This window comes from Phyllostomus hastatus, unplaced genomic scaffold, assembly GCF_019186645.2.
Source record: "Phyllostomus hastatus isolate PE091 unplaced genomic scaffold, TTU_PhHast_1.1 phas_scaffold_46, whole genome shotgun sequence".
Taxonomy (NCBI): domain Eukaryota; kingdom Metazoa; phylum Chordata; class Mammalia; order Chiroptera; family Phyllostomidae; genus Phyllostomus; species Phyllostomus hastatus.
In genome coordinates, this window is record NW_025334032.1 from 25,457,831 (window position 1) to 26,475,000 (window position 1,017,170).

The 1,017,170-nt window shown below is 40.6% G+C and overlaps 1 protein-coding gene and 1 non-coding gene across 5 annotated transcripts; both read right to left on the minus strand.

Moving 5' to 3' along the window:
- Nucleotides 1-343,828: 343,828 nt before the first annotated feature.
- Nucleotides 343,829-343,935, minus strand: LOC123807835. The gene has a single exon (XR_006783712.1). It is a non-coding gene; the product is annotated as a U6 spliceosomal RNA (small nuclear RNA).
- Nucleotides 343,936-486,244: 142,309 nt separating this feature from the next.
- UNC5D (unc-5 netrin receptor D) lies at nucleotides 486,245-970,735 on the minus strand. 4 transcript variants are annotated; one of them, XM_045821387.1, is made up of 17 exons: nucleotides 970,366-970,735; nucleotides 705,472-705,690; nucleotides 691,068-691,211; nucleotides 666,496-666,599; nucleotides 598,819-598,999; nucleotides 597,782-597,949; nucleotides 595,873-596,037; nucleotides 573,653-573,685; nucleotides 558,524-558,709; nucleotides 552,499-552,876; nucleotides 547,892-547,976; nucleotides 528,703-528,871; nucleotides 526,860-527,087; nucleotides 519,360-519,509; nucleotides 512,248-512,412; nucleotides 504,381-504,559; nucleotides 486,245-492,336 (listed from the first exon to the last, which is right to left on the minus strand). In XM_045821387.1, exons 1-17 carry the CDS (start codon nucleotides 970,472-970,474, stop codon nucleotides 492,132-492,134), a joined length of 2,868 nt encoding a protein of 955 aa, XP_045677343.1. In that variant the 5' UTR covers nucleotides 970,475-970,735; the 3' UTR covers nucleotides 486,245-492,131. The 4 variants fall into 4 exon arrangements, with proteins under 4 accessions (XP_045677343.1, XP_045677345.1, XP_045677344.1 ...); XM_045821389.1 differs by lacking the exon at nucleotides 597,782-597,949; XM_045821388.1 differs by lacking the exon at nucleotides 573,653-573,685.
- Nucleotides 970,736-1,017,170: the final 46,435 nt, after the last annotated feature.

A 1,017,170-nucleotide genomic window follows, 5' to 3' on the forward strand; every position in this document is an offset into this window, starting at 1 on the left:
CTTGCCAAGAGGCCTAACCTCTGAAAACTTTCCATCAAATCAAGTTGATGTTTTTATGATTGCTACTTAATGTTTTCATGTAAGAAAGTTTCCTGTTTATAATTGAAAGCAAGGAGAAACAGCTTTATTGTGTTTTGGGAAAGGCTCCCTGGAAGGGGAGCCCTCTGCCAGGTGCTAATTACATTCCGATTGTATTTTGGCTACATGCTTCCCACACTGGGGAGAGGATGAGTTGGGGGCGGGGTTGGGGGGGTGGAAGATAATTGAACAAGGTGAAAATGAATGCTCATTAAATTCCAGAATACGAGAGGACTCATTTCATATGATAGGGCTGTAAATACGACTTTTAACGAAGTTATGACATGGTTGCCAATAAAAGTCATTTACTCTGCAGCATTACAGTTAATTATACACAGCTGGAGCCATTTAGGGCCCGTCCCTTGTTAACTTGGCCTTCACTCCATGTTAACCCTTTCAGCACAGATCAACCAGGTGCCGGGCAGTTTTCAACGTGAAGAAAACATTCAACTAATGCCCCTATGACTCAGGATAACCATCGTTGCCTCCTTGCCTTGTTGCCGCAGAAGAACACACCCACCCGCCCTCCCCACAGCACACCCTTTCCTCCAAGAGCATGTTGGAGGGAGGGAGGGAGAAGGAGAAAGAAAAGTGTGCCTTTTTTCCATGCCTTTTTTCTTTTTCCCTTTTTGGAAAAAAACCAGATACTTGCCTTGATTTGTGGGAAAATTTATAGACAATTTATTCCTAGCAGTAGGAGGATTTTAAATATGTTTCATATGTGTGGCTACCAGTGTAACAAAAATACTGCAATAAAACAGTCAAGAAAAGGTGAAACTGACATTTTTTTTTAGTAGCCTAATACTGTTGACAAAGAGCCTGTCCCATAGCAAGGCTGGGGGAGATTTCTGTTTCTGAAAACCTTGCATTCTGAGAAGGGTCGATAATCACAAGAACCTGCAGAATAATAGCAGTTACAAATAACCGAGCCATCGCACTTGGTTATATCAGAGCCAGAGCAGCAGCATGTCCTAAACACCCTGTTTCCAGGATATGCCATGAAGAATAGAAAATCCTATTTTTTATTTATTAAAATGATTCAAAACCAGATGCAGCTATCTCTCTTTATTGCCTTGTTGTTATAAAAGCGAGGACACTGCCTGGTGTTATTCTGTATTGTGGGGTTGGAGTGGGGGGAACTTATTCAGTGACCAAAACTGGCATGAGTTTTGCTGGTGTTGACAGTTTCCTAGCTCCGAGGACTCAGCAGCTACTGGAGTCACCAAAACGTGGTGCTGGGCCATAGGTGTCTGCACCAGCCTCGCTCTTCTGTCTCCCAGGACGAGCTACCAGGGACGGTGAGGGCTTGCTGAGTCTGTTTTGGATCAGTGCTGCTTCACCACTGTGGTTGTCTGGCTTACGTCCGATTCCTGGCTGATCTGAAGTATTCCTTTCTGTCACTCATTAGTGGACATCTGGTTTCTCTCCACCAGTGTTCAGCGCCAAGAGATTGATTCTGCGTTGCATGTCTGCAGGGTTTCACAAAATTTCCATTGTCTCAAGTCTTCCCCCTTTTCTCCCAACGGGTTCCAGGGAGTGACTTCTTTACCAGATCCAGACCAGTCTCAACTGGGCATTGAGACAATTACCCCATGCTAAATTTTATCCCATCGATCTTTTCTCTGGGGAAGACAGGGAATGGGGCAGCATAGAAAGAATCCTCCAGTTGCTTGTCTGTGTCTGTCTTCCCTGAAGGGGTTGCTTGCATACAATCTCCATTATATTTGCTTTTTCATAATGGCAAGATGGATTTTTTTGTTTATGTGTTTGCCTTGGTGACAAAAGCCTCTTTACAGAGGGAAGAGAATGACAACAAATAATCTTTTTATTATGATAGCCCTTTCTATCTAGTCAGCTTATTGGAGGGGGTATGCTTGGACATTTGTTGATAATAAGAATCTACACAGTTTCTATACTATGTGAATACTGAAGACAAACACACACATCTATCATGAAAGGGGAGAAAGTGTATGCAAATACTGAAGGGAACTGAGACAGTTTGGCATGATGTGGAAAACAGGGGGTTGGTTGCTTATAAATCAATTGTGTGGGCAAATACCCGGGGGTTCAGACGGAATTATCTGGGTTTTCTGAAGCCTTCAGAATGCTCATGAATGAGCACGTAAGTTCCTGAGAAATTAAAGGGCTTCTGTATAATCTACCTGTCACAGGTGGGCACAGGTAACCAGGTTCTTAGTGATTGGGACAAAGAATTGAACTAAACACCCAGAGTTTATAGCAGAGAACATGGGAGCAGGCCAACTCCAAGCACAGATTGACCTCATGGGCTGGAGGGACTTTATTCTTATAGGGCGGAATCCTTCCTGGCTAGTTTTGGTGGGCTTTTACTGAGTATGTACAAGTAGTTGCATTACTTTAAAGCTATTACTCCTTCTCCTGGGGTCTGCCTATACTAGGTTCACCTTTCCCTTCGCCAGAGAATTATAGCTCTCCATGTTAGAGATTGGTGAAAAGGAAAGGAGTTATTTATTCAAGTTATACAGACTTAAGAGTAATGACTTAATGTCTTTGTCAAAACCCCAAAGTCCCTTAAAACACCCACAAACACACACAGTCCTTCCTTCCCCCCTTTGCCCAGTCTGGGGTACCATATCTCAGGGAAAGAAATAGAAGTCCATGGCTCAAGCAGCTCCCGGTTCTTCCCAGTAATCCGTGCTCTGCTGGTAGACCTTCCTCGATTCCCAGTACCATCAGCTGTGTCGCCGGATCTCCAGCTAAATCCGAGTGGTGGTTCTCTGCTAAAGCCGCATGGTGATTCTTTGCTAAAGCTGTGTGGTGATTCTTCTCATGGCTGCGGGAGAGGGGGTTCCCTCTGTGCCAAAAGTGCATGGTTCTCCTTACATGGCTGCAGGCACGTGGTCCTCCCTCCACTGCCGCAGCTGCGTGGCTCCCCCTCCTTACCTGGCTGCAGGAGTCGCCACTTAGCCAAAATTGCATGGTTCTCCCCCAATGGCTGCTGAGTCTGGGTTTAAATATCCTTCCAGCTTTACTGGGCTGCCATCATGAGTCTGCGCAGGGGTGGCCCCATGTTGTGGAGCCAATTATCTCCAAGCTCCCACAAAGGCGCTATAACTAGGGGGAGTTGCTTCCCAGTTACATCTTGGGGGGAAGTTCCTTCCAACCCCCTGGCTCAGAGCACGGCCACAGCTATTTAACATATCTATGCAACCAGTTAAAGGTTATAGATATGTTAAATAACTACACCAGAGGTTAGCTGCAAAGCTGTTGCTATGCAAAACAGCTCTCAATGGCCCTGCTCCATGTGTCCCTTCCCCCAACTCACACTTGTGGTGGAGGGTGAGGACATCCTGTATATCTTTCTAATATTTCCTGGACCCCTTGAGTTCTGGACCCCATTACAAATCCTTCTTTTGAGGGGCCCCTGGCTGCATGCTCCTACATAGCCTTTTCTTGCTTTTCTTTCTGAAAATAGCATGAATAATACCTTCCCAGGGTAAACTCCAAAACCCCCACCTTAGAAACCTGGTCCTCAGACAAATATTCCCACCCAGGGCCGAAACCCAGGCAAAAGGGTGTGTCCCCTACAGAGAAAGGACACACCCACTTCTTGGCTTCTCCAAAACTTTGATTAAGATTCTTTGGATGTATGATTTGAAATATTTTCTAAACTTGGCTTTGCTATTTCTTTGTCTAACTCCAGAGGAGACTAACAAATTAAAATATCTTAAATTTTAAAAAGAGAGGGAAAAAACTGAACTTTTGATGCTTTCAGTGTGCTGGCCTTTTAAGAAAATCTCTACCAGCTCCGAAAAGTCAAGCTGTGCTGGCAGTGGCAGATGACTAGATAAGAAACAAAGAAATGCAAATGAGATCAGCCAGCAACAAATAGTCATAAAAATGAACTAATAAAAGATTCTGATACATTTTTAATGCACGGTAAATAAATGCAGATTTATTACAAGATAGTAGTTTGTGTAATATGCATATTAATCAAGATCAATCCCTTGATAAATTAGATGGGTTTGATGATTTTGGTTTAAAGTTTAGCAGCATCTCAAGTTTTATCTCAAGTTATACCAACGAGGTATAAAATATAAATTTAATACTCATATAAGATGGGATCTCAAATAATAAATAAATTTGTATTTTATGAAAAGTCATTTTGTTTTGCCTATTTGATATTCCAAGGGTGTTTGGGGGTCAGATACATTGCCACTATTTCCACACATTATTAAGGTTATGAGAATGTGTGCAGATATATTTAACTAAGTGAATTATAATAATTAATGTGTTTTTAAAGATTGACTTTTGTGAACTTTAGACAATGCTGCAAATCATCTGGGATAGTTTCCTCTACTTGTACTGAGTAAAAATTTAAATGTCATTTCTCTGATGAAATACCCTTGTCTATACACAACACATTAGGTCTTTGTAAAGCTTTAATGAAGATGGTGAGTTCAATGTGGTAGAGCCATTCTCTGATTAGGTTAATTTATATTGAAAGTAGAGTTAAAGGCTTTAAATGTGTTATCTAAATATATATTTGTGCCCTGGCTGGTGTAGCTCGGTGGATTGAGCACGGGCTGCGAGCCAAAGCATCACAGGTTCGATTCCCAGTCAGGGCACATGCCTGGGTTGCAGGCCATGGCCCCCAGCAACCCCACATTGATGTTTCTCTCTCTCTCTTTCTCCCTCCCTACCCTCTCTAAAAATAAATAAAATCTTTAAAAAAATATATATATATTTGTGTAAAGGCATATTTATATTATTCAAGAAAAAGCTTATAAACAATGCACCAGTTGAGTGAGCATTGGCCTTGGAATACTTGGTCAAACGTCAACACTCCACAGTGAAGTTCTTACTGACTTTCTGCGTGCTTACCCAGAGGAGCCTCCTCCCGGCGTCCTCTCATTCAAGAGCCCTACTATGTGTGTTTGGGTGTCTTTTTGATGACTTTTGTCAGGCTCAGGATTTTTTAAATCAATTTGATTGAAGTACAGCTTACATATGTTAAAAAGCAGACTGATTTTAAGTGCGTATAGTGTGATGCGTTTTGACCCATGTATGTGTGCACACCTGTAACCCCCACCGTAATCAAGGTGTGGAATATGTCTGTCATCCCCAAAGATTCCTTGTGCCCCTTTGCAGTGTGTCCCCCTACTCCTTGGTTCAGGTAACTGCTGACTGGTGCTGTCACCATAGAACTTCTTTAGAATTTCATACACTATCCTTGAATGTATGTAGTATATGGTTTTTTGTGTCTGACTTCTGTGGCACAGCGAAATGGTTTTAAGATTCATCCGCACTCTTGGGTATAACAGTTTCTTTTTATGGGTCTCTGAATAGTATTCTATTTTATGGAAACATAACAGTGTATCCATTTACTTGTTGGTGGGCTTTTAGATTATTTACATGTGGGGTTATTTTGAATAAAGTTGCTATGCATATTTATATGCAAGTCTTTTGTTGAACATATATATTTATCTAGCAGTGGGATTCTGCATCCTAAGGTAAGGGCTTGTTTAAATTGTTAAGAAACTGCTAAACTCATCGCCAAATTGGATTGTGAATCATTTTCAAAATAAAATTTCCTCATTTCCAAATAAACTAAAGTTCCTTATAACTGATAGGAAAAAAATATTGTCTCTTTGATTAATAAATTAACCCAGTAATCATTTCTTATCTTTAGGTATGTATACATATTACTATGTCTTGAGGTAATGATAATTGTCCTCTGATAACATTTTTATATTGCTTTTCCCAAATTTAGGTTCAAAATGAATAACAGAACCTTTAAGGGATGTCTTGCATGGTAATTGTCACTTGTTCAAAGGCCTCTGGTGCCACTGAGTTTTGCTTCTTCACCTCAGAAGGGAATGGAGGCTGGAAATAATTGGGCTTGTTTGTATTCACTATATTTTAATTAACTCAACACTATACCGAGTGCTGTCCTATTTTATTAAGATCAAAATGGGAAAGAGCCACCTAATCAAAAGAGAATCTGAATCTTACCTAGGAGATTCATGTACAGGTTAAATGTTATTAATATAAATAGATCTCAACCACTGCTCACCTTACGAGATGAATAGAGGCCAACTCGCATTCACGTGCAAAGACAGGCACGGAGCTTCAACAGTGCCACAGCTGCCTGTGATGCGTTCTTTCCGTCAGGGTAGTCATTGTGTGAGATATCAGGAAACAGTTATGTATTATTCTCCAACAGGGGAGTCTGCTCTCTCCCTTGTTTTAATATTGCTGGTTACTGAAATCAATGAACCAAAGCTGTTTCATCTTAGCATTAATAGCCGGTTCCTGTCTTTTCTGTGATAGTGTCAAAAGTTGAATCTTACAGAAGAAACATCAAAAGCACCACAGATTTTGCACATCTGTGTGCTTGTTACTTTCCTGCTAGAGTATGTCCTTTGACAACTGATGGGTGGGGCATAGGAATCAAGACATTTAACTTGTGAACCTGGGTGCTGGAGTCCCCTCTCAACAGCTGTCACTCTCCTGTTACAGAAAACATTGTTGACTTTACCTAGTAACCCACAGTCACGTTCCCAATTAGGATGCTTCAGGTCCTTCAGTGATCTTCTCCGCCTCCACCTGGATTTTCAGAAGAAATAAAAATAGACCTAGTTAACTGGCTTAGAAGCTGGATCATTTTCACCGAGCTGCACAGTGCAGAAGGCACAAACCTTAACAATTTACACAATAGTCAAAAAGAGAAAGAGACCCCGTTGCCTTAGACAGTGGCAGAAGGGAATCCCGTGTGGCCATCTGCAACAGAAGCGGTCAGTGCTGTGGCCATAACCCCTCAGAGCCCTTTACAGTTTCTGTACACACAGATTTTCAGTGTGCTTTCACTCCACCCATGTATGGAGAACATGCTTCTTTTTGTTGTGCTGTCCCAGGCTGTCGAAACCCACTTATACACCACGGAAGCCAAAGAGCATGGGGGTGCATGTTCCCCAGAGGCCATCCATCATCAATGACCCTATAACTCCTCCGGCACCCCTAGAGCTGATCAGAATAGTTCTGAGGTGAGACTTCTCTGTCCCCAGAGCTCCCCTGCAGGATTGAGCCATGCTTTTTTTTTAATTATTTTATTGTTGTTCAATTACAGTTGTCTGCATTTTTCCTCACCACACTGCCCACCCAGCCAAAACCACCTTCTTCCCTTGTTTTCACCCTGCCCCTTGGTTTTGTCCATATGTCCTTTATAGTAGTTCCTGAAAACCCTTTCCCCCATCATCCCCTCCCACCTCCCCTGTGGTAACTGTCAGATTGTTCTTACTTTAAGTGTCTCTGGTTATATTTTGCTTCCTTTTTTCTTTTGTTGATTATGTTCCAGTTAAGGGTGAGATCATACAAGTCCTAAAAGAAAACATCAGCAGGAAAATCTCAGACATTCCACGCAGCAACGTCTTCCCTGATATGTCCCCTAAAGCAAGGGACATAAAGGAAAGAATAAACAAATAGGACCTCATCAAATTAAAAAGCTTCTGCATGGCTAAAGAAAACAGCATTAAAATGGAAAGAGAATTGACTGTATGGGAAAATGTATTTGCCAATGATACCTCAGCCAAGGGTTTGATCTCCAAAATATATAAAGAACTCACATGACTCCACTCCAAGAAGACAAAAAACCCAATTAAAACACGGGCAAAGGACTTGAACAGACACTTCTCCAAGGAGGACATACAGAGGGCCCAGAGACATATGAAAAGATGCTGGGCCATGCTTAATGTGGTACATCAGTTGGTATTTCTCCCTTGCTTTGCCTCCTTCTTTTCCATGTGCCCCTTCTTCATTCCCCTGTTTAGTTTTTCCTAGGAACACTTCTTAATAGATCACTTGCACACCAGTCCTTGCCCCAGGACTACTTTTGGATGACCCATCCTCAGACGATGTCCCTCTCTCCCAGCTTTACCTCCACCTCTCCAGTGTCCACAACAAGTTTCAAAGCCTCATCTGCAAGTCCTGTGATCCCTGTTTATTTCTCCCCGCATGAGAAAGAGCTTCAGCTTTCTGTTCTGAGGCACTGAAGGCTTCAACTGGATGCTTGTGAAGGGTTTTCTCGGCCCGGGTGTCGCCAGTTTCAGACATTGAGGGAAGGGCGCCCAGCCAAAGTGAGGGAGGTGGTCTCCCAAGTCCAGTTCAGTCTCTCCACCAACTGGAGCTGTAGTAGCAACTGAATCAGGGCAGCAGTTTCCTAGGAAGTGAGCACACCTCCGCAAAGCAAGCCTTTCTTCCTCTTCTTCTCCTTCTTATTCTTACTCTTGTGTTTTATGAACAGAAGACGATAGTCCAATTTTTATACAAAGAAAAGATTCCTTTTCTTAAAACGTGTGTTTCATCTTGCTCCTGGGAAAAAATAAAACATGGCATTACTGACTTAAGAATCCTGTAAATTATGCCGAAGCTTGGCTTTATCACATGAGTCCCCACTTTGTGAGTAGCTGTACCTTTCCAGTGGTGTCAGCACCTGCTATGTTCTTTCCAGTGCCCACATCTTCCTTGAGTAGAAGACTGGGGCAGGTATGGGTTCAACTCCACTTTCCCTAAATGTAAGAAAGGAATACAGACCCCACAATCTATTACGAGCATGACTTGTAGGTGTGTGAGTTTGTTCATGGCCTAAAACACATGTCCTCTTCGTGGCACCATATCAAAAATATTTTTCTAAAAAACCTTGCTGTATACATTGCTTAATGATTTATTGAAAGTATTATGAAAAGTTACGTTACACAGTATAACATTCTAAGAATAGTTTACATTCTTTTTTAATTCTGAAAATTGTCAGTAGTTTAAGCAAGAGGGTAAGATGATCATGAGGACTGATAGCTCTAATATTTATATCCCCTTAATCTTTAACAGCACACTCACAATTTGTCGGGGGGGGGGGCATTAGTTAGCTCAATTTTTAAAAATTAATTTCTTGGCCTCCATAGAAGCTAAACCTGGCCAAGGGACACACTTCTGCCTCAAGAGATTTAAGTGGAAATCACTAGATGTGACTCCCGACAAAGCTTGCAAAGCATCCCTTTGATCTTCACTCTTCCCTTCTTCATGCCTGGAACGTCGACACAGGTTGAAGCAGCCATTTTGCAGCCATGAGGTGACCACAGGGGAAAGGCCAGTAGATTTTCAGGGGCCTCAGCCCTAACCATTTGATTTGTTTGATCTGTACTTACTTGCAACACCTGCCTGATTTTGTAAAAAAATAAAACCCCCAGTTTGTGTATGCTACTTTTTGGCATTGCTTAGTGTTTGTCCTTTGTTATTTACAACTGAATGCAAACCTGTTGTTCAGACAGCCAGGAGATATTTGTCCACACTTTGATCTGGGAACCCAGAGTCCAAAACTCATCTAGCCTCTCTCTATCTCTGTCCAGTTTTTAGCTACACCGTTTGTTTCTCAGTCTTACTTGGTTTATGAAAATGAGTGGACATTGACACCATCTCTTGTAAAATGAAAAACTCTGGTGCTACCTCTGTAGTGTGACAGTAGGTCCTTTATACTCTTTGGGCAAACGCCCCCCACTCCCACAGCAAATTTTCCACGTTTCACCAAAATTTTCTGTAACAATGGCATCACATAAAGGGGGAGTGATAGGACTTTATTTATAGCATAAATATGTTATTTATTTATAATTTACATGATTCCTTTGTGTGAAAACACTTTTATTTGAGTTGGGCTCTGATGGGAAGAACGGAAAGAGCACAACCAGGAACACAAAGGCAACGCTGTAGTCAGCAGAGACAAGAGCACATCAAAATAAGTTTCATCCTGTGGCGCCTTGTTCTTCCACCTGACATTTTCCTTCCTTTCTAACTTTGCCCCCATTTGTCTGGCCCGTGCATTGTTTCTCTGCTCTTTATTTCTGCTCTTGTCTGTGGACTTTGCTCTTGCGACGACATCTGGTGTCTGGAAGTTGGGTGATCCTGGGGCCCCCCAGGACCAGGCAAGGACAGATCTTTCCAGCAGCAGCTGCTAACAGGGCCAATGGAAAGCCGAATTGTTGAAAGTTCTGTGAGTGTTCATTCCGAGGCAGAGCTAGAGCGAATTATTCCGGGGCTGCAGCACTCTGCAGGAGAGCCCCCTTCCTCACGTGGGGAGTTTGATACGCCGTCTGCTCTGAGGAGCTTGGACTAGTCCATCTGTTGCTGGTTTGCAGAAACCTGAGGTGAAGAAATAAATAACAGGAAAAACAAAAAATGAAAAATGCCCCTGTTTTTCCTGAACTGCAGTAAGTCTGCACGTGCTCCGTCCAGATGCCGGATTTCCTGGGCAGAGAGAGGCAGGAAGCCGAATTTTGCTTTTGAGGATGTTTTAATCTTTAGAAATAGGGCCCGTTTGTTATATTAAAAGTGACGTTTCCAATTATTCTGGAATAATTTGTCAAAGACATGAAGATAGCCCTCAATTTATAAAACCATGTTCTCCCTATCATTTGCTTTTTAAAGACTACCCACGAATGTTCAACGGAGGCTTATTCGAGTCTCCTTATTCGTAAGTGGGAAGATGCAGCCTGTGGAACCGGAGACAGTTGCCTGGAGAAGAGGTGTGTAGTTGCCTGCGGAAGAACGTTTGTGCTCAGTGGCCTTAGCTCCAGAAGGCAGAATTAAGACCAAGAGGTAGCAATCATACGGAAGGAGATTTAAGAGCTCAGAGAACATTCTAATCAACGAGCTGTTAAGTTTTCAGCGAACGGCCTTGGATGACTGTGGGGACCCACATGTGCTGTGGGTCAGACCGGAAACAGAGGACCACGAATAGATGTGCTGCAGAGAGGATGCCCGAGTGTGAAAAGATTAGACTCAGTGGTTTCCACTCTGCACCTCACTGCAGTTTGTTTTCCATCCTCATACCCCTGGTTTTCTTTTCTCTGTCTCTGGTCATGGATTATCTGTGGAGATTCTACTGCTTTTTACAGATATGTTCCACCAACAGTCAAGGCTAAGGTGGATCTTTTCGCCTTTTCTTTCCTTTTTTTTCTTTTTTTTTTTTGCTCAATCCCTTCACCTTTTCTGAAGCTCACCTCTCACTGAAGCCCACCTCTCATCTTTTCTGAAGCCCACCTCTTAATCACATCTGTAAAGTCCCTTCTTCCATATGGTAACACATTCAAATATTTCTCAGATTAGGATGTGGACTTTTGAGGGGTAAGTGGAAACAATATTCTGCTTATCACAAATTCCTGCTAATACTGCCACGGTTGGATATGTTTTTCTTAAAAAAAAATAGAGGTTCTAATACTTTTTGCAGCTCTATAAACGAATCAAGCATAAAATATCTATAATTCTTAGAATATTATTACAGAAAAAAGATTTTAGGGTATGGCAAGTTAATTTTGACTTTTCAGTTTCTGCATCAATTTTCACTTTATTGAAGCTACTACCTGGGCCTGTCTAAGTCATGCTAATAAATACCTTTCTTATAATTGTCTTGTCTGGGCAAATTCATTCATGTGTCTAGATTTTTTCCCTTGTTATATAATTTACATGTCCTCTGGTTCTTAACTTGAAAAGAACCTGTTTATTTTCTCTGGTATTTTAAAATTCTGATCTGCTCCAGGAAAAAGCAATATTTTAGTCCGAATCTATTTTCTGGTGGATTACCAACTTGAGAAGAAATGTGATGCCGTTGAAAGGACAACAACAGGCTGGATATTAAAAAGGTAGGAATTGGATTCCCCTCCTGCCGCAGGTTAGGGGACCTGGAAGGTGCCCTTTCATCATATTGGACTGCAGCTCTCTGATGGATGAGAGGAAGGGATTGGATGGGACCGCCTTGAAGTTCCTTCTCCTCTGCAAAGGAGACGCAGAGAATTCTGGAGTCACCACTTTTTGCTTTGGAGAAACAATCCTTCATTTTAAAGCTCTTAAGTATAAGGTGATCTAGCCTCAATTAATCTGTCCTGAGATCCTCCCCCATCTCTCTGCTCTCGTGCATGCTTCTGTTGTGGCAAATATGTCATTACCATCATTTCAGAACATTCTTGACGAAAGTTAAGGTCTTAAGTCTTTCACGATCAGTCTCTACCTATTTCCCCAACTCATCTCCTTCTGCATCCCCAAACATACCTCTTCTCCAGTCTTGTTAACATACTCAAGGAGTCACCAGGTACAGGGTCTCTGGTGTTGCAGAAGACAATGGCAATGTCAACATCACATGGCTTCTTGAGCAACAAAGTCAACTGAGAAGGCAGAGCAGACACATGGGGTTCTCAGAAATTCTGGGTGTGAAAGATCATATAGGAGTCCGAGGTTGAGCATTATATGGGTGATGGGAAGCAGATCAAATGAAATTTGAGCTGTATCATGATGGCATTCCTTACAAATCCTGGGGGAAAGTCTGGTTAATTTAATCACAACTGTTTACAAAATCCAAGACATAGCTCAAACTTGCTTGTATAAATTATATGGTATGAGACCATCAGTTATTGTGAACTTAACTTTGCCTTCTTCTACTACCCCTTCCCCCACACCAGCCCTCTACCATGACAAACATCTGGGATTCTTAGGCAAAACAAGGGTTTAGAAGTCAAAATTGGATAAGGCTTACTCCTAGGTTAAAATCACAAAGTAAACTTAATTCTCTGGCCCTTCAATGTCCATTTAGATTTTTGTCAGGAGGGCAGCCCCCATGAAAATATGGGTAGTCTGTGGCTTTTCTGTTGTTACACAGAAAATACAGAGTCGGACATTCTTTCTCTGACGTCCACATTCTCAAGTCACCAAGTCAGTCTGTCTAAAGAGCTAAGCTTCTGGTTGTTTTGGGAATCAGGTGCTCACTCCCATTGAATATTCCACCATTCAACCCATCCAGATGTAGACCTTGTATCCTCCTCTCTCACCCATGGCCAGTTTCAAGCAAAAGTCTGTAGCCAGGAAGGGGAAGCAAGGATAGAATCTTCTCTCTTGCTCACTCACCGCTCACACCCACCAGCTGCTGTTCTACCGGAGCTGAGACGGAGGAACAGCCTTTTCGATTTTCTTTGCCACCTCCCATATTCCAGTTCTATGGTATGGTATGTCCCACAACTCACTTTGATACCTGATATGTTCACTTAGAAATCTCAAATGACACATCCATTTTAATAGTCTGTGGTGGAAAATCAGAGAAAGTTTAAAGGGAAAAAACCGCAGTGGCACATGGAGATTTTGGTCGGAAGAAACACCAGGCCGCACAGACACAGAAGTCCCTGCATTCTTTGAAGGCTACTTCTTGAGCAAAAAGACTGGTTACCTTGGCTCTCATCCAGACTTCTCCCTTTGTTCACTGGCATCTGCGTGTGCATCTAAATTGAATTTTAACTTAAGTGCTTTTACTATTCCAACAAACCATATCTGTTGAATCTAAGAAAAAGTTTGCTTTGAGAACCAGTGGACAAAAAGTCCCAGAGCACCCATTACTGGGCAGGAGGACAGAGGGCCCCGGAGTGTCAGCAGCGCCGGGCTTTCCTGCTCCAAACAACCTCGGGGACGGCTCTGCTTCCTTGGAGCTTGCGAACACAGAGACTTTTATAGTGGCGATAAAGCGCCTGGAACTACCTTATAAGCTTCTCTGTCAGACAGCAAGTCCCCCAGCACTTCTCCTAATTAACTTCTAACCTGCTGGCCTTGGGGATGTTTTTTTCTTTTTTAACTGCTAATGAAGTCCAGAATGCCAAAGTCTCCCTTGATTTTGCTAGAGCCTTCCAGTCCTTAATTATGAGCCCCGTGTTTTTCCTGCTCATTTAGACTTTATAAGGTACACCACAGGGGGAACATACCACTATATTTTTTTTCTATTTAGAATCCACTGTTAACTTTCTTCCAGATTTATTTTGCTTGCCTCTGCAGGATCAATAGAAACCCAGAAGAAAAAAAAACCACCAACAAGAGGAGAATATGGGGAAATAGACTTTGGGATGTGGGGCAAACTAAGAGAGAAGTTTACCTCACACGCTGACCAGGCTCGAGTGTCCTTTCTTGCAAATGACTATTGACTATTGCATCTTCTCTAATATTCTGAGATGTTAAAACGGATCTACTCTCAGAAAAGAGACTCTAAGAAGCTTGTTATCTTTCTGTTCTCTTTGTCATGTTCCTGATCGGCATATTTTACTTCTAATGTCCTTTGAAGTCTCCAGAAGGGACTTGCATAAGGCACACACACACACAAGCATCTCCAATGAGAATGATTGACCAATTTACTTTTGATTGTAATGGCTATTTTTTATTTTTAGGATTTGCCTTTGTTCTGGGATTCAGAGAGCTTTACATTCTTGGCTTGCTTATCCAAGATCAATTCCTCGATCACTTCCTCTTATGAGGCCAGATTTTCTTGACTTCAGTTCTGTCGGTGAGATAGGTGAGTGGCCAGGAACATGGCATTCTCTTTGTGAATAGGACAGAAAAATGATTCATGAAAGTGAAATTTTTTAAGGGAGCAAAGAAATCTATTCAACAAGGTACTTTAGCCACAATACTTGTAAATTCAAGGAATCACCTGGTTTGTCCTCACCTTTCTATGAATGGCATGGTATATCAATGGCTTTTGAAGTTTAAAGCATAGTTTTCAATAACTTGAAAGTATGACTCTCATGTAATTATAATACGGACCTCTTACAAGGAGTTTATTCAACGCACTAAGTGATGAAGAAACCAGTAATAAGGTCAAGGGCGATTCAAAGAGCATTTTGAGGATTTGGATTTTTGTAGGCATTTTGAGATCATGATAGAACAGAATAACAGGTTAAATGCAAACCTGGCTCATGTTCCGTAGGCAACCATGCATAGGGGTTACCTTTTTTACCTGACAAAACTGTGTGCATTTGAATTAGACCAAAATCTGTAAGTTAACAAATACTTTGTCTTTATTCAGTAACAAATAGTGAGTCAAACCAAACACATCCTCTAGAATAAATGATGGTTGAGTCTGTCTGTTAAACAATGCCTTGAAAGAACATGCTGAATACCTTTTTAGATTATTCCCATACTTGCGGTCATTTTTCTTCTTCTAATTCAGTGGTAGTAATTATTTCAAAGCACCGTGCCCTGAGATGGTGCTGAGGACAACTTTCAGGGGGCGGTAACGAGTCCGTGCTTCCTCCTTGTCCACAGCATCCCTCTGTTTGTGCATACAGGTGTACACGTGTGTGCAGGAAACATGGCGCGTCTGGCATTGCATACGCCATGTAAAAAACTTTTCAATCTCTTTTTAAAAACGGAATTTGCAGGCAACTTAAACTACCCTGCTCCTTAGAACTAGTCTTACCAATTGTCTTTTTATACTGTCCTCTTTGCCTCAGCCCTCTGTGTAATTTCATCAAGAAGTAGCGACATTCTAATCAGATCAGGATTGCTCCCTGGGAGAATTCATGGAATGCATTTCCTTGTCCTTCACAAGGAACTTCTACACTGGTGCTAGAAATCTGGACAATAAAGAGTGGTCTTTCCCAGATGTATAACACCAGGTGGAGCTCTCTTCAACACTGGTGCAGTTTATTTTCAAATATGAATTTAGATTTAAGTTCTTTTTATTGGGGCTAGTTGTGTTCCCTGAGGGGGTTTCAGGGCCATAAAAGAGTAAGCCCAGCTTTCGTATTTTCCAGCATCTCGAAACTGAATATCAAAATGAACTCTTACATTTGCATTTTGTTTTCTTGCTTCCATCCTGAAAGTTCCCTGACTTTGAGATAGGTCCTTATGGTTCTCTCCTTATGCTGAGAGCGTACAGTGATACCAGGATTGATAGGGGTTTAAGACTTGGGAAAATTTAGCTTAAGGTAAACAGTCATAAATCTAGCAAGTAATGTATATGTTAAGTTTTTGTTTCAGTAACTACAGATAAGACCCATCCTGGCTCCTGGGATTCAGCAGTTGACCTCCTGGGTCATTGACTGGGGATTACCTCATCTGGACACTTCTGTACCAGGAAGAAGCAAGAAACTACCCTTCCCCCTTGGAGGCAACTGTTGAATTTCAAAGGCTTTCGCTGACACCTTGTTTGCCCTCCCCCACCCCCCTTATAAAAGATCTGGCTGGGAAAGAAAGAGCTAGATGGTTTGTTAGGGTATGAACCCGCCATCTTCTTGGATCGCCGGCCATCTGAATAAAGTGCCTATAAAATATTCAATCACTGTCATTGCTTATTGGATTTGGTAGTGACAGGCAGCCCGAATGCCAGTGTCTTTTCCGGTTGTAGGATCACCTTGACTACATGAAATTATTCATACGTTTTGGAAATATTTTGAAGAGAGATCACAGGCTTGGAATCTATTTTCTACTATGGAATAGTGAGAATAAAGAGTTGAACCTTTTGGAACTGGATCAGACATGATCCTTAATATTGCCTGTCTGTGAGCATGTTATAACAGTTTATGGAGGCATTATCATTCTTTCCAGTTTGCTAACGAAGACTAATTATCCCAATAATTCAGCCTGGCTATCTGCTCTTGACCACTGCAAATCTCCCTGCTGTTCCTCAAAGCTCTGTTTGTTCCCCATTTCTTTTCTTGTTTTAAACCCCTCATTGTCCTGAGTGCCTTTTAGTTAAAGAGAAATTGGATACCTACTGTGTAAATTTCTGCAGGGAGTCCTTTAATGTAGACTGTTGCAATTTTCTCCAGGAATATGCTAATAATTACAACGGCTAGGGACTTGGACTTCGTTATCTACAGAGGAGGAACTGTGTGAGAAAAAGAGAAAAAAATCTAACTTTCTACACCAGTGAAAAGAGAACAAAAAAAAGAGCAAAATAATACAGGACAAAGGAAAACAAAGTTATTTGGTAAAGCCCAGGCTGGAAATAGATGCTCAGAAGTAGCAACTGTGGCCACTGGTCTTTGTTCAGGCTCTTAAGAAAAGCCTTGCATGAAGGAAGAACGGTGAACTTTGGCCTCAAGGGGCAGCAGGTTGAGTTCGGGCCTCCGTAGTCATGGCAACACAACATCCTTCCTCATGCTCCTTGAGACCTGCCAGAGTCCTCGGCAGCCTCTGCCAGAGGTATGGGTGTCTGAATGGCCAGAATTACTGGTTAGAAGTGGATTAAGGGAGCTCTGGTGTTTTGATTCCTGTTTCTGTTTAAAAGACAACTTTTTGAAATAAATTGTATAGTTGTGCTTCAAAGGAAGGTTTCTGGGAAATAAGTATGGGTATCTTAGAGTGCGATGTGCACTGAGGTGATGTTGCAGTCACAGTGTTTGATCAGCCACGCAGCTCCAACCGAAGATTATCCGCGAAGTGGGTAATTTCAGGGGACCCGGGATCTTATGCTGTTATCAGCAGGCACCTTCCAGTGGTCGCAGACGGACTCTGTCTCACCCTGTATTGCAAACTCCTGAACATGCCACCACTTTAGAAACTTGTTCAACCAAGATGAAATTTTGGAAAAAGGAGACTTGTTTTCAGAATTCCTATGTGCACGCTGCGGTAAGATGATTATTTCTGCATCCAGATGTGAAAACTGAAGCGTTGGAAATGAGAAGAAATTTGCCAATGATGGAACCCAAATCAAGTCCTGGCCGAGCCCAAGATCCTTGAATTTTTTGCTTATTTTTATTGGTTAGGCTTTTAGAACTCTGGTTTTGGTGATTTCTTTAAGGATTTCTTCTTGGGTTAAGGTGTTAAAAACTGAAAAGGATTATGAATTCACTTTAATTAAAACAATAATAAGACCAATCGATCCTCAGCAGTACTTTCTGGAGTTTCACCAAAGGGGAAGTTCTCCACAGCAACCCCAAATTCATAACAATGGTAATATTATTAATAACATAACTGACATGTATTGAACTATGCATATAAGTTCTAAGCACTTGATAAGAATTGCTTCATTTATTTAATTCTACTTAACTGATGAGGAAATAGGTGTTAGGGATCTTCCCCAAAGTCACGTAGCTAGTAACTGGCGGAGTTAGAATTTAAACCTTGGCCATGTGACTCCAGTGTCTGAGCTTCTAATCACTCTACCACATTTTACTATGCTCCTATACTATAATTTAACAGTATATGTACAATATTTACATATTTATATAATAAAATATTTAACGGTTATTAAAAAATCTACTGACTGTATCACTGAACAGGAAGAAGAACTACGACCACTGTCCTTGCTTAGCTCTTGCTCTGTGTCAGGGGCTCCTCTGGGCACTGTGCATACATCCTCTCCACAGATTTGCAATCAGAGACAATGTTACTGCTGTTCTACGTATGAAGAAATGAGTCTCAGAGATTTTTCTTAAAACAACTTGCCCAGGTTGTATTTAAACTGCAGCCTGAGCAAGGGTGTGTGATTGCAAAATGTTTGTTTTCGCAGTGCTACTACGCTGTTTATTCCAGTTGTTTTCGAGGTGTGGCTTTCGTCTGCTTAAAAATGATTTGGGACCAAATCTATCTTCTTGGTCCCTGAGCTCAATTTTCTACTAAATTTGTTAATAAGATTGAAGTATTGTTTCCAGAAAACCTGAATAAAATATGTAGACTATCTTTAATTTAGGTTACTATCAGTTGATTAATTTGACTTTCATTCTTTAATACTCAAATGAATGAAAAATGAATGAATGAGTGAATGAAAAATGAATGAATGAATGAATGAATGAATGAGTAAGCAGCTGACACAACCTACCATCTATTGAATGCCTAGTATACTTGGCAGCAGGCACTATGCCAAGATGATTTCGTATTCTGATTTTTTGTCCTGTCCACAAAAGTTCTGCAGTTAAGTGGCTGTTTTTATTACTGTTATATTTAAGGATAGGGTATCTGAGTCTTAGATAGGTTAAGAGAATTGCTCAGAGTTTCAGGTAGTAAATGAGACAGTTGGAAGTACAGCCCAAGGGCCTTTGGCTCCAAAGTTCATGTTTCACCCATGTTTAAATTTCTCTTTAAAAAATTTTAGAAGTATTTAGACACACGCACACAAAACAGGTTAGACATGTTTGTAAGAAATACAGAACCATATAAGTAGCACCTAAATATCTGTGCCCTAAATTTATAAACAAAACGTTACCTTAGACTTTAAATTTCTTTGAGTAACCTTCACATTCCATCCCTTATATCTTAGAGTTCTTTATCATTCCATACTTATTTATAATGCTAAATAATGCTTTTTAGATATGTGTGCCTTTGAACTTTGAATCAGTTGAATCAAACTCTATGTGTTTTTCATCATTCTTGCTCTTTTTGCTTCACATTGTTTCTGAGATTCATCCATGGCACTGAATAAAGTTGTGGTTTTCACTGCTATATAATATTCCACTACAACAACATTGCCGTGATTGGCTTATTCATTCTACTTTTGATGAATATTTGAGTTTGTTTTATTCTTTTGTTTAATTTAATTTTTTGCTATTACAAACATTGCTCATGAGAACATGTGATACATATCTTTCAGAGGCTATCTTAAAGTGCAATAGAGTTATAAGTTTTACACATTTTCAGTCTGTTAGATAATGCCATATTGCTTTCCCAAGATGATGGAACAATTTATACTCTATCTAGCTCATTCTGAATAACATTGTATAATTAATTATTCAGCTTCTTTTACATCCTCACCCATATTACATATTGTTGTACTTTAGTTTTTACCAGTATGATTGGTTTGAAATAGTATCTTATTGTAGTTTTTATTGTTGATACGATATGGCACCTTTTTATGTGTGTTTTTGGGAATTTCCTCATTTGTGACGTATTAATTTGGTTTTACTTTTTCTCACTTTTTCTATTGGGTAATTTGTCTTTTTCTTACCAATTTGTAGACCTTTGATACATTCCAGATATTAAATATTGTCATTTAATCTATTGCAAATATCTTCTTCCAGCTTATGTAGAACTTTCAGTTACTTATAGGGACTTTTCATGTATGAAAGTTCTTAATTTTAATATATTCATTTTCATCAATCTTTCTTTTTATGTTTGGTACGCAAAGGCTATCTTCTATCATCCAAAGTAATGAAAGATTTTGCTCAAAGCTTTATAGTTATGCCTTTTGCATTTACATATTTAACACAGCTAGAGTTGATTTTGTCTTACACTATTGTACAGGGGTCCAATTAATTCATATTTTTCTGTGAGATAACCAGTTGTTCCAGATTTATTTATTTTCAATCACTGTGTTTTCTCAAAGTCCTGCGATGCACGTGCTGTATAAATCCAGTTTCCATATGACTATAGATGTGTTTCTGGGCTCTGTTTTTCTCAGTTTGTCCATTGCTGTGAGAGTATTATACTGTCTTAATTTTTACAGTTTATAATAATACTTGATGTCTGGCAAACCAAATCCAATTACTTTGCTCTTCTTAAGCAATGTTTTCTTCTTCCTGTGACTTTGATCTTCCCCATAAATTTTAAAATCAGCTTGTCAAATTCCCTCAGTTTGGTATTTTGACTAGAGTTGAATCACATCACTGGAGCAATTTGGTAAGAATTTACATCCTTAGGCTATTGCCTTTTTCTTTTTAATTTGCAGACCATGCCTGTGGTGTGGTTGTCTACTTAAGTTTTTGAAAACATTTTCTTCAACATAATTTTCTCCATACAAATTTTGTACATGTATTACTTGATTAAGTCTTGGTACTTTACTTTCATTTTATTTGAAGCCAGTATAAAAGCTATCTTTTAATAATTATCTTCATACATGTTTTTTAGCATATAATAAATTGCAACTGATCTTTATACTTTTTAAATAAGTTTTATGTTTGACAACAGCTTTATTTATAGAAAAATTGGGAACAGAGAGTTTCCATAGATTTTGTACCCTGTTGCTACTATTATTAATTTCTTATGTTAGTATATTTGTTATAATTAATAAGCCAATATTAATACATTATTATTAACTAAAGTATGTATTTCTTCCAAATTTCCTTGGTTTTTACCTAATGTCCTTTGTCTATTTCAGGATGTCACCAGGACACCATGTGACATTTAGTCACCATCTCTCCTTAGGTTCCATTGGCTCTGACAGTTTCTTGAACATTTTTAATTTGATGACCTTGACAATTTTGAAGACTACTAGTTACATATGTTGTAGAACCCTCTATAGGGATTGGTCTGATGTTTTGTTCTCATGATTATAGGTTTTTAGGAGGAAGACCACAGAAGCAAAGTGCCATTTCTATTCTAAAAAGAGTACATAGTGTGGAAGTTGACCCTGACTGCCTGGCTGAGGTAGTGTTCATCAGATTCCACCTTTAACATTACTCTGCCCTGTGCCCTTCAGAAGTCAGTCACTATGTGCCCTTACCATACTGTACCCTTCAGAAGTCAGTCACTATGTCCAGCCCAAGCCTGATGAGTGGAGAGTCATGCTCCACCTTCTTGAGGGTTGGATGTCTTCGCAAATTATTTGGAATTCTTTTGCACAGGAGACTGTCTCTTCTTCCTCACCAATTTATTTATTGCATAATTTATTTATATCTACATGGACTCACAGATATTTATTTTATACTTTGGATTATAATTTGATACTACTTTACATTGTGCTAAACTGTTCCATCTTTGGCCTTTGGGAGCTCTTTCAGTTGGCTGCCGTGTTCCACTGACATGTGCCATTATGGTGAACATTTTTCCCCAAGCACTGCATTCACAATTGATTTGATAATATATTGATTTTACATCTAGCTACCTAGCTAAAATCTTTTAACAATTCAAATCATTTGCTTTCCTGAACAATCATGTTTTCTTCAAATAATGACAGGTTTTCTTTCTTTCAAACTATTATAATTCTTATAGATTTTACTCATTTCTTTTGCCTTGTACTTAACTAGGACCTTTAGTATGATGATACTAAATTGAAGTTATAATAGAGAGAACACTTGACTTTTTTGGATGGTACAGAAAATAAGTTTTTTTTTAAGTTTAACATTTTATCATTGAAAGTAGAGTATTTGCTGGGTTTTTTTTAATTCTTTATCAAGGCAAAGACATTTCCTTCCATCCCTAGCTTGTTTGATCCAGAAACAAACTCTGAAGCAATGATTTAAAAGCAATAGTTTATTTGGGAGGTAATCTCAGAAAACATCATGAAGGAAGTACTTGATGAAATAGAGAAGAAAACCAATAAAACATGCCTTATAAAGCCAGTCACTACTCGGAATCAGTGTAAAACCTTAGAGATGAGAGATCTAGGAATCCTCGGTTGAGGGCTGGCAATAAGGGGTGGGGGTAATTCTCTGGCACTTCTGGCTTGCTTTATTGGTTATGAAGCAAAAGAAAGGTCTTAGGCAGATGCTGGCAAGTAGAAGTCTGAAAATGCCCCAGGTACACTTGCGAGGATGCTTGTATTTTGTTGCCTGTTACAAACAGATGTTGGATTTATCCAATATATTGTATGTATTAAGGTCATTTGAAATTTTTGCTCTAATCTGATTTATAAGTAATAATAATTAAATATATATTATATTATATTATACTTATTATATTATAATTAATTGGCTTTTAAGGTTTGACCTTGAATTCTTGAGATACATCTAACTTACCAATGTTATCTTTAGAATTTTTGCATCTCTGTTGATGGAATGAGACTGATGAGATAGTGACATGCAGAATTACAAGTCACCATGGTGTGGGGATATTAGTACTGGAAAACTCTGGATAGAATTGGGGTCTGCATAAGCATGTCAGTCCCGACAGCATCGATAATAAGAAATAAAAGAGAACATGAATAGGTGTTAATTTTTTAAAAAATCTGTGTTAGAATCTAAGTTTTTCCTATTTAACAATTTGTTCTGCTTTAGAGTCCTTTCCCCCCAAAATACCTGAATTACATTAAGCATCATCTTTTAAAACTTGGGAGAGAGCTTTACTCTTTATTTCCTGCAATCTTAAACCAGTAACTATCACTCACCATCTCTAATTATAGATTTGTAAAGTTGTCTGGTGCAGAGTTGCAGAAGAGCCACATGGAGCTACACCAGAAGCCTTCAGAAGGCAGTGTGTCATCCTGAGGTTTTGCATCATGTCACCTGTTCAGTGTCTCTACATTAAGCAATATCATTTATAAACTATATATATGTATATTTGTGTGTGTGTATATATCTATATCTATATCTATATCTATATCTATATATCTACCTATACCCACTGCTTGTAGGTTTATAGTTGTGAGCATGCAAAACACAGAGTTAACAAAGCTATGGTAATAATCATAACCTGCATGTATATATTCAATTCTAAAAAAACTACACATTTTACAAGGACAGTATTGCAGGTCAGGGTGTGGGGGAACATACCACGTAGATATTCCATCGTATGATTTTGTAGTCAGAATTATCTTACTTAAGCTTTATTTTTTCAAAATAAAAATTCTAAATGGGCTTTGTTTTAGATCCCATTCTTTCCTAAACCAAACTAAAAGATGACTTTGACAATAATGAATACTTTTTGAAATGAAATCTAGAGACTTATTTTTCTACCACCTACTTTTCTCCTTAAACGTGTCATTAACCTGAATCTCTGAAACAGATCCCAGCCCCGAGCTCCCATCCCATCTCAGGGAGGGGTTCTACAGGGCCCGGGTGGCCACATGATTGTTTTCTTTAGTGGTGCCTGTTTTAATTTCCTCTCTTAGCTCCATTTACTCTCATCTGATTTTACCAAATCACCTTGATCTATGCCCCATATATAGGATAGCCCTGGACACATTTATGAAAGTGCCAGAGCTTGAATTACTCCCCTCATTATTGTTCTGTTCCCTCAGCCTCGTACTTCTTATCTCTTCCTTTTCCTGATTATTGTTTTCCTGTGCCTTCCGATTGAGATACCTTCCTTTCTCACCATTTCGCAGTCTTCAGGTATATTCATAAATGACTAGTTACTTCACTTTCACATCACCATCTTTCTGCACTTAAAATTTACCAAAAAAATTTAACTCTTCGCTGAAGCTATGCAGATATGCGTGTATTGTATCATGGAATTTAGGATTCTTGAAGTACCATATATTTTGTAATCCCTTGAGGTTGCATGCTAAGCTATTACCCGTTTGGCTCATCTGCCTAAGTCTGCATGTACAGTAGTTCTTACAACCACAAGTGCCCTGAGAGACTTAAGCAAGCCCCTAAATTCACTACCCATAGGCTGTTGTTTGTTGGCAAGCTACCTTGTAATCAGATAAACATTTTGTCATTTTGGATACTTGAAAATAAATTTCATTCCTGCTAATAGTGATTTCCCATTTAAAAACCAAGATCCAGACCAAAAAGAAGTAAAAAGATGTCGCAGGGTTTGGACTCAGCATCTCATAGAAACAAGGGGACTGTTTTTGCCTGGCAGCTGTATGGAGACTCTCGAGCACACAGAGATTTTTCAAATTTTAGTGTATATAAGAATCACCTCGAAAGCTTGTTTAAAATGTTAATTCCTGCTCATCTCTCTGTCCTCTATTAAGATTCAGCGATTCTTGCTTGGGCCTCTGGAGTCTGTGTTTCTAGCAAGTGCCCCAGGTGATTGTGATGCGGTGGGTCCGCTCAGCAGAAACCCCTGTGGTTGGTGAGAAAATGAACTGGAAAGAGGCTCTCCAAGAATTGTTTGATGATTTATGGGCAGTGTGATTTATTGCAAGCAGGAATTTATCCTGATTTCATTTGGCTTCTAGCTGGTGTTCTGGGCTGTGCAGCGCAGAACAAATGGGCATGACCCCCTGAGCACTGTTTCCCTAAAATGTCCTGGCAACAGCCCTGCTCCTGGCTGCAGAGATGAGAGGGAACTTGAGGAAAAGTTAGCCAAACTTCATTGTGTCATTTTTCTGTTTCAGTCCCCACTGGAGTCTGCACTCCAGTCTGCTACTAATGCCAACCACTCAGGGCCAGGGCGGACCCCACAAGATCAGGGGTTCAGTCCTCCACAATGTGCCATCACTGCAGACACCAGACACAAGTGGAGCCCCAACCCATTAGCACTTCCGGCCAACTGGATATAAACTCAAGGGTTCTTACAATTACCTCAGGTTTGAATTTCCCTAGGATGACTCACAGAACTCACTGAAAATGCCATACTTAATATCACAGTTTTATTATCACAGATGCACATAGGGTGAGGTTTGGGGGTGTCCAGGACACAGACCTTTTGTGATGTTGTGGTTTATAGTAAGAAATATGTATTTGGTCTTCATCCGTTTTCTGGCATAGAAAACAATCGGAATTTCCTGTGATGAGAGCAATAAAGATGTCTCTTGTTGTGATAATGAGTGACTTTTGGGAGATACCTAAGGATAGGGGCTCGTTGCTAGGAAACCCAACCATGTGATTGGATGGTTGGAACCTCCAGTTAGATCTGGTCGTCTGGGGAGAGGGGAGGGGATCAAAGTCGTATCAATCACCAGTGAGTCATGATTTAATCAATTGAGGCTATGTGAAGAAGAATCCAGAAGAAAAACCCCAAAAGGGGATTCAGAGCTCTTCTGGATTAGTGAACACGTGAAGATTTGGGAGAGCAGCCTGTTTGGAGAAGGTATAGACAAGCCCTGTGCCCCTTCCCACACACCTTGCCCCATGCACCTCTTCCACCTGCCTGTTCCTGTGTTGCCTTTTTATCATAGACCAGTAATCTAGTAAAAGGTTTTCTTGCGTCCTGTGAACCACTTGAGCATATTAGTCAAACACAAGGAGGGAGTCCTGGGAACCTCTGCTTTACAGCCAGTGGATCAGGAGCACAGACAGCAGCCTGGACTGGCTGGCGGTTGGCACCTGAAGGGGGAGCAGTCTTGTTGGACTGAGCTGTTAAGCTGTGGAATCTGATGCTATCTCTGGAGGGATAGTGCCAGAATTGAGTTGAATTGTAGGACCCCAAGCAGGTGTCAGAGAACTGCTTGGTGTAGAAAAAAGCACACACGCATTGGAATTGGAATCAGAATTGTTACCTTCTATGCTTCCTCTCTGCAGAATCAAGGCATGTCACCCTGCCAAAATACATCAGTATGTTCACCAGTCAGAAAGCTCCACTGAATTTCAGTGTCCACAGCTTTCCCTGGGGTTTCATTATGTAGGCATGACTGATGATATCAGTGACCATATGACTCAACTGGATTTTAGCCCTCCCTGTCCTTCCTGGTGGTGAGGCTGGCCTCTACCAACCTTCTAATCAAGTGGTTGGTCTTTCTGGTGACCCGCCCTCATCTGGAAGCTATCTATGAAACTTTCATCAGCATGAAACTTTCATCAGCATGACAAAGACATGCCTGTTCTTCTGGAAATTCCAAAGGGTATGAAACTCTGTGTCCAGAGCTGGGCACAGAGGCCACATATATTCCTTATTAAACCACAGTCATCGAAGGCCATGATACGTACCTGCAGGGGGGAGTACCTCAGTGGGCACTCTACATCCTGCTGGAATCCTAAACCCAGAAACAAGATTGACAGAAAGGGGGCGGGAGCATCCTCTTGGGTGCAATGCACCTAGGGCGTAAAGCCTGAGAGCTCCCTGACAGACATTCGAACAAATGGACCCTTTCACCTTGAGAATGTTTTGCAGAATTCCTGCAAGAAACCTTCTGCTTCCCATTTTCCTCTTGGTTTCCTCTTTTACTTTTTCTTTTTTGGCTCTTTCTTCAGTGCCATAATTGGTTGAAACAGACTGAAAAACTGTATGAGTCCATTAGGACCTTAATCACCTGTTAAAGATGAGAGCATCCAGTGAGGAACAACCGTATTGAATCCTTTGAGGGGAACTAATTGAAATTTCTCTGTTGAATCCATGCCCGAATAGGTTCTGTGAGGCCATCACACAGAAACCCGGCCTCGGACATCAGCCATACTAATGGGCCTCGGGGTAAAGTAGGACACAGAGCACTTCTCAGTGACGGGAATGGGGAGCTCAAGTCCGGTTCAGCGTGTTTCTTTCCTCCCGAGCAGGAAGGCCTGTGTACTATGAATTTTTAGAATGGAAAGAACGATACAAAATGCAGAGAAACATTATCGTAATTACTTTTGGCCTAGAAATAGTTTTAGCTAGCATTATTTTAATAAGAGCCTCTGTCTAAGGGGAAAAGGCAAATCGTTTAAAGCAAAAGTTTGTTCTGATGTTCTCCAACTTAATGTTCCCCTGTCTGTTCTGCTGCATATTTCATAGCCTCTGGAGCAGCCTATGAAGATAGCAAACCTATTATTTCATCCCGGGGAGAAGATTAGGCAACACTCTCCCCCAGACATTGTGCTGAATGTTGTAACAAATATGGGGAGATAGGACAGTCTCTGTCCTCAAGGAGCTTACAGTCTTTAGGGGTGTGGAAATCCAGACACCTGGACAACTAACAAAACACTAGCAGAGCCCTGGCTGGCATAGCTCAGTGGATTGAGCTCGGGCTGCAAACCAAAGTGCTGCAGGTTCGATTCCCAGTTAGGGTACATGCCTGGGTTGCAGGCCATGACCCCCAGCAACCACACATTGATACATTGATGTTTCTCTCTCTCTCTCTCTCCCCCCTCCCCCTTCCCTCTCTAAAAATAAATAAATAAAATCTTAAAAAAAACACTAGCAGAATAAGAATTGGGGGCAAGTAAATGATGTAGGTACAAAAAGCAGAGCTTAGATAATTCCAAAGAGAGATACAGAAACTGCTTCCTGGAAGGGTACACTTGAGCAGGTGCTAAGAGGGTTTGTGTAGGTTTACCACAGGGTTCCAGAGCAATGGCATTGGAGGCCCCGGGAAGAGCCTGAACAAAGGCAGGGCATCCTGAAAGTGCATAAAACAGCACATATAAACATCACAAAGTTGTGCCATATTAGTCAATCTAGTAAAATGACATAATTTGAAGAACTCTGAAGAAAAATTTTCTGTTAGAAACACTTTTTTACACCCCTCCCTTTTTTTTAATAACAGCAATTCTCAAAATGTAACCATAGAACAGCAGCACCAGTATCAACTGGGAACATTTTAGGTATGTAAGTTCTCAGATCCAGTTTCAGTCCTACTAGGCTAGCCTCTCTGGGAGTGGGTCTAGCGAATTGTTTTGACAAGCTCTCCGTGTGATCCTTTTTAAAAAACTATTTTATTGTTGTTCAGTTACAGTTGCCTGCTGATGCTAAGGTTTGAGAACCACTTGACATAGCCCAGGAACTGTTTTCCTCCTCTCTGGCCAATTCCCCATTTCCCTGATTGCATGGCTATTAAAATTCCTCCTCTTTATTTTCCTATTTTTACTGTCTTTTAGACCATAACTGTGCAGAGGGAAACATATGGTATGAGGAAGGAATCTTGTAGCCTTCCCCACCTTCCATAGTTAAATCATTGTTAGGGGCCCTTCTTCACCTTCTTTACCTCCTCTCCCGTGTTTTTTGCAGGGGGAATTCTCCTCGGATTCTACAAGTCTAATGGTTTCTTTCGTCATACCTTGGAGTTTATTTCCTCCGCGCCTCGTAGAATGGGCTGCACCAGGCATCCCCTCGCTCATGCATCTTCCAATACTCATCTCTCCTTGCTTATCGCCCCGTTCTCTCAGTTTATATATGTGATCCATCTTAAACAAACAAACAAACAAATAAATAATTTACCAACTACAGAAACCTTCCTCTGACTCTATCTTCCTTAAAAACTGTCATTGTCTTTTTTTCCAGCTTTTGATTGTCAGAGTTTTGAACTCAGGGAAATAACATTGATACCTCAATTCAATAACATGTAAATGTGTGGTCCTAATTCTACTCAAGTTAGCCACAGTTTTTTGTTTTGAATGCTTTCTGCATTTAAGTTTGGTCTTCCATGATTTCTGGACTCTTTCTGTCCCTGGCACCTCATAGATTTCTGGCTCTTCTGTTTATTATCTGAATCTTTTTGGCTCTTGCTTCTCTGCCCTTAAATCTTTGCTTCTCTTGTTTTAAATGGTGGTGACTTAGGTGGGCTCCGCCACCGACTACGTCTGTTTGCTGTCACATCTGCAATTAAACCTCTAACCTCCATCCTGAAGTGAAATCCTACTTAACAGTCGTCAGTGGGACATTTGTACATCAAAACTGGATTCCTTAGTCGCATAAACTTATTTTTAAATCTTAATTCATGGAAATTTCTTAACATATCAAACCCAAAACTTGGGAGTCATTTCAGTACTTTCATTTTACCAAACCCCACATTTATTTTGTTCCCAAACTTATAAATTATACCTCATCAGTTATTATAAGTTGTGTTATTCATTTTTATATTTAGGAGTATGAAACTATGTTTAATAACCCTCATGCTGTTAAAAAATGTGTGTACTTATAAAACCACTAGAATACACACACAAAGCACCAGGATCAAAAGTCAGAAAAAAACAGGGATTTCAGATATTGAACTTACTGAATACAAAATATGTTTTAAAACTATGTATTATGTAATATGTATTTAACGTATTTAAAGACATTAAAAAGTGGATTCAAAAATGTAATGCAATATACTGATGATGTATGATAGAAATGCACGCCTAAAACCTATATAATCTTATTAGCCAATGTCACTGCAATAAACTTAACTGAAGAAAAGAAAGAAAATGCTGTCCTTTTTCTTTCAGTAAGGTCTCCCCTCCACATCCCGTAAGGCTACAAACACTACCTTCTTTGCTTATGAACCTCTGTATTCATTTGGCCTGCTGTATGAGGAAACAATACCACAGACTGCTCAGACCATAGACATTTATTTTCTTACAGCTCTGGAGCCTGGAAGTCCAAGACCAAGGTCCTAGCAGCGCTGATTCCGAAGGTGTCACTCCTTGCTCTGCAGATTACCACCTTCATGCTGCGTCCTTATATTTTTCCCTCTGTACATGTACACTTCTTTGGTCTCTTTCTCTCCTTTAAAGACATCAGTCCTACTAAATTACAGTCCCGCTTTTATGACTTCAATTAACTTTAATTACCTCCTTCAAGGCTCTATCTTAGGGGTGAGGGTTGGGAGGAGGCACAGTTCAGTCCATAACAACCTCTCCTTATCTTTTAGAATCCAATTTCTCTGAAATATTCGTTGAATTCTTTTGTGAATATCCTTAGCACTGCCTGTCCTTCCCTGCAGGCTCACAGAAAATTTTCCACAGCAGGTGGCCGTACCCTCTACACCGAGTGGCAGTGCACCTGGGTGCACCTCAGGAACTGTGAGCCTTTTAGCGACAGGGATCGTGTTCCCTTCCAGTTTGAATCTACAAAATCTGGAATGCCTGTCTTAAGAAATTGCTCAATAAAAGTAAAACTAATAGATAAAAAATACATTCAAGACATTAAAGTATTAATTGTATCTATTGTGGTGTGGCTTATAATCTAAAGTAGCACTCTCCTTTAGGCAAGGCAACTATCAATATACGCTCCTTATTGTGAAAGTGATTAAAGTGTACCATCCATGTATGCACACCTACCAAATCCTTGGTTCCCATGATAACTGGACAACCTTTATATTAGGTGTGTAGACACTGTTATGAAGAGGGGTGGTGGTGAGTGCGAGTAACTTCTGGAGGCAGCATACCCTTTGTTCCTCATGCCTAATGCATAGATTATGGAGAACTTTCTCCCTTAGGGTGAGGTGACTATAGGTAGTGACAGTGGTTGCCTTCTAGGATGTGCTTGTCTCTAACGTATTCCAAACAGCCTTCCAAAGTAGCTCTTTTCCTGGCATATGTCCATCTTCCATCCCACAATCCTTCCTTTTCTTTCGTTTGTAGAATTTCAAATCAAGGTGAAGAAAATTGGGGGGTCACTGGTATTTTACTTCTTTGGGAGATTCTGCAAAGGTGAAATGTATCTTTTGGAGCAGGCAGAGTTTTTGAAAGTGAGTTTGATTTGAAAGGATTATTTTATATGTAGAGACGTGGGACGACTAGGGTTGTCCTTATTTCCACTGTCATTTATGACCAACATGAAATTAAAGGAAACCTACAATAATCTGTTTTAAAATACAGGTTTTATATTAGACTTATCGGGGTGATCACATGGCAAGTTCTAGGAATGTCTAATCACTATGTTGTACACCTGGAAGTAATATAAATATCGTGTGTCAAATATAATTGAAATTTTTTAAATGTAGGGTTTTTTTATTATTCAGGTATGGTGAGGCTGACAGATCAGCAGATGATTGCCTCTGGAAAGATAATTTGTTATTCACGGTTCCCAAGAGGAAGGGGCATGCCACATAGGGAGGCGCCACATTCCACCAGGGGGCAGTGAGAATGAGGCAGAAATCTGGGCAAGAGGCTTTATTGTCATTTTTGTGGAAGAAATGGAGGTAGTGGGGTATACGGGCTTAGGCTGGGCTAGTTTGAATAATTTCAGCAGGCTCAGGGTACATGGACTGTCCCTGGTTGTTTAGCATATGCCTCTAATGTCATTAAGGCAAATGGGTCATGGTCTTGAGTGTCAGAATCAGAGAGAGGAGGTTGCTGGGGCGTGTGGACTCTGGATTGGTTGGTTTACATACAAAAGGTGGGCTTACAGGCAAGTCATTGACTATCTTTAGGAATTGATGAGCCCCAGGAAGTCCATCCAGAGTCAGCAAGGCTCCAAATATCAAAGCTTTAGAGTAAAAAGACCTGCTTATTATACAACCCACGAAACTGAAACACGAATTCACTTAGGAAGCTTTCAATCTTGTCAGGGAGAAAATGAAAGATAAAGGAAATGGGCAGAACGAGGCATAGTGGGGTTGACAATAAGCATTCCATACAGAAAAGCTGTTCCACCTTCAGAAAAGGGTTGATGAAACAGGTCTGGGTGGGGAGGAGCTCAGTGGACATATCGGCTGTAGACAGCGACGGCACCCCAGCCCTGTGATCCAGCCGATGCTGTCAGCCATGGCCTCGCCTTCTGTGAGTGATCTCCTTTACCTTTGTAAGAAAATAGTTGCTATAATACCTTGCAGCCTTTGCTTCCTCTGAACATGAAGATTAAAGAAAACCCTGGTTTTTATTAAATATTAAACTGGAACACCAAAAGTTAATGTCCTGGTGGGAGTTTAGTACAACAATGAGTGAGTCGATAAAGCTCACCTTGGACCATCACTGGACTAGGTGAGGGTAATTTTCCCACTTCCATTCCATGCAGACCCTGTCTGGGCTGGCGCGGTTCTTCTCTGCTGTACGGCCCTTTGGCTCCCTGTGAAGCAGCTGCATACCTGATTCTTCCTGCACACTGATTGCTGCCGAGAAAATACATGGCACATCTCGCCTTGCATGTGCTGCCCTGAATTATCTTGTCGTTTTACCACTTGCTGGAAAAACTGCATCTCAGCAGTGCCCCAGCTCCCTTGGGAGAGACATCCATCAACACAGACCTGTTTTCCCCTTAGGTGCCTGTCCATTTTGGTGCCTCTTATTAAGCCTCATAGGTTCCTATTCATCAAAATTATGCCAAGGAATCCTTGAATTCTTTCTGAGGTGCGTATTCAGCAGAATGCCAAGGAAGAGCAGAGACACATAGATAAAACATTAAAAGAGTGTGCAATGTAGGCCACCTATTTTTATTCAGAAAACCTAAAAAGGCAAAGGCATTGAGTGGAGTCTTAAATAAAACCTATTCCTGGCTTATTACAAGCTCCTCTGTCATTAACTGTCCAAGGAAGCAGAGAAGTTAGTGACCAAGATAATAAGACTAGGAATATCCTAAGAATAATTCAGCAGGGAAGGATGCATGGACTTACAATTATCTGCATACCTGCCTGTCTCCAGAGAAGGCCTAACATGTTTGGACTAAATGTGAGTTGGAAAATGTTACTTGTGGTGCTAAAGGATGTCTGAAGAAAAGGGAATTGTGACCTGAATCCACTTTAGAAATTGCTTTGACTTTAAGTATATGTCCAGTGTAACAGATTACCTAGAAATTGAACTGTAATTAGGTTTGGGAAGATGTTAATGGTTATACTATTTTTAGAAGAAATAATTACCTGGTGATGAGGACATGGAACTGAAACTTCATAGTGGCTGGAGGGGGAGGTGGTCATTGATGGGAAGTCGGGAGACAGGATGCTTCTCCCGGGGTGAAAAGCAATAAATATACTTGGCCTGTAGGAGAACGAGGGCATGGAGGTCCCTGCTAGGAGCTGTGGGTGTGCATGTGTGTGTTTAATCTCTTTGCAGAACACGCTGACCTTGATTACTGAGACTTGCTGAGACTCAAGTGGGGAAGCAGAGAACAGTGTGCCAGGACAGGTAAGCCTAATTCAGATGGTCATCATATGAAAAGTTCAATAGTAATTGGGCATAGTAGTTGACCTAAAGAATGTTTTTTTTTACCCAAAATGGAGGGGTGGCATCCAACTGTAGGCCAGAAGGACTGTGGTTACCCAGGGAATAAAGACACAGAGGAAGAGAGCTTCAAGTGGGGAAATAAAGGTGTCTACAACCTTGGCTCTCTCTTTGGCAAAGTTTAAACATTGCTTTCAATACCTAATCCTTTTTTTTTGTCCATAGCATGCTACCTTGATAAGTGAGGTGACAGTGATTGGGAGTGGTACCCTGGCTTCCCTTTGAATGACAAATTAAAAAAGCAGAGAGAATGCACCTAGGACCCATGTTGCTGGTCACTAGTTTTCTGGGGAGATTTCCTGGCACAGAAGAGAAGCAAATCTATCACAGATTTTTTTTCCATCTTGACAAAGCCTTGTTTTTCTAGAATTTGTTTTCTGGATGTGTGGCTTTAAGATGATGCTTTTTCCATTACGTTCTTATAAACGGCATTGGATATTGCCAGTCCATGATGTAGTTCTGGCCCCAGAGACTCATGGAAGGTGGCCTCTGCCTGGATCCACCCATTTTCCCCATTTCAGCTATGGACAATGCTTTGCAAAGATTTAGGTTGCTCAGAGGCAAATACAGCATTCACAAATAAAGGGGCTGTACGATGAAATTTGAAATTCTAAAATGGAGTCAAGCAGAAAAGGATTGAAAGAGATTGGTTGATTATATTCACGTAGGTTTAAAGGATTAATGTTAGAACATGTACCTATATTCTCCCTACCCAGAACATAGTCTGTACTAAGAGATTATTTTGCTCAGTTGTAAAGATATTTGTGCATTTAAAATTCATAAACTTGCGTCATAATGCACCATATAAAACGGGTAATAAAAAAGGAGAAAACATTGATTGACAGGAGAAACTTCAAAGCTAAGGAAATGGTCTCTAGAAATAAACTTCCATTTTATTTTCTTCTGTTCATGCTAGAGGGAAGTTAATCTTTAAAAAAAAAAAAAAGAACCTAAGGAAGCCTGTGTAGAAGCGGAGGATGTCAGAGGATCTCTCATTCAATTCAGGTATACATTCCAATGCCTCCTCACCTGTCTCCTTACTGCCATCACTGAATACTCAACAAATATCTTGTAATTAGTGCTTTGTAAACTCAGGCAAACATGGGCATAATCTTGGCTCTCTCTTTGGGCAAAGGTTGCAGATTTGTCCCTCTCTCTTTCTCCCTCTGCCTGTCTCTTTTCTTTAGAATTTTCCTTGATAAACAAGGCAGCTTTCTTCTGTACACCAAGTGAAAACAAAATTTGCTGGCTGAGAATGGAAGATCATTTTGCTTTCTGGCATTTCCTTACTCCCATCAAATGTATACATGTCCTGAACAGTTTGTTCCAGTATCAGCCACGTGCATGGATTAGAAGTCAGGAAGCTGGTCTCTTCCTACACCGTAACCAACCAGCTTCATGAAGCTGCCTTCCCATCTCTTCAATGTGGTTTATCTCGTAGGTTTTTCATGTTGGATGTTCTCTCAGAGAAGTGTCAGAAATTTAAGAACAGTAATAGAAGGCTTACTTTTTAGATGAAGTCACTTTCATGAAGGGGCTTATAATTTTCCTTTTCAGCCCACAGACTTTTTAAGAATGGCTCAGACAGTAGTTCTTGTTCCGTCTTTTGAACTGTCTTTTTGGAGGGAAACAAAGTCTTTTGCAAAAAAAAAATAATGATTGCTCAAAGCATGTCTGTGGAATTTTATTTTAAGACAACTTTTGAGGCTGTTGGTCACTGGAAGAAGACATGAAGTATTCTTATTTGATATAAATGTTCTGATAAATCTGTGTATATGGGTGTGTGTGTGTGTGTGTGTGATGTATGTGTTTAATTCATTTGCAGGTGGACTCATTTAAGATACTGTTGCTTATCTAAATGATCATCTCTTTTTATGGGATTTGCAAGGCACGGGAACCAAGGACCAGCTTTTCAAATAGGTTTTTATGAAAATATTGATAGAGATATGGACACACACAAATTTAATACAAACCATGTCCGTTGCCTTCCAGCCAGCTATGTACATGTTCACATACACAGGCAGACTCCAAAGGGAACCCTGCTTCCAGTGGTCAAAATTAATGTTGAGAAAGCTGATTTTTAATTTGTCATTCAGTATGCAGCCCAGCTCTCAGATGACTATCTGGGCAGGAGGGACGCACCACTTCCCAGCCCCTGCTGGTTGGCAACACAATAGAAGCAATGAGAAAAATGAGTCCAGAAGAAAGAGCCCGAGTAGCAGAGATGTTGGATTTTCAAATTCACTCAGGTTTCAAGATCCCATGTTCTGATAAAGAGCCTCAGGAGACTAACAGCTACTGTATTTCAGTCTGCTTTGTCAGGTTTTTCTGTGTGCTTGCTTTTGCTTTTTGTTTTGTGTTTTGATTTTTCAGGTAGACATTTTTTCTTATTTCTGAAAAGACCAAGGCTTAAAACTTTGGAACTTAACATGGAGGCTTGAGATCAAGTAAAAGGCTAGAGACTTAGCAGGCAGTCCACAGGTCTAAAAATGTAGTTTTGAGTAGAAAAGTACAGCTTAGGGAAATATTTTGAAAGAGAAAATATTTTGTTTTCTCTTGAACTAACTCATATATAGGGTCCAGCAGAACTAAGGTCTGCTTGAGTGTGGTTGGGAGGGTAATAATATGGGTGTAATAATGTAGTTTTAATTGGAACATTTCACCTAAAATGTCACATGGTGTGCTTGAGTGTGATATTGTTATGTAACAGAGTTACATGCTTATGATTTTGTAATAAAAGATTTTGAAATAAAAAGGGGTGTTATTTGAGCTGGACCTTGTGTAATACTCTCGTGTGAAAATGGTTTGATTTTTATTTAAATCATTGTTTGTTTATATTAAGTTATGCATGCATGTAGTTCAAGGATTCAATTCAATACTTTCTGTAGGGCTTGTCATATAAAACAACATTCTGGCTTTCTTCTCTTCTTTTATTTCCCCAAAGCACAAACTTTCAAGTATTCGACTCATGTTTTTTGAATCTACGTACATATCTCTAAAGGACATGCATATATTTCTGCTTCTTGGTTTTTCAGATGTATGTATATTGTCAATGAACTCCCCACTATAAAAGATTAGGTATCTTTTACCACCTCCTCACACATACATTATACTCTTCCTGCTCGCAACTTCTTCCAATATATTTGTATTATATCTTTGGTTGGCCCAGCATTCAGCATTTATGTTATAATATTAAGGGCAAACGCTTTCCAGCTGAGACCTGATCATTTTTAATTTGTTCCACATCATATTTGCCTTCCCTGGAGTTAATAATTATTTGTCCTTTTCTTAGTTTCCTGTTTTGTTTTTGATTAAAAATTAAATTTGAATCTCTCATCCAATGATAAACCTCTATACAATACATTCAGCACATTAGTTATTTTATTAATTTCATACTTTTGAAGAAATTTCTCCTGGAGTTTTCTTATTTGCTCTTATTTGATTGGAATACAGTCATCACCTTGATATTTCTCTTCATTATTTTTCTCCTTTATTTCTCTTTGTATTGGATTTCCCATTTTCCTGGGTCCCATGTGTTACCCCCCTTTTATTATTTGCTTAATATGCTTAATGGAATATATATTCTGGTAGCTTCTTGAGAAACAGTGCATTGGAGGTAAATTTTGGGGACAAATTTTGTGTATGCCTAAAAGTACCTTCACATTTAGTTGCTAACTTAGCTGAATATAAAAGTTTAGATTGAAAATCATTTCATAAGCTTGGAAATTAATTTTTTTAAAGGCAGAACAATAACCAGATGTAACAGTCACCTTGTGCTAAGCTATGCTGCAGTAACAAGCAGCCCCTAAATCTCATTCATTTACAATAGTTATAGTTTATTTCTCACTTTATTTTCCTGTTGCCAGGTATGAGTCATCTGTAATTTGGCTTGATGTGTCTTCTGACTTTAAGATTTAAGAGGCAAATGTAGTTCCTATCTGATCTATGCAGTTCTTGAGGCAAGGAAAAAAGGAAAAGAATTGACAGTGTCATGTGACCTTTAAAGCTTTTGCTCAAATATTACTGGCTAAAGAATATCCATGTCAAACCTGGCAATGGAGTAGGGAATTACTTTTATAATGCAGAAAGATATTAGAAGTTATATGGCAACTAGAGGGTATGCATTATGCTTTTACAGGAAGGGGAGTAAATGATTAGAAAAAAAATATTACAACCAAAGTAACATTTATGCTTATTCTGATACAGGACTTTTTATAGCCTGTTTTTCTAAGAGTTTTAAAAGAGCACTAAAATGGGTGAGTACTGCTTCATATTTACCACCCTCCATTTATTCTCCTGTAGTTAGCTCATTCTTTCACTGCTGTAGGTGTGGTTAAAGCCATAGAAATATGTTAGAATGGACTATCAGAGTTATTTGGTATACACCATTTATTAGATACAAATAACTACACTGTAAACACTGGTTCTGTCACTTAGAATCTCTAAACTACATGTTGCAGTTTAGACTACTCATATGTAAAACAGATATATGAATAGCTGATACATCAGGTTGTTTTGAGATTAAAGGAAAGACCATAATATATTCAAAGAAACATAGCCAAGTGTCCAACTTATATTAGGTACCCTCTTCATTTAGTTAAATGTGAAATTTATCTGGATTATGACTCAATAGAAACTCAACATTATAAATAAAGTATGAACTAAGTACATTTTAGCTGCAAACCTCAAAGACAATGCTGATTATCATTAGTAGACTAATATAACGCATTTTAAGTTATACTCATGTTCACTGTTAACCCACAAAAGCACACATTTCCAGAAATGCCAAATCAAATGTGAGTTTAAAAGAAACTGAAAAATGCTACATTATTTTGAACCTGCTTCCTATTTCTATTTTTACGCATGTGGTTCCATACAAATTATCTGTAAACGTTTGGCTCACAAGCCCGTGCATATATTCATGCCTGGCTTATTATCGAGAGTAGATTATGAAAATTACCACCGTCTCATGACAGTGCATTCTGGCTTCCAGCCTGTTATAAATTTGGTCCTAACGGACAGTTTAGGGAAACTCCTGGGGCTAGGGAGGCAAAGTTTACTTAAACTAATCTGAGATGCAAGGTAGTAATTTTCAAACTACTACCATCATAGAATGTTAAATTAGATTTTATTCTTGAGTTCTGTGGAAGTCAGAGGAACTTTATTACTTTTGTGGGAATTTTTCCTCCAACAACTTTGATTTTGACCTCTGAACGTACTCTGGGCTTATTGGAAAAAAGCTCCTAGCTTAGTGTGTATTGCCATCTTGGTAATACCAAAGGTAAATCATGTCCGATAGTACACTAATGGCTATTGCTGCCCCTCAGTACTTTCCCCAAGAGAACTGTATTTCCTGAGTGGGAATGATGAAGCTGTTATTTACAGTTCATAATCTCCATAAAGCACTGTCAACAGATCTAAACTCTATTTCTTGATACATAGGTACCATTCTCTTCCTCTCTCTTTCACTTTTTTTTCATTCAGAAATTCATATTGGTCTCTATCTTCTCTTCTGACATTTGTCTCTGCCTTTGAAATGACAGTAAATAACACAGAACTTAACAGCTGCATAAACACCATACTCAAGTCGGGATCAAAAATCCCTTACCCTCAACATTTTTCTTTCTAATAGAAACCTAGACTTATAGTTCTTAGGGGGAAAAATTATGTCGGTGAAACTTAAAAATATATTAACTCTTGATAAATTAATCTCCAAAGCCTAGGGTGTTTATTATTACTTAATCTGAAATGCTGAAGATGAATATTTGTTCCTCGGTATGTGAATGGAAGGGTGTTAAATCAGCCCTAAAGGACTGTAGGTTTTAGGTTTTGTTTTAGTTTCCTAGGGCTGCTATAACAAATGACCACAAAGTGGGCAGCTTAAAACTACAGAAATTTATTTTCTCACAGTTCTGGAAGCCAGAAGTCTGCAATCAAGGTGTCAGCAGAGCCGAGCTCCCTTCCTCCGCTCCGGGGAAGAATCTGCCACTGTCTCTTCCAGCTTCTGGTAGCTACTGGTGCTCCTTGGCTAGTGGTTGCTTCTCTCTCTGCCTTATCTTCACATTGCCTTGTCTTCTCTCTCTCTCTCTCTCTCTCTCTCTCTCTCTCTCTCTCTCTCTCTCTCCCCTCTGCCTCTCTCTCATAAAGATATGTGTGATTTCATTTAGGGCTCACCCAGGTAATCTAGATAGTTCCTCCTCTCCAGATCTGAAACTCAGTCACCTCTGTTGCTATAGAAGGTATCATTACATGCCTTCTGGAGGTCCCCTGCCCAGCCAGTTCTTATTCTACCTACTCATGTCTATAAAATCAAGTAAAATTTTCTTTTGGAGGGCTGAACCTCTGGAGGACTCTCCCTGATGGTCTTATAAGTTTCCCCGCTAAGAGATTTCTTTCATTCAAATTCAGCCAGAGCTCATTGGTCTTCACTCTCTTGGCTTCCCCTGGTTCCTACTCACGTGCTTTCTACTGTGAACTCTCAAGAGATTTTCCCAATGCTGCACTGTCTCCTTTTCCACATTCAATGGTCTATCAGTGTATCAATGGCCTTTGACCTAAGTACGCACAGATTGCTGAGACCATCTCCGCTTTAAGGCTGGAGGTAGCACACGATTTGGTGGGTATGGTGGACTGCAGTCCTTCCAGCAATCTTCCACAAATAAATGTATCTTGGCACAGAAGGGAAGACTCTTCCCTTCTGTATTTGGTTGTTGAAGAATTTGCTGACTTACTTTGGGGCTCAGAGGCTCTTAAGTAAATGGTCTTGGTATTCAGAGACACACACTGCAATCTGATTCCAGTTTTTGCTTTCCGTTCTCCACTTTTCAGGGGTGAGCAAGGATGGGGAATGCCCATTAGTAGGTATGAAAGGAACTATAAAAGAGAAGGGTACTATTTACACTTCTCTTTCACCACACAGTTGAAACAAACAATTAGAACAATTGGGATATGTATCTACACGCTCTGTCTCGGTGCCGAAGGTGACGGTGCCTGGAGCAGTAGGTGCATAGCAGCAGGAGTCTTCTGAGTCCCTCCCTGCGCTGCACTTGGTTTAGGGTGGTCAGTTCTTTCCCGGAGACTAACCACAACTGTGGTTGACTCAATTCATAATGGTTTCCTGCTCATTTGCCCTCTGCTCCCTCTTGCCAGAGTTAGTCCCTGTTTATACCGCAGAATGAATTGTTTGTTTCCTGACCTAGTGCTAGGAATAAGCCTGACACAGATCTGAAGCGAAAGGACAAAAACAAAGGTACGCGTTCTGGCGCACTGGCTTTGAAACGGAGCAGGGTGAGAGCGAAGTGCAGAGCGGAGTTTAATGCCCAGGCAGGTGGCTATGTATGGACTTCTGTGTCCTTATCTTTCCTCTGTTTTTCATGCTGTGGTCACAAGGGGACTTACTGAGTATTTGGATGAATGGTCATATATTTTGAAAAGATTGTTCAAAGTTCATGTCTTATGTATAGTCCATCACGAACATCTTTTACCAGCAGCAAGCCTTCTACATCACAAGGCAAAGAAAGCCTTAGGTTGTTTGTAGCTGATGTATTCAATGTCCTCCTATAAAATCTTATTGCCAGGAAGACAATCCAAAAAAAAAAAAGAAAAGAAAAGAAAAGAAAGGGAGGAAAACATAGTACCCCAAAATGAGGGCATTCATTTCCTAGGGCTGCCATAATAAGTTGCCATACACTGGGTGCGTTAAGACAACAGAAATTTATTCTCTCACTTTTCTGGAGGCTAAAGTCTGAAATCAAGATGTCAGCTGGGCTGTGCTTCCTCTGGTGCTTCTGGGACAGAATCTTCCAGCTTCTAACGGCCGCTGGTGTCTCCTTGGCTGTGGCAGAGGAACTCCAATCTCCCTCTGTCTTCCCTTGGCCTTCTCCTCTGTTTGGTTCTTTCCTCCTCTTGTTCTCCTTTAAGGTCACTGGATTTGGACCCACTCTAACCCAAGATGAACTCATCTCAAGATTCTTGACCTTTTTTATCTGCAAAGATTCATTTTTAAAATAAGATCACAGTCACAGGCTCCAGATAACCCATCATTTGGCAGGGTCAGGCAGGGGATTGCTAGTCAGCACACTGCAGTGAGTATGTGGTTGGCTCTGATTCCTCACTGGCTACATTGCTTTTTCTATACTATTATTTTCTGTTATTAAACCGCAGGCACTAGACTGTTAAAGGAACGACTTGGACATTTATCATCTAATGGGGAAGTGCCTCTCTGTCTCACAACTCGTTGCTGTGAGTTAGATTCAGTCACGATGGATGACAGTAAAAGACAATATAAGAACAAATGATAATGTGAAAACTGGGTGCCCTTTATTCCCTTTGGATGCAATGCCGAAGTTTCAGCATTTTCTATTTCTTCGGCCATATAACCCATTCTTGTTGTCCCATGTGGTATTTTCCTCTGATGTCAAAGAGAGGGATAATATTTTCTTGTCAAAGGTAGTAGTGGTTTTGTGGACACAGTTTGGTGAAAACAGCGTTTCCACAAATAATGCATTATTAGACTTACAGGTGATATACTTCACCACATACCTTCTTATAACCTCCAAATTATATGAAAATATTATTTCTAGCACTATAAATAAAACTTTTTGGCTGTTTTTCACTTTAAAAAATACTTAAATTCCCTTAAGTACCCATTAACCAACACATTGAGTTGCCATAGGTTTACTTTACAGTGATTTGTTTTTTCCATTTGGTTTAAAAAAAAATCCTAGTCTGATAAAATTTCTGTAAAAGGCTATAGGTGTTTGATTTATAATCTTCTTGGTTGTGTAAATAAATTCCCCATTGGAAAATGCCAGCTGCTCTTCTACAAAATGAATAATTTTATTTGACCACCAGCTTGGGGACTAATTAAAAACTATGACAGTATCTTATCCCCAAGAAAACATATCATTTCCCTCCTAAACCTTCTCAGACCTAAGGGATCCCTTCCCATCACATATTTTAGGGGTTCAGTTTGTTTCAACACAGAACATTTGGACAGTGCTTCTCAAATTTCAGCGTGCATAAAAATCAACAAGGGGTCTTGTTAAAAGGCAAATTCTGATTGAGTCTGAGGTGAGGTCTGAGATTTGTAACTAGCTCTCAGGTGTAACTAGCCCTGCGGCTGGTCTGTGGACCACATTTTGACTAGCAAAATTTTAGGACATACCACATGCTAGCAAAAAAACAATGGCGTTTAGAAAAAAAATGCCTGGTTTGGGAAATAGTTGATGAATTTCAGCTCTAGAATCTTGGAAAACTGAGCACGGAGCTTATGGTTGGCTGGCTTGTGGAACCTGAACCTTGTAATTATAGAAATTACTTTTGCTCTCTAATCTCTTGTTTTTGTCTGCTCTGCATCCATATTTTTTAAAGAAACTTCTCTTGTTCCATTGCATGTATTCCTGTAAGAATGATAATTATGGGGTTGACTTCCTATCCAATCACTATTATTATTATTATTATTATTATTATTTTACCTCAGGGGTAGTACACAGCACAAGGATGAATGCACATTTCTCTCTGGATGAATATATGGAGTTTTGAGGGAGAAATCCCTTTTCTGATGAGAATATTAAACTGGAGGGCTATGAGTCTGGGCCCACTGTTAAAAAGGAAGCCAACAGAAGTAAATGAACCAGCAATATTTTTATACTTGCATCAGCCATGATTAGAGCCAATTGTCCTTACTGTATAAGCTTATGAATTTTATAAGATATTTTCATTTGTGCTTTTTGTATCCACTTGTAACTGAAAGCATTTTGATTAAAACATTTGCAGAGATTTAGGTCAGTTGGTTCAAGGAATAGCTGTGTCTTCACCTGGGTTTCCTGGAAAAGCAAGGCCTGAGGCAAAACCTTTTGTGTCACTACTTTATTAGGAAGCTCAGTCCCAGGAAGGAGGGGTGAGGGAACAGGGAAGTGAGGCAGGGAAGGAGAGTCAACGTGCAGGTGAGCTGCTGAACTGACCACTGCTTGGTACCAAGCTCATCTGGCTGCTCAGCCCTGTAGGATCCCCGCCGAGAGGGTGTTTCAACTCTGTCTCCGAGGAAAGAAAGTCTGCCTGGTGGGAAGGAAGGCAGAAGAATTTACCTGCTGTCCTTTCTCCCTTTGGACAAAAGTTTGCCTCATGGTGTTTTAATTCACGTACTTTTTCAGGCCGTGTCTGTGTGGACACCTGGGCCCCCAGCAGTTAGAACTCGGCAGAGACAGAGCCTCAGGGCAGAAAGCCTTTCTGATTGTCCCTACTGGAAGCTCGCTGGTGACTGCAGTGGCATCTGTGGTGGAACAGGTGTCGAAGCCCCTGGTGAGAGGTGAGATGGAAAAGACCTGAGCTGGTACACTCTGATGCTGCCTCTAAGCTGCACGCTCTGTCCAGCATCCTGGTCCTCAAAGTCCACATGTCCCAACAGTCTTCCCTAGACAGTGTTTTGAGTGTGCAGTTTTCTGTCGAAGACCTGTGGTTGAGAGTCCCCTGGTGATACTACATGTATTAGTTTCTTAGGGCTGCTGTAACAAAGCACCCAAAACTAGGTGGCTTAAAACAGCAGAAATTTATTTTCACATTTCTAGAAGCTCTGAGTCCAAAATCCAGCTGTCAGCAGGGTTGCACTCCTTTCAAAAACTTTGTAGAAGAATCCTTAATCACCACCTAATGGCTTCTGGTGGTTTCTGACTTGCCTCAGCCTGTGGCAGCATAAATCTAGTCTCTGCCTCAATTCTTGTGCAGTCGTCTTCTATCTCTCTGTGTCCTCTCTCTTTTATAAAGGACACTCGTCATTGGATTTAGGGCCCACTCTACATCTACAGTGACAGCATGTTGAGATTCTTAACTGATTCCAGCTGCAAAGTCCCCGTTTCCAAATAAGGTAATGTTCTGAGGATCTGGGTGGACATGAATTTAGGTGGAATACTGCTCAACCTGCTACATTAGGGTGTGCAGTGAGAAAAGACAGCCACTTGACCTACAGCATTGTATGTGATCTTAGTGACCTCCAGTGCATGCAAGAATGATAGATTTGTGCAATATGACTTTAGCTCAGAAGAATACATTTTTGTGTCTAGCCCTTCCTCAGGATTTTATATAGCTTCAAGTCCCCTTAGCACACTTCAATATAATTGTGATTCCTTCTAAGTTCACAGCTCCCCTATTAAAATAGCAACCCATATTTCCAAATAAGCAGCGTGGGGCACTAATATAGAATGCAAATCTATTTGAGTGTGTCCTCAGGTTGCTCATTCAGTAATTTTTTTTTACTCTTTTTCGTGGCCTTGTTTTGCTATGAGCTATACAAGCCAATCATCAGGCTCCCTGTCCACAGAATCCAAGAGCTGGAGGTACCTCTGAGAATCATACCAATTTTCACTATAGTTTGCTTCACCAGTTCACTAAAAAATATAATGGACATCAAGATTACATTGGTTATGTAAAGCAGGTATGGACAACACAAAATCCCAATTCTAACAATGCCCTAATAAAAATATAGAGTATATATTGTCCTGGAATACAAAAATACAGACAGGATAGTTCTTGATATGCAGATCAAACTGGTAAGGCAAGGTTTCAGACATTCAGTGTAGATCTCTTCCAGGGACCAGTTTGCAATAATATGATTTGCTCTCTATTATCATTTGGGTATCAATTTTTAAATTCCTACCTAGTGAGTAAATAAATAAATGTGTATCTTATTTAGGCTTCTTTATTACATACTTCAACTCTGCCTAGTTATGTCTGCAATTCACATAACTGGAGTTGTATCCACTCTTTCTTTTAGGAATCAGAATGAAAACTCTTGAAAAAGATGCCAAAGTAACTTAAATCTACCCTAAAACGCAAATGACACAACAACATCTTTGCTGAAAGTATGTTGCTCATTTGAGGTAGGTGTGGAGGCTCAGGAGAGATCTCGAGAGAATACAGAAAGCAGAGATTACTGCAGAGCATGCATATTTACACCATAACATTTACATCTCAAGTCTAACTTCAAACACTCTCACCCTTCAAGATTGGAGCTGTAGCTTAACTTTACCACTGTATAACCTTGTAATGTAACAACCCTGAAGTAAGTGGAGGAAGTTGAATTCTTAGGACTATGAACCAAAGCTCCGTGATAGAATAAGAAAAAAAGTGTAATTTAACAGTGGTCATTTGTCTTGCAGCTCCTACAATATACAAATCATGATATTACAGCAGAGTTTAAACTCTTTTCGAGGAAATCCTATTGCCACCCCTGCCCACGTGGTAGGCTGGTTTGATAATTTGTCCTTTAACAAAGTGACAGGAGTAGTTAGCCTGAATGTAGAACTTAGGTGAGGGTTGTTCTGATACAATGTTTTCACTCAGTGACTTCTGTCTAAGAAACAAAATGTACTGAAACATGATTGGTGAGAAGAGGTACTTATTTTACTGAGGTCAGTGATGAACCAGGTGAGGAGGAGGGGCTAGGAAAATCAGGATCAGGGAAATCTCACTTACCAAGAAAGACTTTGATCTTAAATCTTCGTTAAATGGTATTATTATAGAGATAGTATATTTACAGAGAGTATAACACTGAGCCCTAGTAACTTATATCTTTTAGAGAAGGTCACTCTAACAGTTTTTCTTAAACCAAGTGTGTTAATATGTCTGGTCTGCCTAATATCAGATCCCAGCTCTTCCCCACGTGAGAGTCTCCGAGAGTTCCCAATCGCAGTGTTGTCATGGCACTAATGCCTGTCCCACTTGTACCGCACTGGGCTCCTCCACTGACCCACCCACCCTGGCCTCATTGGTGCCTGCGGTGGCAGTTCTCTCAGCCTGCTGTGTGGACCACTCCAAGAGCTCGCCTGCATCCAAAGCACCAGGGCTGGCCTTTCTCTCTCTCTCTCTCTCTCTCTCTCTCTCTCTCTCTCTCTCTCTCTGCCCCTGTCTTTTGGGAGATGATAGAATATATATACGCATTCAAAGCAAAATTGATCGCATACTTTGGAGTATATATGCATCATGGGATAGCTTTGTTTAACCGGTAGTGTCCTTGTCCCTGACTCCAAATATTCTGGTTCATTTGATCTGGGTCCAGGGCCAGAGTTTTCATAGATCATCCTGATGTCGAAATGTGCTATTTTTTCTAATGCTTTAGTATGCTTCTCTTCTTCCTTGTTTCCCTACCCCACTCTTTTCTTTACCACCATCAGTCAATACCTCTTTCTTTTCCAGTCTCCTCAAGGAAGTATATGGTACGGCAGGAGGTAGAAAAAGAGTTGCTTTTCTCACTGATGTTTGTTTCCAAAAGGCTTACTTCCTAGACTAGAGGGATTTGAGATTATTGTCCTTGCTTCTAGTCACACACTGAGTATCCTGTGAGGTGCAAGAAAGAAATCACTGCAGGAAGCATCCAGGTGGGTAAATACACAGGAAGCTTTGTCAAGAATTCCCAAGCCCATTGGTGCCGAGAGAAATCAGTGGACTCATGGGACCTGGGTGGCCCATGTGTGCTGGGTGACTGATGTGTCCACACAACTTGAGTGAACAGTGGCCAAACACCAGCTGCCCCTTGGCCCCCATGCCTTAGTACTTCACGAGACCCCAGTGTATTGTGACATGGCTTGGGGGTCTTTCACTATCATTCCCCAGGATGATACTAATGTATTCCTTGAAACAACCCTATGAAGAATATATTATTAGCTCTACTTTACAGGTAAAGAAACCAATGCACAGAGTAGTCAAATAAGTTGTCTGAAGACACACAGCAAGGGGCCAAGATTCAAACACTAGAGGTGAGGGGCTTTGGGCTGCTATAACCAAACATGAAAAACTATGTGGATTAAACAATAGATAATTATTTCTCACAGTTCTGGAAGCAGGAAAGTCCAAGATCAAGGTGCTGGCTGATTTGGTTCCTGTTGAGAACTCTCATTGCAGAGTACAGATGGTCATCTTGGTGTGTCTTTACCTGGCAGTAAGAGAAAACTCTGGTGCTGCTTCCTCTTCTTACAAGGACACTATCTCATCAAGGGGGCTCCAGTAGCATGCACCCATCTAAGCCTAAGTACCACCCAAAAGCTTTATCTCCTGGTACCATCACCTTGGGTGTTAGGGCTGTAACATATAAATTAAATCTATAATAAACATTAAATCTATAATAAAACCAGAGCACACAATCCGAATAAAAAGACTGAAGTTTAAAACAAATATCTATAATTCTGGGCCACCTAAGTGCATGAACTGAGACTCATGCATCTTCCACTGGAAAGTACAGAGACAGGCACAGTGCCATACAGAGCCACTGTACAACACAGTGCCACAGATGAACTGCACGCACTGTACATATCGAATGCTCAGGGGCTGATGTCCAGGGGCTAAGGAGCAATTGTTCCAGGGACGTTTGGAAATTCCTTGTGGAAATCTGGACCAGGAATCCATTCCATCTACCACTAGTTTTGGTTTAATCTCCCAGGGTAGAATGCATGAGGGATGACAGCTGACCTACAGGCTACTTTACTACGTTAAAAACTTGGAGTGTGGAGGCTGGGGATGGGGACCAGGATGGGGAATGAAGAAGCTGGAAAGGGAGACGTCTCTGCACTGTGGAACCATACGGAATGAGCTTGTGGGAGGGGAAGGGGGCACCAATACCATCAAATGCTTCTGAGCCTGGCAGTTTTAAGCCAAATGAATGAGCCTATTTAATCTCAGGTGTTGCTTATTAAGAAGTATTCTCTTTACCTTTGCATCACAGAAAGGGCTCCTTCCTGCATCTGCTCTCCCACCGGAGCCCAGAGCTGTCTGGCGGGGGAAGCAGAGATCAAAGCCGGCACTCAGAGGAGAGGAAGCGAAGCCTTTCAGCAGAGAGTGAGCTGGGGACACGGCCGGCCGGGGCCCTGGCAGCTTCCCCTCACTCTGGGGCGGCTACTTAGGAAGTGTTACATGTTGCAAATTGTTTACCTTAAGCATATAAGCAAAATAGAGTAGATTCAAGATCCATAACAAGGTGTCTGTCACTTCTTTGTGCTCCTTGGAAATAGGGGCAAAAGTGATTAATTGGTGGTGATTCAATCTCGCTCCCCCGACCCCACCCCACACCTTAACACCACCCCTGGACAGCACCCAACCCGAGAGAAGCCTGCTGTCGGTGGGTGATTTGGCCTCCTCTTAGGCTCCAGAAGGATTCTTCCTGACTGCACTGATGATTTCTTTGCTTCAAAATGAAAGTAAAGCATATAATTTGGAGAAAAACCAGTAACAGAAAAGTGGAGTGACTCCTTGTATATTTCTTTGAAAAGACTAAAAACTGCAGCTGATAAAATTTTTGTTGAAGTGAAGGAAAGAACTGGGAATAAGGGAAGAAGAATGGTAATAGAATCTGTACGTTCAGGGATGCATAAACCGTCCGGGTGTTTGCTGCGTAGAACAGGGTGTTGCCTGCAGCTTACTTGCGGTGAGATATCTGCTGAATGGTGAAGGAATGCTTTAAGTAGCCGTGATTTATGAATGAGGCCTTCTTCTAGAGATTTCAGAAGTATTTCCTTATAGATTTAATTTGCTTTTGAAAGTTAATCCTTTCAACTCCAAGCTGTTGTGATCCGACCCTATGCAGAGCTCCTTGAACGCAACAGGGGGCTAGCCCAAGTTTCTGGGGTTTGCAGCTCAATGAGAAAGGCAAAGTAGGGATCTGCAATTATCTATAAACTCTGGGTTCTTATTCATGCAGCATCCCCAACTGATCCCACAGGCAAACATCACAATAACAATCACCTTCAGCCAGTATGTCAAGGCTGTTAAAAAAAGTCAAGAGTAGCTCTCCAAGGGCATGCTGCCTCATGATTGAAGGACGAGGGGAGGAGAGGAAGTCCAGCTGCTTCTCATTGCCATTACTCCCTGGCTCCCATCTTTCCATGGAGGTGGGAAGGCTGAGTTCTTCCGGTGGAACCTGTATCCCCTCAACTTCCTGAGGAATGAATCCGCTTGTTGCTGGGTTATGTGGAGAGACCTGTTGTTTACAGCAGCATCCCAGATAGCTTGGTTTCATTTTAATGGCATCTTTGTCACCCTCAGTCCAGAAATCTGTCATAACAAGCTCCTACAAATTACTGCCAGCACTTCGTTTTACCACCTCTAGCCTTTCCGCTATGATGTAGTGCCCATAAATATTTCCAGGCCCGTCTCACCACGCTGGCTACTGGGGCTGCCTCACCATGATCTTCCGCCTTCTGCATCCCCTTCACTTTTCCTGAGTCTGAGCGGCTCAGCCAAAATGCAAGTGGGGTTGCAATGGAGTTTAGTCAGACCCCGTGAGGGCGATGAAGATGAAGGGGGTTTGGGGCTGTGGGCTAAGGGAGGAAAGGGAAGGAGAAACATGTCAGCAGCAGTTATGTCTCAGAGGAGGTAAATATTTCAGAACTTGGAATTAGCTAGAGATAGTTGCAAGAGAGAGGGAGAGAGGGAGAGAGAGAGAGAGAGAACACAGGAACTTTGTGCTGATGGATACACAGACCTCAGCAGGTTCCAGCAGCTCAAAAGATAAGACTTGCTCATTATTGATTTTCCTCCATGTTTGATTAGAACTAGAAATGGAGAAAGGAGAGAGGGAGTAACTCTAAGCCCTAGGCATACTTTGATGTTTTCAATAAATCAGGATCTTAATAGTGTTTTTTTAAGGGAGTATATATGCTTTTTCTCCTATATCAATCTAGGGTGCATTCTTCATCTTTTTTTTCACTAAGGAAAATGAGTATCAGACCCGAGAACACACACAATCCCACCTGATCCAAAGCAAAATAAATAAGTACATCAGTAAATAATGTGTAACGAAAAATAAATAAATAAAAACAGCTACTTCCCACAGAGGCATTTACCGTTCAAAGCTGCCCTCCCATCTCTGTCTGGCCTGGCTTCTCTTCCCTGGGCAGTTGAGACCAAAAGACGAAAGACCTTACTACACATTTCCTCCCACCTTGCTCTAGTTTTCCAGCCAAAATATGATCTTATCTCCACCATGACTTTACTGAGCCTTTGCAACAAAGGAGAGCCAGAGAGAATAAGAAAACGAAGGGATCAACTTCCTCTGAACTGTGTGGGGCCTTTGCAAGTTTCTATTAACCAGCAGCCAAAGCTGAAGTGGGAAGAAAGGAGACAGGAAAAATGTGGGAGGTGGGATTAGAGGAGTTTTGGAAAGCACCCTCTGCCCAGTGTCTCATGTGAGTGCCATGCACCCATTGCCTTCCTTTGGCCTGGGCACAGTCAGTCAGCTTTAACTGAATTTGCTCCCTCTCGGACTCTCTAGCAAACTGAATTCTAAAACTTCCCCCAACTGAAGGCCACGGTCATTTCCTCAAGGTTCCTATTTTTCCACACTTCACTCTTACTTCCATTCCAGATGCTCTTACTATTCCTAATTTCATTCTCCCGGCTTCTCTGCCTCTTTTTATGCACTCCCTGGGTTCTTAGAAAAGCTCAGTCTGCAATTCTCTAATACTTCCTTAACACATCTTTAAATTCTACAGTTGTCACATCTGAGAACCCCTTCCCTTGTGACTCGATTATCGCAAATATTCAGATGATTTATGCATCCCCCTCTCTGCCCGACCCATCAATCACCGTAGCTCTGGTGCTGCCTTTCTGCTTCTTCCCCGGGTACTGCCACTTAGACATCCTGTGATCAATAAAACTCAGCCACTTCTAATGGCAGCAACACCATTTTCCTCAGCTCAGTCTCAGACATATCTTTGATTCTTCTTTCACTTACATCTTCACTATGTCAACCAAAAAAAAAGGGTTTATGCTGTAATAAAGCATGAAAAGAATTTATTTGAGCAAAAAAGGGATTGAAATCTGAGAGGAGCAGATGGAAATGGCAACCTAAATTGTGCTCTGAAGATGGACAGAAACCAGGGGTGTGTAAAGGCAAAAACTACAAGAGCTGCTTCCACGGAGGCCGTCCATGCAAGTGGAGGGTGTTGGCTAGATCAGCAGGGAGGCCCATTATGTAAACAGAGGGTGCCGGATATTGAAATAGTTTGGTTTCTTTCAAGATGCAGAATGTAGATGATGTGGTCACCATGATGAGGTGGGAGTCAAGTCCAAATAGGTCCACATAGCCCTCCTTGGTCTAGGAGGTTTGCAGCTCGGTCTTGAGCTGAGTTTAGCAACAAGTCAGCAACTGAGCAGCTGTTCTGAGAACTGAGTCGTAAAACATGCAAAGCCCCACTTCCTCAAAGGCCTTCTGACTTTATTTTAAGTGACTCTCAGATGGCTGAGTCCATTTTATTTCCTACATTATCAACTTTTCCACAATCACCATGCTCAGTGAATATTCTCTGTAGAAATGCCCAGATTCTTTCTTCCTTTCCCTTCCATCACCACTGCCCTAGACATTCTTAACACCTCTGCCTCTTACTTGGCCAAATACATCAACCACCTGATTTCCCAGCTATTTATCTAAACTCTAGTCCCTTCATATTTCAAGCCACCCTGGACGGCTCTCATACACATTTGGCTTTCTTCCGCTGTCCCATCCCAACTCCCAGAATGAGGAAACCTTCTTTTTTAAAGGAAATTCCAAAATAATGGGAGGTGGAGCCTGACCTTTCATCATAGGTGCTGAAAAGGAAACAAGTTTCTCTATCTCCTGCATGGGGTCTTGGAAACTAGGCATAGCCGTGGGACCTGAGCCTGGCCAAATTTATGGCCCTATCAGACCATTTGGATCTTGAAGCAAGAGCAGAAAGGCGCAGGCAAATTAAAGGTAATTCGTATGGCAGAAGAAGAGGTCAGCAGTGTGTCCAGGAAAGAGCGGTAGGGGCAGGGCCAGGGTAAGGACTACCCGAGAGGGCCCCATAGTGCTGCCTGACCAGGACGACGTAGGATGAGATCTGGGCTGTTTTCAGTTGCCTACCCTCTCTAGAATTCTGCCTGTTTTCCAGTCCAATTTTATGTGCTTCCTGTAAGCTCTCTGAGCTTTCCAATCTCCTTTCAGCAGGTTCCTTTTCTGTTTAAGTTATCCAGATGTAGTAACCCCGTTTTCTAGTTTCTTTATTTGATGCTCAGACATCACAGGGGCCTCACTGACCCTGGAGGGACTGTGCCTTCCAGGCCTAGCCAGTTCCTGGAGATAGTAAATAATTCATTCGTGAGCACACCTTACTTATGCAAACCAAGCAATCAGAGCTCAAAGCTAATACTGCCTTCTTTATTGGCTCTTAACACACTGGGCCACTCTACACCTGACCTAATCATGACAAGGCAACGAAAGGCAATCTCACAGATAGCGAACATTAGAAAATAAAAAATAGCCATAAGATTTGGACCAGGAAATTTGGGATCCAAGGCTCTCCCTACCCTCTTTTAGTTTTGATGAACCCTCCCTCCTCTCTGTTCCTCTTCACCGGTCTGCCCTTCTATCATTTTTTGTCTGATTACAGGCTTTCATTGATTAATGAGATCTGCAAGTGGCCTCCAATGGCTGCCCAGCCTGGCCCAGTGTGATCTCGCAGTTCAAACACTCACCGTGATGGAAGTGGGTGCTCAGTAAACTACAGTCCATGGGCTAAATAATCCCTGGCACCCGTCTATGCAAATAAAACTTTACCATTCATTTATGTATCATCTATGGCTGCATGCATGCTACAATGACAGAGTTGAGTAGATATGAGAGACACCGAATGGCTGGCAAGAGCAGAAGATTTACTATTTGGCCCCTTACAGAAATAGTTTGCTGATCACTCAACTGATCTAACTGATTCAATCTCTCTGCTTCCCAACTTCAAAATGCAGGTAAGATAGTATATAGACTTTACTCTGGTCAGATGTCTGTCCCTGGTCCAATCACCTAAGTGAAAATGGGTGTGATATTGTGGTATTCATAAGAATATCTTGCTGAGTTTGTGATAAAGAGACAGGCTTCTAAGAAAAAGGAAGTGAAAGAAAAAAGAATAAGTTGATTATCCCTGCTAGGTTAAAGGTAAACCCATTGCTTTTATCTTTACTACATTATTAAGACCATTTAATATCTCCTCATTTCTCACTAAAATAAAAACTAAACATGGCTGCATAGCTTTGGAAGTGATTCTCATCCTATCAATTGCACCTTATGTGAAAGTGTAAGTTTATTTGCCTCTTGTCCGTGGTATGTTCAAGAACAGACATCAGACACTTACTTTGGGCTCAGCAGGAGAAGGTGGGCTCATCAGGTGGCAAGCGGTGGGGATGGACCCCACATGAACGCAGCTAAACCACCTGAGACTCTGTGTTCAAAGGTATACGGTGAGACCAGCGTCTAACTTGGGATAGAGTTAATATCTAAGAAATTCTAAGAAACATTGGAGCAGGCTATTGAAGAGAAAAACCAACTTTTACCTATTTGTCTCCAGAAATGATCCAAATTACTGAACGCCCAGGGACCAGAGCTTATATGCGAAGTGCGATCCTACCCCTCAGCAGCCAGGGCCAGCAATGGCTAAGCAGCCAGGCAGGCTCATGTTCAGGGAGAATACAGTGAAAAACTAGAGTTCTAGAGAGACACTAAGGTGAAAAAGCCCTAAATCTGTAGAACTGAGAAGCGAGGAGAATTTTTTAAAGACTGGTATTTGGTAGGTGAGCCTGTGCTTAGCTGTTATTCCAGGTTATCTGGATTCCTGGTTTGAACGAGGCCAGGCTAATTCTCAGTTCTGGCAGGCAGTGGAGCTGAGGCTCCGCATCTGGCCCCGGTCAGGCGGGGCTGTGAAATGGAGCGTTGCTGAACCTGTGGATCACAGGAATCAAAGCTCCAGCGGGGATGGGTTGGGAAAGGCAAAGTATTATATCACGTACTTACTGTCTACCATTGCACAGTATGAAGCTTCCCCATGCACACAGACTAGTCTCATATCATGTTTATTTCAATCTAAAAAGCTACACTTCTGCTATTTCACTTAGGTCTAGTGCTTACTTTTTTATTTTTACCACACAACAAAGTGGACATCAAGGGGCTAGGGAACACAGAAAGGAGAGTTATAAGGTATGAATTAAGAAGCGTCCTAAAGTGAAAATGTTTTTTTCATAATATGGAATCTTTCTAATAAAGGTCATCTATGTGAAGGATTTTAGAAATGCAAATTATCCAGTAGTTTGCATTAGAGTTGTTTCTTTTGTAAGTAATAAAAGTTCCAATCAAACTGACTTAAGCAAAATAAAATTTAAAAATATGAATGTGATGTAGATAATACAAAAATAAAAATTAGTGCTTGATTTAATTAACAGTCCATGGACAAAGCCTAAGCATGCTTCTCAAGGGCTCAAATATTGTTCTGTTCTCTTTCTTTCTCTCTTTCTGTTTCCAACTCTTGGCTCTACTTTTCATGTTGGCTTCCCTCTTACACAGGTTGCTCTGAACTTGTGGCAAATAGGCAGTTCCAGGCTTATAGCCTTCGTGTGACTTAGTTATAGCTTGTTGGCTGTGCAATCTCAATGAGAGGTGTTCCAGAAGTCCCAGCAAGGTGCTCAGAGAGACTTGCTTTGGCCCAGCGAGGGTCATGTTCCCAACTGTGAGTCAGTTGTAAAACAACATGGACCCTTGCCAAGGAAGAGAATCTTCATGCAGGTCAGCTGAGCCTGTAACTTTGATTTCAAGGATGAAGGTTAGGTATCTCATGATATTATCTCTTCAAATATAGGAAAACAATAGATACCTGGTAGACCCAATTTATATTCTTACCAAGGGACCCAGAACTGGGGATCAGTGATCATGACTCCAAGGGTTTTGCAAAGTACAATGGAAAATCTTCATAATACACCATGTTTGATCGTATGTTCCTCCGTGGCACCCAGTGCCATTAAGGCCCTTCAAACAGAATGAGTCGTGTTCCAGTCTTATGGGGAAGCACAGACACAGGAGCGGGTGTGGGGAAAATGGGAGTAACAAGCAGAAATGTGGGCCTGTAGGACAGAGGATTCAGAACAGACAGGGCACATTGGTCTTAACAATAATGGGGTCATTGATCTCAGGTCCAAAGGGTCCAACTATTAGCAGGGAATGCCATTTTGGGGTGATTCCCCCATTGCTCATTATGAAGGGACTACCCTCTGAGCCGTGAGTACCCTCTACAGGTGTTCATCCAGAGTTGTGCCCTCTGGGACTAAGTGCATAAGTAGGCAGTGAAGAAAATCCTTGTGTGCCATGTGACGTCACACCTCAGAGACAACAGTGCGTGGTGTCTGTGTAGATCTTTTTATTATCTCTCCCCGTTCCATTGTTCAAATCATCACTGACCTTAGCATGGTACTTTGGGGCAGACACTACCCTGAGTAGATGGCATTTATAGGGTCTTTTCTTTCTTAGGTGAGGACAGTTATAAATAGGAACAATGTCCTATCTGAGAAACGGAGTGAGATGAGTCACAGACAGTAAGTCAGGGTATATAGGCTGAGAGTAAGACGAGGGTGGCAGGGAGTGGCGGGGATTTGCGTCAGGCGCTGACGGATGGCACAGAGGCAGGCCCACAGGATCGCAGATTTGACTTTCTCCCACACTAGCTTTCTCCGATTCCTGCTCTCATGTCTTCTGCACCAACCAAAACAATCCCCTTGCTTTTCTCTTCACATGTCAGATAATTTTATCCTTGTTCTTGTTAATTCTTCTAACCAGATTTTTTTTCCAATTTGGTCATAATTTCTTTTTGTTTGTTTGTTTTTATTTTAATTGTTATTCAAGTACAGTTTTCTGCCTTTTACTCCCATCCCAGCCCACCCACCCACCTCTTCCCACCTCCCTCCCATTTCCACTCCCCTCCTTGTTTTTGTCCATGTGTCCTTTATATTTATGCCTGCAAACCCTTCCTCTTTTCCCCTAAAATTCCCCTGAAATTCCCTCCCCTTTCCCCTCTGTTAACTGTCAGTCTGTTCTCTATTTCAGTGTCTTTGGTTATATTTTGCTTGTTTGTTTGCTTTATTGATTAGGTTCCTGTTAAATGTGAGATCATATGGTATTTGTCTTTCACTGCCTGGCTTATTTCGCTTAGCATAATGCTTTCCAGTTGCATCCATGCTGTTGCGAAGGGTAGGAGCTCCTTCTTTCTTTCTGCTGCATAGAATTCCATTGTGTAAATGTACCATAGTTTTTTGATCCCAAAAGAATGAACGGTCATAATTTCATAAAGCCAAACCCTACATATCCTTCCCAGGAATCGCATAGTGAGAGAGAGCAGCACCACGAAGTCAGCAAAAGGGGGAGTGTGAGGGTTGTCATGGAGTCAGGGTAACTGACTGTGGGGCTGGCCCGGGCACACTCTGCAGGTCAAGGCACAGAATGTACACAGTGTTGCAAACCTACGTGAGGTTCAGCTTCCTGTCATCCAGTCTTACAGATAGGACATGGAATTGAATGGAGGTCTGCACATTAGAAAAGAGGAATAACGAGTAACTCTATGACTTGTGGTAGTAGTGAATGCGGGGGAGGAGGAGAATGAATTCTTCATTAGTGATTGTACAGTATTTCAGTTTTTAAAAATGCTTCTCATTCTCTAATTTTTTAACATATGCATGCCTTGCATCCAACATGCTCTTGTGACCTGTCAGAGGACAGGCCCATGTGTTCGGACTCCCATGCCCCTACGCACACAGGCCTGCCTATTCTCAGACCCAGTGCATGTTGAACTGGGTACCTAGCCATTGATTGAATGACTAATTGAAATGTTTTTCTCTGGCTTGTTTCCATTCAGGTATCCGGCGCAGTGTTGGCAACTGGTGTGCTGGAGGGTTCGTTTTGGTTATGTTTTTGGTCTAATCGTGTAATCCTAAGCAAATTCTTAATAATCAGTGTTGCTGTTTTCTCACCTGTAAATGCCATTCAAGGTTTTTGTGAGGATTAAATAGTGAAATAATGTGTTTTAGCTGGCACTGTAATATGCTGCGCTGAAGAACAGTGGCACAGTTCCTGGCTCAGAGACAATGTTTAATAAATGACCAGCTATTGTTATTTGTTCTGCAGCTTGAGTCTTGAAACTGTTTAACTTTAGCAATGGCCAGTGACTTTTCAATGTCTGAGTTATACATCAGAAAGATCAATTTAGCATTTATAAAGAAAACAGTGGATCTATATAAGCAAAAACAGAAATCCCTAAAGATAGACTTTACTTATATTTTACAGCTTCTCACTTATGTACTTTATAGAGATCTGGGAAAGAGCAAAGCAATTTCAATTGGGGTGTTGGCTCTTCCCTATCAAAAGTAATTCTGAAATGTCAATTCTTTTTGGGTTTTTTTAGATGTTTGTGTTGTTTGCTATGTGCCTCCTAAAGAATCGTTTCTTCACATTTTTAGTAGGACTTATAATTACTTCTTTTTTGATCAACTAACATTCCTGGTGGGAGAAGAAAAGCTTTTTATTTGTGTTCTTTCACAAACATTTTCCTATCACACGTCTCAAAGGCCATTTACATCAATTAAGACACACGCACGTAAAGATGGCGTATTGCTAACAGTCCTCGTCACTCTCCACGGAGCCCTGCAGCGTTATGTACAAAGTGGTCTGTGTTCCTCCCTCCTGTGATGTCACCCTAGCCCAGCAATCCATCTGAAGTGTTGTGCTTTATGAAGCCATTCACCCAGTATGCATAGTATTATGAATCAAGGTTATTTCTTAGAGACTTCTGCCTTTTGGTGGTAGTCACAGCTGTGGTTAAAAAAAAAAGAAGGCTGATTTATTCTTAGTTTTTGTTCTACATTCCCTTTGGAGTAAATTCAATAGGAGAGGCTGGGGGGGGAGCACAAAATCCACAAATCCCTGCAGTGTGAAATTCATCAGAGCATGATGCTGTCTCCAGGGAGTATCAGTTTCTCTAAAGGGAATGTTCTGCTTGATGTAATCTGTTTTAGCAACCAGGCAGGCTGTAGGCGGGAACCACCCAGGCGGCATCCATCTGACGGGCTTCGTGTGACTGGGGCGTAGAGACCTCCAAGAGCAAAACATCTACCAACTTGTCTCAGGGTTGTAAATTCCAATTCTTGGGCAATCCTTTCTGTTAAGGCATTTTTATACCTCTGCTGAAATATAAAAATCATTGTGACATCAAACCTCCCACAGGAGGCTTTCCCGCCTCTCCTTAGAATTGCCAGGTGTGCCTCCTGCGGGCCCTCCCTGAGCCCACATGCGTCCCTCCCGGAACACAATTACTGCTGCGCTTTGTTTAGGGTCTTTGTTCCCCATCAGAGAGCCTCCTTGGTATTGGCAGAGAATTTGTTTTATTAACCATTTCCTCTGGTCTACTACACAGTAGTTACCCCCAGAACAGTTTAATCACAAGCCACACGTCCAGGTAACATTTTCGTGAATGTATAAATTAAAGCAACTCCAAGAACTCACTTACCAGCCCTTTCCTTTGACTTTCCACTCCAGATAGTATTAAGGACCTCCAGGAAATGTAGAGGCCACATTGGAAGCGCCTTTCTGTTTGCTCAGCTGTACCTGTACCCTCCATGTCAGCACTTCTCCGCCCTTAAGCCTGTGCTTCTGTCTAACAACAATCGTATTTGTCCTTCATACTGTTCGAGCTGAAGTTCTTGAAAGAATGATCTGACTTACTACCTTTACCAACTTATTATTGCCTCGACCCTTTACAGTCTGGTTTTGCCAGTGCTGTGAGGCTAATAGTGGGCTGCTGATCTTATGTGGAACACTTTCATGGTCTAGTGAAAGCTTTCCCTTCTCCTCCTCCTCCTTATTTGCAACACCATTTCTCTGATTTATTTCTGTCTCTCTAGGCACTCTACTCATTCTCATTCAGTGAATCTTCTTATTCTCCTGAACATGCAATGTTGATCTTGTCTACAAGTCTATCCTCAAAACTCTCTCCTCCCTGTACATGGCCTCCCTGGCTGATTTCGCCAAATCTCCAACTTCAATGATTCTACTCCTAACTTCACTCTAGAGTGGCAGACCCCCACGGAACGCTTCTTTTACTCCATGGAATCAGGATGGCATATAAAACAATCTATTACCAAAAGCATTTGCTCCTTCTGGAAACTGATCACAACAATTCTGAGAGTCAAGAGCAAGGTATGAGAGCTCTGCTCTCCTCCCACTAGGTAGCCTTCCATGTCACAGAGACGCCTCCTCGGCTGGGCACCTGGGAAACCATCCTCTCTGCTTTCCTTCATTTTCTATCCCTCTGCCTTTTCCCAGATCCCGGCTCTATCCAGCCAGCACTCTTTATGTTTAGACAAAGAGACCCATTCATGCTTCCATACTGGAGGCAGAGATTGGAACTTAATTCTTCAGAATGAAGCATTCATAAAATAAAGGTATTCCCTATGTGATAACGTTTGTCACGTTTCACAGTATGACTTCAATGTATTTTTATGTTATAATGCCCCTTGTTCAACATGGGGACGATTAAAAAATGAAATAATGTATAGTTCTTGGCACTGTTATGCATAACTTCCTAGTACAGTTTCTGATGCCGACAAAATGTTTTAAAATGATTCACTATTTTAATTAACTCTGCATTTTGACACTTTTGGAGCTATTTAAGTGTCTTTGCATGGAATGAGCTTTGAATCTGAAAGACTAATTCAGCAGTTATTGGTATTTATTGGAAAAAAAGAAAGGATAGTCAGTCCTACCGCACATATTTCCAGTGGCTCACAGAGTGCTTACACCTGTATATGCTATAAGACCTCAGTCTCGGCCCATCAAATACAGTGATGTCACTCCTTTTCAAAAACCTGGCCCTCCTTCCTGAATTGGTCATTGCCATTACCCAGAATAGAGGTCATCTCTAACCTGTTCCCAGTCTCCATCATTCTCATATCTCATCAGTCACCAGCTCATTTGCATATCCAAAATACAGTTCAAATCTTTTTTTTATAAATTTTATTTTAATTGTTGTTCAAGTACAGTTTTCTGACTTTTACTCCCACCCCAGCCCACCCACCCAGCCCTCCCTACCTCCCTCCCATTTCCACCCCCCCTAGTTTTCATCCATGTGTCCTTTATACTTGTTCCTGTAAACCCTCCCCCTTTTCCCCTGAAATTCCCTCCCCTCTCCCCTCTGGTCACTGTCAGTCTGTTCTCTACTTCAGTGTCTTTGGTTATATTTTGCTTGTTTGTTTGCTTTGTTGTTTAAGTTCCTGTTAAAGATGAGATCGTATGTTATTTGTCTTTCACTGCCTGGCTTATTTCACTTAGCATAATGCTTTCCAGTTCCATCCATGCTGTCGCAAAGGGTAGGAGCTCCTTCTTTCTTTCTGCTGCATAGAATTCCATCCTGTAAATGTACCATAGTTTTTTGATCCACTCATTTACTGATGGGCACCTAGGTTGCTTCCAGCGCTTGACTATTGTAAATTGTGCTGCTAGGAGCATTGGGGTGCATAGGTTCTTTTGGATTGGTGTTTTAGGGTTCTTAGGATATAATCCAAGCAGTGGAATTGCTGGGTCAAAAGGCAGATCCATTTTTAGTTTTCTGAGAAAATTCCATACTGTTTTCCACAATGGTTGTACCAGTCTGCAATCCCACCAACAGTGTACTAGGGTTCCCTTTTCTCCACAGCCTTTCCAACACTTGTTTGTTGCTTTGTTTATGATGGCCATTCTGACTTTGTGAAGTAGTATCTCATTGTGGTTTTAATTTGCATCTCTCTGATAGCTAGCGATATTGAGCATCTTTTCATGTGTCTCTGGATCCTCTAAAATACAGTTCAAATCTTATCTCTCCTGCTATCATTGCCTTAATTCTGCCCTCTAAAAGTAGCTGATAATGATAAGCACAGATGAATATTCAGCAAATCCTAGTTGTGTGCTAGCGCTAAGTGTTTATGTTCAGTATTTAATCTTATCTTCACAAACAAGCTATGAAGAGTGTATTGTCACCTCCATTTCACAAAGGAGCAAACTGAGGCTAAGAGAGCTTGTTAAACTCAGCACCTCCCAGGTAGAGTTTGAATTGAAGCCTGTCCTGTTCTGTCTGATTTCAAAGCTCGTCTTCTTAATTTCTCTATTATGCATTTTTGATGAATGCCTATGTATTCTTTAAAAGTAAAAGAAAATAGTACACCTGAAACTAATACAAAATAATCTTGAATATAAACTAAATTTTTTTAAAAAGAAGAGACTTATTAGTAGTTAGGCCTAAATAAGAAACTTGGCAGTTTAAAAAAATAAAAGATTACTTCTAGAGTAAAACAAAATAATCACTACATGTCACTATATACACAACTGTTTTCTTGCACCTTCCTTTAGCCACTGCCATGGGAGTGTTCTGTGTTTGCTCACAGCATTCATACCTACACACGCTAAAATGTTTATTATATATCATTCTAATTTTGGTGGAATGATATTTTAGAATACTCTCCATGTTGTTTTTTCCCTCGTTTTCTATTATGTTTCTTGTTCTTCCTTCTTTCCATTAGCAAGCCTTCATTCAATGCCACCAAGATGGGATGACGAACAGAAATGATTCAATTTCTGGCTTTTGACTTTCAAAAACCCTGCCTGCTGGAGAAAAAGGGAGAGACATGGGGTTTGAACAAAAGTGTTGAAAATCCATCTGAAGAGCCATATTTAAGCCCCCCCCCCCCACTCACCTAGGGTAAATAGTTCTGGATAGTGATCAGGAAGGTCTTTGGAGAGGATGGCTTACAAATTCTTTCCGCACCAAAATGGAACTCTGAGAGTGGATGGGTAGACTCTTGACCATGTTTTCTTTTTCTTTTTAAATTTATTTTTAGACAGAGGGGAAGGGAGGGAGAAAGAGAGGGAAAGAGAAATATCAATGTGTAGCTGCCCCTCATGCACACCCGTACTGGGGACTTGGCCCACAACCCAGGCATGTGCCCTGACTAGAAATTGAACCAGCAACCTTTTGGTTCACAGACCAGTGCTCAATCCACTGAGCCACAATAGGCAGGGGAACTCCCTACCATGGTTAGAAAATTAGAGAGCAAGTGAATTTTATTCAGTCTATGTTACCCATTGAGTGCCGGCCTAGTACTAGGCCCTATTCTATGTTCTGGGTATATAGCAATAAACCAAAGAGGAAAAACCCTGCTCTTAGTTTAGGGGGCTTTAAATAGCTTCACTGAGCATTCCTCTGCTCCAGTTTGGTACAGAAACAGCAGAATGACCTTAGTGAGTGTTGTTGATAATGTGCTGGACCTTAACAACCATTGTGTCTGGAATAGCAATAACTCTACAAACAAATAGTTGAGAACCAGATCAGAAAAAAAGACATCTCAGGAAATGGCAGTGTGCCTAGATAAATAGCCTGAGAGCATGGATAGCCAGGCGGTATGCCTTAGCCTATAAGAACCACTCTTACTCCCATCCACACCCAAAACCCCTGCAAATAACTAAGGTTGCAAGAGAGGCCTAGAGTTAACAACATTAAGTTTTCTTCTGTATTGGTGAAAAGGGGGCTCAAATATAAGCTTAACTGAGTTACAGAAAAGTAACGAAAGTTGTATTTCCTGACCTCTGAATTAGATGCCTGAGATTTTTATTCAATGTTCATGTTTTTTTTTTCTTTACCACAAGACTGCAAGTTTTTGGAGAGCACCTGATTGATTGATCCGGAGCAGTATGATTGGTAGACATGTGTATTATTGTGCACACATTCATTCGTTCACGCAGTCATTTTTCACATTTATTGCGTTTCATTTCTGAGTACTGGGCCAGGTGCTGGGTACACAGTAGAGAAAAAGACAAGATTCCACAACTCAGAGGAACAAATCCTTAGCCATGGGTTATGTTTGAAGCAGAAAGTCTCATCAGGCGGGATAAATAGAAGAGGAAGTTGATGTTCATCCTCTTTTTCTCAGAGGGTAATAATTCTCTAGACTGCCTTTTGCCTTTTGTGTTGGTTCACATATTTCTAAGCTACAAATTTTCTAAAAGTTGTAAGGTTTTCTATCAACAGTCACCCTCACCCTCACATCACCCAGCAATCTTCTGGGCATCACATTTTCTGGCCATTGTTAACACCAACACTACTTAACCTTTTACACAGATCCTTCATTAGAAAGTCTTAAACCACAAAGACCTGGAAAAGAGGAGCATCATTAGTGGATACATCTCAACACTAAGTTGGTGTGGATCACTCAAGGGGTACCTTACCATTTCTAAAGGGTTGCTAATCTTTACAGTTAATTGTGAAAGAGAAGCATCACTGGCTTAGGAATCAGGTCCTATCAACTCAGAGATATGCGGCTGATTCCTTAAAATACATTTTCACTTGAAATACATAGTTTGCTTTTCAATGTTGCCTTCCGTGTGAGAAGCTCAAACACTCTGCCAGTAAAATAAACATGCACACACACAGCCAACTAGTGAGAAAGATCCTTAGAGTATTTAGGTAAAGCAAAACAAATACAAATTCTCCCTGAACCTTTATTAAAAAAAAAAAGTTGAAAGATCCATGTTTGGCCTTTTGCTGCTCCTCACTCCTGCCCCACTGGGGAAGGCACTCACCACCTGATACCAGATTGCTGGAAAAGCATCCTAACTGCTTTTTAAGTCTCTGATACAACACCTTCAAGTGTGTCATACATGCTGCATGTTGCTAGATTGATCTTCCTAAATTACTTTTTAAATTTTACATCTCTACTTTTGTTCTGTTGCTCCCACTTTTAAAGGACCTGAAGATTAGGTGAACATCTTCAGGGGGGTCATTATTCTGTCTACCACAGTCTGCTTTTCAACCTCCCAAAATTCACATTTGTCCTGCAAGCAAATTACGTTTATCCAATCCCAATATCCCTGAAAGTCTCAAGGTTTTAAGAATCAATTTAAAGTCCAAGGTCTTATCATTTTAAAGGCCCTAAATATCATTATCTACATCAGATATGGGTGAAGGTCTAGCTATGATACAGCCTGGGGCAAAATTCCTTTGCATTTGTAGATTTGTGAAATTCAAAACACAAGTTATCTTCTCTCGAAATTAAATGGCATGGTGGATCAGGTATAGGGTAATAGTTACAGACTTTCCCATTTAAAAAGAGATACAATGGGTAGAAAAAAGTCTAGAGTCCCAAACAATTTCAAAATCCATTCTGGCAAACCCTGCTTGGTTTTAGGGCCTGGGATTAATCCTCGGGGGCTCATGGCTCAGTCTGTAACCAAACCCAGGTCTGGTTGCTTGCCCAAACAAAAGTCAAACTCAGGAGACAGGTGCTGGTGAATAGGAAAACAGTTTCTTCAAGTGCTAGCATCTCAAGAAGATGGGGAAACTCCTGTCCTCAAAAATCCATCTCAGCATCTCAGTGCAGGCAGATGAGTTTTTTTTAATAAAAAAAAAGAGAGAGGGAAAGCAGAACAAAGAGATCAAGGGGATGGGTCTGAAAGGTTCTCTACATGCAGTCCAGCACAGTCCATCCCGATGAGGACCTAGAAACTTGTCAAGCAAGGGTCTGGTGTGCATCATCCTGTTTTACAACATCTTGGTTTGACAGCTGAAAGTCAGCAAATCTCCCAGAGCTGGGATGACTGAAGGTCAGAGTCTGTATCTTCTGACTTTAGTTCCCTGGATTCTTATACAAACATGCTGTTTATCTACAAGCTACATATTAGTCAGAGTCAGCATTAAAAGAAACAATGGTGGGGTGGGTTACAATTCCCCACTGCTACAAAGAGGCTTCTCTCATCTGTTCCTAGTTGTCTGAGCAGACCCTTAAGTCACATACCTAATGTCTTCAGTTAGCCCTCTGTGACTGTATATTCTGATCTTTCAATCTTTCAAGGTGCTAGTCAAAGTTTGTCCAGACACACCCTTGGCTTTCTGTCCAGAAAATGTATTCCTGACAGTGAATGTCCTAATTTTAACATTTTTTAAATAGTGTGGACAGAGTAAGAATTTTCCAAATTATCAACTCTTGGTTTCTTTTTATGTAACAGGTCTTCTGGTAAACTATGTCTTTTCTCTCACATTTTGTTATAAACATCAAAAAGAAGACTGACTGAATTTTCTCCATTTTCCTTGGCAAGCTCCTTAGCTAAATGTGTACTCACAGTTTACAGTTTCTGCCTTCTACATGACGTCTGCACAACGGAGCTTTCTGCTACTGTAATACAAGGACCCTCTTTCCTCCCATTTCCAATAACGAATTCTTCATTTTGTTCTGACCGCTCACTGGCAGAGTCTTTAATATCTGGATTTCTACTAATAGTCTATTCAAGGCAAACTAGGCTTTCTCTATATGCTCCTTAAAATTCTCCTGTCCTCTGCCCGTTACCCAATTCCAGATTTCTACATTTATAGATATTTGTTAAAGAAGCACTCCACTTCTGATTCCAAAGTTTCTACCACTTTCCTATTGCTGCTATGACAAATTGTTACAACTTTAGTGGCTTAAAACATCACATATTTATTATCTTATAGTTCTGGAGTTCAGAAGTATGAGGCTAAAATCAAGGTATCCTTTGGGCTGTATCCCTTTGGGAGGCTCTGCAGGGGAATCTGTTCTCTTAGCTTCTCTAATTCTTTGATGCTGCACACATTCGTTTGGCTCATGGCCCCCTCCTATCATCAAAGCCAGAAACGGCAGGCCAGGCTTTCTTCCATCACATCACTCTGACTCTCCCCTCACTGCCTCTTTCTTCCATGCCTAAGGATTCTTATGAATATATTAGACCCACTTGGATCATCTAGTATAATATGTTTATTTTAAGACAAGCTGATTTATAGTCTTACTTCTTCCTGCCACAGTAAATTTTATCCCTCAATCTGATTTTTGAAAATGGTTTACATATTAAATTTTCTTTTAATGTCTCTTCATTTTCTTTTAATCTACAACAGTTTCTTAGCTTCCCAAGCCCTTCAACAAATACAGTTTTTTTTTAAAAAAACAGTGTGTTTTATGAAGAGACCAGAGTAGTTGTCTTGCAGAGTATCTCATATCCCGCCTGTGTGTAATTGTTTTCCAATTATTAGATTTAGGTTAAGCATTTTTGACAAGGATACGTGATTCAATGTATCACATATATTGTGATACCGCCACTATTAGTGATGCTGAGTTTGACTCCATGGTTCCAGCGGACTCCCACACTCCACCACAGCAGTATGGCTTCCCTTGAATTAATAAATCATTTGGAGAGCGATAACTTTAGATTGTGTCAATGTGTATTTTCTCCACAATGTCGTGCACAATGGTTGAACATTCTACTGATGATCTTTTCACAAATTTATTTATTATTTCGGGAGGTAAAAATGGTGACTTCCTATTTCTATCATTTCTTCTGCCATTATTATGTGGCATTCTTATATAAAGGAGAACATTTACTACTCTTTATTTTCTTTCAAACATTATTATGGCCTTGAGAATTTGATGATGATGGCAGTGGTGGGGGTGACGATGATGAAATGTGTTATAATCCATTGCTGTCAATTTGTTTAAATTCTCAAGTTACCCTTTATAACTACTGAGAGCCTGTTAGGTCAGCTCTGGTGTTCTCTTTACATGAGTCAACAGGCTTTGGATACCTCCTTGCTTTCTGGCACAAGACATTGAGAGTTTCTCTTGAGATTTTACCTGGAATAATTATTTCTCCAAAAGGCCCTGAATCAATTTAGATAAAATTAGTGTTTGGAAACAGATCCTTAATCACTAAAGATAGTCATTTCTGCTATGGAAGTCACTCAAACATTTTAAATTGTCCTACTGCTGCTAGCTCAGTTCTAGTCTGCAGCCTGACTGACAAATGAATGAATGAATAAATGAACAATTGACAATATTATTAGCCTTAATACTAAATAAGCTAGGGCAAGCCAATGTGCCTTGAAGATATAAACCACTATTCAAACAGTAGGAGTTTTTTTACAAAGATTTTTAAGTTTAAGATCTTGTGGAAAAATTTGATAAAAGTGAGGGAGAGAAAGAAGAAAGAAAAACCAGTAAAAATTACTAAGGAGACAGAGAAGGAGAGAGAGCAAACGTTTTGATAGTTTTACAAGGTCAGAGAGACTTGATTTTGGTTATAGATTCCGAGTCTGGCTGTGGAAGAATTAGAATTATCCCTTTACATGTGTTAACCTTTTGACAAACCACCTGAGCCCTTTGTTAGCTGAGCTATCAGAGAGAATGCTGGTAAAAAACAAATACATAAAAAATAAAGGGAAGCAGAGCAGAATCCCGGAGCTGTGAAGGGGTGAGCCCTCAGGCCTGGGCGAGGAAAAGGCTGTTGTAATGAGCCTGAGGGAACATGCAAATATCAGCTCTCCATCACTGCAAGCTTTCCTTACATTTCACCTTTTCAGCTGCTGTTTCCCTATCTTGTTCATTTCTGAGTAATCACTCCTTGCTGGAAATGCCGTCTTGAAACAAAGTGAGATGTTGCTTAACCCCGTATCTTTGTTTCTCAGTGCATAGAGGTGCTACTGGAAAATACTATCATTAGGGGAAGTTCCAAGAGTCAATTTACAGAAAATGGAAGATATTGTCCAATCAACTGAAATTATTGTGTGTATAGCCCTGTACTATGAAATATCAGTTTTCTTTTTCTCTTCTCAAATATAATTATAAAGGAATAGTATTATATTTTAAAGAAAACTGTTTCTACTAATTTGACAAAAATAAAATAGAACTACCAAACACAAAAACAAACAGAAGTATTTAAAATGACTCTGGTTTAAATAAATCAAGTTATGTCCACTATAGCCCCCTAAGTACCAGCTAAAACATTTCCATTAAGTAAAATACATTTTATAAAGAAAATTTAGGACTGCGACCCGGGCAAAATAGAGAATGTACTGGTACAACATGCTTTCCAGGAAAACATCAGGCTTTCGGAAAAGGGCAGTGCAGGCTGTCCCTTTAACACCCTGAGGACTGCCCGGGGCCTGGGGATTCATGCATCTATTAAGTAAACAGCTTCCAAATGACAGAACCTATGTTTTATTTATTTTTGTATTTCCATTTTCCTTCGCAAGTGTTGGCACCCAGAAGATGCTCAATTAATATTTTTGAATGAATAAATAAATGTGTAAATGTAGTAAATGAAGGCATTGATGATATAAAAGTAACTTTCCAAACTCAACAAATTATGTTAGAAGCCGTATTGCACATTAGCTGTAATAGAAAAACATTTTTAATTATTCAGGCTTTTATCTTCCTTTTAAAGCAGAACAAAACACATCTTCACTTCAATAATTAATTTCACCAATATAATAACTCAGTTGCTTCAGTGAGTTTGATGACACCCAAACAATGCAGCATTGACTTTGTGGAGTGAAAAAGTATCCAACTTTCCATTGGAAAGAAACTTCTAATGCACTGAAATGGCCCTGAGAGGAAAGAAAGCCTTTCTGATAGAAAACACCAAAAACACTGTGTTTAAATATTGAGTAACTGGGTACTTTGTTTTGATGGTTAAATCTATACCTGAGCTGTGTGAACATATGGCAGCCTACTAACACAAAGTTCCTCAGGATAGTTAAAGAACTAGGATGAACCTGATTAAGCAGCAAGATAAAGAAACGGAACCCCACATAATTAAAGAATTCAGTAAGCTAAGAGTACCATGGGTGCTCCCATTGCGACCTTCTGTTGCTCAACACGCTCAGGGACTCAGTCATTGGTGGTCATCTGCAATTAAGAGCAATCTTGCCTTCTGAAGCTATACTTACATGCTGCAAAAACAGATAATAATGCAATTAACTTGACTTTTGGACAGGGCACTTTGGACCACACCTGTTATACTAAGGACCTGGGCACACGTTTCATGTGCACATTGTTAATGCGTGGGTTCTGTTTGGTTTGAAAGGTCCGAGTTTGGTTTGAAAGGTCACATATCTCATAGGAGTGTGTGTGAAGAAGAGGAAGTGATTGAGTATACAATAGCAAGAGGCACTGAGAGAATTTGGGGAGGGTTCCGCTGCTCTAACCTGGCTGAGACATGTCAGTGATAGTGGAGAGCTGTGGATACAGGTATTCCTTTTCCTCCCTCCAACAAGCACAGCATGTTGTTAATTTGGCTACAACTCCAAAGGTTTTCAATTTCCATTAATCATTGCATGTCCATTGTACGGTTAATTCCAGAGTTATTTATTCATCAGGATGAAGAGTGCTCCTGCCTACCGGCAGAGTGAGCCGTGCTCAGATGATTGAAGCCAGCCCTTCAGATCTGTCATGAGAGCTGGGCAGGAGGTGGGCACGGAACATCTTCTAACTAAGAAACCCAAAGATCACGACGGCAGCCACATTAGTATTTCTAAACATGACTGGCCTTTTCAATCTCCATTCCCTACAAATGGGAAACAATATGCCAGTGACAGATTGACTGATGTTTCTCCGAGCACTCCAGAAAGCGTTTGCTTCTTTGGGGAGAGCAGTCGGCAGATCCGGCAAACACCGGTGTCAGGTTTAACCCGGCTAAGGGAGAATGTTTTTGTTATGAGGCCTGAAACAGAGCCAGCAGGAGTCGTGATTAAATTACAACATTTTTAAGCAAAGAGAAGTAGCATTTGCCTTGTGGAGGAACACATTACAGATTCATCCCTGGTTGAGATGGAGAAGGTGTGCAGGAAATGATAAAGTTTAATCTGTCCATACCTTTACTTGTGAATGTGCTAGACTCATGACAAGCCTTTGCAATCGTCTTCTCTGGATTTTTCCTTCTGTGAGCTCATTCCATGACCCCAGCCCTGAACCTAAGAGACACAGAGGCATAATTATAAAAATCATGGGAATCTCTAACCCAATGTCCTTGTACTTGTGGTTCAGTTGGTTTCAAATGCTTGCTCTTTCTCCCAGGCTTGACAGTTGCATGCCTTTAAAATCCTGGAATTTACCCAGTAACCATATGCCATTTTTAGAAGAAACATGCCTACACATTTTATTCCCTTTCTACCTCACATTATTCTCATGAAGGTTAATGTGAAATATAAAAGTGGGGTCTGGATACATGGTATGAGGGGTTCCTGCTCATCCTTCAGGTCTTAGCTTGTCACCACTGCCTGCTTTGTAACTGGAATGTATATGTTTGTTTTTCTGTGGTCCATACCCACATATACAACATCAGTGATATACAATAAGGTGCTAAAGAGCCTGCAAGATAGCTCCCCATAATCCCTGCCTCCTGGTACTCACACCCTGCGCAGTCTCTTTCCACGTTGCATCAGTGCTGGTCGCTGTGGCCAACAGAATACAGAAGTGATGGCACGTCACATCATTCCCAACATCAGGGTGTGAAAGACTGGCTCCTGACTTGGGTGTGCCCTCTGTTTTCCTCCTGACCCCCTTCCCCTCTCTTTCTCTCACTGGTTGCACTGGGAGGAGCCTGCTGCCCCGTACTGAGCAGCCCTGTGGGAGAGGCCTGGTGGTGGCAAAGGACTGAAGCCACCTTCCATCAGCCATGTGTGCATGCTGGAAGCCGATTCTCCAACCCTCCAGGTGGCTGAAGCCCTGGCCAACAACTTGGATTATAGCCTCATGAGAGGTCTTGAATCAGAATGACTCAGAGAAGCTGCTTTTGGATTCTTTACCCTCAGAATCTGTATGGGATAATAAACGTTTGCTTTGAATGGCTGAGTTTGGGGACGATGTGTTCCACCCACATCCACAGATAACTAATCCAGGGAAGATCGGTGTTTGCTTGTATGCTCCAATTCCCAGCACAGCCTGGCGTGTATGTCTCAACAAATTGGCTGAATAAATACTTGTTGAATAGACCAATGAACCCAGACAGCTAAAAACTTTCCCCAGGCACATTCTGTAAGAAATGCTTTGTGTTTGCTCAGGTATAAGCAGGAGTTTTTGACTGAAGTTGTTGGATAGGAAAATCCGTTAGTCAATAACTTGAGAAGAGCCCTTTATTCAAAACCTACGTAGTAGTACGAAGTTTAGTTAACATTACGGAAACTTTCCTACAGTATGAAGGGCATACATTTTATTAAGCATTTGACATAAACATGAATATTTATAAAATAAAGTATACAAAGTCATAAGATATGATGTTGTGTTGCCTTTCAATTTCTCCTCCTTGGGGGCTGGTTAGGCAAGTATGATGGACTGTTTTTCCTGACTTGGTCCGTCTTGGTGGTCTGTAGTCTGTTTTTGTTCTGGTTTTACATCTACTGAGCTTCTTACCTCCTGTGTTTCCATCCCATGCAGGCTGTATGAGAATGGGGACCTTCCCATTCATAACAATCCCCCCCAAATTCTCAGACCGTCTGAATTCTATTGTTGAAATTTTTTAAAAGAAAACTGTTAAAAGTGTGTAAATTTACTTTTATGTATAACTTACTCTCTGAACAATGCTTCTTTAGTTGTGCCCTAGGAGTGGCTTCTCTCCTCCCCTGACTTTTCAATCCGACTTTGCCTGTGCTCCTCTAGACTGGTGGGAGTACTTGGGTGCCCCTTGCTTTTTGGCAATTAGGGAGCAATTTCCAGCCTGAATAGCATCTGGAATAGACTCCTTAGTGTGTGAAAATTTGTTTACTGAGTATGCCATATTCTCTACATAAAGCCCTCAGGTGTAGAAGTTTTCGTGAACACTTGGTAGGAGCTCCTACTTCCCAGCCCAGTGAAGCAGCCCTATGTAGGAAGGCAGGCAGATCCATGCACTCAGATTACAATGCTGACCCAGTCTTTGGGCCATCACAACGTAAAGTGGATGAAAACCAAAAAGTTTAATGCTAGATAAAAATCACCAGCACAATTGTCCATGTAGCTCAATTTCACAGTCTTTACATTTTTCAGTTTGGAAAATTCTAGACATTTCTCTGTGTGCTGTAGAACATCTGGAATTTGTGATATTTCTGTTCACCAATTAAAAATTGCCACTGTTATATCTAGTTTTGATTATTGAACCATACTTTGAAATATTTTCTACCTAAAATAATACCCTTCTGTCTTAACACCCAATGACATAGCTTGTAATCAGGTATTTAGTAAATACTTAAAAACTTTGATTGAATCATTACTGTACCTAGGTTGTGGCTGTTCATTTTATAAATATTATCCTTCTCCACCAACCCCTCCCCCACACATACATGAATATAAACCATACCCACTTTCACTATATTGTTACTGTTTCCAAAACCAACAAGTAGTCCCAACATCTACCAACTAATCTGGTACTTCATTTGAAATGCACTTGAAGACTTTATTAAACTTTCATCAACTACAAAGACTGTCTTTGTCATTATTTATTGGTTTGTTAGTGAACTCAAATAGCTGTTCATGCCATCTCTTTATTATTTGGTTCCTAAGCACAAGTCTTCTCTCTACATCTAATTTGTATGTTTTTTTTTGAGAAGGCATCATACTTTGTGCCTCTTTGACAGTCCTTATAGCATCTGACCTAGGCATGGCATTTAATGTATATTGTCATCAATTGAATATACTTAATACAATCTTCAGTTAGGAAAAGAGAGCCAGAAGAAAAAAAATCATGTTTTTAAAAGTACCACAACTAGTGGAAGCTGTACTAACAGCATGTTTGGCTAACAGGGGCAGGGAAAACAATAAGGGTATTTGGCTTATTAGTGCCCCAATATTATACCTCAATTTCTCAGGCTTGACTTTACACATTTTTCACAAGACATGGGTGCTGAGCTTGTCTTCTCTCCTTTTAAAGAAAAAGAAGCCTTATTCTGCTTCTCTGATTCTTCCTAAAAGCTAACTTTGGGAAAAAAATTTCTTTGCTGATTTCTTAGTATGCCATGCTTTTTTATTGAAAAATTTTCTCTTATCTTTAAAAGCACATACAGTAAAGAAGACAGTAATAAATATACTACCTATACTGATTTTTTTCCTCATACATGCCTTAGGTCCTTTGTTCATGATCTATTGTTCCTGATTTCCCATATTAGATGGCATCTGGAAACCAGATTTCTGTACTTCTAAGGAAGGAGTTCGTCAAACCTTTATCTCCCTAGCTTCTGTCTCAGACACCTTCAGAAGCCTTTAATCCTCCAGGTTTTCAAACACTTCCCTACACAAAGGCCTCTTTTCCTGGTGGGTAAGTCTAAAAGTATGGATATTATGTCCCTTCAAAAACTCTGCTTCCCTTCAGTCTGTAGTTTGCACATTTGATAATGTCTGGATGAGTCTGACTTCAGTTAACGTCCTTGCCTTCACAGCAACGCTTGCTTTGTTGTGCGTGGCTCCTGTGTGCTCAAAACCCTCAGCCCCTGACCCACCACCTCCCAACCAAGGACTAATTTCTTCTCCAGATAATGTGGCACATTACTCCAATCACTCTTTTTGTCAGAATGCTCAAAATCATGTTTCTTTATCCTTTTATTGCATTTGCCCTGCCAACCCCACTTTTGGACCAACCTATCCATCTACCTTCTCTGCTCCTGCATGCGTGGGCTATGCAACAGGAAGAAAGAAATAACACTGCTGCCCACAATAGAGACCCCATCTTTTATGATCTAACCTACGGCTCCACCCTCAGCTAGCTTCTCAGTTATACTTGAAAATCCTATTACGTAGCCTTGAATAGATCTTTCTCCCATTTTTTAATATTGGTTACTCAAAACCTGCTTTTATTTTGCTTAGTTTTTTCTCTTTTTTTCTTTAACCCCACCACTTTAATAGTTTAAATATTTTTATAAGGAAAAAAATAAGAAATTGTGTATAAAGAACTAGCATGTTGCCTAACATAGAGCAAATACATAATAAAGGTTAACCGTTAGTATTATTAAATAATTAGAAAATACAGAAAATAGAAAGTAAAATTCCACAGAATCCCACCACCTAGAGAGATATTTACTGTTCAGCAGTTTTTATTTTAACAGACACAATAATTTAGATGAATGATTATTTTCTCAAAAACATTAATTTATCAATTATTTCTTTAAAGTTAAACAGAAAACTTCCTAAAATAATTAAGTAGCAGTAATATATTTTAAATTAATGCTTCTTAATAGGGTTAAGTTTTATAACTCTTAGGAAAAGAATAAAGTATCCTAGAAATAAAAGCCTAAAAAGATGCTATTTTCCCACATTTTTAGTATAAAAGGATCTAAACATGGACAAAAGTTGAAAGAATAGTCCAATGAACACCCACATACTCACCGAGTAGATTCCACAGATATTAATATTTTATAGTTCTTTAGTTCTCTCGTTGTGTTTGTGTGTTTTCTAAAGGTTTAAATGGTTTATAGGCATGATACTTCCAAATATTTCAGTAGGCAACTCCTAAAAGTAAGTCATTTTCACACATAATCTTATTTTTATTCTCAAACTAAAAAAAATTTTTAAAAGTCCCTGATATCAATTAATATAAGAACTAACTTTGAGAAAAAATTTTCTTTGCCAATTCCTTAGTATTTCATAGCTTTTTTATTGAAAAATTTTATCTCTAATCTTTCAAAGCAAATATAGTAAAGAAGACAGTAATAAACATACTACCTATATTGAGTTTTTTTTTCTCATACATGCCTTAGGGCCTGAGATTCTTACTCAATTTTCCCAACATGTCTTCCACACCCATTTTTTTGAGCGAGATCCAGGCAAGATCTCTGTATTGCATGTATTACTGTATCTCTTTAGTCATTTTTATCCTATAATAATTTTCCCTTTTTTTCCCTATTGACATTGACTTTTTGAAGAGAACAGGTCAGTTGACTTACAAAATGTATCCCATTCTTCTGTTTTTTTTTGTTTTTTAGCGGGATCTAATTGTTTGCTTATGGTGCTACTTAACCTGCTTGTATCCTGTACATTGAAAGTTAGGTCTAAAAGGATAGATACAGTTTAACATTTTTTTTGGCAAGAATCTTTCACACATGCTGTAGTGTACTTCAAATTACACTGCATTAGCAGATGCATAGTATCAAGTTGTCCCACTATTTATAATACTTGGTTACGGTGATGAAATCCAGATCTCTTCATCATGAGGTCAATTATTAGTTATTTTTATTTAGCAAATAATCTGTGGGGTAATGCCCTTGTGTATAAGTAACATCCAGGGTGTTTATTTCCAATAATTTTTTAATCAAAAGTTTTAGGATTCTTGCTTGAATCAATTATTTCATTGGAGGTTGCAAAACAGTGGATTTTTTTCTATTTCCTTTATCCCTTTTACATTTGTGATCTAGCATTTTTTTACAGAAAACAGTTTTTCTCCACCAACTTAATATTTTTTAAATGAAAGAGCATGATGCTTGATTCTTTCTCTTTTATTGCCAAGTTTAAAGGTAAGTCTATGGTGTGATAATTATATATGCCAGTGGTACATAAATTTGTTTTACTTTTTCTCTCTCACTATCCCTTTTATTTATATTACTGCTAATTCATTACTTTTTTATTTAATGTTTTATAATTAGTTACAATCCCAGATTTGTTCACACTTTCCCATAATTCGTCAATAGGAGTTCATTCAAGCTGGATCCTGGACTCTTTGAACATGTTTCCCTTAGTCTTTGGGAACTTCTTTGCTTTCTAGCCGCAAAAGATGTTTCTTGTACTTTCTTTGCCCAGACCTGAAATCAACAAGCAAGGAAGTGAAAACAGCCCTGGCTGGTGTGGCTCAGTGGACTGAGTCCCGGCCTACGTACCAAAGGGTCACTGGTTTGAATCCCAGTCAGGGCACATGCCTGGGTTGCAGGCCAGGTTCCCAGTAGGGGGCATGCGAAAGGCAACCACACATTTGTGTTTCTCTCCCTCTCTTTTTCTCCCTCTTCCCCTTCTCTAAAAATAAATAAAATAAGATCTAAAAGAAAATAATGAAAAGAAAGTGAAAACATACTGATAAAATGAAAGAAAATATTTGAAAATTACACATCTTATAAGAGACTGGTATCCAGAATGTAAAAATAACATTTACAACTCAATAATAAAAGAAAAAAACTCACTTAAAACTTGAAAAAGAATTTAAAAAGATATACCTACAGAGAAGATAAACTAATTGAGAATAAGCATTCAACTTTTAAGTATGAAATTAACTAAAGATTTGGCATATGTCTTTAGATTTTGAGGGGGTAGTAGATACTCATTATTAGAGAAACTTCCCTTCTATATGTATTTAATTTTGTTGTTATTTTTAGGTGAAAATAAATATAAATAGACATTTTACTAACTTCAGCATCTCAAATAAATGTCTTATGCACTCAGTAATCTCACACCCTACTCTGGAGGCCCTTATACAGCCTTATTTAACAGGGCAACAGGTCAATCTGATTTCTCAATTTTTGACCCCTCTGATAAAAGCAGGCAAGAAGAATGAGTTTTAGTGAGGCAATGAGGCAATGTTTGAAGAACGGGAAGCTTCAGCAATTTTTTAGCGGGATAACAGGATAAACCATTTTTCAAATGCCCACAGTGTAACCACCTCTTCCCTCAACATCTGCTGTACTTAAAAGGTAACAACTAAGCCATTTAATGCCTTTTATGTTTTCTCCCTTATAAAAAAAAAAGAAACAAACTTTGAATGAGGCTAGTCAGTAAAGAAAGGTCAAGCAAAACTGCTATGGCACGTTTTGTTCTGGGGAGTCTTTTTCCCCCCGCCGTACTGAGAGGAATAAAGGACCCAGTTGTGACTGCCACACAGTGGTTTCTTAATTGAGTCTCCCATCTTCACAGAACCAGATGAGAGAGCCACTTAAAAGAGAATAAATTCAAACCCATGTGCAGTTTCAGAACAAACTGTCCAAGCCACCTGAAAGGGAAGTTCTGTGAAGTCCTGTCGCGGCTTCTACTACACCAGGTTATTCCTAACTCTAGCCAAAGAACTCCTGTGTTTAAAGCGGAGATTCTTGTAATGAAGTGACATTTGACTGTTCACAGTGAGTTTTATAGTCTTTCACATGAGAGTAGTATTCACACCTGCATTCTCTCAATTCTGTTCAAGTGAGAAGACATCACATGGGGGGTCTGGAAGCTGTTCGTGAATTTCTGGAAATCACGAGACGAGACAAAGCTGAGCCTGGTCCAACACAGGATGCCGGTGGAGGCCTAATCATTGAAGAGTATTAAAGGCTACTGTTACAGAAGCACGAGGGAATAAAGGAAATGTATGGGGAGCTGGACCTGTTGTTCAGTTTTAAGTCAAACGAACAAGAGGGCTTTACCAATTTAGCCAAAGATCAGGGAGACCTGGAGTTGCCAGGGTTCCTTCAGTAAGGAGAGATCAGAATGAAATATTTAGGGGCAGAAGCTGAAAATTGAAAACAGAATGACCTATTACAATGTAAGGCTATTTATTGTAAGATACAGTCATATTAAATTTACACATGCAAATATGAAATAATCAAGCTGAGGAACAATGAAATCTAAACATAATAGCTTTTTACTAAGTCCTTGGTATAACATACACTGAGAGATGATCATGTGATTCAAATAACTGTAGCAGAAACTCAACTTAGTAGTGAGATGGAAAGTAAATCTATATATCCAAATACTGACAGAGAATAGCTATTTGGAGAGCATAAGTGATCACGGGTATAGCCACTGTGAAACTTATGTTGCAGTTCTGGTTTTACCAGGAAATAATTGAGTGACCTCTGGCAATTCTGGGACTTGGTTTACTCACCAGTAAAATGAGAGAGTACATATAGTTATATCTTTCTTGATTATTATAAAAGTAATACAGAAGTTTGGAAAAATATGAAAACTGTATAAAAAAAGATTTAAAAAGGCACTCTTACCCTTAACTCTCCTCTGTCCCCATGAACCCTCAATCCCATACTTTCTTTGAAGTCTTACACAAAATTCATGCAAATATATATGTAAATGCTTTAAAAGTGTGTGAAATATTATTACACATAATATTCATTCTTTGCCCTCTTTACAATATAATATATGTTAGCGGCTGAATTGTGTCTCCTCAAAGTTCATATGTTGCAATTCTAAATCTCAGTATCTTAGTATTTGGAGATGGGTGCTCTTTAAAGGATTAATTAAGGTAAAATGAGGCTGTTAGGGCAGGTTCTCACCCAACATGACTGGTGTCTTTAAAAAGGAAAAGAAATTTAGACACAGTCAAGCACAGAGGAAAGACCACGAGAAAGAGAAGGCTATATATACAAGCCAAGGAGCAGGCCCTCAGAAGAAACCAATCCAATTGACACCTTGATCTTGAAAGTCCAGCCTCCTGAACTTTGAGAAAATAAATCTCTGTAGTTTAAGGCACTCATTGTGTGGTACTTTGTATGGAAGTCCTAACCAACTGACAGAATGTATTATAGATATCTTCACATATCAACACCTGCAGATCTACCTTATATGATAACAGTTCTACTTCATAGACATGTAACATAGATTTTACAACTAGTGAAAATATTGGCTGTAATTTGCCTTTACTTTAGTGACCAGAAGACAAGTAAATCTTATCTGGAGGAAGAAGGCACCACACAGAGCCTCCATCCTTTTTTATATACAATGACTAGTAGTGAACAAACGTTCACAGGCATGGCAGGACATAGGACCAAATGCCCGTAAACCAAGATAGAAATGCAGACAACAGCTTTGTATCTCTGCTCATGAAGGGGTCACTGCTACAATATAGTTCTTCCTATTAAACAACTTGAGAATTGGACAGCTGAACTTTTTAGATACTGAATAACATCCGTGAGGACCTAAGATTTGAAAAAGAATGGAAATAAATTAAATAAACCTCTCAACTGCCATGTCTTTTTTCTTGAATTCAGTCTCTGATTTGTGGTGGAGAGGGGAACTCAAACAAAGCTCAAAAGAGTCAGACATTGAATTCAGGGAGGCTGAAGGGGCTGGGATTTGAAGTGCAGGATGCCAGAGAGAGGAGGCAGGTAATGGGAGAAAGAGCTCTAAAAATTTGTGCAAGAGACCCCTTCAGAAAGTTGTTGGGAGCCGGCATTTAAAAATCAGCTGCTGCCAGGCGGGAAGGATGAGGATATTGGTGACCACTAGAGTTCAGCATGAGAGCTTTTAGTTAGTTTCTCATTGACCCTGGCATGTAGGTGGGAATGAGTTTTCATGCTTCTCTTACAAACTGGGAAACCAGAACTCAGAGAAGTTAAGAATGAGGTAGCAGAGTCTAATTCTGTGTGAATTGAAATGCATGTATGTATGTTCACATGGAAAATACCAACAATGCAATAATAAATAACAATAACAAGGATTTTAAAAAAGAGAGCCCTTCAGCCTTTTGTTGAATGACAATCTCTACTTTTCTAGGGGAATACTCCATGAAGCCAGGCATCAGGGAAAACAAATTACTGGGGAACTATAAGCCAAACATATTCCAGAACTCATGCAGACCTGAGAATCTTCTAAACTACTACCATGCAGAGTACAGAAGCCTCACTGGGAACATGGGCATTCAGTAAAGACTTAGAAGTGTAACACATAACTGATAAGAAAATAGTTTACAAGACACTATTTTAAAACTGGCATATAATAACCAAATTAAAAATGCTTACCAGAAAAAAAGAACAGCGAAATAAAACATAGGTCAATATAAAATACCAGATGGAAGCATGAAAAGAAAGTGTATATAAAATATAGAATGAGTATATAAGACACATGGGGCAGGTGAAGTCACAGAAGGGAAGAGAAAGAGAATGGTACAGATGCAGTATAAAAAGGTATCGTGATCTAGAACTTCTCAAATCTGACAAGGACATTATACCATAAAAACGAGACACATTATGCATATTAAGAAGAGAAGTTTGTAAATATACTAGACATTTTCTAAAAAATGAAAACTTACCAAATATAATGAAAAAACAAAGTGAAATAAGAAATTTGTTTAAAAATTCTGCAATTTCCCACAGAAAACTCCAGACCTAGACTGCTTCACTAGTGAATCACACAAGTGTCTGTAATAGTATATAGGACTTAGAAATAAATATAATTGAAAATATGCCAGACTCTTTAACATCAAACTAAAAATAAGACTACAAGTTTTTAAACAAATAAATGAAGGGGCATATTATGTTTATCAATAAGAAGACTAAATGTGGTAAAGATATGAATTCTACACAACTTGACTTACAGATTCAATTCAATTGCATCCGCATGCTAACATGATTTTTAGTGGAAAGTAACAAACTAATTTTAAATGTATATGGAGATGCAATGTTCCAAAGCATCTAAAACAATTTTAAAGAAGTTTGAAGATTCCCTAACCTGATAAAAAATATCAATTAAAAAGACATGTTTTATATGATTATGGTCAGAGAAAATGCTTGATATGATTTCAATCTTTTTTAATTTATTGAGACTTGTTTTGTGTCCTAACATATGATCTATCCTAGAAAATATTCCATGTGCACTTGAAAAAATGTATATTCTGTTGTTTTGGGATGAAATGCTCTGAAAATATCAATTAAATCCATCTGATCTAGTGTGTCATTTAAGGCCATTACTTCCTTGTTGATTTTCTGTCTGGAAGATCTACCCATTGATGTCATTAGGGTGTCACAATCCCTTACTGTGACTGTATTACTGCCTATTTCTTCCTTTTTGTCCATTAAGATTTGATTTATATATTTAGGTGCTCTTATTTTGGATGCATAAATGTTTACAAGCTTACTTTACAAGGCTAGCATTATTCTAATTCCAAACCAGTTAAAGACACTACAAAGAAAAATATTAATAGGCCAATATCCCTAATGAGCATAGATAATGCTAAAATACTCAACAAAATATTAGCAAATGAGATCCAGTAATACATTAAAAAGATCATATACCATGACCAAGTGGGATTTATTCCAGGGATGCAAGGTTAAAATATCTGCAAATCAATTAATAAATGTGATATACCACATAAACAAAATGAAGGATAAAAATCACATGATCATATCAATAGATTCAGAAAAAGCATTTGATAAAATTGAGCACCCATTTATGATAAAAACTCTCAGCAAAGTGGGAATAGGGAGAACATAACTTCATGTAATAAAGGCCATACATGACAACATATGTGACAAACTCTCAGCCAATGTTATACTAAATGGGCAAAAACTAAAAGTATTTCCCTTGAGATCACAAACAAGACAGAGATGTCCCCTCTCACCACTCTTAATCAACATAGTGCTGGAAGTCCTCACCACAGCAATCAGACAAAAAGAACAAATAACAGGTATTCAAATTGGAAAGAAAGAAGTAAAACTCTCCCTATTTGCAGACAACATGATCCTGTATATAGAGAACACTAAAGATTCTACCAAAAAACTACTAGAATGGATAAATTCAGTTGAGTAACAGGATACAAAATAAATATTCAAAAATCAGTTGAGCTTTTATACACCAGTAATGAACTACTAAAAAGGTAAACTAAGAAAATAATTCAATTTACAGATGCATCCAAAAATGTAAAATACCTAGTAATAAATTTAACCAAGGGAGTAAAATACCTGCACTTGGAAAATTATAAGACACTGAAGAAAGAAATTGAAGAAGATACAAATAAGTGGAAGCATATACTGTGCTCATGGATAGGAAGAATTAACATCATTAAAATGTCTGCACTACCCAAAACAATCTATAGATTCAACACAACTCCTATCAAGATATCAATGACATATTTCACAGAACTAGAACAAATATTCCAAAAAATTATATGGAACCACAAAAGAGCCACAGTAATCTTGAGAAAGAAGAGCCAAGTTGGAGGAATTATGCTACTTAATATCAAACTATACTACAAGGCTATAGTAATCAAAAGAGCATGGTACTGGCATATAGATCAATGGAACAGAATAGAGAGCCCAGAAATAAACATATGCCTTTATGTTCAATCAATATGTGACAAAGGAGGTGAAAAAACAATGGGGTAAAGATATTCTATTCAATAAATGATGAAAAAATTAGATAAATGCAAAACAATGAAACTAGACCACTTTGTTACACCATACACAAGAATAAACTCAAAATGGATTAAAGAGGTAAATGTTAGACCTAAAAGCTAAAAATCTAGGAAGAAAGCATAGGCAGTAAAATCTCAGACATTTCTTGTGGCAATATTTTTTTCCTATATATTTCCTTTAATAAAGAAAAAAATTAAAATAAACAAATGGTACTATAGCAAACTAAAAAGCTTTTGCATAACAAAGGAAAACATCAACAAAATGACAAGAAAGCACACTAAATGGGGGAACATATTTGCCAATGATACATCTGAGAAGGGGTTAATATCCAAAATTTATAAAGAACTCGTAAAACTCAAGACCAAAATATCAAGTAATCCAATTAAAAAGTTGGCAAAGAACCTGGATAGAAAGTTCTTCAAAGACGACATACAGATGGCCAATAGGCATATGAAAAGGTGCTCAACATCATGAATCATCAGAGAAATGCAAATTAAAACCACAATGGATATGACCTCACACTTGTTTGAATGGCTCTCATCAATAAATCAGCAAACAACAGGTGTTTGTAAGGATGTGGAGAAAGGGGAACCCTTGTGCACTGTTGGTGGAAATGCAGATTGGTATAGCCACTGTGGAAAGAAAAATGGCATTATCTAAAAAAATTAAAAATGGAACTACCTTATGACCCAGCAATTCTGCTTCTGGGAATATATCTGAGAAACCCAAAACATTAATTCAAAATAATATATGCACCCCTGTGTTCACTGCAGCATTGTTTACAATAGCCAAGATTTTGAAGCAGCCTAAGTGACCATCAGTAGATGAGTGGATAAAAAGTCTGTGTGCATTTACACAATTGAATACTACTCAGCCATAAAAAAATAAGGAAATATGACCTTTTGCAACAGCATGGATGGACCTAGAAAATATTACGCTAAGTGAAATAAGCCAGTTAGAGAAAAACAAATACCATATTGTTTTACTTATATGCGGAATCTGATGAACACAATAAACTAACAAACAAAATAGAAACAGACTCATAGATACAAAGAACAGACTGACAGCTGTCAGAAGAGTGGAGCTGAGGGGCTGGTGAAAAGCATAAAGGGGTTAAGCATTAAACTCATAGACACAGCCCTGGCTGGTGTGGCTCAGCTGCTTGGGCATCATCCTGCAAACCAAAAGGTCATGGATTTGATTCTCGGTGAGGGCACACGCCTAGGTTGTGGTTCTGTCCCCGGTTGGGGTGTGCATGAAAGGGAACCAATAGATATTTTTCTCTCTCATAATTATGTTTCTCTCCCTCTCTTTCTTCCTCCTTTCCCCTCTCTCTAAACCCTTTCTCCCTTCCTCTCTCTCTAAAAGCAATGAAAAAATGTCCTCACGCAAGGATAAACAGACACAGACAACAGTACAGTGATTGCCAGAGGGAAAAGGGGATGTGGGGAGGTGGAGGAGGGCAAAGGGAGGATAAATGACTTGGGCTATGTACATACAATGTCATATGCAGATGATGGATTATAGAATTGTACATTGGAAACCTATATAATTGTATTAACTAGTGTGACCCCAATAAACTCAATGAAAAAGACTTATATCATGAAATATCAAAACCTCTCTATTGACATAAGGAATGAAACAAGAGGACATACTCTCAGAATTTCTATCCAGTATTATATTGAAATTCCTAACTAGAACAATAAAATAAGATCATTTCAATGTGGTATTGGTGCAATTTTAGTTAAAAAGATTAAAAGACTAAACTGAAAAGCCTAGAAAAAAACCCATACATACATTGTTATTTAATTTGTGACAATGTGGCATTAAAGTGTGATGGATAAAGAATGATTTTATCAATAAAAGATATTAGATCAACTGGATAATCATGGAAGTAATTAATCTTGACACTTAAGTCCCATTCATGATACGGATCTAAATGTAAGAGGTAAAATTATAAAGCTTCTGCAAAAAGAACATTTTTATTATGGCCTTGAGGTAGGCAAAATCTTTTAAATAGCATATATCAGATTTGGACATAAAGCACTAATTTGAAAATTTATATTTATTAAAATTAGGAACTCTTGTACATGAAACAAAAACAAAGGGAGAAAAAAAGAGACAAGCCTCAAAGCACGAGAATGTAATATAGACACACATACATCCAAACCAGGATTTTTATGCCATCGAATGTATTAATTTTACTTTTTATGGCACTTAGGGTATATGTTCTTATGAAGAAGACCTTGAACGTTATTAAACAAATGACCCATGGAGCTACATTTTCTCTAAAGAACGATTTACATATCTAATTTTACTTTCCCTTACTGCTAAATTGTGGTCCTAACACTAATTTTTTAACAACGCCATCTATTTTTCTACTTTGAAATATCATTATCACATACTCTCTTTCTATATACATTAGAGACTATTTATGGACTTATAAAAACTATATAATTACATGTCTTTTCACATACTGCTGTACAATTTTACAAGCCCAATTAACACTGAAGTAATCCAGTTACATTTCAGGTCTTAGTCTAATGTTCTCAAATAGGATATGACTCTATATCTGCTTTCAAGTTGGAGATTTTTGAGATTTATGTATTTGTAGAAAAACCTTCTTAAATAGAAAAATATTTTGAGATTTTGCTCAAAATCGAGCTGCCCTATACTTGAGTTTTAAACTTTTCCAAACATATACCCTAACCTCTCTATTAATAATCTGATCTCAAGGACCCCTCAGCTTGTTTGGAATTATTTTGAGTTCAGGTACATATACGTAGATGTGTGAATAGCTTTTAAGTCATAATGGTATGTATGCAGTATCCATTCAATATACGCTTAACTCATAACACTGGAAATGGGGAGGATATAGGATGCTTTTCATTGAACTCAGGAAAATGTATAACAAAACATTTCAGTAAAGCTCACCTGACCTTCCTATTGAATCACAGAATGAACAAACATAAATCAAGGCTGACAAGGTTGAATCTCACTCCTCAGAGCTTTGCAAATAATAATATATCATCCTATAACAATATAACATTCATCCTCTCCCACTTTCTCATCTTGTTGGCAAAAGGTCCCTATGTTCAAAAAACAAACCTTTATTATACCAGATGATTGTAATTCTCATGCCAGAAAAAGAGTATCAGATTCATATTAAGGGGAAGATTGTTTTATGCAAGAACTTGCCAGAAAAAGACTTAGAGATGAATTATGTTAAAGCTCCCTGTGCTCCTTTAATGAAAATTCTATTATAGTATGTAGCCAGATGTTTTATTGGGGAAGGGAATCAAGAGAAACAGAGATTGTCCTGCCACTCAACTGAACTCTGAAGCTGAAATTAGAGTGATTCACAAACGCACATAATTGCCTGGGATATTTATCTTTTTTTTTTTAAGAGAAAATCTCCCTCTCCCTCTATATTTTTCTTTTCTCTCTGTAAAATAAAAACGAGATATTTGCTGTGAGAATTTGGGAGACTTTGTTCCTGTGGCAGAAGAAACCAATGTTAATAGTTCTCCCAGTAACTGTTCTTTATTTTACTAACTGAATTTTCATCTTATTCAGGATGACAATGTGTAAGCTTAAAAACAAAGGAAAATGCCAACATACATACAACCAAAAAACTACTCTCCTTTGAAGCAAGAAGTGCTCACGTGATACAATCAGGGTTAGTGAAATATGAGTTTTAGAAGTCAGGAGATACTTATAGAAAAGCTCTTTATAGGGAGCATAAACCTCTTTCTTCCTTTCCTTTCCTTTCCCTCCCTCCCTTCCCTCTTTCCTTTCTTCCTTCCTCCCTTCCTTCCCTTCCTATTTCCTTCCATCTTTTTCTCTCTTTCTTTCTCTTCTTTGTTTCCAGGAAGGGTGAACACAATGCTGGAAATAGAGTAGCTATAATATGAGCATATAGCAATGAGTAAAAAAGCTAAGAATAGCTGAGAAAACAATGAAGTTTCTGGTAATATTGAGTTGATGCTACACAGGGCTGGCCTAGTTACCTTCAGACTAGTACACTGAGGAAAATTTTAAAGAATAGTTTTAAAAGAGAATAAATCACTTACTTTTAATCAAATGCAATTGCAAACACTTCCATATGATTCATATATTTCTATTTTATTTTCACATTGATAACTATTATCATCTTGTAGTACTATAATCTTGTATTATTATACCTAATTTATAAAAGACTGATCTGAGTATTGAGGTTTATACATTTTCCTAAGATTTTAAGCTTAAATAAATTGCTAATTGGCATTCCAGCAAATTGACCTGATTATACTAACCATGAAGGTGTCCATTCTGTTATATTGTCTCTGACATGGTGTCCAATAAGATGAGAGGTGGAGTTTGGGACTGACCAAGAGGTGTGATCTAAGGGTAGTTGTGATGATTGACTTTATACGTCAGTTTGACTGGTCATGGAGTGCCCAAGTTAGACAGTAGTTCTGGCCATGTCTATAAGGATGTTTCCATGTAGGATTAGCATTTTAATTGGAGGACTCAGTAAAACAGATTGCCCTTTCCAATGTGGGTGAGCACCATCCAATCTGCTGAGGGCCTGAATGGGGAAAAAGACAGAGGGAAAGAAATTTGCTTGAGCTGGGTCAGTTCACCTCATCTTTCCTGGTCCTTAGACTGGGTTTTATGCAATTGGCTCTTCTGATTCTACTTTAATCAGGCCTTCACACAGTTTCTCTTGGGGCCAGACCCTTTTGGACTATAAATCACAACACCGATCCATTGGGCGATAGTCTACTTAGTTCAGCAAATACTTAAGTATTTGCTATGCATCTGGTCCACTTCTCAATGAGCCCCTTGTAGTTGAAACTATAGATGTGTAAAATGAATTTCAATACAGAGTCGTAAGCCCTGCAGGGGAAGCACTGGTGCAATGGGAGCGTGTCATGGACTTCTAGTCCAGCAGGCTCCGTTAGGAAATACCCTTTTCAGTAAGATGGCTCCTGGTTTTTGTCACATACTTTACTGTGGGATTCATGTTTTCTAAATTTCGTACCCTCATTTCTTTTCTTAATTATTTTTGTTTTGATCTGGCCTGGTTAGGGACATCCCTCTAATACAATAAATCTGATTTTTCTAGAAATGAAAGTACTTGTTTTATGATATAAAAATGTTTTTATAATGTTTCACTGATCCCAAATCTGAAAATATCTACCTGGTGTGATTTCTTCATACATTTACTTCAACTCTCAAGGGATAAATAAATGTCTTCACCATCTTGGACTTTTAAAAAAAGAACAGCTTTCCATCTGATACAGGAAGAGATGGGGAGGAATTCGAGCCACTGTTTCCCTGCTGGCGCCAGTGAGGAGGGTTCAATGCCCAGGGGAAGACATGGACTCACACGTCTCGGGCGTGGTGGCGCAGCAGTGAGGAACTACCACAGCTGAGATGTGCAGCCAGGTGAAGTCAGCTCCAACCTTAGCTAATGAAGGACAAGGCAGGGAAAGCAACATGGTTATTGTGAAGTCCACGGACCTCTAAAATAGTTTCCCTCATGATCTCTGCAACAAGCCTATGAAATAGGAACCAATCAATGAGGAATAGTGATTAGAACAGAAGGATGTGAGAGATAAAAAGCTTAGTGATCTTATCGGTCACAAATTAATTATATAAAATGTATTTGTTATTCATAAAGGAAAATGTGTCATCATGTGGCTATATCTGCTTAGAACTGTTCTGTATGTTTAGTTGATAAAAATAGAACATACTAGATTAATTTTAAATCACTAAGTTAAATTAAGACCAGGGTAAGTTAGGGATGAGAGGGCTATATAATATTTTATTTATTAGAACTACAAAGATGAAATAGAAAAAAGATAGATTCATTCCTGTCCAAACCCATAGGATAGTAACAATAGTAAATATGATGATATACAGAGTCTATATAAATAACACCCCTTTTTATTACAAAATCCTTTATTACAAAATCACAAGCATGTAATTCTGTAACATAATAGTATCACACTCAAGCACACCATATGGCATTTTAGGTGAAATGTTCAAATTAAAAGTATAAATTTTTATACCCATATTGTTACCCTACCAACCACACTTAAGCAGGCCTTACTTCTACTGGACCCTATATAGAGAGCAAATATGGTGAGTTTTGTGAAAGGCTTGTGCAAAGCACTGTGGGTTATTGGGAAAGACATAGTGAGTATGATTAGCTATTGGGGAAGGATGAGAGAAAGAGAATTTAAATGAAGACTTACAGGATGCAGAAACATTTCTTGAACATAAGGCAATAAGAATATTCCAGACACAGAAAAATATATTTAAAAAGCTAATACATAGATCAATTGGGTAGAGAGTCTAGAAACAAACCCATTCATAGAAAATCAACTAATATTTGACAAGGGACTAAATAATAATAAGTAGAGAAAGAATAGTCTTTAGTAAATGATATTGGGAACACTGCATATCCACATAGACTAAAATGGGGTTTTTATCTTGTACCATACACAAAAATTAACTCAAAATGGATTAAAGACTTACATGTTAGACCCAACATGGTAAAACTCTCCCCCCTCAGAAAAACATAGGAAAAAATCTTAATTTTGGCAACAATTTTTTGGATATGACACCAAAGGCACAAATGAAAACAGTAAAAATAAACAAGGAAACTACATCAACTAAAAAGTCTTCTGCACAGCAAAGCAAATAATCAACAAAACAAAAAACTACTTAAGGAATGGGAGAAAATATATGCAAACTATATATCTGATAAGGAGTTAGTAGCCAAAACATAAAAAGAACTCATAACACAATAGCAAAAACCCCAAATAATTCAATTTAAAGTGGGAAAAGATATGAATAGACATTTCTCCAAAGAAGACAGAAAAATGACCAACAGGTTCATGAAAAGGTTCACAACATCACTAATCATCAGAGAAATGTAAATCAAACCCACAGTGGGACGTCACCTGACACCAGTTAGAATGGCTGTCCTCAAAGTCATGAGTGATAACCCAGAATGTCGGTGAGGATGAGCAGAAAAGAGAACACTTCTTTGTGCTTGGTGGGAATATAAATTGGTGCAGCCACTATGGAAAACAGTATGGAGGAGGTTCCTCAAAAAATTACAAATAGAACTACTGTCTGATCCAGTAATCCCAGTTCTGAGTATAAATTCAAAGGAAATCAAACCACCATCTTGAAGAGATGCCTGCACCCCCATGTTTAATGCAGCATTATTCACAAGAGCTGAGACATTGACACAACCTAAGTATCCATTGACAGGTGTATGGATAAAGATATGCACCATGGAATGTCATTCAGCTATAAAATGAAAGGAAATGCTGCTATTTTTGACAACATGGATGGACATTGAGATAATTATGCAAAGTAAAATAAATTAGACATAGAAAAATACTGTATGATCTCACTGATAGGTAGAATCTAAAAAAGTCAGATTCATAGAAACAGAAAGTAGACTGGTGGTTGCCAGGGGCTGGTGGTCAGGGGTATTGGGAAGATGTTGGTCAAAGAGTACACACTTCCAGTTATAAGATGAATTAGTTCTGGTGATCTAATGTACAGCATGCTGACTATAAATAGTTAACAATATCGCACTATATGCTTGAGAGTTGCTAAGAGAGTAAATCTTAAATGTTCTCACCACACTCACATATGCAAATTGTAATTATGTGAGGTGAGCGATGTTTTAACTTTATCGTGGTAATCACTTCACAATACATATGTGCATCAAATTATTACCTTGCACACTTGAAACTTATACAATGTGTTATAGCAATTATATTTCAGTAAAGCTGGGGGAAGCTGAGAAGTGGGAATTTTATTTATTTATCTTTTATTGATTTTATTGAGGTGACATTTGTTAATAAAAGTATATAGGTTTTATCTGTACATTGTATTGTGTATTCAGTGCTCCAAGTCAGTTGCAAATTTTTTACAGGCAGAAAGAGGGAGCATTTGTGTTATTTTTTACTTGTGCTTCTACATTTTTAAAACTAGGAATCATATTAATCAATGTATAGTTTAGAAAGGGAAATTCATTTTGGAGGGTTATCAGTTGGGAGTAGGAAAGGGGAGAATGGGGGAAAGGTGTAGGGATTAAGAAGTGCAGATTGGTAGGTACAGAATAGACAGGGGATGTTAAGAACAGTACAGGAAATGAAGAAGCCAAAGAACTTATATGCATGACCCATGAACATGAACTAAGGGCAGAGGAATGCTGGAGGGAATGGGGGGTACCTGGTAGAAAGGGGAAAGGGGGAAAAATTGTGACAACTGTAATAGCATAATCAATAAAATATATTTTAAAAAGAAAGGAAACTTCAGAGATATTATGGAGGATAGTCTCAGCTGAGAATAGATGATATAAGAAAAGGAGTTTAATTAATTAATTTATTTATTTATTCATTTATAATTTCATTATTTGGCCCCCTTTCTTCCTCCTTTTCAACTGTCATTTGTATAATAGAATAATACATCTTATTAAAATATTTCTCTACTTTTTGGTAGTATTTTTAAGTAGACTATTTTTGAAAGCAATTTAGGTTCACAGAAAAATTGTGCAGAGGTTTAGAGATTTCCCATACACTCCTTGCCCTCACATAGGTACACAGCCTACCCAATATCAACATCCTCACCAAAGTGGTACATGTGCTACAGTCAGTGAGCCTACACTGACACATCATTGTCAAAGTCCATGGTTTACACTAGGCTTTTCTCTTGAAGTATACATTCTGTAAGTTTAGACAAATACATGATATGTACACTCCATTATAGTATCCTACAGAGTAGTTTCACTGTCCTAAAAATCCTCTGTGTTAGAAATTACCCATCCTACCCTTACCCATAACTCCTGGCAACCCGTGATGCTTTTACGGTTTCCATAGTTTTGACTTCCCCAGAATATCACATAATAGAAATCACATAGTATGTAGCCTTTTCAGACTGACTTCTTTTACTTAGTAATATGCATTTAAGGTTCCACCCTGCCTTTTTCATGGCTTGATAGCTCATTTCCTTTTAGCACTGAATAGTAATTCCATTGTCTAGATGTACCAGTTTATTTATCCATATACCTACTGAAGGACATCTTGTTTTTTTCTAACTTTTGGCAATTACGAACAAACCATTATGCTATAAACACCTGTGTGCAGGTTTTGTGTGGGCATGTTTTTAACTCATTTGAATAAATACTAAGGAGTACAATTGCAGGGTCATATAGTAAGGGCATATTTAGTTTTGTTAGAAACTGACAAACTGTCTTCCTAATGGCTGTATCACTTGAAGCAATGTATGAGAATTCACATTACTCCATGTCATTGTTAGTGTCTGGTGTTGTCAGTGTTCTGGATTTTGGCCATTCTAATAGATGTGCAGTGGTTACCTCGCAGTTATCTTAATTTCTAGTTCCATAATAACATACAATGTTCAGCATCTTTTCATGTGCTTATTTTCCAGCTGTACATTTTCTTTGGTGATGTGCATGCTCACTCTTTAATCAGCTTGTTTTCAGATTGCTGAATTTTAAGATATCTTTATATTTGGATGAGTCCCTAATCCAATGTGTCTTTTGCAAATATTTTCTCTCAGTCTGTGGTTTGTCTTCTCATTCTCTTGACAGAAACTTGTCTTCTCATTGTTCTTGACACAAGAGCAGAAGTTTTTAAATTTAATAAAGTCCAGCCTATCAATTCTTTCTTTCGTAAATGTGCATTTGGTGTTGTGTCTAAAAATTTATTGCCATACACGAGCTCATCTAGATTTTCTCCTATATTGTCTTCTAGAGCTTGACATTTTGGTGTGTGACCCAATTTGATCTGATTTTTGTGCTGAATATAAGGTCTGTGCCAATCCATACTCCTCTTACATGTGGATGGCTAGTTGTGACAGCACCGTTTGTTGAAAATACTATCTTTGCTCATTGTATTGCTATTGCCCCTTTGTAAAAGCTCAATTGATTATATTCATGTGGGTTCATCGCTGGACTTTCTATTTTGTTCTGTTAACTCATTTCTTTCAGCAATACCACATTGTTGTGATTGCTACAGTAAGTCTTGAAGTTGGGTATTGTCCATCTTCTGACTTTGTTCTCCTCAAATATTGTGTTGATTATTCTGGATCTTTTTCTTCTCTGTATATACTTTATAATCAGTTTGTCGATATCTATCAATGATTCACTGAAATTTTGGCTGGGATTGTGTTGAGTCTATTGATCTAGTTCAGAAGAACTGACACCTTGACAATGTTGAATCTTCCTCTCCATAAATATGAAATATCTCTCCATTTGTTTAGCTCCTTCATTTCTTTCACCAGACTTTTGTGATTTTCCTCATATAAATGATATATTTATTTTGTCAGATTTACTCCTAAGTTTTTTTTTCTGGTGCTAATGTAAATGGTACTATGCTTTTAATTTCAAATTTCATTTGTTTATTCCTGGCATATAGAAATACAATTGACTTTTGTATATTAACCTTGTATCCTGTAACATTGCTATAATCACATACCAGCTTCAGGAGGGTTTTTTCTTAATTTTTTCAGATTTTCTGCACTAACAATCATTCAGCTGTGAACAAAAAACAGTTTTACTTCTCTCCTGCATCCTTGTAGTTCCTATACTGTGATCAACGAGGAAAAAAATAGTTATCAAGGGCTTTGTTTTGCAGCCAAACTGTCTCTTAATTTAGATAAGTCATTTTCACTCCGAGGCCTCTGTTGTTCACCTGTGAAATGAAGGGACTGAACTGCACAGACTCTAAGGCCCTTTTAGCTTTAGCATACTGTCTGCAACCCTAGTCTCCTGATTTTCAAAAATCTTTCTTGAATGTAAGTTATTCTGATAGAGTTCAGGAAACTTCTCTTCTATTCCTGGAGTGAGGGCCTCCTGCCTTTGCATTCTTTGGGCAGTCCTGACAAGCAGTTGTTCTCAGAGAAGGCTCACATACACTGTCTTCATCTGCTATCACAGTGATAACAGCTTGTGATTTTCAGGGGTTTTACATTATTAAGTTATAAGCATGTAACAAGTAGAATATGAAGGATTCATATGGAAACATCTCTAAATATATTCCAGTTGCTGCAATTTCTATAGTTTAGAATTGTAAGTGAAAAGTCTACAAGAAGAGGGTAATGGGGTATGGTTACCAAGATGCAGTTTAACTTACTGTTTGAAGCTGGGAAAGCCAATTAGCCTTTATTTCCCCATCTCTAAACTGGGAACTTGTAGCAGCAGGTACACTTCATCATTTTCCAAGTAGTGGAAGCAGATACTAGATAAGACTTGTCTACACTATGAGCAGTGTTACCAATATTAATGCAAAGCAATGATAATGTCCATAAAGACACATAAAACAAAACAAAGCAAGATAAAGAATGAGATTCTATGTTGACAGCATGGTCATGGAAACCTTTTTGATAAAATGACACTAGAGCAGAGACCTGAATGATGTGCGGAAATGGGCCATGTCCGTACGCACAGCTGGGGACATAATGTTCTGGGGGGAAAGGCACAGAAAGTGAAAAAGCAGGCACATTAAAAAATTTACAACAAACATTGTCTGACAGGTTAGAGAGAATGAGGGGGAGTAGCAAGAAATGAAGACAAAGAAAAACAAGGGCCCAGATCTTAAATAGCCATGTTGACTATGGTAAGAGCTTCCAATGTTATCCTGAGTGAAATGAAAGCCATCACAGAACATAAGCCATTCATTTGTTTGGGCAATGAAATAATAAATTTTCTGAAAAAAAAAACCAGCAATGAAAAAACATGTAAGCATTCATTATATGCAATCATTCTTCTAATACTTAGTCTACAGCATCTCTGCTATGGGTCATAAAATGTCAAGGAAATCACCCACTACAAGATATTCCATTCAATCTTTATTTTGGGTTATTTTTTGACAAAATATTTTTCCCTTCTGGAAACAGAATTTGTTTCCCTGAACTCTTCACCATTATGTGTTAACTGTATTCACAGCACACGTTTTCTTCCTAACAAAAACCATTCCTGTCTTTCCACTGTGACTCATCTCTCAAATATTCACTTTGTCATGAACTGACAAGATAATGAAGCTTCCCATTATTCTCCTTAGGTCCATTTTTATCCTTGTCTATGTTTGGTGACCAGAACTACATATAATATTCATTTCTATCCATCTTTATTCATTGCTATTATTCACAATAGTTCCAGGACGTTTATTTTCCAACTTTTAAAATAAGTTCATGCTTTCCACTTGAGTAACTTATTTTTTCTTGCATCATTTGGCTTCAACCTGATGGCTCATGAGGATCTTGGAATGTTGGCACTTGGTACCTCCACTCTAAGTCAGCAGTGCACAACCCTTGACCTGGGGCCAAACAGCACCTGTGGCAATTCCTGAGCAGGTCCTACGATTTCCCAACATAGGCAACTCTTTTTATTCTTTCCTTCTTTCTCCATCCTCATTCTTTTCCTTCTGTTTTCCTTTCCTGTTTTTGTTATTCTGTTCTTCACTTTTATTTTATTCCCATTTTCCCTTCTATTTACTTCTTATCATTAAACTCTGAATAATACGTAATAACATCCACAAACATTTCTTAGCTTTGTTAAAGATCGAATATGCAGAAAAGATGAGTCAATTGGATTACACACCCTCCATGATTCTAAGCAAGAATATTAATACACAAAATTCCTTCTTAGAGATTCCTCCTTGGTCTAAATATCCAAGATAAGACAATTGTCAGGTTGTCACATTGAAAAGAATCATAGATTTTGTCCAGTAGCAAATTTTCCTAATAATTCCAAGGACACATATACTGTAATCAAGAGACATAAGTAGAGCAAAGATAGGTTCGTGATCCTCAATACAGTTCTCCAGTCCTTCCACACTTAAAAGTCCCTGATTTTTGCCAAGATCCAAAAGGTCTCTGGCATAAAGGTAACACCTAGTGTCTTTAAGAGGGGTGTGTGTGGTCCATTGTTACACAAAGGTAGCTGTCTCAAGCACACCATCTTTTCACTTTTTTCTCAGTTAACTACAAAGTTGATGATATTTTCTAGATTGTCATACTCCATAAATCCATAGATTTACTATAACAGTCCTAGCGGACCAGGTATATCCTGCTAAAAGTATTCTTTCTATAAAGTAAATACTATCAACAGGTTCAATTAGCATGTTTGTAAGGAGACTTCACCAGCTTATTTACTTCTCTTTGTGTCTTGTTTTCTTTCTGTCCAAGAGTTACCAGGTTCGAAAAGATAGACTTCAGGCCAAATAATAACATTTTTCTTTTCAGAGGAACTCAACCCACTATCTCTGGCTTTGGTGATGAAAGGAGAAAGCCAGGAGTCAACGAATGTGGGGAGCCTCTAAAAGCTGGCAAGGGCAAGAAAATGGATTTCCCATGCTGCATCTGGACAGAAATGTAGCCCTGCTGACACCTCAATTGGCTCAGTGAGACCCAGAGACTCACTTCAGACTTTGAAACTACAGAATTTTAAGATAGTACATTGTGTTGTTTTAAGCTACTAAGTGGTCATTTGTAAGGACAGCAACAGAAAACTAATACAGGTGTGCACAGCTGGAATTCATTCAGACCATGCATGAGGAAGGAAAACCAAGTCATACAAAAAAAAAAAAAGAACAGGAAAAACTGAATGAACACCTACTTCCTGGGATATGTATAGGAACAATATTTCACAAGTCTTCATATGAAGTAGAGATTGGCTGTGATATTTTTTCCTTTTGATTTCAAGAGGTAAAATTAGGACCAATGAATAAATAAAAGCAAAGTGAGATAAATTTTACATCAAAAGAAAGCAAAAAATGTAATAGATGTCTTCCAAAATGTCTTGGTTGCCTCAGAAAATAAAAAAAAAATTCAAACACAGTCCTGTCATCCATGTGCTGAAAATTGAAGGGTTACATGGGTGGTTATATAACTTACTATGTTCTCATGAAATCCAGGTAGGGAGAGGATCCCTTGAATATGAGCTTAAATAGCTAGAGTGGACATTTTAAATCTAAAAGCCCTTATCAGAACCACCGTATTTCAGTTACAACAATAGGCAAGTAATATTCAATTTTAGAAGTTTATTCTATAATTAAGAACTTTACAACCAAATTATAAAATTGAATACATTGATAATTCATCCTCTGAGGGTTTTTTCAAAGGATTATACTTTAGGGATAGTTTGTTAAAATGAGAACATTTACTAGATTTTTTTTCTATTTTGAAAGCATTAATAAATTTGTTTCTTAAGTTAGTTTTTAAATAAGTCATAAACCATGAAAAATATATTCACAAAGAAATTGATTATATAGCTTAATCAAAAGCTGTGTCACAGTTATATCTGAAAAAAGAGTACACATAAAACTGCTTACCATAATTTTATTAATCTATTTAATATGTTTCTTCCTATTTGTGGCATTACAGTTAAACCTCTTTAGGTATTCTCTTTTATTTACTGGAAGTAATTTTTTTTCTGAAAGGTCAGTGTAGTAAAGCACATAGAAATATCTAATATTACATTTGGCTTTGATTTTTAACTGAAGTTATATTTTTACTACAATGAATTAGACACCTAATATTAATAAAAATAACAAGTGAATTTCTGTTACCTTAACCTGGTAATATGTATTTGTAAAGCAACTGGGATAAGGATTGTTTAGTTTTGGGCTAGTAGGTGAAGAAGGTAGAAAAGAATTATATGATATAAATCCTGACCCTAAGAAGCTTAACTTACTCAGAGGCATAAGAAGCCCACAAAGCATTGTAAATAAACAAGACACCATTGGTCACACAGATGGTTAGTGCTATAAGAATCAGGCAGCTAGGGTAGGTGACTAAAGTGAGCTACTGAGTCTGGAAGGGTAGATAAGTTTAAAATTTGATGTGCAAATAATAGGCATAAACGTGTTCATTTCAGAGGGGTGTTTGAAGCAAAGAAAAAATCTAGCAGATTTTAACCATCTAGACAGGTGGGCTGTGGACAGCACAAGGAGTCAGGTCACTAAGAAGCCCCTGATCCTTGGGCAGAAGCTACACTCTCATCTTTGCAATTTATTCTCCTCTTTGTATGGAGGACTAGAAAAATCTCTATTTGCAGGCAGAGGGAAAACCTGTATTTGAGAATTACATATACTCTTGAATAATGCAAAGGCCAATTTCCTGGCTTCTTGTGGGTTTCTTGAACTAAAGAAGGAACACAGGAGAAGCTAAGGTAGAGCCAACCAAAAACCAATTAGAGTATTTTGATAGCCACAGAGCATATGTTCTTTTATTGTTTATTCCTTCATTCAGCATATATTTATTGATTTTGCCCATTATATGCCAGGCATTGCTGTAAGTGCTGGGAATACAGTGGTAAACAAAACACAAAAATTTCCTCTCTTACTGGAACTTATATTCTGAAAGTTGGAGGAGACACAAAATGAACATAGTTAATGAAACATTTAATATTTTAGGTAGTAGTACACAATACAGAAACAAGTGAAGCAGGTAAGGAAAATGCCTGGGGGAAAGAATTTCGACTTTATATAACGTGGACAGGAAAGGTCTTGCTAATAAGATGGTATTACAGTAGAGATTTGAAGGATGTGAAAGATGAGTTTGGATGATTTTAAAAATACGCCAACAAATAGTTTCAAATACTGGTGGATCTTACAATAAAAGTGGTAATCAACCAAACTTAGTTGTATGTGAAAAGGGAAAAAGGGAAGTAAAATCAGTTGAAACAGGGACAGCATGACAAGACAGGAACTGATTGATGAAGGAGGGAAAACAGGAAGGTGTGATATATCTCTGCCAACTTTATCAGTGTTTCTTTGTTAAAATGTTCATTTAATCTTGAATGTTTCATTAGGAAAAGAGTTGGCAGAGTAGGCAAATGGATAAATTTATTTGACAGCAGAGCAAAAACAAACTTTTAATTTATATTTGATATTGTGAAACTAAGGCTAAACCACCATGAATATAAAAACTGTAAGTGGATTCTGATACACATGTGTTGAATTGGTATTCAGATACCAGGAGCAGCCCTGACCGGGTGGCCTCAGCTAATTAGAGTGTTGTCCCAGTCCTCCAAGGTTGCAGGTTTGATCTCTAGTCAAGGTGCATACAAGAAGAAACCAATGAATACATAAATATGTAGAACAACCAATCAGTGTTTCTCTCTCTCCCCCCACCACCCACCACAACCCTCTCTCAAAAAATCAATGTAAAAAACAAAGATACCAGGAGCAGCATTTCATTGGCTGTTGAATTTTCTGAAATGTTGACCAATTCTTAATGATGTTCTGAACAAAACAAAAAGCAATCTTTCCTCAATTTACAAGGTAGTTGCATTCAGTATAGAAAAGTCAGCATATATTAAAACCACGCAAGTGGAGCTGAATTTCTCTCCTTTTTGAACAATAGGCTGGACTCGGTGATTCACAGAACACAGCCTGTCGTGAACAACCCTATCAAGTAGCCTAGATGGGGAGATACAGAGGCCTCTTGCCAAGGAGACCTGGAAGCAGATCCTTCAGCCTTTGTCAAGTCTTCAGAGGCCACAACCCTGGCCAAAAGCTTGACTGCAACTTCATGAGAGATCCTGAGACAGAATCACCCTCTCCCAGTTTCCATGCCACTCCCATACCCTTGATCCTCAGAAAATGTGTGGCATAATAAATGTTGATTATTCTAAACTGCTGAATTGTGGGTAATAGATAACTATTTCATCTTTCATGGGTATATCTGGAGTAAAAGCAACCTAGGCAGCAGGGCGGCAAGTTAGAAAGACCTCATGCAGGAAGCCTGGAGGGTTTGAGTAAAGCAAAGAATGTGTTAGAGTTGACACAGAGTAAATTGAGGAGGAGAACAGAGGAGGATGGGACCCAAAAGATGGCAGTGGAACTAAGAGTCTCATAAGCCATTGTGAGTTCAGTTATAAAAGGAAATGATCTGAAAAGATTGGAGGTAGTGGTCAGAGAATGGATGATTGGACTGAAATTATGGAAGGGTATGGTTATTGGTCAAGGATATTATGAAAGAAGATTGGAGACAAAATTATTGGTGAAGAGATAAAAATCAAATAAAAACATCGAGTTTTAGGTTTTTCCTAGGGAGACTTTAATGTGTTTCCCCCTTAATGTCGGCTTACATATATGCAACATTAACCCCAAGGAGAGCCAGACAAAATGTTGAATGGGTCATCACAATTTGAACACCATCACGATTAGCAAGACAACACAAATTTGTTATTGTTATTGCAAAACTGACATAACCTGGGTTTCTAAGATGATTGCAACTTAATAAACTTTCTAATTTCCTAGAGAAGTAAATTGCACATTCACTCCCAGATTGATATATCCGGCTCTCCATCCTTCTCATCTATTTTATTCAGTGTAAGTGGCTTTTATTACCATTTCTCTGTTCCAAACAGAATTACCAAATTCGGTAATTTCTCAGTCAAGTGTTTTTATATATTTTTCTCATTTTAAGTGTGACTAATTTGTTAGGTGTAAATTGGAATGTATTCCTTCAAGTGATATTTGAGAAAAACATTGAATCCCTCTGTCTACAGGAGAGGTCCTCTTCTGCATCCTCTTCACTCTGGACTGAATTTAGTACAAACAATTAGTGGAGTTATAATTGCAAGACACTCAAATTTGAGTAAAGACAACAGTAAACTATGGTAACAGCCTGAGAAAATTGACTCCAGAAAAAAAATGTATATTTAAGGTGATAATGAAACATATTTTATTTTTCACCTCAGGCTTCTTATTTTTTTAAGATTTTATTCATTTATTTTTAGAGAGGGAAGGGAGGGAGAAAGAAAGAGAGAGAAACATCAATGTGCGGTTGCTGGGGGCCATGGCCTGCAACCCAGGCATGTACCCTGACTGGGAATCGAACCTGCGATGCTTTGTTTCTCAGCCTGTGCTCAATCCACTGAGCTATGCCAGCCAGGGCCCACCTCAGGCTTCTTGATGAAACATGTTTTCTTTTCTCTAAGATTACTTTTATCTGTTGATTAATTAACTAGGACCATGCAGCTCAATACTAAATACAAATATCAACTTGACTATTCCACAGCATCAACATTATTTTGTAGAGAGATTGTGAGCACAGTACTCTCAGACTCTGAGAAATCTTTAATACTATTTAATTTTATAAAGCTGTATAGCTGGTCACACATTTGGAAGTTATTTTGTAATCATTTTATTTTCAATCTTTTGAAGTTCTGAAAATTTTGATTTTGAACTGTTTTTTCCACAGGCAGTTATTGCCTCCTCTTTCTCCTCCCCTAGCATTCAGTGAAGCATAGAATGTAGAGTCATTTAAATCTTTGAGTTTTAGAGACTCTCTAATTCAAAATTGTGGGTTTAGATTTTTTTCTTAAAAGTAGGACCAATTAAGAGAATACCAATAATTTTTTCCATAAATAAATATTTTAGCAGATGGCTCAACACAATTGCAAACTAAAATCTCACAACATTTAATTACTTGTGAACAGAAGATTGGGTAAAAAACACACATTATCTAAATTGTGAGTGTGTGAGTATATACTATTTGTTTGACAGAAATAAAATGTTGGGAAAAATAGCTGTATTTTCTTAAGAATATAACTTTCCACAGAAGAAATATTAATAAGGTAAGTGAAAAAAGTTCAAAGTTCATATTCTACGTAACACCATCCTATGATCTAAATAAGTCGATGAGTACTGTGTGGCAAATTAAGCAAATAGCAGGGTGATTTTCTCTGAAATAGAGGATGATTAACAAACAGAATATGCCATCAGCATTAACGTTCTAGAAACACTATTTAAAGTAATTTACAGGTTGGCCAATGATTACACTTCTTCTTTCTCATTTGTACTCAAGAGGATTATTTTTTAATTAAAATAATACACAGAGGCCAATTCAGCTTGACACATAGTAAATGAAAAAATAAGAGTTTGCTAGGTTGTTTATATTTGTTTAATTTAGTTGGGTTGTTTGTCCCTTCTTTCTCACATTTTCACGAAATCTCAGCTACAGAAGATTTATTGTGTTAACAGTGTGAAGTGTGAAGGAGAATAATGGGAAGGTGTTTTTGTTTTTTGTTTTGATTTGTTTACCTGGGTTTTTATACCCCTGAGAAATTTTATTGTATTCACGTAAGTTGACATAAGAATCACAAATCCTACTGCTTATGCTTAAAACCAGCTTGGGTGCTTTATTTACCTGGAAAACAAAGCCAAATGTTCCTTTGTCTCACAAAATATGAAGTTATGCTCCTAGCAAGTGATTTATTTATTCATCAAATGTTTATTGAGATCCTGCCAAATATCAGCCAATCTTCTAGGTGTTGGGGGTAAATTAAAGGGCAAAATAGACAAAAATTCTTGCCCTGGTATAGCTAACTTTCTAGTTGGGGAAAATATAAGTAAGAAAATTGCATTTGAATTGTATAGAATCTTAGAAAGTGATAAGCAGTGTGAAAAATAAACTAAAAAAGGGGGGAAGTAAAAGGAGAAATGCAATTTTTGATAACAGGTTATAACCTGTTAAAAGATATAATTGTATTGTTTCCTGGCTCCTAGTGCTTTTATCTAATTGTCATAATTGATCTACATTATTTTACAACTGCTGTATGGGGTGTGAATTATACTCCTTAAACATACAGGGCCTTAAAAGGTTAGGAGAATTTTCAAAAACAAATTTTCTACATGGCCAAAAATTTACTATTCAGTTTCCATGACTGGGGCTTTCTGGACTTCCAGGGACTATGAAATAACTCAGGATGTTATTTTGGGGTCCCCTGGCCTTTGCTCTACATTATCCACCACAAATATACTCAGTTTCTAACCCAACAGCAGCCTAAGGACACTCAGCACAACCTGTGGTCCGCTCTGACTCCTACATAGCCTATGCAGCCATTCCAGGTGGAAGAACTTCTTTGTGCTGTGAGAATGGGCAGTGAAAAGCTTTCTATTTTGGGGATCTGCCTCAAACCCTGTCCATTTCCTTATGGATGGATTTTCTTAGCCTTTGATTTTCTGCCATTTGTTTGTAACTCCTCCAATGTACACTTAAGGAAAGTCAAGGATGAGTTGTACATCCTAGAAGAAACGTCCTGCAAGGAGATATTGATACCTGTCAGCTGTATTCCTTCTCAACCTCCAGCTCACTCTTTTAAACCCCCATGTAGAAGGACACAGGTATTTCCTGGTGAACTAGCCTTGTGTGATTTAGTTCAAGTTGAGTACCCCAGACAGCCCTGGGCTGGGGCAACATAATTGTTGATATTACATGCCTCCTTTGGTTGTCACAGAAATCACGAGGCAGCCAAAGCAGTGAAGTATTAGCTCACTTTTTGGACATGAAGATGTGGCAGGTACACAAAGTGAGAAATGGAGCCAAAAACTGAGCCCAGGTCTTCAAGGTTCATAGTTCAAGCTCTCAATCATTGCAGAAGGAGATAAAGAAATACTTGATCATATAAAACCAAGTTCATCAGTCTAAACGTTTTAGACACTTTCTTTTGTACGTTTGTCATTTTTCCCCATAGAGTTGTTAGTTCTCAACTTTTCATTGTCATCTGCTAAGTCACCAGAGCAGCACCCACAGATACACAATACTAAATTTTCAAAATAGTTCACCATAGTTATCCCTCCCTTGTGCCAAAGAATTTGTGCACATTCCCTAGCACTGATTCTTCCATGACCTTTATTTTCTCATACATGATACACCTCTTTGAGTAAAGAAACTACATTTTGCTTTTTTCTTTTATTTATTTATTTTTTAATTTTTGACTTTAGACAGAGGGAAAATAGGGAAGAAAGGGAGGGAGAGAAATGTTAATGTGTGAGAGAAACACTGATTGGTTGCTCTCCTTAGATGCCTCAGCTGGGCACTGAACCTGCAACCCAGGCCTGTGCCCTGACCAGGAATTGAACCAGGGACCTTTCGGTTTCCTGGGCAATGCTCAACCAACTGACCCACACTGACTGGGGCAATATATTTGTTTTTTTTTTTAAAAGAGAAGGTGGATTAATGATTATATTCCCTTGCACCAGTGTTTCCCAAACTATGTTCTATGAACACCAAAGCTCTTCAATTTGGTTCTTTAAGGATCGAATGAAATCTTTTTAAGAACCAAATGAGAAAACTTAAGTTTTAAAGAGGTTGTGTTGGGTTTCTGAATCTTGCAGTATGACAGATTAGGTGTTCTGAATAAATTGTCTACCTTAAAAGAACTATAATTATAGTTCTTTTAATTAGGTTCTTAAAGAACCTAATTATAGATAAGTTGAGCTTAAAATATATGTTTAAATTGGCACAGAATAAGAAATCCAGGCTTACCCTGGGAGGTAAGCCCGTTTTAACATGGGCTTTTGATATGAATGTTTCTAGCAATGCTCTAGAGACCTTAAACCTTTTTTCAATGACTTCATTAATTCCAAAAAGAAAGGGAATTCATGAAGAAAGCTGGAAAAGCACAGAGCTCTACCTTTAATTTAAGCATAAACAAACAAACACTGCTCATAGAGAAGGAGACAACAAGGTAAGTTGACTATATTTGGATTCTGGCGCTGAAAAGAAAGATAAATTGTATGCCCTGACAGTTCATATTTATATGCTAGCCTCATTCAGGAGTGCAGTCCCATTTATGCTACCACTGTGGTTTGAAAAACTTCAAATACAAATCTTAGGTCAAGGTGGTTCCAGGTCTGTTGTCTGGTAGAAGCAAATACCAATTTTTTTGATGGACTGAAAGTTAACTCAGGCTTTAAAGAATGCCACAGATAAAGCTCCAAGTAAAAGGCTTTTACAGTCAAAAATCATAAAACTAGCAAAACCAAGAGATAGCAGACACATTATGACAAATTCTTCAGCTGTTGGATTTAGACACAAAATTCAAATTAATTGTATTTAATGTTTTTAAAAATAACAAAGGAGTTTGGAATTGTGATTAGAGACCAAGCAATGTGAAAAAAAAAAAGAACTACTATCATGGAAAAAATAATTGAAATTCAAACCTTAGTGCATAGTTTAAATACCAGAGTTTAAGGGACAGCTGTTCTATTCTTACCAACAATAATGATAAATGGACTAAATTTACAAGGTAAAAAACAAAGATTGTTAAGCCAGCTTAATAATTTGATTTATGTTATTATACAGGGATTAAAACAAATGGATATAAACAACTAAAAGTGAAATGATGGAACATATATATATACCAAGCCAATACTAGACAATGAAAATATCATAAAATTAAATTTATACTTGACAAAATGGACATCAAGCCCCAAACCATTATTCTATTACTAGAAAAAAGTAGCTCAAAATATAATAATAAAAGTTTCAATTCTCATAAGAAAACCACAATTCTAATTATTGATTGATTGATTGATATGTAAAACAAACTTTAACAGATAAAGGAGCCAGAAAAATCCACAATCATGGTGAGAAATTTTAAGATAATAGTGTTTCGCTATGGAAACTTTTTAATGTTTACACAACTGATCAGAAGAATATGTGCCCATCACTCAGCTCTCTGTTGAAGTTTAATGCTTATTTGTATCTGTTTGGAGGGAATTATTTATTTAGAGACTTTGTCAATTATCCAAATTGCTTTAATGGTCTCCACAATACTCATTTCCCTCTTCCCCTACTGTGTAACAGTAAAGCAGTTTGGATAGAATTAACTCCAGCCAAGGGGAGTACACAATGCTAATCAGGATAATTCTATCCCTTGTGCTCTAACAATGGACTCAGGTAACACAGATATAAACCAATCAGCACCTGGCAGTCTCCTACGCAGTTTCTGATTCTCGGTGTCCCAGTCAGTACAAAGTGAGTGAGGAGTCAGGTAACTCCAGACCCTCCTGGTAATCATTTGAATCCAAGGTTTGGAAATCATCAGAAATTAGAAGAAAAGTAGCCAGAACCTAATAAAATTGTATTGGAGGCCAATTTATGTTAAACTTACTGTTTAAGCCAGTTTCATTCAGTCCTTTTGCTTGTGATGACAAAAAAATTTTAACAGATTTTTTTTCTTCTTGATTTGAAGGTTTTTTAAAAGTTTGCCTTGTTTCTATAAATTAGCCTGGATACTTTGATGCTAATCTTGTTATACAGGTAAAAATGTGTTTTTAAAGTTTGTCATTTATCTTCTAACTTGGTTTATGAAAACTTTGTTTCCAACATTAAGGCTCAGATCAAGAATTTGATGGGGCATAAAAGTTATGCAACCTCCAAGGCCCTCTTTTGAAAAATTACAATTATAAAAACAATTTTAAACATGAAAGTAAATATTTTGAATGAGATAAATTACAACAAACTGAAAATATAAGAGATGATAAATGTAAGTATCACAAATCTTTGATATTTATGTCATTTTTCAAAAATTCTATAACATTTTCTATAGAGAATAGAAAGTTAATTTAGTCTTTTCTATAGTTTGATTGATTAAAAATCTATACTTTACAATTGGAAAGTGAGATTTATAACACCTGAGACTTCACTCACAAAGAAACTCACATTTTGAATTACTGTTAAAAACTTGGACTCTACCAGCATAGGAATTCTGATAAATTTTACTTCACTGGATTCCCAAAGAAATTTAATTAATTAATTAATTAATCAATCTATCTATTTTTTAAAAGAGGGAAAGGGAGGGAGAAAGAGAGGGAGAGAAACATTAATATGAAAGACAAACATCGATCAGCTGCCTCTTGCATGCACCCCTAACTGGTGACTGCACCCAAAACCCAGGCATGTGTCCTGGCTGGGAATCAAACCAGCAACGCTTCGCTCTGCTGGATGACACCCAACAGCTGAGCCACACTGGTTAAGGCCCAAGGAAAAAAATTTAAATGTGTGGTGTTTATAATTACAATGCTGAATTATTAAGTTTATTTCTGGCGGAGCCAACTTCCATTTTGACTAGACATTAATGAAAACCAAATTCTCTATAAATTTTATGTGTCTGCTTTGTGAAAGAATTTTCCACAGGCTAGCTTCTGGCTCTTTAATTTCAATCATGTTTTGTTTCCAGTCACCTAAATATATATGACTAAATCTAAATTAAATATATCTCCCATTATATAGCAAAACTTTTTTAGCCAAACCCAAAAATGTCGCTGGCCTATATCCAATGCCTCCACACATGAAGCAAATGTACCAGAGGGAAAGGCTGAGCAGAAAGAGACAGTTATATACACAAGCACTTGGCAAACTTCTTCTGTAGAATGTCAGCTTGTAAATGTTTCTGAGTTTAGAAACCAGAAAACCTCTGTCCCAGCTTTTAATCTCTGCCATTGTAGCACCAAAGCATCCATAGGCAATAGGAAAGGGGATCTGTATGGTTGTGTTCTAAGGAGACTGTATTTATAAAAACAGTGGACTGATCTAACACTCAGCCCCGCCGATGGAAACCAATGGGAATGAAGATACCATGCCAATGAACATTTCACGTAAATATCTGTCCAGATGAGCACATTTAAGACTCCGTGTGGCTCTTGAAGGAGTCCACATCAGCATACTGTTAAAGCTTAATAATCATTGGCATCACATATTTACATTTTTATCCTTTATAATTTTTGCTTTCTATGACTTACTGAAGGTTTTCCTACACAGAGGCACATTGTTCCCTCTCTTTCCTTCCAAAATCTCTTTATTGTTTTCTTTTGGTGCTTGTCATTAATCTTCATGAAACTTATTGTTTTGAAAGGGTAGTATAGGGATCTATTTTTAAATAACATTTAAAAATTTTGCAGAAACATTTATTGAATAATTTATCTCCCCACTGATTTGAAGTGCCACTTCTATCATAATATTGAATATTGAACTATGATTCTTTTTCTCCCTTCTATTAAGATCTCTTAATTCCTGTAGTAAATTTAATATTTTCTCGCTAAGGATTGAAGGCCTAATAATTTTTGTTAAGTTAATTTCAAGATACTGTGTCATATTTGTAGCTTCAGTGAATAAAATCTTTTTTTCACTGCAATATTAAATTGCTTTTGCAGGAGTATATAAAGAACTTCTGGCTTTTGCATGCTGATCAGTTACCAGCCATGTCTTAATGCTCACATTTGTCAGTTGATTCTTTTCAAGTTTCAGGGTAGATGATTATGTTGTCTGTAGTAAATTTTCAGCTACTAAGGTCTATATCTTAATTTTCCAAATATGTTTTAGTATCAGGGTTATGCTAGTTTATAAAATGAGTTGGGTAGTAATCCTTCTTTTTGTATATTCTGGAACACTTGTAAAACTTAGAATTATCTGTTTATCTGTTCTTTGAAGTTATACAGAGTTCATCTATAAATTATGAATATCTGGTGCCTTTTGAGGGCTAGATCTTCCACTTCCACTTAAATCGATCTTGAAGACACAATCTAAGAAGAATAAAAAGATTGACTATACCAATTATTATTAGTAGTAGAGTCTCATATTCTTACATATGGGTTGTCAATTCCCACATCAACATTTCCATTATTGCTCTTGTTTATTTTGTTCTTCCTTTCTGAGTGTGTGAATATTTCTCAAGAATTCATTATTTTTTCAAAATAACTATTTATATTGATATATTCTCATGGTTATCTGCTGAAATTTTTATTTGTAATTTTCTTCATTTGGGTTTATTTCACTATGTTTTTTCAAATTAGAGATTATCATTTATTTTTCCCTTTCATTGAAAAAATTGTTATACATTTTCTTCTGAGTATTGTTTTGTTTTCATTCTACACATCTTATATCTCTAACCTACTTCTAAGTATTTGTATTTGTTAATTTCCATTTTCCATGTACTGTTCAACTCTGGAATATATAGTGTTTTAAAATATTTTAAAATATGAAATTTTGAAGCTGTCACTTCTGAGGTGATTTTAAAATTATATTTTATTAGACATTTCTGATGTTTATATGATACCAGTATTTTAGAACTTGTTGACACTTCCGTATTGCTAAAATGTGCTCACGTGTTTCAAGTATTTCAGGTGTGTTTGTTTGAACATATGTGTTCTGTGCTTGTTGAGTTTGATAGTCAGAACATTGTTGGTGGTAGTCTTGCCAATATTTCCAAGACTCCATTCCTTCTTGACACGTTGGAAGACTGTATTTCCCTGCCCTTCTAAACTCGGCCATGGCCACATTACTTACTTGAGAGAATAAAACGTGAGTGCAGTGACATGTGTTGCTCCCAGTGGAAGCAAGAGTGGGCTTGTGCCCAGCGCCCCGTACAATCATCCCTAGCCGAGGGAACTTCATCTTGAGATGGCGGTGTCAGTGCGGTGGAGCCTCTTGGCCTGATTCCCTGCGTACTGACTATGTGGAGCAGAGCTCCCCTGTTAAGCCACTGGCATAAGTAAAAAACAACTTCTTTTCTAAGCACTGAGATTGGGGAATTCTTTGTTAGTATAATGTAGCATCAATCAGCTTGGGCCAATTTATGCTGTCATAACAAATAACCTCAACATTGTGGTGGCTTATAGCAACAACGGCTTACTTCACATTGTGCTTCTGTGCCATAGCCTGTGGATCTGATCTAGGACTCAGGATGCAGGAGCAGTCCCTCTGAGACACTGTTGATGCCATGGCAGGGGGAAACAGAGATGGTGATGCACACAGTGCCCCTTAAACCTTGTGCCCAGAAGCAGTGCATGTCCCTTGTACTCACATTGCTTTGGCCAAAGAGTACCTCATCTATAGCCAAGCTTGGTTATCAGTGAGATAGAAATGATTAAACTTTCTTTAGGATGGACCTGTTAGGGAAGAGCTAGTAGGGAGGCAGCATGCATTTTGACAATAATAAACTCTAACATATGCAGCATAACTTAGTCTGTCCTGTTCAATATACCTCATTGTCTATTTTTGTTTGATATGTCAGTATTTGAGAAAAGTATATTAAAGCTTGATTGTGGGATATTTCTTCTCCTCATGGTATTAGTTTGTCTTTATATATTGCAAAGCAATGTTGCAAAATGCATACTTGTTTTATGACTAATACATCTTCTTGGTGAATTTTATGTTTATAATTAGGAAATATCCTACTTTTTCCCTTTTTAAGTTTCTACCTTAAACTTTATTTTCTCTTATAATATTACTGTACAAGCTTTACTTTTTATTATTTTCAACAGTATGTATTGCAAAGAAATTGAAGGCACGTTTCTGAAGCCAGAATTTGTCTTCATCTTGGTTCAAAATCTGGTTCTGCTACTTACTACCTGTGTGAGCTTGAGGAAGGTAACAAACCTCTCTGTGCCTCCATCCCTTTGTCTGTAAAATGAAAGTTATCATTGGTCTACCTCCTGGCATTGTTGTGGATTGGAATTATGTCTAGCACATGGTAAGAACTCTATGAGTAGTTACACTGTTTATCATTATTTTAAAAATTATGTACCTATTGTCTTTTGTGAATTAGTAAACTATGGCAAGATTTGGTTCGCTTTGTTTTTATTATAGTCTGAGAATTTTGTTGACAGATTAGTTAAGCCCAGTTACAACTATTATGATTATTAATAATTTTGGACTAATTTTTATTTTATTTTATTTCTTAGTCTTTAGTTACCATGTTTTCTCTTCCTTTCCCCCCCTTTTCCCTTCTATCTTTTGTTGCATAGATTAGATTTCTTTTATTCCATTATTTTTCTATACTGATTTAGAAGTTATATTATTTCTTTCTTTAAGATTTTATTTATTTTTAAAGAAAAGGGAAGGGAGGGAGATAGAGAGGGAGAGAAACACCAATGTGTGGTTGCTTCTTGTGTGTCCCTTACTGGGGACTGGCCTGCAACCTAGGCATGTGTCCTGACTGGGAATTGAACCTGTGACCCTTTGCTTTGCAGGCCCATGCTTAATCCACTGAGCTGCACCAGCCAGGGCTAAAAGTTATTTTATTTCTATTCTCCAAAAAACTTTTAAAATATAACACAACTACTTGCATTGATCTTTTTATAGTAAAATTTGTTTTAATCAATATCTTTTATACTTCCACCTCTACTCTTTACCTCACCTCCAATGTTGATGCAACTTACAATCTTTGTTATACATGGTAAAAATAAATCATTTCTTTAAATAAATAATTTTGAGACTATAAAATTTATGTATCTGTTTTCTTACTATCACTTTTAGCATGTCATCCTACCCACTTGGAATCATTTGTCTTTTCACTGGAGTATGCTACTCTCAACTTTTTAAATAAAAACTCTGCTAAAGACACCCACATGGTTATTAGCTGCCAATTCTTCAATCCAATTCCATCTCTACTCAATATCAGGGTCTCTTCACAATTTATTTTGCTCTGCAATTCCCCCTTTCATTTTTGAACATAAATATGAATTCACTTAAAATTTTACCATCATTTAAAGTCTGGTAAGAGGGGACAACTGCCTTATGTTTTCCCTACTTTATTTTGAAATCACAATTATATCTAAGACTATTTTAAGAGTATATAGTGACAAATGATGAATGTATTTGCAGATTACTGATCAGTGGCTTTGAAACATCAATTTTAAACATATTTACTTCATGAGCCATGAAATCTATTTCAAAATTTTCACTATTGTGTTTTCTGAATGCCCATAGTACCATCACATTAGGTGCATAAAATGCCCAGATTTTCTGAATCTTTAATAATTAATCAAGCCATGGAAATGACCATAATTTATTTTAATTCTTCTTAGCAAATATTTGAACATTCCTTGGTTTTCCTTATCATGAGCAATCTAAGAAGATGTGAAGCCACTTAGAAACAAAGGGAACATTAGCTATGATAGATTTAAGCGCCAATGGAATGGTATGTGAACAAAACACTTCTCATCTAATATCCTTGTCTTTCCCTAATCTAAAAGAAATTTATCCAGGACAGAATCATTTCTTTCAGGTGCTGATTCTATTGTACTGAAGTGCTCACTGGTTCCCCCAGGCATTCTGGATTTATCTCACATTACTCACCATGACAATCAATATCATGGTCCCAACTTATCTTTCAAGTTGATGTTCAAACAAATTGATATGAATGCTCCCCTTGATACTGGTGCCTGGCCAGGCCAGATGGTGAGGGAGGGGTCTCAGGAAAGGCCCCAGGCAGCACAGGGGAAGGTAGAGTGTGCTGCTGAGGTGGAGTGTGAGGACAGAGTACCCTATCCCCAGGCAGAGACACAGCAGGAGGAAGTTATTGTAAGGAGTCTAGAGAGTGCTAGAAAAGTCCTCCTACTCTGTTCTGGTTCTTGATCCAAGCGGAAGCCAAGGGACAAAGAGGCACGTGTACAGAAATGATCAACGTGGTGGCAGGGGGAGGGACTGACCTGTCAGTCTAACCTGGGAAAAGGACGGGATTGGCTGGGGTGCTGAACCCTTCCCGAGTGCGTGGAAGTTTGTTCTAGGAGGTTTAAACAGAGGGAAGGGAGAAATGCACTCTCTCTTCCTCTGGGATCCGTCCCAGATGTATGGGCCAGAGTGCTTGTAGACCAGTGGGCTCAGAAGCCGCATGGCCAGGCAGCCGGCCCAGAGGAGCCTCCCCATGGCCAGCTGCAGAAGCTGGCAGCAGACCCAGACCCGTGGCATGGGAAGTGGTGGCACATGGAGTGCTGCTGCGGCGTAGACTCCAGAAAGGAGCTTGAGGCCCCACGATAATGGGTAAAGAAGCTGAGCTGCTTGGATGATCATGCAGTGGCTGTCTGTGATTTCCCAGACAACTGAATGTTTAAATGGGATAGGGAACTCCAAGCACACTGCCTTGGACCCATCTGGTAAAGGGTGGAGGAGTTTTTGTCTGGGTATTCTAGAGGGGATGGGTTCTGAGACAAAAGCCTGTCATTCTTCCAAGTTGTGCAGGTTTTGAAAACAGGCCCTTTTCCTTTTTCAACAAACCTCTTCTTCTAGAGTTTGCCTATGGTCAGCAGGCATCAGAACCCCAGTTTCCGTTCAGCAACACCCTGACCTTGTCCACAGGCCCTGTGTTTATATCTTAACTAATGTTGTTAAGAATTCCAGGCATGGGTTCTTCTAATATTCCTGATAGTTCAAATCCTGCAAGTGATTTAAAACCCTACTAGAAGACTGACCCAATGAAAGCTTCTGGATTTTCTCAAATGTTTATAAATTCTCTGGTTTTACAATTCTAAGAGGACCTTGTTTCTCTGATGACATGTATTCATCTCCACCTAATGATATAAATTGTTATGATTATATTTTCTACACTTCACACACCCACACAGCATCTTCGCATTATACACATCTAAGCCTAGAGAATGTCTAACTCAGCTCCCGTGGTCTCTGCTGGAATTAGCACAATACCTTGTTTTTTTGTAAAGCCCTCAGTACATTTACAAAGTAAATTGAAGTATACCATATTTCTTACTTATATACTATTGTATATGTCTACAAATTTAACTACTAGATTAAATAAGACTGGCAGGTCATTGTTTCTTTTGATTTTAAATTTAAAAACTGGATTTAAAAATTTTAGCCTGTGCTGTCTACCTTTACCCAAATTTCTTACAGATGCCTCTATTAGAATGTGTCACCATTTTACAAAGGGTACCCTCAACACCACTAACTTGAAACCAACCCCTACATTAAAGTGCGTAATAAATGTAAAGCATCAGACGAATCTCATTGTAAAAACTTACCTTCAGCAAAGGGAGAAGAGGCTCTGGAAGGAAGGTACCACAGAAAGGCTCTAATTTTTTGATGAGTGCTACATACAATTTATAATGTCTAGATATTTGGCAAAACCCACTTATTTTGCTGATTAGCTATTTCAATGAGTGTTTAGGGAAAAGAGAGTTTCCACTCAATTCTCAAATAGTATTCAATTGCGGGCTTGATTTGTCGAGATGAATCTAAACTAAACTGTCAAGCCTTGGCCTCTTGCTATTTGTGATGTCTCAGTCCCCCTGTGGGTGGCCCAGCTGAGACGATGACTAATTTTACCTGGGAAGCACTACATAGAAAGATACTGTTAGATCAGAAGAAATTTAGAAACAAACTAATTCTATTCCCTCTTTTTTTCCTGTGATTTCTTAAATGAGGAATTTGAAGTATAAAAATCAAGAAAAACATACGTTAAGAAACTTGGGGAGTCAAAGCAAAATTTCCAACAAGTAACTTATCTTACCTTTGGTTCACTGCAAAACAAATAAATATTCATCAAAAATAAATGTACAACCTGGATTTCCTTAGGTCTTATGAGATACTTATTTCAACGGCTCAAGCCTTGGCTTTCTAATTTTGGACATCCGAGCCTCTTCTTTTTCAAAAAATTTAAAATTGATGTTAGAGAAAGAGAAACATTGACTCATTGTTCCACATATTTATGCGTTTATTGGTTGGTTCTTGCATGGGCTCTGACTGGGGGATGGAACCCGCAGCCTCGGTGTATCAGGACTATGCTCTAACAAACTGAGCTGCCAGGCCAGGGCCCCAGCCCTCTTCTTAATTTCATTCAGTTATTTCTGGAAGTCCTTCAGAATATACACAGGATTTCTTAAACTGTTCTTTCTGCAGTGTCAACACTGTTTGGCTCTGGGATCCCCTGTCGATCATTGAAGCCACTGAAGGCTACCTCCGGCTCCCACTGCATCATTGTCCACCAGGCTGGAGGCAGACCAGCCCTGAAGGTGGTATCTCACAAGCTCATAGACCCAAAACTGTTGAAGTGCCACCTGGAGTCCTCAGAGCACTGTAGTGACACTCTGTTTCAAAGTGTGAAACATCTCCTTCTCTCCACTTTCTGTCAAAACATTCTATTGAGAATAAAGCACAACTGCTTCTCAGCTGAAGTAGAAGAATAATCAACAAATGATGAATAAAATAATGCAGACATTTAGTGCATTCCTCAGAAGGAAGTTGGGCTCATCCCATTCTTTAGTTCTTTGTTAGTCAATAGGCATGTCTCCTCTTTTGCTCACTAAGTGGCTGCAAGGGCACAAAACTTCCCATTTGCACAGGATGTCTATCAGGAATATTCCCAAACATCTTTAAAATGAGCAAAAAATAATGCTGCATTTCTTCCCTGGTGCACCCTTTTAAATTATACACTAATGCATCTCAAGAAGAAAAACAAAGAGTACAGGGTTAGTCATTCCACAGATACATTACTCTTTTCATGAAAGAAATGTTGGCTAGAACTGGACCCCAACTTTAAGAAAGAGTTCAGAAATATCTAAAATTTTCTAATTCTACAGTAGGAGATTAGCAAACAAGATGTGGATGAGTAGGGCTTGTGCTTGCCTAGCTCCCTGAATTCTTGAGAACAGGCCCTTGAGCTTCTGCCTGGGACAATTCTCTTCAGAAGTAGCAGACAATGTCTTTGAAGCCTAATGTCTTAGGAAAAATGTCTTAGAACTTTGTCTATTCTCGAAATACTCTTCCCTTTTGAGGAATGTTTGGATATGTGTGTATTCCCCTGACCTTATTCTTGAATCCCACCTTACAAGCAGGATCCCAGTGAGTTTGCCCCTGGGTTTACCATGAATGTCTGCTCTTGCCTGCAAAGTGGTAGTGACTAGAGCTTAAGCTCAAGGTTGGAGTTCTGACACTCCAGTAAGAAGAAGAGCAACATCTCTGCCTGGAGATGGCTCAACCATAGGTCAAGAGTAGGAGCTATGAGTGAACGCAGAACTTGGAATCTGCTTTCACCCTTAACAGAGCAGTAATAACTAGTGTGAAAAGAAAAATCCTGAAAGAACAACTAGAACACCTGGTCTCCAGTGCCAAATTTATCCAATTAGAATTAACTTCTGTGGGTTTCATATTTTTTATCTTTAAAAAAATGTTGAATTACATAAAGAAGTAGTTCAACACAACATGACTCTATAAAATTTAGTTCACCCCTGGACCATCCCTCCTTTAAAAAAGAGTAGAATAAAGCTGACCATTAAGCTAAATAAGAGTTGTGAAGAAGCTGCAAGATGTAAGGTTATTTCTTGGCAACTGGTTCACCATCTACCCACACTAAAATTATGATGTATTAAGGGATAATAGAGAGAATAGTGGACAAGGCCTTTGCCACTAACTAGCTATATGACATTGGTTCAGTAACTTCCCTTGTCTGAGCCTCTAGTCTAGAGGCTTAGACTTAATGCCAAAGGTCTCTTCTAGTTCTAAAATATTAACATTTAGGGTGTGCATTTTTATTACCCTCATGTATCTGCTCAACTCTCAACAGGAACTTAAGGTTTGAAATAACTCTTGTCTCTACTATGTTTAAACAGGTAAACAAAGCTTGTGATGATAAAACAAAAGGAAGGAAGATCAAAAAACACAAAATTCAGTGTGATATTGATGCATGTGCCTTTATCAAGGAAGTGCATCCTGGGAGATCTAGATAATTGATTACAAATCTCTAACATCTCAAGCAATTGCAAAATCATTTTTTAAATAAATTAATTTTAAACAATAATATTGGAACTTAATTTACATATAATACTTTCATGTGTAAAACATATTTTAAAAAAGCAATGGATACCTTATAACTGTAATGTTGACAGAATATAGTGATCTCCAAAGAAGTCATATATGAGTTCATTTATTTAATGTTCAGAAACAGACAAAAGTAATTTCTGACATTAGAAGTCAGAATATGGGGCAGAGGGCAGTGACCGAAGGGAAATGAGAGTGAAGGTGTCTGTGATTCTGGGGATGTTCTACTTCTTGATCAGGATGCTGATTATTTTTATACAATTATGCTCATTTCATGAAAATACATAAAACTGTATACCTATGATTAGTGCTGTTTTCTGGGAGTTTACTGTATTTCAATAAAAATATTTTATATGTGTAAGTACTTATAATAATCTATTTAAGATTCATTATTAATAAGAATGCTCATTTTTATCATTCTAACTATTATTTAATCTTAAACAATTTAATCCTAAATAATTTAATTATCATTCATTATTAATCCAGAGGGCACAGATGATTAACATTTGGCAATAAATTTATGTCTTAAAAAATACTGAGATAAATTACATAAATGTTTAAAATAGTTGTTTAAGTGATGTGATTATGGGTAGTTTTTATTTTCTTCTTTACAATTACCTATACTTTCCAAATTTTCTACTTCAAATATGTATTAATTCTATACCTAAAATTAATTTTATGTAAAAGAATATAAATGAACAAAGAATAATTGTGAGACACGAAGTTTTCTTTTGTTAGAAAGTCTCCATGTATGGTGGACAGATGGTAGGGAGATACTCAGACTAATTAATTTTTCAAGGTAAAAATTACATATTTTTGATGCCATCTTTTCTTTTCATAGCAATGGAATAATAATGGGAGATTTTGCACCAAAATATAAGTACAGTTGACCCTTGAACAACACAAGTTTGAACTTCATAAGTTCACTAGTGTGAGGATTTTTTCAATAAATATATTGAAAACATTTTTGGAGATTTCCTTACTATTGTGAAGTAATTATATTGATTATAGTAGGCTACCATAAAGCAATCTTTTTGCTACTTTTTATTTTTAATGCATGAATCATTATACCTACAAAAAATAAGAATTTCTTTTTCACATAATTTTTTTATTTTTCATGTCTGGTATTAGTAATATGGATAACATCTTCAGTGTTTTATATCACATAAGACAATATTAATGCATGAACTGACAAACAATTCATCTGGTAAACAGACATAAATTTACAGTGTTGAGAAATACAGTACAGTACTTAAATGAATTTTCTCTTCCTTATGATTTTCTTAATATTTTCTTTTCTCTAGCTTACTTCATTGTAAGAATACAGTACACAACAACACACAAAATGTGTGTTAACTGACCATTTATGATATTGGTAAGGCTTCCAGTTCAATAGTAGGCTATTGGCAGTTAAGTTTTGGGGGAGTCAATGCCATATGCAGATTTTTGACTGCCTGACCCCTGCATTGCTCAAGTGTCAGCTGTTGGACCATGTCTTTCTTTCTTTTGATGCTCACTATTTTTGTCCAACTGTAGAGGGTCACACAAAAAGCTTCTGCAGATTCACGGAAAATGTTTACTCTGATGCACTGGTGAAGAACTCACTCGTTGGTCTAGTTGGTACCTACTAATCCTTTCCTTCTATGTGCAGCACTCACTTGCTACAGAATTAGAGATGCCTAATTCTCGTATCAGTTTAAAGGAGTCCTGGATGCTAACAACTCTTATAGAGAGACCACCTATGGTTGATGTTAAACATTTTACCATGTGACTGTTTAAATACTTAAATGTAGATGGAGCATGCAAGTTGTTTATGAAAAATTCCTATGGATTACCAATTTGTCAGTATTAGCCTTTTGGCATTCCTTCTCCCTTTCCTCTGATTTTTCTCCTCTTCTATTTTTTTTTGAGTTCTGCATATTACTTATAAATTATAAGTCTGTGATCCATCAGAGTCAAGGGTAGTAACATACGTTATCCTAGGGAAAGTTTGTGCTGGAAACAAACTAACTCACAAATAAAGCTCCTAATTAAAATAATTATGGCCATTACTATTATAATGTCACAGTGTGCTAAGTATCCGGAGCTTGTCACATTTGCAAACAGCATCATTATACATATTAAGATTTAGAATTCTTTTACTATGGGAAGAATTAGTAAAAGAATTCGAAATCTATGGAATTCTTGCTCACTTATTATGGAAAATAAGCCACTTCTTTAAACCCCGTAAATCAGCACATCCATACACAGAATATTATTATGTCCAAGAAACCTGACTAATATATGATGTGAAAGAAAGTGGGCAAGACAAGAAGAGTGAACTTTTTATTAAAAAAAAAGGTAAAACTCTGAGGAAGTACCCATGTTCAGACTGAGTTACTTCTTTAATGTCTAGAAAAATTATAGTAGTGATAATATTAATTATAGTAATAATGAAATCAGCTATTCTGATTATTTTTGAATGCCAAGTCCTTTAATCCCCTTAGAAATCTTATGTATTAATGTCTAGTATTATCACCCTTTAGCATGTGAAAATACTAAAGTAGACAGCAATTCACTAATTTGCCCAAGGTTACATGTAGTGAGTGAAAGAGCCATGGTTCAAACTGAGGCACAGGGGCGCCTCACTCTGTGCCACTAGCAAGTAGACAAAGTGGCATAAATTAAAAAGCTTCTATTTTCAATATGAACTTATTCGAGCTATGTAGGAAGTAAGTCTGTCCGTCACATTCAGAGAAAAGTCATCATCACTATTCCTCTATTGCTTCAGTTGTGGAGGGCTTCCCTGTTTATGTTTGGGCCACCCAAATAGCTCATACAGAGAATATTGGCCTTATGAACTGTAGGGCAGATGTCAATTTGCTGATAAACACATTGCTGTCATCGTCTGTCTGGCTGTCTGTCTCTCAAACACACACACACAGTCCAAGAATTTTGCCGTTTTCTTGAAATCATACTATCCATTGATCTCTGTGAGGTGTACAAATCTAAATTCAGTATTAATAAATCCTTGGTCCTTTTAACTTCCTCTCTATAATTGTATCGAATAGAAACCAAACAATTATACAGATGTGTTAGGTCTGGGAGCCTGTAACTCTGACCTGACATTTAGAGAATATTCTCATGAAAACTAAGGTACTGAAATTATGGCTGTAGGAGAAGTGGAAGGTGAGTTTAGGAAGAGGATCTCTCTGTGCCCAAGGTTTCTCATTTACACGAGGGGATTCAAATGACTCCAACCTCACAGGCGTGTGTGAGACTTCGCGTCGTGCACACGAGCGGTCCTGACTCGTCCCGCACACACAATAAATGCCCGCTGCTGTCACTGCACCGAGCCTTCTCTCATCCACGTTCTCTTAAGCCGGGTCCTGGAGGTATACACTGAATTCTGCCTAAGCCTTGAGCAATTGCATTCTTAATGGGATTAATGGCCATTTATTTGGCCTTCCAAAACCCCTAATTACCGTGTGAATCCTGTCTGGAGTTGCCAGCCCTCAGCGGGAAAGCACTCAGGCCTGTGAAGGCTGCTGGACCCTGCCTTCGCTCTTCAGTGGGTTTTCGGCTGAGGACTCTGTAACCCCAGCCCCCTTGCCTTTAGTTCTCATTAAAACAGATGCATCAAAATGCTAGCAGAAATTTCAGCTAAATTTCCCTGTTTAATTGGCTCTGTTGATTGGTGACTTGCGAATATTACTGCATTTGAGAAAAGTAAGGAAGCTCCAATAGTACTTTTTTGTGGAGAAATATTACCTTGGTCAGGAAAAGAACCCAGTATGACATTCATTAGTGAGCATGTGTGTCTGGGGAGTAGAAATGAGGAAAAGTGGTCAGGGAGAAGGACGCACTAGTTCCCATGGAAACAAACGTAACCAGCTGCCCAGCTTATTTGCGTCTATAATTTAAAGGAATTTCACTCTTAACTGGGCTCCAAAATTCCCTGGGAGAGAAGTCTAGAACTAATTTATGTATATTATGAGCTTTTCTATTTCTCCAAAGATCAAAGCTAGCTGAGCAGAGCACAGGTAAAGATTAAGTATTTGGTGAAGCATTGGAGGTAAAGTATGAGTCTATCATTCCATTGGGAGCAATAATTTTTTATTGTATAAAAGCCAGAGTGAAGAGTGGAGTGAGATACTGAACTTTAAAATTCCGCTATCTGCCTCTTATTTTCACTTCCCCAATCTTACAGCGTTGACTAGTAACATAGCCCCTGATAGCATCTGATGGAGCTGAAAACTTTTGCTGGCTATTGTCTCAAATTACTTTCCTCCACTTGAGAAAATCTCTTGTCATTCTTCCTTCGTTTTCCAAAATTTTACCTCCTCATCATCATCTGTATATTTAATGCATGAACATTGTAAAAATATTCAAATACTACAGGAGTGTAAGTAAATGGAGCATTTCTCCTTTCTTTTTTCATATTCCTTCTCCTTAGCGTTAGCCATTTTCAGCAGCCTAACGTGAATCTTCCCACCACCCTCTCTCCATTTAATCACACACAGATGCATGTACAGATATTTACATGCATGCACAATGTTCCCATGCTTCCTATGTAGATGTAACAACAATTATTAACTCTAAATTTAGTATTTTTGTTAATACCCATGATTTAAAAATCCACAGCTAAGCTGTACAGTATTATATGATGGTATAGCCTTTATTATATAACTTCCTCCACTCCTCCCCATTCAATACTTCCCTCAACATTTGGCTTGCTAAAATCTGTCCAGAAAGTATTCGGGCATGTAATATGAAAAATAGAGACATTTATTAAAGAAGATACAAGATAGAGGTAACATTGTATATAGAACAATGATGCCTCAGTCCTGTTCAAAATAGGCACCTTGGGACCTCACACAGTTCTCCCAATTGCCATCAGCTGCCCCATCGTATTTTTCTGAATCTCATCAATGGCCTGAAATTTATTTTCTTTCAAAGGTGATTTTAGTTGTGGGAAAAGCCAGAAGTCCCAGGGCACCAAATCTGGGCTGTGGTGGGGCTGAGTCACCTGAGTGATTTGATGTTTCGCCAAAAAACTCTGCATGAGACATGATGCATGAGCAGGGACATTGTTGTGATGAAGCTGTCAATCACCAGTTACCCATGGCTCTGGCCTTCTGAGTTATCCAAATATTCTCAGAGGAATGTTCAAGCTTAATGCAAAACTTGATGCAGATTCTTTGCTCTACTTGCTCAGTCATTTTGAATGTGACAGCCACACAGTACGAATGCTCACGCAGCAGCATCTCTCAGCCCCACTGACTAGTGCAGTGAAGTTGTCATTGTTTGTGCATGCACATTCCAGTCTGCTCTCCTTGGCTGCCAGGTTACACCGATCTCACACAAACTGTTCTCATTATATTAATAATGGCTGGACCTTTTCTGGACAGAACTTGTACGTTTCTCAGTGGTCCTGTAGCTGTCATCCTAGAATCTCCTCTTCCCAGAGTCCTAGGAAATCCTTTCTGTCCTATTGTGGCATTTCTCTTCCCAAGATCCTGTTTCACCTTTCTAGGTTTATTTTCCATCCTAATGTAGGTCAGTCTCCAGTATTTCCTATAAAAGGGTAGATACAAGTAGATTTTTTGACAAGTGAAATATTTAAAAAGTCTGTATTTTTTTTACCACATTTAAATTACTTTATTCTTGAGTACCATTCCCCTCAGAATTTCAGACACTTCATTGTCTTCAGTTTGTAATATTGGTCAGTTTGTAATATTGGTGGTGAGTCTAATACCATTCAGAGTCTGACTTTCTTTTTTAAAAAAATAGGAACTGGGGTATGTGTGTGTGTGTAAGTTTTTATTTTGTGGGCCTTTCAATTATGAAATATATTGGATTTATGTCTTTGATAACTGACAACTCACCTTTATTTTCTCTCTTCTCTGTATCCAAAACTCTTATTATTTTGTTATGTAATTCTTGGGTTGAAACTCTAACTTTCTTTGCGTGTTCTATTTTATATGTCTGGAAGGTCTGAAGACCTTCACTTCTCAATGCTTCTATTGTACTTTTCATTTATGCTAGTGTAGTTTTAATTTCAAGAGTTCTTAAAATTTCCTTTTAAGCATATGCTGTTTATTATTTTGTGCATCTACTGTCTTCAAATTTTTTCACAGGACATTGTGTTTGTATTGATAACAGTTGATGTCCTTTCTTTTGTTCCCTGCAGTACCCCCAGTGCAAGATGAAGTTTCAGCATTATCCTATAGGCCTTATGTGCCAGTTACCACTCACTCTGCTTCAAATGCTTTTTCTTTGGCCTCTTCTCCCTATTCTTTTCAACTCTTTCCTGCCATTTTAGTGGGTTTTATAGGAAGTAGAGATAAGAACATGCTTTCAATTCACCATTTGTAACTTAAAGACAGAAATTATAGGACCTTGTACTATTTTACTACTAAAGTGTATGGGACCTGCAACATTTTGTATGTGCCTTGACCAGGAATTGAACCCCAGCATTCTGGTGCACAGGACGATGCTCCAACCAACAAAGCTATACCATTCAGGGCTGGAAAATATTTTAAAGATTAAATAAACTAAAATAAATATAATTTTTAATTCACATTTAGAGTTAACATTTTGATAAAAAATTTATTAATGCAGGCACTCATGCATTATATTTTTACAGAATAGAATTATGCAAACTAATCTTTCTAACCTTATTTTTCACTTAGCAATGTAACATTGTCATTTTTTCTCATAGATAAACACGTTGTTATTTACATTACAGTTTTAATAGCTATATATCATGTCTTTGCTTAGATGCCCCACAATTTATTTTTTATTTCCTATTAATAGGTATTAAGATTGTTTTCAATTTTGCTTTATCACTAACATGTGATGATAAACATACTCATAAATAAGTTGTCAGGGCTTTCCAAATGCTTCCAAATCTTTTTTTCTAAAATATTTTGATATATATTAGCAGATTGCCCTCCAAAAGGTTAGACCAACTTACATTCTTATATACAGTGCCTTTCTCTATATACCCTTCTTGACTTCCTCAATCAGCTGGAGTCAGGGGAAGGAGAGAGGAGGGCAATTCATTCTTGTTTGAATTTGAATTTTTAGAGCTGAATATTAATATTCTTTGCAAAATTTATTTTATTTCATATTGCTCCTATTGTGACTTATCTCTTTTCATGTTACTTCTCTTTTTTATCAAATTTTCTTTATTAAATTCTCTAGTTATTAAACCTAGAGTTTTTTGCAACTATTGAAACAAATATATGAATACTTATACATTACTGTTTTTTCTTTCTCTTGTCATCTACACACTCCTCTCCCAACCCAGGGCGTAAATGATGGGATGTGTACCCTCCCACGGCCTCTTCTGTGCTACCTGAACATCAAACTTGTGGAAGGACATTTATTCACCAAAGCGGGCTTCTACATATACTTCAACTTGTTTCATTTTTAATTATGAAAACTTTCAAGCATACAGAGCAGTACTAAGTAGTAAAATAAATACCATCTAAAAACCACTTCCCATAATTTAAAATATTAAAATTTTAGTTCATTTTTTATGTTTTAAAGAAACAGTGTTAAAGATGTGGTTGGTATCTGAGCTAGCCCTATAAAAACAAGCATATGCTAATTTAAATATTATTATAGGATTTATTTAACAAAATTTAGACTGGTTAAAACATCTGTTCTCAAAGATGTTGCCCCTGCATCCTTGTCAGAACTGGGTATTCGATCTCTTCTTAGTTGTCAATCTGATGATTGAAAGGGAGTGAAATTTCATTTATTTTTAGTGTGTGTTTCTTTAGTGTCATATTAGTGAAGCTAAACATATTCTTATATGTTCGTTGGCCATTTCAGCAGTACCTATTGTGAACTGCCTAATCATGTTCTTTTCATGCTTTCCTATGGGCTGTTTGCCTCTCTCTGATAGAATTATAGGAGCTCATTTTATTATTAATTCTTAGCCACTTATATTAAAAATTGCTCATTTTATTTTGTTTACTCTGGGTATGTGTTTTCCCTACCCCCAAAATATGATTGATATTAAATATGTCTATATTTTTATTTATGATGGCTGAGTCTCCTATGTTGAATAGAAATATGTTTTCCACCAAAATATTCATACCATTTATTAAATAGATCATCATTTTCTCACTGAATGGCAATGACAAACATGTACATTCCCATATATATAAATACACACACACCAGCATCCATACACACATGATGTATTTCTCATAAATTATTCACTCTGATGCCAATATTCTACTAGAGTATTTTGTTGACAATACCTTTACAGGTATTATTATTTTTAATTCAGTATGAAAATTTCTCATTGCTCTTTACATCATATTTTTGGGCAATTCTCAAATATCAATGTCTCTATTTGAACATTTAAATTATTTTACTTAGTTTAGCAGCCACCAAAATAATTTAGTGCTCAAATATACATTTCATTTTTGAGAACTCTTTTTGCATTTCTTTATTACTCTCTTTTATATATAAAATGTTATGTCCTATTATACCTTTCTGAGAAAATCAAATAGGATTTTTATGTTTTCTTTTGTTCTCTGAATCAGTTTTGTTTTCTCTGGAATAAGTCTTGGAGCTTCTCTTTCAAATATCTGGTGAGTTTTTATTGTACATTTCTCTTTATGAATGAATGTTTGATTTTCAGATCCATATCCTTTCTTGGGTATTCCTTTAAATATGAAAGCTGAACTGCAATAGGCAGGCTTGGATGGGTCACACAAATTGCTAAAATAAGACAGTCCTTACCCCAGAGGTAGTAGGCTCACCACACTGCAAGCCTGGGCCTAGCTGTGTCTTTTTTCTCTGCACGTTGCCAATAGAAGATTTGGAATTAGTGCCACTTCTCTTACAGGCCCCATACTCTGACCAGGAGCCCTTCACAAGGATATCTGACTTTTTTAAAAGATTTTATTTATTTATTTTAGAGAGAGGGTGAGGGAGGGAGAAAGAGTAAGAGAGAAACATTGATGTGCAAGAGAAACATTAATCTGTCTGCTCCTCTTTTGTGCCCCAACTGGGGATCAGGCCTGTAACTCAGGCCATACCTTGACCAGGAATTGAACTGGTGACCTCTCACATTGCAGGATGATGCCCAACCTGTGAGCCATACTGGCCACAGCCACTTTTTTTTTTTTAGAAAGGAAGAGAAATGCAGTAGCTAAGATGACTGGGAGAACAGAGGTGGAGCCTCACTCTTCCAGCAGACTGAACATAGTACTTTAATGCAATCACCTTGTTTTTTCCTATACTTAGTAAGTATAAGTCAAGATTTTGAAGATGCAACAGTTTTCCCTGTCCTTTTCCTCATCATTGAACTGATGATTTAAAATAAGATTTTCAATTCTTAGCCAAACCAGTCTGAGTTGCTAGTTTTCTTTTTTTACTTTTAATTTTTCCAAGTTCTGAGCCCACTTCTTTTACCTAGGTGAGAAACTATTGACTATTTCTCAATACATATTTTATATTATATAATATATATTTATATATAATTGAGCTTTGTTAGAACTTGACCTTACATTAATTATGGGAGCCAATTCAGCAGCTTCTGTAAGGCTGTTGTTTTCGTGTCTGATGGGGCTGGAAGTCTGGGGGACAGCTAGTCAGAAACTGAAGATGGATGGAAAGTGCTGAAGGTCAGGAGAAAACCCACCAGCAGAGACTGGACCTTGTGAGAAGGAACTGAAAACTAATTAGTTTCTGCTACCTTTGTGATGTGAATATTCCGCAGAAGCTGGAGTGCCTTGGCGTGGAGCTAAACACACACTCTTGATCCAGAAGTCAGAAGCTAAGGCAGAATCTCGGGGAACATATCGATAGAGCACTTGCTGGCCCAGAGGCTGCCTTCCACTGCAGAGGTGAGTTAGCTGATCAGTGACATCATATAAGAGCTGGAAAAAAAAATGTCATCTTCTGCCCTCCAAATCTCTCAAGGATTTTATAGTTATTTTCTAATCAAAAACCTACAGGGAAAAGAATTTTGGGAAATGTAGTTTAGCACAGCCAGGCTGACACACCACAAAGCCACCAAAAGTAGAGACAAATGCATGAACTCAGACTGCCATTTGAATCAGAAGTCCTTTTCAATATCTTTCCACAGGTGATTTAGTTTGCATTTCATAAAAGAATTTTATCAAAATCATATATGTCTGTTTCTTAAGTGAGTTTCTCTCAAAAGCAGACCCTGCGTGAAGGCTTCCTTTGCAAGTTATTTATCAAAGAAGCGCTGCCAGGAAAAATCACTACGGGGACGAGGAAGTGGGACTGGGAACAGGAAGAAGGCACACCAGATGCAGTCCGATTGGCACTCTGAAGCCTGTTGCTGCACTCCAGAACTATTTGCTCTGCTGAGAGGCAAAGGATCTGGGCTTTTGTACACACACTCCAAGGCAGGGGAAAGAAGGGATACTGCTTCACAGGCTCCTTTCTATCTCCATTCATGCACAGGACCTATGTGTGAATCCAGTACAAACAGGACCTGGGAGATGGGGTTCTTGGAGCCAGCCAAGTAATCCAACAGAGATGTCTGAGCAGGGCACCACTACAGAGACTTTATTCCATGTAAGTGATCCCATGTAAATCAACAATTGCCTATTTGACTCCAAATCCAGAATCCTGTGTTTTTCTCTCTAAAGTTCTCCTATAGAAGTTTGTGTTAATATACACAAGAAAATTTAATACCTTTTTTTTCTTATCAGGACTAAAACTTGATAAAAGAAATATGACAAATACCAACATAGTCACAGCCACATGTAGAACAAACTTCTTTAAGTGCTTTAACACTTAACAAATACTCAACCTATAATACTTTACTATTTTTTCTAAAAAGGTCAATTTCTTGAAGGCATAAAAATACTTTGAGAAAGTTTTTATTAATATTGTGTCATGTACTATACCTTACAGAGTGTTAGTTCATTTAGTTGTCCATGGAAAATTAATTTATGATAAAGTAGTGAAAAAATGCTGAAGTTAATATATTTTAGATCATGTAACCAGGACTAAGTTATAAAAAAATATTTACTGTAATACTGCAATATACTAAGCATACCTAAGCATTGACCAGGTAAAAAAAATTGGAACTATTAAGGTGAGATATGAGAGAAACCTAGAAAATACCTGATCATTTTAAGAGAAGCAATGAAGGACCTACCTGTAGTAGGTTTTCCAGGAAACCAAAAAGGATATAAGATCCTAGAAATTAGGTCCTAGAAAATTTACCCAGCTTAACTTTCAGAATATATCATCCAAAATATTGGTTTGCAAATGAGGAAAGAAGTGGGTGTTTATCATATTGACTTCCATGAAATAAGTTTTATCATACCAACACTATCTTTTCTATAAGAATGATTGCCTAGCAGAGTTTATTTCAACTGCAAATGTTTTACATTAAAAGCATAAAACCCTTGCTGGTGCTGGGTGTTAGGAAGCAGACATAGTTTCTGCAGGCAAAGCCGTTCTATGTCTAGGAAGAGGAGAAATCTGTGCAGTGGATAAGTTTTAAAACTATGAGCTTGTACAGTGCCTAAAACTCCTGCTCCTGAAGCTACCCACTGAGGTTCACATTAAGCCCTAGAAGATAAATAAAGTCTCTTATTAAAACACAAATGTGTTATTTTGGAATTTCAACACATAGACATATAAAGTCCCCAAAGAAGAAAACAGCCCCCAGCAGAAAACACATAGATGGAAGAAGGAAAGAGAGAAAATCCAGAGGCTAAAAAACCAGCAGAAAAGACTGGACCCAGATAGGGCTTTGAAGTTTGTATTTCTGGACAGAAAGGGACGTCATGAAGGTGCTAAGTGGATTGGCACCTATTGTGGAGCAGGAATTTGGGAGTAAAGAACAAAGCTCAGTGTAGCTTAGACATGAGGACTACAGGCTTTGCAGGCAGACATCCTACCGATTCCCTCTTTTAGCCTCCACATTCAGATCTCAACAGGGGTGTGTTAATATTTTCCTTTTGAGATCATTATAAAAATGTAGCAATATGCAAAATGCTCAAGGTAGGGTCATGTTGCAAGCACTCACTGTGCCATTCAAGAGTTCCACCTACCCCTTCATGACTATCCCCTGGGTTCTGCTGTCGATGGTAACAGCTTTTTCATCCACTGCATTCTAGGCTTCAGGTGAGCTCTCCAGGTGGGGCTGCCTGAGCTCTTCTCCAGAGAAGGAAATGCCTCAGAAGTAAATGGCATAATGTCTATCTGGACAGAACTAGGGTTTAGGAAAGGAAAACTGTAAAAGATCATTTTAAATATTAATTCCATTGTAGGGAGAGTGGAGAAGATGAAGAGACAGAATTAATTTTACAGCATCTCATCTGTGCTGCACACTGCAGTAAGCACTTTGCATACATTATTTCATTAGCTAGTTATCGCAACCTTGTAATTTTGGTACCACTTCCTTCATCTTACAGGTCAAAAAATTTCTGAGATAATAAACCTTGCAGGTGGCAGATCCAGAAAAGTAACTATGAAAATGTAAGCCAGTGAAACAAATGCAAATATAAAGCCGAATTCATAAAAGAATGCATTAAGAGATGCTCACCAGATGTTCCCTTGACTTTCTCTGTGTAAGCAATTCTGTGTCCTTTGGAATTTACGGAAGAAGTAACATGGGGTTGTTGCCAGATTTGCAAGTTGCTAGTTTGACACAGCAAGGTGTTAAGCTCTGCCCTGCAGTCAGCGGGGCTCTGCACTTGCCTAGAAAGTTGCACATACCACCCTTCCCCTGTGGACTCTGTTATGAGCACATTTGTGAGGGGAGTTCTTGCCATTGATACTCTACTGAGCATTGAGGCTGGAGCAAGGAATTGACAATGGTACAGCAAATTACATTTCTCATGATGTATAGGAGAAGAGAGAGGAGAGTAACTATCGGGAAGGAACTAGAGTTCGATATATTGAGGCTTGTTTCTTTCATGCTATCCTTACAGTTGTTGGATAAATTTCCTAAGAAAGCTTCATAGCACTGGAAAGTTTTAGAGCTCAGCCGTGAATAGTCCTATGGAAGTGATGCTGAGAGAATACACTTGGGCCTCCCAGCTGCTGAGGGACCTGATGATTTTCTCTTAGATGTAAGGAGACTGATACCTGAGAAATGAGATGACCCTGTGAAAAGAGCCTATAGGAGTGTGGTGATGTTGGATGTCATTTCTTTTGGTGGTGGGGGGGGGGGGAGTGTCATTGCTGCTGACAGAGCAAGCTGATGCTTCTGCTGCCACTGGGATTTCTGCCCATCAAAAAACCCTCTGAACAACTCCACGCATGAACACAAACACATTTCTGATTCATTTATTTATTCAATTACAACTGATGAAGCATTCTTTAACTGAAGGCACTGTGCTACCTAGGAGTTGGGTCTGCCATGAAGAGAACATAGGTAATTCTTCTACCTTCTACCCTCAAACAGCTTATAGCTAAAAGAGCCTGAGATGACAAGGGTGAACTGTTACATGGACTGCTATAAATATAATAATAAGGTAAGTAGGTGCTAGGAGTGCAAACAGCAATATACTAGTAAGAAAAACTACTTAAAACTTGGAAATAAGACAAAAAAAGTGGGTGGCGTGTCTTTTCAATGTCCACTGGGACATTGTTTGATGAGGATTATACAGTAGTCAGTCCCCTTGTGTCTTCAGGGCACACGTTCTAGACCCCCAGTGGATACTTGAAACCTTAGCTGGTACCCAACTCTAAATATGCTGCTTTTTTTCCTATGTATCTTTTCACTCAAAGGAAGTGCTTCACAGCTTCTCTTTGTCAGATCCAAATTGCCAGTGTCATTACTTTCATGCTGTGGGGCCATTATTAAGTAAAACAAGGGTTACTTGAACCCAAGCACAACAGCCGATCTGATAAGCAGCAAGGCTGCTGAGTGGCTGGTGGGTGGGGAGCGTAGACAGTGTGGACGGACGCGAAGGAGGAAGTCAGGGTTCGTGACCAGGGTGGGACAGAGTGGGACTGTGGGAATTTTCACCATGATGCTCAGAACGATTTGCAATTTGAAACTTATGAGTTGTTTATTTTGGAATTTTTTCGTTCAATATTTTCAGGCTGATGTTGACCACCATAACTGAAACTGTGGAAAACAAATCCTGGATAAGGGGGAATTACTGAATATAATTTTCTATGGGAATGTGCCTGTGTTTGACTACGCTGCTTTCTAGTGGGGCTCAAACTCCACGAAGTTACATACTAGCCTGTGGGTTTCCGTGTAGAAGGGATGTTAACTCTGAAGTGTCCAGTGTTATTGCTCCGTATGACCTTAACCAATTTTGTCTTTAGCTCAGCAAACTTATTTCAAAATGCCTTACCTAGTAGACTATAACATACCATATTAGCTCAAAATGCTTTTTGAGCTAGCTTTACAGATTTATCCGATTCCTCATCAGTAAAGGAATTCATTAAAATCTTTGATGTATGTTCAATCTATATTGGTATGAGAGTCATGCGAACTTTCTGAAAACTGTTGTTTTAAAGCAGTAGAAAACGTTATGGGAACATGGGTATGTGAGCTCAGGCTGCTACGACAAACCCACAGATGCGGGCTTCAACAATAGACACTTGTTTGTCTTGTTTAGCTCAGTTCTGTGGACTAGGAAGCCCAATAGCAAGGTGCCGGCATTTGATGGCCCTCTTCCTGACTTACAAATGGCCCTCTTCTCACCGTGTCCTCACACAGTACCGAGAGAGAGAGAGAGAGAGAGAGAGAGAGAGAGAGAGAGAGAGAGAGAGAGAGAGAGAGAGGGAAGGAGAGGGAGAGAGGGAGAGATCCTATCTCTCATCCTCTTCTTATAAGGGCACTAATCCCATCATAGAGCCCCACCATCGTGACTTATTATAAACCTAGTTACCTTACAAAGGCCGTATTTCCCAATTTCACCACACTGTGGGAGGGATAGAGCTTCAACATGTAAATTTTGAGGTGATACAAGCATTCAGTCTATAACAGTGGGGTTTGTTTCTATCGGACAACATTTGCAATATAGGGTTGTGGAGGACGCATCAGCTGATGGAAACTGACATGGTACAGAGGTGGCACAATGCAGTTGAAAGAGTTTTGCAGTCAGGCAGGTTTGAGTTCAAATCCTGTGTTCAGGATTTACTAGCTACTAATAAAACTGCTCAGTGCCTTAATTTTCTCATTAGTTAAATGGAGCTGATACTAGTGACAATATCAGAGAGATGTTGAAATAATTATAAAATGACTTGAAACAACTTGCATGGTACCTAGTACACCAGGCTTAGTGTTTAGTTGTCTTCCGAGCCATTGACTGCTACTACTTTGGGAATTTCCAAAGAAATCGAAGCTGAAAGTGCAGTGCCACGCCATCAGTTCCTAGGTTTCTCATCCTTGACATCCTAGATGATAATTCATAACCTCTTTTATAAAAATCTCCACCCAAACATGCAAATATGACAGTCCAGAGATGTGGATCTCAAGAAAGCTAAGAGACTTTGAATTTTTTCTCAGGTTTAAAATGTTTAGGACGTGGTGATGCCCCAGGAAAGGACTGCACAAAGGATTTCCGTCTTGTTAAATCAAGCTTGATCCTGCATTTGTCACAATGCTCATCAGGATCAGGCTGGAATTTACCTTTGCTCAGCAAAGACTACTTCAAGAATTAAGAATGTGATGGAGATTTTAGGGAGAATTTTAATGTCTTTAAGAAATCAAACACTGTTTATGCATCTACCTTAAGTGCATTTAAAATATACACCAAATTATATGTAAAAAATAAAACATTCTTATTTAGTCTTTAAAGCTAGCCCCCAAGGGCTATTTACTAAGCTATACTTCATCACTTTCAAGTATGTGATGTTAAATAACGCAATGTAAATGAATGTTGTTAAAACTATTCCAGATTCCTTACTAATTTAAATCAACCTCCCCTATTAGTCCAAATTGGCTTTCAGAGTCAATAACATTTTATGACATCTTACAGCACACATAAACACCCACTCCGTGGCACAGTCTAAGAATAAATTATTTATTTACAATTACAATATGCAGAAATTATGTTTTGAGACTCTTTAAAAGAATGTGGTAGGGACACAAGATTATCACAGATGATTTCAATAAATTTTATGCTAAAAATTTGGTTCTCTTGGGCTCCTTTTACTACTTTCTTCCTCTTCTGCACAACTTTACATCTCTTCATGGAGACAAATAAGTATGCCACTGTCACTCCTTATTGCTTAGCCCAATTACCTACTGAAATATGATTCTAGATGCACCATTAGGGTTTCTGATGAGGGTTAAAAATTTTGTATTCCCTAGTTTTTAGCATAAATAATCAAACTAACAAAGAGTTGTCAAGCATTTTAAAACATGTATAGCACTATTTCAAGACCTTGATATGAATTAACTAACTAAATCCTTGAAAACCCAAACAGTTATCTTTATTATTAGGTCAGTTTCATTGCTAAAGCAATAGGGCATTTAAATAAGTCACTCAAAGTCACACAGATTAAGACGGAGCCAGGCTTTGAACCCAGGAATTGTCGCTTAGGAGGCTGCCCACTTACATGCTGCCTTCATTTTTCTGTCTCACGTTAAACATCTACGCTTCACAAAGACTTCTGTTATAAAAAATTATAATTACACTTTTCTTTAGGAAAAAAGACTGAGATGATTAAATTTTATTTGTCTTCTTGACTGAGCCACTAGATATATAGATATTTGGTTAAATATTATTCTGGGGGTGTTTCTGGATGATAATGAAATACGAACTGATAGACTGATTAAGGTAGATAGCACTCCACAATGTCACTGACGGGTACGATGGGCCTCATCTTACCCATGGAAGGCCTGAATAGAAAAAAAGACTGAGCAAGAGAAAAAAAATGGCTCTCTGCCTGGTGGTCTTTGAGTTGAGGCATTAGTCTTTTCCTTCCTTCAGACTTGGACTTGAACTTACGTCATTGGCTCTCCAGCCTGGTTCTCCGGCCTTTGAGCTGCAGATCTTGACATATTTTAGCCTCCATAATGAGATGAGTCAATTCCTTATTATCTATCTTCTATCTCCTGTCTTTTTATCTATACATTTATATGTCTACATCTGTATCTATCTGTGCTTTGATTCCATTTCTTGGAGAACACCGGCTCTCATAAGGATACAGGACTCATGAAATTTCCCCAACCAGTTTTACGTTTTCCCCAATATTTTGTATTAAGCTATGAAAAATCTTACCAGTATATTAAATAAAATGAGCACAAAATATGTGAAATACTTCTATTCCTTTTCATTGCAAACTGAATGCAAGATGTGGTGTATCTCTCTACATGTGTTTATATATACTGTACCAATTTTATATTTTTAAACATTTTATTAAAGATATAATAGTGAGGAGAAGGGAACTCGGATCTCAGAACTAGACAACTGTTTCTGTGACAGGCCTATCAGTTGGCTGACCAGACCAGCATAGTTAGGGTTCATAAATATAGTAGGGTACCTGTCACATGTGGCCCTACCATTAGTGGAATAACACAGGCCACATTCCAGTTCCCCCAACTACTGTGATATAGTCCCAACATTTCATGGTGCCATGAAATAATAACCTGCAAGACCATTCTGGAGAATCTCTTAGTCTGTTCTTCAACTTTCAGCTGTGTGTGTGTGTGTGTGTGTGTGTGTATTTGTGTGTGAATACGTGTAAGAGTTTCAAGTGTTAGAGGCATTCATGAGAACAAATATCCAACATGGTAAAATGTCCCACTAATAAAACTTATTTATACTTTTGTTTTTCTGTAATTTATGAAATATCAGTGAGGCTCAATGATCATGAAGGATATTTTCCTAGTAAAAACAGAATTCTATATGAGCTCTCTTGTGCTCATATAGGGGTAACTATTTTATGTAAGGTCACTGACAAATAAAAAGCAATATAAATACTCAATTTCTACTATTTTAATTGACTATATATTATAAAATATTAACTTGTGTTTTTAAAAATGCAAAATAAAGGTTTATTAAATAAATGTTTTAAAATATATTTCTGTACTGTGGCTGGTGAAGTCTGAGAGACACAAACAAAGAACAGAGAATGTAATTGGGAAAAATGAAGAGAGCAAGAGAAGAAAATAGTTTGCACAGGAAGATACTGAGTGTTGAAGCAGTGGAGTGAAAACAAAGGAAGAGAGAGAATGTGTATACAGGACACATTCACAAACATAAAATGGACAATCATCAAATAATTTATCCATTTCATGGTCTCTTCAGATCTACTTTAAACATTCTAAAAAGTTGCTATAGTGCAAACAAAGAAAGTACTTGGAAATATCAAAACCATACCAGACGATACTTCTGGCCCCTCCACCCCCATTACGACTTTGCATCTGATCTTCAGATTCTGAAGCATTCCATGCTCCAATCCTGCTTACTCCTTCTACTCAGTTCCTTTCAAAAGTGATGGAAGTGACCTTGGTTCACATTGTTAAAAGTATGTATTTATGCCTGTGAAACAGTCTTGAAAGTTTGTCTTTTTTACCCTACATTAAATAAAAAGCTGCTCCCCTCCCCCTGTGATCTGTAGGATTTTATGAATATTAATTTAAGATTTTATTGTTGTATTAAGCCTCTTATGGACTTGAAAAGAGAAACAGGAATATAACTGATCTCTTTGTGAATGTCAAAACTTGAAACTAGGCGAGTAAAGACACCACAAACTGTCGTTCAGAAGAAAGCTTGCGGGTGAAGGCTGCCTCCACTCTTCAGAACCCTTAGCAGGTGACAAATGTGATAGTTGTCTTTGAGCACATCGGAACATACATCTGCAAATGAGTAAAACTGCAGACATCAAAAAGATAGTCTATTTTTCAGTAAAGTTTGTAGCAGGTTCATTAACAGTGTCAGCCCCTCATTATTCCAAAGGCATGGGAAAAAGTGAAAGTCTGGCACACAACTGTAGCATACCATCAGGATTTATCAAGCCCATCATTGATTCTTTGGTTCGTTTGATTGTTTGGAGAAATCTCAGTACCACACTCTGTTTACTAGTAAACTAGGTTGTATTATTGAACTCTTATAAACCCTAGGGTCCAATCCAATGGCTTTAATAAGGTTTCTTGTTGCTCTTTAACATAAAAACTCAGTCACTAGAATTTCGTTTTGCAGTTTGTGGCTTTCTAGACCTTTAAATTAAACACATTTTTTAAAACTGCATGCATCTAGCAAAGAATGTAAGGTCATTCATCAGCCTTAGGTACCGTCCACTCCCCTCACCTAAAAGGGGGCAGCAGGTGGGTCTGGAGCAGTAGAGGGATTGTTCCAAGGTTAGTTCAGGGCAGAGCTAAAAAGCAGACCCAGGTAAACTGGTTTCTGGTCCTGAAGTCCAATCCTAGCCCCACGGCATTGCACCATGTGACACTTTAGGAAGTGTTTCCTCCCGTTTGTCAAGTGCCCTTCCTTCAAATTCAATAGCTGAAAAAGGTACAATAGACTCACACTGTGGCTGAGAGAAGAAAGCTGTGGCTTCTGGCTCCATTAGAATAGATTCTGGACAGCACCTCCAGCATTCCCTACAGAAAAAGAACATTCAGCTGGAGCCCCCAGGGGGCATCTTCACTAATTAGCATGCTGCTTCCTCCTCAAAGTAAAGGTTAAATGTTTGAACTTCATATATCACTTCTAAGCCAAACCTGCTCTTGCTGCACTTCAGGGAAAATGAGGTATACCCGCTGATACAATAGGTGGAAAGCGAACAAATTATTTGACTTTTGGACACGAGTTAACAATATGCAAGGTGCTTTTCAGGGAGACGATCACCTGCCCTGGGGATCTGTTGAACTGAATTTCACACAGAGGTAAATATATATTGAGCACATGTTTTATGTCAAATTCTGTGTTACCTGACAGGGACATATGGGCAAGAAAAGATACCACCTCTGCTTTGAAGGAACTCACAGTCTAATGGGAATAAAAGACTCCTAAAATTGTATCACTACACAATAAGGAAAGCAAAATGGTACAGATGGGAGGAGAGCATAAAGGAGATGCACTTGCTGGCTGAGGGTTTAGAAGAGGCCTCTGGAAGGAGGTGTCTCAGCTGAGTCCTGAAAGAGAGCAGCCAGGTAAAGAACGGTAGGAAGGACTTTCCACGCGGAGGGGGAGAACACACACAAAGACATGAAAGAGTGAAATAGGATGGAGAATAAGAATTCTGAGGAATTTTGCAAGACCTAAGTATTTAGAGGCCATCAAATGAGGCTAAGAAACCTCCCTGAGGTCACTCAATGCAGAGTCTTGAAGGCCAAGCCAGCAGGTCCCAATTTTATTTCGAAGGATACTCAGGGGCATTTTGGGGGTCTAAACAGAAACAAAACCAGCTTAATTTATAATGCGTGTAGATTATTCTGCCACATGGTTTACAAATCTTATAAAAGAAAGGACAAAGGTAGGGAGGAGCATTTGAAGACTACTGAAATAGCTCATATCAAAGCTGACTTACACCTGAGCAAAGGCAGTAGTGGTCAGGATGGAAAGGAAGGAAAAGGGAACAAAAGGTGAGATTTGGGGATGCACTGGAACTGAGGGTTAAAATATTAGGAGGAAATTAAGATGATTTAACTAATTCAGGGACTGAGTTTTGTGTTTCCCATTTTTTGGAGGAGGATAAACAAGTCTTCGTTTTATGAAGGACATCTGCATCCAATTCAGCAAAAGCATTGATGCATGGTTGCTATCCCATGAAAGTTTAACCCGTGTGCAGGAGAGTATACACACACTGACCAGCCAGGCAAGTGGACTGTATTGGTTTAAGCTACTGTCTCTCAGCTCTCATCCTCTGAGCTCTGCTTCATGGACCTGGGGCTGCAACTCTGATAACTATTGATCTCCTTTGCCAGCGGGATCCCTCCAGCACCCTGCCCCACCCGCGCCCACGCATAGGGTAATCCAAGGAGGATGGATATGTTCCAGGACCTCCGGTGGATGTCTGAAACCTCAGATAGGACCAAACCCTATATACATATGTTTTTTCCTTCACATACAGACCTACGATAATGGTATACATTAGGAACAGTAAGAGATGGATAACTAATAAAATAGAAAAATTATAACAATATACTGTTATAAAAGTCATGTGAATGTGGTCTCTCTCTCAAACTATTTTATCATAACTGTACTCAGCCTTCTTGTGATGATGTGAGATGCTAAAATGTCTCCGTGATGAGATGGCAAGACACGAATGAGACATTGTCAGGTAAAATAAGGGTTGCCTGGGCACAAGCACCGTCTTGCCACAACCATCAACCCCTTACCAAAACCGCTGCTGTGACAAACACGGGAGGGGTGTCTGCTGCACCGAGGCGCTGGACTGCAGAGCGATTCACGTCCTGGGCCTCGGGGAGCAGGACTCGCGAGATTTCATCACGCTACTCCAACAGCACTCAATTATAAACTTACGTATTCTGTACTTGGGGGTGTTACCATCTAACATTTTCGGTCTGTGGTTAACATTGAGGTGCCAAAACTGAGAAAAGCAAAGCTGGTTCAGAGGGAAGTGCTGGGCCAAAGCAGCCTCCCTGTGCATCATGGAAGGAGCCAGCCGCACAGCGGTGTGACCTCGGAAGTCTGAGCCCCGGGTCTGGGCCCCTCTTGCTGAGCCCCGAAGCATTCTGATAAGCCAGGAGTGTCCCCTCGTGGATGACCTGGGTTCCAGGCCTGCAAGAGTTCTTGTCTCAGCATGTAAATCCTGAGAGCCCACGGATCTCCTTCGTTTCCCGGCGCCAGGTCGGATACCGCTTCCCGCAGGTACTGCTTCCACGTTTCCTCAGTGTCCTATTTTGGCTTTTTCAGTTCAGGGTAGCCAGTGCCTTATGTTAAAATCTGTTTCCTGTGATGTGCAGTGTCCTTTCCTGACCGGGCCGTGACTCATTCAGGCTTGAGGTTGAAGAATTTTTATTGTCAGTTGTGGTTGAGATGCCTATTCAGATTAAATGGGTAAATCCGGCCGTCGTTCAGTTTTATGAATCTGAATCAAAGGAAAAGACATAGAAAAGCCTGAGATATTTATTTGAAACTCCTAGTATATTACTGGTAAAGCTTTAGAGAATATGTAAGGTTACTCAAAAATCTAGGAGAGGAGATACTGTTCCTTCTGAATTCTATGGCACTAAGAATTCCCCCAAATCATACGCCTCTGAGAATTATGTATTTCCATTAATGCCTTGTGCTATGTTTGGCATAAAGAACTTATTTTTATTTTAGTTTTTTAGTGAATGGAGCAAAAGTAAAGAGAAAAGAAAAAAGAAAGCTGAACAGGAGAAATTTCAGGTTGAAGGGCATGGTAGAGGCTAAGAGTTGCTTACTCAATACATATTCTCCCTGTGTTATTCAGTGAAAGAATCATGATTTTCTTGAGGCCATGAGTGAGTCTATTTCCCAGATTCCAGTTCGGTCATGTGACTAATGACAGAATTATGACAACTGACAGAACATTGAGTATGACTTTCAGGGAGGATCCATAAGGGAACTGATTCTACTAGGGATACATACTTTTGTATTTTTTCCTTCCTGCTTTCTGTTGTGTGGATGCAAGGGCAGGAGCTGTAGCAATCATCTTGGATCATGAGGTGACTTTGAAGGCAGTGGATTAGAAAGAGAGGAGCCTGGGATTCTGAAGGCTGAAACGGCCGTGCATGCTCCAAGGTGGCGGGGCGGGCCTGTCTGTAGATGTGTTTAAATGACAGAAATAAGTTTCTATTTGTTTAGCCAATTTTTTTATCGTATATAGTTCACTGTAATAAAAAGTTTTATAAATGGGTCTTAAAGGTTATCTATCAGAGGTATTTGAATGTGGTATTTGACCTTTTCATCTTTTTATCACCCCATACATGCTGGTAAGAATACCTCCTGAGGAAATTACTCTAGTTTTTGGGTAGTTTGAACTATTACAATTTTATTAAATACAAGAAAGAATTTCTATTTGTCGTTCCTGGATCTAATCTACAGAGAGTCATAAAAATATCAATTTTTCTTCATTAGGAAAGTATTCAGATTTCTAAGAACTGTCACTATGCCCTCATATCTCTAGGCTAAACTTACCAGCTTCTTCCTGTTTTGCAATTAGACATGGTTTAAAATTCCCACCTTAACATAATTCCCAGATGATAGCCAAATGGAGGAACACCTACGTATTTTTTCCCAATAGTTTTCTTATGAGACTCCCACTGCTATTGATCCTGAGTCTATAGGGGTGTTAGTAAACTCTTACAAGTAGCGTTGTTGCCTGCAGGTGCCCTCTGCTCCACTGGGGAGCCAAGGGGACAGTACTGAGGGAGAAGGCAGCATTTCTCTAGTGAACATGCTCCTTAAGAATGTCTACATGTATCAATTAAAGGTTTACACTTTTTAAAGCCATATTATCTATTGAGAGGCGATGTCCATAGTGACTAGGAGTAGACCTTGGGGCCAGACTGCTTAAGTTCAAATCCCAGCTCTGCTTCTGACTTGGCAATTTTTTAAGTCAACATCTTCATCTGTGAGAAGAAACCCTGATAGTATCACTTTCATACAGTAACTGGGAGGATGAAATATAAATTCCATGTACATTTCTATGTAAATGTTTAGAAGTGCTGGGACCTCTGTCACGTCAAAGTTTCAGAAACACAGAATAGTAGTTACCCCCTAAATGTGTTCTATTTTCACTAGGGAAATCTGATTCCTTGCTGTGTTCATGCTCTATAATGTTCTGAGAATCTTGATCAATTCTCATGTTCACTTCCTAAATTTGGTAATAAAAATAGGTTTTTCTTTTCCTGGGATAGGTCTTACTAATACTGTAAGACTCAGTTTAAGCATCCCACATTCCTTGTTGACTGCTTTGTCCATTAACATAGCAAGTTCCCCAAAAGCAAGGACAACATTCTGTTCATTTTTAATTACCCCAGTGTCTATTGTAATATCTTGCATTCCATAGGTGATTACTAGAATTTTGTTGAATGATAATAAATTACTGAGTCATGAAAATAATAGTTGTTAATAAGACAATTATTTTACATTACTTTTTTTTCAAAAAGAATACTTTATTTTTTTGAACCAGCATATTTAATTTCAGGCAGGTTAACTCTCTTTTAAAAGTAACACTTTTCTGTCACTTACTATGTACCAGACTAATACTTTAGTGTGCTAATTGCTTTACATATATTATTGCATTTGATTTTTTCAAAATTTCATAGAATAGATATTATTTGTCTCATTTGACAAGTGGGGAAACTGAGGCTTTATAGAATTTCAGTAACTTCTCTAAGTTTACATGATTACTAAGTGGTAGACTGAGTATTCAAACTCAGTTTTCTTTATTCCCAAGTGTGTACTTTCAATCAGGATGCTCTACAAGTGCTTTCTGAAACTTAACACGAACTAGACAAGTCACCTGGGGCTGGTTCAATGCAGATTCTTATTCACTGGGTCTGAGACGGACCAGAGACTCTACATGTCTAACACCTCCCAGGCAGTGCCGGTGCTGTGCACAGACCACATGTTGGCTTCTGTGGTTCTGCCCTCCCTCCAGACGTGTCTCAGCTGCTGCACTTCCCACTGCCCAGTTTCTCACTCACCATCCTGCCCTGACATCTGGGGCTTATCTTGCCTGTGATTCACAGCTTCTTTTCGAAAGTTAGTTGAGAGACCTTCTTTAACTATTGGCTTTTTAAATTTACAGTTGCTAAGAAATATCTTCAGCAACATGAAAGATTTAAAGTAACATGAACCCCTTGTAGTTCTAAACACAAAGTAATCCTGGATTAAAAAGAGAAAATCAGACACATATAGTTAGGTTTGAAAAATGGTTAAATTGCTTTCTCAGATATAGTAGAGAATTTGTAACTAAGGCATTTACTGTATAGACTAACTCAGTGGCAGTCCAAAAGGTAACAGACCCAGATAGAGGCTTGGGTACTTTGGGGAGATTGTTATTTTATTTAACACCCACCCAGAAGCAAGAGCTGTATCCTTGGAGACTATATGAGATAGAAAACTAGAACTAGAAACAAAGTGCCAAGTGAAGTCTCTGGAAGACTTGTCTCCTCCAAGAAAAAGGGTAGAAAATCTCTGCTCATTGCCATGGACAGCTACATGAAAACATATCTGATTCCAGGATCTTTCAGGGGAAGAAATATCTGTTCTGAAAATCAAGAGGCCAAGACTTCATTATGGACCAACATGAAATTTTAATTTATACCACACATGCTACAAGTATCCCAGCATAATGAATTGCCATAAAAACTGAATTCAGAATAGCAAATTTCATGAGACCTCCAGTAGAAGTGCTTGCCATACTGCTCTATTTGTGAAATTTCCAAGGACGTTGTGGATAGATATCCTCCAACTCCCACTACACACACATACACAGAAACCCACAAACTCCCACGGAAGGTGAGCTCATACAAAAACATTGGAACTCTTAAGACTTTACCATGGACAGATGTGACACTTTAATTTGTACCACATGGGCTGCAAGTATCCAGGGTCATAAACTGATGTATAAAAAGTTGTGAGTAGTCGTTTCTCCCCAAGGACTGAAGTAGAAGCTCATGTCATAGTGCTCTATTCAGAAACCACAAAAACCTAAGTTGCACAGACATCCTGTGTGTGCACATAAACTCACTCATACACACACACACACACACACACACAAACAGAAAAACAAATAAGCAATAAGATTTTTATCGAAGATGAACTCATAACAAGACATTATAGATTTCAAGACTCATGGGACTTAGAGTGAATTAACATATAAACTGAATTCAGGGTAGCAATATCCCCAATGTTCTGCAGTAAAAACCATGCAATAGCATTTTCTCTGGAAATTTCCAAAACTCATGGTGCATAGATCTCTTCCAGAAAAATCAGCTCTGATTGAATATGAGCTCATAGTAAGACATTATAAATCTTTATGGAATTGCTTTACCTTGTGAGTGAATTGACACTGAAACCACAACCTCAAAAAGACTATAAATTTATTTAAAAGCATTAAAGAGCACAAAGGAAAATCACATGAAAGAAAGAACACTATGAAAACTAAGTAGGAAGACTTTTAAAAGAAGCAAATCAGACAAGTTATTTAAAGTACAATTATCAAAAGTAAGGACTAGGTGGATGAATTAAAAAGAAGATTTGACAAAGATTTAGTTAACCAAAAGAAAAATATAAAAAAGATGAGGAAATTATTGATAAATCAAAATAAATAAACAATATAAAAGTGAGATTAAGGGCCACAAAAGATAATATGAGTAGTTTTAACATATGCATCTTTGAGCTTTCAGAAATTAACAAAAGATAAAATAAGGGAAATGCAATATTTAAACAGATAAAAACTGAGATTTTCTAGAACAGAAAATATACATGGATTCTCTGATTGAAGAAGCTAACCAAATTCTGAATTCCTATAAAAAATCCTGTAGAACAACAAAAGGAATGAAAAAAATAGTCAGAAAAGCAACCAAAAGAAAAAGGTTGGTCACCTACAAAAGAAAAACAAATTCAGCCAGGTGGCAGCGTACATTTTTGCAACCCAGTAGGGAAGACAAGGTAATGAAATGGTATATTCACTTGTGTTGAAAAAATAACCATCTACACAATATTTTATATTCAGTATTTGTTAATAATTTAATAAAGGTAAAATTCAAACTCTTATCTAAAACAAAAGTTTAAGAAAAATTTTTTAGGATAGATTTCTAGAAGCAGATTACCATGTGTAAGCATGGAATCATTTTTTAAGACTCTATATACCTATTGCCAAATTGCTGTCCAAATAAATTGTATTTATTTACTCTTTTGTAGTACATGAGAATTTCCATGTCATGGAATTCTTCTCAAACGTTGACATTAAAATAGTAGAAGAAAATTATATTGAGAAAAGGATTTCCTTCTGTAGACTTTGTTGAATGATTTATAAAAGGATGCACTCAGTAAGATTAGCTAGAACCAACAATAAGCCAATAAATTGGTAAATATGAGGGTATAGGCAAATAATAATTAATTTTTTAAAATTTAATAATTGTATAGTTCTAAAAAAGAATTTGGAGAATTAACTGTAAGGAAAATTAAAACACTGGATAATAGCATGAATTTTGAAATGGCACAACTAATGTGTTCTTATGTCCCTTTATGGTTTCGGTAAAATATAGAGATGTTGGTTAAATTTATACCCTGCTAAGTCCAATACAAATTTTTGTCTAAGGGCTAAGAGAACAGAAAGATTTTCAATCCAGAGAAAGGAGATATAGGTATATTACTTTTTTATGGATGCCATAATAAATACCACAAGTTGGATGGCTTAAAACAATGGGAATTTATTCTCTCACGGTTCTGGAGGTCAGATGCTTAACACGTTTCACTGGGCTCGATCAGTTTCACGGGGCCACACTTGCTCTGGAGCTTCCAGAGGAGAATCTGTCCCTTGCCTCTTCTGGTTTCTGGTGACTGTTGGCTTTCCTTGGCTTAGAGTCACATTACTCCAATCGCTGCCTTCAACACTTTCTCCTGTGTGTGTCTGTCTAATCCCCTCCACTTCTAAGGCTAAGGTGATGGAATTTAAGATCTATGAAGGTCATCCATTATGATCTCATCTCAAGATTCTTTACTTAATCACATCTGCAAAGACACTTTTTGCAAACAAAATAATATTTGTAGGTTTCAGGGATTAACATGGGACACGTCTTTGGGGCTAGTATTCATCCTTCTACAATGGGAATAATGAAAACACAGTTTATTTAATAAACAACAAAGAAAGAGAGGTAATAAGAGCAATACAGCCAATAACCATTTTTGTCCACTTTGAATATTTATTGCCTGTCTCATTTCAATTTATCCTTTTACTCCGAACCTAGACTGGAGTAATGAAAAGCACTAAAAAAAAGAATCATGTGGGCAACTGTGGGCAAAGGACCAAATCCAACTCCCCACCCATTTGGGGGAATAAAGTTTTAATTGAATGTAGCCACATCCATTCTTTACATATTTTCCATGGCTGCTTTTGTGCTACAACAGCAGTTGAGTAGGTTGCAACAGAGACCATACTGTCTGCAAAGCCTAAAATATTTACTATCTGGTCCTTTCTAGAAACGCTTGCCATACCTTGAATTAAATAGTCTACTGTAAGTGAAAATAGGGAAAAAGAATTAAATAGATCAACTGACTGACTGTATGTATGGTATGCATTTTTGAATTCAGGTCCCTGTCAATAGTCTGATACTTTCAATGGAGCTGAAAACCTCTCAGAGAATTGACAAGGAAAAAATTTTCCTTGGATTTGGAGGTTTGGATTTGGAGGTTTTGATTCAGGATTTTCTTCAACTCTGCAGAATGTTCTTAGAGGAAAGATTTGCAATTAGATCCTAAGCATATTGAACTGGAGGGATAAGGAGCAGTAAATACTGCCACAACTTTTATGAGAAGTGCATGCAACCCATATTTTACTCCTAATGGGATGCACATTTTGGCCTCATTTTCGTTTTACTTCTATTGGAAGCTGGCTCAAAACATTTTGGTGGGAGTAGATGTGGTATAAATAAATAACCATATATGGACAGCACAAAAGAAAGAGAAAATGTGGAGCAGAAGAAAATAAACCTCATAAGTAGTTGTATTTTAAGCGGAAGGTCAGGCTTTGCATTAGGTAGTATTTATAAGACATTTGTGGAGTGCCTTAAAATGCCATGGAAATGTCAACGATGGTCACAGCTCCTAAAAACAATAGTGTCAGAATCAGCTAACATAGTTTTCCCACTGCTGCTTGGCTTTCTCTTCTGTGAAAGAGGAATGGAATGCCTGTTCCTCAGGATTTCATGTCAGGCTCAGAGATCACAATCCTCTCCGGCCCGGGTGCCACGACAGCTTTTACTGACGTGCTAGCTCACCAGCACAGATACAACTGGGCTCTCTGAATTCACAATAAGCGTGGCTCAATATTTAGGAGTCTGACATTTTGAGTTTCTTTTCTTTTTTTGCTGCTAGTTATAGGGGGAAAAAGGATGGAAATTTTTATTTTATAAGAAATCCTCTACATTATTTACGTCAATACCTATCTGAACTGCCTTGAAAATAAGTTGGGGGAATTATCCCTCTCTGGTTTGAGACAGGCTTCTTCAGAAAGAAAGCTGACAGGCATAACAGGCTATGCCACCCCTCACTCAACCCGCACGTCATTCTGCTTGGCCTTTCATCTGTCTTGCCTACTTTGGAGAGTTTCGGCAAAGGAAGGATTCTCTCAGGAGGGTGTCTGTAAGCAGCACGTGGCAGAACAGGGAGGGCGTCAACCCGGGACTCCCCAAAGGAGACCAGGAAATGTATTGATGAAGCAAGCCTGTTTATCTGGCCACTTCAGTACAGGAGGATGCCGCCCTAGTAGAACCTTAACAGTGTCTCAGAAGAGGGAGGGGAGCAGAAGCTATTTGAAGGGTTTTGTCAGTTAAGGAAATCTTTTAAGGCAAGAAAATGGTTGGATTTGCATTGAGGTGTTTCTACACGGTATTTTAAGATCGGTGGGCATGGTGAAGTGATGGTTTTAAAGCCAATCTTGATAAGGAAATACTTTTTGGATAAGTGAGCTGTTTGCCCACGGGAACAATTTATTTATCCTGGTAGGAGAGCTATTTACTCAGATGAACAGACTATTTGTTCCCATAAATTGATTTGCAGAAATTCCCTGAAGCAAACAGTGACTTTTTTTTATTGCTTTACAGCCTCACCTTTCTGGGCAAGAGTTAAGTCAGGTTGACACAGGTGACCTCTTTTTAGTTCTCTAGTAGGTAGTTAGGAATGAGCATAGTAAGGACAGTGGGCCAGGTACCAAAGGTCACCAGGGGGAAAGCCCTGGGTGCCTAGCGAGGGATAATTGTAAGGTGAGACCTTGACCGGGGGTGACCTTCTGTTCCTGAACAGTAACCGGGGGTCTTGCTGCCCTCCAACACCCTCTAGGCAAAATTCAGAGGCAAAGATTTGGGGATAAAGGAAAGAAGTCTTTATTCAAAAGTTTCACATTTTTGGAATAACAGCTTTAGGCAGGAATTAGTCACTTAGGCCTATCAGTTAAGGCTGAACTCTTTAACTCTTTAGTTGCAGCTTCATCACTTAAGCCTACCAGTAAGGTTAAACTTTTAACACCTGAGTTCTCCTATCATTCTCCTGGTTAGTTTTAATTATCTTATTTTCATAGGGCTAGTTTACAAATTAAAATAGCATTAGCTACAAAAGCCACACAATTTTGGAAGAATGGCAGGTGTCTACCTCGGAGGTCGTCCCCTCTAGAACACCCAAAGAAGAATAACCCTGCCACCCTCTGCCAGGCCAGCCCAGTCCTAGGCTGTGCCCTCAGTTCCCGCAGCACAATCAGCCAGGCATTCTCAAGGAGGAAAAGCCTGAGCAGGGAGCCAGCCCCTCCGAGATCCCTTCTTTATTCCAAATCTTCTCACCCATAATTCATGCACTCTGGAGGCGGGCAGTTTCTCAGCCAATCCCTAGGCTGTTTACCATCGCCTTGGGCAACGTCCTCCTACGGCCCCTCCCTACTTCTCCCCAGTGATCTGATCGGATTTGTCTGTTTCACTTCCCTCCCCTAGTGTATCACGGGTCACGCCGTTTAGACCCCGAAGCTTTCATATTGCTGGCCATGTAGTTCGGACACTCCCTTGACCTTTCCTCCCCTAGCGGGTCACTGGTCGTGTGCTAGATCTCCTTCGAGGAGAAACAAGGTGACTGGAGAATAGCCACCTAAGACTCCCTTACAAGCCCTGGCATGGCCACTCCCTTGAGCTCTAAGCCCTCAGGACAGTGGGGTTCTGACCTGCATCAAAAGATCTTGGAAGCAGAGTCTCTCTCGGGTCTGCTGACCACAGACACAGAGTTTTGGTCAAACTAGAGAGGACATCTAGGCTTAAGCTGTGTTTTAGCTACAGGTCTAGAAAAGCAGCAAGTCCAGGCAGGGCTGACGTCAGCAGCAGCTGCAGTGACTAACGACTCCCTGCTCTGGCACGGACCAATCAGTAGAGACCAGGACCATGACCCTGAGAGGATGTACCTGGAAAGCTGATGAATGTTCTATTGAGACCCTCCCCTGGAACTGCCCCTAAAATCCCTACCCTTAAAAGTCCTTAGGATGGAGGACACAGGGCAGCTCTCTCTGGAGCACACCTTGCCTTTCCCCATTCCCTTCTTTCCCCAGCTCAAGCACTCTTTCTGAAGCATGTCCGAGCCTCTCCCCCTGTCCTCCCCACCCGCATGCACATGTATCCCTGCCTTCTTTCTCCCAAGTTCCAAGGGCCCTTCTTTTGCTTCTGTAACTTGTCTCCTGAGCCCACACAGCCAGCTGGCTCACTTCTACCTCAGTGACCTTCTAAATAAATTTTTGCTTGTATCTGAGTTTTGGTTCTGAATTCTTTCTTAGCTGTAACTCGGGTACCGAGGTTGCTGAACTGTGGTCGAGTCATCTGTAACATTCTGGTGTGATTTCACTGCTAAGAGGTCTGTAGTTATATCAATTCGGGAGACTCTCCATTCTTAAAGGTTTTCCCCTAAAATATGACACAGGTTTACAGGTCAGAGTCATTCCTATTTCAACACTCTTGGGAATTCAAACTTATTCATTACATCTCCAAACATATTCTCTTCTGAACGTATGTATCTGAAGCTTATCATTGTTTTGGGAACTTTGTTAACACCTGTTCTGGTCTGGTCATATTCAGGTCTCTGCCTAGGTTCCTTTTACTGTCAACACTTGCCCAACCTTCAGTGGTATTCCGGTTCTCTTAAAGAATTGATAATTGAAGAGAAAGTATTTAGTCTTTTTGGAATTGGAAATAGGGACTCAGCATTTCCCTCAACTGTGCATTCTGCTCTCTTACATGAAAGGTTTTCAGTTAGAGACTAAGCATGTTGGACTAGAGGGAGAAAGGTTAATAAATGTTGACAAAGTCATGCCTACTAAGCTTCATTCTTTACTTAACCTACTCACTAGATACTAAGTTGCAAGGAGAAAACAAATATGGAACTTGGACAGATGACCAATTTTTTAGAATTCGATTCTGCTTACAGCAGCCTGATGATTTGTGTGGCTTTGTTTTTGCCCCTCTGAAAGGACTGGATCATCTCTGTAATGCAAGAGTTGGTCCTAATATATTATATTGCCAGAAGTAAAACCCGTTACCAATCAGATTTTTCATGCAGCCACTGCCTAGAGACTTCTGGCAATAGGATTAAATTTCTTGATAGGCCCCAAATGGCCATGATTATTTGTTCTGTGATTAGAAATGATGGCACCCTCTCTTACTTCACCAATTCTCCCAGAGACCATTAATTTCTTTGTTCTTTACCTGTCACTATAGATCCTGAATTATTTTCTTTACTCCATCAGCCCACAAGGAAGATGTTAACATGGCTCTTGGGCCTGGGTTCATATAATAACTTTTGGCAGCCAGACCATGGGGAAGGCTGCCATGTCCTGAATGCACATTCCTCTGAGACTATCTTTTTTGCTTGTTTGGGTTTTGTGTGTGCATGTGTGTGTATTTAGGGAATTCTTATGGGTTTATTTGAGCCAAACTGATGACATATGCCTGGGAGCAAGATCTTAAATGCTCCAGAGAGTAACAGTTTTGTAGTTACTCTTCTGCATTTGAAATTAGGAGGGGATATAAGGAAGTTTATATGGAGGCAGGGGTAAGCAAAGAGAATTGCATTACAGGAGAATTGACAAGATTAGGTGCTCTCTTGAGGGTGGTTAGGACTTGTTTCTAAGGTACGTTAACCTAGATGCATAGAAATAATGGACAGAACTTGCTTAAGGCAAAGATAAACCTTTTACTAAAAAGTTATATGCCTGGGGCATGACTACCCATGGTGACCTGCCCAGTTAGGAGTTTATGATTAAATCACTCTGTGAGGTTACTTTCCATAGGACCCCTTTTTTTCAACCACAGTTCCTCCTTTTGGTATAAATCAGTCTGAAGGGTGCATTGATGACCTTTTGGTTAGATAGGGTAGTCTTTCAGTCCTAGAAAGCCTCGTTCCTAGGACGTCTCAGTATCTACGTGCTCTTGTAGACCATGGAGAGTGAGGCAATACCATTACCATGAGATAGGAGTTGAGGCCGAATTTTTCCCAAAAAGAAAGGACAGGTAAATGGATGGCAGTGAAGTGTCATGGCCTTCATAGAGAAAAAAATCATTCTGGATTATAATCCAAGTTTTGCCTTCTATCCGCTGAGACTGTCTCAATATCCAAGGCCAAATCATTTCATCTAAAACGATGAAAAGTTGACAAGGGAGCTGTTGCTCTGTCCCCATTGCCCCAGTTCACTTTGAACCTTATTTTCTCTCTGATCAAGCTTCTTGATTCCCATCTTTTCTGAGTCTGTTTAAGGTTTCGGGGGGCAAATTGTTTTTTAGTTTCAGAAAGCCAGCCCAGGCTCTGACATGGCATATATACAAAGGCCACTTCTAGCAATTGTTACGAAGATCTTTATCCAAAAAATCATGAAAAGAAGACCACCTGTGTCTGCACTAGGCTCACATATCCCAGTCACCATCTCTAAAGTCTTGAAACACCAAGATCCTGCCTCTACATGGGGAGGAATCAGATACCACCATGGGGCCTAGACCTAGTTAACATGGAAATCCGAAGGAAAGAAATTACAATGTGATTTTATCAACTTGACTCTCCTCCTTGAATGGTTGTTTATTTGACCACTCAGCACCTCCCAAGAACTTCCGAGGTGTTAAATCCTGCTGCCTCACACTACAGAGGCAAAGGCAGCTCTTAAAGGCCTCTTGTCTAAACACTCTGTCTCAGTGCCCCTCCACCCACGATGCAGGTGATCAGACATTGTCTTGGGACTCTCATTTCTCAAGGGGAGAATGGAAGTCTCTGAAGTTGCTTAGGCTCCTGGGGAAATTGTGGAACTAGCTTTCCTCTTATTAACACTGCCCAAAGCCACCTTGTTTCATCTTTTTCAAACTTGGTTCTGGCACCCCCTTGCAACTTCATGCATTCCCTCTGCCTTTTCTAAGGACTCCCCCTTTTTAAAAAAGTTAACCAGAGCTTGTTTCTCTTGCTTTCAACTGGAGTGCCTACCCAGCTTTTGTTGCCTTCAAGAGGTTGTGCATTACAAAGTTGTTTCTGGTGCAATCCAGTCGAGGGCTGACCTCTTTATTATGGACAGGGTGGCCCTGCTGCGGTTAATTGCAATAGAACGCACATATCCTCAGTCAGTCATGGTCAGCGCTCCACACAAAGCTCTATAGAAAAGGGCATACTTACAGGAAAAAACATTTTCTCTAAACTTGTATACTCCATCTGGTTTACTTCTGAGCTCAGGGACAAATGATCTCCTCCACTCATATGATAAGCCGGTCTGCAATGAGACCATTTCAAAAAGCAATGACTCACTATCAATTTTGGCTTAAAGCTAGCTCGTCAGACACCAGCTCCTTTCTGAAATTCACTTTATATTCCTGCCTGTCTGCCTGCACACAGTGTGTGTGGGGGGGGGGGGGATGTGAAGGAGGGGGCAGAGCGAGCCACCCTGAAACAAAAGGAAGCACAGGGCTCCGGTGAACACACCAGCAGTGTTTGTTCAGTTCATCACAGCTTTATCCCAAGGGAGTGCTCCTTTGTTTTACTTTCATTTGCTTCTAAACCAGTTTTAAAATCTCCTGTCTTTCTTATCTAGTCTTTCTTTTGCAGTAGTGATCAAATGGCAATTCGAATGGCACTAAGGTTAAGCTTTCCCATGAGCCTCGTGTCTTAAGATTTCCCTGTGAGGGGCAATGGCCTTTGTGACTGGAGAAAGTCTGTTTGTGTCCACCGGCCCTCATCTACCATTCATCTTCCTCCTGGGTTTTTTCCCCAGTAAAATCCTGTGACTGTAAATAGCAGAGGTTCTGATGGAGAGAAAAAGAAATCATGAAAGGTTAACAGTATGGGGAGTGTTCCCACTTACCCCTTTTCATAATCATGATAATGATAAAGAATAGACATGAAGCAGTGATGAATAATATTTACATAAAGCATTAAAATATATGCTTTATACATGCATATTCATATGTAAATTAAACATACAGTTCTCAACTTTATTTTTTACAACATTGTTATGAGATAGGTATTCAGTTCATTAATATTATTAACCCCAATTTATAAATAAATAAACTTGATGTTCCCAGAATTTTGGTGACTTGCTTCAGTCACAAATTAGTAAATCACAGAAGTATGTCTCTAGACCAGTGATATTCAACCTTTTTCATCTCATGGCACACATAAACTAACTACTTAAATTCTGCAGCACACCAAAAAGTGTATTTTTGCCAATTTGACAAAAAATAGATATAATTTTGATTCATTTATACCAAACAATTATTGTTGTGTGGCTGTTTTCATTTTTTATTTGACTCTGTAAAGGATAAGAGGTCAGTGATGGAGCTTAAAGTGCTGCAGTGGTTTTAGAGTTTGACAGTGTACTCACTCGCCCCCAAACCATGCAACATCTACCTACTAAGTCTTTTTAATTTCCTCCTTTTCCAGACATTTTCCAGTAGCTTTTCCTTGCCTGGTACATATTTTTCACTTTAAATCAAAAGATGACTTTTATTGTTGTTTCCTTTGTTTATATTTTACTCCAAAAAGTTAAAAGGCACAGTGCTCAAATAGGGTATGCAGGAGTTGAATGGCTGGAAGCCAGACCATCAGCCTATGTCACTTCAGTAGAGGTCTCAAAACTTTCTTCCCAAATGGAAATAAGATCTAGTTAACAAATACAGAAACGTTCAAAATTCTTCTGGTATGTTTTTCTATAAATGTGTGTTCACCCTATTGAACATATGAAAATGTTGTTGGTAAGGACACATATGATTCTGAGAATTATCTCTAGTGAAAACACTGATGCAACAATAATAGACAGAGGCCAGAAGAGAAAGACTAAATGGGTTAGTTAAGTCAAACAACCTTCAAATTTGGAGAACAGTGCCTTTGCACAGTTGCTTTCCCATCTCTATTTGTAGAATGTCACATTATTTATCATGGGGCACTCTGTCATCCAACCGTATTTATAGAGTACCTCTCATATGCCAGCCTCCTCTGGCCACGAGGTGAAGAGAAAGCAGTGAAGTGGGCAAGTGTCCTATTGTCTTGGCTCTTGTACTCTAGTGCTGTTGATTATCATGATGGCAGAGGAGGGAAGTGACCTGGGAGAACAATAAAAATGATGTTTTCATATGAAAAGGGATATGAGTTATACCAATCTTTGTGAATATATTCATGGGAGCTGGTTAAGTAGTCAGTGTCCTCGATCTCAAGATGTCAGCCTGTATCATGAGGTCAAAAGCTTTAAGAGATGCTGTATGCCAGAGAGTGTCTGTGCTTTTCCCTTAGTGATCAGATAGAAGGATGCCACAACTACTGATGGAGGTCTAGTCCCTGAAACAGATTTCATCTAATTATTGTTATTAAATTACCTAGGTTATTAAAAATAAAACATAAGGGACCACTGAATGACCAGCATCTAGAGCTTATGTTTTACCCACCAAATTGATTCACCCCAGGTATTCCACTATAAGTGAAATGAATTCTTACATTTATTCCACTTCCCATGGAATAGTATGTACTAGCAGGCGACCACAACGGCTGTCATCTATCAGCAGTTATTACCGACCATTAAAGTTAAAGGGAGTGTTAATGAAAAATATTACAGCATGCTTTGCAAAATTCACAAGCCATTTTAATACTACCCCCTGCCAAGCTGAATATAGAGGTCTTCCTAATCATAAAATGTTACCTCTCTCATCTACTCCCCTACCCAACTTTTCAGATACACAGCATCCATCCAACCTGCAGTAAGAAAGGCTACATTCCATTGCTTAAAACAGAATTCAGTCATATTTTATTTTACCAGAGGTTATTCTGCAAGATTCTTTTGTGTTTTGTCTTTCCATGTTCTGAAAAGAGTGTGTATTGAAGGTTGCAGACCATTCTTTCTGAGTCGATAGCTTTACGTGGACTCGGAAGCCTTGATGCGCTGGCTGCTGCAGCTGTAGGGAAGCCGAAACAATGCTCTTCAGTAAATAGGCTTTGTCTGCCTATGCTGGCTAACTGCTCGAGAAACAGTACATAGGCGGTGTGCTACTGTGTGTTCCCTACAGGCATTTAGCACTCCTGCACATAGCTTCCAAATCTGTCATCTTTCTATTCTGCTCTTGCCAAATTCCTATTCTTCCTGGCCAGGGCCTTAAGATATCAGCTTCTTTTCTAGTCTCAGGGGCCCATGGTCATTCCAGCCTTGTGAATGCTCACATTCCAGAGGGGGTAGTATTGTGGGACTAATTCCCCATAGTTTAAGAAGTAAATTGCATTTCAGTGCCCAGAAAGTCATATGCTAATTAATGGTTCTAAATGCAAAAAAATGAAGAACAGTAAATAATCATTTTAAACCTATAATCAGTAAGTTGTAGACAGAGTTATTTCTGAGCTCTTTGTCATCTTCATGTCTTCCCACTGTGACTGTCCTCAGAATGATCTGAACAAGCACGACACCGAGGAGAGACAGAGACCCCGTAAGTCTAGGTGGCCCACCTGGGTGCGTGCCGTCAGTGTTCAAGCTGGTGTCAGAATACATGCTTCCTGCTCCCCTTTGATCGACTGTGAGTTAAGAAACTACTTCAGAGAAGAGGAGAACTTTGAGGTGGGTCTTGAAAGTAAATATGTGTTAGGAAAAGAAAAATCTCTGAAAAAGTAAAACAACATACACAAAGGCAAACTTGTGCTAAAAGATGGCTTTCCAAGAACCTGGCAGGGAGCCCAGCGAGGTAAAACACGGAGCGCATGAGAGTTAGTAGCCATGAAAGACTACAGAAGTCTTTGGGGATAGATACAGAGGGACATTCAGGTGCTGCTAAGGAGCTGCCGTTTATTTCATGGGCAATAGGGACACGATTAGATTTCAGTGTAGATAGATCATTACGTAGTCTTGCTCACACAAAAACAATTGTCCTTGATATTGGAAACTAAAAATATCAAATGTAGGGAACAGGTCTTACTATACACCAAAGTGTCAAAAGAAAATTTCACTGAAGAAATTTAGAAATTCCAGGTTTAATATGCTAGCTGGAAAAATGAAGACATATAAGATCAGTTCCTTAGAAATGTGGATTCTGATTGGATTAGGCATTTATAACAAATATTGAGACAACATCTAGGAGAGGACAAGTTTAAAGAGTGGCTAAACAGATTTTTCTTTTTTAAAATTTTATTTTAATTGTTGTTGCAGTATAATTTTCTATCTTTTACTCCCATCCCAACCCACCCACTCAGTCTTCCCCTCCTCCCTCCCATTTCCACTCCCCTCCTTGTTTTTGTCCATGTGTCTTTTATACTTATTCCTGTAAACCCTTCCCCTTTTCCCCAGAAATTCCCTCTCCTTTCCCCTCTGAACTCTGTCAGCTTGTTCTCTATTTCAGTGTCTTTGGTTATATTTTGCTTGTTTCTTTGTTTTGTTGTTTAGGTTCCTATTAAAGGTGAGATCATATGGTATTTGTCTTTCACTGCCTGGCTTATTTCGCTTAGCATAATGCTTTCCAACTGCATCCATGCTGTTGCAAAGAGTAGGAGCTCCTTCTTTCTTTCTGCTGTATAGAATTCCATTGTGCAAATGTACCATAGTTTTTTGACCCATTCATTTACTAAATTCAAGGTGGATAAAAGATTTAAATATAAGCTGTGACACCATTGAAGTCCTAGAGGAAAACATAGGCAGGAAAATCTCAGATATTTCACACAGCAACATTTTTACTGATACGTCCCCCATAGCAAGGGACATAAAGGAAAGAAAAAACAAATGGGATCTCATCAAAAAATAAAAAGCTTCTGCACAGCTAAAGAAAACAGTATTAAAATAAAAAGAGAACCAACTGTATGGGAAAACATATTTGCCAATGATACCTCAGGCAAGGGTTTAAACTCCAAAATATATAAAGAACTTACACGACTCCACTCTAAGAAGATAAGCAACCCAATTGAAAAATGGGCAAAGGACTTGAACAGACACTTCTCCAAGGAGGACATACAGAGGATCCAGAAACACATGAAAAGATGCTCAATATCGCTGGCTATCAGAGACATTCAAATTAAAACCACAATGAGATACTACTTTACACCAGTCAGAATGACCATCATAAACAAAGCAACAAACAACAAGTGTTGGAGAGGTTGTGGAGAAAAGGGAACCCTAGTGCACTGTTGGTGGGAATGCAGACTGGTACAACTACTGTGGAAAACAGTATGGAATTTTCTCAGAAAACTAAAAATGGATCTGCCTTTTGACCCAGCAATTCCACTGCTAGGATTATATCCTAAGCACCCTGAAACACCAATCCAAAAGAACCTATGCACCCCAATGTTCATAGCAGCACAATTTACAATAGCTAAGTGTTAGAAGCAACCTAGATGCCCATCAATAAACAGATTTTTCTGACGAAGAGGCATTTTGTTTGGGTTTTGATGGATGTGAGAGGTATGAAATAAGAAGGAAATAAATACTAGACAAAAGCAAAGTATTTATGGATACATGGAGTCAAATTATTTGTTTGAATTATTTGGTTTAAAAAACAAGCTATACAGATGTCTAAGGTGGAAATTCTGGAGGTGAAAGCATTTGATTGGGACACTGGATGCCAGACTAACAGCCTCACAGCTTTAGGATGTTACCTCCACACTAGGTTCAAGGAGTCCATCTAATGTTATTCAATGGCTTAAGCAAAGGTTTTTTGTCACAGCCAGAGTTATTTGTCAAAAACAACGGAAACTGATGTTGGCTGATTTAAGCAGCAAAGGGGTATTTTGAAAGGATATCAGGTATCCCACAGGTTTGCTGGCAGTTGTGAAAAATGAGCAGGAATAAAGTGAGACTATTTGGTAGACTGGAACCAACATAACACTACAGACACAGTTCCCTGGGGTCATGTCACCTCAGTCGCTGAACACCTGGCCTTGACCCACAGCCTATATTTGCGGTCATCAGAGCTTGATGGCATCAGTGCCCCTGCTGCCGGGAAGGGTATCTTGTGCCCTTAATCCTGGTTCAAACCCAGAGCAGGTATGACTGGTGCACTGAGACGAGGTCACAGGCTCAAACATGGATGGGATTCAGATAGGAGGTAATACCCAAGGAGATCATGTTTACCACAATTTTTCATCATTTTCATTACTTTTGGAGTATACATTCTTGCATTATTGTTATTAATTTATGGGAATTAATGACATAGTCTCTAATTTTCTTAAGTCATCTTCTAAATAACTGTAGTCTTTACAACAATATCAGAAACATCACTTGACCCTCCAGGATTCTTATTCTGCTTTACCAAAACACTTACAGGACACCAGATTTCTTGTCTCTACTTTTTTCATTGAGATAACATTCGCCATTGTAACCATGTTAAAGTATACAACTCAGTGGTTTTTAGTACATTTACAGTATTGTGAAACCATCACCAGTATCTAATCCCAGAATATTTTCATCATTCAAACTTAAAAAAAGAGAGAAAGAGAGAGAGCCTCTGTACCCATTAGCCAGTGATGCATTGATCTCCCTCCCTCCCAGCCCTGGCAACCATTAATCTACTTTCTGTTTCAATGAATTTCCTACTCTGAAGATTTCATATGAATGGTATTATATAATATGTGATTTCTTCTTGAGTGTAGCTTCTTATTATTAACATAATGTTTTCAAGATTTATCCATGTTGTAGACTATGTTAGCGTTTCATTCCTCTTATGGTGGGATAATATTCTATTGTGCAGAATACATTGTTTATTCATCTGTTGATGAACACTTGGGTTGTTTCTCCTTTTTGGCTATTGTGAATAAGGGTGCTATGACCATTAATATAAAAATACCTGTGTCTCTGTTTTTAAGTCGTTTGGATATGTACCTGAGAGTGGGATAGTTGGGTCATGTGGTATGTTTACCATTCTGAGGAATCACCACCTCTTTCCACAGCTGTGCCATTTTATATTCCCACTGGCGATATGTGAGTTCCAGTCTTCCACATCCCTGCCAACGCTTGCTTTTTCTCTTATTATTACTATAATTACTATAACTAGGATAGTGAATTTGAGGTGATATTTAATTATGGTTTGCATTTTCTTAATGGTTAGTGTTGGTGAGCTTATTTTTATATGCTTACTGGCCATTTGTACATCTCTGAAGAAATATATATTCAAGTCCTCTTTGTAAAATTGGGTTGTCTTTTTGTTGTAAGAGATTTATGAATTCTTTCTATCCTGTGGATATTAGACTCTTGTTAGATATATGATTTGCAAATATTTTTTCCCATTCTGTGGACTGTCTTTCTACTTTCTTGATAATGTCCTTTGATACAAAAATGTTTTTAATTTTTATGAAGTCCAATTTATTTTTTCTTATTACCATGCTTTGATTGTCATATTGCCAATGCAAGTTTGTAAAGATTTACTCCTGTATTTCCTTCTAAGAATTTTATAATTTTAAGTCTTACATGTAGACCTTTGATCCATTTTTAGTCTGTTTTTGTATATGGTGTGAGATATATGTCTAACTTCATTTTTTTCGCATATGAATATCCATTTGTTTCAGCACCATTTGTTGAAGAGACCATTTTTATCCCATTGACTGCCCATGACAGCCACGGGAAGAAAATCAATTGACCATAGACATATTGCTCTATTTCTGGATTTTCAATTCTAGTTTGTTAATCTAAATGTCTCTCCTTGTGCCAATACCATACTGTTTTGATAGCTTTTAGTAATTTGGAAATCAAAAAGTATGAGCCTTTCAAGCGTATTGTTTCTAGGTGGTTCTGGCTAGTTGGGGTTTCTTGCAAAGTCAAAACAACTTTAGGATCAGCTTGTCCATTTCTGCAAAAAAAGGCTGTTGGAATTTTAATAGGGATTATATTTAATCTGTATATTGATTTGGGGAGTATTGCCATTTTAACAGTATTAAGTCTTCCCATGTGTAAACGCATAATGTGTTTTTATTTACTTGCGTCTCCTTTAATTTACTTCAACAATGTTTTTTAGTTTTTTGAAAAGATTTGTAGTATACAGGCCTTACACTTCCTTAGGTGAATTTATTCCTAAGTATTTTATTTGTTTTAATGCTGTCATAAATGGTATTATTTTCTTAGTTTCCTTTCAGATTGGCCATTGATATTGCATAGAATTACAGAGATTTTTGTGTATCCATTTAGTAGCCTGAAACTTTGCTAAATTAATTTATCTCTACTAGTTTTATGGAAGGTGAGTAGGAAGGTTCTTTGGGATTTTCTATACATAAGATCATGTCACCTGCAATTAAAATTAGTTGCGTATCTTTCTCTTCAGTCTGTATGCATGCGTTTCCTTTTCTTGTCTGATTGCCCTGGCTAAAACTTCCAGTATTGATAGCGGTGGAAAGAGTGCACATCCTTGCCTTGTTCCTGATCTTAGGGGGAGGGCTTTCAGCCCTTTCATCATTAATTATGATGTTAGCTTTGGGGTTTTCACAGGTGCCCACTAGTAGAATGAGGAGTTTTCTGTCTGTGTCAGAGATTGCCAAGACTACCCTCAAGCTTGATGATTCACTAGGAGGACTCACAAGATTCAGAAGCAGTTGTACTACTCAGAGTTCCAGTTTACTAATCAAAATGACATAGACTAAAGCCAAGCTAGGAAGCAAATACATGGGAAATATCCAGAAAAAACAGTGAGCTTCCAGTTGTCCTCGCGCAGTAGTATAGCATGGACACGCTTAATTCTCCCAGTAATGATGTCTGACAACATATGCAGAGTGTTGCCAAGCAGGGAAGCTCAGCCAAGCCTGGGTGTGTGAGACTTTTACTGGGGAGGCATTCCCAAAGGCGTGCAGTGCCTGCGTGACTGACTACAGCCACTAGGGCTCGAGCCAGGGGTGTCCAACCCGCAGCCCAGGGGCCACACGAGGCCCAGAATGGCTACGAATGTGGCCCAACACAAAATCATAAATTTACTTAAAACCCTTTTTTTTGCCTATCAGTTTTTGTTAGAGTTTGTATATTTAATGTATGGGCCAAGACAACTCTTCTTCCAGTGTGGCTCAGAGATGCCAAAAGTTTGGACACCCATGTGACCCCCTCAGAGAAGAACAAGAATTTGCCATAAATCTTGTTTATTAGTATATATTATCTCATCAAACTGGTACCATGTATTCCAAGGCCTCGGGCAAACAAAAGCACGTGTTCACTATAAGTCACATTTGTTAGCCAACAACCAGTCTGGAGACAGTTCTTTCTTGGGGATATACAGGTTTTGAGCAATCCATGCCAGCTAATGAACTCATTTCCACACATTCTATATCCTGGCCTTTGGCATAGACTCTTGTAAAGCACAATGATCATGTCCTTCTGGGAACGTGCATGTGACATTGTATTGATACATCTGGTACAGCAATAGTGTCTGCCTAGCAGTTGGAAGGGTCAGTGTAGAGACAGGATTAAGAAAACAAGTAATCCATCCTCCAAAGCCATTACAAATTATTTCATGTTTTTGTACTAATTGGATACTTATCTCTCCCTTGTTTTACTATTATTTATACCCTGTGATAAACTTGTATGGAGCTGTTTAAAATAGAAACGAGTTGGTGATTAACTAATTCCCATTCTTTAGGTGATTTATTTTCCATTAGCACCACATCGGAGGACACTTTAATATCAATTTCTCAATAAATTTTATCACTAGTACTATCTTATAACTTATGTACACAAGTGAATCTTACCAAAATACCAATGTTATACTATATCATAATATGGTTATGGTACAATTCAGTTTTAATAAATAATTAATTAGTAGGAACTACAGAGGTAATTTCCCAACTGAATCAGCCTTTGCTCCTATATCAGATATTACTGTGCATAATCATTGTTACAGCTGGCCCACTATTCAGTTATTTCTAAGTTGCAAGTCAGTTGGAGACAAAGCCAGTCACCCTGTCTCAGTTCACAGGCTGTACTAAGATAGGTATCAACTGTGTGTTATTGTACAGCAAGGTTCACTTCCTTCCTCGAAGTAGGTGGTAAGTGTTACTCAGAGTTGTTTCTGTCTCTGCTGGCTGTGCTATAGGATAGGTCTTGTTCTGATGTATTCATGGAGTGAGTGCAGTCATGGGGCATCAGTGTGAATGCAAGTACCCACAGAGATTTTTGAAAAGCTTGAAGGTTAGTAAAATTCTCACAGGTGTGCCCTTCAGGGCTTAGCAGCCAAAAAGGGGAAGCATTGCCTCACAGCTGATTTGCCCTCCGCCTTTATTAATATAGTCACGAGGCCCTGTTGGGTCAGCATACAGTCCGTTTTCCACCCCTGCTCCTCAACACTGTACAGCATTAGTTCTTGAATCTGCCGGACTCAAGTCACTAAAATCATCATCCTTCCAGGCTTATTCCCATCCTTTGCCTTCTCTTAAAAGAGAATTCCCTCTAATTGGCTTATTCTAGTTAATAATTATTTTCCTTTGAATACCTCTCCTTATTAGAAGTGAATTCAGCTTGTCCCATGGTGCCTAAACTGGCACCTTTTTCTCCTAAAGCTCCTCTCTGTCTTGTGGGTCAATGTTATTTAATCCATTGTGAATGTTGTTGCCAATATATGCTAATGGGCCGAGTACAATTAGGATACATATTCTGTGCCTGTAGATGTTGAGTTTCTGTACTAGGGTCAGGTGAGTGGTGGCCATGCCCAGATATAATTCAGTCTGAGTATTCCATCAGGCCTCCCAGAGCCGATCTGGTCTCGGAGTGGAGCGGTTCCCCTCAGGAGCTCAAACCCACCAGGTTAAGCCTACCACTTTTTTCCAGTCAGAAACCCATCATTCCTTTCTCTTCAGTTCCATAGCTTTTCATTTACAAAACCTGAAGTGTTCTGTTTTTGTTAACAGCATAGTCATACATGCAGCTGCGACATACTTTTTTTTGTTATGGTCAGGGACCTTCTAAGCATTTGATCATCAAGGTTTATTCCTACAGTCTGCTGGGAGCTGTACGCTACCCAGTCTGATGGCCAGGGGGATTAGTTCCTGGAAAATCATTCCCAAATGATATGTTTTGCGTAGCTATAATCTGAAAAATGAAGTTGAAAGATACTGACACATTACTAGAGTTCTACTCAGTTATAAACAATTGATCCATTTCATTATGGTATCATATGACCAAAGTGTTTCCCAAAGCAGTGCCACCCAGGTCTGGAAGCTTCCATCTGACCATGTCAGGTCCCCCTTTCAGGCATCTTGGCTCATTGTGGTAAGAGACAACAGTGCTCTCCTACTCTGATCCTCTCTCTGGGTACCAATGTAATGTTGGATTCCCCTCCTTCTGTAGCCCATTTATTTGTTCATTTATCCTCAGCTGCTATTTCTCCTGCTCTCTCTCCATTTGTCATTGATTTAAATCCACACTTTCCCACCTATGGAAAGAACATGTGTTCAGTCATTGTGCTGGTCTACATCGCTGGCTGCAGTTCCACACTAGCAAGTGCCTCCTCCTCATCCACTCCTGTTCATATAAGGTCAGGTTACATAGGTGCAGAACTAGAGGGCTATCCTAATCACTGGGCAGTACAGTTTTATTCACTGTAAAGCCCAATTTTCCCGATGGCATAGTTTGTACTATTAAGCCCTTAGGAATTTTGGTATAAAGGTTTAAAAATATAGTTAAATTTTCTTCCTTAAGAATCACCCTGATTTCTGGTATTTGCAGGTGTAGCCCTGATCCTTTGAAGTAATGAGGGGAAAAAATCTGTAGTTGCACCAGCATCTTCTCGCATTCCCCTTCCCCAGGTCAACCAGGAAAGTGGAGGGATTTGTCAAGCAGGGATCTTTCCTTGGCAGCGCTCTCGTTGACTGTGAATACACACTTAGGAGACATGTAAGCCAGACCTTCATACCTTTATTTCCTCACAGTTTGGACAACCAATATTTTACTTGCCCATTCCAATTTTCTATCAAACCACTACTCTGAGGATGAGATGCAACATATGTGAATTTGATATATCTGTTTGCCCACTGCTGGACACTGCAGAATGTAAAAGTGTGTGTCTTGGTTTAAAGATATGTAACTTGGCAGTCCAAATTGGCATAGTACCTTCAGTTCCAAACTGTTTGTAACATTTTGAGCACTTGCGTTCTGAATTATACCCCATCTTAAATGTATATGTTGAATACCTAACCCCCCAAGTGACTGTATTTGGAGAAAGGTCATATAAAGAGATAATTAAGGTTAAGTGAGGTCATAAGGGTTGGGTCTTAATTCAGTAAGACTGGTGTCCTTTTAGGAAGAGGAAGCGATGCCGGATCTCTTTCTCTGCCTCTAATATGCACAAAGTGGAAGGTCCATGTGAGGACACAGCAAGGAGGCAGCCATTTGCAAGCCAGAAAGAGAATTCTTATGAGAAACTATCCCTGTTGGTACTTTGGCCTTGTACTGCTGGCCTCCAGAATGGTGAGAAAAATAATTGTGTGCTATTAAATCCACCCAGTCTGTGATGTTTTGTTATAGCAACTCAAGCTAATAAAATTTGAATCTGTTACCAAGTATGCAAATTCCAGTCCAGAGTAAGTGTCTATTTACTGTCGGGACCCATTCATAGTTTCCCAGGTTTACTGGTAGTGGTCCAATGACATCTATGTGTCAGCCATGTGTCAGGCCTTCCCCCACTGGGAAGTCTGCCCCATAGCCATGTGCAGTTTCACTGTTGCTGGTATTTTGGCCTTAGAAGGTGCAGGATGGCAAGTGGTATTGATGATCAGCTCCTTTTGACATTGCTGAAGTTCCCCCATTTCCACTCACTCCAGGTAGCCTGAAGTGTGTGCAGGAGGATATCCATTTGCTGGGTTCAACCCCATTTTGATCCTGGAAGAGGAATCATCGGACAGGCATCCATATGTTCTACTTTAATATGTCTCTTAAACTCCCATATTGGTTTAAATTAGGACTGCGGCACACACAGGCATGCCTTTAATCAGTTTTCCATTGCTCATCTGCCTGGCCATATGCCAGACCAGTGGTCACTATCTAAAAGTCTGTATATACCCAACATTAGGGCTGTTATTGTTCAACTTTTCCATCACTGCAAGAAAAACAGCATGCAACTTAGCCCAGTAAGATGGTTTGTTCTCACCTGCATCTATCAGAATTTTTCCAACAGTCAAATATAGCATGGTAGCCTTCTTCCGAACAGGATGCTTTCTGTCCATCTTGGAACTTCCATACATAAATCAATCAATCTTATTGGTCAATCAAGAGTTAGTCTCACTTATATGTGGAAACTAATGAACAAAATAAACTGGTAAACAATATAAAAACAGAGGCATGGACAGCAGGATCAGACTGACAGCTGCCAGAGGGGAGGAGAAAACTGAATGAAAGAAGGTGAAGGGATTAGCCAAAGAACAAATATTCATAACCCGTAGACACAGACAACAGTGTGGTGGTGGCCAGAGGGAAGCAGGAGTAGGGGCTGGGTGGAGGCAGGCAAAGGGGAAATGGGGATGTCTGTAATAATGACAGCAATAAAAATAAAGAAAAAAGTTGTTAATATTACATGGGAACTGTCCGTGTAATAATACAATGTGAAAGCTGCTCAGATGGTTCCAAAATCTGCCCTACAGGAAAAGAAGCTACCTACTCATGGGTACTGTGAGTACTACCCGCATTCTTCCGGTGCCGTGTTCCAGAATAAAAGCATTTACATTTTACTATGGAACTCTTCCTGTCACTGCCTTAGTTATTAGAGTGTTTCTGTAACATCACCCATGATGTTATCGGCATTTTAGGTTTTAAGGTAGTTTTTGGCCTTTAATCACCTGGGCAGTTTCAATTAAAGCCCAGTAACAAGCCATTATCTCTCAAATGGTGTGTGCCATACTAACACATGTGAAAATGTGGTAGTCAAAACTCACAGTGGTCACTGCTGGTCAGCTTTCACAGATTTTTGCCACAAGCTCTAGTTGACATAAATAATTGCAAGTTGCAGATTCTTCCAAAATAATTTGAGTGTGAATCATAAGGATCTAATGGAATTGACTGAACCACACTGTTTGCAATTCCAACATAGCCTCCTGTTATTTAGGTCCCCATTCAAATACTTCTCGCAGGTAGTTTTATGGGTAAGAGGTAGCAATATTCCCAGATGTGAAACATGCATCCTTGCAAATCCAAACAATCTGACCAAGTGCTATGCTTTTTGCTTAGTTCCAGGGGCAGACAATGAAAATAGCTTATTTTTAGTTGCGTGTGGATTTTGTGCCCTGGATGGCTCCTGGCCAGGTTATTCTGAGAATGTCTCCATTTGGGTGGGCCCCTGTGTCTTTACTGAATTTACTAACCAGCTTCTGTTAGTCATGTGAGTCATCGCTTCATTAAAGTCAGTTCTTGCTTGTTCTTCAGTTTCTAATATTATTACGATATCATCAAAAAATCACACAGAGGACCTGCATCAATTTCCAATCCCTTGTATTAAAATGATGATTGAAGTTGGTGAATTCAAATACTCCTGTGTGATATAGTAAATGTAAATCGGGATCTTTCCTGCATGAAGACCAACTGCGGTTGGCTCTTTTCCAAGATCAGAATTGAGAAAATAGCATTTGTAAGACCAGTCACTGAGTTCTCGTCTCTTTCAGATTTTTGTATTTTTTTTGCACTGTTGAATTCATATCCTAGTTTTCTGATGCTCTAGGCAGTACTACTTTATTCAGGCTTTGAATATCTACTGTTAGTCTCCATGAGCCCCATGCCTTTTTCATGGGCCACACAGGGTGATTTGTTGGGACCGATACTCCAGCTTCTAACATGTCATGAATTAAAGTGGTAAGCTCTTTTTGCCCACAAGTTATCCAATACTCTTTCAAATTAACAAGCTGTGTGGATGTAGGCAATTCTAAGACTTCTCATTTAGCATGTCCAATTAATATTGGCCAACATATTATAATAATATGTAGGGGAAATGTTCACCAGTCAGACATAATTTCCATCTCAGTAATATAGTTAAATAAATGAGACACAACCACTTTACATAAATTCTGTTCAAAAATTCCAATTTCTTACCTAAATCTCATCAACCACCACACCCCTATGTTCTCCCAATCTAATAGTAGCCCATTTGAAGACGTCGCCGACAGTTCTGGAATCACAGTGCCTTATGTGTCTGTGTTAAGGAGCACCAGAAATGCTTCTTCTCCACTCTTGGCCACTTTGTCCACACACGTGCTTGTGAGTTTGGGTCCTAGCCAGGAGCTGTGCTCATAGACCTTGGTCACTTCTACAGCTTTCATTTTCATTATAAGTTGCCAGACCATTGACACCTGCATTTCGAGGTTGGATTTATTATTGTTATTTTGTTGTCCAGCTTTGTACATTCCTCCACACTAAGTTAGAGTGGATTTGTTTAGGGCTCTTCCACATTGTGGAACAATCAGGGGCTCCCACCAGTCCACCCAACCTCTAACAGTGTTACAGGAAGACCTTTGTATTGACTCCATCAACAGCCACAGTATCGATACCATTCCTTGGTGACAAAGTACAGTCTTTCACTGCACCATGGCAAGTCTCTTGATGTTCACTTTGTCTTTCCCCATTCTCTTATCAGTTACTTTGATTTTCTTGGCATCTGTAATACCCAGATGGGGGAGTTGAGACAATAAAGCTGATGTGGCTTCTTGTATCATTGATTTTTCAGCAGGAAGGTGACACGAGATATCCATGCAACGGGATGCTTTAACCAAAGCATTTACTATGACCTTAGTAAGAGGCATATTAGGTGGGTGAACATTTGATTATCATAAACCCAATCCAGCTTAATTGGCGTATACAACATATTGGCCACTTGATCTGGAAAGTTCCACTTGGCATTAGAGGAGCAATGACAGTTACCCTTCTCAGGGTGAAAAAAAAAAACACGTTAGCTTCTATCTAGTCCACCAAGCTAACTGTCCCTGAAAGAAAAGCAGCTGTGGGTTTGGGTCATGAACATCTGTAACTGTCAGTAGTGAGTTGTGTTATCTGCATCAATCAACCCAAATATGCTTCTCCATTCTGCTGCATTTAAAATCAGGAAGACTGTTTCTGAGTTAGTCACTGTCACGATCCATTTTGGATAAAGATTATTCAGGAGCTTACGATATCAATCCACAAAATTAGACAACTGCATCACACTGTAACTCCTGGTTTCAGTAGTTCTTTAGTTTTGTAGATTTAGACTACATTTTTGGAGATTAGACATTATAAAGGCTCTGTCTGTTGTTCCAGCAAAACGTTCCCCTTTGTTAGTGGCCCTGAGATTAGTGGTCATAGTTTAGACTGCCCAAAATCTGAGCTTCCCACAGTGCCAGGATGTAGCCCAATACTCTTCTTCACTTTAATTTTGACTATTACAGATGAACATAATCAAGATATTGTATATTTAAGCACAATTTTCACTATTTTGCATCCCCTGATGTATCTAGTGAACAATTTCTTAGGAGTTGAGGCTATCATTGCTAAGTTCCATTGGTAACTTTACTCCAGTCACTGACTTCAGGGCAGCTGCTGTCTCATACCATGAGGGACTCAGTAGTCATAGGATATGAGGGTGGGCAGTCCTCTACCCATCATCTTTAATTTTCCCAAATAATACTTCCCTCAAAAATGTGTGAGTGAGTCAGAGTCAGGCTGGTGAATCCCACTTCTGATGCCAATTATGCCAATGTCCCCAAGACCACTCTTGCGCAAGATGATTTTCTAGAAGGGCTCCTAAGACTCAGAGCTGGAATAATCCCAGTTACAGCTTATTACAATATTCAGTACAGACTCATATCATGTAAGGAAAATGTTACTTGGGGGAAAATCTAGGAGAAACTGGCAAAAAGTTTCTAGGTGTTCTTTTGTAGTGGACACAAAAACTTGATTAATTTTTCCAGCAACAATGTGAACTGTTGGGACATGTGAGAAGTATGGCCAGCTAGTAAAGCTCATCTGAGACTTGATTTCTAGAATTTTGAGGGGTTAGTTTTGTTTGCATACATCTACCTCCATGACTGACCGCAGCTACTCAAATTCCCGACCCCAGAGCAAAAGTAGGCATCCACCACAAATCACATTTGTTAGTATACGCTAGCCCATTAAACTGGCAACACATGGCCCAAAGCCCCAGAAATACAAATATACTCTTATCAGGCAGCATATTCCAAGGGCTAAAGCTCATGTCCTAGGAGTCGACTAGGAAATCATACTGAAGACACTTTTCTTGGGAATGTGCAGGATTTGATCAAACTAGGCCTACTACACACCTTCAATTCCTAGTTTTTTTTGACAATTGTTTATAACAAAAGGGTGTTGGATTCTGTCAAATGCTTTTTCTGTGCCAGCTGGGATGATAATGTGCTTTCCCCCCTCTATTATATTAACACTGAGGATTGTATTGATTTACATTTATATGTTAAGAGACCCTTGCATTCCTCAGATGAATTCCACTTGGTCATGGTGTATAATTCTTTTTATATGATAATGGATTTGGTTTTTATTAGTTTCTTGAAATTTTATGTGTACAATACATTCATCAGATACATGAGTCTGTAGTTTTCTCATAATGTTTTATGGCTCTAGTATCGGGTTAATACTGGCCTTATAGACAGAGTTAGAAAGTATTTTTACCTCTTCTATTTTTTGGAGAATTTTGAGGAGTACTGGTGTTAATTCCTTTTAAACATTTGGTAAAACTTACCAGTAAGCTATCTGGTCCTGGGGTTTTCTTTTCTTTTCTTTTTTAATTGATTCAGTTTTTAATTAAAAATATGTTTATATTTTCTAATTTTTCTTGAGTTAATTTTCATAGTTTACTGTTTTCTAAGAATGCACTCATTTTTTAAAATTTGGATAAAGTTGTTTAAGTATTTCCTTGAATTATTTTAAAAATTATGTAACATCATTAGTAATGTCCCTAGTTTTACTCCTAATTTTAGTAATTTAGATTGCTAGTCTTCTCTCATTTTTCCTTGGTCATTCTAGCTAAAGGTTTGTCAATTTTCTTGATCTCAAAAAACTAAATTTTGATTTGTTGATTAAAAAAATTTTTTTCTAGTCTCTATTTTTGTTATTTTTCACTCTGTTATTATCTTTTTTCTCTTTGTTTTGGGTATTATCTTTTTTTTCTTTGTTTTTTTAGTTTCAGAAGGTGAAAGATTAGGTTATTGATTTGTGGTCTTTCTTCTTTTCTAATGTATGTGTTTAGAGCTTTAAATTTTCCTCATAAACTACTTTTTTTGCATCCCATAGTTTTGTTATGTTTTATTTTTTGTTTATATTTATCTCAAAATATATTTTTAACTTATCTTTGAGCTATTGGTTATTTAATATTGAATTGCTTAATTTTCACATTTTTGTGACATTTTTATATTTTTTGTTTTTTTAATCAGCTTTTTATTGTTAGACACTTAACAAACTCTTCCAATCTTTTAGTATTTTAAGTATGTGTTTATTATAGTCCATGTGAACTTTTTATATTTTCTTCTGCTAGTGATATCCCATTTTATTTCATTGAGGTCAGAGAAGATACTTTGTATGATTTCAATCTTTTTGAACTTATTAGGGCTTGTTTTGTGGTATAAAAATAGTCTATGCTGGGGAATGCTCCAAATGCACTTGAGAAGAATGTGTATTCTTCTGTTATTGAGTGGAGTGTTTTATATATGTCTGTTAGGTCTTACTGGTTTGTAGTATTATTCTAATCTTCTGTTTCCTTGCTTATTTCTATCTAGTTGTTCTGTTCACTATTGAAAGTTGAGAATTCAAGTCTCCACCTATTGTTGAGCTGCCTATTTCTGTTTTGATTCTGTCATTATTTCATTCATGGATTTTTGAGCTCTGTTTTCAGGTACATATGTGTTTGTAATTGTTCTGTCTTCTAAGTTGACTGACCACTTGTTATCATATAATGTCCTACTTTCTCTTTTAACAGTTTTTGTCTTTAAGTCTAGTTTGCCAGATATTAGTGCAACCACTCCAGCTTTATTTCGCTGGAAATACTCTTTTCCAGCTTTCACTTTTAACCTATTTGTGTTTTTCATGTTAGTGAGTGTCCTATAAACAGTGTAGAGTTGGACTGTATTTTTAAATTTACTCTGCCAATCTCTGCTATTTAATTTGAGTTTATTTACATATAATGTACTTATTAACAAGGAAGTACTTACTTCTGCCATTTTGCTATTTGTTTTTTATGTCTTATATAGTTCTTTTGTTCTTCAGTATCTCTATTACTATCTTCTTTGTGTTATATATTTTCTAGTGAACCATTTAAATGTTTTCTTTTACTAAATATTTAAGTTACTTTATTACTTTACAATAATCTATCAGTAGTTCAGATTAATATAAATGTAATTTTAATAGTATACAAAAAATTCGCTCATGTATAGTACTACCCCCCATTTATGTTGTTATTGTTACACATTACATTTTATACATTATACAACTATCAATGTCGATTTATACTTATACTTGTTGTTTTACATACTTGGTTTTTAAATTATATAAAACAAAAAGTTAAAGCCCCAAACATATTAATTTTGATTTTGATTTTTACCTAGGTTGTTGACTTCCTGTTGTTCTTTATTTCTTCATGTGGATTAAAATTACTGTCTGAAGGATTCTCTTTAGCCTTGCTTGTAGAGCAGGTCCATTACAAACAAACTGTCAATTTTTGTTTATCTGGGAATTTCACTCTCACTTTTTCTGTATTTCAAAGGATAATTTAGGGCTCTGGAATCAGGATAAATTAAAAAGCCATAAAGCTCTCTTACTTAGATTCAGCTATTTATTTTCTTAATTAAAAATTTCTCAGGCTGTTTCAAATTTTTGGCTAATTTCCAGAGATCAAAAAAGTTGATTCTGACAGTTTTGCCAATTTGTTTGCTACTTTTATGAAGGGACAGGCATTTGGAGTTTCCTACTCCACCATTATTGCTGATGTCACCTTGTTTTTCTCTGCTGTGAGACACATTTCTCCAAAGGTTGAGTGATTCTTTGAACTTCCTTTGAAAACTCATCCTCCACCCGTGTCACCACAGAAGATGATCAGGATTGAGTAAAGTGGAGGCTGGAAAACACAGGGCTTGTGGGGCATAGCATGCGGCTGGACAATCTGATCTGTTGATCATTACCAAGCCGGGTAAAGGTAGTTGATTCAGCAGCCCACACAGAGCAGCGTCAGAGATCACGCTGAACTTGGATATGGTTCATTCAAACGTGGGTTCCAGTAATTGCAATATGGAGGGCATGCCAAGGCAGTGAAAATTCCAGATGGTTGATAATTAGATTTATCTTGGTTACTTGAAAGTCATATACAGGCAACAAAATAATGATGTCAGAAGCTGGGATATAGAGGAAAATAAGATTTAAAGTGAAAAAAAGGTCAACTTAAGAAGTTTAGGACTAGGCCATGAAATAAATAAGAATAATAATGGTTTATTTTATTCATTTACTTTTCCATCATTCATTCATTGTTTATCAATTAATTGAATAAGAATCATTTACCAAGCCTATGCTAGATCCTGCCCTAGAACAATAGATATTAAAATAAACACAGTACTCATAACCATATTTTAGTGAATCCTTTAGTCTAATAGGAAAAGTATATTGTTAAGAAGTAAACATAAAAACATCAAATTACATATTGTAATAAGTATGAAAGAATAAGATGCTATGAGAAAGAACTGTATGTAGATGGGCCAAATTTGTACTAAGAGGAACAGAATGCTTAGGAAAGAGGAAGCTAACACTTAAAAGATCTGAACAGGTTGCCTAGGTAGAAAGTGGAAGAAGAAAATTCCAACCAGAAGAAGTAGTATGGGCTATTCTTATGTGGTTCCAGTTACTTGATATGAAAGTATGTGTAATGGCTTATATGAATGGGAAGAAATCAAAGATGAAATCAAGAAAGGGTTCATGTCTTAGACAGACTTAGCCAAGTAAATCATGTCAGAAAATAAAATAATCTGAGAAACTAATTGATACTGGGTATTAGGAAAGATATGCCATGACCCAAAGGTGTTGGAAATACTTAGGAATCACTCTTGAAACCTGCAATATGAAATCTCGTCATTGGCAAAGCCAGCGCCAGCCTTGGGCTTGTTAACACCATGTAACAACCCTCATGTCACCTTGTCATTCCCTGTCCCACTCTTCTTAGGGACCATTCTAAGTCATCACTCTTCTCATTGTCCCTATCAGCTCTCACTCCCTCATGAGTCTTAACAAATTTCCCTTTATTTTCAGGTAGAAAACTAAATCCATTGGCATGGGCCATCTCAAACACATAGAGACTTCTTTCACCAACTGTTAATCACATTTCCCAACACTGCCCTCTTTCTTCAGGACTCAAAGTGGAAATCAGGTCTCTTTCTACTCAGGACTAGCGCTCCATGTTTGTGACCTCCCCTCCCTTCATCCTGGGGACTCTGATGAGTCAGTTACCCCTCATCTTGCTTACGTCATACTCGTCTTCTCCGAATCTCCCTCTGAGCCTGAGAAGTTATCACCAAACCCTTTTCATTTAAGGGAAGTCCACGTCGAGTGCTGTTTCCTACCGATTGTCCTGTCTCTCTCCTTCCATTTCTAGCCAAATTTCATTGACTTATTCTGATTATAAAAACTATATATAAGTGTATGTTTATTGTATACTGTATAGAAGACAAAACTATTATAAAGAGGAAAAAATTAAATTACCTGTAAATGTTTCTTTTTTGCTTTTGTTTTTTTTTATAGATTATATTTTTAAAATTATTTTTTAATCCTCACCCAAAGATGTGCTTATTGATTTTAGAGAAAGGAAGAGGGTGGGGAGAGAATCAATGTGAGAGGGAAACATTGATCAGTTGCCTCCCGTATGTGCCCTGACTGGGAATCAGACCACGACTGGGAATCAAACCCACAACCTTTTGGTGTACAGGGCAATGTTCCAACCAGCCAAGCCACCAGGCCAGAGCCCTTTAAACCCTTTATCCATTTACATTTTCATTTAATGTTTTCTTCAGTAGTAGACACATGCTGTCACTTCTGTGTTTCCAAAACAATATCTTGGTTATCATTTGGTGACTGTCTGCTAGGTGCTCAGTCTCTGGAGAATCTCGATGAACTATTTTTCTGGTTTCCTAATCTTCTTTCTAGTCTTTCTGGGTCTTGAAATTGACTTCTGTGGCTGAAATCAATCTCATATCCATTCTCAAAGAGCCCAGCTGGTTCAAGAGAACAAGAATAATTTTGAGGAGATCTAGTTTTTCCTACAGGCATCAATGAAATCTAAGCCACAATTCATAAAAGATTTTGACCTAAATTATGAGTTTTACAGAGATTGCCCATTGATTACCTTTCTTTACTTTTTGATGTATCTGCCCAGTGCATCTCCAGACCCTCCCAGAATCGGGACGTCCATGCAGCGTGGACTCCATCTGCTCCAGCTGAGAGCATCGCACTGCTAACTGTGGTATAGACCTTCCCCTACCTCCTCATCTGGGCTGATATGTGTGTGTCCCATGATCCATTTTCTCAGCACTCTGCAAGTGAAACGTACATTTACCAAAAATAAACAGCAAATACAATGAATGTTCCTTACTGTTTAATTTGATCCTTTCATCAGATACCGTAATGATCTAATTTAATAATTTGTTGATGTCTTTCAACGCTCCTTATACACACACACACACACACACACACACACACACACACACAAATTCTAGTGAGGGAACATTTTATCTGGCAATTTTTTATCAATGACTTTCTTACAGGGTGAATTTCTGTCCTATGCTTTGAGGCAACTAATTAATAATGAAAAAGAAATGGAGTGTTTTAAAATTTACCTTAAATATAACTCTGTTGCCAAGAGCTGCATTTTGTGGGCTGAGAACATTTGGACTGGGTCAGACAAGAGTTTCTGAGTGGGCGGAGCCAAGCCCACATCTACTTCATAAACTGAATGTAACTTCAGTTGCCACACCTACTAAATTCCTGCTATCTCCTCACTTAGGGAAGCAGTGGGCATGTATAAGTAGGTATTCAGGAAAGCCCATACTTATAAAAATGTTTATTCTACCACCATTTCAGGAGCCAGTGGATAAGCCATCTGTGTCTGGGCTAGGTTAAGCAATTCCCCATGAATTTCAGCACATTGAGGGGTGAGTGGGTGAGGCTAGTTCTTGATCTAGACCCTGGCACTGGACAAAAGACAGAAACAGGTCAATGCCCCCAGTGGGTAAACCTGATTTGCAGAAACATGCATTTAAGTCAACTCCAGACAGTCAGTCTAAGGAAAAGAGTGTCTTTCAGCTGAAGGATGAATCCAGAGATTTAAAAAAAAAAATCCAGAGCAGGTTACTATTAGAATTAGAATCATGGTCAGCAAATTCTGAGTTGGCAGCCAGAACTCAGCCAGTGCACCAGGCTCTGGGCGTATATGGGTAATGGCAAAAACATGACAGGCCCTCAGTCTGAAGGCAGTTAAGGCAATGTGAAAATCAGAAGCGTGTACTGTGGAGAGAAAAGACTGCTAAACAGGTACATCTAAACTGCCCCGTACAATTGAGCACAATTAAGTCAGCAAATACTTACTAAGCCTGCAGAACAGGAGAAATAGACCGAAGATAAAAGAAGGATCATAAAAAGTCTTTATTCTTTAATTGGTATTAGTCAGTTTGGGAAGGCAAGATATAAATAACAAAAAGTGTTAAATAACAATGCAAAAATCTCACTAAGGTAAAGTATTAAGATATGTCACAAGCTAGGACATAATTCAAAGATTTGGTTTTGAATCAAACAGCATTCGTTTGTTACAAGTATTACTAATATTAACTAGAAGAAATGATAAATGCATTATGAAAGCGATTTCAGTTTATGTTACTGAGTAATATGTTACTGGTCCTGTATTTTATAGCATCTTTTAAAAATGAGATATCCTGGGATGCCCTTCCTAATTCCTCCTTCCTCTTGCAATTGCTTTTGTCCAGGTTTTTCTGAAACAGGTCACAGTGAGAACTTCTTATCTGTTGGACCGTCCCCAGGGCTGGCTGCAGACGGATGGCACCTGGGCCTTGGCAGCCTGGCTCAGTGAGGGTGGTTCCTGCCATGTTTACAGCAAGGCTCACTTTGTGGTGTCACCATGATGGTGCCCAGTCTGGGGGGCATCCCTTCCATGCCCCAGGTGCTGCATTTTTGTCATGCCAAGTGACTATGCAAATGACACCCCACTTGTTTGATCACCATGACCTCTTTTAAGCTTGGGCACAGTCCTTATTTCTGAGTCAAATAGGTTTGTATCATATCATCACAATGAACTACTTTTGTTCCCCAGTGAATTAGCTGCCTTTCCATGAACATACCACTTTCGTGGAAATGAAACGGCTATTGTTCTAGGCGACAGGGTAGCAAGTAGAGTTTTTCTTCCTCTCTACTTTCATCCTTCTCTCCTTTTCTGAAGTTTCTAGAGAGTAATTGTGCTATTAGTCATGTTAATGGGTCAAGTTCTCCATCATACAACTGAACTGCAGTAACACACACATGGGTGTGAAGGAAGCACCCAATTTCCTTCCAGTTTCCTTCCACATATAGTTATAATAAGATATCCTCTTTCATGAACATTGCATTTTAATAAATTTTAATGTGTAGAACCCTTTTTGAAAGTTTTAAAAATAATTCTTTTCATTTTTGAGATCACTTAAAGAAAGGGTTTGAAAAGCTTTGCCAAGGAGGAAAAAAATAGTATTCTAGAAAAATCCAAAGTAAAGCATTTTGACTTTTTTTTCCTTCTGTTAAACTAATGGCAGTATTATGCTAGCAATTACCATCTTTCAAGTCAAAACTTTAAGAATCACTAAATATCAGCTAATCAACGACATTGTGCAAATCACCAAGAAAGATTTAAAGCCCAAATGAAGGGGAATGATTTTCAAGTGGTTTTGATAAGCTCCCAAAGATCAGTCTTTATCTGAAAAAATCTGATGGATTCAGAGTGGAATGGAATGCCGTAATAAACCAGGACCATGTCTCCATCTAAATCATTTTTCCAGTATTGAACTTAAAACTAATTCAGTTTGAAGAGGGCACTTTCTGATTTGTCCAATGAGATATTTTACAGGTCTGCAGGAAACTATGTTTCTTGGAATCAAAATTAAGAAGGTGGAATACCTCCCAAATATGAAATTCTGGGTCAGAAAACACCTTTTTAAACAAAATTTGTTTTCTAGTTAAAATGGGACTCCCATTTCATTATGGTGAAGCCTTCATTGACATTCATTCCTTTATGCAGGAACTTGACATTGGAGCTGGTTAACTCACTGGGAAAAGTTGTCCATCCCTCCTAAAAGAGATGATTTTCCCAAAGATGTACTATTTACTCTCTCCTTAAAACAAGAAAACAAATGAAAGTCCAGAGATGTATAATTGATTGTTTTATTAAGTTTAAGGGAAAAAATACTTTTGAGTCACACTTTTGTAAGGTTTATGTAATTTTCTGACTTCATGACAGTTTTCTTAAAAGGCAAATGCTCAGCAAAACAAATCATCAACCCTCTCTTGTTTTGTATCATTGTGACTAACATCTACCCTTTGTCCTCCATTGCCTTAAGTTGCGAATTTAGAAGTTATTTAAGTATTTCTCGAATCAAAGAAATCAGTATGTGCTGGGTTTTAAGTGCTTTCATTAATTTAATCATTGTTTCCATTTTTTATATTAACAGTTAACATTAAGAGACTTAGCAAACTCTGCCACTTAGTGGTCGTATCACCTTAGAAAAGTCGCTTACCCTCCTTGAGCGTTGCCGTTGCTTACCCTCCCTGAGCGTTGCCGTCCTCATCCACAGAATTAGGTGGGTGACCACAACAATAATGTAGGAGAAATGGTCCTCAAAGAAACAACTCCCATGAGGAGCTGCTAGTGGTGGTAACTGTAGCACAAAGTTTTGGGAAATTTGGGGATTGGGGGAAAATAATAAATGCACGGGTAAGTGAAAATCAAGCGGCTGTTGAAATGGACAGGAGAGTGAGGACTTTGACTGCCAATGCCTGTGGATGTAATTTAAAACCTTGTGCGTTTCAGGAATGGAGAGCCAAGTGCATAGCATAGGGATTTTGTTCACAGAGGTAGGGCCCAAGCAGTTGTGAAAGACCCAGGAAAAGCCCAGCACTTAGAAGTGGTTCAGACAGTCAGAACTTTGCTGCTTTTGGTTTTACCCTCTAGCCTTTTCCTATAGGATTGAAAAGAAGAGCAGTTTAGAAGGAGAACGGGAAATCATTGTAGCATGTACCTGTGGACCAGCCTGGGGTATAGAACCTAGTTCTATAACTCACAGCACACAAAACACTGGGGAGGGGGCTGGTGGTTGAAGGCAGCCGCGAGCTGTGCAGGACAAAGAGGCACACAGGCTTCCAGTCCTTGGGAGCCATGGGTGACGGGCTAAACAGAAAACGGGATTTGGGGTGTTGTTCCTGCCCATCCTCCTTGTTTGCAATAAGCATCCAGTTACAGTTACCAGCCTACCACCTCTCCGTAACCAGTGGACACCATCCTCCCCGGATACCCCAGGGCCCTCACTTGTCAAATCACTGGTGGAAAACAGTAGTTCATTTTTTGTTTCTTTGTGTTTCATACTGTTTTCTGGAAAACTGAAATTTAAGGTAAATGTCAGAAAGCTTGATATTTTGGGGGGTCACATTCTATCACACTTTCTTTCACCTTTTGACCCAAAGCACCAACTCAAAGTACAAAGACAGAGCTGCCCATCCGCCCTCCTCTGTAGTTTCCTGTGGTTTATCTACCATAACATATGGTTTCTGGTCCCTGAGGAGTCCAGTGCACGGACCTGCTTTCTCAGAAGAACATGTAAGCTCTGTCTCTCAACTAACCCCTTGCACCTCACCAACCTTGCCTTTACTGAGTTAACTCACCATTTTAATAACCACATCTATCGCACTGAGTAGTGCTTTAATACTTCCTGGAACCCACCACTAACACAGGGGATGGAATTTAGAACTTTGATAGGAGAAATGCCCAGAACTACACCATACATACTTTTCTATTGTTTTTCTTGGTAAGTGATTCTAGCCAACTCTCCCCACACACATTTTTTTCTTTTTCTTAAACCAGTTTAAGATGGTGCTTTCCCTTGTTTATAACCAAAGACAATCTCAATGATGAAATACCTGTTCAAACTTGAGCTCCAGGCTCCTTGGTGTCATTAACATGGTGTGGCACCTGAGATTTCTCTGTGGGACATAATTCCCTTATATCTGAAACATGGAGATCGAACTAGGATATGCTTACAGTCATTTCCATACCTAAAAATCAATGATGTCCATGAACATGATCCCAAACTCATTTCAACGTCTAACTATCTCTAGACCCTATCCTGAAAGTCAGATGTGGTAGAAGAAAGAATGATACCTGAAAGCCAAGTGCAAATGAAATGAAACAAAAGCTATCCAGGAAACACTTCGCTAGCTTTATTTAGAGTTTCAGCCTATTGGTGGGCCCTGGGTATATATTACTAATCTGCTTAGGAAATACATCAATAAAAAATGGAAAATATGTCCACTGTGATACAGAATTGTTGATGATTTAAAGGTGTGGGTACAACAATTACTGAGACAATCTGATTGACATAAAGCAAAGAGGACATCACTCATAGAAGAATTAAAGCAAATTTGGAAATTAAGGAGCATCAAAATAAAGTCAGTCCTCTTCAAAATGGAAATGGTTTCTTCCACTTATCCATGGTGTCTTAAGGAGCTAGCACAGCATTTGTGTTGTCGATATTAATTCCATGGGAATTATTTTCAGAGAATATTGCTGTTGCTTTCTTGTTTATTTTCCCTAACTACCCTGTTCAGCAGCATTCCTGGAACTATCTAAAACCCTAATATCTAGGGGTGATCATCTAAGTGCATTGTTATCTCAATGAAAATTTGTAACAACAAAATAATTTGTAATTAGAATAATGTTTGCATTTTACATACTATGAAAATGTGTCTGAAATCACATCTTTGGATGGTACTTCAACCACATGAATAAAGTTTTCATATTTTTCTGGGATCATCATCCCCCATAATCTGAGTGAACACTACTAGAACCACAGGCAAGAACCCTCTATGCCTCCATCCAGTTGTAATTTTGATGTGGTCATGCAAGGAAGCAAGCTGTGTTTACTTGTGCCACCTACCATCTTGACCGGAAGTCCCTCATTAGGCGTCTTTTGCCCAGTGGTCTTCTAATCCCCCTTAGACTGAGAACATTTCCCTGTATGTAACCACACTCTTATGTTTTTATATAAATTCAGTGTTTTAAGAAGACAGTTGTTTGTTATATAACCAGGAGAATTTTCTGGCAATAACTGACAACCTCAGTGTGTCTATTGTAGAGGCTAAATTGGTTTAATGTATTAATATGCTACATTGGTGAGTAAAATCATAGTCATAAGTTTCTTTATATTTAATTTTTATAAACCAGATAAATTAGATTTAAACTCATCATGGTCTCTGTCCCTTAATCTATTTTTGAAATACAAAGAAATTGATAATATGGCAAGTACCTAGAAAATAAACAGCTTTATCAGCTATAATGTAAGCTTAGTAGATGGCCAATTCCATTGCAATAAAAATTAAACTTTAAATGTAAAATAATAATCATCACTCAGTGCAACGGGGTGCACGTTTATTGAGCACCGGCTCTGTGCTGAGCACTGGCTGAGTGCTGTGAGAGGAACTGTGATGAGCAACTGCCTCCAGAAGGTTACAGAAGGGACCTGACAGTCTTCCAGAAGCTCACAAATGTGAAAAAAACTAACATGATTCTGACTGACCATGGCAAATTTAAGCAGTATGCTTTGGATAAATGGAGAAGGGTGTGATTAATTATTCGAGAGGAAATTTAGTAAGGAACAAAGGACAGAGCAGGCCAAGGAGCCAAATGAACAAAAGCTCTCCACTAGAAATTCTTACTTATGGGAACATATCCAAATAAACCCAAAACACTGATTTGAAATAATATGAGATGGGGTGCATCTAGGTTCATTGCAGCATTATTTGCAATAGCCAAGATTTTGAAGCAGCCCAAGTGTCCATCAGTAGATGAATGGGTAAAAAAGCTATGGTATATTTACACAATGGAATACTACCCTGCAGTAAAAAGAAGGAAATCTAACCTTTGGCAACATCATGGATGGATCTAGAGAACATTATGTTAAGTGAAGTAAGCCAGTCACAGAAAGACAAATACCATATGACTTCACTTATGTGTAGAATCTAATAAAAAAAATGTAACCTAACAAAATAGATACAGACTTATAGATACAGGAAACAGACTGAGGGCTCTCGGAAGAAAGGGGGTTTGGGGGGCTGGGTGAAAAACTGAAGTTAAGAAAAAAATCCTCATGGACACAGACAACAGTGTGGTGATTACCAGAGGGAAAGGGGGTGGGGGGAGGTAGCAGAGGAATAGAAGGGAATAAATGGAGATGCAAGGAGACTTGACTTGGGGTGGTGAACACCAAGTACAATATACATGTGATGTACTATAGAATTGTACACCTGAAACCTATATAATATTATTAACCAATGTCATCGCAATAAATTCAATAAAATTGTTTAAAGAAATCCTTACTTCCCATTGTTTTTGCCTATGCTGATGAGAACAATCTATCAGAACAATAAACTAACTATATGTACACATAATTTTATGTCATCTCAGGACCTACCTGATCACTGAGATTGCACAAATCATGGCAGGAGAATGAAACTGCGCATAAACATTGATGGCCTCTCATCAGTCTTTAAGTTTCAACATGTCAAGGAAATTGTTTTTAATGCATGTAAGTGGGACTTTCTTGGAGCTCTGAACTGTATTGCATCCCACCACCCTCTTCAAATCAAGCCATAAGGTACCTAAATAGAGCTTACTGTGGTACACAGCCTGCCTGTCTCAGCAGTCTCATCGTCAGCCGCTTCCCCAAACAAATGTTTTCAAAATTTATAAACCTTTCTGCTCTCCACCTTCATGTTGTAGTTTTTCTTGACTCTGTCTTTGTATTGTTCTCTCTTTCAGGAATACATGCTTCTTTTCCATCTGCCTCCTGGCTAACTGCTTTGTATGAGAGCTCAAGATCATTTCATTTAGAAATTTTCAGTGACACCCTCTTCAGGAATCAGCACATTAAGAGACATCTTCTCAGATTATTGGGGTACTAGCGACTAGAACCACTTTTGTAACACTTAGTTTACTGATACTTATCTCCCACTAGGTCACGTGATTTTTGAAGATTGGACTTGCATGTTAGTTTTATCTATTTTTGTCTGTTGGTGCTTAATCAGAAATAATAAATGCATGATGTATTTGCCCTCATTGTTTCTTTCCTCACTTACTACAGACAGCAATAATCCATCACCACATAATTACTTCCTGAGTCCTTTCTCAAAATTGTTCTCGTTCTAATTCTTCAGCCAGATACTGCCAATCCTTCAGAGCTGGCACGCACATCTGTGTGACTCTTTTGCCTTGACTAGGCTCTAAGTTCTCACATAAATAAATAACGCATCAACGATTGCCCCATGTTTTCCTAATAGCACACCTGGAACTGGTCTAATCGGTACCTACCATGTTCAAGCCGTCTTGCTGTGTTATTTATACACACTACCTCATGTGATTCTCATAAGAATATGTTCGTGCTATCAATTAACTTCTTCATTCCCCTCATATGAGAATATAGACACAGAGAAGTTCAGACACTAGTCTTCAGCTCTGCTAGTATGTCTGGATTATAAACACAGCTACAAAGTTTCAGTTATACAAAAGGAATTAATTCTAAAGTACAGAATAATGGCTATAGTTAATAATGCTACATTGGATATTTGAAACTTGCTAACAAGGTAAATCTTATGTTGAGTGTTCTTAGCACACACACACACACACACACACACTAAGAATAAGAAGGGGCAGCAGGAGGAAACTTTTGAAGGTGATGGATATGTTTATGACATAGATGGTGATGATGGTTTCACGGATATACACTTACCTCCAAACACGTCAAGTTGTATAATCCAATGCATACAGCTCTCTGTCTATCAAGTATACCTCAATAAAGTGGTTTAAAAATAAACAAATGAGCCACAGCTGTTTGACTTTCAAGCCTAGGCTTTTTCATTGTCTGAGGCTGCTAGGGTTTATTGTGCTGTTCCTTATAAACCACAGCGTCTAGCCCCTTGTACTCGAAGGACTCCACGTCAGGCACCGACAGTCACTGCTTCCTCTCTCTGAACTGGCCGAATCTGCCCTCGTGCTACAGTGAAGAGACAGGCAGGTCTGCCCAGGGTCAGTGAGGTGAGGACAGCCGAGCTGGCCACGCAGAGAAAGTGGGTTCATGTTGGCTGCACACACACACACACACACACACACATTCAGGGGTCGTCATGACTGTGCAGAACTGGCGTTTTCCTCACCTTATTCCCATCATGTTTCCACACTGTTCCTTATAATCGCCCCTTGGAAGTCTGAAACAGTAGCTGCTTTTCTTGCCACACACACTCCCCTCTTCTGTCACGCACAGACTGATCTGTTACTTCTGGGATGTTCTTGAGGGCCGGGCTGTTGTTGATCATTGATTTTTTCCTATCTCGGAAAAACGAGCTGCAAGGCATTGCCTTTCAAAGAAAAAAAAAAGAGCTAGGGAGAGTGAAAAACCACACACATCTGAAGGATTCCATGGACTTTGTAAATAGATTTGTTCCCAAAAGTTTTTATTTTAATCCAATCAAAACATTTGAGCAACCTGCATGATGACTCTGCCTTTAAAGGAGCTGAGCTGCAATTTTGCAACAGAAACACACCCCTCTGAAGTTTAACTTAACATGAATATGCCTTTAGATTTAGTCACTAGGAGTGAAAAATTATCATAGAAAGTGGCAAAAATGTGTCTCTTTCTAGTTGCCGTTGCTTCTTTTATTCTCAGTGCACGATCTTCCCCACATGCCTGTGCTTTGAACAGACTTCAGTTCTAAATCGGCTTGGTCACGCCTCTCCTCTTTCAAATCTCAGATTATATTGCTATCCACAGCTCCCTAGCTTAAATCTTTGCCCACCCCCCAAAACCTCTGCAGAATTAACTGTGAGGGTAGGAACCGGGGCTCATGGCACAGATATATGAAACGCTGTTTCCTCCACCACTGTTGCCATTGGATTAGCTGATTGCCATCTGGAACAGTCCAGTGAGGTGGAAGGTGGCTGTGGAAAGGATTTTCCCTTGTATTTTTGCTAAAGTGAGAATATAAGCAGGTGCAAAATAATGATCCGTTATTTGGCATTATGCTTTACTGCTAGGTAAAACTTATACGTACATCAGTTATTATGCCTGTCTTTATAACTCTTAAGGTGAAGGGATAGGCATTATTGCTCTGTTCTAGAGATGAGGACAATATGGCTGGGGATTTAAGAGTATTGCCTGTGATAGTTTGCATTATTGGCTCAATTCCTCACCCCTCCCTGTATCAATCTCCTTTGCCCCATGTCTTGAACTTCCTCCCAAGAAAGGAGTGGAGAATAATTGCCATGCTTAGACTGTGATTTTGCCTTTTTACTTGCATTGGCCAATGCAAGAGAGAAGCAATGTTATACCAATTCTGTCTCAGCCCCAAGAATCTTGTTTGTTTACATTTATGCTCTGATCCTCCACGGCGAGTATGACAAGAAAGCGCTCCCTGGGACCCTCTGGGTCAGGCGAGAGTAACCTGGAGCAGAGCCACTCTGGCCAAGCCCAGGCTAGATCAGCTGACCAGCAGACTCATGAGAAATAATCCACATATATGAGTAGAGTTTTAAGCCACAAACTTTTGGCTTGGTTTAGTAGTAATAACCAACTGACACCTCGCCCCAAACCACACAATTCTTTAGGAATAGTCAGAGGTCAGCCATTACTTTTGACTCCAAAATCATCGATAGTCCATTACGTCAAATTGCCTACTGAACATAGAAGCTAGACAGATTTTCAGTTATAAGGGTAAAAAACTTTCTTTCAGGAAGCAGTTCCTTACCTGGTCAACTTATGTGTTATTATTCCCTAACACAGTTCTCTGCTGTAAACAGACTGGTGTCCCATCCAGATGCCATTCATACACATTATCTTTCTTCCTTTACACACTCAGTGCCATTGGCCACTTCTCCCTCTGTGCTCAATCAGATCTTTCACCTACTTAACACCCCACTTCTACTCCATTCATTGTTTGTGAGTTCTTCCCGTTCATCTATTTTCTGCTTACCCAGCACTTAGCATTGATTTGTGGTCTCAGCCCCATACAATTGCACCCTTAATCCCTGCTCTTGGTGATTGCATGTCCTGCCTCCTTAGCTCAGTATAAGAGCTTCTCACAGGTGCCACGACCTCTGCTTCCTTGGTGTACCTATGAATAAATTGATGAGTGAATACATAAATAATAATTGAACTCTTAATGTATAAGCTATAGTATAAGGAGGCTAAATTAGCCCAGCGTCTTTTTAACTGCTTACATAATTGCTTCTTATTTCTAGAATGCTGAAGAGCAAATGCAACAATTCTCTGAACATTATCTTGATTTCTTATCACCTGAAATAATATTGGAAACGAAGAAAAATAAGTACACTTTACCCAGAGAGAAAAATGCTTTCACTCTCCACCAGAGGTCTCCTCAGGTTCAGCCATTGTTAACAGCATCCCCCGTACAAGATGAGGCTGTGGCTAGGCGTAGCAGGTAAGCAAAGTGCAGAGGAAGCCCACCTACTGTAGAGGACAGCAGGGTTTGTTACACACCAGAGCAAAGGAGGCAGAGACACGACTTCAAAAGATTGCTTCCCGGTGTGTGTGCATGATGTGAGCACAACAATTACAGTATTTCAAAGCACACCCTTTTGAAAACAGCTCATGGATCATTACTTATAAAAGATTACCCGTTCTTCTTTTAAAATGTCATTTCCACCTCAGGGGAAAACTTAATTTCTATGCATCTCACACTCATTACCTTTGATACCTAGGCGGCTTATTAGCAGACTTTGGTATGCTTAAAGATTGCTCTATCGGAACGTTTCCGTTTGCAAGAAGACCAGATCAGCAATTGCAAGCCCGCATTTGCTCTGCCCTTCTTTCTAACTGCTGCACACCCAATCATAGGCTGGTATGAGCCTTGCCCAAAACTGTCAACTTAAAGAACTGTTCTTGCCCTAAGTAGTTACCTTGTGAGTCTCCCAAACTGAAGAGTTTCCCAAGATCCTTTCAGGGCCAGATCACTGGAGCTGCAGAGTCGGTGAAGGAGAAGGAGGTGAATCTGCCAGCTTGTGTATGAAAAGACACAGCTTTTCAAGTGTCCTTACACAGCCAGGCCTTCCTGGCAAGGAGCTTTTTTTTTTTTTTTTTGCATTTATTGTGTGTGGTGTATCATTGTTTCTTGCTATATCTTTTCAGGGTTTTCCTTGGATATTTATTTTCACACACATTTCTCAGACATGTGTGTGTATGTGTGTGTGTGTGTGTGTGTGTGTGAGGGGGTTGTACATGCCCACTGTGCAAGCATGATCTATAAAAGACATTAAGTACTGCTTTGTCCTGAGCACTGTTCTTCTAGGGGTTGTCTTACCTGGTGAGAAGAAAAAATGTTCATCCACTGATTAGCTAATCCCTATTGCCACGGAAACCCATGCAGTTGAATGATTTCATGTTAATATCCTGTCTATGACCTAACATCAGATCAGATCAGAATGAGGACAGAGACTAGGTATGGTCAATGCATGGTATTATGGGTTGAAATTTGTACCCACCCACCCCACCCCCAACCAAAAAATATGTTGAAGTCCTAAAACCACCATCTCAGGGATGTGGTCTTACTTAGGAATAGATTTTTACAGAGGTAATGAAGTTAAAATAAGATTATTCGGGTTGTCCTAACCCAATATAACTGGTATCCTTACAGAAACGGAAATGTGAACACAGAGACAGACATAGGGAGGAGGCCATGTGAATGTAAGGCAGAGATCAGGGGAATACGTCTAGAAGCCAAGGAACTCTGAAGACTGCCAGCAGACCAGCAGGAGCTGGAGGAAAGGCATGGGGCAGGTCCTCCCCTCCAGCCCACGGAAAGAGCCAAGCCTGCTAACACCTTCACCTCTGGCCTCCAGAGCTGGGAGGAAGTAAGTGCAGCTCCTCAGTCTATGGCCTTTTACAGCTGCCCTCAGAAACGACTACAAACTGGGAGGGAACAGGGATTCGGTGCTTCTGGCCTGATGGATAAAAGTAGTTTGAACCTTGTTAGGAACTTTTATTTAACTTGTGGTGGGTGGAATGAGGATCAAAGGAGCTGAGGCAGGAAAGGCATTGCTGGTTGAGAGCTGTACTTCTGTATTCAAGTTTAAGCTCGGTACTCTGACCCCGCTAAATTGGGGCAACCTTTATCCAGTGGTAGGGTCTGTGTAGCAGAGTTTTCAGTAACTTGCCGGTTATGTGTTTAATGGGCTTCCTGGGCAACATAGAGTTCCGAATATAAATGCTTGATATTTCCTCATTTTATTGGATAATACTTAATACATTACAATCCTGATGTATAATGGGTTTTAGGGATTGGTCCTAGCTGGTCTACCCCTTCACAATTAGCCCCGTCTATTCATTAAATCGCAAGGAGATTTTGTGGTCAGGGTTATCATTGTTAAGCAAAAATTCTTCAAAATCCCAAGGTGAAGTATTAACTTCTAGTGTCAGTGTTGCCCTGCCTTCTGCCTTGTGCAGTGTTTAGATATGAATGCATTGTTAAGCTTCATGACAGTAAGGGTAAAACAGATGCTATTGCTAAGTTCTATTTCACTTCACTCATTTCCCTCAGTTCTGAAGCAGGGCTGGTGTGTGATTGTGGGGTTAGATATCTCCTGGATATCAGCATTCCTATCTGTTATTACTGCCAAGATCTATCTCGAATGCATCTCGAATGCAAGTATTGTTATGGACATACAGTAATGGTACTGACTGCTACTCATGGTCTGGTCTTACAAGTATATAATCTGGTCAAAGCAGTTTAAAAGTCAAAGGGGGTATGAGTAAACTTCTCAATATATTCAACAATGTGTAAAAGAAATGCTTATTTATCAATTAACCAGCTCTACTTATGAGGTGGGAGTACTTCACAGTGCACACAGCATTACTTGGGTTTCCACTCAGCCCGATTTAACTCAGTATCTATTACACACCTACCATGCACAGAACATTGCATTGGGTTTTATACAATGTTTCTATTTTATTTTCTTGCTTTCAAGAAAAATAGTTCTTCCAGATTGCTTCCCCAGTCAGATTTCTTTCTTGTTAAAAAAATGACTGTCAAAGTAATAGAGGAAACCAAATTTCCCTTTGATGAATGAATGCATTGGTAAGTGTCTTTTCCCTGAGACCTGAGACCCAGAATTTAAAGGTGGTAACTACGGGAGTTTAGGTTCCAGGTGAGACAGTATAATGAGAAGCTAGGCAAATTCCTTGGCCAGTGGAATAGGGAAACTGAGACAGAGAGGTGCACACGATGGCCCAGCCATCTGCAGCCAGGTACAAGAGGTCACCTCCCTGGAGAGAATGTCAGGTCTCAGTTGTGTCTCAGCTCCAGGCCCAGAAAACCAGCAACACCAGATGGGCAAGGCCAGAATGAACTGCAGTAACTAAAGACTACCTGTCCTGTCACTGACCAATCGGTGGGGACTATGACCCTGAAAGGGCACACCTGGAGAACTGACAATAGTTTACAGAAACCCTCCCCCTGAGACTTCCCCTAAGGTTCCCTTCAGCAAGCCAGAGATAAAAGCCTCAAGACAAAGGACCCAGCCCAGCTCCCAGCTTTCCCTTCCCCTTCTTCTTCCCCCACTTCCTCCTTCACAGGCACAGGTCTCCTAAACTCTGAGGCAAGAGGCAGCTGGCAGCTCGTCCCAGGCTATTCTGAACCCGTCCCCTTTCCTCTGACTTCCCAGTGAGCTCAGGCAGCTCAGCCCCTCCTGCTGCTTCCTCTATGCTGAGCCCTTCCTCGTTTCACTGTCCCCAGCTTTAATAAATGGATCCTTGTGGTCACCTGGACTCTTGCTGTGAAATCCTCCCTACAGGAAGTTAAGAACCCACACACTACAGCTGGCCCTGGGCAGACCCCCTCAGGGCCAGGCCTCTGTCGGGTAACACAGGAAGTTTCACCACGAGCCAAGTGATAGATGCCTTTGATTATAATACTCTCCAAAAAGAGCAGTTTTGAATGACTACATAAGAAAGCACACAGCTGGAAAGCGAGTTGTGATCAAAATGGAGTGTGGACCTTCTGATGGAGACTCCCCGGGGGCAGGGAGAGCATCTCGGTTGCTTTTAATTCCAAGTAGCTGACATAAGGCCTGGCCCAAAATGAAAGCTCATCGAGGCAACTCAGTGAATAACAGCGGGGTGCTCATGGCTGGACTTTTAAGCCGTGGGCCGCATCCACATGTCTGGACCTTGAGATCCTCCACCCTCAGAATCTGTGCTACTCTTCCTTACTCAGAATCAGAGCAAAATTGTTAAATCAACAAGTCTCAGATACTGTGTTGCTTAAGACTGGCCTCTCTTGGCTTGTCGTGGGCTGGCATGGAGGAGTCTAAGTGGTATTATATTTGAGAGCACCATGCAGCTGGGGAGCCTTTCTCAAAGAATCCTGCAGAGACCAGCAGTTTCCCATTTCCTCACCCCTGCCTGCTCCCCCAACACTGAAATCAATGGGCTTCTCACAATATTCCTGTTCAGCTCAGTGCAAGAAGGGGTGGGGTGAGTGACAGACCAGCCCTGGGAACCACAGTGCACTACAGGCGGAAAAGTCACTCTCGGCACAGCAGACTGTGCAACAGAGAAAAATAAACCTCCGCTCTCAGCACTGCCTGGATTTGTGTAACAATCATTAGAAATAGCAGTAGCTGTAGATCCAGAAGCAGTTGATGTATTAATTATTAGCAAACGCAGAGAGAGAATTCTCTGAAAAAGGTCTACAGCTTCGATGCAAGGAAATAATTAATTCAGGGCAGGCAAGTTTAAGATACAAAAAGGATTAGCAAAGAGGCCATGACCAGGATTCTTAAAACAAACGAGGTTCCAAATAGGCCCAGGGCACAAATACTATTTCTCTCTCACGAGGAGACCGGGTCTGATACCAGCCCTGGAATCACAAGCATACTGTTTGCAGTTGTAAATATGTGCTTATTCTTCAGCTTGCTACATAGTTGATAGTTTACTCCACAGTATGGACCTGGCCAAACCTATGGAAGCCCTGAATGCTTATTTCATGATATCCCAAATAAAAGACCCTCTCAGTTATTATACATTTTTCTCTCTTTCTCTTGGTGGCTTCCGGTTGATAATTGCAGTCAAGACTCTGGCTCCTTTCTAAGTAAGAAAAACAGGTGAACAACACCTCTCGGAGAATGCTGGTTTACTGAAGGTGTGCTTCCCACGAGATTGCCTCACAAATTCTGAAGCCGGCTGCCCCTTAATTGCTGTTTGGATGGCTGGCAAAGCAAAATGCTGAGGAAAACAGCATCTGCTTATGAAAACAAATTCTGGCTTTGAAGCTCTAGGTAACAGAAGTAGCCGCGTAGTCAGTGGTGAAAGCAAATTATTTTCTTTTAAGTTTTGAAAAACTCTAAGCGTATACTTTTTAGTCATTCTTCCCGTGGGAAAAGGACCGCTGCAGGCTCCCTGCTGACTAATTCATTTTCCTCCTTTAACAATAAAAGTCATTTTTTTCCATAAACAGAAGTGAATTTGCTACATTATAACTCAATCACCAACAAGGAGAATTTTCCTTCTGCATCAGTTGAAAAGCATTTAAATCTTTCTCCATTCTTTGCTATGTAAGAATTCCTGTGCTTTTATATTTGCATTTTTAACCCTGAAAAAGTGGTTCTTTTCATCCTTGAAACCCAATAAGTTGTAGGCACTTAATTAATCAAATCTCCCCTTATCTTCATAAAGTTGGCATAAGTTACCTGCCTCTCGGAAGGCACTAACTCTCAAATCATTAAATTTGTCCAAGTGAATGAATCAGAGATAGAATTGGGAACCAAATGTAAATCAAATTGATGCCCAGGTTTTCTGGGAATTCTTCCCTTAATTCATTTATTTTTTTTTGGTTTGTGAGTATTCACAATCTAGATTGGATGCAGTTGGGCTGAAGATACATTAGAAAATAATATCCTTTTCTGTAAATAGCTGGGACCCAAAAGGGGCAAACATTGGAAAAATACGTTGCTTTCATAATGATCCTTTAATTTAGAAGATAAATATCAGTAATGTAATTAAATATCAGTGGACTGTTGAAAGATTATTTTGGAGGTTATATATATCTAAAGCTAGCTGTCATGCTACTTTCTCCAAGTTACACAAGGATCGACGTACAGTTGGGATGCTGTGGTGATTTAAAATGGTGATGTGGTGACTCCAGTAGCAAAGAGCGTCCCATACAAAAGAATGAAGGCAAGACCCGCCACGCAACAAAGTATCTTGGGATGCTTTGACACAAGAGCCGTGTCCATGTAGTCTAGTTTGACTCAGGTGTCACAGAGCATTCCCCAAGACGTCCAGGCTCAGCTCCATTGACATTTACACCCTCAGAATAAAAGTAGTTTCCAAACTTGGCTGCACACGGGAATCACCTGAGCAGCTTTCAGTGCCGACACCCAGGTCAGACCCCATCTTCACTGAGTCAGACCAACAGTTTTAAAAGTCCCCCCGGGTGATTCCATTGTGCAGTAGAGTTTGAGCATCACTGACTTATTAAAAAAATATATGTTTAACAGATTATAATCAAAATGAAGTTAAGTGTTCAGGCAAAGAGTCACATTTTGACAGAATGGACATAAGTATGGGCTCTCAGTTCCCCATCTGAAACCTTCAGGAATGAATGGGTTTTGCTATTCAGAATTTTTCAGATTTTAGAAGCTATATAGTAGATATGTTTATAATGGGTGACTCCCTGATCAGGATATGGGGATGGAGCACTGGAACCACAAAACTGGTATTTCTGCAGGAAACTGTTCACACTAAGTGAGAAAATTTTAACCAGATAAAATCACATCTACTAAAGTTAAGTTTTGCCACTGAATGTATTTGCCAATACTTAGAAAACCACTTTTGGTTTTCAGACCTTTTGTGAATTCATAATTATTGATAAGGGTGGGTGAACCTTTACCAAGTCAAACTTGCAGCAAACCAAATCAAGACCTAATGCAACAGAGTCCACTTTGTCTTATGTATTTACATACAACATACATACATCATACACACATATGTGTGTGTGTAATTACAATGCCAATCCATTGGATCATATATCTTAAACAGTCAACCAGCCACATTCCATAACAGTACACAGTAATCATAGATTCCCTGGTGTGTATCTTTCAAGGCTGTCAAACACAAACTATGCAATCACTGACACTGCCCTGTCATTTAGTATCTGCACACCACAGCTGTGGTTGAACAGCTCATGGAGTCAGGCAGCCAATCTCATTACAACCAAAACAGAGCATGCTGAGTCAGTTATTGGAAATAGTGTATTGGCTTTCTGTCTCGGGGTATAGTTGCTCACTGGTATTAATCAGATGATGAGGAGACTCAGAATTTTACTGGGACAAGATGTGTATGGTAAATAAAAAAGGAACCAACCCAAAGACCGAAGGTTTTAGTCTAGAAGCACCTAGAAAAAATATAGCTTTGTGAGCTCCAAGCTGGTTATTCAGCTTTGATAGTATTTAGCCAGTGGAGGACACCCCATAATGAGGTTCTATAGGGATCTGATAGGATAATCAAATGACAAGAAGCTAGAATGATCATCATGGTGGACTGAGTTCCCAAGGCTTTCTTCAGGGACTTATTGAGGAATAATCAGCCTTACCAGACCCCCTGGGCATTTCCCCAACTCCCAGGGATACCAAACTCAAGAATCAGGGGACAGAGCAGGCCTCTCTTTCCAGCATTGTTCCAAACAGCCAAGTACAGATTTTATCATACTAAGAGAACTACCGAGGACAGAGCTACCATCTCCATTTGAAAACCACAGCTTGGTTTTCATAAACAGTCAAATACTCTTTTACTTGTTGCTATTCACCTGCCTCTAACTGATTGTAACATTCAGTACAAATATAATTATTCTTCCAAAGTCCTCTATCCTCTGTGTCTCAGGAAATGAACCTACTTGACTGAACGCAAAGAGTCTGATATTTAAATTCCCTCAGCTTCCTCTCCAACACCTACAAATGCTCAGTGTCCACACCCACAGCCTAGTCTCCTTCTTTCTCTTCCAGAATTTTCTCACTGTTTCTCCAGCAGCTCAGGGATCTCTCTTCTGCATCTTCTATATCCTCTACCCCAAAGTTCTCTTCTTTATCTATAAACATACTCAAATCTTTCCCACCTCCAAAACAGCAAAAAGAAGTTACAAACTTAAATTTGCCAAAGCTTCACTTTTTTTTTTTGCTTTTATAGCTTTGTTTCTCGAAAGGGGTGAGTGGAAGGTGAAGAAGTAAAAACACTTAACCTGCCTTCCCCTCCCACTAGAGCACTGAATTTGTCAATAAGGGTCAGTTATCCTCGCAGCTAAATTCCATGAACACCTCATCTCATATCTCATCTTTCTGCAACATTTTCCACTCTTTCTGAACTGGAATTGGCCTTTTGTGACTCCGCTCTTTCTGAGTTTTTTTCGGGCCTCTAGGTAGAAGCTTCATTTCACTTTTCTTCATGAGTTCTTCCATTTGCTAATGAAATGATTTTGATTCCATGGTTCTGTCATTGATTTCAACTACACCCTTAATATTACCTAAACACATCCTCTTCTCTTCAGCACCATTGACATTAATTGATTTAGAATATCATCATTTCTGTTTTAGATTTCAGCAACAGCCTTCTATCTGCTTCTTCCATTGTTGTCCTGGTCTTGTGTCACTTGCCCACTCTTTGGTGGCAAATATACATCACACTATTGACACTTCTCCACTACTGTGCCCTCGACAGCCACAGTTATTTTTTTACAATGGACAAACATTTTATTTCTCTTGGGAGCTGACTCTTTCCCTGACATACTTTTATCAATATTACATCTTCAACATGCCCCACATTTCCTAGCTGTTGAGTGGTCAAGTCAGGTGTATTTTTTGGAAGCGATGCAGTTACAGGAGCTGTCTTTTGGAAGTTTTTCTGGAATAACAGCCATATCTGAATACATAATGATGGCCTTGGTTCTGGTTTTACCTAAATATAGCACCTAAGTAATGAACAAGGTGCCAATTAGTGAGAGTTTGATGCTAGTTGAAATCTACTTGTCTATTTTGAATAATCACCATTGTGCTGCAGTATGGTCCTTCTAAAACAAACAAACACAAAATATGATGCTGCCACAACCCTGTTGAAATGTTTAAATTGTTCTTCTTTGCTAATAGGATACAGTCTATGATTTTATTCTGCAACAGAAGTTCCTCTGGGACCTGGTTTTGCTTATTTTATCAGTCTTCCTTTTAGTACTCTCAACCTTTCCTAGTCTAAACTGCATCTGTCACAAACTACTTAATATTATTGAGAGTTCCATGTGCTCTTTTATTTCTGTAAGATATTTAAGAGTTGCATCTGGTGACTACAGTTAATAATACTGTCTTGTGTCTTTAGAAGCTGTTAAGAGAGTGGACCTTAAATATTCTCACTACCACAAAAACAACCAAAATGTGTGAGGTAATAGATATGTTAACCAACATTACTGTGATGGTCATCTTATTCTATATGTGTATCAAATTATCACATTGTACAACTTAAAAAGTGTATGTTACATGTGAATTATATCTAAAGAAATAAAGGAGGAAAAGAGACTTCATCTCTAAGGGTAGAATAAGTCAACAAAGAAATGAGCATTTAAATAGGAGACAAAAGAACTCAGAAAAAACATGGAAGAAACATATATGAAAGGGATTAAAGAAAGGAGAAAGGCTAAAGAAAGAATGAGAAAGAAAAAGAGAATTGTCAGAAAAACTAGAGCAAAGTGTCACAGAAATCAATGGAAGAGCAAAAGAAAAAATATGTGTTTGTTTTGCATTTGCTTGCATTAAAAATGTTAAGGGAGGGTGGTAAGGGAGGCCAGAAAGGTGATTAGTAATTACAAATATCACAGTAAATGAGTACAAGCTATTCAGTGTGGTGACTATATTGACATAACTTGAAATAGGTGTTTCAGCTGAATAGTGAGGATAAATTCAGATTTCAAAGGACTATGAAATGAGTAGGGAGTGAGGAAGTAAAATAAAGTGAAAAAGAAAAAGAGGTCTTCCCCATTGGTCAATTGACATGGACACCAGCCCACATTAATTTATTAATTCATTAATTCACACAGACTACTGAATCCTGTGAAAGAAAAGGGATGGTGCTACTTCTATCTCAAGGGGAGAGCAAGCCCTCAAGTGCCTTGGCCACCCTCTCAAGAGGCGAACTCACAGATCATTGCCTGGAGAGGCTTTTAATGGATTCAATTTGCATAGGAATACAGGATGTATACGTAAAGCTCATTAATCATTATCAAGCAGTAAGGATCAAACAATAGATAACATACAAAGAACTCTAAAGACCTATTTTGAGTCAGGATCAGATAGTTAAGTGGCCATAAAACGTTGGGGAACAAACTTACTTCCTGAAGAAACTTACTTCCTGCTCAGACCCTTATCATTTAATTGAGAGCATTCTAAACAAAGTAAGTTTCACAGGATTTTACATATTCTTTCTTAGGTCTGATTGCCCTAGGGAACCCGCCCTTTCCAGCACAAGGCATCACTCACCATGGGCATTGTTTCAGGCTTAAGTCATTGTTTCAGGCTTAAGTCAGGCAGGGGAAGTAAGGCAGCCAAAAGATTAGGAGACTTCTTGTAGACAGAATGAGAACTCAGGCTATGTCAAACCCAAGGGTCGAGGGTCCATCACCCATTTTCTGTAGCCCCCAAGTCCTTCCCTGGGGGGCCCCATGATTGTGCCTGTCTTCGGTTGCCCCTCCCTTGAGGAATCTTATCCGTCATTGGCTAACCGATCAAGCACTGGGGGCCAGCAAGGGTGAAGTAAAAAAGGCAGAGGTGATGCCCCTGCCAGGGAGATAAGCTCTGTCTCCTTAGGGGTTTATGGTCCAAAGGTCACTCACTCAGCCTTAGCTATGGGGGGGTTACAGCTCCTGAAACCAAGCAGGGCATTTCCCAACAGTCAATGAGCTTCTTGAAGGCAGAAACTAGGATCTAGTACAAGACTTGTGCATAGACTAATGGAATAAATATAACTTATAAAATATCCAGCTCTGTAAAATTTGCAAGCCAAGACCTAATTATCGTCATGAAGCTGAAAACACAAGAATGATTTTAATTGACCTTTATCAAAGCTTGCTTTGGGGAACAGGTAAGACATCCTTTGCTCCAGTGGATCAGAGGTTGGTTGGTTTTCATGCTAAAGCAATCAGATTTCAGAGTCAATTGCCTTTCATTCAAAAGTGCTTTAATACATTTGAATGATCCAAGAAAAAAACCAGATAACCTCTACCAGAGAATTATTTGAGTGACAGAGTACATAAATAAATTTTCTTCCTCATTTTTCTGTGTGTGTGTGTTTTTTTTTTGTTCATTTGTTTTACTTTGTGCTATTCTATAAACAATATGGAGCTTGTCTCATTTTTGCCTTCATCCCTCTAAAAGGTGGACCTCACAATTTTAATTATACCATGTCTTAACTTGTTCTTTCCTTTTGTTCCCACTGTGCTACTTTATTCAGAACCTCTTTACTTTTCACCTAAATTTAATAACCTTTTTGAAGCTAATGGTGTCATGTTTTTTTAAATGTTCTTATAGATTATTTTCTTGTTAAAAAGGAAACAAAAGAAATAATTTAAGATTCTTTTAAGTTGTTCTCTAGTACCATCTAAAAAAAAACTTAACCTGATTGTCAAGGCTCATGAATCTAGTGCTCATTTTTAATTTAATCTCCAATTATTTCTCTATAAACTGTACTCCAACCAAACCAGTAAGTTCCATTGCTGCCAGGGTCTTCTGCTCTCTGATTTTCCACATAGTTTCCTCCTCCTTTCCTTACTGTTGGGTATGTCCAGATTTGCTTTCTTTATATTATGGGCAAGGTAATCCACTCCGTGGTGTCACTCTTAGTCTTCCCCAACTAGAATTTACTTTTTCTCATTTTATGAATGCTCACAGTTCTCTATGCCTTTCTGGTAAGACCTATCATGTTCTGCCTGTATTATTGTTGTATTGTTGTATTGTATTAATACACAATTGTATTATTCACTAGGTTTTCACACAGTTCTTTGCTTAGTGCCATCCACTTTGCAAGTACTCAATACATATGGAATGCATGAAAGAAAGAAAGAAAGAAAGAAAGAAAGAAAGAAAGAAAGAAAGAAAGAAAGAAAGAAAAGAGAATACAGATGCAAGGGTAACTGTAATTTAAAGCCAATCTTTGGAGATTTGCTAAGTGGTCTATTCCCTTAAAATATGTCAACTTTTAAATTGGCCAAATTCATCAAACAAAATAACATGGTATGTCTTACATTTTGTATTTAATATTAGATCCAGGTAGATAGCTAAAGTCTCCTCTTCACTTTTGACTGCATTGATATTGTAAGCAACTATACCAACTAAAAAGGACCAAACATTGGAAAGTCTCTTTGATGTTAAGCTAATCTTTACTATACAGTTCTGTGTTTTAAATATTTCTATTAGAGCCACCTATTTTTTTTAAAGATTTTATTTATTTATTTTTAAAGAGGGAAGGGAGGGAGAAAGAGAGAGAGAAACATCAATGTGCAGTTGCTAGGGGCCGTGGCCTGCAACCCAGGCATGTGCCCTGACTGGGAATCGAACCTGTGACACTTTGGTTTGCAGCCTGCGCCCAATCCACTGAGCTACGCCAGCCAGGGCTTGTGTTTTAAATATTAATTCTACATGCTGACCAAAGAATTACCAATCTTAGGTTAGCAGTGTCCCAAAAAGTTTTTAATGTAACCTTTTAAAAGCAATTTCAACGAATAGCTGCATTTCTCCTTAAAATATTTTTTTCCATAAAAAACCTAAATATATTCAGACCAAGCCTTTTCAAATATATCAGAATTAGGACTGGGATTAGAATGCATAATGGAGCCAGCCTAGATTAGAATCAGGTCAATCAATTACTTGGAACATGATGTTAATGAGGTTGGGGTTACATATTCAATCCCCACATTGACCAGTTAGCTGGACTCCATTCAAGACTGTATCCAAGTCTACACTTCAGTCCCCAGTCCAATGAAAGAATAAAGCTGAATCAGCACAAATGCATCCTCATCTTTAGAAATTAAAAAAAAACTTCCCTTATGTAAAGAAAGTCAGAATAGCCATTAAGTTATAAAATACAGCTCATTAAATATGGGGCAGGTTTGAAGATAGAAAAGTGGAGAAATCTTGGAAAGAAATGAAAAGAAGTGTTCTACAGTTGAACAGGGAACACAGTAGCTGTGGTCCCAGGAATTTTGGAAGTTGAATAATTGGGGTGGGATATTTCAAAGTACCTTAGTTTAACATAAAAATGTTTTAAAGGAAATCTATGGAAGACTGAGTGCCATGAAAAGCTACAGGAGAATTTTGTAAATTCTGCTGTAGCTCCCTTCTCAATTTGGGTATTATTGTATGCTTGTCATACTAGCTTACTGCATCTTTTGAGGGAGTAATAGGAATAAGAAGGTTATCAAACAGTTTACTCTCAAGATAGTTATGCTGTTGAAAAACAATTGAGTGCAAAACACCATTACTTGTAGGATGCAATGAAGCAAACATTTTTTTTTCTTTTTTAAATTTACCAGGGACTTTTCTCCCCAAGGCAAATACAGTGGGTTGCAGTTAAACAATTAGAAGTTGGGAGCTGGACAAATAGCCAGAAAATGTTACTGGAACTTGAACTTTTCCTAAGCAGGTAACCATGCTTGTCTATAAAACTGCTTCAAGTGAGAAGAAGAAAGAACATTGATTGAGGCAGAGAAATCCACTATGAAATCCTCATGTCTCTTTGGTGTGCAGCACATTTCAAAGTAACTAATGCTTTCAAATTACTTTATCCTGGGTGTGTATCCACTTCCTGTCTCTCCCTGTACCATATGTGTTTATAATGACATATTGATTTCAAGTCCAGCTTGAAATGGAATGGAAGCTGCGCCTCCACCAGAGAGGGGGATATTTCTCCTGAGTCAGCTCACCCTATGCACATTCTCAATGTAACATCTGTCTACTGGGTGATTGGTCCTTGGACCATGTGGAGAAATGAGGTTGAAGGAAAGGGGATAGGAGAGGGACAAGAAAAGAAATGTGACCTTTTTCATTTCAGTGGTGAATTGAGTTCCGGGCTTGGGTTAGTAGTTGTCTATCAAATTCTGTTCAAATCTTTTCCGAAGTCAAACACTTTAAATCTAACAACCTTGACAACTCAGGATATACATTTTAAGCCACAGAGCTCACTCAGCATTCTACCTCTGCATTGACAGCTGCTGCCAGAATTATATAGAATTATTAGATGATAGAATTATTATCCTACCATGATTTGTGTAGAGACTCATGAGTAAGACACAGACCAAGCAAACAGAAGACCTCAGAGAGTTTCCATTCTAATCTCAGTGAAATGAACATCCTTAATTCTGAATAATTGATAGTGAATAAAGTACACAGTAAAATACTGCAGCAACAAATCACCTGAAATTACACACAAAATATTAGACATATAGAGGCTAAAATAAAATGCATACAAAAAGTAAGCCAAAATTACAGATGTTTAAAAGGAAAATATAATTTTATTGCTTTCAGCTTCATACAGTAAATATTATAAGTGCTTACAGTTATTGAGATGACTGTTTCAATAACCTTCAGTTTCATAGAAATATAATAGCATGTTTTTAAAAAAGCACTTTGAAGTAAGGTAAGGAGCAACTACTCATGGAGTTATTACTAAATGTTGAGACTTGTGCTAGATAATTTACATATGTCACTTCCTTTCAATTAATTTAATTCTAAAGAGTATTTAATATCTCCTTTTCAATAGATGAGAAAACTGAGGTTTGGGAAGGTTAAATAACATGCCCAAGTTTATACAACTAGCAAGTGATAGAGCTCAAATTTTAATTCAGTTTGGGGTATTAAAGCCCATGGGCCAGATTAAATGTACCAAAGAATGCATTTATCTATTATTAAAATGCACCATAGGGAATGTGTCCAAAAAATAAAGATTGGCTTATCAGATAAGTGAACTTATCTATATAAATGTTTTACAGAAGTAAATTAGAAGTTTTTAAACTTAGACCACTAATACCAACAATCATAAAAATCTTATATATTTAGAACTCCTCTATGGAATTTCCTTCAGAGCCAGTATGAGACTGTATTTATGACATTTATTGAGCACCTTCTAAATCATAATCACTAATATTGGGAGAAATAAAAAACATTTAAAAATCCAATAAGGCAATTCCTGCTCTCTAGTAATTTGAAATCCAGTTGAAATATAGGGTGATGAAATTTTTATACATCTACCTCAACATAAGGCAGTATAGCAGTGCACACCCCCTGTGACCGGCAAATTATTACATACTGTATGAGACAGAATAAACAGCTACTCTGTAATTAAGTTTGGCCCACTGGAGAATTTTGACTTTAATTTATTTTAAATGTTTCTCCTTGAAAACTATTTCAATAGTGTACAGAATGAATCTTACACATGTATCTGGAAGAAAAGACACCAATATACAAATGGAGGGAGTCAGGAAAGACTCATTTTTAATTCTAGCCCAATAATTATTAGACATTTTGGGTGTGTGCTGAAAAAGTTAAAAAAAATTCTGCATTAACTGATATGACTTTATTTATTTTACAGGATTAATTGATCATTCTGTTTTACCTACTGCGTCCTGGCTAAAATAATGGATCTCATTGCCTAATATGGCCAATGATAAATATGGCCAAGAATGGATTCAACTCCTACCTAACTGATCAAATTTAAATTTCAACTAGAATTTCACCCTATATTTCAACTGGATTTCAAATTACTAGAGAGCAGGAATTGCCTTATTGGATTTTTAAATGTTTTTTATTTCTCCCAATATTAGTGATTATGATTTAGAAGGTGCTCAATAAATGTCATAAATACAGTCTTTCATCTTTTTAGGATTTCATCTTTTCATCTTTTAAGGATTTCTTTTAGAAACGAGCAAAATTATTCAGAGATATAATAATTGAAAAATGTAAAAATATCTTGCCATAACACTGGTGACAATTTTAAGAAAGAGTCAAGATGTGCGCATGACTCCTGGGAAAGGGACCACTTGCCTTTGTCAGGGTATCGGACTCCATATGCTGTACAGCACTTCCTCTGAACTGTCGAAATCTTCCAGTCACTGGAGACTAAACTAACAAGATTTTATTGTTGCCGTGAAGTTAAATGATTTGGGGTGGGGGTGGCCTGGCCTTCTCCATTTTTCTAATGAGCATAGGCAGGAAAATTTTCTTTAGCTCAGAGACCTTTCAAATCAGCCTTTGTATTAAACACAATGCCTTTTAAGCAGTTGTTAGTAAATATTTTCTCTCATTTTAGTTAATCTAAGTCAATAAATGTACATATATTTATGGACAAAAAAAATGAGGACATTTGGTAATTATCTGGTTGCTGGTTGATGCAGAAATCCATTGCAAAAAAATTCAACAGTTCAGTCATGTAAATGGATTTTTGGGGGGCCTGAACCTTACAACTGGGCTATAATGAGCCATGTATAACCACAAGATTTTCTCTTTGTTAGTGCTGTAAATCAGTGGCAAAATGAAAAGACTTCCTAAGTATAGTGTAGATAAAAAGACAGACACAAAAAGCAATTTTGCTTCTGCTTTTTCCTTCTTGAGGCTTTAAAATTCTTTATTATTCATCTGCTGTGGGATGTTTCTGTTTGTGCTTCTTTCTAGTTACCTTGCAAGCAATTATTCTAGGAGACTTGCTCTTTCAAAATCTAACCTTTCAATAGGTAAATAAATATTCTAAAGGCTGGGACATCAACAAAATTATGTTTTTTCCCAACTAGTCACTAAAAACAAATATCAATACATATTATAGGACAGAAATGGTCAGGCACCACTCTTTGTGTGGTTGAAACACCCACACTCACTATGCCCTGAGCAAGTAGAAAGAGTAACATGTTATTGCTGATTTCCATGGTGCATTGTTGTAAAGATTTGCACAAGATATACTTAGGGAGAGACTTCATGTCAAGATGGCATTATAGGTAAAAACAGCTCACCTCCTCACACAACCACATCACAATTACAACTAAAATACAGAACAATGATCACTCAGAACTATCAGAAATCAAGTTGAATGGAAGTCTGACAAGTACAGAATTAGAAATGACAACCATCCACACTAATAGGAGGGGCAGAGATGCTGAGAGGCTGGCCCAATATCCATGTGTGGTTGGTTAAAACTTGTGAGGGATATCTCAGTAGTAAGGAGTCTCAGATCCATATCAGGCCCCCCAGCCCAGGGTTCCAGTGCCAGGAAGATAAGTCCCCATAACTTCTGGCTGCAAAAACCATCAGGGATTGAGTCAGTGGAATAAACTTCTGGAGTCCCAAGCAGGTCCTCTTAAAGAACCCACACATGGACTTACCTATTCAGGCTTTCTCCCTCTGAGCTACAGCACCTGTATAGCAGCTTGAAAAGCACCAGTAGCATAGGAGGAACTGAAGTGCCTGGCATCAAGGTGAGAGCGAGGGGACAGCTTTCTCCCAGGTGGGCAGTGGCCATTATCTCTTTTCTGAACCCTGCACCCCACAGAGCCACAGAGCCAATGGGCAAGTGCCATATCTGAGACTCCATCAACCTGGCTAACATCAACCTTTGCCCTGCCCTGAAAATCCCCTACAGCTCCATCCTACCCAACTTACAACTGTTAAGAGTGACTTCTCCATATAAATGGCTGGTCTTGGCTCAAGCTTCACAACTTCCTAAATCCTTTCAAACAAGTTCAGCAGTCCTCAGTGAGCCCCCGATCCCGAACTTCTTTATAAGCGGCCCCAGGCCCAGCACTAGCAATAGCCAGCCTAGGTTCACAGCTTAGCTTTGCCTGGGAATCTCCAGTCCCAGCACAAGTAGCAGCCATCTCAGATTGCTTTATAACGTAGGCAGGCTGTGCCACTGGACCTTACAGGTCACCTACTACATTAGGCCACACTACTAAAGCAGGAATCAAAGGATCCCTGCCTAACACATAGAAAAAAAAAAAAACACAGGGAGGCTGCCAAAACTAGGAGACAAAAAAACATGGCCCAAATGAAAGAACAGATCAAACCTCCAGAATAAAAGCTAAACACAATGTAGATAAGCTATCTATCAGACACAGAGTTCAAAACACTTGTTATAAGGATGCTTACAGAACCTATTGAGGATCTCAACAGCATAAAAAGATCTAGCCCTAAATGAAGGATACTTTAATTGAAATAAAGAAAAATGAACAGGGAAACAACAGTAGAATGAATGAGGCTGAGAATCAAATCAATGATTTTGTAACATAAAGAATTAAAAAACAACCAATCAGAAGAAAAAAGAATCCAAAAAAATGAGGACAGTGTAAGCTGCCTCTGGAACAATTTCAAGAGGTCCAGTATTTGCATCACAGAGGTGCCAGAGAGAGAAGTGAAAGAGCAAAAAATTGCAAATCTATTTGAAAAAATAATGAAAGAAAACCTTCCTAATTTGGTGAAGAAATAGACATGAAAGTCCAGGAAGCACAGAGAGTCCCAAACAAGATGGATGCAAAGAGGCCTACTCCAAGACACATCATAATTAAAATACCAAAGGTTAAAAATGAAGAGAGAATCTTAAAAGCAGCAAGAGAAAAGCAGTTAGTTACCTACAGGGTAGTTCCCATAAGACTATCAACTGATTCCTCAAAAGAATCTTTGCAGGCTAGAAGGGATTGGCAAGAAATAGTCAAAATCATGAAAAGCAAGAGACCTACAGCCAAGATTGCTTTACTTGGCAATGCTATCATGTAGCACTGAAGAGCAGGTAAAGAGCTTCCCAGGTAAGAAAAAACTGAAGGAGTGCATCATCACCAAACCATTATTATATGAAATGTTAAAGGGACTTAAGAAAAAGAAGATCAAAATTATGAACAATAAAGTGTCATAAAATACATACATATCAACAATTGAATCTAAAAAACAAGCAGCAAAAAAAAGAAGAACAGAAACAGAATTATGGATACAGAGAGTGTTTTGATGGTTGCCAGATGGGAGGTGGTATGGGGGAATGGGTGAAGAGGTAAGGGGATTAAGAGGTATAAATAGTTGCAAAATAGCCATGGGGATATAAAGTACAGAATAAGAAATGGGGTAGCCAAAGAACTTATACATATGACCCATGGCATGAATAATGGTGTGGGGATTGCCTGAGGGAGTAGGGGGTGCTGGTTGGAGGGTATAAAAGGGAGAAATATTGGGACAGCTGTAATAGCATAATAAATAAAATATAATTTAAAAATATACTTAAGAAAGCCAGGTTTTTTTCTGAGTTTTTCCCAGAGTTGAAAAGGTAACCTGGAAGGTAGAATAGTTGGAAAAATAATATAGTAAATATTTCTACCTCTCTGGCCACTTTTTTAATAAGAACTAAATGAAATATGAATTAAATTTCTATTCTGTGTCTCTCCTTACCTTCTGTACCCAACCCTTCTTTTTCATCATGCTTCCAGTAGCATGTTCTATCCCTCTTTCTTCTCTCCTTTACCCATAATCCTTCACCCTCATAGCCTCCTTGTATATTTTAAAACCACAGATATGAACTCTAAGCCAACTGCAAAGGCTCTCACCTTTGCTGTCTCTGGGCAGCCTGTTGGCACAAGGCGGTGATGCTGTTCTCATATTCTCATAGGTGAGGATGAGGGGCATTCCAGTGGCAGAGGAGAGACAATGAGGGACATGTGCTGTACAATGCTTCAAACTAAGATGGATCCTTATTTTTGTAGTCATGGATTTGTAGTAATTTTACCATTTTTACAATGTCACTATAATTATTTTAATAAAAAATTTAAAAAATTAATTATGATTCCAAACTTATTAATTATCCCTAATGAACTGAATTCATTCACACACACACACACACACACACACACTCATGCCAGAATACAGCAAATGACTGGGCTCTTGATTCTTGTCAGTGAATTTGAATATTGTTCAACTGGCATCTGTGTCCAGGTGAATCAGAAAAGTATGCCATTTTCCCGAGGGTAAGATCTTCTCGAAATTTTGACTTGTTGGATTGTGTGATGTTGTCATTATTTTCTAGCGTCCACAGAGTCATGTAATCAAAGAATCATCTTGAAAAACCACCTAGCCAATGCATGGATTTTCCTTCACAATATCTTCCCGTTTCTGGTTGAAGCATCCAAAGGGATTTGAAACTTACTGCCTTGAATTTCATCTTGAATAGCTCCAAACATTAGAATCTCTATTGACATGAAATCCCTCTCCTGTCAGCCCCACACTTTGGTCCTCTATTACTCTTTGTCACCATGTAGTCTAATTCCTCCACAGGGGAAAATTGTGATAAATGTTACAAATGGAAAAAGTCACCACTTATTTATGTAATTCAGAAGTTATAGATACCAAAAAAAAAACAAAAACCTCTACCCATTTCTGTTTCTGTGTATTTTTTGTGCTGTTATGTTGTGAAATAATTTTCTGTTAAAAACATGATAGCAGGATCACACACGTGGGTAGAGGATTGGGTTTCCCCACAAGGGAGTGTATATTCAGACTGTTGACTTTCCTGAAATGAGTCTGAGCCTGGAGAAAAAGATTTATGACACAGAAGATAAGGAGAAAACTCTATTTTCTCTCATTCTGACTCTATGGAGACCAGGCTGCTAGAAGTACAGGAAAGCTGAAGTATACTCCTAGGTGGTGGGGAAATCTGCAACAAAGCGTCTCTGTGGTTGGACCTGGCAGTTGCTCCGTAGTTTCTTAGGCAGAGACTCAAGGGCCTCTGGGTCCTGAAAACAGCCAGATCTAGTAGTCAGTGGCAATAATTTTTCTGGTTTAAGATATTCTTTAATCTCCAAATGTCCTATACTCTCATAATAATTATACAATCTGGGCTTAGCTAGGATAAGAGTTTGGACTCCCAGAGCCAGTGTGTTAAAGTTAGCAATCTCTAGAGCAGGGGTTCTCTCACAGGGCAAGCCATTCTTGCTCCTCCAGGGAATATTTGACAACATGTGAAAATGTTCTTATTGTCATAATTGGAGTGCTACTGGAAACTAGTGCGTAAAGGCTAGTGACTAAGATAAATATCCTATAATGCACTGGACACCTTCAAAACGAAGAATCATTTGGTCTAAAATGTCAGCAATGGCAAGGCTGAGAAACCCTGCTCTTAGGATAGCCTGTTGCCTCAGAGCAGTAGGAGGTGCAGAGGGAGGCCCACGTGTGAAGGCACGACTCGCCGCCACCTGGAGTCAATTAAAGTGAGTGGCAGAAGCAGGCGTTGGGACCCTATCAGAAGCACACGTGTGACACCCACCGTGGATACAATGGAGTTTCCTGGAGTAAAAAAGAAAATTTGAAAGGGAAATTGAGTAGCTCTTATCATTCTGGTGACTATGAGAAACATTAGATTCTACCAGCTTGCCTCTCCAGTTAGCAGAACTCATAAGATTCTGTGAGTCCTAGACGACTTTGAAGCAGGCAACCTTGACTTGGACTTGGGCATTATTGCCTGAGGCCCGCATCTACTGCAGCTTTCAAGGCAAAAAGTCAGTAGCTCGTGGTCCAGAGTCTAGCTGTCGTCATCGCCCTCTGCATGTAAAATGCATGACCTTTTACAAGGATTTTGTGTAGGGCTCCACAGTCCTACCAGGAAAAGGCTTCATTCTTCCCTTCCTCAGCCTTATCTAGCTATTAGTTTAGTGTTTGTCAGGATTTTTAATCCCTTTTATCTGAAATATCTGATTCTTAGGCTGATTTTTAACTTGCATTTTGCTGAGTCTTTGATTCCAGTTCAGTATGTGTCTATATATTTTCTGTTATCTTGGCACACTAGATATTTGCCTGGAAGGAATCACAATGACAATAGCTTTCTTGTTCTAGGGTTCATTCTAAACTGTTATTGTGCCATTTAGCATGTTGCATCATTTCTGCATCCTGCATTATAGTTACTTATCCATTTGTGAATGGGGCTATACCCATTGTAAGTTAAAATGCAGTAAATGTTATTACAGTGTTGATAATGGTGAGGACATATTTTTGCAATAACATTGAAATGCCATAAATCATCTGCTTTGTTTCTAAAATAGATGTGTTTTCTATAACCATGTAATTATTTAATGTCTATGTATCCTGTTCTTGATAAATTTTCAGTTATCTTGAATAACTATCTCACTTGATTTAGACATTTTTGCCTATTTTTTATATCAGTGACTCTGTGTATATAGTCATTGACATGTATTTTTGGAAATCTCCTAGGGTTTTACAAGTTCATTTATCTCTAACCAGAATTGATTGACTGTCCACTCTGCGCCTGGTACTTAGAGGATGGAGGTTATTGTTACAAATGGTGTGTAGGATCCACCAGTGTTTAAATTCAGGGGAATTATAATCTACCTTGAAACCCAACTCAGATTCCTCATTCTCTGATATCAATTATTTCTGTGTAATGATTTTGCCTGTAACTTTTTGAGACTCACCCTGGATTCAGGTTTACATATTATGACCTCCAAGAGGTCTTTCTGATACAAAGGGAGAATGAAGATGCTGAGTCTATCCATCCTTGTAAGCTTTATGAAGTTATCTTGAGGGCTCTTTAAGGGTTAAAAACACATGAATCCATCTCCCTCCTTCCAGCTGATTTGGTAAACTCACTGTTCTATGATGCAATTTAAAACAGAAAGAACAAAGAGAATACGGAACAGTGGTTTATTAGGAATGTATTATATTCCATGCTAATGTCAATATAAATGCAAAATGAAAAGCCTTGGAAAGATTTTTTTGTTATTCTTCAGAATTTCATTAATCCAGTCACAAATAACAGAGGGCTGGTCTATCTTCCCACCCCACCTCTGTTCCCCCACCTCCAAGTCATTGTTCATTTTAAACAGTTTTAATGGCTCTGGGAGTATTCATGAATTCCAGTTGCTTCACTCTCCTAATCATGTTGTCGGCTTAAAATTCACATTTAATTAACCTCTTCACCCAAGGCATAAATCAATAATAAAACTCCAAATGCTTACCATGCCAATAGTGATTTTCATTCGGAAGAAAACCGTTGAAAAGTAGACATCAGAACGCCTGGAGAAAAGCAGAGAGCCAGTGGCACGGAGCAAAGAGGAGCTAACACATGAACGGTGGTAATGAAAGCACTGGATTTGAGAGAAAATATTCATTTATTCAGATTTCAGAGACAAGTATATGTTTAAGATGGGTTCAGAAAATAATGCTTTTTCTAGAAAAATGGGAGGCAGTCTAACATGTTTTTAGAGGAGTAAAGTAGCACTCAGATTCTTAGTCGAGAGAATGATCAAAGAAGAGGTGTTATTTAGGGGGAGGAATGAGGCTTGACAAACCTGGCTCAAGTTCAGACACCAAGACTTTAAGTATATGACCTTTCTGATATATCTTAACATCTCTGCACTTTAATGTCCCTGTATGTGATATGGACATATTGGCATCTACCTCATAGAATTATCTAAAGAATTAATTAGGATTAAGTAGATTAAGGAGATGGAGGAGAGGTTTTGTGTGTGTGTGTGTGTGTGTGTGTAATTAAGACCATACACACAAAACACACACACATATACCATATAGCAGAGAGCCTGACCTTCTAACTGCTATTGATTATTGATTGACACAAAGGAGGATTTGATCCCAAACAAAGACAATTAGTGTTCTTTCCTGGAATTTTTAACCAAGAAGTGAGTGGTTTCAGTCCCTCTCCACTAAAAATACTATTAAATGTAAGCCAAGAAGCCATGTTTTCCTGACAATAAAAAGTGGTGTGCAGAAAGTGCAGGTCAACAACACACACACACAGGCACACAGGGAGCACAAGCATGCACACACACAAACACAGGAGTTGAGATGAAAGCCAGAGAGGCTGACTCATGATGTTGACGTTAAGGGTCACTGTGGTTCCCAAAGAGCAAGCTATACTCACATCCCACTTGTTTAGATTGAATGACCTCTCTCTTCTATTTTCACTGTTAGTAGTTAAATTCTCATTATAACAGCTTTGTTATTTAACAGAGACATAAGTTACATATCATAAAATATGCCCATTTTAGGTATGTAATTTAATGATTTTTAATAAATTTTTAGAGCTATGAATCTATTAACACACTTCAATTTAGAATATTTCCACTACTCCAAAAAGTTTTCTTGTGTTGTTTTACTGTCAGTTCCTGTTCTTACCTTCAGTTCCAGGCAACCACTGATCTGCTGTCCGTCTCTTATAGGTGTTATTTTTTATAAAATTTTGTACAAACAATCACACAGTATCTAATCTTCTGCGTCTGTCTTCTTTCATTCAGTATAATGTTTTCAGGTTCATTTATGTTGGGCCATGTATCAATACTTTGTTCCCTTTGATTGCTGAATAATCTCCCATTATGCAAAGGTACCATATTTGGTTTATCCTTTCACCAGCTGATAGACGTTTTAATTATTTTCAGTTGTTGGCTCTTATGAATAATGCTGCTAAAAAGCTTGCATATACATTTTCATGTGGTCAGGTTTTCACTTCTTTCTCTTGGGTAGGACTTAGGGCATAATTGTTAGGTTGTGTGGTAAATTTACATTCAAGTTTTTAAGAAAATTGAATTGAGTACAGAATTACAGAGTGATAATCCTTTAATCTGAGTCATAACTCCTTTAATCTGATCACATACTTCTATGAAGGCTTTTTTAAAATACTGCATTTAAAAAATAATCTTTTTGATAAATCACCTTACACAGAATATTTTGAAATTATCAAAAGCCCTGAGATCCTTTCACATAAACTGCTATTAAACCAGAGCTCTCATACTTTACTCCCCCTTCCATTTTTACCTGAACAATTGATTTAATTGAGACTAAATGATAAAATTAATATTAACCAGTATAATTTTGATATCCTTAAATACTGATTCTATTGTTCAACTTCTTAGCTATTCCTCTTAAATTTTGTAATTTGCACATTAAATGACTGTGATTTTTATGTCTTCACTACATTCAAAAAATTATCAAGAGTAAGAATGATTTCAGATATGAGAAAATAATAGGGTCCAGATTTACTCCCCTACTTTAAATAACTGGAAAATTGGAAGAAATGTATAAAACAATGCTTGTCAGACTTTGGATAATAAGCAATCTGAGACTGATTCCTGAAAAAAGAGAAACAAATAAGGTCTAAATTTACCCCAATTTATTGTCTAGACTAAATATTCAGGCTGCAGCATAGGGAGGAGATATGTAGTTGTAAACTAAGGGCCCTCGTGAGTTGAACAGATTAAGATTCAAGTTTTAAAAAAATAACAACAAAAAACCCTTAGGATTTGTGAAGCAGATTACCAGAGAGGAGAAACTTTACAGAGAGAGCTCCAGAGATTGGCATAGGTAGGGAGTCCCCTTCGATCTTTGGCATATATAGGAAGTAACTATTTAAGGCCATGGAAGAACCATGAAAAGCAGTAAGACAGATAATCTTCAAATTCACATAAGAATGGGAATGTTTTACAATCCAGCCAGGCAGTGAAATGATCTGAGTGCACATGGCTTGAGACAGTACCTTGAGAGGATACCTTAGGAATTGAACTAAATTAGCCTAAGACTAAAGATTAAACTGGATCCGCTCTAATAAACTCTGGAACCAAGACTTGAAATGATCAAACTGACACCAATACTTTAACTGCATGCCTGGAAAAAGTGCAATACCATTTAAAGGAATAAAACAAAACCCACAACTGAAGGGTTGTACAATGTACACCCACAATCTACAATCTCTGACTATTTAGATCCTGCCCCCAGTTACACTGTGTGTGTGTAGGAGGAGGAAGAAGGAGGGAGAAAACCAACAAGCAAGTCTCCAGACACTAGAATTTAACACAATCTACCTAGAGCTAGCATCAGATTCTACAAGTTTAAGGGCTCAGTCCCAAAGACTTCCCTCCATTCCAGATGCCAATTGTAAGCCTAGCTTGTTACCTGTGCTTATGACCAGTTGGCTGTAAATCAGAGGTCCCCATGCTTGGGTTCAATTAATTTGCTAGAGTGGCTCACAGAACTCAGCAAATCCATTTACTCACTTAACTACTGGATTATTATTATTATAAAGGATATTAAAAGATACAAACCAATAGCCAGATGAAGAGACGCATAGGGTGACGTCTCTAAAAAAGGAGCTTCTGTCCTTGTGGAGCTTGGGCCTGACATGGTGGTACATGGAAGCACTCTATTTCACCAAACCCCATTGTTCTGGGTTTTTATTAAGACTTCACCACATAGGCATAATTGGTGAAATCATTAGACATTGCTGATTGATTCAACTTCTAGTCCATCTCTCCTCCCCAGAAATCAGGAGGTAGGATTGAAAATTCTACCCCTTTATGGTTGGTTCCCCTCACAATCACTCCCTATCCTTAGATGCTTTCCAAAAATCACCTCATTGACATCAACCCAATTGTGGTGCACAAGGCTTTGTCATGAGTAACACCCATTTTATCATTAGGGCTCTGACACACTGTCAGGAACTGAGGACAAGAGACCAACTATTAAAATAAAAGATGTTCTTACTGCCCTTATCACTCAGGAAATTACAAGGGTTTTGGGAACTGTGAGGCAGGAACCATGGATGAAGACCAAAATACATGTGGGAAATGACCAAATATATACGGAGTGGGGGAAAAGCAAGTTTACAGTTGTTTGCATGGAAAATAGTGCAAGAATTAAATAGCAATATTGTATAGGAATAAACTCTCTATTTCATGTATTCACAACTGTGAATCTTCTTCTGCCACACCTGTATTTCTTACAAATCACACTATCACACTACCATCCAATAGAACATTACCAGGTATTCCAACAAGTAGGAAAATATAGTGTGGTGGAGAAATCAATATTAACTGACTCAGAAAGGAAAGGGATGACAAATTTAGTAGATAATGATATTAAAACAGCTGTCATAAATTTGCTACATATACTCAAGAGTAGAACATGTGAATTGTTGAGGAAAGGAATAAATGACACCAAAAAGACCCAAATTAAACTTCTGCATACTAGAGATACAGTATTTGAAATAAAAAATGCAGTGGATGGAATTAGTAGCAGATCATACACTTGATGAGTTTAACAATGGGTTAGATTATACAGAAGAAAAGACTGGTAAATCTGAAGACACAGCAATGGAAATTGTGCAAAAGGGAACACAGAGGAAAAACAAAAGAATGCTAAATGATGAAAAGGCATCAGTGAGTTGTAGGACAGTACAAAAAAAGCCTAACACATGTAATACAACTTCCAGAAAAGGAATAGAAAAAATATATGTAAATATGGATACTGGAAATATTCCAAATTTGATTTTTTAAAAAACTATAAACTCATAAATCTAATACACTCTGCAAATTACATGAGCAATAAGCATAAAGAAAACAACATCAAGGCATATCACAGTGAAATGATCAAAAAGTAGTGATAAAGAGATAAATATGAAAAACCATAAGAGGAGAAACATATATAATGTACAAAGTTTAAAAAGTAAGAAAGATGACAAACTGCTCATAAGAAACTGCACAAGGTCAATAATGGCAAAGAATTTTTTAAAAATATTTAAAGGATAGAAAACCTGTTAAGTTAGAATTCTATATTCAGTAAAAAATACTTTCAGATAAATGAAATCTGACTAAAGCCTTGCTGGCAGACTTGCTCTACGTGAACAGTTAAAGTTTTCAGACAGAATCATACACACAGCACAATTAAGAATGCTGGTGAAAAATCAAAACCACCCAAATATCCATGGACTATTGAATGAATAAACTAATTGTGGTATATCCATACAATAAAAGACTGATCAGTAATAAGAAATAATCAACTAGTGATACATTAAACAATATGGATAAATTGCAAAAGCATTATTCTAAATAAAGAGAGGGAGATTCCATGCTTTGTAATTCCATTTGTATAAAATGCTAAAATTATTTTTAGTATTAAAATACTAAAATAGAAAAATTAAAATCTAGCGACAGAAAGCAGATCAGTGATTTCAGGGTTATGAGCTGGTGGGGGAAGCAACTGACTGCAAAGGGCATGAAGGGGCATTAGAGTGATGGGGCTGTTCGATATTTTGCTAATGGTGATGGCTACATGTCTGGAACTGTGTACATGCATGTATACTCTTGGAATTGATCATTGTTATGGTGTGACAATTTCATGTCCATAAAGTTAATTTTTAAAAAAATTATTAAGCATCTCTTATAATCTGCGCCTCATGCTGGATACTCAAATAAACAAGACATTCTTCCTTCTTTTATAGTCTAGTTGTAGAGATAGACAACATATTTAGTAAATGCAAGATAATGTAATATGTGATATAATAGGTGCATACACAGAATTCTATGAGAATAGAATATTAGACATTCAGAAAAAGTTACCAGATGGGGGGCTAAGGAATGGAAACCACACATCCCTCTCTCAGCAACCTGTTAAATTCACATCTCCCACTAAATGCACATCATATAAAGGTAGAGAAAGTTGTATGCAGAATTTTGAAAGACTTGGTAAAGAAGATAACAAGTATAAATTTAAATTCTGAAGAGAATGCTCTATTTTTGCATCCCTTATATTCTTATACAATTATTTTGCCCTCATTTTTATGAATGATAATATATATATAGTAAGCTATAGAAATCTTAATGGTACCACAGAATGAATTTTTATGGATATATATTTTCTTACAACTGTGATCAAGATTTAGAACATTCGTAGACTCTTCTCTCTATTGGAAGCCTTTGACTGCTGGTTGGTTATTCATTGGCATTTTTGAATCTGATATAGAAGGCAATGCTGTTATTCTATGGTAAAAGTGTAGGGGAAGATCGAAATTGTCATTTGTACTCACAGGAAGTGTTCAGGATGATCAATTTTGACCCTGTTGGCCTCACTGTGAAGATGGCTAATTTAGGTAATGTTTGTAAGCACTCCCTGGGTGAAGCCTGTCTTTCTAAGGAGCTGAATATCAATATTCTGCCCTTGGGAGAGCTATTGGAATTTTAAAATCATTTCTCTGCAGGTAGAAAATCATAATCTTCTGCGGGAGCACATAGAACCCCGAATAGAACGGTGCCTTACAGTGAGTCTCCTCTGTGCTTTTGCATTAAAAAACTACCTCTGTGAATTGACCTTAAAATACACTTTTATCTATGGCTATCCACTTGAAATAATAATTAATGCTAATGAAATCGATAATTAGGAGCCATTCTCAAATTCAATTAGACATACAAGTATTCTAATTAACCAGTTTGGGAGTTGGTCTTAAAGCTGAAGGTCCTTCTATTCCTTGACAGAGGATGCAAACAGCTCTGGAAAAATGGCAATTTGTACCACAAACTGCTCTTACCACTTCCAAGCATTCCACCTTCAGACTTTTATCAGAACGTTCCTGCTTCTAGATCTCACCTAGAATGGTTTCTGTCCCCAATCCCAGACTCACAGTAAACGAGAACTGGGTATGTGCTAAGTTTGGGGCAATGTCATAAATGTCCTTAGCTTCAGGGTTTTCATTTTGTCAGTGTGAGAAACATTGAAATCTGTAGGGGATTTTCGTGAGTTTTTTTAAGACAAACTGAAGACAACTGTTGGGAGGCAAAATCTGAATGGATTGAGAAATGCTCCAGAGAATGGCAGTTAGCACCTCATTGTATACACTCCAATCAAAGGAGGAGGCCTAGGGGGTTATGGGAGATCCACTGGCGATTGATTACAGAGGCGGGAGAAAGCAAAGCAGGGAAACTTCTGCGATTGGATGAAAAGTAAAGTGATAGACACTTTTCCACAGTGGGTGCAGAATAGTTAGTAGTCGACAATTAACAACATAACAATGACAATGAGGGGATTTGTGGTCTCCCCCTGGGGCAGTGCCTGTGCTTTGAGGGTCTGGAAAAGGAAACTTGACTCTCCAAAGGTGTGTTACCCTAGATGCAAAAAGACAACAGACAGTCTCAGTTACGGTGAAGATTGATGTTAGTTAGGGAAAAATACTGACCTAAAACATGACTACCCATCATGAACCGCTTTTAGTTAGAAAGTTTTCATTTCAGACCATCCCGTGTGGTTACTTTAGGTCTCTGAGTTTGTAAGGCTGCCTTGCAGGTGTCTCCAGAGCTTGTCAAGTTTTTGTGTGTGGCCCCTTTTCTTCCACACTTTTCCTTACCCCCATGAATCAAAAGTGATTTGAGATCCTCAGTCTTCCTTAATCTTGCTCTAGTCACGGGATATTGTTGGCTGACACGTTGTTTCACTGAAGCAACATTTTAAAATATGCCTTCTGGGATCTATCACTCGTCAACGTGAGTGAGTGAGGAGAATGGCGAGCCCTTTTCGGCTTTAACCAGGCGGCGCTTCTGGCCCATTGGGCCGTTTGCCTCCCTTTAGATCACCGTGTACGGGCAATCGCACGTTCTGTCTCTGTAGGACGCAGGGCTGACTCTGAAGGCCTGGATGCCCGAGCCTCTGGATGGAAAGTAGATGACGCTGAGAACGTCACATCTACCGCAGGGAGAACTATCTTTGACAGCTTGTTTAACCAATCTCATTCTGAAAATACCTTTGGACAACAAACCCTGCTTTCTTTAGTAGCTGGGGAGACTGACACAGATTCTTACTGGCTTTCTGTGAGTTCACTTAAAACTCTCATGACACGAAGGCGCCTCACTGCTTGGGATTCAAGTAGGTTAATTTTCATAGTGTCGTGCATCATTCCAGTATCCCCGCCTCCTTGACTGGAAGATTATGGTCTCAGTATCCAATTCCAAAGACACGAGCCTCTACTCACAAGCATCCCAGACCCTGAGCATCTCCACTGCAGTCGTCAGTACTACAAAGTGCATCATTAGAATGAGAGGAGTTTGTTTCACTTTCAAACAGAATAAACAAACGTGGTGGCTTGCTGGCCAGTCCAGGTCTTTCGGCATCGTCTTTGCAAGACAGGATTTTAAAATGTCCTAGAACATCAGTCCTGAAGGACACTGTGCAACAGCTTCCAGACACTTTTTTTTAAATGCAGTATTTCTTTGGAATAATTTGGGAAAAACATGTCATCTGTGATCATTTTAGATTTCTAGACAAGTGGCAAAGATAGTAGAGACAGCCCCTGTACACCCTCCCCTGGTTTCAGTGTCCCCTGGTGTTCCGCTGTCGTCGTACTGTGGTGCCTTTGTCAAAACTAAGGAACTAGTGCTGATGTATTATTAACTGAACCCCAGACTGTATTTTAATTTGACCAGTTTTCCCATTAGTGTCACCTTTCTGTTTCAGGATCCAATTCTCAGTCCCCTTCTCATCTAATGTGTGGTTCTTTTTATCTTCAGATATCAGTATTTTCTGTTCAAGAATTCTTTCTGCATGCCTCGGATCTTGTGGGGACAGTAATTAAGCCCTCCGTTCCATGTTGCTTATTACTTTGTTCCTCTCAACAGCTAACACACCTTCGAATGCTTACGGCTCTGGACTAAACCACAAGTGTTAGAAGGGTGATAGATTTTCAAAACGTCCTTCATTTGGTTTTTACCAAGGACACCATGGCACAAGCCAGTCTTCTTTCATTCTTTCTTCTGTCTTTCTTTCTTCTGAGTGAAAACATTTAGGTCAAATTTAACTGAACTGAAAAGCAGCTGAAATTTTCCCTAGAATCGGTGGAATGCTTCCCCAGCATCCACACTGAAACAGAGAAGCAACCCTCGAAGTGCCTGGGATTCTGTGCCCTCTGCACCTGCAGGGTCGCTCTTAGGCTGCAGCCTTTCATCCCAGAGTCATTCTGCACTAGAAGGATAACCATGGGGAGAATGTTTCCTTGGCCTGGGAATTATGGCCCAATAATGAATCATAACAGATTCATTTTGCAAAACTGTTCTTGCTAAGATTAGCTCACTCAGTATCCAGCTCTGGGGTTGTCTCTTTGAAACTTATATAAGCAGCGGCATTGAGTTGCTCTACTTTTTTTTACATCTCTGAACCTGAAGTTTTCCCTCCCTCTAACCAATGTCAGTTCACAGTAACTCGACTTATTGATGCATGTAAATAGAAGGAAGGCAATTATTTCCGAGAGTAGCCAAACCTGTGTTCACGGGGCGGGGAGGAAATTGTGATGAGGATTTTAGTACATTTAATTCACTTACTCATCAAGTGAAGGAAAGGGCAAGAGGCAGGAGGAAATTAAATTACAGGGTTTTTTTCTTCTTTTTTATGTCCACTGCCTAGAGAATTATTGCAGGCCAATGCTATTACACAGTTGCATGGACAACACAGCCAGTTGATACTATCACTTAGAATTGATACCTAACTCTTCTGGTTAAACTTTTAAGTATGTGTTGGGTTAAAGCTTAATTACTTTAAGACTCTAAAAGCATGTTGTTTTCTCAGTAAATTAACACTGTAAACAAAGAGTCTTGTACAAAGGTTTAACCTGTCAATAAGACCAGCTGCTATCAAATAGAGAGGGGTTCAACTCATTGCTCTAGAACATGAAGGTTTTTTGTTTTTCCACTAGCTGCTTGGCTGAACTCCTGCCTATCTTCATTAAAGTATAGGTTTTATTATTTAAAATAAAGTCTAAGTTTGTAGTCTTCAAGTACATTTAATTATTAAAACAGTAGTTCTGTTCATTTAAAAACCACTATTATTATTACTGATTCAGAAATGTACCTCTCCCCACCCTATAGCAGGAAGATGAACTGGTGGCACCAGTGGCGCTCTGGAAAACTGCGCTCTCCTGCTCTCTCTCTCACCCGTGCATGCACCGCACATACCCACCACAACCCCCATCTCATGCTCCTCTTCCCCTTCGCTTCCTGCCCATCCCGCAGTGGGTGCGAGTACACAGCTAGCCGGTGGAGACAGATGTCAGAGCAGTAACACAACGTCAGACTCCCCTTTTAGCAGAGCCAATGGCTAGATAGAGGTTCCCTTGTGGATCTCCCTTTGGCTATTATTCATGATAAGTGTATTAATTTAAAAGTACTTATATGTATAGCTAGCATTCAACTCACATGTTAGTTAGAACTTCAGAAAATGACAAATACTTCACAAATGCTTGAATAAAATAAAGAGAAAAACCCAAAGATGATGTCATCGATTTCAAAATTTCAGTTGTTTTTTTTTTGTTTTTGCTCTATCTTATTAATTATAAAGTACATAAATAGTTTTTGAGGGGAAAAGTAGATACAAATTTTAAAATTGTTCATAACACAAACCAAAGAAGTCAGGGTTAATAACCAAATGAACTATTAACCTAAATTTTTTTGGCTGTTTTTTTCTTTATCTTGTCTATTGCAATAAGGTAGCAAGGTTGAAATGAATGCCTTTCATTCAAATGAAATTAAGGTGATGATGATGATAAAACCTTTTTATTTTAATGATTGATTTATTTTTTTATTTTATAAAATTGATTTAATTCTACTCTTAGTCTCACATACCCCAAGGAGAGGGAAGCAAAATCACCCACTGGGACTTTCTTAGGACAATCTAGATGTTTATATTCCCTTCATTCCAAAGAGATTTTGATTTCAAGGGGAAAGCAGAGAACTCCTATCTGGCTTCCTGCTCCTTGCACTGTCTACCCCCATCACCTCCCATGACTAGGCGCTTCCTCCTGGCTCTTCCTGTGCAGCCGCCCCTCCACCTCTATAGTTCTCTATGTGTAAACTCCTTGATGTATTAGTGTTCCTTCCCCTGGGGCCTTGATCCTTATGACCCAGCTTTAATGGTAGAAATGCTACTGAAGAAAGAACACAAATTGCCAATCAATAAAATATTTCCAAATATTATTCTCACTGCAGAAATATTTTAGACTAAGTTTATGATCAGAGGAAGTTACCAACTTAATTCTCTCTTTAATCTTGAGCTATTCCCAGTGACTCAGCTTTCATGAAACTGGAGCATGTGGACGGTGTTTGCACTCTAGGTTTTTTCTAATGTGGCCGAGAAACTCTTTACAGATAAATGATTATTGTGCTTTGCTACTTATTTATCTGGGAGCCACCCTGCTATGTAAATCAATGTTTTCTAATCTTTCTTTCACTTAAAATGTAATAAAGACGCCCACTCAGCACACACATAGGACCACAGGGAGCACTAAGAACCACTGTAAAACACACTATTGCCAAGCAATTGGGAAGGGGGTTGGTAGCCTGGACACGAACTTGAATAATGTTTGAGTAGAATTCATTTGACTGTATTGCAGTAACCCTATGCAACCCTGCCTATGGGGGGAAAATGTTGGTGAGTAGGTTAAAGCAATTAGAGAATGTATCCTTCTTAAAGTTTTTAAGTTTACTACACCTAACTGAGACCTGAATATATGAATATAGACCTTAAAAGTTCTCAGCTCTAATTTATTTCCTGTGAATTTTAATAAATGGCATTTAGCTGGTGATATGGAGGCTTTAGAAATTAACTGAAACTACATTTACATTCCTAAATACATATAGTTCTCTTCCATTAGAAAAATGCCCATCATCTTTGACCCAGCTCCCAGCTTTGGGAGGGTCACATAAAAAACACAGTGGAAGAAGACAGTGGCTCTTTGGGTGAACTGAGTGAGCAGTGCCGCATCTGGGGACACAGCCCGACTCAAACACCCCTGACCCCATAGGTTCTTTATTTTTTAAAGTTTGTATTGTAATGATCAATTTATTCTATTAGGGCAGTTTGAAGGTGTCTCTTAAAAATAGTCTTCTCTAGGCACCAATGTATCTTTTCATTTAACCTTGGAGATTTAAAGTTCATCTTCTCAAATCCAGTTAAAGAGGTACTTTCTAGACAACAGCAAAGATGTATAAAAGCAACCTAAACTCTCTGGAAGTTTCCTCAGAGGTAAAACGAAGGAGAGAGAGAAGTGAGGTCTTAATCGTTAGCTGGTCTCAGAAAGGAACAAAGACAGACAGATATTGAGCTCATATTTTCTGACTGATTTCCTTCAACAGCAAAATGAGGACAGGGCTCAAAGGCAATCAGGGGCCTGAAATGCACATGCCTTGATGATTTCTCTCCTGCGTCTGCTCCTGCATTAAGGGTGAAAGGGTTTTGCCAAAGGTTGGAGGAGCCCCCAAGAGCAGTTTGCATGTGGTTAGTCTGGGTGAGAGGTAAACAAATTTAAGTTAATTTGAGCTTTCTAGTATTAAACAACAGAACATCTCACTCTATTAAAAGACCCCAGAGAGAGGTATTCTGGAGATCAACTTACCCTAGACAGGAACTTTTTTAAAAAATAGTGACACCATGCAATGGGCCTGAATGGCTACAGTTTGGGGAATGGCACCAACAGAGTTCATGAGAACTACCAATATACTATGGGGCATGTCTGGGGGGAACCTGGGTGCAGATGCACCTGATTGGTTCTGGTAGGCTTGGGTAAGTCGTCTGTGGGTTCTCTTGAGCCTCAGTTTTATCATCAGTAAAGTGAAGAGGCAGGCGACTACCGAGGACCTTCCCTTTCAACTTATTATTACAGGTTAACAGAGTCCCAGTGTTTAACCTTTTCCTTGACTAACACAAACAATTCTGTGGAGAGTCCAGTGATGACACCATGCAGACCAGGTTCTCAAGCAGGAAAAAGAATGAGAATTCCATTCATAAAATTTATTTCTGTTGAAGTAAAACTTTTTTGCTGCAAACACCCCGACCTAGGATGGGGTGTTAGTAGAAAAATCCTAGGAATTCAAAAGGGACAAAACACAACCATGTGAGTTCAGTACCCTAGCATTTAAAACACAACACACAAGCAGATGCAAACACTTTAGGACAAGGTGAATCTGAAGTACTGAAAGGGCTGACTCTGAGTATATTTTCAAATTAATACAGTTTTATTATGCATTAGGACTTGTAACAATTTGGATTATAGGCAAAAGTGGAATCTTTCAAGTTTCAACAATTCAAAATAAACTGAAATTAAGGTTAGTAATAGGAGTTTCGAAAGGATTTGACACTACTGGATTTTGATATTAAAGGATTTTCTTACAAAAATTCATTTCTTACAACTATTTATTCTTTCAAATAGTTTAAGCCTTTTGGTACCATTTAATAAAAATACATAAAAAGTTTAAAAAAGCAAATAATAAACAGAGTTAATATGAAGGTAGATTTAGTCTTACCCCATTTATGATCAATTCGGAGTCAGTGTAATATGACTAAATAAAATTGACCAAAGAAAGTATTAACTCAACATGAAACACAATTTTGATAGCAGGAGATCTCATGAAGGAAAGAGCAAACTAATCATCAAATATCTGCCCTAAATATCTTTTTTATCTTTCCAGTGTAATATAGTATTGCTTCCAGAATCAGTTGGGAAACGCTTTCCTTTTTTCATGCTTTTTGTTTCTTGCTCTCTTCTTTGACTTACAACATCCTTCAGAGGGCATCATATTTCCCTGTCTCGGACATGATTGGCAAATATGGCTGCTGCTCTGAGATTTTTGCTTTTTATCAACCAGATGGGGATGATTTCAGTAGTAACTTCACATTTAAATAGATCACATCTCACGAGGCCCCTCGCAGTTCCTCACTTAATCATCCTCCCAGCACTTCGGAGCAGAAGACCTGGTTTGGCTCGTCATGCCCTGGACTGGAGAAGTTAGAGATCCCTGCGGACAAAGAGATGACAGGGAAAGGCAGCATACTGGAGTGTCACAAACCAAAGCCACCCCCAAAAATCAGAAATGCTGAAATAAGATTTCCTTCTTTTTTTTTTACAGCTGAGTAGTATTCCCTTATATAAATGTACCACTGCTCTTTTATACACTCATCTACTGATGGCACTCGAGTTGCTTCCAAATTTTGGCCATTGTAAATAAAGCTGCAATAAACAAAGATGGGATAAGTGGTGGCAGGAAAAGACTTGACTTTGGGCGGTGAGCGCACAATGCAGTGTGCAGGTGATGTGTCCTAGAGCTGTGCACTGGAAACCTGTGTGGTTTTATGAACCAACGTCACCCAAATAAATTCAACTAAAAAAGATATGCTGAAGTGTTTCCAAGGCCACAACTATACTTCTAAATATATTCCCTCTAAAATCCTCATTTTATTCATCTTCATTTAGGAATGGAAAGGGAAACTCACATTACACCATTCTCTTCTGGTAGATCAGTATGCTTGAAGATATCCGACATACCTTTTGCCCTTGAGTTTCTGCCTCTAAGAAGGAAGGCAGATCTCTTTCAAGACCGAGCCTGGTTTAACCCTGAAAGTAACCCTGGCACCAAGACTTAACAGAAGTTTACACCTTTCAAACTACTGCTTCCTGGGCTGAGCTACAGACATGTCAAATATGGGCAAGAACTATATGTGAATTTACTTAGTTTTTGAGACTGCAAATTACTTTTAATTATTATGTAGAGAGTATTGATAAGCAACACTTACAATAAAAGATTTTAATAGACTTATACTGTGGGTTTATGCACTATTCATTCAAAATTTTAGGATTGTTTTGGGGTTTAGTAAGGATTAAAAGACTGTACTTATGGGGGAAAAAACAAAACAAAACTGGTTTTTATACCTGAGTGATGATTTGTTTTTACTTATATATCAGGGGAAAAGAGAATCATAATTATTTCCATGTAATTAATTTTTATTGAGAATTCTGTGTTTGGTGCTAGGAAGACTGGTGAAGGCTGCAAGGGGCATGAGATTGCTCAGTATCTTCTATAACGAACTATAAGAAACAGATTCTTTTCTGGCCCCAACTCACAGAGGAATAATACTTACTAAAGTCATAGAACAATAAAAAGCTAATGTGTAGAATGTAGTTCAACCATGTCGTTTTTAAATACTTAAATGTGTTTTATTTTAGTGTTAAATGTACAGAAAAGATGCAATGATAACACAGAGAGTTCCCATATACCCCACACCTAATTTCCCCTGTTGTTAGCATTTTATATTATTATGGTCCATTTGTCACAAATAATGAACTAATACTGATACATTATTATTCACTGAATTTCACTCTTTATTTGGATCTCATTAATGTCTCCCTCACCTCCTTTCTCTGTTCCAGGATCCCATCCAACAGAGCACATTACATCTAGGTGTTATGCCTCCTTAGGCTCCTCTTGGCTGTGATGGTTTCTCACTTTCTGTGTTTTTTACAACCCTAGAAGTTTTGAGAAATACTGGTTGGGTATGTTGTAGTATGTCTCTCAATTTGGGTTTGTCTGATTTTTTTTCATGATCAAGCTGGAGTTATGAGTTTTGGGGAGGAAGAGGATACTGGTAAAGTGTCCTTTTATTACATTATATCAAGGGTACATACCCTTGATATATACTGGGTACATACTGTTGATAAACAGGGCTCATCACTAATGATCTTCACCTTGATCTTAACTATATTGTTTGCCAGGTTTCTCCACTTCAAAGTTACTTTCTGGTTTCACTGCTCACACTATACTCTTTGGGAGCAAGTTGCAAAGGATAGCCCTCACTTAAGGACTAAGAAATTATGCTATACTCTTGAGGGGGGGCAATCTATGGAAATTATTTAGAATTCTCTGTATGGGAGATTTGTCTCTCGGTCCCCATTATTTATTTGTTTGTTTGTTTGTTGTTTATTCAATTACTTATTTATATCCATATATATTCATGGTTAGCTATTTTATATTTTGGCTTGCACTTTGAGTTTTAATCCAACATTGTATTATCTATTGTGTTGCTCAAACTGCTCTAGCATTAGCCATTGGGACCTTGTTCGGTTGGCTCCTGTGCCCGATCATATTGTTTTCTGAGATCATTCTTACTTTCTGTCACTACAAGATGTTCCCAGCTCATCTGATCTATTCCCTGCTTCAGTACTATTATCAGACATTTTTTAAGTAGCCCGGTTTCTTTTATTGGAGAATGGTATTAGGAACCAAGATCTGAGTGCTGGCAACGTTGTCCTTTTACAGATTACATAACTGAAGTTCAGAGGAGTTAAGGTATTTGTGCCAGGCCCAAAAGTGACGAAATGCAAAGCCAACACTGGAACACAAATATCCTGATGTCACTAACTTTCCATGACACCACTCTGCCTTCCTTCCACATTCCAGGATATGCAGCCTTCACAGCCATGCAAATGGAAACATATGTTCTTTGTTCCTGTAGTCTAGGCATTCTGAGTGTCCTGCAGTTACATGCATTTTTATTTATGCAGGACTTTTGAATGCTTGCCATGAAAGAGAAGATGAAAGCAAAATAACAGTTATGTTTATAAGGACAAAGGAAACAATGAAGAGTCATTTCCCCAAGCAGGCTAAGGTTTGGGTGACACAGAGAATATCAGCCTGTCTTTTCATGCTCAGAAAATCTGCTGTGTCACACAGGGGTGTACATGGCTTATCCGTTTTAAGATCTTCATCAGTTTGTCACATTTCTTTTAGATGTGTCTTTAAAGCCATGCATACCTAGAGCATGTTTACTTGCATGTACATCTCAAAAAGGCAAAAATGATTCATATAGCTGGACATTTGGAATCTGTTGTAATATAATAAAGAATAATGCTTATTTTTCCTTTTTCAGGAAAAATGTAGCAGATTTCCCTATGGTCTTTGAGATGTGCAGGATTTAGAGATTAATTATATAAAACATTATCAGAAACTTTAACAATATTCTTCGGTGACAGAGGACAAGCATAGTAAACATTTCATATCACCTTATTACATATATTATATCGACCAATTTTATATTTTAAAGGTCAGTAGATCATTTTAATATTAATGCTTAGGCTTATTTCTTTTTATCTATACATGATGTGTTCCTAGTAGGTTCCATGCACTTAATAAATAGTAATGCTTATTACTACTGCTGGGTATTACTAAGACTGTTCCAGCCATTATGGGCGATATAAAGATGAGTTAAGTCCCAGATCCTGTTGATGAAATGGAACCCTAACTTACATTTTACTGTTAACATCTATAGCTCCCAATGCAATATGGCAGCATACACAATAAGCATTAAGGAAGCAATCATTGTTTAATGAATTGATAGTCAATCTGTATGATGTTGGGCTTTTGCTGTGTTCACTGATGATTGTTTCAATCATAGTATTTACACTGCAATTGGTCAACACTGCAAAAATCCATGTTAGAAAAGTTCTTAATAATTACTTTTGTATGTCTGTCAATATCTTTGTACATTTGATAACAAACCCTATAAGTTAACAACAAGGTTGTTAACCTCATGACTCCATGAAGACTTCCTTTCTCATTTATCTCATCAGTGAAGACAACATAGTGCGATTATTCTGATGTACCATTTTCTTGAATGCTTATACCTGATGGTCACTCCAATTGTCCCCAGTAGTGAAGAACCTAACCATTTAAGTTTCTCTTTTTTCCCTAAAATGGAGACTATATTTTGAATACACATCCTTAAAAGCAATTCCTGTCAATTATTCTAATTGTAGTAGATGAAAACATTTTATATAATTTTGAAACTTATGCACATTGTTCAATTTCAAAGTGTGAGAGCTTTTTTAACCTTTTTATTATTTTAAATTTATCTTAAGTTGCTATTTTTATATGTGACTACAATTAATGCAAATTTATGACATTTACCAATTGCTGGTCCTGTAACAACAACCAATTGCTTCTACCAAATGTTTAGTGCAAGCAAAACCTCTCACTCAGTAGTAAGAATAATCACATTTTTACTTACATTTTTATTGGTTTGTCAGTATTATTGGTTTGGGCTCTATTATGTAATTTAATGAAACATTCTCTGAAGAAATAGTCAAAGGTGTAGCTAAGACTTTTTAATGAATCATTGTATATGGATTTGTACTAAATGAAGCTAGTTAAAGGCAATATCTTCAAAAATCTTATTGAGGAATTTTAGACCCCAAAATATACATATTTCTTCTTTTTTCCTGATTTATATAAGTGGAGTACATCTATCTCCCCTTTGGAGATTAGGTAAAGTTCTTCCCGTCTAACAAAGGAGCGGGATATTAACAGACCCCGCAGCTACTTGTATATATTTTGGTAAATGATATTATTTGAAAACAAAGACAATCCATGGTTAATGTTGAGACTGCAGTTGTATTATGAATATCTGCATGCTCAGCTCTAGAGAATTTTGAACATCACCCATGTTTTCATGGCGCTAAGGGACAGATATGAACAGAATTGTATCTCCTCAAACAAAATTGGATTTGTAGAACATAATCCTAATAGAAGTTTGGTTGGCCTCAGTAAATATAAGCTTTAGGAAAAGGAGAGAGGTGACTGTCACTCAAAGAGAATTTGGGGCATAGTAACAGGCCCCAGAAAACCATGCAGTTTGATATAGGACTCCTTTTTCTTTTCTCTTCTGACCCTACAATCCCATCTTAAACCTCTATTTTATGGCCTATTTGTCCAGGGACAAACTTTTAGTAGAATGTAAATGAAAGGAGGAGTTGGCAAACTATAGCCTATTAGCCAAAATATGGCCTACTTCCTGTTTTTGTAAATAAAGTTTTATTGGAACACAGCTACGATCATTTACTGCTCATTACCCATGGCTGCTTTGGTGCTACAACAGTAGAGTTTAATACTTCCAGCAGAGATTGTAGGGCCTGCAAATCTAAATTATTTCTTACCTGACCCTTTACTGAAAAAGTTTGCTAACTGTGAACTGAAGGATCAAGTTTGGCTTTGAAAACATTATAACATTTGCTGGCTCAGAAAGCCAGCACTAATCATATATATCACATATTTTTTCATTAAATGATACAGCACTTCAAATCTTAGACCATTTTCTCATTTTCACTCTGCAAAGAGAACTATGTATGCATGTTAGTGAAGAAAATAAATAGCTCCAGAGGAAGGAAACTCAGAATAGTTCATCTGACTCCATTACTTTTCTCCACCTTAGTGACTTGAAAACCATGTGAATATTAAGGACAATAGCATTTCATATTTCTTTACAACCCACCCCTACTTGTACTGCAAGAATGCACAGACTTCTTATGACTTCATGGCCAAGTACAGTTCTTTTGCATGCATGCACACACACACACATAACACACACACACAGACATATAGAGCTAGTCTGCATGACACCCAGCAACTTTCCTTTTTACATCTGTTCAGGTACTGACCACCAGCTGGCATAAATGACAGATGATCCTAACTTTCAACAGATGTCTTTCTGACCTCAAAGATAATGGAAATGACAAACAATAACTTTGCAATTACCTTAACTTCAACCAAAGCATAAGCTGAAAAATAACCAGATGAGAACTACAGGGAACATGTGGGACTGACTTCCCATTTAAGCCTGTTTCAGTGTTCTTTGTGCTGTGCAGCTCAGGAACTGTGCCAGGAGAGTGGAGAAGGCAGCTAAACATGCACCCAACCATAAATCTTCTTGGCCCCATGATAAACAAATAAGATTGTAGCATCTGCACGCACAGCTGACAAGAAATGGAAAAATGAAGATTAAATGGGAACTAGGGCAGGCAGAGCATGGAGTTTCACAGTGCTTTGGATCAGATTAAAGCCCTCTAATTAAAAATGCATTTTAAATGCTCACATTCTCTGTTCTGTTTGCTGGGTCTGGTCCTTGAGAAGAAACAATGAAAGACTAAAAAGGCAATTGAACTGGTGAGAAGACAGTTTGCCTTTTGCTGATATTCTTGATTTGGGAAGTGGATTAGATAGCAGTTGTAAAATGCAGTGCATCATTTCCACCCTTGACCAATGCCATGGCTGGCTGGGCTTCATGCTTCAAGGGGAACAGAAAGATCTCTGAATATGGTGGCACTTTTTCCTTATTTTTAAGAATCGGTATCTTTTTTCAGCAAAGTCTAAATATCCAGACTTTGACTAAATATCCAGAAGTAAATTTGTTTAGTTGGACTAAAAATCCTGACTGTGGTTTCTGGAGATCAACCAATCCATGGGTAGAAACCATTCTTACTTGTGATAGCTATTTTTGTGTCAACTTGACTGGGCCATTGGGTGTCCAGATATTTGGTCTAACATTATTCTGAGTATTTTTGTTAGGGTTTTTGGATAAGATAAACATGTATATTGGTAGACTGAGTAAAGCAGATTGTACCCCTTAATGTAGGTTGGTTCCACGATCACCTTTAGCAGGCTAAATATCTCAATTTGATCTAACCATTGCTTATGAAACACAGTTTAACTTCTCCCACCCTCACAATCACTTTTCACTAAGTGTTCTGCACTTTGAAATAGAGTCTTCTTTCGGTACAGAGTAGCATTATTTCCCCGGAATTCTTTTTTTTTCTGTTCTGTTTATTTATGTTGCTTTTTAGATGCATTTGTTGATAGATATTTATTGCCATTTTATCATTCATATTTCTCCTTCTTCTTCTTCTTCTTCTTCTTCTTCTTCTTCTTCTTCTTCTTCTTCTTCTTCTTCCTTCTCTTCCTCCTCCTCCTCCTTCTCTTTCTTTTCCTTTTTCTTCTTTCTCTTTTTTTTCTTCTTCTCTCTGTCCTCCCCTCCCTTCTTCCTCTTCCTTTTCCTCCTTCTTCCTATTTTTCTTCAAGAAGGCCTTTCATCATTTCTTATAAAACTGGTTTGGTGATGATGAACCCCTTGAGTTTTTTCTGGTCTGCGAAGCTCTTTATCTGTCCTTCAATTTTAAATTATAGCTTTCTTATGTAACAAGTTCTTGGTTGTAGGTCCTTGCTTTTCATCATGTTGAATTTTTTGTTGCCAATCCCTTCTGGTCTGCATAGTTTCTTTTGAGAAATCAACTGATATTCTAATGGGAATACTCTTATAGGTAACTAACTGCTTTTTTCTAACTGCTCGTAAGATTCTCTCATTGTCTTTAATCTGTTGCATTTTAATTACTATGTTTTTTAGTGTAGGCCTCTTTGGGTCCATCTTCTTTGGAACTCTCTGAACTTCCTGGACTTATATGTCTATTTCCTTTACCAGGTTAGGGCAGTTTTCTCTCATTAAATTTTCAAATAGGTTTGCAATTTCTTGCTTGTTCTTTTCCTCCCCTGTGATGCTGATGTTGGTACACTTAAAGTTGTTCTGGAGGCTCCTTAGACTATTCTCATTTTTTGGATTCTATTTTCCTTTTGTTGTTCTGATTGGATGCTTTTTGCTTCTTTACATTCCAAATTGCTGGTTTGATTCTCAGCTTCATCCACTCCACTGTTGATTCCTTATAAATTATTCTTTATTTCAATTAATGTATCCTTTATTTATGACTGGTTCTTATTTGTGCTGTTGAGGTTATCACTAAGTTCATTGAACATTCTTGTAACCAGTGTTTTGAACTCTGCATCTAGTAGATTGCTTGTCTCCATTTTGTTTAGTTGTTGTTGTTGTTGTTGTTGTTGTTCTTCTTCTTCTTCTTCTTCTTCCGAAGTTTTGTTCTGTTCTTTCATTTTAGCCATGTTTCTTTGTCTCTTTATTTTTGGTGCCTACCTGTGTTTGATTGTATGTATTAGATAGAGCTGCTACATCTCCCAGGCTTGGTAGGGAAGCCTAATGTATTAAGTATCCTGTGGGGTCCAGTAAAAAAGCCTCCCCATTCATCCAAGCTGGGCACTCCTGGTGTACCTGCATCCCCATGTGGGTTGATACACCCTCCTGTTATAGTTGAGCCTTGATTGCTGTTGGAGGGGATTTACCCATGCTGATCAGCTACAAGGACTGGTTGCAACCAGTGACCACTAACCTCTGACCACCATGGAGAATCAGCTGTGCAGGGGCCCACTCCGCAGAGCAAGACTTACTTCAGTAGGGCTCTGGTGCCTGCTGAGCCTGACCCTTGAGTGTGTTGCTTCTGGAGGTAGTTAGATGGTGATGCTTTGATGTGGTCTGAAGCTATCCACTGAGTGTGCTGGCTCTGGGGCCTCCTCGGAGGAGCAGGCTGAGATCAGCCCTTCCCTGTGTTTTGCCCAGGGATGCCCAGCATGAGCCACAAAGCAATCTTCAGATGGCTGCTACTTGTGTTTGGTTTAGAGGTGCCCAGGCAGGGCCGAGCTGTGAACCAAGGTCAGCTCCTATCAGTGCTGGGCCTGGGGCAACTTAGCAAGAAGTATGGGCTTGCTGAGGCCAGATGGTGCTTCTTTGAGAGAATTTAGGAAAATCTGAAGCATGAGCAAGGCAGCCACTCCTATGGAAAAGCCACTGGAAACAGCTTGGGTGGGCCGAAAAGTTGTGTGGGGCAGGTCTCAGGGAATTACCAGAGTGGGGCGAACAGTGTGATCCAGGTTGATGGAGTCTCACATATGGTGCCTGCAGAGCTCATCAAAGGAATGGTGGCCTCTGCCAGCACTTTTCCCTGGGAGAAAGCTGTACCTCTCACCTTTTGCCCTGATGCTCAGCAATTCAGTTCTCCCCTATATGTTTCTGTTGCCTTTCAAGCTTCTGCCCCAGCACTGGAGCTCTGAGGGAGTGAGTCTGAGTGAGTCTGCATGGGCCCTGTAGGAAGAACTGCCTGGGACTCCAGAAACTTCCATTTCCCTCAGGTTCAATCCCCACTGGGTTTTACAGCCAGAAATTATAGGGACTTTACTTCCTGGCAATGGAGCCCTGGACTTGGTAACCTGGTGTGGGCGATTCCTCACCCTTATGGAGGGGACCTCCAATCTGAGTTATCCCTCCCAATTTTTATCTACCCCACGTATGTGTGCAGTCAGACCATTTCACATTTCTGCCCCTCCTACCAGTCTCAATGTGGTTTTTTCTTTAACTCCATAGTTGGCTTCCATTCACCTCGAATTCAGGTGGTTCTGAATGATGGTTGTTCTATAGTTTGGTTGTAATTTTGATGTGCTTCTGGGAGGAGGTGAGCGCAGCATTTGCCTACATTTCCATCTCAACTACAAGTCTCATCACCCGAATTCTAATGCTATCTGTTGGCTAATGAAGCAAGCATTGGCACAGGTTTTCTATGATTGTATTAGTTTTGACCCACATCAGCCTAAAACTCCTGCTACATTAAATGTTTCTGCAAAACTACATCCTTCTGTGTAGTAAAAAAAATAAGTACAGAAATGTAGTGAGTCATAATTTCAACTGTTAGCTATAAGCTGTTCTCCCTTGGATCATTTCCAGGCCAAATCTCTCATCTAAGCTCCAGCACCAATTCAGTCACCTATTGGAATGTTCATACCTACACTGCTGAATGTAAGCTATGCAAAGGCTAGAACTGCTGTTTGTCTTATTTACTGCTGTATGTCTAGTGCCTAGAATATTATCTGGCATCAAGTACATAGGGTCACAGAAAATATTTTTAAACAAATATATAGATGAATCTTAAAGTAAACATGTTCTAATACAGTCTTATCAACTTATAGCACTTTCTATATACCCTCTCAGGAGAGTGGTAACACCATGTGTATTTGTACCAAGGCCAAGTATTTGAGAGTCATCCTGTACTTGATTCTCAATTCCAACTCACATATCTCATTAGATGTCAAGGAGTACTGATTTTCCTCCTGAATGTCTCTCACACTGATCTCTTTTCTCTTTTTGACCATCATCACCTTTGTTTAGGTCTTCATCTTCTCCCTGTTGATGTATTTCAATAGCTCCCTAAATAAATTAACTTAATTCTTGCCTCTACTCTTTTAATCCATTCATTCTTTAAACTTCTGTCAAAGTTGTCTTTTTAAGACACAAATCTGGTCAAATTATTGTACTGCTTAAAATCTCTTAGTGGCTTCTCCTGGTGGTCACAGGAAAATACAAATCCCTTAGTAAGGTGTTCATCATTCACAGCTCTTTAGTGATCTGACTCATTCCTACATTTTCAGATTTATTTTTATTTGCTTCCCTACCACAGGTCCCATTCTTCAGATATAATGAGAATGTGAAACTCTGACCTGTGACCTATGCATGTGTTATTGCATTCGTTTGTTCTCGTTATGTATAGAGTTAGCTATAACTCACCAAACTATTCAGGATGTCAGGAGGCTTGGTAAGCTACTTTGTCTATGCTCACAGAACACCTTTGCCTAACCTCAATTGTAGACAATCATAATAAAGAGTGATAAGGGCACTCTCTCACACTTGACTCTAAAATTGTGTGAATTTGTATTCTCCGTGCTCATCCCAGTGTTCAAGACATATCAAGTACTCAGTTGAATGATTTACACTCTATTTAGCACATTTCAAAATATAGTTGGTAGAAGAAAAGTCTCACATGCCTGGGAGACATTTCAGAACAAGTAATCCACATGAGTAAAAGCACAGGGGCAAGACAATTTTGCTTGTATCTGGGAGAGCCAGGCACATAGAATACAGGAAGGGAAGTGGGGAGCAGAGGACTAGAAAAAAATGTGCTTTGCAAACAGTATTTCTGAGGTCAGTGAGTTGCCATCTGGCCATCCTGCTGACCTAGTGTTCCATTCCAGTCTTCCTGCAAGCAATAAATTATATGCATCCTACAGACTTTCCTCTGAGTGTCCCACATCTCACATTTGCACTGTCTCCCCTTCATCAGCAATAACAGAAAAAGCTGCTGAGTTCAGCACATAGTATCTTGTTAGCAAGGTTTTCCCTCCAGTGCTGCCTCTTTGGAACCCAGTCTCTCTAATGCTGCCTCTTAAAATGGCCTGATGTCCAGATGTAGATTCAACATCAGAGTCAGGAGCACTAAAATCTGTGCCAGCATCGTACAAATGTGCTGGCGGATGTGATAATGGTTTATCTCTTGCACATATATTGCAACACTCCAAAGCTCTCAGTTGAAATAACTCACATTTATGAGATATTTGCTTTGTACTATTGTTCTAAGTATTCTACATGCATTGCCTCATAGCATTTACATAAAATGTTTACTATTGTAACCCCCATTTTACAGATGGCATCATTGAGGAACAGAAAAGTTAGAAATACTCTACAAAGTCACGCAGTTGACAAGGTTTGGAGTTAGAATTTTTTAAGTGTAGCTTCAAATTCCATGAACTTAATCCTGTGGTGCCTCTTTAAAATGGGCAAGAAATACAGGACAAAGAAAGAGAGCATGACTTCTAATATTGACTTTGCTATAACCATGTGATTTGGGATCAGTCAGAAGCCTATGATACTAAACTTATTTCTCCGCACAATGGCAGAATTTGTATACAAGAGCAGACTTCTAACATTTTTACTTCCCCAGTCACTAACAGAATTTTTAAAACAAATTCTATCCCTTTGTACATTTTAAAATAACATCTAGTTTTCAATAATATGCTTAAATATTTGTAAAAAAGTACATCTTATAGAGTTTTAAACAAAAATCGTATTATCCATTTTCTTTTAAAGAGTTTACTTATTTTAGATAGAGGAGAAGGGGAGGAGAGAGAGAGGGAGAGAAACATCAATGTGTGGTTGCTTCTTGCACGCCCTCTATTGGGGACCTGGCCTGCAACCCAGCATGTATCCTGGGTGGGAATCGAACCACCGACCCTTGGGTTCTCAAGCCAGCACTCAATCCACTGAGCCACACCAGCCAGGGCTGTATTATCCTTTTTTTTAAAAAAAAGATTTTATTTATTTATTTTTAGAGAAGGAAGGAAGAGAGAAAGAGAGAGAGAGAGAAACATCAATGTGCGGTTGCTGGGGGCCATGGCCTGCAACCCAGGCATGTGCCCTGACTGGGAATCAAACCTGCCATGCTTTGGTTCACAGCCTGTGCTCAATCCACTGAGCTATGCCAGCCAGGGCATCTTTCTTTTTTCTCCTTTTTTAATATAGGCACTTTGGATCTCTTCTTGTTACTGTGTGCATTGTATATATTTTCTATCCTTTAACTTTCAACCTGTCTATGTCTTTAAATCTGAACTATGTCTGTTGTACAGATCATATAATTAAATCTTGCATTTTCTATATAGATCGATGATTCATGCCTTTTGATGGAGTCTTTAATGCATTCATACTTAATGTAATTTTAACATGGTTAGATATTTGTCTGTCATTTTGCTATTTGTTTTCTATATGTCTCATGTACTTGTGTTGTTGTCATTGTTCAAGTGTTTCTCCTTTACTGCCTTTTTTTGTAGTAAACCAATATTTTTCTAGTAAACCATTTTAATTACTCTGTTGAGATTTTAGCTTTGATTTTTTTAGTTAACTTTCAAACTGGCTTACACTATGGATTAAAATATAAATTTAAAAAATAAAACTATATGTGTAAGGTGTACAGCATAATATTTTGATATATATGCAAAATGCAATGATTACAATAGTCAAGCTAATTAACATACCCATCTCCTCACACAATTGCCATTTTTTATGTATGGTGAGAGCACCTGAGATCTACTCCCTTAACAAATTTCCAGGATTCAGTATAGTATTATACAGTTGAACATTATTATACATTAGATCTCCAGACTTATTCATCCTACATAATTGCAACTTTGCATTCTTTAACCAACATCTATTTTCCCCAACTCACAATCTGCTTCAGATTAATGCTGGTCTAATTCTAATAAATATATGGTTTCATTTCCTCCTTTGTGGTATTATTGTCATATACATTACATCTATATATACTATAAACACAGTAATAATGTTATAATGATTACTTTAAGCAATCCTTTAGATGTCTTTTTAAAATTAAGAGAAAACAAAAATATATAGTATTTTATGTTTACCCATATAGTTATCATTTTCTGCTCTTCTTTCTTGTGTGTATTTTACTTCATATCTGGTGTCGTGTCCTTTCAACTTAAAGAACTTCTTTTGTAGGGCAGATGTGCTAGTGAAAAAAATCTCTCAGTTTTTGTTTATCTAGGAATGCCATTATTTTGCCTCATTTTTGAAGGATAGTCTTGCTAGATAAAGAATCCTGGATTGGAATTTCATGAATGGCTACAATCCACTAAGTTAGGACAATTAGGACTTGGAGCAACATCCCCCAAAGAAGTATAACCTTTGAAAGTTCAGTTGATATGGTATATCTGAGGTCTGTTATAGTTCAACAATGCTGGTTTCTTTACAGTGGGCATTCTCAGTCTTTCAAATGCTAATATGTGTCTTGACTCTCAAAGAAGGTAGAGCTTGAAATGCTTCTAAAACTTTTTTCTTCTCTTTTTCATTTATATTACGTTTATTTTTATTTATTTGTTGTTCCAGTACAGTTGTTTACATTTTCCCCCACCACTCCCCACAACCCCAGCCATCCCCTACCTCCCTCCCCTGATCCCACCCCCCTTGCTTTTATCCATGTGTCCTTTATAGTTGTTCCTGAAAACCCTTCCCCCATTATCCCCTTCCACCTCCCCTCTGGTTACTGTCAGTTGGTTCTTAATTTCAGTGACTCTGGTTATATTTTACTTCCTGGTTTGTTTTGTTCTAGAGAACTTTTCCTACTGAGCATCTCATTGTACTAGTGTTGTACAAACTATATGTTGAACAATGTTAATGTAGTTTGGGTAAGTAAACTGAGGCAAAGAAAAGAATTGAATGTGGCACAATAGATTGAGTAATGGTACAGAGAAAAGAAAAGCAGGATGATTGTATTTCCATCCTATTCATTCCCAGCAGCATCACAGTCAGGATCATGTTATTGGAGAAGCATGGGTTATGACATTTGTTGACAGTCAAAAAATATGTTGTAATTTATTATTGGGTTGTTTTGTTTTTGTAAACTATTGCCATGTACTTGACCATACTAGCTCGATAAGTAATCTGGGACTTAATTTTATCTTCACCTTTATGTAATCACATGTTTAACTGTTATAGTTCACACTGAATGGGAAAAAAAGTATATATAGCAGTTGAAACACCCCTGCTTAATAATTATCTTTTGATTGCTGAGGACTTATCAGGGTGTCCTGTAAAGCTCAACTAATGCAAATATAATTCTCCTTTAATACAAATCCCAGGAAGAGTTTAACGTGAAAACAATAAGATTTATTTTTGAGTCTGTACATTATTTTAAATACTTAGTTGCTAGATTTTGTGCACTGTGCATGAGGGAGAAAACAGATAATCAGAGAGTGCTACTGTTTCTACTCTTCTGAAGGGGCAGGGAAAGATAAAATGCTCACAGCAGTCAGCTGTGTGGTCTAGGAGATGATTGCAGGAAATCTGGAAGATAACTTCAGAACAAACAGGTGTACTATCACCCACAGCATCAAACTCTTCAGGTACAATATAGGAGAATAAACTATATATTTTATAGAACTATAATTAATAGTATGGTTAACACTTATTGAATTCTTGCTATATATACTTCATCCACACGACTATCTAATGAAGGAGCTACTAGTAATTTTGTTTAATAAAAATCAGGAAACACAGCAAAAAAGATTAAGCAATGTGTTGAAGAATCAACCCAGTATCTTGCCTGTGACTTAGTACCTATGTTTTTAACCACTGTTCTACAATGTAGCTAACCATATAGCAGTGGTTCTCAAAGCATCATCTCTAAAACACATCCACATGACTTGGGAAATTGATAGAAATGCAAATGCTTGGGTCCCACCCCAGACTTGACTAAGTCAGAAACCCTGGGGATGCAGCTGAGCAATCTGTCTTTAAACCAGCCTTCTAGGTGAGTCTGAGGACCTCTAAAATTTGAGAACTACTGCTATTTAGCGTGACACTCAATAAATGTATTTTTAGTTGAGGTTTATTTTAAAAGACAATGTAAGGAATTATTTTTGTGACTCATTAAAAACTCAGCTCTCAAATTTTCATTGTCAAATTAAAGAGCACATTATAGCATTTATTTTAAGTCTTATTTATAAAAATACAGGATAAGATTTTGTTTTGTTTCTCTTTGTCTTGTTTCCTGTGTCAGCAAGTGATCCCAGTGCCCCTGCATTGTATGGACATCTGATTCTGCTGCCTTTGGAGAAGCCAGTCTTGCTTACGTTCAAGTCTCCTGAGCTTTAATTTCCTCATGGACTCACCTCATTTATTCAGCAGAATTCATCCGTATCCAGCACAGTCTCTGGCACATAGCAGATAATTAATAGCCATTGATTACATAGTTTATTAAATTACTGTAAGCTCTAATGTAAATTTTAAATGATTATTATAGATGCTCTTTTGAAAGTGGATTTTTAATTCTTTTAGACTCTCTGATTGATTTGGGCATAACAAGAGTCTCCCAAAGCCAGGTTCATCACATATCAATAAGACATACACGACAAAGGTGGTCATTGGTCTTAAAAGATGGATTCCCCAATGGACCATGCTTCTCAGGAATCATGTCCTGTATAGTGACATTGTATTAATGTCAAGAATGGGTCATTAAAAACCATGCAGTTTCTGCATTGCTCTCTTGGATTATGCGTTCAAGGGAAAATTAGGCACCATGTAAGAATTCTGAACTGAGGCTTCCATGCTATAAGGAAGCTGAAACTATCTAGCCAAATGAAGAGACTCCATGGATCGACAGAAATGCCCAATCATTCTCAACTTTCCTGGGCTTCCCAGGTTGAAGCCCAAGACTTGTGCCTTAGGAAGCTCTCCTGGGGAGCATTTGAGACCCTGTTTCCTGGAATATGTTATCAGTTTGGCTCAACTAAACTTCTGTAAAAATTAAAAAAAAAAAGAAGAAGCTATCATGGACATCTAGCTCATCTGAGCCTTTCATTTGGTCCCCATCTGTCATTTGACTGCAATTCTGTGAATGACCTCAGGCAAGAATAGCCAATGTGAGCTCAATCACTCACAAATCCATATGATAAATCTTGTTTTAAGTCACTATATTTTGGCATGGTTTGCTATATGGAGATACATAACTATAACAATAGGTCAAGGTTTAAAATTCTTCCATATATTGGAATAATTGGAACACATGTCATATTGTCTAAATATATCACAATAAGCTAAGGGAGAAGGGTCAGGTCTATGCATTCTTTACTTCCTCTTGCTAGCTTTAAGAACACCTTTCTGTTGCTAAACTGTGGACTGTAAGTGCTCTTATTGTAAGTATGAAAACTGAATTTGCATGGCAGGCAGTGTTGCATATTGCATATTTCAGTTGAGTTAGAAATTTCATTAACAGCACAGGGAATATTTTTATGAGTGTCCATGAAAGAAAGAAGGATAAAATTTGTATCTTGTTTAAATTTTTATAACTTGAGTTACACTGTACATTAAGTAGATCAGTTTCTTATACAGCCTAAGAAAAGTGACTAAATGTTGACTGGTAGTGCTTCCATAAACCTGTGGACTTTTATCTCATAAAACAGCATCCAGTTTTCATATGGCCACTTGCTCATGGAGCCAGTTAGACACTCACTACACCTCCCACACTGAAGCTTTCTCTCTGACAACTGGTAAACCCATTTGGTTAGCATACTACAGCTTAATATTTGTCAAATTCCTGACCCTGCAAAAACTATCTTTTATATTAAAATTCTTGTTTCCCTACCTCCCTCCTTCTCTGATATATAGTGGACTAAATATACACCTTTATATGCCACTTACCATTTATCACATGGTATATATGCTAACTTTATCCTATATACAACTAAACTATAATGTATCTATAGACAGATTATTTTTGCAAGTTTTGTTGAGATAAAATTGACATATAACATTGTGTAAGTTTAAGGTGTACAATGTACTGATTTGATATACTCATGTATTGTAAATGATTACCATGATAGAATTAGCTAACACCTCTAAATGTTAACACCTTTATTATGTAGCATAATTACCATTTCTTTTTTATGGTGAATACATTTAAGATCTACTCTCTTAACAACTTTAAAGTATATAATGAAATATTATTGACTGTACTCACCATGCTGCACATTAGGTCCCCAGAACTTATTAATTTATAACTGAAAGATTATACCTTTTAACCAACATTTCTTTATTTCCCCTAACCCCCAGCCCTTGGTAACCAACATTCTACTCTCAGTTTCTATGGCTTAGGGTTTTTTTCACCTTACACATACCCATAAGAATACACTGTGTATATCTTTCTCTGTCCCACATACTTAACTTAGCATAATGCCCTCAAGGTTTACCCATGTTGTTGTAAACGGCAAGATTTCCTTCTTTCTTGTGTATAAATACCTACTTTTGCCAGCCTCTGTATATCTTCTTTGGAAAAATATCTGTTCAGTTCATCTGTCCTGGTGAGAACCGTCTCTGTGGTTTGCAGGCAGCCACCTCCGTATTGTATCCTCACACAGTAGAGAGAGAAAATCTCTCTCGTGCCTCTTTCAGTGAGGGTACCATTCCCATTTATGAGTGTGAGGGCTCCATTCCCATGGCCCAATTGCTTCCCAAATACCTTTACATTTCAAGTTAGGGTTTTAGTGTATTAATATGGGGCGGGGGGACACAAACATTCTGTCCATAGTAGTGGTTTTAGAGGGGTGGACACCAAGGAAATCTGTGAAGTAGGATAGCAGAGTAAAGGGATTTTTCTGTGAGATCTGGAATCCAAGTAACAAAATTTACAAAAATATGGAATTCTAATTCATTCTACTGAACCTGTCTTCATTCCACCTTCCTCCTCAGAGTCCTCGGAACTGATTTTTGAACTTATATATGCAGAATTCTCACAGTACATATTGACAGCTCTGCCTAAGACTATAAAAGTTACGTTATAATGGTAATAATGCTACTGAAAAAAATTAAGTCAGCACTTTCTCATTTCCATACAAGTCCCAGGAAAGCAGCACATCTGTGCAGCTGCTTAAAACATCTTTCTGTGCTTTTCAAACCATGAAGCCTTAATTCTTTCCCAGAAAATCACTAGTGAGGCTATTGGAAATGTGAAGTAGCAAGGAAATACTAACCTTCAGCATCCTTACATTTCAAATTTGTTAGCCACGGAAGTTGCTTCCATTTTCTTTTATTGAATACTTGCAGTTCAGACATTCAGACACAACAGACTAGTGATGTAGTCTGTTCTAGTGATGATAAGCAGGTGATACAGTGACCTGGGTCCTTCCCCACAGGTCAATCACCTCTCTTGCTTCATCTCATTCTGCCAAAAAGCCTACCCCTGCCATCTCAGATGCCACTGACTCACGAGCATCTTCCTTTCTCCTCAAATCAGATATGCCTTCTTCCTTGCTGCACTTCCATTACCTATGGTCTGTATTGCATGCTGCCTTGGATTCTACTTATGCCTCAGCATCCTAGCTCTCATCGTAAACTACCTACTCTCTGATAGTTTTACAGCTTGTTAACCTTTGTATTACTCTTAAGTTTTACATATAATGGATTATTGTGATAGGCACTATATTATGCCCTTTAGCTCATTATCTCAATCTTTAAGACAACAGCTGTAGCTGTTCATGTCCTTGAGCCTGGAAATTGTGATGCTCCTAGGACTTCCTGATGCCAGGACCAACATCTTTTTGCCAAGAAATTACTCTGAAATCTTCTGTGCCCAAAGGCACCACAGGTGAAAGTGCTGGAGAATTAATGTTTATTTCCAACACTCTTTCCAAGAGTCTTCAGTAATGACTGACAAGAGTCAGTCTATAAATACCCCAGCTACTTTTCCCCCCTTGATGGAATAATTCTTGGAAAGGTGTTCTGCACATGCTCCCAAAGTTTCCTAGCTCTTCAGTTCTCAAAGTTGAGTGAGCAAAAAAATTATCTGCAGGGTCTTTAGACCGGATTGATGGGCCCACATGCAGATTTTCTGATTCAGTAGGTCTGGAGTGCGACCAGACCTAGAGAGAATCTTCATTTCTAACTAATCATTGCCCAGATGATGCTGATGCTTGCCAACCATGAACCATACTTTGAGTGAGTCCTTGCTCCAGGTATAACAGTGACATCTTGCTTCTTAGTCTATCCTTCATCAGTTGCCTTCTCTTCCCTCCCTCCCTTGCTCTCTCATTTCTGAGATAACCTTGCTGTTAAACTATTTGTATCCAATCCTGATTTTGGGGGTGTGCTTCCAGGGAAACAGAAAACCACTATCTATAAAACAACTACTATCTAGATAGTTATTCTTGCCGTGATGCACATGAGAACCTCTTTGCTTAGAGAGGTTAGGCCACTTGCCCCAAGAGGAAAACACAAGAGGAAAAATCCAACTGTTAACTGCCAAATGAAACTTGGCATAATGCTTTCCCTATATAAAGTGCTCTACAAATGTTAGTAGAATTAAATTCAATACTGTTCATCAACTGTCTCACAAGTATTAGAATCAGAACCTGCTTACTGTTTGGAACTCTCAAAAGCATCACTATGAGTATTTGATGTTTTAGAACAGAGCCATGTATCTGGAATGGTCACTAGACTTGTTTAGGCAAGTCTCCTAGCACCTAAAGAGTACCATTGGCTTGGCTCTGCATCGACACTCTGGTCTTTTGGTGAAACTGAGTTCTGCTGTTGCACTCTAAAAATGCAAATGCTAGATGGGAGAAGTTTACAGCTGCTTGACAGCTGGAGTCCAGACATTATAATGCCTCCCTCTGGAGATAATTAGACCCATTGTCTGCTGTCACAGCTGCACTTTGATTCATTGTTTTATATTAGCCAAGAGCCCAGCCAGATCCATTTCTCTCCAAAATGCATCATCTTTGCCTTAGCTCAACACTCTTAAAAATTTTTGTTGCGTTTTTTCCTTTTTTCTTTTTGTAGATGATGAGAGTTGTTTTTCCCACATGGAACAAACCATATGTTGTCATTTTTGAGAGGTCTTATAATTCAATCACACTACTCTTTAAACAACCTTGTCAAAAATTTAGAGGTGGTTGAATACTCAAAGCTCAGAATCAGACAGGACTCTGGCTTCACAGATCACTCACCAAGCATTAGGCACCCACAGAGAATTGTACAAAACAGGAAAATAATATGTAATTGTGTGAACAATTCACTTTATTCGTTTCCTTGGGATTAAGCTTGTACCATCTATAGCAGCTTTGATGGTAAAGGAAGAAAAAAAGGAAAAACTATGTGCGATTCTCATAACTTATTCTGTAATGGAATAGAATTTGAATTGAATTGTGTGATAAGCTAAAAAAAGAGAAATACTTAAAGTGAATGTAAGTTCAATTTGATTTATTTTTAATTAACTGCAGTGATGGTGAAACAAGCCAGATTTCCAGCTTGGGAGTTAAGACAATACCTAGAACAACAGAAAAAGTGAGAAAAGAAGGTATTTTGCATATGCCTTGTAAAATGTCAATAGCACTTCCACGATGAGAATAAACACTTCAAGTCAATGGTTTGGAGTTCTTATAGACAGCCCCTTGGAACAGCCTCACTGAGTATAAGATGCTTTGTATCAGGCCCCATTTCTTAAGTATATTTGTGCAAAATAAGAATAAGACTGGTATTTTGAAATAAATAAGCATTGTCTACTAAGTGACTGATGTCCGCAATCTAGTGCTACTATCACTATAAAAAAATAATAGCAAACACTCACATAATGCTTCTTTCCAAGGATGGTTTTATGGGTGTGTGATGAGCACAATCTTACAGCCTCTCGCACTCAGAAGGGAGACTCTCCCTGGGTATTAATATTCTGTAGTCACCATCTTACAATTCTTTATAATCTTTGATCTTTGCGTCTTTGAATCTGTGTTTTCTAATAGAAATCCAGTGGCACAACAGAGCACGCACTGGAGATTCGGACTCCCAGCCCATGTATACTGCCCCCTCCGAGTGCCGCCCGTGTCTCTAGGAGATGGGCTCAGCCACCTGCTGTCCCACTGCTTCAGGCCTCCCTTGCCACCCTCTGCCCCCCAGCAGGGGTCTTAGGTCCATCCCTAATCCCTGAAACTATGAATATGGTGAGATATTGTGCCTGTGATTATGTTATGCTACAGAAAGAATTTTAAGAGGTTATGAACGTTACTAACCAGTTCACTTTGAATTTATCTAAGTGGGCCCAATCTACTCACACAGGACTTAAAAGCCATGAGTTTTCTCCAGCTGAGAGCTTAAGGGGAGGTCCGAGATACTCAGTGTGTGAGGAGGACTTGGTGTATCATTGCTGCACTGGGTGGTGGGGCTACGCAAGAAGGAATGTGGGGACCTTGGGGAGCAAGAAGTAGCCTTTGCCTAACTCAGCACCAGAAACTAAGACCCCAGACCCACAACCAGAGGAAACCCAATTGTAAAAACAACCTGGATGATCTTAGGAAAAGATTCTTCCCCAGTTCCAAGATAAAAACCCAGCCTGATCTTGATTTTGACCTTTTAAGAGTCCAGCCAAGTCAGTCTGGGCATGTGACCTATACAACTGTGAACTAGTAAAGGAGTATTGTTTTAAGGTGCTAAGTGTGTGGTGATTTGTTACACAGAAATGGAAAACTAATACACCTCCATTCTTCATAAGTGGTCCTTTGGCATTTTTAAAAAGAGGAAGTCAGTTATTATATGAAATTAATGGTTGATTAAAGTAGACTCTCCAAAGACAGCTTTTTTACAAACAGTATGCTTCTATGAAATAATTTATGACAATGCTGACTAGTTTTATGAGTGATAACATTATAGTTATGTTAAATAAATATAATCAAGTATGCATTAAAACATAAGAACCCTGTAATGTTCTAAAACAAATTTCTAGCCACACTCATATTTTGTGCAGGATACTATAAAACTTAAGAGTAATATTATTCTTACTTCTCTGAAGGTCATAATTATTCTAAAAATGTGTCAGAGAAAAAGAGAGCAAGAGAGAGAGTGAGATGGTGGAGAGGAGTTTATCATATTCATGTTATTTTTGGCTTAATTTCATCATTATGTCTTTTTGATAAAATTATTTTCCTGTGAAAAGGGGGCTCAACTTTCAGCACCTAGGAGAAACACGTTGGTGAATAAATGGGGCAAGAAAAGGGGAAAGGGGATTTGTGCTGAACTGAAGGGAACCCAATTCACGTGCAGCCAGGATTCAGGCTTGGACCAATCAGAGTTGTCCCCAGTCAGCAGCTTATATTGAAGTTCACCGTCATCCAGTTTCCCTGCTCTCTTTGCACATCAGCCTTTCCTCCCTGGTCCTCCTCAATGTGGGACTCTCCAAAGGCTGACTTTTGAAATGTTTAGGGAAAACCTTTCATCTATTCTTCTGAATACTGTGAGCCAGTCATCATCCCAACAGCTGCGGTTCTCTTTGTAGTAGAGTGTAACCATCACAATTTCAAACTTTTCTCCTGAAGCATCTGAGTAATCCAGAGCCAAAAATAATGAAGTCAATGATCCACTCTGAATAAATGAACTTTAAGTCAAGAGCCGTATTGTCATTTTAGATTTAATCCAGTGGAGGAAGATTGACTTCATTTGTGTGTGTGCGTGTCACTCGGCCAGGAGACTTTTAAGCACAGCTTGCTACCAACCATTATTTATGCTCCTTCTCTGAGCAGCACCTAATAACTGCTAATTAAGTCTTTTGTAGCCTGACTCTGAACTAATTAGGGTAAATTGAGCCTGCTTGTGTATTAGCTATTCCAGCTCTTGTTCTGATAATCAGGATTTTGGAGCACACTGAGTATTTAGTCAGTTAGCCTAGACTTCTCTCCACTAGGCATTCAGCTGCAGGCTTTGTCATCTGTTAATGGTCAACAGTGGGCCACTCTCTGCTTGATTTGCATCTTGCTTTACCATGTGTGTGTGTCCGAGAGCCAAGGAATGTGATAGGTGAATGAGTCCAAAAGGAATGGACAAGCAAGAGAGATGGTGTCATGTTATTTCAGCTTTGACTTTTAATCTCTAAGAGTTATCTCCTACAGGAGAGTGAGAATGGAGTTTCTGAGGTTCTGTGTTTGTGGTGCATAAATGAAATTCATTTTAGTCTTCCTTCCTAGTCCTACTTATTGGTTAGATGGTTGTATCTTTGAACTGATTCTGGGTTGTGGTGTGCCTGTTATTGAGACACCTATGAAAGTTAGCTCCATTTCACAGCATTTAAGACTATTGACAATCTAGCCTATTTTTGAAACTTAAATAAAAGATGTGCTCATTTAACTTGGAATCTCATTTGATTATTCAGCCACATTTATCATAAAAAACAGTTCTGCATAAAAACAGATTTTAAAACATGTTTACTCTTTAGTTTCTCATGGTTGTATTTCACAAGACAATTAAGTTGAACAAGAACTAAAGATAATTTTAATGTTATATAACAACTTTCCTAACCTCACCAATATCACTAGTTATTTAACAATTTATGTATGTATTATCTTCTGAGCTAGAATTCAAATCAAATAATCTGGCCACAACTAAGATTAAAATGGTATTCTTTGATGAACCTCTGACAGGAAGGTAGAGAGAAATCATCCTTGAAGCAAGGAGCTCATGCTATTTTTTTTGTATATCTAATATACACCTAATAAGTATTTGCTGAATAATGAGTGCCTGAATGAATATGCGTAAATAACATAGTGAATGATAAACTTATCTTCTCTATCTCCATTTGTATGTGTAATCCATATATTCATGTTATACAGTTCTTTATTCTATATTTTTGTTAGGTTAGGAGTTGAAAAGACCTTACAGATCATTAATTTTAACCTCTCTCTTTACAGATTATGAAATTAAGGATCACATAGGTCAAGTGATGGACCTAAATTCACTCACAATCAAATAATAGCAAACCTGAAATCCAGGAACAAAGTTGGTCTATTGCAGGTAGGTTTCTCTGTGATTGGGAATTCTGAGCACTGATACTGTCTGTGTCTTGTTATCAGCTGGAAACTCCTTGCTTTCAGAAATATGACCAAACTAATTACAAAACCCTGAATTACAAACCTCCATCTTTGTGCTAATGCCCACACAGCATCCTGTAGCAACAGCCCATTTGACAGCATGCTATTGATGAATATTCATTTCACTTCATGAAATGTATGTAAATGGGATCCAAGAAAAGTCTTTATTACAAAGTTTTTAATTTAGAATACAAAGCTACCTTTAAAAACATATCCAAATAATGTAACTAACTATTTATCTATATAAAGTTGAGCCCATACATGTAAGGACTCAAAGGTTATATATAAAGTATATAACTTTGTAAGTAAAGACTGTGAATAATTTGGTTTCTTTTTAATTGAATCCAAAATTAATCAATAAAGTTAATATTAATATATTGTCATTGAGTTCTCAAAACCCTTGTTTCAATGGTTTTAAACCAATGATTATTTTGTATGCATTAAAAAGCACTGCCAGTAATTGGCAGTGCCTTGAAATAATATCTAATTACTTCAGTAGGTAAAGGAAATAATAGAATCCATAATTGTGGTCTAAAAATGCAGTTTAGAGCATGCATGCTGCTCTTAAGATTTATGATCATACTAATCAAGTTGATGTCAGGATTTATTTCATAATGGGAATTTTATGATTCAGAAAAACAACCATGATGGCTGAGAACATGTTAAATGGATTTTGTCCAGAGAATGATATGAACATATACTGCAGTATTTCCCAGGACATTCCTCCATTTCTTTTCCTCATAGCTCCTTGCATTCTAGTGTGAGAAATATTACAGGCAATTTTTAACTTTTCTGGTATGCCTGCTGTTACAGGCACTTGGGGGAAAGGGGCATGTAGCATACTGATAATTAGCATTAATGAAATTATTCAAAGATTCGTTACTAGTTCTTGCTTTATATACATTGAATCATTATCTTGATATACCTGGAATTTCATTTATAAAGACTGATTTTAATTTATAGAGGTGATGGCACAAAGATGTCAATACAATTTAAAGAAGCTTTATTACTCACAGTTCACAAGAGCAGGAGACAGGCTATGCCTTGCAAGTCCACACGGGGAAGTGCACAGGGGGGTCAGGAGGCAAAAGGAATGAAGGAGAAAAAGTGTGGCGCAGAAATTTACTGTTGTTGCCTTGACAAGGAAAGAGTGAGGCAAGTTTAGGATTAGACAGATTAAAAACTTCAGCAGGCTCTGGGCTATAGGGCTGGTCTTTAGTTATCTGGTACACGACCCTGGGGCGATCTGGGGGAATACTGATGATGTAGTGAGAGTTACCCTGTGAGAGTTACATCAGGTAGTGGTTGGGTTGGGGTTTTAGATTGGTTGGGTTGCGTATGAAAGGTATGCTCATTGGAGAGCCATTTTGGTTTTCAGAATTAGCTAGCCCTGGGAGGGGCAGTCTTTCCCAGTCAGCAAGATACCAAGATGTCAAAGCATCATAAAATACAAAAACTTTTTTTAAAAAATGATGAATACAACTATCCCTTAAGCTTTTGCTCTACTCTTCTTAGTTTTTACAATTTCAAAAGTAAAGATTGATCAAAGAAGGAGCCAAATTTAAATGAGGGAAAATCAGGGGTTCTACTGGGCATCGTACATAAACAGATTATTTTCATATTTGACTATCTTGTGTGTTTCCCATCATTTACGTAAAACTTTGGGGAGTTGGTTGTATGTGTATAAAAGTCACACAGATGTGTGTCACTGTTGTTTAGTATTTAAACCTGCTATGGGGTTATTTGCAAACCATGATTTAATATGTCTTTTGTATAATCTTTCGCTTTCCTTTCAGAAACACACACACTCACCAAAAAAAAAAAAAAAGAATTTTGAAATTCTAAATGCAAATAAGGCCTAGATTTAATAACTGAGAATAGGCATTAATTAACTATAGATTATTTTGGTGAGCCTTTTGACTCCTAACATTTGGGGGACTAACTTCAACTCTTCATGTTTCATTAACTAAATACGTATTTTGGTTTTCTTTTCTAACTTTTCCCTTTTCTTCCTTTTCTTACCTACCTCTTCCCTTTTTTGTTTGTCTTTTGTTTTCTGTTATCTTCTTTTAACAAAGCATTTATTGAGCTCAAATTACACAGCAAACTGGGTAAGTACTGGTGATGCAAAGATGAAAAGGCATATGGAAATCCTCAAAGGGCTCAAATACAGGTACAAAAACAATGCTGAAACATAAATGTTCACTGGACATTCTAGGAGCTATGCTAGCTCTAAGAGTTATGTGAGGAGGAAGCATGGAGCAGGGACACCAAAGTGTGCTGGAGTCAGGGAGATAGTTGCAGAGGAAGAAACACAAGCTGAGAAGGTGCCAGCACTTGAAAGGCAGACAAGGGATGCAGACATCCCAGGAACTGTGAGGACATGTGCTCAGCTGCAAAGGGAAATCTGATGTTTTTACGTCTTTAGGGAACTGCAAGTAGTAGAAACTGACTGCAGCTTGGGGCTTATGGGAAGTAGAAAATATAAGTTTAAAAAAACAAGGGAAGTCCCAGATAATGACGGACCTCTTATATCATGCTATAGAGTTTGTATTTTATGCCCTCCTTTCACAAATATTTATTGAAAACATATTCTTTGACACATTTTGAAACGTTGGGAATATGACAGGAAATTAGGCATCCAAAGTCCTCTTATATTCTATTGGGAACACATAAACACACAAATTGTATCAGATAGTGATACTTGTAAAGAGAAGACCTGAGATTTAGGTGCTATTTTTAATAGGGTGATCAAGAACATTCCTCAAAGCACAAGTCAATTATTTATTTTTTTTTGTTCTTTAGAGAGAGAGAAAGAGAAACATCCATGTGAGAGAGCAACATTGACTGGGTGCCTTCTATGTGCCCCCACCAGAGATTGAACCCACAACATTTTAGTCCATGGAATGATGCTCCAACCAGCTAAGACACACTGGTCAGGGCCAAAGTACAAGCCATTTAAACAAGAGTTGATTGAGCTTTAAAGAAGTGGCATTTGAACAGATGGAAAGGAGGTGAGGGGAGAAAACCTCACCTCCTAAGACTGCTCTAAGGGAGGCAGGGATGAGCTTGTAATATTTGAGACAACTAGGAAAGACAACGAGGCATGAGCTATGCATGTGAGGGGCTGGCTGCTATGAGGGAAGGTTAGAGAGACAGGCAGGGCCCCACCTATGTAATTACACAGGTAAGAAAGAACATGGAATTTCATGCTGTGATGAGATGTTTTTGAGATTAGTGACAAATAATGTAATATGATTTTTTAAAAGATGGCTTTGATGTTTTACATCTTAATTGGATGGTGGTGTCACAAGTGTGTATATACATTTATACATATATATTTTTCAAAGCTCATCAAAGCATATATAGCATCTGTGTTTTATCATATTTAAATTATGCCTCAAAACATTTTAAAAGAGGCCTTTTCCTGTTATACAGAAATTTGTATAAAACCAAATAGAGAAACTAAAAGCTGTATGGTCAGATTTTTTTTTCTTAGCATCAGTTGAGGGTAATTGAAAATTGATAAGAGTCAGAATTATATGTATACTTTTGAAAAATAACTTGGACAATGGAGTACAGATAGACTGGGGAACCTGAGAGCAGGAAACCTGATTAGGAATACACAATTGCAGTAGCCAGGTAGAAAATGATAAGGGCTAGTGCAGACAAAGAAAAGAGAAATAATTAAAGTAGTCAGGAGATAGACTTGACATGATTCACCCAATTGGGTAAAAAAGGAGAGTCTAAAAAGAATGAGTCTCAGGTTTCAGGCAATGGAGGCTAGGGAGAATGTAATATTGAGATAGGAGTTATAAAAAAAGAACCTGATTTTGGGGGGGTTCAGTTCCATACATGACATGTTTAATTTGGGGTGTGTAGGTAACACACAATTGGAAGTGACGAGAATGCAGATGTAGACAGAGGCCCCAGAGCTGACAGTGGCCTGGTGTGTAAATAAAAGTGTGTCGGTTGAAGCCCTGGTTGGTGTAGCTCAGTTGGTTGGAGCATCATCCACACACCAGAAATGTGTAAGTTGTTACTAAATGACTATTGGTTAAAACTATTAGTGTGAATGTAAATGCCTGAGAGAGTCCTGAATGGCGGTCTACAAAATATCAAGATAATTGTTCAGTATGAATGGATGACTTACCCCCCCTGCATAGCCTGTATCATTTAAGCACCTTTACTAAGCACATATTATGTACTCAGTGGTGAGCTAGACAGTGTGGTTGATAAAAAAAAAGAACTGTAACTTACATAGAATTTTTCTCTTAATGAGAAACATACCTATAATAGTTAACAGAGTCATCATACCTTTTAAAAAATCTATTAAGTTCTAACCCCCTTTTATAAAAAAAAAAGTTACCATTTATTATACACCAAGTATTTGCCAAGAACTAGGTGATTTCCCCATAAATTGTATCGCTTTATTTGAAGGTGTCCCCAAGATATCCTTCCAGTAACATGTATGCTTTGCAAAATCCTGGATCTGTGAATATGATAGATTTTACTCCTGAGATGAGGCTACATTCAATAGTTGGCTTTAAAATAGGGAAATTATCCAGGTGGGCATGACCTAAACACAAGAACCAGGGAAGAGCAGAGATTTTCCCTGGCTAGTGGCGAAAGAGGAAGTCAGAGGTGTGCTTCATCGGGCTTAGAAAACTGCGAACATCCATCCTGTGAACCACACGGGGAACCCACGGCAAGGAACTGCCCTCAGCTTTCAGTTGCTGCGAGCAGTTGCAGGCCAAACGCTAGCAGCAAAATGAGGACCTCGGTGTGACAACTATAAGGAAATGAATTTTGCCCACAGTCTGTGAGCTTGGAAGAAGATCCTAAGTGACAGGTAGAAGCCGCACTCGTGGTCAACACCTTGGTTTCAGGCCTGTAAATACCCGAGCAGATGCCAACTACTCTGTGCCTGGACTTCAGCTGTACAGAAACAGTGAGCTAATAAACAGATGTTAAATTGGTGACAATTTGTTATACAGCACTAAAAAACTAGCACACACTAGCTACCTAGTAATTCTCCAAGCTGAGGCTCAGAGACGTGAAGGTAACATGCCTCAGGCTCGGTGCCTAAGCGGAGGTGCAAGGGCTGCTACCCAGGTTTGCCTGACTTCGAGTGCCCTGCTTTCCTCCTTCGGCTCGTGCAGACAGACAATGAGGCAGCAGTATGGTAAGGTGGATTTGTGGGAAGAACTTAAGCTTAGCATCCTCATTGTCAGACTTTTTGCCTCTGAGCTGCATTACCTCTGATCCTGTCTACCAGAAGGGAGCGACACCCTCTTCAGCATCAATCTGTCTGACTCCATGGAGAGCCGTAAACGCTCTTCTCATGTACCAATTAATCTTTGACCACCAGGAGTGCCTAAAATAGGCAGAAGGGTGAAATGGACTCTTGTTTTTAGGAACTGAGCTGAGACCCCTGATTTATTTCACCTTGTTTGTGAAACAGCAGCTAATGATTTTGTTTCATGGTCCACTTGGATGAAACTCAGGCAAGGTCGTTTGGATGGCATCACAGAAGAGCACACTTCAGTCACAAGCCGGCTCTCTTGTGTCTTGGCTGTGGTTCATCCTCTCTCAGGTTCAAAGGCTTGGGTAATCAGGGAAACATTTACTGTGGTCTTACAGACTTAGAGATTATTCACCATCTTAAAGACTATTCGTGCACAAACCAGTGTATATTTCAGTTCTTCCTAGACTCCAGATAACCCAATAAATACTCCCTTAGTGCCAATAATGATAAAATACTAAAAATCTCTGGCCCTTAGATTCCTTATCTTTAACCTGAATATAGCAACAATTTATAAAAATATTGTAAATGTTACAATGCACACAAAAGTCATTAAAAACTCTTAAGTAAGTGCTGTTATCCACAATTAAGATGTTATTAAATTAGGCCCAAGGTAGATGTCAGTGAAAAGCAAATTTGTTAAAATACTTGAAACTTTATGCCAGGAGAGTCTGCTAATAGGATTATTCATTTTAACATCTTCAATCCATCCTTAAATCACCCTGAAAAACACTCAGGGTTAGCCCTGGCTGGCGTAGCTCAGTGGATTGAGCACAGGCTGCGAACCAAAGTGTTATAGGCTCGATTCCCAGTCAGGGTACATGCCTGGGTTGCAGGCCATGACCCCCAGCAACCGCACATTGATGTTTCTCTCTCTCTTTCTCCCTCCTTTCCCTCTCTAAAAATAAATAAATAAAATCTTAAAAAAAAACGCTCAGGTTTTATATCAAGTGTACCCCGTTACTCTCAGTCTCATGCTCCCAACTTAAGCTTAGCATCCTCATTGTCAGACTTTTTGCCTCTGAGCTGCATTACAGCTCAGAGGCAGGGGTGGCATTACTTATAGCTAAGTCTTTACTTTTCTTAAAGTTGAGTCATTCTGCCTGGGGTAAATGGGTTGTGTTGGTTCCAGATATATTGGAACCATATACTAGGATAGAGAAAACTGCCAAATAAGATGCTGAAATTGGTAGAGAACAGAAATAGAATTTTTCAGCTCCTAAAACGGAATTACCCTCAATGGTGAGCGAGAAAAAAAAGAAAAATTACTGAGGAGTATAAGAGAGTTACTGAGAACACATTTTTATGCATTGGACAACAGCAAGAAATTTGTCAACGTTGGGCACCATTATGGTTTGCCAGCGCCATAAAAAGGTTATGCAAACAGTAACCCAAAAGGAATAGAAACACATTAGAATTTATAGGCCTAAATTGCTCACTATGTAAATGAAGCTTTCAAATATATATGGTTTATGGAAATTAATGTCATATTTATTACTCAGCTCCAAGATTAAAATTGGAAACACTGATTAGGTAACATTATAAATCAATTCCCATAGAGAGAAATAATAATAATACATCACAGTACAAATGCTCTGATTAAACAAGTTGATATATTAGGAGGAAAAAGACGTGTGCTTTTTCTGACTGCTGCTTCTGAATGCTAGTCAGTTTTCTCCTTATTCTTCCCGAAACAATGGGCTGAAAGTAAACAGACAAGCTGCTTGTGACACTTCCTATTTCTGTGAGCACACAGGGAGAAAAAAAGGGAGAGAAGGATCTGGGCTCCCTTCCTGCAAGTTAAATACCAAATCATGGGAAGCTTGTGTTGCTGAATTTGGCACCACTTCGAGTATCACAATCAATGTAGCATTTAGCCAAAGAGAAAACGGGGAGGCAAACAACATGTTACTGAACCATCCTTTAATCCCAGGCTCTCCGAGAAGGAGGGTTATAAGAGAGAAAGGACAATATGAAAAGAATAAAGCATTCATTAATTCCGCATCAGGTGTCCTAATGACCTATGGAAACTGTGAGGATCCATCATATCCAAAAAACATAAAAACATTTTATTCCAAAGAGGGGAAAAGATTTTACTAATAGATACCAGAATGAAAGTAAATTTAAATCTCGGTGCCTTTTAGGGTGCCACGCAAAGAAGGAGAAATTTCTCGACATGTGTCTCAGAGCCTTCTTTAGGAGGATCAGCAGAGGCAATGCTGACGGAAGTACTGTCTACCTGAATGACTTAGCGCCAGGCCTCTTTTCATGAATGGGTAGAGTTATTGTTAGGGAAACTACCAACAGATAAACAAAACAAATTACTTTAAAATAGACATTTTTTAATTAACAAAAGTGATTTCCCTCATCATGTTGCTTCTCTCCAGACTCACCCCAAGTGTCTCATTTATAAAGTAAGTCATAATTGCTCACAGGTTAGCTGACGGAGAAGGGTTTTCCACTTTGTTAAAGAAGAACGTGGTACACTTATAAAGCAGCTTCAGTATTTTACAGCGATTCTGTTTTCCCCAATCATGTCATTTATTTACTAAGTAAATATAATGGCTGCATTCATCCCTAGAGTTGGGATGATCAAGGTCGCATGGAGAACCTGGCCCCTGGCCTATCACCCCTGCGAGTGTTGGTTAATACGCCGAGAGTTGGACCCTCGGGCTTCAGTTACCTGCAGTGTCAAGGTACTGTCAGAACTTGCTCTCCAGTTAGCGTGTGCTGTGTTGATCAATTATATCTGGTGACTTCAGAACAGCACCATTTTGTCTACAGACTGCCAAGTAGGCGGCAGGCTTAGGGCGCTGGACTCGCCAGTCTTTGAATTGACTGCTGTGTCAGTGCTGTAATGGCTTTGACACCATCCTGGTTGTCGATGCCTTGATGTTGCTGCTTTTAAAACAGGGGGTCTGGGAGTTCTGTGTAGGATACTGTCCCAGTGAGATAGGGGACACCAAAGTGAAGGAGCCGACAGTCCTTCCTTTGAGGTGTCTATAATCCAGTAGCCGAGATAGAGAGATAATGACTTCCTTATAGTATTATTAAATTTAGTGTCATAAAAGAGAGACAGTGAAAATACAATGGGAGTTCAGGTAAATCACCAAGAGACACCGCCACTAGGAGGAATAACACTCAGTCTCCGCCAACACTTCACTCAGGTCCCACCCCCCCCATCCCAATATCCGTTACGGGATTCTGACTTTACCTCACCTGTTTCCTTTTATTTCCAAACTAACTTTCTATTCTGTTCTTTTGGTACCAGCCATAAACTCATTTCAGTTTTTGGTTTCATTATTCTTCTTCCTAAAGCTCGTGTTCTCTGGGAATAGGAGAAGGCTTCACGAAGGACCCAGTATGGCTTCTGGCATTTGGAAGACAGAATTTGCTTGTGTAGAAATCGGTATGAAGGGGAGGGGAGCCTTTCTTGCAATAGGAATATCATGAATCAAGACAGAAAAGGGGAATGCATATATGTTGGGTTTTCTTTTTTTTTTTCAGTTTGGCTGTAGCACGGGGACAAAAAAGAGACAAGTGGAAGAGAAAATTTTAACAATCATTCTAGGACTAACGTGGAAGATTTCAAACATCGGAGGTATGAGAAGACTTAATTTCATTAGTATTGGAAAACAAGGAAAGACTTTGAAGAGATCACAAGATTGGAGCTACTCTTGGGGAAAATAACTTGTGTACAGAATGTTTTAGAGTGCAAGGAGAGAAAGAATTAAAATTAGAGAGAAAGTAATTATAACAGCTCTTAAAACACTGTGCTGTTCTAAATTGGAAACACTGGTATGGGGAGGAGAAGACTCATTATTATTGCCTGCAGGGAGGAGTGGCTGGGCGCATAAGCAGAGACCGCCTGCAATCTTGGCTTTTGTTTCCAAGAACTCAACTCTGTAGTAGACCTTATGAAGGCTGTAGGGAGGAGGTAGACCTTATGAAGTTTGTAGGAAGTACCTGGGGAAGCAGGTGTGCAAAGAGAAACAAGAGAAGAATGGAGGTTCCTGAGAATCTAAAAGGTATTCCCCTGGGCTGAAAGGGGGAGAGAGGTCTGCAGTGGGCAGTGACACAACTGGGGCCCCAGTGGGGCCTGGCAGCAGCGAGAACCAAGCCGAGCATTGAGGCACCCGAGTCCCCACCTCGGGATTTTTTTTCCTCCTATGCAGTGGGAGAAGGACCTAAAGGCACCATGCAAACAGGGGACAGATATATGTCATCGCCACAGCTATCTAATAAATGGGGACTCTCTCCAGATAGATGCCTAATCATAGATGTCTTGGAATTGCTTGTGGCATTGTGGAAGCACGATAGGGGAAACCCCAGATATACTGAGTCTGAATTCCTTGCCAACACAGCAGGAGTGAGACTCAAGAGAGATATTAAATGGATTCAGACAAAATAAAAAATTCACCATTCTCATCCTCCTGAGTTTGTGTACTGAAATGCACATACTCTAAACATCTTACATATTTTTATATTCTGAGCATACAGTGCAGCACCTGCTAAGCAGCCTACACTCAATACATAGGCGCACATAAATGTAAGTGCATGAGAGTCAAAATGAATCCAGTTTATTTAAAAAATTGGCCTGTAGCACATAATAATAGAAATGTTTGTATGTATTTTTACTACTGATAATTGCCTACATTTTTTCTCCAAATATCTGATTTCCTTGTTTTGAAAATCAGATGACCAGCCTGCACACAGATGAAATACTATTTGCTCATCTGAAAGTTCCTGAATTTGGCAGTTTTTGTTTTGTTTTATTTTCCTTTTCTTTTTTTTAACTCAAAGAAAGCCTAATGTTGTTCCTAGATTTTAAATTATAAGACATAAATTGTTCCATTTACTTATGAACATTAACAGTGAGTAAAATGGAACTATTCTGCAAAAGAAAAGCATTAATTATGGATTTAACAGCAACAAATGACTAGTTTTAATAAAATCAGATAAGCACTTGCTTTTTTTGCCCCATTTTTCATTTTATTAATTAATGGTTTGCATTAGCTGACATCAGACTTGAGTGCATTTGCTGACAGAACCTGCCCCGGACTTGTGTTTGTCATACAAAGGCCATATTTAATTCCTTTGCACTGAAAACATCTGGGAAGTTTCAGGAGAGAGTTCAGCTGGGAACATCCTCTCTATGGGGCCATTTACATGTGGGGCCAGGCATTTTTCAATGGAAAGGACACCTCTACACAGTGACTGAGACCTCATTATGCTAAATGCTGAACAAGAAAACTAGGACCTTATCATTCCCCCCCTCAAATTCCAATTTGGTTATGTATTCGATTAAGGTTTTATTTGCCTTATAGTAGAAAGGTCAGTCTAAAGAATTCAGCAAGTTTTTATGCCAATGACTTTTACCCATATTTCTGTGGTACTAAGTTTTCAAAGTGTTTGGAGGTCTTTTGCCTCATATTGATCTCATGAGGTAAACAGACATACAAATCAGGCTGAGACATATTGGGTTGGCCTAAAAGTTCATTTGGGTTTTTTTCCCATAAGATGGCTCTAATAGTGCTTTGTTGCCTTTAACTTCATTCAAAACAATTTTGTTCCATTGTATTGTGACAGCTGTCATATCAGTGTGCATTTTAAAAAAATATCAGAGTTGGTGAATTTTTGTGTAGCCATTTTAATATTGAAGATGGAAGAAAATAGTAATATTTTTAGCATATTATGCTTTATTACTTCAAGAAAGGTAAAACCACAACTGAACCACACAAAAAAAATTGTGCAGTGGATGGAGAAGGTGCTGTGATTGATGGAACATGTCAAAAGTGATTTGCAAAGTTTTGTGCCAAAGATTTCTCTATGGACAATGCTCCATGCTCAGGTAGACCAGTTGAAGTTGTTGGTGATCAAACTGAGATGTAGAGAACAACACTATACCATGTGGGAGAGAGCCGACATACTCAAAATATCCAAATCAAGCACTGAAAGTCATTTGCACCAGTTTGGTTATGTTAATTGCTTCGATGTTTTGATTCCACCTAAGTTAAGCAAAAGAAAAATAAAAAAAACTTCTTGACCGTATTTCTGCATGCAATTCTCTACTTAAACACAATGAAAATAGTCCATTTTTAAGGCAAATTGTTATGGGTAATGGATACTTTATAATAATGTGGAATGGAAGAGATCGTGGAGAAATTGAAATGAACTACTGCTAAACACACCAAAGGACGGTCTTCACCCAAAGAAGCTGACATTGTGTCTATGGTGGGATGGGAAGGCAGTTCTCTATTATGAGCTCCTTCCGGAAGAAAAACAATTCCAGCAAGTGCTGCTCCCAGTTAGAACAACTGAAAGCATCACTCCACAAAAAGTGTCTGAAATTACTCAACAGAAAATGCATAACCTTCCATCAGGATAACGCAAGACCACAATTTTCTTTTTTTTTAAAGGTTTATTAAAAAATAAAGGCCACATAATAAAATAAATAAAGACCACCTAATAAATGACAGAATAAATTACAGAGCTTTTAAAAATACCAGCACTTAAGCTTCTCCCTGGAGATTCTAACCCAGAGGCTCCCAGACAGGGCCACGTACACTTCTTTCAGAGGTCCACAGATGATTCCGATGTATGTGCACCAGGGTGAGACTCACTGAGACAGACATTCATCGTTATCCTTTCAAATGATCTAATAAATACTCTGACCAGAAATAGCAGTGCAAGGACAACTTAAAAATGGAAACATCTTCCCCCAATAACAGTGTTCTACTGGTGATCTGTTTTCATTTCTGTGTATTTAGTTGTACTCTGTTAAATTGGTAGCCTGTGTACCTAATCCAGAACATGAACAGATATTTGATAAACATAAACAAGGCCGTGTGTTTCTTTGATGAAAGGCAAAAACTCTTACAGTGTGGCTGGGAAGTTCTGATTTATCCACCATATTCACCAGGCAGAAGGTAGTGGAACAAAATAGTCCATATGTTGTTCAATAAATTATTGGTGAAAATGAAAATGTATCATTTATTTTTATTTAAAAACAGAACGAACTTTTTGGCCAACCCACTGTAAAGTGACATATTCAAGTTCAGGTAGGTGGCTTACAGCTTTTTATCTCTCTGGTTTCATCAGATCACTTGTAGAATCACTTTTCTCTATGCATTTGTTCTGTTTTCCTGTTCAAGAGATAAAATGCACTGAATAATGAAGGTGATTTTACTTAGGATACTGCCACAGGAAGAACAGTTATTTATGAGGGTCATCTAAAGAAGAGGGAAAAACTTGGGGTTTCTATGCAACAACAAAGCAAAGGGGGAAGACTGAAGATGGGTCTTGTGTCAGAATATGTAAGGGCAGGTTGATTCTTTATGGTTCGCCATTTATCCTTACACAAAGGATGCCAGGAGGGTGGGGGCAGAGAAGCGTGTCCTGCTTGCTCTCCAGCACACATGACCCAAAAACGGCCACTGAAAGTCTACCTCACCTCCTGTCTCCAAAGACAAGTACGAACCAATTCCTGATTGAAATTCTCAAGAGGAAGAGGGTTAGAAGGTGTGGTATGGGTCAGCTATTTACCCCTAGAACAGTTACCTAGCAAAGGCTGGGGTTGGTAAATAATGTGTTGGTGGGAAGGCAGGAGGTCAGAATTCTCTAAGAAGAAATTGTGAGCAGAGAAAACACACCAATCAATGTCAGCTACTTATATGATAACCCTGGTGCAACTCCTTGGAATGCCAAAACTCCTGCACTAAATATTTTAAGGAGAAAATGTTATTTACATATTAAAGTAGATGGAATACTGATCAAAATGGTAGGTTCTGTAAATATACCTAACTTCGTTTCTACTGAAGATCTCTAGAAATGACAAAAATATATGAAAATAAAAATAAATTTCTACCAGCATTGAAAATCAAGAAACTAAGCCAGTGGCAATTTTGAGGAGTTCGTGGAAGAAAAAAAAAAGATGCACTGAATTAACCTATTGAGAAAGTTGATTGGCATTTAGAAAAAGTCTTTACCTTGGGAACATAAAGATGATTTAATATTATACAATTTATTGACTCATCTCACTAAAGAAACTTATAAAAGAAAAACAAGAGCAGCTGAGTAATAATTTTTTAAAATTTCAACTCCCATTTTCTATAAACACAAACCAAGCTAGGAATAGAAGGATGTAGCCATGATTTATTTAAAAGTATCTCCTAGGAGCCAATAGTAAGCATCATTCTTAATATTGAAAACTGAAAATAATTCCCATTGTAACAGAATAGCAAGTTTCCTCATGTTTTCTTCATTTTCCAAAACTCTTTCACCTTCTTTCAGCCACCAACTAGTAAGTAGCAGAAGCTGAAGCACTCAGTTTAGTCCCATGTGATTACAAATATAATATGGCCCAACAGTGTAAACAGTTTTTCTAGGCACAGCTATATATTATATGAGATGTTTGCTCAGCGTTTGAGTTTTCTCCCCTTCTCCACAGCTCTCCAGTTGCAGCTGGTTCATGACAAGGGCCTTAACAACTTTGTGATGGTGGACAGAAGGGGAACTTCCGACTTGCAACCAGCACTGTCTGCCATTGGAGGTGTGTACACTCTGCTAGTGTCTGCGTTTACCTTTTGTGACTCTTAGAACTTCCTCCTTGGCTGTCAGAGACTGATGACCTCTCCTCAGTATGCTTGCAGGTCTCTTTGATATAGCATCTCTCCATGAGCCCTTGTCCCATTTTCCTGCAGACCCTGGATACGGCCACCCATCACTCGGAGAGTCAGTCCACCGAACATGCCCTGTGGAAAGCCTTCTGGCTCTTCTTAACTCAGCATCCAGGACACGTTGGAACTAAAATATAACCAGAAGAATCCCTTGTTCACTCTATCTCTGCCCGACTTACGCTGCACTTGACTATTATACTCATTGTGGGTGCAAACCCACCTTGCAGAGCAGTAGAAAAAAAAAAAGAATTATTCAGCTAGCTGGATGCCAGTAAGACAGTGGAATAGGAGTTTCCAGTGCTCCTCCTGTAGTAGATATATCAATTTGAACAACTATCCACACACAAAAATACCTTCACAAGAGCTAATGATTCCAGATGAGAGATTAAAACACCGGGGTAGGTCACAGAAATAAGGAAAGATGCATTTAAGAGGGTAGAAAGGAGAGTTTCACATTACCCCCATCACATCACTGCTCCCCCAAGCCTGGGAAGCCCAGCATGCAGAGTGACCCCTGCCCATTAGGGGAAGAGGAGCGATGTGAGCGCCCAACTTCAGTGCAGACCCCAGCACCAGGCACAGCCCTGTGAACCAGGGCCAGGCCTGCTCCCACGGCCCCGGGCACCTGAACCCAGTCTCCAGATTTGCCCCAGTGCCAGGGGGCCCTCAAAGCCCCAGCTCCAGGCCAGCCGCAGTGGACCCAGTTCCTAGGCCAGCTCCCATGCCAAGGTTCCCAGTCCGCTGTGGTGCCACCCCAGACTCACGGACCAAGTCTCCAGACTGGAACCTGTGGCTCAGACAACAGAGTTGTCCTGGTGGTCTCAAGCTCCCAGCTTAAGACCCCAACTGACCCCAGTACCAGCCTCCTCAGGCTTCATTTCAGCACCCGTATACCCAGGCTTCAGACCCATTCCTGCAATCTGGGCTCCAGGTCTGCCTCAACACCAGGTGAGCACTCACAGATCCAGATGCCAGGCTGGCCCCCACAATCCCAGGATACCAGTCTGCCCCAGCACCAGGCTGGCCCCCACAGCCCCAGGCCCCAGGCCAGCACCCATGGAGCCAGGTTCCAGGTTCCAGACTAGTTCTTGTGGCCCTAGGCTCCAATGCAACCAGAGTCTAGGCCTGCCTCAAAGACAAGGCCAGACGCCGTGGACCCAACAATGGCAACAAATGGAATGAAGGGAGGGAGGAAAGGGGGAAAAGTAAAACAACAAGCAAACAGAAACCAAAACAAACATACATAAATATACATATACACCTAACTAAATAAATAAATAACCCAAAATAGGCAGTTCACAAAATGGAACTCATAAAGGATTAATAAACATTTGAAATGAGCTTCACATTGTTAGTAATCATGGAAATGAGAAGTTAAACAACAGTGAGATGTAATTTCCCCCCATCAAATAGACAGGGATAGTGTAATGGTCAAATGTATAGACTCTGGAATGATTCTGCCTGACTTTGAATCTCAGCTTCATAATGAATTAGCTCTCAAATCCTGAACAAATCGACCTCTCCTGGTCTCTTTTATTATCTGTATAATGGCGATAGTAATGGTGCCTGCCTCATAGGGCTGTCATGACCACAAAATTGGTTAATATGTGTAAAATGCTTCAAACAGTAGTCAATAGTAAGTGCTCTATAAATGAATAAGACTAGTGTTAGCATTTAGCTGTATCATCTAAATCATCATGGTGGAAATTAAGAGAAAACATATGGAATGAGTGTCCAGGATCTATCACAAGAAGATTAATTACAAATCTCACTGCTCACACTAGTCCCCTTCCACAGTGAATTGCCAGACACGGCCCATTTGGGAGGCTAGGCCAGGGTCTGAGGTCAGTTTTGGGTTCCATAAGTACAAAACTGGGATGAGATACTCGTGAGAGGTAACCAGGGCCACCAAGGCTAGGGAATAGCCGAATCCCTCTCAGTGGGGAAAACCAAGATTCAATTACTAAAATGCCCAGTTTAAATTCTGAAATGAGTTTAGAGGCCCACATAGAGGACAGAGTGATAAAGCCAGCAGATTAGAGTTGCAATGCCCAGCTAATTCATGAAGGTGGCCAAAGCCACTTTGAAAGGCCACGAACTGAGCAGATCCCATCAGACTGCAAACCTGAGCCTGAGATTGCCCCAGACACAAGTGGAGAGAGGGGTTGAGCCTACAGCTGAGGTTTTCCTGCAGGAAAGAGGCCAAAGAAGAAAAGGACTCCAAGTATGATAGAATTCACTTTCCTTGTTCTGTGCTCAGCCCGGTGTGTGACTAGACTCACTATAGCCCCTCCCAGGCCAAGTCACTGCCACGAGGTGCTCCAGAAAAACCTCTTTCTCCCTGCCAACCACCTTACTCCGTTTTCTCCTGATAGCATAAAATTCAAACCTCTCATAGTATATGGTGTCCTGGAAGAAGTGGGATACCCTTGCTAAAACTCCAAGTGCAGCTTTCTGCTACAACCCAATCAAGAATTCATAAATCAGGATCTGACCTGCAGGAAGGGAATCTTTTAATGAGTATGGAAATGTGTCTGGGTCTCCCATGGGTAAAGGTTAGGACAGAGCTTCAACAGCAACTTTATTAAGCAGGTACATTCCAGAGAAAGAACTCTGGGAGGCTATAAGGGGGAAAAAGCAGATCAATCAAGCCCCTGACAGGCTGATGGAGAGAAGTCAAGGCCTTGCCAGCTGACTTTCATACTGACTTTGTTGACAGAAGACCAACGTGCTCCTGGAGGCCTCAGCCAAGAATAGCCCTTCAGTACCTCTCATTAGGGCAATATGCGTGCTTTGTACTGTGTAGGGAACCAAGAGGGAGAAATCGGCAACCCCTTGACAAAAGTCGTGCAGAGCTTCCTGCTAGCGTCTTGTCACAGTGAGGTTTATTGACTATTTCAGCCTTTGTTTTGTGTGACTTATCTTGTGCAGGATCTTAGAAGCCCACACACTCCTCTCCCAATGGGGCGGGTTTAGTAAGAGTCATATACCAGCTCTCAGAAGTGTCTTCCGGCCAATCAATATGCCGAGAGGCTCTATAAAATAGGTGATAGCCATCACAGCATGTCCAATTTCTCTGTGCTTTCGCTTTTACATCTGTTAAAGGTCAGAGACTATATTTATCACACCCAAACATACATGGATATTGAAAAGATAGCTTTGCTGCATATTGTTTTGAAACGGGGTGGGGTATGGAAAAGCTGCCTTCTGGTTTTTGAAAAGTTCACATCGAATTAAAAGCACGGTACACTTTTATATAGTCCTTTTCATCACAAGATTCCAAAGCACTTAAACAACTTTAATTAAGTTGCTCTAGCATCTCTCAAGAGCAAATCAATATTTTTCATACTCCTTGTTATAGGCTAGGGAAATAAAGTCTAGCCCCTTCCCCTAACCTCAATTCATATTTAACATTCTTTTCTTGAAATATAAAAAAAATCCTTTTGAATATATTTAATTACAAGGGAGTAAAAATTTTCTCTTAATGTGCCTTCCCTTTTTACCTGTTACAGATGAGAAGAAAAGAGAAACAAAAAAACAAACACGAAATAAGAATCTGAGAAAATATGATTTTTTTAGGAGGCCTAGATATGAAAAGCAAAAACAAAATATATCTTTCATCTCTGAGGCAATAGGAGAGACTATCTGATTCTTTCAGGCTGTAAACAAAAGAAGTACGGCCATATTTTTAGAGCCCTAAAAGATTACCAAAAAAAAAATCTGGATTTGTGAAAGCAGCAGAAGTAACTTTTCACTTCAAAAGTGCCACCAGAACGAATCAGAAACTGTCCTTCTGTAAACCCGAGGAAGAAGAGGGGAGAGTGCTGACTTCTGGTCTCTTTGTGGGATAATCGGGTGTAGCTGCACCGTTTGATGGAGGATTGACATTCTCTGCTCTCAAACATCTAATTGTCCACTGGGGAGAGAGTAGGCTTCTACAGCAAGCAGTAGATGTTGGGCGGTACTTAGTATGGCAGGAGGACAGGAAAAGGCCACTCTATCCTCTCTGAGGTGGCACCATGGGGACCCTGGAAAAAAAATAATCCAGGAGGGAAAAAAAGCAAGTTAACTGCCCACATTTCTCCACAGGGGGGCTGCTGCTTGTAGGAAACAAATTGCTGTAATAATAGTTACACTTCTGCCACCTTCCTAGGTTCACCTTGGAGACGGATTTAAGCTCCTGAGATGGAGGCTTTTTGCTGTTAAAGTGAAAGTGTGAGTGCTTGCAACTCTCTGTTAATGGCTTGTGGAAATAGAGGCTTTCTGCATTTCCTGCTTGGGGAAGCTCTCAGCCTGAGAGCAACGAGCTGAGCTGTGTCTAGACTTAAGTTTAAGCAGCAGTTTCACTGCACAATGAAACAACCTCTATTTCTCCATTCACAGCATACAGCAAAGGAAAATGGCAGCCGTTGGGCATGAAACATTGATATTTTAGGTTTATACCTATTTGTTCATTGGTGATCTCTTCTGTGACACTTTATCTCAATATTCCCTGCGGTAGTTTTGGTAGGTCTTGGTGATCGATAGGGTGTTGACATTCTCCTCTCTGTTCACACCTGCACTGCTAGGGAGAGTAACCTTCCCAGAGAGAGAATTGGTTTTTGATCTAAGGTACACAAAAGTAATAGGGTGGGCTTGAGTTTATGAGAAAGGCTAACTAATGGCAGCATCTTCTTTCCCTATTGTCGCTTCTAAGAAAAAGAAATCCACATTGCATTTCTAAAGAATCCCATAGGAAGTGCTACACACAGGATAATTACATACCTCGGTTATGCCTGGTTTCCTGGCATAGTTATTACTAATGTTCCCTTCTACCCTTACAAGTGTCCTGATGTGGATGATATATTATATGGTCGTCTTCCTCCCAAAGTATGAATAGGGAGAAATACTTGGAGATTTAAAGGCCTTAGATAAGGAAAGCATTTATAAAGAGTGGAAAGAAAACTGTTTTGGCCAGTTCCCTCTTAGCACCCTGGACCTGCCAGGTATGTGTACTGAGGTTAGATGCCAGGAGCTAAAGACCTAACTACATCGAGGCCCTTACTCACCAGCTGGGACGGCATATTGCCCGTGGATCACGTGGACCTGAACAACGAGCGTACCAGACACTGCCACACTGGACTGCAGGCTAGAGAATTTTTCTTCCATTTCTGGACACCAGCAAAAGCCACCTGTCTCCCAAACTATTACTGAATTTGAATTTCTCCCAGCCATGACTAGTGTGGGCACAAACTCAGAACTAATTTGATTTAGAAAAATTAAACAAAATGGTGTTTCTTACAGCCAGGTGCGTAGGCAGAAAAACATACATACAGGGTCCGGCAGAAATAATGCCTGTTTGAATGTGGTTGCTAGGGTAATAATATGGGTATCATAATTTACCATTTTAATGTGAACATTTCACCTGCAATGTCATATGGTGTGCTTGAGTGTGATATTGTTCTTACAGAATTACATGCTTACGGTTTTGTAATTAAAAAGGGGCATTATTTGTGCTGGACCCCGTACTATAGAAGCAGTTAAGAACTTCTGTTTGCGTCACTAAAATAATTGGCGGACAGGTGGCGGTTGAGTCCAAGACCAGGTGGTCAAATCAGGAGCCTTTATCTCCTTCAGTAAGCATGTAAAGTTAGAGTTCTCCATGGCCCGAGATTGTCTCAGAGCCCGATGAGCCAAATGGATAGGAGTGGAGGGAACCGCTCACAGAGGCACTATAGGGTAATTAATTTATTCAGTTGATTCCACAAGTATTCATTAAGCACCATTAACTCTTCCATGGCTGAGATGGAATATTTTGTCTCTTGCCCTTGGCCTCTTTGGCCGTGCCCTGGGCCCTCCTACAAGTACACGTTGGCTCAGACTGAACAGTCAGCTGTGGGAGAGACACTGCGCAGGAGAGGTGCTGGGGTACAGGTAAAACACAGCACCGCACTACACAGAGGGGTTCACGGATTATTATCCGAGACAGGTTGAAACACAGGAGAAACCAAAGTGATAATAATTAAAGGACTACACAGAGATATGATAGAAAATTATCCAGGGAAATTACAGATTTAAGTACTGTTCATGAGCTAATTAATTAATTAATTAATGTTCTACCTGTTTTTTTTTAATAACATAAGAATTCTAAAGTGTAAGCTGGGTAAGGTAATTAAGAAGATAGCTTGAGAGAGTGTATACCCACCTTTTATATAAGTACTTTATATATGCTAGGACTAAGGATGCAGGTGGTTTGTGGCTACTCTACGTAACTTCTAGATTTGATATATTAAGGAGGGCCTCGGGGAAGGAATCCTTGAAGAAATCCATGGTTGTTCAAATTAGGACATCAAGATTTATGAGCTGATGGACTTACACAGATTTTAATGCCCTAGCTATTTCCCACTTGAGCATCCAAAATGAGAGTACAAAACAATTTGACAATGAATGATAATGAGTCATAGACTGCAGAGGAAATTTGAATTCATGGAGTATCATGGGATTACTGGTCCCGAACAGCTTTCTGGTGGGCTGGGACCCAAAATGAACTTTGAAGTGTAGTTGGGACATGAGTGGAATAGAAGTAATGGACTTCACACTTGTTCCTGACCATCCTGACCAGCAACAAATGAAGCTAATGGGCTTGTTTTTTTTTTCCACGTTGGTATTCAGCTAGCTGCCCCTTAGTGAAGAATACATGATAATGATAATAATAATAACAACAACAACAACCAGCCACGGCCTAGACCTTAAGGGGACACAATGATGAGTATCTACCCCAGGGCTGGTGCTCCTGTTTGCCATGAGAGCCTTAAGAATTAGCCCTGGGTGGTTGCTCAGGAGGAAATTGGACAAGTCCATTATCATTTACTGAGGCCACAAAGGAGCTGGCAAGTGAAAGTGACCTTCAGCCACAATCAACTTTGACTAGATTCAAACCAATGACCGTGGAGTGAGAGGCTCTGGTTATAGACTACCCTCTGTCTGACAGGCTCAGGGACTCTGGGCGCGTGGCTAATGTAAGCCTGGCAGCTACTGCACTGAACATTGTTTTGATGCCACTAAAATCCTCTTCTTCCTGCCCCCTCCCCCAAATAATCATCAGTTACAGCACAGATATTAAATGGTGCTTTAAAAAATTAAAATACAGCGCTAAAAAAAAAGACCATATAAATGTAGAATTAATTGCGGTACATGCTTTATTTTATTTCTGTCACAGCAGAAAGTGCTTCATCAGGAAGAATTCATGTGAAGATCCAACCACGTCCTAGATATTTTGTATTTAATATGCTTGAAATGTTTAATTATTTTTGATTAATTCACTTACCATTAAACTGCCCAAATACTTTGACATGTTCTGCACTGTGTGGCTTGCCAGCGTGTTAGCTCCATAGTCCCAGCCTTAAAGGAGTCAATGGAACAACCCAGTATTAGGGGGTCAAAACAAATTTGGATTTACATCTGGCTTCATTACTTACCAGTTGTATGAATTTTGACAGTAAACATCTATGAGCTACAGTTTTGTCATTTGTACAATGTGTAATGCACTGAATCTGATTTCATAAGTTGTGAGAACTAAATGAGAAAAGCAATATAAAGCATATTAAATTATGACTAGTGTAGGCATACCCTCAATAACTGCTAATTATTACTATTATTATTATTCTGTAGGAATGCTAACCATCTAGTATAACAGAAGTAAAATACACCCAGTCTTTGCTTGCTTTGTCCTATGGCCATAGGCAGATTTCTTGAGATGAGCCCCAGTTCCAACTCAGATAAATCTGAAAGATATCAAGTTAGGGAGACGTTTTGAGCTGGGCCAGTGTCACCTTTGTGTCTTGTCTACCTCTCACTAATACCCCTGAAGAACACTTCACACTAGTCAAACTAGTGCCATGAATGTCCAGTAAGCACTCCCACACCCCGCTTACTTCTCATGTAGCCTGAGAGGCCTTCTGTAGCCACTACACCCTTCATTGAAATTCCCTCTGTCACTTTTTTGAGGAACCGCTCACAGAATCAGAGAATTCAGAACGTAGAAGAACTCACAGAATGTCAGGGAAAGACAGGACCTTGGACATCATTTACCCCTCTTTTAAAAATGAGAAAACTGAGTCCTGGGAGATTGAATAACTTGCTCAAGGTCGCACAACTGGACAAAGGCAGAAGCAGAAAGAAGACCCAAGACTCCCCACTCTATTGTTCTTACCACCCTTGCTTAGCGACTTGGCTTGATTTGTTTCAATTTGGCAACCTAGACAAGAGTAACCTAAAATTCCCTGAAGGGAGGCTTTGGGGGTACTTAAGTAGCAGAACAGGAACTAGAGGAAAGTGTTTTTCCTCTGTCTTTACTACCCATGTCTAAGCATCCCTCTCTGGGAAGAAGGTAAAAGAACAAGGAACTGTTACTGAGTCCTGACTGTGCAGCTGACCCAGACTGCCTTGTCCTTCCACGGCCGCACATCCTCTAGGCTTCGCCCACCTGGAACCAAAGTGGGAACATTAAGTGCCTTCACCCACCTAGTAAAGCCAGGAGTCCCAAAAATTCCTTTTCTGAAATCAATTCTGGATACCCTATAAAGGGTCTCACTTCTACACCGAACATCCTTGCAATTTCTAAGTAATGCCCACCTGCCCACTGTTTTCCACTTTTTGAAAAAAGAATTTCCTACAGGCATTGAACACTGTCTTTTAACACCACTAACTCAGCAGATAAGATGCAGATGTGAAGCCACTGCGGTGTGACATCTTTGTTGTGTTTCCTCATGTTGATGTGCCACACAAGTCAAGCTGCTATGTTTTTCTTCACTACATCATGTTCTGGTAGAACTTCGAAAGGAGGAAATTACTGTGCACCGGTACAAGCACAGCACAGAGTTACAGCAAAGCAAGTCTTTTACTCTCTGTGTGCATCTGGTGAAAGTAGGCTTCTGTTGCTGTTGTTGTTCATTGCAGTCCATCTCTTAAGATTCAGAAATAGGTCCATGTGGATTCTGTTACTCAGTGTATCGTCCTGAAATCACATCTTCACTCCAATACTTCTGTCACGTCCTTAAACAAAAGTTGTCATCTCAGCTTCTCCCTTGCCTTAGAATGAGTTACCTCCCCGCCCCTCGTGAGCCTCTATCTTCCCACCAAACGTCCTGCAGCAGCCGTCCCACCAGTCGTATCTGAACACTAATCTACATTGCTGGGCTTGTGTTCACACAAACTTTAACTCACTTGATTCTTGTAAAACTGTTAGAAGTAGGAAATATTGCTTCTGGTTTTCTTGCCAGCGGAAGGTCATAGTACTAGTACCCCCAGCCAGGAATTAAAGCCAGAGGTGAGCTTTTGCTCTTAGCACTTTACAACCGTGCCTCCCACAGGACTTGAGAGACTCCCTTCTCCACCTCCCAACCACGGGCCTCCACTGCCCACCAGCCAATCCCACACGCCTGATAGCTCTCTTTGTTTAAGAGAGCCTGTCATTTTTATTATTCCTTCTGTGAATAAATTTACTGCAGTGTTTTTATTCCACCTCCATTGGCCTACTTGGGACCACTCTAGAGTCTCTAATGTTCTCTTACAACCCAGTAACACATGTCCACTGTCTGACTTATTATAACGAGCATTTTCCATGGAAAAGCACAACTGCACCGTATTGCTGATTCAAACTTATGGCGGACTAGGTACTCTCAAGAAAAACTGCGAGATATCCTGACAATGACTAATAGTGGCTTGTGTGTCTATGTATCTTTTAGTGAATTATATATGCTGCACTGTAGATACAGATGGAAAACCATGCTATTTATCTCCTATTTTCTTTAATGATCTGGCCCATGAAAATAGGTCAGTCATGAAGAGGACTTTTTTGGAATTATAACCTGGAAATAAAACTTCCATACAGACACTCAAGTATAATTAAAAATCCAAAGAAAGAAATGGATCCCTTAGCTCTGATTTAGCCTGAAGTTACTGCAGGCATGTACGACTCACCAAGGAAATTCCTATAGGAATATTCCCAAATTCAGAGGCCATCGATTATAATGAGGATTGCTCACAGGAAGGGTTTCTGACATGCTGGTCTCTCAATATATGAGCTTCAGTAATAGGGCTTCTAGGAATTAAAGTCATTATGGATGATCGCTCTGGACCGGCAGATGACTATGAAAAGCAAGTTCAGTAAGAACCCTTGTCTTCTATGCCCCATGTTGGAAAAGTGCCAGCTCTCCTAACATCTGGGAAGAGATGCTGTCATTGAACTTTTATTTCCCTATATAACTTGATGTAACTTTGGGGACAGCAAAGGCATCATAAACTGTTCTGTCTCTTCGGAACTAGAAATCTCTATCAGTGCTAAGAGGAGGCTGACATTGATAGAGATGTTCCGACTCATTTGTGGGTCTGTTATTTAATTGCATACTTTAATCTTAGATCAGTAGAGAAATAATATTAGCAGCAATGACTAGCACATGGGTTTCTCATTATTATTCCCAAAATATTTTTATAAACATTAGTTGATTTACCCTCACCATGTTGTGTCATGTCTTCTGTAATTGTCTTGTCTCCTTCTAAAGCACAAGCTTTAACCACAAATTAGCCAAGTTTTCTCCAACTAAAAAGAAAAATACACATCCCTTGACCTCAATCTAGCCTTGTTTTCTTTTACTGAAATTCTTTCTGTTCCTGCCTCGCTAACATTTTCCTAAAGGCTCTAGATCTGAATTGTCCAATACAGAAGCCGCTAAACACATGTTATTATTTAAATTTATTAAAATTAAATATAATTAAAATTTTAGTTCCTCTGATACACTAGCTAACTATTTCAAGTGCTCAATATGTCTTGAAATAGCCATGCCTTCTAATGGTTATTGTTGAGCAGCGGTTTTTCACTGGTGTGCCATGGCAGACACACTGGTGTACCTCAGCAACTTTTAAAACATGCAATACCTGACTGTTTAGCCAGGGTACTGATGTTTTTCCCTTAGATTATCAGATGAAAGAGTGACACCAGCCAACACAACAATAACTGTCTGTGGCAAATGAATTCAAATTCACCTTTTTTGTCAGGTAAACAAAAAAATGTATTTTTAGTGTGCTGCCAAATTTTATTAATTAGCTTATGTGTGCCACGAGTTTTTTTAAAAAAGTTAAGAGTCACCATTGTAGAGGATAGTACAGGTATGGAACATTGCCATCAACTCAGAAGTTCTATTAAACAGTGTTGCTCTATGATGAAGAACCAGTTGTTGGTGATGTGGTTTTTTTTCAATCGATCACAAATTATTTTTGATCTATCTTCTATTCAAGAATTTCTCTTCAGCCTACAGTGGGGTAAGAGGACCATAGTTATCTTTTGGTTTTAAACAACTAGTAAATGGAAGAAGTACATGAAATATATTTTTAGTTTTCAGGCACTAGAAAAGAAGCAGCACAGAACTTGACCTCTGAAATAAGCAAAAAAAAAAAAAAGGTATATTCAATGATTCACCCAACATGTGCTCAGTGACAGTCTAGATGTCTCCATGAATCTCTGTAGAGGAAACAGATATTAGAATAAAGTGTGGTCAGCACTACTGGAATGTATGCAGTGGAGTGCCAAGAGAAGTGACTACATATCAAGAAGGAAATCCAGATATTTACTGAGAAGTCCCTTTGTGCCTTTGACTGATCACTGATCTATACATGCATAATAAGAAACTACCCAGGGCTGGAAAAATAAGCCAAAAAATTCCCAAAGAGGGCTGTATGCCTGAACTGGAAAAATCTACACAGTATGCATCAGGTCAAGTCCTGGAAGGGTTCACCTTAGTAGTGGGTATAAGATAGCCTAAAAATATAGAATGCTCCCAAGTCCCTTTAACAAAGCTTAAAAACAACATTTTAAACGATCTAAGGATATACCTGCTCCTAAGTGACTAAACTGAGTACCAGAACAACATATACTTTTTAAAGAAATTTTAAAAACTCTAGCTCCCCAACACACAAAATTCACAATATTTGTAATTCAATAAAAAAGCAACAAGTATGCCAAGAAGCATAAAAATAGGACCCCAAAACCAGTAGAAAATTAATCAATTAAAACATATAATTCAGTGGCACAGATAATGGTATTAGTAGATAAGGACATGAAAACATCTATCATAAATATGCACCGTCAGACCAGCAAGGTAGAAGAAAACATGAATATCATGTGGAAAGAAATAAAACATGTAAAAGTAACCTAAATGAAACTTCTACAGATTACAAACAAAATATCTACAATAAAACACACACATTGGATGAAATTAATAGCTGGTTGTACACTATAGAAGAATGATCACAGAGCTTTAAGACACAGCAGTAGAAATTATTCAAAATGAAACACAGAAAAATGACTAAAATAACAAAAGGAATAGAAGAACAAAGACATGTGGAACAATATCAAGTTATCTAAGAAACATGTATTTCAGTTTCAAAAGGAGAAAAGGGAAGTAAAAAATAATTGATTAAAAAAATGACCAGTTTTTTCACATTTAATGAATGCTTAAAACCCACAGAACCAAAAATCTCAATAAATGGAAACAGAATAATGAAATAAGACCATACAAATATGTATCATAATCAAATTTCTAAAAGCCAATAATAAATAGAAAATCTTAAAATCTTTCAGAGGAAAAAAGCTATGAAATACGAAGGTAGGAAGAGAAGAATGTTAACAGATTTCTCTTGAAAAAAACTAGGCAAGCTAGAAGACAATGCAGCAGCACCCTTAGTTGCTAAAAGAAAAAGCAGTCTACACAGAATTCTTTACTCAGAAAAAAAAATATTTTTCAAAAATAAAGGTGAAGTAAAGACTTTTCAGGCAAATAAAACCTGAGACAATATATCTCCAGCAGACCTACAATTTGAGAATTGATATAGAAATGTATTCATGCAAAGCAAAATAATACCAGATATAAATTTGGATCTACTCAAAGAAATAGAGTACCACAAATATGGGTAAATATAAGAAAAATAAGTTTCTCAAAAACTTTAATCTCTTGGAAAGTAACTGCTAGTTTGAACACAAATAGCAGTAATATATTATGGGCTTTATAATATATGTATATTAAAATATATAAAACATAGTCACAGCCTACAGAAGCTTACTTTTTTAAGGTTCTTGGTTATACATAAAGTGTCTAATTTTATTTGAAAGTAGACTGTGATAAGTTAAAGATGTATATTGTAAACACTAGAGGAACCACTAAAGAATTATAGCAAGTAAGACTCTAGGAGAGAAAGGAAGTAATAAAAATAATAGCAGAAGTCAATGAAATACAGAACACAAAAACAATGAAAACAATGACTATCAATTAAACTATATGCTGGTTCTTTAAAAAGTTAGCAAATTTAGAACACTATCCAGACTACTGAAGAAAATAGAAACAACACAAATAATCAAGATGAGTAATATAAAGGATCAATAATACAGATTTTTTAAAATATTAAAAGTATTATAAGGGGCCATTAGGAATAACTTTATGAAAAAGTAGATACCATTGATGCTGTGCAAAGTATCTGTAAAACACATAAACTACCAAAGCTCACAAAAGAAAAAAAAAGATTAATAGTTCTGTGTTTAATTTAAATATTGAAATCATAAACTAAAAATTCCAAAAACAAAATGGCAGACCCAGATAACTTTATTGGTAGATTTTATTCAACATTAAGAAAGACATAACACAAACCACACAAAAAATTATCCCAGAACATAAAAGAAGATGAACCTTCTCCAATTGATCTTTTAAGGCTAGTATTAGCCTGACTCCAAAGACAAAGATATTGATATAAGAAAAATTACAAATCAATATCCTTCATGAGCATGTATGCAAAAATACCTGACATACTTTTAGCAAATCAAATCCAGCAAAATATGCATCATGACAAACTGAAGTACACTCCAGGAATGCAAAGTTGGGTTAACATTTGAAAATCAACCTATATGATTTACTGTGTTGACAATCATACAAGAACAACCATATGATGACCTCTAGGAAAAGTATTTGACAAAATTCAGCACCCATTCACAATAATATTTCTCGGTAAACTTGGAATAGAAGGGAACTTCCTCAATCCGACAGAGGATATCTATAGTATAAAGATAACATCATAGTATGGTGAAAGACTGAATATTTTCTCTTGAGATTGAGAATGAAGCAAGAAAAACCCACCTTATCACTTCTATTTAACATTATTCTGGAGGTCTTTGGTAGTGAAAAAAGAAAGAAACAAATAAAAAACACATGGATTGGAAAGGAAGAAAAAACTTTTCTCTATTTGCTAATAACATAACTGAGTATGTAGGATCACAATCCATCTACCAAGAAGCGATTAGAAATTATAAGCAATTTTAGCAACTTGGTAAAATACAAGGTCAATATACAAAATATATTGCATATCATATTCAGTGAGATAAGTGTATTGATCACATATAATAATGCCACACCAATGTCAAATTTCTATTACAATTACTATCACTTATTCTCAATAGCTATACTTCTTCCATTATGGGTTGGTAACAAAAAATTCATGGACTGGCCCCAGGCTATAGACCACTACCCAAATGATACCCATCCTTTTATTCATAAAGGGAATCTCCCACTTATTCAGTAAGTACTTAATGTGTATGAGGCACTGTCCTAAACACAAGATTCCCCAAAACGAGCCAGGCTCAACTTCAAGGATAGGCCCCCAGTGTAATATGTAAGACAAGATAAGTATGCACATAATAAATATTTTTAAAATATGTTTAAAACCATAAGTGATGAGAAATTATTTGTATTTGAAGAATGGGGGAATAGAAATGTGAGAAGTATGCTGTTCAGGAAAATCTTAATGGTTGAAAGTATATTTGAATTCACAACAGAAGTAACACAGCAACCCAAACCAACCTACCTAAGAATGAGCTTAATGGAAAGAACTTGATGTCTCATGTTGGTTATTTATTTTATTTTTTATTTTTGTAGGAAATGAATTTCTACAAAAGTCTTTGGGGAGAGGTTTAAAAAAACTGACCTTAAATCTCCCAATCCTAATATCCCCCCAGTACTCCCAACACACTTACATTTTTGTTTCCTAAATAGGTATGATATTCATGGCTGAAATCCCAAGAATAATGTTTTTGTACGTGTTGTGACCTCTGTATGATAGGTTCATAAAGTATTAGAAATAGAAGCTCCTTAGAGATAAAATGATTCCAAAAATTTTAAATATGGCAGTGAAAGGTAAAAGTGTTTCTCTAGACTGTGCTGGAATCAGATTTTAGATCCAGCTTCAACACTAAATCCAGTGCTCTTTCCATCATGTCCACGATGCCTTCCAGGCGTAAAACAGCGGAAAGTGTCCACTGCAGCTGCTGTCACAGCACGTCATTACCAAGGCCAACTGAGTGGTCTGTGTAACAGAATGCCAACTTTAATGTAAACATACAAGCATCTGTGGACACGAAGGAAGGGCTGGAGATTTACGGGACCCCAGAAGAAGCCTTCTGGCAAAATGTGGCCCAAAAAAGAAGAGAAAATGGAGGGACGGGGCAATCCATTGTTATGTATTAAGCCATCACCGAAAGGATGAAGCTGAAAATATGAGGCTGTCACTAAGATAAGCCAGTTCTTCATAACTAACACTCACAATCCGGGAACAGTAAAAGTTACAAGATAAATTTCAATAAAGTATCAGTGTGGCACTGAGAGCAGTATTGGCCTTGGCCATGGCGTTTGCAAAGGCAACAAGGGCACTGGGACTGGCAAAACTAATAGTGATAGGGACAATGGTCACAGCTGATTTGTTGCTTCTGCTAGCATCAGCGTTGCCTATAGTGTGACCTAAATACCGAAATATGAGGGTCTTCTTGTTTCCATAGCCAACCAGCAAATGGATTCCAAAGCACATAAAATAAACTGAAAAAAAAATCATAGAAATCTTCAATGAAACAGGTAGTAGCATATCCTTGTTTTCAGAAAATTAAGTCTAAATATAGAACAGATGGGTTTTAACAAATGGACTGCTAGAAATTTCATTATCTCAGAGCATTTCCTCCCCATCATCTCTCTTCTTCTCACAGAATATCACACAGCTTTCTGATTCACATACAGAAACAGACATTTTTCTAAAAAAAATTAAAGCTTTTTTAAACAGCAATGGCTCTCACACTCTAGTGTACATTGGAAACACCTGAAAAGCTTTTAAATCCTGACTGCTGGGTTGAACCACAGTTTCTGATTCAGTATGTCTGGGGTGGAGCCTGACAACTGGCATTTCTGACAAATTCCCACTTGTTGCTGATGCTGCTGGTCAGGATACTAAACTTGAAGAAGCGCTGCTTCTCTCTATCCCCATCCTCCAATCACTGTGTAGCAGCTATTACATCTGCCTCTGTCCCTGTAGTTTAGACAGGGCACTGAGTAGGGGTTCAACCGATATTTGTTGTGTAAGTAAATTAACAGATAAATGAACAAATAGTTAAATTGTGAATGAATGAATGACAGCATTTACTTTTTGTTTGCTTCAAAAACACTTAGAGCTACCCTAAACCCAACAAAATAAATTCTGCATAAACAAGAATCCAACCAAAATGATTATATCTCAGAACAGCAGAAGAGTCCGTCCTGGAGATAAATTTCCTGTTATGCCTTTCAAACCAAAGAAAGCAAATTTCTGGCACTTTTCAAATGATCAAATTTTCCGATATACAGGCTTTAAAAGTTTACACACTGAACACTAGCATCGATGTATCTTTCTCTATATTCAATGCATTATTCTATGATTTTAAATAAAAATATTTATGTCTTTAAAACAATACCTTTCACTTAAATAAGGTAAACTGCACATACACTTATGTCTTCTCCCTCCTAGAATCCACTAAGTCATCAATCCACAAAGACAGAGAGTTTTGGAGAGAAATGACACGAGAAGAGAGAGGTCAGTGATTTTCTGGAAGATAGAAAATACGGGCTGAGGGGTAACTGCCTTTGCACTGCAGAGAGGGCTGGATCCCAGGCAGCTGCAGAGAAAGGAAGCAACAAGGGGCAAGTGGACCCGTGTAGAGAACATGGGGACAGCTCAGGAACTGGAGCATCCAGACACCTCAGATCGTCATGGTGGGAAGAAGTTGAAAAGGAGCGTTAATTCAAAGCTGAACAATGTGCAGTTTGACTTACAGACATCCTTTCCAACCACATGCTGTGAACTCATATTTAAGATCTCAAAGCATTTGAGGGGCAGCGTTATCATCAAAGGTAGAGGCCAAGTCAAACAAGAAAAGGACAATTAAAGAAAGTGGAACAAAGAGGAGAGCAGAAAAAAATTTAAGATGTATATGATCTTTAGAGAGATGAGCGAAAATTTTACATGCCTGAAAGCAAATAACAACTGTAATAAAATAATGTTTAAAAATTCTTTCAGAACTGCCATATGCTTGGATATAATTATACAAGGAACTATTCCATTGCAGAAAAAATGCTTTTGATGACTCAAGTCATCAAGTCAGGGAGCTGCTGTTGCTTCTCCGGCCAGGAGCCTGAGTGCATGCCCACTCCACGCAGTGATGCCCTGTCCAGATCTCCACTTGCTCAGTTCTGGGACAACCCATGTGACCACACACATTGATCTCAAGCACACTAAGCTCCTAGACATATAAAACCATTTAACCAATTTTGACTTCAGGCAATATTGTCATCATATCTATGAGGTCTGTCCAGAAGGTAACCAGCTATATAATATGAGAAATAGAAGCATTTATTTAAGAAGATGCAAGACAGAAGAAACATTGTACGTAGGACAATGATGCCTCAGTCCCCTTCAAAGCAGGCACCTTGGGACCTCACACAGTTCTCCCAATCGCCATCAGCTGTCCTGTTGTATTTTTCTGAATCTCACTGATGGTCTGAAATCTCTTCCCTTTCAAAGGTGATTTTAGTTTTAGAAAAAGCCAGAAGTCCCAGGGTACCAAATCTGAGCTGTAGGAGACTAAATTACCTGGGTGATTTAATGTTTCTCAAAAACACTTTATGAGATGTGATGCATGAGTGAGGTCATTGTTGTGATGAGGCTGCCATTCACCAGTTGCCCATAGCTGTGGCCTTCTGAGTCACCCAAATAGTTTCCATGGAGGAATGTTCAAGCTTAATGCAAAATTTGGTGCAGATTTGTTGCTCTTCTCACTCAGTCATTTTGAATGCGACAGCCACGTGGTACACATGCTCATTTAATGACATCTACTGCCCCCACTGGCTAGTACAGTGAAGTTGTCATTGTTCACACATGCACATTCCTTGACTGCCAGGTTACATCACTATTCTCATATTAACGATGGTTGGATTTTTTTCCAGAAGACCTCATATATCCAGTGCTAGGCCGAGTTGTCCAAATGACAAGCTCATCGTAACATATAGAAGCATGGAAGATTCTGCAGGCATATATAGACCATTATTATATGGTCATAATGAGCATATGGGTCTTCCCTATTTCTAAAAAAATAAGAGAAAAAGAAAGAAAAAAGAAAGAGTGAGAATAGAAAGCATCTAAAGATAGGTCATATGATTGTAAATAATTTAAAGAGGAAAATGTATTTGATTGACCCCAGCCACACTCTTAGCAGCCCTAACCATGAATCCCTCTGGAATTGTCATTTAAGACAATTACAATAGCTCCAAGAGAAATTAGAGCCAAAGCTCCTGCCAGCCAGTCGGGTCCTATAAGTGCTGAGCTCACTTCTACCTCTGAGCATTCTGTACTTACTCCCCTCCTACTACCCCAGGCCTTTGTGTCTCTGCCAGTCTGAATCCTACCTATCAATCAAGGCTTAGTTCAAGTCTTGTTTCCTTCAAAAAATGTTCCTGTAACTACTGTCTAATGATTTTTCATTATCTTCAGGATAAACACCCAGACTTCTTAAGGAGACAGACTAGGTCCTTCATGATTAGGTCCCAGCTTTCCTGTCCAACTTAATCCTTGGCCACTACTTTTGCCCACCTCTAGTGCTGTATCTTCCAGCTTTAGGGTAATATCTGACTTCCTCAGACCTCTGGGCCTTTGAACACACTGCTCCTCTCTCCTTAACTCCTCCCATCCGTGAAGGCCAGCTTCATCTGGCTTGAATATCCCAACTACAAATTACTCTCGCTTGCCTTTTCAAAAATCCCCAGTTATATCTATGAATAACTATTATTTATTGAGCATCTGTGACAGCAGATACTGCAACCAGTGTTGTACTTATGTTACTTCGTTTAATCACTACAGCACCTGTGTGGTACGTACCATTACACCTATTTTCCAGAAGAGGAAAGCAAAGCTTAGAGAGGTTTAGCAACTTGTCTGGTCTTATAAGTAGCACACTGAAAAACTAAAATTCCAACACAGGTTGATTTTACTCCAAAGCTCATCACAGTTTTGTACTCAGCACTCTGAATTCTTCACGTGAATGAGTGTATGATTATAAACCACTAAGGGCAAGGATCACAATGAGCATCTTAGCATTTTATCTGTCCACCACGCAGCATAGTGCCCGGCTTATAGGAAGTGCACAGTAAATATCTGTTGAGAGAATGAATGATCTGTTTGTCCAACATTTTCTTCATCATCGGTGTGTTCCTTGAGGATGAGAACAGTATATTAGTCACCTTTGTGTCCTGAGATACAGCACGGTATTTGTTGAAAGAATAAATGAATATGTCACATATTCTCTTTCTTTCTTTCCCCCATTCCCCCACTGCCTCCCTCCCCACCCCTCTCTTCAATACAGACACACAGACACACACCACACATGTCTCTGTCTCTCTCTCTCACACACACACACACACACACACACATGCTTTACTAGTTATTGATTACTCGTGTAAGGGCACTGGAGTCATACTCTGCTGGTTTGGGGCATGTGTTATTACCCAAACACATCTCAGACCTTTAAAAGTTGAGAGCTGTGTCTTCCCATTTGGGATATCTCTGCGCTGGTTAGCACAACACCAGGCACGTACTTGATGTTTAAAAATGCTGCTTTTGTTGCCTCTTCTTGCTGCCTTACCATGAAAAAGATGAATCTGTTCAGTGGTTTCTACAAAAAGCTTAGGTATCATTTGCTTGAGCAACTCTGGTTTATCCCTTCAAGTGAAACACATGTTTGGCTGTGGAGATCTGAAAGCCATCCGACACGGACTGGCCAAAACGATACGCTGGTGCTAAGGGGAATTCTGTCAGGTTGTAAGTTGTGTGGATTCCTGTGACGAGAGTGTTCCAGGGAAAAGGCCATACCTGTTTCTCAGAGCCAGTGGGGATGAGGATATGGGTGAATGAAGAGCATTAACATTTCACGTCTAGAAATTAGAGGTTTTGGCATCCCAGGGAAAAAAACAATGTGGCTTTTTAAAGCCTGCAGGAGCTGCTGCCAAATGTCTTTCCCCTTGAAACAAAATCTGTGTTCAAGTCTAGATAATTACCACCGAGCTGTGCCAAGCCCAGAAATCCCTCTCAGCCAAGCAGCCCCACAGGGAGTGGGAATTTACATTTATAATCATTTACCTTCAAAACAACAGAACTTAGTGTTCAGGACCAAGCTTCACATACATGACCTTGGGGTTATATGTGATTTAGACCTGAGGCTGGACCTACCCACATCAGCCAAAGAAACCCATGCAAGCAATAGCTTTTTTCTTTCTCTTTAATTTAATAGAGTATGTTTGGAGGGGAAATATGGAAGAAATAAAACAGCTGAAATATCAAAAGCAAGATTACCTTTGTGCTACCATGTAGCCTGTTTTTCTGGAACTTTGCAATCTCAGAAATGAGCAGTTTCTCATTTGATCTCCAGAAGACTCTCCTAGACTCAAGACTCAGTTCTTAAACCCATCTGATCCCTGTTGCCAATCCAAGCAGAAATGAAACACAGAAGCACAGATAGTTGGCCAAACAACAGAAGTAGCCAGGCAACAGATACTTACTCTAAAAAAACTCAAAAAAGACAGATTATCATCTGCTTTTTCTTCTGGTAAAGGCCCAGTCTTTGTTGTCGCTGGAAACACTCATCGACATTATTCATGTCTGATTAATTCATAAGTCCCAGTTTGCTGTTTTTGATCCCTTTGGTTTATGAATGCAGCATCAATAACAAACTGTGTTTCAATGCCTTCCACTTGTATTTTATTTTTTTCCCTAGGGAAATTAGTGTCAGTTCCTGTTGATTTCTCCATCTCCCCCTAAAAAAAGTTACCCAAAAAAGCTAGAAGATTCACAACAGACATGTTTGATTGAAGTGTGAATGGTGGAGGGGTAGACATGGGTATTTATACAAAGTGGGGCCAGGGGCAGTATTCAGCTTTCAGCATTGTCTTCCCTTGGGATTCTCCAACAGTGGGAAAGATTTAATTGCCCCTCCTTCCTTCTTGAAGTGTGACAAGGGCAATATGTTACGCCAAACCTTGTGAAAACGTTAGGAAACACCACTGCAGCTGTTAGAGTCAATGAGCAAAACCATGAGTCTTGTCAAGTCCTTCTGCTACTTCACAGCATAAAACCAGCACTTCATTAATTAGATGAGTGTGTTGCCACGCAACACCCATACACTCACTCCTCATCACTGATCTTTGTCAATTTTGGTAATAAAACAGCAATTTAATAATCCCCTCTCACACATTAGGAACTGCTTTATGATGGAATTCCAGCTTCCTGGTGCACTTGATTAATCAGTCTGGGGAGGTCTTAAAGAGATGTATTAGGAGCTTAATTAAAAGGCTGGCTGCAAAGAAACCAACTGAAAGACACATCTCAAAGAAAACAAGTTCAAGTGATGACTATGTGACCAAATTAAATGTTCTAGATAATCAGTTTATTATATGACTCAGGCTAAAGGCAGATAAATAGACTCATAGAGGGGTCTCAGAACATAGAAATCCCATGATCTGTCTACCCCATTCCACAGAAGCGTTTTCTTTATTGTCTACCATCCTCACCCCACCTTTCACCTGCCATCACCCCCTCCTCCCACAGCTGGAAGTGATTCAGATGGCCCAGCAAGCCCTTTTGGTCTGTGTACCGGACCTGGTGATAACCCTTCTTGTGTCTCCTGGAAACAAGAGTTGAGATATCGCTTTCTTTCACCCTAGGAAGAGACTCCATAGAAGATTTCAGAGTAACCTGATTCCTCTCTCGTGGAATGGAATCTCAGCTATCATTAAGAGGGTATGCATTAGAAACTTCAATATATAAATGGGACAGGAAACATTGGCTCCCTCTCTTGCACACACATGGCTGCCGAGGAGCAGCCTGGTGAACTAAGTGCATCAGTCCAGAACCAAGAGAAATGGATTCTTGTCTGGCCCTGCCACTGGCCACAATGAATTAACTGGTTAATTGAGTGATTTGGGGCAACTATTTTCATCTTTCTCTATGCTTCAGTTTTTGCATTTATAAGACCTCTAATGCCTTTTCCACTTCCAACACCCTTCCCTGACTCTCTGCTAAGTCTTGCCCATCTTCCCCGCCCCCTGCCCCTGCCCTACCGGTGTGGCTCTGACCAGTGCTCCAGGGCCCTGAGACAGAAAGGAGCTGGGGATCCAGTTTAACTAGGAAAATATGTGGGTACAATCTTACTAACAAAATTCACAGGGAACCCATGAGACAGTGCCATCACATTTCTAATTTAAATTATATACCACAAAAGGCCTAGACTCTGAGGAAAATAAATGAGAAGATGAATCTGAGAAAAGAGTATTATGATATCTCGGTTAAAAGAAAAGGTCACATAATTCAAGCAGCTATAAAGAAATATCGGAGAATCTTTTTAATCATTAGAGAAGATGAAACCTAAGGTCCATATAAACAGTCAAATTCTGTTTGCTGTGAGCTCTTGAATCAGAAATAGACAATTTTGGCAAACCTTGCTCCCAACAATGATCAAGAAAGATGTATCCCACAGTTTGCTTGAGATGAAATGTTTCTATCCAGGTATCAGTGCATTTTACGGTACTTGCCACTCAACTCCTTGCCTTTTCTTCATCCTTACACTCCATTCCCTGAGAAGTCCTGCAGGTTAATGAATTCCAGCTCATAGGAGTTCTTGCTACAGTATACAGAATTGGGTTAATTATAATCCTCAGTTCTTGATATCCTGTCATCAGTATCCAAATGTGACAATAATTTATTTAGTTTATTAATTTTAATAATATAATAAACAGCCCTGGCTGGCGTAGCTCAGGAGATTGAGCGCAGGCTTCGAACCAAAACATCGCAGGTTCAATTCCCAGTCAGGTTACATGCCTGGGTTGCAGGCCACGGCCCCCAGCAACCACACATTGATGTTTCTCTCTCTCTCTCTCTCTTTCTCCCTCCATTCCCTCTCTAAAAATAAATAAATAACATCTTTAAAAAAAGAGATTACTATGCTAAATATATATATAATAAACATTCACAAATGTACTATAAAACTTAATTAGAACTCTAACAATAACTTTTATCAACTTACATGCTCCTCCCAATCTTGTTTTCAAGCTGTTTCCACCTAAAAATAAATTCAATTTCAAGTTTTGTATTATTTCCTTTAATATTTAATAGTTTTATAAATATAGGTGTATGCTTAGACTACATTTTTTTAGTTTTACTTGTTTTTGAATTTTTGTAAAATATATTTTTTATAGCTTTTAAATTCCATTAAACTAGCAAGATTCATCCACATTGTAGTGAATATACGGGGTTGATTTCAGTTCACTGCTCTGTAATATTCCATCATTTGAATATATTATATTTTAATTATCCATCCCCTTAAGGTTGTTTTCAGGTTTTTTCTGTTATGAACTATGGTGATGTAAAAGTTTTGTTTACATTTCTGGTGCTCCTGTGCAATTATTTTTTAGGGGATATGTACCAAAAAATTAAATTTTGAGGTTGTAAGATATGTAACTATTCAACTTTCCAAGATAACACTTTTTCTTTCCCAAAGCTATTACATCATTTTACACTTCAGACAGCAATTGGTAAGAGATTTTGCTGATCTGCATACTCTTTAATACTTGGTATCTTCAGACACCTAAAATTTTCTATCAATGGAATGAGTAAAACATTTATGTCATAGTGGTCTTTTTATTTATTTATTTTTTTGCATTTCCCTCATCAGTAATGGAGCTGAAAATCTCTAAATATGGTTATTGGCCATAAATATCTTTTCTGCTGTGAAATGCCAATTTTCCCATTTTAATATTGTATTGTAGAAGTTTTTTACTAAAGAGATAGTGACTATCCTCTGTCACTTGTGTATGTGGCACATATACCCTTTTCTCTTTGCAGTTTTTTTTCACTTTTTGAAAGTTATTTTTTTATTATCAGAGATTTTCAATTTATTTATTTTTTATAAAAGTCTTTTTAATTATATTTTTTACATTACCATTATGAGATGTTCAATTTAATGTACACAAATTTATCTGTCTTTTCCTTTATGGTTAGTAGTTTTGATATTTTGTTGAAGAAAAAGTTTCCTACCTTTTTGTCACCTCTGTTATCTACAAAACTTTTACCCTTGATATTTAAATTTTCAGTGCATCTGAAGTAGTTTGTTTGTATAGTGTGAATGAGATACAATTTTCTAGTCAGTAGAGTAAGCTGGGGGGAAAAAGTAAGGTATAAGCCTTAGAAAGGAAGAAGAAAACTGTCAGTATTTGAATATGATATGATTATGGATGATATGTTTAAATAGAAAACCTGAAAAAATTAAAGAGAATTATTATAAAATCTATTATATAAAATCACAAGTATTAAAAAATAAGAAAATTGAACAATTTGTAAAAGGGAAAATATAAAATCCTACTGTATTTATCTATATCAAAAGCAAATGAGGAAATATAAATTTTAAAATAAAGATATTAACATATCAAGTAGCACTGTAAAATATTTAGGAATAAATCTCACAAAAGATGTATAAGGCCTGAGAACAAAAATTATAAGAGTTCCACCAGTCAACATGGTAGCATGGGTAAATTTGGTACTTGCCTCCTTCCAAAACCATATCAAAATTACTAAACTACAGAACAACCATTTGTTAGAACCACCTGACATCTGCTTGAATGGAAGTCCTAAAACTAGGGAGTTAAAGAAGAAGCCTCATGGAGACTGGGAGAAGGGGCAGAGATGCAGAACATGCTGGTCCCACACCTAGGTGTGGTGGATGAAAATTGGGAGAGATAGCTAGGCTGCAAAGGTCCACCTGAGGAGGAGGGGTCCCAGCCCCACCCCTGGGTCCCAGCCCCACCCCTGGTTCCCCAACCCAGGGTTCTAGTGCCAGGAAGAAAAATCCTCATAACTTCTAGCCATAAACACCAGAAGGGATTGAAGCTGAGGTAGACAGAGGGCTTCTGAAGGCCCAGGCAGCTCCTCTTGGGCCCATGTATGGACTTACTTGTGCTCACTCTCTCTGAGCTCCAGCACTGGGGCAGCAACTTGAAAGGCACCAGAGGAATATAGGGAGGAAATGAATTGTCTGCCACCAGAGTGAAAGCTGGGAGGCAGCTTTTTTTCAGACAGAAGTACTTGGCAGAGGCCATTGTTTCCTTGATGAGCCACCTTCACACAGAACCAGCAGGCAGACAACATATCTGAGTCTCCATCATCCTGACTTATGCTGTTTTCCCTGCCCTGGTGATTCCCTGCCATAAAACCCCACCAAACTTTCAGGTCCACCCAAGCTGTCTCCAGTGGCTTTTCCATATGAAAGTCCTCTCACTGCTGATACTTCAAATTTCCTAAAATCTCTCAGACAAGCAGCATCTGGCCTCAGTGTACCCTATACCTGTTACTAAGTAGCCTCAGGCCCAGCATTAGCAACAGCCAGCCTTGATTCACAATGTGGCCTCACCAGGGCATCTCCAAGCCCAGCACAAGTAGCAGCCATCTGCACATTGCTTTGTAGCTCATTCTGGGTGGCCTAAGAAAGAATACTGGTGGTGGCTGACCTTGGCCTGCACCTCCCAAGAAACCCTAAAACCAGCATACTCAGTAGACAGCTTCAGACTACATCAAAGCATCACACCCAATCACCTCCACAAGTGAAACACTCAAGGGGTGGGCTCAGCAGGAACCTGAGCCCCACTGAAGTAAGTCCTGCTCTGTAGGATAAGACCCTGCACAGTTGGTTGGTGGTTGGTGGTTGAAGCCAGCTCTTGTAGCTGATCAACCTGGGGGTAAATCCCTCCCATTGATGTGTCAACAGCAATCACAGCTCAGCTACAACAAGAGTGTGTACACAACCCACACAATGTTGCACCTCGAGTGCCCAGGTGTGGGATCAGGGATGCATTGACACTGGATCCTACAGAACACCTACTACATTAGGCCATTCTACCAAGCCTGGGAGATGTGGCAGTTCTATCTAATACATAGAATCAAACACAGGGAGGCTATCAAAATGAGGAGAAAAAAACATGTTCCAAATGAAAACAGAACAGAGAAAGAGCTAAACAAAATGGAGACAAGCAAGTTACTACATGCAGAGTTCAAACACTGGTTATAAGGGTGCTCAATGAACTTAGAACTTCAACAGCATGAAAAGGACCAGTCAAAAATGAAGCAGATACTAACTGAATTGAGGAATAATTTAAAGGGAATCAATAGTAGAGTAGATAAAGCTGAGAACTGAGTCAGCAATTTGGAATATAAAGAAGCAAAAGACACCCAATTAGAGCCACACACACACAAAAAGAATCCAAACAAATGAGAGTAGTGTAAGGAGTCTCTGGGACAACTTCAAGCATACCAATATTTGTGTTGTGTGGTTTCTGGAAAGAGAAGAGAGAGAGCAAGAAATTAAAAATCTATTTGAAAAAATAATGACAAAAAACTTCACTAACCTATTGAAGGAAATAGACATACAATCCAAGAAGCACAGAGTCCCAAACAAGATAAACACAAAGAGGCCCACACTCAGGCACATTTTAATTAAGATGCAAAATGTTAAAGACAAAGAGAGAATCTTAAAAGCAGAAAAAGAAAAGCAGATAGTTACTTATAAGTGAGCTCCTATGAGATTGTCAGCTGATTTCTCAACAGAAGCTTTGCAGTCCAAAAGTGATTGGCAAGAAACATTCAAAGTAATAAAAAGCCAGGATCTACAACCAAGATTACTCTACACAGAAAAGCTATCATTTAGACTCAAGGTCAGATAAAGAGCTTCCCAGACAAGAAAAAGCTAAGGGAGTCAAGACTACCAAATCAGTATTATATGAAATGTTACAAGGTCTTGTTTAAAAAGAAGAAAAGAAGAAATAAAAAAAAAAATTGGAACAGAATGTCAATAAATACATATCTATCAACAATTAAATAAGAAAATAGAACAAAAAAACAAGCAAATAAACAAAAAACAGACTCATGGATACAGAGAACATTTTGACAGGTGCCAGATGGGAGGATAGTCAGGGGGACAAGTGAAAATGGTGAAAGGATTCAGAAGTACAAATCAGCAGTTACAAAAGAGTCATGGGGATGTAAAGTACAGTATAGGGAATATAGTTAATAGTATTCTAATAACTATGTATGATGTCACATGGGTGCAAGATTTATTGGGATGATCACTTAATAAGTTATGTAATGTCTAATATCTGGTGTGTGCACCTGAAACTAATATAATAATATATGCCAATTGTAAGTGAAAAATAAAAATGAATTAAAAATAAAATTTACAAAAGCCCCGGCTGGGTATCTCAGGTTGATTAGAGCATCATCCCTATACACCAAGGTTCAGGTTCAATCTCCAGTCAGAACACATAGAAGAATCAACCAATGAATGCATAAATAAGTGGAACAACAAATAGATGTTACTTTCTCTGTCTCTCTCTTTTCTTTATATGTATATAAAGAAAGAAATTATAAGCTTCCACCGAGAGGCACTGAAGAAACCTAAATAATTGGAAAGCTCATGTTGGCGATAGAAACACATCACAGAGATGTCAGTTCACCCCAAAGTGATTTATAGACTCAAAGCAACTCCAATCAAAGTCATAGCCAGACTTTGAATGAGGCTGATTCTTAAATTTTTATGGAAATGTGAAGGGCTAACAATAATCAGGATATGTCTAAAGATGGCTAAAAGAGGAGACATGTCCTGTCATATATCAGAATTTATGATGAAATTACAGCAATTAAGACTGCATTAATGCAGTAAGAGACAAATTGACAAATGATGTAGAGTAGAATAGAGAGCCCATAAAAAGATCAGCACACATATGGAATTTTAAATATGATACAAGTGGAATAGCAGATCAATGTGAAACAGAGATTATTATAAAAATGAAACTGGAAAAATTGTTATTCATAATGTCAGTAGGTAGAAAGTGGCTTAATGCCATTTATATCATCAATTGGTGTTCTTTAAATTAGCATTTCAAAGCTCACAGACTTGTCTTCATTAATAACAAGCTCCTAGAGGTCTTTTTATTTTAAAGGAGAGTCTGAATGTCCTAAGGTACTGAATTAAGATCTCTAAGGGACATGCTTGAATAACAACAGGTAGTCTTTATTTCCCTTTCAAGAAGGATGAAGCTGGTAACTGAAAACTTTAAGCTGCAGATTGAGGGATGTAATTTGAGAGCAAAGTTGAACTGCATGGGGCAAAAAGGAGACGCTGAGCACTAAATATAGCAGTCATCTTTCTCAGTCCTTCCTGTCCCCACCCCCACCCCGCATCACATTCATCCTCTTATTCAAAGAAATGAAGGGCGAGCTTTAAAGGATTTTAAATATTTAGCTCACCTGAACACTACTATATGTGGGTCTGCTTTTGCCTCAACGGTGATTAATAAAGTCACAACTTATTTTCTTGGGTCCACATCACAGTGCACTTCCAAGATGACTATTCATCACTGAACTGTGTGTCTCTCTCTTCACCCCAAACTTTAACTCATTATAGTCTCAATATCTGAAGCCTATGCGTACTCATTTATTTCAGCCCGTAAGTATTCTCTTGTAGAACTTTACACGTGGTCAATGGAGGCATTCACTTCATCATTCTTTCACCTACTCCACTGGTATTTATTAAAATGTCACTTCAGGGTCCCTGGGCAGTACTCAGTAATATTACAGTTCCCCCCCCCCCATTCAAGGGGAACACATCCCAAGACACCCAGTGTATTACTGACACTAAGGATAGTACCAAATAGTACCAAACCCTGCATATACTATGTTTTTCTCCTGTGAATGCCCACAGAATTTATAAATTAGGCATGATAAGGGAGTAACAACAACTATTAATACAACAGGACAATTAGAGCAATATACTGTAATAAAACTTGTGTGAATATGGTCACTATTTCAGGGTATCCCTGCTGAAGTCTTCACATAGGCCCAGTGCTTTCTGAGCCTATGATGTTACCGTAATCAGCACACATGCTCTGTTCGTGTCTTTCACCCACAAATTCAGTGCCTTTCCCATCTTAACTAATCACTTACCATACACTGTGTCCATACACTTACCATACACTGTGCAAACTACATTTTGCAGTTTGAGGTGAGACAACACATTTAGCACACACTTCCTTTTTTCCTCCTAACAACTTCACAGATAAAAGATTCATTGTTACTGTACATCTTAGCAAGCTCAACATATAATTGTTTTTCTATATTAAATTGGGAGCTTTCATATTTCATTTGAAGAGAGCACTTTAAGGCTTCTCTTTGGCATAGCTAAATTGTCAGCGTCAGCTGCTCTTGCCTTTGGGCCATTATTAAGTAAAATAAGGGTGACTTGAACACAAGCACAGTGATACTGTGATAGTCAATCTGATAAACAAGAGGCCTGCTAAGTGACTAATGAGCAAGTAGCATATGGCATGAGTACAATGAACAAAGGATAGTTCACATCCCAGGTAGCCCAGAGCAGGATGCCATGAGATTTCATTGTGTTACTCAGAACGGCATAGAATTGAAGCCTTAGGAATCCTTTATTTCTTAATTTTTGTATTCTGCATTTTTGGACTGCTGTTGATCACAGGTAACAAAATGCAGAAAATGAGACCACAGATAAGAAGGGACTACTGTAAGTACTCAGAAGCCTTCCTTTCTCACCACATAGGACCTGGATTTTGATTCATTACACCCTGTTCTCTACTTCCCAATATATTGCTGATCTTCTCTTGGCTTAATGCTTTTGTTACACAACCCTGCCAATGCTGTTCTGGAAAGATGTGAGGTTCACTTGCCCAACACCAAGAAGTGTGATTCCCAGTGGAAGAGTTTGGTGAAAAAGAAAATGGGTTGTTTATTGAAAGGTTATACAGATTTAGAATAAATGGCAGATTTCTGCCGTTAAGTCCCGTTCCCTTTAAAACATGCCAAAACATGTAGTCCTGCCTCCCTGTGCCAAACCAGGCCAGTTTCAGAATATGCCACTCAGAGGCACCATCTTTCAGAACAGCAGAAGTCTGCAGATTAGCATTCCTGGTCACAACTCAGCTTCAAGCATCCTTCGTGAATTTGGGTGGCTAGGCAGGTCCCCTGCGTGTCCATCAGCTCTGTCTTCATCTTCTCCAGGTAGACTCAAATCTGGGTGGCTGGGAAGGTCCCTCACCGCACCACCAGTTCTGGTGACTCACTGAACTTCTGACTTTCAGTCTTCTCTCACTCCAGACCTCATGGCTCTCTCTCTGACTTTTAGCCCCTGCTAATTTAAATGCTCAGCCCAAAACGTCCTGTGTGACTTCATATCTAGTCCTTTCTTTGGTGTGTTAGTGTCTGCCATTTTTGACAGTTCCTCAGTATCTTTCACCTTCTTTTGCTGCCATCTTTAGTCAGTGCAGAAAATTTCCCAGCAATACACAGGCCTCAGGGTGGGCATCCAGCCCCTGCCTCTCGCGCAGGTGCAGTGTGAGCTCCCTCCCCACCTCCAGGCTATGTCAAGAGCCACTGAACATTTTCACAGTCAGTATACAATTCACCTTGGGCAGAATCCCTCTTCCCTTCAGGAAGGCACAGCCATTAACTTCCCATTAGTGTGCAATATATCTTAAATGCTGTATCATCTACTCTTCCCTTCCCCCAATCAAAGATTGCAGGCTTATGCTCCCCACCCTGTCACACCTTGTCTCTATCTATTGACTCAAATCTTTGACTCTTTGTGTCAGCATGTAACTATAATTTCTCTTTGTTTCTATCTAATGTTCCTGTATAATTTCAATCCCATTCCCAAGAAGCAGGACCAAAGCATCCTATTCTAGTACTAATGCTGGTCTCTGGCTTTCCCATCAGGCTTGTTCCCAGCAGACACATACATTAAATAATTATTGTAATACTCCCAGGTTAGCATATGACTTCTGCAATATCTCTTCCCATTTAAATAGATTCCATGTTTCAACTACCTGGAAGAATTCCACCTGTTATGGGAAGTCTTCTTATTACCTAGTTCACAATTTGAATTACAGCTCTCTCTGCACAGGAAACAAACAAAAGTATTCCCAAATCAGACAAGATCTTAGAATGAACTTGTTATTTGGAATTTGTTTTCCCATGCTGAAATCCCGATAGCCGTTAATGACTGTTTCGCTCATTTGACAGACACATTAAAGACAATTAACTATAGATTATAGAATATATGGCTTGTTTTCCCTATTAGCTCCTTGAGAACAGCTCTTCTACCCTTCAAATTTCTCTGTGTATCAGTCAGAATCCCAGAGGAAGCGGATGGCTTATTCAGACTGGCATAGTTTTAGGAAGTTTAGTCAGAGACTATTTACTACCTTTAAGAGACAGTGCAGTGTGCAGAGACTAGTAATTATAGAATTGATTCCTTGACTGGTCTTAAAAGGCAAAAAAAGAGAACAGTCATCCTGGCAGAGGAAGCTTTGTGGAGCATGCTGACTGATCTTTGTTCGAGGGAAGCATCTAGGAGTAGTGCTCCTGTAAGGAGAGTATGAAGGGAATTAGCATCCTGGTCACAGTTGCCTTACCCGCTTCCCTGCAGTCTCCTGGCAGTACTCCCCATTGAAAAATCAAAATCGAGGCAAAGGCAAAAGCAAAGGCATTTGTGGGGAGCTGGGGATGTACCCACAGGGATGAAAGGCATTTTATAGCACAACCTCTGAGCTTCAAGTTACATACATACAAAATGGACCAGACCAAAGTGGAATTAAGTTAGAAATAAATAGCAGAAAGATATCTGTAAAATCCCCAAATACTTGGAAAATGGTTTTGTAATTTCTTTTAAATTAGAGAGCACAGCATATCACAATCTCTGAGATGCATATAAGACAGTACTTAGGAAGAAGTTTAGAGCTTTACAATTATCTTAGAGTTAAAAAAAGTTTCAACCTAATGACTTGAGTTTCCACTGCTAAAAAAAGAGAAACCTTTGAAAAGGATCAAATTATGTTTTAAAATTATTTTATTGAAGTTAAATTACAGTTGTCTGTATTTTCTCCCACCCCCACCCCCTCCAAACCCACCCCCCTCCCTTTCTTCCACCCTCCCCCTTGGTTTTGTCTCTGTGTCCTTTAGAGTAGTTCCTGAAAACCCTTCTCCCCACTCTCCCCTCTCCCCTCTCCTCTGGCTATTGTTAGATTGTTCTTATTTTCAGTGACGCTGGTTATATTTCTTTTGCTTTTTTCTTTTGTTCCGGTTAAAGGTGAGATCATACAGTATTTGTTTTTCACCACCTGGCTTATTTCACTTAGCACAGTGCTCTCCATTTCCATCCATGCTGTCGCAAAGGCTGGGGGCTCCTTCTTTCTCTCTGCTGCCTAGAATTCTATTGTGTAAATGTTCCATAGTTTTTTGAGCTATTAATTTGTTGATGGGCACTTAGGTCGCTTCCAGCACTAGGCTATTGTAAATTGTGCTGCTATGAACATTGGGGTACATAGGTTCTTTTTGATTGGTGTTTCAAGGCTCTTAGGGTACAATCCCAGCAGCGGAATTGCTGGATTAGAAGACAGTTCCATTTTTAGTTTTCTGAGGAAATTCCATACTGTTTTCCATAGTGGCTGCACCAGTCTGCATTCCCACCAACAGTGCACTAGGGTTCCCTTTTCTCCGCATCCTCTCCAACACTTGTTTGTTGATCTGTTTATGTTTAAAAAGATCAAATTAAACTTTAAGAAGCAGAAGAAAGGAAATAAGTTCTGAGCAAAAAAGCAGTGGAATAGAAAATAGAGAAAAACAAATGAAACTGAAAAATGGTTATTTGAGAACATCAATGAAAATGATAAACTTCTAGCCAGACTGATCAGGAAAAAGAGAGAAGATACAAACAGTATCATAAATGAGAAAGGTGACATTACTACAGATTCTTCAGATAATAAGAGGATACTAAGGGAATATTATGAAAAAACAATAGGGCAATAAATTTGACAACTTACATGAAATAGCAAATGCTTGGACATAGATTGAATGTATAGTTAAAAATCTCACAAAGAAAACTCCAGACCCAGATAGCTTCACTGAGGAATTCTATCAAACATTTAAAAAATGAATAACACCAATTCCACACAAAAGCTTACAGAAGAAAATTGAAAGGAAAAAATAATTTCTAATTTGTTCCAGGAAGCCACCCCTCTCTGAACCCTTCCTTCACATACACATAGTCCTATTGGTTCCACCTTCGCAATATATTCTTAATCTCACCGTGTCACCCTGCCTCCACTGTGGCAACTCTAAGTGCGGCCTGCGTGACATCTCTCCTAGACTGTGTTCTCTTCTTTCACTTCTGTCCCCTTAAAATCAATTCTCCTTACTTAGCAGCTAAAGTGATCTTATTCCAGCTCAAATCACATGATGTTCAGAACAAAATTCACACATTTGACCATTTTCAAGTCTGTGATCCATATGGTACCACATGACACAGGCCTTCCTAATTCTTCTATTTCATCTTCTACTTTTTCTTTTCTCTCACTTGGTTCTAGTAACAGTGGTACTTTTTCTGATCCTTGAATGTATCAAGCTTAATCTCATCTTTAATACTTTGCATTCTTCACTGCCGCTGCTTAGAATAGTTTCCCCCAGATACCTGCATCATGTATTCCTGCAGTTCAGTCACAGCTCTGCTCAAATTTCCCTTGCTCTGGGAGACTTTCTCTGCCCATACTATTTAAAATAGCTCCTCTTCCTCCTGCTGTCACTTTTCCTTTCTGCATCCTGTTTTCATTTACCTTACAACATGTAAACCACATTAAATTTTGTATTCATGTGTTTAAGTCTTTATGATCTATCTTCCTAATAAAAAATTGAAGTTCCTCGACAGCAGTTTCTTTTCCTGTCATGTCCATCCATCTATACCCAGTGCCTAGAACAATGCTGGGTCCCTAGTAAGTACTCAGTGTATATCTGTTCTAAGAATGAAATGTTGAGGAAAACATTATACCGGATCTATACATTCCATTAAAACTTGACTCTGCATTGTGATTTACTTATTCCCTTTTTATATGGTCTTTCGTTAATTCCATTCTGTAAAATTAAAAAAAAAAGAAAAAGAAGTGACTTCAATAAAATAAAAAAAATCAAGGCAAGTTTAGATTTAACTATTAAAAGCATGAATCATAATAATGCCCTATGTTTCAATAACATTTATTGGTTTTCTTGGTACTCTCTTACATACTATCCCATTTAATCCTCATAACAATCCTTTATTAGCATCTCCATTTTGCATATGAGAAAATGAAAACTCAGTAGAGCTGAGGGACTTGAATAAGCTTATGCTGTGAGGAAATGACAGAGACAAGATTAGAAGCTGTGTTTATCAGACTCTTCACCAGGGATTTGTTCATTACATCACACACCCAAAGCTAACCTGAATATTTTGTACTCTGTGCCAAGACAAAGGTGTAACAACAAAAAAAGAAAAACAAATTAAAAAGTTTGAAAATGACATTCCATGGCTCACATAATGAAAATGTATACCCTATACCCTTTTTAAGAGCCAATCTGTAATATGAAAAACTATTTTTTCTGATTCTGGAACTCTGAGAACGAGCCAGAAGAGGAGCTCAGCTCTGCAAATACAATGCACAGTAAAGGGACGGGGCTCTATTGTGGGTGTGAAGCGGAGAAGGCCAGCAGGAGTGGGGCATGCCTGGGCCCTATCAGGTAAAAAGGGCAGGTGGGTCAAGACTCAAGTGATTTTAGTTGGGGTTTTATTTTATTTTATTTTTATTTGGTCCTTACTAATGTGGTGAAAATTATTAGTCCTTTATTTTAAATCAGTTTCATATATTTCATATTCAAAGGACTTCACATAAAAGTCTGAGTTTCTCAGGTTTGGTTTAAAAATGGGAAAGTAGAAAGAGAGCTCATTTACCAGGTAAAATCCTGACAAACCGTCACATGGAGACACAGCTACCTCTTTCCATGGGGCACGTACTTTCTATTCCACACACTCCCCACTTCTTTACCCAAAATCCCACCTCTCTGCTTTGCTTATTTACATTGTTTGCTTGGCCTCTGCAGATATTTGAGTTTGTGCCTTCTGATTTGGGGATTCCTAGCTATGAAATATGCCGAGAGAAGCAGAAAATCGTCAGTGAGGAGAGGTGGTATAAATGGGCCGCAGGAACTTGAATCCCTGAACTGAATATCTTTTGTTCAGGGAAAGTGCATGCTCATAATAAATGTATTATAGCTAGGCTAGATAAGGAGCCGAAAAAGCAACTCGCCTAGCAGGGCCGATTCCCCAATGTAACCCACTGCCTTGATGTATGAGCTGAGGGTATTTATTATGAATTGCTTCCCCTTAAACATCTCCAGCGGTCTCTCATAAAGACTTGGAGGGAGACCTCCAGAGGTACAATACAATACCTTATTTATAAAAGGTGGAATGCACTACCCAAAATACAAATCAACCATTTCTGTTGGTGGCATATAGAGCAGAGCCAAAAGAAAATGGGAAACAAGAGAGGCAAAAGGTGAGAATGTTAGGTGTTTCTAGCAAGATAGTACTGGATAGGGTGAGTTTTTGAAAGTCCCTGTGCTACTTCGGATACTGCCTGGGCATGGATGTTGTGAAGAGAGAATGGTACCTGCAGTAGGAGAATTTCTACTCTACTCCCTGCAAGAGAAAAGTATGAGAAGAACTCTCTCACTCCTCCAACCCCAAAGAGGAGCGATCATTTATGTTGCAAGTCTTACATTACTAGCACATGCTCAACTCAGATTCTTCATGCTCAATTTCAGTTGGTCTGCAGAGAAAATGGCAGGCTCCCTGGGAAGGGACTCTTGAACCAACCCTGGCAGATGAACAGGAACCAGCCATTGGAGAAGATCTGTAGGAACTGCACCCCTGGCTCAAGAAAGAGAGAGTGTAAGACAGAGTATTTGTGAAAGATTGCCTGGACTTACCTATTTTGCAATTTCTGGTTGTCAGACTTTTGATCTCCCTAGGTAGGGAGTACCACCAAGGACAAGTATATTTTTTAAAACTACTATAAGACTTAAAATTTGGGAATACGAAGACAATAAAATAATTAGTTGAACATAAATAAACCTATGTTCTAAAATGAGATCACATAAAAAAGATTTTTTAAACATAATTACATATAAAATATAGTTAAGGTTTTAACTTCAAGTTGTAGTTCTTCTTCACTAGAATACTGGTTATAACAATATCCAATAGTGGAGCTACAAGAAAAATTTGGGTCTAGTGTGGGCCTACTTCTGTGTGATGCACAAGTGTTTCTGTCCCACATAATCTGGCCTGCTCAGAAGTATTTTCTTTTTTTATACAATGGAGTAAAGACAGTCTATTAAATAAATGGTGCTGGGAAAATTAGACTTATACATGCAAAAAAAAAATGAAACTAGACCAACTCCTTATATCATATAAATAGTAAACTCAAAGTGGATTAAAGACTTAAATGTAAGACTACAAACCATGAAACTTGTAGAAGAAAACAGGCAGTAAACTCTTTGGCATTGCTCTTAGTAATAATTTTTGGATATGTCTCCTTGGACAAGGGAAACATGGGACTACATTAAACTAAAAAGTTTTTGCTCAGGAACGGAAACCCTAACAAAACAAAAAGACAACCTACTAAACCAAAGAAGATATTTGCCAATAATACAACCAATAAGGAGTTAATACCCAAAATTTATAAAGAAATTTACAACTTGATACCAAAAAAAACCAAGCAAATCAATTAAAAAATGGTCAGAGAAGCTGAATAGATACTTCTCCAAAGAGGACATAGAGATAGGCAATAAATATATGAAAAGATGCTCAACATCACTAAGCACCAGAGAAATGCACATTAAAACCACAATGAGATATCACCTCACACTTGTCAGAATGGCTAGCATTGATGAATCAACAAACAAGTGTTAGTGAGAACATGGAGAAAAGGGAACCCGCATGCACTGTTGGTGGGAATGCAGATTGCTGGAATCACTATGGAAAACAATATGGCAGTTTCTTGAATTATTAAAAATGTAACTGCCTTATGACCCAGCAATTCTACTTCTGGGTATATATATGAAGACAACCAAAACATTAATTTGAAAGAATATATGCACTTCTATGTTCATTGCAGTGTTATTTACAATAGCCCAAACATGAAAACAACCCAAGTGCCCACAGTAGACAAGTGGATAAAGAAGTGGTGGTACATATATATAATAGAATGTTGCTCAGCCATGAAAAAGAATGGAATCTTACCATTTGTTACAGAATGGGTAGACCTAAAGGATATTATGCTAAGTGAAATAAGCCAGCCAGAGAAAGACAAGTACCATGTAATTTCACTTATATTTGGAATCTTAAGAACACAATAAACAAACAAACTAGAAAGAGACTCATAGATACAGAGAACAGTCTGATGGTTGCCAAGGGAGAGGACGGTTGGGGAGTTGGGTGAACAGGTGAGAAGATTAAGAACTACAAACTGGTACTCACAAAATAGTCACAGGAGTGTAAGGTACAGCATAGGCAATACAGTCTGTAATACTGTAATAACTATATAGAGTGCCAGATAGGTACTGGAAATATCGGGTGACTTGTAAAATATATGACTATCTAACTACTATGCTGAATACTCAAAACTAATACAAAATAATTTTGAATGTAAACTGTAATTAACAATAAAATTAAAATAAAAGAAAGCTAAGAAATTCATAATATCAATAAGGTGGTCCCAAATTTTTAGATTACAAAAAAAAAAAGGAGAAGGAGGAGAAATATTTGCTTCTCATTTTAGGGTCCTTATTGGACCTAGAGCTCTTGATTAGCCAGAGCTCTTGATCTTTTCTAAATAAGCCTAGAGGTGAATTTCAGCCTCTAGGAAAACTTACCACAGCCTCGGGTGAGAGTCAGTGCTCCACCTGTAGGATCAGAATTCTTTAGTTCTGGCCTTTACATTCTTTGCATCATCTGTACTTTTGTTTTATGTACTGTGATGTTGGGGAGTGGTTTTAAACCTCTTTCAGAGGTCTGTATTTCCATACTGTGTGGGACTAGGGACTGAAAATTTATCTCCAACATATTTACAGTCCATGAAATTTCCTACATTCCATCATGAAAATAGTGACTTGGAACATTATTTTTTAATCACTTCATTCCCAGTTCAGTGATTTTCAAATATCTTTGTGTGGATGAGCTGCATCACAATTTCCTGGGAAGTATAATAAAATTACAGATTTCTAGGCTCCAACCCAATCATTTGGAAGGAATTCTGGGACTGTGAGCTTTTAACCTGTGGTTTAAACTAGGACTTAGTAAATTCCTATTTCAACCCATTTTGGGAATGAGTAAGGGCACAAGGAATATCATATACTTGACATCAGCAGATACTATTTTTGAATTAAAAAATAATCGATGAATAGGTGATATTCAGAAACATTAAAAAGGCAAAAAAAAGAACTCTTTTGAGCCTTCTAGAGCCTTGATTCCAGACAAGGGAAAGTCAACCATCTGTTTTAAAAACAAGGCAGTCTATACTTCTGCACATGGTTAGAATGCAGTGCACAGTGGTAGGACAGTGTGTGCCCCAACAACCATGGAGAGTCAGATATATTACTGAAACCCACATGTTTTAAGGCATCAAAGAGCTGTGAAATCCATTAGGATTATATTATCTAAAATTCAAGAAGGGCAGAACATTTCCAAGATGACCTGATCATATTCAGCACATACCTTCATCTAAGAGCACTTCCCACTTCGGAGCATGAACCAATGAAAGCACTAGCTGAGCATCTCTTTTGTGGGAACAAAAATTAGTAAAATTGGCAGGAGCTTGTGCAGTGGTGGACTAAATTTAGAAATTTGAGAATACAAAAATGCCTGGCTAGCTTTTCCTATGAGACTCTTGCTAAATTTTGGTGTTGTAGGGATAGTTTCTCTGATGAATTCTTCTCAGCATTTAAGAAATAAGGTATACAAATTTTGTACAAAATCTTCTAAAAATTAAAAAGGAGTAAATATTTTAAATACTCTATTTATAAGGCTAACATTATCATAATTCTAAAATTTTTCAGAGAACATTACAAAACTGGAAAATTGCAAATCGATATCTCATATAGCTATAGGTGCAAAAATTCTTTGACAATATTAGCAAATAAATTCAATAATATATAAGTATATATTTTAAAAGATAATATATCACAATCAACTTGAATATTCAGAAGTTGAAGATTGTTTTAAAATTCAATAATTAGCCTTTTGAATTGACTGCATTAATAAACCAAATGAGACAATCATGTGATCATTTAGGTAAATGTAGAAAAAACTAACAAAGTAATCCACTATGACTTAAAAAACTTTTAACAAACTATAATTAAAGAACATATTTAAAAATAAACCTATAGCAAATTCCATGTTCAATAGTGAAATAGGGGAGAGTCTGCTGCTGAGATCGAAACAGAACAAGGACGCTCACTGTGGGCCACTCTGCTCAGCACGTGTACTTGAGAGCCTAGGCACTGCAATACGGCAAGAAAAGAAACAAAAGGCAAGATGATTAGAAAGAAAGGAATGAAGCTATCACTACTGGCAGACTCTGAGATTATGTATAAAATTCTGCCAACTAACAGAAAACCTAGAAACATATAGTGTAACTAATAGGTGAATTTAGCGAGTTGATACTAGATCAATAATTTAAAAATAAATTTTATTCCTATATACTAGCAAAAAACTTAAATGCTGTTTATAATAATATCAAAAAGCTTTAAATGCCTAGGAAAATATCTTCTAAAAAATATGCAGGGATTAGCCAAGAGGAATTAGCCACGGAACATGTGTATATAAACCATAGACACAGAAAACAGTGCAGTGATGGCTAGAGGGAAGTAGATGTGGTGGCTGGGTAGAGGTGGGCAGAGGGGTGGAAATGGGACATTTTTAATATTGTCAACAATAAAAATAAAGTAAAAAGAGATATGCAGGACTTAAAAACTAAAAAACAACATATTTTTAGAGAATTTTTAGTAAACATAAAGAAATGGAATATATCATGTTAATGAACTGATGACTCAGTATTGTAAAGATATCAATTTTCACTGAATTAATGTCAGAAATCAACATAATTTTGTTTTTTAAAAAAGCAAGTTTCTGGTAGAACTTGAAAAACATTCTAAAACTAATGTAGACATGCAAAGGCCCAGCAATATCAAGGGAATCTTAAAGAATCAAAAAGCTGACTTACTTTTTGGCTTCATGTTTTCCTGGCATCAAAATTCACTACAAAAACTCTGATGTAAGGATAGACAAACTGACCCATGGAACAGAACAGAGTCTAGTGACATCTGCATACCACATACAAAACAATTCTACTTAATAATTAATAAGTATACATATACATGTATACATGTACTGGAATGTTCACAGCCATGATAACCATAATATCCCCAAACCAAAAATTATCAAAATTCCCATTAGCAGTTTAATGAACAAAAATATTATGATAATTACATGATAAATGCTATGTAGTATTGTAACTGAATAACTTATAGCACTACTAGCTACATTAAAAATATTAAGAAGTTAATGTCGAGCAAAGGAAGCCAGTCAAAATCATACAAGCAGAACATAAACAAACTCATAGATGCAGAGAACATTGTGATGGTTGCCAGATGGGAGGAGTGTTTGCGGGATGGGTGAAAAAGGTGAAGGGATTACAAAATACAAAGTGGTAGCTACAGAATAGTCATGGGGAGGTGAAGTCCAGCATGGGGCATGTATGTATGGTGTCCAGTGGGTTGAGATTTATTGGGATGATCACTTAGTAAGTCATACAATGTCTAACCCCTGGGGTGTACACCTGAAACTAAGAGAGTATTGTATGTCGACTATAATTGAAAAATAAATATGATTTTAAAAAGCCTAATAGAAGTCAGGATGGTAGTTGTCCTGGGAGAAGCAAGTAGCAACTGGGAGAGAGAGTAAAATGGTTTCTGTGGTGTTGGTAAAACTGTGTTTTTATATCTGAGTGTTGGTCGTGTAGCTATGTTCAGTTTGTGAAAAATCCAACTAAAAGCTGAATCCTTATAATACAGTCTATCTCTGTATGTATGTATATACTGGTTTATATTTTTTACTAAATTCAAGTCAGCATAAATTACTACAGCATTCTAAGCTAAAAGTCATTCCAAAGCTTCATGTGTAAGATTTAGATACCTATGGAATGAACGAATGATGAACATATGATCTTATAGCCAATTAGACAATCAAACAAAAATTTATAGAGAACTTACTATACAAATGCTGTGTTGAATGTGAAAATGACCAAAATCCCTCTTCTCAAGAAGTTTATGATATATAAAAGACTACAAACTCATAATAATAATATTATTTAAAGGTCTGATATAATAAATGCCAGATGATAAATACAAATAAATCACTATAGGATAATAACTAACTGAAAGTGAGAAGAAAAAAAGCCCGTGGTAGAAAGGTATTGAAACGGATCCTGAACACTATGTAAAATTTCATCAATTGAATATGAAGCCAAGTTATAGGAGTATTCCAGGGCTATTTGTTTCAATTCTCATTTTTACTTAATATTCAAAGAGATAATAGTTCATAAAATAACACATTGTTTTTTATTTCAACTTATTTCTAGGTGAGGCAAATGCCACTCCCCTTCCCTATCATAATATTTTGTTGTTGTTGTTAGAATACCTCCCATTCTGGCCTCATTTTTGGTGCACATTTCAGCATTGTAGTTTTTGCCATTGCACTTTCTTCTGATATGTTCAAGGTCATTTTGAAAAATTTTTCTTATCTTTCAGATGGTTAGCACTCATCACAGTTTACACCAAGTCTATATGATGGTATGAATTGACTGTAGCATGATCAATTTCACATTTTTAACCCTCTTAGTGATTGGCCATATAGCAATTGATTGAGATGAAAGTATAAGGATTCAGCAATTTTGATCTGTAAAAGTCAGAATGGATCATATATCAAGGTTTATATATTTTGACTGTCTAGCATTGGTGTCAAACTTAATCGCAATAAAATGATAAATTAGGAAAACACACTTTACTCTATTTGAGACAAAATCCAATCTCTATGACTTTCTTACATGCTGGGATGCTTCTTTATCACATAATGGATGAGAGACATGTATGCCTGTCCCGAGCCTGTTTGCCCTCAGATCCATTGTCTGTGCCTCCTCTGCTTTACTCTGCATCGTAAGCAAAGCAGAAAGCTTGTTCCCAGCTGTCCATTGAAAGTAAAAGGGGAAAGTGTGGAAGGAAGAGAATACCAAGGCTTTCCCTCCTCTTTCAGGAACACCTTTAGAAGAGGCTGCAAGTGACAGCAGGGTGATGGAAATCAGACGTCCCCTTGTTGTACTCCCGTCTCAACAGCCACAGCTGGCATCCATTCACAGACAAAAGTGCTTTTGTGGAATGTGTATGATCCAGCACCATGTGCCAAAGGACCCAGCAGTCTTACCTGCCCAAGTATTAGGTACTAGGCAGACAGGCCTAAGTCCCAGCTATGGACCCTGACATGGCCCATGACCTGGCTTCAGCCCCTCCTGGCCATAGTCTGAGAGTCCCCAGACAACACTGACTCTGACAATAGTCCATGGATAAAGCCTTTATAAAAGTTTAGGAGTCCAATGGAGAAATTCCAGCATACACTGAGACAAACAAGCAAACAATAATGTAAGCTCGGACTCATCGGAGAGGATAAGAGGAACAGTTTGACTTGAACCTCATAACTCTTCCCTCAAGGCAGCACAGCTCAGTGCCAAGAGAGCCCTTTGAGGCCAGTGATTTTGCTGTGGGGGAAAGTGAGAGCATGTGAGTGAGTGCCCAGCTTCCCCAGCTGTGTGGGAGTCTGCCAAAGAGGCCATTTCTCTCCCACCCCATCAGGAGTAGTGAGTCAAGAGCTGTACAACTAAGAGATGGATAACCAGAGGAGAGACTAGCATCCAGGGCCCAGATAATACCAAAGGGATGTGGATCCCACTAATGTCATCACAGCCTCCACTGGGAGGTCTGCCAACAGCTGTTGAGGTATCTCACCTGTAGATATGCCCAGCAAACTTATCAACATCCCCAGCACTCTGTGAGCCTCACCCACACACCCCTCCACCCAGTGGCTGGCTCCCTGTACATGCTTCCAATAGTGGCAACCATAAGCATTGGCAGAAGCCTAGTGAGCACACACAGAAAGCCAGCCCAAATCTGCAAGCCAGAGAAAGACCTTGAAGTCGAACACTTAGCATTGTTTAGGGAAGGCATAAGGGAGGCTGTCAGTACCTAGTCAGATGCATTGCAGGATCCAAAGAAGGCTTGCAAAGTTAAGAAATCTGCCACAGAGGGAGCAGAAGTAGAGAACAGGCATCCCCATAGAAGATCTGAGTTATTTTCAGCATCCAAAGCACATACATGGTCATGTAATATTTGGCAAGGGAGCCTAGAATGCCAAATGGGGAAAATATGCTCTCCTTAATAAATTGTGTTGGGAAAACTGGGTAACCACGTGCAGAAGAATGAAATTGGACTCATGTTACACCACTCATGAAAAATAGATTGAAAATCTAAACATAAGGCCTGAAACCATAAAACTCCTAGAAAAAAAAAACAGGAAAAATCTTTTTGACATTAGTCCTGACAACAATTTTTTAGATATGGCACCAGAAAAATAAGCAACAAAAGCAAAAATAAATGAGAATGAATCACACTAAAAAATTCTTCCCAGCAAGGAAAACATTAACAAAATTACAATGTAACCTACAAAACTGGGAGAAAATATTTGCAAACCATATATCCAATAAGAGGTTAATGTTTAAAGTATATGAAGAATCATGCAACTCAATAACAAAAAGACAACAGTATTATTTTAAAATGAGCAAGAGATATGAATAGGTATCTTCTCAAAGAGGACATAAAAATGGCCAGCAGGTACATGAAAAGATGCACAACAACACTGATCATCAGGGGAATGCCCATCAAAACCACGAGATATCCCCTTAGCTGTTAAAATGGCTATCACCACAAGACAAGAGGTAATGAGTGTTGGCAAGGATGTGAGAAAAAGACAATGTGGTGCACCAACAGTGAGAGTGTAAACTGGTGCAATCATGGAAAACAGTACAAAAATTCTTTGAAAAACTAAAAATAGAACTACCATGTAATCTAGCAACCCCACTTCTGGGCATTTATCCAAAGGAAATGAAATCAGAATCTCAGAAAGATATCTGCACTCCCATGTTTATTGCAGAATTATTCTCAATAGCCAAGATACGGAAACTACCCAAGTGTTCATGAATGGAAGAATGAATAAAGATGTGATGTGTGTATGTATATTAAAGATGTTAGATATATACATGTACATGTATATGTGTGTATGTGTGTGCACACATGCAACAGAATATTAGTCAGCTATGAGAAAGAAGAAAGTCCTGCCATTTGTGAGATGGATGGAACTTGAGGGCATTATGCTAAGTAGGAGAAGTCAGACACGGAAAGACAAATACTGCATGATCTCACTTATATGTGGAACCCAAAAAAGCTGAACCAATAGAAACAGACAGAAGAATGGTGGTTTCCAGGGCCTGGTGGTTGGGAGAAGTGGGGAGATGTTGATCAAAGGGTACAGACTTCTAGTTATAAGGTGAGTAAATTCTGGTATCTAATGTACAGCATGGTAACCACAGTCTACAATACCATATTATGCAGTTGAGAGCAGCTGCGTCAGTAGATCTTAGACGTTCTTGAAACACACACACAGTAATTGTGTGAGGTGATAGAGATACTAACTGATCCTAATGTGGCATTTATTTTGTAACATATAAGTGTATCAAATCATCTCTTGTACACCTTAACCTCACATCATGTTATATGTCAATTGTATCTTGATAAACTTGGAGGAAAAAGTGAAGGAGCTGCTTTGCTTTTATTGTTTTAACTTTCCCTAATGTAATCATTATGGTTTGCAGCTTCTGCTGGGAGCTCTTGACTTCCAGCTTCAACAAAACTTCCTCCTTCCTCTTTTCCCCTGACTTCTTTCTGAATGACCTTTCTGAGAGTTTTTGACTTCTCTGTTCTTTTCCTCCATCATCTATATAGCTAATTCCCTACATTTAGTACTTTCTCTTCTAAGTACTCTAAATATTGTTTGATAAATAGATCCTGACTAATATAACTCTCCATATTCCAAATTACAAATTGACAACCATATTTCACTCACACAAGCATGAGCAGATTATTTCATTAATGTCACAAGGAGTGGGAGACCAATACTCTTATTTGACACAATCGACTGATTGTGAATCTGGAAATTCTTGTGTTAGTTTAATTAGCCAGAGAAGTTCCAGATTGATTAGCATGCACTTGCTTGTCATCACATATAACTACCAAAGTCATAACAAGACAGAGAACAAGACATGCATTACTTCCCTTTTAACAGATGTAAAAACTGAGGCACAATAAAGGGTCATATTCACAGACTTACGGTCTAAGGGATCAGAAAGATCATCCTGAATGAGATTCTCAAATCAGGGTAGTGTGTAAATGCTGTACTGGCACTGAATCTAATAAACACTCTGAGAATTCTCATGGAAATGTCTTAATTTGTAGATGCATAAACTGAGACCCCAAAAGGATCTCAGAGAAGGCTTGGCTCTGTCCAAAGGGAAGGCTCAAAACTCTTCCGACTTTTGACTTAAAACCATACCCCAGCCAAAGCAAGGCTCCAAAACTACTCTTCTGCTTACCTCCAATATTTCCATTCCTTTCCTGAAAACCAAAGAGAATTAAGCTGTTGCCATGATCATTCACAGTAGGCATTAGTTTTATAATGGCAAGATCTGTGTTTTATATGATGCATAATCCTTGCAGGTTCTGCAACAAGGCTTTCAATTTCACTCAATGCATAGTTATTAATTTTCTACCACATTCAAGATACCATACTACACATGTTTACAGCCATTCAAGATTTAAATCAGATTCCCTGCTACATACAGCATTCTGCTATGTGAATAGTTAATTTGAACTAATAAAGAAAATATATATGCATGTATTTATTCATTTACCAAATATATTTTGAGCACTTACAATGAATGAAATAAACTCTGTTTTAGCTACTAATGATTAGCAATGAATAACACAGACATGGTCCCTGCCTTCCTAAAGCTTTTAAACTGTGGAGGAATAAGACATAAACAACGATTTCAGCAGGTAATAAATACTGTGAATGAAACCAGCTGGATGCTGTCATGAAGACGAAGGGTCTTAGGAATGCTGCGTACAATCATGCATGTTTTACACCATACAACTTTAGGGGGCACCATTCATGTCCTGGACATTAAAGATTTGTATGTTTATTGTAAAATGTTCCCAGCAGACGTCAGTAAAGTGTCTCGTTCAAAGAAGTCAGTATATTAAAGTCATTTTCTGACCACGTAAGTGAAGAGCTGAGGAAGGACTGCTTTTCTCCAGTTTGCCCAAAGACATCAGGTGCACTATCGGAGGCCCTTGAAAGGGGAGGTAAATTTGTAAAGAAAGTCAGATAAGACAGATTTGATAAAGTGGCATTTAAGTTGAGGATACGTAAGAGCCAGTCATTGGAGAGTCAGAATAAGAACACTCCAAGAAGGAGAAAATACAGATTATCCACTCTCATTTTTGGTTTGTCTTGACATTATATTCCCACAATTAAAAATTATGAAGTTCTTTGTAAATGAACATAATTTTCATTAGCAGAGTCTCTATTTTGCATGGTTTATTTTTCCACAGGTGATGACCTCGTCTCCTTGTTCCCTCCCTACGCTTTTTGCTGAGGTTGGGAATATAACCTTTGGTGGTCACTTAACCTAGCTGGTTGACCTCACATCAACCAAAGACAGAGAAAAATAATAGTAGCAAGGATTTAAGAATTTTCATGACAGTTACTGTCATTTGTTGAGAATTCACTAAAAACAAGGCAATATATTAAACTGAAAAATTAATCTGAAAAATTGTACTGAACAATTAATCTGATCTAATTAGTCACCACTGAGAAAACTCCTCTTGTTATGCATTTATCCTTTCCATCTCCCTTCCTCCTGTGTACCAGGTAAGGTACTTTGCCTTTCATTTAGAAGACAGAGTTTAAATATCTACAACTTAATGTTATTATGGTAACTGCTAACACTTGTAGAGTGCTTATTAAATATCAAGTACTATGCAAAAAGCTTTACTAACTTTAGCTCATTTAAACCTCAGAAAGCTAGGCCAGATATTATTTTACCTAATTTACAGGAGAAGCTGAGGCTTAGCATGCATCAGATTCATTGCGCTGGAATTTTCCCCAAGTCGCCTGACTTCAGAACTCATGCTGTTAATTCTAAATATGGTACATGGTCTATAAAAAAGACTTCAATAAATGTTTGCTATTACTAGAGGCAGAATAGTGGAGTGATAAAATGTATAAACCCAGTAAGTGCAGATCTCTGCCTCCCATGTGGTTCTAATAATAACCCTGAGAGAAGATGTTTTCACTCCCCATGATTTTCTTAGAAAAACAGGCCACCCTAACTCAATTAACATAGTTTTATTTTTCCATGTGCTTTCATGGGTTTTCTGACCTCCTTTGCTTCAGAAAGAAGTCTTTACCCTCCCCAGTGCAGTCCTCAGAATGAAGCACGTTTACTTCTCTCCTAAAAAAAAAACACCTGATTTCCAGGAGAAGGAGATATAAGAACATGTCTCACATGGTCTTCATTCACTCAGGTCCACCCTCCCAAGAGGTTCCTGCAGGCATCCCTAGCTGATGGGAATAAATGGCAAAGAACAGCAATGAACAAAAACAAGTATTTTCTTTTCTCCTATGTAGTGTAGGAATAATGGAAGAATATTTACAGTGTTGTGTGGTAGACTTTGTAGAAATTTGCAATTCCAAAGTACAAGGAAGACCCACACCACAATATTCATTTGATAAAAAGACAGTGCAAAGCCAAGAGACTATTTAGACATGTCATTTTATTAAACATCATAAACTCTGCTGTGTTATGGGCACAGTGGAACCAATAAACCATTAATATGGCATCAAGCAATAGCCAAGAGCAGAATACCAACCAGCTTTGATCAAGAGCAGGTGTGAGCACAAAGCAGAAAGTAAATTGTTCAATCAATTAATGGGAACAGAGTTAAACACTGTTGTCTATCAGGAGGTTATAAATCATTGCGTCTCAGTGGGAAAGGCTATAATAATTCCATAACAAAGCTCAGTGATTCAAAACACTCTGTAGTAAATCTTTTATCAGCCTCTGCCTGGCATCACTGTCTCAGGAGCCAATTTGTACTTTGTGTATTCAGCCCAAATCAGTGCCCAGAAAAGATTTCAGTGAAAGGGACTTGTGAGCAAACCTCCAAATATTCACATTCCAGATCTGGATAAATACCCACAAGTTCAGTGGCTTATGTTAACTGTTGAAACATGAAAAGCCAAGCTGGAATATGTGAGAATAGGCATTTGGGGTAGAACTAAATAAGCCCTTCAGAGAAGCCAGGAAAATTAAGCCACTCCAGGAAATAGGCATCCAGGCATTTTACATTTTTTTAAAATTAGCATATTGAAAGGTATTTTTGCTTTTGTTCCTAGACTGTTGCGCTCCCAAGTCTCTAAAAATGGCTCCCTGAAGCTGAAAACTCCCTCCTGCATCGCAGCTAAAATGCGAAACAAGCACTCTGAAAAGGCAAGGCTTGCATTTGGAAATCTGAAAATTTAAAAATCACAAGCCAAACCTCAGCCTGCTTAGATGATCTGAGAATGGGTTCTTTTTTTCTTCCCCTGCCTTTGTAATTTCCATCCAGCTCCCCAGTTCAACAATAATTACCTCAACACACTTGCTGAAATTCTGCCAAGCAAGCCAGCTTCTACCCAAACTCTGGGACTAATCTCTCACCTAAATGAGGAACATACATGAATCACTCAACTATGGCAGTAACACACCAGCTCAACCTCAAGGTCAGTCTTTCTATCCAGTCTTTCCGGCCTTGGTAATAAGCTTCCCAATAACTGGATTCTTGCCGTGTTCCACAGTGATAATGAAGTTGGTGCCTTGAACCCTTAAACACCAGTGGCCAGATTGTGTCCCTGCACCTTAACTTCCTCAATATTTGTTCCAAGTCTCTACATATGTTACCAGCCTATTTGCTTCTACTGTTCATTGTTACTGCATTAGCTTGACTTGCATAGATTGTTCTCTGTCACAGTAACAAATCTCTCAGCTTTCAATTAAATTCTTATTCCTTCTTCTCTTCCTTCCAGACATTTATGGTATGTCTATTTGGAACTGGGATTAGAGAGAGAAAATAACAAAATCCTTGACCTTAAGAGTAACCATTAGTATCAAGATCAAAATTCTGATTTTGAATTAAATCAAGACACTGCCTAAGCTTTAGGTCCTATTGTAACCCGTACAGGAAACTGAAGCTGAGACCCTAAAAACGCACTAAATATGTTACCTAAAGCTGATAAGCCTGAAGTCTTGATTGATAGCCTCACCTAATGATGTTCCTATTGCTCACTGATTTGACTTGGTTTCCTTTTTTTGTTCTTGGTCTATTGTGCCTAATTAGATTAGGCAATATCAGAGTTCGAGTTCATTACAAATTAATCTCTGCATTAAGGAAAAAGAATTTGGTGATTTCAACCATAGACATATAAACTTGATACCTAACTAGGACAGTTTTTTATTTCATTTAGATTATTTGCTTCAGGTAGTGTTCTGTCATGCCCTTTGCCAAATGAAAGCTTGAGGCTTTCCACACAGGTATGTGAATGGTGGAGACTCACCAGTAATCCACCCAATAGCTTCTAGCTCTGATTTGGTTAACGACACATAAATTTATGGTTAAACACAGAATGAAAGGACAAATATAATCTATTTTCTTACTTGTCTTTCTTGCTGTGACATTTGTCCATGTTTCTCAAGCCAAGTGGAGTCTAAAGCCTATTTTGTTACAAGGAGGCTCTCAAGGCAAAACTGATCCAATGTATTCACCCTTCCTTTCTTCCTCTCTCGCTCTCTACACACACACTTTTCAAATTTTATTCACTCTTTTAAACAGAAGATAAAAGTTGAAAGGCACCAAAAACGCAAGAGTAGTCCTCTATGTTTTTGTACTTTTGGCAGTGATGGAAAAGACATCCAGAATTTCAGATCTCAACCAAGAGAACAAACACTCTCAAGATCATACAAAAAATAACAACACGGTTTAATGAGAAACAAGTACCGCACATCAGAATGTTAATAGTTACCTTCAAAAATTACAGATTTTACCAGTTAGCAAGTTCCTGAGAAATATATTACTTATTCATGGAAATGGACTTCCTTTTCCTCACCAAACCATCAGTTGCCTTATTCGGTTACCTTACAAATAAAAAACCTGGGATTATTCTGTGTTCTTGGGTGACTTTAGAAAACATTTTGTATTTCTAGAAAAGAAACTAGGTTTTCAGTCAAAAGCTATGAGGTTGAAGCTTAGTCCCTGTATGCACTGTTACATATTATAAGAGATAGTTAACTACTCTGTCACTTGGCATTTCCCTATATTTACAGTTTATGAACATTATAATAACTGCTATATAAATTTGATTAGACTTTTGTGATTTTTAGTACACTTTTGTTATGGTAAAATATACATAACAGAATTTACCATTTTAACCATTTTTAATGGTATAGATCTGCAGTATTAAATACACTCACATTGTTGTGCAAACACCAGTACCATCTAGTTTCAGAACTTTTCATCTTCCCCAGTTGAAACTCTGTAACTGTTAAATAATTACTCTCCATTGCCCACCATCCCAGACCCTGGAAACCACCATTACACTCTCTGTTCCCATAAGTTTGACTACTCCAGGAACCTCGCCAGAAGGCAGGTGTGAGGGACACCGTGAGGTACGGTGGGGTGGTACAATATTTGCCGTGTTGTTACTGGCTTGTTTCACTTAGTTTAATGTCTTCAAGCTTCATCCATGTTGTAGTATGTGTCAAAGTTTTCTTTCTGTTTAAGATTTAATAATACTATACTGTATACTTACATACCACAATTTGTTTATCCATTCATCTGCTCATGAACACTTGGGTTGCTTTCCCCTTTGGACTATTGTGAATAATGCTGAGGGGAACATGGATGTTCAAGTATCTATTCGAATTCCTGTTTGCACTTTTTGGGGATGCATGTATATCCAGAAATGGGATTTCTGGATCATATATATGGTCATTCTATGTTTAAATTCTATGTTTAACTTTTTGAGGAATTACCATACTATTTTTCTTTTTTTAAATAAAATAATCTTGGAAAGAGCTTTGAAACTCTTAATCTCTATAAAAAATAAGTTAGATGATAGCATAGTATGTATTTTTAGATAATATCTGGAGAGTTCCTTCTTTAGAATTTTCCTCTTATCTCTAACTCAACTTCCCTGAGCCTCAGAATTGTTGCTATACAGCGAGGATCTTAATAGAGACCTTGCAAGTTTGTTATAAAGGTTAAATGTAATAACAGTAGATTACAATTCTAAAAGTTGTTACAGGTTAAACTTGGTCAATGTTGGCAGTTTTATATACCTCAACCTAATATTTCTGTGTTAATATTTATCTGTACTTCCAGGCCCATTCTGCATATTCTGACACACTCTGCTCTGGGTCCTCAGAGACAGAGCAGCATGAACAGCGCTCCTGCTATTCGGCTTTCAGTTCATCTAGAAGGGACACACAGTGGACTGCAGGGCAGAAGGGTGTGTTCGGGATGTTTATTCCCCAGCTTCCTCACTGCCAGATGGCAGTTTGGCCAGCAGCTTCCTTCCTCCTGTAGAGTTCATAGCTCTTCCCAGGTGGACTCCTTCTACAATTACAGCAGTAGCTTTGGCTTTGTCCATGTTCTGTGCTCCTCCAGACCTGGGGTACTAACCGCTCTCCAACGCTGATGGTCTCAGGGTACTCCACCACCTTTTCTTGGTGTCTCATAAACATGTCCTCCCTTAAATCATTCCTTCATTAAACTCACCTGTTTGAGGGTGCCATGTCTCTTCCTGCAGGGCCTTAAACTGATATCACACATAACATCTTTACTGTATGGCCTCATTTTTTAATAGATGCTCATAAATAGTAGTATCTGTAATTGTCATGAAAAGTACTTCTAATTTTTGCTAGTATTATTTCTCTCCGTCTTTGGTTAACTACATTTCTTAACACAAGTCAAAATTACTCATATGCTGGTGGCATGACCAGGAAATCATCTTTGTCAAAACTGTATCTAAAGATAAGATCTTCCTTCGAGTTCTCTATATTGGGTTCTCCAAGTAGCCAACAAGCTGGAAAACAGAAGCAAGGTAGCTGAATCTAGCTTCCGAAGTCCTCACTCCTACCTTTGTTTCATTATTGAAAAATAACTCATTTGAGAAGGTAAACAACCCAAAGGTTACTTTTGGTTTCCATGTAAAGAAAGCGATTGACCTCTTGTTAACAATGAACTGCCCCTTAGCCAACAGGTGTCAATAGGTAGAAGGGCCTAATTGCGCTGCTAGGTCAGACGGAACAATGGCAAAGATGGATTTACTGTGAACTCATGAATCTTATTAAGCTGCAGGGCCCCTCACTTGGATAATGTCCTTTCAAGACTCTGGCGAGAGCCCAATAACTGTGTGTTCAAGGTCATATGTGTTTGTAAATTTGCAAAAGTAAGACAAATTACTCTTTCCACGGTGACTTCCCTGCTATTACATTTTCCCTTATGGTGGGTAGGATTGAAGTGGCTGCGGATGTTTAGTGGGATATGACTGAGAGCAAGTCGAAGTGGGCATTTATTCACCGGGTTTAGTGGGAGATGTTTATGCCGTTTAATAGCATTTCTCAGTAAAGTTAATTTAGTGCTAGCTGTTCCATAAAAAATGGCTCTGAGAATTCTAATATTTCTGGCCACTTTGCCGACTCAACCACTGTGACATTAAGATGCAAAAATAGAGGCTGTTTCACAAAATAAATGTGTCCTACAACACTTGGCACAGAAATGTGTGAGTCGTGCAGGGAAAATAAGATTTGCAAATATGAAGCTAGATGCTCATCTATATAGAAATTCTTTCAATCATTAGACAGGAAAATTATATGCAGAGGGCTTAGTTTCTATCAATGTCTAATCGAAACAGGAATATACTCAATAATGCAACATATAAAATTATGAAAGCACCATACAGTTGATAATTGTATGGTGATCATGCAAAAATTGTTTGAACCTGAATTCCTATTGTTGTAGAACGCAAACCGTAGGAATACAACAGCAATGATAATTCAGAATAAGTTACATGATAGACAGTAATAGTTCATAAATGAAAGAAACTTGACAGAGGTTTTTAAAAATTTGACTACACTGCTAAAAAATTATAGGACAGTATTATAGTTAATTGTGAAGCAAAAGGAGAAACTTTTCTAAACCCTAATTCATAAAAAAGAGTGATTAATCATTTATTACTATGATTAAATTTGTTGTGATATCTTTCCTAAATCTAAATAAATATCAACTCTAATTAAAAAGCATTATTACCTATTCTATATAATGTCTTTTGGAAAATACAAAAGAAGGAAACATCAGAACTAATATATTCTCAAAGACAATACAACAGCATCTTCAAACTGCTGAGAAAATAAAGTTGCTTTCAATGTGAAACTCGGTACTCAGCAAGGTTACTATGCAAGAGTGGAGGGCAAAGTAAAAGTATTTTCTTTTTTTTAAGTTTCTAACTGTTTTTAAAGATTTTATTTTATTTATTTTTAGAGAGGGAATGAAGGGAGAAAGAGAGAGAGAAACATCAATGTGGGGTTGCTGGGGGCCATGGCCTGCAACCCAGGCATGTACCCTGACTGGGAATTGAACCTGCGACACTTTGGTTCACAGCCTGCACTCAGTCCACTGAGCTATGCCAGCCAGGGCAAAGTATTTTCTAACAAACAAAAAAACTGAGATAATCTATACATTACTTACTTCAAGTGAAAAAACTTCTAAATAGTCCTGTTTCATTTAATAGGAAAGAAAATGGAACCAGGAGAAATAGGGAGACATGAAAAGTTAATATGAATAAAGAATTTTTAAAAAATATGTTGGTAGAACTTAAAATGAGGATAATGGAGATATAAAAAGTTAGTATGAATAAGGAATCAAAAATATGTTAGTAGAATTTAATGGAATTCTATGCAGCAGAAAGAAAGAAGGAACTGCTACCCTTTGCAACAGCTTGGATGGAGCTGGAAAGCATTATGCTAAGCGAAACAAGACAGGCAGTGAAAGACAAATACCATATGATCTCACCTTTAACAGGAACCTAAACAACAAAACAAAGAAACAAGCAAAGTATAACCGAAGACACTGAAATAGAGGACAGACTGACAGTGACCAGCGGGGAGAGAAGAGGGAATTTCAGGGGGGAATGGGAAGGGTTTACAGGAACAAATTTAAAGGATACATGGACAAAAACTAGGGGGAGGGTGGTAATGGGAGGGAAGTGGGGAGGGTTGGGTGGGTGGGCTGGAATGGGAGTAAAAGGGAGAAAACTGTACTTGAACAGTGATTAAAATAAAATAAAATTAAAATTAAAAAAAGAATTTAAATGAGGATAACTTCACAATATTACTAATGATGTAAACTGTTGTTCTTAAACATGGTATAAAACTAAAATGGAAGCAATAACATGCGAATAAAAGTAAATCTGAGTTAAAATATCCCAAAGTTTGTGTATCATTCCACAAAAAGATATAGATGTTAGCCAACAAGATAGTTAGGTAAAGAATGCTAAAACTTTTAAGGGTAACCACTAAGAGAACAGAAACAAGTTATATAACTCAAGAAGTCAGAAAAAAGAAAAAGAAGAAATAAAATTAGTAGTTTAAAGTTTAGAATTAAGTTTCAATACGATTGTGAGAAAGAGAAAAAGTAGTCCTCAGACCCAGGAACCAGCCTGACAATTACAGGCGGACTGAGAATCGTTAGAAGCAGGCCTGTCACTCAAAGCCAGGCTGTGGTGTTCTCTGCTGGCCAAGAACTGTCTCACAGAACCCCAACTTCAGACAAAATCGCTGTGAGGCCGCGATAAAGTGACACCCAGCAAGACCACTTTACAGTGTTGTCTAAGTACAGTCCCATCACCATCTAACCCAGAAAGCACCAAACATCCCCCTCTTCTGGCTAATATGAGTGAATGCTGCTTTTTCTTTAACAATCACAGCTTTTGTCTCACTCTGATTGGCTCTCTCCATAGCTTAGGTTTGCTAAAATACTCAGTTGTACAGTTGTCCCCATTTTATGACAGTATTCAATCCAGATTAAACCTCCCTTTTTTCTGAGATCCTCCCACAAATCACACAACCAAAGCCCAAATCTGGTAATAGGTCCTTAATGACAATTTCTTAGTGAGGCCACCCCATCAGGGATTCCCAAAGGTGTATAATCTCCCAGGATTCCGTGAGTTATAAACCCAACATTCTGTTAAAAGGTACATTGCTGGGGTCTTTGGCTGGTGAGCAGCAATACCTATAATCACAATAAAATAAGATGGTATTTTAGTTCACTCTTCTGATCAATTTGTTCCTAGGTGAATTTTGAAATAATTCTGCCAATAGTCCTGAACTATATGTTCCCCACGCCCCAAAATCCTGTAAAAGTTTAGAATAATGTGGTAAGAATTGATATTTTTCCAGTATTAAGTATTCCCTTTCAGAAATATGATGTATCTCTCTCCATTTATATACATCATGGTTTTTGGTTCTAGTTTTATTCACATATATATTGCATATGACTTGTCAAATTTACTTCTAAGTAATGTACAAAAACTTATTCTTTGATATTCGTGTAGCTGTATTTTTACATATATATACATTTTCTTATATAGTTTATAGACTTACCTTGAGTTTATTGCTATGCATTTGTATATCTTGTGCTATTATATATCAGTAGTATATTTTTTGTTTTCTGATGAACTAATATCTTTTTTTAACTCTAAATTCTCTGGTATATTTTCTTGATTTCTTTCTACTATTTAGAATAAAATAATTGGCTAGTTTATTTTTAATAAACATTTTAGAATATGTATTTTCTCTGAACATAGGTTTGAACGTATTCTATAAATTATCATACAAATATAGAGCTCTTCATGTCCTTAATTCCTAAATAATATGATGTTGTTACTATCATATTTTATTTAAGTTATTTAGAAAAGTTATTTTTCAGGTCAAAAAGCTTTGTCTGTGATTTTTTGTAACCAATTTCTGATTTTAGAACATGATGTTAATAGAATCTTACCTGTATAATAACTAAAATTTTTTATTTTCCTCATTTATCTTCATTTTAAATGATTTTTCATGAGTATCAAAAAGGTAATATAGTCTCCAGAGGGTATCAATATATACCTATATATTCTGAATACAAATTCTTAATACATATGCATCTTTATGGATAAGCTTTTCCATATACACTAAGCTCCAGAAACTATATTTGTCCTTTTCACTATTATGTTATTAGAGCACAATGCCAGGCATACTCAAAAAATATTTGTAATTCAATGAATTAATAATCATTTGTGTTTATGCTTTTTTCCTAAATTATCTTTCAAAAACTAAGAGATATGTTAAAAATCCCCTGCTACTATTGTTATGTCAAATGCTCCTTACATGTTTAAAAGCATCTTTGAATATATTTATATTCTACATTATCCGATGTGTCAAGGCTCATAAGCATTATATTTCATTGTCAAATTCTCCATCAAAATAAGATCATCTTGTCCCACTTACACTTTTGGAATTGATTTTGGTTTTGATGCAGGCGGCAGCTCCTTCATTCTTTTCTTTGGTGTTGCCTGATACTGATTTTTTCCCGATTTTTAACTTACTGAAATTCACCTATAGTTGTTTCTTGTAAAAAAAAAACTATATAAAGTTCTTGTTGTTTTAACTAATGTAAGCCTTTGGCTTCTAACAGGTTACAAATTTATTATTTCGCCTGCTGTTACTTTTTATACTTCCTTTTTTCCCTTTACTATATGGTGTTTTATAAATGTCTTTCATTTGCTTTTTTCTATTTTCTAATACGTCAGGAAATATGCATTGTATTTTAATAGTATACGCTCTCAAATACCTAGAATCGGAAACTTTCTCAATACATCAGTGTAACAAAGGAAATAACGCACTGCTCTCATCCATGTTCTACGTCCTCAAACTCACGGTGACTGAGACCTTGCATCACCTTTGGATTCCTGGTTTGTAAGGTGAATCCACTCCCCGGTGCAGTCGCTCACTGCCTTCTGGGACAGGCGTTTCCATGGGGTCCTGGAGGGTTCCATACGAGGATGGGCAGGCTGGGTGCTCCGAGCATGACATCAAGTGAAGGCCCAGCTAGCTCCACACCCATCTGCTTGGTTTGCGAACCGAGACTCTAGGTGAGTGAGAGGGGCTTTAAAATTCCAGGAAAGTTGTCCTAGTTAGGTCTTCCCCTTCCTTCTCTTTCTCCTTCTAAGCCTTCTTGTCTCCCTCTCCCTCTTGCTTCTCCTCACTTCCCCTCCGTGTTTCTTGGCAAATAGAAGGCAAATGCAAAGAAGGTGAAAGAGAGAATATAGTGTAGCAAATGTATTTGACAGGAAAAATTGGTGGTGGGGGGTGGGGGGTTGCTTTTGTAAGTTCACTACTTTTACAAGATGCTTACCCATGTATCTCATTTTGTTAATATTGCTTGGCAGTTGTTTTGATTTTCAGTTTTAAGTCTCTCTTGAACTTGAGAAAATTTACTTTATGCCTTTATTTCTTCTCTTGCATATGTTCTGGTATCTTCTTAACTGATGTAGCTTATCTACACTTTTTTCTAGATCATGGCTAATTTTTTTTAATTTTATTGTTGTTCAAGTACAGTTTTCTGCCTTTTCCCCCACCTCTCCCCACCACCCCAGCCATCCCCACCTCCCTCCCCTGATTCCACCTCCACTTGGTTTTGTCCTTGTGTCCTTTACAGTTGTTCCTAAAAACCCTTCACCCTTTCCCCCCATTATCCCCTCCATCTTCCCTCTGGTTACTGTCCATTTATTCTTAATTTCAATGTCTCTGGTTATCTTTTGCTTAGGTGTTTGTTTTGTGAGATCATATGGTATTGGTCTTTCAACACCTGGCTTATTTCATTTGGCATAATGCTCTCCAGTTCCATCCATGTTGTCGAAAAGGGTAGGAGTTCCTTCTTTCTTTCTACTGCATTGTACTCCACTCTACTGCATTGTGTAAATGTATCATAGTTTTTTGATCCATTCATTTACTGATGGGCACCTAGGCTGCTTCCAGCACTTGGCTGTTGTAAATTGTGCTGCTGTGAACATTGGGGTGCATAGGTTATTTTGGATTGGTGTTTCAGTGTTCTTAGAATATAATCCTAACAGTGGAATCACTGGGTCAAAAGGCAGTTCTGTTTTTGGTTTTCTGAGGAAATTCCATACTGTTTTTCATAGTGGCTGCACCAGTCTGCATTCCCACCAACAGTGCACTAGGGTTCCTTCTTCTCCACACTCTCTCCAACACTTGTTGTTTGTTGCTTTGTTTATGATGGCCATTCTCACCAGTGTGAAATGGTGTCTCATTGTGGTTTTAATTTGCATCTCTCTGATGGCTCGCAGTGCTGAATATCTTTTCATATGTCTCTGGATTCTTTTTATGTCCTCCTTAGAGAAGTGTCTGTTCAAGTCCTTTGCCAATTTTTTAACTGGATTGTTTGTCTCCCTAAAGTGGAGTTGTGTGAGTTCTCTACATACTTTGGAGCTCAAACCCTTGTCTGAGGTATCATTGGCAAATATGTTTTCCCATATGGTTGGTTATCTTTTCATTTTAATGCTGTTTTCTTTAGCCATGCAGAAGCTTTTTATTTTTCATGAGGTCCCATTTGTTTATTCTTTCCTTTATGTCTCTTGCTCTAGTGGACATTTCAATGAAAATACTGCTGTGTGGAATATCTGAGATTTTCCTTCCTGCATTCTCCTGAAGGACTTTTATGGTGTCACAACTTATGTTTAAGTCTTTTATCCATCTTGAGTTTATTTTTGTATATGGTGTAAGTTGGTGATTGAGTTTCATTTTTTTGCACGTAGCTGTCCAGTTCTCCCAACACCATTTATTGAAGAGGCTATTTTTTGCTCCATTTTATGCTTCTTTCCCCTTTGTCAAATATTAATTGACCATAGAGACTTGGGTTTATTTGTGGGCTCTCTATTCTGTTCCATTGGTCCATGTGTCTGTTCTTACACCAGTACCGGGCTGTTTTGATTGCAGTGGCCATGTAATACAGTTTGATATCAAGTATTAGTTCTCCTACTTAGTTCTTCTTTCTCAAAGTTGCTGCAGCTGTTCAGGGTTGTTTGTGGTGGCTCCATATAAATTTTTGAAGTGTTTGTTCTCTATCTGTGAAATATGCCATTGGTACTTTAATAAGCATTGCATTGAATCTATAAATTGCTTTGAGTAGTATGGATGGACATTTTGATGATGTTAATTCTTCCAATCCATGAACATGGTATATGCTTCCATTTGTTTGTGTCTTCCTTAATTTCTTTCTTCAATGTTGTGTAGTTTTCTGCTTATCTAAACTTTTGACCTCAAATCTCTGTCTTCCAAGTGGATATACTCTCTTACTATTTCTGTTCTCTCCACATTTGAAAGAATAGTGTCAGTATGTAATCCACAATTCAATATTACCCAGTGTTGATTCTGTTCTCTACTGAAATTAATTTTGATTTAATTATTCTATTGCATTTTTACTTATAGTGCTTTGCTTTATCTCTTTCAGCTCTTTATTTCTGCCTGTATTTCAACCACCACCTCTTAAATTTCCTTTTCCTGTTATTATTTTTGTCAACCCCCATCTCTTATTTCAGGATCTCTTAATTTTCTTAAATGTATAAACCACATACTTTGTAAAATTTACTTTTGTATACAATTATGAATACCTTCCTCTTTTGTAGTTTTAATTCTCACTTATGTTGCAAATTATTCTATAGACCTTGTCTTGTTTGTTTTTCATTTCATCTTTCATTGCTTCCTTCTTTAGGAAAGGCAGATCCATTCACCAAAAAAAGGGGGTATATTTTGATTGGTTCTCATTATTGATTGATTATTTCTTTCTGACTCCTTCACTTAGATCACAAGCAGAAACGCTAAGATGCACAGACCCGTGCCAGATAGCTGGTAGCTGTTCTGAAGTCTTTTTTTATTCTACTTGCTTACCTTCCAATTAGGAGCAGAGCATAATCTGTACAATGTGATACAAACTGTGCTTCTTCACTGATCAGAAATGCTAAGTGAAAAAATACAGCTACATGTAATTCTCCTGCACCGGTCAGCCCTTTGCCTTTAAAAACAGGAGGTCTGATTCGTAAAGACCCCTCCTTTCTGTCTAACCATCAGTTCTATTTCATGTTGAAAAATGTTTGATAGAATCATGTCAAAAAGTGGGAAACAGGACTGCTGAACCAGCGCTCCTCAGGGGAAGTTGGCTTTCTTCCCTTTGAAAATGGTGGGTCTCTTTTCTCTGAGGTAAGTATATATAAAGTTGTAGATTGAACATTTTATCAACTTTTTCTCCAGGTGGCTTGTCATTCTGCCTCAGGACTTCATCTGAGCTATGGTGTGTGAAAATTCTTCATTAGATCTGCTGTGTCATAGAGGATAGGACCTAGACAGTTATTCTGTACTGTTGAAAATATGCATACTCTGCTGCATTTTTTTCAATGATAAAATGAGATTGGTCAGGCAAATACATATATCTGTGCAGGTTTTCTTTGCCTTAGTAGTATGTCTCTCCCTTCAAAAGAAATGGGCCCAACTCTAGCCAGGCAGCTCAGTTGGTTGGAGGGTCATCCCATAAACCGAGACGTAGTGGGTTTGATTCCTGTTCAGGGCAAATAAATACATGGGTTGGGGGTCTGATTCACAGTCAGGATGCATGTGAGAGGCAAGCTATCAATGCCTCTCTCTCACATCAGTGTTTCTCACTGTGTCTCTCCTCCTTTCCCCTGTCTCTAGAATCAATAAGCATGTTCTCAGATAAGGGTCAAAAAATAATAGTAATAAAAATAAAGAAATATATTTAAAACTTACATTCCTCACTATGGAGTAAACTGTGAGCTGTGGTAAAGAATGCAGAAACTCCTTCTCCGTTTGAATTGAGAAGAATGAGAAGGAACCCATTTTGTAAAGTAGTGTGAGGGTGACAACTTGTGTCCTACTCAGAACTGGAGGTGGGAGGCGCCCTGAGGCAGAAATTAGGAGAGTGACTGGAAGATAATGGGAATGGAGCCATAACATGAGATTTGGAGAGGTGGGTGTAAACCAAAACACACAGATTTTGAAGGTAAAGAATAAGAGATAAGTTCTAAATATTGTGGGAAGCCATTGAAGGATTTTAAATAGTGAGTAATGTGGCACTTTAAATAGAGAGATATATTTGAAAAACATGATTCTGGGATGGAGCATGGAGAGGATATAGAGCAAGAGTGGAAACATGAAACCCATTTAGATGATTTCAATATCTACACCAGAAGCAGACATATTTAAAATGTATAACAGGTAGAATCAGTAGGGCTTCCACTATTTAGACACGGGGTATAAAGTACAGAAGCAAAAAGGGGTGCCCTTCAGGGTCTTGCTTGATCAACTGAGCTAATGACAATATGGACTACTAAGATGTGGAAGACTGACAGAGGAATACGTTTATAGAGGAAAGTGGAATCAAGGGGTCATATTTGGATATGATACTTTTGGAAAATCTTTGAGTCATAAGTATAAACATAGTAATCAAAGACATATAAATGAAACATATTACCTGAGAAGAGAGAGTAGATGAGTAGAATTTCTTGGATACAGAGAACAGACTGATGTTTGGCAGCGGGGAGTGGAGGTCAGGGGGCTGGATGAAATAGGTAAAGGGAGTGAGAAGTCTGGATTGGCAGTTACAAAATAGTCACCGGGATGTAAAGTACAGCATAGGGAATGCAGTTGATAATATTGTAATAGCTATGTATGGTACCAGCTGAGTACCGCAAATACTGGGGAGAACACGTTGCCTAACCACTGTGCTGTATACCTTAAACTAATACAAAAGAGTGTTGAATATAAACTTAAATTGAAAAATAAAATTTAAAAAAAGCACTGACCATACAAAGAAAAGAAATTTCCTGGCAATTCCAACAGTTAGAAGTTGAGTGGAAGAGGAGGAGCCAGCAAAGGAGACTTAAGGTGGAAGAGAAGAAGGAGGTAAGAGGAAAACGGGTGCAGTGTCGTTACATGAAAGCCAAGAGAAGAAAGTGTTCGGGAAGAGGTTGCAGTCCCTTGTGTTGGAGGTTGGGGAAGATGCTGTCTTCGGAACTTGTAATCACAAAGGCAATTAGCTCTCTTGACAAATGCAATTTCATTTGAATAAATGGAGGTGGAGGAGCAGGAAAGGAAGTTGGAAAAAATATCAAATTTAAATGAATGGAAACAAAACAGTGAATTGCACTTGGACAAGTAAGATAGCATGTGGAGACAATTGTTTCAAGATCATTGTCTGTAAAAGGGGTAAAGGAATGGAACAATGTCTCAAGGGGGACGGGATGTCAAAGAAGGTTTTTAAAAGATGGGAGATTCTAGAGCATGTTTATCTGTGAGTCATAACGATCCAAAAGGGGTGAAAGAGGCCGATGATGCAATTCAAAGAGAGATTATCTGCAAGGGTAATATCCGTGGGAAGTTGAAAAAGAATGAGATCCAGAACACAAACACGGGATTGAATTTTGCGAACAGGAGGGAGACTTTAGCTATTATAATAGGAAGAGTGAGGAAGAAGAATGGGTGCAGGTAACTTTATGGGCTTATAGAACACATCCAGACTTTACCAACCCCTCCTTCGTCAGAAGAACAACCAAGTTTTAATTTCATACTGCAAAGAGATAAAGATTAAACCAAATCAGATTTCTCCTTGCTGTCAGATCAGCAGAGCCCTACATTCTAACCTCTCAGCGGTTCTCTGGAAGTCGGATGCCAGATTTGGGTTAACAATGCAACCGTGATAGTAAAAGGTAAATTCTGTTTATCATCTAGAATAGCTTTCCCTGAATTCACTCACATACCGTATACCTGCTGCTATGAATTCTTTCTTACCAGTGTTATAAAAAATCATTCTGTTTTAGCAATAAGCATTTTTAAGTTGTCACTTTTGTTTTAAAAGTCTAAAAATAAGAAAGTATATACACAGACTGGGAACGGAATGCAGTGCATCTTCAGACTGCACAACCGCTGCACCAGAATGCTGAAGAATAAGACAACAGCATGGCCTGTGAGCCATTTTTCAGTTTACTTTTTAAAAAATGTTTTTTACATTATCTTCAATGCAGTGCCTTGGGATTTTGAGCCATGACTTGTACAGCTGGCTGACACTGACATATTTTTTTGTAGATACATCTGACAACTCATAGCCCCACTAGTCGGCCAGCTTACAGTAATATTTATGGACACCCTTGAACCCAATCACACAACAAGTAAGACATATAGATGAAGAAAAAGCAACGACAACTTTTAAATAACACTTGTCTTACTTTTTCTATTTTTCATTATGTCAAGGGTTAAATGCATACATTGGTGGGCAAAATGCCTGCTATTATGGAAGAATGAACTGTATAGTATATTTAAAGGAAATTTTCAAGAAACATCACATAGCAGAGGATTTTTCTCTCCCTAAAAAGGAAGCATCATTTTAGGTTTCCACCTATATATAACAATTAAACTATAAAACAGATTTTATAAGTCAGAAGCAACAATGGGGTGCTGGGTGAGTGTGTGTATGTGTGCATGCGTGTGCAATTTTTAAATATTTAATGTGCAGATTTTTCACTCCAGAGGATTAATCAAACTGTCAGGTCCAAGACCAAAAACTGAAAAGCGCACACAGTATGTCATGGTAACTTAGCAACCAGAGCTGAAGAGGTTAAGACAGAAATTGCTGTCATTTTCTTATATTTAAGAATTTCTATGTTATAATCTCCTGGCCCCCTCACTAAACACACTTTCTAATTCCTCCAGGTGGTAGTTCACTGAATCAAATCTTTCATATATTTTAATGATCTTGTATTTGACAATTTCTATTTGTGGAAGATAAGAGGACTCACCCACTGAGTGTGGGATTTCAAAACATCTGTGGAGACTCCATTGATCAAGACTCTAAGTCTCTGTGCATAGCACAGGTGGTACCAACTGGACTCATAATTTTTCATCAAATCATGAAACATACCTATATAATGAGACATTCTAGATATAGAAGTATAGCAACAGAGGGACGTGATCAGTTCCATGACAGATCTGTTCTGGTACTAATGGCAATCGCCTCTGCCAGGATGACTACTGTGTAGCAGCCCCTGAATGGACACCAGTATCGGGCCTTCATATGGTAGGTCCTCTAGTCTGGCTGAAAAATCATAAAGGACCTCTTCAAGTTGAGGCCTGAGCAAAAAGTAAATTAAATATTTACAAACAAAAGAGGAAAAACAGCATGATTCAGGTGTTTAAAATGCTGATATATTTCACAGTTTACTTAGTGCTCCAAATGGCCTTGGATTAGTTAAAAGACAAAGGTAATGCTTATCTCATTTCTCTTAATCCCATCACAGCAGCCTGGCATACGGGGCACCCTTTATACCAGGTTCTTACATCAAGGAGAAAGGCTTACATGAAGGTAGCAGTGGGCAAAGGTGAAGTGGTACCAAATGCATAATCCTTTTTCTCCTGTACTGACCTGAGACAGATGACTTATAGGATTATGTTTTCTTTAAGATAGATGTGGCTGGTGGTAATTTGACAATTAATAACCCCTTTTTACTGTAGCCTAATTATGCTGGATTTTTGGTGAAACTTCTAAAAGAAAGAGTCCAAATTTTAAGTCACTGTGTGAAAAAGAAGAATGTGATTATGCCAGTCATCGTAACGCCTTTTCATGACTCAAGATTCAGCTCCGTTAGTGTTCCTGGCCGTGCCCCTGCCCATCCCAAATAACTGCGCCTGCCTCCTGGCTTGGCATTCCCAAGATTGTTAAATTCAGAGAGTTGAATGTTTATTGGTTTACTTACTCTTAAGATGAGCCAGAAGTCAATTATTGGTTCATCACTTCATCTTAATTAAGATGCACAGTTAAATAATATTCTAGAAATAAAAACATTCCAGGGTCAGACTTTACTGGAAATAACTGTTACAATTTCTTTGTTTGCTCTTGTCTTTGAAATCACAGTTCTTGTAGTTTATAAAGATGTTAATACTTTTTAAATTTTTTTCCTCATTTCCCCTGTGAGATATTCTATTAGGCTTATAGAAGCCATTTAGATAAACAGAAATAGGTAGACATACATGCAAACAAGCAGAAGAGAAGCAATAGGACTTCTTTTTGTTTATTCCTACACGGATTTGTATTATTTGGGGGTTTGTATACCCTCTAAGACTCAAAAGTTGCTGACTACATATACTTTTGCTTGTGTCTAAAGCTTGATGATCATCACACTAGGCTTTATCCTCACAGGAGATAATTTTTTCTTTTTTTATCATTGATAAGGCTATTTCACTATGCCTTTCTCTTTGTGGTATCATTTATTTATTCATTCACTTAAGGAGTAGTAACTGAGCTCCTTTTGGGCAAGGTATCACAGTGCCAGAAAGAAACAGGTGATTTTCTGTGCCCTCAAAGGTCTGAAAATAGATATACTTCATGTTATGAGGCATTCCACATCAACCCCAGCACTGAGCTCTCTCTAAGCTCTGCTCCCTCTTGGTCAACCAGCACACTGGTCATCTCCTTGTCCTCTAAGTCAATGAAGCCCAAAGAGAGGTGTGCACGCTTCCTGGATTGTGGGAGATGATCTTGTAGAAGATAGGAAGAAAATATTACAACCTTTTAGTTTTATCTTTTAATATATTTTATTTATTATGCTATTAGAGTTGTCCCAATGTTCCCCCTGTGCCCTGCCCCTGCTCCATACCCTCCATTCCCTCCAGCAATCCACCCCCTTAGTTCATGTCCATGGATTATGCATATAAGTTATTTGGCTTCTCCATTTCCTATACTGTTCTTAACGTCATCTGGTGTAAATTTATACTTCCTAATCCCTGCATCTTGTCCTCCATTTTCCCCTTTTCCCCTCCCAACTCATAACTCTCCAAATGATCTCCATATCTGTGGTTGTATTTCTGTTCTGCTTATTTGCTTAGTTTGACTTTTAAATTCAAATGTTGATAATTGTGAATTTATTGCCATTTTAATGTTCATAGTTCTTATTTTCTTATTTTTCTTAAATAAATCCCTTTAACATTTCATATAATGATGGCTTTCATATAATAAAGCTAAAGGAGTTCATCATATAATAATGAGCTCCTTTAGCTTTACCTTGTGTGGGAAGCACTTTATCTGCCCTCCAATTCTACATTATAGCTTTGCTGGATAAAGTAATCTAGGTTGTAGGTCCTTGCTTTTCAGCACTTTGAATACTTCTTGCCAGTCCCTTTAGCTTGCAAAGTTTCTTTTGAGAAATCAGATGACAGTCTTATGGAAACTCCCTTGTAGGTAACTCTCAGCTTTTCTCTTACTGCTGTTAAGATTCTCTCTTTACCTTTAACCTTTGACATTTTAATTATGATGTGTCTTGGAGTGGTCCTCTTTATGTCCATCTTGTTTGGGACTCACTGTGCTTCTTGGACTTGTATGTCTATTTCCTTCACCAAATAAGGAAGTTGTCTTGCATTGTTTTTTCAAATAAGTTTTAAATTTCTTGCTCTTTTTCTTCTCTTTCTAGCACCCCTATGATTTGAATGTTGGTACTTTTGAAGTTCTCCCAGAGGCTCCTAAGCCTATTCTTGCTTTTTTGGATTCTTTTTTCTTATTGCTGTTCTGATTCAATGTTTTTTTTTTCTTCCTTATGTTCCAAATCACTGATTTGATTCTTGGCTTTATCTCCTCCACTGTTTGTTCTCTGTAAATTTTTCTTTATTTCATTCAGTATAAGCTCCATTTATGCCTGTCTTTTTTTATGCTGTTGAAGTGCCCAGGGAGTTTCTTGAGCATTCTAATAACCAGTTAACCTGTGTTTTGACTTCTGCATCTGGTAGATTGTTTATCTCTGTTTAGTTCTTTTTCTGGAATTTTGTTCTGTTCTTTCTTTTGGATCTTATTTCTTTGTCTCCTCATTTTGGCAGCCTCCCTGTGTTTGTTTCTGTGTATTATGTAGAGCTGCTTTGACTCCCTGTCTTAGTAGCCTGGCCTATTGTAAAAAAGCACACCTGTAAGTTGGATAAGGTCTAGCCTTACACAGTCACCAAGTGGGGCAGCCCTAGTCACCACTCTGTGACCCTGTGTCAGGGAGGGCTCAGAGAGGGGGCCATGCTGCTGCCTGGCCTCTGGGGTTTTGTCTAGGAGGAAGCTGTCTCTAGGCACTCGCCCTGATGCCAGTCACTTTAATTTCTCCCCATATGCCACTGGTGTCCTTCCAGCTATTGCCCTGGTACCGAAGCCCAGAGGGAGTGAGTCTGCTTCAGTTCAAAGTCTGTTGTTGGTCCTTTAGGAGGAGAAATTGTGATCCCACAATTTCTTCCACTACCCAACCTCCAACTGGCTTTTATAGCCGTAAGTTATGGAGGATTTTCTTCCTGGTGCTGGAACCCTGGGCTAGGTGGTCTGGTATGGGGCTGGAATCCCTCATTACTGGGGTATCCTTCCCAATTTTTATCCACCATACGTGAGTATGGGACCACCCATTCCAAGTTTCCATGCCTCTCCACATCTCTGCCCCTTCTACCAGTCTGGGTGAATGTGGCTTCTTTCATTTCTTGGTTGCGGACTTCCATAGAGTTCGGTTTTCTGATGATTCTGGGTATTATTTGTTTTGTAGTCCAGTTGTAATTTTTGCTGCAGTTGTGAGAGGAGGTGGGCCATGTTTACCTATGCCTTCATCTTGACTGGAAGTCCAGGACTTTTGAAACATAGTTTTGTTCAGGGAAAGGAAAGAAATTATATGGAGAGTCACATTAGCTCATTCTCATGCTTTTTCCTACTTTCATGGGATTGCATGTTATACCGAGTGTATCAAGTGCCCAGAAGAAATAGGCGGAGTCTGCCACACATGGTCGAACAGCAGCATCCTCATTTACTTTTAGAGTGTTGTGATATTGTGCAATTTAGATTTGCCCACTTAGGTGGCTTTATAAATTGTACTGTCCAATTTTAGCTAAACTAACCCTCAAAATGTACAAGTGGCTTACTATATTATTCATGAGTAAAAACACCACCGATTAAAGATGATGAGGCAAGTACAAGGAAACAACGAAAATCGGTGGAGTTGGCAATCTACATTTCCTGCATGTTTCCTTGGTGAGTTTTACTAGGGAAAACAATGGCAATGTAATGAGCGCTCATGAGAAGTTGCTAGAATTTTTAGAAATTATTAAGAAAGTAATTTAATATATGTTTTTATATTCACTGTTTATGGATGTCACTTAGCTATGCTTCAAAATAAACTCCAACCCAAGTGAATTATGTTCCTTTTGATGTAAGCTAGTGCTAGTGTTGTACATACATCATTTATGAATAAGTATGTATGCATTTATTAGGGTGCATATACCAAAAAAATTTAATAATGTGAGCCCATTGTCAAAAAGTTGGATACCACAGCTTTAAGTAACTGTGCTGTAGTTCCTTTTCTGGTTTTAGCTGCCAGTCCAAGTACAGTGGCTCTACAGGCTGAGATACCTTGGCTGCTCTGTCCCTTGAACCGGCATTCATCTGCTTAGCATCTCGTTCACATTTCTTCTCCTGACCAGACTATATTTTGTATCGAATCCTGAGGAAAACCTCTTGATTTTAATAAGAATCATTTCATTAATGTCTGACAGAATCCTGCCTCCTGCTAAATTTGGAATATGTCTTTTCTCTTTGGCCTTTTCCTATTTTTGTCTCAAAAGGCTGCCAGCCCTAGCTTTATCCTTAAATATGGCTGAATCATACTTTCCTTCAACAAATATTCTTTGTGCAATATGCTCTACGCAGCTCCTCAAACAAGCATGTTGGAGAAGCCAGCGATTTGGGGGTATACGTTTCCATAATCACAAAGCAGGTCACAAGCATCCAACACAGAAGCCACCCCTTTCCACACAGAGGCTGACAGCCAACCCGAGACTCCTTCCACGGATGCCTCTTCCCCAAGTCCCATTTCTTCAGTCTCCTAGCTGGCTTGTGAATTCTTGGCTCACAAACCTTGGGAGCTCCCGAGGTGAGATCTGAAATTGGCCCTATACATGGAGGTCAAGGAGAGACCAAAGGAAGAGGTGGACCATCTAGATTGGTAGGTGGCAGGTTTAATAACAAAGGAAACTTACCTTCGAGATCTGTCTTGGGCAGCTGCAAGAAAAGTAGATCTCTGTACCCACCCACCAAAATCTCAAAGGTTTATATGGAGGCCTTAGCAGGGATCAGTCGCATATACCCTCCAGATGCACTTTGCTCTTTCAGGGCCGAGTCCCTGAAAATGACTCCCACTGCGGGAACAGTAGGCAAAACATATGCTCTAAGGACAATGAAGGGGATGAGGAGCCTTTAATTGCCCAAGTCCTGCTTATGGTCAGCCAGTGGGCACGACCTCTTGATGACCCTCCAACAGGGTTTCTCATCCTCGGCACTACTGATATCTTGGGCCAGGTGATGTTCTGTTGTGGGAGCTGTCCTGTGCGTTGTAAGATATTTAGCAGCATCCCTGGCCTCTGCCCACTACATGCCAGTAGCAAGTCCTCCCCTTCCCCCCAGAATGTCTCCAGATTTTACCAATTGTGTTCTGGAGGACAAAATCACTCTTGACTGAGGTTCAGCTATTTAAAGGGCTAACAAGTAAACTAAAAGATTGCTATGGTAGAAAATACTAGGCAGAGAATATTTAGATGGGGCTACCTGCGGAAACCACTCTGATGGGGGAGATATACAAGCTGACGTCTGAAGAATGAGAGGAAGCCGGTCTTCTAATGTGGGTGGGGAAGAGCTTTCTAGTTTGTGGGAGTAGTGAGTGTGAAGGCCCTGCATCTTGAGCTTGATGGACTTGGGAAACTGAAACAGGCTAGAGTGGCTATAGTTCAATGGCGACGAATCGGGCGGGAGATGTCGGCAAAGGCCAGATCATAAAGGGCCTTGTGGGCCTCAGTGAGGATCAGTTCTGGGAAAACCCCAATCTGCAGTCAGTCTGTGCTCATTCTGTGCGTTTAGATGAAAACTACCATGAATACCCTTGTGTAGCTTTTAAGGAAACGATGATACTAGAAGCTGCAGATGAGTTCATCTTTCTACTTATTGAAGTTTTTAAACTTCAAAGTCTGAGAGCAGGGACTAGTTACACAAGAGCAGAATTCACTTTATGGGGCAGAGGGTTGGTGTCTTCAATAAACAGATTACTAATTTAGAATTAGCTAGTGAATATTCAGAATATTTAGTTGTTCTTGGTAGAAATAAAAAGTTGATGAGGGGAGAAAATTAAGATGTTATTTCTGCAACTCAGGAAGTACAGTTACCAATTTCTCTAAGAAAATACTTGAGAAATTAATCTGCTGTGTTCCAATTTGCATAATTAACTGTATCCAATGCCTGATCTCTAAATTTACCTGCTCTTCTCGGGGAAGGTACTCTCTTGGCAGTTTCAACAACTGGACCTCAGTTTCCTTATCTATAAAATAATAGGATCTTTAAGGCTTGTTCAATATCTAAAATGTTTAATTCCCTGATCTTTTATATTTGCCCCCAAAGTAAGGATAAATTAATTTTGACTGAAATCATCATGGAGAGGTAGAACAATTGAAAAAAATGTTCTCTTTGATCTCTCCTGTGTTGACTGTTTGGATTTGAGTTTGAGGTGTCATACAATACCACACTTTTTCCTAACTCAATTTCTTTATCAAAATCTAAGGTGAGACTTGGCAGTTGGGTCAGGCACCCAACTGAAGAAATATCCAGGAGCAACTCACTGAAAACAAATAAGAAACTTTCTCTTCTGCCAAACTTCTCTGTGTGTGCTACTCTTGAAAGGTATTTCTACAGAAGAAAAAAATCTTAAAAAGCAAATATAAAAAGCAACAGTTGCCTCTGTTCCAGTTCCCATGACACATGACCTGATTTATCAATCCTCTGTGATGTTTGGGCCCTTGTTTCCCAGCAAGAGCCAAAGCAAACTGCTTTCAAGAGTCTCCATCTTCTGTCTGTTTGCAAACCGTACCCAGTTGGCCCATCAGGCAGACATCTGGCATGGGGACAACAGCACAGCTTCGTCATGGAGCCTCAGCCTAAGACAGCAGCCAAGCTCTAGTCTGTCGGAGCTCATCTGCAGATGCAGAGGTCAGTGTCGGGAAGGGTAAATGAACTTGCTTTTGACACTAGAACTACGTAGAAAACACTGTGGGGCAATGGATGGCCTGAGGCTGATAATGTTTTCTGGAGAAGAAGGGTGAAGAGTATGGTTGTCTGCCCTTGAAAATGCTGCTGCCGAGGGAAAGAGTGACTATGGTGTGTGTGTGTGTGTGCGTGTGTTAAGGAATATAAATATGCAATTAACAACTGAAACTGAAGACTATCATCAAATCAGTCGACAGTAATTCCCCAATTCCTTCAAACCCTTCTTAAGGTCTATTTTTAAAGAGCTATTTTTGTATGAAGCAACATGGATTTCCAGTCTATTTTGCTATTATTTGTACCTGCTTTTTGCTGTAGTCATTTACTGAAGTTACTTCCTGACATTTTGGACAAAACCAGTGCTTTGAGAGCCAAATTAAAAATGTTGTGAAAGGGTGCTTTTGTACTCTGGAAAAGGAAATTCTGCAGATCTCCTTTGTGTGCGAGAGAAAATTCTGATGCCTGGAGTTGCTTAAACTTAAGGGTATGTCCTTGATAACTTAAACACTCTAATAAAATACCACTTGGCTCAGTTTGTTATCGTAGCATAATAGGTCATTCCAAAGCATCATGGATTAAACCAACATGCATTTAATTAGTTAACATTCCTGTGGATTGGAAATGTAAACTGTCTTATCTAGTGGTTCTTCTGGCCTTGGTGGGGTTCCCTAGCAGTCAAGTGCATGTCAGCTAGGTGGTGCTGCTACTAGGGCTGTCTGGCTGTTGGACAGAGTGGTGGTGATTGGGCCACATTTCTCTCCTCTTCCAGAAGACTGGCCTCAGCATGTTTACATGTGCTCACAAGGGTCCGAGAAAACAAGCACAGGCCTTGACTCTGAACGGGTGAAATGTCTATTAGCCCAAAGCAAGTCACAGGCTGAGGCTTAATTTGCCAGGTAGAGAATTAGACTCCATAATTTAATAGAAGGAGATAAAATACTACCTCGTAAAGTGTGTGGATACAAAGAGAGGAGAGCAATTTTTGCAATCTACCTTACTACTCAATAGTACATGCCACATGCTTAGGTTACTTACATTTTCACCAAATTTTACAAGAACCTAATAACTTAAATATTTAAAAATTAAATATTTTTGCATTTTAGAATTGAAGAAACTGAGGTTTAGAGAGACTAAGTAGCTTGTCCAACATCATAAAAAGCAGATAAGCAAAGTCTTGAACAAGGACTTGTATGACCTCAAATCTCTAATGTTTTCTTTAGTTACATATATTTATTTTCAGAGTTATCAAGTTATGTTAAATTATGTTTTAAAAGTCTACTATCTGTATTCCTCCATCTGCTTTAAATATTTTATTTGAATTTATTACTGCATCCATATGTTATTCCAGTGTTCTCTTACTAAAAGAAAATTTGAGAGTTGCTAGATTTGGTAAAGGCTAAAATTAAACATGTTCACCTTCTTAAGAAAAACCTAACTAGTAATCTAGACCATGGATTTATTTCATACTGAAAATATTTCTTGGCTATTCAGTCTTTGTGGTTACACTGGCTCTGGATGGATGTGTGATTTTAATGGCTCCTCATGTCTTGACTCTGCCCTGGGAAGATCTAGGGTGAGTGCCCTACACTTGGTGTGCAGGAAAAAGCCACATGCTGGAAATCGGAACTCTGACATCCTGAAACCCTTGGTTTCAGGGGTAGCTAGTTGTTTGAAGATGGTGTATCATTTTACTTCCCTTGACCTCAGTTTCTTTACCAATAAACTAAGAGTGTTAGAGTTTTAAAAACCCTTGGATGTACACGATTCCAGCATTCTTATTTATTGCACGAGGACACTTGGAGGAGGGGGCTTCTAGGGCTGAAATTGAACCTGCTGGCCATGTTGGTTTCTGTCTGCCAGAATAAAGTGCTATCTCTGCCTAACTTTTAAAAGAGTCAGCTTTTAATAAGAGTATGACTGTTCCATGTGCCCACCAAAAGGGATACCTTTTTAATTCTCATAAATTGCCATATGGTTAGCCTTGGTATTGCCCTTACTGGTCGCTACTCATCATGTGAGATCTGCACAAGTTCCGTCTGTGTTCTCCCATTGAACTGTGGATTAATGTAATCACATTTTGTTCTAACTGAGTACAAGCACTCAGTGACTATGGAAATGCTTCACCCTTATAAATCAGTCACCCAATGTTCACTAATTGTTAGTGGCATTCTCCCCACTTACACTCCATGTCTGGGATCAACTTCCTTTTGGAAAAAACAATTAAAGAGAAAGCTTGAGGGGAACGTTTAGAGACACTTTGGTCAGGCAATTTCTGCTCTAGGCTTCAGAAGGAATACTCTTGCCCTGATGTCTTTTCTGGCTTCTCAACGTGACCTGGGGGATAAGAGCATTAAGAGGTCTGGTTTTGGTGGGTGGTGTTAGAATAGCAAAGCACAAAGAATCCCCATTCCCAGCTGATACCCAGCCAGGCAACTCAGGTGTGGGGTTCCACACACACAGTGATTGGAACAAGTTTTTAATAAGGATATTCATTGGTTGGCTCTGTGCCCTGTGCAGATTTCACTCAGGAAACTGTGATATCAACAGATGCTTACAAGGTTCATGATGTCAGATCCTGGCCAGTGTGGGCAAAAGTAATATAAGGAAATAACTCAAAGAGCATTACTTGTTGTGGTAACATCTTAACTGCATTTCTATTTCTTTCATTTGTTTGCTCTTACCATCTCAAGTTACTTTTAATCTAATACGGTTACAAACTACTAGCATACCTACCAGCAGTAAAGAGTTGGTAATTTTTTGCAAAATCAATATACTTATATACTTAATAATAATAGTAGCTGTTACTGTATTAGTCTACTAAGGCTGCCATAACAGAATCCCATAGATTGCATCACATGAACAATAGAAATGTGTTTATTCACAGTTGTAGATGCTAGAAGTCCAAGATCAAGGTGTCAACAAGCGTGGTTTCTTCTGAGGCCTCTGTCTGTGGCTTGCAGATGGCCACCTTCTCACAGCGCCCTCACGCGATCTTTTCTCTTGTGAGCAGGCAACCCTGGTACCTCTCTTTGCTTTCAAATTTCTCTGATCGTTCTGAATTAGAGCCAACTCTAAATTGTAAATTGTAGAGCCAACTCTGGATTTTAATTTGATGACCTCTTTAAAGACCTTATCTCTAAATACAAGGTCAGTCTGGGGTACTGGGGCTGGGACTTCATTTGGGGGAACATGATACATTTTGGGGAACTAGAAACATTTTGGGGAACATGATTTAGTCTATAACATTTAATATGCTTTACTTTTTCCACATGTGATTCTAGTCACTTTATATAAATTAACTCCAGGATTTCTCAAGCTCAGCAGTGTTGCTATTCTGGACTAGGTCATTCTTTGTTGGAGTTGGGTGGGAGTCTGCCCTATGAATTGTAGTATGTTTAGTATCATCCCTGGCTTCCACCCATTAGATGCCAGTAGTACCTCTTCTGTTAGTAGTTATGACCAAAAGTGTCTTCAGACATTATCAAATCCTCCCTAGGGCACAACACTGTCCCTATCGAGAAGGGTTTATTAGGTCTAATCTTTAACACCACATTACAAATGAACTTTTAGTATTCCCACTTCATAGAGAAAGATATTGAATCAAGAGCAGGTTAATAATTGGCCAAAGTCACATGGAGAATACGTAGCAAAGCCAAAATGTGAACTCACTATTTCTTCCACAACGTTAAGTCGCTCATTAGTGGCTACCCTACACCTCTTCAGCCTTCCACTGTCTCCAGTCCTGTTAACTCAAACTCTGAAACTAAACTGAAAAAATACCAGTAATTAACCATATGATGATACTTTCTAATCTTTTGAAAACCCAAACCATAAATTGCTCCTTCCCCAAATAATGACCTATTGGTTGATTGTCAGCCTGACATCACACTAAGAATTCCCTCTAAAATGATCGCTAATAATTGAGAACTAGACTGGAGGATATACTTCAAGGACATCAGATTATAAATCTCAGCTTAATCTAACCAATCATCCACCCCTAAAATATATGACACCCCAATTTTAAAGGAGAAAAGGGAGAGAATTTAGGATATTGGCCTTTGACTATTCAAAGAATTAGGTACAGAAATAAGGTTTAAGTTCTGCTTTTTGAGAAGTTTAAAAATGAAAAATCTTAGGACAGCCCCCCCACCCAGTGTAACAACTTCAGAGTGATGTTTATTTTTTCTTAAAGTCAGTTGGTTTATCAAGTGTGCCTGAACTTCTAACACCCTGCAGAGGAAACTAAATGACTGTGCAAGTGTGTGTGCTGCGGTGTTCTGGGAGGGATCCCTTTCGAACTCTGGAGAGACAGTCTTCGCCTCTTCACCATGCAGCACGAGACTTATCTTAGCATACCAATAAATGTTGTGCTGGCCATAAAAACAGTCAGTTCTAGCATAAATCCAACTTCCGTATTTAATTCCTTGACCTTCCTTGTCACCAATCCCCACCAGCAAGCTACATGCCCTGTGAAGTGCCTCCTTTTTATTGGCTCTAAATTTACTGTCTGATCACTTTTTAGCTTCTACGCTCATCATGTCATGAGACAACATAAAAAAGGGCTGTCCTGGAGACCTTCATATTTGGGAACATCTTCATCTATCCTACTCTGACTATTCCCTCTGCCCCAACTCTTCCATATGGTAATGAATCTCTCCGGGAAGGCGTGATTTTTTTTTTTTTTTACACAGCGTTGAAGCACATGAGAGAAATTCTTCATTTCAATTGAGAATGATACTAAGCTGAGTGCTCCGGAATATGGTTTCTGCTTTATCTGTTGCTTTATTGGGAATATAATAACTTAAAAGATTTCCAGTTCCCATTGTTCACACTACAGTTTTTTAAAGGTGCTATTCAAAAAGTATGAATTATGAAGATGTCTTTTTTAAAAAATAATTCTTCATAGAGACTGCTAATAGAGGCCTGTTTATTTGTAAGGCTGTATTTTAAACAGTATGGAAAACCCCCTACCCCTATTTCTTTTACTCGTGAAAAGATTTCCCTTTTTACGGTTTTGAAATTTTAATTTCTATTTTATCACTGGGTTTTTTCCTTTAATTATTAATTTACCAAGGAAAGGTGAGACAAACTGTTTGCCTTAGCCTGGGAGCATCCGTGCCTATGATTTTTAAACAGTTTGACAAAATAACTCCCGGGGATTTTTCTGAACTGCGCTGCGTGATTCTCCTTCCTGCAGAGATGCAGATCCACTCTGACGTGCCACGAATCATGGAGCGACTTTTGCCAGTGCCAGCCATCGTGTCTCTCAGCTACGTCTGGGCTGTCAAATAATATCGAGGACCACCTGTCTGGATTAAAGGAAATATTTTGTTGAATGGAGTTTGTTAGAATATAGAGATTTAGATTTTTCCCCTGAGTACTTCCTGTATAGCCTTACCCGCCCTGCTCCCTCAACCTGGATGTCCTCTTCTGCTTCTCCGATTCATCTGTAAGTGCCAGGCAGAGCCATCTGCTCTCCTGAATGCCTGCTCCAGGCCACCAGGCACAACTGGGCGTACCGGCCTCTGGACTCTCATGGCACCTTGAAGTTAGCTCTTGATACCTTGCCTATAATCATTTCAGAGTCTTTCCTTCCTCTTACTAGATTTCCATTCTTGAAAGTTGGGGATGATAGGGATATAAAGATGATCCCTATCATCCCCAACTTTCTTTAGTACAAAGAAACACATCTGAGACATGTGTTGGGGGTTCAATAAATGCCTGTGAATGAATGAAAGTCAACACTTTAAGGAGAGGACATGCTGAGTTTGAGGGAAGCGAAGAGTGGGGTGTGGGGAGAAAAGTAAACAACTAAAAGACAAGCTGATGGGCCCTTAACCTGGCTGAGGGATGAAGACCCAAGACCCATTTGGTCTGTTTCACAAACTAGCTGGTTACCAAAGGACAGCAGGCCGGAAAAAGTTTCACTGTAAGCATTACCATGTCAAGGTTGCTTCCTTAGCCTCCTACTGTCCAGCGGACTGTTCGTCCTAACTTGAGTGAAAGTATACATGTTAAAATGTCACCCCACTTAGAAGCATGGATACTTTTCTTGCTCCAGACTCCACGTGGCAAGCCAGAGGGAGATGTCACTGACAATGGGTTAAAAATAATAGAGATGTACTGAAAATTTGATGAAAGCTTCAGGGTAAATGTTATTTTAACATCACAGGCTGCAACTAGAAGACTAAATCCTAGAACTTATGAAAAAATAATGAAAAGAATTTGAGAGTGTTGTCGTTTCTAATAATAAAAAGGATAATGTTGTCATTTAAGTCCATCAAAACGGAACGAGCCTGGCAGACCCCGGAAGGAGCAGGGTCCCAAGAGCAGGCGGAGGCTCCCTTTGCTGTGCCCAGAGCGATGAGGGACATGTTCTCGCCTCCTTCACCTTTCAACAGAGATTACATGCAGGAGCAGGACCCAAGGCTCTGCAGGGAAAAGAAAAGGCCAAACTCCTTGAATTTTTTCTGACTTTGCAGATAATCATTTGTCCAGCTGCCCAAGGCTAGAGGAAATTAAAATGGTCCTCGCCTGTGGTAAAGACAAGATGGTTCCTCCTGAAAAATCCTTAAAATAGATATGTGAGCTCCTCCTCCCCTCCTGCAGCCTACTATCCTGCTTCTCATCTGAGTGCCCTTTCATTCTCCGAGGCCCAGCGCTCCTTAAAAGCCAGAGAAAATGAACCACAAAGTAGCTAACTCGCACATTAGGAGAAAGATCTGTTTAGAGAAAGCCTTGAGTAGAATTACACACACCTGCAGGGGACCTGACACTGGGAAGCGGAGGAGGGAGCACAGGAAGGGAACACTCCGGCCTGGGAGGAGCGCAGGGAGCATGGGGATCCAGGAAAAGCCAGCGGTTCCGTGAGCCAGGTGCTCTCGGGCTGCCTTGGTGGGGTTCCTGCGCATTTCTTGGCAGCAAGCGGGTATTGGGATTTAAATGGCTAATAGGATTTTTTTCCCTCTCATCTACTACAGTTCCTATCTACAAATCACAGTACTAGGAAAAATGCCTTGCTGGAATCTGTGTGAAGTCATTATCACAAAACTTAATAGAGCAATGACAAACGCATGGCATTGAGGTGTCCCTGTCAGAATTCAGATTTTCCAGAGAAGGTCACAGCTCAGTTTGCTTCTCTGTTATCTGGCTGTTCCTTAAATCCTTTTGAGAGAGGCTGTGAATTTTACAATGACTCAGTGGATGGTGAATAAATAGAATTTATGAATACGCCCTCTCTCCTAGGGATGGTCCCTACGCTGAGGAATCTGATGAACTAATTTTAAAATAGGGACTAGGAATGACTACTAGCAAAAGGGAAGTCACCCGGTGTGAAGAGCAGCCAGACGGTGGTGTGTCCTGTGATCTGCCACTGACTGTGGCAGAGACTGTCACGTGCTCCCATAACTGGCCTCGTCGTCCTGCTGGGCACAAACTGGACCCCATTTTCAGACTCCTTGGCTTTTATACGAGGCCATGCCACTGGCCGGCCAATGACAGGAGAGTGGAAGTGGCATTTGCTACTGCCGTGCCTGGCCCATGGAAATGAACTCTCTCTTTTCTTACCTACTTGCTTCATGGAGAAGACTTTGTGACGATCACCAGGACAAGGGTGCTCCCACACCATGGAGGGATACCGGGTCCTTGAATGTCCATGAAAAGTGCCTCTTCCCAGTTGGGAAGACATACATTGGACTCTGAGAGAGTGTGAAGTTTTCCTTTGTTAAGCTGCTTGGGTCTAGGGGTTTGTTAGCACAGGGCGCTTCATATACCCTAACCAAGCTGAGCACTCTTACACAGGCTGGAGCTCACTCACTACTTCCGTTTATCTGTAAAAGGTGGCTCCTATCTGTCTGTCCTCTTTCACACAGTTTGGGAGCTATTAAGTGAAGAATATACACATCAAAGTTTTAAAACATACAAATTAAGACACTGACGTTATTGCTTTGCTATGTGATGGACCCTAGCACAATGTCCTAATATCCAACAGTTTTCCTATCCCATTTGCCATCTCCACCTGCCTCAGCCACAGCTCAGGCCTCTCCTCTGCAGTGGGGCCATTGATTCCCAAACACAGCTAGGAGGTAGGAATCCCTGCTCCGTCTTTCTTGGAGACCATGGTGACGCTTAATGATGAATGAATTCATCAGGTTTCTTCTGTCAGCAGGACTTTGTTTGTTCGATTATGTTTTCGGAGAAGGGGAAGTAAGAAAGCAGATTACTCCAGATAGATAAGAAGGACACTGTTGTTGTCCAAGAAACGTTTCTGAGACAGTTTCCCCAAGAGTGAGACTAGGCAGAGTCGCCTCCTCTGGACAGTCTCTGGCCGCTCCCAGGACTTGGAACAGGAAAGACAAAGATCACTCCCTGGTTTGGACCAAGAACAAGCTCCCGAAAGAAAGAAAAGACCCAGCCACAACAGTGAGTGAATTAAATGGAAACGTCTGTGATTTAATTTGAGGAAAGAGCAAAGTACCCATAGTTTCTAAAGTATTTCCTATGTTTAGACACCAAAACAGTGTCCAATGCTTTATCCAATACCCATGGGGTGGGAGGTTGACTCCGTGATTCCCTTGTTGAATCACGCACAGGTTACCTTTGGGAGTAATCCAACTCTAACCTGTTCTCAGGCTGAAGAATCTGAAAAGTCATCTAGTAGTTCTTTTATTGGTTTGTTTCCCCTCCTTTTGAATATGCGGCCAGGATGAGAAATGCTTTGTGCAGTGTCAGCCACCACCAGCATCCACACCTCGTCCCTTCTTCTCCAGGATGTGTTTCACTTCAGCACACTCTCTACTGTCGTAAGAGTAGTGATACTCTGACAGGAAAACATAAAAACAGTATTCTCTATTCTTAACTTTGTTGATCATGTTTCTGGGCCTACAAAGTATCATTTATGGTCTTGAATGTGTAGCATGTGTCATTTTAGACAGTTCTTCACCTTGGAGGCGGGGAGGTTGAGGTAGAGGACAATGGTACCATACATTTCCTTCTGCACACAGTAGGTATGAACATAATAAAGGACAAAGTTACCTTATATTTATGGAAAAAGAATTTTGGAAGTTCTTAGTAAGAGCCACATCATAAAAAATATCAAGGTATAGGCATCACATTTGTTTGACAACAATTAGCCTTTTACCTCAGCCAAAGAAAAGCAGTTGGAATAGAGTTGTCGGCATAAAAACACCCAAACCTACAAGACAATTTGTATGAGTTTATCCAAGCCAGACAGGTCCTCCTGAAAGCAGGATCTCAACCGACTGAGAAAACGCTCCAGAGAATGACAGCGATACAGCAGATACACACACACACACACACACACACATACACACCCCACATCTGGAATCGAGGACGGGTGGAACTGAAGATGTGTGCAAGTGGGGGAAAGCGAGGTAGGAAAATGGAATTTCAGGAGAGCTGACAGGATCGTGTTCTCCCTGGAGGGTGGTTATGCTTCCCAGGGGCCTGAAAAAGAGGACACTGGCATTTCTAAAGTGTCATAACTTATGCCCTAAGTGGTGTGGATCAGTCGGTTGGGCATTGTCCCACAAAGCGAAAGGTCGCCAGTTTGATTCTTGGCGGGGCGCATGCCCATGTTGTGGGTTCTGTTCCCAGTCGGAGCATGTGTAAGAGGCAATAGATGGGTGTTTCTCTCTCACATTGATGTTTCTCTCCATCTCTTTCTTCTTCCTTTCCCCACTCTCTAAAAATAAATAAATAAATAAATAAATAAATAAATTGTTTACGTGTCTTAGCCTAGATAAACGAGAGCAATGGACAGGGGAAAGATAAACATTTTATAAATTGTGGGCCTGATCTGCCTCCTTAGGAATTTATGATCAGATCATCTGTGGGGTTACCTTCGGTCACCAACTTGTCAGATTTATCATAGAGCCCCCTTCTCATTCACATAGTGAACTTCAAGTTATGCCCTTGATGGGTAGGTGCAGGGCCCTTTGATGACAGAAGATACAATAAATAATGCTGTTTTGTGGCTTTGGGCCGCTGCAGGCTAGCTAAAGTTCCACAGACTGATGACATCACTGCAGATGCATCCTGGAAGATTCCAAATGTACTACACAGATTGCCTTAACTGTATTTTTTCCCAAATTTGCTCCGCCTAGATCTTTCTCATCTTGGTTCATGTCAAAGAGCAAAATTACCAAAACAAAACAGAACAGGAAAAACTTAGATTTGCCCTAACTTATCTCCTTTTCTTGTACTCCACTTGCAGTCTATTAGGAAATCTTGTCATCTCTTCCCTCAATATATGTTCTGAATGTGACTTGTTTTTGTCACCTCTACCACATCTAAACCCTCATTGTCTCTTGCTTGGATTATTGTAATAGCTTCTTCACTGGTCTTTCTGCTCCTCACTTTGCTCCCGATCATCTGTTATCCCTAATCAGAATGATCCTGTTACTGTGTCTGGCAGATCTTGATCTTGTCATCTCTTTCCGCCCAAAACTCTCCAGCTGCTTCCCATCTCCCTTAGATCAAATGCCACAGTGTCTACAACAGTTCACAAAGCCGGCCCGTGGCCGGCCCCCTGCTACAGCGCTAACTTCATTCACCTCCTGCTCCTCCACCCTCACTCACTCACCTTCCATCGCACTGGCCTTCTTACTGTCGCTCAACAGGCCACTCACTCTTCCATCTTCAAAAGCCGAACGCTTGCCCTTTTTTCAACCTCGTACACTTCCTCCTAGACAGCCACGTAGCTTGCCCATCACCGCTGGCCCTTTCTCTGAAGCCACCTTCTCAGTGAGGTCTTCTCTAATGGCCCCATTTAAAATGGAAACCTCTCCTACCTTACCTGCCTATCCATCCTTTTGTGCTCTGTTTTTCCCTGTACTTTACCATCCTGTAGTATAGTATATTATTTATGTTTTTAATTGTCTTACCTCTCTAGAGTTTAACCTGTGTAAAGGCAGGAGTTTTGTCTGTTTTGTGTGGGGTGGTATCTTCAGCACTTAAAATAATCCCTGATAGATACTCAAAAAATAGCTGTTGAATGACTGGATGAGTGGATGAATGACTGGGAAGTCCATGAGTAGATGAAAAGTTTAGTGTGCCTGGGCTTCAGGCAAATGCTTACTTTCCTGCTGTTCTTAGGGATCAGCTTCAGGGCAATGAGTTCTGCGGCCGCAGACTGCAGAGCTGTCTTCTCTCGGCCACACAGTGTTGTTGTTGTTTTCATTGAATTAAATGCCTTTGGGAAGATCATGAACTCCTGTTTACCACTCCTTCTGCCCTCATATGTCTTACACTTGGCCAATTTACAGATTTATGCTACCTGCCTGCTTGGATTTTGAAGGTGTGTGAGTTTGTGACCCTGCTAATTTCACTTTAAAAACCGCTCCGGAGGGCAGTGTTACAGAGGTCAAAGCCATAATTCATTGATTCATCGTGAATTAGGCATTTGTCATGGACTGGGCTAACACCAGGGAACCAAAGATGCAGAAATCTCTTCCTCAAAAGCTACAGATATAATGAGTTGTCACAAAAAGTCTGAGTCTCACACTCAGACCCCCAGGCTTAACACAAAGAGCCCTTCTTTCCCCTCCTGGAATGCTGCGTTTCAGAGATGCTGTCATTTTGACATAGCATTAGGTATTTCCTTCTTTCCTTCTCATATCTCAGTTTATTTTTTCCCCTCATGTTAACTAAACAAATAGAGCTCTCTCTGAGGAGTCAGGCTCCAGGCCAGACAGAATCTAATGTGTAGTCTTTTCGGTCCAACCAGGCTTTGCCCGTCCCATCGTGGGGAGAAGCTGCCTTCCCCAGTCCAGACTGGGTGCACAGCCAGTGCACTGTAGTTTCCTGGAGAGGTTTGTAGTCACGTGCTCGCCTAGCCCCGCCCTGATGCAGCCATGCTGATGTGCAGGCCCAGCTACACTCCTAGCCCAGGGTCCTCCTTTCAGAGGCTTCCTTCTCAGGGGCCTTAACCGAGGTACTTTTTTCTACTTGGACTCAGTGCCTTTCTACTCCTCGCCCTGCCCAGACCCGGGGGTCCATAAAGAGGCAGGGGCCTTTTGTTTGGGATGCTTCCGCAGTGACATGATTTCCCTTTTCTGTACTGCTCCCGTCTGACCCCTGCCTGTTGCTGTTCCACGGGAAGAAACCGAACACCAGGGAGCTGGCACTTGTCTGTGCCTCTTGCTTGTTACTGATTTGGGGGTACTCTGTACATCCAAGAAAGTTACAGGAAACTAAACTGACTCCTAATTTTCCTGTGTCTCCCCACTTTTTCCCCTTTTCTCTCTCACAGTATCTTGGGACCAGGAGAAAGCACAGCATTCTCTTGGTTTTTGCCTATTATTGTGAGAATATGACTTTTCACTTCCGTTCAATAATCCTTCCAAGTTTGGGGTTAATCCCATCCACTAGAAGCCACTAATGACGTCCAATTGTACTTCAAATGACACTTAAATTCTTTATTATTATGGGTAGTCATGACCCTCACTTCTTCTCAAACCTTACCTCCTATCGGTCTCTGCCTCACTCATTACATCGCAGCCTTGCTGGTCTTCTCTCTTAAACACATCAAACCCTTCCCTGTGTCAGGGACTTTGTACACAGTGTTGCCTCTGCCTCAGTGTTTTCCCCCAGCTCTTAGCCTGGCTGGCTGTTCAAGCCTCAGCTCAGATGTGGCCTCCGTAGGGGATTGTTCCTGTTCGGGTGTGTCCTCATGCGGTCATTCCTACTCCACTGCCTTGCTTCATGTTCCAGGGCTCAGGACAGGGTCTGGAGCACACAGAAGTGTGCTTCCTTCCTAGCCTCCTAGTTGACCTCCACCAACATCCAGGCCACACCCGAATGCTCCGGGTGTGGGTCAGGCCTATTTAGTGCGGTTCCATGAGTCCCTCTCCTTAAAAGTGTTTCACCATCACTCTAGCGCAGTGAGCTGTTCTCAGAACCATAATTTACCATCATCTCAAACTTTTAGAATTCTCCTCTCAGACAATTACTGCGCCTTTTTCTTCATTCCTACTTAATTTTTCCTTATAGCTCTTACTGATTTTAGATACTAATCCTACTAAATTCTTTTACTTCCTAACAAGCAAGCCTTCTAAATTGCATTTTCTCTCTTTTTGGCTTGGAACTCACAACTAGATATTACAATGCATTTTTTCAAGTTTTTAAAAGATTCTTTTGTGACATAACTGTCCATTGGACTTACTATGGCAATGTATTTGGTCTTATAGTATCGATATAATTGATTTATATTAACAATGAATGGACTTAGCAATGACAATATTATTTTCCTGTTATCCTGCTCCAGGGTAGAGAGCATAGCTAGAACCTTAGCTCTGCTTGGTAACCCTAGAATTCACCTCTATTGTGCTGGGCTTTTTTTCTTCAAAAGGAAAAAAAGAAACAGATTCTTTTCTTTGCTCAAGTCTCCAACTATACCCTCATGCTTCCTAAGACCACATGTCTTCTATTGAAAAAAAATTTCTTAAACAGATTACCTTACCACCTTGATTCCAAAGGTATCTAAAGCATCTCCTGCCCTTGTTTTTCTCTGACTTATCTCAGAACTGAAGTATACAATTTACTTACTTACATTCAGTACCTAATACATTTCTGATAGGCATTTGTTATACATTGATTGAATAAATGAAATATTAGCAGATAAGCAGTTCAAACTTTATTTGCAGAATGTTTAGTATTGTGAAAACCAATAAGATGTGCTTGACAGCTCTGTGGTCTGGAATAGAACAAAGCTAAATAGTAAAAAGCCTTTTGACTTGGTAAAATTACTAAGAGCACTTAGCTTCACTGTCACACTGGGTCACACATGACCGGGTGCTTGAATGGATGCCACACTGACCCTGGAGTCAGGAGACATAGTGTCTAATCTGGACTCTGCTACTAGATGCCATTAGCTCTCTAGACTTTAACAACCACACCTGAAAATGAGGGGCCTGGTAGTCTCTAGTTTCTCTTTTGCCTCTAGAAATCTATGATTCTTTTATTCTCTTGTCATCATATCAAACTGACAGTGAACAGTGATGACTGCATTATAGAGTGGGTGAGTCCAGGGACAGGGCCCGCTATCTGCAGGTAGACTCTGGAAGGAGAAAAAGCATTGAGGACACACTGAGTCTATTTTATTGTTTTATTTGGGCCTACTCATATGGAAGACATGAAGACTTGAGGCCTGAACCTCAGTCTTTGTACTTATTTCATAAAACACAGTTAGAAGTTGAAAAATGGATCCAAGGAGCAATCTATATTAGAAAGTTTGCTGCATACTATGCAAATAATCTTGTAGTTTTAGTTTTGAAGCAAAAGGAAAACATCGAGGGCTTTTGCCCAGTGACATAGATCTTCATCTGAGATATCGTAGATACAGTCTGGCCGTGGTGATGACAGGAAAACCTTCTAATTTTCTAATTAGTTTAAATGGGCTATAGAACAGAGCTCATTATTGATTTTGAGTGTGACATGTCTTAATTGGCTATTTCATAACTTTTCCATTTATGCCCAAGAAAGATGGGGAAATGGAATAAGGATGGATAAAATTATTATCTTACTTTTTTGAGACCATTAATGCTCCTCCTACCCATCACACACTCAAAAAGATGATTTTAGTTATTAATTTTTTAAATCTGTTACATTTTATATTTTTTGTCACTTAGTTTTATCCTAAAGCTTCATATTAAGCTCAAGGGAACTATGTGTACAGCTTTGCATATACTATTACTGACAAGCTCTTTCAGGACCAAGAGGATACAAATAAGAACTATATTTCTTCCTTTCTCAAGTATATTGTTTCTGTGTCGTTCTGAAGCTGAGATTGAACTCATAAACAAAGTTACTGAGGAGGTATATATTTTCAATGTTAATATTTTCTTTATTTTTTAAAATGTGGAATGCTTCATGGATTTGCATGTTATCCTTGCACAGGGGCCAAGCTAATCTTCTCTGTCTCATTCCAACTTCAGTGTATGTGTTGCCAAAGCAAGCACTGATGTTATTGTGTTCATTGTATGTGTATTTATTTAAAGATACAAATTAATAGACATTTTTATATAATTAGTTGTCAAATGGTAGGTACACTGGTGGACAAAGGAGTGTGTGGGGGCACTATCTTAATTGGACTTGTTGATTATGAACATGTTGTGAAACCAAAATAGTATATTTCACTTCCATCTGGAATAGCCAGCCTTAGAGGTATAAAATTTTTGACTCGGGCATCTAGAAATGAGCGCTGCTATCTGTCTTTGCATGAGAAAAATTAGGTAAAAAGGAGTTCTTACGAGGACATATCTCATGAACATGACATCATCTTTACATAAAACAAAAACTACATATTTATTTATGTGACCATTGCCATTTATCAGCAGGTATGTGCCATTATTGATTACCGGAAATGATGGATTCTTTACAGGCAGGAATAAAGGAAATGAGTTATACCACATCGGAAAGTCAGTTGGATGTTTAATAGTTCTATTTTTTTTAATGATTGAGAGCCATTTTCAGTTGCATTTAGTTTATATTTACTTAGTGGCTATGGGGTGCCTGACATTCTGCAAATGACACGTTTTGCAGAAGCTCCTACTGTTAGCCTAGGTGGCTAGTTAGTATTAACAGAGGATGAGGGCAAAGGGATTCAGACATTAAGCCTAATAAACGAGGGAGCTGACTCAGACAATAAGTCTGCTGAGCTGGGCTTCACATGCTCCCAGGGGACTGCTGCATCCTCTGCCCTGGGGACCTAATCACCCGGGGCAGGAAGGATCATTACCGGTCATTAGCCAGGATTACCAAACCAATAAGTAGGAAATTCCTCTGCTGGGCTATGCCCAGGCGGAGCCAAGACGCTGCTGGGGGAGGTCCTTCTACTTACAGGCATGCGCAGTGGGAGCTAAGATGCCGCCCATAAGGAGAGAAGTCTAGCTGAGGAAAGGATAGGGTTGGATAAGGGACACACAAGCCTGGAAGGTCAAGGAAACAGATTGGTAGGGGAGAAGGCCCAGCACAGACCGGTGAAGGACTGGGAAATTGGTTGGTTTGAAAGAACACCTAGTCTTTCCCAAGACCAGGATGATACAATCGGATGCAAAGTCAAAGTCCCTGTCTCTCCCACTTCCCTCTCCCTCTCTCCCTCTTTCCCTCTCCTAGTAACACACATTTGTTTGCCCATTTATTTGTGTGTTCCCGCTCCATAACAGCCATGCAGGGCCCAGCAGGCACACAGTCCTGTGTTCAGGTTCCAAGCACAAGCCTGAGTACAGCAGAGCAGCGCCAGCCAGAGTGCAGAGGAAGCAGAGACCACGCTAGCTGGATGGGGGCAGAGACTGAACTGGACTAATCTTTGGGGTGGACCAAACCAATGGCACCGAAGTTCGGGACCCTGGCCATTCTTCCGGGATTGATCAAGACAAGCCTGGACTTCTTCCACGGTGGGGCGGAGCTGGACCAGGGACAGTCCTTTGTTTTTGCTCCATCTTCAATAAGTCTTACCACCATCTTTCATTCTCCCATGCATGGTCAGTGAAGTGCTTTTCTCGCAACATTGGAAGAACCCCATTTCCACCAGCAACACTACCCTTTAATACAGATGGTCAAATTCAGACAGTTATGCAGTCGCATAGTTTCATGCACCCACAACATGCACCGATCTAAGTACTGCATGGGTTGGGCACAACTCTACTCATCTATGAATGAATAAATGTGATAAAAAGCAAAACAGATGCTGGTTTAAAAGAAAAGGCAATTTAATCACCCTTTAACTTTCCCCTTAATAGCACTAAAAATGATATAACATGGATTTATTCATTGTTTACTTGAAGGAACTTTTGCATCACTATTTCAAGGTATTCCTTTTAAATATCCATTAGACATGCATTTTAAACACCATGTTTTAAAACACCTCTAAAATCACACACTCCAGCTCCTTCAGGCCCCTGGTAGATGAAATACCAAATAAAAACAAAAACAATTTCCAGGTTCTTCTTTTCCTAACAAGCAGGAAAACCTATTTTAATACCTGAATATTCAGCTGTAATATGTATAATTTTGTAGCCCTGCTGTAAAGAATATTTTTCCTCCTTGTACAAAGATATAACAGATGCAATCAGAAGATATTATATTGTCAGACGCATCAGAGGAATAGAGTTGGTATTAAATCTTCCACAAGGCACTCAGGCAAAGGCATCAAAAAAGGAAATGGCATTACTCCGAACCCCTTTCACCTTTCAACCCCAGGGGGCCTCATTATATCCAAGGAAAGGTATTTGCAAAAGTCAAATGCAGAATGGACTATAAATTATCATGGGGAGTGGTGGGGAAAGGAAGAACTCTCGCCATGTCAAAAGCAGCACCCTCCCGAGGACCAGATAAAGTGCTGATTTTACATGCTTTGTGGATCCTCCAGATACTGAGTATAGGAAGGGAGGTGTGATAGATGAGAGAGCCCATTTAAGGTGGCAGACAATGGTAGGTGATGGCATTGAATAACAATGGCTGGAGAGCAATTCATGCACCATCACTTGCAAATCCTGGTTACGGACAAGACACCTACAAATGACTGAAATTTGGAGGTATCATAGTCCATGTTTATCAGTAACGTGGAGCAGCCTCTGTGGGGTCATCAACTGCCAATCTTCATTGTATTAATATTCTAGGTTTTATATTCATTCTGATGAAAAAGTAATGAAACTTCAAAACAATGTAATCATATTACAGTATGTCTAAACCTACCTTCCAAGACACCTTCTGTGCTTTGGATAATGCTTTTTGTCATTCAATGACACTCTATTTTTTTATGCTGCATTGGATAATAAAAATTGCTACTGCAGAGAAATAGCAATGTCTATGAAACTTTCCTGATGGATGTTTCTCAGTTCCTAAAATATATTCAACTTGAGTAGAACTTTTTCTCTATAAATGGGAAGATATACTGGAAATTAACCAAATTTTTTCTTACTTTGAACTTGTACATATCCTAAAATGTATTTTTCAATTTATTTCAGTACTTACTAAATGCCATATATTTTCACATATGCTATTTATTTAACAAATATCTGTTAAGCAGTAAATGCTATTCAAAGAACTAATGTTATAGCTGTAAACAAAGTACACCAGCTTTCTTCCTTCATGAACTTGCGTTCTATTTATGGTAGGCAACAAATGAACAAGTTAGAAAATAAAGACACAGTCTGTGAGACATACTATAATAGAAATAGAGTATGTGTACCAAACATTAATTGAACATCTATCATGTGCATAACAATGTACACGATGCTTTCATTTGCTGAAATGAGTAACAAAATTAATTTCCTGCCCTCAAGGAGCTTACCAAAGTACAGAAAAATACAAATCATTAATCATTTTGTCCTTGTTAAAGTATTATGTATGTGATTTGTTGTGTGGTTTTACCTCTAAACTTAATTACTTAAAATCTATTCACCAAAAATTTGTGTTTAAGAGTGCCATAATAAACAAAGGCTAAATTTTAGGAGAGTTATATACAAATCTGAATTTAAATCCAAGAGAGAAAGTTAACTGACTTTATATCCAAGAACCCAACTGAAAAATCTGAATTTAGATCCAAGAGAGGTGCCTCATAGAAAACTTTTTATGAATAATTTATAATGTCAACCTGTATTGGGGGATAGCAATGTAAATTTCTCATGTTTTTTTTTCAAAGTTTGATAATTGGCCAGGTCTGTGAAGGAAGGAAAGAAGGTGACCAGGTTGTGGAGAGTGGAGGTGTGTTATACACAGATAAAAGAGCATGTATACTGGCCCTGCGGTGGTTGGGGTGTGAAACACTCAAAGAAATGAAAAAGAGGGCTGAGTAAAACAAAATGAAGCTGCAGATGGAAAGATGCATAGGAAGGATCCCACAAATGTCATTGGTAAATAGGTTAAAAATGTTAGTTTTTATTTTAAGATCAATAGGAAGGCATTATAGTACTTTAAGCAGAGGTCAATATGATCATAACTTTTTTTTTTAATTTTTAAGGCAGCATTTTATTATAAAATCTGGAAAGTATAGAAAAATTGACATCATATAAAAAGTTACCCATAGGCCTATAATCTAAGATAATGACAGTTAACATTTGGTATGTACCTGTGCAGCTTTTATTTTATTTTTACTGTATTTTTTCCAGTACCATTTATCCCCTATACCCTAGTCCCCCTCCAGCCATCCCCCTCCCCGCTGCAATCACCACACTGTTGTCCATGTCCATGAGTGTCCAATTGTTTTCAGAAAACATCTCTGTGTTGCAAATAGAGAACTGACTGCAGACTAGCACAATGTGCACACTGGAAGCATTGGATGGCTCTTGAAGTGGTCCACTCCAGGCACAGTAGTAGCTTAGGCCAAGTTCCCGGCAGCAGAGGGAGAATGGTGGATTAATCTGGGAGATAAATGAGAGGTATAGTTCATAGGATTTAGGTATTGAATACATATGGAGGCTAGAAGGAAAGGGGATTTAAAGGAAAAGGTCTGTTTTTCAAGTTGTACAATAGGATGAATAGGGTGAGCAGTCATGCCTGCCGTTCACTGAGATGGCTAAGTTTGGGCAATTGGTAAAAAGTAAAGGCCGTGATGACTTCGCGTTGCCTTTTAAACATTCAAGTAAAGTTGACAAGTAAGTAGCTGTTTTCCAGGTACTATATCAGTCAGGGTTCAACCAGAGAAGCAGAACCAGTAGAAGCTATGTCTAGATATCCATATAATATGTCTATGTATGTCTTCTGGAGCATCAGGTAACAAAGTTTGGGGAGCAGGTTAAGCAGTCAAGTCTCCATAAGGATGTTGTCTCTGCATCTGATGCTGGAACTTGAAGTCCATAGGACAGACAGTCTGAAGGGAAGATCACAAGCAGCCTGGAATCCAGGACATAAAGAACTGGACCCCCATGAGAGCCGACCGAATCCCATATTTGCTCTTATTTCTCTTACCTCGATGATGAGGGTATCTCATACACTCCTCATCACAGAGCTACACACACACACACACACACACACACACACACACACACACACTCATACGTGGCCCAGGAGTCAAAGAAGCTGAAGAATAATTCCAGGCCCAGCTGCCACTTCATATGAATCAGTAGCTTAGCAATGTCCAGAAAGTATCCAGTCATGTACTATGAAAAATAAAGACATTTGTTGAAAAAGACACAAGATACAAGAAACATTGTACATAGGACGATGATGCCTCAGTCCCATTTAAAGTAGGCACCTTGGGACCTCACACAGTTCTCCCTGTATCTCTTCCACTGCTCAAAACACTCTGCAAAATCCTTTGTTGGAATTGCCATCAGCTGCCTCATTGTATTTTTCTGAAACTCATGCACAGTCTGAAATCTCTTCCATTTTGAAGGTAATTTTAGTTTTGGGAAAAGCCAGAAGTTGCAGGGTGTCAAATCTGGGCTGAGTCATCTGGGTGATTTGATGTTTCACCAAATAACTGCACAAGATGTGATGCATGAGCAGATGCATTGTCATGATGAAGCTGCCAGTCACCAGTTGTGCATAGCTGCAGCCATTTTCATCATATTGCATCTCTCAACCAATGAAGAATATTGAGGTAGTACTCCTTATTAATTGTTTGAACTGGAGAGGTGTACTCAAGATTACAATACCTTCCCAGTCAAAAAACAGAGTTAACATGGTCTTGATCTTGCTGTGACTTTGCTATGCCTTCTTCAGGCATCGATAACCAGGCAACATACACTGGGATGACTGGGCCTTTGTTTCTGGATCATACATGCAGCTCTAGACCAATGACTCATGTCTGGTTATGATATTCTTGAGGAAGTCTGGTTCTTTGATAGGAGTTTAAATCAAGTCATTAGCAACTGCATCATGATGTCCCTTCTGTTCTGGTAGCAGAAGCTACAGAATGAATTTTGCCATAACACATTTCATGTTAAGATCCCGCATCAAAGTCTTGCACACAGTAACTTTTGGAATCCGCAGATCAGCTTTTAGTTCTCACACTGTCAGTCAACAATCTTTGTTGATTGCAGCCTGTACATGTTCAACATTCTCAGGTCTTCTGCTTGTTGCAGGCCTTTCAGAATGTGGGTCATTTTCACAGATTCTTGACCATCTTTGAACATTCATGATACACTTTTATTTACTCTGCACTCGTTGCATCATCTCCAAAAGTCTTCTGAGTCATCTGAATCATTTCCACAGAGGAATGTTCAAGCTTGATACAAATTTAGTACAGATTTGTTGCTCTGCTCACTCAGTCATTTTGAATATGACAACCACACAGTATACATGCTCACTCAATGGCATCTACCACCCCCACTGACTAGTACAGTGAAGCCACCATTGTTCACACATGCACATTCCAGTCCATTCGCCTTGACTGCCAGGTTATATCAGTGTCGCTCAAATCATTCTCTTTACATTAACAATGGCTGGACTTTTCCAGGCAGACCTCATCCTATGTAACCTACAGAATGGATGCTACTTCCCTTCTGCCTTCTGAATTCCCCAAGACTCTCTCAGGTGGCCTGCCCTACCAGGAAATATGCAAAAAGCAAATTCTGGAGAATCTAGTTCAGCCTAACCAAGTTGACATATCACAAAGCCATTACAGGCACAGTGCTATTTTGGATGAGTACTATGATGATTAAGGCCATTTTTCCTGTCTTTGCATAACAGACAATTTTCATGTTATGTAGTGGGCTTAAAAGTAAAGGTATATATACACAGGTGCCATGGAAGCCTGTAGGGGCTTTTTTCCAAGCATGGGAGTTCAAAGAAAACTTTCTAGACTGAGTTAAGTTTTAAATAATATATGTGAAATAGGGAGACAAAGAATGCCAGAAATGAAACTGCAGACAAAGAAAGCATCAATGTGAAGACACAGAAAAGGTATATAAATCAGCTTTCATTAGATTGTACTGTGACAAATTTCAAAGTTTCAACATAGGTTTGTTTGTTTTGCTCACATTAATGTCCACTGCATTTGGCTTCATCTTTCCTTCTAATCTTCTTCATTCAAACCCCACGCTGAAAAAGCAAACTTCACCTAAGAAACACCTGCCTCAAAGAAGAAAGAAAAGAACAAATAATCAAATGACACAATGGCTCTTAAAGCTACTTGGGGAAATTACAGAGCTCATTTTCTCTCATATTTCATTGGCCAAGGAAAGTCAATGAAGTAGAGACATGTATATATAATCATCTACATAGAGCAGTGGCAAATATTTAGAACAAATAAAATATCAGTGCCTTGATCACAAATATTCACTTTTCTCCCTCTGTGCACTAAGTTCACATACTCTTTTCAAGGGAGGCAACCCAAAGGTCTCATTCAGGCTTAAAATCTAGGATCTTGTGGAGATGTCTGTATCAAATCTGGAGGGAGCTTTTCTTTATTCAGTGACCTGTAAACTAAAAAGACAAATGACATTTGCTTATATCTAATATGTAATAGTGGATCAGGGAGATTGTAACTAAAATAAACCCTCCCACTTGGAAAGGAGCCGCTCATTAGTTGCTGGTCAATAGCCATCCAAAAATTTCATGGGTTAGAAGTTGTTAAAGCCCATAGATGTACGAAAAAAATGTAAAACATCATAGCCATCAGAGAGGTACACAATGAGACACAACCTCACACCTGCCAAAATGGCTATTATTAATAAATTAACAAACAACCAGTGCTGGCGAGGTTGGGGAGAAAAGGGAACCCTCGTGCACTGTCAGTGTGAATGCAGACTGGTGCACCACTGTGGAAGGCAGTATGGAATTTCCTCAAAAAATTCAAAATAGAACTTACTTTTGACCCTGCAATTCCACTTCTGGGAATATACCCTAAGAATCCCGAAACACCAATTCAAAAGAACCTATGCATCCTCATGTTCATAGAAGCACAATTTGCAATAGCCAAGATTTGGAAACAGCCTAAGGGCCCATCAGTAGATGAGTACATAAAAGAAACTCTGGTATATTTACACAATGGAATATATGCATTGAAAATAAAAATAAAAATAAAAGGCTTCCTACCTTTTGCAACAGGGTGGATGGAACTGAATCCTACTATGCTGGGTGAAATAAGTCAGTCAGTGAGAAAGACAATATGATCTCTCTTATAAGAGGAATCTAATGAATGAAATAATGTAATGAGAAAAATAGAACCAGAGGCATAGAATCATGGAACAGACTGACAGCTGTAAAAGAAGAGGAGGGAAGGGGGAGGGGGGACTGATTGAAAGAAGGTGAAGGGATTAGTCAAAGGACATCTATGAAGAGCCCGTGGACATGGACAGTGGTGAAGGGGCTGATTATGGAAGTGAGGGAAGGGCTGGGTGGAGAGGGACTAAGGGGGGGAAATGGGACAACCATAATACCATAAATGATAAAATATTAAATTAAAAAATAATCAATAAAGTTTAAATAAAATAATTTTAAACTACTTTTAAAACATTGTAAAGAGTTCCTAGCCTGGAAATCTGAAGTTTTTCTGAATTTTTCCCAAAGGTATACAACTTACGAATAGCTCTTCTCTTCACCATCCTCTGTAAGCTTTGGCTCCATTCTATGTGGATCCTTTATCTTCCTTTTACTATAATTGGCTATATCTGCAGGTGATACTAGGGACTATATCCTCTTTAGAGAATCAAGAGCATCCTAAGACTTCTTCCTATCTATAAAATATTTTGGGCCTCAGATTAACTATGTTCTCTGCATTGATTCAGAATTTTTATGAGAAGGTTTGTTGGCAGCACCCTAAATTTGGACCGTGCCATTAGGCTGTTTTAATTGTCCCTTGGTGTCTATGGGCCTTCTAGATTTTATATCTTACAAGTTAGAAATGGCAATCAATTGTATCTTCAAACTCTGCAAGTCTCATAGTTTGGGGTTTTCTATATTCCTTTCAGTTCTGTGCAAATGGACTGGTTCCTTTCTGAGCTCATCCTTTGTCCTTATAGTACTTCATCAAATAAACCCAATGGCAATCATGTCCCCAATATTCTTTTTTTCCTCTTTATTTCCCTAAACCCACAAGTTTACTAGGTATATCATTTGACTTCTGAGCTATTACAAACTGGAGGATGGAAAAGTAGTGACAAAACATGATCCCTCAATTTATTTGTCTTAGAAGTCAAAGCTACATATTTAAGTCCTGTTGTTTTCCTGGAGGCATCAATTTTTATGTTAGAGTTCCTCACGCTGTGCTACAATAACAAACAACCCCTACATTTTAGTGGCTGATAATAATCAAGGTTTATGTCTCACTTACATTACTACCTTCCATTGTTAATGGGCTGTGGCTGGGCTCCACGTACTCTTTACTTTGGTGCCCAGGCTGCGGGAGCAGCCCGGCCGGAAAAGGCCAGCCTAATGGCAGAGGGGAAAAGAGTGAATGGCTGAATGAGCCCATGGCTCTAAATGACTCTGGTTTGAAGTAGAAATTGTTACTTTCACCACATTCTATTGGCTAAAGAAAATCACATGATCAAACAGCATAATGGAGTAGGGGAGTATCATCCTATCAAAAGGAAGAACAACACAGATTTTAAACAAATATTGCCATCTGTCACACAATTGAAGGTGAAGGGTGTTGTTCAGTTGTAGTAGAATATACGGGAGGAGAGGAGGTAATACTAGAGCATTAAATACAGACATACATTTGGAAGGGGATGTATACAGTGCTAAAAGTGTACTTTTGTTTTAGAAGCAAAGGGGAATTCTTGAAGGTCTTTAAGAAATGGCTTAATGATATTTTTAGTTTATACAGAATTCTGACAGTGGTAGATACAGGGAGACCAGGATGTTATTTCTACAGATTCAATGAATGATGATAGGGCGTGAACTAGAGCTATAGTGATAGGAAAAATTGGGGGTATGTCATAGTCTCACCTGGTAGATAACATAGTTATCTCATATAAAAAGAGTAAGCGTTAAGAAGGGAAGGGAAGGTGACTAAATTGACACGAAAGAGAATAATGATTATCTTAGAGGACATGGCAGACAATAAGTGAAGTTAAGGGTACGTTTTGTATGCAGTCAAAAGGTCGGGCTGTGCGTTCCTGAAGGCTTCAACTTTCTGTGTAAAACATAGGAATGTTCTTTTAGATTAAAGGATATAGAACTTAGGTAGGAGGTTTGAATATGACGCCAAAGACCCAGTCTCTGAGAGGAGTGGGAGAGAGAACAAATAAAAGTTAAATCAGTGAGGTAATTAAGAGCCTTGCCTACTGAGTTTGTAATGGCTTTAAAAGGCACATTTGGTTGATTTTCTTCACCAGCATTAAACAGCCCAGGAATTTCAAGAGAATAGAGAGCTGGGATTATGAAGATCAGGTACAGTGGAAATAACTGGGTTTCAAGGTAATTGAGGATGTTAGTGAGGAAGTGATTGAGGCAATAAATGAAGTAGTTTAGACAAGTTAGGGAAGTGAGAGAAGGGAGAGTCAGAGGCAGCGGATACTCTGGAAGAGAGTGAACAGCCATAGGGGCCTTTCTCCACCTGCAGTCAGAGCAGAAGTCAGAGTGAGGGCATGAGAATGACTGACGGAGTCTCAGGTAAGAGAGGGGAGAGTTGCATTGAAGGTTTTTGATTCAGTTCTCATTCCTGCTTGGTGATGAGGATTAGGACAGGAAAAGTGCACAGCTTGGGACACGCTTAGGAAAAAGAAATGTTTAGAACTGAATAAATAGAATAAATGTGAGCATAGTGGGAGTAGTTATGAAAACTGACATTAAAGTCATTCTTGATGATGTGAAAGTCAGAAATAATTAACATGGCTTTTTTGGAAAGGTGCAGTTACTGCAAGGATGGCTGGGAAGAAGTAAGGAATTATTGAACTTCTTGATTCCTACTTGTGGTTGGAAGAAATCCAAAATTACCTATAATGATTCAGACCCTTATTGCAATGATGTGGGCTTGAACGTGGGTGGGACCTATAACTTGCTTCTGACCAATGGAACATGCAAAGGTGATGTGATATCATCCACATGACTCTGTTATGTCACGTGACATGGCTGAGGGATTTTTGCAGATGTAACTAAAATCCTTAGTTGATGGACTTCTAAGTTTATCAAGAAGATGATTATTTTGAGTGAGCTCGGCCTTTCCAGATGAACCGTTAAAAGAGGTCCAGAGGTCAGAGATGGAAGTACCAGAGAAATACTCTCCTTCTGTCCATTAAGAAGCCAAGATGATGTGGTTAAATTCCATCAGGGGTTGGGGAAGGGAGCCTTGAGGAGCTAAGAGGCTCATTCCTACAAGCACAGGAAATTAATTCTGCCAACCACTGCATGAGCTTGGAAGAGGACCTGAGCCACAGATAAGCCTGGCTGACACCTTGATTGTAGCCTTGTGAGATCTTGAACAGAAGACCCAGCTAAGCAAGGCCCATCCTCCTTATCCATGGAAACTGTGAAATAATAAATGTAAGTTATGCAGCAGTAGAAAGCTAGTACACCAAGTGAACTATATCACCTGTTAAGAGACTAACGTGTTTTCAGAAACTTGGTACATAATTCTATTTTTAAAAATTTTTCGAATATTTTTTCCTTAAACTTTAATTCACAGAGACAAACATGAGACAGTTTCTAATTTAAGATTGTGAATTACAGCACAAGAAGCAAGCTGTGCAGTAGATGGATATAGAACAATGGGACGGATCTCCGTCACACGTCTCATTACTCCTACTCCTCTGTAGTCAACTTGTCTGCATGGAGCAGAAACAAAAGGAACAGGTGTGTCCACTCAGAGGGGCGCAGTCAGTGCCCCAGGAAAGGAAGCTGGGCAAGGAGGGGAGCAAAGGATGTGAAATGGATTGAACAATCTGAGACTGAGAATGAAAAGAAAGTGGTAGAAAGGGAAACAGGGACAAGGGAAGGAGAGGAGAGAAGCAGCTCAATGGCTGCCTGGTAGACATAGGATTTCATGATGGCTTTCTGGCATTTACCCTTTCCCCTAAAATAATTTACCCTTTCAACCAGTAGGGGAGGGCTTGCCTACCTAGCAAGTAGTGTCAATGCAATTTCCTCTGCATTCTGAGTTCTGCCCTTGCAAGATTATTAACAGTAACATTTAACTATTCCAGGACACTAAATAGATCTGTATAAAAGCTTCTTCTATTTTTTTTATTCCATCATATCTGTCAGCTTCACTGTAAGTGAGCAGGAAGGGGCTTAATATCTGTTGGCTGCAACAAAAATTAATGGCCATGCAGGAAGAAAGCATTAATGGTTAAATGGAAAAAAGTATAAAAACGTTTAGTAATGTATGAATTCACATCACTTCTACTTCCATAAAACACCTTTAACATTTCAGTTCTGTTCTAAAGGTTCACTTTGGAGCCAGAATGCAAAACTTTATGAAATTGCTAAGTGCTTCAGACTAAATTATGAGCAATACTTTGGGACATGGTTAAAGATTTGTTAACCACACCATAGAGCAGTTCAAAGTGTGCAATGATTCGATAAGGTGCAGGAGATACAGTGGGAGTATTGGATTCATCATTTATGGAATTACACTTGAGCTATCCCTACAGAGTAGTATTTTAATAGTAGGCATGTATTCTTGACTGCTGGGCCTCATGGTTATGGGTAAAGGAAAGCTGGAGTTGATTACCAATGCAAGATGAAAAAAAATGTCTTTGTTGACTCAAAATGCTCTGCTGACCCACTGAGAAAAGGCAGAAATCATAGCAATAGCCAATATAAACTTCTCACCATGGTGTGTGATTGAGAGTAATTTGTATGTTTACGACACTAGTTTTAAACCACAGTCCACTCATTCATTAACTGTTTTATAAACACATATATATTCTTTATTCAGAGTGGTCTTGACATACCTTTCACTCAAAGAGATAAATTAATACCTTTTCTTTCCCATTTATAAAAGCTACTTGACTAATTACATTGTGTGATGGTCTAGTTGAAAGTCTTTATCCGGTGAGAATCCAGTCAGGTAGGGCAGGTAGACTGAATCACCAATATGTTTACGATCTGTATACCTGACTCTGTGGCAAAAGTAGTCACAAAGGAAATTTAGTTGGCCAGTAAGTTAAAGATAGTTCTGTTGCTAGTCCACAGTATGTAAAATGAACGAAGTTGGTGTTCAGAAATGTATAATTTGGACTGAGCTAGGGTAGATATGCAGAATTTCAGAGTCCCATGCTTTAATCAAGCTATATCAGATGTTTTGAGCCTATGTTAATCAGATGAAAAATTAGGAGAAAAAATACCCCCCTGGACAAAATTAGGAAAAAAAAGGATCACAACTGATAAGTCTCTGGTAAGGGCCATGAATAAGCATCTGAGGGAAATCGTACCAAGACTGAAATAGGGAGATGGCCCAGTGACAGCCAGTCCTGCCTCTGATTTTTCAAGCAACGGGCAAGAAAAGGCATTCTTACCACCCTCAGTGGCCTTCTCCTGATGTGAACACCTTCCAAAGCTGACAGCACGTTTTCCTCACGCTCTGTCTAAAGTCATGTGTATTATGGACTATCTCCATGAACAACTTCTCTATCTACCTTCATAACATTTTGTCAGGAAAAGGAAGACTATTTTTAAAGAACGTTTCAGAGTGAAGAACTCCTTCAGAGTGAAAACTCCCAATTCCTTTAGCCATCTTAGGAACTATTATTTTTCCGTGCCATTTAACTGTCTCTCTTGCTTTTGTTACTGGCCTCTGTTCAGTTTTTAGACATCTCTCTTAACATACTGAACTTGAAATGGATACTACGTTCTGTTAAGGTCTTGGCCACTTTTGAACAGAATCTATGTTTTAACTTCAGAGTCATTGACGTGGGTCCTTTTCATGACAAAGGTCAGGAGAGCCTGTCTGGGCCCTCTTAACAACCAGACTAGTGCAAGTGAGAACTCTGTAGCTGTGCTCACTGCCCAAAGGAAGCTGTGGGTTCTCGGCCCTCTCTAGACATTGTTAACATTGTTAGCTCATAGGCAAAGCACTTTAAGCAGTGCTTATTTATAGGCTCTCCTTCAGCAAAGCGACGTGAGGCTCCCAAATGCTGTTCACATCACTACATGATGAATGGCACATGAGATGATCTTATGGCACTTCTGATATTAACTCCCAAGGATCGCTTTAGACATGTGTATCTCCTTTCTACAAACTGTGGATAAATCAAAAATGGGTGTTTGACTTCACAGGATTTAGAGCTGATCTACAATATGATTTTCTACCTCGTGGAGATAGTCATCAGCTGCAGTCTTCTATAGGAAAGTCATTAAGTTGCACAGTAATTCAGCATCCGCCGTTTAAAGGGGGGGAAAGATCCCAATTATATAAACCTTTGTGTTTGTTTTTGCTTATCCCAAATGGTCATCTTGGTGCCTTCCATATTGCTGGGGTTTTTTTTAAATCACAAGATATTTACATTCCTTTAAGATGTTCTGACAATGGAAGTGGAAAGAATCCGTGATTTAAATATTGCACAAGAACCCAGTGTTTTAAAGGGGTGATTACAGATGAGATTTGTATCCAAGCCATTTTCCCCAAGCAACTTCTCAGCTGCAGGCCACTTAAGTGCGGTTAATTCATTAGAACAAGAAGAACTCGAGTTAAATACATTAGTGAAAACCTGTTCATCTGTAATAAGACTGACTCATGCTGATAATTTCTTGCATAGTTATTATTCGACATGTGCTCCCGAGTCCTGGCTGAAGGCTAGGAAAACACTGAGAAATGCAGCTTCTTTTCTGATATCTGAGTTTAAGAATACTCTCTCCATGGTGCTGGCATAATTTGAGCATCTCAGAGTTACACTGCACAAACAGGTCACGGTTAAATCAGACTAAGCACGTTTCTGTAATACCAGACGATTCAGGGAAGTCTGGAGACCCATGAAATTTAGGGAACAATATTAGAGGATGGGTGAGGTTGTTTTTAAAGGCTCATGTCTTCCACTCTGGGCCTTAAAATTATCTCTTTAAAAAAAATCGGACCCTCCTTAGAGCCAGTGACTCACCAGCAATCCCTTACTCCCTGAGCAAATAAATTAATTTCGCAGTTTCTGTTTCTCTCTCCAGACCAGCCATGTGCTCTAATAGCCTGTTTCCTCCTTCCTAGTTTGGAATAAAATACATTCCTATCACTTCCTGTGTTAAATCAAAGCGCCTGTCAGCCTCTGCTGGCCTCTGAGAGTGCTCCCACTTGCCCTACTCCCCTCGCTTCCCCTCCCCACCAGCATGCCTTCCATCCTAGTCAACACATTCAAACTCCTCTCTTCCCTCATTTCTTGCCCTTTCTCAAGATTTAGAGTCTCCAAGGTCTTCTAAAGGTCTACAAAGTCTTGTATTAGTTCTTCTTCAGGTGTTGTACTTATAAAACTCAAACTTATAAAGTAATAATCAATAATCCGAATAGAGGTTCTTTAGTAAAAACCCCGTAATTGTACCTTTAAAATCAGTGCTTTCCTGCTAGTGGGTGTATAAGGCTCCCTAAGTCTCTCTCCAATCCTAATCAGATGTTTAGAAACGGGTGCGTTGCAGGATTCCTATTATTAACCAGCATACATTGCACTGCCAAGGATTAATCTCTAGTTTTAAGAAAATCTTACTGTTTCTCCTAAAAAAATAAGAGAACAGTGTGTGAGACATATTTAAGAATGAGGACTTAAAAAGCACAACCAAAATAAATGGAAATATCTTTAGAAGGAGTGAGCATTTTCTAGTACAGTGGACTCATGTCAAATCTAGTGTCAAAACGCTAACTGGGGTCCTTGTCAAAAATCCAGATTCCACAGCCCAACCCCCTGACCTACTGAAGCATGGTCTTTGGGGCTAACACCTGAGAATCTGTGTTATTAATTCCCTCACTTAACCATTGTAATTGTTCTGTCTCCATCTTTTAGGAAATAGGCTGGTTTTGATTGTTTTGTTCACTGTTATATTTTCATGCCCAAACCAGTAACTGGCACATACCAGTTGCTCAGTATTTACTAGTTGAATGAATAAACTCTCATTTGTAGCCGGGATTGGAAACCATTGGATTAGTAGGTGGAACCTTGGAGCGAGATAACAGTTGGTTTGAATCTCAGCTCTGACTGTTAGTACCTGTGTGACCTTGGGCCAGTCCTTACTCTTTTTGAGCTTCAATTTCTTCATTTTTAAAATGCTGATCATAAATCCTAAAGTAAATATTTGTTGACTCAGTGGATGAAACTTTCAGGCCACTATAAGGATTGGGGAGTGATATATATTAAACACAATGTCTCACAGTAAATGTTATTACTGAGTTATTATATGAGTTATTATGTAATATTTGGGTAACAATAACTGAGTTATTGTTATTATTTGGATGTGGAGATAGAGAAGATTGGTTAGCAGGGATAGTTTTTATGAGAATTTGAGGAAGCTCATGGGAAAACCAACTTGATATAATGAGGTTCACCTCCAGCCCTCGGAAATGACTGCTGTGCTTGATTCATGTCCTTTAAAAGAACCGCACAATCAGGTTCTCTCAGTGATGGGAGTTCGTGTAAAGCCACATAGCAAGCAAGGAGGGGAATGAGTCTCACTGGCAGTGCAAGGAGCCTCATGGAGAACGGGAGTGTTCCGACACCCCCGCAGCCCAGTATCCCCACAGTCCCACCATCCGCCTTCTCCAGCTCACCTCCCTCTGCTCTGCTTCCACTCTGCGCTTGCCGAGTGCCCTGAAACAGAATCCCGATTCCTTTTTCAGCTCCCTTTTTGAATCTCTGCCTTTCTTTAGTACTCTACCATCTTTCTTTGTGTTTCAGAAATAATCAGTAAAATTTATCCTCACTTAGAAAACTTAGTCATATTCTAGTGTACACCACTTATACTGAGTAGACTTTTCACGCCAAGCCACCTCACAGACTTAGGGCAGCCTCTGTAGGTGATTGCTTGTTGCAGAATTTCAACCCACGGTGTAATCCTTAGTGGTGAGGGTGGCACAGTCACATGGCTCCAACTCTGACAACGTGTGTGTAAGAACTTGCTGTCTAGGAGAATTAAGAGGTTGTTATTTGACTCTTATTGCTTGGCTAATATGTTTAAGAAGTAGCTAGAAACTCTGTGTACCTGTTACCCTGCTGATCCCTTCAGGACAGTGCCTATTGACTTTTTACATCATTATAAACACGGACTTATGGTGATGCTAAACCTTATGTACCTTATGAAAAAATTATCTAGTAAAATATTTTAGATTGTATCACTATTTATTAAGTTCTCAACCTTAAAACGTTTATCTTTACCATCCTAGTCATTTTGTTGTACGTGTGTTAAACTTGTAGATGACACACAATGAGTTGGACTACTCAGAGGGGGGTGATATGCAGACACCTCATCCGGGGCAGAGGTCAGCAGTCCGAGTGTGGAAGGAAGACGAGTGCGTCAGGGTGTGTTGTCTGTCAGACTCTCCTCCAGCCGTGCCCCTCGGGGACAAACAGTGGTGGCTTCCTAGGAAAGGATACACTGAAACCTGAAGCAGGCAAGCAAAACGGTGACATTCTTAGAAGCCAGGCCAGAAACTACATAAAAACCAAAATTTCTTTTGTGGCTTTAGTGATAGACTGCAGCACAGGAGAGGAAGAATAAGTAACCTTTCTCCAGATCTGCATGATGGGAGTCGGCACAAGACCAAAGACTATCCTACAGCAGCAGCAGACGGGCTGTAGCAGAGGAGAAAGCCTCCCGTGACCAGCAGAGGGAAGCCAGGGGGAAGCAAGACAAGCAGCATCGTTCCTGAGCCCTGGAAGTCTGTCCCACCCCCTCCCACACATGCGTGTGCCCCCAAAGGAGAATTTAGGGGCTGGGGTTCCAGTGACTCTGCCAGAGGGTGATGAGTCTTCTGTTGGTTACCTTGTGGTGCATAGCAATGCACCCCCAAACTTTGTGGCATAAATCAACAAGCCTTTATTATCTCCTAGTTTCTGCGGATTATGACCATGAGTGTTTCTGGCTCAGGGTCTCTCGTGAGGTGGGAACGAAAATGTCAGTTGGGGCCCCTGCCATGTGAAGTCTTGTCTCGGGCTGGGTGATCCGCTTCCAACCTCGTTCAGTGGGGTTTGCCGGGAGGCCCCGGTTCTCACTCCATAAAGCTGCTTGAGGGTCCTTGTGATATGGCAGCTGGCTTTCCCCAGGCCAGCAATCCAAGAGTTGTTATAAAAGGAGGAAGTCACAATGCCTTTTATGTCCTCATCACAGAAGTCACGCTCTGTCACTTTCACCTAACTCTCTTCATTAGAAATGAGTTCAGCTCACACTCAAGAGGAGCAGTATTAAGCTCTACATCTTAGAAAGAGATACATCAAGAATTTCTAGATATGATTTAAAACCATTGCAATTTGTACTCTGGCCACAATTTATCTGTATTTGTCTCATATGCAAAATATGTCCACCCCCCACAAGCACCCCCATACAATATTAGCTTGAAATCCAGAATGTTGTCATATAAATGACATTGAGGCTTGAGTTAAGCCTCTCAGATGCGGCTCCTTAGGTACAGATCCTTGAGGGTAGTTCCTCTTGATCTAAAGACCTATGAACTAAAGAGACAGTTATTGCTTTCTCCCCTCGCCCTATTTTTAATGGTGGGATAAGCACAAGGCATTCACTATAAAAATGGAAGAAACGCTGGAATCACTGGTCTATACCAATCCTGAAATCCAGTCTGGCACAGGTTGGCAGTTTCTTGACTGAGACTCAAGGCCTGGGAATAATTCTCCATGGTCCTTGGCTTCTTTCTTGTTGTTGCCTTCTGAGTCATCCTTCCTTTTTTTTAATAGTTTGTTTTTATTGTGTTTTATTTTCATTACTATTTATCCCCCTGATGCCCTCTTCTACCTCCACCCCTCCCCCCATCCACACCACAACGCCACACTCTTGTTTGTGCCCATGAGTTCTTTTTCTTTTTGCTCGATCCCTCCACATGTCCCCACACCCCAAACTGTCAGCCTGCTCTCTGTGAGTCTGTCTCTATTTTGCTGTTATTTGAGTTCATTAGATTCCACATATGAGTGAAACATGTGGTATTTATCTTTCTATGATTGGCTTGTTTCACGTAGCATAATGTTCTCCAGGCCCACGCATGCTGCCACAAGGGGTAAAATCATCTTTTTACGGCTGAGCAGTGTTCCATTGTGCAAAATGTCCCATAGCTGTGTTATCCACTCAACTACTGACGGGCACCTGGGCTGCTTCCACATCTTGGTGATTGTAAATAACGCTGCAATGAACGTAGGGGTGCTTATATTCTTTTGAATTAGTGTTTCAGGGTTTTTTTTTCATCAGTTCCCAGAAGTGGAATTGCTGGGTCATAAGGCAGATCCATTTTTAATTGTTTGATGTTTCTCCACACCGCTTTCTGCACTGGCTGCACCAATCTGCATTCCCACCAACAGTGCAAAAGGATTCCCTTTTCTCCACATCCTCACCAGCACTTGTTTGTTGATTTATTGATGAGAGCCATTCTGACAGGTATGAGGTGATATCTTATCCTTCATTTTTAATGAAAGGTAACATGAAAAATGACATGTGTTTTATAAAAGGTACATGGAAACTCCGCATTTTCTGAGCCTTGCTCTTGTCGGGGGGTGGGGGCGGTTCTGTGCAAAAGCCTCTTTTTCTTTAGTACTATCTCTGTCCCTTTCAGTTCAAGCTGACAGTGTTTCTGCTGATGTAATTCTCTTCTACAACTTTGCGGGTCTCCTGTGAATGTGTATTGGGCTCCAATTCATTAGATAAATCTACACGTATAAATCAAGATAAGCTCTCCTCTATGCAGGGCTTCTGCTGGGGGACAATGTCCTTAAGCTTCTTAAAGCCACATTGTTTGATTGAGGGGAGCTCTGAGACATGTGGATCTTCAGAGAGCCCTTTTTTCCCCTGACTAAATGGTATTCTGAAGCTGCAGCATCGATCCTTTTGAAGTCTTAATAAGAGATTTTATAGCCACACCCTCGGCTTCATTGTTAGACCTGGCAGACACCTTGATTTGATATTTGTACAGAGACTATATCTTAATTTATCACCTTCACCATCTGGAGAGGCTGGAAATTTTTAAAGCCAAAACAGTAGCTTCTTTTTATTTAGCAGACCTTCCATAAGCTTACCTCTCTCCTCTTACACTTTACTATCCGCGGAAAGAAACCAAGTAGCACCTTCCTCACACTATGTAGAAATTACCTTGGCCTGCTCCCTCAGTTCGTGAAGTCGTTTTCAACTTTCCATATTATTGCAGGTTCCAGTGTTGCTAGTCTGCCTGCCACTAAATAACAAGGGTCCCTTTTTTCAGTTTCTAAGAAGGTAGTCCTCGCTTTCCTTTGAGTCTCACTGACAGTGTCCCTAAAAAGTCCCAATTTCCACTAATAGTCTGTTCAAGGTACGTAAGCTTTCATTAACCCCCTCTTCAAAGTCTTTCTCCCTTCTGCATGTTATTTGGCTCCAAAGTCACTCCTCATTTTGAAAGTATTTGTTAGAACAGCACCTTATTTCCGGGACTAAAATCTGAATAAGTATCTATTTCCACATAACAGAGCATCCCCAAAGTTAAAACAGGAAACGTCTATTAGCTCGCAGTCTCTGGGTCACAAACGTGGAGATGGTCTGAATGGTGTGGGTCTGGTCCACAGTGTCCCCCGAGGTCGCCGTCAGTGCTAGGAGGAAGCCGCAGTATTTTGCGCCCTAGCTGACATCACATGCTTTCGCTTCTGTCACAGACGTTAGAAGCGAGTCAGTAAGTTCAGCCCCCCATTAAGAGACAGGGTATTAAGCCCATCTTTTGCAAGAGGATGTATGAAAGAATTGGTAGTCATATTTGTAAACCACCGAAGGTCTAAAACTGTTTTATAATTGGTATTGAAACCATATTATGCTGTAGGGAGATAGGACAGGAAAATGATGACTACATTTATAATAGGAGAATTCGCCAAAGCTTTCAGCTCCCAATAAACTCTGCATAGCTAAATCTTAGTCCTCGTCTTCCTTATTAACCTTTTAGTAACACTGGGCATAGCTGACCACTCTTTACTTCTTGAACTAGTTTCTCCATTTGGCTCCCAGGACATCCCACACTCTTGGCTTTGCTCTTGGGCATAACTAGCTGCTTTGCTTTCAGTCTCACGTACCACTTTCTTATCTCTCCAGTGTCAAAACATTTGTTCAAGCCCTAGAATTCATGGCTGGAACCTCTTCTTTTTCTACACTCAGCCCCTTGATGACTGCAAGTGCTCTCGAGGATCTAAATACAATGTGCCCTCATACTGCCAGATTTCAGTCCCCTCCTGTGAGTCGTCCTCAACCCAGCCACACCTCTGCCTGGAGGTTTAACAGGTAGCATCAGCCTCACTTGTCCCCAAATGAGCATTTGATCTTCAGTTCAAACTCACAATCTTCTCCATTTCAGTTCATGGCAACCCCACCCTTCCACTTGCTCAGAGTTTATTTTCATTCATACTCTCTCTTCCTTTTCTTCCTCTTCCTCCCTCATTTCCTTTCTTCTTCTCACTGCACTTTTACGCTACCAGCAAAATCTGTTACTTCCACCTGCACAATATGACCACTTTTCATGAGCCTCCCAACTACCTGTGTGGTCCCAGCCACCACCTTCTCTCTCCTGGATTAACAAAGCTGCTAATTTGCCACCAGATTTTCTTTCCATCCTTGCCCCCGGTAGTCTCTTCTCAGCACATCATGAAGTAATCCTGCTAAACATGTGTCAGTTCTTATTATTCCTCTATTTTAACTCTCCATTGCCTCCCTATCTCACTCAGAGTGAAAGCCTCCTTCCTTAAAGGGACCCGTGTGGTCCTGCAGGACCTGGCTGGCGGCCCTGTCTGATCTCATCTCCTGTAGCTCTTGCTTTTGCTCCACCTGCCCCAGCTGAATTTCCCTGCCCTCTCAAACACACCAGGCATGCTTTTCCCTAGTGCTTGATAACTGCCTCAATACTCTGTCCTTAAATCCTTAAGATTTGCTCCCTCCCTTCTTCAGATATGACTCACATGGCACATTCTAAATGAGACCTACCTAAGTGACCTTATTTAAAGTTGTTCCTCCAATAGTGGCACACAGCTTTATTTTTCCACAGCTCTTATCGTCATCTAACAAACCATTCAGCTTCCTTGTTTTTATGGAATGTAAACTATGAGGGAAGTGATGTTTTATTGCTTTATCCACTGCTGTATTGTTAGCACCGAGGATTACTCTAGGTGCATAAGCATCATTCAGTGTTTTCTGAGTAAATAAGTGCACTGTCTGTTGGCTTCTTCCTTCTTCTCTAGGATTTTCTTCTTTCTCTCCTGGGAATACCTAGCTCCTGAATTAACTCTGCAGACTAGCCAATCAAGATCTGTTTTCTCCAAGAGCCTCTTCTCACTAACTGAGCCTTCTTCATGTTGACCTTCTGCAGCCCTTGTGGTCACAGGCAGGCCACATCATCGTGTGCTCCATTGTTCTTCATCATGCCTTGTTTATTTAAATGGATCCTTGAGAAACCATATTCACATCTTCTCTTTTTTTTTGAACACTCTTTGGCTACTTTGTAATTATGCAACATGCACTTTACAAATCCCTGCCTCAGAAACAACTGCGAACCCACTGAAGCGAACTTCCTGACCCCTCACAGCTGATAGAAGATGCTACTTCAGGACAACACACTGTTTCTGTAAAATGCATACAATCATTTTCAATCTATATAGTAATAAGTTCCAGGCAAAACCAGCTGAGCTACACAAGAAGCCCCATTCTAATACTTACACACTTATTATACTCGCTTTAGGAAATGGAATCCACTTTTCCACATGGACTAGAAATCCTTAGACGTTAAAAAAATTTAAAAAGCTCCACTGAGATTCAGCTTCTTGCCATGATATGCTAAATTATTTCAGCATTGTGTAAGGCATTATAAAACACTGTAATTTATATGCTCCTGAGCAAGTGCCTCTAAAATGCTTGCCAATTAGTTTTGTTTCAGAACCTGCTCCTGGTATCCCTAAAGGTACGTGAGAAAAATCTCTTTGTATGCAACCCAAGAACTATGAGACAATATCAAAATCAGTTAGGTCAGCTCAATATTGTCGTAAGGACAACTCTAAATTTTCTGATATTTTGCAATGTTAGAGAAGCTCATCAAATGATTATGTAAAGAATTATGCACACAGATTTTTACTTCTGTGAATTTAACATAATTATTTTTTCTAAATTAATCTGCTTTTTATAGCATGACTCTGATTTTGCTTAGGAAGAAATAGATTGAAATGCTCTCAATCAGCTCATCTTCCTCTTTCTCACCTCACCTATGAGAAATTATCCTTTCTCATAATATCAAAGGATATTATGTTAAAACCTGGCTGCCTGGGTTACAATCAGTCTTCTTAGGTGAAGACACACCTGTACTCACAAAGTCTGAATCAAGAATATTAGCGCTTGTGACATACTGTTCTTGGAGCAAGAATGTTAGTATAATAAAAAGAAAACAAATTTTCTCAACTGTATGTGTGTGTTGAATTAGGAATGTCATCTGAGAGCATCTGACCCTAGTCCAGTTTACTGAACTCTTTTATTGAGTTTATTTGTAAGTAAACTAAATGAGATACTCATTTAGTGAGTATCTTTTCCCACAAAAACTTATCTATCCCTTTTCTGTAGAAACGTTTGTTAATTTAGTATTTTAAATAATTTCAGAAAATATATGAAAATATGAAAAATATTGACCATATATATTGCTTTAATTCTACTGTAAGTTCCTGGTATTTCTCATACATATATTTAGAATCTGTTGCTCTTGTTTTTCTCAGAGCCATTACTCAAGCATCATCTTAAAGAGCAACTTTTAAGACAGGAATTTACCAAACGAAATTACAAAATACTTATCATAAATACGTACGATTGCAGAGATAAGTAGACCTTAGTGGTTGTCTAATCCATGAGTTTATGACCTCTCTTTCACTCAGTATGTCTGAGAAACACCTTGATAGTCAACAGAAACTCATGGTAGTATGTTGTTTTCTCACTGCTGCTATAAAATATTACCACGAATTTAGTGTTTTCAAAGAGCACAAATCTATTATCTTGCAGTTCTATAGGTCAGAAGTCTGAAATGAGACTCTCAGAGCTAGAATCGGGGTGTTGATGGTGTGGCCTTCCTTCTGGGGCCCTAGGGGAGACTGTCTTCCTCGCCTCCCCCAGTTTCTAGAGGCTGCCCCCCACATTCTGCAGCTTGTGGCCCCATCTAGTGGTCACGTCACTTGGACCTGACCTCTCTGACTCTCGCCTGCCCTCTAAAGGACACCTGTGATTACTTAGCCCCACCCAGATCATCCAGGATAATCACATCCGGGAAGTCCCTTTTATAAAGTGCAAGGATTAGGGTTTAGAGACAATGTTTATGAGGGGCTGGCAGGCATTATTCCGTCCACCCTAGATAGCATTCTCCAGTAAGGGAGGGAGAGTAGAGTGGCACCTGTCACCTGGAAAACCAGCAGCATCCCATCGTGGCTGAGACTGTGGACTCTGGTGCCAGGTGGCCAAACTTCGAATCCCAGTTTTGCTGTCCAATAGCTATGAAATCTTAAGCAAATTATTGAAACTCTTTGTGTCTCAGTTTTGAGTTCTGTAGCCTGTAAAACCAAAAATGACAATATTAGTAACTACTTCATATAGTTGTTTTAAAGACTTGATGTATTTATGCATGTAAATGTACTTAAAATAATTCCTGACAAATAGTTAATGTCCAATAAATATTAGCTATTATTACGTGCCCTCATGGTCTGAGAAGATTAATTTAATTCGAATGTCTTTTACAGATGAGGAAACTGAGCTCCAAATAATTTAAATGATTTACACAAAATTGTACAGTGGCATTAGATTATAAAGCTTGTCATATTAAGATTATTTTATATTGTTGAATCAGCATCTTATGAGACAGTATTGTCAGTGGTGTCGTAATTGTAAAAGTACCTATTTTCTTATTACTAATAATTCTTATTAATCTGGTGACATTAACACACTTCACTCTTGCTTTAGTAATGGGAACCACATGAGCATATTTTATCTCTTTCTCCATGTCCTGTAGTTTGATAGGGTTACATTGCTTCCTGAGGGTAAGATGTTCTGACAAACTGACAGGGATTTGAAAAGACCCCGAGGCCTAGTATTTCAAATGATTAACTTGGCTTTGACCTTTTTACCTAGATAATAGTATAGATTGCCATTAAAATAGTTAGATAACATTAAACCTCTATTTAAAATGTTTATAAATTTTACGTTTATAGATTTCATGGTATCAGTTTATTACTTCTGCAACACAACCAATCCACATAGCCAACTGACCATTAGAATAGTGAAATTAAACAGATGACTCAAGGTAATGAACTTTGATCATTTTTATTATGTAAAAATTCTCATTGGTTCTTAATTTTTAAGTATGCTTAAGAATCTTTCCAATCTAGAATTAGGATTCTGAGATTAGATGTTATATCTTTTATATTTATGATCCTTCTGCCTCTATCAGGCTTGAAATGATTTTTTTGACATCTTTTGTTACTGATGTGTTAAGCATAAAGTACAAAGAGGAAACTATTTTATATGGAGAATTACTAAGACAAAATATGTTATTTTATCTTTGTGATAAAATGGAAATTTCCTACTAAAAGTTAAAGCCTTTCCCCTCATTTCTTAACTAACAAATTGAATAGGTCATGAAATTTAAGAACTGGAAAGGAACAGAGAGATTTTTTTGGTCAACAAGCCCTCATTTTGTAGATGAGGACTGACACAGGGATATGTAAAATTGAGCAAGTTAATTCTAGACATCTGAAAAAATTCAATCATAGAAATTTTTTTGACTGTAGGCCCATAACATTTCATTTGATTGTGAATAAGGTGCATTTTCATTCACTCTAAGCTTTTCCCTCTCACCGCTCTATTCTTTAGGAAAAGGCAAATAAGTGATAATCATCAGACTGGCCTTGATAGCGCTGTACCCTTTTTCTAAATGATTTTCCTGTTGTTTTGCTGCCAGCGTAAGATGGCCTTGTGCTTTTAGCATATTTTGAATTACTGTTTTTTACAAGAAATATTCACATATTCCTAAACTACTGTGCTTATTCCGTTGTCAAGCATCAACTTTGCATTCCTCGGTTTTTAAAATGAAATATGCCGTTCTTTTTTATTATTATTATTTGAAATCCACGCTGAAAGAAAAAGTGTAAGTGCTTCTTAGATTCTACAACGAGCTCTCCTGGTCCCCCCTCGCCCCCGCGACCTTGACCAAGCCACTTAGACCCAGTGTTTGGCTTTCCTCGCCTGGGAAATGAGGGCAGTGCACATTCAAAATGGGCTAATTGTAAAATGAAGATACACTTCATATATAAATGTTCGTTGTGGTTGCTATTCATTCTTCTTTCAATTAGAAATATTTATTTTGGGATGGCTCTCTCGTATGCCCTCATTAACCAGAGGCCCAGTCTCCCGCCCAGGTTTCTCGCCTTACTGACACCTGCGTGCCAGGTGCTCTAGCACCACCTTCCTCCAGGGGGTGACTGGCTGTGAAATCACAGATTTAAATACTCCCTTACCTTTCTCTGTCCCTCTCTTTATTTTTTAAGTCTCCTAAATTTTGAGGTGATTCTCTGTTATGTCTGCAGGGCCAGACTGACCTCACCCCACACATACTCAACTTTGTGGAGTCCTTTGTCTTAAGTAAATTTGCATATGGTATTTCCTGGAGTCCTCAAATGTAGGTATAAAGGAAATGTTATTATATGTTAAAAATGCTGACCAAGGGTCAGAAACACTAAGTGACTTGCTTAAGGTAATTCAAAGTAAGTGACAGTATCATGATTTGAACCTAGTTTGGGTTTCTCATAGTCCCAAGGAACATTGGTCCTTTCAGCTGAGGTTGTTGGTCTGGAAGGGCGAACGCTTTAAAGGGTCTTTGGTCCCAGTTCTAACAGCTACTTGCTGATATCATCATGCCCCTGGAATAATCTGGAGTTTTCTCTTTAACCACACAAAAGGTAGTTCCTATACCTCATTCTCACTTTAATATGATTACCATAGTTTGTCTATGCAAGAAACATCTGAGAAGAGTATCCGAAAGCCACAGGAAATTATATTAACATGTATGATGATCACACAAATAATATAAGAGACAGTGGCTAGAAAGAAATTTTAAACCTATTTTGCTGTTATATGATGTTGCAATGGGGTACAGAGCTTGGGCCCCTGGAAACCAGGGGGCCCCCACCAGTGGAAGGCACAGCGATTGAGGCACATTGTATAACAAAGGCAGATTAACAGCCCCTGCCTTCTGGAAGGGAGGAGCCCTGTAAGGAAGCTGCTGCCCAGGGCAAAGTGTGCATGCGACTGTGAGAATGTGCACGGGCCAAGTGACTCATGACACAGCCCGGGGGAAGCTCGTACAGCACCTGTGTGAGCTGCAGGCAGGGTCTGGATGCCCACTCTGCATGCCTGGGTCTGGCTGGGAACTCTTGCCCTGACTAAAGATGGCAGCCGAAAGAGGGTCAAAGACACTGGGGAGCTGACAAAAATGGAGGACACTAACGCACCATATGAAGAGCCAGATATTGGGTCATGCAGGAAGTACTGAGCCAAGCATTTAAAACTGGAGCAGACCAAGAAACACAATGTCCAGAGGTCTGCCTGTGGAAGAGCTGGCGACACTGGGGGGCACCTGCCTGGCCTAGCACACAGACACACAGGTGAGCTGGTAGCTGGAGCAGAGGTGGCTCCAGAAGAGGGAGATGGGCGTTGTGAGAAGGATGCAGACTCGGGGGCAATGCTTGGAGTTGCAGTGTGACCGGGAATCCTGAGCTGCAGGTTTCTGCATTTCTGAAGGATGGGACTATCGAATGGTGTGTTCTGAAACTGGTCTGGCTTGGCAGAGGGAGGCAGGACTATTTATTTTGGGGTGTTTTTTAAAGGGAGCTGGGCTTAACAGCAGAAAGGCTCATATTCTCTCTCTCTTTTACAGGGAGGCTGTTGTACGAGTTAGGATTTCCATGTGAGAATTCCTTCCCACATTTATCAGGAAATTTGTTTTTCCCAAGAAAAATCAGTCAAAAGTTCATAAAAGCAGGAAAAAGTAACATAGTCCTGCTGTGAGAATTAAAGCTCCACAATTCACATAAAGACTGCTGGTGTGAGGGAATCCACTGACATGAAGTGACAAGCCAGCACAGGAAACGATGGCATGGATACACGAGTCAAAGACTACAGTCGATGTTTCCAGGACCTGGGACAGAAGCACACAGGCGAGAGATGCTCACAGTCCAATCCGTTAGTCTTACTTGTTCTTGTCCCATTGCAAGTATGTGACTGCAGCCCCTTATGCTGGTGAGGGTGAGTTGTTCTTACAAAGAAAATCAACCAATAAATTTGGTCCCATACAACACTTTATAGGAATTCTATGTTTGATGCTCCAAAAAATAACAAATATTGGATGCAAAGTTCTTAATTTGGCAATTTTGAAACATGTATCTGAGTCGTGTTATTAAGTTTGCTAGGAATTCCAAAGTCATGTTATTTTAACACTTCACAATAAATTATTTGCTGGTGTTTTCTAGTGTTTGAATATTTACTATGGCTACAGTTCAGTATAAACACTTTTAAAGAGGAAATGCAAAGAGACTTGTGGACACTTCAACACAAAATTAGAAACTTATCTAAAATTAGCAAAAGCAATATAGATTTCATGGCAAAGCCAACATTGGGGCAAGTTCCACTATGGAGATGGAGAGAAATGGATAAATTCAAGAAATATTGAGAAAGTAAAATTCAGAGGAGCTGTTGACAGCTGGAAGTGGGGAAGGAGGCAGAGCAGAATGTCAGAAACAGCTTCTGAGTTTCTGGTTTTGCGATGGCAGGTGCTGATTATGAAGAGAGGGGACTAGAAGAAGACCAATGTGTCAGCTGAGTTATTCTTCACAAGCAAGCATCCTCAGATTATTAATGATGTAAACAACAGAGCTTCAAAGACAGAGCACACAGGCCTTTGCCTGTAACTAGAGGTAGGGATTGGGGTGGGTGGGAATGAAAAAAACACTTGCTAATGTGAATCGAGTTGCTTTTGGAGTTACTGAAAACACGCTAAAGTTATATTGTAGCGATGGTCGTACAACTTTGAACATACTAAAAACCACTGAATTAACTTACGGTATATGAAATATTCATCAACAAAGGTGTCAAAAAGCCTGTAGTCCCTGTCTCATTGACACTACATGTCTTTTTCATGTAAGATAGGAGCTCTGAACCATGCTGCTTGCATTTAGGAAACTATGTTGATGATGTCTCCACCACCTGAAATGTTGGTGATATCTTTGGCAGAAGGGAAGGGACTATGACCGGTTTTACAGCAGCTCATATCCCATGACCAAGGCAATTTATGTGACCATACCAAGCTTCAAGGACACAAAGAAGTACAATATACCACAAAGAAGAGACCCACGGTCAGCACTAATGACTTTGGCTCCCAGCACTGAGGGGAAGATCAAGAATCCAATTGTAGATGGGTTGAGTTTGAGATGCCTTTAACACATCCACAGTAATGTGTTAAACAGGCAGTTGGCTTTGCGGAACTAGGAACTCAGAGGAGAGGTCTTGGCTAAAAATACAAGTCAGGTGGTCATTGATATGTATGTGGTTGTTTAAAGTCAAGGACATGGAAGAGATTGCAAAACTAGATGTCATCCATAAATATCCTGTAAGGTCACAGTTCTCCATGTCATGCACATAAACACACACACATCACATCACATTCTATTGTGACTTCTCTCCAGAGTTGTCTGGAATTATAACCATTAAGAGAAATGGAGAGGGTGTCAAACTCTCTTTGGTATCTTAGAAATATTAAAGGTGACTGGAAAGCAATTGGTAATTTATGTCTGTCAAATTTTATTTAAAAGGCCACCTGGTCAATGAAAATCCTGAGATTATGTATGCTCTCTTTGTTCTTCAAATCCCAGAGCACTTTATTTAGATCTCTTTTATAATAAATTTTATACTCTATCACTAAATGTGTTTATATGATGTTTTATATCTCATACTAGGCAATAAGCCTTTTTAGTTGAGATCTGTGTTTAATCTTTTTTATAGATATTAAAACACCTACCACCATACCTTCTACATGGTGATTCAAAGCAAAAAAAAAAATGTTACATTTAATGCATTATTTTTAGAGATTATTTGTAGTGTTTTCAGGTGAAAATGTATGAACAAAAATACCTAATACATTCCCTTTAGTTTTTAGCAATTCAACCTTTAATATTCAAAGCTATTAGCTACTATAAAGAAAAGGATTAAAAATAAGTTGGCTTTCTCTGTCTCTGAAGTCTCAGACAAATGAGTTATTGTTTTGTCAGATACTTTATTCTCTATAAGCTATTCCATGCCCCTGGAATCGTTTTTTTAAAGGTTGCATTTACTTATTTTCAGCGGGAGAGGAATGGAGAGAGCAAGAGAGGGAAAGAGACATCAATGTGTGATAAAAACATCAATTGGTTGCCTCTCACATGCCCCCAACCAGGGACTGAGCCTGCAACCCAGGCATGAGCCCTGACCAGGAATTGAACCGATGACATTTTAGTTTGCAGGATAATGCCCCATTCACTGAGCTACACTAGTGAGAGCTCTGGAATCTTATATTCAAATTTTTAGCAATGCTTATATTACTAATTACTAATATATTACTATATTACTAATTCTTACAGATTAAAATTTTAAATTAAATATTGAATATATTTATCTATTATACACACATGTGCACATATATGGACATATATTATAGTATGATCATTGATTAAGTCATCACAAGTGACTTAGTTTATAAGCACTTTAAAATATAATGAAATATTAGAGTCACATAGACCCACTATAATTATATATTAATTTCAGTATATAGCCCATATGTAATTGACAGTAATAATCAGTTCTAGGCTATAAAAATATGACACAAATGCTCAAGTAAAATAATTTGCCTTGTAAGGATTATTATTTAAAAGTATCCATTTAACTGTGATACAAAAATGCTACCAAAAATATCAAGACTTCTGGTCAAGACAGTGGTATAGGTAGACATGGCTCACCTCTTTGCACAACTACAACAAAATTACAACTAAAACATGGAACAACCATCACTCAGAACTATCAGAAACCAAGTTGAATGTAAATCTGACAACTATGGAATTAAAGAAAAAAAATCCACCCAGACTGGTAAGAGGGGCTCAGACATGGAACAGGCTAGTCCCTTACCCATGTGTAGTACATAAAAATTCGGAAGGGATGTCTCAGGAATGAGGAGTCCCAGCCCTACACCAGGCTGCCCAGACCAGGATTCTGGTGCCAGGAAGGTAAGTCCCCACAACTTCTGGCTACAAAAACCAGTGGGGGTGGGTCAGTGGAAGAAAATTTTGGAGCCCCATGCAGTTCCTCTTGAAGAACCCACACATGGACTTACCTACTCAGACTCATTCCCTCTGGGCTCCAGCACCAGGGTAGCAGCTTGAAAGACACCAGTAGTATACAGGGAGGAACTGAAGTAGCTGGCATGAAGGCCAGCAAAGGCTATTGTCCCTTTTCTAAACACTCCCCCAACAGAGCCAGCAAGCTGGTGCCATATCCAAGACTCCACCAATCTGACTAACACTGTTTGACCCACTTTGGAGATCCCCAGAGACTCTACCCTACCCAATTTATGGGCCCACCCAAGCTGCTTTTTCATATGACTGGCTGGTCTTGGCTCATGCTTCACAACTTCTTAAATCCTGTCAAAAAAGCAATAGCTGGCCCTGGTGTGGCTCAGTGGATTGAGTGCCAGTCTATGAATCAAAGGGTCACTAGTTTGATTCCCAGTCAGGGCACATGCCTGGACCAGGTCCCCAGTAGGGGGTGTGTGAGAGGCAACCACACTGAAGTTTATCTCCCTCTCTTTCTCTTTCCCTTCCCCTCTGTCTAAAAATAAAAAAAGCAACAGCTGATCTCAGTGAGCCCCAAACCTGGGAATCTCCAAGCCCAGCACAAGTTACAACCATCTCGGATTGCTTTATAGCTCAGGCAAGGTGGCCCTGGGCAAAACACAGGTGGAGACTGACCTTGGCCTGCACCATCCAGGAAACCCTAGAGCCTGTGCACCCAGAGGACTGCTACAGGGTATGTCAGAGCACCACCACTCTGCCCCTGCACAGCTGATTTTTCCATGGAGGGCAGAGGTTGGTGGTAAGTGGTCACAGCTAGTCCTTGCATCTGACTGGCCTGGGTGAATCCCTCCCATTGATCTGCTGAGAGAAACCAAGGCTCAGCTACAAGAGGAAGAGTGCACTCAGCCCATATGAAGGGTGCACCTCAAGTACCCAGCTTGGGTGAAAGGGAAGGCTGTGCCACTGGACCCTACAGGACACCTATTACATTAGGCCACACTACCAAGATGTGGAGCCAAAGAAGCTCTACCTAATACAGAAACAAACACAGGGAGGCTGTCAAAATGAGGAGACAAAGAAACATGGCCCAGATGAAAGAACAGAACAAAACTCCAGAAAAAGAGCTAAACAGAATGGAGATGAGCAATCTATCCGATGTAGAGTTCAAAACACTGGTTATAAGGATGCTCAAGGAACTTAGTGAGGACCCCAACAGCATAAAAAAGACCCAGTCAGAAATGAAAGATACACTAATTGAAATAAAGAATAATTTACAGGGAAACAACGATAGAGTGAATGAAGCTGAGAATCAAATCAATGATATGGAACAAAAGGAAGCAAAAAACAAGCAAAAATCAGAACAACAAGAAGGAAAAAGAATTTAAAAAATGAGGATAATATAAGCAGCCTCTGGGACAACTTCAAGAGGTCCCACATTCACATCCTAGGGGTACCAGAGGGAGAAGAGAAAGGGAAAGAAATTAGAAATCTATTTGAAAAAAATATTAAAAGAAAACTTCCCTAATTTGGTGAAGGAAATAGACATGCAAGTCCAGGAAGTACACAGAGTTCCAAGCCTACTCCAAGACACATCATAATTAAAATGCCAAAGGTGAAGAGAGAATCTCAAAAGCAGCAAGAGAAAAGAAGTTAGTTACCTAAAAGGGAGTTCCCATAAGACTGTCCACTGATTTCTCAAAAGAAACTTGACAGGCTAGAAGGGATTGGCAAGAAATATTCAAAGTCATGAAAAGCAGGGACCTACATCCAAGATGGCTCTACGTAGCAAAACTATCATTTAGAATCAAAGGGCAGATAAAGAGCTTCCCAGGAAAGAAAAAACTAAAGGAGTTTTTCATCATCACCAAACCATTATTATATGAAATGTCAAAGGAACTTATTTAAGAAAAAGTAGAAGATCAAAACTATGAACAATAAAATGGCAAAAAATACACATCTATCAACAATTGGATCTAAAAAACAAACTAAGCAAACAAGAAGATCAGACACAGAATCATGGATAGATACAGAGAACATTTTGATGACTGGCAGATGGGAGGCAGTGTGGGGGAGTGGGTGAAAACGTGAGGGGATGAAGAAGTACAAGCAGGTAGTTACAGAATAGCCGTGGGGACGTAAAGTGCAGTGTAGGAAATGGAGCAGCCGAAGGACTGATACACATGCCCCATGGACGTGAACAATGGTGGGGAGAACTGCCTGAGGGAGTGGGGGTGCTGGGTTGAGGAGAGTCAAAGGGGGAAAATCAGGATAACTGTAGTAACATAATCAATAAAACATAATTTAAAAAATGAGACAATAAAGATAGCAAAAATAAGATAAAAATCTTTAAGAAAGGTCATAGTCAAATATCATATATATATACAGAATCTAAGCCAAATAATTAAGAAGGCTGGAAGACTAGATTTTATTAGCATATTTTATAGAATTTTCAAATAAAGCCAAAATCTAGAGGCACTGAAATAGCCTTTAAGACATAAAACTCATTCAGCTAGTTCATAATTGTTGCATAATCTTCCAGGCCTCTTAATAAATTGGAAATTGCTCCCACCATAAAAGATCCTCTCAAGACAGATTCCCTTTTTAATTCACACTGCTTCACTCATTGCTTTGTAAATCCAATGTAAATAAGTATTTATAAATGAATATACATTTATATGTATGCAAGTCAATATATAAAAAGTATAGGAATAAGTGTATTATAAGTAAGTGTATATAAACAAATATAGACCCAGAAGAAGCTTGGTATAAACTTAATGGACCTGTGGGTATTGAATCACAAGAAGGTGGGATTGAATTGGACAGTGTTAAAAAAAAGTCATGAAACAAAACACAACCCTGAATTGTAATTTGGTTTTTTTAAATCATTGACACTATTACAGATGCCCCCCATCCCCCGCTTTGCCCCTCTCCACCCAGCCCCAGCCTTCCCCACACTGTTTTCTGTGTCCATGGGCTATGTATATATGCCTGCATGTTCTGCTTCAGTGAAATACCGCATATCTTTATTTAGCACTTATTATGTACCAGTTATGTTTCTATGATTCGAAAGTGAAAAGAATACGATTTTTGCCTTCAAGGAGTTTAGACCCTAATTCTACTATAAATCCTAATTATTTTGAGAGTTGGTTCTTTTCTCTAAAGAGTTGGAAATTCTAGTTTTCACTTCCTTACAAAATAGCAGGCCCTCACCTCCCTTGGACACAGTGAGTTAGTTGCAGATCTGTGAGGAGTATCTTATTTAGCAAGATAGGTAAACGCCAAGTGTTCCTTTTGGGAACAAGACAGTCTAATGGGGGCTGTCATCCTTAAATGTGCAAGAATAACCAATCACCATACTGATCCCAACAACAGATTTTTAATTACCTCAGCTTTAGCGCAATGAAAAACAATGTCCTCACTCCCCCCTTTCGTATGCAGAGGAGAAATAAGCCATGCAGGCTGATAGCTCCTGAATGCTTTAGCAGGGCTGCTGCGGGCCCCCCGAGATACCCGGTTGCGTATAATGAACTGTAATGTAACTAGCTGCTAAACTAAGCCTGATAATCCCAGCCCCTGAGACTTACCCATGCGGTTGAGGCATGGACTAATTCCCAATCAGATTCCAGCTCAGCGTTTGCTGCTAAGGCAAAATTATTTCCAATCACCAACAATGCCTAAAGATAATCATGAAAACTCACGTGATCGCACCCATTGTATACGGGGAACAGACGGAGCACACATGGACACACATTATTCCTGCGCGGAAGCAGAGACCCACTGAGTCGGAACAAGTCAGTAAATGCCCTGAAGCTGAGCCTTGGCAGTGGATGCGTTAGCTGTTAGAAAGGCAGGGGTTAGACAGACAATTTAAGACTTAAATGCCTTTACTTCATGTGGTAGGAGCATTTGAAGAAATGTTTCCTTTCTGCCTCACCTCCATCACCCAAGCACCAGCCCGTAGGCCTTCCGCCAGCACCTACGGAGAGCCTGCAGGTACCACATGTTAAATCTCCCGACTTTGACCGCATTTTATTACCAGGAAGCAACAAAGAGGGGTTTAGACTGGTAGTCGGAGGTCCTGACGGATTTTAAGCTTTATTATTTTTACCAGTTGGGTAAACTAAAGCAAGAAGTATGATATCACTGGGCCTCACTTTTCAGCTGTGCAAATGACTATAGGAACCCTTAATTGTAGAATTTATAAAATAGGAGTAAATGGCCCAAAAAAAAATTTTTTTTACGGAAAAAGGCTGCTAGATTGCTGTGGTGAGGTCCCCACAGAGGGCTGTTGTCGTGAAGAGTGCTACAGAATCCCACTTTCCATTTCCATCTTGCAGGCTCAGTAACGGGACAGTGGGTCATCTTGCCAGTAAGGCTTCTCATTATAACTCCTGACAGCTTATGCTTAATTTATTTTTTATTATTTTTTAATCCTCGTTTGCATGCTTCATTTAAAATGAACACTAGAACTACCAAGGGGCACTGGAGTTCTCCGACCAGCAGCACACTATCTCCCTGAAGGACGGTCCGTGGGAAGCCACATTATTGTTAGAAGAGTTTTCTGAACAGGCAGAACATTTAAATCTCTGACTCTATGTCTGAGTACAACATACTCAGATCTGTGAACCCGTCTTCATAACAAGAATACATTTCTTACCTAATTGGGTAGGTAGGTCAAGTTCTTGGGCACTCTCTGTCTTAGAGAATGCTTAGTGGCCCCTGACAAAGGAGGGTCCAAAAATGCTCCTTTGCCTAAGTTCTGTCGGGGGGACAAAGCTGTTTATAACTGGTGTATATTCTTTCCTTAATAAATTTAATTAAGTTGATATTTTCAAATTGTGATCAAGTGTTTCTACCTGTAAACATTCCTGGCTCTAAATGGGGATTTCCCATGTCTTTGCTTTGATCAATTACATACATATTGATTTTAAAGACACTTCTCAGAGGAATATCTTATTTCAAAGTTTTATGTGCACTTGTGAGATTTAGAATGGGGGAGGGAATAGGAAACTAGATGTGTAGAATCTCATGAATCTTCATTAAATGAAATATATGAAAAATCTATGAGCTTTTATGTGCTTTGCATAATGAAAGCAATACAAGAAATGTTAAAAGAACTTCTTTAAAAATAAGGAAAAACATAAATGTAAATAATAAAATGCTCATAACTACATATACTTACCAATCATGTAAACGATCAAAAGCTCCAACTGAAAAACATAGAGGTGCCTAATGAAGAGAAAAAAGAGACCCGTGCATATGCTGTCTGCAGGAAATATAAAAAGATACACAAAGACCGAACATAAAGGGATGGAAAAAGGATACTTTATGCAAATGGAAACAGAAAACAAAATCTGGGCTGGCAACTCTTACATCAGATAAAACAGACATTAAAACAAAAGCTCTAATAAGAGACAAAGAAGGACATGGCATAATGATAAAGGGATCAATCCAGCAAGAGGATACAACCTGGTAAACATTTATGCACCCAACACAGGAGCACCTAATTATATAAAGCAAACAGTGCCAGACACGAAGGGAGAGACTAACAGTAATACAGTCAGAGCAGGGGATTTTAACACTTCCTTGACATCAGTGGATAGATCTTCCAGACAGAAACTGAACAAGGAAACAGCAGCCTTAAATGACACATTAGACCAGATGGATTAAATTGATATTTTTAGAGCATTTCACGCCGAAGCAGCAGAACATATATTCTTTTCAAGTGCACATGGAACCAGCATTATTTACAGCAGCCAAGGCACAGAAGAAACTTAAGTGCCCATCAGTGGACAGTTGGGTAAGGAAGATGTGGTACATATATACAATGAAATATTACTTGGCCATAAAAAGAATGAACTCTTACCATTTGTGACAACACAGATGGGCCTGGAGGGCATTATACTGAGTGAAATAAGTCAGACAGAGACAGACGAACACCGTGATTCCACTTATATGTGGAATCTAAAGAACAACATAAACTTTGAAAAAGAAACTGAAGTTGTAGATTTTCAATGTCAAATAAAACACTTGCAGACCGTTAAACCCTGAATAGAATATCTTTCATTAGAAACGCCATTTCTTCATTCATTTCCAGAGGAGACTCACTGTCCTCAGCTAGATGTCAAAGGCTGCCGGGACAATTCAGAATGGAATGGCTACTTGTACAGTGTACATAAGATGATTAGGTGAACTTCAGTCAAAATTAGAGACTAAAAGAATATGTGAACTGTGTGTTCCCGAAGGATAAATTCTTCCCACAGCCAATACGCTTTTGTTTAAGAAAGTTCTGTCTCTCTTGCTGCAGCCGTACTGACACCTGCACCCACCCATTTGCACGTGAACAGCTCTACTCTGGACACAATCGGGTAAACCCCAGATGCTTTCGTTCAGAGCCCTTTGAGTGCTTTGCCTTCATACTCATGCCTGATATTGTTTTCCATTTGTGTGGAAGGGGTGTCGTGTGTCTCACACCAGGGCCGCACATGGCATGACCGAGGACAGTCAGTCAGTCTCACCAGAGGAAGAACCTGTGTAAACGTAAACCCAATAATGAGAAACAATTAAAATAAACAAATTAATGGTTTTAGATTCATTGTATCATCTTCTTGCATTCTATCCTTAAACATTTTTCTTTCACAAAGATTACTTGCTAAGGAGCCCCTGCGTTTCAATTGTGAAAGTAAATCATTTCAGAGGCAAGAAAGTAAGAGGATTGGCTTTTGAGGTATAGATAGACAAAGAATATTTGATACTTCTGTTTGCTATCCACCTTTTAACAGATTCCAGAGGGGTGGAGAAATGGTGTTAGCTGCTTCTGGTGCAAAAACACCATTTATTCCGACTGAGATAAACTGAAAACTGCTGAATGAGTTATCACCAAACTTTTCAATGCAATTTGTTGCTAGCACTGGAGCAAAAATGATTATAGCCTTCACACCCTTCAAATTGTGTCTGAGACTGTGTTTAAACACATGCAATTCTAATTGTATGCAGGTATATGTCGAAAAGCTTTCATTTGGCAAATAGTTTGATATATATCTGTCGAGACTTTCTGATTGAGTGATTCAATATTTAGAATAAATGGCCATGTAAGAATCTGAGAATAAAGCTTTCCAGAATTTTGGTTACAATCATCTCGCTGTCCAAATGCCATCTTTATTTCCTAGCTTATGTCCTCTGGTATGCTAACTCCAGCAATCCACTGGCATGATTGGGACCTATGGTCCATTGGCCGACCACCTCTTTACTGCTCACTCCTTCCTTTTTCCCGTCGCTTATCTAGCTGCCTTACCCTCTAGCACAATGCCTTTTGTGCTATAGTGCAGGGCCAGGATGCCCCCTTCAGGACAGAAGCATTCGTTCATTCACTCAACTGCTAAAACTATTGACTATTCTTGGCTCCTGACTAAGTCCCTCCTGCCAGGAATTGCCCTCCGCCAAAGGGTGCTGACCTATGCGAAATTACACCTTCTCCTCTGGGGGCACTTTGTAATCAATGACTGGTTCATGTGGGGGTACAAAGGCTTAGCTTCTTTGTTGTTGTTGTCTTTGTTCAGTCAGAGACATCTCTGAAGGGCCATCCCCACTCTGTTCTCCCAATTGAACCAGCTAAGGACTTGGCTCTGGGGAACCACATTGCATTATAACTTCTCCCTCTGCCTGACCCAACTCTCCTGGTCCCTGTGCAGGTTCATTCCGCCATTGCTGTCCTGTAAAACGCCTGTTCACCAATCTCCACCTCAGAGTCTGTTTGGAGAGGAGGAAGACTTCAACAGTTAGTATGAGGAGTGGTGCTAGAGAGCAGATTCTAAAGTCCAGTTTGGGAACTGTCGTCTCCAACTGGGAATAAGGACACATCACTGGAGGGAGGTGGAGTTATGACAGTGTCTGGCTGTGCAGTGGTGTGAGTGTCAAACTGTCTTTGGAGATAAACTGAGATGGGAGAGAATGCCCTGAGAGACACAGTGTCCCAAGTATTTGAAAGCTGTAAGAATTTCTAATTATAAGACCTGTACAGTCAGATGGCTGTTCCTGGGGGTTGTGAAAGCATTGTAGAAAGATAATGAAAAGGTCAGGGGTAATAAATTGTCTATTTCAGGCAAACAGTGAAAGCCTCCTTGACAACATGCAAAGAATCTCTCATCCGCTGAAGCCAGAGGAAAAAAGAAAGATAAATATCAGGCCCAGGACTTAATTGGCATTTGAGTGCCATATAAGGTTGACTTCTGAAACCTGTAAAGTTTGCTACAGCAAGGTTAAGGCCTTGCTTGGGAAGTAATGGGACTCGGAGACTTGAGATGGGAACACATAGGCATTTGAAAATTTTGAATGCCCAGATTTCCTGGAACATTCTGGGACTGTAGGCATGGCCCATTTCTTTCTGTTAAAGGCTAATGTTCTCCCCTGTGCTTGACTGGAGAAGAATCAGCTTCCAGATTAATTAAGGTTGTTGGAACAATTGATTCCCTTGCAACTGTAAGACTTAGAGCTTCAGCTTTCTCCTGCTGTCATTCAGAGGACTCCCTCAGCCGCAAAAGACCATCTATGGATTCCTGCCACTTGTTTATAGTTGGTTCCACTATAGAAAAGCATGGACTTTCAGGGCCAGCAGAAGAGTATGACTTAGTCCACAGGCAATACAGAGTCTTATATATCTTAATACAATTGGGAGAACAACATCCCCTCACCTTTACCATATTTTATTAGTTAAAAACAAGTCAGAGATTCCACCTATATTTGCGGGGAGAGGATTACCCAAGAGCATAAACATCAGCAGGTGGGCATCATTGAGATCACTTTAGTATCTTTCTGCTGCAGAAGTCATTTGCCAGCTTTTCACAGTTAGGGAACAGGTGAGAGTAGTCTAGGATGAGTGATAGTGGATGAAGACCTTGAGCATCAGTTGTGGCTCCAAGACCAGCATCAGTAGTGGAGACCATAGTTCACCCTACCAATATTTCTCTTGTAAATTTCCCCAGTAAAAGAGACCATCTGGAATCTGGAAGAGCTAGTCTCAGATGGTGAGAACTTATTATGCAAAGCAAGTGGATTTAAATGGCAAAATAAGTGGACGGTACTGAATTCTGTGGTATGCTTTCCAGATCTCCCCTTTTGATACTGAGGTGATCATTTTCCCGGCTACCAGAAGCGTTGCCTCTGGTGATTCACACCTGGATCCCTCTCCAGGAATTACCCTCAGCTGAATAAAGCTGCCTTGCCCACAGTGGCCCTCCATCCCAAGGGCAGACCACACCTAGTTACTGCTGGATATGGGGGTATAAGGCTCTCTGCCCCCTTTCCTAAATTGAAGACATCCTTTAAGGTCATTCCAGTTTCAGAATACTGAGGATCTCGGAAAGGCCATACCACAGATCAGTTCATCTTCTCCTTCTCCTCAAATCAGCTTCTCTTACTCCCTTAAAAGTGTTTTTCCCAAGAGTACTTCCTACAAAACCACCTATATGCAAATATCTGCTTCAGAGTTTATTTTCCGGGAAACAAAACCTATGACCCTTATGCTAAACTGCACCCTGGTTAAGTATAATCCTCTTCTCATTCCGTGTTTACTTTCACAAAGGCAATGGAGGCCAGAGCAAAGCGCATGGCAACGCTTACTGGTCTCACTTTAAATTCATGACCACCAAGTTCAAATAGACATTTAGTGTTGCACAGAAATATTGTATTTTCTTTGTCCATTAACTCTCACACTCTTTTAGATCACTCCTTCGTATCTCCCCTTCCCTTCTCAAATCTCCAGTACCTCAACACTCTCCGCTTCAGCTGACAATCTTGTTTATATGAGTATATTAATGAGAAAACTAGAAGAACAGAGATAGAACTTGCACGTGCTCCCACCATATCATCAACTCACCTGCCTGCATTTATTCCTCTTCCTGTTCACCCCACTCGTGCTCCTGCCAAGGGCTACTTCACAAGTGAAATATGATGCTTTCCCTCCAGGACATTGCTCCAGAGTCTCTTGCTTCATGACCATGTGTAATACCGCTCTGTCTCTCTGTTAGATACTCTCCATCGGCACATAAACATGATGTTATTTTTCTCTTCAACATGGTTTTATTATCCAGTTATTGCCTAATTTTCTGTTCTTCTTTAAGCAAAGATCCTCAAAAGGGCTGTCTATACTCTTAAGCCTCAGCTCATCTCTTCATAGTCTTTCTTGAACCTATGACAATGAGGCTTTTCCTTAACTACTCCTTAGAAACTTCTCTTTTGAAGATTGCCAATGAACACCATGTTACAAAATCTAATAGACAATTTTCATTCTTTGCCTTGTGATATCAGGAGCATTTGATATAGTTAATCTCTCTCTGTCCTAAAATACTGTATTCACTTGACTTGTAGGACTCCATGGTATCCTAGATTTCCTTCTACTTTATTAGATACTCTTAGACTTTACTACAAGTTCCTCCTCATCTCCATAATGTCTTATTGGTGGAGTGCCCTAAAATTCAGTCCTTTTGCCTCTTCTCTACTGGGGCTTCCGGCCTTGATAAATTTATCCAGTCTTATGGTCCCCCCCAAATTTATAAAAACTAGTAACTGTTATTTCTTATTTTTTACCCAGGACTTCCCTCTGAACTTTGGATTCACCTGTCCAGTTGCATTTGCAATATCTACACATGAATGTCTAATAAACATTGCAAACCTTTAATATGCATAAACCTAAAATCTAGTTCTTTAGTCCCAAACCCTTTCCTCCTACAGTGCCTCCCACCCCACTTAATGGATACTCTAGCTTTCCATTTTCTCAGTGATATGCCCAGGAGTCATTCTGAAAAGTACTCTTTCATACACTGTCTTTATCCTTTCAGGCTGCTATAACAAACTGCCATAGATTGAGTGGCTTATAAACCACAGACATTTATTTTTCACAGTTCTGGGAGCTGGGAATTTCGAAATCAAGGTGCCAGTAGGTTCCGTGTCTGGTGGGAGCCGGCTTCCTGGTTTATGGATGACCATCTGCTCACCGTGTCCCATGTGGAGGAAGGCACCAGGGGGCTCTCAGGGCAGCAATCCCATTTATAAGGGCTCTTCACTCAATGCTTAATCACCTACCAGAGGCCCCACCTCTGATGACCTTACATTGGGTGTTAAAATTTCAAAATATGAATTCTGGAGGGATACATTCAGTCTATCCTATTTACCATATCCAATCCAGCAGTAAATAGGAAATCTGCCCAGTGCTTTCTTTTAGAGTATCCATAAGCTGACCACTTTTCATCTTCTGCCACCTCCCTGCTCCAAGGCATCCAAATCTCTCCACTGGATCATTGCAATAGCCTCCTAATAGGTCTTCCTGACCTCACACTCTCACTCCCCTGTAGCCTATTCTTAGAACAATATTTAGAGTAATCCTCCTAAAACTGAAGTTCTACATGTTATTCTGCCCAGGACCCTCCAATGGCCCCCTACCTTACTCAGGGTAGAAATCCAAGTCCTTCCAATGGTTGATTTGCCCTGTAGATCCTGGAACCCCCTTAGTTATCTGAACTCATCTCACAGAATTTCCCCCCTTCCGTTTTGTCTTAGCGCACTCTCCTCAGACACCCCTCCATTCCCCTACCCTTGGGCCTTTGCAGTTGCTATTTCCTCGGCCTGTAATGCTTTACCTAGATAACTGCTTTGGGTTTTTTTTTCCTCTTCTCCTACAATCTTCACCCAAATGCCAGCTTCTTCATGGATCTTCCCTAACCTCATTACCTAAAATTACACCCTGTCCCTTCCTACATATACAATTTCTGTCCCTCTTTCCTCCTCTGTTTTACCTTCATAGCGCCTTCCACCTTCCAACATACTATAATTTAGCTACTTCTTTTATGTGTTGTCCATCTCCTCTCACTAGACATAACCTTTGTAAGGACAGAGATCTCTTGCTTTTTAAAAAACAGCATTTAGCCCTGGCTGGCGTAGCTCAGTGGATTGAGCTTGGGCTGCGAACCAAAGTGCCACAGGTTCGATTCCCAGTCAGGGTACATGCCTAGGTTGCAGGTCATGACCCCCAGCAACTGCACATTGATGTTTCTCTCTCTCTCTCTCTCTCTCTCTCCCTCCCTTCCCTCTCTAAAAACAAATAGATAAAATATTTTTTTAAAAAAACAGCATTTAGCCCTGGGTGGTGTGGCTGAGTGGATTGAGTGCTGGCCTGTGATCCAAAGGGTCGCTGGTTCGATTCCCAGTCTAGGGTATGTGCCTGAGTTGTGGGCCAGGTCCCCAGTAGGGGTGTGTGAGAGGCAACCACACACTGACGTTTCCCTTCCTCTCTTTCTTCCCCCTTTCCTTCTCTAAAAATAAATAAATAAAATCTTTATTTAAAAAAACACTATTTATATATTTCAAAGCCCAGAACAACAAATAGCACATAGCAGATATTCAATATTTATTGAATAAGTAAATCAATAAAAGAATAGATGAATGAGTGAATGAATGAATGAATAAACTCTTCTGTAACTTCTCATGAGCAGGAAGCACATGAAAGATTCAGATGGGGAAATTTAGGTAAGTTTAAAGAAGAGGGTAGTTACAAAAGTGTGGAAAGGAGTGAAAGAGACCCAGCTGAGGATGAAACACCCAAGGACCAGAGAGAGTGGGGTGCTGTTGCTATTCCTGTAAAGGGGCAAGGAAAGGAGTCAGATGCCACCATATGAAGAGTAGTTGTAGACAAAGCTGCCCAACACGATGTGTAGACTTCAGTAGAGGAATGCAGCCAGTCAGAACTGAGTCAGTAGGGAAAGAGCCTAGAAGGTAGATACTCAGACCTCTGCCTCCTCTTGCCCTCATGCATACTGACGAGACCTCTCATTGGCCAAGCCCAGCTGTAGGTCAGAGAACGAGGAAGCCCATTAGTACAACTCCAAAGAGCAGTGCCCAAGCCAAGAGTAAAGTAAGGAAGGGTGGAGAGCAAACCTGGAAAGGAAAATGGAAACTATCTGCTTTTACCCTCTGTCACTTATAATACCTTATGCATGGGACAGAATGAAAGTATGATTTTAAAATTAGCATATATTTTCTATAGAAGATAAATTTTATTTATGCTAGTAGATCCCTAACTTTCTTTCCCATTGCCTATTTATCACTCATTTCTTTTCTTTTAAAATAAAAATATTCAATTCTTGGACAGTTTGGATTTCTTTATTTTAAAACACTACAGTTGAGATTGTTTTCCCTAAATTAAATACTAACCTTTGAGAAAATGTCCAAAGGCTACATGCTTTGGACTGTTCTATTTAGATGACTAGGAAGAAATAGCATTGAAATTCGCTGAAGGCATCTTTAGAAATTTTTTGAAATGAGTCTTTTTTAAACAAATGGAAGTAAAATAAAAGGAACAAAACCAACAGCCCTGTTGTGTAAAGATAAAACTCAGCCCAGGTTTAAAATAGCATCGTAATTGCTGATGCGAAAAAGGAACATCTGGTAGAAAGAATACATTTATCAGGTGACACTTTTGAGAAGGTGCCTAAAGCATTTAGGACATCATAACCATACCAATGCTGTGACAGCCCCGAGAATCTGGAGCAGGAAACAGAAATGGTGTTAGGCTTCTGTCCTGTAGTATGGAGACTTTCTACTTGTGAAAGTCTGCCCTTGCCTTCACTGTGCCGTTACTTAAAGGAGCTTTAAAAGAAGAGGAAGAAAAACACATACTTACAAAAAAAAGAAGTAATTAATGACTTAACAAAGAGGGTAGGTGAGATGAATCAGTCACTGGAAGGACTTTGGCCCAATTCCAGAGACTCAGATGTAAGCTCTGTAGATGTGAGGGGTGCTAGTGTAATACGGATCGAGTAGTAATACTGGAGAGCTCTACAATGACTTTGTTTGGGGACTATTGCTTGTATGGTACTACTTGTGAACCCTGAGAGGCATGCATTTGCTGTGGAAATGATCAGAGAGGTTGTTTTGTTTTCCTTCTGAATTTTGTTACTCTGCAATAGCTCTCTTTTCATTAGGTCCCAAGCTCCTGGGATTTGTGATCTATTTCTCTTGTCTCTCATTTCTCCTGGACAACTCAAACAAGCTCCCTTTTGCTCCTTCTTCTTGTATTTGTGATTTTCTTTCTACCATTCTTTATCTGTATGTGCTCAGTGTGATGGTGACTATTCATTCAGTACGTGCTAGCTAATTTCCAGTAAATCTCACTGGCAAATCACTTTACCCCTACTACGAACTTTTGTCAACTCTGAATCAGTGACCCTCCAATATTGTTTTTTCCCATCTCAGGAAATCTTAACTGTAAATGACAAAGAAGTTTATCTTTAATCTCTTTAGCCTTGAGACTCACTCAAAATTCCATTTTCTCTCTTTACCTGCAGTCCAGACCCCTGCTTGTACTATCCAGGCCTCTAATCACTTCTACCTAACTTACTTCTCATTCTGTTCATCTGTTCTCTTTAGACCTTATGCAGATTAGTTTCTCCATTGTTATCTCCAGAATTAGGTGATAGTACAAGACCAATTTAGGACAACATTGGGGAGGAGCTATCGACTTGGATGTCACAGTTTTTGTGCCCCTACACACAGTGCATTTGCCTGTGGAAGCAACAGGTACGTATGCTAAGGCCCTGTTCCATCGATGATCATGTCTGCCCCTTATAACAACTCTGCAAAGCATTATTGTCCTCCCCATACTACAGTTAAAAACCTGGAGGTTCAAATGAGGAATTGTCCAAGGTCGTAGAGTAAGTGAGTGGAAAAAGCAAATAATGCGACTACTTTTCTAGTTCAGTGCTTCTCAACCTTCATCGTTCATTGGAATCATCTGGATCAGTCTTTGTCCATATTTACTGCACACACAGATTGCCTGGGCATCTTAGGAGGATGCAGATTATGATTTAGTAGATCTAGAGTACAGCCCAAGTTCAGTATTTCTAACAAAGTCCCAGCCGATGCCAACACTGCTGGTGGTCATGGTACATACTTTGAGCAGCAAGGACTTAGAGTCGTATTAAAAAAATATTTTTGCCAGATCCCGCCAAACTAGAAAAGTGTTTGAAGATATGAGGCCAAGCAATTTACTTAGAAATAAGTAAAAAATAATATGGATTTATGAATGGTTGCATAGGTAGATATGTCATAAGGCAAGAATATAGCAAAATATAAATTTCAGAAATTAAGCGGTAGATATATGGATTTTCACTCTAAAGTTCTATTGTAAAAATGGATTGGGAAGAAAACCTTTTGGGGACTTTGAAACCCTTCCTCTTCTCCAGTATATATCAATTATACCACTCTTCCCCTTAAAAATAACCCCATTTCTTATACCTTTAAATAATTTTTATTTTATTTTTGCTGTGAGGTTATTTGTACTTGTCTCACTGATGGGGACAGTTTCATTCTTTGAGATGATACAGTAAATTGCAGAGCATGAAATTTGGCATCAGCTAAACATATCAAGGTTGACACTGTAAATGTACCCTGCCCTTCATTTACTAGTAGGCAATGTTAGCTAAGTTACCTTGTTGCCTTTAGTTTTATAATCTGAAATTTGGTAATGATGATAATAGTAATAATAATATTTTGTTCATGAAATCATTGTGAAAAATTGGTGTATTTCATTTAGTTTTTAAGGACACTAGCCCTGCCACTTAGTATGTGCTGTCCCAAATGGCCACGTGGGACATGGCTTGTTACTGAGTTACCACCACCCTCCCCAGCACACTCGCACAGAGGAACGAGTGATTAGACAAGTTTTAGACTAGTAACCAGTAACACTAACTAGCCGTGACATCTTACTTGTGACTTGTTTCCAAAAGATGCACTGAAACCGTAAATATGTCTCTCAGGAATGTAAAACAAGTGACTCAGAAAGAGGTGGCAGTTGGTAGTAGGTTCTGACCTAGAAGATCATATGGAGACGAAGTCTGGAGATCATCCCCATTTGGGTCATATTTATGATGACAAAGTATAGAAAAGTTTGTTGAGGGTGGAAGAAAAAGTAGCAGGTGGCAGAGAGAAGCAAAAATGTGAGAGGCGGTGCAGCTTCTAAGATAGGAATAAAATAGCACCAGTTTCTGACTTTTTAGTTTCCCGTCCCAGTGAAACCTAAGTGTTCTTGGTTCTGATCTATGCTGTGCCCAAAACTGATTCCCTGTTGAATCTTTCACTAAACTCTCCTGTGTTTGAGCTAGGCTGAATTGGTCTCTGTCAGTCAGGATACACTGTGGTATGCTGCTGTAACACAAAAACCACAGTGGTTTATAATAAGAAATATTTCTACCTTTTCACTCATCTTACTCATTGTTTACAATCAAAAACACTTCTGTTTTTCACTCAGCTCAAGTTAGCTGGGACCATGCTCCACATTAACTGGGGTTCTGATGAACAGAATGTTCCTCTTGAAACATATCAATGACCAATTACATGGTTAGCCAACACGATCTGCTTCAGGAAGTTACTGCATAAAAGTACACTTGTCCTTTCTGCTCCCATTTCGCATGACCGTACCTGAGTTCAACAGGGCAGGGATGCGTACTCTCAGGGAGGGGCGCTGGTTACTGGCCAATAAAACAGTCCATCACAAGACCTTTTTTCTCTCCTTTCTTTTCCATAAAAGTAGCACAAATGAGAGATAATATATAGAAAATGGCTGGAACATCATAGATAATATATCAGGATGACATTTGTTCTTGTGAAGTTTTTTGCCTATTAAAGGCCTTTCTCAAAGTGGTAGAATGTTCTTTTTTCAGCCATCCTTCAGACATATAGAGTGTTTTCCCTTTGTCAGGCAGGTGCTAAATGCCAGAGGTAAAATGAAGAGCAAGATAGACACAGATCCACACACATGGAGCACAGAGAATAATGGGTCATATAAACCAGCAAATAGGTAATTCCAATGCCTGTTATGATTCCTATAATAAAACAAGTGCTGGGTGCCTGAAAACCCAGAAGGCAAGTTTAATTTAGATCCGGGCCACACAAAATGTTTCCTAGAGGGAGTGGCAACAGCTGAAACCAGATGAATGAGAAGGAATTAGCTTGGCAAAGGACGAGAGAGAGCGGGGTTTCCTACATAGAGGGCCGGCAAAGTTCCAGACCCAGGTGTGAAGGGCGCATGGGATGCGCAAAGAACTGCAGGAAGGGAGAAAAGCAGGGCGAGCATTTGTGAGCTGTGCCACAGAAATTGGACTTTATTTTAGGCGATGAGGGGTCATGAAAGGGTTTTAAACAGGAAAAGAATTTTATCAGATTTGTTTTCTAGAAGGAACCGTGAGGACATAGTAAGTTTCTAGGGCCTCTTGTAAAAGCCACGCATTTATTGGCCAATGCTTACAATCCTACACACACACCTGTGCTTATTAAACAAGAAAGAATGGACCCACGTTTCTGCTGCACCGTTCCTCATCATTACTCGTGTGTGCGGGGGCCCGCAGCCGCACAGTGCGCTGCAGTGGGAGCCCAGGTGGGGAAAGGGGAGTGCGATGCTTGGGCTGCGGCTCCATTCCTACCGCCTCGTCCAAACGTGCCTTTAGACCAGTCGCTTAACTACTCTGAAAACTGTCGTGGCACGTTACCTTAAGGACTTTGAAGAATATAAATCTATTTACTAGGAAAAAAGAAATCTAGTTGGGGAACAAACCAGATCAGTGTGGCATGATTTACTTGTATCCCATGGATACAGCTTATTGATAATCTTCTTGGCAAATAAGATACCAAGGTGGCACTTTCTCAAGTCAGATATCCAGACATATTAATTGAACTTTTTCTTCAGTTCTGTGGGTGACAGAGTAAAACGAGAGCCTTCGGGAGACTTGATTAGCTTGACCCGGGAGCTGTTCCTGAATACTGAACTTAGTCCATTTACACACATTGTCCTTTCCTAGTTTGGGTTGGATTTTCCAATTTGCATTTGAAATTCAAAATGTCAGGCCTAATACTCCTGCTGCATCTCTGAGGGCATGACATGGCCTTTATAACTAAATGTTAAAACATAACTCGATGCCTGATAGTTGCAATTCCATTTTCCAATTCTTGGTGCTGTCAGAAGCACTGCGTGATGTGCTGTCAAGCCGGGTTGGTCAGGCCGCACAAACGCGGTCTCCTTTCTGGACACCGCTCCCAGAGGCGGGCCTGTCTCACAGGCACTCCGCGTGTGTTGCAGCGAACCGGCAAGGTCTCGAGTTCATTGTTGTCTCTCTTACTTGCAGATAATTCATAAGTTAAACCCTTTTGCAGGATCCAGATGTTTCTGAAACTCATTATTTATTTTTCCTATCAGGCAATTTATTTTTATTATTATTTTTTAAATATGAGGCAACCACACAAAGGAAAACTGTCTTATAAATAGGTAGATTCACTCATTTGTCAAGGACCACCTTCCACGGGGTTCAACGATCTGCTTGGGTGAGGGCAGAAATACGGCTAATGTGCTCTGGGACGGAGGTGGCCTAAGGATTTGAGAAGAACACAATTATCAAATGAGTCTGAGTAAGAGGTGTCCATGTAGAAGCTAGAACTAAAATGATTTTTTATTTCAATGAACTCAGTCACTATGGAAAGTATCAAAAAGCCAGCTTAGTAAGGGCTAAACAAAGACTGACCAAAACCATTTTTGCCAATATATTGATAAATGATGAATCCTGATGAAAACGAAAACATAGCACAAGTTGTCACTTCTCTTAAAGGAAATAACACAAATGAGGGGAAATTATTAAAACACATGTACACACATATTTCTGTGGGTGAAGCTTAAATAAATATGGAAATTTAGGAAAATGAAAATAACATAATAAAGAAGTTTTCCTTCTGGCGGTGGACGAGTTTGTTGAACATCAACCCTCCATCTAATAAAAACTAGAAAAGTTGGATGGTTTTCAAAACTCGTGTTTGAAGGCGTATGGCACTGCCATGGCAGCCAAGACTTGGGGGCTTGGGATCCCAGAGAAAAAAGAACTGAGACAAATGTTTTTCTCTTCAAGCGCTTATTGAGAATCTAGGACCAAAGACAAAGATGCTAAGTGCAAATCAGTGGCTGATCAGAAAATTTAGCAGAACTGTCAACAATCTCATGGTGATGGAATAACAAAAAACCATTTTAAGGCCCACCAAGCTGTAAGGTCCTGGCAAACATCGCAGACTCTAGTTAAGACCCAGAGGAGCTACTGCATTCTAGGAGTAAGAACAACAAGTAGACTCAGCGTCACAAATTTTAAAACTTTAACTTGAGATAGCACAGTCCTAAACCTCTACTTTCCTGTCCCAAAGCAAAAGTAAATCTTCTCTAGAGAATGATAACTTGACACAGAGTCTCGAGACATTCATATAATTTTTCATAATGATGTCTGGTATTTAGTAAAAAATATGCCCGAAATAAGTACAAAATGACTGAAAACAAGGTAAAAATATTCCATATAAACAGAATCTTCAGTGATCCAGATTTTATAGTTATCAGACAAGATACAAAATAACTGCCAATTATGTCAAAGGCACTAGAAGAAATGATGGGGAATTCCACCAGAAAAAGGAAATCTATAAAAGTAGTCAAATTCAAACTCTAGATCCAAAAAATAAAATTTAGAACTCAATAAACTTGTTCAGAGTAAATTAGACATGACGTAAGAGAGGCGAACTCAAGAGAGAACAAGAGAAGCACCTAGAAAAAAGGGAAGAATATAGGATGGACATGCAACACAGTCAAAAGCTATGACATATGTGCAGTTGGAGAGGGAAGGGGAAATCGGTGTATCACCAAAGCTTTTCTTCAAAACTGGTTTAAAAAAAATTAGGACCTCAAAGCACAAAGCTCTCCACACTTCCCAAGCAGGTTAACTATTTTTTTTTAATGTACCTGAACATATTGCGGTAAAACTTGTGAGGACTGAAGACAAAAGGGAAAATTTTATGAGCAGCCAACATAGGTTGGAGGGGAGGGGGGAAGTGGGAGATTTATCTTTTAAAGAAGCAAGACAGAGTTGAAAACTGTTTTAAAGGATGGGGGAAATCATTGCTAATATAGATTCTATATCCAATAATAATATAAAATATACTTTATGAATTAATGCAAAAAAAGTTTTCAAACAACCAAAAACCAAACCAAGTGATGGTTTTCCACCAGTAGACTTGCATGAAAAGAACTATTAAAATGAATCATTCAGGCCAGAAAAATATAGTCCTACCAGAAACATGAAAATGCAGGAGAAACAATGAATAAATGCAGAAGTACACATGTAAATAAACACACATTAATACTGATGATATGAAATCAGTCTTTAGAGGTGGCATAGAGGTGGAATACAAAACATTACATAATCTCACAAAAAGTAAAATGAGTAAAGGGAATTAAGTGCTTTTAGGCCCCCGCATTATCTGAAAAATAGTAACTATTTCAATTTATACCAGACTTAATAAGTCATGCATTCATTCCATCACCTCTAAAATAACTAGAAATGAAAGATTAGAAAAGTATAAGTTACAAGCTAATAAAATGGGAAAACTGAATGATAAAAAATGCTAATTTATCTAAAAAGTGAGGCGGAAAAAAAGAATAGGATAGGTGGGGTAAAGAGAAAGCAAATAGTAGGATGGTAGATTTAAAATCTAATATATCAGTAATTAGATTAAATTTAAATAAATATTCCAATTAAAAAACTAAGCTTACCAGATTAGATTTTAAAGTATATTCAATCATATGCTACTTATCTGAGAAACACCTTAGATTTTTTAAAAATACAGAAAGATTGTAACAACAACCAAAAGATATTAGAGCAGATCTATGATTTTTTAAAAGTGGGCTTTAAAACAAGGAATATTACTGTACATAATGAAGTTAATGATAAAAGTGTCAATCCACCCAGAGTATGGACTTTTTATGGAGATAAAATAGTATATTGAGGTTTCAGCTCCTGTCAAGCTTTCTCTGGAGTTCACAAAGTTATCATTTAATATACATTTGTTTATGTAATTATCAGTTTATGATTTGTCTCCCTATTCATATTATAAATTCACTAAGGGTGGCAGTTTTATTTATTATTGTATACCCCATATCTAGCATAGAGCCAAGCATAAAGTAGGCACTGAATAAATAATTTTTAATTGAATAAATGATTAGATGAATGAATGGACAGTCTGGGCCCCATAAAAGCATAACATTTTGTTTACATGACAAATAAAAATTAAACTATTTCTGGACAAAGATTCTATAACTTTCAGATATTTTTAAAACTCTAAGTATAGATTATTATAATTTAGTAAGGAAATACTAGGGATATCTGAGCTACAAAAATAACTGCAATAAGTTTTAATAATCATTATCACTTTACTTATGAGTATGGCATATTAAAAACTTTCTCAAACCTGATTAAACTTGATTCTCGCCCTCCATTTATTTTATTTGTTACTAGTTCTTTGTATATACCTTTCTAGGATTGTTGGGAGTGAAAGTGTGGACATTCCTGGATCCTCTGGCCAAATGTCATCAGTTTCTCACAATTTTTGCTAACAATTATTTCAGCTAAACTTGGCTTTATGGGTTTTTGTAAATTATTTTTTCACTGCCAGCTGCTTTCCCTTTACTTCTTGTATTATTTAGAACACAGGTGTTTAGAGAAGAAGATATCAGAACACAAATGGCACATGGAATGCAGACTCTTTGAATGGGAAGCACAGCCTCCTAATTCCGTCATTTCCTGTGGTTTCATTGCTGATCATGTTCCTGCTTAACCTCTTCCTAATCTGTCACACTCATGGTCCATGTCACCAAACCAAGTTGTTATAAAGCAAGAAAATCAAGGCATCCACTGTGCTCTTCAGAACATTTAAATTCTTTAGGCATCTGCTCAGTTTTAGGTTTTGCACAGAAAAGTACCTGCATCATAGTCATAAATACACTGCACCTTCCTGCAACCTATAATTGAGTTAGTTTGGTTTCCCTGGCAACCACCACAATTAATTAGAATACTTGAGCATGGTAAGTTTATAGATGCAGAAAATATGTCATGTATAAATAGTGCAATATGTTTATGCTCAAAGGAATTTTCCCCCTCAGTTGAGAAATGGGATTTTTTTTTCCTTTTTTTGTGTGGATTAATCACATTTTCTCCCCCATAAACTCTGTAAGTAATATTCAAGAATTAATGTTGATTACCTTCTTTCAGCCAGCACCGGCACTTGTTGGGTGATTTCTGGCCTGAGTCCCAGCCCCTGCTGGGTGAGGCATGATTGCACCCACACTATATTTAGTGACAAAGCTGATGAAAGCATCCTCTGGGTCCCATTGACATCCCTGTTTTTTCCATAAAATTAGCATGTGGCACAAACAATTGGATACAAGAATATTTGTAGTAAAATTGATTCCTCCCCATGATAAACCTTGCACAACACTGCAAGGAGCTCATCAATTGGTTTAAAATGTGTATGTATTTTACCTTAGAAAAAATATATGGGAACTATTACTTATTAAATGTTTATGTAATGAGTCAGTCATTTATTCCGGTGTATCACATAGGCTACTTAATTTAATGTTCACAGTATTCCTAGGCGATGGGTACTATGAATCTCATTTACAGATTTGAAAGTGGAGGCCTTAGTAAGTTCCGTAACTCCCTCGGCATCACTCACACACCAGCACCAAGTATGGAGTTTGAAAATATGGAGGCTTCTCCTGGTCAAAAGCCTAGGCATTCACGTTTCTGCCCTGGCTGTCATGGCACTTGCTCTGAAACGGCCATGGAAGAAGAAATAAGAGAGATTCTGACTTTATATCAAAACAGGACACCCTGACTTTCTTGGTTTGCACAGAATCCATCTCCACTTTTCTTCTTAAAGAGATGGAATGAGGTCCATGTGTGCAATGTCCTCTTACTGAGACATAACCTGGCCCAAACTAATTTTTCAATCAGCAATAACTGGGTTTTAAGCTGGCTCTCAAGAAATATTTTTTAGCACATATGCATAGCTCTTATACACCCAGACTGAGGGTGGGGGTGAGGAGGTCAGCGAAGCAGAGTGGAAAGGGCACGGCCCTGATGCCAAGGAGTTCTCTCACTGACCAGCTGTCTGTTCAGGGAAGTGCATGTCTCCAGTGTTCAAAGAGGTAACACCATATAGTGCCACCTAGAATTTTACCTGGTAGAGGCTCTAGGAATTACTCATGGAGGTAACAACCTGAACTCCCCTCCATTCAATCTATCTAGAAAATACTCTCTAGGGCTGTTGCTCTATTTGTTTCCAAGCTATAGGTACAATGGTACCTACAAAAAGATTCACCTTTTTCCTTTTGTGGCTAAGTTTATTACAGCCCTGGAAAAAAGTTAAAATCATTGCAAATACTAACTCTGATTCTTTCTATGGCTCATCCATCCAAGATTATGTCTAAGATGATGATATCAGGAAGAGTTTGGGAGAAGATGATCATGTTTCATGGCATCAATGTTAGAGGTGAAGGATCTCCCAGATCATAAACTTCTACACTCATTCTTTACCTTGAAAAATGAGAATGTTTTTAAAGACTGACAAAAAATAGTTAAAAACTCTGTAACAACTTGAGCAACTTATTCCTATATCAAGATGCTAATGAAACATGCATTGACTCTTTTCTCATATTTGCCTTTTTGTAACTTTTAAATAAAGTCCCCTAATTCTTTCAGCCTGTGCTTCAGTAAACTTATGTCCGTCTTGTCTACACACTTTGCTTTTTCGTGTATATGTTATTACATCACCTTTTGTCTGTTGCTTCTCTAGTTAAGGCTTGTCACCATTTATCTTTCTTCATACGGCAGTCCCAAACCCACAATTCCTCAAGCATTTCAGATTCTTTCACCAAATTTCTTCATGTCACAAATCTATATATATAGGTTGACCCCCACCCCAGGAAATGGACTAAGTTCAGTGTAGGGTTCAAGTAATTAATCATGTAGACGTGCTTATCAGCAGACCCAACTAGTGTCCAAGGCAGGCTCTAGGTGGATAAAAACTGGTGCTCACAGTCTAAATGTCCTGGCCAAGGGGCAGCAGGACTCACCAAATGGCATGGTCCTTCTTCATCAAAGAGATGGCAGAATTGTGGCCGCAATGCAAAGCAAGTACTCTTGGCCCAGGAGCCCCCAAATGCATAATAGCATAACATTCATCTCCTTGACAGGTGTCATTAGTTTTTTGGTCTTTGTGGTTTTCTGGTGGTTTCCAAAATGGTGCCTCACATGCTCAAAGGCCAGTCACTCGCCTATAAGCACCACGTGATGTATGCCCTCTTCTACTCTGGCTCCCACTTGTCACATACGTGAAGTCCCCTCACCACTGCTGCAACCCATGAGACAGGGATCCAGCCTCTGATGTTTGCAAATCTGCTGTTTCTCAGGGAGCCAAAGCAGAGCTGGGTTCTGTGCAGAAAGTAGAGAGAACATCTTTCCTTCTATCACTGAGGTACGTTTCGTCACCTGGTACCTAAAGCAGCTTTGCTTAAAAATAGAGGCCCACAGGTTTTCTCATAAATAGTTGTATAATTAGCAGAGCTCATCTCTTAATCCTAGACTTCCAACCCAATGAACAAGAGAATTGGAGTTATGTGTCCCGTTTCCTCCTCACCCTTCAGCTTACTTTAAGGAGCCTCTCCCCCAGAGAATGTGATCTCCCCCACGTAGCCATTTTTGTCTCTCTTGTAGAATCAGAATTCTTAAACATCATTATTGTGTTGGCCAAAAATTCTGTATGTTTTTTCCATAAAATAAAACACATTTTTTCACTTTCACCAATAACTTCATTGATTTGGATATTTGGAGTGTGTGGGCTCTCTCCCACATGGTGGAATGTTGATTGTTCTCAATTAATGTCTGATTTGATCACTATCAGCTTCAACTGGTCTACCCAACTGTGGATCATCGTCCAGCAAGAAGTCTCCAGCACAAAACTTTGCAAACCAGTTTTGATGCCTTCTTCATAAAGTGCACAAATCTTTTTTGCATTTTAGTTGCATTTTTACCCTGCTTGAAATAATAAAGCACAAAATGCCAAAAATATTGTACATTTTCTTCCATCTTCAATACTAAAATAGCTACACAAAAATTCACCAATTTTGATAAGTTTTTTTTAATGCACGCTGATATGACAGCTGTCACAATAGAATCTCACAAAGTTGTTCTAAATGAAATTAAAGACAACTAAGTGCTACTAGAACCAAACAAAAAACCAAACAAGCTTTTGGGGCAACCCAACATTCTAGCAAGGCCTATGTCTGGGAAAAATATGTAATAAATAAGCTTTTTAGTTATGCAGAAAAAAAACAATCAAACCTTCTTATTTGAAGAAACAGGATGTTCTCTTGCAGCTTTTAAGAAACAAATATTTCATTGTCCATTCATTAAAAATTCAAGAAAAATCAGACTTCAGAACAGGATCATCTTGGAGAAAAGGGTCACTATGGAGAATTCTTTGAATGAATTCTGACAGTTCAATTCTTTGATCTGAGCTGGAGGTACTGTGAGAAGGATCTACTCCTTACAACTTACTCTTTGGGCAACTTACTTATTCCTATATCAAAATGCTAATGAAACATGCATTGACTCTTTTCTCATATTTGCCTTTTTGTAACTTTTAAATAAAGTCCCCTAATTCTTTCAGTCTGTGCTTTGGTAAACCTGTGTCCATCTTGTCTACACACTTTGCTTTTTCATGTATATGTTATTACATCACCTTTTGTCTGTTGCTTCTCTAGTTAAGGCTTGTCACCATTTATCTTTCTTCATACGGCAGTCCCAAACCCACAATTCCTCAAGCATTTCAGATTCTTTCACCAAATTTCTTCATGTCACAAATCTATATATATAGGTTTGACCCCAGGAAAGGGACTAAGTTCAGTGTAGGGTTCAAGTAATTAATCATGTAGACGTGCTTATCAGCAGACCCAACTAGTGTCCATAGAGGGAGGCAGGGCAGTGGAGCCACTCACAGAGCTCTAGGGGGCAGTGTACGAGCCTAGAGCCGGGACAGAAACTCAAGCACGTAGACTGGACTCCTCCCACGGGGACCAGAGGGAAGAGCCAACCCTAGAAAGGCTCCACCCCGCCACAGATCAGTCAGGCTCCAACATAACAGGATGCCAGGTCCAGCACTCAGTGACTCGCAGTCAAGACAACAGATTCCTAATCCTCTTCTGTCACAGCTGGTCTTCAGACAATGATTGACACTCCAGCTAGGCATACAGAAACCAGAATTGAACTCCTAAGCAGAGGTGAGGAAAAGCCCTCCCCACACCTAAATAGTATGGGATCAAGAGAGCAGCATTTGTTTTTTGGTTTTCAGCATCCTCCGTGGTTGGATTGTGCCCCCAGTGGCCTGTATGCTACCTTGTGTGTTAGGCAGGGAGAGGCCACTGCACCTTCTGAGCAGCCATTGGTTCTGTAATATCTTGGGGTGACCTTCCGCTGGGGGTCCGATGCTGCCTTTGAGAGGTTACAAGGTATTTACTAGAACTTCAGTGCTTATAATAGAGATAGTAATAAAGTTACCTTTTATTGGGTCTGTACCTTGGGGAGAAAAAAGAGCAGCACATAAAGAGCACCAGGACCAGGCAGTTCTGCACCCACGCTCACGGGAAGGAGGTGTTCCTCCATGGTGCCCTCCTGGGACCGTCACCTGCCCTGGAATCCAGTTCCCACCTGTTGATTGAGTTCCTCATGCCTAAAGATGAATGACTAACTTGTGAAGAATAATCCAGTTCGTAAAGCCCTGGCACATGCAGTATCTTTCTTTTCTTAACTTCTTATTTTTCAATTACACTTGACATTCAATATTATATTAATTGCAGGTGCACAGAATAGTGGTTAGATATTTATATAACGTACGACGTGATCCCTCCCATAAGTCTAGTGCCCATCTTACATCATACATAACTATTTCAATGTCACTGAATATTTTACATCCCCATGACTGTTACAGAAGTATCAGTTTGTATTTCTTAATCCCTTCACCTTTATTGATACAACAATCCTGAGAAGTAGATGAGCTAACCTTTCATCTCTACCCTCCCCCACCCCACCTCTTCACACACACCCTTCTTTTTCCAGATGAGGAAACTAAGACGTAACGCATGAGGTCGCACAATGCAATGCAGATGGAAGTCCTGTGAGCAGAGTCCTTCCCTCAGCACGTCCCCTCCTCCTCCTCCTGGCTGCTGCTTCCTCCTGCCCAAGGAGCCCCTTTGGGAGGACACGCCCTGGAGGGTCGCCGTGGGAACCAGAGGGGGGCTTCCAATGGCCTCAACACCAGCAGGACATCCCTTCTCTTTCCCTTTGAAGATCACACCTTGGCAGGAAAATCACTCCTTGGAAGGAAAAATAAACTATTTGGTGGCAAGTTTGGGGGTTTTTTAATGCCTTCTTTTTTCATCCCTACCCTGGTAGTACAAGCAGTGGTACTTTATATGTATTTGCTCACTATGCTGCTATTGGCCAGCTGCAGAGATGCAGAAAGTCTGTGTGATGGGTCAGCTTTCGAGGGCACATCCATGAGGGAGCTTCCTGCTTCCTGTTTGCCAGCTTTCTGTGCTGTTCGTTTGTATTATATGGTTTAAATTCCCCAAGTACCCCTACATCAGCTCCCATTTCCAGTCGCTGTTGCTGTATGTTTATTCATCATAGTTGCTATCAAAGCACAGAGCATAAATAAACTACTTAGTAAATACTTCTGAACCTAGCACAAGGAATTGTTCAGCAGTGCAGAAACAGATGCTCATTTGCTCCCTGACAGCTTCGGAACACAAGGTTCAGTGCGCCACGACAGAGGGATGGGGAGAAGAGCTGCTCTTTGGCAGCGGATTGGGCAGCAGAGTGACATGCTTAATTGGCCCAAGTACCCACCACCAGATAATCAGGTTATTCCCACCACCTGGCCACAGGGCAGGTGATGCTGTCTGCATCTTCCCGCCGCAGATGCCTGAGAAGATGGGAGACGGATGTACCGCACACGCCCACAACACGACAGGCAGCATCTGAGCAGCACTGCAGAGGGAAGAAGCAACCGGACGGCTCCTCATGCTCCGGGTGACAGACCTTCTCACAGGGTCGCTCTGAGCCACCTGCACAATTGCATACCCAGCCTTGGTGCCCCACATCTACGTACCTGATCATGCACACCTACACACGCACACACGCATCTGTGGGTACACACACAAACACACATAAACATACCCTTGACAGATAGATATCGTCAGCCTGTGGCTACCCAGTCCTAAAACAACAGATGAAAAATATATTTCGTGCCTGAAACTCAAAAGATCTCCCTTCAGCTTACACCTTGAAAAGGTGCCTTTGAAAGACTGTATAATCCACACAGATGATTGGTGTAGAACAGGTGGCAGGAGGTAGGTCATGGCCGATGCCCCCACCCACCAACTAGGCTCACAGGCCCCCGGGCTCTGAGCCTCTGTCAGGAAGGAAAACATTGGAACAGAGCAACCGTCAAGTCTCTCTCTAGCCCAAACTAGTGAATAAAACCGGCATCTCTCTGTAACCACGTCTGCAGAGGAAATCTGACGTTGCAGTTCCTTCGTCCTGCTTGACGCTATTGAGTATGAGCTATTCTACAATTTGCTTTAGCCATTTAAAACCATCTCAGTGTAAATTGAGTTGAATTCTTGACATTTGTTAGCACACACAAATCCATTTATCTCTGTCCCTTTTTTGCTTGAGGAACCAACCTTGCATTGCAAAAGGAATGTACACAGAGCCCATAAAGACTCACTGATGGAGTGATAGATCTTTTTTAAACACTGGGGCATTACAGGATTTTATGAAGCAGTAAAACTTTCTCCAGGCATGAAAAGTGCAGACTGACAGAGATCATTTTATCTCTAAGGCATTAAAGTGTAAGTGCCACATCGGACAAGCATAATAGAAGAGAAAAAAAAATAATTTCAGGAAAGGCAGCTAACTCCTTGAGCGAAAAGGCTCAGACCAGAAGGTACTTAATGATCTTCAGAAAACCTGAGAAAGAACCAGCCTCTACAGTGCCCAAGTTTTCCATCAGAGCCACGCTTTCTGCCACACTGCCCTTGTCTCGCTGCAAAAAAAGCAGCAGGAAATGGAAATAATTCCAAAAGGTCTTTTCTGAAGCAAATAGATTAGACACTAAGAGAAAGAGAGGAAACTGTTTTCTCATCTCATTCTACCTTATTTTCCCCATCACTTTAACAACTACGTGTCTTTCCCCCCACACACAAATATTTGTTGAGCACCTACTATATACAAAACAAGGCATTATTATTTAGGGGGGACGTAACAGACATTTCTCTGCCCTTGGGATCTCATATTCTAATGGGAGAAGAGGTACCATACTAATAACTAAACAAAATAAACCAGATCAGGGCAAGATTAGTGTAAACTGTGAGAGAAATAAAGGAGGATGCTATGAGAGATTGATGAAGGGATGAGCAGGGAATATGTGATCTAAAAGAAATGTAAAGAAGAAGAAGGAGGAGGAGAAAAAGAAATGCAAGGAGGAAGTAATGTGAACTTTGCTGGATGCTCCCATTCTTTTGTCTCATAAGATTCCATTTCTGGGAGGAATTTCCAGTCTTGGATTCATTCTGCTTCTCGCTCTCTCAATACTTTGGTTCAGAATTTTCTTTTTGGGGGGTGTCTGTCCCATTTTAAACGAGGTGGTTTCCAAATATTGTTTTTATACCATTCTAGTCTTCGAAGTGTCTTTAATCATGACTTTTTTACTTTGATCCAATTCTCTGCATTGTTTAATTTAAACATCTATCCAGTTTTTCCAGTTTTGGTAGAAGACTTAAAAACTGTGACAATCTCACCAGCAAGCCTTCTGCTCTTCTGATAGATATGTTTATTTTCTTTACTTAACCTTTAAACATAGTTTCCATTTTCTAAGCTTTGGTTGTTTTAAAGTGACCTCCTGTGAGACATCTCAAGTATTCTATCTTGCTATCCAGGGTGCTCCATTTCAATAAAGTAAGGATGTACAGTTCTTGATTCGAACTCAGCATGCAACGCCCCGCCACTTAGAGACAGACTCAGATCACTGTCTCATCCAGGGATACAGGTCATACCCAGGACCCCCTAGGACAGAATTATTCCCCGGCCTTCATTCAATCTGTTTGCCTCCCTCGCCATGGCACTCACTGACAGAAGTTTGAGTTAGGGAAAGTGATTCCTGAAAACTGGCTTTCTCATTTCACTCCACTGTTCAAAAGTGTCCAATGGCCTCTCACTGCCTAACACACTAGGCACCCCCGACCCTGAATAGCCAAGAGGTAATCGTTACGTAATTCTCAACCACAGAGCTTCCTTCAAGCTGTGTCTGCATAGATGGCTTGTTTCCCGTGCTCTTTCTCATGCTGTATCCCTCTGTCTTTCCTCTTCCCTCAAGCCACCCATTTATTTCAGGCCACATTGTTCTCTGCTTTTCTGAGTCCCAGTGTGATTATTATCCAGATTTCTCTTTCATAAGAGACTTCATTTATAGCAACATAAGTTCTGTTTTAGAACTGGGAATTGAAGGTCCAGACAAACACCATTCATAATACTACAGTAAATTAAGTAGCATGTGGTAGGTAGTCACCAAGAGTTTATTGAATAACATAAACATTTTTAGTTAATTTTTTATTTTTCAATTACAGTTGACATCCAATATTATTCTGTATTAGTTTCAGGTGTGCAGCGAAGTGGTCAGACAATCATGTGCTTTACGGAGCAGTGCCCCACTGCTGCAGGTGCCCACCGGGCCCACATCTAGTCATCTCCATGTCACTGGCTGTCTTCCCTGTGCCGCAGTCCATCCACATCACTGTGGCTAATCTGTTAGCCATGCGTTTGTACTGCTAGACGCCTTCCTCTTTTTCACCCAGCCCCCCAACTCCGCACTCCTCTGGGAACTGTTAGCCTGTTCTCGGTATCTGAGTCTGTTTCTATCCTATTTACTTGTTTATTTTGTTCGTTAGATTCCGCATACAAGAGAAATCACATGGTATCTATCTTTCTCTGGAATGACACAGATTTTCAATGTTACACCTTATTTTGAAACCCTCATTGGGTTGGGTTTAAACAAATGGGTAAAATTATAGTTTTTCTTTTTTTAAGTATATTTTATTGATTATGCCATTACAGTTGTTCCATTTTTTTCCTATCCTTTGTCCCCATTTGCCCTGCACCTCCCATCCTTCCATCATTCCCCCTGCCTTAGTGTATGTTCACGGGTCATGCATATAAGTTCCTTGGCTTCTCTATTTCCCATACTATTCTCAACCTCCCCCTGTCTATTTTGTACTTAAACCAATTATGCTTCATATTCCACACATCTTTTCTCCCATTCTCTCCTCCTTCTCTCCCTCCCCGCCCCCGCCTGCCACTGATACCCCTCCATGTGATCTCCATTCTGTGATTCTGTTCCTGTTCTAGTTGTTTATTTAGTTTGCTTTTGTTTTTTAGGCTCAGTTGTTGATAGCTGTGAGTTTGTTGTCATTCTACTGTTCATAGTTTTGATCTTCTTTTTCTTAGATAAGTCCCTTTAGTATTTCATGTAGTAAGGGCTTTAACTTGACCTTATCCAGGAAGCACTTTATCTGCCCTTCCATTCTAAATGAAAGCTTTGCTGAGTATAGTAATCTTGGACGTAGGTCCTTGCCTTTCATGACTTTGAATACTTCTTTCCAGTCCCTTTTGCCTATAAGGTTCTTTTGAGAAATCAGCTGATAGTCTTATGGAAACTCCTTTGTAGGTAAAGGAGTCTCCTTTTCTCTTGCTCTTTTTAAGATCATCTCCTTATCTTTAATCTTGTATAATTTAATTATGACACTCCTTGGTGTGTCCTTCCTTGGGTCCAACTTCTTTAGGACTTGCTGAACTTCCTTACAGAAGATTTTTTTTCCTGCTTGGAAATTATTTTCATATAAGTTAATTTGTAAATGTCACACAAGAAAAATATATTTTATTGTATGTTTATTGGAAAAGGATATTGAATAATATCTGTATATTACCTGACAACTTCTGAAAAAATCTGGGAAGTATGGTACCAGCAGTACAGCTTAGTCTGAGTATAAAACATGTTCAGTGTCAATGGAAGGAAGCTGGAGGATGCCGAATTAACTACATACACATGTAATTTTCACCTGTCCTGGACTCCAGCTAGACATTTCAGAGTGACTTGTCCTCTGCTGAGACCAGCGGATAAGTCAGGTCACAGTATTCCACATCAGTAGGAGTGTGACAGCTGTCCCAGATGAAGCTTTCCTTGTTCCAACAGCATGCTGGTAGTCATGCCAGTACTGGTGGATGGAGAACAATGTGGCCATCCTACCGCATAAACTTTTGTCTTTCTAGTGCTTTTGCTGATCCTTGTATCATTTAGCCATTGTATTCATCATCCTGTAGTCAAACACACCAGGGAATTCTAAATGGTGTGTAAAGTGAACATCTGTCCATTGCAGGATGGGCACATCTGCACCCATTAATATTTCATCATTTCCCTGAATCAGAGGTCAGATGTTTGCAATGTGCTAATGTCCTGGTATCTCTCTCCCATGGATTTTATGCCTCTGAAGCAGATCTTGCAATTATAAGAAAATGGCGTGGCTCTGGCAGAAAATATGTAAGAGCTGTGGAGAGCCTACTCCCATTCTCAATGGGGGAAAAAAATCTACTTTGAAAGATTGCATCTTCAAAGGGGATGGAAACAAGGAATGCACTTGCTGCTTATTAAATATGGGAGAGTCATCTTTGTTATTTCTTGTATGATTATCTGGAATAAGTGTGATATTCTTGCCTGAGCGTTCCCTCTTGTCCATTGTTCTTATGTAATGATCCACGACATTATCTTATTTTTCTTTCACCCTCTATCAGAACACCTCACCAACTGTTATCCTTTTTACCTCTATGTATTTCTCAGTCTTTTAAGTTTTACTTCATGTGTTATCTTTTTATTCCAAAGGAAGAAGGCAATGATCTGGTGTTCCTACACACCTTCTCTTAGCCACCCCACTGGCTCCGGCTTCCTGGCCCTTTGTCTGTGTCTGTCATATTGGGTTGGGTGCAAGGTAGGAAAACAGTGTATAACTACCCAGATTATTGTGACCTTTGTCCATGGCTGGCAGGGATTAATGTCTGCAATGAGCTAACAAACATTTGCTGCAGAGGAGAAAAACCCTCCTGCAAATATTACCTTCATGTATAGAAGCAAACTATTCTCAGAAACATTGCCTTGGTTAATCACCAATCTCATGGTGCGTTAAATATCTAAAAATAACTATTGATTGTCCTTCTTTGCAGAGAGTTGGAATCACAGCAGAGGGCCACAAAGAGAAAAGATGTTTTTAAAACTTGGACAGTTTCCCAGCGTGTGTGTGTGTGTGTGTGTGTGTGTGTGTGTGTGTGTGGCTTCCCACTTTCCAAAAACACAAGGTAACTTCAGAGATTTCCCAAGCTGTCCTGAGGTTTGGAAGCAGCACATCAGCGTGCCCGCTGCCCCTCCAGAAACAAGGCTCTCTGGTTTTCTTCCCAGCCTTGCAGTCCACGTGAGCACTTTGTTAACAGCAGGTCAGCTGTTCCGAATTCACGGTCATTATCAACATAGACCTTGTTATCAAGGGTAAGAAAATACTTTTTCTCAAGCCCCTTTTTTTTGGTTTGAAGTCTCCCCTTTGTTACAAATTGTAGCCATTACTGCTTTTGTAAATATATTTCATCAAACGTCCTTCATTCCTTCAATACATTGTCTGGCTCCCCTCCAGGCTCCTCACAATGACTGCGCTGCACAGCCAACCGCGGGCGCTGGTTCCCTCAACGCAGTCACTCTGTGGGCGTATTCAGCACACGGCTTTTCTTTCTTTTTTACTAAAAAAGAGTAGTTTGGCACCCTGGCATCAGTTGAAGTGTTTGAGTTCTTGCTGTCTGTAGTCTTTATCAATGGGTCACTTCACACTCTCTGCTTGTTTCCGTGGAGCTAACTTTGGTCAGCTGTTGTAGGAGGGAAAAGGATAGATAATGATGGCATTTTACACATGCATAGCACTCCACACTTTACAAAATGTTTTCACAAATACCCATGTTTTCCTTCCAATAATTGGTTAGGTAGTATAAGATACAGTAACAGTCTGTTTTTGGAGATAGGATTTATACATGTCCACTGTGTTTAATTGGGAAGGCAAGTAATAGTTACCTAACATTGCTCTAGGCATTGTGGTAAATTTTTACGTATATTATCTTCTTTTGCCTCATAGCTTGTATGATAAAGTTTGCTATCCAAATCAACCTCAGCAAAATGAAGTAACCTGTCCTAAGTCACACATGTGAAGCCAGCTCCAACACCTGTTCCTCCCACTAAATAACACAGACTGATGTTTGTAACAAATACTTTTCTGCTGTAATTTTTTTAAAAGCATTGCTGCTGAGGAGACACAAGGCATTGGATTTCAGTGCCCCTCACACTTCAGTTGTGTCAGTGAGGTCAGCAACGGAGAGGGTCCGGTGGGATTTCGCCAACCTTGGGGACCTTGACCAGACTGATGCTCAGCCTCATTGCATCAGTCTCACGGTGCATATGGAGTCCTGTCCTCATCTCCGTGGCCAGCTTTCTGCGCTGTGTGGATGTGTTCGAGTTTTGGGTCCACCCATGAGACTGGACAGTTGGAGTTAGATAACAGTTTAGAAAACGCAGAAAAGATTCTGTTCAGTAGGTTCAGACCAACGGTAAAAAATAACAGGTAGTCCCTGCACATGATTCCTTTCTCTTGTCTTCAGTCCCGTGAGCACTAATTTCTAGAACCAGACACTGTCCAATCTGGGAATGCATTGGTTCTGTTCCATCTGCTAATTTACCCAGAAAAGAATTGTATAGACTACAAAGTGACTTTAAGTCATACCGGTATAAAAGGCATGCAAATAAAAGTAGCTTCTCAATTGTCAGGGAATGAGCCTACAGGTATGCTTCCAGTGGGACTTGAAATCTTAAGATCTACTTGAGAGGAAGTTGTGCAGTGTGTGCTGAGAGCTTCAAACGTTCACACCATCTCCTCCTACACCCCCAGGAAATTAGCCTCTAGGAGTACGTTACAAGAAACAAAGTTTGTGAAAATAGATTTAGGAACTCGGTTGGTCACCACATGCCAACACACTGTTGTCCTATCAAATTGTAGAGTTTTTAAATGACTGAGGTATCACTTATGTACACTAAACAACATAATTAAAGTGTAAAGCTCAAGGAATTTTTATTTATATTTCCACCCGTGAAACGATCAGAAGTATCAAATACTGCATGAGCATTTTCATCACCTCCAAAAGTTTTCTCCTGCCCCTCTGGGGTCCATCCCTCCCTTCACCCTTACCCTCCGACACCTGCTCTTACTGCAGAGTACTTCGTCATCTATGGGACGTATGTAAATGGAATCATACAGCACACATCTTGTACCTGGATTCTTTCAGTCTGCAAAATGGTTTTGCGATTCATCTGTGCCGTTGTATGCATCAGCAGATCTTTTTTTTTATTGCTAAGTACTATTGAATTGTGTGCATACACCACGTTTTGTTTATTCCTCCGCCCATTGATGGACATTTGGGTCCTTTTCAGTTTGGGGGTATTCCAAATACATCTGCTATGAATATTTGTACATAAAACTTCATAATGACCAATATTTCATTTCTCTTGGGTAAATATCTAAGCAGTAGGATGGCTGTATCATGTGATAGGTGTATGTTTAACTCCAATTAAAAAATTCATACTACCTAAACAAAAATAATAAGGAATTAATGATGCTATCTCCAAATGGAATACTGTGCAGTAAGTTATAATTTTAAAGTTATGATTCTGATGAATATTATGAACATGAGAAAATGTTCATAATACATTGTCAAGTGAAAAAAATTTAAAACAGGCTGTCAAACAATGTGTATGCTCTTTAGAAAAACAATTAAATTTGTACAATAATACCAACAATGGCTATCTCTAAGGGTAATTTTTATTTTTTTTCCAGCTGCCTTTTTTTTCTAAATATTCTGAGACAGAAATGTGTTATCAGAGAAAATAAGTATATAGTGTATAATAAAATAATATATAATCATGTATATGCAGGTACACATATGTATATATGTGTACACATGTGTGTGTGTGTTAAAGTCTCCCCAAAGGTACATCTTCCCCCTTAAGGAAGGCATTTTCCAGCATGGGAACTCTGGAGAAAGACGGTAGAGTCAGAATAAATGGTTAAAAGTAGTATCTCAGTTGCTTTGCTCCTAGCTGAAGGTAGATGGTTAGCTATTAATAGAACTATAAATAACATGTCTTAACTTGCTTCTAGAGTAAAACTTGGAATGAACAAATGAGTAAACTTTTAAATATTACTACCACTTTACTATTTACCAAGTGTTTTCCACATACATTATTAACCCAGGTTAATCCCAACAACCACTGTTTTCAATGGTCCCAATGGGGTCTATTGCTAGAGTAAAACTATGAATTGTGAATTTAAAATTTGCTAGCAGATAAAGCCACCCCTTCACATTTTATTGAAAAGTATAAACTTTAAAAAAATCACTTTATCGCCCTGACTGGGTGACTCAGTGGATTGGATGTCATCTGGCAAAGCAAAAGGTCACCAGTTTGATTCCCAGTCAGGACACATACCTGAGCTGTGGGCCAGGTGCCCAGTTGGGGGTGTGAGATGCAGTTGATCAATGTTTCTTTCACACACTGATGTTTCTCTCCCTCTCTTTCTCCCTCCCTTCCCCTCACTCTAAAAATAAGCAAAATCTTTTTTTAAAAAATCACTTTATCATTGGTTTAGTTTGCACAGTCTATGTGCTCAGGTACTTCATGGTGCTACCAGTGAAGGAATAATTCTGAGATGCCTTTGTGCTGCTATCAGCGATTTAGAAATGGAAGGAGAAATTTAGGTCCTGTGTCTCTGTGTCTATAAATTCAAGCATAGAAGTAGAAACCTACATAAGAAGATGAAGGATACCATATATATTCTATCTACATATGGTATAAATATATTACATAATATATGCACACATATAGTATACATGTGTATATGTGTATATGTGTATCTATATGTAGTATATAGATAGTATATTCTATCTATAGCTATATCTATATATTCCATCTATATATGTCTATATAGACATATAGATGTACAGATAGACATACAGATATACCTATATATTCTATCTATATATAATATATATAACATATACATGTTTTATATATACATTTAGAGAGAGACAGAAGGAGTACTTGACTTAAATTCATTATCTTCTGCTTTCTCCCCATCTCAAATAATGTTTTACTCAATGAATGCTGAGTGGTTCCGACCCTAAGGACTAAGTTGAGTAGATTTAGGTCAGTGCTCCAAAGGCCTGGGTGTGTCTAGGAGATCTTGTAATGAATGTCCTCTCAGTGTTCCTGTTCCCGCCTTCTTCGGGAGCGGCTTGTCCATCAATTTTCTGTTGCAAACACACAGACTGATCAGAGACATGGAGCTCACACAGATGGAGCCATGCTAGAACAGCAAACTCTCCTACTTCCTTCCTTTAAAATGTCTAACCCCTTATTTCTTTCTCTTCTTTATTTTTGTAGCATTTGTACAATCTACTTAATTTCATTCAAACTTGTAATATGATTGCATACAAATATTTTCCCACCTAAATTAGAAGCTGTCTTATATTTCTCCTCTTATTCATCTGTGCATCATTTGTAGAGCTCAGCATAGTGGCTTTGTACCTAGTAGGTGTTCGATATATTCAATACGTTGCTTGAATTGAATTTGTTTCATTGATTTACAGTCCATTTTACAAAATGCTAACAAATTAATGTACCTTAACAAACTGCTTTCATCGTACTTTTTCTGGTATAATGATCTCCATGAGTTCCCCATGGTCACCTGATGTCAGTCTCTCCAGTGTTAGCTTAATGCAGACAATGTACTTTCTGTTTGCCCTGTGGAATTGTTCTCTGTGTGCCCCAAATTTCTCTTTCTCCCACCCCAGCAAGAGAGAAACCTGCCAAGGTTTCAGCATCTTAAGAAAGATCAGTCTTTAGTATGATCAGTGTTATTTCTAGCTCTGTCATGTAACTCCTCTGAGCAGTATGAAGAATTAAGAATTTTACTCCACCTGCAAGCTAACAAGTTAGCCTGCCACAGTTTTGTGGATTTTCTGGTAGAAAACATAGCACTCCTATGTCAGAGACATAAGATGTTTATTATTCACAGTAGCAGCCATTGCCAGAGTTTTAGCATTTCCACTGCTTCTCTGACACAATAACACAAAGAAGGACGAATGGAACCAGTGCATGAAGTGGGTTTCATTACAAGACAGGAACCCTGCACTTAGGGAACTGGAATCTTTCATAATGGTTAGAAAACATGCATGCCCTTTGTCCCAGAGGGAGACACTATGTCTAACTTCCAAGACTCTAAGTAAGTCTGTCATTTGCTGTGAAGTGAAACACAACTCCTACCTTTTAAGGATGTTTGCTATGCAAGTATAGGATGAAGGGCAGTCAATGACTTGCTTCACAAGCTGTTCAGAAATGCAAGAGACACATGGCAAATTGTCTCCAATAATATCTACCCCTCATTTCTATGTTATCTCTGCTTTTGGCAAATTTTCCCATGAGTATCCCACTCCAGTGCCTACTCTGGTTAATCTGACCGACAGAGGCTGGGACACAATCCATTCAATTTGTCTCAAACAACATTTAATAAAAGCTTCTGTGAACAAGACTGTAAGCAGCAGGGTGCGGCTGCCTTGCAGCAGTGAGCTCAGCCATGCCTCCCAGGATCCCAGATCCTGCCAGCTGAACAAACCACATGAGCCATCATCAGGTTCTGCTTTAAAAAGGCAAGGGACTTTCTCTTTAAGTTTCTGCACTGACTTTTCCACTTAACCTGAGATATTTATTAATCCAAGTATTATAGGATGTATTGGGATTTTTCCGGACTCTGTGCCTTGACCCATAAAAAGCAAGGTTAAAGCAATTTTATCATCCATAATAACCCCTGCCAGAGAATGAGGGCTAAACCAAATGCCTTCTAGGGTAAAATCTGTGTAACTGATGACATCAGCTTGTATTGTCACAAATTTATCACCAACCTTTCTAATTAGATGGCACTTATCACACAGATAAGTGTAAGTCATGTGGATGACTATATACAGGGTGAACATAAATAATGAGTCACTTACACCACTCAGAAATGGCTCCTAATATTCAAGGGTAGCTTTACAGAGATCTTGCAGTTCTCTGAGGTCTGCATGATCTACTGTTGGTGTTTCCTTAAACACTTAAAAGTCTCTTATGATCACTTGTAAGGTACAAATCATCATATTTTTGGAGAGAAGCAAGTTAATAAATGTCTGACTTTCTCACAAAAAGTGCAGTGCTGAGGGAGCACATGGTAACAATTGAAAAAGTTGATAATTGTCATGGCCTATCCAATAAAATTTGCAGCAGTCTGATAGCAGAGGTTGACAGCACTTCCAGTACGGCCTCCCAGCTGCAGGTTTCAGGTGTTCCCATTCACTTTGAACAACTGTGTTTGGAGGAACTTCCGAAAAGCAGTCAGCCCAGTCCGCGTGTTTACCCACTCCACACTCTGCATTGCATTTGCCTGCCCCGTGGAATGACCAGGAATGGCGTGCTAAAGCCATTAGGGGGTGATGACAGGTAGAAACTGGGGTCATCCCCCATTGTTTCAGATACACCTGCCTAAAACGTTCATAGAAATGTGACCAAGTCACAGTCAGGATCGTACAGTCAGGAATGGCAGTCCTACAATCAGCTAAGTTCAAGGCATTTGCAAGACAGAGGTCATTAATATCTGCCCCACCAATCTCTCCCGAGGGCTGCAGTGCTCCCACCCCAGGTGCCTAGATTGTTGTTTTTATCCTACTGCCGAAAAGAAAAATGTGGTCTGTTCCCTACATGCACTCAGAACTTTTGTCTAGGAGGGTCAAGTGCAAGAAGAAAAGTCAATTTTTATAAATCTTATGAGGACCCATTATTCCCCCCAGTTTTGGCTCACGTGGCCTCCAAAGTGGGTATTCTGCAAGTGGGATACTCAACCAAGTGGTTATTATTTTATGATTTTGTACCCTACTAATTAAGCAAGACAATCTAAAAGTCTGAACCAGAATTAAGTGTCAATCTCCTAGGTCCTCTTGGGGCTGGGCAGTCATTCAAAGGGTGTGAGAGCTGAGCTGACCTGGGGTTACCATTAGAGAAAAGAAAAAGAGCATTATGCCCAAGAAGGAATCCCAAATAGGGATTCCTATTTTGAAATTTCAAAATAGGTCTATATTATTTTCTACTCCTTTCATCATCCTGATCATTACCCAGGAAACAGCTAAGAGAAGATGAACCCTCGCTAGGGAGAACTCATTCTGTGCTCAACTCCCCTCTATTAAGGTGTATGGAAGATAGGGAGATACAGTCAGAAATCTTTTCCAGTCAATTTTTGGGACCATTCCAAGCTCAATAAAAGCAGATGCCAATGTATGACGAGGAATGTGGAAAGTTCATCAAGTATCTTTTTTTAAAATTACTTTATTGTTGTTCAATTACAGTTGTCTGCATTTTCTCCCCACCCCTCCCTGCCACCCCAGCCAAACCCACCTCCTTCCCTTGCTTCCACCCTCCCTCTTGCTTTGTCCACATGTCCTTTGTAGTAGTTCCCAAAAACCCTCCCCGCCACTGTCCTTTCCCCCTCCCCTCTGGCTATTGATAGATTGTTCTTAATTTCAATGTCTCTGCTTATATTTTGTTTGCTTTTTTCTTTTGTTGATTATGTTCCAGTTAAAAGTGAGATCATATGGTATTTGTTCCTCACTGCCTGGCTTATTTCACTTAGCATAATGCTCTCCAGTTCCATCCATGCTGTCACAAAGGGTAGGAGCTCCTTCTTTCTTACAGCTGCATTGTACTCCATTGTGTAAATGTACCATAGTTTTTTGATCCACTCATTTATGGATGGGCACTCAGGTTGATTCCAACACTTGGCTATTGTAAATTGTGCTGCTATGAACATTGGGGTGCATAAGTTCTTTTGGATTGGTGTGTAAGTGTCTTTATTGTTAGCTAATTGTTGAGTGGTATAGCATTGTACCACATTTCCAGCCTGAAAAGTGATCTGGAAAGCTGAAAACATGGCATAATCACTGTATTTTGCTGTGTTTGGGGCCCAGATTTTTGAGGGAAAAATAAGGATGCATATTATGCATGGGTATAATAATCCTGTGTATAATGCACACAAAAATGTAGGTGCAGATTATACATGGCAAAATGTGGTAATTTCAAAGGCCACATCATGTGTCCAGAGTTGGCTTATTGGACTGACACAGCAGCACAATTACCTGCATCCACAGTGCAGAGTCCTTTGTGCCCAGCCTGTGTGGTTGATGTGTTGCTGTGTATGGATAACAATGGACCGAGGCCAATGTGGTTATTTACACAGCGCAGCCCCGGTGCTCGGCCTGATTATAGTCAGTCTCATCAGAAATCAGTTCTTCCCCATGGGCATTCTTGTGAGTGACAGAGTGTTCAATCAGCAGTGCCAAAGTACCATTAACATGCTCCAATGGATGCCTTTAATATGCAGGGGGACCCCCAAAATGGAATTTACTTATTAAAAATTGTATATTTATTCTTACATGTTTAAACTTCAGTCACCCTTAAAATACTCTTCATTTGATGCAGTACAACTATCAAGATGTTTTTTGCACTGCTCAATACAGTTTTAGAAGTCATCAATTTTGATGCCTTTTAGTGCTTCTGCCATTTTTTTTTGTTTCACTTTTCTTTCGGGTGAATAGGGAAGATGGGGAATGGGGGCCATGCCGTTTCTGGTCCAAAATTGCTGAACACTCAGCAGAGTGGCAGCCGGTACTCTTATAAATCACCCACCATGACATGGGCAAACTCATTGAAAGAATCTTCAAAAAAATTCACTGAAGCAGAACACAGCCTCTCACAATAATACTGGCTGGTACACTGATACAGATGGGTTCCTACAGCTGATATACCAATACAGATGGGTTTCTAGAACACTCACCTAGTGGTCAAAGCCTGTACTATAAGGGGCCTGCCCTCCAGAAGATAATTCTAGCTTTTGGGGGGTCCTCCCTTGTATGCACCTTTGATGCCCTTAATTTTCCCCAAAGGATGTCTTTAGTCTGCCTGTGTCTAGTTTCCCAAGTAGCAGATCAAACAGCCAGATCATTGGCAATAGCTCAAGGATCAGTAAAAACACAACAAAGTGCATGAAGGTGGATATGGGCCAGAGCTGCGAGAATAACCCTGTGGTCTGTCCATGTCCCTTTTTCCTGGTATGCAGTGGGTGCAGCAGCACAGTGGACACCATCAAGGGAGAGCCTAGCCTGACCACCTGTTAACCTGGCCCAAGCATTCAGGAGAACCTCTAGAATTCAAGTTTCATTGAGCCAGTGACTCTGCTACAGGCATCGAGCTGGGAGTGAAGTTCCCCTACAGATAGAACAGCTGTCATTCTTTTTTCCCCATGGAAAACAGATATTGCTGAACTCAGACCCTCTACATTCTCAAATAGCCATTTCAAGTTGAAAAGCGAGTCTTGCTGGGCCCCTCCCACATTGTCAATACAAACTGGTCCACCCCAAACAGAAATACCAGGCTGTAGACTATTAAATCCTCTGTGAGTTAAGGATTCAATTTTCACAAAACCCAACAGCAATCTAATAGCTGCTTTTCAACAGGGAGGTACCAAATCCAAAATCCCAAGGAACATTTCCAGGTAGAGGCTGGCACTCTCTGTCAGAGGATCCACTTGATAAAATCCTAAGTCATGGAGACTAGTGGTTCAAAGCAGTCTTCAGAGTGAAAGGACCCCAAAGGTATGAGTGCCCCTCCACATGCAACAATTGCTGATCAGAATAATCCTCACTGGTGTTTATGAGACAAAGACATCAAAGCATATATATTAATTCTTTCTATACATTCAGGTATAGAAACAACATAAGTACATTGAATTTGCCCAAAGCTTCACAAGGTCATGTTAGTTTTCCTCTGCTACTAAACTTGTCCACAACCCATGAGTTAATTCCAGTGCCTGCTCCCTTTACAAGGTTGGGAAGGGTGGTGGCTTAGTTGCCTGTGTCCAACAAAGCCATGAGGTTAGTGAAGTTCCTCTCCTCCCAGAAGATCCCTAGCCTGAACAGACTGGTATATATGGCCTTTGGTAGTCCGTGGGCACAGAGAGACGGCAACGCTACCTCTCATCATCTCCTCCTTCCCACAGCTGAGGTTCGAGCAGAGGAAAGAGGGGTCAAGGGCACTGACCACAAGGTAGGTTTACTTTTGGATTTGAGCAATATGGTGGCTGTTTGTGGATCAACCAAATAAAATGTCCATTTTTTTAAATCCACTCAAAGCCAATCTATTTCAGCTTTGGGAATCCTTTGACTCAGCAGCTATAGGTGCATTATTTTCTACCTAGGAGCACAGGGGTTCATATTTTTTGTGGTCTCGGGCCTGACTGGTGCAGTAGCACTTTTTGTGCTGATGCATAATAGTGTATAAAGACTTATTAAATAATTTCACTCTTTATGGGTACTATGTAACTTTCTACTTCTTAGATAAAATTATTGTCCTTTTTATAATAGTTTTATTGAGATATAATTCACATACCATAACATTTACCTTTTAAAAGTATTCAAGTCGATGTTTTTCTATATATTCATAGATTTGGGCAACCATCACCACAATCAATTTTAAAACATTTTCACTCCCCAAAACAATCCTCATGTCCATTAGCAGCCACTAACCGGCTCACCACCACCAGCACTCCCAGCACCTGGCCACCACCAATCCCTTTCATCTCTATAGAGTTGCCCACTCTGGGCAGTTCATGTAAGCTGAATTACACAATATGTAGCCTTTTGCATCTGACTTCTTTCCCTTAGCATTGTTTTTTTCAAGTTTTAGCCAGGGATTTTTTAGCAGTTTTTTATTATTGAGATATAATTCACACAACATAAATTCACTATTTTAAAGTATACAACTCAGTGGTTTTTAGTGTATCCACACTGTTGTTCATCCATCACCACTATCTAATTCCACAGCATTTGCATCACCCCAGGGGGAAACTGTGCAATGTTAGCAGCGATTCCCAATTCTCCACTTCCTCCATCCCCTGGCAAGATTTATCCATGATATACCATGTCTCAGCACTTCATTCCTTTTTATGGCCAAATGTTCCATTATGTGGATACCGTATTTTATTTATCCATCCATCAGCTGATGGAGATTTCAGTTATTTCTGCTTTTCAGCTATTATGAATAAAGCTGCTATTGACATTCATGTACCGGTTACTGTGTGGACACATGTTTTCAATATTCTTGGGCATGTAGTTGGATGTGGAGTTGTCGAGTCGTACGGTAACAATGTTCAGCTCTTGAAGGAGCTGCCACACCGCTTTCCAAATCAGCTGCTCCATCTTACTACCATCCCAGGGACAATGTGCGAGGGCTCTGATTTCAACACATCTTCACTGTTTGTGTTATTATCTGTCCTTTTTATTTCATTCATCCTATTAGGTATGAAGTTGTACCTCATTGTGGTTTTGATCTGCCTTTTTCCAATGGTGAGTGACATTGAGCATTATTTAATGTGCTTATTTATATGCTTCTGCATCTTCTTGGAGAGATGTCCATTTGTATCCTTCGTGTATTTTTAAATTGGAGTCTTGATCTTTTTATTAAGCTGTAGGCATGTTTAATGTATTCTGGAAGTACATCCCTTATCACATATATGATTTGCTAATACTTTATCCCATTCTATGGGTTTTCTTTTTATTTTCATGATGATGTCCTTTGAAGCACAAAAGATTTTAACTTCGATGAAGTCCAATTTGTCCTTCCTACCCCCCCCCTTTTCTTGCGATGTCATATCAAAGAAGTCTTGGCCTAACCCAGGATCATGGAGATTCACTACTATGATTTCTTCTAAGAGTTTCAAAAATGTAGCTCTAGCATTTAAGTCAATGGTTCATTTTGAGATAATTTTTGTTTAGGTGTATCCATTTTTTTTACATATAGATACCAGTTGCCCCAGCACTTTTTAAAAAAAGACTATTTTTTCCTTTCATGAATTGTCTCAGTATTTATGTTGAAAATTAACAGACCTTAAATGAAAAGGTTTGTTTGTGGCTTTTTTATTCTATGTATTGACCTATATGTCTATTCTTACGTCACACAAACACTTTTTTTTAAGGCGGCCATCTTAATCCCAAGCATTTGCTACCCATTGTCATGACAACTTGTAAATTCCTGATGATTTCCACACAAGAAATAAGAGAGTATTCCTGGATAATGGGGCTGATCACAAGAATGTATCTGACTTCTTCTGGGACAGTTTCTCATCCTCCAATGCTTTAGCTTCGACAGCAATGCAATGCATTCTGGGGCAGCAAAAGCCCAAGGATTATTCACTGCCTTATCTATGTTTTCTATAGGAGATTTTCACTCCCATGGAAATCTCCCCAAGGAGGCTATATGCTCTTATAACTTCCAAATCCTACTGCAAAAAGCTCTGATACCTTGTGCTGTCATCTTCAAGTAGATCTAAAGGTTGAATAATAGCTTCAGGAAAGGCTGAGCCCTAAGATGGCCTGGCTGTTCCTTTTCTTCCTTCACAAGCATTATAGCCCTGCACCCCTTCCCCAGTTTTCTAACACATTGTCTGAATTCTGACCATAATGACTCTGAATTTCATGATTGTATTGATACACATCTCAACAACTGTGAAAGCACTGAAATTTTGCTTCACTTGCAAACTAACAAGTTACCCTGCTGCATTTTCATAGTTGCTGACAGGAGACATGAGACTACTAAACCAGAGATAAAAAGGAGTGTGTTACAGCAATGTCATGAGTCAGAATAACTGTGCACAAGTTCCCTAAGCCTGTATTCCTACACGGTGACATCAGGAGGGACATATGACATCTTCACATGCAGTGGGCTATATTGTAAGAGAGACACCCAGGGCTTTGGGAACCCAGTCTTCTGTGATGGGCATAAGCATGTGTAGTCTTTGTTCTGGAGGAAAACACCACCTTTACATTCCCAGGCTTTAATCAAACCTGCCTTTTGCTCCAGAGGGAGACACTCAATCTTCTAAGGCTGCTCTCTATAAGAACATCCTTAAAAAGATCATTTGAACCAAGACTGGACAATGTGTCACTTAGCAAGGAGTGCAGAAACGTGAGAGACCCATGAAGATGTGTCTCTCAACAAACCACAATTGCCAAAGTCCAGTGTTTTTCTCCTGCTTATTAGATCCTTTTTAAGGTCTTATTTGAAAATATCAAGCATGACTCTCAGAGAATGGCAATAAAATATGGGGCCATGCATCTGTTTTGTTGATCTTTTTTCTCGTAAGTTCTTCCAGTAGAGCCTATTCTACTTGGTATCAACTCAAGCGATTTTGGGGGGCATATTTGGTGTTTTGCAAGGAGTTCTAGTTTCACCACCACTCTTCTGTCAGATACTTTCATGGACTCGTTTTTGTTTGGTGGAAAGGGAGAGTTGTGAGAGGTGTGTGTGTGTGTTCACATGTTTTAAGATTTTATGTTTTGAGAGCACTTTTAGGTTTACAACAAAATTAAGTGGAAGGTATGGAGTTTCTCATATACCCTTTGCCCCAACACATGAGTGGCCTCCTCCATTATCAATATTGCTCCCCAGAATGTTCCATTTTTTACCAAAGATAAACCCACATTGACACATTATGACCACCCAAAGTTCATAGTCTATCTCTGGGAGCATTCTGAGTGGTGTACATTCTATGGGTTCGGACGAATGCACGATGACATGTACCCATCGTCAGTATATCATGTAAAGTATTTGCACTACCCTGAAAATTCACTGTGCTTGACTGATCTTTTTATTATCTCTATAGTTTTGCCTTCTCTTGTCACATAATTGGAATTATTCAATATGTATCCTTTTTATATTGACTTCTTTTATGTAGAAACACACATTTAAGTTTCCTCCATGCTTTTTTACCCCTTGATAGCTCGTTTCTTTTTAATGCTGAACAATACTATATTGTCTAGAAGCATCACAGTTTATTTATCTATTCACCTACTGAAGGACATCGCGGTTCCTTTCAAGTTTTGGCAATTATGAATAAAGCTGCTACAAATCTCTGTGTGCAGGTCTTTGTGTGGATGTAGTTTTCAGCTCCTTTGGGTAAGCACCAAGGAGCATGATTGCTGGATCGGATGGTAAAATCACCGTCATCCACAGTGGTTGTGCCATTTTGCACTCCTACCAGCAACATGCGAGAGTTCCTGTTGCTCTGCATCCTCACCAGCATCTGATGTCGTCAGTGTTGCAGATTTTGGCCATTCTAATAGGTGTGTATCTCATTGTTGTTCTAATTTGCATTCCTTCATGCTATCTGATGTGGAGCATCTCTTTATGTGCTTTTTTGGACATCTGTATGTCTTTTTGATGCGGTGTCTGTTAAGGTCTTTGGCCCATTTTTCTTAATCAAATGGTTTGCTTTCTTGTCTGTGGTTACCTTTCTAATTTCAGGACATTTTTTCTTTTTGCTTCTTCTTATTATTATCACAAGACACTTCTTACTTTCTTTATTCTTTTCTCCAAGAATCTATGTTTTAAGGCTGAACCTTCAAACTGTACATACTTTTAAGTACTTTTCCTGTAATCCGTGCTCTGATCTACCTGCATTCTTTTTTAGTAATTTTATAGGTAAGGCAGACTCAGTCTCTCTGGTGGTACCTTGAGATAGACCCACAGCTTCTTCCCTGCTTCCTTTCCTGTCTTCCCTGCCAGTTTTTCTTAGTCTGACTTTGTACACCAAACACCCTGCTGTGGAGGAGAAGTGTGGTGTGGAAACCCGAGAAAGAGTACACTGAGATTTGGGCATTTTTCTTTCTTTTTTTATTTAGAGTTATTTTGAAATTTGCGCATTCTTTGTCTTTAAATTATGCTCTGAGCGTGGCTTTTGTATAGACTTATCTTTCCCTTTTTATTATTCTGTATTCTGGAAAAATTATTGTGGGGAGGGAAACTAGGCAACCACCACTGCCTCCGGGTACCTAGAAGCCTGAGAAGGTTTATGAAAACACAGATTAAAGTACTGATTCGTAAAGCATTCCTGGACTTTCTGATTCAGTAAGTCTGGAGTGAGGCCTGAGAATTCGTGTTTGAAACAAATTCCCAGGTGATGTTTGGTGCTGCTGGTCTGGGAACCACATACTGAAAAGCATACTTTTTTTTTCTGATGAAAACCAGCCACTTGAGAAAATAAAGAGGAAAGGATTATTCCCATAACAGAGGAGTGTGCACTTGACCCCAGATTAGATTACACTTAAACTGATTGCTTCCATCTGACATGGCCTTCAGAAAAAAATAAAATAAAATAAGACCAGTCAAATTATCTTAGGAATTGAAACTGCAAAATTATGGTAGTAGAAGTTAAAGCTGAAATACTACCTAGAGATGGGGGTCACAGTGGCGAGGCCGTGAGAGTGATTCTGTCAGAGCTCCAAGTCTGAGGGAACAGACACAGAGAAAAGGCGAGAAGCCAAGACTGAGACAAGTACCTATTTTAAAATAATGATAAAGGCTATGAAGAAAATGAAATAGGATTATCTAACAGAAAGTAAGTGCCTACAGATTTAGGGCTGGGCATTGAGATAGACGGCTTGAGATGTGTATAAAGCAAGGAAGGCTCCCGCGGAGGAGGTGATATTTGAGCCGACGACTGAATGTTTGGCAGCAGTCAGCCAGGCAAAAATCAAGGGAAGGGAATTCCAGAGGGAATGCCACATGTGAACGTCCTGGAGTGGGAATGTCAACAGTAAAAATGGCAGCTTTGAATTAACATCTTTATAGCTCCATGACCAAAGGCCAAAGTGTCACTTTCTCACCAGCTCTTGACTGAAAACTGGAGTCCAAGACCTAATGAATTGATTTGGTCCAAGAGCTTATCACCAAACTAATTGCGGTGGCCGGGGGGTAGGATGTTATTTAAAACAGATGGAGAAGGCACGGAAACAGCCACCAGGGATGAGCTGGAAGCCAGCAGCCACACCAGTCTGCATCTATTACATCATGTCTCTAAGATTCTCAGTGTATATGTACACGTGTACACACAACACCCTTTTCTATGCATGCAATTTAAAAAATATCCTTGCTTATCATATGCAACTGTGCGTGTAAATAGGTACAACCATACTGATTTTCCCCACTGGAAGAAAACCAAAATCATGACCACCTTCTACCTTGTATGTTCAAATGTAATTAGGTCCATATGCACTCCTCATGATTTTGTAGTTCTTGAGCTAAGGTCGCAACCATCTTTTATCATTTCAGTTTACAATGTATGGGAAAAGTGGGGTCATCACACTATAAACACCAGTGTAGAAAAGGGGAACGTGGAAAACAACATCTAGCATGATGTCCTGCTTTACAGAACAGCACTGACTCCTTGTTGAAGTAACCTAGCCAGCCTCAGTTTTATTCTTTGGAAGAATTTCCTTCCTCCATTCCGTCCATTATCCTTCAAGGCTAAGAAGGGCACTGAACAGGGCTTTTCTGTTAGGGGCCATTCCCTTTTAGCAGACCCTTTATTACTGGCACGATTATAGAAACTCAGAGGTCGCCTGAAAGAAGATGAAAGTTATAGACCTTAAAATGCGGTACAGTGCAGTGTGCGGATGGCAGTTTGTTGAGTTGTACACTTGAAACCTGTATGGTTTTGTGAACCAATGTCAGCCCAATTAATTCAATTAAAAAATGTGGTTGGTCCTGGTCTAGCCAGTAGTAAGCCTAAGAAGCAATAAAAGATACCAGCAATGTTTAATTTACCTCTGACATGGGACTCGGTCCTGTTAAAGCAAGGCTTGGTTCATCTAGGCAATGGCTATATAATCTTTATAGTCTGTGGGAGGTCATAGCTGTTGGAATCTGTGATAGAATAAATGACAGAGTAGAAACATTTCTTAAACATTCATACCTTTACAGTTACAGATTTACTATTCGTGAATATATTTCTACTTTCAGTCCTTGGGTATAGATCACACCTGTGAAGACAAGCAACCTTGTAAAGAGGTCATTTTCTCTAACCAAGTTTAATAGATCCTTTATTTACATACCATGGGGGAGGAGGAAGTGTCACCAACTCAGAATCCTATAAAAAGGAAAGGAGAAAATGATCTACAGAATTTGATACTAATAGAGATCCTGGATAAGTTTTGTAAAATCCATTATACATGCATACATACATGTAAAGTTAATCTAGTAATCCACCCATGTGAAAAGCCCTTAGACACCTAAAAATATTTTCTTTCCAGGGAGCTATTTTATTTGGATGGTGGCAGTAGCTCTGATACTTCTTCAGCATTCCTGTTTATCTTTCTCTAGTGCAGTGATTTTCAAATTTTATAGACATTGAATCATATTTTGTAATGAGATGCACACAATTCCCAATAAGTAAAAGTACACTTATTAGCATATTTACATGTGCAAATAGAAACAATTCCAAATTTATAACATATACTTTTATCAATCAGTAGTCAAGATAATGCCTTGGTCATTTGCAATGTGTTAAATGTTCACATGGTACATTTGAATATGCAGATTTTCTTTTTAATGCAAGCTTTAAAGTTGTCTGAAGTAAAGTGAAAAGGGAGATTGGAGCTCTTTGTGGGACCTACAGATACCTCTGAGGAATAAACCTGGTTGGAAAGGCACACTCTATCTAACTTCAAGTTTCTGTGAAGCAGGGACTAGTACCAGTTTAACTTGAAGTTTTTTCAAAATTATTTTCCTATAGCTCTTTTAAGAGCAAAGTATCTTCAGAGCTATTAATTAATTCACTTTCAAAAAATTATCCTGGTTAGGTAAGTGACTCCCAAAGCCATTAATGAATTATGTGTTTAGTACATGCCCAGGAAACACTGTTCATAGATCCCATTATATTTTCCTTTAGGACATTCTTCTTGGAAATTCGCCAACCTAGAGATGACTGTTTTCAATTTTCCATTGCTATAATCCTGTTAAATGTTAACTTATAAGGGAGTGCATTTGATATCCTGCATGAACAAGCCTGCATATTATAGGGGTTCTCCGCGTATTATAGTCCTCCCTTACCTGTGGTTATGCTTCCCGGGGTTTCAGTTACCTCACCGGCTGAGGTCCCAAAAATATGAAATGGAAAATTCCAGAAATAAACAATAAGTTGTAAATTGCACACTGTTCTGAGGAGTGTGATGAAATTTCTCAGCATCCTTCCTGGGACCTACACAATCCCTTTGTCCAGTGTCTCCATGCGGCGGACGGTCCCTGCCCATTAGTCAGGCCCATAGCCTTCTTGGAGTGTATACACACACACATGTATGATTTGGTACTGTCTGCAGTATCAGGCACTCACTGGGCGTCTTAGAACATATTCTCAATGGATAAGGGGGGGCTACTACACTCACATTAACACAGGGAACTGGGAGTCTGGGTGGTGTGGGTTTGTGTCTGTGTGTAAGGAAGTATTTGGACAATCATTGATAAAATAAAAAGCAAAACAGCCATGACATTCTATTATAGAAGGATTTGGACATTGTTTGAGCAAATATATTAGACAACAAAGTGCTTGAAATATTTTCACTCTGTGAATTTTTCCAAAAGAGGATTGGTGACTGTAAAATTTAATTAATAAAATACAACAAAATAAACATAATTTATGTTAGGTTTAAGAGTTAAGAACCCCTGGGTTAAAGTTCAAATTAGCTCCGTGACCTTGGTAAACAGTTTAATTTCTCAGAGACCACCTTTGCTTTATTTGCATAATAAAATTATTATGCAATATGGGTCTCAGTATAAATCAACTGGAGTGTACTTAAAGATATTGGTTCTTAGAAGAATCAAAACAAATCAGAATTTCTGGAGCTGAAGACAAATTTTGGTATTTTATATATATATTTTTTCTAGGTGGTTCTGGTGTACAGACTGGGTTGAGAACCTTTGCTTTAGTTAGAATCTAGTTGGCCACTCAGAGCCTCTTCATTAAGTCTCTTCTACTTTTCTGGTTCTGTGTTCCTCAAACCTTAGTGTGTATTTTAATCACCTCGGGGGCGGCGGGGGGTTGGGCCTCATCCCCAGGAGGCCAGGGGTGGAGCCCACAGTGTGCATTTCTGATGAGTTCCCAGAGGCTGCTGGTCTCGGGACTGCGCTCGGTGCTCCACACTCGCCCCTGACCTAGTCAGCCTGCTCCGTAAAGCCTGAGAGGGCACATTTCACTTCCCTCCTACCTACAGAACCATGGACATTTTCAGTTCCCAAGCAAGCTTTGAGATCCTCTCCCAAACACTTCCCGTTATAACTGACATAACTGAGGCCCAGAGGATTGAGGTAAGTGACAACGTCGTGGTTAAAGGCTGTGTGGCTATTAGAATTACCTTCCCCTGTACTCTTTCCAATGGTTCAGAGAAGGGGAAGAAAGAATTTTTGCTTTCTAAACAGTTTTTTTTCAGCGACAACTATCTCATTAATAAATAATTCTATTAAATAATGGGCTAATTATAGCTACATTTAATGAGTACTTACTATGTGTCAGACACTGTGCGTTAGATGCATTATTATAGCCAGGCAAAAACTTAATGAGGCCTTGTTATGTGCCAGGTACTATCCCTAAGGCGCTTTCCATGTATCAATTCATTTAATCTCACAAAACTCCCTGTGGTAGGTAACAGTAAGACCCCCATCTAACGACTAATGAGGAAGAGCTAAAGCAGAGGAGGGTGAATGTTTGGCCCGCCATCACAGAATTACACACAAGCACCCAGCCACACTGTTCTGCTGCTGTCTTCTCATCTAGTCCTTGCAGCAATCTCGTAGGATCATTATTATTATCCCTCATCATGAAACAGCCAATATCACAGAAAAATTAAATAGGAAGAAAATCAACAGATCCATACAGAGCATTGCAAAAAGTCAATGAATCTCATTACACAACTAAGAAAAGTGCCCCTCCCCCACCCCAGATTAACAACCATGAAACAAAAGAAAGCTGAAAAAAAAATCACATGAAATGGAACTAAATCTACTCGAGCAAGCATTTGAGAACATGAACCAGTTTTCGACCTGAAAGAACTTACGGGACTCCGCAGCGTGGGCATCCCTGTGAACTTTATAGAAATGCAAATTCCGAGGCTTCACCTTGGACCCACGGGCTCAGAGGCTCTGGGCCTGGAGGCCATCACTCCGTGTTAAGCCCTCCGCAGGGCTCTGATGGGTTTGAAAATTACTGATCATTAAGGGGTTTAGAAGGGAAATCAACAATCAATACCTAAGGGGTGTTTTCAAATTGCCTATTTCCAAACCACAGCCCTTCTGAAATGTCCCTTTAAGGCTTCTCTCTCTCTCTCTCTCCCTTCCCCCTCCTGTCGTAAACACACACTTACACACACACACACACACACACACACACACACACACACACAGGCAGAAATTCCAAGACAAACCACCTTGCCCATCTGAAGGAATCTAAATTCCTATTTTGTTTGCCTGTGTGTGTATTCTTCACTCAGCACATTTCACCATCCCCAAGACCTTGTCCAAGTAAGTGCCTTGATCTGGGAACTACACAGAAAATCTTTGCTGATCGAGAAAGTGAGGATGGGCCTCAGGTTAAATCTCTCCTCTCACCTTTAGAAAATGGCAAAAATAAGCAGATGGATTCGTTGTATTCACGTTGTTGACAAGATTACCATGAGCGCTACAGGCAAAGGCAGTGGTACAGAGCTCACTTCATCTGCCAACTGCTCTGTCTTAGGGGAAAGTGCTGGCTCACTGAATGACTGAACTGAGCCATTTTGCAGAATATATGAATCTTGCCTCTGATGCCAGCACTTGATGACTGTGTCGCAGGACTGTGTTCTCCATGTCAGGCACGATCTGTCACATGAGAGCAGCACTAGCTCCCTTCGCTCTTCCTCTCCCTATTTTTCTGAGGCTAAGAGAACGATTCTGTCACTTACCACTCATATTTGAATCTTTCAACTACTTTTCACGATCCAACCTAGAAGAAGGTGATGGACTTCACTATGTTTTAGGTTTTAGTAATGATTTCTCATGCTCGTAGAATTGTGTCATAATTACAAGACGGCATTTGTCTGTTTGTTCATTTCTATCAGACCAGAGATCTGGAAGGGCATGTCCATAACACATGCTAAATCAGCTGAGAAGGGCAATAATATATGCATTTGTTTTGTTCTCTGAAATAACCTGGGAGCCCATTTTAACAAGGAACACAGTCTGAAGTTAGTTTGGATCTGAAATCCCATTACTTCCACTTCCCTCCTTACATCGTTCTGGTCTAATGTCTGCAGTGGAAACACCTGGGGCCTCAACTCTACCCTAGTTCTTTGCTTTCCTCAGAACACATGTAACATACTCCAGGGATAGTTTTTATTGCTCTGTTCCCAGAGTCGTATGGAGCCACAGGACTAAAAGAACCATATTCTTTTTTAGTGGAACCATATTGGGAGGCTTTGATGCCCTACTCTGTGCCCACAAATCATCCAACAGCAATCTGTGGCCTCAAAAGGCTAGCCTAAGCTCTCTCCCATTTGAGTATTAATCATCCCTTGTCTTGGGCATTTCTTTGCCGATATTCTGCATCTTTAGGAGTTTCATAGGTTGCCAAGGAATGCCTGTCCTTTGGATCTCTTCCTCCCTCTCCCCATATTTGCTGAAGAGCATATCCTCATTTTTTAACTCCAAATGCCCACAAGAGCAGTGAAGATGAGAAGAGGGGCTCTCGTCATGTGTGTTTTGAATGGCCAGGTAGCCCACTCCTCTGCGGTGGAACGGGGTGATGTCTTGGCTTCACGCCTGCGCTCTGCCACATAACGGCCACATGAGCCCTTCTGAGCCTTAGTGTCTCCTTATCTGGCAGTGACTGCAGATAATATCAATTGTGAGACATTGCCGTAAGAATTCATTTGTTATTTTAAAAGTTCCAGTCGGGATATTCAATATATATGAATTCTCCCCCTTTTAAATTTTCCCTCAACTTATATCAATAGTAAATATATATAAGGCTTAGGGTATTAAACATCATAATAAAATTCTAAGCCTTGAGGAAACTAGCAATGGCATATGACTAAACTTATTCTAATGGTAGAATTTTTGTGAACAGTATACAGTTCTTGGGAAAAAGAATTCATTTCCCTTTTCTTGCTTCTCTAAGCTTCTCAAAAAGCATAACAAACAGCTAGAGATGTGATCGCTATTTATAACCAATCCCTCCTGTTAGCTGGCTCAACACCTCAATATTGCTAACCTTGTGTTTCTTCTACCTAAAAAATTACTGAGTCTCCTGGACGTCTTTAAAAACTATATTTTGCATTTTATATCATTGGTATAAAATTTGAATACGTTTGCTATAGATGTGAATCCTATTAAAACTGCAGGTAATTTTTAAATCTCTATAATCCAAAGATCGAAGTCTTCATAAATGTATGTATTCTCTGAGTTTCGACTAATTATGGGCTGAAATTTTTTTCACTATTAAGTCTCGAGACCAGAACTTCCTCTGAGTGCTGGCATGGTTGCATTTCTGTGCCGTGTGCAGCTAATCAAGGTAGAAGTAATCATGGGGACATGGTGCCATTGTCAGAGCTAATGATCTTCAACACTACCAACTAACAACCTTGGCATTTATTTAGTTGGAGTAAATATAATAATAAAGAGCAATTAAGAGTCTACATTTCTCCAGGTTCTAGAGCAGCAACTATGCACTGAGTTAAAAAAGAAATTACAGCTCTCAGATGTTATGAAAACTACTGACTTGTTTCTCTACAAATTATTCTCCTATTCCACTGTATTTTGCCCCACATTTAAATTAGTGAGACAATATGCAACTAAAAATTCTGACACTTTCTTGTGAAATGCCTGATTGGAGAAGTTTCTACTTCAGACTCAGCAGCTTCTGTAAAATCACAGAGAATGGTGTGAAAGCGAGCCTGGGACTGTCATTCCTGGCTTGTATCGGCCTTGACCTCTGTGCCCAAAGCAGAACTTGTTGATTTTCAGGATCCTGAAGAGCAACAAAAATCACAGCACAATAAATACTGTTTTCTTGGTTCAACTCTCACTTGTCAAACTTTGAAAATGTCACCTCGTGTCCTAACAGTCAAGGTTTATTTTTCCAGTCAAGTCCGCGGGCCTAGTAGATTGATTTTCTCAGTGAATTTGTGTGTGTGTGTATGTGTGAAATCAGATTTTTTAAAGGTAACATTCAAGCAATTTCAAGTTGGACACAATACTTATATCTGTGACTAAAATCAAAACAGAGAAATAGTTCTTAGTAGCCATTTCTGATGACCACACAAGTGCTCTCTGTCTTCCATCGTCCTTCAAAAGCACATTGCATGCACGAGAGAGCAGGAGGCATGAAGTCATTTACCTGAAGGAAAGCTTATGTGTCATAAAAAAGGCACAGCTTGTCGTTGCGAGGAAGGAAGGAAGGAAGGAGAAGATGGGGGCGGACGAAAGCAAGAGGGAAAGAAAGAGACTAGAAAAGAAAGGGAGAATCATTTTGTTCTGTTGGTATTCTGCTAGATTTTCAACTGTCAGATCTGACAAGCCCTGTGCAATATTCAACTCAATCCTCTTCTTAAACTGTTGGGCTTGTATTGATAAAATTAATGCTCTGCAATCAATCCTTTGAGTGTAGATGGATTTCTTGTGCCCAGTTCAGCAAATCTATTAAGAAGAAAGTTAGGGTCTTCTAAGCTGTGCCTATCAGCTTTTCTTTATTTAGTGGCAGAAAGATGACAAATTTTCTTTTGTTTCTGGCATTGACAGAATTATTCAAATTCTAAATGCAGAAATATGATTTTAATTTGAACTAAATGCTCCTGTTTTGTTTACAAGGCAATTCCAAAGTAGTCATGTTAGTGGGCATTCTGTTTCCTAATGTGATCAAGAAATGGCTCTTTGAATCTCTCCAGAGACCCTGTAACATTTTATACCTGCTTCATCATCATTTGTCAATATTCATAAACACATCTATAATCTTCAAGATAACGGACAGAGCTGTTGGTGGTGCGGGAAAGAAAAACTAGCCTCTGGAAGGCCACTCTGAGGAGGGAAGTGTGGTGTACCCTTTAAGACCGTCTGCTCCTGCCCAGTTAGTGTCTCTTCCCCAGGTGGGATTGTCTTCCCACTGTCCGCTGCTACCCAGAGCCCGCTAGAAGTCATGCTGCGTCTGCTTCCCCTCCTCGCTGTTCCCCAGACATCTCGCTACAGTGCTAAAGTGATCGTAGCTATCTAATTTGCATGCGCATCTTACTTGTTTATAAGAGTTTCGTGTGTTCCCCTGGCAGGCAACATGCTTGCATTTTGGAGTTTTAATCTAAAGAAGAAACCTAACATTCTCAAAATGGTATTTGCTGATTATAATAGAGCTCAGGGCTAATTCCCAGACCATCTCATATCCACCCACTGGCAGGAAGAGCAACCTCGTTCCACAACGTTTTTCCCGAAATATGAAAAATCAATAACCAGCTTCTCAAAATGATTCTGTACTGGTGAGTCCACCCTAAGCAGCAGGAGCTTACTTCTCAGGTGACACCCTCTGGACAAACGCATCAGCCCTCGGTAGCACTGCTGGCAGAAGTCTAGATGTATTTGTCACTCTGACAGCAGTCAGGTGAGTGCCCCTCAGTCACTACATCCGATGAAAGGTACAGGTGTTTGGCTCAAGCAAAGCAAAGCACCTTCAGTATTATTGATGGCAGGGAGGGGTACCCTGAAGGAAAAATTGCATGGGCTAAAAGGAATATCTCCCAGGGCCCTGATCCCTCTGCACTTCACAAACTTCCTGGCACCATCCCCTCCCCCCTCATTCTCTATCATCTTAACAGCAGCACAACCCACTTGAAAGATATCTAAGGAACGTATCCTTCTTTATCACACAGTGCTTTGGGGCTAAAGCATTTGCAGGCCTGATTATTTTTCACAGAAAGAAAAAAATCGGCACTTACTTGGGAAGCTTTTGTTTTCGCCAAGTCCCCTAGCTTCAGATATCCACTGTATAGACCTGTTCGGTGGCACTTCTTTGTACCGAAGACACTCTTTTGTTGATATTTTTTCCTTCCCAAGTAACTCTGGAACCATCTGGCATGCAGTAAACAGGCATATGCATTAACTGACTATGCTTAGGAAACCTAGCAGTTAGCAATTAATTTTATCCCTGAATAACGCACTGGAAATGATAATCGATGGGACAAAAAGGGACAGCACTGGAAAAGAGCTCAGCAAACACTGCATGTCTACAGATGTAGAGGTCCCCGTGCATTCACTCAGATCAGAAATCAAATCAATGTCAGATTATGTTGCAGTTTATGGATCCTAGTTGGTTGCATAAATGGCAGCCCACTGATCATAAATTCCACACCATCTTCCCTTAATGACCTTAATGGATTGCCATTATTGCTCTGTGCTATCATTCAAAAAGAGCCCATCTGGTATTCATAAATACATGCAGAGGAGGGTGGACTTTGACATCTATAAATGCAATTGAAGAATATCTTCAGTTCAGGTGGCGTCAGGAGCTGCTCTGCTAAAACAGGCTTTCCTTCCATGAGTTTCCATAATTTCTGCAATAGATGCCCACCATCAGGGACTGGTTAAATAAATAATGCTGTTTTGCATGGTGAATTATTATTTTAAAATACACATGCTTCAATACAAAGTTGATGAAAAGAGTTAATTGACAAAAGGACGACACAAACTACCTGTGTACCATAATCTCTACAAAACTGCATAGACCTATTGGCAAAAGAACTTAACTCTCCTGGTCTCACTTTCTTCTCTGTAGTAAGGGTTCTGCAGAATGCACCCTGATTAAGGAATTTCATGTAATAGTTCATTAGAGTAATGACTCCAGGAAGCACAGTGAAGAGTGAGAAAGTGAGATACAGAAAAGAAAAAGGGTGGTAACTAATGAGCTACCCCAGTCGAAAACTGGAGGTAAGTCCTTCTGGAGAGCCTCTGAGATGCTCGCTTATGGAATTGTCCACCAGTGTATTTATTTATTAGCACATCTCCCAGAGTATTGCCTGCCAGTTGCTCCTGGGACACTTAGTCCTATCCTATTTGAACCGAATATGCTTCTGCTCTCAGAGTCCAGAGAGGTGCAGGAAACCATCTGAGCACAGGAGAAACCATCTCAAGTGGGCCAAGGAGATACAGGCAGGACGCCACCCGGGTCTGCTAGAAGGTAATTGGGTTAAATGAGCTCTAATGCCTTCAACCCCTGAAAACTTGTTTAGCAGACAGGGATGGTACTGAATCATCATGTACTACATCTTTAGAATTTTATACCATAAGAGGCTTCAAAAGGCAAGAAATAAGTAGGGGGCAGGAAGTTGGTAAAATTGCTATCTTTGTTTGGCTTTCCCAGAGATCAAATGCAAGTTGTTTAGCTGGGAGGTTATTCCAAAAAATATAAGGTACAGGAAAATGAGAGAGGTAAGGGATAAATCCAACAAAGAGTGTGCTATTAATCAGTTATTAGTTACCACAGTTGTAAACTAGCCCTCAATCCCACTGGTAGGTTCTGAAAGGCAGTGTAGGTTATACCCCAGAGATATTTGTCTGCGAGAGCTGAGGAAACTGAGTGTTTATCCACCACCTTCCATCAGTCATCTGTGGGAAACTTGCTTCAACTAGGGCATGAACCCCCCTGTATTTCTGACCTGAGCCATGGGTGGCATACATAATGGGCCTGGATGGGCAAAGAGCATCCTCAGGTCAAGAGAGCAGGCTCATGGTGTTGAAAGTCAGCCGGATTGCACGGAAGTGATGAGGACAATGGGAAGAGTGGAAAGATGGAGAGAATGGGTAGAGGAACTTAATTTTTCAAGCCCTCGTGTTATGTACAGAAGCACCTGTGGGCCCTGTGATGTACTATGCACACATCCTGTAGTTTGTTGCATTAATCCAGGGAGTCCACTGCAGGGCAGGGAGACACACACCTGAACACTTCAAAGCCAGCTCAAGCCTACTGCCTTCATTTGAAGGGTCTCCTAATCCCCACAGCCAAGTGTCTTCATCCTCTTCAAAGTCTTTCCATGACAGTTCTCTCTACCGATCATTGAGAACTGATGGTGCTCTTTCCGGTTCTATAAGACAATGGCTCATCTTCCTCACTATACTGTAAGCTTCTGTGGAGCGGAGCTTCTGTCTTCTCTTAGTGCCTGAGTTACAGCATTGCTCCACCAGTGCTTGTTGCCTGGAATAAACTGTAAAGATTAAGTATGGAAAACACTAAAAGGAAATAGCTCATTAAAATGATATCTGTGGCTGGTGGAATTGTTTCCTGGTTTTGTTTTTGCTTTTGCTTTCTTTCATTCTTAACTTTTGTTTTTCATAAAAGCAATATATGCTTTTTAAGAGAATTTGGAAAGTATAAAAAGAGTAATTTTGTTTAAATCTTACTCCTTTACAGTGATGAAAGCAAGAAAATAGGCTCCTTCTTCAAATCTAATTTATCCCTACATGCATGACCGAATTTGCATAATATAGAATATCTCAGCTCTTGGGGCACGTGGTGATTGTCAGTGTTAAGTTCCGGCTTCTCGAGGGGTTCTTTACCGTGTTCCTTCTGGAACTCTCCAGATAACATAGAATACTTCCCAGTATAAAGCCTGCCTGATTTAATTTAGAAGCCAAAATACAGTTTAGTATAGTGCTAAGCTTGAGAGTAAGCTTTGAACTATAATGACCCTCCTTAATTTCAATATATCATTATAACTACCAATTTAATTTTTCATGTTTTAGAGAAACCTAGGGTTCAATCAGCACATTATTAACAATTAATGGTCAGATTTAGGATGGGATACTCTAATTTTAATAAAAGCCTTCACAGTAAAAGTCAGTGAACTCTACAGAATCAATCATTTATAAGCAGTCTTTGGTTTTCACTGAAATATTTATGAATGATAAAATTATTTTGACAAAGCAAAGTTCGACAGAGAGGCCATTACTGAAAATATGCCATGGTTTCATAAAAAATTCTGGTTACAATTAAAATAAGACAAAAATCTAAGCCAGAGGAAGTGGATAATTCCATTTTAAAATCATCGAGGAAGAAGAGCATCTAATGTGAATATTTACATGATCATATATGCAACATATTCTCAGGCTCAGATCAAAAGAGGCAGCCAAGAACCAAGTTTGAAATAAATATGAGAAAACTGTTCTCCATGGTCTTAGCAAGCAGATGTTTGGATGTCCCCACAGTATAAGAATGGCATTCAGTCAAAAAGTTGTTTATACACATAAAAAATCAACTCCACATTACTTTTAATATAAAATTGCTTATTCTCTGGTGACCAACTTGCTGCCCTAGAAACCAACAACAGCATCGTGCTATTCAACACAACTGTAGCAGAGATTGCAGCGAGTTAAATTAAGAGTGTGCACACGCTGGGCATAGTGAACTGGGCCCACCACCTTGGGGATCACTAGAGAGAAGGGTTGCTTTTCAAGCTCCTTTCTTTCTATACCCCATGTGTAAAACTAGCGGTAGACACTGGCAGCATCACCAAACAAAGCGGTGGTTGATGTTGGCTTTCATTCACATTCATGCAGGCAGGAGGAGTCCAGGAGGGCTGAGCACACAGTGGCTTGACTCTCACCCCTCGTCTGCCCACTGCTCCCCAGGCCGGTGGTGAATCACATCAACAAGGCCCTAGCGTCCAACGAGAACTACATTTTATTTGAGGAGCAGAATCAGGTATGGTGAAATGAATCAAACAGCCTCAAAGGTCAGCAGCTTAGTTTACTTGCTTGTAGTTTCATCCCATAATATAAAACATATCTAAATAAACTGCAGTCATTTAAACTTTCTGGAACTAGTTTGAATTTACTTACACTTGTTTAACTCTGTTGAAACATAGGACTTCTTGACTATGTAGAGTGTTAGGAAAAGTGAAACTATTAATGGATCTGATACATTTATAAATTTGCAGTGTCCATAAAGTCACATTAATTTAGAATTATTAGGCAGGGGTGAAATATCCAGAATGTAGGAATGTTAATGTTATTTTAAGCACACAGTCATATACATAATATATTATGTAATTAAACTGTTTCCAACAGGAGACTGTGAAACTCTAATTGTAATATTCATGACACTTTTCTATTTTTAACATCAATTCTATGTCATTGACTATTGTTCCAGTGGTTTCAGATACATAAAAACAATTTCTTTTGGATTTGGAGGACGATGTTGGTCTGCCTTTATTAGTCATCTGCCTAAGGAGAAATTATTTTCTACAGATGGTACAGAATTTCCAACTAATAGACCCTACTCAAGTGATCATAGATTCCAAATTAGTAAAACGAGAGCATAATCAATATTTATTCTATCTCCAAGGTAATTTGTTTCTGGAAGAAGAGAGTGCAAATTCCGTCAATACAATTACTAATATAAGATTTAACCTTCTGAACTTGTGAAAAATGAATTTGAGGATGTGGGCGCTTGCAAACCCGCGGTGTTTCTGCCAGCCCAGAGTGAGCTCTGCCCACATCTCCCCGTGGCACAATCCCCTCCTGCTCCCAGGCAGCTCCATCCGCAGCGGATGTGAGGTTTCTCACTCACGATTCTTCCTCCCTTCCTGTACCTTTCGTCCAGTGTCTCCCTGGTACAGTCTCTTGTCCCTTCTGGGGACCGCCCCCCCCCACCTTTTCCAAACCATTTTGTTTCTATCCCTTTTTAAAATTACATTCTATTCATTATGCTTTTACAGTTGTCTCAGTTTTTCCCCCTTTGCTCCCCTCCACTCAGCATCCCCCACTCCCGCAGGCAATCCCCACACCATTGTTCACGTCCATAGGTCACGTGCGTAAGTTCTCTGACCCCTCCATTTCCTATACTGTGCTTTACATCCCTCTGGCCATTCTGTAGCTACCTACTTACAGTTCTTATTCCCCCCACCTTTTCATCCATTCTCCCATACCCCCCTCCCATCTGGCAACCATCAAAACGCTCCACATCCAAACACAATCCTGACACTGGTATTTTTCTACTCTCAAATCAAAGGACCCATTGTCTGATGTATAAAGTTCAAGTCCATGGACAAGTAAGTGAATATAGATTAACACGATTAAACAGTTGTTTTGGTGTGGTGGAAAAAGTGTACTTGTTTTTGTAATTTTGTTCTTTATTAATATTCTCATCTGTCAAACACCTACATTAACTGTACTCTAAAATAATTGGGAACATTATTAAAAACATAGAAGTAAGAGTGCCCTGAAAGGTGTAAAACTCTACACACGTGTGGGTCGCCACTATAAGTATTTTGTAAAGCCTGTTGGCTTCTTTGCCCCACAAAGCTCTGTTAGTACCTACCCGGTTTCTCAGGTTATCAGACCCAATATGAGGGACACGCTTCCTTCATTGGTCCTTAATTTCCCTTCTGACACAGGTAAATAAGCTGAAATCAGACATGCCTCGCCCCTTGCTGTGAAAACCATTATTATTCTTTTTGTATAATTATTGTGCTTACAGATTTTGTCATTCTTCCCTTGCATTGGACATTTTACTTGGTATTCTGTGTCTAGTTTTTGTGTAAATCAATTCAATTTAATCTTACCATCAGCCTCTTGAAACAACAGTTTCAAAACACCAGGCTTCAAAGTCTCACTCCCGCCTTCTCTGACTCTTCACTTGGTATTTTCAACATTTCATGTGGTCTCTTTAGAGTTCACCACATAAAAGAAAGGATGCAAACATCCACAAGGAAACATTCCAGGATGCTTGTAAACCTAATTTTCTGGGTCCTTACTAAGAGTCACATTTATAAAATGTTCACTGACAAAAGCTCAGGTACCTATTATAGTGCATTAAACATAATCCTCTGTGGACTTTTCTATCAGACTGAACTCCAATTTGATTAGGGGTAGGAGACCCCAAGACAGTAAAGCCATCCAGACTGGATGGGCACGCACACACACCACATACAAAATCTAGCTCTTTAGAAACTGTGCGGAAGACATTCTGGGAAAGATTTCTCAAGGTTTGAACTTGACATTTTCATCTTTTGCACCTGTATAGACTCTCATGCAACAGATTATTCTGTTGCATTTATTTTGCCCCACCAAAGAAGAAATGATGGAAGGAAAGAAAAAAAAAAGAGCAAAGAAAGCAAGAAGGGAAAAAGGGAGGGAGGAAAAAGAGGAAAAAAGACAAGAAAAAATAAGAAAGGAAAGAAATGGCCAATGCATAAATGATCATTTTTTTTAATTCCAAAGAGTGAGATAAAAGCGCAGAAAACACCTCTTTGAAAGGCCAACTCGAATGCATCCATAAAAGACAGCTTAGGCAGTCATTCATTTTCTGAGTTTACTTCAGTTCTGATATTCAGTGCTATCTGTTAGTGAGAAAGAGGTTCTCTCTCTGTAGCTGAGAAACATGATAGAATATTGTTGCTAACACATATATTTATGAATTAGCATGAGCCAACCCTGTTTTTGCATTCAGGTTCAGGGTAGTTCACTCAGATTTAAAATTTATTGAAAGGCAGACGCTTAACCTTTGCTCCCTTCCATTCCCCATGTACAGTTTGTTTGGTAATTAGGCTAGACGCATCAACACAATGTATGTCTCGACTTCAGTGTTCACCTCTGTGGTTGCTGCCGGCGCTTACATGGCATTACAAAATAATGACAAACAAATTGTGGGTTGTGTTGAGAGCCTTGACAGAGGACATGAAGTATAATTTTCATAGGAAAAAGGGACTTAGGACCTTGTTTCATATTTCAAAGAGGCCTGAGTAAGTGCATTTAAAAATACATACAATTAATTATTTTTAGCCTTTGCATTTGGATACATTAAAAAGGAGGTTCAGTGATAAACAATTATCATTAAGATAAAGTATGTTTCTTCTAGTTTTCTCTTGCTTTATTAAATTATGTCATAATTTTTTAAAAAAGATAAAGCATCTTTCTTTCCTCAAATATTACTGAAAGTTATTCTAGTTTATTGCTCACCCGCATGACACAGTGAACAAAGAAAATGAAATCAATAAACAAAGGAAGGAAAGCGAAAGCAGACAGAGTTGCATTATAAAACATAATCTACATTACAACAGGAGTACATTAATTTAGAAGAAAATTAGCAAGGTTCTGTTAACAGAATAATGAATAGTTTCAAAGGTTTACCATATAAAAAAGCCTTAATTGTGTTCATTAATTTCCAACCCAACATAACCGTGAGAAAACTAAGCATGAGCAAAGCAATAATGTTCCTCATATTCTCAGAAGCCTTCACAAATGCTTGCAATCCATTACATTTACTTTGGAATGTCCCATCTTAATTACCATGGTGATATGATGAATACAACAGTCTCTAAAGAGAAGAACAGGCGTTGACCTGAAATATGGTTTTCACAGGTTGTATGGGGAGAAGTTGAGAAGAATATATTTGACCTTGTAGGTCAAGACAGAGTTGCAGAGGAAAAAGTGAGGTAGTATAATTGCAAAATTTATAGCAGATAGTGTAGCTTTAAATCTGTTGTATTCCAAACAGGAACAAGAATCTCGGCTCTCAGAGAAGAACTGAATTTATACAATTCAGTAGGAAAACAAAATTAGTCCCCTTGGTGGCTTGGAAACAGGAAGACGGGATGTCCAGATGAGAGAATGGTGTTTCCCCTCCTCAGACTGGTTGTTTCACAATATTGGACTCAATATTGATGTCTGTGTTCTAGGGGAAATACGTTTCTGTGTTGCAATTTTTCATTTTTAATAATATTAGTGCAAATTTCTTCAGTGCCTTTTATTCCATTAGCTCAAAGCACTTTTCAAAACACTAATGAATTATATTTCCTGACATTCCAGCACAGCAAAAAGCATCCCGTTCATTTTTATAGCGAAAAGCTTCGCTTCTAGCAGTGCCAGCATTCAAGAGTAGTCACAAGTCTTTTAAACTATATATTTATAATTTTCTCACTTCCCATTCTATTTTGTTTCATAAGTAATCTGAAGCATTAGGAAGTCTAACAAGATCATCCAAAAGGGGAGTCTAGACCCTCAATCCTCACTAATTTTGTCTGTTTTGCAGTTTAAATTATCCACAGGATATTGATGCACTCAGAGGTTTCAGAGCTCTCAGTGGGAGGCAGAGAACAAAAGAGGGATGCTCCCAGATCCAGTCTCTCATCAGTAGGCACCTCCACTATTCCCTTCTTCTTGGCCAGCCTGAAACAGGAAGCACTGAAAAGAACCTGAAAAGAACAGGCTGGAGACACAACGTATTTCTCAAAACAGAGTGAGGCGTTGACAACATCCTCCATCATATCCTGAGAGAGAAAGCCATTGCCAGAGAGAACAATGTTAATTTCGGGTTCATTTCAATGCCAAGTCACTTCTTTGTAGAAGTCTGCCCCAATGAGTACTTTCAGGTTTACAAACAAACAAATGAGGTGAGATGAGGACGACTGAATGAGCCCTTTGTTCCCACTTCAGATAGTAAACATAAGCTTTTCAGTTATCAGTTCTGCAGTTTTTATTTCTGAAACTTTTCACTGAGGCTAAAGGATGGCTCTTACCTGCTCTTTGTCTAGTGTATTGGCCATACTAAAATATGTAACGTCACCATGATACTATTGCCCCAGCTTACCTACCACAATTACTGCATTTAGATCTTAAATTGCATGTTGGCATCACTGAAAAATTAGGCACTTTGTTCTTTTTAAAAGACATAGGCCTTTTGTATTCCCTCTAGGCCAAAAGGAATGGAAAAAGCACTGTGCCACAAGGGACACAATTATGGCTCCATAAACCTAAGAACTGCAGAGCTGCAGAGGCAGGAGAGAGAGGGGAGGGAAAAGCAGGAGGACTCACTGGGGATATTCAACAGCTGAGTCAGAACTTTGTACAAGGCCGTAGAAATAGATGATAAAATCTAAAAGTATCAGGCATATCTAGAGTCAAGTGGTAGTTCACACATATTTGGAAGTCAAATGTAAATCCTATAAAAATTATTTGTTACCATGATAAAAACAACACCAAAAGGTACATAACAGCTTCAGTTTGGGGATAAAGAACCGCCTGTCTGGATGTGCCTGGCATGTTTCAGAACACGCACTAGAAGGCAGATGAAGTGGAGAACACATTTCATAAGCTTCCAGATGCACCCGTAGTTACTCCCTGACAACACCAGGTGGCCTTCCACAGCCAAGTTCACTTGGTGTTCCCCACATTAAAGGAAAGCCACTGATATTCAGAGAGCTAAAAACAAAAACAAAATCAAAAACCCTAAATATGTGTATTGTAAGCACTTTTAGATGAGCACATCAGCCAAATTTAAAGCTACAGAAAAGCTGAGGCTACCTGTAAAGTTTTTTTTAAAGAGTTCAGTGAGTTATTTCATTAATATAATTCTATTACATCATTGATATTCATTACAACTTCCTTGGAAACAGAAAAATGGACATTACTTCTTCTATTTGACTAATGGATATCAATATGGCACATAGAAATCAAGTTCATGCCTAGAAGTCAGTCAAAGGAAAAAAAGGATTTAGGGAAATGGAAATCACTTGGACCTTGGACACCTAAGTAAAAATTGGATAAAATATAAAATTAGAAAGTCACTATATGTCATTTTCTATCTTCTTTGTGAAATTACCTTTCAAAGAAAGATGAGTCTCAGGCCCCAAGCAAAATATGTTAAGATCCCAGAATAAAACACATCCGACACTTTTTATTCTTATACTCCTATGCCCTCCCTTTGCTTTCTTTTCTTTAGATGTTAACTCTGGAGTATATGCGCACGTGATACTTTGCCCAAGCTGTGGAGAACACAAGTCACCGAGATATTTCTGTTGCTGTGTAGCTCAGACTCAGCATGAATAATTGAAGCCGATGAAGACAGAGGGACTAGACGAACTGCCCTTGACAAGTTTCCATTCATGTTCCCAAAGCAGGAAAACGCATCTTCACACAAGCCACTTTGCACACATGCCTTGACGACGAGCATACGGTACCGACTTCTCCTGTGTGTTTGCCATGGTTTTTTCAGGCTCTTAAGTTGATGTCACTAACAATTTTCTGTCACAGACAGGGGTTATTGCTTTTAGTTTGGGTAATATGTGTTATTTTAAAGATGGATCCAAAAGAGAAAACAGAGGAGGCACTAAACTTGTTCAATATGTAAATTGTGTATCTTCAGCAAAGTCATCTTTCATCTTGCAAAAATCTTCACCTCCTGTGTTCCCCTGCTTAACGTAGTGCCAGCATGCCTCCGTTACCTCTGTGTGAGCACTTCCAGAGGGCAGGCGCCAGATCATATCTTTCCTGTGTCACATCATAGAAAGCGATGTAGGGCCAAATGGGGTGCTCCTCTATTTTCCTTATTCTTTCTGGGCAAAAACAGTGCCTTCCCCTGAAAGTCACTAAACAGAAGAGAGGATAAGAGTGGTAATGCCGAAGGGCTATTACTTTTGCAAGTGACAACAACAACAGCAAGATGGTGTTTTTTACTTTTCTGGGGAGGTGGGGGCTAGGTTTTAAAGTGCTCTAAGTTTCTCTTTGACAATGGTTTTGGCCATAGCTCGAAGAAAGAAAGGCCAAGTGCGCACCTGTGTGATTGTTTGAGGACCCGTGAACCTCGGGTTCAGTTCCCACTCCTACTGCCTGCAAGTGTTGTAATCCTGGAAAATTTTGCTTTCCCTAAGTGCCTGTTTTTGTAAAATAGAGATAATGCTTTATTTGGTTTTAGAGTTCAATTTGGAATTAGAGTGAGGATTTATATGATACGGTGATTAAATGAGATTTTTGCATGTACAACATAGTCAGTGCTAAATAAATATCGCCTCTTCCAATAATTCAAGATGAATGAGGGCTCCACCCACACTTTCTCACATTTATGGGCAGTATTAGTTTATAAAGCCACAACATCTAATTCCAGAAATAGTAGTTTTCTCATCTTAGTTAGTATCTCATAAAAATTAAAGACAATTATCTGGTTTGTGTAGCATAAAAGTAAAAACATTTTTCAACTTCATCATCCAAGCCTCATTTTGCAAAGAGCCTCACAAAAGCACCTTCCTTTCTTTCCTCCCTCCCTCCTCTCCTGCCTTCTTCTTTCCTCTCTCTTTTCTCCCTCCCTTCCCTCCTTTGTTCCCTCCATCTTTCCTTTCTTCCTTCTTCCTCTTCTCTTCCTCTGTCTTTTCTTCCTTCTTCCTTCCTTTCTTTTTTCTTGTGCAAATGTCCCTAAGTTTACTCCCTAATTCTCTACCATCTTACATTTGCTTCAGGGACCCTCTCACATTAAAACAAAACAAAACAAAGATTCCAGATTTTTAAAGTGAAACGACATGTGAGCAAACGTGTGTGACACTCACTTTGGAGTAGAAATCCTGAGTCACAGGGCACACATATCATCAACTGTCCTCGAAAATGCTGAATTGTCTTCTAGTGTGGTTTTAATAGTGTAACTACAGCAGCCTATGAGAGTTCCTGTTTGCATCTCTTATTAATAAGGGTTTTGATCTTCTTTTCCAATATTCATTGACCATTGAATTTCCTCTTTCCCAAAGTGCTTTTTTATGTCTTTTGGCCATTTTCCTACAGGACTGCAGTTATGTGTTTATTCTTGATACAAGCAAGCCCTTTGGCAGTTATGTGTAGCAGATACCTTTTTCCACTCTGTGACTTGTCTTTCACTCTGTTTATGGTATCGTTTTTATGAACAGGAGTTCCTAATTTTAGTGTTGTCATTTTATTAATTATTTTCTTTATTATTGGTGCTTCTTACCTCTTTTAAGAGAAATGTTACCGTATCTTGATTCTATCAGTTCAATTCTCCTTCCCCTTGGTTTGTCTAGAAGATTGAGTTTACCAGGCACTGAAAGCTACTGAGTCTGGCTTGAGTCAAAAATGCTAACCCACGCTCAGGACAACACTCCCATTAAATGGAAAGTGCTTCACTGGCAGAAATAATATTTTATCCTTTTATTGGTGTGATGGAATTGTCACATGTTCTTGCTGCTTGTAGATCTGCATATTTGCTGGCTTAAGGCAAAATCATTCATACAAAATTATCAGTAAAACATACATTCCTACTGATAGCTTAATCCTAGAAAAATGCTACAGGAATATTGGATTTTTACTAGATAAAGTGGTAAGACACAAAAGAATGGCAGGATCATTAAAGTATCATTCATTGTACTTCAGTTTTATTCAGGAAGGAAGAAACTTTATGCTACTAAATTAAAAAAAACAATTGGTACCATCCCAGCTCTAAAAAAGTTAAAAATATTAAAAGGGATAGTGTAGAAAAATCACTAGGACATGGATAAAATCTCATAATTTGATTCCGCATCTTTCTGCCAAGTCTACCTCACCAGAGAAGTATAGTATTTTTTCCCTATGGCTTTCAGTTTTAATAAACATAGTAAAGACCCTCTTCTTAAAAGGTACCCTCCACTTACCATGCCCCATGCTCCACTTGGAAGCACACCATCCCTGTGCCATGATTAATGTTTACCCCTGGGCTCAAAATGCCCATTCAGACTGCTGAGGCTTATAGGCACAAATCAAGAAAATGCAGCCACAAATCATTCTCCCTCAATAAAAAGGTCAACTTGTATTAAATTAGTTCATTTACAGAACTCATTGAAATTAGCAGCATGTTCTTAAATTGCTTCTTGATTGAGGACATTTGCCTCATTAATTCTAAACAACCTGAGAAGACTATTAAAGTTTCACAGAAAAAAAAATGACCAAAGGACAAGATTCACAATACACTTTTTACTTCAGGGGTGAATGCTAAATCCCAGAAAATGTATACGCACAGAAAGAAATCCAAGATTAAGGAGTTTAATTTCCACATTCTGTAACTGAGCAAACCAGGACTTGTGCACGTGGTGCTTTGATGGTGCCCAACAATTAGCATTGTGGGAAACAGGTTTTTATTTACAGGATTCCAACCTTGTAGGAGCTGGGAGCACTCTTGATGGGAGCCCTGCTCTCCCAGGGGAGACAGCACTTCCTTTGCTCCCCACCAGGTGATAAGCCAAAACCATGCCCAGAAGTTCCCTATGTTCTTATGTGTTGTTAAGCCAGCTGTACAAACAGTCCTTCACCCCCTCTGGAAGGTACTCTTGTGGGTTGCAAAGTCACCATCCTCTCACAACAGCTCTCTCCTTCAGGATCTGGGGTATGTTGTCCTCAGCCTCCATGTAGTAGTCCAGGAAAACATGTGCCCTGTTACACTGGATCATGGTGAAGTCCAGGAAGGCACACGCCCCAAGAAAGTGGCCTTTCAGTTTTTCCTTCAGAGTAGCAGAAGTCAGCATTCCCTGGTCACAGTTCAGCATTCCAGGCATCTCCCACAAATCTGTGCTTGGCTCAGCAGGTTCCTGCAATTCCCAGCTCCATCAGCTTTTCTGAGCCTTTGCACAGTTCCATCAGTTTTCTCTTTTCACCCTTTCCTCAGCCCGCATGGCTGCCTCCCTACTCTTTTGTTCCTCATGGCAGAATTCTCAGGGAAGCAGAAGTAGCTTTTTCTCACTACAGACAACATGGTGGAATCTCTCTCACTTGGCTGCCCTCTTCACTACAGACTGGCACAGATTCTTGTTGCTTCCTCACTACCCCACAGCTGACCTGCCTTCCTCTCTCTGCCCACCCTTATTTTTAAATGCTGACCTGGAACTTCTCACATGACCTCATATCTGGCTCCTCCTAGAATGAACTACTTTTGCCAGTTCCCCCAGATCTTTGTACCTTCTTTCAGCTGCCATCTTTAGGCAGGGCAAGAGTACTCCATGACATGGGAGACTCCACTTCCCAGCCTTTTGCATAGGTACTATAAAAAGCTCCCCAAACTATGTCACAAGTCACCATACATTCTGAATGTCACATACACCTTTTGCCTGGGGCAGCAGCCACTTTCCTTCAGGAAACACATGCCTATCAACTTGCCTTTGTTACAAAAAGTAACTTAACCACCATTATCATCCCCTTCCCCAATCCCTCAACCACTGGCTGTGGGGAATATCTGCTATATTCTAGGGACCTCTCGCTCTGTACCCCATTATAATTCTACTATGGAAATCTTCCACACTGGGAGTCTTCATCTTTTTTTTTCCCATTTATTTGTGCTTTCATTTTTTTTGGCCAGAAAGAACTCTCTAAAACACAAACCCAGTCATATAATTCAATGAATCCGTGGTTCCCTTTGCCTTTAAATAAAGTCTTTGTGGATCTAGCTCTGGTTTCCCTCCAGCTGCCTAGTTATTGTCCACAGCCTGACCCTTTTTGTTCCCTGGGTTTGCCATGCTCTGGCTCACCTTGGGGAAGCTATATGCCTTAGCTTCTGCGTCTTTAGCCTACACTTATTTCTACTCATCTTTTAGGACTCAAGTGTGTCTTTCTCTGAGCAGCCTTCTCTAAATCCAACAAGCCTGCCCTGGGTGCCCCTTTTCTGCAGTTTTTCTTTCCATAACACTTGTTATACTGACATGAATGCCTGCTAGTTCCTTTGTATCATCTACTGTAAGTTTTGTAAGACAGAGATGATCTTACACACCACTTAATTCCTGGCACAATTGCCTGAGCCATGGTGGCAGCTTAACAAAGAGTTGAGTGAATGAACCAATGAATACATTGATTAGTTTAGCACTTATTGAGCCCTTGCCCTGCACAAAGCTGCATTCCTTTGGAAGACACGTGATGTCACCGTGCTGGGACCTGTCCTCAATGAGCACTCGGCATAGTATTGGAGAGGAGTCAGGTATCCAAGCTCCTGGAGTGTAAATTACCAAAAGCTTCTAAAATCGAGCGTTCTGAAGAGGGATCAATAATTATGGAGACATCAGGGAATTGTTCTGGTATGGGAGTAGGTGGCAGCATGAATACCACCTGATGATATATAGAATTTGGATTAAAAAAAGGAACAGGAAAAGTCGTTCTGATTACAGGGAAGGAAAAATATGAACAAAAAGCCAGAAGAAGAACATTATTCATACATTCCTTTATTCATTCACTTTTTAATCAGTCATTAAAAAGTTATTCAGTGCCTCCCTAGTATGGTGAGACCCTGTGCTTGGCACCAGATTTACAGGAATGAGTTAGACAAATTCAGTCCCTGCTCTCTAATACTTTAAGTGAAAAGAAAAAAACACAATATATAGCTAATTACATAATTATCTACCTACAATTAGAAAGGTACTTATATCACAAGTAAGGAGAATACCATATTTTTCAGAAATGCAGGATTGAGGAAGGGCATTTTCAGGATGGATGAAATGTGAGCATCCTGATGGCAGGGGTCTAGAAGATGAAGTTAAGGCAGAAATCAAAGAGCAAGTGACCCATCGCCTCATGTCCCATGAAAAGCCGAAGGGGACAGCCTCTGAAGAACATGGAACATGATGACCTTAGATGGAAAAAACAAAACACAGAAAACCAAGAGAAGCTGGGCCTGGGTGTCAGGTTAGAGCTTCAGGAGTGGTGAGTTTAGGATGCGTCTGTGGTTGTTTTCCTGTGAAACTGGAGACTAGATAATTCTCTGATGGTAAAAAGAAAGTTAGAGAAAGGGAATGCTGGACAAGGTTCAAAGAGCATGCAAATGGGCCTTTAGGGAAAGAAAAATGCAACTCAGTTTGACTTAGGGTCTGAGTTATGGGGAACCAGACTGGGAGTAGAAATCCGGGCCAGTTGTAGGGCCCACAGGTTGTAAAATTTAGCGTGCCTGCCCTTCAGTTTCTGGCTGCCTTATTGCAGAAGTGGGAAAGGAACCTGTAGCTTCCAGAACCTGAATCTGCTTAAAAAAATAGACTTAAATAAAGAAGACTTTCTTTAAAAACACCTTTATTCTTCTCGGTGGTGCTAGGGGAGAGACAAGGGTCTTGGTGTTTATTCTGTGCTATTTTTGGACTGGCGAGAGAATAAATTCTTGGAAGAGACAGAATACAGAGCACCTTTTGCTGAAAAAGCGCATAAGCCACCTCACAACCTCTGCACTAGCAGTGGGCAGAGATGGCGCTTATCAGTAGTGTGGCACAGAGGATCAGATGGCACCATCACGACAGACAGCCGGAATAGGACTTAGAGACCGTTTCCTTCACACACCTCCTACCCCCATTCACACGGCACAGCTGGGAAACAGGAACCCTTCCCCTCCCCCCCCCAAGTGTATGCACACCACAGGACCAAGGGTCTGGCGCAGCTTCTGTACGACCTTTTAAAAAATTACTTAAATCCTGTCTTCTTCACTGGTACCAAGAAATTATTTGACTTGTCTAATTACTGAGTACTTTAAATTGCAAGTATTGCTAAACCACTATTGTCTTTGCCAGCACAGCCTCCAGTCAGTCATGTTTTAGCCATGGCTCTCCACACTATAGAGGTGAAAAAATTTCAGTTAGCCAGCTTATAGCAACCCCTTAACTCTTCTAATGAATTTAGTGTTCTTCTCTGGATCCTGTCAAGACTTGCAAGACATGCTCTCTACTTTGAAACCGAATCAAGAACAGCATCTACTTCTGGAAGGGCCCGCATGGTTTGGGAGATAGACAGGGCTGTATTTTCTATTTTCATTCTAGTCTGTCTCAGCGATGCCTCAGGTGCTGTGGTTGCCTTTCAGTTTACAGAATAGCTGTACGCTGGTGTCTTTGGGGCCAATCTATAATGTTCCCTCATGTCTTATTTTTCTGGCTTTTTCGCTGTCATTCTTTAACATTGTTTCCCTGGGGACATTCCCTTGAACATTCCCACACTGAAAGTACAAATAGATACCTCACCATCTTTTTAACGAGACTTAGGGAAATTATTTCCATGTTTCTGTTGCTGAAATGCAAAGAAAGTAAAAGAAAAGCTCAGGTATGAGTCCAATCTGCCCCTTGCTCCGCTGCTGAGCTTTACCGAGGCCCTAGCTGACCCTGACTTTGGAGGGAATTTAGAAAGAGTGTAATTGTAGAACAGACTCCTATTTGTTTGCATATATAATTTTGAGCAAGACCACTATCGATCTCTAAGCCTACAGGCAGGCACACACATTCTATAAATTGAAATATGAAAGCACATTCTAAGGAAAGTTTGACTAAGTAGGTGTCCCACCACCGCTTTCTGTTTACCATCCCCCCAAAGGTGCTACTTGGAATGGAATCACCTTGAACCTTTTTTCTGTCACAGCTAGAGATCCTTTTATGTCAAACTACATAGTGTCAACCTTAGAGGAGACAGACTTACTATACAGCTGCACGTGCTCAGGTTGAGTTATTAATTTAGCCCCAAATTTTGATTTCAGACAGCCTGAGGCTGGCCTCCCTAGTTACCAGTGCTCTCATCATCCAAAAGCCCTCTGCACCCCCTCTCACCTCTGGCTACCTCATTACCCTCTCTCGCATAAATATGAGCTTTGGGGAAATGAGTCTGAGAAAAAAATAGAGCAAAGCAATGCGAGAGACAGCATGGAGGGGGCTCTCCGCTCTGCCACCCCAACGTGGTGACATAGCGGTCAGCATAACGTGAGTGCCAGGATAATTAGTAGAAATGCTCTTTATGGCTGCATAATTTCTAGCACATCTTTAAAAAAAAATCTCCACCCGACACTGTGTTCCAAGGTTATTTTTTTAATGAGCCGGTATGTGTGAAATATTAATCCTGACACATGAAAACGGAGCCACTGCTGACAGGAAAGCCCAGTGTGGTTTTCAAACCTTATTTTTATAGTTCTTTTATTATTTTTAACTCTTAGTTTTTATATGCACTTATGTGGTCTGGAAACATAAAGGATGCCAGAGTCCAATAATACAAATTCAAAATGCTCAGGCCAATTGAATGAGTTACATTTCATGGTTTCATCACAGAACGATGAATTTTATGCATCCTCTGATGGAGAGTCTAAAAATCCCTTCCTTTTATAGAACACTTTTTGGCTACCCCATAATTTCCAAATTTATCTTTGCAAATAAATAGAAATACATAGGATATGAGAAAATCCCATCTACACCTATGTTTTCTCCTTTTCATGACCCAAGCATAATATTCAGCCAAACTGCTGGTTGCCAAAGACAATGGGAAGAAACACTGGAGAAAAGAAACTCTAAAGTACTGTTTTCATTCACTTATCTAACTCATGGAGGCATGCCACTTGGGAATGCTTCTTCTGATTGTATGTATGTCTAAGAGTGGAAAAAGCAATATGCATACACAGAGGTAAGCAAAAATAGGTGTACAGTTGTTCATATGCAAAAATACAATAATTATTAAACAAAAATACAAGCATAAACTCTGCGGCCCTGGCTGGGTAGTTCAGTTGGTCAGAGCGTTGTTCCAATACACCAAGATTGTGGTTTAATCCCCAATCAGGGCATGCACAAGAATCAACCAATGAATGCATCAATAAGTGGAACAACAAACCAATATTTCTCTTTCTCTCTCTCAAAATATCAATAAATAAAATTTAAAAACAGAAGAAGAAACTCCACTTTAAGCACTGTAAACCCACTTTGCCCGCCCCTGTATTTATCACCTCCTTTCAGGGAACTGATGGTGGACATGCCCGGGCTGCTCATTAGCTCCCAGTGGCAGTGGGACTGTCCTCACATTCTGGCTGCTCATCCTCATGCACGTGGTCTCTCGAGGCCATGGCGGCTCTAAGCCCCTTTAAAAGGAAGTCAAGGCAGCAAATAGCAATGTGAGGGAAAGGCATATTCCTAGAGAGGGTGCGTCTTTTTACCCTGAAGGTGACATCACCCCCTCTCCCACACCTGGCTTCACGTCTTGCTGCCAGGGACTGAAGCTGGAGCCCACACGGAGGGTGACATGGATGGGATGGCTGTGGCCGACTTACACCAAGCACAGTTCCTCTCCCGGGTCCAGGAATAGGGCTGACATCTGCGGGAATGGAGGGTCTCCTTCTACCATAAAATCACGAGCCTTTCAGCAGATAAGAAGAGAAGGTAGCTCTTGGGTAAGCAATTCATCAGATCAGCCATACAGAATGGACACTGTGCTTCCAAACCCCCTGAACGGTTAAGAACGTCTTCCTTCTGTTGATGACGGTTTGCTGCTATATCTCCACCCATTGCCTTCAGCTCACAGTTCACTCCTGGCAGAACTTGGGGCTTCAGAAACCAGGTTCCTCATTCTCAAGTCAAGCACACTCTCTTGTGCTTAGATTATACCACCAGCCACCTCCCCACAACACGCAGGAATACTCCCCAAAGTAGCACGGAGAGAGGATCCAGAAACGATGCTTGATGAACATGCAAGCTCCACAGCCTATGAGGTGTTTCACCAGCATTATTCTATTTTACCATTGAAAGAGTGAAATTGCTATTTTGGCCAGAGCTAGATGAAACTCGGGGGCAGAAGTCAGCTTGCTTGTCCAAGGTTACGTAGCTGTGTGGTCACAGAAGAAGAGCTTAACCGAAGACGTCTGAGCCAAACCTCGGGCCTTTTCCTCCGCTGCTCTGAGGCTGCTCCCCTAGCCCCGCCCTGCCCCGCCCCGTGACTAGAGCCACTGCAGCAGCTGCCCTCACTCCACTGCCACTCCCAGCCCCCAGCCACTGTGCAGGTTCCACGCAAATAAACGTCTTGATGTAACCCCTCAATCATCTTTTAAGATGGCTATGATTGGCTTCATTTTGTAGACCAAGACAGTGAAGTGCAGTTAAAGCTAAATCTACTTCACCGAAGATAGAGTAAGTGTCAGTAGGGGCATTAACACCCAAGCCCGAATCTCTCTGAACACTACACTCTTTTCAGTACCTGGTTTCTCTACCCCATTTTTGCCCCAAGTGAGGAGGGAAAGGTGAAAGAGGAAATGAGAATGGAAATACTACTGCTCTCTCATAACATTAACGGGAGTTCTCAAAAACTAGCTGATCCAATTTGCTTGTTATTTTGAGATTAAGAGATTGGACAAATGGTCATTGGGGAATTCAAAGCCAATAGAGCGACCTTATAACTTGTACTAACTGGAATATTTATGAAAGGAAAAGAAGGTCCTTTTGAAAATTATATGGGATATCAGGTGTAAACAAGGATTGCCCTCGCAAAAATAGGACATATATGATTGCCTGAACTCTACTATAAAGATAAGAGCTTACAGAGAGCACAGCCTAAGGGGCACCAAATCAAGTAATATGCAATTTGAAGTTCTGGCATCGATGCTGTCTCTCGGAGCTCCAATTCTATCTCCGAGAAACTGCTTCCACCACTGTTCTGTGAACAGGGTGCATCTGAATTGCTTTTACAAAGTGGAACTCCCCTTCTAAGACTTAAGGCTGGGACGTGTTGGCTTCTTTGTCCCAGCAAATCTTGTTTATCTGCCTTTCTGGTTTCCCCAGCCTCCTTCTCGGGGCCGAGCTCTTAGGGAGGAGAGCTTCCCGGAGAGCCGTGTGATGAGAAGGGCTTTGTCCGCTAAAACTGCGCGGAGCAATGCACCATGGATGCAAAAGGGATTTTAAGAGTGCTGTTTGTGCTGGTTTTCCTTCAGTGCCCTCTAGGGAAAACTCTCTGGGAAGAAAATTGGCACTTGAGCCTGACAGGCTAGTGGGAAGATCTCTGTTCGACTTCACAGACTGTGTTGAACTGTTGGGAGCCTCCGAGGAGATCACCTGCAAGGGAGAGAGCCAGGTGTCCCTACCACTACATGCGGGCGTGATTCGGGGCAGACGATAAAACTTGGTGTTCTCGTGTCGTTTCCGTTTCTCGCTGATTGTCTAAGTGAAGTCAAAGTTTCCAGCCACCTGGTTGCTGGGGACATGGGGAGTGGGTAAAAGGGAATTTTATTTCACTTAGTCTGACTTCCGGGGCACGCTGGAGGAAATCAGAACAGCGATTCTATAGCCATGTGCACGGAACTTAAGGACAGTACAATGTTATTGTCTATATATCACTGTATCAGCAATCATATTATAATACATAAGTGTGTCAAAGTAACATTGTGCACCTTAAACTTACACAATGTTATCTATCAAATTTATTCAATTAAAAAATAGTGTACTGAAGGCAACTCAGAATTTAAAAGTTGCTGGTTGAGGAGCCGCACGTGCCCAAAGGCAGAGGGAGGACTGATCTCTTCGGTCATGTCCACTCTGTACACGGCGGCGTCTTGTACTCGCGCCAGCCCTGGCAGCAGGGGTGGGACGTGTTGACGCGAACAGCCTGAGCCCTTGAGCGGTTCAGCGGGGATGGAAAAGCCCACTTGCAGCTCTGACCAAGCCGCGCCAGGCTGCAAACGCTGGTTCCCTGCTATTCAGCCCCTGATTGATGAGAGGAGGTGGTTGGAGGGGAGAGGGAGGCGAAGCGCAGTGCGTCAGGTGCTCCAAATTAGGGATAATTCAGCATATTAGCCTAATGAAGTCAAAAAGTTAATTTGTAGTTGCCAGCTGTTGAAAGGGAAGTTCCAGGCTCCACAGCGCCACACAGCTCAGTAGGGGGAACGCTCCGCGGAGTGAGACACGCAGAGGACTTTGAATAAACACAATCAACGGTGTCTGCTGAGGAAAGCTTGGCAGTGGCCAGGTGGCCTCATGGAAGAAGAGATAATGGAAATAATGACGGTAGGTGTCCAGAACTCCAGTGGAGAGAGAGAAAGGAACGTTTCTTTGCCCTGGCGCTGGATCTAATCCCTGGCTTACAGCATGCTGTTGGCAGTTGGTGCCAGGCTCCGAGGCCCCAGTTACTACAGGGATAACGGTGTCATTTCTTGATTTCCAGCTTCTTCTGGTGATTTATATTCAGCTCTCTTGTCCTCCTGGCTTTTTCTTTCTCTTTTTGATCTACCAACTAGATGCTTTTTTAAAGCTGGCTGATTCCCTGCACTGAGTCAGGAAGTGTGCGTTCTGAGACAAAAGCAAACTTGTCGTTGTCCTGCAGGAAGGAAAGTGGGTTCTTGCCTAGCTCAGTGTTAGGTCCAGGCGACCATGAGCTCCATCACTTACCATCGCCCATCCACAGGGAAGTCTTCCTGGGCATCAGGGCGGCCTCCAACTCAGGGCAATGATCCACCTAAGCTTTGACCCTAGAGAAAAATATAAGTGGTCTGGGAAGGTAGTAAGTGTGCTGAGCTTCAGAAAGTGTGCAGGTGAAACAATAAAAATAAAAGCCTTGCTCAATTTGTAAATGTTTCTTGTAAATCCACGGAAGTACTCTCAACGCCCCCACAACATTGAGTAGGCATCAGTCATACAGCGTGCTTCATCCAGTGTGGTGTTCCTGTGTCTACGTGTGCTGTTTTCTGGTGAGCTACAATCTCCTCCACGGCCTCCCAAGTGCCTGGAAGAAAAAAAAAGTCTGAATAAATATCTACTGAATGAATTAAATTAAAAGCTACTCTTTAGATGGAAGCCATCACAATCAACCCTTGTGCTTATTTTTATTGCCATCAGATACGCAAAGCTGTTCACAGCATGTGTTTGAACATTAATCATCCACAAAAGTTTTTTAATTGCCTTGTATTCTCCTCTGCCCTGAACAGGGCTCTTTAAGAGAGTTGCAACTAATTCAAATGCATATTAAACTGGCCTGCTTTCTCTGAACTGAGCTTGGGTCTTAATCTAAGGGAAAAAAAATGCTCCCATTACACCAGAAACTGGTTATATGCAAAAAGATTATCCTTTTGCTTGTTGGAAAGTTATGTAATGTTGTGGTCATAAAATCGAGTCTTAATATCTCAATGGTGATTAAGTCTATAATGGCCCCCTCAAGTATGGTGATTTAGGAACAGACAAACAGACTGTTGAGGCATTCCCCCTGGGGCTAGAGACTCCGTCAGCTGCACTGCTTGCAAAGTCGAGTCCCAGTTCCCTAACACTTAGGTCTGGCGGGGCACTTGATACTTCTCAATTCATTAAGTCTTCATCACAACACCGCAATGCTGCTTCTCTCACAGAAGCAGGATGGATGATTACCATTTTACTAGAAGAAAAATGAGGTTTGGAAAGGTGAAGTTAAATGGCCCAAGTTTTCAGAGCTTGTAGATTGTGAAGGTATCCTTCCAACCCAGAATCACGCAGATTTTAAAACCCGTATGTGTTTTTCAGCGTGGGGCTCAGGATTCCTGTGCCCCCAGGTCAGAGAGATTTGTGAGAAAATGGGTTAATTTCGTGTTTAACGTAGAGATCATGCTCACAGAAAACACGAGCACTGTGATCACCACTTTGACCATCTTCTCCCAAAACGTAACCATGTAATAATAACCTTGTAAATTAGAAGTCTGAGTTTGTGTTTTTGAGTATATTTCTTCCGAGTGATAAGCAAATAACATGAGGGAACACCTTGCAAACCAGTGCTTTATTTTGATATCAGGAGCAAAAAGGACTAAGGAAATACAGCCACCCCAAGGCCCGTGACCTCAGGCAACGAAAGCTGTGCCAAAGCTGCCCAGGCCATGGGCGGGTCGCCAGCCAGCGTCCTGCAGACGGCTCTCTGTGCACCAGCCATGGCAGAAAGGCAGTAGTAAAAATGAAATGGTGACGGTTCCTATTCCTAATCCTCCTGAAAATTGACCATTTGAAAGCAGACTTCAATAATGCAGCAATGCTGAGATTATTAGTATCTTTAATTGAATAAGACACTTTACAGAATGAAACTTCATTAAAATTTGCAATTATGAATTGATTGGTGGCAGTTTTGATTAAGTATGTGGTCTGATTAACTTGAACTAGCCAACAATGCCTTAAAGGTATTAATACTAATTTGTAAAACACAATTACAAATGAACAATTTCTGTGTTATTGAAGTGAAAATATTGAGAGAAATTAAATATAGGCCCAAACTTGAGGCTATATTGTTCAATCATTAAACCAAACATTAGTAATTTTGTTTCATCAAAACAGTGTCATGTGTTATATTAATGTTATTAATTTAACATGTATCGATTTTGCAGTTGTTTTTATATTTAATTTATAAACTTGCTTTGGTTTTATGTGAGAGCTATAAATATTAGAAAGATTGAGTTATATGTTAGTGTATATCAGGTAACGTTTTAACAAAATAACTACAGTCAGTAATCAGGACTTACAAAAATGTTATTTTTACTTTAAAAGAATCCACAATACTCAAGTGTATGTGAGATTGTCCTGCTTCCTTTAGGAAAAAACAAACGAACACTAGAATCTCAATTGGAAAACAAAGAAGAAAGTCATGGATAAAATTTTATATATTAGGTTAATTCCTTGGCTATTTATTTTTAAATAAATTCACTGATTACATTAACATTTATTATGCTGTTCTTTTTCTGTTAAAAAAAAATACACGCACACACAGGTGCCGAAAGAGATGTGTATAAGGATGGTCATCAACCTGCTGATGATACTATCTCAGGTGATGAGATTTTAATTTTTCTTCTCTTATTTTATATACTGTTCATTCATTTTTCAAGGAGCTTACAAAAGTAGCACCTATGTTATGTTTATGCTTTTAAGATTATATCTGCATATGAACAATGGTTGGAAAGGAACAGTGGATATTGAGATCAATATTGAAAGGCTGAGGAGGTGAGAATAGTGTTTGATTTTGTTAAATTGGGTTTCCGATTACTTGTCTGTGCAATTACAAAAACAAACACTCAAGTGCTCTCAGAGCAAGAAAGGAGCAACAAAGGGAGGGAGGGCGGGAGGAAAGGAATGATGGAAAAACGATGCAGAAACTGGATTCCAGACCAGATTTCCCATCTCTAAATCCAGAGTCCTTTTCACCAAGAACTGATGCTCATTCGATAAGCATGCATTGAATGCCTGTGCTGTTGTAGGTGTCAAGACACCCAAACCCCTGCCCTCACCCAAACCCCTGCCCTACATGTTAACTGTAGTGGGGAGAGAGATAATAAGCAAACAAGTAAGTTAAATAGTACATCAGAATCTGGTGTTATAGAAAATAAAATAAGGCTGAGAAAGTCCACTTGGGAATGGAGGAGGAGGAGGACGTAAAATTTTAAATGACGGCTTCCTCAGATTTTGAGCAAAGGTGAGGGAACATGCCAATGGGGGTAGGGCCGGGGACAAGCCCTGTGGATGTTCGGGAGAACATTTCTGGCAGAAGGGGTAGCCAGTGCAAGGGCCCTGAGGCAGGAGCAAGCCTGGCCGTGTCCCAGTGTCACCAAGAAAGCCGGAGAGGGAGGGGAGGCTGGAAAGAAATAAAGTGAGACTTAATGGGTAACGGAAGGCAAGTGGCAGGGCGCCTTCCAGACCATTGCCAGGACTTGTGCCATTTACTCGGTGAGAAGCGGGGAGCCACTGGGCTCTGGTGCAGATGAGGGGCGTGACCTGGTCCTAGCAGGGTCATTTTAGCGGCTGTGTTAGAAACAGACTGGGCGAGGAAGGCAGGGTGGGACAGGGCTATTGTTATCACCTAAGTGTGTCAGTTAAGATCCCGGAAGAAAGAGTGGCATGCTAAAGTGGGCAATTGGAAGAACAGCTTGGAAAAGGAACTGTTATAAAACAATGGGCAGGATGTCAGGAAACCACAAGGAATGGGGCATTTACCATAACCAACCCTAGGCCTGAAGAGGTAAGGGAAAAAATCTCTCACAAGAACCCGGAGACAGAGAATGCTGCACACGTAATGGGCTGCTAGATGAAAGCCGGACCTTTGCTTGAGGGATGTAGCCAGGCTGCAGTGACTCTGCAGGTGCCTGTGGAATGCACATGCCAACCTTGTCTCCTCTCTGCCTCTCATTTATTGTTGACATTTCCCCGTTGCCTGAAACCAGTGGAGTCCACAGGGCAAGGGAGATCCTTGGTGTAGTCCAGGTGTTGGCCCACTGTGGTCCACAGGCCAGATCTGGCCTGCCACAGTCTGTCTTTATAAAGAAAGTTTTACTGGGACACATTTTCATTTTCTGATTACCTGCAGTTGCTTTCACACCATTATAGTAGCATTGAGTAGCTGCAATTGGAGACCATTTGGCCAGCAGAGCCTTAAGCCTTAAAAATTTACTATCTAGGTAGTCCTTTACAGAAAAGGTTTGTTGACCCCTAATTGCCCACACCAGTTTGCCTCTAGGGCAAAAGACAGAAAGCTGGGTAGACAGTGGATCAGGAGAGGTGAGGGGCAAGTGGCAGCAGCTAGTGCCTCAGGCAGGAGGTAATGAGGGCTGAGATGTGTTTTGTTTTCCAGAATATAGTCTATCTTGGTACATGTTTCAGGAGCAATTGAAAAGCATGTGCACTCTCCTGCTAGTTGGCAAAGCATTCTTTACATTGTCAACTATGTCAAGTTTATTGTTAGCAGAGGAGATAGTGAGAAGTGACTAGATTCTAGAACTATTTTGAACTTAGATCTCCAAAGGACTACCGATGAGCTAGATTTGGAGTCTGAGAGAAGGTGAGGAGCCATGGACATCTGCAAGGATTTTGGCCCAAGGAATGGGAAGGTGCACTCTGCCGAGAGGGGAAATGTCAGTGGAGGGATACTGAGGGATGAAGAACCCAGTTGGGGATGTGCTTAGTTGTGGAAACCTGTCAGACATCCCAGAGGTATCTGGTACACAGGTCTGTCTATGAGTCTGGAGTTCAGGGGAGAGGTCTGTTTCAGAGATACAAATTGGGGGGTCATCGGCATACAGATGATATTTGAGCTAGTGAACATAGAAGACGTGAGAGATCTAAACACTGTGCCCTGGGCCACTTTAACTGTTTCATGTGGAATTCTCAATATAACCCCATATATCACTCAATGATTATCCCTGCTTTATAGATAAGAAAACTGATGCCCAGAGGGCAACCCAGTCCAGAGTCGCACTGCCATAAGTACTCAAATTGGGATTTCAGCATCACTCTGAACATCAGAGCCCATCCCTTTAATGTTCCAATGTGAGCCTTCCCATGCTGCTGCCCTAGAAGGTTCTTTATTTCCCAGCCTCAGGCAGGACCCTCATTCCCTAGGTGCTTCCTGAGTCTCTCAGTGTGTGTTCTGCTCTCGGACTCACCTGCTGCCCAAAGAACTGGCAGGATGGAAGGAAGCAGAATTAACTAGAAGAAACTAGAAAAATAGGAAACATTTAGTTCATGCAGGATGCTATTTAACTTATAGCAATAATGCCAACTGTTATGATGACTGTTAAAATATCTGTGAAGAGTAGTTCCAAATGTATTTGCATGGTCAGTGGTTGGGTGGGTCGTCTTCCAATTAAGCTATATCAAAGGCAAAATTAGTTTGCAGGTAAATGGATAAACTATGCATGTGCTAAACATGTATGTGCATACATGTTTATGTGTGTGTATACACACACACATACACATGTATATATTGATTTCCTACCCTGAAAGTCACTGCAAGGTAGTGATAATCCTCTGTTTCATAGCATTATGTAGAGTCTCTGTGACTGAGTTGGTTTTTTCACTCGTGATTTCAGAATCAATTTTAGCACTGAATACTTCAGAGTTTTCCTATTATTTAAGCTAAAAGTATGTGACCAGTATCTAACATTAGTGAGATGACAAGTCAGGAAAGCCCACAGTCTTTCTGTTCAAAGGCAGTAGGGCCACAGGATGTCTCACTTCCAGTTGGACCGCAGGACACTGTGTGTGGCATGCAGGCAACAGGAGGTCCCGGCAGAGCTCTGTCACTGGTGAAGCCAGCATGTTACGCTGAACATCACTTCAAACCTCCTCGGGGCTCAGGGATGCTTGTAAACATACCTGAGGAAGCCATTCTACATTCACGATTCTGATGTTCTTCATTTATCTTCTTATTAGCAAAAAGCTTAACTTCAGTTCTTTTTAATGGACTACCAATAAAAAAAGAAGAAGCATGATGTAAAAAATTTACATTCAAATGACCCTGTGTCATGTGAAATACAAAGTTCTATGATTGCTTATACTGCCCTATCTAATCAATGTATACACAAGGTTTATAGTTTATAACATATTGCAATATATAATATGTAATTCATATAATTCATAACGGATAGATGGTTTGGAAACAGCTCTAGTGAAGTCGGCCCTTAGCCCCTTAGCCAGAGTGAATGCATTACAGGCTAGCCATCTCACACCGTTTCAGGGTTTCCACAGGAAAACCGTGGTGACGGAGAGCCCCGCTGCCCGGAATGTAATCCGCCGCTGTGTGCGCAGGGGCCCCTCTCACGCCGCTGTGCGCCACTGTTCTCTCAATCAGCATGGGCCTGTTGCAATAAAAGAAAGTCAGCCCATCGAACTCTGCCACTTCCACTGCAAAGATATATGAAGACTTCCTCCCCGCGAGCATCAATTCACACTCGCGGAGCACGTGAGACACCGTCGGGGCCTCTCCCTCCTGGAGTCTGGGCAGGAGAAAAAGATGGCTCTGCGCTCACCTGTGCCCCGCCGGCCGCACGGCGAGGGGGAAATCAGCAGAAGTGCGGCGGGTCCAGCTGCTGGGGCTGGTGTTGAAAAATGTTGAATAATCAAATTGCCCATTTCTGCTCAATTGCTCTAATTTATTATCCCGGGCATTCTGGATGCTAATGAAAGCTACCTATCATGCCAGTGTATGTCATTCTTCTTCATAATCTTATTAAAATCTCGGTGTTCCTTAGCCCAGGGTCGACGGGTAGAGAAAGTGGGACAGCTGTCCCCCTGCCTCCAGTGCGGTTCATACGCCCGCCCTGTCACTGCTCGCGGCTGAATGATTTAGGCCACATGAGCAGGCGTGGAGTGATATTTTTATACCTGTGACAGGATTGTATAACTTCCAGAAAGGCCATTAGCAACCACAAAGCAATAAGCAGGAGGGGGAGCCGGTGAAAAACGGGCAAGTAAATCTTTGGATTTGACTCTTCATCAGAAAATGCCCTTCACGTTTAGACTTAATGAGCTGGTTATCTCACCAAAAGGGAAGGGGCGACCTGTCACCCAAGCTTCCCGGCTTTCCTTGAGATGCCCCCAGTCACAAAAGGGAGATGCCATGGACAACAGATGCTGGCCCTGGCTGGCACAGGGTGGCACTGTAGCCAGACAGCAGCCCCAGGGGACAGTTAGCGGCCCTCAGATCTCCAACATGGGGACTTGGAAGGGAAACCAGGAGGTCATGTGTGTGACCCAGACATGATAGACAGTGAATGAATTATTAGCTAGGTAGCCTCTTAACATAATTGTCAGTTCTTTGTATCTGCTTCCTCAGAATGGAAATAATATTATTTTTTAAAATTTGATTGTATTGATTTTAGAGAGATGAAGGGGGAAGAGGGAGAGAAATATTGATTTGTTGTTCCACTCATTGATGCATTCATTGGCTGATTCTTTTATGCACCCAGACCAGGGATCGAACCTGCAACTTTAGCATGTCAACACAATGCTCTAACCAGCTGAGCTACCTAATCAGGGTGGAAATAACACTGTTTGCTAGCACCACATGGCAGCAACATTTTACAGAGGCCTAAAGCCATATTGCCTGGTGGGGGTAAGGAGGGGGAGCCAAGATTCTCCATTTCAATATTTTATTTTAATATTAACTGTGGAAACCATACAATATGAAAGCCTCCAGAGAAAAAGAATTACTACCATTTTCTACTCAGGGAATATATACACTTAGTTTCCTCTTGGAAACAATTCATTTGTAAAAAAAAATAATATATTTTATTTATGTGAACACATTAATACTCATTTCTCAAATTTCTGTTTTTTAGTTGCAGAGCAAATGTTAGCTATTTTTAGATAAAGCTCATATATAAAGCTGTTGTTTTTATTTTAAGTATTATACATGTAATGTACATGCATGTATGTATTTGTAAGTAAATATATAAAATTCCTTCATGTGCCCTAAGCTTACCAGCTTATGGGCCCTAAGTCAGATTCCTGGGGTCATCAGACCCTCACCTATAACATCGCTAACCTCCTCCCACTGCGCAGCAAGAGTTCATTGTATGTCTCCAGGTGTTCACTGAGAGCTGTAAACAGGACACGGAATTTGTTTTTCCGTGTTTAAGTGCTTGCTCACCTATACCTGCTTAATATGGGTAGTGCCACCCTGGCTGGTATGGCTCAGTGGATTGAGTGCCGGCCTGCGAACTGAAAGGTCACTGGTTTGATTCCCAGTCAGGGCACATGCCTGGTTGTGGGCCAGATCCCTGGTTGAGGGCATGCAAGAGGCAGCCAATCAATGTATCTCTCGCACATCTATGTTTCTCTCTCTCTCTCTTCCTTCCTTCCCCTCTCTCTAAAAACAAACAAACAAATAAATAAATAAATCTTTAAAAAGTAAAAAAATAAAATGGGTAGTGCCAATCCCCTTACCTTCCACCCCCTACCCACCCACCCCCTCCCCTGTTCACAGACCCCTGGGCTGCTGTGCTCACCTCTTTACTGTTTGAAATTCTTACCTCATGTGTCTGATGTTATCTCTCTCTGGCTTGTCAGGGAATTCCTTCCTCCCTCTTTTCTAGCATCACCATTTTTAGTGAGGAGACAGGGGATGGTTATAGCAGGGGTGCCTCTCCCAGCCCAGGGGCTTGTCCCTGCCCTCAGAGAATGCAGTTGTTAGAAGTGTAACTCACAGACCTCTCCTCCCCAGCGAGTTGAGTTACCTTCAGGGGGCTGATTGGGAGGCATTTAAACATAGCCTCAGCCTGTTGAATGATATACTTTTTCCTCCAGCCTAGTCCCTGTTATGGGTCCGGACTCCTTATGGTGATGCTTTCCCCCGACGCCCCATAGTCCCTCCCGGAAGTCGGGTTTGGATTAGGATGTGCTCAGTCCCTCACAAGCACCGGCACTACTCTGAATCCCAGCTGTGCTCAAGGTTTACGTTCCTAACCACGGGCTCCCAGATCCCAGGCAAATCACCAAATGTGTCTGTTCTTACGGGGGTGGATATGATGTATTTTCTTAACCCCACATTGTTGCTCATCCTAGACTGAGTTTTCCAGCAGGCTCCACTTACTAGATGAGGAAGAGAATTAGAGGAAAAACAAATGAAGGAAAGGAAATGAGTCTGGAACTTGCTAGCCTGAGATTAACGGATTTTTCTGGATATTTACTAAATGATATATTAAGATCCAAGCTAAACAAGGAGGAAATGTTATAAATGTTAGTTAATGTGATGTTAAATCTTGACCAAATAACCATGTTAACAGTGGTCATGGATATGCTGCACTCTCAGATTTGTCAAATTTAAGCCCCCCCAGAAGTGTACCCACAGAGCATACTGGTTGTCCGTTGTATGCATCACCTGCCACCCATACTCGGTTTTATATGTCTGGGGCATCTGTGTGGATATGCCAGGAAGGCAGAACCGTTTGAAGGTTCGACTCAGCCTTCTTGTCCTACTCACAACGCCACTCCGGGAGGATGACGACAGGGTGCAGCACTCGTTACGGCTCAGCAGGACAAATCAAGCCACTTAACCTACTCCACCTCTCCTCGGGGAGGATCTCCATGTGAGAGGTGTGTTTGTGTGTGCATGTATGTGCGTATGTGTGGTGCACATGTGTGCAATGCTCATCGTTGCCACTCACTGTGAAGAGAAACATTTAAGAGAGGTTACACTAAAAGTTGTAGCCTTTAAAAGCAAGACACACTTAATATACATCCCAGGGCCGGAGAGGTCAAAATTGTTATGGTCTCAACTCTAATGCTCCCTCCTTTGCTTGGGGCTTCAATAAGCATAAGAAACTAATGGCAGAGCTGGGCAGCATGAGTCAGTGAAGCAAGAGGATGGAGCTTCTGCACTGGGGCTGCCTGCCCGTTTCTTAGCCTCCCTGTGCCACACCCTCCCTCTGCCACAGAAGAGAAGGCATATGATCCATATCCACCTGCTTATTCAAAGTGTTCCTTCTGTTAAATGGGTGCATGCTTTCAAAGAAGGACATCAGAAGAACCTAATAGCTAACAGAAAGAAATGAAGGGTTGAAAGTAAATCCAAAATGTCAGTAAAGACAGTGGGTAGGTGTTTAAGAGGAGCAGAGTGGGACAGGCTGCCATGGCTCCAAATCCCTCTGGGTCGCTTGTCACTTCCTTTGCCAGCACTGAGATGACTGCCAGCAAAATGGAGCTGGCAGACCGAGTCTGGCTATACGGGAGAGGTTTCCCATTTGGGGTAGAGAGCTTAGAGGTTAGGCAGTACTCTGTATCTTAAAGGAAAGCTAAATGCACACGGAAGAATTGAGGCAATTGTTAACGCCAGGGAAAACCAGTGGCAGAGAAAGTGTAACATATCGCCCCACGTGGCTTGTCTGTGAGCACTGAATATGTGTTTAATGAGTAAATATGTTGGGAGGGTAGGAGGGGTGGTAAAAATTACATGAAAGTTGTAGTGTAAGAAGTAAATCCTCGTCTTTTATTTAGAAAACGTAGAATTTTCTAAAGCTGGAGATTTAGCAACAGCAAGGTTGTTCGTAAACGTGGACATCAACAGTGTTGGACACAGCTGCCTCTGCAGAACGGGTGTTTGGAAACGGACGTGGCCGCGACCTGCTGTTTATCATTACAGCGAGGGCTGTGGATCATTCGATTTTTTTCTTCAGGTATGTTCATGTATTTTCATAAAGATAAAAAGTAAATTAAAACGTATCTTAAAAGCCTCAAGACAGGGACAGCAAGTATTGTCATCTTGCAAGACAGGCTGTTGTTTTCGGAATCCAGGTCAGTGGGAGAAAAGAGGGTGAGTTTTCCTCGTGTCTCTCTTTGGGGATGAAGAACCCTCTTCCAGAAAGAGCCCTCCTCACAAAGGGTAGGTCAGACACCCGTCCTTTAACCGACTGCTGGCAAGGCGTGAGACACAATGAATACCCCGACGGGCTCATCGGAGTCGACTCTGAGAGCCCGGCACAGCCGGTGTTCTGCCAGGAGGAAACCACAGAACGGGGTTGGTTGGCTGGCAACCGATAGTGTCTATTGTCACACAAAACATTTCTTAGAAGACCCATCCTGTATTGCCTTTCCTTTTTGTTTCTGCTTTAAATCAGGGAAGCAATCCTGAAAGGCTGTAGGAGTAAGATGCATTTGAGTTCTTAAAACTGTGAACTTATCAGGGTTTGATGTCTATGGGCTTTAGGCCTATGCTCAGGCTGAAGGAAAAGCTTCACATGCATACTGCTAGTATGCCAACGTGTGGAACTATGTGTTACTCAGTTTTACCTACTTTTCAGGAAGGGCATCTGTTTTTTTTTTCTTGTTATGTGCTGGTTCTCAGTACTTAATAGAGTTTAACAGTCATGATTCTGACAACTAACATCTGTAATATGTAGTAAAAGGTTCTTAACTCTTACAAACCAGATACTTCCAGATTATGCTTTGTTGAAGCCATACTTCCTAAAGAAGCCGGCCTGCTTAGTATAGTTGTGCAGGCAATATATATTATAATACAATATTACTCGTCCATAAGTACAAAGGACATTCTGTCCTTTGCATCCACATGGTTGGGCCTCGTTGGCATTATGCTAAGGGGACTAAGTCAGACAGAGAAAGACACATAGTCCATGTCCTGACCTATATGTGAAATCTAAAACAGCTGAATGCATGGGACTAGAGAGTAGGATGGTGGTTGCCAGGGGCAGAGGTGGGGGAGTAAGTCGGGGGATGTTGGGCAAAGGGTACGGACTTCCAGTTAAATGTGAGTAAGTTCTGGGATCTAATGTACTGCATGGTGACTTTATGGTACTGTACTCTATACTTAAAAGTTGCTAAGAGAGTAAGGAAATATCATCAGGACACACACTCAAAACATAATTATCTGAGAGTATGAAGGTGTTGAACATTATTGTGGTAATTATTTCACAATCTTACATGTAACAAATCAGGTTGTCAACCTTAAATTTATATACGTTATAGATTAATTCTTCAATAATGCTGGGAAGAGCCATAATGCACACTTATTATAAACACTTGGAAAATGTTCAAGTGTATCAGGCAGGATATGAATAAAAATCCCTGGGTCTCACTCCCCAGAGATGACACCATTAACTGTCTCAGCATGTTGAGGAATTCCCTTCCTGGTCTTCTAACTGCTAACTGCATGTGTACCACTATACTGGAATAATAATTGGTAACCCACCTTTGTTTTTTCCTGAAGATCATAAATGTTTTTTCAAGTCATGAAAGTCTGTGACAACTAGGCTGAGAAAGAGAGAGAGAGAGAGAGAGGGAGAGAGAGAGAGAGAAACAGACAGACAGAAAGACAGGCCGATAGACTGAATTGTCCAAATATAAAACTTTAAATGGAGGACAGCCAAAAATTTCACCTCGTACCCTACCTCATTTAGTATTACTTATAATAAAAACAATGTGGACTTATTAGGAATTTATTTAGTACTTATTAGGAAATCAGATTTCTGGTGTCATCAACCATCTGGAACAGAAGAAGGACAGTTTTCTTTTTGAGGAGAGAGGAATTGAAACACAATGTCCTGTGTAAGTGATTCTGTCTTATGAGGTCTGTAGGGTGCTTCCTTCATTATCATATATTATATATACTGCATTCTTTTTAATGAACAAAAATTAACTTGTGTGTGTATTACAGGGTTGCGTTAATGTCTTAGGTTCTCTTGAGAATGTTCTTTCCCTCCTAGTGGTATATTACACTAATGATGATGGTGATACCAATGAAGTGTCCAAATGTTTTAATAGTGTCTGATATATGGTAGGCATTCCATAAAGTTTAATTTTTGATACACCATTATAGTACTTGGCAACTGTGTTCAGCAGCCCACATGTTCTCTGGTCACTTTTGAATATATTGTTAATATTAAGTCCTTAAACCATCATAGGCAAGGTGGAAGTCTGGACACGCGCTGATGGAGTGGTTGAGGTACTAGACGGAGAAGTAGAATTTACAAGGTTACATGGAGGTTGGGGCACATGGATGCGGCAGGATCCCAGGTTCCTTGGCCTCTAGCTGCAGGATCCTGCCTGGCAAAATTGCGACCTCTGCTTACAATAGATTCTAGTGAATAGAAGATCTACGACAAGAATTTTCTTAGTCTTAGCCGTAATTTCACCCCAAAATGGTGTTTAATTTTACATTTTAAAAACATAATTCTGTTAGCAAGCTGTGCCTTCACATCATAGAGGCAGTATCTTTAGATTATTCTTAAGAAGCCACCAAGATGGAGGAAGACAGCCATGGTGTAATCCTGGGTATGTCCTAGGCCCAATATTAATAACAACAAAGAACATTGATTAAGCATTGACTCTATGCCTGTCTCTGTACCAGGCACTTTTTATACATTTTCTTATTCAATCTTTAGATAAAACGAAACCTCATTGAGACAGATACCATTATTCCCCCAAATTACTGAAGAAATATATGACTTTTAAAAAGATTAAGTAGCTTGCCCAAGGTCAGACATCTAGTGAGTGGGGTGAAATGGGAATTCAGATCCAGGTTTTTCCAATTCTAAAACCCAGGGTCTTGGGAAAACTAATTTCTAGGTTTCCCTGCCTATTTCCATAAATAATTTTCCCACTAAAAAATGCTATTTAGCTCTAAAATTATCTTCTAGACTTTCTAAGCTAATCCTCCAGTCTCCACTTTGTTGAGACAGTCATCTAATCTTCCTGGGCTTGCTCTACAAAACCTAATGAAAACACAGTTCAGGTGTTTTCAGGGGACCATCCACCTACAGACCCAGTCTCTAGAATCTCAATGCTTCTTCATTCACATTGACTTTGCCCTGCTCTGATTTAGTCCTGTTCAGCTGTTATTAAGGTGAAATGGAAATCTACTTATCTTACCTCTTACGATATTGTGATTTATAATATGAATTATATATTTGGTCTGTGTCCCTGTTTCTGGCACAGAAGTCTTACAACCTTTGGAATTTCCTGTAATTAGAATGATAAACACATTTTGTTATGCTAACAAGCAATTTTGGAAAGCACCTGAGGGACAGGGTCTGGTTGCCAGTGGGCCCAACCGTAGGATTGGAGGGTTGGTCAGTCCCACCCCCCACCTCAGGGAGGGAAGCTGGAGGTTGGCCAGTGGTTTAATCAATCGTGATCATGTGACGAGGCCCCCATAAAAAGCCTAAAGACTAGGGTTTGGAGAGTTTCCCTGTTGATGAAGATGAGGAGGTTGGTGGGTAGTGCTCAGCGTGCAGAGGGCATGGAAGCGCCACACACTTTCCACCAGCCTGCGTCTCTTCCATCTGGCTGTTTCTGAGTTACATCTTTTTGTAACAGACCTGCAAGCTAGTAAGTAAAGTGTTTATTTGATTTTTTTTGAGCTGCCCCATCAAATTAATTGAACTAAGGAGGGGTGACCTCCTATCTGCAGCTTGTGAGTGAGAAGCACAGATGACGAGTGGGCTTTCAACTGGCATCTAAAATGTTGGGGGACAGTCTTGTGGGACTGAACCCTTAACCTGTGGGATCTGATGCTGTTGCCAGGTGGGTGGTGTCAGAATTGTGCTAAATTGTAGGACACCCCGCTGGTGTCAGAGTTGCTCGGTGGTGAGGAGAGAAAACCTCCATGTTGAAATTAGTGTCGGTGTGAACACCCTTCTGGTTGGGCATTTTGTGTATTATTATTGTTTAGTTTTGGGCTCCTCTGAGGGCTGGTCAGTCTTTCTCAGAGAGTTGCTATAACTGGATTTTGCCGACCACACAGCAGAACTTAAAGATGAAATTCTTTAGAAATACTTTGTTCCCTGCTTCCCCAGACTCCTTTTGGCACCACTACATTCAATAAGTAAAACAATAGTAATCATCCTATCATAGGAATTTCCAGAGGTAAGAGGTTTACATTTAAAGAAACTCCTGTGTACAACTTTTCATTTTAGCTAGGAGTTCTAGGCCGAATCTTATTAACATTTATGTAATGCACGTGGCCATTTTTTTCAGCCCATCAGAAAACCTAATAGGCCCTGGAGAATCTTGTCTAAATTAGATCATTATCTTTGCCTGGGCAAAGAGGGGAAGGTCTGTATCCTGAGAGGCATTTGGAGGAACTAGGCAGTTGAGAGAGTTCCGAGTTCAAAAGAACAACAGACCCCAGGCGAGAGCATCTACGGCCAGGACATCCCCCCCCCCCCACAGTTAAGGAAGAGAAAGCAGTGTGGACAGCTCTCCTCACAGCCACTTCTTTCCAGCCACCAGGAGAGGTACACAGAGCCATTGTATTTCATCACTTGAGTAATCCTTGCAAATACAAAATCTCTGTATAATTGTGAAACTAGTTGTGTTAGAAGGCAGAGCTCTAAATCTGTATTTATGGACTAACATCAGATTAGTAGAAATTATCTTTATTCCTATTCAGCTGCAACCCACTCTTAACCTAGTATAGAATCAAAGGACAAGTGGAATGGAAAGGTTAAAGGAAACCTACATCACTCTTCTTTCTACTCGGCTCGTCTGATTAATCTCAGATTGGAACTATTCATCATTCACCTCTGTAGGCCTCCATGATTTTTCCTACCTACTGAAAAGGCGACTGGGGGAATTTGGGGGAATGCTGGAATGGCCCATTGGCACCTGGCCCGGTCTCAAAGATCCGCTTCTACAGAAGGATTTTCAGAAGGCCTCGCAGGAGGCAGGGGCCCAGGTGGCTGCTAATGGAAATGCCTGGGCCTTGGAGAGGTGACACTCCCACTTGTGGTTGGTTTCCCCCTGTCTTGTTTAAAATTAATAGCAGATTACTTTCCAACCCCCAACTTTATCTAGATGGACCATGCAAGGATGTATTCCAGACTGTATTTGCAGTGGAAAATAATTTCACTAGGGGGATGACTTTAATGTAAAAAAAAAATCACTGTTGCACTAAAGGGACTTTAAAAGTAAGACAACATCGACATATGTTTTTAAAGCATGTGGCAGCTGGTGGGTATTATGTAATCACTGTAGCGATAGCCTCCCAAAGAAAAAAGCTAAAGGATAGATAGGGAAATACACCCAGAATTTAGAGTAAATTGATACAAAGTAAACATGATACCCCTAATTCTGACCTGCTCCCTGTTCTTCCCACCCCCTACCCCAACCACAGTGTGATTGCTTCCAACTCAAGCGTCTAAACTATGAATAAAACTTGAACACCTTCCAGTCACCAGCCCAAATCCCCACCTATTCCTTGGAGTCTCCCTCAAGGCCTCTCTATGAATCCTCTTGCTCCTACTTGCCTTGCTCTGAGCTCTGTGTCTTACAGGTTTGCCTTTAATTTTGGTTACCTATTTGTCATTATAAGAGTGTCCAAATCCTTTCTGTACATTCGATGTGTGTCAGTCGAATCTCCCCAGCTACACTGTGTGCTTCTTGAGAGCAGGAACCGCGTCACATTTGTCCTGTTCGTGCAGAACCTGGCACAGGGGGAGAACATGGTGATTTTGTTGAGTGATCTAATTCCTTGCATAGCTCATGTTTCTCCATCAGACTATTGTGAGTATTCACCTTCTGGGGCTTGAAATACATTTTTAAAAATTCAGAACGGAGAGATGTATGATGTATGATGAAATACTTGCTTGTGTTTCTGGTTTATAACTCCATGTGATTTTAAGCAATTTGTCTTGACTCCCACAGTCTAATCTGACTTGGATTCCATCTTCTGTGTGTCAGAAAAAGCCACCTACCTGTGGGATATTTTCAGTTAGGCTTAGTACACGTAACACACCCTCTGAGCCCTGTATACGTTGAAGATAATTATAATCCAATAACATCTTTAAAAGTGTGCTTGGCATTGAACATGGCAGGAGAACCTTGTAAAACCTCAGAGCAAAGATAATCACACAGTCAACCTTTGGCTTCATGCTGGTTTCTGCTTAGCTCAGTCAAGAGTTTTAAGTATATTGACATGATTGGTAAAGTTTCTTTGTTTGCATTCTTCAGTTTACAGTGAACAAATACGAGCCGTGGGCGTTTCACTCCAATTACGCACTTATTCTTTCCTTCTACTGTAAATTGCCTTTGCCAAAGAAGTCTTTTCTTCTTTTAGAACTGCCTCATTGTCTTTTGGCATATTAGTTCTTTTTCTCTCTCCCTCTTTCTTTATCACAGTAAAATACACATGTAAATTTTAAGACATTAATGGTACTTCTGAGCTTACACCAAAAAAGCAGTTTTTTTCTCCATCCTATTCACTCCTAATTCTTGGTCCCCTGAGGAAACCCCTTTCAACTTTTTAAGCTACTCTTTTATATTTACTTCTGTTTCTGTAAATACTATTTTTGTACTACTCTTTATTGAATTATTTTGTAAGCTTTATGCATTCTTCATTGAATGCGCACAAGGTGGGAGGAGAAGTTGGTTCTCTTAAATACTTAAAAACACACCCACTCCTGCACACACACACACACACACACACACAGTGACATGCGCACACGGTACGACCACATCTTCTCATCAATGCCCTATCCCTTCAGTATACTCTCTCCCAATACAGTTACATCACATTTTTGTTACATTAATGTTACAAGTTTCTGTTACTAAGACTATGAAGCAATCATGCACAGCTGAACCCCGGTGCATCACCATCACATTTTCTCTCTTTAGGCAGGTTAGGCCCTTCCTGAGGTCTCTCGTTGCCACACTGTAACTTTTTATTTTTGCTCAGAACTTTGACCGCCATCCTGGGAGTTCCTTTTGCTTCTCTTTTGTTTTGAATCTCTGTTTTCTGAATTTCAGATTTATCTCTTTCCAGCTTTCTCTCTTGTTTGCATTGCATATCTTTTTGAAGTTTCCTAAGAAAAGAAAATTGAGAACTTTTCTATCTTAAAATATCTTTTTCTCTATCTGCCTAAATTAGTGATGGTTTGGCTAGTTACAGAATTTCAGGTTAATTATTTCCCTTACAATAAAGAAGTACAATGATATCCTTCTCATGTTTTTTTTTGTTTTTGTTTTTTTTTACTTTGAAAACATTTAAGGACTCCTGTCTGAGGTGTTTTGAATCAGAAAAGTGGGATGTCTAATTGTGGGTCTTTTATTTTCTTTAATTCAGTTTTTCACGAGTGTTCTTAATTTATGTCATGCTCTGCCATTTGAGTTGTAATTTTTAAAATTCCTTTGGCAGTTTCATTTTTAATGTTTTATTTGTTCTCACTGGCATTTCTGTTCTTTGAATATGAATTTCCAAGTTAAATTTCTTCATTTGTTTATATTTTTTCATCTAATTTTTTTCTTTTATTCTAGGTTTTGGTAGTTTTTCTCAAGCATTATTTAGTTTCAACTTAAATATTTCCATGGAATTTTTTAACACATTGGTATATTTTTTTAGGTTATCAGAGCCCTTTTTTGTTCTCTGATACTTTTTTATAGATTTTTAAAATATTTCATAGTTGCATTTTTATCCCTCTAAAAATATTAATTAAAATATTTTTAAGTTTTTTAAACATTATTTTTTTCTTCCTCTTGTATTGCCTTTTTTTTCCTCAGCTATTTCATTCTCTTTCAATTTCACTATCCTTCTGTTGACTTATTGATGTTTTCTCCGAATGTCGGGTCATCACTGACCATTTATATTTCAAGGTGAGGCACACTGATACAAACACACATTCAAGAGCTCTCTGAATGGGCGGGGCTTGTCAGCTGATGAGCTTCGTGGTTGGGTAAGCAGGTTGGTCCAGCCTGTCTGTTTGAGGCCCTCCAAATGTCAGTATCCAGCGTTCTTTTCTCTCAGGCATGACCCTTTCCCCTTCGAGAAATCCAGCAACTTCCTGCCTGGGTGAGACAAGCTTTGTAAGAGACAAGCGGGGGTGGGGGGGGGGGGGAACATATGGTGATCTCACTTTTCAGTATATTCACTGTCACTGTCACCATTCTAAGCATGGTACACACTTTCTGTAGCTGTACTTGAACTCTAGATTTCCCTAGAGCTGATTTGGCTCAACTTCTACAAAGTCGAGGGCACAGGGCAGTGACCTGTTTGTGATGGGGCAAGGGTGCTGGGAGTGGAACTGCAATTGTTAAAGCTTGTCTTTAAGTATTGTTTAAAACCATGGGCAAAAACTAAAATCTTTTCCACTGAGATCAGGAACAAGACAAGGTTGCCCACTTTCACCACTTGTATTCAACATAGCATTGGAAGTTTTAGCCACAGTGATCTGACAAGGAAAGGAAATAAAAGGCACCCAAACTGGAAAGGAAGAAAAAAAAGTGTCATTGTTTGAAGATGATATAATAGTGTACATAGAAAATCTTATAGACTCCACCAAAAAACTGCTCGACCTAATAAATAAATTTGGCAAAACAGTGGGAAACAAAGTCAGTATCCAGAAATCAAAGGCATTTTTGTATATCAACAACAAAACAGCAGAAACAGAAAAAAAAATCCCATTTGATATAGCAACAAGAAAAATCAAATACCTAGGAATAAACCTAACCAAGCAGGTAAAAGACCTGGACTCAGAAAACTACACAACACTGAAGAAAGAAATCAAGGAAGACTCAGACAAATGGAAACATGTGCCATGTTCATGGATCGGAAGAATTAACATCACCAAAATGTCTATACTACCCAAAGCAACTTACACATTCAATGCAATACCTATTAAAGTACCAATGGCATATTTCATAGGCATAGAATAAACACTTCAAAAATTTATATGGAACCATAAATGACCCCAAATAGCAGCTGCAGTTTTGGGAAAGAAGAGCAAAGTAGGAGGGATCACAATACCTGACACTAAACTATACTGCAAGGCCACTGTAATCAAAACAGCCTGGTACTGGCATAAAAACAGGCACATAGACCAATGGAACAGAACAGAGAGCCCAGAAATAAACTTAAGTCTCTATGGTCAATTAATATTTGACAAAGGGGGCAGCAACATAAAATGGAGTAAAAACAACCTCTTCAACAAATGGTGTTGGGAGAACTGGACAGCTATGTGCAAAAAAAATGAAACTCAAGCACCAACTTACACCATACACAAAAAATAAATTCAAGGTGGATAAAAGATTTAAATATAAGTCCTGACACCATTAAAGTCCTAGAGGAGAACATAGACAGGAAAATCTCAGATATTTCATGTAGCAACATTTTCACTGACATGTCCCCTAGAGCAAGGGACACAAAGGAAAGTAAACAAATGAGACTTCGTCAAAATAAAAGGCTTCTGCGTGGCTAAAGAAAACAGCATTAAAATAAAAAGAGAACCAACTGTAGGGGAAAACATAAAGGGCTCAGCTTTCTCAGATCCGCTACTTCAGTTGCCACCCTCCTCCCCAGATTTATTTCCTCGTTGTTCTTTATCCTTCCCCGTTCTTCCTGTCTTTGTGGGTTTATGGCCTGTTTGTTTCTTTGCTGTCAGTTTTGTGGGCACTGGAGACAGGAGAGATGGAGACTAATACGTATTTACTTCGCCACATAGCTACATAAAAATCCTCTGATTTAATTTTGTCATAAATATTTTAAATGTAATATTTCAAACATCAAGAAAGTACAGAAAATAAGGCAGTTATCCACACCTGCTTTGAAAAGTCTTATCATTGTAGCAATCTTTGCTTCAGATCACTCTCTCTCTATATTTATACACACACATCTGATTTTTAAAGAACCAAAGTATCACATAGATGTGTAATTAAGGATTCTTTTAACTTCAACTTCACTCTTTTCCTCATTTTAACTTCATTTGGTATATTTTATTCCCTCCCATGTTTATATCTTAATGTTCTTATATGTAGCCCTAAGTAATTTGTGGTTTTATTTTGCATGTTGGAAATTCCGTGCAAATGATGTCACATTGTACATATCTTTCTGTTACCATTTTCCCCCCACTCAACATGCTTTTGTGATGTTGATATGTTGATGCTTTCCCTTTAACAGCCATAAGGCATTCCATGCGTATATTCCATATCCCTTACTTTCGTCTGTCTGAGCTTAAAAACTATCATGGAACACGAATCTAGTCCTTAAAGCTCACTGCATTCTACCACCACAAAGAAGCAGCAGCATTTCATGAGCCTGGACCCTGGTATCTAGTGGATCTGGATTCAAATCTAGACTTTCATTTACTAGCTGTGTTACTTAGGACAAGTTTCCTAACTGCTTAGGCCTTGGTATTGCCGCTTACAACATTTAAACACTAGTAGTATGGACCCTAATATTGTATTAAATAAGTACATAGATTTCAGTACTGGATTTGACAATAGTAAGTAGTCAAATAAGGGAACTGCTATTATTACTATACAGTGGCCAACAACTCACTGATTTATAGAATTTTAGAACTGGTAAGTAGTTCAATTATTTTAGGATGTTTGAATTCTCTTTATAAAATTCCCTCTAAGCAGTAGTCTGGCCTCTGTATTTTCAAGTCACCCTCAGTGACTTGAAATTCTGAGAGCATATCCCAGATGTGGACAGCTCTGTGAAAAAGGACGCTCACTGTAAGGAATTATTTAAAAAAAAAAAAGTCTCTGCTTCTGCAGAATTGGTTCTAGTCCTATCACGTGGGACCAGGCAGCCCTGGTCTAATCCCTCTTTCATATGACAGAATCTCAAATATTTAAAGACAAATATCAAGTCCCCTGGAGTCTAATTATATTGAAAATGGAAAAACATAGAACCGAAAGAAAAGTAGGGGAGTTGGTGTGTGTCAGTGATGGATGGGGTCTCACACACTGAAACACGTAGGTGAAAGTGGAGATCAGTCCCTTAGAAATTCCTGTCCACCACTTTCTCCAAATTGAAAAGTTGTCACCAGAGCCTCCCTTTGAGGAAATCTTGTAAGTGCTATTGAACTTCTTTGTTACTACCTTTTGGGGGCCTGCCTTGATGGCATTAACATCAGTGCTACCAAATGGACTGGGAAATAATCTTCAAACTATCTTACGAAGAGAGTCTTTATGATAATCTGTTCCACTTTAAGCCCGAAGTGGATAATACTGGGAGGGGTTCCACAGGGCCGTGACGTGGGGTCTGAGCAGCCCAGCTGTACAGTGAGGGAGACTGCGGTGCGCTCCGGCCCGCGGGGGCTCTCTCTGCCAAGTGCAGGCCTGCTGTCTCCCTCGCTGCCTGCCCAGGCTCAGAAAGGGTTTTGTTAACAACAAAGTTCAGCTCCTGCTTCCCCACTGTGAGTTTCTAACTTTTACTCCAGGTATTTTGTTCAAAACATGCACACCAACAAAATATCTTCAAATGGAGCCACTTATTAAAACTGTTGACTTAGGTTTACAGAACATTATGATGGGAAGAGTTCTGATTGAACCCCAGGACTTCTATGCCACGAGTCTCAGCAGGTTCTCAGCCTGCAGGGCCTCCTTGGAGATGCCAGTGACTCTCCCTGTGTCCTTTGGACAAGTTACAATGAGCGGCTAGGGCAGGAATTGGAAAACTGTGACTCTTGGGGCCGAATCCAGGCTGCTACCTGCTTAGGAATGACTTGTGAACTAAGAATGGTTTTTAACTTCTTAAAAATGTGTAATATTATGTGATACATAAAAAATGATAGGTAAGTCAAATTTCAGTGTCCATAAATAAAGTTTTATTATAACACAACCTCCTTTGTTACAGCGGCAGAGTTGAGTCATTTCAACAGAGCCCTTTTGGCCCACAAAGCTTTGTGTTTACACTCTAGCTTGACCCAAACAGTGTGCTCGTTCCTGGGTTAGGGAATGAGGCTCCGGTTAGTGGGAGGAACCAAGAACCTCAATCTGAAGGGAAAAAGAAAAAATAGGTATATTCTAGTGGCACCCTGGGAGGGAAGGACTTACCCAAAAGTAAAAAAGGTGTCAACAAAGAGAGTGTGTGACTGTTTTCATGTTTTGTTGAAAGCCACGAAGCTTGTTTAAGGTTCTGTAAAAACTCCCCCTGGATTTGGACGGTTCTGTGAAAATGATCCTCAAGATCCAAAAGGTGTCCAACCTTTTGGCGTCTCTGGGCCACACTGGAAGAAGAAGAGTTGTCTTGGGCCATACATTAAATATTCAAACACTAATGAAAACAAAAAGGTCATAATGTTTTAAGTAAATTTAGGATTTTGTGTTGGGCAGCATTCAATAGCTATCTTGGGCCGCTTGTGGCAGATGGGCCCCAGGTTGGACACCGCTGCAAGGGACTAAAAAATCTCCCTGTAGTTTCTGCAAAATTAGACCTAGTTCTACCACATGGGACCGGGCAGCCCTGGCCTAATCCATCTTCCATATGACAGACTTCCAGATATTTGAAGACAAATATCAAGTCCCTCTGAGTCTAATTATATTGAAAACGGGGGTAAAATAGGCAAGAAACAAAAGGAAGGGAATTGGTACATGTCAGTGATGGATGGAGCCTCACACATTCACACCGAAACGGGCTTTTTTCCGCCCCCAATTCCTCCAGGCTTGCTATTTTATAGTAACTATAAAAACCCGTTTTCAAGTTCAGGATTGGCAATTGCTTAGATTTAGACAAGAATGGAGATAGAAGAGAGGCCAAGCAACTTCTATCTTCCCCTCGTGGCCTCGGATGTTGAGTTACTGAAGGGAAACAAGCCTGTCAATTTTGGGGAAGCAGAAGGAAAACAAAGAGAAAAAAAAAAACGAGAAACAGCAGCGACTTGGAAGGTCGTTGAGAGACGATGCGCAGGTGGAAGGCTCTCGGTACATTTCCAGGATGCATTCAGCATTGTCTGGACAGTGTTTTCAAAGGCTTGAACTTGCACAAAAGAAAGTGCGAGTGTTTTTTCAGTGAAGTGTTGGGTGTTGCTTAGCCCACATGAGGGTTGCTAGATTCCATAGGGGTGTGTTCCTTGGAGGGACCTACCTCTCTTGACTTGCTTACATTATAGCTCCTTAGGGAGAGAAGTTAAACGAGAGAAAACTGGAAGTTTTCTCTGAACATGATTTTTATCCATAGCCAGGTACAATTGAGTTCTGCTATGCAGAAAAGGTAATTACAGCCCTGATTGGTGTGACTCAGTTGACTGGGTGTCATCCTGCAAAGCTGTCGGCTGCCAGGTTGATTCCCGGTCCGGGCACATGCCTGGGTCGTGGGTTCGGTCTCCAGTCAGGGCACGTATGAGAGGCAACTAATCGACTCAGTCTCCCTCAATCAATTTTTCCGCCCCTCTTTCTCTCTCCCTTCTCCTCTCTCTCTAAAAATAAATAAAATCTTTTAAAAAGATAATTATAAATATTACATTTTATTGCACTATAGGATATTAATTTATATGTCATTCCAGTATTTATCAATATCCAATAGGGTTTCTATTATCACCCGTTAAGGTTCTTGGCCCCAGAGAGGGGTGATGCAGAACCCAGAGTCTGTGTAACCCTACCTTGTTACTTCAGTCTTTCCCACCTCGAGCCTAAACTTCCTTGTCCTGTTAGTTCTCCACATATTTCTTTGTTTAAAAAGTAGCAAAACTTTCAGCTCTGGTCACTCCTCAGGGTCTTCATTTTCTTGTGAAGGCTCCCATTGACACATTAAAGTTCAATACAATGTGTGTGTTTTCTCTTGTTGATCTGTTTTATTTCAGTTTAATTCTGAGGCCCAGACAGAGACCCTAAGAGCATCGAGGGGAATATTTTCCCCCTACAAATCTTACCTTACCTCTGAATCTTTTCTTGTTTTTAGTAAAACCTGGCTCTTCTTTAAAGAAACTATGTCCTCTGAGCCCCTTTTTGGTGCTTTCTATTTCTCCTACTACACTTTCTGTGCCACTGGAAGAGGGGCAGGAGTTCTCTTTTCCTTCTCGTCCCCACTTCAGGCCATCTCTCTCTGTCTTCTGTAGTACTTTCCACCCTGGATGGTCATATTTTGAAATGATACCAGCCACACTATCTATCCTGGTTGCAATAATCCACAGATGCCTAAGCCAGTCCGTGTTTTTCACTGAACAGCTGGGTTCTGGCTCGCTCTCATTCTGTGCCACATAATTTGGAGATTTCAAATTATTAGAGATTAATTTCTCCATAATTTGAAATTAATTAATTTTGGAGATTTCAGCCTACAGAGAGATGATTCCTCTGACCTCCCTGCGCACTCAGTTCCTTGAATTTCGATTCTACAATGACTTAATCTTTCACTCTGTCTCAGCTACATACTGCAACCTATGAACATATTATAGACCGCTGGTTTTCAACCGTGGTTGCTCTCCAGAGGATGTTTGGGAATGTCTGGAGAAGTTTTTGGTTGTCATAGTTGGTAGGTGCTGTTGGTATTTAGTGGGTATCAGCCAGGAATTGCTAAGCATCCTACAGAACACAGGACAGCCCCTCGAGATGAAACATTATCCAGCCCCGAGTATTAATAGTGCCAAGATTGAGAAACCCCATGTTATCACTGTTATTTATAACAAATATGCCTCTCTGTAATCTCCATTCAAATAATCTCACTTTCTAACCTCCCTAAAAAATCTTTCTCCTTTATAGTAAACCTCCCCAAAAGAACTGATTGTACCTGCTATCTCCCTTTTCCCACTTCTTGAATCTACTTTAAATAGGCTTTCCCCCACCATACCCCGCCTGATAATACTATTTAAAAGAAAACCCACGCCACACCCTGGAACCCCATTCCTCATTCCTGCATCTACCTGACTCTGTATTTCATTATCGAGTCGACACTCTCTGTCTCCTCTCAGAAGAATGAAATCTCCGTGACAGCAGGGTGTGTAGTTTTTGTTCACTGTTTATTTCTGTTGTCCTATAGTGCTTCCCTCGTAGTAGACAGTCAATAAATATTATTTTTTAATAAACTCAACACCCGGGTAAACAAGTAAGTCAATATAAGGCACAATCAAACAGTAAGTTGTTTTTCCTTTGTTGCCAAGAATGTAAAGGGCAATAAAAAGAAATCATAGTTTGGACCCATTACTCTTCTTTCAATGGTAACAAAAGGGTAGTTTGGCTTTTGACATTTTATGTAATTTCTTTACATTTATGATGTCAAAAACATACCGATATTGATGATCTTTCTGAAGGAATTTGGATTTCTAGAGACACAATGCTATTTGTGTCTCTAGGGGAAAAGGCCATTTGTTTTTCTGGGGGTCCTAGGCAAATTATTCAACCCAGGGATCAGAGGGGAAGAAGGAACAAGTATGGGTCACTTAAAATTTTTACTAGCATGTCTGACAATCAATTTGGTCTAAAAGGATGAATTTCAGATTTTTTGTTTACCACTGACGGTCACTATGTTCTCATTCTATTAAAACACCTATGTAAGACTTGTTGGAATATAAAGGTTTTTTTTTTTTTCCATACACAGCATTTCTTTTGATACCTGCCGTAGCCACATACAGGTAGTGAGACAGGATATTCGTGATGCTGATGTTACCGATGTGGAAATCGAGACTCAAAAGGTAAAACTGCCTGAGACGCAGCTGGGAGGCACGAGGGCAAAGATGAGAACCTTCTTCAGTCGGCGCCTTTGCCGACTCTGGGCTCCTTCTGTTTAACTGCACAGCACCCTACCCATGCTGGGCACCCAGCAGTCACACTTTGAAAGGAAGGATGCACTGACTTTTTCCTTGGAGCTTAGAGACAGTAAGGCTATTTGTTACAAGTCATTTCATTATTTGTAAAGATGCCTCCAGCTTTTAAAAGTAGTCTTTATAAGGTTGAACAAATATTTCTCTAGCACTTGTAATTAGCTAGAGAAAAACATGGCTAAATGGAGCATTCACAGGCAAGAACTGGAATGTTAGAAAAGTTGCCCTGGACTTACCATATGTTTAGAGATAAGGAATTCTTCACAGTGCAAAGAAATGGGTCTATGAGGAAAAAGAAACGGAAGAGAATTTGGACTCAATCCATTTCAAGTGGAGGGCCTGATTTCTCTCTTCCACATCTTTAGAGAAGTGACTCCCCAAATGTGAGCTGTGAGATGTTGTCATGGGCTCATTAAATAGGATTAGTTGGTGATAAATGTTTGAAAAATGTTGCAGATGACAGCCTCGGTTGAGTGAGTACAAATGCATATTAGCATAACTTCTTTCCTGCAGGTCCCCTGTTTACAAAACCTGAGTAATTACGGTACTGACTCCCGGCCGTCCCAGTGTCTGGTGTACTTTCATAGCACAGTCCTCCACTCCCCTCACCCGCGTGTCGCTCTCTGTGGCTTGACTTTCCTCGGTGTGTTACCTGCTCTGAACCTTGGTCTGCAAATATTAAATGGAAAATTCTAAAAACCAATTTGTAAGCCTCAAATTGCACGCAACTCCGAGTAGAATGATAAAGCCTCTCTGTCCCTCCCGGGCTGTGACTTGTTCCGTTGTCCAGGGTCTGCACGCTGTGTGGGCTGCCTGCCCATCAACTACGGTCCTCTTCATAGTTATCAGATCAACTGTCCCGGCAGCACAGTGCTTGTGTTCAGAATAGCCTCACTGTACTTAAAAATGCCATATGTGCCCTGGCTGGCGTAGCTCAGTGGATTGAGCTCGGGCTGCGAACCAAAGTGTCACAGGTTCGATTCCCAGTCAGGGCACATGCCTGGGTTGCAGGCCATGACCCCCAGCAACCGCACATTGATGTTTCTCTCTCTCTCTTTCTCCCTCCCTTCCCTCTCTAAAAATAAATAAATAAAAATCTTTAAAAAAAATGCCACATGCACATAACCTTCATTACAGTATGCTGTTAACTTGTTCTTTTTTATTATTAGTTGCTGTTAGTCTCTCACTGTTCCTAATTTATAAATTAAACTTACCATACGTGTGTCTGTGGAGGGAAAACCACAGGATATAAAGGGTTTGGTATGATTTGAAGATTCAGGCATCCACTGGGCAGGGGTGGGGGCGGGGGTCCTTTGAACATATCCCTGTGAATAAGGCAGGACTGCCCCATCCAGAAAGTGTCGACCGTTGTTATGTGCAAAACTTTGAGAGGTCTTACAACAAAGAAATCTCTGTAAAGGTGATTAATTCAGCTTTTCCCATGCATGGCTAACCATAGGATGGGTACCTAATGGCATAGCGTAGACATTGGGAAAGGGTTGCTGTAGAAGATCCCGTGGGCTGTAAGAGCTAGAGACGTGAAGTACAGTGTGCTCTCCCGAGTTACACACTTATCAACGCCAAACTTCCCGTCTGCGTGCTCTTCCTCCATTGTTCGCATCTGACGAATTCTTCTCAGATGGAGAAATTGAAACCACGGCCCAAACTCTGCACCCCTTCCTGGATCCACACCCTTTGTCCTGTGATTCTGCAGCATTTCCCACCAAGAGGCTCTATTTTCCTGTGTCTTGAATGGGGCTCATATTATGTGTTATGTTGGCTACAAGAATATGACAGAAATGATGGTATTTTGAGACTAAACCTCGAAAGACTCTGCGTATGCATACTTTTCTTCCCCTGCCTTTCCCATGAGAATGTACCCAGCCTAACCTCTTGAATCACGAGGCATATGGAGCAGAGCTGAGTCCTGCTGTTCTGGCCAAAACTCCAAACACGTGAGGAGGCCAGCTGGGGAGAGCCTGTCAGCTGACGTCCGGGCTTACTGCAGATATCTGAGTGAGCTCGGCTGGGGTCAGCCAAGCCAGGCTCGGAGCTGGAGGAGCTCCTGGCTGACTCAGCTATTTGTAAGAATAATAAATGGTTATAGGAAGCTGCAAATGAAGGGGTTTGTTACACAGTGTTATTCTAGAAATAACTATATTAATATATCCTTATTTTTTAAATATATCTATCTTAGCCCAGTGGCAACTTGTCCGTGTAATTTTTCCTCACATCACACAACCTGGTCTTAATGCTCCTTATTTATTCTCTCTCATCAATGTGTGCTCACCTCTCATAACACTTGGTGGATGGTATGGTAATCTCTTGGTGCCGAGAGAGGAAGCTTCTCAAAGGTTGAGTCCATGTCTTTGGTGTGTGAATGCCTGACCTGTGGCAGAGGGTCTGGCACCCAGCAGGCGATGGTGCCCAGGCAACTGCTTTCGTGTTTACGTTGTGCACGCTCTCGGGTTTTTAAGGCCCCCGTGTCATCAAAAACGGCAGAAATGGGCTCACCTCATTGACAGAGCATCTACTCCATGCAAAGTCACTGCTAGACAAAGTGTTATTTGTCTTAGTGGTAGACGCTGTTTAAATATGTGTTTGTATCATCACCTGCCTCAAGGTATTTCTCTTTTAAAATCAGTCTGTGTGATGTTGGTGTAAATAAACCTACTGGTGCTGCCAGTCACATAGAAGTAATGTACACGATACTTCATAATGACCATGAATGACTGCTACTGGTTTATATATTTACTATACTTTTCGTTGTTCTTTTAGAGGGTACTCTGAAAAAATAAGTGCTGTAAAACAGTATGCTGTGTTACGCCAGTAGCAGCCTCATACATGTTGTGTTTACGTCTCTAGATTGTATCATTTTTCTCATGTTTGAGTCAATCTCGTGTTGTTTTGTGCGGTAACGTGCTGTAAGGCTGGTGGCCTAGGAGCCTAGGCTGTGCCAGAGAGCCCAGTGTGTTGTGGGCGAGTACGACTTAGTCTTCTCTAAGGGCACCCCGTGACATCCATAGGACAGAGTCGCCCAAGGACAGCCTTCTCAGAGCTGTCCCGGTTGTGAAGCAGAAGACAGTGAGCTACTTCTTGAACACTTAGTTTGTGCCGGTGAGCTTGCTGTGGTTACCTTCTTGTAAAGATAAGGAGTTTCTTAGCTAAAGTCACGTGTCTGGAGGATAGCAGACTGTGATTCCCCAGCTTGCGGTGATCCAAAATGTTTTGTTAACTACTGTGCGTGCTGCCTCTTTAAACAAAGACTAAAGCTTATTTTTGAGGAGTCATTGCTTGCTTTCTAGGTACCATGTAATGTGCCGAGGGCTTTACGTATTTTTTTCCCATTTAATCTTCAAAAATGTCAAGTGTTTTGCCTGATATCAAATGCTAAATGATAGGTCTTGAATCCAGACTCGGTTACTATGTAGTAAATGCTTAATAAATATTTTTAATGAATGAATTACCCCTATTAGAATAAATTAGATCAAATTATAACCAATGCTGGCTACATAGGACAAATATAAATTAGCCCAAAGTAGCTTAAATCACTCAGAATTAGTTCCTAATGAGATAAAATATTTTTAACAAAAGACTTTAAAAACTATTTTGAACAGTTTATTGCAGGTTTAAGTTGATCTGTGAAGTTTTCATCTGGATGAACGAGTCACAGCTGGACCTTGAAGTCAGCCACAGCATTCTTCTAGTCAGTCTGTTTGACCAGCTGGAACTGGATGTGTTTGCTCCAGCCGAATTTGGTCTGGCTTTGCCTAATCACAGTGATCTACCTAGCGTAGTTAATTAAAACCAATTCTCTACCAGTAACTTTAAAATATACATTAGCCAGCTTTAATGTCCTGTGTGATATGAAGTGGTCAGAAATGACAGTTGGAGCTACTCACAGCCACTTTGTGGATATTCATACCCGTTCCTAGTATTTCCATAGAGTGGTCCAAAAAGTGGATCACGTGGTCCAAAAATGTGGGAAATGGTGCATGTACTTCCCCTTCGCCCACTTCAGAGATCCATCATATCTCTAAAGCAATTTTTAACCTTTTCAATTCACAGCCACTAGTTTAAGTAGATCAGAAACCATCCTTGAGAAGATCGCACTGTTTCAATGGGCTCTGACCAGCTCTCCCAATAGTTATTATTGAATATTTGGGAGCTCCAAGGATTTTAAAACCATTTCAGACAGATTGACTCAGGATGTATCTGAAATGTATAACATTGTACTTATTTTCTTAACCTTTCCCCATGAAGAGGTGGGACATTTTCCATGCAGCCCGTAAAAATAATCCACGCCTGTAGAGGCACAAGGTGAATGGTTGTCTCACTTAGGGGGCAGGGCCAGGATTAGCTCAGGGCACCTCACACTATATCCCCCGGAAGCTGTGTGCATTTGTGTCGGGGTGGGGTGGGAAGGTACCGGGATAATCTCGTCTTTGCTTCCCAAGCCTCAGAGTGTCTCCTTCTTGAGGCCAGAGGAGAGATCAGGTCTAATATGTTAACAGGTATTTGGGGATTGTCCTTGACGTGGGGGGTGTTCCAGCTCCTGCAGGGGTACAGCAGGAAGTATATACAGGGCAGTTCTCGTTGGGATTTCAGAGTTCCACTCATGGAGTATCCCAAAATGTCAATAAAAGACTCTTTATTCATAAATAACTGATAAGCGGTAATTTACGTCTGTACATTTACCTTGAAAAGTCTGTAGCCATCCAGTTTTTTTTGCAAACTCTACATAAAACATCCAAACCGTCCATTTTGTTCAATACAATATAACACAGCTGTTTGGCATTACCAAATATATATGTATATATATTTATAGATATGTACATGTGCTGGAAAAGAAGCCAGTGCAGCCTTTTCTAAGAAGTCCATCCAAGTATTCACTGTACAACATTCAGAATTTACATTGATAATACAAGGCACAAAAAGTGTGGTATGAAGCCAAGGCTATGCTGTATCCAAACCTCTCCTCTGGCGTGCTCGCTCCTTCAGCCTCATGTCAAATGAAGTTTTGTTTGTTTGTTTGTCTGTTGGCTTTGAACACATCAAATAAAAGCTGAGAGTGGCATGGGGCTGAGATATGAATCACGTGAAAGAACCGCTCCCCCCACCCCACCCGTGCACCTTCTCCAAATGAATAGAACCAAAGAAAATCTGTTCTACAATTCTTCCATACAGAAATGGAGGTGAATAATTACTTGTATTTTTTTAAGTTTGGTCAGTAGAATATGCAAATTTTCCTCGAATTGCTTATATTTGCAATGTTTCTAGATTGACACTTGAGGGGTCGCATGTACCTATTGAATCAGTTATGAGGAAGGGGAAATTTTAAGTCAGTCTTTAGTCCAATTTACAAAAGGATTGAATTCATTTCCTGATCAGAAAGTTCCCACAGATTGAGTTTTTCCCACCTTTTATAGATAAGTGTTGAGTCAAATTGACCGACGTAATCTAGGACAGGCCCTGGAGAGAGTTTGAGATTGAGATTTTTTAGTGACCTCTGATGAGGCTTAGATTGAAGCCCCTGGTAAGGGGGGGATCTCCCCTCAGCATCACCAGACCTCCCCGCTGGAGGGGCATTAGCGTTAATTAGAGCTGTTTCTGGTCGGTGTCTCTGCACCAGGTCATAAGACATGCTGTTCTGCTCGCACACTCCCTCAAAGACCATCTTCCCTTTTCGAGACTCAACAGAACCACAGTTAAAGCTCTACCTCCCATATCAAATGTGAAGAGAATTGTCCAATTTGTCCAATTTTGGAATTTGTATATAAATAATGTTTGAAATAGTGAAATACTTTTGGGGGTTAGCAAAATTTGAGGCAAAAGGACATTTTCAATATAATCATGCCTTTTGTAAGAGTATTTAACATAATATTTCCATTCACACAGAGTTACATCATCAAATTTAGTGATACTTTATGATTCCAGGCTCTAACATTTTTGGAAGAAAAGATGTACCCCCTGCCAAACTAGTAGTAGGGGTAGGGGAGGATACTTTTAAGTTTAGGCATGAACATGAAGCTTACTGCCTTTTTTTTTAATCTTTGGGTTCAGATGAAGGGTGGGTTCTAAGACATGAAGTTGAATGTCACTGCCTTAGGCCCATCTCATGAGGACATTCCAAATCCATGATCTTCACAGCAAAAGGAAAATGCAAAGTAGCTGCTTCAAAAACCACAATTATTCTATGTGAGTGACAGTTCCTACTTCAGATCACAGTACGACACACTAGTGACTAACGGCCAGGTCCGATCTCCACCCCCTTTTGTCTTCTGAAGGAACACGACCACCAGACTGCTGTTTCGCTTCTCGGGGCCAACCCTGGGGGGGATGTGAGGAGTCCGTGGCGGACACTGGCTCTCCTAGAACTGCTTTTGCAAAAAACACCACATGCTGTCGATACAGCCAAACAGCTTTGTAACTGCAGCTTTTGAAAGAGTTTGGAAAGTAAAAACACAAAATATGCAGCACGTCTAAGAGTAGTAACATTTTCACTTTGTGACATTTGACAAAATACATTTTTGCTTGTAGTTCAGGAAAATTCTATGCAGACAAAACAGTGGAAACTGCGAAAAACGGTGGTCATTCAGCTTTTGGCTAAAGCAGCAATTTTCAAATGTTACAGAGCTATGGCAACTAAACACCCAAGGGCTAATAAAATTTTGTCACTATCTGTATGACAACATTTGGCTCTCCCATTTGCTATGGATGTCACCTCCGGTCCAGTCAATGGGAGTTGCTAAGGATTCAGAACGTGGCAATGTTTCATGAGGAAAATGAATGAAAATGTGCCACACAACGGGCCAGAGAAGCACATTTCTCAGCTCCTTCCCGGTTCCTGTGACCTCCACGGGTCTGAAACAACGACCTCTGAGAAAACGTCACCTTCAGCACCTCTGATGGCTATATTATTCAACACCTTTACAGAGGGACTAAGAAATTGGAGAGAAGAATGGCAAAAAGGAAAGACAAAAGCACATCGAAAGATTTTAGGACACATTGAAATTCATAGGTCGATTTGCCAGAAGTTTGACAAGGGGAGGCTACCACCCAAAACCAATTACACCACTATGTTATTCTACCTTTGCTTACCAATCCCGATGTCGAGAATTTCTGTTAGGGAAAATAGTTGCAATAAATCCAGAACTTTTAATCCAAAAAGAACCCCATTTTAGTTATCTGACTTGATATGCCCTCTCAAAGTCAACTGGAAAAATATGTAAGGGCTATGGCAAAGGAAATCACCTACAGTTGAAGATAAAAAAAATGGAAAAAAGTTCCCCTCTTTAAAGAGAACTGTGTCAATTTCTATTCATCTCTTACAAAAAGACCAATAAAATTTTTGCAAGACTACAACTGAGTTTTATGAGCCTTTCTGCACCAGTAAATGAAGTTTGCATTTAAATCCATAGAGTGAGCCTCCTTTTGGCTTAAAAGATTTTAGTGTAAACTGCAAAGACTGCACAAGGAATGTTGTAAAAATTGTAAATTACCTTTATGGTGTTGGAGTCTGGTGCAGCTGTGAAGTGCACCATTTGGGTGGCATGATTTTAAGTCAAGTTTAAAGCATGACTAATAGATGCCTTGAGAACTGAAAGACTTGGCATTAAGTGGGATGTTTTGTAAAAATTTTAAGTAGCCTACCAAGTATTAACAGGCACTTTTAATTTCTTGTTTCATGTTGCATTAGGACAATAGGACTTCCAAAGTAAGAGCTTGGACTGATGAGTAAATCTCTTCCAAGAGGGGGAGTTTGTGTTGACAGGCAAACATTCAGCTAGAATGGGGCTTAGCTCACGATGAGTGACCACAGCTTCAGTGTCGGTTAAGTCTCTGTGATCTGTGATTTCATGCCCCCTGCCACCATTCCCCCCGCCCCACACACACACTTTGGCTTGTAAGTCTCACAGGTCTGGGTTCTTTTTGGAATGTTATTGTAAAATACTGCACAATCCTGACATGCAGTGGCCACAGCATATCATACATTTCTGTAGATGTCCTACATAGGATCCTAGCAGAAATCAGTAAGAAATGTAAAGAGGGAGCAAAATGGGCTGAAATATGGATTTGAACCTTGGGCTGAAATCAGAGGTGAATTATGTGAATTGCTTCCTTTGTCACCCTATGATGTGATGATGAAGTGCATTTATAACACTCAGACCAAAAAAATCTATGGAGGAAATTCCAGATATTCAGGGATTGATTACAACCACTTATCTTAAAGTAAACTAGACAGATTCTAGGAAAAACATTAAAAAATTTCATGTTTCTAAAATATAAAATGTATCAAAAATCTAAAAAGGATCTGTGTGGATTCACAGAGTAGATTCAACAGTTATAAGTCCAATTAAAAGGGAAGAGGAGAAAAGGGTAGGATGGTTTAAAACAAAAGTTCCCCAAGAAGGATACTAACAATCTTGATAATGTGTGTTTTTTTTTTACTAATTATTCAACAGTTAATGCAGATTCTTTCTGCAGACCACCCATGCCAGTTAATCTCGAGTTTATTTTGGATGCTTGACCAGCTACTTCCACTAGTTTTTCTTTCAGAAATTATATCAGGGATTGCACAGGATTTAACTTCCATGCTTTCTCTCTCTTGTTCCCTACAATGAATAAACAAGTCGAGCACACTAGCAAAAGGGTATTTTCATGATCTGGATGTGCTATTTTGAAAATGTTTGACAGTTCTAAGAGGACTTGGTTGGTCCACGTTATATGCCTTTGGTTCCTGAGAAAAGCAAGATGCTTTTGAATTTCACGTAGCAGAGGCTCCTATCAAATACAAGGGTCATGCCCATACATACCACACATTAGTTAGAAAATGGCCAACACCTTCAAGGGTTCTTCAAAGCCTTACTCATGGTGTCATAAATTTATCTTAAGTCTTCTTTTCACTTATGTGGAGATTCACAACATTTGTTTTTAAACATGGGATCTACAAAAAATTGCTTAAAAAACTAATATCTCCAAGGCCAGGTACTCCTCCCATTCCCTGTATATTTTCATTTTATTCTAATGTAGCCAACTGCTGAGTAGCTGATAAATCTTGTGGTTAATCTAGGTCCTTGACTTTGGTTGTCCCGACTGTGGACAGCTAATGGAAGCATCCACCAGGAGATGAGCAGAAGCAGATCTTTGCATCTTCGGTCTATCCTGACATCTTGTCACAAATGATTAAACAGGATAAAAGATGAAGTCAAGTGTGAAGATGGGGTCATGAGTTATCTGTGGATTTTAATCCTCCACAATATCACTGCCTCTTATTTAAAACAGAAAGCAGGACATTCACGGAGCTATAGAGAAAGCATACTTGGTGAGGTCGAGTTACCAGAGCCTGAAGGCTCCCCGAACAGTGCGTGTGGTTTCCAGGACATTGTGGTAAAGGGCTCTTTCCTCCAGTATCACTGAGTGCCAAGACTATCTGCTAACTTCCCGAGAGGCAGGAGGAGGGGACCCATGGCCCTGTGGAGATATTTGGTGATAATGTCGTACCAAAGGCTAGAAAATGTCAAGAACCTGGATAGGAAAGTACGGTAAAGCCCCTTCATCCCTTATAACAGCCATTTCAGAGAAGTGGGGAAACACTCGCATCCCAGAATCACAGCTTATTGGACGTCTGTGGCCTCTGCAGTTCGTGTTGCCTCGGGCCTACTTTGACCTCTCTCATCTCCACATCCATGTAATAAGCTGTGTGCTATCAGCACTCTGCAATTCCAGTGGCTTAACTGGGACCAGAGATGGCCCTGCTTTGTTGAGTGAGAAGAAATAAATTTCCATATTGAAAAGTCTATGGTGCTTGAAACCTTTCCTCTACTATGGGTAAGGAAGGAAACTGTGGGTGGATTTATCTTTGAAGAAAGTGAAGGTGGGATCTACTGCAAGAACTAGTTTGTGGTGTGTCTTACCTCTGGATCTTGTCTCTATTAAGCGGCTAGGATAGATAAGGAACTGGTTGGTGCTGGTGTGATGTACTCAGATTCTGAATTCTAAATGCCCTCCTTGATGTTGTTATAGTCCTACAAATGGGTTGGTAACTCTGTTTCACTTCTAAAAGCCAGTTTTACAGTGATTGCCGACATCACAGATGCCAGCTGGTAGAAATCTCTCGACGATCTGGTACCAGAATTAGCTGGCTCTTCGGGCACATCATTAAAAACCTGTTGAAAACATGCACTTATTCGTTCTCTGCCTCCCCAGCTTTTCTGTAGCTCATCTTTCCCCACAGTTACTTCTGTCTAGTTACACCCTCACTTTTATCCTCGCCACCCCAACTCTGAGAAGTTCATCGAGTGTTAACCCATGTGTGGATTCAAAGGAGACAGGAGAGCCCTCTTTCATTTAAGAAAGCTTGTTCTCTTCCCTGTTAACACGTTTTACCTATACTAAATTCAGTTTCTCCAACCAGGGATTGTCACTGGTTATAAATGAACGCTGAATTTCCCAAACGCCACTGGGGCAGAAAGCTGCCTCTTTCTTCAGTTTAAAGCAAATGTCCCGAAGCTGGCTATCACTCTGTCTCTTGAGAGGAAGGGGACTAGAGTCCATTTTGCCTGCTGTAGTTGAAGTCGGTTTCATCAAGCTGGGGTTCCGTAATGTTTGAGAGTTTCGTGTGTGTCCTCCCAATCTCTTCAAGGGCACAGGCCAGGGAGTCAAGGTCACCATCATGCTGATGACGAGCTTCCCACAGGTTCAAAATGACAGCAGATGGGCTACTTTGGGTAGCAAAATAAGATAAATTCCTAGACAGAGAGTTAAATAAAAAGAATAACAAAACAGAAATGAGTATAGAAATAAAAGTAGAAATAAAAATCACTATAAGGAAATTAGAAATGAACTGTAACGGATATTATTATAGTAAAAGTACAAAGCTCCCGAGGCAGGTCTGGGAGGAGTCTCGTTTGTAACCAAACACTGAACCGCAATTGTACATTGGAATACTGCCAATGACCTTCTTATCCTCCAGTTCTTTTCTTAGTCCTCCTCTTCCCTGAGCTCTGTGTGTTTGTATATTTCTCCCTGATTATCCCCCTTGAAAATTTCTATTTAATTAGCTTATGTGACTCATTTCTATATTTTCAAAATAGCTGACCCCTCTTTGACTCTCCCCTTGGTAAACACAAGGGCTGCCAATTTTTTTATCTTTGATTTCTTCTTTCTTCAGTAGGCTCACGTACTAAGTGGATTAGTGAATACTCTAAGTGGATCGTGTCTAGATCTGTACCTCTGGTCTGACAGGTTAATGTTAGCCGGTTATAAATGTTTAAATGGCCTTAGAATCACTCTAGTTAGGTATCTGTCCTCATCCTCAAACTTAACACATCAGAAATTTATACATAATTATAGGCATTAATATATAGTAATATATAATTAATATATAATTAATGTATATATTATATATAATATTTATTTTTATATATACATTTATATGCATAGTCTTCATGCCTCAAAATTGGTTCTCAATCTGCGGATGATAAATATGTATCTCAATAATTACCACTATCATTCCAATATCTCACACTAGGACATTTATTTTTGGGTTTTCCCTTTATGTTGTTTCTTTCTTTGTGACATACTCATCAGATTCACCCTTCTTTTCCATCCACAGTGCTTCTATTTAATTTATGCTCTATCATTTTCGTGGCTTAAATCACAGCAAAAGCTTTAAAGCTCTTTATGCATCCAAACCCTTATATACCCTGCATCCTAGTTCTTCAATTATCAGCTATCTACCTGTTTTCAGTGTCTTCCTTGGTCTGCCCTCAGTCTCGATCAGGCAACATGTATTTATTTTTACTCAGTATTCTTTTGTCCTTTCAGCCATTCATGCTCCCTTAGGTAATACCTGGCTCCTTACTTCTAGTCAGCCTATTTTGTTCCCTGGGAATGCTCACTCTCTCTCTTTATCATCTGTTCATCGATATCCTACACTCCTACAACCTGGTTCAATTCTCATCTCTCTGCTCAAACTGATTTATTTCCTCTCTCTACTCTTTCTATGCTTGTGCTTAAATTTTCATGTGAGTAAAATGCTTATATAATTCATGTGTGTGTGGTTGGCCTTTCCAGTGTGACTGCAGACAACTTAAGGGGAAGGCTCATAGCTAATAATTTTCTGATTCTGCAAGAGCACTTATTATAATGCTGTGACAGGCGTTTATTCAATACCCAGTGGCTGAGTGATTGGCATGAGCTTTTTCCAGATGATATGGGATCTTCAGTGAAAACAAATGGTAACCTTTTGGATAATAACTTTGCTATGATGAAGACTACGGCAACACAAAGTATTAAAGGTCACAGTTTTTCACAGGTACTTTTTACAGCGGGGATAGAAATGTCACCTCTGGTAAAACTGTGATAAGTTGAAAAGAGTTTCTGGAGTCAACCAAGAGTTGCCCGCATTGAGGGTGGCACTCCTTTCCACCGGCACACTCAGCATACAATCACAAAGCAGACTCACACGGTGAAGAGCGCTTGCAAGAGAAGACAAGCTCTTAGCGGCACATTATCATTCACGAGCAATACACAGGACTTTTTGAATGAATGAAGTTCTGGTTTATTCAAAGGTCTTAAGGGTTTGCTTAAAGCCAGTGGGTTGCCAAATAGCATAAATAATCAGGGTACTATATATGCTTTCCACTACATCTGAATCTTTAATTGAGAAAGGGAGAAGGCCAGCTTAAAAATGTTCTCCAGTGTCTTTACCTTTCCTTCCTTCCTTCTCCAGCTCCAGCCCCTCCTCCACCCCAGCAGCCCTAGAATCGAGTACTGTTATTTATTTTTACGCTAATAGAAATGGCAAAGCAGTCTTGTGTGGGTAGTTGAAGGGATTGTGTTTTCTCTCATTTAAGAACTTTGTTTTGACTACTGTCTCTTCTTCCTGGTCATGGGGATATGTTTGTAGGGAAGTTGTTACGTCACCAGGTCTGTAAGTAAACAGACACACCCCAGCCAACATGTAGGCGGAAGGCAGTAACCGGAGGAAGAGGCAAACTGCGCGAGCAGGTCTGGGTGAATTCCGGGTGGGCCGTGTGACAGTCTCTTCCCGTGCACTTTGTATGAATAATGACCCCGGGACACGCATTTGCTCCTGACATGGGTAAATACTACTTTACCCTCTCCAGTTTCATTTCAAAAAGGAAAAGAATGCCAGCGAGCACGACAATGAAAGCAGCGCAGATTTGTCATCACTTCAGTGAGAGTTTATATTTTGTATATTTGCTGTTTAACAGCCGTGGCCTATGTCCTATGGGAGTGACTTTCGGAATTCTTGTGATCCTAGTAACCCCGAAGTCATACTTTATTCTATAGTAAGGATTGAGAAATATTTCTGTAAATGGCCCGATAAATATTTTTTATAACTTAACCTCATATGAGTTGCTGGTTTCTCCAGCAACTCAGCTCTGCATGAGAGTGACAGCAGCCATTGACAACACAAAAGTGAAGGAGCATGGCTCTGTTCCAATAAAACTTTAGAGACACTCAAATTTGAACATCATACAGTTTTCGCATGTCACACAATATTACTCTTCTCTGATTTTTTTTTCCCTGACCACTTAAAAAAGTGTAAAGCCTTGTCTAGCTCCCGGGCTGTAGGGAGCAGGGGGTGAGCCAGATTTTGCCCGGAGGCCATTGTGCGGACCCCTGTCCCCACCCCGCATCACAGCCCAGTCTCCATTTCCAGAGGTGACAGCTGTTTGAGAGGGGAGGAGACTAAACTTTCTGTTTTGTGCTGCATTTGAAAAGAAGCGCCTAGAGGGTCCAAGTTGCTGCACGCCAGCGCTGCAGGTTCTGCCTCCAACACTCTGGCAGCTTCTCCTCCGGAACTGCTCTAGACCTATGACATTTCAGGACAGGCGAGGAGGGAGACCCGGGCATAAGTAAAAACACAGTATGAAAACTTTAGGACAGGCACACAGATGGATGTATTCTGGAGGTTTTAATGAATCTTTGTCCCAATGCAACGGCTAGAAAAAATAAATGATAAATCCATGGGGGTGAGTGGGAAGGTTAGCAGAGTGGAGAATGGCTTCTGCCAGCCACACGGTTCTGAAATGTCCCGAGAAAGTCCTGCTTTGTAGAGACGGCACCAGGGCTAAAGGAAGCGAAATGATCGGTAATGGCAGAAACCCAACACTCATTTGGCACAGGTTTCTGTACATATTGGAGCAAGTGAAACGTGTTCCCCAAGCCTGCTTCAGATTTACTCTCTGAATTTATGTAAGGGTGCTGGCTCAGCACTACACACAAATCTCAAATTCTACTTCATTTCAATAGACACATATAGGAGCGTGTCAGCCTTATTAAAAATGATTCAATTAACTTTGTGATAAAGAGACATCCAATGAAACTACATTTACCCATCTATGACAGAATAATTAATACATAAAAGGCCCTAAAACCCTAATGCAATAGGCTATTCCTCAGCTGAATTATGTTACTGCTTGCATATGTGCAAATGCATTATGATAGTTTTGGAAAATTGGTATGCCATATATTCATGTCCTTATCTTCCCGCCACTCTTTTGAAATATTTCTGATCCCAATCTATGTGGTCCCTTTCGCTTCACAATCAGGCTGGTGCATTTGGACACCAGCAAGTACATGCACAAATTACTCAGGGAATTTTGTTACTACTAGAAAAGAGAATTCATAGCAATATTTGATTTCAGGAAATTTCCTGAGTATCTTTGATTATTTTTTGAAATGAAATAACATTTAGCAGAAACAGTGGACCTGAAATTCAGGTGAATGCCTTTAAATATAACTCAATTTTTTTTCTTTTTAAAACATGTTTAAAGAAATGCATGTTTGTTTTCATCTTAGATGCTTCAAATTGTTCTATTTTATGCACTGAACTTTGGGGAAATCTTTTGTTATAGCCTTTTCAAATTCTGATCGACTGAGGTAATTTTGAAAAATAAGGTGTTTTTTTTGTGTGTGTGTGTGTCATAAAGATGCAGTATGCTATGCAAGTGAGATTATGTACTCTGTAAATTTTAGGAATTTACTTAAGAATCATTCTATGCCTTTGATGAAATTCATTCCTCAGTGACTTTTATCTTTTTCTTTGGAACTATCACTGAAAGAGTACAGATAAGCTGTAAAAAACCCATGCTAAGACAGCTTTATAGATTCATCCACCTAAGTTCATTGCGGAGCAATGGTTCATTAAGTTGAATATTGTTTGTTAGTCTGCATACTTTCTATCCACTTGAGCTCCTGGGGGTTTGTTTTATTACCATGATTAATTTCAACTGTTTGAGACTTCCCTTTCCCCGACCCCTGATCCCGAGCTCAATCCCATGCTTTTTGTGGAAACCGGGGCAGAGCTGGGAACATAAATCTTTACCTTAGCAATTTTGCTAGCTAGACACAGGCCAACTTTATAATGGGGTGTGTGTGTGTGTGTGTGACAGAGAGAGAGAGAGAGAAACTAAGTTTTTATATAGAATCTCGGGTTTCAAAATACATCTTCAAACTAATGACCTTGTTAAACCAATGATGGAAATTAGGTTAGATCTGGGGATTTTTGGAACTGGTTACTGTGGCTTCTGTTTTCTTCTCTAGGTACAAAGAGGGGAGGCTTGAAGGAACCATGATAAATAGCTTATAAGGTCTTACATCCTATTGTGACACAGGGCTAATTTTATGAAAAGGAAAGGTGTCTAGGAGTCCATTCAGTGTGAACTTAGAGATACCACTCTGTCTTTACACCTGAAAGCGGGATTCAGATGCAGGTGTCTTAGGGAATAGTGGCGTCTAAACCCTCAATCAGCGAATAGAGATTAGATAGCAGTAATGGGGGAAGGCGTGGGTGTGCCGCTCTGCTCTATCTTAGCCTTTGGGGAAACGCACTGACGAGCTATCAAGGGCACATTGCGCTTATAGCTGGATTTTTGTCTGAATTCCAGATAACAAAGCCTGTATTTTAGTTACTCAGAACCATAGTACCAGGGGGCCAATATACCTATTCACAAGCTGTGAGCTCTTCTTGTGACTGAGAATGATTTTCCCGCTACAATATAGCAGGGGACCGCACTTGAGCTGCCGCAGCCTTAGCATTGAAGATACCGCACACCAGGCACACGCCATAATCTCACTCAGTGTTCAGGCTCACACCCGACACTTCCAAGCAGAAGGGAGCACGTGCACCTCTAACATGAGGGCAGCAGGTTTGTTTATATTCTACAAACTGCTGTCATGCATATTAAGACAACTTTTTTTGACATTAAAAAGGATATTTAAAAAACACCTTTCTCCTGAGTAGGCTGGCAGTATAAAAAGTGAAGACTAAGTTTAGCTGCCTATAATAAATTGGGGAACTTCATTATAATACTACTACATAAACCTACTGTATAGTACTAAATAGGGAGTTGAAATATAGTCATAATGAAAGAAAATAATATGCCTGCCATCATCCTAATTGTCTCATTTAATGTAAGCCTCTTCTGTGACCAAAACCAATCCTCCACGTGGTTCTTTAGATGCAAACAGAAGAGAAACACACCACCATTTATTCCACACAGTAGTAATCGGACACTCCATGAGCATTTGGCCTGTCTAGCTTTCCTTTACAAACTTCAGGCTCACTGGGCACTCACCAAACAGCAAAGCAGCCTCCAGCAGAAAGCAAGTCAGTGTTCCATTTTCCCAGAATAAGCACAAAGTGTGCACCATAATGTAGCCTGTGCCTGTTGAACCCTCGTGCCTTCAAAGGAAAGAACGCTGGTGTGCAGAACCCAGAAGGAAAGGTACAGGCTGTGAGAACTCGCCAAACTCCACTCTGCTTTCCCCTAAGAGTGCTGCCTTAATTTTTTTAGGCGAATCAGTTTGGCAACAGAATTCCCCTCCTAGTTCTTCCTTTTGCCTATCTGACTGTCCAGCTCCTGGAAGGGAATAAATAGCAAGGATTCCTCCTTTGGGAAACGCAGTGAAAGCCCCGGAGCTCTCAGGACCGCCCGTGAGTTGCCCCGTGAGAAGGAAGACAGTGGTAGGGCCTGTTTGCAGCTCTCCAGTTTCATCCCCGACAGGGTAAGTCCACGTGACCTCTCATGTTTGGAAAGGAAGGGCATTGAGAACTACCAAATCAAATCTCTTCTTCGAATTGGGGTATGTCATGGAAAAATAGGTCTCATTTCTATTCATTTTCCACTTCAATAACCTTGAGACATTTTCAAGCGTCTTGAGGGTGATGCAGATTGACCACCGTTTGTTCCAAGAGGAGACACCACTGTGCTGAGGCTGAGTGAGGGGAGGGTGAAATACTTATACTTCTTCTTTTGCAAAATATTACGTGTTTGACTAAAAGCTCACAATCGAAAAGAAATAGTTAATTACTTAAATGACACTCTAATGAATTAGGTATAATCCTTCCTGTGATTTCACTTTCTCAAATTATGAAAATGTCATATTCAGGCACCCCGATATTGTCAGCATTTTCAGGTCCTGCTTGAGACAGCATTGGGGATGGGGATTATTTAGGTGACAAAGGGGATTTAGCATGTCCATCTTTCCTGCAAACTGTAATAGCTTCAAGGAGGAAAGCTTATTTCTTCAAAGATCAGGGCAAATTCACCCCTTGCCTAGAAGGTATGCAAAGTCCCTTGAGGATGACATTGGTTCTCCTAGAGGAACATAAAAAGCTACTCTTCTGTATTGCCTCAAGGATGAACACCTGCCACTTAAACACCATATACAGTGTGTTCGTAGTTAAACTTGTCCCAGGGCTGTCTGTTTGCAACCTCATGTTAGTGGGGGGTTTCATGACTCATTGACTTGGGTGGACTGAAGCCCAATCGCTCACCACTGTGCTGTGCGGCGTCCCTCTGGCTTCCCTGCAAGGCCTCTTTACATTTCAGAACCTGCATAAACCCACTGGGTGAGAACCTGGAAATCTGATTTGAGCTGCATCGTGTTTCGCCCCCAAGGACCTATCTAGTGCTGTACCCCATGTATTACTTCTCCTTAAGAGAGCCATGGACATTGTTTTTTAGAAAGGGCAGCCTCCCATCATTTTCATATTTAAATATTAGAATGTATTTACTAGCCTCTAGCTTGCAGAACTGAGAAAGCTTAGTTTGGTATAGTCATGGTAAATCCCAAAACACAGGATGAAGAGACGATCCCAGTGGTCACTGGCGTGGCCACCCACAGTGGCCTTCCTGTGAAGCAGGCAGTTTTCTGTATGCATTTTCTCATCATTTTCTCCGTTTTCTCCTCCTCCTTCCTTTACCCCATGGGAAAGCTGGAGCTGGGACTGTTCTTTGTGTAATGAATTCTCAACAATTATTCAGACATAGATTAGTAAGCTCCCTTGTGACCTTCCTTTGTCCTCTCTCCCTGCCCTCTGGCCATTTCACTGTTCCTGTACATCCAATTAAGAGGGTGGACAGAGGAAATGAAAGGATAGGACCTTCAGGTGAGAAGATCCCTGCTTCTCACTAGAGGTCCTATTAAAAAGATTTGGTGGAAAAACAAGCTATTGTAGTACTGCTGGTCAGCCATGAGGTGTGAAGTATTTTATTCATAAATTCTTCACCATCACCCGTGATGACTAACATCTAAAATGCATTTGAACTACTTTTAACCAGTTGAACAATAAGAAAAATATTTCTCTGGAAGTGCTTGTAAATTTTCAAGTAAGTATACTATTATTGAAGAAAAACTATTAATAAGATGCAATTTTATCTGCTGTTTTCCATTTTGGAATTCTTTCTTCCAATTCGGCTGCTTCCCCTCTATTCATCCTCCCGTGTCTCATGCCCTTTATCCATCCTCTGTTCCCATAGCAACCTGGTCAAGCTGCCTATGTTTTTTCACAAGGGTTTTTGGAATATGGCAATCATGAGACCTTAAAAAGACAATGGTCTAATAGTGTCAGGTACTGTCTAAGACCTGAACGAAAGGCAGGAATTCCCCACAATGTAAACCTGCTTTCTTTTGAAGCCAACTTTCAAAATCCTTTGATGCCTATTTTATCTGTTGTATTAGTATGAGGCAAGTTTTTAAGGTCAAGTACACTATCCAGTGAAAAAGTTCATGTCACTCATATAGAAAAACTATTGATTTGCCTGTAATGTGATATGTTTAACTGTTACAAAATAAAGTATCATAAAAGACACAAAGTGCGAAGGACGTTGAGAGATGGGAGAACGCTTCCAGCTGAAGCAGCTAGCGTCCAGTATCATTTAATTTGTTTAGTTCTCAGCAGTGCTGCCCAGCATCTACTCCTGCCCAATCAAGTCTTCCTTTCTCAGCCCTGTCCCCCTCCCCATCACAGGTAGCCAAGAACATTGAGACGGAGAGTACTGTGTCGGCATTCGTAGAATAAATGCACAATCTCAGCTTGGATATGCAGCAAGTGGGGGCTCTGAGTAACAATAGAGTCTGCTCACAGAATCTATAACCACCACTGTTTTCTGTGACATTCTTTGCGAGGCTGTGGCGCTTACTTAGGGCGATCCACGTGCCAGGCAGGTTGCAAGGCCACCTGCGTTGCTTCTTCATAGCACAGGCCACTGACATTTCCCACATTCTCATCGCTGGCTAAGCCTTTCACTTTACATCCCATGCCTTTAACCTCCTATTCAGATCTAAGTAGAAACCTGTTTGGCAAAAAGGCAGATTATCATCAGTGACATTTGCATTTACAAAGAGGAGGATAAAAGAACACTTGCACTGGCAACAAAATAAAAACAAATGTTTCTCTTCCCTTCCCCTGCAAACTTCTCCTTGGAGGGCTGTTGCTTCACTAGAATTTTAACACTTTCTCGGAAATTGAAAGAAAGGGAAGAGGTAGGTGAATGTGCTGTCACAAAATCAAGGTCAGTGAATTCTTTTAATAGACTGACTGACTATGTGATTTGGGATCATCTTTCTCTTGTGAGCCCAGAGGTGATGAAGTCTCAAGGTACAGAAAGCTTTCTTACCCAAATATATGGGCATATTGGCAATGTTAGGTTTTTACACACATCAGTGTGTGTTTCTACACACATCAATGATCAGTTCTATACTACATCATTTATAACCATAAGAGAGCAAGACCAGTGATTTGGGATTACATGGTAGAAAGTTGTGACAAATCGCATCTGAGAATCCCCTTCATTCTGTCCCATATATTTCTTCCCAGGTACAAGAGGCTTGGATGCAGAGCGGGATGGAAAAGCCCTAGCTCCCAGCATTACCATGAAGCAATAAGATCCTGAAGTTTTTACTAAGAGCAGACTCATTTAAATGAGGGGTCAGCAAACTGTGTCCTGTAGGCCAGATATGGGTCCTTGCCTGTTTTTCTGATACAGTTTATTGGCACACGTTCATGCCTATTTGCTGGGGCTGACTCACGCTACAGAAGCAGAGCTGAATAGTTCCGAGTAGTTGCAACAGATCCTGTATGGTCTAAAGGATTTATGGTGGTTGTTTAACAGAATGCTTACTGAGCCCTAGTTTATACCATTGCTTCATTAGATTACTTTGGGAGAGTTAAGTTTGAGGATACAGAGGAGGGTAGGAAATGCCATTCACTGATGTTGATTGTGTTAACTAAATGAGATTTAACAATGGAAGCAGATTACATGTATTTATGCTATTCCAATTTGTTATTAATTGTGAACATTTCAAAGGAAGTGACTAGCATTTATTAAAAATCAACATTTTCTGGGGACCATGTTAGAAACTTTCCAAAGAGTAGGTTGTTTGAATTTCTTATGCCAAAGAAATTTAGGCTTTCCAGGAGAAGGCGTCTTGGGGAAAAAGAAAAGCAAGCAGGCAGACACACCAAGGGCTAACGTTTCGTGACCCTAGACACTGGAGGGGCAGCCTGCTCCTGTGTAGCCATTTACCTACTGCTCACTAGAGCCCAGAGCCAAAAGGATGGGAACCTTAGTCCCCCAGTTTGAGATGTGTTTTCCCTACTGTGCGAGGTCAAAGCCGATGCCCTTGGAGGCACTCACTGTAGCTCCCTTATGTGTGCTCCAAATGGGAGTGCCTCTAAAACAGAATGTGGGAGAGGAAGGTGAACCAGGCAGGCTCGTGCACACACTCGCCCAGCAAAGCACTGCCAGCACCATGGGCACGGGGTGGGGGGGGGGTGCGCTTGGGCAGTTGTTTTCTTATCGGTGACGAATTAAAAACCGTAGACTCTCACAACCAGAATGGATTAGAAAGTGAATGTGGTATGGCCTCTGGGAACTGCGTTTGTAGAAGAGAAACAGGAATAACGGACATCAGTTGTTGAGTCAGGAGGGCCCTGCAGATCCTTTGAGTCCCTGCCCAGTGTTCTTTTTTAACACAAATTTTGTTTTCTGGGTTAGTTTACAGAAAAAATTTTTTCTGAGTTTTTATTTGTTTTTTAGAGAGGGAAAGGGAGAGAGAGGGGGAGAGAAACATTAATGTGTGGTTGCCTCTCGCATGCCCCCTACTGGGGACCTGGCCAGCAACCAAGCATGTGCCCTGACTGGGAATTGAACTGGTGACCTTTTGATTCCTAAGCCAGCACTCAATCCACTGAGCCACACCAGCCAGGGCTGTTTTCTGGGTTAGTTTTTCATTCTTGTCCCCACGCTGTTCAGAAAGTGAATTTGCTGTAGTCATGGTGCTCATGTTATAAATGAGACATCTCATTCTTTTTCAAAGTTGCTGGGAAATAGTCATATTACTTTTATTCCTGTACATTCACTTTTGCATTCTTACATTTTCAATATATGTCCTTTCAAGGGTCTATTCTTTTCAGGCCCTCTGGCTCTGCAAATTCTGTTTTCTCTTGCGGCAATGCCTCCTCTCTTGATTTCCCTCTGTGAACCTGACTGCTTTCTAGTTGGGCCCTTCCCTCTTGGATTCTGAATCCCAACATTCTGTTCTTTCTTGAATATCCACCCTCCCTTTCAGAGATCAAAGAGTCAGGTGAAAAGAAAGAACAAAAAATGGAAATGACAGAGCAAGCCAAACAGTAAGGAAATAGGGCTTTGCCTCAAAAGAAAAAACAACAGTACCAAAGAAAAGGGAAATAAGTTGGTTCTGGCAAAACTTGTTCTCTTGTCTGTTCATTCTGGGGCATGCAAGGTGGGGTAGGGAGAGGGAGATATTATGTGTCAGTGCCTTCCCTGCGAGGTGTCCATCGAGTGCAGCTAAAACCTGCCTGCCCCGCACTGCTGCTCCGGAGAGCATTGCCCCGCTTCTTCCCATCTGATGTCATAAGGCCTGTTAGGAATCTCCGTTCTACTCTCGGCTCAACTGCAGTGTTAGAGCAGTAATGAGTGGTGGCAGTTTAAGCAGCAGACTCATTCACAGTGCCTAGGCATACTTTTGCTTGTTGAATGCCCTCTGCCAACTTCCTTGGCCATATTGAGGTACCCACTTTTGCAGGCTGAGCTTGTCCCCATGAAGGGTAAATGATGCTTCAGGTTACCTGCTGGTAGGGAGGGCGTTGGAGAAACTTGCTTGTTCGTTTCTCCATCTCATAGTCTCACCTTAGGATCCCTCACAAGCACTAAGGTGACCTAGTCCGAGGCTTGCATTTGTGTGGCCCAGTTAGCAATCCTGGGGATCGACCAGGACTAAAGTAGCACTTTGAGTAATGTCTCCCCACCAAAGGCAGAGTGGGGTGGCAGGAAATGCCACGCACAGTGTTGTATTCCTGCACTTTTCCTTTTACTTAGTTGGCCCTCTCATGAAATGTGGCCGAGGGATGAACGAGAGCAGAGCCTGGAAGGCACAGGGATCCCCCCAACCCACGTCATCTGCGACAGCTCTTCGAGTAAAATCCTCTTTCGGAAGCTGCCCCACTTACCTGTTGATGCTGTTTTTCTGTGCCAACATCTGCCAGTCCTTGCCTTTGGCATTGGGGGTATCAAATGTCGCACAAATCCGCTGTCTGATGGAATAGGGGATTTTGAAGGCTCTGGGGCCGGTCTGCGCAGGGAAAGCGCTGTCCTCTTGTGCAAAGAAAGTGATGGTTTCCCTTTCACTCTGAAACAAAGCAAGGAGAGCATGATCGGATCCAGGCGGAAGCATTACTGCTCAATGCTTTCCTTAAGAAAATCTGTGTTAACACACATGCATGACGTGCTTGCCTATTGTTATAACCCCTAGAAAATACATCGACAAGCTCCTCTCCCTCTTAAAATATTAGATAACTTCTCAGTAGCCTAGTATATTGTGTACTGGAGATTTATAACAGCATCTTGCGCTCAGGGAAGTCACAACACTCAGCTTTCTACATCTGAGGATATATCAGGTGAGAGCAGAATTAGTCTTTTTTGTTTGTTTGTTTGTTTGTTCTCAGGGATAGATCTAGAATCAATAGGATGAAACTACCAAAGAACAGATTTCAGTTCAGTGTACGGAATGGCTCTCCGACAGGGCTGACCGAAGGTGAATGGGCTGATGGCTGGGAAGCCACACGTCAGAGAAGTTACCGGGGGTGGGAGGTGGATTGTACCCTGATCATCTTAAAGTTTATTTTTTCCCCAGTCCTAAAGTTATGTGATTGTATGGTAAAAAACTTCAGCCTTGTTTTAGAAATACATTGCTTTGGTAAAATGAGCCGGACAGGAGTCAGTGATGAGGTCTAGACTAGTGTGTGGAGAGGGGCAGGCTGGAAGGTTCTGCCTGCTGTCTGCCCACCCTGCCTTGGATTTGGGGTTATTCAATGAGGATCTGTTACTTCAGTACATCATAGCAATCGGGTCATCTATCCAACGTGGAATCACACAAAAGTTGGTCACACTGGAGTGGATGTTGACAAGTTTATGCGACTAACCATGTGAAGGCCTGCAAAGGACTTGATTGACTCACTCCCCTGATTATGATAGGTTGCAAGACAAAGGGGATTCTGCAGATGTCTTGTAATTGAGGTCCTTCAAAAGTTGACTGATCAGGAGATTTTTCCTGGGTGGGCCTGACTTTTTTAGGTGGCCCTTAAAAAAGAGAAGAGGAGGCTCTTCTCTGGAGTTCTCTCCTGCTGGCCTGAAAGAAGACAGCCAGCCATGCTGTGAACTGTGGGAGAAAGGGGCCGGAAATGAGGCTGGACATGACGGTGCTCCCTGGGAGCTGTGCCCCCACCCACCAGTCAGCAAGGGCATGGGAACTTCGGGCCTATCGCTGCAAGAAACTGCGTTTGCCCCACGACCTGAGTGAATACGCTTGGAGAAGGGCTCTGAGCTCCCGCTGGAAGCGTGTGTCCTGCCACAGCCTTGTGAGGCAGCCGTGCCCAGGCTATGATCTAAAACAAAACATGGGGCAGTAAATGGCAGTTGTTTCATGCTGTTCAATTTGTGGTAAATTTGTGATACGGCAAAAGAGAGCTAATGCAAAGGGAAATTAAAATGTCAAATCTGAGATTGGGCTGAGTCTACTTAGGACTGTTTAAACCCCAAGAAGATGTCCTTTGGGTGAGGAACTTGTCCTCTTGGCTGTCCTTCAAGTAAGCACAGGCCTTTCATGAACTGCCCTGTGATCCTACCCTTATTCTTCAAATCATTACACATCTTCCTGCTGAGGGCACCAAGCCATGGTGGCCCTTTTGTGGCTAGTGCCTAGGCTCACACAGTTATAAACCTTCAGAGTTGATGAGTCCTACATCCTCAAAAATGTAATTGAGGACACTGGCTCATGCAGGGATCTTATTAATGACTGACCATGCGTTTTGTCTTTCTATAACCATTTAACAGAATTACATTTTGAGGGCTGTGTTTGGGAAACAATGCCTTCACCCAACATTTCCAAAAGGGTATCTCAGGCTATGTTCCAAGAAAGAGCTGTCCCATGGTCAAATCCATTTGAGAAATGCTGCATATTTTATCTTCTTTTTGGAAAATCAAAGCACATGTTATCATATTAGAGAGATTCTACTCTTTGGTGTTAGTTCCCTTCCCTGGAGTACTACACAACAATGCCCATAAAAAGTCTTCCAAGAATTTGCAGTTAGCATAGGGTAATAAAAGCATGGTTTTCAAGGTCAGAGTATGAGTTTGGTCTTCTAGCTCAGTGACCATGGGTGCTGCATGACCTCTGTCAGCCACACCTTCCTAATCAGTCTTATGGCATTTTTCATAGACTCCTGAGAGATTAGGAAATTTGGTAAAAGTCACCTGGGTGGTGTGTGATGTAGCTACAACCAGAATCTGATATCCTAATACCTACACAAGGACTCATTTCACTGTGTCATCCTGCTTCAAGACAAGTACCAAGAAACCCACAGAGCCGGGTGTTAAGAAAAATGCTCTCTGAGTGATACTTGGCATCATGCTTCAGGAATTAAGAATCAGAAAGCCATCAAGGAAAAGGCACTGGAGTTGGCCTTGAAGGATGGGTAGCTATTGATTGAATAAAAATTGAGTGGATAAGTCATTATTTTAGGCAGAATAGAGAATTCCTTTCTGATATGTTGTATAGTTATAAAATAAACCAAATCTGGCTTCTTACTGCATACAGTAGGTTACAAGATATATTGCTTTTTAAAAATCATAGTTTATAAAATTCCTTCTAGCTTTTAATAAAATGCAAGTCAAGTAGGAGCAGTTTTCTTAAATATTTCCTGATTTAAGGCAGAAGAATGTCCTTAGAGAGGACGATAGAACCTAGGGATAGAGGGATAAAAGTGATTCTATGCGGGAAAACATGGTAATTACGATAAAATGGCACCAGACGTGTTCACACATGAGAAGCTGAGAAGGTGGCTTGCCAGTGACGCTGGAGACATGGAAGTATTCACGCCGAAGGACTGTGGGGGAGAGAGCTGGCTGCTGGAGGCCCTGACGGCATCTGCGAACTGACCGAGTGCACCAACCCCTATCTTTATTGGTGGTAGAAAAAAAGACCACCTGGATAAATAAGAGCCTTCGGAATTAATTGAATACAATTTGAAGGTGAATGAAATATTATGAAACTAACTAAAAATAAGTGTTTCTATTTACTACCCTTTACTAAGTGGACCCCCATTTCCTTGATAGTTTCCAAATTTAAATATTTTCCATGCATAAAGATGATACTTTATGTAACATTTATGATGCATTCTAAAAGACATCTGGGCCAAGTAATAAGAATCCTGTAGATACACCACTTTTTCTGATTGTTTAAATATTCAGAGGAACAGTAGGTTTTCGTGCTCTGCACATCTGAGATAAGCAGCTGCTACCTGGTTAGCTTGGGAGTTGTAAATCAATGGGAAATTCTGAGTATTCTGTTTTGTAACAGACAAATCATCCCCAACTTCTACCACTTTTGGAAGAAAGATAAGAGAAATTGCTTGAAGGGAAAATTGTAACAAGTACTATTACAATTTGGAGTTGTTTCTACTAAAAAATATATTATTCAGTAATATTACATTAATAAGGAATGATGGAATAAGTTACTTGAATTTTCTTCTCTTCAATATTGCCAAAATTATTTTGCTTTTGTCCACAATTTTTAGATAGATGATACCATTGCTTTGTAGAGTATCAATTGGTGATAATCATTAGTTAATTCAGTTTGGTTAAATTTGAGGAGAACCAGCCTACCTCTAAAGACTGACATAATGGCCACTTTAAGAACAGAAAAGATGTACTAACTAGATCACTGAAATAATTTTTAGCGTGAGAAGATATGCATGGTTGTGTTTATCTTGAAGATAAGAGAGGCATGGGAGCATATGGGGGGTGTGAGGCTTAGCATACAGAACCAATGCCTTTAATGAGAAAATAAGAATAATCACTGCATTTAGATATTTAAAGTCAATATTATTTTGTATACATCATATTATATATAACATTCATTATGTATACATATGCATATATGTATCGCTTTTACCTCTCATGGTTCCATTGTTAAATCATGAAATGGCAACACTAAGATAATCCATTAAAGTAAGGTGGAAATTGGGAGCCTTAAACCTAAATATGCAGGGACTTTTGGAGGAAGGGAGATATTAAAAATGTATTTTAACAAAATCTTTTAAAATCTTCAGAAGTTTTAGGTCTTTATCATTATAATTTTATTATTAACCAATAAAACCCTATTACTAACTTATTAAAACTACCCAATGCAGCCTCTTTCAGCCTAGTGGCCATGAAATATACAATTTAACAACTGATCTATTACTCCTGATTGATACAGACCTATATGTAGAATGTATCCTACTTTCTCCCCAGGTAATCCCAATTTTTCAGCACTTTATATATCTTCACTTTTTCTCAAACCATCTACCACAAAGACCAAGTCATTTTTAAGAAGGAGATTGTTTTTGTTCATCAGATATAGCACCAGGCGTGTGCTTTTCCAAGGAGTGAGACAGCCCAGGGTTGGAAGGACCTGGAGTGATCATTCAATCCAGACATCTCTTGGCAGGACGACCTATACATGGGGAAATCAGTTCTATTCTTCAAGATCTACAGAATGAACTCTTATTTTAGCCCATCACACAAATAGTTACATCTCATCCTTCTACAGTTTCAAGGAAAGACTACCCCAAATTTCATGTTCTTTCATACTCAAAGACAGAATCGCTGGTGCTGTGATGTGTGTTACTAGTGCTGAAGTCTCCAAAGAGATGGCTTACATTATGGACAAGGCCAAAGTTAGGACTGCTAAAGTAGACCTCCTTGACTGGGATCCTGAAGCAGCATTGTATGGAAATCCAGTCTTTGATCTTGAGGTCAGGCATCTCAGTAGGGAACTCTGGCTACCCATCCTATTTGCTCTGTGACCTTGGATATGAAGTTTGACCTCTTTGAGACTGTTGTAGCATGTAAAATTGTCATAGTATACCAATCCACAGAGTTTTGATGGTTGTATGTGAAAGCCCATGAAATGGTGCCTGGAAATAGAGCAGCTTTCAAAAGTTCTTAATTTTCTTCTCACATAAGAAATTATAACAAATTAGATTTGCCTAAGAAATGCAGTTTATTCCAAAGAGCTGAAGATGTGCTGGGCTGGATTCCAGCAGTGACACTTGAAGCAATTAATAAAACGATCCTTACAGGATCAGAAGGGCTCATAAAGTTTCTAAAATGCAGGAGCCTACAAATTGGATGACTGTAGTCCAACACTGAATATCTAAATATTATTCACATACTTGCCTCCTTTTATAAAGAGATACTGTGATGTTATCTTCTTCAAGGCATTTCAGAGTGATTGTAAACTTTGTGAAGCATTAAAAAAGGAATTGGAGAGTAAAGGATAAGATTTTGTTTATTAGCTCATTTTTCTTTCATGCACTCCAAGGATTTATTTAAGCAAGGAGCAAAGGTACCAGGATGTATCAGCTCAATCACATTCCTTTTACATAGATATCCTGTAATGGCAGAAGTTGATCCTCAATATCTGAGTGCCTTAAAAAATCTTTTAAACTTAGAATTCTTAAGTTGATCTGTTGACAGACCCTTTGGGCAACGTGCATCAGAACCATCTTTATTTTCTGCCTTTTCCTGCTCGCTTCTGAATACCGGAAGGAAAACTTTAGTTTTTCTTTGGTTTTTATTTTAAAACTTTAGTACAGTTTTTATTTTACTTTGAAATGTATTGTCTTAAATATGCCATGACTGTTCAGGAAAGATACTCTAAAAATATCCTACCTAGGTTTCTGGATATACCTTCCCCATCAAAACTACTTTAGCACATAATGCTAATTGGCGATAATGCATGCAAATACTGTATAAACATGTCAGTGAAGACAGCTATCAATTTTGAGGCACAGTCCTTTGGAAAGCCATCCGCTCTTCAGAAAAACTGTTCGGGGAATTAGCAATATTCATTTTGCATGAACAATGAATGGAAATGAGAATGGAGGGAAGTGATAATGCTATGAGGCTACAAGTTTTCAAAGAAAATACCCCCTGAAGTTGAGATGTATGTATACATAGTGTGTTAAACCTTCTCCCAAGCCAAAATGATTTGCATATATTATTTATATATTTACACAAAATATGTATGTGTGCATAAATGTGAATACACACACGCATTCTACAGTTGAACAGTAACATGTATGTTTTTTTCTAAACTAGCCAGGGATTAGAATTGCGAAACAGAAGCATCATGTGCCTCCCCTGATTCTACTCAGCTCTCTCTCCATCCACTCTCAAATAACCACTGGAGGGTGGGATGCCAATCAGAATCATGGCAGGTGTCAGGTACCTTTTTTTAAAAAAGGTTTTATTTATTTATTTTTAGAGAGGGGAAAGGAGGGAGGCAGAAAGGAAGAGAAACATCAATGCGAGAGAGCAACATCGATCCGTTGCCTCTCGTTCTCGCCCCGACTGATGGTGGAACCGGCAACCCAGGCATGCGCTGCACCCAGGAATTGAACTGGCAAACTTTCACTTTGTGGGATGATGCCCAGCGATCTGAGCCACTCCAGTGAGGGCAGCTGTCTGTTATCCTTTAGCGAACGTTCCCTTTGGCTCCCCGTCTAACTCTGCCCTTCAGTAGCGATATGTCATTGGACAAAGTCCTTCCCCTCTTTGCACTTCTCATTCCACAAAGTAAGAAAATGGATTAATATCTACTCTGTCTTACTGTATTGATGAATCTCGGTTTCATGGACATGGGGATGTGCAGAACCTTGAGCCTGGAGGGTCGGCAGAGGCCCTGATAAGAAATAACGCAAATGGGGCCAACTGACTCCTGGAGAGCTAGTCAGAAGCAACAGAAAGCTGCCCGGTGGTATCCTTGTGTCTCTTTCTGGCATGTGCATGTCTCACCTGTACCATTGGCTAATAATGAATTTCAGCTGCTATTCTGATGCAGACACTGGCCCACCGTGTCTGCGTCATTTTGGATGAAATGAGACATTCACATGGACTACCGAGTCCAGTGGAGGAAAAGGGACAGCATGGCTTTTCTCTCAAGGGGAGCAAAAGCCTCAGCCCTTCCTCCAATGAGCTTTTATTGTCTTACTGGGCACATTACAAGAAGGTCCTCATTAACTATGCACAAGCTCTCTTTAGGTGGTTACCTCATACAGAAAACAAAGGAGCCAATGCTGCTAATCACATCACAGAAGAGGGATATTTGCAAATGAAAAGGCAGAAGTAGTTGAACCAGTTACATTCATCCTTGGAAGGTTTAGCATGAATTTTAGGAAGTTGCTTTGCAGTAAATGTCCTCAATTCAGGCTGAGGGAATTTTAGCAAAAAGTAAGACTCAGCAAGTGGCCTAGGTACGTACATTGCAGGCCTGATTCCCCATGGGAGAACCCATACATGGGCGTGGGTCCTGTGCATCTCCGAGTGGGAGCTGGGCCCATGCCACACAGAACAGTCTACTGCACTATTCCAAGCCTACCGTGGACTATTATTAGATTGCTGGTGGATTTCTGAATAAACAGCTCTGTAGCAGTCCTTCCCCAAAGGTCCCTTCACAGATCCTAAGTTCTGATGCATTGTTTTCATGACCAGTGGTGAGCTCAGTTTAATCTGAAGCCTGAGAAAAAGTTTCTTCTCCCTTATCAATAATGAAGATTACAAGAGTTGAATGACAATGAGTGAGATGGTCAGTTTTCAAAAGGTAGAGTTGCCAGAGAAAGTAAAAGCCAAATGATTTGTCCAATCAGTAATGAGGGGTAAAAGAGTACACTTTGAAGCTCTTTCCAGCTCCCTGTATAGCACGACTGTGATAGGTGTATTACTCTAATTGCCCTTTAGACATGGGGTCAAGAGGCCTGTAGACCAAGGACTCACCTCTAGGATTGATGTCTGCACTTGGAGGATCTGTTCATGGCCTTTGAGCTGCCGGATGCAGATTTTGCAGGACAGCTGGGTGGTGGTGGGCGTGTAGCGCTCCAGGGAGAAGGCACAGTGCAGGGGCTGCCAGTTGCTGCACCACACGCGGGAGAACGGGACTTCCTGCGGGGAGAAGGGGGAGAGAAGAGGGCTGTGGCGTGCAGCGCCCGGCTGAGATGAGTGGAGAACAGGAGCGACTTAATAGCAATAATTATGATGGTGATGACGATGATTGCAGCAGAGGTAATTGCCTAAGTGACTTTGGTGGAATTGTAGAAATAATGTTCCAGCATATGCCAAGCAGTACAAAAGTAATTAATGTCAATTCCAATGGATAACATTCAGATTCCAAAAACACACTGCAAGAGCTCAGATTTCACTTGGTGACACAATTAGAAAGAATGCCATCAAACATGAATCATAATGCTTTTCCATTTAAAATGTATTCTTAGAGCACACCTATGGTCCATCCTTCAACCTAAGCCTGGGGTACGGTTTCCTTTCTCACATAAATGCATATTATGCTAAAGAACTAATTGACCAGCATTTGTCCCCATACCACACACTCATGCTTAATTGTATACACAGAACACAATATTGCTAATGTATCTAGCATAAAAATTATACCTGCTGCAAAATCACATCCATATACCCACATTCCAGAGAGACAGACACACACCGGGCCGCCCCGCAGCAGGCTGGTTTGCCAGCTTCTCATTCAATTACCCATTCCACAGTGCTGTGTGTGCTGCCTGCTAATGCCCAGGCATTATACTGGAGAAGCCATAAGAAACAATAAGAAATTAGGTTCGGTCCCTACTCTCCAGGGACTTAGAGACAACTGAGTAGCAAGAAATAATTTTTACTAAATGAGGGGGGACATTGTAAAATCTGTAGAGATCACCCTCTATCTATCCCCTTACCAGTTCGTGTTTGCCACTGAATGGACTGTGCCCGGGTCCAGTGGATACCCTGAAGTCAGAATATCAGAAACTGATATACTTTCATCTACTACAAAGTCTCATGACTACTTGAATTGGGCTGGGTCCTTGGCAATGATTCTGCATGTCCAGTCTCTCGTAATGTTAATCCTTACCTTTCTTTTTCTCTCCTCTCATTAATTTGCACCTTTATCTGTTGCCATAAATACAGATTCCTCTGATACTAACATTGGAAGATAGTCTGGAAGTTGAAACTCTGAAGTGTGATTGGTAATGAAGTCAGTGTGTATTATGAGACCACGGGCCATGATTAAAATTCAGTCTGCTCACTTTGAGGAACTATGAGTTACCCAGTTATTCTTGAGCTCTGCTGCACACACTTGTGGTTTACTAATTTTCATGATGGCAGTGTCACAGAGCCTGAGTTTGGATAGTCCCTGGTGGCGGGGAGGCAGGGGAGGGGGTGGACTTTAGGTTGCTGCACACCTGAAGACAGGAGAGCCAGCTCGCAGGGAGTATGAGAGGGAAACTCAAGCATTAACCCCATATCGCAGCAAGAAATGTAAGCACTGTGCGTTTTTGTTCATGTGTTTGCTCTTAATCCTGAATCAAGGGAAAGGCAATGAACCTTTGTCTTGAGAGGTAGAAACACGGACTCAGAGAAGGTCTCCATGTGCGATACTGTGTAGTGTTTCATTGACTTCAATCTTGTGCAGGATTTGGGCTGTTAGGACGCAATGCTGCTTTGCCTTTCTCAGTTCTCCCCTGCAGGGCGGGGGCTGGAAGCCTGAACACTCCATGTCCCAGATGCCCTAGTCAGCAGGGAGGTCACATTCCCATCCTGCCCCTCAGGGTCACTTGTGCTGGACTTGGACAGTAGAGGAAGAACCGAAGCCACTACCGCCCCTCTGACATCAGCAAAGACCCAACGGCCTTGGCTGTGAGCACACGTGAGCTTTGCAGCAGCTTCTGGACACTCCCCTCCCTGAGAGCCGTCTGCCTCAGCACTGTCTCCTGAAATTCCTGAACCGCTGGTTTCCTGGTCTCGTGGGTGGCTTTCTCTGACCCTGGCTCTCCCAGGCTTTCTGGAGGTTCTGTGAGCTCACAACTCCCTGAGCTGAATTTCTCCTTGTTTGAAATGGCTTAAGTGGTTGCTGTTTTCTTGACCAAAACTATTCTCTAGTTAGACTCCAGTGGATTTGAAGAAGTTCTCTCAGGAACTGATGTAAGGTGGACAGCACTGAAAGGTGCCACGGATGGGATCCACAGAGACTGTCCTCTTCTAGGGACACGCTGGGAGAAGCACTAAGCTAATGGCCACTAAGGGAGCCCTGGCTGGGCCATGACTTGCTTATACCACCAGCAGGCCAGCACAGGCCCAAGGAATGGAGTTGTTTTTCTGCTTTCTTCCTCTACAGAGGCTTTTATTGATGATCTCATCTTGGTAGACATGGCAACAGAGGGCACTTCTGATTGGTGCACCTGCCAGCAATGTTTAGGGGAAGTCATTTTCCCTAAAACACCCACAAATGACTGCGCCTGCACAAAATCCTACCCCTGATAAAAATAGCATGTGTTCACAAGTCCTGCCATTTCTTCCCCTGGTCCAGTCTGACCCTTTTCCTGCTTCTCTTCCTGATCCTCCACCTGTTTTGCAAAGCACAAAACCCTTACCTCATATTTCAGCCTCCAGCACTTCTTGTCTGCCTGCTGAGCTCTTAAAGGTCCCAACTGCTCATACATGCCCAACTGCCATCTCTCTGTGGAGGACTCCAACAATTACCTCTCTGGTACTTATTTCATTCCCGCCCATCACTGGCATTATAGGCCTAACCACTACAAGTCACGTTAGTTGGCCTTTCCTTTGGCAACTCTACCTTTTGACAACTGATTATCGCCACCTCACTCTCACTGGCCTGCTTTTACAATTTTCCTGTCTCCATTTATGGTCCTTTTCCCTCACCTCCCATAGCAAACCTCAGGAACCCAGCCCCTGGTCTTCCTGCCTCCAGTCTGCACGGCGCAGAGGTGACGAGGGGGCCAGCGCCTCCCTGAAGAGGTGAACAGAAAGCAGGTGATGGGTGCTCTTCAGGAAACAGCATGGTGGTCTCTGTTTTACCTCTGATAATGAGTGGGGGGCACCCCTGTGACCAGACCACCTCTCATGACAAGATTCCTTTGCTGGGGTGGCGGCACAGAGAACAGCCCCTTGATGCCTGCCGTGCTAAACACGGCCCCCTGCCGGGCCCTCAAGAGCTTCCCTCACCTGTTGCCCTATTCGCTCTTCATTCTCACGTTCATAGCCCTCGAAGGAACGCTCTTCTGCAAACCAGTCAATGTGTACAGAGTTACTCTGCACCACACCCTTCAGTGAGAGTTAACGATAACCTAGGTCTGTGTGAATAAGCAGTTTTACATAATTAAGGTGGTTTTGCCTTACTAACCTAGCTGAGGTAGCTTTTGTCTTCTAAACCTGAAATTTGATTCATTACATTGTAATGTAAGCTCTTGGATTGGCAGGGCCAGAGAGAGCTGGACTCAAGGTCCAGTTCTGAAGCAAACCTATGTTTTCTGTAGTGGGTGTGAATCTTAGGTAAAGCTACCTCTCCCTCACCCCGCAACGACGCTGACCGTTTATTGGAAACTGTCTTCTCTGGCATCACTGCTAAATTTCTCACATATTTTCTTGAAAACACTAGAAGAAAGGTAGGAGAAGAATGCCCACTGCAGAAATAATCTGTCCTTGCCTAAAGATATGAGAATCAGCACGCAACACAAAAATCCTTTTTTCTTTTTCCATTTCACTGCACACAACCAAGGCACTTGAAAAATCTGATTTTATGACAGTATCAAAAGAACATGTTTTTTCTTTGACTTGAGTGGCAGCTGCCATTAGTGCTCAACAAAACATTAAAAAAATAGAATTAGAAGCACTGTGATTAGTGTGCTTTCAGAGCAATCATCTCTCCTTTCATTTATTCCAAAAAAACAAAACAAAACCAAAAAACACCAAGATGCTCTCTGAGCTGAGAGGAATTATGGGGTAAGAAATAGGGGAGGACAAAGGGGGGCAAAGGTATGCATGTTTAAAGAATTCCGGAAATGTTTTCTTTTGATTCCCTTTGTAATTAGGTTCCTAGCAGATGGAGAGAGAATGTACATCGCGTCCCAGCAGGGGAGAGTCACTGGGTTCGCCAAGCCACAGAGCATGCTGGAAAGACAGCTGCTTTTATCCCGGGGAGGTGACAGCCTGATGCTGTGTACTGGAGGATTTAAAAAATTAATTAATATTTTATTGTAAGTTGTTTATTACAGCTCCTCCACTCCACAGTCAGCAAGGACTAAATGAAACCACGGTTAAGTGGCGCGCAGGACTCGGGAACCTGTTGAGAGCAGAGATATTTACTTCCAAGGGGAGGGTTTCTGAATCTGTAGAGGGGGCGATAGCATGACCCTAACTGTGGCAGAGTCTCTAAAAACGCCTGAGATGAAAGGGGGTATGATTCATTGTTGATTTTGGGAAGACTAACATTGTGGGCCTCATTTGTTCTTTGAAATCAAAGTTGATGGATACTTTGCAACCACATCGAAGAACTCACACCACCTCCTCTTTCCTCTCACACACCACACCTGGCTTCACACTCAGCAGGGCTGTAGCACAGCATCCCATGAAGTGTAACCCTCCAGAACCTCCACCAACAACGTTTAAAAGCCAGCTTGTCCTCCTATACAGAGGCTCTCGTCCCAGAGCTCTGGGCCTAGCCTTGAATCCACAGCACTCGAAACACATTTCTCCCGTGGTTGGCTGGTATCTGACAGAGCGCGTGTTCTCTGCACTAGAAACCTCCCAGGCAAGTACCTCCCTGGGGCAGCCCACTTTTCCCAGAAGAAAACAGGAATGTTTCTTAAAGTAGGCCTTGGGTACCAACTGGAATATGTTGATTCCCAGATTTCTGATTTAAAGTGAGAGAAAGGAAGAGAGGAATAAGAAGACAGGATGCCACAGGTCTTCCATGTACGAGGTTGGAAGATGAGAGGAAATGGCAGGGAGACTTACCAGTTGTAGGAGGGACCCATAAATGATGTCAGAAATGGTCATGGGAGTTTCTGTCTTTTGGTAGCTCTGTTAGTTTCTGTCCACTAAGTCCTAATGCAAAGCCATTCTCTATTCTGCATGCCGAGTATGTCGGTGCACACAATGTGCTACGTGAGGTTCAAGCAGGCTAAACACAAACCCTTTCCACAGTATGGCCATCCGATGCCCCGGAGCAAACTCAGCATGGCCATTTAAGACCGGCACCGTATGTATTTGCACAAGCCGTGGGATTTTCGGTGATGACGGGGCAAGAAAATTGGTGGCAGGGGTGGTGGGGATAGAGGGGGGAATAAAGCAGAAAGCCATTTGTGGGTAAGAAAATGAAGTGGAAACAAAAACTCAGCAGCAAGCCTCATGGTGCAGAGAAAATTAAATTGTTTCTCAGCCTTCCAAGACTCTTTCAAATTATGCTGAATTACAGAAGGCAAATATTTATACATGTTCACAACCTCCATGCAATCCAGCCCGTCCCAGCAGTAAAGCTTGTTGGGTTTCCCGAGAGCCAATGCCCTTTAGCTCTGCCTGGCTCTGCTGCATCCTCTGGGGTCGGCAAGCGTTTAGCCTCCCAAGCCTTTTCTGCCCAGAGTTCCCTCTGGAACCCCTGGTGTTGGAATTAGTGTTTAAGTGCTGCCGAAAGGTTATGTTTCTGTCACCTGATTTTTGATCTCCAGGTGTTAAACTTAATAGTTACTTTGGACTGAGTCACTTGCATGAGATCCAGGGAGGTGACAACCTTAAACCTATAAAGGTTAATACAGAGGAATTTGCATGACTATTAGTGCTTGTTTTAATAATGCCCTGATGTTCAGTTTCAACCAGAAACTTTGAATACTGCCTTCTGGGAAAAAGGGACACACAGGCCTGCCTAGAACATCTTAAACAATATATTTATTCACAGAAAACCTCCCTCCGTGAGGAAAGATGCTGAATGTGCCAAAAAGAAATTGTTCAGAGCTGTGAGAGAAGTTATTATTCCCTCAAATGCACTAAAACTGTACATAAAGGGGCAATTCCCAGGGTAATGAGAAGCCTGGAAAGTAAATAGGAAAATGTAGCTTGTTCAATTTGGAAATTCTGAATCTCAGAAGTTGAAAGGGTTGGCAGTGCAACTTTTTTGAACTCTTATGGTGCAATCAGGGTTTTTCTCTTTGTGACTTGGCTTACATAACTTGTGGAAGTTTTTTTTGTTTTTGTAATGAATGCTGCCAGGATAGAAAGGTTAAAAAACCCAAAGGGCTCTCTGCATGGTATGTTGATGAGGAGAATGAGGTTGGAAGGCCTCCTGTGATTCCAGATCAATACGAGTGCAACAGAAGCTTTTCTGGAGTTAAGGAAATGTCCTGTCACTTGCAGCACCAATGACTCTGGCTTAAGAAACTATGGTAGACCAGCTGGCTGCTTATGACAACAGAACTTCCTGGGAATTTCCGAAGACTTTAATGACAGAGTCCCACGTTAAAAGATCTTTTGTACATATTATCCTCTCTTTGCCTCTGAATTTATAATTTCTTCTTCACATCTTGCCCAATTAGCTCATTTGGCAGCAGGCAATTCATATATTTAGGACATGGACCTCTTGCTCCCACCCAGCCAGTGACTACCTTCTATAGCTCAAAATCACCCTTGAAAGGTTTCTCATTGACATCCAGCTTTTTAATTACTGACCATAATTAAAACAGTATCTTGTAATGAGTTGATTTTAATAAAAACAGACCAACATACAAACCTTGCTCTCAGTTGTTAAATTACCACGCTCCATTTCTATTGAGCAATAATATGAACAGGACAGAAGAGAGGTGTCACATTATCTGACGGTACGCACCTTTTCCCCCACCTGTTAGAAACCTGTGAATTTATGACAATATGTTTAAGTTCCTATGTGTAGCCCAAACTGTTACATTTCTCTGACAGTTTGGAGATTACACTCACTCTTTTAAAGGAGGGGGAAAGTCAAGAGTATCCTCCCCAGGGTTTGTGACATGCTTGCTGGTAAAAGTAAAGCTATTTCTGTGAGAAACCCAATTGGCCAGTACCTGACATGCAGTGAACGGTTTAATTCTCCAGAGGAACGGGGGGATATCGAGGACAGAGATCTGGAGGCTGAAGGTATTCCCTTTGAAATGCAGCAACTTTGGTTCTTCCAGCAGCTGTCCACCTTGATGCCTTTCGTCTGAAACCACTTCCTACAGCACAGGGGAAAGAGAAGAGCATAGCAATGAAGTATCTGATGCTCTCCGCCTTTTCTTCCCATAGACATGAATGCTCACTCCCCGGTTTCTCCCAGAACTAGCACAAACAGCACAATGGATGCAGGCCTCTCTTACCACCCCCCACCCTTTCAAGGTCAAGACTAAGGACTAAAAGTGCCTAAGTAATAGGATTTGGGCAGAAAGAAACAGCTGTTCTTTGTTATTATGTTGCTTGGCCTTTTAAACACACTATGCCTATCTTTAGAAGACCTTCATTGCACCAGGCAAGGTTTAACAATGATGATTCTCCACCGCTGTGTGAATTTCATTTTGATATTACCATAATCGGGATGTTTTTGTACCCAACCTGACACATCATCATATTTCACAATAAAGGTAGAAACAGACCCCCCTTCCTGTCTGGTTCACTTGTTTGTCACTAACATTGACATTATCCATATTTATCCTTTAGCTCAAAATAGATGCTACTGAGTGAACATATCATGTTTATTTGTACTAATGTTCATAGACAATAATATGCCAAAGGCCAAGGCAAAAAATAAGTTATCAAGTCAGTTTTAGCTCAGAAAAAAATTCAAATTCCTGAGATAAATACTTCTGCATCTTCACTGAGAAATCATTGTAAATAAATCTCATGCAAATGCAATGCACATATATTCTATTGAATGTATGTGCACATACAATTAAACCATTTAATTGCTTCCAAATTTGCGTGGTTCAGAAACACTGGAGAAATGATAGAGTGAGTGAAACAATGGATATGGGTTCTGTAAAATCTTAAACTGCTGTGGAGCTGAGGCTTTTAGGGGTTACTAGAGACAAGAGACCTCCCTAAATCCATTTTTTAAAATCACCATTAATTTGGTTATAATTTTCTTGCAGAGCTAAACAAATAAGGAAACTAAAATCCTTTAATTATACCCTATAATCTTTTTAGATTCTAAAAAAGGTTGTAGGAAGTCAGGCAAATAGGTTTACAAAGGCAATATAAATAAGTTTTAATTATAAATATAAATTTCAATTACCAGTGAGTAAAACAGCTTCAAAGTTTATCTACCCCTTGTTTATGTATAAAATAACATTAATAAAACATTTCTAACTAAGAAGCAGCTGCCTGGTTTTAATCCTTCATGTACATGTAAATAGGTTGCTAGTATCTTGTGTTAGGCTAAAATAATCCAATTCCAATGTCATTTTCTTCAGCTCTCTGGTCTTGCTAGTGGTGAGGTGTTTCTTGGGGCCCTTAGGTAAGTGCTGAACTCTGTGATGATGGAAATGTTCTGTCTCTGAGCTACTTGGTATTCACTAGCTACCATGGTTTTAAGCACTTGAAAAGTGGCTAGAGTGACGAAGGAATTGAATTTTTCATTTTAATTACTTTAAGTTTAAATCCTCACACATGAGTAGTGATTACGGTACCTAACGGTGCTGTGCTAAGTGGTTCATAATGTTGTGGGTATAAGAATTGGGTAGAACGACATGGTTGCCAGTGTCTGGTGAGGGCCTCAAACAGTGGAAAGAAAGTGGCAGGGTGGGGAGAAAAGGAAACTCATTCCGAATGCTGACTTTAGGTCCTTTGTAGATGCTAGTCACTGGTGCCTTCTTTTGAGATTCATGCGTGTCCACTGGAGCTATGCTTGAGCTGGACTTTTGCTGTACAGAAATGAATCTGTCTCTGCCACCAAGGAGCTCAGTCTAGTGAGACCGTCAGTAGGCACATAGTATTTGAGTAATGCAATATATATGTGCCTGGGAAGTTAAGGCAAGTCAAAGGGTGCCTGACCCAGGTGGGAGGAGAGGCCAGGGAGGGCGTCAGGAAATTAACGGAGGAAGTGATATTTGAACTGAACCTTCAAGTAGAATTAGGTCTAGCCAGAAAAAAAGGCAGGAGAGTGCTTTCCAGACACTGAGCACGGGGTGTACAAGGCACCCAGACAGCTGGAATAGGTTAGGGCGGACAGTGTGTGGCTCAAGGTGATGACCAGGTCATGGATTCTTGCTTGCTATGCTGAGGACTTGTGTTTTAGTTTAGAGGAACAGTGCTCGGGACTTAAGTGCTGCAGAAGAATCTTCTGGGGACTACATATACTTCTAAAGAGTACTAATCTCATAAATTGAAATGGAAACACAGGATTCTAATCTCATTTCTGTGTGGTCTTAGGTAAGCTGCTTATTTTTCTTTAGGGTTCAGTTCCTTAGTTGAGTTTATGCATAGTCAAGCAAAATAATCTGCATGATAATATACTAACCTGGTTTTGCAATGCTAGCTCAAGCTTAGAAACAAGTACTAATGAGAAATGCGCTTATTAAAACCATGTTTAAGCCACAGAATAACAACAGTGTTGACTCTTCAAAGTCTATTTGATGGGCCTTTCTGTAGCGTAACCCCTTTTCTTTAAGCCTAACTGGCCTGAAGATCTGGAGAAGCAAACCGAGGGCAGGAGACAGAATGGTTTCTTTGAGGTCATGCATCGCTGAGAGCTAGGCTCTTTTAATACTTAGAAACTACACAGAGTCATTACAGCAGCAGGGAATTTCCTGAAATATTCAGTCACAGAGGGCCTTCTTCACAGGGGAAGACATGCACACCTCCTCCCCCAAGGACGTGATTTGCCTAAAAGCCACACGGTTAGTGACTAAGCTAAGACTAGAACAGGGCAACCTGTTCATCATCTAGTATTTTTTTCCCCTAAATTTCCCTGCACGTTCTATACTATGCTTGCTTTTTTTCTTTTAAAGGAGAAAATACGATGGTCAGCCTACTATTAATTCTGTCCCATAAATAATTTTTCATTGGTGCGGCATATGTGTAAAGATATATAAGTTAGTCTGTGTTTGCCCTGGGGTAATATATACTAACTAGTCTCTGAAATGCGGAGTAGAGGATATTAGGAATTTAAAAAATGGATATCTGCTTATAATTATCACAGAGGAAATGGTGTCTTTGAAATTTTTCTGGTACAGGGCTCCAAAGTTAAATACAACCATGATTATTTTTTCTTTTTTAAAAAAACTTATTGTGTGTATTGAACCAACTATATAAAAGCATCTCATAATCTTGCACAAAATATTAAGCAATTGTAGTTCTTCTGTAACAAAACAATTCATTATTAGAAGTGAAGACACCCAACAATGAACTAATCATCGTACTTACGTATTTGTAAAGGCACAGTTGATTGCAGAATTAAAGAAATGAGCTCCCAAGTTCAAGCTTTAAAACACTCTTCAAATAGAATAAATTCTACGTAACACAGAATTCCCAGTTATGCCCCTAACTTATGGTGTTCTTCTCAGGGGCTGCACCTGCACATCTAGATTTTTAAATGCTTCTCAGGTGATTTTGTTGCCTGGCTGGGTTAGGGGTCAGTGGTACAAACGACTCTGCTGAGCCAGCTCTGAGTCACCCACAGGATGTGCCGCCCCAGTGGGGGCCTTGATAGTCACTTGTTTTTCTCCTATCTGCTTCCTACGTAACAAAGACCTTCGGTTAAATCTATTGTAAAACTGATATCTGCTTTAGTTAAACTAGAAAATAGGGTCTGGCCAGTTTCTTGCATATAATATGTAGCTAAAGGCTCTGGTTGGTGGTTTTTCCAGTCTCCCTACTTCATCATTTCACATTGGGGGTTGCTAGCCATCCAGTTCCAGGAGCTGTGGCCATGAAACTCGTGCTCTGTGCCTCACTGAGCTCTTTATGTTGATTTAATGAGACAGGCAACAGAATTCAGGTGAGCTTCAGGGATACTAAACCAAGTAGGCCAAATTTACATATTTATGAGACAAAATTGCACTTAAGCGTGCTCACACACACACACAGAAAAATTATGTCGCTGTGGTGTTTTCCTTTAAATGCTTTACGTGAACAATATTTCCCAAGGTTGCATTATTGATAAATACAAGAACTACATCTGGAGGAAATCCTTTGAAATTAGATTCTAAATCCACATTAATGCCAAGTAAGTAATGAGTACCAAGAGGTACTGAATAAGAGTGCTGGGAGCAGCAGAGAAGAAAAAAAAACTACTTTTTTCTTTTCTTTTATAAGATAGGGCAAGTGCTTAATTCCTTGCTTTCTCTATGTCAAGGTTTGTTTGGTGTGTGTGTGTGAGTGTGAGAGAGAGAGAGAGAGAGAGAGGGAAAGAGAATAACAAAAACCTAACTCTTCAAATGTTACTGCTTTGAAACTCTATCACCATGCTTCAACCTTTGCTCTGAATTCATCAGAGGAGGTGATGTCAAACATTCAGACAAAATGGCAGCTCTAATTATTACAGAAACCACAGCAGCAGCAGGACAAGAAGTCATTTGGTCCTTCTCACCTCCTTCTCACTTCAGACAGATGGCATTTTTACTTTTAAAGAACCTACCTGAGCTGATGTAATTCTCACAGAGATGCCTTAGATCTAGTTATTAGAAGTTCTTCAAAAAAAATCGGAAACTAATTTAATTATGTTTTGCCAAGGTGTTTGAGGTACTTGTTTTTGTCATTCAAAGAAACTACTATGATTCAGATACAATGTCTTCAGAACAAATGAGGCAAGAATAGTAGCTCTGTATGCAAGATGCATGGGGAAAGAGGGCACGGGGGAAAATGGGGCATGTTTCTGTTTGATTACCACAATTCCTCTAAAGGACTATATATGGTTTTTTTTGGTGGGAGCATTATATTGCCAGGCCCTCCCCACGGTGTAAGAGGACAGGAGCGTTGGGTCTGGAAGCTGGGTCTTCCAGTAAGGGGTGGGCTTCGGAGAACGCAAGCTCCCAGTGCGGTATGAATGGCGGAGGAAACGCAGCCATGCCCATTAGCTGGGCTCCTGTCTTGGTTAAGAGCGCAGCTCTAGTTGGGCACGTATTTTTCCTGTCGTTTCTTTCAGATATAAAAAATATACCACAACAAATACAGCAACTGTGCAAACACAATTGTATCTATTTCCAAATCCCAACAAACATTTTTGTTATACCAGTGACTACAGCAAATTCCTGGAGAGACAGTTTCTGTGGAGATGCTTCATGGAAACCTACATGTTGACTCCGAGGACGTCAGGGTTCTATTAGAGCTGCAGAAACGGGCAAGCTCGTACTAACACGGGAAGCCTCTCAGGGGTTTAAAAAGTAAGGTGGTGCCAAGGCTTTCTGAAAGGGGAACTGTTTGAATGGGCTAATAACTACCTAATACTCCCCTCTAATTGACTACTACATTTGAAGCCATGACAAGTAAGACAGAGAGAGGTGATTTGGGATATTAAGGTGATTTAAATGAAGCTGTGTAAAGGGGTCTCGACACAGTGACTTGGCAAGGTTAAAATCCAGAGAGCAAGATCCCATCACAAACAAAACCCAGAGAGGAAGACCAGGGAGTAAAACAGTTGTGCTCAGAAAAGCTACAAGTTATGTTTTAATCTTTCTGTGGGTCACAGGAGTTATTCAACCAAGGCCGCTGCTCTGTCAGAACCCCAAGGGGGAAGCGTGTCCTTTGCTGCCCATGGCAGCTGTCACAGACATCCTGTCAGTAACAAGTACAGCCAAACCCAACTTTCAGATCAGCTTTATTTGATGTATTCGGAGAGGGAAAGAATCACTGGAGGTAAATAGCTATGAAAAATGGAGTTGAAGATATTTCCACTGAAAAATATTTCTCTAAAGCAAAATTAAGAGTTTTAAGAAACATCTCTAAATGATGAAATTAAGGTATTTGGATTCCATTTAGAGTGAGAATCCCATTTTCCCTAGCATTGACTAAGAAGAGTATATTACCCGCAGGACTGGAGAGTGGTTGGAAAAGCTGTGTTTAGGGCCTCATTCATAGTCATCTGTGAACAGTTGAGCTGTTGTAGAATCTGGTAGCAATCAACAGAAAATGAAAACAGAATATCTGGAAAGTCTGTTAGAATAAAACGTTTAACTCACAGGTTTAACTCAACAGCAGTGACACCCTATTAAAAGAAAATTCCAAATTGGCTGTGAAGGCTGATGCGCACAGCTGCTGTGATGGCCAGACCCGCACAGTCGCAGGGGGCAGCAGCGGGCTCCCTGCGTGAGCCAGGAGACTGGAAGCGCTCCAAGGCCCTGCAGGCTTCCTCCAGTGTTCTCAGCCTTCCCAATCCAGCTGAGTTACTAACCATCCAGCTTGAGTCACGGTGCCTTTCACAATTGCTAAGTCATAGTAAAAGTCTCCATCCACTCCTGCTTTTTGATTACTGAAAGTCATAGGTATTTTATCCTCTTGGCAGGGTTGGTGAAACCAGATGAAGTACATAGGATGCCAATCATAAGATGAGGTGTAACTACTTACACTGAAGTTCTCCACTACAAAATTGCACTGCTGTGAAAAACTTCTTATGGGCAGCCAGATCTTTGGCGTGCCCTTCAAAATGACCTGTGCTACCTAAGACAGCCGGGGAGCGTTTGGGAATATGGGTTGGTACCGTGTGATCCTTACTGGCTTATGTTCAGGATTCAGGTCATTGTAGCTCCTCTCTCGGTGAACATGAGTTTTGCAGCTCAGTGTCTTAAAAGCTAGTTACTGAGGAAATGCTTTGCATAATGGACTTAATGATCCAGGACTGGAGTAGCAGGGATCTGGGATGAGTTGTCAGGAGAGCTATGCTATTTATATGGGCAAGGCTTACACAGGCACTTCTGTATTGTCCTTGCTGCTATTAATATACCCCCACTCTCTGTGAGTAGCTAATGTAAAGTAAATCTTACATGATTAAAAATATCAGAAATGGAAAGAAACCTTGAACCATCTCTGCCCTAGTAGCCCTAATAAGTAATAGACTACGTGTCCAGAATATAATATAACTGCCTGGTGATAGGTATGATTTATAATTGTTGTTCTCTAACTACCACTGTCAGTTGATTCAAGCAATTTTCTCACTGCCTCTGCACTTCAAATAACTCTTGTGTCTGTAGCTCATGCCATTCTTCTTCCTTGACATGGTCTCCCTTCCTCTTTTCCTCCTACATCTCAGCCACCCATGAAGTTTCACCAAAAGTTCTCCAAAATTCTTCTCCAATTCCTCTATTGAATTGGGTCTCTGTTTTTTGAATTCCAACTACACTTCTCATCAGTTTTATAATTTAGCAGACAATGTTCCTTACACATTAGTTTAACCCTTCTCTTTCCATGGTTACCAAACCCCTAAGCACCTTTTTGGACACAGAGTAAACACAGCTCTTTCTTCAAGATAGGTATCCCTGACAAACCAGAGGTGTGGGTTCATTTTCCAGACCTTCAGCGATAGAATTCTCTTTTGATACTGATCTTTAGGATACCCTATACTTTGGCAACACCCAAAGAATTATAGAGACAAGACTGACCTGAAATGCACAAGGGGTGTTGTCCACACAATAGACTCTCAGGTTGTAGTCCAGAGAGTTACAGGACATGCAGCCAAAAACTGCCACTTTGAGTTGCTTCACGGCACAGTCTGTGATTGGTTCTCCAGTGAGGGCATATGTCCCAAAGCTGTCGAGGAGCACATGACATGCAAAGGGGTCCAAAAGGCAGTAACAGGATGTGGATTCATCCTCCACTGACATCACTTCCTGTTGGGAAAAAGTGTGTTCTCTCAGTTAGGAAATAGGATGTGAATGAACAATTATCTTCCAAGGACATAAGCAAACAAACATTTTTTTTTCAGAATATTTTCATTGCCCTAATTTTCTTGATGTTAAATGTTTTTCTATCAAAATAATGGCTTACATCAGAAATGCAAGAAATGGTTATTTATATTCAGTGCTGGAATTCTGCTTAATAGGTTATACCCAACATCAGTTTCAACGTACTACTATTTTTGGTTAATTTGTTCAACACTGAATTTAACAAAGTCTTAATTATCAATAGCAATAAGCAAACATTTATGTTTTTAAAAAGATTTCTGAAAATGTCTTTCAATATCCTTAAGGAACTATATATTTTTTCAAATATTTTATCCTCTTTCATTTCACCAAAATCATCCATGAGGAACCATTAAATAAATGGTTTGGATAAGATGTACTAAGAATATTTCACTCTTCCTGATAAGAACTTAGGCATGTGTGGCTGGTTTGGCAGAGCATAAATATAACACCATCTGGACGTAAAAGATTGTGAGGAAGTGCTGAGAAGAGAAACTGAAGGGGTGAAAATCCAGGCAAAGCAAAATGGAATGAAAAAGAGACCCAAACCTGGCCCCGTTAGAAAGCCCATGGCACTTCATGCCCCAGGAAATCTGCCTGTGGCTTATGAGGACTGAGTAAGTAGCAGAATGCATTTTCCACAAAGAATGGAGACCAGTTTGCAGACATAGCTGGGCAGAGGAAATGCAATCCACTGCAGCAACTGGCATTTTTCTTCTCAGAGAAACATGACTTCCCTTTTACTCTTTTTGCTGGAAGCACCTCCTGGGAGGTATAGTCCCAGGGCAAGCTGGAACAGGTCATTGTGTTCCAACAAGATAATCCAGCTGCTTTCATGCAAACTGACTTCAGACGGGCATCAAAGGAATCCCGATCAGACAGACCAAGCAGAGGTTCCACGCAAAACAGCTATTCCATTGCAGTCTTTCTTTGCCATGACCGCCTCCCTCATTGTTACTCTAGTCTCACGCATCTTCACTTTCCTTTTTTATTCTATAGTTCTTGCTTTGTACTATAACTTTTTTCCATGTGCTCATATATATAGGGAAACAGACACTCAATAATTTTCAATGCATTCATTAATTCACCAAAATAGCTTGTATATTTAGCACCTACTGTGTTCCTGAATACTTAAATGTAGATTTGTTATAATCCCTAAGATGACTAAACAGATACAGTGACTTTATATAACCCCTATTCATATAATTCCATATAATCCCCACAATGACAACAACAGATAGAGTGACAGAGTTTTATGTACCAAAGACAGGTATGGAAGGGTACGTGCCTGTGTGGGTAACTACAACTGTATTCTAAAACTGAACAAAATGGCTCAGGACTCTCTCATCTCTCTATTCCATTATCCTGGAAAACCACTAATAATGCCTTCAGGGCATTATAAAGCACATGTCACCAACCCTCTGAAAAACAAGAAAATGCTCACAAATGTCACAGGTGACTCTTGCTGGTAACTGTAAGGTAAAATCTATCCCATAGGTGGGAGCCAAATCCTGTTTTTCAGAAAGGAAGAACAGGGTCTCACCTCCCACGTGCCCTGCTGTGTCCTCTTCTTCAAATGGATGTTCCAGTGCTCAGAGCTGACGTCCGCACAGTGTGGTATGGTCAGTGCAAAGGGAGTGGTGACCATCATGTCTGGGGGACCACAGGTGACCTCGGGACTCAGGAGCACCTCGGATCCATCGGACTGCAGGCTTAACAGTGGGGAAGGGATGAAAGAGAGAAGCATGTGAAGGAAGGGGCATGTGCGAGAATTTGCTTGCGGGCCTGGATTCTCTTCAGGCCGAGCAGCCCTCTGCCAGGACTCCTCCCGGAGAGCACTGCGCAGTGCAGAGAGCTGGTCTGACCACAGCCGTTCATCCTGAGCTGCTCAAGCACACAGATGGTGCTTCAGCCTAGATTTCAAGTCTAGGCTTTGACAAGCAAAATGACAAATGCCCCTTCCATAATAAAGGGCGGAACAGAGGGAAGCAAAGACGCTGCTGGTGTGTCACACACCAGCTGCCGAATCCTCATGGTCCTTTGGCCAGTATCAATGGTGATACAGTTAGTGTATCAACATTATAGATACACTAATCTGGTAATCTTATCATCAGATCCCTTTCTTCTAACACATTCTCCAAATATTTTTGATGCTAGGAAGGGATAAAACAAATTATTATGAAATAAAGCAACACTTCAACAAACACACCTGAATTGAGGACGTCTCTTCTGGTTTTGAAAACATTTATTTTCTGCCACTGCACAGACACATAGGTTATAAAGTGATAGCACAGTACACAGTTCATTGTAATGTGCATAATCAAATACATAAATATACATCTTTCACATCTTTTCTATTTTAGATCTAAATTTAAAATCATTCCACCCAATGCTGGTGTTCAGGTTTTTCTGTATTGTGAGTTATTTACAGTGGGAATGCAGAGTTATGAAACTGATAAAAGAAAGTGAAGTTTAATTAAAGGGGAAATAATATCACCTCAGTGAATGCCTCCTTCTTTCATTTTCTGTCTTTTGTTTTTAATCTCCGAACCTAAATAGTAAGGTGGGATGCTTTATAGGATAGTAGTCAGTTTTGAACAGCCTATTTTTTTTTTGCTGGACTTTCACTTGTAAGAGATACGATGATACAGAAGATAGCCAATTAAGTAATTTAGCACTCTCAGAAGAAACAAAGTTACACGGGAGACGGGACTGGTATTGCCTATGCTTTCTCTTACCTCACCTAGAAAGGGAATTTAAATGTGTCATCCCTGGCCCAAAAGTGACCTCTTGAGCAAGATGAAGATGAAAATCAGTACTAAAAGATACCATTTTCTGTGATCTTGTAAAAACAGTTTTTCTATGAGTACATCTAACGTGTTACTCATTTCTGACTTGTTTTTGTTGACATTGCTTGTTTTCGCTCAAGTTGGTCCTGGTCACACTCTGGTTCATCATCTCTAATTTGCTGCTGCAATAAAAGCCATGGCACACAATGGAACAGAAACATCTTTTATCTGCTGTATCCAAAACAGACCTGAATATATCACACGGCCTCCCTCCCTCCTCAAAGCACTGGAGATGACTCTAAAAAAGTCACTCTTCCACATAGGCAACCACTGTCCAAAGCTGACAATTCTTTCTATACAACCAAATCATAGGGTAACTGAAAAAATGTCAGTATTTACCTTTTGCAGGGCAGGCAAGCTAGGAGGTGGGTTTGGAAAGGGGGTGCATTAGCAATAACAAATGCTCCATGAGCAACCTAGAACAATATACTTAAGGTCTGGAAAAACTATGAAATGCCAATGTGAACTGTCAGCAGCAGGAAGTGGCAGGCTGCGTGTGGATGCGTGCCAGGGGCCATTAGAGAGGGGTAAGCGCTTTCCCTGTAATTGCCGTCTGCATTCATCACAGACAGGAATAGCAGAGATGCTTATGAGTGACCGATGACAAGCTCTCCTAAAAAGAACTATTTAATTGCTTTCAGAGAATCATCCCCCTTGTTGAACATATTGTTCAAACATATGGGAATTTGGGGAATTATTTAATGCCAAATGAACTGAAATCAGCTAATTAGATGAACTCTCACACTCACGAATAGCAAGGCCCCTTCCGGTAATAACCTAAACAGCATTAGGACTCGCAGGCGGAGCACATGCAGCCTTCGGCGCTGCAGGGCACGGGGGCTTTGCATTAGGCAGGCACTGGGCCTTTCCACAAATGCAAAGGAAGTAAATCAAAATCTGTATCTAATCCTCCCGCTATGAAAACCAGTGTCTGGGTGCAGGTTTCTCTCTGGCAAAGGAACAAAACGGAAAATCTCTCCATTTTTTCCCTATGATTAGTAGAGGTTTGCCCTTTTCTGTTACCTTTTAGCTGCGGCAATCAGGGAGATTTACAAATATTAATTAAAGCTCTTCACACACCTGGGGAGGCAGGTGTTAACAGCAGAAGGTCACAGAGAAGTCAGTCAAAGCACTGGCAGCAAAATATCCCTAATTTCTACTCGCAGGCTCCTGCTCTCTGTGGCCAGATGCACTTTCCTCTTCTGTTACCAGCAGGAAGTTTCTGGTTAAATTGCTGGCTCTCCATGACATCTCAAGGAAAGATGGGGGTGGGTTGGGGGGCAAGCACAGGCTGGGTGTAGTCATGGATACAGACCTAGGGCCTCTGAGGACGGGAGGGGTGGGGGGCAGGCCAGGAAGAGATGCCTTTAATTGGACCTGGGTGAAGGTGAAGGTTCATCAGGAAAGCACTGACCGCATGTGAGTTTTCCCACATTACAGAGTGCATGACAAGGAAGTAGCCATGCTCCTGCTAGAAAAAAAGGTGACACAGTTTTCTAAAATTGCTGTGGGCTAATAACAACTATGAAATAATAATGACAGTGATTTTGGGACCATAACATGAACCACTTCAGGGCATCACATACCATAGTGTAGATGGAAAAGTCTGATCGTATGGGGCTTTTTTTTATTGTGTTCTTGCTGTGTGTGTATATGTGTGTTTATGAAACTTCCAGATAGGAAAAGATTAATAATTTAAGAGTCGGGTCTATGTAACCAGGTGGCTTGCTGAGCAGCTGTATGAAAATATGGTTGTGAATTCAAATTTCTGCTCACACAGGGCAGCTGAGGGTTCTGAGGAAAATGGTCAGCTTTGCGGCTTTGATGCGGAATGCACACGGTGAGAGAGGGTGCACAGGAGCACCCTGCCTGGTAGTCTGGCCAGACAGGAGGACCCGCATGGCTGACCTTGTTTTGTTATAGGAGGGGAAACCTAGAGGGCAGCAGCTGCAGAGAGCATGAGCAGCGGGGCAAAGGAACAGTGTGTCCTCGCTGTGCAGTTCACCGCATCACGCCTGATACCGCATCTCTCGTGTCACCCTTTCTGTGTCATTAGAACCAGACAGTGTGGCAGAAGGGACAGCCCATGCCTTTCTGTGCCTCATTTACCTCACATGCCAAATAACAGCTACTCTAATACTGTTTTGAGAGTTAAAAGAAGAATAAAAAGCACCTCGTATATGCTCATTACGTGAAGGTTCTGCTTCTCCAACCCCAAACTCCCACCCCTCCTGCCTTTTTATGAGTCTTATTTCTATCGGAACTGTGCTTCTTGGAGTCAGCCAATTTATTCAGTAAACTGTCATTATATCAATGCATGCTTCGACAACATTTTCAATGCCTTAGAGATGTGCACTATGGGGATTCAAGGTACCTTGTTGATGCTTTTCATCCTTACCTCCCAATCTGAGCTCAACTCCTCAGCCAGAGGAATCCCACTGAGAGGTCAATTTGTTCCTGCCTTGAGGAATCACAGCTGCTCCAGAGCGCTTGGTGCTGCCTTTGAAGAGTTTTCCTCCAGATCCACATGGTGGGCTCCCCCACGCCCTTCCCTCTTGGTTGAAACGGCACCTACTTGTGAGGTATTCCCTGACCATGCTGAGCAATGCAGGTGCAGCCTCCCCTCCACCAAACACTGGCCTTCTCTCTTTCTCTGACACTTAGTGACCTTTAATGCACCCTGACATTAGTTTGTTTATTTTTTTGCCTTCCACAAACTAGAATGTAAGCTCTATGAGGCTAGAATACATTTTTTTTCTGTTTTTTTTTCATTATTGTATCCCCAGTGCCAAATATATGCTGGTTGTAAGCAGTAAAATATATTTGTAGGAAAGGACATAGGAGCATGAGGTGGTTCTTAGTGATCAAATCTGGAAAACTTTGGGCATCAAAGTAAACCATGGTACTAAAGGATAATAATTCATTGAGTAACATAAGGACTCATCAACTATATGGCTATGAATGAATGATTGAGAAGGGAAAACTCTTTCATTCAATACAAAGGCAGCTAATATATGTAGAAAGTCAGCATTTGGCAACCAATCATATTAACATTTGACTCAGTCGAGACTTAATGAAGGGATACTAATCTATCTGGTGCAAGAGAATAATAAGGATGCATTTAGAGAATAATAAGGATGCGTTTACATAGTTTCAAAGTACCTTTGAAACTAATTACAAAGGGTAAAATATTGCTTTATAGTGGGGAATCTTGGCAGGCACCACCTAACCCAAGTTGTCAAAATCAACATCACCAGTAAGATGAGTCAGCAGAACACACCTTCCCATATGACACAGTGAAGGGAGCTCAGCATCAGTTCCGTAACATTCCTGCCAGTAACACATAACCCAAGTCTAATTGTAGGAAAATATCCAACAAGCCCAAGTCGAGGGATATCCTGCAAAATAAAAAGCCATCGACCCTCTGAAAAGCCACCAATGTCATAAAACAGAGACAGGCTTAGGGACTGTTCTGAATTCGAGGAGACTACAGACACGTGATAAGAGTGTAGTGAATGGACTTAGATTTTCATTTGCTATAAAGGACACTTTTTGGATAACGGGAACTATGAATAAAGTCTAGGGAGTAGATGATATTAAGTTAATGTTAATTTTTTTTATTTTGATGATTGTGCTGGTTAGGTAAGCAAATTTCTTGTTTTTAGGTATTTAGGGGCAAAGGGACATCTTGTTCACAGTGGTTAAAACATATGTATGTGTGTATGCATGTGTATTTTATTTATGTGTGTTTGTACATATGCACACACATGTATAGAGAATATAGCAAATGTAGTAAAATGTTAATATTTGTGCATCTGGATGTGGGATAGCTAAAAATTTTTTTTAATATTTTGTTTATTTATTTTTAGAGAGGGAAGGGAGGGAGATAGAGAGAGAGAAACATCAATGTACGGTTGCTGGGGGTTATGGCCTGCAACCCAGGCATGTACCCTGGCTGGGAATCAAACCTGCGACACTTTGGTTCGCAGCCCGTGCTCAATCCACTGAGCTACGCCAGCCAGGGCCACTAAAAATTCTTGATACTGTTCTTGTAACCTCTAAGGTTGAAATAGTGTCAAAATTATTATTTTTTTATGAGTGGAAATAGAAGCCAGGGAGAATTTTTCCAGAATTCTTACAATAAAATCTGCAAGGTCACCGACTGCTGTGTAAAATGTGTAGTGGAGGGTGACAGAGGTGCTGCATCGGGTCGTGACGAGGTGATGGTCCAAACCTCGCCACACAGGAACTAACATTCTGCAGCACCCACCCCCATACTGATGCCACCGGAAGGTCACGCTGGTTGAAGGTCAGCTGCACTGCAGAAGCTGCTAACCATGGCAGGTGTATCCGTGCACACTTTGCTTCTGCTTTCTATATTTTTTGACCTGCTTCTGGACTTGTAACATGTCACTCTCTTCAGGCGAAACCACCGGCTCCGTATTTTGAGATGAGATTTTCATTGTTGTTTTTGTCTGCCATGCTGCGCTTCGTAATTATTGCTCCCTCCTTTCCTCCTTATGGTTTCCATTATAGATTAATGTAGGCTTGATCACCTTTACCCAGAGTATCACTCAGGAATGCAGGCAGGAGAGTAATGATAGTTTTACTATGCCAGACCCTGGGTCGATACATAATTAAATCATATTTTAATGGAATAGACATAAAAGGCAGATAGATGGAAGCTGTCTTTTGTCTTAAAATTAAAGCTCAGAAAGCAAGGTAGCTCCAGTCTTCTACAGTTTTCTCCCCAAGAAAATGCATAGTTTTAACTAATATTATTCTCTTTTTCTCCTTTCATTAAAACACTCACATGTTGACCTAGGGTGCTAACATTCTGTGGATAAAAATCAGGGTTTGAGGTTTATTATTTCTGTTTTTGCTTGAGTCAGAAACCTATCTCACTCTCTAGCTCTCAGATCAACAAGAATAAAAGAAGAATAAACTCTGTGTTTTGCATACTCACAATTACAACCCTACTTTGGCCCACCCCTGTATTCCATTAGTTGGGGCTGGGAAAAGAGCATTAATGTTGGTGGATTACAAAAGGCAACAAGTACAATCACTGAGGACAGAAACATATGGTTCTACTATTAAAGGGTTTAAAGAGCTGGGTCACCTACCCGGTACTATCTGAAATAGGATCACAGGAAGGGAGAGAGTGCAGAGGGCTCTGGGGTACTGGGGTAGGAGGGGAATTACATATGCGTGAGGGAGGATCTGAATTTGCTGCAATTTGAGCACCACCACACTTCGAGATTAAACTGTTTGCATATGTTAAATGGCTTTCGTTTACACACACATTCATAGGGTGTTTACCAATTAATATACTAAAGCAATCACAAATCATGTGTAAATCACCAGTTCCTAGACACAATTTAAGCCTCATCTTTCATGCAGTGTCAGGCTTGCGTTCAGCTTGTTTACTACAAGGAGTGGAATGATGGCTCAGGGAAGGTACTTTAAAGTAAAAGCAGTGAGGGAAAGGAGGAAGAGTGATCTCTGCGGCGTGCTGCTATGGCATTTTCATATCCGCTAGGCTGTTTACTCATTTACATTTTGAATGGGGGAAAACAGGCTTCTCTAGAGGAATCCCGAGTCCCATTTCACAGAACCATTTCACTTGAGGCGGGGAAAGCAGCTAGGAGAAGTCAGACCCAACAGCACTGCGTAGCTGAGGACAGGGACGGGCAAGGCCCGGGCTGGTGTGAGATGGCCAAAGTCACATCTCACTGTGGCAGGGCTGGGACTAGAGTCTCCTGTCCTGTTAATGCTGGTGGCCGTGGGTTGGGTGGAGTTCGGGTCATGGAAAGAACAGCTGTTCCACTCCAGCCTGTGGAATTTTTAAGGTAAAACGTTGGCATGAGAGTTGTTAAGACTGTGCTCACAGACACTGGGCAAAGCCATGGGAAAGTAGGGCCTTGAGCTATAAAGTGCTCAGAATAGAGCCTTGCATGTTTCCTATTCATGCCGTGCCAGAGACTTACTGACTTAAAACAAACAGTACTGTACAGTTCTGTAGGTCAGTCCTCTCACCTACCTAATATGAAAGTGTCATCAGCCCTGACTGGTGTGGCTCAGTGGATTGAGCACTGTCCTGCAAACCGAAGGATCGCCAGTTCGATTCCCAGTCAGGGCACATGCCTGGATTGTGGACCAGGTCCCCAGTAGGGGGCACGTAAGAGGCAACCCCACATTGATGTTTCTCTCCCTCTCATTTTCCCTCCCTTCTCCTCTCTCTAAAAATAAATAAATTTTAAAAAGAAGTGTCATTGGAGCCCTAGAGAGGAATCTGCTTCTTTGGTTCTTCCAGCTTCTAGAGGCTGCTGCCTTGCTTGGCTGGGGTCCCCTTCTTCAGTGAGCCAGCCCTGCGTGGTATCTCAGATCTCTGCGTCTGACACTGATACTCCTGCCTCCCCCTTAGAAGGACCCTCACGTGGGCCCACCTGCGTAACCTGGAACAATCTCTCCATCTCAAGGTGCTTCACCTGAATCACATCCAAACAGTCCCCTTTGCCGTGTACCGTAACATCCGCGCAGGTTCCGGGGACTAGGATGTGGCCATCTCCTATTCTGTGGGGGGAGGTGGTACCAGGCTTTTCATGGCGTATTCACTTTAATGTGCGAACCTAGAGACCCCTCTGCGGCTGCCCCCTGGTCCAGTATTTTCTCCCTGAGACCACAAACGGACCACGGTGTCGGCTGACCTTTGCGTTATCGTCACTGTTTGAGCTGCCAGCACCCCCTCCGTAATCTCCATATCTGCATCCAACTTTATGGAGTCCTGGGAAGTTATTATGGCTTGCCTTAAAGATGATAACCAAGGCAGTTAGGAGGTTGATCACCCAGGCTTTTGAAGGGCTGTGGGGACTGGGTTAGGGAGCACTGAGGGCAGCCCCAGTATGGGCTGGTGTCTTCTCCCAGCATTTTTATTGAGCTATAACTAAGCGAAGTGGAAAGGATGATATATATTAAATATCTTAATAGGACAGGTTATTTCTACTTCCAGCATGGGCAATAAAAGACATGGCACATACAAATAAAAATAATTACGGTATGCGGTGTTTCTTCACAATGTGCAATTAAACTCACGAACCTCTGACTTTCCTCTTATTGAATTAAGGTGCACCTTCCATTCAGATCTATTAACAACATTCACAAACCTTTGTTATCTAGTCGGTGGCATCTTTAATTAAAGACTCCTCAGGACCACTCCAATCACTTCACATGGTGAGCTCATGGGGGCTTCAGGTGCACTTTGACTAAAATGAGGGCAAGTTTTATTTACGGTGCTTGTGTGTGGCCCGAGGGGACCTGAGGTGGAAGGGGTGGTAACGAGCAGGGTGTGGTGAAACTCTCCTTCCCCCAGAAAGTAAGATCATAAAATGACAATGTGAGGATCCCTGCCGCCTTTTTCTTCTCCCTCTTTCTCTTCCCCTCCTCACTTTTTGGGGGTGATGGCATTGTATGCTAACCTAAATGACCTTGTGAAGAAACCGTCGTGATTTTACCGTGGAAAAGAGCACCCGCTTCTGCTAAAGGTGCATCTAACCCCTCTCGGCCATTACGGTACCATTTGATAAACTGCTCCTTTTATTACACTGCACAGAACGGGTAGCCTGAAAGAATGAATGTTTCTGAAATGGCAGCAATTTGCTCCCCTCGCACTAGCAGGAAGGGCCCCTTTGTTTGTGACTCAGGAAGCACCTTACCTCCTCAGCAGTCCCCTGTGCCTGACGTGAACTAGTTAATGCCAAATCCCCCAGAGGGGGGAGGTATGTGCCATGAATTTGACTCTTCCAAACATCTGCAAAACTCACAACAACAGACTGGATTCAAATCCACGATGGACCACTGAACAGAAATGGTGACAGAGAGAATTTGTTCATTTCCACCATGACTATCTAGCAAGGACAGCCTGGCGAAGTGGACAGGCACAAAGCTGTTCAAGGTGGCGCAGGCCACCGGCCCACTTGACTGGTCACCAATCTCCTAAATCTAACCCCAGCCCACCTCGAGTCCCTTGTTGGGCTCACAAGATCTACCTCTAAAGTGTAAGTCACGGGCCAGAATGTTCCGAGAAATAGAGGGAGACTCGGAGGAACTGAGGCAGGTGTCCTTTGTGTCTTCACAAGGCTCGTGATTTGAGAGTGAACAGTTCATATGTGCGCGTCACTGAACTCATCTTTCCTCTGAGTCCAGGAAAGAGGTGGTGGTCCAAAGGAAAGACCCTAAATTCCTTTGCAATGTTGGCACAGAGCAAATTCCATGGACTTTAGAGAGCTTCTCTATGTAATTCAAAGAAATAAGAATAGACAAAAAAAATATCAAAACATAGCATTCATATGACACTTTACAGGTTATCCCAGACTTCTCATACATAAAGTCCCTTTACTGTCCTTAACTCAAATCCTGGAATGCAGTTAATAATAGACAAAATATGTAAATGATGGAATTGCAGTCTCGAGAAAGAAAATGACCTGACTAAAGCCATTGAGGGTATAAGTGGCCAGGGAGATTAGAACTCAGGCCTTCTGAATCCCTGTGTTCTCCTCATTCTACGATGTCACCTCATTTCTGATCATTCTTAATATATTTAGAGAAAGTGAAAGAGGGTGAGAAAAACATTGATCAGTTGCCTCCCACACAGCTCCAACTGAGGGCCTGGCCACTACCCAGGCATGTGCCCTGACTGGGAATCGAACTGGTGACTTTTCAGTTGTAGGATGATCCCCGATCCACTGAGCCACACCAGCTAGGGCTCATTTCTGATTATGCGTTTTTTCTCACATGATGTCAATGACCAAGTCTATGCTACTTTCCTGACAGGTTATGTACATGCTCAGTGCAGTTCAGTGAGCGCCAGGATGGGCAGATTCTTACCCGTGAGGAAGGCACAGAAACCAGCAGACGCCAGAAGAGTTCACCCTGCGTGAAGCAGGCAGGCGTGGTCTCTGCCCAATTCTGGGACATTTGGCTCTGAGCAGTACTGCTGCCACGTGCTGGGGCCAAAAGCTTGATGTGGGATTCCCATGCAGCAGTCGCGTTTTTTTCTTGGTCATAAATACTACTTTTGCCTTTTTATTCTGGAATCAATTTTCTTCCTATCCCTTTTCTTCTAAGTCCAAGAGCTGTGTTTCTTCCCTGGGAAGAAATCCAGAGTGGCTCCCAGAGCAACTATTATCACAAACTCTCAGGTGAACTTCAGCTGGCAAATCTCTCTACTAATTAATCATCAGTCCCCAAGCCAGAACGCTGGGAATTACCTTCATCTCCGTCTCCTTCAACACACATGCATGGACACATGTGCACACGTAGTCGATCTTGCTAAGTTCCTTCCCAAGTCTCTCAAATCTCCCCACTGACAGCAATGTTAGGATTAGACAAAGAATGTAAAATGTTCCCAGCTAGAGGCAAGGACACTCAAAAGCAGAATTGGTTATCCAAATTGAGATACTACTGAGGGTGAAAACAGACACTGTTAATAACTGTGCTAGGCAAAATGAGGCATATTTTCACTGTGCTCACAAGGAGGGTATGGGTATAATGAGGACTTGAACTTGGCTAGTGGCAGTGGAGATAAAGCAGAAGATAATATATCTAAAATGTAAATATGGCTAGGTTTCCTGAATCTTTTTTTTAAAGTTTCCCTTGTCCTTATTTTTAGATTTTATTTATTTTTAGAGAGGGAAGGGAGGGAGAAAGAAAGAGAGAAACATTAATGTGCGGTTGCTGGGGGTCATGGCCTGCAACCCAGGCATGTACCCTGACTGGGAATCGAACCTGTGACACTTTGGTTCACAGCCCACGCTCAATCCATTGAGCTACGCCAGCCAGGCCCGGTTTCCTGAATCTTAAGCCTCATCAAATCCTACCCACCAGGTAAATTTCACTTTCCCTAATTTTTCTCTCTTTCATATGCTGTTCTGATTAACTTAGTTCTAAATTACTTGCTGGTATTTATTCATCTGTCCCTTTGAACGGTTCTACTTTTTTTTGGACTGGAATGCATTGCTCTGTCTTCCAGTTTTAGGCCAGTTGTCACTTCCTCTCCAAGCCTCTTCTGAGCCTTTGGACAGGGTTCATCCTCTCAATCCTGATTAACATTTGTGTATCTTTGTCATGACATGAATCACACCACCATCTCATTATTCTTTTGAGTAACTGGTTTTGCTTCTTCGGGCTCCATCCATTACAGTATTAAATATCTAATTTTCCTAGTAGTTGCTAACAATTGTGCTTAGTGAAAACACCCATGGTAGTATTTCATTTTGATTCTGTAACTTTTCAGTAACATCTAGTTATTCCAATAGTTTGAATTTGTTTTTAGGACTCATTTTTGTTCATTTAAAAACTTTAATCTTATATCTCATTCACCCTCCCCATCCCCCAGTACCCATGTGCACGGACACACACATTTGCACGCATGCACACACACATTTGCGCATGCACACGCAGGGCTCTGGATGCTCTGTCTGGAAAGGAGGAAGTGGTTGGAGCTTATTTCTGTGACACTGTGAGTGAAAGAGAAGGAAAACATACATCTTATTTTGGTTGCAAGAGGATGATCATCTTCTTGGGTAACTTAGAAGTTTCTGGAGATCATCCTTGCTGGATTCAGGAGAGATGGGCGGTGACTGCAAAGGCCTCACTGACAGAGCATGCAGGTGACTAGACTGCAAACAGTTGCACCGAAGCATCTGTAGCTCCTTGTGGGTTTCAGTTATGTCTACTACCTGGCTGCCCACTGACCACATCTCAACCCTGCTCTCTGAGCCTCTTTACCTCACATCGAGGTGGCCCCTGGGAAACCTGTTTTCTGGCTCACTTATCCGACTCCTGGCCATGGTTCATCTTCTGTACCTCTTGGGAATATGGGAACCTGGGAGTCATGGAGGTGCTCTGTGGCTTCAGCAGTACACCCTCTCTTCTCATAGGGTTTTCTTTGTCCTGTTCTCTGGTAGCATGGAACAAGGTGACAAACTGATAAACAATGAGAAAATCAGGTATCCTTGTCTACTTCCTGCAGATGACCTAACTTTTTGAGGAATTCTCTTGGGGCTATTTTCTTTGGCTTTGGTGAGGGCAGGGACAACCACTTTTGATACTTGTACTCCTTCAAGATGTGACTTCTCTTTTTGTGTCTTTAAGTCCCAACCTGCTATCAGTCGGGAGAGAAGGGCACGGTGTGTGAGTAGGTGGGAGAGTGGTAGTGCCCCTTCTGATGAAATGGTGCTTCTCAACAGGTTCTGTAGGGAGGCAGGGATATTAGCCTTGGCAGTACAGCTGGCAAACATATGAAATTAGAATGTTGGGGTGTTTAGTTCTTTTTTAAAAAAACAAATTGGTTCTGAGCTTTGTTAGTTTCAGGAATGCAGAACAAGTGCACGGTGTCCCCAGACATCATCCTGCTATGTACATACCACCTATATCCTTCACCCAACCCCTCCACTGGAAATGAACTACTTCATATAAGGGATCCCATTTTTCTTGGTACACAGTACCGAGTACATTTGGCACCTAGTAGTTGTTGACTGAGCTGGGCTGAGGATCTCACTTGTGAAAACTGTTCCAGACATCTATAACTCTATTGCAGTGAGAAAGTGCAGTGTTTTTTGTTTTGTTTTGTTTTGTTTTGTTTTGGTCTGAGGTGGGGATAACTTGAGGAGGAATTGAGTGAGGAAGTTCTCTAAGCTGGAGAAGGCTGACAGGAAGGCGAATCAACCCAGAAGGTTGTAGTCAGGTTTTCTCCCCATGGCAATGTTCCAGTAGAGCCAAAGGTAGGTGCTCTTATTTGGAGCTCAAAAGGCAATTTTTGACAGACAGCTGCACTAGCTGCACTAACTGCAGTCGCCTGGTGCCAGCGGTTTCTTCCCTTGTAAGGTGTCAGCCTCAGAATCCCCAGAAGAAAGGTGTGCACTGTCCTGGGTCACTGGGATGGGAGGTTTCAGGGTGGCCTCAGACGTCTGCTCGACATGAAGGGTAGTTTACAAACAGACTCATTTCATTAAGATTCCATTTCCACACGTAACATGGCCATACAAATCCACGTTTCTTTTCGCTCTTCTAGAAAGGAGGTCCTCCAAACCAGTCTAAGGACTTTTCTGAGAGCTTAAGTCCTCTTTTAGGCATGATACGTGTGGAAGTGTGTGTGTGGCCTTATACTTGCGTTTCTGAGTGCCTTCTCGCCACGATGGAGGAGCCACGTGAAGCCACTCCTCGGGGGAAGCCTGCACCACAGTGCTCAACCGGGAGCCTGTTCCTGGGGAGGAAATGCTGTCTCCTCCCTTCCAGTTCCCAGCGCTTCTCTTTCCGGTCTTTCTAGCCTGGGATTTGGTCTCATCTCATGCTTTGCTAGTAAAAGTCGCTGCACCACCCAGGCACTTCAAAGAAGCTAAAGCTTCATACCAACTCCGTGTCTCCCTTCCCAGTCCTCACCCTGAGATGGGTCCACTTGGGGGATGGGGGGTTGGGGGTGGGGGAGGAACAAGAAGAAAAAAGTGGTTGAAATATCCCTCTGGAGGTCTAAGCCCAAAGTCTAAAAAATAGGTCTTTTTGTAAATTCTTCAGTGAGATTACATACATTTCCAATTCTAGTCTAAGCATTTGGTCAGGAATGTCCACAAGACAGTGTAACTGGGAAAAGAAAGGAATGTGTGCCTTTGGTTTCATTGCTTCTCAGAAGAAAGCTCCACAGAACGGTCTTCTGGTCCGGTTCTCTGCTCCCCAGCCACGGGGCGGGGAAGGGCGCAGAAGCAGAGCGGGGAGAGGACAAGCGGGGAGACCGCGCTGCAGCTACATCATTTTCCTACTGTAGCACGTGCGGCGGGATTTCTGAAAGGACACAATTGATTTTTTGATCCTCTTGTTTAAACACCTTAATTTAATTTTATTTAAAAAATCAAAACCTGGTTAGAGAGGATTAAAAATTATTCCTCTCTAAAAGCTCCTCAAAAAAAAAAAAAGTTAAAAAGAAGACCAAAATGCTTTCAAATTGAAGCTGGGGACTAGAGGCAGGCTTTGGACAATGATTACTGCCGGCTTCCTGCCTCTGAAGGGGCCTGTGGTGGAGGAGGCGGTTTCGGGGGTGTGCTGGCTGCTTTAATGCCCCCGATCCAGGAGGACCCCGAGGGCTTCTGACTACAAATACACCAGCAGCCCAGATTCCATGCCTTGGGTTTCTGTGAGGCTCCTCTAGTTCCCACTCCCCTGGCGTCACATCACTAAGCACCCCCAGTTTTTGAACGGGGCACTGCGTGAAACCTAACTCTGTGCCACGGAAAGGCCTGGTGCAGAGTGGGATGGAGGCGGCTTAAGGCAACATTCTGGCATCAGAGTGACTTCAAAGCAGGGAAGAATGCCTGGATTTAGCCACTCTCAGAGACTCTTCTCCGCCACCCCACCTACTAGAAAATGTACCCTGGAGTTGAAAATCATTGAGTGACAGCTTTTATACCTTTCCTTGTCTGGCTAATTTCTACTGATCTTTCAGACTTAGCACAAGTTACATTCCCTTGGAAGCCACTCTCCCCACCATCCCCTCTGAAGTCTGCCCTGGAATAGATTAAGGGGCCCTTCTCTATTCTTCCATTGCTTTCTGTGAAATTCCCTGTTGCAGTGTAATTCCACACTGAATGACAAAGTTATCGGTGTCTTCCCAAATCTGGATCTCTCCTCTGTCCGTTTCATGATGTATTTCTATAACTAAGCATAAGCCCTGTCCCTCATCAAGCATGTCTTACTGGACTCAAGAAAAATATGCCTAATTAAGCCTAAATTGGAGAGTGTGATATAGCCTAAAACTACATTATAAGACAAAATCTTGCTTTGGTGCTCGTTCCTGCTACAACCTAAGGCAAACATTAAATTTTCTTGGTCTTAATTTTCAAGTCTATAAAAATTAGGATGGTTATATATTGCTTACCATATAGAACTGATATGAAGTTTAAAGGATATACTGTAGGTAGAATGCTTTATCAGATACAAATGTTATTAGGTTTTCTTATTTTACCATCTTCGAGAGAGTTGCATCACTTTGTACCGTGCAATCCCACAATGTCCCTATAACTTAGGCACCCACTATTGTTTTTCAGATAAGGACAGAGTCACAAAGAGCTTCATTTTCTTACCTAAGGTCACACAGATACTAGCAGGGAAGCTTAGATCTGAACACAAGGCCTCTGATACCAGAGCTCACACTCTTAGCCACCAGAGCTCAACTGCTTCCTATTTCCTATGGTGTCTTCTAAGAATCCTCCCTGGAGTGAGACTTGCGGTTACCCTTCTCTCAAGTCTCTAACGTAATAATAACAGCAATACTGCATACGATTCTAAGAGAAGTTCAACTTGATCCTGCCTTGCCTAGTTCTCAGTTTGCTCTTATGGGTCTATTCCAGGGGAGGCCTCTCTACAGGGGACAGGAGATGGAAGGCAACCTCAGGAAGCTGTTCCCTTAAAGACCCCACCTTCCAGGAGAGCTGGCATCCTTTAGTCCATGAGCTTTGCAATTGGAGCCCAGTACTCTGACAGCAAACCTCAGCTCAGCCAGTAAGTAACATGCCTTGGAAAGCAGCTTTGCTTCTTGGAACCATTTTTTAGATTTTGTTCTTGCATCTCTAAAATTGGTATAAAGTCCTCCACTTTTTGAACATTACTGTGGAGATTAAATGAGTGAAAGGTCTGTGAGAGCACTTTGTAAAATTACACTGAAACAAGAGCAAGTCATTACTAAGTTTTCCAAGGATGCAAATTCCCCTCCCAGCACACCATTTAATTTGCGTATATGTAAAAAAGGCAACAGGGATCATTTCCTAAGCATCATAACCAACCCAAAGGTCCGGATTGCTAAAAGAGGTTGGAAAAATTTATTAAGATGGTTGTTCAAGTCTGAAAGTGTAGACAGACCAGGGATGTCAGGAAGGAGAGTGCCACTGTTCCACTTACTGGACAGTACAGAGTGTCTTCTCTTGGAGGCTCCCCAAGGAATGCAGGCAGGCTCCCAGGAAAGATGGGGTACATCCCATTCAGACACTGAACAACCTCACTCAAAACCTGCCCACATATCGAAATATAACCAACCCTCTGAGGCTATTTGAATACAGGGCGTTATTTTGAGTCTGTGATGCATTCCCCACAGCCATGTCCCTGGGAAGCTGGTGCAGAATTTGGACCAATGATATCAGTTACGGTTCCATTAAATCATCTTCCTGCTACACCAGGGATTCGTTGAGAAAGGAGCAACAGAAATGTAACATCAATAGGAAAATGGAACAGACCTTAACCTAAATACAGCACAGAGGTGTTTGGGAGATCCCCCTGTCGGCCTGTGTGTGGCAGTGATGGATTCAGAAAATCTGATTCTCACACCTGTGCATTGAGAGGGAGCTCCCTGTCAGTGGACCTGGGGAGGCCCAGGGGTAGAGATGAGGGGAACAGCAGCAGGGGGTGGGGGCCTCCTCTGCGCAAAAGTTCAGAAGGATGCGAGGGCACTGTAAAATGAAGATGGGTTTTCAAATGACGTTGGAAAGAAAAGGCGACATGACATGGCCTTCTCCAGATTAGTCACAGGATGGAAGGCTGAAGGACTCAGATCCAAACAGCCTCCTGACAGGGATGGAAAATTTCAACCTGAGCTTAAAAAAGAAGAAAAAAAAAGTAACAGAAAGACATTTGCTATTTTTAGTGGGTTTGGGGGTGGGTAAGTTGCTTGGAGCTCCTCAAAAGGGACTGAAGATTGCCAAGGGCATGAAGTGAGCAGGGGGCCAGGCACTGGTCACTTCCTTAAATAGGAGCATCTGGAAGGTTTCAGCCACACGAAAAAGCATGTATGCTTCCTGCAATTTTAATCTCTCCTCCATTTGATAGATGGGAAAATGCACGCCCCTCACAGATCTGAAGTCTTGGGTGAACCGTTTCCGTCCACCTTCCTAGACAGCAGTGATGAACTCAACACTTCAGATGCCGGTGGAGAAACCAGGTTGGTTAACACGGAATTTGCTGAGCCAGCAGTGGTCCATGGAGTGGCCATGCTAAGCCAAACCTGTCTTTCAAGGTCTGTGGGCTCTGCTGAGTTTTTTAGGTATTTCTCCTCCTTATTTTATAATTACAGGATTGATTGATATCCTGAGTGACATTTGCCACATTTTTGAGCCATTTTATTTAGGCCCTCCTTGGAAAATGAAAATTTAGCCCCAGGTGGGTGCTTGCATGATGAGGTGGAAGACCCGAGGGGTGGGATCCAGAGGACGGATTCCAATGAAGGGAGCCGGCTGCAGGGGTGAGGGTGTGAAGGAGGCCATCATTCAGGCCGGGCTGACTGCATCCTGCCCCACACAGGCTGTGCAGGCTGTGAGGTCGGAGACATGTGATTTCATGGTTGTGCAACCATCACTGAATGTACTTACACAAACCTATATGATGCTTTTATACGACTGGCAGTGGGACAGGTTTGTTTACATCAGCATCACCACCAATGCCTGCGTAGAGCACTGTGCTATGACGTTGCTAGGTGATAGGAATTTTTCAGCTCCATTGCAATCCCTGGGGACCACTGTTACAGACATAGTCCATCATTGATCAAAATGGCATTGAGCAACGCATGGCTGTACTTGATTCTTGCAGGATGACGTGTTTACAAGTGTATGTGTAATTGATCTAGACCTTAATTTTAAACAGATCTGATTTCTTGCACAATTCAACCCAAGGAATAACAAAAGAGGTAATTCTTATCCAGAGGACTCCATTTTCAGGTTTGCTTAACAGACTTCTGAATAAACTCTTTAAGTCTTTCTGTTTCTTAGTTTCCTCTAATTAAGCAGGGGAAACTAAAAGGATAATTGAAAGCTAGCATCCCACGTTTTCAAGTGCAAAGGTAGAAGACCTAGCTCCATGGGACGCGAAATACCCACAGTTTACATGCAAATCCTCCATAGCCTCCCCAACAGCCTGCCAGCAGAGCGGTTCTCCCATTCCTGCCGAACCCTCTGCACTCTAAGCATTAAGATAAAGCCACTGGGCAGCAAATCTTATGGAGATAGCTATCAAAATCTGTTCAAACCATCTGTTCTGCTGGCTGTTTTTCCTTTCTGTGTTTTTCCTTCATGTGTTCGTTGCTAACAACAACAAAAAAATCTATTCTAAAATAACCACGATATTAAAACTGAGAATGCCAGAGGAAAATATCCAGTTTGTGAGAGAAATTGCTTCCTAAAGAGGAGTTCAGCTTTATCGTGTGTGGTGCAAGGCAACCTTTCCACACATATTATAGTTGTGCTAAGAAAATAACCTGCTACTTTCATTAAAAGAATATGTGACAAGATTTGTATTTGTTCATGTAATTGAATTTAATGCTGCTGAAATTTGTCAGGCCTGAAAGCTACTGAAGCGAAGACCATATTTTTACACAAGGAAAATTGCCCAAGAAATTGTCTTTCCTGATTAAAGCAGGTCTTCTGCTGACCTTAAAAGGTCACAGGCCAATCATTCCCTGCATTTGCATAATCCCTAGCACCAAACAGTGCCTCCAGGGTTGATTTTTTTTTTTCTCCTGAGAGAAAGAGTAAGGGGGGGAGTTGAAGTTTGGGGAGAAGCCCAGCTTGCATCCCAATTCACTGTAGCCCAATTCACTGTTTTACATTCAGTGTCTGCTGTCTAAACCTTAGGTGAGTTACCCAATACTGTGAGGCTACCTGTGCGTTCCTTCTAGCCAGTAGGTTGGCAACTGGGTTTTTCCTGTGTATCGTCAAGTAGCTCGTCTCACAACTACACACCTCCATGTCACATGTCTTAAAAACTTCGGATTCTCTGCAGAGGCTCTGCTCCATGTTCAAGACATCATCAATACGTTAATACATCATTCATACATCATTGTTTTCTGTCTCTCACCTGGGTTCACCTTGGTTGATAGACATATAAATCTCCCAAGACTTCTCCTCTGGGATGGCACCGTGGGGTATGAGTAAACTCACTCCTGAAACAGAGAAAGCCCGGAGGTTATTTGTAGATTGTGCAATTATTGTGAAGCACCTCCACCGGGCACCTGTCAGCTGCTCACAAATAAAGGACTTTCTCACTACAGTTTGTGCAGTTGGAAAGTTTATAAAGTCCACAGTGATAAAGGGGACACCGTTATTTACTAACAGTGACATACAGAACATATCATTCAATTCTGTGTTCAAACTGGTTTTTATTTAGGGTCTTCCTACCATGTCTAAATTCTCTTAAAAATTGCATGTCGTGGGCTCTCAAACATATCTGAGAATAGAGTTTATCAAAATATATTGGTTAATCTGCTCCAAAGTTCAAAAATGTGTTTCTCTACCTTGTTTCTATTCATTCATTTACTGAAAACATATCTGGGACAATGTGTGGACCATGCAACATTTTGCTATAAAACTGTCTTGTAAATTGTGCATCTTGAAGTAAGTTTAGGCGAGAGATCAGAGGAATACTGCACTTTGTCAAGAAAACCTGGGAAAGAAAACGCTTAGATAAGCTTAGGAACCTTATGGGTTGTGGATGGCCACTATTTGTAAACAGAAGCTAGAAAAGGTCAAAGCTAAAGGTGACCGAACCATATTCATGTCAACAGGAAATTGAAAAAAACCCAACTATCAGAATCGTTGCTTCAGTAAAATCATGTAATGCAGGGAGTGAATGCAAGGGGTTCATCACACTGAATTTGAAATATCCCCTCTCCTCTTGACGGCTGTGAAGTAAATATTTCACTTTGGCCAAGAGAAAAGAATCCAAAAGGTGATTCTCTTTAATGTAGCTGCTTGTTTATCAAGAAAAAATGAAATAGAGACACAGTAAGATCTTTGCAAAATGAAATCTCAAGGCATCCTTTTATCCTTTGAATAATGCAGCTCCCACCCTTCCTCCTTTCATTTGAGCTAATGTAATCACACAGAAAGCTTTCAGGTTGCTGATAATTTGAATCTAGAGATGGCAGGCTTTAGCGATGTCCTTCTGTGTGCCCGTTAGCTGCTACAGAATCAGGGGATGCAAGATTCATTGCAAAACAAGTTATTTGTGATTTACATTTACGAGCATTATTCAGTAACAAGCTAGTTATCATCAGTATCTTTCACTAGCACTAAGAATGAGGCACATTTAAATTTTGCTTACAGCTTTTCAGCAAGGGTATCCATTTGTATGCTGGACTGTAACAACAGTAGGAGGAGGACTGCAATTGCCACACGTGGGGGCCTCTGATCAGGCTCCTAGTTGCATTGCCCATTTTTCCTTAAATGTAGTTGAGCAGAAGTTGTAATACACAGTACATTCAATGTGTGTGGATGTCAACCTGAATACACACCCTAGACATCGTGCATTCTCTCTGTGTGACAGAGTGCTTTTCCTCTGCTGCTTCTTGTTCAGACTATCTAGGCCATTATGACAAGAGGCATTAAGTCACTACCACTTAGTTATAGAAGCATAGAAGACTACCATCAAGAAGTAATGCCATCTTAGGCAGTTAACCCAAAAGAATAGTTTTAGAGCTCACATTTTTCCTTTCGTGCGTGTATGTGTGTGTGTGTTTAGTGAGGTGTAATTCATATGCAAGCAAATGCACGTTTTAAGTGTGGAAACTGATGAGTTCTGACAAAGGGATACTCTCATGTCACCATCCTCACAGTCAGGACACAGGGCGTGTTCACTGCCATACGAAGTTCCCTTATGGCCTTTAGAAGCCAGTTCTTTGATCAAGAGCCCAAGCGTTCGCTCACTTGCTTTCTGACATGTTGATTAGTTTGCCTATTCTAAACTTTCAAATCAATGAAATCATAGTGTGTTTAAAAAAAAAAGCAGTAATGGCTTAGTGCATCAATGCACAGAGCATAGTGCCCGGCACAGAGCAGCCTGCAACCGACATATTGTGAATATATGAATGAATAAGTAGGATTCAAAATTCTGAGTAAAAAAAAAAAAAAGGCCAGGCTTTCAGACATGCTGTGTTCTTGTACAACATGCGGGCCTGACAGTCAACTCCCAGATCCAATCAGAATAAACATGCGTGCGGGCTTTTGAGCAAAGGCTGTTTGTGGAGCAGATCACCTCTCATCCTTTCAAGTCACCTTAATTCCCTGTGTTTAGATTGAAACATTATCCGTAACACACCCAAATTCCACCTGGATCTACAGGATCACAGAGCTTCACACTATCATCTTTCCTTCAGTCAGAAAGTGTATGATTACCCTTTAAACACACTTCCCTCCTTCCAGCCAGAAATACAGATAGTGTGTGGAGACTGAAGACAGTGAAGCGGAGACAGGAGTTGCGGCCGGGCGGCAGTGCTGTGTGAAGGATGAAAGGCACTGTGGGAAATCTTTATCCCTGTGGCCCCCCGAAAGAAGTATCCATTTTTAGCATGTCATTTATCAGTTACCTCTAATTAAGGAAAACTATACTCTTTCCCAGACTCCACCTGCTATCCTGACAGCCTTTTATCTGATATGACAGCAGAACCACCTGTCTGAGTTTCTTGTTTCATACTTGGCATAATAAATGATTTCAAGAGTGCCCTTTTTTGAGAAATCGCTGCCAGGCACCAGAATACAGTTTGGGATGGACGGCAGTAGAACAGTTTAATTGCTCCGTCTTGCTTCTTTACATTTTAGCTCCCCAAGGCACATTTTGCGTTAATGTTCTGCAAATAACAGAGCATATGTTTCACTGCTGCACGTTTACTTTTCCTGAAATTCCTTTCTACTGCACAGCTTCAATCTTGTGTGGGACTTCTTGTTAGGAACTTTAAAAATGACCCTTTACAGAGGAAGTGTTTGGGAATCAGAGACAAAGCCCTCAGAACTTTGTTTTCAACACCAGCACTTCTCAAGTCAGAAGGGAAGAAAAAGAAACATCTATTTATTATTTCATCTTTTTCCTTGATGAACATTAAACAAAACTAGCCAATGAGTGATCAATCTTGGTACCCCTTCCACACATGTGTAAACACTTAAACACACAAATACACACTAATAAATAAGGATAGGCACAGAGAGGGGTGTGGCCAGTCTGTTCAACCAATAACTATTGAGAGCCTGCTAAATGCCAACCACTGGGTTAGAAGGTGGAGATAAGTTAGATGCACAATGACTCAATGTGGAACTTCTGTTTCTGATGAATACTCCTACTGTCCTTGAAAGGACAGGGTTTGCATCCTTTAGGTTTCTTTTCTCCAGAACCTACACTTCCAGCTGGTACGATTCTTCTAAGAAGGGTACTCAGGAGGTATGGCTGATGGACTCACGCCACACTGACCCATCTGCCACTGTCACCAGGGAGGACTGCCTCACACACAGACACTCACGCAATGCCATGTGTACATATTCCAGCAAAGACCCTCACCATGTCCTAAAACGCCGACCAAGGAAAATTTAGAACATTGGAAGTTTAGAAAACAAAACCATTATTGGAGCTATACTTGAGGGCTGTCTGCCTGAAATGAAGTTTTTTAAGAAATCAACACAGGAGAACAAGATTCTTCATCAACTTGAAATGAACTGTAGTGTCCGGCCACTAAGCTGGCAGAGGAGCAGTTAGTGGGAATGGTAGCATCTGACTAGTTCTACTGCGGATTTCATTTTGTAAGATAAAATGTTTCATTGGAGAGGGAGGTTCCTTCTCCTCTGGAGAGAAGTCCGACAAGGCGCCCATGGTCCCAACTCAGTGCTGACCTGTTGCGTAGCAGGACTGGTGCACCCCGGGCCCTCTTTACCCGGTACCAGCCAGTGAGGGTGGCGTTTGAGAGCCTACCTAACCCCTGTTGCTTAGAGAGCAGAGGAGAGATCACCCTCTTCTGCCACCCAGTTAGGTCTCAGATGGCAACCCTGAAGACTAATCTATAGATAGAACGTCATTTCTAAAGAGATCTGGGCTGTACACCTTAAGTATCCTTGTCAAAACATCTAACCAAAAGGAGAAGTTCTTGAGAGCTAAGTGTGCTTCTGGTATAGCCTTGAAACTATAGTTTTTTAATTCAAAATGATCCCTCATCAGTACTCATCACGAAATAACATTATAGCAAGGTCTATAGACACAGCGTGTGACAGGTCACTGAGCAAGTTCACCTCCCAGTGCCCTTTCACTAAATTACTTACTGGTGCTTAAACCATGCTTGGCAGGAACATGGTATTTGTCGGTCATGTCAAAGAATGTTCTCAGTGCTTCCCAATCATGTTCTAGGAAGCATGTTTCAAAGGGGCTTGAAATCTGGGAACCACCCCAGGCTTTTGAATTAGTATGGCTGTCAACTCTAGCAGGGCATCAAATGGACTCTTTGGTTCACAGGGGTGGAGGTTGAAAACTCTAATCTCAGAGTTGGTTCTGGTTTGCTGCGTCAATCAAGTAGACTGTCAAAGCCACCGTGTAGATCTGATAAGCGGATGATAAATACCTTAAAAGTCAATCTGATGGGACCTAATTGTGTAAATACACAATGTTTAAACAAATGCTAGAAAATACACAAACGCACACTTACCACCCACCTGTATTTGGCATTACTAAGCGTCCTCCTAAATGGCCAAAGACACCAGTTGTCCTCAGTTCCGTCCTTGTGGGGAGCGATGACAGATTCTGGAGGTAGGGGGTTTTGTTTCTGGGGTGCACTGTAGTGAAGCTGCGGTTGTTTCCGTGGGGAAAAGTCCCGGAATGGTTCTTGCCATGGTACTCAGGTCTCTCCGATACTCCTAGAGAAACCATGAATGAGCTCTGAACCTTGACTTTGATGTCTGACAGAGGGTTAAAGAGGGAAGACTCGGTCATCAGTTCTTTGTCCAGAGGGTCCTGCAGGCAGATGGGACCACTGTATGTCCGACTCACTGTCAGGTCCGGTTGCATGGAGGAGTTCAGGAGCAGGGAGTTACCTGGTGAAAGAAAATGGATCTGTCACTTGGAAACTAACTGGCACCACAGGAACCCCTTTACGTCTGCATCCACTCAGTGCACAACAGCCCCTGTGCTTGCCCGCTGCTCCAGCCGCAGCCGCACCTTCGGGCCACCCTGAGCACCTGCAGTGGCTCTGTTAGACTGGTCATTCGTGACCAGAGCCTTGGACTCCTGGAATCAGGCTTTCCCAGGCCATTCTCTGAACACCACTGACCAAAATATCCATTTTCCAGCGTGTCTTACATGTTATCTTTTCAAAACAAGTATTTCTGGCACTCCAGGCATTTTTGTTTATGTGATTTTAACTGGCAAGGAGAAACTTAAAAAAAAGGAAGAATGATGTTTTATAATCCAGTTTGGAGCAAAAATAACATCTGTTCATTTTAAATGGCAGGAGATGACACAGCGTGGTGACTACTGGGTGGTGCTGTTTATAACCGAGGCTGTGTGGTGCCCACACATCACATGTGAAATTCGGGGCCGTTTCTGGGGCTGGGAGAGGGAAGGATGTGTCCTCAGAGCAAAGGGTCGGAGGACCTCACACGTCATCCCATGTCTGAGTAGCCAATTTGCTCTAATAACACGCATGTCACTCTGGGAGACAGAGGAGGCACCACACGGGGACAGGGGAACATTCTGCGTGGAGGGCAGCTCGGAATGACTTCCTTTCTGTCTCACAACAAACGGAAAAAACCCGTCTTTACAAAACCATGAGAGATTGGACTTTCTCATCTGTTGAGGCTTGCCAGTTTTTCTAAGCCAAATACTACGCCAAAACGCTGTGGTGTTTCCTTGTGATGAAGTAATCTCATTTATTAGTAAATAACAAAATAACCCTCAGTCCAAAACCTGCCACCCGCATCCGTCCATCAATGTGACATCTCAAATTGAAACCCACACCATATGAAACAATTTTCCTTTCGGGCCTGACAAAAATGTTTAAAGTATGATGTCTTTGAAAATGTTGCAGTCCCAGGCCATAGTGTATTAGTCTCTATTGTTTTTCCATTTTCATAATCTGTTGCAACCCCAGCAGGACATGTGTAATCCTGACTTTTCCCACCCCTTGTTCTGATGCTCTGAGAATCCAGCATCACAGGGACACAGGTTCAAAATGAGATGAAATAACCTAACGGCTGCTTGGCGATGCGATGTTTTTCATGCTTGAGGCTCTTTCAGTCAAGGAGCTGTGCTTTTTAGCTGAGCTGCCTTGTAGTCTATGGGCACCAGCCTTGCTTCTTGCTTCTGGTTTTCCCAGGCAAGAGGCGGGACTTGAGACCCAGCTGGCATCTGGAAAGAGTGGGGAACACGCGTTTCCCGAGACCTGAAAAGTCGTGTCCCTGAGTCTCATGGTTATTTTATCTCAGGCCCTCACCTTCTGAAGTTTAATTTCTGGCTGCTCTTAAAAGGCCCTCCTAACCTAGGTGAAGCCATGACACAAAAAACATTTCCTGGAGTCAGACTTAGGCCTAACTTATGCACTTAAATGGAAAGCGTGATTATACAGGCTTGGGGAAAAGTAGGTTTACAGTTACAATGCAAATAAATAATACAAGAAAAAAGCTCCGTGTTTCTTGTACAACTGTAAGCCTACTTTTGCCCACCCCTGTGACGGTAGGCACGTGCGACAGAGTTCAGAGTTGGCGAAAGGTGGCTGGCAGTTTGATTCGAGTCTGATCAGGGACAGTCACCTGATCACCCCAAGTTTCTCTTTGGAAGCCCTTTTTGTAAAGCTCCTGGTCTGATCTGTGTGGCATCTTATTTGACCTTCTCACTGTTCACCTTCCTGAGGCTCCAGCTGTATTTGCTCAAGAATGGATGCCCCTGAGACAACGGAGGGGAGAGCCAATGCGTGTCACCGTGAGGTGGTATCATAATGCATATAGGGTAGAGTGGAATTTTAATAAACGACGTTGCTTATATCACTAGTTGTGTGAGTCCTGGTTTTAAAACACTCAATGTTAAAGTGAGTTTGGAAAGGCTACATACTGTCTGAGGGATTTACTGTGCATGTCGTAAGCTCCACAGTTCGGAGATGCTCACTGCTTTCAGCTTACGCCAGTCAGCATTCTCCAAATGAGCGCCCCCTGTCGTCCGCTGCCTGGTGCTCCGTGGAACACGGCAGCCTCCCGTGCAGGGCAAGGGCAAACAACCAGCTGCTAGAATGATATTCACTGCATTTACTGAGCAGCTTCCGTATGCAAAGGTCTTGTTATTCCAGATAATTTCACCCTCATAAGAACCCTTTGAGGTGGATGTGATTATCTCCATTTTACAGCGGTAAATTGAGACTCAGAGAAAATAACTGATTAACTAGGTCATAGAGCAATTTTGGACTTCAAAGACTCTGCACCTGAACACACAACTCTCCAGCTACTAGTTTTCCTCCATATGTAAGTGTTATGGTCTGAGACATTGATATCTGATTGATGGATATATATTTCTAAGTTCTTAACATTTTTTTCAATTACAATTGACATACAATATTATGTCAGTTTCAGGTGTACAACATAGTGATCCTACATTTATATAACTTACAAAAGTGATCACCCTGATAAGCCCCGTACCACCTGACACATACTTTGTTATTACAGTGTTACTGACTGAATCCCCTATGCTGTGCTTTACATCCCTGTGACTGTTTGTATAATTGCCACTTAGCACATCTTAATCCCTCACCTTTTCATCCACCCTGCACCACGCCTTCTCTCTGGCAACCACCAATTTGCATTCAAATTCCTTTTTCTGTATTTCTTGTATTCCTAGCTCTTGTAGATTTTTGGTTTATGGTTACCATGTGCTTCCTATATATTAAGCTATGTTATAGCAGTCTGTTTTTAAGGTGACAGTTGCTTAGACTTGAACAGTATACTAAAATCACTATAGATTTTACTCACCTCCATGTTTTTGTCATTTTTTTTTTTACTTTTGTGCCTGTGTGTGTATATCTCTTATTATTGTAATTCCACACGCTCTTCCTACTTTTGCCTTTTAGCCTTTGTACAAGCTTTACCATTGGTTGATACACAGCTTTCACTAAATGCTTGCCTTTGCTAGTGAAAATTTTTTTCTTTCCTATATTTTGTTATTGATGGTTTTGATCTTCTGAAATAAGTCCCTATACTATTTTTTGCAGTACTGTTTTTAGTGGTGATGAACTCTTTTAGTTTTTTTCCTTGTCAGGGAAACTCATTGCTTCCCCTTCAATCTAAATGATAGCCTTGCTGGGTAGAGTAATCTTGGCTGTCTTTCCTTTTCATAATTTTGAATATTTTGTGCCAATCCCTCTGGCCTGCTAAGTTTGTGTTAACAAATCAGCCAACAGTCTTATGGGAGCACCTTTGTACATATCTAGCTCCTTTTCTCTTGCTGCTTGTAAGATTCTTTGCCTTTAACTTTAGCATTTTAGTTATGATGTATCTTGGTGTGGATCTCTTTGGGTTCATCTTGTTTTTGACTATCTGTACTTTCTGAACTTTCTGAACTCTGGTGTCTGCCGAACCTGCCCTTTGGTGTGTCATGGTGGACCTGGTTGGGGGGTGCTTTGGTGTGGTGTGAAGCTGGCCACTGGGTATGTTGGTTCTGGAGCCTCTTGGGAGGGACTCTGGTGCATCCCACGGTCAGATCCTACCTCTCTCTGGCCTGGAGCCACCTGTGCTGGCTCCTGGGTGCCTGGACAGGTTGGGCTGTGCACTGGGGTGCACTGTCGTTGGTGCCAGGGGCCAGTAAACCAGAGGCGCAGGGCAAGCAGAGGCCAGCTGCTGCTTTTTGGGGGTTTGTGGGCCTTAAAAGATTTCAGAAAGTTAGCAGTGTAAGCTGAGACAGGACACTTCTGGAAAAAACCATTGCAAGTAGCGTGGGTGAGTGAGGGAGTTAGGTGGGCTGGGGTCTCAGGGAATCACAGGTGTTTAGCCAAGTAAGTGGAGAGCTCAGATTCGGCATAGGCCTAAGCCTGAAAGTTGGGAGGGGTAGCTGAACAGAGCAAAAGTGGCTTCTACCTGCACTTCTCCCCAGGAAGACACCGCTACCTCGGCCCCTGCTCCTCCAGCGCTTGCCCTGAAGCTATACAGCTCAGCTCCTCTCTGTACGTCCTGGTGCTTTTTACTGCCCCTGCACTAGAGCTCAGAGCCAGTGAGTGAGTTTGTGAGCCAGTGAATCTGTGCCCGGTCCTTTTAAGACCTGAAGCTACTAGGTTTATAGCAGCCTTCCATCCCACTTGAACACAATTACCACTGTTTTCACAGCCAGATGTTATGGGAACTTCTCTTCTCGGCACTGCAGCCCTGTGCTGGAGAGCCTGGTGTGGAGCTGGGACCCCTCATAACTCATGGGAAATATCCCTCCCATTTCTTAATCACCACATGGTGGACGTGGGATCTGCCATTCCACTTCTCTGCCCCTCCTACCTGACTTGGCATGGCTTCTTCATGTCCTTGGTGGTAGGAATTCCATTAAGCTCAATTTCAGGTGGCTCTCAATGATGACTGTTGTGTAATTTGGTTGTAACTTTGATGTGGTCATGGGAGGAGGTGAGCACAGTGATGACCTACTCTGCCATCTTGACTGGAAGTCTCTATCTCTAGTTTCTTATGTAACATAAAACTCAGTTCTTAATTGGATTTACTTTTAATTGAATCATATATATTAAACCCTATATGAGGCTGAGAAAACTTGGACCTGAAACTTTGGTGCCTAGAAGTTAAGCGGTGAGCAGCAAAGCATTTTGTTTCTCCTTCACCATCTCCCAATTTCTAGCACTTCTGATTTCCATTCCAGAACCTGGTCTCTGCTGAATCAGTGCCAAGCAGCAAGACTTCTTGTCCTGTGGGACAGGTGGTATTGACATGCAATAAGCAGAAACAAGGGTGATGATATTGACAGTGAGAGTCAAGGTAAAAATCTTCATCCACTGAAGAGTTTCATTTTTTTTTCTAAAATAGAAGCAATGTATGTCTCATCACCATCTTGCAATCAGAAATAGATTTGGTTCACATAAGAGAATTAAATGGCTTTCTGTTTTGAAAATGAGTATCGCTGTAGTTGGACATGATAGATTTTCCTTCCCCCACAACAGAAGATTGCCTGACTGGGCAACACCTGGGAGTCATTTAAACTGGGAATTTCATTTTTTTCCTGGATAACTGACTCATCATGTACCCAAATCCTTTTACTTATTTAAAACAGAAGTACAAAAATAACACCACCTAATAAATAGTGTAACAAATATGCCTGGGAGTTTGTGGTATAGTAGTTGGTCCTCAGCCTTGAATAATCAGTATTTTAGTTAACTAAATTAAATGTACATCCTCAAAGCAGACTTGCTTAAATAGGAAGTTGGGTAATCTGCAATAAAATAATTTATTAAACTCGCTATGTATCAAAGATGGAACTGCCTCATTTAACATGTTCCTAATTACGAATTGAAAACCATCTGTCCTCATAGTAGCCAAGCACTTAAGCAGACCACTCCACTGAGTCAGGTTTCTTCATGCGCGAAGGCAGTTAGGCAGCGGCTTCCAGTGCCAAGAGCTGTGTTCACACAGGACCGAAGAGCACGGGGTTCCCGTGTGAGCACAGTCTTTGGTCCTGAAGACCTGGTGTTGGGGGGGGACCTACGCCGCTGACCTTGACGGACTGTTTTGAAGTTGAAGGTCTGGAAGCCACCTGTCAATGCAGAAGAGTCAATGACGTCCACGCCGTAGTCGCTCTGGCTCCGTCTGTAAAGAGTGACCCCGATGACCAGGACCGCAACGGCCACGACGGCAGCACCCAAGCCCGAGTACAGGGCAATGTCACTGGCGTTCTCAATGCCTGCAAAAAATAAGAGAAATTCTAAATGGCCAACCTGGGCACAGAGCCAAAGAGCCACCCCAGAAATGGAATGCTATTGGGTTTCTGGAGCTACTGCTCAGAGAAAATGGCCTATGCAGCGACCCACAAGTTGCCCTCTCTTTCATACAATAACTATGTTTCTAATTTACCTTTTATAAATCAAAGAGATTCTAGTTAAATATGTTAGCTGTATTAAGGTAGCTTACCATGTAGTAGAATCTCAAAGACAATCAATTTCATGAAGAATATGGTATTTTCAAGTAAAAACAGGAAACTTCTTAATTTACTTATTTTAGGAAGTCATAGTTACCTGGAAAGTATTTTTTTATATTTTTACTAGCGGGAACACATGAGACCCACATACAATGACAAAATATGGGTGAATTGCTCTATTTATACAGGACCTGGGCACATGCATTCGGAGAGTGGTCGAGGGTGAGAAGGTAACACACGGTCTATGAGTCAGAAGAGAGTCGACCAGGGCTCACAGTTGTGACTGTTAGCTTTGGCACACATCATTCCGTTTAGAAGGACATTGACAACATCAGCGTAGGGTGTATACAGTCATTATGAGACACCTTCTGTTGTGAAATATGGAAAGGTCTTGGTCCTAGGTACACTTATGTCCATGGCGAATGTGTTCTAGCACCAACTAGATGCTAGACTCTGATACTTTTTCATGGAAGAGGACTGGCATCTAAGAGGGCACATGCTGTTTCTCCCATACCTCTCCTACTCCATCCTATTGAATGCATGGGCAAAGCAAAAATAAAAGCATTAGTTTGAATTTAGACTCTGGGCATCTCCCCACCTCCCCCCAAGATATGTTGTAGCCGATTTTCAACGCTTTTGCTCGATGCACGTCGGGTGTGGTTCAGTCCTAAAGAGACCCATAATGACTACCACAGCTCAGCAGGAGATTTATCCAAGACTACATAATCCTAAAGGAGCTGTAATCTTGGGAAGTGTGTGGAAGTGGAAGGTGGCAAATGCTAACCACGTAATTAATCTCCCTATAGATTTTTACTATATACTTAACAAAAATCTAAAAGAAATTATTATCTCACTTTGAGTTGGGCTTGGAGGATAAAATAAACCCATCATATATCTCTACCTTGTAATCACAGCACTTACTATGCAATCACCACACCCTAATTCGGTACTTATGTTATCAAACGGGTAATACTAACCACACAAGTAAAGTGAATTTATTTTCAACAAAGTTAACGGACTGCAAAATAAGGAGCTACTGAATTAAAGAGTGAGCGAGGAAATCAAGCAGAACCAGTTCAGTAATAGGGCAGTAAACACAGAAAAATAATTCACACAGGAGAACACAATCCCCTGAAAGAACAGAATCTGAAAGGTCAGAGGATTATCGGATACTTTTAAAGACCACAACAGCCTCGGAGGTATTGAGCAATATGGTGTGATTTAGGCTGTAGTTCCAACTTTCTGGTGGCTCAAATGAGACAGAGGTAGAGATGGAGGTGTCTGTGGTCATTTTCTCTGACCACTGGGAACCATGGGCTCAATGGTCGATGACAACTCCCGAGTTCCAATGTCTGCCTGTGTCACGTGGGGCAGAAAGAGGAGGGCAGCCATCATCCTACTTAACACTCTTACCCTCCCTCTACTCCATTAAGTTCCTTTGAGGGAATAATAAATTATGCTCAGAGGAGAAAGAAGACACAGAACACGTCAGCTACAGCAGGCCAGGGTACCAGGAGCAGTGAGAGAACTTTGGGTTGAAACCAATTAGCCTTTTCTCCCACTTCCCTCCAGTTCCTTGGGCACCGGTGACTGATGACACTATCATCTTAAAATGTGTATCTGGGGAGAACACACCTGCTCAGCAACGGAGCACATCCAGCAAAACAGCCTGGCAGCGAACTGAATGCAGCTGCTCTGTTGCTGAGTTGGCAAAGCACAAAGACATCTTTAGTTTCCCAGGTACTATAATAGGAAGGGCCGGGAGGATGACCAGGGCAAAATATTTCTGCTGAAAAGGGACATCACTGGACATGAACATTTTGAGACAAAACTGAGTAGCAGGAACAAGTTGTCTTTGCTCCTCTGGATTCTTGTCTTTTCTTTATTTTCCAATCCCCTGGTACCCAGGTAACCAGGTAACCAGAAATCTCCTCTTCCCTCCAGATACAGATTCTGTTTTTAGAAAAAGGACCCTACATGTGCCTTCAGACTGAGGTTTAAGTATGTGAGACGGACCATTGTGTTTCCTCTTCAAGGCATGTTTGCAGAATCTATTTGACTTAAGGAAATGGAATGCTGAATTACGGAATTTATAAAAACGAGTGTAGGGACTTTGGAGATCGAGCATGGAGAGAAAGGAGAGACCTGCATGGAGAGTTCTGCATCCTTATGGGGCTAACCCTGGCACGTGTGGGACAGCCTGATGTAAAAGCCAGAAGTCAATGGACTTCTACGAAAAGATAAACTGGTGATATTTATTTTATAAGAATAATGTGTCCTGGAAATTAGAAAGTTTAGGGTCTAATATTTTCATTCATTCCATCTTTGTTGAGAACCAACCACACAATGGAAAGGAGGAATGAATGAACACATGGTCCATATTCTCAGCTGTCTCTTATCTAAACATGGTAAGTCCTGGTATCCAGGTGCAGACACAGGCGGACACAAGGACTCAAAGCCACATGTGTAGTCTGTGTATCTCAGAGACTTAGTCAGGCATTCTCACCCACAGCTCAGATTCTTCTAAATTTGGGCCGCAGTGCTTCTTTCTTTCTCTCTCTCTCTCTCTCCCCACTCTGCTCTTCTTTCTCTATCTGCCTGTTTTCACTCAACCTCATTCTTTCATGTTCCTCATTTCCCCTCTATACTATTATCTCATCTGTCCTTCCAGAAAAGTAGTTCCCTGCAGGGACTTCTGTGTGCTTCTAAACCCTGCCACTGATTTTCTCTTCACATATGCTTAGGACTGGCCCCAGAAGAACCTGAGGTTTAGTTCCACATATTCCGCCACGGGTATGTGTGGGCCTGAGCACACGGACACTCGGGGGGTGTCACTGCAGAATTATCACACCCGTGTGCGTGTGCGAATGCATACAAGCACACATTCAGCTCTTGCCAGGAGAACACCAGAAGGCACTGCCACTCCTGCCCAGGGGGACTGCTGTGCCAACACAACCATGTGGCGCAGGCACTTCTCGGGGCCTGACAGCTGCTCCACGCCCATTCCTGTGCTCTTGCTCTCCTTGGCTGCACTGCCGTATGCCCCAAACACAATTGTAATTAATTTCCTGCTAGCTGGACGCCTGCTAGTGAAAGGCCCTGTTTACCTTTCGCATTGCAGTGACAGTTCATGGTCATATGTCCCACCCCCTATTAGGCATCTAGGCACTACTCATCTCTATCTCCCCATCTATCAGGTGACAGCTGAAGGGTCCCCTCCCCCAAGAATGTAACTCTGTCCTGGACAATCTCGCCAACCCTGCCAACCTGTGGTCATCTAATCTCTTCTATCACGTATGGTTCCTAGCACTCATTTTGGATCATTCTTTTTACTGGCAGATATCTGAATGCCAGTACGTTCTTCCTTACTGCTTCAAACTCTTCGATATCGGTAATATCTCTACAATTTTCCCGAGAAGTCTTGCAAATCATGTGTGAACCTATTTATTGATTACTTGCCTCACCTCAAACTCAGGGAAGAGAAATATTAAAGGAGCTGCATCCTGAGGCTGATTTGTAGAACCTGGCCACAGGAACCCTGTTTTCTTTTACATTGGCATGCACACATGTTGGCACCTGTCTGCTCGCTCACACACACGTGTAGTGCTACTTTCTTCACTCAAAGTGATTTTGAACAAACGCTTTGATGCCCCGTGACTGATCAGGCTGTTCCGCTTTTCGTGGGCACAGGATACTTTTCTGACTTTCTGTTTCATAGACAAGCTTTGCATACTAATGTCTTTGGGATGTTTTCCCTGTGTTTTCATGTCTATTTTCCCCTATCCAAGAATCACTCAAGCTTTTAACAAAGCTCAGAAGGATCCAGCATGTGGCAGAATAAATTGTTGCATACAATGTACAGGTTAGAGAAACAAACAACCTGAGAAATCTCTCGTATCCCAAATTATTCAAAAGGAATAGGTGCATGGAGAGTTGGAAACTAGGACCCTGGCAAGCAAATGTTTATGGGTTCATTGGGCCTGGAGGAAAGAGCTGTAAAGCAACTTGTGGCAATCTTCAATGCCGAAAGGGGAACAGGCTCACCCTGGTGCTCAGTAACCCTTCATTTATGACAAAGCTAGTAACTAGCTCTTCTGCTATCTCTAATAAGGACTGAAGAGGACATGGCCTTTTATTATAGCAACTGGGACTCTGGTTAGATATTAAAATGACCTTTTCTATGATGAGGGTTGTTAAAAAACCACACTGCATGTCTGAGGAAGACTGTGAAATGTCCTTTCAGAAAGTCTGTAAAAGACAGCATACCTTTACAATAGTCTGCATTTATTTATTTATTTATTTATTCATTCATTCATTTATTTATTGGATCAAGGCTGATGAGAAGAGCCAAATGACCTTTCAAAGCCTCTTTGAACTTCCCATCTCAAGGAACAGGTATTAACAAGTTTGATGACTTTATGAATTACAATCATAGGTAGTCATTTTTAGTAACCAGTGTCCCCGCAGGATTAAGTAGAAGGGACATTTACTTAGTTTGCCTCTCTCTCTTCATATGACTCCTCTCTGAAAGACATATTAATCCCACCTAGTAATGGACATTTAAGTTGATTCCCATCGTCAGGTTAGAATCTACTTTACAGGATCAGACAGCTGCACAATATTAATGAAGGAACACAGCAAATGCCTTGGAAAAGATGCTATCCTTTTTTGCTCTCCTATTAGATATTACAGAATGACCATCGATCCCATTTCAGAAAAAAATGACTTGAGTCAGTATACAGAACAGAGAGGGAATTAGTAAGCCATCCATGCAGTGAGTGTTCCCAAAGAGGGATGACAGAGGCGAACCAACGGCAGGTCAAACAACTGTCTGCTGTGCTGGACTCCCACAGAAGGCCAGGAAATAGCCAGCCCAGGACACCCGCGCCCACCTCCACCCGAGTGCTAGCAGTGCTGTGGATAGAGTGATGTGCCCAAAACGTAACGGCATGCTGAAATACGATATAGCGGAAGTTATTATTAGAGTGGTTTGTACTTGCTCTCATCGAGAAGCAACTTTTTTAATTTAACACATGAGAAAATGGCTTTTAAATGGTCGACTGTGAGAAATTCCACATATATTTCCATTGCTTAGAATTTCTTAACCCCTTAACCAATCAGCATCTCAGCTGCTTTCCAGTCTTCCACCCCCGAACACCTCATTATCATTATTGTGGTGATTGTTGTTTTAGTGTTGCCATTAATGACAGTACCAAATTCTTAAGTAGTGTTTACTGTATGCCAGGCACTGGTCTAGTACTTAAAACTTAGGAACTCATGTGATCTTTCAACAACCTTGTAAAAATGCCCCCATTCAAGGGTGAAAACCAAGGCAAGAAAATCACTTGCCTTGCCCTAAGCCGGCTGATTGGTCAGGAGCAGAGCTGGGATTCAACCCCAGACACTGTGGCTCCAGAACCGATGCATGTGGACGGGCTCAGCCCCTCTCCAGCTGTTAACCCCTGTCCTTCTGAGCACACTACTGACTACCTCTTGATGACAACAGTGACGCAGTAACTGAGCACCAAGTTTGTGCTGGAATTTTTGAAAACTACAGATGTGACCACCTTCTCATCCTCACCACCAAACCTATCTGCAGTATTATATTTTCTCTTTCAGATACGACGTAGGTTCAGATAAGGTAGAAACTACTCAAGGCTTTGTCATTAGACAACGGCATAGCCAGGGTTTGAACACACGTCTGTCTTCACTCCCAAGCTGCTTAACCATTACTCTGTGTGGCTTCCTAGCACCTTCTCTCCGCTAGGTGCCGGCACCAGGTTAACTTGCTTTACGTGGAGAAAGCCGTAAACTCTCCTGGCCACTATCATCAGACAAACCAATGCTATGCAACCTTACCTGGGCCTGCTGAATAATTTATTCATGTCCTATAATGAAAAACCTTTGTCATCAAAACAATTACTCTGGACTTTGTTTCCTCTCTTCCAGACTTCTACTTCTCACCTGCCCCTCGTTTAGGTGGGGAAATAGAGGTAGGTCACCCTATGTGAGCTCGCTCCCCTACAGCCCAGAATTCCAGGGCTTGGCTCCTTCATGCAGTTTTTCTTCCCTCGTCTCTGCTCCCCGAGGAGCCCCTCCTCTTCTGTGTCAGGCCAGCTTGGATCGCACTCTCTCCTGCCTCCTCGGGGGCCTGGCCTCATTCCGTTTTGTTTTGCATCTTCAACATTTTCCTCCAACCCTAAGCCTTGCCCTTTGCCTGCAAACATAGCCTAGTCTCCCCAATCCCTTCTCCCCAAATCCTCCCCCCAATTTATTTTCTAATAAACTTCTCAAAGATGCAGCATTCTTTGCGTCCACAGAATTCTTTGCTCTTTGTTTAAAAGAATATTAAGTAAGAACTTTTAACATTAAGCATTTCTTAATACATGTTCCATAATTTTCCTAAGCTTTTAACCTCTGCCCCTGTTAAAAGTAAAGGAATAAATAGAATAGCATGTATGAAATAGGAAAACGTTTTAGGAAGTATGAAAGTTGCACTCTGCAAAGAGAAAACTTCTCCTCCAATTACCCTTTTCCAAAGTAACCACTCTGGATAGTACCTTTGAGACCTTTCAGGAAAAAAAAAGAAGTAAATAGCTTTCACGTATTTTTCTTTACCCTAAAGGCTCCAGATTATACTTTCCTTTCTGTATTTCGCTTATTTTTGTCAGGTATAACATCTCATAGATCCTACCTTATCAGAACCTACGGAATGGTATACTTCATTTCTTACAGTTGTCTAGCCTATTGACAGGATGCAGGATAATTTGACACGTCCACTGTTTCTACTATTCTACTATTTTAGGGTCCACTATTTTATTGTTCCCTTAAAGCCTGTCTTTTCCCAAACCACTGTCTGCAGGTTATTTTCAACCGCTGCGTCAACAGCAATGTTCTCTATCTTACTCTTCACCATGGTGCTGCAGCAGTAGACAAGAATATAGCTGGCCCTCCTTCCAGAAACAAAAAGAAAATACCCTTAAGTTTGATTCTCCTACCTTTTCTTTTCTATCACTTAGTAACTACCCTTCAGTCTCATAGTTCTATAAATGGGCATCCAAGTTCTGGTCTTGGCCCTTTCCCTTTCTCTCTGCTCCTCTAACTGGATAGTTTTTCACACACCAGCAGCACTAACTATTCCCTTGATGCCAGATAGTTTCACACCGAGACCTACAGCTTCGTTTCCTGTCGGGGAGACATCGTCCGATACTTCTGCCCTGCTTGATGAGCAAAACCACCCACGTGTTGTGCTACCATCTCAAATTTCTCATCCATGTACAAATTCATCATCCTCATCCATTCAAATATTTTCCTCTCTGAGTCCCCTTTTACTGGTGATGATACCACCCAGGATCAGGCTTGAGATGAAACAGTTGTCTTTCATTCTGTTTCCCTTGACTCCTACCCCTAACCACTCACACACCTTAATGATTGTATCCCCAGTGTCTCTCGCATTTCTATTTCAAGAGGAGAGACCCCCGTTGACACCCACGTCGAAGTCCCATCTTACGAGTACCCATGCTCCCAGTCTTTGATCACTCAACCATTTTACACACGGAATACTCTTCCCAAATGTGGTTCTGATACTCCAGTACCTTTCAGTGACTTTACTCTGAGACCATTCCAACAGGAACTTATCTTACAGCTCAAGACACGTTATACTCTGTCCCATCCTATTTTTCTACTGCTTTGCCTATCTCTCATCCATATGAACCCTACTTTGGCCAAATCTGATTACTACTTTTTTCAAGTAGCCTTTGTATTTCAGTGGACTTTTCCCCCCCTCTAACCAAAGGTTCTCCCCCACCAAAATCTGTTTCAATTCTAACCATTCTTCCAAGATTAACAATAAAGGGAATCTAATTTGTAAAATATTTCTTGATAGAGTACATTCAGACAAGTTTTATTCCTCTTTCGAAATGATGTTGTCAGATTTGCAAATAAAAATGACAGTTAATTTTGAATTTCAGGTCAACAAAGAATAATTTTAATATAAGCATTTCCCATGCAACAATTGGGACATGCATACACTAAAAATGCATTTGTTGTTTATCTGACATTTCAAGTTAAGTAGGAATCCTCTATTTTTATCTGGTAACTGCATTTGGATTGCAAAAGAACTGTGCTGTTCCTCATCAGAAAGACCAAGGTAACATGGGCAATAGAGTAAAAAACAGCAGGATTTGAACTCCAGCCCTTAAGACATGACCTTTACTTAATTGAAGATATTACTCTATAAACTTTGAATATACTAACAGGAGAGATGGGACCTGTGAATTCACATTTTTAATAAGTAACCTGGGTTATTAAGCTGCTGAAGGACATTGTCTCTGTGCTTAATTCTAGGGTTTTTCATGAACATGACCCCATATCATGTCCAGTAAAAGCAGAGTCAAGATATTGAAAATAGTAGTAAGAACGGGCATATGCTTAAGAAGGGATAAAAGTTAGATAATAAAAAGTTGAAAGTGGAAAGACAACTACAGATGTTGCACATAGATATGGGTTGAATTGATTCACAGTAGGAACAGTTTTAAAGGACAAAGCAACTCATGCAATTTGTGGAAAGTGCTGTAGTTATGTAATTGCAAATCATCAGTAGGGAATGGAGGAAAATGATGGGCAAAATAGAAGAAAAAAGTTTTAAGGCATGGCTAGAAGATCAGCATTGACGCCCAAAACCTAATGCCAGCTCGGAAGAGTCTAAAAGTCTGTTGGGAACTTAAAGTACCACCCTAAGTCTCGGACATTATTCCACTATAGAGGAAAGTGGGATATCCTGGAGAAAGATGCAGAACAGAATGTTGTGAGTGAGGAGAATACCCAGTTTCAGACTTGAAGGACACGATTGTACTGTTCTGTTGGAAATGGTTCTGGGAAGCATACATTTGGGCTTTAACCTAATACCTAGCACAGAATAGATGATTATTAAAAACTGTCTCCTTACTTCCCCTTTCTCATATTAGTTCTCATCTTCTACCTTGTATTGAATTTGTGGGCAAGAAAAGAAAGTAAAAAATAAAATTAAAAAATTGTGGGGAAGCAACTTTTCTTATTTTTTTCCTTCATGCGTCACTGAGCCAAGATTATTATATAGGATAATAGTATAATAAATACCTACTACATGAATGAGTAGCAATAAATATGTAGAAGCAAAGTCTTTATTTTCACCTTAACAATACAAGGCCCAGCGAAGAGTTAGCAGGAAGATGTCAGACCACAACTCAACAAATAGTTATTGAACATCTATCACATACCAGGCACACACACAGGTCAATGCTGCAGGTACCAGGGTGAATGACTCCGTACTGTCTACCAGAAGGCAGAGATTTGTGTCTATCAGAGAGGGAATCTAGGCCAGTATAAAGAGACAGAAAATACTGTATAGGAGGAAGGAAGGAAATAGTCTGAACGTGGCAGATTATGAGAGTAATAACTAATTGCAGACGTGGTACGGTGTTGGTAAAGGCCCTGCAGAGACAGGACACCTAAGCTGAAACCTGGAGGAAGAATAAATTAGGTTTAGGATTGGGTAAAGGAAGAGTTTTCAGGCAGAAGTAACAGAATGTATGAGGTATTGTATGCCAAAATGGGCAAAGGGTATTCTGAAAACTAAGCAGCTTTGTTTGGCTGAAGAATATAGGAAGTGGTGAGAGGGCAGGAGAAACAATACTGATCATTAGGATGACTGAGAGAAACCCATATGATTAAAGAAAGAAAGCTGAGATCGGATCTTACACATATTAAGCACTTCTGACTTCATCTTAAAAGTAACGAACGGTGAGCTATTGAAGGCGTCTCAGCATGGCAGAGATGCCACCAGAATTTATATTTTAAAACGATCAGATAAATTGATGCGATGAGGACATGACTAAATACAGGGAAGGAAGTGCAGAAATCCTGGTTAGGAATGAGGATAGGCTGAACTTTCGAACTTTTCTGGGACACCGTTTTCTTATCACACGGTTTTTCTCTCACTGCTCTGGCTGCTACTTCTCTGTCTCCTCTGCAGTGACTTCCGGCCTCTTCTGCACCTGAGTGTTGATACCCTTCAGGGCTCAGTCCGCAGATCGCTACCCTTCCCTCTTCACGCTCATTACCCAGTGATCTCATTCATACTAATGGCTCTAAATGCCATCTGGACACTGACAAGCTCCAGATTTATGCCACCAGCCAGGGCTCTCCTCTGACCTCCAGACTCATATATTCAACTTGCCCACTCCACCTCTCCATTTAGATGTTTAATAGGTATCTCCAACTTAGCACGGTAACACTGAGCTCTCGATTCTCCTGGATTAGCTACATCACGTTTTTCCCATGTCAGTAATGACAACTCCAACCTTGTAGTTGCATGGCTACAATTTTGTAATCATCCACAACACTTCTCTTTCTCTCAGACTCCATCCAATCCATCAGCAAATGCTCCTGACTCTGCCTTCAAAAGAGATGTAGAATATGAACTGTTTTTATAATTTCTAATGCTGTCTGTCTGGCTGAAGCCACAATCACCTTGAAGTGAGATACTGCAATAGCCTAGGTAATTGTAAGAGATTATTGTTACAATAGATCATTCTAAGAGGTCTCCCTGCTTCTGCTCCCATTCCCTGTATGTTTACACTCAACACAGCAGGAACAGCTTATTCTTGAAAATATTAGGTCACATCACCATGAATAAAAACTCTGTCTTTTCCTCTTGCTCAGAGTGAAGGTCAAAGTCATTACAATGGCCTGTACTATGCTTGGTCTGTTTTCCCCTCACCCCACATCCCAGATCTTAGTTATGGTGACCCCTGCCTTTGCCACTCTGCTGCAGACCTTCTGGCCACCCCGCTGCTCCGCAGAGAGTCTGAGCAAGCTCCCACCTCATGGCCTCTACATCCTGCTGCTCCCTTGGCCTGGAGTGCTTCCCCCCAGGTATCCCAGACTGTGCGCTGCTTTGCTTTTCTTCAGGTGTCTTCTTAAATGAGATTTTATTACAGAGAACTTCCCTGAACACCTGATACCCCAAAAAGCAACACTCCCTCCAACCTTCCCTGAGCCCCTTACCTGCTCTATGTCTCTTCACAGCACAAATCACCATCTCCATGGTGCTTAATACTACACATTTTCTGAATTCTCTCTTTCCATCTCCCCTCACAGAAACTGTGGGCTTCAAGGAAGCAGCACCTGTACCTGCTGTGCTCAGTGCTGCCTCTTCTCCATGTAGCACATTTCCTAGCGCATAGTAAGCACTCAATAAATAGCTGTTGAATGAATGGAGCAATGTGTATGAGTAGAATGAAAAGGGAATAAAGGTGACGAACTTGAGATCTTTTTAAGTGATAGAACATTTCGACTGTAATGATTTATTGGGTACTGAGCAGGAGGAGGGAGAGGAAAAAGAGGGATCGAGGGGTCGAGAAGGCTGTCCGAGTTTCTGATCTAGACAACTGAGTCTCTGCATGCTATTCATTAAACTGGAGAAGACGGAAGCAGGGCTGAATTAAGGACAGGGACAATCAAGGATAAATTCAATTTTGATGAAGTAGAGATTAAAGTTATTGAGAGCTAGTAAGCTAGAGATGACCTGGAGGTAGCTTACTCTAGAATTATTGACTGGATTCATACTTACTCTGTTAGGTACAATGAACTCTGTGGGAAGCAGACGAAGAGAGAATCTGTGGTTCTGAGTTACTTTTTAAGGGAAAACTAAATTTTTTTTGACTCATACGGTGAAGTTGCTGAACTCCTGGGAGCTCACAGCCTCTCAGAAAGCCACATCCCCAAACCTCCAAGGAAACTTGTCTGAATGCAACCATTTTTCAGTCTGACGCCGGGGGTGCATGTTTGCCATTCAGAGCCTACTATATTTTACCGCACCTCCTGACATTGTTACACAACATTTATTGAAAGCACATTTGATGGTAATGAAGTTTCTATTAACTATGATTAAATCTCATAAAGCACCTGAAGATAATTTAAGATGTGCAGAAGCAGAAAATGAAACATTCAGTTTAGTACATTAGGAAACATAATTGATTAAATTATCTCATTTACAATAAGTGCTTTCATGAGCTATGCACTGCACATATTTTCCCCAGTTTGTCATTATGATTTGCCAACAGACACCTAAAGATTTCACTTTCTTTTTATTTTTTTCCTCCTTTTTAAAACTGAATGTATTGGGGCGACATTGGTTAATGAAACCACACCGGCTTCAAGTGTACGACTCTATAGCACGCCATCTGCATGCTGCACCGTGGGCTCACCACCCAAAGTCAAGTCTCTTTCCAGCACCGTCTGCCTTCCTCCACCTCTTCACCCCCTCCTTTCCCTCTGGCAGTCACCTAATGCTGTTGTCTGTTGCCTGAGTCTGGTTTCTTCCTTCCTTCCTTTTTTTTTTTTGCAAAAGACTTTACTTTCTTTTTACACCTCCTCACAACTCAAAGCTGGCTCCTCAGCCCACCCACTCGCAGAGGACCCTGTCGTGCGAGGCTCTGAGTGATGTTTTCCATCCGCCAGGCCTTGCGGAGGATCATGTGCACAGCTATATATAGGAACAGGTTGTTTCTCAATTATCTTCATAATGGACTTTGATTTTGCATCAGCGGTGATTCATGTAGTCTCAGACTAAGCCCCTCTTCCACCGTGCAACTGCAGCCTCAATTTGTAAAATGCACTCCTACCCAAGCAGCTTACAGAACCCCGATCGGATTCCTCTGGGAGCCTTTTGCAATCACATTGATTCTGTTAAGGTTTTATTTTTAGGAAATGACAAATTAAAACAGTTTAAGCAATTCAGTGGCAGTATCCAGCAATTAAGCTTGGTGTTCAGGAGCGAGAACCCCGAGCAAAAACTAATTCAGGAGTCCCCGAGGACTAGGAATAGCTACTGTGGGGTTTATGGCTGGAAGTACAGATGTAACCAAATTAGAATGGCACAGGACTCATAAGCTAAGCATGAAATTAATTTTTAAAAAACACACATGCTTTTCTCAATAACTCACACTGGCCTCCACATGGATACCTGGGATCTTGCTTGTGCTAAATCCCCAGAACCTGTGGACGGGACAGGCTCTGTGAGCAGGAGGCAGCCCGTTCAGGGCCCGCTTTCCCAAGCTGTCACCCCAAGGTCAGGGCTCAGGTGCTAGCCAAACATGCAGTGACCCACTTTCTATTCTCCCTCCCTCGACATGCACGCACACAGACACACAACCGCACGTACACAACCAGGTTTCTCCACCTTCGATCTTCCCATGAGTTCCAAGTCAAGCATACATGATATCATGGTTGCTGCCTACGTACTAAAGGTTACTTTATGGGCAGCAGAAGTGCAGAAAATAAGAAAGTTTGTTTTTGTTCTGCAAAGATCTCAGACTCGGCAAGCAATGGCATCTTTATATTTCAAGCCCTAATGAAGCGACATCACAAACTAAAAACAGAAATAGCTTTACTGGATCTTTTTCTCATGTCTCCTGACCCCTGTCCCAAGGTACCTATTTCTGTCTGTCTTCAAAGGGTCTTAATTCTTTCAAAAAGGTGGCTAATAAGAACTACCAACTCTTTAAAACTATTTGAATTTTAATACCCTAGGATTAAAAGATCAAAAGCCATTTATTTTTATACTCGGGTGGGCAATACTGGCCAGGGACATTTTTGGTGAGATTTACAAACCAAACTGTCTGGCCAGGCCTCACTCCCCTGCTGCTAGGAGCAGTGCTGCTGACACCCTTTGGTCTCTAGTATGTCGTACATGGCTCTGGGCACCTGAGCGTCCTTTGAGGGGACGTATCACAATGGAGATTCTTGGTGTCCCTCACCTCGTCCTAGGGATTCTAGTTCATTTGTTCTATTCTGAGCTGGGGCATATTTAACAGACTCCCACCACACCCCAACATTCTCATGCATGTGGTTGCTGATTCATCTCTCGAGAAATGCGTTTCTAAGACAGTGGATCTCAAGCCTAGTTGCACACTGGAGTCACCTGGGGAGCTTTTAAAACTAGAGATTATCAGGTTCTAGCCATTCCGATTTCTGATTCCACTGGTTTGACAGTCTGGGAAGTGGGATTTTTAAAAGCCCTCCACGTGGTCTTCAAGTTCAATCAAGGCCATGAACCACAAGGTCAAAGGTGAGCTGCCTACCATTCGATCTCTGCTCCTTTCCTCAAATGTACCGGCTGCATAAGATGGAGTTAACGCAAAGGCCTGTCCAGTTTGTGAGCCTGCATTTAGAGAGCTCGAGCCAGCACCAACCCTCCACTTTTCAGCTTCTGCTGGTCTTACTGGGGAATACTGGCTCCTGGGTTACCTAGCTGCCATGGATTTCACGGTTTGCATCCCAGGCTCCTCCTCCTGGGTAGAGAGAGGTGTAGTCAGGCTTTTATCCAAGGCTGCTTTCATGAACGTGTGTGCTGACAAATATTTATTAATTTTAATGCTGTAAATCTCCTCAGAAATAAGAACTCTAGGTGATATTTGCAGAGAAATGGACTTATAGGCAGGAGGATTCAAGAGGAGAGATTTACTATGATTCTGAGGGAGGGGAGAGGTGCGCATATTTCTTTCTGATTTAAACCTCTGCTGTGTGACTCCAAACCCAATGAGCTGAAGCCCCGGAAGCCCTGGCTCGGTCGTACAAACTTCACTCCTGTTTGGCTCCTAAGCAGATACAACAGCAAAGCAGCAAATATGAGAATGAATTATATTCACAAGAGGAAAAGTAACTTACTTTGGGGTTTTATTTCATGAAGAGGTTTTTTATCTAAAAGAAAGAAAGAGAAAAAAGTTGCATTTAATAAATTTACACAGAGCAGATATATTTCCTATATCACTCTGTCTACCTCTGAAAATGAAACATTTTCTTTATTTTGCAGACAATATGGACTATGTTGTCCATAATTTTCCTTTTCATTCTAATTTTTTATTTTTCCTTTTTGCTGTATTTTTAGGATGATTGCCTCATCCTTTTTTAATTTTCCCTCAGGCTTACTAGAATTTCTCTCTCTGTCGCATTTGCTCGATTCCTATCAGCATGATGAGAGCAGTGAGCTTGCAGCCTGCCCGTTTTTACATACAGCCAGGAGACGGCTCAGGTGAGGGATGCTATTTCACTATATATGCTGATAGAAAAATGAACCAGTGAATAAATATTTAAAGGGATCCTGCGTTGGTCTGCAGTTATCACGGCCTGGATAAAAAGTTTCAAACTATGTCGTTTATGCATTCTCGTTGGGTTTGCATGCAGCATTGCGAGCACATTGGAGGTTGTTTTTAAGAAGTCACATTTCTTTTTTTGTTTCGCATCTCTGTTATTTGGTAAGCTGTGTACAATTCCTCTGAATGGAAAGGCGTCACTTTGTAAGCATGGTGCTGAGCAGTGCAGCAGTCAGATGAGGTGGGTACGGAGGAAAGATACCCAGCCTTTCACTGAAATGGGGCCGCCGGAGCCAGAGTCCAGGTGAGAAGTTTTATTAGTTCTCCCCGTTGCTCTCCATCTGCCCTCTCCTGCCCTGCATCCCACCACCAGATAACCCTGCGGTAATCTTGTCAGTCACTTTGAGTCTTGGCATCTGGGGCTGACTTTGTTTTACACCACAACCCCCAAACCCCATTCTGCCTCCTGGGCCTGTCCCAGGCCAACAACTGCTCAGAAATGCAGAGACCTGGGAAGCCTCTACTTCAAACACCAATGCCAAGATTCCAGAAGACTCGCACGGTGAGGGTGAGTCGTCCCTCCTATTGGTCCCTGCTAGTGCTCCGGTGGAGCACTGTCAGACTAGAGCACCGAGGCTGCTGCGAGCCCTCACAGAATCACACTGTGGCGGGGGCCTTGAAAGGTCACCTTGTGCAGTTCCCTTCCTCCTTTTGCCTAAAGGCAAGCCAAGCAGGGTGAGACACTGTCATTTTGGATTATATTTTTCAGTGAGTCAAATCGAGTACAGTCCACATTTGAGAACTTCATAAATATTATCTGACTAGCTGCACAGTACCCCCGCCCTGGCAGATAGATGCAGCTGTGTTCTGAATCCTTCACAGACTTTCTCTTACCCTTGCCTGCTCTTCCACTTAACGCCGATTTTGACGGAAACCCTTGCACTGTGATTGAAGTACGACTCTTGGGTGTTTTGCTGATTTGTCGAGGGTGTAGCTGTTAAAAGATGCATGTAAATCGCACTCTTGCAAATGGGCCACCATTTTTTTTAATATATGGGGAGAGTTAACTGGCAAATAGTAATTTCTGGCAAATCTTTCTTTAAATGAAAAATCCTCATAAAAGACAATTTTTTCCAGTTGATATGATCACATTCAGATTTTTGTAGAGTCAGGTTTCTTACAAAAGACAACACTCACATTCTGCTTACCACGTAAATTTAATGCCACCCCCTTTCCTGAGAGCAGGCGAGGCCTCCCAGAGTCCAATGCTAATGCGCTCAAGAATTAGAATGAAGGCACTGGTGGTTTGAACCTGCCTTCAGTTTTTGCTTATTGCATGCAGTCTCACAGCGTTAGCGTTTGGCCTGGGCCCCGCGATGCGGCCCCTGAAAGTGATGCATTGCTAGCATCGGACAGGGAGGCTGCAGAACATCTGTTTAGAGCCCTGGCTGAGCTGAACGGTAGTTTCTTCCTTCTAACCCCCAGTCAGGGTGATTATGCCAGGTAGCAAAATGCAACTCCATCAAAAATGGGTGATATATAAAACTACTCCCCAGAAAAATGGATCAGATACAGCCAGGCTGTGAAAAAATTTGGGTGCCGCACTGAAGGAGAGAATGAATGTGTCCTACAAGCCCAGGGCTAAGGTCCCGACACAGAGGTCGGCACTGCCTGCCCCGCCCTGTCACCGGGCACACAGGACAGAGGAGTGGGGCATTCCCCTTTCTATTGGCGACATGGGATTAGTGCAAACTCTCAGAGTAGGAATAGGACTTAAGTCTTGAATCGTTTGTACTCTACCTATGTGACTTCAGTGTCTTTCTGCAAAGAGGGAACGATGATTTCCTTGAAGATTGGTACTGGGGATTGCGCATGATAAATGTGAAGTGCGCGGCACAGGGCTGGCACATGCTAAGCATCAATACATGGTAGCTAATAACTTATAATTTCAACATGTTATAAACAGGATCATCATCATCGTTTGTTCAGAGTCACACAAAAAAAGACTCTTGGAGAGGAATCACAGCTCCAAATCCTGGTGAATTTCATGGGGGCCCGAGAGGGAGTTAAGACACTTGTATCTAGCTCCGGCCTTGCTTTATGAGGCTGTGGGGATCAGAACTTCAGCTTCCTGACATGGATAAAACAGGGCAGGGACCAGAAGACCCCGCGGGCTCACTAGTGGGCTTTCACCCACTGTAAATCAGCAGAGTAAAAACGAAGCACATTCCATTTGAAATCCATTTGAAAGTGATTTCCTAGAGCAGGGTAAAAATTATTCAAAGGGCTCCTGCTCTGCGGAGGGATTTGTCACGCTCAGGGCCAGCGCGCCCCCTATCGTGGAAACGGCTGGCAGCCCTGGCACCCAGGAGAGCTGTAGTCCCCAGCACCAAAACCGGGTCCTGCTGCATTCTGTGAAACATCGCCAGCACCGTGTCAGCAAACTGCTAGCACGGAACATTTTCCCAGCTTGAAATGTCTGAATAGTCTCTGATCCAGGAGCTTGAGAGAGGGCTACCCACTGACCTCACTGTCTTTTGCAAGAACGGCCCACTCTCCGTGTTCTTTTATTCTGTTCGCATAATCATTTTCTCACAAGGCCGAGGGCCATGCATCCACCTGGCCTTGGTCAAACAAATCCTCTCTGCTTTAATTTTACCTCTCTCCAAGGCCATGTTCAGATGACCCCTTAGTAAAATAATCCATTAGGGCCATAGCTCTTCATGTTGGCCGCACATCAGAATCACCTGGGGAGCTTTTTAAAAAAAATACCCATGCCTGGGACTTACTCCAAGAGCTCCTGATTAATTGGGATTTGTGTTTTTGTAATTACTGAGGGCACCACCACTTCTTGGCAACAAATCTGGGGCTCTGTGTACTGAACCTCAGTTAGTCTCTGCCTCCCTAGGAGGCTTTGGGGGAGCGATAGTATCCAGGTGGTTCCAGAAAGATCCCTTTTTAATTTTGTAGGCCGAGGATCAGAATTTTGAGCCAGTGGCAAGTGAGCTGCCATTTGTGAGAATCAGAACAGTTTTTCAAGGGTCTAATATGCACTGAGAGGGACCTTCTGGGTAAATGGAAATTGATAATAAATGATTATAATTCAGTCTTGTAACTGTTTGATGTACTTATAAGCTAAAGATGCAGGAGTGTTTTTTAATTTTAATAGTGTTTTAAATTGTGTGTTCTTTAGGTTATATAGACAAATCTAGGCTTTTTCCCTTACGATTTTATATATGTATAAAATTATGTGCACGCATATACACTTACACATATATATCAGCAGGAAACTGCATGAAACTGAGTGATCATTTTTTATCCATAGAACATGGAATTTGTCTTTTATGTTATTCTGCAATCTGCTTTTGTTTCTTAGTAGTATAATGCAGATATTGTTTTGTGTATGTGTGTGTGCATATAATACATTTACAAGAAGAGAGAGGGAAGAGAGAAAAATCTACCTTTTTACTTTTAAGGGTGAGTCATTTCTTTTGCAACTTTATTTAATTTCTTGCTTCCTTTGTTATATGGGATGCTCCCAAAGCATTTCCATGGTACCCATTGTTCTTAGGAGATATTTATAGCTGCACCCCTATCTTCCCACTCACATAACCCACACCCAGCCATACACATTTTTGCCCGAGAACAACGTGGCCAGCTTCCTGCAGCCCACATGCGGGGAATCCGAGACAGCGGGCCTGAGGAGACGCACCACGTGTGGGAGATGTGTTCAATCTCCTACCTTTAGACTGGCCGAGGGGCTACTGCTCAGAACTGTGGGATGTGGTTATTTAAAATCAGCTCCTGGGAGTGTTGACTGTGACACAAATGCGCCTGATACCAGGGTCTCTGTCGGTGTTTGAGAGTCAGCCAGGGAGCCACTCAGTGTGGACTAAACACCCAGCAGACGGAAAGCCAAGCAGCTACTCTTCACCCAGCAGCAGCTCACGTCTGGCATTAGAATGAATGCTTACTATTTCCTTTTCACTAAGCCAGCCAGGTCCTTGTTTTCCTCTCCAAAGACAGTTTGTATGATTTCCTTCTTCATAGATCATATTCTCTGAAACCTTTTCCATCCCCCTCCCCTAGGAGATAATGTGTCAACTGTCTTGATTTACCCTCCACCGTATTTGTAATCTTAAATGATTTAGGAGGTGATTGTGAAATTTGTGGAATAGTCAGTCTTCCCTGCCCTCAGTCTCGGGGGCAATTCTCTAGCATCGGCACATGGGAATCTACCAAGGTTCCTTCCACACGCCTCCCAGTCAGAGCCAGCTACTCTGCCGGTCTTTACGGTCTTCTACTAACTGACGCTGCCACAACAATACGCCTTGGATCCCACTGCAGCTCAACACAAATTCATGCTCCAGTCTGATCAGCTCACTGCCTCTCCGGCCTCCCCAAGAGTGCTGTTGCCCATGGCACTGCCTCTCCTTGGGGTGTCCTTCTCCCTCCAAACCCCCTGTATCAAAATGTCCTGACTGCAAAGCATAGATCCATTAAAAAATACTTTCCAATTACAGTTGACATACAGTATTATATTATCGACTAGTTTCAGGCGTACGACATAGAGATGAGATATTTATATACCTTATGAAGTGATCACCTGATAAGCCTAGTCCCCCTCTGACAGCATATGTAGTTGTTACACAATATTACTACGTTCCATATAGTGTGCTGTATATCACAGTGACTGGGCTTCTACTGGCATCTGTACTTCTGAATCCCTTTAACCTTTCACACCAACGCCTTGAAGTCTTCCCCATCTGGTGACAATTTGTTCTCTGTTTCTATAAGTTTCTTTCTGGTTTTTTTTTCCTTATATTTGTTTTTTAGCTTACATATATATGCAAATTTATATGGTGTTTGTCTTTCTCACTTATTCCATCTCTCATAATCATGTAGGTCCATCCATGTTGTTGCAAATGGTAAGATTTCGTTTGTTCTATGGCTAATATTCCATTGTATATATGTGCCACATCTTTATCGTTCGGCTACTGACAAACGCCTGGCCTGCTTCCGTGTCTTGGCTGTTGTAAATCACACTGCACTGAATAGAGGCGCATAGACCTTTTCAAGTCAGTGTTATGGATTTCTTCAAATAAATACCCAGAAGTGTAGTTACTGGGTCAGATGGCCATTCTATTTTCCACTTTTTGAGGAACCTCCATACTGTTTTCCATAGTGGTTGCGCCAGTTTATAAAACCACCAACAGTGTACAAGCTTCCTTTTCTCTATAGCCTGGCAAATACTTGTTATTTATTAATAGACCGATGATCGCTATTCTGACAGGTGTGAGGCGATAACGCTTTGTGGTTTTATTTTACATTTCCCTGATTTCTAGTGGCTTTGAGCATCTCTTCATGTCGACTGCCCATCTGTATGTCCTCTTTGTTAGAAATGTCTGTTCATGTCCTCTGCCCATTTTTTAATTGAGTTGTGTTTTTGGTTTGAAGTTGTATGTATGAGTTCCTTAAATAGTTTCTACATTAACCCTTTATCAGATACATCACTGGCAAATATCTTCTATCCTGTAAGACTTTTTTTTCCATTTTGTTGATGGATGGTTTCCATCACTGTGAAAAAACATTTTAGTTCGATGTAGTCGCATTTGTTCACTTTTGTTTTTGTCACCCAAAGAGACATATCCAAAAAAATATTGCTAAGCGTGATGTCAAGGAGTTTACTGCCAGTGCGTTCTAGGAGTTTTACAGTGCCATGTAGTTCCGGGCTTTACATCTAAGTCTGTAATCTATTTAGAGTTTATTTTTGCATATGGTATAAAAAAGTGGTATTGTTTTATTTTTATTTTTTGCGCACTTATCTGTCCAGTTTGCCCACCACCAATTATTGCAGGGACTGTCTTTACCACATTGTATATTCTTGCTTCCTTTGTCATAGATTGATTAGCTGACCAGGTAGAGCACAGGCAGCAAACACAAGGCCCTCGGGCCGAATCTGGCCCTCCACCTTGTTTTATCTGGCCTGGCACCTTGTTTCTACCTCGTGGCAGTGCCAAGCTCCTTGCCCCTAGTTAAGGAGTAGTTACATTTATAGAGTTCTAAAATTACATTTGGCCCTTTCAAGGCAACCAAGATGCTGGTGTGGCCCCCAGTGAAAACGAGTTTGACACCCCTGAGAGGGTTTATTTCTGGACTCTCTATTTTGTCCAATTGATCTGTGTGTCTGTTCTTATGCCAGTATCATGCTTTTTTGATTACTATAACCTTATTGTATAGTTTAATATCAGATAGCATTATCCCTCTTGGTTCTTTCTCAAGGTTGCTTTGGCTACTCATTCTCATTTGTGATTCCATGTAAATTTTAGGATTATTTGTTCTAAATCTGTGAAAGAGGCCATTGAATTTTTGATAGGAATTTTTGTTTTATATATAGATTTCTTTGGGTGCTACGAATATTTAAATGAGGTTAATTCTTCCTATCCATGAGCACAGTATAGCCTTCTATTATTTGCAGTTGTTTTTTCAAATTCTTTCTTTAATGTATTATAGTTTTCTAAGTACACATCTTAGCTTCTTGGTTAAATTTATTCCTAGGTATTTTATTTGATGAAATTGTACATGAGATTGTTTTAATAATTTCTCATTCTCATAGTTTGTCATTGAATATAAAAATTCAATGATTTCTGAATATTAATTTTGTATTCTACTTTGCTGAATTCCTTTTTTAGTTTTAATAGCTTTTTATTGGAATCTTTAGAGTTCTCTATATGCAGGGTGGGGCAAAAGCAGGTTTGCAGTTGTGTGTATGTAAAATAATATACCAATTAATAAGTAATAATACAAAAACAAATTGTTTTGCATACTTAAAACTGTAAACGTACTTTCCCCCACTGTGTATGCTATCATGTCATCTGCAAACAATGTCAGCTCTACTTCTTTCCAGTTTGGATGTTTTTATATCTCTTGTCTGATTGCTGGTTAGGCCTTCCAATACTATATTGAATAAAAGTGGAAGAAGTGCATATTCTTGTCTTGTTTCTAATTTTAGCTTTTCACCATTGAAAGCGATGTTAGCTGTGGCTTTGTCATGCATGACCTTTATTTTGTTAAGGTATGTTCCTACAATCCCCACTTTGCTGGGAGTTTTTCTCATAAATGGATGTCGGATTTTGTCAAATGCTTTTTCCGCATTTATTACGGTCACATGATCTTTTATCCTGCATTTTGTTAATGTGGTATATCCCGTTAATTGCTTTGTGGATATTGAATCTACCTTGCATCCTGGGAATAAAGCCCACTTCATCATGGGTACTATCTTTTTAATGCATTGCTGAGTCAGTTTGCTAATATTTTGTTGAGGATTTTTCACCTATGTTCATCGGGGATATTGTCTTAAAATTTCCTATTATTTTTGTAGTGTATTGGTTTGGTTTTCATATCAGGGTAATGCTTGACCTCCTACAAATGAGTTTCAGAGCTTTCCCTCCTCTTCACTTTTTTTGGAATAGTTTGACAGGACAGGTATTAATTCTTCTTTGAATGTTTGGTAAAATTCACTTGTTAGGCCTCTTGGTCCAAGACTTTTGTTTGTTGTGAGTTTTTAAATTATGACTTTAATTTTGTTATTTCTTACTGCTATTCAGATATTGTGTTTCTTTCTGAGTCTTGGAAGCTTGTTGCTAGGAATTTACTTATTCCTTCCAGGCTGTCCAATTTGTTGGCATATAATTTTCCACAGTGTTTCTTTATAATCCTTTGTAATCCTATGGAGTTATTTCTCCTCTTTCCTTTCTGATTTTATTTATAAGGATCCTACCTTTTTATTCTTGATCAGTCTTGCTAAAGGTTTATCAGTTTTATCTTTTCAAAGTATGTACTCTTTGTTTCATTGATCTTTTCTATTTTTTTAGATTTTATTTTCCCCTCTTCTGATCTTTATTATTCCTGTCCTTTCCCTTCCTTCTCCTCCCTTTGGGCCTTTCTCTCTTTTTTTCCCCCTGTATTCCTTTAAAGGTGTTAGGTTATCCCTGGCTAGTGTGGCTCAGTGGACTGAGCTCTGGCCTGTGAACCAAAGGATTGCTAATTCGATTCCCAGTCAGAGCACTCGCTTCGGCCAGGTCCCCAGTAGTGGGTACATGAGAGGCAACCCCACACTGATGTTTCTTTCTCCTTTTCCCCCCTCCCTCCCCTTCTAAAAATAAATAAAATCTTTATAAATATATAAAGTGTATGGTTAGATTATTCATTTGGGATTTTTTTTGGTTTTATAATGTAGTCGCATGTTGCTAAAAATTTCCCTCTTAAAATTGCTTGTCTGTGTCCTTAAATTTAAGGTCATTGTGTTCTGGTTTTTATATATCTTTTTTGATTTCTTCCTTGACCTTGTGATTAACCCCATTCATCATTTAGTAGCATGTTATTTAGTCTCCACATGTTTGTGTGATTTTCAGTTTTTTCTTGTGATCGATTTCTAGTTTCGTAATGTTATGGTACGAGCAGATCCTTCTTGGTATGATAATAATCTTCTTAAATTTATTGAGACTTGTTTTGTGTCCTAACATGTGGTCTGTCCCAGAAAATATTCCATGGGCACTTGAAAAGTATGTATATTCTGCTGCTTTAGGATGAAATGCTCATATGGTATCAGTTAAAGATCTAGTGTGTCATTTAAGGCCACTGTTTCCTTGTTGATTTTCAGTCTGGAAGGTCTATCCAGTGATGTCAGTGGGGTGTTAAAACCCCTGGCTGTGTGCTGTATTGCTGTCTATCCCTCCCATCCTGTCCATTAAGAGTTGCTTTATGTATTTAGGTGCCCCCATTATGTTGAGTGCATAAATGTTTACAACAGTTGAATCCTCTTGGTAGGTGGGCCCCTTTATCATTATGTAATGTCCTTCTTTGTCCATTACTATAGACTGTTTTAAAGTCTATTTTGTCAGATATAAGTATTGCTACCCCAGCTTTTTTGTTTCATTTCTATTTGTATAAAACATCTTTTTCCATCCCTTTACTTTTGGTCTGGGTATATCTTTCGTTCTCAGGTGGGTCTGTTGTAGACAGCATATATATGGGTCTTATTTTCTCCATTCAGCTCCCCTATGTCTTTTACTTGGTGCATTTACTTGGTGTCTATTTACAATAGACAAGATTTGGGAGCAGCACAAGTGCCCATCAGTAGTTGAGTAAATAAAAAAGCTGTGCTCCATTTACACATTGGAATACTAATCAACCATAAAAAAGAAGGAAATCTTACTTTTTGTGACAGCACAGATGGACCTGGAGAGTATTATACTAAGTGGAATAAGTCAGAGAAAGATAAGTACCATATGATTTCACTTACATGTGGAATCTAATGAACAAAACAAACTAACAGACAGTTGTCAGAGGGGAGGAGGAATGGGGGCTTGGTGAAAAGGTGAAGGGACTGAGGAAAATACAACAAAACCTCATACACACAGACAACAGTGTGGTGCTTACCAGAGGGAAAGTGGGGAGAGGCGCAGCAGACGGGGGTAAAGGGGGAATAAATGGCCAAATGACGATGGAAGGAAACTTGACTTGGGCGGCGCACACACAATACAGTGTGTTGTGTATACAGCTGACATATTGTAGAATTGTACACCTGAAGGCTGTATGATTTTATTAGCCAATATCACCCCAATAAATTCAATAAAAACCTGGTTCATCTAAAGAACATAATGTTCACCTTTTATAAATTCTAATGACAAATATTTTATTAAATGCACTATAGTAGATACATTAGGAAGTGTTTTAACCAAATATCTAAAGTGTCACACTGTCAATACTTCTGCTGGTTATGAAAAATGTACGATTTCTGTCATAGGAATCTTGTTACTAGAACACACACACATACACACACCAGGTATTGTTTTTACTATGGATGCTAAAAGCTTTGCATGGATTTGCTCATTTCTTCCTCAAAAAGAACCTTATCTTTTAGGCCTATTATAACATTTATTTTATAGATAAGTATGTAAATTTAGGCTTACAGTAATTAAGAAACTTGCTCATAGTATTGCGACCAAAATTCAAACTCAAGTTATCTGATCACAGATCCCTGAGTCTTCAACTTGTGCTTTCCTCTGGAATAGATGTTGAATTCCGCAGGCCCAGCTCACTCTAGGTTCATGCCCATCTCTAATTTTTCAGACAGAATAACCAGTATGAACTAAGAATTAAAGGGGGCAGTGGAAGGCTATTCAACCTTTGCGCTGAACGACAAAGCAACACAGGCCTATCGTGAGACAGCCCTCATGAAGGTCTACCTCTGCATCTTCTAACAATGCCTTGCTCAGAACCACTGCCCTCCCTGTGCTTTGTAAGCATGTAGCATCTGACAGAATATTTTTCTTTTCATTGTAATGGTTTGCATTCCCACCAACTATCTGGTTCTATGTCTAAAATTTCCTTTCCTTAAGAAATGTTTGTAAGTTTTCTGTGTCCAGTTTATATTATCATGGGGATTGTTTCTTATTTGTCTGTTTAGTTTCCTTGGTTTTTGTTTCATTTTGCTTTGTTTTGGTCGTTTTCTGCTCTAAGTAATGTGATCTGGAAGTAATGTATCCTGCTCTCCAGATGCCCAAATTTAATTTTAAAGGCCTTCCTATTTACAGTGGAGGTGTTTTATTTCAATTTTTCTTATAAAATGAACAAAGTTAACAAGATGTGCCTGAGACAAACTTCCAGAGATCATGTTTCTGAAGCAGAACACAGCACTTCTGTATATTCCACCAAAAGATTGTGTAAACCAGGTGTGAAAGTACTATTGACACGTGTTGTGGGGAATGGGCAGGAAGAGGAAAGAGTGGGTAGGAGAGAGATATGGGCAGAATTGTTGCCTCAATTCTATTAGCTGAGAAAAATTCTCACCTTGGTCACTCTGTCATGCCTATTTCCATGTAGCACAGATCTATGAGGAAATAGAAGACAGTGACAGAGGAAAACCTCCTGGATAACAAAAGACATCAGACTGTTTCAGAGCTAGCTGATAAGAAAGGCCACAGATTTTTCAATGGCTTAGGAAATACACATAAATCATAGCCCAATGGATGAATCCCCGTTATGTGGAAGAAGAATGATGTTTTATTTTTTTTAACTATTTTTAAAAAGATTTTATTTATTATTTTTAGAGAGGGAAGGGAGGGAGGGGGAGACAGAGAGAGAAACATCAATGTGCGGTTGCTGGGGGTTATGGCCTACAACCCAGGAATGTACCCTGGCTGGGAATCGAACCTGGGACACTTTGGTTCCCAGCCTGCGCTCAATCCACTGAGCTATACCAGCCAGGGCCAAGAATGATGTTTTAAAAAATATCACGTCTTTATTTTTTTATTTAAAAACATTTCTAATTTACATTAACATTTTTTCAGTTGCAGTTGACATCCAATATTGTCTTAGTTTCAGATGTGTAACACAGAGATCAGACATTCATATAACTTACGAAGTGATCGCCCTGACGGATCTAGTGCCCACCCGACGCCATATGTGGTTATTACAACATCACTGACTGTATTCCCTCTGCTCTACTTGACATTCTGTGACTATTTTATAACTGTCAATTTGTACTTTTTAATTCCTTAACCTTTTCACCCGTTCCCTCTGCCCTGCTCCCATCTGGCAACCCAACCATCAATCTGTCCTCTGTGTCTAGGAGTCTGTCTGTTTTGTTTGTTTACTTCGTGTTTTAGATTCCACATATAAGTGAAATCACATGGTTTTTGTCCTTCTCTGTCTGGCTTATTTCACTTAGCATCATACCCTGTAGGTCCATGTATGTTGTCACAGATGGCAAGGTTACATACTTTAAAATAGCCGAGTAATATTTCACTGTATATATGTACATGTTCTTTCACCATTTGTTGATTGAGGGAGCTTCCATATTTGGCTATCATAAATAATGCTGCATTGAAAAGAGGGAGCAAATATCTTTCTGAATTAGTGTTTTGGATTTCTTTGGATAAATATGCAAAAATGGAATTGTTGGATCATATGGTAGTTGCTTTTGCTGGTTTTCCATCTGGAAGATCTATCCATGGATGTCAACGGGGTGTTCCAATCCCCTACTGTTGTAGTAGACCATCCTACATGGTGTGGGCCCAGCTCCCACTGGGAGATGCACAGGACCCACACCCACAGATATTCCTGTGGGGAATCAGGCCTGCAATGTACCTAGGCCACTATCAGTCTTGCTTTTTGCTAACACTCCCTCACCCTGAATTGAGGACATTTACTACAAAGCAACTTCCTAAAATCCATGCTAAACCTTCCAAGGATGGGTGTAACCAGTCCAACCACTTTTGCCTTTTTATTTGCAAATATCCCTCTTCTGTGATATGATTAGCAGCATTGGCTCCTAAAGCAAGCCTGTGCATAGTTAATAAGGACCTTCTTGTAATGTGCCCAGTAAGACAATAAAAGCTCATTGGAGCAAGGGCTGAGGGTTTTGCTCCCCTTGAGAGAAAAGCCATGTTGTCCCTTTTCCTCCACCGGACTTGGTAGTCGGTGTGACTGTCTCATTTTATCCATGACTCGGACCCCACAAGCCAGGGTCTGCATCATACTGTGACTGTATTACTGTTGTTCTCTCCCTTTATGTTCATCAAGATTTACTTTATATATTTAGGCTTTTGATTGCAGCATGTAGTCTATTTATATTTAAAGCAATTATTGATACGTATGTAGTTGTCATTTATTAATTGTTTTCTGATAGTTTTGAGTCTTTTCCTTTCTTATTGTTTCACACTCTTGTACATTGTGGACTTTCTGTAGTGTTGTGTTTGTATCCTTGTCTCTGTACTTCTGCTATAGGTCTTACAGGTTTTTACTTTGGGGTTGCCGTGTGCTTCATATATGCCAAGATGTGTTTATAGCAGTCTGTTTTAAGTTGATGGTCCCTCAAGTTCAAACACATTCTAAAATCATTAGTTTTTACTCACCTTCTCCATCTTCATGATTGTCATTTTTTACTACTTTGTGCCTCTGTATTTATGTCTCTCCTAATTTATTGTTGCATTACACATATTCTTCCTACTTTTGCCTTTTAACCTTTATAAGGGCTTCATAATTGATCCACTGTTTTTATTATTGTTTTTTTCTAATTGTCAGTGAGAATTCTTTTATTTTCTATCTTTTCTTTTTAAAGAAGTTCCTTTAACATTTCCTGTAATACTCGTTTAGTGACGATGAACTCCTTTAGCTTTTACTTGTCTGCAGAACTACTTCTGTCCTTCAGTTCTAAATGACAGTCTTGCTGGGTACAGTATCTCGATTGTAGGTCCTTGCTTTTCATTGCTTTGAATATTTCATGCCAATCCCTTCTGGTCTGCAATGTTTCTGTTGATAAATTAGCTACAGTCTTACGAGAGCTCCCTTGCTCATGACTCTTATTTTTCTACTTCTAAGATTCTTAAACCTTTGGCATCTTGATCATGACATGGCTTGGTACAGGTTTCTTTGGGTTCTTCTTGTCTAAATCTCCCTGCATTTCTTGGATTTGTATGTCTGTTTCCTTTGTCAGGTTAGGGAAGTTTTCAGTCATTATGTTTAAATGATTTTTCCACCCCTTGCTCTCTCTTCCCCTTTTGGTACCCCTATCTCCTATGATGCAAATGCTAGTATACTTGAAGTTTTTCCAGAGGTCCCTTTACTATCTCCATTTTTTAATATTCTTTTTTCATTTTGCTATTCTGATTGGGTGTTTTTCACTAACTCATTTTCCACATTGCTGATTTGTATTTGCTCTAATGTATTTGCTTTAATACATTAGAGGGAATCAAATCATCTGCTTTAATTCCCTCTAATATATTCTTCATTGCAGTTATTGTATTTATTATTTCTGATTTTTTGTCAAAGTTCTCACTGAGTTCCATCTTTTCTTCCCCTAAATTCATTGAGCAAATAGAGTTTTGAACTCTGTATCTGGCAGATTGCTTGTCTCAATTTCATATATTTTTAGCCCTGGCTGGCGTAGCTCAGTGGATTGAGCACAGGCTGCAAACCAAAGTGACGCAGGTGCAATTCCCAGTCAGGGCACATGCCTGGGTTGCAGGCCATGACCCACAGCAACCACACATTGATGTTTCTCTCTCTCCCTCCCTTCCCTCTCTAAAAATAAATAAAATCTTAAAAGAATTTAAAAAATTAGATACAACTTAAAAAATATTTCATATTTTTCTGGAGTTGTGTCCCATCCTGCTATTTGGCATATTCCTTTGTCTCCTTGTTCTGTCCGACTCCCTGTGGTCGTTCCTCTCCAAGTCTGCCAAGTGGCCTCATGCCATAGGCGTTCTGGAGGCCCGGTGGTGCACGCTCTGAGCCGAATGCCCCACGGGCGTTCCTTATGTGGGTTGTATGTGTCCACTTGTAGTTGAGCCTAAATTGCCGTTGGCACATCATTTGGTGTGGTTGACCCTCAGGCTGATTGGCTGTGAAGGCTGCCTATAACTACAGCGAACCATTTGTTGTGTGGGGTCTGATCTCCTGAAACAGGAATTGCTTTAGAGTGAGGGCCTCAGGTGCCAGCCAAGTTTGATCTTCAAATGTATCATTCTTGGAGCTAGTTGGTGTTCTTGTGGGGTCTCAAACTGGCCACCAGTTGCGTTGGTTCTGGAGCCTTTTGGGAGCGGCTTCATTGAAAACCAAGTTCAATTGCCATTTCTGCTTGACTTGAGGCTACCGGATGTGAGCTACAAAATGATCTGCAATTTGTTGCTACTTGTACTGGACTTGGAGGCACACGTGAGAGGCTATGTTGCAAACTGAGCCTGGCCCTAGTTCATTGCCAGGCTTGGGGCCCTTTGTTGGGGGAACCACAACGTGAACTGAGCCAGCTGCCAGTAGTTCTGGGACTGTGGTTGATTACTTGAGGTTCCATTCTAAGCCAACACTGGCCACAGGTTATGCCATCGCTTGGGGCCATCTGGGAGGAGCTACCATGTAAGTTGAGAATGGTCACCACTTGTCCCAGGCTCAGGGGTGCTCAGTAAGATGTACAGGGTATGCCAAGGCCAACCACTACTTGTCTGGGGTTTGTGAATCTTTGAGAGCTTTTAGGAAAGTTTGCAGCTTGCATCAGTGCAGCCTGCTAGTGTGGAAGCGTTGCTGGGAGAGTCTTTAGCTGGGTGCATGTGTTGGGTGCAGCAGTAATCACAAGGGCAGGGCAAACAGTGTTAATTAGGCCAAGGGAAATTTTGGATCTGGTACCTGCTGGTTAGATTAAAAAAAAAAGAAATGAATGCCTCTGCCAGCATTTCTGTTCCGGGATTGAGCTGCCCTGAGCCCTGCAGCCAGTCATTTTAGTTCCTTCCCATATGCTCCTGGTGCTTTTGGAGGTACTTCCCCTGCAATGGGTGGAGCCTAGAGCAAATGAGTTTGGAAGCCTCTGTGCACACCCCTCAAGAGGAATGCCTTGGGTCCTGGCCTGTGTGGCTCAGTTGGTATGCGGGCTTCATTCCCAACTAGGGCACATACCTAGGTTGCAGGTTCAATCCCCGGTCGGGGTATGTAGGGGAGGCAACCAACTGATGTTTCTCTCTTTCTCAAATCAATAAACATCTTTAAAAAGTTAGAAAGAAAAATAAAAAGGAAGGCCTTGGACTCCCACAGCAATCAGTGTCACTTAGATGCAATCTGGGCAGGTTTTCAGAGCCAGATGTCATGTGGGTTCTTCCTTCTGGCACTGGTGCCCCAGGGTGGGGAGCCGGGTGAGGGGCTGGGACCCCTTGGTCCTCAAGGGAACCTCCACAGCTATGACGCCTGCAGTGAGGCCTGTCAGTTCTGCATCTCTGCCCCTGCTGTCACAGGAGGGCACCAGCACTGTGCTTGCCTACTCCATCATCTTGCCTGGAAGTCTATCCTTTTATTATTAACATGGCATAAAAGTAGGAAAGTCTACAGTGGGTGGATAACAAAGGAGAGCCAAATTATGATTATTTGTTGTTTATGGTTATCTTCATTATCTTTATGCTCAATTCCACTCATGGCAGTTGAGTTTGTCTTATCAAATGGCACAAAAATGAAACTTTTAGCCTTATAAAGTTAAGTCGCTTTCACTAAGACACACGAATATGGAGCTGTCTCTGCTTTATCTTTTTTTTTTTTAATTAAGCACAACGGAAACTTTAGTCATGAGCCACTCCACTCTGTCTCTTTAAAGCTTGTTACTCACTGATCTTCTTACTGGGTCCCATAATGGCAAAGCGTTTATTGGGTCATGGGGGAGAGATTGTTGCTAAGCTGCTAATGACACCATATGTTCCCAAACCTACATTCTTATTACTCTTGAGGGTGTGCAATACTGTATCCACATTTGCTATGCAGGATACATGAAGGCAACTCTGAATTAATCAATCGTTTGTTATGCAGAAAGCGGTTATTATAAAAAGGAGCACCTACTATGTACTATATATGAAATGAAAATGGGTTTTTAATATTAAAACTACTTGGGAGAATTAGTAAGCAGTAGGAAATTTCATGACAATTTAAGAATGCATTGTGCTAGCATGTTATCTTGCTGATGCCATTTTCATTTCTTTACTATATAAATTTTAACTACGCTATAATTAAGCAATTGTGCAATGCAGCTGGTTCTGAAATATGTCTGAAATACAAACTTATCCATCAAAAAGTTTAAGAATGAATCAAATAGGATTCCAGACTTTTTGCCTAAAGAAAGAAAATAATGGGCTTTGTTTCCATAAAGGGACATTCATGGCTATAATCCTGTATACAAAGTAGGCATTCCATAAACCACTAGCAAAAAACGTTGAAAATTCTTATGTGTTGCCCTAGGAAAGACAAAGAAGGGACTCAGCTCATTACTGTCATGGGTAACGATGAGGTTCTAATGGTCCAAGAGAAAGTGCTGACCACGGCAACCTTCACTTTAATGTGGTCACAGGCTCACCTCTTCAGGTGCTTCCTGTGGGTCCTTTAAGTAGACCATCCGATAGACAATGTTGCGTTGATTATTAAATGTAGCTTGGGGTTTTTATTTGGACCTGCTCTTGTCCTTGATGTGGTTTCCAAACTGTCCATTCTGACTATTCTTATCCACGAATCCATCAGAAATGAAAACACACCTCAGTTGAACTGCTACCTCAGTTTTTGAACTAACGGTGTTGAACGGACCTATCTTACAGCTTGACCAGAAGGATGGATTAAGTATCAGGCAGTTCGGCTTTTAAGATTTCCTCTCTCTCCCAGGGCCCTGTGGCACTTCTCTGGCTTCAGACTCACTGCTCCCAAAAGGCACTAATCCCCTCTGAAGCAGATCCATTTAATCTCCTCAAACCAAAGCCAACTGAATGCCCTGCCGTTTTCGCCCTTCCGTCCCTGTCAGTGAGGTGTGCACATGCTGTTTATCTCTGCTGTGATCCTCAGAGCATAGGAGCAAGCAAGTTCAGCAAGTAGAAAGGAGAACAATGCTTCAAACCCGCCCCCCCACACCTGATTCTGGTGTTTAACTTTAGAAAATGTGGATCCACACACGTTCTTGTTTCTCAATATAATTATCTTCCTGGAAAAGAAATGTTTTATCAAACAGGCATTGGAGGCTTAGCTATGCTTTCAGTTGTGATTCCTGCACTAACTGCTATCAGCAAAAATTGCCTACTCTTATCCCAGTCTTGGGGCATTTGATTTCTTGGTCAGAGCATTTAGGCGTGGCCACCTGTGATAGCTCAACCCTAAGGTTTTGTGCTCCAGTCACAACTGACCAAGCAGCAATCACACCCAGATGTTCAAGTGACCATTCAGAGCCGGCAGCTCCATCTCTAGGAGACACGTGGCCCTCAGGGACAACGAGCACAATCTGGATGCTCTGTTGAAAGCGAAATAAAATCAAAGAATAATAGGTCCTCCAAGAGAAGTTGGGAATTGAGGAATTGCTTCAGGGTCTTGTTTGGCATAGATGAAAAACACAGGATGAAGGAAATTCCCAAATGTAACATGACCTAGATCCTTCATTAAGCCACCGCTCCATAAAGCTGGTGCCAAATGCTATTTCAATCAAACCCAGCCTTCTCTGGCTCCCTGTCCGGAGAGCACGGCTGGTTTCACAAGAGCATTTGAACAGAGCACCAGCAGGAAGTGCAGGGTGCCGCCATCTTTTGACTGGAGTGCAGGAAGCAGCGGGCGGCAGAGAGAGCGCAACGTGTTCTTCCTTGTTACTGAACTGGTGGCCACTCTGCCTCAAAGGGCAGCATATATCTGGGTGTTGGACTTGTGAACACACCCCTTCCCCAAACATACACAGATGTATTTCATACATTTCTAGGTTTCTTATCAGTAGTCATCAAGACTCTTGATCACATGTGATAGACATATTGATTTGCATACTATGGGGACAAAGGTTGCTAGAAAAAAACATGCTTTCTTTGAAAAGGGAATACCAGAATGGGTACATTGAATAAAAAGAAAAGGCTCACATAGCATCCTAAACTCATACATCCGATACTGAATATATTCCAAAGCTCACTGTCTTCCTAGCTATATTATTTCCACCAACAGGTAGGGAGGGGGGCCCAGTGGTCCGGGTTCTCAGGGGCCCAGATAACCGGGGGAACATTAGCCTGTGTTTCTTCTTTCTTTCTCTCCCTCTCCCACTATCCCTCTGACTCTTCTATTCTTTCTCTATCTCTCCCTCCTTCCCTCCCCCTCTACACCTCTCCCTCCCCATCTCCCCTCCTATCCCTCCCTACCCTCCTCTCTACCTTCCTGTCCTCCCTCTCCCTTCCTCCCCATCTTTCTCTCTCCCACTTCTCCCTCTCCACCCCCCTCCTATACTCCCTTTCCCCACCTCTCCCTCCCTTTCTCTCTCCCCCCTTCCCATCCTTCTCCCTTCGCCACCCCCTCCCTCTTTCCCTGGACTTCTCCCTCCCCCTCTGCCTCCCTCTCTAGCCCTCTCCCTTTCCTCCTCTCCTTCCTTGTCACTCCCTCTCTGTCCCTCCCCCACTCTGTCCAGGGGGAGCCATGGTTATCTCCCTCCTTCCGCCTCTCTCCCTCCTCCTCTTTCCCACTCCCTTTCACCACCGCCTCTCCCTGCCTCCCCCTCCCACTCTGTTGCCCTGTCTCCCCTCCATACCCTCTCTCTTCTTCCTGTCCTCCCCTCCCCCCAGTCTCTCTCCCAGTCCCTCCTTCCCTCTATCCCTTTCCCTCTCCTCCACCTGCTCCACCTTCCTCTCTATTCCCCTCCCTCCCCCACCGCTCTCCTCCCTTTCTGCTTCCCTTACTTGTCGCTCCCTCCTTCCTCCTCTGCCCACTCCTTTCCCCACTCTTTCCCTCTCCTCTCTTCCACCCCTCTGCCTCCCTCTCTCACTCCCTATCTCTCTTCTCCATCTCCCTCCTCTTCTCTAGTCCACCCCCTCACCCTCTATCCCTCCCTCCTGCCTGCTCTCGCTCTCCCTGTCTCTCCCCCTTCACTCTCTCCCCCTCCACTCTCTCCCCCTCCTCTCCCTCGCCACCCCCGCTTTCTTTGTCTTTTTTTCCCCATTACCATTTAGCCCCCTTATACCCCTCTCCCCCCAGCAATCACTGCACTATTGTCCTTGTCCAAGAGTCCTTTTTGCTCAATCCCTCCATCCCTTAACTTGGGCCCTCCACTAGCTGTCATCCTGCTCTGTTATCTATGAGTCTATGAGGGTGTTTTCAGGAGAAAAGCAGATTGCCCTTCATAATCACCACCAGGGGGCCTGATCCTTCTCAAGTAATAGCGGATTCTCCTGCCTGCCAGTTTTTGAGGTGCAGCATTGGCTCAGTAGACTGTGGACTTGCCAGATTCCACAATTAGGTGAGCTTATTCCTTGTAATCAGTGCCCTCTATCAGTGTATCTCCTACATCTTATAGATGTGTCCTACTGCAAGGGTCCCCCGCTCCTGGGCCACAGAACTGTACCAGTCCAAAGCCTGCCTCCTGTCTCCTGCCTTGTCCCTGGAAAAACTGGTCCCTGGTGCCAACATGGTTGGGGATTGGGGACCACTGTCCTACTGGTTATCTTTCTCTGGACAATGCTGACAAACACACCATCTCAAATTTGCGAGTTGAGGTATAGGCTCTCCAATATACTCTCAGTGCTGGTAATTCCTTTCATCACTAAACTTTTAATGAACTGACAGAAGCTAATATATAATATCTGTGTATTTGATAACACTTCTTTCTTGCCTGGGGGCCAACCATTGTCTGTCTTCAACTGGAACTAGACGACTAAGTTCGTCAGCTTAGTAATGACACAAAGCTGAAGACTGATAGTCACAGGTTTCTTTCCTCAAGTGTAAGCCTGCCTGCTGGTGGATGGGAAGGTATTACTGTGATTATCTACAACTGAGTCGGCAACCAAGCGGTTATACTGTTGATGCCTCTTTAGAAGACTTAGGAGTGTCACAGTCCACACTGTATCAATTAAAATACAGCTCTGTGTTAAGAAAAACAACAACAGCTAGTCACACTTCCAAGCTATATTTCAAAAATATCCAGGGACAGTCCAGAGTAGTCAGAAATACATCTCCTTAAACCTCCTGCTGATGCGTTTGCATTAGGATTCCCTGCACTTTGGAAGGGCGAGGCATTCTGAGGAAGGCAAATGGTTGAAATGTATTCACTAGTGTGCATGGCCCTTTCATCACTGAGACTAAGCACTGAGACTGGTGGCTACATTGCATTTTATTCCAGCCCTGTGTGTTGTACCTGACACATGCAGGTACTCACTTCTACAGGCAAAAAACAAAACAAAACAAAAAAACCACAATATACTATTTGGTCAGTGCTCGTTGTTTAAATGTATTGATAATTTACACTTTAAAAATACAACAGCATGCTTGAATGGGCTTGCTTTCAAAGGTGCCCAGTTGTGCTGATGTACAAAAACAAATCCAACTTAGATATTTTCTTCATCCTGCCATCTTCCAAGAAAAGCCACCCAGCTCTATGCCCTGAATCTCTGGCTTTTTTAAGGACCTAAGCAAAATCGGCATACCTTAGCTCCATGAGTGCGCGGTGAAGGACGGGTTCTCATTTACTGAGCCCTTGCTCTGTGCCATGAAACAGCCAAGTACATTCTCTTATCATCTGGTCTCCATGGTAACCAAAAATAGGTACCATTTGGGGACTTACAGTCAGAGAAGTTAAGCGACCTACCCAGGGTCGCCAAGCTCGTAAGGGACAGTACCAAATTCAAACCTGAAGTCTACGTGACTATTTGATCCTCTTATACTTTCCTCCTCAGGCAGAGTCAGTTGGAGACGGAATAGTTTATTTCAGGAATAAAGGCTTGGGAATTTTCGAAGGAATATTCTATGTCTTGCTCTGCCAGACCAACTTGCCACAGAACCACCCGCCTCCTCAGGCGTCACATGTCTACCCCCACTTGTGAGCTAATAGTCACAACACATGCTGCCCCTTGCCACGAAACCACGGTCTCTGGAGATGACCGAAGGCTTCTCTGAGCTACAAAAACCCCGGGGAAAAGGCGAACATGGGGATCAGCCTCAGAATTTCACCAAACTTAAAAATGGAGGCTACCGAGAGAAGAGAATTGCCGAACTAAAGTCTGAACCGTCTGCCTATGGCATTTCTCTTAACACTTCCTCTGGTTAATAGTAAGTGTACACATTTATAAAACTCAGCGATAAAATACTTAAAATAACCCGTCTCTACTAAACAATGTGTTCATCTACTTTTCTACACCTTTCACCCATTTTCTTTTTGCTCTTGGGAGATTTTGCTTTCTGCTAACGCATTTAACCAAAGTGATAATTAAGATGTTTCTTTCCATACTGCGCACTGACACCGAAGATGTTAAACGGGGAGTTAGTTACCTAGAATGCAGAGACCGTCTGTGCAGTTTTCGGACTCCTGGCTCAGACCTTCGCAGAACTTGCCCCCGTTTCTTGGGGGTGGCGCCGTGCACTCGCGGATCCGCAAATGCTCACACTCTGGACTGCAGACTGACCACTCGCTCCACACTTCCCAGCTCCCGTCCACTTCGGGGGGGAAACAAAAGGAGCCATCGTCAGAATGAGTCAGGCAGCTGGCGGGAGACTCACCCCAGGACCGCTGTTCTTTTAAACCAATAACCACCACAAAAGCAAAATAATATATTCATTTATCTTCTCTCCATGGTTTCTTTCCTAAAAAGATAGGCCAGCAAAAGCAGTGGTATAATTCTCTAGCCATTTCAGGATGAGCCCAATTATTGAATTTAGGCAAGGATTTGAATTACTGGGGCCCTTGGGTTGGCTGATAACGTCATTATCCATTCCTCCCCGGTCTTTCCTGCTGGAGTGCATCTTAGACGGACAGATAAACAATGTGTAGTAACCAGTGGTAATCCCCACTTCCTCGGGTGTTGGCAGGTGAGAGCAGAGAGCAGAATGAACTATCTTTAAGCCCTAAAAGCCCCTCAACAGCAAAACGTTAAACCCATATATATTGATAGCATTAAACTAAAACAGGTCAGACAAACCCCAAGATACTAAGACTTACATAAATAGAATTTCTTGGGTCATAAATTGCTGCTCCGCGTAGAAATGAACAAACTGAATTCCACTAAAAATCAGCCCTAGAGATTGTGGCAGCTGTTCGAGGCAATTGTTCCATTACCTCCTAGGAATAGTCCCACCACACTTATGTGGGTTAAGATACTGCAGTTTTTAATCCAGAGCAATTAGGAATAGGGTAACAAAAAAAAATACTGATCTTGAAGCAAAATGTCTGAGTCCCTGTCTGTAAGTTATTGTCTGAGCAACCCTGAGAAAGTCACTTAGCCTATTTCTGTAACTGGGGATACAAAACAAAACAACTCACAACACAGGGTTAAATGACATTACAGATATAAGAGCATCTTGCACAGTATCTGGCACATAGTAAGCACTCAATAAATGCTTATTGCGTATAAGTTCAAAATGAAACTCCAGGACTAAACTGCAGGTGAGAGTTTCACCCTCGCTTTGGGTGGAACTAGATTGGAAATCTTAGATATGAGGCTCTAGTCCGGTGTCCTTGGAGTTAACGTTTTATAATGCATGTGAGACCCAGGATCAATTCATTTCTCAGTGGGAGGATATGCTTTCCATAAAGAAAGTCATCTTCCATCTCATCTATTTCTCATTGTATAAATTGGGTTAGAGCCAGTAAGAGACGAACAGAATAACTTAGAAAAGCCCCATTTGGCAAAGGAAGCCCCTCTGTATTCAGAAAGCAAGGCGAGCGTAGGCCACATGTAAAACTGCTGTGATGCTCTACAATCCCTGCCAGTTGTGTCGGAAATAAATACAAAGCTAAACCTGGTAAGGTCAACATGAGTTGATTGGTAACTGCTAACCAGGGGTCAAATGTGTGGTACCTGTCGTGTTCTTACAGAAACTCAATCTCTGCAGCTATTACACAAACGGATGCCACAACATGGGAGAACCCAGGGAGAGAAGGGCATGGCTTGGCCCGACCAAACACTGGTGGTACGAAACACCTTCAAAGCATTTGGCTTCTTGATGGTGAGTGTCCAAGGCCATTTGAGTATGAAAAAAATATATTACATATGCCCCCAAACAGAGGCATTTCACCCATGTTCTTGCTATTACTTTCTACATCAGCCCTCTGGACCGATGCTCTGCTCTCTAAGAACATGGGAGGGGGTCACTTTGGGAAAGGAGGTTACGTCACATGCCTCGCAGCAGCTTACGAGTGTTGGTGGCTCGGAAGGGTAAAGGGAATCTGTGCATATCTCACCAGGACAAAGAGAAGTGCAGGTAATTTTCTGCACTGACATGCCCTCACAAAAGGCCCCACCATTGAGAGGAGCTGGGTTGGTACAGGTCCGGGAGCGTTTCTGCCATCCTCTACCACAGCGAACATTGCAGGCTGACCACTCTGTCCAGGAAGACCAGCCTCCATTCACTGAGAGAGAAAATGGGGAGGGGAGAAAGAAAAGGAGAGAGGTTTTTACTGACTGCCTACTATGTGCAAGCCACTGTGCCAGGTGTTGTGAGTTCGGCGTCCTGGGACCGAGAGACCCTGCGGAGCCACACTGGCTGCTCCGTCGGGAGGTGAGCCATGCAGGACTTACCTCCCCTCGGCCCCTCAGTCTACTCATCTGCTATAAGGAGGGGCACAGATACTTTTCTTGGCTGGGGAATTATGAAAAATAGAAAGAACTCAAACTCATCAACATATCTCTAAAGCACTTGAAAATCCAGAGTATAAGGAGAATATAACAGCATTTGAATTTGTGTTACTTTAAGTGCTTCAAAAATAAATCCCAGGGCTCTTCTGTTGGAGAGGGCAATGCCTTTACTTAAGTAGCTGGCAATTTCTTTTATACAATACCTGAGATATCCAGCAAATAGTAGTAGTTTTTTGCTTTGGATTTTTTTTTTTTTTTGGTGGATTTTGTATGCCAGGAGAAAAACTTCCGGCAGCAGGCCTGGGGAGACTGAGGGAGAGGAACAGAAGTTGCCTGCCTCAGTCCCTTTCAAATATGAACACAATGGGAGAAAATAACCAACTTCTAAAATTAGTTCTTAAAAGAGAGCTTGGAAATTTCACCGACTACCTCACAGAAGTCCAGTGCTGGAGGGGAGAGCCAGCGTTAACAGCAGTAGCATGTGTTTGCTCCCACCAAATGGGAGAGGCAGGACAGAGCCCGGGAGTGGATGAGCCCAGTGACTTCTCAGCTCTGGAAGTTAACATGTTAATCAGGCACACACCCCTCTACCTCTCTGCCTTCTGCACTCCGTATCCATTCCTGGCCTTTGGGCTGGTCTTACCATAAACCACCACCGTGGCCGACAGGCTCCTCCTCTTGGCCACGATGTTGGCGGCCATGCAGGTGTAGTTCCCGGAGTCGGAGAGCCGCGCCTGCCTGATGATCAGGTTGTGGTCGGCCCTCGTGTCGATGTTCTTATCTTGTTCTGAGTCGATGGGCTCCTCGTTCTTCAGCCACTCCACCTGTGAGGAGGAAGGAGCATGAGCTTTACAGGTCATTAAACACACACGCACACTTTTTGTTGGAATTGGAAGGTGAGTCATTTTTGTGTGTGGAAGAGAGAGCAGCCACAGCAATGATTTTTTCCTCTTTATTCTATATCCCATCCCTTCTGCTTAGTGAGTTTGGCATAGTCAGGAAATGAATGCTCAAGTTAATAAATTGGAAGCAGGAAAAGGACACAAATACCCTATTGACTTTGACCCATTTTCTAAAAATGCCGTGGAAGAGCGAAAAGAGGTGACTGCAATTAGGTTATTTTATTACCATTCTGATGATGGCGGGGATGTTTTGGGAGCTAGTGCAAAAGGTAACCCAGAAGGGCAATGCAGATGCAGAACTCGTACTTGGTGCTGAGAGGGCATCAGCTGTTAGACACAGTTCGCCACTGTGTTTGGACTTAAGCACATTTTAATAAAGGTGTGATAATGTGTAAGAGCCAATGTAATACATAATTGGGCAGTCATAGGCACATCGATTCAAATCTCAGTGTTCCCTAATTGGAGTATACAGTTCTTCGGTGATCACTTAGGTCACTCCATCAATGACTGAATGGATGTTGAGACACCTGACTCATTTACGGCCCACACTTTCCTCTGGAGAAGTTCCCCTCTCACATCCTCTGTGTGTGGGCTAGTTCCATTTTGGATTCGTTTTTTTCCTAGCTTGCTCCTGGAGGACCTACTTTCTTCTTCCAGTTCCACCCTAGTCCTACCCTTGGTTCAAACTTCTCTTTCCCTTGGACAGCTGAAGAAGACACGGATGGGATCTTCAGCTCCGTAGATGCTCATCCCCCCGCCCCCACTGCACTGGGAGTGCACCACCCTCGCCGCCCCGACTGCACCAGGCAGGCCAGGCTTCCCCCGAGCTGACTGCTCTCCTTCCTCATTGTGTCTTCTGCTTCCACATTGAAACAACACCTCCGCTCTCCCGTGCCCTGCTGGTGGCTCTGGACCGATTTCTTGTCTGACAATCACCGTTCAGCTCTAGTTACCAGCATTATGTTACACACAGCGACCTAACCCGCAAAGCAGGGCAGTGACTCCCCCAGACAGACCCCACACAGAAGCTGCATTGGTCATTGAAAGTTGATTTTAGAAGAAGATGCCCCATTTCACACTTAAATCTAAAGAATTCTAATTTAGCACTTCCAAACAAGTGGCATCTGTTATATAACAGTTTGGAGTAATAAAGATTTGTTAGTCTACATTCAAAGGGACTGACTTTCATCACTTACCAGTGATGAAACCCACAGCCACCTTTTATTACGATACTCACCTCAAGTACCACCATGTCAATGAGAGGTTAGAGTCCCCAAAGTCACCACCACCCCAGATCCACCCTAGAAAAGGGCCATTGTAGAAAAGAAAATGATAGCAAGTAGTCAAACGAGGAGCTCTGAGAACTGCTTTAAAACATCAAGACAGACGAAAGAGCAACGTGAAGCCAGGCCATGGGGTAAAGAAGCCGGCTCACTACCGACCCCTGCTGGGGTCACCACGGTGCAGCCTGGAGGTGTGGGAACCACGGACGACCCAGAGCTCTGGTAAAGAAAGCATGACAGTGCAACCATGTTTAAATCACAGGTGGCTGCGTGCCTGTGACAAAACATCCACTCCCTACTAACGTTGCACACGTCACAGTAGTTCACTTGCTCACCTAACACACATTCTAACACTTATTGAGCTTGTCCTCAGAGTTGGGTAAAGCTAGATAAACAGAACCAGCAGTTTCTTCTTTCATGAATTTTATATTTAACAGGTATAATTAAATGTACATCGCCCCAAGAAAATAAAAGCCAGGAGTAACTGCCAATGATTTCTGGGATAAAACACTCACTTAAAGCCAATAGGACAGGATTTTTCAAAGAACAAATCGGCCGCTCAAAGGAGGGCTGGAGAGCTTTGTTCCAGCCCACTGTCGCTGACTCCCAAATTCCGAGCCTAAACTGCCTGGTTTTCTGACTGATTCCCCACTCCTGAGACTTGTAGCACTGAGAAAGCTGTTCCCTTGTGTCCACACGTCCGTCATCTTTTTCCATACTTCCCCTCAGACAGCTGGGCAGGAAGTCGGGCGAGTCTGGCCCTGGACGGTAAGTAAGTTACTGCCAGTGAGTTAACCAGCCAAGAAAAAGCTCCTTGGGCCGGTGTCTCTGGAGACAGAAACCAAGGAAGTCCCAGCTCCCGGAAATCAAAGAAAGCTTTCTTGATGAAATCGTGTACATGCCTGTCTACCATTGTGCAACTAGTAAAAATAATATTGAATGTAAACTGTAAGTGGAAAAAAAAAAAACAAACTCCAAAACTTAGTCCAGAGGATATTAAAGCCACAATCATCAAGTAGAGGTATGGCTTCAAATTGAAAACTTATATAAAAATCATGTACACAATTAAGTGGCCAAACACCTAAGAAAATATTTGTCACAAATTTGATAAATATTATAATGATCTGAGGAATAATCTTATTATCTTAATAGTTCAAAAATCACTATATATATTTATTTAAATCCCAGTCTAGGTAAGATGGCATAATGATAAGTTAAATAACAATATAATGGGTTTTTCCCTATCAAAATAGCGAAGATTAACATCATATACACATATGTATATATAGTTTTTTGTGTGTGGTTAGCTTCATTTTTGCTGAGAGTGCAGGGCATAGAATGTCACCTCTATCACTGCTCTGCCACTGTTTCGTCCCTGCGATGCCAGTAGTAACAGCCTCTTCGGGAGCTGGGCTGCCTGCTGCTTCCACTGTTGCCTCTGCAGTTGATTTTCTACTAAGAGGTCAGATCACGACTTTCTCGCCTGAAATCTGTGAATGGTCTCAAACCCCACTTAGGACAAAATCGCAAACCTTCCCAAGGCTAACAACGTACCCCTGTGGTCTAGTCCCTAGCAGTCCTGTACCTCAGACCCTCGCAGTAACCCTGCGCACTCCACTGCAGCTGAACAGACTCCGTCCTGCTACTGCGCAGCGCAGGCCCAGGCCCAGTGCAAGTTCCAGCCTCAGGGCCTGAAACACCTGCCGCTCCTCTGCCCCGAAGGCCTTCCCCAGGTGTCTCCATGGCTCACCTCCCCATTTCATTCAGATCTGAGGTCAGGCGTCACCTCCTCAGAGGGGTCTTGTCAAACGATACTTTCTAATACAGCAAGTTTCACTTCCCGTCACTCCCCCATCCTGCCATCATTATTACCTAGTGCTCATCACCACCTGATGGTCTTAAAGACAGGAATGCCTTTTGTTCTTGTAATTATGATCTCTGGAATTTACTCCCCTCCAAAAAGGTTAGGCCAACAGACACAAACTTAACCACAATAAATTATTTTTGGTAAAAAGAAAAAGAAAAAGGAAAAATTATGCCAAACCTACACGCATGCAAATAATAGAGCTTTGTTTAGACACAGAGGAAACTTGGTTCTCAAACTTGATTTGTTCCAGAAAACTGCTCCAGAGGGGTTTGTTCAAAAACTGAATCTTCTGTCACCCGAGAGACGCGTGACTGACCGTACACGTAGCAGTGTGGAGGGTTGTCGGGTCAAGAATCCAGACCCGAACCTCTGTTAGATGACAGAGCATGTTTGCCGTGAGCAACTTGGTTGACAGCCAAATTGTTCAAGAACTAAGACATACAAGAGCTGAGGTTTGACTGTAAATGGTGATTTAAGGATATGATTTAGTATTAAATAGGCATTAAAAGTCATGATTTCAACTAGTGAAAACAGAAAATACTCATAATACAGGGAAGTCAAAATGCAAATTTGTATGATTAGTGGTATAAACTTATAAAACAAAATATATATATATGCTTTACAAAATGAAAATTGATTGGAAGGAAATATGTTTACAGAGGTTTTTTTTTTAAGATTTTATTTATTTATTTTTAGAGAGAGAAGGGAGGGAGAAAGAGAGAAACATCAATGTGCAGTTGCTGGGGGTCATGGCCTGCAACCCAGGCATGTACCCTGGCTGGGAATCGAACCTGCGACACTTTGGTTTGCAGCCTGTGCTCAATTCACTGAGCTACGCCAGCCAGGGCTGTTTACAGAGGTTTTAAGAGAAGAGCAGGGTAACTCCTTTCTGTTGGTTAATTGTGGCACCATCAAGGAAAAGCTCTTTAGTAATCTGGAAAAAAATCACTTTATTTAAAAAATATCTCTTTTCTTCATCATGTAGCACAATCATTTTCAAATTTATATTTTGCCATAAAATGTTTCCCAGATCTAGTTTATCTGAAGCCCAAAATGGAAAAATGGGTTAACAAGGAAAGACCTTATGACTGATGCACAAGTAGGGGCATCAGAGCCACAGAAGCCTGAGCTGAGTAAGACTGGTGGCAGCCAAGACCAAGTTTGCATCCTGGGGGAGATCGCTCACAACCCCCACCTTCTGTGTCGATCACGCCCCGTGGAGATGTCCAAGGCACAATTCCCGCCATCATGTGAGTTGTCCCTGCCATCCACTCTAACCCCCTACACACCCACATGCACTATGGACAGACACGGGGGTCTGCTGCTGGGTCTCCCCCGATCGCACCTTGAAAAGCATTGATATGGGATGAATGAGGAGTCATAGATATACACACACATTCTGGTCCATTTGGGGTTTACGGTGTCACGGCCGAGGTCCATCAATCCACTTACATCTACAAACAGTCCTCACATTAGCGGACTCCTAACCACGGAACTGTTTTTATTTGTAACCTAATCGTTTATCCACTTAACCGATGGCAGGATCTTTATGAGGAAATCAGTTTGGTATTTTCTGGGCTTATAAAAGTGACAAATTGCTCTTGGATTTATGGTTTTGTCACTTAGAGAAATTTTAAAACATTTTTGATGAGCTAAGTGCTCCTAATGTGGACTAGTTTAATAAATAAGGTAGGAAAGACATTCCCTACGCCAGCCATGGCAAACGCAAATGCTCCTGGGGGCCAGGGAGGCAACATAAATTACTGCCGCGGCGCTGGGTGTGCGACATCCCTGCGCACTGCTTGCATATTAAAGACAAGGGGCCGGTCTTCATTTCCATGAAGGAATGAGCTTGCTCTCATTTTTCTTAAAAAAAAAAAAAGTTACCATTTTTCTTTCTCTTGTTTTCCCACTTTAGATGGAGATATGAGTATTTAAAAAAATAACACTGACGGTGCCATGAAGAATGGCAATGAGCTCATTTTTGCTTAAAAGTCTCTTTTTATTTTTAATGTATCACAGTAGTCTTCTAATTTATGGGACAGCCTTGGCGTCGGTGCGCATGGGTGAGTGGTGGCAGCTGTGCCAGAGTGGAGGTCACAGGACCTGTGCAGATGCGCAGTCCCCAGTCAGGTTCAGACTGTTGTTGCCAGGGCAACAAGGTCTTCCATCTTTCCCAAAAAGACATGGATGTGTATTTTAACATAATGTGTTTTGATTCTAACGTGATGGCTCATAGATTATAAACTGTATTATTGTAAGGACAAACATAATATATCCATGAACCAAAAGTAGGTTTCTTTTCTCTTCTCCACAGATGCTGCAACACACCAGCTTTCTGGCTCCTGGTGATGGTTTCCACAAAAAGGAGCTCAATGCCCTTCCCTAAAGGTAACTCCTTTTCACTAAATCTGCTAGCCCAAGTGTGCTAGGATATTATTGTTTGTGTGTCATCGCCCATTCTCAAGGCTTTCTTATGGAAATGCCTGACAAGCATCAAGAACTATAGTCCTTCTGCGAGTATCCTTAAAGGGCATGTGTACTGAGTTCAAGAAATTATTTTACGAGAGGTTGTCCACAAGGAAAGCCCTAATTAAGCTCTTCACAAAAGCAATACAAATTTTCAGTTTAGCATTATGGAAACATAATGAGGTGATCAATACATTGACCACCTCCAGCCTAATGGACGTTTGTATCATTGATCCAAATGACCTCATGCAAACAGGTCATCTCCTTGACAGAGAGGCTTAACATTCCAGAAGGTTGTTGGTAGCATTCACCCCTCAGAGAAACAGGTCTTTGTCTGGTTTCTATTTATTTAGAACCCCAGTTAGAAGCATGTGAAGAAACTAGTTACTCAGAGATAATGAGTTTATGGATTCGCAGGATGTCCGCATGCATTAGCATAGTGCCATGTACAGATGGTCTGCAATTTGTAGGTTTTTTCAGTTTATAAACAAATCTGGAAAAAGCAGACCGTCAAAGGGTTCATGCCAGAAAGCACGATCAGTCCCTGAGCAGTATTCTGGTTAGCTCGGGGTGGAAGGGGTGTCCCTGACAAGCCCGTGGGTTTCCTTGACACCAGGCAACATGGTGTGTGTGGCAGGGGAGGGGACTTGCTTTGGAGGGGTGATAGATGGATGCTTGGTGGGAGATTATTTTATTGGAAGCCTGAGTTACATTGGAAACTGTTGGCGTGAGTCCTAACCTTTCACCTTTTCTGGACTTTTGTCGTGTGTGTGTGTGTATACAGGGTTCGGCAAAAATAAAACCCCCTTTTATTACAAAATCATAAGCATGTAATTTTGTAACATAACAGTGTTGCACTTAAGCACGCCATATGACATTTTAGGTGTATTGTTCAAATTAAAGCTATAATTATTACATCTATATTATTAGCCTACCAACCATACTCAAGCAGGCATTCCTTCTGCCAGACCCTGTATGTATCTATACATATATACACACACACCTCCCACACATACACATGTGTGTTATATACATGTGTGCATACACACACACACAAACCTTACACCTAAATGTTTATTTCCATCAGACAGTATGTCAGAATTCTCATATTCTTGTTTTATTTTTAATATTCTATAATGAGAATGTGACTGGTGTTATTTGTTTTTAAGATTTATTTATTTTTAGAGAGGGAAGGGAGGGAGAAAGAAAGAGAGAGAAACATCAATGTGTGGTTGCTGGGGGCCATGGCCTGAAGCCCAGGCATGTGCCCTGACTGGGAATTGAACCTGCGATGCCTGGTTCGCAGCCCATGCTCAATCCACTGAGCTACGCCAGCCAGGGCTTGTGATTGGTGTTATTAACCATTGAGAAATGGGAGGTAAAAACTAGGCTAGAAGGAAAAAGCCCCTTCAGTAGGCAGGATCCAAAGCCTTTTTGTCCTTTGAATCTAGATGATATTAACTTGAAACTCTCCCGTCATATTCCACAAAAAATGCCATTGAGCACCCTTTATTGATATTACCTAGCAAGTGTTTCTATCCCTCAATTCCAGTCCTCTATATTGAGATTTGCTAGACTCAGTATAAAATTGAGTTACCCGTATGTATTATAGATGTAACTTCAGATTTATGACTTTCAAAAGCTGCTCAATCCATCTACTCATTACCTGTGATCATTTTCTTCCTGCACTGTTCATTGGCAGGCTCCTTAAGAACATGAACAAAAATAAAAAAAGAACACGAACAATATCTTAAGCCTTCTGATATATTATTACACAGCACCGACTTCAGAGGATGTTCACTGGCACCTGCGGAATAAATGTTCCAGCCTAAATTGAGGTACATGCAAATTTAGAGACTGGTGTGATATACTCGCACACACGTGGTAAAAGCTCAAACTGCATTTTAGATCCAGGACTGAGCACAGATCCGACCTAGGAGAGACACCGTTTCAGAGGCAGGAAGGCAACCTTGTCTGAGGAGACAGGGTGGAGAGGCAAGGCTACACCAGGGGGTATGAGAGGCAGAGCTGGAAACACCGGGAGGCCACAGCAGTTCACAATGGGGCCTCTGGCACTCGTACCCTCTGAAACTTTGTAAAGTTACCACCTTACCCACTGACAAGTGTGATTGGATTTCTGCGAGGAAACAGAGAGGCCGGAGGTATGCACTCTAGCTGGTGAAAGGCTATACTGAGAAGGCACACAAGGACAGGGGTGGGGACAGCGTGGGCAAGGCAGAGCAAAGATGGGGTTCATTCCACAGCCACCACGGGGAAGCCTCTAGACCTTCACACCCCCAAGAAATGGATCAAAGCAATAAGTGTCTCGTTCACTTTAAGTCGCATCACCACCGGGCTCAGTCATTCGCATCATTTGCCAGATTTGGATGCAACGACCATATGCTAGTTGTTATTCATTTATATGTAGAATCTAAGAAACAAACATGCCCCCCCGCCCCCCCCCTCCCCCGAGCTCATACATATAGAGAACAGGTTGGTCAATGTCAGGGGTGGGGTGGGAGAAATGGGTGAAGGGGGTCAAAAGCTACAAACTTCCAGTTATAAAGTAAATGTCACAGGGATATAATGTACACCATGGTGACTAAAGTTAATAATACTCTATTGTACATTTTGAAGGTTACCAAGAGTAAATCTTAAACATTCTTGTACTAAGAAAAGATTTTGTCACTATGTAAGATGATAGATTTTAACTAGACTTATAGTGGTGACCATCTGATGTGTATAAACATCAAGTCATTATGTCGTACACCTGAAGTGGATAACGTTACCTATCAATTATAACCAAATGAATACATAAAATTACACAAACATTTGTCCACATGTAGCTCATGAAAAGTTATGGTAGCTCCCTCAAAGTTATCTGGAGTTTTGTTTTGCTTTTTGGTAATGAGCAGAAACGTGTGGACCACATTTGAAGTCCATAACGATCTAATACAGCCAGTAGTCTTAAACTATTCAAGAAGGCCAATTGTGCCTAAGTCTGTTGGGTGACACAGAAAAGCATTTGCTTTCCAGAGAAAAGGGTGGGCAGGCATTTCCGGCCTTTCACCCATCTGCGCATGGATGCGACTCTAAACAGATGGCGGCTGTCTTGTGGCCATGAATGGGACACGAGGGAACACACAGAGATAATGCTCCCGGTCTCTGCTCACAGGGGCACACAACGCTACCCAATGCAATATCTCATTCAATCCTCACGATAACTACACCCTCCAAAAGGAGGCAAGGAAAATCTTATTATCCCCATAGTAAGGATTCCACAATCTTGGTGACATGCTTGAGAATCGTGGAACTAGATGTAGTATACCATCTTCAAACACTTTTTCTAAGACAAGACATGAGCTGTTTTCTAATGTCTTTCATCAGCCAAACGAACTACCACTCCTTACCATTTCCCGCAATTTGACTTGGAGTACTCACACACCAATTAAGTCTTAGCTGGGACTTAACTGCTGATGTGTGTGACACCCCTCTGCTCCTAAGGGAGCATGTTATCTTCTAATGTTAGTGTAGGCCATTACTCCCTTTGCCTCTTTCAGATCAGATGTCGCCTGCCCTCTCTCCTTGTTAACATTCCCTTTAAGTTATTTATAACGGTACTATTGTGTTTCCTCTTTGTCTTTTCTTTCCAGACTGTATGGATTGATCTTAACGCCTCCTACATGGCTGTTTCTTCAATGGAGCTCTACTTATCTGATTATGCATCACAAAAGGAAGCAGAAATTCTGCTTAATTGTGAAGCCACAGCAGCGGAACCAGACAAATGATAGGAACCTAATGATCACAGAATCAAATGCACTCGATGCCGAATGAAATGACACACCACGGCCTCTGCAGGAGCCTGAATCCTGACTATGGAACTTCCTCTTCTGACACTGTGTCTCTTGTCAAATCAGTGTTGTCCTTTAACTTCCCTGTTTCAGTTATGAAAGTCAGGGGCAGCCTCATGTAATTCTTTTTTTATTATTATCCATTTTGACAGGTAAATGGTCTCTGGGAAAGTGAATACCCTGGATCCACTGTTAGGTGAAAATGTAACACTGTCCTGAGTGCAGAATGAGACACATTTACATTAACGTAAAGCATTTACAAGAATGGTGATCAGAGGTGAAAGACATCGAAGAGACGAGACATTATAAGAGTGGAGAGAGATAATCAAAAGCCAGTTTGTGAGGGAGGGCACAGGCTGCTGTTCGCGTCTCAGCTGTGCTTTCCAGAGTTCAGGGTTCTCACTCTCGGCTAATTCTCTCCTTGCTCTCTGCCATCTGCTAGGGGGAAAGGAATTTTTGTTTTGACTTTTTGATGAAGCAACATGTAGGAGATGCTTCCAAAGCCTGCTATCCCAAGGAATGATCTAAAATATTGTGTTGTGTGCTGCTCCCTTTTTAAAGGATTATTTTAGGGTGGGAAGAACTCTCTAGCCAGATGACAAAGAGCTGGCTTTCAGAGAGCCTAGAACTGTTTCTGTATTCCCATTTCCTCCCACTATTTCTGGAATGTAAATAAGGTTTTCAGGTGGTGTGATGAGGGGCCATTAATTAACTGTTCCCTTCTCCTGTTCCTTACTACTGTGTATTATGTACTCAGGCGCAGAGACAACAGCCATCATATTAAGGATTACAGCATTCAAGATTCTAAGTGTTCACATCATAAACTGGTTTTAAATGCTGGTATCGAAGCTATATATAATTAGATAAGGGACACAAACACACATTCCTTACTTACACATACATATATACACACCATCTGAGAAATCAGATCAGTTCAGAATAACAATTCCATCAGCCACAGTGAAAGGCTAACCAGGTAATGATCTACAAAGGAAATGCAGGGACAGACAGGGATTAGCTCAGCTTCCATACATTAGGTGGCTGAGAATGAATTAGCATAATCATAAATTTGTTCCAATTACAGAAGGCAATTATCGGAGACCCGCTTACAGCATTATCAAAACGCAATCAGCGAAGTGCACCGACATTCCAGGTAGATGCCATTGAGCTGATGGCGCTTTAATACAGAGAAAGGCTCTGCACTCCTTCACCTTCCACCCCTTTGATGGCTGACCACCCCACACAAGCCTTTCAGCTGACAGGCACACAGCATTGTGAGAGAAGAAAAAGTACATGCTGTAAGAAGGAAAGAAAAAGTGTGCTTACCATAACAACACAGCTGCCAAAGAACCGAAGTTGAAAGTCTTATGTGGGTAATTTTGCAGGTCATCGGTTCAGATGCTACTTTTAGATTTTAGACAGTAATTCACATCACCTCTTGTGCTCTTTCCAAAATATTGATTAGGAATAAAACTGTGACTAAGCAAGCCAGCCATTACCTGCTCCTAACAAAAAGTTCTTTGTGTAGAAATGTAGTGCTGTTTTGCAAAGGTAGCCTCGCTGTTGTTCCTATTTTTTTTTTCATTTTGCTTTCCCATTATACATAGACCCTGTTGCTTTGTCAGCCATTGCCAACCTGAAAAGCATACAGTACATACGTTTTATAAAGGAGGCAACAAATTTAGTCTCAAAATTTTACACATATGTTGTGTCCAGCACTTAAGGAAACTAACGTTAAGGAGATACTCAAGGGGTGACAGACTAATAAGAAGATAAAAAGGTATTTCTATTGTAACTAAGTACAGTGCATTGTTTTTGTTTTTTTAATTAAAAAGGATGGTAGGCCCAGTGCAGCTGAGGTAGGGAAAAGAGTAGGATAAGGAAAGGGAGACAAACATTTTACTTTTATTGATGGTCTGCTATGCATCAGGTAAGATGCCAAACTCTTTTACATATTATACCACTCGGGGGAGTGGATGTTCACTATGTTTGTACAATTAAAAAAATAAGCACTTAAGAACTGAAATACAAGCATGCTCAAAATTCTGCCCTCTTAAGTAGACAAAAATCTGCCCTTTTTTTCCTCATAGTCATCTTTCTTGACACATCCCTTATCGTTACATTTCAGTCTGTCTTCCACTCCATCAGTTCATGCTTCCACCCCATCAACTAACTCACTGAAATTGCTCTCCCCAAAGTCACCGAGGATCTCCGAGTTGCTGTATTCAGTGCACACTGTTTTGTATTCTTAGTTGACTTTCGGGGTTTAATGAGGACTTTCCTTGAATTTTCTCTGCCGTTGGTTTTTATACTACTACCTATTCTCTGTGGCCATCCCTCCTGTTTCTTTTACTGATTTCTTCTCTATCTAAACCTGACACACTGCATTTTCCTTGGGTCTCAGGATTAGGCCTCTCTCCACATGCTGCCACAGAGTCTCCCCACATGATAACGCCAGACCTGGGGGTCATGCGTGGCCATACACTGAATATTCCCAAATTCCTATCTTCAGTTCACTGACCTTCTTGAGCTACAGTTCCTTCCATTCAGATGCCTACTCAGCATCTACTTCTGTGTGCCTCAAAGAAACTTCAAGCTCAACAGGTAGAATTGGATTTTACATTTTTTTTTCTGGCAGAAATAAAGGGATAGATGATTTCCTTACCTGTCTGACATTAAAATATTTGAACATTGTCATCTGGACATAAGGAGCTGATGAAATAAGCTCACATGAAGAAGAATACCCTTGGCAGAAGAATGTATGGAATGCATGGGATGCAGGGGGGCAGGCACAGGCAGGAGCTGAGATCCTCAGGAGACTGACGATAATCCCGGGAAGCGACTGTGGTGGAGTGAATTGGTGGTGACGATGGGTATACAGTAATGAGCCTTGATGAGACATTGAGTGGTGAAATAGAATGAACAGACACTTGGGACTCATTTAAGACTGGAAGACAGAACGAAAAAATTTGGCACCCATAGTCCTGACCTGGACAAGCAATAGAGGAAAACTGGGTGAAAAGGTCATTGTAGATGCTGTGCTGATAGGTGCTGGCTGAGTATCACCCTGGTGCCCAGCATACAAAGACACTGTCAAATTAATAGGAAAAAAACAAAGGGAGAAAGACCAAACATGGCGATAGAAAAACAGGCCAATTATTTGAATAATTAACTCACTGACACACACAGTTAAGTTTAAGATGTATATAAGGCATTAAACAAGCATATTCAACCCAGATCCCTCTGTAGCTCCAGACCTATATAGTCAACTACTTTGGTTGCATATTTATTTCACAGCCTTCAGGATAAATTGCATCCTAAGCTCTAGGCATGTATTAAATCAAGCAGAAAGTGTGTGATGGGGAGGAAGAGATTAAGCCACAACCTGCAGAATAGCTGCACATTAAGGTCAGAAAAGAGGAGGCTGATTGTGAGGTAAGAGAGAAATCAGAAATGTATGTGTCATAGACACCAAGACAAAAATATTTTAAGTATAGTCATGTACCACTTAATGACAGGGACAGTTCTGAGAAGTGTGTCCATTAAGTGATTTGTCATTGTGCCAATGCAGAGTGCACTTACACAAGCCTAGATGATGCGTAGCCTACCACACACCTGGGCTCTACGGTATATAGCCTACTGCTCCGAGGCTGCAAGCCTGTACAGCATGCGACTATGCAAAACGCTAGGTTAAACCAAGCACAAGAGAAAATTGTGCAGTCAAGGCAAGCAGTAAGCAAGATGTATGAGGCTACCACTGGCGTAACAAAGAAAACTGTTTTACAGCAAACTTTTTTATAAGTAGAAGAGTTTACTCTAAAATAATGATAAAGAGGATAGTATATAGTAAATACCTAATACCCGAACCAGTAACACAATTGTGTGTTATCATTATCAGGTATGTTGCCCTGTATATAATTGGATGTGCTGTATTCTTGTAGGAATGACAGCATCATGTTGAACATGTCAGTACTGTTACACTATGATGTCACAATGACTATGATATCATTAGATGACAGTAATATTTTTTAGCTCTAATATAATCTTATATAATTTGTCACTGATGGGAAAATTATTGTTGCACATGACTGAACCTAAAAATCCCTACTGAAATTAAAGGTGAGTGTGAGTCAAGTCTCAGGCTCTATTTTAACCTGAAGCTCCTTCTGTAGCATGTTAGAGGACTCCACTCTTGCCTTTGTTCATTTTCAGGATAATAATAATAAAAATACTCTCTTCCTCTGTTCCTTTTCCTCAATATTCACTAAGACTTCCCCAAAGTCAATCAAAAAATAAAGTAGTATCTTGAAAAACTGTACTTTACCTGAAAAATAAAGTAGTATCTCTATCTCACTCCTTACAGCAAAACAAAGCCCTAGGCATATAAAATATTAAAAAATGTAATAACTGAAGCCACAAAAGTATCATAAGAAAGCATAGGTGAATATTTTTGTAATTTTAGAGAAGGGTTTCCTGCATGGTATAAAAGCCAAATTTATAAATATTGACTATTAAAGTTCAAAAGTTCAGTGTAACAAAACGATGCCAAAACAGGGTAAGCATGAAAAAAAGGGGGTAAAATATTACAAAGGGACACTATGCCAAAAGCAAAGGCGATATCAAGTACATTTTGTGACTTATACAATTGAATGTCCATCCAATAAAAACAAACGCCAGGTAGTACATCCTACCAGTAGTTACTGAATAAAATACAAGTGGATAACTAACATACAAAAAGTTTTTCAACCTTTTTGATAATTAAAATGAAAACAAGATATGACTGTTAGCCTATTATTATGATGGCAAAATGATACTACAGAGGTTGGCAAAAGTTTAAAGAAATGGATGTTTTCGTTACTTTATGTCATAGTTTAAATTAGTACATCACTTTTGTGTGACCATTTTGCAATTTTTACCCATACTGAAAATACTGGTATAATTTAATATAAATTTTCACTGGTTTCAGTATAATAACCATTAGGAAAAATCCAGAAATGTGATGTTAATTATGCCTCATTTATAATGAAGACTCTGTAAACACCTTAAATGTTCACTAAGAGAACACATTATTAATGCACACTTACATTACTCAATTAAATACTATGCAAACATCAAAAAAGATGCATTTTTTATTTTAATAGAATGGGAAATGTTTCCATGAGACATTATCGAGTGTAAAAAAGCATATCATAAAACTATATTTTTATTATCTCTATATTCAAACACACTCAAAGAGCTGAAAGGCTGTTCATCAGATGTTATTTAGATGGTGAAGCTTTTCAGTGACTGGAATTTTCTTCTTCATAGGTTCCTAGATTGCTGTAATTCTCAGGATGAGCTATTCACCAAATATTTCTGGCTCTCCTCTTATCAAGGACATTTGTACTTCCTGGACCCTGTTTAGTTTGGTGGGTCAAGCAACTGGTGCTGGCCAATGAGTTGTCAGTAAGAGTGACTTATCAGATCCAGGACTGAGCATTTAATTTCCTACTGAGGCTCTCCAGACCTCTCTCTTTCTCCCTCTGCCACAACGGCTCACAGTGTTTGGGAGAATGGCTACTCCATAGGCCTTGGAACTAGTAAGAGTGTCAGTGAAACAGGGCACCCAGCTGACATGTGACAGCCATGTAATTTGAGAGAGAAATAAATCTTTGTTATCTTAAGCCATTGAGATTTCTAGGTTGTTTGTCATTTTATCACTACCTAGTCTACCCTGTTTTCTACACTCCATATTATTTTTATAAGCAGATATAAAAGCTATTTTCATTAACAAGTATATTTTCATTAAACAAATATATATTCCCCAAAATACTTCTGATACTCCTTGTCTGTAAGAAGTAAACAACTTATTTTAAATTGCATACCCTTCTTTTTCATAAACGAATACATTAACTAGAAAAACAATCTGTTTCCAGATAGCTAGGAGGCTAAGTGGCTGTCCCACACGGCATTTTATCTTCATTGCTGTCCTCGCCTGGCTGTTCCAACTTGATTTTTGAATAAACTTACACAGTATACATGGCTAATGAGTCACTGCATTAAAACCCTAACCTCTACATTCAAGGAGAAAAACTCAAATGAAATTCTATTGCTTTTACTTCATGTCATACTTACTTCAATTGACTATACAATTTCATTAACAAAATTGAGTTTTTCATTTCAGTTTTTATTTTTTTTTAAATAACACAGGTAGTTTCATGGGTTTCAAACATTCCAAGAAGGTCTGAAAGGAAGCGAGTGACTTTGCATGTCCAACATACTCTCATCTGGGGAGGGTGTGCATGCTTCTCCTTTCAGTCAGCCTGGTCAGTTAAACTGGGCGGCTTCCTGTCCGTGCCTGTCCTGTTCACCCTCCTCTCCTTGCACTCGGATTTTATTGAGTGGCTCAAAGCCACTGTTTGGTCTTCACAGCACTACAGGGAATGTTTACAAAATCAACTAAATGACCTCATGCCTTTTTTTTTCTCAACTTGGTGAAAATGAGACTTTTCAACAGCCTCTATTCTACAACCCCCTCCTCTTCCTTTTTTAATTTAAATTTTGGTACTAAAAAGAGCTTACTATATCCCATTAATATCACTAGGGGAGACACTTGTTCTCTACGCAATGCACAGAATAGTCTATAATTCTCCGCACTCCTATCCATCATCGTTTGATGACTTCAAAAACACCTATATATAACATACTTAGCAGCTTATTTGCCTTAAAAAACCTCCTTTTCACATTACTTATTGCTTCATGGTTGTACATTTACATAAACAAACAAAAAGTTGCCATGCAACCCCTTGTCCATCATAAACTGTTGTTGGAAGGAGGTGGTACTTATAGTTTTATTTCAGAATACTTGGGAAGTTGATCTTACACAAAACATTAAAAAAAGGAAAAACCATGATCAAAAACTGTCAAGAGAAGTATAACCTACTTTGGAATTAAATATTTGACTATTTGAGGACAGCTAAATGCATATAAGTATATCTTAAATGGGTGTATAGTTCATAAAGAATCAGCTGAATATAGAATTTAGAAAAGCAGTAGGATGCTAGACCATAAATGCATGCATTGCACAAATTCCATAGTCTACATAAAGATTATCAAGAGTTGATTTTGTGTAGTACTTGCCTATGAAATCACTATGGAGTTGTTCTCCCATTCTTCCTTTATACAATGACAAAGATGTCACCTTCTCTCCCCTACTTCACATGGATCTTGAGCGATTGGAAATGAAACTGGGGATAAATGGATTTTTGTAAAAGTGTGAAATAAATTAATGTAATGTGGTAGCAGGTTCCAGGAATCCATAGTCTCATGTGGCTTCATTCAGGGTGCCAACAGTTTAAAACATGACACAGAACAAGAGCAGTTGAACAGAGGCCCTGCACAATACTCAGGAAGTCAGAACTCAACCCTGGAGGCACTGAGGGGCCACTGATAGATTTTAACTAAAGCAGTTTTGCTCAAGAAAAATCTTTCTGGCTTCAATGTGGAAGGTGCCAAATGACGCTGAGGACTAGACAGGCCACAAAGGGAGGAAAACAATGAGGGCCCGAATAAGGCAGTGCCGTGAAGATGCAGATTGGAGACAAAATGCAGAATCAACAAAATTAGCAAGTAGTGATAACTGAAAGTGGGAGAAAGTGAATGAAGAAACTGAGGAAACATGCATGACTCAGAAGTTCCTAGCTTAGACAGCTGGTACCTTTAACTAAGACTCGGTGTCCTGGATTTTCAAAGTCAAGTACATGTTTTTTTACCTGTTAGTGTTCGGGAGGCATGACTTAAGCACGTGGACCCACCCAGCTAGCTCAGCAGACACCCCAGCAACATGCTACAGCTGGTGGGTGTTTCTGGGTTAAGTAATCTACAGAGTGATGTTCAATGAAAACAATGCTGCTTTGGGCTTCAGGTTGGTGGTGATAGTTTGATAGGTCAAACTGTGAAATAAATCTATCATTTTTGAGTTACGATGAGGCTACTCTGACCTTTAAATATACCTGACTTCCAACTGTGGTCAATAAGTGAGGTATATGAACATCAGCAGCGTCACATCTGGAATGTCAACACACCCTGAAGAGGGCAATCGGTCATTTTCTGGATGCAAGATAAAACTGTAGCCTACGGGGTGCAGGAAAGGTCAACATCTGGCTGGTGGTCACCACCCATTTCCTTAGCCTGTTCTTTTCGGGGTACAAATCACACTCTTGTTAAAAAGTAAAAATGAGTAGAAGGTTCTTTACCCTTTATTTTTAAACTAATTTCTAATGTAAGTAGGACATATCAAAGTAAACAACCACTTCATACTTCTTTGAGTCATTTTAAAAGTGCATCATACCTGGGATATAAATGAGAGCACTATATTTGGGAATAATTATGATCAAATTTTATCCCCAGATTTTGAAATAACACTCTCTTCTCCCTCTGTCTTTCTCTCTCTCTACCACACACAGTCGCCTTTGCCACCACCCACCACTATTCTCGCCACTCTTCTCACCACCACCATCACCCAAGTGGTCTGGACAGACTTATGAACAGGATTACTGAAAAAGCGGGCATTCCTTACTTTCCTGGGAGTTTTAGCTTGTCACGAGTAACTCATGTGACCATTCGACCAACAGGCTCAAACCATCAGATGCACTGTAGCTGCCACTGCAATCAATAGAGCCCATATGTCTACTGCTGAAGACCAAGAAGAATGTGAGCTGCTTGGATTTGTCTTGGAATATGATACATTTGAATAAAGGCAAGAAGGCTTTTTGGTCAGGAGTTGCTAAAAGGACCAGACAGTCATTTTCTACCAGGCTCAGGGCCACCTGAAAATGGTGAATGTGTCAGCTGTTCTTCCTCCCTCCTGACCGCTGTCTCAAGTCTGCCCATTCATTGGTGTGTCTGAACACACCAGTTGGTAATAAGTGAATCCCCTTTGCGACGCCCTAAAGGAGACGTGTAACAGCTTCCCTGTCTTCCACCAAACTTGCCAACTGCAGACGGACCTCATGAGGCTTCTTTTCCTTTCTAGGGCTGCTTAGTTTTAGTCCGAATTTGTTTGTTTGAAAATGTTAGAGGGGAGGCGATAAACTATGGAGGGGGAGGAGTGGGTGTTGCCTGGTCTGTGATCTCCATCCTCGCCCCCTCCCACTCAGTACCTTGGAGTTACATGGCCCTTTGATTCCTCCGTACTGGTTCTGCTTTAAACCAGGACTCATCCCTGACAAGCTCCGACTTTTCACACCCATCACACACTGAATGCAGTGGTTCACTTCCTCACCCGCACATCTGCAATCCCCATGTTTGGTGGTGATGCAGCCTCACCAGAGCACATCTGCGGCTTCACGAATCGCCGCAACTTCCATAATGCGCTGGGCCGTCTTCTCTCCTCCCATCTAGTCTGCGGCTCTGTCTACAGATGGGGTTGCCAGACCACATCTTAAGACAGAACCAGATTCCTCTTAAATCAGTCTAAACTAGTGTGTGCAGTTTATTTATTTTTTTTAAAGCTTTTGTTTTGTTCCTTTGGACCCTGCTAAAAGCAACAGATACAAAGCATCACACGTCCTCTGAAGTTCATAAAGAGAAAGTGCTGGAACTGATACACAGTTATGAGTAATTTGTCCTGGCAGCAGAAAATGTCTTTGCAGCCCGTTGTCCTTCTTCCTAAGAGAAGATAATGATGGCAGGGGCGGGAGGAAGGAAGTCGGAAGCACCCTCTCGGTTAGAACCGCCTCAGGATCCAAGGCTGGGGTCCAGGCAGGGGGCCCTGACAAGGAGCCTGTGCAGTGAGACAATCATAACCTAACTGACTGGGTACCATAACTGGTTTGCTTGTTTATGAAATGATGTGTACTTCACTTCTGACGGAGGGTGGTTACCCACAAGTGGCAGAATGTGGAAAGACAGGGACAGGTCACGGAAAAGCTCTCATTGGGCCTAGCAGGCAGGCTGGGTCCTGCATGTCTAAGGGGTTGGCCCAAGGCTCCACGGACTTCCCCAGCCTTGCACAGGGTTGGTTCTGGAATCTGACATCAGGATCAGCCTAGATGTGGGGCCGAGCGTCCTGAATGCGAAGAGAAGGAAAGCTAATCATTGCAGATATAAACGTGAATGTGACAGATTCTCCCTTTCTGTGGCTTCTTTCCATCAAACTGCCAACACAGGGCCCATCCCCAAGCCCTTCCTGTCCACAAACCCCCCTCAGGGGTTTAAACCAGAAATGTGATGAAGCCAGAAACAAGAAAATTAAAAATTAAACCAGAACAATTTTTAAAAGATTAAATTTAAAAAATAATCTTTTTTATGACCTTTGCAACAGTATGGAAGGACCTGGAGAATATTATACTAATGAAATAAACCAGTCAGAAAAGACAAATACCATATGATTTCATTCATATGTGGAATCTAATGAACAAACTGAACTGAAAAGCAAAACAGAGACGGACTCACAGAGGGAGATCAGATGACAGCTAGTGGGGGAGGGGAGTTGAAGTGGCGGAAGAATTGAGAATAAAAGAAAAAGTACTCACGGACATGGACAACAGGGTGGTGATTACTTGGGGGAGGGGGGTGTAAGGGGACTAAATGGTAATGGAAAAATATAATAAAGAATATGTATTTAAAAGATAATAATCTTAAAAAGTAAATGAAAATTAAACCAGAAACAAGGAGGACACCAGAAAGGGCACGCCTGTTTCAAAACTTGGATCCAAGACCCTGAGTATTGTTGTCTTCTCAGCAAAAACATTCTCATTATTTCAACCACTGGAAATGCATCTGATACGCCAAAGCCTTTCACTCAAGTTCCTCTCCACAACAGTGAATTGTGGGAACATTTGTCTGAGGCAACTCAGCTGTGCCTTGCGGTATTTAACTGGAAAGGAGTGCCAGAGGAATTCACAAATCACCTTTGCATTGTCCTTATTTACCTAGGACTCGAATCCAGTGATTGGAATTTGTGAGAATGCACCTTACAGCTGTGGGTAGTGTGGGAGGAGTGGTGGGGGGTGGGGGGGGGTTGCTCTAAGCCCTTGGTGTGGAATAAGGGAAATTAGAACCAGCCAGAGTCGGGCAGGAGGCAGTAGGTTGTTAGCCAGAATTTGCCTAAGATAGACAGCCTGAAGGGAGGAAATCCATCTATTTCAAACTGTCCTCCCTAATTGTCTAGTTCCCTGGCATTCTTTTATCTCAGCGGACTACTGTGTGTCTGCAACTCTGTTCCCCCTCAGCTCCCTTCCTTCCCTCTGCCCCTGTTTTCCAACAGAAACAAACTCCCAGCAGAATCTGAGTGATGAAAGGGGTGTCTTCGGTTCTGCATACATTACAGGAATCTGAACTAAACGCTGGGTGATGAACACCACGCGAGAGCACAGGATGCTCCAGGAGAAATGATCTTTAATGGAACTGCTCTTAAAAGTATTCACATGTGGCAACACTAAATATCATGAAGTCTCGGCTACAGATCACAGACCTGAAATGCATGAATATTAAAGAAGAAAACATCAGTAAAGCAACTAAAAGGAGTGAGGCAAGCAAAGGGAAAACCACATTCATCAGCCTTACTTTCTTTCATATCGCCAGCTCTAGGCGAAACCATACTATAGGTAAAACTTTTTTCTAGATACGTTGTCTCACCTTTTCTTTTTTCTTTCCAGGCTCCTTAATCATTCCATTTCTATCATGTTCTGCCTACAGAGAAAGGATCCGAAAGTAATTATTTGGAAAGTACGTAAATGACATACCTCCCAGGTATTTGCATTTTTACTGGGGCGAAGGTTTAATCTAAGAAATGACTCTCAAACAGTGGAATTTCAGGCAAGAATAGGAAAATGAATGTTAGGTAGGAAAGGATAAAAGTTTTGGAAAATGAAATCTTTAAATCATACCACATAAATGGTCTTCCTCCTTCATGTAATTTCTTTTTTTTCCATAGGGACAACTGCTGCTCTCGCTCTTTATTCTTCCCCCCCTCCCAAGAAGGGGTGGTAGGGGTGCTTAGAGCTTGGAAATACCAAGCTTTTCAAGTGTTGATGTTGTAAAAGCACAGTTGCTGCGGATGTCTTTGATAATACCCTCTGCATCGCTCCAGCAGTGAGGAGGTATCTTAGGAACCACTCTTATCAAACGTGCATTCCCTGCGAGGACAATGCCTGTTTAAGTAGCGGTCACCTACGAGATGGGACACGAGGTCCGACCTCTGCATAGGCGGTGCACATGTGTGTGTTTACGGAAATGTACTTTGAAGACTTGGGTTAAAATAAAAAATTGGGGCACAGAACTGAACTGCTATGAGGAAGTCAGCAGCATAAAATGTGACACAGATGATTAATCTAAACTAACCTCCACAATACCCAGAATATACACTTGGCTTACTAGTTTCATCCTGTGCCTGTTTGCTTCTGTGACCACACTGTTATGTCATCAGAATAATAAAAGACATAAATCTTCATTTCACAGAATTGATCACAAATCTAGGAGAAGAGGAGGTCACTGTACCTGCTATATTGTCTAAACAAACCCATCCAGGGATCTCGAGTCGTTTAATCATGGTGCTGTCATTTGGTTTGGGTAAGCATATTTTCCCTTCATTAGATTTAATATATAATCTCGTTATAGAAATCTGACACTCCGCACTGACTCTCGACTCATAAATCAGCTCCTACTTCTATTCCTGAGGCCCGAGGAGGGAGCAAGAAGGGAAACGGCAGTGTGCTGAGAATGCAGAGCACCACGCGATGTTAGCCGCTGGCTCGGAGGATGCTACCCTGCCACTCACGTCTCATTTCCGCTGTTGATGGACCCTCGGCCCCCGTCGCATGGGCCATCATGCTGTCTTCTGTCTTTCTGAGCCATCACACACTTTGGAACTTCACTCGCAAATCTTCCCCAAAGGTCACTTCCTAACTTTCCTCCACCTCATCACACCAGTTATTGTTTTACACAGTCACACGTTGCAGGTCCCTGTTATAATCGGGTAGTTAGCCCCGTTTTCCACGTGTTCACACCACACTGCCTGGGTGGACGTCCTCCTCACAGCAGCTCCGTTGTCCCCAGCCGGGTTCTCTACCTTCCTCCTCAAAGCTTCCAGAGCACTTCCTCTGTACACCCCAGACAGGAACTGAGCACCTCCCGTCTTGTATTTTTAACTTTTGTTCCCTGTAATTTCTATCTCAACTAAATCGAAAATTTATTTCTCTCTCTCCCTCTCTCTCTCTCTTTCTTTCTCTTTCTCCCTTTCTTTCTTTCTCTCCCTCTCTCCATCTCTCCCTCCCTCTCTTTCCCTCCCTCCCTCTCCCTCTCTCTCTCTCTCTCTCTCTCTCTCTCTCTTTCTTTCCTTCTTTCCTATTTTTTTAGAAACTTCTTTCAGCCCTGGCTGGCGTAGCTCAGTGGATTGAGCACGGGCTACGAACCAAATGTTGCAGGTTTGATTCACAGTCAGGGTACATGCCTGGGTTGCAGGCCATGACCCCCAGCAACCGCACATTGATGTTTCTCCCTCCCTCCCTCTCTCTCCCCTCCCCCCCTCCATTCCCTAAAGATAAATAAATAAAATCTTTAAAAAATTGGTTAAAAAAAAGAACTTAAAAAAAAAGAAACTTCTTTCAGCATGAAATACATCTCTGGGAACCCCTGACATCTATGTTTATTATACAATAGTTATTTTGTGACTATATTGCTTCTTTTTATGAATAAGTGCAGAAATGATCGATGCCATTCTAATAGAGCAGCTGAAGTACAAAAGGAGTTAGATAGCTATAAAGTCCATTATTTTTACGCATGGCTCTTTAGATATCAATTAAATACCCTAGAGAATTGGGCACTCACCCAATATCACTAATTGAGAAGACAGTGCATATGAATACTTGTTAAATAACCAGGAGACATTCATCTCAATAAGCAATGGCAATATTTTTGGCTAATATCCACATAGTAGTTGGCTAGACCCAGATGAATATGAAAAAGTTATGGATGGAATGATAGCTCGAACATTTTTAGGATCCATGTATAACAACTGATAATCCAAGGAACTCTTTAAAATTACTCTATGAAGCAACTGAAAGAAACTTTTGTAATACTATTATTGCTTTCCTTACTAGGAAAAACACCCTCACAGAGTTGCATTTTACGAGCAAGTTTCATACGTGGCCACTAATTTCTGCTCCAGGTCCCGATACAGTGGGTCTAACCAATCTCCTGCCTCAGAAAGTACCTCCCGTGCAACGCCTTCACCACCGTCGAGTCAGAGACACAGAGTCCATCCAGCTCACTCCCCTGGCTTTTGATCTGCGAGAAGTGGGGGCAAAGGAGTGATACAAGTAACTTGACATTAGGCAACTAATCTGTAATTTTGGGCCTGGTACAGTAACCACAGTTAGCTCCTCATACCACTGAAAGACATACAAGCTCTGCATTATCCTCCTCCTCCTCCCTGAAATCTGGGAATGCTGGTTCTGTGAGTGTGACAGAGCAGATAAAGAGGGAAATCCTTGCCAGTACAGAACACGTAAAACTAATATATAACATGGGAAAAAAACCTCTCCAAAAGCGCAGCTAAGCTGGTGACAAAATAACATAAATAATTAGAGTCCAGGCACCTCAAGGAGTTTCCTGTGTTAAGTGCTCATAGGAGCAGGGATTTTCTCCGTCCCAGTCCTTCCACTCCCCAGGGTAGTGAGTCACACACACAGGGACAGAGCTGGACATCCAAGTAAAAGAGGAGGACATCAGAGACACCTGTACAAAGCGAGTACCGATCAAGGGCAAAGAATGACAGAAGATACATCAGGAAGAACACACAGTCCACAGAAGACACCTGTTCTTAGAGTTGACAGAAAATAGAACAGAGAAAACAAACAAACAAATGAACACTCTTGTAAGAGTTCCTTACTCATCCCTGGCTGGTGTGACTCAGTGGACTGAGTGCCAACCTCTGAACCAAGGGGTCACCAGTTCGATTCCTAGTCAGGACACATGCCTGTGTTGTGGGCCAGGCCTCCAGTAAGGGGCACCTGAGAGGCAACCACACATTGATGTTTCCCTCCCTCTCTTCTCCTTCCCTTCCTCTCTCTGAAAACAAATAAATACAATCTTAAAAAAAAAAGAATTCCTTACTTGAAGTCCATTTTCCAAAGGGGCCAGGATTTATATGATGAGAAAATGTCAGGGAAAAGATTAAGCATCAAATGAGCAGTGTCATTAAGTACCCAGCAGAAACAAGTTACAAACACTCTCTAGAGAAAGACATTCTAAACATAGGCCACAAAGAATTTCTGTAGATGAATTCCAACATAAATGAGCTCATCATAAAAAAATATCTTTTAAGAACTGAAGGAAAAATGTCCAATGAATGAATCTGCAGAAAAATGAAGTCTCAGATTTGTAAGCTGATGATATATAATTAACAAGTACAGAACACAAAATAGTCTTGATGTATTTGAATAAAAACATCTGAAAGCATAACACATGAAAATGAGTCTACTAGAATTGATCAGGAAATACTAAAATAAAATTTAAATTTAAAACTCAAATGAACGAAATTCAAAATATAAAATATGACATAGTTGAAGAGACACTTTATAAACTGATGTGTACATATCAAGAAATCCCATGCAGGGCTGTACTGAGAGAGGGGGCCAAAAAGGCACGTATGACCCAGTGGTTAAGAGGCATGGGAAGCAGAGTGGAATGCTCTACCACAGCTGGGTCCCCCTGTGGCTCACAGCCCACCGTATTGGCATCGGCAACTCTCAAGACCCAGTGTAGACCTACTGTGTAGTATGAATCAGTAAGTAAGTAAGTAAGTAAATAAACCCAGATGATTTTTTGTGGGCTAAGTTTGAGAAGTATTGGGCTAGTACACCTCTAATCTGATTTCTAATAGAGAACATATACAATATTGGAGTGGTAACATTGCAAAAGATGGTGGGAGATTTATTATATTAATAAATGTCACCAATCCTCACGCTCAAAATGTTCAATGTATCCCGAACAGGATACATAAAAAGAAATCCTCACTTGCAGTGAAAATGAAGAACACCAAAGAAACAAGAAGATATTAAAAGCATTTGGGGAGAAAATCAATTTAGTGTCACAGACCACAAGAATAGAGTCTAGCCCAGAGAGGGGTCAGCCCAGAGAAGAGCAGATGAGAAGGTCAGAGGGAAGAATTCTTGAAGATAATAATCACTGAACACTCACGACCTAACACCCTTGAATGTATAAAGAGAAGATTTTCATACCTGGCAAAAAAGTGTAGTGGTTGAATGACTGATATCCACATAGAAAAGAAAAATGAAAAAAATCCCTAAAAATTACTCTCCAGGGAAAACAAAATATTGTCTAATAGTAGGAATCACACCACACCTTGCTCATCTGTGAATAGCTTTCATACAGTCATACTAATAGAAATATGTGATAATGTAACAATAGGTATCACATAACTGGATAGGGAAGATGCAGTGGGGGAGAGCTGCCTGTAAAGTACGCATGCATGAAAGTGTGTGTATACGTAATGAGGGCCAAGAGGGAAGACATAGGTAAACCCCCTTTTCATGAGTAATGTGGTAAGTACTGTGTCAATTTGAGAAATCAAGGCTCAGTAATATTGGCACCTAAATGGAAATACAGAAATGTTAAAATGACTAAGTAGTTAGCTCTCAGGAGCAATGAATGTGAAACTTTTTAAAGCAAACTTTCTTAAACTAGTTGACTAAATGCAAGCATATTGAACATTCATAAAATACCATTTTACCTCCCTGCTCTCTGGCAAAACATTAAAGGCTTGGAAATACAGAGTGTTGCTGAGTGTGTGGAGCCATAAGGATTGGTTACGGCTGGTGAGAGTTTTCCTTGACATGCAATTTGACATTGAACGTCAAAGGTGGATGCGCAGACTCTCTTACCCCCTGGATTTGTGTGAATGTGCCCTGAGATTTCTCCTTTCCGTCTGCACAGGAAATGTGTCCAGGGTGCACGTGACAGTCTTGTTTGCACATGCAAGACCCGGATACTATCCAAAGGTTCTTAGGTAGGAACAGGACCGCGTGAACCGTGACGCGGAGTGAAACAGCGCACACCAGTGAGTGTAAGTAAACGAACTGTACACACCCACCTGGGTGGATCTCAATCATACAAAATTTCAGGAAATAAGATACAGAAAAGTACAGTTTCACATACATAAAATTCAAATCTAGACAAAACTAAACAATACTGTTTAGGGACATATCTTTTATGTTAAAACAAGAAACTACAGAAAATTAAAGAAATGATTAGCCACATCTCAAAGGAGAAGTGATCTTTAGTGGGAAGAGAAGGGGGCTGTAAGTGGGGCAGCGGCGGGGGCGGGGAGGGAGGGGGTGGGGGGGCGGGGTGTGCGGTTGGTCACCCAGCAGTGTTTTGTTTTGTAAACTGTTCAGTGAGTTTTTCCTCATTTAAGCAAAAATTCTGTTATATGTATTCTTTTCTGTCCCTCATTCAGTTAAGGCATGATCTGATTTATCCATGTATCATCAAGAATCGGATTTCTCGACGAGTCTGATCTCGGCCTCTGGGAACAGAGCTCCCAGCTCCGCTCTCAAGAGCGGTTCGCGTTCTCCCGGTCTCCTGCTTCCCTCATTCCCTCCGCAGGGCGCACCCTGATGGCGACCTTGGGTCCCGCCAGCAATGCTATCCTTCTTTGGCTTCTAATATTGACACACAACATCCTGTTCTGGCCTAGGCCCTCGGGACTCCAATTCACGTATACTGTTTCCAAAAACAATCTGATCTGGATTGACCCAGTTTATAAATAGATACTGGAAAAATAAAGGTTGTGTGCCTTTACTCTCCACCCAGGGCTGTCCTTTCAACCTTGTTGCGTCAAACAATGCAACGGGCCAGACCACACTAACATCCCTCTGTCCCTGATGGGTAAAGAAAGTTCTGGGAGCAGAGCCTGTCACTTGCCCACAGAGCCAAACACCTGCCAGGCCACTGAGACTACAGGAACTTGAAGGGATTTAAAGGACCAGATTAGATAAGCAAGCCTATTTCTTGACATGGTATCTATCTCATTCTCAGTGAAACCATCAGGATTTGCAAAGAGGCTCTTGATTATTAGCAATGCAAATTTTAGCTCCCTGGCTTCTTTGCTATAACTGCTGTCCTGGTATTTATTGCATTAAAAAAAAATCTTTTCTACAGTGCCTCCACTTTGTACTCCAGGGTAGTGATCATTAAAAAAGAGTGAAAATACTCCTGCTCTCAACAATCTACCCTATCAGAAAGTGGTTTTATCAGGGCTAACAGAGGCTCCAGATGCCTCGGAGAGGCAGCAATAATAACAGGAGGGGTTAAGTGACCACAAGGCTCCCACCAAGTCAGCAACAGTAGCAATCAGAGCTTCCGCCATCAGCCACCCTCCACCATCAGCCACCCTCCACGCTAAATTCCTGGTGCTACAGAATTGCCTGTTACATATGGGTTAAGTGGTTGCTTTTATTCAGTCTGAGTTGACAGTTTGCAACTTCCCTTGCCTGTTCTTTATGATAGTTTCCCTCTACTATTTCAAGAAACTCCCCCCCATTCCAGAAATATTTTCCCCCAAGGATTCTAAAACTCTGATGTACAAATGTGATTATGGAAATGTGACAAGATTCCTTTCCTTTGTTCTATGAACAAAACCTCAAAGACAAGCCAAATCTTAGCACGTGACAAAAATGCAATATCGTCGCCCTCTGATATTTCTTGTGCTTGACATTGCGTCGCCTCACTAGAGCGTACACAGTTGCTTGTACTTTTTATAAATGCCAAAATCAGTTAAGTATTTTAGATTATAATCTCTTGCCTGCAGAGGCACAATTTACCTTGTCCGACAGACTTCCCTGGCATAACGTCGTGCCAGAGCATAATGAACTCCATTTGTCAATGACATAACTTTATGTTATTAGACCCTGAGTTGAATATTGCCAGGAGTTATCACTTTAACACTTCTTCTCTGCAGCTTCTGTCACTATTGACTTTGGAAGGAGCTGGAGAACGTTGATTTAAGGCTTCAGCAGCAGGAAGACATTGTGTCCCCTTTGTTAACGACGTTAACATGACGTCAGATGAACGTTAGGGCAGGGTGCAGGGGCAGGGTTCTAGATTTAGGCCATGTATTTACATAATAATTTTATACCTTAAAGGTGAGATCAAACCACTCATGAAAGAGTGTATCTCATAAAGAAGAGATATTGGGATTTTCTTTTCTGGTTGGACTGGAATACCCACTCCTTCTTCCTGTTCTGTAGATGCTGTGCAATGATTCGCTATTGGCAGAAGGAACGCCAGGTAGTTCAGGAGGTGTGTGTGGCTCACTTGCAGGTGATGGACAACGTGGGAGCAGCCCACTTCCATTATTTTCTAGGAGGAAGTCAAGGACCTCACTATTGCTGCAACTCTGGATGCCGTTACTCCAACTCATGGGAATGAGAAGAGTGAATTGTCTCCGCTGCCTTTTGAATGCAGCTTGATCTTGCTAACTTGGGAAGTAAAGGTGTGGAGAAGCACAAAGCCTGGCTTTTTACAATGGGTATGACACAGACTTATAAAATCTAGAGTAAACGATAAAAGAAGTCCAAAATCATGGTCTGTACTTCTTGCTAGTTTGTCTTCATTTATAATTGACCAGCAAGTGCCTGCACACTGCCAACAGGTGAGCGGCTCAGGAGGACAGGTGTAGATAAGAATGGGCTGGTTGTATTTTTGTACAAGCTATTCAAAGAGTTTCTGTCTACGCAATACTCATTTCAAAGATTAGGATCTGGGCAACAATCATAGAAAACGATGCTATAAACCAGTGAACTTCCTCTAGCACATCTCCCATTCCCTAACATGATAATTAAGCATTAAAAAGGTTAAACATAATATAGGAAATGAAGTAAGCCTCGTATAATGTTGGAGGTTCCTAAGAACACATTATTGAATATACATGAACATGTGAACACTCGGGCCCACAGGCACTGCACGGAGCTCAAAACCCAGACTTTTAATGATGATGAAGCACCTTGATGAATGCACCATGGTCTGGAGAAAGAAACTATTTCCCACCGCTGGCTTGTGTGGCCCTTATTTCTGATTACAGCAGCGACTTGAATATTTCTGCACTGCATGTAAAAGCAATAGAGTCTACACATGATCATGCTTAGAGTTATAGCTGGCCAAGAAGGTGCAGCTATAAGACATTTTCTCTTGATGAACAGTTACTTTCAAAGTATATATTTTTGTTTGTTTGTTTAAAAATGCAGGTGAAGTCAGACAGAAACACCATTAAGATCCGCTAATGAATCATCCTCCTATTTGCACTGGGAATACGAGCTTGAACTCAATGCTATATCTGTGTTTGAGGAAATACAATTATTGGTTAACAAATGTGTTACATTTAGGTGGTATGGCTGGATGAATACTAACTACAAGCTAGCATTGGGTCTGTTATGCTAGAAAAACACAGTCCATCAATGGCAGCATTCCATCGTCACCTAAGCAAATATACATTTATATTGTTATGCGAAGTATATTTATCAAGGCAGAGTTAGTGTTTTAAAATGAGTATTGCTCTTTTCACTGATGTCTATTACAAGAAATGTAGAAAGCGACAAATAATCATCATCAATGATCCCATCATTCAGCGATAACCACTGTTACACTTTTGGTGTCTATGCTATTTTTTACTATGTCACAAAGAGCCATTCATATGTATGCAATGTACCCACAGTGGGAGCAGAGGGAGAGCGATATGCAGATGCAGCAGTATTAGACCGTGAGTCCTACACCACTGCATTTAACACCCCACCCCCACCCAGCCACTGCTGAAAAGTACCAGTCGTGACACAGGCATCATGGTTTTACGATCCTGAGTATTTCAACAACTGGGTTGAAGCAGTATGGTAGCAGTAGTGTCCAAACTAAAGATGACATCAGGGCAAAGGCAGATAATGGTGAGCTGGTTCTAACCGGCTCATGCTCAGCTTTCAACGTTCTTCAGTGTTCTCTCTGTGCTTCATGCCTCAGCTCCTGATTCACGCTGCTTCCGACGCCTCACCACTTTCCTGGAGTTCCCTGATTATCTATCTGCACAAGTTTAAAGCAGAGTTTACATTCTATCTGCCTTTCCTAAGCCTAGCATAATTCCTGCTCAGAAAGTGTTCAGTTGTGTGCCAATGTTTTGCATTACTAAAAGCTTTATTTAATATTATGTATTCTGGTTTTTTTTTCAGATGTTCTCATGTCATTTCTATTACTGCATGGGACAGTAGTCTCTGCTGTCTCTGCTACGGAGAGACGCTACTGCTGAGTAACCCCAGAATCCTTAGCACAGTCTCTTGGGTAAAAGTGACATGTATGTATCTCCTAAAATGAAAATCCCCAAAAGGAAAATGCTGTTAGGGAACGAAAGCCCTGAAATAATACAGACCTCACCCTGATGGAGGGCCAGGAGGCTAAAGACAAGAGGAAGTTGGGTCGAAGTCATATTCTTTGCCCTAAATGCCTCATATGTCTTGCCCTTGACCTGCAAGAGTTTAGGAGGACAGCAAAGAGAACAAAAAAATCTCTACATAATAATGTAAGTCCTTTGCCTTGCCATTCTGGAGTTTCTGAAGAACAGCCACAGCTACTTGAACGTGTCCTATCTAAAGACCCTCAGCTGCTGCTGTGTGAGGAAGTGAGGCTGCAGATTGTCCAGGAAAAGCACCTCGCTTACGTTACACATGCTGAAAGCAGAGTGGAAATACTAGAAACCAGAGAATTCACTTAAAAGGTTTTTTCCTTGAGAAATATTTCAAGTGGTTTCAAAGAATCTCATAGTTTGAATGCATTTCTTTCTCCGGTCCCTTTCATTGTTCTGTTAGAGGGTCACGTGGGGGCTAAAACTGCAAGCCAGGCGGCGCGCATGCATCTTCCTCGCAGAATGCAGCGCGTGCCCAGTGGACTCACACACTGATTAATTAGAGAGGCCTGGCTGCTGCTTCAGCTTCATCAAAAACAATAAATTAAGCCCAAATAAGGGGTCTGGCACCCATTCGGAGGAAATTCCTCCATGTAGCTATCTCAGGGAAGCTGGTCCAAGAGTTTCAAGATGCCTGAAAGGGACAGTAATATAAAGACAACAAAATCAGACTTGTGCAGAAAGAAAGGGTGGAGGGTGGGCAATGTGTCTGTGTGAACTCTCCAAATGCCAGCAGCGGGAGATGTGAAACACAGCTAGGGGACAGAGCAACTACCCTGTCCAACAGTCACTCTCCAATTGCTCGGATGCTTAGATGGCTTGAGAGGGAGCTGTGGGATGGACCGACAAAGACATTCCCAGTCCCTAGATATTGCCATATTTATATCAGCTTAGATCTATGATATGATATATATCTCTATGTATCTTGGGCTAAAGAGAATCAATCCCAGAATTTCACAAGTTACTGCTAAGTCTCACTGATGGGTCTCTCTCTCAGTGGAAATCCAGTCATAGGGCATCTGAGTCTTTTAGTGATTTCCTCTCACTTGAAAGAAGACTGGAAGGATGAGAAAGAAGTCAGAGTTCACTTAAAAACATTTTCTCATGGAGAAGTGTTGGAAGTGGGTTCAATGAATCTGATAGTTTACATGCATTTCTACTAGCAATGCATAAATGTAATTAATCATAACCCTTCAAGACAATCAGAGAAGAACTTACTGCATTGGCCAAAAAGTTTGTTACATTTTTTCTGTAAAATGAAAGATGCATTTTTCATTTTCACCAATAACTTCATTGGTTTGGATAGTTTGAGTATGTCGGCTATCTCCTGCTATTGGCTTCTAATGGGTGGAGGCCAGGGGTGCTGCTAAACACCTTCCAATGCATAAAGCAGTCCCACAGCAAAGAATTATTTGGTCAAAATGTCAATAGTACCAAGAAATTTTGCAAACCACTTTTGACACATTTAATCAGTTACAGCACCTTCTCCATACACTGCACAAATCTTTTTCTGCATTTCAGTTGTTTTCCCCTTTCTTGAAATAATAAAGCATAATATGCTGAAAATGTTACATATCTTTTTCCATCTTCAATATTAAAATGGCTGCATAAAAATTCACCAATTTTGATAAATTTTTAAATGCATGCTGATATGACAACTGTCACAATACAATCTAAGAAAATTATTTCCAATGAAGTTAAAGACAACAAAGCCCTATTAGAACCTTCACACAGGAAAAAAGTAACACATTTTTTGGCCGCCCTAATACATATGAGGCAGAATGTGCTATTCATCCTTGAAATAGAATCTGTGGTGCTCCTTATCGATGAGGGCAGAAGCAGGCTTAACACAGGCAGACGACCTGAGCGAGGTTATAGCAGGAGCGTTCTTAGTGCTCGCTGAGTTATTTTCAGCCCGATATAATCAACTCAGAGATCTTTAAAAGTGCTCAAAGTGGTGCTAAGTTGTAGACCCAGGGACTGAGTGTGATGAGAAACTTTCCATTCTGAAGTCCACAATCGACTTTAATTCTCAAGGTCTAATAAATACCTGGGGGTGGGGGCTGGGAATGGAGGGAGAGGGAAGATGTGGAATCAGCACAGATCAACACAGCTACACTGAAGACAAACTTCTCGGTCCCCTGTAGATGTATTGCTGATGTCAATGATGTGAATGAGAAATAAGAGCTTCTTTTAAATGTTCAAAGTGTGGCCATGGACTGTTTGCAGTAGGCCCATGGGAAATCCCATTCCCTTTGCCTCTGCTAAGCACTTACATTTCAATCCTGTCTTCATTCTTACTAAAAGGATCAGGAGAGCAAAACCTCTGACTTTCATATAAGCCTCAATTTCAACCCGGCAAAGCCCGACTCTTTGACTCTTTGTTAGCAATGACAGCGCCATGATACTGCAATTCCTAAATCTGTGGAGGGGCACATTTGAAATGTACGGAGTCACAGTGGGCAGGAGTGAGTCTTTAATCTGGTGAGAAACATAGCGATGGTCCCGCACCCAAACAGCTCTTATTGTTTCCTCTGGTTTCCTGCAGGAATTCTGAGCAAACCGATGGGCTGCATCTGAGCCGAGGGCAGGGCGATGGTCTCAGGCTTGCAGCCTGCGAAACACCAGGCGTTAGCTCTGCATCATATACGGTGTTGCTGGTACCGCTTAATCACAATGGTAAAACGACCTCTCTGGATTTCCCTTTCTTCTCCATTCTCCTTCCTGACCTATTAGCATTCTAGCCATTTTTAGACATGTAGACTCCATTAGATGATTTCAAATCATGTGAGGACTGACCTCAATTGCGGAGCTTTTAAAACAGAGATGGGGTGCATGAAGAAATCTAAGAAATGAAGATAGAGTTAGGGGAGTGGTTCTCAGCCGAGGGGTAATTTTGCCTCCCTGACAGCCATTTGGTGCTGCCTGGAGACATTTTTAGTTGTCACAACTGCAGGAAGGTACTCATGTCATATAGTGGTCGGAAGTCAGCGATACCCGACTCTACACAGGGAACCCTCCCAAGACAAAGATTTATCTGGCCCCCAATGTATGTAAGTGCTGATGTTAAGAAACCCTGCATTAGGGAGACTAAGGACCTTCACTTTCCTCTGGGCAAGAAATAGCAGGATGACCAGCAGCTGTGTCCCTTTCCTTAATGATGACTTTGTAGCAATGGAGTTACCATATGACCTAGTAACCCCTCTTCTGAGTATCTACTGGAAAAAATTGAAAACATTCATTCACAAAGATATATGCACCCCTGTGTTCATTTCAGCATTATTGATGGTGGCCCAGACATCATCAAAGACAGAGACAATCAAAGTGTCCTTCAATAGATGATTGGATAAAAAAAATGTGGTGGTACATATATGCAATGGAATATTACTCAGCCATAAGAAAAGATGAAATACTGCCATTAGCAAAACTATGAATGGATCTTGAGAATATCATGCTAAGTGAAATAAGTTAGACAGAAAAAGTTAAGAGCCATATGATTTCACTCTTAAGTGGGATATAAAACTGAAAGCAACAAATGAACAAACGAGATAAACAAGCAGATGAAAACTCATAGACACAACAGTATGGTGGTTACCAGAGGGGTGGGGGGTAGGGAGATAGGACAGGGTCAAGGGGGTCAAATATATGGTGATGGAAGAAGATTTGACTGTGAGTGGTGTGCACACAATGCAATGTACAGATCATGTATCATAGAAATGTACACTTGAAGTATAATTTTATTAACCAGCTATCACCGAATAAATTTAATTTTTAAGGAAGATCTTTAAGAAATCTGCATTTCTATAGATTAGCAAGAGTCAAGTCAACTCTAACAGAAGTAGGGTCAGAATCTCATGCAGAGGAGATTATTCCTGAGGCCGAGGAGCCGGGGGAAAGTCTCAGACTGAAAAGGTGAACTGATCAGGGCACTGGGTTTTACTGAGATATTCTAGCACCTTGATCTTAACCGTTTGCCTCTGAGTGTTTGGAGGGTGTTCAGGGCATTCAGAACGTGAGATGGAGCCACTACATGCACCCAGGGAAGAGCCTGGAGAAATAAGGTCCCTATGAGATTGTTGCAGCCCTTTATATTTAGATTACAGAAACCTTAGCATCAGAATTGGAATCTGTGAGCCTGACTTTACGGATAAACAATAACCGTTTTCAAAGTCTGTCTGTTCAGAGGTCCTGCACTCCCGTTTTCCCAAGGAACCTTGAAATCACAGTATTTTTTTTTTTTTTGCGCAGACTCTGTGACTCGAGGCCAAGAATGTGAGTCCCAGTTTCTCCTGTCCTTCTCTCTCCATGAAATGGTAAGGAACATATTATGCTGACTGTCATAAAATACTGCAGATTGGGGAATATGACTCAATTTCTAAGGAAGGCTAGCACTCCTTGTAAAATGAAATCTGTATGTGCTCTCACTGAGGGGAAGATAATTACGCCTTGGACAGGCCACTGACTTGAACAGTTGGCAAAGGTCTGATCAGGCCTCCATCCCAGGGACCTCTGACTGCCCAAGAGTTGTTGGCTCTTTTTTCCTGCAAGGCAGGGAGTTCTGTTATATGGCTGCGATCCTGCTAGCCTCAAATTGCAAAGAGAGGGAATGATTAGAGATTTCTGGCTTCTGTAAAATATAGCTCAGTAGACTTTGCTTTCAAATGAGGAGGTAAATAGGACATGGGAAAAAATTCTGCTCAATAGTCATATAGCTACATAATTATATATGTATACACACACACACACACACACACACAAATCAAATAATGACTAATAGAAATCTTGAAGTGTGAGATACTTGTCTCTTGAAAAACTTTGGAGAACTTTCCAAACCCTAACCTGTATTTTATGAATATGTATAAACAGTTCTAGGCTTTGACTGGGTCCAAATCTAATCCACTTTCATATCTCAGAAAGACTATGTTACAAATGAAAAGAAACCAGAAGACAGGACATGTATGGGAGGTCAAGGTTAAAGTTCAGATAACTAGTAGAGGATGAGAGCAAAAGACACAGAGGCTCAGAGAGTTACATTTCAAGGACTAGAGAAAACAGGAAAAAGAATATCTAAAAAATCTATTCCGCAGAAAATATTCCTTTACTCACATGGTAGAATTAGGGCATGTTTTAAAATTTATAAGTTATTAAATAGAAATTGTACAGGAGATCAGAATTTAAGAGGCATGAAAGTTATGATGACAAGTGTGAAGAGAGATCTGAACTTCTAGGGATTTCAGCTCTTGAAAGACATTATTTGGAATCAGAACAGAATTTTTAGTTTAACCTTTGGCTGCAGTATCCTTCCAGTTTATCTTTCTCCAGGCAGGTCTGTGATAAAGGAAGATACCTGAGCTTCCTAATACCAGGGTTCCTCTCATGACAGCTCCATGTCATCCTCTAAAGATCAAACTCCTTAATCAAATCTGAATTTAAGCTACTCAGTCCCTGGGGCATCATACCAGCAAGGAAAAAAAGTCATTTTGACCACGTGCTAATTTTGAGTCACATTCTTCTGGGCACACGGAGTCCTGAAGGGCTGGGTTCTTTAGCTCCACAGTCCTGAGTGGAAAGATCATAATGTGATCAGGACATGAAGGCGGAAGGCCAAGGAGTGAACGAATCCTCAATTTTGTGTACCCGAGGAACTCCGAGAGTGAGAAAGTATTTGACCTGGCTAGGGTTTAACCTCATTACACAGAAAGTAGGAATTAAAGTAGAGGCAGAAACTGGGCCTTTATAATTGGTAGAAAACATGATTTTCACTTTCTTGAAAAACCTGTTTAAATATTTTATATAGGCTTATAGGAGACATTGTAAATATTTTTCAAAAGAATAAAATGAACCCTGTACTTAATTTTAGAAGTCAAGACATTTTACCTGACTTAAATGAAAAAGAGTAGTTTACCTCCCTACTCCTCCCTTCTTTTAAGTTTTATATCTAGTATTTAGATCAATATTTAGAAATAATGTGAACTTATGAATATTAACTGGATTATAGATTTTACTAATTGCCTATTGGTTTCTCACTTAAAGGATGAGAACGTCATGCTATACTATCCCTCAGGAGCTCACTTCTCAGTCATGGTGATGATACATATATCACACATTTGGTTAAATTACTATTCAGGTTTTACGGTGCTGTGACTCTGTAGCATATTTGCATTTAAGGTACCTAATGTGCTAGATTACTTTTCTTTCTTAACCACCTCCCACCTCCAGAGTTAACAATTCAGTGATTTTTGATGGGCATGGTTTTTCTTCCAAGTCTCCAATGAACTGTGACCTCTCAGTATATACAAATAAATCAGATATCTGCCTTCTCTGAGACATTCTTTCTAGATCTCCCCGTCAGCAGTTCCGATTAGGTCTCCTTGCCTCCAGGCCTGCCGCACAGGCCGCTTGCTTAGTGAGGGTCCAGAATTTCGTTCACCACCATTCTTGAAGTTTCATTTACTTCTCTCTTATGCTGGATCCAATACGTGTTTGAAAAATCCTTATTTCCCCTTACACGTGAGGTCTGCTTTGGGTACATATTTCAAAGTGAGAAGGATATGCGTCTCATGATATCCATAGTACCTTTCCTGAACCTGACCTCTAGGAGTCTTAAGAAATGTTAGAAAAATGAAATAAACCAAAGTAGGTATAACTCATATACCCTTGATTGCTTTTAGTGTGTCTTAACTATAGTAAGTTTCATTGTTAAGGATGTTCACTTCAGTTCTTTTCACCTTCTCTCGATACCGTGACTGAGGCTAGTCTCGGGATACATTAGACTTTAATCCTCTCCTTAGTAGAGGACAAGCAACAAAACATGGGGGAAAAGATTGTAGAGGATCTAGTCCAGTCTTGTAGTCACTCATTTAGTCAACGTGAATACAGGGTGGGCAAAAGTAGGTTTACAGTTGTTTGTAGGGAAAATAATAAAATGATAAAGGATAATACAAGAATAAACTGTTTTGCGTACTCACAACTGTAAACCTACTTGGCCCCACCCTGTACCTGTTGTTTGCGAGACACCACTGCAAGCACTGCATTCCCATTCAGAGGATTCCTTCTGCCCTGAGCCGGTCTTCACACGCAGACACTGCACCTGTTCTAGGTGAGTCGCACCGTCCTTCTCAAAGCCCAGCATCGAAGCTCCGTGTTTACGGTTCAGTGGTCATGAGACAAGTGACTGTTCTCAAAACAAAATATATGCAGGGGACATAGGAAAATATCTTCTTTCAATCTTATGGATTAAAAAGCCAATCACTGCCTTTTATAAAGAGGGGGAAACGGTGTGAAGAGCCTTTAATTGGTATGCATGCAGTTCTTGGGGTAAAAATGTGTAAAGAAAATATTCCATGCAAGGATGTACCATAGGTTTTCTCAGTTTTTTCCTTTCCATCCTTCTTAAGACCGAGAGAGCATCGTCTCAGAGACAAGTGAGGTGGCGAGAGCTGAGAGTGACCACTTTTCCCGAATCAGAAATGTAATAAAGGCACATGGTCTGGCGTGATGCACGCTGGTTGGTTGGGACTAGGGGATGAAAGGACAGGGTCAATAAAACTCTGCATTCAAAAAGCGGCTCTTGAAGAAGGCCAGAGGGCGAGTGTCTCTGGAAAGCATCCTTGTTACCAGGCAGGAATGAAGGCGCCCCCTCCTAGGAAATAGAACACACCACCTCTTTCCCTTTTGATTTAAATCTGTGAAAAGATCTAATTAGCAACATGAGACGCCAATGCCAACAGAATAGGCTGAATTCTCTTGTTACGATACTACCATGTGTTTATTTCATCATCGTGGTGTAATATACTCATACTGTCCAATCCAAGACATGCCAGACCAATACGAGAGGCCTATGAAAAGGCAAACTCTGACTCCATCTCTCACATCCAGCTGGGAAATGGGCTCATCATCACAGGCTCCCTCTCAGTTTTCCCCAGTGTATTATAAGGATAAAAGGGCCACTCCAGGAGCGCGGCGGGGGTTTTCGATGGAAGGTGAAGGAGAGCTCCACAGAAATTCATGGAGTCTATGCACCTGGGAAGCTTCGCTTCCACGTGACAGCTAAACAAGACAGTATTTATGCAAGTTTGAGACTCACTCGCAAAGAAAAGGTGTGATTTAAAAAATAAAAGACAAAAGAGGCAAACTCCTTCAGAATACAAATCTGTGTATAGACTTGGCATACAAACAACGAGTGCCACTGATTAGAAACCATTTTAGGAAACCGGTGATTAGACCTCTGCTTGGGAAATGAAAAGTTCAATGTGAATTGTACAATGTGCTTGGGCATGATCGTAGTCAATTCAGCTTTCTCCGCTTCACACATTTCTCGCTTATTGGTTGAATTAGGGGGCTTATTAGAGTTTTCTCTGTAGGAATCAGAATGACAGGCCTCAGGCAGGCTGGAAGAACTGTTCCCACTAGGGCATGGGACTGGTGAAACTGACTTGTGATTTATCATCGGAGTAAATGCACAGGAATACTGCTGCTGGGTTATCCTGCAACTGCTGAGTTAGCAGGAATGCAACTAGAGTCTCCAAATGTTGAAAGGACCAGATATACAAAGGTCTCATGAGAACCGGAGGGGAGGATATGCTGCCAGGGGGCCCCGTAGGAGTCCCTCACTATGGAAGGGCCAGCACAGGAGGATTCTGCAGTGTCACCTGCTCTGGGAGTCAGCCTGTGTACACGTCTCACCTAAATCATTGGTTACACTGCGGGCAGTTTTTCCCACTACTAAGGCAGAACAGTCATCAGTGTTGGAGACATTTCTGACTGGCACAGCTGAGAGCTGTGCATTTTGGGGAGGTTCTACTGGCATCAAGTGCGTGGAGCCCAGGGATGCTACTGAACTTCCTACGATTCACAGGACAGCCCCATGCAAAGAATATTTCAGGTCATTCGCCATCTCTTCTGTGACAGATGCTCAGTTGCTAAAAACTATTACTTGTAGGTATAAAACCTATTGTTAGATTGCTCCGCTCCCAGTCGTGAGAAGAAATCAATAGCTTGTGCACAATCCCAGGTAAGTGCAAAATAGAATTGGGCGGTAGGTGATCAGAACTCTAAGTGATTAGGAAAAATATAGTCACTAAGGTAGTTTTGCTTACTCTGTGGCCATCCTTTTATACCTCTTCTCAGCCAAACATAAGATCTTCCAAGATTTCTACTTCCTCCTTTCTAAATACACAATCGCTTCTCCCTCTCTGCCCACCATTAGAATCTTACTTATTTTATTTTTGTGAAGGGCAACTTGCAAATCTCCTCTCCAGCACACGTCACTGAGTCTGGGAGAGGGAAAGCTGAGAACGTAATCTTCTACGGCCTTGATGGGGAGGAAAACGATGCAAACATCTTTTCCCTTCCCCTTTTCCATATGACTTTTGATCCTCCGTTTCTACATACGTAACAGTCTCATCGTGTATGTGTCTTTTATTGTCAGCCAGCTCAAATCCTTTTGTGAAAGTAGGCAGGGTATAAATTACGAATAAATAAATGCCACACAGAAGAACCCTTTCCTACATGCATCATGTGCTATTTATAGCAGATTTCACACAGCCTTCATCAATGAACTGCCAGCAGTCAGCGTTGTTAAAATGATTTCTTACAACTAAGGAGCATTATCATGTTTTCCAAGCAGGCAAGGCAATGAGTTATTATAACTTCTGCTCAACTTCTTATTAAGAGCTGAACGGCCTCAGAGCCACAGTGGGTTTCCTGGATAGGTGAGTAGACCTTGGATGAGTGACAACAAATATTGGAAGACAAACACTTAATGGGTCAAGAAAAAAATGTGCATCCCTTTCGAAGGGAAAAGATTGTGCTCCGTATGGATATGCTGGGTGACGGCTACAGAGGCTATCAGTCTGTAGATGTATCACTGTCACCCAAAGGAAACACCGGGGTGCAAATACTCAAACGAGACACCTGAGATTGAGGCAGGGCAGAGGAGTCCGAAGGAAGAAGGCAACGGCAGGCCCATTCTTTCCACCACAGGACTACATTATGGGGTCAAGGGATAGCGGGGGTGGGGGGAATAGAACCCTAGTGGCCCCTTTCAAGAAGTCTGTTTTATGTAACTTTGTAGGAAAAAAAAACAGAGAGAGGGAAAAAAACATAAAATCATTTCCTTGTTTACCTTATAATCATACAAAAAGCACTTGAAAATCAATATGCGCCATCACATTATTTATGCCTTTCTTCCCCGAATCAGTATTTGTAACCTTTCAAAACTAAATCATTAGTCTGTGTATACCCTGGAACTCAGGATGCTTCATCTAATGCTCTTAATTCTACCAAACAGATAGATCGAGGTCACCGCAGGCCCAGGAAGTGCGTTCACGCAGCTCTAACAGGAGCGATGCAGGCAGAGCCCAGGACCTTGCCATTCAGATCTTTCTCATCTTAGCGCTCCCATTACCGGGGATGTGTTTTGCTCCAGTGTTCCTGTTCTATAACCTTTGCTACTCTTTTGTGTGTTGCCTTGTTTAGTTTACAGTTTAACACAGGAGGAAAAATAAGCAAGCTTCTTGTTTCTTAGAGAAAATGAATGCCATGCCACTTGCTTTGATTAAATGCAGATTCTATGTTATTCTAAAAAAAAAAAAACCACTTAAGCTCAACAAAATAGCTAATGTTTTTAATCATATTTACTAGTTTATAAACCATTTCCCAAATGATCCTGATTTAAAAATTTAACAACCTAGGAAGATACATATTATTACCTGGGCTGAGATTTGGAAACCTTAAGATCACCTAGGTCAATGAGTGGTAGAGTTAAAATCAAATGCCAGATTTGTGTGTGTGTGTGGCGGGGGCGCGGCGTGGGGTTGTTTTGCTTTTTCACTGCAAAGTCTGTGTTCTTCTCTATAAATCTAATGGATGGTTGGTTTGGGCCAACTGCAAGGCTTTGCTTTGGCTTATTACCAAGAATCTACCTTCCACATGACTGTTCTTGCCACTCCGACTGGGGGGTGAGTGACTTCCTGCCTCACGCCGAACCCAGGCTGTGACACTGCATCACCGGACCCACTGCTCTGGACTTTGGTGGGACTGGAAGTTGGTACTGGACACTGGAAACTGCAGGTCTAGCCATTCTGACCAGATCCTTTAAAGGCTGTACCTGGGACCTAAAGAGAAAAGGATTTTCATCTCGGGGAACACAAAGAGGCTAAACAAATGTCCTCAGTGTTGGGCTAGAAGGTGTGTGCACCCCTAAAATTATTGGCTGTGGTTTGGAAAAAGTCTGTAAATCAGGAAACAGTGGAACACAAGGGACCACTTAGAAGGGAGTATCCAGGTTTCGGACCCAGCAGCAAGTTAACTGGCATGTAAAGATAGACTGTTGATTTTCCTAAACATTGTGGAGTTGCAGCCCCAGCTTTCTGCTTGCTGAGTCCTATCCCCAAGGCAGCTCAGAACGTCAGGGAGCAGACAGCCTGGCTGCAGGTGCTGCTCCCAATGGCACTGTTAGAGGGGGGCCTCGTAGAGGAGACCCCAAACACAAGGACCTGGTGCGAATTACCTGGGACCTAGACCACTGGAACTGCCAGCTAGCACCTGAGAAGCAAATTCTCTTCTGTGCACAGGGAGCTGAGTATTAAAGCTAGAGTCTGAACAAAGGAGGTGAGAACCCATGAACAGGCAATTTGTAGAGATGTGGGATGTCAAGGGGTAGTTTGTTTGAAATGAATGATCCAGTGACCATAGGGTTCGATTTGCCACTGGTTTCATCTCACATATGCAGATATCAGAGTGAGAAGTTTGCGTACAGCTGGTTCTTGGTTGTAAGTGCAAGGAGGCCCTGGTTACCCTGTGGGAATGCAATAGATTTCTGTACTTGACCCTGGGAAGAATGGCCAGGCTTTTATCATGATTCTGATGGACAGAGATCAATGCCAGACACATGTAGAATGCAAATGCTCATATGGACCTATTAGAGAGTCATCTTGTCATGAAAGTATTGCATAAGCAATGCATAGGAATTATTTTCTGGCTAATATAAAATCATATTGAATATGGAAATAGTCATGGTAAAGCACACTCTGAAGAAAGGGCAAGAGCTGTGAACTGCGAATCCCAAAGCGAAGCTCTGTACCAACTGTAAGTAATCGTATACGGTCAGGCCCGAGGGTCATCATGCTCAATATCCTCACATTACAGGTGAGGAACTGAGTCCCAGGGAGGCATGTGTGTATTGCATAAGAGCTCTCAGCAGAACCAGAGTAAGTTCCTTCTTCATGTGCTCTGTTGCTGTGGGAGTGAACATCTCAGGCACTTTGCTGCTTCAATGAAGCCTAATTCCCCTACTCTGTGCATATGCCGTTGTGACAAAGACAAATGAGGCCTGACCCCTGATGATCTGAGGGCACTGGGTTGACAACTTCTAGCAGGGGACAGTGTGTGTTGTGGCGGAGAGAACTGGGGGTCAGAAGAGCTGTGTTGAGTGGCTGCCTGACACCAGCTGTGTGACTTTGCGCAAATCATGGGCCACCCTGATCTCAGCACGCCTTCCATAAAATGAGGCAGTCGGGCCAAATTACCTCTCAGATTCCCTCCAGCTCTAATATTCTGTGTTTGCGCACAGCGGGGACCACAGACCCACCAGCAGAGACACTGTTTCCATTCCCAAGTGATGAGCGCCGTGTGGATGCGGCCACGTGTTCTCTTGAATCCTGGAGGCCCAAAAGTGTGCCCTTGGGAGAAGCCTGGCTTAAATTTGGGATAATATTTGTAACCTTCTGGCACATTTTTCTTTTCCCCTTATAAACTGTTCTGGCTCTGAATGAATCATAAGAGATTTGGTAGCATTTTAAGTCAGTTAACTGGATTAGTTAGGGACAATTTAACTAGTGCTTTTTCCCCCCCTCTGGGAATCACAATACAAAAAAGAGAGAAATTGGGTCAGAAGGTTCACTCCTAAAATTCTAGAGAAAATCCTGGGAAGTTACACAAGACACGAATTTGCAATGTAGCCACTAGAGAGGTACGCTGTCAAACATTTACGGCCATGATAGTCCTGGCTTGCTGGCGTAGAAGCAGAGGCGGCAGCCTCTTGGGCGCTCATAAGACTTAGCTCTGCCTTCCCCTCTACTCCAGGTATAGCCAGTCTGGGCAACTCTGTCAGAGGCAGAGGAACAAGAACCTCTCCCTGAATTCTGAGATCAAGAGTACTGAGAATTCAAATGAAAGCCAATCCCTGATCATACGCTGACCATACAAAGCAACAGCAAGCAGGAAAAAACAACGACAAGTTGCAGGTCAACGAATGCAAGAATGTTTGCACGTGGTCCAAGTGGCTGAGATCGAATCTTTCCCACTAATTCTATTACCGCAATGACACTTTCTATGAGAAGCAGATAAGGTCAAGCCTGGAGTTTGTCTGTTATCAGGGAAGTAGTTTATGAAGCTTACCCCATGGCATTAATCAACTCAGTCCATAAAAGTGAAAAAAAAAAAAAGTTGCCAGGTATGAAAGGATTCTAAACAAAAATCTCAGAAAAAGGAAATGAAAAAGCAGGAAATAAAAACAACAACAACAAAACATTTACACTAAAATTACAACACAACTCTGGTCTATAACTCTGGTTTGTAACGACCTCAGTGCTTTCATGACTCAGAGAGGAACTTACAATTGAGACAAATAGATAATACATTAGAGCAGTGAAGTTCCAGCCGTGTGCTAGAACTCGGATTCCCTTTTGGGGAACTAACCGAGTACCCCTGCTAATTATCTGATGACTGAGAGGTTTAAAATGGAATAAAATGCCATGATGAAGTAGCTTCTACTTGTGCATCTGAAACACCACTGCCATTATTCGGGTAGGAGAAGGCTGGCTACTGAGACAGTGCTGGTGGTTTGGGAGAACAATGGTGAACACGAAGAGCAAGGGGTTGGATGCGCTGGATGGAAACCGTACTGTGGGTCTGCCACCTGGCTCAGCACCCAAGAAACCCCCAGGGACACCCACGCCGAGGACAGGGTACCAGACTGGACCTGACTGTGTTTGCGTTCTGAAATTGAAGACCTCACCTGTAGAAATAGGTGTATTTTTATGATTCTATCCAGATTTGACAATTAGCCATTCTATGAGTTACATATTTTCTAGAAGGGGTCATCCAATTGGAAATCTCTAGTTATTATATCGATGGTAAGTCTCCTGCTAGGAGACAGCATTAAGCCAGCCTGTCATAGTGTCTATGAGAATGAGCTTGTTCTTTATCCCCTAAATAAACCTAACTTATTTTTGAACCCACACAACCTGTCCCTCTAGGGTTATTAAATTTAATATCCAATCCATTTCTGAAAATAATTAATTTCAGAGTATTTTTAAGGTGGTTGGGTGCTGAGTTGTAAAGTCTCTACGGTTCAATACTCAGGAATAGGAAAGGAAAAAAAAAAGCCAAAGGAGAAAAGGTAACATTTCCCTGATTCTACACTATACATGCACACTCTTCACACCAACATCTTCGAAATCAGGATGAGTTTTATAGTTGATAGCAAATTAAAAAGCGGCCTTATTTAGTGGTCTATAAATTAATGGTTCTTCTTAAGATTGATGTCATCTGACAGTCTATAAAATATGGTATTATCTTCACATATGGACCAAACTCAGGCTTTTCTTCTGAGAGAGAGAGAGAGAGAGAGAGAGAGAGAGAGAGAGAGAGAGAGAGAGAGAGAGAGAGAGATTGAGCACGCACACAAAGGAGAGTTTCTGTTTTTTACCAAATGGAGAAGGCGTTGGGAATTTTCTGCAATGACAACTGAAAATCTTGAGTCATTTTCCACAGAAACAAAGGGCTGGGTTTTGTTAAGTAAAGACGGCCGCATTCTCAGGCAGAAAACCTACATACCATACATAAATTATTCTCCAGGGCCAAAGACTGCATGGCAGCTACAAAGGGAACAGTGACAAATTAATACAGTAACAGTGCCCTGGGCGTGCTAAGAACCAGCAGCCCCCTGCTCCTCTGCCATAGCAAGATGATGAATCAAACCAGTCTGGGGAGAAATTACTGGATTAATTAAGCCAAGTGATTATGTCTAAACGTTATTGTTTGGAACTCAAAACTCCACCCAAAAGGTCATTGGGTTTTACTCTAGAGGGTGTGTATAAAGCTGATGAGAAGAATTAGGGAAGAAGGGACTAATTTGATAAAATCAATGGAAAGCTGTTTACACGTGGTCCCATTTTAAATTTTAAAATCCCTGGATACATTTTGTTCGCATCTGTTTAATTTAGAAAGATGAATGAAGTCGTTGCCTTGTAACCATTCCTTAGTACATGGATGTTGGGGAAGGTGGGGGTGAGGCACTCGTTTCTGTGGATGGAGAATTAGGTTATGAGGAGTTTCAAGTGTTCGCCAATGTGCTCAGAGCCACTCTACACGTTTACTTAAGTAAATATATCTCTGGCACCAACGGGTCAGACATCTGGGAGAATACACTAGCAATTAAGAACCAGCAAGGCAGCTGCACATATAGATTTAGGCTCCCTATGTATAGGTAGGTTTGCCTGATAGTATTATCAGACAATGTTTGAACGTGTATAGAGAAATAATGAAATGTCTCTTTTGCTAGAGCACCGGGGATGCCTGGATGATACATATTCCCAGCCGGTGCTCTGGGGAAAGTAACAGCAACACAGCAAGTGGAAATTGTACCTTGCTCACTCCGCTTTCATCATTTTCAAGCACTCGCATCTTTCTGATGGCTTTGAACCCAAATGAGCTGAAGGCTATGTGTGCCCTACTATAAACGCAACACCTTACAGAATCTAATTAATCATCTTCATTCATTTCTAGCCTAAGAGCATGGTTTCCATGGTTTACCAAGCACCATAATCACATAGATACTTATAGCTAACCAGAGAGTTGAATTCCAAGGGGAGGCTGTAGTTTAATCTTTTTATTATAATTACAGTTTGAAACTAAATCCTACATAAAACACATACAGATATTGGGGGGGGTCTAAGATATTATGATTATTATTTTAGCATGTATAAGACTCTTGTGTACTGTGCATAGTTTAGACCTTGAGAGTTACTTACAGATTTACATTTCCTTCTTTCTTTGCATTTAAAAAAATCTGAGTAGCCCAAGGGAGAAACATCCATGTGGTATTTTGCAGACACAGTGGAACACAGGGCCAGCTGCCCCTGTACTGCACGGTTCCCATTAGTTATGAATGAGAATGACATGCATGCATCAAGAGGGAAAAGAGACCCCACGGGTTCTAAACTAAAACTGAGACACAGTCCTGCTATCTGCCAAGAAGCAATTTAATTAAACTCTTATTTATTGCTGGACGCACTAGTTTCATGGCTTTCAGAAAGCTGCAGTAGCAGCCGTCTTTGCTTATTACAAAAACAGCCTTGCTTACTTTCCGAAGGGTTTGCAGATCAATAATCATTGAGACAGATATTGCACAGTCTGAACTGAGGACTGAAGCCGGTATGTCTTCAATGAAAAATGAAACACACTTATTGTATTTGTAACTAATGTTCCTTAAAAGTAAAGCAAATATTGATATTCCAGGCACACATAAAAACCAAGATCTATAACAAAGAGTGTAAAATGCACACTGCATGCATTTAATAATCATACTCCATTTTCAATAACGGGAAACAAGGTACAATGACTGCTATAATTCACCAACCCCTTTTTTTTCTCCAGCAAGCACCACATTGTTTTATTACAATATAGCAATCCTGCCACATTACATTTTACAGTATGTGTACAAGAACCATAAATACACTAGCCCATCTAAAATATGCAGCACCAGACTCTGCCAGCTTTAGTGATACTTGCAACTTTGCTTTTTATGTGGATTTCACATTTTGTTGATGCGTTTGCAATGAAATCAGTACTGCCCAGAAGAGAAATTATTTTATATTTCCATTAAAAGCTACAGTAGTAAATAAACCCATCAGGGTTTATGTAGATATCCACTAGAACATCGGGGAGAGCCCGTTAAAGTGCCAAACCCTGTGTTAAACATTTGATAAAAGAGTACCTAGAAGGTACATTTTGAACATTTTTTTTCAAGTGATGGAGTTTTAAAGATATTTTATAATACTGTGCCACCCTCTGCAGAACACTCAAAAATCACGGGAAGTTTATGTTTGTCAGTGAAGCGGCTGTGCGGCTCTTCACCGCCGGATGCCCTGCGGTTGAGGTGGGCAGGGAGACGGCGGCGAGGCTGGGAGCAGAGAAAAGGCGGCCAGAGACCACGGAAGTTCACAGACTTCTGGCTGAACACAGGCACACATGCACACTCCAAATAAGCATGTAGATTACAATAATTAAGGGGCGATAAATAATAATTAACAATCCTGTAATTGAAAAGGCCCTCTTGGAAAGAATAAATTAACAAGGAGGCTTCTGCAGGCAAATACATATAAGGAATGTGGGTCAAAACAGCTGGCTCACTGAGGGGAGGGAAGGACCCCCACAATTAGTTAAGTTGGAGAGGTACCGTGAATGGAGTTGAGATGTCCCATTTAGGTTTCCCCTTAAACATGCGGCTGCAGTGAAATGAGAAAGAACAAGGGGGTGTGTTTGGATGATGTCCCATGAGGCTAGGTGGCATGCAACACCCTAGTCCTTTGTGTCATTCTCACATGCTTCCTTTCACGGAAACCTAGAGTAATCTGAAGGCGGGTCTGACCGTCACTCTGATTTCTCCAAGTGAGGGAAACCACTGAGAGGGAGGAACCCGTGCAGGATCACATGGCCAGTGATTGGCAGAAGTAGGGTCCGAATTCCTGTCTCTTGATTCCAAAGCTCGAGCCTTGCAGCGTGAATGTGCGAGTCAAACACCAAACTAAAACAATCCTCGTAGGTCCGGTGTGCTGTAAACGAGTGCTATATGATATCGATGTTAAAGACCAAAACTGTGCCTTCAGTAGCACTAGTGTTTGAGGCAGGGTGAGAGTTAATGGGCCGCAGTGAGTTCTCGAGAGGATATCCACGTAAACTCTGGTATTATGACACTGTAGCTTTTCATGAAAATGCAAAAGAACTTCTCTTCTGGGCAGGACTAATTCCATTGCCAATCCATCAACAAAATGTGAAGAAAGGCATTCCTGACAATGAAGAGGATGCATAGGAAATGATTAAAGAGCTAGAGAGATCTTCAGTTGTTGCTTCTACTATAGATGCCTCCCTAGCCCTGTTCCCATCGCTAACCTAATCCGCCAGTGCTGCAGGAAGGAAGGGAGCTGTCAGTCATTCACAGAAGGTATGCTCCAAGATGACTTAATTTTTTTAGTTTTGTAGAGGAAAACTGAGAAAAACAAAAACAATATGATGCATTTATATACATTTATTTAAATTCATAATCCTGAGATTGCATGTGGTTAAATGTCCTTTTCTAAATTAAATAACTAAGGAAAATGACTCTTACTATGTCTTAATGTCCTTCCCTGAAAAAAAAAAATTGAAAGTTGGCAACACTCAGCCAATGCCTCCTCTTAGGGAAAGAGGACAAATTTTCCTATGAAACCTGGAAGTCTGAGAACCATTCACTCTCCGGAGGAGAAAGACCAAGGAATGGCATGAAGTCACTTCCCTGAAGGTGAAGTTGAGTAAACGCTGAAGCCAGAGAAGAGGATGCTGAAGAAAGAGGAAGGGGGAAAACAATGGTGGGAAACACTCAGGCATAAGGGAATAATGAAGTCATCACAAAAAATAATAAAAATAAAATAGAATGTACGCCTCGGGTGTTCACGGCACATTCTCCGCTCCTGAGCCCAAAGTAATAGAGATTTTACTCAGCCAAAGAAAGTAATAAGGGAAACAAATAAACATAAAAATGACTCAAAGCTTGACACACTGGATGTATGGACCAAGCCCGTCCCAGTCCTGGCTTGGGATCGCTCTGACAGCCACGGTGCAGAACAGGACGACAACTGTCACGGGTTGGACAGGGAGGAGAAATTGCCATCCAAGAGGCATGGGGAGAGTGATAATTTATTCTTCTTCTTGCTGACTCTATCACTTGGAGCGTAGATCCATTAGTCATATTGATTCTAGACCTTCCACCTCGACTGGTATGGAGCACTTGCTATGACAAAATCAAGTTGCTCCCATCCTTCATTGTTCTCCTCGGAGAGTAAATGTGTTTGTCACTCAGAAAACACGACTCCAACAGATGCTACATCACTAAAACCAAAAGCGATCACTATTGTTTGGGAAGAATACATCAGCCCTGACTGGAATATGATGAGCTGGAATAGAGGATAAGTGGGGAGAGGATGAAGTTGGACCAAGTTGTTTTAGGAAAAGAGAGTAACAGATGCAGATTTCAACATGACCTGAAGGCAACAACATATTACAATGTGAGAACTGCATGGAGGCAGAACTAGTTCCCCAAACATGCCCGGGGTATGCTGAGGACAAGCAGAAAAACAAAAAGTATTAGTGGACTTAATACTACTACTGGTAACAATCAATAGCCACCTGCTGAGTTCTGTGTTAGGTACTAAGGTAAATGGTACAAAGATATCATCTCATTTAAATCAATCTTCAGAGCAACCTTATGAAGCATTATTATCCCACTTTGCATATGAGGACCCTGAAGTTCAAAAAGGCTATAGGATTAGTCCAACATCAAACCACTAATAAAAGGAGGTACTTGAATTGATCTCTACCCATCTGCAAGGTCCATGCCCCTAAAAATCTGCTCATAGTAAGTGAAGCCTTTGTTAAATCTCACAGGGGCCCCTAAAGATTGTCTGGCCTTACCTGGCAAGCGGAAAAAGTAATAGCTCCACTTAACAAAATCCCAATCGATTGTGACTCTCCTAGTTACGAGGTTGAGAAGGGGATCTGTAACTTAGGTCTCCTGCCTTCAACACGTCCCATTTCCTCTAGCCAGGTCAAGCTGTGATGTAACGCTGTATGTCTTGGGTTTGAAGGGACCACTCTCACAGTGACTGAGGTACCTGTTCCAGGAATACGTTGTGCTCCCCACCGTGTACCCATGGGGGTTCTGACATGGTTCAGTGGGCTCTCTAGTTTGAAGTGACTTCCTCTGCGGGGGAGTGGGGGCCATGAGATTTGTCCATGGTGTGTGTTTTTGACCCACCAGTTTAAGGCCCATCTGCCACTTTGCAATGTGTATTTTAGGTCATGTGGAGGAAACCGGACCCTCTGAGAAGTGGAGGGAGCAAGCAGGTGGTGACCGGCCTTCGGGGAAGAGGGCTCACATCTGGCAGACTCACTGTGCTCCTCACACTGATTTCCTCTCTATCAACCGCATCTCACATGAATTTTTTGCATCCTTCACTGTCCAGAGCTCATGCCCCCCCTCCAATACATGTAACTCCTTGATTAGTCGGCAAAATCTAATGATCATTTGTTTTGTTTTGTTTTTCTGGAGCTCTGTGCCTTCTCTTTTAAGCATCCCCTCAACATATACTTTCTGAGTGCCTATTACATGCCAGGTACTCTGCTAAGGGCTGGCTAGAGAGAGCTAAAAATGACACTTTCCACTGCTTACAACGTGATCACAGGCCAGCAGGCATATAGTAACAGCTATCTATTGATGCTGGGCTTAATACAAGAAAAATGTTTTTGAGCACCTGCTCTATGGTAGCCACTGTATTAGATACCATGCACAGCATCCTAGTGAGACTCTGACCTACCCACGAGCAAAGACTCGGCTTAAGTGTCAGCTCTTACCAGGGCTGACACTTGGCAACGTTTGTAGACACATTTGGTTGTCACATCTGGGGGCATGAGGATGGTGGTGCTGTTATTCTCTCCAAGCAGGAGAGCACCCACAACCAAGGAGTACCCAGCTTCAGGAGTCAAAGGTATTGAGGCTGAGAACCCCTGGTCTGTCTTAGGCTCCTTCAAGTCCGAGTCCCAGCTAAGTGCTGACTGGCCAGTAGCAGAAAAGGGGAGGTGATTATCTTTGATATAATCTGTCCTCAATTGCCTCACGGATCCGTAGTCACTTCTTGGAGCCAGGAAGGTAATATAAACCAGGAAACCCAGTAATAAGAGCATAATTAGAGCCAGGTTCTGAAGTGAGTTAAAGCAAAATTTCAGACTTCAAAGGGGGCAAATGAAAGGGATAATGGTTCCAGGACTTTAAATGCAGCAGATAAGGGAAGCCACAATAGCGTGAAGGAGACTTGATTAAACAAGCCCAACAGAATGAATGCGCATACTGGGTGCGAGCAAACGCAAAGGGTGACTGAGACAATGGGGAAAGGGTCGGAGGAAACGAGAAACCCTCTTCACGCTGTGAATCGCAGAGGTGATCTGGGAGAAAACAAAAGCTCTTTCCCTGGACTGCGGTAGTACCAAGGGGCCTTTGAGAGCACATCTACATTATCTGGATGAAAAGATCTGCCTCGGGCCAGCAATAATGATGACACTTCCTGTCCTTTGTCTGCCCTGACCCTGGGCCTTAGTGAAATACTCAAGCAACTGGGTATATAGCTCGAAATGCCAGGGCTTTTCACAGGCCTCTAATGGGCTCAAAGTCGCTACTGAAGAGAAAGATCTCAGCACGTTTTAAGGAAAATGTGAAGCACGTACAAAGGAGGCAAAGGAAACCTTCAAAGGCTTTGTCAAATGGTGGGGGAAGTCCCTGTTGAACGCAGAGGAGAGGGGCTGGCACAGGGGCATCTAATGACATAAAGGTCTCTGACCCCTCTCTTCAGCTGCTACCTTTGTTCTGAATCAGGAAAGAGGAGGGTGCACGTTAGGTGAGCTGTGCAGAGTCGAGGCCACGTTGCTTAGTGGCAGCAACATCGAGGCTGGTGACGGTAACTGTGTACATGGCCTACACTTTCCCCAGTCAGCTCTGAGGGGCCCTGCAGACAAGAGGCCTTGGAAAGACAGGCCTGCCTCTCATGGGGGACTGCTGAAAGCAGGCTTCTGCTGCGGCTTTCTCATTCTGGTTCCTGAGCCTTTTCTCCAAGTTCGAAATTAGTTGCAAGTACGTAGTTCTTAAAAGGTTAGTTCCAGTGATGACATAGAGTAATACATATTTAAAACTTCTTACCTGTTTCCCTACGGCAGACTAAGTACTGGGTCCTTGAACTAAAAAAATACGGACTTTGAAAAGAACAGATAGACAAATACATTTGGTGTCCCACTTCTTCGACCGAAACCCTTCAGTGGTTCCCTACACCTCTGAGCAAAAAATCTGGTCTTCTCAGGATGGCAAATAAGGATTCCTGTGACGTCACGCCACCTACCCCCGCTAGTCTCCCCCCCAGAGATTCTCCCACTGGTTCTTCAGGCTCTCAAAATGAAGCTCACTGCACTTCCTGGCCCCACGTGGTTTCAGACCTGTGTGCTCTGACCACACTGATCATGGGCCCTGAGCGTTCTGGGTAACTCTCCACCAAGATGACCTGCCATTCACAGGTCAAACACCTACCTGGGAACAATATTCTGCAAAGCCCTGGCTGACCACTCCGGCCAACAGAAATAACCATGCTCCTTCTGTTATTACTGTTGTTATTTTTATAGGCAGCATATTTTGTTTTAGATAGTTATTTACTTGATGCTTGAGCTTGTCAAGAGTAGAGTCCACGTGTCACTCCAGGCTGGGCGCTTTGAGACAGAGAAGTCATCTGTGAAAGTAGTAGGAGGTTAAAGCTGTATCACACCAAGCAAGGTCCACGACTCTGATGTTGGGTGCAGCAAAGCTGAGCCTGCATCAGTGAGTGGGTGGGGTGATAGAACTGGAAAGAACCCAACACTGGAATCAGACACACCTGGCTAGAACCTCTGCTTCCTCACTTACCTAGTGCATATGGTCACTAACGAGAGAACCTGTAGGGTGGTCTCCAGATTTGAGCTTTGAAATCAAAAAGAAGTAGGCCCCTTACGGTCTGAGAGACGGGGGAAGACACTTACACCAAGCCCCGATTTCCATACCTGCAAAAGGAAAACGATAGCAGTACCTAGCTCAGCTGGGAGAATGAACCAGGAGGACATGCGGTGAGTGCCTAGCAGAGGGCCTGGCACGCAGTCCTCAGTGTGTGCTAATTAGTAAGGATCACGCATGAAGATTCTGTCATCTCAGCAGACCACAATATTAAATGACATGACCTAGAAACATAAGCCACAAAATATGAAATAATTTATTTGCAAAGATACGCTCCCCTATGTTCACTGCAGCACTATTCACAGTGACCGAGACGTGCGAACAATCAAAGCTTCCTTCGATAGAGGATTAGATAAAGCTGTGGTGCGTGTACACAATGGAACACTACTCAGCCTTGAGAAAAGATGAAACACTGCCATTCGCGACAACATGGATAGACCTTGAGAATACCATTCTAAGCGAAATAAGTCAGAAAAAGCCAAGAACCATATGATGTCACTCACATGCGGGATATAAAACTGAAACTCACAGACACAGACAACAGTAGGTGGTTACCAGAGGGAAGGGGGTGGGGGTGGTAAAGGTAAAGGGGCCAAATATACGGTGAGAGGAGATGATTTGACTTCGGGTGGTGGGCACACAATGCAAAATACAAATCATATATCACAGAAATGTATAATTGAAACCTATATAATCTTATTAACTGTTACCCCAATAAATTTAATAAATCAATAAAAATTAAAAAGTTGAAGGGACAAAACCAAAGCTATGTCTTTATGCCTTCCAAAATAAGCATGCTTATTTAAATATGCACACACACACAACAAAAACACTCCAGCAACTGCCAATTCCCCTCTTCTTTGAGGTCTTTTCTCCCCATTAGCTTTGCTCTTTTTCCCCATCTATCATTGTGATTACCCCCTCTATAGTACCAGTTCATATTGCTTACTATTTGAGTGATTTAATTAAAAATGAAAATGTGAATTGTCAGGCTATCAGGAAGGAGACACATTTTTCCATGCAAATGTTCATTATCATGTGATATATTACTCCTCTAAATACACCCAGATGTTGTGACTGAGTCCCCCTCATCTTCAGGGGACATGATTCACACCAAGAGTTCCACTGGACACCTAAAACCACAGACAGCACCAAACCCACACACTCTGTGTTTTTCCCTGTAGACACACACCTTTCCACTTAAAGGAAGCTCTCTGTGCCTTTTCTTGGGCATATCAGGATCGACAGCAGCCCTACTTTTGCACTTCAGGGACATTATTAAATAAAATTATGGTGACCTGACCACAAACACTGTGATACTGGGACACCAAGATGACTACTAAGTGACTAATGGCAGGAGCATCTACAGAGTAGACACGCTAGACAAAAAGGTGACTCACGTCCTGGGCAGGATGGAGCTGGACGGCACGGAATTTCGTCATGCAACTCAGAGCAGTGTGCAAATGAAAACATATGGAATATAATTTCTGGAATCTTCCGTTTAATATTTTCAGACTGGGGTGAGTGAAACCACGGGAAGTAAAGCTGTGAATAAAGAGGGTGGGGCAGCTATACAGAGATGACAATGTTGAAAGATTCAAACGACCGACCACCTAGCCTCACAAGTAACTGAGGCACCACAGTGACTGACTGCGCCTGTCACATTTTGGTGGCATTACGCCGATCAGTTCTTGGGTCTCCCTGCGGCGGTACACCAGAGCTTCCTCCTGAAGGTGATCTCCAAATGACACCATGGAGCCAGCACGCGGCCCCTCAGTCTGATACTTCCCGCGCACAGAAATTGAGGTTTAAACCACCATTAGTAACTAGCAGGGGCCAGCACTGGCAGTTCGTGCGGGATGAGGAATATCACACACGATTAATAAACACATCTACACAGAGAATCTGTTGGGAGGACTGACAGCCAGATCTGTAAGCCAATACTGAATCAACAATTAAAAGAACAGTTCCAATTCAGTTAAGTCAGAGCCAAGAGAGATTCAGTTATATTTAAACCAAAAATCACCACAGCAGGGGATTATCAGCTGCTCGGCTCAGAATGTTGGATGTTTTCCTTGGAAGCTTAACTGATAGAACCAAGTGAATCTGAGTTACATGTGGATGTGAGCTGGGTGGCTGCTAAGCTAGGGCGCTGTGCCTGTCACCTGTGGTGTGGGAGCTGCAGCAGTTTATACAAACCCAAGCTCTGGGAGTTTCAGTAAGCCACTGTGTCACTCAGTGTGCTTAGTGCACTGAATCTAAGGTGGTTCCAGGAGAAGATCCCAGCTCCTTAAGGTTTTTATAGAGTGGGGGAGTTTGAGAGCAATGCAGCACAAAGGAAGAAGCCATAGATCCTGGACCTGAAGCTAAATTGCAATAAGATCACCTGAGTGTATCTCAGTAGTACCTGTAGGCAGGTGCTTATTCTGCGGGTCTCTAAATTACCCCATGAAGGAGAAATGGACACGCTCTATTTCACCAGCAGTTATGGGAAAGATCGCCCATGGTGCTGGTGTGCTTTCCAGTCACCCACAGTTAATTAAAAGCAAGAGACATTACAGAGGGTGGCATTTCTGCCCAAACAGACTATACCAACAGCAGTTAGGATTTGAGAATCATGGCAAAGGACTACCCCGAGAAGCTGTTATTGTATGTAACGACTGTGGTGGCTTCCATTTTATTAAGTTCTGTTTAAAAAACAAAGGCAGTTGACAGTTGCTAAGAGAGTCAGGGTGGCGTGTGGGGTGCTTCCTGGAAACATTAAGATCCGTGCTGCCTCAGCAGGGCTGGGATGGAGCTCCCGATTCCTGCCCGTGGAGCATTACTGCTGAATTACAGAGCCGCCGCTCTTTCTGGGGAGGCCTCCCAGACTGCGTTTACTCCTGCATAATTCAGGACGTAAAGAGTGTTTATTGCTGCTAAACTGTGTGAGGAGGCACAGGACAGAGAAATAGCTTTACGCCTTCATTATGTTAATTTAGAACCCACCCATTTCCTTTGCTTATGTGTTTTTCTGTACAGTTTTACTATTGATTGATTGATTGCTAGCCTAATTTTTCCCTCCCAACTGCCTTCCCTCTTGATCCATTTGCATCTTCTTCCCAAATTGAGAAACCTTAAGCACAATATGACAATTTTATGTTTTTGAAAGAATAAAGGATGCAATTTCCTGCCAGAAAAAGCAAGGGGCGGAGGGAGGAGAGAGCGGAGGATAAAGAGACAGTTTGTGAACAGTGTCTCTCCATCCCATCAAAGTCTGTTCAAAGTCATCTCTGGCACTGAGCAACTCGGCCCAGCAATCTCCAGAACTTGAACGCAATGCAGATTCCAATGTCAGGAAATGGCAGGGTGGAATTGCCACGGAGGAACAATAAGGCTCAGACCTAGAATCGTAGACCCCGCAACAAAACAGAGGAGAGCAGTAGGCACGCACGTGTGCTCACACACACCCATGCACATTCACATATGCTGTCCTCTCACCTAACACTGGTAGCTGTAAATGCGTGAAATAAGGTGGTGGGCCAGTTAAGGACAGGCACACTATCTACCCCCCTCAGCTTGCGCTCAGCATGCGATGCCCCGGACGTAAGGAAGCTTCATCAGGTAGCGTTTAGGAGACAGGCTGTCTGCATTCCACTGCTCACTCAGTCACTCAGTAACTGTACCCTCATGTAAGCTACTCAATCGCTGTTCCTCAGTTTCCATATTTATACAGCTGACATATTATGAGCACCCACCTGAGAGGGGTGTTGGGAGGATTCAGTGATCAGTGCCCGGCGTGGAGTGCATGAGGAATAAGGTCAGCTATACAGCAGTCTCCATGACCATGTATATGTATGAAATTGAGGATTCTATAAAACAGAGGTATTGCTGTATTTGCCTACCCACAAATGGTAGCTTTAAGGATCAAATGAGTCAATATATATGGAAGTCGTTGTAAAGTTTAAAGTGATCATTTGAATTTAAGAGTTTATTATTATGCGTACTCACAGTGATTTTGTAAATGCAGATTCACTAAGTCACCAATGCTTCCCAGAGACCTACTAGGTTCCCAGGTGCAGTTGTGTTTTCTGCTAGGTGGGATGGAAAAGCTACTGAAAAGTATAATTTGCATTTCCTACCCTGAAGGAAATAGCCTTGAGGAAATATGACATACAGTTATGAAAAGTTGAATACAAGAGGAAGAGGAAAAAAATGTTCAAAGCAATGTATTTAGAGGGATGGAAAGTATGTTGTCCTCATTTGAGCCATCTCAGCCATTGGGTAGGTATTTCTGAGAAAGAGAGATCAGTGTCAGCTGGGATGGCCCTGGAAGAAGTCATCAAAGACTGGCTGGGTTTAAACAGATCCTCCCACACCTTGTAAAATACAGAGATGGAGGAGGTCAAGGTCATTCTAAGCAGGAGAACTGAGGAGGACACAGAGATAGACAGGGCTGTAGGGGACGTAGAGAGCAGTGCTTGGGAAGAAAGAAGGCAGAGTATGTGAGCTGACCTAACAGAGTATAGGGAAAGGGTAAAGGGGAGGCAAGACCAGCAACAAAGCAACCTTAGTAATATCCCCTGGAGCGTCTATTTTGTTTTGAAAAGTGTGCAGCAGCCACCCCTCATCTACATGGCCTACGTTCCAAGACCCTTGGCGGATGCCTGAAACCCTGAACAGTCACAAACCTTATATATAAGTAATGTTAATATAAGTAATATATACATATTTTATATATATATATATATATATAAGTAATGTTCTCTCCCACACCTGCATATCTATGATACAGTTTCACTTACAAATTAGGCACAGGAAGAGATGAACAATAACTGATAATAAAATAGAACAATCGTAACAATGTGCTGTAATAACAGTTATGTGAATGTGGTCTGTCTCTCAAAATGCAATACTGTACTCCGCTCCGCCTTCTGCGATGATATGAGATGATGCAATGCCTATGTGATGAGGTGAAATGAGGTACCTGATCAGGTTGCCACACAATTTAAGACATGAACATTTTCCATGTAATATTTTTGGGCCCTGGTTGACCAAGGGTAACTGAAGCCACGGAGAGTGAAACAGAGGCCAAGGTGGGATGCTGTAACTCCCTCTTCCGTGCTGACCCGCTCCAGGAATGCAGACCAGGAAGAAGAAGGAAAACACGTGCAAATCAGGAACTTCGGACGGTTTCCATCCTTTCCTTCCCCAGCAGGTGCTAGAGCTTCCCAGAGAAGGATGTGGTCAATGTCAGCGCATTAAAGAAATTTCCTTAAGGGCCCGTATTAACAACGATGGTATTTGGGCTGCAGATAGTATCAGTTATTTATTTAAAAAGTGACTAACTTCATTTCCTATCTCCCTTACGATAGCAAATTTTTTCTTGCAGAAATGTTTTTAGAGACGTAATCTACTGCCACTTAATTACTAGTATTTAAGCAATGTAACATTCTCTTTTCTTAAGAGTCCATTAAGTTTCTGTTATAATATTATACATTCTGATCAAATGTGGCTTCCTGCAAAGGTCCTCATTGTCAGTCTCCTCAAGGCAATAGTGTATCCGGACTATTAGACAGGCTCTCTGCTTTGGCTGCACCAAATGAGATTAATTATTTATACCTGAGGCCCAGTGCTTCGGAACTTCAGCACCTCACTTAACATTTCTCTAGTGAATTATTAAGAGTCTTATTTTTTAAATAAAATCCTCATTTCATAGTCTGTTTGATTGAGGTTAAATACAATAACTAGTGATTCTTGTATTAAACAGTTTGATGTCACGAGACTCTCTCCTGGGTTTGATGCCAACGAGCACATTAGAAACAAATGAGCCTTTCATCAGGAATACCCTCACCGGGAGGGAGGGCAAAGGACACTGAACCCAGAGACTGTCTGGCACCCGTCTGAGCAGAATTATTAAAGGAAGTCATAAAGAGTGTGCAGCTTCCACTGTTTATATTTCAGGAATACATTAGAGAGATGAAAAGGGCCTCAGGAGCTCTCTGGTCTCCTTCCTTATGTTACAGAGGAAGAAAAACAGATTCATATCCCACAAATGGCCTTTAGCTCCGAGTGTCTTGATTTGTTCCAATGGCCACTTTTAGATATTGGCCACAGGCATGGTCACGGGCAGGGTCCTTCATTGCCCACAGCAAACGCTGCTCCAGCTGCTTTAGGCAGGAAAGGGCTTTATTACAAAATGGTGCCCCAAACCTCTGGGAAGGCCAGGGGGCCAGGCCCCGTCACCAAGCAGCCAGAAACAATGTCCAGCGACTCTGTTGGGAAGGGGACAGTCATTTGGCAACACCCTCACAATCCAAGAAATGTCACATGGCTCACAACCATGAGACCTGGGAGAGATGCCTGTTCTTCCCGCTGCCACCAAGGGCTGGCACCTCCACCACCGCCCTCTCCAGAGGAGGGTCCCCACACAAACATTGCCCCCCCCACTCACCTCTTCATCCCACCTTGTGCGGGAACACCTCGTCATTGGGGCCTAACCACAAAGACGACGAGAAAAGGGTTTTCTGGCTTTTATCTTGAGGCAAGATTGACAAAGAAATTACCCACAAGTTAGAAAACATGACAAATGTCCACCAAGTCTAACAAGATTAATAGAGCTTCTAAAAAAAGTCTTCGCTTTCCACAAGGACATCTAAAAGGAAAATGATCTCAATCCAACCTCTGCACCCCTCCCTCCCCAATAATTTGGCCACTAACACTCATCTGACCCTGGCACACTTTATAAAATAGAAAAGCATTCGGGTCTAGTGACCCGTCAATGACGGAACTCACACGGTGGAAACGGAAAGAAAGGAACCTTCTCCTAACCCACTCTGCAGGTCCATGACCTTCCCCAGTTTTCCAACTCCAGCTCTGTCTTGACTCCTTGGAGAGATAAAAACAGTGCCTAGCATGTACTGGCTCAAGGCCAGAATCTGTCAGTTTCTTAGCTCTGGGGCCTTAATTCTCAAAGACACGGAATTATTTTGAGAAGGCTGTTTACCTTGATGTGAGCAAAATTAGCCTCAGACACTAAGCCTTTATGGCAAGTTTTATTGTCCAAGGCAAATATAACCTGTTAAGATTTATAGGGTTTATTAACAGCAATAACCATTTTATAGCCAACATCAGTAAATCAGGGTTTATTGAGAAGTCTACAATTTTAATCTGTGGAAAACCATTACAATGTCGGATTTTCATTGGACATAACTTCTAACTTTTATGAAAGATAGATTTTCCATTTAATTGGGGAGTATAAAATAGTGCAGTGCGGGATAATGAATTGTTTTGAAAAGAACAAATTGGTTTTAGCTAAACAATAAGAGTCAAACACTGAAGTTGCTGTCTTCAGTTAGAACTGCCCCAAGGTTAAGGTTAAAAGTATCTGTAGTAACAAACGTGTTCTAGTCTGTCTAGCTACAGAAGGAGCTTGCACAGTTTAGAAAAACTTGAACTATCATCCATTCACATTTCAGGTATTGTAGAAAAAGTACGTGAACTATTAATTCATCCAAACCAGTATCTATATGAGTCTGGTGAGGATCTTCAAGTTCATGGATATTTTTTGGAAAGTGTTCATATTAACAATACCACTACCATTCATAAGACTCTTTAATGGGATAAATAAATAAATAAATTGGATAAACAAATAAATATTGATAGTCACCAGCTTCTGTCAGTAACTATTTCTTCCACGTGCTAGATTATAAGAGAGGGAAGCAGGAAGCTTTTTGCTAAGTGTCTTTGTCCTTTGATGACCTTGAAGGGCAAGAACAGAGGGCGCACGCAGGAGAGGCTGTGAGGACGGTTGGTTTTCGCAGCACCCACTTCTTCATGAGGCTGAACACGTGCTGGACATTGCAAGAGCTTGAGTTTTTATCTAGTTCCCCAGCCATGATAGGGTCCTGCATCTTTGTTTGAGAATCGAAGTTTCGCGAAACTTTAGAAGAGGAAGAAGAAGAACCGAAATCACAATAATCTCTACTATTTATTTACTATTAGAAACTGTGCTGAGCGTTTTACATATTCTTGAAGTTGTTTTCCCTTTGACGCCCAACAGCTGCACAAGAAAAGTATCATTTCCACTTTGGATGAGGCACCTGAGGTTCAGAGCGGCTAGCAAATTGCTAGAGGACAGTGTTTCTGTGTGCTGGGCAGGGTTTGACCCTGGGTCTGTTTGGCTCCAAATTTCATCCTTTCCCCGCACTGTGCCATAGCAGCAATCCTCAGTTCTCGTTCTACCATTTCCCTCCCCCACTGATGGACAGCATGGAAGTGAACCCTGCGGCAGACACTGGTAGACATTTATCTGAATACAAACGGGGCCCTTCAAGACGAGGTATGTCAGGGCCATGGCCAAAGGTAGGAACACTGTAATGCGGTAGAGACCACTCACCCTCAGTCTTCTTACCTTCCCTCCATTTTATATGCCCCCTTTCTTCACCCCTGTGACCTCCTCTCCGAAACTTCAGACAGCCTGCCCCTCCCGTCCCCTAGGATAGCAGCGAGCCCGGGCTCCTGGCTCATCGGACCACAGGGTCCACAGATGTCCTGCTGTCGGCTCCCTGAGCCCCTCCACTCCCAAGGCCTCTACTCCCAGTGCTCTGCTCTGAGTTTCATCACGATGTTATCTGTTTCCAATAAAGAAACAGAATTTGCAGCAGGTTTAAGATTAGCCACATTAGTGAGAAGAGATTCTAATGCTAAAATCTCTATTTCTAAGGGTGTACTGGCAGACACTATAACTACAGCAAACACATAAGCTGTCACTGGCCTAGGGGCTCCCAAGCTTCCAAAAGGCTTGGAGAAACCAATGAAACCCACAGTCTCATTAAAAACAAACAAAAACTGTTAAAGAAAGAGGTGATTTGAGCTTTAAGGCTAGACTGGCTTCCTAGCGACCTGAGAGCTTGGACAAGTCCCTGTAAGATGGACGTGGAAACAACAACAGCTTTCTAGGATCTCCGCAAATTAAACGAAATCACATACAGAAATCACTGAACACAGCACCTGGCACAGGGGGCGTTCTGTACGTGGCAGCTCTATTCTTATACCGACCACCTTCTCTGCTCAGGTGGATGAGTTGGTTTCCAAGCCTTGTCTTAAAGCGAGAAGACAATTGTACGGGTCTTGTGAAAACAAGACTTTCCACAAGACTTGAACTTGGCCTTGACGTGCCTTTCAATGTGTCAAGCAGGAGACCACCTAGGCCACTGCAGGAGAAAACCGAGTGCCCCGTGAGCCACCATCCTTTCCAGGGATGCCCCATGGGCCACCCCAGGAGGCAGGTAGAAAGGGAACCAAGCGGCACAGTGGACAGGGTGAGGCGGCTCACCCGGGGAAGATGACTGATAACGCTTCACAGTGACAATTACACAACTGATCGATTTCCGAGCACAGTCCCCAATTACTGTCACACCGAAGAGGCATTACCTGGAGGGTCCTCACATGACTGTGAAGAGAGCGAGCACAGAGACAGACGTTTTGTGAGCTGAGGACCACACGACAGGCACTGGCAGGTGTCTCTGCCTGGGAGACGCCGACTGTGCAAGGTTAAGAATGTTTTCCCTTGCCGTCCCCCCTCCCCTCCCCTTTCCACGCTCTCGGCTTTCTGCTCTCCTGCCTTCCCTTCCACAACACCTCAGATGTGGGTGGTGATAACTACGGTGCAGGCTATTGCTGAAACGGAAGGAGCTGTAAATATTGGTGCACAGATACAGGTAATACCAACTCATAAATAATTGAAATTCCAAAATAACTCAAGTGTTTAGAACTGGGACGCTTGCCTGCATTAAGACGATGCTATAAATGCTTGTTAGGGCTCCACAATAGCTCATTCCACAGCGCAGTTGAAGCACTTCGTATCCATCCACAAATATAAAGTGGAGAACAAAGCCTTTTCCCTGTCTTGGCTCAGAACTCGTATTTTTAAACCAGCCTCCAGCTCCTGGTATTCATCAGAATGGCCCTCTTTAATTTTAGTCCGCCCAACTCTGAAATGGACTCCTAAAACTTACGCGGGATTAAAATGAAAAAAGTTGTGTGCTGTGAAGTGGAGAATAAGAAGTGCATTAGTGGGAACATGGCGTCCCCTGATTTCACGTCCACGTGGAGCCCGCGCATGTGACCTTCTCTGGCAATGAGGCCTTTGCAGGCGGACTGTGACCCAGGATATCAACATGAGGCCATACTGGACTTGGGTTGGTCCAAATCTGATGACTTGTGTCCTCATAAGAAGAGGGCAATTCAGACCCACAGAGAGAAGAATGCCGCATGGAGACCGAGGCGGAGACTGGGGTGATGTGTCTACAAGCCAAGGGACACCACACGCTGCCAAAACCCACCAGAAATGGAGAGAAAAGCATCGAAAAGCATCATCTTTGAGAGCCCGCAGGAAGAACTAGTGCTGCCTCCATCCTGATTTGACTTCAGGTGTCCAAAACTGTGAGAGAATATGTTTTTTATTGTTTTAAGCTATCAAGTTTGTGGTAATTTGTAACAGCAGCCCAAGGGAGCTAATAAAGAGAGGGAAGCCTGCAGTTTGGAAATCTGACAGGAGGGTAGGCACCAGAGAACAAAATATCCTTTCTTTTGGAGATGTCTGCATTGTGCTCTCTCTCCCCTGTTCACCGACTCTCCCAAATATTTTTTCAGTGACACTTGCTTGGGTGGCTACTGGAAGATTTTCACGTCCTGTTCTGTTCTTGTGGTTACAGCTGAAAAGCACCATTAGAAGCGAATGAAGATGGAAGATGAGTTGAATAAACAGGCTGAACTCATTTGCCTTCGAGAACAGGGTCAAGAAATGTGGAGGGATATGCAAAGAGCTGTTTCCAAGTTCAACCCAAGTTCAGCCTTTCCCAAGTAACTGGACAGATAGAATACTGCTGACTTCCTGGAGGTTAGCCCACACCCCTGGAATCCCCGCTACCAACCACCGCCCTGAAGAGCCTTGACGTCCTGTGATTCATAAATGTCCCACAGCCTCCAGGAAGCTGCTCACAGTGTACATGGGTGTTTGGATGGGTGTGTGTATAGGGGTGTATGTGTGTGTACGTGTATAGGAATGGGTGTGGGCATGGGTGTGTGTGTGTGTGTGTGTAGACTGTGCTGTGTGTGTGCACAGGGGTGTGGGTATCGGTGTGTTTATGCCTGCATGCACACTCATGGATGCATTTACACACCAAGGCATACTGTCCCCTTTGGCTATTATCTTACCAGACTGTGCATCCTTCACAGTTCTTTCCTTTGTTCTTTTACTTACTTACTTGTTTATTTTTTATTTATGTCTTCAAAGAGCAGGTAGAGAATGTTTTACTCACTTGCTAGTATCAGGATGGGCAAAAAACAACAAAATAAAAGTCTAATGGATTTCACAGTTTTGTCTGGGACAGGCTCTGGTATAACCTCAAATGTTCATCAATACAGAAAACTACTTTTCATTCATGCTCAACAAAATATTTATTCAGCACCTGAATATGAGAAGTAGTGTTTTACTTTCTTGGGATACAGCGAGAGAAAAAATAAGCAAAAATGTCCCTCATGAAGCTTACATTCTAGTGGCATAGACAGAAAATAAGCAAAGTAAAGACAGTATGTTTGTGATAAGAGCTAAGGAGAAAACAGAATGCTGAGAAGAGAGCTTGAACATATACAACACATTCAATAAAGTGCCCAGAGCAGGCCTCGCAGGGCAGGTGATATCTGAGCAACGCAACAGCTGGGGAAGAACGTTGTAGCAGAGGGGCCATCATGTGCAAAGGGCCTGAGGTCCACGCACGGCTGGTGCACCGGAGGGGGAGTGAGGGGGCCGGTGTGGCCTAGGGGGCTCAGATGCAGAGTAGCAGAGCATGAGGTCAGAGGTAGCAGCAGGCCAGATTATGCTGGGCCACAAAAGGTACCGAAAGAACAGAAATATTACCTTGAGTGGATCGAGGAAGTTTTTAAAGATTTTGAACACAGTTAGCCCTTAAATGGCTGCTAGACCTTTTGTAGGTCATTGATCTGAGCATCAGTTTTCTTGCTTTTAAAATGCAAAGGCTGTGCCAGGTAAATATCAAAGTTCTCTTCCAGCTGTAAGAATTGATGACTAGACATCTGAGAACATTAGGTTCCCACAGGCAGGTGTCTAATAAAAACATGACCTCTGTCCCTGTTTCATGGCTCTCATGTGCTGCCCGAGTTGACGGCGGTGACCCAGCACAGGCTTGGAGGCTGCCTGCCTGTAGGCACAGCCGGTGTGACACGGGCAAGACATTTTGATGCATGAAGCACCTGCAGGTGGGGACTCTGAGAGACGGGTAGCGAGTGCAGTGCACTGCGGATGCCCAAGTGAGACTCCGGGAGTGCTCACCTGCGCACCGAGCACCCCGCTGCCCGCCGCCTGCTCGGGGACCTGGGGCACACTGGAAAAAACAGGGTGGCAGCCGAGAAAAATAAAAAAAAGAAAAAGGAAAATACCTTTCAAATATCAAATACCTTTGTTTCACATCAAATCGGAATCCAAAAAAATAAGCATTTTCCTCTCTAATCATTTCATACCACACATGGAATGTTCACTTTAATTTTCAAGCCCGTTTACTGCGTTTCCCTGAATCATCTGAACTTTGGATGCTGTCCACCCAGCATGCGTTCCGCCTCGATATGCCGGTGTGTGTCTCCTCATTCCCCTTCATTTTTCTGCTCCTCTGTCTGTTCAACTATGAAATCCCACAGCAGCTTTAGCTAAAATGTGAAGCGGAGTCTCCTATTGTATTGTTTATTTGGTTTTTTAAAATACCTCCTCTTCTCAGGGAATAATCCACAGCTCTAAGGACAGTTTCCTAGCTTCCCAGAGCAAAGCCGTAACTCTGTAATGCTCAGCTCAGGCCTATGTTTCTAAGCTTCCCATTGTACTAAGCATCCCTTGTCGCTCTGCGTGAACCCTGCCCCCACCAAAACTGCCTTCGCAACTGTGTTCCTTGCTCATCAGAACATCTTTCAATAGTGACTGGAAGGTTTAGGAAGCCTTCCCTATTACCCTAGTGTCCTATTACTGATAGTTCTAGTCTAGCAATATGACAGATGTGCCAGAAAACATGCAAAAAATAAAAGTAAAAACAAAACCCAGTGACTCAGCATGCTAGATGCCTCACCTGCAATGAAAGAAGAACAGATCGCAGACCAGTGGCTCCATCACTTTTCACATCACGTCGGCACAGTGCCTAACACGTGATAAACACGCGCCGAATGTTCCATGAGCAAAGGAAGAATGAGCCCCTGCAAACACCACTGAAACTCTGTGGCGCCAGGGCCTCCCTCCTTCCCTGGGCACTAACGCACATGACCTTGCTCATGAAGGCTCAGACTGATCCATAAGCCACGTGCATGTCAGAGTGTCCAAAGTCCCCGACTGGGGACACAGAGGGTGCCACCTACGTGATCGGAGGTCACTAAGAGCAAGAACACAGACCAGATCCTATCCGGGCTGCCTAGCAAAAGCTTAGTGTCAACCAACAGTAGTCAAGAGGCAATTTCCTCTTCCAACTTATTGCCTTCACAATTCCTTCACCGTCCTTCTCATCTGGGTCCAGACAGCAAGAACGCCAGCCACAGGCTCTTCCACTTAACACGTACGACCACATGGGACTCCGCCCTCCCTCCTGGGAACAGGCCTGGCCCCAGGCGTCTGTCTCACCTCGGCAGCAGGGACTCCCTCTGGCGGCCGGCAGTGCAGCACGATCATGCCTTCGATGGGAACCTCTCTCCCCTGCGGATCTTGCTCGAAGTTCTTCCGTAAATCTGTGAAGAAGTGGGAGAGAGAGGACACTCAGCTCTGGGGCCAGCATTGTTCACATTTGCTCCAAATACAGTAAAATAGTGAGCTTACTGCCATGACCTAAATACACACCAAAAAGTCACTTGTTTCAGGATTTCTACAGTGAGAGAATCAATTTCCCAAATACGCACAAGTGCATTTGAAATAAACCTTAACAAAACTGTTCCTAATGCTCCATATTGATGAGAAGGATAAAAGATTTACTGGGAAGCAGAAAGAACCAAACTCATCATTTCATGAGTCTGCCAGCATTATCTGCTTAGCAACAGATGAAACCCTTGGCCTAACAAATTGCCATCCACAGCTATTATGCAGTTGAGATGCATGTGATATTTTTTTATTAAGTAAATAATACATTATTAATCTGTAACCCCTGCCATTCCCTTAACCTTCTAGCAGGTTCTAGAAGATGATAATAGAGTGAGATCACCTATTGGTCTTTTATTTGTAACCAGGGAAAAGGGGCCACATCGAACCACAACAAAGTCTATAATCTACCCAATCAAACATATAATTAAAAAACACAATGCCCTCCAAACACAAATGCTGGGTATTTGTGCGGTGCCCTTTATGGAAGGCTTGAGGCACTTTGCAAACAAGCTGCACTATTAACCTTTTACACATGGAAGGGAGCTGCCTGGAGAGGTTAATTGGCTTGCCCGTGGTCACGGTGCCTGCCGGTGATGGGGAAAAAATTCACCAAGCTTCCAGACACCCAGGCTGTCTGCTAACCAGCCAGGCTTTCTTAGGCAAAAGGACGCATGGGCAGTTCAGAAAGGTCTTCATTTGCATGGCTGTCCACTTGAGCCTATGCTTCATTAACAACAGAGCAGTTGACCTTTGCTTCCTTTGAGGTGTAATAACAACACTTGGATAATTGTACAGCACCAGCTAAATCCTTGCAGTCTCTCGGAAGCCTGGGAGAGCAGAGCAGAGAGAGTTTCACCAGTCCTCCTGGATGCAAAGGATCCCCCTCCCTCCCTGACCAGGTCTTTTTCTTCAATTGAGTATCTCAAATTACAGGCTGTAGATTTATTGATTTAATTTTCTTCAGTGCTTACAATAACATGAAATATGTTCCCTGTAAAGAGCAGAGCTCCAGAATCAGTTACATCTTTATAAATTTTATAAATACATTAAGCTTGCTTTTAGCAAGTCAAAAACTCTCGATGAATAACAAGCACAGCCATCCATGTGTGCGCTTTCTTTTGAATTTTACTCTTAATGTTTTCCTTCCCAGAGGCAACCAATGTCTTTTGTCAGTGGTGTTATATATTTCAGAGATCTTCATGAGTACATATGAGACGGAAGATCCTAAAAAGTCTCGCACTGCAGGCAGCTGGCAGGATTTATCTTCTCATTTCTCGGCCTTCCCCCAAACTGAAAAGCCGGCTCCCTTCCGCTGGAGATCGGCACCCTGGCCCAGCCCTGACGATTCAGAATTCCTGACTCCCAGTGTGACGAAGGCCACGGCCACGTGACTGACGGCGAACTGTGAATGAAGGGGCTGTGAGGAAATCCAAGGATAAGAAAAGAAATCTCACCACAAATTCTCCTTTGCTCTCCAAAGCCAAGAGATCTTTGAGTCAAAAATCCCTTTTCCACACAGCTCATGTATTGATCAGGGCTATATTAAAATTAGTCTTGTCATGTAGGGACAGTGACTAACAGGAGATCCTGGTTTACTAGTGGAAAGGATTGCGCTTTTGTGGCAAATTTCGTTTTCTGTGTTTGCCACTCCTCCTCCCCGCATGTTTTGCTTTTTAAAGGAAGGCTCACTCAGTGGTGCCAAATGAAGATTGCACATTGACAACGGCAAATAATCGGTATTCAACCAGATGAAGCACAGAAAACCAGTTTGATAAATAGATAATTATTATGCATATAAAAAAAGAAAGCCCTGTGTTGACACTGGGATATTGGAAAGTGTATTATCATCTGTAAGGAAGAAACTGGGAAATTGCTAGTAGATCTCACGCAGCCAGGATCGGTTTGAAGCAAGGACCCACCACCCTCTTGCTCTTCCCAGCTGACATCTGAGATCACTGGAGAGTTCCAGCAAGAAGCACATCACCTACCACCCGCCAATAGGGAGATACAAAGGCTGGAGGCCATGGAGGAGAGGGTCAGGGAACTCCTGGCGTGTCACATGTCTGGATCCAACTCCTGACAGGCAGCCATTCATGTGCTCGATGTCACACCAAGTGAGAAACCCACATATCACCAGGACTGGCCCTGCACTGCGTGCTGGCGGCAGGATATCGATGTTGCTGACTTCCACGGCGAACACGCCAGACAAAATTTAACCAGCTACTGAATACAATAAAAATTATGGAAATAAACTCTTAGGCTCAGATGTAAATGCTTCCAATGGTACCTGGGATTCCCACCAGCGGTCACCTAACCTGACTGGTTTCTAGCAGGAGACTAAATACTTCTCGCACCTATGTCAGTCCCGAGGCTTGAAAGACGCACATGGGAACCTAGGCAACTGCTAAGAGTAGGGAAAACATCCCCAGCCACATAAAAAGAATTATTATACAAACGAAGAAGACAAACCATACAACTGCAATTAAATGGCTTCTTCTTAAGATAAGTAACATGAGGCATTTTTAAATAACATGTAATTTAAGTTCTTTAAAGTCAAAAGGAAATAGCAACCGAGAATCTAGAGTAGGGAGTTATAAATAGGAAAACATCTGAGATCAAGGAAACTGCCACTAAGCAGGAAAAAACCCTGCTGAATTAGTAATACATCTATCAGAGACATAGTAAACAGCACGCTGAATATTGCAGAACACGGATGAAACAGAAGACAGGTGGATCAGTCGGGATCCAGGCAGGAAAACAAAGCACACCAGTTGTTTAACAGAAAATATTAATGTAAAGACCTGGAGAAATATACAGGGCGAAAGAGAAACTGCTAGAGGCCGGCCCCACTCCAGAACAAAGAGGAGAACTTGGGGTTGCAGAACCTGGAAGCTCGGAGAGAAGTCAAACGTCCAAGGAGAGGCTAGTGTTGCAGCTGGCGCCTCAGAACTTACGGAGTCAAGCCCCGAACCTCTGAAGGAGGACTGCCCACCAGCCTGGTGCTGGCACCTCTAGGGAGCCCGAGAAAGCATACAGTTCTGGAAGCACGTGAAAAAAATAAGCTGGAAATAAGAAGCAACTACCATTTCCAAAATGAAGAAACTCTGCTGGGAGGGCGACTCAGGGACAGGAAATGAACAGGAAGAAGCGTCCTTCTTCCCTCTCCCCCTGGCCAGTCTCCCCGGGGCCCCTGATGAATGGAAACCCCCAGGAAGCCGGGTTCCCCGCCCCAACTTCACAATCCACGGACCAGTGGTTGGACAGAGGGGAGACAGAGAACAAATCCCAGCTTAAGAAATTCCCTCTCCTACAGGTCTTACAATTGCCTACTCCAGATCTGCTTTCCTCACGAGATCGAAGTTCCACGCAGGCGGACTTCATGCCTGAGATGCTCCCCCTGTATTCCCAGCTCCTAGTGAACGCCAGACCTGGGGCAGGTCCTTAATAAAATACACGTTGACTAAGTGAGCTAAGAGAAGAATAATCATCTTATCATAATCATATTTTATCATCATTCATAAAATAATGAATGAGCCAGAAAACAAGATGAAAGAAATAACAAAAGATGAAATTGAGATAGAAAAATAACAGTATTAGATATAATAGACATTTTAGGAGACAAGCTGAAAGATACGATCATCAATTTAATAATAATTATTATTCTCTGAGCTGAAAAGTGGTCCTTCAATACATGGCAAAATAGTTTTAAAGAGAAAAAGAAAGACACTAGGTGTATCATAGTTGAAATTTTGAATTTTAACATAATCAAGGAAAATTAAAACTAATAATTTTACAGGTTTCTTTGTGGTAAATGAACAAATAGAAGCAACAAACAATTTCATGGACAGGAAGAACTGATACTGGTAAAATTTTCATACTATTTAAAGCCATCTTTAGATTCAATGCAAAATTCCAATATTAAAACTCCAATTTTTCACAGAAACGCCAAGAAAAAGTCCTAAAATTCACATGGAACCACAGAAGACACTTCAGAAAAAAAGAAAACCAGAGGCTTCCTGGTTCAAACGTGAAGACAAAGCTTTAGTAATAAAACAGCATGGTACAGGCATAAAAACAGATACATTGACCAATGAAACAGAGTTAAGATTCCAGAAACACACCATCAAATAGACAGTCAAGTAATATTTGACAAGGAAGCCAGTGTATTAAATGAGAAAATAACAGTCTCTTCAATAAATGATGTTGTAAAAGCTGGATATTCATATGCAAATGGATGAAATGGGACCCCTAGCTTACACCATTCATAAAAAATAATTCAAAATGAATTAAAGACTTTAATGTAAGACCTAAAACATCAAACTCCTAGAAGAAAACATAGGAAAAGTTCTTTGACATTGGTCTTGACAACAATTTTTTTTTAATATGACCCTGAAAGCACAATGAACAAAAGCAAAAATAAAATAGCATGACTATCAAATTGAAAAGATTCTACACAGCAAAAGACCAACAAAGTGAAACTGCAACATACAGAATGGGAGAAAGAATTTCCAAATCATGTATCTGTTAAAGAGTTAATATCCAAAATATATAAGAAACTCATTCAACTCAATAGGAAAAATACAGTCTCATTTTTAAAAAGGACACAGCACCTGAATAGACTTTTCTCCCCCTAAAGAAGACATACAAATGGCCAACAGGTACAGGAAAATGTGCTTAACATCAGTAATCACCAAAGAAATGCAAATCAAACCCACAGTTAGATATAACTTCATTCCTGTTAGAATAACTATTCTTTCATCCAAGAAACAAGAAGTAAGTGCTGGTGAAGATGTAGAGGACAAAGAATTCTTACGGCCCCAGCTGGTGTGGCTCAGTGGACTGAGTGCCAGCCTGTGAACCTAAGGGTCCTGGTTCGATTCCCAGGCAGGGCGCATGCCTGGGTTGTGGGCCAGGTCCCCAGGAGGGGGTGTGCAAGAGGCAACCACACATTGATGTTTCTCTCCTTCTCTTCCTCCCTTCCTGTTCTCTAAAAATGAATAAATAAAATCTCAAAAAAAAAGCGCCAAACAAAAGAATTCTTACACACTCTTGGTGGGGATATAAACTGGTATAGCCAATGTGAAAAACAGTACGAAGTTTCCTTAAAAATGTAAAATAGAACTACCATATGATCCAGCAATCCCATTTCTAGATACGTATCTGAGGGAAATGAAATCACTATCTCAAAGAAATATCTGCACCTCTGTGCTGCAGCATTATTCACAAAGACATGGAAACAACTTAAGTGTCCACAGATGGATGAAAATGTCACACACACACACACACACACACACACACACACACACACAGGGATGTGATTTAGCGCCTTTTACCACAACACAGATGGACTCTGAAGGCACTGTGGTAGGTGAAGTGAGCCAGAGAGAGAAAGGTAAACACTGAATGATCTCACATGTGTGTGGGCTCTAAAGAAGCTGCATTACTACAGACAAGGAGTACGTTGGTGACTGCCTGCCGGGGGCTGGGCGGGGAGAGAGATGGGAGATGTTGACTGACAGGTAAAACCTTCCAGGGACAAGAGGAGTACGTTTGGAGCCCTAAGGTACAGCGTGGTGGCTGCAGTGAACAACACCGTATTAAATACGTGAAAGGTACCGAGAGAGCAGGTGTTCAATGTTCTCACTACAAAAAAAGTGTAACATGATGTAATGAAAAAGTTAATTAGCATTATTGTGGTAATCACAATAGGAACATATGTAATTATCATATTATACCACCTTACACAATGTTATTTGGTAAATATACCTCAATATTTTCTCAAAAAAAGTAACTGACAATAAAAAAATAATCAGGTTATGACTAGAGCTTTTTTCTGTATTAATGTATACCAGAGTATAATTAATCAAATCTATTTTTTAAGAGTTTATTTATTTTGAGAGGGAGGGGGAGGGAGGGAGAAAGAGAGGGAGAGAAACATCGATGTGTGAGAAAAACATTAACCAGTTGCCTCTCGTATGTGCCCTGGCCGGGGACCAACCCGGCAACCCAGGCATGTGCCCTGGCCGGGAATCAAACCAGCGACCTTTTGCCTCTTTGAATGACATCCAACTAACTGAGCCACAAGGTCAGGGCTGTTTTGATTTTTAGGAAAAAACATGGGCACTACTCTTCTAGTCCCAAACAAGTTACTATTCATGAGCAAACTGACAATAGTCTAAACACGATCAAGCCAAGAAATTTTAATAATCCTCACATGTTTCCTGAAAATGTCTTTTAAAATAAAATACATAATGAAAAGGCACTCAAAATAATAAACTAATTGGAAGTCGTGGTTTAAAAAAACCTGGAAGTAGGCAATGAAAATCAGTTAGGTATAAATCTGAATACTTTTTATTATATGTACAAATATTTATGTAATAATCCAAAAAGTCTGGAAAGAGAAATGCATTAACATCATGAATATGCATAATAAATAACAAACAATAAACATTTATTTTTAAAAAAAGATTTGATTTACTTATTTTTAAAGAAGGGAAGGAGAAACAGGAGAAACGTCAGTGTGTGGTTGCCCCTCTTGTGCCCCCTACTGGGGACTGGGACTGCAACCCAGGCATGTGTCCTAGGCTGGGAATCGAAGCTACAACCCCTTGAGCCACACCAGCCAGGGCCAAACAACAAACACTTAAACTGCTAGCTCCTGTGTTCCACAAAGGCTCTGGGCAGTATTGCAAACCACTGAAAAGGGTGGGGCTGGAGCCTTGAATATCTGGTTGAATTCTGGGGCTGGGACTTACTAACGCCTCAACAAGTACCTTTATCTCTTTTTGCCCCAGTTTCATCATCCATAAAATGAGAATAATAATTCCTATTATAGTGTTTGTGAGAATAAAATGCTAATATATTCCAAATTCTTTTAAGAGCACTGGAAGCATAATTCACTTAATAAAGGTCACTTACATTACTAAATCCTGCTGCAAAGCCATGAGGAGGAAAAGTGTGGTCTGTCATAAATCAGATATACAAATTAGTTATAAACTGAGCATTTTTAAAAAGACAATCAAAAACAGTAAGTTAGTGTATGATAAAAAGTGACATCAATTAAGTGGGAAAAGGTATTCGCATGCCCTTTTGGAGAAAAAGATAAAGTTAGATTTATGTCTTATTTTATAACCAAAATAAATCCCACCTTAATCAAAATACTTTCTACACAGAACCACAGCGATATGAAAATATTTATTGGCTCTCAGGTTGGGGAAGGCCTTTCTGAAGCTAAAATTGAAGGAAGAACAAACACTAAAGGTACTGACTGGCTGATACTGTCAAAATTAAAAATTGGTTTTATCTAAAACATTATAAGCAAAATTGCAGGCAGAGTCTTATTAGCCTTAATAGAGAAAGGGCACTTATGAGGCAAAGTGAGAAGGAGAAACATCCTAAAATAAAATGGCAAAGGCGCAGGGAAACAAAATTTACAAAAGAAACACAAATGGGCTAACAAAGATATTTAAAAGAACCAATATCAATATTTATTAAAGAAATGTCAACTTGAAAAGCATCAGTATGTCCTTTCACTCATCCAAACAGGCTTTGTGTTTCTTTGTTTTAAATAATTTCCAGCAGTAGAAAGAGTATGGGAAACCACATAGTCTTACATATTGCTAGAAATAATGACATGAGCAAAGATGAAGTTGAAACGTGTCAAAATCACTTTACGTGTTCACTTATATGTTCATCATCTAATGAATGAACAGACAATATATGGTATATCCATACAATGGAACATTATTTGGCAATAAAAGGAAATGCAGTGTGAATACATGCTACAACATGGATAAATCTGGAAAACAGGCTAAATGATAGAAGCCAAACTCAAGAGACCACATATTGGATGATTTCATTTAAATAAAATGTGCAGAACAGGCAAATCCATCTAGCCAGAAAGTAGATTAGTGACCACCTAGGGCCCCAGGTGGGGGGTGCAGTGGGGAAAGGCGGTGGGAGACAGTAGTGTTATTGGAAACAGTTTCACTTTTGTGTGGAATGAAAGTGTTCCAAAACTGACACTGGCAATGGTTGCACTGCTCTGAGAATATACTAAACACAATTAAATCGTACAGTCGAATTAGGTGAATTAATTACAAGTATTATGGATTATATCTCAATAAAATTGCTATTAAAAAGAATCCATTCCTATGATTCACTAATTTACACTTCTACAATTTTTAAAGAAAATAAGTAGACAGCTCTATGAAAAAAACTGTAGTATAGCGATATGGCATAAACCATTCATGATGCTCAACAATTGCTAACAATCTAAATATTTAATAATACGGCAATGGTTAATACCTCCTGGTGCTTTCATACGATTGAACACAATGCAGACAATAAAAAGATATGAACCACTGATGTATATGACTGTGTCCAAGATGAATCTGCAGAGAATAATGCAGAGTGAAAAAAGCCAGTGCCCAAAACTTACATTCTATATGAGTCAATGTTTATATACCATTATTTAAATGACAACAACATAGAAATGAAGAACAGACACATGGTAACCGGGGGTTAAGGAGGGGTGAAGGCAAAAGGGAGTGGATGTGCCCACAAGTGGGCAACATGAAGGATTCTGCGAAATGCCGTGAATGTTCTATATTTTGACTGTGTCCACCCACGTCAGTCCCTCAGCTGTGATATTTTATTTCTCCAGCCTTACACTACATTACTTTTATGAGGAACAGGCTTTGGGTACATAGGATTCCTTTTATTATTTCTTGCAACTGAATGTGTCTACAATTATGTCAAAGCTGAAAATGTAATTAAAAATACTTAAAATTTTGCAAGTATGTATTTGAATAAATTGCTAAATGAAATAGTTTTTAGCGAAAGACCTCTATCTCTAATATAGTTTAGTAAGAATTGTCTTCCTCCAAATGTAGCAATTAGATTTTTATAGAATGTATCTACTTCCAAATAAAAGTAGATACATCAGCATTAAAAACTTGTTTCTGCAGGTATCTATCCTCTTAATTTACCTGCCGGTTTTCAGTAAATGTGCAGCAGCCTCCCTCATTCTCTCATGCTGCCAGGCAGTGGGGGTACATCACTGAACTTGACATAGGCCATTCCAGCCCTCCCACAGCATATGTTTCAGCAGGGAGGGGAGACATTAAACAAGTAATTATGAGGTGTGTAGATGAGCGAGGAGATAGAGAAGTAGACAGTTCTGTAAAAATGTATCACAGTGGGACCCATCTTAATCTAGTGAGTGATTCCAGGAAAGTTTCTCAGAGAAAGTTACAAGGAAGCCGAGACGGAGCTGCTCACAAGCCTGCATAATGCACACCACACCTCATTTACTGTTTCAATCAGACTTTTAATGGCTTAATTTTTTTAAACATCTATATGCTCGCTTGTTCCTTTCTTGCAAGTCTCTGCAAAATGCTTGCCTCGCTACCTCTCTTTCCGTAAGTTATACCACATAAGCATACTCTTTTATTGGACTTGGTCTTCTATTCATAAACACCGAGAGGGTGGAATATAAATAGATTTCCACCTTCTGATCTCACTTATAGTCACACTCGCATGGCCTATGGGGGGAAGAAAAATAATAACTGTCACATCGTTTGGTATTAGGGATCTGAACCAAATTGCACACATACACATCAAAATTGATGATTTAAAGATTTTAAAATAGCACCTGGTATGGGACTACTATATATGAGATAGCAAAGCCCTAAAGAGAAATCACTCAACATTTCAAAGATCTATGACTGGGTGATTATGGGTGTATTAATTATCACCTTCATTTCTTTCTACGGTTTCTAAAATTTCTGTGATGAACGTGAATTACTTTTATAACCTGGGGGGAAAAAACAATGCTCAAAAGATTTCTCTTTCCTATTAGTTGCCAAGATCCTCTTTCTCTTCACCAGACCAAATGAACTCAGAAGCCAGGGAAGAAATGCACTTTGTTTTATTTTATCATGCAAGTTTCACTCCCAGGATGTCTGTTCAAGACAGAAGCAAGAAGTACTATATTTTTAAGTCTTTAGTGAATTCTAAAGTATTCTTCTGCAATTTGATTTTCATCATAAGAATCTGTGGACATGAGGACAAAAATTTTCATCTGTTTTCTTCACTGCCTAGCCTCTAGTACCTGGAATGGTATATAGTAGTTACTCATCAACCAACATTTGTTGACTGAAATGATTGAGGAAGCTTCCATTTAAATTCATCTGACTGTTTATTATAAACACATATACAAGGAGGTCTCCAATCGGTAAGACGACTAGGAAAAGCAAACACATGGATAAATGCACAACAACGATGTTAGAGTAACACATGCTCGTTCTCACTTTGCGTGTGCGTGTGAATAGTACAAAACATCCGCCCTGGCCCGTGTGGAGCGTGACACCCCACTTCTGCTCCTTCCCCATCTCGCTGCCCTATTCAGCTGTGCCGTAGAATGCCAAGGCCAAAAATGACTGGAGACAGGAAGATCAGCAGGGAAGAGGAGGGGAAAGTGATGGAGCCAGGCACTGGGCTGACTTGCAAATCATGTCATCAGCAGCAGCAGCAGCATCGTCCAGAGTCAGCAGAGCCTGCCAATAAGCAGTGCACGTGGGGCGAGGCCGTGGGAAGCAGCCGTCTCCCCTTCTCACCCCCTGCCCTACTTGGCCTTTTTCTCATTTCCTTTCATGCTACTATGTTAGAAAAGTCATTGTAGCACAAGAAAATCAATAAAAATTCAATTGCGAATAATAGTTCTTTGCAGCTCAGCAACACTAGGGAGTTATCGGCTCATTCAGTGTTCTGGCAGTTAATGCAATGAAATAAAAATAATTTACTCATTCAAACCAAATCAGCCAGTGAAAAATCATAGTCATTTTTTTTTAAAAAACATAGGCATGGTCCTAGTCATTTCAGACTGTAGGAGGATGGCACAAGGTTCTGTAAGTGTCCAACTACAATGGTATTCAAATCAGCTCCGAATCGCCCCACCCACATTTTTTCTGAAGAAACAACAAACCACATCTGTCATGCACAAAAGGAATTTGCAACTTAGCCGAACACAGATCAATTGTAATGAAAGCACTGGGTTAAATGCAGACCAGATGGATGCCAGCAAACTGAAAGTCAAGGCCCGGTGCCCCCTTTGGTTTGGATGGTTCCTGCCTGAGAGGGCAGCGCTGACTCGGGTTCCGAAGGAATCGCATAAAAAGGCTTTCTGTTGGGCCAGTCCTGTCCTCAACGATAGTCCTCTTGTGTTTGGCACAGTGGATGGCGTCTCTGGCCAGCCCGGCTTCAACCCTCTGCCTTGCTCAGATGGATGAATTCTGCGAATTTCTTGACCCACTGATGCGTATTAATACTGCGGTGCTCCCATCTCTTATTTCATGTCTTTTCTGTGCGTCTCCTGGTTCTGACCTCGCCGGCCTCCTGGAAAGACAACGGGCGCTGGGGCGCAATGCCACGTGCAGGCCCCGCCATGGGTCAGGGGCATCCAGGGGACGTCTGTTCATTCCTGGGGATTCTGAATGTTGCGGACTGAACTCCTGCTGAGTAAATCTTGCTGTGATAACGAAGGGACAACTGTGGCCACAGTTGAACCGCATGGGCCTCTTCATATTCCCCCTGACCCCTTTCCTTTGGTGCCAGGGAAGGGCAGGCTCTGGGAAGACAAGGAGTCTGGCTGATGCCAGCAGCGCTGTCATGCAGAGGCTCCTGAAGGCTGTTTTTCGGGGCCGTAGCATAACTTTTGAGCTTCGTTAGATCCCCTGTGCTCTGCGATTCCTCTGCTGTTACCAATAAATCGTGGGATAACTAGCATGGTGCGCCACTCGCCCTCTCACAACAAGTGGCACGGTTTGTCAGCAACGGTGATGTTGCAGAGGCAGAATCCAGCAGCAGGGACACATTACGGTGGGCAGACACAGCTGCAGTTTTACAAAATGCTCTGAGCACTAATTTGACCGGCTCTCTGTTGAGCTATTCCCTTAATACACTCCACTCTATTTGGCTGCTTTTGTTTACAGGGGCATACAAAAAAAAAATTCATTCACAGATCCCATCAGAAATTGAAGATTTACTGAAAATCAAAAAGACAAGAACATTAACTTTGAGTCCAGGACTGACTGGAAACCAAGAAAGACCACAGACCAGGCTTGAAAGAAAGAGTAAGGATCACAAAACAGGCAGGTCAGGTCTTAAAGAGACAGTAACACGGCCAGGGGAGGGATGGAGAGATCCAGTATAATTCCGTCAACCAGATGATTTCATAGTCCTTGTAGCACAGATGTTGCTTCTCTCACTTCTGCCCCTCCTGAACAACTGCCTCCCGCTCTATTCTGCTTTAATGGCTTCTGCTTTTACTCAAGGCTTCTGACAGTTCAAGGACACTGCTGCCTGCTTCTCTGTCTGTTCTCTCTCTGCTGCCGTTATCAGTGGCTGATGCTCTTTCAGAATCAAGTCATACCTGGAGGAGTGCAAGTCCACAACACATAATCACTTCATCCTCCGCGAGTGTCTAAACATGCAGTGAATCTGCACAGGTGTGCACTCTCGGCCCCATGAACATGACAGTGGGCATCTGCGTCACATGACGGGGCCACCAATGTCTCAGAAGCCATTCAGCACCAATTCCAGAGGCTAGGATGATGGGTGAGAACTCCACACAAGGAAACCATTCCTGGGGAAGGATCTGTGGGGTTTGCTTTGTTTCCAGGTTCCACAAAAGGCACTTTCTGTGCATCGATTGTATTGATTTGGCTGTGTCAACACACAGAGGACAGCTGAAGTTTGACCTAAATAGCAGATCTCAACAATCTTCACTAGGGGGAGGTGATTGGGTGAAAGATTAGGAATTCTCTGGTTCCTGATTCTTAAGGCATTAAATCAAGTTAACATAAAGCTCATATCATAACTCACATGTTGCATCTATACATCGTTTTCCATGGGGGAAGAATATCCATAAGCTCCATAGTCTGTATATTTGCAAGTACTATTGCTCTACTTACTGGGCTGCTAATGGGAATATGGACTCTTGTTTGAATGCAGAAATAGCTACAGCAACAAAGTGCCTTTGATGTAGATTTTTTTCAAAGTGCTATATTTCCCATTCACTAGACTAGGCTGCCCAGTTGTCCAGAAGTACATGGAAAGATGGCACTGCTGATCTTCCTCCCATCCAGAATGCTATCCGTGTTGTTGGTGGAACCCACAGCCCTGCAAGCAGCACCAGAGCCGGTTTGCAGCTCAGCAATCTGATGAACACGGCAATGCCAAGGGGACCCCATGGTTTATGGGATAGAGTTTCCAGAACAACATAGACATGAAGAATCATTCCTGACTTTCCTCAGTGTCCCCCCTCCCCAGCCCTCTGCAGGAAACCAAAAGGGTATGAGTCAGCACAAAGTTTAAAAAGTAATGACCTAAAAATAACCTGAAGCTTTACTACTCACCACCTCATTGTAATTCAGTACTGGTAGAGATGGGAATTCAGTAATAGTACCAGATGGAGGGGGAAAAGAAAAAAAAAGAGAAAGGAAGGAAGTGAAAAAGAAAAAGCAACCCAGCAACTAGGAGACTTTTTTTCCCTACGTTGTGGGCTTTTTGATCCTCCCCCACTGCCCGCCCCAGGTGTCCCCAGGACAGGAAGGTTGATCAGGACAAGGTGTGGCCAAGTGTCTCCAGCACATACACCACGGAATATGCCGCCGAACACCCAGCACACCCCTCCTGCTGGGCTGCGTATGGAAGAGGGAAAGGGAGGCAAACTGCACTTCGCCTGACCTTCCATCAGTCTCACCTGAAGGATTTAAGAAGATGCTCACCTTTTTGGAAGCAAAATCCATGTTGTATAATAAATCTTATCAAGAGACAGGACAAATAATGCAGATAAAACTAAAGCTGACAGGAAAGAACCAACCATTCAGAGGTCGGGGGATGCTTTCCAGGGACAGACAACAACAGGGCTCTGGCATAGAAACGCTCACGGGTGTTAGAGGAAGAAAAGTCACTGAGGCTGGACGATGCGGGGGACGCTGCGGTGCAGGGATGGTGAGGGGGGCGGGGTACCTCCTGTGGGGCCCAAACCAAGGAACGCCAACGGGAGACGTTCAGCCAAGAGAACAAGATGATCTGGTTTGTATTTTTTTTCAATAATCTTTCAGGCTACTGTGTGGAGAATGGATTTTAAGATGGCAAGCATAGAAACAGTAAGAATATCACAGTAGAGAAATAACAATTGTTTATACCAGATGGAGAGAATTGGAGAAATTCAGGACATGTTTTGGATAGGGTTGGCAGGACTTGATGCTGGCTGTGACTGAAGGAAACAGAAGGATCTAGATTGCGATACCCAGGTCTTGTCGTGAGCCTCTGAGGGGGCATGAATGAACTGGGAAAGAGAGGACTAAACACAGGTTTGCAGGGGAGTTGATGACATGAGAACCAAGAGCGGTCTCTTTGGGACACATTCCATTTGAGTTGCCTTGTAGATATCCAAGTGGATATTCCAGCAGGTGGTCAGTGAGCAAAGACATTGAGACATAAGATGCAAGGTCAGGGCTGAGAGCATCAGCATATAGAGGGTACCGAGAGCCACAGAATGGAAAATCTCACCTAGGGAAAGTCTGTGGATCAAGGAGACACACAGACTATGACAACATTTAGAGGTGGGAAGCAGGAATAGTCTGCACTGGAAACTGAATTTTTGTCTGCAGAAAGGAGAAAAACAAAAGACAGCAATGTTGCAAAACATTCCTGGGCCCCACCCCCAGCAATTACTATTCCATAGGTCATGAGCAGAGTCAGGTTATCTTAAATTTTAAGAGCCGTGCCCCTGACTCTCATGGGCAGCGGGGCTCAGGGTAGTCTAGAACAGCGTGCGAAGCTACTTAGTTGAGCCAGAACTCAAACCCAGGGCTTCTGATGCTAACCTCTGCCCCCTTCCTGCCACTCCTATTTTCCCATACATTTAAAACATATGATCCCATCTAATCACCATGCTTGCATTATATCCCATCTCTTCCTCAGATAGTTAACTCCAGCTGTTGCTCAAGCTTTTCTCTCTTTATTCATATTTTTTGGAAATGGCTGTCCTTACCATCTCTGCTTTCTCATTTCCTGTTGATCCCTAGATCTGCTATAGTCTCATATCACCCTGCCTCCCTACACTGATCCCTAGGATCCACTGTAATCTCATATCACCCTGCCTCCCTACACTGATCCCTAGATCCCCTGTAGTCTCACATGGCCCTGTCTCTCTACACTGATCCCTAGATCCCCTGTAGTCTCACATGGCCCTGTCTCTCTACACTGCTTTGCCCAGGTCCATGAAGGCCTTCGTGTTATCAAATCTAACTAATCCTTCTCACTTCTTACCTTAATCTTAATGGTGATATTGCCACTACTGACCATTCATTCCCTTACCAAAACCTCCACTCCCTCTTGGATTCCCCAGTGCCCCTTTACTCACCCCCACCACCCCAGTCTTCTTCATGCCCCTCCCCACCACCTACCCCGTAACCACCTACAGAATTTCACTCGTGGCCTGCTGCTTTTCCTCTCCTCACCGGTAGTTTGGTGCTGGGGACTACGTGTAGTATGGCACAACTTCTTAAGCAATTCCGATAAAAGCCTACGCCTCCTACCTTCCTGATGAAGACGTACTGTCCTAATGACTGTCTACTTGCCGATGACCCTCAGTTCCAAGTTTGATGTTAACACCTGGACTTGCAGTGCAAAACTAAAGGAGCGTGATGAAAACAGGCCACTGAACGTCCCACGGGTCGTTCACACACGTGATCAAAACTGAACCTGGTGTCTTGTCTTCACACGAAGCTTCTCCTACCCTATTAATACTGTCATGGGTGGAATTGCCATCAACTCCGCCAATTAAGCCAGAAACCTAGAAAACCCCAAATTGGGAGGAATTTCTAAGCTCCTGCCTTACTTCCCCTCAGCTCTACGTCCAAGCAGCCATAGACACTTGGTAATGTTACCTTCCTGAAACCTCACATTTGCCCCTTCCTCTTTAACCTGTACCACTCCTGCAGAAGTTCAAGTCCCATCAGCGGTCTCAGATCCGCACAAAGCTTCTTTGCTTTGAGTCTTGTCTCTCTGAAATCTCTCTAGCTGTGTTAAAATTGTGAGGGAGGGGGTTGAAAATATGATCATACCACTGTCCCTGCTTATGACAAGTCAATGACCCCAGGCCCCATAAACTGTTAGAGAACGCAAGCACCCTCCATGACCTGACCTGTCTTCTTGTCCCTGGTAGCCCCATCCTTTGTTTTCCCATGTACGCATGGAGTTCCCCCACTGTCCCATGTCCCTGTGCTTTTACTCAAACTCCCTCCTTAACTTGAACAAGTTTTTTAAATGGAAAACCCTCCTTCTTCTTTAAGGACAGACTCAGGAAGTGCATCTTGGACCTCAGGGATGAGTAAATTATTCCTCTTGTGGAATTCTAAAACCCACCAAGCTTACCACTAACCATGCCCCATTGGAAAGACTTGTTTATTATATCCCCTCACCAAGCTGTAAGCACTTCAAATGGAAGGGATGGACCCGTACTATTGTGCTGCCTAGAACGTGGTAGATGATTATCCGTGGACGGCTGACACTTTCCTATCTCAGCAGTTCTCTACCACTTAACACACTTCCAGAATGCACACCCTTGTCCTTGCTTACTCTGGTGGAGGGACAGTAAACTATTTTGAAAATAATATCACAAGGCTCAAGAAGTCTTCAGAGTTTAACAAAGATAAGTTGTTTTTTGTTTTTGTTTTTTTTGACTTAGCGTCTGTTTGCATTATCTGTTGGAAGCTTTCTTTACTGCAGAAAATGAGAGCTGAATTGAAATAAAATCTATTTCTTCTTCCCCGATAAACTTTGGGGGTTTTTTGTTTTGTTTTGTTTTGTTTTTTACAGAAATGGCCATTTTCCTGGAAGTTTAAGGTGTATTTCACCACAAGAAGGGCAGATTGAATTTAGTTGTGATTTCCTAAAAAGGTTGTGGCCATATTTCTGCAAATTCTTCTTGGTAAAATAATGGTTGGCAATAAATAACACGAAGGAAAATTATTTGGGGAAATTCTTTTCATCATCCACAGTAGGATCTATCATAAACTAATATGAATCTACCTGGTAGTTCCTGTCTTTAAGGCTGATGGACTCAATTCTGCACACGGTAAGCAAAGGTTGCACAATTTATATCAATTTCAACAGATCATACTACTCTGTTCATAGAATCACAATTGTTTATAGTGCAGTGTTTCTCACGCTTTGTACTGAAGTGCCCATGCTGGTAGAGCAGAATAAATTCCCATCCTCAAGACATTTATGGGTGGAACCTAAAACAATATGGCATGCACAAAATAAATGGCTTTGAAGTTTCAAGTTGCATCTTTCCAACTCAAGAAAAGTTTGCATTCTATGGCACACTGCACTCATGTTTTTATATTTGACTGGCCTAAAGGGGGAGTATAACCAATGCTTCAGAAAGATGCACCATGTCCATTTTGTGGCTTCTTATCAGTCCACAGTGGCCGGCAGTGGTCCACACGAGCCTGGCCTTCTGAGAGATGTACGCAGTTAAAAATGGCCTATTAAATAAAATGTTTCTCCATGTAGGTTTTTTCTATGTTTTCCCATGGTTAAATATACAGTAGGTATTTTTGGAAGGAATATCACTGAAGTGATACAGTCTTCTCCACTCACCACAGCAGGAGACGCATACCATGAGTTTGTCCTGTTGTTAATTATATAAACTCCAATCACTCCATTAAGGTGCTATATATGGCAGGGTTTTCTACTGCAATGCTAATTCCCCTCTTTGTAATTAATAAGTGTCTTGTGGAGAGACAGTCTGAGATTATGTAAACATCCTGTTACTCCTGAAAGTTTTCCCCACTAGGTTTAGCATCCATAATACTTGTCTGAATCAGTTAATATTAACAATTGATGCTGAATCATGATTTTCAGTTCCTTCACTGCTTCAACTTTTATTCATTTATTCTACTATAAGGATAATTCTCCCCTTTTCTGCATTTGTTTATTTACATATTCACTCATTAATTTAAAAAATGAGTGTAGATTCTTTATCCCGCCCTCCCCAACCCTCTCCGTCCTGATTAACTTTGCGAAACAATTCATGAACTGGGCAGCATCCCATGCAGCACTCGTCAGAGCGCCCCGGACTCACGGAAGCTTATTTAGTGAGTTACAATACTTCACTGTCATCTATTTTGATGCTCACGTTGTTCCAGATTTGGCCAATGGGAGGCCCTTTTAGGTTGCTACAGTTTCCTTTTTACTTATTCAGACTGAGGGACATGATGAAAAAGATCTGGCATTTACTCTTCAAAAACACAAGCAATAAAGGACGAAGGAAGGCAGGACTTCCGTGAATTAAGGGAGGTTACAGAAACTCAACTAGATGTTGGCCATGCTCTAGGATTTTTGTTACTCTCACAAAGGACATTACTGAACAATTGATAAAATGCGAATAAGGTCTCTAGATTATATACTAGTATTGGTATTAATGTTAATTTCTTAATAATTATAATAGAGTTATGTCAAAATATATTTTTTTAAAAACATACACAATGAGGTATTTAGGGGAAAGGGAGTATCATGTCTGCAACTTAAGTCAAAAAATAAACCTCAATTGTGTATATTCACATACATAGATAAACACAGAAAGAGAGAGAATGCCGGAGCAAACGTGGTAAAATGTTAACACTGGAAAAATACCAGTAAAGGGCTTCAGGGGATTCTTTGTGTTGTATTACAACTTTACTAAAAGTCTGAAATTACGTCAAAATCAAAATGCATTTTAAAAAGCCCCACCGGCCTCGACCTCACCACATGTGCCACCTCACGCCGTGTTCCTCCCACGGTGTCAGGACGGCGAGGGCAAGGCAGCTGAACCTGAAAGCAGGCTCTAATCTAATAAAAATAAACCCAAAAATAACTTCCGAAGATCCGATTCTGGGAAAATTGTAAGTACCATGGGAGGAGTACTAAATAAATGTTACGAGAACTCTGAGGTGGGCATTTAGATTTTATCAGATTTGAAACTGGGGATGCTTGAAGGTTAGCTTTATCTTTTTTCAATGGCCGGGTTGGTGTGCCGGGCCACTGTGGTCAGTCACAACTAAGGGGTTTGCTACACTAGGTTTATTAAAGGAGACAGCCTGTGAGACGGGCCTGGGATGTGGGAGCTGGTTGGGAAGGAATAGGGGTGAGAGATGGGGCTGAGGATACGCCCCGGGGAGGAGGAAGAACGGGAGCATGTCGAGAAGGGGGAACGAGCCACAGGTCCCAGAATCCGAGCTGCACTAACTGGACTGGCACTCAGCACACCTGTGTGGATGTAAGGGGAGTGAACCTCAGAATGGAGGAGGGTAAGGCCGGATCTGAATACCAGACCGATGTGCCTGGATTTATACATTTTCATATTTAATTTGCCATCAGAGGGAGTCATAGATAGTTTTAGCAGGTGAAATTATATGTCGAAGCCAGGAAGCAGAGATTCCTGTCTGAGATTTAATTGGGTATCTATCTCCCTTGTATACTTTCCAAAAAGATATGACCCCCACACAGCTTGAAAACACTAATGAAAATACCATTTTTACTACCTGCCTGTAAAATTAGCTAGGGGGTTTGACAGTTTTTAAATGAGGTTCTCTTTTAAGCTATTCACTTATTCTTGGCATAATTGCATAGATATTTTAGGAGTACTTCAAATAAACAACATGTTTAAATTACATTCAAGATGTATCATATATTTATGTTTTTAAAAGAATCAACAAAGTAGTGGCTTCCTGCTGTGTTTTATTCCAAGTAGTCAAGTTGCCACGTGACTATAACGGGCAAATGTTTCCTTTGTTCCCCTGACCCCAGAGCCTACATTGAAAAAAAGGCCCAAGTGTCGAGAAGGGATTGACCAACCAAGGGTTAATGAGAGACGAAAAACATTTTGTAAGCAGATGAAGAAGAGGGAGAAAAACAGGAAAGAAAAGCAATGGCTAAGCAGCCAAATGTTCACCCAGGAAAATAAAGAACCCCGCATAATTGGATATTCCTGGCTCCGAGGACCGCCCGGCCGCGGAGGAACAGATGCCGCCGCAGCCCGGCCACCTCCAGCTGGATGGAGTCAGATACACGGGAGGAAGCCGGGGGAGGCACTCCCTGGAGACAGACACCTGCCAGCTTGGTGGGGGCAACGTCGGCGGGGGTGGCTTTACTGACTTACTTTTACCTTTAGAAAAATAACTTTTGAAACGGGGCCTCCGCTATGCCCAGCCCCAGGAGGCAGGACAGGCAGCGGACGTCCCTGACACACGGTGGGGTCACTGAGGGACCTGTGAGTGCACGGGGCCAGGACCACTGGCTGCGCACTGTTGTGCAGACACTGAGGCAGCGGGCAGTGTGTCGTGATTTTATACTTACAGCAAACACACATTAATATAGGTTATATGATCATATATAGCTCTTAGACAATACATAACTATATAGAAGTATAAATAATAAAAGTATGTAAGGACACACATATATAAATGTAAATAGATATGCAAACACTTGACGGTGAGAAATGCAATTTACTTGGGAACAGAAAAGGAAAGCAATCACTGCCTTCCTCAAGGAAACCCTCAAATGCCCATGAACTTCTCTTCCTGTTACAGTTCTCAAACTCCCATTTCACAGAAAGAAATGAGCATGGTTTAGGACCAAGAGCACTCAGGAAGGGGTAAGAGGACTTAAGGTCTGGTTCCACGTCTGCCATCTGCTGGGTGACCATTGGTCCAGTCACCTAACCTTCCCCAACATCACTTTCTCGGCCATTAAATGATAAAGCCAAATCAATGGGTGCAATCAACTTTTACCCGAAGAGCGCCCCCTTAAGGTTTTCTAGAGTCTTGCTGTGCAAAGAAGGGTCAACAAGCCAGCTGCCAGGGTCAGCGTCATCTGGTAACTCTCAGAAGTGATGGAATTCCCAAGTTTGGACTGGACCTAATGGAATCATCTGTACTTTAACAGGATTGCAGTTTATCTGTGTGCACCCTGAGCTCCGAGAAACACTGTTCCTGGACAGGACATCCCAAAGTTACCCAGCCACAGCAGGACATGTGTAACCTCACGCAGACACAACCTTCCTGGACCTCCCACCTGAGTCTGGTCCGACAGGGCTGCGGTGGAGGCCAGGATCCGCATATCCAGCTGATTCCCAGGTTGGTCTTCGTCCATGAAGATGTGAGTTATACAAATAAATAAAATAATTGTGTTTATATCGTTTTCCTTTAAAATCAAAAGCTTTCTGAGTGACATCACACCAGTGAGCTTCCTGGTGCTTTTGCAGAGTAGCTAACCTGATCTTGTCCAGACAAACCAGTCAATGCAGCCCTCAGTGGAATGTCCAGCTGCCACGGAGGTTTTGCCCACTGCGGTGTGGAGACTGTTAAACTCGTGATGGATCATTGGTTAAATGCAGGAAGCGTTTGCAGCTCTGATGTTGAACTACAGTAATTTAATGAATCATATAAAAATGATACTAATTTTGCAAAGTTCCCTCAAGACAATTGTCATCAGATTTATAAGCTACATTCATCTATCAAAATCCTTATTTCTCACATTAAAATGTCTTTAGTACTCTAAAAACCAATCTTAAAAAGAAAAAATATATAGTGACAATTATATTCAATTTGGTTTTTCATTTATTGGACATAAAGACTCTTATCATGTGCAATGTGTTGTTTGTTGACAAGTGCTTGCAAATAGCAGCCAGAAATCTCTTATTTCAACAAAACATGAACGTTATAAAAAAAATGTGTTTCTTTTTTCCTAACAAGCAAATCAAAAGAATTCCAAGCAAGGTCCTAAAGGCAGTCTTTTCCCTCCACTTAGGATGCCATTAAACACAGTTAAATTTCAATTTACATTTTAATGTACACTGGTCCCCAAGTTAGATGCAATATTTAATGACAAATCGAGTCTTGACTTGCATAATTTTAAATAAATTAAAGAATCTGTCACTTGCGACATAGGAAGAAATTAAAAATGTGTTGTAAATAGTACTAGACAGTATTGTAATGACTAATATAGGCTTTAATGATACTGCTTTTATAACTTAACCTGTTTTTGCCGTATTCATATGAACTCATATGTACAAGAATGAAAAAATGATTTTTTTTAATCCCTAAAGAGATTTACAAGATTATTAATTCAAAAGTATTGGGTGACTAAAAAAGTGGGAAGTGAGAGAAAAGTGTTTTCCATTTTTAACATTCTTTGATCCTACCAGGCTTGGGAGAGCTGGGTACCTAGAACTGGCCTAGAATGGATTTTTAGAGTCCATATAGCCATAATCTGCAGGAAAAAATGGCTAAGGCACTTGAGCTGCGATATAGTTCAGTTAGTCTCAGTGACTACGAACACACCTACTGGTGAATGATGCTGGTGCTGGGGGAATCAAATACACCCCAAAATAATAGCGAGGGATGGATAAGGGCTAACTCTGTGCCAGGTGGAGTTTCAAACACCCACAGTTATCAACACTTCCAACTCTTGCGATAATTCTAGGGCATAAGACACAGAGAGAACTAAATCGTCCGTCATCACAAAACTAAGTGGTAGAGCTAGCACTGGAAACCAGCAGGACTCCAGTGCCCGGGTTCTTCACCACCAGGGGGCATGTGTGAGTCTGGAAACTGCAGGGGCAAAGGAACATGTCAGGGTGGCGAGGGGACTCGTGCAATGGCAAAGTGCGTGCAAGGGTGACATCGTGCACACAATCAAAGGTTGTGGGAAATCAGTCAAGGTGAGTCTGAGCCATTCTTTGCCAAACCCTGTTAGCCAGGGGAAAACCCCTGGAGGTTTCCAGCAGGCAGGTGATTATCAGGAATTAAGAGCAAGTATGGAGGTGAGGCAGACTAGGAGTAGACAGATTAGTGAGAGGCTACTCATAGCAATCCATAGAATAGGTCCCGTGGGTCCCAGAGAAGCAGAGGAAGACGCAGAAGAGGAAAAGTGAGGTCGAGCAGAAGGAATTTGATGGAACCCGTGTTGAAATCCCACATGCTGTATTGCCTCTCCTGTCTCTGGACAGAGTCGGAGGACAATCTGCTTCCCCCTGACTAGGGTCAAACAGCTGGGCTAGCCTGGACGAGGCCCTGCAGGGAGTTCAGAACTGGACCAGCTAAGGGAGAGTAGCATCAAACATATTCCCTCTCTCAGCCCACCTGCTACTTGAAAGTCGCAAAGTATCTGTTTGTTAAAAGTCACTAAGTAAGTACAGGAAAAATGTTTCCTATGCCTCTCACTTCAAGAGCAAGGCTTACAAGATGACCCCTTCTCCTTGGCCGACTAGGGCCCAGCCAGCCCCGGCAGAGGGACTCCCCAGCTGCCCGAACAGTGAAGGTGAAACGCATATTTTGAGAGGAAGGTTTCATTTCCCAAGAAGCATAAATGTCTCCGCAAATAGCATTTCACTTCTATTCTTAATCCCTAAACCATCGAAAACTGCTATGAAGAATTCCTGGAGTCCTCGAATAAATCCCCCTTGTCCCATATTCTTTATGACACTCTCAAAAGGCAGCATTTGAATAAAACAACAATAACCGCCTCTGCTTGCTCCCTCTCAATTTCTTTCTCAAGGGGCATTTACACTCCTGAGCACACAAAGGAGGTTTCATGGGGACCCAAGGGGGTGGGTGGACGAGAGAGGAAGTTTGTGTATTTCTTGATATGTTTCAGATAAAGAAAACACCGATGCTGAAATATGATAAAGAAATCTTGGACTCTTCTGAAAAGCAATTTTCTTCCTTTTTTTTCCTAAGTGTCTATTTTTTTTTTAAAGTCCTACTTGGGGCAAACAAAGGCAGTTTTAAAACCCATTTTCATGTTTTCAGATTCAGAGGGAAGAGGCTTAACAGCAGGCTATAAAAATCCCTTACTCTTTAATGTCTTATTTTTGCAGATTTGCTGGAAAGTACGGTAAACAGTCATTGCTCAACTTTCCCCATCAATGCCCCTTGAACTTCATCACTGACGACGCACAGCAGAATCCATTTGTGCGGCCTTCTTCCTCCCGAGAACCGTTTTTCCCTGGCATTGTTGAGACACCTGCGCTCTGACAATCTAGGCAGAATCTCTTAGCCAAACTGATTTGCTGATTGTACTCCGGAGGAAATTATCAAACACTTAATGTACAATTTAAAAAGAGTAATTCAGTGGAAGCAGAGACAATTCGGACGGCTTTCTGCTGTCCTCTAACGTTTATTCTGCAGGGGCATCTGGCACGTCCGAAGCCCCTTTTCGACTATTTCGGTCTCATCTGTGTTCCCACAGGACAACAGAGTCACCCAGGACATACTCACAGGCTATGCGCACGGAGGCCTTCCTGCTCTTGGAGGTGCCCAGGTGGCTCCAGGCCACGCACTGGCACCAGTAGTCTTCCGGCCCGTGGAAGTCTTCCACCTGCTGCCTGGTGACGTTGATGAACACCTCCCGGACCTTCAGGCCTGGCGGGGAGACAGAGCAAATCCGCTGAGGCTCGTACAGTTCTCCAACGGAAAGTTAAGGCTAGCCAAACCTTTCCTTGTTAATTAAACAATTCTGGTTTTAATCAAGGAGAGGTTTTAATTACTTTGACAATAATATATGACTGCTAATTAAATCCCAACAGCTGAGTAGACTGGAATGAACGAGTGTAAAACATCACTAACCAGTGTGGCTCTAATACAATACAATTGTTGCCATAGTGCTGGGCTTAGTGCCTTAAAAAAACAAAACGTCTTTCTTGCTGTAAAATCTACTATGAGAAATGTAGCACCCAAGTAGTTGCTGAGATTCTAGAAGGTAAAGAGGCCTCAACATACCAATCTCAGTGACATAGTTCCAGGTGGTTCTAAATGCCCCTACCCAAGTATACAGTGGGGAGAGGGTCATTCCAGCAGTGTGGCTTAGAAGGAAAAGGGGACAGCAACCACGACTGGGAAGTGTCAGCAAATGTGACTCAGACAAGCGGGACTAGGTTAGCCTTGCAGCCCTGAGAGGAGGACTCAGGAGGGCCTGTGACACAGCGGCGTGAGGAGGTGAAGAGAGAGAGGCTCTGGGAGAAAGGGGACTCAGGGAACATTTGTGAAATGATATAAAACTAAGACATTGACCTCTGAATGTTGTTGTTAGTATTTAAGCATTTTGCATTCTCCTCCTAATAGTTAGAAAATCTGATCTGCTTGGTGCTTCTTCCTGGGGAGTGTGAGTTTCTTGCAAACCTGGGGTCTCAGCCTTTCTTTCTTTCTTTGGAAAGGACAGCCACCTTGCACAGACTGCCCAGAATGAGAGGGCACACTCCTCACTAGCCATGTTCGTGAAATCATCACAGGCAGGCAGAAGCCTGTCCAGTCTGCAGGCTCTCCATTCAGCCAACACTTGCTGAGCCTGGGCCTTGTTCAGCAGGCGCCGAGTGGGAGGGAAAAGGGGATACTTATTGCATGTCACTTAACTGTGTGGCATCATGATACGCCTTGAACCTATTCTCTCATTACATTTCCACAACGCACTAATGCAGTAGACACCACCGTATCCCCACTTTGCAGAGGAGAGAACTACAGCTTAGAGACACGAAGCCATTCGTCCAGTCACGCTTTCTGTAAACTGATCTGGGGTTTGAGCCTTTATCTGTCTTACACCAAAAATTAGCATGGCATTAAAATTCAGTCCCTGAATTTTAAGTATTGGTGGCACACTTCATTATGGAAATAAGACAAACATATAGGATATTCCAACAAAAATTAAGTGCGTACGTTGCTAACTATGTTTTTACGTTTTAGTTCCAAATGAATTCAGGGGACAGAATCATGAGTAGAACCTAAACGAGCCAGGGACTCGTGTGGGAGGTGGACCGTGACTCTCTCTCGGGTGGTGGTGGGATTTAAAGAACAAGAACGGAGGTGTGGGATTAGTCAGGCTGGGGAAACGTTCTTCCACCCCGTCGATGACGTGTTGTTTACACTGTGTGATGATGAGACAGAGTGTTATGGTCACATCCATCACCATATACAGTTTGAGTTACACTTTCTGATCCTGTAGGAGGTACCACATATAGAAACATCTCGATGGCAGCCCACGTCACATTTCTGCTGTTTGTGCACAGTGCGCACGTACACCTCCTCCCCTGCCTCCTGAGAGCTGTCTCCGGTGTCGAAGAGGAAGGAAGCCTTACAGGTGTTGTCATTGTTGTTGCTGCTTTATTGTCCCCTTAGCATTTAAAAGAGGTGGGAGGACAAGGACAAGAAGGAGGCGAAGTTGGCAGGTGAAGAGAGCGGGAGAATATCAGAGAGGATAAAGCGAGGTTTAAAAAGAGGGTTTGTCAGGACAGAAAGCAGGGAACAGGCAGCACCCACATCAGGGATCAGAAAGTAAGACTGCATAAGTACAACGGAGAAACTAGGCTCTACAACAGAGGGCTTGCTTTATACTTTTCTCTCTGATTTGAGACAAACGGTGGAGTATCCGCTTTGAATAGTGAGAGTGGGGAGAGAACAAATCAATGCATCTCGGCGAGAGGCAGGGTAATTTTACCGTGATCGAGTTCCTCTGTCACGGGGCGTGGAGACGTATTAGGACAGAATAGCCACCATTTGGGAATCCGGGGTCTCACGGAAGAAGCACTCGATAAAACTGAAGGGCCAGAAATGCCTTCAAGCTAATGGGAAACCCGTCTGTTTTCATTTCCTCTGTCTTACAGGAATATCTAAGCTACCTGCCTCCCCTCGGCTGGAAACACAGATGGACGCCACTGCGGAAATGGTTCAGGATGACCGTGTTTACACAGCAGAGTTTCCACATCTTGACCTTGACACTGGCCATGATTTCATCTGGGCACGGTGATGCTGAAAAGCACCTGGGGTCGCTGTTAGTGAGGTAGGTAGGACACACAGAGACAGAAATGACTGTCAGAAGGGACAACGTTTCCACTCACAAACCCCTGGAAACAGCAGGCACAGCAGGGCCACATGGGGGGTGGCAGTAGGGCTGATCAGGCCGCAAGAGGATGTGGGGGGGGGCGGGGAGGAGGGAACGTGGCGAGAGCCTTTCTCATGGTTTCCACGGGAAGCAACTAGAACGTCGGGGAAAGCAGATTTAGAATTGGCTAACTTGAGCGATTCCAGTGGGCTTTGAGACAGGACGGCTGTCCCTAGTTGTCGGTTACCTGATCCTGGGGTTGGGGCAGGAAAATATTATTGGTCCAGAGTGTAAGCGCTCAATAAAAGCAGCGGTTGGGGGCAGTGGGTCCTGGACTGGTTGGTGTGCATGTTAAAGGCATGCTCTCTCTCAGGCAAATTGTTTGTTAACTCCAGATATTCGCCAGCCCTGGGCAGGGCAGCCCCTCCCGAGTCAGTGAAACCCCAAGGTGTCAGAGCGCCAAATGCAGAAACTAGAAACCATGGTCATTACACATGGCAGACAGCTGCGCATTTGTTCCGGGAAGCACACGCAGTGAACCACGGCCCCCGCCACGAAGGTCAGAAGGGATCTTATCCCACGCCTGTGGGGAAGGTCAGCCACCCCGTTCTTAGACTAACCACAGGTGAGGGGAACATGCTAACGTTGCAATTCCAGCCTTAGAATGGCTCAGTGACAGGTCCTTCACTGAGGTTCCCATTGAGATTGGAGAAACAAAACAAATGTAAAGTAACTATTTCCAAACACAATGTAATTGTTCCTCAGGCAGTCTTCCGATGGTAGGCTTCTTTAAAAGGCTCCCAGTGATGTCACCACCACCCACAGGTAGTTCATTCTCTCTCTGGATTAGGCCTCCTTCTTCTAACACAAAGTCATCGGTCTCGTCAGTCACCTCCAGAACACTTGGAAAATCGTGGACACTTTGTGTATATATTATACTTTTTTCTACCATAAGAATAACTCTGTTGAGTAAGATTAACAATTTAAAACTAGTATATTCTCTCCCAAATCTTCACTATAGCTCTATCTAGTGACATGTATTTTATTTGTGTGTGTTTACATATATACTATATATAAATGTTACGCACATACACGAGCTCGTGCACACACACACACGAGAAGCCACGAGTGGGAAACATTCACGGAAAGCAGTTGTATTTAGGGGGGCCTCTGCCTGCCCACCTGCCCCACAGCTCGACCTGCAGTGCTGCACGGGTTGGAGGCAGACAGCCTTCTACGTCTGCATTGCAAGAGCTGGCAGCCAACTGGTTCACGGGAAATGCTGCAGCACAGCAAAAATCCCAGGCAAACACAGGACAGCATCCCCTCAACAAGAGCAGCACACTACCTGATAAGTTGCATAACTCGAATAAGCATGGAGAAGTCCAACCCTTTAAATTATTGTGCAAATTATAACCCTCGGCCTTTATTATGGAGTAGGGTCTTGCAGAATACAAAAATGTGACTATGGGACTGATATGCTAATAAGCTTTCTACGCCATTGCATGGTTTAGCTGTAGATAGACTAATGCTGGCAGCGGTTGAATAATTGCTCTCCGTGTACTAAACATAACAGAGCAGCCCAGTGCTTTATCATTTGTCAGCTTTATTTGTTTAAATGAGAAAAATGCTGACAGCAGTTATTGCTGTAATCCCCTTACTTATCAGATAGAAAACACTAGTTACTCTTAGCAGGTCTAATCCTATTGGGAGAATAAAAGTTAGAGCATTTTCAAACTAACTGAGAAGGGGTGTGTGTGTGTGTGTGTGTGTGTGTGTGTATATATATATATATAATATATATATTCCATTGTTCAAAAGGAGAAATGTAAAAGATAAGAGGAAAGAAACCAGAAGAGAAAAAGAATGAAAATCATTTATTTCTGGGCAATTTTTAACCAAAAGGCTCCAGCCTTGGTGCCAACTTGTTCTGCAGAAGAGAAAGAATTCTGGAATAGTATTTAACATTCAGCACCACGCCAGCTGCAGCCCAGTGCCCACCAACAGCTGTCCCCACGCCTTTTATCTGTGCTCATTATCACACTTCCACGAAGCCCATCAGCGGCGCTTGGCCGCGGCTGCGGTTGCCAGCCACTTCTCAGACACACCTAGTGATGGGCACTCGGGGAGGAATTTAACACGGCTCTTCGCCGCTTGCCATTGCTCACAGCTTTATGTTCTTCAACGGTTTGAAGTTCTCTGTAGTGGGATGCTTGGCATGATAAACTGAATAAGTAAAACCAAGAAGGGAGGTGAGAATTCCTCCTTCTCTAAGATGGTTTTCATCTCTCGAACTGCACAGAAGCAGTAAGAGACCACCACACTGGGCTTTGATGAATCATTTTTTTTTTCCATCTAAGCCTCTGGTCCCATTTCCCTGGGCCATCTCGGCCCAGTGATTTACCTACTCCGTGCCTGGTTTTCCTCATTTTCATGTTTCGGGATTGAGGATTAAGCAAGAGAATGATTACATAGCTTTCCACAGACAAAGCTCTGAAAAACCATTCTAAAACAACTTCATAAGTCATGTAGGGACTTGCTCAATTCTCTGAGAAAGAAAAAATATCAGACTCCCTATGAAAACATCTGTCTCATAATCAAGAGTCTTCTCTGATGGACCGCCGGCCCCCTGGGCAGCTCAGGCCCACCGGTGCTGTGCCCTGGCCCCGGGACAGGCCCTCCGTGGTCTCTGCCTCCCGAGAAGGCAGAAGACGACCCATTCAGCTGGAAGAGTGGAGGCCACTAGTTATGCATTAAAAAAAAAAGAAAGAAAAGGTTTTCACTTGTTTCTTACCAGTCCAGGTTAGAGCCTAAAAAATATGCTTGAACAATAAGAAGGTTCCTCATATTGTATTTTGAGTAATCATTGTTATTGTCATTATTATTACACATTTGCATAATAACTACCTTACTTTCATGAATACCATCACATGCATTATCGTATCCATCTTAACACCATACTATTTTTATTTCCACTTCGACTATTATTTTGCCACAGATCCCATACCATAAGAAATAGATCAAAGATGTAACATGGTTTATGACATACGTTATTTTAGAAAACTATGTACCCGCCTCTGTGCCAGGTGCTGGAGATACTATGACAAAGCAAGGGACCGAGACCTCTCCCCTCAAGGAGATTGCAGGCTGGAAGGGGGAAGGGGCCCTTTAAACCTCCCCCTCCTCCCCCAGGGCACAGGGTCATGTCGGGGTGCTAGGACAGGGGAAGCACAGGCTGAGACAAGATCACACAGAGGGACTCCTAGCCTTTCCACAGCATCAGCAAAACTTTCTGGGAATGGCTACCGGTCTCCCAAGGAACTGAGGGCTCTGTCCTCACCTGGGGTTCAGCTCGGTGTCGAGTACAAGTCTCTGGTAGGCAAATATGGATCTGACACACATTTGAAGTGTCAGAATTCTGAGATACAGGAAAGCATTTTCCAGAAACCGTGCCTCCATGTCTTGAGACGGGGAGGGGGCTTAAATGTCTTCAGGCAAACATGCTACTAAAATAATAAATGTAGATAATTAAAAGGTAGAACCATATTTCATTTTACTGGCAGATGCTTAATTAGGGCTAAATGTCTTTTGCCACTCCATCCGAGCAACAAGATTAAAGTGCATTTTGATTAAAAAATAGCCATCCTTTGAATGTGCACTCTGCCTAATAAATACGCTTTACTTTCCCCTGGATGCTATCCTCTCTTCATAATCCTCAGAAGCACCACGAGTTCAGTCTTAAGTACAGAAACAAGAATATACCCAAGCTCTCCAGTTTCCTCCACACTAGAGATTAGAATTAATCAGCAGCAAGGTGTCTGGCAGAGGAAAGCCAATTAACGTGATAGTTTTGCCTGATAACAGAGAGAAGGGAAACTTAAGAGGCAGGCCTAGGCCTGGGCCGGGCAGGGTGACTCAGAGGACAGCACCCTGTGAAGGACTCGCTCAGACATTGCGAGAGTGCTCAACCTGGCGAGAAGGACAGGTGTGGTTTCCACCCCTGCTGTCTCCGCCAATGACCTTCCATTCCTGAAGTCACTCAGATCACCTCTTGTTAGGAGGTCATGTCCTGGGGTCAGCACACTTATTACACCACCTCTACCTCCCACAGCGCGGCCCCTGGCTCTGAGCATAATGGAAACACCAAATATACATGGAGTAAGTGAATCACAGGCAAGTGACATGCTCTTCCAGAAAACATAATTATTTACTTGTTCACAGTAGCCCTTTTATCTTTTGGAATTGTAAAAGTCCATACTTTTCTATATTCTTTTCTGAAGCACAATCACCAGCCACTTAACCCATTTATAGAAAAAAAATAGCAATTTTGAATTTGTCACTTTGCAGGCTAACCTTGACTGAGTGTTTGCTCCGCAGCAGGCCCTGAACTAAGATGTCATGTACGTGAGGTCCTGCAGCCCTCACCACAGTTCTGTGTGGTGGGCATAACTGTTACTGCCGTTTCACGTGGGGGGAGGCGGAGGTGAAAGGGAGCTAAGGAGCATACGGATCTGAAGAATGTGTGGATGGAGAGCCAGATTTCAAACCTGACACTAACACCCATACTCTTAACCACTAGACTATCTTCAATTATTTTCCTTTTTAGACCCTTATGATTCCCACTTCAAATAAAAGAAAGACACTTCTGCATGTACACAAACAGAAAGCCCGATCAAGTTCAAAGAGACTGGTCTTTGAATTCGGGGCCTAGAGCAAAGCTCTGCTCAGCGTCAGGACCTGTGGCACGTGACGCGGTCGGCTGCTTTCCCTCTCTGCTGAGGGTGGCGGGAGAGGAAACGGTCTCCAGATTTTGGGGGAAAGGTTAAATTAGACACAAGAGACAGGTCCTTCATACCCTGTCACAGGTTTATGAAAGGAATTCATAATGTTTTCCTGAAAACCTTGTAAGATTCTGTCAGTCGTCTCTGAGAAGCGGAGTGATGAACAAGATGCAATCTGGGATGGGGTGGGAGAGCGTTTCTATAAAAGTGAATTTTAAACCCACAAACTGTCAATGCAACATCTGAGAAATTGATTATTTCGGTGTTATGTGGTCTAAAATATACGCTTCCCAAACGTACCATGGTGATTTGTGAGTCACTGAAGGCAACTTCAAATTAATGGTTTTTTGGAAGATACTGTATTCAAATCCCCATCACTAGCATAGCAAGGTTCCTAGATGTAAACTTTAAAGATTTAACACATTTTTATTTCTATTCTTCTCCCTTTTTTCAACACAAACCATTAACCCTTTTCCCCCCAGAGAATGACTCCAGTTGTTTAAAAAGGAGATCACACACAATGAAATCCCTGAAATGGTATTCTTTAAGAAGGAAAACATTCCTTTAGTGGAGTTGAGACTTTCTCCCATAACACAATGGGATACACATTATTTCACTCATTAGAGTTTGGTGTCTCCCAGGTAGAATACGATAAGAGCCACGGTGCACCATTAGGGAAACTCCTGTTTTTATTGAGCAATAAAAAAGTGGTTTGGCTTATTGATAAATCAAGCTTCCCAGAGGCTACATTATCTTGATTGCCAACGATGTGTTTTGCTGGTGGTTGAGTGTGTGTGTGTGTGTGCGCGCGCTGCCTACTTGTTAGATTAAAGCTCCTTATTTCTGTGTTTCTGATCACGCCACCCTTTTCTCAGGGGCACGATTCCTGGCTTGGGATTACCTCTCAACTCCAGATGTTAACAGAGGGAAAACACAAGGGAGAGAGAAGTGTTCCCATATTTCCAGATGAAATGAGGCAGAACAAATGAAAGGATCCCCTGGCTTCTGCAGAGAACGAACAGTGTGCATTACTGAGAGGTATAGCCACGGCTGTGCGAACATACTAACTCATGTCCAATAAATCGTCCTTTTTGCAGGAAGGACCTCTAGCTCTGGGTTTTTTCAAGCTAAATTGCATGAAACACACCATCCTTTTTCTTCTTATTTGAACTGTTAGACGGCGGGCCAAATTACCAGAAAGACCAAAGGCAGTTTGGAGCCTTAAAAAGTGGAAAGGACGGACTGCTTCCGGTTTGGAAACTCAAAAGATGCTGTGTCTACTCCAAACAGTCCCAGGCCCTGTGCATTTCCCATTCGTTTTGCAAAGAAAGAGACCTGTATGTAAAAAGAACATCAAAATTCTCCCAGATTTTAGAAATGGGGAATGCACTGGCCAAAGATACAAAAGCAGTTACTTCTAACTTTGAAGAAACACGTGACCATTTCTCTACCTCTGGCCCCACTGCCCCTGGTCTCTCAGCGTCACTCACTGCCGGTAGACTAGAAGGAATTGTTTTCCAGACCCAATCAAAAGTCATTAAGTCTGCAAAGGTAGTGAGGCCCTGAGCTCCAGCTCGGCAGTGAAAAACCCAGGGGAAGTAATGCATCTATTTTCCAATACCTGAGGCCACTTTGTTTCCAACTTTAATTGCACTTATGTATTGGTTTGGGGTATAATATCTCCACTCATCTCGCTTTACTTTCCACTCTTCCACTATTAATACAGAGCTTAGGAAACATAATTGCAGTGTGTGGTAGACAGCGGTTTTCATTAACTGCACAGACGAAAACTGTTTAGGGAGAGACATTTCTTTCCTATTGATTCAATCAAAATGACTGGGAAGGAAAGGTTGTGTTTATTAAATTCTTTTCAAAATGGTAGCCGTTAAAATTCAAATTCTTTCTCAGCAGCATTTTAAAAGAATGGTATATAATCTCTTCGGATTTTGTCATTTATTAATTTTTGTTCTTTCCCATTCCTGTCAAATTTGCGACTTTTTATTGGACTTTCTTAAAAACAGCAAGTGGAGAGGGAAAGCTTTTGCCTGGAGACGGAGGACAGCACCAGCGCTGCTATCTGGAAGACACGGAGTTGCCTAGCAATGCTGGCGGAAGTGAGAGGAGGAAGCAGCGACAAAACAGAACGTCATGAAAACACGAGAGGTTGCAGTGTCAACATGGCTCATGATACTCATCAAGAGATCTTTAAATGAAAATGGATATAGGATTTTCTAGCAGTGGTATAAAAAACAGCTGATCATTTTTCAATGTTTGTCCTCTTTTTCATTTGGAGTGGTTTACCCAATGGGACTCTGCTATTTTGAGTGTATCCCTGGTCAAAATCTAGGACAGACATATCTGAGGAAAAAACCGACAGCCCCACTGAGCCACTGGTATTTGAATGTATTTGAATCCCTTCCAGTTGGACTAATTGAGTACACAGTACATAAACCTTTCATATGCTACCACTGTTTTTAGAGGCTTTTGCTCTTGTGGTAAGTGCTGCTCCCTTTCCCAAATTTCAGGGCCTCCCTTTGAAATTTTCATGCCCAGGGAAGTGAGACCAGTATTGTTTGTGACTCAGACTCTCTCAGCACCAAATCTATCTTGATCCCCACGCGGAGAGCAAATAGCAGAAACTTTGCTGACATCAAGATAGATGTGCTGTCTTCTTTTGCCTTGCTTCCACCATATCCTCCTTTAACACACACGCACACACAGCAACAACGACAACCACCACCAAAAAGACCAACCACCCCTGGAATCCTGGAAATGTCTCTGTATCTTTGGGTTGTAACAAACCTTTGTCTAATAGTGCCAGAAATATGACATAGAATAAATGATTGGCCCTTACAGAGATGGCAGAAATGGTCAGGAATAAATAAATTCCAAGTAAATAACTATAGGATTATACACTCAGGAAATGGAAACACTAAACAGACCATGAAGGAAAATGATGAGCCATGTGCTGAATCCCATCCTTTTGCCAATAAAGGAAGTTGGCAATAATTGGATTGAAAAGGAGAACGCAGGTATCTAGAGGTAAAGGTGGCTTACAGTGACAAGGAAGTGTATTTGAAGTGCAAATCGGGAGATATGAGTTCTACAAATAGCCATGCCATGAACTAATTGTACCTCTTGGAAGTTAGGACTTTTAATGTAAAATATAGGGTTCTTAGGTTATCATTAAGATCCCTTCCAGTTCTCACATTTCAATTCCAGAATTCTAAACATGCTTTTGGTCTGCAAAACATCTCTAAAACAGGTGCATTTTTTTTCTTCCTCATACCAACTCCATACTGGAATGAAGAGGGGATTGTGATAAGGTTTTAGGTATTTCTCTGCCTTTTAAAGTTATATATTTATACTGCAATCCTAAATTAGTTCAGAACTATATAATATTTAACACTGCTTATACACAAGGGAGGGGAACCCCCCAAAACAGAATTATCACTTGGAGGGCTGGCCCCTTGTATTTCAGGCTTCGCCCACTAGGTAAGTATTCTAGGAACCCATCTGTGTCAATGTACCAGCTGGAGTTGTTGTGAGAGGCTGCTTTTGGCTTCAGTGAATTTTATTTGAAGACTCTTTCAATGTGTTTGCCCATTTAACAATGGGTGATTTACGAGTGCACCCGCCCACACTGCATGGAGTGGTTAGCAGTTTTTGACCACAAAAAGGCATGGCCCCCAGGACCCATCCTCCTTATTCATAGATTTCACCCTGAGTGGCTTTTTTTTGGTTCCCTGGATGAAAAAGTTCTCAAAGGGAAACATTTTGCCAATGTGGAAGAAGTGAAATAAAAAAGGCAGAAGCACTAAAAGGCATCAAAAATAGGTGAGATCAAAACTGTTTTAAGCAGTGGACAAAACATCTTAATAGGTATATTGCATCAAATGGAGAGTATTTTGAAGGTGAGTGAAGTTTAGACATGTAAAAATAAATACACAGTTTTTAAAAATAAATTCCCTTTTAGGAGGGGTCCCCTCTCATATGTATATAGCTTTTCGCCTATTTCTTTATTGATTCCCAGGCAGAGCATAGTATTATGTCAGGATCTTTTTGAAACAACTTTCTCTTTTTGCTTTGGAATATACCACACACTCTGCTTCCTTCTTTGTAGGCTGCTGATAATACCCCCTGTCTCCTAAGGAAGTTATGTCTCTAGATGCATCTCCTTTTCATATCACCTGTTCCCTCATGACAACTGCATCTCCATAGCTTCATTCTTTATGGTTGGTTATCAAATCTGCTTTTCTATCTCTGAACTCCACTGAGTTCCAGATGCACATCTCTTCATTAGCTCCCGTAAGTATTTCAAATTCAGCTTGTCCAGACAATGAGCTTACACTTTTCTCCTTGCTGATGTAATTATTTTAATTGCATTACCCTTCTGCTTCTTTCAGAGGTTAATTTTTATGCCTCTATCTTCTTCATTCATTCATTCAAGTCTCATTTGTTGAAGTGTTTCTCACTCCAGATATATAGTCTGTATTTCTCTGATCACTGCTCTCGAAACAGACCCTACTTTCTCTCAACTGTATTTTCCAAGTCTCCTTACTTCCCTGGTCTTTTTTGTCCTTACCATTCCAAGCACTTGTGCCAGATTCATTCTTTGAAACAGCTCCAACGACTGTCCATATGACCAACCCCCATCGCCAGCAAAATATCCATAGACTAAGTAGAGAAAACTCCTCACTCTGGTATTTGAGGCTTTAGATGCCATTCATTAAATAAACTTTGCCAGGTATCAGAGGCTATTCCCTAACATCGATTTTATGTTTTAACCAAACCGCACTTCTTGCTGAACATGTACCGGGCTTTCTTCTGTTTGCTGATGCAGAACTTAAGACTGCTGAGTCTCTCTCTCCCCCCACTTAGTGTAGCATCAATATGCTTATCTGTATTTCATATTCATCAATGTCCCTTTCAAATGCTATAACCTTCACCTTTCCTGATAGTCCTAGTTGGATGTGATTTCATATTCTTTTCCTCCATAGCACCATCTACCTCTCTTAGACATTTAATTTGTCCTGTACTGATGGGTATATTGACCTTACACTTATCAGTCAGTGTGGAGCCCTGAAGATCAGTGTTTGCATCTTGCCCTTCTTTGAATAATATGGGAGGCCTCGTCTAGCATATTGAATAGCATTGGTATATGAGGTCTGTCCAGAAGGTATCCAGCCATGTAATATGAAAAATAGAGACATTTACTGAAGATACAAGTTACATAAAACATTGTACGTAGGACAATGATGCCTCAGTCCCCTTCAGTGTAGGCACCTTGGGACCTCACACAGTTCTCCCATTTGCCATCAGCTGCTCCTTTGTATTTTCTTCAATCTCATCGATGGTCTGAACTTTCTTCCCTTTCAAAGGTGATTTTAGTTTTGGGAAAAACAGCAAGTCACATGGTGCCAAATCTGGGCTGTAGCGGGGCTGAGTCACTTGGGTGTTTTGATGTTTCATCAAAAAACTGCACGGGATGTGAGGCATGAGTAGGTGTGTTGATGTGATGAAGCTGCCTATTACCAGCTGCCCACAGCTGTGGCCTTCTGAATCATCTGAATAGTTTCTACAGAGGAATGTTCAAGCTCAACACAAAATTTGATGCAGCTGTGAGATTAACAAAATTAACAATTTCATTGTTCTACTCACTCAGCCGTGTTGAATGCTATGGTACACAATACACATGCTCATTCAAAGGCATCTACCACCCCCACTGACTAGTACAGTGAAGTCGTCATTGTTCACACGTGCACATTCCAGTCCAATCTCCTTGGCTGCCAGGTTATATCGAGGTCATGCAAACAGTTCTCATTCTATTAATAATGGTTGAAATATTTCTGGATAGACCTGACACAGTTAATAATTAAGCTGAATTGAAACTTTCTAATTATACTCAGGCTTTCTGACTTAATTAAAATGTAGTATCTACTGAGTTAGTTGGGATTAATAAAATCAATAATCTAGAGTGAGACCAGATTGGATTCAGCATAAGACTGAATTTTCAGGTAGTCTGAGGCACCCAAGTTCAAAACCATATACTGTTTGTTATATACTAAAATATAAAATGTATAATTTTTGAGAGTTTGCAGTCAAATGATCTTGCTCTGAGACCCAGGACAAACCAGGACAAGTCCTTATTTATAAAAAGGCAATGAGCCCTGGCTGGTGTGGCTCAGTGGATTGATTGCTAGCCTGCAAACCAATGGATTGTCAGTTCGATTCCCAGGCAGGGCACATGCCTGGGTTGTGGGCCAGGTCCCCAGTAGGGGGTGCATGAAAGGCAACCACACATTGATGTTTCTCTCTCTCTTAAAAAAAAAAAAAGGCAATGATAGCCTTATTTAAGTCTGGAGGACGATTGCAAAAACAGTAAAGTAATGTATGTCCTGGTATATAGTAGGTCCTCAATAAACATTATTAGCTAGTATGATCATTATTCTTGTCATTATCACTCATCAGCCAAAATAGCCAAACTAATAAGGAAAAGATGGCCCTAAAAGTCTATTATACTGGAGATCTATTCAAAGTTGGTAATCTAACTTGGGCTTTATCATCACACAGCAATCAAAGGAACTCAGACTCAGAAACCACCCACTGTGGAGAAGGAAGTATGCCAGAATAATATCTAAGAGGAAAGATTAAAGAAGCGGAAATTATGCTGCTTAAAAAGGCACTTCTTTGATGAAAGATTTGTCTTCAAAAATATTTAGAATTCAAAAATTAAAACAGGGGCTGCCTGACTTTACTTCCAATGAGAACAGTAACTTCCATGCAAAATTAGGTGTTAAAGTCAGAGAGAGCAGGGGAAAAAGACTGGCTCTGTGCGATACCGGAGCAGACCAGGGAGGGGGCTGTGGAGTCCCAGATACTACTGCACCCTAGATTCCTGGGACGAGGCCGATATCACTTTACTCAAGTGAGGCCACAGTGGGTGACTTGCACAGTTCTTTTCCAGCCACATAACGAGGCGAGGACCTGAAGAGCTGTCGTGGATCCCCTGATTGCTTCCCACTCTTACCTGAACTCTCATCCAGACTCTCCTCAGACACATGCTCGTTTTGGTGGACCCACTCGCCGTTGCACTTGAAGAAGATCTGCATGGCCGGCCTTGCTTTGCACCGCAGTGCGATGGGGTTGCTCTTGATGATATAAGCATCGTCTGGCTCCTCTATGAAATGAGGCAGGGTGCCAGGAGCTGATGGGATGGATTCAGGGAGGACTTCGCCATTGTCGGCCCCTGCAAAATTGAAGAGGACGTTAGAACACAGCCTACACTGGCGGCACCTCCATCAGGACACAAAGCAAAACCAACACCAGCTGTAAGGGTCTTTGCTGAAAAACTTCCCACCACATTCACGCAACATGCTTACAAGGTCTGTGTAGGTGAGCTATTTTCCAGAGGCTGAACAAGCGTAATGTGGTAACATTAACTCAACACATCTTCAGGGCTGCTGGACAAGTGAGAATAAGAATAGGAGTCTCCCTCTTACCACAATTTTATATCTGCGTATCTTTGCTGAAAGAACTGAGATAACTACTAGTGCAGTGAGAGGCTGACTGTTAAGATTCAGTCTGATGAGCGGGTTACCTCAAGGTGCTCAATAACACAACCGTGCGAATAGGCTTTGTTCTCCCACAAATGCGTGTGAATCGTGGTTATGTTGATGAAAGATGCGCAGTCATAAGACATGTCCAAAGATTCCAAACTGTCCACTTTCTTGACCTGTGAAACTCTGACAGGCACCTGTGGTTCTGCCTTGGGGAGGGTTTCTCCAGGAACTCAACGATTTAACCAAGCTTTCTAAAAGGAATGCGCGTTGTTCTGCTGCCACTGGCCATCCTTCTCCACCCCCAGCCTCCTTCCCCACGTACTGTGAGTCTCGATGGCAAGGCTCAGAACTAAAACAAATCACTAACATAGCTATGCACTTGCAGACTTATGTGTTCAAAAGAGAGAAATACATATGATTTTCCCCTAAATTAAGGGAAATGGTGAGTGGAGAAAAGCAATATGAAAAGGAAAAAGAGGAGTCCAGGCTTTGCTTCATTGCCTATCCATTACCTTTAGCAAGCACCTGAGTCCGAGAGAGCTACCCTGAAGTCAAGGGAAGAAGACAGATGTGCCTGCAGAGCAATGTGCAGATGACCAAGAGCAACGATACCTCATGCCTCCCAATGGCCATCCCAGAGAAAGAACAAGGAACGCAAGGATTTCAGTACCAGCGCCAACCAGGCCGCCCTGGAAAGGGTCATTCCCATCAAGTCAAACCAGTCTTAGCATTAATCTGGGGGAAAATAACCTATAAAACCACTGGAAGAACAATCCAGCTCATCAGAAGAGACCCTAGGAGACTCCATCTGACCCTCTGCATGCTGTCAATAATCCCGAGCAAACAGAACCTCTTATTCATGCTGGAGGCAACAACGGAAATCAGTAAACATTGCCACAGTAAACAGAACTCACAATGTGAGGAGTACGGTCTTGTTTTAAGAACTTTTTAAGGGGGCCATCTCAAATGTAAAAAAAAGGGGGCCCAGGACACAAGAGGTAGGAATGCCTATAATTTTGTGTGTGTGTGTAAGGAAGAAAATAAAAGAGTAATTATAAGAAAAAGACTCCTTGCCAAAAAGAATTCACAAGCACTATTTGTACCACTACAGTGAATTAAACATAAAAACAGTATGATTCTCCAAACGATTTTTTCCATGAAATATATCAACTTAAGGGGGGAAATAATAAATGATTTAAGATGCTGTAAGCTTTAAAATGTATTTGTAATAGAAAAGCTAACTCATGTGTAAGTAATTGAAAGTACTAAAAAGTCATCATAAAGCAAATACTCTAAATAGTAAGAGAGCAAATAGTTTGTCATAAAAGTATAATAAAGTCACTCAAAAACTAAAATATGTCTGTATCACATGGAATAAGATGGGTTTCAGGATAGAATCTGAGAGGGCACTTTAAACCGTTTTAAATTATATTTACAATGGACTTCATAAAACATATACTATATTAATTCATTTTGTTGCTGACTGTTCATGTCAATTTCCATCCTCAATAAATACCAAGTCCCCTCAGGCTTTTGTAAGTCCATGCATTAGAGGAAGTGACAAAAGTATTAAAAGATTTTATATGGGCATCAAACAGCTCACACTCATCAGGGACCTCGGTTCTGTCCAAAGCAATTCTCTGATGCAGAAAAGGGTCACACGACAAAGAGCATGTACTAAACCATGTGTTAGCCGAAGTAGACGGCCACAGGCACACACCTTAAATGGTGCATTTTTGCTTAGCTAGTAGCAATGCGAGGGTGTCTGCGGGAACTACCGAAATGTAGGGGCGGGGGCGGGGATCATATAGACAGATCTCTAAGCAAAAAGTGAGGCCACATTTACCCCGGCATAAATAAAATCACAAATAAAGGCACTCGATTATAAGATAAATCAAGTTTTAATCATCCAATTCACAAAACACAGAGAGATTTGAAAGCAATTAGTTTCCCCTCCTGCTATTTTAATAAATGCCCTTTAGATAGAGTAGCAAGTCAGCCTTCACCTGAAAGGCAGAGCCAGAGAGGGGAACGGATAAGTCTGCAGGTACGTACCCTCGCCCGCTCAAGGACTTCCATTAAGAATCAATCAATCTCAATATTCAGAGCAGAAAATTTTTAAGTGGCAGGCTGTAACATGATATCTTTATTATTTAAGCTATGTCAAAATCATGCCGGAAGAGGAAAAGGGCCAGCATCCATGAAAACAAGAAACAAAGAAAACAAATCAGTTTCCTAGGGCGGAGGTAGGGAGGCAAGAGACCCACAGGCACACAGGAGTATTAGCGCCTGTGTTACCGTTTACCGCATCCTCCCAACAAAGAAATAAAGTGAGTGCAAGTAGAAGTATGCTCGATTTTCTTTTCTTTTTCCTGTTGCTTTGTATAATGAAGGTTGGGAGAGATGTGTGCCTCCCTGTTCCCTAGATCCCTGTCCCTCCCCCAAGTTTCTCACTGGGCTCAGGCTCCAGTTCCTGGGGCAGCAACGCCCCACCCTTCACAGGGCTTCTTTGCAGCCAGAAGGCAGGATTCCCACAGCAGGCTCTCCTTCCTCACTCCAGGGGGCGGAGTCACCTCCCCCTCTCTAGCCTCAAGGGGGCCTATCATGTTCAGCCCCATCTAGTGGCTCAGATTGGAATTATTCAGGAAATTCTCACGGGGACTCATCCAGCAAAGGAGAAGGAAAAAGGAACTAAAGTGGGAGGTTTTAAGGGGCTTGGCTGCTGACAGATCCTGTTCTTTACAGGACGAGTGGGGAGGTAACACTTTAATAAATGATTTTGTGGAAGACGGCATGAATACTTTTTGACTTCCAGGAAAGTTTACTTATAATATCAATGCAGTCGCCACTACTTTATACAGTAATTGAGAGAAAAGTTTTAAACCTGATATGCAAAATGTTGGCTACTCTGGCCCAGCCTTCTTCTAGACCACTTTTATAGCAGAAACTGGGAAGTCATGGGCTCTATTTCCTTTTTTTTTTTTTTTGAAGGTATGAGTGGTCATATAGCACTAATCTAGCAATTGAGTCCTAAGCAGAAGTTTCTGAAAAACCTTTTATCTGCCTGACCCTTCTCTCTTTTGTCCCTGCCCTTCATTGAGGAAGGTTACCCAGAACCTGTCTGCACCAGCTCTGACAGCAGAGAGGCTGAACGAACACCAGGAGGCGTCCACCTCTGGATACTTATATTTATTTTAATCTCTACTTATTTAGGCTACTAATAGTTTTTCTGTTGTTTTTACAGAAAACATTCCTTATCAATACACCTAGATCTTGCTCCTTAAACAACACCAGAGCTTGAAGCTTCACTTTATTAAAGCCCAATACACTAAACATGAAAGACTTCAGATAAGCTAAAAAAACAGGAAAGCCATGTTATCAGAAAGTAAAAATTACAGCTGCCATTGACTGAGTGATTGCAGGTTATGGTAACGAGCCTTGCATATGGATTAAGTGATTTAAGCTTCACGGCAACTCTGAGGTGGGCACTGAAAGCACCCCATCTTGCATTTGAAGAAATGCTCCAGCTGTGTGTTTTGCCTAAGGTCATGTGGCTAGGAAATGGGGACTCAGGATTTGAACATAGGTCTCTGACTCCAACCACCTTCACTACTGTATTTCAGTTCTGATGAGTGGACTTTTAAAAGTCTGGTACTGTGACTTAGTGAGTTATGGCCAGGGCATGCAGTTCATAAAGTGAAAGGAAGATGAAACAAAGTGATGTATTACGTGTCTGGCACCCCACCACTTCCAGGAAGTACGACAGCCCTGTTGAAGACCTCTCAGGTACCCTGTCAGCTAGCCTGCCAGTCCAGGTCAGCATGGGCGTGTTGCCGACACACCCAGAGAAGGCACTGAAAAATAAGTATTGAGAGAAGGCACACAAAGAACTCATCTCAGTATAATCAGGCATCCACCCTAAAGTCTGAACCACACAAGAGGGTCGAAGAACAAGTGTTATTTGAGAATAAAATAACGAGAAGGGTTTTTTGATATTTCATTTGGAAATAGTTTCATCTCATTCTATCCAGAAGTGTTTAACCACTAAAAGTCCACTTAAAATGCAAGGATTTTTTTTTAAACGGAAGCAATTTTATTTTTTATTTTTTTTTAAGATTTTATTTATTTTTAGAGAGGGAAGGGAGGGAGAGAGAGAGAGAGAGAGAGAGACAGACAGACAGAGAGAGAGAGAGAGAGAGAGAGAAACATCAATGTGCGGTTGCTGGGGGCCGTGGCCTGCAACCCAGGCATGTGCCCTGACTGGGAATCGAACCTGCGATGCTTTGGTTCGCAGCCCAGGCTCAACCCACTGAGCTACGCCAGCCAGGGAAATACAAGGATTTTAACAGGAGACAGTGAACCTCAGCAAGAAAAAGGGCCTGGGCACTGTCATTCCATTCTGTTTAACCACAAAACGCCCAACATTTGACCATTTGATCTATTAAATCTGCAATGGGCCTGGGAACCCTGGAGGCCAGAGTCGTTTCACACTGGGATTGGTAAAACCCTGGACCATCAGTGAAGTATGCTGGTACTCCGTGGGGTTAGAGTATAGGTAAAGTTGAGTTTCACGAGATTTTGAGAAATTCTAAATTATTCTTGCAAGAGTATTTTGCAAAGAGTATTTTGCCATATATTTTGTTTTTCTTTTCTACCTCCAAAGTATGTTTGTCTTCTGCTACAAAACATCATTATTTGTTCCAAAGTCCTGCCGCAAAGCAAAGGCTACACCTAGTAAAACAAAAGAAGTTCAAAATCATATAACCTAACCCTAAGTCTGGGTTAGCTCTGTGACTGGGGTAACTTCATTCTGAGGTTTCATTTTCTCACCCATAAAAACGGGCGATTAAAATTTACCAGCCAATGTTTTGTGATGGTAAAGTGAGCTAGTATATATTAAAAAACAGTATATGGTTAAATGTCACATAACTAAAAATTGCCACCATCATCACCATTATCGCCTGGATAAAGAACAGTAAACAAAAGAGATTATAATTATAATCATAATTATAATTACAATCTGTATGATTTCCACTCCTAAAATTTCTATTTCAATTTTATGATTACTACTTGCAGTTTATAACATTTCTTTAGTATTTTCTATCTAAATATATGTTAGTAAAGTTCTTCTTTTAGGTCAAAAACTCTGGAAGCACGCAGTGAAGCACTTATTTATTCAATAAACATGTAGTGAATGGCTACACCATACACCAGGCACATGGTTGTCCTATGAAGCAGTGTAAAGATACCTGTGGATTTCCTGTGGGCCAGATGTGGAAACTATTGGCTTTAATAGGTGAGCAGTTGCTACACATAGGAGATTTCATAGTGCTCCAGAGCACCTCTCACTGTAATAGGCAGATGAAGCAAGGTATCTGGCAATGTCTATGCAATGTCTATTGTAAATTCTGTGCAATGTCTCTGGGCATATTGGCCCACAGCGATATGCAAGTCAGGGTGGAAAGCCATACTAGGAAAACCAAGTCACATAATCTCAGACATCACCACAGAGCTGGGTTCTCTGCTTTTGTTCGTGTAAATGGGACTTGTCTCCATATGGTTACTTAATCAGATGGGGGATGCACTTGTACCCATGTAATGCAGAATAAAAGCCAGAATTTTATGTACCAACTACTTAACGTAATTTATGAAACACAGACTTCTTCCCTAGGCTCCAATAAAAATTTTCTTTTTTTAAACTCAGACACTATTCTGCCTTCTTCCCAAACTCTAATAAAAAATGAAAATATTTTATAGCACTGCATTTGTATAGTTCATCTCACCTGCATCAGTCTTATATATTGTGAGCCTAAGATATTACCCCATCAGACAGATCTTAAATTCTGCAGAGCAGAGGACGGTAAAACAACACTTACAACACATTAAAAAAATATGGAGAGCAATTCTTAGTTCCTCAAACAAGAAACTTCAGATTTCAGTAGTGCTTATAAAAACACAGTAATTATTTCCCAAATTATCATAATTTACCTTAACATATTCAGTTTTTTTATTTGATGTATGTGGCATGTGTACTAAGGTTAGGCAGTTCTGGGTATTCTGCACTCCAGGATAACTCAGAAATAGTTTATTTCCTCAAGGAACTCACAGACTAAAATTAAAGACAAATAATTACAGAACAACATGCTAACAGTATACTGGAATACACATAAGGTGTCACAGCAGCAGCGGTGAGGGAGGGAGGGAGGGGGGGAGGGGGGAGAGAGAGAGAGGGGGGGAGAGAGAGAGAGAGAGAGAGAGAGAGAGAGAGAGAGAGAGAGAGAGAGAGAGAGAGAGGCGCTTCCCCATGGCAGGCATCACAGGGAAGATGACATTCCAGCACTGTTGGGACATATGAGTTGAATAGGAGAACGGACAGGAGAAGGCATTGCAACTCAAGCTACCCCAGGTGCCTAGGTATGCCACGAGTATATGAAATGGAAGTTAGGTAGAGATAAATATCACCTTCATTAGAATTCACAGTTTAAAGAGTTTAAGATTTGCACCAAACCTTATTTATCTCTAACATCTCTGGTTCCTATGTGCTTTTCACTAAGAGCTTTCTGAGATGTGGAAACAAAGTAACTACCAAGTTATAGACAGATGGCTGTCTGGGTTCTGGGCACCAACACTGAATGAGCTGAAAGTAACTCTGTGGGTATACTTTGAATGAGAGCGTAAGCCAGTTTGTGCTAATGGACAGCACCAGGTTGATTCTTTCAGCCACAGTAATATAGGTGACACAGCTCCCAAGGTCACAGAGGAAATCTTTTGTTTGGGTTTGTTTTTTAAATGGCAGCCACCATTGTAGATCTTCCTTGAGTCATCTGCAAACTGAGTTCTGAAACAGGGTCTAAGCCAGAGAATTTACAGCAGTTCCAATGGCAGGCTTTGTCCCTCCATGGGAACAAGCAACACATAATTGGATTTAGCACGAGGCACCTGTTCCCATGGTTTCTCCAAAGAAACTCTGAACTAAGAGGCCAAATTTAGCCCAGAAGTTTTCTACATGCCATGGGATTACTGACGATTTAAATTTTTATTAAGCTTTTTTGCTTTTACTGTATGTTTAAATATGTTCTAATTTAAGTGCATAGAATCCCATAAACAAACACAATTCTCTGCTCCAGTGAAGGAATACAGTAAAAGGTTCTGTAAACTATACCAACTTCTAGATTTTTCTTTCTGTTATCTACCTTCTAGTGTAGTAAAATTCATGAGTTAGAAAAATATTAAATATTTTCCTAGGAAAGAAGTGGAAAGAATTAGAGTATAAGACTTATGAAAATATTTTAAAATGTAGAAAAGGCTAATATTTTACTGAACATAGTGGGTGAGACGGAGCTTATACATTGTTTATTCCCATTCCCCAACAATGGAGGTACTTGTGTGTGAATGTGTACCCCGGCCTGGTTTTCAAATTCATCCGAAAACCTGGTGGGATTCGGGAAAGGTTTTGCTTTCCAAGTGTTATCACTTTTCATTTGTAAGTGACAGTTTGCAAGAGTGAGGCCACTCATAGTTATGGAAAAATGGTTGTTTTAATACAACATTGAATGACAGAAAACCAAACAATCAAGTACCATTCTCATATTTTTCATTCTTGGAAAATTACCTCTCAGAAGAGCTTTGTGTTTTATGTTCTGCACACAAATGCAGCAGGGACTTTCAATCTCTTTATGACAAAGAGAACAAACAAAAGGAGGGACAAAAGCATGAGGAGTAAACACTAAATTCCCTTTAAAATACGTGCATCTCTATTAGATGTCCGGTCGCATTTTAAAAACTCAGGTGGTGACTGTTTACTTGCATATCTCAAAATTTGAATGTTGGCCAATTCGGATAAAACGTGGTTTGATAGAATTTTTTGTATGTGATCTAGACTCAGGCAAAATAGATGGGAGTTCATTTTTAATAATATATCTGTGCCAGCTCTCGTCTTAGAAGCCTTCCAGAACCTGAGTGGTTAAACAGCTTGTGGAAGAGTATGATGGAGCAGGCAATTAAAATCTCTCAATTCACACCTAGAGTAGTAGTCTCTCCATTACAATATGTTGCTTTTGTTTGGGCGAAGCACAAAAGACTAAACTTACAGCTGAATTTTGAGTTATCATATACTGAGAAATTTTACCCAGAAAACAATTTTATAAAATCTTTCATGATGACCTTGTAACTTGCAAACAGTCTAGTAAAATGAAGTATGATGAAAAAAATAGTCTTTTAACATTTTATGTTGTATTTTCTATTGAAAACTATGGCTTATAAGATGCTAAATTATAGAAAAAGTACCAATTTTATGTATACATATTTATGTTTATAAATATGTGTAAATTGTTATCCCTTGTCACTCAATTCCCAAAAACTAATACTATTAATAATTTGGTACATTTCATTCTCATTTCTTTCTTTTTCAGATGTATAGTTAATATTTTGGCATTCTGTAGATAGGGTACATCTATAGTTGCAAGATAGTATTTCATTTTTTCATGGCATTATTATTCCCCTCGACTCTAGGTTCCATGAAGGCAAAAGGGGTGAGAATCTAAATAAACAAACACGTAAGTGAAACTGATGAAAATTTTGTGACCATTATCTTCATAATAAATATGTATTAAGTACATATGATGTGTGAATAAATTTTCAAATGTACTATGCAAACTGACATACTGTATTTGCCATGTATAATGTGCAGCTTTCATTTTTCATTAAATCAATTCTTAATGATTGAGAGTAGATATGTCAGCTTTTATCTTGCCATTTCTTTACTTTTGAACATTTAGTTCTTTCCAAATGTCAGTTTATATTGATAGTATAATTCTCCACTTATCACCTATATTGATTAGGCCTGAATTTACAACTTCAGTGCAGTTGAAATCAGTATGTTAAATTGCCTGTAGATGGACTCACCTAAATGTCTCCACAGACCCCATCAAACTTCTGCCTAAAGCAGAACTTTTTGCTGAGCCCCTCAGACCCGTTCTTCGGCCTAGATTCCCTAAACCCAGGAACGGCCTCAGCGGCCACTAAGGTCCCCGTGATGCTGGAACCTGGGCATCACCTACTTTGTCCCCTGCTGAACCCCCACATCCAGTTCACCACTAGGCCCTCTGGGTTCTGTCTCCTCAATACCTTCCAGATTCAATAACTGCTCTTCGTCCCCATGCCTACTGCCCTGGTCCCCACCATCACTCCCTTAAATCACCGTGATTGATCCTGACTGTCTTCCCTAGCACCCTTGCTTGTCCTCCTTCAATCATCCTCCACACCGCTGGCAGAATGAGCTTTCTAAAATGTAAATTTGAGTGTCATTCTGTCTTAAAATGCTTCAGGCTTTTGGCTAGGACCCCTGTTTTGACACAGCTTGTAAGGCCCTTCAGGATCCGGTCGGTGCTTACGTGTCTAGCTTCCTGACTAATCACGTCCCCACCGGGAGGCCACAGGGATGGTCTCTTGAATCTTTCTGGGCTCAAAGGCTTTGCACCAGAGACCCACACCCATGCGTTTCCTTCTGCTCAGAGAACAAATTTCCCTGTTGTTGATTAAAGCTCCTTCTCAGCCTTGAGGTTCGGCTTAGCTGACCTATCCCAGGGGAAGCCCCCGTGGAACCTCAGGAACTCTGGGTGGCATTCCTCTTCTCTGTCCTCTCAGGATACTTTGTGCTACTACACAATTCTTCACAGAGATGAGTGCACCTTGCTCTAGACCTAGGTTCCGTGAAGGCAAAGGGAGTGAGACTCTAAAACAGAAGTGAAACTCTGATGAGACTTTGTGACCACGACCTTTGTAATAAACATGTATTACGTACATATGATGTATGGATAACTTTCAAATGGACTGCGCAAACTGACATGCCGTAGTGTGCCATGTATAATGCACACTTTTTTTTTTGTCCAAATTTTTGAGGGAAAAATGAGGATGCACATTGTACATGGGTAGTCCCTGAAATACCTTGTATCTGTTCTTGTGTTTTGGAATTATGTGTCACATAAAATGTCTTGTACCATAATATGTTCAAACATAAATGCTAAAATCCTTTACAATGCAAAAAAGTCTCTAGATAGAAATAAATAAATAAAACATTGAATTAAACAATTAGAACAAAGGATTTTTGCCCTGAAAGTTTGGGTCAAAAACATGAGTGTGCATGGTACAAGGCAAAATGCAGTAGCTACCAGCATTATAGATTATGAATTTTCCTCATCCTCACCAGCATTAAACAGGATATTTTGGGGATATTTGTTAATCAATGGGTAAAAATCATAAGTGTTTAATATACACTTCACTACTAGCAAAGTTGAATATTAAAACATGTTTATGAATCATTTTCATTTAATTTTTATAATTTGCATACTCATATTTTTACCATTTTGATTTTGTTTTACAGTGTTTTAAGATGAATATAGGCATCTGCAGAATCTCTAAAAGTGAAATGTAACTTGAATGTATAGGTTCCACTGTTTAAGTATCAAGTGCTTAATAATATAACTCATTTTTATGTTATCTCTTCCAATCAATTAATTCCTTTATTCTTCACCAATTTGGAGTTATAGCAATCAAGAAATCAGTTCCACTATTCCAAAAGCAACAGAATATTGACTCAAATGGTTAGGTCTAGACAAAAATGCCATATGCAGGAAAAAAAATTACATTTTCTAAAAAAAATCAATATTTTATGTGGAAGATTCATAAAGCAAAGGGAAGGAAACAGGATTCGTCTTCCATTTCTTAAAGAGATGACCCTCTTTGTTGAATGAAGTCCTAGAAATCACGTAAGGGGCTGATAGGAGGATGATGCTCATATGGAATCCTTTAATTCCTCACATTTCCTAGTTCATGGATTGCGTTGCACCTCCTGGGATGTGGTCTTTAGTAAAGACTGATGATACACCACCTGGCACTAGCGGCCAGTCATAGAAGCTGTGTCCTCATTTGCATTGACAGGCATCTAATTAGGAGGTGGGGCCTGTGGAACGGAGGGGCTCAGTCTCCTTAACCTCCTTCGTGAAGATGCCAGACACTGTCAGAAACAGATTCATGCTAAGCCATATCGAAGCACAAAATATTGTTCTTCCTGCTATCTTTTATCAAGAGGCAGCCTGATCCAAGGGAACAAATATAGGCTTTGGAGTTAGTGCTAAATCCAAATCCAAGCTTTCTGACTAATTAGTTCTATGACCTTCAAAAACATCTAACCTACCCGATGCTCCATTTCATTCTGTGTAGAAGGAGAATATAATACAGTACCACGGGGCTGCTGAGTACATTCAAGTAGCTAAATGTTAATTGACTAGAGTATTATATGACCTAAAAGCGGCAATCAATATATAATCAAAATTACTGTGAGAATATTGCCATTAATTATTAAAGGAAGATTAAGGAATGGATGGATGAGTGCAGGATGAAACAAAGGTAGATCTGCATCCTGCAGATTGTGAGGAAGACATTGCTGGAGCCAGAGCCCAGTCTACACAACAGCACGTCAAGAAAGCCTCAAAATCAACCTACTTTTCCTTTACAAAGCCATATCTAAGATCATAGCCCAGTGACCCCTTTTGAAGACCCGGATGGTCTCAGAGGATTAAGGCCCCTCATCTTTTGCTGTGATATGTCTGGTAAAGAGGTCTATGTATATCACTTGAAGACCTGAAGTTGCACCTTCAAAATCTAGCATCTAATTTATGGAACCTAAAAAAAAAACAAAACCCAGCAGGAACAAAAAGCCTACTACATACTGGAGAGGCTTAGTATTAACTATGCAGCGTAATTGCACTGGGGCGAAGCCTGGTATGCATACTGTCAGCAAGAAGAATGGGGCGGGGTGGGGGGGCCACTCTAATACAGCAAGTTTAATTACATTATGTGGTTTAATTATTTAGCTATCTCAGCACCCTACCTCCATGTATAAATGAATATGAATCAGACAATCACATGCATATTGTAGGCCATTCCAGTTGGCTATTTGTCACCAATGGGTTGGTAGCTTGAAGGTATCTATGGCTTACAGCAAGCACTTAATTTTGTTGGCACCTAGGGTGTGGGTTAAGAGATCGGTAATGACCTGTGTTACTACAGCACAGGTTTTGAAATTAAAAGAAACAACCGATACTCCTTGGTACTTTGGGGGAAGATATTAAACCATCAATCAAATGGGTCAATGTCCCTAAAAGGAATGAAACATTTCCTCACCTGGACATGACTTTTAGGATAAAGATTGATAGAGTCCAGAGAGGATCAAAATGTTTTTCTAGATAAGTGGAGATAGGAAAGGAGAGGGAAAAGATGGATGTGTTTATCATTACACTGTCATCTTTTTTCTCCTATCGCTCAGAATTCTTGTGTAGCTCTAATATACATTAAAACAATTTTGACTACCATGCTGTCCTAGGCAAAAACAGTTTCTGTGGCCATTTCAAATATACAACTGGAGAAACACCGGCATTACGAAATCCCAGGAAGGAAATATTTTCTGGTGTTCTCACTGAAAAATGGGATTGTGTATTTTTCAGATAGTGTCAGATGTATCTAGGTAATCAGAGATATTTAAATGAGCAAGTATGCTTATTTAGAATTGACTTTTAGGGAAATCTAGAAGCATCAACCCAAGGGCTTACAAACAGGAGGCCAACAGGGGTGGTTATAGTTAGAGTTAAAATTGAACACCACATCTACAAAGCAGAAATAAAGCGCACTTAGTGTCTATACTAAAGACAACACAACAATGTCAAGACATTAGCAAAGCAATGTTAAATCTGCCTAAAGTCACAGCATAACGTCCACAACAGCACAGCAACGCCGAGAGAGCGAGCTGACATCACCAGTAGCTCATTGGGAGGAAACAACACAAAACCGAGATGCGTGCTGCATTACCGTTTTCTCCCTGTAATGCAGTTCCTAGGATGGAGAACGGGAAGAGCAAACTGAGGCTCAGAAATGACTTTTTGCCACTGCATGTATACATATGTAGATTGAAAAATGACCAGTTGATTGCAGAAGTCCCAGTAAACCTGATGGGAGTTGTCCATCTTTTGGGAAAAAGCCTCTGGAATGGAATGATTATCATCGCATACAAGGGACTAGAAGCAAAACAGTACCTCCTTGTTTGGAGGCCATCTGCAGTGCCACTGGGGAAACCAGGGACTGGCTCTGGGGGTCCTGCACAGGAGGGGACGAGAGAGGATCTAAAAGTGTCCCTTCAGAACAAAGAGCAAAAAGTAACTAAGAAGCCTACAACTGTTTACTATTCAATGTCTCAAAGTGCAATTTGTAAGGTTATTCAGTTCTGTATTTTTTTCCAGGTGATTTCACATCAGAGAGAGAAACCTGTAATAAAAGGTGAAGCGAAGATACACAGAATTCTATGCCATAATGAAGGCTAGTAATCATTTACTCATTCCTGCACGGGCAGGGCAGGGAGACGGCCAGTGTGCCTGGCCATACAGCTGGAACAGAGGCACTCGGGGGGCGGTGCTGACAGATCACATGTATCCATATGCGATATTTACTGGAGCAAACTGGTTTTTCGCATGTCATTTAAAAAATACGAGGGGTTGGGGACTTGAGTATTCAGAGACCACCACATATTTGAGATAAGCATTTACCCTTCTGGTTTAATTCCCTCTTCCTGGATAGCTGAAAATAGAGTTTCTTCATAGGGAAGAAGAAAATCAATCCTTCATTGCTCAACATTTAAAGTTCTTAGAAATAATTCTGTAGAGCTTAAAATGACTACACTGTGAAAAACAAAAGAACTTGTTTGGCTTCCATTCACCTTATGTCTGTAGTCGGTGCCCCACCCCAACCCCGCACGGAACAACTAAGACAACCACAAGGACTCGGAGGAGCAGTCCCTCAACCTTGGAATTCCCTTGGCTTCCAGGGCACTAGGTGCTTCTGAGCTCCTCTCTGCCTTGCAGAACCAGGTGAGGTGGACGAGGCGAGTTCCCGCTCTTACTGTCACTCTAGGGTTCAAGGACTCAGGAGCCACTTTCTGAAGCACGTGCTGCTTCTCCCCATGCTGGAGAGAGCAGTCCAAAACTTCGAGAAAAACGTGCACCCTGGGTTCGGTTGAAGGCCTAGGCTTGTCGGAAATGCAGATTACTGGTGGTCTACCAGCAAGTGGAGAAGACCAGATTTCACTGAGATTAATTATACATCAGAGCACTGTCCTCAACTGACAGCAATACACTTAGAGGTAAAACTGCGCGCACAGAATCATGCTTTTCCCCTCTGTTTCTCAGGGAACTGTTTCACTGCTGGGCCATTGTTACACGGCAGTGAGTCACAGAAGAATGCAGTGCTTAATGAGCCAAATATGAAGATAATTACGCCGGTTATATTCGGTTCACACACAGAATAGCAGACTGTATTTGTAGATTCTTTATGAACACTCTAGGGCAGGGAGAGAAAAGAGGATTTTCTTTTTTAGAAGCTGAACTGGATTTTACTATGACTAAATACCTTTGAAGTAGTAATACATTAACTTTTTTTGTCTTAATTGGGCAGAAAAGCAAAGAGTCAGAAGAGTGCTTTCATAATTTCAGAGGTTTCAAAGGAATTCTGAGTTGCTCTGAAACTCCAACACGATTTTATCCATGTGACTCTCCAAGTGAATAATCGGATCTGTCATTTTTTTGAAAATTATCTGCTACAGCAGTACCTCTCCACAGTTGCTTTTTCACTGTGAATTAATGTTCTCCGGAAGCCAACACAACAATGCTATTTTGATTATGAATAAAACCGGGTCTTAAATCATTAAAAGCAGTTGAAGAAGAAAATACGTCTACAGCCCCTTAACATACTTTATTATGTTAATTGGTAACTAGCAGAGATAATCATAAATTGGTAAATACCGTTAATCAGGTCTCTAGAAGCAAGTTTTTCAGAGCCAGGATGAAAGTCAGTATTACACTGTGTTGTGGGGGAAAATATGCTTAAGAAAAGGACTAGATGGGCATTTTGTGTATCTTTTTTTCTTGTAAAAGCAGAGATGGTCAGAGTGGCCCAAATCCATCTCTGGAAGTTTTGCGTGTCAATGCTGGAAGGTACTGCAGAAATCACCCAGTTTAGTTCACGTTTAGAGACAAGAAAAGTGCCAATCCCAGGACGGAAGCTGTCTAGGTATTCTCAACTAGTTCACCACAGAGTCAAGATCAGGGAACTAGAAACATCTTGACAGACATGATACTGATATTCAAGTGAAAAAAACGTCTGACATTTAAACCCAAAGTTGCCTTAAACTTTTCTCTCCTGCCAGATTAAACTTCCTCTCTTTGCATAAACAGCTTGCAGGCTAAAAATACCCCAAGGCCTTTTAGGAATTGGTTGAAACCACAAAGCTCATTGTAATCATCTCAAACTCTTGGAGTTCTTTGAGGGCTCCAACGATCAGAAAAAGGGCAAGTGAAATCTCTCCTTTTTGCGGGAATTGAGATTTGGCTTCACAGGAGAGCTCATCAAAGACGAGGAGAATTGACTATGGATCAGATTACTGCCAAGTAGGAGCACGACTGATTAGGACAGTGATTCCTAAAGTCTGATTTTAAACATCTGAGACACCAGACAGCTAGAGCAGTGTCACAAAATTTACTCTGAAAACAGTCTGAGAGCAAACTGAACATTTTCAGATGTTAATTTTTTGAATGAGCAGGTATCACATGAGGATACTAGGCTTTGTAGGGGGCACTGTGTACAGTGCTTTGGTGGGTGGGGAACAGGTCATCCGGCCGTCCACAGCTTTGGTTGCTCATATAATCACGTGCATGGTTCCTCGAGGGATCTGCAGTTTAACATCCGAGAGAAGCGCAAAGAGTCTGGTAGCTGATCATGGCTCTAATTTTTAAATACGTTTTGATTAAGGCTGGGTTACAGAGAGTTGGTTCATTAAGGTGCTGATGAGGCCCAATTTAGATAAGTGTGTAACAACCTTAGAGCAGCTGCTTAAAATACCGCGTAGCTTTTACAGTTTTGAAGAGCGGGCACATAAAAACAGAAAGATATTTTAAAGAGGGGAGAGAGGTTTTAGATGGAAGAGTTATCTTGTAACCCAGGAGTATACTATTTTATAAGATGCATATAGAGATTTAAATAAAATTCTCTCCAAATGATGTATGGGGCTGGAAACCACGGCATTAGGATCCACTGCTCCTACTCTCTCTGTCTCAGTTTCTGTCTTCTCCCCTCTAATTGGTCCAGGTTATCAACTAACTTTTTATGTCATGGGTGCCATTCCTCTTCTGTGACACAATTGCCAGTCTTAAAATTTGGTCCTTTTCCACGACTTCTTAAGGACAAAATAAAATCCGCACAGCAAAGAAAACCATCATCAAAATGAGAAGACGACCTACAGGATGGGAAAAAAATATGTGCAAACCCTGTATCTGAAAAGTGACTAGTATCTAAAATAAAGAACTCATATAACTGAATAGCAAGAAATTCAAACAACTGTATTTAAAAATGGTTTGGATTTAAAAATTGTATTTAAAAATTGTTCAGGGCAGAGGATCTGAATAGACATTTTCCCAAAGAAGGCAGGTGGCCAATGAAAAGGGGCTCAGCATCACTAATTGTCTGTGAAATGTAAACCAACACCACAAGGAGATACCACCTCACACCCGTAAGAATAGCCACTCTCAAGAAGAGAAAATAAGTGTTGGCAATGGTGTGGAGAAAAGGGAACTCCTATGCACTGTTGTTGGGGCTATGAATTAGAGCTGCCACTAATAGACCATCTGAAGATTCCTTAAAACATTAGAATAAAACTACCAAATGCTCCAGCAATTCCACTTCCGGGTATTTCTCTGAAGAAAAGGAAAACACTAACTCAAAAAGGTATCTGCGCCCCCATGTTCACTGCAGCATTCTTTATGACGCGCGCACACACACACTCACATCCACAATGGAATAGTCTTCAGCCATAAAAAATAAAACCATGCCATTTGTGACAACATGGACAGAGCTTGAAGACATTAAGTGAAATAAAGCAGACAGAGAAATATCTATTCCATATTATCTCATTTGCATGCGGAAGCTAAAACAAAACAAAACAAAACAACACAAAACAAAACAAAACAAAACAAAACACGTTTAAAACTCAGAGCTCCCAGATACTGAGCACAGGTGGCTGGGTTCTAGAGACAGGGGGTGAGAGGTAGGATAAACGGGTTAAGTGGGCTGAAAAGTACCGCCTTCTAGTTATAAAGTAAGTAAGTCATGGTGACTGTAGTTAATGATATTGTGTTGAATAGCTGAAAAGCTCTCGTCACCAGAAAATGTACTGTGTGTGGTGATGGCTGTTAGCCAGACTTACTGTGGTGACCACTTCACAATACGTACAAATACTGAGTGATTAGGATGCAGACCTGGAACTAATATCGTGCTAAATATAATTACACCTCAATAAATAAAAAAACAAAAATAAATGTCTGATTTACTCATACAATGTCTTCTTTGGAGAACAGGATCATTTTAATCCCCCTAGAGCTGGAAGGCATTTAAGTTTCAGGAAAATATAGTTTAAATTGGGTACCAGATGGTAATTTCCGTAACAGTAACTGGTCCACACCACCATGCAGTGCTATCATTTTTCTCTTGCCTCTCAACCTTACCTCTTCCTCTTCTGCTTATTCCTTCTTAAAGAGGAAACCAAAACCAAACAAAAACCCTTTTAGGAAAAAAAAATTGTATCCCCTCCATTTGTAACATAAAGCAGTTCAGGTTTGTACACCCAAAACCACACTCAAGTTCTGGCCGAGCAGCAGGCTACCTCTGCAGAATGCCAACCCTCGCCCCTCCTGCTGGGGTCTCTGCAGAGTCAGAGGCGGTCAAAACACATGTTGTCCCGCTAGTACTGTCTCCTTCTGAAGGGAGAGAAGGCTGCATTCAGGTTTTTATTGTATTTGATGCATGTAATTTTCAGTAATAAGCATTGATTAAAAGTAATTATGTAAGATAAACATCAGAAATAAAAATACGATAATAAAAAACACCACTCAACCTAAGAAAATAAAATATTTTCAACACCATTGCTCTGTGATTCTCTGATAGGATCCCCCTTTCTGAAATTTGGTGGTAACAACTGCCACTCTATGCTGGGTATGTTTTCCTTTTTCTGATCTATTTCTTAACATTTTTATAATATGGGTATACAACCATAGAAAACATTATTTAAATGATTGCTTCCAAATTTTACAAAAACTGTAACACAGTGCATGCATTCTTCTGATGTTTTAAAAACCTTGAGATGTAATTCACCTATTGTAAAGCTCACCCACTTAAATTGTACAGTTCGATGGTTTTTACAATGGATATTCACAGACTTGTGTTACCATCACTACCCTCTAAGCTCAGAAAATTGTCTTCAACCCAAAAGAGAAACCCTGTGCCCACTGCTGTTACTCCTCCTTCCTGACCCAGCCTTGGCGCCCATCTACCTGCATTTTCTATGAATTCACCGATTCTGGACATTTCACGTAAATGGAATCATATAATGTGATATTTTGGAATTGGTTTCTTCCCCTCAGCATGTTTCCAAGGTTAATCCATGTTGTAGTGAATCTTAGTGTTCCCTTCTCTCATTCTCAAGTAATCTTCCATAGTATAGAGAGACATTATTTATCCAATCATTAGCTGATGGACATTTGGGCCATTTTCACTATTGTGAATAATTCTGCGTCGAACATTTGTGAGTGTGTTTGTACAAATATGCTTTTTCATTTCTCCTGCGTGTATATCTAGGGGTAAAATTGGTGGGTTATATGGTAACTATATGCCTAACTCTTTTGAGACACAGCCAACTTTTTTTCACAGTGGCTGCATCATTATGTACTCCCACCAACAATGTGTAAGTGTTTAAATTTCTCCACATGCTCTTTAACACTTATTATTATTTTCCTCTTATATTATAGCCATCCTAGTGAGAGTTAAGTAGTATCCCATTATGGAGTTGATTTGTATTTTCCTAACGGTTAATGGTGTTGAGCATCACTTCATATATTTATCAGCTATTCCTATTGTTCTGATTGCTTTTTGCATTCAACATTGTTTTTAAAATTCACTCTTGCCAATGCATGTGGTTAGAATGCGTGCATTTTCATTGCGGTATTCCAGCTGTTTTCAACTGGTGTGCCACAAAATACACACCAATGTGCCACAAGAATATTGAAAAAATGCAGAACCTGAGTGTTGCGTCAAGGTCACTGATTTCCCTGCCCTTATGTTGTCAAATAAAAAAAATGGGAACAGCCAACACAGCAATAGCCGTTTGGTATGAAGTAATCAAAATTATACCTATTTTTGTCAGAGGGGCAAAAAATATATTTTTGGTACACCAGAGTTTTGAGAATTAGCATATCATGCCATGAGATGAAAAAGGTCGGAGAGTGCCTGCCGAAGTATTCTATTGTGTGAATAAATCAGGACTGACTTACCCATTCTTTTGTCAACAGCAGTTTAGGTTGTTTTATCTTGTTTTCTTTTGCTTTGCTATTGAAGATAATTCTGCTATGAGCATTCTTTACATATCTTCAGGTATACTCTAAAGAATTAGTCCCCCTCTTTTTTTTCATCAACTAAATAAATGCCTAAGTAGTGAAAACAGCCTTTGTACTACCTATCAGAAGGCATGACATTCCAACCTAACAACCACATGGTAAGTACATATAACCCAGCCACCCAGGACCACCGATGCATGAGTGTGTGAATGCATGTGTGTTATAGACACGTAAGGCTGCTAAGCAAAAAGGACACAGTGTACATGTCCTGAATAAAGGGACAGATGTAGTCATATGTATATATAAGTATAAATATAGAAAATCATAGATAAAAACTGAGTTTCTCCTATCAGCCCTATTAAAGGTCATCATGTATATATAAATTCATATATGTCTGTGTGTGTGTATATTTAATTATAAGGCCTATAAACTGAACAAGATATGGATACATCTCACAGAGCTTTGAACATAACTGCACAAATGACCTAGGGGAAGAAATCCTAGCAGAAAGGCTAAAGACACGAGGCTCATGCTGCTTAAAGAGGACAAAACCCCCAACACTTCCAATCAGCATACCAGAATAGGAGGGGTTATTTTAAGAGTGAAGGTAAGTGGCTGGGCTTCATTACCTCTGGAGAAAGCAAGAGGGAATGGGGACTCAATTACGGAAGTGGGATTTTAGGTCGAACGCTACGAAAAATCTCCCGACTCCAGCGTTCTCAGACACTGAACTACGTGCCCAGAGGGACTGGTGTGTGTGTCCTCTGGCGTTTTCACACAGGGCAGAGAGAAAACGTCCAGGATGACTTAAATCTAGTCCTGTTCGGAGTGAGAGGTGCATTACATCAATGACGTCCAATTCCTTTGACCATCTCTTCTTTGGAGTTTATGATTTAAAGGTTTTGTCTGAGCAAACAGCATTTGCTAAGTAATAATTCCCCCCCCCAATGCTTATTAATAATTACAGACATATAGAAATTTCCACCCAGCCGTGAGCCCAAGTAAACATGAATAAATATGTTCTAGATGTTTTCAAGAGAAAAATTGTAATCAGTGTATCTGTCTACTAAGAGTAGAACTAATACATCAAATAAGGCATATTCTTGGAACAGAATACTATATTTCAGTAGGAAGGGGACACTGATCTATCTACTAACATGGATAAATCTCAATATATGTTGCATGAGGAAAAAATGTTACAAAATTATATATTCTGTATGATTCCATTTTGTAAATTTTTATATATCATAGTCATAAAGCAATTCATAAATATTACTCACAAGTGCATAAATATAAATATAAAAGAATATACAATTACTGAGAGGAAGTGCTTTTGAGAAGGAAAGTAGGATGCAAAGGACTATGGAAGAAAAAGCACTTTACTTTTATCGATAATGTTTATTTTAAAAATATGTTTATTTTAGAGTTAGAGAAAGGTGGGAGAGAGAGAGAGATTTCTGTGAGGGAAACAGCAAAGGATTGCCTCCCATATGCACCCTGACTGGGGATTGAACCCGCAACCTTTTGGTGTACAGGATGACATTCCAACCAATGGAGCCATACCGGCAAAAGCTATACTGTTTATTTCTCTCATTAAAAATATACAAGCAGTTATGGAACATATTACATAATATGTAAAGATGATGACAGTAATTAAGAATCACCAGGGCTAAAGATGGGTATACAGTAGTTTCCTTTTTCAGTATTTTTAAAAATTCTCAGAAAACAAATAATCAGAATCTGTAATTAATCCATCATTACCAATATCACCTCATTGAATTTCAAAAGCTCCAGCCAAAATCAGAGAAGCGCATTGGGAGTAAATGTGCACTTTTCGTTACACTCTGTGAAATGCTCACCACAGTGCACGTTCCCCACCTGCCCTGCAGACCCATGGCATCCTGGGACCCTCCAGGTTACAGTCAAGGGGGTGGGGGCCTCTCTCTCACATCCTGTCCAGCTCCAGAACAGCACAGGTCTACACACGGATGAATGAATGATACCTCCCCGATCTCATTCCCTCTCTTTAAAACGAAACAATGAAAATATTGCCTATTTTCAATTGTCCCCCCATGTTAAGGTCTGCTTTGTAGCAGAACTTCATCTCCCTAGGTAGACTTAGTTTCTACCCTTTCCACTCTTTTCTACCCATACAGGTAGTTTCAAAATTCTTTGAACAAAATTACATGGCAGTTCAGATGCTCCATAGACCGTCCAGCTGCCTTGTCAGAGACTCAGAGAGAGAGAGAGGCAGGTTTCTGAAGGTGGGGCCGAACCACTGTTTTGGGGAAGAGGGGAAGTAAAGGGAAAATCTTGGGGGCAGGGGAAGCAAACAGAGGGGGAAATCTATCGACTACAAAAAGGCTAGGTAACGTCAAAATCAAACCAGTACCCTTCAAATTATTGTATTAAAATAACCCTGATGGTAGGAAGGGACGCAGACCTCTTGAGGAGAGGAGAACAGCATGGCCACAAATGACACATTTCTCTGCTGTCATCTATTTCATCTTAAAATTCAGGCAAACTTTGCATTTTGCTTTATAATATACGTAGTTAATAAAAAAAAGCTCTCACATTTCTGAGTAAAATCGCCGCTCCAACAAGATGTGGCATATTTAACGTGGGATTCCTCATACACTTGCACACTGCCACTTACCCAAGACAGCCGAACCCTTCTTGGGAAACTCAAAAGAAGGAGGCGGAGAAAGCCTCCGGACTGGGCTCAGGTGGAGAAAGGAAAAAGGAGCCAGAAGCTGAGCCTGAAGGGGAAGGTCTGGGCAAATGGCCTTGAAAGGGGCAGTACAGAGACAGGAGAAAAGTCGAAAGGTTTATGATCAGTGTTTCCATTCCGCATCTGGAGTGTACTAGTGTGATGCTGGGCTTCCAATGGTTCATCACATAAGAACAATTCTGACCAACACAGTGGCTTCGAGCGGAGGGCTGAAGCCCTCAAAACACTGCAGTGGCCCTGCTAGCGGTGGATTGACACCAAGTGACAAGCCAGGTGACAATCATGAGCTGTGGAAACTATGAACATCCAGTAGCAACCAGAGCAGTTTTCAGAGGAAACATACACAACTCATCTTGGAGTGAGGCTATGAGGTCCATGATAACAGCAACACCACAAAATGTCCTTCACGATAGAATCTGTCTTATTCTAAATCTGTACACAACTGATGGGGGCGGGAAACCAGACTGAAAGATCCCATAAACAGTGTCCACGAAGCGGTCTGAGTTCACAAAGACATTATTTCCAGCTGCATGTTTCCTGGAAGGCTTTCGGGAGCATGTAGAATTTGAGTTAGGCCATGATGGGTAGGTAAAATTTAATTCTGATAAATAAGGATGAGGAACAGCATGAACCAAAGCATGGGGATTAGGTCATTTGCAAGAAATATGCTGGAAATAGCAGTTCGGTTTGACTGGTTGGTAAGGTACATGGGTAGTGGAAAATAAGATGGAAAAGCCCAGTGAGCACCTCATTATCCAGGGACATGAGTGCTAGCCCAGGAATTTTCGCCCGTCCTCTGAGGCAGCTGAAGCGCCCTGATACGGCACGTAAAATCTATATGTCAGAAAAATTCTTCTGACAGCAGCAGTATTATTATTACTTATGATGTTCATAAAGTGTTTGAAGAAACAAGGGAAAAACAGCTTTATATTTATTCTGACAGTTTAAAAGGTTGCTGCCATTATGTATGAATTTTTGAAATCTGTTTTTGTTGATTGTACTGGCTATACCAGCTATATACCTAACAAGCTACAGAGGAACATAAAACCCAACGGAGACAGTAAATTACTGGAACCCAAAATCAAATGACAATTTCATCGGTACCTTTGCACCAGTGTTTCTTTCTTTTTTTTTTTTTTTTGGTTCCATTTACCAGAAAGATGAACAGCAATAATTTCAGGCAATTAATTTGGATCTTTGGCAAGGATACAAGAGTTTTGCTGAACATAAGAATTCTGTTACAGCATAAAAGATGAAAAACATCACTTTTCATGCGTTAAGTTGAGAACTCTGTGTGTGCGTGCGTGCGTGTGTGTGTGTGTGTGTGTACATGCACCACTGAAGCTACTTGTTCAGAAATTGCCCTATCCACCGGAAATCCATCCACTGCTTCAAAGACACTTTAGCAAGCTGGACTCTGATATCAGGGTAGCAGTGTCATCAGGCCCCCTCACTTCCGAAGGATCCACGGTATAAACTTTCAGAGCCGGCAACATAATCCTTCTCATCAAATATTTGGGCGACAGGTGGAAAATTGTTCTGCCAGCTGAAGAAGACAAAATCCATTCCTTCTGGCAATTTTCTGCAATGAAAACTCCAGAAATGAATGTGCAATAACTTGTGGAAATAAATTTCAAATATTATCACACAAAAGCAGTGTGCTCAAAATCTCTAACTGTAAACTAACTCCTGCTTATCTGAATTTTAAAATGTTGATTTCTCTTTGTGTTTGAATTACCAAGAAGGCAAGACAAAATATTTTTCAGGCAGAAAAAGGCAAAGAAATGCTAAGTTCAGACAAAAGAAGGCCATGTGGAAAGCTGGACTTGCTCAGTGGCATCTCTCAGGTCAGGATGCAAGGACCGGAAGACCATTTTCTCCAGTCACCTCATTCCAGACGACTGTGAGATTATCCCCTCAGATTAGCATGCAGCGCACAAGCTGGCCCAGAAATGCATGGGGTTTTGACTGTTCTTGGTTGGTTACAGCAACCTCCATCTGCTTTGTGATGCAGAGATGGATCACTCTGGCATTCGGATAATGGGTCTTTTAAAGGTTCCTCTAAACAGCTCTCACTGGCTCACTCACTAACTCTAAGAGCTTGGCAGATGAGTACGTGATGGCCTGGGGAGGCAAAAAGGGTTTGCGTCAAGTGAATGATGGTGAGAGGACCGCACACCAACGCTCGGGGCCTGAAGTCCTGCACGTGAACTGCCCGCCCATCCTTCCCTGCATGGGGCGTCCGCGTGTCAGCTCCCGTGGCTGCTGAGATGCTTCGTGGATCCAGTTGAGGGACAGGTGGGGAGTAAGGATTCTACTATCGAAACACCATACTGAAAACTTAATTAAATCTACTTTCTTTTATTTGGATCATTTTCCCCCTTGTCACCTCTAGTTTTCTCACATGGTGGCTTATGTTTGCACTGATAACCAATTGATTCCAATTTACACAGTTGGAATTTTAGGCAGTCCATTTGCGAAGTGTATTTTTTTGAGTAACTTACCAATGTTAAATTAAAAATGCAAACAAAATTACCAGTTTAATAAAGAATTTTGCTTTAGTAAAGCAAACCTTTACATTTTCAAAGAAGCATCTAGCAGGTAACCAACTATATTACATACACCACTCATTCATTCAACAATCGCTCTGGTGCCTTCTTTGCATCAGGCCTGCACTGTTTAGTGATCAAAGGAGACAAAATCCCTTCCCTTCAAGTAGTTGACATTTTGGGGGAGATAATAATATGTGTATTACCTAATATATTTAAAAATATATAGCATGTTAGGTGACGATAAAGTGCTGGCGAGAAAAACAGAAGAGGGGAGCAGCAGAATTAGGAGTGTTGAGTGAGGGAGAATCTCGCTGTGTGACCGTGTGGGTAAGAGAGGGCCCCAGAGGGCAGAGGGCAAAGGAGGCGAAGAAGCAACGTGCATGGATTCGGAGGAAAGGACGTTTTAAGCACAGTAAAGAGCAAGTGCAAAGGTCTTTCTTTAGGCAGGAGCATGTCTATAATACAGCAGTCCCTTCCAGTCCAGTTTTGCTTTCCATGGTTTCACTTACCCACCATCAATGGCAGTCTAAAATGTTCAATGAAAAAATTCCAGACATCAATGATTCATGAGTTTTAAATTGGGTACCATTCTGAGTAGCACGGTGAAATCTCACACTTAGCCGCCCTCTGGGTTCTCGTGCTGACGGTCGCAGTATCTCAGCGCTTATACTCACGTAATCTTTATTTCACCTAATAATGACCCCGCAGCCATTCACATAATTTTTTGTTTCCAGTATATTGTTATAATTGTTCTATTATTGTTGTTAATCTCTTACTGTGCCTGATTTATAGATTAAACTTTATCCTAGGAGTGTGTATATGTAGGAAAAAGCACAGACAGAGGGTTCAGTACAGTCTTGGAACAGCCTTCAGTACATGTCCTCTGCAGATGGGGCAGGACTGCTGTACGTGAGAAATCATGAGAAGCAGGTGTAGGACAAGGTATCTATGGGGGGAGGGTGGGAAGGGGACAAAGCCCAGAGAGGAGGAGGAGGGGATGAGAATTAGGGAGGGGAGGCAGCATGCCTAAAGCCTTTCAGCCCTCTGGACTTCGACTTTGAGTCCACGTGAGATGAGGAAATTCTGACAGTTCAGGATGGAGGAGTCACGGTCTCACCTTCTCATCAGCCCAGATGTCACCTTCCCACTGAGGTCTCTCCCAACAACCCTGCTTCATACTGCAGCCGGTGCCCCCTCCATCCTCCACTCCTCATGCCCTGACCTGCTTGCATTTTCTTTTTTTCATAGTACTTTGCACCTTCTATCTACTTGTGTTTTTTATAAGGCATATTATTTATTCCTGGTTTTCTCTGCCAGAACGTCAGATACACAAAGGCACTGACAATCGTAAGCACTAGACAAGTCCCTGGCACTCAAGCAGGTGCTCAGGAAGGCTGCAAACCCTATAAATTGTTCTTACTGAGTCATTAAAGCAGATGTTAAAGATGCTAGGAGTGATTTCAAGACAGCTCTAGAGGACTTCTGTATTTCGAATGACAAATGGGTATTGTGGGGGAGTGGGAGCTGGAAAGAAAGAGGCTCTTCACCCAGGGTTCTGAGGCAGAAGAGGAAGGACGGAAATAAGGGTGAACATCCTCACACCTCGAATGAGCCCGTGTGAGAAGGAAATACATAATTTGCTAGTGTTTCTTTTTATGATTTCAATCTCTTCCAACGTTCAAGAAATTGTTCCTGGTCAGATTATAAGAATCCTACCAAATGATCCACGGGGGCGGGGGGGGGGGAGTAAATTCTTTTTTCCTAAATCTAATGAGTTTTCTTGTAGATGACGGTTAAGAGTTTCTAAGAATCAACAAGGATGCAGCCAGGGAAGAAACGAAGTGATGGCAGGCATGATGGCTCCTTTAGTGTCTTTTTTTACACAAAGATTTTATCTGCTTATGTTTAGAGAGAGGGGAAGGAAGGGAGGAAGAGAGGGAGAGAAACATCGACTGGTTGCCCCCAACCGGGGACCTGGCCTACAGCCCAGGCATGCGCTCTGACTAGAAATGGAACCATCAACCCTTCCATTCACAGGCCGGCACTCGATCCACTGAGGCACGTCAGCCAGGGCTCTTTAGTGTCCTGTACGGGGCAGACAGGCTTCCTTCCCTTGTTCATTATTTCTGTGTGAGAATGTGTCTTTGGTCAATGGTGCACCGAATACGTGGCTGAGACCCAGCACAACACAAATACATCCTCGACCTAGTCTGAAATTCAGTAATCTAATAGGCATTAAGTATCCCAATTTATACCCTAATTAGAAATTGTGACCCTGATACTGATATATCTCTATATTCTCAATAAAAGGAGAGTTTGCCAAGCAAATTAAAAATGTAAATAAGACTGGGGGAACAGAAGCCTGGTGAAGAGATTTGTTATCAAGGCCTTCAGAAGCCTCCATTGTACATGGAGTCTAACCATCTGCATTTGATAATCTATTCAGATCACACTTAACTTCATTTGCGTGACCATATAAAATAAGTTATCAAAAATCTTGTTGTTTGATCGACACGTCATATTTTCAGTGTATTTTACCATACCACAACCTCCATTAGTTGATGGCCCACAGAGGTGAGGTATTTTAGTTGGGTGTGTTTTCTGGTTAGGATGATACTATCCCAGAGGTGTAACAAATTTAAATCTAAACCCATCTCAACATTCTTTATATTTTGCCCTCCCATCAACATGTCGCCATCTTCTGAAGCACCCGGATGATGAGGCGATCACTGCCCCTGCGGCTGCCTCCCCCAGCTCCTAATAATCAGGTGCTCAGAAGGTTCAGGCTTAAGTGAAGCTTTGGAGTTGGCCTAGACTTGGTGTACCCACTGCTGCCACTACTACTTAGTAGTAGACCTTCAACAGTGTATTTAACTCCTCTAAACCTGTTTTCTTTATATATAAAGTAGATGTAGAACCTCCTTGGGTGGTTGTGAAAATGAAGATTTAAATCCCAGAAAGTGCTTATTATCTGGTAAAAGATGCTGGAATCAGTAGTATCAGTCACGATGATCGTTATGAACACAGCTCTACACACTGGTCCCGGATTCATATTCATTTACAGCCACCTGCCACATAAGGATGCTTGGGCCACGCCACACCACACAGGACAGTGGTTCTGTAAGATTGTAATGAAGCTGAAAAATTCCTGTCACCTGCTGACCACGTAGCCAACGGGCCACAGAGACCCAACGTGTGACTCATGTGTTCATGTGACGCTGGTGTAAACAGACCCACTGCACTGTGAGCCGTATGCAAGCTGAGCGCCTGCAGTCACGGTAGGAGGCTCTGTCACCAGGTTTGTGTAAGTGTGCCTGGTGATGGTTGAGTGAGGGAACTGGCTCACAACGAACTTCTCATAATGAACCCCTGTTAAGGGGCACATGCCTGTGCTCACCTGTTCGTGGTGACACTGGTGTAAACAGACGTACTGGGTGTGTACAGTCCATAATAGCTCACAGTGATGGACTGTGAAACTGGTTTATGCATGTATTGCACCCTACCTTTTATCTCTACCATGTTAGAGTGTCCTCTTTCTAATTATTAAAAATTTTTTGTAAAACAGTAAGCCATGTTATGCTGGCAGCAGCCTCACACATCTCGTGTTTACCATATCCTGGTTTGCATCATTTTCTCTTGTGCTTCAATTTCAGGTTGTTTCTGCAGTAACGTGCTCTACTTGCTTGTAGCCCAGAAGCCGTAGGCCGCACCACAGAGCCCGGGTGGGCCGTAGGTTCTACCATCCAGGTTTGTTGTAGAGGTGCCCTCTGTGATATTCGCACAACGGTGGAATCGCCTAATGACACGTTTCTCAGAGTGTTTCTCCATCGTTAAGCAGTGCGTGACTGTGCAAGACCTCGTGTCGGCAACTTGTGGTTGTTTCTGGGCTTTGCGTCACTTCATGAAGCCAGGCAGTAGGAAAGATCAGAGGTCAGGGAAAGAGGTGCTGCTCCTGTATCCGCCCTAAGGTCGAGTCTAGAAATCGCTTTTGAGAGAAAAGTTCCCAAAAGCTGGATTTCCTATGCGCTGTGAATTCTCTTAAACTTGCAGAAAGACCTCCCCCAAAATGATTAATCGAGGTCTTGCTGGTTGGGTTCCTCACTGGAGGCTCTACTATATAATTGGCCTTTTCCTCAATTAGTCCAAATTAGTAAATTTTACTGTACATTTGTTCCTGTCAAGAATGAATTAATAATTTAAGAGTGACATTAAATAAATACCAGACATGGATTTATGGGCATCATCTTCAGCATCTTCAGCACATATCAATTTTCCTGTCAAGCACTTGATGGTGTCCGAGTTGCCAGCCTCTGCTGGATGAAGCTGTCCCGCTCCGAGTCCCCCTCTCATCATGTTCCCTGCAAAGACCTGACTAGCGCTCCCAGACTCCAAAACAGATGCGTGTCCTACCTGAAGCCAACAGGTCATCAACAGGAATTTCTGTGGGACTGGTGCATACCACCCAGGGGGAAAGTGTACAAAACACCCTTAGAGAAACAAGGGATTGGATTCTGATTTATATAGATTGTGGGGCCAGCGGTCTGCATTCGAGATCGCTGGGGAGGCTACGGAGGTGGGCGGTCTCCTGTTTCTGGGGCTCAGGGCAACCTCATGGGGCAGAGGCTAGAAGAGGCTACTTGCCTCAACCTTAACCATGAGGCTTTATTTTCCCTAAATGAGTCACAGCCCAGAGGTGAGAACCGGACACAGGTGTAAAGCCATACACAAACTCAGTGGGTGGTGCCTGTTTCTATACAGAAACTGCTGAGAAAGAGAGGGGAAAGTATCCAGCGGGAGAAAAGAATACAAGAGAAGAAGTCCAGGGTGTGGTATATCCCAGAGTCCCCAAAAGCCATGTTCGCCTCAATTAAAAAAATATTCCTTGAAAGTCAGGCAAACTACAGATTTCTACATGGGACCTGTATTGATTGACCTTGTGACCCCTTCTTGGCTGCGGGGCCCCAGCAACTAGCAACTCCTTCCTGACCTCCCTCCCTGCTGCTCGGCCCCTGGGCATCTCCCTGCAGGGCTGAGGCCAGGCCTCTTGCTGTCATTCCCACCCTCTTGTTGCAATCATAAATGTATTTTTCAGGATCAATCCACATGAAATGAAGTTGTACTCCTGTGATTCTCACCCTTCCTCCTGGCCCACACACCACCGTGTACTGCTTCCCTATGTCCACACAACTTCTGAGCACGGACCTTTTTCCTATGACACAGCAGAAAATGTGGGGAGAGGGCCTGTGTCAGCATCCGGACACACCTGAACGGGCGCCGTCTGTCCCCAAGCCTTCCAGTGCCTGCATGTCCTGCTTATCTATTATGATGCAGTAGGTAATATCTACCTTAAAGAGTGGCAGCAAAAATCAAAGAACACAAGTAACTAATTTGGCATGTTCATTAGACATTAGTTATTACTATTAATGAATTCAAACCATTACGTTTTAAGTTTTGAAAGTGCTTGCTTAATCAAACCTCGGGCATGCACACTGCTCAATTTCATTTTCTGAAGATGAGAGAATCCTGCAAAATACCTCCCGCTCACTTCTAGCCTACAAACGAATCCATACGTCTCTATTTCCCAATGCTCTCCCTTGCAGCTTTGCCTAAGCTCATCACCGGGGTGTGTAATGAGGGCTCAGTGCGCCTCCAGCATTCCGAAAGGCACAGCCCCTACCCCAGCGCCACCTGGCAATCCACCAGAATTTGTTTTCTGCCATTCTGCCCTTTCCCTCCCTGGAATCCTCTTTGTGAGAAGGAAGTTGGAAGAGACGTGTACGCAGCCGGTTTCTACTTCCCAGCGGTACTTCAAAAAATGTGCAGTGTGCCTTGTTTTTGGAGGGCTCATGGCTGACCTGCCTGTTCAGTAATTACAAGAGAAGACTCAAAGGCAGCAGAGTCCGGTGCAAACTCTCCCTGTCTCGGGGGCTCGCTGGTGTCTGAAGAGCAGCACAGTCCTTCTCATTAGGAAGCTCCTGGTGCTCTCTGATAAAGTCAAAATGTCAGGCCCTCTGCAATGGGGATAATTTAAAAAATTGAAATGATCTAGACTTAGGTCAGAGTTCTCACTTTTCTTCCCAGCTACATCTGAAAATGACCAGCAACTTTAAAAAGAACCAACAAAAGGTCCTCTAGAGTCACTGTATTCATAAAGGAGGACTCGGATTTAAAAACATAAAATGAAATAAAATAAAAGGCACTGAGGTCCAAATAGTGAGGTCACAGAATATCAAGATGCCAGAAGTCCTCAGGTGGACGTTTTGAACTTTTAAGGCATTCCCACCCGTATTGGCCAGTTCTTAAACAGCCACAGGAGCTGCCATTATTAAACTCGTTTACTGGGGAAGAAAATTAAAGTGCCCACTTTGCCATCGAGTCCGGCATGGTGTCATTAAACCAGAGCCCTGACCACCTGCTCAGTCCCCAAAGCAAGGCTTCTACGTCTGTTTCTTCCTGACTTCTCCTTTCAGTAACTGACACCCATGACCATTTCTCACCTGTCAGACTGCACTGCTGTCGTCCTCCAGCACCTGCGCCATGAAGCCATGCTTGACCACACAGAGTCAAGGGCAGACAGCCTCTACCGGCACCAGCAGCCGTGGTGTTTCACCCACACTGTGGGTCTGTCGGTAGGGGCTGACGGGAAGGAAGGCTCTGATGGAGGTGTGCCCGAAAGACTCACCCCTACAAAAAACACCTTCGAAGGGGATGGATGAACCTGTGGACCATGATTCTGATAAGCCAGGACACCATTAAATAAAGCAGTGGAGGCAACACGCCCCATCTCATTTAATCCTGAAGGCTGCCAGCCCTTTTCCCCCAGCCCTGACCTGCAAAGTCATGCCTGTCCCACTAGGGAGTCACGGGTCCTTTCCATCTCACACTCCCGATATGCCGACAGAGTCCCTAGCCCATGCTGGACCAGCTGCCCTGCTCTGACTCCTCCTCTCATAACATCCTCTGTAAGGACTTAATCAGTGCCCTCAGACTCAAAAATAGATGTGTTCTACCTGAAACAAACGGGTCTAGGCATTATGTTGTAAGTTACCATCTTTAAATTATGAGTTTTAGAGTCCAACATATCAGTTCCAAAACTGGTGCATCATTTTCTGTGTAACCTTTGGCATTAATCTTTGAACTTCTGATTCTTTGTCTCCAATGCTGAATGATTGTACCTATATCTCTCATGGATACTACTGCTTACTAATGCCTCCCTCCTTTTGAGGAGAAATCTTTACAAAGCCCTGCAATTTCTTAGCCTATCAGTATAATCCCAACTCTATTTCCTTTACCAGTAGTAGTCAGAGGCGGCAATTTTGACCATTAAGGCGTGGATGACAATATATTAGGGGACGGTGGAACTTAAAGAGACACACCCAAGAAGAAAGGACCTTTGTTCTTCTAGACAATGGGTCTGGATGTGATGGCTGGAACTGTTGCAGCCATCTTGTTACCACAAGTACAGCCAGCCTGAGTACACATGCAACTCACTGAGGATTACAGAGTTCAAAAGTACCTGGTGTTCTGATATCTTCACTGAACTGCTAAATTAATAACTTATGTTGCATCCAATAATAAATATCCTTCTAACTTAGATCATCTGAGTCTGGGCTGTTTTCTACCACTGGAAGCTCGATAACAGCATAGTATGAAAATAATGACAGTCTCTAACATCAAGAAATTTCTCCATGTCAGTATTATTTGCAACATTTCAGTATATTAACTTAATTATCAAAGCCATCCTCTGCGGCTGAGCACAGGCAGTCTGGTACCAGGGCCAACCACTGCACAAAATCTCTTTCCTTACTTACATACGCTATCTCATGTGGGAGAAATAGGCTTAGCTTCAAAAATAAGGCCACACAGGTAGTCCCCAGTGCAAAGCTGGAACTCCAATATGTTGGTAATTTTGCAGTCATGACGATGCGTTCCATACTCTCCCTACTATATCAGGCATCTAAATATTTGGTATCTAAACATTTACCGACTGTAAAACCTCCCAGTAGTAGCCTGATGACCTAAACCCCTGTCACAGATCTTGTAACAAATTAGTCTTACACTTGATTCTCAGTGCTAGCTTTCATTCTGATGCTGCAGGCCACTCAGACCCCTCAAACCAGCTCTTGAACAACACCGATTCCATTTCTTCAAGGTAGCCAATGAGAGCATCTTCTGACCATTCAGATCCACTAGGATCCACTTTCTTTTCTTGTCTCATAAATATTCCCATGATTTTCTGCTATCCTTATTCATTGTTCCCAAATAATTAGATCCAGATCATTCTGAATGAGTCCACATGATTTGTCCAGTCGAGAGCAAGAGCTTTATCTTTCAAATGTTTGTAGGAGTCTGACTTGGCTGTTCCTCTATTTGCAGAGTGAGCTTGAAGGTGGAAACAGGGACCTGGATGGTGAGAGGGGAGGTGGCTTCTGCTTTACTGTGAGGGAAGAAAAGCCGTCATAGAACCACTGTTCCCAGACAAGGGATGCATTAGAATTCAGAGCAGAAGCCTACGCCAGACACAACACATCAAAATTTTAGAGACAGGCCCTGGCTAGTGTGGCTCAGTGGACTGAGTGCTGGCCTGCAAAGCAAAGGGTCGCCAGTTTGCCTGTCAGGGCACATGCCTGGGTTTCAGCCAGGCCCCCAGTAGTGGGCATGCGAGAGGCAACCGCACATTGACGTTGCCCTGGCTGGTGTGGCTCAGTGGATTGAGCAGCAGCCTGCAAAGCAAAGGGTCGCTAGTTTGATCCCCCGACAGGGGACTTGCCTGGGTTGTGGGCCATGTCCCCAGTAGGGGGGTGCATGAGAGGCAACCACACATTGATGTTTTTCTCTCCCTCTCTCCCCTCTAAAATTAAATAAATCTTTAAAAACTTTGAGGGACAGGGCTCAAGAATATGCATTTTACACCTTTACCGAGATGATTCCAACGCATACTCAAATCTGGGATTGACAAAGGAGCCAACAAAGGGTTTGAATGGCATCTAAACATCATGTGACCTTTAAGCCTGGAGTAAAACTGCCTTCCTAATCTTCTCTTCCTTTGTTCTCTTACAGCATCACATCCCACCGGGGGCCTCTCCGCCATTTACAAGATCAGTAGCTCCACGGGTTTAGAGAAACTACAGGAGTCCCTCCTTACCTGCAAAGGATGTGTTCCAAGACCCCCCGTGGATGCCTGAAACTGTGGATAGTACCAGATTAGTACCAAACCCTCTATGTGCTATATTTTTTCCTTAACATAATACATTTTCAACTTCTCTCTGGCATATCTAAACTGACAGCATCACTACTCTTGAGTTTTTGGGCCATTATTAAGCAAAACAAGAGTGACTTGAACACAAGCACTAAGAAATCACCACGGTCACTCTGATAACCAAGAAGGCTACTAAATGACTAACAGGTGGGAACCACATACAGGGCGGAGATACCGGACAAAGGGATGATCCGCCTTCCGGGAGAATGGAGCAGGATGCCGTGAGATTTCATCATGCTGCACAGAACTGCAAGTGATTTAAAACTTACAGTTTATTTCTAGAACTTCCCACTTAAGTTTTGGACCATGGTTGACAGAAAGTATCTGAAACCGTGGATAAGGGGGAACAACTGTATGTCTAATACCTCTTGGTATTCACAAAATGGCTTGAAAACTAAACTAACAATTATTGAGCACCTGTGATAGGCGATGCCTAAGCACTTGTATACATTAACTCTTTTAATCACCCTTATGACACTATTTTACTGTTATGTTCCCATACTGCACAGGTCAAGGCAAAAAGGTAAAATCACGTGCCCAAGGTCACACAGCCGATCATGGCTGAGCCGGCACTGAAGCCAGCTATCTGGTTCCAAAGCTGGTGCTCTTTAACAGAAGTCCGTCATGCCAGAAGTAAGTGAAAATCTATCAACGATTATTGCTTCACTTCGCCCCAAAAGTCCTGTGAATGTGTGACATCCCCTCCCTCTGAACTTCATTTCATAACTTCCCCTGCCTTGGGATACCCCTATACCTCCGTTATCTTTCTGCCTCTTACCCATCCATCCTTCAAGGCCTATGGCTAATTGAGGTCAGCCAGACATGGCAACCATTGTACGGGTTACAGCTACAGAAGGTATTTCCCACTTCACAGGTTTGTTTTAAGAAATTTAAATCACATACGTTAAATGCTACTAAGCATGGTACCGGGCACACTGCTGGAGCGCACAGCAGACGGCTATATTTAATGTTCTTTTCACGGCCCCACTCTCTTTAAATCTTAACATAGCTTCCGACACAAGAGGTACTTTTTACACCTACTTTTCCAAAATGATGATTCAGAGGGAGGAACTCTAGGAGTAGGAGAATTAAAATTCTAACTCCCTTCCTATTAAGAAAACTTCCAATACATTTTTAATCATTCTAACTAACAAGAACTTATGCTACTCATTACTCTTCATTTTTCTATAAGAGGATGCAACTATACCAGAGAGAGTGACATATACAAGGTGGTGAGCTTGGTTCAAATGCTCTCTGACACTTGCGTACTACGTGACCTTGCACAGGTCATTTAACCGGAGTGTGGACTCAGGTGCCAGCTAGGCCTCTGTTTGAGCCCTCGCTTTGCCACGCTGTGAACCTCAGGCAATGCTGCGAGGCACCTGGGGATCTTGTTAAAGCACAGGCTCTGGTGCAGCCATTCTGGGGGAATGATGTGACATTCTGTTTTTCTAACAAGTTCTGAGGTGATGCTGATGCTCATGGCCTACAGACCACACGCTGAGAGGCAGTTTCCTCATCGGTTTAAACAACAACAACAAAAAGTAAGCACAGCAGTAGCTACATGACACAGTTTTGGGAGGATTCAATGCCAGGACCCATAGGAAGCCCCTAGTGCACAGCCTTAGAAAGCACGAGGGTGCACTCTGAGACACTGCGTGTCAAAGGCTGGTTACTAAACGTGAGGAGAATGGGGCTCAGGGAGCCCTCACTTTCATCCAGGTGGTAGGACGGCCCTAAAGTGCGACCTTGTTTACACACAGGTGTGACGACTCTGCTTAGACATGAAGAGACCCTCTTCTTCATGTTAAAAAGGGCTTCGGCTGTAGGAAGGATACAGTAAGTCCTCACTTAACGTCAACAGATTCAGTGACCCTAAGTGAAGTGATATATAATGAATTGTTTTACCAGAGGCTAATTGCTATAAACGAGAGGTTACTATGGAATCTCACCAATGTTAAAAGGGAATGATGTTAAAAGTAATGACTGATTTTTAGCACCTGCTGTTTGTACCTTTACAGGCATTAGGACTTGCCTCAGTGAGATGCTGCAGAGATTAAGAGGGGGTAACCCCCCATAAGCCATGTTTATAATTGGCAAGGGGAGACTAACTCATTTATCTCTAACAGGATTAATATGCCTGTAAAACATGGAGTAGAAGTTTCTCTTGCCTGCTGAGAAGAATGCTTCATCCCATTGCAGTCTCTTTTGTATTTTAAGTCTATTATTTTATTACCATGTGTATATTTACAAAACATTCAAATTTTAAATATTAAGTAGAATGCAAGTTACTGCAAATAATCATGCCTCCCACATTTATTTAATGCCCAGGTTAAGAAAGGAAGCCACGTTCAACAAACATGAATCCGTCCGCCCCTCGAAACACACACACAGTTTTAGTTAACAGATCAAACAAAGCACGAGACGGCATTTGCTCACAGGTAAAATGCCCAGGCAGGAAGTCTGTTAGGCTCATGGGCCTTTTCTATTCATTAAATACAGTCTAATGAATAAATGGGGGGTCCTTTACTCCAAATCATGTATTTCAAGTACTTCAACTCCAAATGAGAAGTGATTTAAAATATTTCTTCCTTTGTTTTTTTTCTTTTATGTCTTTGTAAGGTGCACACCATCCGGGACCAGACAGGCTCCCTGACGTGCTTGTTTCACGGCGTCTGTCTGCTGCCCTTGCACAGGGACTTCGAAGACCCAGACAGACACAGTGAAGCTTTGGCTCTGGGGCACATGAGCAATGTTCCCCCAGGAGGAGCTGATTTTCTCTGCTGCCCAGCACTCCACCACCTCCATCCAGCACCTCGGTTCCCTGTGACCCGCATGTGAGGACTCCCCTCCCTCTTCCCCGGGCCCCTTCCACGGAAACCTAAATGGAAGCAGCTATCAACACAAATGCAATACTTAAGGGACAAGCTGGCTGTGAGCGAGCCACAGAGGGCTCTTCTGCATTTGACCTTGGCCAGACAGCGCCTAAGTGATAGAGTTCTTAAGAGAATTTATTTCTGACACTAAGCCTCTCTCTATAGACAGACTTATTTCGACTGCCTTAGCAGTGATATTTTGTAAACTGTAAACTTTTCCACAGAGCACTTTCATATCTGACTGCCTGCCTGTTTGGGGTCATCAGACATCATGTATTCATTGAGCACCTACTATGTGCCACGTAATGTACCAGGCACTGGTGCACAGGTCAGACGTGGTCCCTGACATCAACAAGCTTAAAGCAGAGCACCGAGAAGGCCACTGGTGAGAACCGTACTTTAAATGTCTGCAGAAATCCTTCCTGTGACCTTTCCTCACACTTACTTTAGATAATTTTAACACTTTTATGAACCCCTATTATAGAGTTTCTTAGTTTTATTTTTAACTCACTCTAAAATGTCATCTTTATCCACCCCTACCCCCCTAATGTAGACATATCTCATGAATGTCACAGTGATCTGAGCTTATTGTGCTTTAATTCATTCATTTGTAGGCACACATTCAACAGACCATCAGTCCTTTTCGGACCAGCTGTGGGATGCTAGGCTTTGCGGCAGCATGAGATAACCCCCAGCCCCCAAGATGCTCAGGGCCCAGTCTGCAAGGAGGAAACACTCTCGGTGAGTACAGTGTGATCTGTAGTATGATGCGAAGTTAAGAGACGGGATGGCAAGGGCGGCTGCACAGAGGAAGACAAATGTAAGTCATTGGTTCATGTATGCACAGCTTGACGAGAAACATAAGGCTTCTAGAAAGAAGTATTTTATACCCTATAAGCCTAATAGTGTTAATAAAAGCAATAAAGACGAATCTTGAAAAATAAGTAATATTAATAGAATACACAGCCTAAAGCCATTCAAACATGAAATCAATGATTTAAATAAAAGATGATGGAATTAACTTCGTTGTGTTGCCATTTAATGCTGTCTCGGGTTTGAGTGGTGCAGGATAACGTTCATCCATTCCCAATTTGATATTTTCACTTGCACAAAATTCAATCAGATTATCAGATGTTTTGCATTTCCAGCATAAGCATTATTTGTTTGGTGACAAGATTTGTCACTTCGGTCAGTTAAGTTATGATGAATGGAAGAGAAGAATGTCTAAGAGGGAGAGCTAATCGACAGCAGGACTAATACTCTGGCATCCACATTAGTGGACTAAGCCACGTTTCCTTCCAAGTGCAACTATTGACTTAAGGTCTGTGCTGATTGGGCGTCTTGTCTGAACCATTCCTAATGTAACAAGTGGACTTGCAAACTGGCAGGAGGACAGTAACAGATGAAACTGAATTCTGCCCTCATCATAATTGCACCTGTGGTGTGCTATGGATTCTTAGCTAAACCAGCATTTCATTTACTGAAACTATCGGTCTGATCCAATGTGCAACTTCTTCCCTCAACCTTATTTGCAGATCAATCGCCATGATTAAAGTTAGGGGATTAATAGGGGCCAACTGCTGAGTCACACATTAGAGGTGCTTACTGCAGTGTTACTCATGTCCTGCTGGTTGAGTTTGTTTCTAAGCAAGGAAGATTCAAAAAACTTGCTGAATGCTCCAAAGCAGATGTTGGGGAGCAGGATCCACCAGGGGAAAGAAGAACATAGGAATGTGAAGTCATGAAAAAATAGGGTAAGTTCTAGAAAACTAAATTTTTTACAGCTATGGTGTGATTTCACATTTCCTTTAGTGATTAAGACTATTGAGCTGATGAAGCTAGTTTTGCGGACCCTCTGTGTACACTCAACCGTGGCTCTGTGGTTGTGCCTAATGACTTCCTCCAGCCAACCACCTTTAGAGGAGCGGGCCAACCATATCGACACCCACGTGTCAACAGGGCTAAAGCCAAGTCCTCGAGCCAAGCAAAAATCTGCTCACCATCTTCACCCAGCCCCGCACTTCCTTCCAGGTGCACTGGCAGGTGTACAGCTTCCTATTCCTCCTGCTTCGCCAGGACGCTCGCCAATTGTGTCTGCCTTTCTTTCCTCTACATCGTTTTCCAGTTTTCCTGTACTGATCCTTCCAGTCAATCCTGAGCTGCCCTACATCAAAAGAGTGTTTGGACACACATTCCCCTCTCTTCTCCTTCATGAAAGTGTGGCCTACATTATTCCTTGTAATCTAATCTTGAACCTACTCAGTCTAGGATTATTCCACCAGTACAGTTCCCACAAACATCACCAAATGGCTTCAATGGCCGCAACTGCAACAATTAAGCCAACTTAATTTACATATATCATATACAACATATTTAACAACTCCCATGTTCTTGAAGTGTTGTCATCCCTTTTGCTCGTTTGCCTTCTTATCTCAAGGTAAGATATTTCTTCTTGGTTTCCTTCAAAACCATGCTCTCCTCAACCATTAAAATGTTGGAATGACCCAAGGTCTAGTCCTAAGCCTTCTACGTTTTCTTTTTTTCTTTTTTGTCCATGCTCAGAGTTTTAATACCATCTGTACATTAGAGACGTCCATTGGAGACCTAACCTCACACGTGGCAGGACCGAAAGCTAACTCATCCTCTCTCCCCTCCTCATTGCCAGTCCTGCGTCTCCTCTGGCCCCACCTCCCACCAGGTTGCAAACGGCATAGGTAAGCTACGGCATAGGTAAGCTACGGCATGGATGCCCTCCATTTATTTTTCTGAGTGAAAGAGCCCAAACAAAAAAAAAGAACACAGATTGTATGATTCCATTTAGATGAAATGTCCAGAAATGGCAAACCTGTAAAGATCAAAAGTAGATTAGTTGTTGCCTAGGGCCAGAGGTTGGAATGGGAGTAACTATAAATAACGAAAGTTTCTTTTTGTGGTGATGGAAGTGTTTTAAAATTGTGATGTTGGCAATGCCACTAAAAAACATAGTAAAAGTTACTGACTTTAACACTTGCAGATGGGTGGATTGTATGGCACCTAAATTGTATTTCAATGAAACTTTAAAAAAATTACATAGGTAGAGGTCATGTTTGACTCCCTCCCATTTCTCTCACCTCCGTTTTCCTTTTTAAAATGTATATGTATTGTTTAATCATCACCAGAGACTTTTTTTCCTGCTTTTAGATAGAGAGAAAGGAAGGCAGAAAGAAAGAGGGTAGAGAGTAGGGGAGAGAAGGGGGGCAGAGGGAGGGAGAGCAAGGGAGGGGGAGGGAGAGGAAGAGGAGGGGAGGGAGAGGGAGAGGAAGGGGAGGGAGAGGGAGAGAGATGGAAAGAGAAACATCAATCAGTTGCTTTCTCATATGTGCCCTGACCAGGGATTGAACCTGCAACCCAGGCATGTTCCCTGACCAGGAATCGAATCTGTGACCTTTCAGCCTATGAGATGATGTCCCAATCAACTGAGCCACACCAGCCGGAGCTCTCACCTCCATTTTCAACCTATTTCTAAGTTACCACAATTAGACTATGAAAATATTTAATTCATTCTTTTCTTTCTATCATGCTCTACTTTAAATTAGCATCTTCTTTCCCTGACTACTGACATAGCTTTTTCACCAGTGTTTCCCTTGACAGTTCTGGTACCCACAACACACTGTTCTCCCCACTTTAGCCACAAACATCTTTTCTGCTTAAAAACCATGTACTGGCTTCCAAAGGTCCTCAGATAAAGACCACGTTCCTCACATTGACCTAAAGGGCCCAGCGTGACCACCCCTGACTCCTCTCCAGTGTCTCTCACTCCAACCCCCACCACCCCACCCCTGCCTTCCCCCATCTCCTCTGGGTCAGCCACATGTTTTTGTCTGCAGTGATCTTCCATCCCATCTTTACTTGCTTCATTCTATTCCCCCTTGGGAAATTTGGCCAACTTGAGGGGAATTACCCTGATCCCTAAGTCTAGGTCAACTCCATTGACTGTTGTCCTCATAGAACCACGATTCCTGCCCTCAGAAAGCTGTCATGATTCGGGTTAATATCTGCCCCTCCCATCTGCCCATGTAAGTTTCCTGAGATCAGTGAGCGCATGCACTTCACCCTTTTGTTCACACAGTATCTTCAGCACCTAGAGTGGTGCCTGACTGCAAATGATTGCTCCAAGAATACTTCTCTGCCAGTAATAGTATTAACAAATGAGAAATTCCTTTCTTGATGGGCAGTTCAAAGCATATTGCTGTAATTTAGTGTTTCGATGAGGTTTCTATCCATATACATCCACACTACCCTTAAAATACACCTATAAAATAATCTAGTTTCCTGATCTCCATTGAACCCAGATAAACTGAGGACTGAAATGAACAAGTTAGCTGGTCTCTGAGAGGCCCCCCAAAAGAGCAGACAGAATGGAAATATGGTGAAGCCTCACCTCCTTTAAAATCAGACGAAAATTACTTTAAAGCTTGCCTCTAACTCGGCTTTTCCCCTACTTAATAGAGCCTCTGCCAGCCAAATAGAAATGTTCACCCTCTTCCAAAATTCTGCAAGGAGAAATGTTTTGACATCCTTTCCTTATCTCTATGTACACTGACTTTTGCCGGCGCTCCTGTTCCGAGGTCTGACAGTACCCACGCAAGTCCAGATTCCCTGGTCTCTTCGCCTGTGATTAAAAATAAGCTCCCAACCATCACTTGGCAATAAGCTCAGCTGTCAAGCATCTGGTCCCAACTCAGTCACTCTGCTTTATGCCCTGGGCCTGTCCCTGGAGTACCAGGCCTGCATCCAAGCTCGGGGCCCTAGAGACCCTGCAGAGAAACAAATCTGAAGTGCTGGGTAGGAAAAGTAGCAAAACTGTACTTGAGATTCTTTTACAAGAGACTTTTAAAATAAAACAGTTTAAAAGAAGAGTACAATTAAAACAGGGCCAAGGAATGTCCTTTTTTATAAAATAGAACTGAAATACACTTGAAAGTTGAAGAACTAAAATCACAAAAATTGTATAACTGACACATTTTGATGTAGGTGGGCACGCCATTCTGATCTGTCAGAAGTATTCTGGACAACTGCATCTGAATGAATATTTCAGACATTTGCCTCAACTTATGCAAGGCACACACTTGAAAAATTAGAATTCTGCCAGTGTATACAAATGGCTTGAATAACAAACAGCTGAATGGAATGTATGCTTTTCATCATGGTCACTATCTGTAATTCTTAGGAAATCAATTCTTTCTAGAGATTATAGATTTCCTATCTGTAAAATGAACATAATACCACTTAGCTTTCTCACAGGATTTTTTGAAGAGTAGCAAAAATATTATAGCATAAGTAAAGGGTCTAGGAGTTTAGGAAAGAGACTGTAACACCATCCTTCAGTCATTAGGGTAAATAATCCAATCACAGCAAAAAGTTCACTCTAATGCAAAATAGTGTTGGAGAATAACAGCATGGTTAACACATTTAATTTTCTTTAGAAACATTTTGAACTAAACTCTTAGGAATTGTTCTGAAGACACCAATGATTTAATTAGACACTTTGTTATTGGAAACTGCATAATTTTATATTTAACTCGAACTCGAAATGCCAATATCCTCACAGAGAAGGCAGTTCACATTTTGTGTAGAGTTCAGGGGAGGCAGGCCAGCAGAAAGGCACCTGCAAACATTTAGAACAAAGGAGCAGGAAGGGGAGTTGAGAACAGTCATTCTGAGGGTCTGACTCTTCAGGCGGCACCCTTTTTATTAAAGGGATCCGTCACCTAGTGTACAAGTGGCTTAAACCGCCTCTCAATACAATCAAATGTTAGCTATTTGAAAACAAAGTAACAATATCAGATGAATTTCTAAATATTTTCATGGATGTTCCCTTTGCTTAAGAGAAAACTTCACCAATCAATTTCGGTTATTTTCCCTGTGATATTGTAGAAAAACCTAGAAATGCAAGGTTTCCTGGTCACAGTAATAGAGTGAACAGTTTGTCAATTAAAGGGGAACAAAGTGTCCATTAAAACCCACTATAAAGCAAATCAAACTTAATATTTAAAAACTCAATAATATTCTGTTTAATTGAAAAAGTCCCAAATATTTGACATTAGATTTGTTTCTTTGATATTTATAACACCAATGGCACTTCCTGTTTTAAACCCATTTGTGGGTACAGTTTTTTTGTTGGCTTGTTTCCTTTTCTGTTTTGCTATCCAAACAGCCTAAATCTACCTTTAAATTACTTGCCAAGTGGAAAACCAAACCGAGTAATTACACACATGAGGTCGACCACGTAAGGACATGCTGTGGGGCACATGAGCAGTCGGCTTGGAGAACCGCCGCGCCACAGCATTGCCCAGCACACGACCCCACACGCCCTCTCGGAGAGACGGGCAACACGCTCCCTCGTTTCAAGGCTCGGAACAGATGCTTCACTGCAAAGCAAACTGTTTTTTGTCACGGGCTTCCCTGAAGCAAATCTTTATTGTGGATAAAATTACGGTACAGACAAGAGCAAATTTTCGGTGTCATCGTGCCTATATGGTAGCTTCTGGGACCCCAAGTTCTCAACCCCTGCAGACCAACTCCGGCTGTCCCTCTGTTAAGGATGAGAACGCCGGTCCAGTGGTCACTTTATATTTCTCTTTATATATTTCAAACCTGCTGGCAACGTCATTTCTTCTGACTGACATCTTGTCACAGTTAAAATAAAAGGAAAATAGACAAAGCATAAGAAATGAGTGTGTTCTGAGGAGCATATCTATCTGCTGCATTTGACCTAAACTTAAAGCCCATTCTTTGCTTAAAGAAATAATAGCAAGAAAATGTAGACTTTCTTTTAGGCTCTAGGGAAGAAATTAACAAATAAAAGGAAGCAATGGAAAATAAAGTTAGGAGGTGAGATATTTGAGATTATTTTATTTTTGAGTACTTGCTTCATGAAAAGCCATCTACCAAGAAAGAAGCTGAAGGACACTCTTGTCTGCTTACAGGGTGACAATAGTGATGAGAGGGCAATGGGGAAAACCGCACTAAGGAAGGGACTGATTCAGAAGTATTCCCACATAAGCTAATGACAGTAATATACATGGTTGATACATAGTCAAATTCTAGAAAATAAAGATTTGAGTATGATAAGAAAATGCAGTTAAGATATGAGGAGCATATGGCTGGCAGCGGGGGGCGGGGGGGGGCAGATCAAAGCAAAAGATGTGCATGTCACAACATACCACTTTGTCACTTTGTCAGTCCCGGCAGACCACTCCTAGAGGCTGCAAACACAGGAAATCATTTGGAGTTGTAGATCGCCACCCACTGAGAAACAATTTCTAAAGTGTTTCCTTCTTCTGGGAATGTATTTTTCAGTATTTCCTGCAACAAGCTACCCAGAAGAATAATGCTGGGGGGGTCCTCATTTTATGGAAGTAAACACATAAAACATCTCATATTTAAAAATGAGTTAAAATTAAAAGACATGGTGACACAATGATCTAGGATTGTGGGTATCTTTAAGTAATGAGATCTTTTGTGTAATTCAGGTGGATTCTAATTTACCAAACACAGGCCTAGTGTTTAAAGCCAAGTCTATCATGTTAACAGTTTGTGTTAAAATGAGCATTCATTTATGCTTATTTAAAAAAATTATACATGGTAAACAAATGATCATATAGAACAGAACTGCTCTCTAAACACTGCTCTCTGCTCTCTGTAACAACACATTTCTATTTCACTTCCACAGGACCTTCAAACATGAAGAGACGCCTTCTGGAAAGATATCCCTGTTCGATGACGCCTATCACAAAAAGACTTTCTTTACCTAAAGCTCACTCAGATGCCTCAACTATCTAAATGTAAACAAACAAATGGAAACCACTGGTGACCTTTTAAAAACTAATGTTAATTCTATAAAGATCTCGAACTAAAAACTAGGCTTATCACTACGGTCTGTTCATGGATATTTTGTAAACAATTATAGCCAATCCAGTTATTTAGGCACACAGTAATTAAAAATAAAGCGAATAAGGAAGGAGGAAGTAATGCTATAGGTGAGTGGATGAAAAAGAAGAAAATGAAAAAATACTAACAAATTTTTTGGTTAAATAAGTATAAAACTACTCCTAAGAATTCAAGGCACAGAGCAACCTGCAGCCGTCTGGTTGGAAATGACAACTGGGATTAAACTCCTTGGTGTGTCCTGAGCCCCACTGTTCATAATGAAAACCCTAAATCACTCAAAACGCTAAATGCAGGTCACTCTGACCAGGTGAGGCATCATTTAGTGTGCTTAAAGACATTTCCAGCCAAGATTATCAGAGTGCTTCTTTCAGTTTTGGTACAGAAGAGAGAAAACTTTGGTTATCTAGAAATTTCTCTTCCATGGGAAATTAATTCTTTCATAGTCATTGTGATTATGACTAGTTTTGATCTCATGGAACAAACCAGCCAATGATAATGATTAAAATATAACCAAGATTATAAATTTCCTATCTGTAATCTTAAATAAGGTAAAACAAATAAGATATTTCTATACACTTATGTATAGCTGTATTGTCTGGCTGCCAAAGATAAATTAGAATCGCAAAATAAGAAAATCCCGGGTTACAAATAATAACTAACTCACAATTTTAAGAAAACATACTTTAAAAACAATGCTATACTATCCTTATAATCTATCCTTTCCACAAAGATTAATTACATTTAAGTGAGGTCAAAGTTTATGTGAATAGTGAGCTCTTTCTCTTTTTTAAATGGGCAATATTTATTAACTCTAGAAAGTAAAACATAATCCTCAAAAATACATACAAATACAATAAACATTGAATGTAATTGTCTGTGAATGTAAGTCTTTGATGGACCTGCCTCAGAAGATGTCTCGTGATTCCTGAGTGGGTGGAATATCCAAGGTTGCAATGTGTAACCTTTACGATAACCCAAAGAACCATGTTAACCTAATCCAAAAGCACTTTCCCAGAAATATCAGGAGTAGTATATGACCAAATATCTGGGCACTCTGGTCCAGCCATGTGGACACAAAATTACTCAAGACACCAAATATCGTTTAATTTCCTAAGGCACATGCACCAGGTGCAATGCTGTGCTCCACTGTGAGATCAGCAGCGATTGCAAAGTGCCACAGACTGATGATTTTGACCTTCTAAGAAGAGTGACTGGACTGGAACTGTTCAGGCACTGAGCACAGTAAAAACTCAGCCACTAAATCTTCCTTATAACATTGTGACCTGAGTTGGGTGCTATGGTTTGGGATTCTGCAGTTTCTAGTCCAAGAGTCTGTGATGGGAGTCTCAAGGCTCAGTGTCCAGCCACAAGAGCAGTTAGCTGTATGACCCAGAGAAAGTCACTTCCCATCTCTCGGCCTTGGTTTCCTTAACTGCTCCACAAGAGGGTACATTGGAAAAGAAGGCTTCCTCCGTCTCCGCAGTGCTAATGCTGAGGGGAGCCTCTCCAGAGATCTCAGAGAAGCTCCCATGATTTGGAAATGGGAAATGTGTGATACTTTTTTGTCTAATTAAATTTACTGGGGTAACCTTGGTTAATAAGAGTATATAGGTTTTAAGTACACATTACCTTTTTTTCAGGTCTTTTAGTTAAGTGTATTGGGGTAACATTGGTTCATAGGGCCATGCAGATTTCAAGTGCACATTTCTATGATGCATGACGTGTATATTGCATGGTGTGCCCACCGCCCAAAGTCAAATACTCTTCTGTCACCATATATTTGACCCCCCTTTACCTTTTACTTCCTTATATGTTAATATGACAATAGCATTAAATTCACTGAAATAGGTACTCATTTTGCATTTTCTCTAGTTTTAAAGAAAGACATTTAATAACATCCCCTTACCTAATTCGCTCATGACAAATCATAGTCATTGAGACTTTCACTGGCTTTGATCTCATGGCCCATGGTCATGATGTCACTTTCATCAACCAGCCAATGATAATGATTAAAATATAACCAAGTTAATTATAATTGTTATATTTTGATTTTAATTTTTTTCAGACAAATCCTAGCCAGTTTCCCATGAATTAAGAAAGGGTGAAGATCTTTTTCCTGTTTATCATAAGGAGACTTAGACTGAGGTATCAAATGCCTCCTTGGGCCCCATGCTAATCGTCATCAGTAGCAGGACCGAGCCACTTCTGGGTGACCGTCCTCACTCTGAGCACTCGGGTGTGTGTTTGGGGGTGAGTCCCATTAGATGGCATGTGCTGGGTGAATTACTACTGCGAGGCAATTTAGCCATACGTATGCATAGCAGGCAGGAGAATGTGCTTCTCACAGAGCTCAGCAAATGGCTTTTATATCTACTCATGCTAATTAGAAAATTACTGAAAATATTTCCCATATTTAAAACAGCAGCACTCCTCATTGATATGCCACTCTTTCCTTATATGGCAACCCTGCTATGAATCAAAGCTGAATAATCATCCATCACTGTCAAAGGTAAAAGACTGCCTAGGAAAAAAAAAAGAAGCAGTATGACATTTAAAGCATTGAGAAAGAGTCAGCTAGTCCCCCATGTGATCCCCCAGCTGCAGAAAGACCTGGCAGAAATCAGCACCATGGAGGATCCACAGCCGGGGCGGTCATGTGCGACACACACCTCAGACCTCAAGGTCGGCACTGGGACTCCGGTGAGAAGGCGCAGTCTGATCATCTCTCTGGCCTCCACTGTGGTTTTACATCCGCTAATGCATTTCATTCTTGGAACAACTCTTAGGTTCTGATCATCTCCACCTTATACATCAGAAAAGCGAGCCACAGCAAAATTAACACATAGATCAGGGTCTAATTGTCAGAGAAAAGGGCAACAAAGACTGACAAGCAAAGTCTTTTTAAAAGCAAAGCCATTGTTATTTTCACTGCCCCATGCTGCCCTTGATTTTTGGGAGATTCCAGCTATCGTGGTGGGTGTTACCACAAAGCACCAGGGTAGGTGGGTTAACACATTGGAAACTAATCTAGGCCCTGGAACATACAATTACCCGAAGCTTTCTATGCATCAGGTTGCACCACCACATAACGTGGTAGTGGTTACCTACCTTAAGGGGATTAAATGAGTTAACTTCTCAAATAATGTCACAGTGCATAGCACTCAGTGAGACAGTTTCTTCCTCTCAATCTAAATTCTGAAAATACTAATTCATGTTAGAGAAATGCATACTAGTTATTTTGCTCATTTCTTAGTTAAGGTCACCCTGAAGGAATTCGAAAAACAAATATTGTCTCAGCCTGGGGATGTAGAAACATTTCTTATCGTTATAATCACCAGCATCAGAATAAACTTGGAAGCGAACAGGAAGACGGCATCGGTCTTTATCACATCACTAACACCCCCTACACTATTTTCTGTGTTTTTCTTCTCAGAATTTGTATCTCATGCGTGACCCAATGAAATTATATAAAATTTGTGGTGATTTAGAGTGTTACTACCACAACATCCTTGCCTCAGTAAAAAGAAAGTAACATTAAAAAGAAGGTTCTCTATTTAGAGGAAATCTATTTGCTAGTGCCGCTAAGAGACTGGGACTCAAGAAAACAGCTGTATTCGTAGGAGAGGAGCGGAACGGGTGCCGCCCTGGAAGGATCAAGCAAGCGTTTGGCTGGAAAGTCAGTGAGTAGCCATCAGGGGGTCTAAGCAGAGGAGTGATGCCACTCAATTTACCGTCGTGATCACTTGTCCAGATGAAGAGTGAAGAATGGCCGTCATGGGGCTGGGGTACGAGTAGAGAGACCAGTTAGGAGGTTGCTTCAAAGACAGGGAATATGAAATGGTGCCTAGCACGAGAAATTGGCATTGAGGTGGAGGAAATAAAGGGAATAGAAATGTATTTTGGAGCATAAGTGACAAAATTTACCGATAGATTGGGGTAGAGTGAAAAAAACAGAAAGCGAGGGTATGTGGGGATTCTGGCTTAAAGAGCTCGCCTGCCAGCCCTGGCAGCAGCCGGGGCAGTGAACAGCAGCAACGGCTCGCTTTGGCTCTTCGGGGAGGCTCTGACAGACACAGAATAGAGAGGTTCTGTGGGGTTGCAGCAGTCTTCCTTTCTCAGTTTTCTTTCCTTTCCTCTCCTTAACAGGCTTTTGACAAAGAGCTTGACACTGATGTCTTGGTGATTGAACATAAATATGCTTAATTCATTACGAGCAGAGATAAAGGAACTTGGCTTTCCCTTAAGGGTCATTATCTAGATATGATTATATTGCAAACTGAAGCCAAGTCTCTGGAGGCAGCCAATCGATCGGCCAGTTCACAAGCCCCTCCCCATCTCCCTGCATTTCGATGCAGCACCAATTTCCAGAGTAGAATCTCTATTCCAGCAGCCCTGTGTGAGCCACTCAGCCTCTTGTGCCAGAAAAAAACAGTCCAAGTGAGTGAGCACCTAAAGAAAAAATTAAGATGTTTTTTTCTGTTCTTGAGATTCATCCTAAGCTAATATATTGATTTAGCCACTGCTGCTGTGATTGATGTTTTTGAATCAATACTTCCTTTACCCACGAAGGTTGTGGATGGGTAAATAAATAAAATAAAACAAAACCCTTAGTGTTCTCTGTGCCTTGACACTTATCTATTACAATAAATGGAGGGACATAATTCTTGGGTCACTGTATTAATCAGGAGTTCAATATTGCAGGAAGAACCATGTTGCTGCTGAGAAGTAGTGAACCAAATTCAAAAAATATCAGTTTCCACCTTTCACGCCAACTTCCCTCAAGAAGCCACCCTGTTGGTTAACCCAATCTCATCTGTGCTTCAGAACAACTTCTTGGGTACAGTGTATGGAACAGAGAGAATGTGGCTGACCTCACACACACACCTGCCACTAGTGACGCGGGAGAAGGAAAGACGGAAGGTCTTGAGCTCTTGATGGCAAGGAAATTTATCAGATATACAAATGCATGAAATCTGGCCACCATCGGTAGGTGGCACTACTAGTTGGTTGTGAGGTGTCACTCTGAATTTAGGAAGGACAGGTCTTTCAGAATCTAGTTCACAATGATGAGATGAGATCTGCATTGCTCTATGCTGCTAACGGATGAATCTGAGGTTTGGAGGCCTCTCCACCAAGACAACCCCTGATGACCAGTGTCTCTCTCCTAATTCACGCTGGGCTGAGCAGAAGCACAAAACAAACAAACAACGCCCCCCACACATACAAAAACGAAAAACGAAAGAAAAAAAAAAGGATTTCTTTAGTGTCCATTAATTACCTTGCCAATAATATCCTTTTTTAGGTTGAATGTTTGTATTTGTAGTCTCTCCTAAATTTCATGAGCTTATTATCTGTTTCAAATGCTATTTACCTCACAGATAGTATTGAATCTGCATGAAGAACTGAAAAATTGCTGATGAATTGGTAAATTGTATTTTGCCGGGCCTCATTTAGATAATTGTTTTAAATTCTAAATTCCCTATTTTAAGATGATTTTTAATGTGTACAGAACTGGATGACCAAGATGGCAAAGGAACTACAAAATTTGTTTTATTAGCAACACACAAGCCTGCAGTTACACCCAGGGATGGCATAGAGCGGGGATACAGTGGTGCCATTTATGGGTTTGAAAAATGATGTTTTGGAGAAATTATACATATTCTGGAACTTCAAAAGGAAAAATTAAAAACAAATTGGTAGCTCTGGCTGGCGCAGCTCAGTGGATTGAGCGTGGGCTGCGAACCAAAGTGTCGCAGGTTCGATTCCCAGCCAGGGCACATGCCTGGGTTGCAGGCTATAACCTCCAGCAACCGCACATTGATGTTTCTCTATCTCCTTCCCTTCCCTCTCTAAAAAGAAATAAATCTTTAAAAAACAAAACAAAAAACAAATTCGTGAAAAGCAATACAAGGCATATTTACCTCAAGTTAAGAAAGAACATGCTCATAATCTGAATTACCTAAAAATTAATAGCTCCCTTGGGAAGAAGTATAGATTTCACCAATATATGTTATCTAAGACACAGCTCAATCACAGCCACTTGAAATGCTGGAGAAGATACCTTGGACTAGACTAATGTCCCTTCCTTGTAAAATGCCATGGCTCAATGACTTTTAATTTCTCAACTATATGATGTATTTTGACTTGTTTTAGATAGAAAGTGACATACTTAAAGCATTGTCTAGATTAACTGGTATACAATAGGATATATTTGATGGATTAAAGACAAAAAAGCATGTAATTTTTGAGGTCATACATATATCGACTAGAATGGTAAAAATGAACATAAATAGGAGAGAAAGAATCTGGGAAACTTGGGCAGAATCCAATCCACACATCCTTATGATTCACAAGATTATGGAGGTGAAAGTTTTAAAAAGGTGCAGGAGAGTAATCGAGTTTCAGGCACAAAGGAGCAAAGGAGGAGCAGTAATATTGATAGGATTTTTTTTCAGTGAAGGAGAGAGCGAGCTTTGGAGGAAAGATTCAAGTTTAATTTCGAAGTCAAAAGTTTAGTGTGACACTTTGTACACAGGAAAATATCCATCATAAGCTCAGAGACTGGTCTCAGATTCAAGGGGAATCTTAAGACTCAAGAAGTGCTATAGCTCTTACAAAGGGAAAAGGGAAGGGAAAGGAAAGGAGAAGGAAGGGAGAAGGAAGAGCGGAGCTATGGAAGTCATAGTAAATGAGAGCAGAGGCTTAGGAGCGAGAGGGGAATGTGCTCAAACCTTGGCTCCAGCACTTATTATCTGTGTCAGATTTGTCAGGAGTAACAGCTGGTATTTATTGTGTGCTTACTTTGTGCCAGGCACTGCATAAAGTGCTTTACAAGCACTACAGTCAGTAGCAAAAAAAAAGGAAAAGAAAATCATCTTGACTGGCCATCCATAGAGAAACAATGAACAAATGTATCACAGTAGATTAATAACATGGAATATTGTGTGGGCACTAAAAATAATTATTACGCCTGTATCTATAAACCCGGAGAGATAATCACTATATAGTATAGTCACAAATGAATTTAGATAGCATATTCCTAAAAGGACCACAAATTATGTATGTTCTCTACCTACCTACTCACCTATATAACCACCCATCCACCTCTCTCCCTCCCTCCATGACACTTCAAATCCAATTTTTCAGGGAATTCTTTTGACTCACTATTTAATACTAGTTAAATAGTTATCTTGGAAACTGGAGGGTGCTGGAGGGAGATATTTAAAACCAAACCAAAACCAACACAAAACACAACTGAACCAAAAGATTATTATACAGTTAAATGAAATATTAAAATATAAAATTCTATCCATATCAGCATAAAATTGAATTATTATATATGCAAATGGATGATAATTAGGAAGTAACCCTTTTAATGAAACCATTGACTTGAGGAGATGATGAGATTGTGGACAATTTTAATTTTAATTATATATTGTTGTAAGCCTTTTTTAATATTATACTTCTTAAAAAACTAATCCTTATTTTATTACTGAATTCAGAGATCAAAAAGATGTATGGTCAGTGAAGAGTTTAAAGTATCTGTTCTAGAGTTTAATACTGTACCATACAGATAAAACTAATATTTTCAAGAGTTATGCATACAAAGCACAAACCCACAGTATAAGGTGAGCTTTTGTTCTGAGTTCTCTTACTTTTTGTTGCTTCCTGTGGCTCTAGCTGCAGAGTGAAGAACAGCCACACCCCACCTGAGCTCTGAGAAGAACGGGAATAACACGACCCCTCCGCCTTCTGCCGCTGGTCCTCTGCTCTGTCAGATGGGCTGGGAGCACTTTATTCAAGGTAAAGGTCAATCTTCTGCTAGAATACGTTTGCACAATAAAATAGGTGCACAGCTTCACATGGTAAAAAGCAGATCAAGTCAGCTGGCTTCAACAGAGATTTTTTTCCCCATCCCGAGAACCAGCTAAGAGACTTGAGCACAGAGGCCCTTCTCAAGGACCTCCTGATCTCACAGGTTCTCCGTCCGTTCTCGGACCGCTGGTGCTTGAACACGACTCCCACCTCCACCTGGAAGCCGAACTGTCATCTTAAACTACACTTACCCAACTCTGAAGTCTTTAGGCCCCATGCCAACATACTCTAACAAAGTTCTTCCCGTCTCAGTGAAGGCAATTTTATCCTTTTAGCTACCCAGAATAAGATGTCTGCAGTCACTGCTGATATTCTCGCATCCGAAATCCAACTTTCCAGGAAATCTTGTTGGCCTGCCCTCCAGGATACACCCAAATCGGACCTGTTTCTTGCCATGTCCACTGCTCTTACTCTGACCGAAGCATTCGGAATGTCTTAGTTGAACAAATAATTGTAATAGTCTCATATCCAGTCCTACTACTTTCTACCTTGGGCTCCAGCAATCTGACGGAGGCCAGAATGAATGTTTAAAAGGTACATCACATCATTTCATATTTTGTTCAAAATCCTCAGATGATCGATTCCTCATTCCCATACACTTCCCCTGTCAACAGTGCACATGTTCTTCCACCTCACCAGTTCTCCCAGAGACAGGCTCTGCCTGAGTGCTTCCCTCTGCCTGGACTGTGCTTTTTGGATATCTGCATTGCGAAGCTCCCCTTTTAAGTTTCAATGGTTATCTTCTTAGTAAGAGGCATCCTAACCACTCCAACTAAATAGCAACTGTCCTGGTCTCCTTTATCTTGTTCTATTATTTTTCCATAGCACTTTGACATTCTAGCCTTCTCTATAATTCACTTACTTAGGAAGTTTATTGTTCTCCTGTCCAGCCCCTGCTAGAACGTACGTCTTAAAGAAATAAATTTGTGTCTATTCCAATCACAGATGCATCAGAGACCTAGAACAGACTCATATAGTAGGACTCAAATAATATTTAATAATGCTTTGTCATACCAAACAGAATTAAACAATGCAAAATATTTTTTATTTATCTTTTTCTACCAATAAACTTCTCTAACATTCTTCCAGAGATCTACAAAAAACAAGGATTCGATCCTTATAATGCTAAAGGAAAATAATTCTCAAAATGCAGCGAGTTCTTAATCTCACTGACAAGTCTTCTAACAGAACTAGTCTAGATATTTTCCAAGAAGACTCGAGATTGTTTAGCTTCACTACCTTTTTCCTTCACTTAGAATTGTCATGTATTTTTTAAGTGACAAAGTGTGTATGGCTGTACATAACTTCAGTGTCCCTTGTCTTCAGTAGAGTGCTTCTACACTCATGCAATCACACACCTTTAAGAGCAAATATACGGAGATCTATTATCAACACAGACTAGTCTATTACTAATATTCTACATCTAAATCACTGTTACTGAATGACCACAGAATAAAGTACTGAAGGCTAAAATGACCTTGAACATATTTTTAGCACTTCACTGACAACTCCGAAGAGACAGCAGTAACTTGTCAGGGATCAGCACTAGAAACATATGGTAGAGGAGAGTCAGCCAGTGGTGAGTTCCAGAGGGCCCAGGGAAGGATTCCTGGCATTTCAACGTTCAATTGTTAACATGAACCCTATGACCATTCATCCAAGGTCACAGGACTGACGTTTTTGCCCCAGTTATCAGACATGGAGAACAGCAATTACTGATTTTGACTCCTGTATCTTTCCTCTCTAAAAACAGAAAATTACAGTAGACCCCCTTTTTCCAAGGGGGTACATTCCAAGACCTTTATGGATGCCTGAAAGTACTGAACCCTGCATTACGTATACTCTGTCTTTTGCCTACACATATATACCTATGATAAAATTCAATTTATAAATTAGACACCATAAGAGATAGTATAACTAATAATAAAACAGAACAATTCTGACAATAGTGTAACAGAAGCCATGTGAATGTGGTATTTCTCTCTTTCTCTCAAAATTTCAAAACGTAACCAATCTGATATGTACGATTACTAAGTAACTAGAAGAAGGGAGCATCTGTAGTGTGGACACACTGGACAAGGGGATAATTCATATCCCAGGTGAGACAGAGCGAATGGCACCAAGATTTCATCATACCAGTTAAGAACAATGTACAATTTAAAACTTACGAAATTGGTTACCTCTGGATTTTCCATTTAATGTATTTGGTCCAGAGCTGACCTCACGTAACAGAAACCACAGAAAGCGAAACCACAGGTAAGGGGGAACCACTCTTCCTGCATAATGAATCACAGCCTCTCAGAGGCTAACAAATAATTTATTAGACATTTCAGGAGGCCGGGTGCTCCAGGTTGGAGGCAGAGCAGCCTTGCTGGTTCTGTGTGTGTCCTGGCCATCAGCAGGGAGGGGAAAGCTCCTCAAAGCCTCTAAGAGCGAACAGCATGGGTTAGGCACAGGAAATGCAGCAACGAAGTCCTGAAGGTGTTTCCATGAACTGCATTCGTATTTCTGAGCTCTGAAGACAAATAACATTTCTCTAAACCTCTCATTCCAGTTCTCCGAAGTTCTCCAAAGAGGTGTCCTTTATTTCACTCAGAAAATGTCTAACACCCCCTCTACAATGACTAGTTTGACATGTAATTTAAATAAACTCGATAGCTAACTAAGAGTACAGAGATGCAGTGAATTCAACCAATAGAGCCTTAAATCCCTAATGATCTAATTAAAAGCAGGTTAAAGAATATAGCACTTAATATTTTCCTTTTTTTTATCAGATACATCACACTTCAAAAAAAGCATAGAATGTTTAATGTTATTAACACATCTCGATATTATCAGCTTCAGATCTGATATTCAGAAAACATTTAAAATAAAATCCAGATTAAGGACCAGAAGTCAGTGTTGATATCTCCTTCAGAGATGGATATTTATCTGTTCGTAAAATATGGTCTGCTACTTGAAATCTGGTTCTCTTACACAGAAAGATCTTTTGCATCAAGCAGTTATGGTTGGGGAAATACATGACTTTGAAATAAGAGTCTTAGAACATAGAAGCTAAATGTGTTTATATGTTTGTTTGTTTGGGGTCGGGATATTAATGATGCTGCAACTATTTTATGATAACAAGTAACTTCCACATGAATGCCTCCAACCTATAGACTACTGATATCTAGTTAAAAGGTGTTTACTCAGCAACCTGAGAGAACCAAGTAGGAACATCAACGTTTAGGCTAAGGCCACTGTGCTGACTTTCTTATGGGGGTTCGCAAAGATTTTTCCACATTTGAAACAGGCTAAATAAAAGTTTAAAAACTCTTAAAGTGGTAAACACAGATGTGCTAATTAGTTTGGATGTTATTTTATAATAGAGATTTTGAATATTGGCCTAAGAGATGTTCGTATCTAAGGGTTACAACACTGGAGAGCATTGGTAAGTGCATGAGTTACTAATCCGTATACAATTCCTTCTTAAAATGAGATTATCTTTTGATGAATGCAAGGCCTTTTACCCATTTTCATTAGTGATGTCAGCTCCCTGATACAAGATTCAGAGTTCTTCATGAATATTTATTTTTATTTACCAATGATTAGGCTCAAAGACTATCTTCCCACTTGAACCACTAGTGCTAGGAAGTTAAAAAAAATAGAATCTCAGTAAAAGGGGTTTATTACTTTGTGTGATTACCAGGAAGCACTGAAGACATGGCAGAATTATTTCATTTTCATAAGTTGCACTGTGTATCCAGATGTAACCGCTGAGTGATGATTAATGTGTGTTTGGTAAAAAGTATGGAATAATAAATGCAATATTAAGTTTTTGGTCCATGAGATGTAGCCAGTTTTTAGTGGTTTTCTGTTGTCATTGTTGCTTAATAGCTACATGTGATTGTCTTTGATTGGGTGTCAGGAACAGTCTGTGCGTAGCTCCAGTCCAATTTCCTCCAAACACAGATTCAAGAATAATTCCTTCTGGCACAAAAAACATCATCATTAGCAGTGGCATCTTTAAACAGTGAACATCATAAAAATCATTCTGTGATGAAAGAGAAAAGAAGCTGATTGTCAATGATGTGATACAGATTTTGAAATTATGTAGGTAAACACCAAAATGCTATGCAATGGCTGAGAGAGAACTTAAAGACAAAAGGGAAGAGAAAACACCATGAGCCTCAGGCTTATGGAAGCAATATGTACACTGGGAATAATTATTATGGAGAAGGAAAAAAAAAGTCTTAAACTAATCAAAAACAGAGAGTGGGGAGGCTACATTCTAAGGTTGAACACATGAAAATTAGGCCCTAAAATAACTTCAACATTAAGTGGAATGAATCACAGAAAGAGGCAATGTCTTTTGAAGTACAAAGGAAATTACCTCCGCAGATTAGAAGGAGTGTCATCTCGAGAGCAGCACATCAGATACACCAGAAAGACCCACAAGGGGGCTGGCTGGCTGGCTAACTGCAATGGATGTTGCTAAACATTCAAATAAAAGCCCTGCTGTAACGATCACAGAAGGAATGAGATGCAGACATTGGAAAAAGGGACCTAATTCCAAGAGCGAGGGCCAGGGGGAATGAGAGGAGAAGAGAATGGAAATCAATATTAACGCCAGAAGAGGTGATCAAAGTATCACAGACCCTGGGCTGTGAAGCTTAAAAGATAAAGATAAAAATAAAAATAAATACATAATGCATGACCCTTCATTTATTGTTCTAGCCTGATCTTAGAGGAGAAAAAGAGTTGTCGATGGAGACTGTCTTAATTTTCAGGGGAGGTGTGAATTTTACTGGAGGCTAAGGTAGGACAAGTGCCCTTGCAGAAGGCGGAGCAGGAGATAAGAGACCCGAGAGCTGGCTCGGAAATAAACTAAGGGAAGCAGCCGGTCAGTGGTGGTGTGGAGGGAAGGCAGTTACTGCTCTGACTCCGGGTCGTGACGTGCCCAGTAAAGGCCAGATCTATCTGGTCTTATGTTTATGATCTATCATGTTCCTGATGATGTGAATAAAAGGTAATCAGAAATTGATCCAATTTTAGAGTTGAAAGGAAACTCTGCAAACATTTAGTAGGACACCCTCCTAGCCAGATGAATAAACTGATACCAGAGGGATGACATGTCCAGCTGATTTCACAGCAGGGCCCGGACTAGACCACAGGCTGGCATCCTGCATCCCAGCGTACCTGCGCAGGTCCATGGTCCAGTTCAACGGTTCTGAAAACACGGGTTTGCAGCAGAGTCCTTTGGATGCATGTTAAGGTCCAGCAACACTGACCTTAACCCAGGAACAGGAGACAGCAAGCAGGCCTGAGCCAGAGAGAATCACTCCAGCTCTCACACAGCACCGCAACCCAGGAGACATTGTTTGAGGTCTATGTGCAAGATACTGCCTGATGACTCAGAGTCAATGCTGACAACAAACTCTGCCCTCAAAGAACTTTGAATGTAGTAACTGCACCACTTACTCCAAGGCACGCACCCAGTGGCTGCTCTGTAAACAGTAGTTGAAAGTGATGGTGCCAGAGCCTGCCAGCTGCCGGCACTCAACTGATGTTTGATGGTCTAGCAAAACGATGCCTCTCCAAGCACAATGTGGATTGCAAACTCCCCACATGTGCTCCGAATAGAAATGGGAAGAGTCCTTATGGCCCTAAGTGCAAAAAGCACATACCTATGTCACATTTTTAAAAAACTCAAGAACAAGAAATTAGGACTCTGACCAACTCGTCTACACATCTAGTTGAAACAAAATGCAAAACAGTATGTAATTTGGGGAACAAATAATTCTCAAGGAAAGCGTCAAATTCGCTTCCCGTCCCCTTCTCCTCCCACACATCTGTTCACTGGAAGGGACTGCTCAAAGCCAGAGGCACAAGATAAGCCTTGACACTTTATAAAGCTCAAGTGCTTACACATCAACTGCGGAAGCACAGGCAAGCCCACAGTCAAAGTCCTGGAACAGTCAGCACGGAGGAGATGGCCGGGGTCTGGGTGGATGGTGTAGGTGCTTTTAAGTCACCTGCTGGGCCTGAGTGTGATGGCTGTGGAGGCACATCCAGCCAGAACGGGCAGGCTGGGGAAAACCAGATGTGCAGCAGCCCCCAACTCGGCCCTCCACCATCGCCCTCATGGGGGCACTCTCAGATTGTCACCGATAGCACCAAGGCCGGGTTCACACTCTTGTATATTTCACATGTTCGTTAATGTTTAGGAAAAAGTGAACAAAAGCCCCAAACCACCCTTCCCTTACTCCAAATATTCTTTTCCTCATTTCCCAAGTGTGAAAATTCCAGGTTAAGCCTCCCCGACCCCTCTGGGGAGGGCACTGAACTCAGTCCCTGCTTCCTCCTCACAACCCCCCACAACTTAAGTGATTTACCTAACAGATGACCTCACCTACGAAGGCTCGAAGGCTCGGATAATCAACTCCAACCACCTAAGGAGGTGTTAATAATTCACTCCTTTGGTGGGCCTCCTTTCCACCACTATAAAGTGGTTCGCTTCACTAAAGCCTCCTATAAAACTTTATTAGTCAGGATAATTGATCTTAGCTACTGCAACAAGCAATGAAATCTCAGGGGCCTAGTACAATGAAGGGTTATTCCTCACTCCCATAAACTCCAAAGCAGGTCAATGTGGGGGATCTCCTCGGTCCAGAACTCAAGGACCCATAATCCTGCCGTCCTGCATGCCACCATCTCGACATGTGGCCTCCAAGGTTGCTGAGGCAGAGAAGCTGAGAAATGTGGGATCACAGAGGCTTCGAACTATTGTACCTCGCCCAAAGTAACATACATATCATGCTTTATTTAGTTTCACGACCAGAGCTAGCCTCATGGCTTCACCCTAATTACAAGAGAGACCAGTAAAGATAAGGAAGCCCATGGTGTATTTAATGTGCACAAACCCTGCCATGATAGCAATCATTTTATTTGTAATAGTAGCATATATATATGTGTGTGTGTATATGTGTATATATGTGTGTATGTGTGTGTGTGTATCTGAAAGGGTCTTAGTCCACCTCTCAACAGTTATCATCCCTGTTTCTTTTTTTGTTTTGTTTTTTCAGTAAGGTAGCTGGGTAAATTGAAGACCATTAAAAAAACAAAGTGTCAAAAAATTCAAAGTGTCAAGAAAAACTGAGTGTCAAAAAATTCTTTTGTATTTGCATAAAGATCAGAAAGTAGACAAAATTAAGAATGAACTGTGGTAAACAAGGGGTGAAGAGAACATAAAAGGAAACATCACAGTTGATATTTCTGATAAACACATCAAATGTATTTGCATCTGAATGTAAGTATCCTGCGGCACAAGTCCACACACACACACACACACACACACACACACAACACAGATGCCAAAATAGCCCTCCGAAACAGTTACAAGGTGTATGCACAAATGGCAGATTCTTAATGCCCCAAAGAAAGAAAAAACAATGGTATCTAATTATTCTGATGGTTTCTACCTTCCATCTTTCAGTATTCTTGGTTAAGGATGCTGACTTAAGAAAGAAAACATAGACGTCCTCCACATTATTTTGGAGTTGCACTGGGTCGCTTGTGATGGGAAGTCTTTCAATGTGTGTGTGAGTGCCACTACTGTGCAGAGGTTGCAAAAAAGTGAGTGTCTGAGGCATCTGGTCACCATCCACCCACCCAATAGTCTGGATTCCCAAGTTTGTAGGATATTTTTCTCGTTGGTTGTTTTTTGGTCTTCCTTTTCTTCCCCAATACCACCCCCCGCCCCACAGATGAACTTCAGAGGCCTGTTTCCAGTTTCCACACCCTCTCGCATTCCTCCCACATTGTCAACTAAGGTTGACACTTTCCTTGTAATTGAGGTCATCGGCTCATCATTTCTTAAAGGCTCTGTCACCTACTGTCAGGGCAATCACATTTAAAGAAACACTACCTTCTACAATTGACAACTTGAATATTATTTTCACGTTTGGCTTTGCTTGGTTCAGTGCTCCATCAGTCAGGTAGGGTGAGGACTCTGGTTTCTCTCTCTGACTTGCTGTTGTTACCGTCACACCTGTGCCATTAACCCCCAAGGACAAGTTGGTTTCCAGCACTCTACCTTAATGCAATGCCTTCCATCCCAGTGTCTGTCCCATCTTTCATTCTTTCTCGTTCTCTACTCACAATTTGTTATGTCCAATGTGAGGAAATATTGAGTTCTATGGTCATCTTGGCCACTAACTACTTCTGTGACTTTCAGCAAGTCCTTATTTCTCTTGTGCATTTCAAGAGAACTCTTGGCTCAGTTTCTGAGCAAACAGCCTTTTCTCCATTCTTTATTTACCAAGGGGCATTATGGTGATAGAGACTGCATGCCGTTTTTATTTTCTGAGAAGGGTCTCTATTTCAAACATCTTTTCCCATAAGTACACTATCATTCTTGTCAGATTGTCTTAATTTCCATAAAAAATACAAGCTTATAGTTAGTTCACATGGTTGTGTACCAGGGCATTCTGCATTCAGATCAAAAGCCTCACACTTTTCTCAAAGTTTTTTCAAATCGCCCTTTTCCTAACTTCCTCCTACTCTACCATTCACCTTACCTTAAGACCACTTATCAACTTACTGTTCATCCTGCCAACCCACTCATGTCTCCAGGAATCACTCATCAGTCCCTTATCTGTGGGCTGCTGGCCTGGGCGGTGCTCACCAAACGCTCTCTGCCTCTTTACTGGGCGGTTCTGGAGTCCTGCTGCTCCCTCCAGACTCCATCTCAAACCCCACGCACGCACCTCTCCGTCCCCAGGACGTTTGTCCTGACCTTGGGGAACAATTGTTCCCTTGAGGAAATCTTGTGTGACTACACAAATCTCAAAACTCCTTTTGCTTTCTTATAGATTTGTTCCCTAGATTCTGCATAAGTGCAAAACTTCATTTAAACACTGTGTACTTGAGATGGGCCGTGACGTCTCATGGTCTCTCGTTGCTTTGTTCTTGTTGTCTTAACTCCTTAAAGACAAGGCCTAAGACAATTAAACAGCTCTGCTCATCCAGGACTGAATCACAAAGCAAACACTTCAGTGCTTGCTTGCTTGCTTGCTCGCTCTGTTTTGCTGTAATTTATATAGCCATTAAATGGCTGGCAGTAATCCACAGTAAGGCATCAATACAGCTCATTGTAATGGCAGCTTCCTCTTTTAATAAGTCAAGGGATCTTTAAATACTCACCAAATGCCACATTCTACAAAACCCATCAGGCAAAAGATGTGTCTACCAGTATGTGTTTAATTCATTAAGTAAAACATATAAAAGGGGTTGTGGTCTGCTGCATTACGATAACGTTGCTAGCTCCCAGAATATTAATTAAACCTTAGCCAAGCTGGAGGAAAGACGAAGAATGCACACTAACAAGAGAAAGATGTAATGCGGTGATGAAATGTAATAAAGCAACAGTTGGATGCTATCACTACTTCTCTTTTGGTATTAATTACTTTAAGGTCCACTGGGGACCTTGGATTAAACCAGTAGAAAAAATTAGTGTTTTTTTCCCCAATGCTTTATATGATGGTTTGCAAGGCATTGCAATTTATTTTAATTATAGCCTTCACCGAGAGCTTTCTTAGCTAAAATAGGATCACCTTTATGCGGAGCCTGCCAGTTGCAGCGGTGACAGGGAGGTGCTCTAATTTCTCAGTTTTCTATTCCTTGTGAAGTTATTTAATCAAACCTTCTATAGCAGAAGACAAATCCATGGAGATATTTATTCACTTAAGGAATCTATTGTAATGGTCAGTCCCTGGATACTGGGCACTTGGAATAAATGTAAGGTGATGCAGTAGTCAGTGGCTAATCATCATCTGTCACCTCTACTTGCAGAAGCAAAGTCAACAATAGTTCTGCTCATACAACAGCTCTGAAACCAGAGGGGGGGGGTTGGATTGGGAAGACAGCTGTGACCAAGGAACCAGCTCCCTGGCACTAGAATCAGGAAATCCGGGTTCAAGTGCCAGAACCCCTATTAGCTTGCTCTGTGAACTTCGGGCTAGTCTTTAAAGCTTTGAGTCAGTTCTCACAGTTAGGAAATGGAAACTCAGCTTCAAAGGGTTGTTGCAAACATTGAGATAATCTCTATGAAAGCATGCCTTAATGATCCACAGAATAAAAATGCATGACCTTAGTGGGGAATGGAGATGGTTCTCCAGTCAATGCCATATAAATCCTATGCTAATTCTTTATACTTATTATATATGTACGTGTCTTCCTTCCTCAGCTAAGCCATAATCTCCCTCATCTCAGATTCCACCATCAATTTCCCACAGGCCATAGAAGCTGCCAAACCAGAAGAAAAGGTGCCCAGTCAACATTTGTTCCATTAGTACATTAATTATACAAGATTCTACCATGTTATGTTTTGGTCATAAAAGCATGCTAGAAAGAGGAGAGACTTCTCCTAAGATCCCCAACACTCTCCTATGGTGCTTCCAAATCAATTTACACAGACCTGTATTCATACATGTCTCAGAAAATTGTAATTATTTGTACGTTTGTGTCCTCAATTATTAGTTATATTTATTTACTTTTTTATCCTTAGCTCCGGGCTAAATATTTGTTCATGATTTTACTTACTATTCTGTTGGAGAGTCATTAAAAATAAAAATTCAAAAAGTACGTTCACTGAGGCCAGTGATTCGTCCAATACTGTGTTTACAACATCCCTCATCAATGGTGCCGGAAAAAAAAGGTGTGGCTTGGTCATTGTCCATCACGCATTCAAGAAGCACGAACATTGAGCATTCTTTCATTCCCACTCTCCGTGAAATGCCTTTACCATATACTTACATCTCTCTCACATTTTGAGATTTCTTCCTCTTGTACGGTGTGAAAACTGATGTATGTCAGACACAAATGTAACCATGGGGTCAGGAAATCTGATTTTGAGCTGAAAACCTCATATTGATGATCCAGGTCGTCTTGGCGAAATGCATTACAGTTTCCTTCAAATGCCCTTTTCTGGTTGAATGGAAATATTACACAGATTTGTAATACCAACCTTTCTGACTTCTCTGTGAGATAAGGGAGCAGTTAGTGTTACCAAGCTCCTGAAATAGGAGGGGATTTAAGGCACAAAAATGGTATTAAGTAGGTATTCTGAAGCAAAGTGAGTTATTAAATCAAGGTTGCATCGTTTCTTTCCCTCAGTATATGCACTCAATATACGGCTGTTCCTGTTCAAAAAAAAAAAATGTGTTTTTTGTAACTTACAGGTTTCTTAACAGAGGCCCTGAAAATACCAATGAATTCTATTTACTGAATACCACCTATGGATGGATAGTAGCCTCAGTGCCTTCTCTGCATTATTTCATTTACTTTAACTTACAAGATAATGCAATTAAGGCGAGTATTATTCCCACTTTAAAGATGAAGAAAATGAGTCTCATGGAGCCTAAATGAATTGCCGATGTTGAAGCTGAATCTAGTTCATTCCAATTTTTAACCAAGTATATGCCCTGGTAATTGGAAGCTTTTACCTATGCTAGTCTGATAATGAATTGTATTCATAAAATTTGCTTTCTCTTTAATCAGAATAGGCTAATAGCTCCTGTCAAATCACTAGAGCATTTTTAACTTGCTGAGAAAGGTGTAATAATAGATTATTTCACATTATCAGCTACCACCTTCTGCAACTCCCACCTTCCACACGGCATGCATATTTTCTTTGTTTTCTCTCTGCAGATACTTCTGTGGCCACTTTTTTTTTCCATTTCTAACTCCAGTTACCAAGAGCTTGCCCATTTCCCAAGAACTCCTACACCCTCAGTTTTCTTCTAACCACCTGGTAATGCAGCACACCAAAGAGAAGAAACCTAATTAAAAATTGTCAGCACTGTCCCATGCAAATCACACCTTTTTTGCCTGGAGGTAGGTGTTCTGTGACAGCATACGTTGGTAGTCAAGAATCAGAGCTAAAACTGACTCCAGTCACTTTGTCAGACTAAAAGTCCCAGGGCAATTTGCTGCCACTGGCCAGGTGATAAACTAGTTAGTACAAGAAACTACACATTCCAGATTGTGGCATAATTTGAATGAATGGAGAACCCTGATCTCCATAAATACAATCCCTCCAGGAGAATGAGGCCACAGACAATAACAGCGCCACCAGCATGGGGGTGACCACTGTGCTCAGTAGAGCCAGGATCAAGCAGCTAAGACTCACAATTCACATCACCTTCACAGGAAAAACACGAGCAACTAAATACAACTTTTACTACAATGAGTTATGCTACTCAACAGGAAGGGTGATTATGATTTCTCAAAGAGTGCACGCAAAATAAAAAGAAGTATGGGTGGGTGGGTGGGAGGGAGGGAGGGAGGGAGGGAGAGGGGGTGAGGGGGCGTCCTTGTTTTTACAAAGCTCAAAGGCACGTTCCTATCTCCATTTACCTGAGGCTTCCTCTTACTGTGTTCTCAATGATTACCCATCACTCCAGCATTGGCAAAGCCTATACACAATCGTGCTTCCAGGTGAGATCGGCCATCTCGACTACTGCACGGGGAATACTATCTTGATTTATCTAACTAAAGTCAATAGCAGGTGAAGTCTGTTCAAATCATTTAAATGGAGGTAATGAAGTGAGTTGGCACATTTCTGGATTTCTTTTTAAGACACAAAATTCATGAAGAGACCGTGTGTGTCCTTTTGATACCATCACAGAATTTTAGATTTGGTGGGCATGGGGGAGAAATCACACAGATCTTCCAGTATCATTCTCACCCAGCCTTTCCTAAAATGTGACCACCTAGCCTTCTGTGGAAGCCTGAGGTCATCAGAAGGGCACTCCAGGGTCACGCTGCTCTCGTTGTAGGATGATTGATGCTTTGTGACAGTGAAGAACTCCACCTGCTCCCAGCATCTGTCCTAAGTTCCAGGTTTGCCCTAATGCCACACAGAGTGAGATTATTTTCCTCCTTTTCTAGCTGGAGGTCTTTAAGTATTTGGAGCCAGTTATGGATAGGTGACTCAAACAAGCCTGAATTTTGGCCCATCCCAGTGGCATTACGGCGGGGATGCTGTCGCACATAAAAACAGTGGTCCTCAGTGACTCTGAACATTAATGCTGCACACCTAAAAGGGATGAATGCAGCCTTTGCATGTATTTCAGCTGAATTTAAACCATCTTCCACCCTGCCTCCATAGCTTAGCTTGTGCTTTCAAACTGCCAATCCACCCACTTTGAAACCGAGTAACTTGGTGGGTCCACACACAGCCCACACAGCCTTGCCTCATCTTCCCAGAACACAGCTCCAGGGTGAATTTGGCATTAGGAAGAGAAGAGTAGGTAGCTTCAGCTGAGTTCTCAGGGAAGGACACAGATATGAAAAAGTAGCCATCCATTACTCAATGTAAAGAGACTTGGTGCTGAGTTAGGGGTAATCTTTAAGGAAGACATCTTAAGGAAGATGAGGGCATATGAATTTCTGAACTGACACATTTTCAAGAAATGCTTGTCAAAAGGCATAGTGTCTTCACATTTGAGATTTATTATAGCCATACGTGTTCTCAAAACCCAGAAGTTCACCCCTTGCCAAACAGCCTCTCAGAGAGAGCATCCTTGACTTTAATTTGTATTCCAGTAGAAAAAGTGAAATTAAATTGCAGCAAGCGAGACAATTTCCCCATTTTCTCCTGACCTCTTGCTACAGGGAACACAGAAAATGTGCTAAGTAATACAACCACGCACAATGAAACACAATGCATCATTAGCCCGTGCTGCACCTGTAGGCACGCAGTCGCACTGTTCACGAAAGCCCTGGTAGGCAAATATATTTTTACCTCTAGTGTACGTGCTCATCACCTTTTAAAATGGTCAATTAATGACATTTTTATTATATAAAATATTTTTAAATCCTACAATTATGATTGTGAATATGAGACTGTTGAAATTCCAACACTCATTTTCGACTAAAAAGAACTAGATTTCTGTTTTCGAAAGAGGTCAAACAGAAATGATCTCATGGGCTAATGGAGATTTTTTTTTAAGGAAATAACTCCATCTTGTGGGCATTTAGGACTCTATGTTTAGCATCATTTCCACTGTGTTGCATTTTTACAATTTGTTTCAAAAAGCATTAACTTGAATGTACAGTGCAGCTTTTGTTGGTGGATTCCAAGGTGAAAAATATACAAGTTCTATTTCCTGGCACTCACAATCCAAGACTGGAGAGAGAGACATGCGTACCTAACAAGAGAGACAAACTGCTAATACAGGACATAGGTTTTAGGTATGTACGGTAGGTAGGGTTAGAGAGATGAAGTGTGACTGCCAGAATCCAGAAAGTCTTGGAGCAGGTAAGATCTATATTAACTCTTGAAGTCTCTATCAGACTTCAGTAAGCCAGTGTAAAGCAGCAGCTTATTTTCAACATTACAATCAGCTTGAGTAAAGGCATGAAGGTACGCATATTAGTTTCCTCTTTCTGTCGTAACAAGCTACCACGAGCTTGGGGGCTTAAAGCAAAACGCCCTTCTGCTGCAGGTCTGTAGTGCAGGAATCTCACGTGGGTCTCACCGGGCTCACTCAGTGTGTTAGGAGGACTGTGTTTCCTTCTGGAGGCTGTAGGAAAGCACTGTTTTTGCCATTTCTAGCTACTAGAAGCTACTTACGTGCCTTGTGTCATGGTTCTCCCCTCATCTTCAAAGCCGGTAACAGCGAATGGAGTGCATGGTTCCTTTCTCTACCTTCAAAGCCAGCAACAGCAAGACAAGTCCGTCTCAGGCCCCACCACACGAATGTCCTTCTGTAGTCACATCCCCTGGCCTCCCTTTGACTTTTAAGGACGCTTGTGATTATATGGGGCCCACCTGAGTAACCCACGACACTCGCCTGGATTATTAAACTCAGCTGATTAGCATCCTCAGTTCTTCAGTTTCTCTGTTCCACCTGCAACCTTGATTCCCCTTTTCCATGTATCCTACTTAGTCATAGGTTCTGCGGATTAGAACATCTTTCGGGAGAATGGGGGGAGGTATTATTCTGCCTATCACAGTGGAAGAGGACCATAATAAGATGCTAGTGAGTAGATGAGATTTCACAGAAAGAAACAAAGGCATACAGGAAGGATGTAAGAAAACATAACATTGGAAATGAGAGAACTGAGACTCCTCAGAGGCTTTTGAGCATGGAGAAGTATAATTGGATCTTGTTACGGAGAATATAATCCTGGCAGCAGTATGGAAGGTGGGGTCGACTGGAGCGGGGAAGACTGACCAGAAGATGGTCAAAGAACCCAGGTGATACTAACGCAGGTCTGAGCTGATACAGTGAAGTAGGAAGGAAAGATCAAATGTAAAATTATAGTAAAGAGAACAGACAAGACTTAGATGATAATCAGGGTTCTGCTGGAAGGAATGAGGAATTCTAACAGCACTCAAATTTCAAATGGGAGAAAAATTCCACTGTTCTGAGTTTGGGAACACAGTAGATAATCTCAGTTTGGGGTGGGGTGTCTATGATTTAAGAGAAGGTCAGGGATAGAGATAAAGGGGGGGGTTCCTTAAAGCCACAGGAATCAATATGATCGGTCAGGAGGACTAGCTGATATATGAAAATAGACAGCCACGAATTGACCTTCACAGACTGCCTCCACTTAGTGCACAAAGAAAAGAAAAAAGAAAGAATGACTAATAGAATCAAGGAAGGCTGAAGGACAAGAGAGCTTACAGGAACACCTGTAACAACAACAACAACAACATCAACAACAACAAAATATTAAAAATATGAAAGCTGAATATATGCTGAGAAGAAAAAGAAGACCTACAAACCCAGAAAACCCTAAATAACCTGGCACCCAAAGGCTGGAGTCATTCGGCTTTGCCAATGTTTTTCCTCGGGTGAACGTAATTATCACCTATCACAAATAAATACAGCTGTGCAGCTACCTGCATGCAAATCATGAGCCAACTATCTCCTAATTGATCAGAGCAAGGTCGGAAATCTGCAAGTGACGGTGGGCAAGTTATCACCAAGGCGTAGTAACAGCCAACGTTTACTGGACGTTTCCGGCATTCCAGTCACTGTTGTAAGCAGTTCATATTTAAACAGACAAACGTTCTTTTGAACATATGCAATATCCAGGCCCTCGTCTAGCTGCTGAGGCTACCTCAATAACCAAACAGACAAAATCACTGGCTTCATGAAGCTTCTACCCCGGTGGATTTAGTCCATCCGACAGTCCCCTAAGACAGGCCTTGTTAGTGTTGTTTTCTAGATGAGTTCCCTGCAGCAGGTACTACTGACACAGCCATGAGAGAGAGTGGGAGGCAAGGGCAAGTGGTCCCACTACAGGTCCTGCCTCTTCCTATATAATCGTTACCCAGTATAAAAAAGTGATTCCTAACAGACTTTTAAAAATAGTTATTTTCATATTTGCTTGAGTGCTTTCTAGATGCAAATGAATACTTTAGTGTATCTTCTCACTTTCTCTCTTGTAACTCACTTATTTTTAAACTCTGATAGAGCAGAAAAGGAACATCTTGGGACTCTGCGAGCAGCAGCACGTGGTGCGCCACATGGTAGAAAGGGGATGTTATTGTAGTTTGTGGAAACACACTGAGGCAATGCCAGGCCAGGTACAAATTCAGTTGGCCATGCTTCCCATATAACCTATAGAGTTGTAGTCCTCCTGCCAGGAAGGGCACGTTGGTCAAGAAAATCGTTCCAACATCTACCCAACTCAAAGAGGCACTGGCAGCATGACATAAGGGTGTGCTGTTCTAGAGGGAAAGGCAGTCCCTGTCTTAGGAAAGTATGAACAGTATAAAATCCACTGGTGTTGGCTGCATGTCTACTGATGGTTACAGCTTTGGGAGGAGACACCAAGAAATTAAATTCCATTATCACTGAAATCTGAAGTTGGAGCCATGAGCTCAAACACCTTTTAAACTTTTGCAATCTCTACTTTATCGCATCCATCATGAAGGCAATGGCTTTGGCAAGCATCAAGGGGTTTGTCCCATCCTATTTTTTCAAGCCCACAATGCTCCTGTAATAGGACAGGCATCTATTTCCCTTGGCACGTGATTTTTTTTCTCCTACTGGGTGAAAGTGTCATTTAATCCAAGAGAACTTTAGAATAAACTACAAATATAATGAAGTAGAGGAATCCCAGAATATTATCATTTTTGTTGAATTTAAGAATATTCTGCGTGCAACTGGTATTTTAACACACCATTTGTAGTGTTTAAGAGAATTTAGCATACATGCCTAAGATATCATCTTTATGATTCAAATACTAACTGATGGATAATTAAATAACTTGAAACTGCGAATTTAAGTTGATGGCTTTAAGAAAAATTTTTTAAAGTTGTAAATAATATTGTAACATGCAGAGGAACTATCTTTACCGTATTTATAGCTTTAATTTATGAGATTTACAAGTGCCATGTAAGCATGTGGGAAAGTTTATTTGTTAGACAATTTAAGTACTTAAAAAGAAAATCAAATATATTAAATTTATAACTGCAGTTTAAAATATTTAAGTGATTTAATTAACTAGGTTGTTAAAAATCTCTTTAAAAGTGGGAGCTAGAGTCACTAGATTTAGTAAAAGAATAATTAGATTTATAAATGGAATTAAAACGCTTAAGAACTTGGTTTTTGAATTTGTAATTTTAATAAACCAACTATTAATATTCAAAATGGAAGTAGCCCTTAATCTTTCTAAGCATTAAAGCCACGTTTAAGGACACTAAACAGTTCACACATATATCATGTGACTTCCCAGGGTGTCTGCTTCCTCATCTATTATGGAAGGCCTGAATTAAAGAACCTCTAAAATCCCTTCCAGCTCCTTCTAAGCATCCACAGGTTTGTGTCCACCCCCCAGGGCAGTGTGCTAGTTTATTCATTGTTGGGCATATTTACAGTCTTTTACAAAGGGCTACCAGATCTAATTTCAGTTCTTATCACAGAACCATGGTTCTGACCTTAAGCAAATTGTTTCCCAGGAGGAGTTCCCTGCCCTGTCCCTGCACCTGCTGGCTAGGATGCTGGGAGGACTGATGAAACAGTGTGCTTCCTCATGCCTGTACAAGAGAATGCATCTCTACAAGGTCTGCTTGTAGCAACTTTCCGTTCTTCTTCGCTCCTGCAATGCTCAAAGGGAGCAACATTCAAGGGGTGGGAGGGATGCGCTGCTTCTCCAGCTGGAATGGGATTACTATTATCATGTGTTATAATCCATTAGTTGTCCTGTACATTGGGTTTTTTCACCTCCTCCAGGTTAGCAATGGGCTCTGCACCACTGCACACAGCTCCACTTTGCTCCTGCTCATGCAATCTTTCCAGATGCCACCCTGAGCACCCCTCTTTTCATCAGAGTACAGCACAGAAATAGGAGAGCTGGACCATAAGCAGTGGAAAAGCATGAGATAGAAACCCGGATACAGGAAACTCTGGAATTCAAAGGCCCCAGCTCATCTACAGAAACAACGGAACATGGCAATGTCAAGAAATATCCTTCGTTAAATGCCCTTTCTCTACCCAACTCGCCCATCACCACTCCTGTCAAAGAGTATAATGCACTGTGACTTTCTGCTAACTACCCAACTACTTTAACACGTCAACGATCCCATAGCCTCCACATAGGTGCCTTGATTCTCAGAACCACATCTCACCCTCAAAACACAGTGTCATGTCCAGCAATCACAACCACGGGAATCCAATCTGCTTCACTTGCCTATATGCTGAAGCGAAATGATACTCAGGTAAAGATCTGCTCATGAGCCAATAAGGAAAATCATCCTGGCCGCATTCCCTGTTTTTCTTCCCAAATAGACCACTAGATGGATAAAGCTGAAAAAAATGTTAATAGAATGAATCACTCTGTTGCCCATGGGGATGGCAAGTAAGCCTTCTGTGTGTTGAAGTAAAGGGCAGGGTGGTCCAGATTAGCCTGAAGGGCAGGCACATGCACAGAACACAAAAAAGGGAGAGACCTATAAAGAAAAGTGTCTCCGAGGTGCCAGCAGAGGCTTTCAGCAGCTTGCAAAGCTTTAAAGCCTTTATCACACTCTAAACAAAAAGGGGGAAAGATGCAGGAATGATAAATAAAACATACCCTCAAAAATCAATGAGTGAAAATTAATTGGCATTGTGGGTTAGCACTGTAGCCACTGCATTTCCTTGGTTTAAACCTTATCTACCCTGGGGATTTTGAGTAATTGGATGAAGCCATGTGTATTTCAGAGGTTTTGTGGTCCTGCTGTAATTTTAAATGAACGAGTTCAGGCTTTGCATTTCATGCTGCAGCATCTGGAGTATTTCCTGACGTAGGGTTTGTTTTATTCTACATTTTCATGAGGCATCGTGAGTTGCTCCAACTCTGGTGTTTTGTCAAGCTGTCAAGATGGTCAGTCTCCTTAGGGAGATTATAATCTATTCTAGTGAAAGCAAGCCTCAAGATTGTTTAGAAAATAGGAATCCATGACCCCTGTAGCTTAGACAGCAGCAGAGCCAGTATTTGCCATGCCATTGTCCAACTAAGAGTCCTTTAGCCCTGGCTGGTGTGGCTCAGTGGATTGAGCACCAGACTGTGAACCAAAGGGTTGCTGGTTCAATTCCCTGTCAGGGCACAAGCCTGGGTTGCAGTCCAGGTCCCCAGTGGGGGGTGCTGAAGAGGCGACCACACATTGGTATTTCCCTTCCTCTCTTTCTCCCTCCCTTCCCCTCTCTAAAAATAAAACAAACAAACAAACAAACAAACAAACAAAAAAGAGCCCTTTAACTTTTCTGGGAGTAAATAACACTCAATAATCTGAGTTTTCTAAACTTGGGGTTTACATATGTAAAAACAAGCTTAGGTTTCCTCTCCCTTCCCTCCAAATTTGCAAATCACTCGGGGACTGTCTCTCTTGCTCCCATGAGCTGCCTGGAACTCACGAGTTGCTCTCCCCACTTCCAATGTCTATGGAGACCAAGCCTGCAGGATAGAATCCTCCAGTCAGTGACGCTCCTCTAAAGGCCATGCGGATCTAAAAATACCTTGTGGGCCATGTTCATGCAAATGTTTGTCAGTTACGGGAGGGCTGTCCAATGGGATAAGCTCAGGCTGAAATATATGTAACAAGGTGTTAGAAATCAAGTAAAAAATGGCTCATTATTGCAACAGGAAGGCTCTAGATTTGATATAGTATGCTTTTTCATTTGAGACTTAGTACTTGTGGGCTCCACCCTTCCCTATAACTAAGCCCTGTTTAAAAAAAAAGATAACATTTCCTTCACCTAATCTGATAAATAATGCACTGGTGACGGGGACAGTTTTGTAATGACTGTTCTAGCCACCGTGGGGGCCATGCATCTTCTTAATTCTTCCCTGTCTGATACATGCCACGACCTTCAGCTTTGTGATTTGAACATTTGGCCTCAAATGTCAAAAGGCCTGTGCAGTGAGCCCAGCCAATTCAGTTCTGTGTGATTGGATTCACCACAAATTCCAGAATTAATGTGTGTTCAACAACAGTTATACTTCAATAACATTGCAGCATGAAAGAAAAATGGGGCCAAGAATTTAAAATTGAAATGTTATTAGCCAGCCTCTCCTTGTTATTGGCAACACTATCATTTCTGGTCAGAGGCTTAGCATTGCTGCTTGAAATTCTCTAGCCTCGCCTAACTGACTAAGGGTGCCTCGGATGAACAAATGCAACAGTCAATCTCTTTTCCCCACAAAGAACCAAAGCGTGCCATCCATAGGAAACCAGAGCCACTTGTGAAATCTGATAAATTACCCTTGCCGAAAACACCCTCCTTTGTCCTAATACCACGCTTTGTAAAAGAGCTAGAAAAAATGAGTTATTAATACATCAGTCAATGGGTTCAACTGAGATAATCTACCAGTTCATGGGCCTTCTTAAATGTTTTGCACACACACGCATGGAAGTGGAGGGGGGGGAGAGGAGAGAAAGAGAAAGAGAAGAGAGAAAGAGAAAGAGGAAGAGAAGAGAAGAGAAGAGAGAATGAGAATAAATAGGGGGAGAAAAGAATTTTCATACTTAATGAAAATGCTACTTATTTGGATAAGAGTAAGAAATAAGAGGAAAACCCAATAAAATCTAAGGCTTCTATGAGGTACCTTGGCTTTAAAAAGGCTATTCATACTGTTTTATTCCATTGCTTCCCTTCCAAAGCACGTTCCTGACTTGGACGTGTACCAGCCACTTCCAGCATCCCCGGGCTCTGCTCCTGGTGCACCTGCTTTCATCCATCTGGAAATGTCTCGTTGCTTAAGGTTGGCATCTTGGATTTCCTTGGTGGCAAAAATGAAGATTTCCATGCCAGCCCTGTTCTGTTATGTGTTTTCCTTTAGATGCTATTAATTAAAGATTTCATGTTGGAGTGAAGAGAGACTGAATCCCACGGCCAATAGGTCGGTGCTGGAGGCCTCCAAAAATGCTAGCACTATTCAACTACCAATCATGGTGAGCCCTCGGCAGCCAGCAGCTGATAGGGTCAATAACCACCATCAGCAGTGCTTCTCTGCAGAACGCGTCCTAATGATCATTTGTGCTCAGTTACTAATGTCATTTCTGGAGTTCTTACAAGGTAGGGAAAGGTATTCGTAGGCATTTGTGTGCCACATAAACAGTCTCCCCAGGAAGCCAGCGAGTTTTCACCTTTGTTCAACTAGGGGGTTGCCCTGGGCAACCGCCAAGGCCCTGCTCTCACACTCAGTTCTAATTGGGGATGTCCCTGAAGCCACATTATCAAGGTGTGGGCCAGGCAGCAATGCTCTCCAGTAAGCGCCATAAGGCTTGACGCCCAGTCCAGCACAGAGCTGACCAACTAATGAGGCTCCATGGGTCTTTGCAGGAGGCCCTGTTCTTTACTTCCAACTACAATAGGTCTTTGGAAAATGTGCCTGCCAACCTGTCATGAGATTCTCAGATCACTTGGGATTGTATAGAAATCCCAACAACATAGTGCTGTTTTTATCAGCTCCTTCATTCAACAATAACAAACGAGGGGCGGGGGAGGGAGGACTGGCTGAAAGAAGGTGGAGGGATTGGTCAAAGAACAGGTATGAAGGACCCATGAACATGGACAATGGTGTGGGGACCGGCTGCATGAGTGAAGAGGTGTGCTGGGTGGAGGGGGAAAAGGGGACAACTGTAATAGCACAGACAATAACATATTTTAAAAATAAATTAATAAACACAAACAAAAAGAAAAATATAATGATCGAACCTGTACTGTGCAGACACCGGGCTCAAGTACTGGGAATAAGAGAAGAGTTAAGACCCAGTCAGTGTCCCCAAGCAGATTCTTCCCATTAGGCTCCTAAGGAACTTGGACAAGTGCCCTGGAAACTTATTACAACAGCAGAGAGAGAACTGCCCCACACACGCCCCTTCCCCATGGAATTAAACACAGTCCCAACACTTCTCCAACTCACCCACTTACGAGTTCAGGCTCCATCCTGCCTGCAGGTCGCACCCACACCAAAGGGATGAACACATTTCAAGCAGGTAGAAAGGCTCATGTGAAAGGGGATACTTGGTTCTCTTACAGCAGAAGTTAATGAGTTATCCGTACCTATCAGAACTAGACCTTCAAGCTTCCTACCCTGGGGGTGATACATAGTTTGATACGAATCAGCAGTAGTTCTACACAGTTAGACCCTGGCCATTGTCATCTGGTTGAGACAGAGGAGGAAAGGCGATAAACAGAGTAAGTGGTCAGAATCTGGAGTTTGCCAACCTTTAAACTGAGGTAGGGGTGGGGTGGGGTGGGGTGGGGGTGCTCCAGGCTGAGACTGAAAGAAAATTGAAACATCAGGAGACCAAAGACCCTTTCCAATTATGTCTGGAATCAGACAATGTCAATTAATTTTAAAATGTTTAATATTAAACAAGTGCCATAAAAAGAGAAAGGGGAATAATTAAGCATGTATTGCATGCCAGTCATTTTACAGGCTACGCGATTTAATCATCAGAGCAACCAGAATCAAGGGTGGGTATCATCATCCCATTAACAGAGGAGGAAAACGAGGCTGAGTCACAGGCGAGAACATTTGCTCAAGGACGCACATTAATAAACTTCTGAGCCAAGACCCAAAACCTTGTCTAAATCCACTACAAGTGAAATAGGTTGAGGGATGTCACGCATTAATAGATTATGGCTGCTAAGAAAATTAAAAGTGAGATCCACGTTTAGTGAGTGTGATCTTGCCACACCTCAGAGAGTGGTGCGATACCCACCCCATAAATCATGTTTCCCACTGTCCTTCCCTAACGAGCCAGAGAGCATTGCTAAGAACGCGCAGCATGCAGGCCCGGGTTCTTCTGTAATGAAGTGAGGCACTCTGGATTTAACGACACTTGACTTTTAACAAATATCCTGACAAATAAGGCCAATTACATCAATAATGCTTTCTCCCGTAGCCCATCGTGGTCGGGCGGGTCCTGCCTCACTTGACATGTTTTTACTTTTAAGCAAAGTGATGCTGTGACAACCACTCTGGGATCAAAGCTTTCTGGGAGAGCCTGCCCCTCTGTTCCCCCAGGACGTCAGGACACAGCCTGCGCCCGGAGGTAGAAGGGAGGGTCTGCGGCTCAATGCAGCACTGCCTAGTCCTCCGTACACAGAAGTTCAATGCTGTGACTTCTTGTGTCCTTGAGGAATGGACCCAAAGTACGCTTCCTTAACCAGCAGCATCAGCAGCACCCAGAAATGAAAAACTTTGACTCCATCTCAGATGTAGAGAATCAGAAATTCCCGGAGGTGACCCAGAGTATGTAACAAGCCCTCCCTGTGATTTTAATGGGCATTCGAGTGTGAGAACCATTGGCCTCAAGTGATCAGAGAGGGAAAGGGAAAGGGATAGTAGGGGATAATGGGGGAAGGGGGCAGCAAGGAACATGTATGAAGGACACATGGACAAAGCCAAAGGGCGTGGGTTCGAGGGTGAGAGGGAGGGTGGGGAGGGGGCCGTGGTGGGGTGAAAATGGAAACAATTGTACTTGAACATCAATTTAAAAGAAGAAGAGAGAGAACAAGGGTCTAGTAAGCCAGATTCTGAATTAGAGAGAAGAAATCAGAAGCCTGAGTAAATGATAATGCTACATCACATTCTGATAAAGTTCCTTCCAGAACATGGGATCAGAAATACATTTTCCTCTTTGGATAAATGGATTCTCTTCCTTAAAATCAAAACTAGCTCAATTATGCAGGCCATTGGGGGAATACCTTAGCTGCTAGGAAGTACAGTCTCTAAGTGCCTGGCTGTTTTGTATACTTGGTCCACAACTTACTTAGTTATTTAAAACAAGATAAGATAAAAGTGCATCCACTTGTCCATCCCTCACTGCTTGCATCTGGTAACCACCAATCTGTTGTCTATTCCATGAGCTGTACATACAGGACAGGCCAAAAGTGGGTTTACGTTGTTCATATGGAAAATAATACAATACTTAATAAGTAATAATACGAGTAAACTGTGTCTCACAACTGTAAACCTATATTTGTTCCACCTGGTGTGGGTGTGATTTCACATCTAAGAGAGATCATACAATGGTTGCCTTTTTCTGACTTATTTCACAGAACATAATGTTCTCCAGACCCATCCATGCTGTCAAAAATGGCAAAATTGTAGTCTTCTTTATGACTGAATAATACTCCATAGCTTTTCCATTGTACATGATGCTGCAAGAAACATGAGGGTGCAGGCATCTTCTCGAGTTAGTGTTTCTGTTGTCTTACAATAAGCACCCAGAGGAGGAATTGTGGAATCACGTGGTAGTTCTATTTTCAGTCCTTTAAGGAACCTTTGTAACATTTATTTATCCTCACCTGAGGACATTTTTTTTTTCATTGCTTTTGGAGACACAGAAAGGGGGAGAGAGAGAGAGAAAAAAAACACTGATTTGGTTGCCTTCTCGTACATGTCCCAACTGGGGATGAACTTGCAACCTTGTTCAAGGGTATGTGCCTTGGCCAGGAATTGAACCTGCGACCTGATGGTCTATGGGATAATGCTCTAACCAACTGAGCCACACCAACCAGGGCCCTCCATAACATTTTCCACAAGGGCTACCTTTTCTCCAAATCCTCACCAACACTTTTTATTTCAGGTGATTTTGATAACAGCTATTCTAACAGGTGTGAGGTGATCTCTCACTGTGGTTTTGATTTGTATTCCCCTGATGATTAATGATGCAGAACATCTTTTCATGTACCTGCTGGCCATCTGTACATCTTCCTTGGAAAAACGTAGACACATATTCTGCCCATTTTACAATTGGTGTTCCTGCATGCAACCTTTTTTAAGAGCTGGAGACCTACCTGCCCAGGCTGGAGAGGCTCAAGAACAACTATGGCAAGACTCATGGACACTCCTTTCCACACAGCATGAAGGAACTGAGGCAAAAGAGGGAACGTTTCACAGGTTGGTCGATCTCAGAGCAGTTCATTCATCCAGGGCTCCCAAGATCCATAATGTGCAATTAAATGTACTATGTGTTTAAAGGGAAACAGGTTCAATATTAGTATTTTTTCTTCTATGCTTTCATCTATTTCTCTGATTCTGTAGTTTTCTACCATTAGGAGAAATGTGGGGTGGGTGGAGGGAGGAAAAAAACGGGCTTGCAAAAAAACAGAAGCCAGCCCCCTCTCCTGAGTGTGGGCGGGAGGTTAATTTTACACTCCAGCTAAAGGAAGATGAGGAATGTCCCGGTAGGCGGGAGAGTGGGTGGGTGGCAGATGTCTCACTCTGCCTTTTAGAAACACACTTTGAAAGTAGAGTCCTTGAGATGCAAGGCAGCAAAGAGGCTGCAGGAGGAAACACAGACAAAAAAAAAAAAAAGAACTAGGCCAAACAGCAATTAGGAGAAGAAATTAACTGAGAAAATGCTAGAGGACTTTATTTTCTCTTTTCCCCTGATACAAACCTCGTGGTAAAGAGACAGAACTGGTCTCTGATTTGATTTGCTCTTCTCTTTACCGCTTTCAGGACTACGGAACCAAGGTGGACCCTGTGCGTCCCCCAAATTGTAATCACACAGATTGATTGACACAGCGAAGGCTTGCTGGAAATTCGAACGCTCACAGGCATTGCCACATACTTCCAGGTTAACTTTGCCTTAGATTTCCTTTCCAGCACATCCATTTTTCAAGGCTCTCAAAATACAGTGCTGTCACTTTATAAATCTTTACTCTCCATTTTGAGGGAAATGGTACATATAGCATGGACACTGTTGGTAATGACTTAAAAAAGAACCCTGAATGATAATTCACTCCTCTCAGTGCTAGCACATGCGCTTGGAGACAGCAACAGAAATTCAAATATAAAAATGCACCTTCATGCTCATGCCATTCACTTGAGGTCAGTAATTAAATAGATTTCCTCACATTCCAATGAAGACATCCAGCATTCAAAGAAGAGGCTGTGGGTATTTGACTGATTTTGCATAAGTGTGGGAGCCAGGAGCCTGCAGGACAAATGCATTATTTAATTTTCTACTATCACACACGGAACAGCTTTTCTGGACTCCAGACATCAATTTGTTCCAATACTAAAGGCCCCAGTGGTAAAAAGATATGAAAATATTCAAAGTAAACTAATGCCTCTGAAACTCTTGGATCAGAATACTAATGCCTCCGTCTGGAGAGGCCAGAAGTCTGTTATCTTCCCATTAGAAGCCTTTCACGTAAGTCCATTTGGACAATAAATACCTGCAGCTCACGGAACGCTAGTCAGCATCATCCATTTAGTTTTTCATGTAATGCCCTTCTTTGTCTGTGGGTCTCGTGCAAATTCATCAGTAACGCTGCTTCTGTGCTTTAAATCCTAAAGGATTCAAAGAAAGCTACAGCTATGTCTCTTTTGAGCTAACTTTGGGTGGTAACTAGGATACATCATGTGGATTAGCTGCTTGATAATGTTTGTTAATGAAGGAAATTAGAATTCTCTTTTTTATACACACACACACACACACACACACACACACACATTGAAACTCTAAGCAATTAAGTTAACAGATTTGTATGGTGCACTTGTGACTCACAACATCGATTCACACACTAATTCATTAAATATTCATTAAGTGGTTGCTGTATGCCAGGCACTGAGCACTGCACTTTGAATCGGATAAGTGCTGCCTTGTCCATAAACAGGTGACCATATAAGGAGACGTAATTTATAAAACTCTTTAATTAAACAAATGTGTTCAACTACGGCTCACTGCCTGGTGAAGGGAAATAAGGAAAGAGGGATCCACAGGAAACGTTAGGGGTGTGCACAAGAAAACTGGACTTCAAGTGTGCCTCCAAGCAGGAAGCAGCTTTCCCTTATAAAGGAATTTTAAATTTCTTCTCTCAGTATCACAGTGTGCAGAAACACATGAATTTGGAGAGCAAACTCAACTGTCAGAAGGACCAAAGGCGCAGAACCCCAGTGATGGAGCTAGAAGCTTTTTGCAACAAGTGCAGACTGAAAGCAACCTATACTCAGTAGTAAGAGGAGAGGCGAATCACAGCAGGACTCTGCCCTTTGGGGCACATACAGAGGAAGAATGTGAAGAGATTAGAACTCCAGAACACTTCTTTAGACTTGCAATCTTAGCTCAAGCACCTTCTCTGTACCTCTGTTTTTCATTTATAAAATTGAGATAATAAAGCAGAGCAAGGACTAAGTGTCTAATTATAGAGAGAGCTTTAAGTCATGCCTCATACCTAGTAGGTGTTTTATAAGTGTTTGCTAATAAAGGAACTATTTATTCACTTGGTCACCTAGGTTATAAAGATTTTCGCCAATTTCTTACTGAGGAAAGCGCAGATTACTTTTAGAAACTGTTGTAGTTAATCATCTGTTTGTAAGTATATTTTATAAACAGTATATAGCTCCCCCTAGAAAATGTAGATAATGGTAGTACCTGTGTTATAAGAATTATTAATTTCTCATTAGGCATATCAAAAGCAATTTTCCCTTTCTAAATTCTGAGCTGAAGAACCAATCTATAGATTATCATTGATATTAACATTCTATAGATAAATGTAGACCCAGAACAGGAAAAGCCAGGTATAGTATGGTTGGTCATTTACTGAGGAGTATTTTCTTTATTGGTAGAGGAGAATACTAACCGGCTTCCTGGTAAAATACTGCTGAATTTCTACAGCCTTTGAAATTCTTCTGGGACTGGTGTGAGGCTGTAATTACAGCAGTGGGCGCTGAAGGAAAAGACTGCAGGAAAAGGAACTCGGCACTGGGTGTCCTGACAATCCCTACACTGGATGGAGGAGAGGGGGTACATTTTTTCTTTCTGTGCTATGTCAGCACCTTTATGGTCTCCACAAGTTAGCTAATTACCCAATCAAAAAATGGGCAGAGAATCTGAATATACATTTCTCTACTGAAGATCCCCAAATGGCCAACAAGGACACAAAACAAAGTCACAGACAGCACCTTGGACCTGCTCGCATGGTTATTATGGAAACGTCGAAACATGACGAAACCCCTTCTACACGGTTGGTGGAGAGAAAATCAGTACAGTCGTTACGGAAATCAGTAGGGTGGCTCCTTAAACAATGAAAACCAGAACCTCCATGTGATCCAGCAATCTTGCTTGTGGGTATTTATCCAAAGGAATGGAAAACAGGGTCTCTCAGAGATAGCTGCACTCCACGTTCATCGCTATGTTATGCCGAGAGCCAGGATGTGTATTGGGTTGGCCGAAACGTTCGTTTGGTTTTTCAGTAAGATGGCTCTAGTAGTGCTTAGCAGTCTTTAATTTCATTTGAAATAATTTTGTTTAGATTGTATTGTTGTAGCGTGCATGTAAAAAAAAACACATCAAAATTGGTGAATTTTTGTGTAGCCATTTAATATTGAAGATGGAAGAAAATACACAACATTTTTGACATACTATGCTTTATCATTTCGAGAAAAGTAAAAACGCACCTGGAACACAAAAACAGATTTGTGCAGTGTGTGGAGAAGGTGCCATGACTGACAGAATGTGTCAAAAGTGATTTGTAAAGTTTCATGCAGGAGATGTCTCGCTGGACAATGCACCGTGGTCGGGTAGACCAGCTGAACTTGACAGCAATCAGATTGAGACAGTAATTGAGAACAATGGATGTGATACCACATGGGAGACAGCCGACATACTCTAAACAGCCAAATCAATAAAGTTATTGGTGAAAATGAAAAAAAATGTATCTTTTATTTTACGGAAAAAAACATATGGACTTTTTGGCCATCCCAATAATCAATGCACATATCCACTGAAGGTTGACTGGATAAAGAAAAATGTTATCTTCTTACCACAGAATATTATTTGGCTGTGAGAAGAAGGAAATCCTGATGTCTGCAACAACATGGATGGACCTAGATGGTGTCATACCACGTAAAGTGAGCCAGGCACGGCAGAACAAACACAGTGTGGCCTGACTTACACATGGAAACTGACACAGTCACAGTCATAGGAGGAGAGAGGAGAATGATGATTCCCAGTTTCTGAGGGGAGGAGCGAATGTGAGAGATTGGGTCAAAGGGCACAATGTTTCAGTTGTACAAAATAAATTCTGGATGCACACAATCTAGCATGGTGCCTATAGATAATTGTAATGTATTACACACTTAAATTTGCTAGGTATAGGACAGAGCTTTTGTTAAGTGTTCTTACCACATACTCTCTCACACATACAAAGTATTAACAATAAGAGAGGAAACATTGGAAAGTGTTGAGCAGGTGTGTAGCCTTGATGTTAATGATGGTTTCAGGGTATATACTTATCCCCAAACTCATCAAGCTGTATACATTTAAACACATCCGGAAAAAGTCCAGCCATGGTAAATATAACGAGAATGGTTTGACCACATCGATGTAACCTGGCAGCCAGGGAGAGTGGACTGGAATGTGCACATGTGAACAGTGATGACCTCACTGTACTAGTCAGTGGGGGTGGTAGACGCCATTGAGTGAGCCTGTGTACTGTGTGGCCTTTGCATTCAAAGTGGCTGGGCAAGTACAGTGACAAATCTGCATCACATTTTTGTTAAGCTAGAACTTTACTCCATGGAAACTATTCGGATGACTCAGAAGTTGGCAGGTATGGGCAGCTAGTGATTGGCAGTTTCATCACGACAACACCCACCCTCATGCATCAGAGAGAGCTTTTAATGAAACATCAAATCATCCCAGTGACTACAGCCCAGATTTGGTGCCTTGTGGCTTCTGGCTTTCCCCCAAACTAAAATCACCTTTGAAAGGGAAGAGATTTCAGACAGTCAGTGAGATCCAGGAAAATGTGACGAGGCAGTTGGTGGCAATTGGGAGAACTGTGTGGGGTCCCAAGTGCCTGCTTGGAAGGGGACTGAGGTGTCATTGTCCTACATACAATGTTTCTTGTATCCTGTATCTTCAATAAACGTCTCTATTTTTCACAGCACATGGCTGGATACCTTCTGGACAGACCTCGTATGTGCAGCTTCTGACATGTCAACCACGCCGCAACAGAGTGGTTATACAACAAAGATTGTTAGGCAAGGAAAGCAAATGCTCAGGGCAAAGAGCGAGGCATCAATTACACCATCAGGAGACTGCATGCACGGAAGACCTGGAATCTCCCACGAGCCAAAGCTGTAGAGAACATCTAAACAGAAAACCCTTATTAAACATTAGTTAAGGGAGCAGATAAAATCTGGTCCTTGCCCTCATTGTAGAATATTTATAGTCTAGTCAGAGAGATAAGATCACTAGGTATGAATCAGTGAACAAAGTATTTGAAAACACATGAATCAGGAACAATATTAGGAAGACAAAAATAGCACTCATTAATCAAAGATATATATACAAATTAATTTTTGACACATGTTTTATGTGGCAGGGTTGTTTAGGGAAGATAAAAATTGGCAGTGGCAACTAACATTTGCATAGCACTTCCACAGGCATTAATATTCCTGCCTCTACGCGGGGCGACACCCCCCAGGGAAGGCTGGGTCGGGGCAGGATTCAAAGGGCTTCTCCGTCTGGTGTGGTTCGACTTTGACAAAGGCCTTGAACACATCGGGAAGGTACCCACAGAAGTAGTCACTTGACCATTTGTCTGTCTGGAGACAAGCTCAGAAAATTTAAAAAAAAATCAGAGAGAACACAAAATTTTAAAAATTCATGTTTTAATTTATTTTCATGAAGCAAGTTTCATGAAAAGCTGCAAAAAGTACATATAGTTTCTGAGAGACATGGGCTGACTGGGTTTGGAAGGACGCACTCTCTCACAGTGATTTGTGCTCCCGTGGTGTGCGCCTGCCCGGCGCTGGGGACTTTAAAATGAGACCATCAGCACACATTCAGAGGGCTTTTAGGATCTGGGATAAGCCCCGATGGCTACGCTTCGTTCCTCACCTACAAGGAAACATTCTCCAAACAAAAGAATGGAGTTAGAGTCCCCAGAGACCCATTGCTACCGCTAGGCATTACCAGTCCACCACAGTGATAGAGTTGAACTTGAGGATGGCTATGGTGAAAACATAGTGGGAATCAGTGAGCAGCTTGGGAAGAAAAAGCATCGAACCTCAGAAACACCTTTAGATCTCCATATATTACAATTGGCTATATTTTCTTGCAATGGAAAATAATTTCCCTATCTCCTTTAGTTTACCTTTAAAAGGTGATTTATGCCAACCTCTCAGAGATTTTTGATTCTTTAATTCGGTCAAGAATTAAGGGGAGTTGTGTTTTTTTTCTTCAGCACACCAAATGGTCCTGGGAAGAGACACTTTCCACAACCAGAAAATGATGCTCTTCCGAGAAATGACAGGAATACTTTTGCCTAATGCCTCCTTTTGCAGGTAGCAACAATGAAGTCTGCGGTAGGAGGGAGACGCTTTTCTGAGACCTCTAGAGACTTCTGCTAAAGCAAGCCTTCATTACTTCACACACGCTGGGTCCTAAGCCAGACGTCGGTTCTTAAACCTGCCCAAGTAGTGAAACACTTGGAACTGATAGATTTGGGGAGGATAGCATGAAATATTGGCACTGCTCACTCATTTGTCTTGTCATCTATTGCCGCCCGCTGGCAGACAAGAAGCAGTAAACACCAAAGGGCGATAACATAGATCTCAGAGAACTGTCACAGCAGAATATCCCACCAAATTTAGGTCTCCTGCAAATGAAGGAAGGGCTACTCTCATTTTATTTCAGTAATAATGGAACACACTGCGGATTGGTTTGCAGAATGCTATGCTGGGACGCAATGATGATTACTGTTTATTGAGAGCCTATTTATTGGGCAGCAGGTACGACTTTAAGTATTTTTCAAATGTTTAAGAAAATCTCTGAGGTAGCTATTATTATCTACACCATATGTTCTAGAAAAAGGACACCGCTTAAATAACTTGCCCATGGTTACTAGCATGACAAAATCAATATTTGAACCAGAGCTATGTAATTCATCTGGCCAAATTTCCACACTCTCCATCACTCTCTCCCTGAAGACAGGTCCCTGCTTCCCCACTCACAGGCCCTGTGGTCTCTAGGGCCAGACCTAACGTCAGAAGTACCTGACCCTTGACTACCGCCTCACGCCCTAATTCTGGCAAACGGGATTCTGATCAGTGTTCTTGCTCTTGGGTGGCTGATATCCAAAGTTCTCCAGTTCTCTCCCTTGCATGTTCTTATCATATTTTATTTTAGATCTTGCAACTTGCCACAGATTTTTGTGCCAAAGCGAACTACGCAAAAGCCAGCATCAACACAAACTTCCCACCAAAGGTATTCTGTTTGACTTTTTTTAAAAAATACATTTTATTGATTATGCTATTACAGTTGTCCCATTTCCCCCCCTTCACTCCCCTTCACCCTGCACACCCTCTCCCACCCACATTTCCCCACTTTAGTTCATGTCCATGTGTCATAGTTCTTTGGCTTCTACATTTCCCATACTATTCTTACCCTCCCCCTATCTATTTTCTACCTACCATCTATGCTACTTATTCTCCGTACCTTTTCCAGCTCTCTCCTCCTCCCACTCCCCTGTTGCTAACCTTCCATGTGATCTCCATTTCTGTGGTTCTGTTCCTGTCCTAGTTGTTTGCTTAGTTTGTTTTTGTTTTTGTTTTAGGTGTGGTTGTTGATAATTGTGAGTTTGCTGTCATTTTACTGTACATGTTTTTTATCTTCTTTTTCATAGATAAGCCCCTTTAACATTTCATGAAATAAGGGCTTGGTGATGATGAACTCCTTGAACTTGACCTTATCTGAGAAGCACTTTATCTGCCCTGTTTGACTGATGTTAATTAGCATCAGCAAAAAAAGAGAGAGAGAAAGAAAGAAAAAGAAGGAGAAAAGGAACTGCTGATCCCCGATAGCCTGTGGGAGCATGGAGGCATGTGTCGTTTTCTGCGTCCAAGGTGAGTGTTCGTCTTTGCCTAAAACAGACCTGACTATTGTCCTGGCATTATTATTTTAAAAACATTTTTTTAAAGATTTTATTTATTTTATCTTAGAAAGAGGGAGAAAGAGAAGGAGGGGAACATCTTGTCTGAGACAAGCTTCTCTCTTGTCCCTCGCATGTCCCCGCCGGGGACTGGGCCCGTAACCTAGGCATGTGCCCTGACCAGGAGTCCAGCGGTGACCTTTCACTTTGCAAGGTGACACCCAACCAGCTGAGCTATACTGGTCAGGGCCTGGCATACTTATCAGCAGTGCCTATTTAACTCACAAAACAGTCTCAGTTTGAACAATACATTTTAAGTTTATCTTAATCATGCGTACCATTCTCATATTGCAGAGGCAATGCACAAATTTCATTTAATTTTCTTATAATTTTAACATGAGTTTGAAAATGTAGCTAAACTTATTATACAAATGAACTGAATTAAAATCAGACATGTTAAAATACAGGGTGAGGCAAAAGTAGGTTTATAGTTGTTTGATGGAAAATAATATAATAATAAATAAATAATAATACCAGAAACTAATAAAATACCATTCAGGTACATAAATGTTGGTTGGGTTTAATCCTGAAAACATATTAGCACATTTCATGGTCTACAGTATTTAATAGGTTTTTTATGTAAAAATTTTATTTATTTATTTTTTAGAGAGGGAAGGGAGAGAGAAAGAGAGAGAGAGAGTGAGAGAGAAACATCAATGTGCAGTTGCTGGGGGCCATGGCCTGCAACCTAGGCATGTGCCCTGAATGGGAATCAAACCTGCGATGCCTGGTTTGCAGCCCATGCTCAATCCACTGAGCTACACCAGCCAGGGTATTTGATAGGTTTTAATCAGGCAATCATCTATCGATGTTATATTGTTTCATTCAGCTTATTATTGAAAAATATTGGGAAGAACAGCTCTCTACTACCAGAAAAGAACTTGCTGACCACTCCACCCAGATCAAAAAATTTACATTTTTCCATTGCACCTTTATCTTACAGACATACCATCTATTCATTCAGTGCTAGAAAAGAACTTTAATACATTGATAAATCAATGAGTCAATGATGTGGCAAAAACAAATGATGGTTTTCAAGAAAACACCTAACAATCACGCCATATGTTTAGCTTTATAGTGGAAATGACATACACAATATTCATCCTAACAACATGCGGGCATACTTTGTTGCTTAGAATAACCAAGCATGAAAATAAGATGTTTTTAATGAAGTTCAGTTGTAGTAAATGACAGTAGTAAACTGAACAACATTGAAGAACTGCCATTTAAACATGCATTTAAAGTAGCTTCACCAACAACTGTTAGAACTGACAAAGGAACTCAGTAAAGCTGCAGGGAACACAATCAGTATCACAACAAAAATCTTCTATGTTTGAGTACACTTATCACAAACTATCAGAGGAATATTTTTAAAATTACATTTAAAATTGCATCAAGAAGAATAAAATGCCGAGAAATAAATTTAGCCAATGAGATAAAAGACCTGTACACTGAAAACTATAAGACATTGATTAAAAAATTTGAAAAAGAAACAAATAAATGAAAAGATATTTCATACTCATATTTTAAAATGTCCATATTACCCAAAGCAACTTACAGTTTAAATGCAATCCCTATCAAACTAAAAACTTTTTGCAGAGCAAAAAAAAAAGTCACCAAAACAAAAAGACAACCTACTGAATGGGAGAAAATATCTGCAAATGATACAACCAATAAGGGGTTAATGCCCAGAATATATAAGGAACTCATACAAGTTAACACCAATAAGAACAACAATTTGATTAAAAAGTGAGCAGAGAACCTGAATAGACAGAGATTTCTCCAAAGAGGACATACAGAAGTCCAACAGACATGCAAAAAAGATATTTAGCATCAGTAATCAGCAAGGAAACACAAATCAAAAATACAATGAAATATCACCTTACACCTGTCTGAATGGCTATTATCAAAAAATCAACAAGTGAATTATGGGCAGGATGTGGAGAAAAGGAAACCCTGGTGGCACTCTTAGTGCAATTGTAAATCAGTGCAGCTGATTTATATGTGAAAAACATATGGAAAGTCTTCAAAAAATTTAAAACAGAGCTGCTGTATGATCCAACAATTTCACTTCTAGGCGTTTATCTGAGGAAAACTAAAACAGCAATTCAATAAGATACATGCACCCCCAGTTCACGGCAGCATTAAATGACCATCAGTACCTGGCTGGCCTAGCTCAGTGGATTGAGTGCAGGCTGGGAACCAAAGTGTCGCAGGTTCGATTCCCAGTCAGGGCACATGCCTGGGTTGTAGGCCATGGCCCCCAACAACCGCACATTGATGTTTCTCTCTCTCTCTCTTTCTCCCTCCCTTCCCTCTCTAAAAATAAATAAATAAAATATTTTTAAAAAGAAATAAAAAAATGACCATCAGTAGAAGAATGGATAAACACCCGCACACACAATAGAATATGACCCAGCAATAAACAAGAATGACATCTTGCCACATGCAACAACACGGATGGACCAAAAGGGTATTATGCTAATTAAAAATCAAACAGAGAAAACAAATACCATATGTTTACACTTATATGTAGAATCTGAAAAACAAAGCAAAACAAGTGAATAAATAAATAAAACAAAAACAGACTCATACAGATATACAGAACAATCTGATGGTTGCCAAAAAAGAGGGGTGTAAGGGATTGGTAAAATTTTAAAAATATATATAAACTGAGGCAAAGAAAAACTGGAGTTTGTCACAATTAAAGGAAGAAGAACTAAGGAATTAAAGGTTTTAGAAGCTTATGAAAAAAATTAGAAACGAAACTACCATATGATCCGGTGATTCTAACTCCGGGTATTTATCCCACAAAAACAAAATGCCAATTTGAAAAAGATAAATGCATTCCCATTTTCATTGCACTAGTTATTTCCAACTGCTGAGATATGCAAGCAGACTGTGTCCATAGGTAGACAAATGAATCAAGAAGATGTGGGCTGTATATACAATAGAATACTGTTGATCCCTAAAAATAATGAAATCTTGCTATTTTTGACATGATGAACCTTGAGGGCATTATGCTAAGTAAAATTAGTCTGACAAAGAAAGACAAATACTTTATGATTTCACATGGGGTATTGAAAACAAGAACAACAACAAAAGGAGCTCACAGATACAAAGAACAACTCGGTGGTTGCCAGAGGCAAGGGTAGAGGGTAGAAGAAATAGGTGCATGGGGTCAAAAGGTACAAGCTTCCAGTTGTAAGAAGATTAAGTCCTGGAGATGTAACGTACAGTATAGTGACTATAGTTAGTAATCCTACATTGCATATTTGAAAGTTACTAACACAGTAAACCTTAGAAGCATGCATCACAAGAACGAAAAGATTTTATAACTATGTATGTTGATGGGTGTTAGTTAAACTTATTCTGGTAATCATTTCACAATATATATATATATAATACTGAATAATTATGTTGTATATCCAAAACTAATACGATATAATTTTATGTCAATTATACTTCAATAAAAATGAGAAAGGCTTAAAAATATAAGTATAGCTTAGTACACTATTTTTTAAATGTAGATGTGTAAAAGAATCAGAAAGAACTTCTTGATATATATAATATATAGATAGAAATCTATCCATCTATCTATATATGTATCTCTTCCCAAAACAGAATTTACTTACAAAAATTGTGTATTTATTCGTACATGTTTAAACTTCAGTCACCTTAAAATTACTCTCCATTTGATGAAATACACCTATTGAGACATTTTTTCCACTGCTCTAAACAGTTTTTGCACTCACTGATTTTTACGGCCATTAGTACTTCTGCCGTCTTTTGTTTTACCTCTTCCATATCAGACAAACGTTTCCCTCTGAGGACTTTTTTTCACCCAGGGAAACAAAAAAAAGCCGCTTGGGGAGAAATCAGGTGAATTGGGAGGGTGGGGCATGGGTGTCATGCCATTTTTGGTCAAAAACTTCTGAAGAAGTGTAGGAAGGTGCTCTCATAAATCACCCATCATGAAACGGGCAAACACATTGAAAGAGTCTTCAAAAAAATTCACAGAAGCAGGAGGCGGCCTCTCACAACAGTGCCAGTAGGTACACTGATACAGACGGAGTTCTAGAACACTCACCTAGTGGGGGTAGCCTGTACTACAAGGGGCCTACCCTCCAGAAGATAGTTCCAGTCTTTTGGAGGCCGCCCTTCATATATACATTTGAAATGGAAAATTCAGTGGATGAATTTACAATAGATTAAACACAGCTGAAGAGAAAATTAATGAACTAATAAAATAATTTTAAAGAAGCTAGCCAGTATGAAGTGCAGACAAAGATAGAGACAACAAGACGGCGAGGTCTGAGACATGAAGACAGAGTGAGAAGGTCTGACATACATCACTGGGAGTGGTACAAGAAGACAACCGCAGAGATAAGGGGAGAGAGGCAGTCTTCCAAAATGGCTTGCATTTTCCAAAAATTGTTACAAGACTCCAAAACTCACACCTAAGAAACACAACAAATTTCAAGCAAGATAAATAGCAATTGACAGCCTCATAATTCTGGTAAAACTCACAACATCTACAACGTATCTCTTTTAAGTACACATTTTATTAGTATTTCTTTTGTTACATTCTTATGTTAATGTGGCACATGTATTTCACACACAAAAGTTTCAATGACAAAAGGATAAAAAGAGTTTCTAGATAATTTTGTTTTCCTCTCCAATGTAGAATCATATGCTGCTTCGCACTAATTAATGGTAAAAAAAAAGACTAGGTATATTTTTTGTTTCTTTGTTTTTGCTTTGGTTTTTGTGGGTTTTTTTTAGATTTTATTTATTTATTTTTAGAGAATGGAAGGGAGGGAGAAAGAGATGGAGAGAAGAAACATCAACATGTGGTTGCTTCTCACATGCCCCCAGATGGGGGACCTGGCTTGCAACCCAGGCATGTGCCCTGACTGGGAATCGAACCAGTGACCTTTTGGTTCACAGGCCAGCATTCAATCCACTGAGCCACACCAGCCAGGGTATTTTTTGCTTTAGTTTTTTCAATAAAACAGAAAAGAGATTCAGACTCTAAGTAGTTATTACTTTCAGGTTATAGTCCCTGAAAGTTTGATAGTTATCAGAAACCTTTGCCTCCTGATGAACTGACCACAGTGTGATTCTTTTCTATTGTGAGTCCTGTATGGAGTGTTTGATTAGTATTTCCCTGGCAAAAGCCAATGTTAGCTCCAAGACTTCTGGATGAGTTCGTCTGTCAGCAAAACTGAATGCCACTTGTTGGAAATACCAGAAAATTTTTGAACTAAGTGTTTTGTGTGTGTGTGTGTGTGTGTGTGTGTGTGTGTGTGTGTGTCCTCAAGAGTAGTTTTTGTACAGAAAATGCTATTCAGGGCTTTATTTTAATTTCTATAATAAAATTCAATTAAAAATTTATAAGCTCCAAACCCAGATCTTTCTTAAATTTTTAAACAATGAAATAAATACTAATTTTTATTCATAAATCTAATAAATTTGTTGTTTTAAGAGTGCTCCAAATATTTGTTTTTATTATAAATCTAAACTTATTCAAGCATTTGTAACTGTATTTACACATTTACTAGTTGGATATTTCAATGGTCTTACTGATAGACTTTAGTGAGTAATTAAATCACTGTTAGAATCAAATATATTTAACCTATAATGTGAAGAAATAAAAAATTTATAAAGTACTCAGTATTTACAAGCTTACTCAGAATAAATTTAAAATCATAGTTCTAAATTAATTATTCAAATTACAAATTTGAGTACTAAGTTAGAATCAAAATCACAGGATAATGTATTTTTCTAATAGCCCAAACATTCTTAAATATTCTAAGTACAAGCTTTTACCAACTTCTTTTTATATAAATATTAATGAACTGGAATCAGTGCCTCTTTTACTTCATGGTAAGCCTTTCTTAGAGAATTTAATACATGGTACTCCCAAGGAAATGACCATAACATTTCTTCCCCATAGTGTAGTCCTCTAATGTACATTCAGAGTTGATTTCTCAGTATACTACAGCTCAAAAAATGACCAAAAATACAAGCTAAGAGACTGACTGCATTCTTGACAGCTACTCTTACAGGATACTTTTATAATTTCCATGTCAATGACTCTGTACGCTCAAAGAGCTGGGTACACACACACGAAATTCAAGTTTTATAGTATCATCCCACCCACAACTAACTTAGATATATTAGTTGGCTGGATTTATCATTTCTTTGTCCTTTAAGATATTTTCACTTTGCCTTCAAATGAGATTTCTTCCCCTTCTATCCTTTTTTATGCTGTTCTGCATACTTAGAAACATAATAATGCATAAGGTCGCACATGGCTGTGCTGCACTATTTGGTCCCAAGGTCCACCGTCATTCTATTTATCATCTCCAGCTCTTGGAAACTGGGGGCCTTCTGTATTGTCAGTCAGTGACATTTTTTCCTGGCAATTTATTTTGCCAGTTGTTCCCAAAAATACATGAAAAATTTCCCAGAATTTAAGAGTTAAAGAATATTTTAATGCTCTTGTAAAATTATAAGATAGCCTCTTCTCTTATTCTCGAAGTAAAATGTAATCCCGAATGTCTCACTCATATTTAATTGCTCATAAACATTCTTTAGTTAATCTGTTTATTGTGTTTAAAATATTCCAAAGCAAAAGTAAGTTTCCACTATAGAGTTGATCATTTATGAAATAAAGATAAAATGATTTGGAAATACCGCCAAATAATCAGGTAGAGGAGCATTTATTACTCCAAAATATTGAACCTTCTTTGGAAAAATAATTGTCCACACTTTTTCTAGTATTATAGGTCACTAACAGTGTTTTGAAAGTTAGCACTAGCTAATGAAAAAAAGAATCACGAGTTGTACTGAAGAACAAATCGTGCACACACATGAATACATTCACTCACAAACCTGAACAGTAACAGACAAAGGGCTGACTCCCATCCTTTCATTCACAATTAACAGCATCATTGTTTTGAGCCTATCATTTGCCAGAGAAAATACTTTAACTCTTACAATATAAATTATAGACTTTTTGTCATTTTAATGGATTTTGATCTAGTAAAGAACTTTCATGACACCTTTCAGGAACCTAACTTGCTTTGAAATTTTGGTACATCATTAAAAACGTATGCCTCCTAATAAATGGTGTATGATTAACTCCTAAATTAAATTAAGACTATAGTGGGCGATCACTCAATTCACCGCATGAGAATAACAATTATGCAAGGAGAAAGAGAAGCGGAAATCAAAGAGGAGCAAGAAGAAAATTTAGAATTTTATTTTTGTGAAACAGTTCCTTATTAAAATACCAATATTGTGTTAAAAAAATCTTTTACAGTTCCAGGTCAGAAGTTGAAAACAGATTGTTCTTCTTGTTACATAGGTATTATTTTTAATAAACATAATTATAAAACTACTGCTTTTGATTTCCAATACACTCTCACCCTGACAAAAATAAAAATATTCTCATGTTGGAGAAATTCTACAGCAACAACTGATATCTTCTGAAATATAAAATTGCACCAGTGAACATTTTAGTTGAAATTATACTTTTTTAGCCCTGGCTGGCGTAGCTCAGTGGATTGAGCGCGGGCTGGGAACCAAAGTGTCCCAGGTTCGATTCCCAGCCAGGGTACATGCCTGGGTTGCAGGCCATAACCCCCAGCAACTGCACATTGATGTTTCTTTCTCTCTCTGTCTATCTCCCTCCCTTCCCCTCTAAAAATAAACAAATAAAATCTTAAAAAAAATATTTTCACTAAAATATTACCAAATTTATTTCTATATTTCAGTATTATGGATAAGCTAATTTATAAAAATCTATATAATATTGATTAGATTTAATTGACTGTTAATTCTATCCAAATATTTCATAAAGTTCACATGGCTTTTTAATAAAGGCCAAAATTCTTACTTTCCTAAGTCAAGTAGCAGATTTTTGTATTTTGTCCCAAGACAAAGGTGTTATGTTACACTTTCTAAGTCCTTAATAAACAACAAATGTTAGTTCAAATGCAAATTATAAAATGTAATAAGATGAAAATAATAGAATATGCCACCATCATATGTCACAAAGCAGATTAAGAGTCAGAAAAAGATAAACTTGATAAATATCATTTCACTGATAACATTTCATTGATATATATTAGAATATAGGGTGATTACCTGTGAAAATAGTATTCATTAACAAGAAACCAGTAATTATTTTACATTACAATATTTACAATTGCATTTTCCTCATTCTAATGGCATCTGAATACTAAGGGTTTATAAACCAATTGAGAAAATACAAAAAATAAATATGTATATATTGTTCATAAATGTTCTATTCCCTTATGTTCATCTTCTGTGCTGAAAACATATACAACTATTTTTAATAGCAGTCTTTCATGAAAGAATTAGTAAACTTACATGATTATGTTTTCACTGGAGAAGATGAGTAGAAATTAGTTCATGTAAACTCGTACAACCTCTTTTTTCTTTCTGAGCAACAGTTAGTGAGTTTTTCCTCTTGTACATCATTCCCATCATGAACCAAGGCATACATTTTAGAAAATTCAGACAGAGAATATTTTATATAATTTAAGACTCAACATTATACCTTTAACAAACAGACTGAGAATATACACATTTTGAGATAAAAGAGGAGATTTCAAGGCACCTGTGACTAGTACAGATGGATCCACCTCATCTGAGGCCCTAATCACTACATTATCTATCTTATAATTTGCTTCTTACTATTTTTAGAGAAATTTGGCATACTAAGGGAAATTTATCATCCAACTTGTCAAGCAAAGAAGATAGCCAATGAAGATAAATTTCAGTTTTCAGAATCAGCCTTAGAAATCAGGTAATTAATTATTCAATTCAATTACAAATTTATGTGCCTACTATGTGCCAACATCCTTAATTGTCAAGACATAGACTCATATCTCAGGAAATCTCACCAATAACTTTTGAATATTCTTTCCTTTGTTTATTTGTTTAACTGCAAACTCACTATTTGCCTATGCGACCAACTGAAACAATCTTTATTAGAATCCCAAGAAATTAATTGTTCCTGTCACTAGACAAATCTGCCTTGACCTTGAAAGTCACTGCAGATCAAAAGGGACCAATGAGGACAGCCAACTATTTGTTGAATTGAACTAGGAAATTGAAAACCTTTACTCCCCAGCAAAAGTGAAAAACACACAAAATGTGATTTCAATGCAAGTGAGATAAGAGATGGTTTGTTATTTAACTGACAAGTGACCCACTTTCCCAAGTCTTTCCACCATCGAACACCCTTCCCTGCTTTTCCACCACTGAGCAAACATCAGCTTCATAGAATGATGCAATAAATCCAGGATGCTTTAACCCAAGTGACTCTAGTAAGAATTAAAATACTATCAAGAGTAATACAGTAAAAGGCGACTGGGACTTTTCAGCACCTCGGACAGTGCCACAAAGCCTGAAAAGGGAGGTAGTGCCCCGTATTACCTCAGAGATGTTGGGGGCTGAGTTTTAGATCTCTCTAATAAAGAGAGTAACACAAAAAACCGAGTTGTAACCTTTTTGCTAGTGGAGCACCCCGTCTTCAGTTTGGAAAATGCAACAATAAGGCGAAGTGCAACAAAATGAGGTATACTTATATCTCATAAAATGAGAAAATAAAAATTAGATGTCTTCCAGTTGAATATTTCCCAGGTTTTTCTGATTTATAAACTGCATCATAATAATGTTTTCAAAATTGGGAGCACTAAAAATTATTTTGGGGGAGAATAATAATAATACAGGTCTTTCTGTGTGCCTGACACTATTTTAAATGTTTTATGTATCTGACCTTGTTTAATCGTCCCAACAACGCCATGATGCAGGCCGACATTGCTTTCCCTGCTTTATAGATGAGTACAATGAGATTAAGTGACTTTCTAAACATCACACAGCTGGTTCATTACAACAAATCCAGGACTCCAAGCCAGGTGTCCTTACACCAGAGCCCACGCCCTGTGACATCCGAAGAGACTTTAAGTTAATATTAATATTTTTAAATACTGTGTCATAAGATTGTTTAATACTGTATTTAAATTTAATTACAACTTACGAAGACAAGTGTTTACCTTCTTTCATTTACCTTCTTTCATCCGTGCTGCTTAGTTTATTTCAATAAAATTTTTTTATTGCTTGAAATAAAGCATAACTTAGAAATTATTTTAAATTAAATATTACATTGCATTAGGCTGAAAAAACAAACACTCCTTATAAAATGTAGTCTGAAACTTAACTCTGTACTACCATACTAAGAGTACAAAACTGCTTTCATTATTTTATGTGTAGTATTCTTGTAATTTATTCATAACAATATTTAATATAAATTTATAGTGTGTGTTTTATTTCTAAGTGATGACATTAGAGAGGTTTTAGGGTATGATTTTCAAGCTTTCCTCACAAAGAATCTGTTGTATTTATAGCCTTTATAACCTTCAAATCAAAAGCCAAACTGAATATGATATTTACTGTTTTTCTTTCTACTATTGTTTGCCAAATGCAAAAATGGTAGGTCTTGAAATTTTAAAAGGTCATTTTAGGGCAAATTCAAACGAAATATTAACTGTTTGTGGTAGCAAAAATATAACATCAGTAGCTGTCATAGGCTGGGGGAGGGAGAAAGCACAAAGGGCACCAAAAACCTTTTGGAGGCTGTGGAAAGGTCTGTATCTTCATCATGGGGGTGTCAAAGCTCATCCAGGAACGCACTTTAAATAGGTGTAGTTTATTATACATGAATTATATTGTAATAACACGGATAAAATGGGGGAAATGTTATTTTATGCTTTGAAGAATGAGCTTATGGACCTCATTTACCCAAAGAATAGTTTCAACCTAAAGAGTTACATAATAAGAATAATGATGATGATGTAACAAAATAAATTCAAAAAGGACTTAGATAAAAGACATTGCAGATGCTGTGGCATAAATATCTAAAACGTTGGAAATGACATTGTAAATAACCACTGGGGTTGAACAAATGCACCTTGTCTCTACCACAGACATAAAACACTGTTATTGGCACTCTGACCAGCCACTGAAATATTCACATAGGAATAGCAGGTTACATGGAGAAAAATATAACTGATTGCTTAATTTGTAACCTTAGTTTATCACTATCTCTGTAGAAAATCTATAGTTCAAAATCTCTGGCACAACACATCTTGACCTCTTACAGGCATTAACCTACACCGCAACTTAGGTCAGTATTACCAAAACAAAAGGGATAAAAAAAGGACAAATGCAGTTTTTGAAAAAAAAAAAAAAAACAGTCCATATTTATGCTGACAATCAACTGTGATTTGTGTTCTACACAATGTAAGGAAAGCATTAAACAGCCAATGGATTTTGCTTTCATTGCTACCACGTTCCCCATTCAACTAGAAATCATAAGCAAAGGCTTTTAAGAGGTGGATTTGCTCCAGCTTAGCAACAACTTCCATTTTCTCAATACCTACTCTATTACCATATTAGGGTTCTATATAAATTGCCTACTTTTTTCCCCAGTGGCTATTTACTATTTCTTTGAAGAAAGTAAAGGCTTTAACAAAAAGTAAAAATGTTAAGGAGAGTAGTCACTATCCCGACCAGTGAGGGCTGGCTTCTGTTGTTATTGTTTTCCATCAGTGAGCTGTCTTTTCCTCAATACTGCAAAATTTTCCCCCAAATTAAGCTTGTTAGAAAACTCTGATGAATGAGTCCTTGTTGGTCAATGAGCTTAACACTAACTTGTTAATTAATCTCAAGTATTCATTAAGATGCATGAACATCCAACAAAAATTATTAGGTGGGGAGGGTTGTCTGGCGTGTCACAGTTTCTGAGTACCAGTGTAGGGTTTTTCACGTGCAACCGAACATATGCCTTACGTGGGGAAGAAGAGAACCAGGAAGAAACACCACCTTTATTCTACAAGAGGTAGGGGTGAAAATAGGATCTGACACAGCCCTGAGCCCCTGACTGGTGTCAGCGAATGAGAGAGGAGGGGCTTGAGCCCAGTTCTCACCATATCGGTGCCGTGGGATTCCGAATCATCCATCCCCAGTTCAAACTGAGAACTACTTCATTTACCTCTATCAAACATTGGGCTTCCATAAAAGATTTAGCTTGAAAAAATGGTTTGCTGTTGAACGTGTTTGTAAACGACACTTGTGTGGTGCACTCACCAGACCCGCTGCGGCAGTGGGTTTAAATGCATAGGCTTGAAGTTGCCCCAGTGCGATGCAGAATGCTCTGCACTTTTATTAGCAGCAAAGGGTGGATATATTCTAGAAGCTGTGACTGACAAATGGGCATTTCAGAGAAAACCTTAGTTCAATCAAGTTGATGTCATACTGGAGATTATTAGTTGAAAGCAAAATTGTGAAAGAGAACCACATGAGTTACCCCAGTCTGGCCAGTGTACAAGAACAGACAGAGATGGAAAGGAAGGGACTCTCTCAGTAATGTAGGGCAGAAAGATCCTCGCTGAACTAATTTGTGATCCACAATTTCTCATTATACTTCACCCACAGTTCATCACCACTCCATCCAACAGCCTCGCCCATTCTTCCAGGAGCAGCGTAAACCCCTTTGTCCCTTGAGGCTGACGGTGGACAAAGACATCCAGCTCTGTTTGCCATCCAGCCTGCTGGAACACATGAAAACCTTCTTTGATGATAAAAGCAGTTCAGCAAGTAAACTCTTCTACAGCAGTAGTCTGAAAAATCCCTGGGTTCTTCATTCTGTTCTCCCGTCTGGGTGGATGCTTCCCCAGGGGGAGCTACAGGTGGGTTTTTGAGGGCTGCTGTTCACTGGAGCATTTACATATGTTTACTGACTTGTGCGTGGGGTGGGGGAGAAACATCCACTAGACTAGGGGAAAGAAGGGATTTAGGTAAGCAGAGGTGAAAACTGACATTGAATCCCAAGCATGTCAGCATCACTTTATAGGTGATTTCATGTAGCGAGCTTGACAGAATAATTCAAAAGGAAAACAAACAGACCAACAAACAAAAAAACCCTGAATTCCACTTACTGTATCCAACTAGAGCTGAAAATCCTCCAGTGCTACCAAAAGCTGTTTTGTCAATGCAGGAGGAATAAATCAAGAAAAATGTATTTCACCTTTAGTGGAGCCAAGTGACTGCAAGAATCAACTCGTTCACCATTTTCCAACAGTGAGAAATTTAGTAAATAGAGGCAGAATAGGAGTCGATGAATGTGCCTAAATAATACCTTAGCTTTGCGCTTGCTGTGCTTTTAATTTGGTAAATAAATGCCTTCCACTGGGCATGCACCCTAGAGTCCAGGCAATGACGTGGATTAAATACTTTGTTAGCTCTGCAAAGTTGAATGCATCTCAGAGGTCTAGCTAACTATAATGGTCCTGGAACATTTGGCCTAAATGTCCCTGCTGTTTAATTTCAAACACCAAAAAGGGCATGTGGGGGCAACAAAACTCTCAGGTTATAAATACCACCTTGCTAGTAGTTTTAAGTCTGCTAACTGTATAAATAAGAGGCATACACCTTCAAGTTAAGAAATACAAGTGTATGGATGCCTATGGAAAACCATCACAAGCTGCCTGGCTCATGATATTAAGTTAACCCTAAACAACTCTCCTGGTGTAATACCAGAGGGGGGGATTTCACAAAGGAAAGATGCCCACTGTCCTCCTACTTTGTTTCACAAAAGTAATGCAAGAAGTGGAATGACTGACAATTTTCTAAATTCCGAATTCTATGATTATTCAGAGGAGAAAAGAAAACCTTCACATAGGTTTCTGTTACTCTTTTATTTTCCGTATTTCTTTCTTACTTATTTTCCGTATTTCTGTGTTGGTCAGGCCATATTTAAAAAGTGTCACACTTAATGCATACTCCCTGAAGTCCATTCAAAAGAAGAGTAAGAAAACTTTTATGAGAAACACGTGAAAAAAACTCAGAATTACTCAGCCTAAGGAAGATAAGGCCAGTGGAAGATAGTGGTGGAGGTGGGAGGAGTCAGAGATAAGAAGATCCTCCTCTACAAATGTATTTGCTGGGTTGTCATGTTTAAAAGTCTTACGCAGCTTCAAAGGTGAAACGTTATAGTAATAGATATTCTGGATAAATTAAACAGGGGAATGAGCTGTTTGTACATGAAATGAACTTAGGAGGTGGTGAAATTTCTATCATTGGTGTTGTCAGAAAATAAACTGGAAACCCTGGCTGGGTAGCGCAGTTGGTTAGAGAGTTGTTATACGTCAAGTTGGACCCTCAGTCAGGGCACATACAAGCATCAGCCAATGAATGCGTAAATAAGTAGAACACCCGACTGATGTTTCTCGCTTGCTCTCTCTCTCAAAAAAATCAATCAATGAAAAAGTAACTTGATTTACTATCAGTACATTTAAAAAGGTATTCAAAATCACATTAGGAGTTAAACTAGACAGTTTTTAGGTTTTTACCCACCCTGAGAGGGTTGGAAAACAGATCAGCGTTATGTCACCAAGCAGCAAACCCTCACAAACTCAAAGACTACCCATGTTGCTCCTCTGCAGTGGGGAGCAGGGCAGGGCCACTGGGGAAAACAGAGGACTTGAAGAAAGAGCGATAACTAGGAGAAAGCCAATTGGTTCTAAAAAAGAAAAGCCAGAGCCCTGGAGAAACTTACAAGTTACTGTCCTTGAGCAAGTCAACTTGACCTTCTAAAGTACAGCTTTGTTCAAATTTCTATAAACACTTAACTTACAGGCATGCTGTGTAGCTTATCGTAATCCTAGAGTGACACAGTACCCTGAGCACAGCAGTGCCTTCACCTGGGCGGCAGCTCTAAGGGTGCAGGCATCAGCATTTAACGCATTTTGTGGCTGGATAAACAGAAACACCAAGGAGCTAAAAGTGTAGCTAAAAGAATCATGCATTTAGCCAGGGGCTGATACAAAACCTTTCGAGATTTCTGCCTTCTTACTGACTCTGTTTCTACAGAGATTTTAAAACAGTAATGGGCATTTGAACAAGGCCAAAACTAACAAACGAACAAAAACAGAGTGAAGGCCAATTCCCTAGCACTCACCTTTGCTAGAAGAGGGACAGATTCAACCCTGTTTTTCGCCACCTACATTCTCACAGATATCCCCACCACTATCCCGTGTCCAAGGGTTAAACAGAGACAAGGTTAGCCATCCTACAGAATCCACAATTGAAGTTCTAGCCTCTAATGTGCTAATCCCTCGCTCATATAAAGAAAAATTTGTTATATACAGAGTTACCTTCTGAAACCCCTTTTAGCTAGAATTTGAAAGAGGCCTGAGGCCCAAGCCCATCCCAGAGAGCCACTTGTGAGAAGCTGAACCTCAGACTCCCCTCAAAACCACTGAGAGAACTTCATCAACAGATTCGGAGGCATCACCCCAGGCTTACCAGATCAAACCCTCACTTTTCAAAAAGCCGTACAGATGATTTGCAGCTCACACAAGAATCACATCGTGTGTAGCCCAGTCCTGCTCTGACACCCCAGCTCTGCCTTGTCCAGTGTGGTGGCCACGTGAGCTCCTGAGCACATGAAACATGGAAGACCCCCAATGGGGAGCATGTGTTTCTGTGTGGCACATGCAGAAACATACCAGACACCCAGAACTTAGTTCTGAAGAGAGACTGTAAAATATTGATTACATGTTGAAATGATGTTTTGGACATATATTAAGAAATAAAATATATCATTAAAATGAATTCCTCCTATTCCCTTTAATTTCTTAATGTGGTTAAATAGAAAATGTTAAACCATATGTGTGGATTCTAGGTAACACATGAATTGCCCCTTGCATGACTACAGACTCCTGTATCTTGAAAGTGTATGCTTTCCCATGCTGTGTCTCATTTGTCTCACTGTCCTTACAAAACCTCAACAGAAGGAAATCGCTCAGGCTCACTGAGAACTGCACCCTTTATTAACTTCTTCTAGTTTATAAACCTCTTACTGCTCTTTTATGTCTCGACTCACTCCAGCTTCTTTGAAACTGCTAGTTTGAATTAAAGGCCACAGTCTTCACCCCTCATGCCTCTGCAGAAAAGAGGCTACCCTTCGTTCTGTGCCCTTCACAAGATATTTTCCAGTGACTTTATGATCTTCAAAGCATGGTGCTTATTGAACATTACAGTCACAATCACAAATCTGGGGATCAATCGTTACTTCCCTTCATGGTGTTGCCTCAAGCATTTGTCACTTCTCTATCTACAGTATCCAATTATTGAAAATTTGAGCCCTGGCTGGTGTGGCTCAATGGATTGAGTGCCGGCCTGGGAACCACGGAGTCATCAGTTCGATTCCCCGCCAGAGCACATGCTTGGGTTGCAGACCAGGTCCCCAATTGGGGGTGTGAGAGAGGCAACCATGCATTGATGTTTCTCTCCCCCTTTCTCCCTCCCTTCCCTTCTCTCTAAAAATAAATAAGTAAATAAATCTTTTGAAAAAAACAAAGAAAATTTGAGTCAAGTTCTGTGCTTACCTATCTATTAATCAACGGAGGGAAAGAAAATAAGTCACATGGTTTCTAATCCAAAGAAAGTTAGTTTCATCAGGTTAGATGTGTATGTATGAGATGATCGACTACACATTAGAGTGGGAGCAGCTGACTCAACAGGGAAGACATTTCAGAAACAAAAATGTCGTGAGTGAAGGTCAGGCGGCTGCCGTGAAAGTGACTGTGCAGAGCACAAGGCCTGCCTGGCTCCTGGGAAGGTGCTTAAAGACACGGGTGGTGACAGTGTCTCTACGTGTGCGTGATGGGGAGATGCAGGTGGAAAGTCTGAGGAGGTGCCCTACTCAGTACAACCATGTGCTACGTGCTTGCCTCACGAACTGAACGATAAGCACAGTTCTCCAAGCAACTGGAATTAGCTCAGGCCACATAGCTGACCGCTCAGCCACCACTGCCTAGGAGGTACCACAGCTGCCTCTCAAGGGCAAAAGGTGAGTTTTCACTTGATGGAGGTCAGTACTGAAGGAAGAGTGACAAGACACAATTCCAGTGCCTGCTCTTCAAGCAGTAACTGCGTTACCTGATGCAACTCACGGAAACCTGGAGGCTTTGTGTGTGTGTCCCCCTCGGTGGGATGTTTGTTTGCGAGACTCAGGTAAGATCTGCAGCCTTTGCCACTTTAATTTACTACGCCCACAGTCGGGTAGGCTTGAAGGAACATGAACTTTGGAGACAGCCTGTGAAATTAACATTTCTCAATCTCAGTTTTCAAACTGTACAAGAGAGAAAATACCATGTACCTCATATGACTGTTATAAAAAACTTAGGTGGGATCATTTACATAAAGCACCTGGCGCGGCACATTGTATGCACTCAATCAGTGATAAGGTTCTTCTCCCACTATTATGATTTCAAATGATGTCAAGCCACAGACAAATTTTTATGCACACAAAATCAGCATTGGTCTTAGTCAAAAATGAAAAAATAGTAATTCCCTGTGTGCACAGCTATTGACGTTCATAGGGAAACTTGCAGCATTCGCGGGATGGCATGTCATCTTCTGTCATTTCATGTTGTGGAGGAAATCCTTCCACTCATTAGCGCTAGAATGCAACGAGGGGTCTTCCACCAGCCATCACAACCAAGTTGCCACACCTTCATTGACAATGGAAAAATACTGTTTTTTTTAAAGAACAGTCCAACCCCCTCTGACACCAGGAATAATTCAAACACACTCTGCTCAGCAAAACAAAGAGTAACTGAGAAAATCGTCACCCAATGAAACTCAGTCCTCTCCAACTTCGTTCTGAGCACGACACATTTTTATTAGCACATGCTTCTGTTTTGCTGTTTCCAGAGAGCCCCATTAACAGAGGCCCAACTGGCGTCATTACCGCGTGCCATAAGCTCCCAGGAAAGGGGCCATATTGAGGTCTGCCGCAGCTGGCAGAGGCTCAGGCAGCATACGGGCGGGTCCTTCTGTACGTGGAGCGGCTCCCGCCGGGCCAGCGCCTACACCCCGATTACCCACACACCATCGCGTCAGAGTTGAAACAGCCAAAGAGTCGTTGACAAGAAAGCATTCTACTAATGGACATAAAACAGGCAGAAGGTTTATTACCCTGTTCAAAGTTTGGTTTTTGCCTTGTGTCTTTCAGGGGGACAGCAACAAAAATATCTATACTCAGAAAGGCCCACTGCAGAGTATGTGAATACACAGGGTGGGGCAAAAGTAGGTTTGCAGTTGTTCCTGTGGAAAACAATGTGACCGTTAATAAATTATAATACGAGAATAAACTGTCTTTCGCATACTCACAACTGTAAACCTACATTTGCCAGCCCCAGTAAAAAGGCCAAATTCATGTTTTTTTTCCCATTATTTTCAAAAGCTAAATGATGGTATAAAGGAAGTTTAGATTGGTCAAAAAATAATCTAAAACTGAGCGCTGAAGTTATTCACATACACATGTATATGCATATTTGATACATAATTATTTTAATGGCTATAAAATACATGTTCATAAGAAAATAATACAATCAATACTGCAGTGTATGAAGTATAATACTTGTTTCTATACAACCCTCTGACAAATGACAAACAGATGAATTACAAAAATTCTCGTTATTAAAGTATAATTTAAAAGTCTCTACAAACAGGAGTTATGCTCACTCACTGAATCTCTTCAGTAGAGGTCTGATGTATATTTGCCAACAATATAAGTGCCTTCCCTTCTTTACTGTGTTACTGATAATTCTCTTCTCACCTCTCCAATACAGCTACAAGGGGAGGTCCTGAGACCAAACCACAGCTGACCGCCCAGGCAGGACTGGCGGAGCTGGGGCAATTCTTGGCTCAAGTACAGAGTGGGAGGAGTCTGCACTTCAGCCTGGGCCATTTTAGACGCACAGAGAAGCCAAGAGCCAAGCTTGAACCCAAATCCCACAGCTCCCTCACCCACTGCTGCTGTGCTTTGGAGAGAACAAAGCATTGTCACATACTCAGATTAAGATTAAGGTTATAACCTTTTCTGAGATCAAACTTTGATTGGGGGTAGGGAGGTGAAGGAGTAGCAGTTTGGGGCAAAGGGTCCTTCAATGAGGAGGGGGGGAAGGAAGAATGACACAACAGAGGGTAGGAATAGGGGGCACTTTATCCCTTCACAATGCAGCCTAGGTCCAGCCTTAGAGAGAAAGATAGCAGCCACCAAGCTATAAGTTAAGTCGAAGTCCCTGGTAATGCCAGAACAAAGGAGTCACACATCATTTCTGACCTGTATCCTACTTGACTTGTCAGACACTTTATATAATGGTGATTTTTATAGCTCTCCTGGGTCTACCCTTGCCATACTAAGGCATGAGAGAAATATACACACTTCCTTCCAAAGTCCTGAAAGAGCAGCCTCTCCAGGAAAACCCATGGTATTAATGCATTTAATGAATATGGCATCAGTATAATTGTTCCACTCACTTACATCCTAAACTGTAGGCTATTAAGGGAGGAAGGGAAGGACAGAAAGCACATCTGGCTCCCTAAGGGGGGACTGGTGTCTTTACTAATGCATCTCTTAGTCTATTCTTGAGTTGTGGCTCCCACAGATTTCAGACTAATTGTATTCAAATTAACAGCAGTAACAGGCACTTAATCCTGTGTTCCATTTTCATATCTTCCTTCAAGATACATCACAAGGCAGCTCATACAGTACAGTACCACACTGGCCATCATCACATTTATGAATACCCAGAAAGACATCAGGGGAAGGAAAATAAATAGCAGAAGATGCTGTATTAGTAAGTTTCCTAGGAGGTCAGGTGTTGTTCTTAAATCTCTGATCTAAAGGATCTGTATGAGTTATTCACCAGGTTGTAAATGCTATTAAATTATATACATATCATTAAAAACCATGCAGCTTCTACAAGAGGGCTCTTTAACTTCGTATTCTTTTCCTACAAAAAAAAAGAAGAAGGAGGAAAGGAAATTAGCTGCTTAAATGGTTTTCCATTAGCTGGCCACAAAGATGCAAAGGATTCTTTTTGGTGGCCAAGTCCACTTAGCTGAAGTGGTGGGACTTGGGATGCCATGGCATTACTGCTACCCAGAAACCCTCATGTGATGTGTTCCCTACTTTCTGCAAGGCACTGACACCACTTAAGAAGTGCAGTGGCTTAGAAGTCAGTGCTCATGAGCCAGTCTGTTGGGATACCCACAGCTGTATTTCGGGGACTTATGTAGAACTGTGAATTCTTCCACCAATAAGTGATTCTTGAAGATTTCTGGCTGCTGCTTCTGCCACTGCACCCTAAAGTCTGTCCAAACTCTCACAGTCCGAGTCCTAGCAGAAGTCAGTGACCATCCAATGGGAACTCAGGTTTCAACCCAAAACCAAATATTAAAAGATTAACACCCACCTCTGTCACTTCATCCTTCCAGACATGAAAATACTTCTTTGACTCTACAGTGAAGGGTCTAGGTATTTGTCCTGAAGTTTTAGACACAAGTATCAAGAGACAGGGAAGGGTGCAATGTGCCAGACAGGGCCCGCCGGGGAGAATAAGCCTGTCCCGCCATGCTAGTTTTATGCAGAGTATGACATTCCTGCCGACAGACCGAGTGCCAGTGGCGGAGAAGCTTCCTTGGCAAGGTCCTGCTCGTCTCCACTCTTCTTGGTTTTTGTTTTTCTACTTGTGACTTTTTTTCCTTTTTTCCCATCACAATCAGGAAGCCTGACCAGACTTTGAATGGTACTCCGACATATAGACATATATTTTAAAGACAGGGGAGCTAATGCTTTAGCATTTGTCTAATTCAACAGAGGTACTTCCGTGCTCAATCAGGCTGTCACGGGGCCCATGGCCTGGGGGAAAACGGGACCGAGATAAGGGCTTTAAAATCATCATTAATGTACAGTGAGATGGATAATAATATGCCCAACATGCCTTTACCTGTCAAGTATGGAGCAAGCGTCTGGCACCCGCAGATGGACGGAAAATGAAATGAAATGCCGGCAGCGCCTCTGCAGACCTGGGAGGAAGCAGGCTGCGTCTCTGACAACTGTTCCCCGGGGAATGTGAGATTGCTGTTGGCCAGCTAAGGGAGGCAGGGGTCACCACAAACAGCCAGAGTTTACCTCTGAATAACTGGGAGGGGCCCCAAGCAGTAAGAGGCACAAAGGAAGAGGGCACAGTTCTTTTGTTTTTTAATAAAATAAAAATAGTATTTAAAAGCAATTAGCTCCAAGGTGGTCCTATCCCCATCTCTATGTTCAAAACTCACTCTGCAGCAGGCTCAGGGCTTGGAAGGAGGTTCACTCGAGGCTGGCTTTCAACAAGAAATGAAGGCGCTCACCTGATTTCAACTAGCTCACCTAAGCACTGTTCAGTGGTGTGGAAAATGAGCATAGTTAAAATCCAGAAACCGGAGTCAAAAGTCTCATTGTCTTCACTCCACTGACTTACTGTGTGACACAAATATTCTGCCTTAGATGCTCTCACATCTGTGAATCAGGGATAATGATTCTTTTGTTGGTTTGGTTAGAAATATGGAAGCAGAAATATAACATGCCTGGGGTATCTCTTTGGCGATCACTTCTAAAATGAAGAGACAGCTTCTTTTTAATGGGGAAATTTAGTAACCCAAAGGTGACTATATGTCATAACAAATAAGAAAATGAAATGGCATTAACATGTTTAAAATAGAAAATTTACTTGTGTGACACCTGTACTTTTGTCATTTAAAAAAACTGTATGCTTGACTGTTACTTTAAGCAAAATAAGAATGGAGTGCCGTGCTGGCTGGTTCACTGCAGGCTCTACTGCTGTTCTGCACACGAACTTTTTTCAACGGGTTCTGTTGGACAAAACAAATCATTTGTGCAGCCCGCTCTTTTAGCCACATCAGTCCTACTTCATATGTATATCCAAACCTACTGTGAGTGCCCCAACCCACCCAGGCCTGCGGAAGCTGATGTAAAAGCACCCCACCCATCCTTCTTCGGTGGAGTTCTGGCTGTTAACTGGGCTTGCTGTCGAATCATGGACATTAAAACACACACAATTCCCACTGCACATTTCTCTACTGCCTTCAAAGGAAGTTTGTCTGCAGCTGAGAAAAAACTGTACATGACATGTTATCATCAGTAAATCAGTAATGATCATTTTCTTCTCTCAGTTGGCAAAAATCTCAATGGTAGTTACTTTTCACTTGATTTTTATTATGAGAAAGGAAATGTAACAAACTCAAATACTTGCTACAAGACAACAAAAGTGGAGAATGCGAGGCCACCTGTATTTTCTTCACACATTTACCTAATGAGATATTTTAGGGTCATCATCAACTGTACCTCTTACGATTAATGAGTGCATTTTGATATTACATTGCCCAGGCCTTTACAGACCAACTTGTTCTTGAAACACTAATGAAAACATACACCAGATGTAAATGTGTTTTCCGTTAGTCATTTTTTTCTTAAAGGTTTATTGATTTATTTTTAGAGAGAGGGGAAAGCAGGGAGAAAGAGAGGGAGAGAAACATCAATGTGCGAGAGATACATCAATCGGTTGCCTCTCACGTGCCCCCAACTGGGGACCTGGCCCACAACCCAGGGATGTGACCTGACTGGGAATTGAACGGGCGATCTTTCGGTTCACAGGCTGGCACTCAATCCCTGAGCCACACCAGCCAGGGCTCAATTAGTCATTTTTAAGTGAAAAAAAAAATCAGAGCAGTATAACATGCAGGTAACTCCCCCGAACCCCACCCCCTGGGCTGTCGGCTTCTTTTTTATCCCAGGCCCTACATCTCATTTCTGTGCCTGACATCCGGCTCTCCTTTTCCACGTCAGGGACGCGGCTAGCAATGCGGCCAGCAGGTGCAGCCTCTAGGCAAGGCCACATTCCTGTGCTTATGGCTGCCCCTCCCCGGTAGAATCTAGCATGGGTCACATATGTGTGACAGTGACAGTAGCAGCAGTGACAACACGTCACTTCGTTCAGCGTTTACAGTTTGCAAGGTGCATTCCCAGAGGAAGCCAGACCCAGATTTTCCCATGTAAGCTCAGCTATGTCCCTCCTCCACTGTAGGTCACTTTTTTGATCCATAAAATAATTCTCAATTTTAAGTCGTTTACGTGGTTGAAGAGAAAAGAAAATGTGAGCATGGAGAAGGAGCTATCATCACCTTTATAACCTTTGGTAGATTTTCTGAGTAGAGACAAAAATCAGGAAAGTAATAGAAACAACTGATGATTAGAAGTTCAAAGTAACCTAGACAACCCTCCATCAGCGGCTGAGAGGGTGCTGCACCCACCCTCCAGGGCCAGCTTGTCACAGGTGTACACGGCGACCTACCTGAAGAGGAGTCAGCTGGGAAATATCCAGGAAAGCAAAGAATGATTGCTTTGGAGACAAGAGAGAGGAAGACTTTCTTCTCTCTGACTCTGAATACGTTTTAAGTAATCTACAATGTGCACTTATTGCTTATTTAATAAAGAAATAAATAAAATTGAAAGGAAAAAAATAAGTGAGTCAGGTAGTTGCATTGTCCAGGGGGTCTGAATATTTACTTTTCAAATCTGACATAATATCAGCATCGGTTGTGTTGAGTCACATGGCTATTCCTTTAGGGAAAAAAACCAAGATCCTGAGGTTTGTCAGTCCGTATACATCTATGATTATGTCAAGATTGAGTATAGATTTATAAGCAAAAGTAAATTATTAGCAGAAAATGTATAATTTTTGTAGTAATATCAGGAGAGACAAAGTTTTCCAAGAAGACTCTCCTACATAATTTTGGTTTAATGAAGTCACCTCGGTCCCAGGACCCTCTTCTTCAAACAAAACTCTAACTTCGTGGTCTGACATGAGGTTTAGCCTTATGTACCTTGAAGAAATTCCCTGCATAATTCACACTCCTAATTGAGAGCCATTAAGCACTGTGGCAATTATTGGAGATTTTCTAATAAATGACAAGAGCGAGAAAAATAATAATGTCCAAGACCCAGTGCGAATTTCCATGTTAAAGTTTATTATGATGTAGAAAACTGACCCTTAAAGAGTTGAAGGAAAACCAGGAATGGATATAACCACCTGTGTAAGGAAAAGAAAACAGCTTTAAAGGTTAAGCTGTAAACCTCCATCGAGGTCAGAGTTCACATCCATCCGTGGTAAAACTGGACAAACAAAACAATGTGATATTATTTTTAAGAAACTCAGCTTCCTGTGATTTTATGACCATTTTCATGTTTTGGTTCTTAAAACTCCCTTTTTGAAAATGTAATTCTCACAATAGCAAATCAGTTTTTATTTTCCTCTAGAGTTTCAGGTTGGTACATAAGGAGTTGGAAAACCTTCATTAGGCTAACAACTATGCTAGACGGTTTTTGAAATATGACAAATTAAGATTGTAAGAAGAGTGTATCAAAGGTAGAAAAAATAGGCTACAGTTTGAGACTTGATAAAATACCATGCATTAGAACTACATGGACACAAAGCAATCAGCACAAACTTTAACCTTTAACGACAGCTAACTCCTGCACTAGGACATACAACATAATGTTCCAGAGGACACAAAGGAGACATCAGACGCCATTCCCGTCTCTGACGGACTCACAGTTAGTGTAATCATTGGTTCTTGATCCATCCATCATCGGTTCCCAAGGCAGTCTTGGCCACAGACCGCCCGGGGAGGTTAGTGTAGCAGAGCTGGGAAAGTGGAGCTAGTAGGCCAGGTTGACGCTACAATACAACAGGTGGTTCCCAGCCTTCACAGAACTCTCAGACCACCCGGGGAACTTTACAAGCAAACACCACAGTGACCCTTGGGTCCCCTTCCAATCAAGAATCTGAGGATGGCTCTCAGACAACTATTTTCAACCTTTTCCATCTCATAGCACATATAAACTAATTACCAAAATTCAGCGGCACACTAAAAAATAATTTTTTTCCAATCTGACAAAAATAGGCATAATTTTGACATAGTCACACTGGATGGCTATTGTGTTGGCTGCCGTCATTTTTTAATTCAACAATCCAAGGGAAAAGAGGTCAGCACCCCTGATGAATACTCAGGTAGTGCATGTTTTAACATTTCTTAAGGCACACCCATTGGAAATCGCTGCTCTAGGACAGGAGTATTTTTTAAAAGCTCTCAAAGTGATTCTATTTAAGACCCACTGATATGGAGTCCATACTTTATGAAATTCTCTACTATGGGACATTTGTAGACCTGTTCTACCAAGGGGGGAGGGGGGAAGGAAACCGTCCTCTCTGCCACCAGTTTCAGTGGTGGATTGAAGTAGCTGCTTTCTCCTCCACTTTTCCTGATTTCCTAGGCCAGCCCCACTACTGTCAGAGCCCTTCTTTCAGTTGAATGGGATGATTTGAGGAATCTGAAATAAGTATTTTGGGCTTTGCACATTATTACAAGTTCCCTGGGCAGAGAGACCCTTTCATCAGATAAAATCATCTACTTTTACATTTTGTCATGTGACCTAGATGATGGCAGGAATGCGGAGGGAAGTCAGTCATCATCAGCATCACCACCGCCTCTGTCACCATCTTTGTCCTCCTCCTCACCCGCCCTGTCATCAGTACAGAGACAGCTGTTATTTTTACATTTGGAATGGCGCCGTAAAAGGCTCTTGGTAGCATCAAAGCTTCTTGCTGTATTCTTAATGAGTTTAAGAGAGGAGGGAATAAACAGCTGAATTTTTTTTTTTGCAAAGTCTGTTAAAACCCTAGTCTCCAGATGTCCATCTCCAATTTGCCTAAGACTGCAAAGAAGAGGGAAAACAATCACAACCCCCAATTAGGAAACCTGAAAGGAGTATCTTCAGAAATCCAAGGTGCAGGGGCATGGGACACAGCTCACGCAGATTCGTTTTGCACCGAGGGCACAGTGTAATTCACGTTGCTCTTGGAAGTAAACAAGCCAGTGCTGGCGAACTTTGTATGCAGCGCCTAGCATCAATCCACTACACGGGGCATTCGCAGCCACTCCGTGTAAACAAGAAGCTACCTTGGCAGTGAAATTCAATAGAACCAGGTTGTTTTATATGCTGAAAAGGAATCTTGCGAGGCCCGCACACGTAACAAAGCTTTCTCTCTGCAGACTGCATACCTGCCTTCCTCGTGAAAGAGTTTTCTGCAGCTCTCAGTGGAGTAAGAGACGGGTTCTTTTTCTGCATTACTACTCTTGAGAGTTGGAAGAAATGTCCAACTAGCTGTGCATGATAAACAGGGACGTGCCAGAACAGTTTCCAGTACCTGGTGACAGGCGGTCTACTTAGCAGAAAAGGCTCATCAGAACAAAGGCATGTCTACCAAGGTCTCATCTTATTGCGAGAATTTCCTTTCTTAAAGGCTCAGATTGCTGTATTTACATAAACTGATGTACTGTTTTAAGATTTCCATTCCTAAAAGGAAGACACTCTTTTGTCACATTACAGACGGTAAAACTACAGCAGAGAGAGGGTAAGCACTCTGCCTGAGTTTACAAAGCACACTGGTATTTGGGATGAGAAGTATAATCTTTCCGATTTGTGGTTCACGTTTCTCCTGGCATTGCACGAGAAAAGGAAGGGACCTAGGTGGCAGTAAAACAGTGAGCCTTTTTAGCCCAAGGGGACACAGCTGAAGTTTCTGCCAAATCATTTGTTTTTACTTAACATAACAGTGCTTGTATTTTTAGCTGTATCAGATCAGAACAGCCAATACCACCAACCTGAGCAGAGCACTTTACCCCTATCACCGTGGGGATAGACAATTTAAGGCTATTCCTACCTGTGCCTTTGGACAGTTCTAAAAATAGGACAAGTGGCAGGCGTTCAGGGAACCTAACAGCCAATGACACTGCATTCAAGATATACCTAAAACATTTATGCTGATGTGGATGTAAAGTAGAACACTGCACATTTAGAAGGGGCAATTTACACACTGATAAAGCAGCACAGAGATAAAAACTTTCAGGAGAGACAAAGAAGTGAACCACAGCAAGTAAAAAACTTTTTTCAATAAAATGTTTTGTTCATTATGAAAGACCAACTCCTTTCTTCTTTTTAATATTTCCCTAGTGTCACAGGGATAGGGTAGGACATAAAGTGACATGTGATTTATTCTTTCATTTTGTATAAAATCTTTGCGAGCAGGTAAGAATCATTTCATTCATCCAGCCAAGGTGCCAATGAACCAATTTTTAATACAAGGTGCCAAGAACCATTCTAGGTGTAATAAATGTAAAAGGCTTTAAATAAAGGAAACACAATTCTTGCCCTCCTGAAGATTGCATTCAACAGGACAAAGAGAGAAAATAAATTAATATTTTTAATTTAATGCCAGTATGATTTATAATATGAGGTTTTAAAAAAAGTAAAGTTGGCTAACAGAGTCAAGAGTAACCACAGCTGTGTTTACATATGGAGTGGGCAGGGTGGACTTCTCTAAATAGGTGACATTCAACTTGATATCTAAATGAGAACTCCTTTATTCTCACAGTCATTCAGTTCATGAACGATGTGGTCACTGTCTACTGTTTGCTCCACAGGGTTCGGGGCATTCAGTCAGTACCTGTGAAAAAGTGGCAATCGCAAAACCTCTGCTCCGCAAGAAACATTTCCCTTCCAGGAGTATGGAAGGGAAGAGACAATACTGCCTCTCTAAAATGAGGAATGGTATTTTTAGTTTCATTAGGACTTGTCCAATCTAGGTCTATAGCTTTTTTATTTTGGGTTTTTTTTTCTGCAAAATATCCATAAAATCAAATTCACATATTTAAAAAATCACAAATGCAACAGGTTTGAAGAGCATCACTGACAAACCTCAGCCTGGCCTTTTGTCAATTCTGAGACAGGACCAGACATTTGACTCCCAGGTAAAAACAAGCAAACTTTTGAACCCCTGGAGCACCCAAGGGGCCGTGGGTCACAGCTGGGAAAGCATCGTCCTCCACCAGGAGGCCTCCTTAAAGTAACCTGACAACTGGTGTTTGGTGATCTCTCTCTCAATTCCAACAGTGCTTTCCTCCTGGATTACAGGAATAATGTGAAATCATAAGATACTGATCATAGAGACTTAGCCATCAATAATGGCTTCTCTCGATGGGGCAGGGGCCTCAAGATAACCTCTCAAATCAAATACTGAAGCTAATATAAAGTCCAGTCACATTTCTCACTCTTGTGTACAAAGAAAATAAAAAACACAGTTCCCATAGAAACATACAATCCGTCTTGAGGAAAAATCTAAAAAGACAGTCATTGGGACCTTTGTCCTAAGAATCAGAAGATAGAAATTCTATTTACACTTCTGCACCAATTTGTTGTGCAAGCCTGGGCAAGTTACACAATCTCTTCGAGGCTCAGTTTGCTCCTCACCGCAGTAATAACATGAGGCTTTCAAATATCACTGCAGAGTCCAGAGCAACATGAGCAACTCTGTTTTTATCTGTTTTGACTGTATTTCTGGGTGAGATTTCCCTTGAAAACACGTGTCCTGATGTAAAAATCAATTTGATAATGACTGGAAGAGATGTTCTCTGAAGCCTCTTTCTACTTCATAATACCAAGATTCCTGACACCTCTCACATTGGCGGGGGTGGCAGAGCAGAGATGGGAGAGCTTTCTAGAAAAAGAAACTCTTATCATGCCTTACAAAGCTACTGGTCTCCCTCTTTTCAAAGGTAGAAGGTGCTAACACAGTGCCAACAACACTTTGTGTTGGCAACAAGCTCGGTAGCCACTGCAGAGAGTTTCCCAAATGCTTTTTTTGCCTTTTTTTTTTTAAATTGTGTAGTTTACCCCTAAAGGTTTCCCTTAAAGTGCATAAGGAGAAAAGGCAAAATCAATAGCATCTTTGCTAAAGCTGCTACTCTATCCAATAAATATTTATGAAATGCTTACTATATACCAGACACTGGTTGCTCTTGGCAGTTAGATTTTTCTCAAAATAGAGCCCAATCCCCAATTAAATATAAATCCAAGTCCTAAATGAAGGGAGAGCTGCCCAAGCTCATGGATTGGAATCCTCACTGTTGTTACACTGTCAGCTCTCCCCAGTTTTATTTACAGATTCAACAAAATCCCAATCTCAGCCATATTTTTGTTGATATTGATAGGCTGAATTTCAAATGTTTATGGAAAGCAAATGACACTCAAGGGTCAACAAGTCTGAGGAAGAACAGAGTGGAGGGGCGTGCATGGCCCGGTTTCAGTACTCCCTACAAACGTGACGGTAACCAAGAGAACGCACTGCTGGTGAAAGGACAGGCATAGACCAATGCAACACAGGGGAGGACCAAGAAATAGAATCCCACTGACACAGGCAACTGATTTCTGACAAAGCACAAAGGCAATTTAATGGAGACAAAGGTAGGTCTTCCACAAATGGTACTTTAACAGTTGGTTATTCTATGTAAATAAATAAACTTAACCATGTAAATCAAACTTTATACAAATATGAATTCAAAATGGATTATGGATCTACATGTACAGTGGAAAACTATAAATTTCTATGAGAAAACACAGGTGAAAATCCACAGTGCATTGAATGTGGTGACGCTGGGTTTTGATATGACATCACAAACATGACCATAAAAGAAAACCTTGATGAATCAGACTTCTGCAAATTAAAAACTTTTCTTCTACTCAGCACAGTGCTAAGAGAATGAAGACATGCCACAGATGGGGAGAAACTGTATTCAAATCACACAACCAGTTAAAAATAAACACACAAAAAATCATATTCTGGATATATATAAAGAACTCTCAAAATTCAAAAATAAGAAAATAAATCCCAATGTAGACATGGGCAAAAAATCTGAACATCCACATCACTAAAGATATGCCTATGTCAAATAAAACGATTAAAAGATTCTCAACATCATGTTATTAGAAAAATGTAAATTAAAATCAATATGAGGTACCAGTCTCTACCTATTAGCAGGCTAAAATTAAAACAGGCAACAACAAAAGCTGACAATAGCAGAGATGTGCTGGAACTGGACATCTCATATGCTGCTGGTGAGAATGCCAATTTTTAAAAATAATGTTACTATATACTTACCATAAGACCTATCATTCCACCACCTAGGTATTTATCCAAGAAAAATAAGCTTATGCCCACACAAACACCTGTGTAAAAAATTTTGAAGCATCTTTGTTCACAATTGTCCAAAGCTGTAGACAATTCAAATACCTTTCTAACAGTGACAAGAAAAACACACTGTAATATGTTCCTACAATGGAATAACACTCAGAAATAAAAAGGAATAAACTACTGGTACATACAACCTGGATAAAAAACAAAGGCATTATGGTACATGAAATAAACTAGACTTAAAAGACTATATACTTTATAAGATATTTTGGAAAATGCAAACCCATAGGAATCCGGGGGTGCTGGCAGCTAGGAGTGGAGGGAATATTTCACTAAAAAGTGAAAGCAGGAGGGAGGTGTTCAGGGTAAGAGAAACGCTTTGTATCTTGAACGTGAAAGTGATTACAAGTGAATCTTGGCCCATGCATTTGCCAAGATTCATGGAGCTATACACTTGCCTGTTTGCAAATTCAAAATTTATTTTAAGAAACTTAAATACATGGACATATGTGACAGACACAGATTTCTCTCTATCTCCAGTTTTACCTTCGTCTGCCTACCTAGTTATCTAAATGTCTGTGCAAGCACTGTGGGACTTTTTTCTGAAATCTTCTGGGTCATCGCGAGTTTTAATTTGCAACAGTACTGAAGCATTCAACAGTTATGCACACACTTTCATTTTGGTTTTCCTCCCACCAAACCATGACATATTTTAGCCCCTCTCTGACAACCACTTGAAGGAACAGCCAAACATTTGCTGGACGCACTACCTTTGGGGCCAACTGCCCAGATTCGGCTCCCTGCATCACCGCAGCTCAACGCAACGCGACAAAAATCGCACACGTGCACACACAGAGACGATCGATCTGATGGACTTTTACATTCTGTCCTTTTCATTTCACATGACGTAAGACCTTATCATTACTAAAATAAGAATGCTTATTTCAGGACTGTCACTTAAATGTCAATGAAAAAACACAGGGAAATTTGTAGGAACACAAAAACAATTACAAAGGAAGAAAAATACAATAGGTCTTCCATGCCTGTATGTTGAGTGAGCTAAAAAAAAAAATTGAAAGGAAATCATTACATGTGAACATGTTTAAAATAAATTCTCTTGGCATCTTTAAAAGTATTGATTTTTAAGGATATTTTTGTAAAAAAAATTCTGTTTGAAATAACATTATCACAAACATTTTTGGACAGAAAATTGATCTGAAATGATCTGAAAGTCCAGGAACAGTTACAGTTTAGTTTTCCATATTTAAGCCCATGTTTCCATAAGGTGGCCTTTGGGATTTTCCTCAGAGAATGATCCATTTCAGTGAAACAGGGGGTGTGTGTCTATTCCTGTATGGTATCTGTCTTAAAGTATATCATTGGACAGTCAAACAGTTTATACTAAAAAATATTACTTGTACCAGCTGGCATTGCTGAGAGAGGCTGCATTCAGCTTAAGTGAATTTTTTTTGAAGACTTTCAACACCTTTGCCCATTTCATGATGCGTGATTTACGAGTGCACCTGCCCACACCACACTGAGTACTCAGCAGTTTTTGACCAAAAACAGCATGACCCTGTGCCCCACCCTCCCTATGCACTCGATCTCACCCTGAGCAAGTTTTCTTTTGTTTCCCTAGATGAAAAGAGTCCTCAAATGGAAATGTTTTGCCGATGTGGAAGAGGTGAAACAACAAAAAAAAAAAGGCAGAAGCACTATAAGGATCAAAATCAACAAGTTCAAAAACTGTTTTAAGTAGTGGAAAAACACCTTGCAGCAAATGGCGAGTATTTTGAAGGCAACTGAAGTTTAAACATGTAAGAATAAATACACAATTTTTTTATGAATAATTTCTTTTTGGGGGAGTTCCTCCTTGCATACACATAAATATGTGGCAATTCATATATACCTATATACATATGCAATATATTCCATATTATGTGTGTGTAAATTTACATTGCATGATTCTAGATCTGTAAATTTGTGGTACAATGAAAATAACTGTAATACTTATAAGACTAGTATACTAGGAAACTATAATCTTAAGTGCCACCAACTGGCTTTGGGACTTCAGACAAGACATTTGTTTTCTTTAATTTTCAGTTTCTGAAATCTAGAAGGTTATTTCAAGTTGGAAAATAATATCCAAGTCCTGAGGAAGCCCCTCCAAGGAACTCGAAGTCACTCCCTGCATCTCTCTCCAGCCTGGCCTCGCTCACACCTCACTCAATAAAAAGTTCTCCCTGGGAAATACACTTTATGAACTGAGGCTAGTACTGTCTTTCACTCTTGAAACTTTTTGAGACTAAATGACTCTGTGCTGATGTTTTAGGACCAGCCCAATATGACTGAAATAAAGCACGGTCCTATAAAATTGAGGTAACTAAGTTTTATAATGTTAAAGGCATCCTTGAAAAGCAGTATTACTCATGATTGTCAGTATGCAATGTAACAATAATTAAGATCTGATAGTTACTGTCATCTTTTGATATAGCATTCCACTCATTTCATTGGAGAAGATTCAGCTGTGGTTTATGTTTTTAAGAAATGAAAGAATTATAATCTGGAAGAGGACAAAGTTTGCTATCTCTAGTCTACCCAATTTGAGGTACTATTTCACACACACAAAAAAAACAACAACAACAACCCTGAAATATAATGAAAGCGAAAGAGAGGCAAACATACTGGATTACTTATGTTCCATGATTAATATAAATTACTGTTATTTTCATAGATATGGGATACTTGGAAACATTTAGTTCTTCATTTTCCCTCCCCTTCAGTCCATTAAAATATGCAAAGCCAGAACACCACTAACTCTTCCAGTTACATACTGTCAGGACCCTCCATTCAGCAAGTAATATTCACATGGATATTATTTTTACATAATCCAGTTCATCACAACAAAAGGAAATACATCATCACATGTAATAATATTTTCTTACAGGAAAGAGGTGCTAAAATCTGGTCAGAGTTGTAAATAGAAATGAAGTTGAAAATTAGAAAATGAATCTTGAGTGATAATGTGATTTCAGAACCTGCAAAAAAGTTGTGAATAGAATGTCAACTCCTAGAAACAGTTTAATATTACAGGAACCTTCATTACCAAATGAACCTGCACCTGTATGGCAATGAAGACTTTTTTTTTTTCCACATCTAGCATTGGTTAAGTATTTCCAGCTATCATTTAATATATATATATTTCCATCAGCAGGTTGGCTTTCTGTGCAATTTAAAGCCAGTTGGTCAAATCCGACCCTATGTGAAACCACAGGCTCAACTTGAATACACAAGTGAGTTTTGTCTCCTGGATCTTTAGACTTTCAGAACAGTGCACCATATTAGTTAGGACAGAGGGTTCATCTTCCTTGGGAACGAATGCACTCTTACCCTGTAAGACCTGATTTCTATGGTAAAACCACACCCTCACTCCCAGCCTAGGTGTCTAAAGGCCCCTCCTTTTTCCATCATCTGGGCAAAAGTCGCTGTCATCATCGGTTGAAATTGCTGCTGGTGTTGAAAATGAGATTCCTTGTGGGAAGTCTCTGAACTCTTGGTTTCAATAGTTCTCTGTTTAAATATTGTTTTAAAAAATGTTTTATGTGTTCATAAATGCTTTAAAATATATTATTTCTAAATATTTACAACAAAATTGCACAGTATAAAAATACAACATATAAAATCCCCATTTTGTAGATAAGGATAAGGAAGCACTGAAAGCCTAACATATACAGTCATTTCAGCAGCTACTGTACAGCCAGTTGTTGAATGACACCATTTTATTCAACATAGTTGGGTTAGAACACTGAGATGCCATAGGATTGCCTGTTTTTATCAAGGAGCCCACGGTAAAATTGGTTACATTACAAATAGAGTTTCGCTTAAAGTTGCAGAACCTGCTGGTGACATTAGGTGAGGACTTACTGTATGGATCAATGCTTATCAAATCTGAATATGATTAAGAATCAACTGGGAAATCTTGTTAAAATATAGATTGTAATTTGATGCTCTTCTGGGGCTGGTGCCCAAGGATCTGCATTTCTAAGACTCTTCCCGCCGGACATCAACTCTGCTGGGCTCCAGTCATACCTACAGGACCAACAGCACAGACAACATTGGAACCTGCCTTCTTCCAGTTCCAAGGAGAGCAGAGCCCCACCTCTTTCATAACAAGTCTCTATTTCTTTTCTTCCTTCTCAATCCCGCTGATGGATGTTGGGATGGTAGTAGGTATCTCACATACGGAACTCAATCTGCAACGGTTCCCTTCGCCTCTTCCCAGACATAGAAAGGCCTGTTACTCCCGAAATGTCAAACCCTACTGGGCAAACCCTCTCCCACCATTTCCATACACTTCTGCATTTTCTAACAGATTTACCAGGAGTTACCATCCATCAGAATTATTGTCTTTTTGTTTTCAATACGAGAGAGGCTATAGGGACTTCATGTCCTCTCACAGGCTGTCCCAGGCCTCCAGGGAGGGGAGGCGAGGCTGGAGAAGGGAACACCATCTGTGGGACCTCGGGCTGGCAGAACAAGTGTCAGGAGCACATGTCAACACCCACACTCTAATCTCCACACAAGCCAGCTGGAGGGCTGGTGGGAGCCAAGAGTTGGTGGGAGGAATGGCGAGAAAGGCAGAGGAGGGAACGGAGGGGAAGGTGGTCGGGGGAGCACAGACCTGGGACAGGGCCTCCTGCCAGCCCACAGGGACTGCCCGGACATAGCAAGGCCTAGTCATTCAGAGGACAGTTGAAGAAGATGGTGAGGACGATCCTTTCTAAGATGATCCCCCACATCATTAACAGCATTTTCTTTTGCAGGTGAACTCAAGGCACGGAGGCACTTACAGTTTCCTCTACTTCAAATACTTCTCGAGACTCTTTTTGTCCCAGAGCCTAGTTCAGTATTGTCCACATAGTAGGTGCAGTGTTGTTCACACAGTAGGTGTGGTGTGATGGCTCCTGGTGTAGTGAGGACTGTGGTTCTAAGAAGGACGTTTTAGGCTGGACACCAAGTACTCTCCTCCAGCTGTCTGACTGCCCACAGCAGGCAGCGACCCCAAGCTGTGAGCTCACAGCACCTTCACTGTGGAGTGGCCTGAGTGCAGCCTTTATCAATGGGGCAAGGTGACAGGGGACGGCTGATCAACCAGCTTCAGGAAAAGGTGAAAGCCTTAAAAATGGCTTCTGCTTTCACTTCCGTGATTTACACGGTGCAATGGGATGGACGGGCCTGATTAATAAATACAGGTGACAGAAAGCAGAAACCAAAACAATTACCTAATGTTAACTCATGCATTCCTTGACTCTCAGGACTGGGCAACGCCTGTCTTGTGATGACCTAGTAGCAACTCACTGTGACACTGGAAGGGAAAAACAGGTCTAGGAAGTCAAATGAATGTTCACACAGATGTAGCTTTCTAAGACAACCTGGAAGCGAACACTGGACCACTAAAATCCAAGGGGGCTACAAATATCCTTAAATTAAACTCAGTATAAGATGGCATAATTTAAGGGGTGTCAAATTGTCCACAATGTCTTCAGGGTCATAGTTTTCAATCTCTTTGTTTTGGGGCTAATGAGGTAAGGATAATGAAGATAGGCTGAAAGAGTAAGGATTAGTGAGAAAGAAATGGTAATTTGGCTCCTAATAGAGAATCCTAATGCCTCCTCCATCTGGAAGGTCAAGGTGAGAAGCCATGGTCAGGCAGTAAACTGGTCATCACGTTGGTGGATGGCCCAAGGAAACCAATCTCCTAGAGTCTCAAGAGACTATACCATTTGCATAAATTTCAAACGGCAACTTTGGAGAACAGGAGATAATGACAGACACGCCAGATAAAGAATCCGTTTTCTGTGAACTGTATCATAAGCAGACCAACCTCTTTGCAGGTTAGGTTTTCACATTCAGAAACGTGGAGCCTTTCAAAGCCCCACCTAGAGCAAGAGTAATGGAACACAAAAGCAATCGTGCAAAGGGTCATCAGAGAGTGCATGGGTATGCAAGTGAGCAAAAGCTTTCCCAGTTTAATCCATTATTTACGAGGCAAAATTAAGATCAGTTTTCTCACCTTTCACTAAGAGTCCAGCAGTGGAAAGCAAGCATGAAGGAGAGCAGCATTTGCACATGATAAAGCTGACTTTGCTGGTTACTTTTGAAGGCTTCTAAAAGGATCTTCGCTGTACATCTTCAACCCCAGCAGTATTTTAAAAGGTCCATAAACATTAGATATATTTTCTTTTTAATTTGTTCTGGAATATGAACTCAGGTGATGATCTTAGCCTGCCCAGGGATTTAGGAAGATGCTTCTGTGTTCCTGTCCTAGGTCTGATACACCGTCTTTCGGGTCAGGGAAAGACAGGGATGAGGCTGGAACAAGCAATGTTTCTTCCCCTCCTGCAATTCCCCTGAAGGAAAACTTTGATGGTAGGAAGGCTTCAAAAGGATACACACAAGCAGAACTGAGGAACCCTTCTGCCTCAGAACCACCTTGCTCATCTAATATTTCTCTCCCGGCTCCTTTCTCTCATTTTTTAGTATCTACATCACAGTTAAGTGAGTGCTGTTCATTTTGAATTATGAACATTTCGTCTTTTTTATAAGAAAGACATAACTTCTCTGGCTGACATTCCTCAAATCATATAACCCTAGAGTTCATTTCTGGTAATTCTAGAAAATATGAGGACCACAGGTTGGGTTAGCACATGCATAGGACCATGCCAGCGAGGTTGCCTGCTCCTGGAGACTTTTCCAGTGCCAGTGAGCAGGCAACACATATCAGCGCTACAGCCTATGTGCCCCTCTGCGTGCATGCACACAGGGCTCAGTGAGACGCATAACTCTGGAGGAGGGGCAACAACGGCAACTGGAGACTTTCCAATCCCACTTCTCCCAAAAGGGAGCTTTCCCCGAGAGTGAAACTGAACAGCGGGGAGGAGAGGTTGTAAATGACTCTAATTGTAGTCAATTTGTAGTGTGCAGGGATGATAATGGGGGTGGGATATCTATAAAATTTGGTCAAAATTTATCACTTTCTATAAGCTGGTCTAGAATAATAACTGTGTTGATTAAAAAAAAAAAAACCTACACGCCATGCTGGTATCTTTATTGTTCTAATGGCCCAAAGAAAAACACAGCTAGGAGAGATGGATGTAGGGTTTTCTTTCATGAACCAAAAATGAGCTGTCATCTGTGGGTAGACCTAATAGTAAGGAAGATAAAAGGCTAGTAAGGAGAAAGGATACTGGCTAACAAAATTATTTCTTAATTGCTGTTAGCATAATCCAGGATAAAGAACAGCATGTTGCCCGGGGTTGGTGTGGTAGGGGGCATGCAAGGGGCAACTGATCAATGTATCTCTTGCACATCTATGTTTCTCTCTCTCTTTCTCCTTCCCTTCCATCTCTCTAAAAAAAAAATAAATAAAATCTTTAAAAACAGAATAGCATGATTATTAAGCACAATGGTAAAATAAATAGCACGTGAATTCAGACACTGGCTCAAATATTCTACCAGAATATGTATACAAGCACATCCTCAAAATGGGATCTTAAAGATAAATTTATTACAAATGCATCTGAATTTTTAAATTAACTTTCCCAATGTATTAGCATGTATCTTTTTTTTTCTTCAAGAGACAGAATCTCAACTAAAAGTGGCTTAAACTACAAGAACATGTACCAACATTCAGGAGTATTGGGGCCAAGTGCTATCAAGGCTGGCGCAACTGGCCAAGGCCGTCATTAAAGACCCATCTGTTTCCCTCTTTCCACCTGGCCATTCCCAGGCTTAGCTTTTCATTGTTGAAAGAGGGCTGCCATTGCTCCAGGCATCACATCCTTATTAACCTGATCCAAAAGCAGTTTCTCCACACACAGCTGTTTCTATCACGAGGGAAACGGTCCCAGGAGTTCCCCAGCCGACTATACTCAGGCCCTATTGCCGGGCATCCTCTCAGGTACCAGTGTGCTGCATGCCCATGTCCTGGCTGCCAGGACTTCAGAAGATGAGAGTACTGCACCTTTTAGCCCTGCAGTTGAGAACAGCACTGCTGGCAAAGAGAAACCTAGTGGGCAGGCTACCAACTGTATCCACAGCAAGCTTTCACAATTAAAATTAAAATTTTTGTATTGAATCAAGATCAATGAAGAGCCTATCTTGTATAATTAAAGCAGTCTTAATTCTAATTTTCATTTTTTCTTATCCCTTAAAGAGACACAGATGTTAAGTATACTGACTTTTGACATATGTACGCATGTAAATGTGCGATGCCCAGATGTAGAAATCAGTGTGTAAACAAATTTCCAAAGAGTGTGGAAAACGCATGGCTTGAACATTGATGCGCAAGTCCTCCCCTCTGTGTTGGCTCGGAAACACAGTAAAAGCTCTCACTGTGAGAGTGTGGTCTTGGAACAGCAAGATGACAGCAGTAGAGCCAAAGTTTTCATTCCATCCTAAACCTGTAGACCTGTTTGACTTGTTGAGGCCTTTGAAGGAAAAGGCAGAAGGGTCTGGATCACCACCCGGATGGCTTGGAAATGCCAGAGGGTCTTCCCAGCATTCTCGGTATATTGCTTCCTTCCTAGGAACCAACTTTGTGCTTGACCACTTCCAACAGATGAGAGCAAGTTCACACCTCCAAGGACGAGATAAATTAATTGATATAAAAAGAACTGTTTTTAATCGAACAGTACCACTATTTTTTTAAATGATGAAATGAAATTTGAAGCATGTCCATTTTGATTTAAAATGCATACAAATCACCTGCAAACTGATATGCCTGAGAATTTTTGCCAAAGTTTAATGTTCCAACACATAACCCAATTAATTCTTTACATGTGCTGTAAGGCAGCAACAGAAAGATAATCCCGGGAATGTAATGAGGAGCTCCCGAAGACATATTCAATGGCGGGGCGGGGGCGGGGGGGGGGTGTGAAGAAGAGACTGACCAAATGTGTGCCGGTTCAGAAGCACTGCTGTCATCTCACTGTGAATTTAGGGGCAACTCAGGAAAGGCCACCTGGCACTGCTGGCTATACTGCCCATGAACTTGTAAAACTTCACAGCATAGCGAGGATATAGATGTTAAACAAAGAGCCACATTTGTAATTAGTATGTAGTTAATGGTGATGAGAGGAGTGGTATGAAGGGAAATTTCTAGTTCTAGAGAAACAGGGATGCGATTGGAAAGGAGGGGTCAAGACAAGGCCCTGCCAGGGAAAGACCGGTCAGCAGGAAGATGACATTCCAAGGTTACACCTGCTGACCTGGAATAATTATTAACGACAGCGATAATTCTAAGCAATTAGTAGGTGTTGGCCCGACAACAACAAAGAAACACCGATGTTCTCTGTGTATGAGCGAGCCTGTTCAGGACCTGAGGATGGGGAGAGCTCGGTGAGTTTGAAGAAGTGGAAGACGACCAGCTTAGCTGCCAAGTCACAGAGCAAAGGGTCCCAGATGGGGCTGGACTGGTCAAGGTGAGCTGAGGTCCTATCTACAGGCTCTGGGGTTCATTTTAAGAACAATGTGAAGAATTTTAAGTAAAAGAGTAATGCTATCTGGTTTTAGGTTTTAAGCTTTAAGAAACGGTCTCCAGCTGCTTTGTGACCTGTGGATTAGCAGACACTAAATGCTGAATGGAGAGGCCAATTTGGATGCGACTGCGACTTTCCCATGTAGAGCGGACAGTGGCTTGAACCCGGATGTCGCAGGGGAGAGAAAGAGACTGGGCTACTCTGAATATATTTCCGTTGAAGAGAAAACAGAACTTGGCACGAGGGAGCAGGAAGGAAGAGCACCTACTAAGTGTTTGGCAAGATGTTAGGTACATCCGAGTTCTCAAGTAATGGCTGCTGTATGTAAAGTTTCATCATCTTTAGTAAACAAGTTAAGATTGTAAATTATTATAGAAATTGTGTAGAAGAAGGTTAACATGGCAAGCCAGATGGCTATCCTTTGAGTGCCCTGTTGACGAAGTTGGCCTTGAACTGGCCTCTGGGAACTGAGATGTTAAGATGGTTTCCCAGGACTGATCAAAATGACACACCGTGATGAGGCTGTTTACGTAAACAACATGGTTTATGTGGAACGCCCGCTTTCCTTATGGGGGTCTGGAAGTCCAGTTCATGCCAGCCCCCGACCGGACCCCCAGAAATCCCCTGGGCACTGGGTCTCTAATGAGCTCCCCTGACTGGCAACACCTCACCTGTGTTGTGGCAATTGGCTTATAGAGAGATAAGTGGCTCCGACGAGACTCCACGGGAGACTCCACGGGGGGAGAACCGTGGGACGCTTGTGCCTGGTTTCCCCTGGACCACACCCTTCTTCCCTGTGCTCACTCTGCCCCTCTGGCTGAGATACATTTTAGCCGTAAGTACCCGTACACCCTCCAAGTGAACCGTCACACCTGTGGGTGGTCTTGACACAGTGAGCAAACATCAGAATGAAGATTTCAGACCGAAACATAACAGGAGGTCAGGGAAGAGAGGGTGGACAATGCAGGACAAACACTTCGGGGACATGCCCTCAGGGGCTCCTGACGCCAACAAACATCAACTTCTAAGTGCTCTCTAAACTAACTTTGCACGACCACACTCTTCCCTCCTTTCCCACGTGGTCGGGCCACCACACCAAGAAAAGAAATCCCTGATGACAACATTTTCTTGACATTCAGGTTACACCTCCCAGTGCTGCAGTGCCTGGCTCCCTACTGTGCTGGAGGGTCCAGTTCAACTTCCACAGCTGTGGGCCACACAGAGCGCTCTGGGGAGTGACAGGAGGGAGTGATGGGGATGCGCTGACATCAGAGGACAGTGATGTCAGAGGCTCAGCGAGTGCTTGTGAGCTTTCTTCTTAATGAGTGGTGCTTTCTTATCATGTGACAATACCCAGATAGAATTACCCATTGCTGACCGACTGGGACATAAGGGTACAGACACGAAACATAGAAATACACCTTTGGAGCAGTGGGTGGGGTGGGGGTCGCGGGGGGGGGGGGGTGTGCAGAGTGTTCATGGCCTCTCCAAGGATTTGAAATGATTTCCTCTCCAGTACTAAATCTAAATCTAAGTTTTTCAGAGAAAATCTTTAAATACAAAGTAGCGATTCTAACCATGTAGGCAAGAGAATCCAAATAAGCTTTCGGTTGATTCTATTATAACACTGGCTCCACCTCACAATCTCCCCTGGTGAGCTTCCTTTTCTTTTCTTTTAAATGATGTTGAAAAGGCTGTTCAAGTGAGTGTTGTCTTTTATGCCATCAGATTCGAAAACACTTTATTGGCTTAAGCCCTCTATTTTTGGTAGCCACATCTTTAGGGAAAAACAAGACTTACCTCTTCTTCATTGTATAATTAAAAAGCATCAGTAAATATCCAAATATGCAAGGTACTGTGCTAGATATTCACAGCAAAAAATAAAAATAGAAGTAGTCCTTCTTTGTTCAGATTTTAACATTGGACCACTGCTGTTTTGGGGGGAAAAAAGGTCTCCCTTCTGACCTGAGGTTTTCAAAGCCCTCAGTATATGTTATTCATGTATTTTCTGACTAGTTATATGAAGAAAGAAGACGAGCCCTATGGTTATTTTTTTTACAAACATGCATACTTAAAGCACTTTAGTTTTTATTTTTTTAAAGATTTTATTTATTTATTTTTAGATAGAGGGGAAGGGAAGGAGAAAGAGAGGGAATGAAACATCAATGTGTGGTTGCCTCTCACACCCCGCTACTGGGGACCTGGCCCACAACCCAGGCATGTGCCCTCACTGGGAATTGAACCGGTGATGCTTTGGTTCACAGGCTCATGCTCAATCCACTGAGCCACACCAGCCAGGGCTTAAAGCACTTTAAGGGAAAACAAATTTATTGACCAAGGAAACCGGAGGTTGGCTGAGATAGGTTCCTGTTCCTCCATTCCTCCACTTATCCCACAAGGCCCGGGTTCTTGGCTAGATGTTGGAGATGTGAAAAGGGTATGGAACTTGGTGTGCATTACCCTTGATGTACAGATTGCCCCTTGTGCCTTTCTCACTACTGTTGTGCTCTGACCATTACAATGACGAGATTCCTTGGAGTAAGTTACATGATACCTCTTCAGATTTATACGGAAACTCTGCTGCTATTTCCGTAGTGTGCAGGCTCTCTGGACAACACAGAAACCGGCATTAGTTTGACCCATTTCCCTGTACTAGTATTTTGTAGTTTGTATTCTTTCTTTCGCTTTAAATGGCTTCACTGAGCTGTGGTATATACTGTAAATTCTCCAGTCTCCTTCGTTTTTCTCTCTTTCTTTAGACAGTAAAAATAAATGCTCATCATAAATTTCAAATTATCCAGATGTATATAAAGCAGGAAATAAAATGCCTAGAATCCTATTGTTATTAAATGTTTAATATCTCCTTCCACATTCTTCTTCTCAGCATAAATACAGACACATGGTTTTTGAATGCTACTCAGAATAAAATATATATATATATATATATGCAAAAGTGCACGTCATTAATATACAAACTCAGAGGTATTTCATACCTCTGCCACCAGTTCCCAGACAAACATAAATGCACCACAGACTGGATTCTACTGTTCTGCAACTTCCCCCATCAGCACATCCTCACTAATTGCATTGCTTTCATAAATTATTTAACTTACACCTTTTTCATGGGAATTTAGGTAATTGCCAATTTTTCATCATATAAAGAATACATAATAAATATTTTTATATGTTTAATTTGCCTCTGCTTGAGAAGAACTACTTCTGGAGCACAAACTCGCTGGTTCCATGACAGAGTGGTCAAACGGTCAGCTAAAAATAGATGTCATTTCAACTCCTGGGGCTGAGAAGAGACAAGGAGAGAAAAAAAATTAAAAGTGAGAGAGAAGGAAGGTAAAGAATGGGAGGGAGAGGGGAAGACGGGGGGCAAAAAAAAAAATTCCTGTACCAGGTACATGTTTATTGTTATCTTGGTTTAAGTCTACAATCGGTTATCTAATGAAAGACTACCACAGAAAAATGACTTTTTTTTTGGTAATGTAATGCCTTACAAGTCACGTCGTTTCTCCTTCCCCTAAAACACACTTCACACCAGCCTCTTGGCTCTCTGAGCAACACCAAGGTGGTCAGCAAGAACAAGCACCTTAGGAAAGCTGGCAAAAAGGGAGCCAAGAAGAAAGTGGCTGATCCATTTTCTAAGAAAGACTGGTGTGATGCAAAAGCACCAGCTATGTTCCACATAAGAAATATTAGAAAAACATGTCACGAGAACTCAAGAAAACAAAATCGCATCTAATGGTCTCATGGCTCATAGGTTTGAAGTAAGCCTAGCCAACATGCACTCAGAAAATTTAAGCTAATTTCTGAGGATATCCAGGGCAAAAACTACCTGACTACTTTCAATGGTCCAAAAAATGGCACACCTGGATGGAAGCTCATATTGATGTCAACACTACCGATGGTTATTTGCTTCGTGAATTCTGTTGGCTTTACTAAAAAAAGCAACCATCAGGTGTGGAAGACCTCTTATGCTCAGCATCAACGAGTCCGCCAAACCCAGAAGATGATGACGGAAATCAAGACCCAATGGATACAGACGAATGACTTAAAAAAAGCGGGTAATACACTGACTCCATATAGCACTAGAAAATACCTGGAGAAGGCCTGCCAATCTATTTGCCCACTCTGCGCTGTCCTTGTCTGTAATGTGAAAATGCTGAGGAAGCCCCGGTTTGAACTGGGAGAACTCATGGGGCTCCATGGTGAAGGCCAACAGCCCTGGAAAAGCTCCTGGGGATGAGAGAGGTGCTACAGCTGAACAAGCTGATGGAGATGAGCCCCTAGTGTACGATTCTGTTCAAAATGCAGACATTTAATGGCATCAAATAAAAAATCGTATTTGTGAAGAAAAGAAAAAAGCATACTTCACACAGGAGCCACAGAATTGTCCTAAGGTGGTTTGAGGCTTTTGTGAGAACAACTTCCATGGCTGAAAGACCATACGATAACAAAAGGGAAGAAAGAAAGAATTGCCCCTGGTCACAGTTGCCTTTCGTTTGCAGTAACGGGAGCAGGGCACTGGAATCCATGCATGCCATTGGTGCTTTCGAATTATGCAAAGACTACACTGTTGTCATCTCTGATTTGGTGAGTCCTATTTGCAGAGTGCCTGAAACAAAGGAGGATTCCTGATCTAAGCAAAGCATTACTGAGAATGATCTATACGACAGTGTGATATAAAACAGAGAAATGCAAGTAATTTCTCACTGAAGGTAATTCAATATTTTGTCAAGGGAGTCATTAGAGTACAGAGAATAAAAAGTAGGAATAGGCATTGAGACATTTAGTTATATTTGCATAATCATCTAAAGTACGTATCCCATGTCCTCTTGGGGCTAACCAGCACACGAAGAATTAGTAGTTTCCTTTAAAAAAAAACATAGGAAATATTTTTTAAAAAGTGTGAGTGTTATCAAATAGATACCTCTGGCATCCATCCTTATTCCGGGAAAGGGTAGCTGCAGAATTCTTTCCTTTTTTGGACAAATAAATGCTAACTGATTAATAAATACCAAAGAATAATTGGCATCATGAGGTCATGCCTGGTAGCCGAAGGCTGCAAGGAGACAAGGTGCAATCTCTCTCCTCCCATGTGTAGCTCAAATAACAACACCACTTCTTCCCAAAAGCTGCCTCGTTCTCTTCCCCAGAACCTGTGAAAATGTTATCTCTCACATGGGAAAAGGGACTTGGGAAATGTGATCTGTAATGACAGAAATGGATTATCAAAGTGGACCCAACAGGGGTACTTAAAATTGGAAAATGGAGACATAACTTTGAGAAAAAGGGTCAGAGGGATGCAAATTTGCTTAAAGGTGGAGGAAAGGGGCCACTAGCTAAGGTGTGGGGGTAACCTCTACATTTTAAAGGGCCCTCATGAAAGAGCCTCCAGATGGGAATGCAGCCCTATCGGTGCCTTGACTTGAGCCCAGTGAGGCCCGAGCTGGAATTCTTACCTACAGGACTGTGATATAATGAATCTGTATTGTTCTTAGCCACTGAGATTGTGGTCATTTGTACCGGCAGCGTTAGGAAACGAATCCATACCGTTTCCCCATCAAGTCTGAGAACGGAAACCATCACTTTCTCCAGTTCCTTTTCTGAGGAGGCAAAAAGCAGTATTTGACTTTTGTTCTAAAAGGTAAGACTATAGACCAGGTGAAATACGGGACTTAACCTACAAGACTAACATTTTGCTCACAAGTATTTCCATCCACAGCCTGGTCTCACTGTGCCCTCCTGACCACTTTTTACGCCCCGAACTGCCAAATCCTAACTAGTTCCTCACTTAGCAAAACCACCTCAAAACCACCCACCCACGCTTTTCATCTAATAAATATCCCCCCTCATTTTCCTCCCTTCGAGAGGCTACCAAGAATCCTTAAGTTGTTCCTCCCTCTTACAGCAGTAAGTCTGCTGTACAAAAGGTACTTTGCCTCGTGAGCAGTTTTTTTCCTGTTTTGAGAGAGGTCACACACAACACAGGGCTGTCCTTCCATCAGCATAACAAAACATTTCATTACACAGCTTTGAAGGCACAGGCATGTAAGCCCAGAGCACACTTTAAATTCCTCCTAAGCTGAGAAGGGAAATATAACAATGGAATGACAGAAGCGAAAATGTATATTGATTCAACACGACGTTTCTCATTTGTTTTTAATCACACATGCAAATTTTAGATGTATTGTTTGTGATGGTCAAATAAGTCCATCTCCAGACAATAATTTGCTTGGCTCATGCTTCAAAGAATGGAAGAATGCAATCTAGAGCTGAGGACCGATGATGGGGAAGAAGAATCCTGCGAATCTACCTAATGAAAGTATAGGAGATGGCTTTTCCCCCTCTTCATAACCTTGTCTCACCACCTTCAGGGGAGCCAATGTCTCACCTCGGCGGAATCAGGTCCAGCCGCTACGTCTTTATCGAGACTAGTCTAGCTATGCCGGCGGCTTCCCGTGTGCTTCTCTCCCTCCTTATTCCCTCCTCCGTGCGCCTGGTTGCCAGTCACAGAGAAACTGGCACAAGCTTTGACTTCACACAAACAAAAAGGCTCACAGAACGCCTTCAAGCATCTGGACATTGTAACGAAAAGCCCATTGGCTTTCTGCCTGTGGCATCTAGTGATTGCTGTTGTTTTTATTTTATATTTTTAACTCTCTCCAAGCTGCAAGGAAAGTAGATTGGTACATTAGTTTAAGCAATTCACGTGACAATGAGGAAGAGTTATAATCCATTATGTCCCAATTACACCAGTCACGTGGAGGCAGGCTTCCACTGGTGAACACGAGCGTTTCATCCGGGAAGAGGAACTAAGAAGATGTTTGAAAATTGAATACATGCACCAGTAAACTGAGAGAGACATTGTAGGATTAAATAAATGACAGAGTATTAACAATGAACAGGAAAAAATATTTCTTTTGGGTGTTTACTTAACAAAAAGAGCATTTTTGCTTTTTTAAAAAAATTATATTTCATTTTTATCCTATCCCTTCCTTAAAGAATTTGATTCTCAAAATTCTCTCTTCAGATTTCTTCTTATATTGTATTCAACATGGAGAAAGTTCTCTTAACAGAATCTCATGAAAAATAAGCACTGTCATCATTAAAGAGAACACTAACACCACCAATAACAATGATGGTAATTATTGCTCATTATTGAGGATTTACTGTATATCCAGAGCTTTTTCTTTAATTGAACTTATTGGGGTGACATTGGTTAATAAAATTACCCAGGTTTCAGGCATACAATTCTATAATACACCATCTGTATATCGTATTGTGTTTTCCACCCCAAGGGCTTCCTAAACCTTTTTTAAGTTAATGCTCTAAACAGGCACGTATAAGAAGTAGGCATCTTTATAGGCAATGATCATTATAATTATGTATACATAATTGTATCTGGGTATCCACACACATATTCTTTCTCATTTCCTTTAAGTTCTCATTGCTTCCATATATTGCCCCACAAGACTAACTTTTTTATCTGTCAGAACATTAACTTCTAGAATTCCATTAAGGAGATGAACCATGGTTGCAAAATCCTTTCTACACTGCAGAGCAGTTTGCAGGGTTGGTAACACATATCTCATCATGTAAAGAAAGGAAAAAAGCTATTTAGCAAGTTGCAATACTTTCTGTTTGTTGTAAAATAGAGAAGAATGTGAGGGTTTTTGCGGGTTACACAGTGGACACCAGGGTTGTCATAATTGCCATCGTGGTGCGGTACTGTTTTCCAAAGAGCAGATCAAGAACTAGTTCTTTACTACGCACAGTTTGGGCTGGGAACCTACCACGTCTGCATCACCTTGGACTTCTTAGACATACGAGCCCCAGGCCCCACCCCATTGCAAGGAGATGTCCAATTAATTCGCATGCATCAGAATTGACAGCAACGATCTAGGTTTTTCTCTGCCTCTCAGAAATCAAGAATAACTCAGGGCTTTTCAATCACAGCTGTCCATTAGACATGAGGGCAAACATGACCCATAAAGTCAGAATCCCCAGCAACAGATCCTGAGCACCTACATTTAAAAACTAAATTTCAGAGGCGGTCCTGACATGTAGCTGGTGTTGAAACTCACAGATAAACATGTGAAGAAGCTTGTTTCCAACCAGTGAAGAAACAACTACTCACACCTCCCCACCAAAGGTTATTCCGAAGTTCATGAAAGAAACATAAAAAGCAACCACAATAAACTCTGAACGGACTCAGTGAGAGAAGCCAGTCCATTGACTCCAAAGATGCTGAAGCCTCTCCCAAAAACTGTCTTACTCATCTTTACTGAGCTGGAACATCTTCGACTTGAAACATCAGAGCAGTATTTTTTTTTTATTTCTAAATGTTGACTTCCTTATCAATGCCCAAATTTTATGTCAATGGATAATTAATTCAAATACATTCTGGAATGAGTCAGTGCTTTTCAATTCTAAAATCAGGCAAGCGAACAAAAGAGAACAGCCATTTAGGAAAACAACCTGTTTGAATCTTGATGGCAGGGGCTGCCTTCCGTCTTTCTCCCTCTTTCTCCCTACATCTTTCTCCCTACAGCACCGAGCACAGGGAGGACACGTGAGAGAGTGTTTGCATTCCACTGCATTGGCTGAAAGCTTTCCGAGAGACTGGATAGATCGGTATTACTCCTAACCCACATCAAATCACCCTAGTCATGCTCTGCACTTGCCAGGGATCTATTGCACCTTCACAACCTGTTATTTGGACTGCAGTTTGTCAGACTGTAGCTAATTCTAATCGAAACCCTTGAAGCTCTGAAGCCAGAGAAACACAGTGCCTTTATGACTCCAGGCTGAATATCCTCACAGTATGGTGGACTGCAGATTCAGTGCTCAGAGCCCCAGGGAAAAGGAGCCAGTTTCCAGAGCTCTGGATTAGCTTCCATTTTTAAACTATCCTTCTTAAATATAACCAAAGACACTGAAACAGAGAACAGGCTGACAGTGACCAGAGGGGAGAGGGGAGGGAATTTCAGGGGAAAAGGGGAAGGGTTTGCAGGAACTATTATAAAGGACACATGGACAAAAACTAGGGCGGGTGGCAATGGGAGGGAGGTGGGGAGGACTAGCGGGGGTGGGCTGGGATGGGAGTAAAGGACAGAAAACTGTACTTAAACAACAATTAAAATTTTTTGAAAAAATGAAAGAAAGCTGTTTGCTGATGAAGACTCAGGGAAATTCCTCTTTGGTGTTACTTGTCATTCATTCTTGGCCCTTTCCTCGTGTGTTTATGCCCTGCTCTTCCGGAAATCTATTGTTTCCCTTCTTAATTACTTATCCCATCAAAGCGTGCTTCCAGCAAAGAACAAAGTAGCATCCATTATACAATATTATAATACTAAATACAATGATGACCTCTTCCAAAATTATTTTTGTTAGTCATAATTAAAATAATAGGCAATTTTATTGCAATAATTACCATGTCCCGGGCACTGCCAATACACATATGTACTCACAAAGCCTAATGGTGTGGATAACACATTGACCACTGCATTATCCTGTCTACCCAGGAAAACACCGAAGATCAAAGAAGGAGCAGCTGCACGCACACCAAGGAGCGCAGCTAGCAAATACAGGCAGTCGGTAGTCGGGGTTCTCATATTGGGTCTCAATTCTGTGTGGGTCCCTACTGGCTTTTACTTACTAGAAGCATTTATTCAATGCTAAAGAACTTGGCAGCATTAGCAAACAAGGAGAAGTCTTTTCAGCAGGTGAAGAAAGCAATTGGGAGAATAGAGGAGGAAGGGCTTATCTATGAAAACTGCTTAGGCCCTGGGTTCTCTCATTTCAGAGAGATCCCTGGGGCCTGAGGATCTGCATTTCCAGCAAGTGCCTAGGTGATGTTGACGCTGCTACTATTGTGGAGAAGGGAGGGGATTCTTTCCCACCATCCCTCATTAGCAAATTACCAAAAGTACACTTCAAAAGTCACTCCTCACTTGAAGTCTCGGACTCCCCCTCATCATCTCCTTCAGAGCCTCAGTTTTAAACGAAAAAAAAAAAGTTAGCCCTGCCTGTGTCATTCTCTACCAGAGCTTTCAAAGGAAAGGCACACTCAAAATGGCCCTTTCCCCACACAGATTTAGCTACTTATGTTTAAATTTAATGTGGAAAGCCTCCTGCATGCTGCTTCTGATAACAAATAACCCTGGGTACTCTTCAATGCCACTTCTTCAATTATATTTTCTTTACTGCTCAAACAAGATAAATGGGGGGAATCCAGACAATTTTTCATAGGTCAGAGATTCCGTGCACCTGATGCAGCCGAAGTTTGGTTAACAATACAGCAATAGCTCTTCCAAAATTATCACCTGGACCTTTTTTTTCCCCCTCCTCAAGCTGTTAGTCAATTTCCCTTTCACAGCACTAAGTCTCCTTTCACAAAAAAATAATTAACAAAAGAAATTGCTCAATCTTCCAGTTAAAAAACAATGAAGTACTGCTGTTAAAAGGCAAGCAATTGATTTACAGGCTCTTGGGGTTGATTTCCTTATTATAATTGTGGTGTGTGGTATGTGTGTGCATCCCTCTAAAGAAAGATACACCAAATTCTGTTCTTAGCTAACAATTTTAATACTTCCTTATTGAAAAGTGCATCTTTAAACAGGAGCATGTAATGCCCTTACGGAGTTTGGGTTAAATGGCTTGGAAATCAGTGATAGCTGATTTTATTTATTTCTTCCCCTTAGAAATTTTTACTGAAAAAAAAAAGAAACTGAGGGGAAAGAAATAGAAAAATCAAATTAGAAATGAGTGTTGACGTTTCAAATAGAGGATAATCTCTTTCATAATTTTGAGTGCATAGAACAGTTGTTCCAGTCTACAAGACATGACTGAGAAGTAAATGAACAAAATAATCCAATTACACACAGCATCATAGTTGGTAGTGAAACTGAAACTATCTACTACAACCAAATACTGAATCATTGCCAGCATATGGTTCGAAGTGTTAGAAATTATTATGAAACATAAGAAAAATTTTCAGCTAGAAGAAAGGCAGTCCTTTTTCTCTCAAGCTAAGTATCAGCATAAATCTGGAGAGAGCTCCTACTCTTGTCTTTGCTGAGAAGAAGAAGAAGACACAAGGACGTGAACACAGAGTGACCCCATCTGATAAAGTAACCATCCCTGTGGAAGAACTGGTGGCGTGGAGTTTTGGGTGGCGTGAGGATTTTAACACGGGCTTGTGTGCAGGATGACAGTGTGCACAAATCAAAAGAGATTCAGCACTGAGAAAAATCAATATCTTATCACTTACATCATTTAAAAGTGGACTGGACAAGGAACTAGAGACTTAATCGTAAGGAACAGGGAGGGAAGGGGTGGATGAAATGGAATAGACCTTTCCCGTCTTAATTTCCGAGATTCCACAGCACTAGCAAAGCCAAGAGATTTTCACTAAGGCGGGCGGCAGTGTGCTGTGAGCAGGGCCTTCCTGACAAGGTTCCCTGTGATTTTACACGGGCCTTCTCGGAATACTACTTGGGCTACGGTTTCAGTGCGTGGCAGGAAGGACACAGACTTCATTCACGACCTCCACTTCAGGGTCTCCCTAGAGGGCTCCCACGAAGATACTGCCTATTCACACAGACTCCAAAGCTGAGTCCCACGCTCCGGGCCACGTTCACACTGCTGCCAGACTGTGGTCAGCGCACAGACCTAAATATGGAAACCCTCAGTTCTCCCAAGCTCCAGGGCTACCTCAACCTTGATGGCAGGTAGCTCAGCCTTCCTTCTTGAGGTCAAATAGCTTCACTCGGCCCATCAAGTTAAGAAATAAGAAAGAAATAAACTGCAACTTTTACCTGCTAATTAATTAGCACAATCTCTAAATGTGGGTCAGTCGCTCACCTCTCTCTTTGATTTGTCCCAGTTAGGGCCTGTGCAGCCGCCACCATCTGCAACTTTGATGGAGAGCCCTGCATTCCACTGGGCAGCCAAAGGGCTTAAGGGACAAAAGCAGACTCACGTGCAAGCCAAGTTCCACCAAATAAATGGGCACTGACAACAGGAGGTTGACTCTATCGGCGTGGACTGAAAAGATGAAAACTACGTCCACATTAAACGGGAAGCGAGGAAAGGGAAACTGGGACAGAGGGAAAGCGAGTTTGTCCGTATCCACACGGGTATGGATGTGCCCGTATTCACAGAGCATTCCACGAGTCAAATCAGCATCCATGGGGCCCCTATTCTATGTGCGCACCCCATTCTACACACTGAGGGAAATGGAGCGAATTCACAGATACCCCTGTCAGCTTTTAGGACTGTGTTTTTCTAATTATTGGTTTTTTACTGCTGTCACACGTGTGTTTGTGATGGATTTACCTTTATTAGAAAATTGAGTACATTTCAACTACCAAACAAGGCCTTAAACTGGAAGCTAAGCTTTAGTCTACAATGTACTGCATTTTGCTGTGTATAAGGCATACATTTTGCTCAAATTTTTGAGGGAAAAATAAGGATGTGCATTATACATGGGCACTACTAATTCCATATCTATATACATGTTTTTAATTCTTTTATTTATGCTTATGTGTTAAAAGTGTGACTCTAGAAAGCAATAACAATATCAGTATGCAAAATAACGCCCTGGAATACCATAATTGTTTTTGTTTCTAAATAGAAATAAATCCAAAATTGGATCAAAAAATTAAAACAAAGTATTTTTTTCCTGAAAGTTTGGGCTAAAAATGTGGCTGCACAGTATACACAGCAAAATACGGTATTTGAAATCCCACCTGTTTAGACTCAGTTTCTACCTCTTCTCCCCAGGCTCTACCACAGACCAGACTCCACCACAGACCACGCTCAGTCATGCCACGGTGGTTGTTCCATGCCTCCCCCTCCCCAAAACGTGCTTTAACTACTCGTTTATCTTCCAAGCTTCTATGGAAAGATCTTGCCTCTTGGACACGTCTCAGATAACATCAGTCGGTTTTTCCTCTATGAACTCAAAGGAATAGGCATAAAATTGCCTAATTCTAATAGCACTTCCAAACCTGCCTTACTTTCATTCCTTGCATGCGACTGTGGGCTGGCTCTTCAAGGCAGGACCTAATTACTCTAATATGTGTACTATTCTTTTAACCCTTAACTAGGATATTGAACGGGAACACTTGTGTGTGAATGGTATTGCAGGAAATGACACAGATGAACCAAAGTGACACTGGCCCTAAAATAATATGACGTGGCTTTTGGCCGGGGCTCTGCTTTTACCCACGGCAGGCTGCTGGCCAAACTATTCGATGTCACCGTGATGATGTTTCCTAGCCCATAAATCAGGAAGATAATAAACTGACCTCTTATTGAATTGCTTAAATTTGAACATTGATATGAAAGCATCCTTTAACTTGCAATGGTCTATTAAATCATCACTAAATGCACGTTATTCTCTTCCCAAGAGGGAGCATTTTAAGCATGGTTGCATCCAACACCCGGGGTTTACTGAGCCCGTGCAATCTTAGGGCACAAAATCCCTGGCACGTCCGGTCAAAAGTAGACGATACGTGTATCAACAAAACATCAGTAATGCATATAACTTAGAGAGGTGATTATGGTCAAGGATGCAAAAGCGAGACACAAACTTTCACAGAAGCATCAGAGCCACGGCCACATCACAATCCAGGGGACACAGACAACCTCACCAGCATCCTGGCTTCCATAGCAAGCAATGTTTAAGCTGGCGGGAGTTAATGTCCTTCTTGAGATATGACAGTAGGAACCGAGTCCAGACACAGTTACTGCAAAACTACAAAGCACAGATCTCCTTTGCGATTCTTATTCATCTGTTGCAATGTGTTACCAATGAAATATTTAAGCTCAGCCTCAAGACAGTACAAAAGATAAAGTAATTTAGCCAGTAAACTCTAAGGTGAATAAAAATACTGCACTTTTTAAAATAAATAATATGTCCAGAAAGTCCCAAATCAGCAAAAGAAAACATTACATTTTTTTTTAAATCAAAAAATAAAAAGGGGCCTCTCTCTTCATAATCGCGCAAGCTGAGGACCCTGAACGAGCTTGGTTTTCTCTTAGAAAAAGTGACTGGAGGCAGTTCTGAAAGTCTCTCCAGCGTTCTCTTCTCTTCTCTTCTGTGTAAGGGTGTCACAGGCAGGAGAGGGAGGAGGGCAAATCCTGTCCGCCAGCCGGCCCACGTTACATATCAAAGAATGCCTTCCGTCGCTGCGGGGGAGAACGCAGAACCTAAAATCCAGGCATCCAGACGCCTTTCATTTCACCTTGACAGATTTTATCTTCGTCTGTGCAGAACTGTGACAGACTCCTCAAGGTTATCTGGGGTCCCGTTATGTTGGCTTCTTGTGTCAAGATTTTCAGGCACTTGTGACTCAAAAAAAATGTATTTGAAAATGTATTTGCACTGAAATAATCCATGATTACAAAGTTAGTTTAAAATCCCAAAAGGCAAGTGAATTCTTTCACAATGCTGGCACACTCACTTTTGATATCTCCGCCAACCTTCCACCACATCACCCTGACAGTGTGGCTGTACGGCATCCACTCACCTTTTAAGTTAATGAAGATTTAATAGGAAATGAAGACTCTGGCACAGAACAAAAGCAGGGGAATCTGGGACGAGAAAGCAGGAAGAGGAAAGGAAGCCCAGGCTCTGTGAAATCAAGCCCAAGCAAGTGTACAAAGCACAGGGCGACTACATGCTCGGTGATAAAGGCTTCAGACTAGAATCAAAGGAGCAAAACTTCAATACCTCATGTTACCTTAGCGGCACGGTATGACAAAAAATTCACTATGTACCGTATTTTGCTGTGTATGATGTGCAGCCACGTTTTTGGCCCAAACTTTCAGGGGAAAAAAAAATCTTTCATTTCAATTTTTTAAATCTATTATTTATTTATATGTAGATACTTATTTTTTATTACAAAGGAATTTTAGCACTTATTTCTGAACATATTATGGTACAAGAGATTTTATGTAACCCATGTATAATGTGCATCTTTATCACATTATACACAGTAAAATACGGTACTACCTAAACTAATGGCAGTGTTTCAGACTGGAAAAAAAAAGACACATGAGATTAAGCATTCTAATGACTAGTTAATGAAACTTAAAAGAATATAGACCCTCTTCTCTTGAATTAGACTTAAATTATTCACTCTAAATAATACTAGTTAAAAAACACAATCATGGCCCATCACCGAGTCCTGCAGGCATCCTGGCAAGTCTGGGGAGCAGAGCTGGTGATTCCGTTAGGGTGTCCCTGAGGCGGGGCCCCTGAGTGAGGGGCTGGTGCGATGCACTTGCTGGGAGGGACCTGTTCACAGGGCCGGCGTCCTTTCCAATGAGAAGGTCTACACTCGTAAATCACCTAGCAGTCAGCGCCCTGGCGTAGGCAGAGGTAAAAAGAACAAGATAAATTATCTGGCCTGTAAAGGCAGAATTTAAGTGTCATTTGCTCCATAAAAATCCTTCATGGTCACCTCAGTAAGCCCACATAGATCTCATTCCAAATCCTAGGAGTTTTCTCCTCCACTCATCTGGAACATTTCGGAAGCTGATTTTTATGCTGATCTTCATACTAATTTGACTACCTGGTATAGGTAACTAGATCAATATTCTTCCTGGCTGAATTTTTCTCTCTCTCTCTCTCACACACACACACACATGCACTCCTGGATCTACCCACAGAGTGTAACACAGTATCTTTCTCCTTCTCATTGTCCAGTGAGCAGTTTTCAGTTGCTGAGAAAGTAACAAACACCTTGAGCAAGAGAATGACAAACTGGAGCCTGGCACATGGGACTGAGACGAATCGCCTCAGGGCTCCTTTATTTCTCCTCAGAGGCGACACAAAAACCGCTCTGGGTTGAACAGAAGAACGATGACGGTGACACACATTCCGTCGGTTTGAGTACGATGCGCACGGATTAACTGACATGTCGCTATAATTGTCAGTGGGTGTCACTCCTGAGTGTGCATGAAAGAGAATCTCCCTTCTTCATCTAATTTGGAGCTTTACAGCGAAACTGTTTGTTTCCTCTGCTTTAAAAGATCAAGTTCAAATAAGCCTCATTTTCAACTCTCTGGCTTCATGTTACAACGTTGTAAAGGCATTTAATACCACTGTTATAAGGTTATAATAAAAGTATATAATGAAATTATAATTATACTAATAAGGTATAATCAATACTAGTGAAAATTATCACCAAGTAATCCTTAAATAATATTTCTCACGAAAAACTTTCAACACTCCCCTAAAGAGATCACACCTTAGAAAGCATCATTCTTTCAAACATGATGTTCTGTGCCCCATATTATAATATATTCAAACATATTAATGTGCACTTATGTTACATGTGTAAATGTATATGTTTTATGTAAATATATATTAAAAGGACAATCTTACATGTTAATGTGTACATTGTTTAGGCTACTAGACAATGAAGAACTAAACTTTTAAAAAATATTTTATTTATTTTTAGAGAGAGGGGAAGGGAGGGAGAAAGAGAGGGAGAGAAACATCACTGTGTGGTTGCCTCTCACATGCCCCGTGCTAGGGACCTGGCCCACAACCCAGGCATGTACCCTGACTGGGAATTGAACCTATAACCCTCTGGTTTGCAGGCCTGCGCTCAGTCCACTGAGCCACACCAGCCAGGGCATGGAGAGCTAAACTTTATGAAATCTCAATACTCCCTTTGTGTCACCTCACAGGAGCCTATGCATAAATGTGAGCTGTAGTTTTTTCTCTGTCCTCATTCAGTCACTGGTTTCCTCACTTGGGATCAGATAGAGATCTAAGGCAACGACGAGTCCAGGGCACTCAGATGACAGGGATGCAGAAGATGGTTGGGAATGTGGCCATATGTTCGGTACGTGGCTCTGGCTGTAGGATTAAAGGGCAGGATACCCCAGACAGCCAGGCAGAACCATGGGGAACACTACAGCAATTCTTCTGGGGAAGGGTCATGCAGACACAGTGCCAAGTACCAAGAATACAAAGATAAAAAGAACAGAACAGATAACAACCAATCTGGGATGGCAGAATCCACCTGGCTCAGTGACTGACAGCATATAAAGATGAAGGGTGAAGGTGAGTTAGGATCCTCTCCTTCCATTTACAAGAAGAGGGAAAAGAGGAAGGTGGACTGATTCATGGGGTTGGTGGGGAATAACCCGAAATGTAATGAAGCAATCTGGATGGTGTCAGAGCAAATGGGAAGAACACTAACCAGGGAGTCAGGTGTCCTCACAGAGCAGCTGTGTGACCTTGGCAGGGCATGCAAATCACCCTGGGCTTTAGTTATCTCCTGTAAAATGAGTGGGCTGAGATAGATGACTTTTATTCCTCCCTCAGCTCAAGAGACAATACTAATGTTATTACTCCCATTTCCCCAACCAGTGATAGAGGAAATAAAAAGTTATTCTCCTGAACATGGAGGTAGCTCTAAAAATAAGACTAGAGAATTTCCTTCTATCTTTTCTAGGTCTTTCCCAATAAGCAAGGACACCTGCTGGAGCACCTGCCCACCCGCAACCTGTCACAACCTGGGACTTTGCCCTTCACTCTTCTGGGTGCAAGTGGAGCACAGTGAGAAGGCAATGTGACTGGGACCATCGTAAAAGTTCCCCAGCCCTCCGTGACAATCCGAGGCTGCAATGTACCATTCTGCACCCCTCCTTCAACAGCACCCTACCATCCCAGGCACCTTTATGATCCAGGTGTATGACAGAAATACTCATAGGAACTATGGAGACATTTTCCAGCTCTCTCTATAGCTCCCACTAGCCTGTGTGGCAGAATGAGCTCAAAATCTAAAGGACCGGTGGTAGAACCACCATGCCCTGGGTGGTCATAGGACTTTTCAAGATAGGTGAGATGCTAGGTAACAATGAGGCAGGCACAACCAAAACCACAGAGGCTGTGCATTACATCTGAGAGAGGACGCTTCCTACTTTTAACAGAAGAAATGTGAATGCGCAAATTCACAGGGTAGGGCACGGACTTGGATATGGGGCAAACTGGAGAGTGTCAACCTCTCGACATCAACTTGGGCTTGTAGTTCAAGGGCATGGGCAGGAGTCCATCTCAAACAAAAAGGCCGGGCAGCAGTCTGGGTCACAGGGATTGGCAGGCATGAGAACCTGGGGCAAACAGCACCCCCACGACCTGGCTATTGATTCCAGAGGAGGGGAGCCTCTGGTCCAAATGGAACATCGCACATCCTTTTCCATCTGACAGATGAGGGAAAGCTTGCCTTCCTCTTCAGAATTGGGCAAATTGTCCGAAATCCTTTGCTCTGCCTGGACCCCACGAGGGAGCCTGGATGCTCCAGGGAAGTACTACGAGAGAATTGGAGGGTTGAGACCGAGTGATAAATGAGGCACGATATAAAATTTCCTGTTTTGGCAGGAAATGCCACTCATCCAGTTCTTTCTACAGGCAAGAAGATAGGGAACCAGGTGTTGGGAAGCCAGCATGCTTCTCCTCACAGTGGAGTTTTCAGAAACATTAAAGGTTTAGGGGTAGAGACGGACAGCGGGTGAGTGATGAGACACCGAGGAGTTCTGGAAAGGACAACGCAATGGCAGCCAAAGCCCTGGGTGACACTGGAATGTTTGCAATATGGTGAGAAGATAAAGGATGAGCCTCATAAAAGGGAAACAGAAATAAAGTGTATGTCCTAGAAACGGACAACTTCGCTCAAGAGGAAAACTAACCATAAGCACAAAGCAAATGGAGAGACTCAAAAGAAGAGCACATAAAAACAATAGTGCAGATATGACCCTCCTGCTAAAACCCTTCAGAAAAGTGCCCCGCAATGTCCCAGGGATCCAGCAGTGTCCACACATTACAAATGACTTCCTCGGGCTCACCCGGAGACTCCTCTGATACATGTCACCACCTTTCTATGTAAACACAGATAAACTAGAGGAACAAGGGCAGATGCATCAAAGGAACTCCAGCTGTCCCTGCAGTCCTACAGAGAATTACTAATCCAGTCCCGGGCTGCACAGCAGGACGCTGGGGTCAGCAGACGGGAAGGTGACTTGGGGAGCAGTGCTGTGATTACAGAAACACTCCGCTTTAACAACCCCGCACCCGGGACATGCAGAGAAACACCATGCACTCTCGGTCCTGGTGCCCCTGCTGCGCGCAGCAGGAGGCTGCGTGCAGCCAGAGCTGAGTGCTGCTTGGAAGATTTCAAATGCAGACAGGACACCTGTGCTCCACAGCACAGAACAACAGACACTGCACACCTGAGCCCAGACAGGGTTCTACCAGAGAGTGTCTCGTTGGCACACAGGTGAGAGGACTAGTGCGTTCCAGATCATGTCAGACATCCAAAAGCAACCCTGTGATGAAGGTCTCCAATGATCCGCATTGCCAAACACAAAGAGTATGCTGGGCAACAAGACACCACGCAGTGTACGATCAGAGAAAGAGGCCAAATAATGTGCCACATGGTGCATTTGCAGAACAGCCTCATGCCCAACTGGAGAAGATGATGCGCACATAAAAATAAATATTGCCTGTAAGGAGAGGTAAGGACCCAATGGCTGGCTACTCAAGTTCACCAAAGGCAAGCAGACAAGGACAAGCGTGATGACATGAGGTGGTCAAGGACATTTTTATGAGACAGCTATGGTTTTTGCTGCCTATAAAAGATGGTCAGTCAGGGAGCTGGGGGGGACGGCAATGGCTCCTGTTTGATGGAATCCTGTGAACAGGGTTGCGTAGGAAGAGGTGGCTGGTTAGACAGCACACACACCACATTGCAGAGCAATTAGAATTGCAGAGGCAGGTTAGGACCCCAGTCCAGAGGCTTTGAAGGGAGTCCACTATCTGGCATAGGAGCCGCTGAAAATTTTGGAGTTAGCAAGTGACTTCCAAAGGAGTGACCAGGTTTGTAGGATACGTCTTCCCACATATTTTCATCAGCTCTCTTTTTTCTCACCGGCATTCACCTGCATGAAAGCATCTTCTTTCCCTCCTTCCCCTCCAAATAGCCAAGCTTACACGCACACAACTCGAGCTTTTTAGCCCAGTGCTCTTCCCAATCAAGCCAACCACCCACTATTCCACCGGTTTTACTCACTCAGCGCTCTGTCCCATGTCCATTCCATCACACGAAGGGCATCTCCTAAGCCGACATATTTTGTTTTCACCACATACTCCATTCTGTGGGAATTCTCTGTGGCCTATTGTCAGAAGTTATGATAAGCGAAGCCTTTTAAGCAAAGGTGTTTTGGGAGAGGCTTAAAATTCAACCGTGCCCGTCTTTGCTGCTGTCACTCACGCTGACGCGCTGACTCGTGCAAAGGGAGAGTGCCTGGTGGAACTCAACACACCGAAGCTAAGGGGCCCCCACAATGGCATACTCAGCACGCTCTGCTGATGCTTCAGCAATACCAAAGGCACATTTTAACTCATTTTTACAACCTTGATTTTACTTAAGAAAGTGGTAAGATTTCTTGTGATTGAAAAATAACACAATATAAGCGCTTCTTCCACATGAAACAGACTGGAGTTGGCGAAAATCAGCTTCTAAAAATGCCTCGCATTTCCTCTGGGATTCAGGAGGTGGGGGAGTGATTTTACAAGGAGGTGATTTTACCTAGAATTTTCATATTGAAAGAGTATCTAAAAATAATCGGCATTTAGGATTCCAAATACCACCCTGGGCTCCTACTCTAAAGGGATTAAAAAATATAATTCCTCTTTAGAAAAGTGCAATTGAACTAATGGGACAAATTCAATTGCCCAGCAATTCCTCTATAGCTTAAGGAACTGCAGAGTCCATGAAATTCAGTTGAATCGATAGTTTGGGTTAGAGAAGAAAATTCTCAATGACCTTTATTTATTCTAGAGGCTTCTCTCAAATGTTGGTGGTTTCTAACAAATGGAATTCCCACTGCTAAAATTAAATATAGATTGTAAAGCCACCACCATTAATCTTATTTGTTGCTGTTGCTATTGCATGAGGATTGGTTTGCCATCACTGCGCATGGTCTGAACTGTAACTCACGTTATTTTTTGTGTACATGTTGTCTTTTTTATTGGATATGAGCTCAGCCATGGGAGGGGGTTTCTTAGCCCCCTCTAATTTCTGTAGGTGACAGTGGTCATGGTGGCTTTCTTTTTCCTCTCCTCCCCTACCCCAGCATAAAGCAGCGTGGCAATTATCTAGGCGCAGATCCTTAGGAAGCCACCCTTGACAAAGGGTGATGAATTATTTCATCCCCCTTGACAAAGCATTGGCAACAGTTACTCTTTTTACTCTGTGGACAGTCTCACACAGAAAGCAACCTTACAAAGTTCTTTTCCTTCCTCCTCCCACGTGGGAGAGATGGCATGAACTCACACATAAGTTTTCTGTTAACACTACCATCTGGTAGTTTAAATATTTCCCCCTAAAAAACAATGTCAATACCTTCACCTGTTCACCACAGTCTCTAACAATTTAGATGCAATCCTAGGATGATTTTCATCTTTCTACTATACACGATAACAAAATAAGTACAAAAATAAGTGATATTGAAAAGGTTTTTAGAAGAACATTAGCTCCTTATAGTAAAACAAATGTTTTCATTCTTCTTAAAAGTTTCACTTATATATTAAAACTTGTCTTTTGTACAAAAGCAGGTCCTCAAAAAATCTCAAGCAAAGCTGTGAGGATTTAATGTTCAATATATTACACAGAAAAGAGATGTATCTTTTAAAATTCTACAGTCCATGCCCTGGCTAGTGTGGCTCAGTGGATGGAATGCTGGCCAGCCTACCGAGAGGTCTCCAGTTCAATTCCCAGTCAGGGCACATGCCTGGGTTAGGGGCCAGGCCCCCACTTGGGGGAGTGCGAGAGGCAAACAAATCTCTACCAAATCTCTCACACACTGATGTTTCTTTCCCTCTCTTTCTCCCTTTTTTCCCCTCTAAACATAAATAAGTAAAATTTTAAAAATCTTTTAAAAAATGATCCAAAATTACCACCAATTCTGCCTCCCTCCCAGGGGGCCCGAATCAGTGAAGCACCTGGACACATTTCCGGTCTCTTAGAACCTAGAGGAACAGCAGGGACAACCGAAGTGAGAGTGTAGTGTATCCTTCTGAGACAGCAACAAAGGAGCACTGGAGAGCTTACTGATGCCCACCTGCGTGTGATGCGGGTGGAAGAGAGTGGGGAGGGATGGAGGAGATTGCTAATTCTTGCAAACCTCCTCCTGCTTTGTTCCCTTTACGGGTCCAACCCAGCCCTGCACTCGCCGCCCCTTCTTCACGCACAGAAGCTTTGCGCATTCTCCAAGCCGTGCATCACTTCTTGTAAGCTCTCAGGAGAATGTTTTCATAGGAGCTTTTCATCCCAACCAGAAATAGGTGAATACCCTTTAAAAATCATTCTCACTAGTATTTCTTTCCTCCAACTTCTTTTGACTAGTGCAACTTTTAAACCCCTAATATTACATCGTCATCTGTGGACACCTGGCTGGGAGCACAAGACAAATTCTATTTAAAACACACACATTCTGTCACCATTTAAGTGAATTACTCCTTGTACTAAACAGAAGAGGAACAGTTTATGGTAAATGCAAAAGAAAGGAATAGTGGTAATTTCTCCAACTGAAAAGCAATATCATCAATACACACTTAAGATACACATAAAACTACACGCACATCATCCAAAAAAAAAAAAGAGAGAAAAAAATGTGATTTCTCTGCAAAGTTCATAGTATTTCCTGAAGCTAATCTGTTGCATAAAAAATAGCCTTTTAAATCCACATCACCCACTTGCTCATTCCTTCCCTGAAGACAAATAATTCCCAACCCATTTTGGAAAATAAAGCCCACCAAAGAAAGAAATCATTTTGATCTCCGGAACCCTGGTGCTCAAGTAAGATAAGACAGTGTCTGTCCTGTACTGTGATATTCACCATTATTTATTCTATAATTATATCAAAAGGGGGAAGAATGAGTTTAAACTCATGAATTTTGAGCTAACCCTGGGATTAGACTTTCAAACAGTGAACAACTACCAAGAGTTGATTCTGGTCCTTTCTCCTCACTCTCCATCCCTCTTCTGGGTTAAGCAGTCCTAACGGTGTTGCTGGTATGTTCTCAAGACAGGAGGAATTCAAAATAACAACATCGTTGGCTTTATCATGGGGCCTTCGGCTGCATGAGCTGTCGGCTTTATTGCACTAGAGACAGTACTCAAACCTTCGCCAGCTAGCACATATATCCCAGGGCAAGCAGAACAAGCATGCAGCTTCGTACAGCTTCATATTATGCAATGCTTATTATCTAAAAAATAAAAGCTGTGTTAAAAGAACACGCCTGACAGAAGAAGAGACGGATAAACATGTCCATGCTTTTTTGCCACCATGTATTTTTTTTAAAGAAACGCCTGTTTTACTGTGCAGTAGGTAACATTTCCCATTACGTGTGAAATCACTCAGTGTAGCACCATATGGTGTGGTAATGTCCCTGAACAGTGGGGCACAAATAACTCACAATTCAGCTCACTTTGTACTCATTTGTTTACAAAGCAAAACTACACTGAGATGCGACATTGCTACTGGAGGTCCTCTAGCGTCACGACAGGCTCAGCACTAGTGAAGTGATTTCTTTTAACCAAGAAGCCTCTGAGGAAATACAAGAGGAAAGGATACATCTTTTTGGAAAGGACACCCAAGTTAGCTGATGCACGAGAATGGGAGTGGACCGGGCAAAGAGAACTCAGGTGCGGGTTACCTGGAACACAAACTAGGGCGAACCACGGGCGCTTGGGCTAAATCGCCTTCTGACACTCACTGGGGAGAACAAAGACACAACTCAGTCAAAGGAAGGATGAGTGAAATGGGTGAAATACAATATTGTCCCATTATGAAACTGGGTGCTTATTCCTCTCATTCAGAAGTTTCAGCTGCAACTATCCAACAATGGCTATGGCAGAGAAGCCAATCTGCTTCTGTAAAAGTATATTAACTCCTAACAATGTATAGATTAATCTGTGTCAAAGAGCCAAAAACTAGTGATGAGTCAAATCTAGTGATACACTTCGTCATAATCAAAGGGTCAGGGAAGGGCAGACTCAGACGAGAGGCTAAGGGCAAGGATCCAAAGACTAGAGGGCATGCAGTGCTGACTCCCCCATAGCTCCCCCAGCCAGACCACTGTTCACTGTTCACCGTTGCTTATTCAGTTCAAAGGGGCCGTAAGCCCACAGGCCCTAGTCATGGAGAAGAATCACAGAACTGTCATTGACTCTAAGCATCTACTCCCTATTGGGAGACTTTGCCAAAAACACTTACCATAATACACTCTGAGGCAAGTAAAGCTGTAAACAAACCCCAAACCTCTGGGACCAGAATGAAAGTAGGGTGCACGTGACATGACCAGAGAAAACAGACTTCACAAATTATGACCTGCCCCCAGTTTTCTTTCTAAAATGAGTCCTCTGTAGTGAGGACAGGTATTCATACATAATGAAGTGTAACTCAATTCAAGTTCCTCTCACCAAACTAGAAAGACAGACTTTCAATCACGCGAATCCCTTTCATTCCAGGTGTTTACTAGACAAAGGCTTGGCTTCCAGCTGTAATCCTTGACGAGCTTTCCCCGTCTTTAAAGTCCCTGTATTTTTTAAAAATGATAATGTCAGCCCAACACAGGCCAAAATAGAAAACATCATCTAATTCAAGGGAAGGGACGGTTTAAGCAGCATTGGCCTGGAAGTAAGAACGCAATCTTCCATTTCCCTCTTCCATAGCAGTGGCACCCAGGTGTTACAGTCAGGACTGAGCCGTGGCCACCCAACGCCAAGGCGGCCACGGCGTGAGCCAGAACACATCTCCGCCCCTACGCCCTCCGTCTGCACCGTCTAATGTGCTGTTTTAAAAAATTAAAAATAAATTGTGAATTAAATGTTTCAACAGGTACATTACAATGAATTCATCAGAAATGTCCCCTGGGTTTCCGCAGGTCGGACTCACAAGGCTGACTCCCCATGCACTCAGCGACTGCATTTGCTCAGCCTCTCTCCACGGAGGAGAACAGCCCTCATTATGCGACAGCTGTAATTTCCTCCATTGTTAGAAAACTATTGTGACCCCGGGCTCCATACCAGCGCACAGACTGGCTTCCGCGGCCTCGGCAGGGTTTTCACGTGTGATCCATTTCCATGGCTAAAAGTGACTTTCATTATTTAGCCCCATTTTTTTCCAGCTAACAAAATGAAGAGGAGTCTGACAGACTGTTAAAAAATATATACAACATTCTAAACAGCACAAATAAAAGTGAACCATAAAAATCCTGGGAAATCACTGTGGGTTTTTTTCCCCCCTTCAATGGCGGTTTTAATTTTAAAAGCTCAATATTCTTATGAAATCTTCTAGACACAATTACATCGAAGAGGCTTCATATATTTAAAAAGAATATGACAGAACACTTAGTTAACTGTTATATTAAAGATTCATTGTAAATGAAATATTAAAAAGTATTCAACGGATTCAAGTGTGGTTTAAATCCATCTGTTACTACAAATTACATTTTTTTCCCTTTATCTTAGCATTGCCATATGCCGTGGCAGAGCACCCAAGCTCTCTTTAATTTTCCATTTGAACATTCTCCTTAGAAATGACTAGCCATGGTTAGCACATGGCGTTTATTCTGCACTGCAGATCATCACACAGTCATATTTCTGGAGGTTCAAATTAGGGAGACTACAGATACCATTTAATTAGAAAAGGCCTTCCTCAGAAAGGTGCGTTAGCTTCTCAGAAATTCAGGACACAAAGTTCATCGCTCACCTGGCCTCAGTGTATAGAAGAAAAATGAAGGAAAGGTGAAAGGAATGACACCTGGAATGCTTGTAAGCGTGGGGAATAAAGTGAAGAGGAGCTGGTTTCCAAATGCAAAGCGAAAAGACTGAAAATCCTGCAATGCGGAAAATATGTGGGTGGGTTAGCTCTCCATTCCTATGCCACTGACCATGTGATTGTTGAATATACAGGGAAAGCATGGCAGATAAGGATCTAATGAAACTCTCACTAAACCAAAGCACAAGAGACAGCTAGGCTCATTAGAGACTATTCTAAGGAAAATGAGCACAAAAAAGAGAGAAAATCTAGAATTGTCTATGTAACACCCCGCAGCAACCATAATGCCTATTCCCAGAGGAGCTATTTGCAAACAGAAAACACACTGAAAGAGACAACACTCTACAGGGCAGATGTGTGGAGGGACACAGCCAGCTGGACAAACGGGCGGCGCCACTGGACCAACCCAAAAGGCAGAAGCTGCTGAGGCGTTGCATTGACATTACTATAGATCCGAGCCTGCTCTGAGAGAGAAAGGCAAGAAGAAAATCTGAGGGAACAAGAACATCTGCCCAACTCCTCCTCATGAATATTTCTGGCCCGTGTTTTTTTTCCCTGGACTATAAAAGCACTATCCTTGAAGTGTTTATATACTTGAATTCTATTTCAAAGGCTCCAAAACCTGACTATTTAAAGAAATACCATTCTACCTATTAATGTAAATAAAATTAATTCAAAATGTAGCTCAATTTTCCTTGTTTTCTGCACTTCTCTCAGTATCATCTAGATGCAGAAAATGCAAAGATAAAGAGCAGGGGATGGATGACACCCCAGTCTTGACATTGAGGAACTCACCCTCTAGGGAGACAACCTGAGAGACGGGGCTCGTCACAGCCATCAGCTAATTACTAACATTGCTATTTCTGAGCTTTAAATCCCTGCATTGTTAGATAAAATGTGTTTAAAGTAGAATTAAGATATATTAAGTATATTGTGTATATTATAATTTAATATATATTTTATGATGTTGCCTTAGCTCAAGCTGCTGTAACAAAGTACCACAGATCACCTGGCTGGTGTGGCTCTGTTGGTTGGAGCATCGTCCCATAGACCCAAAGGTCACAGGTTTGATTCCAGGTCAGACCACATACCCCGGTTGCGGGTTCCATCCCTAGTTGGGGTGTGTATGAGAGGGCAGCCAATGGATGTTTCTCTCATACCTCTCTCTCTCTATCTCTCTCCCTACCTGCCCCCTCTAAAAGCAATGAAAAAGTGTGCTTAGGTGAGGATGAAAAAATAAATACCACAGGCCAGGTGGCTTAAACAACAGAAATGTATTTTCTTATAGATCTGGAGACTGGAGGTGCAAGGGCAGGTTACCCGCACAGTCCGGCTGCAGCGAGAGCGCCCTTCCTGACGCACAGAAGGCTGCCTTCTCGCTGTTTCCTCACCCGGCCTTCCCTCGGGGTGTGCACGCAGGGAAGCGAGCACGCTCTCCGGTGTCTCTTCTCACAAGGACCCGAATCCCATCGCGGGGGCTCTGCTCTCCTGCACTCACCTAACTTCAATCCCCTCCCTCTGTTCATAGCGAATACCTAATATAAGTAATATATATTGTTCATATAGGTTAGGTAATATATTTGACTAGATTATATATTATCTTACATTTCTATTATATCTTCATTTCTATTAGCTAAGTTTACACAAAAATTTTTGAATGGGATATGATACAGTGGTTATACAACGGAAGGCCTATTCAGAAATAAACTAAAGGTATGTGAGAATTTTTAAAAAATATTTAATTTAAAGCCATCCGTGTACATGTATGTGTGTGTGTGTGTGTGTGTGTGTGTGTGTATGATGGGGGGAGGGAGGAGAGAGTGCCAATGTGCATGCATGTGTGTGTGTGAATGACGGGGGGAGGGAGGGAGAGAGTGCCCATGTGCATGTATGTGAGTGTGTGAATGACGGGGGGAGGGAGGAGAGAGAGTGTCCATGAATGTTGCAAAATATTACTCAGTGGTTTATGGTTCCTTTGACTTCTCTGTAGGCTTGAAATTTTTCAAAACAAAAAATTTAGAGAAATTACCAAATTAACCACAATGATGTTTTTAATCTAAAGAGTAATAATAAGATCTCTTTCCTTTGCCAGACATTTGGAAATATGTCTCATAATGGACATGATTTGTCTTGTTTCCCCCTGAGCTCAACCATATTATTAAACCACCTCTTACAATCAAAAACAAAAGTAGAATTACACCTGTGTGCACAGGCACACTACGCAGGAAATTTGCTTGTTAGTAAATGAAAAGTAGAGGAAATTATGTAGACGTGAAGACAGGGAAGGAACAAGTAAGGCGAAAGGAGGGAGCAAAGGGCACTGCACAGACTTACGTACTGGCAACCTTTCTGCTGTGTCCCACACCACGTGACTGTGCGATAAACTGGTGTGGTTCACTTGGCCAAACAAGCTAAGCAGACTACAGGGTAAAGCTGAGCAAACTTGAAGGCTTCTGCAGCCCACAATGCTGTCGTTATAAATTCAGTCCTCTTGTCTTTTTTGTTTTATGAATGTCTGTCTCTGACTAATGTCATATTTCTGTCTTAATTCTTGACTTCACTGTTTTCATATGTGCCATTTTATACTATTATGGAAACAGGGTGGAAGGATTTTAGAGTTTACATCGTTGAGGTAAGCATGTTCAGACATTCTATTATGTTCTCAACAGTTACAAATGCCCCCCCCTCCCCCGCTCCAGGAAAGTGTAGGGGAATATTCCCACACCCACTACCAACACGCTGGCCCCCAACATGACTTGTTTATGGTCAGGTTATCATCTGGGGAGGGTGTGGTTACTTCTGTGGTGACAAAGAACAGTGTGTCTAAAATCTTCCTTTTAGATAGGAAAGAGATGAGAAATGAGAGGAAAACGAAAGTTTAATGGAAGGCAGGAATTATGGAAGGGCAGGAAAGTGCGGGGAGGTAAGATCACAGTAATCATGCCCTCTATAGGTAGGTAGGTAGGTGGGTAGATAGGTGGCAGACAGAAGGACAGATGGATAGGCGGACAGACACATGGTAATAGTACCCCATGGCTGTAGAAGATTCTCCATGGTCAGTTTGGAAATGCTGCATACTACGCCCCCTGCAGGATTCACAGGGAGGAGTACATGACAGGCTCCGACAAGTTCTGCAGTGACAAAAATGCCGGTACCGTTATAAGATGATGCAGTGTGGTGTTACTTCTGCTAACTAAATTATAACCACTGCAGGCATGTCAAATAGCAACACATTTCAAATTATTTTATTAATCATGTCCTACTTGGAGTTGTACAAAAGAAGATTGCACTAGGCTGATAATCTCTATTATGACACGAGCTAAGAAAATAATTTCCATTAATCTTAGGTGATTAGGCTTTTTATCAAGCTGTCTACCATGAGACAAAGTAGAATATGTAATATATCTTAAATGACAGTAATCATGCTTTAATAACCCTGTTTCCTTTTATTAACTGTTTTTCAATACATTTCCAATTACACCCATAGTTTCTAAATTACTCAGGGGAAGGAGCATCCAGGTTGTATATTTTCTAGCATCCTAAATTGCTGGACCATTGGTGAGTTCATTCACTCCGCAAACACACTGTGAGTGGTGCATACACTCTAGGCGGAAGTAATGATGTCTGCAGCAGATATAGCTTTTGCATTCAGAGATGCAGAGAAAGACCAAGGGGACACTTATGGAAGTAAATACGGTATGGGATGCTAGATGCATTGACAAAATAAATATAAAACTGAGACACCTCACCAGTTCTGGGCAGCCAGGAAAAAATTACTTGAAAAGTAACGTGGAAGTGAGACCTGAAGACTGAGTGGAACAAGACAAAATAAAGAGTGTGTGTGTGGGGGGGGGGGGGGTCTAGGAAAATGCATATGCAAATGCCTGATGCCAAAGAGGTGGAAGACTAGGGAAAATGGAAGAAGTTCATTGGCATCTCTATCAAAGAAAGGGCAAGAGCAAAGGAAGACAGCGAGACAAGATCACTCTGTAGATCCTCACACACTCCAACATGTCTGCCTGCTTTTCCAGGTACACAGAACACGCGACTGGCTCACTGAAATGGGGTTTCAAGTACGACTACATTTTTTTCAAAGATTTTATTTATTTATTTTTAGAGAGGGAAGGGAGGAAGAAAGAGAGAGAGAGGAACATCAATGTGCGGTTGCTGGGGGCCGAGGCCTGCAACCCAGGCATGTGCCTTGACTGGGAATCGAAACTGTGGCACTATGACTACATTTTGACCAAGCATCCCAGGAGCCCATATGGGATCACCTCTTCTTTCACCTCCTTCTCCTCCACTCTACCCAAATTCACAACATTTTTGAGGTAATGTGTGGGGTATGCAGTGACTTAAAATATTTGTTTCAGGGTATTCTTTTGGCTAGAGATTTAATTCCTATTTGTTATGCTTATGTCTGCCTTATTCCTCCCTTATAAAACCAGGACAGTGCTTCCACTGCCTAATTAACATAAACTATGGGTGAAACATTTCATTTTCAGTTTTAGGTCAAGGCTTCTGCATTGTTCTTTGTTCATTAAACTCTCATTTTTTTTTCCCAGCAGGTTACATGCAAAGTGTTGACTAGTCCACTGCTTAGTGGACTCTGGAAAGAAAAACTGCAAATTACATTGAGGACCAGTGTGCTGTTCCTCCTCACTGGTGCCTGGCCTTTGCGGGAACCACTCCTCCCATCTTCGACCACGGGGATTCTCCAACCCTCGTCTCTCCTGACTGTAATGACTGGTAACTGTGTTACTGTGTTTTCCTTCTCACTTGTGGTTATTTTGTTTGTTTCTTGTACAGAAACCACAAGCTAAGGAATCCTCCTCTGATAGAATTTTGGGCAAAAAGTCCAAGGAAGGAACTGTGTGGAGGCGTATGCTATAGGGGCTTCCATCTGAGACTTTCTCTTAAAATCATTCCTTATGCACTTTTATGGATTTGCTTCACCATGTATCCTAAAATTATCTCCAAATCAGTTCACAGAGATCGTCTTCATTTCTGTTACAGCTACATAGCACTCCTTTGTGTGGACGTACAACATACAATGGTAAATTCAACCCCTGTCCTCTGGGTGGACGTTTGGGTTGTTTCCAAAATTATGCAATTGCAAACAAAGCTCCAATAATAAAAACCTTCATACATATGCAATTTTTGCTGCTTAATACATGAGAGCATATAAAAATATCCATGTATCTGCTCATTTATATAAAATGAAGCATAAAAAAGATACACTAAGTGCAAATGGGAGAAATGACACCCTAAGGAAAAGTGGGAACAGAATGGGAAGAAATGATTAAGTGGGGTGCAGGTAGAAGGGCTGGGAGGTGGCATTCCTCTCAGTATAACTTTTCATGTATTTTTTACTTTGGAACTATGGTAACTTTTCCCACATTGTTCCAAAGTTCCAAAGCGATATCGATATGAGCATCGATATAAATCGATGATTTATTTATTTGAATCATCATATGATTCAAATAAATAAATATGTGAGGATGGTCTAGAAACACTAACAAACTAAACTAACTTTATTATAAAGGAACAGCACAATCACAGTAGAGGGGGTAACTTAAAAAACCATGGAATATAATATATGCACACCAAAAATAAAATGCACACCAAGAGTAGGTTTGTTTTCACAGGACTATAGTTAGCAATTTCAAAACAACTCTATTTTACACGGGGACTGAACCAATAAGTGAGCATTTCACAGATAATGGGGGCCAGGTTCCTCAGTGGAAAAAAAAACAAGTTATACATAAGAAAGAAGGAAAGACTGGGTTCCTGTAATGATGAATTGAAATTAGAAGTACTTGTATAAAGTCATGGATATTAATAGATACAAATGTGCATATCTATGTCTATGTATGTGTATACTTCTGTACACACACAAGGTCCAGCAGAAGTAAGGCCTGCTTCAGCTTTTTATTTATTTTTAGACAGAGGGGAAGTGGGGGAGAAAGAGGGAGAGAAACATCAATGTGTGGTTGCACTTGTGAGCCCCCTACTAGGGATCTGGCCTGCAACTCAGGCATGTACCCTGACTGGGTATCAAACTCACGACCCTTTGGTTTGCAGCCTGCGCTCAATCCATTGAGCTACACCAGTCAGGGCGTAATTTATAGTTTTAATTTGAACATTTCACCTAAAATGTCATATGGTGTGCTTGAGTGTCATATTGTTATGCTACAGAATTACATGCTTATGATTTTGTAATAAAAGATTTTGTAGTAAAAAAGAGGTGTTGCTTGTGCCCAACCCTGTGTTTCCTAGCTCTGTTCACTGAGGGGGGCCTGAAGGCAGTGGTACCCCAATAGCAATAACGTGCTTAATTACCTTCTCTGATCGCGGTTTCCAAATGCCGTTCTGTAACTAAAGGAGGGAGGAATCCTGGGTAAAATGCCCTGATTCCAAGGCTGGGACAGGCACAGGATGAGAGGAGCCAACAACACCTCGGGGTGCCAAACATAAGAATGTGCTTTAAAATGTGCTTAAAAAATGAGGAGAATGTTCAAAGGGACACAGCAGCTAATGGAGTTGCCCCTCAGCAGCCTAATCTGAGATAATTTTTAGAAGTAACATAAATAGGGACAGCAATAAAACTTAGCCCAAATTATAAAATAGGAATCCATGATCTCATATCAATACAAACAAATAAATAAATAAGGAAAAACAGGCCCTCACAGTAAAATTCCAACTGATAAGTGAAAAAGGAATAATGAAACTAAAATGTCACCACTTGGCAAATTTCACAGTGTTAACTGTGGAATCAACAGCTACGAAGGAAAGACTCAACAACGGACATTAAAATTAATGGGCGAAAGTATGAGCACATAGCCTCAAAGTACAGTAATTACAAAGGGAAAATGGTAACCATTAAGTTACAGATGGAAAATGAGTCCTCTTACAGTAGACAAACCTAGCAGATAACATACTAACGAAACGGCCCGTGTTCGCATCACCAGTAATGGGATAAAAAGACATAATGCGCCTCCTGCTATAGTATCTAGAGAAGGTCACAATATTAACCTTTGTGTTATTCTTAAAATGTACAATCTAAATATAGCCATGAAGAAACATCAGGAAAAGCCCCATATGACAGATAATTGTCAAAATAACTGGCCACCATGCTATATAAGTTGTCAGGTCACAAAATTTAAAAACAGATGGAGAAACTGTTTCAATTTAAAGGAAATGAAGGAGTTACGACATGCGATCTGGGATCGGACTCTGGACCAAAGGAAAAACACCACTGGGAAAACTGTCAAAATTTTTCAAAAAGGTATGCAGATTTCACAGGTTGACGAACTAAGGCCAGCTGGTCACTTATTTTTACAATTCAAGTTTCTGAAACACAGCCATTATCACTCATGTGTCGTCTACAGCTGCTCCTGCACTATGACACAGGTGAGCAGTAGCTACGGAGACCCTACAGACAACAAAGCCAAAAACACGTCTTCAGAAAAAGGGTGCTAAACTCTGGATTAAAAAAAAACAAACAAACAGTATTGGATCAAGGTTAATTTCATGATTTTGATAATTGCACTGTTTTTCTTTAAAAACTGCTAGTTTGGGGTATGATCTCACCTATGAGTAGAACTTATAACAAAACAAACAGGCAAGCAAAGCATAACCAGAGACAATGAAATTAAAAACAAACCGGCAGTAAGCAGAGGGGAGGAGGGAGGGGACAATGGGGGGGGGCGGGGAGTGGGAAGGGTTTTCAGGAACACGTATAAAGGACACATGGGCAAAGTCAAAGGGGGGCAGGATTGAGGGTGGAAGGTAGGGAGGGGTGGGGGGGAGTGGGGAGGGGAAAATGGAGACAACTGTACTTGAACAACAATTAAAAAATAAACTTTAAAACACCTGTTAGTTTGAGGAATCAAAGAGAATAGTTTCCAGGAATTTTATGGGTTGTTTTGTTGTTGTTTTTTTTTTGGCAACTGTTTGGGAGGTCTCAAAATATCTCAAAATGTAAAATTCAAAAATAAACCTATACCTTGGAGCCTAGTGATTTCCATTGTCAGAGTGGTCCAGTCATTTGTAAGACGGATTCATCCTTGGCTTAGGACACCGAAGTGGGGCCCTCCACTGGGTCCGGTGAGGAATGGCTCCCCGACCCAGGGCGAAATGTGGAAATGCAGAGCCGTGCACTCAGCCAGACAGTGCTCTTGCCCGCAAGGCCCTTTCTGGTTGCCATTTCCTCCACACCAGGCTCTGGGCTGAGAGCTTTACACCTATTTTCTTGTAAAGAACTGCCTTCCCAAAAAGGAAAATCCATTTACTTAAAGACTTCTAATTCCACAAACACACTTTTTTGCGGATAGAAAAGTAAGCGAGCAACAGCTACAGAGAAGCAGCATGAAATAGTGACTCAACTGCCAACCGGGTTATTTTTAGCAAATTTCTTCCATGCCCAACAGCTCAAACATAGTAACGGAGGTTTTCTCTCTCTACTGTGTTATACATATTATCTGAATAAAAGGGCTTATAGCAGGCCTGGTGATACAGGTTGATTCCAAAATCCATCCGCTCTAAGGCACCACCGATTGATTGCAAGTTGCACCAGTAACCTATGTACCACTGAGAAAAAAGGTTTGCCATTTGTAATTGGAAAATGTCATCAATTACCAGTACATTCAAGCTCAGAGATATTAAAATGTATATATTTGAATAAAATACAACATATGATCTATATTTAATGTGTGGTCAATATATATTTTTAGAAGTATCTTTCACTAATTCAGATTGGCCTATTTAGAATGATATTCCAGATATGACTTAAGCCAAAAAAAAACCAACAAAAAAAAAATCCCTGACTGAAGCAGATGGCCAGTTAAAGTTGTTGCTAAGACTCACACTAATGGGAATAGTGGTCAAAACTAAAAAAAAAAATCAGATCCAACAAACAAAAGAAGCTGCACCAATGACCCTGAGAACCCAAATTACCTCCTGGACAGACTATGTTGGCTGCAAGCTAATGGCCTGCTCCGACATCTCTGCATTTCTGTTCGTGTTCTGCTCCTGGTATCAGTGACTGTCAACATCCCCCTGCAAGAAATCAGTCCATTATTGCTGGTTTCTGAGCATTCAGAGTTGGCATCTTGAGGACACGGGGATAAGAGGCTAATTTTTTGTGCCTTCGGTCCTGCGTGTTTGTTATTCTGCAGAGGCTGTGTGGCCTAATAACTTAAGGTCAAACTGCCCTATTTATTTCTCTGTTTATTGTCCACATTGAAATCAAGGGCAGCCAGGAAATGTCATAGTTAGGTCTTAGATATAGATCATCTAGTCCAGCTCCTTTATTCCACAAATGAAAAAGACAGAAGCAAAGGAGGGCAAGAGGAGCTGCCCAAGGAGAGAAATCAAGGTAGACTGGAACGATGCTCAGACCATGATCTGGGACTTCCCATCCCTGACCCAGTGTTTCCATCTCATCACACGCAGGTCTGAACCTTGTCTACTATTCGCAACCACCTTGAAATTCCTCCGCTACCAACATACTATGATCACGGTCCTGGCCAGCATACCTATTTCAGATATTTTGGCATCCATTCAATTTATTTTCCTCAGTCCAAATGTGCCGTTGATGTTTGAGGATATACATTGATAACAATCTTTTCAAAAGCAACTTCTACAAAAATAAAGCCATCTAAAGCAACAGCAATTTCACAATAGTATTCCTTCCAATCACAAATTGCCCACCTGGGGAGACCACCTGGAAAGGACAACAGGGGTTTTAAACTATTATTAGTAGCTATAGTTTGAATTTCTAAAAAATAGACTGCCAATTTCATATCAGTTCTTGGCCTGTATATTCATACGAACATAGCCACATGATACCCACCACCGTGCCCTTTCTCCTGAATGGTGTCCCAGGAGAGGAGAAATGAATAGATTGAACTCAGAGATGCACACACTTGACTTCTAACTCGGCTTCAGTTAACATTCAGATGCATAGAACAGCAAAGATAATTTTCTTTCCAGTAATGACTGGTAACCTACAGACAGTGCACTCAACAAGACAGATTATGGAATTCCGGGACACACTCAGCAAGCATCCCAGAGAATATGTTAAGCAGCACATCAAGCCAGTCAGCAGCTCGCCCAAGCCCAAGCTCAGAGGCTACATCTTCCATAATGATGTTCACAAAATGATGTTCACAAAAGCCATTTTAAAGGAAGGAGCATTTGACAACATTTAGGGTACGGAAATTTCTAATGAAAGCACTCCCTACAGCCCAGAAAGCTCCTGGTGTGAATTACAGGAATGCAGCATGTTAGAACCGTTTAGAAGGGCTGTTCGCATTTCACAGGACAGGAAACAGGCGACAACACTGATAACAGGGACATGGTGAGATGAACAGAGCACCTGACCTGGGCTTGATGAATGCACTGCAGTCAGAGCCTTTGATGGAAGGGGGGGACGTGGAAATGGTGCAGGGACGCACAGAACAGATTTCCAGTGCATCGTTATTTGACGCTGCACACTAGAATTCTTTCGACTAATTCAGTAAAAAACCGAAAGTGGTCAGAGTCAGCTAATGTATAGAAACTCTCCATTAACCCTCACTTCCAAGCTTTTATGGTGTAATGATAATTGGTATTCATAGCTTTAGATTCAATACCACTTTATGAATCACCATTAAAGATCATCAGAAACACATCCACCTAATGAAAAAAATGTGGAGTACCCTATGAATAAGCAACTATGCTCAAGGCCGAGGGACTAGAAAATATAAAGATCATAATGTAGCTATTGAAAGGAGAGACCTAATGATACTGTATGGTATTTCTCAAAATTTGGTAATCCATATATGATATAAATGGTAACTTCATTTACTGGGATATTCAATTCACCAGAATATCCCATGTCACAAAAGTGGGTTTACATATGATTGCCACATGACCCACAATCCCCTCACACACAGGAGATTTCAAAAGCATTGTAAATGTCCACAAATAAAGACATATGCGAATGGATGTGTCTTCTAACAGAGTGAAGTCTTCTCACCCCATCACTTAGCAGGCACATGGAAGTCAGTATCCGTGTGAAGAGTTTCTGTTTTGAGAGGACTGACAGTCCATGTGCGAGAGGAAAAAGAAATTACAGGGTTATGAACGCGTTGAGACCTTTTGTTAAGTGTGAAAGCAAGAAATTAAAATCAAGCAAAAATACATACACTCCAAAATAAATGCAATTTCTGTTTATAGAGGCTGACAATCTATGGTTCCATTTTTCCATCTGTATCATACATATTCATAAGCAATCATAATTTTAAATAGGTTAATTTTTAACTTATTCATATAAAAGTACAGTTTCCATGTATTCCAATAGAGGCTTCAGTACATAAAGTCTGCAGGACAACTAAAACTATAGTACCATTTCCTCCCATTTGTTATACAGGAAACCATGGGCGACCATCACTGGATGTAAATGTGCATGTTACAAACCTAAGACTATTTCATAAGAAAAGAGACAGCTGCAATGTAATGACTCGAGGGTCACAAATCTTCTTGAAGAAGGGATGGAAACTGAGCTATGATTTTAATGCATACTACAGAAGACAAAAACTGGGGAACTTGTTCTAAAATACCTGGATAGTAAGCAATGATCTGGGGCCTAGAGAAAAATTTCCCAGTGCTTCAAATTTGATATAAATATGAAAAGGTATGGTTATAAATTACAGTAACTCCCCATTCATATGGAAGACAGTCATATGGAAGTTTCAGCTGTCTGAATCAAAACAATACCAATAAAGACAAAGAAAGGAGAAGGGGGGAAGAGGGAGAGAGAGAAAGTGGAGAGGGAGGAAGGGAGGGAGCAGGGGCAATGGGAGGAAGAAGGAAGAGGTGGGAGAAGGGGAGAGGGGAGGAGAGAAAAAAGGAAAGGGGAAGGGAGGGGAGGGGAGAGAAAGGAAAACTAGCTAGCTAGTTGGCTAGCATCTGGTGAGCAAAAAGCATGTTGTCAAGACAACAGGCTAAAGTGCTTCACTCAAAGAACTATTAGCCTGAGCGTGTTCACTTATTTACCCAATTGCACCTTCTGTGGGGCTGGCATGTATTAGGCACTGTTCTGGGCACTGGCAATACAACACTCAGAAAACGCAAGTGTCACTGAGCTGAAGGTGTTCGTTTGCCTGTGCACATCCTAGCCCAATCAGATGCAAACAGGAGTTTGCAGTGAAGAAAGTGAATGTTTATTCAAGAAAAGGGCACCAATCCCAGAGTTTCAGATGAGCTCACGCCCGAACCCTGCCTTCCTGACAGCTTTCAGAGGATAGGTTACATAGTCTAGGAGAAGATACAGGCCAGCAAATAAGACAAGCCAACACAGTAATGTGGGATGATACCCGACGTTGGGGAAAATAAGAGGGTGAAATAGGAGCAGATAAAAGTGAAATTGACCCAGCTTTGGTGGGTCAGGGGAGGCCTCTTGCGTAACAGCGTAACTTTTCCTTCTTTCTCTCCTCTTGATCCAAGCTAGCCTTGTCCAGTCTAATTGCACGCTGCCTCATCTGCCTTGCTCTTTCCTTTCATGTCCACTCTCTTAAATATTAAGCCCTCAGGGCATCAGATTGTGGTCAGTATCAAACAGTCTTAAGAACACAACCTCAGGCCCTGGACAGGTAGCTCAGCTGGTTAGAACATTGTCCCGATACGCCAAGGTTGCTGGGTCCATCCCCGGTCAGAGCACAAACGAGAATCAACCAATGAACACATGAATACATGAACAACAAACTGATGCCTCTCCTCCGCCTCTAAAATCAATAAATAAGATTTTTTATAAAAAAGCCTCAGGTCTGTGGACCCCAGAGACAGCGTTTTAGTCAAACTAAAGATAACATTGAGGCCTCCATTGTGTTTCAGTTCCAGACCCAGAAAATCAAACAACCCCGCTGACCACGTCCTTGCAAAGACAGACGGAACGATGCTGTGACTGACATCAGGACCAGAGGCATTGAGAAACAACCTCCTTCCCTGGCTCCAAGCACGCAGTAGGGCCTACAACCCTAACCCCCTTAGTTACCAGGATTAATGATTGTTTTCCCCTCCATGGCCCATCTCCTAAAACCCATCAGGAATGCAGGTTTTACAGCATTCACTCATCTGGGGCTCTGGGTTTGGTGTCATTTCTTTAAATAAAACTTTACTTTCTTTGCTGCAAACTCCTGTTCATGTCTTATTGAGCTTGGAAGCATGCAGGCAAACAAACCCCTTTAGCTTAGTTGAAGCTGTCCTCCAACCTGAGACTTCCAAAGCGGTGGGGACGAGAGGGGTGACAAGGGAAGGGAAGAGGAACTCAGGCAGAGGCATCCCCACTCACAAAGGCACGGAGTTAAGCATAGAGAAAGTTTACCAGGGAGCAAAAGGAGTCCATGTGGCTGGAACATCAAGTGAGAAGGGGAACTGGGTCACAGCGAGGCTGGAGGAAAGCAGGGGCCAATCACGCAGAGCCTGGTAAGTTACTTGCCTTTACTCTGGCGGCAACAGAGCCATTAAAGAAATTTAGGCAGGGAAATCACATCGTTAGATTTTCACATTAGGATGATCACTTCAGCTGCAGTGTGAAGAAGAGAATAGAAGGCATACAAGACTGGTATCGAGGGAATTAATTAAGAGACTTTGGATGAACAAGATAAAATATAATATTTTCCAAAACAGAGGTAGTAGGAAAGGAGAGAGGGGGAAAAACGGGGAGGGAAGGCTCATAAAAGTTTAGAGAAAATGATGGCTTTTATTACCATGCATTTGCATAGCTACCATATTGAGCACTGACCATATTCCTAGAGCTGCTCGATGCTAGGGAAGCACACAAATAAGAAGCAGAGTATACTCTCACACACTGGCTGGATAGCAAGAAAGCTAAGGAATTGGAAATAAGCTGCAGTGTCTAATTAATGGTGGCACTGCGTAACTGGGCTCTCAGAGGCTACTTCGGTCTGCTGGCCATACCAAGTGGAAGCCCAAGAAAGCTATTTTTGAAAGGCTTTGGGGGAAGGAATATCAAGCATAGCTTTGGGACTGAGGGGTAGGTTACAGGCTGCTAAGATTAAGAGAAAGAACAGGAGCTGAACTCAATATTCAGAGTTCCCATTTGGGCAGGTATTTTTTAATAAAGTTAAAAAAACTTAAGTTGCTTTGACTTGGCAGAGAAACACAGGTTAATTGCTAACACTGTAGGGAGGTACACTTTGGGGTTTGAGCTGAAGAATGGCATTTAAAAACTTCCCGATATAATCCTTAGATATTGTCCAAGTCCTTTAAAAGAAAGGAGGTGAGGTGGATTAAAATTGGCCACAAATTCTTCAATGTGCCTCCAACTGAGAGGTCGGGTCCATGCCCCCTTCCCTGGAACCAGACTAGACTCTGATGGCACTGACTGAAGGGACAGTTTCCAGGTCTAGTCCTAAAGGGACTGGCAGCTCTCACTTCCAGCCTCTTGAATCACTTGTTCGTGGAAGCCATCCGCCTTGGACGAAGAGTGACTATTCTGATTACCACCAAACTGGGACTCCTGAGCTGCCTAAAGATCCACGGTAGGACAAGATGCTGTGTGAACAGGAAAGCCACAGAGAAGAGAGGTGCTGAACAATGAGTGGAGAACCCATTTTAAAAATGGACCTCCCAGCCCCAGCTATGGGTCGAAAGCAAATCACACAGTCCAGTCCTTCCTAACACCCTTACCCAGAGAACTGAGCGCTACATAAAATGTCTGTATACGCTGCTAAATGTTAACACAGCTTGCTATGCAGCAATTATCCAAAGATAGTTGGGATGGAATTACAAGTGTACTAAGAAAACAAGACCATCTTTTTAGAGTCCGAAGTAAAATAAAAAAATTACTTCTTTAGTATCAAGAGAACCTCGCTCTCAAGTCAGGGAGAATATATTAGTGACATAAAAAGTGACCAGGCCAATGACGGTGGCTACTGTACAGACCAAGCAAATGGAATAAATTATGCAGGACCAAAAGGAAAAGCTTGTTTACCTTGAAAAACACATGCATATGAAATGGCTTGAGCTGCACAGGAGTTTACTACGCTTCTCTGTTAACATTGCAAGATGTTAATTTCAAGTGCTTATTAACAAAGATGTCATAAGCTTATAAAAATTCCCACAGTGAACTTTCCCAACGACAGGCTGTCACTCACACATTGGAGCACTGTCCCAGCTTTGTCTAAAGTATCAGAAGTAAGAATAAGACAAAAGTGTGGATGGGAAGAAAGAATAAAACATTGGCACAGAAAGAAATGACCCACTTATTTTACCCTATTTGGGTTGTAACAACAGACAAAGACTTTAAAAATGAAAAAAAAAACATGAGTACTCTTTGATTCCAATAAATGTTCCTATATTCAACACAACCCTGCAAATAATTGCTGAACCCTCCCAAACCAAACTGTGGGTAGTCATTAATATTTCACTTATGCTGTATTTTAAATGTATTTATTTTCAGGCTACGTAATACATTTACATTATTCAAACCCCAAACTTTGTATAGGGAATAGAGAAAAGTTTGCCAGCCCCATCTTCAGCCACTCAATAGCCTTCCCTAGAGAAAGCAGATATATTCACTTCTCTGTGTATATTTCTAAAAATATTTTATTCAGTGCAAGCACATGTGCTTTCATATAATTATATTTATATACATTCCATATATATTTATGGATTGTATTTATATGTCCATTTTATATAAAAAATTATGGATATGAGTATGGATATGTAGATGCGTGTAATTTCCCACCTGTTCTGCACAACCATTATACACTGTCTTGAACCTTGCTATTCCCAATATATATTTGAAGGCTTTTCGAAATTAATACGCATCCAGGTTATCACATTCATTTTTAGAATTATAGCACAGAGCATACTGCTCTGCACTGACTCACAGCCCCATGGATAACCACTAGGAGACCCGCAGGCTGAGCTCCTTTCCAGCAATGCCGCGTTGACTGTACTCTCAGATTCGTGGTTTGCTGGCATGCAGTACATCTCACACTTGGAGACCGGACAGTTCGGGATAACAGGGGATACGTGTTCATAATTTAGGTGATTACCGTCCATTCTGTGTACAGGGAGACTGTATAAAGTTACAGTCCCCAAGGTGATTCCATCCGTAGGCACAACATTATGAACTCTTTATATTTTTGGATGAGTGAAAAATTAGTGTGTTGGTGTGTTTTATTTTGTAGTTCTTTTATATATCACAGATGCCGTTTGAGAGTCCTCTGGGCATCCTATCCTGTGAGCCCTGGTTTGTCTTCTTTGTCTCCATCTCCATTGAGTCATTGGTCTTTTTCCTCTTAATTTCTAGGAATCCTTTGTTTTAAAGAAATTAGCTTTTTGGCTGTGATAGGAGTTCCAAAAATCACTTTCCTGAACTGCCTTTTGAATTTCCTTAGAGGGGTTTTGCCATGAGAGTGTTCTTAAAGTAGTCGAATGTATCGAACTTCCCTTTGATGGCCTGTGCATTTAGCATCATGACTGCCAAGACAGCCTTTGCCTGTTCGCTTTGCTTTACGGAGTCTGCCATCCAGCTCTACAAAAAGCAAACAGGAATTAGTCAAGTGTTGTTCAGAAATACCATCGCTGAGAAGTCTTTATAGAAAAAAAAGTCTTCTAAGGTCCTTATTAATGAATCATTTATTCCCAACAACGTTTAAATCAGTGCAATTATAGTGTAATTTAAAAGATGCAGACAACTTCTTGGTGTTCACTACACACCGGAATTTTACTTGTGATGTTTCATGGTGATAGTTTTTGCTTTCGAAATTGAGGGAGTGACATCAGCTAGATGGAGGACTAGAGAATCTCCACACTTGTCTCCCCCACCAAAACAATAAAATAATAAACAACTCCAAACCAGATTAAAATAAGGCTGAGAAAGCGCTGCACCAAGACAAAGAAGTAGAAGAAACTGCACAGAACTCAGAAACCAAGGACAGCAGCAGAGGAAAACACAGGAAGCATTTTACCCCCCTCACCCCATTACTCGGCCCAGTCACCAGAGCTGAGTGGCTGCCGTTCCCCAACTGCCCCCCATGGCCAGAGCTGGGACACTGATCCATCATCCCCGGGACATGCTACTACTTCACCCTGGCCCCGAGGGCAAGAACACCACTGCACCCTGTCGTCCCGGGACCTGGGCTGCTGCTGGCCCCCCACATACACACAGGTCCCAAGCCACTGCAACAAACCCAAGTTCCTTGGGAGACGTGGATAGGCCTGCATCTCAGACACTGACACTATCACCACAGAGAGTGCATGGATGGCCCAGGACCCAAATGCTGTGCTGGTTCTGCAAGCATCGATCCCAAGACCCTGCCTGTGCTGCTGCCCTGGTGCCAGCATGCCAGATCTGGCACCAAGAGGGACCCCATAAAATAAAACATCTCCCCCCAGGCAAAACAGGAAGAGCGAGAGGACCCCAGCATCCTTCACCTCTGAGGTCTGGAATAGCCCTAGCAGCTCCCACCACTCAGAGAGCCTCTGCAGTCTTGGCCACAAGATGACCTCAGCTAACAGAGAGGTACAGAGACTACGCCACTGTGGCCTCCCAAAAAGCAGGGATGTGAAACCCCACCCAGCTGGCACCCTTGCAGCCAACAAGTGAAAGTGTTGGTAAAGTCAGTTCAGAAAAGGCCAGAAGAGGAAACTGCTCTCTCAAACGCACAGACATCAATGCCTAACCATGAGAAACATGAAAAAGCAAAACCATGATACCACCAAAGGAAAAACAATATTTCACTAATTGACCTCAAAGAAATGCAATGAAAACAGTAAGCTTCACCTTTTGTAGGTGATGATTGTGTAATGCTATAAACTTTTTTCTTTCCTAAGGAGTAATATTTCTCAGGTAGGGGTGTGTGTGCACTTGCTGTAAGTTAGCAAGGATGCTGCTGTCCGGATGGTGCCGCATTCCAGAGGATACGAGACTTCACAATATTCACACTGGCGTGTGTCAATGTGTCCACCTTTACAAAAACGTAATTGAAATGTGTAGGTACAGTTAATATTCTGAGTTCAGTGCTTTCAGTATTGGAATATTTTACCAATCCTTCTTTAAGATCATTTATAAGTTTTTAAAGTTTTATGAGATATGCAGGGGACTAGGTGGGTGAGAGAACAAAAATAAAAGATTTTTAATGATCTTTTGATTTAAAAAATGAGTTTCATGGCTTTGGAACTGGGGCCTCTGGTAGAAGTACCTGCACCTGCTGATTCCTGCAACTGACATTCTGTCATCAAAAGCTGACGCATGTTTACGCCAGTGTTTTCCATTGGCTGCCTAGAAAGATAATTCACACACAGACACAGAGCTTTTTGGAAGCCAGCGGAAAAAAATATCCTCACCAAAATAACTTGGGAGTCTCAAGACATAAGCTTCTATTTAAAAAAAAACAACTTTTAGAGTAATTTTCAGAATTCTTCCCTTCCCATTAAAAGAAAATCTGAACATTGTCGACTTAGTGAAAATAGGAAATTATGCTGAACACAACAAAAACCACATCAAATGCAACAATCTGCAAGCACTTGATGGTCACGAAAGAAGAGGGTGAACAGATTGGAAATCAAAACAAACTCAAAAACAGAAGACAGCATGTTCCTACATGTATTTCTAAACATAATTTCTCCATCCCTGCTTCATTAAATGTGCTGTAAACCTCACTGTACCAAAGCCTTGGAAGGAAAATGGAGGACACAAGAATTGGACTCTTTCTAAATAATTACAGCCCAAACAATCATTTGGGAAACGTGAACTCACTTTTGGGGTCAGTTTGAAAGATTTCAGGTTTGCAAACCCAAGTGAGGAGGAGTGAAGGAGTTTGTTACGCCTCCAGTGTTCTCCAAGACCGTGTCACTGAGTTTTACACGCTCTTGAATTTTATTAATGGAAATCATTCTTTCACTGAGAAAAGTACTTACTGAGGAACAATTATGTGCTAGGCACTTTCATTTATCTGAGATACAAAGTGAATAAAACAGACACCCACGCTCGCGGAGATCACACTTCAGAGGAGGCATCAGTCTGCTGCAATCGTTTGCATATTGCTTTGTTCACCCAACAGTATGCTCTTGAGAGGGAACGCCATTGTACGACTGCACTGCGGTTTACTTGCCCAACTTCAAGTCAATGGTCATTGACGCTACTTCTGAACATCTTTCTATCACACACAATTGAGCTGTAAATATACTTGTACATACAATTTAGTGAACACATCAGTTTTCCTGAGGCAATCCTTCTCAAAATGCAGCCCACAGGTCCCTGACAGTTCTCCACACTCCTTCAGGGGATCCAGGGGGGAAAATACTTTACTAATAATACCCAAGTGTGATTTCCTCTTTCCGCTGCACTGACATTGCACTGATGGTGCGAAACTGGTGGTGGGTTAAACTCTGGGTACCCCAGAAAAACTGGGACAGTGGGACTGGCCTTTGAGAGCAGTCACTGTTTCTTTTACTGCAATCCACTTGCAGCAGAAAAAATGTGCTTGCCTCAGGGCCCTGATGAGGCAGCAAAAGTCATTAATTTCATTAGGTCTCTACCCTTCAGTAGATGTCTTTTCAATAACAAAAATTATGCAGAAAGCCCCTGTGTTGTGTACTGAAGTAGAACGGTAGTCTTACGGAAAAGCCCTCATGTAACTGAGTTATGCACTGAACTAGCAGCCCTTCTCCCCACTGCACACCCTGTTTTACTTGAAAGGCTAACAACAACAACAACAACAACAACAACAAACTATTACTCAAACCTGGGTATTTAGCAGAGATTTTCTTGAAAATACACAGTGAGAATATCATTTCAAACAAACAAAAAAAAACCTGATAGTACTTATGCCAATAACAAAATGTGTGCTTTCATCTGAAAATTAGGATCTTAGAAAACTTATCAGCCACTATGAATTTTCCATTGTCCTAATACTCAGACCCTTCAGGTAGTGATATTTATGAAAGTCGTTTTTATGCTGCATTAGGAAGTGTGTCAACACTTGGACGATCTACAGAACTCGGGGAACCAGTATTTTCATGGTGTAACAAAGTTATGCATGGTAATGTAACAAAGTTACCCATTCTGAGTGCAAGCTAACAGTGCAGAAACACAGCATAAAAGTTCTCTGAGAGTGTTTCAGATGGCCACTAAACATGACAAAATTGTGTCACTTGTCAAGTTTTGGTGTAGTATTAACACGAATGCCCACAGACACGTGAAAAGGCTATGAAAACGCCCCTTCCTTTGTCAAGTGTTTTTGTGCAAACACACACACACCTATGTGTATGTACACATACATACACATATACACACAGCAGTGTGAGGCCAGATCTTCTTCGTGTGCCTGAACCAAAACAACATAACACAAAAGACTGAATCCAGAAGAGAAAGTGCTTGTTTCCTGTTAGGCCAAACATTTAAGAGATTTGAAAACAAAAAAGTAAAATAATATAATGCTTTTTGCAAATTTTTGTTTGGAAAAATAGCTACTTTTCATTAAAAACGTGTCATTCATGATAACATCTAGTGGGTTATTTTTTAAAATTCTACATGTAATAATATTTTTAGTTTGTCTAAAATCTAATGTTTAATATTGGTAAGCATCAGTAGAAAAAACCTACATAAGCAAAAGATTTTTTGGGTTCTCAATAATTGTGAAAACTATAAAGGGGTCCTGAGACAAACTATTTGAGAATCTGCATTTTCAGATACATATCTAGCATAGAAATGCTGGGATTAGAATACATTACATACCTTCAACTTTATTAGAAAATGAAAAACTATTTTCCAATTTTTACTGCTAGCTTTTCATGTAAGTGTCCCCCTTCTCTACACCCTCTCCAATTTTTGGAATTACCAGAACTTTTGTTTGTCATTCTTATCACAGGGAAATAATATATCATTGGCATCTTACAGTCCTTTTCTCATGACAAGATGAGAGCAAGTTGGTGTAGTAACTCAACGCAGATTTTCACAGGCAGATCTAAAGCTTCTAACAGTATTTCTACACATTTGAGTCCTAGTAATAAAGAAGCTATTTTTTACTGAATAAGTAACATCCTGTATATCCATCTTATCCTGCAGCATAAAATAGACTTTGCAATTATTGAACATGAACTTGTGTTGAATACTGAACTAAGTCTAACAACATTCCAGACCCCCGATTTTTGCTCTCCTACTCACATGCCTTGTGCTCACAACTTGTTGATTCCGTAATATATATTTTAGTGAAAAACACAATTTATGCTAATGTACACAGAATCATTTTATTAAAATAATACCACCAATGGCATGGGAATTAAATATACAACACTTTAACATATTTATATAAGCAATTAAGTGTGAAGATAGATCGCAAGCTGTAAATACTGTTTGTATCAGGTGGGGGGATTGGGATAAATTCCAGAGGGAAGAAATAAGATCAGCTTTATTTTTGTACATCTTTGCATTTCCTTGTTTCACCTGATAAAATGAAGATACAAAAAAATTCTGTAATCTGAAGAATGTCAAATCAATAAAGACAAAATGAAACTGAGTATTTCCTTCACTTTTAGTTCCTAATAACGGGTTATTTGTAGCTCTGCTGATGTCACACTTTTATTAGTCTCCGAGTAAACTTCTCTGTGCTCCTATCATGTGACCGCTTTGGCTACACAGTGTACATTTAAAATGAATTCTAGAGAGCTGCACAGAGTTAAAATTGTCATACAAAAACCACAAATTAGGAAGGCAATCATACAGTGCAGGGAACACCAAATCTGAAGCCAGGTCCCTTCCTCCCTTTGTGACCTGTGACCCTGCCAAGGCTCCTCAGAGTGGGCTTACAAGCAGGAATGTGCTGGAGTTTGAGCAACGCAAGATGGCATTCAAATATCGTCCAAGCAAATCCGAAAGGAATCACGTCACAAGTGTCAGAGGATGAGCTCTAAGCATACTGGGAAAAAATGACACTAATTATAATGATTCTAACAAAACATTTGCATTAATATTCTTAATAGAACTCTCAGTTCCTCCTAAAAAATGCATGTCAGCTGTAATGAAAGGGAACACATAAGTATTTTTTAACTGAACTGAGAATAGACTAAAGATGACTGGTGAATGCTATATTTCCATTACATATCTAAGCATTAATCTCCTATTCAAAATACAAAAAAGAAGTTTGTACTACAAAAGCCACTAAAAGATAATGGCTAAGTATCCACCCTGCAACACCTACCATGTGGGTGGATTATTGTCTTGGGAGCTAATACCACCGCTGCGTGTTCACGAGACCAGTCTCGGTGTGAGCTCTTTGCCAGAAAGAACCTAACGCTGTGCTGAGTCAGTCAATGATTTCAACTTGTCAGTTGGCGTGATCTGGTGACCACACTTGCACTACAAGGCTCAAAGGCCATTTTCCAAACATTAAGTTGTTCTTCATTATTTTTTTTAATAGTGGCAAGCATTTCTCTCATGTTTACTTAATTTTAGTTCAATTTCTGCCAAGCATCCATTAGCCTAAAGAATAATGGCTATTGTGCTCCAATGTATAAATTGCCTTGTCTGCACCGATGTGTTTGATTCACATGACACTGATGTGTTCCTCGGAAGAGGTCCAATGTGGTTGTACAGAAACAAACACAAGCAGGAAAAAGCCACTGCCGTGAGTGCCAGTATGTGTCACAGAGAATCATTAGTGGACAAAACAAAAATGATGTGTATGTGCGGGCAGTGGAACAGTTTCACTCATAATTCTAACAAAGAGATTAATATTTAGAATAGTGGCCCTCTACTATGTACAGTCGCAATGAGCAACTGATTCTATTATACAGTTAAGGCCCTAATGCAAATTATTAATCTGATTTTTAATGTATCAAATACTTCATATTTAAGCTGAAAAATTCTTGGTTCTATGAAGATGTAATAAAATATTTATATGTACAGGGGTGGGCAAAAGTAGGTCAATAATAATATGATAAATAATAAATAATAATACCAGAATAAACTGTCTCACATACAACTGTAAATCTACTTTTGCTCATCCCTGTACACAGTAATATATAAAACTATTTCTCTCTCATGGTTTTATATTTTTTCTAAAGAGACTCATTGGAATCTTCTTCTATTTTATATCGCCATTGTATTTGATCCATTATGCCGGATCCAACTACAATCCATATATTCACTATGCAACTATATTTTTAAAAAATGCACTAAAACAACACACATTATTAAAGATAAAAAATCCCACACCTCGTGAATGTTCTATTTGACGCTTCAGGTGTCTTCATGGACAAAATCTTTGCGATCCTAATCAGATTTCATTACTCTCTCCATAAATCTATGTTTAATGAGCCATTATCATGGAAAGTCTCTCATCTGATTGGCAATTCCACACACAGAGGATGGTGGCTCCCACACAGCTCCCCCGTCTGCTGCTGCCGGTCTAAATCACAGCATCATGGCTTCCACCGACAACTCTTGCCTACCTGACCCCAAACCAGAGTTCACTTCCCTTTTCCCCCCAAGAAAATATGTAAAATAGAGAGCATCAGATAGAGCAAAGAGTTTTTAAACCTTGGGAATATTTTTTCTCTTTTAAGAACTTCAACATGATAAAAAAGACCTGGAATTCCTCCAGAGAAACCATGTACCATGACCTAAAAGGTCAGGGTCAATTATACACAGGCACTAAAGACCACCGGAAATTAAATGTGCAAATTTTCTTTATCTTTCAACTGGTTGGCGACACTCCTCACAAAGAGTTATCCCTGCTTTTTAAGCTAATTTTTTATGCCTGGTCTGTATTAAAATCATAAAATCCCTGTTCCTTCCTTTGGACATTATCCATTATATTAGGCACTTTTATGCATGAATTTTTATTCAGTGTTTGACCTAAAAAATTAATATGTTTCATATCCTCTACATTTTTGTGAGCACACAGAGAACATTTAAAATAAAAGTTTACAGCAAAGTTCCAGAGGTATGAAGTTGGAGTATTGTGTTTCTGAGCACACAGCTCTATTTACTTTTATTCCCACACTTTACACTCCCAGGGATGATGAAAATTACTTTCCCCAATAAAAGACATCTCTCTCTTTAAATAAAAATAAAGTGAAGCCAGAGGAAACTTACTAACACTGACTGTGCTATTCAAATGTACTCAAAGCAGAGCACAGCAGAATTTTTATTTCTAGAAATATTCCGTATGACAAGAAGAACCAACCACATAGTAGGAAACTTCTTTCTGGGTTTCCTCGGAAAAGTTCAAGTTTTGGGTTGGTCAAAACCTTTGTTTAGCTTTTCTCTGTATAATTGTCCTCAGTAGCGCTTAGTTGTCTTTAACTTCACTTGAACAACGTGGTGAGATTATATTGTCATGGCTGTCATACTAGTGTGCATTTAAAAAAAATCAAAATTGGTGAATTTTTGTGCAGTCATTTTAATATTGAAGATGGAAGAAGATACACAACATTCTTCGCATATTATGTTTTATTTTTCAAGAAAGGTAAAAAAACAACTGAGAAGTGAAAAAAAAAGATTTGTGCAGTATATGGAGAAGGTGCTGTGATTGATCGAATGTGTCAAAAGTAGCTTGCGAAGTTTCTTGGTACTTTTGATATTTTGGCCAAATAATTCTTTGCTCTGGGGCTATCTTATGCACTGGAAGATGTTTAGCAGCACCCCTGGCCTCTACCCTCTAGAAGCAATAGCAGGATTTAGCTGACATACTCAAATATCCAAATCAATAAAGTTATTGGTGAAAATAAAAAATGTGTCTTTTATCTCATGGAAAAAATAAATGGACTTTTTGGCAAAAAAAACATATTTTCTTGCAGACATTTTTCACTCATGCTTCTGCTATTGTACATTGACTTATTTTCTCTTCCGATGCAAACAAAGAGGGCAATAGAAAATTCTAGAAGAAATTCATTAAATGACTATAACAGGTCAGGAATAAATGTAGGCAATTTGAAAAACAAACAGTGCTGTCTATAATCAAATATAATTAGATTACAAGAATTCTTTTCAGCTCATACACAGAGAAAAATGTGCATTTTAAGGTAAATGTCTATAATTTAGCAAATACAGAAGTTAATATATAAGTTAAACTTTGCCATATTTGAAAGATCAAATGAAATTGAGTTGCACTATATAACCCTTTTGGCATTTACTACTGCAAACCCATTACTCAAGGGGCTAGAGATATGTGTACATTACCATTATATTATTTCTACATAAACACACAAGCCCTCTTATGTCAGTACTAATATTTATCTAGGATATTAAACACTAACATAAAGAAATCATCTCACATTTTTAATACTTGTGCTGCTTAAATAAATTTTATATCTATTAGCAACACCATATTTCTGCCAAAATGTCATACCCACCCAATCTTTGCATAACATTCCTATGTTTTTGAAAGATAAAATACAAATGGTTTGAAGCATCAGACTACTGGAAAACCATTCTGAAAGGCAAGAGACTCCATGTAGTAAACCTTTTTATGAGACCACGGTAGTTGGGAGACGGAACTGTAAATGGGTAAGTGTAGATTGCTTTGATTTAGAAAATTGTCAGCCATTAAACAGTTTACAAAGAGCCTACTGTTTCTATCCGCATCATTATCCCCAATGTGTCAAAGTCAGCATTTTCGCAATACTTAAAGCACTCCCAAATTCCTCGTAAATATCATTTCTATTCCTGCACAGCCATTCAGCATGCCAAGGAATACCATGCGTAGTCTTCTACAGTTACACTGTGTGCCTATCTGAGCCAATGCACGTGAACCCGAAATTATAGGGAAGAGCACAGATCTCTCTCCAAGCAGAACCATGGAGGTCATGTAATTTTTACTGCCCAGTTTGACGGAAGACTCAAGGCCATTGCCTGCTTTGCACATGGAGAGTGGCCCAGGCCAGCTGGGCATACTTGCAGCAGAGCCTTGCTACTGAGCAACTGAACTGTGGACGAGCAGCTGGTCCATGTAGTAGCATTGCCATTTCTTTTTATTTATTTGCTTCATGTTGGAAGAGGCCTTTCTTGCTTATAAGAAAATAAAACGAGACCCAGAATTGTCTTTTCCTATCTTTCTACCTATTGAAATCCCAACAGAGCCACTTCAAGCCACCATCTCCCACAAAAGCAACTGACCAGCTTATTGATATGATCACAGACATCTCTGAAATTCTCCACCATTTGTCAGCAAAACCAATTTTCATTAGGCAAGCTCGCATAACCTCCAGATTAATCCCTCATGTAATTCTTGTGTAGGTTAATGACTTTAAGCCATGAGAATGATAAAAGCAGTCCTGAAGTGGAGTGGCAAACAAATTCATTTGTATTCAATACAGCAATGCTACAGAATTATGTGAAGTGCCCTCTGGTTTTCCAGGCTCAGAGAAACCCGTGGTGGCAAGCACAGGTGAGAAGGCCCCGCCCCTGCGATGACTGGCAACACCGGAGCCTGGAGCAGTCACAGGGTGGGGGGGACTCACTTAGCAAAGAAGGTTTTTAATTTGTCTGTTAACACTGTCATCCTTCAAGTAGCCAATGTAAAAGCTTAGTGTGCTAAAAAGAAGATACCAACCTGGGAAATATTTCCAAGATAAACGGACAACTTGTTTTATCCATTAAGCAATCTTACAAAACACGAGGAGGAAAGCCCCAATGAAAAAGAAACCTACAGATAGAAAAGTAATTTACAGAATGAAAAGAGGGCTGCACGACATACAAAAAACATGGTAGCAGTATTAAAAATGATCAAAGGAACCAGATATTTTACAAGATACGATTTATTTGTTTGTTTTTGTCTATTAAACTGACGAACATTAAAACAGAAGAGTGACCTCGGGTTTTGAGATCCTGGAAAAATCACCACGCCCTTATATATTGCAGGAAGATAAACTGCCAACATATATAAGAAGATCTGAAAACTGAAGTTTCCAACCTAGCCACTCTACTTCCACAAATGATCCTAAGGCAAGTGTCAACTTAGTATGTAAATATGTATGCCGAGCAACTTACAGTAGGAGGAAAAAATGAAAATGCCATACGTATCCAGTAATAGGAAACTAGGCAACTAAATTAAAGTTTTAAATGAATCTATGAAACCCAACCATAATGATGACTCTGCATACACAATTATTAGAGAGCAAAGTATACAACACATTGCTGAGTGAAAAAAAAATTGTCACAGAGAAATAAAGCATTCTATAAATATATGTGTAATACAACACATACTATGAATTAATGTTTTCAGAAGGCCCTACCTGCCCGCCCCCACTAACATGTTAAGGAAAACTGGGGATCAGTTTCTGCAGTTCCTCCTTCCTCATCCTTCTAACTAGTGACACAGCCAGGCAGGTGTTTTCTCTTACATTTAATTAATACCATATAAATTTAGGAAGAAGCAAGCGCTGGATAACTGACACCAATCTGCTACTGGGTGGGTTTTTTTAGTGTGCATTTTACCTGGAGAGAAGTTGGATGAAAAAAATTATTTTAAAGCTTCAGGAGGTGCTCTGGGATCAGGTGGGGGTAGACAGGACAAAACACAGGTTAGAGGTGAATTACTGTTTTACACACTTCATCTTTAAATACCCCCAAAAGGAAATCAATACAATTTGTGCTACTTTGAATCTCTTCCCAGTGGAGAGATGTGATCTTTCGAGCACAGCGCTGCTCTGAGACGAGACCCTGGGCTGGCAGGCGGGGGTGTGCGCTGGTATGCCATCCCTTACCCCACTCCACCCCACCCCGTTTACCTCTAGATTACAGGTAAACACTTAGGCTTGGGTTACCTGAGTTGTTTAATTCTTCTGTAATGAGCATTCATTACAAATAAAATAAGAAGTATACCTCCCAAAGAGACATTAAAAGGCACATTCTTTTCTGCATTCACTTTGTTTCCCAGTGATACTTAAGTCTCAGCAGGCCAGGCTGTCTTTACTCCACCCCCAAAGCAACCTACAAAGCAGGGATTTAAGTTTCTTTGGGACATATTGCTAGGCAGCCTGGGGATGTGAATGGATGATGACCATGCCTGTCAGTACAGAGTGATGAACAGGAAGCAGGGAAGGAAAGAAGGCCAATTCACAGTCTAGACCCAAGCAGGTCACCCTGGACCATGGGGCCAAACCCTGCCAGGGACCTCTGGGAGATGACAACAGATGCTTCCAGAGTCATCCCTATCTCACTCAGGGTACTCACCACCGGTTCCCTGGCACAGATTCCTCTGGCATTTCATCCTCAGCACACCCTCCCTCGGAACCAGCATGGTCAGCCAGAGAGAGGCCACAGGAGCAGACTCCGAGGGGCAGTCTTACTATGTCTTTGTAGATAATGAAGTGTCAGCTATAGAGCTTATTCTGGAAGTTCCCTCCTTCCTATTCTCTCCCCATAGTCATAGCGCTCAAACTGAATAAGAAGTCTTACAAGATTACACTAATCTCACCCAGTACATCTGGAACTGATGATGGCTGATGTCCTCAGAGTTCAAGCCCTTCCGGAACAACCTGCCACAAGAACATTACCCACTGCACTTCAGCCGAAGCAGTGTTCCCACCCAGCACACTTGGTCCTTGGCTGATGAACTTAGGAAGCAACAAGAAAAGAACATTTATGTAATGGGAACACAAACATGGTGTAATTATGAAGTGTGACCCTTTATTCAATGATAAAAATTTGAAGCAGATTACAAAAAAAAAAAAGGAAGAGGAACTTAGAGCAGACAAGAGACAGTAATTTTTGACTCCACTCTGAAAACAGCAATTTGTGTCTCAATGCACAACAGGGATTCTCTTCTCTGAATGTGGCCCGGAGACGAGCAACATCAGTCTCACCTGGGCATTTATCCAAACCAGAAACCCATAAGCTTCACCATAGACTACTGAGTCAGAACTCCAGAGGGGGGTTGGGGGCAGAATGTGTTCTAGTAAAACCTCCAGGAGATCCTCTGCATGCTAAAGATTGGGAGCACTACTCAAAGGACGGGTTTCAGACCGTGCTGCTAGAGGTACTTGTTTAACATGCTCCTCTACGGCAGCAGTTAGAGGGAAGGGCCATATTGTCTGCAGCTTACTCTGAAATAGCACAGCAACATTCTCTCCACACTAGATATAACACAGACATAAAGGGAACTTGGCAAGTATTGACAATTCTGTACTCTAATGGAGTGTATTAATTCATAGTCTAGTTGGGTTATGTTAAAATAGGCCCGTGCCCAGGAATGTGGGGTTTTTACCAAGTATATGGTATTTTCCTCAGGCTGATGGCTTATATCACTGTCGAAAACACTGCTCTAGACATCTCCTGTATTTCTTAGTAAGTGATGGATTTCTCAGAGCAATCATCTACCTCAAAAGATACAAGCAACTTCTGAAATCTGACAGACCAAACTGTGGCTGGTTTTGTGGGGTTGTGTCTCTTGCCCATACTCCCGTCATAGCAGATAGTGGGTTCCCAACGACTTTCCTGATGGCTCCTGTTTCCCCGTATCCGTCATTGAAGATCGCATTCAACATCTTTTGAATCAGAAGGGAACCTGGCAAGCAAGTTAATAAACTCACTGTGTGATCCTCATCAGAAAATCAAGTCCCACACAATGAATAAGAATGAGTATCATGGTACAAGAGCGTTCTTCCTTCTTTCTGTCTGTTCATGAGACAGGACCTGATCTACTTGAGATTCTGAAGGCAGAGGGAAAGATCAGAACTCATAAACCTCACTAGTGGAATTTTATATTATTTAGAAAATTTATCTGTGAGTTCCATGGAGCCCTAAGAGTTCTGTCAGGGCTTTGTTTAGACTGCAAATAACTTGAGGGAGAAATGACTTCAATGAATCGCTGGTAAGTTAAATTTTTCAGAATGTCACGATTGATAGCCAAGGGTCTTAAAGATAGGAGGGAAGAAAGAAAACCTATATTCTGTAGTACTGGTAGCATGAAGTATGCCATTTAGGCTGTAGTGAAATTGCAGTGTTTAACATTTTGCCCTGTTTTCACATAAAAAAACTGAAAAACAATCCACAGGTTATTGCACAAGCGGTCTATACAACATCTTTTAAAACATGTGTTTAGCTCATAAAGCTGAGTTAACTATGAGTGTCTCATTTAAAAAACATTAACTTATTGCTGTATATTTCCCTACTGATGTACAAAATATTTTTCACATCACTGGCCACTTGATAATAACATGTTTTGTTATTAGTTATTTATACTATCAAAGATGTGTCTGTTTTGCCTAATTTAAATAACTATTAAGCATCTCAACTTTCATCTGAGTCTTGTGTAAAGGTCATATCGCAATGAGAGGCCAAAAATGTTGTAAAATGGTGAAAAAAAGGAGAAAGAAGTAAATCCAGTGGTTGTTAGCATATGCAATGATCAGTTCAATCAACTTTTAAATCCAACCCCCTTAAAAACAAAAATTCCTCCCTCCCCTATCCCTCCTCCCCTTTTTGGTTTTGGCTGGTCTGCCTGTGGCCTTTTTACCTGGAAGGCTATCTGATTAATAGGTCAAGAAAGAATTAAATTCCATGTACCACACAGTTATTCTCAAAAAGAATTGCTGTTTAAGTAAGCCCTGCCTTTTTTCCTTAGGTATACATTAAAAAATGATTGGCAAATGTCTTAGATTTGACATAGTTTTGAGATCTTATAAAAATCACTTCTAGATTATATTGAAAAAATATCAATTATTCCAATACGATTTATATTGTTGAAAGTTTCTGGGAATTTTGCTCTGAATGTTATAGCTCCTAAAAATGGATAGCTCTGTGACTCAGTTATGTCAACATAAAATATAATAGCTGAATAATCACAGATAACTGCTATTATAATTGTCAGGGTATGTTCCTAGCTTCCGAAGTCCACCATTTTTAAACTATTGAATATTTGATACAGAAAACCATTCTACTCTCCTGAAAATATCTTTCCGTCTTGTCTTAAGAAGGTGTGTGTCAAAGGAATACATTTTAACCAAAATATTTTTCACCTACCTAACATCTGACAGGAAAATTTCGGCTCCTGAGCTTCACAGTTGGTAAGAAATCATTCCATCGTTACATCCCCTTGTATGGCTATTAGGTTCATCTCAACACTCGAGTTACACAATCTGAGTCCGATTTGTTACCCATGCTCTGCATACCAGCATATGTATATATACTCCGTTTTCCTCCCAATTGTACATCCCAAATGACCAAACAGATTCTGAAGAAGAGAGCAAAGGAGAGGTAAGTTCTCTGTAAGTTGCAAATGGAAGATCTCACATCGGCCCATCTACCCGGCAGTAGTACTCTTTCTCCAGCCCCGTCTGCTGCCTAGCTGTTTCATCCACACTGCACAACAACTGTGTAAGCCCTCAAACACACCAAACTAGTGCAAGGAAAGTAATCAGTTACCAAATAAAAATCCACCAGAAAGGAATAACTCTCGTCTATACACAATTTGTGAGGTTGCTTTACCTGTCATTGAACAGTTTATAGTATTCGCCCATGATCCTGTACAAGGTACCCAATGCCAAGGCATTCCCAAGAATATTTCCACTTGGAGAAGTGTTCTCCCTATTTTGATAAAGTGATTTTTGTGATTTTTTGTGGGAATTGGTGGAGGGGGGGAGAGTGCATTTGAAGGTTTTCTCCCCGTCATCTGATCCACATTTCCCAGGCCAGATCCACCCCTCTACCCTGATGGCCGCTCTGGCCCCCAGCAGCACACAGCTGGCCCAGGCATCCCCCACCCTCCGAGCACCTCGATGCTTCCCTGCCTCTGCACATGTTGTTCCTTCTTCCCAGAATGCCCTTCCATCCCTTGATGCCATGCAGAAGTCCCAGTCGTCCTTCAAATTCCAAAGTAAACGTCATCTTCTCTGTGAGTACTTCACGGTATGCAGAGATGGCACACAGGAGGAGGGGAAATAAGGAGTCCCTCCATATCCTGACTGTCACCAAAGCACCACCACGTGCCTGGCCCTGTAATATTAACACTGGTCACATCACACAGCATTGGTTTGCTTATTGCTCCTTCTTTTCCACTATTTTATTAACTCCCAGGGAGTGGGTGCCATGGAAAAAATAAATGTTTTCTTTTTAATCCCTTGATTGGTGTACAGTTGACTATTAATAATTACTGAAGGAAGAAAAGAAGAGGGGAGGGAGGGGAGAGAAATGAGTGAGTACGTGGACAATTTGCACCTCATTGGTGATGAGCAACGGATGGCAATGCACTTGCTACCACGTGGCACTACTAGAGGGATCATGTCTCTTCCCTAGCTACTCTTTCTTTTCTCTTCAAGCTCATTTATCAGAAAACCATTTTAGGGATAAAAGAATGGTGTAGAGGGAACCATCCCATACAAACTGGTGTTCAGTAATACGCCCTAAAGGAATGAAAGAAGCAGCCCCGAGGTACACGCTGACTCATATCAAGGGAACCTCGAGTGGAATTACCATCTGGTAGCTTTCAAGGCCCTAATCCTGAGAAGGTGGCGAATTGGAGAATACAATTCTGGACAGAAGGAGGTCAGAGTGCATTCAACAGGGCAGAGCAGGGCTGGTGCACGGAGAAAATGGCCTGGGACAGAGGCCAGAGGAAGGTCAACGGCAGACATGAAAGCAGTTGGGCAGCTGGAATGTTTCCAACACGTGAGCCAGGAAGAAAAGCAGAGTGAAGCCAGATGGAAGGACCGAACCTCTTCACTTCCAGAACTTTTCTTCTGCCCTACTGGCCCCCAAGCCAGTCCTGGAATGGGTCTGGTATCTAACAAAAAATCTCAATGGCCAGTGAGAAATCTGAATGAGTTATATACGCAATGCTTTTTGGCTCAGATGATCCGCTTCTCAAATCCACCCTTGGGAATAAACTTTTTTCTTCTTTTTGGCAAACATCTCAATGACCCCTCCTCCCTCCCCTGCCTTCTCCCTTCTCCCCCCTCAGAGAAACCAAACTTGATTAAAATGAGTATTGCTGAAGGTATCACTCAATTTTAGACTCAAATTCACTCCAGCCAATTGTTATTACTTGCTCAGCATGCAAAAATAGCAAATGTGAAAATTTGGACAAATTTCCCTTTTAGGGGAGTGGCATTTGGCAGTCTATCCCATAAAAACACATTCTAGTGAAATTTCTACATTATAGCAGGGAATATATTCTCTTTGGATTAAATGATCCTTTAACTTCCTAGAAATTAGGTAGAAAAACTAAAGACGTTCAAGAAGACCAAGGGATGAATGGGGAAAGGTTTCACCTTGAGTTTCCTTTTAAAACTTTGAAGTAGCACTCTGATTATGAACCATGCACAAAAGTTTTAACACAATCATTTGCATTCTGCAAACATGTCGAAGCAATAAGAAAGCAAAAGGCAAATTAAATTTTACCACATGCCAATCAACTTGGATAATGCAGAAGTGAAAAAAACATCACAACCACAAACATTTAATATTTATATTTTAACTAAAAATATAATTACCAGTTTGAAAATGTTTAAATTAAACCAACAATTGACTTTCTTGGCTATCTGATTTGTCTGTTTGTTTGTTTTCAAAATAGGAAAAGATAATAGAGTTTTTCCATATTTGCACAGAATGAGGCTTTTGTAGTGTTTCCAAAACAGATGACCAGAAGTTGAGTTTGCTTGAGAGGAAACACTCGAGCGACTTACTGAAGGGAGCAAAATTCAATGTATGCTGGATATGAATGCTCAAAGGACCTGTCCACAAACTGGGGCATGTTCCCTGAATTCAGCTGGAATAGCTGACTGCATTTGGATGAGTAAAATCTCAAGTCCTGGCAGATCCACTGCCTAGGCTAAATGTATAAATAAAATGTCAGTAGTGACCCAAAACATGACTTCCTTATGTGAGAATGGGTGAAAAGGCATTCTGTTTAAAAGCAAGGTTTAAATACGGCACTGCCAAATAACTTTCCTGCCTCTGGGGATTCCTCAGGAAAAGAACTCATTTTTCACTGGAGAGATATCAGCAACAGCCAAGGAAGCGCCTACCCCAAATCCCCTCCTGCACGCTGCTAGATGATGATGTCAGTGGGGAGTGGGGAGAGATTTCAATTTATTGAAGTCACTGATGTCTCCTCAAGTGTACGTCTAAAAAAGACCACATTAAGATCATTCAGCAGTGGAAGTCTATGATGTATTATATCAGAATTTATAAGCACTGCAGTATTTCTAAATCATTACTCTCCCATGATGGGGTCAGCATTTTGAATATTACTCAGGGAGAAGGAGCTAGACATATAAATAAATAAATATAGAAAATGCAAATGATAGTCCTGAAAAAACAGTTCAGGGGAGTTGTTGGGCAGCAATTGCTCACTGGCATCTGTTCGTCCAGCTGCGAGTTGGAAAGACAGAAAGCAGGTGTCCATTTAAGCGCAGCCTTAGAGTTAATTTCATATAAGACAGTGCAGAGAACAAAAGAGTATCCAATGCAGCAGCGAAGCTAAAAATAACATAGAAGAAAAATCACCCCATTTCCCTGGGTCCATCTGGGCTTTGTGTTTGAGAAACTACATCCTAAGGAGAGGGCCCTTTCTTCAAGTACTCTTCTACATTCGGGAGGAAGGAAAAACGTGGGCTTCCTACCCGTGTCCCGACCACTTTGAAGCAGTCACAGAGGGAGGGTGACGGCTCCCCTCTGACCCTCTGTCAGTGATAACCTGAGGGCCTAGCCACAGCTCTTGTGATACTGCTGGTTTTCACTGTTTGCTCCAAAAGATAACAGCGCTAAACATGGACACCCAGGAAAACTCCTGCATAAACGCATTAAAATACTACACTGCTCCTTAAACAATCATACAACTCTCCATGGGCATAATTAACAATGACTTAACTCAATGTTTAGATTTCAGGGAGTGCCGGAATGGCTAAGGAAGAAACCTGTCATGCAGTGTGCCACAGAAGCATAGCCTTGTGAGCTGGAGGCTAATTCTTCTAAGTGGCAGAGAGGTTAAATGATGTCCCAAAGCAACACAGCTAATAAGGAAGGTGGATTCAGCCCTCAGTCTAGAGATCACTCCTCAATTTCTACGCAGGAACTAAAGGAGAAGGCTCCGAATTGCATTTTCTTTATCTTAGCTCTTTTATCATTGACTCTCCATATATACATATATGGATATTTATTACTAACATTTATTAAATTGATTACACATGCCATGGGTTTTAATATAGACAGTCTTTTAAAAAATGAAATTTCTTATTTCAATCTATCATTTCAAAGTTTGACTTCCTATCATCTATGAATTTCATTAGCTAATAACCAGGCATATACCTTGTGTTACAGTATATCTTTTAAATAGATATTTATTAGATCCACTATTATGCAGTGTGGTGGAATAATAACTTTTCACATGAGTAAATTTTCTGGAGAAGTAAAGCTAAGAAATATCAGCACTGAGATTTTCTAAAGTTTTAAAATTTTACAGCTTTTATAAAACAATCACAGTTAAAATTGTTAATGCTTACCACAAGCTAGCGATGGGACTACATGCTTCACGTGAATCATATAATTTAATTCTTCTAACAAACTTGTACTTCACCTACCAACAGGTTAGATGACTAACGAAGTGTCATAAGCTAGCGGTTGGCACCACAGGAACTTAAACCTAAGCAGTCGACACACACCCAGCACAAAGCCCAGGCATTCCTCTTTCGGGTATTTATCCAAGAGACAGTTAGCACATCCATACAAAGACTTGACATGATAGTTCATAACAGTTTTATGTGTAAGTCGAAAAGTGGAAACAATCCAAATGTCCATCAACAGTGAATGGATAGACATTGTCCCGTAGACATACAGTGGAACACTAGTCAGCAACAAAAAGCAATGTGATGAATCTCAAAACAAGCTAAGGATAGAATTTTGACCCCCCCCCCCAAAAAAAAGAAACCGCATACAGAATAATTCCTTTTACATACATCTTTGGAAAATAAAAACTAACCTATAGTAAAAAAGTACATCAATGATTGTCTGGGAGCGTAGAGTGTGGGGGGAAAGTATTCGTAAGGGCATGAGAAAACATTTAGGGGGAATGCAGAGGCTTATTATCCTAATTATCGTAATGGTTTTACACTTCACTATGCAGGTCAAAATTCATCAGACTGGGAACTTTAACTATGTGTAATTTATTGTACATTAATTGCATCTCAACAAAGAAATCTAGGCAGTCCTACTCCAAAGCTTAAGTCCTTAACCACCAGAGTATATCACCGCAAATATCATAAAAAGTCCTACTTAGAAAAAGCGTATTGATTTTAATTCAGTTTTACTTCAGTGTAACATCGCTTGTTTTACTCTATAAGATATAAAGGCCTAATTGATGCCTGATGTTCCAATTAGTAATTTTGTTACCTCGCTGCAAGTGGAATCCTTGGGGACGATTTCGGTTTTGATTAATCTGCCCCTACACAGAATGGCCCAGGCTGCTGCTGTTGTCATTGAAGCCGCTTCTGTTTTCTCCAGCTGTCTCTGATCTCTACAGTGACTCATTGCCTTTCCAGGTGGGACTTTTTTGTTTTAACTTACTCTTTTCATCTATTTTCTTTACTGCCTGTGATTCTAATACCTTGGGTTGTGAAGTCTTGTACAAATGGAAAGTGTACATTGAATATACAATGACGTTTAAAAAGTTAGCAAAAAGGTTCCGTGCCTCCGCCACGCCTTTCCCACGGACTAATATGTGCTGCTAGAGGAATTCTATTGATGTTAATGGTTAACTCACTTAGGGCAGCAGTCCCGAACCTTCTGGGCACCAGGGACTGGTTTTGAGGAAGAGGGTTCTTCCAGGGACCAGGGCTGGGTGGGGGATGATTTCAGGATGATTCAAGGGCATTAGAGTCAGCCTCCATTCCCGCTGTGTGGCCTGGTTCCTAATAGGCCTGCACCACTACCTTCCCAAGGCCCAGAGGCTAGGGACCCTTGACTTAGAGTACTTAGGGTTGAATCCAAAGCATACCCACAGGGTCCAGGAGCTGAATGCTGGGTAGTTGGTAATTTACTGATACAAGTTACAGTATTATTTTAACACGTTAAATATTGTAGGACAGCACCCTGTGCTCTAAACATAACCTTGTAGTAAGAGATTTACCCCCAAAGCATGATTAATAAAATACTAATTCTCCAGCTTCTGAGAGACCTAAAAATTAAAATTAAATCAAGACTTGAAAGTAGCCCATGCCAAGTAACGGGTTTAAAGCTTAAATGCTGTTAGCTAGTTCGGAAATACCCATCTGATCTCAGAGCAGCTTATTCATAAGGGCATCAGGTGCCTGGGACATGCTCCTCTCCCAAGATGGGCTGGAACATCACCCAGTAATTTGAATGGTGTGTGCACCCCACTTAGGAGAGTAATCAAGACTTGGAGACGCAAGGGGTGCCTATGTCAGTCCGCTCCATTACTGCTGGAGAGAGGACCAGTGCCTCCCCCGCACGGTCTCTAGACTCCAGCTGCCCAGACCTCAAACGAGGGCGGCGCCCCCTCCTCACCCACTGCAGTTAGCGTGTGAGGGTGGGCAGTGGTGAGCACCTAGCACTGGTCAGCGGTGGCCTGATTGTCAAATTCATTGGCTCAGCAATAAAGTGTCTAGAACTTGTTTGTCTTAACTATGTCTAGTCTGCCCCCTCTAATTGACAGTTGATTGAATGTAATTATACTGCTTAGTGACCAATATTATATGTTTGAAAACCACGTATTTTTTATAACATTGTGCAGACCATCAAAACTCAACCTATGTAACTGCAGCAACTAAAACCACAGCAAGTAAAACAGACCTGACTAAATTCAATAAGCGTTCACATGAAATCTTTGCAATTCAAACAGTACCTCACAAGATATTACTGAAAATAAAAGAATGATATTTGCATCTTCTGTTGTTATTGCCACTATCTTCCCTGGAATTTAGAAGATTTGCATTTGAGAATATTAGAGAAAGAACTTTTAAATTGGGCTTTTAATAAACCTGTTCTTCTGCATTAACATAGAATAGCAAAAGCCTCTAAAACAAACACAGGCCAGTCACATAAAAAGCTAATTCTCCCTACAACATTATTATGTTTTTAAAACTGCCAGGTGAGTACAAACCTAGCATCATGGCCACCCTAGCTTTAACGCGTTTAGGCCTGGATCAGGAGGCTTATAACAATAAGCCTCAACAGAGGGCCCCTGGCCAAGTCAATCTGAAGTCATACCACACACTGGAAGCTTCGATGAAAGGCATCCCTGTGAGAAAAGAGTGTGCTGCCTTCAGGCAGGAGGGAAAACAAGTGCGAGCCAAATCATCATCGTGACTAGCAAATGTTCACCACGTGCTGCATGCCAGGAGCTCTGCCTCCTATGCATGGTGGCCACCTGTCCCACGATCTGGGGAAAGCAAATGCTTGCCCATTTTCAGAAGAGGAACAGAGAGGTAGAAGACTCAGCAAATGTCCTGCCGTTAGTAGTAACGGGGACATGATGGAAGGCTGAATCCAAAGCCCATTCTCATTTTAGATCAGGACGTTTGACTGTGTTCATTCCACTTTCACTATCCTTCTTCAAGAGAAAACTGGTTCCCAATGCAAAGAAAACAAAAGAAATTTCTAAGTTAGTCCAGACTGTAAAGATGGATCCATGTTCAGACTGGAGAAGCTGACGAGTAATGTAAACTGAGATTGTTTTTTCTCTGGTTAACCAGAGAACCAGCAGACAAGAGTGTGAATCCTGTAAGACACAAGGAGAAGACAAGGGGACACAGCTCAGTGGCTCCATTGGTCTGCAGGTCCTCTGGAAGCTTTGCCACCACTGCTGCCTCCTACAGGGAGCGATGGCATCTGTGCTCAACACTCATGTCTCTGGGGCTGAGGAGAGGCGAGGTGGAGGGCTCAGGAGCCTACACACTGCTAGGGGAGGCAGCTGCAACAGTCATCAGCTTTGGTGTTTTCATTTCTTTGTTTGTTTGTTTTGGGTCTTGGACTTAAAGCAAGCCCAGGGGCCTCCCCCTGTGCCTTGAAACTGTTGGAATTCTATATAGGTTTGTGAATTAATTATTTCTCTCTCATCATCTTCCTTTTCCTCTGGTTCTTCTTTTTTCCAGCTTTTCTCTTTCTCAATCTTTCTGCCTTTATTTTTTTCTGCCTTTCAAAAAAAAAATCCCCTTTGAACTGCAATTCCTCAAAAAAAAAAAATCAAGACTAGGATTATCTTCATTTAGCCACAAACAAACTATCCTATCGTTGGCAACCCTAAGAAACCCAGAAAACACTTAAAAAAAAAAAAAGGAAATGAGGCTGCGTTGCATTTCTGGTGTCCCTGGGGCCAAATGCTTCTCAGTGCGACAGTGCACTTCTCTTAGACAATCATTTTTAAACTCACTTATCACTTTATCCACATTTTGTATAATACAGTGAAAGAATACTCTTGAAAGCCAAAGCATCCACACATTAAGGAGGCCTGTCATGGTTCATATCGAGTTCGATTTTATAGGGCTTTTTATTGCAGCCCCCGGCTATGCCACCGCCTGGTAATCAAAGTCAGCCTCTGTTCATATCATCTTATGTATATTTCAGGTTTCCAAACTCAGGGTTAGAAGCCTAAATATATTTTGTTTTTCAAACACTCTGAAAAATGATAGAGGCCCAGCAAAAACGTATCTAGATTGGATCTAAATGGAATTATACCACTACAGCTGAACTGAAGGTCCACTGGAATAATGCAATAGCTATTTGCCCAATACTGGGGCATCGGCTTGCGGTTTTGAATTATTTTTCCAGTCACCACTTCTGGTTTTATTCGCCCGAGTTTACGGAGACTTCAGAGCTCCTTTAGCCCTCTCCCCTTCATTTTGCGGATGAAGAAAATGGAGTCCAGAGAGAGATAATAAATTATTGATGTCACAAAGCTAAGAGCAGCATAAATATAATTTAAACCTTTATCTTCTCATTTTAACTCGAGTGTTTGTTTTAATAGAATGCAGTCTCGCTCTTATTTTCCAATCCAAGAAGCACTAACTGAGCAGTTAACATGTGATAAACACTGCTTCAGATCATAGAAATCTTGTATGAACCAGGGTCATGGACTTGGCCTATGGAGTCAGAAAAATTAAGAGTTTGAGTCTGGCTTCACTACTTTATCTTTGATGTCAGACAAATTACTTAGCAGCTGTGAAACGAGACAAGTTATTAAATTTCCAAATGTATTTAGTTCTTTCCTTTGTAAATGTGAACCATTAAATGAGATAATGCAAATGAAGTGTTCAGCACAGTGCCTGGAATTTATCGAGGATTCATGTAATGTTAGCTGTTATTATTGTTGTTATTATTGTAAATTGAATAAAGCCTTACCCATACCTGCTCAGGAGCTAGAAGGTCCAAGTCTACACATAGGCAGAGAAACCAAAAATCATAATGGACTGAGTTTAGTCCAATCCGTGAGACATGTACAAAGAGTACAAAACTCTGATTCTGCTGAGACGGAGGTCACCCTCGGGCAAACTGGGCTTGGCCCCAGGTACAGACTTCTCATTTCTATTATTATTAGCTGTTTGTTTATTATGGGTTCAGGTTTTATAGCAAACCCGGTCATGGCCTATATACGTGGTGAGTATTTTGGGAGGAAGAAATATCAAAATGCAGCTGAAATGAAAGAGGCTTTACCATTATTAACAACGATGTCTAGCATTTTTCTGGCGCTTATCTATTCTCTGGTCTCATTGGAATGCCAATCTAATAACACGTATAATCCTTCTAGATGACAGAAGAGGAACAGAAGCACTGGAGACTGCAGCATGGGAACACAGAGCAGGACTTGGGACACGGACAACTCCAAGATCAAATTTTGGCTGACTCTGAGCAAGTGCTTGAACCTCCCTGAGAACAATTTCCTGTAAGAGAGCAATCACACCAATTTTATGGGCACCAGTAGCGATGGGAGGATTTAACACACGGAGGGGATGAAGCAGCCCCAAAACAGAAGAAGCCTGAACTCGACAAAATTAAAAACAAAAGCTGGAGACAATGATGACTTTACCCGTCATCTGAAAACAGGAAGTCTACAAACTCGCTCAAAGGGACCTCAGAAAACACAACTGAGATCGACGAACGCAGGCATGCGTGTCTTAAAGCAGGGATTTGGCTCAAGAGGATGCAAGAAAGACGGGCAGAGAAAAAAAGACACGTAGAGAAATGCATTGTGTATGCATGCATGGTTGGAAAAGACACAAAAACAGAGTACTTCCAAACTGTATCAGGAAAGAACCGGTTCACCTCGGTGGTAATATGCTGAACGATACCCCGGGGCTGGAAGAGTAAATGCAGCTCCTGATACAGACTGACTGCTGTGCAAGAAGTTTACACATTGGGCCAATCTGACTTTATTAAGTTTATATGTAATGTCGGAGCTGTTGTATTAAAATTTCCTCTCAGATTCAAGTCTTAGCTGCCTTGGGAACAGCTCCGTTACATCAGGAGGCTCAATACCAACCGAAGTTGGTAAGGAAGGAGCTCCGTAGATATCTGTTTGAAGTGTAATTCGGGTAATTATTACAGCGGGGCGAAAAGAAGAGTTGGGGCCTGTGCCACGCATATAGCTGTTAGTTCGCAAAAATAAACTCAGCCTGGGTCCCTGCCAGGAAATGAGCGTCACAAGCCTTGCTCTGAGCTAATGTTTTGACTTGACAATAAAAAACAAACAAACAGCATCACGAATGGTGACTTAATTTTACTTTCCTGTGGAGGAAAAAAGTGCTCACTGTCTGAAGAGCGCAATCTTTGCGGACTCTGTGGTCCGTGATGAAAAGGATTTGACCTGCTACTTTCTGTGACTTTTCAAAGGGATTATCCACACACCATTCGTCCAGCATTGGGCACACACAAAGAGTAATTCTTTATTAAAAATGACTTCCAGGGAATCTTGCTTTAGGGTTTTAAATTTCTTTATAATGCAAACATATTACATTCTACAAGAGTCACATCGTGAAATTTGGGGTCACCGCATCTTTGCTGAAGTTATTCCAGCCAAAAGAAAAAAAAACATCCTGGCATTTCGTAGAAATTGTCCATGGAGACCTTTTTTTACCCCAATTTCCCAATCACACAGACCAAAAATTAACAAATGAACCCACTGTCATCCATCAAAGACCTTCTTATCCTATCTTCTGTGAGTTATTTCTCAAAGTAGCATGTCTAACAGCTGTCACCTCCAACGTCCAAACCCCTGGGTTCGCACTTCTGATAAATGACTCTGGCGACATTGTACTTGTGAAATCAACTGACCAGCTGGGAGCTCAGAACTCTGACGCAGGCTGTCACCTTCAATCTGTCATTGTGGTTCGGAAGAGTCACAGCCCTATGGCCGCAACCCATGCCAGCCTCAGGAAGCCCAGAGGCAGTCAATTAACCACTTTAGGAATCCACTTCTCAAGTTCCCCCCACAACAGGTGAGCATCTTGTCCCAGGGAAACATTTGAGCAGTAAGTGCAGAAGAGGGACCTCAGCCATGTGCCCCGGAAGAAGAGTGCGGCCAACCTTCCCTGCAAGTCACAGAAGTCTGGAGGGAGGGAAATGACCTTCCTGCCTAGTACAGGCCATGTGGCCTTCTCCCTAAGCCAAGAATTCTCCTAACCTTGGGATGCTGGGACGCACTGACACCAGTTGCATGCACAGGTCGCCGACACTAAGTATACAGGTCAGCAAACATGACATGTGGGAAGCGTACGCGCAGAAAGGCATTCCTGAGCAAAGAGCATCACTATAATCATTTGGAAGGGCCATTTAGTCCATGTTAAAATTAACCGACAGGATTTACGGTCTCAAGTGAGCGAGCTGTACGCTCATCCCTGAAATGTCCTTTGGGGAACACGGTGTAGAAAAATCTCATTGCAGCTATGACTCAGAACTCAGTGGGTGTCTAATTTTAACAGGTGATTCCTCCTGTTCATCTTTCTGCCAGAGCACTCCAGCAATGCCCATTTGGTGCTTTGCCTTTCTTAGAAATGCATATCTGGCCATACCCACTAATTCAGACAAATTTCTCCCTCAACAAGTCAATCCACTGGGGGCCAATGCTCATTACAACTCCACCACAGCTGAACCTTCAAACAAATTATAATGATGCTACTTCTGAGTCGAACACATTCACTTATATATCTGCCATCATCCAGGGATCCTGTGACAAGCACATGGACACGGCGGCTTTCACGGGGGTGGCTGACTCAGCAGAACCTCACCTCAGGATCAGTGTTCTCAAGGTGCTGACGGTTTGTATCTCACATGAAACCTGCTCTTTGGCCTCCTGTGGGTCTCCCTGCTTCTCAGCGACCTGCATTCCCTGCCTTGTCTTTTAAACGTGACTTCTGATTTCTGACCATCCGCCTTGACCTACCCACCCCTTCTCTCCTGCCTTCAGTTTCTATCTCTGGCTTCTGATCTGCTCCTCACTCTGACACTAGGCCTGGGTTCATTCCTATCAGGAGCCACACTCGCAGGGTTGGAAAGGATCCATCTACAACTGCCCCTGCAACATTCCAGTCGAGGGGAGAGCCTGCTTCGTCCAAACTAAATCCATAGTGAAACATTTCCTTCCTCATTCAACTTTGTTTAAAAAAAAGTATGCATTATATGGAATCCAAATCATTGTTAAAGTTCCTACCCATTGGTCCCATTTCTAACCCTTCAGGACAGAGCAAAGCAGGTAATGAGGAATATGGGCTTTGACGGCCAAAAGGCCCCAGTTAGGATCATGGAAACCCTTTACTATGTAAGTTTGTGCCTAACATCCAGACTCTATAAGCCTAATATCTTCCCGCTATCTACTGAGGAACCATCATATGCTTCTTGTGTGTGAAGATTGTGATATTTTAGCATCTATTACACAGCCTAGAACAAAGGTGGCATTAAACCAATGTTCCTTCCTCTTCCATCTCTCCTTCTTCCATCTTACCTTCTCAGATGTAAGACCACCAAGTCTTTCCCAAGCAGTCTTAGTTTTAAATCCCTTCATGCTAGTGGTGACTCTCCTTTGAACATGTTCTACTTGATTACATTTGTGCATCTACCCAGAGTAGAATGCACTATCTCAAGTGTGTTCAGGCCAGTATGTAGAGGAACTGTGACTTCCTTCAATGCTGATGCTGTATTTCCAACAACAAAGTCCTCATTCCCTCTGTTGACTCATGTACCCCATACCTCTTGACTTCTCCCTGGCTCCAATCCTCCCTCTACCTCCGCCCACTTGCCTGGTTATTTTAAGTTTTCTCAGGCTTACTCTTCTTCCTGTTTTTCTTAACCCAACACTGGCATTATCTACCTTTGTTATACAACCATGAATGATCCTCTTGAATTTTGACTGGTGATTTCAGGATTCTCAACCTACATGTGTTTAAGAAGCATTAACAAATTAAGTCCCTTTAAAAATAATCACTAGAAAATTTGTTTTTTGCCCTGACCAGGTGGCTCAGTTGCTTGGAGCATCATCCTATACAGCAAAAGGTCAGGGGTTCGATCCCCACACAGTGCACATGTCCAGATTGTGGGTTCAATTCCTAGTTGGGGCCAATTGATGTTTCTCTGTCACACTAATGTTATTCGCTCTCTCTCTCTCTCTCTTCCTTCCTCTCCCCCTAAAATCAATAAACATATCCTCAGGTGAGGACTAAAACTAAAAAAGGAAAAAATTTGTTTTTCATCTCCAAACCCTAGTCTCTTAACGGATGTGTCTTAAAGATTGTTTTGACAACTACCTGCATAACCATTAGCTCCAAAGCCTACAATTCTTTACTCATTGATGAAGAACGCTTTTTCATGTTTCTGCTGGATTCTACATTCTTAACCGCTTGAGCCCTCATTTCAAGGGTCTCCCCTCCCTTGGCCTTCATCGGTTTCAGCTTCTCGCTGGCTAGGAACAAGCCACCTCATCTGAAACCTTCAGTCTTCCCAAGGCTTGCTTCTGCTTTGAAAGAGCTGGCTCTCTCAGGTCCGGCCCTGCTCATAAATGAAGCGATGAGTGGTATAATGTAGCACAGGACCTGGCACGGGGCAGTGATCCTTCCCCGCCCTTTTCTCATACTAATGACAGAAAGAAATTTTTTTTTAAAGCAGCTAAGAATAGTCCTTAAGAAATGAAACAGCTTTACAAACGCTGTCCTGTGGCAGGTATGGGATGCCTTCAGCAGCTCAGAGAGCTAATTAGTATTCATTTTCCATAACAAACAAGTCGCTAATTTGATTTTTTAAAACGCCAAATAAACCTGCAGCTTCCCTTCATCGTATGATACTCATTTTCATTTAGCAATATGGCCACCTCACACCGAATATTAGCTTTGAAATTTTAATCGACTGTGTGTCTTCTACTCAGTAACCACAAATACTGCTCAGCCATAGCAAAGAAGAAAATTTTACCCTTTGTGCCAGCATGGATAGACCTGGAGAATATTATGCTAAGTGAAATAAGCCAGTCTGAGCAAGACAAATAGCATATGATTTCACTCGTATGAGGAATCTAATGAACAAACTGAACTAATGAGAGGGCAGGCTGACAGCTCTGGGGCCAGAGGGCTGGAGGGATGGAGGGAGTGAGCAAAAAAGGGAAAAAAAGAGAAAGAACTCATGGACGAGGACAAGTGTGATGAATGTGGGGGTGGGGGGAGGGGACGGTAGAGGTGGAAGAGGTTGTAGGGGGGTCAATGGTGATAAAAAATATGAATAAATAAATAAGAAAAAAGAATATAAATGAAAGAAACAAATGACTGAAGGTACCTAGGAGCCGGGCTTATGAAAAGTTGTTCAATAAAACAAGCAATAACAAAAATAAAACCTAATATTTTCACAGCAGTTTAGGTATAAAGAGCTTTCTTAATATCTACATTAGCCATTGTAAATACTTTAAAACAGCGGGAAAACAAAAAAAGGGAAAAGATGTAATGAACAGCTTAAATCGCATATGAAATTGAGAAAACAATTTTTATTACTCCTCTTTTTGTCTCTAAGTTCCTTATGCTGTACTAGGTATACAGTAAGTACTCAGTGAACATCCCTTTAGTGAACTGATGATAAACAACTCACCATTACACTTACATTTGCCCAGAGCTGGTACACATATGGCATGCTCTCAGGGCACTGAACAGGGACTTTTCCAAACAAAAATAAACAACTTGCTAACCTGAAAGCCTGATAAAGGCAACGACTTTGCTATAAATTGTCTTTGTACAAGTGTTTAAAAGTACAAGGGTGGACCCCAAAAAACCTGGAATTATCTTCTGGAGGATAGGCCCTTTACTGTAGTATAGGCTTCCCCCTAGGTGAGTGTTCTAGGAACCCATCTGCATCAGTGTGCCAGCTGGTGTTGTTGTGAGAGGCTGCGTTTGGCTTCAGTGAATTTTTTTGAAGACTCTCAGCATATTTGCCGTTTCATGATGGGTGATTCACAAGCACACCTGCCCACATTGCACTGAGTGTTCAGCACTTTTGGACCAAGAATGGCATGACCTACATATCCCTTCCTCCTTATTTAAAGATTTCACCCTGAGTGACTTTTTCTTGTTTCCCTGAGTGAAAAAAGTCCTCACAGGGAAAAGTTTTGCTGATGTGGAAGAGGTGAAACAAAAAACGGCAGAAGCACTAAAAGGCATCGAAATCAACAAGTTCAAATCTGACCTGAACAGTGCAAAAAACATCTCAATAGGCTGCCCTGGCTGGTGTAGCTCAGTGGATTGAGCACGGGCAGTGAACCAAAGTGTCGCAGGTTTAATTCCCAGTCAGGGTATATACCTGGGTTGCAGGCCACAGTCCCCAGCAACTGCACACTGATGTTTCTCTCTCTCTCTCTCCCTCCCTTCCCTCTCTAAAAATAAATAAATAAAATCTTTTAAAAAACATCTCAATAGGTATATTGCATCAAATGGAGAGTACTTTGAAGGTGACTGAAGTTTACACATGTAAGAATAAATACACAATTTTTTATAAATAAATTCCATTTGGGGGGCTCCCTTATATATAGGAGACACACTGCTTGGGTACAGATTCAGCTCCACTGCCTAGAAGCATCTTGGGTAAGTAACAAAGCTTCTGTGTTTCAATTAATTCACCATTAAAATAGAAATAAGAGTATCTGCCCCATATGGATGTTCTAAAGAAAACTAGATTACCATATGTAAAAATGCTTCGAGTTCTGTTTCACACACTACCAGCCCAGTATATGTGTCTGGACTTAGTAATAGTAGTATTTCCAGTATCTAGCACAATGCTTGCCACAAACTCTTGCTGAAGTGATATTTGTTGAATAAAAATGTACCTTCAAACTTGTTTCTACTTCAAAGAAATGTTTATTTTTCATCATCTATATGCCCTTGAATTCCTGAAAAACGGTAAAGGACAGGCTGGAAGTGGCAACAGGTGATTTGGCAGCTCAGTAAAGACGGTGCACTGCGTTTCCTTAGGGGCCAAGTGACTTAGAGAATAGTTTGTGTCACACAGAGTCCATGAAGCCGAAAGGTACCAGTTAGGTAGCCCACTCCTTTTCAGAGCACACACACCAGTCTGTTGAGGCGAGTTTAGTGCTGATTACTTCTATTAACAACGAATGGCACCAGATGTTACTGGCAGAGTTAGAAGTTAGACCTAGGTCCTTAGGTTCTGCTAAGAAAGAATTCAGAGCCAAAAACCCTAATGAGTCAGTTTATTTAGAAACTCACAGAGGTAGAAGGGCTGAGCCAGCTGAGCTGTGTGGGCTCAGGCAACAAGTCACAGAGGCGAAAGGAGGACTCTTGGAGCTTGGGGGGAAGAAAGCAGAGGTATGCAGCCTGGGGGAAGAAACGGGGAGGAAAGGCATGGGCATGCTCCAAGGAGAGAGCGCACTGGTCCTTCATCTTGAGGGTTTTTATCTGCTTTTCAAAGGCAAAGACTTTAGGGGAGGTCTCAGGAGAGGATCTCCACAGAATATTCATCAGCTTTCCAGGTGTTTTCCTCTCAGGGCCATGGTCTCTATGGATGGGTTGGTGCTAGGGCTCATCAGTCATTACACCTGGCCCTGATGTCCGCCATGGAGCGGCTTCATCTAGTTTTGCTGCTTTTCTGGGCCTGGAGCTGAACACACAACTGAGGCCTAGACATTACCTCTCATCTGACCAGAACTCTGTCTCTGTGGTCAACAGACCTGAGGCTTAGTTCTTGAGATTATTTGAAGGGAGCCAGAACTTCATTGTGCTAAAGGCTTAACGCTTAAAGGAGTGGTCCTGCAAGAGCCTGTGTGGAGATTGTATTACACAATTCCCAGGCCCCCTTGTTCTTTCCCCTCTAAGGGGGTCTACTACCACATGACCGGCAACGTGCCAGAAGAAGAAAAGTCAGGGGTCTGAATCACAGGACCAGAAATGTGAAAAGTCAGGGGGTCGAAACCACATGACCAGGATATGCTGGGTGGGGGGGAGATCACCCTTGGGGCGAGGTCACACTGTATAATACATCTTTTCCCAGTTTTGCTCATCACTAGCCACCCAGAGAGCGTTCTGCCCTGGTGACCTTCTATACCCGGCCTATCGCTCCTAGTCAGCTCACGTCTGCCTGACTGCCTACTCCACCACGTTCTCAGATGGTTCCTGTCTCACGCTGGCTGGAGGAAGGCTGCTCTAAAGTTTAATTTGTATAAAAAAGGAAAGTAGGAAGGGAAAACAGTAAAATGCCAAGGTTTTATTTTTTTATGTCAGAAATGAAAATGACATAATGGATTAATACCTACTCGCTCTGATGGGGAGTATTAGTTCAGCATTTTGATTAAATGTTGTCTGACTCTATTCTGATACATGTCAAGGTCACATTAGCCCCACTGTTAAAACTGGATTGTCAAGGCAGAGGTGCCTGGGCTAAAATAAAAAGCCTAGGCATCCATCATCCAGAAATACAGCCTGCTTAATGAAAGGACTTGCCACTGTAACTAGATATTATGTGGTAAAAAAAAAAAAAAAGGTACTGTATGATTGTCTCTTTAAACCTGTCAATCTGACCTCTTCGGAGTAGTAAACTCATCAAATCATTATGATGATTTAGAAAGATCATTTAAGAAATCATAGCACTGAGCCAAAACTTTGTGCCATGATTAGGAAAAATTAGAAACATTAAGTTATACCTATAAATAGGAAATCAACATATTAACCTTTAGTTTATTTAAAGAGGCAGACACAACATGCATTGCAAATGAGGGACACTGGAATACACTTATTCCCTATTCACATCATGATTAAGTTCTCCTGAGAAGGCAAGGTGGCACAGGAGATTAGAGCACAATTTTACCTACTCCCTCGGGGGAATCTGAAAATATATTATGGGAAAGCAACAATTTGGGACAGGGAGTGCGAGACCATAAATAAAAGGATGTATCCTGAGCAGGTGCAAATTCCAACTTGCTAAGAAGGCAAGTGTGTAAAAGGAAGGTTTACATGTTTTGGCTTGATCAATTTATGAGGTACTCCTGTAAAAGAAACACTGTTATCTAATTTCAAGGATCCACGAAAAGGGGAAAAATGGGAGAGACCCTTTATTTGTTTTCAATTCTTTACACAAGGAGCCAGAACTGTTATTTAGAGTTAACATGTCTGAGAAATAAGCAGGCAATAAATATAAATATGTGCCATCTTTCAAAGAGAAAAAAAATCCTTAAGCATTTAAGTAAATAACCCCTTTAATAAAGCTATCACTGGACACCAGAATCTGCTGATACATGATGTATATATTTTACCCATCAAAAAGAATTTTCATTTCATATTTTTAAAATATTAAAAATACTGTCTTCCTACATAACAATTCTGGGCTATGTCAGTCAGTAGGTAATGATAAAAGCTAGCCTCTACTTTGTTTAAGGCAGAGCTGAGCAGTCCATACATATGTTTCCAATGAATTCGAGAAACCTGTGAAATAGACACTGAGTACTTTAGCTTCCTGCCTACAAAATAGGGATAAAAATATCCACTTAGAGGTGCAAAAGACTTAAAACTTGTTCTACAGAGTTTGCTAATTAGCATAAGGGATGGCGAAATGAGCGGTGACCCAGACAGAGAGCCAGGAGCCCCCTAGGGTCTCATAGGCAGCAGGTACAACACAGAGCCCTGGCGACCAGGCAGCCTGGCCCGTGACCTACCTGCCTGTTCAGGTCATCTGGTCCTGTTATCAGCTATCATCAAATCTGCTATAGAGTTTGCCTCCTCTAGGTCGATGCTAGTTGTAGTCCTGAGACACAATCAGGTCCTACGTGAACCAGAAAGGCTGGATGACAGCTGCCTACTAACAGATGTTTGGGTGCTGAAGACGATTTGCCTGCCATTACTATAACGCACTGTCCATAGCAAGTTGCGCTGCAAGGAATAGGCAATCCTTACATCAATTCTCTTTGGGCTCCAATTGCTATTGATATTTTCCAAAGAGACATGAAAATTATGGAGGAACATATTATACTGGTCACTGTACGAAGTTTCAATCACAGCAGAAGCTTATGGCCAAAATAGAGTCTTCTTTTCTGGCTTTCCCACTATGTAAATTAAAATCAGTTTATCCCAGTCGAGTGAGTCTCTGAGCTAACCACCATTTTAAATGGGAAAAAGGCAAAAGCTCAGACAACATAAGTGATAATGGAGTGGTCTTCAGCAAAACACACATTTCAAATAGACAAAAACCTATTACATCCTAAGGAAATAGACCTCAGCCTGACCTTTATCCGAGTGGACACTGCAGCAAGGGTTCAGACAGCCTCACGCGCAGCCCTCAAAGGCTCTGGGCTGTTCCTTAAAGAACAGCAACAAATGTGGTCTGTTACTGACAAGCAGAGGAGCAACTGATGAATGCAGTCTGAAAACTGAAGCCAGCCCACAGCGTGGAGGCCAGTGGGGCACAGAGGGAGAGATGCTCCTGTTTCCATAAATGAGATGTTAAGTTGGACCGAAGGGTATGTTTTGATAGGAAGTTCTCGTGGGCTGTACACCTCACACAGGCGCAGAGGGAAGTCCAGGTTTTATCACCACACTTCCGCAGCTCGGATCAAGGTGCGCTGGTGGCTTAAAGCACTGAAGATCACAGAGTCCTTCCTGTTTTGTAAAGCACCTGAAAGAAGAGCAGGTGGCCTGTTCGAGCGACATTCACGAGGTCCTTCTCTAAGGCTCCACGGACTTGGGCAGATTTTCTGCTGCCTAAAACTCCTAAGGGAGTATTCATTTTTGTGTATTATAAGGATACACCTTCAGATACACTCCAAATGGATTAAGTTACAGCTATTCCAGAAACCCACATATTTGTAGTTTAGTTATCCAAAGGTGTCTGGTCAAAATTTGTATTCCTACTGAGAATGGGCACATCCTGATAATGTTCAGGCTGCTTTGACTGTGTGTAGGATAACAATAATATCAGAAAGTCTTATAAACGGGAAGGTACCTTCTCCATCTTTAAGTATCAACAATCTCTAGTTCTCAGATGGAAAATATATAGTTACTAAACACCACTGTGGTAGTCACATTAACAGAGCATTAAAGCAGTCAATGTACAGAATTACTTTTAATCCTACAACAAACCTTAAAAGGTAGGTATCATTACGATGTTATGAATGACAAAATGATCAGACGCAAAGATACTTGGCCCAGGTCACATGGTTGGTAAGAAGTGAGGAAAGTGAGGCCTGCTTCGAATCTGTGTCTGATTCTAATCCTATCCTTTTTTTTTTTCATCTTCACTTGAGGACATTTTTTCATTGGTTTTAAAGAGGAGAAGAGGGAGAGAGAAAGAGAGAAACATCAGTTGGTTGCACCTTGTAAACTCACTGACCAGGGATTGAACCTGCAACCTTTAGGTGTAGGGGACGATGCTCCAAGCAACTGAACCACACCAGCCTATCCTTTTTGTACCTGCCTTAGGGTTTCATGCAAGCATCTTGTGCTTACTGTTTACACTGCTTACAAGAGACATCACCTGTCAGTTTTGCTACTATTAATGAGTGAACATGAACTAGTGCTTAGGACTTTTCTGAAGTATTTTGACATTTCCATAGAATTTAGACTCTTACTTAGGATTGGAAGCAGAACACTGAAATGACAGTGAGGTAATGTAGTATGTCCCAAAAACTGGGCAAATAATTAGGTTGCCTTCTGAAAATGAAATAGTAAGGTCATAACAAAAATATGTAAAAAGCCTCCTTCCAGAAACAGACTACCTCCTAAGCCTGGCTAGACTTGAAAATGTACTAACAATTGTGGTGGCTGGGATGGGCAGGGAGCAGTAGCCAGAAGGCAGGACAGTCGGAACTTGAGTGAGAGAGCAGATAGGCTCCAGCACGAGGTGTGGCAGGGCCTGTCCTCACACAGACCAGAAGGTGTGTCATGCACACTCAGAACCTAAGCTGTCTCGTGCCAGCCAAGGCAGTCAGTCCTACAGTGGACGTGATGGGCCATGTTTGCTTGGAATCATGAAATGTTGGACAACTATCCACCTACTCCCAGTCTGTCTCTGAGGCTGCCAAGCAACCTGGCTTCCTAGGTCAGCAGAATCAGGAAAGTGCACATAACGGGTGGAAAAGAATGTCTGCTTTGACTGACGGTCATGTTTCTCACTGTAATAAAATGAGCAGAGGGCTACTCTGATTTCTATCCATTCATCTCTTTAGATCAAGTATGGTTAATGCGATTCAACATTCTTGATGGAGCTTATCCTGATCTACTGTTATCATTTAATTTCTGGACCAGTAAGCTCAAAGTTATACCTTGACCATGACCAGTTTACCAAAATCCTGTTACAACATCCTTTGCAGCTGGTGAAATCAGGTAAACAGAACAATCCAAACTGCCTTCTTTTAAACATCTTCAGAACACATTTAACAATTCAAGAAGAGATGTTCTTTCTCAGCAAAGGGACAGAGTTCTTGATCTGCCTCAACAGGTAGACCAGTCCTCTTCTAACACATAATATTTGGGGATAAATGAATCACAGCTTTTATGGGCCACTGGAACGGCAGAAGATGACCGAGGATGTACTGAACAGAAACTAAAACATTGGGCTATTTTCCTATCTCTGCTGCTAATTAACTACATAAGCTTGCAAATGTTGCTTAACTGTCTGAGCCTCAATATCTTTACCCATAAAATGGAGAAATTGAAATGCATGCTGTCTAAGGACCCTCTGAAGCTCTAACAATTGCTCACTTTAAGATGAGATGTTAGCTTATTCTCTAAAAGTCGGCACATTTCTTTTATGATCAATGACTTCATTTTCTCTCAAATATTGGCTCTTCGGCTGTCATGGCTGCTCTTAGTGATTAAATGAATATCTCCTGGTGGCCCCTGATATTGGTAACCCATTGGACAGCGTATTTCCTGAAAATGCAAAGTAATATCAGCAATGAAGAAAACTAATCTCCACAGTCTCTGCACTATCTGTGACCTTACTCACTCATCACACCAAAATGCAGGCTCCATAAAAATGTAACCTAAATAATTATACTCTTGATTAAATCTGTAATCATTTTCATTTTGGCTCACATGAACCATCCCAGGAATCAAGAAGCTAGGACCTGCTATATCAAATAAGATAAGAAAATCCCCCTTTCATTCTTAAATAGTTAGGGTAATGCGTCTGATTATTCTAAGATGCTAAGTCAGTATTCTGTAAAAATATATTTTCACACCTTGTCAGTTACTTTGGCAGATTGACAATCACCAGGGGGTTTGTGTTCATTGAAGAAGCACCATCTATACGTTTCACTTATGGAGGCAGATGGGGACTGGCAGCTTCACAAGGCCAATTAGCAAATGTATTTGTTGAAATCCCTTTCACACCTCCACTGTCAAGTCCAATCATTTATTTATGTCAGCTAAAATCTTCTGCTTTAATTACTTATTGTTAACTAACAAAAGATAAAGTGTACTTCCTTCCATGTGTTACAAACCCACAACTCCAGTACTTCCAAGCCACTGACACTCAATCAATAGTGTCATATTTATATGAACTTTTTTGAAACATGCTGTTTCCTTAATTTAGATGAAACTATATAGTAATTCAACTCTCACTACTTTGGGTCATTCTTCCATCAGCATCCCACTAGATTAATGTGATGACTGGTTGGATGGTCAATTTCCAATCTTGCCCTCCCACAATTCCTTCTCCATTGTGCAGCTCAACTGATCTTTCTAAGCTGTAAAGCTGATCACGCCGGTCTGCTGATCATCATTCTTCAATGGCCCTCTGGTCCCCTCAGCATAAAACCCCAACTTCCTACAATAGCATACAATGTTCTTCGTGGTATGTACCTATCTTACTTTTCTTCTGAGGAGCCAGACAAGAACAGTGGTAAAACTCAGTCCCAGCATCAGACTGCCTCACTACAAAATCTCAGATCTGCCACTTACTAGCTATGTGACCATGACCAAGTTAAATCGCCCTGTACATCAGAGGTAATGGGTTGACAATAATAGCACCTGCCTCACTGTGACTTAAGTTACCATAGATTACAGAATTTGTCATATGTATTTTTACTCTTCTCAAGATGTAGAGTCATTTTCTGACATCCTTCAACCTGGATTGCTCCTGCGACCTCCTTGGGACACTAGTAGAGGCTTGTAACATACTTAAACCCTGAGATTTGTTGTCTTGCTGATCCTGGGACCCTCTGGCTGCCACATGAACCAGAATGGCTTACCTGCTGAACGGCCAGAGACACAGGCCCGAGGCATCTCCGCTGCCCCCATCAAAAGCAAAACGGCTGCCAGGCATGTGAGTGAGACCACCGCAGATCTTCCAGATGAGATGCACGGCCGGCCGAGCACAGATGAATGGGCAAATTGAGCCAGGATGACCCAGCCTGGCCCATACCAGGAGAATTACTCTGCTGAGTCCTAGACTCATGAGTAACAGTAAATGACTGTTTCAAGTCATTAAATTATGGATTTGGTTGGTATGCAGCAAAAGCTAATAATAGAGACAACACAATTAAATGAGTTGATATATGTAAAGTGCTTTTAAAAGTTCCAGTCACATAGGAATATAAGGTATCATAACTCAGCATTCTCTACTTTCCTTTCTGCTTATTACCTGAACCATTGGTACTTACAACCCTGGAAGGCACATACGCCCATACCTCTGGGCCTTTCTACAGTTTATCAGCCTTGAATATCACTGCCCTTACCCTCACTTGGCAAACTCCTAATCCCCTTAGTTTAATTATATCCTCTTTTGAGGACTAGTTCCTGACACTGTCATTGTTAGTGGTGTCAAATGTCCCATCTGTGAATTCTCAGGAACACCATGCTTATCTTATCCTATTGTAGTATTTCCATATGGTATTGCTTTTACTTGTATACTTGTCACCCAACTATTTTACAAGATACTTAAGGGCAGAGGCTATATCACTAATGGGTGTTAGTTACTGTTTCACTCCAGCCACCTTTTTAACATAGTAGTTAAGTCAACCTTATCTTACCAACAAAAGTTGACTCTCCAAGAGAAAATTATTTGCATGTAAAGATTCAAAAATGTTGTTAAATAACATTCTGTTAAGCCTAAACCACTTCAGTATTTTAAAAAATAAATTAATATGACTTTATATGTCATATTACTAATATGACATATTACATGTCATATTACTTTTAATTACTATTAAAAGTTACCTCACTTGTTTTAACCATTTCATTGTTCCAAACAACTTATTTTTGCACCTTACACTTGTCATCAATATCAGATACCTCTCCAAAGTGTGTCTCAAATGAAGTGCATGTTTTCCAAATCCTCACAGAAGCCACGAGAACACACACTGAATGAGAGTGGGCAAGAGGATTGCACCTTTTTAAGCTATGAGAGACCGTTCAGAATGACAGTCACTCTTACGGTATTTTCCACCCACGAAAAGTGACTCCACTTGGTCAAGGTCATGTTTATTCCTTCTGATCAAAATATGCCACAAAAAGATCCATACACTTTTCAGAAATCCAGACAGGGCATCTCTTATTCCAACAATCCAGGAATGCTTTCCAAAAATGTGATTAGGCTAGTGTGAAATGGCTTGCTTTTAATTAACACATTGTGATGCTTAGTGACCACCACAGTTTTATTCTGAGTGTTTGAGAGCCATCTGTTTAGTAATTTTGACCAGAATATTTCAAAGGAGAAACTGTAACAATCTATTATTCTCAGAATCGAAATATTCCATCAATTTAGAAAATTAAAACAATATTTCTCTCCTCCTGACACCTTTCTGGTGCTCAATGAAGCCTCAAAACATTTAACAGTACTTAATTTCACCACATCAATTCATATTAACAAAAGTCAGAATAAAAATAATGGCTAAATTTAGTGAGCTGTTACTATGCATCAGGCACTGCTTGGAGCTTATTTGGTATATCGACTCATTCAGTCTTCAAAACAGTCCTGTAAGGGTTCTCCCGTTATTCTACCCATGCAACAGATGAAGGAGTGGTTATAAAAAGGCTGTAACTTGCCAAAGCACATAGCTCCTAAGTGGCAGGGCCAAGATTTGGACCTGGGAGGTCCTGTCTTATGTCTGTCCTCTTAACTATTGTGGGGGCAACAAAAAGAAACAACTGTAATACATCTCTGATGACTGGTGTAATCAGTCAGGCCTCCCGCCTGTGTGCACCTGTTTAGAAGAAATGGCAGTGAAAGACCGTCAGAAAAGTCTGCCCATCTCTGGCTGGAAAGATGGCTGGGTTTTCTTTCCACAAATAACCACCAAACTTCCATGTGGAATGAGATAATCATAGTAATCTTCTATCACCTGGGACACGGCTCTATTTCATTTCATGGAAGAGAAGATTTGATGATCAGCCTACAATATGTTCAAATGTTTCCTGTACTGCAGTTCAGCACAGCCAAACGCAGGATCACAGGGACAAAGATACTAAAGAGCACGACTGCTTTCGATAACAAGGAAGATAGTTTCGTAAACTATATCCTTTTACATAAATTGTTGAATGGATGCATCATATTTGCAATCTGTATGGACTTGTACTCCCTGAATTTTAAGAAAAGCACAGTCCACACCAGTGACACCTCACGGGTCTGCGCTATCAAAATAAATGTGGACGAGTATCTATTCCAGCAGGGACTGCTGTACTCCCCCTTACGTAGAAATTTCCATTGAATCTGGACTAATGCTTTCATTAAAAAGATCTGTTGAATTACTTTCAAGTGGTTACAGTTGTTTGACAGAACTTTCTTGCCATGTGACATAAAATTGTCAAATGAGTGCATATCGATAAAGCCAGGTACTCTGTCAGTCAGGCAAGAAGTAGCCAAGGGGGAACTGATTTGACAATTGAGGTTATAAAGCAAAGAGAGGAACTAAATTTCAGGCAACAGTGATGACTTAAGAGTTTATGTTATAAAATACTGTCCTAATGTGAAACACGAAGTGCTAAAACAGAAAGGAAAATCCAACACAAATTCAACACTCCCTCCGACGCAGTGGGTCTGTGCCATTGTGATCTGACGCCTCTCCCAAGGCAGCGGGCATCACTGGAGGCCATCGGTATTCTGAGATGCTGATCGTTTGTTATGAAACCTACTGAACACGTCAAAATCCATTTTAAAATACCACCCAGAATGACAGACCCATCCCTACTCCCTTCAAAAGATCCTTGTATCCAATTTCCACACCTAACGATTCTGCTTCACAAAGATGGGGCTGGCCTACCCTGAGTTCTTCCCACACCTGAGCCCAAAGGAAGACACGTTGACATGCAGAGCCTTAAACTTGAAAGTCACCCAGGAGATCTGATCCTTTGTTATCTCGGTAGAGAATGTGTTCTGGACATATATTTAAATGTTCAACTTGCCTATGGTAGTGATTTCTGACATTTTTCAAGTGGTAGTGAACGCTACAGGCAGTAAAAGCACAATTACACATTTGACAATTATGTCACCCTGGTTAAACAGTTGGGATATTGCTACGAGCTACGTCGGATCTTGCCACAAGAGGTGTTTTCAGAAGCTGAGTGATGACAGCGAGGCATCACAATGATCCGTAGTGCTTGTGACAGCATTCAATTACATTGTTCTTAACTGATTTTAATTAATTGAAAAACAATGTTAGTTTGGGAAACTTGAATGTACCTCTGAGAATGAAATACTGACTGAATGGAGTACAGCACTAGCATAAAAAAAGCCCAGAATTTAAAAAGAATGAAGAAATATTTTTTTAAGTTGCAGATTTTTTTTGTTTCATTACTCTGGGAAGCAGATGGAAATGTATTATGCCAACAGGGAGTCAGGAGTGTTGGTACAAGGATTGCAGAAACACAGATAAAAACAGATCCCACTAATTTTTCAGCACCTAACATAAGGTTCTCTTCCTTCCACCTGTACAGTAGCTGTGACCTGCTCTTTGCCTGTACACCCTCTCCACTCTGTCCGCCATGAAGCTCCACAAACCACAGGCCTTGCATGTGCGTGATGACATGAGAGTATGACAATGCATGTTACATTCCATACAACTTTAATATTATTAAACCATGCCCATCATACCATATGGCAACCACTTTACACACGTGATCTCATTTAGTCCTCTCAACACCCTGAATGAAGAGGGAGGGATGGCTGTCCTTATTTTAGCACAAGGAAGCAAAGGTTTTCTGCGGTTAAGTAACCTGCCCAACCAAAGCCTTACAAAGCTGAGCATTTGAGCTTGCACTCTGGACGGTGCCTACCTGTTCTACAGGAACCCAGCGACCACGTGACACCCGTGCACAAAGGCTATGCACCCACGGGCCAAACTCCTGGGCAGAGCGTCAAAGCCTTTTCTAATAGTCTCTGAACAATCCTTCTCAGCTCTGTGACCCACTACTTCCTATACACATTCTCACTTCTACCCCTTAAGCAACTCCTAGGCCATGCATCCTGCCTCAGTTGCCCACATCGGATTTCCTTTCATGTAACTGTATTCACTTCCACAGACCTGTTTCAGATATGATCCTCTCCACGAAGCTTCCTCCACAGATCCTATGACAGCTTTGTTCTTCTCCAGGCTTTCAAAGGTCCTCTTAACTTTATTACATTATTTGCAGCAGTAGAGAGGACATCATCTTTAGTCCAATTAGCACACTATATATTTTAACACCTGTAACTCTTAATCTCGCCTTTGTTTCTATTGTTATAGACTGAAATGTGTGCCCCGCCCCCCACCCAAATTCATACGTTGAACTGATAACTCTCAATATGACTGACTTGGAGATAGATTAAATGAGATCATAGGAGTGAGGTCCTAATCCAACCTGACTGGACCTTGTGAAAAGAGATTAGAACTCACAGAGAGATACTAGAGGTGTGAGCTACACACCTCTGAGAGATAGAGGAAAGGCCAGGAGAGGAGACACAGTGAGAAGACATCCATCTGCAAGCAAAGGAAAGAGGCCTCAGGAGAAACCAACACCGAAGGCATCTTGATCTTGAACTTCCAGCCTCCCAAAATTAAATAAATTTCTGTTGCTTAAGCCACCCAGCCTGTGGTACTTTGTTACGGCAGCCCTAGCGAGCTAATACATCCACGGCAGTTTGTCCCATATACAGCAGATATTTAAAAACAGTCAGTGGATTAAATTAGAAATGAGCTTGTGATATCTTTCAGATATGGCAAGAGCCAAGCTTCTATGCAAATAATTTGCAGTGTGTAATTCCCCCTCCTCTTCCCTTTTGCTCATTCCTTTGTCCTTTATTCCCCCCTTTTTCTAAATTATTATTAAAGAATATGATTCTGCCCTGGCTGGCGTAGCTCAGTGGATTGAGCTTGGGCTGCGAACCAAAGTGTCACAGGTTCAATTCCCAGTCAGGGTACATGCCCGGAGTGCAGGCCATGACCCCCAGCAACCGCACATTGATGTTTCTCTCTCTCTCTCTTTCTCCCTCCCTTACCTCTATAAAAATATATAAATAAAATCTTTAAAAAAGAAGAAGAGAAAATTGCAAATAAAACTAGAGTGAGATCCAAAAAAAAAAAAAAAAGAATATGATTCTAACTGCTAAATATATACTACTTTTTACCCTGGAGAGTTTTATAAATTAGCTGTAAATTCTTGAAGGGCTAATAATTTTAGGTAATGAAAATATAGTTCCCCTTCTATTCCTCATCTTTCACTTACTTTATTTGCTTATTGAGAGATTTCCTTAAAGAGATATAAAAGCAAATGGAATTTCACTTTAGCATTGAATTATACTCTAAGACAAACACAATACAAAAGTTAAGTTGCAAGTGCAATGGCATGTGTTTTCTCTTAAAAAGACACTTGTAACTTTCAAGGAATGTTTGCACAAAATATCTAAGTATAAAAATCAACTTATCAGAACTGAGGCTGATCCATGAAGAATTTCAAACAACACCAAAACTATCGGAACAGTTACGTATACTTCTTTTAAAGACAGTAGTATAATTCTTAACTTCACACACAAAGAATGACTAAAATTTAAAATTAATCAGGATTCAAAATGAGCACATTTGGTTGGTGATTCTCCAAATGTTTGCTGATTGTCTGTAACAGACCCACCTGCAGGTCTGCTGAGCATGTGATTTCTGGGGCCCCATGCCAGAGCTACTCAGTGGCCGTCTCTGGAGGCCACACCTTGGAATCTGCAACTTAAATAGGCTCCCTAGCAGAAGCTTATGTCTTTTAAAGTGCTAAGTAAAAACAATAACTTTTATTGACAAATACGTGAGAGCAATGACTTAGAGGAATTCTGGTATTTTGGTCCAGAACAAATAATTCTGAAAGCCACTACTAATAATGACTATGCACAATTCACCTTTTGGATTAATACTGAAGTTTTAGTGGTTGTGGTTGGTTTCAAAGAGGAATTACACTTAAATATATATGTTGACAAAATAGAGTTATTTTTCCACACACGTATTTTTCATTTAACGTGGGCAAAGACGTGCAGAAACTCAGAGGAACTGGAATGAGTTTTGAAGGAAGGACTGGCTGGCCAGGGATTTCAGGCGTTGTCCCTGAGCAAGTGAAGTGGTGACCAGGCCACCCAACGCTCGGCTTAACGACTCTGTGCCTACGTGTCACACTCACACTTCAGTGTCACATCTGTATGTCACCGTCACGTCCGCAACGGGAGTGTGCAGGGCTGTATTACTGCACTTCCTTCTACTTTGAAAATGCCTGGCTTTGGGTGGCAAGGCCATCAGTGAGAGGCTTGCTCCAGGCTCTCAGTCTACAGGTGGAAACACAACTGTGTGAACTGGCAAACACTGCGTGTCAACACCCGCAGTTGTGGGGGATTTCCCAGACATCTGCAGGTCCCCACATTGTTCACTGTGGAGGTATAAGACGGAGCCCAGTTGAGCAGAAATCGGCTCTCAGCCAGTGTTCTTGTGGAATGCAGATTTCCTAGAAGGCACCGATGTAAACAAATCTGAGAAGCAGACATGGCTGTCTTGCCACCGCCAGTGTCATCCAGGCTGCCATTCATCCAACCCGGCCGTCTCCCTCCGCACCTCCTCCTCCCTTGGAGCGCTGAAAGCACAGGTTTCATGTCCTGTCACTTTTAGAGCATAATCGCTCTTTCCTGTTCCAGGCTGAAACACCCATGGCATGGAATAATCACTATTGATTCACAAACCACAGCTCCGCTTGTCTTCCTAGTCTAAATATTAGCCATGCATTCGCTTGAGTCAAAACCACCCCTTCTCAGGAACTGTCATTTTGTATGTATAAGTATTGACTGAGCTTCGGTGCCTGCTACCAGATGGCAGACCTGAGAAACTCTAATAGAGCTGAGGGGACTCAAACAGATTATCAGTCCCTGACAGGCACTGGAGACCGCAGTGAAGGCCAAAGTTTTTCTTTCAAAAAATAAGTAATGAGAGTTGACAGCAGAAGTGTACATAGGGCCCAAATGAATAGATTTGCTAATTGGACCTCCCTGTGGTAGTTGTTAACCCAGGAATGTTTGGTTTAAAAAACATGTTCACACATCTATAGTGTCATTGTAACAATGTCCTTGGATTCGTGACACAAAATGGTGTCCCAGGTGAGGGTGCTGGAGCATTATATTAACCAATAAGAATTTGGTTGCACCTACTCACTGTAAGGCTTTCTTAATTACTTGCTGACAGAAGGCCCTTTTGACAGACACCCATGGCACACAAAACTCATGTGCTGGAATAAAGCCGCCCTCTTTTTAAACTTTTATTTATATGTTCATATTTACCACCATATGAAAAAGTCCTCAAATAGGTAACTGTATTGCTTCTATTGCAAACATTTTCTTCTTTTTAGCAAGAAATATATCAGGCATCATCAAACTGGAATGAAAAAGCTGCCTCTATAGCAATTGAGAAGTGGATTACCACAGGCCTCAGCACATCCCCTCAATAGCACCACATAAATCAATAATTAGGGCCTGCGCTCTCATACACTCCAAATGAAAATTTCAGGAGGTTGCCCCTGACAGTGTTTTCCACTGCAATCAATGTTGTGCTTCTGACATTGAATCAATATTAATTGTAAAGTCCCTGCATGGAATTTCCATATGCATGTGCAGGGAAGCAAGGTCAACTCTGTCCCAGAGCCTGCACTCCTCCCTCACCCACCCAGACGCCTGCACAAGAGGAAATGCAAGGTTAATTAAACCAGGGACACTGCACATGATAATGCATTGACTTTTCTTTGTATTTCAAACCCCATCATTTAAATCTAGAGCAATTTAAAGTATTTTACATGAGCTTGGACTTCTCTTTCCTCTGCTCAGCCCTTCTTCTCACTCTCTGGAACCTCTCCTCAGTTACCCAAAGAGTGACTTTCAGGTCATCCTACTGTCCTCTTGGTAACTGGTACCAGGCAGATGACAGAGTCACAGCCTGGTGACTCATGGAGTGCTGGAGAACACCTGCTGCTCAGGTTACCGAAGCCGCTGCACCTGAGTCCCTCGGTAAAGAGCCACAGCCTGGATTAGAGAACGCCAGGCAGGTAAGGAATCCTGTCCAGACAATCTGTGATCAGTTAGCAGTAAAGAATCAATGTGAAGTATAGCATTTACCTCAAAACTAGTCCTTGAATTCTAAGCTATGGTGTTCACTATCCTTATTATTTTCCCAACTGTGAATAGCCTTTACTAACAAAATGCTAGATTTTTCCAAGCTGTCTTTCAAGTGGAAATCTCAAATGACTACCTAAAATCAACAAAACCAACAACAGAATGAATGTTTCAAATTCCCAGTGAAACAATTTTCAACTATTCCAAACATAAACAAAACTTTACTTAGAAAAAATATATGTACTTGTCCCAGAAGTGTATTCCAATTTAGAAAAATGTTTTCTGTAAAAAAATTCTCAGTGTCAAATTTCAGAGATAACCCATTATGGTGATAGTGTATTATAAAAGGTCGTCTTCTTCAAACCCGCTTGTGTATAGCTGAAATAATTCTTGCCAGAGTTACCAAGCTGGTCACTAACATTTCACTGGGGACTTAAAAACCTAAATGATGAAGAAAGCTCTCTCAGACTCGCTGAGAAGGGGCAGTCCTCCTGCCGTGTGTGTGTGTGCATATGAGCATGAGCATGTGCGTCTCTCCCTTTAAAGAAAACTCCCATTACACTTGTAAAGTTGTACTTTTAGACCTGAAAATATAACCTTGAGAAACTGAGAAAAAAATCAGTGAATATTTTTAATCAAGTAAGACACAGATAGGGTGATCGTTAGGTGAGAATATATTTGTCAACTCATAAGTGAAAAAAAATGCAAAAAAAGTCACCAGATCCAAAGTTTGTAACTTTATATATATCTATACTATATATATAGTATGTATATAACTTTATACATATATATTTATATTTATATATATATATAAATTCCCTAACTTGCATCATTTATTCACTATTCTGGTAGTTTAAATCAACTTACTGCTATTCTATCATTTCAGGTAAAGAATAAAACACAATTATCTTTATGCTGAAGTAACATTTCCTTAAAGTTTTGCAAATAGATCAATATCAATATATCTCACTGGGAGCCACGTTAACGTAATTATATTTCTACAGGCAAAGGAAAAAAGTATCATCATCCCCTTTTAAAATATACTATGTAGACATAAATTTGGAGGTACTTTTTCCAAAGTCATGATATCCAAGTGGCTTACTCCCAATCCTATAATATTTTGCGACAAACCCAGGCTCCCTCTACAGGTCTGATTTCACGGGAATCTGGCCTGGAAGAAAAAGGACTTCAGATGATTTTCTTTTCTTTTTTTTTTTTTTTTAATCCACCTATCTAACTTTGGAGAATTTCTGGGCTTACAGGGAAGGGGCCCGCAAGTAGGACAGAAGACACTGGGGACTGACCAGCTCTCAAATTTCATCCGACCTTCAAACAGTTCTGACCGTACACATCTTCTCCTTCTAGTCCATTCAAAGCTGTCCTGTTACTTCCATCTGCTGATCCTCTCTCTCTTCGCCTGAAGTCATACAGGACCAATATAACCCCTCTTCCATATATGTCTCCACATATTTGATGACAACTATCGTGATTTGCTTATATTTAAGTGAAATAAAAAGTCTGAAATTATCACATTTCATGAAAATGACCTTCAGCGTAAAGCTGGATGATTAGAGTAGAAAATCATCAATGGCACTGCTTCAATTATTCTGCCTAAAATAATACAGTACACTTCTGTAGCTTTCAAACTAATATAAATGAATATAATAACTTCCTTTTGTTCATGGCCGATTACATTATATTACAACAGCACGACTTCCAGGGCTAGCATGCAAAAGTAATTTATTTTTCTCCCACATCTGTAACTATTTGAGAGAGCAGCTAAGTCTTCATAATTATGCCGCAGACACAGTAAATAGAGCAAATCCAATAGGTCACACTGTGACTATAGTTCAGGGGGAGAACAATTATTTTATCCCATATAATTTGCATCCAACATTTCATATGGAAAACTAAAGAGAAAAACAAAACACTGGCTTACAAAATTACCACAGCTTCTTAATATTCACTTTTTTTTCTTTTTAATGGCTTTTCCGTCTGAAATAGAAACACACACACACACACAGTGTAAATGACATGCCTGAACAATTTTCATTAAAGAGCCATTTCCTTTTAGGTTGTGATTCATTTTACTTTGTCTGACATAGATTATTATAAATTAACTAAAATTGCTGGCATGTCATTCAATTTCTCTTCTTTTTCTCTTTTCCTTCCCTCTCTAAAAAAAAAAAACAAACAAAAAAAAACAAAAAACAATTATCCACCACATGAAGAAGGGGCAAAGTCAAGAAACAGGGATTGATGCTTTCATCAGGAGACATCACCCCGACGTTTTCTTTTTCCAAGTCCAAGAAATCCTGCTGTCAGAAATGCAAATCACTAACAAGCACCTTCCCTGGGAACTATGTCTGTTACAGAGACGTATGCTTCAAGAAAGGAAACCAATGTGTTTGTGGGGTTTTTTAATATTATTATTAGTGAAAAATATGAAACATCAAAATAATTCTCTAGTGATGCTGGAAAAAAATCAAGTCCATTGCAATTTCGCCTGGCAATCAAAGGATTTTGTCTAGATTTCCCTTGTTTTAGAAACCAAAACTCCTTCTTCAGGATTTGAGTCCCTTGAGAAAGCTGGTATAATAGCCCTTGTGTTTAACATGAAAAAGGCCCAAAATGCACAAAACAAAATTAAAAGCACTGAGACAAGGCCGAACAACTGGGACTGCTAAGGAAGTAAGACTAGGAAACACTTTGCACTTCGTTGCGGCAGTGACTGAGATTAACTAAGAAATACATTAGCATCTGCCTGGGAGGTGTACTCGCTGGCTGCTCTCTGAAGGCCGGCCTCCTCCTGTTCATGAACAAGCGGCCTCACAGGGGACAACCGATGTTAGGCGTTCGGGCCCATGGACTTGGAGTACCATTGTAGAAAAGCAGAGGAGAGAATGCACTCAACTAAGTAACCGCACAACTTCTGTTAAGCAACAAAAGGTTCATACTGGAAGTCAGGGTTAAGATCATGAAATCCTGAGTCGTGCTGACTCAGATTAAATGTCAGTTCCAGCACTGATGAGCTCCCAGGGCCTCGGGTAATTCATTTTAATTCTTGCAACCTGACCTGTCCCAGATGATACCCACGGGCCACATGTTGCTACTGAGCACTTGAAATGCAGCCAGTGTGGCTAAGACGCTGAATGTTATATTTTATTTTATTTTAATTAATTTAAATTTAAATGTGAAAGCAAATGATCTATTCAATTATTGGAACAACCTTTAGGCACGTTGGAACAACTTCGGCACGTAAATTTAGTGTACATTTTACTAAATCTAAACATAGATCAAGTATTTCTAATGAAAATTTAACATCCAAATTGAGATGTGTTCTATGTATAAATAAGCTCCAGTTTAAATACAGTATAAAAATGTAAAATATCTCATTAATAATATTTTATATTGGTTACATATTGAATATGTTGAATAACGGAGTTAAATAATATATATTATTAAAGTTTTTTTCATGTGTTTTACCTTTTTCATATGGCTACCAAAAAATAAAAATTAGCCCTGGCTGGCATAGCTCAGTGGATTGAGCACGGGCTGGGAACCAAAGTGTCCCAGGTTCGATTCCCAGCCAGGGTACATACATGGGTTGCAGGCTATAACCCCCAGCAACCGCACATTGATGTCTCTCTCTCTCTCTCTCTCCCCCTCCCTTCCTTCTCTAAAAAATAAATAAATAAAATCTTTAAAAAAAATAAAAATTATATATGTGGCTCCTGTTATACTTACATAGGTGATGCTGCTCCAAATCTTAGATTCCTTATCTTTCAGATGGAAAACCAATTAACTACACTGTAGGGATTTGGAAAAATTTGAATGCACATACAGAAAGCATATCCCTTAGCATTTAACATACCACTCAAAAAATGGCGATTTCTTTGAATTCTATCTTGTACAGAAAAATGGCTTACTTACCTGAAACAACATGACAACATTTAATACCTTGAAATCCTAATAAACTACCTGAGTTTCCTAGACCAACAATTTCTTTCTCTTTAATACTTTGCAATACAAGAACTTCATGAATGCTTAGTACGTGCTCTCCAAAGTAAAGGAATTAAAGAAATAGATCTCATCTTCCATCCTGTCTTCAGACAGCATCACTTCTAACTTCCTACTCTTTGTGCCTGCTCTCTCTCTCTCTCTCTCTCTCTCTCACACACACACACACACACACACACACACACAGAGCTAACACTAATATATCTGGTCATGAAAAGGTTCTTCAAAGCAGCTTTTGAAAATCCCCTAAAAGCCCTGATGCTGCACTGCATCCATGGAAAAGAAAACAGAAAACCCTGCAATTCTTCCACTTGGTAAGAAGGTCATTTTGTTGCATCACATTTCAATTGGCTTTGGGTTAGCTTTCCCTGTTATAATGCAGGAAACACCCAGAATCCTAAGAAAAGGAGAGGGTGAAGAGATTTAATTTCTCCCAGGAAAAGATTTTCCAGATTTGGCTCTCAGCCCATCTCCATTTGGAAAGTCAGAGCTTCTCTCATTCCTTGACACCCAATGGCACCACTGCACCCCTCAATGCCAAATAAATATTTCAAGTAGAAGGGTAAGCCATTGAATGTAACCAAGCTGAATTAACAAGAGTCAAAGTTGACCCTTTCTCCCACCCCACCCCCTGCTTTCACAATCTCTTACCTCATTTAGTTGGGCACAAAATGTATTGATTCCCACCCATGGCTTTCTCACCATTGCCGAATTTTTAAAATCACCCCAAGATCTGTACTCTTTTCCCTCTCTTTCTCCTAGTAATTTTAGGTTTTCATGGTACCAAGAGTTATTTTACATTCTTCTCTCATCTTTCCCAAGTAATAATATCTTATTAAATCATAATATAACTATGAAACCCAAGAAATTAACATTACTACAACATTGTTTACTAAACTACAGACCTTATCAAAATTTCATAAGGTCCCCCGTGGATTTTTTGTATCTATTCCAGGATCCAACCCATGAGCCCACCTTGCTTGCAGTTGTCGTGACGCCTTAGTCTCCTTCAGTCTATGGCAGTTCTCAGTCTTTCATTATCTTGACGTCCGAGGCTAGCCTCATCGTCAGCAACTTTCTCCTGTGACCCATTCTATCAGGGGACTCGCCATTCCTCAAGCATTCCATGATCAGTTCACATGTTACAGCTTTGCTCACATTCTTCCTTTTACCTGCAATTCCACACCTCCACCTACTACATCTTACCTGATAGCCATTACTCTCACTCACCCTTCAACTGGAATGTCAGTCTTGCTCCCTTGGAACAAGTCTACATTTTACATGCTCTTCAGCATTCTAGAATTTCTTCCTTCACACCATTTTGACTGCACTGAACCCACTGTGTTATGGTTGGCTTCAAGCAAATCTGCCTTCTTTGCACGTGTTTAACCTTTGATAATGGGAACATTATCTTACTCAACTCTGAAGCTCCAATAATGCAGGTGCACAAAATTTTCAAAAGGATGCATGACCTAAGGACATGGACAATGGTGTGGGCATTTGCCAGGGGTGGGGGGGTGCATAGAGGTAGACAAAGGGGGGGGGAAGCAAGGAGGGACAACTATAATAGCACAATCAATATAATAGAAGAAAAAGCATTAACAAGGCATGAAAATAACATTACTCTGTATTCCAAAGCAATGTAATGGTTTTATTAATGTTTAAGTGTTGCTTCTCTTAACACATGTTAGAAGAGCAGACACCAGTACTTTCATCTAGTACTAAAAAATACATGTCCTTCCAATCCTTTTTCCTCCTGACAGTATTTAGATATTTGCTCTATTTCCTTTGCTATATTTTCTTAGGCTATACTGCAACTCTTGCTGCACTGAATGCATGTCAGGACCCCAGTCCACATGCACATCCTTTACCAGCACTCCTCATTTCCTCCTCATCACACCCCAAGAAATTGGGGCCATCGATAATACCAAAAGTCTGAGCAATCACTCTTCGTTCTGACAAAGAGTTAGGGAACAACACAGTCGACTAAGGTATTAATTTGTGTTTTGTTTTGGTGCCATAGGAGCCCTCCCCATACCTTATCTCCAATACACAGTCTCCAAAGAACACCTACGCCCTTGAAACTAAGAGAAATGGACCTCTCTTTGCCCAAATAAAAACTAAGAGACAGTTGTTTTTAAAACACATTCAACGAGGCCATGGAGCTAGTTTAGGGATGAGGTGGATAGGATATGACCAAGGCTAGAAGAAGGCCGAAGTGGCTCAAGTGGAGAGAAAAGGCTGGCTTGCTTGAGACTAGGAAGGAACAAGGGGAAGAGGGCATGTTTCGATGAGTAACAGAGTCCTGTATCCTGTTGTATGCAGAGCCCAGGTCAGCGGGAAAGGGATCTACACAGTCAGCAAATACTTCTCCCTAGAGCTGCACTTTCCAGAGCAGCATGAGAGGCCCCTGTTACTGACCCTGGGGTCTATTGAGAGAACCACCATGAAAGGTAGCCTTGTGGGCAGCAGCTCTGAGACTGACTGGAAACAGCACCCCAGCTGACTGTTAAGGGAGAGCCACACTGACAGACGGCCAGGCTCCTGCTCTCTGTTCCAAACTTCAAAGAAGCCCCCAATATTTGAACCCACTCAATGACAGTCACAGTAGCTGCCAAACCTGAGTAAGTCTGGGTTCTTAGTATTCTTAGTATCTTGCTAAGTAGAGATATTGAGCCTTATTTAACTTAGTAAAGTTTTTTAAGAGACATCTCACAGAAAGTATTAAGGAACACAATTCACAGGCTGGGCCTGTGTCTTAGTGGGAAGACAAGAGACCTGCTGGTGTGAATTTTAGGGTCCTCTGGCTCTGCACCTGCACAGCATGGACTCAGTCAACCTATTACAGGAACAATCTCCTGAAGTCCTGTGAAGCCATCACATGGATATTTTCACCCTCTGCTACTCAAATCACTGGAAATGAAGACCCAAGTAATTGAATATAACATCATTTCATAGGCACTTGCACCCTCCTACTCAAATTATTTCTGATATCTATAATTATTCCAAGTCCTATAATTTATTCAGAAATGGGAAAGCTGGTTAAACCATTATTTAGAATAAATTCTTAAAACTTAATCCAACAGCCAAAAACTAATTGTATGACTAGTTATGAGAAAGTTTTCTTAGTATAGAAGGAAAGTGAGACTTCCAGCCAAGATGGAGGCATGGATGGATATGCTGTGCTTCCTTGCACAACCAAAAGAAGGACAACAAATTTAAAAACAACCAGAACTGCCAGAAAATTGTACTATATGAAAGTCCAACAACCAAAGAGTTAAAGAAGAAACATTTATCCAGACTGGTAGGAAGGGGAGAGTTGGGCAGCTGGGATGGAGAAGCCCCATTGCAAAGTGACAGACTGGGTGGGTGAGGCAGCGGCTAGAGGATGGGGTGGTCTCACATTCCTATGCAGATAAATAGGGAGGAACAACTGGGGATAGAGACAGACTGCACCAACCAGGGTTCCAGTAGGGGAAACTAAAGCCTCAAAACCTCTGGCTGTAAAATCCTATAGGGGTTGCAGTTGCAGAAGAAACTCCCAGCCTCAAAGGAAGTTTGTTTGTATACATTCCTAGAACACACACAAACCCACCCACCCAGAACTCAGCACCAGAAGGGCCCAATTTGTTTGTGGATAGCAGAGGAAGTGACTGAAAGCCCAGAGAGAGCAGAGCAAGCCACGCTATTCCCTCTCAGACCACTCCCCCATATACAGTACCACAACACAGTGACCTAGGTTGCCCTGTCCTGGCAAATAACTAAGGTTCCATGCTTTATAGCATAACAGCAAGACAAAGAAATATGGCCCAAATGAAAACAGATCAAAATTCCAGAAAAAAGAACTAAGTGACAAGGAGATAGCCAATCTATCAGATGCAGAATTCAAAACACTGGTAATCAGGATGCTTACAGAAATGATTGAGTACGGACACAAAATAGAAGACGTGAAGGCTATGCAAAGTGAAATAAAGAAAATATACAGAGAACCAACAAGTGAAAGGAAGGAAACCCAGACTCAAATCAATGATTTGGAACAGAAGGAAGAAATAAATATTCTACTGGAACAAAATGAAGAAACAAGAATTCGGAATAATCAGGAGAGGCTTAGGAATGTCTGGGACAACTTTAAACCTTCCAACATCAGAATCATAGGTGTGTGAGAAGGAGAAGAGGAAGAGCAAGTAATTGGAAACTTATTTGAACAAACAATGAGGGAAAACTCCCCCAGTCTGACAAAGGAACTAGGCATGCACATCCAGGAAGCTCAGAGAGTCTCAAAGAAACTGGACCCAAGGAGGAACACACACATCATAATTAAATTACCCAAGATTACAGATAAAAAGATAATCTTAAAAACGTCAAGATTAAAGAAAACAGTTACTTACAAAGGAGTTTCTATCAGACTATTAAGCTGATTTCTGAAACAAAACCGTACAAGCAAGAAGAGGCTGGAAAGAAGTATTCAAAGTCATGAAAGGCAAGGACCTTAATCCAAGATTACTGTATCCAGCAAAGCTATCAGTTAGAATTGATGAGCAGATGAAGTTCTTCCCAGATAAGGTCAAGTTAAAGGAATTTGCTTCATCACCAAGGCCTTATTATAGGAAACGTTAAGGGGGCTTATCCAAGAAAAAGAGGAAGATCAGAACTAGGAGCAGTAAAATGACAACAAACTCACAACTATCAAGAACTGAACCTAAAAAACAAACTAAACAAACAACTAGAACAGGAATAGAATCAAAGAAACAGAGATCACATGCAGGGTTATCAGTGGGGAGGGGGAGAAGGGAGAATGGGGGAAAAGATTCAGAGATTAAGAAGCATAAATGGTAGATACAAGATAGACAGGGGAGGTTAAGAATTGAATAGGAAATGGAGAAGCCAAAGAACTTATATATATGATCCAGGGACATGAGCTAAGGATGCGGGGAATGCTGGAGAGAGGGGTGCAGGGAAGATGGGGAGAAAGGGGAGAAAAACTGGGACAACTGTAGTGGCATAAGCAATAAAGTATACTTAAAAAAAGAAGGAAAGTGAGTGAACATGTATTTCTGTGGGCGGCATCAAAAAGAGTGGTCAGAAAGAAGTGGTTACTGGTATACTTCACTAGTTTGCCTGGAGTCAACCCTATTGACTCAAATGAATGGGGGCAAACAGAAGTTTCCTATTGATGGTCATTATTTAGACATGTTTCTCCCATGACTTAAAAATTGGTTTTGTGTTTTTAACTGAACTAACTTCAAACACGGGAGTTTGAGTTCTAAAGAATCCACTAATATCAGAATGTAGTTGAGCCTGGGTATCACAGATTGGCATGGTATCATTTGCTGAGTGCCCTCAGACTTACAGATATGGGTATGACAGTATACAGTGTGACGTATGAGGGAGTGGTGTGGTATACTTATTTTTGACTCGAGAATATAATCAACTAATTTATTTAAAATAAATTCAAGTTGCTTCATAATCATCTCTGAAAGCTTTGACCAACGTCCAATATTGCAATGCTACAATAATTAGAACAAAATTTTTCTACTGGAAATGAATTAATAACTGAAGTTTGAATATGCAGCATGCACTAATCCTGGTTTTTAAAATCCCTAATGGGCTTTGTAGCGATGCAATTTGGCAAAGTGGGAAAAATCCTAACATAAGAGAGAAAGGTAATTAGAGATGCAGAACAAATTCTTTTTAAATGCCCTGCATGCAATTCGGACACTAGTTCTTTCTTCAGAAATGGGAAACTAGCGAAGGGAGAAAATACAACAAATCAGGAAAAGAGAAAGGGAAAATCGAACTGTATCAATCACAAAGGGATTTGGGGTTTGGGAGCTGTTAAAATCCTTCCAGCTATCTTGACTTTCCAAAAGCTCCCAAGAAACTGGCCCAGTTACAATTAATGAGTCACTCTCTTGAAATAGTCTAACTTCAGTTAAGTTGCCAAAATGGGGGGAGACACTGATGGTCTCAGGAATTGAAAGGAAACCGATGGATGAATGATTCAAGGGAAATGTGCCTGTTTTCATGTGAGTGCACAATCTTTCTGTAACTGGCAACAATCATTTCAAGTGAGAACATATTTCTACCTGGTACATGCAGAAAAAGATTGGTTTATTACATATAATATATATTATGTGGCTCATTTGTATATATCATATACTTGCTTATTATACAATGTTATAATTAATAATGTAAATATGACATTAATACTTATATGACACAGTAAATACTTATAATTTTATAATGTATTAAATATGGTGGTGAGCTTCAGCTGTCCAGATACAGATATGACACATCCAAGAGACACGTTTGTTATAATGAGGGACACAGTGTGAAGTCTAACTGGGTACTCTCTCTGTGTGCGTGTGTGTCTATTGTATACATACACACAAAGAACAAATATTTATTTTATATAGTTATAACTTACTATATTAATATATGCAAATGTTCTAATATTTAAGTATACAATTAAGAACAACTAATTAAGAATAATGTGAGTACCCAGTCAGACTTCAAAGTGAACGTCATCACGACAGCACACCTGTACCGGGTTAGCTGAAACTCAGCAACACAAGAGGTAGAAGTGGGAGAATGGAATGGATGAAATTATATTTAGTATAAAGGTATATCAGAGGAGGAATGCCTTCAAGGTCACATTGCCCACCACCCAAGTCATTTAAGAAGCAACCTAAGTACCCAAGAGCCACCCAGATGGACAGGTAAGGTTGGGTGCAGACCCAACTCTTCAGTTTCCCAGCTCAATGTTTTTTCCACGGCAGAAGCCATCTGTTACCCCACAAGCATCTCCAGAGGCCTCTGGACACGGAAGCTGATGGCCACAGATGATCCCCAGACTACCAAGGATGTATGAACTCATACACACATTTCCTTAAGGTACTGATTTTTACAGCAGTTGGTAGATTGACTGGTACAACAACAAAGATGTGATTTCAAATTCCATCACTCTATTTTCTCTCAGCCTATGAATGACAATTCTGGACAGCTCAGTTTCCCTTAGGGAACTGGGCACTGCTTTGAGAGTTTGATTTTAAAGCCTTTCCCTAAGAGTAGCCAGAAGTAGCTGATCTTTGGTTATTTCTTCCAATTACTTTGGCACACCTTCTAGTCACTTTCTTCAAGTCCTGTATATTGGTTAGATATGACATACAGAATAAAATGCAGCCCTATTTCTGATGATAATGCCTTTTAACAGTTGTCAAGGCAGATTTAACAGAAGGCTACAGTAATTCATAACTCCCAAACAGCTTCCTCATCTTTATATAAAACTTGGGAGCCCCGTGAATAGCTATCATTTTGAGTTGTTTTTTTCCCTTAAAAAATAACATCCTCACTAAATTGTGACTTACATTTCTAATATTTGCTTGTAATATTTTTAAGTGTAAAAAGTGTCATATAAAACTTACTAACTGTATAATCACACAACTCTCATCTCCTTGGCCTACGAACACCAAACTGTGGGTAACCAACGTGAAACTGCTGGACAGTGTTGATAGGCTCATTTTGGGGTTATGGATGAGACAATAGATCTATGGGTTCCCCAGCCCTCTGGAGGCAAAGCTGACTTTTCTCCAGGTGAAACACCTTTCACTGGCCTTACCAGAAAAGGGTTCCTCTATAAGAAAGTTAACTTGACGTAGAACGCTGATTTTCTTTGTTATTCTATGCTCTGGATCAAAAGAACAAATAGATCCCTGAATAAATGTAACTGACCAATTTACTTGATTTTCCCCTTTATTTCATATAAATATTCATCTATCATCTCCTATCAAGACAATTGAAATATTATTATAGAGTCACAGACCCCTAGATATCAAACTTATGTGATGTTTCATATGGAACAAATTATTGCTTCTAAATAAAACTATGGCCAAACATTCAGGATAATGGTTACCTTCCCTTTGCTATGGAATGTCCTAGAATGAATGCTATACTTCTCCTAGGGAGACCCAGGGTCTTTATCCTGTGGAGGATGGGCTGGGGAAATCCACAGGTGTTTTCCTCATCCATGAACTTAACAATGAAGCTATCAACATTGTCTAGCAGTTTCACATACACAGAGGTGGGACACAGAGCTCAAAGACTTACGATTATACAATTAGTGATAATGCATGACAGTATAATCCTGAAAAAACACCAGAAACACAAGTGCCACCTACTTAGCAAGTGGACCGTTTAGGTGTTGATAACTATCTCAAAGCCAACCAGGTGACTCTGCGTTAAAATCAGTGGTTAGAAAAGTATGAGGAAGAAATGTGCGTGCCAGGTCAAAGGAGGAAAGGTGATTACAACTTTACTATACAGTACATAACCCAGAGCAAGAAATGTTTTACTTATAGAAAATACACACTATATTTTTTAATAACTTTTATCAGATTTTGCCTGCTGCTAAATCAAAAATAGGTGTGGTTTATTTACCAGTGATAAGTGATACAGACAAGTGAATTGTCAGGAGGTAACACATCTCCAACTCACTGCATTGATTGAACTGGGGTTTCCATGGATGGTGCTGGTGGTGGCTATAAAAGGTGATATTTTTGCCATTCTTATGCAAAACAAAATGACCAAAAGTGATGAATGTTTCAAAAATTTAGTGATTTTTTATTCTAGAGAGAGGAGAATGAGGGAGAAAGGAAAGGAGAGAAACACTGACTGGTTGTCTCTTGCACGTGACCCAACTGGGAACCAAACCTACAACCCAGGCATGTGCCCTGACCAAGACTTACACCTGCAACTCTTTGTTTTGCAGGATGATTCCCAACCAACTAAGGAGCCACACCAGCCGGGGCTAAATGTGGTGAATGTTTCATTTTTAATTAGTTAAAAGAGGTTTTGTAACCTGTATGTTAGAAAATATTTCAAATGTCTAATAAAAGCCACTCATACCCTCTACCAGTCTGTACTGTTTTATACATGTAATTTTTAAACAGCACAATCATTTCAGAAAAGTAGTGCGCACGTACATAGCTTGATATAGGTGCATGTGCTCTTCATCTTTTTCTGTTTGTTTATAGAACTCGCCAAGGCCAAGATTTTCTTGTGGTAGTCTACTAAATTGTTTTATCAATTTAAAAGGCATTCATCCCTCATAAGACTTCTTTTCTATAGCTATAGAAATTACTCTGTTCAAAGGTTTCCAGGGGGTTTCTTTTTGAAGACTATAGGTATCTGAATGACTCTTGATGTATGTCATTCTCAACACCAGCCCTGCTAGAATTATCTGGGCAGCTCTCAAGAAACACTGATGCGTGGGTTCCATTCTGGTACAGCCAAACAAGAACCACTGATAGGGGTCTGAGAACCAGTGCTTTTAAACATCCCGAGTGGCGCCAATATGCACGTGGGAACCTCTGCCAAAGGTCCGTTTGTGACTGGACAGAGCACATCTTAGTCACAGAGTTCTTTCACGCTCCATCTCGCATCCAGACGCCATTACAGAGGAAACACACTGCTAGCAGCTGATGGTTAATCAATGACTCTACTATGAAGAGTTACAATCAACCTTTTTTCTATATATTGGGGACAAAGAGAGTCAGAGAGAGAGAGAGAGATCCCAATAGGTAATGCTGTATTAAAATAGAAAAAAAAAGATTTGCATGAGCAAATTTTCTGAAATTAAAAGGTATTCTCCCTTGTACAGGACAAGGGTATTTGCTTTAATGTGTTAAATTAAAACTATCTTCACATACATTTTTACAAAAATACTCTGAACTCAAATATTTCAAATTTAAATTTTGTTGGCAAATCACTTTTTTGTATAGAGGAAACTGACAAATTGACACTATCTACTCTACCTTATCCAATCTCTTCTTAACCACAGACGCTTCCATTCCCCTGTGAAAAACAATTTCTTATTCTTCGCCACTGACAATCTCAAGAGTGAAGTCTTCCCCAAATAACCTCCCAAGAGCATTAAACCATCAAATGAATAATGCAGACCACATGTAAACTGGTAGTATTAGTGTTAGCCGACCTGGGAGATCAGGACACATTGCAAGAGCTTGTCAAGACTGAAGAGCATTTAAATGAACATACTGATGCTTTGACATAGTAAAAGATCTGGCAACAAAACAGGGAATCCTTTATAAGGCAGTTTACAGTGAATTTTAAATATAAAATATCCATAATCAGTATTTTTATAAAGTTCCATTACTATTATTTCAAGTGGTTGACTTTATGTCATTGATACATGTTACTGCTCAGGGACTGGATGCCAAGGGGAAGACACGTTGCGTCATCTGACCTGTGAGAGCAGCCACGTGAAGTTCAGGACTGAAGTAATATATTTTAAAGAGTGGGGGGCATTTCTGACCTCGGCAATTACAGTACTGAGTCAAGTTTTGTAAAATCCCTGGGGTATCATCAATTTCAGTAACATAGAGGTATCTATGCAAAATTATATACACATGGAAAAAAATACAGAAATCCTACTCTCTCTCTCCCTGACCACCACTCCTCCGTGCTGAAGAGACCTCACATGTGACCAAAATTTCTGCTAGTCCCTTTATGGAAGTGAGGACATGGTGTTGAGGCCAGTCATGAGGCTGTATAGTGCAAGTTGGTTTGTCGTTTCCTATCCGAGGAGGCGAAGCCACCTTACTATATTGACATAATCTCCAACTAAATGGAGATGACACCAAGCAGGTGTAAAGAAAAGAAAATTATTCAGTGAAGTCATTCCAAAAGGCAGGTAGCCAAGGGAAGCCAGAGCATGCTGTCCTGTGGTCTCAGATGCTATGGCAACAGCGACAGGAATATTCAAGAATGGCCACTGCTTCACAGGATATTTTAAAAAGAAGCCCATTGGCCTTGGCCAGCGAGTTCCGTTGGTTAGTGTCATCCGGATAGATACACAATGCACAACGGTTGCAGGTTCCACTCCAGTCCAGGGCACATACCAGAATCAATCAATGAATGCATAAATGGCTGGAACAACAAAGCAATGCTTCTGTCTGTCTGTCTGTCTGTCTGTCTGTCTGTCTGTCTGTCTGTCTCTACCCCCTCCCTCCATTCCCCTCTCTCCCTTTTACCACCTAAAACAATAGTTGAATTCACGTTATTGAAAAAACAGGTCATTAAAAGTGGATACTCAAATTGTGATATAAAAGTAATTCCTAACACAGAGAATGTAAAAGCGAAAAGCATGCCTAGATTGAGGATGCTATAGCACCATTCCCCAAACAAAATGCAGGAAGCAGGCTAGAAATGGAGAGGATGATACCCACGAAGAAGCGTCAGAGGCACGGCAAGATTTATTTCCTACAATAAGGAAGACACAGGCCACAGGGACAGGAAAGGGAGGCTGTCCTAGACTTCTGCTGTAAGGGATGTTCACCAGGGAACTCTCTACAAAACCCCTTTGCATGGCCCAGAAGAGTGTTTTCAGGGGCAGGTAGAATAACATTAGAGTTTCAAAGGGAAGAGAGCTTTGGCAAAAACTACGAAAGGGAAAGAGCTATAATTACACAGCTAGTAAAAGAATCGTTTGCACACAGTTCAAGGAGGTGGACCTTTGATAAATGCTGCCGCTACTGCACCCACCCCACGCGGTGGGGGGCGAGGGGGGGGCTGGCCACGGAGGCGTCTCATCGTCACTGAATCAGGGCAGCGAGAGCAAGGAGAAAATGAGGAAATGCATAGCCAGGAAACAGGTGACTTTTCATCAGGGCAAGGACTTCGAAAGAATATTTGAAAACAGAAGTTTGCCCACAGGGAGAAGATACGCAAAAAAGTGATCACAGAACAGAAATCTGAGGCCCAGTGGAGGCCTGGGGAGTGGTGAGGAGAGCGGAGAGAGAAGGCTTTGTGCCTGACTGACAGGTTAGAAAGAATCACGCTGAGAGATACAATGAGTTGGCAGACAGGCACACATGTGCTTTAAATAAATATCATTTGGGCACTCTATTTGTTAGGCAAGGAGGAGGCAGAGAGGGGATGTGAGAGGAGCAGGAGACAATATTTGGGGGGAGCATTAGAAGGATTAATCTGGCGATCCTGGTCAGAATCAATGGGTGGGGGAGGGTACCCGGGATAGGAGTTCCACTTAAATGTGGTCTTGTAGGCCAGAGAAAACTAGGCGTTAGGGAATGAAAAGAAGGGGCAGTACTAAATTAAAATTCACAGATATCTAAAGATATAATTTGTTGTAAGTGTTGAAGAGTATTGCAAACACTGCCAACCTATGTGAACTCCATTCTGGCTGAGAGCAGGTAGAGAGTCACCAAACAGAGGATGTGTTCCAGGCAACTCGACCCAGCATCCCCCCATGAGCAAAGTAACCCACCTCCCTCACCCCAACACACACACAGAACTCCACAGATCACTGCAGGCACAGGGAAAACATTACTAGGAAGGTCAATTCCATACCTAATACATAATACAGGACATAATGGACTCTCTCACTAAATATTGAGCCATTAAATACCAGGACTTCACTATCTTTTCAAAAAGATCCTCTATCACAGGTATTTTGCAGAGTGATTAGAGATCATTTATAAGTTTTCAATCATTTAAAAAGAAAAGGTAGCATTTCTTTATATACAGTAGCTATATGCAAAGTAACTACATGATTGAAAAGATTATGTTCAATTTCTACCATAACAGTATCCAGAATACTAAATTTTCCCTTTTTTAACTTTTCATTTATTGATTTGAGAGACAGAAGCATTGACTTGTTGTTCCACACACCGATGCCCACATTGGGTGATTCTTATATGTGCCCAGACCAGGGATCCAACCCGCAACCTTGGCATTATCAGAAGGACACTCTAACCAACTCAGCTACCCCACCATGCCCTGAATTTTTCTTGATTATACAAAACCAAGACTATAGATTGTATCTTCTGTCTCTATCTTGGCTCAAATTTGCTCTTAGCTAATGGGAAGCTGCGGATCTTTGCCCTATGGGAGAGCCAACAGCAAAAACAGCCTGAGCCTGTCTCTACCTGCATGTCTTTCTGAAGCAAAGCAAGGTCCTTCATAGTGTTCATCATCAGAGCATTTACACATGTGTGTGTGTGTGAGTAGGGGGACGAAGGTGGGAAGAGTCACCATTATCTCCGGGGTTTGAGGTTTACTCTGGTAAGCAGCCCTGGTTATTAACTGGACATGGAGGACGGCTTCCTCCTTATTTTACATTTGGGATGTGTTCATTAATCACCAGTGTGACCTACAACAAAATTACAAGGCTGACAATTTTTCTCCTCATTGCAAAGGGTCAGTCAGCCTGGGAGCAATTTGCTCCCCACATGATTATGTTTATGTTCTTCAATAGTTTACACATTCAGCACTGAATCTCCCAAAGAGCAGGTGCTCACCCCTAGCATGATCTCTCCCCACTGTAAATACAAACACACAAGTTATAGGTGGACGATTGAGGGAAGTTCCTAATATTTCTTTTTAGTTTATTTACTTTCCTCTTTGGGAAACACCCGGGGAATGAAGCCTTAACTCACCTCTGTAAGCACCAGTCACTGTTTACAAAATGAGCACTAAGGCGTTGAGTCTACACAACGACATTGGAATTCAGGACACAACTCCTTGTCTCCCTCAGGGCATCTCAGGAGGGCAAGGGGGATTTGCTAGAGTTCTACAGAGTCTCCTGGGATGGGGCACAGAGCAGGGAGTCTGGGATAGGGCAGAAATTGGATTCTTTTCAAGGCAACAAATCCTGCATCTTTCTTAGGACAGATAATTACTCATCGTTGGTGATAATAATTGGGACCTGCCATATTTCACAAAACTTAAAAATCAGTGGATTTTTAAAAGATCCTTGGTTCTGTAGGCAGCATACAGACCTGAACACAGGAAACTCTATCTCCTAAGTTAGACGCCCAGTGAAATGACTGAAACTAGATATTTTAAAATAAGGAGTAATCAACCTGTTTATATTCTTAACACCAGAATGCAAGGACTTTCTGCTAGCATAATGCAGATGGAATGAAACTCAGGAAAGCATGACCTGATAAAGACAATGTTAAATGTGAACGAAGGGTATACCTGGGAAGGTTGTGGAAATGACCCCAGGAAATTAATTTTGTTAACTCCCATCAGGTTACTCCCATCAGGCTGGTGGGCAGTGTGACTTTCCTGGTGAACCTCGGGGCAACTGGGAGCTGGAGGGCACTGTGAACAGGGATCTGACGTCAGAATTCACTGCCAGGGTACACGGGCCTTTCGCTGGCCATGAGGAATGGAGCACAGTCCTGCCTGGCCATGAGTCGGGAGATCCACACCAGGGGAAGGGAAGAGGCTGAGCAGTCCAGCTAATTCCTGAACACCACACTGAACATGGAAAGACACTGGCAGACAGGCCAAGCTGCCCACAGTCCTTCTTTGGTTGTGGTCACTCTGGCCCAAGCTGCTGAATCTCTCAAACTTTCCCTTCTTTCATTAACACTGAGAAATGTGAAGAGTATTCAATACTGTCTCTGAAAGAGCACATTGCAACTGCCAATCTTTGAAAAGCATAGATAAGCTTTTCATACATAAGCAAAATGTTGAAGAGACAAAGTGATTCTCTTTCTAAGAAAAACCATTACGACAAGATGTGGGAGTACTTATTTTAAAAGTTTTCTTTTAGTAGAACTCAAAAGGACACTGCCTGTCTGAACAGAAGCCGCGGAGACGAGGGGGAAATGAAAAGCCCAGCCTACATACAGACCACAATGAAAGCAGAGAGGAGCAGTCAGGAGTGCGGAAAAAACAAACCGGTAAAATAGAAGCTTGAGAAACGTTTCCTAAGGCTCAAAAAAAAAAAAAGAAGAAGAAGAAAAAGGTAAAGATTAAAAAAGAAAACCGAAGTGACAATGAAGACAGGTAAAGGATGGACAATATGCATTATACGAACATCAGAGACCAGAGTAAATAGTAAAAAAAGAATTATCAAAGGGAAAAATAATTGAAAATTCTCCTTTGGTGAGAAAGTGATTTGAAAATACCCAACCGATTCAGCCATCTTTAAAAATCTAACCTGAAAATATATCCCTGCCAATCGACAGACTAATAATTGCAATGCTAACCGTCATTAACAGTCACAGATAACTGTCCCAAGCACTACATCATGTAAGGTTCGCCCAGCTTCTTCTTGTACACAGATCTCTGTGGGAAACGATGCCATAACTCAGAAGACTTTTTAGTGAGTATGAAATCGAAACAAGTGGAAAAGATGGATAAATCAAAACTTTAACAACATCACATAAAGAAGCTGGATACAGTCATCTCAAAAGATACGTGGCCCTGCCCATGGCTTCACAGGTTTGAATTCCCTGGCAACGCTCGCCCGGACCTGGACAGTGGTCTCACCGCCACTGGCCACGCGGGACTCCTGCCACGGCTGGTCTGGGCGCTACAGCCTTGCGGGCAGCCTGATGGGTTATCAGCTATGCTGACATCATCGATCAGGTTCCAGGCCAATCTCGCTTGCCCAGAAACAATCCTTACCCCCAACAACAACAACAAAAAACAAACACAAGCAAATAAATAAGAAACCTTCCACATATCTCACATGTGATCTAGCACATGTAAGCATTCAACACTCAGGGGGCAAGCTGATTGTGTCATCACTGTGCTGCTATGGTGCAGATCAGCATACACATGAGTTGTCCCCTGTGCTGACAATTCATTCTGAAAACTTGAAGGGTTTTTTGAGAGAAGTAATTAAATAGATATACACTGAAGCCTTTATTTCCCACAAATAAAATTTAAAAATAAGAATTTTATTTTAAATTTCTATGAACCATTGATAAAAACATTGATCCTGTATTAAACCACGAAGGAAATCTTATTCTACCCCTATTTACTTCACCTTCCAAAGAATACAATCAGAATTCACACATATCTTATTTCTCTGTCCACACACCCATCCCTAACCCCTGTAAACTGTAAACTATTTTATTTACCATAGGGCTTGGGCTATAAAAAATTTCAAAACCACAAATGGAAACTATTTAGTATATAAGTAGATTGATTGACAGATGTAGATATAAAAAATTTAAGGATACAAACAAAAGTACCGTTAGAAACAAATCAAACTTTCTATACGATCTCAAGACAAAATGGGGTACATCCCAAAGCACAGAGATTTGAAGTTCCTCTTCCAGGCTGATGAAAATACTCGTCCTGAATCCACCTGTCATTGTCCTCTAAGTCTGCTGCACACGCGCGTGCAGCCTCGCACAGACACACTCACACACCGACACCAGAGGTGCTGGTCCTCATCCAGTATTTGCTGAGTGCACAGGTTACAAATTCAGTGCAGCCAGAGAATCGTTTTCTCTCCCTTTTGAAAAAGTTTAGTTTCTTCAGACACGGCTGCCGCTCTGCTAGACTTATACAATGGGTTCCTAAGACAAATCCTTCTCTGGAAATTTGCAAAATCATCTGAAGAAAACATTTGACTCTTGGCCTTACACCCTGGCAGTCCTTCGGCATCGTGGTTTCTTTAAAAACTCACAATGAGGCCCTGGCTGGCATAGCTCAGTGGATTGAGCGCGGGCTGCGAGCCAAAGTGTCACAGGTTCAATTCCCAGCCAGGGTACATGCCTGGGTTGCAGGCCATGACCCCCAGCAACCGCACATTGATGTTTCTCTCTCTCTCTCTATCTCCCTCCCTTCCCTCTCTAAAAATAAATAAATAAAATCTTTAAAAATAAAAAAATAAAAAATAAATAAAATAAATAATCACAATGACATCATAATTGGAGGACACCTGTATGTTATAAACCACTAAGAAAGATTTTACCCTTTAAATGCCAGCTGGTAACCAATAAGCTCTTCTGAAATTGACAGACACGATTTGGCATTCTCAAAGATTAAAAAAAAGAAACCTCCCATTCAAGCCATAATTACACTCAGTCAGTTGAAGCAGATAAATGAGCCCTCATTCCTAAGAAAGTTAAAAAAGAAAAAAACTAGAAAGAATTGATGACAAGTTCATAATAGGCACTGAAATGATATGAGGATACCTATGACAAAAATGAAATGGTTTGGGTGTTCGTTAAACTCCGTATTTCTCCAGGAATTATAAACAAAATTTACAGCGTGGATGTTACATTTTTATTCAACAAAACTCTCCCAGACTCTCTGTAGACTCTTGGTAAGAGGTTTCTGACCCAGTGGAAAAGCAACTGGATTTACATAAACCAATAAACACCCGGAGTCACACGAGACATTTTCGAATAGTACCAATCTGGAGTGGTTATGATGGGAAAGTAAAATATTAGCATTAGGTTGAGTATGTCTTTGCTGAGTTTTAACGAGTACTTTTCTCTAACTTTTCCAGGGAAAAATATTTCTGAAATCAATCTTTTGGGGAGCTTTCCAAACATACAGGAAACTCTCGAACACTGTGTTTCACAGCAGAATTTAGGCAGACCCCCAAGGAAGGAAGTGAGATTACTTAAGTCGCATAGAGGCCTTGCTATAAGCTTTTTCATCCTAACAAGATTCAATGTAAACAACCACAGGGCAAAGTTGGTGCAAAGAACTTTGGTACTTAAATCTCACCTTTGGGTTCTATCTTGAAATACAGATCTGTCTTGAAACGCAGATTTCCTCATGGTTGTACATGTGTATGCGTGTGCTATGATGACGAGCAACTGAATGATCCTAAGGTACACAAATCGCCACACTTTCCTAATTGCCTGAATGGACCTAGTTGACTAATTTAAGTAGCGTTCTGTTTGATTTTGTGTCCCAGACCTTTCAAGACTTGGGTCTGCAAGGAAGATTGTAAGGCACGTGAAGCTTACTTGCTGTAACAAATGCTGTAGGCTGTGTTAACTGACAGTGGTTGGCACCAGTTCAAAGCCAATAGGAACCCCCAAGTTGGGGTGCGGTGACAAAGAAAACTCTTCAGGGCTAAACATCTCAATAGTGAGAGTGCAGGACTGAGAGACCAACACGGCTGTGAGGCCCTGGCCCCTCTCCTGCTACTCAGCTCTGCCCTGTACCGGCCTGCTCCAGCCTGCACTGGTCTGCTCCACTCAGCTAGGGTGAGACATCTTCAGTGTTTCACCTTCTTTCAGGGGGAAATGCAGTCCCTGGTGGAAAGAGAAAGCCTCAGAGCCGGAGGGGAGCAGACACAGAGACAGAAGTTCCCACCTCTGGTCCCTGACAGGTTTGTCCTCATGCAAATGAGGGCTCTAAACCTTGCAGTTTGATTGGTCCAAAAGGCACTGTCCTGATTGGTCAGAATAGTGCTGCTCTGATGGGTCCCTAAAGGAACTGATGGAGATGAAGCTGTAAAGCTCTGATTAGATGGAGAAAGGTCCTATTAGCCATAATAGTACTCCAGGAATTCTTTTATATGGGCTGGCTCAGAGGGCAGAAACACAATGTAAGCAGGCAGTTCAGTGCAGGAGGCAGTTCAGTGCAGGCTTCTCCCAGAAGCGAACTTGCGTGAGAGTCCTCTATCTAGAAATGGCTGCCTAGGCTCTGTTTTAAAATGTGAGTCCAGTAAAGCCACCAGGAGCACCCCTCAGTAAGTATCTTCTTCCTCAGGGTCCACAGTTGCATCCACAGGCTCCATCTTCAGGGCAGAAGCACATGTCCCCTAGCTTTGGGGAGCACTAAGATTTCAAATGACTGACAGATTTCAGCAGAGCGCTTCTCTTCCAATAATTGCTCTAGGCCAAAGTTCCTCAAACTTTGTCACTTCTGGGAGCCTTTCACGGCACTCCATAAATTAAAAGAGATATACCCAACCTACCATTTACAAGTAGGTCAAGCCACTTAATAAGTATTCAGGTCCTAACCACTTAGCACCTACCGGGCACTACAATTTCCAGCCTGGGAAGATTAGACACTACCATCCTCATTTTCTGTTTTCAATTGATTTTCATGTGGTACTTGCTTTTTTTCTCATACTGACTGTTGAAAACCTGGTTTTGAAAGGGAAATAGCAATCAAATGTGGAAACTGAAGTATTCTGAGCTAGTTTTCTTCAGAGTCCCTGTAAATCCACCGGGTCACCATGGGCCGTGTAGGTGTACAGTTTGGAAACCAGCCCTAGACTGATTTCTTATGCCAAGGGTCTCACTCACTCAGAGTAGCAGCCCCTCCCCACGGAGGCCAGGGTTGGTGACTGTTGGGATCAGGGGAAAAAAAAAATAACAATGGGGTATTTTTAAAGTCATAGGCACTTGGCTTAATTTGGGACCAGTCTAAAGGGCTGTTCTATAATCATAGCTACAGTAGAATCGCCGCAGGCCTCTGTCGCAGGTAGGCTGCCTTTGAAGTTCTCCCTCATCCAATCTCGCCCCCTGCCAATCCCCCACCGTTGACTCCCAGCATGCTCCACAACAAACCTCCTGCATGTGGTCTGCATCCCAGCATCTGCAACCCAGGGAGCCCAACTATGGCAGCCACTTAAAATAAAAATCTTTTAAATGGAAGAAAATATTATATTCCCCAGCTAGACAACTAAAGTTGTACTTTAACACTTATGTTATAAACTTTTCTTTTTCAGTTTGTTTTGGCCTGCATAAATACTCAGCAATTCAAATTTACTTTCCTTCTGAAAATTCAACAGTTTCAAAGACAGCATGGGATTAATTCTATTCCACTGCTGCTGTGTGTTCCTGGGTTTTATTTCAGGGGTGGCTAGACTGGCCATATGTTACACCTAACCGAGTCTACAGTGCACGTGCAGCAACAGAGAGCTCTCATCCTTATTGCACTCACCACGTATTTTTACCTGCAGCACCACTAGACAAACAATTCTAAAAAGCTATCCCTAGAGTTATAATGTAAACTGTCCAAAGGGAAGCCCAATGAAGGGAGACACTTGTCCGCCTTATCCCAGCGCCTACAGCAGTGTCTAGCCCATTATCAATGCTCAATATATGTATTTGTTGAATGAAAGAATCTTTCAAATCCTGTTTTCACACCCTCTTTAAGGATGGTTACTTTCCTGAAATATAAGGACAGGACAGAATTTATTAATATCTCTTAAAAGATCAGTTGTGATTATTGTGATATGTATATATTTTAAAGACAAAGCTGGCCCAAACAGATGTGCTGGGCTGATGAGAAATAGCAGGAGACCATTCCCAGTAATATGGTAATATATCCGTAAGGCTCTTAGAGGAGCATTCCAATGTTAAAAGATAAAGAGATAAATAGCGATTCTTTTTTATTTTAGTCACAAGAACAGTGCCACAAGTTGGCAACTGCAAGCAATGACTGCCTATAAATTTATTGTACGTTATGAGCCACTGTTTTAAATGGCCATGAAGCAGGTGTCTGCTGAAGGTTCATAAAAATATAAATGAACAGTGCAGCTCTGTCTCAGATCTTATGCTTTAAGATCTGACAAATACGAGGTTTACTTTCAACTTAAATATGGCAAACCACCCCAACCACTGTTGTAAGATATTTACATAGTCTATTAATTTGTCATATTAACTAATTAAGTACCACAGCCTATTTGACTATTGTTATTATTAAAGCTATTTATAAGAAAAAGCAAAAAAAAAAAAAAAAAAAACAAACCACACCTGCACATTATTTTCAGATAATCTGTGGCAAATTTATACCATTGGGCTTTGCATCCAGTATGAGAGGAAAGAATAATATTGTTAACTCTCATTTGTCAAATAAGAAAGTTACAAACAAGGAAATTTGCTGCCACTCACAAGGCGTATCAGAGATCAAGCGAGCGTCATCCAGGAGGACGGGAAGAACGGAAAACATCGAATACCTAATTCTCACGCCTAAGGCCAGTTGACTTGTCTGGGCTACATTCTTAAATCTACTCTACTGTTATCGAGGCTTTTTATTCAAATGCTCTTTTAAAGCCTAACGTCATAATTTTTTAATAAAATACCACAGATGTGAAGTATCAGCATCATTAGGTTGAGTGAAAAATCCCACTATGGATTAAAAAATAATTTATTAAGTATCTACAATGTGCAACACATAAATAAAACACAATCCTTTAAAGTTTAGCACAAACTTACACAGATAGGCGATCCATGAATTGAAATCAGTACCATAAATGCCTCACTTTAAATACCGTTTCAGAGGGGAATGACTTATTCTACTCAGTGGAATTACTAGCAGACTTTCCACTGGAGCGCACCTTTGAAATGGGCTTAGAAGACTAAGTAGGAGTTAGTTCATCAGCCCGACGGGATGTCAGGCAATCTGTGCCTTGCACAAAAAGGTATGCAAAGGTGCAGAGCTGTGAAAACTTCATGATACATTTTTGTGGTCTGGGGGTCAAGTACATGGTGGATGGTGGTGAGGAGCAAAATGCAGAGTAGATAGAGGTCAAATTACAGTATCCAGCAGATTGTACTTTATCTTAAAGGCAACAGAGAACTCTCTCGATTGGGGGGGGGGGAGTAGATAATAAAAATGAGCATTTTAGAAATAGGTTTCTGGTACTGAAAATGAATTATGACGGGATACCGGAAGGCAGCCAAATCTTGCTCTGGGACCTAATATCACAGGATTCCATCTTGAATTTATGGAGTGATTGTTTTTCAATGTCTGTAAATCACTTTGGAAAACAGCACAATGATTTCAAGCATTTTGCTGAGAAATGAAATTTTCAGATCGAGAACCTTCACTGTGAAGGGGACATTTTGGTGTGGAGCGGGGACACCAGCCACTGTGACTCCCGGGCCCAGAAACTAGCGCACTCTGGTTTGCCAATAAAGCCCTTTTTAAGCGTTTCAATACAATCTTAGCTCCTCTTGTTTGTGTGAAAATCCCTTTCCTACAGAACACAATGCTTTAAATTTATGCTTAGAAAGGATTTTTTTAAAAAACTGGTATGCCTGTGTTCAATTGCTAAGTGAGCTTTTACATTGTTTCAAAGTGAACCTAATATAAAAGCCCAAATATCTCAGAAGTCAGAGCGGTCTATTGGGCAAATATTTACACAATCTTTAGAACATTCAATATTTATCCCACTGGCCATCATTAGTAGTTTCTAAGATATCAGTCAGTCTAAATAAATGCTAACTGGAAACGGGGGGAAAATGACCCTTGGAGAGAGGAAGCTCTTACGGTGGTAACTACCTGTCCAGGTGCTCAATGCCCTGCAGTTTAATGTGCTACAAATGAAGTGTTTATTAATTTTAAAAAGTTTCATTATAATCTCTAATTAGTTTCACCAAAACCAAAGAACCTCCCCCCACTGACTGTTAAAATTTTGTACACAGGTACATAAATTTAATAATGTCCCCCTGCCTATAAACCATCCCCTCACACAGCAAAGGAACCCTTGGAGGTGTTATTCACACAGTTCAATACAAAGAGACCAAGACACCCAGTAAACTACACTAAACCCATTTTTATTTCTTGATAGCACTGGCTTTATTTAGCGGCATCACATATATTCTTTCTAAAGATATATTTGGTTCCCAACACTAAGAACAGAAAATAAAAAGCAGCTCAAGAGCTTAATTAAAAACAACCTCCTCCCCAAACCTACCAGAAAAATGAACTTCTAAACACTCCCTATGACAATGCTCTAGAAAACAGTTATATAGAGCACCTAGGATTGGACTCATCAGGTAAGATGTCTGAAAACCATTTTCCATCCCTAATAAGGGGAGCAGTCCATATTCTGCAGCAGTAATGAGCCTCCACTGAACACACACACACGTGCATGCGCACATACACACACACACACACACACACACACACGCACACGCACACGCACGTACACATGGGAATCACTGTAAGCCAGGGTGCAATCCCCTTAACAGGAGAAGTGCAGAGATGAGCACTGGGAGCCCTCCACTGAGGAATAGCTCGGGCTGGCTCTAGCATAACAAACTGCTGTTTACTTTTTGGGTTCTATTTATGCCCCATGCACATTGTTCATCATTATTAAATGATCCTTTTTTATCTTTCTATGACAGTTACATATTTTAACAGGTGACAGTTTGCCTTTCTAAGCAGCAAAACACTGGTTTATTAGTATGCTTGTGTGGCACAAAATAGAGTTCATTTTTTACTGAAATAACGGGAGGAAAGAAACATCAATTGTGCAGGGTTCGGAATAGCTCAATGGGTATAGAAGGCCCTGGTAATAAATTAAGATGGGTTTGCTTTATTTATGAGTCTTAGGTATTCTTTCACACTTGCTACTGTGCATGAATTTTAAGTGGCCCTTTGATATCCACGTCCATCTGAAGCAGCATCATAAAGTCTTACAGTAGTTTCCCAATTAATCGCTTCTCTGCAGTAAACTCAAGGAAAAGTGTAAGTCCACCAGTCAGAAAACTGTCCCTGTCTCCTGACCAAAGAAGGGCAGGCTCCCTTACGAAATGAAAAAGAGAGGGGAAAAAAAGAAAAGGGGAAGAAACAGTCATTGTGATGCCATCGAGTCACTGAAATGGCAAAGTATATTCTTCTTTGGCTTCAGGCTCTAGCAAACCTTAGCTCTCCTGAATCTGGAAACAGCCTGCAGTGCCCTGCGTGCCTTCTTGGAGCAGGGACCTGGGGAATATCCTTCAGCCTGGTGACGGGTGCTGTCATCGCTGGGGCACCCAAAAGGAGACAGCATTTCTGGCAAATTTAAAAATCACAACAGCCACAGACTCCCTATGCCATTGTTCACAGTTATGTTTTATACTAAACATAAATAAGTAAAACCCCGCCTGCAGATGGTTCGGTCTTGTACGTGCTTTGGGGAGGAGGCAACAGCCCACCGCGCACAGAAGGCCACCATCTAGTACTGCCAGTGAAGCCGGAGTGAGTAGATCATTTCTATAGCTGCTCTTAGTAAGCACCTCATTGGGTAAAATATGGCCCCTTTGGATGATGGACCGCTCCAAAGGTGTCTGCAGCGTGTAGGTGCGGTGCGAGGCAAAGATAATAGGCCTGGCGGGTAGCTTGGTTATTTGTTTCTCACCTGACAGGTGAACTGTTCTCTCTGAATTTTCGAGGAGACATAACTACACTTGTCACTCCAAAGGCAAGACTCACTCAGGAATAATGCTTGGCAGCATTATTCCTGGTGCTCCTGGTTTCACTCTCGGGGTCAGAGATTCAGCAAATCCATGCCAAAGAACGAAACAACCATTTTCTCAATTAAAATTTTGAGGGAGGGACACCACTCACTGGTGTCTTAGCGTGGGCCTCGGGGAAACATGATAATGATTGTTTCTTTTCTAGTAAGTGACATAATCAAGTCAGTTCCCAGCATCAGATTAAGCTGTCTTCTTCTTCGCCTGCATGCTCCTCTCTGCCTTACGACCCTCCCTACATCATCCACCTGTATACCAGTGTCCACACATGCGCACCTGCAGGGAATGTCTCATCCATGTTTCCATTATAGCACTTAAAAAAAAAAAACAGGATCAGTCAGCTCTTTGCACTCTCCTCTTGCCAAAGTTGCTTCTGCCCTTTGAAAATATGAACGCCCTTGAGTGATTTTTATATTTTCAAAGGGTAAAAGTGCTAAAAAGCACTTCTTTATTTCAGAAAGGAGGAAAGAAAGTAAATCACCTGCCTAAAGTGTTCACTTGGAGGAGGTAAAAATGAACTACCGACATGAGGGGGAGTTGTTACAGCACCTGGATTTATGTCTCTAGCGCCCGGGAGTCCATGGCTGGGCAACAAGACTGCGAGGCATTGGCCTCAGCTCAGATCTCTGTGGTGTCTGTTTCCAGTGGAACCAACTCCTCTCCAAACTACTGTCACGAGGATGAACGTCTAGCAGGCACGAGCGTCCACTCTGGACAATACTGTAATGTGGGGAGAAGCTATGTCCACTCCCTTCCCCCTCCCATCCTTCCCAGCAGCCAGTCCCCGCCCACAACACCTGCCCTCCCCTGTTGGAGGCTCGTCCTCCTCAGTGCATGGGTTCCCTTTCCTCTCAGAAGAGCGCAGACTTGTCTTTAATGCACGGCTGCTGCTTCCCTCCACCTTCCCACCCAACTATGAGAAAGTAGGTTAGGTATAGAAAGGATTGGATTGCAGAACTTAAAACCTCAGAACATCCACCAGTTACCTCTCCCAAGGACATGGGCATTTTCCCTTTCTCCACAGAATATAAGATTTTGTCTTCTATAACATGCACAGTCAGCCAGAGGGAAGAGCACTTCCTAGGAGGAGTCTTGCCCTTCACTTATGCTGCCTGGAGTGTCCTCTGACTCCCTGACTTTCGTCCCAGAATCCGTCTGCTTGGCTATCAGTTCCTTGGGGAAAACACTGACTTCCAAAATTTGAGGGCTCTTGGCTGTACTTGGGGAGCACCCTATGAAGTCTCATTCCCCGAGTTTCCCACAATGCCTTGTAAAATTTATTCTGGCAGCTTCATCACAACACTGTAAGATTCCTGGTGACAATGACAGCAGCTTTTACTTCTAGACCCGTTTCTAGTACAGTGCCTCAAACACATGAGCAGTAGTAATAGAGAAAAAAGTATGTAGCAGAATTATTTTAAGTACTTTGCATGCATTAATGTACTTAATCCTCACCATACCACTACACAATAGGCACCTTACATATCCCCATTTTACAAAGGAAGAGACGGGAACACGGGGTCCGTGGTCACGCAGCTACAAGAGCTAAAAACTGAATTCTAACGATCTAACGCTAGAGGCCATGTGCTTTGTCGCTATTCTCCATTGCCTCTTTCAAGTACACACATACATTAAATATATTCAATAAGTATTCTCTGGAAGAATTTTTTAAAATATTCACATCTATCACTTACAATCCATATGACCCAGGAAAAGTTGAACGCCTGCCAATTTCATCTCCTTCTCTGCATCCCCTCTGAGGACTAAATAAAAAGGCCTGTAATCTGGCAAGCACTATCACGGATATGTTAAATACACGTTAATTCCCCTGCCCTAATAGCCACCGATGGGGTTCATTCTCTTAGTGAGTCTCAGGCAATAAAAGCGCAGTTAGAGATGCAGGTCACTAATTTACCTGAGGTGATGATTTGGCCTATAAATTATATTTCCAACTTTGTACATCAACACACGCACACTCTTTGCCCAAAGCAAGGTCAGTCGCACTCCAACTCCACGGCAGAGGGCTATGGTTGCAACTTTCCTCTGGATGTACAGGAAGTGTCGGTTAGGCCCCGAAACCAAGGACCACACAAGTTAGGGCCTGGTCACCAGCCAGCACAAGGCCTGCAGAGCGGGCCTGCTGGCCAGCCAGGGCCCCAGAGAGCCAGCCTCCACCACTCCTGGGCTCACGGTTTACCACAAACTGCCAAAGGGACAAGCAGACGTGGTGTTCAAGGACATCTGCATGACAGGAAAGACTGTAATCTATAAACTGCGGACACCAGAGACAACAGCCAAAGAGAGAACCGAAAGGGTGGATTTCAGCACACTTCTGCCTAGGGAACTCCTACCCTACCTGGCGAGCAGGAAAGGGCTGAGAAAGCTACTTTGGAAAACCAGCGATGGCTGGCTCTGAAAGGTGTGCTATACCCAAAGAATCCTGGACACTCATGCAAGTCCTTGTTATAAGGCTGGAAGGCACCCTAACATGACATTTAAAAAAGAATTCAGCCCTGGCTGGCGTAGCTCAGTGGATTGAGCGTGGGCTGTGAACCAAAGTGCCGCCAGTTTGATTCCCAGTCAGGGCACATGCCTGGGCTGCAGACCAGGTCCCCAGTGGGGGCCACGTGAGAGGCAACCACACATTGATACTTCTCTCCCTCTCTTCCTCCCTCCCTTCCCCTCTCTAAAAATAAATAAATAAAGTCTAAAAAAAACCCCACCATTTAAAAAAAATAATAAATAAATAAGCAAATACATAAGAATTCATGTTTTGGAGCGGAACTGACCTGTGCTCAAATCCCTGCTCTCCCACTTATTGGAAGTATATTCTTAAGGAAGTATATTTGGTTTTAATTTCCTCATTTGTAAAACAGGTAATAATGCCCACCTTACAGGTTGTTGTAGGGATTAAAGTGCATGTAAATTAAGCATCTAACATAATGAGTGACACACAGCAGACATTCACATTTTCCCAATTATCCAGCTAGAGCTCAGCTACCATACAAATAAATATTCATCACAAGTTGGTAATGACGAGGTGTGTCCAGAAAGTATCCAGCCATGTGCTTTGGAAAACAGACACATGTATTAAAGAAAATACAAGAAACATTGTACACAGGACAACGATGCTTCAGTCCCCTTCAGAGTAGACACCTCGAGACCTCACGCAGTTCTTCCAACCACAGCATGATGTTCCTTCTGCTCTGGTAGCAGAAGCCACAGAACAAATCTTGCCATGACACGTTCTATGCCAAGATCCTGTGTCAAAATCTCGGACACAGTAGTTTCTGGAATCCCTGAGTTAGATTCTAGTTCTCATTCTGTCAGTCGCTGATCTTCGTTAATTGTAGTCCGTACATGTTCAACATTCTCAGAGTTCTCCTTCGTGCAGGCCTTCCTGACCGTGAATCACTTTCAACAGATTCTCGACCACCTTTGAAGCATTCGTGCCACACTTTTATTCATGCTGCCCTCATGGCATCATCCCCAAAAGCCTTCTGAATCATCCAAATAGTTTCTGCAGAAGAATGTTCAAGCTTCATGCAAAATTTGATGCAGATTTGTTGCTCTACTGGCTCAGTCATTTTGAATGTGATGGCCACACAGTACACATGCTCACTCAACAGCATCTACTGCCCCCACTGACTAGTACAGTGAAGTCATCATTGCTCACACATGCGCATTCCAGTCCTCTCTCCTTGGCTGCCAGGTTACATGGATATCACGGAAATCATTCTCATTACATTAACAATGGTTGGACTTTTCCAGGACAGACCTTGTGTTATCCATTCATCTATTCACTTATTCTCTGAATTACTAAAATGTGCCAAACAACAAGTATTCAAAAATTCAGAAAACTTATTAAGTCCCCATCATCAAGGTGTTTTATGAGAAAACAAACAGGCATTCAATTCACTGCACAGATAACTATCAGCTACAAAACTCTGATGCCATTACATACATACACACACAGGGGGAAGACTTTTGCAGTTCAGAGTTGCAGAAGCTCTCACTTCGGAGGTAAGTGCTGTGGCTAGCAGGGATGGTGGTGGTGGAGAGACAAAGGAATTGAGAACATGTTAAGTCCTGGCTTGCCAAAAAATGTAATCTTCATGTTTTTTCTACATCTTAATTACTTCATACGTATTTTATTAGTAAGTCGGTGTAAGAAGAAGGTGGGACAGGGACTTGGCAAAGATGAATTGCTCTAGTCTTGATTAATTTGTGTATGAAAATTCCATAAAATTATTTCTATCCAAGCCGAAGGGAAAAGAATGGAGACTATAATTTGAACACATGCAATGATGTCATTGCTCTTGGCTACACAAGGCTTTAACACAACTGAGACAGCCTCTGTACAAATAAGAACAATAAATATTTAAGTAAGTTTATCCCTCTTTATCTAAGTCTACAATCGTCAGAAAAGCTCCTACTAGACAAGGCCTGATTGATTCTGATGCTGAGATAAAATCAGTACAGTAAGCTCTCACTTAATGCATAGGTTCTGAGACTTTAATCAAAGTGATGTATAATAACAAACCCAATTTTACCAAAGGCTAACTGATACAAGCGAGCGTTAAGTTCCTAAGCCATCTCATCAATGTTACAAGGAAACGAGGTTGAACAAAACAATGTCATGCAAGGATCTGCTGCATATGGCAACATACTAGGGACAGGAAAACCACCCTTGGAAGTTGTCTTGGGAGAGTTAGAAACAACAATAAAAACACCTCTGTTCTGAATACCACAGGAGTAATCCATGCACGACCAGCAAAATACTGAGAGAAAAAAAAAGACTTTTGTGTCTTGTAGTGAGTTCAATTAACACCAAGGCCCGACTGCTATACGGTCTTGGGAACGAAGGGGGTTTGCCCACCAGCTCTGGCCAGTTGTTAAAAAATAAGCAATGTGTGATATCTTCACATTAACCAAAGCACGGAAGATATCACAGAGACACTCAGAATCTGCTACCCAGAAGAGAACGTTCTGAAAAGATAAGGACAGCAGAACTAAAGGATTTGGTTTAGTGCTTGGGTAATTGGTTGGTTGTTTCTCTCTCCAAAAGGTGGGAAATAGGAACCAGCAGAGACCTGCCAACTAAGAGAGGCACCAACAGGAATATGGCTTCTGCCTGGAGAACTCCCCCGTGGTGGTGGTTACCTTCGGGTTATCTGTTGGGGATTTCTATTTTCTTTAATACTTCCCTCTATTTTCACATTTCTTACAATGAACACATTATTTTTATAATTCAGGAAAGAGAACACTTTCCTCTAAAAAAGTTATTTGAAATAGATGCAGATGAAGCTCCGCCGGTCTCCTTAGCTGTGCTAATCTAACCATTTAGCCGTCACATGACTTACAGGGTAGAGAAGAGGGTGTCAGCTCCCCCAAATCCTGCTCCCCACCCTGCTAGCTCAGTGACTTATATGCAGGCGGTCCTGCACTGCGGTGGCAGAACAGCAAGAAGCTAGGGCAATTCCTGGGCAAGTGAATGGGGAGACTGAGAAAATTAAACCAGGCCAAACAGTCTGAGCGACTTAGAGCCAGCTGGTCAATCATAGGACCTCATAGCCCCTAACTAAGGACACTCAGAAGCAAATGGTTTATACTTCTCCTCCCTAACCAGAGAATACATAGCTTAAATCTCCCTGGTCTGGAAAATACAGAACAGAGATCCAATTAAAGCCACTTGTAACAGCGCAACCCAAGGACAGATGAAGTCAGGGGAACAAATAACAAAAACCCCATTACAAGCCAGATAGATCCAAGATAAAAGTAGAACAGTACAGCCAACCAAAGAATATTCCCAGGTCCCCTTATGAGCTCATTTTTACGCATCAGCATATTGAAAATGCACCTGGAAAGCTGCTGAATATTCTGCTGAAACCCTCCCCTAAGATTCTCACCGGAGAAGAAAGATAAAAAGCTCTCAGGACTCAAAGCGGACTCAACTCCAGACTTTGCCCATGCCCTTTCCCAGACACGAATGTTTTATTTCCTCCTAAAATCTAAGGGCCCCCAGGAGACTTGCAGCCAGGGGAGCAGTGGGCTGCGGCAGCTGGACTTGGACTTACCCTCCCCCATCCCATCTCCAGGGCCCCCTTTCTCCGACTCCCCAGTGAGCTGGCAGCAGCCACACCTTGGCTCACTCCTTTCCTATAACTTTTCTAACGAGCCAAAGCAGGGCACCACCTAGGCTCTCTGTTACATCTTGTACCTAAGTCCTTCCTTTCCCTCACTGTCCTCAGCCCCCATAAATGTACTCTCAAAATCACCTGGACTCGTGTTGCGAAATCTTTCCTACTGAAGTCAAGAACCCACACACTGCGGGTTGGCCGGAGGCAGACCTGCTCCAGGCGAGCTCCTGTTTGGTAACACGACTTCTTCAGGATGCTCACTCCAAAGCTGTGGTCACCTCAGGACGAGTTTTCCAGGGGCCTTCTCCGGGTCACAGGGTTACCGGTAGCTGGTGCCCTCTTACCTCTTATTCATTTTCCTATAACCATTCCTTTTTTTGGACCATGAACCCAAATACATTAAGACCCATAAGTACTCTTCTGATTTTACAGATTCCCAACTCTATAGCCTCATTCAATCAGAAACCTAGTATGCTATTTTCTTAGACATGGAACCTTTTAATAGATGTACCAAGTTGCCTAATTTAGACTGTGATAGCTGCCAGTACTGTGGAATATGTTATCATTCCCATAGTTTTTGTGTTTTATTAGGTGGGGCGGAACAATGACTTATACTTCTAAATGGTGTAAAAAGAGAACATATTTATAAGTTCACTTGAAAGTATTGGTTTTTTGCTTATTTGTTCCTTGCATTTGGAACATTGTTGAAACCTAACTTACAGCAAACACAGCCCTGTGTTTGGTATTGAGGAGATACAATAGAAAAAAAAATTGTCTCTGACCTTAGGTAATAAAAATCTAGAGTAAGAGAAACTTATAAAAAGAACTAAAATATGTCCTGAGCACTTCTTTATAACAGAAGTGATGTCAAGGTATGCAAATACATCACTCAATAAGAAGAAAGTGATCTCTAGGACTGGGAAAGATTCATGGTGGGTAGCCTATAAAAACAGTTCTGTTGAACAAAGGGCATAAATAAAGGCACAGAGATGTGAGACCGCACAGTCTACTCGGGAAATGCCCAGTGTGTGGATGTGATATGAACATCATTTCTGGCAATGAACTCAACTAGTGTATGGATCTTGGACTTGTCACATATGTGTCTCTTCCCCTATTTCCCAGTATCTTCATATTGTTCACACTTCTGAACAGTGTCTGATAGTTCAGTATTTTGCCTATGGAATAGATGATGAGAGATGTTCTGGAATAAGCCCAAGAAAAAAAGAGCCAGGGACCCAGCAAACTACGTAACGCTGGGCATTGCGCTCAAACACTACCAAGCTCAGTGATCACAGGTCGGAAAATACAATGAATAGTTTCTAAGATTTCAATTCCAAATCCCAATTTAGGCCAATGAGCAATCAAATATCTTTTAAGTAAAGACACCATATTCTGTGCGATGGTGTCAAATCTGAACAAAACACCATGGCTACTTTCAAAAGTTTACATATAATATGAAGCAAAAGAGAAACAAACAGACGGAAAACAGAAGCACAAGAAAACATGTGAGGGGTATAAGAAAAGTGCAAAATCTGCAAGACAAAGAAAATTCAGGAACCATTTTGTGGTAAAGCATGGTGTCTAGTTGAGGGGAGGGTACAGGACAGGGCAGTAGAAAATAAACCAGAACATTTCCCTGCAACTGTTTTGAAAAACATTTAATGCCAGCCTTAAAAATGCCCATGCATACATAAAACTTTCCCACATTACAGAGGTGACATTGCCGATCACTGGAGAAAGGAGGGGGACTCCCCAGCAATGGTCTTGGGTCAACTGGTTATTTGCATAAAAGAATGAAATTAAATCCCTAACTCAAACTCTTACATATGAGAGACCAAGTTATAAAATTTAGAATATAGGTGAATACATTCAATGAGATTTAGGAAGAATTTCCTAAGCTCAACAAAAGAGCTAAGCATAAAATAATTGATAACATTGATTATATTAAAATCAAAACTTCAGTTGATGAGAACATAACAAAAAGTTCAAGTCATCAGAAAACAAAGTAAAAAAAAGATGAAGTAATTCTAATCACACATTAAGGATTATTAATTATATGTACACATATACACATATATATATTTAAATCTCCTATAACTCATAAGGTAGAAAAAATAGCAGAAGTCTTAAGTAGGTATCTCATAGAAGATAAAAGGCAATAAAGTGTATAAAAAATATTTAACTTCATTAGTAATTAGGGATATGGAAATTAAGCCCATGCAGAGATAATCATATTATACCCACTAAATTAGCAGAAATCTCTAGGCCTGGAAATTTCAAATGCAGGCCAGTGCAAAGTAATGGAAACTCACATATTGCTGAAAATTATTTGGCATTATCTGGAAAATTTAACATGTTCATGCCCTAGCTGTTAGTCCTCTACTCTTAGATATATGAGAAACACTTGAAATGTTTAATGTAGCCCATTTTGTAGAAATACATATACATGTAATTTAAATCATAAGGCAAAACAGTATAATTCTGATGTGACAGCAGACATGCATATGAATGTTCCTGATAGCAATATTCGTAATAGAAAAATGTCTGAAAACAACCCAAATTTCAGTGACAGCAAAATAAGTCCATTTTGGTTTAGTCGCACCCTGAACACTGTCGTTGAGGGAAGTGCATGAAAATAGGACATGAGACAGTGACACAGATGAAACACCACCAGGTGTGGAAAAAATGCTGAAGGCTATTATTTAAATATGTTTTTTAAAAATCGAAAGGAAACTGTGTTTTACTTTTGATTTTTTAAAAAGTACACCCATATTTGTTTAAAAGATTTATAAACATGAGGACATGAACACCGAATCTGAGGGGTGTCTTACAGGTGAAACAGGGAACAGTATTGACAGTGTTCTACTAAAGAATGGTGTAAATTCACAGATAATCCATTTTAATGTGAATTTTAAACTATATCCACATGCAACAATTAATAAAGCACACAGTGTTCTACAAAACTTGTCACTGATTTCACAAATGAGGAAGCACCTGGAGTTGTGAATAGAAAGGTAACAGGAGGAAAGCTTGCATTAGGAGGAATTCCTCTGCCTCCTTCCCTGCAATGTCGGAGGGGCGCCAGCTGTCCTGATGACTCCTTTCATTCACGATGGTGGTGCCGATGGAGACCCTGTCCTACACTCTAGGGGGAACGGCAGAGCCTACATTCTTCAGACACCAAGACCAGTACAAAGATAGGAATCCACTCATAAATATGGTCGCTTCTGTCCCGGCCAAGGGGACTTCACATGAGGGGTAGAAGAAAACAGGAATCTCCATGTGCGGGCCCTGGAAAGAATCTCCATTTCTTCCATAAGACAAACACACTGTACAACGTCCAACCCTGAGTTCTTAGAAGTCTCCTCCCTTACTACATAATGGTTGCTTATAATGAGTATAATCTCATTCCTTCTATTAATTCCGTGGTGCTTCCACGCTGGCAGGAAATGTCTGGCTCTGAAAGGCTGGAATGTGTTGCGCCAGCATCCAATTTCACTCACCCAAGTCATTTGAGATCCTTTGAGATCCAGTGTGGACCGATAAGGCCTAATGCACAGGGGGAGGCAACTCATGAGCGGTCACCTTCATCGTGAATGCTTTTCACTCTGATAGGGATTTTTAAGTTTCTTCTAGAAAACTAAAAAAATATATCACTTTCTACACTGACACACAATCCATGCACCCATTAACTCAGAGGCTCTAAATCTTGGGTTCTCAAACTGAGAAGCACTTAAAAGAACTTAAAAAACAAACCAACAAATGTCAGTGGGTCCTCCTCCCTGAGATTCTGATCTAAACACTGGAGACAGAGGTCCTGGCATCAGCTGACTGAGGATATCGGCATTACACTGTTTCTCTTTGGAATTTAAATGCCAATCACAGGGCTACATTAAACATGTGGTGGTCACCTCTCCTCCCAACCTACCATGCTTCAATAAAGCTACTTAAATGTACCTTAAACTATTAAACAACAGTTTTAAGTACAGTGAAAGCATATGCCTATCCTTTTCTCACCCAACCGGGGTGACAATATTACAGATGTATACCTTCCTGTGAATTTAAAAATGGCTTTGGGTGATGACTAGTGATTTGTAAATTTAAAACCTGACCACCATCTCCAGCTGTGAGATCCTTCACTGATAATTGCTAAAAATATCCAAACCCTGAATATTTTGACACCCAATCTCCAAGAATCAGAAGTTTTCCACACCCTATGTGTCTTACACTTCCAAAGCAAGGTGGCTTCAACATGAATAATAATCACGACAGAGTCAGCAGAGTTCATAGGCTCCAGCTCAACGACAGGGGTTGCTTTCTGCCAGTTACCATGGCCTTCAGAGATGCAGACTCCACTTTAAAATCAAGAATACAGAGTACATGAGAAGCAACTGAAGCTGTTAAAATTACATCCACTCTCTTTGGATGTAGACTTATGGCCCTTTGAGGGCATCATTGCTATGTTGCTGTCAATACACAACACTTTCTTCTAAGAAGCACAAGTCAAATGCTGGTGAGCTTTCAGATCTGCTCCAACTAGAGACCCCTGAGTGCTCAAGCATGCTGGCATGTCAGTAAACCCCTCATGACGTGGCCCTGACCACCCATTCAAACTGTGGTGTCACCTTTTCACCAAACGTGAAAATCCAGATTTCAACAGAGGAAAATGGAAATGGGAAGAAATTAGCCCTGGCTGGAGTAGCTCAGTGGACTGAGCACAGGCTGCAAACCAAAGCGTCGCAGGTTCGATTCCCAGTCAGGGTACATACCTGGGTTGCAGGCCATGACCCCCAGCAACCGCACATTGATGTTTCTCTCTCTCTCTCTCTTTCTCTCTCTCCCTCCCTCCCTCCCTTTCCTCTCTAAAAATAAATAAATAAAATTTAAAAAAAAAGAAAAGAAAGAGGAAGAAATTTACTCATCTATATATGAAATTAGTAACTGCATAGTAACTACCTTGGGTAAAGTGTAAGGTTCTGTATTCTGACATCTCAGAGTTATTAGCAGAAATGAAGTGAATGCATTTTCCCATGTACAGATTTTCTTAGTATACTTCGAAAATATTTAGGATCTATGAGTGTATTCATTCTGACCAAGTAACTAGAACAAAAGCGAAGATTTACTCTAAATTCCAATGCAAACAGAAAACAAACATCATGTAAACCTGTTTTACAATATCGATTAGCTCTGAGACGCTGAACCAATTTGAGTGCCTCAAATTGTAGCCCCAACAGTCTATGACGAAGACCACCACCGAAGGGGGAGAAATCTGTCCAATTTCAAAGCCATATAGAAAAATATAAACATTTTAATAAATGTTTATATTTAAATAAAAGGAAAACATTCTTTAACAGAAGGGCAAAATGATCAATACACTAGTCTTCCGATCTCTCTTTTTTTTTTTTTCATTTCTTTGTGCCTCCATTGATTACTTTGGTTATTGTAACCCAGAAAAGGAAAGAGGCAAGAACAACGAGAAAATGAAGACATGGATTCACAGGCCAGCTCTGGGAGAAATGGCCTCTAAAAACCAAGCAAGCCACTTTGCTTTAGACCTTGGTAGTTCTTGTAAAGATATGGGCATTGGCCTAGAACTTCTAGGGTCCTTTCAGCAACATAATTCTATGATTATTCTTTACATAGAAGTAAGAGGAAAGAGAGGTACATAGAAACTCAGTGATCAAAGTATATTTATCAAATGTTAAGTAAAAGGCTACTTAAATGCTTTCCATTACCTTCTTTTAGATGATGTTCCTCCACAAAGATAGAGAAAGCTTTACATGCATCACTCAAAGGCAATTACAGAAAATGAGAATCCGTCGATTCCCTGATCCTTTAACTCTCAACAAAATGGAAAACAGTCACTGATTTGAGACGAACTGGAAGGCCGAATGCTGAATCTTGTGAGCTTGAGTCAAAGGTATTTTAGTAAAATAATTTGAGAAGACTTCAAATCTGGAAATGTAACCTGAAATGTCATATTACAAGGTAGGGCAAAAGCGGGTTTACAGTTGTTCCTATGGAAAAACACATGCAGGTTATGACTATTACAACAGCTTTATTAACTCTATTTTGCTTACTCACAACTGTAAACCTACTCTTGTCCTACTTCTGTCCCACCCTGTGTATGGTTTCTATTAGAAAAAGTTAATCTAGCAACCATGGGCCTGTGCACCCAACTAAGCAACAATGAGCTTATACACTGAAAGGATGCCTAACCCCTTCGACCAGTCTCTACTCATCCCAATTCTGTTGCTGTAGTTGCACAGGTGAGCATTAGTTACCAACCACTGATTTAAGAGAAAATGATACAAAATTAAATTTCTTTTATTGTTGGGACATTCTTGCAAATGCTTAAACCACAGCTTACCCACAATGATGTGCCACTAAACTTGTCCTGAACATTCTACTTCCAGAGCATTTTTTTTCTTGAAGGTTTTGATACACACTTTAAATGCCAAGAAATGCTTTCTGAAATGATAAAAGGTACTCTGAATAGATGACACTGAAAACAATGGGATCAGTAGCACCATAAAATGTTAAGAGTGAGAAAGAGTTTTAAAATAATCTGGCTACTTCACATTTGAGAAACGAGGAGACCCGGAGACGGAAGTGACATGTTGAAGGACAACAGTCCTGAACTGTGTGGCCCGCCACAACACATACATGAGAAGGGTGTTTGAACTTGAGAAGAGACAGGGAGCTAGAGGAGACTGAGACTTGGGGGATCGATGGGAGGCACCACAGAGGAAGAGAGAATGGGGAGCACCTGAACTAATGAGCAGATTTTCACGTCAAAATTGTGTCTACATCTCAAGTTTAAGTGTTATTAATGCGACTTAAATTAATAGCATAGAACCTTAATGATGTTTGCTATAATGATGATATATGACATTCTACTAATATATAATACATGCACACAGATCTCCATGCAGAAAAGCACTTAGCACCGTGACAATCATTAACAACTGGCTGTCCAGTGATGGTGTTTTCTGCTGCAGGACGTGATACGACAGAGCAGCCCTTTCCACACTGCTAGCTCGGAAGTTCATGTGCATTTCAGACTGTCTGCTCAACTTCAGAAAATCTCCAATTTTTTTTTCTTCAAGGTGAAAAAACATTAATGACAAAGTTTTATTTAATTTCTTTAAAGCAAACCGCCAAACACTTAACATCCCACCCACACACCTCACACTGATCAAACCTGTAAACCTCCTGATCGTTTGTTTTTTTTCTTAAGGGAAACAACTTAGGAGATTTCCTGATGCGGGCTGCTGGCCATCAGTGTAGCTTCTGGGCTCAAGGCTGAGGGAGACACAGGGCTGCCTATTTGGATGCAGGATAGTTAAACTCATTCCAGCTCCTTTCAAAAGGCTTATAACACACACTTCTTTGGCAGAGAATTTTATTTTTGTGGTTTTTATTTCTCCCCTACTTCTTTTTAAAGATAGGTTAGATAAGTCTTAAAAACACATTGATGAACATTGTTATTCTAACACAAATGAAAAGACTCTAATCTTGTTTTATAACTATACATAGAAAGAAAAAAATAAAGCATATACACACAAAATTAATAATAAAAACTAGGTATATGGTAAACTAGGCAGACTGAGGAGCTAGTATTATATTTCTAAACACTATCTGGTATCCAAAATGGCATCATTAAAAATAAAACTGCAGAACTAATTTGTGATTTTTTTAGCTTTAATGAACACTTTAATTTTTTTATTTTTAAGAAATCATTATTACTTAGCAAGTTCCTCAGAATATTTTACATATCACTATTCCATTATTACAGTATAGCATTTTTAATATATTCAAAATTCTACTTTCATCCACTCACTCCTGACACATGCGCTTTTCCCAGGCAAAGCTATTAAACAAGAGAAACATAACGCTGTGTATACCAAGAAGACAATGCAGGTATCACTCAAAAATGTTTATTCATTTGTTTCCTATGCTCATACATCCACAGCCCTATCATGAATGTAATATGAACAGAATGTTGTGTTGTCCAACCTAAGCATGATGCATCCACTTAGTAATAAAAGAGAATTACATGGCAAAGAAATCAAGAAGGCCCAGACACCATTTGGCAACTCAGCTTCTGGTCCTTGTACTATTTATTGCTACCTGTAGGCTTTGGTTGAAAAATACCAGTAAGCCTCAATGTCATCTTCTTCAATACCAGGGTGGATATGAAAACACAAAGTGATCAGAATTATCAAAATACCTTAAAAGTGTCAAGTTCCATGCCAATGAATTATTATTTAAAACAGCTACCCATGAGAACGTCACATCATACCCTTAATCATCTTTCTAGAATAGTCTATCTAGGAAGGTAGACTTTACAATATGTTCAGAAAACAAAATATAAGACCCTTTTACCATTATGTAGTTTTCTCTGGGAACTAAATTTCCCTCAGTGATTTGTACCAATATTGAGTAAATTTTAGAAATTTTACACTCAACATTATTTACACCTTAACATAAAAAGGCTAAAGTAAAAAAAAAAAAAAGAAAGAAAAAAAGAAAAGAAATCGTTCTGTACGTGCCATTGGACAAGCACTGCCGGGTTCCGGATGAGCAACAGCACACGACGGGCCCTGCCAAGGAGAGACAGCTGTCCAGTGGCAAAGACAGACCCAAGCCCCAGCTCCTACACATGTTGCAACAATGACAAACTAGCTGCTTGGGCAGCATCACTACCCCGTATGAATACTCCTGGGTTTTTTTTTTAACCAGCTGGGTTTAGGGGTATCCAACCCATGGCCTTCGGGCCACATGAGGCCCAGAATGGCTATGAATATGGCCCAACACAAAATTGTAAATTTACTGAAAACATTATGAGACTTTTTTGTGTGATTATGTGTTGTGATGTATTTAATGTGTGGCCCAAGACAACTCTTCTTCCAGTGTGGCCCAGAAATGCCAAAAGCTTGGACACCCCTGTATCTAAACCAGAACTAAAGCTACTTCTCTCGTCATCCTGTACTCTGGGTCATTTCAAGGTAGCTCAAGATAGGCAATGAAACGAAGAAACATTGAAGAGGGTTGACAGCTTCATATTTAACAAAAATCTGACTTTGGGCAAAGTGTTCAACTTCTAGAGGGCTGACGTTCCTCTTTTTTATAGGAAATTAGATGCAGATATAAGTCCTCAACTACTTCAAAATAAAACTAGACTTTCAGAGTATTGCATCTGTAACTTTACAAATGCTGGAAGTAAGACATTATAGTGCATCAGAATGGTGCTCCCTGAATGTCTATTAGTTTTATGAGTGCTGTAATGTTATCTAGGTTAAAACTGACATTAGTGTCTCCCTAGTTCTCTATTGGCATTTTAAAAAGCGTCTTACATTGAATTTCACTTCCTACTGGCTTCCAAGTGGAAAACAATATTGAAAATCAAAAACCTGGATTACTATCATCCATGGCCCTGCTACCCAAAGTGTGGCCCCCAGATGATGTCACCTGGGAACTCGGCAGAAATGCAGAAATTCGGGCTCCTCCCCAGATCTGGGGAATCAGATTGGGCATGTTAACGAGATCGGCAGTGATTCAAATGCACATTAACATTTGAAAAGCACTGATTTGTGCGTTTCACATAATACCAGCTTAGCTTCCATAACCCATGATCATTTATTTGGCCCCCCTCTTCTCCCAGTAGATTGTATTAAATTAAATTCAAATAAAGATGATAACTTCTAAATAAGTACTATTGCTAGCAGAAGCCACCAATCAGTTTCACGCAACTCTAAAGAACATGCCGTAAATATATTTAGAGGCAAATATTCTCATTCAATATTTAGTAAATACATTTGCTTTTATAGTAAGTTATCAACATTTATGAATTATATTAAACATGGTTATCTCCATGTTGGTTGAGTCCTTGAAGTAGTCAGAAGGGTTTCTTCGCTTGGGTCTCTTGTATCTCCTGTACCTATGCCTGCCCATCCACCCGTCACCTACCTTCTGGAAGGCCTACAATGACATTTTCCCCTGGACCTACCTAATTGAGAAATCACATTTTCAATTCAGGTAACGGCAAAAATACTGGTAAGTCCTTTCTTATTCAGGTTCTACATTGTTGTGGTGATATTTTCCCACATAATTCCTTCTGTCCTTACCAGGCTGAGTTACAGGACGACATACATGTGCCAAGGTCTTTCTCTTTCTGGGGAGGAAAGCTCTTTTGCACTTTAGGAACCAGAAATCCGGGGTCAAATAGTCACTATCCGCATTAGGTGGAGCTGCACTGACCTCACTGGGAAGACAGCTTTCAGCTCTGTAGTTTCCTTATTTCTGTAGGAAACCGTCAGAGGAACTGGTCATAGAGGGAGAGTACAGGCCTCACCTCACTCCTGTCCTCTTGGAAACAATCCTAGGAAGTAATTTATGTCCTTTAGTGGTTTGATGTCATCACAGACACATAATATGTGTTCACTGTTTTCACTTTAGTCCCATAAACACAACTTTAATAAGTCTGCCCTCAATTTCTAGTTCACTAAAGTTGGGTGGGGGTGGGGGTAGGTTTGGGGGATGGACGGGTTAAGGATAAAATATGCTGGACACACCATCCTACACACAAACCCGCTTTCAAAAGAAATACTCCGAAAGCAAGACCAAGTTTGCAGTAGATTTCTAACGCAGTCCGAACTGAATACATTAACATCCGCCTAATTCTGAAAACTATCTCCACACAGCCTGTGTATGCACACAATAAGGCCATGCGATGCAATGTGGCACAAACAATTAAAAGTTCTTTTCAAAGTGGAAATGCAAAACAGAATGAATATCTATTTTCTATAAATGAATCTAGCCATCTGTCTTGCAAAAGCAGCAGCAGGAGCACCCAAAACAGCAGAAACAGCAGCCTCTGCTGTTAACAATCTATTCTCAAATCTCATGCTCCACATTTTCCCGGCAAACAAGGCTAAAAATATAAGACATGCAACAAATAGTCTCCTGGGATCTGCCATTCCATGGATGGTGTATTCAATCAGAGTAATATTTTCTGTTGAAACTCAAAATTGAAGAAAAAAAAAAGCAAGCTATCACATTAGAAACTGGCATTCAGAATGTTAAGCGTGAATCCAGTCCCAAAGTGTATGAAGCTGAATGGTGAGAGGGTGGCTGTTTTCATACAACACAAATCTCTGAGATTTATCTAAATATATTTATAGGTTTATTTAAGCTACTCTGAATTCCTCTACAACTCTCATGGTTATAGAGATATAATTTTAGTACTTTTGTCACCAAAATATAAGGTCATTTTATTTTTGGCAGAGTTTAGAAAATTAGCCTTGCTGTAGGCTCTGGAGTTGGACTAAGTAAGTTCAAATCCCGGCATCTCCACATACTAGCTCTGTGGCCTTGACCAGTTATTTAACCCCTGTGCGCCCTTCTTTTCTTACCTTCAAAATCAGAACAATAATCTTCCTTCACAGAGTTATTGTAAGGATTAAATGAGCTGACGTGTGGAAAGCTTTTGGAACAGTCAATGGCACACACTACATGCAATACTTACTATGATTCTTTCATATTCAAACAAGGCTGTGACAATGCTTTCTCTTAAAAATAAACATAACGTAAGAAGTGGCGACACTATGATGGCAGTTCTCATGCCAACAGTGGGCATGGAGCAAGTGGAAGGATGAGCAGATCAGTGCCTTTATCTAGAGCGTGCGGTCGAGAGCGACAGAGGATTCCGTTGGTTACTCCATCGTGCTGCCAGTTCATGACGGCACAGGGATAAGGAGGCCAGAAGGGAAGCCAAGGACAGAGCGGGTCAAGCGACAACATAACAGGATGTTATGGGATGAATCTTCCTCTGTGCACCCATCTTTGGGATGAGATTTTACCCGTGGGATCCAGGACTCGAGCCTCCGTGTTCAAAGAGGAGGAAGAGAAGTCCTAAGGGGCAGGTGTCATATATTCGCTATCTCCTGTCAACTCATTTCTTGACAAGCCTTTAAAGTTGGTTCCATTTTAAGGTGTGTACTGCATCTGGCAGAAGGAGGACAAGTCACCGAGGAGACAGAAACGTGCTTCCCAGACTGGTAACAAAGCAGGATTTGGAAGGACCTGACCGATTCGGGGAGAAGGTTCAGGGGAAGCCCATGGAGCATTCCTAGGCACCCTAGGTTCTCCCACCCCTTGAAGAACCGCAAACCCACAGAAGGGTCATTCAAATAGTGAGGAAGGATGGAGGGGTATTGTTATTTGTCGTAGTAAGACCATGAAAAAGGGTGACAAGCACAGTGCCACTGAAGAGCCAAGTGACGACAGTTCATCTCTTCGCAAGAACTAAGATACTTAAGAGGTTCCTTGAGCGTAACACTTTGTAGGGTAGGAAAAGAGAGTGCCACTGGCCTTCTCAAGCTAAGAGCTCAACCCAAGCGTCAGAAACGGATGAGCCCAGCATAAGATTTTAAGACAGGTACTATTTCCTCGTAGCCCTATGGAAGGACAGATACTTGAGGAAAGGGAACAGAATGAAGAAGAGGGGTGAGGGTGAGTGGGGTGGACTGATAACATTTATTAAGGATGAAGTGACTATAGATTTAAAACTGTATCAACCAGGTAGACAGATTTAAGTATGCATAACCATATGGCCCTATTATGTCTATAAAATAAACACATTCTTCTCTTGCCCTTAATGCATTACTACAGTTATTATAAGGAAGATGTCATCGCCCATGAAAATTTTTAAAGCAAGAAAGTGTGAAAAGGCTCGGCCTGTCTAATATGATCTCCCTCCCTGCCTTTAGGCTGGGCTATCTCATGTATACTACCCGATGCAGGAATCACCAGATCAACAGCAGTACTCCTCTTGACAAAGAATAAAAACAAATCACTATGACAACATGATGTGGATTCAATTAGCACTTGGCAGGTCACAAACAATTTTTAAACAACCTTCTTTTAAGTTGGAAAGTGTTAAAATATACAGTAATCATGGCCCCAATGTGCCTTCCTTACAGCCTGCCACCAGTCAGGAACGTACATCTGAAGGCCAAGTCTTGCTTCGAGGGAAGGAAACAGAACACTGCTATCTAGGCCACTACTGGTTTCTGCAGACACTCCCTTACCCCAGGGATCTTCCTCTTTGAGTGTATGCAAAGTCCATCATCAGAAATCCCCCTGAGTTTCAGAAGGTGGTACATTAAGTGTGGGAGAAGAAGAAGAAGAAAAAGAGTTGGTAAATCATGAAAACAAATGAGAAATAATTGTAAAGAAAATGCTGCCAAATTGTTAAATACTCTTATGTCATCAAAGCAAAGGCATAATTCTGTATATTCTATTAACTAGGGAAGGCAGACTATCTTTGGCTCAAATCAACGTGAAAAGGCCTGCCAAAGAAAAATTAGTTACTTGTACAAATAAGAACAACCTAGGGCCAACCCAAGAGAGCCTGGTGAGACTTCTGGGCAAGCATGCCTCAAGAGCACACCTGATCTTGCTTTTAATCAATGGCCACCTTCCTGGGCTGGGAGGACTTAAATAACATCAAAACACTGACACATGGAGTTCTGAAAACTCCAAGTGTGCCCACCTGTCCAAAGCCAGGTGCACGTGGCTTCACAGGTTTTCCCAGCCTGCTGACTGAGGACCCTCTGACGATGTTAAGGGTAATGGGCTTCAAGCCCCAGAAAGTAAAATAGTACAAAGGGAATATTAGTCAGGTTTAGTGCTCCATTCCATGTGTCTCAGATGCTACTGTGATCTGTGCAACACATTGGTTGTAAATAAGCCTGCAGAATGTACAGTAGGTTTTCCAGGAGACTGGAGAACAGCTTGCAGACAAGAGGTGCTAGCCTTAGTTTCACAGCCAGCAAAACCCGATCCAAGAGACTTCTGGCAGGTCCCCACTTCTTGTTTGGAGCTGGCTTCGAGACAACTCCACCAGCAAGTCTAAGGGGTCAGGACATGGAGTCAGTCACTGCTAGGTATTCCATATCCTAACAAGTGGTAACTCAGACATTTAGATTTACGCCTAGAAAAGAGAAAGGCCCGCTTTTCCTCACAGCAGCGTATTAAAGGCAACTCAGAGCTGACTTTGCAAAGGAGGCATTCTCAGTAGTGAGTGAAATGGCTGAAGCTTGTGCTTCTCCCAGCGAGGGAAAAGGAACCACGCTCCACCCCTCAGCCAGTGTGTGCAAACACTCAGGCTCATTCCCAAACCTCTCCCGCTTTTTCAAAACCCTGCTCCATTTAAAAAAGAAAGAAAGAAGGAAAGAAAAAAGAAAGGAGGAGAAAAAAAACTTTTCAGGAAATGAAATGCAAATAGTCACTGAACAGGATCATAAAACAGAAAGCCTCAATCTACTTTTTTTTTTTTTTAATTCTTCATTCCAGGCAGCACGGCTGCTTTTAACACAGCATTAGCTTTCATAAAAATGAGATTATATCGGTTCTTTTGTGACCGTCCTCAATCCTTCCCACCCTTTTTTTTTGCCTCGCAGACACTCAGAATATGTTCAGGATAGCCAGCAGGGCAGAGGTGACCGGTGCCACCTCTCACCAGACATCCAATAGGTACATCATTTAATGCAATTACATATTCCAAGCCCTAATGGATGCCACACGGGGAAAGAGAAAGGTAAAGAAGGGCTGGAAGGAGAGGCTACCGGATTATTTCAGATGTAAAACCCCGGTACTCAAGCTTATGTGTAAAATGCCTCTGATCATCTTCAAAGCAAGTCGGCGGGATTTATCTTTAAGTTCAAGCTCCCAGTCGTCCTCGCTCAAGGTGGAGCTGAAACAAACCAGCTGCAAAATTTCACTCTACTGGAGTCCAGAGGATCCAGGAAAATGGGGTCTACATTTCTAAGCCGCCGTAAGAAAAACACGCGTTTTCCCTGCTGCTCCGTGGGGCCCGGCGCTCGTGAGCTCCCTGGGTGTAGTAGGCACGGGGTAGGCAGAGGACGCGCCGGGCGAGCGGCCTCCGGCCAACTGCTTCCCCGCGCTCTGCACTGCGGGCGCAGTTAAGCGCGGGAGGTGCACTCAGCTTTCCCCAGCTCCCGCACACACGCAGCCTCCTCCAAAGAAAGCCCAGTGCCGCCTAGGTCCCCAGGTTAGTGACGCCCGAGGGGTGTCAAGCTTAGCGGACTTCAGCCTGGGTGCGGCTCCCCGAAGGGAAAAGACGCCCTCTCCATTGAAGACCACCCTGCACAGACTCCCATCACTCGGCCCCTCTTCCTCGGAACTCTTGGACACCACTATGAGCGCTCACCCAAGAACGATCTCGCTTTGGAAGGCAGTGGAGAAAACGGGGGGCAGCGAGATTGGAGGCAAGAGGTGGGTACTCCAGTCTGCAGCAATTGGGGAGGGCTTGCAAAATGGAGCAAGCGAGGAGAGTTAAGGGTAGGGGCCCCGTCATAGCAACCTGTAGGAATGCGACGGTCGCAAACTTGGGGTGGGAGACAGTGGTCCCCTCGGAGGTCCTCCGCCCGATTCCCACCCAGCTGGGGTTCGGTGCGCAGAGGTGCAGGGCTCAACTTGGGAAGCCGGCGCCGTAGGTGTAGGTCCCGCTCGGTCTTACGGGAGCCCCCTCGCCTCGCTCCCAACCCCGCCGCCTGCTTTGCCCAGCGCTTACCTCGGGCAGCCGCAGCCGCAGCCCCCGCCGCCCAGAAGCAGAGCCCCAGCCAAGGGAGCCACCAGCGCACTCCTTCGGCGCCTCCACCTGCGGTGGCCGCTCTCCCCATGGTCTCTTCCCGCTCTCAAGTACGGTTCCTCTTCCACGTCCGGGAGCCCGGGAGCCGCAGACGGGCCAGGGGCCGAGCGAGTGGGTCCTGGGGGTCCTTAGCGAGTGACTGCTACACGGCCGCTCCCTACAGCAGCCAGGCAGGGCGCTCCGATCCGTCGCCGGCTGGACACCCAGAGTAGGAGCGCGCCCCCATGGCCTCCCACGGCGGGGCTACCGCTGTCTCCACCGCTGCAGCCGAAGTCGCTCGCGGTACCCACTGCTGCCGGGTCCGGGACTAGTGAGCGGAGATGCTAGTCCGCATCGCTAATGAGACCCCCGCGACCGCCCCGTCTCCTCCCCTCTGAGCCGCAGCCAATGAGCCGAGCCTGGGCGGGGCTGCGGGAGGGGCGGCGGCCTCTGGCGGAGAGGGGCGGGAGGCGCAGGTGAGCCCCGCGGCGACTGCGCGCGCCCCCAGGTTTCTTCACGCTCCGCGGACGGCCCCAGCCGTGGGAGAACCGGAGCAGGTCCGGATTCGAGCTCGTGAAGATCATCACAAGCCTGAAGATGTGAGCAAAGCCGGCGGGTCTGTTGGAGGCGAACCCAGAAAGATGTGGACATCTCGGCAGCTTCACTCACAGTTGCTGCTTCCGCGAAACCTCTGTTTCATTCAAGTTTCAGCCCTTTCACAGTCCTGCCTCTTCTGCTCCCATTTTTTTTAAACAGCAGATCAGATATCACGACTGAAAATTTCAAGGAAAATTATATTTTAAATACCAGGTTGGGAAAAATAATACTAGAATAAATCCATTATTGCAATTATGCTAAATATGCACGTATGTAAATAAAGAGGCGAGAAGAAATTACAGTCATAGGTGCGTCAATGGGTATGTGGTCGACCCATTCCCTTGTGTGTGATTCTAATCACTCCCGGATCCCCCACATTTTCCGAAGGGTCTTCATTTCTGTTGGCTCCTGCTGTGTTTGTTTTAATCCAGGTCCTGGGAATCATCTTTATCCTACGTATCAGGGAAAGGAAGTCGTGCTGGGCCTTTCTTGGAGGGCTTTTCTTAAAAGCGTGCATTGTTTTGATCAGACAAATCTTTATTCTAACTGCTTTTCAAAGTACTCGTGGTTGCTTCTTACTCTCCCCTCTGCACCTGGGAAGATGACCCTGACCTGAGGTTCCAAGGTCAGAGCACCGAATTGTCTCTCACCATATCCAGCCCCGACCTCAGTTCCCCATAACTCAGCTGGTCAGCATATGCGTCCTCTTCTGCCCGGTTGACCTCAGTAGGAACTGAAGTCTTAGGATGAAAGAAAGACAACCTTCTCAACAGTTCCCCACTGTCCACACCCAATATTGACACAAGTACTTTTTAAAAACCCATCTTTCTGGCCAGAGTACCATTTGTTCTCCAAAACACCTTTCTCTGGAGAATAAACAGCGTAAAGCAAGGTAATCATTGTGGATGAGGTAATTGCACTAACACGATTTCTTCCGAAGATAAAGGGGGTGATAGGCAGGGAGATTGACCCCCTGATCAGCACACACGGCATTCCTCTCCTGAGGGCCACCGGACATGTGAGTGTCCGGGGAAGGAACGGATTGTTTCCTCTCGTCTTCTGGCAGCTCAATAAAAGGGTTGGGGCCTGGTCAAGCAAACCGAGCTCCAGGGAAGGAAGGCTTCAAGGCAAAGTGATGTGGAGGCGGCTAGGGACTTGCCTGAAGATCTCTTTGGACTCTTGGTAAGTGAGGGTTTTGTCCTTTTTCCTTTGAGAAGGTGAAGGTGAATGGAGAATTCATCTAGCAAATATACTTCACCTGTCTTCTGGAAAACAGTCATTCATCCTCCAGCTTTCCTTACTCTTCAGGCTACGTGGCAGTTCTGCTGCAAATGAGTGTATTCATTAAAAATAGAAGAAAGAAAAATACAACAGACTACGTTTCCAAGATAGTATTTAAATATTTCTGCTGTCCCCAGAGGGAAGCAAAAGTAAAAACAATTTTCCTTTGAAAAACTATTGAGGAGAAGATGACATAATTGTAGGTTAATAAATTCAAGTAAAACTACAAAAACAAATGAGACAGAAGGAGGAAAACTAAGACCCCTTGATGTACCCTGCTCACGAAATAGGACTTTCACATATGCGACTCTTTAGAGTAGACTCAACCGCTGGAAGAAGGGCTCTATTATCCCTGTTCGGCAGACAAGGAAAGTCAGACTGAGTACTGAAGTGATTTGCCCGGGGTCACATCGAGAATGAAGTACCATTCCAAATCTCAGATGAAGGTGGACATAGTGTCCATTCCCTCAGGTTTTCCAGAGACATGTCCTCTCAGCTTCCTCAGGGCTACTGAGCTAGTTGGTTGGGAGAAGTTGAATCTTCAGTCTTACATCATGTATTGATTGTATATCATATATTAATTATGTTCCACATATTTATACACCCTGTATCAATCTAATCCTAGCTATTTTGAAACATGTATGAATAGTATTCCATTCCACTTAGAGATATATCCACATCCATCACTACCCAGGGGCATTGTGTCTGGGCCAAGAACCAAAACATAGAATAGTAGAAGAATCTGCCTGAAAGTCAGGACACCAGTGGTCTCGTCCCTGACACTGCCCCTGACACCAGACCAAGGACTGGTTATGTGGTCTGGGGCAAGTCAGTATTCCCTCTCTATTTTTGTTTTATTTGTAAAATGAGAGTGTTTTACTGGATGATTTTAAGATCAATCCTTTTAAAGATCCATCATTTCTAACTCTAGCATGTTATGATTTTGAATATTCAATACAACCAAATTGGAAATTAAGTCACCTCTTCTGGAATTGGGACAAATATGTTAAAAACGTGTTGTTTTCTAGAGAGAGTATTTTGAATTAAAGCTAACCTATAAGTATTAGCTGTAATCAGGTCATGTTAATTTAATGAATCGACTTAGTACAATGTGTTTCCCAATTCCTTGTTGTTTGACTTAACTATACTTGTTTTCTAACATGTTATAAATAAAAGCAAATAGAAAGTTTCTATTTCCACTGCCTTCTTTTTTGACATATAATTGACATATAACATCATATTAGCTTCAGGAGGACAACACAGTGATTCCATAATTGATTGCACTATTGCAAAATGATCACCACAGTAAGTAGAGTTAACATCCATCACCGCACAGTTACCATATTTTTCACGATGACAAGTTTTAAGATCTGTCTTAGCAACCTTCAAATATACAATGCAACATTATTAACTGTTATCACTATGTCCTACATTGCATCCCCAGACCTTATTTATTTTATAGCTGGAAACTTTTCTCTTTCGACCCCCTTACCCATTTTACCACCCCACCCCCCACACACACCCTGCTTATGACAATCACCAGTCTGTTCTCTGTATCTATGAATTTGGGTCGTTTCGCTTTTGTTTTTGTTTTAGACTCCACATATATGTGACGTTATACAGCATTTGTCTTTGTCTGATGTATTTCACTTAGCATAGTGCCTTCAAGGTCCATCCATGTTGTTACAAATGGCAGGACTTCCTTCCTCTTCCATTGCCTGTTAATATTTTCTTGCCAAGCTAATCTTAAAAAATAGAAAATATCTGAGTCAACTCAAACTTAGAGGAAGGCAGATAGAGATTAGGCATACAGAGACAAGCCCTTCCAAATATTACAAATTATCTTTAAGCGGTTTACTATAATTCCTGAGGAAAAGCTCTATATTTGCCTGAAAAAAATATTCTAAGTGACTTATCCTCTGTGTATGGTGTAAGTGGTCGAACTCCAAGAAAAGTTAAAGGAAGTGGAAATATTTTACAAGAGTAACAGGGAAGAATGTGTCGTTCTAGGAGATGGGACGGGAAGAGGGGAGCCAAAGAGTGGGTGGTAAACTACACCTGTCACAATGCGGTCTTCCTCTCTAGAGTTCAGCCGTCACTGAGATTACGGAGGCAAGTGAATTCTTCAGGGAAAATAGTAAAGGGTTGCAGTTTCCACCTCCATTACTATAGGCAAAACAGACATTCAGAAGACAGAAAAAGGGCCTTAGACATGGAAGCTTTCAGGAAGTATGGAAACATTTCTGGACCGCCCTACACAATAGAACTGGATTCTTTTGGGAAAAGTTGTGGGGAGGTGGGGGGCCTCATTTAAAACCTGAACTACAGCTGGTTGTCAGAAGTCATTGAAATCAAAACCCGTGGGAACAGAACACGCTTGTAGCTGAAAAATAGAGGAGATGGGCTTACGAACGTAGGATGGAGACATAAAGGAGAAGAGCTGAGAAGCTTCCACTATACATTTGTACATCGCTTCTAGTTAACCTTCTGGACTGAGCAGCTGGTTTTAGTTGTAACCACTGTGAGAATTTTTCTCTCCTTCTTCGGGTCTTTTCAAGCGGCACACAGATCCTCCCTGGACATGCGCCATGGAGAGGCAATCTTCCCGCATATGGGAAGCTAACATTGTAGCGTCCCTCCTTTCGGATTCCGACGACTGCTTCTGAAGACCCAGCTATTTCTAGCTCTGCCACTGTTGACGTTTTGATAAGAGCCACTGTCTCTATTAATCACACAATTATGATAATAAATAGGGAAGGCCAAAAATCAACTGGACAAAGGGCAACAGCTGGCAACTTTGATTGCTGAACTTGGCAATGCAATTAAATGAGATATTCCACAAGCAATATTTCCATTGGGAATATGTCCTGTGCCAGTAATTTTGCAGGAAGATCCCGTTCAGTCAGAGCGGCACATTTTAGAAATGCATGTGACTTACAGAGAGCATGCTGAATTTTATTCACCAGTGTGTGCTCACAGCCCTGGTCATGATTCATGAACCTGGCGAAACCAGGCGGGGGTTGGAGGTGGGGATGTTAAAAGCCGGGGAGCTATGAGTGGTCTCCATGTGATGCGCTCTCTGTGTACAATAATCCAAGTTAACAGCCTTGCCTGTTAGAGGCAATATGGGATCGTTTGTTAAGTAAACTCTTTCACACACAAAATTAGAGAAGTCTATTGTAGATATTGGCTACAAAGCAGCCATAAAGTACAAAAATCCAATACATTTGTTTAAAAAGGGCAGCAGGACACCAAGATAAGACTCTAACTAAAGAAGTTTTTCCTGACACCGCAAGTGTGCCCTCCTCATGTTGCAACCTGGGAATTCTTCCTGGAATCAGGCGTCTTGGAGTTTCAGCTGCAGCTGCTGACACAGACGAATGAGAGAACTTAAAAATAATACCAAGAAACACAATTCTTTGGCAGTAAAATTAACGTGTGAGGGCTTTAAAAAATAATAAACTGTGATGAGAAAAGCTGAGATGTGCCCACTCGTAAAAGATGGAGTCTCCAATGACAGCATAATGTGCAAGCCTCGAGTTCCCTGCCTTTGGCATCTAGCATCAGAAACTTGACAGTTTCCACATTCTAGTACTTTGTGGCCTTTGGGGCAGCTCAGGGGTAGCTTGGAATCATTCTGTATTGGGAGAAAATACCGTAACTCTTCTTGTTGAATGGGACATGCTGCCAAACCTCTGTGGGGTATTTGACAGGTTTCTGCTTCCCTGTTTCGTCTCTATTTGTTCCTTCCATCTCTCTCCTTGGGACATCCATTATTCCTTTGTTACTCTCTACCTGCTCTGGTAGTCACTGTGCCTGCTGGAAGAGACCAGGGAAGAGGCACCCAGAGATGATTAAAGTAAAGGCATAGTTCCAAACCCCATGACTGCCACGTGGCCTGTACTAGAACACAGCAGTGAACCACACAGCTGTCTCCAAAGAGAAGGCTGAAGGCCCGAGGAGAAGATGGCCCCGCAGGCTCTGGTCAGGAACAGAACTGAGAGTCAGAAATGTGACAAATGGATCAAACTTCTAGTCCAACCTCCCCATTACTCTTTGTTGCCCTCACACGATGCAGGAGTGTTTGGTTTTCTCAGGACTGGCACTACCACCCAGAGTGCATTGCTGTGAGACAGCAGGGTTTCCTGCAGAGTTCCTAGTGCGCAGGCAGGAATACCACCAGCAGGTATCCTCATCCACTGAAGCTGCCTGGTTTACTCCAGAACAAGGGCTATGAGATAGAGGGACGTGGTTAGGAGAACATCTGTATGTCCAAGATGGAGACTAAGAGGGAATATATGCCTTTTGGGGTCTTGGAACCAAAAGAAGAAGAAGGCAGGATCTGGGACAACATGCGACCAACAGAACAACAGTGTACACATTGGGGGAGTGGCTTACACAACCAAAGGAGTTGATCTCAGAGCATTTACCCTCAACAAGCCGCTTGTATGAACGTCAACGAGAAGTCACCGAGGAAAGGGAGGAATGGCTTCTGCGGAAGGTGAAACAAAAGAAAGAAGCGACACAAGTTCTCTTTTTATGTTTTTGTTTTCTGCTCTCATTTCCCCTTTTCCTCCCCTTTCCTCAACTCCTCTTGTGCAGTAAGATATTACAAATAAGTCCCTGTCAGTAGGAGAAGGAGGAAAATAATAGTATATGTTTTTTAAAGTGGGGCTTAAGTCATTGTTACATGATTTTAATTGGTCTGCTAAGAGAAAATGCCAGCTTAACAAACAGAATTGTTTACAATTTTTAAATAAAGCTCTGACTTTCCTGTCCCGAATCCCACCCTTCCTGCATCCTTTTCTCCATATATGTAGAAAAAACTATGAATTTACAATTCATTATATCTTAAGGCTCAGGCAGTGGATTTAAAAGCATTCGTTAGTAAATGGCTGTCATGCATTCTGAAGAGAAAGAGATCTGCTTTACATGTTAAGTAGTATTTTACTGAAAATAAAATTTAAGAGAGTACCATTTGCAATTTAATTCAAACACATATTCCACTTATCTTGTCAGGTATAAGGATGACTTCATCCCGATTCAAGTACTAACTTCCCTTGAGACAGACAATGTAGCTCTGGAATAGATTCTGGGGATCACTAGAAGGCCAAGATCACTATTAGTACTTTGGTAAGAAACTCATCCGAACAGAAAATAAAGCTAGAACTCTTTGATTCTCCTGTACTCAAACTACTGACAATACGCATCTCTGCTGAGAAGAGAATGCAGATTATACACACGTGTATATGTATACACATGTATGAACTGTTCATGTGTGCATATGAATAAATGGGTTACTATATCTACTTATCTGTCATGTGTGTATTTATACATATCTGTGTGTGTGTGTGTGAATGAACTGGCACATCCACTCAGGTTTTGTGTGTGTGCATGTGTATAAAACACCAGAACTGAAATACTCGAAGGTATTTTTTAACACTCTGAAGAAAAAGAGATGTCATCTGATCAAGATGACCTAGTAATTTTACACTGTAATCCTTCTCTGCTCTAGACACATAGGAATGAAAGGTAGCATATCAGGAAGAAAACCAAAGAGACATAGCCTGGTTCAAAACCAAGATAAATATCTATATGGATCATCAACAAAACAACTCCTAATGGTAAGTAGGGCTAAATCCATGAGCTTTCCGAGGTCTGGCTCGCAAAGCAGGCAGTGGTCAGTGGAAGTCTGAATACCGCGGGGCCACAGAGAAGAAATGGCTCCACATGGGATGGGCTATCAGAGCCAGTCGCACAGCTTACAGAAGAAACTGGAATTAAATTCTCTAACTCAAGAGAAGTGCCTCAAAAACATTCATCCAACCTCAGACTGCTATTTAGGGGAGCAGGAATTCCAATGACACAGCCTTTTCCCCTGGGAACTTAACCTGACCGTACATTGGCTCAAGGGCTGCATAGGTTCCCTCTCAACAACACTACAGTTTTAGAATCAAGGCCTCAGGTTTAAGTGGAGGTAGCCACAAATCTCAATTCAAAGAGCTGTAATTACAGAAAGAAAGATGATGAGTAGAGAAGGAAACCAATTCTCTCCCTGAAAATGGCCATATTAGCCACTCTCCTAAAACTCTTGAAGATGTACAGCGCGAAAAAATACAGAAAAATAAAATCGAAATTTGAACATCAATTCACACTTCATGGAAAAATATTGTAGAACTTAAAATATATTTATTTGGAATGATCTAATATCTAAGAGGAAGAATTCTATTTATTTCAAAATGATAAGAAATAAATATAAAGACTGAATTAAAACAAAGTGATATAAAACAGGTATTGTTGGATAAGAAAGCAATATAAATATAGGAGTTGAAAAATAATAAATATGAGGTTCAAGCCTGGCAAAGATGGACAGACATCAGATACAGATAAAAAATGCAAGTACAGTTTCAAACATAAGAGAAATTCAGAGACTGCGAGGTTAAATTGAGATATTCTGATAAACATAAGAGTTGAAGGAAATTATCATAAAAGAAATGGTAGAAATATAACTTTTTAGGAGCTAGAGGATAAAAATTTTCCATGACTAAAGACATAAATAAATATTTAGCTGAAAATTACAATAAAATTACTGAGTACAATATATAAAAATAAATCCATATATCAACACATATGATGATATGACAAAATGTCAAGGATTAAAAAGTCAATTAAAAAATACATATGACCTAGAAAGAAACAGACTTCACATCAACCATTGTGAATGGCTAAAAACCATAGAATGCTGTCATCGGAATGTTACAGTGAAATAAGCAACCATGTAAAATATAATTAATTCAATCTATAATATGGAACATTTTAAAACATTTTTCATTCATAAAAGATTAAGATTCATTACAAAGCACAGATCAATATGATATGATTAATAATTTTAATGAATTACAAGAAAATATAGACAGTTCAGCAATGAACTAGAGAAATCAAAACAATCAATTGAAAAGTCCAGATCTAAAAAATACAATAAAAATTAAGATCTTATTGGATTGGTAACAATATCATAGACAGGGGTAAAGAAATAATTGGTGATATGAAGAAGAGATCAGAAGAAAATATCCAGAATAAAGCGCTGAGAAATGAAGAAAGAAAAATAAATGGAGAAAAGATCACAAGACCATATTACACTTTGCAAAGGTCTAATTTGGGACTTTAGTATCAGAAGCATAGAAGGGAGAAAGAACAGTTTCAATATTTGAAGACCTAACACCTGAAAAACTTATAAAGACAATGAAACTCATTAACACAAACATTCAAAAACTGCTAAAAAGATGAAGCAGGAGTCAAAAGAAAACTGAATCAAGACATTTAAAGTGAAACTGTTGCAAAAAAAAGAACAACATATTTTTTGTTTTTAATGGAAGCAGTAAAAACAAAGGAATGTTAGAGGAGTAGTAGCAGAAACTGCTCACAACTCAACAAAACGGTGGAAGTTGTAAGACAGTGAGAGAACGTTATCAAAGACTGAAAGAATGCCAACTTAAATTCCACATTCAGTGAAGAGACCTTTCCAATGAAGGTAACGTGTATGTACATTTTCACACATATTATGAGAGAAATAATCATCAGCAGTTACAAATTAATAGAAGTACTGCAGGGAGTTATTCAGTCAGAGGGAAGATGATACCATGTGAATGCATGAATATGAAAATAGAGAGGAAAAGCAATACAAAAACAACACCTTTAGTAAAACAAAAAATCATTATATCAAACAATAAAATCATAATGTGTTTTAAAATGTCTACATATATAAATTTTAATTATGGGCAAACTAATGCATAATATTAGAAGTGAGGGATAAGGAAAGGCATAATTAATAAATTAGGGTAATAAGAGTGTTTTGGCTGCTGGTATTATCCTATTTATCAATATAGGTGATGCTTTATGACTGTGTTCACTTTGTAACAAATCATTAAGCTGAACATTTCTGATTTGTTCATTTTTCTATATGTGAGTTACACCTCAATAAAGTGATTTAAGAAAAATTATGTCAAAGCATAACAATAATATCAAAAAATAAACAGCCAAACAGAGAACATTTTGGCAACTTATATGACAAAAATTAGTTACTATTTTTAAAATACTGTGCTTCCATATATTGATAACTGAAAGTAATTTAATAACATACTCAAAGAAAAGGCAATTATCCGAAAAAGAAAATCCAATGGAAAATAAACACAGGAAGAGTGATCAACCTCATTAGCAGTCTGAGAAATGCCAATTAAATCTATGATGTTATGCCATCCTTCGCCCACAATATTGTGAGACGTAATGCGGAAATGGTGATGATGTGAGCGAGAAAGACTCACTTTCACATTTCACTCATCGAAGTAAGAATTGCTATAACCCTTTGGGAAATTTTTCAAGGAAATATATTATACTATAATCACCCTTTAATAACTTAAAAACTTGAAAACACTTGTATATAATTTATATATACAAATATGTTTATTCTTAAAGGAACAAAACCAAAAAAGAACTTTATAAATCCTATGTGAATATTCATCTCCTAGAGGAAAATCTGAACAAATTGCAGTTCATCCACATTGTGAAATATTATTTAGCTATCAAAAATAGGTGATAAATCTATGCATCTAGACCATGTGCAATATATAAAATATCCTTATTTTAGGAAAGTAAGTTGAGCAGTATGGATTCCATTTAAATAAAATCAACAAACCCGAAACAAAAAAAGTAAACATATAAAGTATTTGTGCATTTTTATAAACACAAAAATGTGGAAATAAACTGGAAAATGTTTGAAAGTGGGAAGAGATTACTATCCTTTTTTGATGAAAAAAATTACTGATTTTTAGAGAGAGAAAGAGAGGCACTGGTTTGTTCGTCCACTTATTTACACATTCATTGGTTGATTCTTGTGCGTGTTCTGACTGGGAATCAACACTCCAACCAACTGAGCTGCCGGCCAGGGCCATGAGGTTACTATCCTTATTTTATACATATTTACATTATTCCACTAGCTAAAATGAGAATGTATTTAGTTTTAAATTCAAAATTCAATAAAGACAATTTAAGAAAAAAATTTTCCAATTATAAAACTCGGCATAATTCAGACATTTAAATGTACAATGTGTACCAGAAACAGAATACCACATATCAAATCATTTTGATATGAATGTAATTACAAAGCTCTAAATTAAAACAAATGCACTGCATGTGTATATGTATGTATATAATATATAAAATACATATTACAAATATATAAAATACATACACATTTACGTAGGTATGAATGTGTGTATACATGTAGATATGACCAGGCTGGGACTTTTCGGTAATGCTAAGAGGTTCAATTCGAGAACACTTGGAAAAGGCAGTTTCCTTGCTTGCCTGCATGCCATCTTCTGACCCCTGCACAGCCACATAAGACCAGCCTTGCCAAACACCCAGCCTTGCACCTGGGATACTTCTTTTCAGAGAGACAAGAAGCCCCCCAGCCTGTGCTAGGCACGGTGCCTTGTTTGGGACTACCTTCCCATGCATCTTTTTCTGCTTACGGGTGTGCGTCCTACGGCCTTCAGGCATGCGCCCGCTTTCTGTCTTTTAGACCCCACAGGGGAGCAGTCAGAGTCCTGTGCTTGCAGAAGGAGAGAGTTACGCGCAGATCACTACCCTGCATTGGTTTGGGAGGAAGCCCTGCTGGCTGTGGGGTCCAGCACCTACTACTGAAGCTGACGTTGCTCTATCTCTCCCGTTTGGGGGTAGGTCTTGTTCCATTGAATATCGGTGTGACTAGTGTCTTTCTCGCACCCCTACATGGAGTGAGCAGAAAGCCTGGGACTGCTGCTCCTGGTAGAGCGAGACTCCTCCCTGGGAAGCGGTAACAGCCAACAATTACTCAACAAGAACACTATGGCACTCGAATACTTGAAACCTTGCAGACATCGCAGTAGGTGCTAAAAAGGCATTTGCTACATTATACATAGATATGCTGACTAATAATTATTAAACTATAAAGAGTGAAACCCTTGTGATTGACTATTCAAAACTAAGAGACAAAGTTATAAAGCAAAACGCATGTCATTCTTATTAAAACTGAATAAACTAGAAGGCCATCACTCCGTTAGCCTAAAAATAAAAGGCCAAAGTGAGAGGCAATGGGCATTTGAGATCCAAAAGAACAGCTACTTGAGAAGTACTGATTCAGGCAGAAACCCAGATGGTGTTCCAATTAGGGGGCGACAGCAAGGGGGTTTTATGAGAGAGGGAAGGGAAATAATTGCATGACTAGAAGGAAAGAATTTATTGATGTTAATAAGCCGGAAAAGGAATTTCCATAGGTATGAGTAAACCTAAGTGATTTGTTAGCTGTACACGGTGATGCTAATGCTAAAGAATGTCTTTAATTTTCAGCCTGGTAATCAGAGTGCCGCTTTCCCTTTAGCTTTGCAAACACTTGTTTGGAATACAGTATTTGTTTGACCCAGACCAAAGGTTGTTTTGCTGACTTGAAGCATGAGAAAGGCTTGAGGGGTAAGAATTTTAAATGAGGCCTTCCTGAATATAGGTTTGAGGGTCAAAAATATATTACCTATGCATTTACAGAAAATCAAAGCCATGAAATGAACTTGTGCTAGATGGGTAGTATCCTGCAGTATGTAGCAAAAGAAAAAAGATGCCCTCTTTGGAGAGCAAACTCTTGAAAACGGGGATTTTTGCCCCATAAAACACAGACAGATATGAGCTTACAATTTATATGACAAATACCAGGAAATAAACCTCAATAACAGTGCATGAGCAGAATCAACGAGCTAAAGAATCACACTGCTGAGAAATTCAGACATTGCAATTTTGTTTACAAGCCTTTTTATAATATTTAATAAAATAAAATATTTGAAAACACAGACAAGAGACAAGATGTCACACAAAAAAAAAACCCTAAATGGATATGAAAAAAGACTGAATAGATTATTCCCCTCAGGAAAGCTGCAGGGTATTCTATTTCAAGGAGTGTGTCATATTGTTCTCCATATAAATATAACCCTACATACAATTAGTAGACAGGAATTGTTAATTAAGTGTTGTCATTGTTATAATAGTCCAAAATGCCACTGAAGACAGAGGCATGCAGGACCAGAGTTATGAAAATAGAATTAAGAAACAAAACAGAATACATCCATAGAAACATTGTTTTATCTAACTTACTGTGGCGGGCTGGACAATTCAACGATTTCAGACTATTCAAAAGTTGATAAAGAAGGCAGTCTCTGCTTATGGAGGCATTGTCAGCCAACCCTGTTTGAAAAACAAAAGTCGAAAACTGGTTAAAAAGAGCCATTTTAAAGGGGGAAAGTGAGGCAAGTCAAGAAGACAAAATGAAAGGACTTAGATGTTAGTTAGAACAGTGGCAGTCTGTGGCCTGTCTTTCCTCCCCAGTTTGAACAACGGGAACTATAGCTGTCGCAGCGCTGCAGAGCTGGCCTTAAACCCTCGCTGCGTGGCTGCCGGAGTGGGAACCGTAACTTCGGGCAGGGGTGGCATGGCACAGTTTTGCCTGCTTCGGAAAGCAAACTCGGTAGGAAATGACTGCGAAACAGCGGCAATGGTGCTCCCCGAAGACTGAAGTCCCAGTTGTAGCAAACGTTCTGTTAGGCAGAAATTAACGCGAGGTTCTGGAACGGTGAAAGCCACAGAAATGCTGAGGGGAGTTCTCTGTATGTGCTTTGGTGACTGGGAAACTGCATGTACGAGCAAAAGGAGCCTGAGAGAACCCAGCAAAAAGTAAAAGGCAAGGGAGATGTGGGAACCGGCTCAAATGGAACGTGCTCTCGAATCACAAAGAGATCTAGCTGCATAGAACGGCGGCCTTCTGGACTTCAGATGTGTGAGTCTAGAGTCTTCTTAAATCATTGGCTGGCCATTAAGGTGTGGAGACACAAGGACAAACCCTAGGGAACCAGACTAAAACATAAAAATGGGAATGTCAAAAATTAAGGGGAAACATCACTTACAATGAGTGGGAGAGAAAGTCTACAGCTTAAGTCTAGACAAGATATTAAAAGCAAAACAAAATTTTCAAAAAGGAACAGAACCCTGGATGTTGCTACAATATGTTATTTTAGTTGTTCATTTCTTAAGCAAAAATTTTAAGTCATGCAAAGAAATGTGAAAATGTTCTCCAGGAAAAAAGACAGTACAAAAGAAATAACAAAATGTCAAAAATAAGTACTTACTGATAAGTATTTTAAAGACAAATGGATAGATTAAAATCTCTAATCAAAAAACATAATCCAATTATGTGCTTTCTACAAGAGATTCATTATATCTAAGGGCGCACATAAATTGAAAGTATAAGGATGGAAAAAAGAAACTTCATGCACATAGTAAGCAAGAGAGAGCAGGGGTGGCTATACTAATATCAGACAAAAGAATTAAATAAAACACTGTTACAAGAGATGAAGAGTACATTATGTATTGATAAAAGTATCGACTCACCAGGAAAAAGAAACTGTAAACATTTATGTATCAAACATCAGAGCTCCAAGATATATGAAGCAAACATGGACAGGATTTAAGTGAGAAATACGTAACTCTATGATAATGGTAGAAGACTTCACAATCCCACTCACAGTCATGAATAAACAACCAGATAGAAGCTACATAAGAAAACAGGCGACTCGAGCACTGCAGACCACTTGGACCTGGCAAATACACGCTGAACACTCTGCCCAACAGCAGCCTCACATACACTTTTCTTGTGCACTAGATGTACTAGAACACTGTCCAGGGCAGGCCACATAGTAGGCCACAAAACAATTTTAATGATTTAAAATGATTGAATTCATACAAAGTGTCATTTCTGACCATAGCGGAACAAAACTAGAAACCAATAGCAGAGGGAAAACTGGAAAACTACAAATAAGTGGAAACTAAAAAAACTCAAAACAATGGGCTAAGAAGACTTCATGAGTGAAATGAGAAAACATCTTGAGACAAAGGAGGATGAAAACCCAATACACCAAACCGACAGGATGCAGCAGAAACTGCTCTAAGGGGGAAAATGTTCACATGGATTACAGCAGAGATAAACAATATAGAAAATAAACAACTGAGACAACCAGTGAAACCAAGAGGTGGTTTTTCAAAAAATTCAACAAACCGAAAAACCTTTAGCTAAACCGCCTAAGGAAAAAGGAAGAAAACCCCAAATAACTAAAGAACAGAAAGTGAGGACATTGTAAATGACTTTACAGAAATAAAAAAGAATTGTATGAGTGCTTTAAACCATTTACAAATTGGATAACTTACATGAAATGAACAAATTCCTGGAAAAACATGACCTACTGAGACCAAATCAGAAAAAAATAGAAAATTACTGAAAAGATTTATATTTAGTGAGGCAATTGAAACTTCCCAATAATGTAAAGCTCAGCACCAAATGGCCTCAGTGATAAATGCTACCAGATATTTAAAGAATGAACAGTAACCCTTCCTAATACCTGCAACAAATTGAAGATGAGGGAACACATCTTAACTTATCATATGAGACCAGAATTACCCTCTTACCAAAACCAATAAAGACATTGTTTTACTTTAATGTAATCCCATGTGTTCTGAATGAAAACTCTATAAATTTTTTTTTTAGTAAAAGTTGCCCAAATGATAATTGGTGTCTCCTTTATTCTTTATAGTTGGGTTCCACAGAGAACCCAACTAGTCTAAGCTCTAATGACTTCACTGCTTGATCTTACCCACAGTCTTTCTCTGGTCTCCTCCATCCTAACTATTTGGCAAGTAAACTTTTCTAAGTTTCAATTACAGTCTTTCTGGTCTCATCATAGCCAATGACTTCTTGCATCTATTCCAGTGAAAATAATTTCAGTTGGCATTTTATCATATGTGCAATGCTTCAGGTTCTCATAGGTTAATAATAGGATATTATATTACCAAATAATATAAAAACATTTATTAAACTTTAGCTTTAAAACCTATGAATTTGAGTAGTAGACATATTCCCATTTTCTGTCAAATGGTCACCTTCTCCAAATTTCTTTTCTTTGGGTTAATACATTGATGTAGAACCTTTTTCAGTTTTTAAATCTTTAATACAGCAACTAGTATATACCTAACAAGTCCTAAGAAGCAACTACATCTTTCCTGAGAAGGCAAAGAAGTGCTTTTTGCTTCAGTATAGCCAAATATCTTAGCGTTTAAAAAGTATAGACATTCACAGAATATACCGCATGACACAAGTTCACTGCCAAATTCTACATTGTAAGAACCTTGGACTGTGAAGGTCAATTCACTTAAGCAAAATATAAGAATATGTCTGATACATAATGTTCATTTTGACTAAAACTCATTTTCAAAATGGAATTTTTTTCTTTTTATGTAAATAACATAAAAATGATTATCCTACTGCCAAACTTTTTTTAAAGTTTGAGGTTGTATAATTGGGTAAGTTACCCCAGGCCTTGGACTTACTTATGGTCATTCTACTAGAGATAAAACAGGACCCCAAATCCCTTGCCGTGCAATTACTTCTTTGCAACTACATCTTCCCTTTGTCTACGATGCCATGTGATGGCCTTGCTGTCTGTACAAATGTGATAATGATTATTTTCAAAATGGTTATGATCATAAAATATAAGGTATTAGAGACATTTCTGGATATTAACACAATTTTAGAACAAATGAATTGAGTATATGGAAACTAAAATCTGGCTTAGCTTTGTACAAACCATGTTATTTATAAGTATTTCCATTGACTGCTCACTAATTAGCATTTGACAAAAATCATTATTTTGCTGCCTTGGACAGTGAGAAGCTGGCATTTGATTTAGCATACCTACACGGATCGTCTGTACTTTATTCTTGTCACTGCTAATTAAAGTCTTGTCTCACCTTGGTGGGTTCAAGACCTTATCCTCAGGGGTTTGACCTGAAATTATTTGGCTGCTGTGTAATTCCAAGCCCGTATGAAACAGACAGACAAGAATGCTCAATGATTACAATGAATAATAGAAATAACTATATAAATAATCCTACCTATTTCTGTGAGGTTGTGGTGTGTGGTGAGTATGTTGGAGCTTTCTGATTAGGAAACTACGTTCTATAGACAATGGTTGTTTTGAAGGCATAGAATTGAAGATGAGGGAGGACCTTGAGAGAAACTTCTAACTCATTTTCATAACATCAAAAATGACCATTCTTCATTCTAGGGTTTTCCTGTATGTAACCTGGGCTGGTCATTAGAATTATCATCTCCACTGGATACTTTTGAAAATATAAAAACACCTTAGCAAATTTTTGAATTCACGTATTTTCTTTCTTTGCTGTTGTTTGAGTCATCAAAATGTGCTGGTACATGCCACTACCAAACAATGTATGTATAAAATCTCAAATACATGTTGATTCTTTGTGAGAAAATGTTAGAGGAGAATATTCTCCAAATTTGTAACTAAATTCTTAAGTAGGGATGGAGATTCTTTTTATAGAGTCTTAAGAGCACTTATTACTCTACATAAAAAATATAACTGCATCAATTAAACCTATTAGCACAAAAATACAATTAGGTTTGTACTAAAGCAATATCTAATACAATTGTATTGTGCTTAATTTTATTTCAAAAATAAACTACATATTTGTTCTTGTTGTGCTAGGTCAAGGTGATTATTAACTTATAATGTAATGCAATTCTATTGTATATTGTTTAAGTATCTGTCAAAGAATGAACACTACCGTGTATCACAACATTTAATCTGACCACAGCCAACACTGCTATTGCTGCATTATCAAAAAAATATGTTTTAAAATTTAATCAATTAGGGTTTTTTTTTAACACAAGGCATCCAGTGTCCCTGTCATCTAGGGAGTCTGATGATAACCATGTCAAAAATACAGTGTTTTCAAAAAGTAAATCTTTACAAAGAAGGCAGAATTTCAAATACTGAAAAAACAAGAGCAAAGTCACTTGGTCAAAAATAAATGTATTGTGCAGAAATATCGGTGTAAGAGGGTTCTGTTTGTTAAGAAGTATAAACTGCAAATCAGAGAATGAGAGCGGGAGGGATGGCTGCATGGTGGCTGCGGAAGCAACCGGCTCATTTCCGGTCTCCACTTCCCATGCTACGGACCAGGGGAAACAAGGGATTCTTCCCTGACAACTGGGGGCAGGCTTCTCGGATGGCAATAGAAAACACTCCTCGCACTGAGTTTGTAGAGTTGGAAGCAAGGTACAGACAAGCAGGGGAAAGATTGTGCTAAACATAAATCTACTGTAAACTAACACAGTTGTTTTCATCTGTAGAACAAATATGACAATCCTTGAGTGTATGACATCTGCTTGGTGGTATTTTTTTCTCCCTGAATGTAGTTATTTAATTACCAGCATGTAATTAAATGATGCAAAGCATTCCAAGGTGCTCGGTTACAAAAGTGAAAAATACAATAAAAATGCAAGTCTACTTATTGGCTATGATATACTGTGTATATATCCACACACATGTACATACACACACATGCACTTATATGTATATACATACATACATATCTATGTGTATATGACTGAGATACATATAGATCATATATATATATATCCTTACATATGAGAGAGAGAGAAGAAAATTACATCTGGACTCTCCTCCTCTCATCTACTAGACATGGAGGAAGGGACAAGTTTGCCTTATCGGAGTAATACCTTGAGTTCAGACCGCACAGTAATGAAGGGCATAAAAATGTCCACACTGGGCCAAATCATTTTTTAGCACTGCCTTCCTGCCTTGGTACCCACTGATATTTTGGGTGTATTTCCCTCCACGATTTCATTATGATCCAAATAAGACATGAGAGCAAAGCCTTGACAAAATAATTCATTGGTGTGTATGACTCTCTGGTGAACAGTCACAACTGCTGGTGCAAGAATTGTCAGAGTGACAAATGACTCATGTGTGATGGAGAGCTGAGCTGAGTTGAATGGTAGTATTGCTGCTAAAAGGATCTGCTTTTTGGCTCTTCTGGGGGTTTTCTCAGCCTGTGTTTTAGGTAGTGGCTGGGCCCTATTTGAATCCCATTACCATCTCCTTGTTAAAGCTTTGGTTTCAGGTTGTTCTCATAGAAAAAAATTCTCCCACATGTCTGGGTGGTGTCATGTTGATGAACCACAAAAACAATGACAGCTGCACATATTCTATTGTTAATGGAGGTGGCTGGAATTCAGCAACAATGAACACAGGGCAATTCCACTTTTGAACACTAATCTCACCCTTTTTGTGCTTCCTGAACAACCAAATAAAAGGAAAGGAGTTAAACCAGATGTAATTTGACACCCTAACACGCAAGAAGACATGGTTTCATCTTAGTAAAACCTTGAAGAATTAAAGAGTTAGTCACTTGAAGGTTATTTAATTTTTTAAATGTTTTATTGTTGTTCAATTACAGTTGTCCCCATTTTCTCCTCTGGCCCTCCCCTGCCCTGCCCACCCACCTCCCACATTCAATCATCCCCCAGCCCCGCTGTCCTTGTCCATGGGTCCTTTATACCTGTGCCTTGACTTGAGCTGTTTTAAGCATATGTCAAGATCCTTATTTGAGTAAATAAGCAAAAATTGTTGACTACATGAGTCAAAACTTCAGGGACACCATATGCACAGAAGCTGAGGTCAGGTACTCCAAGGAAACATTGTAAGACAAACAAGAACTCCTTGCAGCAATTGCAGATCCCCGAACGTGGAGAGTTCAGTTTGATGAATTCAGTGATTTTGTAGCTGAGTCAGACATGGCTAATGTCAGAGGGAAAGGAGAAAGATTGATTCTGTGAGTCACTACCACCAGCTGAAAAAGGAATCAACATGTTTGATCTCTTCAGAAAGTTTTTTTTTAAATTAACTTACAATACAGTTGAGTAGATGAGGATAAATTTACACCTGCTGTGCTGCTGACACTATCAGACTGAGTGACTATTAAAGAAGATGTAACTACCATTCATGAGCATACAAGAAGTCCTCCTTTTGCCAGCAGTTTCTCCTTCTGTGGTTTCAGTTAACCACAGGCCCAACTGTGGTCCAAAATGTTACATGGAAAATTCCAAAAATAAACAATTCCTATGTTTCAAATTGCAAACCATTCTGAGTAGCCTGATAAAATCTCGCACCTTCCCGCTCCCTCCCACCTGGAACTTGACTGGTCCCCTTGCCCAGCATCTTTGCATTGTTGAACCTCACATGCTCATTAGTGACTCAGCAGCTGTCTTGGTTATCAGATGACAGTCGAGGTATCACAGTGCTTGTGTTCAAGTCACCCTTATTTTACTTAATGATGCCCCAAAGTGCAACAGGAGTGATGCTGGCAATTCAAATACGCTAAAGAGAAGCTGTAAAGTGCTGCCTGTAAGTGAAAGGTGGAGTACAGTACAATAATATATTTTAATTGAGACAGGCAAAGACCACATTTACATAACCATTATTTTGGTGTATTGTTTTAATTGTTCTACTTTATCATTAGTGGTTGTTACTCTCTGTCTGTGTCTAGGTAATAAATTCAGCTTTATTATTGATGTATGTATAGAAAAAAAAACATAGCGTACCTGGAATTCAGTGCTATCCATGGTTTCAGGCGTCCACTAGGGGCTTTGGAACTTTCTCCCAGGGATGGGGGAGGCACTGTATATTGTACCATTAAGAACGTGCCACACAGGTTTTGCCTAGAAAATAAAAGATCACTTTTCTAGTTATTTTCAACTAAAAACATCAGTGGCAATGCTCAAAATGGCCATGCTTTTTCTGTGATTTTTGTCACAATTTTGCTCTGTAAAAGGTTAAAGTTTTTGCCTGAAAATCCTATGTAACCAAGAGCTGTTCCCTTTTTTAACACCCACAATGGCACGTCATGAGTGACAGGAAGTAGGGAGGGGAGGGAATGAAAGTTGACTCTTGTCAACTAAATAGTTGACGAAGACGTTTCTCTTTATAGAAGCACTAACACTAATGACTGAACAAGGACAGAAATGAAATATTACTGTTCTGAAATCTCTAATGAATTAAAGCATCTGACTGATGATTTTCAGTTTTGACCACTATCATAATGAGAGGGAAAAGTAGAAATTACTTACCCTTTATTGGAAGAATACATTACCACCTATATAGACTACTCAGGAAAAAAGCAAACTTGACTATGAGAATTACCGATGCACATAAAACACAGAGAACGACAGAGCATGTTAGCATTGTGGAGATAAACTTCACAACAGTATCTGAGATGAATTCTGTAAGAAAATACCACTAGATTCTATAACAATAACAAAAATATGCCAAAAAAGGGAGAAATGGAGGATGAATGTATGCATCAGAAGGCACTTATGAGACATGTTAACCAGTCACAAAGCATAGACCTTGTCTGGATCACAATGCAATAAGCAAAAGGTGAAAATGCTACAGAATTTGTGAAAAGTGAGTGGTGCATGGGATGCTACCTCTGACTGAGGACCGCCCCCTTAGTCTGTCTGCAGCTCCAGGGCCCCGTAGCCCTCGGGCCGGCCACAGTCTTCCAGAATCTCCATGTCTGAGGACATTTGGGGTCCTGGGCAGAGTCCAGGAGCCCCAGGAGACAACTCACCAACTGTGAGATGGGACACTGCCGCACAACAGCAGCGCCTCTCCCTCCGCACACTCTTCCTCGCGGTCGGCTTCCCTTGCGCTCTGTCCCACCACAGACGCGCAGTCAGGCTGCTGCGTTGGAAAATCCTTCCCCATGTTTCCTGTCTGACTGGCTATGCCCACATTTGAGTTACACAGTTATTACTTATTCCTTTTGATTTGGATTTCTAGGATCGCTTTAAAATTGACTTTTGTTTAATAGTTACATAATCTGTAGCTATATGATTCTCAAAATATAATGAATAAAGCAAGGTATATTCAAAGAAGTTTAGCTTGAATTGTTTTTCCCTTTACTTCATTCCCACCCACCCTCTGTTGGTGCCACACACACACACACACACACACACACACACACACATTTGTATTCCCTTCCCCCTTAGATAAATGATAGCAAAGTAGGCATACTTTCCACTACTTTTAAGAATGCTTTTTAAATTGGCATGGACACAGTCCCTAAGAAAGCAACCTGTCATGCCAGCGGCTGCTACACGGTGAGTGTGTGGAGGACAGGTGTCTGTTAGACACAAAGCTGAAGTTCATTACATAGCACAGTGAGCACTCATTTGTATTGTTTTATGGCTTTTCCTAATGAAATTCTTAATTGCTATTTACTCACTCTTCTTTGTTTGTGCCTGGTTTTGCCAGATAAAAATGCTTCTTTGATTTTCTGGAGTTAAAGATGACTCTTTTGAATTGTGATAGAGTTTCACACGGGCTTTTTTAAAGAACAGGTTGCAAAATTCCCATTTGCACACACATCCCTTGTGCTACATGCACACCTCCTGCAAGAACCTTGGCCTTCCAATGTATTAGCAATTTAGAAACACCGTTTGCTCTTCTGTTATTTTCAATTTAATATACTACCTTTTGCATTTAAAGGAGTCTGTAATAAATGAAATTGGACTGGTGAATTTCACTATGGATTACTCTTCAATTTAATTCAGTTTTCTTTTGCCAGCCTTCTAGAATTAACATAATGAAGTAAGCTCTGGTGCCAAAAGGAAAACAAAGGCTATTTTCAGGTTATATGTTCTTTTTTATTTTTAAAACACATTTTCTTTCAATTGTGTCACAAAAATTAGTGCTCCTGTAATCACCCCGAAATACAATTTCAGATTCTTTTTCATCACACTAAGTCTGAAAAATGAAGTGGGCATTAACCAGAGCTGTTTTACTTGTCTGTTATCAAACCATCTTTTACTTCTGTACTGTTGTCTTACCCGTATCCCCCACGTGCTTTAATTTGAACAGGCTCACCAAAAGTTTAGCCTGCTGCTAAACTCTTCCCAGTCATTTCTTGGCTGAGGTAAAAAAACTTCAAATCATTTCTTTAAGTGCAGCTGATTGAAAAAGCAATCTCTGAATTTTTCTATTTTAAATTATTTGTTTATATGTGTTGCATATGACTTTTTATATTTCATATGCTTTTAAAGGATAGCTTGGCTAGATATAAAATCTTTGACTCACAATATTTTTGCCTTTATTATTTTTTAGGTGTTACTTCACTGTCTCTTGTCATTGGATATTGCAATAGAAAAGTCTGATGTTAGCTTGATTGTGTAGCAATTTAAAAAAATTAAATTTTTTGTTTTGTATCTGGAGGATTCTTTTATTATCTTTAACATTCAATAACTTTATTAGTACTCATCATTAAGTTGACTATTCTGGTCAGTTTTGTTCTGGGACAAAATATAGGTTCAAGCTTTCTCTATTTTCAGAAAAGTTTCCTTTTTAAATTAAGTGTACTGGAGTGACACTGGTTAACAAAATTACACCGGTTTCAGGTGCACAATTCTACAGCACGTCACCAATTCACTGTAATGCGTGTTCACCGCCCCAAGTCAAGTCTTTCCCTCACTGTTTACCACCCCCCCCGATAGCCTTCTCCCCCTCCTTTCACTCCCTCTTCTTGAATTACATTTTAACACAATTATTTTGTTCTACTACTTTTGTGTTTGTTTTTAAGAATTCCAAATATGAATACATTGCCTACCTTTTGGCTCTATCCTCCGTATATGCTTTCTAAGTCTTTACCCGTTCTTTTCTTTCCTCATTTCTACTTCATCCCTTCCATTGCTACTGATGGCCACAGTAACAATCCTCCTTGCACTCTTCCTGGTCATTTTCACTCCTGTAGCCCCTTTGTCTTCCTTCTCTTCTTTTTCTGAGTTTTGTCAGCCCAGGTTTCACGCCCCTCTCTACTGTGGCCCTTTCCCCTGTGCATATTCTACCTGCAGCCCAGGATGGCTATCAATGTGGCCCAATACAACACCATGAATTTACTTAAAACTTTTTCTTGCTCACCAGTTTTCATCAGTGTTGGTGTATTTAATGTGTGGCCCAAGACAACTCTTCTTCTTCCAGTGTGGCCCAGAGATGCCAAAAGTTTAGACACCCCTGCATCCTTTCTATCGTGATCTAAATAAAACCAAAGCTTTTTGTATGGGGGGGGAGTAAATTTTGTTTATAGTGTATGAGGTGTAGAGTCTAATGTGAGTGTATATGCATATGTCAGAATGTGTGCTTGTATCAGATTGTTCTATGTAGTCTGCTCTTATTTGTAGAAGTGCACACGCTTCCATGTACTGATATAAGTGCACAGGCTTTCATTTTCTCATGTAAACTGTGATAAAATCCTTACCTCTGAGGTCCTACAGTCTACAGAATAAATAACCCAAACAGTCTACAGAATAAAGCCAACATATGCTTACGTCATAAAGGAACTCAGAGTGAATGTGCAGAAGGAAGGTGAACAGACATTCAAAATCTGACCAAATTCCATAGAGAAACCTCTGACCAAAGCAGAAAATAACAGGAGCTGCTTCATTCTTCAGCAGAGTAGGCACAAAGCTGTGATTCTGCTCACAAGGACATAATGAAATCCCAGCTCTTGAATGACCAGACTCAGTTATTTAAAGAAATGGTATAAATCCTTATAATGTGTTCCTTGTTTGGTAGCTGAGAGAAATGATCCCTACTTGATATTCTCTTTACTTAATTGTATCATGATCCAGGTTCAGAGGAAGAAACTAGTCATTAACTACTTGCTCGCTTCTGATTTTAAGTAAATTTCATACACGGAAAGCCAGAGTCCAAATCAATCTTTACCTCAAGGGGTGTAAAGGGGTGTTACCTCTATGACAGCTTTTTATAACACAAAATCTGTGTCTTCTCAGACTGACTCATTAGCACATAATAGAAAAGTTTCAGAAAACATCTGCCTCAGGTTCTGTATGGCAGCCTTATAATAAGCGCTTGACAGGCAGCAGACACAGAAGCATAGCAGGAAGGCAGCGAGACTGACTCCTGGCTGTTGTGACGGCTTGCTTGCAGCAGCTGTTCTGTCTCTAACCTGCGCGAGAACACCCTTAAAGAGGGTTAAGTACGACGACGGTGCACGTAACTTTATCTGTTCCTTAAAAGTTAACATCGTTGCAAGTGTTTATTGTTGAAAATTGCCTGGAATTCAAGAAGTGAGGAGGGAGATGTGGCGATGGTGGTAGGATTAAAGGGAAATCTGTAGTATCTTACACTCGCTTAAGAAAACAAAGGAAATTGAATCAACAGAGTAATTTCTGCCTCTCAGAGAGGTAATTTAACAGCTTGACTATATGGAAAATTGTGGGTTTGGGGTAAAATATTTTAGATTCGAACATTACAGGAAAGTTACCCAAGGTGATCTTTAAAGAACACTTATGCGTGGTTTTGCACATTGCTACACTGTCTAACGCACAGGTTGTTAAGGACAAAAGCTGCAGAGCCTCTACAGGAGAAGGCAGGATAGAGAGACTGTATTTAACACTTACAATGTGGAGAAAGAAATAATCTGGGATAGTTTAGGAAACAATTCTTTATGTATCTACTCCGCCCCCCCACCAGTTGAAATTGCTGTTTCATGGGCCATAATAAATATTTTCTCAATAAATGAATGCTTTATGCCACAATAACTCATGACCACCAGCACTACCACAACGCAGAGAAGGGGAATAAAGAAAGTAAATGGAAGGAGAAAGGTGTGAAAAGGTAAATATATATATATATATCAGTATATTATTTGAATTTAGGGCTTAAAAGTAGACACTGGATCTTGGACCCACTTAGGTTCAATCCTGAACTTACCATCTATTCTTGCCTGTCACTCCCAAGCCATTAAACTCCCTTAGACTGCATTTCTTCATCCACATAATGGGGGATAACAATAGCATCCACATCATCAAACTCTTATGAGGATTGAATGTTATAAGCCATGTTAAATACTCAGCATACCACTAACATATAGTAAGAACAAATAAATATTAGCTATCATCATTATTGTGTTATTAATAAAACATTACGTAGTCCCGCTTGTTTATTTTTGCTTCTGTTGCTTGTGCTTTAGGTGTTATATAAAAAAAAAATCATTGTCAGGAACTCCTACCCTACATTTTCTGCAAGGAGTTTTATGGCTTCCAATACTATGTTTAAGTCTTTAGTCTATTTCAAGTTAGTTTTGGTGAGTAGGTTATGATAAAAATTTAGTTTCATTCTTCTGCATATGAATATCCAATTTTCCTAGCAACATTTATTGCTTTTTCTCCATTGAGTGTTCTTGGCTCCCTTGTAAGATATCAATTGACTGTATATGTATGGGTTTATAGTTAGTAATACTGCACTGTATATTTGAAATTTGCAAAGAGAGTAGACCTTAAAAGTTCTCATCACAAAAAAGTGTAACTACATAAAGTGATAGATGTTAACTAAACTTATTGTGGTAATTTCAGAATATATACATATATCAAATCATTATGTTGTACACCTTAACTATATACAATTTATATGCCTGCTATCTCTTAGTAAAACTGGAGCAACAAAGAAACAAAACCACATTATGACAGTATGGATGCTGTCCTGCTTGCAGGGAATCACTTCGAATCGCATTATAGCAAAATCTCTTAAACCCTGAGATATCTATCAATTTGTAGTTAACATTCCTCAGACAAGGAATGTTAACTTAGCAAAATAAATAATAAAAAGCGACTTACTAAATGCATTTATAGGCTCTATGTTAAAAGAAAGTCTGTGAAAGCAAAAGCAATTTGATTTGGGGGTCCCCTGTCCAACTTACATGTGGGTTGTGTTTACCTTAATTGAAGACATTTCACTAGACTTTGACTTGCTCATTGCTTTGGAGTAACTGCATGTGGAAATTTTACTTCCTCCTAGCTAACCAGGATATTGAGACCTGCTACAAAATAATGAGTGGAAAAAAGCCTCCATTTTGGGCTGACCTTTATCAAATTCTGAAGGGTCTGGAAACCTGTCTCCTTGTGCCATTAACGTGCTTCCTTCTGCATAGAAATATCCAGTAATATAGCCTTAAATCTAAAAGAAAACTGAAAACAATTTTAAATATCTTATTTTAAAAAACATTTTATTTATCTATTTTTAGAAAGAGGGGAAGGGAAGGAGAGAGGGAAACATCAATTGTGGTCGCCTCTTGTGCGCCCCCTACTGGGGACCTAGACTGAAACCCAAGTACGTACCCTGATGGAATCAACCAGTGACCCTTTGGTTCTCAATCCACTGAGCTACACCAGCCAGGGCAACTTTATGTATCTTATAAACCACTGTCCCAGGAGCACTGTATACCCCAGGTTACTAAGGGGATCCTATGACATGTAGAGTAGGAGTGGCGTGGTGCAGCCAGAGAGATAGAAGAGGCAAAATCTCAAAATCAAAATCCCCTCGTGGGAACTTCCCCCAGTCTCCAGAGACCTTTCTGGTAAGAGGGGAAGACATTCATCACCCAGCCAGGAGTTACAATACTGATCTCACTAAGTCTGGGTTATACTAAGGTACAGAAAAGACTCTGGCTAATGAAGTGGAATAAAGCACAAGAAAATTTTTTTTCTGCAGTGCCAGCAACACACCCACAGAGAACAGGAGCAGGCATTCTCGCTGCCCTTGGTGGACTTCCTTAATGCTTGCCGCTTAGGCAAGGTATCCTCCTTATGATTTCAAAGGGAAGAGCTTCATCGGGTTTAAAGCAGCACAGAGTGATATCAGAATTTTTGTCAGTAGTTATAATGGTGACAGATGTCCCTAACTGAACACTGTTTGTGGGTGAAGAGAGGTTATTACTGTCATTATTTCTTTCTCATCAAGTGCTTACAACAGACTAGGTGCCATATGGGATGGTAAGTGAGAGCCCATCCTGCCAGGGCCAAGCAGGATTCTGCCAGGATGTGGCTGAATGGGGGTGCTCCCCAGGGTGGCTCACGCCGGCGCACAGCTTTGATGCATTTCTGCCTGACAATGTGATTTTCAGCTCTTCTCCGCGATGCCTCAGAACCACTTCAAATCTTTGTCAGACGCATACCCAGTGGGGACAAGCTGACTTTGGTCTCTTTGTTTCTTTGTTTGGGACGCTCAAAATTCAATCCTCCCTCCAAAATTTTCTGAGAACACAAATGGATATTGGCATGAAGGGGTGGGGGAGGGCAAGGGAGAAGGAGCAGGGCATCACACAGGTTTCCTGAATTAAATGGAGCATCTGGCCCTATGATGGTAGAAACTCAAAAACATTGGGTATAAAATAATAAATCACACTTATTCGAACCATGTGTTCCCAGGCATTGCTGAAACATGTTGTTGATGTTGCCTCATTGAACCCACAATCCTACACATAAGACATTATTATGACCTCCCTTAGACAGAGGAGGTCAGGAGGAGTCTAAATAATCCGCCCAGGGTCCCACAGCTGGCTAGCTTTGAATCCAAGCCTTCTGGTTGGTTCCACAGTCCACCAGATAATTTGTAGTGTCTATAGGCTTTAAACATTTTGGGGGCTGTATTTCCATTGCTGAATTAATAGGACCTCGATTTCATAAATAGTTTTCAATTAAATAGTGAGCTTCCATCATGCTCTTTGCAATAAATTTTTTGTCACGATGTAAGAAAATTCAGAGACCCTTCTGTTGAAATACTGGATATGGCCTTATTACAGAGCGATTGCTCATATTCTTTTTAAAAGCAGTTCTATTTCTCCACAGACATCACAATCTGTATTTGAGAGGCTGTCTGAAAGAGCCTTATTATTGCAGCATGTTGCTGACAAGCAATGCACTATTGCCATCTATTGTAATGGAGAGTAAGTTGATTTACTGCAAAGGATAGTGAGCTAATAGGAAGCATTCAATATGCAGCTGGGAACTGCAATTCATTGTTCTCCTCTGTTCAGAAGCATCTCTCTAATGCTCAGAGCAACCTACATACTTTGCTCCTGTGGGCAGTATTTGACCCGAAGAAACCCAAACCTCTCTCTGTCCAGGGTCCTGAATCCCATTCACTGATGTCCAGGCTAAGCAGGATGAAGCAGTTCTTTGACGCTTTTCCTTTAAACTCAGTGGGAAACATTTGTATCATCTTTTGCAAAAGCAGCATTTTGCCGAAGATCTAATTCAAATACCACTGGAGCAAGCGAGGCTAGATAGAACTAAGCTCCTAGGGGCTTCACAGTGTGACAGGGAAGGAAACGCTCTCCAGTCCTTTCATGTTGGCACCATCTCCTATCCCCCAAGGAGATGCAAATAACAGTTCACTGATTTTGGAGGGGCGTCTACTGTCTCCCATTGCCTCCCTGCCTTCCAAGCTGATCGGAAAACCGTAGGGGGGCCTGATACTCACTTCGTTTCCTGCTGGCCTTAAATAAATTTGTGATCTGCTGATGGGCACTGGGATCACTCACAGAAGCTTCCCCATTTCTGATCTTCCATGGAGCAGCCCAGCCTATGCTGCCGATCTCTGGAAGGCACTGCAAGCAAGGCAGCCAGCATCACTTCCACTTAGCCCGTGGCTGTTTAAAACCTGGCACATCCAAGGACGTCTCAGATAGTGTCAGTTCTTCTAGGAAATTAACTTGAATTCCTTTCTGTTTATGCTTAACCTCTTTGGCGTGCTGTCTCTCCTCCTGCGCCAGGAGAGCACATGCCTTTGGTTTGATTTCCCTCCACTCTGTCTGTTTGGCTGAATTCAGTGCTTCTCTGGTGGTAACCAGACATCCCCGCTCCAGCCCAGAGACCTGTGCTGCTTCTCTGGGTGCATCAGTTTCCACCTTTTCCCTCTTGGCTCTTCCCATGTCTCTTAAAGGAAGTGGGACAGGCTCTATTAGTTGTCAGAAATTCCCAGTTATGTTGCCTATAACAGTTTTGACCTTCAGAAATATTTAAAAATGGAATTATAGTCCTGTGAGGCGACATGGAGTTCATTTGAACAAAACCCCTGTCCAAACAACCCCTTCTAAGGGATGCTCAAGACACTGATGGTTCCTGGGACATCCGGCTCCCTCGCGTGCCTCACTGAGCTCCTGTCTCTTCCCATTCTTCCATTCCAGTTGACAAATACTCCTGAGCTCAAACTACAAGACAGGCATGGAGCTGGACACTGACATACAAAGATGAATAAAAAATGATCTTTATTCTCAGTGAGTATATGGAGCCAGATGTGATATACAGGTGCCTCCAATGGACTATTTCAGGGACATGAGAGAAAGGTCCATGGCATGGAATGAGGCTTTGGAAAGTTTCTGGGAGGAGAAAATATCTGAGCTGAAACTTGAAGCTAAGCAGAGCAAGGCAAGTGAAGAATGACAGAGCAAAGAACATAAGCAAGTTACAAAGCATGACTTGGATATGAAACCAACTGCAAGAGTTTGATATCACTTGTGCATAAAATGTGCAGCAGGCAGACATTGAAAAGATATTTATTTATGATAAAATACAATGTAGGCAAGCTCTACCTTAGATGCCAGGAAGGATCTGCTAGTTTATCTACATCACTACCCCCAGTAGTTTGGAGTCTAGGTGTCTGGCGTCATCATTGGATTACTCTTTTTACCAAGCCAGAAGACCTTAGATGGTGCCACAGAAGTCTCAGAAATCTATAAGCATAGGAATGGAAAGCACCATGATTTAAAAAAAATCTGGACATCACTTGTGTGTAAACTTTACCCAGGCAACTTTATTGCCCTCAGATCTAGCAAATGATGTCAGCTCTAGCTTTAGAAACAGAATTCTGTGAAACTGCAGCTTGCAAATCCATTACAGGGCTCTGCTGCCTAATTTGTCATGGATCCATTTACTTGATTTGGGCAATTTAATCAGCATGAAGATGAATCTGCTGCATATCCCATGTAAGCATGCATCATCGCTCCCCTCTGTTTGGAGTCTGTATCTGTTGAATGAGTCCTTCACAGGAGCTCTCACTAGGAATGGGGGTGCTGTAGGAAACAAGAGCCAATAGGAACATAAAGCTCTAAACATGGTAGTAACAGGGCCAGCAGGAATAAGGCAAAGTTTGAAATGAATTTTAGGGTGGCCCAAGGCCCATGCCTCCCTGTCTGCAGCCAGCAGGGAAAATATTCCATCAATTTAGCATCATGATCATCACTCTCCTCACAGAGGAAAGTACCACCACCTCTTCTAATGAAAGAGGCCTTTCTGCTTTCATCAGCGGGTTGGACTCTCTCTTAGGCTTAAATAATAATGGTCATATAATCTAACACAGTAAAAAGAAAATCAGCAAAAAATATCTAGAGTTATTATCTAAGCCACTTAAGGAAAACGGTATCCGCTCTGCCTTTTACAGATCTGGAATTTTTAGATCTATGTAAGGGAAAATATACCCACAGAATTTTGAGGTAAGAAAAGATTTCTAAAGATAAAATATAACATGCATACCTTGTCAAATTATCCTTGGTTTGTGAAGACAAGTTTGCAGCATTAGATCACTTACTTTCTTCTAAGAAGGCTCCTCAGAAACACTAGTTTGTAGAGGATTTTCCTTCTGCTGAACTCCTCGTTGGGGACTGTACTTTAATTTGGCTATTAATCACAGGGAATGCATGACACCCCTTATATTGTGTATTGAACTGTTATTTATCTCTCGCATTGCCAGTTACCTTTTCATGGATTTATGAGGTGGCTCAGCATGGGAGAAAGGATATGGGGTTCAGGGAGAGAACAATTTGGATTTGAATTGGATAGAAAAGAAATCTGGATTGACCGTTTTATAGCTATGCGGGCTGGCACAATCAGGGAACAATTCTGAGCCCTGGTTTCTTCATCTTTAATATAGGGATGACGGTACTCAGTTTACATGGTTGTTATAAGAATAAAATAAAATGCAGGGTCTGGCACAAATAACGCCCCCTTTTTATTACAAAATCTTTGTATTACAAAATCATAAGCATGTAATTCTGTGACATAAAAATATCACATTCAAGCACACAAGATGATATTTTAGGTGAAATGCTCAAATTAAAACCAAAAATTATTACACCCATATTATTACCCTACCAACCCCACTCAAGCCACTCAAGCAGGTGTTACTTCTGCTGGACCCTGGATATTCATAATACTTGGCATGGGAATAAGTAATCATTAAACTATTAGTATTATTTCATTCTATCTATTCAAAATGCTTTAGAGCTCTTGGTACAGTTGCATGAGGAAGCCAGTTGGCACGTGAGAAGTTAAACTCCCCTGAGACCTGCAGGCTGTGAAGGAACCCTCTGTCAATGTCAATGCTGCATGGAGAGAGAGAGACATACACACACACACCCAGCTAGTGCCGACCCCCCGCTCCCCGCCACTGCTCCGGCCATCCCAGCCCAGGAGCCACACGTGAGTGCGCAAGCCTCCAGGCGAGTCTAGCCTCATCACCGTCCGACTCCAAGGCAGAACGAGAGCCCCAAAGCAAAACCATGCAGCCGGGCCCAGTCAACGATCACAGCCATCGGGGGTAATAATGAATTTTTGTTTTAAGCCACAAAACATATTGTTATTTCTTTTAAACATGCTCTTTATTACATGTTTTGTATTTCCCAAGATCTAGCATGTCCCCTTAGGCAACGGTCACTTTTTAGAGGTGGCCTACTGTTTCACTTTTATAACTTTGTTAAAGTACCAGTATAGCACATTGATGGATCTCTCTAACAATATAAAGGTTTTTAAAGCACTTAATTCTTCTCTTCATGCATTTTTATAATGAGGTTCTCTTTTTTCCAAGCACATATGGAGGCATAATCACATACATTTTAAAGTAGAAATTATTGAGAACGTGTGTTAGGTCACTACTATGTCCATATTATGTCCATGTTTTATTGTAAATCATAAGAATAGAAAAAAATCAGAAAAATCTCACAATGAAAACTATGTGGTCTTGGCAACGATTTTTTGAATCTGACTCTAAAAGCAAAGACAATAAGAGTGAAATTAAATATGCCGGACAACTTCACATGAAACAACAAACTGCCCAGCAAATGAAACAGTCAAAAAAATTGAAAAGATAACCTACTAAATGGGAGAAAATATTTGCAAATCATACATCTCATAAGAGTTAATATCCAAAATATAGAAGAACTAACACAACTCCATAGCAAAGCACATGAATAAACAAGGAAACCTCATTCTGACTACAAAGTTGGCAGAGGATCTGAATGGACACTTTTCCAAAGAAGACATACAGATGGTGACCAGGTACATGAAAACATGTCCAATGTCACTGATCCCCAGGACAATACAAATAAAACCACAGTGAGATCTCACTTCACACCTGTTGGGATGGCTACGAACAGAAAGAGAAGAAATCTGCTGGGAGAATGTGGAGAAGAGGAAACCCATTGGTGGGAATGTATTGGTGCAGCCACTGCAGGAACAGCGTGGAGCGTCCTTTCCTCAAAAATTAAAAACAGAACCACCATGCAATCCAGCAGTGCCATTTCTGAGTACTTATCTGAAGAAAATAAAGACACTAATTTGAAAAAGAAATGCCTCCCCCTGTTTATTTTGGCATTATTTACAATAGCCAAGGTATGGAAACAACCTAAGTGTTTATTGTTGGATGAACAAATAAAGAAGTTATGGCATATATACACATATTATACATGCATATAAATGATATACATGTTATATATGTTATACATGACACATGTTTATATATTATTCAGCCATAAAAAGGAATACAATTTTGCCACTTATAACAATGTGTTAACCTTGAGTGAAATAAGCCCGACAGAGAGATAACACTGTATCACCCCATTTATATATGTTACCTGAAAACAGAACCAAGCAAACCCCAGGCTCACAGATACACAGAAGAGGTTGGTGGTTGCCAGGGGTGAGGGGTGGGGGATAAGCAAAATCTGGGAAGGGAATCAAAAGGTATAAACTTTCAGTTTTAAAATAAATAAGTCATAGGAATATAATGTACAGCATGGTGATTATAGCTAATAAAAATTTATAGAATATTTGAAGGTTGCTAAGAGAGTAGACCTTAAAATAAAATAAAATAAAATAAAATAAAATAAAGTAAGTCTATATAGGGATGGATGTTAACTACACATTTGTGGTAATTGTTTCACAATATTCAAATATGTAATAATTATGTTATACACCTGAAATGAAGAAAATGCTGTATGGTGATTATAGCTCAATAAAAACTTTCCTGCATCTGAGTGAGAGATTCCACAACTTCTAGAGGAATATGGTCACAGCAAACAAAACAAAACAAAAAACACAAAACACCACTGATTACTTTGAGAAACTAACTCAATATCCATTGTATTTAATAATCACCAATCCCATTCTGTATAGGGTGTTTAACTTGTTCCTAAATGTATTTACTTCCCACTGGTGATTATCAAAGCTTTTGGACAATTTGTTAAATTAAGATTATAGGATAATTCAAGATGATGAACAATTATAGGTACATCTTTATCACTTCACTAAAATTTTAAGTGTGAGTATTAATTCTAGGGTACTATTCAGAAATCATAGCATATAAAATTATATAGATAGATATAGATATAGGTATAGATATATAGATATAGTGGATTCTTTTCATATTCCTCTTAGGTCCTAAAAAAGAGATCTGTGAATTCATAGAAAACAAAATGAAAATTCTCATAGAAACTTGGATTAGGCAGTGCACTTAAATGTCCTGTTTAGTCTGAGCTTTAGGTATTAAGCCAATAGATAGATACCATAGATAGGTAGGTAGGTAGGTAGATAGATAGATAGATAGATAGATAGATAGAAAGAAGAGTTCATATTGTCTTCAAAGCCTGAAAAAGCATGTATTTACATTATATAGAAGAGATGTATCTGGTGCTAAATTTTGTGCAAAACAACCTGACAAATCATGACACTAGATCCTCTAGTTAATAATGAACAAATTCTTCAAAAGGAAAATTGGTAGAAGATGCAAAAACTTACTTCATGAAGATTTTCTTATAGTGGTTCTAAATAAAAGTAAGGGCGTAATGTTAGATTTTAACTCAGGGAGAGTACTTTATTATATCTGGTCTGGTACCAGCAAAGGGGTGAAGACTGGCGGGAGCTGGTGGTGAGCAGTGAATTAACCTTGCTCATTTCCTGCAGTAAAGTGAAAACAGAATTGAACACTGAGATGATGAAATACATAGAAAATGACAAAAACCATTTAACAGAGAAACCAGACTAGAGCCTAGAAATGGTCACCTGGTGTCAATAACTTGAAAACCAGGTTGAGCTGATGACAGGAAGAGGTACAAGAAAAAAGCAGATTCCAAATGTCATTGGTTGTGAAGTGATCCCTGCTAGAGCAACTCTCCGTAGGGTTAGGCTATTTGTGATGTCCCCAAGGTGTTGCCTGGCACCTGATAAATCAATGCAAGATGAAGGAAACACATCCTACATTATCTGTTCTCTTTACCAACAAACTCAAGGAAGCCCAGAAAAATGGATGATTAGTATGTGCCTTATACTACCCTTGACACGTAACAATCATTCTGCGTTTTCTTTTCACGTGAGTTGGATAAGAACTAATCTAGATTATGATTATGCTTTGACAAGAATCTGGAGTTCAGATTGTTGGCACTTGGATAAGCTCATTTGTTTGCTCTCCATACTGGTTGTCTAGATGGCAGAGTTAATGATCTGATAATGATATCGAGTTTTCCCTACAGAAAAGATCCCACACCTTCTCTCAGGATGGATGGAGGTACCTGCCTGCGGGCAAGGGTTCACAGTAATAACTACAACAGCAATGAAGATAGTAACTTAACGTGTATTAAGTGCCTACATTGAGTTGGACGATCTACTAAACACCTATTTATTTTTATCTTTGCAGCAATATTATGCTAGCATGCCATGCTATGACTACTATTATCTCCATTTTACCAATGGGAAAACTGAGGCCTAGAGAGGTTAAGGCCTCATAGCTGTTAAGGAGCAACTTTCCATCTTCCTAGAGTTTATATGAACATTTGCCTATATATAGGCATATTTGCTTACATAACACATCACTCCGTTTACTTATAGGACTTACATATGTCTGCATGGATTACATATTTACATATGTCTATATATATATATATATATACATACTAATTTGTCAGTTTCATCATGTTGCACCAAAACATAATCACAGAGTTTATTCAAATATATGAATTTATTCAAGTACATGAATTTACCTGTTCATCAACTTACAGAATTACCTCCAGAATTTGTTGCTGCAACAAATTCAGGAAAGAATTCTGTAGTGAAAGTAGGTCCTACAAAAACTGCGAAGTAGTATGTGTCAGATGTAAATTAGGGATTGGCAGGCTTTGCAGGCCCGACTGTCTTTGTTGTAGCTACTCAGTTCTGCCATTGTTTGTGCATGAATGCAGCCATAGCTGATACGAGAAAAATGAGTCTGGCTGTGTTCCAATAAAACTTTATTTACAAAAACAGGCAGTGGGTGGGGCAGGATTTGGCTCTTGAGTGTATTTTGCCCAACGCTGATATAGAAGCCGTCCGTACACACACTTCCACATTCAAATCAGGTATGGGCAATATAAAACTATCTTCTTTCCACTTTCTGCATCTTCTATCTCTAATACTGGCAAGATATTCAGCCAGTCTTTTTAATAGTACTCTAATAATTACTGTCCATAAAAAGTATTATAATTAAAAAGATTAAAATGATAATTCAGTTAGATGGTATAAATTATTGCTGTATAGATTTTATCGTATATGGTTCCTGATTTCTGCTCCATAGATAGAATTTTAACTCACATTGTCAACAAATTGAGATGAATGAGTTGGACTTTTAAGGCCCAGATGCTGAGAGGAATTAGATATTAAGGATAAAATGCTGAGATTATATTTATATTTGATTCTTTGCCTTTTGATCTAGGTGTATTTATAAATGCTTTACACAAAGAGTTAAGATTCAAAACTATTTCTTGCTTTTGTTACCAATATAAGGTAGACTTATGTATTTTTATTTTAAATGTGGATTTCTCTTACCAACAGAAAAGGAAACACTTTTTATCATTCATGGTGTGCTTTGAAAATCCCACGCGGCTTGGGTAATTGAAGGGCAAGCTTCCTTCTAGTCAGTGTCTGGTCGTTAGCGCAACAACTTTTCTTAGGATTTTTGTTTTTTACCAAAGATCCTGAAGATGCTAATGAGGGATAAAGCTCTCTGCATTTTTTTAGGGTTAAAAATAGATATTGATCCGTTTCCACAGATGATTTTACACGCGCCGGTTTAATGTACTCATACTACATTATTGTTTTGCTGAGTGTGCTCAGCAAAAAATCCCTACAACACTAACATTAAATACTGAAGCTTAAACAATAAAAATGCTATTTTTAAGTACTTAACATTTCATTTGAAAGGCAGGCATATAAAAAATGCCCAGTTTTAGATTCCCAGTGCCTTTTTTGCTAGTTCTCACAAATCCATTAACAGCCCCGGGACACAGGACAGTGTGGCAGAGGCAAGTCAGGCTCGGGGGTCCTAGAAGCTGGGACTGGGGTCCCGCCTCTCAGCCCTCTCAGCCGAGCTGTGCCTGAGTTACATAAACCCTGCGCGCCCCAGTGTCCTTACCTCTCACTGGGGATCAGTGGTGGTGCCTGTCACGTGGTTATCATGAGGAAGAAGCAGAGTAACACCTGATGGAGCATCAGCGCGGCACGTACCTCTTCTCTTCCGTTTAAAAAGTCGTGTCTTCCTGATTCTGAAAGTCACTCCTTCATTTTAAACCACCGTCTTCAAAATGCAAGTGCTAGTGAAGAGGAAGCCACCCAAGTAAGGGAAGCAAAGAGGAAACGGATGAGAGGGTGCACCTTGAAATGCACGCTGAAGAACACATCGTTTTATGGAGAGCGAGAACGCCCGTTCCCCTGCCTTTGGCAAACCCTTTAGCTACAGACCAAGACAGAACTAAAGGTTAAAGGAAGGTAATTCCTGATTACCTAAAGGGTAATCGTAATGAGATGCAATAACGGAATTATCATCTTTCAAAGCTTGATGCTCCTTTTCTTTTTGAAGCAAAGGAAATTATTTCATTCAGTAGTATTTCAAATTATTCAGATTAGATTTGAGCATGACATCTAAAGAGACTTTGATGACAAAGTCCCCTTGAATGTAGACATCTTCCTTCTATTTGCTGAAGCATCAAGGAGGGAAAAATTGAAGCGGTGTTCGTGAGACAGGAAAAGATTATTTTATAAAAAAAAAATTGGGCATCATGTACCCTTAACTTAACAGGGGGAGTTTTCAAGAACATCAGCTGAGATGCTTCTCAGTTTTGCAGCAAAATTGAAGTCAAAGAAAAGAATTTTTCATCTGCAGAGTTCCTAATTCACAAGAAAAGCAAGGCATTCTTTGTAAATTGATTTCTGAGGTTCTCATCTAAGGTGTGAAGGAAGCCATGGTATTGTTTCCCTAGTAAACATTTTTTTGTTTGACTATTGCTTTGTTCTTTTGTTCTTTTTTTAAGAAAGAGAATAAAATCCCTCAACCTTATCAAACTTTAACTCCAAGACTTTTTGACACTGGAGTCTGATTTCCTAGGAAAAGCAGTTGGCGATCCAGAAATGTCACACTATCCTTCTCTGCAAGGTGCAATTATTTTCCTCAGTGATTTCTCATCCATGCATCTATTTATCTCATGTCACGCTGTCGTGTCAGGACACCCTGCAACTTGTTCAGCTGGGGATGAGACTGTGTGGGTACCGACTCAGCCGGCCAGCACTCACTCGCTTCCTCTCTCAGTGACTGAAATCAGGCTTCCTGCTAATCCCTCTGTTGGATCTTCCAGAAACGGCTTTGCCAGAGTTTCCACCGCCTGTTAGATGCAGGAGGCCCACTCTGCAGCTTTCCCGAGCAGTGTATCCCCCTATTGATCATGCCTTGAAAGTCAGATAATTTCTGTGAGTGGATGCGAATGAGTGTGTGTGAGGGAGAGACAGAGGAGGAGTGTGCTTTCTTGTTGGAATGAAACAGAATTTGTGAGTAGGAGCAGACAGTTTTTGCTCCCGTTTGGCGCCGTGCATGAAAAAGAGGTTTGTATGTCAGTTTTCTTAGGGACTCAGTTCCAAAGAGTTTTTGCTGTGTGTCTGCCAAGGAGAAAGGATTTCAGAGCACAGGGGAGAGCTGAGAGAATTCACGCAGGCAAATTCAGGAGCGCAGAAGAAAGAAGGAAAATCGGTTCTGAGGTGCAATGCTTCTTGACCTTCAGAAGATGGAGCGTCCACAGGATGGAAACCACTTAAAAAAAGATTTTGTTTGAAACTGCACAGCCACGCCAAGGTCTGCATGGGGCATCATGCAGCTCTGCAGAGCAGTGATTCTCAGCATTTTTAACCTCGTGGCACACATAAACTAATTACTAAAATTCTGAAGCACATCAAAAAATGTATTATGTTTTTTGCCAACCTGACAAAAAAAAGGTGTAATTGTGATGCATTCACATTGCTGGCTATTGGTGTGTTGGCTGTTGTCATTTTATTATCTGACAATCTAAGGGAAAAGAGGTCAGTGCCCCTGACTAAATAGCCAGGTACGGCATGTTTTAAAAATTCTTGCTGCACACTAGTTGAAAATTGCAGCTGCAGAGGATGGAGCACTTCTGGGACAGGCCGAGGTACCAGGTGGGCGAGGGAGATGCCCAGAGCCCTTGGTTCCAATGAACTGGACTACCTCTTCGCCTCTGGAATGCTGGCGGGGATCCCTCATTGGCACCAAACTCACATTCTTATGCACCATTATTTTCTGCATGTATTAAAAGGCATTTTTCCCCTTTCTGGATCAAACCACACTGTGAGTCTAAGGTTTTAACCTTAACATGCTGTATTTTCAGTTTAATTAAGTCCATATCCTAGGAAATGCTTTCCTGCTAGCCTCTACAATAAGACACTCCTGTCAGGCAGGAGCTAATCTTCAGTGCTGTCTGGACTGGCCCATAATTAATTTTAAGAACAAAAGTAGACTTATTAAAAGTTATCCACGTTTAATCACACTGAGGAGGTGTGCAAAATATATACTCACTTTCAGGATTACTTTGTCACCTACTGTTCGTATTTTCACGTGGGTTTTGATAAAGACGCCTCAAGCCATGGAAAGTCTCCCTCCCCTGCCTCAGTAATTTGTAACCAGTGAGATCTTGGCTTGAGCAGCAGTAAATTCCTGGGAGACAGAGGTTTTATGGGCACATTTTTACACTTTTCATTACTAGCAGGAAAGAGTGAATTTTCATCTCCAAAAGCTGAGGATTGTTTCCAGGCTCGCTTCCCTGTAATGAGAGCAGTGTGTGTGTGTGTGTGTGTGTGTGTGTGTGTGTGTGTGTGTGTGTGTGTGTGTGTGTTGTGTGTCTAAGGGCTGATTGCAATGAGGAGGGTAAATGTGTGTTTGCATTTGGATGGTGAGATTGATACTCAGAAACACTCTGCCAGGCATCCTAATGATTATCAACGTAAGAAACAGAATGAGGGCCCTGGCTGGTGTAGCTCAGTGGATTGAGTGCAGGCTGCGAACCGAAGTGTCGCAGGTTCGATTCCCAGCCAGGGTACATGCCTGGGTTGCAGGCCATAACCCCCAGCAACCACACATTGATGTTTCTCTCTCTCTCTCTATCTCCTTCCTTTCTCTCTCTAAAAATAAATAAATAAAATCTTAAAAAAGAAAAGCATCAACTTAAAAAAAAAAAAGAAACAGAATGAAGGGACTTCCCTTCCATGCTTCCTCTGTGGTCCCTATCATTAGTCCAACTTCCACTAAGGAGCATGCTCTGCCCCCAAAGCATAGATCTTCAGCTTTTTTCATCTTATAGTGCACACAAACTATTACTAAAATTCTGAGGCACACCCAAAAATATACTGCATTTTTTGCCAATGTGACAAAAATAGTTACAATTTTGATTCATTCACACTGAACAGCTATTGTTGTGTTGGTTGCTGTCATTCTTGTATTTGACAATCTAAGGGAAACGAGGTCAGGACTGCATGTTTTAAACATTCTTGCAGCACACCCGTGAAAATCGCTGCCCTAGAGAACTAGCTTTGTATTTCCCCCATAAAATGTCTACGTGGAAAAGGTGGGGCACACTGAAGGAGACCGCAGAGGGCGCTGGGAGTGCTGCAGGAAGCTTCCCAGACAAGGATCATAGGGCAGGTGAAAATGCACAATGCCGCAGTCATTCGGGGCAGACTCCTTATAGCACAAATGTTCAGTCTCACAAAAACACCATGAACATCACCGGTAAAGATGACTCCAAATCCCTCAAGGACAAGTATGACACAACTTCTGAGTAGAAGCTACCTTGTGAGGAAGAATAGCCAGTAGCCAAGGACAGCGACTCTGGAGCACATAGAAGGGTCTTTGACTGACAAATGCAAAAAGGACACAACACAAACCCTTAGTGATCTAGAGGAGCCCACATCATTTCTCACTGTTCTAGCCCAGTCAGAAGACTTCAACCAGACTCAACGACTTTAACGTCTCCACTCAACCTCCTTCCGAGACAATGACTTAAATAGATGTTTTATCAACTGTTTTAGCCAATAATGAATTCCCTGATAGCTGAAAAACATGCCCCAAACCAAATCGCAACAAACGCTATGTCTTCACTAGATATACAAGTTGATGGATTACAGCATGGAACTCACTCTTTTATCTAGGAATAAGGGTAAAGACATTTTCATTTAGAAAAATAAATCTTGCAAGTAATTAAATAAGATGCTTGCACTGCAAAACCATTATTTATACAATAACAGAGGCTGGATAACTCTGCCTTCTATTATTCTCTGGCCCGAGATTTAGTCACAGCTCTCTTCACCCAGCTGTGCATTTCAGCTGCTATGACTTTATTCATGTTGTACCTTCTTAATTTCTAAATCTTAACCATCCTCCAGCACCCAATTTCTAATCTGTGCCCCTGTTGATAGCATCAACATGGTATCCTTTGTCAACTTTGGTCTTCGCTACCCATTGGATATCTGTTATTAATTAACTTGTTTTTCTTCTCGTCTCCACCAATATTAGTCTCCACCAATCTGACAACTTCTCAGTCTTTCCTTTCCTTTCTTTTTTTGTTTCGGCACGTGACCTTGACACTTTTGAAGGGTGCTAGACAAGCATTCTGCAGACCGTACCTCCATTTGTGTTTGTCTTGGGTTTTCTCATGACAGAGTGGTGGTTATGAATTTTGGGAAAGAACACTAAAGAGATAAAGTGCCGTTATCATCACATTGCTCCAGAGGGTACATGTTAGCATTGTGACTTATTACTGGTGATGGTCGCCTCAAACACTTTATTACTCCATTGTCTGCCAGGTTTCTCTACTGTTACTATTTTTTTCTTTCCATAGTCTGTTCAGTGATTCACTAAGTTCAGCCCATGTTTCAGAGGAGGAGAATTACGGTCCACCTTCTGTAGGAAGGAGTACTAAAGAATTTCTGGGAATATATTAAAAGCCATGATGGCAATTAATAAGCATTACAGGAGAGATGCTTTGAGGCCATTCATTTACCCTGTTTTCCCTTAACATTTTGCTCACTCATTTTAGTATCTATTGGTAAATCCTGCAAGAAGCCAGATTTACTCTGGGGACCTAATAGTGTTTTTCTGTTTCCCTCATTCCTTTTTGATTTGGGATACTTCTATAAAGAACACTTGTCCATTTCCCTACTTATGTCTGTACTCTTTCATTTATCTATATCAGCATGTCATGGACATTTATATTATTCTTGGTGTTATAATGTAATAATTCCTTTATTTATTTTGCTCCAGTGTTGTCTGTTGGGAGCTTGTGTATCTTACTGAGATACCTACATTTCTTCGAGCACTTCTTTAATTTCTGGCACTTCCAGATGCTCCCGCACCATCTTGTGTCTCCTGGACTGAATTCCGTTCCCCGTGACCAAAGAGAGGCATTCAGGCACCAAGGGCTCGGCACCAGCTGTGCTTGGCCTGTCATCGCTTTTAGGTCCTCTCACCGCGTAGAACTGGGAAACATTTTTGTATGGATACTGTCCCCGTGTATATACTAACGTCTGTATTTCAGTACCTGCCCACTCTCTTCCCTCTCTTTCTCTCTCTTTCTCTTGCACATGCTCACCCCACACAATTCCTTTAGGGAGAGAGACACACACACACATGCAGAGAACTATATATGGAATATTCATACAACATCACTTACTGTGACTCACCTTCCATTTGATTTTGTAATTTCTTTCTTTGGCAGCGAGAAACAACAGCTTATTTGATGATTTGTTAAATTCTAGAATACAAGCAAAGTCATTTCAGAACTATTAACCTGCAACCCTGAAAAATAAACTTACCAACTATAGTACAGTGTTTATGTGGAGTTCTTTTTTGTCTTATTTTTCCATACAAACCACTGTTTATCGAATTTACTTAGGTCAGCTGATCTGATTTTTTTTGCCCACTTCCTTCAGTGAAATTTTCTTACCTGTTTGTAATATAGTTAAATTCATTTGTCAGAGTCTGTATTCCACCTGGCATCGCCCACCATCCTCTGCTCATTTATTTGTTTTAACTGCATGTAATAAACTTCGCTTTTTGTGGTGCACGGTTTCATGGGTTTTGATGAACACACAGTCACGCGCACACCTCCCCGGTGCCGTAAGATCTGTCCTGCCCTGCACATCCTGTTGCGCTCCCCCTCCTCCTCAAAGCCCTCAAACAAATACCTGTTCTCGGTCTCCACAGTGTTTCCTTCTCAAGAATGTCACATAAATAGACCATACCATATGTAGGCTTTAGGGTCTATCTTCTTTCATTTAGCAAAAGTGAATTTAAGTTTAATCAATAGCTCATTCTTTTTACTTGCTGAATGATACTCCATTGTATGGATGTACCATGGTTAGCTTATTTATTGACCTCTTAAAGGATATCTTGACTATCTCTAATTTTCAGCAATTATAAACAAGGCTGCTATAAACCTTAGTGTACAGATTTTTTTGTGAATGTAACTTCTCAATTCACTTACATAAGCACTTCACAGTGGGATTGCTGGGCCTCACGGATGCTGGGTCGTATGGTAGGTATAAGTATAATTTCATAAGCAACTGGCACACTGATTTTAAAAGTGGATGTTTACATGTGCCCCCAACTATGTAGGAAAATTAATGAACTTTTTACATTATTTCCACCTGTAACACCATAATGCGTGGGGCATTGTTTGTCTATTCATCATAATTACTTGGTAAGTCCCTACGTATCAAACACCAATCAAGCATTTTTAACGATGAGTTCATGAAGTGTAAGAAAGAAAATGAATGTCTATGCAAATAGCTAAGATAAATTTAGAGAATGATGAATGTATTAACAATATTGTTCAATGGCTGAGATGAACCATTTCTAAGAACAACAGCCTTAAAATGTCATTTTCCCCACAGATTAAGAGCTTATAAAATTGATCGAGTCAATGAATGCATCACGAGTGTTCTGCAGAAATGTGCTGGGAATGTGTTATTCTAAGAAAATTCAGTAAACTATGATCTTTCACTGGCCCTCTGGTTCTAAAATCTCTTGCTCTCATAGCAAGTGAGTAATTATCTCTTGGAGTGAGCACAGGCATCTGTTTATTTTTTAAAGATTTTATTTATTTATTATTTTTAGAGTGGGAAGAGAGGGAGATATATATATAGAGAGAGAAACACCAATGTGCAGTTGCTGGGGGTCACGGCCTGCAACCCAGGCATGTACCCTGGCTGGGAATCGAACCTGCGACATTTTGGTTCGCAGCCCACGCTCAATCCACTGAGCTACGCCAGCCAGGGCTTTTTTTTTAATGTTATTTGAAGAATGAAAAATGGGGAGCAGAGGAGGAGGGCGATCAGAAAGAGAAGGGATTCTCAGTAGGCGTCTAGAATACGCCCTGCACTGACTAAAAGCTGACTGTAAAAAGGCACTATTAAGGAAAATTAGTTCAATTGGGTTACAAATATTCCTGTCTTTGGAAATGGAATACAAAACTTTTTTAAAGGAAAAATTTAAAAGACCTCATTTAGAGAGACATATAGTATCATAGATGGAAGCAGGAACAAACTTAATGTTTAGCTGTAGGGGGTTTAGGAATTGATTTTCATCATATTAAATTCATGGTTCAATAACTTTCTATTTGGATGGAGGTCAGTGTGCCAGAGCAGTTTCTCTGATACCATCGCCTTTCCCCTAAGTAGAAACGCATTATTTACCTAACAGGAGGAGACAGACTTTTAGAAACAAGATATTTTAAAATATTAATCATGAAACTCTTGCCAATGGAATACCTTAAGAATGCCAGGAAACCTAGGATGGTGCCCAGCTTAGGTTTTAGATCCGCCGAACACAAAGCTGAATGTGGCAAACCTATTTCTGGTCCTCCTTAGAAAGACTGAACTTGGCAGGAATGTGATGACGTAACGGGGGTGGAGGCCAACTGAGTGGCCCAAACTTGAACGTGGGCTATTGCTCTTGGTAGCTGCTGTGTGTCCCGATTACTATTGTCCCACACAGCTCTTCCAATCTTATGGAACCAATGTTTGCCTGTTCTCGCTTGCTGAGGTAGAGATTTTCAACCTGTGTGCCGTGAGAATTTTTAACACATGCATTAACTGACTATTTAGTCAAGGGCACTGACCTCTTTTCCCTTCAATTGTCAAGTAATGAAATGACAACAGGCAACGCAATGATAGCCATTCTGTGTAAGTGAATTTAAATTATACTTGTTTTTCTTTGTCAGATCAGCAAAAAAAAATTTTGTTTGGTGTGCCGCAGAATTTTAGTAATTAGTGTATGTGTACCATGAGATGAAAAGGGTTGAGAATCAATGATGCAGACAGCATGTCGCTGGCTTCTGGAGACAGTTCAGTTAGCATTTCTTAGCGAAGAGTATGACTTTGGGGGAAGTTATTTTGGGTGTCAAATTAATGCCTTGCCGTAATTATGACCAAATTTATTCAGGACAATTGTGGAATGCTTACAATCATTTTTCTACAAAGCAAAAAATCCAGAAATGTCTTATGTATTTGGAAGGGTTTGTACTGGTCTGTGTTACATGTTCTGTGGAATCATAACTCCAGGAAGCAGAGCTCTAATACCCCTCACTGGCCAATGACCCCCACAATCGTGAAGGGAAGATGGACCAGCACTGAGCAGGAAGGAGGGTTGGGCTTATTGAGCTGTCACTTCCTCACAGCTTCTCTTTAGCTGATCAGCAACGCATTTCAGATAGAAGTGATTTTCAACTCGTTGCTTCATTTTCTCTATCAGGCAGAATATGAAAAGGCGTTAATGAAGAAAACATGGGTGAATTCCACAGGGAAGAGTATACACACACACATATTATATATACAATCTTTGATCCAATTGTGATATTTTTTCTTGCCCTTGGTGGATAGATTTCTGAAGTCAGAGCTTCTGTCCTTGTCTACGGTGGGTGGCATCATTAGACAACATTTCCCTCAAAGCCAAGACAGAACCAGGTAAGGGGAGAAAGAAGGGGAAAAATGAAGTCTTGTTTCTCATGTATTAAGACAGACAACAATACTTTAACAGTAGGACTTGCTGAGGGAATTGTAAAGAAATGAATATTTTTAAAAATTTAAAGAAGTAAACATTAGTGAAGCTCATTTAAGGGAAAGAATCTAAAAATGATTAAAAGGAAGCCTAGATTTATCTAATATAGGTCAAAGTTTGGGCCTTGGGCAAATGTGCTGTTTTGATTTGTGGGTGATCACCTGCTTAGTAAATAAATATCACTTTTGGTGACATAAATAAAACTGGCCCCTGCTATTTGTCAGGGTGTGCTGGAATATGCGTGCTCGAGTGCACAGGAGTTTCCGCAGCTGTCTGTTTAGGCCTATGTATATTGATCTGCACTGCAACAGCTCCACCTATCGGTAACCAAGGGCAGGGGTCAGACCAATGCAAATTGACTTCAAGCAG

Bases quoted from the DNA above. Each gene is read 5' to 3' on its own strand.
- UNC5D (XM_045821387.1), bottom strand. From the start codon at position 970,474: ATGGGGAGAGCGGCCACCGCAGGTGGAGGCGCCGAAGGAGTGCGCTGG. The intron at 666,600-691,067 runs GTGAGTATGTCC...ACTTCTTCACAG, and splicing joins GGCCTCCGTGCGCATAGCCT to ATTTACGGAAGAACTTCGAG. The intron at 528,872-547,891 runs GTGAGAGACAGA...CCCACTGTTAAG, and splicing joins ATCAACCAAGGTGAACCCAG to CCTGCAGTCCGATGGATCCG.